Raw genomic sequence first — 862,434 nt, 5'->3', positions numbered from 1 at the left:
TTCCAGACGCCCCTTACGAGCTTTTTCTTCTCTCTCATTAGCTTCTTTCTCTCGTTCAGCAGCTTCTTTCTCTCATTCAGCGGCCTCTTCCTCCAGCTGGGCCAAGGCTTGCTTTTCTTTCATTCGAATTTCTGCCAGTTTTTGCTCATATTCAAACTGCAGGCTGTCCATCAGGGCTTGCAGTTTCATTGCTTTTGCTGATGCTTTATAGACTCATAGACTCATAGGTCAGAAGGGACCAATATGATCATCTAGTCTGACCTCCTGCACAAGGCAGGCCACAGAACCCCACCCATCCAATTTTATAACAACCCCTAACCCAGGACCGAGTTATTGAAATCCTCAAAATTGGTTTGAAGACCTCAAGCTGCAGAGAATCCACCAGCAAGCGACCCGTGCCCCACGCTGCAGGGGAAGGCGAAAAACCTCCAGGGCCCCTGCCAATCCGCCCTAGAGGAAAATTCCTTCCCGACCCCAAATATGGCAATCAGCTAAACCCTGAGCATGTGGACAAGACTCACCAGCCAGCACCCAAGAAGGAATTCTCTGCAGTAACTCAGTTCCCATCCCATCCAACATCTCCCCACAGACCATTGAGCAGACCTATCTGGTGGTAATCCGAGATCAATTGCCCAAATTAACGATCCTATCATAACATCCCCTCCAAATACTTATCAAGCTTTGTCTTAAAGCCAGAAAAGTCTTTTGCCCCTACTACTTCCCTCGGAAGGCTGTTCCAGAACTTCACTCCCCTAATGGTTAGAAACCTTCATCTAATTTCAAGTCTAAACTTCCTAATATCCAATTTATACCCATTCGTCCTCGTGCCTACATTAGTACTAAACTTAAATAATTCCTCTCCCTCCCTAACGTTAACCCCCCTGATATATTTATATAGAGCAAGCATACCCGCAGCCTTCTTTTGGCCAGGCTAAACAAGCCAAGCTCTTTGAGTCTCCTTTCATAAGGCAGTTTTTCCATTCCTTGGATCATCCTTGTAGCCCGTCTCTGAACCTGTTCCAGTTTGAATTCATCCTTCTTGAACATGGGACACCAGAACTGCACACAGTATTCCAGATGGGGTCTCACCAACGCCTTATATAACAGTACTAACACCTCCTTATCCTTGCAGGAAATACCCCGCCTGATGCATCCCAAAGTCGCATTTGCTTTTTTAACAGCCGTATCACATTGGCGACTCATAGTCATCCTGCTATCAACCAGTACCCCAAGGTCCTTCTCCTCCTCCGTCGCTTCCAACTGATGCGCCCCCAACGTATATCCAAAATTCTTATTATTAATTCCTAAGTGCATGACCTTGCACTTTTCACTATTGTATTTCATCCTATTTCTATTACTCCAGTTTACAAGGTGGTTCAGATCTTCCTGAATAGTATCCCTGTCCTTCTCCATGTTAGCAATACCCCCCAGCTTTGTGTCATCCGCAAACTTTATTAGCACATTCCCGCTCTTTGTGCCAAGGTCAGTAATAAAAAGGTTAAATAAGATTGGTCCCAAAACCGATCCTTGAGGGACTCCACTAGTGACCTCCTTCCAGCCTGACAGTTCACCTTTCAATATGACCCGCTGGAGTCTCCCCTTTAACCAGTTCCTTATCCACCTTACAACTTTCATATTCATCCCCATCTTTTCCAATTTAACTAACAGTTCCCCATGTGGAACCGTGTCGAACGCCTTACTGAAATCTAGGTAAATTATATCTACCGCATTTCCTTTATCTAAGTAATCCGTCACCTTCTCAAAGAAGGAGATCAGATTGGTTTGACACGATCTACCTTTAGTAAATCCGTGTTGCAATTCGTCCCAATTACCATTGACCTCTATGTCCTTAACTACTTTCTCCCTTAAAATTTTTTCCAAGACCTTACATACTACAGACGTCAAGCTAACAGGCCTATAATTACCCGGATCACTTTTATTCCCTTTCTTAAAAATAGGAACTACATTAGCAATCCTCCAGTCATACGGCACAACCCCCGAGTTTATTGATTGCTTAAAAATTCTCGCTAACGGGCTCGCAATTTCACGCGCCAGTTCCTTTAATATCCTCGGATGGAGATTGTCCGGGCCCTCCGACTTCGTCCCATTGAGCTGTTCAAGTACGGCCTGTACCTCAGTTGCGGTAATATCCACTTCCATATCCACATTCCCGTTTATCATTCCTCCATCATCGCTAGATTCCTCACTAGTCTTATTAAAAATTGAGGTAAAGTACTTGTTTAGATGTTGGGCCATGCCTAGGTTATCCTTAACCTCCATTCCATCCTCAGTGTATAGCGGCCCCACTTCTTCTTTCTTTGTTTTCTTCTTATTTATGTGGCTGTAGAACCTTTTACTATTGGTTTTGATTCCCTTTGCAAGGTCCATTTCAATGTGGCTTTTAGCCTTCCTCACTTTATCCCTACATGTTCTGACCTCACCAAAGTAGCTTTCCTTACTGATCCTGCCTTTCTTCCACTCCCTGTAAGCTTTCTGCTTTTGTCTAATCCCCTCTCTGAGTTGCTTGCTCATCCAGTTTGGACTACAACTCCTGCCCATGTTTTTTTTCCCCTTTCTTGGGATGCAGGCTTCTGACAGTCTCTGCAGCTGCAACTTAAAGTAATTCCAGGCCTCCTCCGCATTTAAATCCACTAATTCCTCCGTCCAATCCACTTCCCTAACTAATTTCCTTAACTCTTTAAAATTAGCCCTCGAGAAGTCGAAAACTCTAATCCCAGATCTTCATTTGTTTATCCTTCCATCTAGTTTGAACTGAATCAGCTCATGATCACTCGAACCAAGGTTGTCCCCTACCACCATTTCTTCTACGAGGTCCTCACTGCTCACCAACACCAAATCTAAAATGGCATCCCCTCTCGTAGGTACTTCAACTACTTGATGAAGAAATCCATCCGCTATCACATGCAGGAAAATCTGACCCCTATTGTTCTTGCAAGCACTCATCCTCCAGTCTATATCCGGGAAGTTGAAGTCCCCCATAATCACACATTTCCCCTTTGTGTTTACTTCATTAAAGACATTAAAGAGGTCTCTATCCATATCCCAATCAGATCCCGGCTGTCTATAGCACACCCCAAGCACTATCTCAGGGGAAGCTCTAGTTGCTTTTTTACCCAGTGTGATTTTTGCCCAGACAGACTCTGTCTTATCCATTCCATCGCTTCTTATTTCGCTACAGTTAATTTCATCATTGATGTACAAGGCTACTCCACCACCTTTGCCTTTCCTCCTGTCTTTTCTAAACAGCACATAGCCTTCAATACCCGTGCTCCAGTCATGAGTACTATTCCACCAGGTTTCAGTTATCCCTATAATATCCGGTTTCACTTCCTGCACCAGTAACTCCAGTTCCTCCATCTTGTTACCTAGGCTCCTCGCATTAGTGTACAGACCTTTTAATTTTCGGCATTTGGCGTCAGTGACATTCTTTCCCCCGTCGTGCAGAGATCTTCTACCACCAGCATAACCCATTACTCTGGTTTCTACTCCACTATTCCTCCTTGGATCAATTCTTGGGACCGCAAGGGTATCGCCTCTCACTTTGTTTACTTCCCTCTCCAGGTTATATTCCGGCGTGGAGATCTCCTGAACATCTCCCAACCATCTCCCCCAACTTCCTAGTTTAAAGCTCTCTTGATGAGGTCAGCGAGCGTCCATCCTAGAATTCTATTTCCCTCCTTGCTTAGATGAAGTCCATCCTGAGCAAACAGTCGTCTATCCGTAAACGCTTCCCAGTGACCGTACATCCCAAAGCCCTCCTTATAACACCACTCCCTGAGCCATCTGTTGATCGCCATAATCTTGTCACTCCTTCGTCGCCCCGCTCTAGGAACTGGCAGAATCCCACTGAAGATCACCTGAGCCTCGATTTCTTTGAGCGTCTTCCCCAGTCTGGCATAGTCCTCCTTGAAACAGTCCAGCGAGTAACTAGCCGTATCATTCGTTCCCACATGAAGGATAATCAACGGATTCTTTCCCGCTCCCACTAAGATCGTATTCAGCCTCAGGTCCACATCCTGTATCTTAGCCCTGGCAGACAGCACACCCTTCTGTTCTCCCGATCAGGTCTAGTTACAGGCCTGTCTACTCTTCTCAGTAAAGAGTCTCCAATCACGTAGACTTGCCTTTTCCTGGCAACACTGCGATTCTGCGGTCTATCCCCCACAGCAGCTGGCCGCAATTCCTCTCGATTTGTATTCGCCCTTACAATCCTCCTAGGGCTCGTACTTGGTGTCGCCTCCATTGACTCCTCCCCTCCTTCTGCAGGACTAGCTGCTCGCCTCTTCTTCCTCGCCCTTTCTCCTTCAGCAGCCTGCTGTGCTCCATCTTCATTTTCCAACTCAGCAAACCTGTTCCTGAGTTCTATTTCTCCATCGCTGGCCCGTCTTTTCCTCTGCCTGGTTCTCCTAGTCACATGCTTCCACCGTCCACTTTCCTCACCCAGCAGCCCCTCCTCAGAGTCCTTTGGTCCTGCTTCTATCCACTCATCTGAGCTTGTCCCCTGTGCCTCATCATGTCTGTGTTCCATCATCTGCTCAAATCCCCTTCTAAACTCAGCCAGAGTTTCCACTTGCATCTCCAGTCCCCTTAGCTTTTCCTCCAGCAGCTCTATCAGGCGGCACTTCATGCAGATGAAACTCCTTTCAGGTGCCCCCTCTAGGACCATGTACATGCTGCAGCTACCGCATCTTGTCATCCTCAGTGTGCCTGCACCTGCTACCTCCGCCTCCATCGTTCCGTTCCAACTCTGTGGCTCATGGTTACTGATCTTTAACCAACCAAATGCTCAATCCCAAATTTCAAATTTGGATAGCGTGGGGTTCTGACCCAAAGCTTAATTGACCTGGTTCTGTGGATCCTGCCGACTATGCCACTGTGACGATGTGGTTCTGGCGGGACCCAACTGAGAGTGCCAATTCAGGACCAATTGCTCAAACAGGGCAGTTACAGCCCTAGGCTGGGGTTTTTCCACCTCTAAGGCAAACCAAACCAGCCAGACAAAAATGACTTCGGTTTCACCCCACTGGCTAACCACAAGTCACACAAGCAATTTCCTTAGACACTCCAGTTTCCCATTATCACCACCAGTGCCACCCATCCTGGGGATGAATGGTTATGAAAACCAACACCCCAGTAAAAGAAAAAGGTTCTCTCGATCCCAAAGGACCAAGCCCCAGACCCAGGTCAATATACACATCAGATCTTACCCACAAATCACGCTGTTGCCAATCCTTTAGAATCTAAAATCTAAAGGTTTATTCATAAAAGTAAAAAGATAGAGATGAGAGCTAGAATTGTTTAAATGGAATCAATTCCATACAGTAATGGCACAGTTCTTAGTTCAGGCTTGTAGCAGTGATGGAGTAAACTGCAGGTTCAAATCAAGTCTCTGGAACATTCCCAGCTGGGATGGGTCATTCAGTCCTTTGTGCAGAGCTTCTGTTTGTAGCAAAGTCCCTCCAGAGGTAAGAAGCAGGATTGAAGACAAAATGGAGATGAGGCATCAGCCTTATATAGGCACTTCCAGGTGTAAGAACACTTCTTTGTTCTTACTGTGGAAAATTACAGCAAAATGGAGTTTGCAGTTACATGGGCCAGTCCCTGCACACCCTGCTGAGTCACCAGGCGTATCTGCCTCCTCTCAATGGGTCAACTGTGTAGCTGAGGGTCCTTAATGGGCCATCAAGCAGGTTAAGCAGAGCTAACACCAACTTGTCTGGGATCTTTCCCAGTAATACAGCATAAGTTTGAAATATAGACAGTATACAGCCAATACTTATAACTTCAACTACAAAATGATACAGACATACAGACAGCATAATCATAACCAGTAACCCGTAACCTGATCTTAGACACCTTATATGACCCCCTTTACACAAGATCTGGTGCCACTACAGGACCTTGGTTGCAACCCATTTTCTATATGGTCCCAGTTTATATCAATAACATCACAAAGCCCCAGTAATGTGTCTTTCTGTTATGCATTCAGCCAAGTACTGTTTACTTGCCACCTTGAATGATCCTTGTAATTATTGCTATTTGAGTGTTAATTTCAGCCTGAAACTGTGCCAATTGCCACCATATATAAATTTCTGCTACAGCCACTGATGGAGGCACTTCACTAGTTTGTAGGAGCTGGTCCAAAAGGGCACATCTGCAGGATCAAAAGAAACAATACACAGAGTCAGTATTGTGAGTGCACTCACAGTCTTGAATCATAAAAAAGTTACATATCCCTCTTTTTCACTTTACCTTTGGCAAGCATGCAGCACGGCAAAATCTAGGACCTCTATGGTAGCATTCTCAGAAATGCTTCCAGTTCCATGCATAGGGTCAGGTAGGCAGGCAGAGCTTCAGAGTCTCAATACGTGGATGAAATGATGGTGTAGAGAGGAGGGGTTTATTAGGAACTGGGGAAACTTTGGGTATAGGAGGAGCCTATACAAGAAGGATAGGCTTTACCTATACCAAAGTGGATCCAGACTGCTGGCACTTAACATTAAAAAGGTTGCAGAGCAGTTTTTAAACTAAGAGATGGGGGAAAGCCAATTGCTACAGAGGAGGACGTGAATTGGACAGAGACTTCTCTTAAAGGAGAGTCTATTGATAGAGAGTCTCTAGGTTTTACTCAGGAAGAGAGGATGGAAGAGGATGAAGTATGGGCCAAATCAGACAAGAAACATTCACATAAAAAAGAATCTGGTACATCAGAAAAGGGCAGACAAATAAACAGGGACAAGTTTTTAAAGTGTTTGTACACAAATGCTAGAAGTCTAAATAATAAGATGGGTGAACTAGAGTGCCTCATGTGAAAAGAGGATATTGATTATAGTAGGCATCACAGAAACCTGGTGGAGTGGGGACAATCAATGGGACACAATCATTCCAGGGTACAAAATATATTGGAAGGACAGAACAGGTCGTGCAGGGGGAGGAGTGGTACTATATGTGAAAGAAAATGTAGATTCAAATGAAGTAAAAATCTTAAACAAATCCATGTTTCATAGAATCTCTATGGATAGAAATATCATGCTCTAATAAAAATATAACATTAGGTATGTATTATAGACCATGTGACCAGGACAGTGGTAGTGACGATGAAATGCTAAGAGAGATTAGAGAGGCTATCAAAATAAAGAACTCAATAATAGTGGGGGATTTCAATTGTTCCCATATTGACTGGATACATGTCACCTCAGGCCGAAATTCAGAAACAAAATTTCTCAATAATTTAAATGACTGCTTCTTGGAGCAGCTGTTACAGGAACCCACAAGGGGAGAGGCAATTCTCGATTTAGTCCTGAGTGGAGCGCAGGATCTGGTCGAAGAGGTAACTATAACAGGACCACTTGGAAACAGTGACCATAATATAATAACATTTAACAGTCCTGTGGCGGGAAGAACACCTCAACGGCCGAACACTGTGGCATTTAATTTCAGAACTATGAAGAAATAAGGAGGTTAGTTAAACAGAAATTAAAAGGTACAGTGACTAGAGTGAAATCCCTGCAAGCTGCATGGACACTTTTCAAAGACACCATAATAGAGGCTCAACTTAAATGTATACCCCAAATTTAAAAACACAGTAAAAGAACTGAAAAAGCCACTGTGGTTTAACAACCATGTAAAAGATGGAGGGAGAGATAAAAAAAGACATCTTTCCAAAAAAGTGGAAGTCATATCCTAGCGAGGCAAATAGAAAGGAGCATAAACACTGCCAAATTAAGTGTAAAAATGTAATAAGAAAAGCCAAAAAGGAGTTTGAAGAACAGCTAGAGGTAATAACAAAATGTTTTTTAAGTACATCAGAAGCAAGAAGCCTGCTAAACAACCAGTGAGGCCCATGGACGGTCAAGATACAAAAGGAGCACTTAAAGATGATAAAGTCATTGCAGAGAAACTAAATGAATTCTCTGCTTTAGTTTTCACAGCTGAGGATGTTTGGTAGATTCCCAAACCAGAGGTGTCCTTTGTAGGTGACAAATCTGAGGAATTCTCACAGATTGAAGTGTCACTAGAAGAGGTTTTGGAATTAATTGATAAACTTAACATTAACAAGTCGCCGGGACCAGATGGCATTCGCCCAAGAGTTCTGAAAGAACTCAAATGTGAAGTTGCAGGACTATTAACTATGGTTTGTCCTTTAAATCAGCTTCGGTACCCAATGACTGGAAGTTAGCTAATGTAACACAAATATTTTAAAAGGGCACTAGAGGTGATCCCAGCAATTAAGACCGGTACGTCTAATGTCAGTACCGGGCAATTAGTTGAAACAATTGTAAAGAATAAAATTGTCAGACACATAGAAGAACATAAATTGTCGGGCAAAAGTCAACATGGTTTCTGTAAAGGAAAATCATGTCTTACTAATCTATTAGAGTTCTTTGAAGGGGTCAAATAACATGTAGACAAGGGGGATCCAGTGGACATACTGTACTTGGATTTCCAGAAAGCCTTTGACAAGGTCCCTCACCAAAGGCTCTTAGGAAAATTAAGTTGTCATGGGATAAGAGGGAAGATCCTGTCATGGACTGAGAACTGGTTAAAAGACAGGGAACAAAGGGTTGGCATACATGGTAAATTTTCAGAATGGAGAATGGTAAATGTTCAGAATGTTCAAGGGTCAGTCCTCAGACCAATCCTATTCAACTTATTCATAAATGATCTGGAGAAAGAGGTAAACAGTGAGGTGGCAAAGTTTGCAGATGATACTAAACTGCTCAAGATAGTTAAGACCAAAGAAGACTGTGAAGAACTTCAGAAAGATCTCACAAAGCTAAATGATTGGGCAACAAAATGGCAAATAAAATTTAATGTGAATAAATGTAAAGTAAAGTTGGGGAAAAAATAACCCCAACTCTATATACGATATGATGGGGGCTAATTTAGCTACAACTAATCAGGAAAGAGATCTTGGAGTCATCGTGGATAGTTCTCTGAAGATGTCCACGCAGTGTGCAGCAGCAGTCCAAAAAGCAAACAGGATGTTAGGGATCATTCAAAAAGGGATAGAGAATAAGACAGAGAATATCTTATTGCCCTTATATAAATCCATGGTACACCCACATTTTGAATACTGTGTACAGATGTGGTCTCCTAATCTCAAAAAAAAGATATACTGGCATTAGAAAAGGTTCAGAGAAGGTCAACTAAAATGATTAGGGGTTTGGAACGGGTCCTAAATGAGGAGAGGCTAGAACTTTTCAGCTTGGAAAAGAGAAGACTAAGGGGGGATATGAAAGAGGCATATAAAATCATGAGTGGTGTGGAGAAAGTGAAAAAGGAAAAGTAATATACATGTTCCCATAAGAACTAGGGGCCACCAAATGAAATTAATGTGCGGTAGGTTTAAAACAAATAAAAGGAAGTTCTTCACACAGCGCACGGTCAACGTGTGGAACTCCTTGCCTGAGGAGGTTTTGAAAGCTAGAACTATAACAGGGTTTAAAAGAGAACTAGATAAATTAATGTCCATTAATAGCTATTAGCCAGGATGAGTAAGGAATGGTGTCCCTAGCCTCTGTTTGTCAGAGGGGGGAGATGAATAGCAGGAGAGAGATCACTTGATCATAACCTGTTAGGCATTGGTCACTGTCGGTAGACAGGATACTGAGCTGGATGGACCTTTGGTCTGACCCAGTATGGCTTTTCTTATGTTCTTATGTCCTAAACACTGTGAGTTTGGCCCAGAGGGAGAAGATGCAAGATGGGAGAAAGGGTCTGGGTAGTTTAAGAAGGGGATCAGTACATGCGCCTAGGGACACTATTCTGAATACTGGCACTGTTTTCCACAGGCAGGAGTGACTGAAGCTGATAGTTCACTACTAAGGGTAAGTGAGAATGGAAGGGTGCATCTACTGCATGCATGTAGCTTAATACGGGTCCACATGATGCTTGCTTGTGTGTGGCTTTGGTTCCTGCATCAGTAATTGCCAATTGGCGCAGCAAAGTTTCCTACAATGGGGAAAGAAACAAAGCAGCTCTGCCACGGAACCTTCCTCAGAGGATTCCATAGTGTCTTCAAGAAAGTTTCCTAGAGACCTCTGTTGAGGAGTCCCGGGAGATCCTGGTGTCCATTAATAAACTTTTTTGCAGGGCTCCCATCGCACAGAGGAATGAGATGCACAAACAGTACTTAGTGTTGTTAATGTATATCTCTTCTCCCGCATGCCCCATGAAACAAGATAAAGGACACCTCTACCTCATGTAAACCACGTTGTATCAAAGCAAAATGAGTACTTACTGGAGCTCCTCTCTCCTGCTTCAGGCGCCCCAGAGCCAGACTGCTGGGACTGGCTAGACCCTTCCAGAATCAAAAAGAGGTCCCGGTTTGTCATGACCTTGTTGCCTGTCCCACATCCTCCTCCAACTCGACCTCCTTGTTCACCATTTTGTCCTTGGGATTAACTCCACTGGCTGCTGCCTCCAGCCTTCCCCCCTCCCTCAAGCGTCCATGGGGCTCTTGGCAGTGGAGGTAGGGTTGCCATTGAGGATGGCATACACGTCCTTGTAGAAGTGGCATGTTTTCAATGCTACACAAGTGCAACTGTTGGCCTTCCTTGCATTCTGGTACACCTACCTGAGCTCCTTCATCTTAACAGGCTCCGCTGCATGTCGCTTTCACGCTCCTTCTCCTCCATGCCATGAGCAATCTGCTCATAGGTGTCAAAGTTCCTACAACTAGAGCGGAGCTATGACTCAACAGCCTCCTTTCTCAACAGATTCAACAACTCTGGTGTACTCCAGCTGGGTGCACGTTTGCTGCAAAAAGCTGGTATGATCAGCTGGGAAGATGCTCTGTGAACAGTCCATGCAGAGTAAACAGCAAATGGAATTTCAAAAATTGCTGGGGATTTAAAGGTAGAGGGGTGAATGCCTGTGTACCTGGCAGCAGGGCAGCCAAGTTGAAACTGCTGACCAGAGTGGTCAAGATGAGCATTGTAGAACAGCTTCTGGTGGCCACCTAAGGCAATACAAGCAAGCGCAGTGTCTACACTGATACTGTCACTCTAATTTCATCACAAAAAGCTCTATGCTGCTCAACAACATGGTATTATTCTGTAGATGTAGCAGGAGAGTTAAATCGGCAGGAGGCGCACTGCAGTGTGTATACCCCTACTCTTGTCGATGAAACAAGATTTTTGTTGCCGAAAGCGTGTAGTATAGACAAGGTTTTAGAAACATTTGAGAGCGATAACAGATCCGTAAGAGGTCTCTCTTCCTCCCCTGCTTTGAATGATATAGACCACACTCATGTTATTCTGTTAAATTGACAAGTACAAGACATCTACACAACCATAACTTTCCACCAGGAAAGCATCAAATCATTCTTCCAAAGTGCCACAGCCAAGTCATGGGCAGCCAGACCCAGTAGTTAGAGCCAGAGTACACAGTCACAAGACAGAAGTCAAGAATCAGCTGGGTCAGGACACCAGGAGGTCAGAAGCAGAAGACAAATTGGAGATCAGTGTGACGGGCTGGAACACCGAAACCCCCTTGGGGCTGCCAACTGATGTGCCAAAACTGTCTCTGCTCCTGTTTTCCCTGCCAGCTCAGGACTCCAACACCCTGTCTTGCTGAGCCAGACACTCCTGTCTGCTCCAACACAGACCCAGGGTCTGAATTACCTGTCCCAAAACTGCAGGTGTACCTGAAAACAGCTCACAGAAGTGTGCTTGTCTATAACACTCAGATGTCCAACTCCCAATGGGGTCTAAACCCAAATAAATCTGTTTTACCCTGTATAAAGCTTATGCAGGGTAAACGCATAAATTGTTCGACTTCTATAACACTGATAGAGAGATAGGCACAGTTGTTTGCTCCCCCAGGTATTAATACATACTCTGAGTTAATTAATAAGTAAAAAGTGATTTTATTAAATACATAAAGTAGGATTTAAGTGGTTCCAAGCAGTAATAGAACAAAGTAAGTCACCAAGCAAAATAAAATAAAATAAAATGCGCAAATCTATGTCTAATCAAACTAAATACAGATAAGTTCCTCACCAGTTCCAGAATGCTCCCTTTTACAGACTAATTGCCTTTTAGCCTGGGTCCAGCAATCACTCACACCCCTTGTAGTTACTGTCCTTCGTTCCAGTTTCCTTCAAGTATCCTGGGGGTAGAAAGGCTCCTTCTTTAGCCAGCTGAAGACCAAAATAGAGGGGTCTCCCCAGGGTTTAAATAGACTTTCTCTTGTGGCTGGAGACCCCCTTCCCCATTCTTGTGCAAAATCCAGCTCCAAGGTGGAGTTCTGGAGTCACTTGGGCAAGTCACATGTCCATGCAGGACTCAGTCTTTGCAAGCAGAAGCCATTGTCCACGTGGTATCTTGTATGTCTCCAGGAAGACTTCTTATGTGGATTGGAGCATTCAAAGATGCATTGTTCCCCAAGTGCTTCCTCCTCGGGTACTTAACCTTGCGAATTCCTTCCTAAAGAAGCTGACCAAATGCCTCACAAAGCTTACTTAGAAATCAAGCAGGTATACAACCAATATTCTTAACCTCGAGTACAAAATGATCTATGTATACAAATAGGATGAATAGATATAGTAGACCATAACCTTTACAGAGATACGTTACATGGCATAGGCAGCACAAAACAGTTATGTCATATTCCCATAAAGCATTATGGGAGGTACCATCACAATCAGAACCACAAGTCAGGAACCAGAGTCAGTCCAGGATGCCAAGAAATGAAACCAGTGGAGCAAAAGCATGGAGCACAAGGCACATAGCCCACAACTGGATGTAGCCCAGTTATTCAGACAGCCTCCTGTCCCTGCTGGTGACTTAAGTAAGGTTAGCAGGCCTATCAACTACTCTGGGACTCCACCAGTGGCAGTGGTGGAGGACAGCAGGGCAGAGCCTCCAATTAGGGCTGGACTTCCTGGGTTCCAGGTAAGCAAGCATCAGTAGGCAGCCAGATGGAGGGCTGGAGCAAAGCTGTTCCTATAAACCCTGCAGAAACAGGTTCAGGACCTATGGGTCACGACATAAGGCATCGATCTCCTCATTAAATCTTAAAAAACAAAAAAACTCATGTTGATTCTCTTTAGGCATACCAAGTAAAGGCACCAAAAAATCATGGCAGCCCTGGATCTTCTCATTTATCAAATCATCTTATCCACTATGCTGCGTAAGCGATGCCAGTCTCCACCCCCTTTCATTTCCTTCTTTTTCTCTGATCCCTATGGCTTTTTCCATGTTTATGCATGGAATGATTTCTCAATCCCCATTAACAAAGCCCATGTTCTCTCTTTGTTCCAATCCCTTCTAAAAACTTACTTTTTCCATGATGGCCAGGTACCACAGTCATGGGCACTGTATAGGAACCTAGAGTGATCAAATGAGATTTATAATAGTAGTGATAAGAAAATACTTAAACTGACCCCTTCATCTGCCTCTCTCAGCACATCTTGTCTCCTCTGTGCTTGTCTTTGAGACTGTAATCTCCTCCTGTGATGGAGCCAGTACCATCTTTAATTTTGCGTATTGTATAGCCCTGAACACACTGTCATAGTAGTCAACATTCAGATTATTAGAAGGTCACTAAGACAATTCTCAAATGTGGAACATAATCAGAATGACATTGAAATTTGAGTATAATCAGTAATTAGGCTTTTTTTTTTTTTTTTTTGGTATTATGAATGCCTCCGTTTTTGGGTGTCCAGTTTGAGAATCCAGAGACCTGATTTTCAGAGATACTGAATATCCTCCACTCTAGCTGAAATAGCTAACAGAACCAGCCCTTTATGTTTCAGAGTCAGACTACGGTGATGGACACTATAAAAAAAAACACCCTAAGACATATAGATAGCTAAGATGGATATATTTTAAGGCCTGGGTTCTAACTTTATTTGTTTATTCAATGTAGCTCTTTGCAGATATTTGTTTACAAATAATGAAGCAGTCTTTTTGGTATGAAACTCAAGAGTGCTACAAAAGTAGCACTGTAATTCAGACTTGAAATACATAGGCAAACCTGTTTCATTATACTATACATAACACAGTATTATGGTAGGCACTGTCAGTACAATTAGTATTTTGCTTTCATAACTGCTTAAAATAGATCCAAAAAGTTACCTTCTTGACCTAGTTATAAGATATATAATGGCTAAATGTAGTTGAGCTTAAGTAGGCTTCCTTATCAGACATAAGTGAGTGAGATGCATGTATATAAGATAATTAACTTAATTTGTACCTATTGTGTTCAAATTAATCACCCTATTATCTTCATTTAACAATTCTCTATACTCAGTTAAACACAGTCTGAGAAACATATAATAGGATGAGACCCAAAAGTAAGATTTAGGCCTTCAATCTTATCAGTAAATTAAATTAGCTTGACTAAAGAAAACATCTATCAGTACAACAAAGTTCATGAGCAAAAAATGTGAAATTCTTTTTATATTCCAGAGTGTAAATTTGAAAATTAAACGTTGTAAGTGTCTGATTTTCAGAGATGCTGAGCACTTACATCTACTACTGACGTCTGCATTTCTGAAAGTCAAACACTGAATATACAGCCAAGAGCCTTTTTAGTTGGCTTTCAATTCTGATTTATTTATGCCTATTTATTTATCACTCTTATTTATTCGTGCATCTGAAGGACTGTACTAATACTGCTAAGAAAGCAAACTTAAGAACATAAAAGTAAGACTAGCCATACTGGGACTATCTAGCCCAGCATCCTGTCTACTAAAGGTGCTTCAGAGGGAATGAACAGAAAAGGGCAATTATCAAGTGATCCATCCCCCATCATCCACTCCCAGCTTCTGTCAACCAGAGCCTAGGGATACCCAGAGCAGAGTTGTGTCCCTGACTATTTTGGCTAGTAGCCATTGATACATTTATCCTCCATGTACTTATCTAATTATTTTTTAACACAGTTTTAGTTTTGGCCTTCACAATATCCCCTGGCAATGATCTCCATAGGTTGACTGTGCATGGTGTGAAGAAGTACTTTTGTTTGTTTTAAACCTGTTGCCTATTTATTTCATTGAGTGACCCCTAGTTCTTGTGTTATGTGAAGGAGTAAACATTTCTTTATTCATTTTCTCCACACCATTTGTGATTCTACAGACTACTATCATATCCCCCACCCATCCACCAAGTCATCTTGTTTCCAAGCTGAAAAGTCCCAGTCTTTTTAATTCTTCTCATATGGAAGCTGTTCCATATCCTTAATTTTTGTTGCCCTTCTCTGTATCTTTTCTAATATACCTTTTTGAGATGGGGTGACCAAAACTGCATGCAGTATTCAAGGTATGGGCATACTGTGGATTTATAGAGTGGCATTAGGATATTTACTGTCTTATTATCTATATTACTTACAGCACCGTAGTGAAAAGACAGTAATATAGATAAAACTACAATTACACAGGACAGAATATTGTAATAACCTTTAATCACCATTTAAGTCTTACACTTAAGTCACATTCTTATTTTTGCAGGTGAGGAAAAACTAAATAAGGCAACACTCAATAGAACCGTAGGTAAAACAGAGTCTAGAACTAGAGAAGACGATCCTATTGATGATTCTGCTTACTCAGTTAAGGCTTTTGAGTGATTAGGAGGTACTTCCACCTTCCACTAGTTGGATGGTTACAGAGTGGGATAGAGACACTCTCCACAACAAACCCCCTCTCTAGGCAGCAGGTATCCATCCCTTTCTTACCACTTTTAGTAGTATTAACTAAATCTCCAATGAGTTCTGCACCCACATAGCACCCCATGGACTTCAGTGGGGCTCTCTACATGAGCACAGCAGTCTGCATGCACAGAGATCATCTCAGAACCGAGTCATAAGTCTCTCCACACCTTCTCCCCCAGTTTTGAATGGGAGGTTGCAGTGGTGGAGGTTGTCTGCCTAATAGCAGCACCACTTCAATAGGGTTTCTTTTCTCATTGATCTGAGGTTCTGTGCGGTTGAAAGCTGCACCTCTTACCTCCTCAGTAGCCTCTCAGAGCTGCCCCAAAAAAGAGGAGATTTCAGGGAAATTCTGTTCAACATGGAGAAGTTTCCAAGCTTGTCAGTCTTCCTCCCTTAAGGATTTTCACAGAGAGTACAACTCAGTATAAACAGATTTAAAACTTTTAAATAAGATAAGGAAAAGAAAATACAGTACTTTAACCACATTCTGTAATAAATACATTACCAAGATGAAAGCCTCCTCACCTCAGGCAAATTGCCCCTGCACTTTAAAAGCACAACTAAAGCTTAGGTATTATGACCCAACTCTGCATGGAGCCAAATTGTAGTCACCATTAATAACTTTTGAAGTTAGTAGCCACTGCTTAATAAGGGCGGGGAGGGGGGGGGGGATTATGTTTTATCAAGTTGTCTCAGCTGAGTTAGCTTAACTTGACTGAACCTCTCCTCCCCACTGTTCTGAACACCCACCTGGACACAGTTTAACACTTTTCAGATTGTTTGAGCTAGTTTTGTTGTAGACTCAGCTTCTCACATCCCAAGTTACAACATGATCAGCTCCAACAACTTTGAAAGTTTAGAAAATAGTGCGTTGCAGAACAGTACTGCTTCTACTGACAGTCATGCTCACCAACTGCAACTTTTGTGTACATCTAATGAAACAGACCCACAGTCCACATTTAATGAACAGGCTCCCACAGGGATCTGTCTTGGCACCATGTCTTTAATATTTATATCAGCGACATCTCATCAATTAAGTCAATGAAATTTGGATATACAGTTCATCTCACACTTTCCATGCAAGCAAGCACTTTCACCAAAACAGAATGCAACCTCCTAGAAGATTTGAAAAACTGGAGTACTATTGGTTATGTCAACTCCAATCAATCCCTCAAAAAAAAAATAGCTGTCTCCACATTCCACCTGAGCAACCAGCATACCCCAAAGTGTCCGAATAGACCCTTCTGTGACAAACGTAGGTTTGATGATTATTCAGAATATTTCATCATGGTCCTGAGTCACAGCCTCAGACACCACCACCATCTGATGAAAACCACCATCAAGATTAAGGTTACCACAAACTCTCTGGGACAGGATGCTCACCTTGGTCCTCATCTTATCAGGAGCTGAATATTGCATATCAGTATGGGTAGGTAGAGAACATATGAAACTAGTCAACATGCAATTGAACACTGCTATGAGAAATGTCACAGGAGCATTACAGTCAACACTGACAATATGGCTTTCCATCCTCATTCAAATCTTACCACTATCCCTCGGAAGAGAAACAGGATAATACAAGAATATGACTGTTCAATAACTAACCCAGTCATGTATGAAGATCTCCATCCTCCACTGAGATGCTGCCTTAAATCTAGGCACCTCTTCTGGCAAGTGGTCAAAGCTCTTAAAACCTCAGGACTGTCATCAAAACACAAGTAGTGGAGAACAGCAGGGCCAAAAATCAAGAACTGGTCACAGATACTACAGATCAACCACCCAGCTTCACCATGCCATGGAAGATATGGATCACACCAAACTGCATCAGAACTTCACACAGGCATTGCAATTGCCTCCCATACAAATGGAAAATGAAAGACAGCCTAATATGTGAATGAAGAGAAGACATCCAAACCATGAATCTTCAGGGAATTCTCTACAATCCTTGTGCGGAGGGACAGCCTTGATTCATTCCATGTCAACAGAAAGCCACAGAGTGGATGAGAAATTTGGACATTGACTTTTAATGTTGCTTTTCAAGGTGCCATATGAAAGCAGCAGCAGAGCTCAAACTATTTAAAATGTGCTAAACTGTGTCTACACAAGTGATAAGGGTGATTTTAGTTGAGTTAACTCAGCTGAGGTAACTTGATTAAAAACAAATACCTTTATGCCCATTTAGACAGGGTAAATGGGACTTTGCATGGGCAGAGAGGCACATGAATGGATCCAGTTGCAAGATCAGGTCTGAAATGCATAGTTGCTTACACTAACCCAACAGCATTTTAACAGGAGTCACTCTTTCTTTATATGGTACATTATCTTTACTGATCTATTATTATTTGCAAGTTGATACAAAAAATATGGGGATTACTGGTTTTTAGTTTTTTGATTCACTGTGGATGATAAAATGATTGCTCCATCATATCGGACACTTCATCATTTCATTGCGTCTCTGGAGTCCTGGGTCACCAGCAGGACCGGCGCTAGGGGTTTGAGCGCCCTAGGCGCACGGCAATTTCGCCGCCCCGAGCGCTGGTCCCGCGGCTACACTGGAGCTGCTGCAGTGGTGCCTGTGGAGGGTCCGGTGCTCTGTGGCTCCAGTGGAGCTGCCACAGTCGTGCCTGTGGGAGGTCCACTGGAGCCACGTGAGCAGCCGACCATCCGCAGGCACGACTGCAGCAGCTCCACCAGAGCCGCGGAGCACTGGACCCTCTGCAGGCACCACTGCGGCAGCTCCACCGGAGCCGCCTGCAGACCTCTCCACCAAAACAGCGCCCAGCAATTATTCTGGTGCCCTAGGCGATTGCTTAGGCTGCCTAAATGGTAGCGCCGGCCCTGGTCACCAGTCTTTGTCCTGAAACAGTCCTTGTTAGCATGCTGTCCATACCAGGACTCAGGCAAGCACTAGGTATTTTAACTGCTTCAGCTCCAGCATTTGGTAGGTCCCAAGCAGTATTCCACCAGCTTCCTCTCACTGCTGCACTCTTCCCCAGGCTCTTCACATCCTTTCTCTGTGACACATTCCACCCAGCTGCCCTGGAACGTTTCCCTCCTAGCAAGCTATGTTGTTCAAGAAAAGAGCATCAGCAGATTTAACCTTAGCATATTCATCATATTGCCCTCTGCTGACCTATTACTTCTCAGCTGTTTCATCAGTGTCCTTAATTAAAAATGACAAGTATGCTTTAAAGTAGGGGTCGTCAACCTCTGGCACGTGGATCGCCAGGGTAAGCACCCTAGTGGGCTGCGCTAGTTTGTTTATCTTCCGCATCGGCAGGTTTGGCTGACCTCGGCTCCCACTGGCCACAGTTCGCCGTCCCAGGCCAATGGGGGTGACAGGAAGTGCTGTGGGCCCAGGGATGTACTGGCCATGGCTTCCCGCCGCCCCCATTGGCCTGGGACGGCGAACCGCAGCCAGTGGGAGCCACGGTCAGCCGAACCTGCCAACGCAGCAGATAAACAAACTGGCCTGGCCCGCCAGGGTGCTTACCCTAGCAAGCTGCGTGCCAGAGGTTGCCGACCGCTGCTTTAAAGCATTATTCACACAATACATATCTACTGTATATGCTTTCTTTTTAACCAGATTTGTACCTGTGATAGTCTGTACCCCTATATGCATCCTTAGACCATGATAAATTTTGTACAAAGTTTTCCTTGTAAGGTATCATGTGAAATATGATGAACATTATTATTCTGGTAAAATCTGTGTATCAACATTCTATATAAAGTTATAAGATTCTACTGTATAACATTGCTGTGATGTACCAAAGTTAGAAAGCAGACCCAACCCAGTTTTTCAGACACAAAAGACACACTGACACTCTGGCAAGGTATCAGCATAATCACATGGACTATCTTGAACTATCACTTGGTTAAGTGGCCATTCTTTGGAAGGAAGATGGCTGTTTGCAAGAACTTTACATATTGACAATAGAACTGGGGTTTCCCAGGTAAGCAGACTGGCTATCACCTGAATCCCAGCTGGAGATAGTCCCCAAAGAGGGGAGAATGTATAAGTATAGAGAACACACACACACAACACAGTTTACATCTCTCCCCTCATCTCTACTTACAACATCAAAATGTTTGAAAGACAAAGGAAGCATCAATGAACTAAGGCAGGAGGTCCTGGGTGAAGCAGTCCAGTCAGACTGTTATAAACTTTTGCTTGTTAAGTATTAGTTTGCATCTTATTTTTTATTTTCTTTGAAACCAGTTATGACTTTTATGCCTCATTACTTGTAATCACTTAAAATCTATCTTTCTGCAGTTAATAAACTATAGTGATTTTATTGTTTTATCTAAACCAGTGTGTTTAGATGGAAGTGTTTGGGAACCTCAACTTGAGATAACAAGGTTTGTGCATATCATTTTACATTGGTGAAAGGATGGACTTTATATTAGTTTGTAGTGTCCAGTAGAGAGCTGGACAGTACAATATGCATATTTCTGGAGGAAGGTCCGGGACTGGAAAATTGCTGATGTCGCCCTGTATATAATTCATGAGTGCTGGCCAGACATGTAATTCAGCTGGGAGTGATTTAGCATTCTAGAAGCTGTGTGTGAGCAGAAGTGGTTGCTCTTACAGCAAAGCAGTGTAAAAGGCATACCAGATTGTAGAATTGAGGGGAGACAACTGTCTAATAGTCCGGATTATATCCTGGGGAATGTCACAATATCTAATAAATATTTATAAGTGGCTATATTATAAATTCTGCAAACTTAACAAGATGCATAACTGCAGTATCACTGAAAGTATATGGTGTGTGTGTGTGCGTGTGTGTGTGTTTTTTCCATTCTTCTGAGGCAATGTTTTAAACATAAAATTATGCATATTTTTTATTTGTCTTGTTAAACCTTTGGTGCAATTACTCTACCATTAAAAAAAAGATGTAAATATTATAAATCTTGCTGTATGTTTGGGCTATACTAAAATAACTTGCTTGAAACCTGCATCCTGTGTTTGCATAGAGTTTATCTGTCTTCACTATATCTAACATATGGAACCCAGGCATTGTGAACATTTGTATTAAACAGCAAATGACATTACAACATAAACACAGTATTGCCAAAGTTTGCAGATAGCTTAGAAATTTAAAAACATCTTATACTGCACAGAGCTGAAGATAATGAATCTGTGTCATGGTTGCCATTTACACAACAAGGGCAATATCATTATCTACTTCCGAGGGAATTCTGTGCCAAACATTAAAAATTCTGCACACAACATTTTAAAATTCTTCAAATTTTATTTGTCAATAAATAAACGTGGAGGCTCCAGCATGGCAGGGGGGAGCACAGGCCAAAGGCTGCATGGAGGTGGGAGATCACCCTGCAGCTCCCCTCCCCTTCCCTCAGGGCACAGACTCAGCAATGAGGCTGCACCTGACCCTGACACAGCACAAGGGCCAAACCTGACCCAGAAACACTCTGTGGCCCTACCCCTCTGTACCAGGCAGAGTAAGCGAGGGACAGAATCTGGCACACATGCCCAGTCCTGGCACCCAGTCTAGGTGTTAGGCAGGCAAGCTCAGCCCAGCAGATTCCAAGTGTGGACGGGCTTAATGGGGGGGGAGGAGTCTAAGTGTGGGATGAGAGGGTTCTGTGTGGGACAATCTGGGTACAGGCAGATTGGTGGGGGATCTGGGTGCAGGGGGTATCTAGATGCACAGGGGCTCATTGGGGGTCTCCAGGAGCAGGAGAAGGAGAGTCTTCAGGTGCTTGGGGCTCAGTAGGGGGGGCAGGTTCTGGTTGTGGGGAAATGAGGCTCGGCAGGGAATATCTGGGTGTGGGGGGCTCAACGAGAGGAGTGGGAGTCCAGATGCAGCTAGTGCAAGGTGCTCAGTGAGATAGTGCAGGTGCAGGGAGTTGGAGCTCATCATGGTATAATTTTGAGTGTAGGGAACTCAGTGGGGGATTATCTGGATGTAGGGGTGCGGGTCCAGATGTAGGGGAAGGGTTGGCATGGGGGGTGTCTAGGTGCATGGGTTTTGGCAGGGGGTATAGAGGGGCTCTGGATGTAGGGGTGAGGCTCAGTGGGGTGGGAATTCAGGTATGGGGGATCCTCAGTGTGTGTGTGAGGGTGAGGCTCAGTGCATTGGGGTCTCAGAATGAAAGGGGTCCAGATGCACAGGGTTGGGTGGACGGGAGATTAGCTCCTGATACAGAGACCCCTCATCCCATGGCCAAGGAATGATGGGGACCGGAAGTGGGGTGGTGGCACAAAGCTTCCTGAAGCTGGGGAAGGTTTCTGCAGGAGGGTCTAGCCCAGCCTCAGCCACTCCTTGCAGGGGAAGAGGAAGTCCCATCCTCCCGCAGCCCAGCTTGGACTAGTAGATGAGCCTGGCACAGGATAAAAGCCACTGGCCGGGGCATTCCCAGCCCCACCCACTCCTACACATAGTAATTTACCTCTCTTCTGGCTTCTCTGAGGGCCTGAAATGACATGTCCACACTGCTAGGGAGGGATGCATGACTGCTCTTGAGGATTCCATTTGCTTCTCTGTCAGAAGTCATTTTTCTTCTGGGAAATTCAAAAAATCTGCAAGGAACTTGAATTTTGCACATGTGCAGTAACACAGAATTCCCCCAAGAGTAATCCTCATATGTATTAGAACATGGGGGAAAGTGGGAAAGTTACTTAGAATGCTACATAGTTCATTACATAGATTTCATAAGGCACTATCATCTCAGCAAAGAAGAATTAATGGCCAAGCAGGGAAGGTAGGAGTGTGGCCTGCAAGCTATCATAGAATATCATGGCTGGAAGGGACCTCAGGAGGTCATCTAGTCCAACCCTCTACTCAAAGCAGGACCAATTCCCAACTAAATCATCCCAGCCAGAGCTTTGTCAAGCCTGACCTTAAAAACCTCTAAGGAAGGAGATTCCACCACCTCCCTAGGTAACCTATTCCAGTGCTTCACCACCCTCCTAGTGAAAATGTTTTTCCTAATATCCAACCTAAACTTCCTCCACTGCAACTTGAGACCATTACTCCTTGTTCTGTAAGTTGGTATCACTGAGAATAGTCTAGATCCATCCTCTTTGGGACCCCCTTTCAGGTAGTTGAAAGCAGCTATCAAATCCCCCCTCATTCTTCTCTTCTGCAGACTAAACAATCCCAGTTCCCTCATAAGTCATGTGCTCCAGCCCCCTAATCATTTTTGTTGCCCTCTGCTGGACTCTTTCCAATTTTTCCACATCCTTCTTGTAGTGTAGGGCCCAAAACTAGACACAGTACTCCAGATGAGGCCTTGCCAATGTTGAATAGAGGGAAATAATTACGTCCCTCGATCTGCTGGCAATGCCCCTATTTATACAGTCCAAAATGCTGTTAGCCTTCTTGGCAACAAGGGCACAATGTTAACTCATATCCAGCTTCCTTTCGACTGTAACCCCTAGTTCCTTTTCTGCAGAACTGCTGCCTAGCCATTCAGTTCCTAGTCTGTAGCAGTGCATAGGATTCTTCCGTCCTAAGTGCAGGAGTCTGCACTTGTCCTTGTGGAACCTCATCAGATTTCTTTTGGCCCAATCCTCTAATTTTTCTAGGGCCCTCTGTATCCTATCCCTACCCTCCAGCGTATCTACCACTCCTCGCAGTTTAGTGTCAACAGCAAACTTGCTGGGGGTGCAGTCCATGCCATCCTCCAGATCATTAATGAAGACATTTAACAAAACTGACCCCAGGACTGACCCTTGGGGCACTCCGCTTGATACCGGCTGCCAACTAGACATGGAGCCATTGATCACTACCTGTTGAGCTCAATGATCTAGCAAGCTTTCTATCCATCTTATAGTCCATTCATCCAGCACATAGTTCTATGGATCCTATTTATCTATATCTATTTAGCTATATGGATCCTACTTATCTACTGAGAATCCAATCAGAGGATTCTCATTGCACTTGTGCACAATAAAAGCCCTCCTCCCCTGCTGTGCTCTAGACTAACTCTGACCTTACCCTTCTACCCCCTATTTCACCCCTAGCAATGTCTCAGTCATGAACTGTTCTATCATTGGTGACCTGATTATGCTTCACTCCACTCCTTCCCACCAAGGGGAGGATGAAAACTATAACATTGAGAAGTAACAACTTCCAGTGGATTTTCAGGGTGATTATTGGCTTGTTTGCAACAGTTCTATCCCATCTCTGACTGGATACATCCCCTATAATCACAGAGAGCCCCAACTTTACAGTCATTGCAAAAATGGGCTTCAACCATGGGTACATATTATACATAGAGTAACAGGTTGTACAGAATCTTTAGGTGACAGAAATGAGCCCTGCTGGTCATGGTTCCCCCATGTCCCAGTTTCTTTAATAAAAGAAAGGATTGTTTGCCATGAAGGTCAGAAGTTTGAGGAGGGAAAGGTAAGACTATTGCAGCCAAAAAGATAAAAGGCTAAAGAACTTTTAAAGGAAAGTTAAACCTCTTTTGACCCAAGCATTTAGCCAATATTTGGGGTCTTGCAGTTTGGTTCTATTGGGAGGAGAAATCAATGTCTGAGTCAGGTATTTGATGCAATCCTGTTTATTTAAAGAATATACATAAAGTCCTGTTTCTCTGAACACAGTAGAAATCAAACAGGAAGAGATAGTTTCTTTGCTGATGGTTCTAAGCTTCTTTCCAACCGTCCTCTACCAAAAAGCCCTCTCCCCCTCAGGTCATCTTCCATCAGGCTAAATGAGAGACCAATAAAATACTTGTTTGTTTAGTGATAGTTGAAACAATGGGAAGAATTGCCCCAAAATTAGATGGAATGCAAATGTAAGGGGCTGTGATTATATTTCATTGCAGAGAAATGTATGTGTCTTAGTGAGCCAGAAACAGTCAGAAAAGCCAGGAAACAGCAAAAGAATAACTTAAAATAGGACCTGGAAGATATGTCCACACAGTAGTGGGGAGGTGTAATTTCCAGCGCAGGTAAACATGCACACACTAGCTCTGTGCAAACTAGCACCTATAAATAGCAGCGTGACCATGGTGGCACAGGCAGCAGCCCAGGCTAGCTGCCAAAGTATGTACCCAGGGTACTGAAAGGAATTTTAGCTGGGCAGCTAGCTCCAGCCACCTACAGCCATACTACTATTTTTAGGCACTAGCTCAAGCAGAGTTAACACATGCCTGTCTACCATGCTGGAAGTTACACCTCCCAGCTGCTGTGTAGGAATATCCAGAGAGAAAACAGAGCTTTTTCAGCAGGGCTGAATGAAAACGCAGACTTAGAAATTGCAAAGAAGGAAACTGCCTGCTAGTGGTCCCTCTAATTTTTCCCACCCATGTGCAGAATGAATTTTATTATGTGCAGCAGCAATATGGAGGGGATGTGTCACACATCCCCTCCATATTGCTGCACAAAACAAAATTCATGTGGTGAGGGTGGGGCTGAGGGCTTTGGAGTATGGGAGGTGGGGGTGTGGGCTCTGGGGTGGGGCCAGGGATGACGGGTTTGGGATGCAGGCTGCTCTGTGGATAGAGAACTCCCCTCAGCAGCACCTGAGCTGCGAGGGAACGGCGCCTCTCCCCGCCACCGCAGCTCCGGGGCTGGGGCAGCGAGATAAGTCCCTCTCCTGTGGCCGCAGAAGTCTGTGCTGGGGCTGGGTTGGTGTTAAGGGAGGGGCACATCTTCCCTGGCCATGGCAGGTCCATGCTGGGGCCGGTTTGAGGCTGGGGCACCTCTCCCCCCAGCTGCAGCAGGTCCTGGGTGGACTGGCGGGAGGACTCTCTCCCCGCTGCAGCCCTGAGCACCTGTGCGGTGCTTAATAGGCTGCTACATGGCTGCGCGGCTTAGAGGGAAAATAGATGCCTGCTGTTGTTTGATTCCTATGGTGTTCAGGGAAACAGGAATTTGTGTGCATTCATTTTAGATAAACAGGATTACATCAAACATCAATGTCTCACCCTAACGAAAACAAACCAAAAGGCCTCGAACATTTGACTACCCACTCTTGTGCAAAAGGGATGACAACACTAAATCACAACTTTCCATTTATTCTCACCATAGAATTGCAAGAAAAAGGAGTGTAATATTAATATTAGGCACTGCAACAGTGAGCATTGCAATGCCCAAGTCCCTTTGAGGATCCAGGCCTCAAAAGCCAAAGTCCAAGTGACTATTGCTGAGATTTAGACTTTTAAGTCACTTATGCATTTTTGAAAAATTTATCCTACAACTCAAAAACATCTATTGTTAGCAAGCAACTTCCCCCCCTTACCCCAAAGATTTTATGTTTCCCATATTGCAAAGCAATTTTTCTCAAATTCCAAAATTACATAATGCCAAGCAAAGGAAAAACAAATCCAAACTCCTATCAGCTTTCATTGCAAATAAAATTCAGACAGGAAAGATTTCATAAGTCACCTTGAAATCATCCATCAAGAAGGCTAAGTGTAGCACCAACATGAAAGTTCAACTCATTTTAGATTTTACACCAAACTTTTCAAAAATTTTACTGCATATCTAACATGAATATTTTATTGCATAACTTAGAGCTTTGACTATTTAAATCTCTATCTTTCAGTTTCTAAAGGGACTATTTAAAATTAAATGGATCCAAAGAACAAACCACATAAGAATTCCAAAATGCAATTACATGCAGTATTTTAACTTGAAATAAATAAAACTCAGTAAAGTATTAGTTTCTTTCTCATGCTCTATGCTGTAGAAAATTAACTCTTATAATTCTACATTTTTCAACAATAGATGGCACTAAATTCCTATATTCACTACAATTTTAAGTAACAATTATAGTATTTTAACATATACAAAATTAATTATAATTTCCCCAATATATTATGATCAATTTTCCTTTATAGCATTTATATTGATTTTTTCCCTATAGCAAGGAAAACTTTTGAGATAGTATTCCATCATTCCAGAAATATTTTATTATTAACAATCCTTTAACTGAACTAGAAACAATGGACCACAGTCTGCTCTTAATTATACTGGTGTAAATCTGGATTAGCCCCATTGAAGTGTGAGAATGGAATTTAGCCTACTGATTTGATTTCACAGATTGCTTAGAGCAATGGGCTTCATAAGTTCTAATGCCTAAGTTGTGAGAACACAGAAGTATCAGGGCTAATCTCACCTTTCATTTAAAAAATAGCAAACCAGACGATCAGCAACTTTGAGTCTTTTTTCTTTGAACACTGGGGACCAGATTCTTATTTACACTAAGGCCACTTTACAACATTCTGGCATTTATTCCCAATTTCTATAAGGCCTCTTTAACTATCAGAGTGCTATAAAGTGACCTCAGCATAAATGACAAGTAGTCGTTGAGCCTTCCTAAATTTTTATACCAACCTTTTTAGTCATTTCAATTGATGAGATAAGAACTAATTGACAAGCAATTTAACAATACAGCATTGCCTAGTTTGGAGAGGGAATTGATCCAGGGAATAGAAAACTAGTTCAGTAGAGGAAATCAAATTGGCTATTAAGAGTTTGAAGTCCAACATTACACTAAGGCCAGATGGCTTTGTCACACATTTTTTTTTTACAATCGACTAAGTACAAAGGATGAAATTTCACCCCTGTTAGTTAAAATATTTCATAATTACTTGCAGGTGAAAATCAATGTTATTAAGTCATGTCCCTGAGCATACACTGAAAATTTACCACCTTCATGTTTAGTCCCATTCGTTCTATCTTTTGGAGAGGGAAATAGTTAGAATGAAGTATATCTATGTATAGCTAAACCATTTCAATTTCACATCTTGGAGACTTAAATAATAGAGTGATAAGAAGTGCTGCTTATAACAACGTCTTCCATTTGAAGATTATTTCAATTGCAAATTCCCACAGTTAGAAAATTTACTCAAAAATATACTATACGGTAGGTGTGTGTCATAGAGAGGAGTGATACTAGAGGTAAATGAGTGGTTCAGTGGATCAGGGGATCTTCATCTGTAGATGAATGCCCAGGTAAGTAGTGAATTAAAATTTATACCATTTGATGACTATTCATGTGCTTTTACTAAATGAGTTTGACTCACAATTTGTTTTCTCTTGGGCAGCTTTCCACATCACAAAATCACTCACTAACTGGCAGCCTAGCTGGCCATCCAGTCAAGGACTGACTGGGTGTGGCGAATGAAAGACCACTTTAATCTGTACTCCCTTTGCACAGATATAATTGACTATGTACACAGGGTAGAAGACAATGGAGAATCAGGTCCATACAAGTTAATGTCAGGCTGTCTAGCGTGACTCACAACTGTGAGTGCCAACTTCAGGGCAGGATGTTAAGAACCAGGGCATAAACCCCAATATGGATGTGAGATCAAAACATGCAGCATCTTACAAAGATTTCATCCAGTCTAAACACATTTTTATCAATTTAGCATCTATTTAAACAAGGCTAACACACAGGTGAGCCAGATTGCTATTCAACTACGCATTTGTCAGTGTTCAGTGAGACCTAGGGGCCTTGGCATGAGTTGGTACCTGGTCTGTCAGCATCACAGTTAACATAAGCAAAAAAGACTAGAGAAAAAAAATACCACACCAGTTTGAGCTTCCAAGCAGCCCTAGATCCAAGGCATAGAGCCATGAACTTCCTAAAGGCAATCTCTCATCTCTGTCTCCTAAGTGGCCACTTTTATAGCCATTCTCCATAGTACCTGTGTAAGGAAGGGGAAAATGGAGTTCATAGATTCATAGATTCCAATGCTGAAGGGACCACTGTGGTCATCTAGTTGACCCTGTGTATAATACAGGCCACAGAACTTCCCCCAAAATAATTCCTAGAGCATATCTTTTAGAAAAACATCCCATCTTGACCTAAACGTTGCCAGTGATGGAGAATCCACCACAAACACTTGATAAATTATACCAACTGTTAATTACACTCAGTGTAGGTACTTATGGAGTGTAACTAAGTCACCCCTTAATGTTCTCTTTGTTAAGCCTAATAGATTGAGCTCTTTGAGTCTATCATTAGTAAAGACCAGAATTATCAGACAAATAGATAAACAAAATATGCTGAGAAAGAGTCATGCCTCACCAATCTATTAGAATTATTTGATAATGTCAGCCAACAACATATATTGCTAGGAGGGAAACATTCCATGGCAGCTGGGTGGAATGTGTCACAGAGCAAGGATGTGAAGAGCCTGGGGAAGAGTGTGGCAGTGAGATGAAGCTGGTGATCCACTGGATTTTGTATACTTGGACTTTCAGAAAGCCTTTGACAAGGTGCCATACCAAAGGGTCTTAAGCAAACTAAGTAGTTATGGGAGAAGATCCTCAAATGGATCGGTAATTGGTTAAAAGATAGGAAACAAGTGGTAGGAGTAAATGGTCAGTTTTCATGGAGCAGAGAGGTAAATGGGGGGGTGCCTCAGGGTTCTGTACTGGGACCAGTTCTGTTCAATATATTCAAAAAAGGGATAAACAGTAGGTAACAAAATTTGCAGATGATACAAAATTACTCAAGATAGTTAAGTCCAAAGCTGACTGCAAACAGTTACAAAGAGATCTCACAAAATTGGGTGATTGGGAAAGATTAAATTCAATGTTGATAAATGCAAAGTAATGCACACTGGAAAACATAATCCAATTACATACAAAAAGATGGAGTCTAAATTAACTGTTACCACTCAAGAAAGATCTTAGAGTCTGTCATAAACAGATAGTTAAGGTTTAATGTCTCTTTCACCCGTAAAGGGTTAACAAGCTCAGTAAACCTCGCTGACACCTGACCAAAGGACCAATCGGGGGACAAGATACTTTCAAATCTTGGTGGAGGGAAGCCTTTGTTTTGTGCTTTTTGGGTTGTTCCTTGTTCTTTCTTGGGATTAAGAGAAGCCAGACATGCAACCAGATTTCTCCAATCTTACTGAAACAGTTTCTCAGGTTCAAGATAGTAAGTAATAAATAAAAAGCAGATTAAATTTATGTTTGTTTTCTTTATTTGCAAATGTGTATTTTGCTGGAAGGATATTTCACCTCTGTTTGCTGTAACTTATATTTAGGCTGGGAGGGGGAGTCCCTCTGGTCTAGATAAAGCTGAGACCCTGTAAACATTTTCCATCTTGATTTTACAGAGATAATTTTTACTTTTTTTTCTTTCTTTAATTAAAAGCTTTTCTTTTTATGAACCTGATTGATTGTGTCCTTGTTTAAGACCCAAGGGGACTGGGTCTGAACTCACCAGGGACTGGTGGGGGAAAAGGAGAAGGGGGGGAGGTGAATTTCTCTGTTTTAAGATTCAAGGAGTTTGAATCACAATATCTCTCAGGGTAACCCAGGGAGGAGAAAGTCTGGGAGGGGAAAGGTAGGGGAATGGTTTATTTCCCCTTGTTTTAAGACCCAAGGGGTTTGGGTCTTGGTCTCCCCAGGGAAGGTTTTGGGGGGACAAGGAGTGCACCAGACACTGAAATCTCTGGTTGGTGGCAGCACTATCAGATCTAAGCTAGGAATTAAGTTTAGAGAGGTACCTGCAGGTCCCCGCTTTCTGGATGCTAAAGTTCAAAGTGGAAAAGAGACCCTGACAGAGTCATTGTGGGTACTTCTGTGAAAAAAATCTGCTAAATGTGCAGCAGCTGTCAAAATAACTAACAATGTTAGGAACCATTAGAAAGGGATAGTTCATAGAACAGAGAATATCAGAATGCCACTATATAAGTTCATGGTATATCCACTCCTGAAATACTGTGTGCAGTTCCGGTCACTCCATCTCAAAAAATTTATAAAAAATTTATCTGGAAAAGGTACAGAAAAGCCCAACAACAATGATTAGGGCTGTGGAACAGCTTCTATATTAGAAGAGATTAAAAGACTGGGACTGTTCACTGTAGAAAAGAGAGAACTTAGGGGGATCTGATAGTTTATAAAATCATGAATGATGTGGAGAAAGTGAATAAGGAGGTGTTATTTACCCTTTCACATAACACAAATACCAAGGTCACCCACTTAAATTATTAGGCTGCAGGTTTGAAACAAACAAAAGGAAGTACTTCTTCACACAACACACAGTCAGCCTATGGAGCTCGTTGCCAGAAGATGTTGTGAAGGCCAAAACTATAGCTAGATTCAAAAAAATTAGATAAGTTCATGGAGGATAGGTCCATCGATGGCTATTAGCCACGGTAGTCAGGGACACAACCCTGATCTGGCTGTCCCTAAGCCTCTTACTGCGAGAAGCTGGGACTGGACAATAGGGGATGGATCACTTAATAATTACACTGTTTTGTCATTTCTCCTGAAGGATCTGGCATTGGTTACTGCTAAAAGACAGGACACTGAGCTAGATGGATCATTGGTCTGGCCCAGTATGGCCATTTTTATGTTCTTATCACTTTAAGGTATGTTTTCTCATCTTTAATCATTCTCATGGCTCCTCCCTGAACCCTCCCCAATTTACCATCAACATCTTTCTTGAATTGTGAACACCAGAACTAGACACAGTATTCCAGCAACAGGCACACAAATACCAAATAACAGAGGTAAAATAACCTCTTTACTTTTACTTGAAATTTCCGTTTATGCATCCAAGGATCACACTAGCCCTTTTGACCATAGTATCATACTGGGAGCTCATGTTCAGCTAACCATGCCTCATGACCCCCAATTCTTTTTCAGCATCACTGCTTCTCAGGATAGAGTTTTCCCACCACTGCCCCCAAGCATGGCCTACATTCTTTGTTCCTAGATGTATACATTTACATTCACATTTAGCCTTATTAAAATGCATATTGTTGCTTGTGCCCAGCTTCCCAAGTGATCCAGTTGACTCTGAATCAGTGACCCATCCTCTTCATTAGTTACCATTCCTCCAATTTTTATGCCATCTGCAAACTTGATCAGTGATGATTTTACGTTTTCTTCTAGGTCACTGATAAAAATGTTAAATAGTGTAGGGCCAAGAACTGATTCCTGTGGTACCCTGCTAAGAACACACTTATTCAATGATGATTTCCTGATTACAATTACATTAATCTATTTAATCCATCAGTACCATTGTAATTTTATGTTGTTCTAGTTCTTAACCAAAAAGTTATGTGATACCAAGTGAAACACCTTAGAGAAGTCTAAATATATTACAGCATTACTATTACCTTTATCAACCAAATTTGTAATTTCATAAAAAAAAATCAAGTTAGTTTTACAGGATCTATAATTCATAAATCCACATTGATTGGCATTAATTATATTACCCTCCTTTAAGTCTTTATTAATCGAGTCCCGTATCAGTCTCTCCATTATCTTGCCCAGGATCAACGTCAAGTCGACAGACCTATAATTAACCAGGTCAATCCTTTTACCCTTTTTAAATACTGTCACAACATTAGCTTTCTTCCAGTCTTCTGGAACTTTCCTGGTTTTCCAACTCTTATTGAAAATCAACATTAATGATCCAGTGAGCTCCTCAGTTGACTTTTAAAAAACTCTTGGATGCAGGTTATCTGGACCTGCTGATATAAAAATATCTAACTTTTAGCTAATATTCTCCTGAGACCTAGTCAAATAGAAAGAGTATTATCTTACAATATGACTATATAATCTACGTTCTCAAATACAGAACACAAATATTTATTCAAAACTTCTGCCTTTTATGCATTATTATTGCTAATTCTAGCATTTCCACCTGGTAATGGACAAATTCTATCATTAGGATTCTTTTTGTTGCTAATATATTTAAAAACTCCTTTTTTTACTGTGCTTAACTCTGCTGGCCATATATTTCTCCCTTTGCTTCCCTTAACAATTTTCTACAATTCATAGCTTCTGATTTATATTCATTACTATCCAATTCCCTTTCCTCCATTTGTTTTATTTATTTTTATATATATAAACCCCTTCAGTTCCCTGCTAAACCAGGTGTGGGGGAGCAGGAGGGGGTTGTTTGTTTTATGGCCTTCTTCCTTGATTGTGGGTATTTTGGACATCTAGTAAAGTGAAATTTTCTTAAACAGTTCACAATTATCATCCAAATTTTTCTCATTAAATTCTTCCTCCCAGCTGATTTGGATAATAACTGTTTTCAGTTTTGTTCAATTGGCCCTTTTAAAGTGTATATATTACTGGTCTGGATTTTATTGTTTGCACCGTATAAATATGATCAAATCACGCTCACTTGCACCTAAGTTACCATTAATTTTTAGTTGTCATCAGTTCCAGTTTATCTGTCAGGACGAGGTCTAACATAGAGTTCCCCCACCTTGGATTCAACACTTTTTGGAGTTCAGAAATGGTCATTTTAATGTTTAGCAACTACAAGGATGTTTTAGTACTGGCAGCATAAGAACTCTAGCATATGTCAAACTGAAGACCCCCATGAACACGCAGCTTTTTCCCCCTACACATCATAGACAGGTGCATAAAGAGCAGTCATATGGTTCCCTAGAGTGATTTAGTGGTTTGTAACAGACACCAACTAATACCCAATCTTTTGCTTTATCTATTAGGACACTGATCCATAAGCATTCAAGATCATTTTCTTCCAAGTTATTATCAGTGACTCAGAAATAGACAATACCATTTTTGACAGAGTGCCACTTCCCCTCCCCTTTTGCCCACTTGATCCTTCCTAAATATATTATAATGTTTGATGTTAACATTCCAGTCATATGAATCGGTTTCAGTAACACCTACTAGTTCAAATTTATGCTCATAAATAAGCCATTCCAATTCCTCTTATTTGTTACCTAGGTGCCTAGCACTAGTGTATAGGTATTTCAAGAATTTCTTCTCTTCCTGTTCTTCGGTTCCTTGGTTAAGTTTGTTTTCAACATCTTGATTTTTTGCTAAATGAATTATCTTCCATCTTTTTATGCCCTCCTGCCTACTCTAGCCAGCCTGTGTCTGAAAAGACTGGTTCCCCTTCTACTGAGTTGGAGGCCATCCAAATTATATAGCCCTCTCTCCTCATAGAAAGTAGACCAGTGTTCCACAAAATCAAAACCCTGACCACTTACCTAGCCAGCAGTTCACTTCCAGAATCTTTTGCCTTCTGTCTTCCAGCACTAGTGGGACAACAAGAGTCACAGAGATCAACTGGACATTATTCTTCTTTAGCATGCTTCCAAGTTTCCTGAAGTCATCTGTTATCTGCAAGATAATCCCAGACACAGTGTCATTATTGCCAATATGTACCATCATCAATGGATCCCTGACTGTCGAATTCAGAAACCTAACCAATCTTAGTGTGACATCTCATGTCTGGGATACAGGAAGGCCCTTGTTTCCTGAAGATCAGGCAGTACCCCTGCATCTTGATATACAGCCATTGACTCAGGAACAAAGAAACATAAAAGCAGAACTGAGCAGCTCGGAAAAGACCAGAAATAATAAACTTTTAGTCAAAATTGACCAGGACAAACAACTTCATTGACTGATATATATTCTGAATGCTCTATCATGCAAAGAAAAAAATCTATTTTTAAATTTAAGCTTAGACATCTACAAAATTAAATGTATATTCATAAATGAAGTGTTCCATGGCCACAAATGCAGGCAATAAGCAAGGAGGCCTTTCATAAATATCTTTCCCCCCACTCAAAACTAGTCTTTTCCCTGGGTTTCATGGTATATTACAAATATGGACTCTGACCTTGGACTGTTTACCAGCTCTCCACCAGCACAAAGATGTCTAGACTCAGCAGATCTGGCCCCAAGGAATGTCTCCTGTAGAAAGGGATCCTCAGATGGCATACCTGTGTCTGGGGAAAAGAGAACATGGCCGGAGAACCCATGCACTTCAGCATTCCCTAGCCACAACAATGGCCCTTTGGGGCTATTGGCAGCTGGCACAGAACAGCCTGGGCTGATCTAACCCATAATAGGGAACTGGATCAAAGTACAGCAGCTCCATGGCTGAAAGTAAATGACGCCTTTGATTCCACCTCAGCCCCTCTACAACCCCCACTGTGCCAAGTGCTCTTTGGCCACAGCTGAGGATGTGGATCACTGTACATAACGTTTGAGCTTTTAAAACTAAGCTGATTTGAGTTAAAGATACCCAAATAATTTAGATTTTGTCAAACAGGGTTATATTTTCCTCTGTCTCGAAAATGGCCTGATCAATTACCTTCAGATGTGACAAAAACCAAAACCAACAAACCATCGCCAGCATGAAAGCCTGTCTGCCTTCCTGCCAATTTTCAGTCTGAAAGGAGGTTTCTTGCCAGAATTACGGAGGTACTGAAAGTAGCTCTTGTACTTGGACCCAGTTTGCAGCTTTAACTATGAAGGAGCTACTAATGAAGATGCTACTAGCAGCTTCATGAGCTGCAAAATGCATTTTTTTTAAAAAAACCCTATAGTTATGAGGGTGAATATTAGAAAGCAGCTAATACATATATCTGAAAAGAACAGCATGATACAATATCATCAGGTGCCATAGTAGAATACAAGTATGCAAAATATTTCTACTTATAAACATAGTTCCTTTAAACATGAATGCCATCACAATCCAGCAGCACTACCAGGTATATTCCTGCTTCAGCTACTTCTGGAACTCATGGTTCATGTTTTGCCTTCAGAGAGACGGTCTTATGCATAGGGTACCAGATCTAGCCTCAAGACACCTGGGTTCTATCCACTTCCATCTTTGCCACTGACCTGTTGTCTGACCTTAGACATGTCACTGTGCCTCAGTTTCCACCTTTGTAAGGTGATACCCTTCACAATAAACATTCTTATTTGAGCTAATTATTATATCTGTAGAAGAATTAAATTGACAGATAAAAGGTGAATATAGTAACATTATGATGGATGGGGAAATTTTCCCCTAAAAGCTTATATTTTGCCCCATAATTGTTCTCATTTTTAAAAGCATATTAAACAAAATTTAATGATTTGAAAATATTAGTCTGATCACAATATCTTCCGCTCTCTCTCATGCAAAAAGGGCCTGTTATTTCTGTTAATACAATTCAATGGTGCTGTTCTCTAGCTTCCAGCTGAAGACTGTCATAAACCTGCTGCCCAGCAGAGGGACTTAGAGTTGCATTTCAAAGTGTGGCCCAGGCAATAAATACACCATTTCCGACACTTACATACAACTTTAACAGGAGGCTCTTTATGGATAAAGCTATTGATAATTAAGGCAGAATTAACATCCCAGTCTCCCTAACTAGCACAAATACATTGGAATTGCATCTGAATTAACTGTTCTAGAATTCTGTGCTCTTCCCAGATTAAAATCTTACTTGCCATTAGAGCAGAGGCAACACATGGGGGAAGCACCCGTGGGGTCATGTGCTTTCCCAGATTTCTGCCAGGGTTTATATGCCCTGCCCTGAACCCTGCTGCATACCACCAAAACCTTTAAACCTCTTCCCTCCATTATCAACAATTACTTGTCATCTCTGCATCAAAGTCCCTTCATTGATTTGTTTCTCTCCAGGTACAATTATTTGTATCATTTTATCACTGTTCCTTCTGCTAAACAGCAAACAATTTAAGCACTTTCTTTCAGCAAGTTTTCTTCAACAGGTTTTTTTAAATTTAGAGAAAAGTTCAAAAAAACCCCCTCAGATTGAGCGTATATTTTCTGCTATTAGCCATCATGTAGTTACAGTCAGACAACTGTTTGTTTTTAACAGATTTTACCCATGCATCTAAGCTAGGAAGGAGATGGCACATTTTTGTGACACTCAAAACTTTATGCTTTATTTTTAATTCCTTTCTTTAGTTATGATTTTTTGTATGCAATAGTAGCTGACCTTCCCAGAAACTACATATAAAGAATAGCAGCAAAGAGTCCTGTGGCACCTTATAAGCCTGGTCTACACTACGCGTTTATACCAAATTTAGCAGAGTTAAACCAATTTAACCTTGCACCCATCCACACAAAGAAACCCTTTATATCGATTTAAAGGGCTCTTACAACCGATTTCTGTACTCCTCCCAGACAAGGAGAGTAGCATTGAAATCGGTATTGCCATGTCAGATTAGGGTTAGTGTGGCCGCAATTCGACGGTATTGGCCTCCAGTCGGTATCCCACAGTGCACCATTGTGACCGCTCTGGAAAGCCATCTGAACTCGGATGCACTGGCCAGGTAGACAGGAAAAGCGCCATGAACTTTTGAATTTCATTTCCTGTTTGCCCAGCGTGGAGAGCTCATCAGCACAGGTGACCATGCAGAGCTCATCAGCACAGGTAACAGTGTAGTCTCCTGAGAATCGAAAAAGAGCTCCAGCATGGACCGCATGGGAGGTATTGAATCTGATCGCTGTATGGGGAGAGGATTCTGTGCTAACAGAACTCCATTCCAAAAGACGAAATGAAAAAACATTTGAAAAAATTTCCAAGGCCATGATGCAGAGAGGCCACACCAGGGACTCAGTACAGTGCCGTGTGAAAGTTAAGGAGCTCAGGCAAGCCTGCCAGAAAACCAAAGAAGCAAACGGAAGGTCCGGGGCAGGGCCGAAAACATGCCGCTACTACGCTGAGCTGCATGCAGTTCCTTAATGGTTCCTTGCTTAATATGCAAGCTACTGCTAGGAGAGAACAGAAAAAAAATTTCTCTCTGGTTCCTTTTAAAACCAAACCCTCTCTGCTTAAAAGCCCCTAGCAGAGAAAAGAAAAATATATTATTCCTACTGGCTTCTGGATTCTATCTTTCCCACAACGCTGCCACTCATGTCATAACATTTTTTCCCAGATCTGGACCTTAGCGTCCAAAATATGGGTGTTAGCATGAAAACCTCCAAGCTTAGTTACCAGCTTGGACCTGGTAAAGCTGCCACCAACCAGGGATTTATACAGTGCCTAGCTCACTGTGGTCTCCCCAAAACCTTCCCTGGGGGACCCCCAGACTCAGATGCCTTGAGTCTTACAACAAAGGGAAATAACCCCCTCCCCTTGTTTCCTGGTTACTTCCTCCCAGGCTCCCCTCCCTGGACGACCCTAGGAGATTCCCTGCTTCCAGTCCTGGAAACACAAGTACCGAGAGAGCTAATCTCTCTTCCCCCTTACCCAGAGGGTATGCAAAGTCAGGCTTAGTAAATCTAACACAAAGAGATTTTCCCCCTGACTTCTTCCTCCCACCAATTCCCTGGTGAGCTGCAGACTCAATTCCCTGGAGTCCCCACTAAAGAAAAACTCCAACAGGTCTTAAAAAGAAAGCTTTATAAAAAGAAAGAAAAATACATTAAAAATAGTCTCTGTATAAGGTGAAAATATACAGGGTCAATTGCTTAAGAAAAAAAAGTGAATAAACAGCCTTATCCAAAAAGAATACAATTCAAAACACTCCAGCAACTACACACATGTAAATACAAAAAAACAATATAAACCTATTGTCTTACTGTCTTTGTACTTACAACTTGGAAACAGAAGATTAGAAAGCTGGAGATAGAGAAATCACTCTCAGAGCCGAGAGGGCACAGACACAAGACAAAGAACAAAGAACTCACACCCCAAAATTTCCCTCCACCCAGATTTGAAAAAGTCTTGTTTCCTGATTGGTCCTCTGGTCAGGTGTTTCAGGTTACTCCTTTCCAGGTGAAAGAGACATTAACCCTTAGCTATCTGTTTATGACAGGTCCGCCACCAGTACCCTACCCCTGTCTGTGGATTCCGAGGTGGGGGTGGTAATCTCAGCCATGGTTGAGGATTCTGCAGACAGGGACGATGAGGAGGAGGAAGAGGAGGACGAGCTTGCAGAGAGCACGCAGCACTCTGTTCTCCCCAACAGCCAGGAGCTTTTTCTCACCCTGACGGAATTACCCTCCCAGCCCTCCCAAGCCACTATCCCACACAATGAAGCCATGGAAGGGACCTCTGGTGAATGTACCTTTGTAAATATAAAACATGGTTTAAAAGCAAGCATTTTTAAATAATTAATTTGCCCTGAGGACTTGGGATGCATTTGTGGCCAGTACAGTTATTGGAAAAGTCTGTACACATGTCTGGGGATGGAGTGGAAATCCTCCAGGGACATCTCCATGAAGCTCTCCTGGAAGTACTCCAAAAGCCTTTGCAGAAGGTTTTTGGGCAGAGCAGCCTTATTCCGTCCTCCATGGTAGGACACTTGACCACACCATGCATGTAGCAAGTAATCTGGTATCACTGCATGACAAAGCCTAGCTGCGTATGGTCCCGGTGTTTGCTGGCATTCAAGCAACATCCGTTCTTTATCTCGCTGTGTTATCCTCAGGAGAGTGATATTGTTCACAGTAACCTGGTTGAAATACAAAAATTTAATTAAGGGGACAGAGGTGGTTGGGCTGTTTGCCTGTTACTTAAAAGAAATCCTTCCCTGCATTTACCCAAGCAGGGGGAGGAAGGGAGAGGATTGGCGCTGGGCTTTTTCGCGTTTGGCTAGCTGGGATCTTCCCTGCTGCCAGCCACGCGGTGGGGGGGGGAGGGTGGCTAGCAGCGATCTTCCGTAATACCAGCCACGCGGTGGAGGGAGGGGTAAAGTGATCATCCCAGAGAATTGGATGGGGGTGGTTCTGTTGCTGCACGTTAACAGGAAAGAAGCATCACTCAATGGGCTTTGCTTGCTATTTGGGAAAGGAGTGTGCTGGATATATGAAGGCTGCAGAAGCCGAAAGACAATGGCTTACCATGGCCGCATGCAAGCCGAATTCTGATGCCCAGAGCTGCGTCTGTGATCTCTAAAACCAAAGCCACAGGCACTCAATATTAAGATGCAAAATGTCACCTTGTAGTGAGATCACATGTGCTATGTAAGGTGAATAGTGTTGTTCACTGTGAAAGAGTATAACCATTGTTCTGTAAAATGTATCTTTTAAAATACTTCTCTCCCTTTTTTCCTTCCCTCCTGCAGCAGCAAATTTTTCAAGTCTCCCTCCTCCATCCCGAAGGCTATCTCAGATAAGGCAGTGGAAAAAAAAAGACGCGAGACGAAATGTTCTAGGAAATCATGGAAGTGACCTGCAATGAAAGAGCACATCTGAATGAGTGGAAGGACGTGGTATCAAAGTACAGGAAAGATGCCAGTGACCGTGAGGACAGAAGGGATCAATATGAGGATAGGAGGGACGAACATGAGAAGAGGGGAGACGCTCTAGATGAGAGGTGGCGGCAGGAAGATGTGAGGTATCAGGATACAACTCTGGGGTTGCTGCATGACCAAACAGACATGCTCCGGCATCTGGTGGAGCTTCATGAATGGCAGCAGGATCACAGAGTGCCGCTGCAGCCCCTGTATAACCGCCCTCCCCCCTCATGTTCCTTAGCTTCCTCACCCACCAGATGACTAAGAACACGTAGGGGGAGGCTCCATGCACCTGCCCATTCCACCCAGTGGACTGCCCAACCAAAAGACTGTCATTATTTTGAAATTTTGTAGTGGCCTTTTCCTTCCCTCCTATCCTCCTCTCAAACCCCACCTGGGCTACCTTGTCAGTTCTCGCCCTCTTTTTATAATGAATTAATAAAGAATACATGATTTTTAAATAAGAGTGATTTTATTTCCTTAGGAAGCAAGCGTAATCGAAGGGGGAGGGTGGGTGGCCTACAGGGAATGAGTCAATCAAGGACGGGGGTTCATCAAGGAGAAACAAGCACAACAGTCACACCGTACCCTGGTCCATGATGAAACTCGTTTTCAAAGCTTCTCTGATGCACACCGCTTTCTTGTGTGCTCTTCAAATCGCCCTGGTGTCTGGCTGCGCGTAATCAGCGGCCTGGTGATCTGCCTCAGCCTCCCACCCCGCCATAAAGGTCTCCCCCTTACTCTCACAGAGATTGTGGAGCACACAGCAGTCAGCAATAACAATGGGGACACTGGTTTGGCTGAGGTCTGAGCGAGTCAGTAATGTGCGCCAGCGTGCCTTTAAATGGCCAAATGCACATTCTTCCACCATTCTGCACTTGCTCAGCCTGTAGTTGAACAACTCTTGACTACTGTCCAGGCTGCCTGTGTATGGCTTCATGAGCCATGGCATCAAGGAGTAGGCTGGGTCCCCCAGGATAACTACAGGCATTTCAACATCCCCCTCGCCTGGTTTTGCAGGTCCTGGTTCAGCATAGACTGCACGATGATGTGCGAGGTGTTTGCAAAGTCCATGATTGCTGTCTTGAGCTGAGCAGGGTCCATGCTTGCTGTGCTATGGGGTTTGCACAGTTCACCCAGGAAAAAAGGCGCAAAACGGTTGTCTGCTGCTTTCACGGAGGGAGGGGAGAGGCTGTACCCAGAACCACCCGCGACAATGTTTTTTGCCCCATCAGGCACCGGGATCTCAACCCAGAATTCCAAGGGGCAGGAGAGACTGCGGGAACTATGGGATAGCTATGAGATAGCTCCCCACAGTGCAATGCTCCGGAAATCGACACTAGCCTCGGTACATGGACGTACACTGCCGAATTAATGTGCTTAGTGTGGCCGCGTGCACTCGACTTTATACAATCTGTTTTAAAAAACCGGTTTCTGTAAAATCAGTATAATCCTGTAGCACAGACATACCCATAGACTAACAGACATATAGGAGCATGAGCTTTCGTGGTGAATACTTACTTTGTCGGATGCATGTAGTGGAAAATTCCAGAGGCAGGTATAAATATGCTAGCAAGAATCAGGCTAGAAATAATGAGGTTAGTTCAATCAGGGAGGATGAGGCCCTCTTGTAGCAGTTGCAGTGTGAACACCAAGGGAGAGGAAACTGCTTTTGTAGTTGGCTAGCCATTCACAGTCTTTGTTTAATCCTGAGCTGATGGTGTCAAATTTGCAGATGAACTGAAGCTCAGCAGTTTCTCTTTGAAGTCTGGTCCTGAAGTTTTCTTGCTCCAAGATGGCTACCTTTAAATATGCTATTGTGTGTCCAAGGAGACTGAAGTGTTCTCCTACAGGTTTTTGTATATTGCCATTCCTAATATCTGATTTGTGTCCATTAATCCTTTTACGTAGGGACTTAAAAGAATACTACATACTACTTGTAAAGAAACTATTGTCAGACTCATTATTTTAATAATCTGGATACTGAGGGAAAGTAAAAGCAGATATTGTTTCAACTGAGATCGTTGATAATGGACCTGTAGTCTAGAGAAGACAAGAAAAAGGTAACACTCTGATATAGCTAATGCTAAGTAGGTGCACCCCATGAGTAAGTCCACTGGACTGTCCTTGGTTTCAGGACTATAAGGTTTAATAGACAGAGCCAATGAAGATGTCCCTCCTCTCAGGGCTGTAAGGCCTAGTGCTCAGGGTCAGTAGTTTTGCCCTGGCTCTCTGGACTGTAAGGCCTACTGGTTGGAGTCAATAGAGTTGCCTTGGCTCCCAGGGCAGTAAGACCTGGGGGCCAGAATCAATATGGCTGACCCCTTTCTCAGAGCTGAGCAGCCCAGGAGACAGTTGGGGAAGTAGGCCGCCACCTAGGGGTGGGTGACAGCTGGGGCAGGGGGACCCGAGCCCTCTGCTCCAACAGGTCAAGCCCAGGGCCCTAACAGTGGTGGAGTTTTCTGTCACTGAGCCAATGGGGCTCCAACTGAAACACACTGGCTTCCCACAGGACTATAGCTAGTCTTCCCTGGGACACTTCCTACCATGTCTCTCAGTGCCATAGTCAAGGCATTATCAGGATCTCCAAGCTCCTTGGCGGGTGCAGTCCCCAGTAAGTCCAATCCCTCTCAAGCATCTGCAGGAACTGCGCTTCTGTCTGGGCTGCCTCTAGCTTCAGCATTCAAGGATTCCTGCTGCTTCTGAGCTGGAGCCTGAAAAGTGCATCCTCCCTCCTTGGCGGCTGCTCCCTTTTATATTAGTGCTGCACCTGGAGCATACCCAGTAGGAACGTGGGAGTTTGGCCTCCTCAGCCCACAGTGGGGAGTTAACTCTTCCCTGTCCAGTTCAGGGTGACTGCACAATGCCAAAACCCCTTATAGTAATTTAATCTAGCCCACATTTCCCTAGTTTGCTTATGAGAATATCCTATAGTATTATGTCAGAAGGCTTATTAATACTAATATATAACACATCTACTGCTTCCCCCTTATCCAGTAGGCCAGTAATCCTGTCAAAGAAGAAAATTAGGTTGATTTGGCATAATTTGTGTCTGACAAATCCATGCTGACTATTCCTTATTATCCTTGAAGTGCTTACAAACAGATTGTTTAATAATTTTTCCCAGTTTCATTCCAGGTATTGAAGTTAGGCTAATTGATTTGTAATTACTCTTTTTAAAAATGGTACTATTGTTAGGTAATAAAGCCAGTCCTCACTCACCTCTCCAACACCCAAGGTCGTGCGGAGTTGGAATTTGGGCCCACAATTCTGTCAGAGACCAGACACTAATGCGTTGATCAACGGGCTCACACTACCCCAAAAGCTTTAGAATAAGTGTGGCGCCTTTATTAGGGGTGAGCATCAATATTTATACACAGAAGTAAACAAAGTGATTAATAAAAGATAATGGTCATGCATAATCAATCAAGATTTTACAGGAAGAGCAAGTTTAACAAGTAAATGCATAGAGATAAAGGCTAATGGCTACTTGAGGAAGGGGGTGTCATGAGTAGTTTGCAGGTCAGTGCTTTGTTCAAAAAAAGGTTCAGAAAGGATTATGCAGAGACGGCCAGTCTGGGTGTTTTTTGGCTCCAAAGTTCACCAAAAGTTTAGACCCAACATTCCTCCATTTGTAGCTTTGAGATAACTATTAATCAAAAAGCTACAACCTATTTCAAGATCTCAAGGGCCGCTTGGCAATTTCAGCCTGGGCCAATTCGAAGAGAGTAAGGCTTTTAGCTGAAGTGGGAAAAGAATAAACTGACTTACATGAGTTTATGAGGGAGGGGACACACTGAATACAGCAACACAGTATTATAAGGACTACCATGGCCCCAACAACACCCACCAAGAGGTTTTTAACCCACCCAAATCCGGGCAGCCAATTCCATAAGGCTCCCCACCAATCATAAGGTGGCTGGCCAGAGGAGTAGTTTTTAGCCATTTCCCTTAGGTGTTTGGTACGTTGAAAAGTGTCAGAGTAGGTGTCATTTACAAAAACACAGCATTCTTCATTTATGAGGGCGCAAGTTCCTCCCTGGGCTGCTAACATCATATCTAAAGCCATTCTGTTTTGCAAAGCCAACTGGCGCAGCTGGGACATTTCCCCGGCCTGGTTCTCAAATAGGGTTGCAGTTTCATTGGTCAAAGATTCTAATAGTCCCTGTAGACGGATGATAGCACCCTTCAAGCTAGTGTGACCAGCCCACCGCTGCCAGGACAAACCATCACGGAGATTAATATCTCTGTCAGTTTCACGGATGTTACGAACGTGGGGAAAATGAGGGGGAGTGAGGGAGATCCGAGAAGGCGGTGCTAGCCATGCCAAATAACATGACCCTGCCCAATCAGGGGAGAGAAAATAATAAGCCTTGGGCCCGCACACCCAGTATGTTCCATATAATGCGTTTTGGGTATTCCATTTCTCAAAGTAGGAGGTAACCCACCACCCGTTGTACCACTGTTCCCCTGGTAATGCAGAGGGGTCGTTGTGTGAACTGCAGAGGCACAATTGGGTAGTGTTGTCCTCAAAGGGCAGTGTAGTACTGCTTGAGCAGTTGTAGAAGGCAATTGTGTATCCTTTAACAATTAGTTGGACACCTTCGAGATCTGAGCAGGGCTTTTTAAAAACTGACTCTGAAAACCTGCCCCTCCATGAAAAAGTTGAAAAGGTTGGATCGGGGTGAGGGATCCACATATGGGATAAGTGGGATGCGCAAGGCTTGAAGCCAAGATTTTTACTAAAGGCGGTGCCATTAAAATATATGTTGCATTTACTTGTTCCCACAAAAGTTGACCCTTTTTCTTTAACAAAACACAGTGATCCTGTTTGATTGGTTACCCTGAGATATTTGTTAATTGGCACTTCTGTTTTGTCCCATGTAAGATTGGGTTGGACTGGATCTTTTATTCTAGTCGGTGGCATCCAAGTCATATTAGCAGTGGTTAGGGGAATGGGTGTGAAGGGGAGTCCCTGTGCTGCATTTACTGGAAATTGAGTACATACCCAGCAATCACTTCTATTTCCTAAAATACGAGTTTTAACCTCGTGGGAATATTTAATAAAAGCATTATCTTCATAAGCAGAAAATAAACTGAAAAAGCATAAAAAACATACAGTTGTCAGAATAAAGGGTCCTCTCATTTTTTTCGAGTTAATTTAAGTCTAATGTCTGAGAGAGGTAAGCTGGTCCACTGGTCGAAGGCAGTGTCCTCAGTGGTGACAAGAGCTGCTGGTCCGTCACTGTGGTCCACTACGGCTGGCTTGACGTGGGAGTGGTGGATCCAAGATTTGCGTCCTTCCAGGAACACTGCAGTCTGGGTTGTCAAAAGAACCTGGTGGGGTCCAGTAAACCTTGGCTGGAGGGTGTCGTCACGAACGAACTTTTTGGCCCAGACGAAGTCCCCTGGTTGGAACGGGTGGATTTGTTCCTCCAGCGGCACGGTCTGGGAAAACTGCGAGGCTTTCCAAAGGGTACGGAGGCGAGCCTGTAGGGAGAGAAACTGACATGCAGTCATATGATCCCCTCCCAATAGTGAAACATCAGCACGTGGTAGCGCCCCGCCTTTGAAAGGGGGGTGTCCATAGAGCAGTTCAAAGGGGGATAATCCCAATGCGCGGGTTGGGCGAGTACGAAGGTGAAACAGGACCAAGGGAAGTACCTGAGGCCACTTTAATCCTGTTTCCTGACAGTATTTAGCCAATGTAAACTTAAGTTCCCTATTCATACGCTCAACTTTCCCGCTAGACTGGGGGTGGTAGGGTGTATGAAAGGAGTGTGAAATGCCCAGTCCTTGTTCTAAATGGCCAAGGACATGACCAGTAAAGTGAGGTCCGCGATCTGAGTCGAGCACAAGAGGGATGCCAAAACGGGGTACAATATCTCTAAGGAGAATCTTCGCCACTGTGGCAGCAGTACAATTAGCAGTAGGAAAAGCTTCGACCCAGGAAGTCAGAGGGCAAACCAAAACAAGGAGGTGCTTTTTCCCAAAAGCCTTTGGCATATCTACAAAATCAATTTGAAGATGTTGAAATGGAGCAGCAGGCGGAGGTCTTCCACCCTTAATTTTGTTAAGAGGTGGAGCAGGTCCATTACGCTGACATGTGCTGCATGCTTTCACTATTGATAGGCAATAGGGTTGAATGCCTGGAGCATACCAAAAGCGAGCGATAGTGTCCACGAGGGCGTGCGTGCCGTAGTGACCCCCTTTATCATGGTGCCAGCGAACTGCCACAGGGTATGTGGAGCGAGGGAGGCAGGCTCGGCCATCTGGCATAAGCCAGGTCCCTTTGACCAGAGTGGCCCCGAGGCTTTCCCATGATTGTAGTTCAGCAGCGGGTACTGGTACGGGGTGCGGTGGAGTAAAGGAGGAGGTTGCAATAGCCAATGTGGGCATGGCTAAAGGTAAGGTGGCAGCCTTCTTGGCGGAGGCGTCAGCCAGGGCATTCCCACGGGTAACGGGGCTGCTATCTTTAGTATGGGCCCGGCAGTGAACTACAGCCAGGACGGAGGGTTTTTGGAGGGCGTCCAAAAGCTTGTGGATGAGGGGGAGGTGCTGAATGGGTTTACCGGCAGCTGTCTGGAAACCTCGAAACTTCCAGAGGTGGATATGACAATGCACAACTCCAAAAGCATATTTGCTATCAGTAAAAATGGTAACGGTCTTACCAGCGGCCAACTGGCAAGCTCGGGCCAGGGCATAGAGTTCAGCGGCTTGGGCTCCCCAGTTGCCTGGCAGTGAGGCGGCCTCTTGAATGTCCCATTCAGAGGTGACAGCATAACCAGTGAAACGCTTGCCATCAACATAGAAGGAGCTTCCGTCCGAGAAGAGGATGCAATCGGGGTTGTCCAGTGGCACGTCAAACAGGTTGTCTCTTATCTGTAAGATGCTGTAAACTACTTCCACACAGTCGTGCTGGTCCTGGGGGACTGGCAGGTCAGGAAGCAAGGTAGCTGGATTAAGGGGTCCACACCTTTCAAAAATTAGGTTAGTGTCTTCTAAGAGTTCGGCCTCTAGCTGTTGCTGACGATGGGCCGAAAAGACTTGGGTTGTGCCCCTACGCAGAAGGGCTGACAAGGCATGAGAGGTCCAAACCGTGGTAAAATGACCCAGGGTTAGGCTCTTTGCCTTTGTGATCAGCAGGGCAGCTGCTGCCAGAGTCCGGGTGCAGGATGGGGTTCCCTGAGCGACAGGGTCGATTTGCTGAGAGTAAAAAGCAAGCGGGAAATGGTGGGGCCCGCTCAGCTGGGTAAGGACACCACTAGCAATTCCGCCCCTCTCGTGGACAAAAAGGTGAAAGGGTTTGCTGTAATTGGGGGGGCGGAAAGACATGGAGGAGGCCACACTGTCCTTGAGTAACTGAAAGGCTTGAATAGTGTCCGGGGACCACTGCAAAGGGTCAGGAGCAAGGTTAGCAGTGAGTCGGTGGAGCGGTTTGCTTAACTCCCCGCAGGACGGCAACCAGGGGCGACAGAAGCCAATTAATCCTAAGAAACCTCGAAGTTGTTTCTTGGTGTTCGGTAGAGGGCAGTTTTGAATAGTCTTTATGCGGGCTGGGTCCATCTGTCTTCCTTCTGGGGTTAACAGGAAGCCCAGATATCGGACCTTCTGTGAGACCCACTGAATCTTTTTAGGGTCTACCTTGTGGCCTCTGGTGTGTAGGTATAATAAAAGTGCCTTACCATCGATGCGGAGGGCAGCTTCTTCGCGATTACCTAATAGGATGTCATCTACGTATAGGACCAATGTGGATCCCTGCGGACTGGTGAAACCTTCCAAGTCGTGGCGGAGGCACTGGCTGAAAATCGTGGGGCTGTCTCTGTAGCCTTGAGGAAGTCGTTGCCAGACATAACTTTGTCCCTCCCAGGTGAAACCAAAGAGATACTGAGAGTCTGGGTGCACAGGAATGCTGAAAAAAGCTGATTTTAAGTCAATAACAGTGAACCACTCAGCATCCCAGGGGATTTGGCTGATGATAGTAGCTGGGTCAGGAACTACTGCATGAAGAGGGACCACATACTGATTAACAACTCGTAGATCCTGTACAAAGCGCCAACGAACAGGGTCTCCGTCCTTTTTAGGAGGCTTTTTGACAGGCAGTATAGGGGTGTTACAGGGAGTGCGCTGAGGGCGGACTAGCTTTTGCGCAATGAATCCCTCGATAATGGGGCGGATGCCCTCCCGGGCTTCCAGCGACAGGGGGTATTGAGGGACTGACGGGGGGGTTAAGGAAGGCTTTACCTGAATCCTTACGGGCTCTGCCGAAAGGAGCAGGCCAACATCAGTGTCAGAAATTCCCCAGAGGGTTGAAGGCAAGTCAGTGAGGTCAGGGGAGAGAGAGAGAGGTGTTTCCCAATTACCCTGAGTAGGGGCCGAATCTCCTAACACTGTCATCAATAATCCTACCCCTTCAGGAGTGCAGGTTAAAGTAGCCTCAAGCTTACAGAGTAAATCCCGGCCCATCAAAGGGATCGGACAAGCTGGGGAAAAAAGAAAACGGTGAGAAAAACATTTATCAGCATAAATAACATTCAAAGGCAAAGTGAGTCCCAGAGACTGTGGGTTGCCCTCCACCCCAGTCGCAGTTTTAACCTCAGAGGATAGCCAGGGAGAGGGGGCATGATTTAAAAGAGAGAAAGTAGCCCCAGTATCAATGAGGAAAGAGACAGGCAGTCCCTGGACTGAAAGGGTTAAACGAGGCTCTTTGCTGGGAGGGCAGAAAGTGAGAAAGGAGCCGGCTAAAGACATTAAGGAAATAAGACCATCACATTGTTTGCCTTCGCCCCCGGGGTACCGTCATTGAGGAGGCTGAGTTTGCTGCGGCTGCTGCTGTTTCCCGTAGTTGATCCAGGCCTGGGGGATGGGCTGAGCTGGTGGTGCAGGGGTGTATTCCTCACTTGTGTAAGCATCTGCGGATGCAGCCAGACCCTCTGGGCGTCCCCAGGGGCATTCACGTTTAAAGTGACCAGGCTGTCCGCACTGAAAACAATTTCCTGATGGCTGGGGTCACCAGGACCCTCTTCCCCGGGCACCCTGGAATCCCCTGCCACGGCCACGGCCTTTGCCTCGAACACCACCGTGAAAAGCTAAAGCCATCAGCTTATATTCTTCCTTTTTCTCTTTCTTTTTACTACTTTCCCTTTCTTTCTCCCAGGCAAAATCAGCTACTTCCAACACTGAAGTGACTGACTCACCTCCCCAACCAGGGCGAAACTTTAAGAAGTAATCCCTTACAGGGGGCACCGACTGATTCACAAAAAATGAAATAAGAGTAGGGTGGTCTGCTTCTCTCTCAGGATCCATCTGAGTGAACATTCGGGCCCCCTCCAATAGCCTCGACCAGAACTTTCTGGGCGGCTCATCAGATTCCTGCCGAATCTGCATGAACTTAGCCTGATTAGGCGAGCGGCGAGCCATTTCCTTGAGTCTCTCTAACAATCGCTCTCTATCTGTTCGCAGCTGAGTCAGCCTTAGCTGAGTCCAGTTTAGGGGATTCCAGCCAGCGGCCAGATCCCGCCTATCCATCCAAGTAACATTAGCTGCATTGCTATCTCCCCATGTCCTTTCTGCCATCCACAATCTACTACGTTCTTCTCCAGTCAAAACTCTACTTAACAACTGATCCACATCCGTATAAGTAGGATTATAACTTAAAAACAATCTTTCTAGAAGTTCTATGATTTTTCGGGGATTTTCCCCAAAAGACCCTGACAACTGTCCCCACTCTTTCAAATCCCATTCTAGCCATCCTTTATATTCCACAATACTAGCATGTTGCAATCGTCCGTCATTGCCCATATAAGGTTGATCGTGCACCTGTAAAGGCATCTCTATAACCATACTTTTATTATTCGCAAGAGATTTGACGGAGACATCCTCTGGGCTATCCTCAGGGGGGGGGCATGCACCCTGCTGTACCTGCTTGGACCTAAGCCTAGTAACTACTCCTCCCGAGGTTTGCCCCTCCAATTCCTCCTCATCCTTCTGCACAAATTCCAATCTGGGATCCTGCAGATTCCCCTCTGCTACAAGGAGAGAGTTCCCCTGCGGAGGAATAGGGGCAGGTGCAGAGGGGACCAGCTGACGAGTCAAAACACGCCGTGGTCTACACCCTTCATCGAAATAACCTGGAGGGGGTTCACTCTCGGGAGAGTACCTGACTGCCATAATTTTTAAAGATTTCCACACCTCTGCTGCTGTGTCCCAACAAAACCAGTAACATAACTGTCCCGGATGGTCTTTTTCGATCTGGCTCTTTACTCCTCTTAAGGCAGCCTGTTCGAAAGAGCCATACGAAGGCCACCTCATCTCCGAGTCGGCCAATACCGCGGTATACCCAGTCCAATTCCTTACACATAGTGTGTACAACTTCTTCCTAGACATTCCTGTCTGTACTGGGAGTTTCCCTTCGTTCCATAACTTATTTACAATCCCCAACGGACTCTCAAGAGACACGCTAGTCCCTTGACCCATGGTGTCTGACAGGAGCCCTCCAACTGGCGTTTACCCTGCTGTCCAATACACGACCCCTCAATATTGAATTGGCTAGGAGAAATCTCCTGTGGCGCCTTGCCAATTCATATATGAGTGGTCTGACCACTGGACAGAGGTACCGCACCAGAAGAAATCCCGGACGAGCCCCCAAATTGTTAGGTAATAAAGCCAGTCCTCACTCACCTCTCCAACACCCAAGGTCGTGCGGAGTTGGAATTTGGGCCCACAATTCTGTCAGAGACCAGACACTAATGCGTTGATCAACGGGCTCACACTACCCCAAAAGCTTTAGAATAAGTGTGGCGCCTTTATTAGGGGTGAGCATCAATATTTATACACAGAAGTAAACAAAGTGATTAATAAAAGATAATGGTCATGCATAATCAATCAAGATTTTACAGGAAGAGCAAGTTTAACAAGTAAATGCATAGAGATAAAGGCTAATGGCTACTTGAGGAAGGGGGTGTCATGAGTAGTTTGCAGGTCAGTGCTTTGTTCAAAAAAAGGTTCAGAAAGGATTATGCAGAGACGGCCAGTCTGGGTGTTTTTTGGCTCCAAAGTTCACCAAAAGTTTAGACCCAACACTATGTTTGCCCTTCTCCAGTCTTCAGGGACCTCATCAGGCCTCCAGTTCTTGAAGATAATCGGTAATGGTTCTTAAATTACTTCAGCTATGTCCTTAAATACTCTAGGATGAATTTTGTCAGACTCTGACAACTTGAATGTATCTAAATTATCTAATTATTCTTTAACATATTCCTCCACCCTTGTTATTTATATTAATTCTGTTGAGAATTTGGCTACCATTAACCTTTTTAGTGAAGACTGAAGCAAAATGGCAAACATCTCAGACTTTTTAATATCAGTTATTAGCTCTGCTTCCCTTCTATATAGAGGACCTATACTTTCCTCCATCTTTCTCTTGCTCCTAATGTATTTAAAGAACTCCTTCTTGTTGCCTTTTATGTCCCTTGCTAGGTGTAACCTATTTTGCGTCTTAGCCTCTCTGATTTTGTCTCTACATGATTGTGCTTTTCTTTTGTACTCCTCCTTAGCATTTTGTCCATGTTTCTACTTTTTGTAGAATTCCTTTTTTATTTTCAGGTCATTAACCACCTCCTGATGGAGCCATATTGGCCTTCTACTATTCTGACTAGCTTTACTTTACATCGAGATAGCTTGCAGTTGTGTCTTTAATATTGTCTCGTACAGAAACTGCTAGCTCTCCTGCACTCTTATTTCCTTTATAAAATCTTCCCCTGTGACCTCACCTACCAGTTCTTAGAGTTTGTTAAAGTCTGCTATTAAGTCCTTTGTCTTTATTCTACTGCTCTCATTTCTCCTTACAACAACATAATCATTTAATGATCACTTTCACCCTAATCACCTTGCCCCTTCTGATTCCCTACCAACTCCTTCCTGTTGGTCAGAATCAAGTCTAAAATGGCTGTCCTCCTGCAATGGGTATATAAACCTCATGCCGGAGAGCAAGGGATTAAGGGATAGCTCTGGGCCTAGGTTGCTCTGTCCAGTCACATCTGCAAAGCCTGTGCAAACAGGAGGCAGGAAATTAAAAAAGAAAACAGCAGTTCAACAGGGAAGCAGCAGAAGGAAGCAAAGGGCTGCTCTGAGCTCTGAAGGTGCAATACTGCCCAGGAGCTCATTGCCTGGGACCTGGCAAGGTAGGCTCATGCAAACTCACCGAGGAGAGGCAGGTCACTGAGACTGCAGGCCAGAGACTTGGTTAGAGTGAGCGAGTCACTGGGAGGCAAAAATGAGATTGGGGTAGAAGGTTGTCCAGCTTAACACCCCATGAGTGTAGCTGCCCACCATTGGTCCCTGGACTGGAGCCTCGTGGAGAGGGTGGGCTTGGGCTCCTTTACCCACTTGGAGAGGACATTAGCACACCCAGAATCTTCAGTTAAGTGAGAGAACTGCTGGAAAAGACTTTGATTGTTCAAGGACCCAGCCTCAACAAAGTTTCTGTGCTAAAGGGGAGGACTGGAAACTTTTGGGGCAGAGGTGCTGAAGGACTGGACTGTGCTTTCAAAGTTTATGCACCCTGCCAACCACACTCACCAGGGACATTAGGTGATACTGTGGTGACAGTGCACCTTCTACACCCCCTGTTATAACACTATGAATTGTTAGTCAAATATTTCCTAAATAACGTTGGAGAAATTTGTATTATTAGAAGAAAATATAAAGGAATTTTTGCTCTTTGTATGTATCACTGCTGATGCAGCATTTCACAACTTAGCTGAAACAGCTTCAGGGTTGAGTAAATCATGAAACCTGGTTTATGTGTCTTATCTGTAAAAACCTTGGTCTTTGTAAATATCACAGTGAAGCAGAGTGCTTTGAAGGAATTGTTAACTTCAGGTTCCTCCCAGGAAAAGCTAACAAGCAAAAACCCAAGACCACAAAAACAGACCAGTAAGGAGAATAACAACTACTGTAAGGTAAGCATTGGATAGAGCTATTGGGGTGGTCAGCAGAGAATAGATGACAGAAGTAGACAGATAAAATTAAATTTTTAGCAAGATAAGCAAAAATTTTTTGGTTTAGGTTAGTTACTGTGATTTATGCATTAGAAAATGATGTTTAAAATTGTTGATTGGCTCTAGTTTTCAAGATATGTTATTGGGTCAGTATATACGACCCTTGACTTGGGAATGGCGGAGGATAAGTGAGTTATAAAGGGAAGGGATCTCAATTTAAACCAGAAATGACTGAAATACATCTTTGATTGGATCTATGAATAAATCTTTGACTGGGTTTGGACAGTACTTGCTTTTGAGGCAAAACAATGAATGATGCAATCTGAAGCTGGTATTGCATCATACATGATATGAATTGCATCATGTTATTCCTAGAAGTCATGGATGATGCAATCATAATGAAGCTTACATCACTCTGCTAAACAAATTGCCCTATATCAGCTCTAGAAATCATACAGTGTCGTGCTCTTTTATTTGTCAGTGTTTGATTTTGCAAAGGGACACATTTCTGTTTAGCCAAAGTTAGCAGAGATGCCTTGTACTTATGTGAACAGTGCAGATAACTTCTGCGATGTTTGTGGTGAAGTGACTTTTGCATCACAAAAGCGCAGTATAACCACTATGGTTAAGAAAGCCTATCACTTTTCTTTTGGCTGCAAAATTGGAGATCAGGACAAGAGGTGGGCCCCACACATATGCTGCAACACTTGTGCAACAAATCTTCACCAGTGGTTGAACAGGAAAAGGAAATCTATGCCTTTTGCAGTGCCAATGATTTGGAGAGAGCCAACAGATCATACTAGCAATTGTTACTTCTGCATGGTGCCTCCAGTTGGGAAAGGTGTGTCACAGAAGAAAAAGTGGACTGTGCATTATCCAAACATTCCATCAGCTATACGCCCAGTATCCCACAGAGAAGGACTGCCGGTTCCTGATGCACCAGAATCATTCTCACTTGAGTCAGATGAGGAAGAGGAAGAGGAAGAGGATGAAACTTCTGGTCCTGAACCATCAATGTCACAGGACCCACATTTTCTCCCCTCCTCCTCCTCTGAAGCACACCTCATAACACAAGGTGAACTGAATGACCTTGTCAGGGATTTGGAACTACCCAAGAGTAAGGCAGAGCTGTTGGGCTCCAGACTACAGCAGTGGAATCTCCTGGTAGGCTATCAGGGCAAATGGAGCTCATCAATGCTTGCAGACTATTGCTGGACAGTGACAAGAGATGCTCCATTTAATGAATACAAGAGACAAGCCAAGAAGCGCCGAGTAGACACTGAATAGGACTAAACTATGTACAGAATAGTTTTTTGCCTTTTGTTTCATAATCAATTTTATTTATATAACCTTTTTGCTGATTTTTAAAGTGTTACATAAACAGGACAGGTGAAATATTATCATGTAAAGCAACCATAAACACATGAAAAGACCTAGGTTTACAATTTATGATTAAAACTCTACTATCTACACAATATACATAGACATAAAATGTAAAAACTTACATATCTTAGAAACAGTAGCCAATCAGTTGTTTTAATTGTCATATTTGAATTCAGCACATCCAAATACATAATAAATATCACATTTTATCTCTGAAGCAGACGACTTCTCAAAAATAGTAGGCCAACGTTATTTGGCAGATTTGCTCACCTCAGTGATCTTCCCCACAGTCTGGGTCAACTTCTTCTGTGTTTGATCAGGAGTTAGGAGGTTTGGGGGGAACCTGGGCCAGCCCTCTACTCCAGGTTCCAGCCCAGGGCCCTGTGGATTGCCTTGATTGGCTGCAGGTGTTCTAATCAGCCTGTCTGCCTTAACTGGTTCTAGCAGGTTACTGATTACTGTAGTGCAGCCCCTGCTTTGGTCACTCAGGGAAAAGAAAACTACTCACCCAGTGACTAGTATATTTGCCCTCTACCAGACTCCTGTATCCCACTGGCCTGGGTCTGTTACATATCCCTCCCCACTGCTCAACACCAAGGGGTTGGGCAGCTTGGGATGCCAGACAGTGCACACGTGACAACTCATCGGCATTATCGTGACTGTTCCCTGCCCTGTGTTGCACATGGAATGGGAAAGGTTGGAAGGATAAGAACCACCTGGTCACCCTTGTGCTCTTCTCCTTGTTCCGCTGCATCCATTGAAGAGGGGCATGGTCGGTCACGAGGACAAATCTGCACCCGAGCAAGTAGTAGCGCAATGCTTCCATGGCCCATTTTACAGCGAAGCACTCTCTTTCCACCACTGCATATTTTTGTTCCCTCGGAAGGAGTTTCCTACTGAGGTAGAGAATTGGGTGTTCCTCCTCCCCGACCATCTGTGATAGAACGGCGCCCAACCCTACTTCTGATGCATCTGTCTGCAGGATAAATTCCTTGGAGAAATCAGGGGCTATCAGTACGGGGTTACTGCAGAGGGCAGTCCATAGGTCTGTGAGTGCTTCCTCTGCTGCGTCACCAGATCAGGTCCACGGGCTTTCACTAAGTCTGTCAGGGGGCTTGCCCTTGTGGCAAAGTGGGGGATAAATCGTCTGTAATACCCCACTACACCTAGGAACGCCCGGACTTGTTTCTTGCGACATGGTCGGGGCCAATTTTGGATGGCCTCCAACTTGTTCACTTGGGGTTTTACCAGACCTTTTTCCACAATGTAGCCAAGATATTTGGCCTCTGTAAACCCTACAGCGCACTTGGCAGGGTTTGCTGTAAGGCCAGCTCGCCTGAAGGTATCAAGGACTGCTTCCACCTTCTCTAGGTGGGTTTCCCAATCTGGGGTATGAATGACCATATCATCCAAGCAGGCAGCAGCATAACTGTTATGCAGGCGTAATAGCTTATCCATGAGGCGCTGGAAAGTAGCTGGGGCCCCATGTAGTCCAAAAGGGAGGATAGTATATTGAAAAAGACCCCCTCGTGTAGAGAACGCAGTCTTTTCCTTTGTGTCTTCTGCAAGGGAATCTGCCAGTATCCCTTTGTCGAGTCTAGGGTAGTCAAGTACCGGGCATTCCCCAGACGGTCCACTAGCTCATCTATGTGAGGTATGGAGTATGCGTCGAACTGGGATACTTGGTTTAGTCTCCGGAAGTCATTGCAAAACCTTGTGGTGCCATCAAGTTTGGGCACCAGCACAACTGAGCTGGACCACTGACTGTGGGATTCTTCAATGAACCCTAACTCCAGCATTTTTTTTAGTTCTACTTTTATTTCCTCCCTTTGGGTTGCTGGCACCCGATAGGGCCTCATTGTTATTCTGGCCCCAGGGTTCATGACGATGTGGTGATATGTCTCTGACCTGGTTTTGTCAAGAACACATCTTGGTTCTGGAAGGTCATCTCAGACATCTCATTCTTCTGGTCTAGTGTTAAATCGGGACACACTCTCACCTGTTTGGAAGGCTTGTTTTCCTGGGTTAGGTCTTTTTGGACAATTATGCATGCCTCTTGTGCATGCCAGGGTTTCAGAAGGTTGATGTGATAAATCTGTTCTTGTTTTCTGCGTCCTGGCTGCCGCACCTTGTAGGTTACTTCCCCCACGGATTCAGCCACCTCATAGGACCCCTGCCATTGGGCCAGAAGCTTGCTTTCTGCTGTGGGTACCAACACCATCACCCGATCCCCTGGTTGGAACTGTCAGACTTTTGCCTGGCGATTGTAATGGGTTCTCTGGGCCTCCTGTGCCTTTTCCAAATGTTCTCATACAATAGGGGTGACCCGGGCTATCCGGTCTCACATCTGTATTACATGTTCTATTATATTTCTCCCCTCACTGGGTTATCTTCCCATATCTCTTTGACAATATCTAGTATGCCACAAGGATGACGCCCGTATAATAACTCGAATGGGGAAAACCCAGTTGAGGCCTGAGGTACCTCCTGGATAGAGAACATAAGGTGTCCCAATCCTTCCCGTCCTGACTTACCACCTTCCTTATCATAGCCTTGAGGGTTCAGTTAAACCTTTCTACCAACCCATCAGCCTGCAGATGGTAGACTGAAGTTCTCAGGGTATGTATATGGAGCAGCGTCCTTCATTAGCTTTGACATAAATGGGGTTCCTTGGTCTGTTAATATCTCCTTTGGTAGCCCCACTCGGGCAAAGATCCCCACCAGCTCTTTGGCTATCGTTTTAGAGGCTGTGTTCCTCAGCGGGACGGCTTCTGCGTAGCGAGTAGCATAGTCCAAAACAACAAGTATATATTGGTGGCCCCGAGGAGTCTTCTCCAGGGGTCCCACTAGGTCCATGGCTATTCGCTCAAAGGTGACCTCTATGATGGAAGGGTTACTAAAGGTGCCCTCAGGTGGGGACGGGGATTGTGCAGCTGACACTCCGGGCAGGACGCACAGTACCTCCACACTTTTTCATGTACTTCGAGCCAGAAGAACCGTCGTAGGACTCGTGCCTTCTCTACCCCCAATTGCCCCCAAAAAAGATTACTATGAGCAAGACTTAATACAGCATTCTGGTGTTTTTGAGGTACTAGGATCTGCTGTACCTTCTGCCCCTGTATTGGTGCAACTCAGTATAAGAGATTCTTCTTCATTATGAAATAGTGTCCTGGTCCCTGGGTTTTCCCTTCCACGGATACCCCATATATTTCACTCACCTCCTTTCTAATGTTGTCATACCTTGGGTCTTCAGCCTGGTCCAGTCCAAAATTTCCTCTTCCGGGGCTAATCTGCCCAAGATTTAGGGGTCCAATCTCTGTTGCCTCTACTGGGTCAGAAGTGTTAGGGTGGGGGTCAGACTCGAGTGCTTCTCCCTCCTGGGTGGACTCCTTTTCAGCTGTTCGGGTCTACCTACCTACGAGAGCGACCCTCTGGCTTTGGGTCAGTATTCAAGTTCTCAAGGCCTTAGCTGCCCTCCTTTCCCTTTTTCGATTTTCTACTCCAAACCCTGGGAATGGAAAATAAATCTGGGGATATTTCAGAGAAGAGTGGGGGTTGACAGTATACTGTCGATGCCTCACTAACTTCAGAGTTCCCCTCTTTCTCCAATCCTCCTACTGAGAGTAAGTCTCCAAACCCTGGGAAGTCCCTCCCTATGAGCACCGGGTATGGGAGTTTAGGAACCACACCTGCTGCTACCTCAGTAGTGTTCCCCTGAATCTCGATTTTTACTGGGATAGTGGGGTAATAACCAACTGTCCCATGGACGCATGTTATCCCCATATGCTTAGCCCGCAGCAGCTGACTACACTTCATGAGCTTCCCCGAGACAAGCGTGACAGCACTCCACGAATCAACCAGTGCTGTGGTCTCTACCCCATTTAGCTTTACTGGTCTGGTGTACATATGTGGGGTTAGTGAGACCCCCACAAGGTGGATTAGGGAGCATGGGTCTGCCCAGTTCCCCAGGTTACACTGCACAGGCTCCTCAGCATTGGGACACTGTGCAGCGATAGTCCCCACTCCCCACAGGCATAACAGCTGTATGGGGCTGTCATAAACAGATAGTTAAGGGTTAATAGAACAGGAGTATTTCATGTCTCGTTTGACTGTAAAGGGTCAACAAGATCAGTGAGCCTGGCTGTCACCTGACCAAAGGACCAATCAGGGGACAGGATATTTTCAAATCTTAAGGGAGGGAAGTCTTTGTGTGTGCTGTTAGTTTTTGGTTGTTGTTCTCTCTGGGTTCTGAGAGCGACCAGATGTGCAACTAGGTTTCTCTCCAATCTCTCTGATACAGGCTCTTATTGCTCAGAATAGTAAGTACTAGGTAGGTAGGGTGAGTTAGGTTTATGTTTGTTTTCTTTATTTGAAACTGTGTATTTGGCTGGAAAGAGTTCAAATTTGTATTTTGCTGAAAGGATTTTAATTTGTACTTGTATACTTAGGCTGGGAGGTTATTCCCAGTGTCTATAGCTGAAAGACCCTGTAACATATTCCATCTTAAATTTACAAAGATAATTTTTACTATTTTTCCCTCTTTAATTAAAAGCTTTTCTTGTTTAAGAACCTGATTGGTTTTTTTTATTCTGGTGAGATCCCAGGGGACTGGGTCTGGAGCCACCGGGGAATTGGTGGGGAGAAAGGAGGGAAGCGGGAGAGAGAGGTTATTTTGTCTCTGTGTTAGGATTACTTTATCTCTTAGGGAGAGTCTGGAAGGGGGAGAGAGAAGGAGGGAGGAAGGTGGATTTTCCTCTCTGTTTCAAGATTCAAGGATTTTGAATCACAGTGATCTTCCAGGGTAACCCAGGGAGGGGAAGCCTGGGACAGGCAATGGTGAGGGAAAGGGTTTGCTTTCCTTGTGTTAAGATCCAGAGGGACTGGGTCTTGGGGGTCCCTGGACAAGGTGTTGGGGGGACCAGAGTGTACCAGGCACTGGAATTCCTGGTTGGTGGCAGCGCTACAAGTACTAAGCTGGTAATTGAGCTTAGAGGAATTCATGCTGGTACCCCATCTTTTATACTATGACAGGGGCCTTAGGCATTCCCCAGTCTCTTGGTTTGGGCAGTCTAACATCACGATCCTCTTCTCCCTCAGTGCTCTGACTCTTTGTGGCTTCTGGTGGGTCTTCAGCCCTTCTCTTTTTCCACCTGTGATCTCCTGGTTGCCCAGTCACCTGAGCTCTAAGGCTTGATGCTGCTAGTTTATCCCGGGGTACCTCTTCCTTAACTGGTTGGGTCTGCTCCCTCGCTGTCCTTCATCTCTCTACCAGTGCGACAACCTCATCATAGGTGGAGGGTTTGTTCTGGCTTACCCAAGCACGAAGGTCTTGCGGTAGCCCCCTCATATATTGGGCGATGACCAGAACCTCCAGTATCTCTTCCGGACTCCCGGATTCCGTTTGCAACCACTTTTATGCGAGATGGATGAGGTCATACAATTGGGACCATGGGGTTTTGTTTTCCTGGTACCTCCATTCGTGATACCGCTGGGCCCACACTGCAGATGTTACCCCAGATCTGGCCAGGATTTCTGCTTTCAGCTGGGGATAATCTGCTGCAGCCTTTTCAGGCAGATCATAGTAGGCCTTCTGGGCCTCCCCACAGAGGAATGGGGCAAGGATGCCAGACCACTGATCTCGAGGCCAGGCCTCCCGTAGGGCTGTCCTCTCAAAGGCCAGAAGGTATGCCTCTAGATCATCCCCCCGAGTCATTTTCTGCAGCCAATGGCTGGCCCATATAAGCCGCATCCCATCATGGCCGCGGTTCAGCTTTGTAAGAGTCTTTACCTGGTTTACCAGTTCCCGCAACATAGCTCGGTCTTGAGAAGCCTGGTCCATCAGCAGGCAATTAGTCTCTTGTTGCAGCCGCACTGCCTCCTGTTGGGCGGCTGCCTGGACACGGGTAGCCTCCTGCTGGGCTGCCGTAGCTTGTATCAATGCCCGCACTAAGTCATCCATTGTGATGAAAAAAAAAACCCTCTCCTTTTTTCTTTTTTTTTAAATCACCCTCCTTTTTCTGCCGCACTGTGCACATCAAATCCCACTCTTGACATCAGTTGTGACGAAGTTCCTCCTCTACTTTGGTTGATCCTGTGCTTATTTGGCAGATTTGCTCACCTCAGTGATCTTCCCCACAGTCTGGGTCAATTCCTCCTGTGTCTGATCAGGAGTTGGGAGGTTTGGGGGGAACCCAGGCCAGCCCTCTACTCCGGGATCCAGCCCAGGGCCCTGTGGATTGCCTTGATTGGCTGCAGGTGTTCTAATCAGCCAGTGACCAGTATATTTGCCCTCTACCAGACTCTTGTACCCCACTGGCCTGGGTCTGTCACAATTGTTAAATTATTGTATGTTATAGATTAAAGTGGAAGTGTTATTACTGTGTTTTGTTTATCACACCACTTCCTTTACATTATATCTGTAACCCTTACTGTTTATCTCGCCTCTTTCATTGTAACCTTTTATTTCTAAATAAACATTTTTGTTTTTGAAGAATTTACTGTTTGCCGCCTATTCTTGATTGGAGGGCTGTATCCACATCCTTCAAGGGGAAACTTAGCTGGCTTTGGTTAGCAGCTTTTCTCTGGAAAATCCGTAGAACCTTTAATGAGCAAAAGAAAATAGTTTTAAATCTAAAAAGAGAGCAGAATTCAAATCTTCCAGTAACATCAAATCTATAATGGAGAAAAATATGGCCTTCGTCTTGTTCCATTTTGTTTTTGTCCCTTTTTCTTTTGAAAAGACCTTGTAAGATGAGCTATTTGATCTTCATGGACACAATATCACTTATGACACCTTACAAAATACTTTAGGTTTGCTTCTCTACAGAGAAAGAGAATTGCTGTATTATTCCATCACAGATGTGTGTTGTCTAAGGGATGGTCAATGTGCTTATGTTGATTTTTTTTTTTTCATTTGAGCACCCAATGTAAATTCTCTTCAAGCCAAAACAGAAATTTTAAGTAATTTCCTATGGAGAAAAGCATTTTCCATTTTTTTCTTTGTTTTGCTAAGAACAAGAAATTTTTGCAAAATGCTGTACATTTGAACTCAGACTTCAAATGCATCTTAAGAACTCCATTTTTGTGAATCATCAGAGTTAACAAAAAAAGACTACATGATGATATTAAAAGAAGAAGTGTCTGTGGGGGGGCCTTTAGGAAGCAGACATTTCTTTGACATGACAATTTAGGAAAGAGAAACTAGCAGTAATATGAGCAGTTCTTATTTTGTTCTTACATTATTTTACAATAAAACACTGATATACCATCTTAGAGATGGAATTCAGACAGTAATTCCAATGATATTAAAGTATCTAATTTAGAAAAATGAGTCAAGTGATTCCTACCTCTTTAAAATCCATGGAAAAGAAATAGTCTTCAAGTCTGCAAGTAGATAAGGGGTAAGAGGGGAAGTACAATTTATCTCCTCTAAATCTTACAGTCATGAATGTTTATTATGGCATGAAACAGAAAGTGAGAGACACTTATAAATGAGATCCAACAGTCTACCTAGACACATCTTGTTGAAATAATACTGTTCAGATGGAATCTTTAAGACTTAGATTCTGAAAGCATGAACTATTTTAAAATAAATGTAAGTTGATATATTCATTTGTAACAAAATGAATCTGACATACCATGGCCACTGTAATATGTAATTTCACCCTGGGGATTCAGTTTCCAGAGGTAATATAATTTTCTTTAAAACATTCCTGAAAACCACAAAGGGCTAGATTAAATACATATCTTAGCCTTGGAAGGATATTAATTTTGATGTTTACTCTACCACTGAGAAACAATCAGAGAATACTTTAGTTTGTTAACTACAGAAGAAAGAGTTAGTACATAGTTCAAATGCTCATTTAAATTATTATTTCTTCAATGTATAAAGACTGGGATGGGATGGTGGAGGGGAGAGGAAGGAAAATTAGATGATTTCATTTGCTTTATTTAAATCTTTTTTTGTTCTATTCAGGCATATTAAAATATGCTCTAAGAGAAGACTACAACATAATGGAGACACAAAACCAAATTTACTGTGGCATGGTTGGTCTAAAAAAAAATGAGTAGCTTGTGCAGTCTATCCTGAAAGGCTCTGAATTTCGTTGAAAAATTACGATAAGACTATTTAGGATCCAGTAAGATTACAGTACAATTGAATACATATACTCTAGTATGGAATGGTCTTATAAGTGCTGTCACACTATTTCATCCAAGAAAGCCCAATCTTTCTATTGACTTCAGGGCTCGCTAGATGAGTGGGCAAGTCTCTATTTTTGCTTTTTACACCTATTTGATACAAAAAAGCAGCATGCAAGAGTATGTTTCTACCAGCCGAAGTTATACCTCCCTCACATCAGTGGGAAATATATGTATCATTAACCAAGGCATATTGGATTTATTTACAACTTAACAGACATTCACATGGGGCCTGATTCAGTAAAATACTTAAGCATATGCCTAACTTTAAGCACATAAGTAGTCGCGCTGAATTCATTGAGACTATTAACAGAATTCAATTTTAGTGTGTACTGAAGTATTTTGCACCAAAATGCTCAGCAGTTTGCAGGACTGAGCCTGTGCTTGATGAATGGACCTGTAAAGCAGGACACAATTTAGGTCAAAATAACATTCACAGTTAAAAACTTTTGCTTTCAGACAGGTGGGAACTTTGGAGATGCTGGACATTCTTGCAGGAGTTTGAAAGGATCATTATGGCTCAATTTGAGACAGTATGGGAAGCAAAGTGGTAATAGAAATTGGACATAATCCAGAAAGAGAAAATCAAAAAGAATGAGAAGATGCAGTAAAAACTAATAAGAGGAGATTTCAACTCTCCAGACATACAGAAAAAGGGATACAATGAGAGAAATAAATCAAGTAATAGTCTTGTGCTATATCCTCACTATATTAAAAAGGTGACAAAAAAGGTAAAGGCTTGACTTTCAGCAGCACAGCTGTTATGACGAAAAAACAGAGGCTAACTAATGACTGTAATCCAGTTGGATTCATTATTCCAAACTGAAACAAAAAGAGGAAAAAAAATGATTTTGATTTTAGAAGGATGGAGGAAGTGCTAAAAAGAATCCATGGAGTAAGCTAGCAATGGAAGGAGGGAAGGACACGGTGTTCAGAAAGCAATTACTGTATGTCCAAGGGTTATGTGTACCATCTAGCAATAAGTACACTACAAGAAGAAAAAGACCACTGCAGATTAACAAGAAATTGAAAAAGATAAGGATAAGAAATAAGACATTGGAGAGGCACAAAACATAAGGCAGAGGCAGAATGGAAAGTTTACAGATAAATTTAAGACAGCATAAAACAAAGAAGAAAATCTAAAGCAGAGAATTAAATGAAGACTGCACAAGAAATAAACTAGTCTCAGGAAAACATTTCAAGCACATGTAAGAACAGATCTCTGAGGAATGCAGTAAAGTCTCCATGAGAAAACTGGAGCAGTACAGTACTGTAATTCTGTCCATGGCTCTTTCCCCTGGATCTGTTTTATTACCACAAAAGTTTGCAGGTGATACCAAGCTGGGAGGGGTTGCAAGTACTTTGGAGGATAGGATAAAACATCAAAAAGAACTGGACAAACTGGATAAATGGTCTGAAGTAAATAGGATGAAATTCAGTAAAGACAAATGCAAAGCACTCCAGTTAGGAAGGAACAATCAGTTGCACACATACAAAATGGAAAATGACTGCCTAGGAAGGAGTACTGTGGAAAGGGATTGTGGGGTTATAGTGGATCAAAAGTGAAATGTGAGTCAACAGTGTAACACTACTGCAAAAAAAAGCAAACATCATTCTGGGATGTTTTAGCAGGAGTGCTGTAAGCAAGAGAGAAGAAGTAATTCTTTGATTTTACTCCATGCTGGTTAAGCCTCAACTGGAGTATTGTGTCAAGTTCTGGGTGCCACATTTCAGGAAAGATCTGGATAAACTGGAGAAAGTCTAAAGAAAAAGCAACAAAAATGATTAAGGGTCTAGAAAACATGACCTATGAGGGAAGATTGAAAAAAATGGGTTTGTTTACTCTGGAGAAGAAAAGACCAAGTGGGGGATATGATAACAGTTTTCAAGTACACAAAATATTGTTACAAGGAGGAGGGAGGTAAATTATTCTCCTTAACCTCTTAGGATACGCAAGGACAGTTTAGGTTGGACATTAGGAAAAACTTCCTGTCAGGGTAGTTAAACACTGGAATAAATTGCTAAGGGATGTTGTGGAACCTCCATCATTAGAGTTTTAAGAACAGGTTAGACAAACATCTGTCAGGAATGGTCTAGATAATACTTAGCCCTGCCTTCTGTGCAGGGGACTGGACTAGAAGATCTCTCAAGGTTCCTTCCAGTTCTATGATTCAAACCAAAATCAAATTAATTCAAAACACCTGTTCCAGCCACCAAAGGACTTTCCAGTATCAGCAAGCTTGGAGGACAGTTGTGTCCTTCCTTTGAGTCACCTTTTCTGGGGAACTCCTACTTATTCCTTGTCAAGGTTCCTTCCCCACTCTGAACTTTACGGTACAGATGTGGGGGACCTGCATGAAAAACTCTACGCTCAATTATCAGCTTAGATCTGGTCTGGCTGCCACCATTTACAAGCACTCCCTTCCTTGGGTAGCCTTGACATACTTCACCAATTTCCTGATGAACACAGATCCAAACCCCTTGGATCTTAAAACACGGAGAAATTAACCATCACCCTTCCTTTCTCCCACCAACTCCTGGTGGATCCAGATCCAGCCCACTTGGATCTAAAAACAAGGAAAAATCAATCAGGTATTAAGAAAAAGACTTTTAATTACAGAAAAGAAAGGTAAAAGAAAACCCTCTGGGAGAGATTAGCATACCAGCTACTCTCACAGACGACAGATTCAAAACACAGAGGATGTTCCCCTGGGCAAAAATACCCGAATACCCAATTTGATTCTACCTCTAATTGCACAAGATGGGTTACAAAGAAATAAACATAAACCTATTTATTCCTTTCTAAAACTTACTACTCTGATAAGAGGTTGGTTCCTTGATCTTTTTCACTCCAGCTGAAACTGAAAACTAACAAAAGAAAAAACCCTCCTTCCTTTTGAAACATCTTGTTCCCCCATTGGTTCCTCTGGTCAGGTGTCAGCAAGGCTAGGTGAACTTCTTAACCCTTTACAGGTAAAAGAGGCATTAACCCTTAACTATCTGTTTATGACAATCCTCAGGTAGGGACTTCCATCAGAGTTTTCCTTAACCCTCATCTTCTCTAGACTGACCCAGTTCCTTTCTACAGTCTCCAGCAGGCAGTCACATGATGCTTAGGCAGCTGATCCCCTCTGCATGATGGATCCTACCTAAGAACTACAACTCTCAGCAAACTGTGACCTATTGGCTACACCAACAGATACAAGTCAGTGCTCTGTTATAGAGACAAGGACTGAAAAAAACATTTAAACACACCAGGAAAAGTTATAAAGGATACATTTTCAAAAACATGTACATGACTTAGTTGCCAAAATCTTATTTACTTTCAGTAGGACTTTGGTTCCTAAATCATCACATGGGTAACATTTTAGAAAGCATCTAAGATCTAGAAAATTAGAAAGATATCAGGGACCAAATTCTGTAGTGATTTAAAATGTAGGGTAAGTGCATTTTAGGTAGTAAAGTAGCACTTTGGGAGTAAAATAGGTTAACTTGCTACAAGATGAGAGTTTATGTAGATGTGTGTATCCAGTATAATTTATATGTTGGGGAGGTGAAAGGCATTGCAGAGGGAAAGTAAACTCACGGGACAGTATCATTTATACAGACGCTCCCTGGGTTACGCAAACCTGATTTACGCAAATCCACACTTATGGAAAAAGTTCTATAAGCTTTTTAGCTTTTTTTTTTAATATATATAATTGTCGGGTATATGTTCCCAACTTACACAAAATTCGACTTACGCAAGGCATTCCAGAATGGAATGCTTGAGTAAATTGGGGAGCGTCTGTAGTAGGTACGCCTCTTCTTTCACACCATCCTGTTGGCTGCTTTTCCTATTGCAGCTTCCCTACTTCCTATACAGATGGTTCTGCCTCCACATTCATAGGGCTCAGTTCTGATTTTACATAGGTGCAATGCAGGAGTAACTCTGATGGAGTCAGTGGAGTGACACTGGTGCAAAACTAACAACAGTGAGATCAGGACCAGGCGTATTTACCTATAAAGATAAAGCCAACAGGCAGCTCTCTGCAGACCATCAACAAGTGCCTTGAGGACAATTGGTGGTTCCCAAGCCACACTCAGGGAACTTGTGTGCTGGAGAAACCCAGACAATGGGAATGTTCCAGAATATCTAATACAAGGAGAAGGAGAACAAACAGAGGCCACTAAAGGAACAAGTGTACAAAGTACAAAACTATATCAATTCAGAGAAATTAGAATTCAGTTAATAAAAAGCCAAAAACATATTGTTTCTCCATAGTGGGGCAAGAAACCTTCTTCAACTCACCAGACTTAGAGCTTCCCCCTCTGGTGGTGGCAGGTCTGGGGTAAATCAACCCCACTCTGGACAGTGTTTGTCTTCCCCTCTACGTGCTCCTTTGGCCGTATTTTCAGGGTGTGTCTTGGGGTCAGCCTCAGGGGAACAGTCTCACAAACACAAAAAGGGATACCTTTCCCTGGTTGGCCAGCCTATATTCCATCTTGATCCCATGGCCCACCGGGGATATCGGTTGGCGGCCCCTTCACGGAACCATGAGCACAGGTGTGTACCTGGAGCAGTTCACCCCTGTCCCCTATGCCTGTCCCTTTCGCAGCATGAGGGAGACCCAGGCTCATGTTTACCTTGAATGTGCCAGGTTGCAGCCCCTTTTCCGGCTTCTCCTGGATTTCCTATTGCAGTTTTGGCTGCACTTCTCCCCTCACCTTCTTATACGTATACCTTGTCCGTGGCCCCACAAAGTCGCAGGACATCCTCATCAACTTCATCTTAGCGATGGCCAAAGTGGCCATCTACAACACCAGGGAGAGAATGTTGGCTGAGGGGGTTTGTGATGCTGTACCCCATAATGCTTTATGGGAATATGACATAACTGGAATATGTTTTGTGCTGCCTGTGCCATGTAACATATCTTTGTAAAGATTATGGTCTATTATATCTATTCATCCTATTTGTACACATATAGCATTTTGTACTTGAGATTAAGAATATTGGCTGTATACCTGCTTGATTTCTAAGTAAGCTTTGTGAGGCATTTGGTCAGTTTCTTTAGGAAGGAATTCGCAAGGTTAAGTACACAATCAGGAAGCACTTGGGGAATAATGCATTTTGGAATGCTCCAGTCTACATAAGAAGTCTTCCAGGAGACATACAAGATACCATGTGGACAATGGCTTCTGCCTGTAGAGACTGTGAGTCATGCACAGACATGTGACTTGCCCAGGTGACTCCAGAACTCCATCTTGGAGCTGGACTTTACATAGGAGTGAGGAGGGGGTCTCCACCCACAAGAGAAAGTCTGTTTAAACCCCTGGGAGACCCCTCCATTTTGTCTTCAGCTGGCTAAAGAGAAAGCCTCTCCATCCCGAAAGAGACCTGAAAGAAACTGCAGGGAGTGAGTGATTGCTGGACCCGGACTAACAGGAGATTAGTCTGTGAAAGGAAGCATTCTGGAACTGGTGAGGATCTTATCTGTATTCAGTTTGATTAGACATAGATTTGTGCATTTTATTTTATTCTGCTTGATGACTTACTTTGTTCTGTCTGTTACTACTTGGAACCACTTAAATCCTACTTTCTGTATTTAATAAAATCACTTTTACTTATCAATTAACTCAGGGTATGTATTAATACTTGGGGGAGCAAACAACTGTGCGTATCTCTGTATCAGTGTTATAGAGGGCAAACAATTTATGAGTTTACCCTGTATAAACTTTATACAGGGCAAAATGGATTTATTTGGGTTTAGAACCCATTGGGAGTTGGGGATCTGAGTGTTAAAGACAGGAACACTTCTGTTAGCTGCTTTCAGGTAAACCTGCAGCTTTGGGGCAAGTAATTCAGACCCTGGGTCTTTTGGAGCAGATGAGAGTGTCTTGCTCAGCAACACAGGGTGCTAGGGCCCTGAGCTGGCAGGGAAGGCAGGGATAGAAGTAGTCTTGGCACATCAGGAGGCAACTCCCAAGAGGGTTTCTGTGATTCAACCCGTCACAGGGTTCTCTGCGACTCAGGGTTCTCTATTTCCATTCCTCTCTCTGCTCACATATGTGGGCAGAGTTCCTCTGGGCAGCATTTGCTGGCTCCCTTAACATCTTAGAGGAGCACTGGGTGCTGTCTGGGGTTCTCTGCTCAGTGTCCCCTTTGGGTTCCCTAATTTTTGGCCCTTTGACCCTGCATCCATCCTTGTTGTTTTTTCTGTTGCCTCCCCTAATAATTTGGCCCAGTGGATCCTCCCCTTAGGCTGGGGAAGGGTCCTTTTGCCATGGGCTGGCTTGCACTCACCCACCTCCCCAGATCCCAATATGAATACTCACTTGCAGCTGTCCAGCCTGACTTTGTCACAATAGAAATAAAATCACTTATTTAAAATATGCAACATAGAGCAAAGTATTTATCACAAGATGAAGGAAATTCTTCTTCCATATTTGTATAAGGCTCTGCTACAGTTAGGACTATCATATAGAACGTTGTCCTCAAATATTTCTTAATAAAATAGTAGTCAAAACCAAGCTAATAATTGAATAGTCAAACACAACTAACATTCAGTCAATCTGAATTTTAAGTAAGAGTCTTTGTCACAATTCGACACCGAAAGCACAACTATGCCTGGTCTACTAAAGCCAGTAAAATGCTTTGAGTGCACAAAGCACATTCGTGCCAACCTTCTGTTGGGCCATTCTGAGCCATATTATTTTCACTGCAGCAGAGGAAACTAATCTAAATCCACAGTATTATATTTTCCATTAATCCATTCAACCCTTATGCTTCTCCCTAGTGACAGGGCAGACAGGAGAATAGAGCTAAGATGAGGTGCAATTTCCCCTTTGAAATAAAAAATCCACATCACTGATAGGTCATGTGGCTTAACGCGGGGTGGAGGGGAAAGTAGCTGCATTAAACTCCATGTTTCTCCCCTCCTACTCTCAGAACTATATGAAATCTGTAGTAAACCCTACTGCAAGTTAATGCTTAAAGCACCATTAACTGCTCCTGCACATTCTAGTATCTTTCACAACCTCAGAGAGGTCATATAGAGGATTAGCAGCCAATGACTAATAGACAGATGGACTGTGTTAATACATCTGCTGGTGGAAAATTCCTCTGCCCTGCTGCCCAAGGTAAGTAAGTTTGGGGTTCCAAACCTGTGGGATCATTGACCTTCATTTATTGGCCTCATTCCCTGGCTGGTCAATGCTCCCACTAGTCCTGTGGAGAAAAGTGGACTGTATAGAGAATATGTTAGAGCTGCATAGTTTTTCAGTGAATTTGTTTCTTCCTGTGTGCTTTTGTGTAGGAGAGGTGCTTTGAGGACCTAGCAATTTCTTTCATGTCCATCAGAATATTTTCATTCAAGCTCATGCTTTAGAAATTGAAAGACTGTTGCTGCCACATTGCAAAGTGAAACACTGTAGTTCTAATATGCTCTCCAGGGTTACCTTCGAAGCACATGAAATTAAGGTGATAATGTCCACAGTATTTCTTAGAAGATGGATTTTGCCTCAAAGGATCAGGGTTTACATTCTTTTATCACCTGCTTTCAAAATATTAAAGGATGATTTGGACCTTCAGTTTCTGGGAGTGCCAGTGAGCTAGAGTAGTTGGTTCCACTGCTGCCCACAGTCATTTTCTTGGAGCAGATGCCACATATTGTCTCCACAGCAACCTAGTCATACCCCAAAACAACCCTTCACTGTAAAAAACAAAATTAGGTTAGGGAAGTGTCACAGTTTGGTATAAAATGAGAAAAAAAGTTAATATGATTCAGTTAGCTGAAAGCAATCTTACTGCTTAAGCTTAGCCTTTTATGTCACAGGATATATCTCATGCTGCATGTGTGTTTCTTTGTGTAGGACAGATCTATCTAAAGCATACACTGGAGCAAACAAACAAAGTGAACCAATGTAAATGTATATTATATAATATAGACATATGCCTGTTCCCAAGCTGGGCCAGACATTATGGGCTAAGGGCAACCCGTACCAGTCCTGTAACACTCTTGGGCAACAGTGCGTGTGAAGACGTACACTGGCACAACCAAACCAGGATGCTTAGTATGGACATATACTACTAGCCTTGTTTCAGTCCAAATTTCTACAGTACAATTCTCCAATGCAGACACAGACAAGTTCACCAGTATCCTTACAGAGAAATCATGTTTGTCTCCCATAAGTTTATACTCTCTTACCAAAAGAACCTCTACAGTTAAGTGTCAGAGCTTAGAGTAACCCCAAATCTGTGTATTTGTAATGGTTAAGTAAAATCTAATTTATTCATTTGTTTACACATAAAACATCTACACTGCAATGTCACATAACAGGATCATTTGAGTACTACCCTCAAGTTTATTGTTCCTTCTGTTATTGCTGCCATTGCCCCCCCAAAAGCAGTTTAATAGTGTAAATTTAATCTTCTGATCTTACCTAAGCAATATGAAAATAGGAAATAAATTTAATCAAGTTTATCTCTGTCTCTTTGTGAACTCAAGATATAAACCAGCATATCCAGAGTCCTGTAAATATTTTCAGCACAGCATACCAAATCACAGATGTCCCCTAACTTTATTTGCTGCTTTGTTTCAAGTTCTGCAAGTTTCAAATAATGCTCCCAAAACCTTCTCAGAGAAAACTTGTTAGCTTTGCGGTCCAGTCTACTCAGCAAAAAACAAAACAAAACCCATTCCTGGAGCTGGATCCATACAGAGAAACCCCTGCACTTTATAGGAGACACACTGGCTTCGATGAAGCTCCACATGGACCCAGCTGGGACTGGACCTAATGAGCAATTACAAGGTGTCCATTTTATTTAAATGGTACACTTTTCACCTTACTCTCATGTCCTCTTCAAAAGCTCCTGTTTTTTCAATGAAATTCAGTGTATCTTTTGCCACATGACCAAAACTTTCTAATATTAAAAAAAAAAAAAAAGTGTGGGAAGGTGAGTGATTTGATCAAAACATTTTTTAAAAAAACTCTTTGTTAAAAATGTGATTTAAAAAAAACTTTCGCTGAAAGCTTTTTCAGAAGAAATAAATTATACTGGACATATATAAATAAAAAGAAAGAGCAAAGAAGAACATGAACATATATTACTAGTGTAATTCATCAAAAGAGTTGACACTTTAATCTAATCCAGCAAATGAAAACACAGAACTTTATAGAGTTATGGGAAGTAAGCAATTTAAACGTACTAAGGCACAAGGTCATCTAACATGAAACTAGGAAGATGTTCCATTTTATTCACTTTCCCCATTCCTTTAATCCTTCTGAATCTATCAAATACAGATTAATATCAATCTTTCCAACAGGCAGAGGAGATCTTCAGTTTAGATCATTAATAACAGTGGTCCAAATGTTCCATAACAAGTCCATCTTCCCTTTACAACATAAAATGAAAGGGCACTTTATGTGACTAAGCTATCACTGCGGAACAGAGTTTCTCTTTGCATAATAGAATAATATATTTCTTAACTAATTAGTTCATTAATTTAAAATATAAGTCCTGGTAAAACTCACTGAGACAGTTCATCTTGCTTAAAAGAGTGCTGGGCTGGAAAAACCAATTCTCACAGTACATTCAAAACACTTACTCTCAGAATCATTCCCCAAGTATTCAGGGCTAAATGGATGAGGAAGAAGAACACATTCCATTTGCTTTTGAGAGTAAGCCTCCAAGGCCATTTCACAAGCAGAAATCAGGCCATGCAGATGCTGCGGTTAAGTTTATGATTCCAGTTAGGACTGGACCACTTCCAATACTCTGGAAAAATGCACTTCACTGGTCTATATGTAAATGCTTCAATAAAACCACTGAACAGTGATCAAGTTCAGTCTTAATATCACAAATTAAAGATGACATCTGAAACCTCACTATCCAGAAGAATGATCAGAGTTCATGACAAGACAATAATCAGAAGTTTACGTAGTTTATTAGCACCTTGGGAAAAATGTGGTGCAGTATTTATCTCAATGGCATATAAAACAATAAGGGGGAGGGATAGCTCAGTGGCTTGAGCATTGGCCTACTTAAATCCAGAGTTGTGAGTTCAGTCCTTGAGAGGTGCCATTTATGGATCCAGGGCAAAAATCTGCCTGAGGATGGGTCCTGCTTTAAGCAGGGGGTTGGACTAGATAGCCTCCTGAGGTCCCTTCCAGCCCTGATAATCTATGAATATTAAAATACAGCTGAATGGCCTAGTGGCATTATGGTAGTGCTGTGCATAGGTTTGCAATCATCTGGTAATGGCCTGATGAATCTCATGATAGGACTAGTAACCACTAATTTGTACAATATCAATGCAATTTAGGACATTAACTGTGTTAGTAACTCACTATTAACCAATAATATAAACCATATTCCTAATTACTTGGGCACCTTATTGAAAATGTACTCATAATGAGTAGCAGCAATAGCATATTTCTTGCCCAGTGAGTGGTGGGAAGTTCTGGCCAAGTTTATCTTTGTAGGTCTGTCACAGAGACAACAATGACTATCTTGGGGAAAGACACAACCTTCACATGAGGACAGGCTGCTGTAAGTTAGAGCAGCTTGGAGTCCATCATGCAGCTACAAAAACAGAGGGCCAAAGATAGCCACTTTTGCCCCTCTTTTGGCTGCACCTTCAATGTTATACCTTCCGGAGACAAAGCACAGAATTAGAAGTTATTTTTAAAGCCAATCATTAATTTAAAATCAGAATCAAATATACCACATTGTGTTTATATTCTTCAGTCTAAAATTTCAGCTAGTCAGATATCATGTAAATATACATGATATATGAGATGGACGTACTCTGTGTAAGAATAACTTTATATCCTGTTCAGTCTGTTAAAGAAACACAAACAGACAGGTAAATAGTATTTATACTGCTTTGAATTACCAGATCATTGCAAAGCAGCCCAGAACATATTGCTGAATCTGGCTGTTAAGTCTGCAGGGATGGGCAAATCAAATACATTTGCCAAACAGCATGAATGTTCATGCTGTCCACCAAATGAGTATTCTAAGTGATGAGAGACATAAAATGCCTATAATAAAATAAACACAGTTGGGGCAATATTCAATTGGTCTATCTAATCGGCAGTTTTCCATAACGCAGCTGTGCCTACTTAATGGTAACTGGCTGATATGGGAAAGGGGATCATTATATATTACTAATATCATGCTAATGCCAATAAAATGGTAGGTGTTGTCCACAATCCCTGCCCTAAAGAAACAAACTGATGTCTGAAAAACAGGCTATGGGCAAAGGTGAGGAAGAAATACTACTATTTTTGTTTGTTTAAATAAATAAATTAACACAAACTGTCTCTAGCTGCTCCTGTATTAAGCCATGAGTTGTTTGCCAGGTTTCTTTTATGCATCAGGATAGAAATGGGTCTTGAGAAGATATTTGAAGGAGCAGGTAGTATCCTGATGGCCCATTTCAGAGAGGACATTCTATAGACAGGGAACAATACAGGAGTTGCTGTGAAGGCAGTTGCAGGAATAGCAGAAAAATGGGTGTTCAAGGGTGGCATCACTGGAGAGTAGAGAGTGTAGGGTGACATGATAAGAGCAGGTAAATGTAGAGAGAAAGAGTAGTGAAAGTCCTTGAAGGTGAGGGAACAAAGCTTGAATTTGATGCTTCATAAGAGGGGAGCTTGTAGAATGTGTCAAAGGCAGCTCCATACATATCCTTCTCCTGGTCAGTGAGGGGAGGATTGTCATAAACAGATAGCTAAGGGTTAACGTCTCTTTCACCTGGAAAGAAGTAATCTGAACCACCTGACCAGAGGACCAATCAGGAATCAAGACTTTTTCAAATCTGGGTGGAGGGAACTTTGTGTGGGAGTCCTTTGTTCTTGGGTCTTCTGCCTGTATGCTCTCTCGGCTATGAGAAGTGATTTCTGTTTCCTGCTTTCTAATCTTCTGTTTCCAAGTTGTGAGTACAAAAGATCAGATAGTGATTTATATGTTTTTTTGTATTTACATGTCTATAGTTGCTGGAGTGCTTTGAATTGTATTCTTTTGAATAAGGCTGTTTATTCATATTTCTTTAAGCAATTGACCCTGTATGTGTCACCTTAATACAGAGAGACCATTTTTATGTATTTTTCTTTCTTTTTATATAAAGCTTTCTTTTTAAGACCTGTTGGAGTTTTCTTTAGTGGGGAACTCCAGGGAATTGAGTCTGTACTCACCAGGGAATTGGCGGGAGGAAGAAGTCAGGGGGAAATCTGTGTGTGTTAGATTTACTAGCCTGACTTTGCATTCCCTCTGGGTGAGGGGGAAGAGAGATTAGCTCTTGGTAATTTTGTTCTCCAGGACTGGGAACGGGGAGGGTGGAGTCCCTCTGTTTAGATTCACGGAGCTTGCTTCTGTGTCTCTCTCCAGGCACACCTGGAGGGGGGAAGGAAAAAAGTTTATTTCCCTTTGTTGTGCGACTCAAGGGAGTTGGGTTTTGGGGTCCCCAGGGAAGGTTTGGGGGGACCAGAGTGCCCCAAAACACTCTAATTTTTTGGGTGGTGGCAGCTTACCAGGTCCAAGCTGGTACTAAGCTTGGAGGTTTTTCATGCTAAACCCCATATTTTGGACGCTAAGGTCCAAATCTGGGACTAGGTTTATGACAAGGATGAAGAAAAGGAAACACACAAACCTCTCCCTGCATCTTCAGCCACCTTTTTCTCCTGGCCCACATGTGTGGGTAGAAGGAGAAACCCATCCACCAGCTATGTCTGGGCTGTGGGAGGAGAGTCATTCCTTACTCTTGTGTTTCCAAGAGAGGAAGGAGCCAAGGAACACTGCAGCAGTACACCAGAAAAATCTAACACAAAGCTCATATTATTCACAGTTGGATTATATTATCTTTCAACTGGCTAAAATCTTCCCTGACTGAAATTCATACAGAAATACAATATAGAGAATTTTATTGTTGTCACCCAGGTTTGGAAATTGTAGAACCTGACTGCCTATGATACTGAGGATTCCAGCAATGTGTCATATGTGTGATCATTTCTCTCCAGAAATCTATTTGACTTCAATGTGCTATGACAGGGTATCTCACTGGATGTTTTCAACACTTTTTACATAACTGCTGGTGATTCCAAGACTTCATTTAGAGTTCACTATTTTATAGAAGCACAAAGGATTTTAAATTGTCAAATAGGTAGTAGACATCAAATGAAATACCTTAAGACAAATATCTGGGACAGACTTTTCTGACTTGAACGTCTTTCCTCTCAGAACAATTTGTCTCCTCATTCACAGTGTAGGCTTCATCAGCTGTGATGTCTGTTGTCTTTTCTGGACTTACATCAAGCAGCCTCAGCTCATCTATCAGGACATTTTATATTCTTTCGCTTTTAATGTCATATCCAACAGATTCCCTATCACATGTAGTCCACAAGTAGATGCTCTGACAAACATTGGTAACTTTGAATGTTGACAATGTTAAGGCTTTTCATCTGAGGAACCTGACTTAATTAGATGCGGTCAGCTTGCCCCTGAAAGTTTCTTTAGCTCTCTCTCAAATATATGACAAATTTGCTGTTTTTCTTCCAGTTTTCCATTTCCCTTGCTTTGTCAGAGAAAGAGAGAAGCGTGGGAAGAAGAAAAATAACTCAGAACTAGAAGGCTTCAGCTGGAATACTGTCCAGTTTGGGGCATCACACTAAAAAGATGTAAACAAACTGGAAGGAGTCCAGAGCACAGCAACAAAAATAAGAGGTTTAGAAAGCACGACCTATGAAGAAAGGTTGAAAGAATTGGGTATATTTAGTCTATTGAAAAGAGGGCTGAGGGGAGACTTGATAACAGTATTCAAATATATAAATAGTTACTATAAAGAGGGCAATGATCAATTGCTCTCCAAATCCACCAAGGGCAGGAATAAGAAACAAATGACTTAGTAATTGGCTTAGTTTGCAGCAAGGTTCCAGAGCCAGGCTGAAGCCTGAGCCCAAATATCTACATCGCAATTAAAGAGCCCCTTAGCTGAGCTCCACAAGCCCGAGTCAGGTGGCAGGTGCCAGCTGCAGATTTTAATTGCAGTGCAGACATGCTTTAAGAGTACATTTACACTAGAGTTGGAAAGTGTAACTTCCAGTTCAAGGGGACATACTGCTTCTGATTTAGCTAACACACTAAAAATAGAAGTGTAGCCTCAGCACTATTAGGGACTAGCTGCTCCTAATTTGATCCCATCTGAGACAATAGGTATGTACTCAGGGCAGCTAACTCCTCCCACCACTTGAACCACCACAGCTACACTTCTATTTTTAGCATGGGCATGTCTTCTCGAACATGTCTTCTTCATGCTCTACTGTCGATGTACCCTAACTACTGATGTGGCCCCCAACACCATGGTATAGGCATGTCTTCCTGAAGTTTAAAAAAATAGAAATATTATTTTTCTTTCCAAGAAGAAGCTAGTAGAAGTAGCTTAACTAGTTACATTTTGTGCATGTGTGTGTATGTGTGCAAAGGAATACGGAGGAAACATTAAGTCAAAGAGATGAATTTTGTACATATTCTGAACAGGGAATAACTCACTCTTATCTCATCCAAATTTGTGGAGCTTCCAAAAACGATGCTAAACTCGTTTATTTTTTGAAGGGATTTGAGGAAGGGCCAGGTTGTTGGATGCCATTTGTTGCTTGGGGAAGATTGCTGTTTTGCACAGAAGTCTGACAGAAGATGGTTGATACAATGGAGTTTTCTGGGTTTGCTTAATTCTATTTACATTTCTTTTACAAACACCTCCTGCTATGGATAGGTTTCACAACACAAATGTGAACCAGTACCTGTTACTGTGCTGATCTGTGCTATGTTAAGAATGAAGCCTTTATTATTTTTTTTAATTTGTATCCTCAGGGAGGTACCCAGTAGACACAAATATATTTTAACAAAGATCCACATATGGGGCATATCTGTAAGTCAAATGCTCACCATATTTGGTAGTAATGTGGGCTTAAAAACCATGCTCAAGCTAAAGTTGCTGTAGGAGCTTAAGTGGTTAATTTATAGCATTACTACAAAGGACACATTTTACATACTATACCCACTCTTTCAAAGCAGTATCACAAATTCCTAGTGATCCATATATCCAGGTTCTTATATTGGCACCCATTACCACAATATCTGGGCATATGTAACTAGCAAGCCTAAAAGTGGATTATGCTGTCTATGCTGGGCTATACATCACTTGCAACTCAGAGGGAAGTAGTCCTTTTAAGGAAAATATAAAATATTTGACATGGAGACTGACAAAACTTTGACAGGCTTCAGAGTAGCAGCAGTGTTAGTCTGTACCGCAAAAAGAACAGGAATACTTGTGGCACCTTAGAGACTAACAAATTTATTTCAGCATGAGCTTTTGTGAGCTACAGCCCACTTCTTCGGATGCATAGAATGGAACACACAGACAGGAGATATTTATACATACAGAGAACATGAAAAGGTGGAAGTATGCATACCAACAGGAAGAGTCTAATCAATTGAGATGAGCTACCATCAGCAGGAGAAAAAAAATTTTTGAAGTGATAATTAAGGTGACCCATAAAAGGTTGTGAGAAGAACTTATCACAGGGAAATAGATTTGATTAGTGTAATGAAACAACCATTCCCAATCTCTGTTTAGGTCTGAGTTAATTGTATCTAATCTGCATATTAAATTGAGTTCAGCAGTCTCTCTTTGGAGTCTATTTCTGAAGTTTTTTTGTTGCAAAATTGCCACCTTCAGTCTGTCACTGAGTGATTAAAGAGGCTGAAGTGTTCTCCCACTGGTTTTTGAATGTTATGATTCCTGATGTCAGATTTGTGTCCATTTATTCTTTTGCGTAGAGACTGTCTGGTTTGTACAAGGCAGAGGGGCATTGCTAGCACATGATGGCATATATCACATTGGTAGATGTGCAAGTGAACGAGCCTCTGATGGTGTGGCTGATGTGATTAGATCCTATGATGATGTCACTTGAATAGATATGTGGACAGAGCTGGCATCGGGCTTTGTTGCAAGGATAGGTTCCTGGGTTAGTATTTATGTTGTATGGTGTGCGGTTGCTGGTGAGTATTTGCTTCAGGTTGGGAGGCTGTATATAAGCGAGGATTGGCCTGTCTCCCAAGATCTGTGAGAGTGAGGGATCATCTTTAAGGATAGGTTGTAGATCTCTGATGATGCACTGGAGAGGTTTTAGTTGGGGGCTGTAGGTGATGGCTGGTGGCGTTCTGTTATTTTCTGTGTTGGGCCTGTCCTGTAGTAGGTGGCTTCTGGGTACTCTTCTGGCCCTGTCAATCTGTTTTTTCACTTCAGCAGGTGGGTATTGTAGTTTTAAGAATGCTTGATAGAGATCTTGTAGGTGTTTATTTCTGTCTGAGGCATTGAAGCAAATACAGTTGTATCTTAGAGCTTGGCTGTAGACAATGGATGTGTGGTGTGTCCTGGATGGAAGCTGAAGGCATGTAGGTAAGTATAGCGGTCAGTGAGTTTCCGGTATAGGGTGGTGTTTATGTGACCATCACTTATTAGCACAGTAGTGTCTAGGAAATGGACCGCTTGTCTGGATTGGTCTAGGTTGAGGTTGATAGTGGAATGGAAATTGTTAAAATCACGGTGGAATTCCTTGAGGGCTTTTTTCCATGAGTCCAGATGATGAAGATGTCATCAATGTAGCACAAGTAGAGTAGGGGTGTTAGGGAACGAGAGCTAAGGAAGCATTGTTCTAAGTCAGCCATAAAGATGTTGGCATGCTGTGGGGCCATGCACGTACCCATAGCAGTGTGAGGCTTCCAGCTAACTAATAAGGAGAAAAAGCAATTTTAGGATTGTGGTTATAACAGATCTCAACCAGATGTTCACTGACTTTCTCTGCCTTTTAAAAGCAGCAAAGCCTGCCTGGGCGAGACACTTTCAATAGTACTACTGCACCTTTGGGACTCTGGATAAGACTGATACTTGCAAATGTTTATATGTAATTGATTTTTGCTAGAATGATAATTTATTGTTTGTGTTGCTCCTACTTCTGACCTGCAGTTGAGCATTTGGTTCTATTTAATATTACAACTTTCTGCATATACAGGGGCTGCTTGGATGCTAAGGGGAGGGGTATAATACACTCCCAGCCCCAGAGTGGAGATGGATGACAAATTTTCTGTTCTAGAGATATACTAAGCTGGAATTTAGGGGAACCAACATGACTGGAGTCTTTTCTTCTGACACTCTTCTAGGTACAAAGGTTGTGAGGTTTGCACTCACTAGAGGAGCTCAAAGTTCCAAAGAGTATTTTTTAAAAGCCTGAGCGTTGTAAAAAAGTTGGGTTAGTTAAGAACTAGAGTGTGCAATTTGCACAAGGCTCTATGTAGTGGGCCCCCCAAAACTCCACCACCCTAAGTGGAGCAACAGGACAGATCGTACCTTCTAAAACTCAGTCTACCCTGGGGCTGTTTTGATGCACAATCTGCTCCATTTCATAAGGATGGAACAAACTGCCTCCAGTGTGTCAGCTGGGTTCCATGGGCCAGTGTGGAGGTGAGAAAAGTCATGGTTCCACTCTTCCCTTCCCCTTTCTGGGCAATTTGTTCATGAGATGTTAGCACATTTGCTAATACCACGGGTTCCCATGATTTGATGCTTCCTAGGGCAGCAAGAGGTAATTTTTCAGAGATGTAAGTAGACAATACTATCTTTCTAATTTTGCTACTTGTGCTACAGTTCTGCAACCTACTGTGAAAAAAAGAAGAGAAGTAAATTGAACTCCTTTCTAGTCAGGTAAATAATAAGAATACCATCACATTGCATGCCCCATTTTCCTTGAAACCCCACTGTGAGAAAGTACTTTCCCATTGCTTTTAAGCCAAATAAAACTCATGATTTTTACATTACCACTTTTTGAGATTACCAAGAAATCTTCTTGGGGCAGAGCATTTATATTTATATAAATCTCTCATTAACAAAAAAAAGCAGGATCATTACACAACAATTTCTTGGAAATTCTATATTGTAGGAATTTTTAAATGCATGTTAGCTTATCTGAAAGGAATGGAAGGACCACTTTTTTGTCCAAGGTATGTAACAGATTAAAAAATTATTTCTAGTCAAGTGTCTGTATTTAAATATAAGAAAAAGGTTTCCTTCTCTCGGTTTAAAATGTTTGCTAGATATCCCAAATCCTCTTTTAAAACCAGCTATTGTTCAATAGGAGGTAATTTATCCCTTTTGTAAGGTTATGCAAATAGCCTATCCAGAACTGGAACTTTACATGCAGCCTATATCCCCAATGTTTTGTATGAAGTTGTTTCAAAAAGATTCAAATCTTTATAATTACGAAGGGTAAATATATTAATAAGGATAATGGAATACTTTTCTAATCTCCCAGTTATGCAAATCAGTCTTCAATTTTTTGTCATTTACTTTAGAATCAGCAGAACAATGGAGCATTTTTTCCGCAAGAATGAAAATCTCTCATTTTTCTGCTTGACACAGTACAACTGGATATTTCTTTCCACACACAAAACTTTGTTAACAGTTTGAAGACTGTAAACATAGAATCATAAATCGTAGGACTGCAAGAGATCTCAAGAGGTCTAGTCCAGTCCCCTGCACTCATGGCAGGACTAAATATTATTTAGTTAGTTATACATCAGTTAGTTAAACATATATACACATTTGAAACCAGGACATTCATAATGAATATTTCACAAACAGCCATAACACTGACCTCTGACATCTACCCACCATGTTGTTATGATTAACTTGTATGTACATAATTTATTGATGAGTAAGGGGACAGAATTTTGATTCAGATACAAATTCTCAACATTTTACCTGTTTTTTGCTTATCTAAATTCTACCTGCCGAAAGGTGGGGATATCCTAATTCAAATATATTGAACTATGTTATTAATGAACATACTAAAACAAGTTGTATATCTAGATGAGCTAAATTTTTCACCAAGACCTAGTGTATGTATTTTGCTCTTACACAACCAGCACATTATGACAAAACCTCATGGGCACAGTGGGATCTGAACAGCCATATTTACTAATTATGAACAATATACAAGGCCTAACTACATAAATGTACATCTGTAGTGGTAAGGTACTGGTGGTTTCTGAAAACACAGAGAGTGAAGGCCACTACAAGCCTCATAAACTAGTTAAAGGATACTACCCAATTCCTATACATTACTTATCAAAACCAAAATTAAATTACACTCAGTTCCATATATCATATCCAAAATTCAGCTTAACTCTGCCTAACAGACCTGAATTATATACAGATAAACCCATGCACATAAATCAGAGTAACTGACTAATTTGTTATATAGGATTGTAACAGCTGTTCTGGCTCTTTAAAGGTGGCTACAAGGTAATTTTATCCTAGGAACGAGGAATTCTGGGAGGTGTAGTTCCCAAATGCTGAGGCTTATAGGTTGAGTAGTAATACACACTAGGAAAGGGGGTGGCAATATAAAAGGTTCCTTTGATTAACAGCAAAAGCTAGGTAAGAGTCGAGGCTGGCACTGCTTCTTCCTGTTGAGGGAACCTGAAAGAGGCTGGAATAGGGTAGAGGACCCAAGAGCTGTGGACTGAGAGAGAGGAAGAATAGCATCAAAAGGTTCTGAAGGAAAGTTGCTGATAGGCTAACGAGCCAGAATTGGCAAACTCTCAGTTGGACTAACAGCAGAAAGAAAAAGGCCATGCGTAAAGGAGCAGAGAGGGCTGTGGACATGAGCTGAATGTTAGTTCTAAGTTTTGGGGCCCACAGCAATATTTCTGAGAGAGGATGGGAGGAAGCCTGCTATTATTTCCCTGTATGAATGTGTGGGAATATTGCTCAGGCCCTTGATGGAGTGCTGTGGCAGAATGAGGGAAATGCTTCTTGGGCCAATTATTTGCTTTTGACTCTTGTTTACCACACAATGGGTAGTTTTTGTTGTTTTCTCTCTTCTCATTTAGGGAGAGAGTTACATGAAACTATGAAATCAGCAGGAGGAGAAACTGGGGCACTCAATTGGAGAGGTAAAACTGCTGCAAGGATGAAGAGTGAAATCGACTAAATATGAACTAAAACAGGAAATTTTTCTTTAATCATTTTCAGTTACAGTAATCTTAGCTGTTACACTTGTAAGTAAAGTCTCAAATGGTGAACTATGAGGTGGTGTTCCTGTAAGTAACATATTCTGAAAATCTTTCTAAGGCAATTGATATGTATGTACAATTCATTAATTAAGTCTGTCTAGGGAATGTCCTACAATTTTTAGAAAGAAATAAAAAAGTTGGTGCAAATATGTGGAATTTTTAGCTATGTAATGATTCTTTTCTGTGTACCGAATCTTTAATTTTTAGCATTCAGCTGTGGACAGAGCCAGCTGCCATTTTGTGAGGCAAAATTGAAGCAGCATTTTGTTCACTATTAATCCAGGCTGAATAAAGATCAAAACTGTACAGGTAAAGGAATATATGTCCATTAACATTCCCACAAGCTATTCATGTACCTTCACCCTTGAATCTTTGCATCAGAATCACAGTGGATCTCATACCGTATTTCAAGAGCCTATAGACCACTTTCACTCAAAACAAAAGCAGGATTGCACTAACAGTAGTTAAAATTTGTGTGTGTGTGTGTTTCAATACCAAGAAATATTTTGCAAATAATGAACATAATTCTAGGAATCAAGGACAATTATGATTGTAGTTACAATCTACTAATATTTTTTGAATTAACAAACGAGTCTGGTCAGCACAACTCTTTCCAAAGAGACACTCCCAACATACTGAATATAAGTAATCTCCTCGTCCCAAAATTTATATTTCTTTTTCTGGGTACTCAACAAAATAAATCAAACACCATTGTCCTGAGGCAGCACTATATTCTTCTTCTTTCTATGGCTAGTTTCATTAATGATAGCATAATTAGCATTTTACAAATTAAAAAGAGTTTACAGAAACTAGCTAATTATCTCCACAAAATGCTTGAAAGATAGGTATTATGTCTGTGACATTGCCCTCTATATGATTTTATGAAAATATGCTAATGAGTATGAATATAATGTAACTGGAATATGCTTAATGCAAAAGGTCTATTGTAAGTTATCATTACAAAGTTTATAATCTACTGACTGTGGTCATCCTATTTGTATAAATGTATCACTCTTGCATCTGAACTAGAAATATAAAATATAACTCTGAGGGCCTATTGTAATTATGCAAAGTGTGGGCCATTAATGGTGGTTTGGAATCTTGATGGGCTCCCCATTAACGCATGACAATTGACTGTAGATGGCTCTGTTTTACTTGTAAGTCTTCCTGTATATGTGTGTGCTGGCAAGTGGGTAATGAAGTCTTACAGTGACATGTGATCATGTCACCTGAAACTGGAATCCATCTTTAACCTGGTGCTTTTCCACTGAGAAGGAGGGGGTGGGAACCCAGAGAGGGACAAAGGATTCTGCATATGCAAAATATATATAAGTGGGTGGAACAGAACAAAGAGGGTGGTAATCATGAGAAATCCCCTAGCTACCACCTGAGCTGGAACAAGAACTGTATTAGGGGAAAGGATTGTGCACAGACAATGAAGGCATCCAGTCTGTGATAGAAGCTTATAGAAACATCTTTGAGGGTGAGATTTTATCTATATTCAGTTTTCTTACTGTATAGGTTTATACTTGCGGGTTTTATTTTATTTTGCTTGGTAATTCACTTTGTCTGTCTGCTAGTACTTGTATTAAATCCTACTTTCTGTATTTAAAAAAAATCACTTTTTACTTATTAATTAACCCAGAGTATGTATTAATACTCTGGGGGGGGGCAAACAACTGTGCATATCTCTCTATCAGTGTTATAGAGGGCGAACAATGTATGAGTTTACCCTGTATAAGCTTTATACAGGGTAAAATTGATTTATTTGGGGTTTGGACCCCATTGGGAGTTGGGCAACTGAGTGTTAAAGACAGGAACACTTGTTAAGTTGGTTTCAGTTAAGGCTGCAGCTTTGGGGCACATGGTTCAGACCCTGGGTCTATGTTGGAGCAGATTGGCGTGTCTGGCTCAACAAGACAGGGTGCTGGAGTCCCAAGCTGGCCGAGAAGTCAGGGGCAGAAGTAATCTTGGCACATCAGCTGGCAGCCCCAACCCGTCACATTGTCCATTTTACTGGAGGAAAGAAGGTATAAAATTTGCCCAATGACACACAGTAGTCATAGTAGAGCTGGAAATAGAACCCAGAAATGTGATTTTGTGCTCTGTTGTTTCAATGTATATCAAGAGTAACACCACTCATGTCAAAAGTGTCAGGTTACTGGTCTCCTAACCCCCAGTGCTGCATGCTGACTGTGCAGCCTCTTGACAATGTAAGTCCAGCAAAACAGAAGAGAAGCTGTTAATACAGAAACTAACTCAGTTACAAACAGATCTTCCTTCTCTCTTCAAATACTTCTCGCAAAGAGTCATCATATCATCCTCTTTACCTTCTTTTATGAAGAGACCAACCACACATATCTTTGTTGATTGGTTAAAAAGGTCCATCCATTCTAGGCTAACACATCAAGTCAAAACATTTCCTATCTCTCCACCCAGAGAAGGTGGAATGTAAGGAACTCCCACCCCTTTTTCACAAGTCCCACAAGATCCGGCATCTGGAATGGAAATACTATCCTAATCCACAAAGATTTAGGAGCAGCAACTGGCTTTTTAGATCTCTGCATGTGGCCAGAGTTGAACCCTATATCATTCAAAGGGCAAAGGAATTTTATCATAGTGAAGAAAATCTGGCACAAGGCCTGCAGATGGGCTTCTACTGAGTCCTGAGGGACTTGCACACATATTCCTCTCTCTGGTCATTGCAAACAACTGTCAAATCTGTTGTGTTCAGATCTTTCTTTTGATTCATTTCTCCCAAGTAATTCTCGAAATTTAAAATCCCTTCCCCTCCCCCGAAATATCTCATTGATGTTTAACAATTATCATTCTATCATCACTACAGAACTGGTGTAATTATTTTTACTCCACTGTTACATAAACATCAGAGAAAACAATTTAGAGAATGAAGGCTCAACAACAGATGACTGTTCTTATTACCTGTGGAAAGACAAATTCCCACACAATGTAAATACTCTTCATGCTAGCATAGATGTGAGAAACGTCAATTTAAAATTCCAATAGGTATTAACTAAACAATGCAAGTGAGGGAACTGAAATTTACGTGAAACAATTAGAGATACTAAATATTTCTGAAGGAAACTCTTAAAGAAAGTATATTTCATGAGTGAGGTGTTCATGCCTCCCCATTTGATAGTGTTATGAAAAATTAACTTCAATATAATCTTATCTGCACTGTGCATATGTCATTTTTGTTGCAGCAATATAGCTTTTACAATGATCAATCTCCAATTATTAGCCTGAAAAAGTATTTCAATAGACAGAAATACACATGAATGCCTCATTGCTATACAGCCCACATCAGACACTTTCATCATGTTTTTTCGTCTTTCAAAGGAGGAAATTAAGCCTTTGCTTATAAGATTTAGTGGTCCTTGGAAAAACAAAGCCATTAGAATGAGCGGCACGTGATAAGAAAAAGTGTATTCTGAGTGTCTGAGTAGTTAATAAGCTGTTGGACTGTGAGATATTAAAACAATAAATTTAAGATACAAATTCAGGAACAAGAACCTTGCATAGTGTGTAGGCAAGTACTCTAGAGGATGTCATTTATTCCCTTCATCACAATGGGTCTCTGTGTATTATAATTCAAATCAAGATCCATAAAGGAGACAGGGAGAGGACAGTGGGGGAAGGAGGGAACTTTTAGAGGAGAATTGCAAAAGGGAGTTGAAGTGGAGGGGGAGAAAAAAAGTTAAACTAAATCAACCACATGTTAAATTTCACCACGGTAATTTTTCTTGTCTGTCTTCCCCAACTTGGATTTTGTCCTATTTATATTAAGTTATATGGAGTAAGGACTTGTCTTCGTTCTATGTATGAAAGGCATCTAACACTTCTAAATATCTGAATAATAATCAAAACAAAAATGTACAGTAGGGAACAGTCAAAGATTTGCTGCTAAAATATTAACAATGGTATCTCCAGAGTTTTCCATTTTCAATAACTAGTATTTATTTGTATTGTGGTAGCATGTAGGGGCCCCAGTCATGGACTAGTATCCCATTGTGCTAGGAGTTGTACAAAACACAGAACAAAAAAGACTATCTCTGCCCCCAAGAGTTTACACTGTAAGTATAGGTTGCTGCTGCTTCTTCTCTTGTCCTTGTCACAAATTAGATGTTTTCCCAGAACTGTGCAACAACTTAAGTATAGGCTGATAAATAACAGTTGGAGACAGACAGAGGAGGACAAGGAAACAATAGACAGTTTTGGTCAACTTGATAGGCAGCAGTCTCAGAAAATAAACTGCTTAACCACTGTCAATATTTTTGTAGACATCATGGCAAAGGAAAGTTTTAAGGAGAGATATGAAGGAGGACAATGAGGTGACTTTGCGGATGTTTTTTGGCATTCCTGGGATGATGATGTCATTAACAGAAGAGTTCTGTAATGAAACGGAAAGATGTGTTTGAGTTAATGACAGATACATGGGATGGTTTCCTGTTTCCATGGGAGTTCATCAAGGCAGTGGTCTGCCACCATCACTGTGTAGTATCAGCATTGAGTGGTTGAATGAGAAGCTTGATGAGGCAGCTGTCCCTGACACTGAGCTGAACACCATTCTCTGCTGAGATCTTGAATATGTCAATGGCATTGTCATGTTGGCTCATTTTGATGTATCACTGCAAGTAATGGCTGATCTGGTCAGGCAAGAAGTAGCATGCGTTGGTATGGTTATTAATCTGGATAAAACTAATTCCCTGATTCTTACAATTAAGCAATCTCCAGCTCAGTATTAGCATGTCTAGATGGGCCATTGAGCAAATGGCAGCTATCATATATTTAGGAAGCAGCACAGACAGTGCTGGAGGATGCTCGAAAGATGTGGACACTCGTATAACAGCAGCTGCTGCCATGTTTCAGGCCTTTAGCTGCCTCTGTAGGGATGATGTGACATCAAGCTTCCTACAAAGCTGCAGACATATAGAACCATGGACCAACTCTGGTATACAACAGTGAAACATGAGTGCTGCGAATAGTAGCAGATTGACATTTTTTATTCTTGGCTTTGTCAGCAGATCTATGTTAAGTGGCAAAACAAAATCAGAAATGAGGCTATTCATAGCTGAACCCACCAATTGCCTCCATCAGCACTGGTTCAGTTTCTGCTTTCTTGGTACAGACAGGTTGCTAGGCTGTAAGACTAATGACTTACAAAATGATGTGTACTAAGAAATGCTGCTACATGGATGGTGATCTCATACTCATCAACAGTTTCAGTGGCACAATAAGATTGCCAGTGGTTAACCTGACCATATGTCCCAATTTTATAGGGATAGTTCCAATTTTTGGGTCTTTTCCTCATATAGGCTCCTATTACCCCCCACCCTCCATCCTGATTTTTCACATTTGCTGTCTGGTCACCGTACCAGCGATGGACATAAACTAAATATGTAGCCAGACCATCTTAAGGACCTTGCTAGAGACCGATCTGGGTGAAGCTTGATCTGCAAGGAAGATTTACCTCATTTGAATTCTTTATTATGCTGATGATGCTGTTCCCCTCCTCCCAGTCCATCAAGCACAATAATAAGTGGCATCTTGACAAAGGGTAGAAAGTATATTTTATCTCTGTATTTGGCACTGGTCTGACCACTGCTGGAATATGATGCCCAGTTCTGGTATCCACACTTCAAGAAGATTGTTGATAAATTGGAGAGGTCCAGGGAAGAGCCACAAGAATGATTAAAGGAGTAGAAAACATGCTTTATATTGATTGACTCAAGGAACTCAATCACTTTTGCTTAACAAAGAGCAGGTTAAAGGGTGACTTGATTACAAGCTTTAAGTACCCACATAGGGAACAAATATTTAATACTGGACTCTTCAGTCTAGCAGAAAAGAGTATAACACGATCCAATGGCTAGAACATGAAGCTAGACAAATTCAGACTGTAAATAAGGTGTAAACTTTTAACAATGAGGTGAGTAGCCACTGGAACAATTTACCAAGAGTCATGGCAGATTCTCCATCACGGGCAATTTTTAATTCAAGATTAGATGTTTTTTTTTGAAAAGATATGGTCTAGAACAGTGGTTTTCAAACTTTTTTTCTGAGGACCCAGTTGAAGAAAATTGTTGTTTCCTGCAACCCAATGGAGCTGGGAATGAGGGGTCTAGGGTGTGGGAGGGGCTCAGGCCTGGGGCAGAGGGTTGTGGTGTGGGAGTGAGGACTGCAGGGTAGGGCCAGGAATGAGGGGCTCAGGATGTTGGTGGGGGCTCTGAGCTGGGGCAGGGAGGTTGGGGTGCGGGGGGGGCAGGGCTCTGGGATGGGGCAAGGGATGAGGTGTTTGGGGTGCAGGAGGGGCTCTGGGTTTGGGGGGGTTCAGGGCTGAGGCAGGGGGTTGGCGTGCAGGAGGGGGTCAGGGCTCTAGGATGGGGGTTCAGGCTCTGGGGTGGGGGTGGGGATGAGGGGTTTGGGGTGCAGGAAGGAATTCTGGGTTGGGTGGATAGGGCTGTGGGAGGGGATTGGGGCATGGGGTTGGGGCGCAGACTTACCTCCGGTGACTCCTGGTCAGCAGCGCAGCCAGGGTGCAGAGGCAGGCTTCCCGCCTGTTCTGGCACCACGGACTGTGCTGCACCCCAGAAGTGGCCAGCAGCAGGTCTGGCTCCTAGACAGAGGTGCGCAAGCGGCTCCGCGTGGCTCTCACCCCCAGCTCCCATTGGCGGTGTCAGAACAGGTAGGCACTAGCCTGTCTTAGCTGGGCAGCACCGCTGATAAGACTTTGAATGTCCTGGTCAGCAGTGCTGACTGGAGTCACTAGAGTCCCTGGGTGCTGAGCCAGGCGACCCAATGCCTAACATGCCATGACCCAGTCCTGGATCGTGACCCAAACTTTGAAAAACACTGCTCTAGAAATTCTTTTGAGGAAATTAAATGGCCTGTGTTATGCAGGAGGTCGGAGTAGATTGTCACAATTGTCCCTTCTGGCTTTGGAATCTACAACTCTATGAAAATAATCCTTCCACTGACACAATGATATAGAGACTTAAAGAATTGTCATGATTGTATGAGGTTGCTGTGCCTCTAAGGCATGGGACATTCTGCATGGCATAGGTGAAAGGACTTACGAGCTGAAAGTGGCTGCAGCTAGAGTTGGTTGGAAACAAAAGCCAAGAATAAAATGTGGTTGGATGGAACTTGTAAACCGTCTTAGTGTGGTAACTTACTATTTATATTACCATAGCATCTAGAAGCCTAATCGTGGACCAACACCACATTGGGCTAGGTGCTGTACAAACATAGAAGAAAAGACTGTCACTGCCCCCAACGAGTTTATAACCTAAGTGTAAAACAAGAGACAACAAATGGACATGGGGGCAAGGAAACAATGAGACAATATAACTTGATTTATTCTTGATATTTTCTCCTTTGTGCTCCATGAATTAAAGAGGCATGACTGACTTATTTATCTTTTTTTGTCACAACATACCCTTTCAACCACCATGATTCCCCCCTGCCCAGAAGCACATGGAGGTTTCTCAGTGTGACAGCTGTTCTTCACAGCGGCAGTAATGGTGAAGGCAAGTGAGTGGTCTGTGACCTTTGCTAGCAGACGTCGGCTGTGAGGTGATTGGAGACCAGGCCCCTCTGGTGCTGAGTGTGTAATCAGTAATGGTCCTTCTTTAATTTTTAATGGGGCTGGAGGATGTATCAGCTGCAGGAGCAGAATCTTTCCCCTAGCTTATGTTGAGGGAAAACTGGGATTCCTCTGTGTGACTGGGGAGCAGGAGGATAGAGTGGATTCCAATTCAATGTCACAACATCTTCACCACCACCTCTCCTGTTTAGCTTCACAAGCTCCTGGAGCAATCAGCTGGGAGTGGGGGGAAAATTAAGGCCTGCAGGTGCAACCCCTGTGTTTCTGTAGCAGACCCTCCTTGCAGCAGCTTTTATGACACAGTTATGGGTTTACCCGCAGTGCAGCAGCTGGCTTTGTCCAAACCTGAAGAGCAGTCAGATCCTTTTAACAACCAGAACCGGCCATAGAGTTTTTGGGTGGGCTTGCAAAACAGCTTATAGCTCCCAGCATTATCAATTCCTGTTGAACACAATCACACCACTGAGTTTCATAGTATTGCCTTTGAAAAGCACTTCAATTTTCTTCCTGATCTAAAGCAGAGCAACCCACAAATTATCAACAGTTCTTACTCTACCTAATAAATATAGCATCAGTCAGAATTATAGCAGAATTAAAAGATTGACCACTTTGTAAGGGAGAGGGAAGATACAAGCTCTCATCTAGGAAACCTTTTCCTTCATCCTTGATTTTAACAGGATTGCACTGAGTGCAATTAGTACTAAATAAGGCTTATTCTTTATGAACCAATCATTTTTCTATACTTGTCTAAATTTGCATGAGCAACTTAGAACTTGACAACCCAACATTTACAATTGCAAATGAAGGACTAGATTGATAAATCCTTCCACACTCTGCCAACTTTTGCACAAATAAGTTATGGATAGGGCAAAATTCATTCCTCTAGATAAAGTGCACAAAGTGAAATGACAAGATGGGGACCCTGCTCTAGTTCTTCACCAAGACATAAGGACAGAGACATCTCTTTTGTGTTGCAGATGGAAGCCCTACACAATCCTTGAATAGGACAAGCTAATAGGAAGCCAGAGGAGATACTCCTAGACTAGGGATTTCAAAGCTTCAGTGGCCTCCAAATCCTGCATACAAGGTGTTGGAGAAAAACGGCCAGTCTCTCATTGTCACATCAGTACAATAGCTGTGGAGGGAATTCCAAAATGGAGTTTCTTGAATGATTCACATTTATCTCAAGTAGTGCTTAATCATCCCCCTACAAACTCGTTAAATTAGTTTGTATGTGGGGAAACTTAACATTCCTATCTGCATGCACTGTTTGCAGTTTTAACATATGCTTTTGAAATGCGAAGTTTGTGCTCCCAAATTGCTCCAGTCTTTACCAAGCTCCACTTGTAAAGTGAAAAAGTGTGAAGAACTACAGAATCTTCTTTGCAAGAAGAAAAGCAAAACGAAATAAGAAGTAAAAGAAGAAAGAAAGATGTTTCTTTTCAGCTAATGCCAAACATCAATTTAGTTTCTTCTCATTTAAGGACCCACTTTGTATTAATTTTTCTTTTGACATTACAGGAAACAGAACATGCCTCAGGCTGCATCTTTTAAAGCATATTTCAGAAATACTTTGTTTATAATGGTTAGTTGTCACAAGGTCGGTTGGTTCTTGGCTCACATTTTGCAAAGAGAGAAATCTGAACATACATTCTTTTTAAAACCATGATGAGATACTTCACCAAAATTTCATTCACGCTTGCATTTCTGCCTGATGATACAGCATTCCTTCTCTGCATGCATGAGATATGTACATAAGGGCACATTTAAAGGGGCAAAATATCTGTCTGAAATAGAAAGTTGTCCAATAGTTTTAAAATGCAGTATGAAAGTTTATGACTGAAAAATAAATCCATATAATCCCTCTATTTTCCTCACTCCTACACCATAAGATAAACAATAACTAATAGAAGAATTAAGATTAAAAACAGGAATAATTTAACTTGGGGCTGAAGGAGATGATTTATTAGAGCAGGGCACTGGTAGTCATGATGGGTAGGTTCTGGTCCTCACTCTGCCATGTCATCTTGGGCAAATCAGTAAAATTCTGCCCATACTAGAATTCCTATGAATTTGTAACCAGTTAGTGATATTGTTGTGTCCACACATCACATGGCAAAAATGGTTAGTAACCACGTGTAGTCCTGGTTTGGCATAAGTAACTTGCCTCATCTCTTAGTGGGCATAACTGGGAAGGTGAATGGAAGATTAAGTTGTAAGTTAAAATTTGACAAACAGTATGCCGGAGTCAGGATGTCTGTGCTAGCTAAGATAAGCAGCAACACCTTGATGCTAGGGACTATGGAGAAAATTAACCTGGAATGTAAAGATCAGATTCCATGTGAACAGCACATGGACAAAGTATGCTGTGCAGGGATTGGTTCTGGCAAAATAACCAAGCCAGTCCAAAAATGTGTGGTGTAATGTATAGCAAATGCCATGTAATGTGTAAACATACATAAAGAAAGAGGTTGTCTGTATAACTTTGGATGTTTGGTGTGCCATATCAGCACTCCCTATGCTTGAGTCTGATCAACTCAGCATAGCTTTGCTGTATGCCAAATAAAGATATACTGGCATTAGAAAAGGTTCAGAGAAGAGCAACTAAAATGATTAAGAGTTTGGAATGAGTCCCATGAGGACTTTTCAGCTCGGAAAAGAGGAGACAAAGGGGGATATGATAGAAGTATTTAAAATCATGAGTGGTGTGGAGAAAGCGAATAAGGAAAAGTTATTTACTTGTTTCCATAATATAAAAACTAGGGGTCACCAAATGAAATAAATGGTCAGCAGGTTTAAAAAAAAAAGGAAGTTCTTCACACAGTGCACAGTCAACCTGTGGAACTCCTCGCCTGAGAAGGTTGTGAAGGCTAGAACTATAACAGGGTTTAAAAGAGAACTAGGTAAATTCATTACTATTAGCCAGGATGGGTAAGGAATGGTGTTCCTAGCCTCTGTCTGTCAGAGGGTGGAGATGGATGGCAGGAGAGAGATCATTTGATTATTGCCTGTTAGGTTCACTCTCTCTGAGGCACCTGGCATTGGCCACTGTCAGTAGACAGGATGCTGGGCTGGATGGACCTTTGGTATGACCCAGTATGGCCATTCTTATGTTCTTATGAGTATCCATAAATCCTCATACAGTGTTACTGCATACATTTAACAGTAATATTAATCACCAGTGTGCCACAAGCTTTCATAAAAGTGCTTACTCAATACACTTGTATAATATGGTAATATTGTGTATACAATCAGTTGATTCAATTGCTTATTATCATTTGAGGTTCACATACCCTGTCTTTATAGCACAGTAAATCTCTGCAATTTATTCTTTGAAAAGTAAACCCAGATTAAGCTTTTCTTCCCTTCTGGGGTATAGATGCCATGCCGTCTTCCCAAAGTTTATTGACCCTGATTCGAGAGGCAGGCAGGCTCCCTGGGAGCACAGTCTCCACCCCCATGTCACAACTGTTAAATATTCATCTTTCCCCACTTCCTTTCCTGATGGCTTTGTTTACCTTATATGTAAATATCTCTTCACTGTCTCGGCCCAATGACCAGGCTGGTCAGACAAGCAAATAGATGGTCCTTTGTCTAAGGCAGATTGTGCATATGCATTGCTTGCCAAACACATTTTAAAAACATAATTCTAGTGCATATTTATGACCCTTTGTACAGATCCAGTACACACACCACACGGCATGTTACCAGTTTGTACATGATACCTTCAATGACATCTTTTAAATAGAGATTATGATAACTGTGTGTTAGGTTTCGTGAGTATCTAAGGCCTGACAAGAATTACTGACACAGAGTAGTGAACCATTAATGGGCCTTGGTTTCACAGTGTCATTTTTTCCTTGTTACCAATTTTGTATAGGGACTACCAGAGCACACAATAACAGTGTCTACTTACAGTTACTGCAGATTAAAGAACATGCTGCTTTCCTGATTCACAGGTCTGGTGTAAGAATTTAATATATTGTTTGTTACACTAGAAATTTGAATCTAAAAGTAGTAGAAATAATTGCAAACCTTAGTAGCCCATTGTCTTGAACAAGAAAACATATTTGATATTAGTAGGATATGTGCAATATTGTGTACAATTTTTGAAGTAGAAGTTATGAATTTATATGCCACGGCTAAATTTGTTGCAAGTTTTCAATCTGGCAGTACAAAGTGCTAGCTATATATGGACATAATGAAGCCACAAGCAAAATGAAGTACTCATGTAATCATACAAAACTTTGTTTCTGAAAAGTTTTCCACACATTATTCCTAGTAAAAGGAAAATCATCTTCAAATGGCATGAAACATCCTCACAGATAAGTAACTAATACTTTAAAGTACAAATTAATAGTAACATTTGTAAGTTAGTGTTCAGAATATCACACCCATCTTTTCTTTTTTATCAGCACATTCCTGCCCGCTACACTAGCATAGTTCTATTTCACCCTGTCAAGTTCTTCCCTGATCATCTATGATTGTCTGGGCTGGGTTTAATAAAAACATAGTTCCTGCTTCTGTACTGTGGGAGCTTACACAAAGCCACATAATCCTTGAATAATAGACTTTTTTCCAGGGCTACCATGGTGCAGAATATTGACTCTAACAGCTAACTCTTCAGTTTTTGCTTTCTTATCTGACTCTCTTAAGGGGGTAGCTTAATTAGAAGTTTGTTTATATTTAAGTTCCTGCAAGTACAGAAGGCATATAAGGTGACTTACTTCTGAATTGTTTCTGTTCGGTGCAACTTGTTTCAACAAAAAAAAAACCCTAAGAAATTGATCTTTGTAATCATTTAGTGTGATCATTTCTTAAATCTGGTTAATTCAGTATTGAAGCCAGCAGAAATTTCTCCCAGTGCCGTGGTTGTAGATGTGACTCAATAACTTCTTGATGCCCATTAGCAGAGGGCACATGGGGTGCAGAGGATTTTAAAAGGATCCCCTGCATTGAATATATGCATTTTAATTCAATAAAGAGTGGCATGTAAGGTTCCTACTGAGAGCCAACAGCTCACTGATTGCTATAATCATTGCAAAACGTATGCACAGCTAATATTTAAGGACTATGTATCTATACTGAAAATTATGTTCTTAATACAGGTAACATGTCTTGGGGCTTGTCTACATCAGAAAGTTGCAGCGCTGGTGAGGGAGTTACAGCGCTGCAACTTTGAAGGTGTACACATCTGCAGGGCACCACCAGCGCTGCAACTCCCTGTTTGCAGCGCTGGCCGTACTCCCGTTTTGTCTCGGGTGTAGAGGATCCAGCGCTGGTGATCCAGCGCTGGTAATCCAATGTAGACAGTTACCAGCGCTTTTCTTGACCTCCGTGGAAGGAGGAAGCCTCTGGTAATCAAGCTGGTTTCCTTTCCCGGTTTGCTCTCTCGGTCCCGGAGCCAGCCAGCAAACCGCAGGGAAGGAGACCTGCTTGCTCGGGGTTCCGGGACCGAGAGAGCAAACCGGGAACGCCGCGGTTTGCTCTCTCGGTCCCGGAGCCAGCCAGCAAACCGCAGGGAAGGAGACCTGCTTGCTCGGGGTTCCGGGACCGAGAGAGCAAACCGCGGCGAAGCTGGTTTGCTCTCTCGGTCCCGGAGCCAGCCAGCAAACCGCAGGGAAGGAGACCTGCTTGCTCGGGGTTCCGGGACCGAGAGAGCAAACCGGGAAAGGAAACCAGCTTCGCCGCGGTTTGCTCTCTCGGTCCCGGAGCCAGCCAGCAAACCGCAGGGAAGGAGACCTGCTTGCTCGGGGTTCCGGGACCGAGAGAGCAAACCGGGAAAGGAAACCAGCTTCGCCGCGGTTTGCTCTCTCGGTCCCGGAACCCCGAGCAAGCAGGTCTCCTTCCCTGCGGTTTGCTGGCTGGCTCCGGGACCGAGAGAGCAAACCGCGGCGTTCCCGGTTTGCTCTCTCGGTCCCGGAACCCCGAGCAAGCAGGTCTCCTTCCCTGCGGTTTGCTGGCTGGCTCCGGGACCGAGAGAGCAAACCGCGGGGAAGCTGGTTTCCTTTCCCGGTTTGCTCTCTCGTCCCGGAACCCCTCTTGAAGCCGCCCAACAGCGCTGCAGTGTGGCCACATCTAACACCACTTGCAGCGCTGGTTGCTGTAAGTGTGGCCACTCTGCAGCGCTGGCCCTATACAGCTGTACTAATACAGCTGTAACAACCAGCGCTGCAAAATTTTAGATGTAGACATGGCCTTGGACAGGTTTCTTTCAGGAAGGGATAACAGAGGCTTAACTCCCTCTCTGGTCTCCCCACACTTCATTCATATTTGCTTCCTGAGCCAGATGTGGATTCAAAGATTGTGAAATGTACCAGGAAGGAGTATACAGAAAAATACAACCAGCAGGGAGCATCATGTTATGAATAAGGACAATGGATTGTTCAGATATATCTGGAAGTGCAAAGAGACACCCTGCATCTTTCACCACAGAGGCAAACTGACAATATATCCCATGAACAGAGGCTCACAGACAAGCCTGAAAGGACTTTGAGTGAGCATTGGTCTAAAACAGGGGTCGGCAACCTCTGGCACACGGCTCACCAGGGTAAGCACCCTGGCGGGCTTGGCCAGTTTGTTTACCTGCCGCATTGGCAGGTTCAGCAGACCGCAGTTCCCACTGGCTGCGGTTCTCTGTCCCAGGCCAATGGGGGTGGCGGGAAGCCACGGCCAGCACATCCCTCAGCATGCACTGCTTCCTGCAGCCCCCATTGGCCTGGGACGGCAAACCGCGGCCAGTGAGAGCCATAGTCCGCCGAACCTGCCGACACGGCAGATAAACAAACTGGCCTGGCCTGCCAGGGTGCTTAGCCTGGCGAGCCGCGTGCCAGAGGTTGCCCACCCCTGCTCTAAAACATCAAAGTACCTAGCTGATTCTAGAATGTGTGTTATGATTTTATTTTATTGGTAACCATTTGTTTCCAATACCTCTACTTGTCATTACTTTGAACTCTGTATTTCGCTAAATAAACTTTTACTTGTTTTCACTATAAACAAATCTAAGTTCAGTGTATCAAGCAAAGTGATGATCTGAGGTGACACTGGTAAGCTGGGCTGTACTGTTTCTTTGGAAGTAGTGATTCTGTGAATACTGAGAGTGTCCAGTGAAACAGGGGCTGAACATTTCAAGGAGACACTTGGAGAGCTTGGGGGTTGCAGTGTGTCCATCGCTAACCTATAGTGAAAGAGTGGGGCCTGTGTAGGCCTAAAGGGGAGTGCTTGTGTTGTCCAGGGCCAGTGGAGTTGGGGAGTTGACCTACAGCTGGCATAGACAAGCGCCTCCCTGGCACTTCCGCAAAGCATCACGGTGGATCCTCAGTAATTAATAGTTACTCAGTGCAGGCATTCTTGCCCCATTACTGAGCAAAAATGCATGCATGAGACAAGAATTAATAAATAAACCATTTTATGAACTCAACAGTGTCATAAACAGATAGCTAAGGGTTAATGTTCTTTTACCTGTAAAGGGGTAACACCAGTAACCTGAAACACCTGACCAGAGGACCAATCAGGAAACAAGACTTTTTCAAATCTGGGTGGAGGGAAGTTTGTGTGTGAGTTCTTTGTTCTTTGTCTTGTGTCTGACCCTCTCAGCTCTGAGAGTGATCTTTCTGTCTCCTGGCTTTCTAATCTTCTGCTTCTGTAAGTACAAAGATAGGAAGACCATAGGTTTATATTGTTTTCTTTTGTATTTACATGGGTGTAGTTGCTGGAATGTGTTAAATTGTATTCTTTTTGGATAAGGCTGTTTATTCATTTTTTTTCTTTTAAGCAAATGACCCTGTATTGGTCACCTTAATACAGAGAGACCATTTTTATGTCCTTTTCTTTCTTTTTATATAAAGCTTTCTTTTTAAGACCTGTTGGAGTTTTTCTTTAGTGGGGACTCCAGGGAATTGAGTCTGCAGCTCACCAGGGAATTGGTGGGAGGAAGAAGTCAGGGGGAAAATCTCTTTGTGTTAGATTTACTAAGTCTGACTTTGCATACCCTCTGGGTGAGGGGGGAAGAGAGATTAGCTCTCGGTACTTCTGTTTTCCAGGACTGGAAACAGGGAGGGTGGGGTCACTCTGTTTAGATTCACGGAGCTTGCTTCTGTATATTTCTCCAGGAACCGAGGGAGGGAACACCTGGAGAGGAAAGGGAAATGGTTTATTCCCCTTTGTTGTGAGACTCAAGGAATCTGAGTCTAGGGGTCCCCCAGGGAAGGTTTTGGGGAGACCACAGTGAGCTAGGCACTGTAAATCCCTGGCTGGTGGCAGCTTTACCAGGTCCAAGCTGATAACTAAGCTTGGAGGTTTTCATGCTAACACCCATATTTTGGACGCTAAGGTCCAGATCTGGGAAAAATGTTATGACAAACAGAGTAAGAAAAGAGCAAAGCAGAGATGTTAGAAAAGGAAAATTTGCTTGCAGTGGATGAGATGCTACTAAAATATCTAACACATTTTAAATTACTGTTCTGGTTTTGGTTTTGTTTATTTTCTTTGTGATGAACAAAAATACATGAGGCAATTCAGTTCTTCAGATATCTGGATTTCATCAGCTTTGATCTGAAAATTGAGACAAGTGTTTGGACTGCTGTCAGTGATAAGAAATTAAGTGAAGGAGAACACACTTCAACAAGCTATGGATATTCACACTTGGAATGACTAAATATAGCTGCATAATTTTAAAACTGAAATCATTACAAAAGGAACAAAATGTACTTTTACAAGGACTTTATCTGTCATGACCACACGATACTAATGCTACTAATATATGCATGTTTTATAGTCTGTATTTTGATTGTTCCTAGACATTATCTGTGCCAAAGGCCTAATAATTACAAGTACTAAATACCATGCAGTTAAGCAAGGTGGCTTTCATTCTATGAGCCTTCTTACCTTATTTTTAAATAAGGTTCTATATTCTCAACTTAAACTATGCTGCTCCTAGCTTCCTTACTTCTGCTCCTTAGGAAAATTTCATGGGGATGGAGCAAGACTGGAGGATCACTGGGAAAGAAACTGGGTAGATTGTCAGAGTGATGTGGCGAGAGTACAAACTACAGCTATCTGAAGTATCAGGAAATAGGGGAGATCAGAACTGGGGCATGGAAAAAATGTCCTATATTTGTTTTGGCAGAGAGATTAAAATAGGGGGTTGATTTTATTTTTTCTGAACAAATTTGCCATTCCTAATCTCAGCCACTCATATGCCAGTGATATGCAAAAAGGCTGGTGTCAACACTCTAGCACGTCAGTGCATGGTATTTAGATAGGACTCCACCTCACAGACCAAATGTAAATGGGGATTCTGAGCCATATATTAAAATCACTGTTAAAATATTTAAGATCATGCTCAAGAAAGAAGTTCAATTGACAATCATGGGGGATGACATTTATCTGTTTATGCTCTGAGCATTTACAAGCTTCTCCACAGTACTCATCAAATATGCTTCTGTTACAGTAGCGGGAGCATCACTTGGGAATGGAATCCCTCTTGAGTCCCCAGGACAGCCAATGCATTCCTGAACAGAGCCAGCTGAGGACATTTATGCACTCGGGAGATCTTTGTGTGACCTTAGACAACCCATTTAGGCTAGAGTTTCAAAAAGCATCAAATGATTGAGTACCTCTGTTTTGGGGGCCGCAACGTACAATACATTAAAAGGCCTGATTTGCAGAGAGTTAGCATAGAGCCCTTTCTGAAAAATCAGGCCTATTTAAACTGTTTCAAGTGGGGCACCAAGAATTGGAGATACCTAAAATAACTGGTCACTTAACATCTTTGTCTTAATCTCTGTGCCTCACCTCCCCATCTTACAATGGGGATCGCTCTCAGCACCTATGGGTACTCTAAGGGAAAAAAATCATTAATTTTTGAAGGTTCTCAGATAGTATGGTAATAAGCACTATCTGCCCCTTTACACTATGAAAATGAGGCTATTAACATCTTCCTTGCCAACAACCTAACCTTGTCACCTACCACTCTGAGTCCCTATACTAGCTTGCTCTCTTCCATTACACGTGCAAGCTTCTTGTATAATCACAAATAGTTTAGTTAGGGTGACAAGATAGAAATTATGAAAAATCAGGACAAGGGGAGAGGTAATAGGCACCTATGTAAGAAAAAGCCCCAAATATAAGGACTGTCCCTATAAAATCAAGACATCTGATCACCCTAATTGTATTTTACAAGTGCCAGATACAGTCTGGCACAGATTGCTACTGCAGTTTTTTATTCAACACAAATTTGTATTGCTTGAGTACATAGCTACAAAAGCAAAGTACTAAATAAGCAAAGGTAGGTAAGAGGAATTTAATGAGTCTGATTCTTAGTTCTCAGTGCCTTCTCTATTTGAGAATTGTTACATACTGAGCAGGAGTAGCCAAGTGATTAAGAGTAGAAAGCATGTGGGTAGGGCACTGGAATGAGACTGGAGACCTGAGTTCAGTTCCTGGCTCAGAAACAGATTCTTTATGTGACCTTGGATGCATCACTTAATCTACCCTGTGCCTCAGTTCCTGCCTGGAAAATGAGTAGTGTTTTTTTACACTATAAGTGTATTGTGAAGGTAAAGATCCACTAATGATTGTGAGGTACTTAGATACTATGCTAAATAAATAGACCATGACAGGAATCAAAATATTCTTTCAAGAAAAAGAAAGGAGGGGGTGGATTAAAAACCATCTCATTTAATAGGCCTGTGGCAGGGGAGCAAGACAGTTGCCAAGCTGAGCAACACAGCACTTAGCAATGTGTGGCTAAGCAATATTACTGGTTGATATTTAACTTATTTTTTAAGAACGCATTGTACAAAAGACAATAACATAAGCATGGAATGTAATCTGAATAATTATGAAATTATTAACTTGAAAATATACAAAGGTAGCATAAGAATGGCCTGAAACTTGGGTACTTAGTGATCTCTTCATCTCAACAGGTGAAATTATCTATATTGCTCTTTTTGTCCATCCTTAATATTCAACCACCTTTCTCTCAGACTTTTCCATGGCTAGGCAATCTTTCCTCTCAAGCCTTCTGTAGAGGAGTCTCCTTGAAGTTTACACTCAGATAGTGGGAGAACCTGATCCACCCAGTTACTTAGAGTGGGTGTCTTCAGCACAAGCCCTATCTCCTTACAACTTGCAAGAGGCCCTGCCCCTTGCAGGCCTTCATAAATCTCTCTCAATTACTCTGAGATTTTGCTGCACTCTCCATAGGTCTGGGGGGAGAACTCCAACCTGGTCATTCCCTCTGTGACTCCAAGAGTATCCCACTTAGAAAAATCCTACTCCTTCCCCACCAGCTGACTGCAGTTTCCTCCCTACCATACATGATGAACGGGTCCAGATGGGTGAGGCTTGCCCTGCCCCTAGGGCCTTTCTGGCACCTTCCTTGTCAGTGTGAGTGTCTATATACCCTGTCACACCATCAGTAGGATAAATAACTCTTCTGGGTAGACATCCCTATTGGAAATAGTGGTAACTCTAGCTACAGCTGAGAAAATTAAGCAGAATATTAAGCAATTGTCAGAATGATTTGCCTTGTTTGGACAGGGATACGGGGATGTCTAGGTTAGAAGCTTCCCAAAACTCCTTGCTCCAAAAACATGTTGGTATGCTATATGGAATGACTGGTCAGATGGCAGTGACAAGAGGAAGCAGTACTGATTGCCCCCTTCAAGTTTGGCCCTATGGCTCCTACATCATGACGTGGGGGTGGCAGGGCTAAACCTGAGTGGTGCTATGACCCCCATGAACCAGATTGCAATGGCCAGTCACTCAATTTTGACCTCACCACCCGCCCCCTCATCATTAGAGAGTCACAGTGCCAAACCTGAATGGGCAGTGGGGTAGCTGACAGTGTTCTTCCTCGCTGCTACTGTGGGACTGGCTCCTATACCGGGGCTCCCCCCAGCTTCCAGCAGCCCAGGTCCCCTCTGCTCTCCCTGCAAGACTAGCTCAGTGATGACCTTAAGAGCTGCTACAAACATGGAGAGCTGCGGTAAGTCGCTGCACAGAAAAGCCGGCCATGAGAGGGCAGTAGGGAGCCCTAGTATGGGGAAGAGATGCTCATGAGGGGTTTTTGCTTAGGGTCCAGAGATGAGTTAATCCAGCCCTGCCTTCAGGACAATGAATATTGAACCATGTTGGAACAACAGTATGAGCTAGATTCTCAAAGAGCTAGGCTGATTTACACTGCATCAGGCTCTGTATTTCAGTGACAAAACAATTACTGATGCATGTGGGGGAGGACACAGACAAAGCTATACACACTTCACAAATCATACAAGATGTTCATCCCTTGCTTCCTTGTTAGGATTGCATTTGTTCTTCAAATAGGCATCTGCATTAAAACTTCTAATCTATACAGTGCTCAATACCTATCTAATGTAAATATTTCCAATGTATCAGTTGGCTGGCATCGGAGTCTTAAAGGGACACATACAAACTAAACACAGTTGTCCAGGCCTTCTCAGCCACCATATATTATATGAACAATGTACCGGGTGAGTTTAAAATTAACCACTCTTCTTTGTTGTAACTACTTTGCTTTAACTTGTCTTCACTTGCCTCTTTTTACTGCTTTCAGCTAATTTCCCATTGAATACTGATAGCAACCATGTTTAATGAGGAGGAACAGAAGTGGGTTAGTAAAACATATGGGCTAGATTTTTCATAATTAGCTATATACAATTGTGTCTTTCTAATTTATGCACACAAACACTCATAGTGTGGGTAACTGGCAAAGTGCAGTATAAATACCTGATTTCTAAATGCACATTGGGTATTCCGATCCATAAATTAAGTACATTCTATGTACGCTCATACCTGTGCATGCCTAAATTTAAAATTCTGGCCTGAATGTCTATTTAACATGACAAATTACAACAATAAAAGCCAAAAATATTTTACTTGCCTGTCAAAAAAAGTTATTTGTCCCAGGCAATTGGGCAAGCATATTTTTGCAAAGCTGCTTTATATTACCTCTATCTAGATATATGTAATTATGAGAAGTAGTGGCTTCAAAGACTGGTTAACATACTGCAGTACAAAAAATTCTCCTTAGGAAAAAACCCAGACAGCTTGTTTTTAGCCAGAAGGATTTCTAGAAGAGAGTAAACATACATCTATTTTATTTAATTCAGTAATTCTCTGCTACCAGTTGTGATGTGTTCAGGGAGCAAGCTTCTTGTGCAGCCTCCATCATATGAGCAGCTCAGCTTTTCTCAAGTGCATTGACAGTTGGCAGCAATGAAAGTCATCTAACTGTCTGTACCTCATTTAAGGAGAATGACATCCAGGCACAAACATTCACTATTTCTTCAATTTAGGATTAGAACCATATATTTTAATGCAGTACAGGATCCCATTTAAAAAATGTAAATACCGACACCTCCTATTAGTAGTAATAGGTTTTTTAAATTAGCTTTATTCATTAATTGGTTGCTTTAAAAGCAGTTAGTGCTATTCCTCAGGTCAGCACCACGTGGCATGGGTAACTAGAGTAAGTGGAGTAGGTACAGCAGACATTAAATCTAACCCTCAGACCATGATCATAGCACAACCACTATTCTTTAAAACCAACATTACTTGCTGGGAAGGTGTGCTTCTCTAAAACCTTTAACACTTAGTTTTAGTGAAGTTAAAAATAATCAGTTTACACTGTGTGATTTCCAAGCACTAATATCTCAACTTTCCCATCAGTTGGTCTAAATTGTAACATGGTACAGCACAAACCATTTAGTGACACTAATGTCAACAGCTTTTATTAAATATAGAACCAGTAAATGGACTTGAATTTAATCTAGATTTACTGCCCACAATAAGGACTTCAGCCATGCTTGACTGCCTTTCAGCAACCGCATAGTGATGTTTAGAGCAGCATGTCCTTATGAAAGATGAGATAGTCATTTAATTTTTGCAGTTTTGTTAATAAACTGTATTTCATATACAGCACATTTTCTTCTGCAAGTTTGTTGTCTTGAATTTGGCCAGATGAGGCTCCTCTGCTTGCTATCATCCTTTCTCATCGAAGCTTTTTTGTATATTTAAGATATTGTACCAGGGGTAGTGCCAGCCTCTTCCCAGTGCAAGGACTAAAGTGGCCTAGACAGAAAACAGTGTGCTATACATCTTGTGGGCACATACCACCCTTACTTCTGAAGGCAGCACTGCTGCCAGCAGCAGTGCACAACTGAAGAGCTGGGCACCCAGCCAACTGCCACCACTCTCTGGCCACCCAGCTCTAAAGGCCGCGGTATCACCAGCAGCAGTAGAGAAGTAAGGGCGGCAATACCATACCATGCTACCCATACTCCTGTATAATGTTGGGGCTAATAGTGCGAAGGGAGCTGGCGGGGGAGCTAAGAAATTTTGGGGTGGATAAGGCTCCCGCAAGTCCCCCTAGTGCTGTCCCTGTACTGTACTTAAAAAGGGGGGTTATGTCAATTGGAATTAGATTCAACTTCAAACAGAATTTCATAATCTGCAATCACAATAAATTAAGATGGTCATAAAACAGCTGTAAGTAGTCAAGCAACATAACTTGCACCAATCTGGGTGCATATTCAGTAGCTGTGCACAATGAGTAACATTCATGCCTGTGCAAAGGGCCAGCAAAAGCCTATGCACTACATAAATTCTACTTAAGCCATATATCAAGTTACACTGGTGAAAAACTGGGGTGAAATTAGAGTCAGAGTTACTATCTTTAGATATAAGCTAAATGACACCTCCCTCTTGTCTTAATCTTCACATTTTGCAGAAAGAGGGATTGGATTCAGAGGTCCCACTCTGGACTGTCTCTATTTTGGGTCTGATGTTGAACAGAATTCCTTGGAGCTTGTTTCCTTGTCTTTCAAACCCTTCTTTCAGAGCATTTTGCGCAGGAACTGGATTGCAACCCAAATCTGCCCCTTCCCATGAGGTATGATAGCAACCTCTCCCAGTCAATAGAAAACCATATGTTCTATTTCCTGCTTCCATGTACAAGTAAAAGACCCATGCATCCTTGCAAGTCTGTGAGGATTTTTTGTCTCTGAAGTGGTAGAAATAGGCAGTAGATGCATTTTTTCCTATCACTCCCAGAAGACTCTATGAATGTAGCACTTACCTGACAACTCCCACTCCTACATGTCCAGTGTAGGGAAAGAAGATATCTAGCACTCCCTTAAGTGTCTTGGAGGATGGGGCCCTCTCCCTAATGCCATCTAGGGTGATTAAAGTGGGGCAGGCAAGCCTACACAGAAGGGAGTGTGGAGTCAAAGATGTGAAGATTGGTTGGAATGGGTGGAAAGGAGAGTACCAAGACAGCCTGTGGCTTGGGCAGGAAGGAATAACTTGAAGAAAGGAGGCAGGAAAAATGATACTAGGTTTGGATGGGAGGAAGATTTCTGGAAGGGATACAGGTCTATCATACATCCTCAGCTGAAGCTCTGGAAGGGGTGTCTTGACACCAGAGCTCTCCTTAAAAGACTTCACCAATTAGAAAATGTATCTTCTTCAGGTATATGATCTCTTTATTCGTTATCAAGTATTTTCCAGCCTTGAGAGTTACATACCAATCCCTTACAGAAGGCATGTCCTTTAGTTCCTCACTCCACCCCACCCCCACTTCTTAAGATGCTCATACAGTTAATGAGCTTGCAAGAGCATTTGTTATTTTCAGGTTAGTTGCACTAGTGCTATCAGCCATGCTTTGGACCCAGGTATATGGGCTATCAAGATGGCCTTGTCCATCATAATTAATTGACTCAATATACTTCAAGTGACATCATGGAAACGCTTTTCTTGGCATTGGCTTCATCTGTTTGTTTATCTATGGCCAGCCAAATAAAACAGGCACATACTTCTAATGCATGAACAACAAAATCAGCCCACCCGGCTTGCTCATTTTTAAGCCTGCTCATGGCAACTCAAACATTAAAAGGCATGCACTATAAAAACAAAACCCACACATTTTCTTTTTCCCTGCCTAACCTCTTTCCCTTGGTCTAAGAAAAATTAAACTAGTGTAAGCAGAGTCAGGATGAGCTCTACCCTGACATCTGGTGGAAAGAATTTCAGAGAGTGTATTTGCATAGGCACGCCTACAGGATGTAAGCAGAGTCAGGATGAGCTCTACCCTGACATCTGGTGGAAAGAATTTCAGAGAGCGTATTTGCTTAGGCACGCCTACCCCATCCCAGGCTGCCGAGCTGTGGGACTGCTTTGTGACAGAAATGTCTCAACCTCAGTTGGGTGGTACTTGGTAGACAAGGGACATGGGTTCCAAAACCCAGTGAATTGAGAGTGGCTGGGGACAGGTATCTGTGCCTGGTGATGCAGTCTCCTTGTGGAGCCAGAAGCACCAGTTCCACTCTCTCCACTGTGGAATGTCAGAGTTTATTTTTTTTATTCCCTTAAGAATCTAGATACAGGTGACTGAGCTGAACTCACTTTGGGCTAATGGTGCACTAGCACTGGGGCTCCCCTACTAAGAGCTGAGATCACTAAGAGCTGAAATTATTAAAGAGCTGAAATTACTGAGCTGAGAGCACTGAGTACTGTGCTAACTAGTGGGGGAGCCTGAAGCTATACTGCGGAACAGAGCAGCTGGCGGAGTGGAGCAGTTTGTGGGGATGGCTGGAGCGGATCACGGGACAGCTGGTGGAGCGGAGCGACTGGCAGAGCGGAGTAGCTGTGGGACGGGTGGAGCGGCCCACAGAGTGAGCGGAGCCGAGCAGTTTGCAGGGAGAACTGGAGCAGCTCATGGAGCAGAGCAGCTGGTGGAGCGGAGCAGTTTGTGAGGACGGCTGGAGGAGCAGACTGGAGCGGCTGGTAAAGCGGAGCAGTTTGTGGAGAAGGCGGAAGCAGAACCCACGGAGAGGCAGGGCAGTTGGCCCCAGACCACGTAAGGTGCCCCTTTCTACCCAGGCTGGGGGGAGGGACCTCTACAGATAAACTCTCGAACTCTGGAGTGGCATTGACCAGAGACTTTTGGGTTGTTGGACTTTGGGGTGATTGGACTTAAAACCCTAAGGGGAAAAAGGACATTGCCAAACATACTTGGAGGTGGGTTTTTGTTTATGGTTTGTGTTATAACCCTGTTTGTGGTGTTTCTCCAATGGGATGCCGCATTGATTCCTTCCTTTATTAAAAAGATTTTGCTACACTCAGACTCCGTGCTTGCGAGAGGGGAAGTATTGCCTCCTAGAGGCGCCCAGGGGGGTGTGGTATGTGAGTGTCCCAGGTCACTGGGTGGGGGCTCGAGCCGGTTATGCATTGTGTTACTGAAACGGAACCCCTGGATACTGCACCCGGCCCTTGTTGCTGCCAACTCAGAGGGGCAGAAGGGTTACACTAGTATTGGTTTGAAAGAAAAGGAAAAGGAAAACATGAAGATGAAATGCTTACTTGCCCTAAGTCCATGCAGGTCTCAGTCTGACTGTGGAAAAAGTAGGACTCTTCTACTCCTCTACTCACCTTTCCAAAGCTACGACTAGAGATTGGCTGCCCAGCTCTTCTGATTCTGAGATGGGGGGCCTGTCTGGCACTGCCAGGGGCCAGTTTAATCCTCTATCACTGAAAGGAGTTCCAACCCACCCCACACGCAGCACTCTGATCTCAAGACCAAAACAAAGTCAGCATTCTAGAATGTTCCCCCTACTGCCTCCCAGAGACCACTTCCTTCCACTCAGTGATGGCATTCCATATCCTATGGCAATGGTTCTCAAAGCCGGTCTGCCATTTCTTCAGGGAAAGCCCCTGGTGGGCCAGGATGGTTTGTTTACCTGCCGCGTTCACATGTTCGACCAATTGCAGCTCCCACTGGCCTCGGTTTGCCGCTCCAGGCCAATGGGGGCTGCGGGAAGCGGCGGCCAGTATGTTTCTTGGACCGCACCACTTCCCGCAGCCCCCATTGGCCTGGAGAGGCGAACCGCGGCCAGTGGGAGCTGCGATTGGCCAAACCTGCAGATGCAGCAGGTAAACAAACCAGCCCAGTCCACCAGGGGCTTTCCCTGAACAAGCGGCAGACTGGCTTTGAGAACCACTGTCCTACAGGTATATCTTAAGAAGAAAATCCTGGAAAGGAGTAGTGCTAGCCATGGGGTGTTCCCTCAGTAGCCTTAAATAGGCAGTACACTGCAGTAAATATTCTAAATTCAAAATAATTCCAAGGACATTGTGACATTCTGTACCTCAGGGGAACACTCAGCACCCCGATGTTCATCCTTACATGATTGTGTGGTATCCAACGCAAAGTTTGTCATGTTGGATGTCTTCGGAAGGCTCATGATGCACTAGGGTGACCAGATAGTAAGTGTGAATAATCGGGACAGGAGGTGGGGGGTAATAGGTGCCTATATAAGACAAAGCCCTGAATATCAGGACTGTCCCTATAAAATCAGGACATCTGGTCACCCTATGATGCACTGAGCATTGTTGTTTTAGTGACGTTATAGTAATTGTTGTTACAGTAATGTTATAGGTTTTAATTTCATGTTTATATAGTTATGAAGCCGAAAATGTGTCCTCATGGCTTATAAAAGGCCCAGATAAAACTCTCTAAGAGCAAAGGGACAGTTCACACCTCATCAGGACATGTATGGGACAAGCCCAGCCCAGCTTCACAGAAACAAAGGACACTGACCTAGGCAGCAACAAAGCATCTGTTGGACTCTCAAGTAAGTCATCCCCCTTCCTTTGGTCAGTTTGCGATAAGGTAATGCTCACCTGACTCTAAAGGTGGGGCAAAGCCAAGAGGGAAGAAAGAGCATGATAAAAGGGAGAGATGTTTGCCATGCCCTTCTTCTCTCTTCCACCTACATTTACAGCCACCATATCAAGCAACTGAAGCACTGATCAAAGAGAAGAGCCTGGCTGAAGAGCAACCAGCCAGTGTGTTGTGAGAAGCATCTAAGTTCGTAAGGGCACTGAAAGTGTTAAGATTAGCTTAGAATGTTTTGCTTTTATTTCATTTGACCAATCTGACTTGTGCTTTGACTTATCACTTAAAAGCCCCAGTGCTAGTGCATATTGTAGTTAATAAATCTGTTTGTTTATTCTACCGAAGCAGTGTGTTTACTTTGAAGTGTGTCAGAGACTCCCCTTGGAATAACAAGCCTGGTACCAGGGTCAGCCTAGGGCGCCAGGATTCGGGTGGTGACATTTTGTGCGCTCCCCACGGGGCGCACAGGAGCTTCTGGTTCTGCTCCCATAGCACCACCGAAGAAGGACCTTATGCCGATGTGCCACAGAAAACAGCAGCAGGCAACTGAGCAGCTCAATGACTGCCGCTGTCTCCTGAGGCATTTCGGTGGAGGGTCCTTCTTCGGAGGCGCGATGGGAGTGGAGCCAGAAGCTCCTGCGTGTCCGTGGGGAGCACACAAAATGCCGCACCCCGAATTCTGCTAGGGCACCAGAAAGTCTGGCATCGCTCCTGCCTGGTACATATCAATTCCTTTATTAAACTGACAAACTCATATAAGCTTGCAGCATCCAGCGGGCATAACTGGACACTGGAAGTCAGAGGTTCCTAGGGTTGTGTCTGGGACCAGAGATATTGGCTAGTGTCATTCGGTTGCATAATCAAAGGAGCAGCTTATATGCCAGAGGCTGTGCGTGAACAGCCCAGGAGTGGAGGGTCTCATAGCAGAGCAGGGTAAGGCTGGCTCCCAGAGTCAAGGATTGGAGTGACCTAGCAGATCATCGGTCCAGATAACAAGAGGGGGAACATCACAGACATGCCCTTCTAATTTCTCTTTATTAATTCTTCGTAATTTCTATTTTGTAACAGAAACTTGTAAAAATACCACAACAAGTAGAGAGCAGAAAAATCAGCATCTGGTGATCAGAATGGTTTCCAGCAGATCTTGACATCCCCCTTTTTAACAAACTATTTGAATATGAGACTTTTTAATTATATCAATCTGTAACCCTTCTGCCAGGTGGAGTCAGCAGCAACAAGGGCAAAACTGATCACTTTGACAAAGCAGCTCCATGATGCTGCACACCTAGGCAGAGTAGGTATGTTTATTCACACTCAGTCCATTCCTGAAATCTTTTCTCCCAAGTTCATCATTAGATGTCAGGGGAGAGCTCATTCAGACCCTGCTTACAAGTCTCTCCACATTGCTTGCTGATACGGTGTAAAAATGTTAACCATCCTTCCAAACAGGAACAGAGCTATCAGTATAGCTCTTTAAATTAATCACTGGGGTTGCTTGTATACAATAAGAATGGCACTCTTTCACATATATTGTGAGCTTACTGCTGTTGCGGGAACAAGAGAGACACCACAGTCTTCTGAAGGCTGAAAACTACCACTGCACTGTGCAAGTGATTCAGCTAATTTTAATTCTGTACAAGTGGCTTTGTGTACTAGCTATTTTCTGACATTTTTATTTCATGATGGGTTTCTTCCTCTCCCTCTCAGCAGGCAAGGCTAATATCACTAATATAATCCAAAGAAAATTGCTTTTTCTTCTGAAAGCATCTGATTTCAAAGTCACAGTTCAGTTATGAAAGTTGGAGATTTTGTACTCTCTTCCTTACACCATTGATTAACATATTGGGTCAGATTCACCTGACTGTTGGGAACCCAGGCTTCAGGCCTTGATCGTGGACCTGGCCACACTGAGGATGTATATAGTTCCTGTGGAGACCAGCAGTCAGTTATTACCAACCAAAAAGTGGGTAAGGTCAGCCATGATGGCAGTGGGACCAAGGAATCCAGATCTCCCATAACCTGAAGATGAGCTCTGTGAAGCTCAAAAGCTTGTCTCTCTCACTATCAGAAGTTGGTCCAGTAAAATATATTACCTCACTCACCTTGTCTCTCTAGGACAGACACAGCTACAACACAGCATAGAACCTTTAAAATAGATATTAAAAAAGTACCATTTCCCAATTATTTTTCTCCATCTTCACCTTCACCCCCTTCATAGATTCTGGACCTTAGGATCATCTAGTTTGACCTTCTCTACTTCCCAATCCTACTGTAGAACCACAAGCTAATCCTGCGTACAGGATTAAATAGCAGGCATACAGCAGTTAAATAGTAGTTTTGCATTCTTTCCAATCCCAATCTCTGATCCCCTCTTGAGTATTTTTATACTAGGCTTTTGTGAAAGGCCTGTGCATTCCTATGATTGTCATAAATTGGCTATTGTATAAATCAAAGTCAAGAATACAGAGATTTTAAATGTCATTGGTGCAGATGTTTAGTATTATTTTTTCCCTTGAGATGACAAACTGCTACAGTTTAAAACTGAACCAAGATAAAATGCAGTAAATTGCCCATCTACTAGGAGTTTAGAATATTAAAAACTCCTGTAAGTTATCAGCACAAGGAACAATCAAGTTCTTAGCAATCACCCAGACATCTTAGTTCACAGTACACAGAGTACACAAAACTCCAATTAGGATGTTCAGAATAGACCTTATTAGCTTCTCATGAATGCTGATAATGTTATGCAGACACAGGGATGCTTCTGCATTTCATTTGTTATAGTCCAAATATGTAGTTATTGAAACAGGTTTGGTCTGTGCTTCAAAATATTACCAGAAGTCAAGAACGACTGTCATTTGCAAATAAAGTAAAATCAAGTACTTTCCAAACTTTGTTGAACAATGACATTTAGATTACTGTGGCACTTAAAATCACTAACATTTGCAAAGACATGATTCACATAAATGAGAGAGAAGATGTATGAATGTGATTTATATAACCTTCAAGTTTAGAACACACAGCTGTACAATAGCAGAGTTCATCTTTAGAAATACAGGCCAATTTTTCTCTACTTCAATCACAACTAAAGATAATCTGACAAGTATATCCCCACAAGCACTATTGAATAGAAATTACAATAGGCACAAGGATGACAAGTGAAATATGATTGGATTGTATAATACTATGCATTCACTCTTTAAGTCTAAAAATATTAGAATTGTAGCTCAGTTTGTTTGACTAGTCACATATTTATTACATTGTAAATTCAGTGGACATGGGACAAGAGGCCACCTTTATATAGGTAGCTTCCTGTCTTTAGCACTTACCCTATATAATCACATATCAGAATAATTATTCCAGAATAAATTCCAGAATATATTGTCCATATCTGGAGCTATTCTGAAATAGTTCTGTTCTGGTCAATTTTCCCATATAGATGAGGCCAGAGATTCAGAGTGAACGGTCTTGGGAACAAGCAAGGACAATGCGGTTCTTCTGTTTTATGCATCTAACTCACATATGAGACTCTACTTGCTAGTTCTCCCATATCTGACATCTGAACAATTCCATCACAGACTTTGAAAAATAAAAATAACTGTTTAACTTCTAAGTCAGCATGTCTACACTGTTTTGAAATTACAAATTACTTTAAATGTCAACATGTGCAGCAGTCTGCAGCAAAGGGGACTGAAGGAACTAAAAGTCCATACTACTAAAACTTCTGGAAGAAATCCAACCTCACATTTTCAGATTAACAAAATCTAGTATAAAAGATGGTACAGATTGGCTTGAAAGTATTCTGATTCAGAGTTTCATTGTTTGAGGATGACAAGGTAGTTTTCATGTTAATTAATTCAGAGACATTATTAGAAAGATGCATTCAAGCTGGAATAGTGCAGAGAAGGAATACGAGGATGATCAGAGGAATGGTAAACCTGATTTATGAGAAGTGACTCAAAGAGCTTGGCTTGTTTAGTCTAATCAAACGAAGGCTGAGGGGAGATATGATTGCTTCCTATAAATATATCAGATGAATAAATAGCAGGGAGGGAGAGGAGTTATTTAAGTGAAGCACCAATGCTGACACAAGAACAAATGGATATAAACTGGCCATCCTCAAGTTTAGGCTTGAAATTAGATGAAGGTTTCTAACCATCAGAGAAGTGAAGTTCCAGAACAGCCTTCTAAGGGGAGCAGAGGGGGCAAAAAACCTAACTAGCTTCAAGACTGAGCTTGATACATCTATGGAGGTGATAGTATGATGAAACTGCCTACAATGGCACATAGCAGATCTGCAACTGCTAGTAGCAAATATCCCCAATGGCCGGTGATGGGACACTAGATGGGGAGGGCTATGAGTTACTACAAAGAATTCTTTCCTAGGTGTCTGGCTGTTGGGTCTTGCCTTGCCAAAATGCTCTAGGTCCAACTGATCACCATATTTGGGGGTGGGAAATTTTTTTCTCCTGAGTTAGATTGGCGGAGACCCTAGGGTTTTTTTTGCCTTCCTCTGCAGTATGGGGCACTGGTCACTTGCAAGTTTAAACTAGTGTACATGGTGGCTTCTCTGTAACTTGAAAATTTTAAATCATGATTTGAGGACTTCACTAACACCCAGAGGTAATGAGTCTATTACAGAAGTAGGTGGGTGAAGTTTTGTCGCCTGCAATGTGCAGGAGGTCAGACTAGATAATTACAACTCTTATCTTATTCCTGGTTCTGTTGATGTGTCCAGAGGTGTTTGCCCACCACAGAACTTTCCTGGGACTGGATACCTTTGTTCATATCTTATTGACCAAGATAAGAGCAGTGGTTTTAGGTTCTGCAATCTCTTTTGCCTCCTGTACTCCTCTTATACATTGTGCCTTTTCTCCTTGAGGAGATACTAGTGACCATTCCCCATACATAACAGATGGTTTCTTTATAAGAATAAGAAGTATTAAAAGCATAGAGAAAATAAAGACAAGAAGAAACTGTTTGCTTAACATGTCAAGATTTACACTTCAAGTGGGCTAAACTAGGTATGGTTTTCTAAGCTTATGTTACAGAAAAGAAACACTGTGGTTTTGGAACACAATGGCCTCTCCTTCATGACCTGAGCAGCACTGCAACCCCCATGCATGAGATCACAGTGCGGCTCACTCAATTTTGACCCTGCCACCACACTGTTATGGAGGTATGCAGGGTCAAACCTAAGCGGGCAAAAGACTTAGGCCCTGTCTATACACAGTTTTCACACTGATTTTACTACATTGATTTCTAAATATAGATGAATCCATGCAAAAACTGTATGTAGAGAAAGCAGCAATTCTAAAACTCTACTGCATGTGAATATAGGTAACTGGGAGAAAACTGGCTTGGAGAATGAGAGGTGGCTGTCCTAGATGATGAGGTGTGTCAGGACAGGCAAGTGGACCTAGCGTGAAGGGAAGAGGGGGTCTCTGAATACAGAGAAGTGAGGTTCTCTTGGGACAGAACGGGATGGGAATAGATTACTTTCATGTTCAAAAACAGTGTTTTTTTTCTGTAATATAAGCTCAAAAAGCCTTATCTAGTTTAGTTCACTCATAGTGCAAATCTAGGCATGTTAAGCAGTTTCTTCTTGTTTTTACTCCATTTTCTCTGTGCTTTTAATACTTTTTTTAAATAATTTTTGTTCTTATCAATAAATCACCTGTTGTGTGTGGGGAAAGTTCACCAGTATCTCCACAAGAAAAAAAAGCAAACTGCCATGGAAGCACCTTCTGCACCAGAGTTCCCTCCTGGGGGGCCTGCCTGGCCTCCCCTGACTTCCTGAAGCCTGTGTCCTCTCTGCTTTGCCCAAAGGAGTCACTCAATGACAGTCTCAAGGCCTTCTACAAGTATGGGGAGGTGGTGAGTGCCCTCAAGGGGGAGCCAGTTGAGAGCAGGATGCAGGGAGGCCTGTGGGGTGGATGTGAGGGGGTTTTGCCTATGGCCCACTGATATATCTTGGTGGTTGACTCACTTTTGTTTCCTTGCTCTGGGCATGAGTTTTGTTGGAGAAGAAACTTTGGGCTGGAATCTCCAGAGGCACCGTGCATTGTGATATGTGAAAAATCTCTGAGATCATCTGTGGGATTTTGGATGCATGGCTAATATAGTAGGGTAGAGAGAATGGTTTTCAATTTATTATGGAAAATTTGGGGGAAAGGAATTACCTATGCAGGAGGTATGGTCTCGACCTCAACCAAACTAGACTAGACTACTGACATAGAGAAACAACAAAGTGTGTTAAATAGAAGCTGGGAAAAGCTGACAGGCACTGAAGAGCACTCAGGCTTGACAGAATCCTCATCTAGTACTATTCCAATACAATGGTTGCTTGGTAATAAATAAAGGATAGGAAAGGGCAAGTGTACCATATATGCCAAGTGTTACCTTGGAGTTACAGTCATACATGGAGTTACAGTCATACATTTGCCTCTGCTTTCACTTTCTCATCCATGCCAGTTGACCTGTCACTCATCAGCAGGACTACTGGCAGCAAGGAAGTATTACCCCACTTTACTGCTAGAAGCTATTTCTGAGCAGCCAGATAAGGCTTTCTCATACACATCTCCTTCTCACCTTTCCCTGGATTGGCTCACTCCTTCCCACTGTACCTCTCAGTAGAGCACAGTGGGGAGAAACTGTTGTTTCCTGGGCAAAGATGGACAGCATTGCTGCTTCCCAGCTTTGAGAAGTGGTACATTCCACTAGCAGAAATTGGTCATGGTGTGCTCTGGCCAGGGCACTGGGTTATGGGCCGGACCATGTGGCTCAGCCCCGTTCTGGCACTCTGGCTGGGTTGCAGGGTCGGGGGCCACATCACAAGGCTCCCAGAAGCTGGCATGGCCCACTCCGGCTCCTACACACTCCAATGGGAGCTGCAGGGCCAGCGTCTGCAGATGGGGCAGCAAGCAGAACCTCCTGGCCGTGTCTCCACATAGGAGCCGGAAAAGGGACATGCCACGGCTTCCAGGAGCCACTTGAGGTAAGTGCTGCTCGGAGCCTGCACCGCCTGAGCCTCTCCCCACACCCCAAACCCCTGCCCTAGCCCATATCCCACTCCCACTCTCTAAACCCCTCAATCCCAGCCTGAAGCTCCCTATTGCACTCCAAAATTCTAATCCCCAGCCCCACCCCAGAGCCTGCACTCCCTCCCACATCCCAACCCCAATTTTGTGAGCATTCATGGCCATACAATTTCTATTCCCTGATGTAGCCTTGGGCCAAAAAATTTCCCCACCCCTGAACTAGAGACTCATGCTCTAAGCTCCAGAGGTTTCCAGGTTCAATTCAGCCCTCTGACGACTGGGATCTTCTGGTGTTACAGTATGTACCTATTGGGTGTCTGGGAAGTGGGCGGGCGAAGCCCGCCCACTGCTAAAGGATCCTCCCCCAGCCTAAGGGGAGGAACCACAGGGCCACAGAACCCACTGAGTGCGGGGGACAACTAATAAAAGAACAGGGACAGGAGTGAGGTCAAAGGGTCAGAAGGAGGGAACCTAACGGGGACACCGAGCAGAGAACCCCGGACAGCGCCCACTGCTCCTCGAAGGCGTCAAGGGAGCCAGTGGACGCCGCCCAGAGGAACTCCGCCCGGATGCGTGATCGGACCATGGAGCGGAAGCAAGCCCCACAGTCACCGGAGTCTCCGTCGGCCAACCTCCCCTCCCTGGTCGTGTGGATGGCCTTTTTCGCCAGGGCGAGGAGGAGGTTGACCAGGAGGTCCCGGGACTTCGTGGGGCCATGGATAGGGAGTGCATACAAAAGGAGGTGAGGGGAAAAGTGTAACCAAAAACGTAAGAGGATGGCTGTGAGGAGCCGGTGTAGGGGCTGCAACCTGGCACACTCTAAATACACGTGCGCCAGGGTCTCCCTCACGCCGCAGAAGGGGCAGGTGTCCGGGACAGGGGTAAACCGCGCCAAGTACACGCCCGTGCTCACGGCCCCATGGAGGAGCCGCCAACTGATATCCCCAGTGGGCCTTGGGACGGGAGTGTGTGTAGCAGGGTGGTTACCTGCTCCTGCCCATCAGGGCTTAAAGCAGGCCTGGAGAGGGCTGCAGCTCTAAAAGCTGGGCTGATTGGGGAAGCAGCCATAGCTGGGCCACACCCCAATCAGGCCACAGTTGGCCTGTATAAAAAGGCTGTGAGCCAGGAGCCTAAACAGTCTCTCTCTGCCTGTAGAGAGAGATGGGCCTGGCTGCAGGGAGCTAGAGACAGGGTACCTGAGTGGAGCAGGACTGGGGAAAGGCAGAGGAGCTGGGGAACTGCTGCCTGGAAAGCCCCAGGCTACAGCCTACCATTGGGCTAATAGGTACTGAGAGTTGCAGAGGGCAGCCCAGGGGTAGGCAAAGGCAGCAGGCCCAAACCCAACCTTGCCAGTGATGAGTAGGCTGATACTGCAGTCTGCCCCAGGGTGTAGGGACTAGACAATGACTGGCAGTAGCCATAAACTAAGGTGAGGTGGGGATAGTGGATGGGGGTTCCCCTGGGAGAGGGAGACCCTGAGGAAAAGGGGTTACTGCCAGGGGGCAGCACTCCAGCTAAAAGGGGCACTGGGTCCAGGGAGGGACACGAGGGCCAACAGCAAGGGACAAGTGGATCACCTGCCTGCAGAGGGCGCTCTGGGCTGGAAATCGAGCTAATTCCCTGAGTAACCAGCAGAAGGCGCTGCAGGGGTGAGTCCACACTCTTAGACAGTAGCATTTTGCATTCACTTCATACAAGTTTAACATGACTATGCAAAGTGTAAGGCAATAAAGAATTGGGTCCCCTGAGTCCACAATGTTAAAGGGAGCAAAAAAGTAACAAAATCTAATGAAATAGTCATAATGGCAACTTTATCTACATTGATCATATTGATACATAGGGGTACACTTTAGTGAAGTAATTTTCCAAAGCCTTAAATTAGTTTTTCATAGGAGGAAAAGTTACTTTCCACTTTGTCCTTAATAACATATGAGAATTGTTTCAAGGATTAATTATTGTTGACCCACTAAGTAACAGTGTCCATGATAGAATTAAGTTAAATGGAAAAGATCATATAAAAAACTGCAATACCAAACTTTAGAAAAGTGGATTAAAATAAAAATAAAAAAGTTAATCAAAGAGAACTGACAGTCAAATTAGAAAATTAAAATCTTTAGATTCATTTTGGAGCCTTATTCACTTTGTAATAACTGAATGACAGAAGGTAACACATACCTATACTTATTGTTTTGGTTTTAAGAGGTAAGTGTTAAGATTCAAAAGGTTGTTCAAGGTAACCAATATCCTTCAGAAAATGGCAATTCATCCCTAAAGTAGCTAATAGATAGGAGTATAAACTATACCAGGTAAAAATGAAAGACAGAAATTAGGAAGGTTATGGAAATTTGAAGAGCAAAAAACAAATCGCAAGAAATTATTGAATTACACCAGAAGGAAGTAGCTTGTGAAAAAAATCTGTCAGCTCTCAAGGAGCAAAGAAAGGTAATTATTTTACATCAAGCATCCTTACCTTACAGTACATGCCCTGAGAAGTGCTTGCCTCATCCTCCAACAAAGGGATCTGCTTGTGTGAACATTTACCTCTGTGCAGGGCCCGCCTGGCAATTTTCTTCAGGAAATAAGTTAATTTTCTTCTAGCATTTACAATATTTATTACCATGGACAGTTAACATTATAGGGACAGAGTGCATGTGATATCAGTGTTTAAATCCTTTAGGCTCTTTTGAAAATCCCAGCCTAAGTCTAAAAGTATGTAACATATACCTTATTATGGCACATTAGATCCACTTATCAATTTATAATTTACTACACCAGTCAACTTGTTCCAGTGACTTTTAGTGGAATTAGGCCATGGATGAATTTGGGCCATAATTACAGTACAAACCTGAACTTCATATAATAATGTCCTCAACAGCGTCACAAATTATATTTAATATGTCCTCATAAAGGTCTATTTGATTTACAATATAATTTTATTTTTTATCCAGGCAGAGTCTTGGAGAAGGTATATCATTTTTTCACAGCTGCAGTGTTAGTTAATTTAAATTATGTTGATGTTAAATGGTGCAATGATGTTAAATTATGTTAGTTTAAAAAACTCTCTCTATGCTAAGTTATTTCTAAAATTTTAATTGCAAACATTTAATGAAGCCAACTTACCTTCCTATCTGTGTTTTTGTTCATATTCTCAATTTTAGCATGAGGACATAAGTTCTATTTAAAAAGTAGACTAGTGATACTCACTCTTCAGCTTCTTCTGCTACTCATTAATGTAAACGCTAGCTAGAAACGTTAGGGAATAGATCAGGAAAATGGTTATGGAATTAGAACCAAGTACCTACAATATATAAAATTTTGTTTGAGGTGTAAAAATTTGTGGCTGATTGTAGCAGGGTAATCACCCTGCTCCTGCCCTGGTGGGGTTAAAGCAGCCCTGGAGAGGGCTGTGGTAGAGAAATGCTAGGCTGATTGGGGGAAGCAGCCACAGGTGGAGCACACACCCCAATCAAGCCACAGATTGCCCCTATAAGAAGGCCAGGGACTGAAGGACACACATACTATCTCGAGAAAAGGGCTTGGCTGTCTAGGAAGCTGAGGCTGGTACCTAGTGTGGAGCAGTGCTGGGGAAGGGCAGAGGGAGCTGGGGAGTTCCAGCCTAGCAAAGCCTCAGGCTACAGGCTGAGTTAAGGGCCCACAAAAGGGTACTAGGGCTGCAGAGGGGAAGCCCAAGAATAGGCAGAGGCAGCTGGTCCAACCCCTCTTGCCGATGATGAGTAGTTTACAGACTGCCATCTGCCCCAGTGAGCGGGGGCTAAATGGAGACTGGCAGTAGCCAGTGAGGCAAGGTGGGGATAGGTGGCTGAGGGTTCCCCTGGGAGGGGAGACCCAGAGTGAGGGGGTACTACGGTGGGCAGAACCCCTGGGCAAAGGCCACCGGGGTCTGGGAAGGACACAGGGTCAGCGGCAGGCGCGACACCGGCTCGCAGAGGGTGCTCTGGGCTGGAAAGAGCTAATTCCCTGGACAACCAGTAGGAGGTGCCATGCCAGTGAGTCATCACCTCGTCACACTGATATAAACTCCATGATATATGCTATCCACAAGAGCATCTCCTTCACCTTTATATTTTTTTGGGGGGAAAGGCAGTCATACTAGGATACTCTGAATGCAGTTTTCTGAACTTTTTACTTTGTTGGTTTTATTCCATAAAAACCATCATAGAATTAGAGTAAAATATGATAAGTCTTTTAAAAACAATCCTAGTGAGAAACTTATATTGGGACATCTAAATAATTTTTTTTCTGGGTTGTGGGTATTTGCTATGTTACAGCACGAAGCAGTGAAAACTATGAACTTCCACTGCCTTGAGTTTTGCTCCTGTGCAAAATAAGTGCTGAATGGGTGTCCCACACTACCATATTAGATTGGTGGCAACATACATCCATTATGTATAAGTGTAAATGATGACACAAGGTCCAGGACAACCTAGAATCAGGTACAAATCCTCCCAGTTGCTGACTTATGATGAATCTACATATCCTCCTTTGTGGCAAAGATGCAGTAGCTAATCTGATTCTTAGCAGAAACAGTTGTAATAAGCAACAAACCCATAACATTTAGGGTAGGTTTGCTAACTTTCTAATTTCAGAAACTGAACACCCTTACACCACCCTCTGCCCCAAGGCCCCGCCCCTGCCCTGACCCTTCTCCAAGGCCCTACTCCCCACTCACTCCATCCCCCCCTCCCTCCATCGCTTGCTTTCCCGCATGGTTGCTCACTTGGTTGTTTTCAGCAAGTTGGGGCAGGGGGTTGGGGTAGGGGCTCTGGGGTGGGGCCAACGATGAGAGGTTTGGGGTGCAGGAGGGGGTTCCAGGATGGGACTGAAGGGTTCAGAGTGTGGGAGGGGGCTCAGGACTGAGGCAGAGGGTTGAGGTGCAGGCACTGTGAGGGAGTTTGAGTGCGGGAGGAGGTTCAGGGCTGGGGTAGGGGATTGGGGTGTGGAAGGAGGTGCAGGCTCCAGGAGGGATTTTGGGTGCGGGAAGAAGCTCAGGGTTGGGGCGGGGGCTTGGAGCATGGAATAGGGTTTGGGGTATGGATTCCGGACAGTGCTTACCTCAGGTGGCTTCCAGGAAGCAGCCAGCATGTCCCTCTGGCTCCTAGGTGCAGGCACTGCCAGGGGGCTCTGCACGCCGCTCTCGCCCACAGGCACTGCCCATGCCCACAGGTGTCACCCAGTTTCTTGCCAATGGGAGCTGCTCTCAGGGCTGGGGCAGCGCATGGAGTCCCCGTGGCTGCCCCCTGCCAGAGGGACATGCCAGCCATTTCCTGGGAGCTGTGTGGAGCTGGGCACAGAGTCTGCCTGCCCCACTGCACCACCAACCAGACTTTTAATGGCTCGGTCAGAAGTGCTGACTGGAGCCATCAGGGTCCCCTTTCAGTCGGGTGTTCCCGTCGAAAACCGGATACCTGGCAACCGTAATTGAGAGATCACCATTTAACAGAGGCAACTAGACACACAGGAATGAGAAACCAGCAGCAAAGTGTAACAGAAAAACAGGAAGGAAGACTCGGAGGGATGGTTAATCAGCAAGCTCATATTTAGTGGCTACAGTTGGGCCAGCAAGCCTAGATGGGAAATTGCAAGCAGCACACTGGATAGGCAGAGGGGAAAAAATATCTAGTAGTCTGCTCTGTAAAGAGAGAGCATTGCTACATGGCATGAACGCTGAAAACTTCTCTCTGTTCTCTTTCATAAAGCACTGTATTTATAAAATGGTCTATCTGCAATAAAAAACAAACAAGCAAGGTAAACCAATAAGGAAAAAGAAATCTTCTTCAGGATTTACTTCAAATCTAGTCTCAAAATTCCCTTTCTTCAGGATTATGGCAAATAAAAGTCCTAAATTCCTTTCTTACTGTTTAAACAAACAAAAAAAACACTTCTTTTTTAAGGAGAGAAAAAAATAAACTCCAACACTTCATTTCAAAACAATAAACAAAGTCATAGTTGTAGCACACACTCCCTCAGTATAGTTGTTTAGTTTTCTACCAGCCAGTACCTGACTCCTTCTTCCTTTTCTTTCTATGAACTTCAGACTGGTTTCCCGATAGAATATTGGGTTCCACCTGCTTTTAGTTCTTCCCCATTAATCCTTCCCTTCCAGCAGAATTTGAGCCTGCAACAAAGACCAATGCTGTTCAACATAGTCATAAATGATCTGGAAAAAGGGGCAAACCATGAGATGGCAAAGTTTGCAGATGATACAAAATTACTTAAGATAATTAAGTCCAAAGCTGACTGCGAAGACTTACAAGGAGACCTCACAAAACTGGGTGACTGGGCAAGAATATGGCAGACGAAATTTAATGTTGATAAATGCAAAGTAATGCACACTGGAAAACATAATCGCAACCATACATACAAATTATGTGGTCTAAATTAGCTGTTACCACTCAAGAAAGAGATCTTGGAGTCATGGTGGACAGTGTTCTGAAAACATCTACTCAGTGTGCAGTGGCAGTCAAAGAGGCCAACAAAATGTTAGGAATTATTAGGAAAGAGATAGCTAATAGGACAGAATATATCATTATGCCACTATATCAGGGGTTCCCAAACTTGGTTCATGGCCTGTTCAGGGGTAAGCCCCTGGAGGGCTGTGAGATGCTTTGTTTACCTGAGCGTCCACAGGTACGGCCGCTCGCAGCTCCCAGTGGCCATGGTTCGCCATTCCCAGCCAATGGCCAGGCCACCACTTCCCACAGCACCTATTGGCCAGGAACAAGCCACAAACCAAGTTTGGCAACCCTGGCACTACATGAATTCACATATTTGCATACCTGGAATTCTGTGTGCAGTTCTTGTTGTCCCATCTCAAAAAAGATATAATTGGAGAAGGTACAGAGAAAGACAACAAAAATGATTAACAGTATGGACAACTTCCATATGAGGAGAGATTAAAAAGACTAGGACTGTTCAGCTCAGAAAAGAGATGGGATACGATAGAGGTCTATAAAATCATGAATGGTGTGGGGAAAGTGAATAAGGAAGTGTTATTTATGCCTTCACAAAACACAGAAACCAGGGTCACTCAATGAAATTAACAGGCAGCAGGTCTGAAATAAACATAAGGAAGTACTTCTTCACACAACACACACACAGCTTGTGGAACTCATTGATAGGAAATGTTGTAAAGACAAAAAATATAACTGGGTTCAAAAAAGAATTAGATAATTTCACAGAGGATAGGTCCATAAATGGGTACTAGCCTGGATGATCAGGGACCAGGAATTAAACCTCTTTGTTCTGTAGGAAAAAGTATAGTGTATCCTATTCAAACTTAGGGCATTTACTCTTTGAGTATCAAATTAATTTTCTGAAAATGTACAGGTAAATCCATTAACTAATTTGTAAGATAAAATTAACAACTGGGTCCTTGGAAATTTAGTATCTGAGACAGTTCTTCCTTTGTCAACAATGATCTTAACCCCAGAATAATGCACATACTTTAAACTTTCCATGTAGTTAAAATTAATCAAAGTCTTATGGATAGGCTATATTTGAAGAAATTAGGATTTAATTAAGTTGTTAATAATTGTTGTATGTCATTGATATGATTATTTGCTGATCTTAAACACAAAAAAGAAGCTTACAAAAAGTGGAAGACTGGACAAATGACAAAGGAGGAGTATAAAGATATTGCTCAGGCATGCAGGCGTGAAATCAGGAAGGCCAAATCACACATGGAGTTGCAACTAGCAAGAGATGTTAAGAGTAATAAGAAGGGTTTCTTCAGGTATGCTAGCAACAAGAAGAAAGTCAAGGAAAATGTGGGCCCTTTACTGAATGAGGGAGGCAACCCAGTGACAGAGGATATGTGGAAAAAGCTAATGTACTCAATACTTTTTTTGCCTCTATCTTCATGAACAAGGTCAGCTCCCAGACTACTGCACTAGGCAGCACAGCATGGGGAGGAGATGACCAGCCCTCTGTGGAGAAAAAAGTGGTTCAGGACTATTTAGAAAAGCTGGATGAGCACAAGTCCATGGGGCGGGATGCACTGCATCCGAGGGTGCTAAGGAGTTGGCAGATGTGATTGCAGAGCCATTGGCCATTATCTTTGAAAAAATTGGAGAGGTCTCGGATTACTGGAAAAACGCTAATGTAGTGCCATCTTTTAAAAAGGGGAAGAAGGAACTAGTCAGCCTCACCTCAGTCCCTGGAAAAATCATGGAGCAGGTCCTCAAGGAAACAATTCTGAAGCACTCAGAGGAGAGGAAAGTGATCAGGAACAGTCAGCATGGACAAGTCATGCCTGACCAACCTTATTGTCTTCTATGATGAGATAACTAGCTCTTTGGATATGGAGAAAGCCGTGGATGTGATATATCTTGACTTTAGCAAAGTTTTTGATACACAATAGTCTTGCCAGCAAGTTAAAAAAGTATGGATTGGATGAATGGATTATAAAGTGGATAGAAAGCTGGATAGATTGTTGGGTTCAGTGGGTAGTGATCAATGGTTTAATGTCTAGTTGGCAGCTGGTATCAAGCAGCGTGCCCCAAGGATTGGTCCTGGCGCTGGTTGTGTTCAACATCTTCATTAATTATCTGGATGATGGGATAGATTGCCCCCTCAGCAAGTTCGCAGATGACACTAAGCTGGGTGAAGAGGTAGATACACTGGAGGGTAGGGATAGGTTCCAGAGTGACTTAGACAAATTGAAGGATTGGGCCAAAAGAAATCTGGTGAGGTTCAACAAGGACAAGTGCAGAGTCCTGCACTTAGGATGGAAGAATCTCATGCACTGCTACAGGCTGGGGACTGGCCGGCTAAGCAGCAGTTCTGCAGAAAAGGACCCGGGGATTAAAGTGAACAAGAAGCTGGATATGAGTCAGTGGTGTGCCCTTGTTGCCAAGAAGGCTAACGGCATATTAGGCTGCTTTAGTAGGAGCATCGACAGTAGATAGAGGGAAGTGATTATTCCCCTCTATTCGGCACTGGTGAGGCCACATCTGGAGTATTGCGTACAGCTGAAAAACTCTGATTACTTTGAGCAGGGTTCAAAACCAAACAAATGCAAGAAACAACAAGAAAACAGAACTATCAAACTATGTGCATGCCATAAATGAGTAAATGTATAATCATATTATTACTGTTAGTCTTCTCTGTCTCACCCTTTCCCTTTCATATTGTGTGATTCCTTGGCATTATATTATGTATAAAATTAGATGGTTTGGAGGGTAGAGTTAATTTGTTTTTATTTGTTCTATAATCACCTAGCAAACACAGTTTGGGGCACTATAAAATAATAATAATTGATAGCTCTATTAATACCCCCTTGTATTCAGGATTAAAATAATCACCTTTTTTACTTAATGATATTTAACTATATTTTTACAACATGTCCAATCAACTGCTCTCTCTTTATTTGCTTGCTATTGATTCAGTACGGTACTTTGAAATTGTTCTACTGGTACAACTATTGCATTCTACAACTGTGCAATTAAGAAGGTCCCATTTAAACAGCTCTATCATATGCACTACACAGGCAGATTAATTTTCTAATCAAAACATTCTGGAAAATAATTAAGCATGACTTTAAACAGTGTTGTGCTAATTATACTCCCCATGAAGAATTCCAAACAGAATTTAAAGTGCTAGAGAAACCTACCAAAGCAAAAGTGCTTTACTGTACTTTAAGAAAAATCACACATTCATATACTAATTTTGGTTGTAACTCCTGTTCTAAATTAACCTATTCTTCCATAAAACAATATTATGACCCAAATCCTGCAAAAGGCTATGTGTGGTGGAATGTTATAGGTATATACACACAGAATGGGGTTCAATGGGGTTCACAAGGGTGTAGGTGTCTGCCTGCATAGAACAAACTGAGGGATCAAGGCCTGTACTGTTTCCTTGTCATTGTTTTGTATTTAAGCAAGTCAAGTTATTTTAGAAAAGGTGATTGTAATTGTTCTGGGTTTTTAATTTGATTTTATTTTTATTGCATTCAAGACAAACAAAAAAAAAATTACAATGGGTAACCTGGGTATTTTATATCACATAATGGAAGCAAAAGGAGACTTGTTCCTTTTACTTCTGTTATTTGATATAAAATACTCAGGACATAGACACAGATATAGAGTTAATTCCTTCCAACATCTATTACCTAGTATTTATAAACAAGGGAATTCATTTGCCATTGACCTGGTCATTTACTTTGTTAGGTCTTCCTGAAGTTGCTTAGAGTTTCTCCACTTTTGACTAGCATACCAATGTTGTCACCTTACAATTCATCCTATTTTCCATCTAATTTATAAATATTTTAAATAACTGTAATGTTAGAATAAACCTATGTCACCTCACTGTTAGTCTTCTGTCATTATGATAGCTCCATAAACAATGTATGAGGGAGGATAATTGAAAATCACATTGATCATCTAAAATATAGATCTAGATGCTTGTTAAGTATTGAAAGAAAATAGTAACATGCATAGTAATAATGATATGCTTCAGAGTGCTTCTTGCTATTATTTTTAAGAGGAATGTTAAAATCTTGAGTCTAGGGTATAGAATTTGAGGTATATAGTTATTATTATAGAAAGAGGAGCTTATTTGTTTAACCTGTCTCACTGTATGTATGTTTTTTTCTAATCAGTTCTTCCAAAAGAGTAGAGTTTCTCTTTTAGTAACTGAATCTAGAAAATGTCTAAATGATCAGGTAGATTAAATTTAATTATGAGTTATTCAAAGTTCATTAGTATTGTGTCCTGGAATAAGTCTCCAGTGGTCAACAGACCTTTGATGTCCCATCTTTGAAAATTAGCCTCTTCCAGTCCTAGAGTTAATTTTGAACAAAACTGTTTTTTGTGAAATGTTTGAAGGACAATTCCTTAGAAGAGGCTCATTCCCCATTTTCAAGTAAAATCTGGTCACCCTACTCAGAGTATCCAAAGGCTGAATCTGTCTGGCAAGCATTTTCCAAGCCTCTGCAAGCATTTTCTTATCTAGCAAGTTCATATAGCCCGTAATCATGCGTCAAGCGCCTGACTATTTCAGCCAGTATTTTTTTCATTAGGCCTTGCTGTTTGCTAACAGAACAGACCACCAAAGCCAAACTCTTCAATACTATCTGGTCCTATTGGTATCCAAGGGGCTCACTTCTAAAGGACCTCCCCCCAGCCTAAGGGGAGGACCCACAGGTCTGGGACACCAAGTAATTACGGGGGACAACTAATGAAAAAACAGGATTGGAAGTGAGGTCATAGGGCTAAACTAAGGGAACCTGATGGGGACACTGAGCAGAGAATCCCGGACAGCGCCCACTGCTCCTTGAAGTCGTCAAGGGAGCCGGTGGATGCTGCCCAGAGGAACTCTGCCCGGATGCATGAATAGACGGAGGAACGGAAATAGGCCCTACAGTCGCAGGAAATCCCATCGGCCAACCTCCTCTCCCTGGTGTTGTAGATGGCTAGTCTGGACAGGGCTAAGAGGACGTTGATAAGGAGATCCCGCGACTTCGTGGGGCCAAGGATGGGGAGTGTGTAGATAAAAAGGTGAGGGGAAAAGTGCAACCAAAAACGCAATAAGATATTCAAGAGGAGCCGGAACAGGGGCTGCAACCTGGCGCACTCCAAATAAATGTGTGCCAAGGTCTCCTTCTCGCCATAGAAAGGGCAGGTGTTAGGGACAGGAGTGAACCGTGCAATACGATCTGGTCAACTGAGGGAACTGCTCAGACAACTTGCAAGGGCCATTGTAATGATGAATGCAGCTGGAGTGAAATGGGGCTGCTAGTTTTCTCTATACTGGTTCCTATGTTGACAGTGTGTGTGGATGCATATTTAGCTTCACTTCACACACACCTCAGTTCTCGCTCTTTGTCATAACGTCAGTGAGCTGACAGCCCCCCCAGGAATGAAAGCGCCTAGCTCTGGTTTCCCACCCCAAGTTCTGCTGGGTACACCAATCCCTGCTGTGCGTAGCTGGGAAACACTCCTCCCAAAGGAGACTACATTTCCCAGCATGCAATGCCAACTATTCCCCGAGCGGTTGTCGCCGCTTTGCTTTTCGGGATATGTAGTCCGGCTGGGGCTTCCCCTGTGGCTCGAAGAACTCCGCTGGTCCTGTTTCGCCGGGCAAACAGCTGATTGGCAGGGATTGACAGAAGGTCCAACCAATGATAAATCAGACGTGCACGCCCGCGGTTCCTGATTGGCTAGTTCGGGAGCAGAGGGCGGGAGTGCCAGTGGCGGGACTATTCGGACGCGGCAGATTGTCCCGCGGCTGGGAGAGGCGGTTGCGGCAAAGCCGGATTTTCCTTCTCCGCATCCGAGCAACTCGCGTGGCTGCTGGGGCAGAGCGAGCAGCCGGAGGCGGCTGAGATTAGAGGAGCTTCCCGGCTAAATCCCCTGGCGGGCCGAGGCGGCGGCTTTACCCTGAGCCCCCCCGCGCCGCCCAGCTAAGCCGCTCTAATTACAGACACACGCCGGGCACGGCCGAGGCCAACGGCGCCAGCAGGGGAGAGCCCCGGGTCCGCCGGCCTAGGCGAGTCAGTGACCCACCCGCCTGCGACCTGCCCGGGAAAAAGACCGAGGCGGACTCCGCGCCCCTTGCCATGGAGCCGCGGCGGCCGCAGCAGCGCTACAGCGACTCGTCGCCGCCGCCCGTCCGGGGGGCCCGAGAGAACAAGCTGCTTCGCAGGAAGGTGCCCGCCGGGGCGGGGAGTGGGCCCGGCTCGGAGGACGCGGCTGTGGACAGCAGGAAGCCCAAATTTGTAAGTGTGCAGCGGGCAGCAGCGGCTAGTGTAACGGGGCTCCTGCGGCTCCCTAGTCAGTGGGGCAGGAAGCAAATCCCGGCCTTGCTGGGCCAAGTCAGCCCCAGGGCACCTAAGGCTGGCGGTGCTGCCCCTCCCTGGCCCCGGGGGCCCGCCCAGTGGCTGCTTTTCTTCCTGACCCGGCCCAGGAGGAAGGGTGGGCGTCGGAAACGCCAGCAGCTCGAGACAGTTTTAAAATCACTAATATCCGGGCCCTGCCCCTTCTCCTCAGTCTCCTGCCAAATTCGCTTTCCCGGCTTCATGTAGTCCGCTCTCCTCAAGTGCCCTGCGAGGCCTGCAGGGAGGGGGAAGCTGACCGCACAGAGAGGACCTGGAAAGTTGTACTTGTGAGAGGCCGGGCTGGATGAGACTTTGGCCATGTCTACATCAAAAATTTTGCAGCGCTGGTTGTTACAGCTGTATTAGTACAGCTGTATAGGGCCAGCGCTGCAGAGTGGCCACACTTACAGCAACCAGCGCTGCAAGTGGTGTTAGATGTGGCCACACTGCAGCGCTGTTGGGCGGCTTCAAGGGGGGTTCCGGGAACGAGAGAGCAAACCGGGAAAGGAGACCAGCTTCGCCGCGGTTTGCTCTCGCGTTCCCGGAGCCACCCTGCAAACCGCAGGGAAGGAGACCTGCTTGCTCGGGGTTCCGGGAACGAGAGAGCAAACCGCGGCGAAGCTGGTCTCCTTTCCCGGTTTGCTCTCTCGTTCCCCGAACCGCCGAGCAAGCGGTTCTCCTTCCCTGCGGTTTGCAGGGTGGCTCCGGGAACGAGAGAGCAAACCGCGGCAAAGCTGGTCTCCTTTCCCGGTTTGCTCTCTCGTTCCCCGAACCGCCGAGCAAGCGGTTCTCCTTACCTGCTTGCTCGGGGTTCCGGGAAGGAGAGAGCAAACCGGGAAAGGAGATCAGCTTGATTACCAGAGGCTTCCTCCTTCCACGGAGGTCAAGAAAAGCGCTGGTAAGTGTTTACATTGGATTACCCCAGCGCTGGATCCTCTACACCCGAGACAAAACGGGAGTACGGCCAGCGCTGCAAACAGGGAGTTGCAGCGCTGGTGATGCCCTGCAGATGTGTACACCTTCAAAGTTGCAGCGCTGTAACTCCCTCACCAGCGCTGCAACTTTCTGATGTAGACAAGCCCTTTGTCAGCATGCTGAGTGCTCACCTGAGCGAGTGGATGGTCGATGGTGACAGCTCGGGCCTGTCGACGGGGGGAAGAGAGAGAGAACTGGCTCAAAACAGCTATGACTTTACCAGTAGTCCTTTAAATGCATATAGTATGTGTCGAAGGACATTTTGTTTGTTAGGGACCTCTGGGCTCCTGTAAACTGGGTTTGCTGTCACAAACTAAATGCCAGTGCTTCTGATCTACTAACACAGAAGGGTTCGGGAGCTGCTGGCTGTTCATGGAAAATTAAAGAAATCAAAAGTGTTACCTAGAAGGCTGAGTAATGGATAATTTAAGGAGGAGTTCTGATAGAGCACTCTTGATAGCCAGCATTAGATAGTGAAAGCAAGAATCTCTCAGCTGGCTTATGGATGCCTTTTTAAGAACCACAGCATCTACTGTTTCCCAGCTGTTAGGTATGGGCAGGATTTCTCAGAAAGGTATTAAAATTAGGTGTGGTCATCACAGATTTTTTTTTTTTGGGGGGTATTATAATCTGAAGTGTGAATTTAAATCAACATAGTTATAGCAGTATATTTCACACCCCAGACAGTCTTATTTTATTGAGTGTATTTTTTTTTCCTGTTCATATTGTTTGGATAGATGTTTTAGCTAAACTAAATGAAATTAACCAAAGAACTTGAGTAAGCGTGTGCACATGGAGTGTTACATATGTCTAACTAGATTTGTATAACTGCAGAACTTTTCTATGTGGACTATCCAGTAGATTTTGCTGGTGAGGGAGCTTTTCATTTTCTGGCTAGTAGATTTCATCCTGTAGTTCAGTGGTCTCCAACCTTTTTATGTCCAAGATGACTTTTTGAATATAAGGGCAACCCAGGATCTATCCCATCCCTTTCCAAAGGCCCTGTCCCCTACATTCTCCCACCGCCCTCTGACTTGCTCGCCCCCACCCTCACTTTCACCAGGCTGGGGAAATGAGTTGGTGCTCAGGAGGGGATGTGAGTGCTGGGCTGGGGACAAGGGGTTTGCAGTGTGGGAGGGGCTCTGGGTGAGCCTAGGGAAGGGGGTTGGGGTGCAGGAGGGGTGAGGGGTGCAAGCTCTAGGAGGGAGTTTGGGTGCAGGAGGGGGCTCTGGCCTGGGCAGAGTGTTGGGGTACAGGGTGTAGGCTCTGGAAGGGGGGATTGGGGCTTGGGTTTGAGGTGCAGGGGGGGTATGGGATGCTGGCTCCAGAAGGGAGTTCAGGGATGAAGGTTGGGGTGTGGCCTCCCACTGGGTAGTACTTATCTCTGGCATCTGCCGATCTCTGGTGGGCGCAGCAAGGCTAAGGCAGACTCCCTGCCTACTGCGGCCCCACACCATTCCTGGGAGGGGCCAACGTGCCCCTGGCAGGGGCGGGGGGCACATGGCTCCACGCTACCCCTCTCTGCAAGCATGGCTCCTGCAGCTCTCTAGGCCAGTGTGAGAGCAGCACATAGAGGGAGACCCCTGCTCCCACACCCCCGGGGCTGAGTTGGCTGCTCCCGGAGCGGTGTGGGGCCATGTAGGCAGGGAGTCTGCCTTAGGCCATGTCTACATCTAAAATTTTGCAGCGCTGGTTGTTACAGCTGTATTAGTACAGCTGTATAGGGCCAGCGCTGCAGAGTGGCCACACTTACAGCAACCAGCGCTGCAAGTGGTGTTAGATGTGGCCACACTGCAGCGCTGTTGGGCGGCTTCAAGGGGGGTTCGGGGAACGCGAGAGCAAACCGGGAAAGGAGACCAGCTTCGCCGCGGTTTGCTCTCGCGTTCCCCGAACCCCCCTGCAAACCGCAGGGAAGGAGACCTGCTTGTTCGGGGAACGCGAGAGCAAACCGGGAAAGGAGACCAGCTTCGCCGCGGTTTGCTCTCGCGTTCCCCGAACCCCTCTGCAAACCGCAGGGAAGGAGACCTGCTTGCTCGGGGAACGCGAGAGCAAACCGCGGCGAAGCTGGTCTCCTTTCCCGGTTTGCTCTCGCGTTCCCGAACCCCCCTGCAAACCGCAGGGAAGGAGACCTGCTTGCTCGGGGTTCGGGGAACGCGAGAGCAAACCGGGAAAGGAGACCAGCTTCGCCGCGGTTTGCTCTCGCATTCCCCGAACCGCTCTGCAAACCGCAGGGAAGGAGACCTGCTTGCTCGGGGAACGCGAGAGCAAACCGCGGCGAAGCTGGTCTCCTTTCCCGGTTTGCTCTCGCGTTCCCGAACCCCCCTGCAAACCGCAGGGAAGGAGACCTGCTTGCTCGGGGTTCCGGGAACGCGAGAGCAAGCTGGGGAAGGAGACCAGCTTGATTACCAGAGGCTTCCTCCTTCCACGGAGGTCAAGAAAAGCGCTGGTAAGTGTTTACATTGGATTACCAGCGCTGGATCACCAGCGCTGGATCCTCTACACCCGAGACAAAACGGGAGTACGGCCAGCGCTGCAAACAGGGAGTTGCAGCGCTGGTGATGCCCTGCAGATGTGTACACCTTCAAAGTTGCAGCGCTGTAACTCCCTCACCAGCGCTGCAACTTTCTGATGTAGACAAGCCCTTAGCTGCAGCCACACTATACTGCCAGAGATTGCAATTGACTGGGAGACCCTCTAGGATCAACCAGTCGATCACAATTGAGAAGTTGGTGACCACTGCTCTAGTTAGTGAGTATCTTACCAATTTTGTTCCTTATAGTCATTAATGATCTGACTGACTTTACAGTTAGGTCAGGGATAACTTGTACCTGATATTCCTGTACATCTGGTGATTTCTTATACTATCTAAAAATGCCCTGTAAAAAAATTACTTTCACAGGGTGAGTTATTTTGACATGACAAAGTATTTTTTTTCTCATAATCATAGAAGGGAAGGATAATAGACTCTGTCTTGATCAGTATGTTTTTGGACTGGACTTCATATTTTTTGAGACAGCTATTTAATGTTCTTTCTTGAAACCATAGTCTTCACTTCTCAACTTGTATCACGCAGTTTTTAATCTAGTGTACCTAATGGTATAGCACAAACAGTTGTAAAAGAGCACTTTAGGATTTACTCTTTAATAAATTGATTTTTAACTGCTCATCTGATCTTAGTCAGATCTTAGTCACAACTTGCTGCTCACAAATGAAAACTTTGTGAACACATGCTGAGTCATTAACTATGATTTTAAAGAAATGATGAGGGAGTTGCATGATTGAACAGAGAATGGGGCTGTACAATACTGAATACAGTTGATCAGAGCTTTGGATTCTGTCTAGGACTGCAGCAAGAATTCTCGATTTTACTTTATTTGTGCTGCTAGAAATAAAAGTTGCAAATACACCAGATAACTACTGTTGTCTAACAGTTAATGATTCCTAATACAGTACCTGAGGCAGTCCACTATAATGGCACAGATTACTCATTGTAATCCTTCCACACTGATTTGCAGTACATAAGTGCAGTCATCCCATATATGTAAGGCCCTACCAAATTCATGGTCCATTTTGGTCAATTTCACGGTCATACCTTTTAAAAAATTGTAAATTTCATGATTTCAGCTATTTAAATCTGAAATTTCATTGTGTTGTAATTGTAGGGGTCCTGACCCAAAAAGGAGTATTGGGGGGTGGCAAGGTTGTTGTAGGGGCGATTGCGGTACTGCTGACCTTAGTTATGCCCTGCTGCTGGCAGAGGCACTGCCTTTAGAGCTGGGAACCCAGCCAACAGCTGCTGCCCAGCTCTGAAGTCAGTGCAGAAGTGAGGGTGGCAATACTGCGAGCCCCCTAAAATAACCTTGTGGCCCCCTGCAACTCCCTTTTGGCTCGGGACCCCCTATTTGAGAAACGCTAGTCTCCTGTATAGTATAGGGTAAAAGCACACAAAAGACCAGATTTCACATGGGTGGGAATCAGATTTCACGGTCGGTGATGTGTTTTTTCATGGCTGTGAATTTGGTAGTTCTCTACATATATGCTATACCAGTAATAATGCTACTTCTGTGGCTGCCTCTGTTTTCCAGTCCCAGCTCTCAGGCTGCCTGATACTCATCTTTTGCTCTATAACCAGTTCCCAGACTTCTACACCAAGCTTCTGCTCAGCTGCCGCTTCTGGTTCTTTGCCAGGCTGATCCCTTCTGACCTCAGAATGTTACTTCCTTCTCCTGTACTGTCAGGATTATGGAGCAGTTTATTGGGCGGATGGTGAAGTAGGTAACGCAGTGCTTTTTTTAAAAGTATGCCTATACTGTAGCTAGGGCCATGCTTCCCAGCACGGGTAAACAGACTTAAGCTGGTGTGCTGAAAACAGCACTGTGGTTAGAGGTAGCACAAGTGATGGCCTGGGATAGCCACCTGAGTAGGTATCAAGTGGGTCAGGGCAGGTTTTTTAGTCAGGTGGTTAGACTGAGGTGCCACCCAATAGGTACTTTCAGCTACACTGCTATTTCCAGCTGCTAGCATGAGCACAAGTAGCATATGTTTGTCTACACATGCTGGGAAGAATAGTCCCAGCTGAACTGTGGTGTGGAGTGTTTCCTTAGTGGTTATACAGCTTGGAGGTTGGGGAGGGGTGAAAACAAGCCAGCAGGTTCATTACAGCGTAGTTATAATCTGAAAGTGATGCATTATGAAATTTTAATTTTATGTGTAAGTGACTTTCACTTTAAACTTGCTCAGTTTCAGAGTGTGGTAAAATTGTTTATATATAGCCCACGTCCAGACTAACCCACGGCATCGGCGGGTTAAAATCGATTGCTTGGGGATCGATATATCGCGTCTAGTCTGGACGCGATGTATCGATCCCCGAGCGCGCCTACATCGATTCTGGAACTCCATCAACCCGAACGGAGTTCTGGAATCGACACGGAGAGCAGCGGACATCGATGCCGTGCTGTCCAGACAGGTGAGTACCTCGATTTTAGAAATTCGACTTCAGCTACGTTATTCACGTAGCTGAAGTTGCGTATCTAAAATCGATTTTAATACCCTAGTCTGGACGTGGCCATAGGGTACCTGAAAGTCAAGTGTTGGCCAAATTCTTCATGCAGTCATGCAGTTTCTGAAGGCAATATTTGGCTCTGATGCACAAGCAGATTAGAATGCCACTCACTGTCTTAACTGAATTGGCTTCTCAGCAATAAGAGGAACAAATGTTGATTGCTTTTAGTTTTGTCCCTGAAATGAACAGCTATGACCACACCAGGAGGGTCAGGTCTGATGATAGAGCCACTTCTTAGGTGTTTTGATGGGGCATGTGTGTGTGTTTACTTTGTGGAGCATTAAACTAGTAAGAGGGTCAAATATTTAATTTGCAGCAAGAATTGTCAGTCCTTCAAATTGTATAGCATGCTTGTAGCACGATAATGCCCAGAAACTTTGATTTTTATCAAGGCTCTTATGCTGAGTCCTGAACAACTATGATGGAAGATCGTTCTGCCCTAAAAAGTTTATAATCTAAATGACATTTATTAACTAAACTTGGATTTTAAAAGTTGTGATAAATATTTTCATATTTTTTTATGGTTGCTGTTTTATATATCAAATATTTGATTTGCGGACTGTTTTTGTAGTATCTCTTAAATCTAACTAGTGAAAGCTTATGGATCTTGGTGTTTACACAGATTTTTTAGTGCTTACATTAAGTGCAAAATATTCCATATACTTGAATACTAAACTTAAACTGTAACTTATGCCCAGAGGGCAGTAAGAAAAAGAATCATGTAATTAATATGCTTGGATATTGATACTGTGTGCACCTAGTTTGGATTTTGGTTGGAATAGACTTCTTAAATTATTCAGGTTGGAGTTCTGTGTTCCAAAATCTCCTTACTTTAATATTTACCATAGTGCCAAGGAGCCTTAGTTATGAACCAAGGCCCAGTTGCATTAGGTGAGGTACAAACCTAGAACAAAAGGATGGACCCTGTCCCCAAAAGCTTACGAGACAATACACAACAAATAGATACAGACTGGAGTACAAGGAAACAATGAGATAATGTTGGTCAGTATAATAGGCAGTGGTCTCAGTACACCAGCAGCTTAGTGGTTATCAAGTTCTTTTGCAGGTGTAACCTTTCTGCCAGATGGTGTCAGCAGTAACAAGGCCAGGTTCAATATCTAGAGATGCCTTTTAACAACACAAAACAGAACTGGCTCATGCCCCCACCCAGTAATCTGGGAAACCTAAACACCATCCTGGGGCCACTCTAAGAAGCAATACTTCCCTGTTTGCAAGCACTGAGTCTGTGAATAACAAAAGAAAACGTTTCTTAAAAAGGAAAGGAAATGCAGGATTAATTTATGAAAACCCACAACCACAGTTGACAAGCATGTGACCATAAGCAAACACTCATCCCACAGAATGTTGGGCAGCATCCTTTGTTGCAGTTTACCACCTTGCAACTTGAAAGATTTAGGAATGAATGTCCCTTTAACACACCACTCCCTTTAGCCTCCACTGTTGTACCAATTATATTAGACCAGTAAAAACCAGCAGGATCTTATTAAAGGGGACAAGGCAAAGATGCCACATTTATTATAATAACAATTTATGACTAATAACTAATATCTTAATTCTTATACACACACATTATACCTAATACCTATACATACACACACACACACACACACACACACACACACACACACACACACATTATACCTATACACATATACACACACACACATTCACACACACATACCCACATTCATCAGGTGTTCTGCAGCTGCTGCATAGTTACCAGTCCTGAAGATAGCTTAAGTTCATGGCTTGATTTTGCAGCTTGGGTTCATAGCTTGTGGCAACTAACTAGCCAGGAAAGCTGGGCACAAGGCTGAGCTGAATCTCTGTTGGGCAGGCACCGATGTTCTTCCATATTGGCAGCAGTATGTTACCCAGAGTTTCTCATCTCACCCTTCTTTTTTATAGGGTTTTAGTTTGGATTCAAAGTCTATAGGTCTTGCTGTGTCACGCTGCCTCTGGGTTTAGATTGATCACCCATCAATTGCAGGCGTGACTTTCAGCCTTGGACCTGGCTTTGATCTTCCTTCTGTTGTTCAGTTGTCCTTTTTCTTTTTAGGGTGGATGCTTCTTACTTTGTTTAGGGCTGTTGTCTAGGTCTTCAGCCGTTAGTATTTGAATGTTGTCATCAGGACAGGCTGGGGCTGGAGGTTGATTCCATCATTCATACATACCTCATTCACACATCTAAACTAAACTAATAAGATAACAGCAGGGTTTGCAAAAATGAAGGTTGGAGGAAGCTTTTACAAAATGGAGTGAGTGTTTTAAAATGGGGTTTGAATTACAATATGGAACAGAAGTTACAGTATAGGCAAGTGTAGTGAATGGTGAACAGAAGTTACATTAATAAAGTGAACAATTGAAAACAATTTCATTTATCAGTTCTACACCACTGTATCTGATTAACGGTTGTTTTTGGTCAGCAAAGGCTCAGGTCTTGTCTACACTACAGAGTTGTGTTGACAAAAGTTAGGCTGCTTTAATTTAACCATTGTTGCATGTCCACACTATGCTCTTTGTGTCAGCAGAGCACATCCACACTAGTGGCTCTTGCATTGACAGAGAGCAGTGCACTGTGCAACTGGCTGCAGGATGCTTTGGGAAGGATTTGCAGTGCCTCATGGGGCAGATACAGCATCCCATGAAACAGATTTCTCAATCCCATAGTTCCATGGGCATCCTAGTAGATTGCCGGCTGCTTTTCAACTCAAGCATGGAGCGGGGAGAGTATGTGTGTGGTGCGGGAGACACAGAGACTACTGTGTATTGAGGTTTGTGTATATGTAAGAGAAACGGTGTGTGTAGTGGGGGAGAGTGTCGGTATGTTAGGTAATAAAGCAAGTCCTTACTCACCTCTCCAGCACCCGAGTTCGTGCGGGAGGCTATGGGCACACAATTCTGTCAGAGACCAGACACAAATGCGTTGATCAACGGGCTCACACTAACCCAAAAGCTTTAGAATAAGTGTGGCGCCTTTATTAGGGGTGAGCATCAATATTTATACACAGAAGTAAACAAAGTGATTAATAAAAGATAATGGTCATGCATAATCAATCAAGATTTTACAGGAAGAGCAAGTTTAACAAGTAAATGCATAGAGATAAAGGCTAATGGCTACTTGAGGAAGGGGGTGTCATGAGTAGTTTGCAAGTCAGTGCTTTGTTCAAAAAAAAGGTTCAGAAAGGATTATGCAGAGACGGCCAGTCTGGGTGTTTTTTGGCTCCAAAGTTCACCAAAAGTTTAGACCCAACATTCCTCCATTTGTAGCTTTGAGATAACTATTAATCAAAAAGCTACACCCTATTTCAAGATCTCAAGGGCCGCTTGGCAATTTCAGCCTGGGCCAATTCGAAGAGAGTAAGGCTTTTAGCTGAAGTGGGAAAAGAATAAACTGACTTACATGAGTTTATGAGGGAGGGGACACACTATATACAGCAACACAGTATTATAAGGACTACTATGGCCCCAACAACACCCACCAAGAGGTTTTTAACCCACCCAAATCCGGGCAGCCAATTCCATAAGGCTTCCCACCAATTATAAGGTGGCTGGCCAGAGGAGTAGTTTTTAGCCATTTCCCTTAGGTGTTTGGTACGTTGAAAAGTGTCAGAGTAGGTGTCATTTACAAAAACACAGCATTCTTCATTTATGAGGGCGCAAGTTTCTCCCTGGGCTGCTAACATCATATCTAAAGCCATTCTGTTTTGTCCCATGTAAGATTGGGTTGGACTGGATCTTTTATTCTAGTTGGTGGCATCCAAGTTATATTAGCAGTGGTTAGGGGAATGGGTGTGAAGGGGAGTCCCTGTGCTGCATTTACTGGAAATTGAGTACATACCCAGCAATCACTTCTATTTCCTAAAATACGAGTTTTAACCTCGTGGGAATATCTAATAAAAGCATTATCTTCATAAGCAGAAAATAAACTGAAAAAGCATAAAAAACATACAGTTGTCAGAATAAAGGGTCCTCTCATTTTTTCCGAGTTAATTTAAGTCTAATGTCTGAGAGAGGTAAGCTGGTCCACTGGTCGAAGGCAGTGTCCTCAGTGGTGACAAGAGCTGCTGGTCCGTCACTGTGGTCCACTACGGCTGGCTTGACGTGGGAGTGGTGGATCCAAGATTTGCGTCCTTCCAGGAACACTGCAGTCTGGGTTGTCAAAAGAACCTGGTGGGGTCCAGTAAACCTTGGCTGGAGGGTGTCGTCACGAACGAACTTTTTGGCCCAGACGAAGTCCCCTGGTTGGAACGGGTGGATTTGTTCCTCCAGCGGCACGGTCTGGGAAAACTGCGAGGCTTTCCAAAGGGTACGGAGGCGAGCCTGTAGGGAGAGAAACTGACACGCAGTCATATGATCCCCTCCCAATAGTGAAACATCAGCACGTGGTAGCGCCCCGCCTTTGAAAGGGGGGTGTCCATAGAGCAGTTCAAAGGGGGATAATCCCAATGCGCGGGTTGGGCGAGTACGAAGGTGAAACAGGACCAAGGGAAGTACCTGAGGCCACTTTAATCCTGTTTCCTGACAGTATTTAGCCAATGTAAACTTAAGTTCCCTATTCATACGCTCAACTTTCCCGCTAGACTGGGGGTGGTAGGGTGTATGGAAGGAGTGTGAAATGCCCAGTCCTTGTTCTAAACGGCCAAGGACATGACCAGTAAAGTGAGGTCCGCGATCTGAGTCGAGCACAAGAGGGATGCCAAAACGGGGTACAATATCTCTAAGGAGAATCTTCGCCACTGTGGCAGCAGTACAATTAGCAGTAGGAAAAGCTTCGACCCAGGAAGTCAGAGGGCAAACCAAAACAAGGAGGTGCTTTTTCCCAAAAGCCTTTGGCATATCTGCAAAATCAATTTGAAGATGTTGAAATGGAGCAGCAGGCGGAGGTCTTCCACCCTTAATTTTGTTAAGAGGTGGAGCAGGTCCATTACGCTGACATGTGCTGCATGCTTTCACTATTGATAGGCAATAGGGTTGAATGCCTGGAGCATACCAAAAGCGAGCGATAGTGTCCACGAGGGCGTGCGTGCCGTAGTGACCCCCTTTATCATGGTGCCAGCGAACTGCCACGGGGTACGTGGAGCGAGGGAGGCAGGCTCGGCCATCTGGCATAAGCCAGGTCCCTTTGACCAGAGTGGCCCCGAGGCTTTCCCATGATTTTAGTTCAGCAGCGGGTACTGGTACGGGGTGCGGTGGAGTAAAGGAGGAGGTTGCAATAGCCAATGTGGGCATGGCTAAAGGTAAGATGGCAGCCTTCTTGGCGGAGGCGTCAGCCAGGGCATTCCCACGGGTAACGGGGCTGCTATCTTTAGTATGGGCCCGGCAGTGAACTACAGCCAGGACAGAGGGTTTTTGGAGGGCGTCCAAAAGCTTGTGGATGAGGGGGAGGTGCTGAATGGGTTTACCGGCAGCTGTCTGGAAACCTCGAAACTTCCAGAGGTGGATATGACAATGCACAACTCCAAAAGCATATTTGCTATCAGTAAAAATGGTAACGGTCTTACCAGCGGCCAACTGGCAAGCTCGGGCCAGGGCATAGAGTTCAGCGGCTTGGGCTCCCCAGTTGCCTGGCAGTGAGGCGGCCTCTTGAATGTCCCATTCAGAGGTGACAGCATAACCAGTGAAACGCTTGCCATCAACATAGAAGGAGCTTCCGTCCGAGAAGAGGATGCAATCGGGGTTGTCCAGTGGCATGTGAAACAGGTTGTCTCTTATCTGTAAGATGCTGTAAACTACTTCCACACAGTCGTGCTGGTCCTGGGGGACTGGCAGGTCAGGAAGCAAGGTAGCTGGATTAAGGGGTCCACACCTTTCAAAAATTAGGTTAGTGTCTTCTAAGAGTTCGGCCTCTAGCTGTTGCTGACGATGGGCCGAAAAGACTTGGGTTGTGCCCCTACGCAGAAGGGCTGACAAGGCATGAGAGGTCCAAACCGTGGTAAAATGACCCAGGGTTAGGCTCTTTGCCTTTGTGATCAGCAGGGCAGCTGCTGCCAGAGTCTGGGTGCAGGATGGGGTTCCCTGAGCGACAGGGTCGATTTGCTGAGAGTAAAAAGCAAGCGGGAAATGGTGGGGCCCGCTCAGCTGGGTAAGGACACCACTAGCAATTCCGCCCCTCTCGTGGACAAAAAGGTGAAAGGGTTTGCTGTAATTGGGGGGGCGGAGAGACATGGAGGAGGCCACACTGTCCTTGAGTAACTGAAAGGCTTGAATAGTGTCCGGGGACCACTGCAAAGGGTCAGGAGCAAGGTTAGCAGTGAGTCGGTGGAGCGGTTTGCTTAACTCCCCGCAGGACGGCAACCAGGGGCGACAGAAGCCAATTAATCCTAAGAAACCTCGAAGTTGTTTCTTGGGGTTCGGTAGAGGGCAGTTTTGAATAGTCTTTATGCGGGCTGGGTCCATCTGTCTTCCTTCTGGGGTTAACAGGAAGCCCAGATATCGGACCTTCTGTGAGACCCACTGAATCTTTTTAGGGTCTACCTTGTGGCCTCTGGTGTGTAGGTATAATAAAAGTGCCTTACCATCGATGCGGAGGGCAGCTTTTTCGTGATTACCTAATAGGATGTCATCTACGTATAGGACCAATGTGGATCCCTGCGGACTGGTGAAACCTTCCAAGTCGTGGCGGAGGCACTGGCTGAAAATCGTGGGGCTGTCTCTGTAGCCTTGAGGAAGTCGTTGCCAGACATAACTTTGTCCCTCCCAGGTGAAACCAAAGAGATACTGAGAGTCTGGGTGCACAGGAATGCTGAAAAAAGCTGATTTTAAGTCAATAACAGTGAACCACTCAGCATCCCAGGGGATTTGGCTGATGATAGTAGCTGGGTCAGGAACTGCTGCATGAAGAGGGACCACATACTGATTAACAACTCGTAGATCCTGTACAAAGCGCCAACGAACAGGGTCTCCGTCCTTTTTAGGAGGCTTTTTGACAGGCAGTATAGGGGTGTTACAGGGAGTGCGCTGAGGGCGGACTAGCTTTTGTGCAATGAATCCCTCAATAATGGGGCGGATGCCCTCCCGGGCTTCCAGAGACAGGGGGTATTGAGGGACTGACGGGGGGGTTAAGGAAGGCTTTACCTGAATCCTTACGGGCTCTGCCGAAAGGAGCAGGCCAACATCAGTGTCAGAAATTCCCCAGAGGGTTGAAGGCAAGTCAGTGAGGTCAGGGGAGAGAGAGAGAGGTGTTTCCCAATTACCCTGAGTAGGGGCCGAATCTCCTAACACTGTCATCAATAATCCTACCCCTTCAGGAGTGCAGGTTAAAGTAGCCTCAAGCTTACAGAGTAAATCCCGGCCCATCAAAGGGATCGGACAAGCTGGGGAAAAAAGAAAACGGTGAGAAAAACATTTATCAGCATAAATAACATTCAAAGGCAAAGTGAGTCCCAGAGACTGTGGGTTGCCCTCCACCCCAGTCGCAGTTTTAACCTCAGAGGATAGCCAGGGAGAGGGGGCATGATTTAAAAGAGAGAAAGTAGCCCCAGTATCAATGAGGAAAGAGACAGGCAGTCCCTGGACTGAAAGGGTTAAACGAGGCTCTTTGCTGGGAGGGGAGAAAGTGAGAAAGGAGCCGGCTAAAGACATTAAGGAAATAAGACCATCACATTGTTTGCCTTCGCCCCCGGGGTACCGTCATTGAGGAGGCTGAGTTTGCTGCGGCTGCTGCTGTTTCCCGTAGTTGATCCAGGCCTGGGGGATGGGCTGAGCTGGTGGTGCAGGGGTGTATTCCTCACTTGTATAAGCATCTGCGGATGCAACCAGACCCTCTGGGCGTCCCCAGGGGCATTCACGTTTAAAGTGACCAGGCTGTCCGCACTGAAAACAATTTCCTGATGGCTGGGGTCGCCAGGACCCTCTTCCCCGGGCACCCTGGAATCCCCTGCCACGGCCACGGCCTTTGCCTCGAACACCACCGTGAAAAGCTAAAGCCATCAGCTTATATTCTTCCTTTTTCTCTTTCTTTTTACTACTTTCTCTTTCTTTCTCCCAGGCAAAATCAGCTACTTCCAACACTGAAGTGACTGACTCACCTCCCCAACCAGGGCGAAACTTTAAGAAGTAATCCCTTACAGGGGGCACCGACTGATTCATAAAAAATGAAATAAGAGTAGGGTGGTCTGCTTCTCTCTCAGGATCCATCTGAGTGAACATTCGGGCCCCCTCCAATAGCCTCGACCAGAACTTTCTGGGCGGCTCATCAGATTCCTGCCGAATCTGCATGAACTTAGCCTGATTAGGCGAGCCGCGAGCCATTTCCTTGAGTCTCTCTAACAATCGCTCTCGGTCTGTTTGCAGCTGAGTCAGCCTTAGCTGAGTCCAGTCTAGGGGATTCCAGCCAGCGGCCAGATCCCGCCTATCCATCCAAGTAAAATTAGCTGCATTGCTATCTCCCCATGTCCTTTCTGCCATCCACAATCTACTACGTTCTTCTCCGGTCAAAACTCTACTTAACAACTGATCCACATCCGTATAAGTAGGATTATAACTTAAAAACAATCTTTCTAGAAGTTCTATGATCTTTCGGGGATTTTCCCCAAAAGACCCTGACAACTGTCCCCACTCTTTCAAGTCCCATTCTAGCCATCCTTTATATTCCACAATACTAGCATGTTGCAACCGTCCATCATTGCCCATATAAGGTTGATCATGCACCTGTAAAGGCATCTCTCTAACTATACTTTCCTCAGGGGGGGGGCATGCACCCTGCCGTACCTGCTTGGACCTAAGCCTAGTAACTACTCCTCCCGAGGTTTGCCCCTCCAATTCCTCCTCATCCTTCTGCACAAATTCCAATCTGGGATCCTGCAGATTCCCCTCTGCTACAAGGAGAGAGTCCCCCTGCGGAGGAATAGGGGCAGGTGCAGAGGGGACCAGCTGACGAGTCAAAACACGCCGTGGTCTACACCCTTCATCGAAATAACCTGGAGGGGGTTCACTCTCGGGAGAGTACCTGACTGCCATAATTTTTAAAGATTTCCACAGCTCTGCTGCTGTGTCCCAACAAAACCAGTAACATAACTGTCCCGGATGGTCTTTTTCGATCTGGCTCTTTACTCCTCTTAAGGCAGCCTGTTCGAAAGAGCCATACGAAGGCCACCTCATCTCCGAGTCGGCCAATACCGCGGTATACCCAGTCCAATTCCTTACACATAGTGTGTACAACTTCTTCCTAGACATTCCTGTCTGTACTGGGAGTTTCCCTTCGTTTCATAACTTATTTACAATCCCCAACGGACTCTCAAGAGGCACGCTAGTCCCTTGACCCATGGTGTCTGACAGGAGCCCTCCAACTGGCATTTACCCTGCTGTCCAATACACGACCCCTCAATATTGAATTGGCTGGGAGAAATCTCCTGTGGCGCCTTGCCAATTCATATATGAGTGGTCTGACCACTGGACAGAGGTACCGCACCAGAAGGTATCCCGGACGAGCCCCCAAATTGTTAGGTAATAAAGCAAGTCCTTACTCACCTCTCCAGCACCCGAGTTCGTGCGGGAGGCTATGGGCACACAATTCTGTCAGAGACCAGACACAAATGCGTTGATCAACGGGCTCACACTAACCCAAAAGCTTTAGAATAAGTGTGGCGCCTTTATTAGGGGTGAGCATCAATATTTATACACAGAAGTAAACAAAGTGATTAATAAAAGATAATGGTCATGCATAATCAATCAAGATTTTACAGGAAGAGCAAGTTTAACAAGTAAATGCATAGAGATAAAGGCTAATGGCTACTTGAGGAAGGGGGTGTCATGAGTAGTTTGCAGGTCAGTGCTTTGTTCAAAAAAAAGGTTCAGAAAGGATTATGCAGAGACGGCCAGTCTGGGTGTTTTTTGGCTCCAAAGTTCACCAAAAGTTTAGACCCAACAGGTATGCTGTCTCCAAATTCACAGTTCCTATTGCCTGGGGAGGGCAGGATTCTGAGTTAATGAGTTGCTGTTTGCTGCCCCAGCAGGGCGGCATGCTCAACTGTCAGAACTTCCCAGAGCTTTGAAACAGGAAGATGACATGTCTGCATAGCTGTATACAGTGCAACTAAGTTCAAAACAGTGAGCAGAGTGAGCATTGTGGGATACTGGGGAAAGCTAGTTATGATGATATAACAAACGGCAGTGTCTAAACTGATGCTTTCTCACTTGTTCGCAGAAAGCTCTGTGCCACTTGTCAAGGTGATTTTATTTCATCAGCAAAAAAGAAGAATTTTGCCGACTAAGGGTATGGCTACATTTGGAATTTCAAAGCGCTGCCCCGGCAGTGCTGCGGGAGCGCTGCCGCAGCAGTGCTTTGAAGTGTGAGTGTAGTCAGAGCGGCAGCGCTGGTGCTGCCCTGATTACACTGATGCTTTACAGCGCTGTATCTTGCAGCGCTCAGGGGGGTGTTTTTTCACACCCCAGTTGCAGCGCTGTAAAGTGTGAGTGTAGCCAAGGCCTAAAGTAGCATTAGTGGAGGTGTTACACATTACATTTTGTTGGTAAAAGCTGCTTTTGCCAACAAAACTAATGTGTACACAGCCTCAGAGTTGAGAGATACATTCATGTGGATTCACCTCCCAACCTGAAATTGTGTATGTGGGACAATTGTCCCATGTGTCTACTGCTGCCATGGGACTCTACAACGGGCTTATTGCTGATGATGTTCAAACAATTTCTGATTGCTTCTTGCTGACACTGAGGCCTTGCCGACACCTAAGATATAGGCTAGGGGTCAGCAACCTCTAGCATGCAGTTCGCCAGGGTAAGCACCCTGGTGGGCTGGGTCAGTTTGTTTACCTGCCGCATCGGCAGGTTCAGCCGATCGTGGCTACCACTGGCTGCGATCCCCCATCTCAGGCCAATGTGGGTGGTGGGAAGCTGCGGCCAGCACATCCCTCACTGCTTCCCGCTGCCCCCATTGCCTAGGACAGCGAACCGTGGCCACTGGGAGTTGCGATCGGACAAACCTATCGATGTGGCAGGTAAACAAAGTGGCCTGGCCTGCCAGAGTGCTTACCTTGGCGAGCCACCTACCAGAGGTTGCCGACCCCTGGTATAGGCTGATCTGTTGCTCAGGGCTGTGAAAAGTTTTGCGCCCTGAGCACTGTAGCTAGGTGAAGATGTAGTTAGGTGGACAGAAGGATTCTTCTGTTGACCTGGTTGCGTCCTCTTGTTACATTGGATAATGTAAATCGACTGGGGGTGGTGGTGGAGGAAATCCTTCTGTGGATCTAGGAAATGTCTACATTAGAGAGTGATGGTGGCATAGCAGTAGTGCTGTAGCTATGCCACTGTAGTGAAGACATGCCCTGAGTCTTTTCATGTATAGACTTTAACCCTTGAAAGGCAGTATCTGTTTCTAACAGAAGTCAATGGGAACACTTCCACTCACTTCACTGGAAGTTGGATTGATTTCAGAGTGCACTTTTGACCAGTCTTTAGCAATTGTCGGTCTGCAGTGTACCAGTGAAGTTATGTGAATTATGAATAATTTCTTGTTTGCACCAATTTTTTTTGCTGAAAAAAGCAGAATAACACTTAATGTTCAGAATATCTGGAAATTTTATTAAGGAAACCTACAGATGAGAAGAAATGGCCTCTTTGTGTTTTGAGTTTGTATTTCTTCCTGATATAAGTATCTCTAATTATGAAGCAACTGAGTTAGTTTTGGAGTTACTGCAATGTAAAACATTGAATCTAAATTAATCTATTTTATGGGAATGATTACTGAACAGATGTTACCTAGAACACCTTATTGCAGTTGTGTGGAATTCCATAATTCTTCATGTTGTTCTTGTTGGCTTGAATTAAGTCTGGTTTATGGTATTAAATTTTGTCACTGGATTTTAATGTCTTTATACACATTCTTTATAAATTTAATTCAAAATTGCCTTTTTATATCTAATTCAAATGAACACACTTATAAGTTGTGTATTCCTGAATACTGTTACTACATATCAACAGTCACATCAGTGTAACTCAACCTTTAATCACTTCTTCCAAGTAAACACTTAGGATAGGGTGGTGTATGTTTCCATTTCAAAACCCTACATTAACTACATGTTAAGGCTGCAAATTAGAAATCAAAGGTAAAAAATGTTGTCAGACTAACAATCGTGTTTTTAAAGTGCTGTTCGATAAAGTGACTGTAAAAAGTAATACTGTTGCTCATCAGATCTACCTGCTTTATCTGTAGATTCCTCCCCCGCCCCCCCCAAAGGGATCATCTAGTCTGACCCTGTGAATATACTACAGGCTAGAAGACTTCACTGTATTAATTCCTGTTTCAAGTCCTATAGTTGTGCTTGACCTAGATCGTGGCTCGTTCAGGGTAAGCCCCTGGTGGGCTATGAGACCCTTTGTTTACCTGAGTGTCTGCAGGTACAGCTGCTTGCAGCTCCCAGTGGCCGTGGTTTCCTGTTCCCGGCCAATGGGAGCTGCGGGAAGCCAATGGGAGCTTCCCAGTTATGCCATGACAGCTTACTTTGCTTCAGAGCCTTAGGTGAGGGACCTTGTCAGTGGCTTTTTGAAAATCTAAGTACAGTATGTCCACTGGATCCCCCTTGTCCACTTGCTTATTGACCGCTTTAAAGAATTCTTGTAGATTGCTGAGGCGTGATTTCCCTTTACAAAATCATGTTGATTCTTCCGTGTTCATCTATATGTCTGACAATTCTGTTCTTTTCTAGTTTCAACCAGTTTGCTTGGTACTGAAGTCAGGCTTATCAGCCTGTAATTGTCAGGATCCCCTCTGCAGCCTTTGTAAAAAAAAAATTGGTGTCACATTAGCTATCTTCCAGTCATCTGATACAGAAGCTGATTTAAGTGATAGGTTACATACCATAGTTAGTTTTGCAATTTCACATTTGAGCTCCTTCAGGACTGCTGGGTTCATACCATCTGGTCCTGGTGACTTATTACTGTTTAGTTTATCAATTTGTTCCAAAACCTCCCCTAATGACGTCTCAATCTGGGACAGTTTCTCAGATTTGTCACCTAAAAAGAATGGTTTAGGTTTGGGAATCTCCCTCACATCATCAGTCATGAAGATTGATGCAAAGAATTGATTTAGTTTTTTTGCAATGGTTTTATCTTCCTTGAGTGCTCCCTTAGCATCTCGATTGTCCAGTGGCCCCACTGGTTGTTTAGGTTTCCTGCTTCCAATGTACTTACAAAATTTTTTGCTGCTAATTTTTGAGTCTTTAGCTGCCTGTTCTTCAAATTCTTTTTTGGCCTTCCTGATTATAATTTTATATTTCACTTGCCAGAGTTTATGCTCCTTTCTATTTTTCTCTGTAGGAGTTAACTTCCACTTTTTAAAGAATCCCTTTTTGCCTCTAACTGCAAAAAGGCCTCTAACTGCTTTTTATTTTGTTGATTAACCACGGTGGCACTTTTCTGGTTCTCTTACTATGTTTTTTTTATTTGAGGTGTACATTTTAATTCAGTCTCTATTATGGTATCTTTAAAAAGTTCCCATGCAACTTGCAGCAATTTCACTTTTGGCATTGTACCTTTTAATTCCTGTTTAACTAATTTCCTCATTTTTATGTAGTTCTCCTTTCTGAAATTAAATGTTACTGTGATGGGCTGCTTTGCTGTCTCCCCCTCGCCCACCTGGGATGTTAAATTTTACTGTGTTATGGTCACTATTACCAAGCAATTTAGCTGTGTTCTTAGACCAGATCCTGTGCAACACTTAAGACTAAATCAATAAATGCCTCTCTTCTTATGGGTTCTGGGACTAGCTGCTCCAAGAAGCAATCATTTAACGTGTCAAGAAATTTTATCTCTGCATCCTGGGTGCAGGAGGGTTGGGGTGCAGGAGGGGTGCGGCAGGGGGGTTGGGGAGCAGGAGGGGTGTGGCAAGGGGTTTGACTGCAGGATGGATTGGGGGGGCAGGCTCCGTCCCAATGCTCACCGGGGGAACGGCAGGGCAGGGCGGGCTCCCTACTTGCTTGCCCTGCCCTCGTGCTGCTCAAGGAAGTGGACGGAACCTGGCAGAGGAGAGGCGCAGAGGTGTGTGTTGCTGTTGCTTCAGGCACCGCCCCCAGCATCTCCCATTGGCTGGGAACGGGGAACTGTTTTTTGTTCTGTTTTTTAAACTGTTGAGCCTACAGAGTAGTGGTCTTAGGCCTCTCCAGGCTGGGTAAGAGAAGTGTCTGCTAGCTTCCTTAATATCTAGCTTTCTGAAAAGCTAAGTATCTGCCATCTTCACTAAAGTCTACAGTTCTGCTGGTGAACGTTCATGTATTTGTCAAACCCGTCTATTCAAGCTTCTTTTGTCCAATTCCATTAAACATTCCCTAATGGGAAGTTGTTTCTGATGGCCATTATTAAGGTTAAAATTTTGTCACGGATATTTTTAGTAAAAGTTATGGACAGGTCACAGGCAATAAACAAATTCACAGAAGCCTGTGATGTGTCCCTGACTTTTACTAAAAATAACTGTGACAAAATGGGTAGGGAGAAGAGTCCAGCACCCACCGCTGCTGGGACTGTGGGTTCCCCCCTGCTGCCCGTGGTAGCTTGGAGCTGTGGACCCTTGGCTGGGCAACTGCAGGGCTCCCTCGCCAGCTGATAGTTCCAGCCCCTGTGCCCTGGGGCTGAAGAGGAAAATGTCATGGAGGTCTCTGGAAGTCAGATTCCGTGACCTCCATGACAGAATCTTCCTTAGTCATGATATGAGCCTAAATTGTAGAGAGATGGCTACTGGTACTTCCAAACCAATTTAATGATTTATGGCAGAGAATGAAGTAGTTGGATTGTGTGTTTGGCTGCTTTGCAAGAAAGGTGGAACTGTCTGTGGAATAGATCAGAGTCTACAGGGGGAAAAAAATGTGCCTAAGATTAGAGCTGCATGCTGCATTTTGCACAACATTGGTAAGAATAAGGGAAAAAGCTTTAATGATGAGAGGCAGGAAAGTTGGGCAGAAGTGCAGAGACTTGCTCATCAGTTAGCAAGGCTCCAGTAGAAAATGGAAACTGTCAGGGCAGTATTGTCAGGGATGTCTATAGCTCTTACTTCTGAATATCATATTGAAAATGTGCAACATGATATCAGTCTGTTAACCTGTGGAGGGTGGGTGGAATGGATTGTGAGCACTGTAGTGTTTGAGTGGTGGAAGTGGAATATTGGGCAATCCTTATTTTATTTTGTTTACGCATTTTAAATCTATAAATTTTCTGTTAGTAGCTACCGGTGTGGTGCTCTGCTCTTGTTCGATGATAACAGTTGGCTGCATGCGTGTTCCCTCCGTGTGCTGCCCCGGCTCGGCGCAGATAGCTGACGCAGCAAACCCCGAGAAAACCCCCAAAGACCGCAGACTGTAGTAAGGTACTGTTGCAGACACAGCAGTGCCAGAGGCAAGCAACAGCGGTTCGTTGCCCACAGTGCTTAAGCGCCAATAAACACACCAAGGTGGAGAAGCAAACAACCAAATTTATTTGAGCTCAAATAAAGTGCAAGGGAGAAATAACAATCTCAGATCCTGCACACCTAAAACAAGCAGTTTCTTCCTTTTATATCCCAGTTGTTTACTACAAAACTTTCTTGCTGACTAGCTGATTTCTTACTTCCCCCCCTACTTTCCCATCCAGCTGCAGTATCTTTTCTCATTCAATCTTTTGTCTCCCCCTTCCTCCCCCCTCTCCGCTGCTGAGACATGTATACAGTATCTTAAAACGGCCTTGAGCGGGCTTTAGCCTAGCTTCAATGTATTACAGCAGAGAACTGACTGTTACAACCAAAACTAACTGCTAACACTACACTAGGTTACAGAAAGTGTTTAACATGGTGGAACATTGGTTCATTGAGGCCTACAACAGGAGGGCTTCATTGACACTTGTGGTCTATCATCTTTCAGAGTTACCTAGGGTTATGCCTAGTGACACCAACAGTACGAAGGAACCCGAGCCAGGTTTGTTGTCAAACAAAGCACTGTAATAGTTTCCTGTAGACTCTACAGGACATACAATGAATATGTGCCCCCTGGCAATGGACACAGCTCAGTCAGTGGCAGGACTTTCCACTGCCCCCTAGGCTGGCCAAAGATGCACACTCTGGGACCTACTTTTATACAGTTACGGAACAGATTACTCATCCCTCCTAACGTATAGAGGTATATCCTCTTGGCTTATTAGGGTGCTGTCTACCCTTTGATCATGTTATTCCAGACATACAGATCTATCCATCATGCTGTCCTGTCTTTAAGATGCACCTGCCTGTTCCTTGTTATGTCTATGGAGTGTCCTTGTATCAGGCTGTCCAGGTGCCATTTTGGCACAAGTTCCTCTTATTAGCCCTTATGTGTGAATGCACGTGCTTCTAACAATCCTCTTCTCAGCAATTTCTGTGAGTGAGGCCTGCCTCTGGCTCACAGCTGAGCTTTTGCTTTGCAATGCTTGGAAGTACTTTGGTTCAGGCTTCTTCAGGCCTCAGACTAGGCCTCTGACACAAGAGTTGGTTTCAGGGCCTCATCTTACTACATCTGCAAAATGCATTGACTTAAAATGGTTGAAGATGAATTTTTTATTTTTGAAGAATGTAATATAGCAAAGAGAGAACTTTAATTAGAACAATAATGAAATGTTCAAAATGACACAGCGAGGTGGGGATTCAAGTAACAAGCAAGTGTAGGTGCCTTGCCTGTCTCCCTCTGCACCTCAACATTAGAAGACTTCAAAGAGGAAAAGTTCTAAGTTATTAGGGGCATTAGATGGCTCAAAAGAGCTGGGCTCCCAGGTGCAGCTGTTATTACTGCCCTGAGTTTGGGTCTGTGAAGGGAATGAATTCTGGGAACAATGCTGTTGCAGTACAGCAGAGAGTAGTTTCTGGTTTTCCCAGTATACTGTATTATCCAGAGGTTGCAGAACATGGCTGGGTCTTAGTTTACAACCCTGCATTGTCTGTTACCTGAACAGTAGCATGTAATGTAGCAGAGCATTCTGGGTCCATCTTGCTTCCAGGATTTGCCTGTACGTGTCCCTTTCTTTCAGTAGTTTTTATTGCTATGGTAATGTTTGTCCTTGGCCGTTGTGACACTCTTTGGTCGCTTCAACAATCTCCCTGGAGAGCTCTCCTCTCTCCGCCCCCGCCAAGTACAGCCTCCATTTCCCTGCCTGTTTTTATTTTTGTTTGTTTGACTTTGCAGTGAGGTACCTTAACATAACATTCTGAGTTTTCTGTTCTCGCCCTCTGCCCAGCCGTTGATATAGGCCTTGTTCTTGATGATCTGGCCGCTGTGGGTGCCTCGGCTTGGGCATACGAGAAAAACACAAGTAATCATGTTTTGTGTTGCAAAAGAGACTGACATTTTTTTAATATGCATTTCTGATTTCCCCTCCTGAGATTCTTCCCAGTTTTGGGGGAATCTCAGCGATGGTAAGTGGTATGTGCATAAGGAGGCTATATTGGGATTTTTGTCCTGTAGGATACGCTGCTAGGATTTGGCATTGTGCCTTAGAGACTGGGAGAGGTGGGAATTCTGTTTTCAGTTTGGGTTTGCAGATTTGCTAATACTGTGTCAGAGATTAGCACATGAGTAATGCCTTTTAGATTCCCTTTGGGCTGTCCTGACTTGATTACATTACCCTGAGGTGGGTAGAGTTGAAGGGAGAGAATGGTCTTATTCAAAAAGGCAAAGGGCGGATGAGCAAGGTAAGTTGTGAAGTTAGTCACTAAGATGATCCTACCACAGAAGTGGTGCAGCAGTGCCAGGGAATTGCGACTTATACTGGGGAGAATGACCTTGTAGTTAGCTCCCATACTGTCCAGACAAAAATTGAGCAATTTGTCAGTCGTAGCTTAGACTCTGCTTTGTCCCATGGTGAAAGTTTGTAGCAAAATATATATATAATATAGGGTTCTGTAACCATTGTCTGAAGTACATAGCTCCCAGTTGATCTCTATGTAAGCCTAAGAAAAGCCATTAAGAGATTTGCTTTCACTAAGGCAAAGCTCTTTTTCTGTAAGAATGTGTGTTGAAGGGCATTTATTAATAAGCAAGGAGTTATTACCCTTGTAGCCTTACAGGTATACAATGTTAATGTGTACCTCATGTAAAGCAAGAATGCTAACCAAACCTCTTTTCTTGTGACCACGGTGTCAGACTAAATTTTGCATAAATTAATGTTTTCGTTATTGGAATATGCCACCAGAGGGTGGCTGGAGTGCAGGCTGCACCATGCTGCTGGCTGCCATTGTGAGCTGGCAAATGGAGCTTTGGGTGGCGGTGTGTTGGCTAGGCAGGACAGATGTGGGGAAGGAAAAGAAATAGATGGGTGGGCATATGCTGTCTGTGGTATGGACGTGAAAACAGTTAATAGCCAAGGCATTAGGCTGGCTGGGACAGCTGCTACAGACTGCAGAGGCTGGAGACTAAAGCTCATATCTGTCTAAAATGTCTGCAGCCAAGGGGCAACGGGAACACAAGCTAATGTGGTAGTATAGCACAATAATGATGATCAATTGTAAAGAAAAAGACTTTCATGCCAAGGCTCCTTCAAGAGGATCTGCCTCCTTTATCCTAGCCTGGGTGTTTGTCTGGAGATCAGTATGGGTTTCTGCACAGCAGGAATTGGGCTATTCTTATAGAGTAACTCCTCACTTAAAAAGTTGTTGTTTTTGTTACTGATCAGTTAGAGAACATGCTCATTTAAAGTTGCGCAATGCTCCCTTATAATGTCGTTTGGCAGCCACCTGCTTTGTCCACTGCTTGCAGGAAGAGCAGCCCATTGGACCTAGCTGGTGGAGGCTTGGAACCAGCGTGGACCAGCAACACCCTTATCAGCTCCCCGTTCCCCAAGTTCCCTATGCGGCAGCCTCCCAGCAGGCTATCAATTGCGGGCAGTTCGGTTGTCCCTCTCTCCCCCACTGCTATGTGCTGCTCTCTGGAGCTTCCTACTTGCTGTGCAAGGGTGAGGGAGAGAGTGGGGCTAATGTCAGGGTGTCCCCCTGCTCCTGCACCCCGCTTACCCCAGTTCCAAAGACCGGGCGGGGGGGCACATGACAGGGCTGAGGATGGAGGGAGCTTGCTGGCAGGAGCTGCGGCCTCAACTTGCTGATCTATTTAAAAAGGCAGTATACTTAGAGTGGGGTCAGCGTACTTAAAGGGGCAATGCACATCTCTCGCTCTCTCACACGGTGTGCATCTCTGTCTGCCATGCTGTCTCCACTCCCTCCATTCATGCTGCCGTGTAGAGTATGAGGCTACATTAACAACAATGTGTTAACCCTTGGGGGCTCAGCCAATTGCTAATTCATCATTTAGCAATAAGGCATCCCCTGGGAAATATCCCATCCTCTGACTTCATTACCTCATCCAATTTTCACAGTCATCATCTCTGTGTACCAGGATTAAATTGTTTGTTTAAAACTTAAACTTAATACCGGTACACAGCGATGATGCTTGTGAAGCTTGGGGGTGTGTGTGTGTAATATAAAATGTCTCTTGTCTGGTGAAAACTTTTTCCCTGGAACCTAACCCCCCCTCCATTTACGTTAATTCTTATGGGGAAATTCGATTAGCTTAATATCATTTCGCTTAGTCGCATTTTTTAGGAACATAACTACAACATTCAGCGAGGAGTTAATGTACCTGGCCAGTGCCAGGGTCTGGGATCATGACCAGATGCTGCTTTTCCAGGGACAGTTCTTCACTTGCCTCCTTGTGCACATCCTCTGAGTTTTGCTGGTCATTCTTTGGGGGTGAGAATAGAATGGACAAGTGGGATCCACAACCTTCCTGCATTGATTTGTAGTCTAACTGATCAAAATCCTATCCAGTTCCTCAGAAAACGAATAGGTGACATTTCCACTGCTGGACTTCTTCCTGCCATCCCTGGTTTGAGTCTAGCTCCTCCTGAGCTGTTTGCTTGTTATCCTGCATTGTTCAGTGTCCTGGTTGTGGCCCCTCGTGGTCATCTGCTTAGCGATGGCCACAAAAAAAATCTTCTTATAGTTGGTTCTCCCCGGACGATGATGAGACTCAGGCTCTTAGCATGGCCCTAAGCTGTTGCTTGAGTCATGTTGTAAGGCTTTTGGAGTGAGGCGTAGTCTCGACTACAGAGTTAAGTCGACATAAGACAGTTTATGTTGACCTTACACTATGCATCTATATTGGGGTAGCCAAACTTACTGATCCTCCCAGCCTCATATGATGATCAGAAGCTTTAGAGCCAGGCACATCTGCCCATGTTTTTTGCCCTGTGGCAGGGCTTGAGGCTTCAGCCCCAGGGGAGGCGCTTGCTGGTGCTTAGGACTTTAGCAAGAGTGGGGGTGAAATCCCTGGACCTCCTTCGCACTGGGCAGGACCCTAGCCCCATCACCCCACCTGCAGGGCAAAAGCCTTGATCTCTCCCTGCCTGCCCCAGTCTGGTAGATGGAGAGTGAGAGGGCATGGGGGGCCCGATGAGCTTCACTAAAGATTATTAGTGTAATGTAGAAATCATAGTGACACATCTGACATGGAATGGCATGAGAGAGGGAAAATTCTGTCTTATTGTGACTTTTTGTTTAAGACCCTCCATGTCACAGTCTTCACAATGGAGGCTCCCTGTCTCCATAGCAACTGGAGGCAGACCAGATATTTGTTCTGAACCCGGGCTTATAACCACTTTTTAGGGAGAACTTCTCCAGGGCGACAGTATTTTTAGTTTTGAATGCTATTGTTTTGAAGGGTTTTTCTTAATAGGTGGTCATAAGCCCAGGCTCTGAACAAAGACTCTGCTTCTAGTTGCCGTGGAGACGAGGAACACCCACTGTGAAGACTGACTTTGAAGGAGCTGGATAAAAGGTCATAATAAGACAGTTTTCTCTTATTGTACCCAGTTGTCCTCATTTCATCCTCAGGATTTGCTATCACCTCCCTGTAAGTTTATGTAGAGATTTTCATAAATGTTGAGCATTGACCTAACTTTTCTCTCACCGAAGTCCCATGATAGAACTTTTGTTGATTTCAGTGAAGGCAGAGTAAGGACAATGTTGAACACTTAATATTTTTCCTATAAATATTCCTTCTCTTATACCCCTGCATTTAGGTCATTACTTGGTAGATCCCTTGTATATCTGGTGGCAGCTGTATTATGGGGTAGCATTTTATTTTCTTAGCTGATAAATGTTGTCACATCTTGGGAAAACACCAGTACAGGCACCTTCCCAAACTGCCCAGAAGGACAAGAGATCTCAGCAAGTAGAGGTAATATACGGAGCAGCTAACAACTTTCCTTTCAGCTTGAGAATTTCTCAACTATGGTATGCACAGAAGGGTTTAGAATAGGGCTGTCAAATGATTTAAAAAAATCACAATCGTGAGATTAACAAAAGTGACAATTACAGTTTTAATTGCACTTAATAGAATACCAATTTAAATTATAAATGTTTTGGAATGTTCTTCTGCATTTTCAAATATACTGATTTCAGTTATAACACAAAATACAAAGTAAACAGTGCTCACTTTGACGAATATTTTCATTGTAAAAGATAAACAAAATAAATAGTATTTTTCAATTCACCTTAAAGAAGTACTATAGTGCAGTCTTTGTGTAAAACTTGAGAGCCTTCAAGTCAAAGCATGAAGAGGCATCTGAAAGTTTAGCATATCTGGCTCCTAAATACCTTGCAACAGCGGCTGCAAGAATGATTATGACAGTGCCATGCGAATGCCTGTTTTTGCTTTCAGGTGACATTATAAATAAGAGCCTGGCAGCATTATTTCCCATAAATATAAACAAACTTGTTTCTCTTAGTGATTGGCTAGAAAAAAAAGTAGGACTGAGTCGACTTGTATGAGGTGAATTGAAAAATACAATTTCTTCTGTTTATCTTTCTTACAGTGCAAATATTTGTATTTAAATAATACAAGTGAGCATGTGGTGTAATTGAAATCAACATATTTTAAAATGTAGAATAATGGCCAAAAATATTTATAATAGTTTGACAGTGCAATTTTAAGCTGTGAAGAATTGACTTTTTTTAATCTAGTTAGTTTGTTTTGGGTTAATTGCATGCCTTTGCTGCGATTAATTGACAGCCCTAGTTTAGAATCTAAAGACACTCTTGTATTGGTTACCCCCCTGCCTGATTTACTGGGCGGTGTTCTACAGTTCACATATATCACAGATGAACAGGTAAGATTTGAATTGTTTTAGGCAGTACTTGCATGGTATTGCCTTATTTTCTGTTCAGTCAAGTAACAGTCCAGTAACTATACAATTTTGTTAGAGATTGGAAAATGTAAATGGTTGTGTGTCTCAAATGAATTGCTGTCAATTGTAAGTAAGCAGTAGCACCAAGAACCCTCCCACCCCCAAATAAACCCCCCAAATACTCCACAAACCCATAGAAGTAATACTAACTTTCTAAGGCAATTTCTTGTGAGGTACTAATTTCAAATTAGTTTGAAAACTTAAAGCTATTTTAATAATCACATTGAACTGTCACTGTTTTTGTAGTGGTTTTTTTTTAATCCACTTAAAGTAAAACAGCTGTTACAAGTAAGTTAGTGACAATAATTGTTGTTTTTCCCTTAATTTACAGCATTTAAATATCAAGACACTGACAGATGATATGGTAAGACTACTTAACGTTTTGCTTCTGCTGTGCTCGGTGACTAACCCAATATCTTCCACAACTTTAACATTAGCATATCTTCACAGTGTCTCCATTAAAAATAGCTAAAATATACCTGATAAAATCTGGCTCAACTGGAAAAAATGATTTCTCATCTATGATATGTCTAGATCAGGGGTCGGCCACCTTTCAGGAGTGGTATGTTGAGTCTTCATTTATTCACTCAGATTTAAAGTTTCGCATGCCAGCAATACATTTTAACATTTTTAGAATAACTCTTTCTAGAAGTCTGTATTATATAACTAAACTATTGTTGTATGTAAAGTTAAATAAGATTTAAAAATGTTTAAGAAGCTTCATTTAAAATGAAAACGCAGAACCCCCTGCACCAGTGGCCAGGACCCGGGCAGTGTGAGTGCCACTGAAAATCAGCTTGCATGCCTCCTTTGGCACATGTGCCATAGGTTGCCTACCCCTGGTCTAGATGCACCCAGTAAAAATGTCTGCATTGGTCGTTCGTTTTAAATTGCTATACTCTGTACCAATTGCTGCTTCGTCATAGGGCAACTAGTATAACTGTCTGAGGCAAACCACATAATGAATGTAGTAATCGCGTTTAAGGCGTGCAAAAATTGAGTTAACCTGTTAGGGCTGCATGGCTTGCTAAAATAGTGTTTAATACTAGCTTGTAGTTTTTTTTCTAAAACTCACTGTGATGGAGTGCTCCAACAACGGCTGGGGAATAGCTTGCAAGGTTAACACCCATTCCCGCACTTGCATGTCATCCTTCCACCTCTCTATGTAGGTCTGCAGAACCTCTCTCGCTCAGCAACCTGCTGCTGCCTCTCTGACTCTGCCTCCAACCAGGTCACCAAATGATTTCACCAAGGGGTTGGAAAGTCTTTTCCATAGACAGCCTTCCTATTCATTGTCTCATAGTCCCTCAGTGGCTGGCTGGGGAACCCAGGTCTGCCCTCTACTCCAGGTGTCTAGCCAGCAGTCAAGGTCTGTTCCCTTTTAGACCTTAGGGCCTTTCCCTGAGTCCTGTCAGGGGATTACTTAGTCACCTGATACTTCTCACCTATGGCTCGTTGGGTTAATTAGCCCCCTTCTCTGTTTTCATTAACCCTTTCAGGGCAAATGTGTGGTGAAAACCCTTTCTCACCTCATTCATAACAGTATATAATTCATGTTCTGAGACTAGCTTAGCCGTTGTCACTTAAACTTGTTGGTTTGTGTGTCTAAATAGACTTTTAATATCAAATACTTGGTGAAGACTTCTCATAGTTATGAGGTAGCAAGTCTTCTGTCATTCAAGATACTGCATTTCATTCTCAAACGATGAACATCAGCATCATCTCTTCATGGTTAGAACAGTTGTCCTTTTTAAAAAATGAGAACAGTAAGTTTACACATCTTGGATCATGTCTGCACTAGAAAGTGAAATCTATTTTGTGTAAGTTGACATCAAGCCTTCAAATTAAGTCAATCTTGGATATGCATAACACATTTATTGTCTCGGTGAAGTGTGTCCTCACTAGCAGCGCTTGTAACGATGCACAGAGCAGTGCACTGTGCATAGCTGTCCCACAGTTCAACTAGCCTAATGGGATTTTGGGTAGGGTTTGCAGTGCCTCATGGGACCAAAATGTTGTCGTGGGAGGTAATGGGAACATGAATTTGGTCTCCCATGATGCACTTTCCTCCCTCCCTTCCCTGATCTCTGCGGCAAACTAAAGAAGGTTTTTTGCATCCTTTTTTGAAAGCCTGGCTTAGCTGCACATACACCATAGCTTGAGCAACACGGACCCTGCTCAGCTGTGCACTTTTGTTAGCATTACAAACACCTCAGACCTTAACCTGCAGTATTTCTGAAGCTGAGACAGGAGCTGCCATGCGGAACATGGCAATGTGTCACAAGCAGCCTGTCTGCACGCCATAGAGCGAAACAGTTAGCAATTGCTGGTGGCAGTTGCACATCAGGTGAACATGGTTGAGTGCCGTTTCTGATCCAGGGAAACAAGCACTGGCTGACTAGGATCGCATGGTTGTGCAGCTATGAGATGATGAGCAGTGGCTGCGGAACTTTTCATCTGTGGAAGATGCTGTCCAGGAACTTTTTGTGCAGAGCTTTCCCCAGCCCTGAAGTGTACAAGTACTGAAACGAGAGCTGCTTTGACAGTGGAGAAGCGAGTGGAAGCAATGCCAGACTGTGATTCCCCACTGACCAGTAAATCTGGAGTTGGTAAATCCACTGTGGAAGTTGTTGTGGTCCAAGTTTGCAGGGCTATTAATTGACTTCTGCTAAGAAGGGTAGTGATTCTGGGCAATGGGCAGCACACACTAATGATTTTGCTGCGATGGGGTTCCCTAACTGTAGTGGGGTGATAGATGGCGCACACATCCCTATTTTGGCACCAGACCACCTTGCCATAGAGTACATAAGCTGAAAGGGATACTTTTCAATGGTGTCGCAAGGACTGTGGATCACAGGGGGCCTTTCACTGATATCAGTGTCAGATGGTCAGGAAAGATGTGACACGTGTGCATCTTCAGGAACTCAAGTTTGTTCAGAAAGCTGCAAGCAGGAACTTTCTTTTCAGACTCCGAAATAACTATTGACGATGTTGAAATGCCAATTGTGGTCCTGGGAGACCCAGCCTGACCTTTTTTTCCCATGGCTCATGAAGCCAAGCAGTGGCTGATTGGACAGCAGTAAGGAGTAGCTCAACAATAGGAGGAGCAAGTGCAGAATGGTGGTGGAATGTGCCTTTGGATGTTTAAAAGGTTGCTGGTGCTGTTTGCTTAGTAGGTTAGACCTCAGAGAAAGCAGTATTCACATGGTTATTGCTGTCTGCTGTGTGCTGCATAATATCTGTGAAACTAAGGGAGAAAAGTTTTCCATGGGGTGGGGGATTGAGGCCAATTGCTTGGCAGATGATTTTGAGCAGCTAGATACCAGGGTAATAAGAGACCAGCTCTGTGTCTCTGTGAGGCTTTGAAAACCCATTTCAGCAATGAGCCACAGTAATGTGTGAAGCTTATCTGCATTGTTCCTTCCCAAACCAATCTCCCCATTATTTTTTTCCGCTGTAAAATGAACCAACCAACCACGTGTTGAATAAATAAAGAAACATGTTTTTCTTGATCTTTTTTCTTGGCTGCAAGGAGTCTAGCATTGTGTTGCCTTTCTTGAAGCTCAACCAGACACTCCAACATGTCTGATTGGCCCTTCATAATCCACAGCATCTCATTTTGTATGGCACACTCCTGCTCCTGGGATGCATGCCTGCTGTCCATGTTTAGTTTCTTGGGGAGAGAAATTCTCCATGTTCTGAGCTCAGCCTTGGCTGTCCCAGAAGTGTTGATTATCTCGGTGAAAATGTCATCCCAAGTCCTCTTTTTCTGCTTTTTAATCTGGGAAAGCCTTTAATCTGGGAAAGCCAGTGTGGAGGATTAACCAAAGGGCAAGCTTTCAGCTGTAAGGCATACAAAGCACAAGGTAACCAGTGTCAGTGCATATATTGTGTTTGGTGCAAGGCTGATTTAAAAAAACGAAACAAAAAACTCAACCCTTAATATACTTCACTGCAAGCGGCAGTATACTCAGAATCCCTAGTTATTGCAAGAGTTGGTTTGCTGCTCCAGCCATGGTGAGTATGGCTATAAGGCATAGGCAACAGGTCTTGTGCTGCTACTTTTGTAAAACCCTTGTCAGGAGCACAGCTGGGCAGTTGAGCAATAACCCCTTCCCCCTAGCAACATGGACAGTACTTGACGAGAGGCACCAGTGTTAAGCCTCCTCCTTTTTTTAAAATCAAGCGGCCTGGCGGGAGGGTGGGGAGGGGAGAATAGAGACAGGAAACTCTCCCTGCCTTTTCTTAATGGTGCTTGTTGACAGGGACCATGGTGTATTACAACAGCCATGCCAAGTTAGGGAAAGTGTGCTTGTGGGACCCAGATTTCACCAAAGGGGTGGGCGGGGTTGGATTATTTGTTCTGTTTTGTGATTCATGTACTTGCACTGAAAACTTCCCCCATTTCCCTTAGGTGACCCTATGCGATATTGGTCTCCTGAGGATAATGGGGGAGGTAAGGGAGGAGATGCTGCAAGCGTTTGCGTACAGACCTGATCCTTGCACTGCTATGCTGTGTATTGCAATGATGCCAGCAGAGTTAATAATGGAGTGGTGTGGGAAAGTGTCCTATTATTGTGGAAGAAATAAGGCAGCCCTCCCCAGAAATCTTGTGCAGAGGCTTGCAGAGTACCTGTATGAAAGTTTCCTAGCGATCTCAATGGAGGATTCCTATGTCATCCCTATGCACATAAGCAGTCTTTTTGGGGCGCACCTACAGCGTAGGTGGAGCATCCACTGGCAAGCAGATACCCAGTACCCATCATTCTTTTTTCAGATTAAATCTATAATATAATGGAATGTACCCACTACCGTTTGATTGGAAATGTATACTCACCAGAGATGCTTTCCTCAGCATCACCTGGGGCCACCACTTGGTCCTGTGAAGGGATGGGCTCCAGGGTTAAGAACAGGTCTTGGCTATCGGAGAGAATGGATCCACCTCTCTTCTGTCACCATTCTCCTCCTCCTCTTCCTTATCCACAGTGTCCTCTTTGCTGTCTGAGGTGGCTTGGGACTCACTCATGGGAGGTATCCACGCTGTGTTTTGGGGTGGTGAAGTCACTGCCGAGAATTGCATGCAGTTCATTGTAAAAGTGGTACATCTCTGGGGCAGAACCAGAACAATCGTTGGCCTCCCTTGTCTTTTGGTACGCTTGCCAAAGTTTATATTTTCACACGGCACTGCTACCTGTCCCGGGTGTAGCTCCTTTCCCCAGGCCCTGTGCAATCTTTGCATAGATGTCAGCATTTCTTCTGCTGCAGTGCAGCTGTGTCTGCACAAACTCTTCTTCCCACACAGCCATAAGATCTACCATCTCCTGTATACTCCATGCTGAAGTGCATTTGGGCACTGAGTCTCTGTGATCTGTGCTAGTGAGCTTTCCATGCTGATCAAACTGGAAATTAAACTCTAAAAGTTCCTGGGGCTTTACCAGGGGATGGGCTATTTCCTGTGTATGTGGCTGCTGTGCAGTGGAGTTGAAAGCGCTTGTCAGAGTGGTTACAACAGAGCATTGTGGGACACCTCCTGGAGGCCAAGTAATTCAAATTACACAATGCTACATTTACACTATCCCCATGTCGACCCATGGATGTTGAATTAAGCTCTATGCCTTTTGTGGAAGTGGAGTACAGAGTCGACTTTACAGGCAAGAGTTGGTGGAAAGGACCTGGTAGAGTAGATGCATACCTAATTAGGTCGATTTAATGCAACATGTCTGTAGTGTAGGCCAGGTCTTAGTTTCATATAGTTTAAGATATAATACCATTGTCAGCATCATCTTTCGTCATGAAGGACAAGAAGAATTCAAGGCCAGAAGTGAACTGTGTCATCTAGTCTGATCTCCAGAATATCAGAAGCCATTAAATTTAACCTAGATAACTCACTAAACCCAATAACTTTGATTAGACTAAAGCGTTTGTTTCTTTCCTGAGGAGACTAAACTATTGTGTGGCCCAGCAGAGAACATGAGAGATCAAGGTACCATCACAGCTTGAGACCCTGGTAATGGCAGGGAATTAAGTGAGATATGACCTGCTACCTATTAATTTCATTTGGTGACCCCTAGTTCTTGTATTATGGGAATAAGTAAATAACTTTCTCCACATCACTCATGATTTCATATACCTCTATCATATCCCCCCTTAGTCTCCTCTTTTCCAAGCTGAAGAGGCCTAGCCTCTTTAATCTTTCCTCATATGGGACCCTCTCCAAACCTCTAATCATTTTAGTTGCCCTTTTCTGAACCTTTTCTAGTGCTAGAATATCTTTTTTGAGGTGAGACCACCACATCTGTACACAATATTCGAGATGTGGGCGTACCATGGATTTATATAAGGGCAATAATATATTCAGTCTTATTCTCTATCCCCTTTTAAATGATTCCTAACATCCTGTTTGCTTTTTTGACCGCCTCTGCGCACTGGGTGGACATCTTCAGAGAACTATCCACGATGACGCCAAGATCTTTTTCCTGACTCGTTGTAGCTAAATTAGCCCCCATCATATTGTATGTATAGTTAGGGTTATTTTTTCCAATGTGTATTACTTTACATTTATCCACGTTAAATTTCATTTGCCATTTGTTGCCCAATCACTTAGTTTTGCGAGATCTTTTTGAAGTTCTTCACAATCTGCTTTGGTCTTAACTATCTTGAGTAGTTTAGTATCATCTGTGAGCTTTGCCAACTCACTGTTTACCCCTTTCTCCAGATCATTTATGAATAAATTGAATAGAATTGGTCCTAGGACTGACCCTTGGGGAACGCCACTAGTTACCCCTCTCCATTCTGAGAATTTACCATTAATTCCTACCCTTTGTTCCCTGTCTTTTAACCAGTTCTCAATTCATGAAAGGACCTTCCCTTTTATCCCATAACAGCTTAATTTACGTAAGAGCCTTTGGTGAAGGACTTTGTCAAAGGCTTTCTGGAAATCTAAGTGTACTATGTCCACTGGATCCCCCTTGTCCACATGTTTGTTGACCCCTTCAAAGAACTCTAATAGATTAGTAAGACACGATTTCCCTTTGCAGAAACCATTTTGACTATTGCTCAACAGTTTGTTTTTCTATGTGTCTGACAATTTTATTCTTAACTATTGCCCGGTACCGACGTTAGACATACCTGTCTATAATTGCTGGGATCACCTCTAGAGCCCTTTTTAAATATTGGCGTTACATTAGCTAACTTCTAGTCATGGGGTACCGAAGCCGATTTCAAGGACAGATTACAAACCTTAGTTAATAGTTCCGCAACTTCACATTTGAGTTCTTTCAGAACTCTTGGGTGAATGCCATCTGGTCCTGGTGACTTGTTAATGTTGAGTTTATCAATTAATTCCAAAACCTCCTCTAGTGACACTTCAATCTGTGACTGTTCCTCAGATTTATCACCTACAAAAGCTGGCTCATGTTTGGGAATCTCCCGAACATCCTCAGCCGTGAAGACTGAAGCAAAGAATCCATTTAGTTTCTCCGCAATGACTTTATTGTCTTTAAGCGTTCCTTTTGTATCTCGATCATCAAGGGGCCCCAATGGTTGTTTAGCAGGCTTCCTGCTTCTGATGTACTTAAAAAACAGTTTATTACCTTTTGGAGTTTTTGGCTAGCCATTCTTCAAACTCCTCTTTGGCTTTTCTTATTACACTCTTGCACTTAAGCTGGCAGTGTTTGTGCTCCTTTCTATTTGCCTCACTAGGATTTGACTTCCACTTTTTAAAGGAAGTCTTTTTCTCTCTCACTGCTTCATTTACATGGTTGTTAAGCCACGGTGGCTCTTTTTTCAGTTCTTTTACTCTGTTTCTTAATTTGGAGTATACATTGAAGTTGGGCCTCTATTATGGTGTCTTTAAAAAGGGCCCATGCAACTTGCAGGGATTTTACTTTAGTCACTATACCTTTTAACTTTTGTTTAACTAACCCCCTCATTTTTGTATAGTTTCCTCTTTTGCAATTAAATGCCACATTGTTGGGCTGTTCAGGTGTTCTTCCTCCCACAGGGATGTTGAATGCTATTGTATTATGGTCACTATTTCCAAGCAGTCCTGCTATAGTTACCTCTTGGACCAGCTCCTGCACTCCACTCAGGATTAAATCTAGAGTTGCCTCTCCCCTTGTGGGTTCCGTACCAGCTGCTCCATGAAGCAGTCATTTAAAGTATCAAGAAATTTTATCTCTGCATTTTGTCCTGAAGTGAAATGTTCCCAGACAATATGGGGATAATTGAAATCCCCCACTATTATTGGGTTCTTAATTTTGATAGTATCTCTAATTTCTCTTAGCATTTCATCATCACTATTACTGTCATGATCAGGTGGTCGATAATAGATCTCTAATGTTATGTTTTTATTAGAGCATGAAATTTCTATCCATAGCGATTCTATGGAACATGTGGATTCGCTTAAGATTTTTACTTCATTTGAATCTACATTTTCTTTCACATATAGCGCCACTACTCCCCCTGCACGACCTGTTCTGTCCTTCCGATATATTTTGTACCCCGAAATGATTGTGTCCCATTGATTGCTCTTAGTCCACCAGGTTTCTGTGATGCCTATTATGTCAATATCCTCCTTTATCACAAGGCACTCTAGTTCACCCATCTTATTATTTAGACTTCTAGCATTTGTGTACAAGCACTTAAACAGGGACAAGTTTTTAATTTGTCTGCTCTTTTCTGATGTGCCAGATTCTTTGTGACTGTTTATCATCTGATCCGGCCCTTACATTATCCTTTTCCGTCCTTTGTTCCTGACTATAACCTGGAGATTCACTATCATCAGACTCTCCCCTAAGAGAAGTTTGTGTCCGATCCACATGCTCCTCTGCAGCACTTGGCTTTCTCCCATCTCCTAGTTTAAAAACTGCTCTACAACTTTTTTAATGTTTAGTGCAAGCAGTCTGGTTCCACTTTGGTTTAGGCGGAGCCTATCTCTCCTGTATAGGCTCCCCCATCCCAAAAGTTTCCCCAGTTCCTAATGAACGTAAACCCCTCCTCTCTACGCCATCGTCTCATCCACACATTGAGACTCTGAAGCTCTGCCTGCCTACCTGGCCCTGCTCGTGGAACTGGGAGCATTTCTGAGAATGCCACCATAGGGGTCCTGGATTTGTCTCTTCCCTAGCAGCCTAAATTTGGCTTCCAGGACATCTCTCCTACCCTTCCCTATGTCACTAGTAGCTACATGTACCCCGACCACCGGCTCCTCCCCAGCAATACACGTAAGTCTGTCTAGATGCCTTGAGAGATCCGCAACCTTTGCACCAGGCAGGCAAGTCACCATACTGTTCTCCCAGTCATCACAAACCCAGCTATCTATGTTTCTAATGATCAAATCTTGCATTACTAACACCTGCCTTTTCCTAGCAACTGGAGTTCCCTCCCCCGGAGAGGTAACCTCAGTGTGAGAGGCAACCCCAGCATCATCTGGAAGGAGGGTCCCAACTATGGGAAGGTTTCCCTCTGCTCCCATTGACTGCTCTGCTTCCTTGGGCCTTTCTTCCTTCTCAACAGCACAGAGGCTGTCTGAGCAGAGGTGGGACAATTCTACAGTGTCCCGGAAAGCCTCACCAACATACCTCTCTGCCTCTCTTAGCTCCTCCAGTTCCACCACCCTCGCATCCAAAGTCCGTACGTGGTCTCTGAGGGCCAGGAGCTCCTTGCACCGAGTGCACACATACGCCACCCGCCCACAAGGCAGGTAATCATACATGCTACACTCAGTGCAATAAACTAGATAGCCCCCACTCTGCTGCTGGGCTTCTGCCTGCATTGTCGCCTAGTTAATGAAAGGGTGCTTTAAAGAAAGAGGTTTTGGAATATGGTTTGGATTATCGGTTTTAAGGGGACTACAGGGGAATAGGTAGGACTGACAAGGGACCCTCCCATCCCTTCCCATTCCCCTTCCAAACTCCCTTGCAAAACTCCCTGTTAACAGCCCCTAGTCGCTTGTGCACGGCTTTATGAAGCCCTGGCCTGAGTTAATGCACCGCCCACTGATGAAGGCTCAGCCAATTACCAGAGGCTTTGAGCTTTCAAACCTTTCTAAGTCTTAGGAGGAGAACTTCTTTGTTGCTTCATGGTGTCTGATACTGGTCAGTAGCTAGGAGCTGTGGAGGCAATTGATTTTCAAAATCACTAATTTTGCTGCATCCTGAAGTGATACTGTTTCAGCTATATGCTATTCAATAGGGACCTAGAAAATATTTATTCCCTTGCTGTTCTTTCCTCTCTGAGGTCAGTAAAGCTAGGGGTTTCTCCCAAATTCCTTAATCTTCTTGAAGCAAAAATTTAGATCTTAACTTCAATATTTCCATTTAGGAGAAGAGGCTCACATATAAGCTAGTTCATTAAATTCTACACAGAACGGAACCTGAGATAAAAAAGGGAATCTGCTAAATGATTTTTGCTCATTTTGACTGCTGCATTATAGTTCCAAAAGTACCTCTCACTAATTGGCTACAAATGAGTGTCTTGTGTAACTGGCTAAAGCTGCCTTTTTTGGTCCAGATCAGTTAACAGCACTTAACCTTTTCAGTTGGCATAAATATTGCATAAGGAGGTTACTTTCCAGATGCTTTCAATAGGATTAAGTTATCTGGGTCATCCCTTGGAAGACTCTCAGATTCATCCTAACTAAACAAATTTCTTCTCTGTGGAATGAAAAACATCCTTGTGAGGAATTACAGATAAGCTCTCAGAATTTCGCACAATACATTTAACAAGCAGTCTTTCCAGCCAACTTGTCCACCAACTATAACGATGGGGAAATGTTTTTGCAACTTTGCGGAGCAGATGCCAATATAGATATCTGACACAAGATAGTGTAAACTTGCCACGTTAGTGGGGAAGCAAAATACTTTCTATCTCAAATTGCTTCCACTCTAACAAATGTCATATGAAAAGAGTACTCCTACAGAATTTTAAGAGACTTTCTTTTTTTTGTGTGCCAGCAAACTTGTATTTAAAAAAAAAAAAGTTCATAAACTTGGGACTAAAGCTGCTCAGAACATCATTCAGGGATTTTTCTCTGGGTTTTTTTGTGGTCCCTGAAAAGAAAGCAAATGAGGATTGATAGTTCCTTCTATTAATGAGGGAAGCAAGGTTCAGGATGCAAGATATTATATACATTCTGGAAATGGCTGCACTTTACCATATGCTCCAGAGTTGTTGTTTGAGTGCTTGCTCCTGTCGATTCCATTCTAGGTGTGTGCAAGCCTACGTGCACAGTCGTCAAATACTTTTGCCATAGCGGTAGCCGTAGGGTCGGCTGTAATGCCAGCTTGAATGCCACGCTCATGCATTGGTTGGAGTGCCTTGTTTTGCATTGCAAGAGCGTTTTGTCATCTTTGTTGTTAGTTGATAGTTATTGAGTTAGACATTTAAGTTAACTGTTAGAGTAGTAGTTGAGAAGTTAGAGTCCTGGCTGGGACTTTGTCTCGGAGTGGACCCTGCCCCATTCCCCAGGCTTTAAGCAATGTTCATTGTGTAACCAACCAATGCCCATTAGTGACCCCCATGAGAGCTGTTTAGAGTGCTTTCGGGAGTCCCACAGAAAGGATATGTGCAGGATCTGCAAATTGTTTGCCCTCAAACTCAGAAGAAGCGGGATATCTGCTTGAGGGCCCTCCTCAGGGAGACTGCGCTTGGTCCTGCCTCAGAGCCTTCTTGATCAGACTCCATGCCTGGCACCTCAGCACAGGCGTGCAGCGCACTACTGGCACTGGAATCCATCTTTGACCATTCCCACACCTCGGTGCCTAAGAAGCTGTCGAAGTCAATGGGCTCACCAGCACTGCAGAAAAAGGGGGTTTGGGCAAAAGACCTGTCAGACCATGTGCCTGCTCCGGAGCTCCTTGGGGATACTGCTGCGGTTGGAGCCCTAGTCCAGTCAAGGCTCCACCTCTGATTCCTGGGACAAGCAGGACCTGAAGCGGTCCTGGCGGCCAAAGAGCAAATAGGTTGACAGGCACTGCAGACACCAAGCCAGGTGACGGACCTGGCCAAGGCCCCGGCATCTATGGGCAAGCCAGTTATAGGACCCACTCCCTAACGCAGCGGAGCATCATCGGACTGCAGGTGTCCGTTTCCCATCATCATAGCAGACTCAGGCATCTATGGCTCCGCCCTCGTCACCAAAAGGGCAATAGTCTGAGCCTGAAAGGGAGTTCAGCCACTCATCTATAAAACCTGAATCGAGACTGGCAGAGCTCCTGCGACAGCAGTGTGGAGGCATGGGCAATGGTCTGTTCCGTGGCAGTACTTGAACCCGTGGGGTGTAGCTGTGATGCCAATCCTGTACTCCCACTGTTCCTCCAAGGCCACAGTGGACAAGCTGCATTCCCTGGCACAGCTGGCACCCTAGTTGGAGCGTGGTGCCGAATGTGACATGAGAGCAACAGAATAGGCCCTGATGCCCAAGGAACCATCCCTGGACAAGCAAGGTGAAGCGGCCCCTCTCACTGCTGTGCAGTTGTCTTTGGACAAAGCAGTGGTGGGCCCCTCACACACAAGCAGTGCCTCCCCCTGGATGACTTCAAGGAGTACTAGGCCCTGCTCAAAAGGGTGGCTGCCAATCTGAACTTAGAGGTTGAGGAGCTATCAGAGGAGTCCGACCTCTTGAATGTCATATCTTCCTTCACCCCAGCATGGGTCATGTTGCCTGTGCACCCACGGGACCTTAAAATTGCCAAGTCTGTGTGGAAGACCCCCTCTTCCATTCTGCCTACCTCCTAAGAGGTTGGAAGACAAGTACTATATCCCTGCGAAGAGATTTGAGTACCTGGTGCTCACCCTGCAGTGAGATCCCTGGTCATGTTCTTTGTCAATGAAAGGACCAGGTGAGCAGCACATCAAAAAATAGACACTAAGAGGCCAGACTTCATGGCAAGAAAATTTATTCGACAGCCAGCCTGAAATTTCAGGTGTCTAACCATCAGGCTTTGGTAGGCAGGTACAACGTCAACCTGTGGGACACCATCAGCAAGTTCAAGGAGGGCCTCCCACAGGACTGAGCCTAGGAATTTGCTGCCTTGGTGGAAAAGAGCAAAGTGGTAGCAAGAGGTGCCCTCCAGATGGCTTGTGACACTACGAACTCAGTGGGAAGGATAGTCACCTCTGCGGTGTTCATGAGATGTAGCTTCTGGTTACAGTGTTCTGGACTATCCCAAGAGATGCAGACTATTCTTCCATTTGAGTAGGGTTTTTCAAACAGGGGTCACCGCTTGTGTAGGGAAAGCCCCTGGTGGGCCAGGCTGGGCTGGTGTGTTTACCTGTCCCGTCCGCAGGTCCAGCCGATTGCGGCTCCTACTGGCCGTGGATCGCTGCTCCGGGCCAATGGGAGCAGCTGGAAGCGGTGCGGGCGTTACTAAGTGGGCCTTTCACTCAGGGTAGTGTGGCCTAATGGCCAGAGTCAATAGGATGGCCCACCCCTGTGGGATTGTGTGCCCTGTTGGAGGGGTGGGGTGCTACTTGGGTGTGGGAGGTGGCATCCAGGGGAAGGGGACTAGGACCCTCCCTGCTCCTTTGAATCCCAACCCAGGGCCCTGGCGATAGTGGCGGTGCTCACCACCTACTCAGCAGGGATCCTCTTGAAACATGCTGGCAAGTTCCCCCTTTCACTCACTGGAGAAGATTCTAAGTCCCCTGGGGGGCTTCCTCCCTTTTTTTCCTCCGTGAAGCTCCCTGCTTCCCTCCAGTCTCTGGGGTCCTCCAGTGGCCTAGCTCCCGCTGACATGGTCTGTTCCTGGGGCTAGTCTGGCAGTCTGGAGTCCGTCTGGGCCTCTTTGTGCCTTGCTCCTGGGGTCAGGGCCTGCAGCTGTAGTCTGTATCTTCTCTCTTCAGCAGCGTCCCTAGACTAAGCTGGGCAACTTCCTTTTATAGGCTGAGCATGTCCAGCAGAGTCTGAGGGGAGGGGCTTCCTCAGCTTGCAAAGCACAGTTAACCCTTTTGGGGCTGGTGTGGGGTAGATACACCCTGTCTCACACTCTTTCATGAGAGGTTTCCTGGGATGTAGCTGTGACACTACTAGGTCAGGTGGTCATGTCACCTGGTACTAATCATCTTCTTGGACTTCTAGTAATTTTCCACTAAAAGGAGGGGGAAGGTCAAGGCTGGGAAACACAAGATTCTTGCTTTATGTAAATCTTACTTAAGGTTGAGGAGTAAGGCAAACAGGACTCTTCTCCGTTACCTTCCTGCCCAAGAAGAAAGACTGCTGAAAGTACCTGAAGAGACAAAAGAACTGAGCAGTGGGAAAGGCAAGGGCTGAGTCCAGACTGGGACAGAGGAGTCTAATCTGTAAAGAGAAATAACTGGAACTCTAAGATAAAGAAACTCTGCGTTCCACCTAAGTCAACATTTAGAGTGAAAAATTACTTCTTGAAACCAGTCTCTTTAAGATCTTAAGCTTAGTATGCGTGTTTTTATTTTATTTGCTTGGTAATCTTTGTTCTGTTTGCTATCCCTTATAATCACTTAAAATCCACCTTTTTATAGTTAATAAACTTATTTCTTGTTTATAACATAATCCAGATTGTGTAATTAATACTTTGGGCAGGTAGGGGTAAGAAGTTGTGCATATCTTTCTCTGCATTGAGGAAGAGGGTGAATTTTTATGAGCTTGGGCTGTGCAGATCTTTCTATACACTGCCAAACAATATTATCTGGGGTTTATCTCTCCATCGTGGGTGTGCTCGTGAGTGCTGGGTGAATCTACTCACACAGATGTGACTGCAGTCTGTGTCTGCTGAGTGTGGTCTTGCCTGGGTGTGTGCTGGAAAGGGGCTTGAGAGCCTGACACAGCAACCCAGTGCAAGGGAAATCCAGGCTGGCAGGGACGGAGGGCTGAATGGGGCCCCAGCACATCAGATGGGAGGCTCTAACCTGTCACAGACCTGTTTGCGTCCAGGCAGAACAGGAAATGCCATGTTTTCTGCTTGATTCAGGGGATGGACAAAGGCTCCCTGTCAGATGCTTTTCTGCACCTGTTGTTTGCCTTCTTTCCAGTGCAACTGAGTCAGTGTTCTCATGAAAATCAAGCAGGACAGGGCGAAGGTGGTCCTCATAGTGCTGGCTTGACTGCACCAGCACTGGTTCGGCACACTGCTGAACCTCTCGGTAGCTGTTCCATTGCAGCTGCCGCTCAGACTGTCCCCAGACCATGGTAATCTTCTGCATCTGAACCTGGTGGTGCTGCACCTGATTGTGTGGCTACTACATGGTTAAATGCAGAGGAGCAGGAGTGCTCAGCTGCTGTCCAGCAGGTCATGTTGTGCAGCAGAAAGCCCTCTACCAGAGTGACGTACTTGGCCAAATGGTAGCAGTTTGCTTGTTGGACCTCAGATAAGGCTATTCGACCTGAGCGGGCCTTGCTGCAGTTGATCCTGGACTACCTTCTATATCTCAAGCTCCAAGACCTGTCCCTTTCATCTATCAAGATCCACTTGGCTGCTATTTCGGTCTTCTGTCTGCTGCTCAAGGGTAGGTCGGTTTTCTCCCAGAACATGACTGCTAGTCTCCTCAAGGGGCTCGAGCGTGTCTACCCTCATGTCAGGGACCTCATTCCCCCATGGAATCTGGATCTTGTGCTGTCATGGCTTACAGAACCCCCCACTTTGAGCCTCTGGTTTCCCGCTCTTTCCTCCTCCTGTCCTGGAAGGTCATGTTGCTAGTTGCAATAACATCCATCTGTTGGATCTCCTGAGATAAGGGCGCTTACCTCGGTGCCACCCTATCCAGTCTTGTACAAAGATATGGTCCCGTTATGGCTGCACCCGGTTTTCCTGCCCAAGTTGGTCTTGCAGTTTCATATGGGCGAGGACATGTACTTTCCTGTCTTTTTTTGCAAAGTTACATAAGTTGGAGGAGGAGTGTAGATTGCATTCCCTAGATGTCAGGAGAGCGCTAGCTTTTTACATTGTAAGGACCAAGCCATTCTGCAAGTTGACACAATTGTTCATTGTGGTGGCTGACACGATGACAGGTCATCCATTGTTTGCTCAAAGGATTTCTTCTTGGATCACTACCTGCATTCACTGTTGCTACGATCTGGCAAAGATTCCATTTCCGATGATCGTAACTGCCAATTCAATCAGGGTGCAAGCCGCCTCAGAAGCTTTCTTAGCCCAAGTGCCTATCCAGGACATCTGTAGGGCAGCTGCCTCATCGTCCCTCCACATGTTCACATCCCATTATGCACGTACCCAGCAGTTCTGGAACGATGCTGGCTTCGGTTGAGCAGTACTGCAAGCGGCTAGGCTGTGAACTCTGAACCCACCTCTGAGCATACTGCTTGTTAGTCACCTAGAATGGAATTAACATGAGCAAGCATTAGAAGAAAAAACTGTTACCTACGTTTCTGTAACTACTGTTCTTTAAGATGTGTTGCTTATGTCCCTTCTGTTCCCTCCCTCTATTCCTCTGTCGGAGTTGTCTGCAAGAAGGTAATGAGAAGGTGAGGGTCAGCAGTGCCTAATATACCAATGCATAAGCATGGCACTTAAAGGGGCACTACAGCTGACAGTACGGATACTGGTAAGGTGAAAATCTCCAACTGTGCATGGTGGGCACGCACATACCTAGAATGAAATGGACATGAGCAACACATCTCTAAGAACGGTTAAGAAAATATAGGTAACCGCTTTTCTCAAGAATTCCACCTTCAGTTTTCTATCACACCTGATTAGTTGCTGTCAAGTATTCTTGACTGATGATATGGTATGTCATCTCACTAAAGGTTTTTCAAGTTGATGTAACATTGATAAAGAGCACTGCATCTACAGTACTTGGTTTGTGTATTACTAAAATGTAACTGTCCTCTCACCCTTCCAACTGAACTGCATCTGCACCAATAGAGATTAATATTTAAATCTTAAAAAAAATAAAAAAAAAATTTGAAATGGAAAGTATTAAATGAGGCTTTCACTTTAACTTCATCCCTTGTTCTTTCTCTAGCTGCAGAGAGTCTTTAGAAGGAAACCCCTCTATGTTTCTCTGTATCTTAAAGTAGCTATCCTTTTGGACAAGAGAAATTAGTTAAGACTGGGTGGAGCTGTTTGTTTTTCAAGTCCAAATCTGTTTCCTGGAAGACAAAACAAGATTCACCTGCACATCCACCAATGTAATATATGCCATCATATGCCAGCAATGCCCCTCTGCTATGTACGTCGGCCAAACTGGACAGTCTCTACGGAAAAGGATAAATGGACACAAATCAGACATTAGGAATGGCAATATACAAAAACCTGTAGGAGAGCACTTCAACCTCCCTGGCCACACTATAGGAGACCTTAAGGTGGCCATCCTGCAGCAAAAAAACTTTAGGACCAGACTTGAAAGAGAAACTGCTGAGCTTCAGTTCATCTGCAAATTTGACACCATCAGCTCAGGATTGAACAAAGACTGTGAATGGCTTGCCAACTACAGAACCAGTTTCTCCTCTCTTGGTTTTCACACCTCAACTGCTAGAACAGGGCCTCATCCTCCCTGATTGAACTAACTTCATTATCTCTAGCTTGCCTGCATATATATACCTGCCCCTGGAAATTTCCACCACATGCATCTGAGGAAGTGGGTATTCACCCACGAAAGCTCATGCTCCAAAACGTCTGTTAGTCTATAAGGTGCCACAGGATTCTTTGCTGCTAAAACAAGATGAACACCCACAAAAAGGGGAAAAAAGAACCATGAATGTAGAATATGAAGCTTCTGTCTGATGTTGACTCTCACTTGAAACCACGTCGCTGGAGAAACATAGGCACAGCACATGGCAAACTCATAACAGCATCAGGCTGTGCAAGGTGTTAGATTTAGCTGCCTCTTTTTGGTTCACAGAGTTTACAGGAGTGTTGCAAAATATAGTCTTGGCTGACTAAGTTAGATTCTTATTAGACTTTAGGAAAAAGGAGGGGAATAGAAAAAGAGGAAATAAGGTGGGGAAGGAAAAGAACATGCAGGAGAGTGTGAGACAGTGTCATATCCCAGGTGTTGTTTGGGATTTCATCAGAGCTAGTGTAGGTGGTGGTGTCCTCTGGCTCTCTCTTTCTGGTCAGGATGTCTTTCAGGATTAGAATTAAGTGTACCCCTTTCTTTAACGAACATTCCCATTTAAAAACATCAGCGGGAGTATGTTTGTCATAAATCAGGAAGTTGATAGTAAGCTGATCTAGTATACATCTATTGATCTAGGATATATTTAGGGATACAAATCTATACTGAACTCTGTAGTCTTCCCTCCAAGGGGCAACTTGTAGAAGTTAAAAGGCACAATCCAGTGAGGTTATCAGTTCTATGAGAATGAAAGTTCACACCCTGATTTTTTCCCCTCACTGTTATCATAGCGGCCAGAAATTTTATGAAAGTCTCAAAGAAGAGGTTCAAGGTTTTTTCTGATAGCCTTGACCTGGTGGAGGAAACCATGCTTCTCAGATCTGGTCATCTGCCTTTGTTGCAGGAAATACCTCTTTGCCCACAGTGCAATCCTACAAGGAGAAAAGATAAGCTGCAGTGTATTGGAAAGAGGCCAATTTTACAGAAGTCAGATAAATTCATAATTTATTTGCTTCATGGGAAAGATTGACCAGCAGATCATATATGCCAAACCTTGTTCTGTTCAAGTACTGGTATAGAGATAAGACTCAGAGTCAGAACCAAGGATGCTCTGGAGAAAGGCAGGTCGAGAAAGTTTCAACAAAATAAAGAAGTCTCTAATGGAGATGAAAAGAAGGAAAACTATTTAACTCCACTGTTCTGCCAGCAATGATATACAGGGTGGAAAGCTGGTCAATGACGAAAGTGGAGGAAGGAAAATTTGCTATCATGCAGGAAGCAATGGCAAGGTGAATGTGTAAGATATCGCTCCATGATCACATACTGAATGAGGAGATCAGAAGGCATAGAGAGGTGACCGATGTACTGCAGGCGATTTACATCGCAAAGCGGAGATGAGCGGGTTATGTAGTTTGCAAGCAAGACAATAGGTGGACAACTGTATCAGTGACTAGATCCTCAGAGACCACAAGTGACTGCTGGGCAAACAGAAAACGTGTTGGGCCAATCTCATGACAAAATTCTATGACCAGAAATGAAAGAATGCGCTCGCAATAAAACGGAATGGTGTGATGTTGACTTGCATTCATGGCAGGACGGATGGGGACAAGCCGGACAAAAGTTATGTTGTATTACCTCAGTAAGACAAAACTCTCTGCCAGTCCTGTGACACAGGCATTACCAGACAAGATGACATTGCCAGGCAGGTATACTACATCTGTATCTGATTAGTTTCTTGATACTTCATTGAAAAGTATGGGTCGTCATGTGTGGTCTCTGCTTAAGAAAAAACTTAAGACAAAGCTGAAGTTAATGAAACAACTGATCATGACATGAGACAAAAGTCTGGGGCTGTATAATAGAAGGAAAAATAGCACAAAATATTCTCCATTCTGGAGGAGATCTACCAACATCAGTATCATGAAAAGTGGATCCCAGCTATCTGGATTGGACAAGCACTACATGAACTAACTGACTGGTGAGAAAAACCTTATTATACAGGAAGAAAACTTGTTAATAAGTACAGAGTATAAATTGTTACTCTTTTACCTGTGATCTTAGTTTACAAATCCTTAAACTTCTTTTTATTTGAATCTTTAACTCAAGCTTTGTTAAACTTCAGTTCTTCTTATAAATATGTCTAAGTGCCTTGTGCTAAGGAAAGTGTTGAACTGAGGTGTATTGCATCCATGTAGTCTGGATTAGAATACAGTGTGGGTGTCCAGAAGACAAGGGACGGGGCACTCGAGTATAACAAAGTGAGGAGTGTAAATTGCTAGCCTACCCTGGGGAAGAGTGGGGCTTATGACACCCTGAAATGGAGTGCTTGTGTTGACTGTGTCCACCAGGGTAAAACTCTCCCTGACCTACTTACTGCAGGCAAGACTCGCTTATTGTGTAAATCAGTTAATAGTGATTCATCCTGGATATGTCTCAATCATCTATACTGTTGGTATCTTTTGGTGATACATTTAGGGAACAAACTTTCAAAAGAGAATCTTAAAAATTGGTGTCAGATGGCATTCTACCAGAGTTTAAGGCAGCCACCTCCTGCCTTTCTGAGATACATACCTGTAGCTATTTTAGTATCAGAAGGGTAGCCGTGTTAGTCTGGATCTGTAAAAGCAGCAAAGAATCCTGTGGCACCTTATAGACTAACAGACGTTTTGGAGCATGAGCTTTCGTGGGTGAATACCTACTTCCTCAGTAGCTATTTTAGATACTTGTAGAGTTGCTACTTGGAATTTGATAGATATGTTTTTACATTATTATTCTCTTGGCAGCTTCTAAATCTAATGCGCAATTTGGCAGTGGAGTCTTAGTCATTTAGACTTCTGACCCTACTATTGGAGACATAACTTCTTACCTGTTGCCTAAAGTGGGATCCGTGTGCATAAATATTCAAAGAAAAAACGATGATTTAGTATAAAGTAATTGGTTAGAGAGGTTTTGTCCACATGGATCTCTCAGCCTGCCCACCAGACACTAATGTGGTGTTGTCATGGTATAAACCCCCACTCTGAACCTTAGCATCCAAAAGATGGGGTACCAGCATGAATTCCTCTAAGCTCAATTATCAGCTTAGAACCTGTAGCGCTGCCCACCAACCAGGAATTCTAGTGCCTGGTACACTCTGGCCCCCACAAAACCTTGCCCGGGGACCCCCAAGACCCAGACCTTCTGGATCTTAACACAAAGAAAGTAAACCCTTTCCCTTGCCGTTGCCTCTCCCAGGCTTCCCCTCCCTGGGTTACCCTGGAAGATCACTGGGTGATTCAAACTCCTTGAATCACAAACCAGAGAGGACAATTCACCTTCCTCCCTCCTTCTCTTTCCCCCTCCCAGACTCTTCCTGAGAGAAAGTAATCTTGGCACAGAGAGAAATCAGCCTCTCTCACCCTCTTCCCTCCTTTCTCCACCAATTCCCTGGTGAATCCAGACCCAGTCCCCTGGGGTCTCACCAGAATAAAAAAACAATTAGGTTCTTAAACAAGAAAAGCTTTTAATTAAAGAGAGAAAAAGCAGTAAAAATTATCTTTGTAAATTTAAAAAAAATGGAATAGGTACAGGGTCTTTCAGCTATAGACACTGGGAATACCCTCCCAGCCTAAGTACACATTTGAACTTCTTCCAACGAAATACACATTTGCAAAATAAGAAAACAACCATAAGCCTAACTCACTTTATCTACCTAGTACTCACTAGTCTGAACTTATAAGAGCTTGTATGGGAGAGATTGGAGAGAAACCTGGTTGCACGTCTGATCCCTCTGAGCCCCAGAGTGAACAACAACCAAAACTAACAGCACAGCACAAAAACTTCCCTCCCTCAAGATTTGAAAATATCCTGTTCTCTGGTCAGGTGACAGCCAGGCTCACTGTTCTTGTTAACCCTTTCCAGGCAAAAGAGATATGAAGCAGTTTTGTTCTATTAACTCTTACTTATCTATTTATGACAGGTGTCCTTTACCATTGTGAAGCAACTGGGAGGCAATTGCGCCACCGCACACTTTGTCCTCTCCGATGGTTGCTGCTGGCTAAAAATCATCAGGTGCACACACATCTTGTGTGAGATCTGTGTGGACAAAGCTTCTTAAACTACAGTTACGACAAGAAACCATTATTTTTCTGTAGTGCATATATACACATGCAAAGATGAATCACCTGACGACCTTGAGTACTGCGTGTGTTACACATATAGTACTCCAAGTCATCAGGGGATGAATATGTAATTCATGAAGCGGAACTCAATGAAGCTGAAAATTACTTTTTTCCAAAATGAACTACAGTTAAATGGAGCTTTTTAGCTTAGTATAAGTTTGTACTGTCTTTTGGGTTTTTTTGATTGGCAAACTTTTGTATATCATCCTCATGTGTAGTACCTGGTAGAATACATATTTTAAATACTTGCTGTAAAATGTGAAATTCCTAAAGCTGGATTATAATAACTGTTAGTTTGTTGCAACATACTAATAGCTGGGATCATGACAATCGGCAGAGTTGTCTTCATAACTGTGAAAACACAAAACAGCTTCCATTTGTTGTTCTACTTGGTCTTAATAGTGCATCTTAATGACAATACTTTTTTAAGCCACATAGAGGCTAAGAGACATATCACATAATGGTCTGTTTATAATAATAAATATAGAAGTAATTGGCTCTAATATGTATGACTCAAGCCTTCATGTAGGTATACATGGTACAAAATATTTGGACTAAAGGTTTTGATTTAGTAAGGCTTAAGAAAGTTCAGATACTTTTTAAAACAGAGTTCTTGGAGTAACAAAAACTAAGGGAAGGTGCTTAGCTGATTTGAGCTAAGCTAATATTGGTTGCTTACCAAATAATAAAAGTCTGAATTAGGCAGTATTACTTTCAGTTGTTTGTCTTTTTGATCCTCCTTGACTGTGTCCAGTCCTGAAGGCTCAGTCAAACCTATGACTAAGACAAATTTCTGGCTTATGGGATTGTGCCAGCTGATTCTGTACTTGTAGATCATCTCCTCCTTTGTGCTGTCCAATCTGAAGTGTTGGAAATGCCAAGTGGGGGAGGACTACAAAACTAATAAATGTTCTTTGCCGTGCAAAGTTGTGGAGATAGCAGATAAAAAAATAAGGTTAAAGTGAAGTAAACAGTGTGGTAGTGTGGGAAATTGTGGTATTACTTGATAAGGAAGTTATGACATGCTCAGAGCTGAGGGAGGAGGAGAAGAAATAGAAATAAACTCTTGAAACAATTATTAACAATACCAAGCTATTGACTTTATGTTTTAGTGAACGCTATCTTTTATGCAATAAGTACAGAGAAGAAATTTACTAAGTCGCTTTAATAGACAATGGTTGAGTATTTTTAGAATGGCAACATTAATACTGTGAAGTATTCTAACAGGCTTAAATTGTAACTTGTTAAAAAAAATCGTTATTTTAAGTATTAAATAAAAAACGGTAGCATCTTATTAGGAAGAGATCTAGAACACCAAAATCATGCCTGTTAACAATTGTAATTTCCTTCATAAGAAGAAAATAAGTGTCTATTAAAAAAAAACAAACCAAAACCCAGCTTTTTCAATATTTTTGCAATTGTTAGTTTAATATTAACCCTTTTAGTCCTTTTTATTTTTGTATATTAAATTCATTCATATATTAATTGTTCTTCCAAAGTCTTCATGGTATTAGCAAGGGGTATGTTTGAACTCTAAGACCAAAATGTTGGTTTTTCACCTGTGAGTGACCCATATTCAGGAATTTCATGTGACTGAATATTGGGCTTTACTTTATTATGACTGTTCTCAAGTCTATGGGAAAATAGATGTCTAGAGAAGACCCCTTATACAGAAAAAGTATGGTAGAAATAAAACTAGATGATAAGGGATACCTAATATTTATATATGTTTGTTGATAAGAGGTACTTGTTGCAGATGTTTTCTGTAATGGGTAAAATAATCCATTACAGCTGTGCCACTGTAAGGTCACTAATATAGACATGGCCTAAATGTTTGCTTTTTTTCTATCCCCTCACCCCCCAAGTAGACATGTTGATGCACTGACTCACATTTGGTATGCTTTTGGTGTCTCGGCGTGCTTCTGGACAACTGTTACAGGTCTTCGTGCTCATGCACCACAGTTTGAGAGCCCTCTAACTACCTAGAAGGGCTGGGCCTCAAACACATGAGTGTGTGTGGAGCAAACAACTAATTTTTACATAACTTACTTTTTTAAATATACCCCTTTTTCTAGCTACTTTGATTGTGAAGGTAATCTTACAAATGTGAACTAAGTATAACCTAATATAGTGCTATTTTCTTTAGTATACTGAAGACCATTGTAGTGCCTCTACTTTCTCTTCCTGCCTTCCAAAGCAACAACATATAGAAAATTTACAAATTGCCTGGCTAATTGCTTGATCCTATTCAGAGCTCAGAGCAGCTGTGAAACTGCTGAGACCCCTACATATGTTTCATTTGACGGGTGCTTGTTCTGCTATAATGAAGGCATTGGATATTCAGGGGAGGGGGACCTTACAGCAAGACCTACTCCCATGAAGCAACCAGGAGGCTGCTGGAGAAAATAGATAGTAGCAGAAACATCCCCTGTATCTGGCTGGTAAAGGGACAAGTACCTTTTTTTTCTAGCAGCCAGCAGCACCTTAAATTTTAATCTGGCAGCCCCTAACCAGAGGCTGATATAGAGACTTGTTTGAGTACAGGGGCAGTGGCCTGGTAAGAATCTTTACAGTCCCTTTCCCAGTGAGGGGTGGTTGTAGTGATGGGCCTCCATCTAGTGCATTGACTTTGCATGGATACCCCCTCATTTTCTATCAGTTACTAGATAGAAGATTTTAAGCTCAGGCTACTCACTTGGTAAGAGTTAACTTTATATTTTTTACTGGAATATATTGCTGAGGTTTGGTCAAATAATATTTGGGCATACAAGATAGAAGGTCCATGTGCTAAATAAATCTCTGAATTGATGCGCCTTATTCCTTTTGTCTCAGGTAAAAAAAAAAAAAAAAAAGATACCTGTCGATGCAAACTTTAAAGTACACACTGTATTGGAGCAGTTGACTTTTTTTTCTTTCTTTCAGTGTCTAAAGATGAGTAGAATAGGTCTCATCATGAAAACGTTTAAAATCAAATTGTAAAGGCTAGCTGTCGGTCAAACATGTCAGACACTTAACTTTTTTAAAAAGTTATGTGTGAAAACTATTTATTGTGGTTGAATATAATATGAATGACAAACGGTGATATACATTCACTGTTCTTTTGTTTGCAGTTGGATAGATTTGCCAGCATAAGGATTCCAGGCAGTAGAAAAGAAAGACCTCCTTTATTGCAGCTGAAACAATCACATTCCTCTATTGATTGGTCGTCACCTCCTGCAGATGTGGATGAATTCATTCCCAAACCCTTGTCAGAGCGAGAAATCCTAGCACTTTTTGAAAAAATGATGGTAAGAATTCCATATTACTGTTTAATATTAGGTGGTGAATTTTAGATGTCTTTCATTTAGAGAATTACGCCATGACTAAATGTCTGTTCACTTGAAGCTCATTGTCAGTGTATGAATGAAAGTGTCTCTCTTTGTTTTGGTCCCTAATTGAATGAAGAATATGTATCAAGATGTAAAGGCAAACCAGGAATCATCAAGTGGTGGTACTTCTCGTGAGATCTTAGCCCTGTGCTCTTTTTTTACCAGTGACCTGGAAGAAGACACACAATCATAACTTACCAATTGCAGATGAGACAAACAGTAAATAATGAAAACTAGAGTTGGCTTTTATAGTGCAATCTGGATCACTTGTAAACCAGGTACAAGCAAACAGTACCCTCATCTGGCTTTCAGTACTTCTAAATGCATCCTGTCCCAGGATCCTTTGGTGGTAACTGCTGTCTGAGTGATCTAGACAGTAAGGGCCACCAAAATGAACACCACAAGCCGAAAGGGGTAATGATTTGCAGGGGTGGGTAAACTTTTTGGCCCAAGGCCCACATCTGAGTATGGAAATTGTATGGTGGGCCATTAATACTCACGAAATTGGGGGTTGGGATGCGGGAGGGGTTGAGGGCTCCGGCTGGGAGTGTGGGCTCTGGAGTGGGGCTGGGCATGAGTGGTTGAGGTTGCAGGAGTGTGCTCTGGGCTGATACTGAGGGGTTCGGAGGGCAGGAGGGGAATCAGGGCTGAGGCAGGGGATTGGGGCATAAGGGAGGGTCGAGGTATGGGATCCGGGCAGCGCTTACCTCAAGCAGCTCCTGGAAGCAGCTGCATGTCCTCCCTCCGGCTCCTACGCTGAGGCACGGCCATGTGTCTCTGCGCACTGCGCCACCCACAGGCACCGGCCCTGCAGCTCCCGTTGGCCGCAGTTCATGGTCAATGGGAGCTGTGGGGTCGGTGCTTGGGGCAGGGTCAGCGTGCGGAGCCCCCTGGCTGCACCTACGCACAGGGGTTGGAGGGGGACATGCTGCTGCTTGTGGGAACTGCTTGGAGCAGGGCAAGTCCTCAACATTGTTCCCTAGCTGGAGCACAGGAGTGTGGCAATCCCCAGACCCTGCTCCCTGGCGGGAGCTTGAGGGCTGGATTAAAACATCTGAAGGGCCGGATGCGCCTCCCAAGCCGTAGTTTTCCCACCCCTGATTTATTGGGAGGAAAAATGTATTCTTCAGCTAGCTTGGAAATGTTTACTCCTAATAGATAAACATAGTTATTTAAATTGGGATTATATATCAAGTTGTAAAGAAAAGTGTTCTCAGCACGACAGGAAGAAACTGAGGTCCATTTATAACAGAAAGGTCAGTTCATGGCTCATACTACTTTGCAGGTGGTGATAGATGTTTCAGACAGTGCAGAGAGCTCTAGGGTCACAGGTGTTGCCATGTGCAGGGCTTCTAGGTTACAGCCTTCATGGATACTGGAAGAGGTACAGACCACAATTGAGGGCCTCTCATTTGAAGGTTGTGACCTGTTTAATTCCAATACTGATCAAAACCAGCATTCTGTAAGATTTGTGAGCCACTTTTTGATCTGTGGATGCGACATGCCACAGGTACCAAGGAGAAGACAAACCGCACCTCAAACTTTATTCGGACAGATACCCCTTGTTGTTACTACTCTCAGCACAGGCCCTCTGATCCACAAAGAGAAAAGAGGTTCTAGCAAAGGACGCCATAGAATGTCAGTTGGGAGGACCCTATAGATGACTTAATTGTCATGGTGCATGAATAGCTGAACATGAGCTGTGACCACAGGGGCTAGTGTGGTCCTCTAATGTATAAATGGGGGAAGATTGAATGGAAGTAGAAAGGCTATGTTATCCCTATATTTGACTCAGGTGTAACCGCAGCTGGAATACTGTTTACAGTTTTGGTGTCCACAATTAAGGAGCAAAAAGAATGATTAAAGGATTGTAAAACATGCCTTACAGTGATAGATTAAAGGAGTTCAATCTGTTAAATTTTAGAAATGAAAGGTTAGTAAACTTGATTGATCTGAAAGTGGCTTTCTAAAAGTTGGCTGTAGGGTAAATAACGGTTCTCTTGAAATTTGCCTAGCTTTTTGAAAAAAGGAATAAAAGTAAAGTTAAAGCCAATTCTGTTATGTGTAATACTAATGCTCCCTGTCATATGGTGGTGGGGCCTGGGTCTTCACTGCACTGCACAGATTCTTCTGCCACTCGAGCTACAGGATTAACATCAGTTTGTAGTAATAGGATCATAGAAGTGTAGGACTGAAGGGACCTCAATAGGTCATCTAGTCCAGTCCCCTGCACTCAAGTCAGGACTAATTAATAGCTAGACCATTCCTGACAAGTGTTTGTCTAACCTGTTCTTAAAAACCTCCAATGATGGAGATTCTACAACCTTCCTGGGTGATTTGTTCCAGTGCTTAACCACTCTGATAGGAAGTTTTTCCTAATATTCTCAACCTAAATCTCCCCTGCTGGAATATAAACCCATTGCTTTTTGTCCTATCCTCAGAGGTTGAGAACCATTTTTCACCACTCTCATTGTGACACCAGCTTTCAAGTACATAAAATATTATGTGCATCTTAATCTTTCTCTAGCCTAAACAAACTCAGTTTTTTCAATTTCCCTGATAGGTCTTGTTTTCTAGACCTGTTGTCCACATTTTCCCTGAAATGTGGCACCCAGAACTGGACTCCAGCTGAGGTCTTATCAGCATGGAGTAGAGTGGAAGAATTACTACTTGTGTCTGGCTTACAACGTTCCTGCTAATATTGACAAGAATTAAGTTCACTTTTTTGCAACACTGTTCTACTGTTGACTCTTATTTAGCTTGTGATCCACTATAACCCTCTGATCTCTTTCAGCAGTACTCCTTCGTAGGCAGTCATTCCCTGTTTCATACATGTGAAACTGATTGTTCCTTCCTAAGAGGAGTACTTCTGCGTTTATCCTTATTGAATTTCATTCTATTTCTTTCAGACCATTTATCCAGTTTGTCCAGATCATTTTGAATTTTAATCATATCCTTCAAAGCACTTGCAACCCCTTCTACGTTGGTATCGTTGGTAAACTTTATAAATGTACTCTTTATGCCATTATGTAAATCCATTAATGAAGATATTAAACAATACTGGACCCAGGACCAATCCTGGTGGGACTCCACTCAGTATGTCCTTCCAGCTTGATTGTGAACCATTGGAATAGTTTTCCAAGCAAGTATGCACCCGCCTTATAGTAGCTCCATATAGGATCTGTTTCCCTAATTTGTTTGAGAAGGTCACGTGAGACAGTATCAAAAGTCTTACTGAAGTTGAGAGATATCATATCTACCGTGTCCCCCCCATCCGCAATGCCTTTTATCCCATCAAAGAAAGCTATTTGGTTGGTTTGACATGATTGGTTCTTGAAAAATCCGTGATGCTTGTTACTTATTGCCTTATTGTTCTGGGTGTTGGCAAATTGATTGTTTGATTATTTGTTCCATTATCTTTCTGGGTACTGAAGTTAAGATGACTGATCTATAGTTCCCCAGGTTGTCCTTATTGCCTTGTTTATAGATTGGCACTATATTTGCCCTTGTTCATTTTTCGTGAGTTTTCAAAGATAATCATTAATAGCTCAGATATCTCCTCAATCAGCTCCTCTAGTATGCTAGGATGTATTTCATGAGGACCTGGTGACTTTGAAGACATTATAATTGTCTAAAGCAACAAGGAGTCCTGTGGCACCTTCTAGACCAACAAATGTATTGGCGCGTAAGCTTTCGTGGGTGAATACCCGCTTCATCAGACACATGCGTCTGACAAAGTGGTTATTCACCCACGAAAGCTTATGCTCCAATACATTTGTTGGCCTATAACAGGGATCGGCAGGCTCTGGTACGCTGCTCACCAGGGCAAGCACTTGGCGGGCTGGGCCAGTTTGTTTACCTGCTGCATTGTTTACCTCTCTCACTCGCCGCGCTTCGCTATCCCAGGCCAATGGGGGTGGCAGGAAGCTGCGGGCAGTGCATCCCTTACCAGCACCGCTTCCCGCAGCCCCCATTGGCCTGGGATGGCGAACTGATGCGACAGGTAAACAAACTGGCTCGGCCCGCCAGGGTGCTTACCCTGACAAGCCTTGTGCCACAGGTTGCCAACCCCTGGTCTATAAGGTGCCACAGGATTCTTAGTTGTAGACTAACACGGCTACCCCTCTGATAATTGTCTAAGTAATTTTTAACTTGTTAACATATTTTAGTGTCAGATCCTACCTCGTTTTCCCTGGTGGTCACGATGTTAGACATCCAGTTGCTACTAACCCTTTTGGTGAAAACTGAATCAAAAAAGTCATTCAACGCTTTAGTCGTTTCCACATGTTATGTTTTCTTTCCCCCCCTCATTGACTAAGGGGCCTACCCTGTTCTTCGACTTCCTCTTGCTTTTAATATATTTATAAAATGTTTTCTTGTTTGTTACTCTTTGTCTCTAACTAGCTTAGTCTCATTTTGTGTCTTGGCTTGTGATGTGTGTTTATATTCATCCTTTGAAATTTGACCTAGTTTCCACTTTTTGTAGGACTCTTTTTAGTTTCTGATCATTGAAGATCTCTTGGTTAAGCCAGGGCTGTCTCTTGCCATACTTCCAAAGTTTACTACATGTTGGGATAGGGGGCTCTTTTGCCTGTATTAATGTCTCTCTTTGGAAAAACTGCTTACTCTCTTGAGCTGTTTTCCCCCTCAGACTAGATTCCTATGGGATCTTACCTATCAACTGCCCGAGTTTGCTAAAGTCTGCTTTCTTTAAAACACGTCATCTTTATTGTGCTGTTTTTCCTCCTACCGTTCCTTAGAATCATGAACTCGATTATTTCATGATCACTTTCACTCAAGCTGCCATCACTTTCAAATTCTCAATTAGTTCCTCCCTATTTGTCAAAATTAAATCTATAACAGTTTCTCCTCTCGTTACTTTCTCCATCTTCTGAAATAAAAAATTGTCTCCAAAGCATTGGATAATCTGTGCCCTGCTGTATTTTTCCCACAAATATCTAGGTAGTTTGAAGTCACCCATCTCTACTAAGTTGTACGTTTTGGATGATTTTGTTAGGGTGTCTTTTTGAAAAAAGCCTTATCCACCTCCCCCGCCCTGCCTCCCCGCGATTAGGTGGTTTTTAGTAAACCCTTATCATGGCATCACCCTTATTTTTACCCTTTTATCGTTACCCGGAGATTTTCAACAAGTGTCTCCTATTTCCATCTCAACCTCAATCTAAGTGTATACTTCCTGAACAAGGAGTATGCTTCTATACCAATATTACACTCATGTGTTATCCCACCAAGTTTCTGTGGTGCCAACTGTCATTTCTAGTTCTTCTGTTTATTCTCTGTACTTGGTGCATTAGTATACAGGCATCTAACATACTGATTTGATTTCCCCTCTATGTTCTCTCTCTCGCCTTTGCCTTGTTTCTGATATAATTGGCCATGCTCCCCCCAGATTCCAACCTTTCTCCCAGGTCTCCATGTTTTTGACTTATCTGTGGGCTTTTGTTTCCTGCCCTTGTTAAACCTAGTTTAAAGCTCTCTTCACTAGATTAGCTAGTCTGATCCAGAGATACTCTTCTTCCTCGATAGGTGGATCCCATCTCTGCTCAGCAGTCTTTCTTTCCGGAACAGCATTCCATGGTCAAAGAAATAGAAGCCCTGTTAACCAGCCCTTAGAGGATGCATAATACAAGAACAGTAGGCTTTTCCTATGCACGAGTAGCCTCATTTCACGGGTAGCATAGTCAAGGGCAAAAAGTTGTCTGATTCTTTGAAAGACTGCATCACAAAGGGGATGGAATTTGGGATTGCCATATTGGAGAGTTAGGTTCTGCTCTCTGTGTGTAACCTCTCAGTGGGACCCAAGACTTTGTTTATTTGATTAGATTCTGTACCGACTGCAACTTACTTAGCTTAGTTCTCAGGTGTCCTGGCTTTGAGAGTAGATAAGTATCAGGTCAGGATAAGATATCTTGTTTTTTGTCTAAGATCTTTTTGTGGACCAGCTCTATTTGGCATATCAAGATAGTGGCATTTTGAGCATTATAAAAGGATAGAAGAATTCTCCTTTTCTAAGAACAGCTGGATACAGTCTAAAGTATACTCAGAAGACAATTTGGTCAAGGAGATATGGATTGAAAATCAATGCTCTAAAATTGAAGTATATCAATGATAAAAGTAGCAAACAAGCCTTCCAGGTTGTCAAAGATCTGTTGAAGGAAAGATGGACCACAGCTAATGCAATTCAAGACAAAAGGAAACAGCTTTACAGAAGAAAGGGACATCCTCAGTAGGTGGACAAACTACTGCTCTGATCTATACAATCCCCAGACAAAAGGAGATCCTAGTGTCTTAGGCAGCCCAGATTCAACAGAGGAGGATGACTTTCCAATACTGCATGAAGTAGTAGATACAGCTGTGAAATCACTCAAGAATAGAAAAGCTACATCCCAGCTGAACTAATGAAATTTGGAGGAGAAATAGTAATAGATGTACTCAACAAGATCTGGCAGACCGCTGATTGGCCCTCCATGTGGACAAAGTCACTAATCAACACTCTGCGTAAGAAAGGCAACCTTCTATTGTGTCAAAATTACCAGACCATAAGCTTGATCAGCCATCCTAGCAAAGTGATGTTGAAAGTCATATTGAAAGATTGAAGCCACAAGCAGAATATCATAGCTGAAGAACAGGTTGGCTTTCATGATGGAAGAAGTACCACAGAATAGATTTTCAACCTTCATCTTCTATGTGAGAAGTACTTACAACACCAGCAGGACATCTACCACATCTTCGTTGACTTCAAGAAGGCATTTGACAGAGTATGGCATGAAGCTCTCTGAGCTGCCATGAAGAAGTACACTGTTGGTCATAAGCTTATTCTTACCATTAAACAACTGTGTGCCAATGCCAGGAGTTCAGTTCTTGTCAATGGCACAATAGGAGTGTGGTTTTGCACCTCTGTTGGAGTCTGGCAAGGCTGCCTTCTTTTGCCCACACTGTTCAACATCTACTTGGAGTGCATAATGACTGATGCCCTAAAAGATCATGTATGCACAGTCAGCACTGGGTGTGAACAATCTCAAATCTTTGGTTCGCTGATGACATTGATGGCCTGGTAGGCAGCGAAGATGAACTTGCCAAATTTATGAAATGATTGGATGAAAGCTCTGCAAAATATGAAATGGAAATCAGTGCAGAGAAAATCAAGCTGATGACCAACAGAAGCGATAGGATCAGCTCACATATCATTATCAATGGACAAGAGCTGGAGACAGTGAAACAGTTGAAGTATTTGTGGGCAACTATCGCTGATGAAGGATCCAGAGCAGAAATTTGGGCAAGAACTGTGCAACCACCAGCAGCAGTGGCAAAGCTAAAGCCAATTTGGAATAACAAGAACATCTCCCTGGAATCCAAGCTGAAACTGCTGCACACACTGGTTATCTCCATTTTTCTTTTTGTATGCGAGACATGGACCCTTACGGCAGAACTTGAATGGAAAATACAGATAGTAGAGATGAGATGCTTTTGTAAAATCCTGGGCATTTCCTACTTCGACCATGTCACTAATAAAGAATTCCGCAATATCATCACCCAGTGACCTGGGCCATATAAAGCCCTCCTGACGACCGTGAAGAAGTGCAAGCTGAAGTGGTACGGCTGTAAAACATATCATCTGGCCTATCCAAGATCATTCTCCAAGGGACAATATAGGGGAAGAGAAGAAGAGGTAGACAGAAGAAGAGATGGATTGACAACATAAGAATGTTCAGGAATGGACTTCGTGGAGACTTAAGCCCTGACACACAATCATCGGAGTGGAGACAATTGGTTGGTTGCTCATCAATGATGGTGCCCTAATGGCCAATGCGGTTATGGGAGTGGTGGTGGTGGTGGTGGTGGTGGTGAAATTGTCAACATATGTAACATGAAAAGAAAATGATGTTTACCCTCACCTACACCCCCAACAAAAATTTAAAAAACCCAACCCTAGTTTGAATGGTTCCTGGTACCATTTCCTTTAAAGAATATATTATTCTGGAAAGTGTGTTGAATGAGAAGTAACTTTAACTCTATTTGGACGTTATGTTCTGCATGGAAATATGGCTAAATATTTTAAACATCAAGGGTAGGACAAAAATGAGATTACAAATAGATCCTTTGGTGTACTGCTTTTGGGGGTCTCAAAAAAAGACCCCATTCACTGCACTAGATTGTTAGATCCTTAGGGTGTAATATGGTTATGTACATCGCACAATTCACTGAATAAAAAAAAAATGAAAAGCAAATATTTACTTCCTGCCATATCACAAAATAGTAGCTCTCATTGCACCTCTCCTTTCCTAAAAGCCGAGGAGAACAGACTGGTTCGCAGCATGTCTTGAAGGACCAACAGAGATGTGGGTTATTTGATTAGGCTGAGTAAATCTTGAAGTTGGGGCAGTTGTTGAATGACTAGCAGTCACCTTGCCTGAACTGATGAGGATCCATCTCATGAGTTAAATTTGAAAATAGCTGCAGCAGTCCTCAGTAGCCTTGTATGACCCGGTAGTGTCAACATCTAAAAATGTCTCCTTTCACAGTCAGCCTGTAAGGTGTCTGTATAACTTGCTCCCAGCTGAGGACCTGGCCACAGACATACATACATTTGTCAGTTCAAGGCCCGATTATTGTAATTCACTGTATCTGAATCTGAATGTGGAGATGACAAATCACAAGCTCCAGCTGGCAAGAAATGTGGCTGCCTACCTTCTCCATGGTTTAGGCAGCAACGAGCACATCAGGCCAGTGCTCGAGTCCCTTTACTGCAGTGGTTCTCAACCTTCGGCCCGCAGGCTGTGGCTCATGTGACATTCTCAGGTCCATACAGATAGTATTGGATGTGGTCCACAATGGTAAATAGGTTGAACTACTGCTCTACTGTCTCCCTAGTCGGCTTCTGATTCTGGTTTAAGGCTTTTGTCTTAATATCAAAGGGATCAACAGATCGAGCCTCAGTGATGTTAAAGACTAAATTTTGAGGTATGAACTCCTGCAATGCTGCATCCTTCTAGGATAGTGCAGATTCCAGATCCCAGGATTAAGTGTGTGAGAACTGGGAACAAAGAATTGTTGGCTGGGGGGAAATCTGGCTATAGACCAAATTTCCAGATGAGTTTAGGTGAAGCTAGAGCTTTAGAAAATGCTGCAAAACCTTTATGTGGAAGGCACTTAGATACTGCAATATAAAAGGATAAGATAATATGGGACAGAGTGAGGCTGCCTCTAACATAGGCAGGTGCTAAGTCACCTTCATAGACCAAATCAGTAACTTAAAACTATGTGCGGAAACTCACAGGTAGATAGTACAGTTTCCCAGAGCACTATCAAAATGAGCTCATGACAGGAAACTCTGTTTGTAGCAAGTTATGCACCAGCTTCAGTTTTCAAAAGTATTTAAAATGTACCTGGATGCAGTACTGTAATCTCATCTCATGGTCACTGACAGGCATGGATGTTAGTAGCAAGATCTGCATCCTAAAATAAGCTGAAATACTCTTGACAGAGGCAGGTGTGGGAGAAAAAGCTGCTATGTGATCACTGAACTGCACATGATGTTTGCAATTCGGGTGTCTAATTACAGGAATAACAAAAGGCAGTGATGCTTGCTCTACAAAAGATGCAAAGATATTTTTTTTTACATTTTCCAAAACGACTGATATTGCAGTCTTGATTTTTGTTGCATATGATTCCAACTCTGTGGTATTCTTGCAAGAGCCTTACAATTTTGCGTGATTGAGGAGGAGGTAGTATGACTGTGCTGTTTGCATCTATCTGAAATATAGGTCTCCCACCCCAGCACTGGATCCAATGAAATGTCAATTTTGCATGCGATTCCTAGGATGAGATTAAATTGGAACTACTAGACTGCTAGTGCTGCTGCACTGCAAATTCCCTACACGACTAAGGTTATTCTGTATGGTGATGCTGAAATTGCCAAATAGAGTGGGTAAAATCATGACACATTTTCCTTAAATAAAAGAAAACTTTTTTAATTTTAAACTTTTTATATTTTGCTCTCTCCTTTTTTCCCTATTTCGTGGTTTTAAATTGCTTAAGTGGATGTTTTGTATTTGATTCTTCTTCAGTTTTTCTCATTGTTAGTATTCTGTTTTTTATATAGGGTTTTTTCCTTAAGTTTCACATTTAATTGTTCATATATACCTACTCAGCAAAGTGTAGGACCTCATTAAGATCCTTATTGTCAGACACAACTTTTTTTTTCAATTTTTTTCTGTAGGAAGATATGAATTTAAATGAAGACAGAAAAACACCATTGCGAGAAAAGGACTTCAATACCAAAAAAGAAATGGTGATGCAATATATCAGTACTGCTTCGAAGGCTGTAAGTATGTCACTTCTAAAATACACCAAAAATATGCCTATGAAAAGTTTAATGTACTTACTACTTTTACATGTATGTTTGGAGGGAAGATAATGCCTAATTGAGCTATTAATTTTTTGGACTAATATCAATCCTTAAATGCAAATTTCCTAAAGGGTCAGATTTTAATTTTTTTTACATCTTTATGTAACAGTTGAAGTTGTCTGTATATGTTGGGCCGAGTTTATCCTGTAAGGTAAAGGTATAACTGTCAGTTGGGGAAAACAAGTTCCCTTGCAAACATGTGAAGTTTCAGTTGTAGTGTTACTTTGCAGTACTATTTTAAAACAACTTCGTTTTTACTTGTTGGTTCATTCATCCTTTACACTTGACTATAATACTCCGTTCTGTATTGTTTGTTACTTTCAATTTGTGCAGGGTTTAGTAACATCGAAAGTGCATACTGGAACAGGCCAGGGTCCATCTAACTTAGTATTCTATGTCTAATAGCGGTCATATAGACACACAAATGTTGAATTTTTATTTTGAATCCTACTTAGTTCTTGATCTTAGTGATTATTGAGGCCATGAGTTCCACAGACTACCTGTGCATTCTGTGGAAAAAAAAATTCCATGTCACTTTTAAGTATGCCACTCTTCAATTTAATTATATGACCCTTACTATAGAATTGACAAGGTTACTATACATGTCTGATCCACTTTTTCAGTAGTGTTGTTTATTTTGTGTACCTTTATGATGTCACTATTTATTTATCCTTTCGTCAATGTAAATCGATTCTTTTCAGTTTCTCTTCATAGCAGCTATTTTTCATACTCCAGTCATTCTTGTTCCTTTTACTCAGTCTCTCCTCATTATTTCTATTTTTTCCTTTTTGTAACCAGTATTGAACACAGTATTCCAGGTGAGGTTGTATCACTGATTTATCTAAATGACATTTTCAATATTTTTCCACTCCCTTCTTTAAGCATCTTAACACTTAGTTTGCCATTTCACCACCACTGCACTGTGAGCAGAAGTTTTTCATTGAGGTTTAGAGTTTCTCTTCTGAGTTGTTGGAACCAACTGGCACCCTAGTAAGGATTGTGACTACTTGAAACAACGCACACGAGTAGGAATTATTTTACATTTGTCGTTACGGAATTTCATCTACCACAGCCACCCTATTTCACATAGCAAAACCTAACTGATGTTTTAGATGAAACATAAGATTTCAAAGTAAAGTAAATGTTTGAAGATTTTAGAAAAGTCTTTCAACTGAATCCAGTGTGGAACAGTTCTACATTTTGAATTAGTTTTTGTGACACAAGTTGTACTTGTGTTGGAAAATTTTTGGGTACTCTCATTTAGTGACCCAAGAGAGGAATGAAATAGTAATTTTTCTATGAGTGATTGCTCATGTGTATTCCACAGTAGGTGTGCATGCTCACCATGTGCATCAGTGCTGGAAGTTTTTCCCTTAGCAGTACCCGTACGGAGGAAGCACCGCTGTGACCCTGGGAGTGCCACCTCTATATCGCGCTATAAGGGGAGCTGCGTGCTTCCCTCACCCTCAGTTCCTTCTTGCCACTGGTAAAGGTAGTCAGAACTTCATGCTCCAGCTTTGCTGCAGCTTCTCTAGTTAGCCTTCATAGTACAGTTGTTCCAATAGTTTAATAGTTTCTCAAGTTAGTTGATTGGGCTTGGGGCACACCCTGTGCCCCAGGGCTTCAAGTCATGCGACTCCTGTCACAGTTGTATGCCACAAAGTGACCTGCATACTTAATGTCACCGCTGCTTGAGCAAAACTCACGCAAGTGAGCACTGCACGATCTGTAGATCATTCAAGCCGCAGACTAGGGAGAGGGAAATGAAGCTTTTGTGCTCTCCTAATGGAATCAGCGCTGACCCCGGCAGCAGCATGCCGAACAGACTCGACGCCTGGCACTGCCTCTTTGGTGCGGAGCGAAATCCCTTCCACTAGCCAGCACTGCTCCCCCTCAAAGAAACAAGGGAAGACTCAGGGGCGCTGAGAGAAGGAAAGGCGTGAGGCTGGACCTGAGCTGGGCAACCCGCAATCCTCCTGGGGACCCAGGCCTCCGACTCGTATTGAGCGGAGCAGTCTGATCCCATCCACGCATGCCTCCCCTGCGATGAGGATGCCATCAACAGCGGAGGCTGCACAGGACGTGCGTGACATCTTAACCTTCCCGGTACTCAGGGTGCCGCCCGAGACGGGCCCCTGATCTCGAGGGAAGCTGCCACTGGGAACACAGCAGATCTCCCTGATGCGGCACAGTCTCCGCTCTGAGGACTGCTTGCTGCCTCGCTTGATGTGGTCTTCCCAGAGCTTGCGCCAGCCATCTACTCCACTCAGGCTGACAGGCTCGCCGCCTGCATGGAAACCTCTTGGCTCCTCCACACCTCATGACCAGGGACACAGGCACCGGGACAGGCGCTACGGATACTCTTCCTTATGTCACAGCTACTGTAGCCTATTCCGACACCACCAACATTGACGCTCCGACTCAAGTTCCCGTTCTACCAGGCATCGCACACAGGACTCCTCTCACGGGGTGAGTACAGGAGCAGCACCTCGGACAGGTACTGATCCTTGTTGTCGAGGACCCGGTCACGCAGAAGGCACTGCCGTAGGCACTATCGCGCTCACCGCTCCTACAGTACTGTACGATCAATGGTGACCTCAGCATCAGCACCCAGCCGCCCATCTCCACGTCGTGCAGCTCAGCAAGAACAAACTGCGTCGCCCATCCCCCAAGGTGGTCAGAAGCACAGTACACCGTAGCAGGGGCAATGGTGTTAATGGTCACCATGGCCACAGATGCCTGCCCAGGCGAGATCTCATTCAGTGGCCAGAACGTCCCAGGCTCCTTCGGCCTCCCCTCCTCGGCAGAGAGAAAAGTCAGAGTCTCAAGCCGATGGCATCTCACCCGGACTCTGACCTCTGCATCTACCCACCGGTACCCCCTGATGCACTAGGCACCGTGCTGGTCCCCTCATCGGCACTGGAGGAGGCCATAACAGCACCACCGCCCGTCCCACAGGAGGACTTGAAGGCTCACCAGGAGCTCCTTAAGTGGGTGGCGTCCAATCTCCAGCTTCGGGCTGAAGAGATAGAGGAGCCATCTGACTCTTTTAAATCTGCTCTTGTCCTCAGCACCAGGCCGGGTGGCCCTGCCTCTCTTATGGGGGTAGCCAATATCTCAACTACCCTGTGGCAAACCCCAGTTTCCTTGGTCCCCATCTCCAAGAAAGTGGAGAGGAAATACTTCATGTCGGCTAAGGACCACGAGTACCTGTATTCCCATCCGACACCTAACTCCCTGGTGGTGGAATCAGTTAACCACCAGGAATGTCAGGGTCACCCCCACGCCCAAAGACAAGGATGCTGGGAGACTGGATACATTTGGCAGGAAGGTTTATTCCTTGGCAAGTTTCCAGCTCAGGGTGGCCAACCATCAAGCCCTACTGAGCTGGTATGACTTCAACCTACTGGGGTCCCTACCAAAGTTTGAACCTCTCCTCGCGGAGTGGGACAAAAAGGAGTTTAGGGCACTGGTAGGGAAGGAGTGGCAGTGGTTAAAGCAGCCCTCCAGGCAGCGTCGGACATGGCCAGAACCGCAGCCCGCTCCATGGCCTCCGCCATATCCATGCACAGGGCATTGTGGCTTCTCCTGTCTGGACTATCTGCAGGGTCCCAGTCCTTGATGCAGGACCTTCCCTTTGACGTGAAAGCATTGTTTGCAGACCAAACTGATGTCCACGTGCATGGGATGAAAGACTGCCACACCACCCTGCAAACCTTGGGCATGTATGTCCTTCCGGCAAAGGGCAAGCCCAGGCTGCAGGCTTCAGCTCCCTCTGCTAGGAGCAGATATGAGCCCTCGCCCAAGAGACCGAGGAAACAGAGCCATAGGTCCCAACGTCAGTCCCACTTGGGCGCCCCACGGCCAGGCCCCTTGAAGGGCAAAAGGCAGGAAAAGAGGCAATTTTGACTCTTTGCGGGGGCCACCAGGCCTGTTGTCAGGGAAGCCTCCCAATTAGTAAAGATCTTCCGGTACTTGGACGATTGGCTTCTCAAGGGCGGCTCTCGGTCCCAAGTGCAGGCTCAGATGGGACTTCTCCTGTCCATGTGTGCAGATCTCGGCCTAGTAGTGAAGGAGACCAATTCTATGTTAGTTCTGGTTCAGCACATAGAATTCATAGGGGCGCTACTGGACTCATTAGAAGCCACAACCTCTCTTCCCAGAGACAGGTTTGAGACTCTCAAAGGTCTCATTTCCTCAGTCACGGCCTTCCCTGTGACGATGGCAAGGGCGTGCCTTCAGATCCTCAAGCATATGGTGGCATGCATTACTTAGTTCGCCACGCCAGGGTCAGAATGAGGCTCCTCCAGCTCTGGCTGGCTTCCCAGTATTCCCAGGCCTGGGACGTGCTGGACAAGGTTGTCATGATACCGTCCCAGGTAGTTGCTGCCCTTCAGTGGTGGTCCCTCCTGTGCAACATGCTGTAAGAGGTCCCCTCTGAGAAATCTCCCCCTCACTCGAACTGGTATTGGATGCCTCGGACCTGGGCTGGGGGGCCCATATAGGGAACATTCAAAGACAAGGGAAGTGGTCAGCCTCGGAATTATCCCTACACATAAACTCCAGGGCGCTCAGGGCAATACGGTTGGTATGCAAAACTTTCAGCGGACACCTCATGGACAATACCACTGAGATGTATTACATCAACTGACAGGGAGGAACGTGCTCCTCGGCCCTATGCCTGGAAGCCGTGAGCCTGTGGGAGTTCTGTATAGCCCACAATATCTCCCTGCGAGCATTCCACCTACCCAGCATCTGCAGTGTGCGAGCTGATCAGCTCAGCAGGGTTTTTTCTCACCAGTACAAGTGGTCACTCCACTGGGACGTCATCCTACAGCTTCCGGGAGTGTGGTGTTCCCCGGTTCGACCTCTTTGAAACTGACCAGAACTGACGCGGCTCCCAGTTCTACGCCAGGGGAGGGGTGGGAAGGGGGGCGATCTTGGATGCTTTTTTTCTTCAGTGGTTGGGCCAACTTTTCTATGATTTCCCACCTTTCCCCCTAATAGGCAAAGTCCTGCAAAAAGTAAAAGCAGACAGGACCCAGGTTATCCTCATAGCCCTGGATTGGGCCCGACAACACTGGTACGGGACCCTCCTGCAACTCCTAATGGCTCCCCCATGGAGGCTGCCACTTTGCCTGGATCTCCTCTCCCAGGAAGGGGGATGCCTCCTCCACCCAAACCTGGCCGTGCTTCACCTGACAGCGTGGTTGCTCTGTGGTTAGATGAGGAGCACGGGAAGTATTCAGAGAACATCAAAAGAGTTCTGTTGGGAAGTAGAAAGCTGTCCACATGATGGATGTACCTGGCCAAATGGTCCAGGTTCTCCTGGTGGGCGAGGGAGCGGGGAACCTCTCCATCGTCCGCATCGCTCCAACTTATTCTTGATTACCTCCTGTCCTTTAGGGGACCAAGGGCTAGCTCCTGCCTCAGTTAGGGTGCATTTGGCGGCCATATCGGGCCTCCACCCACTGGTACAGGGCCACTCAGTCTTCTCCCACAATGATCTCCCGCTTTCTAAAGGGCCTGGCTTGTTCATTCCTATATGCTAGGCCCCCCATGCCTCAATAGGATCTAAATTTAGTGTTATCTCATCTTACAGGTCCTCCCTTTGAGCCCTTGACCACATGTTCCTAGTCTCACCTGTCATGGAAAGTAGCATTCCTTGTTGCTATCACATCAGCCCAATGTGTCTCAGAGCTTAGGGCCTTGACCTTGGATCCCCTGTATATGGTCTTCCAGAAGGATAAGGTCCAGATTCGCCCACACCCCGCTTTTCTCCCAAAGATGGTCTCCACCTTCCATGTGGGTCAGGACGTTTTCCTACCGGTACTCTGGCCTAAGCCCCATTCCTCCAACAAGGAGCGCTGCCTACACATGCTAGATGTGCGTAGTGTGCTGGCTTTTTACCTGGACCGAACCAGGCCGTTCTGGAAATCCTTGCAGCTGTTTGTTGCGACGGATGAGGGGACAACCAGTTTCCACCCAGTGCCTTTCCTGCTGGATTATCTCATGCATACGCACGTGTTATGACCTGGCAGGGGTTTCCCCTGCCACCCAGAGGTGAAAGTAAGCCAGTACAGCCCGGTATGGAGTACCAGTGTAAAAAAAAAAAAAAAAAAAAAAAAAAAAAAAAAGGTGCAGTAGTGTACCGGCAAAGAAGTGGAGCATTCAGTACTGGCTTACTTTTCACCTCTTTTTTGGCTGCATAACAAAAAGTTCAAACTCAAAGCTAATAAAAGCTTGGAAGGGGAAAACTCACTGTCACATTTGTTTCTCTCCCTCTCCTCCTCCAGCCAGGCTGCCCGATGTGGCTAGGCTCCACGTTCCCCCGACTCCCACCCTCAACAGGGGCTCCCCTCTAGCTTTGTAGCAGGGAGCAGGGGGACTGGCTGAGGGAGAAGCCTCCTCAGGTAGCCTGCTGCCTGTATAAGAACAGTTGAAACTTAGTTGTTCACACTGTGGTCTGAACCATGGGATTCCGGGCTGTTTCTGGCATCCGTGTTTGTTTCACTCACGGTTGTTGGGGATGTGTGTGCCCCCAAAGCTGGAGCAGTTCTTTTCTGCCCCCCTGGATGAGGTTATCTTCAATAATATAATACGCAAAAAATACAGTCAAAATCAGGAAGCATTTCCAAGTTCAAATCTATCCGATTCCCTCCCCAGCAGAGGATCATGGTTGTCATGTCCAAACTGCTTGAAGATCCTCTTTGAACTGTTACTGTTTAAAAAAACAAAACAAAACACATGGAGAACATGGGTGGGAAGATGTGTTCTGTTGATCAGGGTTTATTTTGGGCAAAGCAATTTTGGTAAAACAACTAAAGATTCACAGGGAAAGCAAATAGCCTGATAGGCAAAACCACTAAGGGATTGTAGGGGAAAACTGGATATTCAGGGAAATCATTGTGACCTCCTTTGAAAAAAATAGTAGTTTTCATTCCACCCTCGTGATATATTGAATTAAACTCCTGAAATGTGCTTAGGACATAGGGGCTCAGATCTCTTCTTGTTTTTTGATGTTGGTGTCCTGCAGAATGCTGAGGCTGAAATTGACAAAACTTTCTTTAAGGATCTTGTATATTTCCCCAACAACCCTGGGAAGTTCAGATCACCCAGTGAACAGCTAAATTTAAACTGCTCTTATGCAGGCAGCAGGCTACCTGGGAAGGCTTCTCCCTCAGCCAGTTCCCCTGCTCCAAGCTAGAGGGGAGCCCCTGCTGAGAGCAGGGGTCGAGGGAACTTGGAGCCTAGCTGCATCAGGCAGCCTGGTTGGAGGAGGGAGGAGAAGGAGAAAAATGTGACTGTGAGTTTTCAGTTTTTCAGGCTTATTCTAATAACAAAGATATATTACAGACGGTGGTGGTGGTGGTAGTGGTAGTAATAGTAGCTTTATTTTCTTTATCTAAGTCATGCAATGGGAGGGATCCATGAAGTATGTAGGAGAGGTGGGTTGCTTGTGTTTGGACAATATGGTTAAAAAATGTAACTTCCACCCCAGGCCCCACCCCTTCTGTCTGAGGCCTCGCCCCTTCCGGGGGGCAAGGAGAGAGTGGAACCTGTACTAGTAAGAACTGTATTTTACTTTCACCCCTGCCGCCACCTATCGTTAAGGTGCATCCTACGACAGCTCAGGCCTCGTTGGCCGCCTATATACCTCATGTCCCTATCCAGGACATATGTAGAACTGCCACGTGGTCCTCTATCCACACCATTTCTTCGCATTATGCAATAGTCTCCCAAGCATGGGATGACATCGGGTTTGGTAGGACGGTAATGCATCCTGGAAACCCTTAAACTCCTACCCACCTCCTTCAGATACAGCTTGGAATCACTTGAAGAAAGGACAGTTACTTGTTCCATAACTGACGTTCTTCAATATGTGTTGCTCAGGTGTATTCCACATCCTGCCCTCCTTCCCCTCTGTCAGAGTTGCCTGGCAAACAGGAACCGAGGGTGGGAGGAGTGCGCGGCTCCCCTTATAGCGCGATATAGAGGCGCCACTCCAGGGATCACTGTGGTGCTCCTCCCGTATGGGTACTGCTAAGGAAAAATCTTCTGTCACCAGTGCACATGGCGAGCACACACACCTACTGTGGAATATACATGAGCAGCACATCTCAAAGAATGCGTTACGGAACAGGTAACTGTCCTTTCCTTGATACTGCTCATTACCAGTGAGTCTCAAATGAAGACTCAAAAATAGTTTTGTTCCTAGAGAATACATTTTGTATGATCTAACTTGGTCACTAGTTTAAAGTATTGCAATCTTATTTTGGCATCATGACTCTGAAATGTAGGAATTGCTGCATATGTACCCTGCTGGCCAGTGTGTTACATGTCTTGTCTTGCCCTCTGTGCTCAATTCATAGAAGATGAGTCTGTTAAAGCCTCCAGCTATAAAGCTTAGTTCAAGCTGTAGAGTCATGCATTTAGATTTGGAGGTGCCTACTTCAGTCAATGTTGTGTTAGCCAAGGCGGTGGTCATCACATACAGGTTACAACTACTTCCCTTCTTGATGAATAAATTTAGCACAGAAATCACAAGTAATTTTGGTAACCAAATAAGGAGCCACTCCGTTCTTCTTTGTAATATACAGTGTTAAAGTAGTACCACTTGTATACCTTTTATTGTATGTTACCTGAACAGGTATGGCTTGGGAAATCCTTCAAGGCTCTTTTACTTAAATTCCTATCCCATGCAGTGTCAAATCTTGGTTGCACACCATGGGCATTTGGAACAGTGACTGTCAATGTAATGTTTCCAGAAAGCTCTTCTGTAAATGGATTCCCAACCCTTTTCCTTCTACTATTAGGAGTAATATGGGCTTATATATTGATCCATAGTCTACTGTACCAAATAAGTTTTCTTGGCTTTTATTGTTATGAATACGAACTACATTAACACCTGGGAGCCCAAATCATGGATCATGGTCCCGTTGTTCTAATCACTGTATAAACACATAGCAAAAAGATGGTCCCTGTCTCAAAGGGCCATTAAAATTTGTTTTCATGTAGATTTAATGTGATAGCATGAATAAATATGGCATTATTATGCAAATGTGATGCAAGAACCTCTTAAATGCCATCTGACAAAGGGATGCAGCAAACCATAATGAACTGAGTTCTGGCATTTGCTCCCTTGTGGTGGCTTTGACAGATGAATCACTGTCATGTTGCAAATTATCATAATTACTTTTGTTTTGTTCTGACCACATCAAAATGCCCCCTACAAAATAAACTCACAATGTCTGTGACAGAGATCCCTTTTATGAAGGATTCCATTTTTTAAACAAACATTTCTCATCTGAGACCTGTACCCAACACATGCCGTATAGGATATTTATCCATAAAGAGTAAGATGTAAGAGATTTACAGAGAGCTCCTAATTTGAGATTTATAATCATAGTGAGAAGTTACTCTACATACATCTCACATAACGTTGTAGTTACGGTTCTGAAAAATGCAACTTTAAGTGAAATGATATGTTAAGCGAATCCAATTTCCTCATAAGAATTAATGTAAATGGGGGGGTTAGGTTCCAGGGAAATTTTTTTTCAGCAGACAAAAGACTTTTGTATGGTGAAAATGTGTTGTGTGTGTGTGTGTGTATGTGTGTATATATATCAAATAAATAATACACACAAAAAAATAAATTTTAAACAAACAATTGAATACTGATACACAGCAAAGATGATTGTGGAGCTTGGATGAGGTGGTGAAGTCAGAGGGTGGGATATTTCCCAGGGGATGCCTTGCTGCTAAAGATTAACTAGCAATTGACTGAGCCCTCAAGGGTTAATTCATTGTTAATGTAGCCTCACACTCTACAAGGCAGCACAAATGGAGAGAGGGGAGACAGCATGGCAGACGCACCCTTTGTGAGAGATGTGCATTGCTCCTTTAAGTACACTGACCCCACTCTAAACACACTGCCTTTTAAAGTTAATCAACAAGCTGAGACGGCAGCTGTTACCAGGAAGCTCCCTCCGTCCTGAGCCCTGTCATGTGTCTCCCTGTTCTATGGAAGATGGGGTAAGTGGGGTGCAGGAGCAGAGGGGAGGGGGACACCCTGATATTAGTCCCCCTCTGTCCTCTCCCCCCACAACAAGCAGGAGGCTCTGGGGAGCAGCTCCAAGGCAGAAGGCAGGAGCAGCATATGGCAGGCGGGAGGGTCAGCTGAACTGCTGGCAATTGGTAGCCTGCTGGGTGGCGGCTGCACAGGGAACTTAGTAGGGGAATGGGGAGCTGATAGGGGGGCTGCTGGTCCACCCTGGTTCCAAGCCCCCACCAGCTAGCTGCAATGGGCTACTCTTCCTGCAAGCAGTGGACAAAGCAGGTGGCTGCCAAACTACATTATAAGGGAGCATTTGTACAACTTTAAACTAGCATGTTCCCTGTTGATCAGCAACATAATAAGGAAACATTAACCAGGATGACTTTAAGTTAGGAGTTACTGTATGGGTAATATTTAAGGAGTAATGTATTGATATTGAAAGTGTGTTTTACATACTTGGAATAGAAATTAGTCATCTGGAGATGTCTCGTGATGGTCCATTTGTGCAGGGGCTAGGAGGGTTGTCATCCCATTTGGCCATTGATGAAATGCGCGACTCAATTGTTTAGCTTTGCACAATATTAAGACTTTGGGAAACCATCAGAGGGAACAACAATCAATTTAAACCACTTAAAGGAAGTGTATGCAGCTACTGCCCTGCGTCTATTGTGTTTCCTTCCTCCCCTGCCTCAGTCCATGCTGCCTTGTAGAGCATGAGACTACATTAACAGCAGCATATTAACCTTTAAGGGCTCAGCCAAGTGCTATTTCATCATGTAGCTGCAAGGCATTCCCTGGGAAATATTCCACCCTCTTACTCTGGGACCTCACCCAAGTTTCACAATCATTCATTGCTGAGCACAATACTAAACTGTTGAAAATTGTTTAAAACTTATACTGTACATAATGTCTTTTGTCTGGTGGAAAAAAAATTCCCTGGAACTTAAACTATGCTCTCCCCCCCATTTGCATGAATTCTTATGCTGAAATTAGATTCGCTTAACATTGTTTTGCTTAGTCGCATTTTTCGGGAGCATAACTACAACCTTAAATGAGGAGTTACTGTATGCATAAATGTAAACTCAGGTTTGCATTTTATGATTTTATTGTGTATTGTAACAATTTGTTTCCACCACCCTTATTACTTGAGTCTTTCTTACAACAAAACAAAAGTAAGCTTATTTAAGTGCTCACAAGTGCTATGTGGTTTATAGCAACTGTAATTTAAGGTAAAACTTATAAATAAGTTGTACTGTACCTCTGGGTGCAGATGATCTGGCATTTCGGTGAGTATCCAGTGTCGGGCTGGATATCGCAGGGGACTGGTTCAAACAGTGTTTTAATGATTCAACACCTGTTTTATTCCAGTCACTTTTCTCAGTACCTTAAACTTTTTGAGATGATCTGTAAAGATAATGAACAGACTCATTTTTCATGTATGCTACATTTTGAGTATCTTCACTAAAATTATCTTGGACTTGATTCATTATAATTACCCTCTTTTTTTCTGTTGTACTTTAATGTTCTGATATTAAAAGAGGTAATCAAAAGGTCTGCTGTTTTTCTGCTTAGTGAAACAAATAGCCATAAAATGTCAAGTTTTCACAGCTTGTAAAACATTGTGTAGTTGAATTATGTATTTTTGGTACATTCTGGATATTTTTCTCTCTTCCTTTGTTATGCTGTTAAAACATTCATTTAAATATCATGCTACACTGAACATACCTGGGCTTTGTCTTACTGACAGGTGTTCTTTCTGATTCTTTTGCTTGGTTTATTTGCAGTCATAAATATTTACTGAAAACTCAAACAACGTATGATACAACTTCAAATATTGCCACCTGTTTGTTTTACTCACAGTTTAGGATAATGTTATAGTACACTTGCTAAAATGTTTTTTGTTAAGCATCAGGTATCAAGGTTTTCTCATAAATAGCAATTGTACTGGGTAATCTGTATAAACTAACTGTGTACCAGAAAGAGAATAAGTGTGACTTTCCTCTTGCAGGGAAGCCTCAAGAGCAGCCGACAGATTACAGCACAGGAATTCATCCTGGAACTAAAATCTGGAGCAACAGATGAAAGACTTGTCACTTGCTTAGAATCTCTACGGGTTTCTTTGACCAGTAACCCTGTCAGGTAATTCCTCCATCTGCTAGGGTATATTGCAACGTTTAACAATGTAAAAGTAAAAGTTTTTATAATAAATTCTCTTCTAAATAAAATGAATAGGTGAGTTTTAAGTGTGCATACTTTGATGCTATTTGATTTAATTTATCTCTGTTAATGCCGTTCTGGTTTAAAAGCTGTCTGTGCATTCTTCTTTTCAGGTTCTCTAATTTTTACATAGGCTCTTATTTTCTTCCAGACAAGAAAAGAGTAAGGGACAAAATGTGAAGCAATTTTTATATCCAAAGAATAGTCAATTCTGGCTACATCTGAATGCTACATAAGGATATGTCAATGGTGTTGTAGTTGTGTTGGTTCTAGAACAGGGGTTGGCAACCTCTGGCATGCAGCTTGCCAGGATAAGCACCCTGGCAGGCCGGGCCAGTTTCTTTACCTGCTATGTCTGCAGGTTCGGCTGATTGTGGCTCCCACTGGCTGCGGTTTGCCACTCCAGGCCAATGGGGGCTTCGGGAATTGACATGGGCCGAGGAATATTTTGGCTGCAGCTTCCCAGCAAAACTCGCCCAGGTGTTGTCAATCTCCCCGGCACCGGTCTTTGTCGTGCTGTTGCAGAGATCTCGAGGGTGCACCCCCATGTGGCACTGCTTCCTGTACCCCCAGCACCAGTTGGACCATTTGTGGCACCTGTCTGTGCCCTTGCCCTCCCCCTCCTCCCCCCGGTCTTCGGAGGGTAATGACTTCTTGAGCTCCGAGGCCCAATTCATCCCCTTGCCCAGGCAACGTGATTGGGTTCTAGAGAGTGTGTCCACGGCATTGGTGCTGACCTGGCAGTAGAGCCTGGGGTCAACCCAATTACCTTATTGGAATCCATGAGGCAATCCTGTTAGGCCGGTGCCCCACTCCTGCCAGCCCTCGATGGCTCTTTCAGACAGGCTGAAGGTGGCTCCACGGTACTCATGGCTCCAGACTTGGTTCAGGACTTCCTGGAGGCTGCTGCGGGTGGGGAGCAGCTGGTATCCACTTCAAGGCTGTCCTCCCAGAAGGCTGAGGGGAAACATGATTGCTCTTTATAAATATATCAAAGGGATAAATACCAGGGAGGGAGAGCAATTATTTAAGCTCAGTACCAATATGGACACAAGAACAAATGGATATAAACTGGCCATCAGGAAGTTTAGACTTGAAATTAGACGAAGGTTTCTGACCATCAGAGGAATGAAGTTCTGAAATAGCCTTCTGAGGGGAGCAGTGGAGGGAAAAGATATATTTGGCTTCAAGACTAAGCTTGATAAGTTTATGAAAGGGATGGTGCGATGGGATAGCTTAATTTTTGCAATTAATTGATCTTTGACTATTAGCGGTAAATATACCAAATGGCCTGTAATGGGACACTAGATAGGGTGGGATCTGAGTTACTACAGAGAATTTTTTCCTGGATATCTGGCTGGTAAGTCTTTGCCCACATGCTCAGGGTTTAGCTGATCGCCATATTTGGGGTTGGGAAGGAATTTTCCTCCAAGGCAGATTGGCAGGGGTCCTGGGGGGTTTTCGCCTTCCTCTGCTGCATGGGGCACAGGTCACTTGCTGGAGGATTCTCTGTGCCTTGAAGTCTCTAAACCACAAGTTGAGGAGGTCAAACTATTAGATCATAATGGTCCCTTCTGACCTTAAAGTCCTATGAGTCTAAGGGTATGTCTACACTACGGGATTATTCTGATTTTGCATAAACTGGTTTTGTAAAACTGATTGTATAAAGTCGAGTGCACGCGGCCACACGAAGTGCATTAATTCGCCGGTGTGCGTCCATGTACCGAGGCTAGCGTCGATTTCCAGAGCGTTGCACTGTGGGTAGCTATCCCATAGTTCCTGCAGTCTCCCTCGCCCACTGGAATTCTGAGTTGAGATCCCAATGCAAAAACAGTGTCGCGAGTGATTCTGGGTAAATATCGTCACTCAATCCTTCTTCCATGAAAGCAACAGCAGACAATCATTTCGTGCCCTTTTTCCTTGGATTGCCCTGGCAGATGCTATAGCATGGCAACCATGGAGCCCATTTTTGCTTTTTGTCACTGTCACTGTATGTGTACTGGATGCTTCTGACAGATGCAGTACTGCAGTGCTACGCAGCAGCATTCATTTGCCTTTGCAAGGTAGCAGAGTTGGTTACCATCCCTGTTGCACCGTCTGCCATGCCATTGTAAATTGGCAATGAGATGACGGTTATCAGTCATTGTGTACCGTCTGCTGCTGTCATGGGTGCTCCTGGCTGGCCTCGCTGAGGTCGGCCGGGGGCGCATGGACAAAAATGGGAATGACTCCCCGGGTCATTCCCTTCTTTATATTTTGTCTAAAAATAGTTCTGCCTAGAATATGGGGCAAGTGTACTAGAGAACCAGAGAGCACAGCTGCTCTGTGTCAGAGCCCCAGATATCCCATAGAAATGTTGAGCTTCGTGCCATTCTAGGGGGTGCCCCTGCAACAACCCCATCCGTTGCTTCCCTCCTCCCCCTACCCTCCTGGGCTACCGTTGCAGTGTCCCCCCATTTGTGTGATGAAGTAATAAAGAATTCAGGAATAAGAAACACTGACTTTTTAGTGAGATAAAATGAGGAGGAGGAGGAAGCCTCCAGCTGCTATGATAGTCCAGGCAGGACATTGAAGGGTGGCAGGGGAGAGGAGCCCAGCCTCCCGCTGCTGTGATAGTCCAGGCAGTACAGAGTCTTTTCTTTAGATATGAAGGGGGGGGGTGCTGATGGAGCTCAGCCTCCAGTTGCTATGATGAAGACGGTTACCAGCCGTTCTGTACCATCTGCCGGGAATGACCAGGAGTCATTTCCATTTTTACCCAGGCGCCCCCACCGACCTCACCAAGGCCAGCCAGGAGCACTCACGGGCTGATGACGACGATGGATAACAGTCATCTTGTACCATCTGCCACTGGGAAGGGGATGCTGGTGTTCAGTGCTGCAGCACCCCGTCTGCCAGCAGCATGCAGTAGACATAGGGTGACATTGAAAAAAGATGAGAAACGTTTTTTTTCCCCTTTTCTTTTGGGGCGGAGGGGGAGAGGGTGTAAATGGATGACACACACCCTGAAACACCCAGGAAAATGTTTTTGACCCTTCAGACATTGGGAGCTCAGCCGAGAATGCAAATGCTTTTCAGAGACTGTGGGGACTTTGGGATAGCTGGAGTCTTCAGTACCCCCTTCTTCCCTCCCTCCATGAGCGTCCATTTGATTCTTTGGCTTTCCGTTATGTTTTTCACGCAGCACTGTGCTGTGGCCTCTGTGTATCATAGCCTGGAGATTTTTTCGAATGCTTTGTCATTTCGTCTTCTGTAACGGAGCTCTGATAGAACAGATTTGTCTCCCCGTACAGCGATCAGATCCAGTATCTCCCCTGCAGTCCATGCTGGAGCTCTTTTTGGATTTGGGACTGCATCACCACCCTTGCTGATCAGAGCTCCACGCTAGGCAAACAGGAAATGAAATTCAAAAGTTCGCGGGGTTTTTCCTGTCTACCTGGCCGGTGCATCTGAGTTCAGATCGCTTTCCAGAGCAGTCACAATGGTGCACTGTGGGATACTGCCCAGAGGCCAATACTGTCGATTTACGGCCACACTAACCCTAATCTGACATGGCAATACCGATTTCAGCGCTACTCCTCTCGTTGGGGAGGAGTACAGAAATCTGTTTAAAGAGTCCTTTATATCGATATAAAGGGCCTCGTTGTGTGGATGAGTGCAGGGTTAAATCGGTTTAACGCTGCTAAATTTGGTTTAAATGCTTAGTGTAGACCAGGCCTGAGACACCCCTGGACCTCCCCTGGTCGTCCAATCATCGAGAAGATGTGGTGGTTGGCCTTTCAGAGCTAGCTCACTGGACGATTTCTGCGAGCATCAGGCACTGGCTCGCAGGGTGGCATTGAACTTGGGCCTCAAGGTGGAAGAGATGGAGGAGCAGATGGGCACATTCATATAAGGTGGTCTCCATGTCTGCCCCAGCGTGGGTTGCACTCTTGGTACATAAGGGGGTCCTGACCGTTGCCAAAACTATCTGGCAAACCAAATATTCCATCCCACCCACCTCTAAAAGGGCGGAAAAGAAGTACTTAGTTCCCGTAAAAGGGGTCAAGTACTTGTACTCTCACCCACCACTGGCGTTATTGGTCGTGATGGCAGAAAACAAAAGAGACAAGCTGGGGACCACCAGTTCCACCAATAAGAATAAAGAGATAAAGAGACTAGATTTGTTTAGTCGTAAAATTTATTCCATGGCCAGCCTCGAGTTTCGGGTGGCGAACTACCAGGTCTTCTCTGGCTGCTATAGTTTTAACTTTTGGGGCTCTCTCCTCTAGTTCAAGTACTCCATGTCCTAGGAAGTGGCCCAAGAGTTCACGACCCTGGTGAAAGGGGACCACAGCAGCCTGGTGCTCTCTCCAGATGGTCTGGGATGCAGCTGATTCAGTTGCCTAAGCGATTGTCTCTCGTGGTGGGTATGTGGCAAAGTTCCTGGTTCCAGACCACCAGCCTGTCCCAGGAGATGCAGACCTCTATCGAGGTCCTCCTGTTAGATGGTGTCGGCCTGTTTTCCGACCAAATGGATGTCTCTGTATGGCCTGAAGGATATGAGGGTGACCCTCTGCACCCTGGGGATGCATGCTCCTCAGATGTCCAGGCAGCTGTTCCTAGACAATGGCAGCCTCGACGGGGCCTGTGAAAAAGAAGAGATGCCGCGTTTAAGTGCCACCACCCTTCGTCATCCCAGTCTCCTGGACAGCCTGGCCTAGTGAAACACCAGGGGGGCTAGAAGTGCTCCTTTTGAGGGTGCACTTGGGAGACAACTGCCTGGATCCTTCCAATACTTTCCTCGATTGCCTTTCTCCCCTACTGCTCGGCCTGGTCGCAGGTTATGTTGGATCGTTGGATTGTGGACATAGTGCCTTGGGACTACACCCTGCAATTTTTGGCCACTTCTCCCTCCTGCCCCCCCCACCCGCTTCCCCATCCCTATTCAGGGATCCTTCTCATGAGCAACTCCTCATTCAGGGGGTCAAGAATCTCCTAGGCTTAGGGGCTGTGGAGGAGGTTCCTCGGGATATGCAAGGAAGAGTATTCTTCTACTCCTGCTTCCTAATCCCGAAGTCAGAACAGGGACTCAGATCCATTCTGGATCTGTGAGGCATCAAGAAGTTGCTCATGAAGTCGAAATTGTGAATGGTATTCCTGAGCTCCATCATCCCTTCCCTGGATCTGGTAGACTGGTATGCTGCTCTCCATTTTGAAGGACACTTACTTCCCTGTCTCCATATTCCCAGGACACAGACATGTCCTGTGTTTCCTAGTGGTGGGATGCCATTTCCAGTTTACAGTGCTACCCTTTGGCCTGTCCTCGGCCCCCAGGATGTCCATGAAATGCATGGTGCTGGTGGTGGCTTACCTGAGGCGTGTAGGGGTCAAGATCTTCCCGTATCTCGATGATTGGCTCATCAAGAGCAGTTCGCTGGAGCAGGGCCAGAGGAACTTTGATGTGGTGTGCCCCACTTGCAGCAATTTGCATCTGCTGATTAAATACAGAAAAATCCACATTAACACCTATTTAACATGTAGAGTTCATCAGAGCGGTTCTTGACTCCACGTGGACCAGGGCCTTCCTAATGGAAGCGTGCTTTCAAGCAATGTCAGTCTTGATTGGCCACATAGAATCAACCGCTCACCACGGCCCACATGTGCCTGCATCTTGTGGACCACATAGCCATGCGTACCTACATGGTAAGCCACCCCCGACTTCTTCTGAGGCCCCTGAAGCATGGCTGGCCTCGGCCTACATTCCAAGTATGCACCCCCTGGATCTGAGTGGTCACAAGGTCTCATCTCTGGGCTGGTGGCAGGATCCCAAGCTAGTGCTGCAGGGAGTCCCCTTCGCGACCCCATCGCCCTCGCTTATTACCTTGATCTTGGACATATTGGATCTGGGCTGGAGGGCCCATCTGGGTGAGCATAACATCCAGGGCCGTTGTCTGCAACACAGCTTAGTCCTCCATATCTGTCAGGGAGACCAGGGTGGTTAAACTGGTGTGCCAGGCTTTGTTGCTCCACCTGAAAGGCAAGGTGGTGCAGGTAATGGTGGACAATACTGCTGCAATGTACCAGTGGGAAGGCGTACGTCAGCACTCGGCCTCTGAGACTTTTATGTGTGGCATGCCATTCATTTGGTAGTTTCTCGGCTCTGGGAAGGTGGGCATGTCCTGGAGGGTGCCTCAGTGGAATCTTTTCATCTTGCCGAGAATGGCGGTTCCATCTGGAGGTAGTCAGCCTAGTTTTCTGCGAGTGGGAAACAGTTTGCGTCCAGAAAGAACAGGAAGTGCCATGTATTCTGTTCTCTGCTGGGCATGGACAAGGGCTGCCTGGTTGGAAGCGCTGATGTACGCCTTCCCGTCGGCGCCATTAATTCTCAGAGTCCTGCTCAAGGTGAAGCAAGACAGAGTGACGGTGATCCTCATAGCCCCGGCATGGCCTCAATAGCAGTGGTTCACCATGCTTCTGAGCCTTTCAACAGGCACCCTGTTGCAGTTGCCTCTTTGGCTGGATCTGCTGTCCCAGAAACACAGGAATCTGCTGCGTCTGAACCTGATGGCGCTACACTTGATGGCCTTGTTTCTGAGTGTCTGAGTGGGGAAGAATGGCAGTGTTCTTCCGATGTCCAGCAGGTCCTTCTGGGCAGCAGGAAACCCTCCACCAGGACTACCTATGTGGCTAAGAGGAAGTGGTTCACATAGTGGACCTCAGATCGTCCCATCCGAGTGGAAGAGGCCCCTGCTGCATGATATCCTGGACTGGGTTTGCTGCACCTTAAGCTCCAGAGTCTGTCGCTGTCCCCTGTCAGGGTGCACCTGGTGACCATTTCAGTTTTCTATCCTCCGTTTCACGGCAGGTTGGTGTTCACCCATCCTATGATGGTGCGGTTCCTGAAACCTCTAGAGCGTCTTTACCTGCATGTTCAGGACCTGGTCTCTCCTTTGTACCTGAACTTTGTGCTATCCAGGCTCACGGACCCTCCTTGAGCCCGTGGCTACCTGATCCCTTCTGCTTCTCTTCTGGAAGATCTCCTTTTTGGTTGCTATAACTTCGTTCTGTAGGGTATCTGAGATCAGGGTACTCATGTCAGAGCTGCCTTATACGATCTTCTGTAAGGACAAGGTTGAGCTGTGTCCACACCTGGCTTTTCTCCCCAGTTCCATACTGGTTGGGACACATACCTACCGGTCTTTTGCCCGAAGCTTCGTACTACGTTTAAGGAACACAAGCTGCATACTCTGAACATCCGGCGGGCATTGGCCTTCTACGTAGAGAGGACGAAGCCGTTGCGTAAGTCTACACAATTGTTCGTTGCTGTCATGGCCGTGTTGCCTAGTGTCTACCCAGAGAATCTCATCTTGGATTATAGCCTGCATCCGCTACTGCTATGAGCTGGCAAAGGTGTCCCTGCTAGCGATTGTGATGGCTCACTTGACCAGGGCACAGGCTTCATGGTCAGCCTTTGTCACTCAGGTACTGATCTAGGAAATTTTCCGAGCCGCTCTGACAAAATGGGAATGTTCTTGATGTGTTGTTTAAATACTGAGTGGAGAGTATTGACTTGGGAAGGTTGCCTGGGAGTTTTGCTGGGACTACCTGTATTGGGGAAGGGGGGATACCTGAGCATGTAACATGAGAACCCAGGAGGGGGGTTGGAGGTCAGGTAACACCTCTGCCCGGGAAACTGAACAAAGGACATGAAGACTAGGAGAGGAGCCGGAGGGAGGCTGAGTGAGAGGCTGGAGGTAGTTTCAGTTTGGAGCTCCAGGGAAACGGAGAGGAGCACTCCGGGGCTTGGGCTCCCTGACGGGGCTGTGGCCTCCTTAGGGCCCTAACTAAAGGCAGTCCTATTGTCTGTACTGGCAAGACCTGTTTTGGACTGCGTTCCTGTAAGTCTAAATAAACCTTTGGTTTTATTGGCTGGCTGAGTCTTGTGGTGAATCACAGGAAGCCGGGGGTGCAGGGCCTTGTCTCCCCCACACTTTGTGACAGCCACAACCTGGTAGTCTGTCCACACATTTGCTTTGCAGTATGCACTGACCCAGCAAGTTTGGGCTGATGCTGGTTTCGGCAGGGTAGTACTCCAATCTGCAAGACTGTGAACTCCAAGCCCACTTTCAAGGATTCTGCTTGAAGGACATAAATCCACACCGTGTAGAGGTTAAGCATCGGAGTTTATTGCACACAGCACTGGCGGAATGTCACTTTGCTTATCAGGCTCAGAGACACTGTCAATCAGTTGATTACAACAGAATATATAGATTTTCCATGGGCAGGGAAAGTGACGGGGTAGGCAGTTCCACACCCCGGGATAGGTTTTGCAGCAAGACAAGATAGCACATTAGCCAGTGGTTAAAAGGTTACATAATGTCTCCACCCATGGTCTCAAGTTAGCAAGTTAACATTTAATGAATACTTTGTTAAAATGTTATTAGTATAAAATATATATAAATTTTGATTTGGGGTCCATAGGAATGGAGCAACTCCTTTGCTTATCCAACAGGTACATTCCTAGGGATTAGAGCAAAGAAAAAGGGAAAGTTATATGTCAATAAAGATTGTCCCCTTTATGTCTTAAGGCAGGCAATGGTCCCTGGGAAGACAGGTGGAAGGATGCCATATCTTATACTGACATGTGCCAACTTTTCATAAACTTAAGGTTGGATCTGTTGGAAGAATGTTCTCTACGTAAGAGACTGACACAATAGGAACAGGGATCCTTTGTTCAATTTGCAACTCTGAATAAGACACAGTTGTTTGGTTCTTAGCTCCAACACCTGGCAATTTGCTGTCCAGGCCTATTTTAGCAGAACAAGATTATTTGTTTACCCCAGCTTTCTCTTAACTAATGACTATTTGCTAGGCCTCTGGTTTCTTGACCAAAGTCTAGAGTTTGGGGCTGAGAAAGAGCTGGCACAATCCATATACCAGGTTGTTATATAAAATGCATATGGATTTTAACTCTTCACTGCTTGAGAGTCCTCTGCAATGGAATCAACATGAGCAAGCACTCGAAGAAGAAAAGTTACTTGCCTTGCATAACTATTCTTCGAGATGGATTACTCATGTTGTTCCATTATCCGTACTCTTGCCCTGTCGTCATAGATGTTGGCAAGAAGGAATGGACGTGTGCAACACATTTAGAAGAACAACAGTTACGAAAGGCAAATGAGTTTTTTTTTTCCTCTTTCCACATGGAATGTTTTAGTTTTTGTTCATCTACTGGGAAATGATAATCTTGGAGGCTAAGTTCAGCCTGTCTCCATTGTATAGGGTTGTTCGGTAAGACTTGTAATGCTATTTATGCTCCAGCTGTTTTGAAAGGATAATTGTTCCTAACTGTGTTACCGAGTGTTCCAGTGGATTCTCCATCACTAGCCATTTTTAAATCAAAATTGGCTTTTTCTAAAATGTTCTAGTTCAAATAAAAAGTAATTCAGGGAAATCCCATGGCCTGTGTTTTGCAGGTCAGACTAGGTAATCACAATGGTCCCTTCTGGCCTTATAGTTTATGGAAAAAACAACAAACTACTCCCTCACGCTGCAGAACTTAGATTTTACAGCTCCTACTTCGCCTTCATCGTAGAAGGTATGTACTTAGGGTGCTACTTTGAAATTGGTGCCTGGTGATGTTCCACTATGACTTTATTGGGACATAAGCAGCAGAAATAGGCATCACTTTTCCCTTTTTAAAAGCTAGCTTTGGAAGGATAACCACCATCACAATCCATATACATAAGTGATTGCTTGTTTCAGCATATTATGTAAAATGACAGCATAAGATAGTCATGATACTACTGTTTTTTCTCCTTTAGAAGAATAGTTTTAGGTTATGTGGAGTGATTGGCTCAGTGCTGAGTGGGGCACAGAAGGTATTGTCTATTTGTTACTGGCTCACCTGAGCCAGTGGGCATCTTGCAAAGTCTGTTTGCCATAATATTACAGTAATAAACTGATATTTATCTCAAGATGGTCACCTGGGCTTTTAAGTTCCATAACATAAAACAGTCTTTTGCTGGTTTAGCCAAAAGCAGGGGCTAGTTAAGCCTCTCAGGAAGTTGGGTTTCCTGGTTAAGACAATGAAAAATCTTTCCTCCCTTCTCCTAGCTTCACCCAGAACTGATGTCTGGAGGAAACAGCTAGACATTTTAATCTGGCCTGCTCGGCCCTGATTGGCTTCTTTCTTCCTGCTTCCATCCCTTTGAATGGCCTTTCTAGGAATTTCTTGGTGTTGTAAACGAATTTTTGTCACCTCTAAAACACACCACCCTCAGATGGGATGCGCCAAGTTGGAGGCATCTCCAGAAGGTGGCACCCAACACGTGGTACACCATGTCACACCCTTCTCCAAGGATACGAAGGGAAGCTCTTTGGATATAAACGTTGCTTCACATTTTCTATCTGAAAGGAAAAGAGGAGTTCTTGCATTTATTTTGTCTTTTTTTAACCAAAAATCTTATTTAAAAATGGTAAAAGTGACAGGCACTTGGAACTTGCAGTGTGAACAGGCAAAATAAAAATGCACTATGTTCCTCCACACCCTTCACTTTTTAATATTATGGATGTAGGACCTCAGTTTTATTGGTGGGGGTTAGCATTTGTTGATTTTGTGAAGAAGGAAATTTTGAAGAGGAATTTGAGATGAATGAATACTTGGGTTAGGAATAATATTTTATGTAAGTGGCTCAATATAAAATGACAGGCAAATGAAGGGTAAGGTAAGGGGAGATACAGTGGCAGGGGAAAGGGAGTGGAGGACTAGTTGTGGGAAGTGAGAGAAGATATTAAGCCTATAAAAATGAGGATGTGAAGCTTAAACTAGACAGAGAATGCAAGAGGAATTCGATGAAGGTATTTGAAGGAAATAGTAATGTGAGCTGAGCAACATTTAAAAGTGATACTATTTAGCTTCATTTGACTGGAATATGGTAACTGGAACAGCCTGTAGCCTGATTTGGGGTGTATTAGTAATGTTGATTTAATTTATCAACTTAATTTAATTTTACTTAATTTTAATTACTATTAGTAATAATTATGTATACCAATTAGTATGGGTTTAGTCTTGCCAATTTGATCAGAAGATAAAAGTTCATCTTGAATCAGGCTTCATGGAGTTTATAAAAGGACCTTTGGGGGTATGACAGAAAGCTCAACTGAGACAGGTATAGTCATAAAGACCTTTTATTAAAATCAATGAAATAGTAAGCAATGGTAAAACAGAACAGGGGTTGGCAACCTCTGGCACGCGGCTCGCCAGGGTGAGCACCCTGGCGGGCCAGGCCAGTTTGTTTACCTGCCATGTTGGCAGGTTTGGCCAATTGCGGCTCCCACTGGCCACGGTTCGCTGTCCTAGGCCAATGGGGATGGCGGGAAGTTGCGGCCACCACATCCATTGGCCTGTGGTGCTTTCTGCCGCCCTCATTGGCCTGGGACAGCAAACTGTGGTCAGTGGAAGCCGCAATTGGCCAAACCTGCCAACATGGCATCACTATTGACATCACATAGTTACTCTTGTTTTGCAGTTAACTTTGCATAACAGTCAAGCAGGCTGAAATCAATCTAGTATTGCAATAAGTATACAGTCATATGTTTTCAAGACTTATTACTGTACCTACAGATCAAAGCTATACAGCTTTCAACTTGATGTGAACAGTTCTAAAACTGTAAAATTGGTTTCACTTATCTCTGTGAAATCAAATCTAGTTTACAGTCATTCCCTCTTGTGCTTCATAGGACTGAGGTTGAGTATTTATTAGAAAACTGGGTTGTCAACATGTATGATGAATAATACTTCTAAGTTTTTGTGCTTGTAAACTACGTCCTTTTTTTTGACAAGCTGATGGATAACCTTAATTTCACAAAAAGTAGTGATGGAGAGAAAATTATTAAAAATGTTTAATTCCAGAGAAATTGTGTTATGAATAAAACAAGCACAACACAATAAATTCAAGCTCTTGCCAATCAGTTTTGCATTTTTAGCTGTTTTTATTTGTGGAGGGTCTAAAAATTAGTCTCCAACACTAGCTTTTTTGATAAATAACAAACTAACGTCAATACATTTTTGAGTTCTATGTAAAATCAGTGTTTATGGCTCTAGGAATCTCTACAGGTGTCATAAATTCCTTTTACTGATGCGAAGTATGTACAATATTACTACACTTTTCAACAAGAAAATAAAAGGCTCATGATCTTGTGCTATTGAGTGGTAACAACCAGGCAATCACAAATTGTGATTGTTTAATAAACCAAAGCATATTTAAAATTATAGGTGGAACTGATAGCAATACCTATAGGTAAGGCTCGCTAGTGCTTTCTAATTATTAGACCCTGTTTTTAATTGCTTGCATCTCATCTTGGAAACTTTTAGTTTGAATGGCTGAAGTTTGGCCTGGTGTCTGTCTCAAGCAGTTTTTTTTAATATTTCAGCAGAAACAGTTTAACCATTTCAAAGAATGAGTTTTTAGCAAAATATGTTTTGCTCATTTTTTAAAAAAATCATAATTACTTGAGTACAAGGGGATGGGCAGAGACAAATTATGGGATTTGGAGTTGACAGACAGACAGGGGGGGTCTTTTAGAGGGAGAGGAGGTGAGCTAAAACCACTAGAATATGCTCAGTTCTAGAACTTGGAATGTAACCCAGCATTCCAGAGTCTCAGCATTCCTCTGTTTAGTTAACAGCTGTGAAACCAGCTGGCAAATTCTTATCCCACTTTTTGCTGGTTACAAGAATAACAGCTTTCTTTTGCTATCTATTATTCTATCACTTCAAATGGGAAAGATATATGCCATGGATGTTAAAAAACTGTTGATATATATGAGTATTACTAGGGAGCCACGTCATAAAATGTTTTGGTTTTTTTTTTTTGAAATTTTCTGAAGAAAACTAGGAAATTGCATACAAATACAGATACTAACTTTGTAATCTTAATGTTCTTTTAAACACTTGAAAGTTATTTGAAAGTATTCAGTTGCCTGTGCAATTGTAGTTTGGCCCCCTTGTGTGCATGCATTGATAATTTTCAATTACATGATGACACTTCCCTCTGCACATGACCCTTGCCTCATTCATTGTACAGGATGGATAGTACTCTGGGAATGAATCAACATCATTTTTAACTTACCGATGGAGCCGTCATTCGCGCGCTCTCCAGCAGTCTAGGTGATTACAATCTATATGACAACAGAGTGAATATCCAGACCTACAAATATGATCTGGTCCTGATTGGAGACTCTTGTGGTTGTCTGCAATAAATGGTTGATGTCACCAGCAAGGCTGCGAACTGGATGGGACTCCACTTCAGTGCCAGAAAGTGTGCATCAGTGTTTGAATATTGGCCTGCTAAACCCAGGGTTGTGAGTTCAGTCCTTGAGGGGGCCATTTAGGGATCTGGGACAAAAATTTGTATGGGGATTGGGCCTGCTTTGAGCAGGAAGTTGGACTAGATGACCTCCTGAGGTCCCTTCCAACCATGATATTCTATGATTCTTCCTCAAGGACAGGCAGACATACCAACATGTTGGCATGCTGATGTGTTTCCGTATCCAGCAGACACTAGAGGATGCCATTGGTCCTGCTTTGAGCAGGGGGTTGGACTAGATGACCTCTTGAGATCCCCTCCAACCATGCTATTCTATGCCATCATGGAGATCCTATGAGATGTGGCCTGAGTAGACTCCTCCCTACAGGCACCGTGGCAGAAGATCAATGCCTTAACACTTTCTTGATCCTCTGTATCTCATTTGTCCTGAGGGGATCTGCTGTGGTGAAGGTACCTCTGAATGAGGCAGACAACACCATCTGTCAGCTGGTGAAGAAGTGGATGTTTTTTCCCTAGAGGGCCAGCAATGATGTACATCTCGCACAGACACTGGTGCCAACGTCCCTCGAATGGGTGTTCTGTGCGACGTTGCTGTGATCACTCATGCCTTCTGATGTGTCCAGATGCCATGGTGAGGAACATCGTGGAGAGTACTCTGCAGGCTACTGTCAAGAAGCGAATTGTCAGGACCCCATCCAATCAAGATGTCACCACCTACCTGAGCGGCTCGCAGGAAGGTGAATTTGGAAGAGATGGGGAGACGTTGCTTCACTCTGGACTAGTGCTTGCAATGCTGCGTGACGACTGGAGAAGCATATTGGCTGCCACTGGATGTAGTGCGAGGAATGCCAGGAGCTGGGAGTCCTGGTGCCACAAGTGAAGAATAGAGAGCACACTGTTATCGCTCCAAGAGCCACTTCCTCCCCGGGGGAAACTTCACTCGATTTGCTGTCTGGAGGTTCATCCACTGGGTCCTGGCTCAACTGTGTCCACCACAGGAATCGGGAAAAGTGATGCAGGAAGTGTGGCTATGCCAACGAGACGCTACCCATGTCCTGTGTAGCTGCAAGCCCCATTTGAGAGCTTCGCAGCTCCGACACAACGCCATCCAAGATCACCTGACCAGAGACATCCTGCCACCTGTGGGAAAGGTTGCTGTAAACTCCGCTATCCCCGGAACTGACAGCCAACTGTGATCGGCCATTGTCGTCATCAACAAGGACCAAAGAAGATTATCGTGGTGGACATCACAGTGCTGTCTGAAAACAGGACCCCAGCCTTCCATGATATCCGAGCTCGAAAGGTAGAGAAGTATGCCTCTCTGACCGAAACCTTGAGAGCTAAGAGTTACCGAGTCCAGACACACACACTGATAGTCGGAGCTGTAAGCACATGGGACCCAGTAAGGATCACGTGCTGAGAGAAAGTGGAATCTGTCAATGCTATGCTTGGCTGATGTGACAACTCATGGTGTCATATGTCATCAGGTGGTTGAGGGACATCTACATTGAACACATCACTGGACATTGATAATACTAGGAAGGATGAGCTGGAGTGCCAATGAGAAATGCAGTCAGGAAAGTAACAAATACTTTCCTCATGGATTGTATTTTCTAAATGGACAACCAACCTAATTCTCAATTACTGAGGGACTTTGCTAGTTGTTCACTGAGCATCTTTCATTCCGTGCACTGAAGGCCAGGATCCTGTGTGAAAAATGGTATGTGACTGTTTAGGCAGTATTATGCATATGCACAAAGGGCCAAATGAAAGTTTAATGTGTAACCTAAATTCTGGCATTTCCAAACTTCTGAGCGCTGAAGAAGAAAATAAAAATATTTTGCAAAGGCAAAAATATATTCTGAAGATTGAGTGTGTCTGACAAGCATTATTCTCACTTTGTTTATACATAATGCACTTTAAAGATGATGCACATTGTGGAAGATGAGGTAAATTATAGAAATTTTTCATTTGTTCAGCAGTGGTGTCAGGAAGCAGTGTCAGTCTGGCTTCATTGTAATTTGGATCCAATTTAGGTTATTCTGGAGAGATTTTCAGCATCTTATAGGTAACTTCAGAGCAATAGGTCTGATTTCTATATCTGGCAGTCACTGCTCTGCTCAGAATGAGGCCCATGAACTCCTACTATCTTAGTGAGCCCTTTTTGTAGCTGAACAAGTGGGTACTATGTAGGCTTTCCAGTATTTTACTACTTTATATTGAAGATTGTATGCTTTTGCAGCTTACTTTCAAAAATTGAACCTGTCATTAAAAGAATGAAATTTTTGTCCAGCAGGGATTTTAATCCAATGTGTCCTGATTAAATTCCAGTTTGCATAAATACTTTAAAGCTACCTACAAATATTCTTACTATTTCAATTGGATATGATACTCAGAAATCTTCTAAGATTGTGTCCTGGATTATTATTATTTTTTTATTTTACTTGAGTTAGTTGCATTTCAGAGGTGTGTGCTGTGGCAATGCTTGTATCTACAGTGATCACTCTGGAAATTTTTTATTAATTGTCATAAATCACTCTTCTCTGTAATCTGCAGTATTTTCTAAGTATTGTGTAAATGAAGCATAGGAAATAGCCTCAAATTCTGAGGTACTCATATTGCTCTTTTAATCAAAACTGGCAAGTTTCATTGAGCTATCATTGAATAGTTTGTAAAGACTTGAGGGGCACTTGGGCTAAAATGATTCAGACTAGAGAGCCCAGAGATAACGGCCATGTCTACATCTAAAATTTTGCAGCGCTGGTTGTTACAGCTGTATTAGTACAGCTGTATAGGGCCAGCGCTGCAGAGTGGCCACACTTACAGCAACCAGCGCTGCAAGTGGTGTTAGATGTGGCCACACTGCAGCGCTGTTGGGCGGCTTCAAGGGGGCTTCCGGGAACGCGAGAGCAAACCGGGAAAGGAGACCAGCTTCGCCGCGGTTTGCTCTCGCGTTCCCGGAGCCACCCAGCAAACCGCAGGGAAGGAGACCTGCTTGCTCGGGGTTCCAGGAACGCGAGAGCAAACCGGGAAAGGAGACCAGCTTCGCCGCGGTTTGCTCTCGCGTTCCCGGAGCCACCCAGCAAACCGCAGGGAAGGAGACCTGCTTGCTCGGGGTTCCGGGAACGCGAGAGCAAACCGGGAAAGGAGACCAGCTTGATTACCAGAGGCTTCCTCCTTCCACGGAGGTCAAGAAAAGCGCTGGTAAGTGTCTACATTGGATTACCAGCGCTGGATCACCAGCGCTGGATCCTCTACACCCGAGACAAAACGGGAGTACGGCCAGCGCTGCAAACAGGGAGTTGCAGCGCTGGTGGTGCCCTGCAGATGTGTACACCTTCAAAGCTGCAGCGCTGTAACTCCCTCACCAGCGCTGCAACTTTCTGATGTAGACAAGCCCAACATTAATTTGATAAAAAGGCTACTTTTTAGAGGACATATCTCCAGGGTTCATACTATGTTCTTTCTGTTTTGGGCATGGTTGCCTACAGGGTATGGTTAAAGTGCATACATGACAAAGCTGATGTGGGTGGCACAGTGCCACAATGGTTTTAGTCATTCCTCTCCCACTGGACTCAGAGCATGGCAATTGTCAATTACTCTTCCCCAAGGGCCCTCACTTGCAAATTCCCCCACTGATTCCATCCTGTCCCCCTTTCTGTTCAAGGGATGATGACACAATATGGGCTTCACTGCTATCAGTATGCTGATGACGCTTGCTTGTTTATTCTCTACTTGTTGAACAGTGTCATCCAGAAGGATGTGAAAATTCATTCTGGAAATCAGCATTTATATGAAGATCAGCTGACTCAGGCCAGGCAAGAATGAGTTCATGCTGGTGGAGGGGAAAAATGCTTTGAGGCATTAATTGAGTTGCTGTCCTGTTCAGTTTGCAAGTATCCAAAGTGGAACAAAGCCTGAAGGTCTTGTTTATCTTATTGTTAATCCTAAACCACCAGGCACTGTCCAATGGAAAAACAGCTTTATTGCTAGGAAAATTTCTCCCTTTCCTTCCTCGTGAGGATCTGGTCTCAGTGATCTATGTGGGTCCTCTAGATTGGATTAGTTTAATTCCCTGTGTTTCTGGATGAACACAGAGGAAGTGTAGATGCTTCAGCTTGGCAGAATTTGAGTGCCTACTTTTTCAACAGGATGCATTTCTATAATCATATCACTTGTCCTTTCTTTGCTTCTGTTGGCTTCTTGTCCATGTTCAGTGTCAGTTCAGGATCTTGATCCTGATCTTGTCTAGGCCATAAATGGATTAGGACATAGCTGCATCTGAATCTTTGTCTGTGGCCTGTCAAGGTAGCTATGTTACTCTGGGACAAGATCTTAAAAAAATCTGTACACTGTAGGACAATGGTTCTCAACCTATTTACCATTGTGGGCTGCATATGCAACTCTGTTTTATGTGGGCCACAGTCAAACAATATGTATACTACCTGTATGGCTCTGAGGACATCATATTGACTGAAGATGTGTGCCAATTGGACCAGCATCGAGCCATAAGTTGAGAATCACTTCTGTAGGATCTCTTATATCTGAGAACCTCACAATCTTTAATTTCCCTGTGGGGTAGGGAAATGCTATTATGCCAATTCTACAATAATGTAAGAACTGAGGCACAGAAAGATACCAGTAACTTAGGTTTGAACAGAGGCTGGGAATGGCTCAGTCATTACACTAATTGAATCTATTTCCCAATGTTAAAGTATCCCGACACCTTCGTTCAACTGTCCAAAATCGGCCATCTTGATGATCACTTCAAACGTTTTTCTCCCCTGCTGATAAAAGCTTCTCTTAATTAATTAGCCTCCTACAGTTGGTATGGGTACTTCCACCTTTTCATGTTCTCTGTATGTATAAATATCTTCATCTGAGGCATAGAATGGAACATACAGTAAGAAGTGGGCTGTAGCATATGAAAGCTTATGCTCGAATAAATTTGTTAGTCTCTAAGGTGCCATAAGTACTCTTGTTCTTTTTGCAAAAAGACTAAGTAACTTGTCCAAGGGTACACAGAAGTATTTCGTGAAGCAAAGAATTGAATCCAGATTTCGTGAGTCTTGGGCTAGCATCCTTGCCACTGAATCACCACAACAAAAGACATTAGAGCTCGGAGATGAAGCATATAATAAGCTTCCAGAGATCTTGAACAAACCCAGATCTTAAACATCTTCAGGGATGTTGGGATTCCATCCGAGACCTTTTCGACTTGGTTATACAAAACATCTTGTTCAGTTCCAGGAGAAAACTTTATCCAGTTTTCTGTGATCTAAAAAACCTTCAGTTCGGCTCCTGATTTCATCATTCAGGTCCCTTTATTTAGCATACAAGAAAGCTACTCTTGAGTTGATCAACCTCAAGCGTAGGGAGTGGTTTGGAGTTTACCACATATCCAAAGTTGCACGGAAAACTGCTTCCTTTATATACATTTACGCACTACATTGCGTTTACTATGCATTGTACCACACATTTTTGAGACCTGAAGAAAGAGCTCTGTGTAAGCATGAATGCTTGTCTCTTTCACCAACAGAAGATGGTCCAATAAAAGATATTGCCTCACCCACTATATCTCTCTCACATTTTTTGGAATTGGTTACTTTGCAGGAACCAATTCTTGTGCAGCATGCTGTGTCCGTGCATTGTCTGCATGCAATCTACTTCCTACCTCATTTCTACATTCCTAACTTATCTTGTCCATTGTTATTTTGTTCATAGTACATGCTTTCCTTAGGTGTTGTCCCTCTTACCTTAGCTGGCTCAGATATTCTGTCTTTTTAGCCTACTGATGTATTTACTTAACCTATTTAGCACAAATGTTCTGTTATCAGCCTAACAATTTGTTTACATCTGATTCTGTTTTCTAAGAAATGAGGCCTCCTCTCGAGGTGTTAATTGCTCTTGTCAGGCCAGGCCTCAGCTATAAGGGAGTGCTGCAAAAGCCTCTTTTTGGGGAAAGCTTTCCCACTGTAATTTACTAGATTTAAAAATAGATATCCATATAAGAACAACTTTGTTTTGTCACTCTGAAGTCTGGAATGTCTGAGTATATGTCAAATGATGGAAACAGCTACAGGCATAGTTGAGCATTCTTTCTGTTTAGAATATTGCCATCTTCCATCGTCATGGGGATTCATAATCTGCTACCTTCCAGGTTTTAAGATCTCCGTTATTTTGACTTATACCTGTGCAACAGCATGGGTTTTCATCTATAGTAAAGCATTTATCTATGCTATGCCAAGAGTCCTAGACCATTGTGATAACAGAGGTAACTCAACCAATCACCACCCTCTCTATGCAGCTAAATTGCATGCAACCATTTCATTGGTTGTATGAGGGAGGTGGTATAGTTAGTGGATTACTTGGCCCAAGTGCCACACCTGTGTGGCAGCATTGCCTTTCAACTACTAGTACATAGACATATTACCAACACCCTGCTCCCCCTTGCACTGGTCACAGCTGTTGGTAGATGTCCTAAGATAGCGTGACTGCATCTATCCTCTCTTTGGGCTGGACACAGTTGCCCTTTCATTCTGTAGTTCTGGAAGCCCTTGACACAAAGACCCAATTAGACAGAAGCTATGTGATCATTTATATAAAAGAATACTAGGCAAGGGAATGGGTATAGATTAGCACGCCAAAAGGGGTTGAGGAAATTTAATCTCTTCCCCCACTTCTGGAGGCACCCAAAATCTTTACCCCCACTTTAGGTTTCTAATACCACTGATGGTGCACAGTTAGCTGAGTTGCACTAGCATGGTGAAAGATGCTGTTTTGTGTCTGCTCAGTTAGGATGTATGGTCTCCGAGGGTCCATTGCTACTAGGCTACTCAGTCTTCACCTTCTCTCGGGATGCATGTGTGTCTAAGTCCAAAGCTTACCACTAAGTTTAGCAGTGATCATCATGTCTGTTTCTCCAAATTCTCTCACGTCTGCCCCCAGGGCAACAGAATTCTTTCTTTCTACCAAGGTACCCCTAACCCCAAACTCTTGATATATTGGTAAAACAAATACCCTTTTCCATTTTCTCACACTAGGGAACTGAGCAAAACAGCAGATTCCATAAATCCCACTAAGGAGCCTTACATGTACATTTAATTTATCTGTGCAGTACTTGCATTTGAAGGTGAGGTAAGAGGTGACATCTTTCAGTTATAAGTCTTACTTTTAACACCTGACTTCAAGGCAAGACAAACAGAAAAGTCAAACACTTTCAATCAGTTAAGAAAATTTCCTTTAGGATTCTTTGAAATAATGATGAAAATAGTAACTAATGCTTCAGACAACCTTCTTAGAAATTGAAAATCAAAAATTGAAGTGGGAAGAAGATGCAGAAACCAAAAAGTACTTTCTACCAAAAAGGGTAAAACTGTTCATACTACTAGTACATAATATCTTTAGCTTCTTTGAAAGAACAGGCACTAAATTCTGCTGAGTTAACTGGGTGCAATGCTGATTGACTCAAATAGGAGGTGGCACCTATATAACTAAGCAGAATTTAGCTTTATCACTTTGATCAAACTCCTCAGAAGCATGTTAAATACATGCTCACCAGGAATATAAGAACTTCCTAGATGTACTGCCCAAAATCACCACTATGAAACAAGTTTATTCCTTTGTGAGCACACCAAATGATATTACTAGTTCCAAATGACTCAAGTAATAGTATTCTTAGGGAGGGACCAAGACATCCATATTTACCTATTCCTATGCTATCTATTAATTAGTATAGATGTTCAACCCAAAAACACATGGAGAGGAATGTGCTTCTTTTAGAGCAGTGTATAGTAAAACAGGTCGAAGAACTGGGTGGGATAGCTCACTGGTTTGAGCATTGGCCTGCTAAACCCAGGGTTGTGAGTTCAATCCTTAAGGGGGCCACTTAGGGATCTGGGGCAAAATTAGAACTTGGTCCTGCTATTGAAGACAGGGGGCTGGACTCGATGACCTTTTGGGGTCCCTTCCAGTTCTGTGAGATAGGTATATCTCCATATATTATATTAAATCATCTTCCATTGACTCAAATTGTTAAATCACAGTTTAACAGCAATACAGAAGGAAAACTTTTTGCAGCAAAAATACAATCAGTGTTGTATTTTATTTTCAACACCATGTGGCCTCTGAGTACCAACAGAATGAAGCACATTCAACCACCAGACAAATGGAAACTTTCTGGAGATCGGAACGATTAATGTAATACTGAGATGCACAAGATATTATTGAGTAACATATGACAAATGATAGTCACATTTCACAGTTACACTAATGGAAGCGGGTCAGATAAACCAATCATCATGGTATAAGATCCTTTATAGAATACAGTATTTTGCCAAGGTGACACACAGGCAATGCCTTGCATAAGGAAATGAGATTAAGAGAAATACAAGCTAATAAAGAGCACAAAATAAAATACATTTGCCCAGCTAAATTCTCTGCAGCTAAGTGAGCAGAACTCTGCTGTCTGGTTGAGCTGAGAAAAGATGTATTAGGGAGCAATGCACTCTTTCCAGAAGAAGTCAAAAAGAATCATGAAAACAACAAAAAAAGAATTTTCTATTGCAGTTTTGTAAGAGCGTCTCATGTTTTTTCCCCTTAACTGCAAGGAAGCTTATTTACTTCATGAATTCCTATTTAAATGTTGAACCATAGCTATATGTGAAAAATTAACTGCCATGGACATGACGTGTTAATGTTGTAACATAATTATCTCAACTAATATATGGACAAATTTTCATGGAGGATTCTGTGCATGGGCAATCTGAAATACTAAAGCCATTTCTGAATTAATTTCACAAAAACTGCCCAAACAATTGGCTTAAAAGTTTTTGTAACATTTCACTCCTGAACCAACCAGGGGGCATTCTCCTCTTGATCTGCTCCTTACAAACAGGGAAGAATTGGTAGGGGAAGTAGAATTGGGTGGCAGCCTGGGCAGCAGTGACCATGAGATGGTTGTCTTTAGGATCCTCAAAAAGGAAGAAAGAGTAGCAAAATAGTGACCCTGGACTTCTGAAAAGCAGACTTTTTTTTGACTCCCTTAGGGATCTGATGGGCAGGATCCCCTGGGAGGCTTCTATCAGGAGGAAGAGTCCAGGAAAGCTGGCTTTTTTTAAAAGAAGCCATCCTGATGTGAAGAAAGAACCGCAAATATGGCAGGCGACAAGCTTGGCTTAATGGTGAAATCTTCGGTGAGCTTCAGCTAAAAAAAAAGCTTAGAAGAAGTGCAAACTTGGACAGACGACTAGGGAAGAATATAAAAATATTGTGCGGGCATGCAGTGGTGTAATCAGGAAGGCCAAAACACAACTAGAGTTGCAGATAGCAAGGGATATGAAGGGTAACAAGAACAGTTTCTACAGCTATGTTAGAAGAAGAAAAAGGTCAGGGAAAGTGTGGGTCCCTTAATGAATGGGGGAGGCAACCTAGTGACAGATAATTTGGAAAAGCTGACGTACTCCATGTTTTTTTCCCCTCAGGCCATGGCTACACTGGCACTTTACAGCGCTGCAACTTTCGCGCTCAGTGGTGTGAAAAAACACCCCCCTGAGCGCTGCAAGATGCAGCGCTGTAAAGCCTTAGTGTAATCAGTGCCGCAGTACTGGGAGCGCGGCTCCCAGTGCTGCAAGCTACACCCGTAAGGGATGTGGTTTACGTGCAGCACTGGGAGAGCTGTCTCCCAGCGCTGGCGCTCTAAGCACACTCACACTTCAAAGCGCTGCCGCGGCAGTGCTCCCGCAGCAGTGCTCTGAAATTTCAAGTGTAGCCATACCCTCTGTCTTCACAGACAAAGTCAGCTCTCATACTGCTGTCCTGGGCAACACAATATGGGGAGGAGATGAGCATCCCTCAGTGGTAAAGAACAGGTTAAGGACTATTTAGAAATGCTGGACATGTACAAATCCATGCATCCGGATCTAATACATCTGAGGGTGCTGAGAGAATTGGCTGATGTGATTGCAGAGCCATTGACTATTATCTTTGAAAACTCATGGCGATCGGACGAGTTGGAAAAAGGCAAATATAGTGCCTGCCTTTAAAAAAGGGAAGGAGGAGGACCCAGGGAACTACAGACTGGTCAACCTCACTTCAGTTCCTGGAAAAATCATGGAGTAGGTCCTCAAGGAAACCATTTTGAAGCACTTGAAGGAGAGGAAGGTGATCAGGAACAGTCAACATGAATTCACCAAGGGCAAGTCATGCCTGACCAACCTGATTGCTTTCTATGATGAAATAACTGGCTTTGTGGATATGGGGAAAGCAGTGGACGTGATGTATCTTGACTTTAGTGAAGCTTTTGATATGGTTTTCCACAGAATTCTTGCCAGCAAGTTAAAATATGGATTGGATGAATGGACTATAAGGTGGACAGAAAGCTGGTTAGATTGTCCCATTCAGTGGGTAGTGATCAATGGCTTGATGTCTAGTTGGCAGCCGGTATCACGTGGAGTGTCCCAGGGGTCAGTCCTGGTCCCGGTTTTGTTCATTTTTATTAATGATCTGGATGGTGGCATGGATTGCACCCTCAGCCAATTTGCAGATTATACTAAGATGTGAGGAGAGGTAGATATGCTGGAGGGTAGAGAGAGAATCGAGAGTGATCTAGACAAATTGAAGGATTGGGCCGAAAGAAATCTGATGAGGTTCAAGAAGGACAAGTGCAGAGTCTTTCACTTAGGATGGAAGAATCCGATGCACCAATGCAGGCAGGGGACCGACTGGCTAAGCAGCAGTTCTGTAGAAAAGGACCTGGGGATTACAGTGGATGAGAAGCTGGATATCAGTCAACAGTGTGCCCTTGTTGCCAAGAAGGCTAACAGCATAGTGGGTTGCATTAGCAGGAGCATTGCCAGTAGATTGAGTGAAGTGATTATTCCCCTCTATTTGGCACTGGTGAGGCCAAATCTGGAGTAGTGTTTCCAATTTTGGGTCCCCCACTACAGAAAGGATGTGGACAAATTGGAGAGAGTCCAGTAAAGGGCAATGAAAATAACTAGAGAGCTGAAGCACATGACTTATGAGGAGAGGCTGAGGGAACTGGGCTTCTTTAGTCTGCAGAAGAGAAAAGTGAGGGGCGATTTGATTGCAGCGTTCAACTACCTGAAGAGGGGTTCCAAAGAGGATGGAGCTAGGCAGTTTTTGGTGGTGGCAGATGACAGAAGGAGCAATGGTCTCAAGTTGCTGTGTATGAGGTCTAGGTTGGATATTAAGAAATGTTATTTCACTAGGAGGGTGGTGAAGCACTGGAATTGGTTATCTAGGGAGGTGGTGGAATCTCCATCCTTAGAGTTTTTTAAGGCCTGGCTTGAAAAAGCCCTGGCTGGGATGATTTAGTTGGTGTTGGTCCTGCTTTGAGTAAGGGGGTTGGACTAGATGACCTCCTGAGGTCTTGTCCAGTCCTAACCACCTATGATTTTATGATCTGAGTCTAGGTAGGAGAATTTGTGGGTTCAGATTAAAGGAGTTAAATTATTGAAAGTCGCATGCTATTTGAATCCCTGTGTTAATACTTTTTGTAACAATATAAGGGAAACTTTTAAAATATTTGGAGTATATTGCTTTATCTGTTCCAAATATCGGCCACAGCAGCTAAGTCCCGTGATGATGTATGCAGTTCTACATTGTCCATGTCCATCATTGGTCTTGCTGAGTCACTTGATGCTGAAGTAATGTGCATCAATGTGATGTTCCTAAAGAGCCTTTTGAATTTAAGGTTTTGTTAACTAAAGCAACAGCTCATTATTATATGCTCCACCTGCATTGCCAAATAAAAATATGCAAGTTCTTGCAACATATACTCCTTTCCAGTTTTTGTAGCTTGTTTCTTAGAAGTTACTAGAAGCACTAGCATCAGGAGGTTTTCTAGCACTGCAAAGTGACAGTTGATTTTATTTTTGTATCAGGTTGCTTTCAATGGGAACAAAAGATGTACATTGATTTAGTAAACAATTTTTTTTTAAAACAAATGTTTTAGATTATTAGATACCCAAGTGAATCTTGAGAAAGAGAGGCATTTGAATATTTAAATGTTACACCTTACTTTTTTTAAACTGTTTTTGCAGGTAGCTGACAAAATTGTAATTATTCTGAACTTAAGTTTTATTTTCATGACGACATTGGATTGTTGTTCAGACTTTGTATTGTTCATGTAGTTACTGTAGATATGACACCTTAAATATTCTTCATTGTGAAATGCAAGACACAACAGTGAACACTAGGAGTTAGAACAATGCAGATATTTTCAGAACACTGTAAGAAACTTAATTTTTATTATAAATCAGTTTTTTTTCTGCTCCTTGGAATGTTTTTTTTTTTTTTTTTTTATTACTGGTAATAAAACATATTTTACCTAGGCCAAATCTTTCAGTGGTCTTGTTCTGGTTATGTAGCACAGAGGAATTATTCTCTTGCTAATGCCCCTTAAAATTAATTTTATCACTGTGTATAGTAACATCACTTGTTCACTTAAACATCTGAATTTCTTTGCTAATGAAGCATCTTGAGATATAAAGAGTTTATTAATCCATATAGCAGGGTTTTTCTGGTGTTAATTTGGTGGTTGCAATTGATGGTTTATAAAAAGAGATTAAATTAATTTTAAATAATTAAGATCCTCAGTTGAAAGGCATAATAATAATAATAGAGTGCTTCCCTTTCCTGTGATGTTCGGAGGCATAATAACACTGAGAAATAATATTCCAGACTAAAAGAAAGCCAGAGAATAAAGATGGTTAAATCCAGAGCAGACTGAAATCTTAGAAAGAGATTTCACAAAACTAGGTGACTGGGCAACAAAATGGCAGATGGAATTCAGTGTTAAATGCAAAGTAATACACATTGGAAAATATGATCTCAATTATACATAAAAATTATGGGGACTAAATTAACTGTTACCACTAAAAACTAATAAAAAAAAAATTGGGGGGCCACCGTGGATAGTTCTCTGAAAAAATATGTACAATGTTCAGCAGTAGTCAAAAAAGCTAGCAACATTACCATGATATTGCACTCCATATGTGTTACTGAAATATTCTTATGAGTGTAAATATGATGCAGCTGGAATATGCTTTATGCAAGAGGTCTCTTGTAAGGTATTATAACAAACGTTAAACCTACTGAATATATGCCTCCTATTTGTATGTATGTATCATTCTTGTATCTAAAGCTAGAAATACGAAGTAAACTCTGAAGTCCTATTGTAATTATGCGCAGTGTAGTCCATTAATGGTAACTTAAAATCTTGATGGTTCCTATTGACTAGGACAATTGGTTGTAAATGGTTTATTTACCTGCCAAGCTTTCTCTGTATGGCATGGTCTACACTACGTGTTTATACCGAATTTAGCAGCATTAATCCGGTTTAACACTGCACCCATCCACACAACGAAGCCCTTTATATCGATATAAAGGGCTCTTAAAACCGATTTCTGTACTCCTCCCTGATGAGAGAAGTAGCAGTCTAATCGGTATTGCCATGTCGGATTACGGTTAGTGTGGCTGCAATTCGACGGTATTGGCCTCTGGGAGCTATCTCACAGTGCACCATTGTGACCGCTCTGTACAGCAATCTGGAGCCAGATGCACTGGCCAGGTAGACAGGAACAGCCTCGCGAACATTTAAATTTCATTTCCTGTTTGCCCAGCATGGAGAGCTGATCAGCACAGGTGACCACGCAGAGCTCATCAGCACAGGTAACTATGCAGTCTAAGAATTGAAAAAGAGCTCCAGCATGGACCGCATGGGAGGTACTGGATCTGATGGCTATATGGGGAGAGGATTCTGTGCTAACAGAACTCCATTCCAAAAGACGAAAAGAAAAAACATTTGAGAAAATTTCCAAGGCCATGATGGAGAGGCCACACCAGGGACTCAGTACTGTGTGAAAGTTAAAGAGCTCAGACAAGCCTGCCACAAAACCAAAGAAGCAAACGGAAGGTCCGGGGCAGGGCTGCAAACATACCGCTTCTACACTGTGCTGCATGCAATTCTATGGGGGGTCCGCCACCACTACCACACCCCTGTCCGTGGATTCTGAGGTGTGGGTAATCTTAGCCTTGCCCAAGAATTCTGTGGATGGGGAAGATGAGGAGGATGAGCTTGCAGGGAGCACATAGCACTCAGTTCTCTCCAACAGCCAAGAGCTTTTTCTCAGCCTGACAGAAGTACCCTCCCAGCCCTCCCTAGCCACTATCTCAGACTATGAAGCCATGGAAGGGACCTCTGGTGAGTGTACCTTTTGTAAATATAAAACACGGTTTAAAAGCAAGCGTTTTTTAATGATTGATTTGCCCTGAAGACTTGGGATGCATTCGCGGCCAGTACAGTTATTGGAAAAGTCTGTTAACATATCTGGAGATGGAGCAGAAATCCTCCAGGGACATCTCCATGAAGCTGTCCTGGAGGTACTCCAAAAGCCTTTGGGCAGGGCAGTCTTAGTCCATCCTCCATGGTAGGGCACATGACCATGCCATGCATGTAGCAAGTAATCTGGTATCATTGCATGACAAAGCGTAGCTGTGTGTGGTCCTGGTGTTTGCTGGCATTCAAGCAACATCCGTTCTTTATCTCGCTGTGTTATCATCAGGAGAGTGATATTGTTCATGTTAACCTGGTTGAAATACGGGAATTTAATTAAGGGGACAGAGATGGCCATTCCTACTGGGCTGTTTGTCTGTAACTTAAAAGAAATCCTTTCCTGCATTTAGCCAAGCAGGGGGAGGGATTGGCGCTGGGCTTTTTTGCATTTGGCTAGCTGGGATCTTCCCTGCTACCAGCCACGCGGTGGGGTGGAGGGTGGCTAGCAGCGATCTTCCGTAATAGCAGCCACGCGGTGTGGGGAGTGGTAAAGCGATCATCCCAGAGATTGGTATGGGAGCGGTTCTGGTGCTGCACGTTAACAGGAAAGAAGCAGCACTTAACGGGCTTTGCTTGTTATTTGGGAAAGGAGGGTGCTGGATATATGAAGGCTGCAGTAGCTGAAAGAAAATGGCTTATCATGGCTGCATGCAAGCTGAATTCTGATACCCGGACCTGTGTCTGTCATCTCTAACACCAAAGTCGCAGGCACTCAATATTAAGATGCAAAATGCGACCTTGTAGCGGAATCATATGTGCTATGTAAGGTGAATAGTGTTGTTCACCATGAAAGAGTATAAGCATTGTTCTGTAAAATGTATCTTTTTAAATACTTCTCTCCCTTTTTTCCTTCCCTCCTGCAGCTGCAAATTTTTCAAGTCAGCCTTTGGGATGGAGAAGAGAATCTCAGATAAGGCAGTGGAAAAAAAAGATGTGAGACGAAATGTTCTCGGAAATCATGGAAGTGACCCGCAATGAAAGAGCACATCTGAATGAGTGGAAGGACGTGATATCAAAGTACAGGAAAGATGCCAGTGATCGTGAGGACAGGAGAGACCAATGTGAGGATAGGAGGGACGAACGTGAGGAAAGGAGAGATGCTCGAGATGAGGTGGCGGCAGGAAGATCTGAAGTATCGGGATGCAACTGTGAGGCTGCTGCATGATCAAACGGACATGCTCCAGTGTCTGGTGGAGCTTCATGAACAGCAGCAGGATCACAGAGTGCTGCTGCAGCCCCTGTATAACCGCCCTCACTCCTCACCATGTTCCTTAGCCTGCTCACCCACCGGACAACTAAGAATGTGTGGAGAGAGGCTCCGTGCACCCGCCCCCTGCACCCCAGTGGACAGCCCAACCAAAAGGCTGTCATTATTTTGAAAATTTTTAGTGGCCCTTTCCTTCCCTCCTATCTTTCTCCCAAACCCCACCCGGGCTACCTTGTCAGTTCTCGCCCTCTTTTTGTAATGAATTAATGAAGAATACATGATTTTTAAATGAAAGTGATTTTATTTCCTTAGGAAGCAAGTGGTAATCGAAGTGGGAGGGTGGCTGGCCTACAGCGAATGAATCAAGGGTTGGGGGGTTCATCAAGGAGAAACAAACAAAACAGTCACACTGTGCTGTGGCCTGTAATGATGCGCACCGCTTCTCTGCTTCTCTGATGCGCACCACTTCAAAGCTTCTCTGATGTGCACCGCTTCCTGGTGTGCTCTTCTAATTGCCCTGGTGTCTGGCTGCGCGTCATCAGCGGCCAGGTGATTTGCCTCAGCCTCCCACCCCGCCATGAAGGTTCCCCCTTACTCTCTCAGAGATTGTGGAGCACACAGCAAGCAGCAATAACAAAGGGGACATTGGTTTGGCTGAGGTCTGAGCGAGTCAGTAATGTGTGCGTTTAAATGTCCAAATGCACATTCTACCACCATTCTGCACTTGTTCAGCCTGTAGCTGAACAACTTCTCACTACTGTCCACGCTGCTTGTGTGTGGCTTCATGAGCCATGGCATCAAGGGATAGGCTGGGTCCCCCAGGATAACTACAGGCATTTCAACATCCCCAAGTGTTGTTTTCTGGTCTGGGAAGTAATTCCCTTGCTGCAGCTGTTTAAACAGAGTAGTGTTCCTGAAGACACGAGCGTCACGAACCCTTCCTGGCCATCCCACGTGGATGTTGATGAAACGTCCCTTGTGATCCACCAGTGCTTGCAGCACCATTGAAAAGTACCTCTTGCGGTTTACGTACTGGGTGCCCTGGTGCTCCGGCTCGAAGATAGGGATATGGGTTCCATCTATCGCCCCACCACAGTTAGGGAATCCCATTGCAGCAAAGCCATTCACTATGACCTGCACATTTCCCAGAGTCGCAACCTTTCGTAGCAGCAGCTTAATGATTGCTTTGGCTACTTGCATCACAGCAGCCCCCACAGTAGATCTTCCCACTCCAAATTGATTCCCGACTGACCGGTAACTGTCTGGAGTTGCAAGCTTCCAGAGGGCTATCGCCACTCGCTTGTGAACTGTGAGGGCTGCTCTTGTCTTGGTATTATGGTGTTTCAGGGCAGGGGAAAGCAAGTCACAAAGTTCCATGAAAGTGCCCTTACGCATGCGACAGTTTCGCAGCCACTTGGAATCATCCCACATGTGCAACGCTATGCAGTTCCACCAGTCTGTGCTTGTTTCCAGGGCCCAAAATTGACGTTGCATGGCTAGAACCTTCCCCATTACTAGCATGATCTCCAAAGTGCAGGGGCCCACGGTTTGAGATAATTTTGTGTCCATGTCCTCATCACTCTCGTCGCCGCGCTGCCGTGGCCGCTGCCTCCTCGACTGATTTTGCAGGTCCTGGTTCAGCACTGACTGCATGAGAATGCATGAGGTGTTTACAATGTCCATGATTGCTGTCTTGAGCTGAGCAGGGTCCATGCTTGCCGTGCTTTGGCGTCTGCACAGTTCACCCAATGAAAAAGGGACGAAACGGGTGTATGCTACTTGCACGGAGGGAGGGGTGAGGCAGGGGTGAGGCTGTACCCAGAACCACCCGCGACAATGTTTTTTGCCCCATCAGGCACTGGGATCTCAACCCAGAATTCCAGTGGACAGAGGAGACTGCGGCAACTATGGGATAGTTACCCACAGTGCAATGCTCCGGAAATCTGGTTTTAAAAAAACTATTCCGATTTAACAGAAACAATCTCGCAGTGTAGACATGCCCTATGTGTGGGCCAACCCAGGAAGACTGGAGACTTAGTGACATGTGACCATGTCACATGGTACAGGAATCCATCTTAATCCTTGTACTTTTCCATTGATGAGGAGATGGTGGGAACAAGTACAGATAAAAGATTCCTGCCTTATGCCAGAGCTATAAAAGGGGGTGGCCAGTCATGAGAAAACCACTACTTACCACCTGAGATGTCTGCTGGATCTAGCAAAAACTGTACTGAGGAAAGGATTGGGCCCAGGCTGAGAAGGAGTCTAGTCTGTGAAAACTGTTTATTGGAACATCTCTGAGGATGAGCTATTACCTGTAATCAGTTTCTTAATGTATTAGGCTTAGACTTGTGTGTTTCTGCTTTATTTTGTTGGTGACTTACTTTGTTCTGTCTGTTATTACTAGAAACCACTGAAATACTACTTTTATACCGAATAACATAACTTGTTTATTAATAAACCCAGAGTAAGTGATTAATATCTGGGGGAGCAAACAGCTGGGCATATCCATCAGTGTTATAGAGTGTGGACAATTTATGAATTTACACTGTATAACTGGACGTCTGGGTGCTGGAGATAGGTAACCTGCTGAGCGGTTTTCAGTTAGAACCTGTAGCTTTGGGAGCATGGTCCAGACTGAGTCTATGTCGCAGCCGGCTAGTGTGTTTGGCTAAACAAGACAGGTTTTGGAAGTCCCAAACTGGCAGGAGAAACAGGCTCAGATGTAATTTCAGCACGTCTGGTGACAATCCCAAGGGGATCTCTGTGACGGAACTCGTCAGTTACCAGCCATTAGGAAAGGGATAGTTGTTATAACACAGTAAATATAATGCTGCTATATAAATTCATGGTATTCCCACACTGTGAATAGTGCATGTAATTCTGGTTGCCTTATCTCAAAAAAATTGTATAAGGATACAGAGAAGGGCAACTAATAATTAGGTGTATGTTAACAGCTTCCTTATTGGGGGGAGATTAAAAAGACTGGGACTGTTCAACTTGGAAAAAGGATGAGTAAGGGGGTGTATGATACAGGTCAATCAAATTATGAATGGGGTTAAGAAAATGAATGAGTGTTATTTACCCCTTCACAACAAGAACCAAGTGTCTCTCTGTGAAATTAATAGGCAATAGGTTTATAACTAACATTAGGAAATACTGCTTCACACAATGCCCAGCCCACTTGTGGAACTTATTGCCAGGGGATGCTGTGAAGGCCAAAAGTATAACTGATTAAAAAAAAATTGGTAAGTTTCATAGAGGATAGGTTTATCAATGACTATTTGCCAATATGGCCAGGAATGCAGCCCCACACTCTAGGTGTCCCTAAGGGGAAGATTTGAAATCTTAAATCTACTTCAAGTCTCTCTTTCTTTGCTTCTAGTATAATCTTTCTTAGTACTTACTTGGAATCAGAATATTTTATTAGTATCTATGGAAGTTAAGTTTTGGAATTTCAATTCAAAGATCCATAACTTTGTGGAACAAGAATCTGAACTACATACAAGGGTTTTCAGAATTCTGGAAAGACAATTTGTTTGCACTCCAAGTCTAAACTCTGGCTTCCTTCAAAACACAGAAATTCCCTGTGGAATCTTTGTAGTAAATACGACTTAGACATTTTCCTATGCTTTAGAACAAAATGGGATTATATCACCATTACTTCTGTTGGCTGGGGAGTCCTCTGGTGAGGTGATGGTTTATTCTTAGTGTTTTTTGAGCTTTGGGAAAGCACTTCTTTCCTAAGGTTGCCTATATTTGAAACTTTGAACATCCCAATATTCCAAAACTCAGGTTCTTGTCCATAAAGGACTTTTAGTTAAGAGAAACTTGCTGTTGGGAGAGTAAAGTTACTAAACACTGCTTACATAAACAGGGGTCTCTTCGTGGGTCAGGGTCAGGATGCTTGGGCTTTCAGGACTGCCGATCCTTTAGATTAGGGGTCTCAAACTCCCGGCCTGGGGGCCATCTGTGGCCCGAGAACCTCCCGAATGTGGCCCCCAGGGTGCTGTTGACGACCGGCAATGCAGGGGAGCTGAGTGGCGTCTGCCTACTTGCTCCATGTGGTCTGTCGGCCCCTCCCTGCATTCCCAGGGTGGGGTGGGGCTGTGCCTCTGTGCGCTGACCCTGCCCCAAGCGCCCCTGCGGCCAATAGGAAGCTGCAGGGGCGGTGCCTGGGGGGAACCCCCTGATCCCCTTCCAGACCCTGCACCCCCCAATTCTTCACACTCCCTCACAGAGCCTGCACCCCTCCTTCTCCTAGAACCTGCACCCCACTCCCTCCTCCTGCACCCGTGCCCCAGTCCAGAGCCTGCACCCCAGACCCCTTCCCCCACCCAAAGTCCCTCCCAGAGCCCAACCTCTCACTCTTTCTGCACCCAGAATCTTTCCAAGAGTCTGCACCCCAACTCCCTACCCCAGGCCTCCTCCCCAACCCAAACTCCCTCCTAGAGTCTTAGGCAGATTTTTAGGGGGTGGGTTCTGGGCAGCATGAGTGACCTTATTGGCCCAGTTGGAGGATTTGAGGACTGGCACTGGACTTAAGGTAAATTGAGTCTGAGAGCCCTGCTTTAGATGAAAGCTGGATCTCTCAGTAGAAAGAGAACAATGAACTGGGATTCTGCAAAAGTTTTTGATACAGATTTTTCCATTTAGTTTTTTGAGGGGCTGATCCAGTTCCTAAAAAGCCGTCACGGAAAGTGCTAAAAAATTGGAAGAGGATATGAAGCAGTTTTAAGCCAGCTGCTCAAGTACGTTGATTAGTGAGAAACTTACACTATGTGTGGGTTATTTCTGGGCTTGGCAGAATTTGATCTTTTTGTTCTTATCTGTCAAAATTATCTCTTTATTTTTGAGATTTTATTTTTATTGATTTAGATAGCAATAGTTGTGGGAAATTGTGGCGTGTCAAATAATGGGGAGAGGATCAGACTATTTAATTACAGGGAGATTCAAAAAGTTAAAGCTTTATAACTGTTGAAACACAAATGTAAACATCATATGTCAAAATATACAAAGTAAATAGCCTTAATGAAACTCCAAGTTCTCAAGAAGCATTTTTCATACTTCATCTGTAAAGACTAATTATTATTGATTATCATCATCTTCAGTTTGTCTGTAATAGGGAAATTAATGTTTGATGCTTAAGATAATCTAATTCTTCCATGCATAGTTATTTCATAACAGTATACTGCAGGATTTCATGTATTTTCTTGGACTCATTTGGTGTTGTCTTTTTACACCTGATACTGGACTGTGGATATGCCACTAGTGTGGTCTGGTATGCCAGTTACCAGATTCCTAGTAAGATGAACATGTGATGGCAGGGAAAGAACAAAAGGGCAGAAATCCACTATCACAATGGAAACCCTAGTAAATAAGATATTACTGTTTGTTACAAGTACAATTGTAGAGAGGTTAACCGGGGCTCATCTCTCTCTAGGAACCCCTACTGCATCAGTAAATTCAGGAGGAGGCCTAGCAGGGAATTAGTCCATCCGCATAATTCTTCCTCTGCGGCCTTCGTGAGGGCAGAAATAAACAGTTAGCCCAGGCCCTATGTCAGGGTGGGGCAATGCTGAGTCAGGTGCTCAGGCAGGGGCTGAACAATAACAGTATATACCAGGGATTGACAACCTCTGGCACGTGGCTCACCAGGATAAGCACCCTGGTGGGCTGGGCCAGTTTGTTGACTTGCCGCATTGGCAGGTTCGGTTGACCGCGGCTCCCATTGGCTGTGGTTCACCATCCCAGGCCAATGGGGGCTGTGGGAAGCAGCACAGACCGAGGGATGTGCTGGCTCTGGCTTCCTGACACCCCCATTGGTCTAGAACGGCGAACCACAGCCAGTGGGAGCCGCGATCATCTGAAACTGCAGACGTGGCAGGTCAACAAACTTGCCCAGCCTGCCAGGATGCTTACCTTGGTGAGCCGCGTGCCAGAGGTTGCCGACCCCGGTATATAACAGTGAGCCTAGGCCTGAAAGCCTTGGAGAAGGGGAGACTGCCACCCACGGGTTGGGGGTTGGGGTGACGCAGGCCCTCCCATTCCACTGTGTTCCAGCCTGGGGCCCTAGCAGCAGCAGCAGACCTGCTGCTATGTCAGTGGGGAGCCTGGCCACAACACACTGACATGGGTTCTGGTAGTGTCACAGCAGACTAGGGTCAGCTGCCCCCCAGGCTACTTCTGAACTCCCCCTCTTGAGGTACCTAGGTCAGGGTGGTGTCCTCAGGGGGATCCAGCATCATGGGTTCCTCGAGATAGCTGGCCTGGGCCAGGTTCTGCAACTCCTCTGGGTAGCTGGTCTGGGCCAGGTTCGGCCAGCCCTTGGGTCCGCTGTAGGTCGCTGGTGTTTCCCAACATGAAGGTAGGCTGCAGGCGTCTGGCTTCCCCGGCGGCTGCTCTCGGTGAGCTCTGGGTTTGGGTCTTTATACTTCCTTTGCCAAGCCTGACCCTTTGGGGGGCGGGCTCAGGGCTTCCTGGCTCTTCCCACTCTGTGGTCCAGAGGGGTTCATCTGTCTTTGGGGTGGCAGGGACCCACACAGTGACTTCTGCTTAGCACTTTCAACTAAAGCACTTTTAAGTCATTTTTGGGATCATGTAGCTTAAACAAATTCCGTGGAAGGATTACTGATATTTTGCTGTTTGTTCACATTTGTTCCAATTTATGGTGCATGACTTAAGTGTTTGTAGGTCCCACTAGACTTGTTGTTTTTGAGTACCTAATTACCCTCAGTAAGAGGTTAGGAGTAACTCAAAGTTTTGGTATAGGTTATAATTGCGTTAAACATACCTAATGAATGACTCTGACACATGAGTGGAAATTGGTTTTTCATATTGTATTAAAGCTGACCTTCAAGTTTAAGGTATTAAATTTATTATTTTGTCACCTGCGCCTTTTCTACTTGTCAAAGGTCTTAATATGAGTTTTCTTCAACAAAAGTTAACCAATATTTATCATGGAAACTACATATTTTGAGTAACCAAAATGGTTCTAAATAGACTGTACAACTTTAAAGAAATTTTGTTTTACAAACTTAAGAGTAAAAAAAAAAAACCAAACACACACCAGAATATAGTTGGGTTATATTTCTTCATTTTAAATAACCTGCAATATTAAAATAATTTTCCTTTGTCCTGTTTGATTTACATTCTTTAGCTGTTGTTTTAGTTACTTATTGTGATATATTTGAAAAAGGGTTTTTTAAATATAAGCTGCTATCTTTCAGTTGATCCCAACTTTGGGAGAAAATGTTAGTTCATGAGCATGAAAACTATAGGAATAATTGCTTTAGGAATCAGAATTTAGAATTCTTGACCTTCTTTATAGGTGAAACCATCATAATGTATAATTATGAATTTTGTTTTTAATTCACAAGTATTTCAGAATTTTTCCTCTCTACTCAACGACAAGAAATATTCTCCGCCATTTCTGTTGATTGAAAAAAAGTCAAAATATGACTTCTTAAAGTCACCTATTTTGTAGTCCTATTAGTGACCAAAAAGGAATGGATCAGAAAGCTTTGGAGCAGTTAAACACAGTCTTAAATTTACAAGATGTAGGTTTCTTCAGTAATGACTTTTTCCTCTTTGGATGGTTAGCAGTTATTAAATGAGTATTATCCTGCTTGTAGACATAAATTGCTTACAAAACTAGCTTAAGTATCATTATGATATACACTGCAGATAAAACTGTTAAGAGCTTGGATGAATTGCCACCCTCCACCATGTGAAAAAGCTTGTTACTCAGTATTCACTGTACATTTGGAGAGTGAATTTTCATATGCCTACTTCGCATATGATGAAAATGAAGCCATACTTCTACGTAAAAAGGAGGTGGTTGTTGCTTCTCTTTGTCAGAAGGCCAAGACAGCAGTGGAAATAAATTTGTAAACAGTAGTTTGGGTTCTTACTATCTCCATCAGTTCTACCTCCTTACTCAGTATTGCTGTTCTATCTTCTCATTTTCTCTATTTCTGGAGGGGAAACTCACTTATTTTACTAGGGAATGTTAAATCAAAGTATTCCTTGAATATTTTTCTCTTAAAAGGTTGGACATTGCGCTGACTATCCAGTTTGCTATCAAACTGCTTATTGTTGGACTCTTATCAAGGTTTTATTAAGTATTGATATGAAACTATTTTGTTTTTTTACTTCATTTCACAAGAAGCTTTCCTGGTGAGAATGTTGGAAACTCTGCTGTGAATATTCAACAAGGGTAGAGAAAATATTTGCACTTGTCTAGTCATCTGTGAATGCTGTTGATAAATTATTGAAACCTTGTGGTGAATTTTGCTGACAAGCACAAAACAAATACAGGTTGATATACTTGCCTGAAGAATGATCACTTCTAGATCGGTTGATAATTTTCTTGTTGCAGTTTTCTTTTTTACTGAGGATGAAAAGATAGCACTTTTTGTTGTAAGCTATGGAATTCAATAAACGTCTGTCAGGACAGAGGGCCAACTTGCTCAATATTTCTTGACTTGTAAAATCTTTTCTGAAACGAACTGTTTTTTCCCTTTTTACACTGGAAATATACTTCATAGAAACAAATAATTGAAAAATATTTATGGGCACACAATTTATATTAAAAGGAAACTAAAATGTGTACAATGAGTCATGTTACTTTAAAACATGCAATATCTGGAAAAAATGTGAAAATAAAATTTCAAGTGTATTTTGCTCATTAAATAGCAGGATGGATTGATTCAAATAAAGCAATGTAAATCACCAGTTTTAATCTTGTTTTCCACGTTTAGTTATTTTCCTCAAGAAAAGTTGATTCTCATTGGCTGGGAACCATTAAAACATGTTGATTTGCAGATAAATATAGCCTTTATGCTGATTTAGTACTTTTGTTAACCAGAAGATATACTATGTCTATACATGCTTTCTGAAGCAATTAAATAACTTAACATACATTTATTCAGATTCTTAATTTTTGTCTTACATTAGAAAAATGGTGAATGATTAGTTTCTTCTTTGCTGGATAATTATCTTTTTTCCCTTTTGATGTGCAATAAGTTCTATTTGGATGGAAATTTGAGTTCAATTCAAAATGCACAAAAACAGCATTTTAATTTTTTAAATTAAATAAAGAGCTTTATCAAAATGTTTTGCATTTTAAACTGGTTTATTAACAAAGAAATGTTACCTTTAGTTAGTGAATTAAGTGATTTTTTTTTTTCCTGGTTACTGCATTCCTCAAGATCTCAGTCTCTCAATTGGATTTTATTCATTGATTGGAAGGGGAAAACAGGCAGTGAGTGAACTAAACATTGAACTGAACTACTGGAATAAACTCAAATGAGAGAGCATTCTTTCTGCCTGCTGAAGAGGTTATTGCCGATCAAAAGCTAGCTTAGCACTTCAGCAAGCTCTGCTTTCGGGTGCTTAGCCAGTGACTTCTACATGGTCAGTTGTTTGACTTTCTTTAAAACTTTGGCAGCAAATGTGCTGCTTATAATTTTATTTAATTGAAATTATTTTAATACTATGGTAAATTGCAATCTGAACATAAATTGTCATAATTTCAAATAGGTTTATTTAAAAAACATAAATATGTATTTAGTTTAAATTTTAAAAAGTTTAATTAAAAAAAAACTTTTTTCCCACGATGTTATACAGTAGATTAGTGCAGAAACCTGAGGGTGACTTAGAATTAACTTTAATCTAAACCTTTTACCATGGGATAGCATTTTCATTAAGTCTGCAAGTATTAAAGGTGGACAAAGTTTAGGCTCACAAAACTCTGTATGTGACAGCACTTATTTGTCTTTGTCTGGAATTGCAAGGTGGCTTCTTCAGGCTGGTACAGAGGAAAAATTGACTGAATATGTGCAATAGTTTGGGTATGAATTTCAGTGTTGATGCTGAGAAGCTAATTACCTATGATAAAGTTAAAGATTTCTACTTATATTAAGTGATTCAGTGTAATGACAGTCCACGTTTCACGGTCTTTAAGCTTCATTTTTTCCAGAATTCCTTCAGTTGGCAATGTTGGTTGGAAGGGAGGAGGGGTTTAAGGCTCTGTATTGATTACTCCTTCACTTCCCCATGTAAAAGTAATTATGGCTATATTGTACTGCTTTGTTTGTAAATATTTTCACTTGTGGGCCCTTTTAATTCTAAAATTATAGTAAAAACTTCCAGTTTAGTAAGTTAAAACTAAAAGAGGGAATGTCAGTGGTTTTTAATTATGCAAGAAGAAAACATTGTAATCAAGGGAAGGTTATTAATTGAGGTATCGTGGCTAGCTTTAGGCCTAATAATTCAATGAAATACTCCCAGTATGAGTGTAGTGCCACTTTTTATTTGTTTGAGTTACGTTATTTGTGTTACTGATAATGCTTCTCAAATAATTGAAACTTGTGTTTTTGGAGATGATGAACGAAGTTTGCATATCTAATCCATTAGACAACTGCCACTCTTATTCAGATTGATGGGAATCTGCATGGGGATGATGATACTTAACTACCTTTTCTTAAACAAACAAAACACGTATGAATGCATGTTACCTACTTCAAATAATAGTTCGTATACATAATTTTATTATGAATTAGTTTTTTAATTAATTGTACAATATTTTTCTCAAGAAATAGTTATCAGTGAATGAACATGTTCAATGCTATTTTCCGCTTAACCGTATCTCAAGAGAAAATATTTAAGTAAAAAAAATGCAGATCACCAAAACAATGAATGAAATTACTTAAAACTATGGTTCATCGTAATTTGTTTGTTGTAATATACAGTTCTTTAAATGATTCAGTAGCTACATTGTTACTTTTAAGCACATATTTTTAATTCGGGAATTTTCCATGTTTATTTTTATATCTCCCACTATTTCTTGCCTTTGTATAAGTGAGTCAATACACAAATTATAGTTTTTTGTTGTTTTTATTGCAGTAGCATCACGGTATGCCTACACAGCACATTAGGCCTAGGTGTGTATGACCCAGGTCTGCAGACTGTTTCCAAGCCCACGCTTGAGCATTCACACTGTATTGAAAACTCTAGGCCTCACAACTATGCTGGTGCTGCTGTACTGATTATGCAGACTTGAGTCAGAATTTCAGCCTTTGTGGGCATACGCTATTGTATTTTAGCTTTCCTTGAAAGCTGAAGTGACTTTAGGGGTTGGTTCACAGTGGATTGTGGGAGAACTTGTCTGTCTGTTCTGCAGGAGTTGACCCAGAAGTGTTTTGTGTGGTTTTAGCTTGCCAACTCCTCCACTCCAACCACTTTGTGTCTGCATACCCCCAGCAGCTCAGGCCATCAACATGGAACCCAAACTGATGGAGGAATTTTTGCACCTCAGGCTATCAATCAGTTCTATTTTAAGAATCAGGCAAAGCATATGTTAGATGCAGGTAGTGGTTCTAGTGGCAGTTTGTGAACTGCCAGAGGTACCTCTTGGAAGGGGATATTGACATGCCAGCTGCAACCCAGCTGATGCTGCTCATGCCTGTAACATTAGCTGCACATTGCTCCTATGTAGACCGATGCTTCTGAAGTAGGGCCACATGCACAGACTGATGAGATCATAGTCATGTGGACTTGGGGTGACCGACACTGGGTCCAGAACTCCCGTGTGAAGAAGCAGAGGTTTGTGATTACCTTGCCCCAACCCTTTAGCACCATATGAGAGAGGCTGCTGCTGTTCTAGAAGCAGGTTGCTATAGCGATCTTGAAGCTGGCTACATTAGACTGTTACAGGTCCATGGCCCAACCATTTTGGACTTGGCAAATCACCTGTGGGGTGGTTATGGCAAATGTTTTTGAAGTGATTACTCAAAGGTGCTGGGCATTACAAATTGTTTTTGAGGTAATTACTGGCTTTGAGAGAACGGGCTTTCCAAACTGTGTGGGGGTCATTGCCTGGGCTATATGGTTTTGCCTTCTGCAAGGAGCATAAATGCACAAACTGCAATGGGTACTACGTCATGGTTAGGCAGGCTCTGGTCAGCTATAGGAGCAGATTAATGGACACTAATATGGCATCCACTGGAAGGGTGTTTGATGCCAGGTTGTTCCTCAGTTCAAGACTTTATCTTTGTGGAGAAGCTGGGACATTATTCCCACTGAATGACATCGTAAATGGAGTTACTGTCCCCACTGTTGTTCTAGGGGACTCTACTTGCCCCCTGTTGCCATGGCTCATGAAGCCATATCCTTATTTCAGAGCACCTGGCCAAAGAAGATGGAGTGACACATTCTCTAGGATGGGGGTGGAATGTACATTTGACAGACAGATATCCTGCTATGCATGCCAATATTAAAGCAGTCCACATTATTATAATGTGCTGTGTTCTGCACAATGTCTGCGAGGACAGAGTGGGGAACTTTTTCACCAGGAGTGGACTGAAGACAATGCTGGATTTCTGAGTCAGTACACAGTTAGACAGTGTACCTGTTATGCATGACTGGTGCTGGATTCACACGTGAAACAGAAATCATAGATGCTTTGTGCACGTATAGTGGGTTTATGTGGTCTCATGCATGAGGGGGAATAAATGGTATTTGAAGTTCTGTATATGGGAGTAGGGCAGCTGAGGGATTTTTTGAAAATGTGTTGGTATTATGCATTTTTTTTCCAGTACTGACCAGGTACTGCAACTCAGTTTAGGGATTATTGTGATGACAATTTCTAAGTTTTTTTTATTATGAAAGTTATTGAGTCTGCACATGTGATGACATTCATTACAGTTTGTGCAACTTCTAACATTATGTATAAGAAAACTTGCTATTGTAGCCTTGTGTGCAAATTCAAAATTATTTTACACAGGTATTTACATGCCAATGTAAAAATCAGAAAGGCAGACCATCCACCATCAAAACTTTCAACACAATTTATACTGCCAAAAGAGTGAAAAATGCATGTTCCCAAATGACATATTGAGCTTTTCCTGGATGTCTCTTGTCTCTCTGTTCTCCTGGCCATCTTGATGCACTTTGTCTGGGAAGGCTGTGACTTGACCTGGCAGAGTGCATATGTTTCAGCCCCATTCCGGGGAGTACCAGTTCCACATACAGAGGTCCCTTCCCCAGACCTGTCCAAATTCCCTTCTCTCAGGGTATAGCCACTTCGTGAGTGACTGTTGGGGGGTGACTTCAGGCCCAACCACTATTCCGGACCTCTACCTACGGACCATGTCAGTAGCAGCCACGTGCCACATCCCTTTAACTAACTGTGTTTCCCTGGGCCACCTCCCCGCAGCTCTTATCTTTGTTGAGTCCCAGCAGCCAGCTAGGAACCTTTTTCTGGGGGATTAGTCACTGCTAGAGAGACTCGTTTAAACGGAATGTTTAGACTGCAACCTAATTTCAAAGTAAATGAATCCTAGCAAAGAAGGAGCTGGTGTATTGGACTAGGTTGCTTATTGGAAAGTTTGAGCAGAAATTAGTTCAGGAACACAAGGAAGGGTATCTGGTGAATGGGAAAAGGGTATTGGGTCATTTGAGTGCAGCAGGAAGTTGTGTACTGGAGTTTAAGGTGCTAGTTAATTTCTTTTTTAGTTGGATTGGCAGCTAGGAGGAAGATTGTCATATGTTCTGGGGTCAATTTTTAGATGAACATATTGCATTATTCTAAATTTTAGGAAGAGTAGTAGGGAAATGAAATTTTTCTGTTGGTGCTTTATCTCCAGAATTTTTCAGTGTCACTTTTCTTTTTAAATTAAATGCGTTGTTTCATCTGAAGAGTTTATGTTTAAGTATTTGAATCAATGTTAAAACAGCTAGCCAATAACAGCTGATCTTAAGGTTAGAATTTGAGGTGGTAAGAAAAATCTGCTCATATCTAAGAATCAGCATTAATCTTTTTAATTGAAGCATTCTCTTCAGCCATTGCTTTAATATAAATGAAGTTCACTCTTCAAATAATATATTCAGTGAAATAAAAAAAACCCCAAAAACACAGAGACAAGAAAGGAAAAGGAAAGCATTATCCATCTTTAACAAAAAGTGATAACTCAAAATTAAAGGGGTTCACTCCTATTTGTTTCCACTGGAATGTGGTGGGTGAGTGGATTTCCAAAATCAGTTTGCAAAAATTAGTTTAATAGTTGAATAGAATTCCATTTTTTGAAAGGAAAATCATTTAAATAATTTGTAAAGCAATTACATAAAAACAATACGTGTGCGACCAGAGAATTTAGTGCTGGATTCCTTTGCAAAAGAGTAGCTATGATTTTTCGTGCAAATTATGTATAAACTCTTATTGCACTCTTTTTCCTGCACCTCAGGTTATCCCTTTGTAAAAGCAAGTGCCATGGTTCATTTTAGAATTTTTTTCAGAAAGCATTGCACAGAATTAAACCTTTAGGACTAGCATATTCAAAACTCTAAATTTAAATCTTAATAGTTTCCTACTCGTATTCGAAGAAAATGCTACACAATTGTTTAATATACAGATGCTTACATTTATTACTAATATACAATATAAGCAATAAATTAAATATTCAATTTTTAAAACAAGCTTTGAGGCAGTAAGTCCTTAGGGAGAACACAGTGTTACAGGCTTTCAGAAACTTTTTCTGGTTCTGTTATACATAACCAGGGAAGGGAATTAGGGTTTGTAACAACTGTATCACAGTGTAGGTTTTCAGTATCTTACCCTAGAGTTCTTACGTGGCCCCCATTACCATAGTAGCTGAGTGCCTCAGAATGTTTAACCAATTTATTCTCACAAAACTCCTCTAAGGTAAGGAAGCACTGTTATCTCCTTATTCTACATGGAGAACTGAGACAGAGAGAGACTGAGAGACTTGCCCAAGGTCTAACAGGAATTGTGTGGCAGTGTCTCATGAGTTCCAAAACTAATCACTCTTTAATTTAGATAGCACGAGATATACAGATCTTAACAAAATAATAAAACATCTGTAGGCCATCTGTGCCTCAGCTTTCTCAGCAGTCTTGAGTATTCTCTGGGATTTGGTCAGTCTGTTAGTGTGTCCAGGATCCCCAACCAGCACATGGCTTTTCCTTTGAATCACGGAGTCTGCTCCTTACTGCTTGAGTCAGTTGCCGCCTCCTGCTTCTGATCTTTTCTCCTCACCTATCTCCTTCACGTTTTTCTACCCACTTTCCGACACATAGAGGCATACAGTGATACAAGATTTTAATAAAAATAACCACAATTCATAAACTTATATATAGGTTCCACAACTATCACACTTTACTTAAACCATTTTAATAGTCACACAAACATGTTGTTTCTTCTTGATCTATTTTAGAGATTAATCTATAACGAAACCTGTTAGTCAAAAATTTTACTAACGAGAGTGTTAAAACACATAACAAACTCCTTAATTCACGCCTTGCTTGGACTGAGAAAGAATAAGTGTCTTTTTAGAATCCATTCTCTATACCAAAATATTTATCAGAGCATGATGCCTTTAATTTTTTTCTCTTATGTACCAAATAAAACATTTTCTTTGTTTTAGAAAGTTTCCTAAAAATGATATATTCAGAAATACCCATATGGATTCAGATTTCAGACAGAACTGCAAACTTGATGAAGTGGCAGAAGGAAAGGAATGACTGATGTGCAAAAGAACTGATTGAAATGCAAAGCAATTTGGAGGACAGACTGTCTTCTTGCCCTATTTCCACAGCACCTAGTACAACAGGTTCCTGGTCCATGACAGGGGCTCTAGATGTTGTTATAATACCAATAATAATAATAATTCAGTATCTGAAATACTGAGATATTAATAATGTACTTAACTGATGGTTTTTTATTTTTTTTTCTTTTCTAGTTGGGTTGAAAACTTTGGACATGAAGGACTGGGATTGTTGCTGGATGTTTTAGAAAGACTGGTTGAAACAAAATCGTAAGGACGCTTTATGTAAACCTTGAATTTTGCGTAATATATAATTACATTAATTACAACTTAAATTTTGTATATCAATTCAGTCAGGACAGAGTTCTGAAGAGGAGTCAGCATAAGATCATACAGTGTTTGAAGGCCTTTATGAATAATAAGGTATGTATTTGTTACTCAATAATTCAGTTTATGCTACATTATGATTTAGATACATGGACTACCTTATGAATAGATTACCATGGTTTAACCTGAAGTGACTTTATTTGCTTGGATGGTTTTCAGGTATTATATCTGAAAGAAAACCACTGTTATGTTTCAGCCCCTTAAGCCCAGATCCATTAATGTGCATGGATTGTGTTGTACACTCAAATCAAATATTTCCATCCAAGTGGAAATTTGTGAATCTTGACAACTAAACATAGTCAATAAGTTCAACTCTTTTAATTGCTTTAAATGACAAGTTTAATGTGGAAAATGTTATTTCAATACCCAACTTTGAAATTGTTTCTTCTGTTAGGATGGAAGCAGCCTTTGTAATTGAAAGTGTTTCTTTTAATAGATCCCCTCCGTTCCGTTACATTCCTCAGCATGAAGCTGAGTATCTGTCCAACATGTTTAGCTAATAGTTCAATGAATTGATTTATATACAGATTGTAAAGCTAAAAAATTTCAAGACCTCGTTTAATTTATTGAACAGGGTACATGGTTTCAGAGTTGAAGTACACAGCCTAATCACCTGTAGTAGTTTTAATATAAAATGTAATTTCCACTAAATTTTCTTGAAGAAACAATACAAATTAACCCAAGAGGCTAATATTTAGCTACTGAAATCATAATAGCCTATTAAATGTAGTTATAATTCGAACTCCTAAGAAAATTGGGCTTGTCTTTTTCTGCAATGCTGCATCATCGAGAGATTTTCCTATTTGTTTAGCATAAGTATTCCTTTTGCACAGTGCTAGGAACAGCTCTTCCAATTTGTTTGTCATGATACTTCACGTTGGTACTATTTGTTGTTCATGAGACCTTTTGCATTTCTGTCAAATGTTTGATCCTTGCTACTTTCATACAAATTTATCCACCTCCCATAACACACATCTTTTAGCCATATCAACCCCATGAAGCCCTGGGGTGGTCTCCTCATACTCTCTTCTTTAGCATTTCAGACAGGTTTACAGATACCCTGGGGAAAAAGGTGTTCTCACTGCTGTCATGGTTAAGTCAGCTCCCTTACGGAATATCAAATTATTTTCAACTAAGTGTACAATAATCTTTTTACATAGTTACTTCCTGACTGCCAAAGAGTATAAGAAGAGCACCAGGATGCCCCTTTTATGCCAGCAGTGCAGAATCAATTCACCATTGATGCCCAAATGTGAATGTCTAGGTTGACTGGTTTCCTCCCTGAGGTACCAGTGCTCAATACTTTGCCTACAGATTCAAACAGCAACTCTTATGATCTGTTTGTTTGCTCCAGGAAATTGGATAAACATCAAAAATTTAGTACACTAACACTATTGGTCTTTCAGTCTCAACTGTGGCCACACATATGACCCTGTATACATTCAGATGCCACTGATCAAGCACCTGTGTCCCAGCATCCCAGATGATTCCTGTTGCAATGCAGAAGTTGTTCCCCAGATCCAGAATGAATGGGACCCAAATTCACCAGGAGGGAATCCTGACTGTGTCTTTAAGACTGCCACAAACTGGAATTGGATGAGAGAACTCTTTTTCTGAAGCAATAATGGCCATGACCAGCCAGCCTCAGTTCTATATAAATCCTTAATGCTGCGCCAGGGATAATACATGCTTCCCGACCTTCATGCAATAATATGGACTCACTTTGTCTTTCTTGTTCTGTCTTTGACATTTCAGGATCAAGGTGACCAAACATTTGCGCCACTATAAATTCCTAAACTCTGATGCCTTATTAGAAATATCCTTTATAAACAGTCCAGGCATCAGTTCACTGTTTCTAAATGCTCCAAAAAGTGTCAGTAGGAATGTGACTTTAAAGATGTCTCTTGTCTGTATTGACATACCTTTTGAGGAACTCCCATCAGATCCCAAAATATCTGAATAATGATGGTTCCTTGGGGATGTGACTAGGGCCCCAGGGGAGCCACGCAGAAATTGCTCAGCAAGGGCAAATTGCAAAGAATGGGGCAGATGATCCCCCAAACTGCTGATTATTCTAATGCTTAGATTCACCAAGCCAGTAACAAAACAACTTTCTGGTTACTCAAAAGCCAAAAATACCGTTCCCTTAAAGCAACCCAGCCTTGAGCTCCCACCCAGACAGCCAAGTAACATATGATGAGGATTACTGAAAATATTGTTCATCATATAAAAGTTGTATCAATCCCAAAGGATTGGATACATTACCCCTCAGGTCAATGAATATTTCAGACCTTACCCAAATACATGCTTACAGCCAATTCTTATCAACTAAACTAAGATTTATTTAAAAAGAAGAGAGAGAATTGGTTAAAATATCATTGTACATACAGATATGAATAGAGTTCTTAGGTCAGTTTCATAGTAGAGATGGTGAGCTTTAGAGTTGCAAATAGCCTTTTTAGAATTAGTCCATAGGTTACAGTCCAACGTTTAATATCCGGGTGATCCAAGATGGAACTGGATACCTTCAGTGTTGCAACTCAAACTTCTCCTGATGAAGCTTAAGTACATCTGAGATGAAAGCATCAGGGTCCAAGAGTTTTTACACATCCCTTGTATGCTATTGTCAGCTTCTTGACAGAAGGTGTTCCTTGAGTGAAGAAGAATACTGTCTTTGAAGCATCCTCTTATTTTGTAAGCATCACTGGTAATTAGCTAACATAAGGCAATTGCCTATCTCCCATCATTTACAGGTAGTTTAATGAATGCTTCAAAGAGAAATGAAGATCATGATATCATACATTTACCATTCCGTTAAATGTTAAGATCTCCTTTTGATCTCAGAATTAACAGAGTACAGCAATAGACAGGAACTGTTAGGGGTTGACAATTTAACCAAATAATATATGTAAACACACAAAAAACCACCACCATTATATACTAATATGTCTTTAAAGGTTGAATCTGGGTCAATTAGCCTGAAAGTTGCTTAACCCTTTATTGCCCTGTGTCTCACAGGGTCTTCCCTAGCACTTGTGGATGGAGATAACCCTTTAATAGGTTCCTAACTAGAACACCACCACAAGGGTATAGATAACCTGATGTTTTGCTACAAAATGATAAATTTGTTTCAAAGTATAGTACTTTTCATTTGTTGATATTGAATTTCATCATGTTGATTTCAGTTCTCTAGTTCATCAAGGTAATTTTGAATTCTAATCCTAATTTAATCTAAATCACATTTTCCTAGTTTACTCTAAGACTGTCATGTGTGACTGTGTCAAAAGCCTTACTAAAATTAAAATGCATCAAGTCTACTGCTTCCCCATATCCACTAAACCAGTATTCCTGTAAATGAAGGGAATTAGGTTGGTTTGGCATGATTTTTTTCTTGACAAATCCATGTTGTATACTTTGTCACCCTGTCATTGTCTAGCAGCTTACAAATTGATTGTCTCATAATGTATTCCAGTGTTTTTTAAGGTATCAGAGAGACCAACTGGTCCATAATTCCCTGGGTTGTCTTGGTTCTCCTTATCAAAGAAAAGTACTGTGTGTGCCCTTCTCCAGTCCTCCAGGATGTCATCTACCCTCAGGAGCTCTTAAAGATCATTGTTAATGCTCCCAGGGTTGCTGCTGTTAGTTCCTTAAATACCCTAAAATGAAGTTAGTTGGGCCCTGCCAACTTGAAAATATCTAATTTATCTAACTATTCTTTAACCTGTTCCTTTTCTATTGTGGCTTGTATTCTTTTCCCACTTGTTGTTAATATTAATTGTGTTAAGCATCGGGTCACGATTGACATTGACCTTGATGGTGAAAGGTAGACATAACATCATCTTGGCTTTCTTGGTATTATGCTTGATTAGCTCTCCTTCTCCAATAAGTAGTGGACCTTGGTTTTCTTTTTTTCTTTCTCCTGCTCCTAATGTATTTATAGAACCACCTCTTGTTGTCTATGTCCCTTGCTACATGTAACCCATTTTTTGCCATTGCCTTTCTGATTTTGTCCCTATATGCTTGCTCTATTTTTTTGTTTGTATTCTCCATAGCAATTTGTCCATATTTCCACTTTTTGTAGGATTCATTTTTCATTTTTCAGGTCATTGTAGGGGTTGTGAGCCTTGTGTTGCACAAGTATAGACTATAGCAGCTCTTCAGTTTCTTCACATCTACGTGAGGGCCAACAATCCGACTGTTAAGATGGTTAAAAATAGTCTTTTAGAAAATAAATTTTCTTTTATCTTCAGATGTTGAAAAATAACACTGCTAAGCAAATTTTGCTTTGGGTCTTTTAATGTGTTTCATTAACCTCTTGAATTATTCTTAACAATGAAAAGTCCTGGAAATATCACATTTCCCAATTAAATATCTACTAAACAGTTGGGAAAAATACGCTACTATATTGTAATGATGGTTTATGCTGGTTTGTAAATACCTGAACCATCTGACAAGGACTCAAACTGATATTTCGTGAATTTACTACACACCAAATTATAAAAATAAAATAAAATAAATATATGGAGATATACCTATCTCATAGAACTGGAAGATCATCAAGTCCAGCTCCTTGCCTTCACCAGGAGGACCAAGTACTGATTTTGCCCCAGATCCCCAAGTGGCCCCCTCAAGGATTGAACTCACAACCCTGGGTTTAACATTTACTGGAATATTGTGTGCTGCATTCAGAGCTTTTTAGGGAATAATTAGATTCTTAACATCTCTAGGCAAAGAGAGAAAATTAAATCTTTAATGGGAAATAAAACTTTAAATCCCCAGCAAATTTATGTTGCAACCTTATATGGCTGTTAATATATCACCCTATGGATAAGTGTTTTCTGTGGGAACACCCAGTTTTGGTTTTTTCCAGTGATGTAGTGTAAATTATTCCGCATATCCTTCATATCCTTTCATTACTGAGAGAAGGAAAAGTTTAATTGAAACATAACTTTGAGGACGATTCAGTTAATTCATATTCTGCTACTGCTATTTAGGATTTATTATTTCTTCAAAGTTTTTGATTAAAATTATGTTAATTTTGTTACAATTCATTTTTATCTTTTTTCGCATTTTGCGAACCCACTTGATTGATGACAATCTTGGTGTCTTTTTTATATCATTCAGTATTGATTAACTTGATATCAAAGAGGACTGGAGCAAAAATTTTCATCTATTGGGCATTGATATCCGTGATTCTTGCAGAAGAGAGAAAAATTTCTTCTTCTTTACTCCAGCTTCAGTGTTTGTATTTAAAAATGCAGAATTTGCAGACTGAAATTCCACTTAACAAATTCCATTAGACCAGTATGTCAGTATCGTTTACATTTGCCATTTCTTAAGTTGCAATTTTGCTTGCCAGAGTTTTTAAAACTTAAACCTTCATTATCTGTTATTACTTTAGTATGGGTTGGAAAGAATAATGGGAGAAGAAAGGAGCCTTTTATTGCTGGCCAGAGCAATTGATCCCAGACAAACTAACATGATGACTGATGTTGTTAAACTCTTGTCTGCAATATGCATTGTTGGAGAAGAAAACATGTAAGTATACAATAACTACAATATACCCTTTTAAAACTTCTTATTGTATTTAGATAGTCAGTCATTATCTGTTGAAAAACTTTACTGAACCCTCCATTTTTAGAAAATCTTAATTTCAAATGTATTAATTTTAGAATTGCAAGTAAATATCTTTACTGTTACCACCAGTTTGTCAGATTTAAGTACCTTCTTAAATTTTAACATTTTAATGTGTTTTTATCACTAACAAGTACACCATAATTGGGTTTCCATATGTGGGAAACATGAAGTAACAGCATATTAAAATGGTTGCTCCTGAAAACCTGAATTAGTAATTCCTTGCCTTTTTACCTGTTGGCTATAGGCACATAATTTTAAACAAGTAGGTTCATACACTTTACATTAGAATTCTGTGTTAAAAAGTGGATTAGGATTTATGTTAGCGGGAAACTATTAGTTTAATTTAGTTATTGACACCTAATAAAGAATTTATTAGTAAGAATAAAACTTACCACAATGGGGGAGGGAATTGGGGAAAAATAATTGACGTCTTTCCTCCCTACCCCCTCATTGTGTTAGGTTTTTATTGTTTGCAAATTTCCTATTATGTTTCAATAGCTTAAATAAGTTAAAAGTTTCCTTCTAACAAAAATCCCATTTTAACACAAAATTACAGTTTAAAATGTATAGCTCTGCTTCTCTTTAAGAAATTTGTGCCTATACCCAACAGGTAAAAAAAACAAGGGGTGCATGTGAGGGAGATTATTTATCTGTCCCATAAATGGAACTGTCTTCTAATTTCCTATAGCCTTGAAAAAATTTTGGAAGCTGTAACAACAGCGGCAGAAGAAAGGAACATAGACAGATTTTCCCCCATTGTAGAAGGCCTTCGGGATAACTCGGTTCAGCTGCAAGTAAGTATTCTTTCTTTTATGAAGAGAACTTTTACATCAAAACAAAAGTGAAATATGTATATTTGATGCTGACTTTTTCCTTAGAATGAAATGGAAGCTATCCAGATTAGGTCAAGTTTTGTAATAAAAGCTATGTAATTTAAGGAGTGTAGGTTATTGCTGAAGCAATTTTTAGAGATAAACCATCTTGACACTGCACAACTGTCACCATGCCTCAGAGAGTCACAGCTGAGGATGCCAAATTTAGAACGAATTGCTGAGAAATAGGGCAGTCTCACCCTGGAACTGGTGGTTATTTTACTACCAGATATACCAAGCCAGTAACAAAGGTAATCTTCGATTTCACCACACTGGTTAACAAAAAGTCAAACAAGCAGCCTCCTTAGGCATTACAGCACTTACCTCACCATACATACACTAGACTTTATGATATGTTGTTTAAAACGAATGTAACCGAACAAAGCGTATTTCTATCTCAATAGATCAGCCACAGTATATAACTCAGATCTTGCCCAATAATCACACTGTTGCCAATCCTTTAGTATCCAATATCTTAAGGTTTATAAGAGAAAAGAAAGAGGAGAGAATTAAAATAGTCCAAGAAATCATACACCTACGCTCACTACAAAGTTCTTGGATCAGGTTTGTAGCAGTGAAGGAATAAACTGCTAGCTTGTAAAGTCTCTGGTAACTTCCAAAGGATGGGAAGTTGGTCAGCCCATTGGTCAGAATGCTCCTTTTAGTGTAAGTCCAGAGATCAGGGCAGGAAAGAGGTACAATGAAGATGCTTCCAGGGTTTTTATACCTTTTCCCATGTGGAGGGACTGCTCTCAGTCATAAGGCTGGTCTTCACTATGGGGAGATGGACGCTGCTGCAATTGATGCAGCAGGGATCGATTTTAGTGGGTCTAGTGAAGGCTTGCTAAATTGATGGCAGAGCGCTGTCCGGTCGACCCTGGTACTCCAGCTCTCCCAGATGAGTAAGGGAAGTCGACCAGAGAGCATCTCCTGCCGATGCAGCGCAGTGAAGACACCGGGGTAAGTCGACCTAAGTTGCGTCAACTCCAGCTATGTTATTGATGTAGCCAGGAGTAGCATAACTTAGGTCAACATATCTCTGTAGTGAAGACAAGCCCTTGGTTTGTGCAAAATTAGACACAAAAAGGAGTCGGGTCACATGAGCAAGTTACATGCCCTTGCATGCTTTGATGACTCATTGGAGTTGCCATTACTCATATTCTGGCTAAGTTGTTCACAGGAAGGCTCACTGGGTAGGGACAAGCTGCTTCTGTGGCCCATTGTTTTCCTTAATGGGCCATCAACTTGCATAGTTAAGTCACAATGTGCTGGCTAGACTGGATGTAAACTACTTTGTGGATAAAACAATGAGGAGTTCTTGTGGCACCTTAGAGACTAACAAATGTATTTGGGGATAACAACTTTTCATGGGCTAAAACCCACTTCATTAGATGCCTAGAGTGGAAAATACAGAGGCAGGTGTAAATACACCGCACATGAAAAGATGAGAGTTGCCAAGGGAGGGGTCTGGGCTAATAAGCCAATTCAATTAAGGTGGAAACAAGCTATTTTCAACGGTTGACAAGAAGGGAGGAAAATAGCTTTTGTAGTGCTAATGAGTTCAGTGTAATCAGGTGGCCCATTTCAAACAGTTGACAAGAAAGTGTGAGTATCAGCAGGGGAAATGAGTTTTTGTAGTGACCCATCCACTCCCAGTCTTTATTCAGGCCCAATTTTATGGTGTCTAGTTTGCAAATTAATTCCAGTTCTACAGTTTCTTGTTGGAGTCTGTTTTTGAAGTCTTTCTTTGTTGAAGAATTGCCACTTTTAAGTCTGTTGGTGAGTGCTCAGGGACATTAAAGAATTCTTCTGGTTTTTGAATGTGTTAATTCTTGATGTCAGATTTGTGTCTATTTATTCTTTTGCATAGTGTGTGTCTGGTTTGGTCAATGTACATGGCAGAGGGGTATTGCTGGCCCATGATGACATAATCACACTGGTAGATGTGCAGGTGAATGAGCCCCTGATGGTGTGGCTGATGTGGTTAGGTCCTGACATGGTGTTCCTTGAATAGATACGTGGAAAGAGTTGGCACCGAGATTTGTTTCCTGGATTAGTGTTTTTGTTGTGTGGTGTGTAGTTGCTGGTGAGTATTTGCTTCAGGTTGGGGGGCTCTCTGTAGGTGAGGAATGGCCTGTCTCCCAAGATCTGTGAGAGTTGAGGGATCATCCTTCAGGATATGTTGTAGATCTTTGATAATATAAATCTCTCCAGCACGTTGGTGCTGTAGGTGACGGCTAGCGGCGTTCTGTCCCAGAAGTCACCTACTACAGGACAGGCCCAACAAAGAAGGTAACAGAATGCCACTAGCAGCTGGGTGAGAGGCATCAGTTGACTGGGAACCCCACAGGGCAAGGTTTGGAACTTGTGGGGTCCTGACAATATCATACTTTTTAAATGTCCTTTTTGATTTATGGCCACCCAAACTAGTTACGTTCTAGAAAAGTGATCTCTCTGCTGAATATGGATTTTAAACCACCTCACTGCTCCTACTTTTTTTCCCCCACTGATTTGATACGTCAAGGATCTTGTTACCTTTTTTAACTGCAGTTTATGCAGTTTTATTTTTGTTTGTATATTTAAATGATTAAGACTTAGTTTTCCTCTCAATTGAACAAATATTGTTTCGGAAAAAGACACATCCTAGGGCGAGAAAGGGAGATAGCTGTATATGTCTCAAAGAGAGAAGAAACACAGATTTCCTGCTTCAAGCCCTTAATCCTTTAAATTATCTGAATCTGAGAGTAGCCTGGGATCTAAGAAGGGTTTTTCTCATTCCTGTTCAAGTACTGGATGCTGTTCCACAGATTCTCCTATTTATGTACCCAGAGACATTGCGGCTTTAGGAGGTACAAATGATTGCGAGATTCTCACCTGGTACCTACTCCTCTGGTATCATTGTTCTCAGTTCTGTCTTTGGCAGTGGTTGTGTTACAGACTTTGACATAAGCGATACCATGAGCTTACTTGCCAGCTAAGGACTTCTCTTTATCCTCTGTGCTGGACTCTGCTCTCTTGACAACTTTAAAAGTATCCCCACCAATACTAATATTGGTATGCACCTGATAGATTCTCTTTACCCATGAAATGTCAGTCAGTCGAGGCATAGATTACCCCAGTGGTATATTCTTCATGTAGAGGAGGAGGAGTTCTTTCTTCTCCTGTGGATCTGGGAACATTAAGGAAGCTTCATCAGCAATATCCTTTAGGTCAGGATATGCAGACCCCCTCAGGGATTTTAGGGCTGATTCTAGTTATCAAAGACACTGGAGCCTAGGAAGGGATGAGAGTCCTGGTATCCTTCCTCCTTGGCTGCCAGTCCCCCGTGCTTATCTACACATTTGGTCCTGTTGGGTTCTGTGTGTCATTCCTCATGCTAGAACAACTATGTGAGCATTGCAATTCAAACCCATTTCACCTTCTCTTCAACCTCTTAAGAAGGAAGTACAACATTCTCCAGTTACGCAGCCTGATATTACCAATGCACACTTCGTTGAGGGTCACAAGCAGGAATGCATCCAATTCCTGCTCACAGGTTCTTATCTACAGATGAAGCTGTAATGCCACAATTGTCTACATTGATTCCACATGACTAAAGCATTTCAAGACTTTAAGGAGAGTAACCTTTACCTCGGAGATTCCTGTTGTGGTAGTCCCAAGACAAACCTCACAGATTCCTCAACATTCTCCATACTTCTGTATTGGGTTGTCTACCAAACGCTGCCAAACTACTGTGGATGCTCATTGAGCCAGTGGCACCATGAGAAGTTGACCATCGCGGCAGTGCAACTCCTGGAATTCATAGGAACTGACTCGGATGCTTTACAGGCCAAAGTCTTCCTACCTCAATACAGGTTCCTGTCCATGGTCTCACTCATAGACACAGCTCAATGCAGTCCTCAAGTACCAGCCAGGCTCTGGCTCCACCTGTTGGGGCATATGGTGGGAGGCAAGGCTGTGATACTGCACACCAGATTCCACATGTGATGTTTCCAACTATGATTGAGTTGGTTTACAGATTGAATAGACCAGGGGTCAGCAATCTTTCAGAAGTGGTGTGCCGAGTCTTTCTTTATTCACTCTAATTTAAGGTTTCACGTGCTGGTAATACATTTTAACGTTTTTAGAAGGTCTCTTTCTATAATTTTATAATATATAACTAAACTATTGTTGTATGTAAAGTAAATAGGGTTTTTAAAATATTTAAGAAGCTTCATTTAAATTAAATTAAAATGCAGAGTCCCCAGGACCGGTGGCTAGGACCCAGGTAGTGTGAGTGCCACTGAAAATCAGCTTGAGTGCCGCCTTCGGAGGTCACCATCATCCGTCTTTACCACTGACACATCATTCAAAGGATGGAGCATGCATTTAAACGGCCTCACAATGCATGGCAAATTGTCGCCTGTGGCATATCTCTGCACAACAATCTCCTTGAAATGAGAGCTGTCAGGAATGCTATTTTCTCCTAATAGCAGGATCACATATGAAGATCTTAACAGACAACATAGACTGCATGTATGACATCAGTCACCAGAGAGGGGCCAGGTCATCCTCCGTATGCATAATGAGGTTATGGAACTGGTACATCTCACGTCACTTTTCCCGCCACTTACCTCCCATGAATGCAGAACTCGATAACAGACAAACTCAGTCATAAATTCTCGCACGATCATGAGTGAGAGATCCACCCATCAGTAATCTGATTTATTCACATGATGGGGAAAACCATTCACAGATCTGTTCACCATTTACCAGAAGAAGTGTCCACGTTACTTCTCCAGAGAGGAGATTGGACAACACTTTCTGGGTGATGCTCTTCTTCTTTCCTTCCCGCTTCCTCTACTGCTGAAGGTCCTGCTAAAAATAAAGAACTGGGCTGACATAATCCTGATTGTTCCTACTTGTCAGAGGCAGACCTGTTACCCTTACCTGACACATCTTGTGAAGTTTCCCCTCGAAGTACCTTCCTACCATTTTGCACCTCCTTTTTCAGGATAAAGGGTATCCTACATCCCAACTGGAGGCTTCTCTACATCAAAGCATGAGTCGTGTGTGCTTCCAGAATCTAGAAAATTCATGCTCATGGGAAGTACAGATTGATTCTATTCCACAGTAGAAAGTCTTCCACATAAGGTACTTACCTGCAGAAAATGTTCAAGGTTTCAGGTTTGGTGCGTGTCCCAACAAATCTCTCCAATGTCAGCAACTCTTCCACATATTCTGGAGTATGCTCTGACCCTTAAATCAAGATTATCTAATTTCTCTCAGGTTCCCTCTGGTAGCTATCACATTATTTCGCTCACCCATAGAGGGGTACATGGTACTATCGGACCCAACCACTAAAAGGTTCTTTAAGGGTATAATTAACCTTTCTTTAATCTCCACTTCTTACCCTTTGTGGGATCTAAACTTGCTTCTGAAAGGGCTGACTAGGTCCTCCTTCAAACCCATGACCACCTGTTTGCTAATGTACCTATCAATGAAAACCGACTTCCTGATGGCAATTAGCTTGGCTAGAAGAATAGGGGAGATAGAAGCTTTGATAGTGCACTGGTTCATATGTTCTCAGCAAAATACCCTGTGCAGTACATGAATCCTGCTGCATGAGTTTGTCTTTGGTTTCAATGTGTAGATGCATGGTGAGCTCATTATTGTAGTGTTATCTTGAGGTAACAAAGGCATGGATAACAATGGCAAAGTCTTTATTCAGAATTAAAAAAGTTTTAACCTCCTGGCCAGAAGCAGATAAGGAACTCACGGATTTATTTCTTTAATATGATTATCCAGTAGTTTGGTATCTAGAATCATCTCTAAATTTTGAATCCTGGAATTCTGCTAAGTAATGGTGGATGCACACCTTTAACCAACGACACTATTACCTTTGTGGTTTGCTCCTTGCTTCTCCCTCCTGCATTAATCACCTCAATCTTGTGTGGGTTGAGTCTGAGCTAGCTAACCAATTTCTGCTTGAGTCTCCACCAGTCAGTGTCTAAGGTGCTGATTGATATCAGAATCAGATGAGGTGGATGATATATTGGTTAAAATGGTGGAAACCTTCAGAACTCTTTCCATGCTAGGGTTTACATTAATACAGACTGTCGTGTAGCTGAATGTGTGGGAGCACCAATGAGAAGTTTTTGGTAAAACTCCCTAATACATGTGAAGTAACAGACTTCTTAGCTCATGTTGACTTCCAACATATAACAAACTAATGAGTGCATTCAGTTTCTTACGCTGACATTTAAATTATCAACTTCAGTTTTGACATCAGTGAGATTACCATTACACATGTGTAGAGAACAGATATTAAAATTGAAAATGTTGTTTTGTACATTGAACTGGATGGTGGGGCCTCAGAGTCACTGTGGAACTATGTCAGAAGTTGTGCTTTTTGCAGCTTAGTCTCCATGGGGCTCCTGACCTCTGGCTTCCTGCTTCTCAATGTACAACCCCTGTCTCCTGATGCCTCCATGCTCCCCCTTTTCTCCTTTTAGATATGAAAACTTTCAACAGCAGTAGCTCCAATACATACAGTTGTCAGATGTTGGCTGCATGTGTGTGTTCTTTGAGTGTGCTGTTCCAGTTCTGTGCAGATAGTGGACACAACAGACCTCGATAGAACTGCCCAATAACCACAGACCCTTTACTAGCAAAGGCACTCAGTCAGGTTTGTTTCCGACAAAGCACGGTCCTAGCTGCCCAGATCAATGTCTACAGTTACACTAGCACATGTACACCCATGACAATGGACACACTCAGTCAGTGGTGGGGCATTCCACTGCTGCCCAGGCTGGCCAAAGACTATCCATTTGAGACTCCATTTTATAACTTGTTTGTATTGGCATATGTATTGCCCATTTGACATGGTTAGTTACCATCCTCTGACGGGGTTAGTTAACACCCTCTGCCCTGTACATGTTGCTTCGATCAAAACAATCTCTGTCCATCACACTGTCATCCTGACCTTCTTTAAGAGAGGTCAGTGTGTTCTTGTTATCTTTGGAGTTTGTGTTTGTACCATACTTGGTAGTGGGGTTTTCTGGTACCACCCTTCTGAAATGTGTTTCCATGAGTGTCCCCTGCCTAGTACTTCTTAGGAATGCATGTGTTTTTGTAATGCCAGCCCCATTCTTGCCAGGTTCTGTGAGCTTACAAGTAGGTGTGTTTTATAGCAAGGCCTGCCTTCTGCTCACAGGCTGACATCTGCCAACTTTGCTTTAGATCAGCAAAGCTTGACCACAACTTTTGTTGTGACCTCAGGCATCATATTGGGCCTTGGATACAAGAGATTGTCTCAGGCTCCCTTCATGCTATGTGTAGTAGGTAGCAACTTTGCTGAAAACTTTCTCTCTCTACTTTGTGCCTGGTCCTTATTTAAAGGTGGAAACATGTGGTGTGTAAGTGCAGAGAAGGAGGCTCTCATCTAAAATTTGTTTGTTGGTACGTTAGGCTGGGACTTCAGCTCTACATAGAAAAATGTCTGCAGTTGGTAAATGATTTTTTTATCAAAAATTGCAATGAAAACATTTTTAATTAAAAATTTAGTTTTAAATCACCAATTTGACTAAAATGACAACTGTTTATGTGAAAACTTTTTTTGTTTAAAAAAACCAAAAACCTTCCAGTCAAACAATATTTTACTGGAAAACTTTTGACCAGAGCTATTTCCCCATCTTAAGGAATGTGATGGGGATGAATGGACAATGGAGGCACCTATGATATGTTGAGGGTTACTGAGGACTGCATGAGGGATGGGGGACAGTGTAGGATGGTGAAAGAGACAGGAAGACCGCATTGGAGAAAATTGAAGCAAGTTCTCCAGAACGAACACATTGTTCTGTCAGCTGCTGGAGAAAAATAAGATATAAATCAAATCACATTTTAATTTTCTTTATATACTGCTTCATCCTGGACTTCTCTGTAGTCTGCATCCTTTTGGAAAGTTTCAAGATAGGTTCTTCTGAGATTGTTCTAGGGAACACTCCAAAAAATGAAGTATTGGAGAGAACTTCAAAAAGGACTTAAGTCCCAAATTACTCTAAAGAGTGTCAAGGGGGGGGGGAAATGAATAAAAGAATATAAAAACTGCAACACTCATTAAAACAGTATCTGGCACCCTGCTCCTGAGCTGTGAGTCATTACACAATTTAATGTTTTTTGAAATGGAACACTTTCATATTGCTTAAGCCAGTATGCTATCATAGCTGGAGGATTAGGTTTGCCCACACATCCTGGGCTCTGTCAGAAAAGCATATCCCATATATCGGATTTGTGCTAGTGATTTTTTTTTTTAAATTAGTGTAATTACAGATAGATGCATTCATTGTGCAAAATTCTTCCCTCTAGCTAAAATAATAAAATTTTAATTTTTCCCTTCCATGGTGTTCCTTCTCCTTTTCCCACATGGACATATGGCAGTTTTACAGGACCCCTTCCTTCTTTGAAGGGATGTGGTGTTAAACTTAAACAAAAACTTATTTTCTCAAATAATAATTAGTCTTACCTTTTGTGATACAATTTCACTGGTTTTCAGTTAATATAGATTCTATTAGGCCAGGGATCAGCAACCTTTGGCAGGTTCAGCCAATCACGGTTCCCGCTCCCTGTTCTAGGCTATAATGGACCTGAATTTCTAATATGAAAAAATAAACAGGACCCTGCCTCTCAAACTTTAAAGAAATTTTTTTCTGTACACCTTTATACATGATAAAAAAAAAAAAGGCATAAGTCCTTGGATTTTCCTTTGCAAATCACCTTTGAAGGGTGAAAATGTTTTGGTCTTAATGTACAGTAAATTACAGTTTCTCACCTGTGTTCCTTGTTAATCCCATATAATGTCTAAATACTAAGCTAAGAGCAGGGAGTTTAGTCTAAAACTATGCAATGTACCAAGTAAGGATATGGTCCAAGTCCATCTTTTCCAAGTTGTCGCCATTGTGCTGACTCTCTCATCACTACTATGTTTGACAAGGTAAATAGCTTAATACGGGGTTGGCAACCTCTGGCACGTGGCTTGCCAGGGTAAGCACCTTGGTGGGCCTGGCCAGTTTGTTTACCTGCTGCGTCGGCAGGTTCAGCCGATCATGGCTCCCACTGGCTGCAGTTTGCTGTCCCAGGTCAATGGGGGTGGCGGTAAGCCACAGCCAGCACATCCCTCATCCGCGCTGATTCCTGCAACCCCCATTGGCCTGGGACGGCAAACCACGGCCAGTGGGAGCCGCGATGGGCCGAACCTGATGATGCGGTAGGTAAACAAACTGATCCGGCTCGCCAGGATATTTACCCTGGTGAGCTGTGTGCCAAAGGTTGCCGACCCCTGGCTTAATAGGTGGCAGATTTACTTGCAAAAGACACTCTGTCAGTGGAAAGTATCAGAGGGGTAGCCATGTTAGTCTGGATCTGTAAAAGCAGCAAAGAATCCTGTGGCACCTTATAGACTAACAGACGTTTTGGAGCATGAGCTTTCGTGGGTGAATACCCACTTAGTCAGATGCATGTAGTGGAAATTTCCACTACATGCATCTGACTAAGTGGGTATTCACCCACGAAGTGGGTATTCACCCACGAAAGCTCATGCTCCAAAACGTCTGTTAGTCTAAGTGGGTATTCACCCACAAAAGCTCATGCTCCAAAACATCCGTTAGTCTATAAGGTGCCACAGGATTCTTTGCTGCTTTTGTCAGTGGAAATTAACTCTTCACGCTATAGGGCACTTAAAATTAGAAAATTGTCTTCACGGGAGTGTGCTCTGAGTCTAGACGGCAAAATATTTATTTTAAAATTACTAAGAAACAGCTGCATCTGCATTTAAGTTAAAAAATGTAAGGTTAAAAATGTTATGGCAGTTGTCTCCTTATGTGTTTCAGATAATATTTTGCATGAGGTATATTTTAATGCTAGCTGGCTATGAATTGACGGTGTAAGTTTGTTGTCTATCAGATGAATGGAAATGAAGGGAGGATGTGTATCACTTTGTGGCTAGTGTACAAAATTAGTTTAAATGTGAGGCCATATTTTTATACAAAGCATGTATTCTTTATTAGGTTTGGATAATAAATCTTGGCCCATATAGGCAATCCTCTGCACCTTAACAAGTGGAATAGCTAACATTCGTTATTCAACCTGCAACAAAAATGAGTTGTCTAAAATTGTGATGAAACCAAAATAGGCTGTGTAATAAGATGTGTTGGAGCAAATTTGGCAAGCTGATCTTACTTCACTAAGATTGATTGCTGTCTCCAACTTCAGTGGAAGGTTAGGGAGACTCCTAATTCTATCCCAAGTAGCTTCTTGTATTGGGAAGAGGGACAGAAGTAGTTGAATGTAATGTGATCAATTCTAAACATGTTTTATTTAAAGCAGAATACCAACATGGAGCTTCAGCTGAAAGGCTAATTTGTTCATAATAAGTACCTGAAAGGAGTGGTTGCAACAGACCAAGGATTCAGTGACTATAGGAGCAGAAATTCTCATCATGGGGGCTTTAGTTCAAATGCCAGTGGAATCTGGTTCATGCTGTGAGCAAATCAGAGGAAGCCAAGTTTTCATCCTTCAGAAACTTCCTAGGAAAAGGAATTCTCTCAATTCAGTTTTTAAGCAGAGAAGCCTTTTCTCAGACAATTAAAAGACAATATGTCAAAACGCTCATGCCTCCTTTCCTCTCTTGCGCCTTACATGCTGCTTGTTTACACTCCCCTCCACCTTCCAAAAATCGTGTGTGTGTCAAGTCTGGTACATTCATTATTTGCGCACAGACTGGCTAACCTAGTAAGGAGGGCTTTAAACTAGGTTCGACGGGGACAGGTGAGCAAAGCCCACAGGTAAGTGGGGAACAATACCTGGGAGATGGGTTGGAAACAGGAGGGAGCATGGGCTATAATGGCAGAGAGGAAGAAGGGTCAGGGCGAAGCTGGGAGGCAAGATCAAACCAGTATCTTAGATGCCTTTATACAAATGCAAGAAGTATGGGTAATAAGCAGGAAGAACTGGAAGTGCTAATAAATAAATACAACTATGACATTATTGGCATTACTGAAACTTGGTGGGATAATACACACGACTGGAATGTTGGTGTGGATGGGTATAGTTTGCTCAGGAAGGATAGACAGGGGAAAAAGGGAGGAGGTGTTGCCTTATATATTAAAAATGTACACACTTGGACTGAGGTGGAGATGGACATAGGAGACGGAAGGGTGGAGAGTCTCTGGGTTAGGCTAAAAGGGGTAAAAAACACAGGTGATGTCGTGCTGGGAGTCTACTACAGGCCACCTAATCAGGCGGAAGAGGTGGATGAGGCTTTTTTCAAACAACTAACAAAATCATCCAAAGCCCAAGATTTGGTGGTGATGGGGGACTTCAACTATCCAGATATATGTTGGGAAAACAACACCGCGGGACACAGACTATCCAATAAGTTCCTGGACTGCATTGCAGACAACTTTTTATTTCAGAAAGTTGAAAAAGCTACTAGGGGGGAAGCTGTTCTAGACTTGATTTTAACCAACAGGGAGGAACTTGTTGAGAATTTAAAAGTAGAAGGAAGCTTGGGTGAAAGTGATCATGAAATCATAGAATTTGCAATTCTAAGGAAGGGTAGAAAGGAGTACAGCAGAATAGAGACAATGGATTTCAGGAAGGCGGATTTTGGTAAGCTTAGAGAGCTGATAGGCAAGGTCCCATGGGAATTAAGACTGAGGGGAAAAACAACTGAGGAGAGTTGGCAGTTTTTCAAAGGGACGCTATTAAGGGCCCAGAAGCAAGTTATTCCGATGGTTAGGAAAGATAGAAAATGTGGCAAAAGACCACCTTGGCTTACCCTTGTGATCTTGCGTGACCTACAAAATAAAAAGGCGGCATATAAAAAATGGAAACTAGGTCAGATCACGAAGGATGAATATAGGCAAATAACACAGGAATGCAGAGGCAAGATTAGAAAAGCAAAGGCACAAAATGAACTCAAACTAGCTATGGGAATAAAGGGAAACAAGAAGACTTTTTATCAATACATTAGAAGCAAGAGGAAGACTAAGGACAGGGTAGGCCCACTGCTCAATGAGGAGGGGGTAACAGTAACGGGAGACTTGGAAATGGCAGAGATGCTTAATGACTTCTTTGTTTCGGTCTTCACTTTGAAGTCTGAAGGAATGTCTAGTATAGTGAATGCTTACGGGAAGAGGGTAGGTTTAGAAGAGAAAATAAGGAAAGAGCAAGTAAAAAATCACTTAGAAAAGTTAGATGCCTGCAAGTCACCAGGGCCTGATGAAATGCATCCTAGAATACTCAAGGAGTTAATAGAGGAGGTATCTGAGCCTCTAGCTATTATCTTTGGGAAATCATGGGAGACGGGGGAGATTCCAGAAGACTGGAAGGGGGCAAATATAGTGCCCATCTATAAAAAGGGAAATAAAAACAACCCAGGAAACTACAGACCAGTTAGTTTAACTTCTGTGCCAGGGAAGATAATGGAGCAGGTAATCAAAGAAATCATCTGCAAACACTTGGAAGGTGGTAAGGTGATAGGGAATAGCCAGCATGGATTTGTAAAGAACAAATCGTGTCAAACTAATCTGATAGCGTTCTTTGATAGGATAACGAGCCTTGTGGATAAGGGAGAAGCGGTGGATGTGATATACCTAGACTTTAGTAAGGCATTTGATACAGTTTCGCATGATATTCTTATAGATAAGCTAGGAAAGTACAATTTAGATGGGGCTACTATAAGGTGGGTGCATAACTGGCTGGATAACCGTACTCAGAGAGTAGTTGTTAATGGCTCCCAATCCTGCTGGAAAGGTATAACAAGTGGGGTTCCGCAGGGGTCTGTTTTGGGACCGGTTCTGTTCAATATCTTCATCAACGATTTAGATGTTGGCATAGAAAGTACGCTTATTAAGTTTGCGGATGATACCAAACTGGGAGGGATTGCAACTGCTCTGGAGGACAGGGTCAAAATTCAAAATGATCTGGACAAATTGGAGAAATGGTCTGAGGTAAACAGGATGAAGTTCAATAAAGATAAATGCAAAGTGCTCCACTTAGGAAGGAACAATCAGTTTCACACATACAGAATGGGAAGAGACTGTCTAGGAAGGAGTATGGCAGAAAGAGATCTAGGGGTCATAGTGGACCACAAGCTTAATATGAGTGAACAGTGTGATACTGTTGCAAAAAAAGCAAACATGATTCTGGGATGCATTAACAGGTGTGTTGTAAACAAGACACGAGAAGTCATTCTTCCGCTTTACTCTGCACTGGTTAGGCCTCAACTGGAGTATTGTGTCCAGTTCTGGGCACCGCATTTCAAGAAAGATGTGGAGAAATTGGAGAGGGTCCAGAGAAGAGCAACAAGAATGATTAAAGGTCTTGAGAACATGACCTATGAAGGAAGGCTGAAGGAATTGGGTTTGTTTAGTTTGGAAAAGAGAAGACTGAGAGGGGACCTGATATCAGTTTTCAGGTATCTAAAAGGGTGTCATCAGGAGGAGGGAGAAAACTTGTTCACCTTAGCCTCCAATGATAGAACAAGAAGCAATGGGCTTAAACTGCAGCAAGGGAGATTTAGGTTGGACATTAGGAAAAAGTTCCTAACTGTCAGGGTAGTCAAACACTGGAATAGATTGCCTAGGGAAGTTGTGGAATCTCCATCGCTGGAGATATTTAAGAGTAGGTTAGATAAATGTCTATTAGGGATGGTCTAGACAGTATTTGGTCCTGCCATGAGGGCAGGGGACTGGACTCGATGACCTCTCGAGGTCCCTTCCAGTCCTAGAGTCTATGAGTCTATGAGTCTATTAACACAGATTTCACACAATTACTGTGGTTTTTAAATTAGTTGGTGGATTGTAGGCACCAATCCTCTTGTGGCAATTCCCACTACAAATACTGGCTGCAACTTTAAAAACATCTACCATCAGAGTGCAGAAATGCTTACAGAAGCCTCACGTACAAGGTTTGTGCAGGATGCATTTAACCGTTATACAAGGTTTAAAATAAGTGTCTGAACTGAAACATCAGTAATGGGACATTAAAATGACTTGTTATTAGTTTCAGTACTAACACTGCTGAGAGAAAAAATACTTTAAAGAACTCAATAAGAGCAAAGTTCATCTTCTATGAAATGAGCATAATATATTTTAAGTCAGAAATGTCTAATATAACCTTTCATTAGTAGTTTAAAGATGATGAATAAAAACAAACTGAATTGTTGAAGGTAAAAGCCTCCAGGACAGTTTTGGAGTCAGTAATTACTCTTTTTCAACCATTTGTTTTATTTAGGAGACTGTTTTCCAAAACAAAAAAAGGCAACTTGTTTATCCATACTACTTCTCCTTCTCTGGGACTGTTGGATAGCTTGTGTGTTTCAATGACCCTGAAATCTATGGCAGTGGGAGTTTCAACTCCTGAGAGGGTGACCCAAATCTGAAGGATGAAAGGGTAGGAAGCAGATGAAAAGCAGTCTATTGGTCTTGCAGGTTGGGGACTGAACAATAGGAAAACATACTATCCTTTTGTAAGAGTTAAGTTACAGGTAGCCATTCCAGCAAACAGCATAACTACTATTGATTTGTGGGTTAGGTTACAATTACAGCCTGTGATCCAAAATCTTCCTAGTGACCTTCGTTAGGATCCAGTCAAACACCTAGTGCATACGTTGCACCAACCTACATTGTGGCTGCTACACTGAAATCAGAGACAAAACAGATGAGAGAAATTATGAAAAAATCTAAATGAGAAATTGTTCTGTGAACATGAAACCTACATAATAGTAATAGTAAACAAACAAATGGAGTTTATAATCTGACACAGATATAGTCCCCAAACGATTAGACTAGCCTTTAAACATTCAAGTTAAGGTGGCAAAGTTATGGCTTACTGGTCATCTTTGGTTTAACAGATCTGTATGCAAGCTCTGAATTTCTTATTGCTTGTTTGTAGTACCATGGTGCCTAGAAGTCATTGACCAGGACCCCATTGTGCTTTACAAACACACAAGAAGACACTCCCTGCCTCGCAGAACTTACAAACTATGTAAAAGGCAAGAGACAACGTATAGCTACAGATAGAGAAAGGGTGTATAAGGAAACAATCAAGCAATATTGGTCAACATGATAAACAGTGATCTTAGCACACCTTAGCCTAACTGTTGTTAAGCTTTTTGTAGGCCTCACAGCAAAGGAGAGTTTTGAGGAGGAGTTGGAAGGTGGATAATGAAGTGGCTTTGTACATGAGACTTCTGAGGAGCTCTTCCTAACCATGAAAGGGGCAGCATGGGGGAGAGCGCACAAGTGCTTGTTAAATTTTCAGACAAGCAGATGATGGAGGTTGGCATCCTGGGCTGATTAAAGGCAGAGTTAACTTCTCATAGCAAAAGAGGGATGATCAGTAGAGTGAGATGTGATGCTGTATATAAGAAAGATGACCATTTGTATCATTGTTGCTACCACTGTTGCCAGTTACAACAAATCTGATATAAAATGTCATGTAAGGCGTGACTGGAAAAGTTATGATTTGGTAAGTATGATTATCTTGTTCATATACTCATATCTTTGAATCTGAAATTATGAATATTTGCTATGTACTTGTATCTTAAACCTATTTTTTCTGCATGTGAAATTTAAGTTGCCAGTTTTCATCGAGTCATACATTTTAAATATATATTCACATGTACAGATTTCAGTTATTTACATTAAGTTGTTAAAGCCTTTTTTGCATAAAATCCCTAATGCATTAATTCATCAAACACTTGAAATATTTACTATATTTACTATATATTTAATATTTACTATAAACTCTCTCTTAAGATACTCTGTTACTATGGGTGAAATGATCTAGGTTCTTGTATAAAATTGCACCATTCAGGAGAGAGAAACAGAACTGAAATTAATTATTTTATGGTTACATGACAAATATGTCATCTGACTTTCTTATTTGGCACCTATGGCTTAAGTAGATTTTGGTAAATTCAAGTATCTTTATTAATTTACAGATGACAGATTACATTTAAAACTGTAAAATGTGGAACATAATAAAAAAGTAGGTATTCAGATTTCAGTAATGTCCTTTTAACATTAAAATATATTGAAAACTAAGAAATACTGTAGTCTATTTTTTTTCTTCTGTCACAGGTAGCTTGTATGCAGCTTATCAATGCTCTTGTAACATCTCCTGATGATCTGGACTTCAGGCTCCACATCAGAAATGAATTTATGCGCTCTGGATTGAAGGAGATATTGCCAGTAAGTGGCTTGGTAGTCTCTTTGCATTAATATTTAAATTTGACTACCTGAGTTGGGGAAGTTGTATGAAATTCATTCTTGAATATTGTACTAAGTTTGAGTATTAAAGGGGTTAAATATAAAAAACAGTTTTGAAAGAGAAATGAAAAAACTATACATTATCTAGATGTATTAAGTTAACACTAATTTTATGATTTTAATGATAGAAAATATAGCACAGCATCTTGTGCAGATACATTTTTTTATTGAATATCTAATATGAGTTCCTGTAATGTTAGATATTAAAATAACATAAACGTGGGAAAATTACTTAGACTTGAAGGGCTTATTTACATGTGCGATTTTTAATTTTGTGTACCTTTCTACTACCTTTTCTTTGCAGCAATTGACATGTATAAAGAACGATGCTCTAGATATCCAGCTGAAAGTCTTCAATGAGCACAAGGAAGAAGACATGATTGAGTTCTCCCATCGTTTGGAAGATATTAGATCTGAACTAGAATATCCTTTTGGGAGTATTCAGAAACAATAATGCTTTAGTATCAGAAAATTCAATTCAGTTTTTGTATTAGAAATATAAGATTTTATAACACAGAACTTGACTGAAATGTTTTTCTTAACTAAGTATTTGAACAGTATACTGCATTTTAGTAGTTTGTTTAAAATTAAAAAATATATGTATATCCTAGACTGCAAATAAGAGTTCCTGTTTTCTTCTCCTTAACTTGTTTACTGAAGCAAATGATGTTTATAATATGGTGTGGAACACAGTCAAGGACACTAATGCTGAAGGATATTTTCTTTCTATTCTCCAGCATCTTTTGCTCATACGAAATGATTATTTTATTCGGTAAGTTAAAATTGTGGTAAATATCAGCTCTTTAGCTCATGTTTCATTGTGCCAAACTGAATAATTGGATATGGCTTCAGTAAAATCAGGTGACACATTATTTTGAGTTAGTCTTTCACTTTTGCATTTTGGGTTGCTGTTATAGAAAATTGATATTGCACAAATGGCATTATTACTTCATAATGGCATAAAGAAGGGAATGAATTCTGAATGAGAAGCAACTATTTAAACATGTTTGTTTTTTCTTTTTTATTAGAATGCAGTTGTTCTTTAATCTGAGGCCCTGTCCATATTGGGATGTGAACTGTATTAGCTGCCTGTTTCATCAATAGCACATTCTTAAAACAAAATATAAAAATAGTCGTCTTATTGACCATGGAAATCATGCTAGAATCTTAAAAGAAATATGGCTTAATACTAACGTGAGATGGATTAAAGGTTCAATTTTATATCTACAGATATTGATGTATGTTCTTAAATTAAGACTCTAGAACTGGGAGTGCCAGGTGTGCAATTCAGACATGCACAAACTAAATGGCTCTTAAAAATGTGGCCCTGAATAAAGAAACTATAGGGGAGCTGCTAAATTGCCCTATATTTAGGCTGCCAAATACATCTTTAATTAAAATTCTTCTTTGAGTGCTTGCTCATGTCGATTACATTCAAGATGTGTGCCTGCCCACATGCACAATTATCAGAGATTTTACCTTAGCAATATCTGTGGGTGAAGGACATAAATCCACACTGTGTAGAGGCCAAGCATAGGAGTTTATTACACACACCGCTGGCAGAGTATCACCTGGCTTATTAGGCTCAGAGACACTGTCAATCAATTGATTACAATAGAATATATAGATTTTCCCATGGGCAGGGGCAAGTGACGGGGTAGGCAGTTCCACACCCCAGGATAGGTTTTGCAGCAGGACAAGATAGCACATTAGCCAATGGTTAAAAGGTTACATAATATCTCCACCCATGGTCTCAAGTTAGCAAGTTAACATTTAATTAATACTTTGATAAAATGTTATTAGTATAAAATATATATGTTGAATTCTGATTTGGGATCCATAGGAATGGAGCAACTCCTTTGCTTATCCAACAGGTACATTCCTAGGGGTTAAAGCCAAGAAACAGTGCAAGTATGTGGCAATAAAGATTGTCCCCTTTATGTTTTAAGGCAGGCATTGGTCCCTGGGAAAACAGGTGGAAGGATGCCATATCTTATACTGACATGTGCCAACTTTTCACAAACTCAAGGTTGGATCTGTGAGAAGAACGTTCCCTACAGAAGAGGCTGACACAATAGGAACAGGGATCCTTTGTTCAATTTGCAACTCTGAATAAGAAACAATTATTTAGTTCTTAGCTCCAATACCTGGCAATGTGCTGACCAGGCCTATTTTAGCAAAAACAAGATTATCTCTTTACCCCAGCTTTCTCTTAGCTAATTGCTATTTGCTAGGCCTCTAGTCTTTTGATCAAACTCTGGACTTTGGGTCTGAGAAAGAGCTGGCACAATCCATATACCAGGTTGTTATATAAAATGCACACGGATTTTAACCCATCAGTGGGGTGGGCTGCAGTGCCCTCTGGAGTGCCATGCTCATACATTTGTGTATCAGGCGCCGCTGGGCGCCCTCTCAGTTCCTTCTTACTGCCCGCAGTGGTTGGTCAGAGTGCCTCTCTCCCTTGCCTCATAAGTGGCAAGTGGTTCTTTGCCTTTGAACTTCGTGTTTATAGCTGTAAACAGTTTTAAGCCCTGTGCTGACTGTAATAGGCACGTGACCCACATGGCAGCTGTCCGAAGAGCCTGGGGAAAAAGTATTGCATCTGTAAGAACTTTCATCCCAGGACACAAAAGGAGCGTGACATTCGTCTGAGGGCCCCCCATCATGGATGGCTGCTTTCTGCCCAGTGTCAGAGCTGTCCTGGCTGGATGCAACCCCCAGCATTTCAGGCTTGGTGCATAGCGCATCCACAGCCCTGGGCTCTACCCAGCACTGATTCCCTTCACCGATACCCAACAAGAAGTCTAAAAATCAGGACCCGACACAGCAAAACAGACCAAGGGTCTTTGGGTAAAGGACCCTATTCGGGCCATCTGCCCATGCCAGAGCTGCATGTCCCCGAGGGAACCTTCTACCCCAGTAAGGGAACTGCCACCGACTCTAGGGAGTGGTAGGGGACGGAGATTAATGGCTGAGTCGACGCCTTCCCAGCTCCTAGCGCCCAGAGAGCAAAGGACTCTCCCAGCGCAGCTGGCACTGCATGCGACAATGTACCCGACAAAGGCTTCCTATGGGGGCAAGCCAGCCATGAAAGCCTCCCAGAAGGTGAGTGAATGCCACCAGTCTCCAGAGCCAAGGCAGAGCTCTTTGGCACCATGTCCCTGGTCTCCACATCAGCCTAGGTCACCAGTTCGCAGGCACAGATTGCCAGCACCATGCTCCTGGTCTCCGCTGTCTCGTCAAGACTCTCCCAGAGGGAAATGCTGGTCACCATATTGTTGGCACTGATCATCCTCACGCTGACTATCACTGTCGCCTAGATGCTCCCCAACACGGCACCAGTCTGCCTACTCAAGGCACTGTTCACCCATGGCAAAGGTTAGCCGCTAGACTCAGGTGTTGACGCCTCCACCATGGTCACTGGAGGAGGATTTCTCTGGTAGAAAGAGAGAGTTCAGCTCCTCACCAAGCTATCACCAATGTGATTGGGCTCCTCTCCTAATGCTGTGTCCACCTCAGTGATGCCACTGTGGCTGTAGGACCAGCGGCCAACGCAGTGGCCTTACTGGAATGCGTGGGACATGTCAGTTATTCCGATGCCCCCGTCACACCAATCGTCGGTCGCTGCTTTGGATGAGCATCAAGTGGCACTGATGGCACTGGGCTTGGTGCATGAGGCACAGGCAGAAGCTGAGGTGGAGCTCCAGGTGCCCAGCATGAGAACCCCTTCCCCCATGGGGGATGATGCCCTGGGCTCTCCCCAGGTGGTTCCGTCATCCTCATCCCCTCCAGATGAGGCTGTGGCAGGGTCCTTTCACACTATTCCACCAGACAACTTTATAAAGCACCAAGCCCTGCTCTGAAGGGTGGCCACTAACATAGGCCTACGGGCAGAAGAGATCGCAGAGCAATCAGACTATTGTATTTAATATACTCTCTGTATCCACCCCCGCATATGTCACCCTCGTGGTGCACAAGGAGGTTCTAAAGATTTCCAAAGCCCTCTGGCAAACCCTGTCCTCAATCCTATCCACTTCCAAGAGGACTGAAGTATTTTGTCCCTGCCAAGGGTTTTGAATACTTATATGCTCACCCGTCTCCAGGGTTATTGGTTGTTTCAGTGGCCAACGAGAGAGACAAGCAAGGGCATTCTAGTTCTAGCCCCAAAAATAAGGAGGCCAAGAGACTAGACCTTTTTTGGAAAGAATATTTTATTCAATAGCCAGTCTCCTATTCAGAGTCGTGAACCACCAGGCTCTTTTGGGGGAGATATAACTTTAACCTGTGGGACTCCCTCCATAAGTTTAAGGACTCCGTGCCACAGGAGGTGGCCCAAGAATTCAGGGCCTTTGTTGAGGAGCGTACAGCAGTGGCTGTGTGTTCCCTCCAGATACGACTGGTTTGATGGCCAGGATGGTCGCCTCGGAAGTGGTCATGAGGTGCATTTACTAGCTTCAGACCACAGGCCTGTCCCAGGACATGCAGTCCTTGATACAAGATCTCCTGTTTGATGGAGTGAGACTCTGCGGAGCAAATGGATATGAGGCTGCACAGTCTGAAGGATACTCAGGCCACTCTCTGCTCAGTGGGGTTGCATAAACCTTAATCGGCGAGGAAAAAATTCTGGCCATCTCTGCCGCCAAGGCCTTGGCAGCCTCGGCAGTGGTCTGCAGACAGAAGGAACACTAGTTTTAGTCGCCGGTGTCCTTCCTCTTCCCATTCACCTGCACAACCTGGCCCAGCGAAACACCATGGGGCCCAGAAGTGTGCGTTTTGCGCATACATCCCAGTCAACTCCTTGGATCTGCCCCTTCTTTTCCTCAACAATCTCCATCTGTATCATTCCGCCTGGTCACGGCTTACCTTGAAAGTAGACAACCTCATACAATGGGGGATGGTGGAGGAGGTCCCTCAGAAACTGATGGGGAAAGGTTTCTACTCCCACTATTTCCAGATCCCAAAAGCAAAAGGGGGCCTGAGACCCATTCTGGAATTACGGCAACTCAACAAGTACCTCAAGAAGTTGAAGTTGTGCATGGTTTCACTGTCCTTCATCATTCCCTATCTAGATTCTGGTTTTACTGGACTCAATCATTTTCTCTCTGGATCCAGGAGACTGGTACCCCGCCCTCGACTCGAAAGATGCTTATTTTTGCATCTCAGTCTTCCAACGACACAGATGGTTCCTCTGTTTTATGGTGGGCCAATTCCATTTCCATTTAACAGCACTTCTCTTTAGCCTCTTCTTGTCCCTGTGGGTACTTACAAAATGCATGGTCCTGGTAGCCACTTACCTGATGCATCGGGAGGTCAGGTCTATCTTAATTTCAATGATTGGCTCATTAAAGGCAGGCAGAACAGTCTCGATCTGGTTGCAACGGATGGAACACACCTGGGCCTGTTCATAAATGAAAAGAAATCAAGCCTCATACCAGTGCAAGGAATAGAGTTGATTGGAGTAGTCCCCAACTCCTCACAAGACAGAGCTTTCCTTTGGGAGACCTGTTTCCAAGCCATGTCAGAAGTGATCTCCCATATAAGGGACCACCTGTTCTTCACTGCCTGCACTTGCCTAATGTTGCTAGGTCATGTGGTTGATGTACTTATGTGGTCCATCATGCCTTACTGCACCTTCAGCTGCTACAGGTGTGGTTGATGTCAGTCTACATCCCCAACTGACGCAATCTAGATTGGGTAGTTAGAGTGACAGATCACATTCTGTTGTGTCTGGAGTGGTGGTTGAACTCTAGGCTGGTTTTGCAAGGAGTTGCCTTCATGGCCCTCTCCCCTGTTGCTAACTCTGGTTTCCGATGTCTCAGACCTGGGCTGGGGAGGCCACATGGGTAAGCGCAGTACACAAGGCTGCTGGTTGGGGGTTGATAGCTCCCTTCACATAAATGTCAAACAGCTCAGGGCAGTTTGCTTGGCCTGTCAGTCATTTTGGTTCCACCTACGAGACAAAGTGGTTCAAGTCCTGATGGACAACATTGCCACAATGTTTTATATCAACAAGCAAGGTGGAGCCAGGTCATCATGTCTCTGCCAGGAAGCCCTCTGGCTCTGGGATTTTTGTGTGCAGCATGCCAATGATCTTGTGGCAGTGCATCTTCCCAGAACCAGGCATGTATTAGCAGATTTCCTCAGCAGAGCCTTCTCATCTCGACACAAATATTCACTCCACCCTGAGGTGGTCAGCAGGATTTTCCAAAAGTGGGAATCTCCCCATATGGACAATGTCACCTTTTCTGCTCATTTTGGGGAATTGACAGGGGCTCCTTTTTGGACATCACCTTACTTTTGTGGTTGGAGGCTCTGATATACACTTTTCCACCAGTGCCATTGCTTTAGAGTGCTCATGAAGATCAAGCAGGACAAGGCCAATGAGATTGTGATAGCCCCGGCTTGGCCTTACCAACACTCGTTTGACATGCTGATGGACCTGTTGGTCATGACCTGGATGCACCTGGCCATATTTCTTGTTCCAGAATCATGGCAGGCTCTTTCACCTGTATCTAGCAGTGCCACCCCTAACAGTTTGGTTGCTGCATGGTTAGCTGCTGAAGAGTGGGAGTGCTTGGCCCACATCCAGAAGGTCCTACTGGGTAGTAGAAAGTCCTCTACTAGAACAATCTATTTGGCCAAATGGCAATGATTCATGTGATGGATTTTGGTCTAAGGAATTAGGCCTGAGCAGGCTTCGCTGCAGTCAATCTTGGATTACCATGTGCATCTCAAGCTCCAGGACTTGTCCCTTTTGTCAATTAAGGACCATTTGGCAGCCATATCAGCTTTTCACCCTCTGTTCCAGGGCAGGTTGGTCTTGACTCATAGCATGACAGTCCGATTCTTGAAAGGTCTGGAATGACTCTACCCCCTGGTCTGGGACCCTGTCCCTCCGTGGGACCTGAATCTTGTGCTTGGGTGGCTCATGAGAGCTCACTTCAAGCCCTTGGTATCCTGTTCCCTCCTTCTGCTCTCCTGGAAGGTGTCATTCCTAGTGGCGATAACTTATGCCCGAAGGGTCTCAGAGATTAGGGCACTTAACTGTGAGCTGCCCTATACAGTGTTTGTCAAGGACACAGTCCAACTGCGGCCTCATCCGGTTTTCCTGCCTAAGGTGGTTCCTGGCTTATGTGAAATTGTGAACTTATTTTTGCTAGTCTTCCTCTCAAAGCCTCATAAGTCTGAAGAGGAACATACGTGACATTCCCTGGATGTCAGGAGAGTGCTAGCCTTCAACATGGAGAGGACCAAGCCCTTTTGTAGGTTGACACAGTTGTTCGTTGTGGAGGCGGATAGGATGAAATGTTGTCTTGTGTACACTCAGAGAATTTCCTCTTGGATCACCGCCTGCATCTGATTTTGCTATGATATGGGAAAGGTGCCTCCAATGGTGATTGTAACTGCCCAGTCAACTAGAGCACAAGCTTCGGTAGCGACCTTCCTGGCCCATGTGCTAATTCCAGGTATCTGTAGGGCCGCCACCTGGTCTTCTATTCGCGTCTCGCTATGCTCTTACCCAGCAAGCCCAAGACTACGCTGGTTTTGGTAGAGCAGTATTATAAGCTACACATCTATGAACTCCGAGCCCATCTCCAGGGATACTGCTTGTGAGCCATCTAGAATGGAATTGACATGAGGAAGCACTTGATGAGGAAAAAACGGTTACCCAACATTCATAACTGTTTTTCTTCGAGATGTGTTGCTCATGTCCAATCCATTATCTGCCTTCATGCCCCTGTGGGAGTTGCTTGCAAGAGGTAACTGAGAGGGCATAGGTCTGGCGGTGCCTGATATACTGATGCATGTGTGCGGCTCTCCAGAGGGCACCACAGCCTACCCTATGGATACTGCTAAGGCAAAAGTCTCTGAACTTCTAACTTTGAAACAGGATGTATTTGGGGCAGTTCAAGCGTAACATTTTAGAACACTCTACAAATCATATCGCCATAGTCCGGACTGCAGTGCTGTCTAGACCAGCCGCAAGACATCTTGGAGCATTTGCTCTTCCTGAAAAAAACGGTCTGTCAGTTAGTTCCTGAGAGTTCACTTGTCTGTAGTCTCTGCTTCCTAATGGTTTTGAATCCCATGATTAGGTTTTTGATAGTTATAGATACTCTTCTTACTTGTCATGGATCCTATAGCACTTGGGACATGATTTTTAATTTCATCATCTCTGATAGGTCCACCTTTTGAGGTGCTGACTGCATACACATGTTTACTTCTCTCTGACAGTGTCCTGGTGGCCATCACCTGGTCCAGAAGTGTGTAGTTCACGTGGGGTTGGGGTGGCTCTGTCCTTTATATCCTCAGCTGGAAATACAAGCAGGCTCAGGGTGCATGCACTATCCCTTTGTGTACCACTATAGGAAAAACTTTGGCTTTAGTACACTGGGCACATACATCCCTAACATTGAATGGATATGTGCAGCACATCTCAAAGAATAACTGTTACAGAACAGGTGAGTAACCGTTCTATTGCAGTGTTTCTAGCCTGCACTCACTTTAGAAATACTAGATATGACTAGAGACTATCCCATCCTGATATTTAAGAACAAAACTTTAATTTGATAAGAAACTTTGAAATGTACAACAGCTTTAAATAAGCTGTAGCTGTTTTTTTTCGTTACATGGGATCATCTGCTTAGCCATAGTAAGGTGAAGGTAGAGTATTGAGATCCATGGCATTGCCACAAAGAGAAGGTTTCTGCTAGGCTGCTGGTCAGAGGAAGACTATTTTCTGCACAAGTTCCACTATCTACCAACATTTACATCCCTCAGCTCTGTGATTCATAGTGGGCAAGTAGAGGGCAAGGAGGACCAGGCAGTAGAAGAGCACATGCAGGAGGAAAAAAAAAAAAACTGCGGAGTGCATGTGAAGAAGAGAGGGGCTACTAGACTGGAAAATATATGCAAGGATAGAGGAGGGCTAGCTGATAGAAGAGTTGGGGGAAAGCAGTACAGAACTTATGGGTGGAGGGAGAGAAAATGAAGAGCGAAACAAGGGTGGATGTTTTTAAAGGAAAAAAAATCAGTTGCATTTAAGGTTAAAACTACTTAATTGAAAATATGTGAAGAACATATCCAGTTGCTGCAGGTGTCAGAGAGATGACGTTATTTAAATGGCATCATATTTGTGTTGGATTTGATCTGTGCTGCATTAAAAGGTTTGAGATCCACTGGCTCAGCTGTATTTGTCCTTGAATGGTGAAATACCGTTAATTTGTTGGGATTGAAAACTATATTTCTAAGAAACTAAGTCATTCTAAATGCTTTGGCCACTAATGTATTCATTCTGAAATACCTTTGATATGACACTAATATAAGTATGTACTGACAAGTAAACACATTATAAAATGTCTTCCTTCTGTTTCCTTTCTTAGACCCCAGTATTTCAAATTAATTGAAGAGTGTGTGTCCCAGATAGTATTGCATCGAAGTGGAACAGACCCAGATTTCACCTACCGTAAAAAGTTAGATGTAAATTTCAGTCATTTAATAGGTGAGATCAGTTTTTAGAAATTATTATTTTGTAGAAATGTGTTTGTGTTTTTAAAAAGCAAAGAGTTTAAATGATGTATAAAATTAAGAATCTTATAACTTTGATTTTAGATGTTTGTGTAGATAAAGCAAAAATAGAAGAATTTGAAGAGAGAGCTTCAGAACTTTCCAGGAAAGTAAGTAATTTTGAAGTTTTCTAATCATAAGTATGGTTTACTTGATTACTATATAAATTTGGTTACTGCAAATGTGACAATTGACAAAATATTTTTATCTTTCAGTAACCATGTTTATTAATTAGTGAACAAATGTGTTGTATGTGTGTTACATGCAGTAGAAGGCAGGGATCTAGTGCAAAGTAAGTTACATTCTGACCCTATTTACAAATACTTGGTAGATTTTTATTTTAATTTGTAAACAGCAAACCTTAGCTTTAGATCGTGAGAAATTGAAGTCTTTTATATATGACTAGAGTTGTATGTTAACTTTTTACCCAGTAGAATAAACTGAGAGATTGAGAATAAATATTGACACATTTTATAATGGAAACAGAATACATTGTAGCTCTCAGATTTAAGTCAGACTTCTCCATTTACACCACATTCTTGAATAATGTATCTCCATAAACAACTCTAAGTTTTGGTATGATAGTGTTCACAAACGGATCTTTGAAGACAGTTTTTACCTTGTAGAAAAGTCCTTTTAATCAAATACTGTATAATCTAAGTCAGAGGTTGTCAGCCTTTCAGAAGTGGTGTGCCGAGTCTTCTTTTAGTCACTCTAATTTAAGGTTTTGCGTGCCAGTAATACATTTTAACATTTTTAGAAGGTCTCTTTCTATAAGTCTATAATATATAACTAAACTATTGTTGTAAAGTAAATAAGATTTTTAAAATGTTTAAGATGCTTCATTTAAAATTAAATTAAAATGCAGAGACCCCAGACCAGTGGCCAGGATCCAGGCAGTGTGAGTGCCACTGAAAATCAGCTTGCGTGCTGCAGGTTGCCTACCCCTGATCTAAGTAAAGTATTAGTTTGATGCCTGGACATCAAAACTTTACAGTAATTTGTTGGGTTAATGCATCACATTTCATGCATTAAACCTACATGATACTGTAGTAAACTGATTGATATATTTGGACGAAATTTGCTAAGTGTTCCCTCTCTTCTTGGCACTAGTAATTGCTATGATTTTTCACTTGAGGATTAAAATATTCAAGAGTTAATTGTTAAGAAAGCTATTGATTTTGTGTTGAAAGATTAAGTTAATATTATAATTTTCTGAAGCAACATAGCAGTGTTGATAATATCTGGTATGGTCTCATGTTGTGTTTTTTTTTCCCTTTCAGTTTGAAAAAGAATTTGTAGTCCATCAGGAGACCCAGTCCCTACTGCAGAAAAAAGAAGAAAAAATCAATGCACTAGAAGCAGAATTACAGGCTTTTAAATCCCAGGTAAAGGACAATATTAAATAACATTATTCTATACCATAATGTTGCTAGAAACAAGCATACTTCATTTAATACTTTTTTAGTCCTTAATAGAATGTGTGCAATTTTAGAAAAGAAAAAAAGAATCCATTTTCAGAACATAGTTTACTACCCATTTCTTTTGTTTGTGTGCCACAAATCTTTATTAAAAAGAATTGTAGTATAACATTAATTAGTTGCCTGAACTCCCAGTTGATCCCTGTTTTGTACTTAGGCTTCTGCTAATTAAACTAGTTCCTTATATTTCATTTGGGTTTTATTTTTCTTGTCACATTTCCTGAATAATTGACCACAAAGGATAAGAAATCTTCTACTCGTAGATTTGGCATTTATCACTGATCTTTATCCCACCACAGGAAATTATTCCTCATGCAATTTATTTTGTTGAACGTTCAGCAATGGGTATCCTGCAGTGAAAGAGAACCTCCAGCTGAATGAGAACACTTTTTCTAATTTTTCAGTTTCCAAAAGTAAATAGATTTTAAAAGATGACAAAAAAGAGAGTAAATCCAGATTTTAAAGGAGATAACTTACATACAACTGCTGCATTTTAACATTTAGAGAGTATAACCATATAACCAAAGGATTTCCCAATGTTTTGTAGCCAGGAGTAGAAGAAATAGAATCTCAACATTGACTAGAAGCACAGCTCCTTGGGTAACATGTACATGTAGGAAGACAGTGAAATATATTTCTTTGATTACTTGCTTGTGTACATTCCATGCTAAGTGTGCACGCAGCGTGCACTGTTGCCGGAACGCCCTCTCGAGTCGTCCACATGTTGGCTGGCATAAGGGGTACCACTGAGCCTGCACCTTCTCTGTTCCTTCTTACCTCCTAGGATGGTTCCTGACACGATGCTTCTTGGTGCGGCAGGGCTTCTTTCTTGGTGTTTTGGACTTTCTTCTGTTCATTCTTCATATAGTTATTGTAGTTAGTATATATAGTTCTTAGAGTTAGCATATATAGTAGTGTAAATAGTTGTCCCTGGTGTCTTGGGACTTTTTGCCCCATGGGCTGGGCATGCGCCTGTTCCCAGGCTTCAAGCCATGTGCCACTTGTGACCAGCTGATCCAAGTGAGTGACTTGCACTCTATATGTCTAAAGTGTCTGGGGGAATCTCATGTTAAAGATAAGTGCCAGCTGTGCAGGGACTTCAGGCCATGCACTAGAAGAGACAGACAGTCAGCTGAAGACCAATATCATGGAGGCAGCCCTCAGACCAGTCTTGGAACTGAGCCGTTCTGAATTGGTGCTGAGCACTTCGACACTTGTGTGGAGCACTCCCCCGGCACCAAGCTCTTCCTGTCACTGTTACCTGTTTGTGGCGCTAAGGAAGAAGCATAAGAATCAGAGTGCACTGTGAGAGGGTGCTCTCCGGTGCAGAAATGGGACCAGTGGGGAATGGACAGTTCAGTCAGACCTGTTCTTGGCCACACATTCTCCCGTGAGTCATTGATGGTGCTGCCGATTCTATGTAGAGCTCCGAGTCCAGTTTGGGACCCATTGCTGACTCCCGGAAGCAGCTGTGATGCCAGGCATCAGCCTCCTCCTTCAACACTGGAGGTGTTCCAGCAGCAGAGGACTTGCTGTCTCTTCCAATTCTGCTGACCCCACAAATACCTCCAGCAACCAAGATGGCTGGTGACAGAGGGGAGCAGGAAGTGCTGAGCTCCTTCTTGGTACTGATCACCTCAACACTGTCTAGGGGCAAGCCTTTCATGATCCTAGCACAGCAGTCGCCAACCTGTGCCTGTCCTTGGACCCCCAGCACTGCATAGTGGCAGAAGTGGTTACTGCTCCATCATGGGTGCCAAAGAAGAATCCTCTTCAGAGTCTGAAGGGAAATCTTCACCTCACCAAAACCTACCCCCAAGAGTGCTACCCCCAAGAAAAAAGATGCTAAAAGACTTTTAGACCTTTTCGAAGGTGTGCCGTTGGGCATTATACCAGTCTCAGTTCTGGATCTGGCCCATCTTTTGTCATTGGGCTGTCTGTCACCTTTCATCCCAGTATGGTTATATATAACATTGGACCATTGGGTCCCTTTCGTTTGTATCCACCCCCTTCCTTCCTCTTCAGGGACCTTTCTCACAAACAACTCCTCGCCCAGGAGGTGCAATCCTTCCTACGTGTGGAGGCCGTAGAGGACATTCTCCGAGGCTTGAGGGGGAATGAGTTTTACTCTTGTTATTTCCTAATCCTGGAGGACAAAGGGGGCCTATAGCCTATTTTGGACCCGCATAACCTCAACAGATATATTAAGAAACTGAGGTTCTGCTTGATCTCTCTGGCCTCTATCATTCCCCCTCTGGACCCAGGAGGCAGGATCCTCAGCTTAAAGAATGCCTAGTTTCATATCTCTATCTTCCATGGCCAAAGAAGACTTCTTAGGTTTATTGCGGGTCAATGCCACTATCACCACTCTTCCCTTGGGCCTATTGGCAGCCCCATAGCTCTTCACAAAGTGTATGGTGGTAGTAGCAGCCTTCCTGAGTCGCTGAGGTGTGCAAGCCTACCTTGACAAATGGCTGATCAAAGTTCAGTCACAGGCTCAGGTATGGCATAACATCAGTACAAGTCCAGGCCACCTTCCAAGTGCTGGACCTGCTGATAAATGAGCACAAGTCAAATCTGATCCTTTGATCAGAGAATAGAGTTCCTTGGGGCAGAGCTCAACTCGACCCAAGCCAGAGTCTCCCTGCCAGTGGCCTGATTCCAGATTATGTTGGACCTGATATCCAAGGTTACGGCCCACCCAGTAACAACTGCTTGGGTCTGCCTCAAACTATTGGGACACATAGTGGTGTGAACTTATATGGTACAGTATGCAAGGCTTTGTCTCGAACCCCTCCAGATGTGGCTGGTGTCAGTCTACTCCCCAAGGAAACAGCACTTACACTCAGTAGTCAGTCCCTCTCCTGATCCTTGCTTCCCTGATCTGGTGGAAAGACCCAGGTTCGGTAATGGAAGGAGTACCCTTTACTGCCCCATAACCATTGATAGGCTTGGTCTTGGATGTGTCAGATCTAGTGTAAACAGCTCATCTCAACAATATCAGGACCCAGGGCTTCTGGTCCCATGAAAAACTCTCCCTACATATAAAGCGAAGTGTAGTGCCCAGAACTCCCTGACCAAGTGTTGCTTCCCAGCTCTCAAGCGAAGTGGTCTTGACAGACAACACTGCATCCATGTTTTACGTCAACAAGCAGGGAAGGGCTAGATCTTTGGCTTTGTGCCAGGAGGCCCTGTGGCTGTGGGACTTCTGTGTGAATTACTTCATTCACCTCAAGGCGTTGCATCTCCCAGGAGCCCGAAACATACCAGCGGATCAGCTCAACAGAGCCTTTTCCTCTCTCCATGAGAGGTCCCTTCACCTGGAAGTTATCAATGTCATCTTCCAAAGGTGGGACTTCCCCACATAGACCTGTTTCCCACCAGGCAGAACAGGAAATATCAGTTTTGTTCACGATGTGGGTACTGCATGGACTCCCTTTCTGATGCCTTCCAGCTCTCATGGGCGGACTGTCTACACTCTCTCTGTACCCAGCTGTTTTATAGCATTGATATATATTCTTAATTATTGCTTTTAATTTATTAGCCAGAGTTTGAAAAATGTACCTTAGGCCTACTAGTCAAGGTGAAGAAGTTTCAGAATTGACCATTATTTTTTGGAATTCAAGAAGGACAGCTGAGCTCCCAAAGGACTTGAAGAAGGGCAAACATTTTAAAGGAATAGAGCAGTTTTTGTACAATTTATTGCATTCTGATATTTCATTGTTTCCTTGTTTTAAAAGTATTTCCTATCCTTTGCTTAACCATAAAGTCATAGAAATATTGAGATGGAAGGGACCTTGAGAAATCAAGTTCAGCTGCCTGCAGTGGGGCAGGACTAAGTAAACTTAGACTATCCCTGACCGATGTTTGACCTGCTCTTAAAAACTCCAGTGATGGGAATTGTACAGCCTCCCTTGGAAGCCTATTCCAGTGCTTAACTACCCTTAGATTTAGAAAATGTTTCCTAGTATTTAATCTACATCTCCCTTTTTGCAGATTAGGACCTTTACTTTTTGTCCTACCTTCAGTAGAAATGGAGAACTGACCACAGTTCTCTTTATAATAGCCTTTAACATTTCAGACCATGGTTACCAGGTCTCGGGGCCTCCCTGCCCGACATCTTCTTTTCTCGAGATGAAGCATTTCTTTATTTCCTCTTCTTCACAGATTAGATTTGCTAACTCTTGTATTACTTTTTGTTCTCCTCTGGACTCGCTCCAATTTGTCCACATCTTTCCTAAAGGATTGGACACAATACTCAGGCTGAGGCCTCACCAGTGCCAAGACCACCAGGATAGTTACCTTCCATGTCTTATGACATTCCTGTTAATATTCCCTAGAATTATATTAGCCTTTTTCACAACTGTATCATGTTTGTTGACTCATATTCACTTTTTGATCCACTTTTATCCCTGGTCCTTTTTCAGCAGTACCCAACTAGCCTGTTTTTTTTCCATTTTGCAGTTATACCTTTGATTTTTCCTTCCCAAAAGTATAGTACTTGGCATCAGTTCTCCAATTTGTCAAGTGGGTTTTGAATTCTAATCCTGTCCTTCAAAGTGCTTCCATCCTCTCCTAGCTTGGAGTCCTCTGCATATTTTATAAGTATAAACTCTATTCTATTATCCAAATAAATAATGAAAACATTGAACAGTATTGGCCCGAGGACTGACACCTGTGGGACCCCAGTTTGATAGTGAACCGTTCACAACTACTCTTTGATTGTGGTCTTGTCAAAAGCTTGATTGAATTCAGTATATCTCACATCTACTCCTTCTTTTGAATAGTGTCCCTGTGGGTACTCCACTCTGGGCATGCTGGCATCCCCTGTGCCTTTGATCAGAGAGTTCTCATAGCAATATCCATTGGGCCCACTCATGTCTGTCTTGTGCTGCATGCTTTTAGCTAGCACTGTGCGGGCAAACAGTCTTCAGTTCCTTCTCAACCATGTTGACCTGGAACTGAGCTGTCCTTTTGAAATGTCCTGAACTCTATTCTTCTGTCCTTACTGATAGCTAGTTACAATGTTAAAGCTTCTTTCTTTTCATAAACAAATCTTATTATTTTTTCTATATTGTATTTAGGTAGATATTAGATCAGTAATACTTGGACCTCAGTGCTTCAGCAGCCAAATTAGCAATCAGCATTACTCAAAGGAGCCACAGTAATCTGAATTCATTGTTTCATTTACAATATATATATATATTCTCACAGCAAAATTACTGATCAAATATTATACAATTGGTTAGTAACATAGTAAAAGCATCCTGATTAGTTGTTAATTTAGATGGATTAATAATAAAATCACACAGTGTTTTAATATGTGCTGCAAAGAGCCACAGGAGACGCATTAAAGAGGCACTTGCAGATTCCGATCCTCAGTCTGAGTATCACTGTATTAGATAGTTACTAGTTCTCTTTACTGAGAGGTTATGCCTGGTTCTCCTGCCTTCAAGTGTTGTCTGTCCTGCTGGAAGGTGATCCTGGTCAACAACGGGCACTCCCAGTGTATTTGTTGCCTTGGGGAATCACACATCGCTCAGAAGTACTACTTTTGTCTGGCACTATAATCAAGAGTCAGAAAAAAAGAGAGAGTGCTTCATCTTCTTGTGATGGAGAGCTCTCTACAACCAGCTTCTGACTCAGAATAAAGGTCACCGAGCAGGGTCTACTGCCTCTACAACATCACAGCCTCACACCTCCAGGGCATCTGAGAGGGAGAGATTCCCTTCTCATAGGTTCTTGAAAAAATGTGCCCCTTGCTCACCAGATAGAGAACCTACCTTGAAAAAGCCAAGTTCGTCAGTCTCCTCTGCTATCCCAGTGCCACTGGCTCTTCAGTCAGGTACCGTTGAGGCTTCTGGTTCTTCAGGGACCCAGAGCACAGCTAGGCTGCAAGACCACAGGGTTGGAAAGACCATTAGTGGACCGGTGTGGCAAGACAAACTCTTCCTTGATACCTAAGAAGCCCACTCAGGTTCCATGTGTGCTTTCCTTGGAGTTTGAGACCTTTGGTAGCACCAGTAACTGTACTCCCCTCCGAGCGCCCAAAGCCTGTGGTACCATCAGCATCCTCAGCCACAATTACCTTGGTGCAGACTTCAGTCTTGGTACTGATAACCCTCGCGGTACTGCAGGAGTTGTGATTTTCTTGGAACGTGGATGTATCTGAGAGACTCAACTTGCTGCTCCTTGACTCCGATGTGCTGTCAGTACAGAGAACATCCAGATTGCCTGAACTTTGCCTGGCACTAACTGTTTCACCTCAGATCTCTTCAGGTGCTCCACCATTCCTGAATAAACTTGAAGAAGAGGATTCTGATGAAGACTTTCCTTGGTCTAAAATGTCAGTTCAGGGCTCTCCTCCTCACTGGTACAGAGGCCCCTTTCCAGAAGCCTCTGCTGAAGCTGCAGCTCTGCACAGTCCACATTTACCACCAATGTCTTGCTGTTAGCAACCTTGGGTGCCGCCTCCTATGCCTTATGCACTTCTTCCCTGGCTGTATTGGGACCCCGTGTGGCTTATCACCAACAGTTTTCCAGAGTGTTGAGTATCACTCACCATACAGAAAAGGAACCAGACTCACCTACTCCCTCCACAAGGCCTGATCCTCCAGAGGAATCCCTTGTGGAACACGAAACTAGAGCTAATGAAAGGATATCTTCTAGAACCTATCTCTTTTCTTCATTTCTGGAAGGAGCAGTCATCCCTCCTCCTCCTCTATCTCTGGTGGATGATTTTAAACATAGAATCATAGAATCTTCAGACTGGAAGAGACTTTGAGAGGACATCTAGTCCAGTTTTCTGCAATCATAGCAGAACTAAGTATTATCTAGACCATCCGTGACAGGTGTTTGTCTAATCTGCTCTTAAAAATCTCCACATCCTCCCTAGGCAGTCGATTCCAATGCTTAACTACCCTGATAGTTAGGTCATTTTTTTTCATGTTCAGCCTGAACTGCCCTTTCTGCAATTTAATTTGCTTCTTGTCCTATCCTTAGAACAATTTACCTCCCTCCTCCTTGAACAACTTTTTATGTACTTGAAAACTGTTCTCATGTCCCCTCTCAGTTTTTCCCCCAGAGTAAACAATCATGACCTATGAGGAAAGATGGAAAACGTTGTTTTCTAGACCTTTAATCATTATTGTTGCTCTTCTCTGGACTTGCATCAGTTTGTTCACATTTTTCCTGAAATGTGACACCTAGACCTGGACACAATACTCCAGTTGAGTAGAATGGAAGAATTTCATAGTGTTTTGCTTATAGCACTCATGCTAATACATCCCAGAATGGTGTTAGCTTTTTTTTTCTTTTTGCAATGTTACACTGTTCAGTCATATTTAGCTTCTGATCCATGAGACCCTCCAGATACCTTCCTTCAGTACTCTTCCTAGGCAATCATTTCCCATTTTGTATGTTTGCAAATGATTATTCCTTCCTAAGTGGAGTACTTTGCATCTGTCCTTGTTGAATTTCATCCTGTGTACTTCAGACCATTTATCCAGTTTTTACAGATTCTTTTGAATTTTAAGCCTATCCTTCAAAGCATTTGCAACCCCTTCCAGCTTCATATCATCCGCAAATGTGTAAGTGTACTCTCTCTCTCTGCCATTATTTAAATCATAGAACTGGACCCAGAACTGATCACTGCCAGACCCCACTTGATATGCCATTCCAGTTTGAATGTAACCCACCGATAACTACTCTTTGGGAGCAATTTTCCAACCAGTTATGCATATTTCCAGGACCTGGTCAAGAAAGTGGTATACTTTCTACAGATTCCTCTTGAGTAGTTGACAGAATCTTATCATAAGGTATTCAACCTTTTCCCATCAACTTGCTTGACCTCTTAATAGGGCTCTTCTGGACTGAGCGGAGATCATCTGGCACATGTAGCTTCTATTCTGCCTACATGAAAAAGAAAGGATAAGAAGTATTGTGTCCCAGCAAAGGACTTAGGTTCTAACTCTTCGGTAGTTGACACAATGAATGAATACAATAGGCAGTATCATGTTAAAATCACGCCTCATGACAAAGACCTCAGACATCTGGATCTACTGGGGAAAAAGTCTTATTCCTTGGCCTGCCTACAGTTTATTATTGCCAGTTATCAAGCATTGGTGGCAAAGTGCAACTATGTGAAATACACCAAACTGACCTCTTTCATGGACCATCTACTGACAGAACACATGGAACAGTTCCATGCAATTATTGCAAAGGGCTAGATAATTGCCAGGAGAACCCTACAAGCATTCCTAGAAGCTGCTGATACCATTGCCCATTTGATCGCTTATAGCAGTGATAATGAGAAGAGTCTCCTGGCTCCAACTCTCTGGATTCCCGAAAGAGGTCTAGAGTATAGAAGAAGGCCTTTGTTTTCATGAGTCTAAGTCAGTGGTCCCCAACTTTTTTCATCTGGTGGGAAAGTGGCATCATCCAGAGGCATCACTGCCAAAATGCTGTCAAATTTCGGTGGCATTTCAGCGGATGCTCGACTGCGGGCCAGGACGCGGGCACATTTAGATGCCACCATGGGCCCCGCGTTGGGGACTCCTGGTCTACATTATTTGCAGATATCATGGACGAGTCTCTGAGAACATTAAAGGACTCTAAAATGTACCTACCTTAAATCTAACTGCAATTAATTGACAGCCCTAATTTATACACCCATTTACAAGAGAGAACTCAGCAAGTCTCACTGCCCAGAGATCCTGCTCCATCTAATTCCTTTCTTCCATGAGCTGCTCTGAGCGACACTAAAGGAGGCAGAGATTTCAGAGAAGGAAGTGGTCCTCTTTTCAGCCTCCCGCCTCATAGCCATATAAGTTTTACATCAGTTCCCAAAGTGGAATGAGATTCCCCCTCTCTCTGCACCGAGGCTGTCAAGCTTTGGCAATAGTGCATATACAACCAGATAATCATCACAGCAGCCTATCTCTTAGTTTCTCAGAATGTGACCATATATGCACTCAGCAGATAATTCTTCCAAGATCACAAGTGGGAAATAGACCTCAGAATATTTACATATTCCATCAGTGGACACTCCACAGAGTCAAGCAAGAAATGCACTTACTTCTGCTTGAGCGGCGAATAGAGTCACCAATCCCTAGGGAATGCTTTTTCCTACTCTGTGCATTATTGTCAACTCTCCTAATTAGCCAAAGTTTTATGCCAAAATAAAGGAAGCCAGAGTCATGGTAATAGCTCTGACCTGGCCTACACAAATGTGGTATCCTTACCTGATGCAACTGGCTGTTTGCTGTCCGATTTACTCTTCACTCTGCTTCTCATCTTGTCTCCCAGGAGAGCAGGAATATTCTTCATCCCAGTCCCACAGTACTTCATTTCAAAGCACAGTTTGTCCATGGCTCTGGGGATGAGACACAGCCTGCTCAGAAGATGTAAAAAGGGTATTATTACACAGCAAGAAACAATCTACTCACTATATGTATTCTCGGTTTGTAAGGTGGTATGACCACAGACAGATTCCTCCAGTGACTGGATCACTTCTCAATATATTGAAATACTCCCTAACTCTCAAAACCTCAGGTCTACTGATGAGCTCCATAAAGGTCCAACTGGCAGCCAGCATGGCTTCCACCCACCAACAGAGAGTAATTTTGTCTTTGCTCACCTGACTACAGTGAGATTCCTCAGAGGGCTGGGAAATCTCTATCTGCCAGTCCAATGTCCTGCTCCTATATAGGACCTCAATCTGGTCCTTAAATGTCTCAGAAGACCACCCTTTGAACTTCTGGCTATCTGCTCATTGTTCCATTTGTCACTGAAGACAGCATTCCTGATAGCCATCATGTTGGGGTGATGGGCTGGAGATATAGGGGGCCTGATGCATTCTCCTCTTCAGTCTTCTGTGACCCCACCCCAAATTTTTACCTAAGATTTCTTCATACTTCCATTTTAATCAGCTCATTCATCTGCCTGTTTTTTATCCCAAACTGCATCTAAATCTCCAGGAGGCACTGCTGCACTCCCTGGATGTTAGGAGAGGCCTGGCCTTCTATCTACACTGGACAAAGCCCTTCACAAAGACCCACAAGTTTTGTCTTGTTTGCTGGCCCTTTTGATCTATCTGTCTAACTAGAGGCTTTCCAAGTGGATATCGGCTACATTAACTCCTGTTACCAGTCTTCCAACTTCAACAAATCTTTGAATATACACACTCATTCTACAAGATCCATCACCGCCTTTAAGGCTTTCCTCAAGAATGAGCAGATTATTAAAAACTGTAAAGCTGCTACTTGGACAGCATACATTTATCATACATACATACATTTATCAAATACTGTGCAACTCATGACTCCGACTCTGGTACTGTGTTCGGCTTGGCTGTACTCTCCTCTGTACTGGACTCGACTCCGAAGCCACCCCATCTTAGAGGATACTGTTTCGGTATGAACCCAGAGTGAAGCACCTGTAGTGACGCTACTCAGAAAAGAAATGGTTACTCACTCTGTGATTCTTTGAGATGTGTCTCTCTGTGGGTGCTCCACTATCCACCCTCCTTTCTCTCTGCTTCAGAGTTCAGAGTCATAGAGCTTCACCACAGAGAAGGAACTGAGGGCGTTTTACCTGTGCAGTGTTATATAACAATGGCACAGGGCATGAGACTGACTAACATGCATGTGTTGGCCAAATGGACACTGTTATGAGAGAAATCTGATCAAAAGTGCAGGGGTTGTTAGTGTATTTAAAGTGGAGCACCTATAGGGGGACACACATATTGAAGAAAACACAGTTACTCTACAGGGCGAGTAACCATTTTTTCTTCTCTCTCCTTCCTTGCCCTGCCCCTCCACTAGGTTAGTAACCTTGTCAAAGTAGGAAATTAGTTTGGTTTGGCATGATTTGTTCTTGACAAATCCTTGTTGGCTGTTCCTCATAACTCTATTATCCTGTTGGTGCTTAAAAAATGATTTTTTCTCTCCTCCAATAGCTTTCCAGATGTTAGGCTAGTTGTTCTATAATTCTCTGGTTCTTCTTCGAGTGCTTGTTCCTCATCGATTCCAATTAGTTGTGCGCACCCTGCGTGCATGTTCGTCGGAAGATTTTTACCTTAGCAGCACTTGGTGGCTCGGCTGGGTCGCCCCCTGGAGTGGCGCCGCTATAGCCCCGAATATATACCCCGGCCGACCCAACGGCCCTTAAATTCCTTCTTACAGCCCGTGATGGTCTTGGAACCGTGGAGTGCGGCTTTGCTGATCTCCACATCCCTAGCTTCTCGTAGTTCTTTGCTCTTTACTGTGTTTATAGTTCGAGTTCTTGTAGTTATAGTTAGTGTTAGTACTTATATTCATAGTTACTGTATATAGTTGAAGGGAGGATCAGGGATTAGCCCCTTTCCTCCACCCCGGTGCGGGCACATGCCCAAGGCACCGGGATACAAACTGTGCTAGGCGTGCCAGAAGCCGATGCCAATAGGGGATCCTCACGACTCTTGCCTCAAGGGCCTAGAGGAATCGCACCTTGCTGACAAGTGCTGCATTTGCAAGTCATTTAAACCAAGGATGAAGAAGGAGTGGGACCTTTGATTGAATCAGCTTCTCATGGAGTCGGCACTTAGTCCTGCAACACCGGTACCGAGCACCCAACAGACTGCATCGGTAAGGAGCTCCCCTTTGGCACCAGATCACTCCGGTACCGAGAAGGAGTCCCGGCACCGACCTCTACCGGCACCGACTCCTCGGTGCCACTCCCTTTTCCTAACTGGGAAACGACATAGTGCCTCGACTCTAGCCTCTCAGAAGGAGCGCTTGTCTAAGACGGTTCATCGGGCACCGTCATCTGCTGCGGCACCGTCGATGCCGGCACCGCAGATTACAGCTCCACGTAGCGCGGCACCGTCGATTCCAGTCCCACAAGGGCCATTGAGTCTGGTGCCAGACAGCTTCCTGGCTCCTGCTGCGGTTCAGCTTGCTCTCCCTTCTACGCAGGAGACCTTCTTTATGGCAAGGGAGCTCATTGCTATGACGGAGCCTATACGTCCTCAACCCCCGGCACCGCCGGTGTGGGTTGTTCAATCCATCAGCAAACCGGCCCTGGTAAAGGCCTCCTTCTGTCGGTCCACCAGAGATACATCATTGCAGATCACCGTCTCGCAGACGCTCTCGATTGCGTAGTTCCTGCTCCCGGTGCCACTCGCAGTCCCGGCACCACTTTCCATCACGGTATCGGTCACACTCGCGGCAACGTTCAGCATTTGGTTCACTGGACAGATACTCCTGGTACCGATCCAGCTCTCTGCACCGATCTTGGTACCATGTATCCCGCAGTTGCTCCAGACAAAGGGACTCGATATCCCGGTCGACCTCCTGGCACTGGTACGGTAGAAGGTCCCAGTCTCGCTTGCAGTACCCCCATAGCTCCCAGTACCGCTCTTCGCCCCAGGATCGAGCATCAAGAACAGTGGCACCCTCCCAGGGTCTCTCGGCACCACCGTGGCCTTCGAGACATGCATCGGTATCGTCTCACACTGGTAGTGCATCCTACCATCAGGAGCGTGACTCTGACGTCCCCAGTCAATATCCGGAGAGACACAGCCACGAACAAGAGCCTCATCACTGGTCCTTCTGGACACCATGAGCATACCACCAGGCCCAAGGTGCCCCATCATTGGCTCAATGGTCAGCCCCGACAGAACACTGGGTACCAGAGGCTACAATGAGCCGCCCTCCCCCTGCAGGAACATCCGGTAGAGGTCGGTGCCGGGACTCCTTACCGAGGCAGTCTGTTGGGACCAGGCACGGATGAGGCTCCAATTCCATCTGCAGTCACTGAGGTTTCACCTGATGCAGATGATGCCCCTCAAGTACACGACCCACCTCAGGACTGTTGGTCCCGGGCCTCTCCTCCTCCTCCTCACCTGATGAGGCGGTAGCAGGAACATCCTCCTCAGGCCCTCCACCAATCGATCTCAGGGCCCATCAAGACCTCTTGAGGCGGGTGGCTCAGAATATGAACGTGCAGATGGAGGAGGTCACTGAAATAGAGGATCCAGTCGTGGACATCTTATTGGCTGATGCACCTACTAGAGTGGCTCTCCCGTTCATCTGCACTATACAAGCTAATGCGGACACCATTTGGCAATCCCCAGCTTCAATTCCACCTACAGCTAGGGCAGTAGAGAGGAAATATATGGTCTCCTCAAAGGGGTACGAATATCTCTACACTCACTCACTTCCCTGGTCTCTGATTGTCCAATCAGTGAACGAACGGGAGCATCATGGCCAGCAAGCAACAGCTCCTAAGGCGAAGGAGGCTAGAGGCATGGACTTCCTAGGCCGCAAAATATACTCAGCTGGGGGCCTCCAACTTAGGGTGGCAAACCAACAAGCCCTCTTAGGTCAGTATAACTTGAATACGTGAGTGTCCATGGGGAAGTTTACGCAACTTCTTCCCCAGGAGTCACGTCCACAGTTTACGGCCCTACTTGAAGAGGGTAAAAAGGTAGCAAGAACCTCGCTGCATCCAGAGAGGCCTGGAGGGGACTCGGCTGCCAGAACTCTGGCATCTGGAGTGACGATGAGGCATTTCTCCTGGCTTCAGGCTTCAGGCCTTCCCCCTGAATTGCAGCAGACCATTCAGGATTTACCCTTCGAGGGCCAGGGCCTTTTCTCAGACAAAACTAACCCCAGGTTACAAAGTCTGAAGGGCAGTCGTGTCGTAATGTGCTCTCTGGGTATGCACATGCCAGTGACCCAACGAAGGTCCTTCCAGCCCCAGCCACACTGCCCTTACAACCAGACTCGGCCGCGTCAGGATGCTACCAGAAGGCGTGGCAGAGGGAATCGGCGGAGGCAGTCTGGCCCTCAAGGAACCCGAAGTCAAGTGCCTCCTAAACCACCAATGGGGCCCAAGCAAAACTTTTGATGGGATGCCCGAGGACGGCCCACCAGTTACCCTACCGGATCCTTCTCCCTCTTTTTTCAACTGCCTCTCCCATTTCCTCCCTGCCTGGTCCCAGCTAACCTCAGATCGTTGGGTCCTTTGCACGGTGGAAGCGGGATACCCCCTCCACCACCCTCCCTACCCGTCCCTCCTCAGGGGCCCCTCTCACAAGCAATTCCTCTTACAAGAGATCCAGGTGCTCCTAAAACTGGGAGCCATAGTGGAGGTGCCAAAAGACATGAGGGCAAGGGGTTCTATTCCCACTGCTACTTAATCCCCAAGGCAAAGGGAGGTCTACGACTGATCCTAGACCTGCGAGAACTCAACAAATTCATGATAAAGCTGAAGTTCCGCATGGTATTTCTGGGGACCATCATCCCATCCCTGGATCTGGGAGACTGGTATGCCGCCCTCGATATGAAGGATGTGTATTTCCACATCACCATTTATCCACCACACAGACGGTATCTCCATTTTGTGGTCAACCACCAACACTTTCAGTTCACGGTACTTTCCTTTGGCCTTCCTACAGCTCCAAGGGTCTTCACCAAATGCCTGGCTATAATAGCCCCCTCCCTCCGGTGTCGTCGAGTACACGGCTACCCGTGTCTTCAACGATTTGGCTCATTCGAGGGACTTCCCACTCACAAGTATCGCAGCACCTATGCATCATCAGAGACCTCTTCGGGAGCCTAGGCCTCATGATCAACACAGAAAAGTCTACTCTGACACCCACGCAGAGAATAGACTTCATCGGAGCTGTTCTGTACTCCAATCTGGCCAGAGCCTACCTCCCCTAGTCGCGTTTTCGAACAATGGCTTTAATAATTCGAAGTCTTCAATCCTTTCCGACAACATCGGAGCGCACCTGCATCAGCCTATCAGGTCACATGGCCTCCTGCACCTTCGTGAACAAGGAAGCAAGGCTACGTCTGTCCCTTCCAAACCTGGCTTGCTTCAATATACTGTCCACACAGAGACAGTCTGGATTCGGTGCTCACTATCCCCAGGAAGGTTATCGACTCCCTCATTTGCTGGTTAGACCCCTCTCTGGTCTGTGCAGGGATGCTATTCCACCCACCGCAACTCTCGGTGGCCCTAACCAGAGACGCATCATCTCTGGGTTGGGGTGCCCACCTCGGGAGCCTTCACACTGAAAGCCTTTGGTTGCCCCAAGAGCTGGCCTTGCACATCAGCGTGAGGGAGCTGAGAGCAGTCTGTCTAGCATGCCAGGTGTTTCGGGACCATCTACAAGGCCTTTGTGTGTCAGTGTTCACAGACAACACAACGGCCATGTTTTACATAAACAAGCAGGGCGGGGCATGCTCCTCCTGCTTTTGTCAAGAAGCCACCCGCCTCTGGGACTTTTTCATAGCCCACTCTATCGATTTAGTTGTGTCTTTTCTCCCAGGAGTCCAGAGCACTCTGGCAGATCACCTTAGCAGGTCCTTCCTGTCTCACGAGTGGTCTATTCGTCTGGATGTTATCCATTCTGTTTTCCGGAGGTGGGGCTTTCCCCGCATAGATCTGTTAGCCTCCCGAGAGAACAGGAAATGCCAGGTGTTCTGCTCCTTCCAACGACGCTCTCCGGGCTCCCTTTCAGACGCATTTCTGATCCCATGGAAGATGCACCTACATTATGCCTTCCCACCATTTCCGCTCGTCCATAGAGTCCTACTCAAGCTCCGCAGAGACAGAGCCCACCTGATCCTCATTGCTCCAGCGTGGCCGAGGCAGCATTGGTACACCCTGTCATTTGACCTCTCAGTGGCAGACCCGATCTCCCTGCCAATCTGGCCAGACCTCATAACACAGGACTTCGGCAGGCTTCACCATCCAGGCCTGCAATCCCTTCATCTCAAAGCATGGCTGCTGTGTGGTTGAGCCAGTCTCAGTTGCGCTGCTCTGCCTCGGTACAACAGGTGCTCTTTGGCAGTAGGAAGCCTTCCACTAGGATGACATATCTCGCCAAGTGGAAGCGTTTCTCCTACTAGTGCTCTCATAGTAATTTAGTCCCCAGACAGGTATGTGTCCCTACTGTCCTGGATTACCTATGGTCCCTGAAAGAGCAGGGCTTGGCAGTCTCTTCTATAAAGGTGCATCTGGCAGCTATTTCCGCCTTCCACCTGGGGGAAAGTGGCCGTTCAATCTTTTCTCGCCCCATAGTTTCCAGGTTCTTTAAGGGATTGGAACAGTTGTACCCTCAAGTCAGACGCCCGACCCCTGCCTGGGATCTAAACTTGGTGCTAGCCAAGCTTATGGGTGCCCCTTTTGAGCCTCTGGCCACCTGCTCGCTGCTGTATCTCTCCTGTAAGACAGCCTTCCTCGTTGCTATCACCTTGGCAAGACGACTATTGGAGCTTCATATACGGTATTCCACAAGGACAAGGTACAACTGCGACCGCACCCCTCTTTCTAAGGTGGTGTCTGCTTTTCATGTCAATCAAGACATCTTTCTCCCAGTCTTTTTCCCGAAGCCACACTCATCGCGTCGGGAACAACAACTACATACCTTGGATGTCCGCAGGGCTCTCGCCTTTTATATCGAGAGAACCAAACCCTTCAGAAGTTCGCCTCAGCAATTTGTAGCGGTGGCAGACCAGATGAAAAGGCATGCCGGTCTCTTCCCAACGAATTTCATCTTGGGTGACATCCTGCATCCGAACATGCTATGAATTGACTCACGTTCCGGCTAGCCATCTCACCGCCCATTGTACTTGGGCGCAAGCCTCATCTGCCGCTTTCCTGGCCCATGTCCCCATCCAGGAAACATGTCGCGCTGCTACCTGGTCATCGATTCACACCTTTGCCTCACATTATGCATTGGTTCAACAGTACAGAGCCAATGCAGCCTTTGGCTCAGCAGTTTTGCGTTCTGCAACGTCTCACTCCGACCCCACCGCCTAGGTAAGGCTTGGGAATCACCTAATTGGAATCTATATGAGCAAGCACTCGAAGAAGAAGACAGTTACTCACCTTTGTAACTGTTGTTCTTCGAGATGTGTTGCTCATATCCATTCCAAACCCTCCCTCCTTCCCCGCTGTCGGAGTAGCTGGCAAGAAGGAACTGAAGGGCTGTTGGGTCGGCAGGGGTATATATCCGGCGCTATAGCGGTGCCACTCCAGGGGGTGACCCAGGTGACCCACCGAGTGTTGCTAGGGTAAAAATCTTCCGACAAGCATGCACGCGGCTCGCACACACCTAAGTGGAATGGATATGAGCAACTCATCTCGAAGAACAACAGTTACAACGGTGAGTAACTATCTTTTCCTTTTTGTTCTCCTTTTTAAAGATAGGTGCTATGTTTGTCCTTCAGTCCTTTGGGGCTGCACATATTCTCCGAGTTCCAAAAGATAATTGCTATCAGTTCTGAGATTGCTTCAGCTTGTTCCTTAAGTATCCTAGGACGAATTTCATTAGGGTCTGTTGACTTGTATATGTTTAACTTCTCTAAATATTCTTTAACCTATTATTTCTCTGTTTCTTGCTCTTTGTTGTTAATATTAATTGTGTGAAATGTCTTATCACCGTTTTATAGAAGACTGAAGCAAAATTGACATGAAATACCTCAGCCATCTTGATGATGTTAGTTATTAGTTCCACTTCCATACTAAGTAGTGGATCTACACTTGCTCTATAATTTCATGATCACTTTCACTCATTTCATTTATCAGAGGGTAGCCGTGTTAGTCTGGATCTGTAAAAGCAGCAAAGAATCCTGTGGCACCTTATAGACTAACAGACGTTTTGGAGCATGAGCTTTCGTGGGTGAATACCCACTTCCTCAGATGCATGTAATGGAAATATCCAGGGGCAGGTATATATATGTGTGCTAGCAAGCAAGCTAGAGATAACGAGGTCAATTCAATCAGGGAGGATGAGGCCCTGTTCTAGCAGTTGAGGTGTGAAAACCAAGAGAGGAGAAACTGGTTCTGTAATTGGCAAGCCATTCACAGTCTTTGTTCAATCCTGAAGCTTATTGGAACATCTCTATGGGTGAGATTTTATATGTATTCAGTTTCCTACTGTATTGGGCTTAGACTTGTGTGTTTTGTTTTGTTTTATTTTGCTTGGTAACTTACTTTGTTCTGTCCGTTATTACTCAGAACCGCTTAAATCCTACTTGTTGTTCTTAGGATAGTTACTTTTGCCCGGGTCTGTGTTTGCAGCAGGCTAGTGTCTGGCTCAACAAGGCAGGGTGCTGAAGTCCCAGGCTGGCAGGTAAAATTGGCTCAGAGGTAGTCTCAGCACATCAGGTGACAGTCTGAAGGGGGTCTCTGTGACCCAACCCATCACAATGTGAATGGCTTTTATCTAAGAAAACAGTTCGCCCTCCCCCCAGTTCTTTTGTTCATGTACTTTATAATAATCACTGGACCAAGTTAGTCTCAAGTGGTGCCACTGATTCTGGAGCCTTGATTTTTGGACTAGTTCTTTTTCAGCTGTCATAGCAGCTTGAGGATCTGACCATCTTGATTTTGGTTTGCTCCAAATTCTGGCTGGCTTAGATAAAAAACCATCCAGAGCAAGAAAAATTACTTTTAGAAATATTCTGAAAAAGAGCTCTGTGTAAGCGTAAAAGCTTGCCTCTCACCAACAGAAATTACTTTACCCACCTTGTCTGTCTTAGCAATTCTATCATGTCCAATGAAACAAGATGTTGAATACAGTATCTCTAAGTATGTTTTTGTGTCTGCTTCTGAGTCTAAATTGTATTTGCAAGAGAAAGAACTCTTATTATGAAAGATATGGATGTAAAGAGACCATGTCAGTTTCAATAAAATTCATATTTCATTGTTTTATGGAGGATACTGTCACTGAAAGCATTACTTTTTCATTTATTTTGTAAATATGAACCTTATGACACTCGTTTAAGAAAATGAGTCTGAATAAAATTTTTGTTTTCTCTCAAGTATGGCTCCATACCACATGGATCAGATGTTCATTTTTTATCATCAGTACAAGGAGGAACATCTATTGCTCCATCAGATGCTGCAGCACATGAACAGTTACTACCACCTCCCCCATTGGCACCTTTTAATGGAGCAGCGCCACCTCCGCCGCCACCTCCGCCACCACCTTTTATGAATGGCTCAGGAATGGCTCCATCTTTTGGTGCACCACCACCTCCTCCGCCACCAGGCTTTCTTGGAGTACAGTGGTCTCCGCCTCCACGTACATTGCCCTTTGGATTGAAGCCTAAAAAAGAATTCAAACCTGAGATCACCATGAAAAGGCTCAATTGGTCAAAGGTAAAACTTAAATGTGGAAAAGTTCTAATGCCAAATTTAATGTAGAAATTACAGTAATTTGGCATTGCCAGATGGGTAAGTTGTGTAGAATGAATGTCAGTTGAATGAAAATATAGTATTGTATCAATCTCCTATTATGGATTTACTTCTTCTTTCCTCCCCACTCTTTCCTCCTTCCTCCCTCTAGGGATTTCTGCATCTGTCAGTATTTCCATCTTATTACTTGTCTTTAAAAATTATCCATTAAAAAAAAATCATGTAGTATTCTTTATTTTAATACAAATGTTTGGACCAAAAACCTCAGTGTAAAGAGTTATCCATAGGAAAAATATAGGTAAAAGAATACAGGTATTATACTTGTGTTTGGCTCAGTTGTGTTCAGAGAAGGTCTCCCTTAAAACTGATCATGTTTTACATCTACACTGATGTCAAATTTGCTATATTTCTATGCAGGGCACAGTTATACCCTTAACTAATAAGGTAGTACTGATAAAATATTTTATATTAAAATCTTTTTGTCTATAGACATTTGTCATGAGCGGTTCAACATGAAAGTCAGAATTATAACAATTCTAAACAAAAGTTGTATAAAACTCAGTTTGTTAAAGATCGTGGTGTGTGTATTGACATCTTCTAAACATTAGAATCTAATTTCTTTTAAATAACTATGTTTAGTGCATTAATATAATTTACATATACTGCATTTTCAAAATTAGAAATCTTTGTAGTTGTGAAAACAGTGATTGAAATACTCTATGAACATGCAGCCTTTCAAATGTCCAGTTATTATTTTGTATTAATTCTAGTTGTGGACCAGGACTTATTATGCTAGGCGTTGTACACACATGCAACGCAAAGACAATCCTTGCCTCAAAGAGGTTACAATTTCAGTACAAAACAAGGGACAACAGAAGAACAGATGGATACAAATACATGGGAGTCAGTATTGTTCAGCATGGTAGGCAGTAGTCTCAGCAATCAGCTGCTTCACCATTGTTACGTCTTGTGTAGACCTTACAGCTAAGTAGAATTTTAAGGAGGGTTATGCTACATATTTACAAGGAAGCTTTGATATCTCTTTGATTTGCAGATTAGGCCAAATGAAATGAATGAAAACTGTTTCTGGCTAAAAGCAGATGAGGACAAGTATGAGAGTGCTGATTTGCTTTGCAAACTGGAGCTTACGTTTTGTTGTCAAAAGAAAGGTAAGTAATTCATTGACTTGATTTACTACTTTTAAAGCTGTATTTTCTAATCAAACATGCCATTTGTAGTCCTAGTCTACTAATTTTAAATATTATTATATGTATCAAACACTTTGACTCTCCATAGTTTACATGAGAGCATATAAAAATATGCAGTCTGAAAAATGGTAAATTTTAGAGTCAGACTTTGTTTTTATTAAAGTAATATTGTATTCCATTATTTTGATAGCAGTATGTAATGTGTGAGCTAGAACAAAAATTTCTGTGAAAAACACCAAAATGCTTCCTGGTATTTTCAGACTTTTGTTCAGTCATGTTTAAGAATATCTGTGCATACAACATAAGATGTTTAGCTCTTGACAAACTAGTGAATCTCACTGTAGAGTCCAGAAGTTATGGTATTTGGCTTGCAAATATTCATGGTTTATTGATGCATCAAGGATACAGACAAGACCACATTGAACAAATATTACAGCAATTAAACATATGAGTATAATTGACCCAGGCTTTCTGGGAAACAGTTCTTGGTAATCTTTTTTCATGAGATTCCCTCCTTCCTACACATGAAGTCCTGCTCTTGCTCAGTCTGTCTTTGACCCAGTTTCTTAAGGCCTGTGGAAAGGTCAGCTATCCCACAGATAATCAGAGGGCAGCCCCCTCTCTAAAGTAGTTTCATTGAGCCTGCTCCTGGTTTTCTTCTCTTTCTCTACATTTGCTTTTTGAGTATATTGCAACCAAGGATTTCCCCTTCAGAGCCTGTGGTTGTGTTGCTACTTTCCCGAACAGGAAAATTAATATTCTCATGTCCCCCATGACATGTGAGAGTCTGAACTGTGAGCTATTTCAGTTGTTTCTGAAGTGGGGAGACAGACCAATAGATTTGGTGGCATCTAAAGCATTAGGACTGTCCTTGGTAGAAATTCTCCAAAGTTTTCACTTTCAGTGATAGGGCATACTTCAATATAGCTGTGATAGAAATATGCTTTTAAGGAGATGCCAGAATAGATATGTATATCTTCACTGACATTGACTGTTGAGGAAAACACCATGGCATTCTGTACTGATACAGAAATAATTGCTTCTGTACCTAGTTAACTATGTATGAACCTACTATCAGAATGATTGTGATGATTCTTTTTATTTCTTAGGTGCTAGTGGTATGGTTTCAGACTTTGATGTGGTATTAAGAAAAACAGTATTGTTTAGATTAACAGAATCTGACCCCTTTGTTATGTTACATGGCAAGAATTACCTTTATTTCAGGGTGATTGATAAATTATAATTTATTAGGATTGCATCCAGCAATGCATTTTACAGGTTTTTGCAGAACAGATACCCTGAGAAACTTGCAGTCTAAAATGTAGATATTGATGGTGAAAATGAGAGGAAGAAAAGGATGAGATTGAACATGGCTGTATTAACTTCATGGGGTGACTGATTTTTTTTTATTTGTAAAGAAGTTTTTTGTGCCAGTTCGTTTATTGTAGATTTTATGCCTGAAGTAAGTTTCTACGAGGTATTTGAATGAGGTGAGTCTGGTGACATGCGAATTAGGTATATGGAGGGTATCCCTGATATAGGGAGTAGCATGGGAGTGGCAGATGAAGGTAATGTCATGACTCGTTGCACTGACAAAACTGAGTAAGTGCTGGGGACACCATAGTAAACCAGAGCACTGATTGAGCAACAGTGCCTCTTTATCTCCTTCAGAATATGGACAAAAAGTTTGAATTTATTGTTTAGAGTGATGGGTGCATTAATGGATGCATCCTTGTTGTTTTTTTGTTTGGTAGGGAGGAATTTAAATGAGCCAGTAAGTTCACCGAAAATGTTTAGTAATTTCAGCTGCATGCTTACTAACCAGTGAAAGTTCTGGTAAAAAAAAAAAATGGGTAAAAGGTAATGACAATTTATTTTACTGTAAACTTCTGTTTTTGTTTTTTTCATTTTTCTTAAACTTCACATTTGCCCCATCCCTTCTAGATTTGTTGGTGTTAAAATGATAAGCATGTGGCAAAATGGCCTGAGCCAAAAACCCCCCAAACATGCATTCACGTTTAAATAACACACGCCTCCAGCGCAGCATTTTGAAGTGTCTGTTTCGTATATGATTAGTCACATTATTCTCAAAAGGCATGCAACTGCAACAAACAGAAGAACAATGTATGCAAGGCTGCTTGTCAACAGATCAGAGTTTTAAAAAAAAATCAGATTTGGGAAGAAAAAAAAAAAAAGCCTGTTCTTCTGTATTCCACTGTGGGGTAGGCATGTGCTTTATGCACCTGGAGTAAGAGAATTTTGAAAGACATGTGCATGTGTCCTTGCTTTCCTCATACTTCAGGAGATGAAGGGTGGGGTGGGCTAACAACCTCTCCAGTTCCTTCATACTGTTGTATGGCCTGGGTCAGAACCTCCAGTGTCCAGAGCTCTCCTCCTTCAGTTCCTCATGCTGTACTTTTTAAACACTGTATTAGTGCTTTTTCCATGTAGTTACTCATAGAAGATATAAAAACTATAGAAAAGTTTTAGTAGTTTGATTTCTCATCTCTGGGGCAACCATTCTTTCCCCCTCCAGTACCCTCTTATGGGTATCGGACTATGCCCAGAACTCCGGGCTTCAAAATTGTCTCCTGCCTCCATTCTTTTTGCTCAGCAGTGATTATCTGCACTGCTTCTAAGTGCAATATTTGCTGCTCCTTCTCCGGCTGTATCCATTTGTCATGGGAACTTAGGCTTAGAAAATACCTCAGAAAAGGCCAAGAAGCCTCAGTCGGACCTTGGCCAGGGCACCCTTCATGTACATCAAGCTAAATCGACATGGAATGCATGTCTGCCGTGATGTCCAACTCTGCTACAGGGGAGCCTGTAATCATAGACCTCATCAGGAAGGCAGAAAACAGTCGCACAAATATAAGAGCAGTTCCTCTTAGTTGGTTACGAAATTGACTCACATAACTCCACATAAGTCTAGCAAACCTACTCTGTCAACCTCTTAGGACATACAAAGTCTCAGAGCCAGGACTCTAAAGCCCATAAAGTGAGGCTCTTTCAGTATCAGACGTCGTTTGGGTAACACCTTTTCCATCGGTACCATCAAAGTTGAAATCTCAGGATCAGTCAGTTCTAGTGTGATCGGAGTTGCTGCCAATGATTGTAGAAATATGAAGTTTCTCTCTTCCGACCCCTTTGTGATGAGTGAATTGGACCCCTCGTGCTCCAGGGAGGTTCAGAGACTTGTGTCACATCAGAGGACATTTTTGCTCTTCCCCCATCATTGGGACTTTGCCAAGTAAGGGTCCTCCATTTGAGCCAAGAGCAACTTGCTTGTCTCTCTTCTGCCAGAAGACACCCTTTCTGGTGGCTATAACATGTAACTCACAGGGCTTGTCTACATCAGAAAGTTGCAGCGCTGGTGAGGGAGTTACAGCGCTGCAACTTTGAAGGTGTACACATCTGCAGGGCACCACCAGCGCTGCAACTCCCTGTTTGCAGCGCTGGCCGTACTCCCGTTTTGTCTCGGGTGTAGAGGATCCAGCGCTGGTGATCCAATGTAGACAGTTACCAGCGCTTTTCTTGACCTCCGTGGAAGGAGGAAGCCTCTGGTAATCAAGCTGGTTTCCTTTCCCGGTTTGCTCTCTCGGTCCCGGAGCCACCCAGCAAACCGCAGGGAAGGAGACCTGCTTGCTCGGGGTTCCGGGACCGAGAGAGCAAACCGGGAAAGGAGACCAGCTTCGCCGCGGTTTGCTCTCGCGTTCCCGGAGCCACCCAGCAAACCGCAGGGAAGGAGACCTGCTTGCTCGGGGTTCCGGGACCGAGAGAGCAAACCGGGAAAGGAAACCAGCTTCGCCGCGGTTTGCTCTCTCGGTCCCGGAACCCCGAGCAAGCAGGTCTCCTTCCCTGCGGTTTGCTGGCTGGCTCCGGGACTGAGAGAGCAAACCGCGGCGTTCCCGGTTTGCTCTCTCGGTCCCGGAACCCCGAGCAAGCAGGTCTCCTTCCCTGCGGTTTGCTGGCTGGCTCCGGGACCGAGAGAGCAAACCGCGGCGTTCCCGGTTTGCTCTCTCGGTCCCGGAACCCCGAGCAAGCAGGTCTCCTTCCCTGCGGTTTGCTGGCTGGCTCCGGGACCGAGAGAGCAAACCGCGGCGTTCCCGGTTTGCTCTCTCGGTCCCGGAACCCCGAGCAAGCAGGTCTCCTTCCCTGCGGTTTGCTGGCTGGCTCCGGGACCGAGAGAGCAAACCGCGGGGAAGCTGGTTTCCTTTCCCGGTTTGCTCTCTCGTCCCGGAACCCCCCTTGAAGCCGCCCAACAGCGCTGCAGTGTGGCCACATCTAACACCACTTGCAGCGCTGGTTGCTGTAAGTGTGGCCACTCTGCAGCGCTGGCCCTATACAGCTGTACTAATACAGCTGTAACAACCAGCGCTGCAAAATTTTAGATGTAGACATGGCCACAGTGGTCAGGAACACGTGCTCTCTTCCTTGCGATGTTCAAGAGGTACACACACGAAGGCCATGGTGGACAATATAATGCACATGTATTACATAAACTGTCAAGGAGGCACCAGATCACTCCCTTTTTATGGAAGCACTAAAGCTATGAAACTTGTGCATTTCCCACAATGTTACAAGATCAGCAGCCTACCTGCTCGGAATGTGCAACATGACAATGGGCAGTCTCAGCTGCAAATTCCCATGTGCCACGAATGAGAGAGAGGTTCACTGATGCTCTGTGACATAGTCCGATGATGGGGGACACTGATAATAAATTTGTTCGTTATTTATCAGAACAAGAAATGTCAATGGTAGTGTTCCAGAATAAGCATTGGTCAGCGCTCCCCAGGAGAGAGACTCCTCTCATGGGACAAGCACCACCTTTCCCCCATTCTCTCTATCGCTGAAAGCCCTGAAAAGGGGAGAAAACAACCATCATACTGCTCACACCCATATGGCTCAGACAGATGTGGTACCCTTACCTGTCATAATTGGTGCTGTATCCACCAATGATTCTTCAAATCACTCCTTGCCATCTCTTGAAGAGAGAGAGAGACACTCTCCATTCCAACCTTTTGATACTATAGCTCAAGGTCTGGCTTTTCATGGTTCCAGCACATAGAAACATCATGTTCTGAAGAAATACAAGAAATGTTATTACACAGCAGGCTACAAAAGTGGACTGGATTCTGGATCTGGTGCCAGGTCAAAAGAGTCACCCTGTATTTGGCCACTCTACCTGTAGTCCTAGACTGTTTGCTACATCTGAAGAAATTGTCCCTCTGTTACCTAAAAGTACACTTAGCAGCAATAGTGACTTTCTACCGGCAGGTAGAAGTGTACTCAATTTTTCTCTATCTGACTATGAAGGGGTTTTCAAAGCCATAGCGAACTTCTTCCCCCAACTCAGGCTTCCTACCCCACAATGGGATCTCAATCTATTATTTAAAGGACTGACTAAATCACCCTTTGAATCCGTGGCCATTTGTTCTTTAACTCACCTTTCCATATAGATAGTGCTCCTGATTGCCATTTCTCGGCAAGAAGGATAGGAGAGATAGTGGTGCTTTTTGCCCCCGCCCCCCCTTCACAGTGTTCTTCTCAGACAAGGTCACACTTAGACCACATCCGAAGTTCACCAAAGTGAGTCCTCATTTCATGTGAACCAACTCATTCACATTCCATCCTTTTATCCCAAGCCTCACCAGGATAATAGGGAAGCCATCCTCCATATGCTCAGTGTAAGGAGAGCTTTGGTCTTTTATTTAGACAGGACCAGAATTTTTAGAAAATTTCCGAGACTCTTCTCTCGATTGTGGACAGGTTTAGAGGCACAGTGATTTTAGGTCAAAGACTCTGTAAATGGGTCTCGAATTGTATCAGACTCTGTCATCAGATTGGCAATTTTGCACACCCATCTACAATTTGCACACATTTTCAGAGATCCGTTTCCTTCTCTGTTGCCTTCTCCAAGGGTATTTCTATATCAGAAATCTGCGGAGCAGCTACAAGGGCATCTGCACATACCTTTGCAGAACACTATGCCATCCCGGGAGACTCTGCTGCAGATGCCAGATACAGCACCACACTACTATCATCCATAACAGACTTGACTCCGAAGCCCCAGCCTCCAGTGGAGGATACTGCTTGGGAGTCACCTATAGTGCAGTGCCCATAGGGACACTACTCAAGGAAGAAATTACTCAATTTGTGCAGTAACAATAGTTCTTCAAGATGTGTCCCCCTATGGGGGCTCCATGATCCACCTTTCTTCCCTCTGTTTTGGTGTTCTCATAATAAACTGTGCGGTAGAGAAGGAACTGAGGAGTGTTTGCCCGTTGCAATGTTGGTTAGTCTTGTGGCAGAGCACGAAGCTAAGCGGAAAATTCTCCGATCAGCAGCGCAGGGACACAGACACACGTACAGTGGAGCACCCGTGGGGGACACATCTGAAAGATCCATTGTTACTGCAGAAGAGGAATAACTGCTGCTGCTTCTTAGTAGGTATTTTACTATTATGAACACTGTACAGTATCAGTTGGCAGTACAGTAGAACCTCAGTTACAAACACCAAAGTTATGAACTGCCATTTAGACACTTCATTTGGAACTTGAAGTATGAAATCAGGCAGCAGCAGAGAGAAAACAATAGACAAATACAGCAGAGTGCTATGTTAAACGTTAACCACTTAAAAAAAAAGGGAAGCAGCATTTTTCTTCGGCATAGTAAAGTTTCCAAGCTGTATTAAATCATTGTTCAGTTATAAACTTTTGAAAGAACAGCCATAAAGTTTTTACATTTCAAAGTTAAAAAAAATCCATTCTCCAAGGTGTTCATAGCTCTGAGGTTCTACTGTACTACAAATATTGCAAATCCACTAAAAATATATATATATTATTTTGTAGATTTCTCTTGGGCTTTATTATGTTTACTTCACTTGTTTCTGAAGATGGTGGTGGTATGCCACCTCCACCCACAAAGCAAAGAGTTGGTTTCTGTCAATGGCTCCTTGTTGTGGGTCACTTGGGATGAGACTCTTTACTCTGATTTCAGTACACCTGCTGCAGAAATTGCTACCCTATTAGCATCTGCTCTGTTAGCTCCTTTTATTTAGAAGCCCCCTTACTTCACTAAATTTTAGTCCTTTCTGCTTACCTATGTTAGCTGCTTAGAGAAGGCTTAAGCTGCAGCAGAGCCTCCTGCTGGAACACAGCAAGCTCTGCCTTGCCGTCCTAGATTTTTGAACTAAAGGCGTTAGAAGTTAACCTCTTACACCCCTAAAGAATGTAAAATCAGTAAGTAGAGACAGGCTAGAAAAATAAAACTATGCCAAATTAAGCTATTAATTTAAAACTTTTATTTTAAAAAATGAGAAGGGATGAGGTTTGGATTTGGCTGCTACTTATTGTGGTGACGGGTCCATATATCTGATCACTTCATAATCTTTTTAATGTACTTGCTCTCACAGCACCCCTGTCAACATTCACTTGAGTACTGTTAGACCTCTTTTACAGATGGGGAGCTGAGAGAGAGAGATGAAGTGGTTTGTCCCAAGTCACACAAAACGTCTATGGCAGAGCAAGAATTGAACATGGATTTTTACGGTTCTAGACTAATGCCCTCATGAAAGAATTGTTTGCTATATTTTGGATAGAGATTTGCAAGTATTTCTTGGTGAATTTTTTGTAGCAAGTAGAATGTCATTTTGGTGCTGAGAATATGTAGCAAGATTTAGAGGATGAACACATTTTCTTGTAGTAGGTTTAATTCAGCTGTTTTTGTCCTTAAGAAGCAGAAATCACCTGTGCATCCAACTGGTACAAGATAGCTCAAGGAGCTTCGTTAGCTGCATAGTCAGGCAGATGTCTATTTCAAGCAGTTTTTCCAACTTGGTAATAACTGCATATTACTTTTTCTCCTGTGTCAAAACCTGGTGCTTTGTGATCCATTTCAACTGGGTTATTCCTCTTCATCTTCCAAGGATGGAGGCACTTCTTTTGATTATTTTTTTAAACCTCCCTGTAGCTTCACAATGTACTGTGAGCAAGTGGAGCTGTTCAGAAAATCGATTGCTTCTCTAACATTCCAGTGTCTTGCCTCCACTTGAAGAAGCAAGAAGTTTCTCTAAGAAAGGTTTTGTGTGGTATGTGTTTTGTTTCCATCTCCTTGATGCCTCCTCAGTAAGGAGAAGATTTTTGGCAAGTTTTTCTGGTATTTAATTAGAAAACATGGCAGACTCCTGTTAGAAAAGAGAACAGAAAATTTCTCCCCATACTGGTGCTGTTCAGTCTGCCTGGTCCTATTTGTGTGTTGTGTCCAGATCTTCTTGACAGAGAACGCTCCTCATAATTTTTGGCTTACAAGGAAGCCTTTCTCCATTTGCCAGTTTGCCTTAGCTACAAATAGTACCTGTATTTTGCAACATTGTGGACCCATTTCCAATTCCGATAAATCATCCTTTGATTTATCTTGTGTTCCTTGTTTTCTGACTAGTCCAATGCTATCTCTGAGGGCCAATCTATGACAGGGAGATTGCAGATTTGTGAATAGCCTATCCATATGAGGTAAAATAAGTACATAGTGAAAATATCTTTCAACTGCTTGAGTCCTTTCACTCTATTTTCAGAGAAGATCTTTAATACTCTCTCGGGATCTTGTCCATCTAGGCTTTCTAGATTGTGTCCAGTTGATCCAAGGAAAGATTTCAGAAGTTGTATTTCTTCTAGGAGCTCAAGTATTTGCCCTCCAGGCATTCTGGTTACATTGTGTGACAGTGACCAGATGTTGAAACTGTTCCATGTTAGTGATACACCCCTGTACCCTACAAATTGCCCTGTTTATCAGTGTAATTTCCAGAGTTAGGAACCAAATTATCTTCTTCATCAGTGAGAGAGCTCAGATAGACCCCATTAAATTCAAGAAAAATGATTATCTCAGGAAGGACGTCTAAATAAGTTCCCAGAGTTTTAAGCAGTTAAGAGGTAGTTCTCTCTTGTATTTCCCTCTAAATTGTCTTATAAATATTTGAGACAGGCAGCGATGCCGTCAGTGTGAGTAATGTTGCTGTATAGGGAGGTGACAAGGCTCGTGTTCTGAAGGAGGTTATTAATGTGCGCAGTTTCTTGAGGAAGCTGGTTGTGTCCTTATGGAAGCTGGCTCTTTCTATGATGAATGTTTTGATGATTATTTGAGTCCTGATTTTCCTTCAGTAAGAGTGCGGTGGCCTCCATCCCAACAAAAATAGTCTTTGACTGGCAGCCTAGCTATTGAAAGTGAAGTGTCAGCTGCACTTGGCTTATATTCCAAAATGATCAGGACTCTGCTGTCATCCAGGACAGTTTCCGCACTAAGTAAGTTAAATTCACATTGTGAAGAGTGCAGTGCAGACCCAAGAAATCCTGGGATTCCAACCACACTAAACTTTCTTCAGGAAGGTGCTTATAAAGGCCTTTAGCGCAGCACTGTAGTGTGCCAGACCAGATAAACTTTTGTTGAGCGTACAAGTGATTTTTGTATATACATGTTTAGAAAACGACAAAAATAAAAGGTGAGTGAATAGAGCACATTTGAGGGCAGTATAGGTAATGAGTTATGATATGTATAGCTTGCGTTAAATATTAAGGATATTTTTATCAATTCTTCTAGCTTTGCTCATTTTTCTGCAACTTCAGTTAATTTAATATAGGCAGAAAGATTCCATTTCTCTAATTCTGGGTATCCATATTTCTACAGAGGTTGTTTCTGCAACCATAGTGGTGAAATACGTTTACTGGCTGTTGTCACAAATTCTAAACAAGTGTTTGTTTGATATTATCAAATCAAGACATTTTCCTACCACCTTGAAAATAGTCAAAAATATATTTACTTTTGTTTAAACCAAATCAGTATGCCATGAGGCATTAATATTAAGTTTCTGTTCAGTAATTGTAGGTACTACAACTCAATTTGAATTTTATACAATATCAGTACATCAAATAAGCCAATGCAAGTTATCTTTCAAATGTTTTTTTTAAGAAGATTGAGAAGCTTTGAAGCTGTTTCTGTTGCTATCCATTGTATCAGTTAACATTCATAGGGCCTTTGAGTTAGATTTCTTTTTGATAATTGTTAAGATGTCTTTCCATTAATATTTTTCATATTTTTAAAAATAAAAGTGCTGAAAGAGGCATATTTAGGAGTTGAAAATTTATCAAAACTATCTATTGAAAATTATGGTGCTGCTTCAAATAGTATCCGCAGGTTTGCTCCACTGTAGATGGAGCTTGTGTTCCTTTGCTGCTGATTGGAGAACTTCGGTAGCAGTGTCTCTTAGCCCCGCGTTTGCAGTGTGTCTCCTTGTGCTGTGCATTGAGGCTAGCCATTGTGTGGGCTAACCCTCCTCAGTTCCTTCTCAACTTCCCCTGGCTAGAGATTTAGCTTCTCCCAGTCCGTTGGGATCATTGTTCTTTTCACAGTTAGATAGTTAGCCTCTTAATATAGTGTAGTTGTATTGTCAATTTTTTTTACCATTTTTTTTCTCCTAAAAAAATTTAAAAAATAAAATACAAACCAGAAACCTTTATTTTTCCCTCTTCATCATCTTCGTCGAGGACCCTTTCCTCAATTGGGTATGCTCACTTTGCTGGGCTTCAAGAAGTGCCTCATTTGCGAGGAGGCAATCCCGATAGCAAACAAGCACTCCCAGTGCATTTGCTGCCTCGGGGAAGGCCACATCTGGCAACAGTGCCAGCAACTCCGGCCACGATCTTTTAAGAGGAGAGAGCTCCAACAGATTATCTTAATGCAGGCAGCTCACAGGCCCTTCCAGGACCTATGTCATGAGTCACCTGGCAGATGTGAGTCTTCCCCACCACCCTCTACATGTAAAGGCTGTGGGTTGAAGAAATAAACTGCTGACCCCCTAACAAGAAGAGTGGAAAAGTCCCCATAGAGAGCCCCGAGATGGCCATAAGCGATTTCTATCTCGTTAAGTATCCTCAGCACTGTCGGCCCAGAGAGTATCTCAGTCTGGCACTCGTGGCTCACGGAGACTGACAGCAGCTGGTACTGCTGACATGCCCATGGATATGAGCACTGAGGGACATATCATGCTCCTCCACTTTCCAGTGAGGGTTCAAACAGCGAGCCAGAGAGTTTAAGTCTCAGTACTCCTCTCAGGCCCCGTACAGTGCTCACTACCAATGAAGCCCTAAAATATACCCACAGATGGCCCCACCACTGCCATCCTGGTACAGCTACCCATGGGCACTACCAGCGGGCTACATGCCACTCTTGCCCTAGTTGGGACCCTTGTGTGGCATGCCTCTTGGGTTTTGAGACTTGCCCAGGAATCCTTGAGACACACCCCATTGGCTGAAGCATCTAGAGGCTCCATAAGACATCATAGAGGAACACGAGGGCGGTGCCAAGGAAGAAGTAACACCAAGGACCATACCCTCCTCCTTCTTCGATGAAGCTGTCATGCCTTCCTCACCATCTCTGGCAGACAGCTTTCATCTCTTCTAGGAGATGGCAAAGAGAGTTGCAGACACCCGCCAAATACCATTGGAAAAAGCAAGGACACATACCATCGACACTTTGGCATCCTCCATTTTTCCTCTTAATGATCACCCTACCTATTAACGAAGCCATCTTAGGCTCAGCAGGAACTGTATGGCAAACTCCAGCATCCCAATTCTGGACCTTAGCGTCCAAAATATGGGTATTAGCATGAATTCCCCTAAGCTTAATTACTAGCTTAGATCTGATAGGCTGCCACCAATCAAGACTTAGAGTAGAGCACCTGATCGACTCTAGTCTCCCCCAAAAACCTTCCCTGGGGGTCCCAAGACCCAAATTCCCTGACTCTCACAACAAAGGGGAATAAACCATTTCCTTCCCCCTCCCTCCTTCCTCCCCAGCTCCTTCCCGCCCTGGGAACACTAGGAGATCACCTGATTCAACTCCGTGAATCTAACACAAAGAGGAACTTTACCATTCCCTCCCTTAGGCAATACAGACTCAAGCTTCTTTGAGCCTTAACTAGGAGAAAACACTCAAACAGGTCTTAAAGCAAAGCTTTTAATAAAAAAAGAAAGAAAAAAGTAACAGGTTTATCTCTGCACTTTAGATGGTAAAAAGTTACAGGGTCTTTCAACTTATAAACAATAGAAAGAAACTTTCTCCAGCAGAAACACAATTTAAGCTACTTCCAGCAAGTACACATATGCAAATGAAAAAGAAAACAAATTAAAAGACTATGACTGCCTTTTCTACTTAGAATTCTGAACAGATAAGAGACTGTAGCAGGGAGATTGGCAGAAACCTGGTTACACATCTAGCCCCATCCAGGACTCTGAGAGAACAAAGCCAAAGCCAAACCCAAACCCCACAAACAAAGGCTTCCCTCCCATGAGATTTTAAACTATCTTCTCTCCTGATTGCTCCTCTGGTCAGGTGTTTGGGGTCCCTGTTTGTTAACCCTTTACAGGTAAGCGAGACATTAACCCTTAACTATCTGTTTATGACAGGTAGCACCTACATGCAGAGAATAATACTATGTCCCCTCCAAGGAATCTGAATTCCTCTCTCCTACCCACCACGCAATTCTATCATGGTGGATGCAGTCAAGTCCCATGGCTGGCAACACCAGTCAAGGGTCATTTTGTATGATAGGGATTGGAAGTGCTTGGACTTTTTTGGAAGGAAGGAATACTCCTCTATTACATTTCAATTCCATATCATTAGCTACCCGGCTTTCATGGTGAAATATGATTACATAAACTGTAGGGCTGGCAATTAATTGCAGTTAATGCCTGCGATTAACTGAAAGCAAATTAATGCATTAATTTTTTTTAATGCGTTTATCTTATACCTGTGGGCGGGGTAGGAGGCATCGGTGGTGGCAGGGGGCTCTGTCGCTGGAACCCTGACAGGGCTCTGCTGGCTGCCAGCTCCAGAGTCCCACAGCCTCTGGGGATGAAGCAGAGAAGGTCAGTCTCTGGAAGTCATGGATTCTGTGACTTCCATGGCATCCATGACACAAATGTAGCCTTCAGTATAAGTCACGTAGGCAACTCAGCACTAATTTTGAAAGTGAAAGGCGTTTGTGCGTAGGATTGTTTTGTTCATATAGTTTTCTAAAAAAAATAAGATAAGTTTTTAAGAAAACATAACACAGAGTGTAATAGAAGTTAGAAATGAATAATAAAAATAAAATAAGGGGGTATATAGGAATATGAGAATTATCATACAGGAGCTGACCATTTTCTATCTAGTACAGTATGCTAGTAATTTTACAGAAACTTGCAAGAATTCAAGAGCAGAAGAATTTTATAACTTACCCATGGAGGGAATACTTTCCTGACCTTATGTAGCTGGTCCTTTGGCTTATTCATGAGAGTTTATATCCTTTGTATTTGTATCTTGCCTATTGTAACTGAGGTTTATATATGTTTATATAATCTTTTAATAGGTTTTCTTACTCCTGCTAAATTCTTGAAGTCACTGATAGTTGTCTGTAGTGAGCTGCGCATGTTTTTTTTTAAAAAATATAAATGGTCACCTCCATGCCTCAAATGAAATTATCGTTTGAGGGCTTCTGCCTCTTAGGTGCCAGAGTGGAGGAAGGTAGGTGATGGGGATGGTTTCTTGGGCCTTCCCTGCATTGTAACTGGTTTGATTAAATCTACCGTCTTACAATAATTCCCGTATTGGAATTATTCAATAACGTATTCATTTTGATTCTTTATAATCTCTTGTATAGATTTCATGTCAGTTTTAGGTCCAAAGTTGCAAATGCAATAAAGGTTTCAATGTACAGGTGTCCAGGAAACGGTAACTGTATTAGAACTGTGACAGACCCTTACCAGTGGGATACAGGAGTCTGGTAGAGGGCGAATATACTGGTCACTGGATGACTAGTTTTCTGTTCCGTGAGTGACTAGAGCAGGGACTGCACTAGAGTAATCAGGAACCTGCTAGAACCAATTAAAGCAGACAGGCTGATTAGATCACCTGCAGCCAATCAAGGCAGGCTAATCAGGGCACCTGGGTTTAAAAAGGAGCTCATTCCAGTCAGGCGAGGAGGAGCCAGAGGAGAGGAAGTGCGTGTGAGGAGCTGGAAGCAAGAGGCACAAGGAGCTGAGTGTGAGAGGATGTGCTGTTGGAGGAGTACAAGCGTTATCAGACACCCGGAGGAAGGTTCTGTGGTGAGGATAAAGAAGGTGTTTGGAGAAGGCCATGGGGAAGTAGCCCAGGCAGTTGTAGCTGTCATGCAGCAGTTACAAGAGGCACTATAGACAGCTGCAATCCACAGGGCCCTGGGCTGGAACCCGGAGTAGGGGGCAGGCCTGGGTTCCCTCCAAACCTCCCAACTCCTGATCAGACACAGGAGAAGTTGATCCAGATTGTGGGGGAGATCACTGAGGTGAGCAAATCTGCCAGATAAGCGCAGGACCCACCAAGATAGAGGAGGAACTTTGTCACAAACAGTAATATAATATGCAGAAATTACTGAATGTGTGTAGAGCTCTTCTTTCTGGACAGAGTTTCAAATACATTCACATTAAGAGACTCACTATTTAATAGATAATTTAAAATTGTCTTTTCATTGTCATTCTGATGTGACAATTTCCTCATGTAATATTAGAATGACTGTTACTTCTTAACATAGAAATGTCTCTTTTGGCAACACAAGAGACTTAAGAATTTACAATGATACTATACTGTAGGTGAAAATTTTATTTTTATTGTTTGACAATGAGTCTTAAAAATCTTTTCAACTAGAGAGGGATTTTTTTGGCATTGTCTTTCAGAATGTCCATAGTTAATTCCTATTTCATACGAATATTCAGTATAGTAACTGCGATATGGTATTCAGTTAAGGTAATATTATACAAATTCTTTCCTTATGAGTTTTGAATTTAACATCTTAAATTAGTTATATCTGTGTTTGGAATGGATCCTAACTTGCTTTGAACTCTTATGTGCTGCTGGCCAAACACTTCATTCCTTCATATACCACAAGAGTGTCCCATAGTACAGTAAATAATCTGTTGCTTCATAGCAGTTACTGATTTGATGTAAGATAATAGACAATCTAATAATACAAATTTGGAAGTAAAATCCATAGTATTTTTGTAATATTTCTGAAGTAATATAATGTATTCAGTGAAAGATATAAATACTTGCTTTGAAATGTAAGTTTTTTTTCTTCGTAGATAATTCAGCTCAAACCTTATGCTCATACTTTTAGTAAAATCAACAATTTTTATCCAGTATATGAAAACCTAGTGGTTTTAATAAATCTTTTTTTAAAGATATTTGTTACTCCCTTTTGTCTCTTCGTTTCATATTACAGAAACTCATATTTGTTGTTTAATGTTGTTATTGCTGGGCTCCTGAATTGTGAACTAACAGCAACAAATTATTGTGGTTTAGAAGCATCCTGTAGCTATTGAAGAATCAAAATTTTATAAATTAAGATATTTCACTGTATTTTAAGTGATTTATTGACTATGAAGTGGTGGTTCAACAGTTTGAGCCTTCATCATGGCTGCACAGTTAAGTGTGCTTAGAATTTATGTAATTAGTTCTTGTACTATTTTAAGACCAGTATACTGTTGCTTTCAGGGAAGAGTTGTTACTTATTCCAGCCATCTCCAAAGGGCTACATTTTTGTGTGTCCCCGCTGTGCTTACAGATTATATGAGGCACATGTTATCTTGATGTAATCACCACTGGCCGTGGTTCACCATCCCAGGCCAATGGGGGCGGTGAGAAGCCGTGGCCAGCACATCCCTCACCCACAGCACTTCTTGTTGACTCCATTGACCTGGGATGGCGAATCACGGCTAGTGGGAGCCGTGGTCGGACGAACGTGCCAACGTGGCAGGTAAACAAGCTGGCCTGGCCCGCCAAGGTGCTTGACCGGCCCACCAGGGTGCCAGAGGTTGCCGACCCCTGCCATAGCTGATAGAATGAAAGGGCTTCTGGTCTCGGTGCAACACATTTCATTGTAGATTGTGGACTGCATCTGCATTTGCTACGAGTTCGCCAAGGTTCCAGCCCCGGTGATCACCACTCATTCTACGAGGGCACAGGCCTCCTCAACAGCTTTCCTGGCGCATGTCCTGATCCAGGAAATCTGTACATCAGCCACCTGTTTTTGGTGCACACTTTCACAGCCAACTACACAGTCAATCAGCAAGCCAGAGATGATGCGGTGATTGGCAGGGCTGTTCTTCAATCAATTGCTCCATGACTCCTATCCTTCTCCTATGGTAAGCTTGTGAGTCACCTAATGTGGAATGGACGTGAACAAGCACTCGAAGAAAAAAATGCTTCCTACCTTTCGTAACTGTTGTTCTTCAAGATGTGGTGTTCACGTGCATTACAGTTCCCACCCTCTTTCCCCTCTATTGGAGTCTCCGGAAAAAGAAACTGAAGGGGGTTTGGTTGGCAAGGGTATATGTGAACTAGCGTGGAGGCGCCGCTCTGGCAGGCTCCCCTGCCGACCCGACGGGAGCCCCAAAGGAAAAAGTTTGCCATGTCCGTGCATGTGACGGACACACATATAATGTGGAATGGATGTGAACACAACATCTCAAAGAACAACAATTACGAAAGGTAGGTAACCATTTATTTTTACAATGTTATAATGGTAGAAGTCCTGACCCAAAAAGGAGTTGTGGGGGGTCACAAGGTTATTGTAGGGGGCGTTGCAGTACTGCTACCCTTACTTCTGCACTGCCTTCCAAGCTGGGCAGCTGGAGAGTGGTGGCTTGGTTCCTGACTCTTTGATTGTTAATCTCTTTTTTTTCCTCTTCTCCCATGTCAATTAAGTTTTTGAAAGTTCTGGACTTCTTATATATCCAACTATAGGAACCTATGCCCCTTTGGGTCTTAAGCCTGGTACTGACAAAGCTAATGGATCCTCCCTTGGAACTGTTAACTTCCTGTTTGTTACTCCATTTCTCAACCAAGGTAGCCTTTGTAGCAATCATCTCGGCCAGTGGAGTGGGTTAATTATGTGCTTTAGTATTTGGACCTCTGTATACAGTCTTCTACAAGGACAAAGTATACCTCATCCCAAGTTTCTCATCAAAGTGGTGTCTTCTTTCCATGTTAGTCAGGCAATATATTCACCATTTTCTTCCTTAAGCCTCATGCTGATATAAGGATGTGCAGAGAACTCCACACTTCAGATGTCAGGAGAATGTTAGTGTTTGACTCGGACAGGACTAAACCATTTAGATCCTCCTTGCAGTTGTTTGTGGCAATTGCAGACAGGATGAAGAACTTTCAGGTCTCTTCTCAAATAATCTTGTCGTAGATCTTTCTTGCATGTTTGTGCTGCAACATGGCTAATGATACTGCCACCAAACAGAGTGCTAGTGCATCCAGCCAGATCTCTCTCAGCCTCCATAGCGTTTTAAGCCAAGGTGACTATTCCAGACATGGGTAGAGATGCAACTGGGGTCTTCAGTGCATATCTTAGCCTCCCATTATGCTATCAGGCAATGTTGGATTTGGAAATGTGATTCTTCAGTCAGTATTCAGGTCCCATCTCTAGATCAAATGAGTTGTGAGCCACCTGAAGTGGAATGGACATGTGCAGTCATTTAAGTAAGAAGAAATGTTTAATAACCTCTTACATTAGTTACTATTGCTTGAGATGTGTTGCACATGTCTTTTTCACTTCAGGTGACCCACTCTCCTTCCCCTCTACATTGGAGTCAGTCTTCTAAGAAGGAAATGAAGGGGTTGAGGGCAGTTCTGTCCTTCATAATGATGTGTAGCAGTGCAAGGTAGCAGAAGCTGGAAGTACTGCATTGGTAGAGTTGCCAACTCTCATAGTTTGGCCAGATTCTCCCAGAATCAGGCTTGGTCTCCTGGGGGCTACTGAGAGACTCTGGCGCAGTGGGGCTAAGGCAGATTCCCTAGCTGCCCTGGCTCCATGCTGCTCCTGGAAGCAGCTGGCATGTCCAGAAGTGGCTCCTAGGAGGAGAGGTGGCCAGGGGTTTCTGCGCACTGTCCTCCCTCCCCCATGAGTGCAGACTCCACAGCTCCCATTTGCTGAGAATTGGGGAACAACACAACCAATGGGAGCTGCGGGGGAGGCGCCTGTAGGATGGGGAAGCACGCAGAGCTGCCTGGCTGCCCCTGAAGCTAGGAGCTGCTGCTGGACATGCTACCTCTTCCAGGAGCCATCCAAGGTAAGTGCTGCCCAGCTGAAGCCTGCATCTTGAACCCCCTCCTGCCCCCCTTTCCCAGCCCTGAGCCCCCCTCCCGCACCTAAACTCTCTCCCAGAGCCCACACTCTGGAAGTCTTTCCCATAGTCTGAGCCCCTGGTCCCAACACCCTGCCCAGCATGGTGAAAGTGCGTGAGGGTGGGGGAGAGCGAGCAATGGAGGGAGGGGGGGGCCTCAGAGAAGGAGAGGTGCAAGGGGCAGGGGAAAGGTGTTTGGGTTTGTACGATTAGACAATGGGTATCGCTATGCACTGGGCATGCATACACCTGAATTGAATGGAGATGTGCAACTCATCTTGAAGAACAACAGTTATGAAATAGGTTAGTAACCATTTCTTTCTCTGAATGAATTTTTGGGCACTGTATGCATTTCTTCGTTTATAATTTATAGTACCAGGTAACTGGCATTTTCATATAAATACTGATTAGCAAAATATATAGTATAGGATACTGTAGTACAGATGAACTTTGTGTAGATTGCCATGGACAAAGATTGTCTTCATCATTTTGTGACATAAAAAAATACCATGACTTAGCATCATCAACTTGAGTAATCTATTTTTTTAAAATAAAAAATCCAAATAGTTTATGTTCATGACTGATTTTGGTGGCAGGAGGATTGGGTCTTTAATGGGTTATTGAGTTGAGTTTAATGGAAGCTGGACCAGGTCCCTAGAGTTCAGATGCAAAATGAGTCAATGAACATTAATGTTGTTCTATGTATTGTGCTGCTGTTTTATTAGAAGTGCCAAAATTAAGTGCATGAATTTTTTTCAGAATAGCCTTGAGAATATTAAAGCATATAATCTAAATGAAAGTATGCTTCATTTACCTTGGGTTGCAGTCTGATTATGGTTTGAATGTGCAAGAATTCAGCATATAATATGATGAGCATGGGGATTCATGACAGTATAATTCAGACACTTACACTATATATCCTATAAATAGCATCAACTTTTGTTTAGCACATGTATTGAAACATCTAAAGAACCCACTAAGTATTTCTAGTAAGCTTTTCTAACAGTTAATGGGCTGATCAACCTTTTAAATTTGTTAAATTGGATGTAAACTGTCATGTAATAACTTTTTTTTAACAAGAGTTAATCCAAAAATTGCTTAAGTAAGTTGTTATAGAATGTTTTGCAAATGTTTCCAAGAGAGAAGAATGCCCCACGCTTGGTCTTGCCTTTTGAGATCAGTTATACTTCTTCACTAAGAGTGAGACTCCTGTACTACTGGCATTTTTTTAAAGAAGACAAAATATTTACCTGTAGCTCTTCTTCTCTGAAGATATTCTAATATGTAATACAACTCGCTGTCACATTTCAATATAGAATTTGCAGCAGTATTTTTTAAATGAATTGTGTTCCCCTGTAGTTATTTTTATAGTTTACAAATAAAATTTTGAAAAATGCTTAAGTATCATTTTCAAAAGTGATTTAGGGATTTAGATGCCTAACCCCCATATACTTTTTTAATTTGAAAAGGAAACCTAGGCTTCTGAGTCACATAGATGCTTCTCCACTTTTACCCAATATGCTGTTTTTTGGGAGGGGTAACATGGGGAAGTCAGAGGCAGTTTTTTTCAAGAGAACTCATTTTGTGTCTATCTCTTAATTTAGAAATATATCTAATTGTCTTGTCTTGCTTCTTGCACAATTCTGCTCTGAAGATAGTATTGTAGGTACTAAGGTTGTGGCAGTTTGAGGCATGAGTTGACCAAGGAAGAAGATTCATGTGTTGGCTGCTACTACTGTTGTCTGAGGCTTGGTCTACACTACGCGTTTAAACTGATTTTAGCAGCGTTAAACCGATTTAACGCTGTACCCGTCCACACTACGAGGCCCTTTATATCAATATAAAGGGCTCTTTAAACCGATTTCTGTACTCTTCCCCGACGAGAGGAGTAGCGCTAAAATCGGTATTACCATATCAGATTAGGGTTAGTGTGGCCGCGAATCGACGGTATTGGCCTCCGGGTGGTATCACACAGTGCACCACTGTGACTGCTCTGGACAGCAATCTGAACTCAGATGCAGTGGCCAGGTAAACAGGAAAAGCCCCGCAAAATTTTGATTATTATTTCCTGTTTGCCCAGCGTGGAGCTCTGATCAGCACGGGTGGCGATGCAGTCCCAAATCCAAAAAGAGCTCCAGCATGGACCGTACGGGAGATACTGGATCTGATCGCTGTATGGGGAAACAAATCTGTTCTATCAAAGCTCTGTTACAGAAGATGAAATGCCAAAGCGTTGGAAAAAAAATCTCCAGGCTACACAGTGCTGCGTGACAAGCGTAACGGGAAGCCAGAGACTCAAATGGACACTCATGGAGGGAGGGAGAGGGTACTGAGGACTCCAGCTATCCCACAGTCCCCAGCAGTCTCCGAAAAGTATTTGCATTCTTCGCTGAGCTCCCAATGCCTGTATGTTCAAACACATTGTCCGGCGTGGTTCAGGGAATACATCGTCAATTTACGCCCCCCCCCCCAAGTGAAAGAAAAGGGAAAAAAATCATTTCTTGACTTTTCAGTGTAACCCTATGTGTACTGAATGCTGCTGGTAGATGTGATGCTGCAGCAGTGAAGAGCAGTATCCACTCCTCTGCCCTGCCCAGTGGCAGACGGTGCAGTAGGACTCGTAACCGTCCTTATTATCAACCCATGAGTGCTCCTGGCTGGCTTCAAGTGAGGCTGCCGGGGGGCGCCTGGGTGAAAATAAGAATGATTCTCGGTCATTCCCAGTAGATGGTACAGAACGGCTGGTAACCGTCCTCATCATAGCAACTGGGGGCTGAGCTCCATCAGCGCCCTCCCTTTCCTGTGTAAAGAAAAGATTCTGTCCTGCCTGGACTATCACAGCAGCGGCATGCTGGGCTCCTCTCCCCTGCACTGCTTAATGTCCTGCCTGGATTGTCATAGCACCAAGAGGCTGCCTCCCCCTCATTTTATCTCACTAACAAGTCACTGTTTCTTATTCCTGCATTCTTTATAACTTCATGGCACAAATGGGGGGGACACTGCCACGGTAGCCCAGGAAGGTTGGGGGAGGAGGGAAGCAACGGGTGGGGTTGTTGCAGAGGCATCCCCCGTGAATGGCATGTAGCTCATCATTTCTGCGGAATCTGAGATGGAGCAGCTGTACTCTCTGATACACTGGTTCTCTAGTACGCTTGCCCCATATTCTAGGCAGGACTGACTCTATTTTTAGAAACCATAAAGGAGGGATTGACTCGGGGAGTCATTCCCAGTTTTGCCTTTGCGCCTCTGGCCGATCTCAGCCAGGGGCACCCATGATAGCAGCAGACAGCACAGAAGGACAGATAACCGTCATCTCATTGCCAATTTACACCGGCAGCAGATGGTACAGAATGACTGGTAACCATCTCTGCTATCATGCAAAAGCAAATGAATTCTGCTGTGTAGCGCTGGAGTATCGCCTCTGTCCGTGGCATCCAGTACACATAGTGACTGTAAAAAAAAAAAAAAAAAAAAAAAGAAAGCTGAACGGGCTCCATGGTTGTCGTGCTATGGCGTCTGCCAGGGCAATCCAGGGAAAAAGGGCACGAAATGATTGTCTGCCGTTGCTTTCCCGGAGGAAGGAATGAGTGACGACATTTACCCAGGAACACCTGCGACAATGATTTTTGCCCCATCAGCCACGGGGCTCTCAACCCAGAATTCTAAGGGTGGGGGAGACTGCGGGAACTATGAGATAGCTACGGAATAGCTACCCACAGTGCAACACTCCGGAAATCGACGCTAGCCTCGGACCATGGACGCACACCGCTGAATTAATGTGCTTAGTGTGGCCGCGTACACTTGACTTTATACAATCTGTTTTATAAAACCGGTCTATGTAAAATCGGAATAATCCTGTAGTGTAGACGTACCCTGAGAATAAAAAGTGGTAGCTAGCATAGATTCCATATTGTCTTTTGTATTTGAGAGCAAAAATCCAATGGATTATTCAGTGGGAAAAAATAGATGTATGTTTTTTCTCTTTCTTTGAATTATTGGTAATAATTTCCTTTTCCTCAGTCCTTTTTTGCCTTCCTCTTAGGGATTGCTTCTCAGATTTCTTCATTATAGACAATATTTTTTTCTTTATTTTCTTGCTGTGAGATTTGTCAAATATGGTGGAAATAAACTAGGTGATGTATTTTCACTAGTTTAAAGTGACAGTTCTTTCCTTTTCTGCTTTTCTTGCTTAAGATAAGGACTTTATTGTAGAAAGTGAAAGAGGTAGAGTGACAAACGAAATGATAAGTAATTTCCATTTTTTGTGTAGCCAGGTGTTTTTTGTGAGTGTGTGCATTTATTTTTGCATTGAATATTAGTGTGAAGTGGTCCAGCTGCTTCAGTAATGGAAGATGTCAGTGATGAGCTGTATGCAAGCTCTAGGTCCTGCATTTAAGGTTATTGTGTTGCTAATTGTGACATCTATTTGAAGATGTTGTCTTGAGCAGTTAGATCTTGAGCCCAGAGCACCTGACTCTCTTCCTTAGCGCCCTCGAAAGCTTCATGTTCTTCTGATTCCTGAATGCAGGAAGCCAGGAAAAAAATAGGCATAAGCTCTGCTGAGTTGCCTCTGCTGAATTGGCATAATTTAGAAACTTTTAGAGGGGAAATGTCCAATACTACATGGTGAGGAAAAATAGTGGATTACCTAGGAATCAGTTTTGTAGCCCATATTCCATGCAGTGAAAATATTAACAAAATCTTATTTCTCAATCTTATAAGGAGGTACAGAATTTCAGCCTTCAGTTACATAACTGCCACGATGTAGTTTTGTGGAACATCCCTATTTTGTATTCAGATTGCTTACAGTCCTTCCCCAGATAACCTATTACATGTTCTGGAAATTGTTTCAGTAAAGACTTACCAGTCAGTGGTAAATCTGCTACTAGTCCCATATACACAATATGTGGAAAAAGGAGTGCAACTTCAATTGCTTATGCTGTTAAGGTGAGCTATTACCAGCAGAGGAGAGAGAGAATTTTTTGTAGTGGTAATCAAAATGGTCCATTTGAAGAAGTTGTGAGGAACGGCGTCTGTGGGGGGAATAAACATGGGGAAATAGTAAAACTTCTTGTCAACTGCTGCAAATGGGCCATTTTGATTACCACTACCAAAACAGGAGACCTACATTTCTCCCCCAAGGAGTTCAGTCGCAAATTTAATTAATGCATTATTTTTTTTTAACGAGTATCAGCAGCATGATGGCTGAGGCATAAAGGGGCATATGAATGTTCAGCATATCTGGCATGTAAATACCTTGTGATGCTGGCTACAAAAGCGTCTGTTCTCATTTTCAGGTGACATTGTAAATAAGAAACAGTCAGCAATATTTCCCGTAAATGTAAACAAGTGTTTGTCTTAGCAATTGTAGGACTGAGTGGACTTGTAGGCTCTTAAGTTTTACATTTTTTGTTTTTGAGTGCAATTATGTAAGAAAAAAAATTCTACATTTGTAAGTTACACTTCACGATAAAGAGATTGCTGTACAGTAATTCTATGAGGTGAATTAAAATACTATTTCTTTTGTTTCATTTTTACCATTCAGATATTTGTAATTAAAAAAAAACAAAATAAATGCGCACTGTACACTTTGTATTCTGTGTCGTAATAGAAATCAATATATTGAAAATGTAGAAAAGCATCTGTCATGGTATAAACCCCCTACTCTGAACCTTAGTGTCCAAAAGATGGGGTACCAGCATGAATTCCTCTAAGCTCAATTACCAGCTTAGTACTTGTAGCGCTGCCACCAACCAGGAATTCCAATGCCTGGTACACTCTAGTCCCCCCAAAACCTTGCCCGGGGACCCCCAGGACCCAGACCCTCTGGATCTTAACACAAGGAAAGTAAACCCTTTCCCTCACCGTTGCCTCTCCCAGGCTTCCCTTCCCTGGGTTACCCTGGAAGATCACTGTGATTCAAACTCCTTGAATCTTGAAACAGAGAGGAGAATCCACCTTCCCCCTCCCAGACTCTCCCTGAGAGAGAAAGTAATCTTAACACAGAGAGAAAATAATCTTTCTCTCCCCCTTTGCTCCTTTCTCCCCACCAATTCCCTGGTGAATCCAGACCCAGTCCCCTGGGGTCTCACCAAAATAAAAAAAAAAGTCAGGTTCTTAAACAAGAAAAGCTTTTAATTAAAGAAAAAAAAACAGTAAAAATTATCTTTGTAAATTTAAGATGGAATATGTTACAGGGTCTTTCAGCTATAGACACTGGGAATACCCTCCCAGCCTAAATATACATGTACAAATTAAAATCCTTTCAGCAAAATACACCTTTGAACTCCTCCCAGCCAAATACACATTTGCAAATAAAGAAAACAAACGTAAGCCTAACTCGCGTTATCTACCTAGTACTTACTATTCTGAGCACATAAGAGCCTGTATCAGAGAGATTGGAGAGAAACCTGGTTGCACGTCTGGTCGCTCTCAGAACCCAGAGAGGAGAACAACCAAAAACTAACAGCACACACACAAACTTCCCTCTATCAAGGTTTGAAAGTATCCTGTCTCCTGATTGGTCCTCTGCTCAGTTGACAGCCAGGCTCACTGATCTTGTTAACCCTTTACAGGCAAAAGAGATATGAAGTACTTCTGTTCTATTAACTCTTACTTATCTGTTTATGACAGCATTCAACATATTTAATAAATTTCAATTGCTATTCTATTGTTATAGTTGTGATTGCCATTAATATTTTTAATCACACTTAATTTTTTTTGAGTTATTTGTGTGAGTTAACTGTGATTAATTGACAGCCCTAATATCTACATATGCTGTTGCAGTAGGTTTAGAGAATTTTAAAATGTTTATTTTAAAAAGTTTTTAAATGGTTTTGAGGAATTAGCTGCCAGGCTCTATGGGGACTGCTGGAGAGCTTAGATGCCAGATTTTTGCCCGAAGAAAACTTTTTTGGACTGCTTTAAAGCATACTTTTAAACTAAACTTTTTATAAATATTTTAAAATAAAGTTTATCACTTACTACATCTTTTAATAAACTAACAATTTGTTTTTTATGAGCAAAGCATTTATGAGCTTTATTACTATTTGACATTAAGGTTTCAGGCTTTAATGGGGGAAATGTTTATTTTAGCTTTTGGTAGTAGTAAAACAAATACAGTGATTATTTAAATTTTTTTATAGGTAAAATTAATTTTTTTAGGATTGTAATTATTTTTAGATTGGGTGGAATGTTTTTAAATAATGCTTTTATTTTTGTAATGGGCTGCTTATATTATTTTGAATTATGTTTTTATTATATTAATTTATATTTGCATTTGCATGCATGACAGGGCTAAGGAAAATTACTTTCGAGGGCACCAACAGCTTTGAAGAGGTTGAGATGGGTTGTTTTTTTTTTTTTGTTTTTTTTTTTTTGAGGCAGGGAGGCGAGGAAATTGCTTTAATTTTTTTTAAACTTCTGCCACCCCATTTTATATGAGTTAAACTGATTTAAGGATATTTTTTAGTGTCACAGATAAATTTTTTAGGTGTTGTCCCATTGCATTTCTTTTATTTGCGATTATTTTTATCTGTATTATGAAAGAAAAATTATTTTTGTGCTAAATGCTTTTCATTTGTTTTTTTTAATTTGGTTTTAGTGTGGTTTGGGAACACTGAAAATTAGCTATTTTTTTTAGCCCTTATAGAACGACTGGACAAACTTTTTATAGCAAGGTTTTATTGCTGAGATGTTTGCTAAAGTGAAGTTTACAATAACTTGGTTTAATTAAGTGCTTTTTTATATTGGGTTGACTTATATATGCTTTAATTATAGTTGGTTTTAGAATTAATATTTTTATGTTTATTTTATGGAATTTTTGAAGGATCTATTTTATATTGGTCTGCTTTTTAAAATTTCTGTGAAGATTTGGAGCCTTTAATGTACGGGGCAAAATATTTTTTTCAATGTTACTAAACAAACAAAAAAACCTAAACTTTAAATTGTATTTGGGAATGAAAGGGAGTATTTCAGCCTAAAATGATTTTTTGTGTGTGTGTGTGTGTGTGTGTGTGTGTGTGTGCAGGGGAACGGGACAGTTTGCTTAGGGATGTTAGTCCATAAATTAACACACTTAGGCTTACTAAAATTAAATAGGAGCCTGTCATTTTCATTCAGTGAGAACCATACCCACTTGAGTAGGCTTCGGTTTCTTTTATTAACATTTTCCCCTTGTGTATACATGAGGATGTTGCTGTTGCCACTGAAGTGGTAGACTTTGTAGAGGCTGAGTAGACTATTTGCAATTTAAACCATGATACATTTTTTATTGTATTTTTTTATTTTACACTAATATTTTGTTTATGCCTTTAGTTTTGCTGAAGTAGGAATATATTTGTTTAAGGGGCCTAGAAGAGTGATTTTTTGTTTCTTGTGATGTGGGGATTAGGCATCATGTCGAGAGTATTGCTTGTAATATTTAATTTAATACTTTAAAAATGTTTCAGTGAGTGCAAACCGGAATGTTATTTATATAAGATATTACGTTGGTTTTTTAAGTGTTTTATTTTTACATTGTAAATACACAGGTATGACAAATAGGGGTATTTTCAAGCCCATGAGTAGCCTGGCAATACACAACTGCTTTTCTTAAAAATTAAAAACAAATTTAAAATAGCCGTTGCAATATATAGGATAGGATAGCAAAGAAAGAATTGGACAAATCCAAAGCTGAAAACCACTGGACACCACCTGTCACCGAGGCTATTATCTTATAATTCTTTGCCAGAATGAGGGCTAATAGTGATGTCACACAATTAATGGGGCAAAAACTCAGTGCCAGCCTTTACGTTCTCCCCTTACTTTTAAGGACTGGCCAGAGGGTAGCGCTCTTGGGACTTCATTGTTTGATTAAAACTCCTTGGCTTAAAAGCCCATTCATTATTTTTTTATGCTACCTTTGCCTTTTTTGACTACTTATATTGTTTTTGGGGTGAGGGATCAGGGCCTATAACTGGAATTTTTCCATTAATTTTTTATTATTTTTGGTTTATACTTACTGATGTTTCTCTGCAACTGCTAGAACTTTGGGAACTTAGCAAAGGTAATTAATACTTTTTAATTTTTTTAAACATTAATTTTTAGGGGTTTTAAAATTTAGTAAGCAAAATGGTTGGCTTTTAAAAAATGAGATACAGAATGTTCTTTGTAAAAATGAACAATACTTTGTGCCTTATTAAACTCCTCTAAGATTTTAACTTTAGCCAGAGATTTAAACAAGTTTTTATTTTGGGTATTTATTAATGAATGAGTGGCACCTGTATTTAACATATTTTTTTGTTTGAACACTCCTCCTTTGAACTTTATATAAAGTGTGAACCTTCCCCACCTATCTGTGTTTAAATGTGCCACTATCAAGGGGGGTTAGGGACACCTGGCCTCCCCACAGGGAGGCAATGGGAGGTGCACTCAGGGTTTTTCTTTTGTGCCTTTTTTTTTTTCTTGTAGCTTATACTTTAGGGGCTGTTTTAAAAATTTTTACTCACCAGGGATTAGGAGCTGTGCCCTGACTCCTGTAGGGCCTGGGGTATTTTTGTTTTTTGTTTTTTTTTAAGCGCTCTCCCTCATTTTTTGTGTTTGTGTATTTTATCTGGGAGGGCTATTGCTTTAAATGAGGTTACTTTATGTGGAGCCACAGATTTCCTTATGGCCATGAACATAAATGGCAATATTGTCCCGATTTTTTTTGTCAACTTACTACTTTTAAAAATCTGCTTCCAAGTCGTAATTAGGGTTAGTATCACAGTTAGCCTTTTTTTATTACTTGGCAACCATATTTTCAAGAAGAGTAAAATACTTTCAGCTGTGGCATTAACTCAACTTTAAAAACAAAAACATAGGAAGAAAAAAAAGCTGTGGGGATGGAGAGGAGAGAAGAAGCAGAGGCAGGGGGAAAAGGTGTGTGTGTGAGAGAGAGAGAGAGAGAGAGAGAGGTGATTTAGGAAGAAAGGAAAACCTAAGCCAAGAAAAAATACAGACAGCAGCAACAAATCTAGAAGTGGGGCTCCTTGGCCAAAGCATCTGGGAACCTGTGTTCCTAGTGCCTATCCTGTCTCTGAGACGAGAGGGGGGGTTACTACCACATCTGCTGGAGTGAGACCAGGGGTGCCAGCTATCTTTGCCAGCCATTCCAAGGCTGTGCTCTGGTTTTACGAGTCAACTAATTTTTCTGAGCCTGTAACCTAGTCAGGGGAGAAGAGCCTGGCCTCTACCCATTCTTCCGCTCCTTGGTTATCCTGATGGGGACTAATTTACCTCACTGTGGAGGCTATGCACATGGATGTTTACCACTGTTCCTGCATTTCAGGCACGGTACCATATGGGTACCACCTAGAAGCCCAAAGAAAAGGGAAGCTCATGGGGATCATTCTTCTATTATAGTAAGTAGGATACAAGCTGGGGTCCTTCTTGACTTCTTTCAATGTCACCCTGAGCCCCAGTAACTAAATATATCTGTAAATTGACTGGTGGCCCACGATACAGGGAAATTCCAGGTTGTTACCCTGTCCTTGTACCGATATTCCTCCTCCAGGAGTGGTGGAGAGGCTGTCTTGCCAGATCTGTTACCCAGGTTTTCTTTCACTGAAGGGAAAAAAGCAGTCAAGTTTGTACAGTTTGCTATGGTTTAACCTTAGTTTATGGTTGTGAGACTACTATTCTGTTGTATGTTCACATATCAGTCTTTACATAATTACTTATTTAATTTCATAACTGTAACTTTAACCCAAGTCTTCCTTTGCTAAATTTCAATTTTATTTAAAAATTTTCATACTCTAGTAAAATATGTATACATTTGTAAAAATGCATAAGACCACAATTTGATCAGCTTTACCTAATTGAAGGTCATAAAAACTGAGGCCTAGCATCAGAGTGACTGGTTTATGTCATGTGTAAATAAAAAAAAATTTCTAATCAGCTAGATGTTTAGAACCTCTTGAGTTCCCAAATTTGTCTGCCATAGCCACGCAAGTGTCCATGTTTAATTACGTCCTTAGTTTAATTTAATTAGCTACTTTCACTTAAATATGGATCAGATTTTTTTTCCCTTTGGATGTACTTATGCAGTGTAAATATTGGAAAGCATCTTTTTGTTCTGCACCTAGTCAGGCTAATACTTTTTCACCATTTATGCATGCTATATTGGCTTTGTGCTCCTATCTACTTTCTCCATAGCAATGAGAGGTTAGTGCATTTATTAAATCTTTTTTGTGCCTAATATTTCTTGTAGTAGTTTGTCTTTTTAAATAATTTTTTGTATTGTGTTCTGCGTTAGAGGCTTAAATCTTGTAGTGGTCTGATGAATAAATTAATGTTTTAATAGTTTCTTTGCACGTTTTGCAAGCAGTAGCTTTGTGGTCATGTGTAAATATCAGTTAAGTACTGGGTTGAAATATTGTGGAAACTGACTGAAATATATATATTTTTTCTATGTTAAAGTTGAGAAGCGTCAGTTCAATTGTCTTGCATTAATAAAATCTTCTAGTTTTAGCTGATGTTTAGTGTGTGTCAGAGGTAATGGTACTATATTATATTTTTTAAAAAACTCCTATAATAGTTAAATTTATTTTATTTGTTAAATATTTTAGGTTTATCATTAACATTCCTTTTAAAATAAACCTGTAGAGAGCTACAGAAAAGCACTCTATATTAAATCTTGTTATTAAGCAACATTTTCATAAACCTAAAATACAGCTCTTCTAATAAAGGGTTTTTGTGATGATGGTTATCAAACCAGAATTTTAGAATATAGTATGCTTTTATGGTTAGCTGTATCATTCGATATAAGAGTTTTCCCTAAACCTCTCAGATATAGTTTTAGAACTGATTATTCAGAAATAATTGTGTCCCTTTTATATCTGACGTTAATTTCTTGTTCACAGTTTTATGCACTGATAGTTTTGAATTTCCACTGGCAAAAACATAGGCTTTGTCTTCCAGTAGTTTTCTGTAACTTATGTATGTATGCTAAATCATAACAGATGAAGAAAAGAGTTGGAGTATTTTAAAGGTTGAACAACCTTTGTGTTATTTTGGAAGCTTAAAAATTTGCATCTGCGTTCATAATAAAAATACAGAAAGCAACTGTGTGTGAAGAAACTGTGTCCTATAGTAGTTTTGTTTTAAATAATTTTGAATAAATAGAATTATTGCGTGTGAATTATTGTGTGTCAAAAATTAGACATAACTCTCTCCAACTCACCGAAGTCATTAACACACACGATTCTCCTTTCTCTGTCAAGTGTGGCCCATTAACTTTCTAATCAGTGCATCCTTTCACTGCCCATCTCCAAAAAGCGGATCAAAGCTATAGTTCTTATGGTTACTAGAATCTGCTCATGGACTTCTGCCCAGAATGTCCTACCTCTGCAAGCCCGAAACATGGCAGACAAAGCATTCCTTTCCAAGATTTGCTTTGAGATGGCAGTGAATTCAGTTTATTTTGGCAGACTCTCCAGTGAAAAACATCTTTGTGGGGATAAACTTTTGGAAACCTTTATTCAATGTATCTCTTTCCACTACTGCACTGTGCAAAGTGAACTCCCACTTAAAGTAATATGGGAAAAAGAAGGCTAAAAGATATGCAGGCACTGTCTACCTTCCTATTTGTATAGTGCCTAACAAAGTGAGGGCATGATTTGGGGAGCTATGGCCACTAAATATGAACATTGCATAATAATGAAAAGCTGAGGGCACCAACATAAAGTTTGAAGCTGCTATTACTCCTGAGGGAATTCTGCGCCAAAAAATTAAAAATTATGCGCACGATATTTTAAAATTCTGCCAATTTTGTCAGTAAATAAATGTGGCTTCAGCATGGCAGTGGGGAGCCATAGGCTACTGGCTGCACTGAGGTGAGAAATCGCCCTGAAGCCCCCACTTTCCTCGGTACAGGGACTCGGCAGTGAGGCTGCACCTGACACAGTGCAGGGGCTAGTCCTGCCATAGAAACACCCCAGGGCCCTGCTTCTCTGTGCCAGGCACACCAAGTGTGTGTGTGGTGGGAGGGGGAGAGGCAAGCTCAGCCCATCAGGATTCAAGTGTGGAGGGGCTTAGTTTCGGGGGATCCAGGTGTGGGGTGACAGCTTTCTGTGTGGGGCAATCTGGGTGGGAGATCTGGATGCTCAGGAAGCTTGTTGGGGGATTTTGGGTGCAGGGAGTCTACAGGAGATCCAGATGACGGTGGTTGGGTCTGAGCAGAGGGGTTCTGGGCACAGGAGGCTCAGTGGGGGAGTCCAGGTGCTGTGGAAGTGGGACTTGATGACAAGGGTCCAAGTGCAGCTGGTTGGGGATCAGTGGGGTGGGGGGCTTCAGTGTGGGGGGCTTGTTGGGGAGTACAGGGGTAGGACTTGTTGGGGTTAGTGTTCAATGGACCCGCTTAACAGGGGAGCCCTAGCTGCAGCTGAGGGTATGCCACATGGCAGGCTGCCGATTTCCCCCCCGTGATTCTCCTGTTCCCTTTTTTTCCCTATCCCCTCCCCTCACTCCTTCATTCCCCTCCTCCTGCCCTATTCCACCTCCTTTCCTTCCCCACTGGCTCTTCCCCTCACCCTGTCATTGCCCCAGCCCCAATGTGGGCACTCATTGTTACACAGAAAACAGGAAGGCTTCCTGCACACAGAAGGGGAGTACTACTGGCACTAGGACCAAGGAGGCGGCATTCAGCTGCAGTGACAGTGGAGCTGAAACGCTGCCTCCTTCAGTTGGGCAGCTCTGCACTTGCAGAAATGAGAGGTGGGCCATGTGCCCCCTGATGCCTCATCTCTTTGGGGTGACAATCCCCCCCATCCCTCAAACTGCACTTGTGGTTGTCCTGTGGCCCTGTCACCCTGTGGCCCACTGCTTCCTGCAGCTCCTATTGGCCGGGAATGGTGAACCGCGGCCCCTGAGTCAACGTCAGCAAAATGTCTTGCGGCCCTCAATCAGATTACCCTGATGGGCCACTGGTTGCCCACCACCTTGTTACAGAAATTACTGCTTCAGCAATAATCGGGATCTCTTCTTTTTGCATGTAGTTGGAATTTTCCCTCCTTCCCAAGGGATGTTTATTGCTTTGTGCATCACACAGTTTAGACTGTTTGGACATGAGAAATGAAAATTAGGTCTTGGATAAAAGAGAGAATTTACAGTCATCTTGTCATACAGTCGGTCACACTCAGTAAGAATGTTTTACCTTAGATTTTCAAAACTAAAATATGCAATCTGTATTAAATTGGCTTAACCCCTAAAGCTGATAGAAGTGCTTGAAAATCTGGGAAATTTCCTGAATGCTTAAAGTGTCCTTACCATAATCAGTGTTTCTAAAGTTCATTTGGAAGCATATGTTTCCAACTAGTATAGTTTCATCTTTGGAAGCTATCGATCTGCCTATATGTGCAGGCAGGAAGCAGGCTAGAGAAAACGAGGTTAGTTCAATCAGGGAGGATGAGGCCCTGTTCTGGCAGTTGAGGTGTGAAAACCAAGGGAGGAGAAACTGCTTTTGTAGTTGGCAAGCCATTCACAGTCTTTGTTTAATCCTTTCAAATCTGCTATTATATGTTCAGGGAGATTGAAGTGTTCTCCTACAGGTTTTTGTATATTGCCATTCCTAAAATCTGATTTGTGTCCATTTATCCTTTTCCGTAGGGACTGTTGAGTTTGGCCGATGTACATAAGAGGGGCATTGCTGGCATATGATGGCGTATATTACATTGGTGGACATGCAGGTGAATGAACCGGTGATGGTGTGGCTGATCTGGTTAGGTTCTGTGATGGTGTCGCTGGTGTAGATATGTGGGCAGAGTTGGCATCGAGGTTCGTTGCATGGATTAGTTCCTGAGCTAGAGTTACTATGGTGCGGTGTGCAGTTACTGGTAAGAATATGCTTCAAGTTGGCAAGTTGCCTGTGGACGAGGACTGGCCTGCCACCCAAGACCTGTGAAAGTGTAGGATCATTGTCCAGGATGGGTTGTAGATCCCTGATGATGCATTGGAGGGGTTTTAGCTGGGGACTGTATGTGATGGCCCGTGGAGTCCTGTTGGTTTCTTTCTTGGGTTTGTCTTGCAGTAGGAGGCTTCTGGGTACACGTCTGGCTCTGTTGATCTGTTTCCTTATTTCCTCGTGCGAGTATGCAGTAGTTGGATATACTACAGTGAAACCTCTCTTAAATTAACTCACCAGTGACTGGGAGAGAGCTGGTGCTTGATAAAGATGTAGCAGAATTGTATTCAGCATGTTTGGGAATGCTTTGAAGTTGTGTTAAGTAAGCAGGTTGTCTAAAAATGACAGTGATCTCTTTCACAGGATTCTCTGTATTCATTGTCATTAACGTACACTGTTGTGTAGTGTTGATATGTGCTAATGTGCTGGCTCCACAAATGGCTGAAGTCCACGGGTGGGTGAAATGCTCCCCACATGCCTTTACCTACAGTAGCTGAATAGTGGGATTTTTGGAGTTCAATTAGTTTAAAAAAATCAATAATAGTCTAAAATATAAATTTCCTATAACTGCCCCAAACAAAGCAGTATTTCCTCTTGTAAGATATGATGCTTTGGATCATTACTGTAGAATAGCATGGTAGCTTTTGCTTAAAGAAAAGAAGCTGGGGAAGGACAGAGTATTAATTATTAAGTATTATGAGACATAACTTTTGCAGCCAGAAATTTTGTTCATTCCAAGCCAGTCTCAGTGTTGGGAAAACTACTATGTTCTCTTAGAGACTTTCTTTGGTTACTGAGATTTCCTCCTTTTTCACTAGAGAAAAGCTATAGCAGGGGGTTGGCAACCTCTGGAACGTGGCTTGCCAGGGTAAGCACCCTGGCAGGCTGGGCCAGTTTGTTTACCTGCCGTGTCCGCAGGTTTGGCTGACCGCATCTCCTACTGGCTGCGGTTCACTGTCCCAGGCCAATGGGGTTGGCGGAAAGCGGTGCGAGCAAGGGATGTTTTGGACGCAGCTTTTCGCCACTCCCATTCGCCTGGGACGGTGAACCGTGGCCAGTGGGAGCTGCTATCGACCAAACCTGCCGATACGGCAGGTAAACAAACTGGCCTGGCCCCCTGGCGAGCGGCATGCCAGAGGTTGCGGACCTCTGTCATAACATTTCTTCCCAGATCTGGACCTTAGCGTCCAAAATATGGGTGTTAGCATGCAAACCTCCAAGCTTAGTTACCAGCTTGGACCTGGTAATTGCTGCCACCAGCCAGGAATTATACAGTGCCTAGCTCACTGTGGTCTCCCCAAAACCTTCCCTGGGGGACCCCCAGACTCAGATGCCTTGAGTCTTACGACAAAGGGATATAACCCCCTCCCCTTGTTTCCTTGTTACTTCCTCCCACGCTCCCCTCCCTGGACGACCCTAGGAGATTCCCTGCTTCCAGTCCTGGAAACACAAGTACCGAGAGATCTAATCTCTCTTCCCCCTCACCCAGAGGGTATGCAAAGTCAGGCTTAGTAAATCTAACACAGAGATTTTCCCCCTGACTTCTTCCTCCCACCAATTCCCTGGTGCGCTGCAGACTCAATCTCCTGGAGTCTCCACTAAAGAAAAACTCCAACAGGTCTTAAAAAGAAAGCTTTATATAAAAAGAATGAAAAAGGACATAAAATATAGTTTCTGTATAATGGTGACAATATACAGGGTCAATTGCTTAAGAAAAAAGTGAATAAACAGCCTTATTCCAAAAGAATACAATTTAACACATTCCAGCAACTACACCCATGTAAATACAAAAGAAAACAATATAAACCTATGGTCTTCCTATCCTTGTACTTACAACTCGGAAATAGAAGATTAGAAAGCCAGGAGATAGAAAGATCACTCTCAGAGCCGAGAGGGCACAGACCCAAGACAAAGAACTCTCACCCAAAACTTCCCTCCACCCAGATTTGAAAAAGTCTTGTTTTCTGATTGGTCCTCTGGTCAGGTGTTTGGTTCCCTGTGTTAACCCTTTACAGGTAAAAGAACATTAACCCTTAGCTATCTGTTTATGACAACCTCTAAGCTATATTATAGCATTTCATAACTGTACAACTTGAAAAATTCAATTTTTATGTGAGATGCTGTCCTCCAGCAAATGTGGAGGCCTGAGCTATCAATTTCAGCAGAATTTTAAGCTTTCATAGAAAAACAAAAAACACATTTTTACCCTTTAGAAGGTTCTGAAGGTTACATTACAACTGTGAATGAAATATAAAGTGATTCTGTGTTTTCCTGAAGCTGGAAACAATGCCAGTTCCTCTGCTGCTGCTGCCTCCTAGATTTGCACACCATAGACGGTTAACAAGATTAGACATTTTTAATACTGCCTTTCGTAAGTGTAGGTAGTAGTTAAACTGTTAAACATCATATTTTTTTCCCCAAATTCTAAAAACTATGTGCAGATGCTGTAATTATTCACAGGAGAAGACCAAAAGTTAGGGGAGAGGTAGTGGAGACCCCCTTGTTTCCCTGCCACGTTGCTCCCTTTCATATCCAGGAAACTAGATAATAGGTACAGTTAGTGGAAAAACAACCCATCCATGGCTCTTCCTATCATGTTCCTTTTGAGGAGAGGGTAAAATATCAGAGATTTAGCAGCATTCAGATGATTCCTAGAGGTAGGGAAGGACTGGGGCCGGGGAAGACATCAAGAGGCAAAGCTCCTTGTATCAAGCTTTAGGGGACTGCGGGGCTGATGGATCTTCAGATTTATTAGAACTACTCTAGCCAGATGTGATGGAGTCACCAAAACAGGCTTTATAACATTACCATGGTAAAAATTGCATTGATTTCCCCCACTTCCTGCCATCTGAAGGTTGTGGGGGGAGGAGTCAGGTTGCTTTGCCAGGGCAATGGCTTGGGAGCTCTTGTAGAATTTCCCACTCCTTTGCCTGAATTCCTATCTTTTGTTCCTACTGCTGTCTAGTATATTAAATCTTTTAGCTAGTAGGTATTTAATAAATTATTGAAATCCTATATATCTAAATGTCTCTTTTTGTCAATAGAAGTAGATATCTAACAACATTTTTATAACTTTGTTTTCTATATTACCAAAATTCAGAACTTGAGTACATTGATTGCCTTTATTAGTTTTAGCTTGTTATTACAGTAGCAAGAATCAGGACTGGGACTCCATTATGCTGGTCACTATACAGACAGGGAGGTACTTGCTTAATTTTCCAGTGTCACGTCCTGCCTTTCTCAGACATAGCAATTATATTCTTTGTTTCTGTCATGGAAACTCTGTGTTAAAAGAAAATACCTCCCTGCTTCCTATTGTAGTGTTATTAAAAGCCATGAACATATAGTTGCCATCATTTTGAGAGGTTGTGTGGGATAATATTAACCAGTGCAGTATTTTATTGTCTTGCAGTACATGTCAGTGTGCATACTGATGATCTGAATTCCCATATTGGGTGTCACATTTAAACATGACATTAAATTTCTTTCAGAGGAATCTCAGTAATGATATTATTAGGGAGACCTATAAAGATGAATTGTAACTTGGAAGATGTATAAATTGCTCTTACTCTTTTAGTAGTCTCTAAATTAGATGATCTTGAATGGCAAGGCTGAACTTTGCTTAGTTTATATCACATGACACCACTTTAGAAATATTGCGTCTTGTGCTGAGTTTTGAGATCAAGTCTATGAATGTTTGTCATCAGGTCTGTTCAAAATGGATAAATTGTAATGTGAGAGTATAATGCAATGGGTCATTAAGGCTTAAAATATGATAAGATTGCTTTGGCTGCTAATGAATTTTTTTTCTTCTTTTCAAAGCCGTTGAACACGGGCAGATGACTTTTTAAACTAATTATAATGCGCTGATGCACCCTGTAATCTATGAGAGAGTTCACCTCTGCACTATGCCTGTCCAGCTGTTGTCTTGAACAATTACCAGCAAGTTATTTTTCTGGTATGACCCATGTCATGCTTGAAAGTGAGATAAAAAATAATTAATGAGGGTGCATGAATGTTGGTTGATGAAGGTTAAGTAGATACAGATATGCTCTCTGCATTCTTTGCTATGCATGTTCAGATTGAAGCAGTGTGCTCTAATGAGACCACACAAACAAGTGTTGCTGATTGACAGCTCTTGATTTAGCAATGAAAGATGTTGACAGAAGCTACATTTTGTGTTTTCAGCTAAATAATTAGGTTGTATATGCTAATAAAGAGCTAGTATTGTTGACCTTGGGTGTAACCTAGTGCAATTTTTTTGACTTTTTCTTTAATTCATTTACACTTGTTTTAAATTTTCTCCAGTTTACTGTTTGTGCTAATGTATCATATTTTCTTTTTTATAGTGATGGCGAACAGTGCTATTGTAATTAGGAATAGCTGAAATATCCACTGTGCTCTTGATTTGTTTTTTTTTGACAGAAGAAGAATTAGAATTCTAACATTTTTCTATAAGATCATATTGAACTATGGTTCATAAGCTGTTACACTCATCATTTTTGACAGTAATTGGGTGTAGGGTCATATTCTTATTTAATAGTGTTTTGCTTTAAAGTGTGGCTGGCTGACTGGTGTCACTTACTATGTAAAATAGATCTTGTCAATATAAATTTGATTGGCCTTATATGTAGAAAAGGAAAATTCAATTCTAATTGTATTGTTTTTGTGTCTGTTAACGCTTTCCTTTTTTGCTTCCAGGAAGAATTTACAATATATAAACAGGAGGAGGGCAGGAAGAAACACTGCATGCTATTTCCAATAGTTTCAGTCTAACACCCGCTCAAGTAAAGTGTATGACAGCTGCTTGGGAGATGACAAAGATAACTACAGGCAGAAAGGAGGGGAAGCGTCTTCTGCAGACTTGACTGCCTGTTGGTCTGTGAGAATATAAAAGACTCTGAACTGGATAGGACAGGAAATTCTGCTCCCCTTGATTCTGTGTGTGGGGAATGAAAGGTCACCCCAGTGTGGTGAGGGATCCACACTCTTTAATACTTCTGGGGATGGGGGATGAGGGAGTGATCACATCACACTACCATTGAGGCAAGAGACAAGGGAACACTACACATACCTCCCTGAGAACAATGGGAGGTGGAAATGGGAAGACCAAGTGTCAAATTCACCCAAAGGTTTTGGACCAATCAAGAGTGAGGGTGTCTGAGACACTCATAGGTTCTAAATGGAGAAATGGTACTGGTTGTTTAATGACCATGATTTTTGAAGGATGTGTGTTTAATGACCATGATTTTTGAAGGATGTGTGTTGACTTGCTAGTAGAATATTTAGTATATGCATAGTTGAAATATAAAATTATGAAGGATAACTACTTAAACACCATCTAGGGAATAAATCTGAGCGTTGCCCTTGGATGGCAGTCAAGCATGCTAGTTACATCCCTTTCTTTAGGGGATAGATATGAAAGATATGGCAATTTCCTGCAGATCCTTGCTCGAGCTTACAGAAATAAGTTTAAATATCTTTGGGGTCCATTGTATTACATGCTAAGTTTGTGTTTTTGTGGGTTGGAACTGCCCTGTGGAGGGAGATGTGATGTGTGGCGTAGGAGTTCAAAGGGGTATATTGAAAATGTCAGACAGGAATGGACTTGTGGAACAATGTGTGCAGTGGATTTCCTGGAAAATGCCAAGGGTTAATAGAAATTCCTCACCTCCAGTTATACAAAATCCCAGCCTTTTGAAGCTATGTCCTGAAGAATGTGTCTTCTGCTTATCTATTTTGGGAGATTGAATATCAAAGGTCTTAGCTGAATAACAAAACAGGCTGATATGCCCAGTCTGTGTTCTGGTTCTGCATCTGAGGCAGTTATGAACTTGTAACTATGGGGGAAAACCTAGTTGCGAGTTTTGAGGGACTGACACCTACCAGAGCCAGAGGTTGGTGTTGGTGTTGGCGTCACCTCTAGTAAGTTTTTAGCATGTGTGTAGATTCTTTTATTGTTTTTAATGTTTTGTCTGTAATGCTTTCATCTTAAGAATAAACATGCTTGCTTAGAAAGAACTGTGTGCTAACTTGTAATTGCTGCAAATTTCTCTGTAGAGGAAGCAAAGCAAGAATGCTGGCCAGTTTAGGCAATCTGGCTCCCTGGTAATATCACGTCCTGGGAACTGTGCAGCCTGGAAAAATCTTGGTCAGGGGAGAGAGACAGATGCGGGTCTCCTCCCAAGAAATTTGATGACTGGGAGCCATAAACCTTTAAGTGGTGCTCTTGGTGGATTATGGAGTGGGAACACAGGTTCTGTTGCCCTGACCTGTGACAGGCACGACAAGCAAGGAGGAAAGACTGGAAGATCTAGATGTCTGGGAAAGGAAAAAAATCATCTAATAAAAAGCTATGCCCCTCCGTACTATACCGAAAAACAGAGACAGCCACAAAAGAGAGTAATTCCCATATAAGCAAAAAACAAAAAAAACAAAAACAAACTTTAGAGGCAAGTGCAAAGAGATGATCATCACAGGTAACTTGAAGGACCTATGGTTAGAAATAAAAAAAGATAAATAAGGAGATGAGGCTTACCTTGAAGACACACAAAAAATGAAAATTAGATTAATGAGAATTGTCAGATGTAGAAACAGGATGAAACAAGAAATTGAATAGAATTACCAATCCTGATGAAATAGTCTCAATAATTGGAGGGGCAGGAGGAAAAATAGAATTAAAGGTGGAGAATGTGGAAAATAGAGAACGGAAGGGTAACATTAGGAATAAAGGTATTCCGGAGGAGACTAAAGGGAGAAATCTGTTAAACATATTGAACAATGTTGTCAATGGCATATTAAAACTGGGTAATAAAGATTGCACTCATATTGAGAGATTCCATTTCCCCAGGGCCCCAGCAGGCTCGGCAACCTCTGGCATGCGGCTCACCAATGTAAGCACTTTGGCAGGCAGAGCCAGTTTGTTTACCTGCTATGTCGGCAGGTTCAGCTGATTGCAGCTCCCACTGGCCAATGAGGGCTGCGGGAAGCGGCGAGGGAGGTGTTGCTGACTGTGGCATCCTGCCACCCCTATTGGCCTGGGGCGGTGAACCCCCCACGGCCAGTGTGAGCCGTGATCGGCTAAACCTGCCAACGCAGCAGGTAAACAAACTGGCCTGGCCCGCCAGGGTGCTTACCTTGATGAGCCGCATACCAGAGGTTGCTGACCCCTGCTCTAGACCAAGAGAATTTAAATGTCTATCTATACTATCATCAAAATAAGGATAAAATAATGAGGGCAATGAGGAAGAGAGCTGAACAAATGATGATTCTTTATGCGCCCATATATATTTTCCCAAATGTGGCAACCTTATTTGTTAGAAAATAAAAAGAACTGTACCAGGTGATCACCAATTCTTAGAAAGAACAGGATAATATATAAATGAAGGCTCATATTTAGTCTGTCCTTTGAATGGAAGGACATGTATGTCTATTTCAGGTTCAAAAGAAGGGCAACAGATACTTATGGACAGGAGACTAGGGGAGTCAGCTCACGACTAATCTGAATGGGATCAAAGGCGTTGGTCCTATGGGCCACCAAGAAATCACTGGGAATCAGTGAGATGAAAAAAGACCCAGAACAAGTGTATCAGTAAGACAAGAAGACAGACATGAGAGCAGAGAAACAATCCAGATCCAGAACAACAAGATCAGTCTATGGCCTAAGATACTATAATAAATAGTGGATATTATCTCCATGTAATTATAATGGTAAAGAGATATAGTTAAATTGAGCTAGGCTACAGAGGATGCAGGTTATTTTACACAGTGAATACAATATAGTTAATGGGTATAGCATTATAAATTGCAATATTAAAATTAACTGTATTCTAAACAAAGTTAATAACAAAATAGCAGGAGACCCAGATCTTCTCTGTTGAAGTAAATTTGACTTTAGAGTTTTCACAAACATTGAAAAATGTATATTAATTAGAGAAGGATCATCTGTGGTGGAGAATTGTAAGACTAAGAGAACTTAAACACAGTGTAGTGATCTCATAGATTCTAAGGCCGGAAGGGACTATTGTGATCATGTAGTCTGACCATCTGTATAGCAGAGACCATAGAAATTCCTCAAAATAATTCCTAGGGTGTATCTTTTAGAAAAAAAATCCAATCTTTTGAAAATTGTCTGTGATGGAGAATTCACCTCAACATTTGGTAAATTGATCCAGTGGTTGATTACTCTCACCTTCAAAAAAATGTATGCCTTATTATAATCTCATAATGCCTGATGTTATAAAGATGTTAGACAAGAGTAGATTAGGCTTGGTTCTTCAGAATACTTATTTTAAAAGGGGGGAGGAAGGGAGATAAAGAAGACCCCGCTTCCCAACCCCATCAGGGAACTAATATGCCATGTAAAAAGTAGAGCGCCCAGGTTCCCATAGCTAGAGGGGACCAAGTGACAATAGGAGAGTTCATAGGGAAGGGAGGTACACAGGATAAGAGAACAGAAGCAAATGTCAAATATTTTGTTTTAATAGGAAAGAAGATATTCATAGCAAAATGTTAGGTCTGAATTTTAAAATGTACAGTAAATCAGACCCAGGATCAGGTTACAATGTAGCTTTCTTTAAAAAAGGAAAAACAATGTGTGGGAGTTTTAATATTCATAGTTTGTATATGACAGGAACTTTGATCTAAAATGTCTTATTTATAGAGCCCTGCCTAGATACAAAATTTGTATTTTCAGCTGAACAGCAAACATGGTCTGCAAATAGCTGCATCTGCAGATTTGCAGGGCTCTACTTATTTAAAGAAAAGGCACAAATGTAATGGAGGGCTGGCATTTGGCTGGAGTGAGGGGTCCCACTGCTTCTAACGGAGGGTAATATACTGGGTGAGACAATATATGATACTTAAGGATGAATTTATTAATTTCATGACTGTTAATGTTAACTGGATGAACAATCCAACACAGAGGAGTGGAAAAAGTATTCTACTCCCTTTAAGATTTTCTTAGGATAATTTATTTACAGGAAACACACTTGAAGAAAAAAATACTATATGTCTCTTGAGGATAACCTAATATAAGAGAGGTGGAAATACTTGGCTAAACACTTCATTACTATTGTTTCAGAACAACTCATAGATGCAGAGTGCAGATATATTTCAATTAAGGGCCACTGAGAGGTAGAGTTCTCACATTAGCCAATGTATATGCTCCCAATAAAGAGTAAATTGTTTTTAATCAATTTTTTAAGGGATTTAGCATGTTTTAGGTAAAGTGTATTATTTTAGGGCAGATTTTAACAAGGTGCTTAGTCCCACTCTGGATTGATCAGTTGAACACAGAGGGCATTCGGGAATAGCAAGTGCAAATTTGTGGCATCACTTAGCAGATTATGATCTGGTGGGAGATGAATCTGTATGTCACGGGCTATACATATTGTTCTGCTACTCATAAATCTTATTTCAGGATTGATTTTTGTTTCTGTCAGCTTGGCGAATTCTTCTTTGAGTGGTTTGCATATGTTCATTCCACTTCAGGTGTGTACACGCCCAGTACACCAGAGATGGAGGTTTTTGCATTACCAGCACCCATCAGGGAGGTACATGTGCCCTCCAACACATCATGCAGCTGCAAGATGGTGTAAGGGGCAGAGCTTCCCCAGGCCCTTCTCAGTTCATTTTTATTGCTGTGATTGGTGGTCAGAGCTCATTGACTTGCTATCAGAGTGGATTTAATTTAAATCATTAGTCAGGAAGGCGTGATTTAATCATGGATTTCTACATAAAAATACATTCTTATTGGTTGTTACAGCCTTAATACATATTCTTCACAACTCAGATGTAGGTTTCATTTTTAGAAGGTATACACTATACATTTTTAAAGTGATTTAATTTGAAAACTTTTCAGATTTAGTTTCACTGCTATATCAGAAAATGAATTATTGTTTTGTTATTTCATTTACCAAAAGTACAAAAACAGGTATTTATGAAGTCATTGGGAGGTCAACTATCGCCAATGTAACAGATTAAACATTAATATTTGGAGGATTTTCTTGCTATGCTGTATTAGGAGGAGAACATCACCAGACAGACATTAAAATTGTTTTATTTAACTAAAACAATAACATATATTCTGGGTTTTTTTCTTCAACAGCAAGCATATAATAATTTAACAAAACAAGCATATGATTTTTTGAACTTAAACACTGAAGTTATTTTAAACTCAAGTTTGTTTTTGTTAAAGTTGTTTATAACTAATAGTTATATGAAATATTTAAATACAAAAACCAAAAATTAAATAACTCTGTCAGCTAGGTCGACATGAGAAAGTTAAAATATTGGATTCTGCAGCTAAATCAGTTGTCCTCACCTTCATTTTCCTGTTTGATCATAATCTGGAAAAGAAAAACAAGCTTTCCTGCTTTTTCAGGTCCCAAATGATTTCTCAATTGGGAATGAGTCCAAAGGAAGAAGACTTTCGTTCTACACCGGCAGAAGAGGGTACTGCTGTTAAAAGTGAGATTATCACTTCAACAGTCTCTTAATCCAAATGTTTAAGAGACTTCCACCAGTTCAATGGTGTAGCCTTCTTTAAAAGATCATGAGCAAACTTATATTTCTTCAGTGGTTCACCCTTAGCTCTGAAGTTTGATAGTTGGCATTATGGAGGGATGATTGCTGGATGTCCATGTCATAGCCAACTCCTCTTCTTTAGCAGTTAAGGTTTGATCATGGTACCGAGTATTGAGAATATTTGCAAGAAAATGAGCTGGAGATAGTGCTTGTCCAGTTCACTTTGTTAATGCTTGTAATTTAACTCTGTCATTGCATATTTTCCCTCTCTTCTCACATTTATCTCCCAACTTCTTCTTGTCCGGATCTATTCAGCCCTCAACAATCTTCTGTTCATTGAACTTTTTGAAACTTTGCACTTTTAGAGAGAGGTAGGTGATTCACTCTGTGTACACAAATTTGCAGAGGGACAGTAGGGTTGAGGTAGGTTATTTCTCACCTCTAATATTATTTAAGAACATTCTTCCTGTTAACAATCATGTTACCTCTGGGGAGACACATCCACTGTTTGAGAATTGCAAAACTAAGCATCTCTGATGGTATTTTCTAGACTGAGCACTGAGTCCCATTGGGTAGATAGAAAGATTAACTTAAATAATCTATACAGAAGCCCCTGGAATCCCATAAAATTGGGTCCCTAATCCATGTACTATTGGAAGTCATTTACAAAACTTTTCTTAAACATTACATGAATATATTGTCTCATACTGTAGAATCAGAATTTATAATCCCTATTCCATGGTGAGATATCTTCGATCTATAATGTGTCTTAATTAAAACCTATCTATCTTTAGATACTTTTTTCAGGGAAAAAAACCGTTTTTATTAAAAAATCTGATTTACAGAAAAAAATCACTGATTTTTATCCACCCTGCTTGCTACTGCAAATTTCTTCCTTGACAGGGAAATTATACTCTTTCCATAAATAGTTAAGTTAGTTGTAATGGTTAGCGTTAAATAAAGACCATCTATATTAATCTTTCTTGGAGTGAGAATTCCCTCTTATTCACAGAGAAGTGATGCCCAGTACCAGATTATGCCTTGGTCTCCATGTGTTAGGCCTTGTGCCAGCTATAAGAAATCTATGATTCTTTGACTGGTGCAGACCAGGGGTAAACCCAGCATTCTGTCCCATGTTGGTGCTATCTCTAGAGAGATGCCCTTGGGCCTTGGTACTGCCTGATATTACACCACTGTGGTGAGTGACTCAGAATTCTCTGTAGAGTCCGAGATAGGCTCTTATGCCCTTCACTTCCAGGATAGATGACTGCACTCCTTTTGGTCTTCCTGAAGGAAATTCCATTACTAGTACCCAGCCGATATCCAGATACAGGGATCTTTGGAGGAATGGCGACTGGGGCTGTATGCTGTATCTATGGCCTCCCACCTTCAGGTTCTCTGATTGCTCACCTTTTCAGATATTGTAGCAGATGACAAGCTAGCTCACAAGAGGAGGTCCAGAAGATGATCATCAATACTGAGCAAGACCGTTTAGGCCAGACTCAAGCCTCAGAACCTTGACCTACTGCACTACAGGAGTATCAACCTCACCCTTCTGTGCATTATCACTCCTCGTCACCTCACACTTCAGTAGTTCCCCAGGGTTCCTCACATGTGCAGAATGACTACAGGTTTATCAAGGCCTTTAGAGAGAGAGTAGCTACCTCTCTTGATATTCCTGTTGATTTGGTCTAGGAGAGTTCTCTCAGGCTGCAGGACATTCTGGGCTTGGCTCTGACCATCAACGATGCCATGGAGCCTACAAATCAATATTATAAATACCATTCTCTCTCCTTCTAATAGTTAAGAGAATTGAGAGAAGGTTATGTGTCCTCTATTAAGTCTATGAACATTTTTCTACCTATCGCTCACTGGATTCCTTGTTTTTTTGGCAGTGAATGAAAGAGCATGTAAGGACAAAGGACAAAAATGAAAAGAAATGAAACCTTTATGGTAGGAAAACTTATTTCACATATGGTCTATAATTTTGTATTTCTAACCAACAAGCAATATTAGCCAAGTATGACTTCTCCCTGTAGGACAATCTGTTGAATTTCTCAGACAAGTTGCCAGAGGATGCCAGACAGGAATTCCAGGCCTTGTTAGACAAGGGCAAATTGGTGGCTCAGATCTCTTTACATGCATCCTTAGATGGGGAAGGTACAGCAGCTAGAGCCATGGCATTATAATACCTATGCACAAATCTTCAAGACACTTGAAAATCCTGACTGCATAATATATAATGTTTGTTTAAAAAATGTAGTACTAAAATCTGAAGTGTAATATCAGATGTATATATTTTTTATAGTTAGGTCAGATAATCCCATTGCTTTAAGTTTAACATGGCATACGTTTGTATCAGAAAAAAATCCTTTAGCTTTATACTGTGGGAGTATAAAGGAGGTGAATGTTTATACAGAATGCCACAATTCAGTTGCATGGAATCCAAGTCCAAGTACTACTTCTAAACATGAGTGAATATTGTGATTGAATCGTTATGAATGTTTCTAGTTTTATCCAGCTCTACATTCTTAAAAACTCTGTTACAGCCAGAGCTGTGTCATGTTTCTCTAATTTTGTTTTACTACTGATAATTGCTGGTATTACATTACAACTGAACTAGTGTCCAGTTAGAACTGAATTGGTCATTGACCTATTAGTACGGTGGCGAGCATGTATTCGTTATTGTTTGGAACTTATTTTAAGAATCATGGCTTGAATTATCACTGGTCTATCAGGATGGATAATAAAACATTTTTAATAGCTTTGAGAGCATAGTGTTGGAAAGATTCTTTACAGGTCACATATTAAAATTAGAAAATATAAAGCCTGTTTTCCACAAGGGATGACACTTCGATTTTTGCTTCATGTGTGTTTTTTGTTAGGAGTATAATACATCTTCAGGGTTGCTGTAGAGCCAGACATTGTTTTGATAACTAGTGGATATTTTAGATTTTTTTAGAGTAAAATTAAATTATAATCTATTTAAATGAGATGTGTTTTTAATTAGCTAGGTGGAATTGTTTACTGTAAGTGATATTTCAATTTCTGTACAGTTATTTCTGGGCTAAGATGTATTGCTGTCTGGTCTAGTATGAATTGGTCCAACATAACTGTCAAGTAATTAGGTTTAAAGTGAGATCTGCTAATTAGGTACAAGCATAAGCTTAGATGTGTTGTGGTAGAAAAAGATCTTGCAAGGAGTGTGGGTGGCAGACTGATGGATGATTTAGGGATGGTGTGAAAGTAGGCAAAATGATTGTGGAAGAAGAAACAGATAAATGGAGGAGTTGTATTAATTTATTGTGCAGTTATACTTTGTGTGTATGTGTTATATACATCAAGTAAACAGAAAATGAAACTATTGAAATGTGAACCATGTTTATTTTAAGCTTGATTTAAAACATACAAGGAAAACTCAGTATTTATTTAAAAAATGATTTAACTGGTAGTAATCATTTCATGCTGCCACAATCTATGCACGAATGCTCTCTCAATACTAGTCTACTAAGCCACTAGTTTCTTGGAAGGATGGTCCAGTGGTTAGGACACTAGCCAAGGCCTCGCAAGACCTTACTTTAGTTCCCTGCTCTTTGGCAGGCTTCCTATGTGATACTGGGGAAGTCACGTATCTTCTCTGTGCTTCAGTTCCCCATCTGTAAAAAGGGGATAATAATACTCCCCACCTCACAGGGTGTAATGAAAACCAATAGATTAAAGATGATTGTGAAGTACTTTTAGATCTATGGATGAAAAGTACTATATAAGAGCTTGGTGGTATTGTTGTTTTAAATCTCTTCTTAGGACTGGCTGCTTTACATAGCTCACAACACGTACGTCAATAACAACACTGATAACTTCTGTTAACATACAATCTTTCAATTGAAACATCAAGATTTAGCAAAGCTGTCACTACACAATAATGTTTCTGTAGCTTTTTTCCTTCTCCCTACCATCCTCTCCCCATTATTTATACTTACCCATGTTGTCAGGCCTAAATTTATCACTTCATCCTGCAAATATACACAAGTAACTTCGCACATCAAATTACCGTGATCGCAATCACCACCAGCCCGATGTGGTTTGCCTAAAGATGGGCGTCTGTCTCCATATTACTGACATCGCTTGCTCTCCTACCGGTCGGCTTCTTAGTGACATTCCCCATCACGTTCCACATGGGAACTCTCCCTGTGCACGATCCGGTCTCCCAGGTGCCACTACCATTTGCCCCTGTACCGACACCACTCATCCCACTCCCGTTACCAGTCTCAGACGGCAGCCATTATTAGGCACACCCAGGTATTGACAGCTTCTCTGTGGGCGCCACAGGGAACTCCTCCAGTACGGAGTTCTGGCTTAGCCCCTCACCCAGGTCCCACTGGCGAGATTGGGGCCCCAAGGACATGTCAGCTTTGGTGCAGCAGTGGCATCAAGGCTAGTGGCCTTATTGGGATACATGGGGAATGCTGGTCATGGCAATGCCTCCTTACCAACGCTCGTCAGCTGCCACCTCAGAGCAACAGCAGGCAGCACCAGTGGCACTGGCGGCACTGGGCTCAGTGCGTGCAGATCGCTCGGAGGTCAGGGTTGAGGAAGTGGTCTCTACCCCTAAACCTCCCTTCCCAATGGCGGATGAATAGACTCCGCTATTTGGTATTCTCCAAATAAGCTCCTGGAAAAAAAACGGTTAAAATTGGGAGCAAGTGGCAGTGAAGGGGATTTAGTCACTGACAAGAAAATGTACTATGATATATCCTCCTAAAAGTTGATGCAACTCTCATGACTGGTTCAAGAAGACACAAGCTTTTAAATAAAATAATATAAAAAGTGAAAGCACCTCAACAGCTTTTTATGCATTTGTTGCTTACACGTGTTGTGCTGGAGCCATGCATGCATTGTCAAAGTCCTTATTGCCCACTGTTGTCATTCAAGATCAGAAATCCTCTAGATTGGTAGCCTTCTTTAAATATTTTTTAAAAATCCTTGTAAACAAGTTTTTTTTTTTTTTTTTTTTAAATTAGAGGCCTTGTAGCTTAAAAGAAAAAAGAGATCCTACTCTGGGTCTTGGTACTCTTTTGATCCAGCTAAGAATTACAGGAGACACATCCAACTAGCTGATTGAATACACCAAAAGGCATGAGAAGCAGAGTAGATACTGCAGGAAAACGCTCTGCAGCTTTCAAATATGTGTGACTAAAGGTTTGACACCGTATGCTATGATTCTCCAAATAATGGGGAAAAGACAGGACATTTTGAAGTTTTTGATCAATACTGTATCAGAAGAATTTATTGTAGGCAGAGATATCCAGACCAACTTACAATTAAATGCAACGCCAAAATCAGTTATATTCATCCTTCTCTTTCTACAACTGATTAAATCACCAGAAAATCAAGACTGCAGTATATTATATACTTCAAATTGGTGTAACTGATATCCCAGGGAACAAGGCCAAAGGCTCTACTCCATCTTCTTTCTATTGCCCAAGCATTCAAAAAATGGAAGAAAAAGAAGAGATTCAGTTGGAAGCTGAGATTCCTATGGAAGCCCCAGTTTAGGATAGAGAGACTAAATTCCAATGTAGTAAACATTTCCAAAAGTTTGTTTTTTATCATTAACTGGTCTGAAAAAAACTATTGTATACATTGTAAAAGCAGCAAAGAGTCCTGTGGCACCTCATAAACTAACAGATGTATTGGAGCATGAGATTTCGTGGGTGAATACCCACTTGGTCGGATGCATATGTTATAACTCCATCTCAAGGAGATATCTTAGTTTTACCTGAAACAGAAAACATTACTGATATACAGCTTTACTTTTTGGCCTCCATCTTTAAGGATGTTTTCCGAAGTGTTAATTAAGATGTTTTCCTTGGTCAGAAAAGGTTTCATATATACCCAGGCTAAGATGACCTGATCATAGCACTCTCTTCCTCAAAGAGGCCTGTAAAACCAGTAGTTGCACAGCCCAGATTCTTTCAGGAACAACATGAATTCTTAACAACATCAAGAGCCAAATAAGTCAATATTACTTTTGGGAGTGTCATAGAAATCAACTTCCATGGGAGTTTATTTCTATCAGAGTACAGGATTTAGAATCTGTTGTTAACAAGACAACATAATTTGTCGTCTAGAGCATTTATCAGAGCTCTGATATCTTGGATAAGAATAGCTGTGTTTTGCACCAGCAATGTGGAGAGTGAGATTCCACATGGCTTCTCCAGAAGTTTCATAATTTCTTGAGCTCACAGGACCTATTATCCCTATTCTCCTTTGCCTTGCCTTGTAAGGGATACTCTGAAGGTCACTGTAAGGTAGAGGGTTGTTGGAGAAAATCTATGCTGGTTTCAACAGCAGGGAAGATCAGTTGTGGAAAAGTTTTAGCTAAAGCTAATGGAAGAACAGATTTCCAACACAGTATCAGTTGGTGCTAGTTCAGAGAAACTATATTGACCCTAAGAGCTATAACTCCAGTCTTGATTATCAAAGATGTACTGCCGATGTCTTACAGCACCTTAGCAATGGCTTTTATCATCAAGAGGGAGGTACCAGATCCTCAACCTGTCTATGCATGTCTACTTTTCTCTCTTCCTGGGTGAAGAGGAAGAACAAAATCTGTATTCTGACTCAAAATTTCCTTTCTTCTCCTTACTGCTATGAAAAGTGACATAGAATGTTTAATGCAACAAGTTATTTTACATCTGATGGGAGAGAGGATACCTTTGTCAGGACAATGCTCCATAATATAGTGCTGTGGTAGAGGTGCAATACTGACTAAGAAGGAAGGATGTTTGCCTATTTAATCATTTCCAACACTTTCTGCATGCACTTGTTTTCTATTGACTTGTTTACTAAGCAACTACAGACCAGGTCCAGCCCTGCTTAGCTCATGAGATTTGTTGAAAATTGCAGCACCAAGGGGCTGTTGCTCTTTAACATAGTTGTAAGGTGTTATGTAGTCCAAAAGATGAAGCAAAAATAGTAAAGGAAGAGGGTTCGGTTTTTATTACCAGATATGTGCAGAACACATCAAGGCTCTGGATTTTCTATATAGGTCTGTGCACCCTGTTAGAGTTTTTGTTAGGAACAGTCTTTTATGGCAAGTGTTACAGTCTACATAGCTAATGAAAAAAGAATGGGATAATGTGACACACAGAACTAATATAAAAATGGTGTTCCACAGCAATAGATATTAGGTGGTAATTAAAATTTAGTAACACCAGTGATCTCGTAAAAATTACTGAATGGTGGGATTAAAAAGATGGAGAAAAGCTGCTTTTAAATTAAAATATTAGGAAAACAAGAACTTAAAATAGTGGACATGTGGTAAAACTCAGGGTTGTTTTTCTATTCTTCAGTGAAAGAAACACATCAATATGTTGAACAAAGGCAGGAGATACTACTATTTAGTTATTCTGTATTTTGTGCCCATTGTTTTGATAACTCTGAGAAATTTGAATTGTGAACATTTTCTGCCACTTATCTTCAGTGATGCACTATATACATTTGTGTCTTCCAGTTGATGAGCTTATGCTTTGCGATGTTCTCCAAAAGCATTTAGATAAGCAGCATATTGTGTTATATAATTGTAATGTGTACTGTGTATTTGGAATTCTTTCTTAGAAGCTGTTGTCATCTTTATGCACTTTTATATGCACCCCCAGAAGGTACAGAATGATAAGCTAATGCAGTGTTTTATAGTTAATTGATTTAACTTTCAGTTCATTACTCAGATGTCTTTACCATACAATCCAGGCTATATTACAATCAGGAGAGATTATGCTGTAATTATGCTGAAAGTTTCACAAATAAATAAGCAATTAAATAAAAATAATGGCTGCTTTCTTTATCAAATTAATATTTTGATCAATATGGTAATTGAATTAGAATCTTATAAAAGCATTAGAATTATAACAGTTACTACATAGGACTTGAAATAGTGCTTTTCACTTTAGCCTATGGAAAATGTTAATTTGGGGGGTGAGAGGGAGAGACAATAAGTATATTTTTGTCTAGTATTTCTCCTGTTTTAGGTCCACATAAAACCTTTAATTTCTTGACCAGAGGTGCTCCAAGACATGTTGATGACGGGGCTCTCCCTTTTTTTCTGCTAATAAAGATAGGTGCTTCCATATAAAAGTTGATATTTTGAAATTAATCTTTTGCTTTAAGGAAATTTTTTTTTCTGAAATAGTGTGTCTATGAATTAAATATCATTTAAATAGAATTTGCCAATCTGTTAGCTTCCCCCCTCATCTATTCCATGAAGTTACGGGGCCCTTTAAATCCCCACCTGAGCCTGGCTGCCGGAGCTCCGGCAGTACTTAATGGGCCCGGGGATCCCCGCAGGGGGCGGAGTACTGGGCCCTTTAAATCACTGCCGCGGAAGCCGGTCCAGTTTGGCATGGCTACCGGCTCTTGCCGGTACGCTGTACTGGACCGGACTGGCTTACTTTAACCTCTGGATATATTTCCTGCTTACATCTTCCTGTTGAGTTATTTTTTTAGTGTCGGCATCAACATTCCTTTAGCTGATTCTTCATAGCACTGGCAATTTGTTCCTCATCCGTATACAGGAATAGTTTAAAACTGTCTCTCGAACCTGCCGGAGAGGTGGGGAATATTACTTTAACTTATCCAGGGATGGGCCCTTTAGACTAATGTCTCTCAACCTTTCAGACTACTTTACTCCTTTCAGGAGTCTGAATTTTCTTGCATGCACCCAAGCTTCACCTTTACTAAAAACTACTTGCTTACAAAATCAGGCATACAAATATAAAGGTGTCACAGTACACTATTACCGAAAAATTGCTTATTCTCACTTTTACCGTATAATTAAAAAAAAATAGAATATAAATATACTCACATTTCAAGTATATAGAGCAATATAAACAAGTCGTATGAAATTTTAGTTTGTCCTGACTTGGCTAGTACTTTTTGTGTAGCCTATTGTAAAAGCAGGATAATATCAGAGTTGATGTAGCCCCTGAAAGACCTCTGCATACCACCAGTTGGGAATCACTGCTTTAGACAGTTGATTTATATTGTTTGGAGCCCACCATTGTGCACTTGCCAAAGGTCCTTTCCCCTCTTAATTAGCAGTGTCTGTTACTAAGGAGTTCCCTTACACATCGAGAGATCCTTGCTAGTATTAATGGATGGGGACACTGTGACTTTACACTTACAATATCAATTAGACTTTGTTCTGTTGCTTTCTCCTGACTCTCAAAAGTGTAGATTATCTACATGTATTCCACTCCTAGTGCACATGTGCACCGTGCAGTGGAGATCAGAATTTTTTTGTGTGGTCAGTAATGTCCATTGGCCATGCTTGCACCTTTCGTACCCTTGCACTATACCCCAGTCCCCTCCCCTAATGGCATAAAAGGGTGGAGCAGGGCCAGCTGCCTCTCAGTTCCTTCCTTACCTATTGTGGCTGAGGTGGAATCCCTGAGGTGTCCTTACTCTAGTGCTCTAATCTAGCTCGCTAAAATTCTGGACATGGTTTACTAAACGATAGTTTTGTGATACCATTTTTTGATAAACCCAATGCCAGGTTTTCAATCTTCATGTGGAACAAAAATCTCCCAGTTTTAAGTATAGTCATTTATAAAAGATAGCTTTACCCTTTAATGACGGCTACTCAAAATAATTTTGTTTAGGTGAGGGAACCCTGTTTTTTGTTTATTTTCAAAGCTGACTCAGAAAGGAAGAGAATCTCTTAAAATATTCCTTGTGGATAATTGTATGAGATCTGCTTCTGACCTGGCTAAACAAATACCTGCATGGATCAGAGCAGACCTCTTCCAAGAGTGCCCCCAGTTGCTGCCTGCTCCCAGACTCCTGCTTCTTCATTATACTTCATGGCAGTTCTTGCTCTCTAGTCCTCATCTGGCAGGAGTTAGGACTCAAATACTCCTCCCAAGAAAGCATAAAATTAGGCCGCAATTGAAGGATTTTCTAAGAAAAAGGGGAAGAATTCTTCTCACATAGGCTAATCTACAGGTGGCACAAAAATGTGATAACTGCTCCTCTATACTGACTAAGAACAGATCCTCATGACAGCTTACATCAATGCACAATACTGCCTTTTGGGCTTTCAGTGCATATAAAGGTTGTTTTGTGAATCAGTGCCAGCTTCTTCAGGACTGATGTGGGCACCATCTATTGTGACACTGAAGCTTTCTAAATTAACATTATCAGTATGCAGTTAGAATTCTTGTGATGGTACTGAGCTCTGCCCGACGGCAGGCACTGAGTATCTACTGCAAGAATAAGGGAGGTCAATAAAGAAATCTCAAGGACTCCAGCTCATCTGCCCACACCTCTACGGGATGAGTATTTGTTCTCATCAGCCTCAGACTAAGTATGGAGGTTCTTCCTTTGAGTGATTGCTCATATCCATTCCAGGTAGGTGTGCGCGCTGCACGTGCACGTTTGCCGGAAACTTTTTTACCCTAGCAACTCCAGTGGGCCGGCAGGTCGCCCTCTAGAGTGGCTCCACTATGGCACTTGATATATACCCCTGCCGGCCCGCCCGCTCGCTCCTCAGTCCTTCTTAACCGCCGGTCGGTTGCTGGAACTGTGGAGTGCGGCTTGCTGTCCTCCATGTACCTAGCTCTCTTGTACACTGTTCGTAGTTTGTAGTGTAAATAGTTTTATAGACAGTTTAAAGTAGTATATTAGTTAGTTGTTTATTGTATATAGTTGTATAACTTGTTCACGGGTGGGCTGTTGCCCTTCCCGGCGCCTGGCACTGGGCTCATGCCTGGTTCGCCGAGCTTCAAGCAGTGCTTGGCATGCAAGAAGCCGATGCCGACTAGCGATCCCCACGACGCGTGCCTCAAGTGCCTGGGGAATCGCACATCATTGAGAAGTGTCGTATATGCAAGACCTTTAAGGCCTCGCACAAAGAAGGAGAGGGATCAAAGACTCCGCGCTTTCCTAATGGAAGCGGCACTGACTCCGGTACCGGTGGCGCAACCGGCCACTTCTACTCCAGCACCGGACTGCGCCCGGCACCGGCAAGACTCCCCGGCAACCGTCCATCCCAGCACCGGGAATCAGATCCAAGATCCTCAACGTCTGCAACACCATCTAGGCAGGCTCGAGTGGAACGTCCGGCACCTACCTGGCTGCGGCACCGCCTGCAGGGCTGCTGTCGACTCCGGGTCCGGAAGGTCCGTCGAGTCCGGCCCCTCCTAGCTCCCCCTTGAGATCAGGGGTCGAGCGGTTAGTCCCCATCTACGCCGGAGACCTTTGCTTCGGCACGAGACTTGATAGCACTCACGGAGCCATCACAACCTCAAACCACGGCACCCCCGGGACGGGTAACCTCCAGAGGCAAAACCGATGCTGAGAGCGCTGTCTCCGGAGTCCAGGCAGCGATCGTCCGGAGACGTGACGCTCGTGCTCTGGGCGCCGCTCGCAGTCCCGGCACCGTTCTCCTCGGCGGTACCGGTCGCACTCGCGGCGCCGATCAGCATCTGCACGGTCCTGGTCTGGCTCCTCTTACCACCGGCACCGAGACTCTAGGAGCCGTTCACCCTCGGCGTTCAGCTCCTCGGTCGACCTTCCGGCACCGAGCCGGTGGTAGGTCCCCGATCCCGGTCGTCCTCCCCCGGCACCGTGCGGTGGCAGGGTCCCGGTCCCCACTGCCATCCCGGCACCGCGCTGAACGAAGATCGCGGTCCCGCTCTCGGCACCGACCCTCGAGGCAGATCCCAATCCCGGATCCCAGCACCGACTACCACGCCCGTTCCCGGTCCCGATCCTGGCACCGGTACGACTCATGGTACCGATCCTCGGCACCGAGGAGATCGTCGGCGTCAGCATATAGAAAGGTCTATCAAACTGGCTCGGCGCCGTCTGTGGGCCTTCAAGGTGAACCATCTGTGTCCTCTCACGCAGAGAGCTCCTATACGCTGGGCCAGGACAGACACTCGGCCCTGTTTCAGGACCCTCCACCTCAGGAACGAGGGCCTCAACAGTGGGGATTTTGGACCCCATGAGCATACCCCCAAGCCCAGGGTCACCAACATATCACTCCCTGCCCTGCGGCGGAACGCAGGCCACCAGAGGCAACGATTGTCTAGAACCCCTCCCTCCCTGAAGCAGAAGACAGGTCCAGCCACCAGGACCCAGAGTTCCCTCCAGTGACGGAGGTGCAGCCCCAGACCGAAACCCCCCATGGACGCTCTGTTGCCAGGGGTTTTCCCGTCGTCTTCCCCTGATGAGGCAGTGCGGGTACCTCGTTCTCCAGCCCTCCCCCTCTGGACTTAGGGCACACCAGGACATCCTCTGACGCATGGCACAGAACCTGGACATTCAAGCAGAGGATGGTCTCTGAAAATCGAGGACACTGTGGTGAGCATCCTCTCCGCCGATGCACCCATCAGAGTGGCCCTGCCTTTCCATCAAGACTATTCAGGCCAACACCGCTACTATTGGCAGTCACCGGCCTCCATCCCTACCAGCGCTCGAGGAGTGGAAAGGAAGTACATGGCCCCCTCGAGGGCTCATGAATACTTGCATGTTCACCCGACATCCTGCTCCTTGTGGTCTAGTCGGTTGAACGACAGGGAGCGCCATGGTCAAGAGGCCCCGGCGCCCAAGTCTAAGGAGGCAAGGCGGATGGACCTTCTGGGCTGCAAGGTCTATTCAGCGGGGGCGCTACAGCTCAGGGTCTCGAACCAGCAGGCCCTCCTTAGCCGCTACTCCTTAACTCTGGGTGGTGGCGGGAAAATTTGCAGAGCTGTTACCGCAGGACGCCCGTCAGGAAATTTACCACCATTCTGGATGAGGGCAAAAAGGGTAGCGAGGACCTCGCTACAAGCCTCCTTAGATGCTGTGGACTCGGCCGCTCGGACCCTTGCCTCGGGGCTTACGATGCGCCGCATTTCCTGGCTTCAGGTCTCTGGCCTTCCGCCCAGAGGTCCAGCATACTATCCAGGACCTCCCCTTCGAAGGCCAGGGCCTGTTTTCTGCTAAGACAGACCCCAGACTAAAGGACCTTAAAGACAATAGGGTCATAATATGGTCTTTGGGGATGCATACGCCTGCGACACAGTGCAGGCCATTCCAGCAGCAGAACCAACAGCAGCAGCGTCGGCCGTATCCTCAGTTCCGTCCGCGGCAGGACCTCAATAGGCGCCGCGGCAGGAACAACCGACGCAGACAGTTGGGTGACCAAACGGGGCAAAACCAAGGCTCCGCCAAGGCCCCTCCCGGACCCAAAGCCTTCATTTTGAAGGTGTGCCCGAGGGCGCAGTACCAGTTTCCCCTCCCAGATCCTTCCCCGCAGTTTCCAACCGTCCTTCCATTTTTCCTCCGACGTGGACCCAAATAAACATCGGACCATTGGGTCTTGCGCACTGTGCAGGCTGGTTATCGCCTGCAGTTTTCATCGCCCCCACCCACCACCCTTGTCCCTCTTCAGGGACCCCTCTCACGAGCAATTCCTCCGTCAGGAGGTGCAGACGCTCCTCCTCAAGGGAGCCATAGAGGAGGTTCCAGAGAGCGAGAAGGGCAAGGGGTTTTATTTCTGCTACTTCCTAATCCCCAGTCCAAGGGGGGCCTCAGGCCTATCCTCGACCTGCGGGAACTCAACAAATATATGATTAAGTTGAAGTTCCGTATGGTATCCCTTGGAACCATCATACCATCCCTGGATCCCGGAAACTGTACGCCGCCCTCGACGTGCAGGACGCTTACTTCCATATCGCCATATCCCCCCCGCACAGGCGTTTCCTCCGCTTTGTGGTCGACCGCCAACATTATCAATTTGCGGTTCTCCCGTTTGGCCTCTCTACAGCCCCGAGGGTGTTCACGAAATGCATGGCAGTCGTCGTCGCATACCTTCGGCGCGGCCGCATTCACTGTGTTCCCCTACCTCGACAACTGGCTGATCCGGGCACATCGGAGCTGCAGGTCAAGACCACGTCCACAGGATCAGCAGCCTCTTTGCTGCCCTAGGCCTCATGATCAACGTGGACAAGTCTACTCTGCTCCCCATGCAGAGGAAAAGTTCATCGGGGCCGTTCTGGACTCTACCCTGGCCAGGGCCTTACTACCCTTGCCCAGGTTCCAGTCGCTGTCGGCCATCATTCTGCGCTTGCAGGCGCCCCATTGACCTCTCTAAGACATGTCCTGGCCTCCTGGGACATATGGCGGCCTGTACGTTCGTGACAGCGTATGCCTGACTCCGCATGAGGCCTCTTCAATCTTGGCTCATCGCGCGTATCGGCCGGCCAAACATTCGTTGGACACAGTTGTCACCGTTCCCCAAAGGGTACTGGACTCCCTTTGGTGGTGGCTGGACCAGTCCATAGTCTGTGCGGGCTCCCGTTCCATCCGCCCCAGCCCTCGGCATCCCTGACGACGGACGCCTCAGATCTGGGCTGGGGGCGCACTGCGGCGCCCGAAGAACTCAGGGCCTGTGGACCCCTCAGGAGCTGGACCTCCACATCAACATATGGGAGTTGAGAGCAGTCCGTCTTGCTTGTCAAGTGTTTGTCCATCGCCTTCAAGTCGTTGTGTCGCGGTGTTCACCGACAACATGCGACCATGTTCTCTCAACAAGCAGGGCGGCACCAGTCCTCTCCCCCTATGTCTCGAGGCGATGCGTCTCTGGGAGTTTTGTATAGCCCATGCCGTTCACCTTTCTGCCTCCTATCTCCTGGAGTACGAAACACTCTAGCGGATCGCTGAGCAGGTCCTTCCGCTCGCACGAGTGGTCCCTCCCCCAGACGTCACCCTCTCACTCTTCCAGAGGTGGGGTCGTCCCCGGATGGACCTCTTCGCGTCCAGGGAGAACAGGAAATGTCGAACATTCTGCTCCTTTCAGGGCCGGAGCCCGGGTCTATAGCGATGCCTTCCTGATCCCATGGGAGCCCACCTGTTTTCCGTGTTCCCTCCCTTTCCGCTGATACACAGGTCCTCCTCAAGGTGCGCAGAGACAGAGCTCGTGTGATTCTGAGAGCTCCAGCGTGGGCCAGACAACATTGGTACCCCATGTTGCTGGACCTCTCAGTAGCCAACCCAGTTCCCCTGCCCCTTCATCCGACCTGATCACCCAGGACCACGGCAGGCTCTGTCACCCGGACCTTCCGTCTCTGCACCTTACAGCATGCTCCTGCGTGGTTGACCGGCTCCGAGTTACGCTGCTCTACCCTGGTTCGGGAGATTCTCCTGGGCATAAAAGCCTTCCACCAGGGCTACTTACTCGGCTAAGTGGAAGCGTTTTCTCCTGTTGGTGTTCGGAGAAAGGTCTCTCCCTATGGAGATTCCCATCACCACTATTGTGGACTACATCTGGTCCCTCAAGGCCCAGCTCTGGCGTTATCGTCCCTTCGGGTTCACCTAGCGCTATCTCCACATTTCATCCTGGAGGGGACGGACGTTCCGTCTTCTCCCACCCTATGGTGGCGAGATTCCTGAAGGGACTGGAATGTCTCTATTCACAGATCCGCCCTCCTGCCCCTTCTGGGATCTCAACCTGGTCCTAACTAGGCTCATGGGTCCTCCATTTGAGCCGTTAGCTACTTGCTCCCTGCTCTATCTCTCATGGAAGACCGCCTTCCTAGTGGCCATCACCTCAGCTAGACGGGTATCGGAAGTAAGGGCCCTCACAGTAGATCCCCATATACGGTCTTCCATAAGACAAGGTGCAGCTGAGACCACACCTCGCCTTTCTTCCCAAGGTGGTCTCAGCTTTCCCACATTAACCAGGATCTTCCTCCCCGTCTTTTTCCCAAGCCCCATTCGTCCCGCAGGGAGCAACAGCTCCACTCTCTAGATTGTCCATCACGCGCTAGCGTTTTATGTGGACAGGACCAAACCATTTCGCAAGTCCCCCCAGTTATTCGTGGCGGTAGCGGATCGGGTCAAGGGACTACCGATTTCCTCGCAGAGGATATCTTCCTAGGTTACCTCCTGTATCAGGACCTGTTATGACCTGGCCCACGTTCCGGCAGGCCGTGTGACTGCTCACTCCACCAGAGCGCAGGCGTCATGCTAGCTTTCCTTGCCCGCATGCCGATCCAAGACATTTGTAGGGCGGCGACCTGGTCATCGGTCCACACATTCACTTCCCATTACGCCCTGGTTCAGCAGTCCGGAGATGATGCGGCCTTTGGCTCTGCAGTGCTCCAGGCCGCGACTTCTCACTCTGACCCCACCGCCTAGGTAAGGCTTGGGATTCACCTACCTGGAATGGATATGAGCAATCACTTGAAGAAGAAAAGACGGTTACTCACCTTGTAACTGGTGTTCTTCGAGATGTTGCTCATATCCATTCCACACCCGCCCTCCTTCCCCACTGTCGGAGTAGCCGGCAAGAAGGAACTGAGGAGGGGGGGCCGGCAGGGGGTATATATCAAGTGTCATAGTGGCACCACTCTAGGGGGCGACCTGCCGGCCCACTGGAGTTGCTAGGGTAAAAAGTTTCCGGCAAACGTGCACGCGCGGCGTGCACTCCTACCTGGAATGGATATGAGCAACACATCTCGAAGAACACCAGTTACAAGTGAGTAACGTCTTTTTCTTCTAGTTAATTTTCAGTCAACAATATTTCTGACAGAGACAAGGTGGATGAGATAATATCTTTTATTGGACCACTTTATATGGTGGAAAAAAACAAGCTTTTGAGCTACATAGAGCTCTTCTTCAGGTCTGAGGAAAAAAGTCAAGTGTCTGAACTGAATAAAAGTTGGCACAGAGTGTTAAGCAGAAGGCGTAATGCATGTTGGATGTGGTCACTTGAAATAAAGTGAGCAGCTGGAGGTTAGGTTGTTATGCAAAAGAAGTTGAAGTGGCCAGTTGAGAGTAGCAGGCAGTGTGTTGTGTTACAGATTATTGTAATGAGCCATAAAACCAGTGTCCCTATTAAGTCGGTTCTCAATATCTACCAGAGTTATGAATTTAAGTTCCAAGGTTCGCTTTTTGAAGGCGGTGTTCAGGTTTCCTTTGACAAGATTTTTTATTGAAAAACCCAATAGAGTGATTGCTTTGTGAAAAGTGTTTGCCTATGGGTGTTACGGTGTTTCTGTCTTTCATCATTTTTCTATGAGAATTCATTTGAGTGTGTAGTGATTGTCTGATTTCATCCAAATGGTGGTGGTTAGGGTATTTGATTCATTGGATGAGTACACAACATGTTGTGATAAGACCCATGAATCTTGAAAGGTATGTTGAGGGGAAGTATTGATCATGTAGCAGGTCTGCAGATTTTACATCTCTTTTGGCAGGGCCTGGTGCTGTTTTGAGTTGGTGGGTCCTGGTCTGTGGGGGGGCTTGATTTAATGATGAGGTTGGCGGTTTGTTTGAAGGTCAGAAGAGGGAGTTTAGGAAAGATCTCTTTCAAGATGGGGTCCCCATAGAGTATGGGTTGTACTTGTTTGATACTCAGTATGGATTCCAGTGTGGGAGGATGGTTAGTGGGTCCCCCTCCTTGTTGAAGCAGATTTTCCCAGGGTATTTGGGAGGCCCTTTCCATGATGTAATCTACTCCTCGGGTGCAGTGTCATTGTTTAATGAAGGTGATTTTAAGTGTGTTTAGGTATGTATCATGGACTTTCTCTTCTGAGCAAATTCTGTCATCGAGTGCCTAGCTGTAGATAGATGTCACCCACCACCCTACATTGGAACCTCATTTGGAGTGCTACTGGGCTCCTTGGGGCCCTCATCACATTAGAAGACCATCCTTCTGCACATCTCATTAGGAGAGACTGGCTGTGCCAGTTGTTGAATGTCTTTAAAATTACCATAGCTATTGTGCCACTCAAAAGTGTATGTATGGAGTGTATGGAACAACAGAGTTCTCCAAAAAGAAAAGGCGCATGAGTGACTAAACATATTAGGGAGGAAGAGCTACTCCTTTGCCAGTCTTCAGCCAAGGATTGCCAACTATCAGGCACACCTCTCCAAATATTATGATTTCAGTTTTCTTGTTGTTTCTGACTTTGTGAACAAGTTACTCTGGTAATTTAGGGAGGAGTTAAGTGATTGTTGAAGTCTAGTGAGTGTTACTAGTCTTATTGCAGGCATCATGGCTGGAATCCTTAGGAATTCCCGACGAGGTTCAGAACACAGTTGAGGTTCTTCCTTTTTAGGGTTGAGACTTTTTTAACTATAAAATGGGATGACACTTTTTACTCATGGAAAGATTCTCAGACCACATTTAAGAACAGTATACCCTCCACATAAAAAAGGAAACTCTTGATGCCTCAGACCTTTGCTAACAAGCTCAGTCATCTTCATTTTACTAGACATACTGAAGACTAGCAGACCCAAAAAAAAAAAAAATTTCCATAAAGGAAGACCCTCAGCCCTGTCAAGTACTGCATCAAATATTCCTATTGCCTTCCTCTTTTATCTCTCTCAGAGCCATAGAAGGAATTCCTCTGCAATACAGGAATGGAGTGGTATTTTATTTCTAAAATTTTCATGGGTAACCTTAATGCTGGTGTTTCCCCAGTTCACAACCTTAACCTTCTAACATAATGAGGTTTTGGTTATATTCTTTTCTATTTAAAAACAAAGAAACCTGAAAGATCAAGAACTTTACCATGTGAAATCAATTTGATTACACAATCACAATAAAAAATAATTATGAATAGCAATTTTGAATGACAACAAATAATTGTTGATTGGGCCAGAGAAAGAAAGTGAGAATGGTACTATAGCCTGATTGTTCAAAAACTCACCTAGGATATAGGAGACGTAATTATTTATAAAAAGTGGAAGAGCTTCACTAGGAGATATTGAGAGAGCGAGAGAACTCAGAGGTCCTGCAATATGGGAGATCCAAGTTCAATTTCCTTCTCCACGTCAGGCAGAGGGAGAATTGAATCTGGGTCTCCAACAACCTTGGTAAGTGCTGCAGCATCATGGCAACTAAGTCCAAAGCGCTTGCCCCTGCCCAGAATTAAGTGCATTAAGAAATTCATGAATAATTTTGGATCAGACAAAACTGCATTTTTTGGCAAATAAACTATTTGTCTGAAAAATGTCTCCCTGCTCCAGACATAATGCAGCTTTTGATGTTGGTTTACATGCTATTTGCTGAACATGAGAGGAATGTTGGTAATCTTGGTGTTTATTCTTGATTGTGCAGGAGAGTTACACAATTTGAAACATTTATTCTGATAGGGGGTGTGGCAAAGCCAATTTTTTCATTTAGCAACTTAATCTTCCTTTGATCTCATTCAGCACCGCTCTGAATCCTCTCACCCTCCCCGGCAAGAAGGGAATGAGGGTATCCATGTTTTAAGTCTATGAAGACTTAAGATGTACCCTTCATCCTTCAGGCTGATAAGGTGCACTAGATATCTCTTGGTATTTGTTTTTTTTTGCTGATGTTGATCTCCAGGAGCTGGTCCCTTTTGAGTCTCTAATGTTACTTGACACAGAACATAAATTACAATGAAATCACAATTTCCTCTCTAATACACTTACTTAGATTTTTTAATTGTTTACACTTACAACTTTTAAACTGCCGTACTTACTCCTTATGAACGTAGAACCAGGCATCCAGTATACTACAAGGAAGGTAATAAAATTCTACAAATCTTGCCCCAAGGGAAAATCTCATTTCAAAAACAGGCATTCTGATAAGATCCGCAGGAGGTTCTAACTGTACCTCCATTATGGAGCAAGGTAGTAGCAATGATTAGGACAGCAAAGGGAGGAGGGGGAGCATGAGGGAGACAATCAGTTCTCTCTTGCCCTGCCCCTACCCTCAAGAGCCTGGCTTCCCTTTTCTCCATCTCCACCTATCTGTCTTGTCCCCTTCCCATGTCTCAATGTGTGCTCTTGGGGGGAAAGGCAGGCTCCAGAACAGCAGAGCAGAGCCTGATGCTCCTTCCCCAGTCCCCCTCCTTGGCAAGGACCACATTTTGTTTTCCTGTCCCCTGCCATGCCTGACTGAACATTCCCTGCTGGGGAGGGAAGAATCACTTGTTCCTATTTTAGTTAATTTGTGCCTAACACAAATTTGGAGTAAATGTCACTCTCATTTAAAAATATTTAGGTTATGGTTAGCTGTACATTTTATCCAATAAAATCTATCTATTTATTGTTCTGGAGCTCTATTATGTGATATTTAAGGTGAGAGGTGAGTTATTGGTACTATGCTAACTTTAAATGTAAGACAACTATTTCCTGTGCTTGGATCACAGGGAAGTGATTAGTCGCTTTCCACAGTGTTGAAATGGTTACCAGATTTCTCCCATATTTTGGTGCAAGAATGAAAAAAAAAAAAGTGGGCTGCTGTTTATTACTTTTTTCATACCTAAAATATGTTTAAAATAATAAAAACCGTATGTTTTTATAATGAATTTATTTTGCATTTAGTGTAATATGATTTTTCCCATCCTTGTAATTGAGACAGGGTATTATGGAAAGAAACTACAATCCTATCGTGTCTCTGTAACTAAGTACACATCACCTTACACAGTTGCTTTGATCTCTTGATCTCAGGATTTAATTATCAGAACAGAAGCATCTCTGTTTCTGTATCTACTGCTTTATTTTACTGTATTGTTTATAGCTTGTTTGAAAATAAATTTAAAAATAAAGAATACAATAAAATATAATTAAACCCTTGCTTTATTTTTAGTCGTCATAAATCCAGTAAAAATCGCAAACATTTGGGTTATTAATCTTTAACCTAGAGCTCCATATGAAGAGAAGCCACATTTTAAGTATACTACATCTTCAAGAATTCTTGACTAATTTTTAATGGCTTCACTTTAGGAGAAGTGAAGAGTAGGATACATGTGCAATATATTTTTTTAAACAAGCAAATTTATTATTGTCTTAGCTCTCACTCCATTCCCTTATCCTACAACATCACTTTGCATATCATCAGCAAGTCAAAAGTCTTCTGCAGTGGCACCTGGCACAACAAGGTCTGATTGAAGGCAACTACTACTTCTTGAAAAAGCAATACTTGAAATGAATGAACATTAGTCTCTCTGCTAATTAGTCTAGCTTATAGTGGGATTAGAAACACCAAAATATCCCTGTAGTGGAGTTCCCACTCACCTCTAGTGTGCCTCGTGCAGCTGGGAAAGTAGTTGTCATAGCATGAGGTGCACTTTTCTGGTCCCTACTCTTTCTGTGATAGTCTCTCTTCAGGTAACTCGGCTGGCCAGGTCTCCATTTAGTACACTCTTCTGGGGTTATGAAGTCAAACAGGACCACTGTCCAAGTGTCTTTTCCAAACAGTGTTCAACCTCAGCTTTTTACTCTGTGCTATTATACTGGGGCTGGCAGGATAACTGAAGACTTCCCACTACACCGGGTTCCAGCCTAGGGACCCTTTAACTAGCCATCCAGATCTGCTTTGTCCCCTTCCTTTTGCTGTTTCCTTGGGCTCTTTCCTACCCAGTCTCTCTTACTTCCCTTCTCTGTATTGGGTTTACTATGGGAGCCTACTCTACTTCTATTAGTACTCCACCCCGTCCTAGCCTCTTTCTATACTCCTTACTCCTTGCTCGGGGCTTATTTTTCCCAGGACCTTCCTCCCTGTTCTTGATGACTTCCTTCACTGCAGGGCATGACTGCAGCATCCATCTGGTTTCAGTCTCCTGGCTTAATAGTGCTGTGCCAGCCCTTCTCCAGCTGAGCTTCACTCTTAATTAACCTTGGCTCTCCCTCTTGCAGGTAATGACAGATAACCTAATTGGCCTCTCAAGTCCTTGTTAACCCTATCAGGGTTGGTGTGGGATGCATCACCCTCCCCGAAGAAAGAGGCAGTTTTGATAGTGGAGAGTGGAATGGAGCTTTAGAGAGGATTTAAAAATGGTGGGTCTGTTACAGATTGCCTAGGAAAGAAGGGAAGCTGTATCATACTCTCTCTGGACCCTGGCGATGGCCCTGGACCTTCAGGACACATACTTTCATATCCAAATATTCAAGAGACACAGATACTTCCTCTGCTTCCTAGTAGGACAGGACCACTACCAATTTACAGTTCTCCCCTTTGGCCTGTCCACCGTGCCCAGGGTGTTCACAAAGCATATGGCAGTGATGGTGGCCTACTTCAGATGCCGAGGGGTACAGATATTTCCCCTACCTAGATGACTGGCTGCTCAAGGGCAGTTCGCAGTCTCAGGTACTCAACCACGTGGACCTGCTCTTGGCCACGTGTGCCAAACTAGACCTCCTAGTAAATGAGGCCAAGTTGATACTGATCCCGGTGCAGCACATAGAATTCATAGGCGCTCTCCTGAATCCCTCCAAGGCCACAGTCTCCCTTCCCATGGAAAGGTTCTGGACCCTGAAGGGGCTTATAGCCTCAGTCACAGAGTTCCCCGTTACCACGGCCAGGGCATGTCTACAGCTCCTGGGCCAAGTACGTGGTCTGCCAGCCAGGCTTCGTATGAGGTCCCTCCGGCTCTGGTTGGCCTCAGAGTTTTCCTAGGCCAGGGACAAACTGGACAAAGGCCTCTCGGTACCGGCATGGTTGATTGCCATGCTACAATGGTGGTCATGCCTGCCAATATGCTCCAGGGAATTCCCTTCCGGGACCCGACCCTGTCACTGGACCTAATGTCCGACGTGTCAGACTTGGGGTGGGGGGCACACATAGGGATCTCATGGACACAAAGTTTGTGGTCCACCGAAGAGCTATCCCTTCACATAAATGTCAGGGAACTCGGGGCGATACGTTTAGCCTGCTTGATGTTCAGCTCGCAGCTATATGGCAAGGTGGTCAGAGTACTCACAGACAACACTGCTGCGATGTTTTACATCAACAGGCAAGGCAGGGCGAGGTCCTCGGCCCTCTGCCAGGAAGCCCCCAGCCTCTGGGAGTTCTGTATAACCCACATCATTTCCCTGAAGGTTTTCCACCTGCCTAGTGCCAACAACATGCATGCCGATCACTTGAGCAGGGTTTTCTCCTCCCAAGATGAGTGGTCGTTTCATCCAGAGGTCACTCATCAGCTCTTCTGAGAGTGGGGCACTCCCCAAGTAGCCCTGTTTACGACCCGACAGAACCGCCCTTGCCACGGGTTCTGCTCTGGAGGTGGGTGAGGAGGAACGCGATCTCGGACGCCTTCCTCCTGTCATGTCATGCTTTTCCCTCATTTCCTCTCATTGCCAAGGTCCTGGAGAAGGTAAAAACGGACAAGGCACGCATCCTTTTGATCGCCCCAGCTTGGTCCCGAGAGCATTGGTACAGGACCCTCTTAGGGTTACTCATGGCCCCTCTCGGGCCATTGCCGCTCTGCCTGGATCTACTCTCCCAGGACCAAGGTCACCTACCTCCTCCACCCCAATCTGGCCAGCCTCCATCTGACAGCGTGGCTGATCAGTGGCTAGATGCGGAGGAGAGAACATGTTCGAGGGGTTCAGGCATGTCCTCCTCGACAGTAGGAGGCCATCCACGTGCTAAGCCTACCTGGCAAAGTAGTCCCGATTCTCCAGGTAGGCGAGCGAGCGGGGTGTTTCCTTACTCCAACTTATCCTTGAGTACCTGCTTCACCTTAGAACTTAAGGCCTGGCCCCTTCCTCTGTCAGGGTGCACCTGGCAGCTATTTTAGCGTTTCATCTGCCGGTCCAGGGCTGCTTGGTTTTCTCCCATGCCATGACCGGACGTTTCCTCAAGGGGCTAGATTGGTCCTTCCCTTATGTTAGAATACCTATCCTTGAGCGCGATCTATATTTTGTACTTTCCTGCCTTATGGGCCCCCATTCAAATCCCTGGCCACATGCTCGTGCTCTCACCTTTCCTCGAAGGTAGCCTTCCTTGTGGCCATCATGTCACCCCAGTGGGTCTCGGAGCTCAGGGCCCTGACCTGCAACCCTCCCCCCCGTACACTCTCTTTCACAAAGAAGAGGTTCAGCTCTGCCCATACCCTGCATTCCTCCCCAAGGTTGTCTCGGTCTTGCACATGAGACAGGACATGTTCCTACCTGTCCTCTGCCCTAAGCCACATACCTCTAACGTGGAGCACCACCTCCATAAGCTTGGCATGCGCAGGGCTCTAGCCTTTTATCTGGATCAGACTAAGCCATCCCACAGGTCTTTGCAACTCTTTGTTGATTCGGCCAAGAGCATGAGGGGCCAACCAGTCTCCACCCAGAGGCTTTGCCGGTGGATTACATTATGCATTCACACATGCTACAACCTAGCAGGGGTTCCCGCACCACCTATTGTAAGGGCTTGCTTGATGAGGGCTCAGGCCTCGTCAGCTGCCTTTGTAGCCCACGTCCCTATCCAGGACATCTGTAGGGCCACTACTTGGTCCTCAGTCACGTGTTCATGTCGCACTATGCAATCATCTCCCACACCATGGTTGATGCTGGTTTCGGTAGTGCTGTGCTGCAGCCAGAGAATCTGTGAACTCCTACCCACCTCCATCAGACACAGCTTGTAATCACCTACTGTGGAATACACATGAGCAAGCGCTCGAAGAAGAAAGGACAGTTACCTGTTCTGTAAGTGTCATTCTTCGAGATGTGTTGCTCAGGTCTGTTCCACATCCCGCCATCCTTCCCCACTGTCAGAGTTGGTCTGGCAAGAAGGACTGAGAGTAGGGGGAGCACGTGCTATAGTGGCGTCTCTCCAGGGGTCGCAGCAGCGCTCTCCCTACGGGTACTGCTGAGGGAAAAACTTCTGGCATCAGTACACGTGGCCAGCACGTACACCTACTGTGGAATAGACATGAGCAACACATCTTGAAGAATGCCAGTTACGGAACAGGTAACTGTCCTTTCAGTTTTGAAGCAGCCACAATCTGTTGTCTTCATCTGATTTTAGTTTCTCTTTGTTCCTTTTAAAGGCCCTTTGTGGTGCCCTGAAAAGAACATATATAACACATGCTCATGTATTTTAGAAAGAGAGCTAGTGTGAAAAATACTATTACTTACTCTAATCCCCCATTTAAAAAAAACTCCAAAGTGTAGTAACCTCAATGTACTTAGATTGTAAACTCTTTAAGGAGGGGACTGTTTTTGTTGTTGTTGTGTTTGTTCAGCACCTTGCACAGTGGAGTCCTGGTCCGTGACTGCGGCTCCTAGATGATACAGTAATATGAATAATTGATAATGATATGTTGTCTAGGTCTGTCTATTGTGAATTTGAGTTTAGAATTTGATTAATAGTTATAGCTAGAAAGAAGCCCATAGAAATACAAATATATTTCAGGAAGAAGTATTCACAATAATGTGTCATAATCATGATCCAATACTCATTTGAATGGTTTGTAGGTCAGTCATCTAGTTCTGTGAGCAGCCATTTCCTATTACTTAGTTTAACATGGAATTCCGTAGGAATTTGTGTCCCCTGTGATATGAAGATATCAGAAGAAATTGATCAGTTTCTAAAGGATTTTAATAAAAAATTCAGAAGCCTATGATATGCTGAAATAATGGGCTGCTTCCTTTCACAGATTAAAACCTTTGTAAATAATATAGTAATTTAAAAAAGTAAAATTTTTCTGCATATAAATTCTAATGTATTAACTTTAAAATATCAAGCAAATTCAGGTATAAAAGATTTTAAGAATTTTTATTTAAATTGTAGTATTTAACATAGATGTTTGGTAAGAGGCTATTTCCCAACTACTGTATTTAGAATAGTGATGATCTTTAATTATTAAGTGAAAAATCTGGGCTAAAATGTTGAAAAATGATAGCCTGAGATTAAGTTATTAAATTCAAATGTACGGAGGTAAATAAATGGCTTGGTTTTCAATACTAAATAGTTCTAAAAGAAATTGTGTGTCTTGGAAAAGACTGTGGCAAAAGGCTTTTCTTTCTTTGGAAGTCAGTGTCAACTGCTGTATGCCTATAATTTTAGAAATACAAGCCACTTACTTAGGTTTCTAAATCCGCATTAAGATAGCTAACTGTAGGCAGCCATTTTTAAATTCTTGGGCATATGACATACTGGCTTTAGAAACGTGCAACATCAAGTGTGTGTACTTCTTTAATGTCTGAAATATGTAAGAATGTCCTGTTGAAAACCAAAAAGACATTGTTCATAAAATAATTCCAATTATTTTTTGTCTGAGAATGAACTAGTTTTGTGCAAATAGTGAAAGAAAGTAAGGTGAAAATTAGGTAACATGTCCTTTTTGAAGATAGTGTACTGTGTATTAGAAAATATAATCTCAGCACTCTTTTTTCCTGATGAAATAAAATTATACTAAAAGCACAGGGGAGAGGTACCGCCGGCTGTTGATCTGATTACTCTCAAGCTTTACAGAAGATCTGAAAGTAAAGTGGCTGTAAATTAAATGAACAAAAAAGTTGAACATCACTCACTACTGTATGTGGAAAACACCAATATATATTATTAGCATGCAGTTTGAACAATATGAATAAAAATTAGAGGTGATTTCATTTTAAAATAGTTTATCCAAAAAAATAGAATTGTTACTTCTGTATAAGCTTATGAAAGACTTATGAGAGATTTGTGAAAGTTACTGTGAGAAATGGGGTTTGGATATTTTAAATTTCTTCTACTGCATCTGTCCTTGTAGAAGGTATGATATATATGCAGTAACATACAACTTAATCTGTTGAACAGCAAGTTCACTGGAGCTGAAGTCATCACTTTGATGGCAGATCTAACTAAAGTAGATTTGTACTAAGTGAACCACACTTGAAAATAAGGCTCTGTATCAGTTACAATAGTTATAGAACTCTCATGGCAGTTCTATAAAAACACACTGAGAAAAAAAACATTTTTAATTAACTGAATAGCCTGTTATAGTCCATGTTTTAAAAAAAATTTAAACAACCTCCCTCCCCAACACTTCTATAATGTAGTATCTAATAAAAAGTTTTATTTTGTTTTGAGTTTTTGCTTATTTTCAGTTCCTTTGTGGCTTCCTTTGTGAAAGGCTCTATATGCACTAACCCATCTGAATTTGCACAAGAGTAATTACTGGTCGTTATGATGCACTGCTTGTTTGGGAGACAATGCGATAGCCATTTAAAACAGTTACTATATAGTTTGTTTGCTGGTGTGGATTAGTTTGAGATAAGAATTTTTTTCTCTTTTAAAAAGTGAGATCGGAGCCAGAATGTAAAGTACGTGAAACTAGTTGATCAAAACCTTTTTGGAGAACTGCTGTTTAGTACAATTATTCCATTTGGTGGTGATTTAGAGATTATAAAATATTTCTGAGAAATAGGTTAAATGGAAGTTCCATTGAGGTGATTTCTTCAGTGAACTCCTGACTTGAGAAGTGATAAATCCATTAAAAGTCAAGTTTTTATAGCTTGTATACTAGTAAATAGAAATTAAGTTTAAAATAATTTAAACTTAAATGTTTTTTCTGTCATGATTTCATTTTCTTAAGGAAACTTTTACCTGTACACTGTATGGTTGCTTGAATGCCTTCAAGCAGTACTTCACAAACTGATTCATGGACCAGTGGTTGTCTGCTGAACACTGCCTAGTGTCTGTGAGAGCTTGCAGCCACCTGGTGCTGACTGCTCTTGTTTCCAACTGCCTAAATTACCACAAAGGACCTCTCCAAAAATTAGATGATCACCGAGAACTCCATAAACTTGTGTGGATCCTCTTTGATTTCCAAGGGGTTTGTACGGAGTTGACCTCAGTGCATCTTTACAAGATCAGAACCAAAGGCGATTTAAATCTACCAAATAATTTCTTAATACTTCTTCAGTATCATTATGATAGCTGTCACAGAGATGTAATGTAACCACAAATGCAAGGAAGTCACTGCATGATTCCCGGATTGGAGGAAATGTGGTCAATGAGAGTTAGTCTCTTAAGTAAGATGTAGTATCAAGTAAGATATAGTCAAAGTTCTCCTATTTGATGTTATGGTGAAGTCCTAAGAGTGAATTTGATTTTATCTTTTTCTGCAGCAGCAGATTTTGCGTTGTAAATACAGGATTGTGACATATTTAAAAGATCAAAACAGAAGTAGTAATGTTATGGGAGGAAATAACTGCTCTTTATATACAAATATTTGCAATAAATCAAAAATAGGCATAATAAGACTGGGTAAAGACTGTAACTTGAGTTAGTATTTTATTTTTTTTAAATGAATCTGTTTACGGTCTGAATAGATGTATTTCAATACATGTTCCCACGACTTTCTCATTTAATATTGATTATAAACCTTTGCATAACTGAGATTTCTGTGAGGCCATACACAAGTTATATGACAAAGCAAAGCATTATGCTGTTAGGATATGTATACATTATAGACAGCCCAGTGCCAGAGCATGGTAACCCACCAGGTGCAAATCCTGATACGGCTTTGGTGCACATGGTACTGATGGCTTTTGGCACCTGCAACCCTGCTGCCAATGACCTCAGCACAGCTGTTCCCAGTGCCACCCTTCTCGACCCTAAAACAGTTCTTTGAACCAAGCGAACTGTCTGTGACTGTTTTGCCAGAATCATCACCTCTGTCTATAGCAGTGGGAGGCCATCTATACTAATATTGTTAGGGGATGGAAAGACTCCATACAGGCTGCATTCTAGATGCTCCTGTGTCCCGGGCGGAGGCATCTTTGCCCTTTTGCTTTAATATTCATCTCATCCCATGAAGCATGTGGTTTTTGTTTAATATTGTAATAAATGTTTGGGTTCCATTTTTCACCAGTAGAAGGAGCTGTAGTGGGCCTGTCTGGGCAGGCTGTGTATTACAAGGTACATGTGTAACCTTGAGAGACATAGCGGGTGAGGTTAAAAGTTTCTCTGTGTGGGGAAGTGACAGACTCTGAACAGGAAGAAGCATCTGTCAGCAACGGTACGCCTCACCTTCTCCCCAGCAGAAAGTGAGTATGTTGACTACTTGCTATCCTGTAGCCTAGGATCACATATTGGATTATATGTAGTTTTCAATAAATGATTAAATCCACTTGGTCTCTCAAACTAACTGAATTGCTCTAGGGGGAAGGGTATTCATAACAGCATGCACTAGTATCATTACAGTACTAAGCACTTCATCAGTGCCTCAGAGGGGATAGAGAAGAGACTCTTAAGACAGCCCTTTCCAAGACAAGAAATATTCTTTCTCTTTTCAGCCTCTAGGCACAGTAGGTACCTCGTTCACTCCACCTCTCCTCCCCCCTCCCCACCGTCCTCACCAACAGCTCTTCTTAGAACATAAGAGCGACCATACTGGGTCAGACCAAAGGTCCATCTAGCCTGTGGCTTCTCTTCCAACAGTTGCCAATGCCAGGTGCCCCAGAGAGTCTGAACAGAACAGGTAATCATCAAATGATCCATCCCCTGTCACCCGTTGTCAGCTTCTGGAAAACGGGGGCTAGGGTCACCATCCTTTCCCATCCTGGCTAATAGCCATTGATGGACCTATCCTTTATAGACTCATAGACTCTAGGACTGGAAGGGACCTCGAGAGGTCATCGAGTCCAGTCCCCTGCCCTCATGGCAGGACAAATACTGTCTAGACCATCCCTGATAGACATTTATCTAACCTACTCTTAAATATCTCCAGCGATGGAGATTCCACAACTTCCCTAGGCAATCTATTCCAGTGTTTAACTACCCTGACAGTTAGGAACTTTTTCCTAATGTCCAACCTAAATCTCCCTTGCTGCAGTTTAAGCCCATTGCTTCTTGTTCTACATTGGAGGCAAGGTGAACAAGTTTTCTCCCTCCTCCTGATGACACCCTTTTAGATACCTGAAACTGCTATCAGGTCCCCTCTCAGTCTTCTCTTTTCCAAACTAACAAACCCAATTCCTTCAGCCTTCCTTCATAGGTCATGTTCTCAAGACCTTTAATCATTCTTGTTGCTCTTCTCTGGACCCTCTCCAATTTCTCCACATCTTTCTTGAAATGCGGTGCCCAGAACTGGACACAATACTCCAGTTGAGGCCTAACCAGCGCAGAGTAAAGCGGAAGAATGACTTCTCGTGTCTTGTTTACAACACACCTGTTAATGCATCCCAGAATCATGTTTGCTTTTTTTGCAACAGTATCACACTGTTGACTCATATTAAGCTTGTGGTCCACTATGACCCTAGATCTTCTTTCTGCCATACTCCTTCCTAGACAGTCTCTTCCCATTCTGTATGTGTGAAACTGATTGTTCCTTCCTAAGTGGAGCACTTTGCATTTGTCTTTATTGAACTTCATCCGGTTCACCTCAGGCCATTTCTCCAATTTGTCCAGATCATTTTGAATTTTGACCCTGCCCTCCAAAGCAGTTGCAATCCCTCCTAGTTTGGTATCGTCCGCAGACTTAATAAGCATACTTTCTATGCCAATATCTAAGTCGTTGATGAAGATATTGAACAGAGCTGGTCGCAAAACAGACCCCTGCGGAACCCCACTTGTTATACCTTTCCAGCAGGACTGGGAGCCATTAATAACTACTCTCTGAGTACAGTTATCCAGCCAGTTATGCACCCACCTTATAGTAGCCCATCTAAATTGTATTTGCCTAGTTTATTGATAAGGATATCATGTGAGACCAGTATCAAATGCCTTACTAAGTCTAGGTATACCACATCCACCGCTCCTCCCTTAGCCACAAGACTCGTTATCCTATCAAAGAAAGCGGTCAGATTGGTTTGACACGATTTGTTCTTTACAAATCCATGCTGGCTATTCGCTATCACCTTACCACCTTCCAAGCGTTTGCAGATGATTTCTTTAATTACTTGCTCCATTATCTTCTCTGGCATAGAAGTTAAACTAACTGGTCTGTAGTTTCCTGGGTTGTTTTTATTTCCCTTTTTATAGATGGGCAATATATTTGCCCTTTTCCAGTCTTCTGGAATCTCTCCCGTCTCCCATGATTTCCCAAAGATAATAGCTAGAGGCTCAGATACCTCCTCTATTAACTCCTTGAGTATTCTAGGATGCATTTCATCAGGCCCTGGTGACTTGCAGGCATCTAACTTTTCTAAGTGATTTTTAACTTGCTCTTTTTTTATTTTATCTTCTAAAATTACCCCCTTCCCATAAGCATTCACTTTGTTAGACATTTGTTCAGACTTCTCAGTGAAGACCAAAACAAAGAAGTCATTAAGCATCTCTGCCATTTCCAAGTCTCCCGTTACTGTCTCTCCCTCCTCACTGAGCAGTGGGCCTACCCTGTCCTTGGTCTTCCTCTTGCTTCTAATGTATTGATAAAAAGCCTTCTTGTTTCCCTTTATTCCGATAGCTAGTTTCAGCTCATTTTGTGCCTTTGCCTTTCTAATCTTGCCCCTGCATTCCTGTGTTATTTGCCTATATTCATCCTTTGTAATCTGACCTAGATTCCATTTTTTATATGACTCCTTTTTATTTTGTAGGTCATGCAAGATCTCGTGGTTAAGCCAAGGTGCTCTTTTGACACATTTTCTATCTTTCTTACCCATAGGAATAGCTTGCTTTTGGGCCCTTAATAGCGTCCCTTTGAAAACTGCCAACTCTTCCTCAGTTGTTTTTCCCCTCAGTCTTGATTCCCATGGGACCTTACCTATCAGCTCTCTGAGCTTACCAAAATCCGCCTTCCTGAAATCCATTGTCTCTATTTTGCTGTACTCCCTTTCTACCCTTCCTTAGAATTGCAAATCTATGATTTCATGATCACTTTCACCCAAGCTTCCTTTCTACTTTCAAATTCTCAACTGAAGTTCCTCCCTATTTGTTAAAATCAAGTCTAGAACAGCTTCACCCCTAGTAGCTTTTTCAACTTTCTGAAATAAAAAGTTGTCTGCAATGCAGTCCAGGAACTTATTGGATAGTCTGTGCCCCGCGGTGTTATTTTCCCAACATATATCTGGATAGTTGAAGTCCCCCATCACCACCAATCTTGGGCTTTGGATGATTTTGTTAGTTGTTTGAAAAAAGCCTCATCCACCTCTTCCGCCTGATTAGGTGGCCTGTAGTAGACTCCCAGCACGAACATCACCTGTGTTTTTTACCCCTTTTTAGCCTAACCCAGAGACTCTCCACCCTTCCGTCTCCTATGTCCATCTCCACCTCAGTCAAGTGTGTACATTTTTAATATATAAGGCAACACCTCCTCCCTTTTTCCCCTGTCTATCCTTCCTGAGCAAACTATACCCATCCACACCAACATTCCAGTCGTGTGTTTTATCCCACCAAGTTTCAGTAATGCCAACAATGTCACAGTGTATTTATTATTAGCACTTCCAGTTCTTTCTGCTTATTACCCATACTTCTTGCATTTTGAAATTCTCTCTAGTTCTTTTTGAACCCTCTTATAGTCTTGGTCTTCACAACATCCTCTGGCAAAGAGTTTTACAGACTGACTGTACATTGTGTGTGGGGGGAAATTCCTTTTGTTTGTTTTAAACGTACTGCCTATTAATTTCATCTGGTGACGTCCAAGTTTTGTGTTATGAAAAGAAGTAAATAATACTTCCTTATTTACTTTCTCCACACCAGTCATGATTTTGTAGACTTCAATCATATCCCTTCTTAGTTGTCTCTTTTCCAAGTTGAAAAGTTCCAGTCTTATTAACCCCTCCTCATATGGAAGCCATTCCATACGCCTAATAATTTTTGTTGCCCTTTTCTGAACCTTTTCCAATCCCATTATATCTTTTTTTGAGATGGGGCAACCACATCTGCACGCAGTATTCAAGATGTGGGCATACCATAGATTTATGTAGTGGGAATATGATATTTTTGTCTTATTATCTATCCCTTTCATAATAATTCCCAAGGTTCTGTTCACTTTTTTGACTACCACTGCACATTGAGTGGATGTTTTCAGAGAACTATCCACACTGACTCCAAGATCAGCTAATTTAGACGCCATCATTTTATATGTATAGTTGGGATTATGTTTTTCAGTATGCAGTACTTGCATTTATCAGGTGCATTCTTATGACACTTGTTGGTCAGATAGGGAGTCTAGGACCTTTTGTCATTCCTATAGAATTTTCTCCTTGGTACTCACTCCTGTGGCCGCTGACACTTACCTTTATCTGGCTCAACCAAGGCCCTGTTGAACCCTCTGAAATCAGCAGTAAGCAAGAAAGTTAGCTTCCACTGCCCTTTCTAAGGTGATGTCTTTCTCCCTAATGAGATCTCATGAGTGGTACAAGAGACACAGGGTGTTCCTGTGCAGCAGCAGAAGCATGAGAATGAAGATTATCATCACATGCAGTTTGAGAAGTAGCTTATACCAGCAGCTATTTCCTCATCCTCGCCACATGAGGCATTAGTACCTGCTGCTTCTGCACATCTTGATGACTACAGAAAATTCTAGGAAATTTTGTGGTGGATGGCTGATAGACTTAAGATACCTGTAGTAGTAGTCCCGGGGGGAAAAAAAAATCACACAAACGTTCTTCCTATATTGATGCCAGGTGATTGACTCTGCTGATTGATGAGATACTGTTGGCGCTAGCAAAATATCTATGGCAGATACCGGCCTCCGTGGCGCCTATATCCAAGAAAGCAGATAGGTGGTGTTACTCAAACCATAACTGGCTTAGGATTTTTTATATGCATTCCATCCGAGAGTTCTTAGATTGAGAGAACCAGACAGCAAAGTCAAAATGAACATGTTGAGACTTGGACCCCAAAAAGTCTCAGTTCATTTGAAAACTTATTTTATGTATGTTTAGATAGGGTATGATGTGGAGCCGTTTAAGTAAGCTGTAGGTGAGGTGAAACTGGTAATCAAAATGAGAAACTGTCATTTATGGCACAGACCCAAAGCATTGCAACATTTCTTATTACAAATTTTACCATTTAAGTTAATTTCAAACCTTAATGTGATGTTTATTGGTCAAAGCTACGAGATGTCAATATACTGAAATATTTTTATTAGTTTTGCATGGACAAGTATTTATTTCAGAAAAGACTAAGCTGCTTAGCATGTGGTTAAAATGGCAAATACCAACATTTTTGCACTATACTAACATGAAATGTTTTCACATCACATAGTCTTAATTGTCAAAAATCACACAGTTGATTATAATAGTTTTCTATATTTTCTCTTGAAATTTGTTGATGAGATCAGTTTCTCACTGAAGGTTATGCACCAGTAGCAGTAGATTGTGTGCCCGCTGTTTGTACTGCATAATGGATCGATATAAATATATATGAATTTCTAATGTAATGCTTCTCCATTTGTAAGCTTTTGTGCATACAATACAGTATCTAGTATGCGTGATAGAAGGTTTTAATTTGTAATTGTCCATGCATGCAATATTAGCCTTTGACATATTCAAGAGACTAGCTTTTTAAATTGTCATCTTTGAGTTAAACCGCTTAGGGCATGGCAGGTCAAACATCTAATAGCTATTGTTTTAGATTGCAGACTGTAAAAGATTATACTATGTGGGTTTATACTTAATCTAAATTTTTATGCTCTGAAGCATGAGTAGAAGAAACATACTTTATAAAAAAGTATAACTTAGATCCTGCTGCATCCATCCAATGATAGTTTATTTGGTAAAGGCGATGTTGATGAAAATATATGCCTTCGTTGCTCACTAAGTAGATAGAAATGGTTATGAATAATAGCAATAAATGAAAAAAAATTACCACACTGAGAAACTTTAAAAGTAACCTTTACCTTCGATTTTGTTATAGTCTAGAATGAGTCATTATCCAAATCTGAAGAGTCAGAATTTACTGAGGGAGTAAGTTTTACACCAGAAATGTCATAAATAGCCCATTTTAAAATTATTGTAATTCATATACTAATACCTTAACTTGACAATTAAGAAATAGAAACTGTACCCAAAGTGCTGTTACTTGTATTTCATATAAATTAAAGAATAATCTGTCTTTTGAATATGAATCATAGCTAAAACCTAAATAAGGAGACTCTACGTAGTACATATTAAATACTATGAAGGTGACCTAGCATCTCATACATCAAAAGCCTTCTTAAATGTCCTCATTTAGAACAGCAGGTAAGCATGTGCTCAATTCTAAGCATATACTGAAGCTCTGTTGATCTAAAAGAGCTTTACTGCTATCCTAAATTCAGTTGCTCTCCTAATCAGCATCAAAGACTAATAATTTTTGAGTTAATTTGAAGATTTTATTTGTGTGGAGATATGCTCACATAATTATTTTATAAATATTTTGTCAGGGCATAGGCCTTTAATTAATAATAATAGTGATCAGTCTAACTGGTTTTATGTTGGGGCCAATCAACTTCTGATAATCTGAAATGTTTAACATTTATCCATAAAAATGTAGTAGTAATAATTTTATTAATTTTAAGTTATGAATAATAATTTGTTCAAGTAGTGACCACCTCTCATTGCCTTTCAGAATTTGAAAATCACAGCCTAAATGTTTAAAAAGTGTATCTACAGTGTTTGCTTGATTGTTAGTATATTCCATCTATGTGTGAGGAAGCTTGGAATACAATATAGTTTGAAAAAGGGTCTGTCCAGCCAGGAGCTGCTCTGTTTTTTGCCGCCCCTAGCACGGCAGGCAGGTGGCTTTTGGCGGCGTGCCTGCGGGCGATCTGCTGGTCATGCAAATTTGGTGGCATGCCTGGGGGCGGTCTGCTGGTAACGTGGATTCGGCGGCATGCCTGTGGGAGGTCCGCCAGTGCCACGGATTTGGCGGCGTGCCTGGGTGGGGGCGGTCTGCTAGTCATGCAGATTCGGCAGCATGCCTGTGAGAGGTCCGCCAGTGCCACGGATTCGGCGTCCCCGCTACTGAATTGCTGGCGAAGCCGCGGGACCGGTGGACCTCACACAGGCGCGCCGCCGAAAGCCGCCTGCCTGCCCTTACAGGGACCAGCAGGCTGCCACCCCACGGCTTCCTGCTCCAGGCACGCGTTTGCTGTGCTGGTGCCTGGAGCCGCCCTTGTATCTAGCACTCTGTATTATTATTCAGTTATATTTATATAACACCTGTGCTAGACACTTTTGATACAAAAGTTCCCAACTCCAAAGTGTTTATAATTTAGAGAGAGAGAGAGAATCATGTCAGGAATGGTGGTTGGGGAGGAGGAAAATAATATAACAAAGTAATTGGTTGCTCTTTGGCATGTGTCTTGAAAATTCCATCACTTTTGTACTTTGTATTTATATCTATATGTTCATTTTCTCCTTCTCTGTCTTCACAGTAGTCAAGGTATCTTAATTCATGTGTTCAACCTTTGCTACCCAGTGTTTAAAAAAAAAATCTTTTTTTTTCTCTGTCTTCTTTCTACTTTGCTTTCTACTCACTCAGAATAGACAGGACTTCAGGGAGGCAGACAATGCAATAATCCCCCCCCCCCACACACACACACACTCACACACCCACCTACACACCCACCCAGGCTTAAGTATCTGGAGGCAGATGAAGGATTTTCATTGAAAAATGCAAAGTGTGACCGGACACCAGGGATGGCCATACTGAGAGTGCCACACTCGGCAAGAAAAGAGGCAGACAATCCCCAAAGCTCCTGGCATACTCTATAATTAGATTAACCAAACCAGTTACAAAAGAGCTTTGGCAGTACAACCAGAAGTCAAAGACAGACCCCTGTAGGCATTCCAGTCCTTGGTTCCCATCCAGGCAACACAATTTAATATAGTGAGAAATTATTGAAATCCCATTTCACCATATGTGAGGTCCTTTCTAATCCCAAAGAATCAGACATATGTCCTCAGATCAATATTAATCTCAGATTTTTACCCCAAAATCACATTGTCAGGCAATCCTTAGTAAACTAACTAAAGATTTAATAATATAAGAAAAGAAGAAAGTTACAAATATTTAGTAGATTATATATATACAAATGATTGCAAAGTCCTTATATCAGGTTTGTATTATTGTTGGAATAGACTGCTGTCTTGTAAAGTCTGGTAACTTTCAAACGATTGGAAGTTCCTCAGTCTGTAATTCAAGATGCTCCTTTTTGTTGTAAATACACAGTCCAGAGAATTATAGCAGATATTAGACAACATGGAGAGGTTTCAGGTGTCCTTTTATGTCCTCTGCCAGGTGCATGAAAAATTACTTGCCCAAGATGGAATCCAGGGTCACATGAGCATATCAATGACCTTACATATTTTGTCGAATCACAGAGGAGGGTGGCCATTGGCCTCTTACTGTCTGAGGCCTGTTCTACACTACGTGTTTAAACCAATTTTAGCAGCATTAAACCGATTTAATGCTGCACCCGTTGACACTACGAGGCCCTTTATATTGATATGAAGGGTTCTTTAAATTGATTTCTGTAGCGCTAAAATCGGTATTACCATATCGGATTAGGGTTAGTGTGGCCGCAAGTCGACGGTATTGGCCTCCGGGCGGTATCCCACAGTGCACCACTGTGACCACTCTGGACAGCAATCCAAACTCGGATGCAGTGGCCAGGTAAACAGGAAAAGCCCCACGAACTGTTGAATTGCATTTCCTGTTTGCCCAGCGTGGAGCTCTGATCAGCACAGGTGGCGATGCAGTCCCAAATCCAAAAAGAGCTCCAGCATAGACCGTACGGAAGATACTGGATCTGATCACTGTATGGGGAGACGAATGTGTTCTATCAGAGCTCCGTTACAGAAGACCAAATGCCAAAGTGTTTGAAAAAAATCTCCAGGCTACACAGTGCTGCGTGACAAGCATAACGGAAAGCCAAAGAATGAAATGGACGCTCATGGAGGGAGGGAGGGGGTACTGAGGACTCCCGCTATCCCACAGTCCCCAGCAGTCTCCGAAAAGTATTTGTATTCTTCGCTGAGCTCCCAATGCCTGTAGGTTCAAACACATTGTCCGGCGTGGTTCAGGGTATAGCTCATCAATTTACTCCCTCCCCCCGCTCACGTGAAAGAAAAGGGAAAAAAATCATTTCTTGACTTTTTTTTTTAATGTCACCCTATGTCTACTGAATGCTGCTGGTAGACGCGATGCTGCAGCAGTAAAGAGCAGTATCTCCTCCTTTTCCCTCCCTGGTGGTAGACGGTACAATATGCTTGATTTCTGCAGTACTATCATCTGCCTGTGAGTGCTCCTGGCTGGCCTCAGGTGAGGCCGGCCGGTGGGGGAGTACCTGGGTAAAAATAGGAATGACTCCCGGTCATTCCCAGTAGATGGCAAAGAACGGCTGGTAACAGTCCTCATCATAGCAACCGGGGGCTGAGCTTCATCAGCCCCCTCCCTTTCATGTGTAAAGAAAAGATTCTGTACTGCCTGGACTATCATAGCAGCAGGAGGCTGGGGTCCTCTCCCCTGCCACGGTTTAATGTCCTGCCTGGACTATCATAGCAACTGGAGGCTGCCTCCCCGTCATTTTATCTCACTAACAAGTCACTGTTTCTTATTCCTGCATTCTTTATAACTTCATGACACAAATTGGGGGGACACTACCACAGTAGCCCAGGAAGGTTGGGGAGGAGGGAAGCAATGAGTGGGGTTGTTGCAGGGGCACCCCCCGTGAATGGCATGCAGCTCGTCATTTCTGCAGGATCTGACACGTAGCGGCTGTCCTCTTTGGTTCTTTGGTACACTGGTTCTCTAGTATACTTGCCCCATATTCTAGGCAGGACTGACTCTATTTTTAGATACCATAAAGGAGGGATTGACTTGGGCAGTCATTCTCATTTTTGCCTTTGCGCCCGCAGCCGACCTCAGCCAGGGGCACCCATGATAGCAGCAGACGGTACAGAACAACAGATAACTGTCATCTCATTGCCAATTTACAATGGCAGCAGATGGTACAGAATGACTGATAACTGTCTCTGCTATCATGCAAAAGCAAACGAATGCTGCTGTGTAGCGCTGCAGTATCGCCTCTGTCAGCGGCATGCAGTACACATACGGTGACAGGGAAAAAAAAAAAAAAGCTGAACGGGCTCCATGGTTGCCGTGCTATGACGTCTGCCAGACCAATCCAGGGAAAAAGGGTGCGAAATGATTGTCTGCCGTTGCTTTCCTGGAGGAAGGAATGAGTGACGACACCTACCCAGAACCACCCGCGACAATGATTTTTCCCCCATCAGGCACTAAGATCTCAACCCAGAATTTCAAGGGGCAGGAGAGACTGCGGGAACTATGGGATAGCTACGGAATAGCTACCCCCAGTGCAACGCTCCAGAAATCGACACTAGCCTCGGACTGTGGATGCACACCACCAAATTAATGTGCTTAATGTGGCTACGTGCACTCGTCTTTATACAATCTGTTTTACAAAACCGGTTTATGTAAAATTGGAATAATCCTGTAGTGTAGACGTACCCTTAGTCATCTTCAGTAAGAACTATCAGGGTGGGATGAGTTTCTTCAATGACCCATTTTGAAATCTGTGTGTCCTTGATGGGCCATCAATATATGGCTGTCTAGCCCTGATGTAAATTCTGTCTGGTGGGTGTTACCCAAGAATACAATGCAGGTTTAAGGTACAGTACATAGCTAATATTCATAACTTCAGATACAAAGATGATATGCATATAAACAGGATAATCATATTTATCAAATCATAATTTTTCCACGGACACCTTACATGATATACTTTGCATAAGATTTATGGAAATTGTGTAACAGTGGTAACAACAATGATATAAATGATCACCATTCATATACACAGCATCATACAAAGTTTTTCATTGTGAAATAAAAGTAATACGTATCCTTTGCTTCCTTCTGCTGGCATTAAAAAAGGATGGGAGCGGAATTCCCATGAAGAGTTATCATGTAAGTTCACAGTAGTTTCTATATAGAGAGAGTATGAATACATAGTTCCAAGTTCTTTTTTGGCATTTTTGCTTTTAGACTATTTGTTTTAACTCTGTATTAAAGTAAATATTTCCTCCCAAGGATATGTTATATTGTATATTGCTATAAATTCATGCATGTAAGGTTTTTTTGTATGAAATTCCATAGGGAATTGGCTAGATGATTTCCAGTCTGTAGCTTTGATGTACAGACTTCTTATTTAAAAAAATATGTTTTTTGACTGCCGACTTTCTGCTGGTTCTTGTTGGGTCATTCTACACCTGTGGTAAATGTAGTTTCTTACCAGCAGATGGAGGCAGGAAACACAAACACATTTGTTGTTCCTCTATTAGAGCTGTTTACCCAAGCAATCCAATTCAAGAGACTGACTATGTAATAAAGACTGCACAAAATAAAGCGATTGAACTAAAAAAAATGTGAAAATAAAGGCGGCTGCACATAGACTGACAAGCCAGTGTCATATTGGCTGATTTTTCTAAATTAGTTATGTACCATTGTGCTATTTTCTTTCCAGTGTTATGTCTGTAATGCAAGACGGTTCAGAAGTGTGCCTACTCAATCATAAATGCTACCTGAAATTTGGCATTCTCATTTGTTCTATTAATTGTTTAATGCACGTGACAATGTACACGTTGTGTCTAAGGCCTGGTCTACACTGGGGGGTGAGGGGGAGAGGAGCAAGCTAAGTTACGCAACTTCAACTACATAAATAATGTAGCTGAAGTCAATGTACTTAGACTTACTCACTGTTGTGAGTCGACTGTTGCCGCTCCCCTGTCGATTCTGCCTGTGTCTCTTGTGGCGGTGGAGTACAGGAGTCAATGGGAGAGCACTTGGGGTCGATTTTATGTAGACTAGACATGATAAATTGACCCCTGCTGGATTGATCGCTGCCCGCTGGTCCGGCGGGTAGTGTGGACATACCCTAAGGTAATAGACTGATTAAAATCAGGCCAAAGAACTGGGATCTGTGTAGTGGCTTATTTGGTTGCAAAATATAATACCTTTATTGCAGTAGTGGAAAGAGATAAATCCTGATGAAACAGTAGTGATGGTTGTTTTTACATCTTTTCCTGATCAGGAAAGATGTATGAAGTGCTATTGCATTAATAATAAATCATGATTTTTTTCAGAAGAAATAATTTGTTGGTTAGGGCTGAATTTATTTGTTTAGGGTTTCCTTCTACTGGGTAAAATTTTCAAAAGTGCCTAAATGAGTTAGGAGTCTAAGTCAATCTGGAAGTTATTTTTATTTGTGAAAAGAAGGTTTTGTGAAAAAAGCAAAACCAATATGTATTTTATTGTTATAATGATGGAAAAGGTTTTCTACCTTCTGAGGATTTAAAAAAAAAGAACTAGGAAGTTCTTCCCGGTGGTAAGGAAACTGAATCTGATAAGGCTGTCTGATTCTTTTTTACCAAATTTTTGGAGAGAAATGCCCACAATTATTAGTGTGACTTTTTATGCCCCTGCCATTAAACAGTGTTTTAAAATTATTTATTACTTCTATTATGGCAGCGCACAGAATCTCCACCTAGGATTGTGGACCCATTTTGCTAGGTGACGTATAAATACACAAATAAAGAGCTTACAGTCTAGACAGAAAAAAATGGGAACGGGGGCAAGGAGAGAATGGAACTCACCGATTGATAGATTTTGAGGCCAGAAGGGAAATCGTATAATCTGACTTCTTGCTTGTATATTACAGGCCATTACATTTCAACCATTTACTCCTGTATTGAGCCCAATAGCTTGTTTTGCTAAATCAAACCATCTAGAAAGGCATCCAGTCTTGTTTTGAAAGACTTCTAGGGATGGAGAATTCATCACTCCCATCGTAGTTTGTTCTTCTGACAGATCACTGACTTTGCTAAAAATGTGCACCTTATTTTTAACTTGAATTTGTATTTTTTCTGTTTCTAGCCACAGGGTCTTGCATCTGTCTGCATTAAAATACATTGTTTAAATGGGCCCAACTCACCAAATGATTCAGATTGACATGTATTGTTGCCCTGTCATTTATTTTTGTCTTCTAAAAAATGTATTAACCATTATTTGTACTGATTGATAAAACATTGAATAGTGTTGTGCTTAGAACCAATCTCTGTGGAACCTCATTAAAGCCCATCCCCATTTGATAATGTGTCCACTGACGACTACTTTTTGAGATGTCATCCTAACTTGCAACTTTGGTGCAAGTGACAAATGGCAAACATCGTGTTTACATTTTAATTATTTGTGGTGTTAATGTTATTGTCAGGAAAGACCTGTTTGTGGATCCGTGGTTAAGGCTGAGTTGAGTTTCCTCCTTAAAGCAGAGATTCAATTACTTCATTGTCTATGAAGAATACAACATATCCCCTTCAAAGTACAGCACGTTTTCTTTTTTGTGTATGAAGTAATTTTCTAAGAATTAACAATAAAACTGGTTTATTAATTTGAAATAGAATTAAAATGTGAGTTCAAGAAACTTAGTACCCAGCGTCAGACATGGTTTTTTTGTTTCAAATTATTTTTAATACAATAATACAAATACTTCAAGCTTCCAGTATAGTTAAACTCTCAGAAATATTTCAGATGGGATACAGTTGGAAACTCATTTTTGAAGGATTAATGTCAATTTTTAATTCACTTTTAACTGTTAGTTTTGAAAATACATAGTGTGAAAAAGAGGAGTTATCAATGATTCACTTTCAAACTGGGAGGTCTCTCCTGTGTCTGATTCTATTAAACATTTTCAATAATATTTTGAATAAGAGTGATGATTGTGCTTATAAAAATTCTGAATGACACCAAGGTAGGTGGGGTTGCAAGGACATTGGAGGATGGGATTAGAATTCTAAAAGGACCTTGATAAATTTAAGAATTGGTTTGAAATCAACATTATGAAATTCAGTGAAAATATGTGAAGTATTTTACTCAAGACTCGAAGGCTAAATCTGCAAAAACAAAATGGAGACTAACTGACTAGGCAACAATGTGATGCTGTTTAAAAAAAAAAGGGTAATATCATTCTGGGGTTTATTAGCAGGAGTGTTGTATATGAGGTGGTATTGTCCCCCTTTTTGCAGCACTGGTGAGGCCTCAGTATGAGTGTCATGTTCGGTTTTGGGCATGACACTTTAAGAAAGATGTGGACAAACTGGAGAGAATCTAGAGGAGAGGAACAAAAATAATGATAGCTTTAGAAAACCTATTATGTGAACAAAGATTAAAACACTGGGCATGTTTAGTCTTGAGAAAAGACTAGGTGGAGTGGAATCTAATAAGTCTTTCAATATGTTAAGGGCTGTCATAAAGCGGACTAAGATCCATAGGTGCTGACACTGGGCTGGAGCACTGTCATGGGGTGGGACTCACCCCTGTGGCGCCTCCTGCTGGTCATCTAGGAGATTAGCGTTTCTAGCCTCTGGAGCGCCCTCTGCAGGCCAGTGTCCTGCTTGCTGCTGGGTCGGAGTCCCTCTTGATCCTGATGCCTCTTTCAGGCCAGGGTGCTGCCCCTTGGCAGTATCCCCACAGATCTGGGTCTCCCTTCCCCAGGGAACCCCCATCCTTTATCCCCACCTTGCCTCAGACTATGGCTACTGCCAGTCTTGATCTAGCCCTTGTTCACTGGGGCAGACTGCAGTGTAAATGTCACTCATCACCAGCAAGGCGGGTTTGGACCTGCTGTCTCTTCCAATCCTTGGGCTGCTCTTCTGCACCCCCAGTACCCTTTCCGGCCTTTAACAAGGCCTGCAGCCTGGGGAATTTCCAGGCTGGAGCTCCCCCAGCCTTGCTCCACTTTAGGTACTCTTTCTCAGCTCCACAGCAGCCCTTCTCCCTCAGCAAGCTAAAGAGAGACTCTCTGAGCTCTTGGCCCACTGCCCTCTTATAAGGCCCAGTTGTGCCCTGATTGGGGCTATTTCCCCAACAGCAGCCCTCCTGCAACCTCAGCCCTCTCCCAGGGCTGATGTCAAGTCCTTCAGGGCAGGAGCAGGTGACCCCCCTGCTACAAGCATCCACAGGAAAAAAAAATAGTGGGTGGTTAGCACCCATCTCCCTCCCTTTCTCTCAATGCTTCCTGTCCACCATTGCCTCCCCCGATCAACTGTTCCTCCATCTCCATAGCACCTCTCGCCCACCACGAACAGCTGTTCCAGGGCATGCAGGAGGCGCTGGAAGGAGTGGGGGAGGAGCGGGGATGGGGTGCTCTTGCAGAAGGGGCGGGAAGAGGTAGGACGGGAGAGAAGTGGGCGCAGGAAGAGGCAGGGGCTTGAGGGAAGGGGTCGGGTGGGACCTGGGGTGGAGCACGGGGTTGATCATCCTGGGGCTCAGAGGAAACTGGCGCCTGTGCTGTGATCAATTGTTCTTCATGTCCACTCAAGGTAGGACAAGAAGTGATCGACTTAATCTGAGATGTCTGATTTTGAAGGAGGAAAGGGAAATAATTAAAACATATCAACCTGATTTTTAAATATTTTTTTCATAAAATCAGTTGATACTTATTAATAATTTTACTTTGACTAAACACATACTCTGTTCACAGTAGCACTTACATTTTGTTCCCCATTGATGTATTTGTATAATTTGGAAAAATGTCTTATGTCCTTAATTTTGAATTGCAATTTTTAACATTTTGTATGTTCAGTATGTTTAGAATTGTTAAAACCTTTGCTTGAAAATTGACTTTCAAGTTCATTCTTTTCCAGTGCACCATATGACCAAGCTGACCACAATCATATTCATGTTGCATGTTCTGAAATCCTGGGGTCAACTAACGCTTGACATTGTTTTATAAAATTCTAGGTTCTGTATTTTCAAAAAAAAAAAACCTTTTTGTAAAAAAAGCTAATATATTGAAAAGGCTGCTGTCTTCCTTTTTCATACTGAAGAAAACACAAGAGTAATAATTACAAAACAAACTATAATTGTTAGTTCATTCCCCAGTTGCAACTTCTTTTTCATAGTGATTTGTCTTCAGTCTGACTTGGAGAGCTTTTTCCACTAAGGAATTTTGTTCCCTACATTTGATACTGTGAATAAATGTTTGTTTTCTTTACTTTGACAGTAAAAAAGGAAGAGGATGATTTTGAAGAGAAGAAATCTATTAAGAAACGAATCAAAGAACTAAAAGTCTTAGACCCGAAGATTGCACAGAATCTCTGTAAGCAGATGCTAGTTTGATGACAACCAAAGCAATTGCCATAGTTAATTTTTGTGAAACTGTCTTTTGCTTTTAAAATTATTTGTGTACAACTACTCTGAGGGTCTTGTTTTGATATTTTATTCAAGTGATGATTTTTTTAATAATTAGTCTAAAATTCAAGCTAATTTCAGTTAATACATTTTAAATGTGTGTTCATTTAGAATAATAAAAATCATCCATGCTCAAGCTTTGGGCACCATCAGTTATTTAAAATTGGAAAACCAAAAAGGTATTTCGGTTAGCTCTCCCTGCAGTCTGTCTCAATAGTCAACAAATTCAGACTACTCCAGGTAAGGGATGGGAGAGTAATCCAAAATGCAGGCCCCCTGATGAAGTATGTCCTGCCAGTTTCCTTCTTTTGGTTATATCAAGGGAGGGGGATCTAACATTAATACAGTTATTGCAGCTGTCACAACGCAGTGTGAGGTGGAAGAGTGTGTGTGTGTGTGGTATGTCTGTATCTTCATGTTATATTTGTGTAAAGCTTATAATTAGGACTAATGGGACTACATTTTTAGAAAAGCAGCCTAGGCTGAATACCAAGGAAACAGTCTCAGGAGATGGCTCAGGAGTAGCTTTGTAAAGTGGAAGACATGTCACTTAAAATATCTAAGCTGCACTAGATAAAATATTAGAAAATAAATGGTAAAGAACAAATTGTCAGTGGGAAGAAACCAAGTTTAATTTTCTAATTTACTTGGCTCTGTGGTGCGAATAAACGATATAGGGCCCATCTTTTTGCTCAGACATTCCCTTAACAAAGAGAGCCTTTGAATGGCTGGTAATATTTTCTTCATAATCCTTATCCAGCAATCAGCTTTTACAAACTTGATATGTTTGACAGAATGTTGTCCTAATATGAACTCAATAAAATTAATTATAGTCAGTGTTATGAGGCTGACCTAGTATAAGAACCTGTTTTTAATGTGTTTCCCTTTTCAAAACTTGAGGAGTTGGGATGAATTTTCCATGTTGAGTGTCTGCCTCAGGCAAAATTTTGGAAAGCTTCAGCCCAAATTTTCTGTGGTCTACCAGCTTTGAATCATAGGTATGTATACTAGGGCTATCAAACAATTAGAAAAAAAAGTGATTAATCAGTTTTAATTGCAGTTAAACAATAATAGAATACCAATTCAAATTTATTAAATATTTTTGGATGTTCTACATTTTGTAATATATTGATTTCAGTTATAACACAGAATACAAAGTGTGCAGTGCTCAATTTATATTATTTTTTATTACAAATATTTGCACTGTAAAAGAGAGAGTATTTTTCAGTTCATTTCATACAAAGTACTATAATGCAATCTCTTTATTGTGAAAGTGCCACTTACAAATTTATAATTATTATTTTTACACAACTGCATTCAAAAATTAAACAAGGTAAAAGTTTAGAATCTACAAATTGAAGCATGAAGGGGCATATGACTATTTAGCATATTTGGCACCTTGCAACACTGGCTACAACAGTGCCACGTGAATGCCTGTTTTCACTTTCAAGTGACATTGTAAATAAAAAGCGATCAACATTCTCCTGTAAATTCAAACAAACTTGTTTGTCTCAGCGATTGGCTGAGCAAGAAGTAAGATTGAGTAGACTTTTATGAGGTGAATTGAAAAATATAATTTTCTGTTTCTTTTTTACAGTGCAAATATTTGTAATAATATAGCTAGTACTGCATACTTTGTATTCTGAGTTGTAATCAAAATCAATATATTTGAAAATATAGAAAAACATTCAAAATATAATAAATTTAAATTAGTATTCTATTAGTGTTTAACAGTGCTATTAAAAGTGCAATTAATCATGACTATTTTTAACATAATTAATTTGTTGTTAATCATGTTAATTAACTGTGATTAATTGACAGCTCTAATTTATAGCAGTGAAAGTATTCTGCCCCAAATTACTTGGTTTAATAACAAATTGGAGCTAGAATTTCTGATGGCTGTGACATGCAAGAGGGAGACATGGGCACGGAATCATAGAAATGTAGAGCTGTAAGGGATCTCTAGAGGTCATTTACTCTACCTCTCTGTGCTGAGGCGGTACCAAATGCACCTAAACTACCCCTGAGAGAGTTAGTCCGGTAGTTACATGTCCTTATAGTTAAGTGGTTATTTTTTTATATTTTTTTTAATATTTAACCCTTACTGCATATTAAGCCACTTACTACTCGTCCTACCTCTAGTGGACATGAACAATTAATCACGGTCCTCTTTTTAAACATATTTGAAGACTGTTATCAGGTCCCCTACAGTCATCTTTTTCTCAAGATTAATCATGCTCTTTTTTTTTTTAACCTTGCCTCACAGGTCAGGTTTCCTAAATCTTTTACCATTTTTTATTGCTGTCCTGTGAACTCTCTTGAGTTTGTTCAAATCTTTCCTGTTTGGCACGCACAGTTGGACACAGGAGTCTAGCTGAGACCTCACTAGTGCCAAGAAGAGTGCAGCAGTTATCTCCTATGTCTTGTGTACAACACTCCTGTTAATACACTGTAGAATATTAGCCTTTTCCACAACTGTGTCACATGATTCACTTATATTCAATTTGTGATTCACTGTAACTCCGAGATCCTTTTCAGTCGTAGTGTCTCCCAGCCAGTTATACCTACTTCACATTTGTCCATTCGATTTTTCTTTCCTAAGTGTAGTGCTTGCACATGTCTTTACTGAATTTTGGCTCATGGATTTCAGAGCAGTTCTCTAACTGTCACGGTTGTTTTAAATTCCAATCCTGTCCTCCAAAGTGCTTGCAACCTTTTTCAGCTTTGTGTCATCTGCCAATTTGATAAGTATACTCTTCATCATCCAAATCTTTAATGAGAATACTGAATAGTACCAGAAACAGGATAGAAACAGAAAACCATTGATAGCTACTCTTTGAGTATGGTTTTTCGACCAATTGTGCACCCTCCTTATAGTAATTTCATTTAGACAACATTTCTTTTGTTTGCTTATGGGAATGATTTTTGTAGGAGTGTGTCAAAAGCCTTACTGAAATGAAGATATATCCTGTCAAGTATTTCCCTCCCACCCATCCACTGGTGAGTAACCCTGTCAAATAAGGAAATTAGACTGTCTTGAGATTATTTGTTCTTGACAAATATTGGCTGCTATTTATCACTCTATTTTCTTCTAGGTGCTTACAAACTGATTTGTTAAATCATTTTTACTAGTGTTTTTCTTGGTATCAAAGTGAGGTTGACTGGTTTATAATTCTCTGAATTCTCTTTGTTTCCTTTTTTAAAGATAGGTACCATATTTACTCTTCTCTGGTCCTCTGGGACCTGATCTCTATCCTCCATGATCTTTCTTAGATAGTTGCTAACACTTCCAAGACTAGTTCAACTAGTTTATTAAGTATGCTCAGGTGGATTTCATCAGGCCTGCCTACTGAATACATCTAATTTATCTGAATATTCTTTGTTGCTATTCCCTTTTCGGACTTGTGTTCCTTCCTCCACGTTTTTAATATTAGTTGTGTTAAGCATACCCAGAAAGATGATGTTAGCAATTGTATGGGGCAAAGTGGACTTGGATAAGGCTGGAAAAAGACTAATTTTCTCCTCCCCTTGTACCCTCTCACTGGGTGATGTCTTCCACTTACATGATTTCAACTACTATCTCTATGGTGACAACTCCTAAATCTTCTCCACTAGGTGTCTTCCTTCATCCAAACCTGCATTTCAGTCTGCCTTTTTTATATCTCCTGTGTGCTCCATCAAGAGTTTAAATTTAATATGGCCAAAACATGAGCACCTATTCTTTTAATCTCTGCAGCCTTTTATATGTCCCCATTTTCTGTTAATTTTCTCAGTGTCACCATCCTTCCCATTACTCAGGCCGTAACTTGAGGGCCAACCTTTATTCCTCCTCTTCCTCCTCCTTACATCCATTTTGTATCAAAATATTACCTCTTCCTTCTGCACAGTATTTTTAAAATGCAACCTTTTTTCTGACCAGATAGCAAAACTCTCATCTGAGCTGTCAGTTTCCAAAACTCATTTCCCCAACCAGCCCACAGAAAACAGTTGCAAAGGTGTAATTTCTGGCCACCTCAACTACCTCTTAGAGTAACATCACTGTCTCCCAACAACAAGCTTAAACTGTGTTCTTGCCTTTAAGATGCACCCACCTCTCTCCTTATCTGAGTAATAGCATAATCTTACCATTTGTGGTCTATTACCTCTTACCCTTTCTCCTGTTTTGATAGCCTTTTCTTGCATAATATCTCCGACTACATTGTAAGATATTCAGGTATCAGAGGGGTAGCCGTGTTAGTCTGGATCTGTAAAAGCAGCAAGGAGTCCCGTGGCACCTTATAGACTAACAGATGTTTTGGAGCATGAGCTTTCGTGGGTGAATACCCACTTCGTCAGATTTGCAAACGGATGGACATCATACCAAATGGACTAAAAGTAAAAAATCCATGGCATCTGACGAAGTGGGTATTCACCCACGAAAACTCATGCTCCAAAACGTCTGTTAGTCTATAAGGTGCCACAGGACTCCTTGCTGCTTTTTAAGATATTCAGGGCACAGATCTATTGTCTTATTTTAATGGTGAGGCCTAGTATTCCATCTGGTGCTGTAAAATAATGATGATAATCACTAGAATAGATGAGGAAGGTTGAAGAGAAGATGTGGAATTAGGAGGGGTCCATGAGAAATTGCTTATTAAATACTTTGTATCAAGAAAATGTTGGACAGTTGTTATAGTACAGCAAACAAAAGCCTTATTAAAAGATTGTGATTGTTTTGCAATTTGCAGTGGTCTAAAGATAGTGCGTGTTTACTTGCGCACTCAAAAAAAAAAAAATGGGGGAGAGGCGGGAGAGAGAGAGAGCTGAGATTCCTGTACAGTAAAGGAGAATCGTAAAAATGGTCACCCAAGTACAAATAATATTGTAAATGATGAGTGACTCTCCTAGAGCAAGGACTCTTTTTGTCTCACTTGCTATGTTACTGCGGCATCTGTTGATATAGTAATTCATCTGCCAGAGGACTGGAAGAGCCAGACTAAAAATTATGAAAGCTGCAAAATCTGCATAAAAAGTTTTATCTCTTATCCATATTATCATATGCTATGTTTGGGTGGCCTGTAGAATTCTACAATCTATTTAGTGTTTATTTTGTAAGTAGAGTGAAAGATCAGATTCTTACTCCATCTCCATTCATTATGTATTATGTTTTCATTCTAGCAATTTTCCTTGGTTCTTTCCGAGTGCCTTATGAGGAAATCAAAATGATGATATTGGAAGTAGATGAAACACAGCTGGCAGAGACCATGATTCAGGTATGTAAATTGACAGGCTGTTTAAATACCAATATTTCAGTGTAAGCGTCTCATTAAACAGAAACCTGTTACTGACAAAAACTCTTAACACAAATTATTCAGCTGGAAAATCATTGCTGCATAATTAGTCTCTTAGCATTTCTAGTAAGCAAACAAAACTCAATCTTTTTTTTACGTTTGCAGAATAGATAAATCTTATCTAAACACTTGAATTTATATTCTGCTTTAGTATTTGTTTCCTTATTACCAGCATCCGGAATGCAATTCTACTTTATGTATGACTTCAGACAGATAAACCAGTATTTAATAACTGTTTGTTTCTACCATACCTGCAAAATGTTTTTTTGCGGAACACTCTGTATTACCTTCACCTGTATGGCACAAAGCTGTCACATTGTTCCTGTTCATGAACTAGGCAGAAAAAGATTTTTCTTTTCAATTAGCGCTGACATGATCTGGGATCCTTCCTTGAGAAATTCCAGAAGCCGCCTATCTGTGAATACTTCCCTGGAGTGTAATTGTACAGCACTTCACATTCCACAGCATTTTATTCAAAGCAGAAAATCAATACAGTTGTATTTGGGTACAAAAGAATCTGATTCTTAATATTACTTCTATTCAAAATATTATTTAAAGAGTGATAAGTTAAAGAATCTTAACTACACTCAGTGGAACATAATCAACTGATTATGCTACAAATACTCTATAGTTCTGCATGACCTAGGTTGAAAAAATATCATAATTGCATGTTACAGACAGTGTTTTGGGATGTACTATATAATACATAAGTATACAACACTGAATGCTGTAATTTTGCATACCATGTATTGTTCCTTGAATTATTGTATCAAAACCCTTATTCAAGGAATAGTATTCAGTTGAACAAGAAGAGTTCCTTGTTCATTCATATTGTAAAGTTTCAAAAAAGTGTTCAAAAACCATGTGATTAAAGAAAAATGTTTGGAGTTTTCTTGAACCACATGGATCCAAAACAATTAAAGTAGTTGTATGTGTTTCCTTGGGCACTTGTTTTATTGCTAGTTATTGATGTGTGTTTGGTAATGTGACTGCCTTCCTTGGTTTCTGTTTTTTTCTTTTAAAGTTTGCTGTGTGGTAAGTCAGAATATCTCAGGATCTAGAAGTTTTTATAATAAGCTGTCAAACGTCTAAAATATTAACATATTTAAAGTGTGTTAGAATTTATTTGAAAATTTAAAATATTGATAGATTCACAAATGTGGTCTTCTAGTCTGACCCCCTGTGTAACGTTGGCCATAGGACTTCCCTGTATTAATTCCTGCTTTAAGTCCAGTAGTTGTGCTTGAACTAGAGTACATGTTTTAGGGGAGGAAAAAAATCCCATCTTGATTTAAAGGTTTACTATGGTGGAGAATCCAGCACAACCCTTTACAAGTTGTTGCAGTGATTAATTATCCTTACTGTTAAAAATGCGTGCCTTATTTAGGGTCTGAATTTGTCTAGCTTCAACTTCCACCCTTTGGTTCTTGTCATATCTTTATTTGCTAGAGTGAAGAGCCCTCTATTATCAAATTTATGTTCACCATGTAGGTACTTACTACTTACCATGTAGGTACCCACTGCCTCCTCCATGCCAGAGTCCCTCACTGTGGAGAGGAAAGTCTCCAGCAGCAGGGAGGCATCAGGCAGTGGGACACTACATTGTTTAAAAGCAGTGTAGATGGCGAGGCATTCCATGGCGAATAGATACATACCTAGGTATATGCTCACAAGGTTCAGGAATGTCTTTATTCATCTAAGCAGTGCTTCACCATCTACGCTATTTATACCTGTGCTAGACGGAGGAGGGGCTAACCATGTATGTGCTGTACCCCAAAAGGACTGCACAGTGTAGACATACTGATATATTGTGAATAAGTATTTCATCATCATATAATAGGACTATATCATCTGGTTTTTCTTCCAAACACAGAACAGAAATACTTATTTAAACATGTCTGACTTCTCTGTGTCATGAATAACAATTCTGCTATTGAAAAATCTCCATGTTGTTGTCCTTAACATTCCTGGCCAGAGATTTCTTCTTAGGTCCTTTTGCTTCCTTTAACAATTTTCTATACTTAGCTTCTGATTTATATTGATTGTTATCAGGTTTCACTTTTTTCCATTTGGTGTGTGAGTGTGCATGGCTGTGTCGATCTCTGTCGATCTCTCTCTCTCTTTCTCTCTCTCTTATTTTAAATATAACAAATATACCAAAATACCTGATTAATCATAATACACAAAGTAATTACAGGATTAGAATAAAGGGAGGGGAAGTGACATACTTATCTTCAGGATCTTCATTTATCATAGACCTTTAAAATGTCAGCCTAAATTGCTTTGATTTTTTTTTTTCAGGCATTCCCCTTCTGCTGAATGCTAGTTATTTGTTAGCTGTGAGGTCAGCCATATGACTGAGCCAGGAATCAATGTTTGGTGGGGATCAACTTTTCCATTTTTGCAGGTTTAACTTTTTGGCAAGGAAAGCTAGATATTTAAACCACGCCACCTTGTTACCAGCTAAACTCCAGGTATCAGGAGTATATCCAAAAATGAAACTTGAGGAGGGCTCCGACATATCAGATATCAAATTGGTCTTTTGACTCACTTCATACCAGAAATTCTTGATTCAGGGCACTCTCCAAACTAATGTAGCACCAAGTAAGTAACATTTCCAACAGCAGTCAGCATTTATGAAGCCCATTGCTATTAGTTTATATAGTGACCAGTATGTTGGGGGGGGGGGGAAGTCTTTTGTTGAATAAGTCAGAGTCTCAGATCTTATAGATGCTTTAAAGAAAAAAATAAAAGATTGTTTTTATAGCTGCTTTTACATCCAGTGTAAATGAGGCTGATTTTAAAATCCGTATAGTCTTCTTTCTTGACTATGTAATTTTCGCTTTTTGGGGAAACTAGTATAATGTTCTTAAACAGTTCCCAATTATCATTCTCATTATTCTATTTAAATTCTTTCTCCCAGCTGATTTGGCTCAATTGTTTTCAGCTTTATCCTTCAGTAAAAATGTAGTATCTAAAATGTATACCATATACCAGCATTTATTGTAACTACTATGGTTGGGGGTCTGCCGTTTCTCCTGAGGATGGGAGTGAGTCTGATAACTAAGTAAGGATTGAGAGACCTATCTTACAGTTATTCTCTTCAGAAGTGGTGTGGGTTTTTTTTTTTTTAAGGATGTCATTTCCTTGTCATTGTGTGTTCCTTCTCCTGTCCTAAGACACTGAATTAACAGACAACACTATGATACCTCATACTGGCAGCAAGAGGGCAGAGTTGTAAACATAAATCTCACCTTCACAGGTTGGTGAATCTGGCACTGGCAGTCTTTCCTCTTGGCTTCTCTTCACTGGAAGAAACCTTATTATTCCTGTGTTAATTCGGACCTCTAAAGTTGTTGTTGTTCTCCTTCCACCCTTTTTCCTGCCTGTTCCTCAGCTCTATGTGGTTACCAATATGAATCTCTTGGGTTGGGGCTGTGCATCCAGGTAATTTGTCAACCCAGGTCTTGACCCATGGAAGAATGAGTGTGGAATGTCGGGCTCCATCTCACTCTTCTAATTTGGGAGCCTCAGGTCCTGAACATCCTTCTCTTTGTCTGCAGTGACAATCAAACAGTGGTGGCTTCTGACATCTGTAAGGAGGTACTGGCACTGCTCCCCTCCTTTCAGGGGTATGCTTTTAGGCATTTGGCTAGAACTTGCCTTCTAGCAATAGTGTTGGAGTGCTGTGAAAACATGCTTTTAGACTGGCTCAGTCAGAAACTGTTAAGGGAGAATACAGCCCCAGTTCTTTCATTTTTGAGGCCATTGCCAGAGTGTCAGGCATGTTATTTTCTTAATGATATCCACCAAGTGTCCTTATTTTATTTTCAGACCCCCTACCCCCTCCAAGCCCTCACATTCCTTTGCAGTGCTTTTTATGGAGTTGAAATGGGAAAGTGAGATGTTTCTTCCACTGCTACTGACAGTGGTGAAAAGGTCAGACAGGATAAAACTGTTTTTCCTAGCTCTATAGTAACTCCACTGCTGCTGATTTTGAGATCTGACAGGCGTAGAAGTGAACTCTCCTGCGAACGCTTCCCAAGATGCTAGACCTGCTCTCTGAAAGCCATGTGCTTTGCCATCAGCTCATCTCAGGGTAGCTGCATGACCTTCGAAGGAAGTCTTTCTTAAAGGGAGGTTTCTTGGCTGAGGTGACAGAACAGCAACAGAAAGCTTGTTGTTGCCTCTCTCATTTATTCTGATCTGGAGGATCTCTATGGCCTGATGTGACATCAGACCATTATTGCTGTCCTGTTTACTTCTGGGTGTCTTAGATTTTCTTCCGTTAGTATTCAAAAAGGGACTCAGACTAGTGATTCATCAAGAGATTCCTCAGTGGGACTTGATCTACATCCTGCAGGTTCTAATGCAAGGCCCAGTTGAGCCCCTCATGCAGATTTCTTTTCTTTAGGACAGCCATTAGTGTTCCAGCGATTTCAGACAGAAGAGTAAGTTGAACTTCTTTACGTAGTCTCTCTGACTTTTTGTCAGTTGTTTCCAGAAAAAGTGTGTGTGTGTGGGGGGGGGTTTCAGCTTTCCTTGGAATTTGTTCCCAAGGAGAGTATCTAGTTCCACCTGAACAAACCTACATCTCTTCCTCTCTTAGTCCTGGCATCTCTCTCCCCACCATCCTGAGGTCCAGAGATAGCATTTATTGAATGTTGTGTGTTCTCCGCTACCTTTTTTCTTGTTCCTTCTTGACTTTAGAAAGTCAAAGCAACTGTTTGTCTATTTTGAGGGTTGAAAGAGGGGCAAGACTGCAGATAAAATCACTATAATGGAACCTCAAAGGTATGAAAACCAGACTTATGGACTGACCAGTCAGTTGGACACCACATGAAACTGGAAATAAGCAATCAGGCAGTAGCAGGGATTTAAAAAAAAAAAAAAAAGCTAATACGGTACTGTGCTTGTATTGCATCTTAAAGGTGGCCACATCTGGGCTGCCTGTCCCTACTCCCACCCATGAGGCAGCCACTTACTGATAGGCGGTGAAGACACTGTTCAGAGTTACTAACAACCTCCATTCCTGAGGTGTCTGTAAGGCTGAGGTTCTCCTGTATTGCTGGATGCTGGTGTGAGGTTGTGCTCTCACAATGTGTAATGAGGCTATGGCCTTGTTCCCAACTTGCAAGATGCCATGTAATGGAAGAGTTTTCTGCTTCATGGGCAGTGAATGCTGAGCCTTCATTTCCAAGGTGTGTAAGGTGGCAACGTGGCTGTCTCTTCAATATATGTATGTCTTTATCTCTGCTTCCCAGGATGCCTTCTTTGGCTGCAGGTTTCTGCTATTGACACAGTAAGGTAGCTCTGCTTCCTAGGTTTACTGCTTGATACATGCACTGTGTCTCTCTTAATACCCTGTTAGAGGATAGGAGAAGATAGACATACAAAAAGGGAAAATTACTTAGCTGTTTGTCATAGTCTCCTCTTTTTCTTATCCTATCTTCCACTCTCCTTCCCAGCGGGTGATGTGCTCTGCCTGTTTATTATTACCATTGTGTTTCTTGTTTTTCTCTGCTGTCTGCCATTTATCCATTGTCACAGGAGGGGAGAAGAGGAGGCTATGAGAAATAGAGCTACAGTAAATAATTTCTGTTTTAAAATCTGTCTCAAAAAACAGTAATGTGCTCCTACTCAAATAACCCAGTCTTGCACATAACTGACTCCTGCCAATAAATAACAGAAACAAAGCTGTCCCCGCTGACTCCCCCTCAACCATCCATCATAATGAGATATAAACTCTGAAAGCATATTTTGAACTATTTAAAAATTAACATTGTTTTTCCTGTGTTCCCCCTCTCCCTCTGAAAAGGGGAGGGAGAATAAAGAGAAGAAATATAATTTAACCTTTAAAATGAAACTAAGTCATCCCTCGAGTGTTAAGGTTCTTAGACTTGTGTTGTCTTGCAAAGTTGGTTACATTTAACTGCTGAACTAGTAAATGAAAATACTTTTCATGGACAGTGTAGGCAAATTAGAGATCCTTAACATTTGCATTTGTCTTTCCTGTTGTGACAGGATATCCAGGTCTAGGATCTCAGAGAGCGAGCGAGCTTTATTTATTTATTAACTTATCTGGCAGCTAGGCCAGGTGAGTCTCATTAGTGAAGGCTTCAAAGGATAAAAGGTGGTGTCTAAGGTAATGTAGGTGGCATAGGATTAGACAGGGGAGAGTTTTATTATTTTCTTTTATTTGTAGGCTCTTCTATAGTGATGATCATAGTAATTTTTGAGAACCTCACAAACATCTGTTGGGGAAAATCTCCAGAAACAGCTGGCTCAGGAGGAAGTTGAGGCTAAGATTTGTTTATTTTTTTCTTAAGAATAAAGAAGTACGGTCCATGTAAGGTGTGAGTTTTGGATGCTAAACTTGTCTGTCTGTATTAGACTATATTGAGAGATGATGGGGACTCACTTCATTCACATCTGATACTAACAGTGGAATTTCTGGTCATACCGCAAAAAGGAGAAAAATAGAGGAAGTTCTGAAATGGTTGGCTGTTCAGCAGCAGCAGCAGCTAAACCAGGATGCACCACAACAGGAAGAAACTCAACAAGCATAGATTGAATTTTTGAAGATGAACCAGACTGTCATCCTGTCCAAGAGAGGCAAGAGCTTCAGTAGGAGCTGATTCGGGGGTCACTAGCCCAAGTTGTGCTGACCAGCTGCTAGTAAGCCCAACGCTTTTCTTGCCCAGCCTGACTAGAAGATGCCCAAAGGTGTTTGTACAGTCACTTTCAAGCAGATCAGCACATTATCTCAGTGTAGGATGAATCCAGTGCCACATATTTGACCCATTTTCTGATGGGAGAGGTACAGACTTTGTACTGGATATATACTCTGGTGCAGAGTACTATACTGTGGAGGCTAATTTATTGAATTGATTGGTGTTTCCATGGGTTTCCAAATGGGCTGTATTCCATGGGAATGTGGCCAGGTGCCTTCCCTGGTGCGTAAGAGGCCAGCAATTAATTTTCTCAAGCCCAAGAACTGTGTGTTAAGGAAAATAACAGTTGTATTTATATTGGAGCGGTGCTTGGTTATTTTGCAAACTTGGATGTGCTTACAATAGCTGTCAGAGTCTGTGAAACCATGTGTTCTTGTTCGAGTAGTGTCCCTACAGGTGCACCACTGTAGGTGCATTTGCGTCCCTTCGCTACTGATGAGAGAACTTCGGTAGTGATGTCCGTTCAGACCACACGTGTGGTGTCCCCTCCTCTTGATCTGCTACGAAGCTAACCAGTGCTACATGGGTGAACCCCACTCAGTTCCTTCTCAAGTGCCCCTGGCTAGAAACAGAGCTAATAGCAGTTCGTTCATCAGATTGTTATTTCTCTTTGAGAACTTCAATTGTTAGTTAATCTCTTTCTTATTGGTAGAAGTTTCTTTATTTTCTCTTTCTTTTAAATCAAACAAACAAACAAAAAAAACCCCACAACCCTAAACCATTCCCCCTCCCTGTTTTCATCCCCTCCTCCCCCGGGTCTGTCTGCCACAGCACAGGGTCTTCCTGATTCACCAGGCTTTAAGAAGTGCCTCTCATTTAAGGAGGCCATCCCTGTAGTGGATAAATATTAACACTGCATCTGTTTCATCAGGGAAAGCCACATTTCCTAAAAGTGTGGTCTCTGCCAACAACTCAAGTCCAGATGTTGGAAGGACTGAGAACTGGAAATAAAACTCCTCCTTATGGAAGTAGCTCTTCAGCTGTCCCTGGACCTGAGCCAGGAGTCACCCAAATGGCACGAGTCTTCCCCACATCCTTTGCGATCTAAGGAGTATGGGTCAAAGAAAACAGCCATGGAACCCTCATGTGAGGCTTCAAAATAGAGAGCCGTGAGTCCCCGGAGTGATCCTTGAACTAGCTGAAAAAGATCACCAGCACATTTTGTATCATCAATACGATAACAGTCTAAACTTGATATCTATAGCTCACGAGGGTATGAAGTGGCAGGTACCACTGATGCACCCAAGGATCTGATGGGCATAGGCACTGAAGCAATGGTACCGACAGATAAGGCAAGGAAAAAGACCGAATCACCCCCAAGAAGAGGCTGCCATACCAGCACTACCATTGGCACCATCCACAGCAAGCCATCCTGCCTCGGAGTGCTTGGTTTGGCCCAGATCACCAATCCATTCAGTGCTGTTGATCCACCAACAACCACCGTCTGCCCTGAGTATGTCAGTACCACAAGGCATTCTAAAGATCTCATGGTTTCTGACATACTCAAGTCTCCCTTGCTCACTACCAGGGCTTCAGTACCAAGTTTACTTCAGATGCAGGAATCTCTGCCGCTACTATGTCATGCACCTCCATTCTCCAGTGGTGAATCAGATAACCAAGAGGAGGAGATCTACCATCACTCCTCCCATGTTCCTTATAGTGCCCCAACCAACCTGGGCCCTCTCAGTCATATCCTCCATCTGCTCCTCAACGACTCTACTAGTATGGTCAGCTGTGGGCACCACCAATAGGACCCTTTCCACTATCCCAGCGGCTCTACTGGGATGCCTGGGCAGTGTATAGACTCTGTGTCTCCTGAGCATCTGGTGTGGCCTACCATGAGCCTTTGAGGTCCTCTTTCTCAACCATGATGTCCAGAGCCTGTGAATCTGCCCAGGACATCATGTAGGAAAAGGAGGGTGGATTTGAGAAGGAAGTCACACCATAGCTCAACTACTCTTCCTCCTCTCCAGACAAGCCAATGATACCCCCTCCACCATCCCTACCCGACCACTTCAGGCTATTTCAAGATCTGGCAAAAAGGGTGGCAGACACATTGCAGATGTCTCTTAAGGAGGTAAGACACCCAACATAAATTCCTGGACAACTGGCACTCCTCTTCTTTCCGCATCAATGAGGCCCTTCTGGACCCAGCCAAGCTTATATGGCAAACCTCAGCATCCATCATGCCTACCTGCAAGTGGGCTGATGAGAAACATTATAAAGATAGAGAATTTCTTTTTTCCATTTTCTCCCCCTTCCCCCCCCCCCCGCCCAATAATTCCATTGTTGTGGATGTGGTCAACTCTCGAGGTCACCAACACCATGTGAAGTCCATCCCCTGTGATAGGGACTGAAAGCACCTCGACCTATTTGCGAGAAAGGCCTTTTCATCCACCACACTGCAAATCAGAATTGCAAGCTATCACATTTTGACCGCAAAATATGACTACATCAGTTACGCCAAGCTTAACATATTTACTGATCAGCTACCAGAGCCACAATGTTTCATGCCATTGTTAGTGAAGGATGACTGGTGTCCAGGACAGCACTCCGATCAGTGCTTGATGCATCCCACACAGCAGCCCAGTCCATCTCTACAGGTGGGGCTATCCAGCTGATTGCAGCTATCTGTCTTCTATAAGAAAGTACAGATAACAGTAGAGGAGGACCTTCCCTTCGAAGGCACCAAATTGTTTGCCAAGGAGACTGATGTGTCCCTCCATATGCTCAAAGATTCCAGGATCACTCTCCAGTCATTAGGGATTTATACACTTGGACAAAAAAGAAAATTTAGTCCTCAACCTCAGCATAAAATCATGCACAACACATTTTCCAACTGAACTCTGTTATGAGCCTCAAAGGGGGAAATCCAGATTTTGCAAACCCTCAAACCATCAGACCTCCAGTTTTCCTCTTCACAACAATCCAGTTTATAACATCAATTTTGACATCTTGGTTGGGGTGCTGACAGACCACTCTCCTGAACACCAACCCATTGTATCCTTTTGGGTACTGCCTTGCTTTATTATACATCAACTGGGAACAAATAACATTTGAGAGAGAGCTTCTGGAAATCATCCACATAGAGTACTCCATCCTCTTCACCTCCCTTCTCACTTTTCCCTATCCCTCTCCAGGGACTCTTCTCATGAGAATTTATTACAACAAGACATGGATAATCTCGTCCGTCTAGGAGCCACAGAGTCTGAACCTTAGCACCTATGAGACAAAGGTTTTTACTCCTGGTTATTTCCTCATAACCAAAAAGAGAGGAGGTTGGAGATCATACTAGACCTCAGAGCACTGAACAAATTTGTCAAAGATCAAAAATTCAGGATGGTCAAACTAGCAGCAATGATTGTCTTTGGAACAGGGAGATTGGTTCTTGGCCTTCGACATATAGGATGCCTATTTCTATATATTGATCCTACCTCCCCCCAGATAATTGCTCAGTTTTACCCTGGACCAGGACCATTATCAATACAGAGTACTCCCCTTTGGCCTCTCATTGGCTCAGAGAGTATTCCCCAAGGGCCTCTGCATAGTGATAGCTCATGTACGTTCCCAGGGGATTATGATCTACTACTGCCTGGGTGATTGTCTCCTCAGAGCCTGCTCCTTCAACGAGGCCTTCCAGGTCACCCAAACTGCTGTAGACTTCTTCACAGAGCTGGGCCTACAAATCAACGTCCAAAATTCAATGTTCAGCCCCTGTACATCACCTAGAGTTCATAGGAGACAATCTTGACTCATTACAGGCAAGGGCACTTTAGCCACAGCATGGGTTCCACATCTTGGCCATGCTCATAGAGGCAGTAAAAAAGCAGCCATCAAATATTAGCCATACACATCCTCCAACTTCTCGGACATATGACACATCTGGGATATCTCACATCAGACTTCATATGAGGTGGCTCCAGCTGTGGTTTACCTTGGTCTACAGGCTGAACAGAGACAGACTAGACAAACCTCTATCACTGCCCACCTAAGTCAAACACTGCCTGGAGGTAGAAAGACCCAACTGACTGCACATGGATATCCGTCTTGCAAACTTCCTCATTGTTACTTCACATCAGCAATACATCCCTAATAGGTTGGAGTGCACATCTCTACAGGCTTGTGACACAGGCCAAGTGATCATCTGTGGAGATCTCTCTTCATATCTACTTTCTTGAACTCAGAACAGTTAGGAATACCTGCAACAACTTCCTTCTGGTAATCAGAGGAACACACACAAGAGTCTTGGCAGACAATATAGCATGCATGTACTATATAAATCGCCAGCGAGGCACCAGATTTTGGTCTCCTTGTGAAGAAGCACTCTAGTTATAGAACTAGTGCATTTCTCACAACGTCACAATATCGGCGGCCTATCTTCCAAGAGTACAAAACATGATAGCGGACAGTCTCAGCTGCAAGTTCCCACACAGCCATGAATGGAAGATGAACTCACCAGTACCACGTGACATATTCAGACGGTGGGAGACACCAACTATAGACCTGTTCATCACTTATCTGAACAAGAAATGTCCATGCTACTCCTCCAGGACAGGACTAGAACAACACTTTTTAGGGGATTCTCTCCTTCTTTGAGACAAGGACCTTCTATATGTTTTTGCCCCATTCCCTCTACTAGTGGAAGTCCTGTTAAAATTAGAGAGAGAGGAAATGTCGTACTGATTGCTCTCTCCTGGCCGAGACAAACGTGTTACCCTTACTTGGCACAATTGGCATTGTGCCCACTGATATCTGCAACCCACTTCACACCTCTTCTCACAGAACAAAGAACATGTTCTTCTTCCCAACCTGTGGATAGTCCCACTCAAGGCCTGGCTCCTTCACGGTTCCAGCACATAGAAAGATCCTACTCTGAGGACATACAGAAGGTGGTTACTACACAGTAGGAAATTGGATACTCATTGTACTTACCTGCAAAAGTATACTAGGTTTCAGGTTTGGTGTAATTCCAAACAAATTTCCCTGACATCTACTACTCTTCTAATGGTTCTCGGTGATATACTGGCTCTCAAGAAATTAGGGCTATCTCTTGGTTCGCTCAAAGTTTACCTAGTGGCTATAGCAGCCTTCCATCAATAAATAGAGGAATACTCAGTGCTCTCATACTCAACAATAGTATGATTCCTCGAGGGTAAAGTTAAGCTTTTCCCCCTGCTCAGACATCCTACCCCAATATGGGACCTAAACTTAGTAATAAAGAGCCTGCCTAGGCTGCCCTTTGAACCCATGGCTATTTGTTTGCTCACATACCTGTCTGTGAAGGCAGCCTTCTTAGTCTAGCCCCCTGTTCTGAGACAGGACGAAGTAAACATAGGTCAACTCTGACAGGTACTTGTCTAAACGGTTAAATAATTCCCGTGATGTGGATTCCCCAGCCTATACCAATCCTTAACTATCATTATAGTTAGACAGTAGGTTTTTTTCCCCCTAATTCTTCCTTGCTGCAGATTAAGCTGATTACTTTTGTCCTGGAGAACAACTGACCTTTACCCTTTTTTTATAACAGCCCCTACCATATTTGAAGACTTATCAGGTTCATCTTTTCTCAAGAGTAAGCATGCCTTGTTTAACTATGCCTTGTAAGTCAGGTTTTCTAAAGCTTTTATCAAAATGCTCTCCTCTGGACTCTTAAATTTATCCACTACTTTGCTAAATTGTGCTGTCCAGAACTGGACACAGTATTCTAGCTGAGGCCTCACAAGTGCCGAGTAGAATGGGCATCATATTGTGGGGTCCGATTCAATTTGCAATACACTGTAACCACCAGATACTTTTCAGTAGTTCTGCTGCCTAGTTGATTCTTCTTCATTTTGTATTTGTGCCTGTGATTTTTTCCACCTTCTGAAGTGTAGAGATTTTCATGTCTTTATTGAATGTCATACACCTAAGAGGCCACATGGATGACCGCAGGAAAAAATATCCCACTTATGGCCTTATTTTCTTAGGGAGAAAGTGTCATGTTCTTTCCTGCTCTTTTGGACTGCTGGAGGTCTAGGGTATCATCGAACTCATTGTTGGACAATGAAATCAAAATGCAGCAGGCAGCAGGGAAACCAGTTCTTCTGGCGATACTGTCAGGAGTTAGCATGCAAAAAGCACAGGGGAAAAAACAAGGACAGCGCATTCCTGTAGTGCTCTCCTAAAGCAGCCCAGAACTGTCAGCCACTGTGTTACCATTCTTCCTCAGCAAGAGTGAGCTTTGCTGGAGATTAGACTATGTGCCTGCTCTCTGCCATGCCAGCCTGTCTGTTTCAGCAGCAAACTCCTGAAGAGGCTGCCAGTCTTTAACATTGCCTTGCAGGTAATAATCAGTGAACACCAGTTGCTGAGTTTTCTAGAGACACATCTCTGTGCATGTTCCAGTCTGTCTCACTGAGCACTCACGGAAGTTGTTTTCTGCCTCCAAAGAGACAGTACACACCAGCCAACCAGCTTAGCCGAGGTCCCACACTTTATTTTAATATACAGCAGAGAGAAGGCTTTGAAATAAAACAAGAATAAATTTATTAATAAAGAACACAGATTTAAGAGATACACTTTCTAGTGCCTAAAACTTAGTTCAGGCCATCTATATCTTTGCCTAAAACAGTTTCTTACTTATAGGAAGCTATCAGTAGCTCTTGACCTTGAAGCCAAGAGGATCCACTGTTCACAGGCTCAAAAGGTACTGTTCCCTTTGTCCCCAAAAGGGGAATTCTGTGCCAAAAAAATAAAAAATTCTGCACGCAATATTTTAAAATTCTGCAAATGTATTTGTCAAAATAACCCTACATATTCATGCCTATTTCATTTTTTTGATTATTTATTGCAAAATACCCATCAGCAAATATGTCTGTAACAATACAGACACACACAAATTTTCCCCCAGGAGTAGAGAGTTAAAGAAACCCCTATGACAGCTCAGTTCCTGTTTCTCGCCCACCTGCTTACCTCAGAGCCCAGCTGGGGGGCCAGACATCCACAACCCGTCACCCCAAGTCCAGCTCTGTAGCCCCCACAGCCAATACACCTGAATCCCCTCCTCTCCAATCCAGTTGTGGGGGGCCCCCAGCCCAGACACTGTTCTCCCTCCACCCCAGAGCCCAGCTGCAGTCCCCCAAGCCCAGACGGCAGCCCCCTCCCTCCCAAAGCCCAGCCATGGCCTCCTGCAGCCCAGACAACATCCCCACTACTAACCAGAAGAAGAAACGGGGTCCCAGCCAGGCTTGTGTGGAATTTCCTGTGTGCTGCCATCTCCTTCCATCAGGGTGTGCAGGAAACTGCAGCTATTGGGACCTCTCTACTTTCTTCCCACCCCTGCAGTGTATTCTGTGTGAGAGCTGGGCTCTGCCAGGTCCAGCGGCACCTAGTGGCGACCAGCAGCACTGCAGGCCATTTCTGTGGGGGAAAGAAAATTATGTGCAAAAATAATTAATTTCAGCCAACTTCTGCATTGTGCAGTGGCACAGAATTCCTCCAGGAGTAAGAGATGGAAAATGAGGGAGTTTTCTCCCCTTCTTTTTGTAGTCTTGTAAACCTTTAAGACGTATTCCTTTGTGTATCCCTATATCAAGTTTTTCTTCTCTTTTGCTTGTGCAGTTGCCATGCTGTCTTCCTCCTCTTCTGGTTAATATGCGTCTCTGGTTGGTTTAATCACTTTGTTTACCTTAAATACAAAAATGTACTTCCACTGTCTTTGGCCTTACCTTGCTTAATTTGAATTGGAGACACAGGCAAATAGGCAAAACAACATTCCTGTGTCTAGGGCATACTTCTGTGTCCCTTGCCTTCCAAAACACATCTGAAGAACATATTTCCAGCACATGTACATAACTCTTTTTCCACAACCTGTATACGCACCACAGAATTATATTCATGACCAGCATGTTGCCAGTTCACAGGAAACCTTATGGGACGTATTTTGGATACATATCGCAACTGTGTGAGTGTAGTGAGTGTGTCAGGCCTGATATAAATCACAGTACCATGGATCCTCTGCCAGTCACTTTGAAAGGCTCTTACGGTTATAGCTGAGACCTGGCCTGACATGCAGGGAGGACTTGTTCTTTGGAAGATAAGATTAGGGAGGTAAATCCAATCATCTGTTTGAAACAGGATGCTTAATAAGATAAGTAAATACAGTAATTCCTCACTTAGTTGTCCTGGTTAATGTTGTTTCGTTGTTACGTTGCTGATCAATTAGGGAACATGCTTATTTAAAGTTGTGCAAAGCTCCACTATTACATCTGGCTGCCTGCTGTCTCCACAGCTGGGAGCCTCCCTAGGCCGCCCTTCCCCACAGCGCCTCTCTCCTGCTGGCAGACCCCACAGATCAGTGCCTTCCCCCTCCTCCCCTCGCCTCTTCCCCGCAGCAATCAGATGGCTTGCGGAGTTTAGGAGGCAGGAAGGAGTGGGGAGGAGCAAGGACTTAGCGTGCGAAGTAAAGGGGAAGGAGGTGTGGGAAGGAGAAGAGGCAGGTCAAGGGTGGGAGCTTGGGGGAAGGGGTGGAGTGGATGGGCTTGGGGATGAGCCTCCTGCCCCTAGCAAAGTCAGTGCCTGTGCTTGCAAGAACAGCAAGAGGAGCAGCCAGACAATCCATCCTCTTCCACTCTGACTCTACCACCTCAACCAAGCTTCATACGCAACTATGATGATTGTAGTATTAAATTGTTTCTTTAAAATTGTTTAAAGCTTATACCTGTATTAAATTGTTTAGAATTGTTTAAAATATATATATAATGCCTTTTATCTGGGAAAAAAATAAATTCCCTGAAACCCTAACACCCCCCCCCCCCATTTACATTAATTCTTATGAGGAAATTGGATTCGCTTAACATCATTTCACTTAAAGTTGCATTTTTCAGGAACATAACTACAACATTAAGTGTGGAGTTACTGTAGGTTAATAGGCTAAAAACTGAGGTCAGAGGGAGAACACCCAGGAAACCATTTACTATGAACTAGATAATAAGGGATAAAATAAGTTAAGAATGTCTAGATGAGGTAAAGAAGAAGCCAAACATGGACAACATGTGGAAAGAACATGTGATACAGGGACTGGTTCCTATTAAGTAACCAAATCAATCCTAAAATGTTTGATGCCATGTACAGTAAGTGCAATGAGATGTGTACATGTATATAAAAATGAGAGTTTCTGCATGACGTTGGAACTATGATGTACCCTACATCCACCCGACTGTGTTTGTGTTATTAGCTCAGTGTACCATTGTTGTGTGCTAAATACAAATATGTGAGTAGTGAAGTCTGGAGTTGAACTGAGTTCTTGGGAATCTGAGTGGAAAAAAGTCTTGGAAGGAATCCCAAGAAGGGTCCACAGCCAGTATTCCCTCTATTTTTTTACATCCATGCACATCATGAATTTTATGTGCACCGATATGGAGGTGATGTGCGACAAATGACCTTCATATTGGTGCAAATAACAAAATTCATGTGGTAGGGTGGGGTCGAAGGGTTTGTGGTGCGAGAGGGGGCTCAGGGCTGGGGCAGAGGGTTGGGGGTAGGGAGTGAGAGCTCCAGCTAGGGGTGAAGACTCTGAGGTGGGGCTGGGATGAGGGGTTCAGGGTGTGAGAGGGGGCTCAGGGCTGGGGCAGAGAGTTGGGGTGCGGGCTCTGTGGTGGGGCCAGGGGTGAAGGGTTTGGGCTGCAGGTTGCCCTGGGGCTGTGGTGGGAGAGAGAACTCCCCCACCAGCTCTGTCTTGCTGCAGCAGTTTGAGGCTGGGAGAGAGGCGCCTGTTCTCGGCTGCGGCAGCTTGGGCTGGGCTGAGGGAGGAGCTCCTCTCCCCCAGCCACAGCAAGTCTGTTTTAGGTTGGGTAGGAGTGCGGCTATAGTGCGATGTGCTCCAACTATTCTGGTTAGCAGTGCAGTCCTTCAGGAGCTGTTATCCATTGGCACAAATTGAAGTAGCCTTGGGGTGGTTCTAGCTTTCACCAGAAACTGACTTAGCTCCTTGCAGCCTCCATTATTCGGGGTTGTGGGAAATGAGTAGCAAGGTGATAGAAAACCCCCTGCTCCCAGTCCTGCCAACTGTTTTTCCCAAAGACTACAGGTTTTCAGACATTTCAAGGGTCTGAGGGAAAATAATCGGGGCTTCTAAGGAGAAATCCCCTCTGATTGGCTTTCTTTTCTTATTTGCTGTCTGAATGAGAAGAAAACTGTTTTCTTGAACATGTGTAATAGGCATTGCTTCAGTCCCCTGTTTTCCACCTGTCTTAAGGGTTCAGCCCATTGAACTCTGCTGGTTGCGCTCCCTGCATCTTTCTGGCTCTTTCAGATTCCCCATTTTGTGTGTGTGAGAAAGAAAAGGATATTAATGTTGCAATAGCTCACTAGGATAGTGCTGCACCTGAATGTATGCAAATCATGAAAATTTGTTTAAATACATGCAGATCTTCGTTGCTCTGGTGTATCTGAGCATGTGGCTCTGTATCTGATTTTTATCTTCTGCAGTTAGTCACAAACTTATCCATGTGCATTTTTTTTTCTTTTAAATTTTAAGAGGCGTTTCTCTCGTGGATCTGCCTTGCCAGTAATGGATGTTCACCTGCAGTGTATTTGCTGTCTGGGAGAGGGTCACATCCCACAAAAGCGTTCCCACTGCCACAGCCTGACAGCTAGAGCCACAAAAGACCTGGACATTTGGCTAAAACTCCTTATGGAGAAATCACTGTGATCTTCATCAGGCACAGGCCTGGACATCGCTCCAGTGAGGCTATCACTCTAAGCCATTTAGTCAGTTAATCCTCATTTCCTGGATCCTTTTAAGAGAAAGTTGTCTTCTTGCTCAGATGAAAAGAAACTGGCTCCCTCTTCACACTGAGGCACATCCCGCCAGAACAGCGTCCCCTGCAAGGTCAGTTTCTTCAGTGTCATCTGATAGGACATAGCTCCAGGGCCTGTCCATGTACCTCTGGTACCAGCACAAAGCAATGGTATCAAGTCCTAACTGGGCAGACCTGCTTGCTCAGCTCCATCTCTTAACTCTGGAGACCAAGACAGGCTGACTTCAGGAGTTATGGCACTGACAAAACTGCTGGCACTGGTGTCTTTTTCAGCACTGATGAAGCCACTGGCACCGAGCAAGTTGTTGGTGCTGGCAAAGTGATTGATGCCGTCAAAGTCTCTTGTTCCATGTACTGACTCTTCAGGGCAACACATCCCACTTTCAGCACTGAGTCATATGCTAGCACTGCTGATGCTTTTTCCTCTTCCACAAGACTTGAGATATACTAAAGATGTGCTGGTATCTGGCACTCGTGAGTTGCCTCTGCCCTACTTCCACTGTCCTCTCCAGACTCTCAACACACCTCCCTTCCTCCCTTCCCCAGCAATGAGGAGGAGAGGGCTCCATTACACCCTTGTCTATCAGACAAATTCCACCTACTCACCCTTAATATGCACAATCTACATCTGGTTCACAATCTTAGCACAGACCACTGTGGATGCAACCACATTTTCTAGTCCTTCTATACTGGCCATATTGGGACCCTTGGGCCATGTTCAGGGCATAATTTGGGAAACCCCCAGTGGAGCAAAGCTGGAGACCTACACCTCTCCCTTCTCTATCAGTTTCTTGCCTTCCAGAGATGGAACCTCCACTGGTACCAAATGAGGAGGAAGAAGAGGAGGAGAAACAGGAGGAGGACGCTCCTCCAACTACATTCCTCTACCTCTTCCCCTGATGAGGGTATCATGCCTCCACCACATATAACTGCTGATGAATTCAGATATTTTTCAAGAGTTATTCTTCAGGATTGCAGACTCCCTGCAGATTACTTTGGAGGAAATTAAGGGCCAGCAGCATAAACTGCTTGATATCCTGCACATATCCTCTTCTTTAAAGATCGCACTAGAAATCAATGAGTCTCTTCTTGGTCCCGCAAAGTTGCTCTGGCAGACCCTGGCATCCATCCCTCAGACTTGCAAATTTGCTGACAAAAAATGCTGTGTTCTGGCGAAAGATGCAGAATTTCTGTTCTTGCACCCCACCACAAATTCTGTGGTGGTCAATGTGGTTCAAGAGGGAGGTCATCCATACCATTCCTGTTCCAGCCATCCAGACAGAGGCTGGAAACACTTAGACTTATTTGGGCACAAGGCATATTTATCAGCTACGCTCTAATTTTGATTTTCGAACTATGAAGCTCTGACGGCTAAATGCAACTACTTATACTACGGCGAGTTGGAGGAACTCTGCCATGACCTTCCCAAGGCCAAGAGTGAGCAATTTCAGACCCTGATATTGGAGGGATACCTCATAGCCCCATCAGCCCTACAAGTCTCGCTAGACTCCGCAGATATCACCACATACTCCATCACAGCTGCTGTGGTCATGAGGCGTGCATCATAGGTCCACCTCTCTGGTTTTCCTAAGGAGGTACAAACCTCTATAGAAGACTTGCCTGGTGAGGGCTAAAAGCTATTCTTGCAGCACATGAACAATTCTCTTCACTCTATTAAAGACTCACTCTACTCTCCCAGATCTTGTCATCTACATGCCAGTGCCGAAGAGACACCCGGAGAAGTATCACCTCCTCCCGCAATACTCAATGACAATATGCCATCCAGTGCCTAAAACAAAGACGTCCTTCAAAACATAGACTGTCCACTCTTCATGAGGATATCTCTTATGCACCCCTCCACCAAAACAATAATTTTGAAGGTGTGGTTGAGGCCTAGAGAAGCCTCCCACTCTTCCAGTCATTGCAACCATTTTTAACATCCCCACCAGCTTGGTGACCAGCTGGCTCAGTTATTCCAATCATGGAGATAAATCGCCTTGGATGAGTGAGTTCTAGAGATATTCAAGGAAGAGTACTCCATCTCCTTACTATCTATCCTGCCCTGCCACACTCCACCCTGCCCTGTACCCCTTCAGGAATTCCTCTAACAAACTCATTCTATGGTGAGAAATAAATCATCTTCTGCAACTGAGAGCCATAGAACCAGTCCCTTTCAAACACAGGGGACAAGGTTTCTGCTCCCATTATCTTCTGATCTAGAAGAAATCCAGAGGCTGGTGACCAATCCTGGACCTTCACAATTTAAACAAATGAATCAAACTGCAACTCTTTGAGATGGTTACTCTTTCCACTATTATCCAAGCACTTGAACAGGGGGATTGGTTCTTGGCCCTTGACTGCCAATACTTATACTTTCATATTACAGTACACCCTGCCCACAGGCGATTTCTCTGATTCGTTGTAGGCGACAACTACTACCAGTACAAGGTGTATTGCCTTTCGTACTGTCAGAGGCCTCTTGGGTGTTCTCCAAGGTCATTACAGTAATCACTGCCTACCTAAGAAAACAAAGTGTCATCTTTACATATTTGGATGACTGTCTCCTCAAAGCCCAGTCCGAGACCAACGTTCTTTGAGCTGTTTGTATAACAAAGGACCTTTTTACAAAACTAGTCCTCCTCATAAACCTAGAAAAGTCCACTTTAATGCCAGTACAACACCTGGAATTCATCGATATGTAATTGGATACCATGTAAGCCAGAGCCTTCCTACCACCTCACAGATTCTCAGTTATAGTGGATCTTGTATTCACCATATTGGTTTGCCTCCATATCTCTGCTAGAATGTGCCTCCAACTTTTAGGCCACATGGCACCAGCCACTTTTATGGTGAGACATGGAAGAGTACACATGTGATGTCTTCAGGCATGGTTTCATACAGTATATCTTCCCCATAAACACAGCCTCCAGAAATTGTTATCCATGCCGATGAGATTCAAGCACTCAGTACTTCGGTGGGCAAAGCCCAAGAATGTCTGTGTCAGAGTTCCTTTCTTCCAACCACCAACAATCATGATCATAACAACCTATGCCTCAGCTGGGGAGCACATCTTCACAATCACACAGTGCAGGGCAGATGGTTGTTACTCAAATCCACCCTGCATATCAACTTTCTAGAACTACGAGTGGTCTGCAATGCCTACCAACATTTTCTCCCTCTACTCAAACATCGTACAATCAGAGTCATGACCCACAATATCGCCTGCATGTTTTACTTTAACAGGCAAGGCAGAAGGAGATCCCACTCATTATGCTAGGACGAACTGAATTTATGGAACTGGTAAATCCAGCACAACAATACCATTCAAACTGCATACCTTTCTGGACACCAGAACACCACTAAGTGGACATGCTGAGGAGGAGATTCTTCCACGATCATGAGTGGGAACTAGATATGAGACTCCTTCAGTTCATCTTCAACTGCTCGGCCTGCCCCACCATAGATCTTTTTGTCACATTACAAAACTCCCTCTGTCCTCAATTCTGTTCCAGAGCAGGACTGGGATGTGGATCACTGAGATATGCGTTCCTCATCACATGGGATGCGCCAGTCCTCTATGCCCTTCCTCTTTTCCCCTCCTATTCCGAGGACTTCGCAAGATACAGGAGAACTGAGCTCTTGTCATCCTTAAAGCTCCAACATGGCCACGATAGGTCTGGTGTACTTACTCCTTCACATGATGGTATGCTGCCCAATCTCTCTCCATGCAATGCTGTGGCTCCTTTCACAAGATGCAGTCTCCACCAGTCATGATCCTGACAACTGATGTCTCCCTAATCCCAATCCACAGATGCTCCTCCTCAAAGCCTGGCTCCTTTGTTGTTCTGGGATTCTGAAATAACCTATTAGGATGCTGTCAAACATACTTTTAAATAGTAGGCGCAACACGACTAGGTGCATGGACTAGATTTCCATGCTGGTGGGCCTCCCATCAGGTCAATGCAGTATGCGCTCTGCTACCACTTATCCATGACTACATGATATACCTTAAACAATCATGATTATCAGCTCCATTCAGATACATTTAGTGGCAATCGCTACTTTTCACTCTCACATAGATGGCCATTTCATATTCACCCACTCACTCACGAAATGTTTTCTGAAGGGTATCCAGAATCTTTATCCCCACATACAAGACCTAACCCTGGCCTGGCATCTTGGCTGCATTCTCTTACTAGACCCCCATTTGAAACAATGGCACCCTGCTTTATGTGCTGTGACAGACCCAGACCAGTGGGGTACAGGAGTCTGGTAGAGGGCAAATATACTGGTCACTGGATGAGTAGTTTTCTGTTCCCTGAGTGACCAGAGCAGGGGCTGCACTAGAGTAATCAGGAACCTGCTAGAACCAATTAAGGCAGACAGACTGATTAGATCACCTGAAACCAATCAAGGCAGGCTAAGCAGGGCACCTGGGTTTAAAAAGGAGCTCACTCCAGTGAGGAGGAGCCAGAGGAGAGGAAGTGCGTGTGAGGAGCTGGGAGCAAGAGGCACAAGGAGCTGAGAATGAGTGTGTGTGCTGCTGGAGGACTAAGGAGTACAAGCGTTATCAGACACCAGGAGGAAGGTCCTGTGGTGAGGATAAAGAAGGTATTTGGAGGAGGCCATGGGGAAGTAGCCCAGGGAGTTGTAGCTGTCATGCAGCTATTACAGGAGGAATTATAGACCGCTGCAATCCACAGGGCCCTGGGCTGGAACCCGGAGTAGAGGGCGGGCCCGGGTTCCCCCCAAACCTCCCAACTCCTGATCAGACACAGGAGGAGTTGATCCAGACTGTGGGGAAGATCACTGAGGTGAGCAAATCTGCCAATAAGTGCAGGACCCACCAAGGTAGAGGAGGAACTTTGTCACAGTGCATTTACCAATTAAAATGGCATTTCTTGTCACCATCACTTCTGCCCGATGAATCAGTGAGATTGCAGCCTTTATAGTTTATCTACCATATGCAGTTGTATAAAGACAAAGTTATATTACGTCCACATCCAAGATTTTTACCCTAAGGGCTGGTCCACACTACGGGGGGGGGGGGGAATCGATCTTAGATACGCAACTTCAGCTACGTGAATAACGTAGCTGAAGTCAAATATCTAAGATCGGATTACTCACCCGTCCACACCGCGCGGGATCGATGTTCGCGGCTCTCCCTGTCAATTCCGGAACTCCGTTGGGGTTGATGGAGTTCCAGAATCGATATAAGCGCGCTCGGGGATCGATATATCACGTCTAGATGAGACGCAATATATCGATCCCCGAGCAATCGATTTTAACCCGCCGATACGGCAGGTAGTCTGGACGTAGCCTAAGTTCCATCATCGTTCTATTTCAATCAATTAATACACCTTCGTTACCTCTTCTCAAAGCCTCAGAGTAACCAACAAGAGGCAGCTCTACACACCCTAGACAGGAAACAAGCATTAGTGTTCTACTTGGACAGGACAAAACCTTTCAGAAAATCTGCACGGTTATTCCTCTCAGCCGCTGAAAAATCCCTAGGCACAACCATCTCTAAACAATACCTTTCCAAGTGGATCTCTCAGTGTCAGCATTTGTCTTATGAACTGCACAACAAACAACCTCCTGCTAATATGAGAGCACATTCCACACGCTCCTTAGCCACCTCAGTAGCTTTTCTTAATAACGTCCCCAATGCTGACATTTGCTAAGCGGCCACATGGGCATCAAGAGACTCTTTTGGCTGTCACTACGCTATTATGTATGACACCACAGCGGACACACTCCTAGGACATGCTGTCCTATCAGCAGCAGCATGTGCGCTTCGAAGCCCCAGTCTTCCAATTAGAGGCATGCTTTCTAGTCACCTACAAGTAGAGCACTGATAGGGACATCACTCGAAGAAGAGAAGGTTACTCACCCTGTGCAGTAAACTGAGGTTCTTCGAGATGAGCCCCCATGGTTTCTCCACTACCGGCCCTTCTCCCCACTGCTTTAGAGCCAGATATATACACTCTGCAGCAGAGAAGTAACTAGGGGTGATCGGACCGCACAGCGCTATATGTAATATGTATATCCCAAGCAGGAAGCGGGAGATGCGCATGTGTGGTCTGACAGGCACTGCTGATCCCAGGTGCAAGGGGGCCGGTGCATCCGTAAGGACACTCATCTCAAAGAACCTCAGTTACTGCACAAAATAGCCATCAAATCATAATTATTGTCGGTCACTACTGACCTGAAACATAAGTTAGCTGGTATTTGGAACATTTGCATTCAAAAGCATTGGTCTTTTGGGATGGTCTTTGGTTAGTGGGTCAGAGATCTTGGGTTCAAATATTCAGTGAGCCATCCAGAAAAGAAAGATTTAGCACCTGCGTGCCTGGGCCATTTATAAAATATCTATATAGAACATTAAACAGGTTAATCTTTTAAATGACAGTGTTAATTTGCAGAAATAGACTGGGTGCCAATATGAATGGTAAAAATATTTAAAAGATTCAGGAGAAAAGACTAAGTATTAATTACAGTTCTGTTCTATTTAAAGACAGTTTTGTAATTTTTAAACTTGAATTAACTTTGTGTTCACTGAAGTGTAAGATTATGAGTCATACATAATATTGGCAGGGTGATGAGTTAACTTCCCACACATATCAGTGCCCTGACGTATAAATCACTGCAGTTCCTGTTCAGGTGTCATAAAGGGAGGAAGAAAAAAGGAGGATTACTATTGCAAGCTGTGTCCACAAAATAAACTTGAAATGGCAAAATGAGATATCACTCAGTAGACTGTTGAGAGGTTCAAACAATTTATGCTCCCTTGGCTTCACTTAGCAATTTGGGACTTACTTTTCCCCTCACTGGAGTTTGAATAAATCCATGGGCTCTGCTGAGTTCTTTGGACTTTGCTTCCCCTCAGTGGGACTTAGATGTCATGCTCTGCACCTTGATCTTGGCTACTTCTTGATGTGTTGTAGGAGGTATTCTCTCAAGCCTGTTATGTTATCAAAATGACTAACACTTACAGAAGACTGTATATTGTCCTTATATGATACTTTTCCTTCCATGCAGTGAACCACTTAATAGTATTGACATGTAAACTTTTTGGTTATATGAGGGCTGGTCTACACTACCACTATAAGTCAATCTAAGTTATGCTACTTCAGTTAGATAAATAATAAACTGAAGTTGATGTAGCTAGATAAACTTACCGTAATGTTTACTCTGTGCTGGGTCAATGGGAGATGCTCTCCTGCTGCCTTCCTTTACTCTTTTCGGGGAGGTGGAGTACACAAATTGATGGGAGAGTTCTCATCGATTTAGCATGTCTTCACCAGACCCACTAAATCAACACCATCTGCATCAATTGCAGCAGTGCCAATCTACTTGTAAAGTGTGGACATGGCCTGAGTTACTGAGATGAATACAGTTCATACCTCTTACAGCTATTGTTTTACCTGCTCTGCAAAGATAGGAAGACATCACTGCATTCATTTGCACTTGGTTCATGCTTTCAAGAATGTTTTCACAATCTTTATCTATTAAGACTTATTCTTTTCTTTAATAAAAAATAGCAGCTGTACTTCTGTAGAACAATGAGAGAGGTGCTGATATGCTGTCCTACTGTATAACAGTCCAGTTTGAGCCCTGTTTCTGTCTCAGGTCATTGCTGATCTGCAACTCGTAGTCATGCCAAATTTTGCATCATTCTGTGGTGGTTTTGAATTACAAAAATAGGGGCAAGGATAAGGAAGTGCAGCTCACTTTCGTTTATGACCACAACACCATTAGCACTCTCTTTTCCAGAAGTGAATAATCAGTGTATTAACTCACTGGATACCCTACATCTGAAATTCCTATCCTTCCTCATCCAGCATGCATTCTACCTAGGCATGCACAGGAAGTGTATTTTATCAACTGTGTTTGTTCCTTCAAAGTGTTGTTCAAAAAAGAATAAAATATATATATATACAAGAGGTGTGCTAACCATCACCAGGTAATCACTTTTTCTGTGCATTCTTAATCACATTCCTCAATGTACTCTGAATATACATTGTAAGGACTTGGGACAGGGACCTTGTCTTCACATTTGATTTTACAGTTTGCCACTATATCAGTAGTAATCCTGCATGAAAATCTGTGGTTGGATATACAGGCAATGCAAGATTTGAGATTGCTAATGTTCATAATTCGATCTTTTTTTGTTAGAATTTAATAAAACATCTTCCTGAACAAGAGCAGCTGAATACACTGTCCAAATTCAAGAGTGAATATAATAATTTGTCTGAACCAGAGCAGTTTGGAATTGTGGTGAGTACCAGCCCATTGCTGCTATTTTTCGCTTGTCTTACATTAGTAACCAGTGTTGAAGTGTTGTCACGTTATTATTCTTCCTAATTATAACCAGAGGCTGAAGCTGAGGGAGAAAAGTGATGGTACTTTCTAGATAAATATCAACTGACATATCTGTAGTTCCATAACTATTTGTTTTATTGTTCTTTATGTCCTCGTTGAAATAAAGGAATTATTAATCATATAACTTTTCTACAGCAAAATCATTTACAATGGCCATTTCTGTGGTGGAATTTTCACAGATGTCTAAAATATGTCAACTCTATAGCTATTTTGGAATTTTCATGGCAAAAGTCATTCTGTAATGTGACAAAATGTGTTTTTTGTTTTTTAAAACTTAAGATTTCCACACAACTTTCTGTTGTCAATCCACCATGTATGGGCAAAAAACCCTTTTGCATCACCACACTAACCTAACTGGTTTTGGGCATATGTTTTACAGCATATTTTCTCATAGTACAACTTTTGCTCACCTTTGCAAATCCAGGGGGGATGGGTGAGTCACATCATTTTTCAGACACACAGTAGAAGGTATATGGAAGGGTAAAGGGTGCTCATCTGTGTCATGATGGAAAAAAGGTGGGCAAAGTAGAGACCCGTATTTGGAGATCATTGATCTTAATTCTCAAGGCCTTTTATGTAGTACTAGTTTTAAAATTAATTTTGATTTGTGACTTTTTGCAAGTCACCTTAGTTATATGATTAGGTGCAAAACAAGTGGCCTCTGAAGCATTCCAGTCAGCTGGAACACTTTTGTTTCCTACTAAATGCCAGAGTTTGAGCATATACCAGGATATGAAGTGTTGACTTTGTGAAAAGGACTAGTGGAGAATAAAAGTTTTGGTGAGGAGGGCATCACTGGTATTTAGCAATAGATAATATATGGAGATATACCTATCTCGTAAAACCGGAAGGGACCCTGAAAGGTCATTGAGACCAGCCCCCTGCCTTCAGTAGCAGGACCAAGTACTGATTTTTTGCCCCAGATCCCTAAGTGGCACCTCAAGGATTGAACTCGGAACCCTTGGTTTAGCAGGCCAATACTCAAACCACTGAGCTATCCTCCCCGTCCCCCCAAATGGATGGCTGGAATATGGTGAGTAACCTTTGTAAGAATAGGAACAGTGCTACTAGGGAGGAAGGCAGGCAAGCAGAAAGGGAGATTGGACCTGGAGACAGTGCTGGGTTCTCTACTCTTCCTTCCTTCCTTCCCAGTTCAGTGCATAGATCCATTCTTTCATTTCTTTTATGGAGTCTGCTATTGAACAGACCCTGAGATTCTTCCTCCTTTCCAGAGCAGACAAGGGAAGAATGATATCAGGAGAACAGAGAAGGTATTCCATGGGCTCAGGGCTTCTGCCTGCAGGGAGCACTGGGGCTTTCTGAAGCATCTGATCCTAGCCACTTTTGGAAGACCAGATGCTGGGCTAGATGGACCATTGGTCTTACCCAGCTGGGCTGTTCTTAATAATTTGTACTCTCTTTGGGTATCAAAAGTAGGATAGTTAATTGATTATTCTCCAGAATCTCCTTTTTTGACTTGTTAAAGATAGGTACTATGTATGCTCTTCTATAGTCCTATGAGACTTCACTCATCCTCCATGAGTTATCAAAGGTAATTGCTAATGGTTCAAAGTTTGCTTTGGCTAGTTCCTTAAATACTGAAGGGTGACTTTCATCATGTCCTGCCAGCTTAAAAACATCTAATTTATCTAAATATTCTGTAACCAGTTATTTCATTATTTTGATCTGAGATCCTTCTCCCTTGTTGCTAATATTAATTGTGTTAAAGTATCTGATTACAATTAACCTTTTTAGTAAAGACTTAAGTAAAAAGGTATTATGCTCTTCAGCCTTCCTTTGTCATCCATTATTTGCTCTCCTTCCCTATTAAGTAATGGACCTATACTTTCCTTTGTCTTTTTCTTATGTCTTACTTTCTCCTCTTATTGCCTTTTATGTTCCTTGTTATTTGTAATTCATTTTGTACCTTTGACTTTCAGATTTTGTCCCTAGATGCTTATGTTATTCTTTTGTACTCATGCTGAGCAAATTATCCTTGTTTCCACTGTTTGTATTTTCAGCTCAGGTTTTGAGGGTTTTTTGGTTTGTTTTTTCTTGTTTTTCTTTTTAACTCATTGTGGCTGACTGATTCTGCAACAAAGTATTCTACATAAACGAAAAGAAGGTTTCAGATTGTTCATCTGCAATGTTCAAACAAACACAAAATCTGCTTATCTAATATATCAATATTTTCACTTAAAGTTTAGATTGTCCATCATTTAATACTGTATGTATACCTCTGGTCGTGTCTTAGTCTAGTTATGAGGGATCTGAACTAACAGTATAATTACTTCTCTTTTATAAACATGCAGAGAATCTAATGGGCAACAACTACAAGCACATTTATGCTCTTATGTAATCAGACCATGAAAGGAGCTAACTTGCTAAAGATCTCTTTCAGTTGAAAGAGAAAGTTTATATAAAGTGAGGCAGATGTATTTAGAAAAAGGAATTTAAACCACAAATAAGTTGATCTCATCAACCTTTAATATGGTCAGTGTCCAGATCACGTAGGTAGTATAAGTTTCTTTTTTTTTTTATTTTTTTCTTGATATCAGAATTCAATTTCTGTTACAAATCTGACACTTTTGAAACTGCCGGGTTATGATGATTGATTTCTTGGGATCTGAAATGTATGCTCAACTCTAGTTGAGCTTTATATCTATGTAATTTTAGAAATAACTTTGGATCCATTTATCCAAAATAGCAATACCACTGTCTTCCTTCTGAAGTAAGGCAGCTTAAAAGTCTATTATTATGGTGCTCAAATCTAGTTTTCTGATATTCCAGTTATGAGAATAGTGCTCTATTTGATTTCATCTATGTACTATGATAATTCCAGTTGCTTCTCTTTCATACCCAACTGTGGAGTTTTCCCCTGATCTGAAGACTTGGGGGCAGTATGAGACTTTTAAATGAGTGGGATAGGTCTTGGCTATGTCTATTTTGGAATACAGCCCATTTTGTTCTGCTATCAAGTGAACTTGCACAAAGTCCTTGGACTTCCTGATTTTTCAAATAAACCGTTCAAGGTTTTTCAGGTGTTTTCGGTAGGTCACCCAAGTCTCACAACCATAGAAGAGAGTTAGGGTTATTGCCGTTTTATAAACTAAAAGTCTAGTGTGTATTCTGATGCAATTGTTGAACACCTGACAATACAGTCTGTCAAAGGCAAGGCTGGCTCAGTGGGTTCTGTGTTGAATCTCAGTATCTATGGCTGCCAAGATAGGCCAAGTATTATACATTTTTCACTTCTTTGTCAATATAGATCTTCCCTGCTGGGTCTGATGATTGACTGGGAGTTGGTTGGTGAAGAACTTTTGCTTTGCTGGTGTTCAGAGTTAGCTTTTTTTGTTTTTGTTTTTTTTAAGGAAAAGAAGCTCAGTGTTCACCTCTTCCATATACGATTACTGCCCCTTCTGATCTTTACTTTGCTGAGGCATTTTCAAGGCCAAGGATAGCCTTTTCTGCTTCATAGACTTTTCCTCACACTGTGGCCTTATGAAAGCAGAGAGGTGTTTTGCTATAAGAACTGTAAGAGCAAAAATGCCTGGCCAACTCAGTCCAGTTTCAGCCCTGTGTGTAGGCATTGAATGGCTGCCTTTGCCAGAAAGGAGGAGTTCTCCCTCTCAACTACAGCACTCCATACCTCCCCCGTATGCTGCTACTAGTGCAGAACATCTGCCTCTGATAAGGACACCTTTTACTGCCCATAGATCAGGGAGATTAAGTAAACAATTATTACTCTTCAAAAGAAACTATATGGTTGCTTTTTTTCAGAGCTCTGTGACAGGCAAACCTCAGTTAACATCCTGGAATAAGGTACCTTTTTATTTTTTATGATTCAGCAAAATTGTGTTCTATATTTTATGTTCCTACGAAAGCACTCCTGGGGTTGTTTTTGTCTGAGCATGCTGGAAGGCTGTTCTTATTGCCATTTATTCTCCTCACTTCATGTTTGAGAAAAGGCAACAGTGAATTTACCTGGGATCCTTCTAACTGGACATTAAGGAGTTCCACTTCTCAACCTCTACCTGTCTGTGTCTAAGAATCCAGATAAGGCTCCCTTGATTCAAGCCAAGCTATTTTCTGGGATTCTCTCCTAGAACTTTTCTGCTTGGCTTATCCAGAATATCTTGTCCTATTTTGGGAGAACACTTCTTCCAGTTCTCAGGGATCCAAAAAACCTCAGTTAAATGCCAGATTTAATCACTCAGGTTCCTTCATTTGACCTATAGCAAAGCTAAACTGAGTTGATCATAGTATAGGGGGCTGGGTATATAGTGTTAAACAGAAAACCTCTTTCTTTATGTACATTTACATAGTACATTGAATTTACTGTAACTTGCATCACACGTTTTGGGAATGGCTTATTTATTTTGTAGGAACCAATCCCTGCATAGCATTCTCTGTCCATGCATTGGCCACTCTTGACCTATTCTTTATCTCATCTTTATAGTCCTAACTTACTTTGTCCATTGCCCCTAGCACCACAGTGTTCCTGTTTATTTTAGCTAGCACAGACACCCTGACTCCAATATACTGCTTGTTAAGGCCCTGTTTACAACTTAATCTTCCATTCACCTTCCCAATCATGTCTGCTAAGAAACGAAGCAAGTTTACTCCTGGGGGAATTCTGCACCATTGTGAAAGTGCAGAATTAATGTCCCCCACAGATTTTACTCTTTCCCCCTGGATAAATAGATTGACACGTTCCCTCTGGGCAGTGTGAGGGGATGGGTCACTGTATGGAGAGCTGGCCTCCATCTATCTACCCCCTTGAATCTGTAGCCAGACCACCCCCAGCTGAGCCTCGCCCCCGAACAACTGCTTTGCTGAGCCCCAGTGCCCTGCACTTGGACCCTGACCCCGCTTAGCCCCAACCAGTTGCACCTGGACCCCCACCCCAGGAAGCTGAGTTAATGTCAGAATTGTTTGGATGTTAAATTATATTGCTGCACAGATTGACACAAATAATAGCATGGCATTGGTTTTAGTTTTCTTTGAATAAAATTCATGCTTTTTTTTTTAAAAGGATAAAATCAATGTAGAAAAATGTTTAATTCTTTTTGGAGTGTATTACAAAAAAATATGGAAAAAGAAACTATAACATATAAAAGTACTACATATCTATTGGGTGAACTTGCTCTATTGCTTTATCTGTCAGTCATTGGCAGACTTGTCTGTGTGCCTCCAGAGATACTGAACTCTCTACAGTGGTTGGGAAGAATAAGAACAATGTGTGCCAGCATGTTATCTTTGCCCATTCTCTGCCAACCAGAACAGTAGTCACCAATGCCTGTCTCCACAATAGGTTGTGGAGTGCATCTAGCAACGTTAAATGTTCAGGGTTTGTTGTCACAGACGGAAGTGTAGTGCCATAGCAGAGTACCGGAGCTTCAAACCATTTACAATGCATGTTGTGCCTTTTAAGATCAGTTCAGGGGAGTAGCAGTCCACATACTCACCAACAATAGTATTGAAATGTATTATGTGAACAAGCAGGGAGGAGCCCACCCCAACTAGCTTTGTCAGCTATTGCAACAAAGGACAAGAAGTGCCATCAGTTTTGTTCCTGAGTGAGACTCGGCTCAGGTTCTTTAACTGATGCCTTTCATTTGAACTAGGGAATGGACCTAATGTTTGCCTTTCCCCCTATTCTGTTCATTTCACAGGCTACCCTCAAACTGAAGTGGGACCATGCCAATCTAATACTGCTTTTGCCAGCTTGGCCAAGATAATGTTGGTTCTTTGACCTTCTCAGTTTGTCAGTTTCATGTCCCAAATTTCTTCCTCTCTTTCTTGGCCTGCTGACTTAGCATTTTGGCCAGAGCGTTCCTTGGTGTTGAGGCATCTACACCTCATTGCCTGGATGATACATGGCTGGATGAGGAGGAAGGGCAGTTCAGAGGAACCTGCTTAATTGTAGAAAAACATCTATTTGCTCTGTTTATTGGCTAAGTGTGTTTTTTAGTTTGGTCAATATCTCGGGGAATGCAACACATTTTGGCTCGTGTTTAGGACATTTTGGACTGCTTGTTGCATTTGAAATCCTTGGGTCTGGCTCTTTCAGCTCATTGAGGGTTTGCTTGACAGTAGTCCTGGTGTTTGATGATGTGATCCAAAGAGAGTTGATTTTCTCCAGTTCCATGAAAGTGAGATTTCTGAAAGGTCTTGTCTGACTATTTCTACTTGTGAATGAAACTGTCTGATTGTAGGATAATAATACTGTACTGCCGCCCTCATGTGTCTTCCATTTGAGCCGATAGCTACCTGTTCATTATCTTTCCTCTCCCAAAAGACAACCTTCGTGTAGCTGTAACATCCGCAAGAAGTCAGTAAATTAGCCTTGATAGAATCTTCATATACTCAGTTCTTCAAAGAAAAAGTATCATTAAGACCACATCTACAGATTTTGTCCAAAGTTGTTTCACCTTAAGCAGGTTATTTAATTGCCTGTATTCTTTCCTAAGCTGCACTCATATGCGGACAATCAGCATCTCTGTATGTTAGATGTGAGGTAGTGCTTGGTGGTTCTATCTGGAAAGGTCTAAACCATTTTGTTCATTACCTTGACTACTATGCCAATCAGATAAAAGGTCAGCCAGTCTCCTCACAGATCATTTCCAGATGGATATCTCCTGTATGGAGTAGCTCAGACTATGACCCCATAGATATTATGGGCTCATTCAATGAGAGCACATGTGACATCTGTCACATTTTTTCACTGATGTTTCATATTGGATATTTGCAGGGCTGTTACATGGTTTTCCATGCATATTTTTACCCAACAAAATGTTATTACCACAAGTAATGCAAACTTTTGGAAGGCAGTTCTGGAAGTCATAGTTTAAGTAGACTCCAAGCTCAACCACCTACCTGAACTGTATGAGAGTCACCTTAGTGGAATACATGCCTGCAACCGCTTGAAGGAGAAAAGATGGTTCCTCACCTGTTCTGTAATGGTTGTTCTGCGAGATGTGGGTACAGGCATGTATTCCGTGGCCAGCCTCCAGCCCTCTGCATCAGAGTCTCTAGCCTTGAATTACAGTGTGAATGAACAGATAGGAGTTGAGGGGTGGGTTACTAGGGCCAGAGGGCATGAGCACTACCACAGTGAGTGCTGCTAAGCCAGATTCTCTGGTTTCAGTGTGCAGGATGTGTGCATGCTTGAGTGGACTATACATCCACACACACATCTCAAAGAACAGCAGTTACAACACAGATAAGGAATGGTCTTTAGCTTGTCTCAATTTTCCAATATACTCTTCTGAGAAACCCTTTGCTGGGAGTGATTCAGTGCTTTCTATATCTGCTGTTTTGTCCGTCAGCTGGTTAATAGATCTATTTTAAAACAATAAGTGTTCTCAGGGAAGCGTACCCTATCTTTCACATCATCAATTTCTTATTCATTTTTTTTGAAAACTAAGTTTTTTTTTACAGTTTCAGATTAGTCACTTATTTGTCTTTGAGTGTAAAATGTCCATTGAACTTCTGATTCCCTTCATATAAACCCTTGAATTTCCATTAAACTAATCTGCTTCCACTGCTTTGATTTATTCTTCCTGGGCAGTAAGCTCAGATTTTCCAGCTCATTTCTGTAGGAACTTTTGTTCAGCCAAATATGCATCATCATATTTGCCACTTTTTCCCTGAAGAAAAAGGCATCAAGCGTCTTGAAATGAATGAGAGAAGAGCTCAATAAAACATGAATATAGTACTTAACTCTTGAGTTCATCTTTTAGCCTGCTGCCCTCTTCAGGCACATTATTTTGAGTATTTAGTGGGTTAAACCCTTAGAATTTCTGTATTAATTTGTTTTGATCTTGTACTTGAAAGCAAAAGACCAAGAAAATGTTACATGTCTTCTAAGTAGTGGCTAAACAGATAATTACTGCTTTTGTGGTTCATAAAACTTGTATAGTTTTTTACATTTTTTCCTGGACTTACTTTCACAATTAAAGATCTGTTACCCTAAAAGAAACAGCTAGAGAAGACACTTACTAAGATAACTTATGATATGACAGCTACAATATTATATGTCTAGCTTCAGCTTGTGTTAATCAACTTCTGTGCGTAGCTTTATAGACATAGAGGGTACAGCAGTAAACATTTCAGGTTCCATTTCAGGTTGTTTGTTATTGTTTGGGATTGTTTTTGAGACTGTTAAAATTGCTTTTGTGCAATTATTTCTGCAATTATCCTCTTAACTCATTTTATCCTTTTATGTTAGCTATTTTTATTGCAGTCAGTACTGTGTTAATCTTGTATTACTCTTATCTTCCATTGCAGACTTTTGGCTTTTATGGAGATAAAATACTTTGTTTTCTTGTATTTTTTTCCCCTTCACTTGCTCCATCCTGCTGTCTTGCAACTTAGATATTATCAGACACTACTGTTTTCTTTTTTTTTCCTGCATACATCCTTGAAGTGCTCTATACATGCTGTTAAATCTATTCTATTGTATATTCTAGTTTAGCTCCATGATGTTGCTCTTGAGCTGAAGTTATGTTGAATGCTATATTCTGTTACTCAAATATTTGGCAAAGTGTTTTCATGCTTCCTAAAATCTAGATCAGTTGAATCTTTGATTACTATATTTAGTACTTTCCATTTCATTGACTTACTGAGATTTATTTTTCCTAAGTTAAGATATTAACTTTTTTCTTTTATATTGAATTAGTTATGACCAGTCTTTGGGTCATGTATGCTGTAAAACGTATTACTAGCCACCAAAAGGACTGCTTATTATACTGCTTTTTAAATCTGGTAGCCACATAACATCACACAATTCTGATGTGGTACAGCTCTAGAAAGGACTAAGGTTTTACTGACCGTCAGGGCAGATGATCTTAATTAGCATGAAATTATTAGCAGAGGTTTTAATGTTAAATCTATCTCCAGATTACACTGTAGGTATTTGTTTTGCTATATTAGCATTTTAAACATTTAGTAAGATGTTCCAATTATCCTATTAGACTTATGTCATAGGTTCCACCCCCACTTTGAACTTTAGGGTACAGATGTGGGGACCTGCATGAGAAACTCTAAACTTAATTACCAGCTTAGATCAGTATGCTGCCACCATTCAAATATTTGAGTCATTTGGAAAACTCTGTCTCCCCACCCCACCCCCACCCCAAAAAAACCCAACCTTTCCCTCCCTGGGTAGCCTTGAGAGACTCCTCCACCAATTCCCTGGTAAACACTGATCCAAACCTCTTGGATCTTAAAACAAGGAAGAATTACTCATTTCCCCCCTCCCTTTTCCCCCCACCAATCCCTAGTGAGTCCAGATCCAATCCCCTTGGATCTAAAAAGAAGGAGAAATTAATCAGGTTCTTAAAAAGAAGGTTTTTAATTAAAGAAAAGAGATAGCATACAAGCTGATCTAACAGACAACAGATTAAAAACACAGGACGTTCCCCTGGGCAAAAACCTTAGTACACACAAGAATACCCAATTTGATTATCCTCCTAATGCCAAGACAAATTACAAAAAGAAAATAAACATAAACCTATTTATTTCCTTCCTTAATACTCACTACTCTGATAAGAGGGTGATTCCTTGATCTTTTCCACTCAGGCTGAAACTGACTCTAAACAAAGGAAACTTCCCTCCTTCCTTTTTGAAACCTCTTGTTCCCCCATTGGTTCCTCTGGTCAGGTGTCAGCTAGGCTAGGTGCACTTCTTAACGCTTTACAGGTAAAAGAGGCATTAACCCTTAACTATCTGTTTATGACAACTTGAAACCAGTTTTGCTGAAGAACTTGAAGAAAAGGTTTTATGTGCACGAGATCCCATTATTAGTTCCCCATATTGTGTATCAATAGTACTGTAAAATTTATCAGTAATTTGCACATATTTTCTTCTTCTTTGTATTTAAAACCAAATAATCTTGCTTAAATAGATAATGCTTAAAAACAGCTGATGATTTAGTTCAGTAATATAAATCTCATTTGTTTTCAAATATCTAATATGATTGGATTTGTTGAGCAGTATTCACATTTTATAGCACAGCCTACTTAATTGGTTTCATTGAAAAGGAAAGCACAAATCATTTGCTATTGGCCCGGGGTTCTCAAACATCATTGCACTGCAACCCTCTTTTGACAACAAAAATTACTACGTGACCTCAGGAGGGGGGACCAAAGCCTGAGCCCACCTGAAACCCACTACCCGGAGAAGGAGGGGGGGCAAAACACAAGCTTCCCTCATGCGGGGAAGGGGTCAAAGCTGAAATCCAAAGACTTGAGCCCAGCCAGGGGGCCTGTAACCTGAGCCCCACCACCCAAAAGAGCTGAATCCCTTCAGCTTGGGCTTTGGCTCCAAGCCCCTGCAGGTCTAAACCAGCCCTGGCAACCCCATTAAAATGGGGTCAAGACCCACAGTTTGAGAACCACTGCTATAGGCAATTTTGGACTTGTCATATCTCAGATAGCCTTCTTTCAAGGTTTATGTTTTAGTGTTTCAACTAGTCTTTATAGATATGTTTAGAAGTTTTTATAGATATGTTCTGCTTTCTGGATAACAGTCATGTTTTTCTAAAGGTCTTTTAAATAAGTGATTGAAAATGAATTTCTTTGCTGGTGACACCTAGAAGGTGAGGCACGTTTAGTTATTACAATACACAGATTCTGTCTTTGCCCTGGACTCCAGAGGAAGAAAGACAAAACACTAGGAATGATGTTTAACTAAGCTACAGCTTTATTAAATAGCGCATCTGGGGACTATCAATAAATCATCCAGAGCGGATCATCCTTCCTATTGTAATCCATTCTACCTGATGGGGGCTGCCATCTCCTCCTCACCCCATAAACCTGATTCCAGCACTGTTGCTGAGACCCCACTGTTCTCTCTTGTCTGAAAGTTAAGGAGTGGGGAAGAGGTGGTTGTCTCCATGCTGTACCAATCATTAGGAGCACCAAACCCATTCCCCTATTTTTGAGGAGTTGCCTTCTCCTAATCCATTTCTACTGTATCAAGGAGTCATATTCACTATTGAATGACTGTGTCCACTGAGAGGTGCCAACAATTTTTATTCCTGCTGAAAGACTCTTCTTTTAGTCCTGACACTTCTTCAAGGTATTGTGGGCAGGCTGATTTAAGTCCCTAAGTCAAGGGCGGACCACTGGACCCTTTCATAGTGGTTGCTTTTCATGTGTATTGAAAAGCAACTGGACTATATACTACTACTATTACTACTACTACTGAAATGTACTATATTAAGTTGAGGGAAAGTGTCAGAAACCAGAGATCCATGATAGGCTTAGCTATGTATAATGGTATGATTAATAGCTTGAAACTAAATAGCTAGTTCATCTGTAATAAACTGAGTGGTATTTGAAACACTAATGAGACCAGAGAAACAACACAAGAGTCTTAAACAAGTGAGTATTATTGGCAGAATTGTGTATTCAACCTGGAAATATACAAGCTAATAAATCAAACAAAAAAGAACCGAAAACACAGATGTTTAACAGGGAAGACAAACCTGGAAAAAGGTAATGTGGAAAAGAAAGTAGTGCTAGTAGAGGACAGCAAATTAGGTGTGATATTACATTTCAATATGGTTGCAAAAGAGAAATTTTGATTGGCATACTGAAATGTGCTGCTTCACAAATAAGCATAGTCCTTTGCACAGTACTGAAGATATTGTACCTCAGACTTGAACCTAGAAAGGAAACGGAAATGAGAGCTTTAATTCAAATGATCTGTCAGGTACTTGCTGTATTACTGTTAAAACATAGATGACAGATGACCTGAAAGAAAAGATAAAGATTAAGGAGAATATTAATGTACTGAAACGTCTGACATAAATACAAGAAATTTAGATTCTGAGGAAGAAATAACTGAAGTGTTCACTAAATGATAGTGATTAACACCACTTTGTGACAAAGTGTTAAATAACTTTATAGATAACTCAAAGATAGGCATAGTACAAACCCCTTACATAGAAATGTTCTAAGTGTTAAGCACATGGTTAGAGATAAAAACGATAAATGTCTACATTAAATGAGAGCTGCTTGAAAGCAAAAATGTGTCAACTTGAATATCTGACCAGACAAGAGTATCTTGATGTTACAGATATCGCTGAAACATGATCGAATGACAGATATCAATGGGATATGCTTAGTATGTCATTTCTTCAGCCAGGTGTTAGTCAGAAATAGGGGAGTAGCATTATAGCCTAAAGATTCTATGAAATCTATTAGATAAAAATTCTACATAGTGAGGTCCACACAGCTGAATTGATATGGATTGCAAACTATATGAATGCATTGTCCAGCTATACTGAAGGACAGGGGATATTTGATATGGTTTTAATCAGGCTGCAACTTTATTATTAGATGTCTGGGATTACCCGGCAGATTAGGACCATACCATTTTACAACCCCCTTGTAGGAGGGTTAAGGTGAGCTCTAAGAAAGGGGAGTTAGCTCCCTGCTGTACTAGTCATATGATCCCAGAAATCCACCCTCACCCTGTTCCGCTCCTATCACCAACACCTCCTTTTAAAGTCCTTTACCAAGCCATTTAGCTGGTCATTTGTATACCTTTGATATGGAGTATCTGCACTGGACATCCACCTCACATTTAGATAAGAAATTTTGACATCGTAGTTTAACTCCCTTCCCTACTCACCATAACAAAGCCCTCCTTGAACCCGCTTTGGAGCAGATGAAACACTCACCCACCCAGCCCCACACACACACTCCACCTAGGCCAGTGAGGAGGTGAGGGAAAAATTATTTCCCAGTCCCCTAGATAGGATTGTCTGGCATGATGTCCACAGCATGTCCTGCCCAAACCTCTTCCCCCCACTTCCTGCAGCAAGCTGGACAACCTCCTCCCTCCCCACCACACACACACGATTAAAGGTGTGGTGTCGTCAAACATACTAGAACACTTATGCTGTTGTACTGAAGGTCATTAAAAAAATAGAGTGCACAATGTTGAGAGAAATCATAGAGGCAACGAAGTGTCATAAAACAGAAATAACTGGGGACTTGACCTCCCCATAGATGATTTGAAATTTGTCTTACTGTGATATGGTTTAAAGAAGCAATTTCTTGACACTTTCATTACTTCGTGGGACTGCTTATTCTAAATCATACAAGAGGAGAAGTTGTTCTCATCTTACTCCTAAATAACATTCAAAATTTAGTCCAAGAAGTATCTCTAGTTGGGCCACAAAGTAATAGTCACCGCAATATATAATTAACTTCAACATTCTTAAGAGATGAAAGGTACCAAAACCTAGCATGGTAACAGAAAACTCAGAAAACTGGCCTTAAAAAGAACCCCTCAAAACAAAAAGAGGAAGCTAGTCAAAAGCAAAGAAATTAAAAATTTAAGATAAGACATAGTTGATACTTTTAAAGAAAAAATGGCCTTAAAGTAAAACTAAACTGCACATTTATTTCAGCTATGTATAGTGTACATGTACACGTAGTCATTCTAGCACATGTGTAAATACTAGGGCTGTTGATTAATCACCGTTAACTCCTGTGATTAATTAAAAAAATAAATTGTGATTAAAAATATTTATTGCTATTAATCACAGTTTTAATCCCACTGTTAAACAATAGACTACCAAATGAAATTTATTAAATATTTTGGATGTTCTTCTACATTTTCATATATATTGTATTCTGTTTTGTAATTGAAATCAGTGTATATTTTTATTACAAATATTTGCACTGTAAAAGTGATAAAGGAAATATTTTTCAATTAACCTCATACAAATGCTATAGTGCAACCTTTTCATCGTGAAAGTGCAACTTACAATTTTAGATTTTTTTTATTGTTTATTACATAACTGCACTCAAAAACAAGACAATGTAAAACTTCAGAGCTTACAGGTCCACTCAGTCCTACTTCTTGTTCAGCCAGTCGCTAAGACAAACAAGTTTGTTTACACTTACCTGAGATAATGCTGCATTCTTTTGTAACTGGCATTGGAAGGTATTTACATGCCAGATATGCTAAACATTCATATGCCCCTTCATGCTTCAGCAACCATTCTAGAGTACATGCTCCCATGCTGATGACACTTTCTGTTTATAAAAAAAAAAAAAAAGTGTTAGTTAAATTTGTGGCTGAACTCCTTGGGGGAGAATTATTTTTCCCCTTCTCTGTTTTACCCACATTCTGCCATATATTTTATGTTATAGCAATCTTGGATGATGACCCATCGCATGTTGTTCATGTTAAGAACACTTTCACTGCAGTTTTAACAAAACACAAAGAAGGTACCAATGTGTGATTTCTAAAGATAGCTACAGCACTTAACCCAAGCTTTAAGAATCTGAAGTACCTTCCAAAATCGAAGAAGGATGAGGTGTGGAGCATGCTTTCAGAAGTCTAAAAAGAGCAACACCCCGGTGTGGAAACTACAGGACCCAAACCACCAAAAAAGAAAATAAACCTTCTGTTGGTGGCATCTGACTCAGATAATTACAATGAACATGTTATGACAGATTTAAGTTATTAATTTGTCTGAGGCATTAGGTGATTAGGCTGAGGCCACAGGATTCTTAGGAGAGGAGATGAAAGAGCACACCAAGTGACTAAATTTTAAAGCTTTATTGATAAAATTACAGTGGTGAGTGTGGGGTGCTTTCAACATTATTTAAAGGAAGGAAGAAAACATTAGTGCTCTGAGCCCTAACCCACTTTCATACTCGCACACACACACAACCCAAGGCTGACCAAGCCTTGGCGTAATGTAAGAAGAAGAATTGGAAGGGTAGATGAGAGTTCTGTCCTGTTCACAGGCCGTCTAGGGTTTTCTGTTGATTTTGAACTTGTTTTAGCTTTTAGGAGGGTTTTTAAGCCCTGGGTTCCTCCGGGGGTGCTTTTGTTTAGGGACCTTTGTTTTTTATACTTTTGTACCTGTCTGAACCGGCCTTCTGCAGTTTTTTAAAAGTTTTTAAAACACACTGGCTTTAGGGTTTGCGAGGCTGTTGTTGCTTAACTTGCTGGCCTTTGATTTTTGTTTGTTCGTTTGTTTTGCACTCGCCCCTCCTCCGGTCTGTTTGATTTGTTTTTCTTTTTTATAGGCTTTTGGCTGTTTGGCAGCAAGGAGCTTGTTTGTGTGTGCATTGGCCTTGAGTGATAGTTTTGCTTCTTATTTTTGAGCCTAGCTGAATTGTTGAGTTAGCCTGTTTCTTCTTTTTTTTTTTTCCTTCCCCTCCCACCTTTGGCCTTTTGCAACCTGCAAAGGAATTTTTTTCTTTAACCCTTTCAAAAAATGTTTCGTGTATTTACAAGCATTAGCAATATACAATGCTGGTGCCTACCCGGAGAGGGCAATTTTACTGTGACTGTGATATTTCCCCCCCTTAACCCTAAATCAGCATTAGGTTTCCACCAGCCCTCTGACATTGTGGCTAGTGTTAGCGTTGGCCTCCTACACAAACAGCTACATAGCAAGAATAAACATTAGGGCAGAAACCAGTGCATATACAAGCCAGTTGTGGCTTTTGGCTTTATTAGTAACATAGCATAACGCATTTTTTTGTTGACAAAAATGCCCCATCCAGTTAGCTGTGGCAAAGGCAGGTTTTTTTTAATTGAATCTGTGCTGAACACTGTAAAGGAGGAGGCATCTGTTTGAAATATGTCGAGTTGCTTTTGGACGTGCGTTAATGGGAGAAACACATTGGGCGTAATTTATGCAAAATTACACATAATATAGTTAAGAATATTAATTATACTTTGCATAACCATGGGCTAATGCACCAAAAAATTTAGTGATTGAGAGAGTAACAGCAAATTCAGGGGCTGCACTGCTCTGGACTGCTATCGAGCTGAGCCTGTCATCAGCATGGATGCATGTCCCCTGGAATGTTGGTTGAAGCATGAAGGAACATATGAATCTTTAGTGCATCTTGCACATAAATATCTTGAGACATCGACCACAATGGTGCCATGCGAACAGCAGTTCTCACTTTCAGGTGACATTGTAAACAAGAGCTGGGCAGTAACATCTCCTGCAAATGTAAACAAACTTGTTTGTCTAAGTGAGTGGATTAACAAGAAGTAAGACTGAGTGAACGTAAGGCTCTAAATTTTACATTGTTTTATTTTTGAATGCAGTTTTTTTGTACATAATTCTACATTTGTAAGTTAAACTTTCATGATAAAGAGATTGCATTACAGTTCTTGAATTAGATAAATTGAAATTACTATTTCTCTTGTTTTTTCATCGCTTGACAGCCCTGGTAAATAGCAATGTATCCAGTGTGGCATGGTTAGATGAGTAAAGACAATGCCAGAAAGATATGGGCATGTATGCAGTTATGTACCCTACATAGCTCTTGACTCAGCCAAGTTGTGTCTCCGTCTCTACACTGCTATTTTTAGCAGTGTAGTATTCCACTGTCTCCCCCTGCTGGAGCCTTTCTGTGCTGCAGGAAAAGTCGAGATTTTTTGCTAACGAGGAAGATGCACTTTATCTGTACACATTTATTCAAGCAATTATATCTTTTGACATGTATCAGATTCTTATTTTTTATGCTTTTTATTGTATTAGAAAATGGTGAATGACACATTTCCTATTTATTAGATGGGTAAGATTTTATTGGGAATTGTATGAAGCTGCATTTGGATGGAAACTGGAATTCAGTTAAAATGCACCAAGACAGTATTTAAACATTGTATTTATAAGTTAAACACCTTAAATTTTTAGGATAAAAAAGTTTATAAAACATGCTTTGCCTTTGAAGCTAACTGATTTATCTAACACAGGAAGTATTAATTATAGTTAGTTAACTGAACTGATTGGTTTCTGGTCATTGAGTCTTTTAAGATTTAGGAATTGGTAGATTTCATCCTCTCTCAGCCCATTTTTCTTACTTTAACAACTCCCAATTGGTTTCTAAATTTGGAATGAACTACTTGAATAAACTGAAATGAAAATATTTGAAGAGTCATAGATTGCAAAGCCAGAAGGGATCATTCCAACATCCTGTATAATAGAGGCCACAGAACTTCCCCAAAATAATTTCTAGAGGATGGATCTTAAAAAAACACCCGACCTTGATTAAAAATTGCCAGTGATGGAGAATCCACCATAACACCTGGTAAATAGTTCCAATGGTTAATTACCCTCCCTGTTCAAAATGTACACCTTATTTCCAGTCTGACTTTTTCTAGCTTCAACTTCCAGCCACAGGCTCATGTTATACCTCTGTCTGCCAAATTGAAGAACCCGTTTTCAAATATTTGTCCCCATGTTTAACCTTCTCTTTCTTAAACTAAATAGATTGAGTTCCTTGAGTGTATTACTATAAGATGTATTATAATCCTGTAATCATTTTTGTGGCTCTTCTCTGAACACTCTCCAATTTATGAACATCCTTCTTGAATTGTGAGCACAAGAACTGAACACCATATTCCAGTAGCTGTCATACCAGTGTCAAATACAGAGGTAAAATAAACTTGGGTAAGCTGTATGTCATGGGTCAGCAACCTCTGGCACGCGGCTCGCTAGGGTAAGCACCCTAGCAGGCCGAGCCAGTTTGTTTTTCTGCCGCTGTCCCAGGCCAATGCGGGAGGTGGGAGGCCCCAGCCAGCACATCCCTAGGCTCGTGCCGCTTCCCACAGCCTCCATTGGCCTGGGACAGCGAACTGCGGCCAGTGGGAGCCGCGATCGGCCGAACCTGCTGATGTGACAGGAAAACAAACTGGCCCCTTGGTGATCTGCCCACCGGAGGTTGCCAGCCCCTGCTGTATGTCATAATTTGGGAAGTCTATGCTATTGTTTTGCTATCAGAAAGAGTAGTAAAACAGGGATTATCAATCTCAGTGCCAACCATTATATTTAGGCTTCAGCCAAATAGCTGATTCAGGATGGGTCAAATCATTCCCAAATTGAGACAATAGCTCTGCTGCCAGATTAAGTTAGCTTGCTCAAATTATTGGGGGCTAGGTAATAGCCCATCTCTTCCCACCTAATAGTATTACAATGAAATATTCCAATACAATTCAGGATGACACAGCTTGTTACATTTACTATTCCAATAACAAATTGAGGTAAAAATAACATGTTTTATCAGGATTAAACATACTATTCCTAACCCATGAAATATATGAATGTGTGATCTTTTAGACAGCAAAGTGATTTATTTTAGGGCTGTTTTAGGTATTTATGAAATAAATCTGTAGCATCATTCTCAAATTCTGTGGTTCTCTTTATACATACTCCTCCATATGCATTCACTCACTCACTACCAATCATCTACTGGAGGTAAAAACAAGCACAAGACTGCTGAGGTAGGGGCATCCTTCCAGTAATAAAGACTTGGAAACGAAGCAAACCCCAGAAGTTTGTTTCTTATGTAGATTAGTTGTTGCAACTTTTGGGGTTTAATTCAGCTTCAGGAAGCTGGTTTGTGGTTGAAAAGATTAGCAAGCACTCTTATTGGCTCCAGTGTTTAACTTTCAAACTGGCTAGAGGTTACTTGTTGGCAGATGTTGACTCTTAAATGTTGCAAGTTGCTGGATTCCTACCTCTTAGTGGCTAGAGAGGAGGTGGAGGAAGCACAGCCCTATTGGTCAGGAATGGTAACATTGTACAAACAGAGGCCAGCAAGCCATTATACACAAGCAAGCCATTGTTTGAAGCCAGCAGTAAGGCGTCTTTCTTTTTTTTTCAGTTTTTGAAGATGGTAGCCTGGCTGGTTTTCCCCCCTTTGGAACTCCTCTTAATAGCTTCTTGACAGATTAGAATAGGAAATACCGCCATCACAAAATGGAGTATGATGAGGTCACCTTTATGCATACTTCCTCATTCCAGAGACTTCAGGCTTGGAAAATCCAGAGATTTAAAAAATATACCCAACTAGTCAGTTCCCTAAGTACTTTGAGACATTTGGAGTGATGGGTTAATCCACAGGCATTATCTCAACCATCCTTCAATTTAAAAATTAATCATCAAAATGTTGTAACTGAAATAATTCAGCACAAATCATACATTCATTCATACATGGATATAGGGCAATAGTTTCTGTTTTACAAACAGGTGATTATAACTTCCCTAAATATTTTACTACTCAGCAGATCAACTTTGAACAGCATTTGTTAATACATAAAATGTAAGTTGAAAGGTTAGACATTAACTTAGAATAAATGACTTCTGAAACCATAATTTTTGTGTTCAGTTTTTATATGCTGGTCTAGCTGCCTTGCATGCAATATGAGATGATAGTACTAGCCCTACCTCATATTGGTCTTGTGAGGGGAAAAATACATTGAGGATTGTGAGGCATTCAGCTACCGTGGTAATGGTAGTCATATAAATACATAATAGATAGGAACTGTTTTTTTCAGAGCACGTTTTTATAGCAATATATAAAATACTTATAGTACATTTTATATATTACATAAAACATATGAAATAGAATTTAAATTTGTAACATGTTTCAAGCACCTGTTTATTTCAACTGTAGTTGTCACTGCTCAGTCCTTCTGCAGATCAATTTCATAGTCTCAAACTGGGCACCCAGAAAATGAGGAGCATGCATTAATGGCCATCTCTGGGGAAAGAAGGGGAGCGGGAGAAAAAAGTGTCACAAGCTCAACGTTATAAAGGAATTCTGTGGCAGAGAGAGAGACACATACAATCCAGTTCACCAGGTTGCCAATTCAGCTGCTTAAACCATGAGACCAAATTATTTTTTCTTGTAGATCCCTGGACTGATTCACTACATATTTTCCAACTTCTGCAACAAAGGAGGCAAATGGTTGAGCAGTCCATTGCAGATTCATGCTATTATTCAGCATGCACTTTCAGGATTGTTAAGGAAACTTTAAGTGGTCAGTAAAGAAGAGGTTGCAGCTCCTTTAACAAATGTGATGTTTGTATACTGGAGAGATGTCCATAAAGGAGACCTAATTAGACCATGCTCCTCAAAATCCTCAAACAAATAAAAAACAGTTCTTGGTAGGTGGATTTTTTTTTAAAAAGCATGTTTGCTTGAAATCTGATTTTTATTTAAATTAAATACAGGTTTATTTTTAAAAAATCTATTTAAAATGGAAATTGACAACCTATATTAAGGACTAAATTTATTGCAATCTATTAAAATAATTTAAATTAAACAGAGTAATATTTAGTACATTTCACTGCCAAATTTTAAAGAGAGACCACTGAACTGGTGGAAATCAGTGGGCTAAGCACCTGAAATCAGTCTTTTGAAACGCTATTTTCTTGATTTCAGTTTTCATCTGGTTCAGTTCAATGACAAGGTCATTCAAAGTTAAGAAACCAATTGGGAGTTGCAAAGAAGAAAAGCTTGTTTTTCTTCCAACTTATGAATGAAAAACCGGTGTGAGAGGATGAGATCTGCTAGTTCTAAGATCTTTAAGAAGTTGGAGACCAGAAACAGTTCAGTTGACTAAATTACAGATACTTCTCTTGTTTACTAAAAAATTGGTTAGTTTTCAATATTCTTAAATTTTTGAAGAATGTTTTTTGGGTATCCAACACATTTAAGGTAGTTTTGTTTAATAAAAAATGCTGTTTTTTTCCATTTTAATTTATTAGAATTTCCTGCAAAATAGACCGTGACACAAATCACAAATTAATAATAATCTAATAAATAACAAATGCATCAGTCACCATCTTCTAACTAGTTGTAAAAAATAATTATCAGAATTAAGTTAAGCTATATAATGCATGAATTTTAATGGGTACCAACCAGTGAGAATCAACCTTTCTTTAGGAAATTAACAAATGGAAACCACAATTAAAATTCATGATTTAAAGCAGGGTTTCTTGCTGATTTGAATAAATCCTCCCTGCTTCTGGGCAGAGACTCTTTACCTACTTTCAGCCTGGAAGGAATTTTGTGATTAAATTCTAAGCTGCTGTGGCAAATTGCCGGTACTGTTATGCTGGGTCTCGCAGTCTCTCTTCTTTGGGGAAGGTTCAGGGCGCCATTACTTGCCTCTAAATCGGTATTTTAATTAGCCCACTAGTGTCCTTGAGGAGGGGAGTGGAGAGGGAGGGACCTGGGCCCACCCTCTTCTCCAGGTCCCAACCCAGGGGCCCTGAGGTTTGTGGTGAACCACTTGAACTAGCGGTTCCTTCCCCTGGGCTACTTCCCTCTCCTGCCCTTCAGCTTGTGAAGGGGCTTCTAGCCCTCCTTCTACATAAGCCAGTTGCCCCTTACCTAGGGTTTTTTTTTTGATTTCTCAGCTCTCCGCAGCACTCCTCCAAACTTTCCTTTTGGTCTCTCTTCAGAATTGTTCTTTGTTCCAACTCCTTCAAAATGCTCTCTGCTCCAACCAAACCTTCCTGCTCCAACTCCCACACTGTCTGACTGAAGCAGGGGTTTTTATCACATGACTGACTGCTGGTGCTCCAATTGGCTTCAGGTGCTCTAATTGGCTTCAGGTGTTCTAGTTAATCTATAGCAAACCTTCCTCCCCTTGCAGGGAATAAGGCTCCCTGCTAACACTCTCCTGCTGCCCTCTGGCCATGCTGTATCACATATCTCCCCGCTCCCCCCCCCCCGCTCAACACCAAGGGGTTGGGCTACTTGGGATGAGAGGCAGTGCCATCGCGATAGGCCATCAGCGTTGCCATGTTAGCTTCCAGCTCTATGCTGGACCCGAAAATGGAAAGGCTGCAGAGAGAGGAACCAACTTGTAACTCTGGCATTCCTCTCCTTGTTCCTGTGCATCCACTGGAGCGGGGCGTGGTCTGTCACGAGGGTAAATCGCCACCCCAGGAGATAGTAGCAGAGAGTCTCCATAGCCCATTTTATCACCAGACATTCCTTTTCGACAACTGCGTACTTTTGTTCCCTGGGTAGGAGCTTCTGGCTGAGGTACAAGATGGGGTGCTCCTCCTCCCCTACCATCTGGGAAAGGACGACACCGAGCCCCACCTCCGAGGCATCCATTTGTAGGATGAATTCCTTCTCGAAGTCTGGGGCTATGAGTACTGGATGGCAGCAGAGGACCGTCCGTAAATCTGCAAATGCCTCTTCTGTCACATCAGTCCACTTTACTATCTTGAGACCCCGAGCTTTTATCAGATTCGTCAATGGCCCTGCTCTTGTGGCGAAATGAGGGATGAATCTCCGATAGTATCCTACTGTCCCTAAAAATGCTCTGACCTGCTTTTTGCGGATTGGTCGAGGCCAACCTTGTATCGCCTCCACTTTGTTCCATTGGGGTTTTACCAAACCTCTCCCTACTACGTGCCAGAGGTATCTGGCCTCATCTAGTCCTATCACGCACTTGAGAGGGTTAGCAGTGAGACCGGCCTTTCGCAGGGCGTCCAGCTCTGCTGCTACTTTTTCTAGGCGTGTTTCCCAGTTAGGGCTATGTGTGACTATGTCATTTAGATAGGTGGCATCATACTTGGCATGGGGTTGTAGTAACCTATCCATAAGTCTTTGGAATGTTGCAGGGAGTCCAAAAGGGAGGACAGTGTATTGAAACAGGCCATTGGGTGTAGAGAAGGCAGTCTTTTCCTTGGCCAGGGGAATTTGCCAGTATCCTTTGGTCAGATCCAGAGTGGTTAGGTATCGGGCCTTGCCTAACTGATCAACCAGCTCGTCAATCCGTGGTATCAGGTAGGCATCGAAGTGGGATACTTCATTCAGTTTCTGGAAGTCGTTACAAAACCTCAGGGTGCCATCAGGCTTGGGGACTAGTACGATCGGACTAGACCACTGGCTGTGGGATTCTTCAATGACCCCGAGTTCCAGCATCATCTTCACTTCCATCCTAATTTCTTCCCTTTTAGCTTCCGGTATTCGGTATGGTCTTATCATCACCCTTACTCTAGGGCTGGTGACAATATGATGTTGGACTAGTGTCGTTCGGCCCGGTTGTGTACAGAATACGTCTTGGTTCTGGTGGATCATTTCAATGATGTCTGTTCGTTGTTCTGGGGTTAATTCAGGAGATATCTTTACCTGTCCCTGTGGGTCATCTGTCTGAGGTAGAGCTTCTCGAATGACCAGACACATCTCTCGGTCATGCCAGGGCTTCAGTAAGTTGACGTGGTAGATATGCTCTGGCTTTCGGCAGTCTGGTTCTCTAACCTTATAGTTCACTTCCCCAATGGCTTCCACTATCTCATATGGTCCATGCCAGCTGGCTAGAAGTTTGCTTTCTGCTGTCGGTACCAACACCATCACCCGTTCCCCCGGCTGAAATCTCTACTTTTTACCCGACAGTTGTAATATGTCCGCTGGGCCTCTTGTGCTTTTTCCAAATGTTCCCGTACTATTGGGGTTACTCGAGTTATTTGCTCTCTCATCTGTGTCACATGCTCAATGACATTCTTTCCTGGGTTGGGTTGTTCCTCCGAATCTTCCTTGGCGATATCTAATATCCCACGTGGGTGGCATCCATATAATAGTTCAAAGGGAGAAAAACCCGTAGACGCCTGGGGAACTTCTCGTATAGCGAACATTAGATACAGTAGAAGGATATCCTAGTCTTTTCCATCCCATGCTACCACCTTCCGGATCATACTTTTAAGGGTACAATTAAATCACTCAACCAGTCCATCTGTTTGTGGATGGTAGACTGAGGTGCATGTGGCCTGGATGCGGAGCAGGGCACATAAGTCTTTCATTAGTTTTGACATGAACGAGGTTCCTTGGTCTGTCAGGATCTCCTTAGGGATGCCCACTCTGGCAAAAACCTGTAGTAGTTCTTTTGCTATTGCCTTGGATGTGGGGTTTCTTAAAGGAATGGCCTCTGGATACCGCGTGGCATAGTCAAGGATGACTAGTATGTTTCGGTGGCCCTGTGCTGATTTTTCTAATGGGCCCAATATGTCCATGGCTATTCTCTCGAAAGGGACGTCGATAATAGGCGAAGGTACTAATAGGGCCCGCAAGTGAGGTCAGGGGCTATGCAACTGGCATTCAGGGCAGGATTCTATCCAGTGTCTTGTCTACCCCTAGATGTCCCCCAAATAGATGACTGTGAGCTAACTCTAGTACTGCCCTTATGTGTTTCCGTGGGACTAAGAGTTGCTCTACTTCTTCCCCTCGTATTTGCTCTATCCTGTACAAAAGATCGCGTTTGAGCACATAATATGGCCTTGGGCCTTTGATCTTTCCTTCCACAGGCACACCATTTACTTCCACTACCTCCTCCCTCATGTTTGCATATTATGGATCTTCGGCCTGGTCCTGCCCAAAAGTCTCTTGTGCAGTACTGAACTGACCTAATTCTAGGGGGCCTATTTCTACTCTTCCCCTTGGGGTGCTCCCACCTGGGCGAGGAACCGCCTCAGAGTCTTCCTGGGCCTGATTTATCTCCTGGTCTCCTGAGTGGGTTCGCCTACCCACAAGGGAAGTTTTTTGATTCTCTGCTAGAATCCTGGTCCCTAATCTTTTATCTGCCCTTTGTTCTCGCCTACACTTTTGGGGTTTTCCAGGGGATGAGAATAACTCTGTAGCAAATTCAGCAAACATTGGGGTGAGGCTATCTGTAATTACCTCCGTCTCAGCCTAGGGGTTCCTACCCTCCCCCGACTCTATTGAGGTAAGTAAGCTGTCAAACCTGGGGAAGTCTCTACCAATTAAAACAGGATAGGGGAGCTTGGGGACAACCCCTGTAGAAACCCTGGTAGTATTCCCCTGGATCTCAATCCGTACCAGAATTGTAGAGTAAAAATTCACGGTGCCATGTACGCACGTTATCCCTGTGTGTTTGGCCCAGGTTAGTTGGTCTGTTCCCACCAACTTTCCCGAGACCAGAGTGACAGCACTCCCGGAATCTATTAATCCTATGGTTTTTATACCATTCATTTTTCTGGTCTGGTATATCCATGTGAGGTCATTGTGACCCCCTGCCAGGCCGATTAGGCCACATTGCTCCCCGAAATCCCCCAGATTACACTGCATAGGTTCTTCCTTGTTGGGGCATTGGACTGCTATATGCCTCAATTCCCCACACTCATGACACCACCCCCTTATTCCGGTTGTCACCCTCTGCCTGGGGCTATTTGGCCGGCCCCCCACCTCTCTTCCCAAACCCCCAGGCCCCTTCCTGGCCTCGAGCTATTCCTTGGTGTCTTTCCTCCCGGTTACAGTTCCCCTATAGTTCTCGACAGCCTGGGGCCTTGGGTTTGGGGTTGGCTTCCTGGATTGCCATGTCTCCCCGCCTGGGGTCTGGAACAGTTTGCAGGCTGCTGCTGTCTTTCCACAAGGGAGACCAACTCATCATAGGTAGAAGGATCATTCTGGCCAACCTGAGACCTGGTGGTAGCCCCCTCATATACTAGTCCAATAGCAGTACCTCCATCATCTTCTCAGAGCTAAGCGCTTCAGGGCGCAGCTATTTCTGGGTCAGGTGGATCAGGTCAAACAATTGTGATCGGGGTGTCTTGTTCTCTGTATACCGCCACTCATGGAACCTCTGGGCTCACAATGCTGTCGTTACTCCGAACCTGGCAAGGATCTCTGCCTTCAGCTGGGAATAATCTGCTGCAGCCTCTGCAGCCATATCGTAGTAGACCACCTGGGCTTCCCCACACAGGAATGGGGCAAGGATACCAGACCATTGATCTTGGGGGGCAGGGCTGCTCTTTCAAAAGCTAGGAGGTATGCCTCCACATCATCTTCTCATGTCATTTTCTGTAGGCAATGGCTAGCCCGTACAGTCCGGGTCCCTTCACAGTTGCGATTCAGCTCCATGAGGGCCTTCATCTGGTTCACCAGGTCTTTCAGCAGGGCTCGGTCCTGAGCAGCCTGACTCATCAACAGATGATTGGTCTCCTGCTGCATTTTAGTCGCCTCCTGTTGGGCGATTGCTTGGACCCGGGTAGCCTCCTGCTGGGCCACAGTGGCTTGTATAAGTGCCTTGACCACGTCGTCCATCTTAAGGATGGGAGGGTTTTGCCTAACCCTGGTCTACGTCCCCAGCGTGCAGATCCCACTCCTGACATCACGTGTGGCAAATTGCCGGTACTGTTATGCTGGGTCTCGCACTTTCTCTTCTTTCGGGAAGGTTCAGGGCGCCATTGCTTGCCTCTGAATCAGTATTTTAATTAGCCCACTAGTGTCCTTGAGGAAGGGAGTGGAGAGGGAGGGACCTGGGCCCGCCCTCTTCTCCAGGTCCCAACCCAGGGGCCCTGAGGTTTGTGGTGAAGCACTTGAACTAGCGATTCCTTCCCCTGGGCTACTTCCCTCTCCTGCCCTTCAGACTGTGAAGGGGCTTCTAGCGCTCCTTCTACATACGCCAGTTGCCCCTTACCTAGGTTTTTTTTTGAATTTCTCAGCTCTCCGCAGCACTCCTCCAAACTTTCCTTTTGGTCTCTCTTCAAAACTGTTCTTTGTTCCAACTCCTTCAAAACACGCTCTGCTCCAACTCCCACACTGTCTGACTGAAGCAGGGGTTTTTATCACATGACTAACTGCTGGTGCCCCAATTGGCTTCAGGTGCCCTAATTGGCTTCAGGTGCTCTAGTTAATCTATAGCAAACCTTCCTCCCCTTGCAGAGAATTAGGCTCCCTGCTAACACTCTCCTGCTGCCCTCTGGCCATGCTGTATCACACTACTCAAAAACAACAAATGGTAGGCTAATACAATTTCAATGGGATTTTATTTCTTAATATAAACATTATTATATGAAAGATAATTTGTGCCTTTAAGGCATAGCCCACATTAAGTATAGTGGGGATTTGCACTACCCGTCCTCCTCCTGACTATACTTGGTATGTCTCATATGCCAGGGATCATAAAGAGGGATCTTGCAAACCAACTAGATAAAGTCTGGCTATGGGATAATGTATAGGCACACAGATACCGTAATGAATACACAGCTATGTATTACAAAGCTGCCTTTTAAAAAAAAGAAAGAAAATAAATATGTTGCACCTGTGTAATCATATCACTTAATCTAGCCACTCGGTGATAGTGTAAACTATAACATTGCAATCTGTTCTTCTGTCTGTGCCCTCACCAAATAAACCATACGAAAACTGTACAAACTGATGAATATTTTGGAGGCTGGGTGTTGATGGGGAGATGATGAAAAAGAATAGTATGACGTTCTCTGTTAACTGCTGAGGAAACTTGTAACTTGCCTATCTATCAAGTCACTATTTCAACAGGAGAAAGAGATTATGGCGTGAAACTGCGGATTTATTCATTTTAACTACATACCTACTTTTGCAGGAAATATCCAAAGTAAATGTGGGGTGTGGTTTGCTTAATGCTCAATAAATTTTTAAATATGAGATTAAGTACTCCATGGTTCCTAAAACAGTTTGTTCTCTCTGTTTATTACTTTTGTTTGTTAGGAGATAGAATGGAGAGAAGCATGGAGCTTGTTCTCAGAACTAATCAGTGAATAGACCTTGTAGCGAAGATGAAATGCATTGCAGAGCTAGCACAATTGGAGGTTACCTAGAAATCTTCTTACCCCTTCACAGCTTGTTCAGTTGAGGATGTTGCTTCTGAGGAGCAGAATTAAGGAGTTCAGGACAAATGAGAGGATTTGACTGGAGTGATTGTAAGATTGGGGTTAGGCATGGGGAAGACTAGCTTGTCCTGAAAAATTCATTTTAATGTCTGGGAAACAGACTTAAAATGATAGTTTTTATAATAATTAGTAGATAAGCATACAAAATCAGTGTACAGTGTCCAAAACATGCTTGTACTATGAAAAATTCATTTGAACAATGTATTACAATGTAGCCTAACAGCATAAGTGGCTGCATTTCTGATGGGTTGATTTTGCCCCTGACATTAGGAATTCTATTGTAGAACTGTTTAATCTGTTGTGAGTCTGCTAGTTTTTAATGCAGATTTAAGGAACTGCATTGTATTGCATCAGCCTTAATTCTGCTGTATGTAAATACTCATGAATGTATGCACAATTCTTCTTTTCAACGTCTTTTCAATGATGCTTAAATCATACGCACTTTAAGAGATGCGGCCTTTAGCATAAACATAGGTATTATATAGGAGGAATGTCTACTGAATAATTTTTCCAGATCTGCCTCTGTGGCAAGTATGTTTCCTATTGGTATTTGGTTACTACACAGATAGACACCATAGAATAAATTAGGCGTAATAAAACTACTAGAGAAAAAAGACTTTGAAATTAAGTGGGTCATTTTTTTTATTTACAGAAGTAATGGGGGAATGAGTCACCTATTATATATAAACACACATAATCCAATCTTTCAGACATTGAAGCCAGTGGAGATTTTGTTTGTACAACTGTTCCAGAATTGAGCCTTTAAATTGGTAGCTTTATCAGACACACTGATTATTTTTTGCCATTTTTGATGGATTTTTAACAGAGCTATGTAGATTTTAGTAGCAGTTAAAATGTTAATAAAACTTATCATTTCAGATTTAAGACCACGTCTTAACCAGATATTATTCAATCCATAAAACAAATACATATTTTGTGACATATTTTGTCATATGCATTGCTATATTTAGGAAAATTTATAGTATTTTTTAAAATCAATTTTATTTACTAAATAAGCCAGAAATTGTCCCCCACAAACAGTCAAGTTATTTAAAAATAAAGAAGAAAAGTCAAAATTACTTAAAGCTGATTTTTTTTTTAAATTAGGGACCGGGATAGTGATGTCTTAGGAAGAGAGTATTGGGGATAATGGTTGAAATTCTTTTATACTGTCCTAAAGGGAGATTAACCAAGATGTGATGCTTATAATGGTTTTTAAAAGTAATTTGAGGAGACCTTGTGCAAGTTCCTCTGTTTGGAGAGAAGGGGAACCCTGACAGGTTCCTTGAATTTCAGTTGCTGTTAAATATCCTTGCTTCTGGTAACTTGCTTTATTAGAAGTAGTCAGAATAACTTTGTAGTGGGAAGAGATATAAAGCTACAAATATAACATGTAAGAAATGTTAAATCACTTTTATTTTTCTCATAAATGAATGAAGTTAAAATTCCCTTTTTGAGAAAAGAAAAAAAAATCAAGTTTGAATGGGAGGTTCTGATGGCATTCGTGGCAGTGGTGAGGTATATGTGCAATTGCAGTAGTTTTATCAGAGTTTTATTTTGCCTGGGGCCATACAAACACAATTGAATTAAAACTATGATACTTAAAACTTAATATCCTTGTTAAAATGCCATAACATGGAACAATTGATATGAATGAAAGTACAGAACAATAAATACCAAATAAAACAAAAAATGCACACAGTGTCTAACACATATCTTAATTGAAACTTCTTCCAAGCATACAAATAGAAATAACTCTATCTACACAATATATTTATTAAACTATTGAGTATGAAATAGTAGTTGGCACCACATGCTATTTATGCTGGAAACAACGAGTCATGGTAGTATCTTAACACAATTACCTCAGCAGACATTTCCTAGAATCTTTAGTTTTTCATGCATGTAATGTGTGGCATTCCTTTACTATTGTAAGAGAAAAACCTGATTTAGGGGCATGAGCAGAGTACTGTAAAACAATGGCGTTGTAATCCTGGTTTGTCCACTGCCACTTGCAGAAAGGGAGTATATCACAGGAGTGTTTAAAATGCAAGAAATTTGAGTCACTAAAAATGGAGAAAAGGCAGAAGTGTTCACCAAATATTTCTGTGCTGTATTTGGGGAAAAACAGATGATATAGTCTCATCATATGATTATGATAACTCTTTCCAATCCATTGGTATCTCTAGAGGATGTTAGAAGCCACCAATGTTAGATATTTTTAAATCAGCATGTCCAAATAACTAGTATTCAGGAGTTTTAAAAGAGCTGTCTGAGGAGCTTGCTGGGCTGCTGATGTTGATTTTCAGTAAGTTTTGGCACACTGGGAAAGTTCCAGAAGACGGGAAGAAAGCTTATGTTGTGTCAATTTTTTAAAATGGTAAATAAGATGACCCAGGAAATGATAGGCCTGTCAGCCTGACGTCCCAGGCAAGATAATGGAGTGACTGATATGGGATTAGATTAATAAAGAATTAGAGGAGGATAACATAATTAATGCAAATCAATATGTATTTATGGAAATAGATCCCATCTAACTAACTTGGTATCTTTTTTGATGAGATTAAAGGTTTGATTGATAAAAGTAATAGTGTTAATATAATATAGTTAGACTTCTGTTTGACCTGGTACTGCATTTTGATTTAAAAACTAGACCTATATAAAATTAACATAGCACACATTAAATTGATTAAAAAATGGCTAACTGATAGTTCTCAAAATGTAATTGTAAATGAGGAATAGTCAGCAACTTGCCATATAATGATAGACGCAAGGAGCCGAATCTGTTTTCAGTGAGGTCCCTCAGATATCAGTTCTTGGCCCTTTACTATTTAACATCTTTATTGATAACCTGGAAGATAATACAAAATCATCACTGATAAAGTTTGCAGATGATACAAAAATTGGGAGAGTGGTAAATAACAAAGAGGACAGGTCACTGATTCACAGCGATTTAGATTGCTTTGTAAAGAGGTTGCAGATAATAAATATGCATTTTAATATGGCTAAATGCAAATGTGTACAGCTTGGAACAAAGTAGAATGTGGGCCAGACTTACAGGAGTGCGGGGAATCTGTTCTAGGAAGGAGTGATGCTGAAAAAGATTTGGTGGTTGTGGTGAATAATCACTTGAACATGAGTGCCTTGTGTGATGTTGTGGCCAAAAGAGCTAATGCAATGCTGGGATATGTAAACAAGGTAATCTTGAGTAGAAGTAGAGAGATTAGTTTACCTTTTTCTCTGGCACTGCTGCTAGAATACTGTGTCCAGTTCTGGTGTCCACAATTCAAGAAGGATGTTGTCAAACTGAAGAGGGACAAGGTGGGTGAAATCTTTTATGGCCCAACTTTTGTTAGTGAGAGAGAGAGAAGCTTTTGAGCTACACAGAGCTCTTATATTCTGGGACCGACGCTGCCACAACACTGCCTACAAATTAGAGACAGTTTAGAGAAGAGCAACGGGAACTATTAGAACATTAAAAAAACTTGCCATATAATGATAGACTCAAGGAGCTGAATCTGTTAAACTTAACAAAGATTAAAGGGTGATTTGATTACATTCTGTAAGTGTCTACATAGGGAACAAATAGTTAAAAATGGGTTAGTCAATCTAGCAGAGAGAGGTGTAACATATTTTAATGACTGGAAACTGAAACTAGATAAATTCAGACTGGAAATGAGGCACAAATTTTTGACAGTGTGAGTAGTTAACCATTGGAACAATTTCCAAGTCTCAGGGTGGATTATTCATCACTGACAATTTGTAAATCAAGATTCAATGCTGTTTCTCTAAAAGATATGCTGTTGAAATTATTTTGAGGGCCGTTCTGTTGGCCTGTGCTGTACAGGATGTCAGACTAGTTGATCACAACTGGCTTTTTTGGTCTTGGAATTAAATAAACCTGTGACAAAATATTTTTTTTAAAGTACTTTGAAGATGAAAAGTTTTGTTTGTATGTTTAGTAGTATTTATATACAATAGTGACTAGGTAAGATTCTGCAAAAGCAGCGAAGAATCCTGTGGCACCTTATAGACTAACAGACGTTTCAGAGCATGAACTTTCGTGGGTGAATACCCACTTCGTCGGATGCATGTAGTGGAAATTTCCAGGGGCAGGTATATATATGCAAGTAAGCTAGAGATAATGAGGTTAGTTCAATCAGGGAGGATGAGGCCCTGTTCTAGCAGTTGAGGTGTGAAAACCAAGGGAGGAGAAACTGGTTTTGTAGTTGGTGAGCCATTCACAGTCATTGTTTAATCCTGAGTTGATGATGTCAAATTTGCAGATGAACTGAAGCTCAGCACTTTCTCTTTGAAGTCTAGTCCTGAAGTTTTTTTGCTGCAGGATGGTCACCTTAAGATCTGCTATAGTGTGGCCAGGGAGGCTGAAGTGTTCTACAGGTTTTTGTATATTGCCATTCCTAATACCTGATTTGTGTCCATTTATCTTTTTCCGTAGAGACTGTCCAGTTTGGCCGATGTACATAGCAGAGGGGCATTGCTGGTATATGATGGCGTATATTACATTAGTGGATGTGCAGGTGAATGAACCGGTGATGGTGTGGCTGATCTGGTTAGGTCCTGTGATGGTGTCGCTGGTGTAGATATGTGGGCAGAGTTGGCATCGAGGTTTGTTGCATGGATTGGTTCCTGAGCTAGAGTTACTATGGTGCGGTGTGCAGTTACTGGTGAGAATATGCTTCAGGTTGGCAGGTTGTCTGTGGGCGAGGACTGGCCTGCGACCCAAGGCCTGTGAAAGTGTGGGATCATTGTCCAGGATGGATTGTAGATCCCTGATGATGCGTTGGAGGGGTTTTAGCTGGGGACTGTATGTGATGGCCAGTGGAGTCCTGTTGGTTTCTTTCTTGGGTTTGTCTTGCAATAGGAGGCTTCTGGGTACACATCTGGCTCTGTTGATCTGTTTCCTTATTTCCTCGTGCGGGTATTATAGTTTTGAGAATGCTTGGTGGAGATTTTGTAGGTGTTGGTCTCTGTCTGAGATTCTATTTGTTCTTATCAAATAAAGGAACTATTTTAAAGGGATTTGTTACTTCTGTTTCTTCTGATGATTGTTAATTATGAAAAACAAACAAAAAAACCTTTCATGCCTGGATGAATTTTTTCTGTGCGCAGATGATTTTGTAAAGTGAAAAAATCTACTGAGGAATTTTTCAAAAGGAAAGAGAAATAGATCTGTGGTTCCAGAGCATTTTGAACAAATGGATTTTGAACAAATATTTTTGAACAAATGGATTTTGCCAATGTTTAGTATATACATGAGATTCTCAAACTATGGGGCATGCCTCCATTGGGAGACTAGGGAATGTGTCGAGGGACTCACGAGCTGTGTGCTTTCTTTTTTTTTAAGAGCTCTAGCTGTCCACCCCGGTGGCTGGGGCTCGTGCAGAAGGGCCGGGTACATCCAGGAGGCAAGGAAAAATGAGTGCTAAGTCTGCTGTGAAAAGTGTTATTGACAAATATCACTTTTCACATTGCCACCTTTATTTCTATGCTGCTGCAGTGCAGCACTGCCTTCAGAGCTTGGTGGTGGTATATGTAGTTGTGTGTGGGAAGGGGGGGTGTAACAGACCCAAAGAAGGGAGATCTGATCAAATAAATTTGAGAAGCACTGGTCTAGACAGTTGCCTTTAGATATTTTCATAAAGGAATTTGTTATTTGAGAATCTGAGGTTCATTAAGTAATTTTGCATGTGTGGCTTCTACTGCATCTGGAATTATAACATCATTTAAAATGAATGGATCTGACATATTGGTTTGTTAGTTCTGGTGATTTTATAGTACTCCATTCTATTGCTTTCTGAGTCAAGATGAATAATATGAAAATATGGGGCTAATTTAAATGGATTTTTTGTATTAAATCTTTGAGCTAAAAGAAAGACAGTTTATTTTGAAATCACTTGAAAATTTCTGATTTATCTAGGCTTACTCTAGGTTTGATAGAAAAGCTCCATTTAAACTTGCATTGTACTTCTAATACATCTGATTTGAATCACAATTCACTTGAAAAGTTGAATTGAAATGAACAGAAATTTTGTATCCTGTTCAGATTGTCAACAGAAGAATAATTTATTCAAAATCTAAACAAATACTAAAATAACCATTTATTAGAGCTCAAACCAGTAAGAAATATGGGGATTCCTATTTAAAGATCAGAATCTTATCAGTGGAGCATCTCTCCTAACCCTTTTTTTTTTTTAGTAATACTGTGACTGGATATTAAGCCAATGTTCAACTGAGAATTTCAGTAATTGTGTTTGAAACAAAATCTTAAAATTATTTTGTGCAGTTGTTAGTGTTAGTTTAAAGCATCTTGTACTCTAGGCCAGCATGGATAATGACTTCAGCTACCAGCAACAGGAGCAGTAAAATTTGGAGAGTGGAAGGTGAATATAGAGAACCTAATCATTGTCATGAACATGAGCTGAAGGAGGTTGTTTCAGACATAGGAGTTGGTGTGGAAGAAAGTGTGAAAATTGTATTGGGAGGAGCAAACCAGTGGGGCAGTTAGTTACTGTAAGTGGAGTGGAGAGGAGTTTGCGGGAACATCATAAGTAGGGAGGGGGCAGAGTTAGGCAGAAGCATGGACAGAAAGCTTTTACTTGATGCAGTTGAGGAGAGGAAGGCAGGGTTTATGTTGTCAGATCAGGTAAAGTGGATATCTTAGGGCATGGCTACACTTGCAGATGTAGAACCAGCCTTTGTAGAGCACATTAGGGAAAGCATTGCAGTCTGTCCACGCTGACAGCTTCAAGTGCACTGACGTGGCCACGTTTGCGGCACTTGCAGTGGCATTGGGAGCGGTGCATTATGGGCAGCTATTCCAGGTTCTTTTCAAGTGGGGTGGTGGAGGGGTAGAGTGTGAGAAGGTGTGTGTTGTGTGTATGTAGGGGGAGAGAGAGTGGGTTTTTGGGGGGCTAAGAGCATGTCAGCATGCTGTCTTGTAAGTTCAGACAGCAGCAGACCTCTCCCTACCACAATCTCTGTCTCTCTCTCTGACACACATAGCATTCCACTCTAATTGTTGCTTTGTCTTGGAGCAGATAAGCAGCCCGCTGTCAGAAACAGAGCTTTCAAAGGGCATAGCCGCATTCCTACGGTGATTCAAAACCATGACGAGAGTGGCCACTTGACTTAAGGGGATTATGGGACGTTTCTGGAGGCTGATCAGAGCTCAATAATGCAACATCTCGTCCACGCTGATGCCCGGGTGTTGTAGCCAAGGTGCAGCAAACGTTATTCCTCTCACCGAGGTGGAGTACCACGATCGCTCTAGCTGTGGAGTCAGAGCGCTGTATGTGCCTTGCCAGTGTGGACGAGGAGTGAGCTAAGGCGCCCGGGGCTGCTTTAATGTGCACTAACTCGCAAGTGTAGCCAAGCCCTTAGTGGCTAGGTTTTGTCTGGCTAGAAGGGGGGCAGTGTAGATGTCAGGGAGCCCTTACTGGGTGAGGTTACAACTAATCAAATTTGAGATATTGAGAGGCTTGACTAGAATTTTATCTTGAATATCAGAGAGGAAATATTGGACTCCAGAAATATTAAACAGAAAGAAACAACAGAATTTGGGTATGACCCAGATGTCTGGGTTCAGAGAAAAGAAGGGTTTAAAGATGATCCCCTATAAGGTGGAGAGTGGCCCATGGGGCTATCATAAACAGATAGCTAAGGGTTAATGTTCTTTTACCTGTAAAGGGTTAACACAGGGAACCAAACACCTGACCAGAGGACCAATCAGGAAACAAGACTTTTTCAAATCTGGGTGGAGTGAAGTTTTGGGTGTGAGTTCTTTGTTCTTTGTCTTGGGTCTGACCCTCTCGGCTCTGAGAGTGATTTTTCTATCTCCTGGCTTTCTAATCTTCTGTTTCCAAGTTGTAAGTACAAGGATAGTAAGACAATAGGTTTATATTGTTTTCTTTTGTATTAAATGTGTGTAGTTGCTGGAATGTGTTAAATTGTATTCTTTTGGAATAAGGCTGTTTATTCACTTTTTTTTCTTAAGCAATTGACCCTGTATATTGTCACCTTATTACAGAGATCCTTTTATGTCCTTTTTTCATTCTTTTTATATAAAGCTTTCTTTTTAAGACCTGTTGGAGTTTTTCTTTAGTGGGGACTCCAGGGAATTGAGTCTGCAGCTCACCAGGGAATTGGTGGGAGGAAGAATCTCTTTGTGTTAGATTTACTAAGCCTGACTTTGCATACCCTCTGGGTAAGGGGGAAGAGAGATTAGCTCTCTCAGTACTTGTGTTTCCAGGACTTGAAACAGGGAGGGTAGAATCCCTTTGTTTAGATTCACGGAGCTTGCTTCTGTATGTCTCTCCAGGAACCCAGGGAGGGAACACCTGGAGAGGAGGAGGGGGAAGGGAACTGGTTTATTCCCCTTTGTTGTGAGATTCAAGGAATCTGAGTCTTGGGATCCCCCAGGGAAGGTTTTGGGGAGAGTACAGTGAGCTAGGCACTGTATAATTCCTGGCTGGTGGCAGCAAATACCAGGTCCAAGCTGGTAACTAAGCTTGGAGGTTTTCATGCTAACACCCATATTTTGGACGCTAAGGTCCAGATCTGGGAGGAAATGTTATGACAGGGGCTGCTTCCATCTTGAGACCTAAACACAACTTACGTTGGAGGATGAGCCGCTTCCTGGGAGCCATAACTATTCTACCAAAGGTTGCTGGAGGGTGACGCACCTAGCCCAGAGCCTTCATAGTCCCTCCTGAAATATTTCTGGAACTTGACATTTCGGTGATTTATTCCTGGACATCTGCAATGACCAGGCAAATAGACCTTCAGGCACTATGTGAGTCAGGAATTGTTCTCCATTGGACTTGCTTTGCCTAAGAGACTTTGCCAGCTAACTGTCTGTAAGGCAGCTTTGTTGGGTGCTGGTGGTTGTGAATAGCAGGGCCAGGAAATTGGAGCAGATAGGAAGGGAGAATAGATTAATCAGGATATGAGACGTAATGGAAATACTTCCTTGGAGATCTCACTGACCTCAATGGGTTTTGACCTAGCTGGAAAATTGCAACATAACTTTAAAATCCCTCAACCTGTACAACATGAAGAAAGCAAAGTGTTGTGTATACTATACAGCTGTTAGTGTTTTCTAAGGAGAATATTTGTCTAATTATATTGCACCTGTCACTGTGGTGTTTGTACATATACTGAGTTTTATGTATGCCAATTCTATATTTGTGTTCCATGTTTAAGATATTTTACAAATTACTTGGGTTTTTTACAAGTTACATTAAGCATTGACAGAAACAAACATTTAAATATTTGTCCTGAAAAAGAATGTTGCTTTTTTAATGTGTCTTGAGCTATACAAATATATGTGAGCTGCTTTTTATGTCTTTGCAACTACTGTGTGCGTCCATCAGATCAAATCAATTGGCTACGCCCAATATTTTGTTGTCATGGTATTTATCCAAAAGAGATTCTGGGAGGTATCATGTTAAAACTAAAGACACACTGGTTGTAAATATCATTATAAAATGCATGTGTTAATGTTATATGTGAAGTTATCAGTTCCTCCTTTTACTACAACATGTTTAAAACCAATCAGCCTAGCCTAGGTAAACAGGTCTGTCTTGGTCAGTGGAATGTGGGTTCCCCCCCAGTTTACAGATTAGCAGTAAATGAAGCCTCCAAGCTAAGCCAGCTAGGAGTTATCCTGAAACTGAGACACAGAAAATTATCATGACTCCTGCACCCTGGAGACACCCAGGAGACTGAATCCTCAGGAGGCCTTCCTGACTTGTAAGACCAGAACAAATCCTCTGGGGATATAAGGAACAGAGACACTCCATTTTTACCTTTCACCTTAGGAGACAAAAGAACTAAACAATTTGGTTGTTGTGATGGATCCTGGCCAGTGAAAGTTGAAAAGGAGACCTTGAATGAGAGAACAAAGTCTGCATCTTGGTAGATTAAGTTTTAGTCTTTTAGATGCATATTTTGTTGTTGTTGTTGTAACCATTCCTATATCCCTTTTACTTGGTATCACTTCATCCATGTTCTTTTGTTAATAAACTTGATTTACTTTCTTTATAAATCATCACTGTAAAGCATCAATATAAGTTCAGTAAAGTGCGTGTGTGTGTCTAGAAAGCTAACAGGTTGGAGTGTTGACTGTCTTTTAGAGGCAGCAAACTTACACTTTCCTTATAAGGGTCCAGTGAGAGGTACTGGTCTATGAAAGCCATTTGTCTTGTTTTATATTGGACAGTCCTTTTTGGGTTTTGATTTGTCCTCCATCTGGTACTGGGACATAGTTTTGTCCAGTATCAGACAGCAGATGCCATTTTGAACGGTCTGCTGCTCCGTTCCCACTGGCATGATCTGCGTGCATGGTCATGCCAGTGGAGTGGGGGGCAGAGTTCTCTTCAAAATGGTGTCCCCTTTGCGGAGTGACCCCTCACTCACAGCATGTACGAGGTCATGCAGGTGGGGGCATGTCCATTCCATTCCCAGAATTGCAAGAATGTCTGATATTCTGGGAACTTGAGTGGCCACCATAGACTAGTCCCTGCAATAGGACAAGTTTGAGGCTGGAATGGTTATAAGGTTAGACTGGAAGGAGTAACCAGCTTGGGTAAAGCTGGATGAGGCTTGAGGGCTTGCTGACAGGATATTGGGGTCAGAGCTCTGGACCCAGCGGGACAGTCACAAGGCTCCCAGGGAAACCCAAGCTAGTTGGTGACCAAACCCCTTACTGGTCTGAATAAACCCCCAAACTTCCCACTTGGTCATAAACTTGGATTAGTTTTACAGGATTTAATGTACAAATTGACAAATTTGATATAGGACAAAAGTATCTTTTATTGCTTATACATACTAGTTGTTATGATGGGGAAAAACAGGTTTTATTCTCAACCACAAGCCGGGATTTCAATTGCAGTCTCTCTTTCATTCATCCGTTTTCCTATTAGTTATAGGAGATACATTGCTTTTCAAGCCTGTCACAGCAATAAATCATCCCAGATTATATGCATTTGTTCAGTATGAAAGTATAGCATGAATTTTGAAGGAAATCTTCTATTTTCTTTTCAATCAGATGAGCAATGTGAAGAGACTACAGACACGGCTCAGTGCTATTCTGTTTAAGCTTCAGTTTGAGGAACAGGTGAACAACATCAAACCTGACATCATGGCTGTCAGTGCTGCCTGTGAAGAGATAAAGAAGAGCAAAAGCTTTAGCAAGTTGCTGGAACTAGTGTTGCTAATAGGAAACTACATGAATGCGGGTTCTCGGAATGCACAGACCTTTGGATTTAACCTCAGCTCTCTATGTAAAGTGAGTTTAAAATATTATACATGCTGAGTTCTTAAAATGCATTCACTTTTTCTTGTCATTATGACACTACTTAAATCCCTTGTTTGAATCCTCCCTTCCCAATAATTACATTTTTTAAAATGTTTGTTCTTTTATACCTTTCAGTTCATATAGTCCATTTCTAGGAGTACTTGGTAGTCTGAGTTAAACATAACTAATCTATTTTACATCAGATATAAGATAGATTTACGTCTGTTGAGATTGATTTGCACTTTAAGAAGTTTAAGTTTCTATTTTTGTCACAGAGTAAAACAGACTGCATAAAATTACATATTGTATGGGCTATATTACTGTCATTATATTAACATTATAATCTTGTCTAAAGTGTGAATATTTTTGAAGTTTACTGTATTCTGAGGTACATTTATTTTTGCATATGTTTTCAATATGAAACTTCTCCTTTATGGAAGTTGTTCTTTGGTTATTTAGCCAGTATTTCATCACTTGTCCATTATTTATTTATACAATTTCCCCCACTCCTTCCTACCCTCCCATTCCCCCCAAAAACAACAACCCTGCAAGGTAGTTTAAAGGACAAATATGTGCCCTACCCTCAAAGCATTTATAGTGTAGATTAGTTTCTATCACAATTACTTACTTTCTAAACCTGATTACTCCCAGGGCAATTCATTCTGTTCATAATCCCTGTGTGATGTCACTGCAAAGTCTAAGAAAGAGGCTGCAAAACACTTTATACCCTTCATGGAGGAAAAAAACTATTTTTATGATCAAAAAATGGTTTGTTATCTTCCTTACCTTTCTAAGCTTCAGTCTGGTATTTAACATGATGCATCTCAAAAATATGGTGTTTTCTTCCCATAGGTGAGATAACTTGGCTTTTCAGTATTACTCCTGCTGCTTGTGATGCTGAATCAGCCCTCTTAAAGGCACTCCTCCTTTGATAGTAGGCTCTGTTACTAGGAGGATACATTTGGGCCTTTGTCTCTCCCTCTCTCTCTTGCTCTGCTTCCAGTGTTTCTTCCATTTTTTCTTTCATCTCTGTTCTCTTCTCTTGCATGCTTTTTAAATCACCCATTGTTAATCTCTCTTAAGGCCTTGTCTACATTGGAATATTATTGTTTGTTGCTTAAAATACATACTAATGGACAAGTTGTTAAATGTGGAGTGTAGATAAGCATGTTAGCATAGTGTCATCTAGTTATAGTTAATCCCAGTGTGTCAGCAATGTTAAACATAGTACCTCTACACTAAGACTTTAAATCATGTTTAACATTGTGTTGGTTAGCACAGTGTAATTTTCCATTGTATACAAGGCCTAAGGCAGTGGCTCTCTCAAACTTTTTTACTGGTGACCCCTTTCACATAGCAAACCTCTGAGTGTGGACCCCCCTCTTTAAAAACTATATATTTAACACCATTATAAATGCTGGAGGCAAAATCAGGGTTTGAGGTGGAGGTTGACAGCTCGTGAACCCCATGTAATAAGCTCGCGACCCCCTGAGAGGGCCCAGCCCCCAGTTTGAGAACCCCTGGCCTCAGGCATTAGTGTCTATTTCATTGAATTACTCTTCCTCCTCCGATTCTTTGTTCTTTTTTGCATTACTGATGTTTAATAGTTCCTAACATCTCTTTGTGTCTAATCCTGGCAGTGTTGTTCACATTTTATGTGAATATAACTTAGTATTGATCTCCAAAGTTCACCATCTGTTGTGGGGTGAATTAGTTGATGCTTGAGTGCTGATTTCCCAGAAATTATTCTGCAGCCTGAAATGAATCCTCGTTTAAACTATCCCAAAATTACAGTGCAACTCCATCCACATTATAGCTTAATTACCAATTTCCCTGTAGCTTAGTTTGTGTAAAGACTTTCATTATAACCCACGAGTCTCACGTGAACTCTTTCATCTACCTGTGTATTTTACTGAAGAGGAAACTGCTCAGATGATTCTAGAGCCCAGAAGAAGGTAGAAGATCTTGAGACTGATGGAGCTTTGCTGAAGAGAATCTACACTTTATGAATGAGATCTCCAGAGGCCTATCTGTCCAGACAAGCAGGAGACTCGGTAGTAGAGAAAAAGTTAGGAGAATGTTCTATCCAGGAAATGAGATACAAGTGCTTTCCCATGGATCCTAATATATTATAAACAACATTAAAAAGCTTATAGTTGATGGGAAGCTCCTTATTCCTGAGATATTATATATCCTAAATACAGAATCCCTAAGGATTATTTGGAATATTGTGGTACAGTGCGCAGGACAGAACCTGCAGTCACCCTAGAGTTTGAAAAGAACTCTGCTTCTTAGTAGTATTTAAGGAAGCCAATGAGAGAAACCTGGAGTCGCCTGTCAAAAATAGCCATGCACTCCTCCTTGCCAACTACATCATAGTCAGGTCTGCCTTTTCTGATTATTCCAAGATCTTAAGGATTTGAGTGTTAAACACAATAGAGAATCCACATGATGACAGGTATTTTTTTGTAAAATGCAGTCTGAGACTACCTTTTTCTGTCATCCTCGCTGGTGACCAACACTAAAGGCAGAAAGGCAGTATGGTTTAGGTGTGCTTAGGAATATGATGTGTCAGCCAAGCAGGAACTAACTGCCATATCCTTCAAAAGCCAGAATTTTTCTGGGGGCCTTTGGATGAAGTATTCTATACATCAGAATCCCATAAATTTTAATGACTTTAAACTTTTCCTCCTAGTTGTGACAGTTTAATTGCTAACATGCACAGACAGTTTTTATTTTTCTTTAATCTGAAATAAAAAACCCAAACTGGAGAAGAAAAATAAAACAAAAAAAACTTTGTATAGTCCTTAAAACATTATATTGGTTTTATATAAAGTTTTCTAAACCAGGCATGTCTCAAGTTTTTTTTAATATTAAATCATGTGAGGCATTCATCTATAATAAGTAAAATAAACTTCCCATATGAAAAATTTAGTCTGATACTCAGTTTTGGAAAACCTTTCATATATCTGTACTGAGTTTGGTAAATTGTTTAAAACATAAGTTGCTGCTGCTGCTATCTTAAACCGTCATGTTTCCACAATCATAGCTCTATCCAGCTGTTGTAATTCTACTATATAGGGAGAGTATATATGATATAGAAAAGCTTCAGTTCTAGAATGATTTTAGCAACCAAAATCTTACGAATTGCTGGAGTATGAAATTAATGCTTTATTACATTTTGAAAACTGAGACTGCAAAAGGTTTTAGAGCTTATTTACCCTTTCACATAACACAAGAACCATGAGTTACCCAATGAAATTAATAGACAGGAAGTTTAAAACAAAAGAATGTACTTGTTATTCTCCAAACTCCAGTGCCTGCCAGAGTTGCTCTGCGTATTAATGAAGCATTGTTAGAAACAGCCAAGGTATTTTGGCAGACCAAGCCTCCTGACACCAGCTGCTAAAACAACTGAGCAATATTACCAAGTTCCCTCCCATGGATACATACAATTCTTGTCCCACCCGACATCTGGCTCTCTGATCATTACTGCACTAATTAAGAATGACGGCAGGGTTGCTTCAAGGCTTCACCAAAGGAAAAGGTGCCCAACAAGTTGGATTTGTATGATAGGAAAATGTATTCACAGTATGAATACATCATTTGGGATTCCATATCTAAATTTTCTGATAAGCTCCTTGATGATACTCAAGAGCAATTCGAAGCCTTGGTTCTCAGGAAGTCATCTTGTAGTGAGGATGTCCCTCCAAGCTGCTTTGATTTCATGGACTCAGAGATGGTAGCAACAGACACTTATGGAGGCCATTGTGGCCCTTGTCTTCTGGAATTCCTGCAGAAGTGCATCAAATCAAGGATTTGCCAGTTGAGGGATCTAATCTCTTTCCAGATAAAAATGATGAGATCTTGCGTTCCCTTAAAGACTTTCAGGTTACACTTTACTCGCTCATGTTTTATATGCTGAACCAAGGAGGAAATGTAGCAAGCTGTAACAGCAGCAGAGACAGTTGTACTATTCACTAAGGCAGCCTCATGCCTCTAAGAGACAGCACAAGCCTCCTGCTGCTGCTTCTGCTTTATACCTCACATGTCAGCAACACCCGCCTCAGGCTAAGCATCCTATATGTCTGCTTCCCCAAGAGTGGCAGACCAGTTGTGCTCAATCTTCCTTGCCTCTCTCTCTTTCTCTCTCTCTCTCTCTCTCTCTGACCTACCCCAACTTTAGGGGACAGATTGTCCCCTTTCTTCAGTTCTAGAAGACCTTAAACAGACCAGTGAGTCCCAAGCACTGTGGGACTATGTTTTAAGATACAGTTCCAATCTATGCACTAGCCTCATGCACCTTTCCCCTGTCCCTTTTCAGGGACCCATCTCACAAAGTATGCATGCATGCAAGAGGTGCAAACTCTTCTGTGTCTGAGTTATAGAGGATGTTCTCAAAACTGGGGAGGACATTTTTATTCCCAATACTTGCTCCATATCCAAGAGAAAAGGGGGTCTGAAGCTAATTCTAGACCTGTGGAAACTAAAAACCTTCATCAAGATAATTTTTTGCAGTGTTTCTGTGGCTTCTAGTCCTCCCTTAGATCCCAATGACTGGTATGCTGTTCTCGATTTACAGGATGCCTACCTTCATGTAGTGATCCATCCCACTCACAGAATATTTCAGTTTCACGTAGTAGACCTCTGCTACCAATATACTTTTCCCTCCTATGGTCAGTCATCCGTCTGAAGAGTATTTACAAAGTACATGACAGAAGTGGTGGCTCACCTCAGAAGAATCAGCAAGCAGGTATTCCCCTGTTTACATGACTAGTTGATCCTCAGCTACTCCAGTCAGCAAGTAGAACATAGCATCCAGCACCTCTCCACTTACTGTTTGCTCAACAAGACCTGATAATAAACAAGACAAACTGATTCTATCCCCTGTTCAAAGAATCAAGTTCACTGGGGTGATGCTCAGGTTCACTGGGGGATCCTCTTTTTCCTATGCAAAATAGTCTGCAATCTCACTCAAAGGCAACATGAGATCTTGTGTGGTTGGGACACATGGCATTCTACATGTATGTGACTTCGCATGCTGGACTTCACCAGAGATATATGGTTGAAGTATGTGTATCATCCAATCAAAACCCCTCTGAACTTGCTGATTCACATACTTTCCAAGGGTCTGTCCTCATTAGGGAGAATTATTCTTTCATCCTCTCCTTTGAAAAACTTCCACTATGGATGTATCTGCCTCAGGATGTGATTTGTTTATATAGCAGTTTTGCGGATTCAAGCATTATGAGCTGAACAGAAATCATCTCTGAAGATAAACATTCTAGAGCAGGGGTCGGCAACCTTTCAGAAGTGGTGTGCCGAGTCTTCATCTATTCATTCTAATTTAAGGTTTCTCGTACCAGTAATACATGTTAACATTCGTAGAAGGTCTCTTTCTATAAGTCTATAATATATAACTAAGCTATTGTTGTATGTAAAGTAAATAAGGTTTTTAAAATGTTTAAGAAGCTTCATTTAAAATTAAATTAAAATGCAGAGTCCTCCGGACCAGTGGCCAGGACCAGTAGCCAGCGTGAGTGCCACTGAAAATCAGCTCATGTGCCGCCTTTGGCATCCGTGCCATAGGTTGCCTACCCCTGTTCTAGAGCTTCAAGCCATATACTGGGCATATCAAGGCTTCATAACTCACATCAGGAGTCAGATGATCTAAATCCTGCTGGGCAACCCTGAATAAGCAAGATCCAACCTAAAGTATCAGGAAGCAATCAAGTTTTGGAATTTTTGCATCAAAAATGGAATCCTGCTTATGGCCTCTCATCTCACAAGGTTGCAGAAATTCTCTCAAACCATCTTAGCAGAAGGTTCCTGGAAGATCACAAATGGTGGTTGAACAAAAACATTGTTAGGTTTATATTCCAGTCATGAAGGGATGCCAGTGTAACCCTTTTTGCCAGAAGGCAGAACAGAACAAAGTGCCATCAGTTTTGTTCCAGAGCAAGTCACAGTCCTGGTTTCCCTCACAGACGCATCCCTGTTACCCTGTGGGTCAAATCTGATATATGCATTTCCACTCATTCCAAAAGTGATTGTGATGTGAAACAAGACTATGGTTTTAGTAAAGGGAAATCATGTCTCACCAATCTACTAGAATTCTTTGAGGGGGTCAACAAGCATGTGGACCAAGGGGATCCAGTGGATATAGTGTACTTAGATTTTCAGAAAGCTTTCGACAAGGTCCCTCACCAAAGGCTCTTACACAAAGTAAGCTGCCACGGGATAAGAGGGAAGGCTCTCTCATGGATTCGTAACTGGTTAAAATATAGAAAACAAAGGGTAGGTATAAATGGTCAGTTTTCAGAATGGAGAGAGGTAAATAGTGGTGTCCCTCAGGGGTCTGTTCTGGGACCAGTCCTATTCAACATATTAATAAATGATCTGGGAAAAGAGGTAAACAGTGAGGTGGCAAAATTTGCAGATACAAAATTACTAAAGAGAGTGAAGACCCCGGCAGACTGTGAAGAGCTACAAAAGGATCTCTCAAAACTGGGTGACTGGGCAACAAAATGGCAGATGAAATTTAATGTTGATAAATGCAAAGTAATGCACATTGGAAAACATAATTCCAACTATAAATATAAAATAACGGGGTCTAAATTAGCTGTTGTCACTCAAGAAAGAGACATTCGAGTCATTGTGGATCATTCTGTGAAAACATCCAGTCAATATGCAGTGGCAGTCAAAAAAATTGAACAGAATACTGGGAATCATTAAGAAAGGGGTAGAAAATAAGACAGAAAATATATTGTCTCTGTATAAATCCATGATACGCCCACATCTTGAATACTGTGTACAGATGTGGTCTCCCCATATCAAAAAAGATGTATTGGAATTGGAAAAGTTTCAGAAAAGGACAGCAAAAATTATTAGGGTTGTGGAATGGCTTTCATATGAGGAGAGATTAATAAGACTGGGACTTTTCAGCTTGGGAAAGAGACGGCTAAGGGGAGATATGATTGAGGTCTATATAATCATGACTAGTTTAGAGAAAGTATATAAGGATGTGTTGTTTACTACTTCTCATAACACAAGAAGTAGGGGTCACTAAATGAAATTAGTGGGCAGCAGGTTAAAACAAATATAAGGAAGTATTTCTTCACACAATGCACAGTCAACCTCTGGAACTCCTTGCCAGAGCATGTTTTGAAGGCCAAGACCATAACAGAGTTCAAAAAAGAACTAGATAAATTAATGGAGGATAGATCCATCAATGGCTATTAGCCAGCATGGGCAGGAATGGTGTCCCTAACCTCTGTTTGCCAAAATCTGGGAATGAGCAACGAGATGGATCACTTGATTACTTGTTCTGTTCAGTCCCTCTGGGGCACCTGGCAGTGGCCACTGTTGGGAGACAGGATACTTGGCTTAGATGGACCTTTGGTCTGACCCAGTAGGGCCATTCTTATGTTCTTATGTAAATAGCCAATGTGGAATAGTATTTTTATATATAATTGTTCAAGACTGGAAATAAGTTTGTTATTGGAATCTTGTTCTTTTCATTTAAAAAAGAGCACAGACATCTTCGTAACTGCATACCATTCTTGTGCTTTAATATATTGCATCCCTTGCATTTCTGGAGTCATGTAAATGCAGCTTAATTTTTTTGAGCTTCATGTTTCAAAATTTAGCATACTCCTTTACTTTTCATTGGAAAAAGACCAAATATTTAGTAGATAAGTGTGAAACTGGTCAGTATTTAGAATCTACTTTAAATTTTAACCAACCAAAATAAATCAACAAAAACAGCGAGACAATCATGTTACGTTTTGCTTACATAAGCTGCATTGGTTTAACAGCTTGGCTCTTATCTTCATAACATTCACAGTTGTTAGTGTATGTTGAATGTAAGAATAATTCGAAGCTTTCTCGTTTCCAATATATATATATTTTATATTTCTGTGTGTGTGTGTGTGTGTGTGTGTGTGTGTATATATATATATATATATATATATATATATATTTTTACTTCTCTAGTTAAAGGACACAAAGTCAGCAGATCAGAAAACAACTTTGCTCCATTTTCTGGTTGAAGTATGTGAAGAGAAGTATCCTGATGTCCTGAATTTTACTGAAGATTTGCAGCATTTAGACAAAGCTAGTAAAGGTTTGTACTATTAAATGAAAATTTTAATTTTGATGGCACTTTAATGTCTGTAACTAACAAGTTATGTTTATTTTAATTTAAAGCTAACATGAAATGGCACACTTAATAATCTGATGTATATACTATGTAGGTCAATCAGTTGAACTTTCAGATATAAGCCTGCTACCTCTAATAATAAAATAGAGCTCTAAAATAGTCCCCAAAACGGTTTCCAGATTATACTCTCTAGATTTTTATTTTGTATGAACAGACCTCAAAGTACTTTAATCTTCTGATCTTTTTATCATAAGAATCAACTGCAATTAAGCAGTATTTCTCCAAAATTAACACAGTAGTTCTGAAAAGTTTATCGTGTAATCATTTGAATAAAAGCAAAAAACATTAATCATAGAAATTTCCTCTTTTTTCTTTCCTTTCTATAAATTCTTCATGCAATAGAAGTACTGGAAGCCAGGGAAGATAAATTCCACTTTACTGCCTCATCGTGTAGCATAACATCTTGTACATTTCAATCTAAGCAGCAGAAGACTTTTACATCTACTATCTCAGTTAAGAGTTCCTTCTATATATGAAGACATAGCATGACTAATTTAAACTTACTGGGCATAGAGTTAGAAATTGAGAGGCTTCTCAGCCTTGTCATACTCCTGTAGGAAGCACTCTGAGTAAAATAGTGATTGGCTACGCAAACTGTCACAGTTAATAATTTTTCTAGCTTACATAAATTTGGTGGGAACTCTATTGCCTTGCACAGTGACACCTCTCATGGCTCATGTAGCCTTTCCTGCCACAATCCCTAGATTTACCCCCCCTTTTTTTTTCCTATTGGTGACATAGTGGTCACTGACATCCAAAGTACATTCATACATGTATTTGTGTATATGTATATGTATATATGTGGAGCATCATTAATAAATATATAAAGCATTTGTAAGATAAAGCACATACAGTTACATCCGCATTCATAAGTAGTGGTCGGTCAGTCTGTCTGTCTATCTCTGTTCTCATTCATTTTTAATTTTCACTTTCAGTTGGCATACATTACTACTACTTATGAATATGGATGTATTTATATATGTTTTGTTTTACAAATGATTTATACATTTATTAATGATGCTACTTTTAGTGTTGAGTCCCTAATAGCTGGAGGAATTATTAATTTATCCATGCTTTACTGTTGTGTATAAATAGTTATGTTGCATGTTCTTAGGGAAGCATCCATGCTTTCATCATAGGAAAACTGGAATATACTGTGGTGATATTTGTGGTACATTGTGCAACTACCTGGAATAGTTATTTTTATTATATTTCATCAGACTTTATTATTGCCACCTAAATAATTAATCTTGTATGACAAAGACCATATTCGTCAAGCTTATAGACTGCATTTGCCTCTGTCTTTGAGAAGTTTAAATAGCCACAGCCACACTATTGTATTACAGTATTACTGAAAGAAAAGAGCAGAAGGAGCAGACTGAGTGTAATGGATTACTCTGTGCCTGTACATATCCATATCAATCTGCAAACTCCATTCTGTTTTGTGAATACCATTTTGATTGCAGCCTGAGCAGCACTCTTCACTTTTGCAGCATAATCTCCGTCCTGGGCTGGGACAAGAAATGCTTACACCTACCAGAAGGGATAACAATGGGAAAGCCATCAAGAGTCCTCAGCCTGGATTGTCTGCCATTTCACTCTAGAACAATAGGCTGGCTGCAGTCCAGAGGAACTAGTTTTCCCAGTTTGGAATCCAGGATGGATTGGATGGTGTTCATACAGTCATTCTGGGGAACTAATGGGTTGTTCTGAGTAATTAATAATTTTAAAAAATAAGTAATTTTTATCTCCATATGATCTCTCATGTTAAATTCCAGTAGCGCTATTCTGCTATCTCTTAGTGTTCAGAGTACATGTACAGTTTCTGCGAGAGAAAGTATCCAAAGTTTTCAAATGTGAGTGACTATAATTAAGGTTCTAAAATTGTATTTGGGCCCCCAAATATAAATTACATGATTTTTCAAAAGTGCTAAGCACCTGCACATCTTAATGAAGTCAGTGGGGACTGCAACTGTTTAGCACCTTAGAAAATTGGGCCACTTTTATTTAAGTGCCTAAATTTGGTTTTAGGAGCCTAAATAGTAAATACTAGGTTGGAAAGCTTTCACAAGTGAGTTTGAACTACATTGTTATCAATATGCTACGCAATTCTATAATTTTTAAAATCAAATCCAGATGTTGGATTCTGCTTATTCTTTCCAGTGCTGGTGGGCATAGAGATGGATGAGGACTGACCCTAGCTAAAATTAATCCACAAAAGAAGGAAGTGATGGTTGTGCCATATACAATGGGTGCTTGCCAAACTTTTGTCAGTTAAGTCAACAACATGGGAGTCCTCCTTAATTCATCACTGTGTGACTCACCTCTTCAGTGTAGCATATCTCTATTAGGCTATTTTGCTAATGCTCCATACTTTGTGATGGGTAGCTGTTTGTTTCTGGGTGTAATTCAACTTGTTGATTATGATTTTTAGTGTTTATGGCCTCTCAGGCTGGTTAAAACCTTCTGTTTTTTTAATTATTTCACATCTTTTTTGTATTGTGTTGCAAAGGCTGATGATTTGTGTTTTTTTTAAAAATAACCTCTGAATGGTGTAGGAGTGTTGATTTACAATTAATTTGACTGGCAAAGTCATCTGATGATGGTGTTGAGATGTACTTAGTTACATGGTGACAGATTGAGTTTTGTGTGTCAGGAATACAAATTATAAGAATGAGATTATACTATATATGCTGGTTTCCCAGATTTTCAGTCTGAATCTGTATCTCAGCAGCCAGTTGATTTTTCTTCCTCCAGTTGCACCCAGGTACTACCTAGTAATTTTACATGGTTGGTGACTATTTCTCCCAGCCAATCAAATTCCTTTGCTAGTTGCTTTGCCCGCTGCATCAGTGTTGTGCTTTCATTCCCCCCTACTCAGTTTTATTCCATTGCCATCTCTTAAAGCAGCAGTTCTCAAATGTCATGGCACCACAACCCCTTTCTGACAAGAAGAATTACTTCATGACCCCAGGAGGAAGAGACTGAAGCCTGAGCCTTGCCACCCCAGGTGGGGATGGGAAGATATTCAAAGACCAAGCTCCACCACTCCTGGCAGGAGGGCCAAAGCCTAGGGGCTTCATCTCCAGGCACGGGGCCTGTAACCTGAGCCCCGCCACACGGGGCTGGAGCCCTCGGGCTTCAGCCCCAGACCCCAAAAAGTCTAAGCTAACCCTGACAACCTCATTAAAACAAGGTCGTAACCACCCTTGAGGTCGATCCACAGTTTGAGAAACACTGTCTTAAAAGAACAATTGTAGGTTTGTTCATTCTCTCTCTCTCTCTCTCTTCTCCGCCCCCCAAGGTAATATCAGTTTTTAGTTTAAGTACATTCTAAATCACTGTGGAGTTTATATGTATCATTCATCAAGCTATTAACCTGGGGCACGTGACTTACGAGGAGAGGCTGAGGGAACTGTGCTTGTTTTGATTGCAGAAGAGAAGAGTGAGGAGGGATTTGATAGCAGCCTTCAACTATCTGAGGGGGGGGTTCCAAATAGGATGGAGCTAGGATGTTCTCAGTGGTGGCAGATGATGGAACAAGGAGTAACTGTCTCAAGTTGCAGTGGGGGTGGTTTAAGTTGGATATTCGGAGAAACTTTTTCACTAGGAGGATGGTCAAGCACTGGAATGGGTTACCTAGGAAGGTGGTGGAATCTTCATCCTTAGAGGTTTTTAAGTCTTGGCGTGACCAAGTCCTGTCTGGGATGATTTAGTTGATGATGATCCTGCTTTGAGCAGGGAGTTGGACTAGATGACCTCCTAAGGTCTCTTCCAACCCTGATCTTCTATGAGTCTATGATTGCTCCTTGTCAAGAAGATCTCATTCACCTGGTACAGAATTTGCAAGAACCTCTAAACTCTCTTGACCACACACTCTTGAAGAGAGAAGGAGAAAGGAGGAAAGGTCCATGATAGAGAAATAAGACTAAACCCCACTGTCCTAGAACTCCAGAGGTACTTTTTTCCACTGCTCCAAGATGTATAATTGGTGTTATCTCGGCCAGTGATCTGCTAGGTCACTCCAATCCTCGACTCTGGGACCAGCCTTACCCTGCTCTGCTGTGAGAATCCTCACTCCCCGGGTTGTTCCCGTGCAGCTTCTAGCATCTAAACTGCTCTCAGCGATGTGAGTGAGCACTTTTGGCCTTGTCAGCTCAGCCCCCAATCATGTGTCCAGCTCAGACTGATGTGCTCATGCATACCAAAGCTCAGATTCTACCCCACACCCTCCCAGGGACACAGCATTGCAGCACCTCACAGACTAGATGCTGATGGGGGTGATGGCTACAGACAGAACCTGCTCCACAAAAGTTTAAAACATTCTGATTTGTAGTAGAAAGTACTCCACTGGACTGACTTACGCAGCAAAATAGAAGAGACTGTCTGGGGTATGCAGAAGCACCTGTTACCATTAGGGACCCCAGTAACCATTATATTAGGTTACTTGCTGCCCTGATGCATTTGGGACTTTCCCTTCACTTCATGAGAGTCTGCTTGGCAGCTGTTTTGGCTCGTCATCGTTTCACAGAGGATCTCACAGTCTCACACCTCGCATTTAAGCCTCTTCACCAGAGCACAAATGGCTTCCATAGCTTCCCTAAGAGGTGTTCCAATCTCAGAGATTTGTGGAGCAGTTCACATATGTACCCTGCACAATTTGTTGATCGAGGGTTCCAGGTCTGACACCTACTTTGGCAGAGATGTCCTACAATCATTGTTTCATTATTCTGAACACGCACCTTGTGGACATGAGCTCACTGCTTGTGGATTACCAGAAGTAGAATGCATATGGACAGTCACTTTCCCTACAGTAACTTGGATCCACAATATAAAAATCTGAACAGAATAGAAGGATTAGGCACTCCTGAGGATAGATTTCCTGAAACATAGGCCCTTCATAGGCGTGGAGGTCTAGGACCTATGAGGAATTAGAAAACTTCTAGGTGGTTCCAAAACTTTGGAACTCCTAATAGGTAAGATTGCTGATCAAGATTTAATGGAAGATCTGTGGTTAAAACCTCTGCACTTCTTTTTGAAAATCTGAATAAGTGTACTTTGTGTAAATACAACTGGAGACACTCTGATGTTGGGTAAAGCATTCCCTTTCCTGGTTAGTACTATCCAAGAGATTTTGAGAAGTGGAAAGGCAATCTTTTGGATGATTCAGGATTTTGGATCTCTAATCTGAGGGACAATAACCTCTGGAGTTGCCAAAGTGCAAGAAATAAGTGATGCAGAGCAGAAGACAAAATTTTCATTCTGGTCATATTCCAAGCGCTCTCAACCCCACAGTCTAGGATTTGGCGATACCAGTTTCCAGGCAATAAAATCATGATTCTCAGTAACAATCTCAAGAGTATGGAGGAAAGGGGGAGAGGAGGCCTTTTCAAGGGCTTGAAGAGTCTGCCTGTGGATGACTCCCACAAAAATTCAGTTGGGGAAGCAGAAGAGATCCCTGAGTAGTGACTAGGAACAAGGTAGTTCTGTTCCAAATGCCCTCCTGCAGCTGATAGTAATAATCTTGCATTTGGTAGGTTACAGAGGGCATGGGAACACCCTTTGCTGGGATACTGCAGAGAGAAGAGCAGTTTACTTTAATAATGTGCCACCCAAAGTATCATTGAGAGGACAGAATTTGAAGGGTCCATCCCCCAGCCACCTGAGAGGTCTGAACAGGGGTAGAAATGAGAGTGCTGAATTCCTATGCCCTAGGTCTTTTTATCTGGTATGAATGAGGTCTACCTTATTCTGAAAGTACCAATGTATATTCAGGAGCTGACACTTGACAGTCATACAGACACATCATGCATAGAAGATGGAAAAATCAATGTGTTATTAAAGAAGGTTATTAATTATTTTCATTACAGTTCCAGTTTATCTGTGAAGTCATTAAACTAACTCCCATTTTGATTTCTTTTCTTTGTCAATATTAAAATTAAACAATACCTTAGAGCACAGAATCCAAGTGTGACAAAGCAGCTCTGGAAATCAAAAAGGTTTTGTTTGTTTTTTAATGGTCAGTCTGTAAACTCTCTTCTGTATTGTGCACATTGTCTAAGTGAAAGCTAATTTGCATCAGAGAGGCCTGTTAAGCTTGAAAAAAAATGAATGTGCGTTCCCTATAAGAACAACATGAAGGAACGTGCCAGTGGCAGACGTTTCTCAGATAGCCTGTTTGGGTATCCTGCAAAAAATGATCTGAGAGTAGTGATCAGAATACTTCTTTTGCTTTGTGTAACAATAATCAGTCTATTGGCCATTGCTGTTATGTAGATCATTATGTAAAACTTGGACAATGCAGGAAGGAGTTAAGGATTGGGTGGGAGGGGAGGAGAAAAAAAGCCCTATGGTAGCAGTCTGCTATTCCTTCTTCCAAAAAATTCTCACTCTTCGTATGCAGTGTTGCTTGCCTGATTAGAAAGCCTGTAAAGAACATGGAGTCCTTGAGAAAAAAATAATTAGAAGTACTTGAGGCTGCTATGTATGTTACTATTCAGCTTTGCGTTTACTTGCTTAACTATGTCTTACGTAATATACAGTTGAAAGAACCTCCCCATTGTGTAAATGTCAATACACTTAATGGGCCCAGAGAGTCAAAGATGTTAACATTACCCTGCCACTGTGCAACACTAAATAGTTAAACAAGGTTTCTTGGGAGTTTTTAGTACAGAGACCTCAACCTGGTTAGTTCTATGGCAACAAGCACCATTCAACATCTTTTTAATTTTTATTAAAGAACAAATAGTTAAAGCATTTGAAATGTGAAGTACAAAGTAAGGATTTCATTTTATCAGTGTCACTGTGGGAAGAGAAAATGTTAGTTGAGATGGACTGGGGCAGTTTAAGTCCCATCCTATTTCCTAGAAGACAAAACAAGATAGAAACACAGAAAACAGAAGGGCAAATGATAAGATACATACCGCATTCCTTCTATCCACCAAAGTAGTTATCTTGTCAAAGAAGGAAATCAAGCTGGTTTGGCATGATACGTTTATAGTAAATTCATGCTTGCTGCTAGTGAGTACTCCTCCTTCCTCTAGATATTTGCAAATTGAATGTTTTATACCAGGGGTTGGCAACCTTTCAGAAATGGTGTGCCGAGTCTTCATTTATTCACTCTGATTTAAGGTTTTCCATGCCAGTAATACATTTGAATGTTTTTAGAAGGTTTCTTTCTATAAGTCTATAATATATAACTAAACTATTGTTGTATGTAAAGTAAATACGGTTTTTAAAATGTTTTAGAAGCTTCATTTAAAATTAAATTAAAATGCAGAGCCCCCGGCCAGGTGGCCAGGACCTGGGGAATGTGAGCGCCACTGAAAATCAGCTTGCGTGCCGCCTTCGGCACGTTTGCCATAGGTTGCCTACCCCTGTTTTATACATTTCTCTAGTAGCTTTCCAAGTATTGAAGTCAGACTGACTGGTCTGTAGTTCCCTGGCTTCTCTTTTTAAAGATGGCCACTATGTTAGCCCTTTTCCAGTCTCCTGGGACCTCTCCTGTCATCCATGAGTTTGCAAATATTATTGCCAGTGGCTCTGAGATTTCTTCAGCTAACTCCTTCAGTACCCTCAAGTGAATAGCATCAGGACCTGCTGATTTGAATTCATTCAAACCGGTCGGGAAGATTTCTTACATGTTCTTTACTTATCCCAATCTGCATCCCTTCCCCTTTATTGTCTATTGTAACTTCACTAGTTGTACGATCACATTTTTTTGTGAGAAGACTGAAGCAAAGTAGACATAGATCAGCGCTACCTTCCTGTCATCTTCCATTAGCAGCTCACCACTTCCATTGAGCGGCACACCCACACTGTCCTTGATCTTTTTTTCCTTTCTTTTTTTTTCATCTGACATATTTGAAGAACCCCTTCTTGTTGTCTTTAACATTCCTTTGCCAGTATAGTAAAGGTAGATTGGCCATTGAAAATGGTGAGAGAGAACTTTTAGAACGTTAATCAATTTTCAGGTGAATAACATGAGGAAAGTGGATGTAACTGAATTTTGAATGATGTTTAGTAGCTCTGGGCATTGTAGGGATTTGGAAAGGCTATTGCCATATGAGAGGTAAATGCAGATGCAGTTTCTATATATGAAATGAGGTGCAGGAAACTGGCAGGGGAAGAAGTGTAGGACTGAGTCACTTCTTGGGGAAAATTTGCAGAAGGCCAGTCAAAGTTTTACTGCTTTTGTAGGGAAACTTGTGAAGCTTATGTCATCTATTGTCACCAATGCGGCTTGCTGTGTATATATATTTAAACTACATATCATGGATACAAACATAAGAAGAGCTATACTGAGCCAGACAAAGGTCCATCTAGCCCAGTATCCTGTCTTCCAACAGTGGTCAATGGCAAGTGACCCAGAGGGAATGAACAGAACAGGTAATCATCAAGTGATCCATTGCCTGTCACCCATTCCCAGCTGCAGGCAGATAGAGACCCATCCTAGTTAATATCCAGTGATAGACCTGTCCTCCATGAACTTACCTAGTTCTTTTTTGAAGCCTGTTATAGTCTTGTCCTTCCCAACATACTCTGGCTAGGACTTGCACAGGTTCTGCGCTATGTGAAAACAACACTTCCTTTTGCTTCCCTTTGTTTGTTTTAACCATGCTGCCTATTAATTTAATTTGGTGACCCCCAAATTATGTCTTCATGTGTTAGGAGGAGGAAATAACACTTCCTTATTTATTATTCTCCACACCAGTCATGATTGTATAGACTTCTATCATATCCCCACCTTAATTGTCTTTTTTCCAAGCTGAAAAGTCCCGATGTTATTAATTTCTCTTCACACGGAAGCTGTTCCATACCCCTAATAATTTTTGTTGCCCGTTTCTGAGTCTTTTCCAATTTCAATACATATTTTTTGAGGTAGATGCAGTATTCAAGATCTGGGCATACTATGGATTTATATAGAAGCAATATGATATTTTCTGTCTTTTTATCTATCCCTTTCTTAATGATTCGCAACATTCTGTTCACTTTTTTGACTGCCGTTGCACATTGAGGAAATGTTTTCAGAGAACTATCCACAATGACTTGTTGTTTTTTTTTGAGTGGTAATAGCTAATTTAGACCCCACCATATTATATATATAGTTGGGATTATGTTTTCCAATGTGCATTACTTTGCATTTATCAACTTGAATTTCATGTGCCATTGTCTTGCCCAGTCACCCAGTTTTGTAAGATTCTTTTGTAGCTCTTCACAGTCTGCTTTGTACTTAACTATCTTGAGGAGTTTTGTATTATGCGCAAATTTTGCCACCTCACTGTTACCCCTTTTCCCAGATCATTTATGAATATGTTTAATAGGACTGGTCCCAGTACAGACCCCTGGGAGACATCACTATTTACTTCTCTCCCTTCTGAAAACTGACCATATTTGCCTACCCTTCATTTCCTATCTTTTATCCAGTTACCAATTCATGAGAGGACCTTCCCTCTTATCCCCTGATGGTTTACTTTGCTTAAGAGCTTTTGGTGAGAGAACTTGTCAAAGACTTTCTGAAAATCTAAGTATACTATATCCACTGGATCCTCCTTGTCCACATGCTTGTTGACCCTCCCCTCTCAAAGAATTCTAGTAGATTGGTGAGATATGATTTCAGTTTACAAAATCCATGTTGACTTTTCTGCAACAAATTTTGTTCAGCTATATGTCTGACAATTTTGTTCTTTACTATAGTTTCAACCAGCTTACCTGGTCCTGAAGGCAGGCTTACCAACCTGTAATTGCCAAGATCACCTCTGGAGTCCTTTTTAAAAATTGATGTCACATTAGCTATCCTCCAGTCATTTGGTACAGAAGTTGATTTAAATGGTAGGTTACAAAGTAGTTAGTAGATCTGCAATTTCACATTTGACTTCCTTCCGAACTCTTGGGTCTCTGTGGATCACAAATGATATCTGTTGATCACAGAGAATAAAGAAGAGTATCTTAATGTATGATTCTGAAAATTCAATCTAGAGTTTGTGAATGTAATTTTGCACTTGATTGTATATTGTTAAATATTAAACCTGATTCCAGATGGTTTAAAGGGTATTGTACAAAACTTTGTTGGCTTATATAATCAGTTCCTGCCTTGTAGACTTCAGCCACATCACTCTCGTGCTCTTATTTCCCCACTCCAGTTGGTCCAAAATGGTGCTGCCATTTTTATTTCTCACCCAGTGATCTGATCCTGATGCCTCTTTTCTTTTTAACCCCTCCACAGACTCCCCTTGTTTATCATGCAAAGATCAAATGTCTTTTCCTTACCCATAGGCATGACAACTCCATTCCAGCCTATATCTTGGAATGTATTATATTCACCAAACCCCTCAGTTATACCCATTTATGGAGCATTGATGCCTCACTAATTTTTCTTTCTCTCTCTTCTCCATACTTATTTCCATGCACTTTGTTTGCTAAGCCTCCACCCCTTTTCCTTGGTCATGTATCTCCTTTGTGAGTCATCTTTTCCAAAATTCACATAAGAAATGAGCCTGTACTTCTACAAAATACAAATAATAAAAAGAAAAAAAAACACAAAAAACCCTGCTATCTAGCTCCCTCCTCCAGTGCGCCCTTCCTTCTTGAACTATTGGAATGTGCTTCTGTAAACACACACATGAATAACTTTATTCACCAGGTACTTCTATTTAACTGAATGTTAATACCTGCTTGAGTAAAATTACTAATATTTGTAAGTGTTCACAGAATCTGTACCACTAAAGTGTAAATTATTGGAGTAGGGACTATTTGTGTTATAGTACAGTGCCAAGAACAGTGTGTTTGACTATATTAATAATTTAAAAAATCTCCTTACCTTAAAATCTGGCTTAGTATATAAAAATGTTCAGGCTTGGATGTTATAAATAAGTTCTTCTTTCCATGTGTCTGTATGCATAATTGCCATTGACACTAGGCATTATTATGTAGAGGAAAACAAACCCCAGAGTGTATGTATCTGTCATGTAACGTTAGGTTTTTCAAAAGCTTCTAATAAAAAAAAAAAAAAAGCTTTGTTTCAATCTCTTGAATAAATCTGCATTTCATTAAGATTGCAAAATTATTTCTCCCCTTCATCGTTTTAAAAAAGAAACACATAAATGTGACAGATACATACAAAAGTAGAAAATGAAAATTTAAAGCTGGCAGTTTTCTTTTCTTTTCTTGATTAAAAAAAACAACATAAGAACATAGTTCAACATTTTAAAGCTGAGGTGCTTAAAGTAATGCACCTAAATGCATATTTAAACACCCAAATAAGTGGCCTGATTTTCAAGATTCTGAACATTCAGACCTTCATTGAGTGGGGACACTATTAAAGTTTTGAAATAGGCAGCATGCAGCTAAACTGTTTTACAAATTATACTACAGTGAAGAATGCTATCATGTATTAGATTGCTCACATGTATATTTTTTTCAAGTGTTTCCTGGCTTAGGGCATGATGAACTGGGTTTCAGAGTTAGGTATAACTCAAAATGAACTTTTTCTGCAACGTTTAACCACTTTTTTATTGTGTACTTTTTGACCTTTTTCCTTTAAAGATACAAAGATAGTGTTTACTTTCCACCTTTACTAAAGGAAGTCCTTCATGTACTCTTATCAAAGCTTCTTATATATCTAGTGGTCTTAGCCAAGCTTAGCACATGAAACAGTTCACTAAACCTAGGTGATTCCTATAGGTTAGGCAAATTTGCTTCTACTAATTAAGGAGATTCTACTGATCTCTTGACATTCCTAGTTTTGCCAACCCAGACAATTTAGAAGTTGTACAGCTCACTAAGTCTCTCTCTCTCTCTCTCTCTCTCAGGTACAGATCAAATGGCTCTTTTTTTAAGAGAAGTCTCAAGTTTTCCTTCTTTTCATAAGTAAGGTATCACTAGGAGTCATATTATAATGACAGATTTGCTGTGTGGTAGTGATCAAGGAAGATGGCATCCACCAGGAAAAAACATGTCTATGCATCTGGGTTCACTGAAGGTTCAGTGTCTGTGGTCAAAGCAGGAAACTTCACTGCATGTCAATGCGCTGGAACTTTGGGCAATCTACAATACCTGTCACACTTTCCTAGACTGCATCAAGGGTTCAGTCGTTCACATATTTACCAACCAGAGTGCCACAATGTATTATGTGAGAAGGCAAGGAGGAGCATATACCAGGATGCACTGCCAGCAGGCAATCAGACTGTGGCAGTTCTGCAATAGAATGACTATCACTCTCATGGCCAACCATTTGCCTGGGGTCCAGAATCATCTCGCAGACCATCTCAGCAGGATTTTTCGTGAGTGCTCACTGAAGTCCAGCATTCTTTGAGTCATCTTTTCAATGGCATCCCAGTGATCACGCTGTTCACTGCAAGGGACAGCAGAAAGTGTTATCTGTACTGCTTCTGAGGGGGCCTCAGTCCAGGCTCCCTGACTGGTACCTTCCACCTCAGCTAGTAACCAGCTCTTCTGTTTGCTTTTCCTCTGATCCTGATCATTTCATAGGTTATCCTCAAGCTGAAAGCTGGTTAAGCCAAGCTCATGCTCATTGCCACAGCATGGCTGAGGCAGTGTTGGTTTTCCCACACCTTCTCACATTATCAATTCAGCTTCCCATACCCCTTCCTCTCCATCCTGACCTGCTCGTGCAGAATCATGGTCACACTTCGCACCCCGTGGTCAGGTCCCTGTATTTCACTGCATAGCTGTTTTGTGGTGAATAAAAAGGAAGAACGATGGTCAGTGGCCATTTGACAGGTCCTACTCAATAGTAGAACACGCTTTACCATGATGGACTCATTAGCAAAATGGAAGCAGTTTTCAGTGTGATCATTGGCCCATAGAGTTCAGCCAACACTTCTTATATCCAGGACATCTTGGAGTATTTTCTACATCTTTAGTATTGGGCCTTACAGTTAGCTTGATGAGGGTGCGTCTAACAGCAATCTCAGCCTTTCATCCACCCATTCATGTAAGATCAGTGTTTTCCAATGCCATGGTAGCAAGATCCTTAAAAGGAATTCTTCATCTCCATCTGCCAGTGCAGAAATCAGCTCCCCTGGAGGACCTTAAATCGGCCTTGATGGCTCTAATGGGACCTCCATTTGAGCCTCTGGCATCCTGTTCCGTTCCTCTCTTGTGTCAAAAACCTGCCTGCCTCATGGCACTGACCTCTTCAAGGAGAGTGTGGAAGTCACAGCTTTGATGGCAGAGCCTCCTTATACACAGCAACAAAGAGTCCTGTGGCACCTTATAGACTAACAGACTAACAGACGTATTAGAGCATAAGCTTTCGTGGGTGAATACCCACTTCATCAGTATGTGACATGCATCTGACGACATAAGTATTCACCCACGAAAGCTTATGCTCCAATACTTCTGTTAGTCTATAAGGTGCCATGGGACTCTTTGTCGCTTTTTACAGATCCAGACTAACATGGCTACCCCTCTGATCCTTATACACAGTTTTTCAAAGACAGTGATATTGTGGCATCACCTAACTTTCTTCATTTGAATCTGGCAGTGTATTTGCCTGTTTTTTTTCCTAAAGCTGTGTTCATACTCAGCGAAGCAGTATCTTCATGCATTGAACTTCACATGATGTCTCACCTTTTTATCTGAACAGGACTAAACCCTGTCAGGCTTTGTCTTGTCTATTTGTGTCATATGCAGACTGTATGAAGGGGCAGTCAGTCCCCTCACAGATAATCTTTAAGGGAATAAATTCCTACATCAACACTGCATACGAAACAGCTTCGGCTACACCCCCTGAACAGGTATACGGCCGTTCTAGGGGAGAACAAGCTACATCAATGCATTTTGAAGCGATGTCTCAATATTGGACATTTGCTGGGCTGCCAGCCATTTGTCGATACATATGTTTGCGAACAATCTGGCCATTATTATGGCATCCAGAGTAGATGCAAACAGGGAAGGTATTCCTGCAGTCCTTGTTTAAATAGACTCTGAGCCCCACCTCCTCTGGATATTGCATGTGAGTCACCGAAGTGAAATACATGGCTGCTAGGTTGACCATACTTCCCTAAATTGAAAACCCGATGCATGGGACTGGCCCGAGCCACCTGGCACCGCTGCTCAGCCACCCACCCCAGAATGTTCCTCTGTGCCCCCAATTGAGAAAAGTAGCAACGAGGTGAAGAGGAATGGGTATGGGCTGATATCTGGGCAGTAAAGCAGGACTATGAACAAAGAGAGAGGGATAGTATGAAATTGTAGAAAAAATTAGACTATGGTTCTTATCCAACTCCTATTACAGTCAATGGGAAATCTTGCAATGATTTCAGTGGGCATTTGATCAGGCCATATAATAGCTGGGAAAATGCAATAAAATTGCTTCAGGGTCCCAAGAAGCACTTCAGACACTACAGAACTGTATTTGTGCAATTCACCAAATAGTGGCAAAAGTTTCTATATGCCTCCAAGGCAATAATAAAAGAGTAGAAGATAAATTATTTATAGTGGTCAAAAGGAGACATGGGTTGAGAATCAGATATCCAGAAATACAAAAGATAATTTTAAATGTAATAGAAACTAATTGCTGAGAGACCAATCAGGCAATGGGATAATCTGCCATAAGGAAATCTGCAATGTGCTGTTATAAAATGTATGCAAGGAAAAAATGGATTTTGCAGGTTAGATGTTCTTCTACATATGCAGCAGTTGTACAAGGAGGTAACTTCCGCTGTAAAGCATACAAAACATATTCTTACTGAAGGATTAAAAACAAAACAAAACTGTTACTTATTTTGAAAGTAATAAACAGCTGAAAATCATTCCTTGGACCTAGGAGGCTATTTTGAAAATCATTTGGTGGCAAAAAAAAGTTCTCCCCCTCCCCCCTGCCCCAGCGAGTTGTCATTTATGCCCTGTGTAACCACACTTTCAGATCTTAACAGACCAAGCAAAGAAGCTTTTTGAAAATTTTAGTATTTGAGACAAGAAGCTCTCTGCCAAAGTTTGAGAACAGATTGAAATATTTGTATTTCACAATTTATATGATTTAATATTTTTGCAGTTAACATATACATCATTGAACAATCAATGATATGTTGGGAAATATATAGCAGTATAGAGTGTACATATATATACGCAGAAATATAAATACACCGTTCAATGCTGAACCTAAACTCCAAACAGGAAAAGTGTACTTTTTGTGCAAGTTAGCTAAGTCCCCATTTTCACGTATTTCACTATGTGCGGTAATTTGATATTGAAATACATGCATGGAGATTGATTTTGAAACTTTTTGAACTCAAATCTTTGTATGTACACTTGTCCATCTGCTTCTAAATAGTCTTCTGACATTGAGAGTTAATTTAGAAAAGTCTGCAAAAGTTAATCTTACAGGGAGTTTTAGAATGAACGTTAAATTGGAAAGTTTATCTAGTTAAATTCTGTATAAAAATGTTTAGTGGCTAAACCACAGTACTGAGAACCAAAAACTTCTTGATTACTTAATGTCAATTTGTACTCACCCTGGCAAGTTATTTTCACTGCTCTGTTTCTACAGCTGTAAAATGGTGGGGATAACGCTACTTATTCCTGACACACAGGGGTATGGTGATGAATTAATTAAGTTAATGTTTGTACAGTGTTTTCAATGTATAATAGACTGTGTCAGAGCAGAGTATTATTACTCTTTTCAGATAAGAAAGCTAACTTAAATACTTGTATTGTGGATATACAATAAAGAAATGTAGAGTAAACATAAAAGGTATCTTAGTGCTAATAACAGAAATCATTACATTTTGTTTATGAAACTAAAGGTTCTGTTTCACTTTTAAACACTCAACGAACAAATAATGATGCTTTGCCATTTCAGGGTATAAGACAAAGAGCCTTTTATTATATCTAATCCTGGAGGTTACCATTTACAGCACCGTTTTGTAACTAATAATTTTAAAATATGATAGTGTAAGGAATCACTCTATTTGTAACTGAAAAATCCACTTCACAGAATTTTTTTTCCATCTTCTTATAGAATCAGACCTTTAATATTGAGAAAATGGCGGGTAAGTTAAAAAGTGAACACATTAAATGGCAGTTAAAATGTTAAGACTGTGCTTTATTACAGCAGTCCTGAACTTCTCCAGAATAGCAGAGAAATGTTTCAAATACACTGTGGAAATAACGTTCTCATTTCCCCTTGCCCTGTCCAAATAATTTAGGTGTACATGCTCATCACTTACTGAGAACCAACCATGTGCTAGGTGCTCAACAAATGAAGTGGAAGCCACAGAGCTTTTCTCAAGAGATATATAGTATAAATTAGATAGTACTGTTCAAATATAGAATGTATAAGTTGAAGGATCAAGTGGTGAGTTTGATTTTTTTAAAAGTTGGTGTATACATTCTATAAGTGGTTGGTTATTGTTGAAAGGTACTGAACCGTAAGCAGTGACTTGAGTGAGGAGAGAATTATGACATAATTTGGTGGACAAAAGAGGGAGAGGAGGGAGTTCTACAAGTAGGGAGGAGGAAAGACTCAAATGGGCTATTCACAATGGAATCTTAAGAGGAGCTTTAGGTGACAGAAAGGGAATGGGAGTAAATGACACAGGGAAAGTTGGTTGTGAAGATTTAAAATTCCTTGAAGTTGAAAAAGCATAAACTGAATGTGGAAGGTAAGGGCAAACCACCGCAGGGTTCACAGGAGTGACATTGTAAGAGCTTTGGGAGATTAAGATTTTAGAAACAACATTTGGTATAAGTCAGGGTAGGCAACCTATGGCATGCGTGCCGAAGGCAGCACGTGAGCTGATTTTCACTGGCACTTATACTGCCCGGGCCCTGGCCACCAGTCCGGGCGGGGCTCTGCATTTTAATTTAATTTTAAATGAAGCTGCTTAAACATTTTAAAAACCTTCTTTACTTTACATACAACAATAGTTTAGTTATATATTATAGACTTATGGAAAGACACCTTCTGAAAATATTAAAATGTATTACTGGCACCTGAAACCTTAAATTAGAGTGAATAAATGAAGACTCAGCACACCACTTCTGAAAGGTTGCCGACCCCTGGTTTAGGTAGTGGTAGACTGAGATAAAGAGCAAGAAAGCCAGAAAAGAACACAGTCCCCTTCTTGTCCCTGAGGAAAAAGATTATCCTAGCAGGAAGTGAAAGTGAATTCTGTTTTGGCAGGCTCTTCCCTCTAATGTGTTCAGTGAGTCACTTTTATCCAACCAGCTCTTATCATGTTGCTGCTAATGGACATCTCAGTCCATGTGGGGTGTTTTTTCATATCTTTTTGGGTTCTTTGTCCCCGTCATTGTCTTGGAGCTCTAGACTATCTGTCAGGCAATAGCTGTTTTTTTTTTAATTATTAGTATTAATTCCTTTGTCATTCTAAGATAAGTCTTCTCAATAGTTTTGCAGCTATATTTTACTTCAAATACCTAGTGTGCTCTGTTTTCCTGTACTATGTCAATAATATATTTTGGCATTCTCTGAATTATTCTGTGTGCTATTTTATTTATTTCCAGTATTCATGAGCTAGAAGAGGTGACTGCAGTACCAGGTTGGCAGAATTAATTTCACGTGTCATCAGTGGTCTCTCTTACACTACATGTTGGATTCCATTTTTCTAAAATGTGGTTGTCTAAAAAGAAGCTTGGTTTCTAGGGATCAGTCCAAATATCTTGTTTTGTTTCGGAGAAGGAAGTGATCATATGAGGGAGATTTTCACTCTTTCTTCAGCCCCTTTATGGCACATAAGAGTCATAATGGTGTAACAGGTCCTGAAAACCCATGTAACCCTCTGGGGTACAATTTCCCCTGGCAAAGGAATTGTGGTAGACAAAACATATGACTGCCTCCAGAGGTCACATTTGCAAGCTGCAGCATGAGATGTGTGCCAGAGGCAGGTGGGAAGGGCATGCCCATAGTGCTGCAGAGATTGCAAGCAGTCCTCTACTTAATAGGGAACCCCTGGAAGGACACCCCCTGCTTACCCTCCAGTCTGTATTGTCAGTGGGCTGTCCAGACCCTGGAACAGTCCGGGATTCAAAGGGAGCAAAGGTGGCTTTAGTTCTGGGCTGCATATTCTTTGGTCTTGGATACATAGCACAGAATCTGACCCTATATTTTCACTCCATATAATCCTTTTGTAGGAGAGATGTTTCCATTCACACCTTTCCTCCCTTTCTATTTCCCATCCCCTCACTAAATTCAACAAAGTCCTGAGAAAGATAAGTCATGATATATCAGAATAATTCAAGTTAGCTCCTGCTTGGATTTGTTCGTGGTTTGGGAGGGTCACCTAAATCTGGCCAGAGGAATTTCTCTGCATCATATCAAATATTGCTTTCCTAGGAGATGATTACTTGGATTGGTCTGTTTCACTATGTGTCTATCCCTGAAGGCCTGCATTCTTCTGCTATACATAACTATAACATGGCATTTAACTATGGACTTATTATATTCCTGCTTCTAAAATTTGTGAAGAGACAGAGCTTAATTCATGTGCATGTCAGCATTATTACTGAGGCCTGGTCTGCACTAGGAAATTAGATTGGTATAACTACATTACTCAGGGGTGTGAAAAATCCATACTCCTCTGCAACATGTTTAAACCCTTATGGAAATAGCCCTAGGTTGATGGGAGAGTTCTCCTGTCAACCTAGCTACTGGATCCCAGGGAGGCGGAGTACCTGTGATGACTGGAGAAGCCCTCCCATTGGCATAGGTACTGTCTTCACTGAAGCGCTTTGTGTAGCAGCAGTTTGTGTGTAGATATACACTTAGCAGAGCTGTAGTCTCTCTAACTACCCATATTAATCAGCTTATCTACTGGTGATCATTACTTAGTAGTCACTAAGATGAAGATGTGTGGTGATAATTCATGAGTAAGACTGTGCCACTTTTTATGAAAGCATATGCAACCAGTGAATGTGTCACACATTCTGAACACTTCTGGGTGTTATGAACCGTTCTCAGTCCATTCATCTCTGCTTTCAACTCCATTGTTGAAATGCTGACCTCACTGAGATCAATGGCAAAATTAACATTGACTTCTGTAGGCTCAAAATTTCACCCCAAAAACGGCATAGGTAAAATGTATGTGAAATTCTAAAAAGTATAGTAAGTAATTTTAGGTTTTGTAATTAATATAACAAGCTGATAATGAAAAACTCTACAATGTCAATATTTCCAGACTAATATTAAAGTATATTATTTATAATTATTTTATTATTTTTATGAAGAACATTTTAATGTTGACAGAAGTTTACTTACCTCTTGTGTGTGATGTGATAACCATATCCTTGATTGCACAAATTCATATGAGCCCAGGATATGGTTTACCAAGCTGTCAGGAACTATCCTCATTTCTGTACTGACATTTTTAATTAAATATTCCAAATGTAAACTAGAGTGCCAGACAATTGAAAGGTAATTCACATTTTGTTCCTGATAAAGTAAAACTTACGCATGTTTTCTCTCTCTCTCTCCTCGTTTCATCCCTCTGAACGTTCTCCCAAACACCCTGTTATTCTCTTCTGATTGGCAGGGTACTTTCCCTCAGAATAACAAATGTGTGTTAGTTTACATCATGCTTCAGAACTGAACTGAGAGGGAAACAATGGGTCAGAAATTTGGGTTGTTATTTAAAGGAAATTCTCTTCCAGCTCTTTAATAGCCCTATTTTCTCTATATTTGGGGATTTGAATTCTCTCCTCTCTCCTTGTTTCATATAAATATTAGTAGGGTTTTTTTTCTTCAGAATTGTGAAGCTGAGGCAAGCAACTTTATTGCAGGGAAATGTCTTGAACTTTCTTACTATAATCATTAATCAGAGATTGCTATTTTCACAGTACAGGTAACTGAAAAATAAACTTTTGTTTTTAATGCAAAACCCTGCTTTTGGATTGGCTGACACCCATTAAGAACCAATCAGAAGATACAGCTTTGCATACTGCATGGTTGAGGAAAAAATGCAGTGATTATTTAAAATGGATACAACCAATCACAGTGAGGAAATTGTGTAATTAAGAAAAAAATAAATAGTATACAATGAACTAGTATCCCTGCCCTGTGATTATCTGATACAATTCCATTTCATAATTAGATGTGTGGTATTGGTATAACAAAAATCTTTTACAAATAGGCATTTCTTACTAGTTTTCCTTTTATGAGCTGTTGAGAGAATGAATATATTATATTTTAGTCTCAGCAGAAAACCTGGAGAAGAACCTGAAACAGATGGAAAGGCAGCTTCAACAGCTTGAGAAGGATTTGAAGATCTTTCCCCCTCCTGATGATATCCATGACAAGTTTGTGACAAAGATGTCTATATCCTTTTGACAGCTAAATATCTTAGGAGGGCTTGCCTAATGTTTACTTAACACTTCAAATTTATTTGCATAACCTTTGTCTAGTTTGCAGCATTCACATTTGACTCTCAAAGACTAAGTATACAGAAAAATAAAAAAATTGACCAGTAATGCATACTATGAAAATATTGCCTAATGGCAATGATTCTGAATTTTGTACATGAAAACATGGAAACTTTTTTTTTTACTGAGTGAAAAGGTGAATGTATTACAATAAGAGTATCAAAAATTACTTTTATAAAGAGAGTTCTAAGCCATGTATCATTTCACCTTGAATATAGAACACAGAAATAGGAGAGGGTTGTATATTCCCATTGGGATTCTGTCCACTTTTGAATAGGTGGCCTGCAAAGTTTTTCAAGTTCATTGATAGTCTCAGCTTATGAAACTCATCATCCATGAAGACAGCTTCTGCCTCTTTTTTTTTTTTGACAAAACTCCGTGTTTTCATGTTTTTTATATAAAAGTAATGGCTCTGATTTTTCCTCCTCCCCTTAGGCGAAAGCTTGGCTCTGTTAGTGGATCCATTTCTTCCTACCTGCTGGTGTCCAGGTTCTATTACATATATCTTATCTCTATGGCTACTCTCTTTGCCTCCTTTCCAAGTGCTTTCTTTGCCATAAGGGAGACAGCTGGCAAGAAAGCAGGAGGAGTAAGGAAGAGAAAGAGGAGACTACTTTCAATCACAACAGCAACCCCTTGCAGCCAAAGTACAAAAATTCAGGAGAAGCACCTTTTGCACTCCTAATTTCCTCTTCTGAGTTAGGGGTAAATAATCCTAGTGAAACCTTATGTCTTCCGATCCTCTCCCCCACACTAAGTAGTAGCAAGGAAACAGAACAGAATGTCATTTTTCTTCTTCGAGTGTTTGCTTATGTCGATCCCTTCTAGGTATGTGCGTGCCCACATGCAGTCAGTGGAGATTTTTGCCTTAGCAGTATATATAGGGTCAGCTGTAGTGCCCTCTTGAGTGCCATGCTCATGCATTGATATATTAGGTGCTGCTGACCATATACCCTCTCACTTCCTTCTTACCACCCGTGATCGTTGATCAGAGCATCTTGTCTTGCATCACAAAAGCGTTAGTGATTCTTAGTCAGTTGTTCTGTCTCCTTTGTTGTAAGTTGATAGATTCTTAGTTTGATCTTTAAGTTAAGTGTTAGAGTAGTTGTTTAGGAGTTAGAGTCCTGGCTAGGACTTCGCCTCAGAGAAAGGCATGCCCTGTTCCCCAGGCTTTAAGCCATGTTTATTGTGCAGGCAGCACTGAAGAAAAAGGGGACTTCAGGCAAAAGACCTGTGTTGGGCCACGTGCCCACCCCAGATCTGCTCAGGTGTACCACTGCAGTTGGACCATCTAGTCCAGCCAGGAACGTGCCTCCAACTCCTGGGAGCGGCAGAGGGTCCTAGCCCTTAGTAGGGTCATCTGTGTCTGAAGCGGACCTGGCGGCCAAAGAGCAAGTAGGCTGACCAGCACCGCAGATGCCAAGCCAGGTGATGGACCCAGCCAAGACCCCGGCATCTATGGGCAAGCCACTTATGGGACCGCCCCCTAAAGCGGCAGAACGTTCCTTATCCCCGGACAGCAGGTGCCGGTCCCCATCACCATGGCCTCAAACCCTGGCACCATGACCTCAGTCCCTGATTAGAAGACCCAGGTCCCTGACCCCCGTGTCTCTACTTGCAAAGCATGGGATACCTGAGTTGTGACGTCAATCCTCGTACCCATGGCACCGTCGGGCCTCCCGTCAGAGTTCGCTATGACACAGATCACCATTGCCAAGGCAGTCCCCCACTCCACTCCCAGTGCAGGATTGTTCCTGGTTGTGGCACCGATTGCCGAGGGTCAGTTGACAGACTGAGGCATCTGTGGCGCTGCCCTTGTCACCAGAAGGGCAGTGATTAGAGCCTGAAGTGGAGTTCAGCCCCTCGCCTATAGAAGTTGAATCACCACCAGCCTGCAAGACCAGTGTGACTCCTGCGGCAGCAGTGTGGAGGCAGGGGCAATGGCCCACTCAGTACTGGAACCCATGGGATGTACGTGTTATGCTGGTCCCATACTCGTACCATTCCTCCCAGGCTGCATTGGACAAGTTGCAGACAGCACCTAAGTTGGAGCACAGTGCTGAATCCAATGTAGGGGCAACACAGTGGACCCCGACATCCAAGAATCCGTCCCCAAATGAGCAAGGGGAAGCCGCCCCTTCCCTCTGCTGTGCAGCCATCTTTGTTGTCGCTGGACAAAGTGGTAGCAGGCCCCACCCCTCACCCCCCGACGAATTCAAGGAGCATCAGGCCCTGCTCAGAAGAATGGCTACCAGCCTGAACTTGGAGGTCAAGAAGCTAGCGGAGGAGTCCAACAACCTCTTTAATGTTATATCCTCCTATACCCACAGCTGACCCTATGGACACCGCTAAGGCAAAAATCTCTGCTGACTCTGCATGTTGGCATATCTTGAAGAACAACAGTTATGAAAAGGTAGGTAACCGTTTTTTTGTCACACCATTATGTATAAGTTCATTCAGAGGCTCAAGGGCAAAACAGAAAGCATTGCTAGGCTCCTCTGTTCAGCCATTCACTTTAAACTGATAGTGGATGGGAAGTATTTGTTTCCATCTGAAAAACTCTCATTAGTTGGAAGTTTCTGTTAAAGTGATAAACACTGAAATAGTTAACTGTGTTGACAGTTCTAACATCGTGTTTATGCTTTGGAGTTAACCATGGAGATAAGTGGTGTAGTTTGCACCTTCAAAGAGCTACTATTTCAGTATCTGAAGACTCAAGGGATAACACTGCTTTCATTCCCATTCAGAAGAGTGTCCCTCACAGCGACAAGAGCAAGAATAATTTTAAGTTAGAAGTTAATGTACTGAAATGTTTTGTTAGAGGTGCTGGCTTTATGTAACAAATGGGTTTGGTGTTAGATACTTGTAGTGGATAGGGAATATGTGAAATATACAATGTGGCAAGAGGAAAACAAGCAATCAGAATGTGAGAATTATTGAGGAAACAATTAGGGAAACGGGGGAGGTTTTATATTTGTAAAACCTTTTCCTAGCAAATTTTAGATGGCATAGAATACAAAATAGGATTTTATATGGCTCCCATTATTGTGGTGGCTGAGCTCCTGAGAATAGACAAGCATGTGATGAAGTAGAATCATGCTACTTTTCTTTGGGTGGATTAGTATTGATTATTCTTATCAAGGATTTATTTTAATGTATTTTGATACATTTTTGTTGCATTATGAATATTTGATGTCAGTATATTCAAAAGCATTATCCTAGAGACCACTAATAATTTAGACACCAATGCGATTTTTGCTACTCGGAAAACAATTAAAATACTATATTTTAATAGGAGTGGCATATTCTTTGATTCCCTTAAGTCAGGGGTTGGCAACCTCTGGCATGCAGCTTGCCAGGGTAAGCACTGTGGCTGACCAGGCCAGTTTGTTTACCTGCCATGTCTGCAGGTTCAGCCGATCGTGGATCCCACTTGCCGTGATTCGCTGTTCCAGGCCAATGGAGGCTGCAGGAAGTGGTGCAGGCGAGGGATGTGCTGACTGCGGCTTCCTGCCGCCCCCATTGGCCTGGGACGGCAAACTGCAGCCAATGGGAGCTGCGATCAGCCGAACCTGCCGACGCAGTAGGTAAACAAACTGGCCCGACCCGCCTGAGCCGCAAATCAGAGGTTGCTGATCCCTGCCTTAAGTCATATATATTGTGGGCTGTTTTAATCTTGTTTGACATTAGAATAAGGTTGTTGGTACAGAACATGTCATGATCTTTTTTTCCAATTATTTTCCCATATTAGAATATCCAAATGTGACATTTTAACTGTTGTTTTGATCGTTAAACACTATTAACTGAATTAGTTAGCCTCACCTATTAACTCTCCCTGTAGACAGGCAGTAATTTAGGAACAGTAGACTTGCATATGGTTTCTGGTAATGCCTGTGAGCACACTAATTAAAGAAGCTCACTTTCAGGAAAACAGGAGCCACAATAAATTACTAAAGCAAAGGATACTTGATGTAAAGGTTAGATAATCCTACGCAGCATGATGAAGTTTGGACCTATCTTTACTTTTATTTCTATGGCAGAGGAAGTTGAATGATGCTGATGTCCTGAAAGGTATGCTGCTCATAAAAAGCAGCCAGCAGGTAATCTGAAACAGGAAGGATGGTGCTTTGTTGGAAACAGTTTTTCATCCTGAGTACAATTATGCTCCATGAACAATTCAGCTATTACATCCTGTCGCTAAATATCAAAACCTAGAAGCCTCTAATGAACTGATTAGCATTCTTGTTTCTCTTGCAAGTCGGATATGTGCACAGTTGGTGCACTTTATTATTGACAAAGTCTATAATTATAAATATTCCACTTATATATTGGATTGTGCTAGTTTGCTGCTCATTTTACGTATATTAGTTTAAAAGCAATTACAATAATTTATTAAAATGGTTTGTTTGTTTAATTAGGAATGTCAAAGAAGTCAGACTTAGAATATTAAATCCATTCATGCATATGCTAGGAAAAAGGAAGACTGAGCAAACTATTTTTATATTCAAAATAGAGATTATATGGATTTGTAAAGAAGATTTTAAATAAATACTTGGTTTATTTAATTATTTTAACTAGTTTAAATAATTAAATCCTTCTAATTTTGTATTTGTGGAAGGTTATTAGATTAAGGCTTTGTATTATGAATATATATTTCAGATATTTAATTCATTAACAATAACCTTTAAAATATTAAATTATTGTGTTTGAACTTTTTAATCAATACTATCTCCTAGGTTAGTTTTATAAAAATGCACAATTAGCTATTTAAATGAGCAAATATTTTTAGATCACAGCTTAGTGAACAGCAAGTTGTGGTTTTAAATGGGTATTTATGGGTAAATTTGTGGGTAAGTAGGCAGGTAAATATGCAAGTTAGAACACAGGTATATTATTTCTTGATATGGGACTGTTACATGGTTTGGTATTCGGACGTATAAAATTTTTGTTGCATACTTTAGGAAAGAATGCATATGTGAGGCAGTAAAGTTATGTTGCTTGCTTTGCATGTTTATGCATTTGTCGTGGCATTATCATACATGGATAGATACTAGAGCTGGATGAGTAATGGAAAAAAGCTTGAAAATATTGCTGAATTCATCAGATAAATTCTTTGACAAATTAATTGATAAATCCTGGTAGGTACACCTTTAGAAAGCATAGAGTTTGTATTCATTTTGTGCAACATTATGTAACAAATATGAAAGATTCTATGTCGTGCAATACTGGGAGTTGCAACTGCGTATCCCATAGCTTCCTATGTTTGTTTGGCCTGGTCCACACTACACTGTTAAACCGATTTTAGCAGCGTTAAATCGATTTAACGCTGCACCCGTCCACACTACACTGCTCTTTATATCGATTTAAAGGGCTCTTTAAATCGATTTCTGTATTCCTACAAAACGAGAGGAGTAACACTAAAATCAATATTACTATATCGATTTAGGGTTAGTGTGGATGCAAATCGACGTTATTGGCCTCATTCTTTTACAGTAGCTACCCACAGTGCACCGCTCCAGAAATCGACGCTAGCCTCGGACCACGGACGCACACCACCGAATTAATGTGCCTAGTGTGGACGCGCACAATCGACTTTATAATATCTGTTTTATAAAATCGGTTTAAGCTAATTCGAATTTATCCTGTAGTATAGACGTACCCTTTATCACCTGAACCATGAATGGTTTCATTGGCTTAAGCAGAAAAACCTCGTTACTTAAACTCTCAATTTTAGTATAGGGACAATCTCTCAAACCTGTAGAATTTTGCAAACTGGAATTGTGTGCCCATACTATCCTGTCATTTAATTTACCATGGTTGCACACAAACCAGATATGTAAGTAGATTGTGTACCATTAGTATATACAGGTATGGTTATGATTGACTGGAATAAAATCAGTTTACCCAGAAACTTATGAAGATGTATTCACTATAGTATAGATTTGGATCTTTTTTCACTTTGTGCATGGTAACAGCTCTGGACCATTGGTGTGTGTGTGTGTGAGAGAGAGAGAGAGATGTCGGTATAAACTGATACAGTCTATATAGTGGATAAAAAATGAAGAGGGTTGAGGGAAGGCATTAGATATCAAAAGTGTTGACAGTGCCGGTGAACTGTCAGACAGCGAGAAATACAGTTAGGACACAAATAGACATCTGGATACAAATAGAAATGACAGGATTAAGAGGAAACTAATCTGAAAAAATTCTGGGCTAACACTGAGTGTAGAAATCTACAAGATATGATACTATAAGAAAGATAGGGTATAAAACAAACTTTAATTGCTTACTGATTACCAGTACCATGTTTTGTAGATTTCTTTTAATTTTGATTGCTTAACTAATGAAAAGGACTTGAATGTTAAATTTAGTTTAATAGAATTTTATTAAATACCCTTAACAATCACACCTAATAGTTTAGGATATAAGAAGACACAAATAATATTTGACTATGGTTTGGTCAACATAAACTAGAAAACCGACCAACTCTGGGCAACTAAGGCAACGGGGTGATACCGGAACAGGAAGAATCCAAAGCTAAAGCACAAGACAATTTAGTTAGTTACTTATATGCCAACACACCAAAGTCTCTCTCCCAATAGATCTATAGGCATTAACACTTTTAACCTACTTCCCCACAAATTATATTAGCCCCAGGATCTGACTCACATTCCTAACTATCTAACATAAACTCCTACATTTATGATAGCTGTTGAGACCAAGTGCAATTTCAAGTTTTTTGTACACTTCTGTTTTATGTTTGTATGCACCTAGAGCTTAACAGGCAATATGAAACTCTTAACTACGGTAGGGCTTGTCTATACTACCTGCCGGATCAGTGGACAGAGATCGATCCAGCAGGGGTCTATTATAGATGCAATATATCGACTGCTGAGCACCCTCCCGTTGACTCCAGTACTCCACCAGAACGAAGAATGCAAGCTAAATCCAGTGGCTACAAACTTGGGTGGGAGCTGTTGAAAAAGGCTTGCTTGTTTACTCTGAGAATTCTGCCCTTTCCTAATGACAGGGCACATAGTCCCCCCTATTACTCCCAGCATATATTTGGGGCATCCGTTTCAGAGACTACATGGCAAACTTATGTAATACTCTTTTCTGAGCACATTTGTGTATGGTCAGTAGAAAGGGGGTATGAGCCATGCCTATTTTGTGACCACAAAACACCATGAACCAAATCCACATAACCTCCTCATACTCCTATGTGCACAGTCTGTTCCTGATCTTTCACTACCTGTTTATAATCATAGAACCAGTCAACAAGTCTAGCCCCCCTGTGCCGAGGCAGGATTAAGTAAATCCAGACTATTCTGGACAGGTTTGTTCGACCACTTATTAAAAATCTCCAATGATGGGGATTCAACAACCTCCCATAGTTGCCTATTCCAGTGCTTCGCTACCTTTATAATTAGAAAGGTTTTCCTAATATCTAACCTAAATAACGTTTGAAGACTGTTATAAGCCCACCCCTCCTCAGTCTGCTTTTCTCAAGACTAATCATGCACAGTTTTTTTAACCTTTCCTCATAGATCAGGTTGTCTAAACCTTTTATCATTTTTGTTGCTTTCCTGTGAACTCTCTCCAGTTTATCCATGTCTTTCCTAAAGTATGATGCCCAGAATTGGGCACAGTATTCCCACTGAGGTCTTGCCAGTGCCAAGAAGAGCAGGACAATTATCTCCTGTATCTTACATACAACACTACTGTTAATACACTCCAGAATGATACTCACGTTTTCACAGCTGCATCACATTGTTGACTCATATTCAGTGTGTGAGCCTCTGTTACCCTAGATCCTTTCCAGCAGTACTACCACCTATCCTGTTGATCCGCATTTTGTAATGGTGCATTTGATTTTTTTCCCTGCATTAGTGTAGTACTTTGCACTTGTCTTTATTGAATTTCATCTTATTGAACTCAAATCCATTCTCCAATTTGTCCAGATCATTTTGAATCTAATCTTGTCCTCCAAAGTGCTCGCAAGGTCTCCCAGCTTGGTGTCATATGCAAATTTTATAAGCATAGTCTCCACTCCATTGGCCAAATCATTAATGAATAGTATTTGACCCTAGACTGCTGCCTGTTGGACTCCATTAGATCATTCTAGTTTGACAATGAACCATTAACTATTCTTTGAGTACAGTCTTTCAATCAGTTGTGAACCCACCTTATAGTAATTTCATCTAGACCACATTTTCCTAGTTTGCTTATGAGAATATCATGTGGGACTGAGTCAAAAGCCTTACTGAAATCAAGATATGTCACTTCTACTGGTTCCCTCTATATACTAGGGCAGTAACCCTGTATAAAAAGGAAATCAGGTTTCTCATGATTTGTTCTTGACAAGTCCTTGTTGGCTATTCCTTATAATCTAATGTACCTTATAATGCAATAACTTCCCATTGCCAACCTGAATATTTAATGCATATATACCCTGATTCCTCAGAGGCCCTTTCATTATTGCACTGTGCAGAATACTTTTTTTCTTGATGACTATCACTGTTTGTTTATGAGCCTCGACTAACCTCCTAAACAAATCCATCCTAACGAGTTTTCTCAAAGGTCAAATTAATAAATGCTTCTTCCACCCATAAGCCTTCCAGCACAGTATTCAGAAAAATCTTGCCTTTTCCTTTTAGAAAGATATCACATACATAAACCCCACTACATTTAATATCATAGTTGAGTTTTACAAATGACAGAAGACTGTTGTGAAGATTCAAAGCCTGCCTGTTTAAAAAACAAAAAAACAACTTCCTCTTTCTGTATCCACAGGTTGTGGCATTTCTGCAGACTCATATTTTCACTCCTTGTTCCCTTTACTGTTGCTTTCTGAGCTTTGGCTACCTACTAAATTATGCTTCCAATTTCTACACCTCCCTGACTTAACCAGGACTAGCATATTAGCCTCTTTTGGGGGCTTCTGTCATAAACAGATAGCTAAGGGTTAATGTTCTTTTACCTGTAAAGGGTTAACACAGGGAACCAAACACCTGACCAGAGGACCAATCAGGAAACAAACTTTTTCAAATCTGGGTGGAGGGAAGTTTTGGGTGTGAGTCCTTGTTCTTGATCTGTTCTTTTTTCTCGGCTCTGAGAGTGACCACAGGAATCTCCAGGCTTTCTAATCTTCTGTTTCCAAGTTGTAAGTACAAGGATAGTAAGACAATAGGTTTATATTGGGTTTTTTTGTATTTACATGTGTGTAGTTGCTGGAATGTGTTAAATTGTATTCTTTTTGGATAAGGCTATTTATTCATTTTTTTTCCTTTAAGCAATTGACCCTGTATATTGTCACCTTAATACAGAGACCATTTTATGTCCTTTTTCATTCTTTTTATATAAAGCTTTCTTTTTAAGACCTGTTGGAGTTTTTCTTTAGTGGGGACTCCAGGGAATTGAGTCTGCAGCTCACCAGGGGATTGGTGGGAGGAAGAAGTCAAGGGGAAAAATTTCTGTGTGTTAGATTTACTAAGCCTGACTTTGCATACCCTCTGGGTGAGGGGGGAGAGAGGTTAGATCTCTCGGTGCTTGTGTTTCAAGGACTTGAAGCAGGGAGGGTGGAATCCCTTTGTTTAGATTCACGGAGCTTGCTTCTGTATATCTCTCCAGGAACCCAGGGAGGGAACACCTGGAGGGGAGGAGGGGGAAGGGAACTGGTTTATTCCCCTTTGTTGTGAGACTCAAGGAATCTGAGTCTTGGGGTCCCCCAGGGAAGGTTTTGGGAAGACCACAGTGAGCTAGGCACTGTATAATTCCTGGTTGGTGGCAGCAATTACCAGGTCCAAGCTGGTAACTAAGTTTGGAGGTTTTCATGCTAACACCCATATTTTGGACGGTAAGGTCCAGATCTGGGAAGAAATGTTATGACAGCCTCACAGTCACCTTCAGCACTAATTGGGATGTTAGGTGCAAGTCTACAGTTGCATTGCCCTTTTCTCATTAGTTAACTTGTAAAGATTAGGGTTAGAAACCTGTGCCCACAATGTATAACCATGGCAATTAGAGGACTGAAGTTCATTAATAAATTATTCCTAATTAACAAGCTTTCAACCTCACATGAGGTCAAATACACAGGAAGGCCACACTATGTCCCTTAAGTTAGATTCATCCACAGATATCCACAGTACTCAGCCTGTCTTGGGTATAATTGGTGAACTTGGCTGTACTGTATTGTGGGGGAAGCATTCTCCCTGCTGACTCTAGTGCTGACTGGTTAATCTGGCCAAACTCTTTCTATCATTAGTTAATTCTGCCCTTAGCTAGAAGAGCTAGACACATCACAGTGCCTTGTATCTTAACTTTAAAATACAGCCTCTGCATAGATTCTTGAGGGAGATCTTCCCCTACGAAAACAAACCCTGTATTTAGTACTAGTTGATCCACCTAAACAAAACAAAATTCTGCCTGCTATGCGATTGGTCATTTTGAATGGCTGTGGATTCCAACCCCTTTCCAAGAGAATCTTCTTCACCATGGCTGACAGTCAAGCTCCGTCCCGGTGTGGGACTGGATCCCATCATTAATCAGCTATTTTGGAGACAGATTCCAATGCACGAAGAATTGTCCTGAGGACATCATGTTCTAGTGGCATCATCCTAACTGGTCTGTGTACAAATAAATCAAAATATAAACATAAATTGCTTAGCGCAGCCCTTGGGTACAGGTTAAAAGTTCCTGAACCATAAATATAGAGTTAAAGCAATACTAAGCAGCTGTGTTCTGCATGCAGTGATCAGTCTCCTGCAGTCACTGGCAGCAATCTCAAACTTTATACATATAGAACAGAATTCATAACAAAAAACACACATCTTTATAACCCAAATGTACAGAGACACATTCATTAATACTATTTCTATCTATATTTTACATTGTAGCGGTCATGCTTACTCTCCATATTCTTCTGTCTCTCTGCTTTCTAAGTCTCCTTCTTTTCTGTAAGTGGTACTGCTGTGGCTACTGCTTCTCCTTTGAGGTCTTCTTATTGGCTATTCTTCACTGTTTTACGGTTCTTTCTTCTGATAGCTCCCTATCTTGACCCACTTTTGCCTGCTGACTGAATGATAGGTATTCACTCACAAAAGCTTATGCTCCAATACATCTGTTAGTCTTAAAGGTGCCACAGGACTCTCTGTTGCTGTTGCTTTTTACAGATCCAGACTAACACGGCTACCTTGAAACCACAGTTAGTAGTCCTGCAATTTCACATTTGAGTTTCTTCAGAATTCTTGGGGGAATACCATCTGATCCTGGTGGGTTATTACTGTTTAGTTTACGATTTGTTCCAAAAGCTCCTCTAACGACACCTCGGTCTGGGACTGTTCCTCAGATTTGTCACCTAAGAAAAATGGCTCAGGTTTGGGAATCTCCCTCACATCCTCAGCTGTGCAAACCGATGCAAAGAATTCATTTAGTTTCTCCACAATGGCCATATTGTCCTTGAGTGCTCCTTTGGAATTTTGATTGTCCAGTGGCCCCACTGTTTTTTGTAGCAGTCTTCCTGCTTCTGATGTACTTAAAAAAAAAAAAAAAAAAAAAAAGCTATTACTTTTTTAATCTTTGGCTAGCTGTTCTTCAAATTCTTGTTTGGGTTCCTAATTATATTTGTACACTTCACTTGACAGTTTGTGCTCTATTTTCCTCACTAGGATTTAACTTCCACGTTTTAAAGGATGCCTTTTTGCCTCTCTCTGCTTCTTTTACTTTGTTATTTAGCCACAGTGGCACTTTTTTGATTGTATTATGTTTTTTAATTTGGGATGTGCAGTTAAGTTGAGCTTTTATAATGGTGTCTTTTAAAAAAGTGTCCATGCAGCTTGCAGGGATTTCACTTTTGGCATTGTACCTTTTAATTTCTGTTTAACTCATTTCCTCATTTTTTGTTTAGTCTACTTTTCTGAAATTAAATGCTGCTGTATTGGGCTGCAGTGCTATTTTCCCCACCACAGGAATGTTAAGTTTAATTATATTGTGGTCACTATTACCAAGTGGTCCAGCTATATTCACCTGTTGGACCAGATCCTGCACTCCACTTAGGACTAAATCAAGAATTGACTCTCTTCTTGTTGCATCCGAAGAAGTGAGCTGTAGCTCACGAAAGCTCATGCTGAAATAAATTTGTTAGTCTCTAAGGGTGCCACAAGTACTCCTGTTCTCTCCTCTTGTGTGTTCGAGGACTAGCTGCTCCAAGACAGTCATTTAAGGAGTTAAGAAACTTTACCTCTGCATCCCATCCTGAGGTGATAAAATGTATGGGAACACTAAGTATTTCAAGTCAATTCTTTGGATCTATGTATAAATTCCATTTTTATATTATTAATTTTAATATCAAAAAACATTTTTTCCACTGCTAGTTAGTGCTTTAAATCCAATTAAATGATTTAAATATCTTGTAGCATGAGCGGGTTAAAGACATTTATTGATAATTTATTTCACTGTTTGTAATATTTTTTTGTCAGTGATAAAGAAACAATATCAATTAGTAAACCTAGCACTCCACATATTTTCCCCAGAACTTTTTGTTTTTAAATGAGATGCAAAATAAACTGGTTACTGATGTACTACAGAGACTGTTTTTTCAGTTTCTCCCATGAGACTTTCCATATCAAAATGCATAGCAATATACCACTTCTCAGAGGAAGCTCTGTGCTTGTTCCAGAATGGTTCCTAGTTACTATCACATTCACATTAAATTTAACTAATTCTGTTGTGGAGCACAGTTTGTCAGAAACTCACAACAGAAATTTTTCAGCTATAAAATGTGTTAATAAATAGGCACTTGGAGGCAAAATTCATTAAACTGATGGAAGGAATTTCATGTTAGCCTTCCAGAAGAGAAGTCCATGAATCTTGACTGAAAGCTCACTGACGTTAGCTTTTAGACATATAAGTGCTGTGTTTTCTTTTCACAATAAGCATAGTGAAAAGTTCCTTCTACATGTATTCATGTTCTTCGCTGTTGGATTTATTGAACTTGATTATTCTACTGCTCAGCATGTCTCACTGTTAAGAACACTTGGGCAGCTCTCCTCTCTTTGTGGCTTCATGGAGGTGGATCAGCCTTTTCACACCACATGCTCCCTCCACAACCTCTCTGCTTCCACTTGTTGCCAGGTTCTCTGCCTAGATGCTTACCTTTTCAATTTGAGCTGTTTCTCCCCAGTTTTTGAATAGTGGGGAGCACTATTCTCCCTCTCTTCTGGCTTCCTTCTCCTCCTTGGGTCAATTAACTCCTCAAGGGTTAATCCTCTCTGAGCCTCAACTGCAGCATCTCCTCGCCTTCTTCTCTGTCCCTTGCAGGCATGGCAGAGCATCCAGGAAAGCACAGAGTTAAATTCAAATCACGCTTTGGCTGCTTTCTTAATCTTGGTAGATGGTGAGTTTTGCCCAGCCTGTGTCTAGGAACCACTAGGTTCCAGGGCTGCGGACAAGCAGGTAGGAACTCCTGCCCCACAAGGCAGCCGCAACTCTAATGGGGGAAAGGTGAACCAGGACACCCCCATGAAGAGCAGCGAGAAGTGAAGAGGAACTTGACCACTCAAGTCAGGGTAAGTCCAAGGGGAACACTTGCAAGACACATTGGGGAGGTTTGCAAGGCCACAAATCCTCTTCCTCCCACTGCCACAAAATGGGTCATGAGCACTGTAGGGAAAGAAGCAGGACTTCTAATCATTCCACCTCCTTCCCAAGGTGACCAGGAGGACTTGGACGAGTTTCCCTTTCCCAGAGGGCAAATGGAACCCAGAGGGAGATGATTCTGAGTCAGACCTCTCAATAAAGCTCCAGGCCCTAAGAAAAGGAAGCTGCTAAAGGCCTCGCCAAAGCAGAAGAAGTCTACACACTCAAAGCACACAAAAAAGGTTAAAAAATCAAAAAAGAGAAAAACGCAAAAAATCCGGGAGACATGAGTCCTCTGATTTCTCTGTCTCCCACTCCTCCACTGGGGAAAGTGAACTATCTGATCCTGAATCTGAACAGGATGAGGGGTCAAAATACAGCAATGGTGTGTTTTAGTGGTTGTTTTCAAGGTACATGCAACAAGGTTTATTCCACATTTCAAATCCAACCTGGACAAGTTCCTGAGAGTAAACCCCAGAATACATTTCTTCCCTCAAAATCCTCCCCTGAAACTGCAATACCTCTTCACTGCTCTTTTGAGGAAGTGATTAGGGATGAATGGAACAAGCCTGATAAGGGCAACACACTGAGAAGAGTGAATTCAGATAACATTCAAGAACCAAAGGGCTCTGTTACTGAGATTCTGAAGGTGGATGCCGCTGTAACGTCATTGTCCGGGATATGGTTATATCCTCAGAGTGGGAGTTCTACCTGAAGAAACGCACTGATAGAAAGATGGAGGCCATTCTCAAAAAGAACATTGAAGCCTCCTCTGCCATCCTCCAAGCATCTCTGGCAGGTATCTGCCTTGCAATAGCATCTCTGTCCTGACTGGAATATGTCAAAACTTTTAAATACAGAGATGACCCTGAATTTGGTTTCATTTTAAAGAAACTAACTGTATCATCAGCAGTTGTAGCTGAGTTGGGCTCAATAAGGTTATCACCCTGATCCATGGTTTCCTGCTCAGGAGCCAAGTGCCACCTCTGGCTACGTTCCTGGAAGACAGGTGAACAATGTAAGTGGGTCCTATGTTCAGCCACGTTTGCAGGCTCCCCCCTTTTTGGAGAAAAGCTTGAAAAGACAGTGGCTGATAGTGCAGCAAAATCCAAACAGACTCTCCCTGATCCACTAAATGCCCACAGAAAAGAGTACAGACCAGCATTCAGATGGAGGCACTTTTCATCATCATGGAGATGTCAGCAAAAGGACAACAGATTCTTCAAGGAAAACAATGGACTTGAGATCTGGGGGGATATCTAGTGGGACCTCCCCTCCACACCAAAAATCTACTTTATGACAAAGATTGCATAGGCCCACAACTGAAGCTAATGGGTAGTTTTCCCCCATCTCCTAAAGGAATGGTTTTCATCAGCCACAAAAAAGTCAGAGATAGCAAGCCGGGGATACTCCCTCAAGCTGAGGACTCCACCCCATCCATTCTTCATCCAATCACCCAGTTCCAGTGACACCATATAACACAATCTGGTCCAGAATAAAATATTTCATCTTCTAGATGTCAGCGTAATGGAGAGTGTTCACTCAGAAGAAAGATTTTTCAGCTTCTAGTCCATCTGTTTCACTATGCAACAACATTTCTGATCTCGGAAGGCTCAACATGTGGATGAAGAAAATAAAGTTTTGAATGCAGACCCTGGCTTCTGTGGTATCATCCTTGTTATGAGCGGACTTCTTCAATAGATCTAGCCAATGCATATTGCCATATCCCCATCAGACTATGCCACTGCAGACATCTGAAGTTAGTTTAGGACAGGAAACATTAACAGTACCAAATGCTTCAGTTCGGTTTGCGCTTAGCCCCCAGGGTTTTACAAAGATGTTGGTAATGATAATAGACTCAGGTTGCAGGGAACCCACTCATCCTTTCCTGGATGACATTCCTGGGGCTGGTAGTTGGCTGAATATTGTGATTTTTGGTGTAAGGGACCATCTGTCGCAAAGGCAAGCTTACCACCCAAGCAATGGCAGCCTTTAATAACTGATTTACCTCAATCTACCATAACGTTATTACAAAGAAGGGTCAGAGGAGGGGCTATAACAAAAGCAGATTGGGTTCTGATAAGCTCCAGTTGTGCTCTTTGGGGTTTGTAATGTTTAAGTGCTGAAGTTTGTTTTCAAAGATAATTGTTTCTTACTTTCCTTAGAAAGAGTTACACAAAAATAAAAAACAAAATTACAGCTTTTTTTATGTATATTATTTATATGCTGCATTATGTCTTTCTGAATATCTAACTTTTTTTAAAAGGGTGGGAAATTATAACTATGAATCCTTTCTTGTTTTTTTCTTTTTTTTTTTTATATTGTCATTTAGAAGTTGCAGTAAAACTGAAGGAAGTTGCATTAAAAACATGTTTTGCTTGAATACACTTTGATTACTTTTAGTTTATTTGTCAACATGGCCATAAGTGTTTGAAATATAAAGGTTAACGTATACATTGAAGTCACCAAATGTTCAAATGCTTTATTATTTAAATAGCACATATATAAAAATTATATTAAATAAATTCACAAACTTTGTTTAATGTTAGTTAAGGTTGCTTTCATCAGTAAAATAAAAAAGGTAGAACGGGGTAGGCAACCTTTCAGAAGTGATGTTTTGAGTCTTCATTTATTCACTCTAATTTAAGGTTTTGCATGCCAGTAATTAATTAACGTTTTTAGAAGGTCTCTTTCTATAAGTCTATAATATATAACTAAACAATTGTTGCATATAAAGTAAATAAGGTTTTTAAAATGTTTAAGAAGCTTCATTTAAAACCAGAGCCCAAAAGTTGACACCCCTTAGCCCTAGCCAGCTGTTATCTATTTGCAGTGTAGAATGTTAATCCTCAGTCTTCTATTTCCTTATTTTTATGGCTTTGAGTACTGATGAGAGCAACCTTAATTAATGTTAAATGACGTGGGGTTTTTTGTTTTTGTTTGTTTTTTTTTGGGGGGGGGGGGTTAATATCTCTCAAAGAATAACTCCTGTGAGTTATTAGACATGTTCCCTTTCACATACCTGAATTACGTGGAATGTGGTGTTATAGCCCTTTTGGTCCCAGGATATTAGAAACAAGCCGGTGGAGGTGTTAACAGGCCACTTCATCTTGAATGGTCACTTAGAATATGCTTTAACTACTTATGTTAAACATTTTGTTCCATCTTATATTTGGCTGACGTGAAGAAGAGTTCTGTGTAGCTTGAAAACTTCTCTCTTCCACGAACAGAAGTTGATCCAATAAAATATATTACCTCATCTACTTTCTCTCTCAGAACATTTTATGCAGTTCTTGAGTATCGATTATGGGAAAACTCCAGGTAATACAGTTTTGGTTATTTTATGGAACTCCTCAAAAGTGTATGCAAATTATAACTCTCTGCAGGGGGAGCTAGAGAGCAGCATAAGCAAATTTGTCTTGCAGCAGATAAGAACTCAACCTTAATTCTCCCATTTTACCTAAAGAGAAAATCAAAGAGCTTCTGTTTCCACAAACCTGTTAGCCTTAGGACTTTATGTATAGCTTCTCACACACACACACGATCACTCACTCACTCTCTCAAGCCTGCTATTCTTGCAAAACAGTTTCCATCATAAATAGGGATTATGACCAAAATTTGAACTCTGGATGCCTAAATCCATACTAAAGTACCCAAATAGATGTGACCTGTTTTCAACGGATCCAAGGAGCTCCTACTTTGTATTGAAGTCTTTGAGGTATGTTGTTTTATGTAACACAATATATGGCAAACAGATTACGTACTGCCTATTATCAATTCCCATTATATATAGAATTAATGTAAAGAATGTTTCAATGAATTATCAAAGTAAAAAACGATCAAGAAAATTTGAGGATCATTCTTATATTTTTTCATTATTATCAAAGTATTCATTAAACACTATTAGGTATGTAGTTTGTGTTGTACTTGAAGTAAATGAATAATTTATTGTAAGATAATTAAGAGGTTTCTTTGAATGTTAAAATTGTCTACAGAGAAACAGGTAGATAAATCATGATAATTTGCTCTAACTAGCTTCACTGAGTGCTCTTTTAGCCTTAACAGTAATATACAGCTTTGCAGTTTATGCAAGAGAACATTACCAAATACTTACCACGATGCATGAGAACATGGAGAAGCTCTATCAAAATGTGATGGGATACTATGCCATTGATTTGAAAAAAGTTTCGGTGGAAGAATTTTTAACCGACTTGAATAACTTCAGGACAATGTTCTTGGTACAGTATGTCTATTGATGTTAAAATTGTTTTCCAGGAATGATTTGTTTAATTGTTCAAATATTGATGGGCTATTCAATAATTTTTTTTGTCGTCTTGAATGATGACTACATTCATATCCGAAACCTTACTTTCTACATCCCAGATTCTACAATGTAAAGAAAAGGGAAATATTCATTCATTATTTTAAAATTCTCCATACCTTCAGAAGGAAAAAACCTGAACTATAATAAATTAAAACTGGGTCCTTGATTTAATATATAACATGCAGGAGGTTGTTTTTTTTTTTGGAGGGGTGGGGGGCACAGAAGTCAGAGTAGAGTTAAGTTTGAAATTCTTTACTTCTGTTCAGATAAAACTTCTCTCTGTCTCACTATAGAATACTTACATGACCCAAGAACTTCTTAATGTGAGCTGGGAATGGGTTACAGAAATCACATGGATCTAAGGTGTATATTAGAGTTCACCAAAGACTATTACGTGAGGTCTCAAATGAAAGTTGTCACTTTGGTCCTTAACGTTGTGAAATACATGTAGAGATCATATGCATATATACTGAAAATATGTTTAAAAGTCATACCAATATAATAGTCACCAGCAAAGGTGAAAAATAGGTTTTCTTTCTGTATCCTCAGGAATCTTTGTCAATAGGTAAATTTAAACATTGTAAGGTCATGCAATAGATGCCTATTTACAGAAAAAATCAACAGGAAAGAAGCACACAAATAAATGAGCTTCAGAGTTTATCCTGTCTGTGTGCAAACGCAATGAACATAGTGGGTACTGTGCTGGCTGCTTCCCAAGGAAACCCCAATCCTGGCCTTTGCATAAAATGAGCATAATGTTATCAGATTATAGACACTTCCTGAGGAAACTTTTTTTTTTTATTTTTTTTCATGGTTTACTTGATTTTTAATATATTCTAAATGTCTAGTCTTTTGTTTTTGTTTTACCTGCTCTTTGATAGCCACTATTTTATTTTTTTAATTTAAGGATGAAAATGATTTTTTAGAAACACTTTTAGCTGCCTAGATTTAAAAAATACATTAAGTGAGCCACTAAAATGTTCAATAAGAACTTTATCTTTTAATTTTATGATCTTTTCTCTTTCAATGTAAATCAGGGGTCGGCAACCTCTGGCACGTGGCTCGCCAGGGTAAGCACCCTGGTGGGACAGGCCAGTTTGTTTACCTGCTGCATCAGCAGGTTCGGCCAATCACAGTTCTCACTGGCCGTGGTCCGCCGTCCCAGGCCAATGGGGGCAGCGGGAAGCCGCGGCCAGCACATCCCTCACCCGCGCCACTTCCTGCCACCCAATTGGCCTGGGATGGTGAACAGCGGCTACTGGGGGCTGCGATCGGCCGAGCCTGGCAACGTGGCAGATAAACAAACTGATACGACCCACCAGGGTGTTTACCCTGGCTTCCGCATGCCAGAGGTTGCCGACCCCTGATGTAAATAATATTGTTGACGCAGAAATTCAAAAAATATGATGAAGGAGATACAGGAAGGAAGAACATGATATTTTAACTCTTAGGGCATGATCACTAATTTTATCAGTAACCTTGCAAGCTGAAAAATTCTCCAGCAAAAGGAAAGACAATACCAAATTTGCAACTGACCAATCTCTGGAGGGAGCGTTTGTAGAAAACTCATGAAAATAAGATGACTGTCTTCTCTTTTTCCTAGACCCTCACTTTTGAGCACATGGCAGTCCTTTCTCAGTTAACTGGATTCTCTTAATCCAGGTACCATGGTGATGGATGCTTCAAAGCATCTGAAAAAAGATGCAGCACCTATCACTGTGTAACATGGGTGGCAGCTGATCCACCATTGTACATTTGTCTGTGAAGAAGGAAATATGGTCAAGAAATTTTAGTTGGCTAAGTTGTAAGATCTGATGAATGGAGTTGTTAAAGGTCACTTGCTGTTTCATTAACTGTAGGGGACACTCTAATGTTGTTTAAATGTAGTGTTAATAAGGGGAAACTAATTATGAAGATGTTATTGGATAATTATACAGTAACATATTTTAATATAGTAGTTGTTAAATCAGCATACAGTTTGAGCTCAGATTTCTTGGTTTCTTTGCTTCTAATTGTTAGTGCGTAGTGTGTGGTAAAATGTTATAGATTTGTGTAATTGAGAGGCATTAGATATGCTTACAATTAAAATCAATATCTGTGTATAATTAAATTTTACAAATGAAGAAAAGATAGGTTGTGAAAATTAGATTATTTTGAAGGCTTAAAAACATCTGTTTGGATTACTGAAATACCACTGCTACCCTTTAAACAGATCTATGTGTGGTAGACAAATCCAGAGAGTTTAGAATATTCTCACTTGCTTTTACTTTAGCATGTTGATGTACTTGTTGTATTCAACAAATTTAAAGTGAGCCAGTGTCAATGACTAAAAAGAAAACCTCACACTCTACATAATGAGTACTTTGTTATAATTTTCCACTGCACAATTGAAGAGAGAGAGAGATGCAACATCTATCTGTATACAGAACAATTATAAAAATAATCCTTACAAAGTATTATGTTGTAACTCCCCCACATAACTTAATCACTAATTTATGTAGAATTCATTATAATTATATTAAAATGGCTTCTTAATTGCCATTGTTTTCATACCTATTTTACATTGTGCAAAGGAGGCTATCCTCTGGCCAGAAAGGGGTGAACATACATTTCTTAGTAACAGGGAAGTGGCAGTTCTTCCTGGCAACTAAGGAAGGGACTTCAGATGTCAAAGTTAGTCCTTATGAATAGGCAAGCAAGTAGTATTGGATGTCTAGCCTACAAATAGTCACTGTCCATATTTGATTGGTTGCTTTTTTCATCTGCAAATTTAGCAGAAATTAAATGAGTTAATATTTCAAGTTCTGCAAGTCATATTTCTTAATCCTTATATTTTTATATGTATACACTTGATCATCATTTATTATATCATTTTATGTAAATTGTCCTGCTTTTGGAAATTCCAGTCATCATAATATATATTTTTGAAAGTATTGTCCCTGAAATAATTTCTTGTATAGAATGATGAAGGGAATATTGTCTAGTGGTTGGAGCATGTGAATAGGAATCAGATGTTTTCAGCTGTATTTGTAGTTCTGCCACTAAATCTCTCCGTGGCCTTGGACAGTTTAGTTAACCTTATTGTGTTTTAGTTTTCAGCTATAGAATGCTTCACTAGTTAACAGGAATATTACAAATTTTGTTTTAAAAGTGCTTTGAGATCTTTCAGAGAGAGGATCTTCTAGCAATGCAAAGTACTGTTTGACTAAATAGAATCAACAATCAGGGAAGAAAGCTTATGAGAGATAATGGTAGATTTGCTTTGAGCTGAACTCTACCATGATGAAAGTAATGTTTTCTTCTCTGCAATAACAGCTGTGAAATATAGACCAGCAACAACTTTGTACATTGTAGACATTCTTATTAATCTGAACTTGTTTGGTTTAGTAATAGTTCTTGTGAGAAATCGTTTGCTTATTTCACAGGCAAGAGCAATCCGATCATAACTTTTCTATTTCCATGAGAACAGTGTCAAAGTGGAAGTTTTTGTCAATTGATTTGCTCATGGTTTTTTCCTAACATTTTGGGTATGTTTAGCTAATTGCCATTGATAGGATCGTAGGACTGGAAGGGACCTTGAAAGGTCATCTAGTCCAGTCTCATACACTCATGGCAGGACTAAGTATTATCTAGACCAGAGGTTCTCAAGTTGTGGTCGGCAAGCTCCATTAAAATGGTCTACGGATAGTGCCCTCTAAGGTGCGCACCTGGGCAGTCGCACATAAAAAATGAAGGGCCACTCACTTAATTAGTGGAGCCACGCAGGCATGGCTCCACTAATTAGGTCCCTGGTCCCTGGAGAAGATGTACATGTAAGGTGAGGTGGTGGCTTTGTGGGGAATAAGGAGTTGTGTGGGAGGGGGCACTGGAGTGAGAAGTGGGGGTGAGGGGCATTTGGGATGCGCAGGGCTGTGGTGGCCAGAGAGAGAAGGTCCTCCTTCCCAGCCTCAGCTTTGTGGTTGCTGTGGCAGGGCAGAGACACCCCCTCCTTCCCAGCCCCAGTTCAGGGGCTGCTGCGTTGGGGGAGAGAGAGAGACCCCCATCCTTCCTGGCCCCAGCTTGGGGGCTGCTGTGGTGGGGGAGAGAGGGCACTTCCATTGCAGTAGAAAGATAAGACTGCTGATATTAAAATATGAGTTGTGTACTTTTATTTGTAGAACAACCAAGTTAATTATTATAAAGTTTTTTTTATACAATGCTTTTATCCAAAGCGCTTTACAATAGTTAGCTAACAGTACAAACATCATTTGGAAAGATCATTAAGTGGTCTGCCGAGACCCTTAGCAATTTTCAAGTGGTCCGCAGGGAAAAAGAGTTTGAGAACCACTGATCTAGACCATCCCTGACAGGTGTTTGTCTAGCCTGCTCTTAAAATCTCCAATGATGGAGATTACACAACCTCCCTAGACAATTTATTCCAGTGCTTAACCACCCTGTCAGTTAGGAAGTTTTTCTTAATGTCCAACCTAAACTTCTCTTGCTGCAATTTAAGCACATTGCTTCTTGTCCTATTCTCAGAGGTTAAGTTTATGTACCGGAAAACTGTTGTCATGTCCACTCAGTCTTCTCTTTTCCAGACTAAACAAACCCATTTTTTTTCAGTCTTCCCTCATAGTGTTATGCTTATAAGCAGCACATGGAATCTTTTTCAAGGGGATAAGGCAATACACCGTGTTTATTGAGAGTACAATTTAAGCATAAAAATCAACATATGCTTCCATTCTCTCTCTCACACGCACACATGCATGCACGCATACACACACACACACCAAAAGGTTCTGCAGCTGGATCTTATAGTTATCAGTCCTTAGTGTTGCTCGGTCAGTTCCAGTGGCCAGCTGAAACTGCACACGAGGGAGTGGGATGAAGCTGGGTCTCTGTCAGGCAAAGCTCTGTTGTTGATGGCAGAACAAACCCAAAGTCTCATGGCAATACACCCTTCTTTTATAGTAATAAGTTCCCATACAAGTCTATGGACCTTGCTGTGTCTCACTGGAGCTGTTAATCACAAGGTATTCAAGGTTGCTCCTTATCAGCATTATTTTGGGTTGTTATCAGGAATATCTGCAGATGTTTCTTATCTCGTCCCTCTGGCTCCACTCTTTATCTTGTCCTTGGGACATATGTCTTTTCTTTAAGGTTTTCAGTCTGCCATCTGGGTGATTCTGATAATAAGGTTGGTGCCTCTCAATTCCTCCATTCCCCTCTCAACCATCCGGCCCATCAGTACTGGCGCCTCCTGTCTCTTCTCTGTTCATCAGCATGCCATGCATTCTTCACTCACACACAAAACGGTAATAAATTTCAAAGACAAGAATTACAGCCATAACACTTCTATCCTTCTTAGAACAATCATTAACACAGTCAGCAAAGAATAAACCCAGAACAATTTCTTCTTACTAATTCAAAGCTAGCAAAATGGAGTACAAAGCAAAATAAGCATAATGGGGTACAATTTATTCAAGACAATTTCTCCTCATTAGGCTTTTGGCATATAATAGGTCCTGTTTTATAGACCTTAGTCATTTTTATTACTCTTCTCTGGACTTTCTCCTATTTGTCCACATCCTTCCTGAAATGTGGCACCCAGAATTGGACACAGTACTCACCAACTGAATTTGCTAAAGACTGCCTTCTTGAAATCCATTGTCTTTATTTTGCCTATTTTAACTCTACCATTTCATGATCACTTTTACCTAAGCTGCCTTCCACTTTCACATTCTCAACCAGTTCCTCCCTATTTGACAAAATCAAATATTTGACAATCCCCTCCCTTCTGAATTAAAAAAATTGTCTCCAATACATTCCAATAATTTGGTGGATAATCTGTACCCTGCTGTGTTATTTTCCCAACAGACATCTTAGTAATTGAAGTCTCCCATCACCACCAAGTCCTGTGCTTTGGATGATTTTGTTAGTTGTTTAAAAAAAGCCTCATCTACCTCTTCTTCCTGGTTAGGTGGTCTATAGTGGACCCTTACCATGACATCACCCTTGTTTTTTACCCCTTTTATCCTCTACCCAGAGACTTTCAACAAGTCTACTATTTCCATCTCAACCGTAGTCCAACTGGATACATTTTTAATGTATACTGCAATATCTCCTCCCTCTTTTCCCTGCCTGTGCTTCCTGAGCAACCTGTACCCTTCTATACCAATATTCCAGTCATGGGTATTATCCTACCAAGTCTCTATGATGCCAACTATGTCATAGTTATGTTTATTTACTAGCATTTTGAGTTCTTCCTGCTTATTCTCCATACTTTTCTCATTAGTATACATCAGTGTTTTTTGAAGTTTGGGTTGTGAACCAAATCGGCAAGGAGGTGAATCTTTAGTAGATATTATGTAATGGGCAGTGTTTTTAAAAAAACCATTAGGATGAATGGTAGCTTTTTTCTGTTGTTCTTCATGCATGAAGGTTTGCGTTTCAGCAGTGACTGAACAGTGTTCTTCAGAGTGCCAGAGAGCGCAGGCTGTCCTCAGCAAAAATAACCATAACCTAATTCATCTGCAGCTCACAATGACTTCTGACAGCAATGTCTTCTATCTTCCATGAGTGTGGTTTGATTTCAGTCCTGTTGGGAACAATGAAAGGTATTGGGCAGTCTGTGGCCTCACCAATTAAGAACGAAAATTGTAGCTATTTTGAAAAAGAGAAGTTCTTCATGAGTTCTTCTGAAAGTAGTCTGGGACCATAAGCACTCATGCATTAATTTTAGGGGTTTGCTGCTGGGAAGAGCTAAGGCTATTTAGGTGTCTTAACTCTTTCTGTATACTAGGGATTGGCAATCTTTGGCACGCGACTCTCCAGGTTAAGCACTCTGGGCTGGGCTAGTTTGTTTACCTGCAGCGTCCATGGGTTTGGCCAATCGCGGCTCCCACTGGCCACAGTTTGCCATCCCAGGCCAATGGGCGCTGCAGGAAGTGGTGCTTTCTGAGGGATGTGCTGGCCGCCACTTCCCAGCAAACCGCAGCCAGTGGGAGCTGTAATCGTCGAACCTTAGGACACGGTAGGTAAACAAACCAGCCCGGCCTGCCAGGGTGCTCACCCTGGCAAGCCACATGCCAAAGATTGCTGATCCCTGCTCTATACTTTAACTTATTTGGATTTCTTTTCAGTGTTAACTGAATGCTGAACTTTTATAATGCTTGTTTTGGAGATAATTATAACGTTCCTATAATGTGGTTCGCCCTAAGTGACTGATATATTAGAGAGTAAAATATACTATCTGGAAAGTACAATATCTTCAGATTGCATATTGTTTAATCTGTAACAGACTTCATAGAAGATGCAAGTGACTTTGCAGTTGTCATAACATTTCTTCCCAGATCTGGACCTTAGCGTCCAAAATATGGGTGTTAGCATGAAAACCTCCAAGCTTAGTTACCAGCTTGGACCTGGTAATTGCTGCCACCAGCCAGGAATTACACAGTGCCTAGCTCACTGTGGTCTCCCCAAAACCTTCCCAGGGGAACCCGAGACCTAGATTCCTTGAGTCTCACCACAAAGGGAAATAACCCACTTCCCTTCTCCCTCTTCCCCTCCAGGTGTTCCCTCCCTGGGTTCCTGGAGAGATATACAGATTCAAGCTCTGTGAATCTAAACAAAGGGATTCCACCCTCCCTGCTTCAAGTCCTTGAAACACAAGTACCGAGAGATCTAACCTCTCTCCTTCCTCACCCAGAGGATATGCAAAGTCAGGCTTAGTAAATCTAACACAAAGAGACTTTCCCCTTCCCTTCGTTTCTTAGCCTTAACCAGTGAAAAACACTCAAACAGGTCTTAAAAAGAAAGCTTTATATAAAAAGAAAGAAAAAGGACATAAAATGGTCTCTGTATTAAGGTGACAATATACAGGGTCAATTGCTTAAAGGAAAAAAAATGAATAAACAGCCTTATCCAAAAAGAATACAATTTAACACATTCCAGCAACTACACACATGTAAATACAAAAAAAAAAAAACAATATAAACCTATTGTCTTACTATCCTTGTACTTACAACTTGGAAACAGAAGATTAGAAAGCCTGGAGATAGAAAAATCACTCTCAGAGCCGAGAGGGCACAGACCCAAGACAAAGAACAACGAACCCACACCCAAAACTTCCCTCCACCCAGATTTGAAAAAGTGTTGTTTCCTGATTGGTCCTCTGGTCAGGTGTTTCAGGTTACTGTTTGTTAACCCTTTTATGGGTGAAAGAGACATTAACCCTTAGCTATCTGTTTATGACAGTAGTGAGAGCTATTTGACTGCTATTGTAACTTAGAAAAAGCTGCAAAGAGTCCTGTGGCACCTTATAGACTAACAGATGTATTGGAGCATGAGCTTTTGTGGGTAAATACCCACTTCGTCGGATGCAAGTGGGTATTCACCCACGAAAGCTTGTGCTCCAATATGTCTGTTACTCTATAAGGTGCCACAGGACTCTTAGCTGCTTTTACAGATCCAGACTAACACGGCTACCCCTCTGATATTATAACTTAAGTATTTTTTCATTTTTATAGTTTACAGGTTTGTTCTGTCTGAAACTTTACTTAGATTGTTTCATTACCAATATCTCTCTCTCTTGTTTTTAATAGCAAGCAGCCAAGGAGAATATAAGAAGAAAAGAAGCAGAGGAAAAACAGAGACGTGCTAGAATAGCTAAGGAGAAAGCAGAAAAAGAAAAATTAGAGAGGCAACAAAAGAAAAAGCGCTTGTTAGAAATGAAAACAGGTGAGTAATATGGAAAACAACCTTTTCTATCTAGTGTTATGTATGAAATGAAACTACAGCCTCTATTTTATTATCATCTTGATGTGTTCTTGAGGAGAGGCAGAATAAATGATTTCACCAATTAAATAGTACAGCAAAGCTGTTCTTAAATTTAATTTTTATTAACAAGCTGTTCTTGCTTATCTGCTTTTCTCAAGCTATGTTAGACCTTGAAATGGTGCTCATTTCTTTCCCATTCATGATCTATTGAACATTTTGTACTCAAGTATTAATGATTTATCTCAATTAAAGCTAAGCTGAAAAAGAAGCTATTATGTTACATGTGAACAAAGTCACTTTCCAAATCACAGAGCCAATTTATTTATATTTTAGCTATGGGAAACTGTGATTTTCTAATTGTTCCTTTTATGACAATAGGCTTCTTTTATGTAGCTAAGATTCTTCTCTGAGTATGTGTCAGTGTGGATCCCACTGTGAGTGTACATGTACCACATGCACATGAGAATGGAGTTTTTCTGAATCATAGTGTCTCCGTCAGGGCCAAGGGTTTGTCTTTTCCCTCCTTTTGATGAAGCATGAGGGTGTAAAGAGTGGAACAACTGCAACCCTGGCGCAGTTCCCTCTTACTACCCATAGCAGTGGGACAGAACCTGGTGAGTGTCCAACTTACTAGTTCTTTGCTCAGGCTAAATTTCTACATATCTTCATGAAAATCTCAGAGCTGTTTCTGATCTTCAATATTGATCATCATGAAATGTCTCCATCCCTCTAAACTGATCTTTAATGATCAGACTCCACTCACTGTACAGGGTCTCCTTAGCATGATCAACTCAAAACCTGTGGGCTTATAGCCCTGTCCCTCCTGGGATGGATTAATTGCCCCTCAAGGTGGACACAGCATGTATGTTTTCTGTATGTCAGAATCTCGAATAGCTAGCGGATGATCAGTCTGCATGTCACTCTCCGCAAGAACACAGAAGTCATGACATGTGAGGCTAAAGCCCCATCTCCTGGAATGGTCCACGAAGGCTTCATCAGACCCTGAGGAGAAGAGCTCCCAAAGTTATGCTGGCAGACAAGCCAGCTTCATCTACCACCTCAGCCAGCAGACTGAAAACACCAAAAACCAGTCCAGAGAAGAAAAGTCCAGCTGAGAAAATACCTTGCACTGAAGCCGTGCTCACCTCATTTGCACCAAAGCTGCCACTCAAAAGGGCCACTCTGAACACAGGAGACAGAGTCATTGTAAGGCACTCAGTGTTCCCCCGTAAGTATAGACACCAAAATGCTTTCATATATAAATCCACCAGTTCCTGTGGAGAGTCAAAGTGTGGGGAAAAAAATAGCCTTAGATACAGGAGACTTCTATGGCACCAACCCTAGATCTAATGCTGCACCCATCAGCATTGATGCTCACAAAGGATGAGCCCAGAGGAAACTCAAGGCCATCAATGCTGCAGAAACACCAGCACTGGCACAGATTCAGATATTGAGAGTGCTATATACTTTGGTGCCACCTCTGGTGGAGGTTTACTCTGCACCATCACCAGGCATACATTCTTCCTATCTTCTAGTAGAAAGCCCTCTCCTCTGCGTACAGTGATTTGACACCACAGAGACACCTACCAACTTCCCCTAAAGATTAAACTGTCAATAGCCCAGCAGGAATGGTACTAGACTGGCCAATACCCAATGAGCCAGCTATATTCCTACAGCTTTCCACGGTGGCCCTATAGGCAGTACTGGGACCTATCTTCTCAAGCTTCAAGATGAAGGTCTCGCTGCACTTGAGTAAGAGGAAAAGGTCACTCAACATCCCTGGCTAGACCACCTTTGCCACAATACCAGGAAGGAGCAGATCTAGAGACAGAGCAGCACCAACACTCTATATCATCACCAATGGATTTTTGGTAATGATTCTTTGTCATCTGATGAAGGGGTTTCCTCAGTACTACCACAGGATGACTTAAAGCATTCCAGAATCATTTTATGAATATTGCCGAGACTCTCCCTTTGCCCCACCTAACCTTGTCTGCTTTTGAGGAAGGGAGGATAGGATTCTGTCATCCCTGACAAGTCCTTCCACTGTGCCAGATAGGAAGAAATAGTGATTTGTTCTTTGTGATAAAGTTCTTGTGTGTCCTATATGGACCTTCAAAAAACTTGGCAGCTATGCTTTGAAGAACCCCAGTGAGATGAATGTTGCTAACCTTGTGGAGCTGCAGGATCTGGAGGCTCTGGTAGAGGAAGAAGCCACAAATCTCAGCAATCTTCCTAGGCAGATTTGTGCAGTTCAGGAAGTTTTATATATATGGTTTATATAGAGAGAGAGCGAGTGTCTGTCCTTTTTGGAGGACACCTATTTATATCCATAGGTGAGTTCACATTGTTGATTAAAAACTAGATAATTTTCTTTCCTTGTAATAGTAGCACAGCTATAAACTCTTGAGCTGTAGTAAAAAGAAAAAGTATAGTATATCATTGGGAATATATAGTCAGTCTTTATCAATTTCAAATTGCATGGGGATAGTTTAACTTGCATAGTGATATTGCACTACTACTAAAACAGTGGAGGGGACAAGAGGAAATCTCCTTTTTAACCTTTCTGAGTTGCAGTGGTAGAATATGTAAGGAGCGGATGAGTACTTTCTTACTGATATGGTTCCCTTGCCAGTACCCCTCTCTCTCTTTCCAATCTTTATCCATTCTAATAAAATGTTTGGTACTGTATCTTTAATACCATTGCCTTATAAAATGAAAATGTGGGCACTGATAATTTATTACTCTGACTCATTATTTATACACATGTATTTTCTGTTACTTAAGGGGGCAGGCAAGGGATGAGACACCAGCTGCAGAGGCCATCAACTGAAATAAAACTCCAGTAATTATTTTGTGTAGGTACATATGAATGTGCAATCATTTGTATCTAGATAGATGGAAATAATGATTGCAGACAACTTACATCCACTCTGATGGGCCAAATGCCAACTTTGTCCCTTGGTTAAAAAAAAAAATCTAATATTTGAAAATAAAATCTGGGTTTATGTATTGGTATCCACAATGCATGTAATTTGATTCATTTAATTTATATGTTGCAAACTAGAATTGCATCAAATTGTGTTTGACAATCAAATGTGGCTGACATCTCATATTTATGATTTGGGGGAGAAAATATGAAGTGTACTTAATTATAAATTAATATTCCTCTTAAGATGACACCTAGAAGCTCCAAATTAGGAGTGTGTCCCATCATGCTAGACACTGCACAAACACACATGGAGATGTAGTGCTCACCATAAACACCTTGCAATCTAATATCTATTTTTCTTTAATCTCTAAGACAGTCTTCCTCTACCAAAATTTAATATATTGCTCCTTTAAATGTGTTCCAGGCTGAGATATGCAGCTAGAAAGAATTTTAAAATTTATTTATCTGCATATCTGGTACAGTACATTTATTGCTGTTCCATTCTTTTGGGAAACTAAGGAATTATAGTTGCTTTTTAATAATAATACGTATATGATGTAAGGGAGCCTGGACTTGGCTTATTGAAGCCACTATGGTGTCACTTAACTCACAGTATTTGTTTTATTCAATAAATTTTCTAGACACTCTAGTTTACCATGTACAGTATGTAGGTTTTCTGTCTTGTAGTTTTTCATTGTTCTGGCTTACGCATACACTTCTGTTTTCTACAACTCTTTAGAGTGAAACTATTATTTTTATTCTTTGTACTCTCTAAAGGCTACATTTGTTGTAGTATAATTGAGAATTCCATCATTGTTGCATCTTCTTTGTGCATCACTTTGAATACTACTTAGGTAACAAGCCACTTTAATCAGTAGTTATTTACATAGTCTGCATTTTCTTATTCAAAAGCAGTGAAGTGATGCCACAATGATCTCTTACACATCAAGCCTGCAATCCACAATATAATTTTTGTAAAAGTTACTCAGGAGTTGAAATAATCAGCAGCAGCATGTTTCAATTGATCTAATAAATCATGACCTCAATTGTTGCCCTTTTCTGTCCTGTTCTTTGGGAATAATCAATTCTAATTTTGCAAACTCTGGAGTACTTAGTATATTATTTTGTAATAAACTAGCTTTAGTTTCTAATTTCTGACCTTTAGTTGTGAAATGTGGATATTGTCAATAATTCAAGTATCAGAGGGTAGCCGTGTTAGTCTGGATCTGTAAAAGCAGCAAAGAATCCTGTGGCACCTTATAGACTAAAAGACGTTTTGGAGTATGAGCTTTCGTGGGTGAATACCCACTTCCTCAGATGCATGTAATGGAAATATCCAGGGGCAGGTATATATATGTGTGCTAGCAAGCAAGCTAGAGATAACGAGGTCAGTTCAGTCAGGGAGGATGAGGTCCTGTTCTAGCAGTTGAGGTGTGAAAACCAAGAGAGGAGAAACTGGTTCTGTAATTGGCAAGCCATTCACAGTCTTTGTTCAATCCTGAGCTGATGGTGTCAAATTTGCAGATGAACTGAAGCTCAGCAGTTTCTCTTTGAAGTCTGGTCCTGAAGTTTTTTTGCTGCAGGATGGCCACCTTAAGGTCTGCTATAGTGTGGCCAGGGAGGTTGAAGTGCTCTCCTACAGGTTTTTGTATATTGCCATTCCTAATGTCTGATTTGTGTCTATTTATCCTTTTCTGTAGAGACTGTCCAGTTTGGCCGATGTACATAGCAGAGGGGCATTGCTGGCATATGATGGCGTATATTACATTGGTGGATGTGCAAGTGAATGAACCAGTGATGGTGTGGCTGATCTGGTTAGCCTTGTCTGCTTTTGAGGAAGGGAGGATAGGATTCCTGTGATGGTGTCGCTGGTGTAGATATGTGGGCAGAGTTGGCATCGAGGTTTGTTGCATGGATTGGTTCCTGAGCAAGAGTTATTATGGTGTGGTGTGCAGTTACTGGTGAGAATATGTTTCAGGTTGGCAGGTTGTCTGTGGGCAAGGATTGGCCTGCCACCCAAGGCCTGTGAAAGTGTGGGATCATTGTCCAGGATGGGTTGTAGATCCTTGATGATGCGTTGGAGGGGTTTTAGCTGGGGGCTGTATGTGATGGCCAGTGGAGTCCTGTTGGTTTCTCTCTTGGGTTTGTCTTGCAGTAGGAGGCTTCTGGGTACACGTCTGGCTCTGTTGATCTGTTTCCTTATTTCCTCGTGCGGGTATTGTAGTTTTGAGAATGCTTGGTGGAGATTTTGTAGGTGTTGGTCTCTGTCTGAGGGGTTAGAGCAGATGCGGTTGTACCTCAGTGCTTGGCTGTAGACAATGGATCGTGTGATGTGCCCGGGATGGAAGCTGGAGGCATGAAGGTAGGCATAGCGGTCGGTGGGTTTTCGATATAGGGTGATGTTAATGTGACCATCACTTATTTGCACCGCGGTGTCAAGAAAGTGGACCTCCCGTGTAGATTGGTCCAGGCTGAGGTTGATGGTGGGGTGGAAGCTGTTGAAATCATGGTGGAATTTTTCCAGAGTCTCCTTCCCATGGGTCCAGATGATGATGTCATCAATGTAGCGTAGATAGAGAAGGGGTATGAGTGGACGAGAGCTGAGGAAGCGTTGTTCCAGGTCAGCCATGAAGATATTGGCATATTGTGGGGCCATGCGGGTGCCCATAGCAGTGCTACTGATCTGGAGATATATATTGTCATCAAATTTGAAATAGTTGTGTGTAAGTATAAAGGCACAGAGCTCAGCAGCCAGTTGTGCTGTGGTATCATCAGGGATAGTGTTCCTAACAGCTTGTATTCCATCTGTGTGTGGGATGTTTGTGTAGAGAGCCTCTACATCCATGGTGGCTAGGATGGTGTTTTCTGGGAGGTCACCAATGCATTGTAGTTTCCTCAGGAAATCAGTGGTGTCACGGAGATAGCTGGGAGTGCTGGTGGCGTAGGGTCTGAGTAGAGAGTCCATATATCCAGATAGTCCTTCAGTGAGAGTGCCAATGCCCAAGATGATGGGGCGTCCAGGATTTCCGGGTTTGTGGATCTTGGGTAGTAGATAGAATAACCCTGGTCGGGGCTCTAGGGGTATGTTGATTTCTTCTGGTGTTAGTGTAAGGAGTGTCCTGAGTAGATGCTGTAGTTTCTTAGTGTATTCCTCAGTGGGATCTGAGGGAAGTGGCCTGTAGACTTTGGTATTGGAGAGTTGTCTGGCTGCCTCCTTTTGATAGTCAGACCTGTTCATGATGACAACAGCACCTCCTTTATCAGCCTCTTTGATGATAATGACAGGGTGGTTTCTGAGGCTGTGGATGGCATTGCGTTCTGCACGACTTAGGTTGTGAGGCAAGCGATGTTGTTGTTCCACGATTTCTGCCTGTGCACGCCGGCGGAAGCATTCAATGTATAGGTCCAGGCTGTCATTTCGACCCTCAGGAGGAGTCCATGTGGAGTTCTTTTTCTTGTGCTGTTGGTGGGAGGGCACCCGTGTATCAGTGCACTGTTCAGTGTTGTCCTGGAAGTATTCTTTGAGTCGGAGACGGCGAAAGTAGGCTTCCAGATCGCCACAGAACTGTATCATGTTGGTGGGGGTGGCAGGGCAGAAAGAGAGTCCCCGAGATAGGACAGACTTTTCTTCTGGGCTGAGTGTGTAGTTGGATAGATTGACGATATTGCTGGGTGGGTTAGGGGTACCACTGTTGTGGCCCCATGTGGCAGGTAGGAGTTTAGACAGCTTACAGTCCTTTTTCCTTTGAAGAGCGGTGAAGTGAGTAATGTAGATCTCCTGTCTTATTCTAGTGAAGTCCGTTTGTATAGAAGTTTGGTTATTAATGAGAGTCTCCAGGTTGGAGAGCTCTTTTTTGATGTTTTCCTGTTTGCTGTATAGGATGCTGATCAGGTGGTTCCTCAGTTTTTTTGATAGAGTATGACATAATCTCTCACTGTGGTCTGTGTAGTATGTAGATAGCAGCGGATTTTTTACCTTTAGTCCATTTGGTATGATGTCCATCCGTTTGCATTTGGAAAGGAAGATGATATCTGTCTGTATTTGTGCAAGTTGTCAATAATTGTGTACTAGACTTCAAAATAAAAAGTCATATTCCACCTGACAGCAGAATGTTTAATTTTTACACTAGTTTAGACTATTAAGTTTCAGCTGTGTATATATGCAAAGAATTACAATTCCAGTGGCATTGGATAAAACACTTGACATTGTCTGGAGTAGAAATTTCCTGTATTTTTTACTCTCCCTATTCCCAACACCAACGCATGAGACTTCCATTGGAATAATAGTTCTGGCTGTGAGGGAGAATCAGTACGTTAATAAAACTACTTCAAACTTGCCCCAATGAGTCACACAAGTAATCTTCTTTTTAAGAGTAACAGTTTTGATAGTTTCACTCATTTCCAACACAGATTTTTCAGGTGACTTCCACTGAAAATCACAGGCCCCAGGACAATAGTAGGATCCTGATTTACATTTACATCCTGATCCATATATTTAGCCATACAAGTTCACTCAGTTCAAATATATATGAAGCAGCCAAACTAACTGGTAATACGCATCTATATTATTGAATCTTCAGCACAGAATGTTAAGTTCAAACACCTGAACAATTGAGTATTATAATTAGGATTATAATTATATTTATTTGTACACCTGTATATTAGGTTAAACACTGTGTGAAATATGAAAAACAAAAGTGGATTTTGCAGAAAATGCAGTAGTGAAGACTAGCACATATCTTTCAATAATACAAAATAAAGCTTAGATGCAAAGTACAGGTAGAGAAGTAAAAGTTAACCTTTCTATTCAACACTTCTGGAATCTGTAGGAAGAGGGAAAATAAGCTGTCTTTTCTTACGAGGGAGCAAGTTCTCTAGGAGACCACCCTCTTGTATGTCATGCTAGAATCCAAAGCAATTCCTTCATCTCACTTTCCCTTCCCCTTCTCTGCTGCACTAATGATACTAACTTTAGTAACACATGTATCTGCTTCTGTCATAGTATCTTTCCCCAATCTGAACCTTAGGGTCCAAAAGTTGGGTACCAGCATGAATTCCTCTAAGCTTAATTACCTGCTTAGATCTGATAAGCTGCCACCAATCAGGAATTCCTGTGCCTGATACACCCTGGTCCCCCCCAAACCTTCCCTGGGGACCCCAAACCCAAATTCTTTGAGTCTCACAGCAAAGAGGAATAAACCATTTCCCTTCCCCCTCCTTCCTTCCTCCCAGCTCTTTCCCGCCCTGGGTACACTAGGAGATCACCGTGATTCAAACTCCTTGAATCACCACACAGAGAGGAATGTTATCTTCCCCCCCTCCTCTTTTCCCTTCACCCAGAGGCAATACAGATTCAAACTCTGTGAATCTAAAACAAAGAGGAAATTCACCTTTCCCTTCTCCCACTGCGCTCTCTCCCTTCTCCCCACCAATTCCCTGGTGAGTACAGACTCAGTTCCTTTGAGCCTTAACTAGGAGAAAAAAATCAAACAGGTCTTAAAAAGCAAAACTTTTAATAAAAAGAAAGCAAAAAAGTAAAAGTTGTCTCTGTACTTTAGATGGTAAAAGTTACAGGGTCTGTCAGCTTATAGACACTAGAAAGAAGCCTCCCCCCAGCAAAATACAATTTAAAATACTTCCAGCAAAGTACACATTTGCAGATACAGAAACAATCAAAAAACTATAACCACCTTTCTTACTAAAATACTCACTATAAGAGACTGTAGCAGGGAGATTGGCAAGAAAACTGGTTGCCTGTCTAGTCCCTTCCAGGACCCAGAGAAAACAAAGCAAAACCCAAAAAACACAAACAAAGGCTTCCCTCCACTGAGATTTGAAAGTATCTTGTTTTCTGATTGGTCCTCTGGTCAGGTGTCCAGTTCACTGTTTGTTAACCCTTTACAGGTAAAAGAGACATTAACCCTTAACTATCTGTTTATGACAGCTTCTCCCACAACTGCCTCCAAGCTGCCTCCTGTTCATGGACTGTCCCCTGTGAACTTGGTCTGCAGGCCACTTCCTTCTCCTCATTCAAATTCCTCTTTAAAAAATACTTGTGCCGTGAGGCTTGCAGCTACTCAATCACCTGCCTCCCCTTCTCAGTCTACATACACTCCCACTCTGTCTTTCTGGGTACATCCAGACTACCTGCCAGATCGGCGGGTAACGATCGATTTATCGGGGATCAGTATATCATGTCTCATCTAGACGCGATATATCGATCCCCGAACGCGCCTCTATCGACTCCGGAACTCCATCAGGGCAAGTGGTGGTAGCGGAGTCGATGGGAGGAGCCGCAGCCGTCGGTCCCGTGCCGTGAGAACGGGAGGTAAGTCGAAATAAGATACCTCGAGTTCAGCTATGCTATTCCCATAGCTGAAGCTGCGTATCTTACATTGTCTCTCTCTCTCTCACCCACACACACCTACACACCAGTAGACCAGGCCTCTTTGAACCATCTCTGGTCTTTTCTCTCCAGTGGCTGGGCATCTCCGTGTTCAAAATGTTTGGAGGAAGCTAATGGATGTCCTTTCTTTCTCCCTTAGTCAAGGCTTACAAAGGAACTGGCACTTCCTCCTCCTTTGTAGGAGAGAGTAGAAGAGAGGTTCTGCTTCAATTGTGGGTCCCTATGTGTATTACACTGTGGGTACGTATTCAGTCCCTTAGCTTGAGACCTGTGCCCCTGCTCTCCTCATGCACCGTACCGAAGGTATAAGGGGCAGGTTGGACCAACTGCCTCTCCAGTTACTTCTTACTGCAATGGCCTGAGTCAGGACCTCCAGTATCTGGAGGGTCTGGGGTTTTTTCAGCCTTGTCTTCAACCTATAAATATTTCAAAGTTTTCTCTTTAGTATAGGTAGTGTAAATAGTCTTTAACAGCATGGTTAGTGTTTAGTTAGTTTCCTCACCCCAGGAACCCCTACCACCACCACTCTGGCTCCCGATACCAGAATTAGAGTATGTCCAGAACATCAGGCTTTAAAAGCTGTCTTCTGTCCCCATTTCTTTTTAGTTAGCAACGATCACCTTCACTGTTTTTACTGCCTTGGGGAAACAAATATCTCCATCAGCTGCAATATTTGTCACTCCTTCCCTAGGCATACCTAACAGATTCAGGAATTCCAGCTTAAAAAACACCTAGTGGAAAAGGCTATGAATGCCTAGTCTTGACCCCCTCTGTACATTGGCCAGAGTGAGCAAGGAGCGCACCTCCTGTCATGTGGCCTGACTTAGGAGTGAGGGAGAGCACACCTGTGGACTGTCCATCGGGGTCTCATCAGGAGAGCAGGGAATGTTCTCATAAACACAAGAGCAGATTCCCCCTTTAAGTCCATTCCTCTTAAAGCTGAACAAGCCTTTGCACCCAGCCCCTAAAGACTTAGAACTTCCTAAGCCCCAGGGCCATGATAAAAAGGGTCATAAGAGCGGGGCTTCATTGGTACCAGACTCCTCACCAGCAGTAACGATGCCACCAATACTACCTAAGTCAAAAGACACAGAACTGCCAATATGGGTAAAGAGTACCCATCAGGAACCTCAGTCACTGATGATACCATCACAACCCAATACTCAGTCTTTCTACCTCAGCTTTATCAGAATGGGCAGAGCTTGGGACACTAATAGATGAATAACCATACACAGTGTTCCATAAACACAAAATCTCACTATGACTACATCCAAAATTCACTTGGATATTTTCAGAATTTCAACTAAATCAGTCAATTCACTTCCCTGTATACTTTTTCCCAAAGCCCCATGACTCTGATGAGGAAAGGAGACTTCATTCTCTCAACATAAGATGAGCATTGGCATTATATCTGCAGAAAACATATCTGATCAGAATATCATCTGGAATGTGAGTTACCATAGCAGAATGAGTCCAAGGTCAAGCTATACGCTCTCAGAGGCTCTCTGGCTGTATCTGACTCTCTCGGTGTCATAGTATAATCCCCCACTCTGAACCTTAGCATCAAAAGATGGGATACCAGCATGAATTCCTCTAAGCTCAATTACCAGCTTAGTACTTGTAACGCTGCCACCAACCAGGAATTCCAGTGCCTGGCACACTCTGGTCCCCCCAAAACCTTGTCCAGGGACCTCCAAGGCCCAGTCCCTCTGGATCTTAACAAAAGGAAAGTAAACCCTTTCCCTCAAAGTTGCCTCTCCCAGGCTTCCCCTCCCTGGGTTACCCTGGAAGATTACTGTGATTCAAACTCCTTGAATCTTAAAACAGAGAGGAAAATTCACCTTCTCCCTCCCCCTCCCAGATCTCCCTGAGAGAGAAAGTAATCCTAACACAGAGAGAAATTTAACCTTTCTCTCCCCCTTCCCTCCTTTCTCCCCACCAATTCCCTGGTGGATCCAGACCCAGTCCCCCGGCGTCTCACCAGAATAAAAAAACAATCAGGTTCTTAAACAGGAAAAGCTTTTAATTAAAGAAAGAAAAAACAGTAAAAAAATTATCTTTGTAAATTTAAGATGGAATATGTTACAGGGTCTTTCAGCTATAGACACTGGGAATACCCTCCCAGCCTAAATATACAAGTACAAATTAACATCCTTTCAGCAAAATACAAATTTGAACTCCTTCCAGCCAAATACACGTTTGCAAATAAAGAAAACAAAAATAAGCCTAACTCACCTTATCTACCTAGTACTCACTATTCTGGACATATAAGAGACTGTATCAAAGAGATTGGAGAGAAACCTGGTTGCACGTCTGGTCACTCTCAGAACCCAGAGAAAACAACCACCAAAATCTAACAGCACACACAAAAACTTCCCTCCCTCAAGATTTGAAAATATCCTGTCTCCTGATTGGTCCTCTGGTCAGGTGACAGCCAGGCTCACTGATCTTGTTAACCCTTTACAGGCAAAAGAGACATGAAGTACTTCTGTTCTATTAACTCTTACTTATCTGTTTGACAGTTGGCACAGCTCCTTCTCCTACAGAGCGCCAGGGCTCACTCTGCAAGGACCTAAGTCTCAGTGGCATCACTTGAAGATGTACCCCTGCTTGACATTTGCCTGCCGGGGCAGCTATATGTAGTTGCATCCACACATTCAAAACACATGATGCCTTGATCCAAGACTTCTCTGCTGATACATCCTTTGGGGGGAAAACAGTTCTACAAGCAGCTTTGCCACCTGCATTCTCGCACCCATCTCCTCTTTCAGGACTGCTTGTCAGTCGCCCACAGTGGAATACATATAGGGACTAGCACTCAAAGAAGAAAGGGAAGTTACTTATCTTGTTGCAACTGGAGTTCTTCAAGATGTGTGGTCTCTATCTGTATTCCCCAACCCTCCGTTCTTCCCCTCTACTTCAGAGGACATTGCTTGCAAGAAACCTCTGGTCTCAGGTACAGGGAGTGCATGCATACCTACAGTGGAATACATCTTGAAGAACTCCAGTTACAAAATGGAAAGTAATAACTTTCCAGTCTTCCCTCTGGCTTTCCTTCTGGTTGATTCTGGTGTTGCATCTGTCTCTCTGCTGCTGATCATTACAGTTATCTCCACTCAGCAGTAGGTCAGCAGCCTCACGGAGTTCTGAGGAAAGAGTAAAAAGTGCTGCTACTGCTTACTCCATACAAGGGGCTGGTGCACTCATTACCCCACTGAGGCTTTCCTGTGACCACTGTAACCCAAATCTAATCAGACCTGTAGCTCAATCGTGAGCTTGAAGAAGCCACCTCTAAGAATGATTGAGTACCTCAATTTTTTTGTTCCACCAGTCTCTCTCTCTCTCTCTACTATGGCTGCCAGCATGGGTACTCATAGTGCCTATGTAGAAACTTTCTGATTTGATTAGTGAGTATTTATTTTTAAATTTAAATACAGTTTAATTTTTTTAAATATGATTTTTTTCTCTGTGGTCTACTACCTGCAAATGCATATAGTACCTAAAGAGAGAAACAACTTTATGATAGTGATATATTGCATTATATTACAAATAACAAGTCTTATGAGATGCTGATTTCATTTTAAAATAAAAATGTTCTAATAAAGTTTGAGTTCCTTGCTGCTCACAAGTGATTTGTATAGGAAATCTTTTCCTGAAAAATGACATTAGTGGAAATATTAGTTTTCAAGTAACTTAAAATAAAGATTGCTTCCATTCTTGCCAGCTTTATTTGAATTGGAGCTGTGACATACACAAAGAACATGAAAAGAATTATTCATAAATAGTAGACTTTATTAACCTCTTTATATATAGATGACTTTGCACTTTCAGTGGCAATTGTTCAATCAGCATCCCAATCTATTATGAATAGAGCTCATTAATATGCATAAGCTTGGTCTATTGTGATTATATTGCATATTTAATGTCACATACTTTTCTTATAGTAACTGCTTAGTTTTACTCTAAAAAATAAATAGCCCCAGGTGAACAAGAGGGGTCCTAAAATCAGTAAATCCACAAAATTAGTTTTTTAAAAACATTATCCTTATTAATAACTTATATTACTCTAATTAACCCAGTATTTAAAATCCGTAGGTAAATGAGGTTACACCGAGGTGTAACTTGCAGGACAGAAGATGAAAGTGAATGAGGAAAAATTATTTAGAAGTAGTTGCCTTAACTTTTCATTTATAACCTTTTTTAACGTTTAGGCTTTTGCAGAAGTGGATATAGTGCAGATGTAAAACTTTTTTGGTGTGTTAGCAGTAGTCAGTGACAGCAAGGTTTCAATCGTAACTATCTTTTATAAAGTTTTTTGTATCTGAGCATTTCCTAAATTATTGAATTTATAGCATTTTATTGTATGTTGTTTATTTATAGACTGGTGTCAGATTGTGGATGGGAGGGAGTGGTAGATGTGATACACCTGGACTTTAGTGAGGCTTTTGCCACTGTCTTGCATGACTTCTCTTTAACAAACTAGGAAAAGATAGGCTATATAGAGCTGCTATAAGATGGGCGCAAAACTGGTTGGAAAACTGTTCCCATAGAGTGAGTATCAGAGGTTCAAAGTCAAGCTGTAAGGGCATATCATATGGGGTCTTCCAGGGAACTGTCTGAGTCAGTTCTGTTCAATATCTTCATAAATGATTTTAATAATGACATAGAGAGTACACTTGTAAAGTTTGCGGACAGAACCAAGCTGGGAGAGGTTATAGATTGGGAAAAAAAATAGCTTGTTTAGTCTGGAGAAAAGAAGACAGAACAAGGGTACATTATAACAGTTTTCCAGTACATAAAAGGTTGTTACAAGGAGGAGGATGAAATGTTCTTGTTAACCTTAGAGGATAGGATAAGAAGCAGTGGGCTTACATTACAGCAAGGAAGGTTTAGGTTGGACAAAAAGAAAAGCTTCCTAACTGTAAGAGTAGTTAAGTACTGGAACAAATTGCCTAAGGAGGTTGTCATTGGAGGTTTTTAAGAACAGGTTAGACAAACACCTGTAAGGAATGGTCTAGTTATTACTGAGTCCTGCTGTGAGTGCAGGGGACTAGGCAACATGACTTATTGAGGTTGCTTGCAGTTCTACACTTCTAAGAGTCTGAGATTTTTTGCCCTTGTGATGCGCTGTGCAAAGAGATCTTCTGTGTGTCAATTTCCCCTTCTCACAGAGCTACTCCAAGTTATCATGTGTCCCCACCACTAGAACACATTCTGTGCAGTGTCTCCCCCCTGCCACTCTTTAAATTCCTGGTACAGCAAAGATTGAGCAAGCGAGTAGTCATGTCATAGTTTCATCATCTTGTGGCTATTGTTCCTAGGTAACGTGCTTTTCAGGGTGGATTTGATTTAAGTCACTAGTAAGGAAGACTCAATTTAATCATGGATTTCTACATAAAAGTGCGGTCTTGTTGGTTGTTATAACCTTAATACATAGTCTTCACAACTCAGAGAGAGATGTAGGTTTCATTTTTAGAAGGTACACACTATACATTTTTTAAGTTTTATTTTATTTTGAAAGCTTTTCAGATTAGTTTTACAGCTATATCAGAAAATGAATGATTGGTTATTTCATTTAGCAAAGGTAATGGAAGCCAATATTTATGAAATAACTGAGAGATGAACTATCTCCAGTTCAACTGATTAATCATTAATATTTGGAGGATTTTCTTGCCATACTTTATTAGGAGGAGAACATTACCAGACAGACATTTAAAGTGTTTTATTTAACTAAAACATTTTTTTAAAATCATTTATTTTTATCCACCCTTGTGCTCTTTGTGCTGGCCAGTGCTGTCATGGCATTCTGGATCAAGTGGGGCTGACAGTTGAGTGGTTATTCAATGTATTGTGTGCTGGTGCCATGCATCTGCCTTATTTCCTCAAGAACATGTTAATAGTTAGCTGAATTGTGTTCCACTCTTTCACTTGCATACCAATAAAGTACTCTAAAACCCACTTCAAGGTGTCTGGAAGTGGTACGGAGTCTCTTCTGCCCTTGTAGCTTCAGTACCATTTGTACTAAGGAAATACATCTCTACCCCAATATAACGCGGTCATGGGGAGCCAAAAATCCCTACCGTGTTATAAGTGAAACACCGTTATATCGGGATAGTGGTGTCAGGGCTGCAGCAGCGATTTAAAGAGCCTGGGGCTCCAGGCCCTTTAAATCGCTGGCAGAGCCCCGCTGCCACAGGCCTGGGATAATGGCGTCAGGGCTCCAGCGGTGATTTAAAGGGCCCGGGACTCCCCACAGCAGCCGGAGCCCCGGGCCCTTTAAATCACTGGCGAGCCCCACTGCCACAGCCCCGGGGTAGCAGCGGCAGGGCTCCGGCAGTGATTTAAAGGGCCTGGGTCTCCCCACAGCAGCCCTGGGCCCTTTAAATCGCTAGTGAGTCCCGCAGCTGCAGCACCAGGATCGCAATGGCAGGGCTCCCGCGGTGATTTAAGGGGTCCGGGCTTCCTTTCAGCAGCCGGAGCCCCAGGCCCTTTAAATCTCTGGTTGTGCCCCACTGTCCCAGCCCCGGGGTAGCGGTGACAGGGCTCCAGCGGTCACTTAAAGGGCTGCCGGAACCCCGCTGCTACCGCACTATATGCAATCCCGTTTTATATCAGGTCATGTTATAGCAGGGTAGAGGTGTATAGGCTTTGGCACAGCTCTTGCCATCAGTGGGACAGCAAATTTGACTGTGAAATGGTCACAGGTACCTTCTGACTTTTTTTTGGTTAGATTTAGGAATGTATCTTTGGGAATTTTAGGCTGCCTAACTGGGTTTCCCCTGATAGTTGTCAATAAAGCACCAGGATGATTCCTTTGTACTGCTTACTGTACATTCCCTACCATCCTTTCCTTAATTCTTGCTTTTCCACATATGATATTGAAATACCACAGCCCTTACTATGGTCACAAGACAGTTCCAGATGTGAGAGCCCTTGACTTTTCTGCTTATAAGAAGCCTTGGAAAAGGAGAGGGGAATATATTAATGCATTTTTGTTATCATTTCTGTGGAACCATGTCAGCTTGGAATGCCTTTCTGAGTCTTTATTATGTGTTGGTACTGTGCAAGAGAACCAGAATTATTTTCCTATACATAGTCACCACTCCATCAGACCTTCCTCATATCAGAATTTCTGTTTACTGTGTAATCCAATGCATTGTAAACAAAGCTCATTCTTACTGTCTATGTACAATCAAGGATACATAATATGTGACACGGTAATGGGATAGGCACTCATAGTTCACAGGATACAGACAGCATCGCCATAGGCACAAACAGTGCATGCTTTAAGAAAGGTGAGACTTTCACCTTCTCTTCCCTTACTTGGCAATCCCTGTTCTGGGAAACAGTTTGGGCAGTAACCATGTCAACACAGGAGCATGCTCAGAGTCCCTGCAAGATGAGCAGTCAGATCAGCCCTCGCTATGCATGGATATTGCACAGATAATAGACACTATTGTTCATGTGCCTGTGTGCTTCCCTCCTCCCCTCTGTAATCACAGCCATGTGCCTGTAATATGCAGAGAGTTGCCCAAATCTCAGTTCTTTTCATGATTACAGCAGGAGCTGAATCAGTCACATCAGATACCTCGGGTTGCTCCTAATAGATTAGGACTTAGAGCTGTACTCCTCACAGCCCCTAAACTACCAGCTTCCCTGCATGCCCCCCTGGATTGTTGATGAGAGTTATGGACAGAAGTATTGGTTAGCTGAGACACTCCTGCAGGCACGCGAGCCACACTGATACTTTAGAAACATGCAAATAAAGTATGAGGTGTGATCACTGTGGAAATAATTTTTGCATAAGAGTATAAAGATAGTATTGGAATACTTAACTAATACAGAATGTGAACAGACTACAAAACAGTGGTCTGTAATTTCTCATCATTACCATTCCTTTCTCAGTTACTAGAAGTTTTTTCTACTACTTTCATCGTGAGAAATGGAGCACAATTTTAGCAACGTCTGCTGCAGCCTGGATAATACTTAATATAGTAACTCCTCATTTAACGTTGTAGTTATGTTCCTGAAAAATGCGAATTTAAGTGAAACAATGTTAAGCAAATCCCATTTCCCCATAAAAATTAATGTAAATGTGGGGAATAGGTGGGATATTTCCCAGGGAATGCCTTACTGGTAAATGATGAGCTAGTACTCGGCTGAGCCCTGAAGGGTTAACACACTGTTGTTAATGTAGCCTCACACTCTACAAGGCAGCACAAAGGGAGGGAGGGGAGACAGCATGGCAAACAGAGACACACATTCTGTGTCGGAGAGATGCGTAGAGATGCGCGTTGCCCCTTTAAGTACGGTGACCCTACCCTAAGTATATTGCATTTTTAAGTAGACCAGCAAGTTGAGACAGCACCTGCCGTCAGCAAGCTCCCTCTGTCCTCAGCCCTGTCGTGTCCCTTCATGGCTCTGTGGAGATCTGGTAAGCAGAGGGCAAGGGCAGGAGCAGAGGGGAAGGGAACACCCTGACATTAGGCCCCCTCTCCCTTCAGCTCCGATCCAGCAAGCAGGAGGCTCCTGGGAGCAGCTCCAAGACAGAAGGCTGTAGCAGCACATGGCAGTGAGAGGGGGAGGGACAGCTGAACTGCCAGAAATTGATAGCCTGCTGGGCAGCTGCTGCACAGGGAACTTAAGGGAGCAGGAAGCTGCCAGTCCACCCTGGGTCCAAGCCCGCACAAGCTAGCTCCAATGCACTGCTCATTCTGCAAGCAGTGAACAAAGCAGGCAGCTGCCAAACAATGTTATAAGAAAGCATTGCACATCTTTAAATGTGTTCTCTAATTGATTAGCAAAGTAACAACGAAACGACATTAACCGGGATGACTTTAAGTGAGGAGTTACTGTACTATATCTTGTCCTTTCTTAGCCGCTCCTTTGTAGTTTTGATTTCTTCTTGGAGTTGATTTGAACCTTGTGTTGCCACAGTAATTTAAGTCTGAAGGGAACTATTTCTGTAAACATTTGACTTAGCTTAAAATTAAAAGCTCAGGAATTCTTGTATGAACAATTTTGCTGAAGGCCAGGGAAATTCAGACTTTATATTAATATAGGTGTAGATAAATACTCAGAAGTGCTATATATGAATCCTAAAACCTCATCCAAATGTGAGAACTAAATGAATAAGATTATAAATGTTAAATAAGTTAAAATGTTAACTTTGTAATTTTTGTTACAGAGATGCATGAGCAGTAAAGTAAGCTTCAGGGTTGTAAAAAACTCCAGTGTGCAAGCACGTATGTGTGTGTTCGAATATGTATGTAAAAAGTAGGGCTGTTGATTACTTGCAGTTCATTCACGCGATTAACTCAAAAAAAGTAATCACGATTTAAAAAATTAATTGCACTGTTAAACAATAGAATACCAATTTAAATTTATTAAATATTTTTTGATGTTTTCTACATTTAGAAATATATCCATTTCAATTAAAACACAGCATACAACATGTACAGTGTTCACTTTATATTATTTGTTCTTACAAATATTTGCACTGTAAAAATGATAAAAAAAATTTGTAGTATTTTTTAGTTCACTTCATACAAGTACTGTCATGCAATCTTTTTATCATGAAAGTGCAACTTACAAATGTAAATATTTTTTGTACATAACTGCACTCAAAAACAAAACAATGTACAACTTTAGCGCCTACAAGTCCACTCAGTCCTACTTCTTGTTCAGCCAGTCACTAAGATAAACAATGGGCAATAGTGCTGCCTGCTTCTTATTTACAGTGTCACCAGAAAGTGAGAACAGACATTTGCCTGGCACTTTTGTAGCCGGCTTTGCAAAGTATTTGCAAGGTGTCAGATATGCTAAACATTTGTATGCCCCTTTATTCTTCGGCCGTCATGCCAGAGGACATGCTTCCATGCTGATGATGCTCATTAAAAAAATTAATGCGTTAATTAAATTTGTGACTGAACTCCTTAGAGAGAATTGTATGTCTCCTCTTCTGTTTTACTCGCATTCTGCTATATATTTCATGTCTCAGATGACTCCTCATCACATGTTCGTTTTAAGAACACTTTCACAGCAGATTTGACAAAACACAGAGAAGATACCCATGTGAGATTTCTAAAAATAGCTACAGCAATCGACTCAAGACTTAAGAATCTGAAGTGCTGTCCAAAATCTGAGACGGACAAGGTGTGGAGTATGCTTTCAGAAGTCTTAAAAGAGCAACACTCAGATGCGGAAACTACACAACCCAACCCCCCAGAAAAGAATATTAACCTTCTGCTGGTGGCAGATGATGAAAATGAACATGCATTGATTTGCTCTGCTTCTGGTTTGTTATTGAGCAGAACCCATCATCAGCGTGGAAGGATGTCTTCTGGAATGGTGGTTGAAGCATGGAAGGGGTAAATGGATCTTTAGCGCATCTGGCATGTAAATATCTTGCGACACCGGCTACAACAGTGCCATGAAAATGCCTGTTCTCACTTTCAGGTGACATTGTAAACAAGAAGTGGGCAGCTTTATCTCCTGCAAATTGTAACCAAACTTGTTTGTCTGAGCGATTGGCTGAAGTAGGACTGAGTAGACTTGTAGGCTCTAAAGTTTTACATTGTTTTATTTTTGAATGCAGGTTTTTTTGTACATAATTCTACATTTGTAAGTTAAACTTTCATGATAAAGAGATTGCACCACAGTACTTGTAGTAGGGGAATTGGAAAATACTATTTTGTTTTTTATAGTGCAAATATTTGTGATCAAATCTAAATATCAAGTGTAGACTTTATATTCTGTGTTGTAATTGATATCAGTATATTTGAAAATGTAGTTGGGAAGCCAAATAATGCTTGCTTGCTTAATTTTAAGAAAGCATGCTAATTTTCAGCAGCAAATTACTGTCTTCTGACATTATATTATCTTTTTTAGAATAAAGTCAGATATCCTTTTTGTTTGTTTTGTTGCTTACTTACTAATAAATAGACCCATGTTATTTAATTCTTCTTTTAATGGAAGTAAACAGAGGTGATGTTTCTTCTGTTTTTCATTTACTGTGGTAAGGTGTTTTCCTTTTGTAATTGTTTAACTCTAGTCTTAGTTTTATATTGTGTGCATACAATACCCATTCATCTGGACCAAAAGGATTTCTTGGTCACCATTCAGCTTTTCTCTAGAACAAAAGGGTGCTCTCATGATTGGAGTATAAAGGTTCAAATACTTATCAGTTTTCTATATTACCTTAAACAAAACTCTTTCTCCATCATGACTTGAACAGTTAAAAAAAAAATGGAAAAAACCCTAAGCATCGTTTGAGACTGGCTAGCCGTACACTTTTTCTACCTCTAGTTTCTTTGCAATATTAATAGGTTTGTAAAAGTATTACTGTTTCCCCTTTTTATTTCTTTTCTATGTTTTCTGATTTCCACAAATGGCTGTCAGTTTCTTAATTCTTTACAGTTTTCATTCAGATTTTCCCTCTAGTCAATTAGCTACCCTTAGCTAATTTTTATACACTTAATTTCTAACTATTCTTTTTGCTCTGTTTTATAATACATGTTGTTTTCTCGTGTCTTTCTGAAGCATATACTTGTAAGTATGATTTCCCATGAAAGAAAGGGAAGAAACAGGAAATCTGTTTTTTTAAGCTGAGTTTGCCTTCTGAGTCTGAGTATAAATGTGTTTCTTCTATCATTTAAAGACATTTAGTGGAGGAAGCAATTAACAGTTCCTTTATTATTTTTTTAACAGTTGTGTGAGACGAATATAATGCAATTACTGTATATCTAGTAAATTTTTTTTTTTTTACCATAGTTGTTTCTTGCAAAACCCTTGACACAAGATGAAAGCGCCAACTATTCTGGGCAAATGTTACCTTTGACAGATAGCCACGGGGTTTGTCTCTTTTTGACATATTAGAAACATGCCGAGACCATGATGTCTTTTTTTAAAAAGGAGATACAAGACTAAGGCCATGTCTACGCTACCACTTATGTTGGCAAAACTTATGTTGCTCAGAGGTGTGAAAAAACACCACCCTGAGCAACATAAGTTTTACTAGCTTGTGTGTACACACTATGTCAGCTGGACAGCTTCTACCACCAACGGAGCTACCTCTGCAGTCATAGGAGAAAGTGAGGAGGTTAGTGGGTTACAGATTATTGCAATAAACCATAAATCCAGCATGTCTGTTCAGTGCATGATTTTTAGTGTCTAGCTGAGTAATCAAATTTAAGTTCCCAAGCTTATCTTTTGAAAGTGTTGTGCAGATTTCCTTTGTGAATGAGGACTGATAGGTCAGACATAGAGTGTGAAAAGTGTTGCGCCACAGATAAGATGTCTTTTATCATTTTCCTATGTGAGTTCCTTAGAGAGCATAGTATGATTGTATGGTTTCACCCTCAGAGTTTTATTGAGGCATTTAGTGCACTGGATGAGGTATACCACGTTTTGATATCATGTGTAGGACCAACGAATTTTGAAAGGTGTGTTGTGGGAGGGTGTTGATCATTGTAGCAGTGGCAATAAGTCTGCAGGTTTAGCATCTCTTCTGGCAGGGTCTGGTGTTGCTCTGAGTTGGTGTGTCTTGGTTTGTGGGGAGCTTGCTTCTGATGATGAGCTTGGAGAGGTTGGCGTGTTGTGAAGGCCAGAAGTGGGGGTTCAGGAAAGATTTCTTTTGGAATGGGGGTCCCCATCGAGTGTGGGTTGTAGTTGTTTGGTGATACCCAGTATAAGTTCCAGTGTGGAGTGGTAAGTGATAACTAGGGGTATGCAATCTATTTCTCTGGTGGGGTGTCTTTGTTTGGAAAAGGTGGCTTTAAATGTGTTATATCGCAGACTTTTATCTCTTAGCACTTTCTGTGACTGTAAATAAGATTCCTTGGAGTGTTTGAGGTGGTTACTGGATCTGGGAAGGTAGGGTGGTGATGCATGGATTTCTTGTATGAGGTTCTCTGTGGGGTTCCATTGTTGAAGCTGAAGGTGGTGTCCAGGAAGTTGATGCTAGTGTGAGAATGTTCCAGAGAGTTTGATGGTGGTGGTGGTGGTAGTTGAAGTTGTGAAGGAAATCTGAGGGAGTTTAAGCTCTCTATCCAGAGAATAAAAATATCATTAATGTATCTCAGGTACATCATTAGTTTTGTAGTGCATTTGTCCAGAAATTCTTCTTCAAGATGGCCAATGAAGAGGTGGTCATATTGGGCATCCATCCTAGTACCCATGACTGTTCCCATGGTTTGGGCAAAGTGTTTGTTGTTGAATGTAAAGTTGAGCATGAAATGGAGTTTGGCAATGTGTTTGGGATGGATATCTGAGAGTCGTCCATTGTCTTGTAAATATTTGAGGTAGGCAACTACGTTGTCATTGAGAGGGATGTTGGTGTATAGAGAAGTGACATCCATGGAGGCAAGGATTGTGGTCTGAGGGAGGTTGTTAATATTGTGGAGTTTGTGGAGGAAGTCAGTTGTGTCCTGGAGGAAACGGGCCTTTTGTTTGGTAATTGGTTTGAGGATGGTTTCTGTGAATCGTGGTATTTCTTCAGCAAGAGTGTTGTGGCCAGATATAGTGGATCTACCTCGGTTCCCTTGTTTGTGTATCTTGGGAAACATGTAGAAGGTGGGTGGGTTTGTTGGGGATGTATGTAGAGTTTCTCTTGGAGTTGTATGGGAAAGGATTTGATGATATCCTTAAATTCCTGGGTAATTTGTGATGTGGGAGGTTTTTGAGTTCTTTAAAGTAGGTGGTGTTGGAGAGTTCTCAGTTGGCCTCATTAACATAATCATCTGGGTTGAGGTTTAATCCTGTCAGTTAATTACAGTATAACAAAGAGCTTTATCTAATTGCCATGTCATCAGTTAGATCCCAATGGAAACTGACAGTCTAACTCCCTGGTCTCAGATAAAGTTCTTAACTGCACAGCTGGATTAGGCAATGCTGACAGCATGTGTTAAATTATTCCTGAATTGCTGCTCTGAAGTTTGACTAGCATTCCTTGGAAAAGATTTGCAGGATTTTGAAGATAGTCGGATATAGACGCAACACCTTAAATGAGGAAAAATATTTCTATGTAGGGCCACACTATTAGATACTATTCGTCTGATAAAGTGAACTTCTATCATCTTAATGTGACTCAACGTTGTTTTTACTGTTTCTTTGTGGGAAGGTGAGAGAGCATTTTTTAAATTGAAAAGTCATATTTCTGTCCACAAGTAATCTTATAATAACATAGTACTTTCATGTTCAAACACATATTCAAAATTATATATGTGATAACAGTATGCCGGTGCATTGAGACTGTTTAGCTGAATTATTTTATATCTTGTATCACTGATATTTGAGTAGTCATTGGTTAATCCAAAATCTGCTAATTTCAGGCCAGCAGTTTACATACAGGATCTGTAGTTATGAGTTTCGGAAGCATCATGTTGTAATACAGGGTTTATAACAATCATATTCTTCTATTCCTGCTGATGGAAAACTAATATTCCTGGTATATTTCTGTTTAACTTTTTTAATGTCCTTATTTTACACATATTTACTTTGTATCTCTCCTGCCAAATTTGGTTGCATAAGTGTAGGTCCTTAAATCTGTATTTAGGCACCTACATATTAATTTACTTGCCTACATTCATGTGTAGTCATTTAAATCGGCACTTACAATAGCTGCCAAAATATAAATTTGGTTCCTAATTATAGACACAGAAATTTGAAAATTTAGCTCTTACTCTGTGTTTTGGATGGAGAAAATTGACTGTTTGTAATTTATATGTAATGATTGTTAACCTAGTTTTGTGAATATATTCATACGAAAGGAAAAATTACTAGAAAAGTTGCATTTTAAAAACGGACACAAGAGGTTTACTTTTCTAATAAATTGAAGCCTTAATCTGTAGCCTAATTTGTCAATACAATATATTACATGCAAGTGTGAAAATGGATAGTATCCTCAAATGGCATTAATAATTACACTTCAAAAGGTTGTTTTTCCTGTTAATTACGTTATTCCTGTTCACTTATTTAAAGTCTCTATTCTGTATTTGTATTTGTATAGTGTAGTAGATTATGCTGCAGTTCATCTTTTTGAAAACTGCTCTTTAATACTTTCTGAAGTAACTATCAAGTCTGTAGAGATTTTGAAAAGATAAATGGGCGAGGGGGTCAGAGAGAGATCATAAAAGACAAGGACGGAAGCTACATTGATATAAGCTTGAAAGCAACAGTCCCAGTCTCCGCCAGGCCCTTGATCAAGATGGACAGGCTGAATGGGTTTTTCTCTGTCTGTGCATGACATTAGAAAAGGGTGAGGGCTTCATTGGACTATGCAAAATTCTGAGATGAATAATGCACAGTTCAGTTTTTTGGTTGCATAAACTTTTTTCTTTTTTTCCCCTCCCTCAAAACTGAGTCCACAACTATTCCTCAGTAACTAGTGACAGTACAAATTTCAAGGTATGCTTTTTTATTCAGCCCCTTTTGAATTACTAGCATGCACAATATTTACAAATTTTGCTAATGACAAAGAATTTTTATGTCCTCTTCTTTGTAACTCAAATAACTGAAAGGTTGTGCCTCAGATTTTCCAAGAGCTTCACCTTTGTGTTGATATCAAGATGTGTTTCAGTCACAAAAGTGAATATCTAAGAAAATCACATGAAATCAGGTGGAGTCTAAATATATGAAAAGGCAAAGGCTTGAATATATTGTGGCAAGATGGTTTTATTTGTCATGAATTTGGGATTGCCATGTTAATTATAATGGGCCTAACCACTAGTGGGTTATGCAAGTCATCCTAACTGCATGTCAAGAAAACCTGTATACCATTCCTCACCATCTTTTGTGTATGCCACATACAGGAATACTATTTTTAAATGTTTTAGCTGGTCTTATAAATAGTTGTTACTTCTCTCTTCATATTCCTCTGCTTGTAAAGGTAGGATCCCTTGTTACATGTTAGCCTTGAAGATGAAGAAGAAAATTATAACTAATAAAGCTATAGAAATAACTAAATAACTTCCCTACAAATAATAATTCTGTAATTTTAAGGACTAGTATCTTAGGTCCGTAGCAAGTGTTATACTGTAAGGAAGAGATGGAAATCTTTGTTTTTAGCCCTAAACAGACATGTAGTACTGGATATTAAACCTGCTGCAGCTGAATAGTGCCTGTCCTGTCCTTCAGACCAGTGTGACTTTGGTGGGAATGTTCACATTCGGGGGGAGAGGGAAACTAATCTTGCACACCTATTTGAAGTTATAAGTAGTCTTACAGGAGATCGCTTAATGCACAAAATGCAGGTGAAAGGCCCAGTAGTGAAAAATAAGTGAAATTCATTATGTAGCCGCAGAAATTGTTATTAATATGATTGATCTTTGGCTCCCATATTAATATTACGTGTATTGTTGGTACCACAGAGAATTTTTAAGTGACAAGAATATTTGTGAAAGAATTTATTTAAATTTGAAATGGCTGTGCTTGAAGCAATGCTTGTTTTACTTAGCTGTGATTCTAGAAAGCTAACATTTTATATCTCCTATTTTTATTTTTAAATGTGTGATTTTTTTTTTAAATTAGTGAAGTAATGATTGTCTTTCTGTATCAGGAGAGGTTATATTTAGGAGGGATATTTTTGTTTGTTTTTGAGGATTTTTTGTGGGGTAGAGATGATATTAAAGTTTGGGGTAGGTTAGAATCTAGGAACCCAGACATCATGATGATGATGATGATACCTAGCTTTTAGATAGCATTTTTCATATGTAAATCTCGGCCCACCAACTTATGTTTCCTCCTTAGTTCTTAGGCGTCTCTCTTCTGTTTGCTGGAATGCAGCCCCAAACAACTTATCTCTTGGAACCAGACATTTTTGTTCATGCCCCTCAAACTGAGTGGAGATAACATGATTCAGTGGCTAGACATTGGAGCTAGCCATATTCATACTAGAAGTCAGACACATATTTTTGCTAGTTGGGTTAATTATCCTTTGGAACAGTTTAGCAAAGATTGTGGGGGATTCTCTATCACTGACCATTTTTAAATCGAGTAGATTTTTTTTTTCTAAAATATATGCTATAGGAATTATTTTGGGGACGTTCTATGGCCTGTTTGTACAGAAGATCAGATTAGATGGTGGTCTCTTCTGGCCCTGGAGCATATGAATATAAGAATAAAATATTTGGCCCATTTTTTAGTTTGAGCAATGGTGCTGTTAATTATAGCTTCCATCTTAGATGGCTTGAGTGAAATTCCTATTTCCAACCTAGTGTCTCAAGTAAGATACCTCTGCCATTTCTCTACTTTATGCTTCTCCATTTTCACTGCTAATCCAGGCTTCTGGATTTGGTGAAATACTGCCTTCTCATGGGCAAGATGTGCCTCTCATATTAGAATGTCTATGGCAGTGTCGTCTAGCTATTCCAGGGCAAACTCACTCATTCCTAGAGGTTTCCAACTAAAGTTGAAGTTAGTGCAGATGGCTTTGTCATTAACTTGACAGCTCTATAGACCAGTTAGTTTGCTCTGATGTTGTAAACCTGACACTAAAGGTCAAAATTGATCTACTCATGAATTTATTTGATAATAGAAGCAACTGTATTCATGGTACTGTTGGTATAAATGCATGTACACAAATAATGAGTAACCTCATTTACGGTAACATTTATACTTGTCTCATGGGACATTGTTTTTGTGTCTAATATGGTAAGTAGAAAAACTCTAAATTGGTAAATTATAGAATATGGACACAGTTTATTAAATGAGAGAGCAAAGCTGGTTTCTGTACGTTAGCTATGAACATGTTCATTGTAGTCCACGTTCACTCTAGTCCAGTATTACTCTATTGGCTTTATACAGAGAAATGATTTGTGCTTGATTTTATAGAACAGGGACTCAAATTATCTTTTTTTGTCTAATGTGATTAATCTTTTTGGGGGAAGGGCTCTCAAAAGTATACAGGGAAATACAATTTTTTGCTATCAGCCCAGACAACAGAATTTCAGTAACAAATGTGTTCTAAACAACTTGTTGATTTTATGCTAGGAGCTGATTCCCTGAAACGAACCACTTTCAGCAAGTGAAATGTCTGATTCACAATGGGTTGTGGTTTCCTATGGGGTTCAGACACACATACATAAATAGAATCGTATTCCATTTGAAGGTAGTATTGAATCTCACTAAAGAAAGCAGTGGTGTGAAGTGAATCAAATGAAGTTTGGTCCACTTTACTGAACAGCAGTACAAACACTAATGACACTGATTTCATTATGAGAGATCTGATTTATGAGCAAGGTAAAGGCTTGTCTAAGTCTGAAATTGCTAATTTTAGTAATGGCACAAGGCTTTTTTTTTCACTCTCATGTATGCTTTGACATTGCTGTGGTGACCCTGAGGGTCTGATGGAATTCCCACCATCTCTTTTCACAGAGGGTGATGAGACAGGAGTGATGGATAGCCTGCTGGAGGCTTTGCAGTCAGGTGCTGCTTTCCGAGACCGGAGAAAACGGACACCAAGGCCTAAAGGTGAATATTATACCTGTTCATGTTACTTTTTAAGGAATTATAACATAGAAAGACATTTTTGCTTAAAAAATGTATCATAAGTGCAGTGTGCTGCAGGCTAGAACTCCTTAGAGTCCCAGCAGCATGTGTAATCCTCTCCTTGCAATGACAAATTTCACAGAGATGCTCATTCCAGTTGACTGATGTCAGTACCACTTTGCAAATCAATGTACTGAACTTAACATAGCCTGATTGTTATGACAATACTCTTGTATAGAAACATATGCACTTTATCTCTTTTGGGTTTATAGTAGCATAATTAAATGGGAAGAAAGTCATAATGTTCTCCATTGAGTCAGATACTTTACCGATTTGCTCCCAGAAATATTTAACCTGAAGGGAAAAAAATCTACCTGGCAATATGGTTACACCTCTGAAAGTTAATGGATGATTGTATTATGTTTCTTTTCTTCACTTGCTTTTACAGATATACTGCAAAATCTCAGCCCAACCAATCAGAGACCAGTTCTGAAACCTTGTAACCATGGTAATAAGCCATATTCATAAATTGCATGTTCTTGTCTCAGTTTATCCTGTTGATCTGTGTTTTCTGAAGACTGCTGTGATAGTCCTGGTTTTCTATCTAATTTGAATAGTGAAATAAAGTATTGGGACCTAGTTGTTAAAGGATTACCTATCTCTTGTATGTTGCATCCCTAAACTATCTTTTCAGGGTTCTTTGCTGAGCTAGTCTAGCCTTTGCTGGGTTTTTTTAATTTTAATTTTATTTTTGTTTCCAGATGCAGCATTTAAATAACCCTAGAAATTGTTAGATTCTGCCCCATGCAGATTATGAGCTGTGTTAGTAGAAGTGAACTATAGAGGCACATATTTTAACCACTGCAAAATATTTATAATGTTGAATTAGAGATTCATTGGTATTTACTCCATTTCTTTTCATTTGTCATTTTTCTTGATAAGTAGAACTGTAGCTGGAGTTGCAAAGTGTCAGCAGGGAGTATCATACAGTACTGAGTATTAATATGGTAACACAGGTGGTGTTATATTAGCATGATGAGAGCAAATTAACAAACCATTTCACAGAAGACATTGTGATCAAGTACTGTTCCTAATTTTGGCCCTGATCCTGTCATCACTTAAATTCCATACATGAGTAGTCTCATTGAACTTAGTGGGACTACTCTTATGCATAAAGTTAAGATCAGGATCAAGGCCTTTGTTTCTAATGTGTGTGTGACTTGTATATTGGATAACCTACAAAATAATGTTATGTTGGCTGTGTTGTTAAGGACGAGAAGGCCAGAGTTTCCTGTATTCGGTTACCGAAAACTAGTCCTCTCAAAATGAAGTTTGCATACTTTGTATCCATCTAGAGGCAAATTTTTCAACAAAATTTGTCAAAATTTGCCTTGACCACTTTTGAGTTGGTAAAATGTTTGTCACTTTTTGGTGAACAAATAGTTTAAAAAATAATTGCTAATGGAGAGGTCATTAGTGTTCATGAGGAACCAATTATTCTGCTTGATTTGTTAGTTAAATGTTTTTGGGTTTCTTAAATAGTTATTACAAAAAAGGATATAGTTAACATGCAAAATGTAGATATTGTTTATAGCATTGTTGAAGTAATATGTTGAGAATCAGTTACAAAATTGCTACCGTTCACATACTTTTATTTGAAGTTTAATATGTATATACCTGTGTCCAATAATGGATATGTTCAGTATTGCTATTTTTTTCAGCCAGTGATGAAGACTCTGTCAAAGAGCATAGTATCATTTCCCAGTCAGGAAGTTTTTTGCAAACATGAGAGTTGGGTTTTGTTTTGTTTTTTAAACATGAAAGCTTTAAATTCTGCAGAATTTTAGTCTGACATAGGAGTCTGATAAGTATATTAAGCAGGTAAGATGTAGCCCAGGGGTCGGCAACCTCTGGCATGCTGCTTGCCAGGGTAAGCACCCTGGCAGGCCAGGCCAATTTGTTTACCTGTTGCGTCGGTAGGTTTAGCCAATAGCGGCTCCCACTGGCCATGGTTTGCCTGTGCTGCTTCCCGCAGCCCCCATTGGTCTGAGACAGCGAACCGGAGCCAGTGGAAGCTGCGATCGGCCAAACCTGCCAACGCGGCAGGTAAACAGTCTGGCCTACCCACCAGGGTGCTTACCCTGGCAAGCCACATGCCAGAGGTTGCCGACCCGTGATGTAGCCCATGACTGAGTTTGACACTAGGATTTAATATTTTGGCAGGAGAGAACACTTGATACTCAGTCTTTAATCTTCAGTTTTATGTTTCTCCTGTAGTCACTTTCACACTTGAGATCTTGAAAAAAAATTTGATTTTAAAATGTTGTTTTTAAAATCAAGTCATCTTTCTTTTTCTGTTATCAGATTAGGAGCAGGAAAACAAAAATATGAACCCACTTCGAAGGATTGCCTATTGCGTTAGCAAGCAACACGTTTCAGGCTTGTTGACTTTTCTCACACTGTGCATTCAGTAGTTCTGTATCTGAGCTGAACATCGCCACCAAGTGTACTGCACATTCTGCCGAATCCACTCATTTCAATCCTGTTTGGCTTTTGGGCAGCCAAACCAGGATTTGGTTATTGTAACTTTTTTTCTTTTAACCACTAAGTGTTACCAAAAGAATGTATCAGAATTTCCAGGCAGATGGGTTCCTGATGTCATGCTAAAATCAGAGCTCATTTCTGTAACTAAAGCTGTTGAAGCAGTTATTCTGACCAAATATTTTAATAAAAATATAAAGGTTCACTGTTTTCCCCCATGCAGAAGCTCAAATTGGACATCAGAGCTTTTTTTTTTTTTTTTTTCCTGTTTTAGATATTCTTTTGGAAGTTGAAGGGCTATAGGCCTTTCGGTACCATCTTGCCTTTTTTATAGTCTAGAACCTATACCTGTGGAAGAAGCATCATATGCCAGTAATTCTAAACTGAAAGCAAATATATCAGCAGCTTCTTGATCTTGCATTAATTTAGCAATGTGCCCTTGATACAGCCTGGAAATTTGAATAGATGCCAAGGATTATATCACTGTCCTGTAAAAGTCAGTGGTTTATTTTGAGTTTAAAACAAGGGGGAACCTATTAAGTGCTAGTGCTGGAGTATAGCACTTCACTTGTTTGTCCCTGCAAATGAGGATTAACAGTGAATGTGCTGTGTTTAATATGCATTTCAGAGGCATACCTAGAATGAACTCCCTTTAAACACAGTGCAGTCCAAAACAATTATGAATATAGCTTTGGAAATTCACCCGCCCATTCATTCATCCAGAGCAAGTAGAAATATTTATTGGCTAAGTCTCATCAACTTTGGTATAATCTGAGTTATTTATATATATTCTTTTTGCATTTGTGATTGCTCATTTGGACAGTTATTTTACCAGAGTATAAAACCTCAGGGAGGCCTTCCTAAATCTGCAGGCAGCTTTAGTGTCAATATTAACTCAGCCAAAGACAGCATCCACTGCCAAGGTATACAGTTCCCCAGAGGAGTGGGGGCGAAGGAGGCGAGTGGTCCTGGTCTTCCACTTCTGAAACAGGGGTCACTGGCAATGAGTGGATCCCAACCACTCCAGCAGTAGGACTCTGGAGTGGCAGCGCTCTCTCTTTTCAAGCCCTTTATCTGATGAGTTGGGTTTATTCAGATCCCCTACATAATAATTCTCGGCTGGAATGATAGGCAGGTGCCTGCCATAGTTGCTTGGGCTGCCTCCCTGCTCTTCATACCACTGCCTCCTTTTTTGGGGTGCCCTAGACGTGAACTGGGAGGGTTCCCTTCTGCAGTTGCAGGAGAGAACTCTGTGAGACTAGAATAAATTGATTCACTGGAGGACAGTGAAGGGGCGACCAACCATTGTTGGATTGACTTTGGTACATGGCAGAATGAGGGTCATCATTAAATAAAGCCTAGAGTTCAACCACTCGTTGACCAAACTTCAGCCGCAGTGGCTGGAGGAGTAACCGTGTTGTGGCTTGGGGCACCTGTGTATTTTGGCCTGGTGAGTCAGTTTAGTGCTTGAGCTAGTACGTGCAGATAATAAATAGATGGCATTTGCTTTATGCTATTTATACAGGCCAAATCACCATCTAAAAATAAAACATACTATACTGAAGTTGCATTGCCACAAAAAAGTATATTAACTCTCACAGAAATAATGTATCTCAACGATTTAAAAAAAAAAAAAGGTTAGCGAAACATACTAACATCTATTTTGAGAGCTTCTTTCTTTTGATGCTGTGGACCTGCCGTTACTTCCTTCTCAGTCTGTTTTACTTCTTTAACCCTGCTCCCTCTCTTGGTGGAAAGGAACTAGTGTTCCAAAACAGTTTTCCTTAGTTCATTGGAGCAAAATCCTCAGATGTCAGATTTTCCTATGTAGTTTAAAATTGATTCCAGGCCAATGGGAGCTGCAGGGCAAGGGCTCGGGGTGGGCTGGGGGCAGTGTGCAGAGGACAGGTTGCCACTTGTGGGGATCTGCCCAGATCTGGCACCCCACACCCACTCCTGTACCCCAACCCCCTGCCCTCTCCAGTACTCAAACTCCCTCAGGGCCCATAGCCCCTCCCATGCCCCAACCCTGCACTCTCCTCCCGCTTCCCACACTATGAACACCTCATGGCTGTCCCTCTGCCTAGGAGCAGCAGGGACATGTCACTGCTTCCAGGGAGCCATGTGGAGCCAGGTAGGGAGCCTGCCAGCCCCGTACCAACCAGACTATAAACTGGAGTTTCATTGAAGATCAGAATTGCCGGTTTATAGAGCTTTCCAGTTGGTAAAGTGCCAGATAACACAGCTTTTACTGTACTACCCTTTTTCTTTTTAGCAACTATCAGTGGGTTTATTACTGTAGATAGCTAGCTAGTAACTATCCAGAATAATTAAACAGAAATTCTTAGGTGCAATAAGTTTGGACACAACTTCATTTTTTTTAGAAGAGTTTGTAAGCCTTCTGGGTCAATCATATGACTCTAAATAATAAAACTAATTTGGAAAAAGACATATTTTTCTCTCTTTCATATGTAATTGAAACCTATCATTTATTGTTTCAGCACGAGTGTCTAGTTCCACAAATAAACTTCCCCCTTTACCTCTGTAACAAGGATCTGTCATCTAGATAGCATAAAACTCCATAATATTTGTACTATATTAGGTTTCAATACAGCCTGAGTACTAAATACTCTCTAGTGAAGCCTCATACCCTGAGAGGGGTATTTTGAGATTTTTCATTTTGTCTGAGACCAATACTGCTTTGAGTAAGTTTTTGATCGAGTGAGGAAAATCAACACTTGACAGATTGAAAGTTCAAAACCAAGTGGCCGTTTATTGATGGGATAAATTACAACTTGGGCTGAGGAGGAGCACTTTTACTAACTAACAATGCTATTAGGATGAGAATATTTACACAACTTGAAACAATCTATTTACATCCAACAACAAGAAATCAAACAATCTATAATTAACTGCTTATTAAAACCCAGAACAGATATACAAAAACTAAATAAACTGTGCGCACATTAATCAAATATTGTAAAGTACAACAATTAACCACAATAGCAATGAATACAACAATTTAACTTTCGTATACTATTACATAACCTTACACCAAATAACAATATATACAGTTCTGTACCAAATAAGGGAGGGAAAAAGAGAAGAGGCTAAGCAAACAGAATACTCACAGAAGAGAAGAGGCTAAGCAAACAGAATACTCAATGAAATTAGAATACAAATACCACACTCCAGGCGCAGCTGACCAGCAGTACAGGCACCAAGGGCATGACGAATTGGCGGGAAAGGTCACGATACGAGCCGGCAAGATACGCAGGAGACCCTTCTGGCTGAAAGGGTGATCAGGCCTTCCCGCTAACATATGGATACTCCTCCAGATCTTGGCGCAAGATGGTTTTATTTGAAAGCTGTCTTACTCATGTCAGCATCTGATTGGTCCCTAGCTCCTTCGCCTTCCAGGTTCTGAGCTGGAGCCCTCCACATAAACAGGATCTGCACACGGCACACTACTCTTATGCACACGGCACGTTGGTATTCTTGCACAAGGCACTAGCCTGACCCCTAGATGACCAGGCAGAAAGAGCGGGAAAATGCACACGGCACTATAATGTTGCACGCCGCACTACGGTGTTGCACACGGTACCAATGTGACCTTTTGACCGACAATTGGCCATACAGACGCCATGTTTGAGCATAGGGCGACACATTTGGGCACTACCTGCAGTTAAACTCATCACATAACCATAAATGAGGTGGGTAAACCAAGGCATTTGTCTTCATGTTATGGATCTGTACCACTATAACTGAAGAAAAAGATTCAGGGGGAGGTGGGACTGGATATCGATCCATATCTAACTAAAGCCAATGGCTATGTCATAATCTTCACAAATACAGGTAATGTCATCTTGTTTCAGGCTGCAAATTCCAAAACTTCCATAGGAAACAAGACTTTACCTAAACAACTTATTACTCAACAACTTGTTTTACAGCATATTGCAATGGTCTTGTCTTTCAAAACTTTGACTTGGCATGTGCAACTTGTTCTTAAGACTGCACAATAATAAGCATCTGAACATATCTTACACAGACACTTTCAAAAATATCAAATACTTTATTTACCAGGAAAAGTGAATATGTACATGCTGTCACTGGTTACTCTAGTAATTGCAGTTCTGAGTCCGTTCACTACGATGATACCGAAGTTGTGCTCTTGCCATGAATGCCCTTTTATACTTTAAATTCCTCCAAATGTCCAGTATCAGCTCAGTGTTGTTTCTAAGGTCACCTGACTAAATATTTTACAATATAACTGAAAGATACCATCTCCATTAGAGTTTTCCATTTTAACTGTTCTTTTTATGTACTGTAATTATTAATTAAATGTTTTCTCAGTCCGAACAGATAGTTCTTCCAGCTGAGGAGCTGTCCTTTAAAGGTTCTTGGGTTCTGCAGCAAGATACTTTGCTCTTCCTGTCTGCTTCCTCTGCAGTCCCTATGGTACTGTTCACTGGAAAGGCTGGGCTTCCCAAAAATCTCTCATAAGGTGTCATTGATTATTTTAGTTCCAGAAACCTAATCTTATAAAGGAAGCACTGTAGTGCATAGTGCCCGAAGGCTGACATCTCAGATACATTTTTGTTTCTCCAATCTATTCTGTTCTTTCACTGAGTGGATTGTCTTTTACCAAAGTGGCATACGCTTGTTTTCACTTCAGAATCTGGCCCGTTTTTATGGTCAAAATTAGTAATTATTTTTTGTATTTGCTGCTTGAGGCGTTTTCTCTCAATTTAGACTTTTTCCTGTTATTGCAATAGTCTGAAACATTATGTTCCTATGAAAAGAAGCTTATTCTGGGAGTGTCATAGCACCTTAAGCCTCTAAAACCTTTTCACTAGATTTTTATAATGACATTGTCCTGAAGTCATGGGGGGGGGGTGTTCTATCCACTACAGTTCAATACTGCTTTTTTATTTACTTTTTATTCATTAGCAACTACATTAGTTACAAGTTCACATCAATCAATGTAAATATTAAAACACTCTAATTAACATAAATCATTAGCTACAGCAAATATAACAAGCTATAGATACCTCTCCCATGATTTACTTTGAGGACTTTATGCAACAGATGTCATTGTGCATCCAGAAGTGTGTAAAGTTTCAGTTCAGTAACCACTAGCATCCAGGGGAGAAGCTGCCAGAGTAGCTGAGTCCTGAAACAACATCTTCAAGGAACGTTTGTGGAGCAGGCCGGAAAAGCCTATTGGAAGTTTAGAAATATGATAAATAATAGATATTATTCTTCTAATTCCCTGAAGTATGCTAAGCACTTCACAGTGCAAATAAAATGGCACAGTCAGGAGGCCCATCATTGGTCTTAGAGGTGGAGTAAATAGTTGATGAGGATTTTAGCACATCAGTTTCCAACCTTATCAATAGTTTTGAGATCAATTTGAGGAATGGTCAGAGATCTGTATCAATTCCCTTTCTATCTGAGCCTTTGCTAATCTTTAATATCTAATCAAGCAGGGGGAGGAACAGGTTCACTACTGCCAGGACACCCCTTCTGCATTCAGTAAGGCATTTCTTTTTCTAATTTACATCCATGACAGAAAAAAAAAATTGGCACTCGCTAGACTCTCTTCAGTGATTAAGTTTGTGCAGGTTAGCACCATGTAAAGTAGCCTAAGGCTGATCTGAATAGAAGTCACCAGTCTAAAATGTAAGGAAAAGTAGATTTCCTTAAGTAAATGGAAATTAATTTATGATATGCTTAAGTTTCAGACTACTGTAAATGGGAAAAGTAATACTAAAATGTAAGGGAAACTGCAGATTGGCTGATTTTAATGATTGTAGTGCCTGAAATAAATCTGTCTCTCTCTCTCTCTCTCTCTCTCTCATGATAACTAATCTGAATAGATACCAGCATAGGTTACACCTCTCATGCGTAAAAATAGGTACCATACTCATTTCTGTATTGAAATGACTCTTTCTTTGCATGAAAGATTTACTTAACTATTATTACTGCTTTCCAGTGAATCAGTAAAAATTAAACTCATGTATGCATCATATTTAGTCCAAAGTATTTTAAACCCCAGTAATTAAATAAAATCCTTGTCCAGGGATGTAATTCTCATTCTAATTAAATAAATGAAAACCTTTTTTAAAGTCGTTTGATTTTTGTGAGTTCTTATTATCTGTAGTAGAACTGTCACTTGAGGGTCAGGCCATGTCTACATCTAAAATTTTGCAGCGCTGGTTGTTACAGCTGTATTAGTACAGCTGTATAGGGCCAGCGCTGCAGAGTGGCCACACTTACAGCAACCAGCGCTGCAAGTGGTGTTAGATGTGGCCACACTGCAGCGCTGTTGGGCGGCTTCAAGGGGGGTTCCGGGACCAGAGAGCAAACCGGGAAAGGAAACCAGCTTCCCCGCGGTTTGCTCTCTCGGTCCCGGAGCCAGCCAGCAAACCGCAGGGAAGGAGACCTGCTTGCTCGGGGTTCCGGGACCTAGAGAGCAAACCGGGAATGCCGCGGTTTGCTCTCTCGGTCCCGGAGCCAGCCAGCAAACCGCAGGGAAGGAGACCTGCTTGCTCGGGGTTCCGGGACCGAGAGAGCAAACCGGGAACGCCGCGGTTTGCTCTCTCGGTCCCGGAGCCAGCCAGCAAACCGCAGGGAAGGAGACCTGCTTGCTCGGGGTTCCGGGACCGAGAGAGCAAACCGGGAACGCCGCGGTTTGCTCTCTCGGTCCCGGAGCCAGCCAGCAAACCGCAGGGAAGGAGACCTGCTTGCTCGGGGTTCCGGGACCGAGAGAGCAAACCGGGAACGCCGCGGTTTGCTCTCTCGGTCCCGGAGCCACCCAGCAAACCGCAGGGAAGGAGACCTGCTTGCTCGGGGTTCCGGGACCGAGAGAGCAAACCGCGGCGAAGCTGGTTTCCTTTCCCGGTTTGCTTTCTCGGTCCCGGAACCCCGAGCAAGCAGGTCTCCTTCCCTGCGGTTTGCTGGGTGGCTCCGGGACCGAGAGAGCAAACCGCGGCGAAGCTGGTCTCCTTTCCCGGTTTGCTCTCTCGGTCCCGGAACCCCGAGCAAGCAGGTCTCCTTCCCTGCGGTTTGCTGGGTGGCTCCGGGACCGAGAGAGCAAACCGGGAAAGGAAACCAGCTTGATTACCAGAGGCTTCCTCCTTCCACGGAGGTCAAGAAAAGCGCTGGTAACTGTCTACATTGGATTACCAGCGCTGGATCACCAGCGCTGGATCCTCTACACCCGAGACAAAACGGGAGTACGGCCAGCACTGCAAACAGGGAGTTGCAGCGCTGGTGGTGCCCTGCAGATGTGTACACCTTCAAAGTTGCAGCGCTGTAACTCCCTCACCAGCGCTGCAACTTTCTGATGTAGACAAGCCCTCAGATTAATGCTTTTACTACCAGATCTGTAACAGCAATGATAGGCTCAGGTCAAGCTTGTTTCTTGAGACCTCCAGTGCAGATACTGAGAACATATTATTTAATTTCAACATTGTTTCTCTGTTTTTGTAATATATAAGAGGCTCCATCCTGTAGCATTGTCATTTAACTGAAAGACCAGTTTTACTTTTGCTTCATTTTATCTTGATCTTCAGTGTATGTCCTTTATTTTAATATCTTTCATATAATTGTATGTGGTGACAATATACATTCAGGCAGTAGCTATTCACACACAAGAATGGCTAGACTGGTCAGACCAAATGTTCATCTAGCTCAGTAACTTGTCTTCTGACAGTGACCAATGCCAAGTGCTTCCGAGGGAATGAACAGAACAGGTAATCCTCAAGTGATCCATCCCCTGTCACCCATTCCCAGTTTCTGGCTACAGAGGCTATAGACCCCTGAAACCTGTGAAGGCAGCTGCCAGAACTGGTGATCTCCCCTTCCTTTTTTGAGCTAATTAATCCAGTGCAGAAGATGCAATCTGCACTTAGACCTGACAGGAGTGCTCTAACAACTCCTCTGTTTGAACCCATGAAGAAGAAAAGCCAGTGAGGATCCTATTTTTTAAGATCTTATTCTAGAGGCTCTTTGTGCGGCCAAAAGAATTGAGGAAGTGCAGGCTCTGATTTGTAGGAGGAAATTTTATAAGATTTCTGCAAGATAGGTCGTTCTCAGTTGTGCCACTTTTGAGATCAAATGGCACAAATTCCATTTATTTGAGCTAAGCAGTAGTTATGCTCAACCTGTGCACTAACCAAAAGAACCCCAGCAATCCAGACTACACTGATTAGATGTCAAAAGTTCTTTGTCTCTGCCTGGAAAGGACAGCAGAGTTCAGAGATGTTCTTTGTTCCATAGGGAACTCAGCAATAATCCTGCAATTCAACTTTGAATGAGTGGCAAAAAGATCAACCCAAGGATACCCTTTTTATTAATGATGTTGTTTTGTTTAGAACTGACACCGCTGTTGGAACTGTACAAGATACAAATAATCCCAGCCCTGAGAATTTATAGTCTAAAATAGTTGCAAAAAAGATGACATAGTTAGATAGTCAGAGGAGGGTAGTGAACCTTCTAGGAGAATTTTGAATGAGGAGTTAGGAAGAAGGGTCAGATACCTTTCAGCCCTTTCAACCAGGGCAATAACTTAAACCTTGATAATGAATGCAAAGGCATTCTTTCTTAGAAATCTGTAAAGCTATCACATGAGCTTTAGTGAACATTTCTGCCAAATACTGCAGAATGGATGTGCAGGCTTCAGCTGAGACAGAAGGATACTTTAGTTGGCTGTAAAATGCTATCAGCACCCATAGTCCCCAAATAGTATTGATGTATGTTATAGACAAATGGAGGAACAATAAGTCTTGTTGACTTCTCTGTGTTTTGTGTTTCCAGAACCTTTCCAATCAAGCTTAAGACAGGCTATTTTTTTTTAAGAGCAAGATATAGCTCTAACTTTACAAAAGATTGCTGGATCATTCCAGGTTGTCTAGGTAACTTTACTGTTTGAGTTTGACTGTTTGACTGTTCCTGTTGTATGTTCATTGCTGTTGAAGTGTCATCTGAAGATTCTGAGATGGCAAACCCCTTAGATACTTAAGGATGTTCAGGTGTAAGCTCTTCCTCTCTGCACCAACAGAGAAGAAATGTACTTACATATCTAGTTTGAGATAGAAGATCTAGAAGAAAGAGAAGCAAATATTTCTAAGAGTAACTAGTGATTTTGGGTGGCCAACTGGAGACATCCTTATATGGGCCTGAACTTTTCATAAACAGCTGAGCTCTTATCCTTTGAAAATTAGGCCTTTTTAAGATCTGTAAGCTGAAAACCCCAAATCACTAGTCATTTCTGAAAAATCTTGCCAATATGAATAGGTACTTTGTTCATGTGAGCTCCTTTTTCAAGGGGAGCAAGGACATTGTCTGCTTTGTAAAAACAAATGTGACGAGGTGACATTTGGTAGCAGTGATCCAGTATACTCCATAATTACAGCAAATGTCATTTTATGTACCATGGTAATCTAGGTAACTAGACTTCCAAACCCTACTGTATAAAGTTATATATTCAAAGACATTGCTCTCAATATGCATCAGTGGACAATCTTAAATCAGCTGAGGAAGTTTTAAATTACTTACAGTTTATCCTTATTCATCTTTTCATTGTTTAGCCATGCAGAACTTTTCATTCTAAGAAAATTATGGCGTTGATCTCGTACAGCAGAGAGGTGCTGTCACTTGTAAGGGTGCCTATTAAGTATTTGCCATGCTTGTTAAACAAAGTTGTTGGATTTTGACAAAAATGTACGAGACATTTTTCAGCTGTTGCTCATTGACAGCTAAGTTAAAGTTATCTAAATCAGAGACGTCTTTTAAATATCTAAACACAATGAGACAAATGGAACTGAACAGGTCAAAATATTATTTTTCCATTTTTTAAATTTGTGTAGATTTTGTAAAGTGCTGTAGTGTTCACTTTTTTTAAAAGGTAGTTTAACGTGTATGAGATACTTCAATAGCTAAGGTAATAGCTCCATCAATTGACACACATGGGAAATGGTTCTTGTTTAGTTAAAGATGGGTCTAGGCCAAAACTGCAAATCAAACCATCTTCAAATGTTGAAAAAAGTTTAGATCCCTATGCAGACTCTGTGACTCAGACCCTTCTCTGTATTTAGTACAATACCGTATAGGTGGTGTCCTGGAGGATATAAAACCAGCAAAGGAAAAGACAAATTAATCATGGATGAGTCTGAGTGTTCTTTTCTTCTTCTCTCTTCACCATATTAGTGAACTCAGTCCCTTAATAATTTACTTTCTTTTCTTCATTATTTGTTTGAGAATTTCCAAATACAATCCTAATATAATTTCACTTTTAGCCATAGTAGCTGTTGCAATTTTGGAGTGAAGCTTGGAAAAGTCTCTGGAATTATACTGCACCCTGATTCTTTTCATTATCATGAACCCATCCAGACACACTGAGACCAAGATAAATGACACATTAAGTATAATTAGAAAAATATACATCATAGCTCTATAAAAGATATAGCCCCACTGCATCTAACTGCTTTCTCCCTGTCCTACGGGAGCTCTCCAATTCAAAGTCAGAGGCACTCTAGAGACTAGCCCAAACTGTTTCTTTCCCTTCTTGTGTAGGAGCACCTGGAAGCATTTTCCCCAGCTCCTAGGAGCACCCAAGTGAATATCATAAACATTCAATTTGTGTAATCCAACCACTGATTCAAATGAAGATCAAGTCTTTCTCTGCATCTTGGACTAGATGACTTCCTGCGGTCTTTTCCAACCCTAATCTTCTATGATTCTATGATCTTATTAAACAAACTACCAAACCTGATTCACACTTGAAGACCTTAAATCCTTTAATTTCCAGCAAATACCCCAAAAGAGAGAGCATCCAAGTACAAGACCACCTTGGCCAACATTTTTTTTTTCCCCCAAATGCCCAGGGACACACACTTTCAGATTTTCTATAAAAGCTTTCAGGGCTAAGTAGATTAAATAGCCAGAACAATTATGAAATAACTTTCATTTTACCTTCTTTTTAAAACTGAGCTTTATTTAAAAGATCAGGAAGAGTTTGAGCTGCACTGAATTAGGAGAGGGGATTAATCATCATTGTGATCACCATCATTAAGGCAAATCTCAGAGGGAAAATAGCCTGCTTACAGACTAAGCGCCAGCTAGATCGATCTCTCAGTAGGGTCTTAACACTGTCTGTCTGGATGTTCAGTCTGTGTCCATCACTGGTGATTTTACTGTGCCACTGAAGATTTTGGTGACCATTTGATTTGTCATCCAGGTACTGTCATTCCTTGGTAAATCCCTTGTGAATGGCATACCAGATTCATGTGCTTTAAAAGAGTCACATCACCCCTCTCCTCCAAGACAACAGCAACTGCCTCTGCAGGAGTATGCAAAGATGAAAGATGATGAGCCAGATCCAGTGGTACTAATAGACATATCATTTTCCTCACCCAATGAGATAATTGCCCCATCTTCACCGTTCCAACTTGACAACCATAGCTGACATCAAGAAATATTGCAGAGGGGAGTGGCAGAAATTCAAATTTCATTAGAAGAAGTTCAAGTCAGGCAATACAAGCTCTTGGATATCCTGCAGCCCATTAGACCCAATTGGGTTGTTCTCCTGATGAATGAAGCCATTATGGAGCCAGCTAGAGTGTTCTGGCATACACCAGTAACCTGTACCTCTATTCTATAAGAACGAGCAAATGTTATTTGTGCTTGTAAAGGGAGCAAAATTATTTTTCACCTACTCTGCCCCCAACTCCACAGCTGTACAAACAGCCATGGAAAGATCGAGGCAGCAACATCATAAAAATAACCTTGTAGACAAGGGAGCTAAACGCCTGGACCTTCTGGGGAGGAAGGTATTTACATCCACCAGCCTTCAGTTCAAAATCTCTAACTCTGTTAGCAAAATATGAACTACTTGAAGTTCTTGGACTTAGATAAAATCCTCATGGAGAACAGAGCCCAACTGCAAGCCCTTGCTGAGGAAGCTAGACGCGTGGCTAAAGCCTCACTGCACGCTGTAGTGGATGCAGCCAATACTGCAACAAAATCTGAGTGACCACAAAATAATGCAGCAAGAGTCATGACTTCACTTTTCAGAGATCCCCAGGGAGGTTCAGAACTCCACTAAGGATTTGCCTTTTTATGAAACTAACCTTTATAATGAGAAACCAGAGAAATCTTTGCAATCGTTAAAAGATTCCAAGATAACCCTCTGATGCCTGGTCATTTATATCTTGTCCCTGAAGAGGAAGCAAGATAAACAGGCATATAAGCTGAGATCTCTTCCACAGCCTTTCTACCACCAAAAACCATACTAACTGCCACACAAGTGTCAAAAGGTGCAGAGGTCAACATATGAATCCCCATCTACCTGTTTAACAGCCTCCCAACCTCATCCACTGATTAAAGTTTACTTTTGATGGGATGCTCAAGAGTTGCTACCTAACTATGGGGACATACCCACCTGTTTCCAAAGTCCGCTTCCATGGCAATCTAGCATACTTTGCTTATAACTGAAGGGCTGTAGCATCAGACAAGTGTGTACTAGATATCATCCACTTTGGAAACACCCTCAAGTTGCTTTCTCCACTTCCTCCAAAAACCCCTTCCCGGCCCCTTTTCAAGGACCACTCTCACAAGAAGATCCTCCAATAATATTGGACTTATTCCTCAAACAACACCTCAGCGTCAAGGGAAAGTGTTCATTTCCAGCTATTTTATAGTTCCCAAGAAAAAGGGATGATGGAAGTCCATTCTTGACCTACGTTGACTAAATATTTGTATTCAACAATTAAAATTCTGCATGATGACAATGGCATACCTCTTGGAAAAAGACACATGGTTTGCAGCAATCTACGTGAAAGATGTTTACTTTCATATGGACATTCAGTCATCCCACAGAAAGTTCCTGATATTTCTGAGAACAACAATACCAGATCAGAATTCTCCCATTTGTTCTGGCAACGGCACCCAGGGTCTTCACAGAGGTCTTCTCAATGATGGCAGCACAGATCAGATGAAACAGCTACACCATCTTCCCGTGCAAAATATAGTAGACGAAGTGGTGTTAAATATGAATATCTCTGAGGTAATTAGACTTTCTAGGCACCCTCACCAAGTTTTAACAAGCCTCCTGTCTCTATTTACAAGAACGCAAAAAGTAGTAATAATGGCTGATGCATACTATACATTACAAATTATAGTCAGTCTGCACAGATTCTTTGTAACCATTTCAGACCTGTAATAGATAACATGACAAGTTTTTGCTAAGAAGAGAGAGAGGATAAATAGCTGACTGTGTTAATGATTTAGGAAATGGTTTACAATCTATTTCCTTATTGATGGTTACATCTTTGGGGAAAGGAGTGTTTGTTATATGTGTATGGTGTCTAGAAAAATGATGCCCCAGACCCTAACTGAGACCTCTCAGTAGTACCTCAATACTTGTAATTAACAGCAATAATAAAAATGACTGTGTATGGATGCAACAAGACAGCATGGAGGTACATAGTGACAATTATTTTCATCACTGTAGTTAATTTTATTTAAAAACAAAACAAAGTTTTGACTGTGGGCAGTACAAAAAAATATGTAGAAAAATGCTCCATCTAACAGAATACAAAAATTTTCAAGAGCCTCTCCTAATATAAATACAATCAATCACTTCGATGAAAACGTTTAGTAGGTTAACTTTTACCTAATTTTATGGCTTATTGTTAAGCCTCTTGGTCAGGGATGGCCAATCTCAGACTGAGAAGGAGCCAGAATTTACCAATGTGCATTGCCAAAGAGCCATAGTAATACGTCAGCAGCCCCCACATCAGCTCCCCACTCCCAGTGCCTCCCATCCACTGGCAGCCCTGCCAATTAGTGCTTCCCCCTCCCTCCCCGCACTGCCCGATCAGCTGTTTTGTGGCATGCAGGGGGCTCGGGGCAGGGGGAGGGGAGGAGTGAGGGCACAGCAGGCTCAGGGGAGGGGATGGGAAGGAGTGGAGTCAGGCAGGGCCTGTGGCAGAGACAAGGGTTGAGCAGTGAGCACCCCTCAGCACATTGGAAAGTTTGCACCTGTAGCTCCATCCCCAGAGTCGGTGCCTATACAAGGAGTAGCATATTAACGTCTGAAGAGCTGCATGTGGTTCCGGAGCCAGAGGTTGGCCACCCTGCTCTTGGTTTTTAGTTTAAACCAATTTGTACCGAACAAATCCTGGGTTTTACAAAAAGTAGTATTTGTTTCCGATTTTCACCCTACTTTTGTATCATTCAAATATATATATGAAAAAACTTGTTTTTATTAGGAAAATTCAATACATTTCATGAGATATATGTACTACAATATTACGTTAGTCTGTGTGTATATGCAAAACTATCTGTTAAAGTAAGGCTATGTAGTAGTCTAGAAGATACACACAATAAACAAACAGGCATGCACACAAGTTCTGAAGTACGGGCACATTTGAACATACTGATGAATCTCATGCCTACCATGTACACATTTCAAGCCGTTAGCAGATAACAGTTGAAAGATTTGACACACTAAAATGGGAAGAAAACCAAAGTCTGTATCAGAATACGTTTCAGAATACAAGGAAGTATTCAAAAGTTTAAAAAAGAAACAGGAGAAAAGAATTAAATTGAGTGTATATGCTGCAAATTGTGCAGCATCAGAGTTGACACATGAGCCTACTGGATTAAAGAATATTTGGAGACCAAACCACACACAAAAATAAAGACAAGCAATTATTTGGAATCAGCATTTGTCCAGGCATGACAGAAAGAGTGAGATCAATACATTGTAGTAAGTAAATTTGTACATGCCTTCTGTTTTTCAGGGCAGCTGTTAGGCCTTGCTGATGGTCCTTGGGGGAGGACTTTGTACAAAATTTTTGTTCAGCTGCAAAATGTTTGCCAAATCCAATCAATCTGACCAAGAAATATCTGGAGGAGAATAAAGTTGCTCTGACCAATAAAATTAAAGAGAGATTGGCTGAGAATATAATTAGTTATTTGATTTTTGACGAATCACCAGATGTTCTTCTTCGAGTGATTGTTCATGTCCATTCCAACCAGGTGTGTGCATGCAATGTGCACACCAGCCGGAAGAGTTTTCTCTTAGCAGTGTCCGTAGAGTTGGCCTGGGTGCCCCTTGGAGTAGTGCCTTCATGGCACCCAATATAGGGTCCTGCCAACCCTCCACCCGCTCAGTTCCTTCTTACTGCTGGTGACGGCCATCTGGAACATCGCTCGCTCCTGTAGCAAGCACTTTAGCAGTGTTTTATAGCATATTGTGTAAATATTTGTTTTTGTTAGTTAATAGTTCTTCAATAGTAGTAGTAGTAGTTTATTTGGGGGGTTACACCCCCCCAACAATATTTTGCTTTCTGGGGTATGCCCACGTCTCCAGGGTTTAAGCTCTGTGAGGATTGCAGCAATTTATGTCTAAGAATCAGCCTCACTCTTCCTATCTGCAATGCCTCGGAGAGAGTTACCAGAAAGAAAGGTGCCTTATCTGTAAGGGTGTCTGTCCCAGAACCCTCAAAGATCAGGAACAGAGACTTAAACTTCTGTTAATGGAGGAAGTGCTACGGCCACACTCTGACCCAGGATCCACCGAACCGGCACATAGTACATCTTCATCGGTGCGCAGTGCTCCAGGGCCGATGGTGCACGAACAGGCACCAGCCAAGGACTCTAAGGCCCCATGGCTCCGCCATAGCTCGGGCCATAAGACACCAGCCTTGGTGTGGCACTGCTCTCAATCCCCAGTGCCAGTAAAGGAGGAGGCCGGAGAGGGGTCGGTCCCCCCAGCTGAAGCCCAAGGGGTCAGCAGGGTCCATGAGTGCCTCAGGACAGACCGCCTCTTCCCTTCAGCCTTCCTGGGTATCGTTGACTCCTGCCCCGGCTGGGGTCCAGTTGAGTCCAAACCCTCCTCCGTCCCCAGATCACCAAGGCGACCACCTCCAGCTACCGTCGACGCCGGAGGGACCTGATGCGCCTCCCACTGCTGTCCTCCCCTCAAAGGAGGGACAAGTCGCCAGTGACCACATGCCCCCTCTTTCACTCTAGGGGCAAACTGGCAATGATAGCTCGCCATTCTCCATCCCCAGCGTGGCCCGCGCAGATGGAGGAGCCACACCGATCCACAGCCACTCGGCACTGCTTACTGGTCACCCAGCGTACTGCTCCTCCATGGTTGTCCTACTCTGAGACCTCGGAGGCAGAGGCAGATTCTTATTGCTCCAGCAGATCGAGGAGCAGGAGGTCTAGGTCATGCCGGAGCTACCAACCCTACCTGGCACCATGGCCACAGCAGTGGTAGCCATCCTCCCAGTGGCCCTTTTGGACACCCTGGGCATACCACCAGAGCCAGGGTCAGGCCCACAGTCCAAGATTCCAGTCGGCCTCGGTGTCTTTGGTATACTTTATCCCACAAGCAACGCTGGGACCGTCGACCAAAGTGACAACCCCACTGTTACAACAAACTCCAGCACCGACCCTCCAGTCAACGGTACCAATGAGAGCTCCAGCTCTGATCCTGCCCACATGGACGAGCTCAGCATCACAGGACCTAGCGACCCTGGCACCAGCTGTGGTTCCAAGTCTTCCAGCACTGGCACCGCAGCCTCCCGAATACTGTGTGCCGAGGGACCAAAAGAGTGCTGAGGGTAGTGAGCAAGGTCCACTGCCAGTCTTCTCCTCATCCTCACCAGATGAAGCAGTCATAGGGACATTGACGGCCCCAGTTCTAGAGGACAATCGAGTTCTCCAGCAGCTTCTGCAATGGGCTGCCCAAAGCCTGAGAATACAGGCAGAGGAGGTGGCTGAGGAGTCAGATCCTGTTGAGGACATCCTTGCTCCCTCAGGTCCATCGAGGGTTGCCCTGTCACTAATAAAAACAGTAGTGGACACAACGAAATCTCTGTGGCAAACCCTCTCTTCTCTAGCCCCTATGGCCAAGAGAACCGAACCATGCTATTTCATACCATTTACCACTCTCTCCCAGACTCTTTGGTAGTCAGTGCGGCCAATCAGAGGGAGCGCCAAAAAATAGGGAGGCGAAAAGACTGGACCTGTTAAGCAGGAAAGTCTATTCGACAGGGAGCCTGCAACTCCACATAGCTAACCAGCAGACCATCGTAACCAGTTACAAGCACAATACAGGCAATGGCCAAGTTTGCAGAGCTCCTGCCAGAATACTCCCATGTGGAGTTCTCCGCACTGGTGGAAGAAGGGAAGCTGGTTTCCTGGGCCTCCCTGCAAGCAACTTTAGACATGGTGGGCGCAGCCTCACGCACTCTGGCCCTGGGGCTGGTGATGAGGCAGGGTTCCTGGCTGCAAGTCTCTGGGCTGCCACACAAAGTCCAACAGACTATACAGGACCTCCCCTTTGAGGTCTCATCCCTCTTTGAAAAAACTGGTAAGAGACTTCACAGTTTGAAGGATTCTATGGCCACTCTTTGCTCTCTGGTGCTTCATATGCCTGCTACCCAGCACAGGCATTTTAGACCTCAGCCTGCTCCGTGAGCCTACCAGCTGCAGAACCTTGTAGACGAAGCAGGAGTGTAGGGGAGGAGGCAGCATCCCTCTTCCGCGCAGAACTCTGGTCAACTCAAGCCTCCGCCTGGGCCCAGATCCCCCTTTTGAAGGTGTGGTCGAGGACAGTTCACTAGTTCGGACTCTGGATCCATCCCCTGTTAGCTTCTCATCCAGTTTATCCCCTTTCTACCATGCCTGGTCCCGTATCACCTCGGACCGTTGGCTGCTCCGCACAGTAGAGAGGGGATATTCCAACCAATTCTGTGCCTTACCGCTCCTCCACCCTCCTTCCCTGTCCATTTTCAGGGACCCCTCTCACGAGCATCTTTTAATTGAAGAAGTGCAGTCCCTCCTCTTGGTGGGGGCAGTGGAGGAGGTTCCTCAGGAGCTAAGAGGCAAGGGCTTCTACTCCCGTTATTTCCTAATACCAAAAGCCAAGAGGAGCCTCAGACTCATCCTGGACCTGCGGCACCTCAACAAGTTTGTAAAAACTCTCAAGTTCCACATGGTTTCACTGACCTCCATTATCTCCTCATTCAATCCAGGAGACTGGTATGTCGCCCTCAACTTCAAGGATGCATATTTCCACATAGCAATAGTTCCACAATACAGACATTACCTCAGATTTGTGGTGAGCAACTGTCATTATCAGTTTGGCATCCTCCCTTTCGGCCTGTCAGCAGCCCCTCGAGTTTTCACCAAATGCATGGCTGTCGTTGTGGTATTCCTGCGCATGTGCTGGATACAGGTTTTCCCATACCTCAATGACTGGCTGATCAAAGGCCACTCCAGAACCCAAGTGGAGGATCAGGTCGTCTTCATTAGAAGGACCTTCCTTGAACTAGGTCTTCTCAATGAGGCCAAATCCACCCTGTCCCTGATGCAAAGGATAGAATTCGTAGGTGCAGTACTGGATTCAACCCAAGCCAGGGCATACCTTCCAGAGCCAGGTTCCAGTTGCTAGGGGATATTACACGGGGCCTCAGGCAGTTCCCCATGACCAAGGCAAGGAACCGACTGAAACTACTGGGACACATGGCCGCGTGCATGTACGTAGTGCAGTATGCCAGACTTGGACTTCACCCACTCCAGTCATGGCTGGTGTCGGTTTATCAACCAGCCTGGGACTCTCTGGACAGCATCGTAACCCTGCCCTATGTGGTGCTGGACTCCCTCCTGTGCTCGAACCACAGGTGGTTTGTGCGGGAGTGCCCTTCACCAGCCCTCAGCCATCTTTCATTAGTGACAGATGCCTCAGACCTGGGCTGGAGAGCTCATATGGGAGACCTCAGGACTTTGGTCTCAGACAGACCTCGCTCAACATATCAATGTCAGAGAGCTGAGAGCGGTGCACCTGGTGTGCCAGGTTTTCAGAGCCCACATAGTTGGCAGGTGTATTTCAGTCCTCACGGACAACACCATGGTGATGTTTTATATCAACAAACGGGGGTGCTCGCTTCTCTCCCCTGTGCTGAGAAGCCTCATGCTGTGGGACTTCTGCGTAGAGCACTTGATACACCTGCAGGCTTCATATCTCCCCATAGTACAGAACGAGCTGGCAGACAGTCTGAGCCAAACTTTTCATGGCCACGAGTGCTCCCTCCAGCCAGACGTAGCAAGCTCACTTTTCCATCTCTGAGGTTCTCACTAGGTAGACCTGTTCACCACATATAGCAACAGGAAGTGTCAGTTATTCTGCTTCTTCATGAATCACAGCCTGGAGTCCATCACGAATGCCTTCCTTCTCCCGTGGGGAGACAGTCTGCTTTACGCATTCCTACCAATACCTTTGGTCCACAAGGTGCTCCTCAAGATCCACAGGGACAGGGTTATACTGATAGCTCTGGCATGGCACTGGTTTACATTGCTCCTGGAAATGTCTGTGGCTCCTCTGCTCACCTTGCCATTGGTCCTGGACCTGATCACACAGGACCAGAGCATCTCCGGCACCCAAACCTAGAGTTGCTCCACCTCATGGCCTAGATGCTCCATGGCTAAATACTGCAGAACTGATCTCCTCAGATCAAGTCAGGCAAGTTCTCCTTAGCAGTAGAAAGCCCTCTACAAGGGCAGTGTACCTTGCCAAGTGGAAGAGGTTCTCTCTCTGGTGGGAGCAACACAGTCAGTCACCAACGCTCGCCTTGATACCGTTCATACTGGACTACCTCCTTCACCTTAAGCAACAGGACCTGTCCTTGTTGTCAGTAAGGGTCCACCTGGCTGCCATTTCTGCTTTCCATCTGGGTGCAGACAGTTTCTCGGTCTTCGCAAACCCTATGGTCAGACGTTTCCTCAAAGGTCTCGACAGACTCTTCTCACAAACACGTCAGCCTGTCCTGGCTTGGGACCTTAATCTGGTCCTTGCCAGGCTTATGGGGCCTCCATTTGAGCCGCTGGCAATGTGGTCCCTGCTCACTCTCTCCTACAAGGTGGTGTTCCTCATGTCGATAACCTCAGCTAGAAGAGTGTCGGTGCTCAGGGCCCTTACATCTGAGCCCTCTTACACAATTTTTCATAAGGATAAGGTCCAGCTCAGGCCTCATCTAGCCTTTCTCCCTAAAGTTGTCTCCCAGTTCCACATGATCCAAGACATCTTCCTCCCAATGTTTTACCCCAAGCCACACTCCTGCGATAGGGAGCATTGGCTTCTCTCATTGGATGTACACAGGATGCTGGCCTTCTACATAGAGAGGACTAAGCCATTCCGGAAGTCCGTACAACTTTTCATAGCAGTGGCGAACAGAATGAAGAGCCTCCCTGTCTCATCCCAACACATCTCGTCGTGGATCACATCCTGAATTCGAGAGTGTTACGACCTAGCAAAGGTGACTGCCCTGCTGATCACAGCTTACTCCACCAAGGCTGAGGTCTCCTCAGCTTCATTCCTGTTGCAGGTCCCCACCCAGGAAATCTGAAGAGCAGCAACGTGGTCCGCGGTCACACAATAGAGACAATGTCGCCTTTGGACGAGCTTTGCTCCAATCAGTAATTGACTCCGACCCCACCTCCTGAACTTTGATTGTGAGTCATCTGGTTGGAATGGACATGAACAGTCACTCGAAGAAGAAAAGATGGTTACTTGCCTTCTCGTAACTGTTCTTCTAGATGTGGTGTTAATGTCCATTCCAATACCCATCCTCCTACCCCTCTGTCGGAGTAGCTGGCAAGAAGGAACTGAGGGGGTGTAGGGTCGACAGGGCCCTATATTGGGTGCCATGAAGGTGTGACTCCAAGGGGCACCCACGCCAACCCTGCGGATGCTGCTAAGGGAAAAATTTTCCGGCTGGTGTGCACGTGGTATGCACACAGCTGGTTGGAATGGACATGAACAACACATCTTGAAGAACAACAGTTACGAGAAGATGAGTAACTGTTTTTTCTCAACCGCCCTATCTGGGTGATTTTGTTTTCATTTTTTATTTTTTGTTGTGGAGAAGCCTGCACTCATTTTAGCAATTTTGGAGTTTGTAAGTCTGCAAACAGTCAAACGGTTTCGGTTTGTGTCAGCAAAACTTTAAATGAATATGCACCTACCTGGAAGGATGTGGCAACAGTGAATTCAGACTCAGCTTCTTACTGTGCAAAGTTCACACAAGATGTGAAGCTGAATGAAAAACCTGAATTGCTTCATTTGTTTTGCCAATATCACCTGCTGCACATTGCTTTCTCTCATGCAACAGGTGTTCTGAAATGGCTAATTTTAAAAAGTTGGTATTAGATGCTGGTGCCATTTTCAAGCATTTCAGTAAAATAAAAAACCTCTTCTATGATGTTTGTGAAGAGATCGCATTTGAATGCAGCATTCTTGTTCCATTTGTACTGAAAAGATGCTTTAGTCTGTATTTGGCTCCACAAAGTGTTCAGAAGGTATGAAGCATCTTACTGTGACTTTGAGATCACAAAGAGTTTAACAGTGAAAAAGCTTAAATCTCAAGCAGCTACGCAAGAAATTAGGCAAAGCCTTCGTACAAAATTCAAGCTCCTGATTGAAACACTTCAGCCACTACATGAAGTACCGAAGAAATTGGAATCCAATTCTTTAACAGACAGCACTTTTTCTAGTACAGAGGTGTATGGCATTCCGTTTAACAATATCACTGCAGAACTTCTTGCAAAAGCACATTTGTTTTTTTCTGGTATCTCTCCAGATCTTTTCATGTCTATGTTGCCAGTCACTGAGCAGGACAACCTCATAAAAGCTTTCCAAGTTTTTACGAAGAGCTGTCAAAGAAGTGGGAAGCTGTCACTCACAATATATCCCCTGAAGCTTTTCACAGCAAATCACCATTCTGAAAAGTCATTGTGCTATTTGACCCTCATCATAAAAGTGTGGCCTCAGCTGATAAATTTAAAAAGCATGCTAGTATACTTTCCCCCTTTGTAGCTTTGAATGAAGAAAATGCAAGACTAAAAAGTGAATTCTGTGCCTACATGGCAATGTCTTCCCTGGACAGCCACTCCATCAGTCCACTTGAATTCTGGAAAATCCACCACATCGACTTTCCAACGTTGAGCCATGCTGCCTCTCACATCCTCAGTGTCCCAACTGGATCAGCTGATATGGCGAGAGTATTTTCAAAATTTGGCTACATCCAAAACTGTAGGAGAACAGGTCTTGGAAAAGACTCCTTAAAAAGATCGTTGCAAGCCTACGCTACGCAGGACTTTTGGAAATGACACTTCACATAAAACAGTGAGTGTTTATAAATATTTTAAAATATTGGGCCCAATTATTCAATGTAAATATGTATAGGCTAATAGTTCTAAATCTACAACAGTAAACTGTTTATTCAAATGAAAAGTTTTATTTGGGGATTAGAGAGATATTGTTTCCTTAAACTCAGAGGTGACGTGTTTTGAGTTCTGTTTCAGTTCTGCAGAAAATCACATTGAATACTGTTCATCAGAGCATTAATCTAGTGAATTAGACCGCAGGGGTCTGTTTTGGGACCGGTTCTGTTCAATATCTTCATCAACGATTTAGATGTTGGCATAGAAAGTACGCTTATTAAGTTTGCGGACGATACCAAACTGGGAGGGATTGCAACTGCTTTGGAGGACAGGGTCAAAATTCAAAATGATCTGGACAAATTGGAGAAATGGTCTGAGGTAAACAGGATGAAGTTCAATAAAGATAAATGCAAAGTGCTCCACCTAGGAAGGAACAATCAGTTTCACACATACAGAATGGGAAGAGACTGTCTAGGAAGGAGTATGGCAGAAAGAGATCTAGGGGTCATAGTGGACCACAAGCTTAATATGAGTGAACAGTGTGATACTGTTGCAAAAAAAGCAAACATGATTCTGGGATGCATTAACAGGTGTGTTGTAAACAAGACACGAGAAGTCATTCTTCCGCTTTACTCTGCGCTGGTTAGGCCTCAACTGGAGTATTGTGTCCAGTTCTGGGCACCGCATTTCAAGAAAGATGTGGAGAAATTGGAGAGGGTCCAGAGAAGAGCAACAAGAATGATTAAAGGTCTTGAGAACATGACCTATGAAGGAAGGCTGAAGGAATTGGGTTTGTTTAGTTTGGAAAAGAGAAGACTGAGAGGGGACCTGATAGCAGTTTTCAGGTATCTAAAAGGGTGTCATCAGGAGGAGGGAGAAAACTTGTTCACCTTGGCCTCCAATGGTAGAACAAGAAGCAATGGACTTAAACTGCAGCAAGGGAGATTTAGGTTGGACATTAGGAAAAAGTTCCTAACTGTCAGGGTAGTTAAACACTGGAATAGGTTGCCTAGGGAAGTTGTGGAATCTCCATCGCTGGAGATATTTAAGAGTAGGTTAGATAAATGTCGATCAGGGATGGTCTAGACAGTATTTGGTCCTGCCATGATGGCAGGGGACTGGACTCGATGACCTCTCGAGGTCCCTTCCAGTCCTAGAGTCTATGAGTCTATGAGTCTATGAATACTTTTTTCCCCATCCTTTTGTCCACCAAAATAAACACTGATATTTTCCCATAAAAATTAAAGGTTTTTTGCACTGGTTTTCAGCTGTTCTTGTTGTTGTAGTAATAAACACCGATAAATTCCCAGGAAAAATTTAATAAAATAAAAACCGAAAACAAAAGGCCATGTATATACTGTTGTGGTGTTATGGCATTGTCCATTGTGCTAACTATAACCATCATCTCCCTTTGAAACCCAAAATCATCTTGTTTGTTTGTCTGCAGGGCTGTCTTTCTACCATGACATCTATTGAAGTGAAAGTAAAACCTAAAGTAAAAAAATAAATGTAAGAACTATATTTTAACTATTTGAGTCTTGATGAATATGCCTGATGCATGGGTCAGAATTCACATCCTGTGCCCAACCCATGTAGCAGGTATATCACTTTCAAGTGTTGCCATGTTATGCTACAGCAGTCAAAGTGTCTAAAGATGTTGAGAAAAAGTCTTGAAAAATCTCATACACCTGGTAGGCAGAGGAAAAAACCTACAAGCTACAGGCTGATCTCTCATTTGTCTATAGCCACCAAAGGAGGGACCAGAATATCCGCTCCAGTTATATGCTCAGTGTTTCAGCAGTTAGAAAGTGGCTTGGAACTTCTCACCAAAGCAGTCTCCCAGGACCTTCCTGGTGGAGACACTTTCATGGCAGCCTTTATCTGTATTGTAGGTGTCAGCTGTTTTTGGAGATCACTTCTTTTCTTTCTCTCTCTCTCTCTCTCTCTTCTCCCTCTCACCCCCCAAACCCCCTGGCCATTTTCTCAGCAGTTTGTGGGAAGGAGGAGCTCATTATCTTTGAAGCAAAGACCATGACTTTCTCTCTTTGTTTTAGCAGCAAAGAATCCTGTGGCACCTTATAGACTAACAGACGTTTTGGAGCATGAGCTTTCGTGGGTGAATACCCACTTCCTCAGATGCATGTAATGGAAATATCCAGGGGCAGGTATATATATGTGTGCTAGCAAGCAAGCTAGAGATAACGAGGTCAGTTCAATCAGGGAGGATGAGGCCCTGTTCTAGCAGTTGAGGTGTGAAAACCAAGAGAGGAGAAACTGGTTCTGTAATTGGCAAGCCATTCACAGTCTTTGTTCAATCCTGAGCTGATGGTGTCAAATTTGCAGATGAACTGAAGCTCAGCAGTTTCTCTTTGAAGTCTGGTCCTGAAGTTTTTTTGCTGCAGGATGGCCACCTTAAGGTCTGCTATAGTGTGGCCAGGGAGGTTGAAGTGCTCTCCTCAACCTCCCTGGCCACACTATAGCAGACCTTAAGGTGGCCATCCTGCAGCAAAAAAACTTCAGGACCAGACTTCAAAGAGAAACTGCTGAGCTTCAGTTCATCTGCAAATTTGACACCATCAGCTCAGGATTGAACAAAGACTGTGAATGGCTTGCCAATTACAGAACCAGTTTCTCCTCTCTTGGTTTTCACACCTCAACTGCTAGAACAGGGCCTCATCCTCCCTGATTGAACTGACCTCGTTATCTCTAGCTTGCTTGCTAGCACACATATATATACCTGCCCCTGGATATTTCCATTACATGCATCTGAGGAAGTGGGTATTCACCCACGAAAGCTCATGCTCCAAAACGTCTGTTAGTCTATAAGGTGCCACAGGATTCTTTGCTGCTTTTACAGATCCAGACTAACACGGCTACCCTCTGATACTCTTTGTTTTCTCATTTTTAAGGGGGAAGAAACTCCCATACACACACCCCACCCAACTCCCTGCTACCCTTTGCCACCTTCTATCTCCTATCTCCTTTTCCTAGCTGTTATATGTGGGCGGAAACCTTTCTCATTTCTCCCTCTGCACAAGCAGTAATTCTGATAGTTCCTAATTTCTGAGTGCTTGACTTTGCAACCTTAATAATGTTCTTTTAATATGATGTTGTGTGTGTTATATAGCTAGGGTAATGATATTTTGTCACTTACTGTCCTAGTGTTTTCCTTATGATATCTAACAATGCACAGCTATCTTAATTTACAGTATTAAAATTTGATGTTAGCTGCTGAGCAGTATACTTTATATTTTATTTAACGTATTCCTAGTGTCATGCTAACATACTTCAAAACAGTATAGAACATCAGTGTTTACTTGTACAAGTTTTAGCAGAGCCAGTTTTGTCATAAGTCTTTTAATAGTCACATTAAGTTCTTTAGATTTAGCCTGAAAAGTACTTTAAAGAGATGTATGAGCAGTCACAAATAGTATTTTGGCTATTCAACAGAGAATAGAAAATGCTTTACTATCAGGTAAAAGACCTAGTTTCCCAATTGTACTGTAGATGGTAGTCTTCCCCTGTCCCTAAGAAAAAATTGTAAAAGTCCTTTTAATTCAATGTGATCCATCACTGGGCAACTACTCAAAAAAGTTGCATTCTTAAATGCTCTCAAATGTCCACTAGCAACAATAAATGAAGGGCATAAATGGAAATCCCTTAATACACTGAGTCTCACAGGGCAGAGAAAACTGCTGTGAGAGAGCTCTTGGGATGGCTGCTGCTCTTGCTGCCTTTAGCAATAGGTTCCTGACTAATCAGTCTCCAAGCTTACACCACTGCTTTAAGTCTTCTCTTTCACTGTTTGCAAGTCACTGACTGAAAACAGGACACAGCCAATTACTCTCCATTGAGTTAACCCAGTTTCTGTTTATCCACCTAACAGCAGTTGCCAGGAGATCACTGTATTGAAAACTTATGTGGTGAGATCTCTGATCATAAACTGTTGCTGCAGCTTTGCCAAAAAGTAAAGAAACCTACAATCCAAGAGCGAATTTTACATCACTCGAGGCTGGTCTACGCTATGGGGGAAAATCTATCTCAGATATGCAACTTCAGCTACGTGAATAACGTAGCTGAAGTCGAAGTATCTAAGATCGAATTAGTCACCATCCTCACGGCGTGGGATCAATGTCCGTGGCTCCCCATGTCGACTCCACAACTCCGTTCGGGTTGGTGGAGTTCCAGAATCGATACAAGCGCGTTCGGGGATCGATATATCGCGTCTAGATGAGACGCGATATATCGATCCCCGAGCAATCGATTGCAACCCGCCGATACGGCGGGTAGTGAAGACGTAGCCTCAGAAAGTGGTGTGGTGATATCACCACCTATTTCCCTTCTCTGTTATAGTGAGAGCCGGTTAATATACAACCTATAGTTCATTTTTTTTCAAGAAAGGTAAACTCTCCAGTAATGATAAAATATTATTTTTAGTGTTTAGCTCTTGTGTTTTTCGTTGAGGCTCCTTTTTAGATTTGGCTTGTTCCCTGTGGTTTGGGGTTAGTCTCCCTCTCATTTTTCATCCTTCCTGTTGTCTCTGAACTCTTATTCTATCCTTCTGGTCACTCTTCTCATCCCCCTCTCGCCAACCCCCTCAGTCTTGTCACACTCTGTTCTCCTGTAACTACCACCAGTATTTTGGCAGTACAAGCCACTTTAGTATTAGATACTAGCACTGACGGTAGACTCTAATGCAATTTATAGTTGTTGTAATCCATGATGGGAGACCTATCATGTCAAAATAGAAATTTGTTGGACAATGGCTTAATGTTGATAAACTGTAAAATACACTGTCATATTGCAAAAAAGGTGATATTTTACAAAAGGTGATTATAAAAATATATCTTCTACAGTTACATTAGTTGTAAAGCATTACTCGTGCATTTTGGAGAAACTGACACTATACTGCAAATAACTCAGACTGGAATTTATTCGTAAAGTTAGGAACTACACAAAACATCATGTCCATTTGGGTAGTTAATGCCATGACATTCGTAAAAATTCACAGCACATACGGGCACACGAGGAATTATATAATTTAATTCAGAGTTGGTCTCAGTAATATATCTTAATAAAAACAATAGACAACTGCGTACACAGTAAGAAGTAATTAATAATTTAAAATATTGTTTCATACACAATTAGTAAAATTATTCCTAAGTTAAAAGACTTTTGCCAAAATCCCCTCATTTTAGAGCCAGGATGTTCTTGGAGGGGAACCCTCACCTCTAGACTGGTTCCCATCAGAAATATATGCCAGTCAAAGCCTGGCTTTGGAGTGCACTTTTCTCCAGGTTTTTCACTGCCACTGGTACCCCAACATTCACCCTAATGGGTAAAGTTTTCCTCATCTCTGCCCTTTAACATTGCAGTGCTGCCGTCGATTGTAGAGTATTTTCTCTTTCTATATAAAATGGTTCTGCTTTTAATCTAAGCCATTAGTTTTAAAAATAAGAATTAGTTCACTTTTTTTAAAATAGTTTCCAAACATTTAGTATTTTTACCTCTATGTAGATAAATTATAAATGCTTGCAATAAATAACATTTCTTTATATAGTACTATGAAGGTTCAGTTAGTCAAGAGCACACTTTATCAGGTATAACTAAACTACATTTTATTTGTAAGTAAGCTTTAATTAAGACCAGTCTTTGAGTCTGCTTTTGGGAAAGCTAACTTGCATCATTTGTGGGAAACAGCATGACAACGGGAGATGACAATCATATCAAAGGCTGGAAGTATTGTCTGTCCTGCAAAAATACCAATTATTATGCAGAAGAATGACTTAATTGTGTAAACATTAAGGGCAGAATTCAGCCCTCTGATATGCATGGCTATGATAAGTTGAGTCTTCAGATCTAAATGTATTTGTTTAAATAATAGTATGAAGTTTTCTTTAAATCAACTTATTGATTTGATAGGAGCCAAAAGAGTGACAGCTGCAGTAGAGTTTTTTGATGATCAGATCTTCCCAGCATGAGATGACTAGCTAATGCTGTATCAGTCAACTTATAAAGCATGAGTATGTTATTTGTATTAGGAGAGGACTGCACAATTCTTATCCTAACAATAACCTTATATTTAGGAGACACCTGTGTATTTGGACAAGGTAAACCACTTACATGTGTAATTTTCTATCTAAAACGAAGAATCAAGAGAATTCTTGCATTCAAGTACAGTACGCAATTGAAGTTCACCCCTGTAACTATTGTTTGTATTCCAGAAGCTCCCATAATTTGCTAGGCACTTTCCACACATTCAGAAAGACAGTCCCTTTCCTGAAGAGTTTGCGATATAGAAAGATTTCAGAGTAGCAGCCATGTTAGTCTGTATCCACAAAAAGAACAGGAGTACTTGTGGCACCTTAGAGACTAACAAATTTATTTGAGCATAAGCTTTCGTGGGCTACAGCCCACTTCTTCGGACGCATCCGAGCTTATGCTCAAATAAATTTGTTAGTCTCTAAAATGCCACAAGTACTCCTGTTCTTTTTAATATAGAAAGAGAGGCTTCATATTAAATGTAGGGGTGCAAGGTAAACATAATCAACAATATATATTCCCTCTAAAATATATATAAATTTTAGCCATCTGTACAGGCCCATTAAGCCAGACAATGTTTGACTAATATTGCGTTACTCAACGATAGTATTTCTGTCTCAAATTAATTTAGGTAAGAGTTTTATTGTGGCTAAGCCAAAACTATGTTATGGTCAAATATATATAGCCAACAAATGTGTAGATGTAAATAAGCCCTAGACCCTGTGGGATGTTATAAGAATGTGGAATTTGCTTTACGTTTACTGTCATACACCAGTCAGTAATTTTTGTTAACAGCTAGGGATTTTACAGCAACCTCTAAACCATCACCATATCATAAATGGTTAATTCCACTCCATGATCACCTCTAGCTGTGCTTTAGACCTTTTGAAATCAGAGATACAATTGTATTTCCAAGTTTATACTTTAGTCACTCAGGCTACTGGAATACCATTTTGTTGCAAAAGTAGCAGAGAGTCCTGTGGCTCCTTATAGACTAACAGACGTTTTGGAGCATGAGCTTTCGTGGGTGAATGCCCACCTCATCGGATGCATGCATCTGACGAAGTGGGTATTCACCTACGAAAGCTCATGCTCCAATATTTCTGTTAGTCTATAAGGTGCCACAGGACTCTTTGCTGCTTTTACAGATCCAGACTAACATGGCTACTCCTTTCCTAGCTGAACCTTTTAATTTTTTTTCTTGTTTAACCTCTTCCCACTCCCTGCTCCAAAGAGAGAGAGAGAGAGAGAAGAAAATACCGAAAGGAAACCGTGTCCCCAGTTTAATTTACAGTACCTATACAACTTGCAAGTTAAAATGCTAGATATAGATGACACATTAGCAAACATATACCAGCTCTGTATATTTCTCCCGTTTAAGCAAATGACTCTTTCTTTTCACATGAATATGTTGCAGGTTCCAAACTCCTGGTGTCTTTTCTTCTTAAAATCTGTGTAAATCTGTTTATGGAAATGGAGCTACAGCAATTTATCCTAGCTGAGTATCTGGCCCCATGTTTCCAAACACCAGTCACTCTTTAAATTAAGAGAAAAACAGATCTCACTTGGCTCACTGCAACAAATTCTTGTATTTACCAGTCTGTTGCAGTCAACCTGGAGTCTCAAGTGTTTTATGGCTTCAATAATAGTAGCTCCCTGAAAGTTCAGGATAACTCTCTTAATGGTTAAACCATTTAACTCTGTTGCCTAACAAAATTAGTTAGAATCTTCCTGAAAAGTTAGACATACTTTGGGCCAAAAAATCAGTGATGCTAACTAACTCAATTTACATCACCTGATCCATTAGCCCTTCTGATCCAGAGAGTCAGTGACACTCTGTAGCCTTTAGCTTCTGTTCCATGGTGGATGCCCATTCCAAGTGTGTCCCTAAATTGCTCGTAATCAATACTCATTAGTCTTGAAAAAGTTTAAATTCGACTCACCAAGTATTTAACCAGGATTAAATAAAGATTAAATTTTCAGCCTTTCTGTACACTGGGCTCACATAGACAATGACAAATTCATGCCACTTTTCAGCAAAAGTGGGGGGAAATAATTTTTTTTTAAATAGATTTCTTAGTGTTTAGTGCTTTTTACTTTTATGAGCTTTGAGGCAGCTGGGCAGAGCGAAATGATGTAGAGTTTAATTTTAACTCTTATAAAAACATAGGAATGGCCACAGTGGGTTAGAACAAAGTTCCATCTAGTCTAGTATCCTGTCTTCCAACATTGGCCAATGTCAAATGCTTCAGAGGGAATGAACAGAACCTTTATCAGGTGATCCATACTGTCGTCCAGTCCTAGCTGGAAGCAGAGCTAAATTTCCACACAGAAAGCTGAAGTAGCTTTCAATCAACAAAAGCCAGTAAAATCAAACTGAGAATAAAACTCTGTTCTTTGAGATATCCTTTGGGTTTGTTAGTGGAATATATATAATGCCTTATTTCCTAGCAATGTACAATGGATGGTCTATTGTAACTTTTGTTAGTATTTATATTATCTGTGTGTCTCCCCTCTACATCAAAGGTAAACAGACCACATGGATATAAATCTTTTTGATAATTGTGTGAGCCCTGATATACACATAGTGATTACACTGGAATATGAACCATAACTCATGATTTCCTGGGATTTTTTAAAATGTAAAGTAATGTTTAAAGTTAATATTACTTAATTATCTTTGGTTTTGATGCAATATATTTTCAAGGATTAAGAAAACATGAAATAAGGCAGCACAATCAATAGTATTAATTTAACATAATTAAACATAACTCAAAAATAAGCTAAGAAAAGGCTTACAAATCAGCAATGAAATTGTTATGTACCCAACCAGTTGAATTAGTTGGATATTAATTGGATCACTGCTCAAAAAGTTGAATTTCTATATTTGTTTTTCAAAAATCAGAATTGACCTTTTAATAGGGAAGAAGTGATGATCTTAAAAGGGAGAAACAATAAGGGGTCAGTATTTTTATTATTTTTAAGAAAACTTGTGTAAAGATTTTTCCCCCCTATCAAAAGGACATAATTATTTTAGTGTGTCCATTCCCTTGCCCCTTTTTGGGTATAAACCAAGGACTGGAGATCAAATTTACTGTACAGAAATGGTTTCAGAAGTTATGCAGGCTGAAGTAAAGTTAATTGGGGTTTTCCTTCCATCATTTTATTTTATCTTTCTCCCTGTAACTTAGTCATCCTCCTATATATGCCCCTGGGGAATTCATATCCCTCTGTAGAGTTTTTGCTTCCCCGCAGAAAATTGTGGGGAAGCAAAGGGAAGCCAGGCAGCGATGAAGGTCGGGGCAGGGCTCCATTTTTACGAGCACAGAGCTGCCTGGCTGAAGCCAGGTGCTGTTCCATATCGCTGACTCTTCAGCTGGATGCTGTCTCCGGCGGTTCTAATGCTGGTCCTGATCTCCTTCTATGTGCTGCAAGCCATCCTGTTTTCTGTACAACAGTGAGTGCCTGCGTTGGGATGGGGTAAGGGTAAGGCAATAGGGGAAGGAGGGGTGAGCAATTGAAAAGAGGCCGTGAGGAAGGAAGGAGTGTGATAGGGCAGGGTGAAGGGGATGTGGAAAGGAGGGGTGGGATAGGGGACAGTAGGAAAAGAAGGAGAAGGAGAAGAGAAGTGAGATGGGGAATTGCGGGAGGAAGCAGGAGCTTGGCATGCAGTGTACCCTCAGCAGCAGCTGGAGCTCCCCCATTAAGCAGGTGTATCAAACTCCCACTTTTCTGCACCTGAACCTGAACCATCTTGACAAGCCCACCAGAACCTCTACCCCACTAAGCCCCAATCAGTTGCAACCATACCGTCACTCCACCAAGTCCCACTCCCCCAGCAACCCCCCCCCCAGATAAGTCCCTCCATACCCAGACCCCTCCCCGCTGATCCTGCTGGGCCGTGCCTGCCTGCCTGCCCATACCTGGTAGGCTTAGCGCAGAGTGGCACGGCCCTGGGATGTTTCTAGGGCAGGCCTGGCCCTTGTGCTGTGTCAAGTCAGGTGCAGCTTCACTGCTGAGTCCCTGTCCCAGGAGAATGGGGGCTGCAGGGTGATCTCCCATCTCCATGCAGCCAGTGGCCTGTGTTCCCCACTGCCATGCTGGAGCCTCCACATTTATTTATTGACCAATACAATTTGCAGAATTTTAAATTATTGCGTACAGAATTTTTAATTTTTCGGTGCAGAATTCCCTCAGGAGTATAAGACCTGCACACACTTTACAGCAGGGAGGACAAGGCAATTTCTTTTACACTATGTTCCAGCCACTAGGAGGAGGTTGAGAGAATTATGGCAGCTGCAACCTTACCCAAACCCACCCCTTGCGACTGCAAGTGTGCTAGTTTCCTGCCTGGAGTGTTTCACTACCAGTCAATTCATTGGCCCAGCTGCAGATTATTGTAATAGGACTCTGTTAAAGGAGCACTTATATATGTATTATTCAGATTGAACGCTGCATTTGATAAACTCATTAGCATTATCAAAAAACTAATTTCAAGATGCTTTCAAAGGTTTAGAAATTCACAGCAGCTTCCTGAGTTAAATGTATGTCCCAACAGCAAAAAGCAGCATGAAATTCTCTGGTTTATTTGGTTTAACAGAGTTTTGAAGAGCTGAAGAGATCTCATCTCATGGAACATTTTATTCACACATTTCAGTTTCTGCTGAAGTATTTTCAGCTAATTTAAGTTTTAGTCCAAATTAATAAAACTCTGTTCTTAGTTATAATTAAATTTGTCACCTCTTATCTTGGCTTACCATGCAGACTATTGCCCACCCATGTTACAGCCTTTACTTCATTGCTAGAACAGCTCTGTTATTTAGGAATAAATCTTTTTTTTCTCTCCATCAGTTGCTATGAAATAAATGTATACCACCTGTGAAAAAATTAGCATATTTGGAAGGACTTCTTGCATTTGGCTGTCTGGCTGTATTCCAGATATTTTATGGCTATATAAAAGGAAAGAGTAATACAGATATTTCAAATGTTTCTGGTTACTAAAGTAATTATAGACATACTGCAAGTTAGAAAAAAATTAAGAAACCAGCTCTTATTAATTAAACTGGGAAATAAAGGCAAAGATCTAAAATGCCAGTGAGATAGGGTATTAGCTTGAACTCTGGCTATTATATTTGGTAGTGCTTGTTATGTCGTATCCTAGCCTCAGCCAAAGCCCTATGTTGTCTGGGCAACTCCAGTTGCCATAGCAATGAAATTCTGTTGCAGGAGTAGGGCGAATGCTAATTGTAGCCATTTGTTGTTCCTTCTGTCATTCCCTTAACTAGCACAGTTGTAGAGCAGCCAGAGTCTCTGGGCAAACAGCACAGAGTGCCCCCAAAAGCATTGCTGCTGAAGGCAACCGGCTGCTCTGTTTAAAAAATCATTGGAGCAGTTGACAGTGCCACTATGTGGGCAGAAGCACCGCTTGACTCTCACGCTCTCATATGTTGATCAGAGACTTAAGAGTTGTGGGGAAAAGATGACTTTAAAACTGTTGAGAAATATCAACAACTTGGAGATTAATTTGACACCAACCCTTCAGAGATAGGTCTTGGGCAAATCTCAGCAACAATTTATATAGGCCTAAGCATAGCAATGAGATGCTCAAAAGCCTAAGAATAAGCAGCAAGAGTATTGCTTTTATTTTTATTTTGAAACTGTTAGTATGGCCTTAGGCAAAAGGATTCATTAGGTCAGTACCACAGCTTATTCTGTTATCAACTAGGGCCGCCGGGGGGTGCGGGGGGCTGGCAAGTGGGGCAATTTTCCCCAGGCCCCACAGGGGCCCCCGTGAGAGTTTTTTAGGACCCCTGGAGCAGGGTCCTTCACTCACTCCAATGGCCCTGGAAAACTCTCGTAGGGCCTAGGCCCCCGGAGCATCTTCCGCAGCAATTCGGCAGCGGGGGGTCCTTCTGCTCGGGGACCCGTTGCCAAAGTGCCCTGAAGACCCGCAGTGGCGGGTCCCGCGGTGGAAGGACCCCTCCACCGCAGTGCCAGGTCTTCAGCACCAATTCGGTGGCAGGAAGACTCCAGGCCCCCTGAATCCTCTGGGCGGCCCTGTTATCAACTCTTATTTTAGCGGGTTTATAAATTGACTGTCAAAATATGCTTCAGATTGAAATTTATTTCAACGAAAGGCTGCATGTTATTGATTTTGAAAAATATTGTAAATAAGAGTTAGCTATTTTAGAATATCTGTTTGCAGGAGGGATAGCTCCGTGGTTTGAGCATGAGCCTGCTAAACCGAGGGTTGTGAGTTCAGTCCTTGAGGGGGGCACTTAGGGATCTGGGGGAAAAATCAGTACTTGGTCGTGCTAGTGAAGGCAGGGGGCTGGACTCAATGACCTTTCAGGGTCCCTTCCAGTTCTATGAGATAGGTATATCTCCATAGCTAAAGAAACAGTAGTCATGATTTAAAAATCGAAATAAGGTGTACATAGCAAAGCCTAATTAATTTCAATATTTTGGATAAAATAAAAAGATGGTTGAAAAAATTAGACTTGAAATTTAGCTAGTATGTAAGTAAAAAAAGGGGGTTTAGTGTGTGAATGTGAAGTATGTGTAACCAGACTAACATGATAATATGTAATTGCTGAGATGGACAAATTATCCTGTTTTGAAGAATAGTTAATATGGAATTGTGTGATTCTGAGTCTCTAATATCTAGCAGATAAATAATGCATACCAAAATATGTTTAATACCAGTAGAAAAATCTATAATTACCTGCAAAAAAACTATAATCATTTGGGTGAATACACATTTTTAAAATGGTCTTAAATATGTATTATATTTACTGTAGTTTAAATAAGTGTTTACTAGAAAAATTGTACATTTTAATATACTCTTTGACCTTGCATAAAAGAATAGGCTTATTTAGCAAAGGAAAATACATACATAAAATATATTTTAAAGCTCTGTGTCTGGCATAAACCATATAGAACCAAAACATTCACGTTTCATGCAGCATTGAACAATTTAATCAAGAAACGACATTTTTCCAGGAAAGTAGGAGTATGTGAAATAGGATTCCCCATAGAGAACTGTGTCTGTAGATTCTTATGTTTGTAATGTGCATGACCTTAGGGTGGAAGTTTGGAACCATCTAAAAGTAAGCGCTTATTAGGGCTGTGTGCACACTTTTTTTATAACTCTAAATGTCCAGACCAAGAGTGTTGTGACAAAGTTCCTCCTCTACCTTGGTTGGTCCTGCACTTATTTGGCAGATTTGCTCACCTCAGTGATCTTCCCCACAGTCTGGGTCAGCTTCTCCTGTGTCTGATCAGAAGTTGGGAGGTTTTAGAGGGAACCTGGGCCTGCCCTCTACTCCAGGTTCCAGCCCAGGGCCCTGTGGATTGCAGCTGTCTATAGTGCCTCCTGTAACAGCTGCATGACAGCTACAACTCCCTGGGCTACTTCCCCATGGCCTCCTCGAAACGCCTTCTTTATCCTCACCACAGAACCTTCCTCCTGGTATCTAATAACACTTGTACTCCTTAGTCCTCCAGCAGCACACCCTCTCAGTCTCAGCTCCTTGCGCCTCTTGCTCTCAACTCCTCACACACACTTCCTCTCCTCTGGCTCCCCACTCCCTGACTGGAGTGAGCTCCTTTTTAAACCCAGGTGCCCTGATTAGCCTGCCTTGATGGGCTGCAGGTGTTCTAATCAGCCTGTCTGCCTTAATTGGTTCTAGCAGGTTCCTGATTACTCTAGTGCAGCCCCTGCTCTGGTCACTCAGGGAACAAAAAACTACTCATCCAGTGACCAGTATATTTGTCCTCTACCAGACTCCTGTACCCCACTGGCCTGGGTCTGTCACAATGTATAGATATATAAAAACACACAGACATCAGCACCAACTGCCCTAATTTAGTTTCCTATAGCCATAAAAAGTAAAAGTTAAAAGTTACACTAACTGAGGCTCTTTGATTATATACCAGGGTCAGCACCCTCTGGCACACGGCTCGCCAGGGTAAGCACCCTGGCGGGCTAGGCCAGTTGGTTTACCTGCCGTGTCGGCAGGTTCGGCCGATCACGGCTCCCGCTGGCTGTGGTTCGCCGTCCCAGGCCAATGGGGACTGCAGGAAGCGGCACGGGTGAGGGATGTGCTGAACATCAGTAGCAGTGTCTGTTAAGCCCACACATGCGCGCTCTCTCCTCTTGCCCCACCATGAGGCTAGTCACCATCCATGGGATAACCGCCCTCAGTTCCTTCTCAACTGCCCTTGGCTACAGACAGAGCTATTTGCAGTCATTAGGATCATTATTTTCTATTTGCATTTCTATAGTTAGTTAATCTTTTAGTGAGTGTAGTTGTAGTTTTTCTTTACTCTTTTTTTTCTCTTAAAAAAAAAACTTTGCTTTTGTTTTCCTGCCTCTTTTTTTCCTCATTGGTGACCTTTTCTCCCCAGGTTATGGCCGGTTCACTGGGCTTCAAGAAGTGTCTTAGGGTACATCTACACTACGGGATTATTCCGATTTTACATAAACCGGTTTTATAAAACAGATTGTATGAAGTCGAGTGCACGCGGCCACACTAAACACATTAATTCGGCGGTGTGTGTCCATGGTCTGAGGCTAGCGTCGATTTCCGGAGCGTTGCACTGTGGGTAGCTATTCCATAGCTATCCCATAGTTCCCGCAGTCACCCCCGTCCCTTAGAATTCTGGGTTGAGAGCCCCATGGCTGATGGGGCAAAAATCATTGTCGCAGGTAGTTCTGGGTAAATGTGGTCAGTCATTCCTTTCTCCAGGAAAGCAACGGCAGACAATCATTTCGCACCCTTTTCCCCTGGATTGCCCTGGCAGACGCCATAGTACGGCAACCATGGAGCCCGTTCAGCTTTTTTTTTTTACAGTCACTGTATGTGTACTGGATTCTGCGGACAGAGGCGATACTCCAGCACTACACAGCAGCATTCATTTGCTTTTGCATGATAGCAGAGATGGTTACCAGTCGTTCTGTACCGTCTGCTGCCAGTGTAATTTGACAATGAGATGACGGTTATCTGTCCTTCTGTGCTGTCTGCTGCTATCATGGGTACCCCTGGCTGAGATCAGCCGGGGACGCAAAAGCAAAACTGAGAATGACTCTCCAAGTCAATCCCTCCTTTATGGTTTCTAAAAAAAGTCAGTCCTGCCTAGAATATGGGGCAAATGTACTAGAGAAGCAGTGTATCAGAGAGCACAGCTGCTCTGTGTCAGATCCCGCAGAAATGATGAGCTACATGCCATTCACAGGGGGTGCCCCTGCAACAACCCCACCCATTGCTTCCCTCCTCCCCCAACCTTCCTGGGCTACCGTGGCAGTGCCCCCCCCCCATTTGTGTCATGAAGTAATAAAGAATGCAGGAATAAGAAACAGTGACTTGTTAGTGAGATAAAATGAGGGGGAGGCAGCCTCCTGGTGCTATGATAGTCCAGGCAGGACATTAAGCAGTGTGGGGGAGAGGAGCCCAGCATCCCACTGCTGTGATAGTCCAGGCACTACAGAATCTTTTCTTTTCACATGAAAGGGTGGGGGCTGATTGAAGCTCAGCCCCCAGTTGCTATGATGAAGACGATTACCAGCCGTTCTGTACCATCTACTGGGAATGACTGGGAGTCATTCCTATTTTCACCCAGGCACCCCCGGCCAGCCTCACCTGAAGCCAGCCAGGAGCACTCACGGGTTCATAAGAAGGACAGTTACCAGTCCTACTGCACCGTCTGCCACCACGGAGGGGAGAGGAGTGGATACTGCTCTTCACTGCTGCAGCACCGCGTCTATCAGCAGCATTCAGTAGACATAGGGTGACATTGAAAGAAGTCAAGAAACGATTTCTTTCTCTTTTCTTTCATGTGGGGGGAGGAGGGAGTAAATTGACTAGCTATTCCCTGAACCACGCCGGACAATGTGTTTGAACATACAGGCATTGGGAGCTCAGCCAAGCATGCATATACTTTTCGGAGACTGCTGTGGACTGTGGGATAGCTGGAGTCCTCAGGACCCCCTCCCTCCCTCCATGAGCGTCCATTTGAGTCTCTGGCTTCCCGTTACGCTTGTCACGCAGCACTGTGTAGCCTGTAGATTTTTTTTTCAAACGCTTTGACATTTCGTCTTCTGTAACGGAGCTCTGATAGAATAGATTGGTCTCCCCATACAGCGGTCAGATCCAGTATCTCCCGTACGGTCCATGCTGGAGCTCTTTTTGGATTTGGGACTGCATTGCCACCCATGCTGATCAGAGCTCCAGGCTGGGCAAACAGGAAATGAAAATCAAAAGTTTGCGGGGCTTTTCCTGTTTACCTGGCCACTGCACCCGAGCTGAGATTGCTGTCCAGAGTGGTCACAGTGGTGCACTGTGGGATACCGCCCGGAGGCCAATACCGTCTATTTGCGGCCACACTAACCCTAATCCGATATGGTAATACCGATTTTAGCGCTACTCCTCTCGTTGAGCAGTACAGAAACGGATTTAAAGAGCCCTGTATATCGATATAAAGGGCCTCGTAGTGTGGACGGGTACAGCGTTAAATCGGTTTAACGCTGCTAAAATCAGTTTAAATGCGTAGTGTAAACCTGGCCTTACTTGCCAGGAGGCAATCCTGATTGCAAACAAGCACTCCCAGTGCATTCACTGTCTTGGGGAAGGCCACATCTAGCAGAAGTGTGGTCTCTGCCAGCAATTCAGGCCACGATCACGTAAGAACAGAGAGCTCCGACAGATTATCTTTATGGAGGCAACTCAGACCTCCTCAGAGCCCATGGCACAAGTCACCTGGCAGATGTGAGTCTTCCCCACAACTCTCTACATCTGAAGGCTGTAAGTCGAAGGAGCAAGCTGCTGACCATTCTCACAAGTCATTGAAGAAGGGAGAAGGAAGCCCCTATAGTGAGCACCAAGATAGCTGTAAGCAATCTCCATCATGCTTGGTATCTTCAGTACTGTCAGTACTAAGACCATCCCAGTCCGGTGCTCATGGAAACCAACAGCAGCAGTTACCGTTGACATGCCCATGGACCCGATGGGCACAGACACTGAGTCATCACACCAAGGGACAGGAACGAGCACTCCACTAAAAAGGTGCTCTGCAAGTCTGCATTAGTATCATCATCAATGCCTCATCCGGCATCAGAGCGACTAATATGGGCAAAATCCCTGTCCTTCCCCCAGCACCACCATTGGCTGTGAACCAGTCAGAACTGGAAGAATTCCACCAACCCAGGGACCTGGGCATATCGAACATACCAGAGTCCCCACTTCTCAGTACTGGGGCCTCCGCACCAAGCCTCTGCCTACCACAGAAATCATCCCTGCTCTAGTGAGAGTTTAGACAGTAAACCAGAGGTGGCAGCATCACATTACTCCTCCCAGGCTCTGTATGATGCCCAATATCAACAGAGCCCTAGAGTATATCCTCAGATGGCCACACTTGAGCACCACTGCAGGGCTAAGCCACCACTACCCAGAGGCCATATTGGGACCCTTGGGCGTATATCGCCAGCATGCCTCTTGAGCTTTGAACCTCATCCAAGAACCCTCGAGGCACAGCCCCTCGGCTGCCGCATCCAGAGCTTTGGAGCCTCCAGAAAACATTATGGAGGAACATGAGGGTGGTGCTGTGGAAGAAGTGATCCCTAAGATCATCTCCTCCTGCTCCCCAGACGAAGTCGTCATGCCTTCCCCACAATCTCTGGCTGACAACTTTAGTATCTTACAGGATTTGGCAAAGAGAGTTGCAGACACTCTCCAAATACCATTGGAAGCCCGGCGTTGGTAGTGCTTACCTTTAAATGGGCGGACCAAAAAAAATATTATGTCCTCGCCAAGGCCTTTTCGTGCACCTGCCACCCAACTCCATTGTGATGGATGCCATCAACTCCCATGGCTGTCAACAAGAGATGAGGTCCACTCCCTATGATAAAGACTGAAAGCACCCGGACCTTTTTGGAAGAAAGGCGTACTCCTTGGCCTTGCTTCTATTCCATATCGCCAACTACCAAGCTCCCATGGCAAAATACAATTATATAAATTATTCAAAACTGAATGATTTTATTGAACAACTACCAGAATCACATTGTGACCAATTTAAGACACAGACATCACTGCAATCTGCCCTCAGTGCAGCCAAGATAGTGGCTAGGTCCATCTCCATGGTGGTGATGGTACAATGAGCATCATGGCTCCATCTGTCAGGCTTCCCAAGGGAGGTACAGTCAACTGTTGAAGACCTTCCTTTTGAGGGCATAAAGCTCTTTGAGAAAATTCTGATGCCTCCCTTTACACCCTGAAGGACTTTAGAGTCACTCTTCATTCGCTGGGCATCTGCACACCAGGACAAAAAAGGAGGTACAGTCCCCAATCCCTGCATAGGCCATGCACATCCCAATATCCGGCTCAACCCCACTATGAGCAACAGAGAAAGAAAAGTAAATTTTCTAGGCATAAACCGTCTGGCCCAGAATCTTCCTCATCCCAGTCACCTACATCCAAATAGCAATTTTGACAGGTCGGTGGAGGTGTTGATAGTCCTCTTCCTCTAACTGTTGCAGCCGACCAGTGCTATACATCCATTTTCCCACCAGTCAGCAGTGGTTCATCTCAATTTACAGACCAAACGGGGACAGGTTAGAGACACCCATCACTACCCTCCAGTATCAAAAACTCTTTAGAGTGCTGGAAAGACTCAGCCACCGTTTGCAGAGGGATCCCCTTCTCGTAAGCTCACTCCTCATTGCTTCTCACCACAGATGCACTGTTCATTGAATGAGGTGCACATCTAAACAACCTCACCACACAAGGCAAGTGGTCACCCATAGAGATATCTCTTCATATCAGTCTCAGGAATACCTGTGCCCACTTCCTGCCACTGATCAAAGGATCACACACAACAGTCTTTATGTACAATGTTCTCTGCATGTTCTATATAATTCGACAAGGGAAAGCTCAGTCACCCTTCCTCTGTGTGGAAGCAATGAGACTATGGAACTGGTGTATTTCGCTCAACATCACACTGTCAGCAGCCTACAACCCAGGCACACAGAATGCAGTAGTGGACAGTCTATCCCAAATGCCACACAACCTTGAGTGGGAACTAGCCCCAGTAGTACTTCACAATCTAGTCAGGTGGTGGTGGACACCAACCACAGACTTATTTGCCTCTTACCTGAACAAGAAATGTCAAGGCTGCTGTTCCAGTAGGTGATGCTCTCCTCCTCCCCTGAGACAGAGACCTTCCTTATGCTGTTTCTCCTTTTCCCTACTCTTGAAGGTCCTGCTGAAAATAAAAAGAGATGGAGCACACATCATTCTGATCACTCCTATTTGGCCGGAACAGACCTGGTACCTTTACCTGTCACAGCTCGTGATGAGCCAGCCGATCTCTCTTCCAGACACTTCATACCTCTTCTCACAGAATAGAGGATGTACCCTGCATCCCAACCTGGTGAGTCTCTGCCTCAAGGCATGGCTCCTTCCTGGTTCACACACCTTGAAAGTTCCTGTTCAACGGAGTTGCCAGAGGTGGTATTACACCGTGGAAGTCCTCAATATGACGTACTTATCTGCAAAATGGTCCAAGTTTCAGATTTGATGTATTCCCCAACAAAACTCCCTGACATCCGCGACTCTTCCACACATCTTAGACTATGCACTGGCTTTAAAAAGTTCGGGGCTATCTTTAAGTTCTTCCAGAGTCCACTTATTGGGTATAACAACCTTCCACCATCCTAGAGGGGTATTTAGTGCTGTCGCACCCAACCACCAAAAGATTCCTCTTCCCACAACCTCAGTTTGCTATGCCCAGATGGGACTTAAACCTGGTACTGAAAGGACTGACTAGGACTCCCTTCAAACCCTTTGGTCACCTGTTTGTTTGTGTACCTCTCAATGAAAACTGCCTTCCTGATAGCGATTATTTCTACCAGGAGAATAGGTGAAATAGCAGCACCGATGGCACATGCCTGCTACACAGTATTCTTTCAGGACAAGGTTACGCTCAGACCACATCCAAACTTTATTGCTAAAGTAACCTCCCTGTTTCACATGAACTAATTAATTCATCTTCCAATCTTCTATCCCAAGTCCCACCAAGACAGCAGTGAGGCTATATTACACAATCTAGATGTCAGGAGAGCCCTAGCCTCCTACCTGGACAAAACGAAGGCCTTCGTGAAGGTCCCCAGGCTTTTCCTCTCCGTTGTGGAAAGATACAAGAGCTCAGCAATATCAGCCCAAAGATTTTCCAAGTAGGTCTCAAACTGTATCACAGTGTTACCAAGTTCTCAATATGAGCCTTTCAGATACTATTCATACACACTCCACAAGGTTGATCTCCTCCTCATCTATCACCTTCTTCGAGAATGTCCCTATCTCAGAGCTCTGTGGAGCAGCAACATAGGTGTCAGTCCCCAGTTTTGCAAAGCATTATGTGTTCACTGCGGACTCTGCTGATGATGCCATCTTAGGCTCCACAGTGCTGTCATCAGTAACTGACCTGACTCTGAAGTCCCAACCCTCCAGAAGGGATACATCTTGAGAGTCACCTACAGTGGAGCACCCAAAGGAACACTACTCAAAGAAGAAGTTGTCTTGTGCAGTAACAATGGTTCTTGAGATGTGTCCCCCTATGGGTGCTCCACAACCCATCCTCCTCCTCCTCTCTACTTCGGAGTTCTTGTCAATGACTCTGTGGTAGAGAAGGAGCTGAGGGGGGTTAGCCCAGGCATGCTGACTGGCCTCATGGCACAGCATGAGGAGGGACAGCACGTGTGTGTCTAACAGATACTGCTACTGAAGTTCTCCAATCAGCAGTGCAGCGACGCTAACACACCTACAGTGGAACACCCATAGGGACACATATTTTAAAGAACCATGTTACTCCACAAGGTGAGTAACTTCTTCCTTATCCACTGTGCCTGCTGTAGGTATGCATTTTGATTGCCAATATGCTTGCAACAGCATCAGTTCAAATATTTCTTTCAACATCCCATGCCTGGGCTTGTGAATTGTATTGACTGTCTCTGAGAGAAAGAAGTCATATATGATCTTTGAGTCAACTTGTAATGATAAGGAGTTGAAGAAATTGGATGTATTGAGTGGGGAGTCTTGTTCATTGTCTGTTTAGGCTATGAGAATCCTCAACTATGACACTGTCATGGCTTGTTGTTATAACTTCTGTCTCTTGGATACGCTTCTTTTTCTCGAGCATGTCCAAAACTATTTCTTGCCTCGATCCCATGGTGCCGGGAATTCTACAGAGAAATAGGTACAAGATCTATTCTCAAGGCAGGGAAAACTGCATTTAATCACTCCATTAATGCTCCATATTACTCTTTAGATATAACTATAGTGTTCTGTGTCCTCAGTCATTACCATTCAAAATCCTTCTTGGCTCAGAATTTTAGTCTCTGTCAAGAGGTTAAGATTAAAGTGGTGGACCTGCCTTTTGAGCGGCAGGATTTAGTGTCTAGATGAAACACTAGCAACATTGAAAGAGAACAAGTCTGCATCTGTTCTTGGTTTGACTCCACTTTCATGTAATCAGAAATCCACTTTGATTCTATGGCCACTTCTCAACTGTAGTAAACTTCAGCCTCAGCAACAGAGCCATTTCAGAGACAGCACCATTTCAGCAAGTCTCAGAGGGGATGTCAGCATAGACAAAAAGCTTCAGCTGGAGCATCCGGACTAGGTTCCTTGAGGACAAGATATCAAATTTGACAAGCCACTGAAGATGACAAGACTAGTGTTGCCTCCAGATCTTTACCCTTTTTCTTACACCTTTGGGAATTATCTATTTCCTTGCAATGGACAGGACAGTATAGTGATCTTTCAGAAAGGTTAGTTATCCAATTCCACTTCCTATTGTCCCCTTCCCAATTCTTCCCACTGCCCTTTACAGTGATCCTTCTCATGAGAAAATATTGGAAGATGATGCTGACTTAATGAAGATTGGAGCAAGAGAAGTTCCTAGGCAGTTTCAGTGAAATGTGTTCTATACATAAAAAAAAAAAAACAACAAAAAACAACCTACCAGTGTAGTGTTAAAACTATTATCAGGAGGTGGCCGGTTACCACCTGGCTTCCTTACTTGTTTGTGATTCTTTTACCTCCTACCCTTCATCTGTCTGTCTTTTTAATGTTTTCTTAGAATATAAGCATTTCAGAGCATGGTCTTTGTTTATAAAGTTCCTAGCATGTCGTAGGCACTGCCAGAAACACACACATTATATGCAAGATAGTTTTTCATCACAAAGAAAAAAGGCCTTTGTAAAAAAAATTGTAAGATTGTAAAATTCAATTTTCACATTGCAAAATTAGTATCCAGCATCCCTTCACTCATTTCTTGAGACAGATTTTAAGCTTTTTATATAGCTCCATCCCAGTAGCGTGGAGGAAGAATCTTCCTTTAGGACAAGTAACAGCCCCATGACTTTAGTAAAAGTTTGGCAGTGGTGACAATACTTCTCAGACATATGGATATCCATACATACCCTTAGTTGGGATAACGGGCTTATTAGAACCAAATTGCTACAAGAGGTTAACATCCTTTGCAAGCCATCTGCTCCCCGTTCAGCTCACTGAGGTTAAGGAGTCAATCAAATAAACTCAGCTTGACTAGAACATGAAGGCTTACTTCCATAGGAGCAACTCTGGATGCATCAGTAGTATTGTCTGCCTTCCTTCCTGAGAAGAAGTTTTGAATACCTCCAGAAAACCATGTGTGACAAATGTGTGGGAGCTCTTTAATAATTAGGAGGTGTCTGGATCTGTCACTAGTCTAGTGTTTCTGTACCATACATAAGAATGGATGTTTCACCCTAGGTGGTTAGTTTGGTAGCAGAACCTACCCACCTAGAGAAAAAGGGAGAAGGCCCTTTCTAAGAATTGCCTAACTGATTCCACTGAATTGTTATTAAAAGACTGCCAGCATGAATAACCTTAAGGCCCTGGCCCCCTCTCCTTGGGAGAGCATCAAAACTGATTTGAATAGGTGTGAGTTGAAGGAAGAGCCAGACCAAGAAACCAACAGAGACACACGGGATCTGGGCTTGCTAGGGGAATGTAAGTTTGGTTCTCTTTTTGTTCTTCTTTCACAGTTTCTAGCTTAACTGCACCTCTGACCCCTGTATGGTCTACCCAAAGGATGCTCCCATAGATCTCAGCCTTCTAGCTATTACCTCTCTGTTGGAAGAGTACCATGATGCTATTCCTCCAGACTGGAGATTTAGGCTGCAATTCATACTGCCCTTCACTGTGTTTATCCCAGTATGTGTGACCTTAGTCCAAACCCTACGGTGTCTCTCTTAATCCCCTCTCTCAAAGACTATGAATACCAGTGACCATCCAGCCTTTGCAGAGCAAGGCATATTTAAGTTTAGGACAAAAGAATTACAGAGAAAACATCATATTAAAAAGGTCTGAATGCATGGTAAGATCAGCAGAAGTCACATATCTTCCACCTAGGGAATCTGGTAGGTTTCAAAAGTCCTTTAGACCTTTCCAGTAGGGGTTTACAATCTCATATCAGTTTTTGGATCAAAGTGAGGCTTCCCTGAGTCAGTTCCTGTCAAGGTTCCTTCCCCACTCTGAACTTTAGGGTACAGATGTAGGGACCTGCATGGACACTTCTAAGCTTAATTACTAGCTTAGATCTGGTATCACTGCCACCATCCAGAATTTTCAGTGTCTGGATCACTCCCTTTTCCTGCAAAACCTTCACCTCCCTGGGTAGCTTTGAGAGACTCCTTCACCAATTCCCTGGTGAGTCCAGATCCAATCCCTTGGATCTTAAAACAAGGAGAAATTAACCATCCCCCCTCCTTTCTCCCACCAATCCCTGGGGAGTCCAGATCCAATCCCCTTGGATCTAAAAACAAGGAAAAATCAATCAGGTATTAAGAAAAAGGCTTTTAATTAAAGAAAAGAAAGGTAAAAGAAAACCCTCTGGGAGAGATTAGCATACCAGCTACTCTCACAGACAACAGATTCAAAACACAGAGGATGTTCCCCTGGGCACAAATTTAGTTACACAAAAAAAAAAATACCCAATTTGATTCTACCTCTAATTGCATAAGACAGGTTACAAAGAAATAAACGTAAACCTATTTATTCCTTTCTGAAACTTACTACTCTGATAAGAGGCTGGTTCCTTGATCTTTTTCACTCTGGCTGAAACTGCAACTCTAAACAAAATAAAAACTTCCCTCCTTCCTTTTGAAACATCTTGTTCCCCCATTGGTTCCTCTGGTCAGGTGTTAGCTAGGCTAGGTGAACTTTTGAACCCTTTACAGGTAAAAGAGGCATTAACCCTTAACCATCTGTTTATGACAGTTCCAGCTGAGGCTTTATATAGTTTTGGGGCATTTGTTTTCCCCAGTTTCCTGAAAAAGGTAAAACGAATCAATGTCCTTCCACCCCAGGGGGCAAAGCTTCAAATTATGGGTTCTGCATAATCGGCTTTTTGAACTTGATATAAATCACTGCCCAGTGAATCTAGATTCCACAGCATACCAACCCAGCAAGCCAGAAACACAAAAATACATATAACGTTTGTTGCTACCAAAGGCCATGAATATTTGAGGTGCCTTAGGTGTCTGGTGTATCTCAAGTTAATAGTGTTTTTAAATTTCCATGCTTCCAAAGTCTGGCATCTGTCACACCTGTAACTTAAGAACAAAGCCTATGTAACTTGTCTTGTAGTGCTCTAAATATCTGTGAAGGCTGTGTTGTTTTAAAATCCCCTCCCCTTCCCACGTGCACACATTTTTTAATACTTTGTTCCAAGTGCTAATCAAAATAGTTTGTTTCAAGAAAGCTGTTGTTCAGTACGCCTAGTCACAGGTTTCTTAAGGGAGGAAAGGCAGGTGCCTAAAATGCAATCAAACCTACAAAGTGATAAGTAATTGTTATACATGTGGTAGTGTATATGGTATGTGATCTGAGTGGAAGAATCTTGAGATTCCACCCTGAGATAGGTCATGGCGAGAGGCCTAACCTCTGAAATGTGGCGGGCTCAGAGACATCAGAAAGGAAATTGAGGCGCAACTAGCCATGCATCTGTGACACTATTTATTACTCTTATAAAGTCATATGCTAAATCAGTCAGGAACTTGTGGCTATTCAGGGTCATTGTGCTGTGCTCTTATGCTTAGTCTAAGGGAATATTGTCAATGTTCACATTGATTACTTGTTATGGGATAGGACTGCTCCTTTAAGAACGAAGAGGCCTATGCACCTGTGACTGGTCAACTGATCCCCAACTGTGCTATACGAGAAGGCAGCTGGGCCCTAGAAGGTGGGGGCCTGGGTGAGTCAGGCCTGAGAGTCGTCAGGCAAGGGACACAGTGAGTGAGTGTGGGCATGGGGTTCTCTCTGCCTGATCCTGGAGACAAGAGATGAAAAGCTGTGGTAACCTACCAGAGAGAAAGGGTCTTCAGGGAATGAGCCCTCAGAGCCAGTGCTTAGTAAACAGATCATGGGACAATCCTATAATAGGCCCTGAAGTCAGTGCAAGGAAAGTAGAATTCTTCTCCTAATGTGTGTCACTGTGTGTCCCACTGTAGATGCACATTAGCCTCAGGCACATGAGCTTGGTATCTTTTGAATAGCAGTGTCCAGCGGGTCTGTGCATGCACTTTTTACCTCCTTGTGCTCTCATGCAAGGACATAAAGGGTGGAGCAGCCAAACCTCTCCCTCCCTTATACCCTTCCCTTACACCATCCATGTTAGTGAAACAGAACCTGGACACTGTCCTAGTCTCTACTGTTTCTTGAGCTTCAATCTCAACCCTCTTTGTGAAGAAACTCCTCTTTACTCTTTTATTATTATTTTCATTTTTTTGATGGACATTCAAAAAATATTTTCACAGGGCCCACTCACCGCAGGTTGCGCCTCCTCCTGCTCACTCTGGGGATTGGCTCTGGCCAGGCATTGCGTTCTCAACTGGCAGTGTCTCTCTCATTGTCCTCTCACCCTGTGGACCCCTCTTAGTGACTTGGTCCTTCGGCCAGATCATCACCTCTGTGTTCTCCTTCCGGGAGTGGTAACAAATATTTCCCGATTGTCCCAGGCAGTTTACTGTCCTTTGCCTGGTCTATGCCACGTTGTCAGTGGCTGGGGAATCTGGGCCTGCCCTCTACTCTGGGTTCCAGCTCTGGGGCCCTCTAATCAGCAGCCAAAGTCGGTGCTGCTGTTCTTCTGAGCCTTCTCCTACCTTCCTGGCTTTCCTACTTCTGGGTTTGTCAGCCTCCCAACTACCTCCTCTCAGGCCTGGTCTGCACTGGGAGGGATGATGGGGGGATCAATCTAAGTTACACAACTTCAGCTAAATGAATAACGTAGCTGAAGTCAACATACTTAGATCGACTTACCGTGGTGTCTTCACTACGGTGAGTTGACTGCTGCCGCTCCCCCGTCGACTCTGCTTGTGCCTCTCACCGAGCTAGACAGAGTACAGGAGTTGATGGGAGAGAGCTCAAGGATCGAGTTATGGTGTCCAGAGTAGATGCTATAAATCAATCCCCGCTGAATTGATCGCTGCCCACCAATCCAGCCGGTAGTAAAGACATACCCTCAGAGAGTAACTGTGGACTACCCTCTATAGTCCTACCACACCTCCTTTCTCCCAGAGAGTGACTGAAGCCTACTTCACTATAGCCCTCCCAGCTGCTGCTAGCTCCTGGACTTTATACAGACCCCTCCTGTTCCTGTCCAGCTGAGCCTGCTTCCAAATAGTTGCCCCTTCACAGCCTAAATCTCTCCCCAGCTCTCTGTTTAATTGGTTGATTGGGCCTGCCTGGCCCAATTCAACCCTCTCAGGGCCAGTGTGGCAATACACCCCATCACAATAGTTAATAAATTAAAATTTACAAAGCAGGACAAAAAAGCCCTGTAAAGTGGAGTGAGATGCTTCATCACCAGCATGGAAGACTCTAAACCCACCGGTATGGGGCCAGGGCAGGCATGCAGGGAGCCTTCTCTGGCACTAGTGCATGCCACTACCACCCTGGAGCTACTTTAGGTAAGCAGCGCCGGGCCGAAGCCTGAACCGCTCCTGCACCCCAACTCCCTGCTCTAAGCTCCCTGCCTGCACCTTGCACCTCTCCTGCACCCCAATTCCCTGCCCTGAGCCCCCTTGTATACCCCACACCCTTCCTACACACCAACCCCCTGCCCTGAGCCCCCTGCAGCACTCCTGTGCACGCCAACCCCCTTCCCTGAGACCCTTCATACACCTTGCACCCCTCCTCTGCCCCAATTCCTTGCCCTGAGCACCTTCCTGCACACCACACCCCCTCCTGCACCCCAAGCTTCTGCCCCAGCCCTGCATACAATTTCCCCATCCAGATGTGGCCCGGGGCCCAAAAAGATTGCCGACCCTGATCTAGGCATATTTACCTGGCCAAATGCCTGGTCTCAACAAACATATATTTCCAGGCTTCTGTTAAGCATGTTTCGGCTGATCTGTTGCACCTAAAACATCAGGGTCTGGCAGTTAGTTATTTCTCTTACATTACTTTTAGCAGCTATTTCACCTTTCCACCCTGCAGTGGGTGACAGATTTCCTTTTTCCAACCCCATAACTATCAAATTTCTAAAAGGTTAGACAGGTTATACTCATAGTGCAAAATCCTGTTATACCTATCTCATAGAACTGGAAGGGACCCTGAAGGGTCATTGAGTCCAGCCCCCTGCCTTCACTAGCAGAACCAAGTACTGATTTTGCCCCAGAGCTGTAAGTGGCCCCCTCAAGGATTGAACTCACAACTCTGGGTTTAGCAGGCCAATGCTCAAATCACTGAGCTATCCCTACCCCTCATTCCCTCATGAGATCTCAACATAGTGCTAACAAAATTAATGGGATCAGCCATTGAACCTCTCGCAACTTGGCCCCTAGTCTACCTGTCTATGAAAGCAGTGTTTCTGATAAACTCAGCAAAGAGTGGGGATGAATCAACACCCTTGTTTTCAGAGCCTCCTTCTATAGTTTTCCATAAGGATAAAGTTTACCCTACCCTCACCTAAAATCCCTAACAAAAGTGGATTCCAATTTCCATATTAACAAGACAATTTGCCAACTTTTTTCCCAAAGTCTCACATCCATACAAATTAACAGAACTTCATTCATTTGCTATGAGGAGGTCATTAGTCTTCTACTTGGACCACACCAGGTCCTTTAGATCAGTGATTCTCAACCTTTTTTGGACAAGGGCCCATTTGTAAATATTGATGGCCAGTCACAACCTAGTAAATAGATTAAGTAGAAAACACGCAAGTATTTTGCCCCCAAAATACTTATTACCTATTACATGTAATAATAATAACAACAACAACCTTAAAGCAGGTCAACAGTCAGAAAGCTAAAGGCAGAAATCAACATTAACAGGAACACATTAATAACAGTATAATAAATCTTAATGAGAAACCTGAGCTTGTATATCTTTGACAAATATATCAAAGTTTGGTGTAATTGTAGTCAGTGCAATCTGAAGGTCATTTTCAACATCCAGTCTGTTCTGGCTTTTATTCTTCTGTTGAGTCAAGGCAGCGAATCCAATTTTGCACAAGTATGTTATATTGCAAGGCAAAGTGACTCTAATAGCATGGCAAGCAAGAGCAGAATATTCTCCACCAGCAGCACCGTACCAAAACTGGGGAAGGCTCATTTCAGTATATTTTCTCAGTAGATTGTGATCATAAGATAACTTGACCAGCTGAGACTTTTCCTCCATCGATAGACTCCCATTTTCCAACACATTTCCAAATGGATCCCATATCCATTTTTCACCCTTGAGTTGCTCATCTGGAAAGTAATCACAGAATCATATGTGCAATTTAGTTAAATAATTAGGGATTGTTTTTTTCAGTGCTTCCTGGTTAGCGGAATCTTTCCAATTTTTGTTTCTAGACTCACATTATGAAACATGTCCATCCTATCATTTGAAACATGTTTGTTCCACAGAGAGGATTGTTTTTTATTAATGCAGCAAAGTGATTGTGCCCTCTGCCCTGGAAAGACAGATTCAGATGATCGAATCTATCTACCAGATATGCAACACAAGCAAGCCAGGTGTCATTACTGAAGTGTTCTGCCAGGTGAGACTTTTTTCTTCAAGAAAAGCTGCCATCTCACTTATAAGTTCATGTATATGAGACAACAAATTGTCATGGGACAGCCAGCGAAGCTCAGCATGATAACGCAGATTTACATGCGCATATCCCATTTCCTGAAAGAAAACTTGAAAGCATCTTGAATTCTTAGCATTTTGTTTGATATAATTCACATTTTTGACAGCATCTTTAAGAGTTTCATGAAGCTCAGGTACCATGTCTTCAGCTGTTAGTGCCTCCCTCTGCAGTAAACAGTGGTTCCACATTGCATTGAGTGCTTTTGAAAGGATTCTCTGAACATCTCCTGAATGTTTCACTGTCATTGAAGTAACTCCATCAGTTGTAACACCAGTGCATTCAATCAGCTCAATCCCACCAACTCCAAGTAATTATCCAATGCAACAAATATATCAGTAGCAATAGTAAAAATAGGCAAATCTACAGTAAACAAGTACTATTATTGAAAATTATTTTCCAATACATGCCTGGCATAAACCAACACAGTAGAACGGTTTGATACATCTATAGATTCATCTAATTGTAAAGCAAAACAGTGGCTTACTGAAAGACTATCAATTTTCAGTTTTTCGTCTTCTGAGATATCGCAGATTCATCTCCATATTGTATTGTTGGGGAGAGAGATTGTTTTTAATTTATTTGCAGTTGACTTGTCCAACTATTCATTGCACATACACCGCTACCCTGATATAACACGACCTGATATAACACGAATTCAGATATAACGTAAAGCAGTGCTCCGGGGGGCCGGGGCTGCGCATGCCGGTGGATCAAACCAAGTTCGATATAACGCGGTTTCACCTATAACACAGTAAGATTTTTTTGGCTCCCAAGAACAGCGTTATATCGAGGTAGAGGTGTATTATTAATAGCAGAAGCTAAAATTAATTTCTCATCAGTAGTGTGAGCTTTTTTACATTTCACAATACAGTATGAAACAAAGTAGGAGACACGCAATGCCTGCTCTTGGACAGTAGATAAATGTTAGTGTTTTTTGTGACATTTCCAAACCTCTGCTTTTTCATTAAAAAAAATCAAGACATTTGTCTTTATTGCTAGAGTGCTTTGTCTCCAAATGCCTATGTAATTTTGATGGTTTTAGGCTTTCATTTGCTAATAGTTCACTGCAGATGGCACACTGTGGCCTGTGTTCACCATCTTGGTCCTCAATAAATGAAAACCCATACTTTAAGTAAGCGGGGTCATACCTATGATTACTTCTCTTTTCAGGTTGTGATGAATTCCTACTGTTACTGGTACTTGCAGTTGCAACAGGACAGTTTAAAAATTTATCCATTTCACCAACTAAAGACTCACTTAATGATTAATTTGCATGCTCTTCATTGTAAGTTCTACACAGAACACTTCTTTTCCTATAAGTCTTCCCGCATTGAATTCAATGGTTGTTGGGGTGCAGGCGGCCCCGGAGCTGCAATGGAAAGAGAGGACTCCCCCTGGCTCTCTGTTGCCACGGCAGCCCAGAGCCAGGGAGGGAAGTGCCTCTCTCCCTCTGCAGTGCAGCAGCCCCAGGGATGGGCGCCTCTCCCCAAACACTGCGCAGCCCTTGATAGCCTGCTGCGCAGCCATGCAGCTTAGAGGGAACTTCGCTCCAAGCCCATGTTCACATTAATCTGCATGTGAGTCACCTGCAGTGGAATGAACATGTGCAGTCACTCAAAGAAGAAAAAACGGTTACCTACCTTTCTGTAACTGCTGTTCTTTGAGGTATATTGCACATGTCCATTCCATGACACACCCTCATTCCCATCGCTATCTCAGTCTATCTTTGGGGTCGGCAACCTCTGGCACACGGCTTGCCAGGGTAAGCACCCTGGCAGGCCAGGCCAGTTTGTTTACTTACCACATTGGCAGGTTTGGCGGGCTGAGGTTCGCCATCCCAGGCCAATGAAGCCGGCAGGAAATGACGCGGGCTAGGGATGTGCTGACTGCGGCTTCCTGCCACCCCCATTGGCCTGGGATAGTGAACCGTGGCCAGTGGGAGCCGCGGTCCACCAAACCTGCCGACGCGGCAGGTAAGCAAACTGGTCCGGCCCGCCAGGGTGCTTACCCTGGCAAGCCGCGTGCCAGAGGTTGCCAACCCTTGGTCTATCCAATAAGAAGGAACTGAGGGAGGTAGAGGGCTGCTGCTCCATCCTCTTATACCTGCACGCAGTGGCGCACAGCAGCAGAAGGCACTGGAGTCACACCGACAGTTAACCCTAAGGGAAAAAGTTCTCCAACAGCTGTGCGCAAGGCGTGGAATGGACATGTGCAACACATCTCGAAGAACAACAGTTACTGAAAGATACGAGGCTCTGTCCCTGAGACAGGAAGATTAATGGGATGTCAAGAGCCATGTAAAAACCATCCTGAAGCGTACCTTCAGAAATTGCTTCAGCTCCTTCCACTGGTTGTGGTCAAAGATTACAATAACAAATGGCTGCTGGACATAGTTGCCCACAAATACCTCATCCATTTTCATTCTTTGCCCCCCTACTCCAGGTCATTAGTCACAGATGCATCAAGAAAGAGCTGGGGACTAGGGCTCTTAACAGCTTAAAATTTAATTGTGATTAATTGCCTGATTAAAAAAATTAATCGTGCTGTTAAACAATAATAGAATATCATTTATTTAAATATTTTGGATGTTTTCTACATTTTCAAATATATTAATTTCACTTACAAAGTGTACAGTGCTCACTTTGAAAATATTTGTGATAAAAATAAATGTAATGTAAAAAACAAAAGAAATAGTATTTTTCAATTCACCTGATACAAGTACTGTAGTGCAATCTCTTTATCATGAAAGTTAAACTTACAAATGTAGAATTATAAACAAAAAAAACCTGCATTCAAAAATAAAACAATATAAAACTTTAGAGCCTACAAGTCCACTCAGTTCAGTTTCTTGTTCAGTCAATCACTCAGAGAAATACGTTTGTTTACATTTGCAGAAGATAACGCTGCCCACGTCTTGTTCAAAATGTCACCTGAAAGTGAGAGCAGGTGTTCTCATGGCACTGTTGTAGCTGGCATCACAAGATGTTTACATGCCAGATGTGCTAAAGATTCATATGTCCCTTCATGCTTCAACCACCATTCCAGAGGACATACGTCCATGCTGATGATGGGTTCTGCTTGATAACAATCCAAAGCAGTGCAGACCAAGCCATTTTCATTTTCATCATCTGAATCAGATGCCACCAGCAGAATGTTGATTTTCTTTTTTGGTGGTTTGGGGTCTATAGTTTCCACATCGGAGTGTTGCTCTTTTAAGACTTCTGAAAGCATGCTCCACACTTCATCCCTCTTAGATTTTGGAAGGCACTTCAGATTCTTAAACCTTGGGTTGAGTGCTGTAGCTATCTTTAGAAATCTCACATTGGTACCTTCTTTGCATTTTATCAAATCTGCTGTGAAAGTGTTCTTGAACATGTGCTGAGTCATCATCTGAGACTACTGTAATATGAAATATATGGCATAATGCAGGTGAAATAGAGCCGGAGACATACAATTCTCCTTCGAAGTGTTGAGTCACACATTTAATTAATGCATTTTTTTTAACTAACTTCATCAGCATGGAAGCATGTCCTCTGGAATGGTGGATGAAGCAGTATGGGGCATACGAATGTGTAGCATATCTGGCACGTAAATACTTTGCAATGCCAGCTACAAAAGTGCTATGCAAATGCCTGTTCTCACTTCCAGGTGACATTGTAAATAAGAAGTGGGCCGCATTATCATCCATAAATGTAAACAAACTTGTTTGTCTTAGCGATTGGCAGAATGAGAAGTAGGACTGAGTGGACTTGTAGGCTTTAAAGTTTTGCACTGTTTTGTTTTTGAGTGAAGTTATTTAACAAAAAAAATCTACTTTTGTAAATTGCACTTTCATGATAAAGAGATTTCACTACAGTACTTGTATGAGATGAATTGAAAAATACCATTTCTTATGTTTTTATCATTTTTACAGTGCAAATAATTGTAATAAAAAATAATATAATAAAGATAGCACTATACACTTTGTATTCTGTGTTGTATTTGAAATCAATATATTTGAAAACATAGAAAAACATCCAAAAATATTTAATAAATTTCAATTGGTATTCTATCATTTAACAATGTGATTAAAACTGCAATTAATTGTGATTAATTTTGAGTTAATCACATGAGTTAACTGGAATTAATCGACAGCCCTACTGGGAATCCTATCTGAACTATCTACAGATACAAGGGGCATGGTCCCCAGTGGACATGGAACTGCATATACATGTCTTAGAACTCAGATTCTTCAGACTGGTGTGTGGTGTTCCTTCATGCCCTATAACACTTGGTAATGCCGATATTGACAGTGATCCTGAGTGTTAATGGAATCGATGGGTAGAAGTCTGTGTCTTCCTTCTGCAGTGGGATCAGGGCCTCCTATATACCTTCTCACTGATTCCATTCATTCCATGTTGCTTGCCAAAGCCAGACAAGACCTGGTCATGTTTATTCTAATAACTCACTAGTGGCTGAGGCAGTTCTGGCTGACAGACCTGTTACAGATGTCCACACACCCATTTGTCAGGCTTCCATACTGACCAGACCTATTGTCACAAGATCAGGATCTATATTCTATTCAGCCCCAAAATCACTGCAACTGACAGCATGTATGTTGGCCAGTTGAGCACCATGGAATGGCATTTTTCCTCACATTTTCAGGAAATCCTGGCACAAAGCAAGTCTCTATCCATGAGAGAGACTTACTGCTCCAAATGGAAAAGATTCTCAGTATGGACAGCCCAATGCTAGTGCAGGCCCCAAACAAAAGATTCTTCACTGTTTGCTGAAGTTAAAACAATCTGGGCTTTCATTTAGTTCAATCAAGATTCATTGCAGCACTATTAATGTGACATCCACCAATACAGTCACTCATCCAACAACATACAAGTACCTTAAGGACATAATGCATGCTTATCCACCGGTTAGAGAACCTACCCCAACATGGGATCTTAACATTGTTCTTCTAAAGATTATATAGAGTCCTTCTTTGAGCCTCTCTTGCGGTGCTCCATTCACTCTCTTACTCTCAAAACTGTCTTTTTGGTAGTCGTGACCTCGATCTGAAAAGTGAGTGAGCCTCAGGCATTCCTGGCGGCACCTCATAAAGACAAGGTGGTACTGAGACCTCATGCAAAATTCATTCCAAAGGTGGTTTCTGAGTTCCACTTAAATAAATCAATGAACTTATATATATTCTTTCCCAAAGCACCTCCCACACAAGGAGAGAAGAATCTACACATTGTAGAGGTATCCAGAGCTCTGTGATGTTACATGGACAGAAACAAATCTTTTAGACTGCACCACATCTACTTGTGACCGTAACTGGCCACTCCAAGGCCTATGCTATTTCATGGCAAGGACTGTCAAAATTGGTTACTCATATCTCACTGTGTTACCACCTGGCTAGTATTCCTCTCCCACTGACCTATTAAGACTCCCTCCACCTCTTTAATCTTTCCTCATATGGGACCCTCTCCAAACCCCTAATCATTTTAGTTGCCCTTTTCTGAACCTCTTCTAGTGCTAGAATATCTTTTTTGAGGTGAGGAGACCACATCTGTACACAGTATTGGAGATGTGGGCGTACCATGGATTTATATCAGGGCAATAATATATTCTCAGTCTTATTCTCTATCCCTTTTTTAATGATTCCTAACATCCTATTTGCTTTTTTCACCACCTCTGCACACTGCGGGGACATCTTCGGAGAACTATCCACGATGACACCAAGATCTTTTTCCTGACTTGTGGTAGCTAAATTAGCCCCCATTATATTGTATGTATAGTTAGTTATTTTTTCCAATGTGCATTACTTTACATTTATCCACATTAAATTTCATTTGTCATTTTGTTGCCCAATCTCTTAGTTTTGTGAGATCTTTTTGAAGTTCTTCACAATCTGCTTTGGTCTTAACTATCTTGAGTAGTTTAGTATCATCTTCAAATTTTGCCACCTCACTGTTTACCCCTTTCTCCAGATCATTTATGAATACCTTGAATAGGATTGGTCCTAGGACTGACCCTTGGGGAACACCATTAGTTACCCCTCTCCATTCTGAGAATTTACCATTCATTCCTACCCTTTGTTCCCTGTCTTTTAACCAGTTCTCAATCCATGAAAGACCTTCCCTTGTTTCCCATGACAGCTTAATTTGGCCTGATTCTGAAATCTGTGGGTACATGAAATCTGCAAGGCAGCTATGAGGAGCAAACCCTCTCATATTTGTCAGTCCTTATGCACTGGACATAACTGCTAGATCAGATGCCAAGTTTGGGAGAGCAGTACACCGATCTTTATTCAGCTGATGCTCCTCATTTCTATCATCCTGAGAGGGTACTTCTTCCCAGTCCCCTGTAGTGGGATCCACACTGCAAAGACGAGAACTATTGCTTACCTTCCAGTAACTGTGGTTCTTTGAGATGTTTTAGTTGGTGTGGATCCCACAGCCTGCCCTCCAATTCTGCTTTCTGAGTCCTCGGCTACACAGACCTTGAATTGCAAGAGAACTGAGGGAGGTCTCAACCTTTATGCCTTTGCACAAGGAGACACTAGACACATGCATAGCCTGGGCCAACAGTGCTATTCAAAGGATTCCAAGCTAACATGTCTGAGGTGCATGCAGACCTACAGTGGAATCCACACTGACTACAGCATCTTGAAGAACCATAGTTTCTCTAGGTTAATAACCATTCTTTCTGAATAAGAACATCTTTATAAAATGCAAAGTCAGAACATCAAAACAGTGGACCCCATTGACAACAGTTGTTAATTTTTATACTTGCAGCCTGAACAATTGTATGGTGCAGAACTGAGCATCAAAGAACCACAGATTAGACATTCATGGTATAGCCTGTGAAATACCACAGATCACAGCTCTGTAACAAGAACAGCAATTTCTTCTATATCACATGCTTTGAAAAAAGTGGAATATTTACCATTAGATTCTAATTTATTTTGTGATGCTGTTGTTTTCATACCAACACTTCACAGGCTCTCTGACAATATTACCCGTATCCAAATGTTGGTATATTTAACTGCTTAATTGCTCAAACTAAAAGTTATTCAAGCCCATTGGTAATTCAATGAATTTTATTATTTAGTATTAACTTGCACATTTAAATATTTTTCACAATTACTATTTTAAAATATTGAAATTACATCACTGACTTTTTATGAGGAATATTGAATTAAACATTCTTCTTGTAGTCCTGATAGCCAAACTGAGTGATATTATGAAGAATGCAGTCTCTTATCTATATTTCACCTTACACTTGAAGATGAAGAGTCACATTTATACACTTCCCTGTTCTGAGTCTCACATACAGTTACTAATGTCAGATCAGAAGAAGTAATTTCAGCTTGGATAAGATGACATTGTTACCTACTAAAGAGCAAATCATCGGCAAAGATGGGTTGTAGATATAGCTCTAAATTCTATGGTACGAGTACACTGGGGTTATTTTCCTAATCTCAAAATGATTGGTGCCATATGTTTTGAAATTGTTGCAATGTTGTTAATGTACAAGAAAGCTCAAAAAGAAACCAACTTTATGCATTAACCTTGCTGAATAGTTATATTTTAAAATTATGCAAGTAAAGTGAAACCAGATGGACGGAGCAGAGTTGACAGCATCTTTCTGAGTGATGAAATTGCTATTGATTTATGACAAATGCCAGTAAAAGCAGGCAGGGACTGTTTCGTTGCTGTCAGACAAGAACTGAAAGTAGGCAGGTTTTGTTATCAATCATTTGTTGTCAGTGTAAGACAGTGTCAGGCTGTTATAATTGATTTGATGGCTCCGTCTCACTTTAGCTCTAGTGGCCACCATAGATTGTGGCAATGCAGTGGTGCAGAGAATTGACATGAAAAGGAAGTGACATGACTTCTCAGAGGTAGTTATATGATTTAAAGGTATGTTTATCAAAACATTTCATAAACCAAAATTTTGAGATGCAATTGTTGATAGAATACAACATTTTGAGTTCAATCTGGCAGTGTAGTTTTTATACATTGTCATTCAGTGAATAGATATTTTATGACCTTAAAGGATTTGCATGAATAAACACTTAATTCCCCCTCATCGTCTCCCCTCCCCCTTCTTTGCCCGGGATAACAACTGACATGGAATTGTTCTGATGGAAAGGGCTGCATTGTTTATTAACATACAGATTTGACGTGCTGGGAATCTTTATGTTCTGATACAACATCTGTCCCATTTCTGTCTGCAGTGAACATATGACATGAGTACCCATTCTGGTCTTCTCTCATAAGCTGTCTTTCTTTCAGTAAAACAGAAAACAAAAGTGAAGCTATGGCTGTTTGTACAATATTATTGGAGATACCATAATTCTGGTGTGACAGCAAATATTATCTATATACCAGTAACAAAAAGATTGTAGTATCTATTTACTCTTTGGTCTTCTTTTTATGGGTAGTTTTTATTTTTGAAGTTCCTGCTCTATTATTTTACAAATCAGATGATATTCAGATTCTTGAAATATTCAAACCTCTTTTCAGGCCCAAAAGGCATCTAATACTTAGGCCCTATAAGCAAATTGAGATTATGGAGCTACATTACTTCTCCCTTCTGCCCAGATGTGCAATATGCCGCATGCCAGTTGGCTGCTGCCTTTCTACCCCATACTTGGCCGCATTTCAGTGATGATGTACATACTGTATATTTTTGTGAAGCCCTTTTGAATATTGGGAATGAAAAAACATTATATACATGTAAAATATTTCATAATTTTGGCTTCTTCCCATTTATTGAAATCTAGGCAATACTCTCCTGGAATAACTATTATTAACAGAACTTCCTTTTAATTTTAATGGCTATTAGCCAGGATGGGCAGGGATAGTGTCCCTTACCTCTGTTTGCCAGAAGCTGGGCATGGGCCACAGGGGGATGGATCACTTGATGATTACCTGTTCTGTCCATTCCCTCTGGGGCACCTGGCGTTGGCCACTATCTGATAGTAGGCTAGGTGGACCATTGGTCTGATCCAGTATGGCCATGTTTGTTATGTTAATTTGATTAAAACTTTTTTTTTTTTTTTACTGGGGGCGGGAGGAGGGCTACATGGTGTAATGACTTCTTAGATGGTAACCATCAAGCTTATCTAGTGGGAAAAAGATATTTTTTATTTATTTTCATACTATTCAAATTAGTCAGAAATCAGCAGTGCTCTAGACATACTGGGTTCAAATAATCTAAGTGGTAAACTCTAATGACTTGAGTGCATTTACACCAGGGAAAAAGTTAGTCCACTATTTACTTTGCATAGCAATTGCTTTTTGATTATATCTATCATTCTATCCCAAACTATCAGATTAGAAACAATAGAGGGGGCCTTATTTAGACTTTCCTAAGAAGGAAAATGGAACTTTTCCATGGAAGTAGCTGTCTAGTTTTATTTTAGATGTGTTCCTGGAAAGCAGAAAGAGACTGACTCTCGTGGTGTGAGACGATGTTATAGGCAGGTGAAGAGTTGTGATTTACTACTAACCAGCTAAGAATTGTGAACTTCCTATATATTTTTTTGTAACCCCATCCCCTACACAATCTCCCACCTCAGAATGCTCGTTTATTTCATCCACCTTATTACATACTGTCTTTTAGATCGTAAGCTATTTGGTGGAGGGACTGTCATTTATTGCATGTTTTTATGGCACCAAGCTCACTAGGCCAATCTGATTGTGGCCTTTAGGTGATACTCCAATATAAATGTTTAAACAATAATAATTATTTTCAAATTTATACAACTTCCCACATCCTCTTTGTGACATTTTGAACTTAGTGTCTCACCAGAGAATCACCTGGCTGCCAGTCAGCAACTAAAATTGTTTAAACTGCGCTGTTTTCTACTGAGCTTAGACTCAAGATGAGTGCTGCCATCCCATAATTTTATGTGAGACAGTTAAAACTGATTACTCTGATATACAGAGCCACACAGATTGTTGAGACAATGGTTCTCCTCTAAGTCTGTATCTAACTGTCTGGTACATTGACTGAGCATTTGAGGCAATGAAACTTAAGGTACATCTACAGTACGAAATTAATTTGAAATTATTCTATTCAAATTTTCGGAAGCAATTTTATACATTCGGAGTTGTGTGTCCCCACTAAAGCACGTGAATTCGGTGGAGTGCATCCACAGTACTGAGGCTAGCATCGAATGTCAGAGCAGTGCATTGTGGATAGCCATCCCACAGTTCCTGCAGTCTCCACCGCCCATTGGAATTCTGGGTTCAGCTCACAGTGCATGATGGGACAAAAACATTCTCGCGAGTGTTTCTGTGTGTGTGTCATCACTTGTTTGTCCCTCCGTGAAAGCTACAGCAAACACCATACTGCCGGCAGATGGTGCAGCATGATGCACCGCCTGTCTCCTAGTATTATGAATCCACCTCACATGTCTTCTCATCTTTCTATCTACTCTTTTATCTAACCATTTCCCACTGTTTTTCGGCCACCGTGAACCAAGCCACACAGCTTCCACCGCAAACTTTGCTCTCCCACTCTTGCAGCACTAGCAAATTTCTCCATGTTGTCAGTCCTGGGATCCCACAGAAGCTTCAGAAGACAAACATTCCCGCCTTTTATCGACCATCTTGAACCAAGCATCTCTCCTACGTTTTGCGCCCTTTCTCCAGGATTACCCATGCAGGCGCCATAGCATGGCAAACATGGAGCCCACTCAAATCTCCGCTGCAGTTTTGATCATTGTAAATACCTAACATAACATAAGAACGGCCGTACCGGGTCAGACCAAAGGTTCATCTAGCCCAGTATCTGTCTACCGACAGTAGCTAATGCCAGGTGCCCCAGAGGGAGTGAAGCTAACGGGCAATGATCAAGTGATCTCTCTCCTGCCATCCATCTCCATCCTCTGATGAACAGAGGCTAGGGACACCATTTTTACCCTTCCTGGCTAATAGCCATTTATGGACTTAGCCACCATGAATTTATCCAGTTCCCTTTTAAACATTGTTATAGTCTCAGCCTTCACAACCTCCTCAGGTAAGGAGTTCCACAAGTTGACTGTGCGTTGTATGAAAAAGAACTTTTTTTTATTTGTTTTAAAACTGCTACCTATTAATTTCATTTGGTGACCACTAGTTCTTGTATTATGGGAATAAGTAAATAACTTTTCCTTATCCACTTTCTCCATATCACTCATGATTTTATATACCTCTATCATATCCCCCCTTAATCTCCTCTTTTCCAAGCTGAAGAGGCCTAGCCTCTTTAATCTTTCCTCATATGGGACCCTCTCCAAACCCCTAATCATTTTAGTTGCCCTTCTCTGAACCTTTTCTAGTGCTAGAATATCTTTTTTGAGATGAGGAGACCACATCTGTACGCAGTATTCGAGATGTGGGCGTACCATGGATTTATATAAGGGCAATAATATATTCTCAGTCTTATTCTCTATCCCCTTTTTAATGATTCCTAACATCCTATTTGCTTTTTCACCACCTCTGCACACTGTGTGGACATCTTCAGAGAACTATCCACGATGACACCAAGATCTTTTTCCTGACTTGTAGCTAAATTAGCCCCCATCATATTGTATGTATAGTTAGGGTTATTTTTTCCAGTGTGCATTACTTTACATTTATCCACATTAAATTTCATTTTCCATTTTGTTGCCCAGTCTCTTAGTTTTGTGAGATCTTTTTGAAGTTCTTCACAATCTGCTTTGGTCTTAACTATCTTGAGTAGTTTAGTATCATCTGCAAATTTTGCCACCTCACTGTTTACTCCTTTCTCCAGATCATTTATGAATACATTGAATAGGATTGGTCCTAGGACTGACCCTTGGGGAACACCACTAGTTACCCCTCTCCATTCTGAGAATTTACCATTAATTCATACCCTTTGTTCCCAGTCTTTTAGCCAGTTCTCAGTCCATGAAAGGACCTTCCCTTTTATCCCATGACAGCTTAATTTACGTAAGAGCCTTTGGTGAGGGACCTTGTCAAAGGTTTTCTGGAAATCTAAGTACACTATGTCCACTGGATCCCTCTTGTCCACATGTTTGTTGACCCCTTCAAAGAACTCTGATAGATTAGTGAGACACAATTTCCCTTTACAGAAACCATGTTGACTATTGCACAACTGTTTGTTTTTCTGTGTGTCTTACAATTTTATTCTTAACTATTGTTTCAACTAATTTGCCCGGTACTAACGTTAGACTTACCGGTCTGTAATTGCCAGGATCACCTCTAGAGCCCTTTTTAAATATTGGCGTTACATTAGCTAACTTCCAGTCATTAGGTACCGAAGCTGATTTAAAGGACAGGTTACAAACCTTTGTTAATAGTTCCACAACTTCATATTTGAGTTCTTTCAGAACTCTTGGGTGAATGCCATCTGGTCCCGGTGACTTGCTAATGTTGAGTTTATCAATTAATTCCAAAACCACCTCTAGTGACACTTCAGTCTGTGACCGTTCCTCAAATTTGTCACCTACAAAAGCCAGCTCAGGTTTGGGAATCTCCCTAACATCCTCAGCTGTGAAGACTGGAGCAAAGAATCCATTTAGTTTCTCCGCAATAACTTTATCGCCTTTAAGCGCTCCTTTTGTATTTCGATGATCCAGGGGCCACACCGGGTGTTTAGCAGGCTTCCTGCTTCTGATGTACTTAAAAAACATTTTGTTACTACCTTTGGAGTTTTTGGCTAGCTGTTCTTCAGATTCCTCTTTGGCTTTTCTTATTACACTCTTGCACTTAAGCTGGCAGTGTTTGTGCTCCTTTCTATTTGCCTCACTAGGATTTGACTTCCACTTTTTAAAGGAAGTCTTTTTCTCTCTCACTGCTTCTTTTACATGGTGGTTAAGCCACGGTGGCTCTTTTTTAGTTCTTTTACTGTGTTTCTTAATTTGGGATATACATTGAAGTTGGGCCTCTATTATGGTGTCTTTAAAAAGGGCCCATGCAACTTGCAGGGATTTCACTTTAGTCACTGTACCTTTTAACTTTTGTTTAACTAACCCCCTCATTTTTGTATAGTTCCCCCTTTTGAAATTAAATGCCACAGTGTTGGGCTGTTCAGGTGTTCTTCCCACCACAGGGATGTTGAATGTTATTGTATTATGGTCACTATTTCCAAGCGGTCCTGCTATAGTTACCTCTTGGACCAGCTCCTGCATTCCACTCAGGATTAAATCTAGAGTTGCCTCTCCCATTGTGGGTTCCGTACCAGCTGCTCCATGAAGCAGTCATTTAAAATATCGAGAAATTTCATCTCTGCATTTCGTCCTGAAGTGAAATGTTCCCAGTCAATATGGGGATAATTGAAATCCCCCACTATTATTGGGTTCTTAATTTTGATAGTATCTCTAATTTCTCTTAGCATTTCATCATCACTATTACTGTCCTGGTCAGGTGGTCGATAATAGATCCCTAATGTTATGTTTTTATTAGAGCATGAAATTTCTATCCATAGCGATTCTATGGAACATGTGGATTCGCTTAAGATTTTTACTTCATTTGAATCTACATTTTCTTTCACATATAGCGCCACTCCTCCCCCTGCATGACCTGTTCTGTCCTTCCGATATATTTTGTACCCCGGAATGATTGTGTCCCATTGATTGCTCTCAGTCCACCAGGTTTCTGTGATGCCTATTATATCAATATCCTCCTTTATCACAAGGCACTCTAGTTCACCCATCTTATTATTTAGACTTCTAGCATTTATGTACAAGCACTTTAAAAACTTGTCCTTGTTTATTTGTCTGCCCTTTTCTGATGTGCCAGATTCTTTTTTTATGTGACTGTTTATCATCTGATCCGGCCCTTACATTATCCTTTTCCGTCCTTTGTTCCTCACTACAACCTGGAGATTCTCTGTCATCAGATTCTCCCCTAAGAGAAGTCTGTGTCCGATCCACATGCTCCTCTGCAGCAGTCGGCTTTCCCCCATCTCCTAGTTTAAAAACTGCTCTACAATCTTTTTAATGTTTAGTGTCAGCAGTCTGGTTCCACTTTGGTTTAAGTGGAGCCCATCTCTCCTGTACAGGCTCCTCCCGTCCCAAAAGTTTCCCCAGTTCCTAATGAACGTAAACCCCTCCTCTCTACACCATCGTCTCATCCACGCATTGAGACTCTGAAGCTCTGCCTGCCTACCTGGCCCTGCTCATGGAACTGGGAGCATTTCTGAGAATGCCACCATAGAGGTCCTGGATTTCAGTCTCTTCCCTCGCAGCCTAAATTTGGCTTCCAGGACATCTCTCCTACCCTTCTCTATGTCATTGGTACCTACATGTACCACGACCACCGGCTCCTCCCCAGCACTACACATAAGTCTGTCTAGATGCCTCGAGAGATCCGCAACCTTCGCACCAGGCAGGCAAGTCACCATACGATTCTTCCGGTCCTCACAAACCCAGCTATCTACGTTTCAATGATCAAATCTCCCATTACTAAAACCTGCCGTTTCCTGGCAACTGGAGTTCCCTCCCCCAGAGAGGTAACCTCAGTGCGAGAGGCAACCCCAGCATCATCTGGAAGGAGGGTCCCAACTATGGGAAGGTTTCCCTCTGTCCCCATTGACTGCTCTGCTTCCCTGGGCCTTTCTTCCTCCTCAGCGGCACAGAGGCTGTCTGAGCAAAGGTGGGACAATTCTACAGTGTCCCAGAAAGCCTCCTCAACATACCTCTCTGCCTCTCTTAGCTCCTCCAGTTCCACCACCCTGACATCCAACGTCCGTACGTGGTCTCTGAGGGCCAGGAGCTCCTTGCACCGAGTGCACACATACACCACCTGCCCACAAGGCAGGTAATCATACATGCTACACTCAGTGCAATAAACTGGATAGCCCCCACCTTGCGCATTATCCAGCAGTATGTGCAGTACCTGCAAAACCAGGCGAGGAACAACGCATTTACTATTCTGATGAGGATATTGACGCAGAAGTTCCTAGAAACATGGCATGTGGTGACTGGGAGATCATGGTGGCGTTGGGCCAGGTTCATGCCATGGAACGCTGATTCTGGGCCCTGGAAACAAGCACAGACTGGTGAGACTGCATAGTGTTGCAAGATTGGGATGATTCCCAGTGGCTGCGGAACTTTCGTATGCGTAGGGCCGCTTTCATGGAACTTTGTGGCTTGCTTTCCCCTGCCCCAAAGTGCAAAGACACCAAAATGAGAGCAGCCCTCACAGCTGAGAAGCGAGTGGCCATAGCACTGTGGAAGCTTGCAACACCCGACAGCTACCAGTCAGTTGGGAATCAGTTTGGAGTGGACAAATCTACTTTGGGGGCTGGTGTGCTGCAAGTAACCAACACAATCATTGACCAGCTGCTATCAAGGGTAGTGACTTTGGAAAATGTGTAGACCATTGTGGATGGCTTTAATGCTCTGGGGTTCCCTAACTGCGGCAGGGCGATAGACGGAACGCATATCCCTATCTTGGGCCCCAACACCAGGGCATCCAGTACATGAACTGGAAGGGGTACTTTTCCATGGTGCTGCAAGCACTGATGGATCACAAAGGACATTTCACCGACATCAACCTAGGATGGCTGGGAAAGGTATATGACGCTTGCATCTTCAGGAACTCTGGTCTGTTTGAACAGCTGCAGGAAGGGACTTACTTCCCAGACCAGAAAATTACTGTTCAGGATGTTGAAATGCCTATAGTTATCCTCAGGAACCCAGCATACCCCTTAATGCCATGGCTCATGAAGTTGTACAAAGGCACCCTGGACAAGTAGTAAGGGGGGTGGGATAGCTCAGTGGTTTGAGCATTTCCCTGCTAAACCCAGGATTGTGAGTTCCTTGAGGAAGCCATTTAGGGATCCAGGGCAAAAATCTCTCTGGAGATTGGTCCTCCTTTGAGCAGGGGGTTGCTCTTCGTTCCTTCCAACCCTGATATTCTATGATAGTTGAACTTCTCTCCTGTGATCCACCAGTGCTTGTTCTTCTAATCACCCTGTTGTCTGGCTGTGCGAAATTGGCTGCCAGGCAAGTTGCCTCAACTTCCCACCCCACCATAAACATCTCCCCCTTACTCTGACAGATATTGTGGAGCACACAACAAGCAGCAATTACAATTGGAATATTGGTTGTACTGAGATCTAACCCAGTCAGTAAACTGCACCAACATGCTTTCAAACATCCAAAAGCACATTCTACCACCATTCTGCACTTGCTCAGCCTATAGCTTTTTTTTAATCAACTCAGCTAATTCGAAAATAACTGACTAGTGTAGACCAGGCCTTAGGTTTCCAAGAGCCTTACGGTATGTCTGCACTGCCTCTGGGAGTCTTAGGCTCATAAGTTACTTATGCCTTGCAAACCAGAACAGAGTAACACTCAGAGGTGTGCTAACTCATTGGGGGCCCTAAGCAGAAATACTTCCCCACCACCACCACAATCAACTCATAATAAAAAGTGAATAGGGGACTCCCTTGAGCTGCTCAGGGCCCTAAGCAATTGGTTAGTCTGCTTATGCCTAGCGCCAGCACTGGCAACACCTGAATACCTTTAAAAATCTGGGCCTTAAAGCTTGGACATTCCAAAACTTGCAGTCACAAGACAATCCAGACAAAGAAACGGTTGTGTGTGGCTAGACCTAGCTCTGATGTATTTCAAACGGGAGCAGGTTCTGGAGGGTCATCGGTTATAATAGTTTATCTGGTGCGGTATGCTTACATTGTGCTTTACAAATATAAAGTGAAACACATTCTCTACAATATAAGACAAGGTAAGGAGGAAGAGAGAAGAGGTTATTGGTGGGGGAAAAAGGATTCCTTAAAAAAATTGGATTTTTAAAAGATGGTGGAGCTTGGTAGACAGGAAGTGTAACTCTATTTCAGTCATGGATTTGCATTATCGATCACCTAAAGCCAAGAATGCAAAATGGCACGAAAGGAGCAGTAAATTAAGAGAACTGAGAGAAATCTTGGAAGTCAGTGAGGAAATGGTAAGAACTGAGATCAGAGATGTAAGAGGCAAGATTATGTAGGGCTTTGAAGATGAAGACAATGAACTTCAATTTCTAGAGTTGAGGACCCCTACTAAGGACAATGCCCAGCTTCCACAAACTCATGGGACAGGTAGCTGAAACCTGTCTGCTAAAAGGACAGAGTTTCTGAGAGAATTGGGATCTAAAACATGTAAGACTTTATAGATACTGATCAGCACCTCAGATTTTACCCAGAAGTGAGTTGGCAGCTAATGTAAATGCAAGAACACATGTCTGCAAATGATTGAGTGAATCTCTCCCAATGCATCTATAAAGTCTGAGGACCTGAATAAAGCTCCGAGAGAGGAATGATGCATTTGTTTTCTCTGGCTTTGACATGGCTCTTATCTAATGAGAGTTACCACCCAAAATCTAATCAATCTTACCTGTGAAAAATAAGAAGCAGGTAGCTCTAAGACCTGCCAAAGACAATCGGGGTTAATCATTTGAAGATGCAGTAGTGCAGTAAAGGAGCTTGTGATCTCCACCACACATGAGGCATAGGAATATCAGAACTGCTTGTGTCAGAGATGATTTATTTGATGTATTTAAACCAGTTGTTCTCTAGCCTGCTCTCCATTTATTTAGTCTGTTATATTTCACCATTAAACCATGGTGAACTCCACGCTTGTTTTCATAAGCAGGGCAAGTTTATTCCCCAGTGAATTTTGTAGTACCCTGAGATCCATCAGTCTTCTAGGGTGCACAATCAGTATATGATCAGTATAGACATGGCACTGTACTAACTGATCTAACTGTGACTTAAATGTCTAAGCCGTCTGCTTTATACTGACTGTACATTTATTATACTACTGATTTCTAACTCTATTAGAAACCCCTTAAGAAATACCTTGTGTATGAAAGCTGCTTATGAGCAACAACCCCTGCCAATTCCCATTTCCTGCTTGGTTTTTCATCTCTTCCCTTTGTGTTTGCCCTCCACATCTTACTGGCAACACAACACTGGAATGGCACAAAATTTCAGAAACCTTTTACCCTTCAGCACTACCCTGGGTTCTCTTCTTTACAGGAACATCTGTGTAAAATTACCCATACAACTGTAATCTTAAACAAAACTAGGTTTGTTTATTAATAACCGAGAGAAAATGGAATTAAAAGATATGTCTAGATTTATACGTGCCATAAACTAAACTGGATAAAGCACTTTCAGCTTCCAGAGGGAAAAAAAAATGAATAACTTACATCTCAAAAAAAAAAAATCTCGTTTCTCTAAACACCCTTTGGTCAGTCTATCTTGCTACCTAGGTACCAGCTTTTCAGAGTGTCCCAAGCTCACTCTCATTAAATCTTTTCAGCTGAGTCACCTTATCTGTTCTAACAGCGCTATGTTAAAACGCAGTAGGAAACTTTTAATGCTCACCAGCAGGATATACATGGACCAACTAACACACAACATGTTAGTGCACTTTCAAAATCACACACACGCCCCAATGCGCATTACCCCATAGTGCAGACAAGCCCTTGGAGTGACAGGTTGTTTCTTGAACAGCAGTCTTATACTTAGGAGCTGCTCTTTCTAGCTAGACCCATTAAGAGTCATCACAGGAGCAGGAAGGGAAGCTTGGGGGCTTTCAAGGACCAGCAGCCACTTTACCTGCCGCAACAGAAATGTATTTGCATCGGAGGGAAAAGCAGTGCAAAGCTGGAGTCATTTAGCTTTTCCCATCCCTGTTGTTCCACTCCTCTGTACCCCACTTTACATTAGTGTGCTGCCCTCTTCACCTTGCTGATTGAACCCATTCTCTAGTCAGGAAGCCTTGCTTTAGATGCTTGGAGAAATTAATCTATAGTTGAAGTCTCTAAAATTGCTGTAGCTAAAGAAATGACAATACTGTTTATACATGAGTTCATTAAAACTTTCAAAGAAATCTTAACACAGATGGAAAATTTCCTTAGCCAGTATCTCGCCTTCTCATACAAATCTGGCAAGATTGCTTTCTGGTTTGTTCAGTAAATCACCATGTTAGGCCTACTGTATTTTCCATGAATGACACTTATTTGCATCCCATAGAGTGGTTCTTCTCAATTAATAGAGTCCAACTTCTCCTACTCTAGACCACTGGTCATATTTTGTTCAAAATATTCCATCTTTCATATACTCTTCATCTACCTGACTAGGAGGAAGACATTTGAGAGCCTTTAATTTGTATTTCTATATAATTGTCCATCCATTCACAGATTTAATTTTAGTGCTTTCTTATAGATAATTTTCTTTCTTGTTTCTTTTATCTCTAATTTAAACCCTCTTTGCACCCTCCTCCCCTTTAAATGTAATTGAGGGAGCTATAGTACTGCAATACCAAGACTTGTACTTTATAGTTTGCCTCAGGAGTGTTTAAAGGAACAACTTTAACTTGAAATCTAGTTTTAGGTTCTACACCTGCCCAAGTGTGCACTATTGCCAGTTTTTGTGGTTTAATAATCACATTTTCTTATGTTCAAAAAGGATTTTCCTCTTCCCTACTGCTTTATCAAAGATCAATAGAAAAGATAAAACTGGCAAACTTCTTAAGTAAAGAAAACTTATACACCAAATGCTTTCAAGTTCATGAAGTAAACAAACTTTCAGTTACACTAATCTAAGGTGTTACTGGTAACAATAGTAGTTATATTTGCAGGGATTAATGTGATTTTTAAGTTGACTATGGCCCTCTAAACTACTTATTTCTCACTACATGTGCTTGAAAAACAAATCCATAGAGTGGCATAAATAAACAGTAAAGAAGGGAGCTGAAAGCAACTAATCCTTGTTAAGAGCTTTGGAGTTTGTAGCGATCGCTTGTGAAGACCCTTAGTTTCATCTCTCATTCATTTTAATGACCTCTCATTATTTTTTAGTATCCTACAAGGAACTGAACATGAAATATGACTTCACATTTTAGATGCTGCATAATGTAAGAAACTTGAATGGACAGCAGGTTTCTATGCCATTATAAAGTTCTATACCCGATAGCTTTGTAAATTTCATGTTCTCAATGAATTAAATTATATTTATCTCTCTTCTTAAAGGTGCCAATTGTGATTATGTATGACTCCAAACAGAGCTATACCAAACATATTGGATGAAAAATTAGTGATATTAGCAAATCATTCAAAACATTATATAGAATACCACATGATGTGTTATTTTTAACGTTTTCAAATAATATGGATTAAATCTCTCTCTGTTGGCTAGAGTAGTATAATTTTAGGCATGGATTTTCAAGGAGTCTAAGGGAGCCAGTAACCCAACTCCCATAAAAGACACAGGGAGCTGGAAACCTTGCAACCTTAGATTGCTTTGAAAACCCAAGGCTTAGTAGCCAGTATGTTGGTATCTTTAGAGTAAACAGCTGGCAGAAATCTGTATTCTCACTTATTGATCCATCAGCCCTCCAGAGAGAGCTCCCAATCACAACACATCATTTGTGTTGTTCTAGCCAGTCCTTCAGCCACCCACTGGCCAGGCTGTCAGAGGCATCAAAAAACCAATTGGCATAGTGCACCACAGCCCAGAACCACTGAGCAATCCGCCAGCCTCAGCCTCTCAAGTAGCTGGGATTATAGGCATATTCCACGGCACCCGACCACTTTCATATTAATTCTATAAAAATAAAATGTGATGTATATATTTCCTATGCTCATTTTACATGTGCATATAATGTGTACATGGAATCCCCAAATAAAATAAAAACAAATTTTATTTAAAAGACCTCATAGTTTCCTATTGTAGAAAATCTCATCTCTAATCTTTTGGGGTTATGGTTTTCTTCATAACTATAAAGGGAGAATATAGAGTCAGGTTTTTAGAGAGAGGTTAATTCTTTTTTGTCTTTTTTTTAAACTTTATTTCCTCTAGTCTTAAAACACTCAAACTGCACATAGGTTTTTCCACAAGATGGAACTGCAGTTTTACTACTGTGTGCATTTCCTGTAAATGCTGGAAAAAATCACATTCAACTCTAACTAGCAGAAAACCAAAACCATATGTTGTGCTGTAGCTGCACAAGTTTGCACACAACATTTAAGAAAAAGGTGGAAAAGAGAACATCCTTGCCTGGTGGCTCCCACTTGAAATGTAGAGAAAATATTTTCATTCTTCAGCACTGATGCCAAAGAACCCTTATATAACATCTTGATGCAGTATATAGGGGGAGAGGCAGGTCCAGTAGAGTACTAGTCTGAAACTCGAGACACTCAAGTTCAATTCCCTGTGACCTTGGGCAAGTCATTTTGTGTCTCTGTGTCATACTTCCTCCTTTGTACAGCTGACGATAAATGTTATTGCTTTACTTCACAGGGGATAAACTAATTAAAGATTATTAGGCACTTAGATATTACCAGGGCCGTCCTTAGGATTTATGGGGCCCTACGCAGTATTATTAAACTGGTGACCCTATGCCGGATGGCAGCCCAAGCTCACAGCCTGGTGGGGGAGGGGGAGGAGGGACTTGCCACAAAGGATAATGAGATGCCCGGCCTGCCTCATGGTGGCGGAGAGTCACAGTTCCCCGCGGAGACTTCCATGCCCTCTCCCTCATGCAGAATGGACATGAAGAAAGTACCTAATTAAAAGCACTAAAATTTGGGAATAAAAAATGCCAATCACAGGTTTTTTGATATGCCCTGAAGTTTGTCAGAGATTTATTTGCAAAAACTTCATAGTAAGGGTGAGTCAGCTGTCCTGCTGAATACAACATTACATGTAATGGAATACATGATGCAGCTCTTCTCTGTTTTACATTTTCTTATTCAGTATTTCTAAGTTGAATTTATATTTTAAATGTACTCAAATCTTAAACCAGCATTCCAGATTATTACATATTTAACTCACTGAAACAAAGACATTCTTTTAAATTAATCAGAGAGGTTTAGTGTGTTCATAACAATGTTCATTGCTTTTAGAAAAAGGGAACAGTAATTTACTTTGTGTGATCTCCATAACAAGAGACATGGTTATGAAATTTCACCAACTTTAAAAAAATGTTTCCAAATATTTTAGGTATAACAAGGGTTTTGTCTTACTAAGGTACTGATTTTGCTGGAGGGTTCTTTTAAAACTAGTTTGTCGGATAGTCAGAAGTAAAGAAAGGGAACTCTTTGTCCAGCTATCTGGAAGGGAAGGACTGTTGTCCTTTAAGGGGTTTTTTCAGTGGGGAGTGGGGGGAGAGGTGGTGAAGGAATGGACAGAAAGGACAGGAAGACTTGGAAGCACTTTTTTTTTTAATTATAGTAATTAAAATGTGTATTTTAGATAAGGGAGGTCTTTTGAAGGATTTATTTAAAAAACTGTATGTCTGAAGATCCACGCATTTAAGGCTAAAGATGATTGTGCATCTAAAACTCTATGCAAGCATTTTTTAGAAATGTGATTTTATAATCTTCACCAGCTCACTAATGAAATATTTTTAAAGCAAATTTTAAACTAAGGTCCTGTAGACTGACATGTTCTGTGTAAATATTACATTAATGCACAACTGTTTTTGTCAGTAAAGTCAGAAACTGACAGTATAAAAATTTATTTGGGCATAAGCTTTCATGGATATCTGATGAAATGGGTTCCAGTCCACAAAAGCTTATGCCCAAATAATTTGTTAGTCTTTGAGGTGACACAAGGACTCATCCTTGTTTTTGCTGATACAGACTAACAGGACTATCACTCTGAAACCTGTCAGTATATACCTTGGGGTTGGCAAATGCCTGTTAAATGGCTTTATTACCCCTTGAATGTCTCTTTAACAGTTTCAATGTTGTGCTAATAGGTCTGGCAGGCTGGAGGTTTTTTCACTTTTAACTACTAGATTCCCTCCCAAGGAAGACTCACCAGGCTAGAGCAGCCATCTGTGGGAGCCTGCAGGAAGGGTCAGAACAGGGATAGGAAAACAAGAGGGTGGACACTAAGACCCAGTGGTGCCCCAAATTTTCAGGTGCCCTACGCAGCTGCCTATGTTGCCTATGCCTAAGGACGGCCCTGGATATTACAATAGTGGGAGTCATATAAGTAACTGTGATAGACAGATGCCTATTCAAAGCCAAATTTATTTAGTACCACCAATAGATAAAGATTATCTAAGCCTAATGGAAGCTTTTTCTAAAGCATAAATCAATATTCTCATTGAGGGGATGGTGCCTGATGAATGTGATGTATGATTTTGTGCATGTTATTAACTACCTCCTTCTCTTCATAACTAAAATTATAGCAGTTATAATCCATTCTCCTTCATATTTAGCAAGGAAGCATGGGGAGCTCATGATTTTTCTGCTCTTTTTTCTAAGGCACTTCATTGTTTGGGTCAGAATTTCAAAAGTGCATGGTACCCAGCAACTCACGTTGCTCTTATATGATCCTCCGGGTGAATAGTTTTGAAAATCTGGTCATTTCAATTAGGTCTCTGTGTGTGGACTGAGCTTTTTTGAAAATCTGAGCCCAATTTGGTGCAGCTGTGAACAGCAGGTTGTGTTCAAAATGACCCAGAAATATGCAGTACAGGTTACAGGGAAACTACAGGAACTTCTGAGCACTATACACGATTGTTTGTTTGTTTACCTTAATAAAAGCTCTTCCTAGTTTTCACCATATGCATTTCTTGGCTCTTTTTTGGCCCAGCATGTAGATGGTATCAGCAATGCATAAGTACTCATAGGATCAGACTGCTAAATGTAGCATATTCTGAAACTATACAAACAAAACAATTACAATATACAGTATAAAATACTACAGAGTATAAGACAATGCATTTTATTGTGAAGAAGGCATATAATCGTTCAAGCACAAGTCATTGTAGTCATACAGTAATTTCATTATTTCTGAGTCTACACAAATTATGCTAACTTGTGCATTCTGAAGTGTATTTTAGTAGTGAGTATAGGTGTGAACTGTAAAATTCACAAGACATTAGCACCATTGCAGTCAGTATGATAACATAATATGCAACATAACTGTGTTATGATTCATAGATTGCAAGGCCAGAGGGGACCATTCTGATTTTGTAGTCTTATCTCCTATATAACATAGATCATAGAACTTTTCCCAAAATGATTCTAGGGCATATCTTTTAGAAAAAACATCCAGTCTTCATTTAAAAATGGTCAGTGATGGAAAATCCAACATGGCCCTTGTTAAGTTGTTCTAGTTAATTACTCTCACTGTTAAAAATATATGGCTTGCTTGAATTTGTCTAGTTTCAACTTCCAAACAGGTTTCTCTGCTAGACTGAAGAGCCCATTATTAAATATTCGTTCACCACGTAGGTAGATTGTAATCAAGTCACTCCTTAACCTTCTCTCTGTTAAGCTAAATATTCAGTTAAATATTCCTTGTATCTATCGCTATAAGGCATGTTTTCTAATTCTTTAATCATTCTCATGACTCTTCTCTGAATCCTCTTCAATTTATCAACATCTTTCTTGAAGTATGAACACCAGAACTAGACACAGTATTCCAGCAATGGTCGGACAAGCGAAATACAGGGGTAAAATTTACTTTTCTATTACTACTCGAGACTCCCCTATTTATACATCTAAGAATTACATTAGCCCTTTTTGCTACAATGTTGCACTAGAAGCTCATGTTCAGCTGATTATCCACCATGACCCCCAAATCATTTTCAGAGTCACTGCTTCCCAGGATAGAGTCCCCCATCTTCTAAGTATGACATTCTTTGTTCCTAGATGTATACATTTACATTTAGCTGTATTAAAATGCATTTTTTTTGCCTGAGCCTATTTTACCAAGCAATCCAGATTGCTCTGTATCAATGACCTCTCCTCTTCATTATATATCCCTCCCCACCACCCAATATTTGTGTATCCATAAACTTTAGCAGTGATGATTTTATGTTTTCTTCCAGATAATTAATACAAATGTTAAATAATGTAATGCTAAGAACATATCTCTGTGGGATCCTACTAGAAACACACCTTTCAATAATATTTCCCTGTTTACAATTACATTTTGAGACCTATCAGTTAGCCATTTTTAATGCATTTAATGTGTGCCATGTCCTTTCATGCAATGCACAATAATACTGTGGAACAATTTGCGAGAGGATGTTGTGAAGGCCAAGACTATAACAGGGTTCAAAAAAGTACTAGATAAGTTCATCGAAGATAGGTCAATAGATGGCTATTAGCCAGAATGGGCAGGGGTGGTGTCCCTAGCCTCTGTTTGCCAGAAGCTGGGAATGGGCAACTGGGGATGGATCACTTGACGATTACCTGTTCTGTTCATTCCCTTTGAGGCACCTGGCATTGACTACTGTCAGAAGACAGGATATTGGGCTAGACGGACCTTTGGTCTGACCCAGGGTGGCCGTTCTTAAGTTTATTTTATGTTTTCCTAGTTTTTTAATCCAAGTATCATATGATCCCAAGTCAAACACTTTATCAACCAAACGTGTACTCATCAAAAATAGATATCAAGTTAGTTTGACCGGATTTATTTTCCATAAACCCATCTTGATTGGCATTAATTATTTTACTCTCCTTTAATTCTTATTAATCAAGTCCCATGTTAGTCGCTCTATTAAGTTTCCTGAGATCAGTAGCAGACTGACGGATCTATAATAACCGGGCTCATCTTATTTTGCCTTTTTCAACATTGCCACATCACTAGCTTTCTTATAGTCTTCCCAGAACTTCCCTAGTGTTCCAGTTTTTATTGGAAATCAATATTAGTGGTTCAGTGAGCTACTCAGCTGGTTCTTTTAAAACTTTTGGATGCAAGTTATCTGGACCTGCTGATTTAAAAATGTCTAACTTCAGTAACTTCTGTTTAATTTCTTCCTAAAATGATAATTACTCCTGGGGGAATTCTGTGCCACTGTGCATGTGCAGAATTCATGTCCCCCACAGATTTATTTGCTTCCACACAACAAAATGACTTCCTGACAGGGAAGCAAGGGGAAGCTGCAAGAGCAGTCATGCACCACTCCCTAACAGCACAGATATATTGTTTCAAGCACTCAGAGCAATTGGCAGAGAAGTAAACCATTGCGGGGCTGGGGACACTCCAGCTAGTGGCCCATACCCTGAGTTGGGATCAGCTGCCAGTCCCAGCTGGGCTAGAGGTAGAAGAAGACAGGACTTCCTCTTTCCCCGCAAGGAGTGGCTGGGGCAGTGTCTGACCCACCACCAGAAACCTCTCCCAGCTGCAGGAAGCTCAGCACTCTCCCTTCTGCCATCACTCCTCAGCTGTGGGCGGAGGGGTCATTATATGTGGAGCTGCTCCCCCATCCACCCAACCCCTGTGCATCCTCACCTCCCAGACACCCTGCCAAGCCTACACTTTTCCTAATTACATTTATGGTGGTATGTAATAGGGGTCCACTCCACTCTGCTCTTCTTCATTTCTAGTTCCTTCCTCCAGTATCACCACAGTCCCTGTGCAACAGTCTATTTACAATGTTAACTGAGTTTTTGGCCCTCTCACCCAGGATCTGAGGGAAACAGAGGTCTCCCTACTTTGAGCCCTCTATGTGACATGGGGCAGTTAGCCCTATCCGTCCCCCCACTCCTCCCGGACTTCCTTCCTGTGCCTCTTTCAGTGCTAGGCTGATGGGGCCAATAAAATGTTTACCCCATGCAGCCCACTAGCCTGATTAGATCATTATCGCAATCAGCTTCTCCTGGGCACTAATTAGCCTCCAAGTGATCAGAGTGCAGGCTCACCAACTCACTCCCTGCACTCTTTTTCCTTTTCTTACTGTGGATGGCAGAGCTTGGGCCCTTCAGAGTATTTTCCTTATAGTGACGCTAGTAAAACTTGTATTGCTTTGTGTTCTGTTTAAACATTTTAAAGCTATTGTTTTCCATGTTTACCTAATTAGAATAATTTTCCAAGTATTTAAAACCTTGTAGAGCTGTTCAGTAATTAAATGCCAGAGTTCTAATCTGGCCAATTTCACTCTCAAAAGATACAAAGCAATACATGATCATTTTTTCCTTATGAGTAAAGATCCTTATTCCTTACATGAAATGGTTCTTTTGTCCAAGTCAGTGGAAGAGGACCTTCCATTCTCCTGTGAAAACCAATGCACCTTATTCTTTAACTTTATCTAAGGAAGAAGAACATATAGTATGTCTGAAAATCTTGACATCCACTCCCTAGATTCTGGAGTGGCTTTGGACTCCTACTCCAATTTAGACCAAATCTGCACAAGCACATTCAAGAAAGTAAAGGTGAATAAACTAAATGATTGAAGATAAAGCTTCCCACCTTGACTTCCCACCTCAAGTTGATTCGCTTTAATTTTCCTCCTTGAGACAAGCCCATAGTTCATGTGCGATTAAGCTTCCAGTCTTTGGCTTTAAATGGGCACTACATGACAGTGTACCACTCGGAAACAGCCCCGCTCCCTACCATCCAGCTCACTGTCTCAGCCAGAAATTGAAGTGATTCATTCAGGGTCCTAAATAGAGCCAGGGTATATTGTTTATCGAGATTTCAAATTGTAATCACTCTATAAACTGGTTGTAAAACAGTGACCAAAAATAATTAATGAAAATAATTTGCAAACATTTTTATTGAATTTTTTTTTAAAAATTGACCAGCTCAAGTCCTAAACTGCATTACATTTAATGACCAGTAAATACACAGCAAGACCATATTACAGGGCAATCTTCAACAATTTCTACACACTATTAACTGTAAGATATTTATTGTCAGTCTTGGCAAAATAATACCTCTCCCCATCTAAGTTTAGTATCTTCCACTTTCATTGTAAATTAGCCCTCACAGCTCTCAGCGCCCCTCCTCCTCCCCACATGGCCCCAGCTCTCCCCGTGGCCAAGGTGGGAGTTGCAGAGGGCAGGATGACTGAGAGTCCTCCATGCCCTGGCTAGAGTTGAGCGCTTAGCCTTGACCAGGACCATGGTGGAGGTCTCGGCCCTGGCTAGAGCTCTGAGCCCAGAGCCCCTCCTCTGTTCCACCCATGGCCACACCCCATCATGCCCCTTCACCCACAGCCCCACCTCTTTTTACCCCAACTTCGCCTTTCTCCCTGAGGCCCTGCCCCCCACTTGCTCCTTCCTGCACTCCCTCATTGTGGCCCCGAGAATGACAAAACTCTGTCCCCACGCTGCAGCCCCAGGATTGTGGTATGGAGCAAGTGCTCCTCCAGCCCTGTGGCCGTGACAAGGAGATTTTTTCAGACGCCCCAAATCTCCCCCCCGTCCTTGCCGACAGCATGAGGTTTGAGGAGACTTAGTCTCCCCCAGCAGGGCCGGCTCCAGGCACCAGCATTCCAAGCTGGTGTTTGGGGCGGCAATGTGCAAGGGGCGGCACGTCCCTGTTGTTTTGCCCCCAAGCAGCTCGCTGAATTGCCGATGGCGGGGGCAGTCCGTGCACCTTTAGGGTGGCAGATGCATTTCCGCGGTAGCGGCAATTCGGCGGCAGCTTCTATGTTTAGCTGTCCACGAAGGCTGCAGCTAAACATAGAAGCTGCCGCTGAAGAAACGCGCCTGCCGCCCTAAGGGCACATGGACTGCCCTCGCCGCCCGTGGCGGCAATTCGTCACGCTGCTTGGGGCGGCGAAAACTGTAGAGTTGGCCCTGTCCCCCAGCCTCCATTACGTACTGCCCCTACGCGCACACAATAAAGGAATCTTTCTATATGCGCACACACTCTCACTATTAACTCACCACTCTGGGCTGCTGTGTGTGTGTGTGTGTGTGTGTGTGTGTGTGTGTGTGTGTGTGTGTGTGTGTGTGTGTGTGTGTAATAAAGATTCCTCTGTTGTTTTGAGCTACATTTAATCCTCCCATGCCATAGAACAAGTGTAGTGTGCAAGTTGATTTCATTCTTATTGCTAAGTATTTCAGCCTGTTATGCAGTAACAACATGGTAATTTCATTAAAGATAATTACACAGTATTTTGCATTAATGCTACCTCATTACAGCCTGAAAAATGTGGAGTTAACTAGATTCATAATTGTAGCAGCTGACCATCATCAGTATTGTCTTTTCAAGCTTCTTTTTTTTTTTTTAATAGACAAAGATATTTTTAATCTTGGAGTGAAAAGAAAGAATGGGTCCTGAGTTTGAGAGTAGAGGACCAAACATTAGAGCAATATCATAAATATTAAAATTAATATAAGGCCAACCAGCATAGAACCTGTTCTTCTACCATAAAACTAACCAACTAAGGTGTTTGATAACGTTAAAAGTTTCTGTTTTATTTCAGATGTCCTAATCTGGTACATTATCAGTTAAGAGCATAAGGAAATCCTATCTATAGGGAACATCAATAGTTTTCTTTTCAAACTGTAATTAGCATGAAAAATAGCAAGATGATCAACCAAATGTGAAAAACATCCCTCAAATCTATTCTTAAAATCAAATTAATTCATTTTTCACTTGCTACGGGAAGTGAGGGGGGGGCATCATAGAGGTAATAGCCTACAAAATTGAGTGTATGCTCTTCAGCAACTTAGCTCAGGAGAGATGCTTAATATTACAGAGGTGAATCTGGGCTAGATAGACCTGGAGAAACACACAAAATATGACAGACACTTATTTTGACTGTTCACTGAGAGTGTTTTAATATTTGAATAGAATATTTGGAGGCGTTTTAGCTGGGGGCTGTATGTGATGGCCAGTGGAGTCCTGTTGGTTTCTTTCTTGGGTTTGTCTTGCAGTAGGAGGCTTCTGGGTACATGTCTGGCTCTGTTGATCTGTTTCCTTATTTCCTCATGCGGGTATTGTAGTTTTGAGAATGCTTGGTGGAGATTTTGTAGGTGTTGGTCTCTCTCTGAGGGGTTAGAGCAGATGCAGATCAGCCACACCATCACTGGTTCATTCACCTGCACATCCACCAATGTAATATACGCCATCATATGCCAGCATTGCCTCTCTGCTATGTACATTGGCCAAACTGGACAGTCTCTACGGAAAAGGATAAATGGACACAAATCAGACATTAGGAATGGCAATATACAAAAACCTGTAGGAGAGCACTTCAACCTCCCTGGCCACACTATAGCAGACCTTAAGGTGGCCATCCTGCAGCAAAAAAACTTCAGGACCAGACTTCAAAGAGAAACTGCTGAGCTTCAGTTCATCTGCAAATTTGACATCATCAGATCAGGATTGAACAAAGACTGTGAATGGCTTGCCAACTACAGAACCAGTTTCTCCTCTCTTGGTTTTCACACCTCAACTGCTAGAACAGGGTCTCATCCTCCCTGATTGAACTGGCCTCGTTATCTCTAGCTTGCTTGCTAGCATGTATATACTTGCCCCTGGATATTTCCGCTACATGCATCTGAGGAAGTGGGTATTCACCTACGAAAGCTCATTTTCCAAAACGTCTGTTAGTCTATAAGGTGCCACAGGATTCTTTGCTGCTTTTACAGATCCAGACTAACACGGCTACCCCTCTGATACTAAAGTAATGATGGAATCTATGAGGGTGTAACCAGTAATATTAGTTGTAGTCTATTTATGCAATATAGGTATTTATAAGTTGTGTGTATAAGTGTAGAAGCGGTATCTAAGTCATTGATGTGAAACATACATACCAGTTACAAATATTTTCCCCAGTGCTTTACATTAACAGTAGAAGTTAATGTTAAAAAGAAAAGCTGTAGGACTGAAAGAATTGGGAAATTGATAATAGGTGATAGAGCCTTTTACTGCGAGGTCACTGCTTTGAATTCAGACCAGGTCAGCAGTGATTGAAAGTTTTTACCATCTGATTGCCATTTAGAGGCCTGTGTAAAATCATTTTGATGGTCTCACTCCAATTTACAGGTGTCCACATCACAAACAAGCATGATAATTGATAACTCTTAGCTGCTTTGTTTGCACTCTGAGCAAATTGCAAGGAGTGACCTCTGACCCCTGAAGATTGTCTTCCCAGGCCAAAGTTGCAGCAAAGCAGGGATGCCTGTTCTGTTGCTGTCTGGGTTTGTGTTTGTTCTGTACATAAATAAATAAGTCTTGAATCCCCAGAGATTTTATAAGGGCTACAAGTCATCCAGATGTGTAACAAATAAGGTGTTTCTCTAAATATATTGCATTTACTTAATATGGTTTTGTTTTGATACTTAAAATCTAGAAACCTCATGTACATGTATATTCTTTTATGTTCTCTTGCTGGACTGGAAGAGAATAATTTACAAACTTGTGTTTCAGCATAACTTGATGTTATTAAAATTTAGCTATTTTTATACAGGATTCAGATGTCAGTTGCCAGGATAAAAGGAAGATCTAGAGATTTATTTAGGCCAAATTCATGGGAACTGTATCTGCTTATACCAGGATATAATTTGGTATGCTATCACCTACTTAGAATTTTGGCAAAAAGAAAATCCTTAAAGGCAGGAGCTTTCGAATTACTTTAAACATCTAGGGAATAACAGTATATGTAATCAAAACAAATTTGTTACTAATTTTTATTGCATTTCTTTTCTAGAGTTTTGTAATACAGATTCTTCTAAAAATACATTTATATGTTTATCTGCAAAGATAGAGTTCATTTTCAAGCAATAATTATAGAGGTTTGAGCTATTATAAGAGCTGAATATCAATGCTCCCCCTCTGTGACAGTTCTACCACTAGAGAAGCCCAGCTTGCAAGGTCTAATTACAGTAGAATTTTGATTCCCTCAGCTAAGTTGTTGGCAGGAATTCGAGGCATGGTAGAATTATATTGGTGACACAGTTGTAACAAAAAAAATACAGAATCTGTTTTCAAGCTTGCTCAGGTTGAAATCAAGTGTTGGATGATGTCAAATGGTCTTACAAAAAGTTCAGAAGTGCCCTGAATGATTATAATGTTCTAATTCTAATTATTTGCAATAAGAATGTAAATAAGGTGGGAACAAGCCTTATTTGCAGTGACTAATGAAAGCTGTTGTACTGTAATCAGAGTGATGCAGAGCAACAGGGCAATTCATTAGGAAAAATATGGTTGACAAACAGCTAATAGATGCCAGTTTGGACCTTTCCTTTTTTGATTTCAAAATATATACTCCTTTTTGTTAATGATGGTAAATAAGTCACATTATGAAGAAAAGTAGCGAATGATAGGATATTTTTACCTGCTGAATCCTGCCAAACTGTACAAAATACCTATAGGGTATTTTCGCTCTGGTTGGCTAAATATGCTTGCAATGTATGCTGATTAAATATATTGTCATTGTGAATTGTGTCTATGAAACCTCAGTTCAGCACAGAACATAAGTACATGCTCAAGTCCCACTGACTTCAACCAAATGTTTAAGTGCAATGCTTAACTGGGCTGGACTTAAAGCATATGTTTAACTTTAAGCACGTGCTTAAGTGCTGTGCTGAATCAGAGTCTAAATGAATAAACTAATGCACTCTCTCAGAACTTAAATTATATGCATCTAAACTGCCATTTGCATTATATCACCAATTTGTGTTAAAAATCAGTGCTGAATGATAAATGTTTTCATATTTTCACTTTTTGCATCTTTCAAATACTACTTAAAAAAATAATTGTGAAAGCTAAATTTAATTCCGCTGTTTCCCTCATGTAGCAACAGAATTTGTGAAAAGGCAACATTTGTCACTGTAGTTAGAGCGTAAATTTCCTGCTTCTGGGGAAAGACTTACTGGACATTTTATTTCATCAGTTTTCAGAAGCAGTGAAACAAACTTAAAGACAATACTTTTGGGTTGAATGGTACAAAATGCACTTTTATTAGAAGTCTAGACACTAAAATTACATCTTTCTGCCTTTCAAAGAATGCTTATATTGAGCAGTATCGGTAGTAACAAAAACAATCCAATAATGAATGTTATTTATCAAAATAACCTTTTTACAAACACTTAATAAATGAAGGTAACAAAATACATTGTCAATTGTCATCAGTTTTGAAAGTTAAGAAAGAATTGTTTAGTGAAAAGGACTTATCCATTCATTGGGGTGTAATTACTGCTTCTTATAAATATTTGTTTCCTTTGGGTTTCCACATTATAGTTAGCAGCTCTGCAAATTTAATTTAACACTAAAGTCAAACAAATAGATGTAACTATTCAAGATAAACTATAGTACTCAGATTTTAAAGAAACCAGTTATGTAGTTAGCAATTCCTGGTTTTTAGTATAAAGGATGTGACATTTGGTTCATTTGAAACTGAATGGAATACAGTGTTTTTAACAAGTAAGGATAAAGAACAAGTGGTACTTGTAGAACTTTCCATTCAGGGTGGATGCAGCAAGATTTAGATTAGATTTCAGTCTGATTGTATGAGATATAATCAGTTTGCTAGCATGTGAGTAGAATAAGAATGCAAGAAATATGCAACATAATTATGCAGTGAAAGAAGGGAGAGCTAAACTAAAATTGTGAATGGCAGGGGGCCAGTAAAGATGGAGACAAGTAGCAGAAGTTTGGCCAGGTGGTTGCAACTTTTCATAACCATTGAAAGTCAAACAAGATAACACCTAAGGGCAACTTATCCTAACAGCAGCAAAAGGAAGCAACAGCTGTCTTGAGCTGCACTTCCCTCTTTTGCCTCTTCTCTTCCCTCCCCCAACCCCATTTGATTCTCAAATATTAAGCAGACTAATAAACCTAAATATTCAAACCAAAAGCCCTAATGGGCCTACATCATTCTAAGGCCTGCAGACCCACCTGCATGAGCAAACCACCTAGTCTTACCATGAAAGCTCCAGCCTCTTGGTGAATCCAACCCCTTTTGCCCACACTAGATGTAATCAGGCCCTAGACAGAATAATCCTTCTATAATATTTTTATAGAACTACAGTTTGTGCATAGATCAAGTCTGGTCTCTGAGTCCTGTAAAAAGTCTTTTAAAGGCTCTCCTCAGAGGGATTTAGGCAAAACCTTCTAATTTTAATTGGAGTGCTTGTCTCTGTGTTCCACATCTGGTGTGGACGCATTCTGTTCAACAGAAATCAGAATGCTTTAGCCAGCAGTGTCTACTGGTCGAACCTGCTTCATGCCTAGCCTCATGCCCCTTCTCCCTGGAGGGTATAAAAGGGGGCAGAGCAAAGAACTAACCCTCAGTTCCTTTCACCGCTCTTTGACTGTGAGACAGAGACAGCTAGCAGTGTCCCATCCTAGACACTCACACACTAGTTCATCTGTAAATAGGTTAGTTAGCGGTGGTTTAGTTTATTCGGTAGTTTAGTTTAGTTTAATAGTGGTTTTGTTTTAGATTAATCATTTTTTTGTTTTTCCATCAAAGGAAAATTTTCTCGTGTCTGCTTAAAACTCCCTCGGTTTTAAATTTTGTTTGTCATGTGGAACTGCTGTCCCCCGTAATGACACTCACTCTAGCTGTCTTTACTGCCTGTGTGAGGGACCTTCCTAAGGTGCTGTCTGATTTTCATTTAAATCCATCTATGCATTTCATCAGTGTTCTTTCTGAAATCACACTCAACCAAGGGTGAGGCTGTACTGCATTCATTATGTGATCAATGGATCTTGTCCTTTTATTTGAATAAGACAAAGCCATTTAGATCCTCCTCTAGGCTATTTGTTTCTATTGTTGAAAGATGGAAGGGTCAATCAATATCAACCCAGAGAATTTCTAGATGGCTTTCAGGTTGTATGAAGTTATGTTATGAGACAGTCAATTTACAGCTCCCCCTCTAGGAACATTAGGATACATTCAATCAGGGTGCAGGCAGCATCCATAGCGTCATTTACAGATGTTGCTGTAATTGATATTTGTAGGACTGCTACTGGAGTAATGTACATACCTTCATGAAACATTAGTTTGTTGTGGAAGCATCTTATGCAGATACTCAATTTGGCGGGGCTGTATTGAAATCCCTAGTTCATTAGTCTCACAGTAACCTCTGCCGCTATGATGTACTGCTTTGGAGTCACCAGACATGGAATACACATAGAAGAAGAAAGGGAAATTGCTTAACTATAGTTACTTACCTATTTAATAGCTGGTGTTCTTCACAATATGTTGTCTATGTCTACATCCTACCATCCTTTCCCCCACTACTGCCAAGTCTCATACTTTGGACTGGGTACTGGTGAAGGAACTGAGGATTATTTGGTGACGTTGACCCTTTTATATCTTCAAGGGTGAAAGGGCTTGAGCCTATGCAGGTAATGGTTTTAACCAACTGACACTGCTGGCTAAAAGCATTCCAATCTCCAGTTCATGGAGCACACGTGCACCAGGCATAGAACATGGCTAGACAACACAGAACTTCAGTTACTGAAAAGGTAAGTAACTTCCCTATTTCTTATCTACTACATGGGATTTCTGCTGAGGAAATTTCAATGCAGCTACTCTTTCCTTTAACCTAGCAATATGATATAAACACACCTTCTGCTGGTACTTCCACGAGTGCAGGAACCTGCAGGTTACCTCCTTGGTTTAGATTGTTTTCAAAAACACTTGAAAAAGATGTACAGTTTTAGAATTGTTGTAGATCACAGTGATCACAATTATTCTTCACCACTTCCTGGCACACTTCTTACTCATTTATTAACAATATTTTCCATTCACCAGAACTTCCACAAGGAATGAACCTGCCTAGATTCTTGATTTCTTGTTTTGGGGTGATTCGTGCATCCATTTCCAGTTTGACGTTCTACAACTGATTCTTTTCTGAAGTAGATCCAAGGATTAGGAGAGACTAAGGCCATGTCTACACTACACAGTTTTGTCGGCAAAAGGCAGCAAAGTTAAAACTACAACACGTCAGTGCCATTCGTCATGTCAACATAACTGGCCTCCTCCAGTATCCCACAATGCCTGCCGTAACTGATCTGCTCATTGTTTTGCACTCCACTGCCTCACATTCCAGTTACGCAGGCATGTGCCCCTCCCCTTTCAAAGCTCTGGGAAGCTTTGACGTTTCTCAGCCTGGAGAACTCTGAGCTGCTGCCCAGCTGAGTATGCCACTCCCAGCAACAAAACAGCAAATTCGCTCCTTTCTGTTCTATAGGGGAGAGATGGATCATTGGTCTGTGGGCTAAGGAGGATGTGAAAGAACTCAAGGGAATCAAAGAATCATTAACATGGAATCCTGCTCTCCCTGGTGCTAGGAACACAGCGGCGGGCAAGCAGGCAAACAGAGCGGGCTGCAGTGGGAGTGGGCGGGCTGGCGAGACTGCTGTGCTGAGCCAGAGAGGAAGGCGGGAGCTGATATGGATGGGGGATGTCTCCCTCTGCCTTCCTGAGGATTGGCTGCTTCCAGCTGCTGTCTGAACTAAAAGAGAGAGCATGCCGACACACTCTGTCTCTCCCGACACACACACATTCTCTCTCTCAGATATACACTCCTTCTCACACACTTCCCCAATACACACACTGTTTCTCCCCCACCCACCCACTCCTTATCACACTCTGTCCTTCCCTCACCGCTCCCCCTCCCCGCATTTCAATGGAAAAGCGACTGGCAATCTAGTAGGAAGCCCATGGAATGATGGGATTGAGAAACCTGCATCCTGAGGCATTGCAAACCCTTCCCAAAGCACCCTGCGGCCAGTTCCACAGTGAGATAGCTACCCACAGTGCACTGCTCTGTGTCAGTACAAGAGCTGCTACCGTGCATGCACTCTGCCAACACATAGTGTGGACATGCAACAGCAGTTTAAATAAAGCGGTGGCTGTATGTCAGCATACATTTTTTTCAACAAAACTATAGTGTAAACAAGGCCTAAGTGTTCATTTGTATGGAAGTGTATCTCTCATTAGGGGTCTAAATATCCTGCCTCTTAAACAAAACTTTGAGGTCTCATCTGTAGTGGAAGGTTATGGAAACAAAAATGGGGCTTCTCTGTTGAAGAGCAAATTACATATACATTTTTTAGATCTAAGAAATGAAATAAAGACCTTGTTAACATTTCAGAATGGATAGACGAGTTCTAGTATGAGTGGGCAACAAAGCTGTAGTTAACCTGTGTGCAAAAGGAGGGAGAGGGTTATTACATGGCATAAATGCTTTGGAGTCCAGCCTAGTGTGGGAGTCCAGCCTGCTGTTCTGTTTGGCAAGAAGAACTCTAAGAAACTACTACTGTAAGAACTTTCCATCTCACAGGAAAGACATTTTTCTTGTAGACTGATTAAGTGAAAACTCAGTAATTCCTGGCGAAAATAGTCTGCTTGCGGTATTATGTCCATCTCTGATATCCAGGTGGGGATTTCTAATTATGGAACTCTGTCTCCCTAGCAGACATCCAGCTTTGCCCAATCAAAGGCATCTATTGCTGTTGTATTTAAGCAGAATTCGGCAAATTTTGCTCAAGCTACTTGAGTTGTGTTACTGACATAGTTTAGAATATGTATTTTAGTTAATTATTTGCATTACTGGAGTACTTAGGAGCCTTAGTCATGGACCAAGACTGCACTGCGCTAAGTGCTGTACAAGCACAGAACAAAACACAACAGATGGAGAGAGATCGAATGATGGGGGAGTACAAGAAAGCAGAGACAATATTGATTGGTTTGATAAGCCATGGTATTTCTATTACCTGAAAAGCTCTGTAAGCATTAGGGCTCAGTGCGCTAAAAGCAATTCTACCTCTAGGACTCTAAGGTAAAGCTTCTCTAGTCCAGTATTTCAGAGCTCCAGTTTGATCTTTCACACATATTTCAACACACTATAGAGAAGATGCTTATACTTCCACAGACATAGCCTTTCTAAGCCATTCTGGCTTCTGTGTTTGAATAAGGATTCCATCCTACTCCTATTGTCTTGCTATCTGTGTCTCATTAAATTAGCAACTGACCTTGTCCACTCAGGTTATAGACAATTTTTTTTAACCAGTAAAGACCGTAACCTTTAGTTGTCGTCCCTTAAAAATGTCTGCACATAGTTTATTTTTGTGGCTGTCTTCCTTCCAAAATGTATGCCTCGCTTAGGTTTTATCATTTCTCTGGAAAAAGTTTTTTTTTCATTTTTAAACATTTAGTAAGATGTGGGGACTTGGGATCACAATTTGCTTACACATTAAAGGAATTCTGATTTTTTCTAATTGCACCATATTTAGTACCGTATGGCAATACTTTTAGTAAATTATAAGAGATTAAAAAATACACTTCTCTTTTGTTTAAAAGGTTCTGAATTAAACATGAATTATATTGTATATGAATATGTAATAACTTACTGCTTATTTGGATCTTAAGCGTTTTTTAAAAACAAATGTAGATCATTCAGTGTAAATACAATATACTGTACTTCCAGACATTAAGTAGCAGGATGAAGTCTGCATTTAAGTTTCCCAGTTGACAGTTTCCCACAGCAATGCTACAATATATGGAAATCTCTGAGAAATTGTATTACACTATCTTTCTCTCTCTAATCCTTTAGGTCTGTCTTTCATGAAAGAGTTTGTAGGTATAGATACTGCATATGTATGCATTCATTTATTAAAAGTATTTTTACAAGATATCCCAATTAAGCTTGACAGCTTGTTTTCAATGATCTCTGCCCAATGGGATTTTACAGACACATTACATTAAACTAGCTTGTCTGCTACAGAAGAAAACAATATTAGGTATCTATTTTCTGATTAGCAATTTGTTATTTTGACATATAATAGTCCTATCTTGTATTTACACAAATAATGTTTGGCCCTGCACTAGTATAATAGGATGTCTCCTAAGGGATGAAAAAGCGTGTTCTGGAAAATAAGTCAAAAAGGAAATTGCTCTTTTCTCCCAAGAGACTTACCATATGGACACCCACTCTGGGGAGAACTGCACCTCCAGCTTGCAAATCTACAGATTTCTACCAGTAGATTTCTACCTACAGATTTCTACCAGTATCTGTTTGGGCCTAGTTTGCACTCACCACATGTTGGGATCAGTGGATATAAGGGAGGTGTAGCCCCAAATTCTCATCAGTTACTTATGACTGTCAAAGGTGCATCACTCACACACTAGAACAGTGTGTCGCCAGTGCTTCCTTTGTCATTGTTGTCCCTTTTCTTGCCCATCCATTCTTATTTGTAAATAGTGGTTAATAGTTTAATTAGGTTAGGAGAAAAGAACGACTAATCTTCTCTAAATTAATCTGAGGCCTGTTCCCTGGCTGCTTTCCTGTTCAAAGAGAGAAAGTTGTTGATCTATCAGTTGATCTGTGTTCATTCAGGTGTCCACAATTCAAGAAGGATGTTCATAAATTGCAGAGGAGTTGGAGAAGAGCCACAAGAATTAAAGCCTTATACTGACAAACTCAAGGAGCTGAATCTATTTAGCTTAATAAAGAGAAGGTTAAGAGGTGACTTGGTTATAGTCTATAAGTACCAACATGGTGAACAATATTTAATAATGGACTCTTCAGTCTAGAAGAGAAAGATATAATATGATCCAATGGCTGGAAGTTGATGCTAGACAAATTCAGATGGGAAGTAGTGTAAATTTTTTATGGTACAAGTAATTAACTAGGGGAACAATTTATGTTCTGAGGTCTAAGAACATAAGAACGGCCATACTGGATCAGACCAAAGGTCCATCTAGCCCAGCATCCTGTCTTCCATCAGTGGCCAATGCCAGGTGCCCCAGAGGGAATGAACAGAACAAGTAATCCTCAAGTGATCCATCCCCTGTCACCCATTTGCAGCTTCTGGCAAACAGAGGCTAGGGACACCATCCCTGCCCATCTTGGCTAATAGCCATTGATGGACTTATCCTCCATGAATGTATCTAGTTCTTTTTTGAACCCTGTTATAGTCTTGGCCTTCACACAGTCTCTTCCAACCCTAATCTTCTATGACTTGGTGGCCCTGCAGTAAGTGCAGATAAGTGTCCATTTTTACTCCCTCAATTTAAGTTGCACTTGCCACATTTAAACATTCAGATTTTACTCCTTATATTTAAACTACTAATTGGGAATGCACAAATCAGAAGTTGCATAGTGCTAAATACAGAGGTAATATGGCCTCCATACTCCTATTCAATATTCCCTTCTTTATACATTCAAAGATCACATTAACCTTTTTGGTCTTTCTGCACTGGAAGCTCATGTTCAGTTGATTATCCACTATGGCCCCCCAAATCTTTTTCAGAGTAACTGTTAACCTGGACAGAATACCGCACCCTGTAAGAATGGCCTAGATGTACACATTTACATTTAGTCATGCTAAAATGCATGTTTTTTTCTTGCTCCCATTTTACGAAGCAATCCAGATTGTATCAGTGACCCGTCCTCCTCATTATTTACCATTCCCCCAATCTTTGTATCATCTGCAGACCTTGTCGGTGACGATTTTATGTTTTCTTCCAGGTCACTGATAAAAAAATATTAAATACCATAGGACCAAAAGCTTTAATTTTTATTAAATTAATCTTTAATGTTCTCTGCTTTCATGGCTGAATAAGATTATTATGATTTCTGCCTCAGCTTGGTCTGAGAGTTACTTTTTAAGGATAAAATCTCTGTACAACACCAGTTCTTTAACTCAAACCAACAAAAACCAACCTGATTTAAACCTAATGAATAACTACAGCTAATTGTATAGCTTTAGCCTGCATGCTCCTCTAGCAGAAAGGGCATTTTATTTGGAGTGGAAACTCCATAAAGCATAATATGAGTAAGAGGCTCAAGTAATTTGATGTGCTTTAAACTGTAAGCTAAAGTCATACTTCTCAAAGGGATTGTTTTGTATTCCTTCACTGGTATAGCTTGAACTCCTGTTGACAGCCCAAAGTGAATTTGCAACATTTTTCTTATATGTAGCTTTGCCATATGTCATTTACTCCCCAAATAAACTGTAGTTTTAAAAATCAGGTAGGAAGAACGTAGGGCTCAATCTTAAATTTTCTTTGTTTTGTTTGTTTTCTTGTTCATCACCTACTGAGGATAGAGTGAAGATTTTACTAAATGAAAGGGAAAATATATTACAACTCAGGCCCAATGTTCTGTTTAGTTCACTCAGTTCAGCGACCCCCTAACAATTGATACAGCTCTAGCCATGTCTTTTTTTAGGTTTCCGTCTTTCAAATGGTTTGCTTTACAATTTTTGTTTTAAGCATTTTCCTGCACCCCATACCGTAGTCACTTAGTTTTAGAGCTACACATTATTGCTATCTTACTCAAATTGTATTTGTTAGTACCATCTAGAACTAACAAAATTAGTTGTATCCAAAGCCAGTATGTTTAAATATGCAAAACGTAGCAATTCCAAGTTATGATTCCTACAGCAACTGTAATTTGTACCTTTAAACATTCAAATAAATTATAGAGAGCCTGAGCCACTAAGCTTGGGGAAGTTTCATAATCTAATATGGATTGAATTATAATCAGCTAACCCTCCTCCAAGACCAAAATCATATTTTCACTGGATTGTTTATTCCGCTACGCTGACTGGATCAGCTGTGGTGGAGACATAGAGCCAAGTTCCATCATTGGCATAAGCTGTGCCCAAAAATGAATCAGAAGTGAGTGCAAACTGAAAAGTAGAGTTGTTATATGAATTTGACATGAAACATTGACATTAGACACTGTTAAGTAAATAGACAGCTATGTATAAGTTTCCAAGTTACATAGCCCCTTATAAAGCACATTGCAATAAACCATGGGTCGGCAACCTCTGGCACGTGGCTCACCAGGGTGCTTACCCTGGCTGGCCATGCCAGTTTGTTTACCTGCTGCATCGGCAGGTTCGGCCGCTCGCGGCTCCCACTGGCCGTGGTTTGCCATCTCAGGCCAATAGGGGTGGCAGAAAGCCGCAGCCAGCACATCTGTCAGCCTGCACCACTTCTCGCAGCCCCCATTGGCCTGAGACAGCGACCCGCGACCAGTGGGAGCCATGATTGGCCAAACCTGTCGACCCGGCAGGTAAACAAACTGGCCCAGCCCGCCAGGGTGCTTACCCTGGCAAGCTGCGTGCCTGAGGTTGCCAACCCCTGACCTAGAGCAAAGAAATGTAGTTCACTAAAACTGTCTGATTTTGTAGGTACACGGTAATATGAGGTTCCCAAATACAAGGCAGTAAATGCAGCATACTACCTAAGAAATGTTTTTAATTTGACAAAAAAAGAGTACAAGTAATAAACATTTTTAGATATAGTATGCAGAAACTGATATACTGTATACATGCAAAAACATTACAAATAGCATGAATCATCTTATGCAACATAATTATTATTACACAACACAGAACCAAGGCTTCATTCTTTACATTCACAATAATTCCCTTTGTATGAACATTTGCAAAATTCATCCCTTATTTTGTCTAGCCATAAACTGTGCCCCACATTTTACATAATTAAATAATTCCAGACAGTAGTCAAGACAAAATGTTTTTTATACCTAATCTCTTATTTTTACCTGGTTTTAGGCTCCCAGCTGTCCCCTTCATTCTTAGATTCTTGGGCTAAGTTATGAGCCTTTGAAAGATCACAGTTCTCACTTGCTCAGTAGATGCCTTAAACTTTAGCTTTAAATTTAAATTTGCTTTTAGATTTAAAATCTCTGAAGATTCCATCTGCACTGAGCATAGAATCATAGAATATCAGGGTTGGAGGGACCTCAGGAGGTCATCTAGTCCAACCCCCTGCTCAAAGCAGGACCAGTCCCCAACTAAAACATCCAATGACCTTAACAACCTCTAAGGAAGGAGATTCCATGATCTCCTTAGGTAACCCATTCTGGTGCTTCACCACCCTCCTAGTGAAAAAGTTTTTCCTAATATCCAACCTAAATCTCTCCCACTGCAACTTGAAACCATTACTCCTTGTACTGTCATGCTGCAGCCTGGGACTAAACAGGACTTTCCTTGTAACTGCAGCTTTGTACTGCAGGAGGCCATGCAGGGTCCACGTCCAGGTGCCTAAACTGAGACCAAGAGACTGACCGTCTTGTGCTCTCAATTTCTTGCTACACTCAGGCTGTGTGGAGAAGGGAGCTGCCTGATTTGAGGGGAGGGGTCAAAAAGTGAGGGTAGGGTGGGGTGAGGAAGTACTGGGACAAGGGGGCTGGAGTGGAGGTGGTGGAAACTGGGACTCTGGAGGCTGGTGGGGGAGGAGGGAAACTGGGCCTGGGAGTTTGTGAGGAAATATTGGGACTGGCTGGATAAGGAAGGTCAGACTGGAAGCCTGGGGAGGACCCTGGGGTCCAGGGAAACAGTGATTGGGGAATAGTAGTCTATAGTTGGTGGGGAGGGGGGCAAGGAGAATGGGACTGAGAACCAATGAGGAAACAGGCTGGGAGCAGGTGAGGGAAATGAAGATGCTGGGAGCTAGTTAAGTAGCAAGGGATGGGGGAACACTGAGATCAGATGAGCTGAGTAGGGGATAATTGGGACTGGCTGGACAAGGAGACCGAGTCTCAGAACCAGTAGGGCAGGAACAGGGACTAGAGTAGAGCTGATCATGATATTTTCAGCAAAAAAGTCAGTTCTTGGAAACCTCTTGCCAGAGCATATAGTTTCAGTGAAAGTTTCAGTCCAGGATGGAATTTCTGCTGTGTAGGAGAGAAAGGGAGAGCCCCACCTAAGAACAACCAGATATTTAGGACTCACCTGAGATGAGAGAGATCTGGGTTTAAGTCCCTGATTTAAATCAGATAGAACAGGGGCTTGGACCTAGGTCTCCCACATCTCAGCAGTCAATGCCTTAACCACCATGCTAATGGCAGTTCTGGGGAAAAGGATTTCTGTTTTTTCTATTTTTTTTTTAAACAAAAAACAAAGTCCCACCCTCATGCAGAACAGGGAATTTTTGAAATCTCAGATTTTTCACAAATAACCATTTTCCACCTAAATCTGTGTGGGAGGGAAGACATAGGAGCAGGAGTGGGGGGGAGGGAAGACTAGGACAAGGAGCTGGGGGAGGGAATCAGGGGAGAGACTGAAATTGGATGAGGAACCTGGAAAGGGAGACTAGGACTGGAAGCTAGTGGGGAGATAGAGGGTAAGACAGGATGGATGAGGAGATGAGAACAAGGGGGAACTGGGATTGGCTGGACAAAGAGACTGAGAACAAGGTGTTGAGGGGGAACTAGGACTGATTGGCAAGTAAATTGGGACTGGGTGTGGGCACAGGGAAGAGTAGGACTTGGTCAGCAAGACCAGAGGGGAGACTAGGATTAGCTAGGTAAAGAGACTAGGACTCACCAGGCATGAGAGTGCTTCAGAGCGGAGACAGGCTCTTAGGACAAGGTGCCAGGGATTGGTAGGAAAAGGGACAACTGTAATGAGACAGGGTTATGTAATGAAGGAGGCTGCTGACCGTAGGACCCCTGCTTCATTTGTTTCACAAGTTGGAAGGTGTGTGGTGAATCCTGCAAGAGACTGCAAGAATAGAAAGAAAGGTCTTGTGGTTAATGCAGTTGAGTGCTGTCCTGAAGAACTGGATTCTATCTCTGCCTCTGTCACCGAATTCAGATGTGATTCTGAGCAAGTCACTTAAACCAAACTTTCCACTTGTGATCACTAATTATGTTTTTCTCATTTTCTGCATGCCCAGCTTGATACCCTGAGGTCTGATTCACATTACTGCTGAACACTTAAAACTGCAACTGAAGTCACTAAAACTGTGCTTTGAACATATAAAGTGCTATGTAATGCCAAGCACTCTGAAAATTCAGGTCGTAGGTGCCTCAAATTGGGCCCCAAATATTACTGGAAACTTTTAATCTTCACCCCTATGTCTCAGTTATTCATCTGTAAAACAGAGATAATACCATCCCATCACTTCACTGGGGTGTTGTGAAGATAACTTAATTACTGTTTGTGAAGTACTCATACTAGTGGTGAGTGCCACTGAAAAGCCCCAGGAGGAAATAATTCCGAATTCAGAGCAGGGTTTGAATAGTGAACAGTAAAAAAGGCATGGGAGCCACATACTGAACAATGAGGCTCAAACAAAATATTGAGTAATTGCTTTTCAAGTGAATGAGGTAGGAGTTTGGAAAAATAGTATATGATCATGTAATTGAAGATGGTATCATAATGCATTTGCACAAAGGGCCTGATTAAGGTTACATAGGCAATCTTAATTCTGACATTTCCTAAATGCTGAGTGCTTGATTTGGTAACCATAAAAATGTTATTTTAACACAGAGTTTATTTTGTTTGTAACATAGTAAAAAGAACAGAAAACTGTAGCATAAAGCCATTGTACAGTAATTAAATTAGAGCACTTAGTAATAAGGCCAATAATAGAGGGCGAGACTCTAAAGCACATCCAGTGACAAAAACCTATTTTAAGATGTCTTTTGGATAGATGGGGGGAATATTTTAATATCAATATTTTTAATATTCAAATATACATGAAAACAATTAGGAAACACATTGTCTAAAGATGAAAGGTAGAGAATCTTATCTATTTTTAATCAGAAAAACATACCAGCATAACTTGATTGTCATTAAATATTTAAAATTACTTCATAGACTAAATTTCATTTTTATTTAACACATTTTATATATTTATAACTCACAGTTTGTGCAGGAAGCTCCCAATCTCTTCTAACATTCTAAGGTATTAACCTTAATCAGCCATCTTGTTTATTAATAAGAGGCAAGCTACACTATTATACCTTATACTATCTAACAATAGCAATAAAGAACTAGTACTACTAAACATTGTCATGTATGTATTAGCAAAGCGGTTTATATTTAATAAGTTCACTCATAGGTTTGGGGTTTTTTGCAAGAAAATGTAGTGCTTATTTAACACTTCTGGTCCTAAGAAATTACATTTCTTCAGTATCACATAAGATATGTATCTTCTCCAAATCAGCTTGGTTCAGATATAGTAATAGTACAGGATGTCAGATTGCCAAGTGCTATGTGATAGCGTAATGAGACCCTCTGTCATAACACACACAAGGGGACAGATCACATGGCAACCTCAACACTGAAAATTCTTGCTTTTGTGGGCATAGAATCTCAACCTATGTTTAGAGCTGGTTGGGAATTATGTGACACAACATTTTTGTCAGAAAATGCGTATTCATCAAAAGCCATAAGAATCAGTTTCCACAAAACTTTTTGTCAGAAAAGTTCCTTCAGACCAGGATGATACAAGAAACAGCAAAATAGGGAGTTGAACCTGGGTCTCCGACATCAAAGATGAGTGCCCTAAACACTGGGCTATAAAGTAAGCGTCTTCAAAGGACTCTTGTTGGAGCCATTCCACTTTGCATAAATAATTTAATATTCATTGGGCCAGAGAGCAAGCAATAGAAACTGACTCTAAAGCCTGGTACTTAGGACACTCATGGGGGATGTGGGAACCCCAGTTCAAGTCCCTGCATCTCCCACATCTCAGGTGAGTACCCGAAACACTGGTTGGGGCTCTTGTTTTTCACAAAAAGGAGGTCTCTTTTATCCTGATTATTTTTTAAATCTTGAAACTTTCCACAGGATGGGGAAATCATTTCCAGCTCAGCTCTACCTATGCAGTATTAACATAGTTTTCTGAGGGATCCTAAGTGAGAGGATATGGAGCCTTACATCTCCAGGTGACCTGTTAGAAATTAGAAACCAGCCTAGTTCAGTGGCAACAGAAAGTCATTGCCATCTGAAGACTATTCAGTGGTCTGGAATAAATATGTGCTCCCAGTCCAGTTCCAAAAGGACAGAAGTTTAATTCACAAGAGCAATAACCTTGAATATTGGTGCTAATTTACATCATCAGTGGCAGTCTCAGTAGAAGACAAATTCTGATTGTAGTTACCACATAGCTATAAATCTGTAGTATTTCCAAAGTTCTACAAGAGTAACCCTGTTCACTGTAGGGCCCCAAAGATTGAATGGACATGGAAAATAAACTATTTGCTGCAAGGATCAAATCCTGGTCCTATTAAATTAAATACCAAAACTCCAATTAATTTGGAAAGGACCCAATCTTGGGCCTAACTGATATCTCCAGGTCAGAGTTGAGGTATATTGGGAAGGCTACATCTTACTATAATACCTGTTCTCTGTGTATTATTCCAAGTAGTATAGTTTCCAAATCTTGTCAAGAGCCTTCCCTGAGTAATAAAACTACCATAAAAAAATCTACTTGCTTAATTCAGCATATCAGACTGTTCATATGTTAGTTTCCAATCTAAATAATGTGAAAGAACTAAATTTATTCTATATTCACATAAATAATCTGAAATTAGGTGTTTTCCATCTTCTACCCTTCCTTCTAAGGACATAATGAGGGACCAGGCTTCTTAGAGATAAGGTTCTTTTTTTTCTCCTTTTTACTTAGTGGAAAGGGATTTCTGTAGCTATCTTACAGAAACTTTGTGCACTTTTACATAGTATTGCCTTACCTCTTCACGAGGAGGAAGTCTATAGCTCAGCAGACTGCATCCTTTCTTCTTCACTCTGCTGCTTTTCAGAGCAGTCTGCTGAAGCATACACTCTTCGAACATGTAGGCTGATTACTGTGAACTCCCTGATTTTTAGTCTTCTGGAGAAGAACCCTCTCCCCTCTGCTAGGAAGCACTGCACAAGCATGTCATCTCACCACCATCAATTCCATTACACAACATTTAGTCTGGACAATGTCTAGCTCTACTCTAGTGAAAAGCTGAGCATCTGTGCAAACTATACCTTGCCATGTCTTCTGCTCTCAGGATTCAGTTATGCTTACACAGTGGGTTGGGCCCAGGTAATTTTTCCTTAAAAAACAAACAAACACAAAACCCCGTGATATTAATAAAAATGGAAAATGCTTTCAATTGATGGAATTAAATTTACCGTAAATTCAGTAGCCTACCTTGTCACATTCAAATCGTGAAAACAAAAAACACTGTCGAAAATTCAATTTAGCATTACAGAGGTTATTGCAGCACAACAGCCCTTCGTCTGTAGTAGTGTATAAAAAAGCACTTCTAACAGTGCATCAATTTTCACAGCCATTTAGTAGATTAGAAAGCAATTGTAAACATAGTAAAACCCACATTAACTCCTGTCAACAGCCTGCCTTTTTCTCAGTTATGGATTTGTTTGAAACAACAGTGAAGGCTAAAGTGATTGCATCAACATCACAGGTTGTATTATAAATATGAATGAACCCATTGTAATGGAATGCATAGTAATATATGGCAGGCATTTGTCCTCCCTATCACTGTATCAGCTTCTGTAAAGGAAGAATAACTAACAGAAGGGAACATGTCACCCTCTATGAGAAATAATTCCTCATGTTGTGAAACAGTAATTGTATCAAGAGACAGTTTTTAAACTGTCCTTAGTTTTATATTCTAATAGTGTACCGTTAATACCTGTCTGGTATTTCTTTTAGCTGAAAGCAACCAAAAGTTACATAATGACAATCAAATTTTTTTTTAATGAACTCGTTTAAATAAAATATCCTTCTACTTTTTAAAAAAATGTTGGCAGGTTATTTTTCTGATCTCTGCTTAAAAGCATTAGATCAGTAAGAGTAAAAGGGATACTTTATCAGAATAGAAAGCAGTCAATTAGCCTGGAAGCAATTAAAATGGAATTGATTTTTAATCATAGATGGAAATTCATCTTTACAGAGTTGAAGGTCCTCCATGTAAAATGTAGTTTAGAGTAACGTTTGTTTTATTCCAAAAGAAAAAATGTTTTTGATTTCTTTTACTACACTATGGCAGAGTTTGGAGCACTAGACATTTTCCAATACATATTAGATTACTAAACAGGGTAGTAGTGCATATCTTTTTAATTGCTTGGCTCTGTTAGAGTATTCATTTTTTCTGAGATAAGGGCATTTTCTATTCTGCTGCTTAATTTCTCTTTTGTTAGAAAAGCATGAAACTTCAATAAAGTTTTTACATAGCAAGCATTGTCTTACTTGCAACAGTGTGTAAGGGCTTGTCTACATCACAAAGTTGCAGCGCTGGTGAGGGGGTTACAGCGCTGCAACTTAGGAGGTGTACACATCTGCAGGGCATCACCAGCGCTGCAACTCCCTGTTTGCAGCGCTGGCCGTACTCCCGTTTTGTCTCGGGTGTAGAGGATCCAGCGCTGGTGATCCAGCGCTGGTAATCAAGTGTAGACACTTATCAGCGCTTTTCTTGACCTCCGTGGAATAAGCAGGTATCCCAGCATACCTGAGGAAGCCTCTGGTAATCAAGCTGGTCTCCTTCCCCGGTTTGCTCTCGCGTTCCCCGAACCCCCGTGCAAGCAGGTCTCCTTCCCTGCGGTTTGCAGGGGGGTTCGGGGAACGCGAGAGCAAATCGCGGCGAAGCTGGTCTCCTTCCTCGGTTTGCTCTCGCGTTCCCCGAACCCCCCTTGAAGCTGCCCAACAGCGCTGCAGTGTGGCCACATCTAACACCACTTGCAGCGCTGGTTGCTGTAAGTGTGGCCACTCTGCAGTGCTGGCCCTATACAGCTGTACTAATACAGCTGTAACAACCAGCGCTGCAAAATTGTAGATGTAGACATACCCATAAATATAGACTGGTGTTTCTCATTAGAGAAGAGTAGAGTACTTTAGATTTCAGTATTGAGCTACTATAGTTAAATAGCAGTGCTGTTTGTACTTGATTGTACCTTGTCTCTGTTCTTAGAACATAGTTTTGAGATGTTCCATAAAACTTAATTTTCATATAAGGCAAAAGTTAATATTTCATGTTTGTGATGATAAACTCTCCTAATGTAATAATTTTAATCATTAGAAAGCTATGGCTGTGATTTGCTGGAGATTGAGAGGATTATTTGAATATTCATCTTTTATCAGCTATTGAATTTTATGATCCCTATGGAAATGCACTGAGTAAATTATTCACATTGAATAAATTTTGCATGAAGGTTTTACTAACACAGCTAAAAAATTGCTTCTAAATTCACTCAGACAGATGGATTTTGTTCTCCAGGTATTTGTATATTTTTGGTTTGATAGCCAATTTGGAATCATACTTCCTAACCTGCAAATATTTACATTTCATATTTGCAGGTTCAGAAGTATAAATTCAAGTTCCAATAACAGACATTTCAAATTAGTGAACATCTTTGTTTTATCCTGCAGCAGTAACCTTTTTCATTTTGTTTTCCCATATATAGTGTAACTGCTATACTAGGAAGAAAAATAATTTATTAGATCAATGCATTTTTTATAATTAGAGAAAATATTCTAGTAATTCTGCATCTAGGTTTAAACTACTTTAAACCAATAAAAGTATAAAGCATATCACAAACCACTGGCTCTATATAAATAATAATAAAGGACATTTATAAGCTCAAATGTCACACCAGCAATATTTGTTGATGTAATTCTGTTGCTATGTCACCTGATCAAGAGAGATTGTATGGAATATCAAGCCCAAACTGTTTCTTCAGGAATTGGGGTATATCTGAAGAAATTTTACATAAAAAGTGCCCTGCATTTGCACTACATTTCTTAATTTTTATCATGTTTTTAAAACTATATATCTATTTTTTTTAAATGTACAAATTACAGGTGATCGGTCAAATGCTGTTACAACCTGACCTAGGATCCACTGTGCTGTCACCAGTCTGTTGTGAGTGAACCCAGTCACTGTGTTTCATTGTTTCTAAGTCAACTGGGTCTAGACAGAGCTAGACACTGTTTCTAGCTTTGGAACTTTAGGGCTTACTCCCAGGCTCAAACCTCTTATACAACATCTTTCTTTGAGATGTGGGATGCCATCCTCAACCCCAGAATCAGTCTCTGAGACCTCCCCAAGGCCGTGAGCACTCTACACTGGGCTTCTAGTTTAACCTCTGCAGGGGGAATGGGGACATTGCAGGTAAGCAAGGAATACAGGTATAGCAAAGGCATTTCTTAGCCACGGTGATATTATTCTTAAAACACTCTAGAGTTACAAATATTTGAAAACAACAAAAGTCATGAGGCACAGCCTCACCATGTCTGATCTCATCCTTTCTTTCTTTGAGTCCAAGTTTGTCAGCATTTTGGACTGGGCGGAGTCCCTCATGTCCTCTGTCTCATGCACATCATTCTCTGCACACCGAATCCTGCTCTTAAATAGGCCTTTGTGTCTCTGCCCTGTTGTGCTCCACTGGGAAGCTCCAGCTCTCTCTACCAGTCATGATGGCCCCACCTGTGTAGAAAAAAACATAGTTTCATGGGGGTGGGCCATCAGTTGAAGGCTTTCAATGATTAGTACTTCAGTGAAGTGTGAAGCACCTCTCCAGGCTAGGGTAGCTGTCTGGAATGCCCTCAGGAAAGTTTACACATGTTCAACACATAATACAAATTCATAATCTAATGCAGGCATATCTCACTGTGTCTCACACCATTCCGGGTGAATATCCTTATTCTCTTAACAAACACGGTATGTGTTTCAGCAGCCAAAAGCTTCCTACATAATTTCTCAAGCTGCATTCATGCTGAAGGGGATGGAATGCCCTCAGGCAAGTTTACACATGTTCAACACATAATACAAATTCATAATCTAATGCAGGCATATCTCACTGTGTCTCACACCATTCTGGGTCAATATCCTGATTCTCTTAGCAAATACGGTATGTGTTTCAGCAACCAAAAGGTTCCTACATAATTTCTCAAGCTGCATTCATGCTGAAGGGGAAACGATAACCATAAGCAACCATGCCATCTTGCCTGAAGAAGTCCATAGCAGAAGAATAAGGCATTTCCCTCTGAACTGTAATTTGGGAGCAGATTCCTGTATAAAAATGAAGATTGTGGGGAATGATCCTACTCTGTTAATGGGGATGGAGTAGATGACCTAATCATTTCAATTGAGTTATAACATTTATGATTCTATGAAGGTATCAAATTCTCCTGTTACTGCTGACAATTTTATCAGTTATAGAAAGAGAACATCATATCTTTGTTAGATTAGTTAAAAAAAATGAGTTATCTGTAGCCAAAAGACACACATCCTTCTCTGTAACAACCCACTGGAAACAATGTGATACCAACTTATAAGAACATTAAGGGTTAGATCTAACTCTAATTAAAGTCAGTAAAAGGCTCCCATTGATTTCAGAGGGAGTTACAACAGGCCCTACCTAGCCATGTTTCAACGTTATATACTGTAGTATATTTAGCATACATCATGTTATGCAAGATTTAATTTATTTATTTCATAATACCAAACATAATGCAAATAGGAGTTTAAACAAATTTTAAATTTTTAAAATTAAAGAAGGAATTCCTGTATTCTTATTCCAAATAAAGGTTAGAACCCAAGAGGCAAAAAATATCAAGAATAAAAGCTGGTGTTGAAAGAAATATGGTTTATCAGTTATACATATATCAGCATGCTGAAAAGCCAAACTTGCTATTAAAAACAACTTAAAATATTTTTTAAATGCAGAGGGCATAACGTGACATCTAATACAAAGTAAAAACAAGCAAATTATATATTTAACCACTCTTTAATAGTTCATAAACAATTGTTTTGTCAGAATTTTTAAAATATATAGATGTACAGTGCCATAAGAAGCACCTCTAAAATTCTATACAATTGAATGAATATGCTATAAGAATCACATCTATTTCGAATTGTGTATCTTTCAACTTTATGCCTGTGGATTGAGCATTCAGTAATTGTTTAGCATACATTTTTTTAAACTAAAAATTGTCTCTGTGGTTAGTTGTTATTTTATTACATACTGTATCTCCAATCAGAATCCAGTCCGTTTTCCCAAACATTATGGCGTGCCAGCCAACTATTACAGGCCATCAGCCCTTGGTTCCTCTGAAATATGCTTCCTCTTGATCTAGTTCATGGGACTGTGAAATGCGGTCACTATATTTTAAGGGGCTTACATGTTTCTAAACGATGCTTTAAGTATGAATGAGAGACTTTTCATAAGAGAGTCAGCTCTGCACATTTTCCACGACACATTTTCCAGAGTAGTTTGCTTTGCACCACACTGCCGTGGAAATCTGACTCTATAGTGACATTAACATGTTCTTGGAGAATCATCCTAGTGATCCTCTGATGGCTTTTAGCTGATATGGAGACTTTTATGCCACTCCCATCCTGTGTAGCCAGTGTAGCAGAGAAAATCGGCATGGCAAGAGAAAGAAGTAGGTTCCCTTGCATGACATTAGTCCTCCATTGTTTTCTACTCCTGATTGGCCATTGCAGCGTAGCATTGGTTTAGAGTAACACTCTGGCTGTGCTGGCCTGTGGTGTGTTGAGCCATATGTATGTGAGATTGAGAAACAGAATCCTGAGCCCCAACCTGCAGTACCTGGTATGCACCTGCTGAATGACCACTAAAGTAGGATGTGAATAAGAGTTGCAGCCACAAATAGCTACTACCTAGATACAGATTGTAGGGCAGTGAGTCTGAACAGTAAGTGGACTAACTGGTCACTCCTCCATCTCAACCCCCCTAATTCCCACAGAATAGACTATAGTAGAGCTGAGTTTTTCCTGTGTAACTTCTGTGCATCAGCACCACCAACCAGCACAAGTGGTTCCTCTTCATTGGGGACCTTCCATGGCTCCCAGGATTTTTTACCTTAATGGAGTGTTCAGCTCCACCTCTTTGTTCTTCTCCATGCTGTAAGTAGCTACTGCAGGAGAGAAACAGAACTCTGTTGGTCTCCCCGTTCAAAAGCCTTTCATCTTTAACTTTGTTATTGTAGTGTTTGTCAAGGTTAGGATTACTGTTTTCCAATGTTTGCATCGGATCAGTAGGCTACATCCGGCAGTTTGTGTTACACATGAAAGTAATAGTTTACATAGAACTAAATATCCTCAGTCAAGCATCTGCGAATGGATTATGTACTTGCATATAAAAAAGTGCCTCATAAATTTAAAATACATTTCGGTAGGATCTTTTTCATGTAGTACAGTATCATTCCTGCATGCCTGGAAGAAGATGGAGCTATATGTAATTTGATATGGCAAGTGAAATTTATTTCTTGTTTAGATTCTGAGAGGGATGTACAGCTCAGATTTACTTTTGAATGAAAGATGGAATGTTGCATAGGGCTTTTTTAAATGCACAAGTTTTGTGATAAGTTTATTTAGAAGTAAGCAAAAGTTCCTCTCTAGAGATCAACAAAAAAAGTCTCCCGTTGTTTATGAATCTAGAATACTACTACTCAAAAATAACATTCATTCATGATTTCTGTTTTTCCCATAATGGTATTCTGGGTTCTTTTAGCATTTTTTCCCCTGATTAATATGCTTCCTTAAACTCTTTGTTTGATGGAATATTTTAATTTAACATCATGTTTAGCATGTTTACCAACATTTTTTTTTTTTTTTAACTCTTGCAAATTTAACTTCTGGAGTTAAGTGGAGTGTGAAATGTCCCCTCTCATGTACTGAGATTCATTCCTACATGACACGGACAAATGGAGAAATGAATATATATAAAATGTGATGGTGTGGTATGATACAAGGTAGAAAGGTTTTATCATGAGTTTCACTTGGATGCATTGCTTACAACCACCATAGCCACTTGTGAGATAGAGGTTACCTCAAACTGGTGGTGATAACATCTTTATGCCATTCCACACTATTGTTTATTTTTTTTTTATTTTACACATATCTTACTGAAACACTATTTTAGCAATGTTTTAGAAAGTTTGCAGAATTTTAATTGAGACTTTTAAAAAAAAAATCCTTTGATGTGGAAGGAAAGATGCCCTTTTTACTATTAATTCAACCACACAGGGCTTAGAAGACATTTCTAAAAAAATTTTAAAGTAGCTTTTCTATACACACAGTCACATTTTTAAGAATGCATAGCTAGAGGAAAAAGTGGGACATTTAAATGAGATTTAGGCACATCATTTATTTAAAAGTCTTAAAACTGTAATTTGAAATATAATGCAGGCCTCAAAAATGCAGATATCTGACACTTGAATAAGTACAGAATTATTAGTGATACCAGTAATTCCTTCTAACATATTCTGTTACATCCTTAAATGTATTTTGAAAGAATTAACCAAAGAAAAGGGAAACAATCATGTAAACTAAAAGTAGAAAAACTGTAAATATTTTTTTCTGAGTGTGTCAGGATAGAAAAATTAATGTGTTCTGTTATAAATAATATTTAGTTAAATTCTCAAAGTAATTGAAGAGCGAGAAATTTTGATAAAGTATGAAATGATTACTTTAGTGATTGGTAAATCTCGGTGGGCGTTGGTGTAATATTTTGTTCTCTGAGCTCTTGGGCTGTTCAAAGATTTAAATACAGAACCAAAATGCCTTTGACCACTCAGACCCCTGGGAAATACCTTAAATTTGTATGTTTCTCTGTGACACTGATTGCACTTGTGTATTATTCTCCTAATTACCCCACAAGTAATTTTCTAATGTGTGATAATGTGCAGGTCAGTGCTCTACAAGTCCTTCAACACGACCTTTCATTGAATAATTGTCTTATCATCACCTTGATTCATGGTTGTATATTTCCTTGATTTTTTTTTCTTTTACTCAAGTTAGCTTAGCAACCAGCTCACACATCTTTTATACTTATTATTCAAGTAATCACCCTCTGCAACACACAGAAGCATCAATTAAAGCATTACAATGAAGTATTGTGTTTTGTTCAGAATTCTATGATATCAGGAGTTAAATTCCATTTAGTATGATTCAGGCCTTCTTCAAGAGGCTAACCTGTATTTAAAAAAAAAAAATCTTCTAAACAAAAAAGTGCCATATCACACTACATGAAATGGATCATAAAATTACATTCTGCTCTTTTAAAAAGACGCTTAAGCTTCTTTGAAAGATATGTCGATTTAAATGTAACACTAAAATGTCTGATGGCTGATGGCTTTTAGATTAAAAGTTTTGTCAGATGTAAATCCCTTTTATAACTGCTTTATTGACTCTTACGTGTTTTCTTCATAAACATTTTCTGACTAATTTTCAAATTTGAGTGAATTTCACAGCAAATTATTATTAAAATGGGACTTGAGTATCCACAAGCTGTCAAGATGGTTCAGTGATTTAATGTCAGTGTCCTGCAGCTTTGACTGTAATCAGCAGATGCTCTGGTATTACCATAAATGTTTTCCTAACCACCTCTGTCAAAAAAGGGAAAATATTTCCTGCTTGGAATCTACTGCTTCTGATTAAAGTCATTTCGGCTTCTTTTGCATATTAATGTCCCATGATGATCTCTAACCTTTTGTTTTTAATATCGTTTCTTTGCCTAGACACACACACACTCTTTGCAGGGCTGCTCAGTTAAGTCAAAGCAGACAAAGGGAAGCTGAATGAGTTTGTACATGAGCCTTTATTTCATGGGCTCGAAAGTTCTATACTTTGTTCTACCCTGAGTTGTCAAAGAACATGAAAGGTTCTGGTTCTTTCAGTCTTTTTGATTGTTGTGTTGCCTCTCTCTTCTACTTCTGAAGGCTGTTTCTGTAAATGCTCCTGTTTACATGGTTTAGACGTGCTGTGCCACTTACGAGTTCCAATTTAGAATTCACTTAGCCCTCACTCTTTAAATTATGTTAAACATCCATTGTAATACAATCAAGTAAAATGTATCTAGGGTAAGTCTACACTGCAAAAAAAAACAACAAAACCCTGCAGCAACCAATCTCAGAGCCCAGGTCAACGAACTTGGGCTCATGGGGCTCGCACTGTGGAGCTAAAAATATCAGTGTAGATGTTTAGACTGAAAGTGGAGCCCCAACTCCAAAACCCTCCCCACTCTCTTGGTTTCAGAGCCTGGGCTCCAGCCAGAACCCAAATGTCTACATTGCTATTTTTAGCCCCATAGCATGAGCCCACATCAATTGACCCAGGCTCTGAGACTTGCTGCTGTAGGTCTTTTTTTTTTTTTTTTTTTTTTTTTTTTTTTTTTTTTTTAGTGTAGACATACCCTTAGTTATCTGACATATTGTGCATACCTGTTATGAGTTATAGCTAAAGTGCAGTTGTATAACTGATGAGGAAGGTAGGCAACTGTAAATGCCACAAATCAATTTCTGATATTAAGCCGAAGTCTTTGTAGTAAAATAGATGCTAGGACTCTAAACCTTAGACTGTAAAGTAATAAATGTATTTATCACTGCAAAGATGGTGGTAGTATGCCATTAATGTTCCTAAATACAGCCTTCAGGGGGCTGGTACAACAGCTGAATAATTCACTGTCACCTATGGCAATGTGTCTAGAATCTTTCTCAGATCATAAGTGAATGGAATTTGGAACTCTTAAGACCAGCCTCCATAGTAAATCAAATCTCAAAAATAAAATCCACATTTAAATACAGAGGAAAGCCTGACTCCATACAAAAGTAATTTCTCTCATTTGTGGAATACAGTATTCTAGGAAATTTATAACATTACTTTCATGTGTGGTATATTAATGTCTAACACACACACCCGGAGAGCTCCCTCTGACTTATCATTCACCAGGCTGTTGTGTTCATGGGCCATATCACTGGAGGCTTTAAGCTTCCTAAGTCTGAACAGTCAGGGATGATCCCCAGCTTGGGTTTGCTAAGCACACTCTTGAGGTGCAAATCCTCTGTCTAGCTCCCATCTCTGAGAGCTGAGACTCTGTGGTCCAACTGCATAGCCCCTAGGACCAGTACTGACATCTCAAGCATGCTCACAGTTTAAGCACATCATATCTCATAACTGCAGCCATGTAGGTATTCTGGATTTACAGTTTGACTGTTCCAGGGCAGGTGATAGTGAAAACAGACACAAAGAGAGACATTGCAGAGGGTTCTAAACATGATTACTCTTTATTTAGCAAGACAGAGACACAGCTCTAGACAAAATAATAAAGACCTCCGCATGCATTTCCCTGCCTCAGTTTCCATCACTTTGGAGAGTTCTTTGAGCTTGAACAGAGTCTTCTGTGGTGCCCAAGATCATCCTTCGGTAGTTCATGACTTCTCTTCAGAATCACTGAGTCAGTCTCTCCCACTAGATCAGTTAGCTTCCTCCTTCCTCAGATGATCCTGCAGTTAAACAGGATAACCCCAGTACAAAAGCATGCCCCTCTCTCCTGCTCAAGCTTCCTGTCTTGCTCTTTCAGTCCCATAAATGTATATGTTCCACCATTAACACGTCTATCCTTTGTTCAGCTGCTGGGGATTTTCCACTCTCCATTTCCCTCTCACTGCAGAGAAACTTGGTCAAGCTGGTTTCCCAGCTCAGGCAACCTCGCATGAGCGTAGCCATTTTTTGGTCAGAGCACAGTTGTAGAGGTTATCAACTGACGATCTGGTGGTCCTTTCTGGCCTTATCATTGTCCTTGGCCTAGTAGTGATGTGGCACAGTCCTTGTTGGCAAATGATGGATTCCACATACACTGGTGCCTTCTATGATCCAACAATTTCATAACAGCCAGAATCCATAAGTCACATAAAGACAGGTTCCCCAAATTGTTACAATTGGCAGTATAAAATGACAAATTAAATGCTAACAAACCAAATAATTTGGAGAATGTTTTACAAATGAGTTTGAGGTTGCAGTGTGAAATGTAAGATGCCAGTTAAGAGCAGCCAAAATTTACACAAATTAACAGAACAAGGTCTTATTAATGAACCTTACAGAAAAGGCACTTTCCATGAGCATTTTCCATTGGAGAGATTGCTACATGCTGATTTGGATTGCTTTCCACTAGGGATAACTCAGAATGATTGTGTACAGTTGCAAGTATAAGTGACATGGAGATGAGACACCAAAAGGAGTGAGCCACTTTGAGGCTGAAATGCAGGAGACGTACAGGTTATCCAGTGGAACCATTGTGCTTCACGTGGAGCACAGGGAAGTAGGAAAAGATTCACTGTGAACCATCCCTATTGTAAAAGCAGCAAAGAATCCTGTGGCACCTTATAGACTAACAGACGTTTTGGAGCATGAGCTTTCGTGGGTGAATACCCACTTTGTCAGATGCATGTAGTGGAAATTTCTAGGGGCAGGTATATACATGCAGGCAAGCTAGAGATAATGAGGTAGTTCAGTCAGGGAGGATGAGGCCCTGTTCTAGCAGTTGAGGTGTGAAAACCAAGGGAGGAGAAACTGGTTTTGTAATTGGCAAGCCATTCACAGTCTTTGTTTAATCCTGAGCTGATGGTGTTAAATTTGCAGATGAACTGAAGCTCAGCAGTTTCTCTTTGAAGTCTAGTCCTGAAGTTTTTTTGCTGCAGGATGGCCACCTTAAGGTCTGCTATAGTGTGGCCAGGGAGGTTGAAGTGTTCTCCTACAGGTTTTTGTATATTGCCATTCCTAATATCTGATTTGTGTCCATTTATCCTTTTCCGTAGCGACTGTCCAGTTTGTGGAACATCCCTATTGTGGAACCAGCTCTGCTGGCCTGAGTGGAAGGTGGAATGCCCTGGCTCTGCCTCCTCCCCAACCACTTTGTTAGTATTATATTTTACTAGAGATCCAAGTTGAAATCAGGTTCCTATTGTAGTATGACTGTAAAAAAATGAAAAAATGCCCTGCCCTGAGGAGTTTACAGTCTAAGCAGACACACTAGATAAAGAGTGGAAGAAAGTATTATTCCCATTTTACAGAAAGGAGAACTGAGACGTAGAGAAATTAAATGATATACAAAGTTAAACAGGGAAGCTGTGGCAGAGCCAGCAATTGAACTCAGACTTCCAGTCGAGTACCTTAACCTTCTTATATGTAAAGGTTTCTACTGCCAGTGCTAAAGTGTTGTAGTCTTTGTTCTAAGATATTTTAAATTTCCCTATCACTTTGATATGTAACTGCTGCCTAAGATGCACAAAGGTGTGACCAGCTGTTGTGCAGGGAAAAGCTCCTTGTATCCTTCCCCACCACTAACTCTTTGCATATCTGAACAAGGCCAAGTACACTGTGGCCCAACTATAGGTAGTCAGATAGTACAAATATATAGTACTAATATAGTGCTTCATATTAGGTATTCTGAAAACACTTTATAAATATTGAAGATATTTGCAGTATGTTTTGTGCACAAGCAGAGGAAAGAGCTACTTCTCCTGTGTGTGCTTTATTGCTTCCTAATTTTTTAGCTTTGGGCAAGGGTCGCTTATCTAGTGGTTTACAGTATCTCCTGTTACACACTTTCAGACAACATGCTGGCTTGTTTTTGACCTATATCAAGTTATCTGCATCATATCAGATGCCTAGAGTGGGTTGTAAGAACAAGAAGCCTATTTGATTACCAAAGTTTTAATGGTCAAAGTTGCATGTACTAAGCTGATTCCGCTTTTTCCCCATGCCCAATTTATTCACAAAGGCAATCCTGGTTACCAGTTCATCCCAGATAAACTTCACAAATAAGTCTCTTTTCTGATACAGAAAACTAGGAGTTTGAAGCAAGAAAGAAAGGAATGTACAGAGGCTCCAACTTTAGGGAAGTACAAAGCATTTTTTAAGACATCATAAAAGAAGTTTGTTTTTTTTAAAGCTAATATGTTGATCTCCTTAAGACTTAAGGCTCTACTAGCACAAATACAATCCAAGATTATTTAATCACCTCACCTGCACCTGTTGCAACAGCAGCAGCAACATGAACCTCTCTGTTGTTTTCCTCTTTTTCCCATGAAACGTGTTTTGGAAGAGGAGCCGATGAGCGGTATGCTGCTACTGCCACCTTTGGGATAAGAGCAGATGACAGCCTGCTGCAGCCACCACCTGTTAGGGCAAGAGCTGCCTCAGAGCAGTGGTCTTGGAATAGCTCAGAGAAGCTGTGCCCCTACTCAACTCTTCAGAATTTAGTGGCCACCTAATCTACCAGTAGCTCTGCTCACCTTTTTCTTTCAGTCATAGCCCTCTACCGTGCCCCCAGAATGTTTGCAAGCCAGCTGTAAGACCCTTTAGGTCAACTCCTCCCCACAACACCATCTCCTTGGGAGGAACAGAGGTGGAATTTTAAAGCATCTTTGCTGAGTTGCCTTCTGCTTTAGACAACACCCTAACAGTGACCCAATTTCTGGCTTCAGCCAGGAAGTGGAGGCAAGGAATAGGAAACAGACAATCCTAACAAATTATACAGTATCTAAGAATTTCTTCAGAGTAGTTTGGGTTTTAGTATACAAAATGTAAATTATAATCATTAAAAATAATTGAGAGTTAAAACTCTTGGTTATTAACCATTAGTAAAAAAGTGTCCTAAATAAATAGTTATGGTAAGTTAGTCAGTGGAAACTATAGCAGAAAGGAAGGTTAAGTTCCACAAAACTCATTTTGCTAAACATGTCACGTGGATATACAACAAGTAGGTCAAAGGTTTGGAGTTTGTTTTTGTTTCTTTATTTGCTCATAGTCATTACAGCATGGGCTTCTTTACTGTGTCCTTTTCAGAGTAATTAATGTGAGAGAGACACAGATTTTGTGTCTCTTTTTAGATTGGTCATCTTCATCAGCACTTCCCAAACAGTATTCATCCAGCTATCCTCTGCACATGCCTGTGGATTTCCCCTTGTCACAGAAATTTAATTGTGCTGCTAATAGGTTATCTGTTTTGCTTAAATTCTTTGTCAAAATGTTTCTTGAAGTCAGTATTCATTGATATATAATAGATAGCCCAGGAAACTGAAGTCCTTTGTTTATCTACCGCATAAGTACACCATAAGCAGGAGTAACCTTGTAGGCTGCAGGGTATAATTAAGTGCTTATGATCTGTCATTCTTTCCCTATCATTGAAACTGCCAAAAATATTTTCAATTACTGCCAGTCGCAATGGTGGTGGCTTTGTAATACAACCATCTCTCTACTAGTAACATGTTTGAGGGCACCAAATCATATAGTTGTCTTGTGGTAACTTCTTTCAACCTCTTTTGAACTGGACTGGATTTGAAATGGCAACCTACAACTGAATGATTCTCTATCACGTTACCAATCCTCTGAACCTATAGATATTGCTTATGCACAAGAAAAAAGCCAATTAAGAAACTGTTCTAACAATTTAGAATGATCTTAAGGCATGTTGCCTCCTTTGGAGTCCACTGTAACTCCAAAAATATTTTTTTTCTCAGATGACTGTTGTTTATCACGTCTGAGAGAAGTGTGAAAGCTTAATGCACTCAATATCAATCCTCTTCCTGTGTACTTTGGGGTAAAACCATAATTCATCCACCTCAAGTAGCATTGCTGGGTGCAACCCTTCGGGGTAAATGGAGGAGGAATGACAGTAAAATCCTGCCCCTCTCTCACCTAGCTGAACCACACTGTTTCCTGTGTCTCTGGGCTCTTCACATCCACTGAGATAGGGTCAAGATTGGTTTGTGCAGGTTTTTTTTTTCACTTTGAAATGTATTTAACCTAAAATTGTGCCCAATTTCTTGGTTAATTTTAAAATTAATTAATAAGCTTTGAAGCCATCCCTAGATGCACCCAGATTTTAGTTAAATCTTAGCATCCTAAAGTTATTATAGTAGCTGCTGTCATTGCTATGGGATGGGGGAAAGAAAATAGATTAGTATGATGGACTGAGAAATTGGTTCCAACTCTACCTGTATGCATGGTATGGTTAGAGAAGAAATTGGGAGAAAGATTGAATGGATTAGTCAGGGGCAGCTATTTTGAAGATGATTTTTGAGGAGGTAGCAGCAGTAGTCAAGTAAGTGAGAAGAAATTTTATATATTATCTAACCTGAACTGTGAAACCTTTGATTTAGACTCTGTTAAATGGGAAAGTCAAATTACAGTCCAGTGTGATTCATTTTTCCATAAATTAGTTTATTCAGTGCTCGTAATCAAACACATTGTTCTTTGAAAGCAGGGGAAGTTCACACTAAATAAGTCAGTCCCCTTTCATGCCATCATTTAGTACTGGCATCCCTCTCTTTTTCCCTCTGAAACAAAGAAAAATATTTTGTATCTCCTGCTTCTGAACACTTAGTAAAATTCAGCTACCTGAATTTATTTATTTGAATGTTTTATTCCTTTAATTCCACACTCTTTCATACCAGGAAGAGCAGCAACTTCTAAATGAATTAAATGCATATAAAAGGTTGGGTTTAAAAAAAAAATCCACTATTCAGTAATGCAATTGTGTGCCTCATTAATTCTGTGTGGTGTCATCTGTTTTTGATTAGTAAAGTTGTTGAGCATCCATTGTAAAGCCTTAAGGTGCAAGAAATTACATTTCAAACGTATGGTGGCGTCATCTAAGTGCAGTTGACAGTTCATCAGGTGTTTTGGCCATGGCTACAGGGTATAAATGAAATAAGTTGATAGCAGCCTACAGTACTTCTTTTGCAATTCAGGAACATTTTCTAATGCTGCCTTTGTCAATCATAGAAATTGTTGGAAAAACTATTAAACTAATAAAAAATGACAAAGTATATTAAGTATTTTCTGCTGTGCTGTAGAGGTAGGAGATATATCTTGTATTTTATGAGAGCTATGATGCAATACACAAGGTCGCTGGCTATTGCAATTTTTCTGTTTACTTCTAAAGACTGCTTCTGGATATTAAGAGAGCAATGCAAAGAGCGATAAACAAGACCTCCTCCATAATGAATAATCCTGATTCTACAAACAGCATATTTTTGCTGTTTACTATCACTCCACTATATTCAGGATAGGAAAGCTGTACTTGAATGATTTCAGTTAGTAATGTCAGAGTACTGGACCTTCTCCATAGAAAGCACATCTCTCTTTTCTACCATCAGTAGTTAGGTACAGACTCTCAGGGTATGTCTTCACTACCCGCCGTATCGGCGGGTAGCAATCGATTGCTCGGGGATCGATATATCGCGTCTCATCTAGACGTGATATATCGATTCCGTAACTCCACCAACCCGAACGGAGTTGCGGAATCGACAGGGGGAGCCGTGGATATCGATCCCACACCGTGAGGATGGTGAGTAATTCGATCTTAGATACTTCGACTTCAGCTACGTTATTCACGTAGCTGAAGTTGCGTATCTAAGATCGATTTTCCCCCGTAGTGTAGACCAACCCTCAGTAACATGGTGCAATATGTAGAGCTGCAAGACAATAATTTAGGAAATATTCCCTTAGGCCATTGTAGTATTTTCTCTGCGTAAATCAGAGATTCAATTAGGGAAATCTAATGAGATTACAGTGCATTTCTTTTCTTTCAGTTATAATTTTATCATGTCCTACATTTAAAACGATGATCATGTAAGCATACAGTGCTGTTGTATTAGTCTCTCTCACATATTTGCTGTTTTATTTGTTTAACCAAAAGTGATTCGTGTACTAACAGTGTAAAAATACTTAAATAAAAAATCAAGTGTCTTGAGTATCAAGAAAGTGGGCATTCTGTTGCAATATAATACTATTTAAAATATAGGGTTTTTTTATTTTAGGTATTTGTTAGTGGTTAAAAAAAATCATACCTTTACCTCAGTAAATCTTGAAGTCATTTGTATTCAGTATTAATTGTCTTATATTCTAGGACTAGGAGGGGGTTAAAAATCTCCCAAGGATCAAGCATACATTTGCTTCCCGAAGTTCATAGCAAATTCCCAGTATTAGTGTTTTTTCTCATTCACGCACTTTATACTTTTTCTCATTCAGAGAAAATAAGTATCCCTTAATAGCCTATGTGTATATCACTGTGTGCTGTTCCATGCTAGATCACCATTTAAACAGTGGAAAGATATTAAGCACAATTTTCCATTAACTGAATTTCCTGAGCTCTGCTGTTCATCAAAATAATTTAGAAAGACTTGGGTCTGGATGATACTAGCTGAATGGCCTTAGGTGATCTGAAGATAATTTTGAATTTGTTTTTTGCACCAGAGATTTGTTTGTTTGAAAGACTATAAATTAATTCTAAAGTGTTCACATTCTATGTTTATAAAACAAAGAAATTATCCCAAAGTCCTTACTCAGACAAAGCTCTCTGGAAGTCAATTCACTAACATGTATTTCAGTAGCAAAAATATAAGAATCTCTAGACAAATCAGATGATCTTGTAACAATTATTTAATAACTTATTTTGATGAACAGCAGTGCTTAGGAAATTCAGATGTGGGAAAACTAAACAATAATCGATTGAATTTTGAAGACAATGAGAGTTTTACCTAATTAAGAACTACAGGATTGAGTCTCCGTTTTGTTGGTCTTTCCATTGTGCTAAGAGTTTCATATCATAAACCCTGTCAGTTAAACAAATGTGTGAAAACAACTGAAGCAAAATTAGTTAGGGATTGTTTTTTCTTATTTGTCTTTAAAAGAGAACAACATCTGTCAGGTTGCTTTTTCTTGGTTTATCCTGCTGATCAACTCCCTCCCTTCTAGTAGCTATGGTGAGTCAGTCGTGCAGTGGGTTTCTTCTGGCTTTGATTTTAATTACAAAATAACTTTCAGTGTATTTTACAACTCTAGCCATCCTGTTACTAAACAATCTGTGTTTGGGGGGTTTGCATGAACGAAGAAAAGGAGAGTTTGGCTCTATACACTGTCCATGTCAAGGGAAGTAGAGTATGGGAGACTGATCTGGGCAAGTTCTTGGCAGAATAATAATAATTGGAGGCTTAGCCACATCTATTTAGTCTTGGGTGTTTTCACTTGAACTTTTTCAGATGCAGATGAAATAGGGTTTGTCACAGTGTCACTGCTTGTCCTGTCAGAAGGCATAGTTAAAGAGAAGTCTTGCATATACTCTGAAGGAAGGAAGTCCTGAGTGCATTGTAAACTCCTGTAGGATCTAATATTCAGTGGAGATTCAATGTAGAATGCAAAGCACTGTTCTGAGATGCTTTTGCTTGCCTGTTCCACTTAGGCTGTTTTATTATAGACCACTTTCCTTTTGACATCCACTGTTAGCCACAAGTACAGAGCAATGCAACGTCCAGCCTTGAAGTGAGAGACAATACATCACTTTGACCATCTCTTTGTCAAAAAGGAGCTGGTAGATTTTTCCTATACTCAAGAAGGTGGAAAAAGGTATTTTTTGCCTCTCCTCTGACACTGGGCATCCAAATAGGGAGCCAAGTCTTACATGGCTGCCACATTGCACACTATCTTGATGATCAATGGGCATATGCCTGTCACTGAAGGAGTAGGCATGTGTTCTACTAGAACCTCTAAATGCCTCCCCTCATCTCTCCCTCCATCTACTAACCAATATCACTTCAATTATGCTTGTGTTGTTCATCCGAGTGCTTAGTTCCTCAGGATACTGGGGGAGCTGGGTGATATGTGCTTTAAAAGATTTTGTGTCTATGAAGCCTTTGGGATATGTCCAAGAGCAATGTGTGGAACCATACAAGAGTAGTAAAGTCAAAATCATTAGGATTAACAGTGTATCACTCATGGGTTTTGGTAGCTTTAGCTATAAATTCATAATGTTTGCCTTATTTCCTATAACCAGACTGATTAAGGAAAACATTTTATCACTATTCTCTTTATAACTACTTTTTACAGACTTGAAAACTGTTATCAAATCCCCCTTCTTCTCTTCTCCAAACTAAACAAACCCAAATTTTTATATATTTTCTCATAGGTTATGTTTTGTAGACCTTCAGTCATTTTTGTTGCTCTCCTCTGGTCTTTCTCCAGTTTGTCCACATCATTCCTAAAGTGCCCAGAACTGGACACAGTACTCCATTTGAGGTCTTATCAGTGCTGTGTAGAGTGGAAGTATAACTTTTTGTGTCTTGCTTACAACACTCTGCTAATACATTCCAGAATGATGTTCACTTTTTTAGCAACAGTGTTACACTGTTGACTCACATTTAGTTTGTTATCCGCTATAACCCCAAGATCCTTTTCTGAAGTACTCCTTCTTAGGCAGTCGTTCCCCGTTTTGTATTTGTGCAGCTGATTATTCCTTCCTAAGTGAGCTACTTTGCATTTGTCCTTCTTGAACTTCATTCTGTTTATTTCAGACCATTTCTCCAGTTTGTCAAGATCATTTTGAATGTACTAAGGCCATGTCTACACTTACAGGCTTACAGCGACACAGCTATACTGATACAACTGTGCTACTGTGAGAGCGCTCGTGTAGCCATGCTATGTCAATGGGAGACGCTCTCCCGCCAATATACCTACCATCGCTCATTGGGCTGGTTTTATTATACGATGGGAGAGCTCTCTCCCATCGGCATAATGCGGCTACATGAGCGCTCTCACAGCTGTGCCACTGTAAGCTTGTAAGTGTAGACATGGCCTTAGTACAAGTAAGAGAAAGAATCGATCCAGTATTGTGGGGAGAGGACAAGTTTTCCATAGCCTCAGTCTAGGATGCCATTTCTAAAAGGATTGCAATCATTTTGCCAGTGGACTAAAGGCCTTCTTGTCCTGAAGCCCAGCATAATAGTAAGTAGCACAGAAGAGTTCAAACTTATGGTCAGATGTTTGATGCCCAACAGTACTAGCCAACTAGCAATTACAAGTAGCTAAATAGATTTATATGATCTGGTCTCAACATTCCTTTTTTAAGGTGATAAATTACACTCCTTTCTCACCTGTAAGTTGCAGTAGGGCCCTAATTCTTTGCTGAAACACAGCAGATGGCAATTTATGAGTTTTTAATCCATTCCCAGGAACCTCTTTTCCAGTTGCAGTGGTATTACAAATCAGACACTAGCCATGCCAGTGCCTCTAGGATGAGGGTATATTTTCTGGCTATAACCAGTACATTTGATGATTCGGGGAGCTGCTATAGCAGCTGGCAGAGATCATCTTGGGGTGAATGAGCCCTATAGGCAACAGCGCATGTGGCACCTTTGAAGCATTGTGTGCAGCAGTAAAGAGGATCCTGAGGGTGTCGTCTTAGCAGAATAAAATTCCCATTTTAATTTTAAAATGAAAAGATTTGGTAAGGTAACAAATGAGTCTTTTGAATTTTTAATTAAAAAGGGACAAGAGTTTCCCTTCCCTCATCTTAATACCTGCAAAATGACTTTTAAACTTTGACTTGAAATAGAATGAGGCACCAGTGTGACTCCTGTGATGCAAAGAATTCCACCATAACAGAGCAACAGGAGCAAACATCTGATATTTATACTTGGTGGCTGGTAGAAATACCACAGCCAAACAAAGCGAACAGTGATTCTGTGAGAAGCTGTGGGATTGTGTAAGTGTCATAGTTCAAGCTGAGTCTAGATATCCACTGCACATTCTCTGTTTATTCCCTTTCTAACTGTTCATTAGTATGGCCAATTTATTTACAGCTTGGCATGCTTAAAAATAGGAGTAGAATTTTTCTGGAGATTTGTTTGAAATTTTATGAATCAAAGATTTAAAATAGGAGGACATCAAAAATTACTCTATTTTAAAATTATTCCGCCTCCCTTGGTTTATCACCCTACAAGTCTCAACACAGCAAGTATTCCACACCCTCAAGTTCACAGACAGACATTTTCCATGCTCAAGCTTAGGGAACTTTGGCAGATGTCAGACCTCCTAACAGTCCAAGAGAGCAGGGCTCTTCAGTTGCAGATGTTAGCAGAGGGCGAAGCTGGCTCTGGGCATCAGCAAACTAAGCAATTGCGTAGGGCCCCAAGCAGCTCGGGGGCAGGGGGAGAATTTGCTTTTTATTATAAGAACTTGGCTGTTTTAGTAGTGGAGGGGAATATTCTTGCTTATGGCCACAGTGGGCTAGCACTGGCACTGACCGAGGGATGAGATTGGGTAGACTCAGGGCATGGAAGAGGACAGAGCTGGAATTGAGCCTGTGAGTGGGGCTGGTTCGCAAATAATCGGGTTTGGAGGAAGCAGGAGAAACAGGTAAAAAGGAGCTTACAATAGAAAGCTTAGGACTGGAGCCAGGCACTGAACTGCTATTGGGAAATAAGGACCAGCTGGAGCTTGACAACAGGGAAAGGCTGAGGGGCTTAGCAAAACAAAAATTTCTGCTCTGGGAAAATCTTTGCATACACAGCAAAAAGAGTTTTAAACTGTCTCTCATGCTTTCACTAGACTGTGCAGAGCTTTTTCCACATGAAGCAGCCTGGCAGTGTATTAAATCAGAATTTTACAGAAAACAAAGGAAAGCCCAAAAGAAAAACAAATCTGTTAAGTTTACCAAGTGGAAATCAGTAGAGGATGTGCTATTAATATGGATATGTAAAAAAAACTCACTAAAACATATAATTAGGTTATGATTTCTACAGTTTAAAGTACACTTGAGATGAACCTTAACACCCTATTTACACACACAGACCTTCACGTTGAAACAGTCCAATGCCTAAATAATTTAGTGAAACACAAACACTCACACTAGTTAAAAAGTGTAACTGATTATTATCCATTCATCACACAATGTTCCACAAAAGTCCAGATTCCTAGTTGTGACTAACCATTAAACCTTGGGCACAGCTGAAAGGCACAATTTAAGTGTCTGTGCATACAGACAGCCTGGTCTCAGGTGTGGTATACAGCAGCAGCCATTCTGTCAGCTGGGGTTTAACAGGGTGCAGAGAGGGCCTACTCACACTCTCTAAGGCTACAGCTACACTCAGAGCTGAGGGGCGTGATTTCCAGCTTGCACAGAGATACCCGAGCTAGCTCTGCTTGAGCTAACACACTAAAAATAGCCATGTAGCCGGGGTAACGTAGGCAGTGGTGAGTGGTGGCAGCGTGAGTTAGCCCTCCCCAGTATATAGCCATGGGGTCCAGACTGGTTTGTGCTGGGAGAGACTAGCCCATGCCGCCACTTGTGCTGCCCATGCTATGCAACTACACTACTATTTTTTAGCACAATAGCTCAAGCAGAACTAACATGGGTATCTCTGTGTGCATTGGGAATCATACCCCAGCTCCAAGTGTAAACTTACTCTAAAGCAGCAACCAAAGTTAGAGGTGTCAGTATAGACTCTAGCTTCTGGAGGATTCCTCTGTTCTAGGGGAACCACCTAGTTTAAGTCTTCTTTGCTCCTGGGAAAATGCACACAGTAGACTTAACAGATCTGAGAATTAGCCCCTGATACATTAATACCCTGCTCTTATTCATACCAATGTTGTAAAAAGCATACACAATCCACAAAAATCAGACACTTTAGCATTTCAGTACTACCTAAATGAATCTCTCTCAGTTTTCTCTTAAGGATCCATCACTGATGTATATGAGCATCTCCCAAGAGCACTCTTTTCCTGCTGAGAGAAATAATTCTATGTATACTTAATTAGACAAAACATTAGAGACAAAGTATAAACATAACTTACACCCATCATTAAAATAGGGCCGTTACATTAAACAGGAACTACTTGTGCAATAATCATCAAATTTGACGCAGCTGAGCAAATAAAACACATATACACTCTATTATCCAAACTTTATTTAAAAGGCCTGGACAACACGCATTAAAATAAAAAAAAAGGAGGGGGGGAATGCTATTATTTTCTGTGGGAGTTTGGAGTGGGCCCTTAAAAAGTAACACAATTCTAGGAGCAGAGTTAAGTTTGTTTGGGAGTTGGCTATTGAAAATGTCTCTGTTTGAATTAGGTGATAAGGGTGTTATCAGAATTTCTTAAACAGATGTGTATGCCTTCTCTTTGAAGCTGCTTAGCAACCTTAACTGAAATTTAACAAAATTGTTTGCTTTATGATCCTCAATGGCTGCCTCTTGGTTTCTAGATACAATTGAAGGCATTGTTTCTTCTTCGAGTGATTGCTCATATCCATTCCAGGTAGGTGTATGCGCTGCGCGTGCACGTCTGCCAGAAACTTTTTACCCTAGCAACTCCAGTGGGCCGGCAGGTCGCCCCCTAGAGTGGCGCCACTATGGCACTAGATATATACCCCTGCCGGCCCGCCCACTCCTCAGTTCCTTCTTACCACCGTGTCGGTTGCTGGAACTGTGGAGTGCGGCTTGCTGACCTCCACGTCCCTAGCTCTCCTGTTCGTCTTCGTTGTTTGATTGTAGATAGTTCTTAGTTGAGTTGTAGATAGTCCTTTAGTCTAGTAGTTAGTTAGAATCTTGTAAATAGTTATCGAACGTTGCCTGCGGGTGGGCCGTTGCCCTCCCCAGCACCCGGCACCGGGCCCATGCCTGGCTCGCCGGGTTTCAAGCAGTGCTCGGCGTGCAAGAAGCCTATGCCTACGAGCGATCCCCACGACGTGTGCCTTAAGTGCCTTGGGGAATCGCACATTAGCGACAAGTGCCGCATTTGCAAGGCCTTTAAGCCTCGCACTAAAAAGGAGAGAGACCAAAGACTTCGCGCTCTCCTCATGGAAGCGGCCCTGTCTCCGGCACCGGCGGCGCAGTCAGCCAGTTCTACTACGGCACCGGACCGCGCCGGCACCGGCAAGAGTCCCTGGCACCGACCATCTCCGGCACCGGGAACAGATCTACGTCCCTCGGCGTCTGCGACACCATCAAGGCAGGCCGGAGCGGACCGCCCGGCACCTACCTTATCCGCGGCACCGCCTGCAGGACTGCTGTCAACTCCGAGCCCAGAAGGTCCGTCGAGTCCAGCTCCACCTAACTCCCCTGTAAGATCAGGGGTCGAGCTAAGGGTCCCATCGACGCCGGAGGCCTTAGTCTCGGCCTGGGACTTAATTGCACTTACGGAGCCATCTCAGCCTCAGCCGGCACCCCCGGGACGCATAACTTCCAGGGGTAAGCTGATGCTTCGAGCGCTGTCTCCCGAGTCCCGGCACCGATCACCCCGGAGGCGCGAACGCTCACGCTCAGGGCGCCGCTTGGAGTCCCGGCACCAGTCGCCCAGATGGTACCGGTCGTACTCGCGGCACCGATCACCATCCACACGGTCCCTGTCGGGCTCATCTCACTACCGGCACCGAGACTCCAGGAGCCGTTCGCCTTGGCGTTCGGCCCCGTGGTCGACCTCCCGGCACCGAACCGGTGGCAGGTCCCGAACCCGGTCGACCTCCCGGCACCGCGCTGGTGGTAGGTCCCGGTCTCCGCTGCCGGCCCAGCACCGCGTTCACAGAAGGTCGCGGTCCCACTCCCAGCATCGACATCGCTCCCGCTCCCGGTCGGGATCTCGGCACAGATCATCACGCCGTTCCCGGTCCCGATCCCGGTACTGATGTGGGTCGTGGCACCGAGGGGAGCGTCAGTCACGGCGCATAGAGCTGCATATCATCCAAGCTCGGCGCTTCCCTGGCCTTCTAGGGAGCCGTCGGTTTCCTCCCACACTGGCAGTGACTATGCCATGGCACAGGACAGGCACGCGGGCCTGTTCCAAGACCCTCCGCCACAAGAACGAGGGCCTCCACAGTGGGGGTTTTGGACCCCATGGGCATACTCTCAGGCCCAGGTCCCGCAACACATTACCCCCCACCCTGTGGCGGAGCGCAGACCACCGGAGGTGACGGCGTCTAGACCCCCTCACTCCCCGGAAACAGACGATACTCACCGGGACCCAGAGCTCCCTCTGGAAACGGAGGTGCAGCCCCTCACGGAACCCCCCGTGGACACCTTGTTGCCGGGGGTCTCTTCGTCCTCATCTCTGGATGAGGCTGTGGCGCACACCTCGTCCTCCAGCCCTCCCCCACTGGATTTGAGGGCACACCAGGACCTCCTCCGCCGGGTGACACAGAACCTGAACTTGCAGGCGGAGGAGGTGTCGGAAATTGAGGACCCGGTGGTGAGCATCCTTTCATCCGATGCGCCCACCAGAGTGGCACTGCCCTTCATAAAAACGATCCAGACTAATGCCACTAACATCTGGCAGTCACCGGCCTCCATCCCTCCGACGGCTCGAGGGGTGGAGCGAAAGTACATGGCCCCCTCAAAGGGCTATGAATACTTATATGTTCACCCGACCCCCTGCTCGTTGGTGGTCCAGTCAGTGAACGATAGGGAGCGCCACGGGCAAGAGGCCCCAGCGCCCAAGTCGAAGGAGGCGAGGCGGATGGACCTCCTGGGCCGCAAGGTCTATTCGGCGGGGGCGCTGCAGCTCTGGGTCTCAAACCAACAGGCCCTCCTCAGCCGCTACTCTTTCAATTCCTGGGTAGCGGTGGGGAAGTTTGTGGAGGTCTTGCCCCAGGATGCACGCCAGGAATTTTCCACCATCCTGGACGAGGGCAAGAAAGTAGCAAGAACATCGCTACAGGCCTCCCTTGATGCTGCCGACTCGGCCGCTCGGACCCTAGCTTCGGGGCTTACGATGCGCCGGATTTCTTGGCTGCAGGTCTCTGGCCTTCCACCGGAGCTCCAGCACACAATCCAGGACCTCCCCTTCGAAGGCCAAGGCCTGTTTTTGGATAAAACAGACCCTAGATTGAAGGATCTAAAAGATAACAGGGTCATCATAAGGTCGCTGGGCATGCATACGCCGGCGACACAACGTAGGCCGTTCAGGCAGCAAAACCAGCAGCAGCAGCGGCGGCCATACTCTCAATTCCGCCCACGGCAGGACCTTTCGAGGCGCCGAGGCAGGAACAACCGCCGCAGGCAGTCTGGTGGGCAAACAGGGCAGAACCAAGGCTCCACCAAGGCCCCTCCAGGATCTAAGCCTTCGTTTTGAAGGTGCGCCCGGGGGCACAGTACCAATTTCCCCTTCGGATCCTTCCCTGCAGTTTTCCAACTGCCTTTCCTTTTTCCTCCCGGCGTGGACCCAAATAACATCGGACCGTTGGGTCTTGCATACGGTGCAGGCCGGCTATCGCCTGCAGTTTTCTTCGCCCCCACCCTCCCACCCACCTTCTCCATCCCTCTTCAGGGACCCCTCTCACGAGCAATTCCTCCGTCAGGAGGTGCACGCGCTCCTGCCAAGGGAGCCATAGAGGCGGTTCCGGACAACGAGAAGGGCAAGGGGTTTTATTCCTGTTACTTTCTAATCCCCAAATCCAAGGGCGGCCTCAGGCCCATTCTCGACCTGCGGGAACTCAACAAGTATATCGTGAAGTTGAAGTTCCGCATGGTATCCCTTGGAACCATCATCCCTTCCCTGGATCCCGGAGACTGGTACGCCGCCCTCGATATGCAGGACGCCTACTTTCATATCTCGATTGCCTCCCAACACAGGCGTTTCCTCCGCTTCGTGGCCGACCGCCAACATTACCAATTTGCGGTCCTTCCGTTTGGCCTCTCTACGGCCCCGAGAGACTTTACAAAATGCATGACAGTCGTCGTTACACATCTTCGACGTTGCCGCATCCACGTCTTCGCCTACTTGGACGACTGGCTGATCCGAGGCACGTCGGAGCGACAGGTCCGCGACCATGTCGACAGGATCAGCACCCTCTTTGCGACCTTGGGCCTCGTAATCAATGTGGACAAGTCTACTGTATTTCCCACGCAGCGGATAGAGTTTATCGGGGCCGTTCTAGATTCTACCCTGGCCAGGGCCTTGTTACCCTTGCCCAGGTTCTAGTCCTTGTCGGACATCATTCTACGTTTGCGAGCGGCCCCGATGACCTCTCTCTGCAAACGTGCCTGGCCCTCCTAAGCCACATGGCAGCCTGCACGTTTGTAACAGCATATGCTCGACTCCGCATGAGACCTCTTCAATCATGGCTCATTGCGCAGTATCGGCCGGCCAGACAGTCGTTGGACACGGTCGTCACCGTCCCTCAGAAGGTGCTGGACTCTCTTCGATGGTGGCTAGACCAATCAGTAGTCTGTGCGGGGCTCCCGTTTCATCCGCCCCAACCTTCGGCATCCCTGACCACGGACGCCTCCGATCTGGGATCGGGGGCTCACTGCGGCACCCAGAGAACCCAGGGCTTGTGGACACCACAAGAGATCAACCTCCATATCAACGTACGGGAGTTGAGGGCGGTCCGCCTTGCTTGTCAAGCGTTTGTCCATCTCCTTCAAGGTCGTTGTGTCGCGGTCTTCACCGACAACACAACGACCATGTTTTACATCAACAAGCAGGGTGGCACCAGGTCCTCTCCACTCTGTCTCGAGGCAATACGTCTCTGGGAGTTTTGCATAGCCCATTCGATTCACCTTTCAGCCTCCTATCTCCAGGGAGTGCGGAACACCCTAGCGGATCGGCTGAGCAGATCCTTCCGTTCGCACGAGTGGTCCCTCCGTCCGGACGTCGCCCTCTCACTCTTCCAGAGGTGGGGTCGTCTCCGGATGGACCTCTTCGCGTCCAGGGTGAACAGGAAGTGTCGAACATTCTGCTCCTTCCAGGGTCGGGAGCCAGGGTCTCTAGCGGATGCATTCCTGATCCCATGGACAGCCCGCCTGTGTTATGCTTTCCCGCCCATCCTGCTGATTCACAGAGTTCTCATCAAGGTGCGCAGAGACAGAGCCCGGGTGATTCTCATAGCTCCAGCATGGGCCAGACAGCACTGGTATCCCATGTTGCTGGACCTCTCAGTAGCCAACCCAGTTACCCTGCCCCTTCATCGGGACCTGATCACTCAGGACCACGGCAGGCTCTGTCACCCGGACCTTCCATCTCTTCACCTGACAGCATGGCTCCTGCGTGGTTGACAGACTCTGAGTTGCGATGTTCCACCCCGGTTCGCGAGGTTCTCATGGGCAGCAGGAAGCCTTCCACCAGAGCGACTTACACAGCTAAGTGGAAGCGTTTCTCCTGCTGGTGTTCAGAGAAAGCTCTTCGTCCTACGGAGACTCCCGTCACCACTCTGTTAGACTATATCTGGTCCCTTAAGACCCAGGGTCTGGCACTGTCGTCTCTCCGAGTTTACCTAGCCGCCATCTCTGCGTTTCATCCTGGAGTGGACGGCTATTCGGTCTTCTCTCACCCTATGGTGGCGAGATTCCTGAAGGAGCTGGAGCGGCTCTATCCACAAATTCGCCCTCCAGCCCCTTCATGGGACCTCAACCTGGTCCTGACTCAGCTCATGGCCCCTCCATTCGAGCCATTAGCTACTTGCTCCCTGCTCTACCTCTCGTGGAAGACCATCTTCCTTGTGGCCATTACCTCAGCTAGACGAGTGTCAGAGCTGAGGGCCCTCACGGTGGACCCACCGTATACCATCTTCCCTAAAGACAAGGTACAGCTGAGACCTCACCCTGCCTTTCTTCCCAAGGTGGTCTCAGCTTTCCATGTGAACCAAGAGATTTTCCTCCCAGTCTTCTTTCCCAAGCCCCATTCGTCCCGGAGGTAGCAGCAGCTCCACTCGCTAGATGTCCGTCGAGCACTAGCATTTTATGTGGACAGGACCAAACCCTTCCGCAAGTCCCCCCAGTTACTTGTGGCAGTAGCGGACCGGGTCAAGAGGCTACCGATTTCCTCCCAAAGGTTATCTTCATGGGTTACCTCCTGCATCAGGACCTGCTACGACCTGGCCCAGGTTCCGACGGGCCGTGTGACTGCTCACTCCACCAGAGCACAGGCGTCATTGCTGGCTTTCCTCGCCCGCGTCCCGATCCAAGAGATCTGTAGGGCGGCAACCTGGTCATCAGTCCATACATTCGCTTCCCATTACGCCCTGGTCCAGCAGTCCAGAGATGGTGCGGCCTTTGGTTCTGCAGTGCTCCAGGCCGCGACTTCTCACTCCGACCCCACCGCCTAGGTAAGGCTTGGGAATCACCTACCTGGAATGGATATGAGCAATCACTCGAAGAAGAAAAGACGGTTACTCACCTTTGTAACTGTTGTTCTTCGAGATGTGTTGCTCATATCCATTCCACACCCGCCCTCCTTCCCCACTGTCGGAGTAGCCGGCAAGAAGGAACTGAGGAGCAGGCGGGCCGGCAGGGGTATATATCTAGTGCCATAGTGGCGCCACTCTAGGGGGCGACCTGCCGGCCCACTGGAGTTGCTAGAGTAAAAAGTTTCCGGCAGACGTGCACGCGTGGCGCGTACACCTACCTGGAATGGATATGAGCAACACATCTCGAAGAACAACAGTTACAAAGGTGAGTAACTGTCTTTTTTGACTTATTATAAAAGCTGTAAATGGCCTGGAACATACCTACCTGAGAGCACCTCTTTCCTCATGCCATAGATGATATGAGGGCTGGGCCCCCTTACTATAAAATAAGGACTACTGGTGGGATGATCTCTATGGGTCTCTCTGATTCTGGAACTCAGTCCAACCACTTCATCTAACATAGACAGAATCTGCTGAACTTTAAGGCATTGTGCAAACCCTAATTATTGGCATTGGAGGAACAGACAATATTTTTCAATGTCCTTTTTTCTGTCTCGCTGGGAGGAGCGTGATTAAACTGAGGAAGTTGTGCACTGTAACTGCTGAATATTGACAAAAGAGGCTAGAGCTGTGACTAGATTATCTAAGAAATATCCATATAAAATAGTTGAAGAATATTGTAGTGTGATGCAGAGGTGGAAAACTATAAACTCAGGACCTAGCTAAACTGAGATTCAAAGAGGAGTAGGAGATATGACCACACAAATCAGATTAACTTCAATTTTCAAATGATAAAAGACAATTAGTAGATTTAGCCACACATTTCATTAAATTAATGTAATTCGTGCAGTTAAAACCCATAGTTGACTTTCAACATTTCAAACCTAATGTCCAAAAAAAATCTAGATTAGGCCCAGGTCCATAGAGGGACTTCAGGGATCTGACATTCAGTGTTGCAACACCTAACTTTTAGGCACCTTGCCATCCAATGTAATCCACAAACCCTTGATTAGGTATCTAAGCTCCCTTTACAATGCACAGAGAGAGAGAGAGACAACTGAGAATGGGATCCACAAAAGCCAGCATACTAGGGAGGGAGTCAACTAACCTGGCCAATAGCAGATTCCGACAAGACAGGTCTGTCCTTAAACCCTGTTCCTCCTAGGGAGTTAGGCAACTAAGTCCAAGCAAGAGGGAGGTGCCTATCCCTGCTTGAGATCCACAGACATCTGAAGTCAGGCATCAAAGCCATTTCTGGCAAGAACAGCAGTGGTGCACACCCACTTGATGCAAAATGGCAAGGTAGGAGTGGGAGAGGAGGATGCAATGCACATGAAGCAGCAATATGCATGCCAGAGGCAGAAACATAGGCCCCTAGGGGGCTTTTACAGCAAAAATTAGAGAGTTTAGTCATCTGTGGTTAGGTGGCAGCTTAGTGGTGGTTTTGTGAACCACGGTGGCACCTGAATCTGAGTTTTAGATACCTAAGTTCCTTTGTGGATCTGGACCATTGTATTAAAGGGTGACAGATATAGGTCTTTCAAATATACCATTCTCCAGCTTTGGAAAGTTCAGCTTATCTTCCACTTAGCTCCCTAGCCCAGGACATACCTTCTCAAGCCATCTTTGGATTTCCTAGAGTTGGTTCACTCTCCTATTGAAGAGTATCTGTGAGACGTATCAGAAGCCTTTAAATCTGGGAGAGACAGGCATTTTCAGCTCTATCATTGTTGTTTGGAACTGATCATTACAGACAGCTCATTCTCCAGTGAAGTCAATGGGACATAAATTTATGCTTAAATATTTCACTGAAACAGGGCCTCATTGTTTTAAAAGCTTCTTTGTTTGCAGCATTGTAAGAGATCAAGGTCAGAGTTCACATGTTTACTAAGCTTATTTGTATGTAGTAGGTGGCCCCTCCAGGTCAGCTTGAAGCACAAATCAAGATTTATATCAGAACAGTTCTTTCAATACCTTTACTTAAGGCCTGGTCTACACTACACGTTTAAACCGGATTTAGCAGTGTTAAGCCGATTTAACCCTGCACCCGTCCACACGACGAGTCCCTTTATATTGATATAAAGGGCTCTTTAAACCAGCTTCTGTAGTCCTCCCTGCCGAGAGGAGTAGCGCTGAAATCGGTATTGCCATGTCGGATTAGGGTTAGTGTGGCCACAAATCAACGGTATTGGCCTCCAGGCATTATCCCACAGTGCACCATTGTGACCGCTCTGGAAAGCAATCTGAACTCGGATGCACTGCCCAGGTAGACAGGAAAAGCCCCACGAACTTTTGAATTTCATTTCCTGTTTGCCCATCATGGAGCTCTGATCAGCACGGGTGGCGATGCAGTCCCAAATCCAAAAAGAGCTCCAGCATGGACCGTACGGGACATACAGGAGCTGATCGCTGTTTGGGGAGACAAATCTGTTCTATCAGAGCTCCAGTACAGAAGACGAAATGCCAAAGCATTTGAAAAAATCTCCAGGCTATGATACAGAGTCCACAGCACGGTGCTGTGTGACAAGTGTAATGGAAAGCCAAAGAATGAAATGGACGCTCATGGAGGGAGGGAGGGGGTACTGAGGACTCCAGCTATCCCACAGTCCCTACAGTCTCCGAAAAGTATTTGCATTCTTGGCTGAGCTCCCAATGCTTGAAGGGTCAAAAACATTTTCCCAGGTGTTTCCGGGTATATATCGTCAATTTACACCCTTCCCCCCCCCCCGAAAGAAAAGGGGAAAAAAATGTTTCTCACCTTTTTTCAATGTCACCCTATGTCTACTGCATGCTGCTGGTAGACGGGGTGCTGCAGCGCTGAACACCAGCATCCCCTTCCTGATGGCAGATAATACAATATGACTGATATCCGTCTTCATCATCAGCCTGTGAGTGCTCCTAGCTGGCCTCGGTGAGGTCGGCCGGGGGCGCCTGGGTGAAAATGGGAATGACTCCCGGTCATCCCCAGCAGATGGTACAGAATGGCTGGTAACCGTCTTCATCATGGAGGCTGAGCGCTATCATCTCCCCCTTTTCATGTCTAAAGAAAAGATTCTGTACTGCCTGGACTATCATAGCAGCGGGGGGCTGGGCTCCTCTCCCTTGCCACCCTTTTAATGTCCTGCCTGGACTATCATAGCAGCTGGAGGCTTCCTCCCCCTCATTTTATCTCACTAAAAAGTTAATGTTTCTTATTCCTGCATTCTTTATTACTTCATCACACAAATGGGGGGACACTGCCATGGTAGCCCAGGAGGGTTGGGGGAGGAGGGAAGCAACAAGTGGGTTTCTTGCAGGGGCATCCCCTAGAATGGCATGCAGCTCATCATTTCTGGGGAAATCTGGGGCTCTGACACGGAGCAGCTGTGCTCTCTGGTTCTCTAGTACACCTGCCCCATATTCTAGGCAGGACTGACTCTATTTTTAGACAAAACACAAAGAAGGGAATGACCGGGGAGTCATTCCCATTTTTGTCCATATGCCCCCAGCCAACCTCAGCGAGGCTAGCCAGGAGCACCCATGACAGCAGCAGACGGTACAGAACAACTGATAACCACCATCTCATTGCCAATTTACAATGGCATGGCAGATGGTGCAAGCAATAGGGATGGCAACCGTCTCTGCTACATTGCAAAGGCAAATGAATGCTGCTGTGTAGCACTGCAGTACCGCCTCTGTCAGCAGCATCCAGTACACAAAGGGTGACAGTGACAAAAGGCAAAACAGGCTCCATGGTTGCCATGTTATGGCATCTGCCAGGGCAATCCAGGGGAAAAAGGGCGCAAAATGATTGTCTGCCATTGCTTTCACGGAGAAATGATTGAGTGACGACATTTACCCAGAATCACCCACGACACTGTTTTTGCACCATCATGCATTGGGATCTCAACCCAGAATTTCAGTGGGCGGGGGAGACTGCGGGAACTATGGGATAGCTGCGAGATAGCTACTCACAGTGCAACGCTCCAGAAATCGACGCTAGCCTCAGTACATGGACGCACACCACTGAATTAATGTGCTTAGTGTGGCCGCGTGCACTCGACTTTATACAATCTGTTTTACAAAGCCGGTTTATGTAAAATCGGAATAATCCCGTAGTGTAGGCATACCCTGAGAAAACTGGACCTCAGGCTGCAGTTTTCAAAGGAGTGCCTAATACATGTAGGCTCTTCTGAAAATCCCAACTTCATTCTTTAGTGTTTGCAGGCCAGCATATATCAAGCCCTAACGTCTCTTAAGAAAAAGAAAGAAAGAAAGAAAGAAAGAAAGAAAGTTTCAGAAAATTACAGGTTCCTTCTCTTCCCCCTTTCCCCCCCACCCCCCTCATCATCTTTTTGACCAACAGAATATGAACAGCAGCAAAGGTTAGGGGCACTCTGTATATCGATATAGACAATATAGTCCTACAGGATCTTAAAGCCCCCAGAGATGTGTGCAGATTCATTATAATACAATTATTAAATGGAGAAATATATATAAACATGTAAATACTACAATTATTTTAAATTGTATATAATGTGTGTATATGCGTGGTCTCACTTGCCGAAAGCTCTTTTCCTTTGGCCTTATGTGTTACAGGGAGACTCAATGTGTGCAACTATAGTCATGTGGATTATTGTGTTATTTCCAACATACTATATATATATAAAAAAAATAGAGCTTAACTGTTCAGCTAAGTGAAAACTACAGCTCTATTAGATTTTAAGTAACAATTGTCCATCTGATATCGAAGGAGAAAGGAGGGTATTTATTTTCTTCCAACAGCCAAAAGGTGATGATACTAATAAAATTCGTTGAGATTGTCCAAGATAGTGTGTAAAATACTCATCCATCACTGTGAGCCCCTGGTCAGGGAATGACAGTTCAGTAAATATCTTCAGCAGCTGCCTTGGAATGTACAAGCTGTTTTCGGTAGGAATTTTCAGCACTCACATAAAACACACTGTCATGAGTGACTGCCTGTGCTCCAAAGTCATTACTATTGGGATGATGGAACATCTTTCAGTGAATAACCAAAAAACTTTAAATGTCATGTCAAGTTTCTTGAAGCCATTTTCAAGCCTCATTCAAGGTTACATGAATATTGAGTATGCCTGTTTTTAAAAAGTATAAGATCTATGAGAGAGATCACTCAAAAGGCTGCTAGATGGAAGAGTCACTTGATTTAGGGGAAAAAAAAGTAAATTTGTCTAGTCCTCTTTGGGAAAGTCAATCAGGCAGAGCCATTTATTCATCAGCCAGTGCAACTCAATCTTACAGTTGGTGAGATTAGTCAAACTCGCTGTCACTTAGTTGTACATAGCCACAAAGAGACCAGAAAGGAAAGAAAGTAGATTATCTTCGATGATTAAATTACAATACAATTTTGATTTATTTAACATTTTAAAAATCTGTCTGACAAATTCTAAATTATATATATATTAAAAAAGACACAAGGTGGGTGATGTAATATCTTTTATTGGACCAACTTCGGCTGGTAAAAAAGGCAAGCTTTTGAGTTCCACTGATCTCTTCTTCAGGTCTCGGAAAGGTAATCAGAGTGCCACAGATTACAAGGACAAGGTGGAACAGATTGTTAAACATAAAGAGATAAATTGCAGGAAACCATTCAAAATGAAGTGGGCAATTAACATTTCAGCAGTCATAGGTCAAAGGAGAGTTAGTGGGTTACAGATTGTTGTAATGAGACATAAACCTAGTCTCGCTACTGAGTCAATGATTTCTAATGTCTAGAAGAGGTATGAATTTAAGCTCTGAGGCTCACCTTTTGAAGGTATTTTGTAGGTTTCCTTTGAGGACGAGGACTGAGAGATCAGATGTGGAATGATCATTTTGTGAAGCACGTCCCCCCACAAGTGATAGGGTGTTTTTGTCTTTCATAATTTTTATCTGAGTTCATTGGAGAGCATAGCGATAGTCTTAATTCCCCTACACACTTGTTGGGGTATTTGATGCACTGGATGAGGTACACCACATGTGACAGGCATCAGTAGGACCCATCCATCTGGAAAAGGTGCTATGGAGGTTATTGATCATTGTGGCAGTGGATGTTTAGCTGCAGGTTTTGCATCTTATGTTTATGGCAGGGTCTGGTGCTGCTTTCAGTTGATGGATCCTGGTCTGTGAGGAGATAGCCAAACTCATAATCAGAAGCTATGTTGGGAGGGTTGTTTGAATGCCAGAAGAGGGGGTTCAAGAACGATTTCTTTCAGGATGTGGTCCCCATCAAGTATGGGTTGTAATTGTATGATGATACCCTATATGGATTCCATGTGGTGTGCTAGATGATAACAAGGTGTAGGGGGGGGTTCTGCATCAAAGCCGGTTCTGCTGGTGAATCTGCTTCGCTGATGGAGTGTCCTTGTTTAGTGAACGCAGTTTTCGGTATGTTAAGGCATGTATCCTGGACTTTTTCCTCAGAGCATTTTCTATAGTAACTGAGTGCATCACTGTAGATAAGATTTCTTGGTGTATCTGGGGTATTTGCTCTATCTGCGGATATAAGAGTGGTGATCCATGGGTTTCCTGTATATAGTTGTCTGTAGGGTTCTGTTGGTCAATAAGATGAAACTTTTATTTTCTTCTCTTCTACAGAGAACCAGAAAGCACACCTAGAAAAGTCGCATTCAAACCACAGTATCAATTTCAACTTCACAAGGACTCCAATCACCAAGGAGTTTAATTATGACATGGAAGCTAATTCCTCTATAGCAAGGAGCAAGGCTGTTGGAAGAAAGGAGGCCTACAATGGAGAAAGCAACAGAGAAAAGGAAATGGAGCTCGTTGGCTCTGCTTCCAAAGGAGAAGTTGTTCCTGAAGTAGAGGCTTTGCTGGCAAGATTGCGCGCATTGTAAATTAATCCTATAAAACTGATTAAGCAATCACTAAAGACAAGCTATAATAAGCTGCTACATTTTTAAAATACGCATTTATTTTTCATGACTGACATTTACACACTTCTGTATTCCAAACTTCACATATTTTATATCTAAAATACAAATGTGTAATGCTTTGCCTATGAATTTGAGCCCATGGTTTATGCATAACTATAAGAAGGCTTGTACGTGTTTCTACCTACCGACAATCTGTTCTAATGTATCTGGAGCAACAGATGCTGAATTACCCCAAGAAACAATTATTTTAGTATCCAGACTTCTGAACACAATGTTATGAGAACTTTTCTCCACAACACACAATACATTTTTAAATAGTTTTAAACCATTATGTTTGGTCATTATCTAGGACTAATAAAAAGCTGCAGAACCAACCTGTATATTTTTCTATTTTATTTCTATGTATCACCTGCAGTGTAATTTTTAGCACCTAAGGAAGTTCATTATTGCATCATATTAAATGCTTATAGAGGAAAATGTATACTATGTAAATTTCTCATAGCCATGTTTTAATTCACTTTAATCTAAATAAGAACACCAAAGAAATGTTGAATCGTTTATGCATTAACTAAATGGTAACATGAAAAGAAACTTACATCTATGCAAGAAATGTATTTTATGTATGACTGATATTTCATTGCTGTTAAACTTTTTTGGATGATTGTATAAAACCAATGTACAAAAGTTTTATGAATACAGTGTTGCAATTGTGTATATAGGATAGAAGCTTCTTATTTTATAAGTAGCTACCAAAATAATTGTTCACTATTTTTGCTTGAGTAAACATAATATTGCAATAATAGTATAAAGAACACCTAATGGCAGAGACTTCTACAATTGGTTTTCAACAAACTCATTTAGCAATAGCATGTACAATCTCATTTGCTGGCACAGGAGGAGTCTCACAGACAATTGCATCTCCATTTTGACACAAGTCATTGTACACTGTTACATGTACACTAACATTTATTAATTGCACATCACCATGAAAAAATCTTGCTACCTATACTATCAACTTGGAAGCTACTATTAGGACATTTGATCCTTTTTTTCAAGTTCCTACTAATCAGAATGTATTCAGTGACTAATCTCTCGCTTCCAAATACTCTTTTTTTCTTTATAAATGAGTCAGTTAAATGAAGCCAGTGTTTCAAAGCTCTGGTGCTTTTTATTTCCTTGTTTAAGTTGCCTTCTTATTTCCTGCAAAAAATAAAGTTAATTAATTAGAACTCTGAAACTGGCCTATTTTGGGGCATGGAATGTTTTTTATTCATCACAGGAATTAGTCTTATGGTTGGGGCTGCTGAAACTATCATTATACCCTCTAGTTATGCTCTATGCTCTAGTTATGCTCTATGCTCTATGCTCTAGCTATGTACTAGAATGTACATTCTAGTAAAAATGAATGTAAAGCGTAAGAAGAGATCAGATACAGGCAAATCCTACTAGACTTAGGATTTCAGTTTGCCAGAGCTTCAGCGCCACTTAAGAACCATGGAAGGAGTAATCACATTGAGGAAGCACTTTTTGCTGGCTCCAGTTAGTTTGGAAGAGCCACAGGATCAGTGTTTATACATAGTGGATGGACAGCAGCTACTAGTCCCAAGAATGGACTAGAAAACCAAATTCATGTTGAGATGAATTTCATATCCACCCACACCTGATTATTAGGGTTGCAAAGTCCCATGCTCCTCGCAAGTTATCAGGATTTGATACCCATCACCTCCACTTATCCTAAGACTGGATCGTTACGGGTAACGGATGAATTTAAGACTCATTGGGACAGACATTCATGTATGATATTGACTATATAAGAATTAAAAAAAAATTCTACTTTTGACAGACTTAAGTAGACAGGTCACCAAGACACTTTCACCAATATAAACAAAACTTGTGATGGGGGGGGGGGAAGTCTCACTAATCTTTAGATGGCTTATGCTGCTGAAAATAGGACCAAAAAAGCCCCCAAAACTAACCATAATAATAAAGGTTGGGTGTAGAGAATAGTAGTACTGGAGAACTGCCGCTGAAATATTACAGCAATGACCTTTTGCATGGAGAGTCAAATATAAATTCATGTGCCGGAGCAAAATCAGTTTCTTCATTTGAATTAGTCGGTAATAGCCCAGATCAGAAAACTGACACAATTCAGTACATGTTCCAGATGGACGTAACACTCATCTAGGATGGAGACCAAATTATTCCTTTTAGCTCTTTTCAGCCTTTATTTTATGTAAAGTTTAAAATTTTGGCAAGATAATATGACTTAGTAAACCATAGCTGAATTTTTAATGATCAGAGAACTGGTCGCTGTACAGTAGCCTCCAACTTTCAAACAAACGTAAAAACGTTTTTGTTCTTCACCTTTATGGCTAGCAACTTTTCAGCTTTGAGTAAATAGTTCGTATTTATTTTCTCAATGGCTCTTTGTTTCGTACCATCATAAGTCAGTTAAATTAGAATTGTTCAGTTAAACCAGATGACCCAAATAATTCTAGATGGCAGTACATTTTGTTCTGTGTTTCATCCCTCTACTTAAACAAATACCTATTTACTTTATAGTTAAGCAAATGTTTAGGCTCTAGAGTGTCTGTTTATAACTTTTGCTATGGTAACATTTAGTTTGGCATACAATGTGATTTTTTCAGAATGACACGTTTTACTCAGATAAAATGTAAATATGACTGAAAAACAGAAACTGCCATTGACTTTCTGTGGCTTCATATTATGCATTAGAAATATTAGGCCTCAACAAGCAATAGTACAGCAGCAATGAGTTAGTTTCTTTCTGTCTTTTTGGGGGGGGGGGCTGGAGGGTGTATTTTTAAAAAATCATGGCACGACTGGTTGTATTATAGTAGTGATCTTAGATTCACTGTCAATAATAGTTTTTGATGCACAGTCTGTTGCTCAAACCAACAGATTATAACATACCCATGGGGTTTGGTGAAACTGAAGTTTACCAAATACAAAAAACATGGTGTTTTTTACAGGTCACTTCTTGCAAACCAAGCCCATATAGAGGAAGCTCTTGGAGCTGTAAATTATTTGCATCTACATGACTCCAAAAAAAGCAGGAAAATTGAAAGATTGATGATTGTTAGAGAGCCATTCAACAGATCTCTACTTTGGTACAGTTTGTGTGCTATTGATTAGCATGAATTAAGGACCCTGTTTTGCAATAAAATTTTAAGTGGGGCTTCTACCACCTCCACCTATCCAGTCCCTCACATTTTTCTATTATGCCTTTTCATCGGACTCAGGAGAGCAAACATGGTTACTACATTGTCTGAATGTATACCATACAGTGTTAGAAGTGGTTCATTTCCACTTGTAGTGTTGTGTCAGAGGGCTAACTTCATCACTGTTGTAATCCCACTTGAGAACAGGGAAAGGCATGAAGGGATTAACTGTTCATATCAGCCATCCCAGGATACCTTTAGTGGCATATTCACTGTGGATTAGTTCCATGAAGAGGACTTAAACCTTGTCTACACTACACAGTTTCCTCAACAAAACTTAGGTTTCATCGACAAGAGTGGCTATGTACACACTGCAGTCCTCCTCCCGTCAATTTAACGCTCCTGCTACACTGACATGATAAAACCACCTCGCTAAGTGGCACACAGCTTTTTGCGATGAAGTTAGAACAACGCAGTGTCAGTAGACACTGTGTTTGCTTATGTCACACTAAGTGGCCTCCAGGAAGTGTCCCACAATGCCCATCATGACCGCTCTGGTCAGCAGTTTCAACTCCACTGCCCTGCAGCTAGGTACACAGGCAGTGTACTCTCCCTTTAAAGCCCTGGGAATTTTTGAAATTCCACTTCCTGCGTGCTTGGCATGGAAAGTTCACATAGCATCTTCCCAGCTGACCATGCTGGCTTTCTGCAGCAAACATGCCCAACTAGTGTACCCTGAAGAGTTGGGTCTGTGAGGCGAGGAGGCTGTACAGCTCTGTTGTAGCTCTGAGCCAGCCCTAGGAACTTTGACACCTATGAGCAGATTGCTCATGGCATGGAGGAGAAGGGGCATGAAAGGGACATGCAGCAGTGCCTGCTAAGATCAAGGAGCTGAGGCAGGCATACCAGAAGGCAAGGGAGGCCAACCGTCGCTCTGGTGTGATGCCAAAAACATTCCACTTTTACAAGCTGCTGTATGCCATCCTCATTGGCAACCCCATGTTCATCACCAAAAGTCCCATGAATATATCAGGAGGACTGGATGCAGCATAGTCAACCCCGAGGACAAAGTGGTGGACAAGGAGGTCTTAGGACAGGCAACAGGGTCATCCGGTGGTACACCAGGACCACTTTTGGACTTCAGAGTGGTCTAGCCAGTCCCAACTCTGTTGTGCCTGAAGCAGGAAAGGGAAGCTCCAGAAAGTACTCATTTTGCTTTGATATTGCATAGTTATATGACAGGGGTAGGCAACCTATGGCACACGTGCCAAAAGCGGCACACACGCTGATTTTCAGTGGCACTCACACTGCCCGGGTCCTGGCCACCAGTCCGGTGTGCTCTGCATTTTAATTTAATTTTAAATGAAGCTTCTTAAACATTTTAAAAACCTTATTTACTTTCCATACAACAATAGTTTAGTTCTATATTATAGACTTATAGAAAGAGACCTTCTAAAAACATTAAAATATATTACTGGAACGCGAAACCTTAAATTAGAGTGAATAAATGAAGACTCTGCACACCACTTCTGAAAGGTTGCCAGCCCCTGTTATATGAGGTAGAGGTATCCTTTATTTTATTACATGGTGCACATGGGAGAGAAATTAACAGCACTAGGTACTGTTTGCATCTGTGTCTTATTCTCCTGTGCAGCTATGCAGTGGAGACCCTGCAGAAAAGTTTGTTAATGCACATTGGGATTTCCCAGGAATCCTCCATAAAGGAAACTCCTGAAGACACTCTACAATCCTCTGCTGAAGGGTCCGTGCTTTGTTTCTTCCCCTGTTGTAAAAAACTTTGCCAGGCCAATCAGCAGTTAGAGTGTCTGCAGGAACCAAAACAGCACACAGGCTAAGCAGCATACAGATCCAGTCTGAAACCACATGGACACAGGAGATGCACCTTTGCATTCTCAGTTACCCTCAGTAGTGAGATATTGGCTTCAATCATCCCCACCTGTGCAAAACAGTGCCAGCATTCAAAATATGTCCCTAGGCACTTGTACTGATCTTTTTCTGGAACCACTCAGACCCTTTCTCCCATCTTACACCTTCCTCCCGTGAGCTGAACTCACCATGTTTAGTGGTCTCACAATGCTGCATGCTTACCAAGGGTAATGTGAGAAAGAGGGATATGTAACTTTTATAGACTCATAGACTCATAGACTTTAGGGTCAGAAGGGACCAATATGATCATCTAGTCTGACCTCCTGCACAAGCAGACCACAGAATCTACCCATCCACTTCTATAATAAACCCCTAACCTACGTCTGAGTTATTGAAGTCTTCAAATTGTGGTTTGAAGACCTCAAGCTGCAGAGAATCCACCAGCAAGTGACCCATGCCCCACGCTGCAGAGGAAGGCGAAAAAACCTCCAGGGCCTCTGCCAATCTGCCCCAGAGGAAAATTCCTTCCCGACCCCAAATATGGCGATCAGCTAAACCCTGAGCATGTGGGCAAGACTCACCAGCCAGCACTCAGGAAAGAATTCTCTGCAGTAACTCAGATCCCATCCCATCTAACATCCCATCACAGACCACTGGGCATACTTACCTGCTGATAATCAAAGATCAATTGCCAAAATTAAGCTATCCCATCATACCATCCCTTCCATAAACTTATCAAGCTTAGTCTTAAAGCCAGATATGTCTTTTGCCCCCACTACTCCCCTTGGAAGGCTGTTCCAGAACTTCACTCCTCTAATGGTTAGAAACCTTCGTCTAATTTCAAGTCTAAACTTCCTAGTGTCCAGTTTATACCCATTTGTTCTTGTGTCTACATTGGTACTAAGCTTAAATAATTCCTCTCCCTCCCTAATATTAATCCCTCTGATATATTTATAAAGAGCAAGCATATCCCCCCCCTCAACCTTCTTTTGGTTAGGCTAAACAAGCCAAGCTCTTTGAGTCTCCTTTCATAAGACAGGTTTTCCATTCCTCGGATCATCCTAGTAGCCCGTCTTTGAACCTGTTCCAGTTTGAATTCATCCTTCTTAAACATGGGAGACCAGAACTGCACACAGTATTCCAGATGAGGTCTCACCAGTGCCTTATATAACGGTACTAACACCTCCTTATCTTTGCTGGAAATACCTCGCCTGATGCGTCCTAAAACTGCATTAGCTTTTTTAACGGCAGTATCACATTGGCGGCTCATAGTCATCCTGTGATCAACCAATACTCCAAGGTCCTTCTCCTCCTCTGTTGCTTCCAACTGATGTGTCCCCAATTTATAACAAATTTTTATTATTAATCCCTAAATGCATGACCTTGCACTTTTCACTATTAAATTTCATCCTATTACTATTACTCCAGTTTACAAGGTCATCTAGATCTTCCTGTATGATATCCCGGTCCTTCTCTGTGTTAGCAATACCTTCCAGCTTTGTGTCATCCGCAAACGTTATTAGTACATTCCCGCTTTTTGTGCCAAGGTCAGTAATAAAAAAGTTAAATAAGGTTGGTCCCAAAACTGATCCTTGAGGAACTCCACTAGTAACCTCCTTCCAGCCTGACAGTTCACCCTTCAGTACGACCCGTTGGAGTCTCCCCTTTAACCAGTTCCTTACCCACCTTTCAATTTTCATATTGATCCCCATCTTTTCCAATTTAACTAATAATTCCCCATGTGGAACCGTGTCAAATGCCTTACTGAAATCGAGGTAAATTAGATCTACTGCATTTCCTTTGTCTAAATAATCTGTCACCTTCTCAAAGAAGGAGATCAGGTTGGTGTGGCACAATCTACCTTTTGTAAAACCATGTTGTAATTTGTCCCAATTACCATTGACATCAATGTCCTTAACTACTTTCTCCTTCAAAAATTTTTCCAAGACCTTACATACTACAGATGTCAAACTAACAGGCCTATAGTTACTCGGATCACTTTTTTTCCCTTTCTTAAAGATAGGAACTATGTTAGCAATTCTCCAGTCGTACGGTACAACCCTTGAGTTTACCGATTCATTAAAAATTCTTGCTAATGGGCTTGCAATTTCATGTGCCAGTTCTTTTAATATTCTTGGATGAAGATTATCTGGGCCCTCCGATTTTGTCCCATTAAGCTGTTCAAGTTTGGCTTCTACCTCAGATGTGGTAATATCTACCTCCATATCCTCATTCCCATTTGTCATCCTTCCATTATCCCTAAGCTCCTTATTAGCCTTATTAAAGACTGAGGCAAAGTATTTATTTAGATATTGGGCCATACCTAGGTTATCCTTATCCTCCATTCCATCCTCAGTGTTTAGCAGTCCCACTTCTTCTTTCTTTGTTTTCTTCTTATTTATATGGCTATAAAAGACTGTGAGTGCATTCACATTACTGACTCTGTGTATTGTTTCTTTTGCTCCTGCAGATGTGCCCTTGAGGGCCAGCTCGTAGACACTGGTGAAGTGCCTCCGTCAGATAAAGAGGCAAACGAGGAAGAGTAAGGAGGACATGTGTTGAGAAGTGCTGCAATCGTCTGATTGTGCAGCTAGTGAGCACAGTGCATGGAGACCACAAACTAAAAATGGATAGCCAAGAGAGGAGACAGGGGCAGGAGGGATAATAAAGCTCAGGTCCCTCATTGTGCTGCAGCTAGAACATATCCATGAACAACAACTCCTCCTGCAGCCCATACAGAACTGCGTTCCATGCCGTCCCCAAGCTCCCCACATACTTTATTTGCATATTCCCGGCCCATCACAGTACACCCTGACGAACATGCCCCATAATGACAGCTGGGCTTAGACACAACTGTGAGAGCCTCGTTGGAGAGAGTGCTGCTCAGTGTCATGTCCCTTGTAAGAAATGCAAATCTATGTATTGCTGTTAAATAAAATGTTATTGTTAGAAATACAATGATTCTTTTTATGTATTCTACATACAGTGGTTGCCGCAGAAATTCATACACAGTGCCAATCGGCACATTTGCGGACTATAATTAACACTCAGGCAGCAATCATTACACGGGTCATTCAAGGCAGCAGTGCATTACAGAAAGACACATTACTGGAGCTCATTGTCAAAATGCTGCTTCAAAGCCCCCCTGATTCTAATAGCTCCCCACTGAACCCCTCTAATAGCCCTGGTGGCTGGCTGCTCAAAATCAGCCACCAGGCAATTCACCTCACCTCACCCCTGTTCCAAGGGAAACTGTCCCCCTTGGCAGGCTGCTATGACCATGGGAGTATTTTCCCCACTGAGGTTTAACTTATCAAAAAGGAAGTGCCAGCAACCCTTTAATCTGCCAAACGCACATTCAATGGTCATTCTGCACCTGCTGAACCTGTTGTTGAAGCACTCCTTGCTGCTGTTAAGATTTCTGGCATAAGGCTTCATGAGCCACTTGAGTAAGCGGCAAGCTGGGTCTCCCAGGATCACTATGGGTATTTCCACATCTCCTGTTGTAATCTTCTGGTCTCCAAAGAAAGTCCCTGCATGCAGCTTTCTATATAGGCTGGTGTTCCTGAAGATGCATGCGTCATGCACCTTCCATGACCACTCCACATTGACATCGGTGAAATGACTATGGTGCTCCACCAATGGCTGCAATACCATACAGAAGTAGCCCTTTCTGTTGATATACTCCATTGCAAGATGGTCTGGGGCCAAAATTGCGATATGTGTGCCATCTAATGCCTTGCCACAGTTAAGAAATCCCATTATCACAAAGCCATCCTCTATTTCCTGCACACTGCCTAGAGTCACAGGCCTTCATAGCAGGAGGTGATGAATGGCCCTGCACACTTACATCACCACAATCCCCACAGTGGATGTCCCAATTCCAAACTGATTTGTGACTGACTGGTAGTAGTCTGGAGTTGCCAGCTTCCAGACAGTGATTGCCACATGCTTTTCCATCAAGAAGGCATCTCTCATTTTGGTGTCTTTGCACCGCAGAGGAGGGGGCGAGCTTCGCCCAGAGTTCCAGGAAGGTGGTTTTGCACATCCAAAAGTACTGCACCACCGCTCATCATCCCATACCTGCATCACAATCTGATCCCACCCACTCAGTGCTTGTTTCCCAAGACCAGTAGTGACGGTCCACCATGTGCAGCTGCTTTGTAAATGCCAAAATCAGTCTTGAATTGTTTCTTTCCTTGGCACACAGCAAACAGGCAGCACAGATTCCTGTTTAGATTTGCAGCTCATTAGATACTGCAGGTTCAGCCACGTTATATTATAACACTCATCACAAGACTGGTGAGCAGTGCAGGAGCCATGCTTTCAGGCAGAGATGGTGTGTGCAAAGTTTACAGGAGCAGTTGAAAAATGGTGTGAAATATAGTCAGAAGCCCATGGAATGATGGCATGGAGAACCATGGGGCAGTGAGCCTGCCCTCATGCTGCATTCCGATCCATTCTCAGAACGCCTAGTGACAGAAGGCAGCAATTTGACAGTGTGATACCTACCACAGTGCACTGCTCTCCCTGTTGGTGCTAGAGCATCAACTGTGGACACACTCTGCCAACACAAGGAGTTTTGTGTGAACATGCACAAGCGATGTAATTATAGTGGTTTATGATCGTCTCCCTAACTTAACTCTGTAGTGTAGAGATGGCTTTAGCCTCAGCTGTGCAACACCTAACATTTTGGTGTCCTTTTGCCTAGTGGATGCCACAGCCCCAAATTAGGCTCCATTCACAAAAAACAGCACCCTGATCAGAGCACCACCTAACCTAGTCAGTCAAAAATGCCAGACAAGGTGGGCGTAGCAGAAGTCTAAAGTGGCAGTTAGATGTCTAAAGCCCAATTAGAGCTATTTTAACAACCCACTCACAATTGTCATCATTTTACCCATAAAAAGTCTTACTTAATATGGTTTTGAAGGAGAATGCGCATGTCACTCTGATCCCAGTCAATACCACGCCTTTCTCAGCTGAAGGAATCAATATTGACTGATCTGAGGCATTCCCATTCTCTCCTCTTTCAAATTTCACTGCTAAAGCTACTTCCTGGTCCACTTCTAATACATAGGCCCCAGTTTTAATTCTGTCAACCTCCATTTTTTATGCTGCAAAATGACTGTTGACTATAAACTAAAAGGCCACAAGCAAGAGTCAAACATTGAACTAAGGCAACTAAAAAATTATAAGCAGCCAGGGCGACCAGAAATTGTTCAGTTATGCACCTACACTTCTTTCTCTAGAAGAAAAAAACACTTGTATTAATCCACTTTTTTTTTTAATATGGTGCATGTGAATTTTATAGAACCTAGCTATAGAAAAAATACAGCAGAAAAATAACTGATGATTCAAGGTCTTATAAATTGTTTCAAGTTTATGAAAGAAAAAAAATTAATTAGACTTTCAATTTTTTATCAGTTCTAAGTAATTACTTATGCTAAGACCCCTATGTTTAAGAAATTCTGTGGTGAACATCTGTTATTAAATTAATTAGTCAATCTGCATTAAATTATATTGGCATATGCAAAGCAAGTGCATCTCCCCACTACTCAAAACACTTTCTACATTATACTTTCCAGTGTTTATTTTAGACTAATCACAGTATTCAAGATTAAGACCGTCTCTATATTTTATTTTTAAATAATACCAGGACAGAATTCCAGTACAATACAACACCAGTTGCAATTGCACAGTCTCAAGAGCTGTTTGGCATGGAATATTTTCCCCTTCAATCATAGAGATAGATGTTATGTTCTTTTAGTACATTTTATTCCTCTTTGTATACATATTTATTTTGGTAATGCAGCTTCTGATTTTTTTTTGATCCATGTAGCCTATTTTTTGTACACCAAAGAGTTACTAAGGGACAATCAATTTTCTGATAATAGCACACAATACATTGATTGGGTTATTATATGCTATATCAGTTCTATGTACCACAGAAGTATAAAACCTGAATTCAGTCCTCTTAAAGGTAGATAAACTATTTAGCTTCAGCAAAACAGAAATGGGCCTTTTCATCTAAACAAACTTATTCCATTATTGTTATCACAGCAGAATGTATTCTGAAAGAGTAACAGGCCCCTGTTTTTAAATCTGCATTATATTAGACAGCCAACAGCTACAAGAAGACATAGAAGTGAGGAGGCTGGGAAGCGAGTTGATTAATGTGCAAGTTGATTTCACTTCTGGGACTTGAAATTGCATCTAGAGCAGAATGAAGCAACTGGGGGGAAAAATAGTCTCATCTCACATCTTTAAAGGTCATAAAGGAAATGATAGGTGATCCAGGCTTAGTATGGCCACAAGTGTCTTATGTATTGAAAGATATACATCAGAATATCCTTATACTGGCAATCCTGTTGAAAAGGGTGGGGGGAGGACAAAAGAAATAAATATAAGGCACCATAAAAACTAAGAACGCTTTGTCTTAAAGGTTCAGATCCACTCAGACCACAGTTCCTTTGATTCAAAAATGTCTTGCTCCCACTAAATAAAGTTCTTTGATGGGTACAGGATCAGAAACAAGGAGTCTGAGGTGCACCAACACAGTGCTTATATTTCTATAGTGCCAGACTAGAGAACCCTACATTCTAGGATCTTGGTACCAAAAGTGACTGAGACAGGGAATGTTGTGTGGGCAGTACTCAGAACCAGCAATGTTCTTCATCATTTCCCACTCACTCACGAGTGACTTAGGAGTGTAATTTCAGATTCTGGAGGAAGCTGAATCTAGTCCACACTTCCCAAAAAGATAATGGTCCTGTCATGGGGTCTCAATAACACCTATTCTTCAGGGCTGTATTAACTATACAAAAGGACACTATTGTCTCCCGGGTGTATTTTTATTTTCCAATATGCTATAGAGGTCAAGATGGCAGCAAATGACTTCATCTTTGTGGTACTCTATGGTACCAAGATAAAACCACTTATAACACACTCTCTCTCAAATTATGCTGAGTCAGTGTGATATACAAATGCAAAAGAAGCCTTCATCCTTCATTTAAGCTAGGATTCATTATGCTTTGTTCAACTTTGAATTGAAATGTCTAGACTACGCTGCATAAGCCTCACATTCTAACTGTAAATATAAAAATGATCTCAGTAAAAACTTTGCTTAATTTGTTGCATTTCAATTTGAAGACTTGTATACAGTGGAATGACATACCTTCCATTAAGTAATATACAAATGGCAATTATACAATGTATAAATCAGATTTTTCTATTGAACTGTACTTTCTATTAAGGGATGGAAATGCAAGTTGGACCTTCACCTTCAGAGTACAATGAAAGACCCATCAATTTCACACAGGTCTTCTCCCAGTAATCAACCTAGAACGGGGGTCAGCAACCTCTGGCACGCAGCTCACCAGGGTAAGCACCCTGGTGGGCAGGGCCAGTTTGTTACCTGCCGCGTCCGCAGGTTTGGCCAATTGCGGCTCCCACTGGATGCGGTTTGCCATTCCAGGCCAATGGGGGGCCGCAGGAAGTGACATGGCCCAAGGGATGTGCTTGCCACAGCTTCCCGCCGCCTCCGTTGGCCTGGAGCGGCAAACCACAGCCAGTGGGAGCCGCAATAGGCTGAACCTGCGGGTGCAGCAGGTAAACAACCTGGTCCAGCCCACCAGGGTGCTTACCCTGGTGAGCCGCGTGCCAGAGGTTGCCGACCCCTGACCTAGAACTTGACCCACCAACATTCCTCCTGGAACTGCCATTGAGGTTGAGGCATCTTGAAAAGTGGCTTGAAATGAAAAATGGGGAAGAGTTTGTCTCCTTTTACTCCAGAATTGATAAACTAAATGTATTTCCAAGTGGCCTGAATACTATATTAGAAATGCTTAGGCAAATACAAATGTGATGTTCCTACTGTGTAGTTTGTCACATTTAGCCATTCTGTCCTGAACCACCATTGTCAATAAGATATGAATAATATCTTGATTATCTTTGAATCCATTGACATTATGGAAAATGAGATGCAATATTATCTATAGTAGTGACAGATGTTTTTTCTTGAGGTGTAACAGGTTCCCGTCTGGAAATCCACATGGAATTACACCATTGAAACTTCCGGATGACACAGAAGAACAGCAGGCAGACTGCAGATTTTCTCTGTCCCTTACTGAAGTGAATAGAGTGTTTTACTCGATATATAACAGGATGATCTCTCATTAACTTCAGCTTTGAAAGACAATTTTCTACTCCTTGACTACCAAACTCCCTGAAGAAGGCTCAGAAGTTGTTATTTTTCTCAGAAGACCTGTGGTACAGTAAATCTTTCCACAAAGACAAACTGCAGAAACTAATAAACTGTTTGAATTCAATAGCACCAGGATCCTAATATCAAATTCAGCAGTCAAGAACAAAATTAAACCCTTATTAGGAAAGGTTGTGCAGGATCACTGCCCACTGTTCTCTTACTGATATCTTTACTAGTAAATCTACTATGTTCAAATAAAGTTGAATCTAGCTTAAAAGGATAAAACAAAGAAATTCAGTGTTGACGCTTCAACTCAGTCCTTAATTTACTATATAGTAGGCAGGTCTGGAGCTCCTGGGTTAGCACAATCCCAACACATTGTCTCAAAGAATTGACCTGCCCCATTTCTAAACTTGGAATACAAATATATTATGTGAACACAAATGGCCAGACTAAAGGCCCACCTTAAATTGCTGAACACCTCCTAAAAATACTTGGCACTTTCCTCTTCTACAGAACTTAGTGAGAGCTGAAAGTGAGTGGAACCTTGCAGGATCAGGCCCTAATGCATAAAATAAACAAAGGTGACTTGAGTGAAACCATTCCCTAGTGTGCTGACAATGTAAAATAAAATATTTCTCTTAGGACATTTTCCTGGCAAGACAACCTGACCTCTGACTGGTCTTGACAAGACAAAGTATAGTGCTCTTTCTAACTAACCAAGGCATCCACCTACTTTGACTTTTCAATGCTACCTAATAGGTCATGATTTAAAAATGAACATTTCCTACAGACGCATTGTTTCATTCTCTTTACAGTAAGATCTAACTGCAGTAATTCAGATACCATTGTATAGTAACTGTTGGTAGGTGTGACTTTTTAATAGCAACCACTTTAATGCAAATTACATTCTGAGGAGGTTTAGTTGAGACTTTCCCTGTAAGTGATTGTCTGTTCTAAACACCCATTTTTATTTATAAATATCATTGAGGACTTAAGGTGGTTGAAAAAGTTTACACTTATCATTGCTCAATGATGAAATTTCATAAGTTTGTAATATAATGGCAATACACAGACGTTTTGTTCAAATACAATTATAATGCTACTCCAGTGAGCAATGACCCATCTCAGAATTCTCTTATTTTATCTGTAACACCTAGCCCTCTAAGTCTGGCCTTTATGACTTGATTATTGGACCCTTACAGCACATTATATAGTTTGATCCAAGGCCCATTGACTTCAATGGCATTGGCTATGGCCCCTAAATGGAGTAACTGGTTCTACTCGGAAAGCAACAGTACAAATGGAATCATAGGGCTTCTGTTTGTTGTTTCATTGATTCCAATTCCAGTCAGCTCAGTCTGTAAGTACAATGATTATTTTCTAGTTGCCAGCTCTACAAACATAACCCCATATCTGAGTCAAACTGGATTCTTTCTGCTTGTTGTTTAACCAGTAATAAATATTCTGAAATCAGACCTTGGATAGCGTTCAAGTGCTACTGTAACAGAAGTCATCCCTCCAGACATAGGGAGCCTGCCAGATTCCTCACTGACGCTACGCTTTCACACAACAGCATCTAAGCAATGCTTTATCTCATCTCCAGTTGGCTAGGAGACTCCATCCTATCCCAATGGATGATGACCTGGCCTTAATTATTAATGCCTTCATCATTTCTTGGCTAGATTACAGCAACGCTATATACCTGGACATAAATTCTTCAGCACTTAGGAAATTCCAAGTAGCACAGAATGCTGCAGCATGTCTCCTCAGCAAAATAAGTTACCATGAGCACATCAAACCTGTCCTCCACTCTTTACAGTGGTTTCTGATAGAATTTCTAATCAAGTTCAAAGTCTCAGGCCTTATCTTCAAAGTGCTCTGTAGCCTGGAGCCAGGGTATCCAAAAGATCACCTAAAGCTCTGGGATGAAGACTATGGTCAACAACTTTGCTTCACTGGCACAGCGGAACTCTCTACAATAAGGGTAAAGCTCATCTGTGTGGAAGATACAACTTTCTCAGAGGCCAGTCCAAGACTGTGGAATGAACTTCCATATGAAATAAGGACCACCACAGTACTCACCACACCAAGTGCAAAGTGCATTTCCTTGACCTTGCCTTATATAACATAAATACATAACAGGTATATTAAAAACAAATAAACAACCCTTCCCCACCCCCATCCCCCACCTCCCAAAAAATCCCTACCACAACAAAGCATTCCACTGCACACACTTCTCCCTTTAAGGAGAGGATGAGAGAGACCAAACAATATGTGACAGATGTTTATCACATTGCTTAATGCACTACTGGAAGGTGCTCAGATACAACAGTGATGAGTACAATATGCATAAAATAGAATAGAAGATAGCAGTACCATGTGCTGGGTTAACTGTCATAGGGTTAACTACAACCAGCTGACACAATGTTAAACTCTATTTGTCTCCACTGTCTGCAAAATCATCAAGTTTATGTTGGTGGGCACAACTCCTCAAGGATGTGTTCTGACACAACCTAGTTATCTAATGAAGACAAACCCTTGAGCATGCTTCTTTTGACACTTCAACAGAGCCACTCAGGATGGAAATGTCAAAGGCAAATCCCAGCCCATATCCTGAGATGAGACCAGGATATCACATGCAGAGACTTGTGATAGCAGCAACTATAGATTTTAGCCTTTAAAAGAGGGGCACATTGCTCTCTTGACCTCAGGTTTTTCTGTAGCTTTCATCTAAGCACTGATACTAGACCTGGGAACGCATATGGGATAAAACTAGTAATAATGGTGAGCTTGATGCTCAAAATAAGTTACGTGTGTTTAGATTCCTAAAAAATCATTGAGATTTACAAAGCATGAGTTAGGCCTTCAGGTTCCCTACAAAATGAATGAGAAGCCTTGGGCACCTCAGAATGGGATTCACAAAAAACAGCGTATTAGGCAGGGAGAAGCCTAAGCTAGCAATGGGAGATGTTGACAAGAGGGCTGTGTGCTAAGACCCACCCCTCTCACAGAGATAGGCATGCCCCTGCAGCCTGGACTTGATGCCTATCTCTATTTGCAACATTCAACTGTGAATGTTCTCCTGGTATTAGATCCCTAGAGTGTTTTAGCAAGAAGCCAAGAAGCAAGAAGTGGTACTGCCACCATCCACCTTATAATTTTAGCCCAGTGATTAGAGCAGGGATTGTCAATCTTTCAGAAGTGCTGTGCCGAGTCTTCATTAATTCACTCTAATTTAAGGTTTCATGTGCCAGTCATACATTTTAACATTTTTAGGTCTCTTTCTATGAATCTATAATATATAACTAAACTATATAACATGCATCTGACGAAGTGGGTATTCACTCTCAAAAGCTCTTGCTCCAATACGTTTGTTAGTCTATAAGGTGCTACAGAACTCTTTGCTGCTTTTACAGATCCAAACTAACATGGCTACCCCTCTGATATTTAAACTATTGTATGTAAAGTAAATAAGGTTTTTAAAATGCTTAAGAAGCTTCATTTACAATTAAATTAAAATGCAGAAACCATGGACCGGTGGCCAGGACCTGGGCAGCGTGAGTGCCACTGAAAATCAGCTTGCGTGCTGCCTTCGGCACACGTGCCATAGGTTGCCTACCCCTGGATTAGAGCATTCACCTGGAATGTGGGAGATCCAATTCCTCCATGCCAGAAGGGATTTGAAGTGGGGCTTCCATATCTCCAGAGAGTGCATGAATCACCCAGCTATGGGATATTCTGATGTAGGTTTCCCTCAATCACTCCTGTTCCACGCTGGATATGTAATGGAGTAATTGGAGGGAGTTTGGAACTGGACCAAAATGTTTCTTCACCACAAGACTGCAGAGTCATCCTCTATGGCTCCAGTCCAATGACTAAGTATTTATCCACAGTGGAACAGTCACTGTGACAGAGAGGGAGAGAGAGAGCAAGAATCCCATCCCAGGTGAGTGCTCTAGCCACTGAGCTAATAGTTATAAGCTGGACACTGGCTCTCCACCCAACTCCACCAGATTTTGAATGGGATCTGATCCAACAGGCAGCCTCTGAGCACACCCACTGGATCAGGCTCTGCACACAAGTTAGACAACTGAACACCTATCTTCCCCTGGTTTGTAAATTTTCTAAGGCTTAGGTGGGAGTCAGGCAGCCAGATGCCTGGAGTGAGGCAGCAGTGAGCATGTTCCGAGGCAGAAACATAGGCACCGAGGGGAAGCTTATCTTGAAAACAGATGCGCTGAGTGAGTTTAGGCACCAACAGACAAAGAAAATATTTTTGGAGAGAAACCTTGAGCTTAATCCAACTCAGAGTCTTCTTCTGAATCCAGCAAACAGACAAGACCACTGGTCCACAGAGGGCCCCAATCTGTAGGGGAGGATTGGAAGGGCTTGGCCTATTGAAACCTCATAGAGTACTCGGTGAGTGTTGCAAACTGAAGATCTGATGACTTTATAAACAGAAGGAAGCCCCTAGGGTGGGGTGTGGAAAGACTGTTCTTGCCAGAGCCCATGAGAGAGTTGGGATGAACTCTGGTAAGCTTATTACTAAGCATGAAGTTTCCTTTGTTGTTTTTAATATGTTTTCTCTGTAATGCTTTTTACCTTAAGAATCAAGTAGACTTGCTTAGAAAGAACTGTGTGGTAATTCATATCCATAGCAATCACTCTGTTGTCAGCCTCTGAAGCAAAAGCAAACAGGTCCGTTTAGCAAACAGACTGTTTTTGCTGGGAAAAACAAAATGAAAGCAGGGACCGTACAGCCTGGAAATACCCCAGTCAGAAGAGAGTGAGACATGAGTCTCCAGTCCACCCAAGAGAAGCAAGCGCTGCAGAGCAGGAAGCCTGAGCCCTCGTCCAGACTAACCCGCGGCATCGGCGGGTTAAATCGATTGCTCGGGGATCGATATATCGCGTCTAGTCTGGACGCGGTGTATCGATCCCCGAGCGCGCTTACATCGATTCCGGAACTCCATCAATCCGAACGGAGTTCCGGAATCGACACGGAGAGCCGCGGACATCGATGCGGCGCCGTCCAGACTGGTGAGTACCTCAATTTTAGAAATTCGACTTCAGCTACGTTATTCTCGTAGCTGAATCCACAAAAGCAAGAAAATACAAGAATGCTTAATCTGCTAGTTTGTTTTTAATTCAACTCCTCATATCTTCATACCTAACAGGAAAGTTCCATGTCATTGTATTCCAGAAGGCTTGGCAGCTTATAGACACAACATGGTGAAGTATGTGTTGTGTGGAAACCTCGACACTTCTAGTTCCCTGGTTTTATGGAAAAGTCTGATCTTTAACATTGTCACAGAGTTTTGAGTATTTAATTTCCTGTAGGCTAAGAAGAGTCTGTCTCATGGAAGTTCTGAAGGGCATGTCACTATCATTTATCTGTAAAAGCAGCAAAGAATCCTGTGGCACCTTATAGACTAACAGACGTTTTGGAGCATGAGCTTTCGTGGGTGAATATCCACTTCCTCAGATGCATGTCATTTATCATTTATCTGTACATTTAAATTACATGTGTAATTTAAAAATAATAATTTGTAGCAACAAATGTACACAGACCTGCTGGCAAACTACATATATGTGCCATCAGGTCAAGAAGCAAAAAAATTCTATTCCAGAGAAACAGGCCTCTGTCCTTAAACTGAAGAAGACTCCGTTGTCTATCAGCAGAACTAGAATTACAACTCTCATTGCACATGATTCACTAAGGAGAGAAACACTTGGGAGCAGTGTTTCTATAAGTAGAGGCAGCAAAGAATCCTGTGGCACCATATAGACTAACAGACGTTTTGGAGCATGAGCTTTCGTGGGTGAATACCCACTTCGTCAGATGCATGTAGTGGAAATTTCCAGGGGCAGGTATATATATATATATATATATATATATATATATATATATGCAGGCAAGCTAGAGATAATGAGGTAGTTCAATCAGGGAGGATGAGGCCCTGTTCTAGCAGTTGAGGTACATAGCAGAGGGGCATTGCTGGCATATGATAATGTAATATATGCTATCATATGCCAGCAATGCCCCTCTGCTATGTACATAGGCCAAACTGGACAGTCGCTACGGAAAAGGATAAATGGACACAAATCAGATATTAGGAATGGCAATATACAAAAACCTGTAGGAGAACACTTCAACCTTCCTGGCCACACTATAGTAGACCTTAAGGTGGCCATCCTGCAGCAAAAAAACTTCAGGACTAGACTTCAAAGAGAAACTGCTGAGCTTCAGTTCATCTGCAAATTTGACACTATCAGCTCAGGATTAAACAAAGACTGTGAATGGCTTGCCAATTACAAAACCAGTTTCTCCTCCCTTGGTTTTCACACCTCAACTGCTAGAACAGGGCCTCATCCTCCCTGATTGAACTACCTCTAGCTTGCCTGCATATATATATATATATATATATATATATATATATATATATATATATATATATATATATATATATATATATATATATATATATATATATACACACACACACCTGCTCCTGGAAATTTCCACTACATGCATCTGAGGAAGTGGGTATTCACCCACGAAAGCTCATGCTCCAAAAGGTCTGTTAGTCTATAAGGTGCCACAGGATTCTTTGCTGCTTTTACAGATCCAGACTAACACGGCTACCCCTCTGATACTATAAATAGAGGACACACACACTCGTCCTCTCCTGCCCAAGTTAATGCAGAGCTCCTTAATGAGTTCAGTACAAGCACCTGATTGCTAGGAGCAGGGCTGAAGATGACTTACAATTTGAACTCCTTTCCCTACAAAACCCTTCTCCTGTGGACTTCCCCCCTTGGTCTGTCTAAACCTGAATCTGGGGCAGGTGTTTTAGACATTAGATCAGTGTATTCCCTTTCCCACAGGTCTGGGAAGAGGAGGAAAGATTTTGCAACCACATCCTTCTTCTTGATTGGACCTAGCTGTTAAGAGTTACACAGATGAGACTTTCCTCCCCACAGTATAAGTCAGGGTTAATGGGTTAGTGGATTTCTAATGCAGTTGGGGGCAGGCAGGTTGCTGGCCAATTTGCCATTTTGCTTTGTGGTGCTTTCTGTTCCACCTTGGCCCTGCAATTGTAGCAGATGCTCTCTCAGAGGGCGGGATCAGCTGACATGGGAATTAGCAGCTCAGATCCAAAAGAGGAGACAGAGAGTAGCCTTGGAGAAGTTCTTCATCAGGATGCTGGGATAGGAGCAGTTCTAGGCCTTTTGTCAGCCTGGGCAGAAAATGGTTTTGGTGCTTCCACCCTCAGACTGGCCACCTTAAAAAAAATGAGCTGCCCCTCAGCTGGGAGAATGGGTGCTGTGGTGGGGCCAGCGGTGTATTATTGCCTAGGCAGACAAGGCCTAGGCCTAGGGTGGCAAATTTGAGCACCCACGGAGAAGCTTCCCTGCTCCAACTTGCCTCCTCTGCCAGCGTGCTCCCACGTCCTGTTTCTCTCCCCTCCCTCCCAGTGCTTGCACCACAAAACAGCTGTTTTGTGGGGAAGGGAGGGAGGGGGAAGAGGGGGAATGCGGTGCGTTGGGGGAAGAGGTGGGGCCGGGGCGGGGATTTGGGGAAGGGATCCAATAGGGGCAGGAAGGGAGTGGAGTTGAGGTGGGACTTTGGGGAAGGGGTTGGAATGGGGGCGGGGAAAGGGTGGAGTCGGGGCGGGCGGGGCGACAATTATTTCAGGGCCTGGGGTAGCAAAATCATTAGTCTGCCACTGGGTTGGGCACTACCCCATCCCCTGAGAATAAGGCTGGAACTGGCCTTTGAGGCTGTTCAGGCTGACAGCCAATCAACAGAGGCCTGTCAGGAGCCAGTCAGGGCAGGACAGAGGCAGCCAATCAGGGCTGGGTTAGGCCCTATATAAAGGTTGCTTAGCAGGAGGAAAGGCAGTCTCTCCCTGGCTGCCAAGGGAGGAGGACTGGCCCCTGGGCTGAAAGGTGGTACCTTGCACAGAGCAGTGCTGGGGAAGGGCAGAAGGAGCTCCAGCCAAGGAAAATCCTAGGCTGCAGGCCTTGCGACAAAGGGCCGAGCCTTGTACTACACCTGGCTGAGGAGGAACGTGGCCTGACACAGGCTGTGGCTGGCCCCTGTGACAAAGGAGCTAGATTTTGAAGCTGCATCCGGCCACTAGAATAGGTGCAGATGGAGGACTGCTGATAACACCAGACCTTGGAAGGAGGTGAGACCAGAGCACTGGGCACTGCCGGTGGGCAATGTCCTAAAGAGGATGCTGCTGAGCAGGGAGCAACACGGGTCTGGACACCAACAAGAGAGCAGATGACGGACAGGACACCATTTGCAGAGGGTGCCCTGAAGAGGACAGAGTTAATTCCCAGACATGCCAGCAGGAGGCGCTGCGGTGGTGAGTCCCAACCCCATCACAGGTGCCTAGGGGATTATGGGAAGTGAAAGAGACAAATGTCAGTACTGCAGTCAGCTCTTTCAGAAACATTTAGGGGAGTCCAAGGTACCCTGAGCGCCTTATCAGTGACATCTGTATTCAGGAGTTACCATAAAAATATATATTTAGCCTGTTATTAAAATGCCCGTCTACCTGAAAATCCAGAATGGCTCCAAAAGGAGCCTTACACCCTATCACATCAGGTCATCCCAAAAAGAGCCTGCACACACAGCCGATGAATCTGTTACATTTACAGTCTTTTCATTTCCCAGATCAAAGTAGTGCAGGCCAGGGCAAAATGAACAATGACAAAAAATGTGCAGGTTTTACTCAGTGGGATTGTAAAGAATCATATGGAGATAGAGAATGAACTTGATCGAATTGCAATGAAAGATTAATTGTGTGACGTTTGGGTAATTGGTTAATGGGACTGGGCCAGCGCCTGATGTCTGATGGTTTGAAAAGAGGATGAGACTGCAGTTTCAGCTATTTGAAAAAGGCTTTACAGGCCAAACTGTGCTCAGGTCTGTAACTTCCACTGCCTGAGAAATGAAATGAAATCTAAATGTAAATAACAGACTTGCCTGATATGTAGAGGTATATTTTTTGCTTTGACACTAACATTCATAGTATCAGTGCTTGAAGTACAGAGACTGACAGAGGCCCGAACAGGCACCCAGTGTAAAAAAACATGATCTAAACAAATAATTTTGGATTAACATTGGTGCATTAACCTACAAGTAATTAAAAAGAAAAGGCAGTGGGCAGCCTTGTTAGCCACTGCTCAGGGTATAATGGGAAGCCATTATAGTATGAGATTGTAAAAATGAGGCCTTGTCTGTTCTGCAAGGACACAAAAGAGCAAGTGGTACTTCTCCCAAAAGTAGATTGTCCTTAGCCAATATTTCCTCACCCTCTTTTCCCCTCTTTACTGTAAACTGTCTGCCCTCCACTGCAAAACTGGTTGCATTTCAGCAGTGCTATATGCATGTACGTTGGGATTGAAGATGCTCCATAAATGTAAGATATTATTAAGACAACGTTAAACAGGAAGTTACGTTGAATGTACACTGGCCCACTTTCAAAGATTACTCATTCATCTGACTTATTGAAATTAAAAAACACTAAGATCATTGACATATCTGTAAGACTTCCCCCAGATTCTAGATGAACCATTTCAAATTTATTTAGCAACTGGGGCTGAATCCTACAAGTTGTTCAGTGCCTTCTGAGAGGGCAATGTGGGGTGAGGGCACTGCATCTCTCAGCAGACATACAACACCTTGCAAGATTGGACTTTTAAGGATAAATTCTGCTCTGGTGCCCACCAGTGCATCACCACTACAAATGCCTTCACACACACACACACACACACACACACTACAAATTTGTACTGTAAGCAAACAGAAGTAAACAATTAAAATATACTTGGTTCAGTCCATTCACACAAGATGCATTGAATGAGTTTGAAAGCAGTGTTGTTGCCAACTTTGAACAAGCATTGGATGTTTAAAACTTCAGTTCCTGGAGTCATGTAAACAAATGTGAATCTTTGCTGCCATTTAAAAAAAAAATTATAAACCTTTCAGTTGAGAAGAAGCTTAAAGATGTGACCTACGTTTCTCTCTTCTCCCCCTCCCCAGGCTTAAACACCAGAGGGGAAATTTAAAAAGGACCCAACATGATTTTGTTTTGTTTTAATCTCATAATTTTGTGGGACTGACCCATGATTCTTGAGCATTGGAGGTTGGCAGTACTGCTAGCTACAGTACCACTTCTACACAAGTGCTTATATAAGCAAGTCCAGTTACAATACACTCTGGATACTATCCAACATTCATAGATTCCAAGGCCAGAAGGCACCGTTGTGATTATCTAATTTCACTTTCTTCCTATAGCACAGACCACTGAATTCCCCCAGAATAGCCGAGCACATCTTTTAGTAAAACATTCCATCTTGATTTAAAAATTGACAGTGATGGAAAATCCACCAGGACCCTCAGTAAATTGTTCCAAAAGTTAATTAGTCTCATTATTAAAAAATTGACGCCTTATTTCCAGATGGAACTTGCCTGGCTTCAGTTTCCAGCTATTGGATCATATTATGCCTTCTTCTGTTAGATTGAAGAGCTCATTATGAAATATTTGTTCTCTATGTAGATACTTATACACTATAATCAAGTTGCCCCTTAGCCTTCTCTTTGTTAAGCTAATTAGTGATTGGGCTCCTGGAGCCCAATCTATATGGCATGTTTTCTAATTCTTTAATCATTCTCGTGGCTCCTCTCTGAACCCTCTCCAGTTTATCAACATCCTTCTTGAATTGTGGACACCAGAACTAGATGCAGCAACCACTTCTGGAATAGTGTAACATCATTGCAGTGGTTGCACTGAAGTGGCTTGTTTGGGAACTGAAATGGCAGTATTGGGAGGCTGTCAAGAGCACAACTGCCTCATCTGGCAAACCTCGTACAGTTCACTGGCTGAGGCCCTGCCTCCCTCCCTGAACCATACTTCCCTCATCATTCTTCCTTCTGAAAACATCCTCCTCACCAGACTCACTAATGCCCTGACTTTGAACATCCTCAGCCAGTGAACTACAGACGTTTTTCTGGCTTCAAGTGCTGCTCTCACAAGCCACCTGTATTTAGTCAGGCTGTTGACCAACAAACTGTCTCCAGAGAGACCCAACTTCATTCCTGCCATCTCCATGCTCCAGTAGCCTGCTGTTAGTTATACTTTGCATAGTCTCCTGAAGTCCAAAACTTCACCTTCCAAAATGGATAGCTGTTGGCCTCTGCAGCCACATCTTTACATAAAAAGAACTGTTCAGAACATGCATTTGGGCTAGCTCTTGGAAGACTTTGTGTCCACACTGCCACCAGGTTTTTAAAAGTGAACCAATTAACCAACTGATCTTGAATCAGTCCTTAAACCTGCTGAGAGAGATCTATTCTTGTTGATTCCAGGCCTACTTGGAGACATTGGAAGCAGGGGTGTCACGTATAGGTGCAAGGCATTTTACAAATGGGCCAAAATCTTAACTGGTTCAGTGAATGTTAACTTAATCTAGTGTAGACCACACCTCATGTCAAGACTTTAAACTCTTAAATCTTAATTTAGACTTGAAAATAAGTGACCTGATATTCCAAAGTGCTGAGCACCCAGAAGCTCTCAGTGACTTCTAATGTTGTACTCCTAATTTTAAAAACCTTAGCCTGATTCTTTAATTCCTCATTTCCTAAGCTTAAAGAGACAACTAGATATGAACTGGAGAGCCCATGTTTCATTTTTCAAACCAGTCAGTTGTTACAAAACCAAAATCAGGGGTTGTTCCAAAGCCAGGTTTTATTTTGTCCGTGCCACCACAATTTGGGAAGTTCAAAAACAAAACAAAAAATTCTGGGTTTTAGAGAACAAATGGGACTAAATGCAATATCCCAGAGCAGAGGTCAGCAACCTCTGGCACGCGGCTCACCAGGGTGAGCAACCTGGCGGGCCAGTCCAGTTTGTTTACCTGCGTTGGCAGGTTCAGCCGATCATGGCTCCCACTGGCCATGTTTTGCCGCTCCAGGCCAAAGGGGCTGCAGGAAACGATGCGGGCTGAGGGCCAGTGGGAGCTGAGATCAGCCGAACCTGCCAACATGGTGCTTACCCTGGTGAGCCATGTGCCACAGGTTGCCAACCTGTTCTAGAACCTCAGTTCTGCCTCTGATTTTAGGGGTGCCACTCTCAGTGTGCGCAGGAGGCAGAATTCAGGTCCAGGGGTTCAATACACACTTTTCTGAGAGAAGATGTAAATTAAGTCAGAGACTGAGGCCCAGATACTGCAACTGTGTACTTACATAGAGGTCACTTATGATTACATGGTCATCTCTCTGCCCTGGTGAAGTCAGTTGGAGCCACAGAAGTTCAAAGATCCCCCACATGAATCTAATTGGAGGATCAGAACCTAAATTATCACATTGCATGTAAAATTTCAAGTTAATGTTCCAGTGAAATCTTTGGGAATATTGTCATTAAAGGGGAATTAATCCCCCACTTTCCCTGAAAAGGACAAATTTGGGACAAGCAAATCAGATTATTCACCTTTACTGAAGAGGAAACATCAGCCAGCGGCAACTGCAAGAATATTCTGGAATAAAACTTTATATATATTAAAAAAAACAAAACAGGTCACTGCAGTCAAACCTGCTGGAATTTTCCTAAACACCAGAAGAGTTTGAAGGGCCTGGTTTAGTAGCAATGAGTGGCCACTGAGAGTTGTGCAAGGAGGATGAGACTACTGTAGGGAAACAAAGTAACCATTAGGATTGAGCAAGTCTGTGATTTCATCCTCCAAAAGAACACAGCAAACAAAAACAAGCACTGTACACTGTTCAGTAAAGCACATTGCCTGCCGATTTGAATTTGGCAGGAAAGTCGGGCTGCAAATGACCTAATTTATCTCAATTCGTATCAGATTAGCAAATTTGGAAGATGTTATGTGAAAATAGGTAACCAGGGAGTCACAAAGAGAAGGATTTTAAAGTCTTTAAGCAATAATGACTTTTTATATGACCAATTTCTGATTGATGTCCCTCTAATAACTGCAGGGAGACCACAAGGGGCAGGGTGGAATTTTTTTTTTTTTAAGAAAAGCTTTTCCAGTGAAAGGCTTGGTTTGAAAAGAAAACTAGAAAATACAAATATGTATAAGTGTTTCTAAATCAAAATCACACACAAAAGGAAAATCATACCCAAAATGCTCAGGAGCAATGAAAACACAATGAGAACTAACTGTGCATATGTTTATAGCAGTCAATCAATTAGACCTAGATAAAATATATGAAATAATAGGCTATTTTTGTGAAGTATAAGATTATAATGACATGAATGGACTCTGCTGACATCATTGGCAAGAGCAAACGTCTCATGACAACAAGAATGATGAAGTGCATGGAAATAATCCCATAAGAAAAGAATGAAAAAACCAGGCTTGTTTATGTAAGAGGATATAAATAAGAGGGGAGATGATAAACAATGAATGGTCTAAAGAAGGTCAATAAGTAACTTTTTTCTTCTTGTCTGAATACAAGACCGAGATGATATGCAAAGTAACCAAAAGGCTGCAGTTTTAAATATATTAAAAATATATATATTTTTTCACTCAGTGCACAATCAGTGTGTGGAACTCATTGCTATTGTGGAGACCAAGAAATCAGTACAATTATAAGAGAATAGGACATTTATATGGATAACAAGAATACCCAGCATTATAATGTCAAGTACTTAAAGAGCCTCAGTGATTAAGTCAACCTCTAACTACTGAGTGTTAAGAGGAAAGCCCTTTTGGGGTAGAGTATCCCACATCTACTATTGCAAGATTTCTTGCACTTCTGTCTGAAGCAGCTGGCCACTGTCTAAGATAGAATATTGGAATAGGTGGACCATGAGCCTGATACAATGTGGCAATTCCTATGTGCCTATATAGCTGAAGGAGACTTTATCACTGAAAGATCTATGTAATATATTTAAATAACAGTGAACAAAAACCTTTCAATAGAAGCGATTTGCTTTTTAAAAAAAATAATAAACCAAGATTGCAAACTTCAAATTTAAAGACTTGGCTGTTAGGGGAGATGATGGTATGCAAAGTTTTTATAGTTTGACCTCTTATAAAGTCAGCCTAATTGAAAACCCAAAGCCAAGCCTAATAATTTTTCAATCTCCTACAATTTGAGGGTGTTCAGATTTGGAATTTTCATTTAGCTACATCTTTTCTTTTCTTTTTTTTTTCCCCCTTTCCTGCTTCCTCCTCCTTTGTCCTCCTCTCTCATGGTGCTGTCCTCCTACCCCGTTGCATCATGCCTGTCTCTCAGGGGAGAAAGACAAGTCAGTCTATTTTATTTTTAAAATTTAACAAAGAAGAATTTTAAGTATTTGGTTTAAGAAAAAAATTGAAGTTACTTTTGAATATAATAATTTCACTGCACTCCTACAATGCTTACCCTATTATCTCATTTCTGTAGTCTTTCAGTCTGTTTCTGTCACACAGTCACATTGAGTAATCTATATTCACAAGGAGTCCCTTTGTCTTGAGTGGGATTTACACAAGTATTCCCATTGAACACGACTAAAAGTGGCAGAACAGAGTCTGACAGTGACACAAATCCTGCACACCAGTCCATTAAAGTATAAATATGGCTGATAGAAAGCAATGAGTTATTGTATATGGTGGTTTCCACAATAAAAGTTTACTTGTACCAGATTCTTATCCAGATATTTTCCTGTTATTGCTGTCCTCTTGTATGCTAATTTTTAATGGCAACCACTTCACTTCAATGCTACTAACAGAGTAAAAAAAATAATTGAAACTTTTTATCTTATTATTGAAATGGAGATTTATAAAATATGGCCCATACCTTCCTTTGTAGCATATGAGAGTGGAAAAAAATGAATGTAGTTGGATGTGTATTTCATAATTAATAAGATTTCATTTTAGGGTAATAGGATATATCAAAAGGATTTTTCAGTCAGAAATGACAGTCCTTTTAAGGCAGAGGGTTAAACCAATTTTGCAGTAGTTTTTTATTTTGCACCTACTGGAACACTGCAAGTGGCTTTGGACTGTCAGTCATTGATTATCTTTGGATTTACTGCCTGTTTTGCACTTGGGCACGTCTCTCATTTTTCTATCTGAGCTTGTTTGTAACACAGCTCAAGTTGAACCTTGTCCTTTTCTGAACAGTCAATCTCTAAATAGTAACCTACTCTCTTGTTTTTACCATTCATTGCCATTTGATAATAGTTAGGTAGCCTATGTGAACTGAGTTACCAATTTTGGTCCAATTCCTAGCACAGTGCAAAAAAAAAGCCATCACAACTGGCACCAATTGCTGCCCTTATTTATAGGCTCAGCAGCATACTAAGCCATATCTATATCCATCTTGGACTTTTATGTGGCACCTGCCCCACAAAAATCACTTTACAAAGCACATCTGCTTTTCTCAGTAGTGTGGTGACACTGCATAATACAGTAGAAGTCCAATTTTAAAACACTGATCTTAGACTAACCCATTATATGAACCATTTTTTCTGCTGCCGAACGCGGCCTCAATTCCTCAGCCAATATTCAAGCAGATGTAGAGGTCTGAAAGGACACAGAGCTCTGGCACCTAAACAAAGATAAATCAGGCACTCATTTGTTACCATTCATTAGGTACATTATCGCTGAATGATTAATACATTAATTTATGAACTGTTCCTTCTGTAAATTGTGAGATGTTTTATTTTACAAACTCCTCAATCCCCAGTTAGTTCATAACATAGAGATTCTATTGTATGTACTCAAAGGGCCATCCAGGTACTTCTTCAGATGTTGTATGATGTACTTCGTGTAACATAAAAAAGGCATAACCCAGGTCGTCTTTCTATTCAAGGATAGAAATGAGATTAATTCAGTTCTAATTTAATCACCCCTGTTATCCAAGCTCATTGAGTCCTGCTGTGCACAAAACCCCTTTGTGGTGTAGAGGTGAAAATCAATGGCTTCAGAGCCTTTCAGAAACAAAGATGTTCTTGGCTTTTTTTCTGAGAAATTTAAGGTGTGTCCCATAGTGTGTGTCCCATAGTGTATCTCAAAGGTAATTATGCAGCCATATCATCCTGAGTCAAATTGAGATTATCAAGTAGATTGAGCAATTTGTGGCCAGCCACTAGATAAGACTTCTAGCAATATGGGAATCTGGGCAACACAAACATTTACCGCCCACCTCCCCCTTCCATCTCTAAAATCTAGATGGTATTATGAAATGTTGCAAAGACCAATTTATGAAGTATTTCAACTGAATCCTAATTTAGTAATCCTATGGCTTGGTCTGATAGTATGTTGTATTAGAAATACTGAATTCTATTATCAGAGGGGTAGCTGTGTTAGTCTGGATCTGTAAAAGCAGCAAAGAACCCTCTGGCACCTTATAGACTAACAGACGTTTTGGAGCATGAGCTTTCGTGGGTGAATACCCACTTCCTCAGATGCACGTGCATCTGACGAAGTGGGTATTCACCCACGAAAGCTCATGCTCCAAAACGTCTGTTAGTCTATAAGGTGCCAGAGGGTTCTTTGCTGCTGAATTCTATTAAATATCTATGTCCTAGTGCAAAAGATCAGAGTATTAGTATTCATACTAATTGCACTGATGAAAAATGCAAAAATAAAAGAAGGGTCTAGAAGAATGGAGACATGCTATCGTTTTCCTATGTTGTCATATTGGGGTCATCCTGGGCAAATATTGAGGTCTTTACTTCAGGGTTGATTCTGCCACCCTTACACTGAATAGGGTACTTCTTAAGATGAATAAAGTGGCAGAATTGAGTGCTTTGTTTTTACTCAGTAACAATAGGCATTTTCCCCAAAAGGACTGTGGGATGTAGGTCAATATGCTATAAGGCAGGCGTTCTCAACCTTTTTCTTTCCGAGGCCTCCCTCAACATTCAGTAAACTGTGCCACAACTATTTTTTCTGCATATAAAAGCCAGAGCTGGCATTAAGGGGTAGCAAATAGGGCAATTGTCTGGAGCCGCATGCCACGGACTCGTGCGAAGCTAGGTTTGGCTTCGCACGAGCGTAGCAGGGCTTAGGGCCCTGGACATCAGCCCCATGTGGTGGGGCTTTGGATTTCTGCCGTGGTCTCCAGCAAATCTAACAGTGGCCCTGCTTGGCGCCCCCCTGAAGCCTGCCTGCAGACCCCCAGGGCAGGGCTGGCTCCAGAGTTTTTGCCGCCGAGTGGCGGGGCGGAAAGCCGTGATTGGCGGCACCTTCAACGTGCCGCTTTCTTCTTTGGTGGCAGGTTGTTCCCTCCGAGAGGGACCGAGGACCTATTGCTGAATTGCCGCTGAAGAGCCCGACGTGCAGCCCCTTCCCCTTGGCCACCCCAAGCACCTGCTTGCTGAGCTGGTGCCTGGAGCCAGCCCTGCCCCGGGGGGCCCCGGGCCCCTGGTTGAGAACCACTGCTGTAAGTCATGGCAATCTATGTAAATATTAATTTGTCATGTGACATGGCACCTGTAAATCTGATACTTATGGCAATTTACAGATTGTATATGAATCTGTATTTTTCAAGTTTTTTGCTGATCTAAAACTAAGTGAGAATATTTCATTCAGGATCCTCACGTGAGTCACACTATATAGACAGTGGCCTATTACAGATAATACACTGATATATGGGAATTGCGTTTTAGAACTCGGGTATCTTTTAAAACTATCACCTAAATATTAATGAAAACCCGATTGTATGACTTTTTGCAGTTGCATAGTGCACTTCATTGATAACAGACATGCTACTGCACACAAGGGATTATGCAGGACAAAAAGAATTTCCCATTGCAAGTCTAAATATTTTAAATCTGTTACTATGAATAGAGGTTTGGTTTTTTTAATGCTGTTTGCTCAGAGAAAAGAAGGAGAGGAGAAGAAAACTGACAGAGATGGTTGATACACATAAAGATGAGATGGAGACATTTCCTCTTCCAAATAATTACCCCCAGTCACAAATTTAGCCCTTAAATTAAAGAAATACACCTAAAAGAACAGTCCTCAGTTTCTCCTCACTATAATGGATGGCTCGGTTGTTAATTCCCTAGCCCCTGAATGGGCAACTAACTGACTAATAGTTTTGTTAAGCAGGGAATTAATCCTTTTCTTCCTATAGTGTGAAATTCCACTATGCAGAGGATCAGCACAAGGCGTAGAGACCACTGGCATCCTCTACGGAGGTGAATTTCACCGACATCAGATTCTTCTGATCTTTGAAATACCAGTCCCACAGTATACTTGGGCATGGGAGGCAAGTTTGTAGAAAGCTTGGTGGTGCCCAGAACCCCCCCCCCCAACTCTGCCCCTCAAACTCCGCCTCCACCTGCCTAAGGCTCTGGGCAGGGTTTCAGGGGGGAGGTCTGGGGTGCAGGTCCTGGGCTGGGGATTGGGGTGCAGGCTTTGGGAAGGAGTTTGAGTGCTGGGAGCAGATTCCGGGCTGGGGCATGGGGTGGGTGTGCAGGAGGGGGTGAGGGCTGCAGGCTTTGGGATGGAGTTTGGGTGCAGGCTCTGGGCTGGTGGTGAGGGTGTAGGAAGGGGTGAGGGGTGCAGGCTCTGGGAGGGAGTTTGGGTGCTGGGTGCAGGCTCTGGGCTAGGGCAGAGGGTAAGTGTGCAGGAGGGGGTGAGGGGTGCAGGCTTTGGGAGGGGGTGAGGGGTGCAGGCTCAGCTGGGGGTGGGGGTGTAGGAAGGGGAAGTGGTGCACGCTGGGGCAGAGGATCAGGCTGCAGGGGAATGAGGGTTGGGGCTGAGGATGAGGGGTTCATGATGCGGGGGAGCTCAGGGCTGGGGCAGAGGCTCAGGGTGTGGGGGGATGAGGGCTCTGGCTGGGGCTGAAGATCAGGGTGCGGGGGGATGAGGGCTCTGGCTGGGGATGAGGATTAGGGTGCAGAGGGATGAGGGCTCTGGCTGGGGATGACGATTAGGGTGCGGGGGAATGAGGGCTCTGGCTGGGGCAGAGGATTAGGGTGCGGGGGGATGAGGGTTGGGGCGGAGGATGAGGGTTTGGGGTGTTGAAGAGGCTCAGGGCTAGGGCAGAAGAGCAGGGTAAGGGCAGCCATTAGTGGATGGCAGGCGCTAGGACCCTGGGGCAGCAGACAGCAGTTCTGCCGGGAGCTGATCTGCGAGCAGGCAAGGACACGGCAGAGGGGGGACACAGGGGGAGGGGTGGAAGGCAGAGGCTGGGACCCGTTCCAGGCAAGGACGTGGCAGGGCATGGGGTGGGGGGAGACCCGCGGGGGCCGGGGCCTGATCCACGCAGGGCCAGGGGAGAGACCCAGCTCCAAATATTGCTGGAGCAGGGCACCCGGCCCTGAATATTCCTGGATCCTAGGCACCTCGAGCCCATACAACCCGCCGCCTATGCACTTGGGGGTGGGGGGAAGGGGGCATGGATCAACATTCATGTCCACTCCCCGTCGATATCCAGCCCAAGCCAGGGAAGCTAATGAGCCAACCAGCAGTACAAATTCGGTGATGAATCCTGGTCACATGCTGCCTGATGCATTGTGCATATGCTACGCCACCGTTTATTTCAGCTGGATGTGCCACCTTTTGTAGGTGTGTTCAGGGGAGGATATTGGAAGTAGATGTGCAAAAGACAGCACAACCCTCCTACTGACACTAGATAAAATCAGGAATAAGGCCACTGAAGTAAGTGGAATTATACTAGTGTAAAACTGAGAGGAGAATTGGGCCCTTTTATTCTACTTGTAGCACCATTATGTTAGTTCTTATCAGTATGTCTTGCTTTTTTACTGGTATGTTAAATATAATGGGCTGAAGGGAAGCAGCTGGCGCCTTTCTTCACCGGAAACCCAAGCTCAATGGGTTTGGGAGACTGACCCCTTGCCTCTTCCTTGGATATGTGGGGGCAAACCACATACCTCTGATGGGTACATTCAAAGGGAAATGTGCAAGTTACATCTTGGCAAGCTTCAATTTCATCAGAGTTATTGCTGTACAGGAGCAAATGGGTCCATAGGTTGATTACCATATATTTTTCTTGAGTCTGTGCCATATGGGAGCATAGGCGTCAACTCCGTGGGTGCTCTGGGGCTGGAGCACCCACTGGGAAAAATTAGTGAGTGCTCTGCACCCACCAGCAGGCAAGCTCCCTGCCCTGACCCCCGCCTCATCTCCTCTTCCCCCTCCTCCTCTGAGTGCCCCACATCTCTGCTCCTCCTTTCCTCCCAGTGTTTGCTGCTGTCAAACAGCTGTAGCAAGCTTCAGGAGGGAGCGGGGAGGAGCAAGAATGTGGCATGCTCAGGGTAGGAGGCGGGCCAAGGATCTGGGGCAGAGAGGAGGCGGGGACTTTGGGGAAGGGGTTGGAATGGGGGCAGGACAGGGGATGGGGGCAGAGGGTGGTCAAGCACCCACCGGCACCAGAAGAAGTTGGCACCTATATATGGGAGGTTTGGAGAAGTGGTATGTGTCTACATGTAACCATGTATATTCTCTTTTGCAATCTCCTCTTTTCCCATTCTATTTCTGATTGAGATAGAATTTGGATCCATATTAGTGGCCCACAGCTCTGAGCCTGTGAGATCAAACTTTAGTAAGAAAAGAAATATAACCATAGAACTGCAAAAGCCAGGCTGTGCTGGCAGCCTGTGATGTTGTAATTAAATCCTATTTGTCCCAAACGTTTATATAATACAGGTTGTTGAGGAGAGACCAAGACTTTATTAGCTTGCCAACACTGAAAACACATCCACTGCAGGATACATGAATCCAGCTTCCAAAACAACACTTATTCAGAAAACAACAGAGCTATATTTATGATCTTCATGTCAAAGATCCGTGACTTTGCTCCCAGTGCATCTTGTGATATACTTAAATACAATCTGTGCATGGTGAGCCCAAACAAGAGACAGGAGAAGTGATCCCAAAGCAACACTTGAGTCTCTGCTCCTGTTTACAATAGAAAAGGACCTTTCTCTGAGGACAGGTGTCAGCAATGACTGTAGCTGATCCACTGATGACCATGGGTTAACTGCACGCATAAAAAAAGGATAAACGCCGTTCAGCAGCATGTCAGTAATTGTAGTTTGTCCTTGTCTACATGTTCATCAAAACCATTCCAGCTGCAACCACTTCAGGTACCCATTGTCAGTAGTATGCATATTTTTCTCCTGTAGCCAGCAAGTGATGCTCGCCTGTCCCTAGGCCATTTTAATATATTAATAGCTATTTGACATTTTTTTTTTCAAAACTGAAAACATACATTTGCCCCCTCCAACCCAAGACAGCTGTTAAAAAAAAATCACCTGGATATTTACACACATTCATACCATAACATCAGTATTTATAATCCTGGTCTCTTCCAAAGAAGTTCGACATTCAATTTTAGACTAGGGGTAAATTTTTCAAAAACTCCTAACTCAATTAGAAATCCAAGTCCCATATTCAAAAGTGATTTGGGCACTTAGGTGTAGAAGTCTCAGAGAAAGTCAATGGGAATTAGGCTCCTAAATTACTTTTGAAAATGGGACTTAGAAGTCCAAGTTGGATGCTTTTAAAAATTTAAGCTATAGTCTGTGGGAGCTCACAGAAAAGCTTGGAGAGAAGAGGAAATACCAACTCAATAATAAACTCAGGAGAATTCTGCATGCTTGCCAAAATCTGTTACAAGCTGATGTAACCAGATAGGTGACACAAATTTGGACAGTAAGAGTAAAGTAGTAGCCAAGGAGTTTACGACTGTGGTTATGTTACTTGATGGTCTAAGGCAGGGATTGGCAACCTTCAGCACACGGCCCATCAGGGAAATCTGCTGGCGGGCTGGGATGGTTTGTTTACCTGCAGCATCAGCAGGTTTGGCTGATCGCAGCTCCCACTGGCCACGGTTCGCCATCCCAGAGCAATGGGGGTGGCGGGAAGCCACGGCCAGCACATCCCTCAGTCCACGCTGCTTCCCGCAGCCCCCATTGGCCTGGAATGGTGAACCGTGGCCAGTGGGAGCTGCGATTGGCCAAACCTGTGGACGCGGCAGGTAAACGAACAGTCCCAGCCCACCAGTGGATTTCCCTGATGGGCTGTGTGCCAAAGCTTGCTGATCCCTGGTCTAAGGGTATGAATAGCAGGTTGAAAAGTGAATCTTTGTGCTCAACAGGCAAATGTATTTGTGCTCATCTGAAAATTTACTTCAAGTAATAAAGTCCACAAATCCATTCCAATTGGTATTTCAGCCTGCTTGCAATTTGAGGGCAGAACCAGACCTTCCAGTCACTGGCAGCAGGGGAGTACCTACCACCTCCTGAAGTTGCCTCTAGCTGAGAACTTCCACAGCCAGGATAATTCAAATCTACCTTCCTATATCACAGAATGTGGATATTTTTAGGAAAGGAAAAACTATTTCTCCTACGGCACAGCATGGTTGGGGGGCTATGGGTATGCATACCTAGAGGAATCCACAAGTCTGTGACCTGACCTTTTCGCATAGAAGTGCCCTGCACTTTAGGGCAGGTGAGAAGGGGAACCAAACCCTGAAGATTATCTAGTTTGCTGCACTCCATGAAGGTGGGAGGAGAAACAATTGCTGAGGATTATCCGCCTTCCTACACTCTGTGAAGCTGAGCAAGGGAAGAGAAAGCTGATTTTATTTTTCCCTTTGGGGAGTTTGTTCCCATGGTCCTGCTTCAGAGGAAGAAGCAAAACTGGGCTCAGAACGTGCTCTGAAAATATTTAAATTGGCTCATGATCTCCCTGTCCTCAAAGAGGCACACACTCCTGATGCTTACAAACTGCTGTAATCCACTACATTTCTTGCATCTTTTCCCATATATCTGTTGATTACTGATTACTCTCGCCCCTTGCTCCACCGATATGGCCACCAGGTGCCCGTTATCTACCGGGTAATGAGCGTTGGGGTAGGGCGGAGGTTCGATCACTGGATGCCTGGGGGGGGGGGTGTTAAGTGCCCAAGGGCAGTGACGGAGAGCACGCAAGCAATCACTCTTAGTGTTTAAGAGAATAAGGGTTTATTAAATGAATCACAGATAATGATAAGGGAAAACACGATCAGTTACATCTGGGGCTTACAACACACTACCAAAGCAAATAATACAAATACTGCAATTACAAATAAAAGCTGGCCCTGGTATTTTTCTAAATCCCAATAGTTATCTAAATCATTCCAGGGGTTAGTAGGAGTAATATTGGTGCTATTAGTAATCATAAGTGCAGCAACTAATTTCCCTAAACAAATTGTGAGGCTCAACTGATCCCCCTTGCTTTTGAGATTTCCTGGTCAACGGGTTTCCCCTAGCAGGAGTCTCAGGGCGGCTAGAATCAGTCTTTGCCTCTTATCTATCAGTACAGAATACTTAACAGCTAATTATACTTACACATACAAACCACGAAAGTTTCATTACGGCCGGCAACCGGTTAGGCTTCAGGAAACGCGTGAGCCGAGAGAGCGTCCAAGGTGATCAGGCCTGGATACGGTTTCGACAGGAATTCGGGGGCTCTCTGCCCGTCCCCGGGAGGGGACCGGCAATATATAGTAAATTTGTCGTCATAGTTTGTGATAAGCCAATTGAGGGGTTGCGAGTGACATATGCCCATACAAGGGAGGTAGACGGGCTTTAACATCTTTACTCAGGAAGCAACCGTCGCGAGGGGAACTGTGTCTCTTCAGGCTGGCTAACCACAAGGCTGCTTTTCCTGTTGCAAGTTCTGCTTTCAGAGCAGCTGTATGACAGTTCTGAGGGCTGGGGGAAAAATCCGTTGGGGGGTGGAGGCCGGAGCACCCGTAGTCTGGCCCTGGGGCCCCACTTGGGGGTCTAACAATATCTAGCACTGTCCTGGTATGTGCTGGCTTCCACAGTGTGTGCAGCTTTAGGAGCTGGTCTTGTTTGACTCTGACTTTGAGCTCTGTGTACCTTTCTGTCTCAGGTCTCTTTTCTGGTGGTATTTCGGATTCTCAATCATATTTAAAGTGTTGAAGTGTCCACCCTCCGTAAGTTTTATTCTGCCCTGGGTGGTGGGTATCATAGTTTGGGGGAGGCACAGCCTCTCACAGCCAGCCTGGCATGGTCGCACCCATGCTCTGCCCCCAGGTCCCCTCCTGCAGTACCTGGTGCTCTGAGTCTGCGCTGGCTGGGGCTGGGGCTGGCCAGCCTGCTGCAGGGACTTGGGGCAGCTGGCGCCGTGGCTGCGCTGCCTGCCTAGTACTCTGGGGTTGGGGGTGCCACCACCAGGTGCACCAGTGCTGGGGGCAGGGGCCATGGTGGGGGTGCTCTGGATTCCTGTGGGAAAGGGGAGGAGCCTCAGGCACAAGGGGAAGTGCCGGGGGCTAGCCTCCCCCAATGGCGGGGTTACTGGCCACTCGTGCATTCTGGACAAGTTGACTCCCGCTAGTGAACAAATTCTAATTGCCTTGTCAAAGATTATTTCTGGGTCTGCAGGTGTGTGTGTGTGTGTGTGTGTTTCCTTTCAGATTCCAATCACAGTTTGGTCTCTTAACAAGGACTTAACACCCAAAACTGCAAGATTGTTTCTTCAGCCTTAGATCAGGTTCAGTTTCTTTTTGTGCCTGTATGTTCAAAACATCACTCATATTTCAGTTTTACAAATTTTTGTAGTACAGTTTCATAGTTTGCCTCTGCCTGAATTATCTGAAAACTGTTAAATATCCCAAGTGTATCAGAACCTGCTAGTGTTAGAAATAAGACTACCTCTGATTTTCTTCCTTTTCACTGTCGCTCATTGATTGCAGACACAGAGGAAGCACTGTTTAAATCTATTCCAGTTGCTTCTCATATTTCCAGAGTTTTATCTCTACTGGAGCTTTTACCTGCTCCATTCTTCCACTCAGGTAATTTTCCTCCATTTCTATTTACACCTGGTACCATGTGGTGTTCAGTAATCGCTTTGGGCCTAAGGTACTTGAAAGAGATCTGTTTACCCAGTGATGCAGTTCTAACTATCTCTGCATCCAGAACATGGGGTTCTTCAGCACCTGTCCTCCAACTTCCAGTCTGGGAAGCTAACTCATTTAAAGGTACAGTTTCCAATACCACATGCATTACTGGCCTCTTTGGATTTATACTGCTGTAAGTAAGAGCAGAATCAAGCTGTATATGTGCAGAGCCAAATTATCCTCTCAGTGTAGCAGTGTAACCCAATTGCTTTCCCTGGGGTTGCACTGCCATAGTAAAGAAGAATTTTGTCTACAATGCATTTAAAAATCTGCTAAAAATTGCTCTCTTCCCCAACACACTTAAGTGCTGTTAGGGAAACACAGAAGGACTTTGTTTACTGCCTGACAATGGAACTCCTCAAGGAAAGCCCTTCAGTGGAGCAAATGATTACAGAACTGCTAGGCTTTTATGTTTAAAGATTTCAGAATATGCTTCTGAAATAAATGTCAATAAAAAAAGGCACAGATCTACTAGAATTATAAAAGTAGGGGGGAGGATTTCAGACCTGGAAGATAAAAACCAAGTAACTTATGTGAAAACAAAGGATAACACTTTAAAATAAATATGTGAAAATTAACTCCACTGCCTTGGAAAGAAGAAAGATATTTTAATTATCCAGAGGCAACTAAAGAATGTTTAAGAAAGACCAACGATCACACTTGCTAGAAGAATTTGTTTTTGTTTTTTAATTCTTTCCAATGTGGTAACTTCCCTTTTTTAAAACTGGCTTAGTATTGTTTGTTTACTACTGTAGGGGTGCTGGGTATTACATAGACAAATGCAAGATGACAAGATCCCTGCCCCAAAGAGCTTTCAGCTCTTTAGTTGCAGTGTATTTATGTATTGTTAAAAACTAAGCAACCCCAGGAGACTATGTAATAATTTAATGTATGTAATTCGTGGGTGAGAGAAGTAATATGTTTCTTCTGTTAAACCCAAAAGAGCTGTTTTAGGATCCTGAGACACGTACTTGCTTTGATGGTGCTACAAATAAAGAAATGAAAACAAGGGACAAAATCTAGAAGAAAGGGACACAATAACTAGAAGAAGTGCAACAACTAAAATAAACACTGCCTTCAGGCCTCAACACTTTCCACGGTTACTCCAGATATGTTGATGCTTATAATTAAACTTAACTCTATATGGGCTTAGACGTCTTCTTGCAGATTTTGCAGGAGATACATCTAAGTGAATTTACATTTGGGGACTGTAGTATTTTCACCTGAGCTAAGGCTGAAACCAGCCCCACATTTGCATCTGTGGGTGGCTTGCAGAGGCTCTGTCAGATGTCAATAGTCTCAGAAATGGGACATTGTATACACAAATAGTTGAGCAAGGCATCCCCTCTATTTCTGTACCTGGAAAGGACAGAAAAGCTGTGGATCCTGGGGGGGCTAGCAGGTGTAGAAGATGGAAGTGCTTCTCCCTTTCCCCCCAGACTTTGTAGTAACTCTTCCAGGAGGCTGAGGAGCTGATTGAAGGAAGGGTGTAAAGCAGACACCCAACCCTAAAAGGAATGCATAGGACAGTTATTGCCAAAAGTGTTTGGTTGTAATTTTTGTTAGCACAGAGCTCCTCCAGTGTCCTAGAACTGCAACAACTCTTGCAAGAGTTCTGGAGCCAGCCCGAGTCAGACTAGAAAGGAGCACAGTGTGACAGGGTCTGGTGGATCCCTGAGAGTAGCAGGTTTTGAAGGAAAAATGCAATTTTCACATGAGATTAATTACAAAGGGATAAATGAGTTCCTTTGGAATCCTGTGCAAATTGCAAGGGGTGCTTGCATTTCTCAGTATCCAGCCCCAAAAGCAGTAAAAACAGTCAGTCTATATCCTTGCTCATCAGAGGGACTGTAAACTGTTAGCAAAAAATGTTTAGTAAGGAGACTAGAGAGATTTTTTCTTGAAACAAAACATGTGACTCGAGCCATACATCAAAAATAGACATCCCATAGTAATAACAATGCAAGATTAATAAGCCTCAAAACTTGCCAAAAAGGGATTCAATAAATGGCCATCACACTAGAGGAAGGGGAAGAAAGCATTTGACATAATAGGCCAGGATTGCAGTGTGTACACTGCACTGATTTGGACATTACTTTTAAAAAGACACTGTGGGCTTTATTCACCCCACAGCCATAGTATGTGCAAGCTGCATCCCCCTGCAATTAAGCGAAACTGCTTCCTCAGGGAGGGTTGTTGGAAGTATCTCCATCTCTTTCTTTCCTGTGCATGAAACTGGGTGGAACAACTTCAATTTATTTCTGGGGACCTTCAGAAGCACCCAGTCAATAGAAGCTGTCACAGGGGAAGTGGATGAGGCAAATTAGCATATTACTGGGGTGTCTTGGCCCTGCTTTCTCTTCAGCCAGACCTTCCCAATTTCTGGATGGATTTTCTGCTACCAGTGGCCTGTAGGCTGGCTTCCACTGATGGGTGGGGGGAGAGGGGAAGGGGGAAACAAGTCTATTGTATTCAAATATAGGAGACTGTGACATCATGAACAGCATCATCTTACGATCTTTTTCCGTATTTTATTGTATAGATACAAATAAATGTAAGCAGAATAGGCTTTTGCCCATTCTCTCAGAGAGATGTTAAGCTAAAGGCTTTAGCCATAGCTATCAGAGAAAAATAAAGCTAGGCAGTGTATGAAAGAAACAACAAACCATCAGTCACCTGTTTCAGAATGACAGAACCCGTTTAATAATATTATCTTTACCCCAAAGTATGCTAAAGGCATTATCCTCCTCATTCTACACTTAGGTGATTAGAATGAGCACAAGCCTCTTCAGTAACTTGGTGCTAACAGCCCCCCAACACATGACTCACTCTTCAATCTAATCTAGTTCACTCTAGCCTTTCTAAGATGACATTTTGCTCACTTCCCTAGCCTTCTCCTAACCAATCCCAACATCATCTGAAGTGATTTATGCACACGCTTGTGAAGGCAGAAAGCTTCATGTTCCTTGCTGTCTATGCTAGCTGGCCCTCTGCATAAAGCTGCTCTGGGCTTTGTGGAAGATTCTTGCCCCCAGTCATACCTGCGGAAGTGAGCTGCCTAGTTTTCTAGCTGATTGAGAAGTGGTTGTTCCTAGCAAGTCAGGGCTGGTTCAGACTTGCTGTATGCAAGAGCCCCATCTCATCCAGCTCTGCCTTCCAGTGTCGACAGACACTTTCTTCCTTGGCACAGCGTCTCCTTGTGGTTTAGGATAATGCCAGAAATTAGATTGTCCCTAGGTGACATTCATCTGGGAAATTGCCAGATATTTTCCTAATATAGGAACCAACATTTTCACATCTGGGTTCCCACAGTCAACTATTTAGGTTCCTAAATGAAAGTGGCCTGATTTTCAAAGGGACCAAGCACGTCTAGCCCCTTTGGCTTTAGTAAGATTCATGAGTGCTCAGCCACTCTAAAATTCAGGCTACTTTTATTTAAGTACCTAAATATGGATTTGGAAACCTAACTGTAGACACTAAATATGAAAATTATTGCTAGATTTTCAAATATAAAAGCCTAAAGTTAAAATTATAGATAGGCACCTAGCAGACTTAGTAGTGTGATTTTCAAAAGTGCTGAGTAATGGGAGGTTGCATGTTCTGAACATTTGAAAATCAGGCCACTTAGGCTCCTAAGTCAGCTTTCATTAGGCTTCTATTTTTTAAAAAAACTTGGCTTTATAACCTCTAATTATAAAATCATTTGGGACATCAGAAACATTGTCAATATTAAACAGACATTACAGAGCCTATTTTTCAAACTGGAACTTTAGATGGGTCACAGAATGCATAAAATATCTAGACACAGCAGGAACTAAAAACTTAAAGACCTAGTATCATTAAACTTTTATCCTCTATCAAATTCCAATTAGTTAGATATAATCAACTAAAACTTAGCTTGTGGGGCAGTCAGCTCAGTAAAAATGAATATCATCCCTGGTCTATTAATATACAGTACATATGGGCGATCTCCTTAAACACTTTACAAAATTAAATGTTTCCTATCAAAACACAATTCTCCTAATTAATGAAATGAAACCTCTGAAGCTGAATACAGCATGTTCCAGGCAGGCATTCCTAGAAGCCAGTTAAACTGCCCTCCTGCAGCTGACAACACTGAAACTGGACTCAGGCACTTCCACCTCGCAGATGTTTACTTCCATATTTAATACTTTGCACTTCAGTAGAACCTTTCATCTAAGAACCTCAAAGCACTTTACAAACATTAACTGTATTAAACTTCACAAACCTCTGAAGTATTATGGTCTTTCTAACTACAGGAAAATTGAGGCACAGTAAGGTTATTTGACTTGCCCACAGCTCACATCAGAGGTGCTGGAACTAGGAATTCTGGGGGTGCGGCCGATCCCCCTGGCTTGAAGTGGTTTACATCATATAGAGAGTTTATAGTTTGGTTCAGTAGCTCTCAGCACCCCCACTGTACAAATTATTCCAGCACCACTGGCTCATATAGCAAAAGCATAGCAGAATTGCAAGTAGGACCCAGGCCTTCTGATTCCCAATCCTATACTTTAACCAGTAGACAATGCTTCCTCTGTACCTCTTTATGATGAGGTCTATTCACCTTTCTTATTGAGCTGACGAAGTACAGCAATTCTGATTATCATAATAATTCTGAGTTATAGAGGTATGTCTGCCTAGCTGCTAAGGGTAAAATTCTATGGCCTGTGTATGCAGGCATTAGACTACCACTACAGAAATCTCTCTCTTATCTATGCCACTTTTACTCACACATTAAGGAGACTAGGCAGATTGGTGGGCGGATGGGAAATTAGCAAACACTTCTCTCACTGCTGCCTCTGTTCTGAACTCTGACTCCAAGACTCCAGGAGTGAGAAGTGCCAGAGTGGGAGAGGCAGCCAGAGGTCTCTCCCAATCCCTCTCCACAGAGGCCCTAACTAGCAAGAAGCAAAGGCTTTGGGCATAACTGCAAAATTCCAGGCGGTGCTAGTCAAAATGGGAATGCTGACAAGTGTGAACATCTGCAATTCACTTGTGTGTGAGTGCTAGCTTACTGTAGGTGTAACTGCTTCTTACATTAACATGCTGCCCATGTGTAACAAGAGCTACCTTGCCTGTGTGTGCGCTGAGCATTTGTATGTTGTTGAGGAAGGCAAGTTTGGCTGTCAGGCTCCCACAAAAGTGGAATCCACTGCTACAGTATCTACTCAGAAACAGTGAAAGATTGAAATCATTCTGGCTCAATGATTCTTCAAAAAACAATCATTTTATCACTTTTACAATCATCTTATCAATGTGTACAGTATTGCCAACCCCAAAGATTCAAAAATCATAACTCAGACACCCCTTCCTCCAAAATCATGAGGAATGTTTTTTTTTAATTTACTTTGTTTTTTTAAAAAGAATTACTTTGTGGTTTTAGTGTCTTTTGATTTTTGAACCTCTCACCCATCCATCCCCAGTATGTATGTGACAACTGTTGCCAATGCTCACAAATTTATTAAAGATGACTTTGGATCCTGCTGCAGAAGCTCTCACCCCGACATCTGTCTGTCTTCCTGCCTAGTAATTCTGTATCGCATCTCCTCAGCAATTCTGCCCCCCCCAGTTACTCATTAATTCTACCCATCAGTTCTCCTACCATGTTAAATCTGCCCTCCCAATCAATTTGATCAGCCATGAGTTCTGCTCTTCCAACTTTCATCAATTCTACCTCCCAGCCCCAAACAATTATGCCCCACATCAGTTCTGCTCCTCAACTCCCCATCAATTCTGCCCTACATCAGTTCTCCCCTACATCAGTTCTCTCCCCACCCCCACCCCCAGCCTCACCTCTGCTCCTCCTGCAGTTACTAGAGTTATTCACCCTGTCATAAACAGATAAGTAAGAGTTAATGGAACAGAAGTACTTCATCTCTCTTTTGCCTGTAAAGGGTTAACAAGATCAGTAAGCCAGGCTGTCACCTGACCAGAGGACCAATCAGGGGACAGGATACTTTCAAATCTTGAGGGAGGGAAGTCTTTGTGTGTGCTGTTAGTGTTTGGTTGTTGTTCACTCTGGGAGCTCAGAGGGACCAGATGTGCAACCAGGTTTCTCTCCAATCTCTCTGATACAGTCTCTTCTATGTCCAGAATAGTGAGTACTAGGTAGATAAGGCGAGTTAGGCTTATGTTTGTTTTCTTTATTTGCAAATATGTATTTGGCTGGAAGGAGTTCAAATTTGTACTTCGCTGAAAGGATTTTAATTTGTACTTGTATACTTAGGCTGGGAGGGTATTCCCAGTGTCTATAGCTGAAAGACCCTGTACCATATTCTATCTTAAATTTACAAAGATAATTTTTACTGTTTTTTTCTTTCTTTAATTAAAAGCTTTTCTTGATTAAGAACCTGATTGTTTTTTTTATTCTGGTGAGACCCCAGGGGACTGGATCTGGATCCACCAGGGAATTGGTGGGGAGAAAGGAGGGAATGGGGAGAGAAAGGTAAATTTTCTCTCTGTGTTAGGATTACTTTCTCTCTCAGGGAGAGTCTGGGAGGGGGAGAGAGAAGGAGGGGGGGAAGGTGAATTTTCCTCTCTGTTTTAAGATTCAAGGAGTTTGAATCACAGTGATCTTCCAGGGTAACCCAGGGAGGGGAAGCCTGGGAGAGGCAACGGTGAGGGAAAGGGTTTGCTTTCCTTGTGTTAAGATCCAAAGGGACTGGGTCTTGGGGGTCCCCAGGCAAGGTCTTGGGGGGCCAAAGTGTACCAGGCACTGGAATTCTTGGTTGGTGGCAGCGCTACAAGTACTAAGCTGGTAATTGAGCTTAGAGGAATTCATGCTGGTACTCCATCTTTTGGACGCTAAGGTTCAGAGTGGGGAATTATACCATGACATACCCTCTCCCCAAAGCCTGGGGTGGTGGGGGGGGGAGAGGGGGGAAGGCAATAGCAAGGTCCTTTTTGTGATGGTTCTTGGGGTACCCAGGACTATGAGTCACATTGTTATCCTCCTGCCTCCAGTATGAGCTTGTGCTTAACTGGGTGTCAGCTCCCTGACACCACTGGCCAGTTAGCCACCCAAAGAATCTTCTCTGGGCTATCTCAGCCCTTAACTTTCCCTTGCAGGTTAACAATCTCAGTCTCAGAACCCCTTTGAAAAATTCTTCTTCTCCATTGTACACTCACAGAAATATCAGGTCTGCAGTGCCCAAGGCAACAGTGTACACACCAGCTTGTATGATTTAACTTAGGATCAGTTACTTGCTTAAAACCAGAGGATTGAGATATATTTATAGTAAAAACAACAATATCAAATATTCAAGAGAAAGAAAGAAAGAAAAGATAATGAAAGCAAACGGTCACTTATAAAACAAAATCATAGCATGCTTTCTAGAGATTAAACTTAATAGGCTAACTTCCTGTCTGAAGAAGTTTATCTCACTCCAAACTTCTTCTGCAGTGTTTCAACCAAAGCTGGTTGTGATCCTATTTTCACGAATATAAACACACTGCCCATATACTTCCTAGGTGCAAAGCGACAGGGGGTCTTTCTGTTCCCCAAATATACTTCAAGGGTTTGATGGACTATATCTCAAGATAAGATTCTCTTCCTCTGCTGTGTGGTCTTCCCTGTTGACTTCATATCTTTCTGTTGAGTTGATATGTAAATATGCTTTCATTGTGTTAGCTTACAATGCTTCATTTACACGTCAACAGAGAGACAGGCAAATAAACACCTTTTGTCTGACAGAAACCCTGTTTCTCCATTACTGTGATAGAGAATCTAAGAACATAGCATATGTACATTCTTCCTTACATTGTATCTATACATACATTGCACAACAATAACAATGACCCGGCTTTCATATAAAATGTCACATGATATTCTTTGGTGCACCAGACTCAAGATATTCTTGTAACCCTCCTGCCAGCTGGTCAGAGGTTACACTCCCCCTTCCCAGGCCCAGCGTTGCAGGGATGGAGAGGGAAGAGGGAGCTGAGGAGTCACCCCCATTGTTCATAAGAGAAGAAGTAGCAAGGCTGCTCGGCTCTTTTGTTACCTCTTTTCCACTCCTCTCCTGAGAGAATGGGGTCGGTTTCTGAAGTGGGGGGACAGCTGCCTCTCTCCTGCAGAGCTCTGATTGGCTGCTCTTCCCCGGGGGTCGGGGACAATGGGGAAAAACAGCCAATCAGAGGGGGCTTCCCCAGGCAGGGATGAAATTTGTGAGAGACCTGGAGCTTCCTGCATCATCACGAGACAGGCTCCATCCTCAGACAAACTCACTTGACTCTTGAAGAAATTGCAAAATATCATAATAAAGTCTCAAATTAAATGTATATCCCAAATTAAAAAACATAGTAAGAGGACCAAAAAAGTGCCTCCATGGCTAAACAACAAAATAAAAGAAGTGGTTAGAGGCAAAAAGGCATCCTTTAAAAATTAGAAGTTAAATTCTCCTGAGGAAAATAGAAGGAAACATAAACCCTAGCAAGTCAAGTGTACAAGTATAATTAGGTAGGCCAAGAACCAATCTGAAGAGCAATTAGCAAAAAACTCACTGCAGAGGATGTGAGGCAGGTTCCCGCACCTGAGCCATTCTTTTTAGGTGACAAATCTGAGGAGCTGGCCAGATTGAGATGTCAGTAGAGGAGGTTTTGGAACAAAGTGATAAATTAAACAGTAATAAGTCACCAGGACTAGATGGTATTTACCCAAGAGTTCTGAAGGAACTCAGATATAAAACTGCAAAACTAGTCACTCTGGTATATAACCTAGTGTTTAAATCAATCTCTGTACCAGATGACTGATGGACAGCTAATGAAATGCTGATTTTTAAAAAAGGCTCCAGAGGCAATCCTGGCAATGACAGGCATGGTAAACCTAATTTCAGCACAAGGCAAACTGGGCAGAATTATCACATACATAGATGAACATGATTTGTTGGGGAAGAGACAACATGGCTTTTGTAAAGGGAAATCATGCCTCACCAGTCTACTAGAATTCTTTGAGGAGGTCAACAAACATGTGGACTGTGGTGATCTGGTGTATATATTGTACATGGACTTTCAGAAAGATTTTGACAAGGTCCCTTACTAAAGGCTTTTAAACAAAGTAAGGAGTCATGATATAAGAGGGAAGGTGCTCTCATGGATTGGTAACTGATTAAAAGATAGGAAATGAAGGGTAGGAATAAATGGTCAGTTTTCAGAATGGAGAGAAGTAAATAGTGGTTTCCCACAGGGATCTGTATGGGGACAAGGGCTATTCAATATATTCATAAATGATCTGAGGAAAGGAGTAAACAGTGAGATGGCAAAGTTTGCAGAGGACACAAAATTACTCAAGACTGTGAAGAGTTACAAAGGGATCTCACAAAACTAGGTGACTGGGCAACTTCATCTCATTCAATGGAGTCATGCCTGCTTATGCCAGTGATTATCTGATCACAGACAGAGGGGGCCACTGGAGGTGTAATTGTATCCAAACAAATTATTTTTTAATTTAATTGTACCAGAATGCATTAACAGAGATGCCAAAACACAGCTTCACTAACCTTCCCTTTTTTCATCTCCAAATGTAATGATAACATCTCTCTGCAAAGGAGGCAGAGCCTGCCCCAAGATGAAGGACGGGGCCCCCGCCCCTCCTCTTCCACTCAAGGCTCTGCCCCCAGCCAATCTGGAAGCTGGAGCAGGCTGGGAGCTGCAGACTCTTCACCTTCCCAGGGTGGGGGGCCTGAGAGCAGCCCTGGTCTTTTGTCCCCGCTCCATCTGACACACCCTTCCCCCGTGCCCAGGGCAGGAGGGTCCTTGCCTTCCCATAGCTGTTCACAGCCTGGCCATGGTAAGAGCCACATAGGCAGCTGTGGGGAGCCACGCTGTGGATCCACCACCTGCCCTGGGTGGGAGGGGGCCATGGGGCAAGGAGACGGGCCAGGGGCTGTTCTCGACCCCTCTATGGGCTGCTCTCAACGATGCAAGTGGAGGGTCCTTGGCACTCCACAGCTGCCCAGGCTCCAACTGCCGGCCTGGCCCAGGGCGGGTGAGGCCTTCAGGGGAAGAGGAGGGTTGGGCTCCTGCTGAAAAGTGGATGGGCTCTGCCACCCCGCCCATTTCAGCACCCCTGCTGCCACTATGGATTCTGTATACATCTGCCACTCTCAGCAGAAACAACTGCAATGTCTACTAATCAAATTAGTCATGTTATCTCTTTGGCTGTCTCTGTCCTCATTAGACAAATGAGATGATTTAAGAGCATGTATTTCTGTGTCAGAGAGCTTTCCTAGGTTACATGCAGGATCTGTACTGCTACAAGTAACTGTGAATAAGTGTAACCGTGACCCTCTCATGAGTTGTTTATCAAACAGCTTATTTTCTATTCTCTGTCCAGGAAAGGCAGTTGAAGGAGAAGCAATAGTATCTAATTTTTTCACTGCTGGATAGATGTAAGCATATGTGTAACTTCATTTCCTTACCAATGAGAAAGAACAGGAAAGGCGAGGTTACTGCATAACTATTTGTCAAAAAAACATATAGTTATAAGAGCTGTGGAAATGTTAAATGGGGGAAAAGGTGTCTGATTATGTGTGTGTGTAAACTAATTTAGTTGATTTAATGAACCAAAAGATTATAGTAATGTAAATCCAGCCTAACTCCAATGGGTTTATTCTGAATTTACACAGGTATAACTGATATCGGAAACCTATGTGTGTATGCATATGTTGTGGGAGGATGGCAGTACTAATGCATCATGAACAAAATGACGCTTTAATATTTTCAGGCTGTTGAGTATATTTTGTTTTCATTAGCAGGGTTGTCATATGCAAGGTCTGCCTTTCATATAGGCCTCTGATTTAAGTCTCGTGTTATTATCAGAGAACAGCCTAAAAAAACACAACGCAGCATTAGAGAAATCTGAAGAACAGAAATGTGCAAACTTACTATATATTCAAAAACAAAACCTGGCACTTCACAATAATAGTTAGAATTTGTATGGTGGTAGCACCCAAAGGCCCCAGTCAGACTCAAGATCCTGTTGTGCTAGGCACTGTACAGAATCATAAGTGAGTCCCTACCTCGAAGAGCTTATGGTATAAGTGAAACCAGAGCCAGCTGTAGGTTTTTTGCTGCACCAAGCAAAAAAATTTTTGGCTGCTCCCCATCCCCCCCGCACTTTTTAGGGGCTTTTACATATGTTTGCACTTTTTTGGGCTTTTACACGTTTGCACTTTGCAGTTTTGTTTTGACTGTTTAAAATTTTAAAAAATGAAAACAGAGAATTTGTAGTTAGTGAAATAAAACAATTTCCTACTAGTGTAATTTTAACATTTAATTTTAACAAAAACGCAAATACAAACAATGACTTCAATGAAAAACGTTAGTGTCGTCCAGTTTCTTATAAATTAAAAGAATGTACATGAACTGAATTTTTCTGGTTTTTACACTTGCATAGTAAGTGAAATCTAATTTTTTTGCAATAGTACTTTCAGTTGAAATTAATGCGAGTCCTGACAAACGATTTTGAGACATGGTGAGACAATTTTTTAGTAATTTCAGTTCTGAGAAACTGTGCTCACCAGAAGCACTGATACTGGTAATGTTAAAAGAATGTGTAATGCTATAGTAGTGTCTGGAGTGAAAAAATCATTTCTTGCTATAAATTCTAATACTTTTAGAGGAGAAGTTTTAGGACTTATTAGCTCAGATAAAGCTATTAATTCATCATACAATTCTACTGCATCAATGTCAGCAGTTCTTCATTTCTGGACTCTTCAGCTGAAGTAGTAAATCTTTGGATGGATTGTGATTGTTCATCTTTATCAGTTAGCGAAGATAATCTTTGGTCAGATTGTTGTTCATCTTTATCAGTTAGCGAAGATAATCTTTGGTTCGACTGGTCTTCATCAGTTGATGAATAATCACCTTCAATGCATTGCTTAGAGCTTTCTCCTGATTGTTGACTTTTTAAAAATACTTTTTTGAAGTACGAGATAGTTTTTCTAATTTTTTTGCTGTTTCTCTCTTTGTTGCTGGTAGGCAGCGCCAGAAAGTCATTTTTGTTTTTGTCCCGGCATTTTAGCCCTATAACCACTGGCACCGATGCAAAACGGAAATTAGTGCGAATGGCACCGATAGAGCAGCACAGTACACACATGTAATCGTGATTTGAGTGACCGTGTCACAACATGACATATCTTTCATGTCACGCTCCTATTGCACTACTGTACTTGCCATAGGTAAGGAGCTAGTCATTGGTGCGAGAGAGCTCCCCACGAGCTCAGATACACACTGGACCCAGCCCTGCTGGCGTTTTCCCAGCGCTGAGGCTGCCCAGCTAGGAGCCCAAGGGAAGAGCTCTGGGGCTGGAGGAGCCAAGGAAGAGGTGCTGGGCTTGCTGGACAGATGCTGCCCCTCTCTGCCAGGTCGCTCTCCCCCTGCAGTAGGGGAGGCAGAAGGAGACTCCAGGCACTGGCACGCTGTGCGGGAGTGGGGAGGGAGGCGGCAGCCTCTGGGGCTCCAGCAGGCAGAAGCTCCCCAGGGGTCCCAAGGGTCCTGTCTGGCCCGACTCTTACCTTACTGCGGATCTGACTCAAGGTGGATTCATCTCCCATCTCAGCCACGGGAGTGGTGGCGTGTTGGGGCTGCTGCTGGATCCCAGTCCAGCTCATCCTTGGTCTTCGCCTTGGCCCCCGCACAAGTTCAGCTCAGCCCGCGCTGTCGCTCCTCTCCCCTCTCCCCTCCCCTGGCAGGAGGCGGCACAGAGAGGAGGAGGAGGAGGAAGCAGAGGCGAGGACAAGCCGAGGAGGAGCGGCCCACCCGGGCGTCATGTTCCGCCCGGGTCTTTGCAGCCGGGGCAGGGCTGCGCTACTGGCTCCCACCTGGGGGGTGGCTGACCGCGGGAGAGTGCCGGGGACAAACCGAGGAGGAGTGACCCATCCTCTGCAGCTGGGGCAGGGCTACACTACCGGCTCCAACTGCTTTCCCACGGTCAGTGCCCCCGCCCCCTCGAGTGGAAGCCAGTAGCACGGTCCTGCCCTGGTTGCAGAGGACGAGCCATTCCTCCTTGGCTTGTCCCCGCCACTCTCCTGCAGGCAGCGGCCAGCCCAGACCCCCCTAAACCCCCCAGTAGCGCAGCCCTGCCCCAGCTGAAGAGGACAGGCCGCTCCTCCTTGGCTTGCAGCGGTGGGAACAAGCCGAGGAGGAGCGGCCCTTCCTCTGCAGCTGGGGCAGGGCTGCGCTGCTGGCTCCCACCTGGAGGGTGGCCACTGCCCACTGCCCGCGGAAGAGCATCAGGGACACGCTCCCCACATAGCCGGCTCCCTGCCCCGCCACACCCCATCAACAAAACAACAATCTGGGGCGGTCAGGTTCCAGCCCAGGACGCTGCCTCTGGTTTGAGCTGGGGCCTCAGCATTATGCCGCCCCATGTATTTTACTGCCCCAAGCACCTGCTTGTTTAGCTGGTGCCTAGAGCCGCCCCTGAGTGAAACAGTGTACTATAAATATAAATCAAGGCAAACGATTATGTAAGTAGAGTCAAGAATAAAAAAATCATACTATTTTTAATAAATATAGAAGGCCTAATTCACACACCAATGTAAATCATGAATTCCTTTATTGAAGTCGATGGAGTTATGCTAGTGTAAAAATAGTGTAAATGGAAGGAGAATTGGGCTTTAGAGACCTTTTGGCCTGGCTTTGGCACCTCTTGACCATAACTACATTTATACGCTGAGTCAAAATACCTAACTCACTACCATTAGGAAAAAATGTTCTGGAAATTTCTGCCATCCTCTCCCAACAAGAATACAGAATCTTGTTTTAAAGTACTTGAGACCGACTAATATTTAAATGATGCCAATTTCCCATTAGCAGGAACCAAATGCAATAAGCACTACATTTTCAGAATTACTTTATGGAAAATGATATAAATCAGAAATTAACTTTAAGATAAAGCACTGTTTTGACAAAAGTACATTACAATTAGCATTAACTGTATTGATTGGCCTATAACACTGCAACATTTACCAATACAATCTAAAAACATCTGCTCTTCTGTAAGTGCTTATTTAGGTGGAAGTTTATGAGTTCTCTGTGCTAAATATCTTCTTTTAAATCGCTTTTTCTTTCAAGTTACTGAATGGAAGTGAGAACACATCTTTCTAATAAATAGCCTCAGTAGCAGAAAGGGATCAATAGGATGCCAGTAATAAGGTTTTAAAGGAAAATATGTGGCAATAAAAGGAGAAGAAAGGTGCTATTAAAATTGTTAATTGCAACCAAACAATAAAACTGTTATAAAGAGTTCCAAAAAGTATTTCAGAGGAGAAAGTATAGTAATATTTATCAACTGCCCTGGTGTGGCTTATGTCACTTGCCAGATATTGGGGAGATTCACCACCAAATAATTCTGCTGTATACTGTATGGGGTGAAGGCCCGTGTTCCTGAGTACATTTTTGTATATTTGATGCACTCTGCTTCAAAAATTCAGGGATCAAAAATGTCCTTATTTGAATAGAAGTTAACCCTCTCTCACCTCCATGCAGCCAGTGACCTGTGCTCCGAACTGCCATACTGGAGCCTCCACATTTATTTATTGACAAAATATGCAGAATTTTTAAATATTGTGCACAGAATTTTTATTTTTTTGGTGCAGAATTCCCTCGGGAGTAATATTTATAGACTGTTATCAAATCACCTCCTCTTTGTTAAATTAAATAGATTCACTTCCTTGAGTCTATCACTATAAGAAATGTTTTCTAATCCTTTAATTATTCTTGTGACTCTTCTCTGAACCCTCTCCAATTTATCAACATCCTTTTTGAATTGTGTGTACCAGAACTGGACACTTGTATTTCAGCAGCGGTTGCACCAGTTTCAAATATAGAGGTAAAAAAACCTCTCTATTCCTATTTGAGTTTCTTCATGCATCCCAGATTTCATTAGCTCTTTTCACCACAACATTACACTGGGAGCTTATGTTCAGCTGAATATTCACTACTACCCCCAAATCTTTTTCAGATTCCATGGCAGAAGTCAGTTTAGCTGATTTCAGTTGGTACTCTTACAGCAGGGGTACCAATCTGCCAATCCATCAGAAGGTAGAGCTGCAACAAAAACTAAACTAAACTAAAATAAAAAGATTAGGATCACAGTGCTAACATCTCATTTTTCATTAGTCCAAGTTCAAAATTCACTTAACTGGAAGTGATTTTGATTCTCTCATTCTTAGTCCCTGGGGCCAGATCTTGAACTCAGTACTCAAGGTTTACTTAGTCTTTATTCAGGCTAAACTCCCAAAGCCTTCAGAGAGAGGTTTGTCTTAGTAAAAACTAGCAAATGATTAGTGGCTTCTGTTTAGGGCAGGGGTCGGCAACCTCTGGCATGTGGCTCACCAGGGTAAGCACTCTGGCGGGCCGGGCCAGTTTGTTTACCTGCTGCATCTGCAGGTTTGGCTGATCATGGCTTCCACTGGCCACGGTTCACCGTCCCAGGCCAATGGGGGCTGCGGGAAGCGGCGCAGGTGAGGGATGTGCTGGCCGTGGCTTCCTGCCACCCCCATTGGCCTGGAGTGGTGAACTTATAGATTCATCCGCTGTGTGGAGGCTCTTTTTGGGATGTCCTGATATGATAGGGTGTAATGGCTCTTTTTGGAGCCATTCTGGATTTTCAGGTAGACAAGCACTTTAAAAACTGGCTAAATATATATTTTTATGGTAAGCCCTGAATACAGGTGTCACTGATAAGGCGCTCAGGGTACCTAGGATTCTCCTAAATGTTTCTGAGAGAGCTGACTGCAGTACTGACCTTTGTCTCCTTCACTTCCCATAATCCCCTAGGCACCTATTCTCCCAGCTGAGGGATAGCTCATTTTTTTTAGTCAGCCAGTGTGGGGGTGGAGGCACCAAAATCATTTTCTGCCCAGGCTGACAAAAGGCCTGGAGCTGCTCCTATCCCAGCACCTTGCTGAAGAATTTGTGCGAGGCTACTTGCTGCCGCCCCTTTTGGATCTGAGCTGCTAATTCCCATGTCAACTGATCCCACCCTCTGAGAGAGCATCTGCTACAATTGCAGGGCCAGGGTGGAACAAAAAGCACCACAAAGCAAAATGGCAAATTGGCCAGCAACCTGCCTGCCCCCAACTGCATTAGAAACCCACCTACCCATTAATCCTGACTTACGCTGTGGGAGAGGGAAATCTCATCTGTGTAACTCTTAACAGCTGGATTCAGTTAGGTAGAAGGATCTGGTTGCAAAATCTTCCCTCCTCTCCCCAGGCCTGTGGGAAAGGGGATACACTGATCTAATGTCTAGAACAGTGTTTCTTAAAGCTGGTCCACCGCTTGTTCAGGGTAAGCACGCTGGCAGGCTGAGCCAGTTTGTTTACCTGCCGCGTTCACAGGTTCGGCTGATCGTGGCTCCCACTGGCCGCGGTTTGCAGCTGCAGGCCAATGGGGCTGTGGGAAGCGGCGTGGGCTGAGGGATGTGCTGGCCACAGCTTCCTGCCACCCCCATTGACCTGGGATGGTGAACTGCGGCCAGTGGGAGCCGTGATAGGCCAAACCGGCTGACATGTCAGGCAAACAAACTGGCCTGGCCCGCCAGGGTGCTTACCCTGGTGAGCCATGTACCAGAAGTTGCTGACCCCTTCTGTTTGGCTGAAGATGAACAAGGAGACGGGCAGGCCATAAGACAGGATTGAGATGTATTAGCAGAGATGTGTGGGGAAGTTTTTGTGATGCCTGTTTGCTCTGTATCTGACTCAAGTGAGTGCTATTAGTTTTGTACATTCATGAGCACTGAATTAATCCAAAAGTTGGTGGCAGGGAAAGAAAAAGAACAATAGGTGAGAGGTTTTAGGATAATTAGGCAATAGAAAGTCTAATACAATGCAAGGATTGTTTCACTGAGTCATTCAGTCACAGAGCTGACTAGTGGTGACAGATCAGGGCACCATTTGATATTTCGGATCAAGCAGAATCAGGATCAGAATGTTTTCTTCCCATTTGAATGCTGAGCTTGCTGAGACCACAATTTATAATTATTTCACTAAGCCGAGGTTGAATTCTACAAAGGATTCTCTTTTATCCTGACAAAATAAATGGACGATATGGCCAGCACACACAAAGTTGGCAGAATTAATTGGCATGCCCGCCCATCTCTGTTCCAGCTGAAAGAGCCTTCAGTATTACAGGTGTTATTTGTTCCTCCACATAGGTGTGTGCACACACACACAGGTCGTGTTTGAGGGTCCAATCCTGCTGACAGCTGATTTTATTAAACTGAATTTGCATGGTAACAAATGTTTAAATACTCATAGTTTTACTATCACTTGACTTTACAGAAACTAAGCCAATAAATACCAGTAGCAAATGAGCACAAAGACTGAAATTAGAAACACAAATAATATTCCCCACCCCCAAACTTGGAGATAGTTTTCATTCCTCCCATCCTGCCTTACAGTCACACATTTCACAAACTGTTTCTAGTAACAATATTAATTAACTATATGTTGTTTTGTGCTGAATTTTTTACTGTCTCCTTATCTTTTGGGCTCTCTCATAACAACCATTCTCGCTGATGTAGAGTTCTTAGCTACACTGAGATTTGTTACAGTTCTTGCAACAACTAGAGATATTACTGGTTTTCTCCATGAGAATTTAAGGACCTCCAGCCATGGTAGTTTCCCACTTGAGGGTCAGATTTTCAGCAGAACCTAACTGACAGGCATACAAGTCCCACTGACTTGAAATTGCAAACTTTGATGGAAGAGTACAGACAGGTAGATGCACTGCTGCTTCTTGATTTGTAGAAGTTCAATATATTGGACGATGGTGCTGGCTAAAAATATAGCTCAAGCTATTTGCTTATCAGTTGCGTGTTTGAGTTTGGTTTGTTCTTACAGTAAGAACGTGAACGAGGCCCTGGGCTTGACCTTTTCAGCAAAGATGTGCATTTTAAGTATGAAACTTCTTAGTGGGAGAAAAATGCTATGTTAAAGTCTGAAATTCTACTAACAAATTAGATAGCTAAAGAAAGAAGTATATGACATCCACATTACCAATTTAAGCCTATACAATAGGAAAAGTAAGCAAATAACACACAGGTAAAAAATCTGATTTAGTTTTTTTATAAATTATTTTTAAAAAATCAGGGTTTAAATAAAAGCATTTTAAATACCCCCACCACCTAAAAAAAGCACTCTGACATCTTCGGCTTGCAGTACATTGTGACATGATATATCAGCAAAATGAGCCAGAAGCTACAGCACTAAAAAGGCAATCGAGTATAGATGGAGGTTTTTCTGAACCTCAACATCTTTAGTTAGGACAAAACAGCTTATTCCAGTGGATGGGTTACAAAAAGGGTATTAAATAAGGGTGAAATGATCTGACCACCTGTGTTGGATGCCCATGTAAACCAGGCATTTTTGATGCTCCTGGGTAAAAAGGCAGCAGACAGCTGCTGAAGTTGTTATTTATACTGAACTTTTATTTTTTGAAGTACAAAAGCCCAGTCCTAGCATTTAAAATTAAGTTGAATGACTTTGTGTTCAGCTACGTTCATGCTAGCTAGGAGTTTCATGACTCTTTATTGAGACTTGATTAAGATTATGCTTAGTACTGAATTGGTATGCAGAGTACCTGTAAAATCTTATTTTCATTTTGGTGCAATCATTGTCAAAGTATTTTGATTCCTTACTTTGCTGACCAGGATGGAAAGCACAGCAGATAGTGTAAAGGACATCCCTTTAAGACAATTTTTATGTCCTGGGGCCATATCCTGGTATGAATGGACATAGCTCGATTTGAATTTGCTGGAGCTCTGTCCATTTACAACAGTGGAAGATATGATTCCTGTGATTTAGGAATTCCTAGCAGGGCACAGGATTGGTTCAGGAGGGCCTGGAGCAATGTGAGAGAGAAAGACTGTAAAATCCTGGATCTTCTCGTACCCCACATCGCATATGTGTGCCTATGAGTAAAGTGGTGGTGCCTGCCTTTCCTCCATGCAGATAGACCCAACAGCAGCTCAAATGGACAGGACTACAAGCTCAAGTATCAGCCTGCTGGACTTCTATAGAGTGACATGTTGGGGAGTAGGAGTCACAAGGAAGGACGGGAGAGATGGAGAGGGAAAGGAACAAACGGAAAATAAAGAAATAATAATAGCAGTAGTAATAAAATAAACTAATAATAATTAATAGGGAGGTAGCGGTGACCCTTTATGCACAGAAAAAAAGAAAACACAGCATTAAAATAAAAAGGGTAAGAGAAAGAATGGACAAAAAAGAACAGATGGAAGTGTGTGTGGTGGGTCAGGTATGGACCTGCCAATTTATCACTACAAAGCAGAGCTCAAATAAAGGGTTGATTAAATTCACTTTAATGGTCATGAAAGAGTTAAATAGTTTTTGCAACATAAGTGTAGCCATGAGGGTTTCATAAGAAAATAGGGTTAACCAGCTGGTTGTTTCAAATGCGATTTAAGGATGAATTAAACATGATGAGCTACAGGGCTAATAAAGTTGAAGCCAAGTTATGGAAATCCATTAACAGTTCACTTTTAACATATGTCACATGCCCCATATACTTCAAGCATGCCACAAATGATACAGGGCAACCACCGTATGCCTGGCACTTTTCAGTCAGAGGTACTGAGTGAAGCAGCAAGGACATGTCTGTCAAGAATCAGCATGTCTGTCAAGAATCCTCCATTTTCCTGGGGGCTGAGGGAGAGACATTTTACTGTTGCCACAGGCAATACCAGCGTTAGATTGAGGCCCAGAAGTAGGCAGGATGTATACTTTCAACTACAGAGGGAACTGAAACAGCATAATATATGCAAAGATACATATCTAGGAAATTATTTTAACCATTAAGAAAATACTTAACTCTATCTATAACTTCTACACATTTTCTTTTCCCCTTAATTAAAATATTTCCCAATTAAGCCAGGCTTGAAAAGTAATGCGAGCACTTCTAACGCAGTTTCCTCACTTGTGGCTGGGAATCTGGTAGCAGTGACACTGAGCTGTGCCTCGGATTTTCCTTTTTTGGCTGAGGTGGTCACTACACCAATAATCAGATCTACCTTGGTTTATCCAATTTTGAGTGGGGGTATGAGGGGATCTTAGCTTCAGGAATACTCTGCTGTGCCTCTGCTTCCACACTTTTGGCTGGGGTCATAGCCACAGCAATATTAAGCTGTGCCTCAGTTTCCCCAGTAAAGAATGGCAGTTGACTCACCTCCATGGGGATTTACATAGGTTTCCTCCCACCTGCCCCCACATAGTCATCTGCATGAAGAATGAAGCATGAATTTCTGCTGATATGAATATATCTAACTAAATGGTCTTTAGCCTGTTTTTGTCCTATTCTGACTTACATTCTTTCCCCTTTATTGTTAATATTAATTCTGTTAAGCGTTTGATCACAATTAATCTTTTTAGTTAGCACTGAAGCAAAAGAGCCATTAGGCACCTCAGACTGACCCCCAGTGTAGACAGCAGTAAGTAGATGGGAGAATTCTCCCATTGACCCAGGGCTGGTGGAAGCACGAGGCAAGTTAGGCAGCCGCCTAGGGCGCGGAAACCTGGGGGGGCGCTAGAAAGCCGGTGCCTAAAAATAGACGCAGGCTGAGACTGCAGATCGCAGACTGTAGGGAGGACGTAGATAAGAACTACGCTCCCAATGAATTGCTCCCCTGCCATTTACAAAGCCAGCGATTAGCAAAGTCCTTTGATTAGATCGCAGACTATAGGGAGGTGATAAGAATCAGGCTCCCAATGAATTGCTCTCCGACTACTGCCATTTAGGAAGCCAGTGAAGTCCTTTGGTTAGATCGCAGACTATAGGGAGGAGGAGGTGATAAGAATCACGCCCCCAGTGAGTTGCTCTCTGACTCCTGTCATTTAGAAAGCCTGGGAAGTCCCAATTGCTCTCTGACTCCTGCCATATGAAGTCCTTTGACTGTGAATCAATAATTGTACAGATTGCTGTGTTGGTAGGTACATTATTACAGTACTAGCTCCTCTGTCTTGTAGTAGATTGCACAGCAACAGCCAGAAGGAGAGTGGAGCAGCTTGGGGGGAGGAGGGGGTGTAAGATCCCCTGCTGGGGCTAGGGTGACCAGATGTCCCGATTTTATAGGGACAGTCTCGATTTTTGGGTCTTTTTCTTATCTAGGTTCCTATTACCGCCAACTCCCATCCCAATTTTTCACATTTGCTCTCTGATCACCCTAGCTGAGGCTGAGCTGTGCTGTCAGTGCAGTGCAGCTGGGGCCGGCTTGCATGGCATGCTCCCTGGAGAGCAAGCTGCAGGTTTTCCAGGGCAGAGGCTCTGCTCCCTGGGGAGAGAAGGGAGGGAGGCTATGGCTGGCAGCTCTGTGGGTTCTCTTGCATGGAGGGATGGCTAAGCCGCTTTAACCCACCTCCCTGTGCCCCAGCTTTCTACCCTCCCAACCCTGCTTTGGTGTGAGGGCCGCGCACTCTCTGCCTCACAGTCCTGTCTGCCCCATGCCCCTCTGCCAAAGCAAGAGCCCAGCATTCAACTCCCCAGCCCGGGCACAGGACAGACTGGCGACACACTCCTATTGCCCTGTTGCAATTGCACTGTGACTTGGCCCACTGCTGCACGCCAGGGACTGGAGAGGAGAGCGCCCATTTCACCTTGCGGCTTTTTGAATCCTTCCCCATCCACCACCCCCCTCCACACCTAAACCCAGTCTGCTCCCCTGGCACTCCCCAGCCAAACCCGAACCCCCACTGACCAAACCCAGTCTGCTTCCCTTCCCCACCTAATCCAATACCCCAGTATGACGGAGTATCTGCCATTCTAATTTTATAAATTTTATTAATAACAATAATTCAATATTATAAAGGTAGAATAAAAAGTAGTAGATTTTGATATGAAAGAATGAAGGAAGGAAGCATAGGTAACCAAAAAGAGTGTATTTCTGATTACAATCAACATTGCTTAATTTTCAGGAAAAGTCATCCTGATCTCTTAATCAATGTTTACGTCACCTAGGGAAAGACATACAGAATGAGCTTATTCAGCTTCTATCCAATGCCGTGAAACAAAAAATCCTAGCATCTGCTTGTGCTGCAAAATACTTTTTGTTCATTCTAGATTGTACACCAGATGCAGGCCACACTGAACAAATGACCATAATCATTTGGTTTGTGGATAGGCCTACTTCAGAGAAAGAGAATGAGACTGAATCAGTATTCATAAAGGAACACTTCTTGGGATTTGTGTTGTTTATGGAGACAATTGGAGCTGGTATGACAGAAACTATTCTTCACCAGTTAGAAGAGATGTCACTGCCTATAGAAAACTTGTGTGGTCAAGGGTACGATAATGGGAGCAATATGAAAGGGAAAGAAAATGGTGTCCAGCGAAGAATATTGGATATTAATCCACGAGCCTTTTTCATTCCTTGCTGTGCACATTCATTGAATGTGGTTGTTAATGATGTTGTAAAGTGTTGCTTGGAGGCAACTGCCTTCTTTGATTTAGTTCAACATGTGTATGTGTATTTCTCAGCTTCTACACATCGCTGGAAAGTTCTAAAACACCACGTATCTAATCTCACAGTTAAACCATTGAGTGAACAAGATGGGAAAGTCGAATTGATGCCTTGAAACCTCCTCGCTATCAGCTTGGTGACATCTATAATGCTCTGATAGACATCTATGAAGACACTATTCTAACAGGATCATCTGACAATAGTCATGAGTTGATGCAAAGGATCTTGCAAAAGCTATTTCTAGTTTCAAGTTTCTTGTTTCTCTTGTTGTGTGTTATGACATATTGTTTGAGATCAACATGACTAGCAAACAACTTTAGGCAAAATAATTCGACATAAGAGAAGCCATTAATCAACTTGGAGAAACAAAGAAGTTTCTTGTAGGCCACAGAAGTGATGCAGACTTTGAGAAAACATTGATAGATGCAGGTGAACTTACGGAGGAGTTGGATGTACCAGCACTTTTTGAACCAGATCCAATCCGTATTAGAAAAAAGAGGAAGCAGTTCACATATGAAGCAGATGACAAACCTATTTATAATCTGAAAGAAAAATTCAAAGTGAACTTTTACTTTGCAGTCATCACCACAGCAATACATTCAGTTGAAGAAAGATTCACACTGATGCAGCAAATTAGTTCAGTATTTGGCTTCCTAGCTGATGTTTACAGTTTGCAAAATACAACACCAAAGCAAATTATGGAACATTGCTTGAATTTGGAGCAAGCTTTGCAACATGGTGACTCCAAAGATATTGATGCCTTTGACTTGTGCAAGGAATTTCAAGCTATTGCACAACGAGTCCAAACCAGTGCATCACCGCAAGATGTATTGAACTTCATATGCACCTATACACTGACAGATAGTATCCCCAACACAGTTATTGCTCTTGGCATCCTCTTGACTCTCCCAGTTTCTGTGGCCAGTGGTGAGCAAAGCTTCTCGAAGCTCAAGTTGATAAAAATATACGTGCGAACATCAAGACTTGTTGGGCTATCTACTTTGTCAATAGAACATGACACTGCTTGCAGCATTGACTTGGAAGAACTTGTTTCTAAATTTTATAAACTGAAAGTGCGGAAAAATAAATTATAACGTGTTACTTTGTGACAGTGTATGTGATTTATTTTAAGATCCATGCTATGTTGTGCACAGTGAAAACGATAATGTCAAAACTGTCAGGTTATTCATTTATTTTCATTAAATATGTAGACTAAATAATTAAATTAATATATTTTCAAGCCAAACGTGTATTAATTCTTATGAACAATGCCACATTATGCAGCATTTTTGAAAGTTTTTAATAAGTGATGCTTGGCAGGGGGGAGTCGCGCAAGGTGGAAGTTTTGCTTAGGGCGCAAAATATCCTTGCACCAGCCCTGCATTGACCTAGCTATTGCTTCTTGTGGAGGTAGAGTACTTATGGTGACTGGAGAACCCCTCCCACTGGCGTAGGTAGTGTATTCACTGTGCCGCATAAGTAGTGTATTCACTGTGCTGCTGTAGCAGTTTATGAGTAGACATACTGTGACACTATGCCACATAGACTTGATAGACATATTGTTATGATATGAATATGGCATATCTAAGATGTATTTTATGTAAGATGAGTCTTATAACCTTATCATTGGAAAGGTTATGATTTACTGAATATGTATGCATGTATCATTTTTGTATCAGAAGTTAGGAATATGGACTATGTATCAATTACAAAAGTATTTGCACCCAGGGAACACCCACCAGCCAAAATGCAATCAGTCTGGCTGGTTAGTCAATGGGCCATTAGGGAGAACAACAGGACTTTGAAGATGCTAATCTCCCACCTTCCTGAGAAGCTTCCTGGGATCATATCACCTGGTGCTGGATTCCATCTTGGACTACTAGTATTTTTCCCTTAATAGGGGATGAGGATCAAACTGGGAAACAAAGGATTCCTGCCATATGTAAATCCTATTTAAGACTGGGAAGGGAGTTAATCAGAGTTGGCTTTTCACTGAATCCCTGCCCAGGATGACTCCTGAAAACACCTAAGACTGATCTGGGGAAGAAAGGACTGGGCCCAGGCTAGAAGGTGTCTGGCCTGTGAAAAGAATATGTTGAGTTCTAAGCCACAAGTGAGAGCAGTTTGTCTTCAAGAAACTCTGCAACCTGCATAAAACAACATGTAGGGTGAGAAATTACTACTTGGAGACATCTTTTTTAGTGTATTAAGTTTAGTTTGCATGTTTGCTTTATTTGCTTAGTAATCTGCTTTGATCTGTTTGCTCTCCCGTATAGTCAGTTAAAATCTATCGTTTGTAATTAATAAACTTATGTTTGTTTTCTCTAGACCAGTCTGTGCAATTCATAACTGGAGGGGGGGCAAAAAGCTGTGTATATCCTCTGCCATACTGAGAGAGGGAGGAAATTTCATGAGCTTACACAGTACAGTCTTCTGTGCTGCACAAGATAATTCAATTTTGGATTTGCACCCCAGAGTGGCTATGCACTTGAGTGCTGGGCAATCCCTGAGCTGATTCTTCCTATGCAGAGCTGATTTCAGTATCTGTGTCTTTCTGCAGCTGGGCATGTCTGTACCTGTGTGTGTGGTAGAGGAGGCTTGAAGGACTGGCACAGCAGGACAGGGTGAGGGAGCCCAGGCTGGTAGAACGGGCAGGCTCAGTGGGACTCCAATACATCAGGTGGCACCCCAGAGTGAGGGGTAACTCATCACACATACCGTTTGTCCTATTTTGTACTTGTCCTGAGCAATATCTACATGTTTTCATCTTTTATAGGATTCCTTTTTGACTTTTCAGGTCATTAAAGAGCTCCCAATAAAGCCATATTAGCCTCTCACTGTCCTTCTTATATTTCCTGTGCATCACAGGGTCATTTGATCATGCACATTAAATACTGTCTCTCAGAGAAACGTCCAGTTCTCCTAAATTTCTTTTTCCTTTAGAAAAATAGAACCCCACCTATCAGTTCTTTGAGTTTGTTAAAGTCTGCTTTTTTGAAATCCACTGTCCTTATTATGCTGCTCTCAATCCTTCCTTTCCTTAGAATCATGAAGCCCATAATTTCCTGATCATTTTCACCCTACAATGCCTTCCATCTCCAGATTCACAATCAATTTCTTGTCTGTTAGTCAGAATGAAGTCTAAAATGGCTGTCCCTCTTGTTACTTCCTTCACCTTCTGAAACAAGAAGCTGTTCTCAATGCACTCCAAGAACTTTTTAGGGATTTTGTGTTTGCTGTATTATTTTTCCAACAGATGTCTGGGTAGTTACAGTTACCCTTTTACTGCCGGGTCTTGTGCTTTGGATATTTCTGTTATTTGTTTGAGAAATGCCTTGTCCACCTCCTCCTTATGATTAGGTGGTCTGCAGTAGACTCCTACCATGATATCACCTCTGTTTTATTCCCCTTTTATCTTCAACCAGAGACTTTAAACTGATCTGCCTCTCAACTCCTTCAGGACCTGTGAACAAGTGTACACATGCTCGATATACAATGCAACACATACTCCATTTTTTCTCTTCCTGTCCCTCTTGAACAAGCTATACTCCTCTACACCAATATTCCAGTTCTGAGATTTATCCCAACAAGTCACTGTGATGGCATTTAGGTGTGCACTTTGCTAGTATACTAAGATTTCCAGTTCTTCCTGTTTATTCCCCAGCTCTCTCGCTGACATAGTGCTGTCCATACTAGCGTTTAGGTCAGTGTAAGTTATGTCATTCAGGAGGGTGGCTTATTCAGACCCTGAGTGACATAAATTATATCAAAGTAAGTGGTAGTGTAGACTGGCCTTAGTGAAAGAGGCCATGATGTGAGGGAAACTGGACCAGACGGGTTACAAAGAAATTAAGGGAGAGAAAGGACTTGGGGGGGTGGGGAGAGAAGAAGTGGCTGGCTCATTAAGCAAAGGCCGCCAGGACATTTGTATAACGTTATATTTTTATCAATCCTAAAACACATTTTGAATAATCAATTGGTATTAATTTCAAATACAACACATGCTTTAATAAGGCTAACTTATGTATGTGGCAAAATTTATTTAGAAGACTTCATCTGGAGTGATAGTCTTTATTCTCTCTGTGTACAGTATCTGTCTCATGTTATTCCATGGTATTTTTACTTGTTTTTATCTTGCAATCTGAGTACTTTGTCACATACAGATTAATCCATCTTGTTTTTGCCTTCCGGTAATAGCTCTCTTATTCTCATCTTGTAGGAGAAATATACATTTAAATGTAAGAAAGATAAGACCAAAGACAACACCTATAAGGCCATTGCAGGGCTAAAACAAAGGCCTTGGCTACACTGGCACTTTACAGCGCTGCAACTTTCACGCTCAGGGGTGTGAAAAAACACCCCCCTGAGCGCTGCAAGATACAGTGCTGTAAAGCCTCAGTGTAATCAGTGCCGCAGCTCTGGGAGCGTGTCTCCCAGCGCTGCAAGCTACACCCGTAGAGGATGTGGTTTACGTGCAGCGCTGGGAGAGCTCTCTCTCAGCGCTGGCGCTCCAACCACACTCTCACTTCAAAGCGCTGCCGCGGCAGCGCTTTGAAATTTCAAGTGTAGCCATACCCAAAGACAGGCAGTCAGATAAGAGGAGCTCTCTTCCCACCCTTCCTAGCACATTGAAATGAAACATAGTTTCACTACTGCATAGGATTATCCACATATGAAGTTGTTCCTGATTAACTCCATATGTGTGGACATTCTGATTTCAGAATAAGTGTGTCTGATATGGAATTAATCAGAAACAGTTAAACACCTATAACTTCACATATAGAGAAGCCCTGCCTACAGCACGGTGGCATTATTTATCAATCAGTCTAACCACAACTGCAAATCTGATGAAATCAGAGAACTCCAGTAATTCATTTGTTAACTTCCTGGGCAGCAGGGAGAAGTCTCAGGAAGGTCTTGAGCTGTCAACTGAAGTAAAGAGAGTGTTTAAACAAATGATAATTTAAATCACAAGAGAGATAAGGAAAAATACATTGCTTGACTGAGAAGTTATTGGTCATTTTGAAATAGGAAACAGATAGCAAAAGTCATCCCTTATAAACAAACACCCTTCTCAATAGTTAGATAGATAAAGTACTAGAGGAGACCCATTTCCACAGCGGTTATAATAAGATGTTGTAGTCCAGGAGTCAGCAACCTTTCAGAAGCGGTGTGCCGAGTCTTCATTTATTCGCTCTAATTTAAGGTTTCTCGTGCCAGTAATACATTTTAACATTTTTAGAAGGTCTCTTTCTATAACTCTTTCTATGATATATAACTAAACTATTGTTGTATGTAAAGTAAATAAGGTTTTAAAAACATTTAAGAAGCTTCATTTAAAATTAAATTAAAATGCAGAGCCCCCCGGACAGGTGGCCAGTACCTGAGCAGTATGAGTGCCACTGAAAATCAGCTCGTGTGCCGCCTTTGGCACACGTGCCATAGGTTGCTTACCCCTGTTGTAGTCTGTGATGTTGGTAGAAACCTTGATTGAAACATTGTTTTTATACACAGCCTTGGCTACCCACCCATTTGTTGCCACATATTTCTTGGTCCTGTAAAGTAGTATCTGGAGATATTTTTGTCTGTTACAGCTGTCCCCTTGCTACATTCCTTTTTCCCCTCTCCTTTCTCTTTGTCCTGTGTGGCCTCCCCTCCCAGCCATTGTGCTAACTAAAGTCACAGCCCTATTCATAGGAATGGCTTGAACAGACTAACTGGAGCCATTGCTCTGCCTAGGGAGGGGGCTTCTTGCTTCTTTGTTTGGCTCCTTTGTTCAGACCCGGGCTCGGTGTGGGGGGCGCTGCCCAGAAATGCAAGACCTGAAGTGGCCAACTAATTAAGCATATGAGTCATACCTGTGGCTCAGAACATGTCCAGGCATGCCTATGCTTACCTGCAGCCTTTCCCTGCCTTCTCTCCTCCCCTGTATCAAGAGGAGCCAATCAAAAGTACTGGTGGGAAACTGCCTGAGTTTGCCTTTAAAGCCGGACATTTTCTGATCAGACCTCAAAGGTTCCTTGCTTTGCCACCTGGTCTGATCAGCTAGGGGTATTTGGGGGGGCCCTCTCCCCGCTCTAGTTTGTTTTTGAGCGTACCCCCGTTTTTAAACTTCCCTCCCACAAACAAAGAATTTGTGCCTGGAGATCTCCTGATTATTGTAAGCGAATCGAGTCCTCTCTCCCTCCTCCGATGCTACTGCTGTTCCTGCCTCTGTGCTTGCTGCTGTCCTGGGATTGGTAAGAATTCTCTCTTGCAGACTCCCTCTGTCCTAGTTGCTGGCCTTGTATCCCCAGCAGACAGACCCAAGCTAACTCCTTGGTCTGTATCTGTAATCTGTTTCTTGCTCCGCAGCGCCTTTGCTGCTAAAAATAAGCCTGCACCGCTGCTAAGCTGTGCTTTCCTGGACTGTATCCTGGGCCGCCAGCTTGCAGCCGCCCCACTGCTGCAGCCCCCCCACTCCCCCCCGGGGGCTGTACCCTGGGCACACACCACTCTCCCCTCTGGAACTGCTCCCCTTCCCGATCAAAGAATCCGCATAGTGTAAGGTGCACCTATTAGAATCAGGTTCTTAGTCTAGATAAGTTGTAATTTCATTTTGTGTAGCTGTGGTTAAGTTAGGTTTAAAGAATTGTTTGTATTGTGCTCTGTAAGTTAGGTTTAAAAAAGAATTGTTGCATTGTGTTCTGTTACTTGCTAATTTGTGTAGTCTTGGTTAAGTTAGATCATAAATAACCACAATTATACAGAACACAGCAAAATCTTAAGTCTGTCTTCCCGCTGCCCTAACTCCTCCCCCCCAAGCTTGCCCGTATCTCCCCCCGAGCTCCCCAGTCACTCGTTGCAGTCTCTCTGCTGTTTAAAATTGCAGCCTGTCTGCTCTCTGTGTCTCCCTGAGTTTAAATTTCCCTCCGCAACGCCTCCGCCTTTGGTCTCTGCTCCACCACGTGCTCCTCTTCCCCCATCCCCCAACCTCATTCCTCTACCACTGCCTTTCTCTCTCTCTCTCTCTCTCTCTCTTTTAATCCCTTCCCCCACATGTTCACCCCGCTCCTACTGCTGCCAAACCTCAATTGTATTACTGAAGTCTAGCATAAAACCCCATTGGTTACCTTTTTTCTCTCTGACACACCTCATATTTTACATTTACACCACTGTGACACATTTTTACCTAGAGTTGTTGGTTATTTAACACATTTTACCCATAACTGTTAGTTGGTTATATGCTGCTGTGACACACCCTTTACATAGAAATTGTTAGCTACCTGTTACATTTATACTTCAGTGTTAATTGTTTACCAACTGTATTGTAACCCACTGTATTGTACCCCACTATTGAAACCCCCTATACTATTTACTAAAAGAAACCCCTCCCCAATTGTCTACCTTAACAAACCTCATACCCCTCACTATTGAATTTTCCCTGGTTTTTTGCATTTTCTTAATAAAGTTTATTTTGAGCCCCACTAGTGCAGTAGTTGTCCCCCAAGATCCCCCACCTGCTGGCAGGGTCAATTTTAATATTTATAAAACAAACAAGAAATCTTTCCTTTGTCAGGAATTCATCTTTCATAATATTTCTTGCAAATCCCATTCACACCAATACAAAAGCAGTGCTGCTTTAAAACCACTTCACATTTAAACCAATCTTGTTAAGCATGACTTCATCTATCAGTTATAGTTATTTTTTGAGGTTTCTGAGACTCATAGATTTGAAACATCCCATTCATTTGTTCAATGGGCTTCTGAAAACTGTCCCTAACCATTTAGCAGGGAGTCAGCACAGATTATGCAGCCGACTGCCTAAAATGTGGGCTATTTTAGAATTTAGTGTAACAAGTTGTAGTTACAATTGTTCTTGCCATCCAGTGGAACATAGCGATTGCTAATCCAGGAAAGTCTTATCTCAATGAACTGCTGTGTTTCTGTCATTGTTGCAAAGAGATAGTGCAAGGAGAATTTTGGATAGGATTACACTTGATAGCAAGACCTGTGCTGTTCTCTGTACAAATGTGCCTCATATCATAAAAACCAAGAGGAGCAAGCTTTTCAAATGCACATTATGTAAACCTTATTATCAATTGAACAGGTTACTTTAGATGGAAGATACAGGCTGATCTGCAACTCATGATACAGTTCAACAGGAACCAGATATCCATTGATATGCACATTCAGTGTATTGGAAAAATCTTATCTCCCTCCAACGTACTGTGGGATGTTGTTTATGTAGACTCAGGAATCAGCTTTTTATAAGCACCTGTAGGTACAATATAAGCAGCTGCAATGGACTTCAAGCCATGAAAGGCACTGTGGAGATCTCTTCCGGAGTGCATTGTTTCCCTGCCCTGCAGTGTTGGATAATAAAAAATTGATCTGAAAATCAGCACAGGCAACAGTGTTTGTATGAAAAGGGGGAGGGGGAAGAGGAAACAATATTTCACTGATCCCTGTGCTTTCTATTATTTACCTTTGACCTCCCACAAGAGACCTCTGTTGGTTAATAACAGTACTCTCTTTGTGGAGAAACAGTGATGAAACAATTCCTTTCCCTTCTCTATTGCCCCCTACTGACATACCAGGATTCACATCCTTAGTGTATGTTAAAACTTGCAGCAGTATACTTTTCACCAGCTCCTGTCAATCTCTGCTTTTGATTGTACAGCAGCCAGATAAAATCAACTGCCTTTCATGTCTGTGAAAAGTTAAGACATAAGTTGTTTTAAAAGATGAAATTGGAACAATTGGATTAAAAGGTAAAACTGCACACATCTCAATAGATTTGAGATTTTGTCATTCTTTGGGAGGCCTGTGCAGTCAAGTAGGTAATCCATGTTAGCATCTCATCTTCAGGACATTGACCCTGGGTTTATTCAAACATTCTAAAAAAGGGATTAATTCCTTCTTAGTTTCAAAGCAGTTTATCTCTCATAGAAAATAACTGCTTTAAGCAGAAGACTTTATACTTGTCTGGGTAAGTTCTGTTCCAATTTTTATTTTGGCCACAAGTCAAAGATAACAGCGGTACACTTGTGGGTTCACTGAAGTTTACATGTTTGTTGTCCGCATCACTGACTACAGGGAATAACCAATAATTAGAACATTTCAGGTCATCTTGAGAAAAACAGTTTTCTCATGTTTGAAAAAGTTGTGTGACCCCTCTTTCTGATTTTCCCAAATGTGGATCTGTCAACCAAGGAGCATGGAGCTGCATAAACAAATCACACAGCCATTATTGTTGTAGACTCAAGGAAAAATATACCATCACCCAGAACTCATGAAGGGTATTGCACAAAGGGTTTCCACTATATTTAGCTTATTTAATTATTAACTCTGTGTGTAGCCCCATAATAATAATGCTAACAAGCAATGCATTCATGTATTCTTTGCACATTGGCATCTCTCTTCATAATGGTGTGTGACTCAGACCTTGAAAGCTATAGGTTTTTTTCTTAGTTGAATCAATACAAGTTTACATAAATATCTGTTTCTGTTTTCCTATTGTTCCTTCAACAGCATTTATATCTATTCCCTGACAACAACAACAACAAAATGTAGCAGGATGGAAGAAAAAAAAAAGAGACAGAAAATAGAGATGATTCAGATGAAAAGACTTTAGGTTTACTTAAAATTTTCTTTCTTCTGAAAGGAAAAAATCTACAACAGCTCAGAATTTTTATTAGAAAAAATAAAAATGATACAGTCTTTGGAAATTTTAACTGTTCAAGGTATGTTTTCCTTGCTAGCAGTGTCGAGCTTCTCTAACATGGAATAGAATTAAAATTAGTTTTATGTAGCACCTTTCAACGCCAAGGTAGCCAAAGCATTTTGTGAAAGTTATACACTAGTGGTACCATGACATGTGCTGTAGGCAGACAGTGCATCCACTGTTTAATCAACAATAGCACGCAGCCTATCGCTATTGGACAGAGTATGTTAGTAGGAATGAGAGAGTGTTAGAATATGAATGTTGGTAAAGATGCTGAGGTTATTTGATCTTCTCATCTTTATAAAACATGCCTCAGGAGCTTTAACTTCTACCTGGTGCACCATCAGGTCATGTCTACACTTATTGGTAGATCGGCACTGCAGTGATCGATACAGTGGGTGTCAATTCAGCGGGTCTGATGAAGACTTGCCAAGTCACGGTTTCTCAAACAGAGGTCGCTGCTTGTGTAGGGAAAGCCCCTGGCGGGCCAGGCCAGTTTGTTTACCTGCCCTGTCCACAGGTCCAGCCGATTGCGGCTCCCAGTGGCCACGGATTGCTGCTCTGAGCCAATGGGAGCTGTTGGAAGCGGCACGGGCCAAGGGACTTACTGGTCGCTGCTTCCAGCAGCTCCCATTGGCAGCACACACACTGCTTCCAGCAGCTCCCATTGGCCCGGAGCAGTGATCCGCGGCCAGCGGGAGCCATGATCGGCCGGACCTGCAGACAGGGCAGGTAAACACACTGGCCTGGCCTGCCAGGGGCTTTCCCTACACAAGTGGCAACCCCTGTTTGAGAAACCCTGACCTAAGCTATGTTGACTTCAGTTATATTATTCATGTAACTGGAGTAGTGTAACTTAGGTTGACTTACTGCAGTAGTATAGACAAGGCCTCATAGAGAAGTAGTTGCTTTAATATCACTTGATATTACCAAATTATGGTACATCAGGGGGTATGTCTACATTACAATATAAGCCCAGGATTCAAACACAGGTTCAAGCCTACTCATCCCCTTCCATCTACTCACAAATCATGCTAACCCAGGGTTTGGACCCAGATTCCCAGGACCCCACGGAGGTGGAAGGTCTGAGTCTGAGTCAAGGAGGGATCCATAGTTTAAGCCTTATTGCTTTGCAGTGTAGACACAGCCCCACTGGACTTGTCTGCCAAAAGTATCTCACAATCCTACTGACCCAACTTCCTTTGTCCTCTGGACAGTCAAGTTTGGTGGATATTCAAGTTTTTCCACACAGGACCAAGAACAAAGGGTTAGAGTAGCCACATTTTGGGAGGGCGCTAGAAAGTCTGGGATATGGGTAGTTGGACTTTGGCCAACATAATGCAATGTAGATGCTGATGCCTCAGAGTTTAATAATTCCTGACCTGGGGCTACAAATGAGTGTAGATGCTCAAGCCCTAGTTTAGCAAATGCAACATCTGCTAACTCAAGTTCTACTAACCCAAGAGGACAGCACCCCTCCACTGCTGTTGGGAATAGGCAAGGGCTCAAGTTCTGGTGTAGAATTTACAAAACACAGACAAAACACAGTAGTAGTGGTACAAAAGATCCCTAACATGTGCATTCTATGGTATGACCTCTTTGTGACCCTATAGTTTTAATACTATCTTTTTGAAGGGAGCAGACTATTGCTGTGTTGACAGATAGCAAATATACTGCATATAAGTGTGCAGTCAGTCCACAGTTTACAAGATGTCATTAAGATGAATTGTTCAGGCTGCTGGGACTATGCATTCTGTCGTCATATCATTTCACAAATGTTATCTGTGTTACCTTATGTTCATACAGATTATCCTGAAAACTGTGGTGAAGAGAGTACACTTCTGGAATAATTGTTCCCAAAAGATAGCGGCTTCAGAGTGCTAGGTATTACTTAAGAGGAGATCCCATTCCCAGTCTATCAAGCATTTCTGCAGTTGGGATGGCTGACTTGCAGATCAGCAGTGGCATGCATTTTCAGAACCCTCTTCATCTTCTGATGTACTTTGCAGAGATAAGTCTCCAACAGAGTAAATAAATAGCCTGATAATGTACTAGGAAGGTGGGTAATGCAATTGTAATCCATATGCACGAATCACAACGTTTAATGGAATAAGAAAGGTAAGAAACAGTGGGAAGAACACATCATTTCTTGTTTTTGTTTTGGAGCCTCTGTGCCTACAGACTTACCATAGCCTCACAGTGATACTGATGGAGGAGCCAGAACATCCAGAATCTGCGATTTGATGGTTTCTAAAGACATTCAGTAGCTTTTTTAAAGCTATATAGGAAGCTTTCATTGTGGGCAAACTGCTCGGTGGGACATAGCCTTCAGATAATGACCATGGGTAAGTCAACTGGAGCTTTTCAGAAGGAGGCTATAGAATAGAGCAGGCGCCGGCAACCTCTGACACGTGGCTCATCAGGGTAAGCACCCTGGAGGGCCGGGCTAGTTTGTTTACCTGCCGCGTTGGCTGATTCGGCCGATTGCGGTTCCCATTGGTCGCGGTTCACCATCCCAGGCCAATGGGGGCTGTGGGAAGTGGCACAGGTGAGGGATGTGCCGGCCCCTGCTTCCCAAAACCCCCATTGGCCTGGGACAGCGAACAGTGGCCAATGGGAGCCACAGTTGGCCGAACCAGCCAATGCGGCAGGTAAACAAACTGGCCTCGCCCACCAGGGTGCTTACCCTGGTGAGCTGCGTGCCAGAGGTTGCTGACCCCTGGAATAGAGGAAATAGGAAATAGCGAATTCAGCAGCTGAACCATGCAGGGAGAAGAGCTATCCACTGTAAGGTCTTTTCTCATAGACTGTGCCAATCCATTTGGATCCAGATGGGGAACTATCTATCCTACTGCGAGCCAGAGAAGGACTCTGGAAGTTAGTGGGGAAGTTTAAGACTCTTGCTGAAGAAAGACAAAGGAGTTTGGAGGTGTCTGTAGAACTGCCACCTGGCTGTAGGAAATCGAGGGATGTATATATTTTGAATTGTGCATATGGCAAGGAGACTTAACCCACGAGAAAGTTGGAGGGAGGGGGTTTGTGTGTGTGTGTAAGGTACACATTTCCTCACCATTTTGTAACAGCAAGAAGTGTGCAAGTTTGGGTGAGAAACACCAAAGGGCTAGCACATAATAGTCGTTTATGAGAAATATTCACAACCAATTCACATATTGCTTATAGATTATTTAAATTTATCAAATGTTATTTTTAACTACTTTGTTTGTTACTCTCTCTCTCTCTCTCTCAATAGTAACTTTGTACAATGTTAAATCTTTGTCCCGAAAGGACCGAGTTCTGGCCTATGCTTCAGCAGAAGATTAGATTGAAATAACCACATAGCATTATTTTAGCCCTGTTACCCATTACACAATTCCTCCTAATGTCTGATTCTCTCTGGTAGAAACTTTCCTCTGCTCCCTTGGCTTCTTTTCCAAACAATTGAAAGCTACTAATAATTCACTTAAAGGGGTGAGGGTGGAGGGAGTGAATTTGGATAGGAATGGGCAGAAAAACCATTAAATATACGTAAGGCAGCTAATTCCATTTAGTAGCATTTCCTCAGTCCAGCTTATAAATAGTAGTTTCCATAGCTTGCTTGTCTACAGACCTCTGATAAGAGGATGGGAAATTAGCTTTGTGGAAGTCTGTCAGTCTTACAATAATATTTATGACTAAATCTGACTTTTTTGAAAGCCCACTTGAATGGCAAAGAAGGAGGATGATTGTTTGCTAACCTTTGCACATAGCAGAATGAGAAAAGCATAAGAGTTATGGAAATTAATTTTATATCCTGAGACATGACTAAAAAGCTGAATCTATGTAATTAAATTTGATATTGAGGTTACAGGAGAAGAGACATTACAGGATGTCATCAGCATATAATGCTAATTTGTTATCAGATCCTGGAGTCTCTACTTCCTGAATATCAAGGCTATTCCTTGTTACTCAGCTAGCAGCCCTATTGGTAAAACAAATAAGAGAGAGGGCATTGCTATACTGGAGATTCTGTCAAACCATTATTTATTGGTACTGTAGACAGAGACTGACAATAAAGAGCCTTAAAATACCAATGTGGAGGCAAGAATGAAATTGTACTTTCCAAAGCAGCAAATGAGAACTCACCCTTGATTCAAATTGGTCTCAGTGCCCTAAGCTAGTAATACTTCATCCGTGGCTCAAGCTACATGCAGATTTTCATGGTCCTACATACATCTCTTGTGGAATCAATGCACTTGACTGGAGTACCACTACCTCCAGCAGAATGTAGAAAGTCCACGCCTAGCATACTCAGAAAGCACTTGATCACAATGATCACTTGATCATTGCCTGTTAGGTCCACTCCCTCTGGGGCACCTGGCATTGGCCACTGTCGGTAGACAGGATAGTGGACCTTTGGTCTGACCCGATATGGCCGTTCTTATGTTCACTGATCTAACAGAACTATGGTGTGGGAACCAGAGAGCTCCCCTAGCTGCTGGAAGTGGAAAAATAATGAATAAATGAGATTCTACTCTCTGAGTGTAACCCTACCCTCATTTATAAAAAGAGCAACATTCTTCCTCGGTGCACCTTCTCTTTCATGTAAATGGTGGCTTTCACTCAGAGATGTCTTTTTTCTTTTTTATGCATCAGTTATATTATATGGAGAAAGTTTGTGGATTAATTTCATTTATGAACATTTATGGTAGTCATATAACCTTAATGTCTCTGACATCAATGGTAAAATCCCAACCCCATTGAAGTTAATGGCAATTTTGGCATTGATTTCAGTGGGGCTAGGATTTCACCCAATGAGAATTCAGACCTTTCAGTAATTTACAGAAGGTTCTCAGCACTTCACAGAACAGGGTCCCATATTGCTTGAACAAAATACACTTCATCAAAATAAAAAATGAAATAAATGAGCTTTCGGTCTGTAACCAAGGCTAAGTCTACACTGCAATCAGAGGTGGGCCTGCAGCACATGGAGACATACCCGAGCTAGTTTCGGTCTAGCTAGCTCCCATGACAGGAGCACTGAAGCCATGGTAGCACAGACTATATACCTAGTACAGCCCATGCTGCAGCCTATGCTGCCTTGGCTTCACTGCTATTGTTATTCGAGCTAGCTAGATTGAATCTAGCTCGGCTATGTCTACATGTATAGTAAGGACACCTCTGATTGCAGTGTCGACATATCAGGAGTATGGTACTGGCTTCAGAGCAACAATGACACACACAAAATGGTCACAGTGCACAGATGTAAAAATATGTCTAAACCAGGGATCAGCAACCTTTGGCACATGGCTCATCAGGGAAATCCGCTGACAGGCCGGGACGGTTTGTTTACCTGTAGGGTCCTCAGGTTCGGCCGATCGCAGCTCCCACTGGCTGCAGTTCGTTGTTCCAGGCCAATGGGGGCTGCAGGAAGTGGCCACCAGCACATCCCTCAGCCCGCGCTGCTTCTTGCAGCCCCCATTGTCCTGGAATGGCGAACCATGGCCAGTGGGAGCTGTGATCAGCCGACATTGCAGGTAAACAAATCACCCCGGCCTGCCATTGGATTTCCCTGATGGGCCATGTGCCAAAGGTTGCTGATCCCTGATCTAAACCTTTCTCCTCAGTTCTTGTTTTCATAATTCCTGAATGTATGCAGAAACACAGAGCGTAAGTGCCAGAAAGCTATCACCATCCTGAAAGTAGGTTTTTAAAAGATAAGATAGTATAAACTAGATTCACTGTTCAATAAACAATAGTGTAACACTTCATACGTTAATCATCAGGCAAACATTATGTGTAATCAAAGGCACTGTTCTAGTTCAAATACAATGTCTGTTCCCCAATAAATTAATTGTGGGTCTCTGTAGTTAGAATTTTAAAAGATATTTTCTGTTTTTCCCTAATGATGGGCTAACATATGTTTTGTAATTCAAATAGAAAAATGTTGTAGTCAATGAGCTTCCTCTCTTGTGATCCTAATAGTGAGGTCTCATTAGATTTCAGAATAGTTTCCCAAGGGAAGTGGTAGAAGCTTATGCTGAGTTACTTAATACTTGAGACTAATCTGCTAATAGTAAAATCAAGACTACGACTCCCTAAGTTCTCCTCATGGCATTTCTGCATCTCCTTATGTAGCGGTAATTCAAATTACTCCATCTGCCAACAAAAACATAAATGGACTCTGAATTTAAAAATCATACTTGTCTGAATTGTTTCCTGTTATTGTGAGTTACAGATGACAATATAACTGAAACATAAGAGGGGAAATGTCTGTTTTTTTCCCTTTTCTTTTATTTATACGGCAACACTTTTGGAGGACAGTCAGGCTCAATGTTTCTGCTATACAGTCAGTTTCTGCTTTTATCTCTGTAGGTCTCTCTTATAGCAACAAGAGAGAGGACCTTTCCTCACCAGCCCCAGGTAGCAGTGGTAAAGACTGCCAGAGCACTTAACATGGACCCTTCTAGTTAGGTTTATATTCTGAGGAGTATGGAAGATTAGCAGACTACACAGTTTGAACCAAAAATATTTTTCCAACTTCTGGCTTCCAGCACAAAACAGAATCTTCCCCTTACCTCCACTCCAGTCCTCCTCAACAATCCCCTCTCCTTTTTTCATGATTTTTAGGAGAGGGCCTTGGGCCCCTCTCTGCCCTCTAACTGCAAGTCTTGACTTGAGATGGGATGCTGGGTTACCTTCCATAATAACAATCTCCTTCCATAAGAGGTCCAGTATTATGTTTTTAATGTTTTTTCTCTTGCCATGATGCTTTTCTGAGTCACTATTGGATCCCCTATCCCTTCTTTACAACTAGGCCATTGAGGAACAGATTGTTTTTAATGGATTTTAACAGGAATGGATAGCTAGTACCAGTTATAGTGACAACTCCAGAGACAAACATGAGGCAACTACAAGATTTAACACCTCTGTATTTAATCACTTGCTTTCACGTAATTCCTCTGCCTACTGGATTTGAAACAATTAATTTGCATGGTAAGTGGCATGCTTAGGTGAAGGTAAAAATTAAAAAGAAAATATAAATTGCATGCTTCTTCTGTGAGAGTTTTGGATGCAGATTTATTAACATACTAAACAATGGAGATAAATTTTACTCTGAACAGTGACTAATGGTTCATCAGATTAGAATATCTTTGTCTTAACCTTGGTTGAACTTGGCATTGCAGAACATTTGAATTAAAGAAGCTTGCCACAGATTTTGTATCTCTCCAGCAGAGCTCCACCACGTCTCCCCTTATGTTAGCACTCCAGGGCAGTTTAACAGGGTAAAAATAAACTCTTCTGAGACTCTTTATTTAGAATTCTTTGAAACCCAGCTGTACAAGTAACACTTCAAAATCGCTTCTTCCCCCTTTCAGAGGGCCTCCTTGGGGCTATTTGGAAAACATTGGGTTTGTATGCCACAGTCAAGAGTACCAGTCAGGAATCAGAACACGACTGCAGCTAGCACAGCAGGAGCACATTGTACCATTCCCAAAAGACTGGGGAAAATGCTTCATGACACACTGCAGCTGATGGAATGCCAGTGAATAAAAATGATTACAGGCAGTTGATTAAAAAAAAAAAGTCTCCTATTGATTCAGTGTGTAAAATCCAAACATGACATTTGCAGATGACACTGCTACATTTCTCTTTTTGCCAGCACTGAGTATCTCCCCACTCTCATCTTTTGGTTCTGGGTATGGTCATCAGTGAAAGATTTGTCTTACTAAGGAAGAGACAAGAATTATGCTATTAGAGCTTATGGCCTCTACTTGTTTAAAATGCATTATTTAACCCTAAAACTCTAGTGCAGTACTATATTAAAAAATATTGTAGTTGGAGCGAAAAAAATCTATGTTTGGCATTTTCGTGGAGCAATAGGTACAAATACCTGTACAGGATATGAAAGGAGATGCACTTCTTACTAGATAAGGGAGAACAGAATTAAATCCTTCTGAACAGGGTATTACACAGCAAAACGAACCAGTATAGCACTGGGATGTGATAACATGATTCTTCATAGAGTTTATTAAGAAAGCTGCCATTAACGTAACACCTTTTCTACTGCTCAGGTGAAAATTACATTTGCTAATGAGTTTTGACAGTCTTTAATAAGATACATGGATAGGGTCAAGGTTTTTGGAGTGAAATCCCACCATCAGTATGATAGTTGTAAATACAAGCCTTTCGCAGCTCATTAGCAAAACTAATGCTTGTTAATATACAATAGGATCATTGAATTATTGACATTCCAATGAATTGTTTCAGCACCTTTCACATTGTATTACCGAAATCTGTATAATTTGAGCGAATTTTCATTTGAAGTTGTTTACTGTGACCTTCTTAGGCAAGTCCCTATTTTTCATAGGCTGCATAAAGGATACTTCCACTCACCTCAGTTCAGCTATGTATTTTGCAGCATCTTCTGAGAAATATGTATGTTCAAAGTTTCTGCACTTGCATTACCCAGTGGCCATTCAACAAGTATAGCTTTTTTATACGTATTAAGTATTTGCTGGTTAGAAGAAAACATGTGACTCTATATGTCAGAACTATGATATCATTAAAGGTCTGTATTTCACAATTATGCCTTTTTTGTTGTTGTGCTGGCCAGTGTTCCCTTCAGTTATGTTTCTAATATAGTTGATAAATAAGAAGCAATGAGAAGTGCTTTATGTGAACAACAAAGTATACAATGCGAGCGTGGAGAATACAGCCCTGAAAAAGTGCAGTGGTTGATTGAAGGAAGTGAAAGAAAATGAGATAGCAAAGGAAAGTTGATTATAGTTTATCTGCCTTCCACTTCCTCCCCAGTGTATATATATTTATCTAATATAAACAAAGGTGCATTTGGCATAGTCTTCAATAGGCTTCTGTACTTACTGGCTTAATATGGGTGTATTTGAACTTATTTCAAATGCCTGGAAACTTAATTTAAGAGAAAAGGATACTTGCATATGGTAGCCAAAGCAAAACAAACAAAAATACATCTTTGTAGCTGAAAGGGGATTATTTATTGCTAAATCTATAGGATCTTTAAACAAATTGTTCCAAATTATGGGAATTCTACGTTGGGTTTACCTTTTGTCTTATAGTTTTCCGCTTCCTCTGATTTAACAAATCTTCCTCTATGACTTGAATAGTTTGATTAAATAAATCACCAAGCATTCCTGTGTCATCTCCAAGGAGCCACAGGAATGAATGGTAATATCCCCAAATGGCTCAGGTTTTTCCCCATTGATCCAACCCAATGAGATATTATGGGTACTTGTTCCTCCCCCAGAGCTTCCAGCTATAGGGTTCCACAAAGCTCAGTGCATTCACCCATACTATTCAATATCTGAATTACACATAAAAAGTATGTGAAAATAATGTTTTCACGGTGTTAGTTAATGAGCAGCTATTAAATATTGTGTTTTATCCCCATTGTTCACTGTGTGGCCAGAAGCCTTATTTACTGCACACTATTCCAACCCTGCACTGAAGACTAAATTATGAATTTCCTCATGGGCTTTTCCATGGCATTAATCACAATGGTACATGAGTGCTTCACAAACAAACAAACAAACATTCTCCCACCTAACTAGTCCCAAGCTCTACTGCATAGGCATTTCAACATAGTCCTAGTGTCTAGGTCAGGGATCAGCAACCTCTGGCACGCGGCTCACCAGGGTAAGCACCCTGGAAGGCCAGGCCAGTTTGTTTACCTGCTGTGTCCGCAGGTTCAGCCCATCGTGGCTCCCACTGGCCGTGGTTTGCCGCTCCAGGCCAATGGGAGTGGCAGGAAGCTGCGGCCAGCACATCCCTTGGCCTGCGCCGCTTCCTGCAGCTCCCATTGGCCTGGAGTGGAGAACTGCAGCCAGTGGAAGCCACAATCAGCTGAACCTGCAGACGCGGCAGGTAAACAAATTGGCCCGGCCTGCCAGGGTGCTTATCCTGGCAAGCCACGTGCCAAAGGTTGCTGATCCCTGGTCTAGGTTAAAAAGATGTTTATTATAGGCAGTTGTCTTTAATTTGGAGAAGACCTGCTATCTCTGCTAAGAAAACTCATTATAAGTTAATGCTACAATAGTACCTCACTTCCTCTTGGCTTTATTTTTGAGATAATTCCTCAGTAGTTGAATTTTTGTTCTTCTTGTCAGTCTCTGAATACTTTTGTGTGTAGAGGTACCCGAGTTCTTACAAAGTTTACTAAGGAAGGAATAGCAAGATTTATGTTACATACCTCTAAGACTATAGTATTTGGAGGGAAACCAGTACAAAAGTTCAACGCATCAGAAATTATTTTTGAAGGTGAGAGGGAGTGAGATACCTTTGGGATAAATGATATAGTCAATCTTTGCCAATTTCTAAGGTATTTTAAGTCACTAAAGAAAAGGAGGATAAAATTAGCATGTCAGATCCTTTATTATTTTTTAGGTTGTGAGAGAAGCACTACACACAATTATAAAGAACCCCACTGGTTCATTACTGGGTATCTTCCCTCTGTTCCAGCTGAGCTGGAGGGAAGGAATCTAACCAGTAGAGAGAACTCTATTATCAAATTCAACAGCCATCTAATCGAGGGTTCCATAATCCCCAGATTACAGGAAAAGTAAGTAATAACCTACAGTCAGAGAGGATCATGCAGAGGAGTGGACTAGAGGCTGTCGGTGAAACAGGAGCAGCCAGCCGGTAGCCTGGGAGCTGACTGCAGGTTTGGCTGACTGCGGCTTCCACTGGCCATGGTTCGCCATCCTAGGCCAATGGGGGCTGCAGGAAGCAGCGCGGGCTGAGGGATGTGCTGGCCACGGCTTCCCATCACCCCCATTGGGCTGCAGCGGCGAACCTGCCGACGCGACAGGTAAACAAACTGGCCCGGTCTGCCAAGGTGATTACCCAGGCAAGCCGCATGCCAGAGGTTGCCGACCCCTGCTGTAGAGAGTGCTGCTTGGAACAGCTACAGCACTTCTTCCAAGCCTGTGGTGAGCAAATCACGCTACACCAGATTAAGAGGGAGTTGCATACCATGATGCTCAAAAGCAATATCGTAGACCTGCCAATTTGAATTTATTATAATCAAAACCCAGATTCATTGCCTAAGACGTAGAACACTTTACTTTAAACCACAAAACTTTCCCAAATTCTCTAGTTGCTTGATAACATGAAGCATAGAGACTGCAGGCTCAGTCACCATTCACATGTAATTCTAGTTTCTGATTAAAATTCACTGCTGATATTCTAGACAGGGGGCGGCAACCACTGGCATGCGGCTCGCCAGGGTAAGCAGTTTGTTTACCTTCTGCATCAGTAGGTTCAGCTGATTGCAGCTCCCACTGGCTGTGTTTTGCCATCCTAGGCCAATGGGGGCTGCAGGAAGCAGCACGGGCGAGGAGATGTGCTGGCCGCAGCTTCCTGCCTCCCCCATTGGCCTGGAGTGGCGAACTGCGGCCAGCTAAACAAACTGGCCCAGCCCACCTGGGTGCTTACTCTGGCGAGCTGCATGCCAGAGGTTGCTGACACCTGTTCTAGGAACTGCTGCTTATACATGATCTTCTGCACTGATGGCTCCACAAATAGAACAAAGTCAAGAGTTGAGAACTGAGATACTCTTCAAATTAATCCCAGTTAAAGACCTTTCCATTATCCAAAGATACCAAGCAGAATAGCAGGATCAAAATCAACCAGTCCAAATGTTCAACCAACCCAGTGGATCACATCCAAAACTCTTTTACTATCTGTTAACTGTCATCTGTGAACAAACCTAGTTTCTATGCCCTAGTGGCTTGTACTTTGGAAAATACCTTAGTGGGCAAATAGAACGGTGAAATGGGTCTAGAACAGGCACAGTCTACATTGCATTTATTAAGTTTAGAAGAAATAAAATTTACTTCCTTCACAATAGAAAGGTGAGAGCTCTTTTTAGTATTCTAAAAGCTACTTAGACTAGCCAGTATTTTTGGAAGCACCAAGAAATCTTAGAAAGAAAAAAATCACAAAAGCAGTTGGGCCCTGAGTCTTTTCCTGCTAGCATGTTTTTAAATCTCCTCTGAATTGCCTCAGGCTCAAAAGGACAATCTAACCTGGCCTTTTAGTTCTGCTGAGTAACCAGACATATTAGCCTTCACAATATGACCTTTTATCTCCAGAGACCTGATTCTTGTTCGGATAAAGGTGCTAATAGACATCTTGAAAGACTTCACAAATTTCTTTTGTTTTATATTTCATAGCTCCAATACAGTCCCTAATTACTAAAATAGATCTTCTTTTTTTCTTCTCTTGTCTGATCATATAAGCCAGCAGTGTGTGAGCTTTATTGTCCCTCTTTCAGGGAAATATTGGCAGTGGAAGGCTGACTGGTTCTGCTTGCCTCTTCCTCTTCCCCTGGAGATTAGTATTTAACTGACCTCAAAAGGCTGGTATATTTAAGATTTTTTTTAGAGCCTCTTTTTAAGTAGGATTTTTTTAACTTTAAACTTTTGTGTGAAGACTATTCCTTTCAGCCTCTCTCTTCCTCCCTCCACCTCCATAACTCCACCCCAAAGCTCTATTAATAAGTGTATCCCTTATTGCAGTTTTATAAACTTTCCAGGCAACATTATTAGAAGTTTCACAATTTTCATTGTTTTCCAACTTTTTGTTTTATTTCTTAAAGATAGGTGGTCAATAATGATGAGGAAAGGTTACTGATACAGAATGATCTGGATTGACTGATAAGCTTGGGTGCAAGCAAACGCTATGGCCTGGATACACAAAGAGACCTAGACATTACAACAATGAACATGAAAGAAGAGAGATTGAGGGAAACCCTCATCAAAATTTCCTATAATCCAGTGATTATAGCACTCTCCTCAGAGTTGGAAGACCCCTGTTCAAATTCTTTCTCCCCCTCATGTCAAAGAGAGAATTGAGCCTGTGACTTCCACATTCCAGGTGAGCACACTAATCACTAAGCTAAAAGTTATGCGGGCAACCCTCCACCTAGATTTTGAATGGGACCCTATCTAGTAGGCACACTCAGGTCAGGCCATGCAGGTAAGATAGGCTGGTGAATATCTCTCTTTCTTTGCTTTAATAAGGAAGAAGCTTATCAATATATCATTGGGGTGAAGTTGGGAAGGGAAAGAGAAAGAAGCTAACAGGAATAGATTTTTCCAGTTTACACCAGGATCACAAGTATCTCTCTCTCTGGCATAATTTATACAACCAATATTAATACTAGAAAACAAGCATTTTAATCTTACAAAGATATCTACAGATTACTGGCCCTTGACTGGCGGCCTTTTGTTACTAAGCTGTTGTCTAATCAGACTCTCTGTATTAGGAAAGCTGCAAATTTAAAGACATAGAATATAATTAGAAAGGTAAAGAATATTTAATAAATGTCTTCAACACTATCTAGATTTACCCTGAGTTACCTTGTACAGCCCAAGAATGAATATAGTAACAGTAAATGATCACAATGCACTTTCTTAAGACTTGATCTAAAACTATTACCAAGCTTCAATGTTAAACAAAATGCAGCTCTTCACATTGTTTTAGTGTTTGCTTCATAAAATTACTGCTTTTCAGGGTATTAAACTTAACCAGAATGTTTCCCTCTTTGAAATCATATGTTTCAAGACTAGCAATCAGTTTTACTAAGTCATAGCTTGCGATTATTACTTCTGCAATTGATATTTATGTTTTAATTATGCTTTCCTCTACAAATCATCACAACAATGTAATTTTAACTATGGTACCTGTAAATTCAGACAGCACACAGCTCACAATATTTGGAAATGTTTGAATGCTCAAACCCCTGCAGCAATGCACTTCCTGCAGCTGACCTGGGTGCACAGTAGGAGGTTTAAAGGGACGGGTTGAAATGTAGAGTCTTAATGTTTTACTTCTTAGTGGCTTTGTATGGCCAAAAAACCCACCAGTTTGGAAGATCCAACAATTTCCAGTGAAAGTCTCCCTTTTAAAGATGGGGCATATTTCTGGACCTGGTAGAAATGCTCCCCACCCACATCAAGGGGTGGGGGGAAATTGATGGGGCCAGCAGTGAAAGGGGGGATGTCCCTGTAGCAAGGGAGTGAGGCACTTGCCAAACGGCAATAGGTAGCTGCTCCCACGGAAGTCTCTAGCACCCAGTGGCCAGCTGGGGGAGATGGGTGCTGATTGGCCAGTGTTGGGCCAGGGTTTAGCCCAGCATAGGGGCCATGGATAGCCTTTCTTTGGCTTAGTTCCAGCAGAGAAGGGATTACTCACTAGCTTCCAGCAGCAGTCCTCAAAATTCAGGGGAATTCTGGAAAGGCTTGTAGGACCCCTTTCCCAGGGGCAGATGGTCTGCCCGGAGGAGGGGCATCTCTGTTCCACTATGGGGGTTGTACCTTTGCCCCTGCCATGGGGGCTCTGCCTGCTATTGGAACAGGAGCCCTCTTAGGGAGGGATTCCATGCTGACTCCCCAGCCCCACTCAAGTGAGGGAGGCAGGAGCCATACGGCGAAACTGTTGGGGCCACTAGGACCTGAAGTTGTGTAGCTCTGGTCAGGCCTGCAACTATGCCCCCTATCCCTGCTCACATGAGGCCATATGGTGCTGCTACATTGGCTGGGAGGGACCCTGCTGGAACTGGATCTGTTGCTTTGGCCACACCCCTCCCCCCTGCACAGAAGAAGGAGCTTTGGGAGTGCATTGGTCTGTGTGTTCACCTACATTTCCCCCATGTCCAACTTCTGGCGGGGAAAGGGGAGGGGCTCGTGGGGCACTGGCCCAGGATATGACCAGCAGCCTGCAGGTGCCTGCTCCAAGAGCTCTTCTGAGGGAGACAGGCATTCCCCCCACTGGGGTTCTGAATCCCCATACAAGAGGTCCATGGGGTTGATTCAGGGTCTGAGCTGGAAGATAGTGAGGGTCTGAGCCTCACTGAGGTGGATGAAGATGAGGAGGAGTGGGTGAGTGGCCCTGGGGTGGCAGGTCCAGCAATCATCCTCAGCATGCAGTGGCAAATTCTGCAGCAGCTTGCAGATACTGATGGAAGGGATTGCAGTTTTTCTTTGGCTTCTCTTGCTGGCTTCCTGGCTCTCCTTGTATGCCTCTCTGCTTCTCAGATGCAGTCTCTGGATTCCAAAAGTACTGCTGGCCTTTTATGTTGCATTGCAGCTCTTTCTTTATATGGCTTCCAGTTAGCCCAGTTACCTCACTTGCACATGTTCAGTCTTGACCATGGTCTCAGAATTCTAATTGATAGCTCTGACCTTTAAAACAAATTGTGACCAGTATGAGTGGGTTCTGACCAGTTAGAACAGGGATTGGTAACCTTTGGCACATGGCCCGCCAGGGTAAGTACCCTAGTGGGCCAGGCTGGTTTGTTTACCTGCCGCGTCTGCAGGTTCGGCCGATCGTGGCTCCCATTGGCCATGGTTTGCCATCCCAGGCCAATGGGGACGGCTGGAAGCAGCGCAGGCCAAGGGATGTGCTGGCCGCTGCTTCCTACTGCCCCCATTGGACTGGGGTGGTGAACCGTGGCACCCTGGTGGATGAGCACCCTGGTGGATGATCACCTGGCGGGCCACATGCCAAAGGTTGCCGATCCCTGAGATAGAGGCGTAACTGCCTGACCTCTCTGTCACCTTGCTACACGTGCTCAATAGTTACCAATTTTGCACATGTTCACTTTTTTCCTTTGCCTCAGAACTGTGATTCTGTTGAGTCACATCCACTTTACTCTTTGCCAGGATCCTTTTTTTAAAAAAAGAAACCCTAAGAGCTTACTGAGCATGCTCATGATTTGCAGTGTCTATTTTAGAGTGGAATGATGTTTGCTTGTTCAGAATGGAGATTAAAAATACAAAGTAGACACTTTAGAATTTTCTCTAGTTATGTGAGAGATGTATTTCCTTCTTCACATGTAAGAAATGTGATACAGGAGGGCCAGGGAGAGTGTTAGAGGGGAAATATATAAGTCTTAGGCTAGTTAAGGTGTGGTTCCCTGTAGACTAGGGAGGGTTGCTATAGGTTAATTGAAGCACCTGTAGTCAATTAAGGCCCTCTCAGGAACCCAATAAAACCTCCTACTTCAGGCAGTCAGTGGAAGTAGAGGAAGGAGAGCATGAGCATTGAAGGGACCCCATCCAAGGGGGAAGAGTGGGACTGGGGCTCAAATTGAGGAGGAAACCCAGACCCCCTCCCTATCTTCCCTTCTCTGCCACCTTCCTGGGCCACTAGTGGAGACCTCAGCACCCCAAGAGCAGGGGCAAGGGGGTAGCATCTTAGCCCCCCTGCCAAGAAAAGTGCAGGACCCACCCATACTAACATTGGCCATCTTGCCACAGGACTTAATAGTGAGGGATCATGCTTCATATGGGGGGTAGCATGGTTAAGATGTGATAGAGAATTTAGAGAGAGGGTGGTCAGCTAATAGGCCTGTCCTATTGGAGTAAGTTAGATCTGGGAAACCCGCCATGTGAGTATTTCATAGTGCAGAAACTCTTAAAAGGTGGGTGCTGAAGGAATGGCAGGTTACCCATAACACTGGAAATCCTCTGCTGTGGGTGGCATTTCATTTAAGATGACATTTGTTGTTGCCCTCTTTGGCACTTTTAGAGTGAGTAAACTGGTGCCTATGGCAGCTGTGGCCAAGTTCCAGCATACCTTAAATATAACAGATGTATAACTATCTGCAGGAACAGTCTCCCTGCATTTAAGGGACAAAGCACAGAGGGAAGAGGTGGCTTATGTGATGTTGAAGGAATGTGCAGATGGGTGCTTGTGCCTATAGGTGTAGTTTGACTGCTATATTTAGGGGCGCAAAGCGCATGCGTGTGCATACAAGGACACAATGAAACCAATTCCCTTGGCTCGCTGGCTCTCTCCCCCTCCCTGGAGTGATACCTGGGCTGCTGGTGCTGGGGGAGGATGGGTTGACTTAACAGGGGAGCCCCAGTTGCCACTCTGGCACCAGCTGCTACAGTGACAGCTGTAGGCTGTTTCTGCGGTCCAAAGTCTAAATCAAAATACCTATGAAGTTCAGATCGAGATCTGATATTTGCAGCACAGACTCACCTCTAGAATTAACTAGTGTGTTTGCTTCTCAAGACTCCCTCTCTGCATATAGCATTTTAGCAAAAAAAAGAAGTAGCTCTGATCTATTGTTTCATTTATCAGAGGGCTATGTTCTCCAAATTTTGGACCAATAAAATAGTCATCTATACATTTTTGTTTTATCCTCAATATGTTATAGTTTCAGTGTAACACAAAGCAATTCAATTGAAAATGTTTTGTGTTTTACTGCATAGGTTCATTTGTTTCTTTTAGTTTTTTTAAATAAGAACATTTTATTTTTTTTGGAAGACTTCAGATTTTTTTGTAATATTCTTCCACTGTTACCAAAGCCATATATGATCTTCTCTCCTCTTCTGTCACTCTCTTTGACAGTTTCTTTAGGTCACACACAGACAATTCCAGCTGAGATTGGTATCCAAATCTAATTCACATCATTCTCTATAGCTCAACTGTAACACGTACTAAAAAGATGCCCTTGAAGCCTGTTGACCTACAAAACAGTATTCAGTAAAACTGTCCCAGAACTTTTCCTTTAGTTTTTACTGTCTGACTCTTTGGTACAGATAATTACACAAAGTATGGGTAAATGAGGGGTTTTCATTAGCATACAGCAGTCTATGTAAATTATACATGGACGTTTACCATCTTTGATGGCCAGATCCTCACTCTTGGGTAATTTAAATTCTTTCCTATAGCAATAATTTTGATTTTATGCAGAATGTGTAAATCTAAAATAACCCTTTCCCTCTCAAACATTTACTGCATACAAGCTATTGAATATCCTGCACTTTCATGAATTTCTTTAACAGAAGAATTTGAAAACAAAACTAGAGCAATTAAATCAAATTAGTTTTAACTTCTGTATTAAAAATCAGAAATGTCCAGAGGCATGGTTCTCACTGTATCTTGCAGACATACAAATCAGGGGCACTGTAAAAAACCAACATCAGAACAGTGAGTTACAAAAAATCAAATCCATCCAGTGATATTTTTACATAAAATAACTGAAGGATTCAGAAGTCTGTAAATTTATTATTTTAAATTAAGGAAGTAGTTTACAACAGAGGTTCTCAACCTTATTCTATCTGAGTCCCTTCCCCCCCCCAACATGCTCTAAAAACCCCATAGCTCAGCTAGTGGACTCCTGAAACGTGCTTAGGGCCCCACAGGGGGCCCCAGACCCCTGGTTGAAAACCACTGGTTTATAAGATAGTTTATGAATATATTAAAAGCCTTTTCATTGAAAATACATGGGGTAGTTAGAAGATATGGAAGGTGTTATTGACCCATTCAGCAATACTATTGTGGTCAGTTCCATGTAAGTTGTACTTGTTTCTCAGCCTTCAATTAGTATACTAACAGTCAGACTATCACCCTGCTTCTGCAATGTGATTTGCTAGCTTGGCATCCTGCCCCTTTGCAGATTCAATGAGGCTCTACCTGGACATAGAAGGAGGATCTTACTGTGGGATGGTGTAATATAAAGAACGTGCTAAGTCTTGGAGTACAATATTAGTATAACCAAGTGGGACATATCCTTTTCTGAGGATGGAATCTTGTGTCAAATCTGGAGTGAATTATTTGGAGGTGGGTTCCAGCTGAATCATTTGAAAGCTATGATAAGGATTATGGAAAGGATTAATACAGCAGTGGAAATGTTCTATACTGAAGTAAGGAGATATCTTCATGAAATGTTCATTCTGATATTTTGCCATACCACTGGGAGTTCTATGGATAGATGGATGTAGGGTAGGATATCAAGTTCTTGGATCCAGTGTTCAGAGCACAGGAGAAAATTGTGTCCTTTTAAAAATGCTGGCACCAATTTATCTTTTAAGGCTCTTCATAAAATAATTTCTCATATTTGCTAGAAGAGGGAATGTGAACTATTTTGAGAACATGGTAAGCATCACTTCCCCAGTATGTGAACACAAAGGGCCAAATTCAGCCTTTGGTGTAGCCAATGACTTCACTGGAGTTGTACCCAAATTACATCTAAGTGAATGTACTTGAAAAATGAGTTTAAGGTTAGGAGCTATATTATGAATAAGCACTGACATCATTTTCCTCAATTCGCCTCCTTTTCCAGTTGCACCAAGCTCATATCAATACTCTGCATTGCACCAAAATTAGCTCAAGTGGCAATGACTTCCTTGGCTAACATTGTTTCAATAGCTTTATTGTTTAAGAGAAAAGACACACATAAACATGTTACACAGTAATTATACATAGTATTTCCTAACGACCAATTTTTCTGGGAATATTTTCAGGCCCTGAACTACAAAACATGGAAGTCCAGATGAGTTTGCTGTTTTTTCTTCTCTTATTTGTTTAATTTGTGCTGACAATATCAGATTTTCCATCACCAATGTCAAAGTCCATACTTAACTCAGCAGAGGAGCTGAACTTTTCCAGTGTTGTTTTGTTACAGATATTAGAACATTACATCAGTCTTTTCACTTTTGTCTTCAGTAAGTAGCTTATGCAGTTCTAAAGACATTTATACTAATAGTTCAAATTTTAGGATTTATTGCTACTAGTAGACTTAGCTGGTCACTGAAGACTTATCTGTGAATTTTCATTCCCCTAACAAATCAACCTTATTCAACCACTATTTCTGTGGTGTTTGTGGTGTAGGGCAATAGTCCATTTTGCTCAATAATGATGTTTTCTTACAGTATGTGAACTTTAAAGAGTGTCCTGGGGTTCTGTAAAGCTCCCATGTTTTTTACCATTATTTTTTGTTTTTAGTGAAACTCCTTGTCCAAAAATCTGAAAGATGTTTTTTGAAACAATATATTTTAACAACTACAAATTTTTTCAACCCAAAGTACTTTGGACAATTAAAATGTGCTAAGACTTAAAACTTCCAGTAGTTTATAAAAATACGGAAGACAGAACAGATCTGAAGATGGCAAAAGTTCCATTGAAAGGAGAATCCTGATGCAACTTTAGTTTACAATCTTAACACTATTTAAGCTAAGTTTTTGTTGTTGTTGTTGTTTAAGAATATTTTATACAATTCCTTTCCCGGGAATTTGTATGCAAACTTCAGTTTCAATGTCAAAGAACCCTTTGGTACCTAACATGATTATGCTAATAGAAAGATACATATTTCACCAATGCATAAGAAAGCTAGATGAATCTATTTATGAATAAATTTAATATTTTACAGGTACCACTTTTCATGTGCCAGTATGGGGTGTGTCTGATGAGATGATTTGAGATCAGCTTGTGGAGAAACGAGCCATCTCGTGCAGAGGTGAGTGGTTATTATTAGAATCAGAGCTAACTTTACAGAAAGCTGTACTTATTGCTAGCCAAATTGAGACTGCTATGGCAGAAACTGAATTAATTGCTCAGAAAACTGCATAACATGTTAATTCATTGACATTATAGGAGTGGCAGCAAAATGGTAGTAAACAGGATACAGTTCAGCATACAATATACAGAGACTTTTCAGCAGCCTCCATTATACTAAACTAAGTAATTCTATGCTGTATAGAATGAGGTATCTTGGATTCCTTGCAAAAGATTCCCAGTGACACTAACATGGAAAGAGATGATATTTTGCTAATAGATATTGCCATGTTCAGAATCAAGCACATAGAGATCTGTTACTATGTTTAGATAATTGCAGTTCACTAGATTCTGTTCATAAATGGCTTTATTTGCCAAACTGCTGTGTTGACATTTGCACCCCTACAGTCTGTTGAACTGGTGCTACATACTCATAGACTCATAGACTCTAGGACTGGAAGGGACCTCGAGAGGTCATCGAGTCCAGTCCCCTGCCCTCATGGCAGGACCAAATACTGTCTAGACCATCCCTGATAGACATTTATCTAACCTACTCTTAAATATCTCCAGCGATGGAGATTCCACAACTTCCCTAGGCAATCTATTCCAGTGTTTAACTACCCTGACAGTTAGGAACTTTTTCCTAATGTCCAACCTAAATCTCCCTTGCTGCAGTTTAAGCCCATTGCTTCTTGTTCTGTCATTGGAGGCTAAGGTGAACAAGTTTTCTCCCTCCTCCTGATGACACCCTTTTAGATACCTGAAAACTGCTATCAGGTCCCCTCTCAGTCTTCTCTTTTCCAAACTAAACAAACCCAATTCCTTCAGCCTTCCTTCATAGGTCATGTTCTCAAGACCTTTAATCATTCTTGTTGCTCTTCTCTGGACCCTCTCCAATTTCTCCACATCTTTCTTGAAATGCGGTGCCCAGAACTGGACACAATACTCCAGTTGAGGCCTAACTAGCGCAGAGTAAAGCGGAAGAATGACTTCTCGTGTCTTTTTTACAACACACCTGTTAATGCATCCCAGAATCACGTTTGCTTTTTTTGCAACAGTATCACACTGTTCACTCATATTAAGCTTGTGGTCCACTATGACCCCTAGATCTCTTTCTGCCATACTCCTTCCTAGACAGTCTCTTCCCATTCTGTATGTGTGAAACTGATTGTTCCTTCCTAAGTGGAGCACTTTGCATTTATGAAGGAACAATCAGTACTAAGTCAGCTGTGTCAGTTCTTCTCCAGCCTACTTACTTGCAATGTTTTCTTAGTATCCAGGGTACAGAACATATCAGACCTTTGGTGAATGCGTGGTGATAACGCAAGTCACTATTGATGTACAGATATCATTTTGTTGTGAACACTGCCACCTCTGTGCTTGGCATGAACTGGAAGCTTACTGGTTTAAAACTGCAGGTTATTAATTGCTACATTCTGTCACACCTGCTTAGATGTAAACTGTTTCATTTTTTCCCACTCTGCTGGACTCCACTGAGTCTGACACATTGGGCTTTTCAACTTCATTTGTGAAGAAAGCAAAACTCGGAAGGAAGTGTTATTTATTATTTATGTAGCACCCTATGTGTTCATGGCATTTTGCAGAGAAATAAGAAGCCAGGTTTCTGCCCTGATGACCTTACAATCTAAATAAACTCACAAATTAAATAACAAGGCCTGTACATCCAATACAAAAGAAACTGAAATTGTGTCCCACGTGCTCCAAAAGACTATGCACGTAGCATAAAGAAATGTATAATGCTTAGTTTGATTAAAGCAAAATCAGTAGGATAGAGATAATGTTATATGAAATATCTTTTAAATATAACTGTTTTTTAAAAAAGAATAAAAAAGGCAATTTAAGTTTAATGATCCTCGTAAGACTATGGAAGAAAAGATCCTACCACTCATAAATGATCAGGTGGGAAATTATGGAATGCTATGCTTGTACTCCTACATTAGGAACACAAGTTTTGTGCTTCTGATTCTCTTGATGGATTTTTGCTTACTAAATACAGCATTCCCTGAGCAAAATGAAGCCGGGAGGAATGTCCATTGTGGTAGAACAAGAATAGCACTTGAATGAACCTGAGATTACCTTTATGGAAAAATCCTTTGGAATTAAATAGAAAATAATTGCCTTTCTGTAGAAACGGTAAGCCATGTTTCAGCAGGCATAAAATTCACTATTAAATTCTATAGAATGGCTCAAAACTTGTATAGAAAGGATCTAGTTCCCCATTAAATTCTATAAATGTGTAGAGTAATTTCTGTATAACTGAATTTAATTGCATCCCCTATAGGAATGAATTTTCCAGTCTGCAAAGGCCACTGTGCACTTCATTAGTATAACAGGGATAGGCATGTTAGTCTGTATCCACAAAAACTTGCATCTGAAGTTTTTTTACCCACAAAAGCTTATGCCCAAATAAATCTGTTAGTCTTTAAGGTGCCACTGGACTCCTTGTTGTTTTCATAAGTATAAACAGCACAAAGTGGCTTTAAAACTTATAGTGACTGCCATTAGAGCACACTGCTTGCATAAAGGGACTCTGTGCCACCTCCTATACTAGCCACCCTCTACTGCTTTAGTAAAGGATGGCGGGGATATGTCAGGAGTGCTCTGGGGTGTGAGCTTGAGTGGGAGGGAGTGTGCTGGAGCCAAAGTCCACTGGCATAGAGTCTGCTGTAGTAGAGTAAGGCCCCGCCTGTTCTAATACTGACAGGGGCCAAGTGGCCACGGAGTCACAATATGATCCCTGTGGCCGCCATTCTCCTGTATATCTGAGATATGGTCGGCTACAGTGAAGAATCAATGGTTCCCCAGGCTCAAAATCAATATGAGATCTTTCCTGAAGAACACTGGAGTGCCCTTTCCCATACTCATCTGCTACCCTCTCAATATATCTGTTGCATTCCACAGTACTCTTTCCTTAACCCCTACCTCTCATTCCTCCCTGATGGTTCTGCTCCTGTTCTCTGCCTCAAATCAGCTCCTCTCCTCTGCACCAAGTAGGTTCTTGACACCATCTGCAACTACTACCCACTTCTGCTGCTCTCATAACCAGCTGCTGCTGCTCCAGAGAACATTATGGGTTCTGTGTAGGATGTTACTGGAGACTATAAGAAAGAGATAGTTGTACATATGTGAGCATAGGTACATAGTTAATGAGTGACAACTACTGGAACACAATAATATGTAATATTATTCATAAGTAGCACCAGCAAAGTTGTTGTTGTTGTTGTACAAATGGCTTCTGGATCATACAGCTGCCAGAGGGTGACAGAAAAAAAGTACAGATGTGTGGGTGACTAATCCTGTGCCCTGGGTGTTCCTTGCTAACCCATGCTGCATTTCCATCATCCCCTACCCCCTTCCTAAGCAGGCCGATCTGAGTGAATGGGATGGGGCATCTTTTGTATGCTGCCTCCATCCTCCGCTTCTGCAGGATTCTCTGGATACTTAGACTTAGCCACCAAGAACTGCTGAGGCTACAGGGGCAGGGTTTATACTCATGTTTGAGACCTGTAATCAATTTAACAGTTCTTATAGAATACTGTTGTTTCTACTGGGTGATGTAAACATATGGTGATATGTGTTACTCTGGTGTTCACCATGTTATGCTAAAGCACTTTTATGTGTTGTCTAAGATGACTGTTTTGAATCATGTCTATGCTATTGGTTAGAGTTTCCTAGAATAAACTAAATCCTTTAACTGCTTTTGGTCTATTCTAAATACAGACTGTGGTTAGATAGTGCCCTTCTGTGGAAATGAGGTCGTCTTAGGGTTGATGTCACGTGAAATTCATTGGTAAGTATGTTTGTGTTATCCTCTGTGGACTGGGCACAGAGCATATGAGTCTGGTATTGCTCTAGTTAAAGAGCTTTGACTCAAGGTGTTGTAACTCATGCTTTTGGATCTGGAAGTCCCTGGTTAATACCCAGCATGGTGGCCAGGCTGGTGCCTTTCCCACATGCAGATGTTTCTTTTTCATCATTCTGATAGTTTTAAACTGACCGTTAGATCATTTCTGTGTCTGTTCAAAACCTGCTTAGGGTCAGAGGTGTCTTCTATCTTTCTTCATCCAAAAAAACCCAAACTAAAACAAAACCTTCTTGAAAACTTACTTCCACAAGTCCTCAAAAGTCCTGATGTACGCTGGCTTTGTGTGTTATTATATCTCTCTCTAGTGGTTGGTTTAAGACTAAGTAGCCTTCCGTTATCTTACAGCTAAAGGAGTTGTTCATTGCTCAAGTGCAGAGGGCTTGTGCTTTTGGGTTGAAGATCTGAAGTTAATCCCCACTATTAACTATGGGGTCTGTATGTGAATGTGACTAAGGAATATTACATTAACCTTATTATACCACCCAAAACAGCAGTGCTTAATTTGTAACGAAAGAGGTCCCAGGGCTCAAGCAATTTTACTTTAATAACTGACATGGCAAGTCCACAGGTGCTGCAGCTATGAACTGCTTAGTCTAGAGGTGCAGGCCTTGGCACAAATTAAGCATTGCAAAATAGCCCTGTTTAGCTGTTTGTTTGTTTTTTTCCAAAAGGTTTTTGTCTATCTGAGCACGGTCAGTGTCTTTTAGACTTTTAGCTCTTCATGGTAAAGTTGTGGGCCAGATCCTTGTCAAAGGTGTGTGTGTAAATGCTGTCAAGCTTTGGGCCAGTCCTGAGTTTCAATTTACTAGAACAGCTTCAGAAATATTTTCAGTTTTATGTGTGGCCACTGTTGGAAGACAGGATACTGGGCTAGATGGACCTTTGGTCTGACCTGGCATGGCCGTTCTAGGAAAATCTTCTTTGTCTTAAGAACTGGGTATTGTTGTAATGTGGACATGTTCTGATCAATCCTTCTGTTCCAAACCAAGCTCCCTACTCTAGGGAAAAATGATGCAAAAACAATGCATCCAGGAGTCTCTCCAAATAACTGACTAACCTAATTTTAAGCCTGATTTATGCAATCAGAACAAGACTTGGCCCATGTTATTTTATACAGCAAATAGCACTCCATTGACATTAATTAAATCCAAGCAATAAATCATCAGTATAGTTATACTTTTTATTTCAATACCAAACAATCACTATATATCCTTAAAATGAATAAGGACAACAAGTACATTCTATGGAATTATATTTAAGACTTTTGTGAATTTTTTCTTGTTCTTTGTATATATTGCAATAAAATAATATAACTTAGCAATTGTGCAGTCTTCTTAAGAAGAAAGATGCTATATAAGTATTAATTAGTGAGTCCTCACAATGCTCCTGTGAGATTGGTCACCATTATTCTCATTTTGCAGAGGAGGAAATTGAGACACAGACATGAGTCCAAATATTCTGGACATTGTATATAAAATATGCATATATAATTTAACAGTGCTCTTCTAAAATATTCTCTTGTGATATATTTTTTTCAGGAATATAAGCAAATTGTTCTGCTGTAAAATATACAGATGTTATATTTAGTGTTAATCTCATGAACAGCTTGAGTTGCAGCAAGTACACTAACCCTAAAATGTTTGCAGGGTGAATGACCTTCATGAACCAAATGTTTTTAATGGCTATGCAGAAGACATGCCACTAACAAGAGGATATTGCAGAAGGGCAGCAGATAATTCCCTCCCATCCCTATATATCCCATGAGTGGTCTGTTCCTTTCCTTCTATTGCTGCTCACCTGAGTGCCTTTCAATATATTCCTTAGATAAACTGATCTCCTACTGACTTCACTGAGAGTTTGGCCTGGGTGAGGAATGAGGCTTGGGTGGGCTTAGATGGCTCTCTGCTCAGCTTGCTGGCTTCTGGGGATCAATTTCTGACTTGCTCCATATGATGCATGGGAACCTGGACACCTAACTCGGGATGGTGACTTTCACTGGACAGCAGGACACCTACAGGTCAACCTTTGCAACATCCAAGTATACTGTGTGAATCTAGCCCCCTGTACCTTAGTGCCCTTGCTATACAATGGTGATGATAACACTAATTTACCCCAGGCTGTGTTGCGACATATTTCTTCATGTTTGTGGCAAGCCCATGAAGAAAGTAATGATGGTGTGTAGTAAATAAGGACTGGATCCACACATTCTATGATTAGGGTACAAAGAAATGTTCAATAGCTACCCATATGGGGCCTGATCTAGTGTCCACAAAGTCAATGGGAATTGTTCTATTGCCTCCAAACCTAGTGAGCGCTCTTTGTTACCTGAGCCAGTGCACAGGCCAGTCCCCCTGTGGGGGGGTGGGGGATGGGATCCTGTAATTAGACGAGTAACACATACACACAAGGGGGATGAATTAATATTCCACAGACATCCTTACTTCTGTCATATGCTAACTTCTGGATAATTTGACTTTGCAAACTGAATGTTTTTTAAACAGTTTTTAAATGTAATTTATACAGATCAAATCAGATCCTCCATTGATATGAGTTGTTGTAGCTCCATTGACTTCAGTGGAACGACACCATTTTTTATCACCTGAGGATCTGCCCAGACATTTATTGCATGATCATATAGTTTCAAGCTTTTATTGGCATGAATTTGGGTTTCTGCAAAATTTATGAGTGCAAACATGTTATGCATGTCATGCCATATCATTACCACTAAATCCTTTATGCCACTCTAATATATTTTGTTCATGTCATGTATTTGACAGAAAAATTTTTAGAAATATGGTAGAGCATTTTTTATTCTTACTATTTTCACATCTCTCAACACTTAAGGCAAGGTTGTCTTTGTTATTATGAGTCCAGCAATACAGGATTCAGAGGGAGAGAAATGATAGCTAATAAATATTAGAAACCTCTAAAAATTACCTTCTGTACAATAGCTTTTTCATACATAATGTCATGTCTCCTGATCTTCCATAATTAGAAGCTGAGACCTTTCCCAATGGTATACAGCTCCCATTTGCAGCCTGGATTGGGAGCAAGATATTGGATCTTAAAACTGTGACTGGTGCAGGACTGAAAATTGTCTGTCCTGGGCCTTGTGCTCATGTTGTTTTGTGGTAGAGGAAAGCCAAGGAAGCATAATTTCTATATTCTGTATCTGAAAAACATACATTAGGAAGCTACTTAAAAATTGTTGAACACTGAGCATTAGAATTGCACTACAAAAGTGCAGGCATATACTCGAATTCTGTTCCCACCGTGTTGATTCTTAACTTTGTCTCTGAGGGGGAAATAGAAAGAAGTAGTGGTATTAGAAGTAATTTTGTGAGACAGTACTAGAGGGTCTTATCCAACACGCATTGAAGCCAATGAAAGTTTTCATTGATTCCAATAGGAGTTGGAATGTATCTTAAGTTCCCAGTGCTGTGAATGGTTATGCATAGTCACACGTGTGAATGTTTGAAAGACTGGTGCTTAGATGACTATCTGCTGCTTTAAAATCTCTTTCTATTTATAGATCTAAATTTCTAAAAATCTACAAAGTAGTTACACCACCATTTACAAGAAAACTATTAAGGGGTTTCCCTAGGCGTATGTCAGAGGCAGAATTATTAAATGTCAGACTTCTGAAGGATGCATTTCTGCATAATCTTTCAGTGTTTGAAAATATTGTAAAACAAGCAGAAATGTTCAGTTTTCTGTCACTGCTTGTTTGTTGCTTTTGTAAGTATTTACCACCTGTACTTATTAACCTTCAACATGGGGAACTTAGGATCTCAAACATCTGCTGCTAGCTTAGTCTCTTGCCAGATTTAAACTTTATGTTGTTGGAAAGAGAATTTCATTTTGCACTGAAGAAATTATGCACGTATTTTATCTGGTCAAAAATATGGGGATCCCATATCATTATTGGAATTCTGATTGCAGTTTGACAATCTAGAGTAGAAGATGAATAACTACAAAATTGGGTGGGATGAGGAACACAGTCAAAGAGAAGTGGCTTTAGTAATTTCTTTTATTGGGTACCTTATTTGCAGCCATAATATTTGTACTGTAGCCTTAAGATGCAGAAAGTTCAAACTTACAATTTCTGTGTCAGGAAGAGCTGATATTATATTTAAATACTGTGCGCATGCTAAATTTTTTAAAACGCGGGTCCTCAAACTCCGTGACATTAGATTGAATCTTTTCATATGGTGACTTTAGCTTGAAAATCTTTGTGCTACTTAGCAAAATCCTGCGTATTAAAGAGCTACTGGAGCTGCACATCAGTTTTATCTATAGTAAATCGTCACGAAAGATCACAATATTGGCTCTCAGAGGCTTTCAATATATTAACATTCTAGTAAGATGCTGAAGATCTTTTTTACCAGAAAGACCTTGATGTAACTTGATCTTACAATATGAAAATAGGATTTTTCTATTCAGCATTTCAAAATGCAGTATAAAGGAGGAGGGAAGGGAGGAGGGTAGGAAGTATAATACAATAAATGGTTTTTAATGCAAATATATTTGCACAGGTGCTAAAGAGTACATATTTCGTTCTTTTATTTTAGTAAAACAAAATTAAATGTTTCCATAGTTTCTTTGCTGTTTCCTACATGCTTATCTTTTGTAGTCTGTTTTCTAAAAAATATGATATTAGAAGTTCCATATTTGTGCAATTCTACAACTCACCACAGAAAACCAGAAGTCTCAGTTCACTTAATTTAGGGAAAAGGATTAATGGTAATTCCAGCTGCACACAATATTAGTCCAGAAAATGGTGAAATATCTTCTATACAGTAACCCTTCTTGGGTTTGCTGTAGTTTGAATTGACTTTTTGGTTGCATAAGGTGGAGTTTGTTCGTCTGGCATAAAATATTCAGATCTACATCTTGATATATGTAGAAAAAGGGAACTTAATAAATACATAAGAACAGGATGGGGAGGATGCAAACACAGGAGTAGGGAAACAGCTAACTGCATTGCTGCCTATCTGAAGTGCAATCATTGTGTGATAGGGGAAAAAGACAGAGCAGGAAAGAACTGGCAGATATACCATAAGGCTAAAGGCAGGCACGCGCGCGCACACACACACACCACAAAAGTTGGTAGATGATATTGATAATTCAAAAGCTTGCTTTAAATGCTCTCCTTGCTCAAAAGCATTCTAAAGACTTTTGGAAAGCAAAAAAGAGTTTTATGTACTACTTTAATTTGTTTCTCTCCCTTTTTTTCTTTTGCTATCACAGGGGCGAGAATGGCTGACTCTCAGGGTCATTTCAAATTGATTTTTGTGTTGTACACTTAAAAGAACTAAGGGAGATTTTCAGAGTTTTGCTTCAGTATTACTTGCTCTTAAAGATTTCCATTTTTATTATTGATTTTAATGTTTTTTTCCTTTGCTATGAGAGACTTGAAGAACAAATGTCATTTCTGTGGGGGCAAAATATAATCTTGTATGTAATTCCCTAGTGCCATTTTGGGATTGCACATCTAAGTAAGAGAACCACCATAAGCTGCCCTGAGAGACAACAGACAAGGGATGTTTTTGTTAATTTTAATGGCTCTGTTTTAAAGACATAACACCTAGGATAGGACGAGGGGGCTGGAGGGTGGGGAGCAAATGATGTGATTGATGTAGATTTCATTTATAATCCTTCCTGTGTTTAAACTCTTAACATTTATTTTTTTGGAAACAGGGCAAATCCTTTTTTAGAGTCTGTCAATGGAATTTTTGCCTGGAGCTTTATTGAATCTTTAGATGTAGCCCTGCACTGCGGAGACAGCATAGCTGCACCATTCCAATGGAGGGATTTAAAAGACATTGTTCCTCAAGGACATGCAGGTCCATTGGAGTTCCAAGGTGTGCAGGGAGCACACACATAGCTATACCCTTTTACAGGGTGCAGTGTCTATTCCCTTTTGACTGACAGCTGTGCTAGCCATTGAAGGGGACAGCACCCTATCTTTCTTGTTCCTTTCTTTTTCCCCGCTTTGGGTTGCTAGAAATGTCAATCCCTGAATTTAGGGACTGCAATTCTAAATGGCCCCACCTCTAACTAGTTATGTGGGAGAGGAGGGTACCATGCACTATAATCTGGCCAAAGTTAAGGAGTGCAGTTTTGGGGACCTTAATTGGTTACGCAGAGACTGACTACAGAATTGTTTCTTTGAAATTCTTATCTCCTTTTGATGAACTCCCACCCGTGCTTCCAGAAGGATAACACTTTTTAAAAGCAACTTTTTATTATCTTTGTTTCTTATGCTGTTCTATCGGATAATATTCAGTTGGGAGCTTGTGTCTGACCGACATGCAACACCATAAGAAATAGACTATCTGCCCCTGGCTCTGGTCTGAGTCAGTACTGAGGAGCACATGGGTTAAGCTACAACAGAGAGGCAGAGGAAAAATAAACAAAATATTCACAAGATTATAAAGAGTGACTTGAATTACGAGGGAGAGAAATTTATAAAGGTTTTGTTGATTAAATGACTTCTCACTGCATGAAAATTAAAGAATCCCTGGACCCAAACCCCTTTTAATACCCCAAACAAGGCTTCTTTACTGCTGCAGGAAGTCAATTATCTCCATGGCAACCAAAACAAATACTGAATACCGCCTTCGCAGCCAAAGGATAAAAAGTGCATCTAAAATTAATTTATGTCTCCAGATCAGACACTTGAGATGAGACAACTGGTCCATAAAGTACCCATAAGGAGCTAGTAAAAGGGAAATAAAATAAGTCCCTGGTTGAGCACTTGAGGGACCTGTGCTTGGAGCATGTAATTTTGTTGTGCTTCTGTCTTTAAGGGAAAAGTTGTCAATATGTCCCCATTTTCATGCTTACTTTCATAATGTTCCGCCATATAACTGAGGCTTGCCAAAGAATGTTTAAGAGATCGCTCTTCTTTATCCTTTTTACTAATCTGCCCCATTGTACGAAAGGGACCATTCTTTATTGTGTAAATTAACTTAGCTGGGAGAATCTCTCCTTTTCACCCTTCGCCTCCCCCCAAAAAGGTTACTGTTCTGTGAACATCCCGGCAGATTTAGAATATAAAAACCAAAGCCTTAGGATGCAGAAGTGGAGATGTGTATTTTTCATTAAATTAGAAAAAAAAAACATACTGATTAAAATGTTACTCATAAAATAAATAATAGGAGAAAATGTCCCTCAAAAATGGTTATGTGGCCTCCTTGCATAACAATACAACTCACCCCTGGTTTTGTAGGTTGGCAGTCAATAGCAATACCATATTCCTCTTCAGAAGTTTTTTTGCTTGACAGCTCCCTACTGATGCTGATTTTTGTGTTGCACACTAAAAGAACTAATGGAGATTTTCAGAGTTTTGCTTCAGTATTATTGCTCTTAAAGCCTTCCATTTTTATTATTGATTTTACTGTTTTTTCCATTGCTGAGAGAGCCTTGAAGAACAGATGACATCATTTCTATAGGGCAAAATATAATCTTGCATGCAACTCTCCAGCACCATTTTGGGATTGTACATCTAGGTAAAACACCAGAATCCACCTTTAGAGACAGCATACAATGGATATCATGATGTTTCTGTTAATTATAATGGGTCTACTTTAAAGAGCATGACACTCAGGTAAAGAATGGGGGTTGGAGAGCTAATTATGGGATTAATGTAGCTATATTGTAGCTGCTGCAGCTACAAGCCTTTGACCATTTAACTGACCCTTAGTTAACAGAATCATAGAAATGTAGGGCTGTAAGGGACCTCAAGACATCATCTAGTCTAGGGGTTGGCAACCTCTGGGGCACGGCTCACTATGGTAAGCACCCTGGCAGGCTGCGCCAGTTTGTTTACCTGCCGTGTTGGCAGGTTTGGCCGACTGTGGCTCCCACTGGCCACAGTTCACCGTCCCAGGCCAATGGGGGTGGCGAGAAGTGGTGCGGATCGAGGGATATGCTTGCCATGGCTTCCCGCCACTCCCATTGGCCTGAGATGGCAAACAGTGGGCAGTGGGAGTCGTGATTGGCCGAACCTGCCTACACGGTAGGTAAACAAATTGGCCCGGCCTGCCAGGGTGCTTACCCTGGTGAGCCGCGTGCCAGAGGTTGCCAATGCCTGATCTAGTCCATTTCTCCCATGCTGAGGCAGGGTTAAGTATATCTAGACAAGCGTTTGTCTAACCTGTTCTTAAAAACTAGGTGACAGGATTCCACAACCTCCCTAGGTAACCTGTGTAGAGTTGGCTTAGCTGACATGAGCAGACCAAAATTAAGACAAGACATGCCTGAACAAGTAACTGCTGATCAAGCCTGACCAAATAATTGCTGAAACAACTAACTTTTATGGATATGTTTATAGTAAATAAGGGGGGCAGAACTAACTCTTGTGGGTATGGTTACAGTAAACAAAGTAGGCAGAAACACCCTGAACCGATACGCTTGCCTGACACAATCTGCAAAGCAATTGGTTTGTATGCAGTCTGCAAAGTGATTGCTCTTTATATGCCAGAAGTATAGATGTTAGTAGCTAGGAATGATGTGTGGTGTGTGACATGAATTGGAACTGTGGTATCATACTGTAACTAAACCTATGCCTCTGGGCCTTGCATGGGCAAAAAGCTGTTACATGCCTAATAAAGTAACCTGACTGACCAGCTGGCGTCAAACTGAGGGGTTTTGGGGTTTTTTTATTTGGTTTTTTTTTCCATCCCAGAGAACTGGATGAAATGTTCCCTTGGAACTGGAAAAAGTATTCTGGATATGCAGAGTAGAAAAGGTCTAGGAATCTCAGCAATCTGTTCCAGGGCTTAACTGTCCTTTTATAGTTAGAATTTTTTTTCCTAATATCCAACCTAAATATCCCTTCCTGCAAAGTAAGTTGATTACTTCTTGCCATACCTTCTGTGGACAATTAATCTATCTTCTTTATAACAATGTTTGCATATTTGAAGATTATTTTGTCCATGCTCGGCGTTCATTTCTCAAGACCAAACATGACTACATCATTCAACCTTTTCTCAGAGATCATGTTTTCTGAACCTCTTTTTAAATTTTTGTTGCTCTCCTCTGAACTTTCCGCAATTTGTTCACATCTTTCTTAGACTGTGGTACCCAAAACTGGAGACAATACTCCTAGCTGAGGCCTCATCATGCCAAGTAGAGTGAACAATTACCTTCGATGTCTTCCATATGACACTTCTGTTGTCATTCTAGGATGTTTCATTTGCTTTTTTTCACAATAGCACCACTGTTGGCTCATGTTCATTTTATGATCTATTATAGCCCCCAGATCCTTTTCTGCAGTACTGCTGCCTAGCCAATTATTCCCATTTTGTGCTTGTACATGTGGCTTTCTTGTATTTATTGAATTTCACATAGCTGATTTCAGACCAATTTTTCAATTTATCAAGATCATTCTGAATTCTAATCTCGCCCTCCAAAGTGCTCGCAATCCTGTACAGTTTGGTGTCTGCACATTTGATAAGAATACTCTCTGCCTTGTCATCCAAGTCATTAGTTGAAACTCTGAATAGTACTGGACCCAGAATGGACCCCTGTGGGACAGCACTTGATGCATCCTCTTAGTTTGAGTGTGAGCCATTAATAACCACTCTGAGAATGGTCATTCAAATGGATGTGCACTCATTTTATAGTAATTTCATCTAAACCATATTTCCCTACTTTGTTTACGAGAATGTCAGATTAGATTGTGTCAAAAGCCTTACTAACCCTAACCCCCCAGTCCACTAGGCTGGTCACCTTGTCAAAAATGGGAAATTAGATTGGTTTGGCATGCTTTGCTTTGTTCTTGACAAATCTTAGTTGGCTAGTCCTTAACTCTATTTATCCTTAGGTGCTTACAAACTGATTGAATAATTTGTTCTGGTACTTCTCTGGATATTGAAGTTAGGCTGATAGGTCTATTATTCCCTTGTTCCTCCTTTTCTCCTATTTGAAGACAGGTTCTATGTTTGCTTTCACTAGTTAGTTAAATACCCTACGGTGAAGTTCATCAGGTCCTGCCAGTTTGAGCACATTTAAGTTATCTAAATATTCTTTTACCTGTTGTTTCCTTTTTCTGACTTGTGTTCTTTCCCCTTTGTTGTTAATATTAATTTGTTTTAAGCACATAGACACAATTTCTGAGTGAAGATTGAAGCAATGGCAGGGAGGGATAGCTCAGTGGTTTGCACATTGGCCTCCTAAACCAAAGTTTGTGACTTCAGTCCTTGAAGGGGGCCACTCAGGGATCTGTGATAAAATGAATACTTGGTCCTGCTAGTAAAGGCAGGTGCAGCACCCATAATGACAGTTACAAACTTTGGGCCAACTTTTCAAAGAGCCAAGTGTCCCAGGCCTTCCATTGAGAGACTTAAATAAGTGGGTAAATTTTCAAAATAGCATTGTTCTCAATCAGACCTGCTGGCTATTAAGTACTTTGAAAATCTAGCCCATTGTCTTTGTTTTTATTTTGTGTGTGGATTGTGAAATGTAATACTTTAATTTTAGCTTTTTTCTAGAAGAGTAGCTAAAGCTATAGGGTAGGGAAACACAACTTTCATGCATTTAGTGAGATTCAGCACAAACCACTTAAAAAAATATACAGGGTAGAGTGTATATTGTTGAGATGATGTAAATAAAAGTAACTCTTCCTATGTGTTTCAGCTCTTGCTCTGCTCCCTCTCTGGGTTTAGCCACAAAGACTCCTTGCTGTTTTTGCTGATACAGACTAACATGGCTATCCCCCTGAAACCTGTCACCAATAAACACATTTTCCAGAGTTGTCAGCCTTTTTCTGAATTATACCAATAACATTTTAGGGCATGTCTTTAGTGTGATCATATGCATATTTGTTTTGTATTTGTAGTGTTTATATGCAACTGTTAAAATAGAAGTTACTTATTTTTATTTTTTTTGCCTTGCTATGCTCTACAACTTACATTTTCAGTCTTGGCTGTGTGTCCCTGGATTTGGTTTACAAAATATGGTCACCTTATTGCCCTTTAATTTATACATATTGATTTCACACCTTCATATTAACATTCCTGAGAGTCCCTATGTGGGAAAGTCTTAAGCAAAAGAGAGGGAGAAAAAACATAATAGTCATTATAATGGCACATTGGATTCCCTTAAGGCTCAGATATGCCAGCTAGGTACAAGCACAGGTGTAGCAGGACAGTATACCCACTTTTTCACCCCTTCAGGGCTTGAACATATTAAGCCCTTGCAGGCTTGGCAAACTGTGCTGTCTAGTGCTTGGGCCATGAAATCACGATGTTGCCCCCTTCATTCCTGTTTCGGGTATCTTGCATCTTTCCCCATTCTTATGTACCTGCAAAGCAACAGGAAAAAAATCTGACTCTTGGTGGGTAAGGACAGGGTGGGGCCTGACTCTCACTCATTAACAAGTAACAACAAACCATTCATGATGTGATTAGTACATAAAGGAACAAAGAGAGTAGCTATCAGCTAAAAGAGGTCCCTTCCATTTTCAATTTTAGATTAGAATAATTAGCTGCTGCTGGTATTTCTAAATCCAATCCAGAGTGCAGGGATCAGTTTGTTTTTAATCCTGTGTGAGAAGCAGCTAGGAAGCATTTTAGAGCTGCCACAGCTCTAGTGCTAGCATACAAAATTTGCATTATTTTAATGCTCATCTTTCGAGCTAGAGCTTGTCCCTGACCCTGAGTATTCACAGAAAAGGCTGAACAGAAGTGCCTTGCTGAGTGCAAGAGAAACCATATTTGTACACAAATGTATGTGCTTGTTGAAGGTTGTAGATCTCTAACATAAACAAATAATGAAATATTATGGCAGGGGAAAACTCATTGATGGAAATAAAGCCAAATCTTTTGCTTTCTAGGTTAATGCTATGTCTTGGGGCTGTAAGATGAGATCTACTATCTAAGCCCAGCAGAGAATCTATCAGAAACAATCAGCTCCTCTTAGCACAGACAGAACCTTAGCAATAATATCTATAGATATTTATTCTGTCTAAAATGGGTTATTCAGATTTTATCTTGTACATCCTTAAGCCAGGAAGTTCGACAAGTGAAAAGAAAAGGAAACCAGATTCTCAGATCAACTGATGGGAAAGCTTTTTTCCCCATGCATTCTATCTTTGATCAGCTGCAGAACTAAAAAGGGGTCAAAAAGAATAACTAATAAGATGGAGCAAATTAAGTTAAAACCCTACATGACTTTGTTTTTTCATTTTATAAGGAAGGTATCAGCACCACCTCAAATGTGATGTTCACTGTTAGCTACTGTACCAGAGGCAGGATTTTATTCCCTTGAAAAGGATGCATTGTTGAGCAACCAGATCTGAAGAATGTTTCTTTTGGACCAGAGGCAATACCCCCAGAAGTCAATAGTAAGAAACCCATTGACTTCAATGGGCTTTGAATCAGGACCTATGAGATTAAGGGAACTAATTTTTTTCACAGTGGGAAAGGAGAGACTTTGATGTGCTCTAATAGCATGTGTTTTTTTTTTAATTATGAGAGGGAAATGCAAAGTTGAGTGAGAGATTCACAGTACAGAGACACATTTTTATTCTAATAAGTGGTTAAAAACTAACAGCCCTCACACCACCAACCACAAACATGGAGTAAATGGGAAACTGAGATAGAATTACTTCTACTTCATAGAATGTACTTTCACAGATATGGAAATACTTCTTATCTATAGAATAAATTATCAGGAAAGACAATTGAAACAAAGATTATACATTAAATAGGAAATATAGGGTATAAATGAGTTATAATTATTTCTTGAGAAAGAGGGAAGTGAGGGAGTATAGTGAAAAAGTGGGAAGGTGCGACAATAGTACATTAAAAAGAGAATGTTATAACTATACAGTAAATTATTTTTCATACCACAATAAAATAATTAAATATAATTTACAATATATCATTAAATAATAGTAAAAGTAAAATACTTTTAATTGTGGGAGGAGACAGCACCACAAAAAAGGTGGGAAAACTGGCAAAGAAAGCCACCTGCACAAATAATATACCTGGTGCTCTACCCATCGAAGTCACAGTGTAAATATTTAAAACAAAACAGATGAATGTGGAGACTTTCTCAACGCAAAATAAAATAGGAATAAGAAATACTGTGCAAGTCTGAAAGGTCAGAGTATCTCAGATACTGATTAAATTTTCATCGTGTTTTCTCTAGTAATGTGACTATGTCCCCTTAATAGAAACATGTTCTCAATTAACTTATGTCCACAATGTAGGTAAAGCAATACAGAAGAGGTTTTTAATTGTTTTTAAATAAAAAAAGTATTTTGCTAACAATTCAACTAGTGTAGATCAATAAATAATAGTTTTTTCCTCCATCCCACTTACCAATTTGATGATGCCATCTTAAAAGGTCAAAAGACTCTGATCAAACATACAAATGTTTCCCATTAGAAAACAAGGGTTAGTTGATTTTTGTTTTATTTTTGCATCTTAAATTTATATATATAATATATGTACACTTGTATCATTTAAGAAATAAACACTTGATCCTGAAAAAACTTGATCTCAGAAGAACTATTCGTGCATAAAGTTACACAGTGCTAAGTCCTTATATCATTGGATAATATATTAGAGAGAGCAAGGTGTTACATAGTTGCAGGCAGTGCCATAATGCTAAGATCTCAAGAGCAGTCAAGGCAAAAAGGAATAAATTTATAGGAAGAAGACACTGAACTCACCTAGACTTCTGTAAGGCATCACCATCACTCATCATCATGCTTGGCAAGACTGGACATCTATGACGCAGGAAAAACAAAACAAAACTCTTTTTAAAATAAAAGGCTTGGTTATCTGGTTTAGATTTCATTTACTCTATTTACAAAGTTGAATTTTCTAGTGCACGAAAGTGCTCCTCATTCCACTGAGGGTCTTGAGATAATTTCCAAATTTAAACACTTCAAATACCTGATGTAAAGTGTTTTCAGGCCAGATGTTTCATAAGTTACAAATAAAATAAACAGAATATATTTGCATGAGTAAGGAATTGTGGAATGAACAGTACAAGAAAGAAGTACATAAAAGAATGTACAAGTATTACATTGGGTATTGTAGTGGACATAGTAGGCATATTTTAGTAGAATATCACATTAGTAAATTGCCATAGAGTAAAGGGACATAGTTAAAGTACCTAATAACTAAATCAGTTAAAAAAGGAAAACACAGTACAGAATCAAATAGAGATTACGAGACATAAATTCTAAAATTGGAGACTCATGGAAAAATATTATATTTATAACACCGTAGTTTGCATTTATAGAATTAGAAATGTTAAGGCTCAAAGGCATCTTTACTATCGTCAAGTCTGAGATCCAGCCATGGATTTCACCCAGAGATTCTTGCAAATAGCCCAACAGCTGCTTGTAGAACTAAACAATTCTATAGAAATATAGTTGGTGCCTTTCATCGGCCACGTCCAGACTAGATATTAAAATCGATTTTAGATACGCAACTTCAGCTACGGGAATAACGTAGCTGAAGTCGAATTTCTAAAATCGAGGTACTCACCCGTCTGGACGGCGCTGCATTGATGTCCCCGGGTCTCCGTGTCGATTCCGGAACTCCGTTCGGGTTGATGGAGTTCCGGAATCGATGTAAGCGCGCTCGGGGATCGATACATCGCGTCCAGACTAGACGCGATATATCGATCCCCGAGCAATCGATTTTAACCCGCCGATGCCGCGGGTTAGTCTGGACGAGGGCATCTAAAGACTTCAGTGCCCTTTACAAATATTAATGAAACCTAACTACACCCTGGTGAAGTAAGTCAATATTATTATGTTCATTTTTCATATGGAACAAAGAGGTTAAATGACTTTTCTGGTGTCATCACACAGTGAGTGATAGAGTTGGGGTTAGAACCTGACTTAATTCCTCTAACTCCTAAATCTAAATAATGTCCACTTGCCCACCCATTGTTTACCCCCTTAGAGAGTCATACTGTCCTCTGGTTCTTTCTGTGCTGTCCCTTGTGAGGCTGGGAAACCCATCAAGACGCATGTATTCATGACTGAGGAATATATTTAAACTGTTTGAAAGGATGGGCTACAGAAGACTCTGCATTCTCTATGCTAATAGCACTCTTGTCATGCTCACTAGTCCTTTGTTTCAGTGCCCTAGTAGTATTTCCTATGCAAATTAATCCACAGGGGCACTTTAACATGTAAATCACATAATCAGCCTCACATGTGATGAATTGATGGATTTTAAATTCCTTGTCTGTTGGGAGGTAATGAATAGTACTTATTTAACATATATGATTGCACTGGGCACATCTCCTGTGCTTAAAGTTACCCAGTGGTGGTGCGGTGCCAAGTCTAAGAAAGCATTCGTCTAGCTGTGGTACAATACCAAAAGTCTCTTATTTTGTTTGCCTCTTTTGTGTATAAAAAGTAGACAGTTAGGTGAAATATTCGGTGGCCTAGGATCTCTGGTGAGGATATGCCATTGTTCTTTTATTGCTGACTGAATACTATCTCCTATGGGAAAAGGTTACTGAATACAGTATTTTCAAATGGATCCAAATCATTTCACAATTTAAAAAAAAAAAAAAAAAGCAAAAGCCAAGTCAGAAAAGAACTATTTAGCCAAGAGCAAAAGTGATATCTGCTCAAAGAGCCATATAAGCAGAATTGGACAAGTTAAACAAAAGAAAATTAGGCAAGGGAATATTTATGAAATTTGATCATAAAATATTATCAATTCCAAATAACACAGCTCTGAGAATATTTAATGAGTCAGCTAATGCAAATGACTGGTAATAACTTTTGAAAATTCAAGGAGATCTGGGGAGATACAAAAGGTCTGGAACAGAGCAAATGTTATACTGATTTTCAAAAAATAATAAAGTCCCAGAGGTCATTATTGGCAGAGAAATGCCCCAGATGCCTAATCAAGTGTATGGTCCTATATAGATTCATTCTGTACTCAGAGAAAGTGCTGTGAGTTTGGGGAGGATATGCTGAACTCTTTATACAGAAAAGAGGTTCAATGCTTGCTTTAAATGGAAAACTTAACTTACCTTAACTATGGAGCTGCAGTCTGGAACCAAAATTTGTCCTTCCATGATAAGAAGGATAGAATTCTTCTAACTTGGCTCTAATCATACTTATGTCCTTTCACGTATTGGTTATTGGCTCACCTGTGGACCCTTATTTATATCAGAGGTCACTTGCTCGTACTAGTAGTCTGGTTTGTTACTCACATAAAAATGGCCACTGTTGTGATTAAGGTTTGCACACATAGTTCTTTTAGTAGTAAGGCTTGCATGTTCATTTCCCCTCTGCTTTACAATATTAATTGAACCTATGTACACAATCTGTTTATGGTATAGAAAAAGTAGATTTTTTAATATGTGAAAATGTACTAGATAGATTTAAAACCCTTAAAAAAGGCCACTTTTTGTCAGCTTTAAGGAATATGGTATGTAAGCATATCATAACAATTGTAACAATTATAGTGCAATATAGGTGTTTAGGTGTGTATTGCAGAATAAGGTCAAAGGATAACTGCCTCCGGCACTCAGACAAGTTTGGAGATTTCCCATTAAAAATGTGCCTGTCAAGGCCTATCAGATGCCCTTTCTAAAGTCTCCCTTTTCCTCAGACAAAATGCGATGCAATGCTATTATACAAGATCAGAAAACAATTTTGGAGCTAAAAAGAATCTGACCTGACATGTTTGGCAGGCCTGAAAAATATATACCAATTTCTGACAATCTCAGTGTCCTGTCTAGTGCATTAAGCTTAGAAGGAGAGCAAGCACAGTTAAAACCAAGTCCAAAGCAGCCTTAGTAAGAGATATTAAAAAGTAGGAAATTCCTCTTATGTGCTGAAAAATATCATGAAAAACTCATATGGAAGCTGAATTAAAATTCAGGTCTCTTCTAATTCTCTGGTGGAAGAAAACAGGGTCTGGGAGATTTTGCAGAAAAGTCACAAAGTGACTCACAGTGAAATTCTTTACTTGAGCAGTAATTTTACAAAGCTACAATTAAAATAGTCATATCACATTCTTCACTCACCCTAATGGTCTTTCATTAAACATGAAAACCAAACAAAACTAAAACATATTTTAAAACAGCTATAAAATAGTACAACTTTGCATGTGCCTAGCATCTTTCATCCAAGAATCTCAATGCACTTTACAAAACTGGGAAAAGTATTATTACTACCATTTTACAGATGGTTAGCCTAGGGTGGTTATGTGAATAGCCACATAAGGTGCTGGAGTAGGGTGTAGAATGAAGTACTCCTTATTTCCATTAATTTCAAGGCTAAAGGCCAAATGCTGCCCTTGGACATGTATACGTAGCTCCTCTTGAAGTCAATTGGAGCTGCATGGAGACTTGAAAGGGGGCCTTAAATCTGTTCAAACTGAGAAGAAACATTTATTTTGAAGTTGCATTTCACAATACCCTTATTTCTTGGATGATGATTGACGAGATATGGATCACTCAATAAATTGCCCAGTTCTGTTAATTCCGTCTGAAGCATCTGGCACTGGCCACTTGAAAGACAAGATACTGGTCTGAATGGACCATTGTTCTGAGTCAGTATGGCCATTCTTATGTTCTAATTCAGGGGTCGGCAACCTCTGGCACGCGGCTCTCCATGGTCAGCACCCTGGTGGGCCGGGCCAGTTTGTTTACCTGCCGCATACACAGGTTAGGCCGATCACGGCTCCCACTGGCCATGGTTCACCTCTGCAGGCCAATGGAGTCTGCGGGAAGTAGCGTGGGCTGGGGGATGTGCTGGCCTCAGCTTTCTGAAGCTGGCCTGGCCCGCTATGGTGCTTACCCTGGCGAGCCACATGCCAGAGGTTGCCGACCCCTGTTCTAACTGGTAGTGTTATGCATTAAAATGTAATTAATGTTTACAATTTCTATTGTGGCACCTAGGGGTGCAAATTAGGTATTTGTGTCCCGTTGTACTAGGCATTGTATAAACTAATAACATAAAGATGGTCCCTGCTCCAAAGAACTTACCATCTAAGTAGTAATTCAAAGTTTAATAACCATACGTTTTTCTTCAGTTGCTTAAGGATTCAATTTTTCACTCATTAATAATGATATTTTAGCTTTTCTTTAAATGCTTAGTGACATAACTTTAGACTGCTTTAGACTGCTCCTGCTTTAGACTGGATACAAACTCCTATTTTATATAAAGCCATCTTACATATCTTTAAACTGGTCTGCAAAAGTGTCCAGGTACAAGTTCTTTCTGCTTGCAGATGTGCCAGTGCACCTAGGTCTCAAAAAGAAGAGTGGGAGATAGAAGAGCAAGTGGCAAGTTATCATTCCATCAATTTATAGGGCAAACACTAAGAGTCTGGAGTGAAAACAGAAAAAAATGTTATGGCTTTTAAAGCTGTTTAAAGGATCTTTTGTAGGTCAATTGTGGTGTATGAAAGGGGTGGTTGCAGTACAAAGGAGAGACCTTTATTCAAGATCTTTAAATGTGCTTGATATATTTTAAAATAAATCCCGTGCTATGATCTGAGTCTGGTGGGATTTTTTTCTTTTTCTTTTCTTTTTCGTATTTGAAGCCTTAAACAATATAAGGTCAGTCAATCTAAGGGGCTCTCTCTTGCCCTTTGCCCCTTCATTTCAGCTGAAACTGACTGGGTTGGATCTGCTGCCCTTTCCATAACATATGGCCAGATTTTCAAAGGACAATATTACATTCACCCAATGGGTACATTCATCTCTTAGTTTTATACCTTTAAAAATATCTGACTCATAATCTCCAAAAGATGGGGGACAGGGCAAGGACTTAAGAACTGTGCAATGTTCTTCCTTTGACTATATGCCAAATAATATCTGCAGCATCTTTCCACTTAAGTTATTTTTATTTCCTCCTTATTTTCATGCTGGTTGCTTTTATTTATGATTGGAGGTGGGATGTGGGTGAGCTGGTGTGTGAGGAGGGGAAGTTTGTAGCTTCTGTCACAGCTTTGGTGCTTATTTATTTTCCACCCATATTGCATTGTCTGCCTTCATTTGTATTTAGTTAGATACTAAGAAACCTTTGCACACTGGGCACTATAGAGATAAGAATATATTTTGGTAAGCAGTTTATTTTCTTCAGGCAGGCCGGAGGATACTGGTTTGTTGACATGAAAATGGCTTTGTACATCTTCAGCTGTCAGCAGGGGTAAATGTGCATGTCTGTGGACTCCTTAGAATTTATATTTGCCAGCACTTAAATGATTGATTAATACTACCAGCTTATATAGCCTGGCACAACTAAAACTTCATGTGTGAACAAAAAGTGCCTAGTGCATCAATACCTACAGCAAAATGCTATTTATTACACTTTAAAAAATGAAGAATTTAAATTAATCAGATCATTGTGTTTGAGAGTGTGTGATTTACATATTAAAATACCCCGTGGGTGTATTAACATAGAAAAGACCATTCTAGAAGAGTTGAGGTTTTTTTTCTTCATCAAAATCTTTTTCATGTCTCTTAGAGAAACAAAGAAGGTGAAAACTTTCTTGATTATGTATTTCATTTCCTATTCAGCATTTCTCAAGTCTCCAAAAATCAGAAAAGGTTTGAAAAACTCAGTAATAGAGAGAGAGAGCTCCTTGACAAATTGAGAGACACATTGTTAGGGAGCAAGAGAGAGAGAGGAGAAAGGTAGGGCAAGGAGAAAGAGAGAGATTCTGAATTTTGCAACATCTTAGGTAACACATCAAAAACAGAATAAGCCTTGAGAGATTTACTTCAGAAACAGGAACTGGGAAACTGTAAATATGTTCTGAGATGAGCCATTATGACACACACAGCAAACAAGAACCAGTCTGATGTCAGTTCATTTTATAAAGATATTTTTCATTTTAGAGATTATTTAACAACACAACAATGCCTTGGTTACATGGTTAAATAAAAGAAGAATTCAGTAGTTACATGTTAAAGCCATAGTTTAGAGCAGGGTCTTGGCCCAGTATGCACTTGTGTGTGCACAACTTTGCACCCTCAAATTTTCCCAACACTAATGTTTGTATATGCACTTTATAAATTCCAACAGTAGTAGTTATAGAACTAGCACATGCAAAACCTGCTTAGACATACAATTTCAGTCAATTGCCCACAGAAGAGTTGGGGTTGAAAAAATGCACAAGCAGGTGTTCATGCGTGCAAAGTTGCATACACACAAGTGGAGACCAGGGTCTGAAAATCAAGTCCTAGAGATCTAAATGTACTCCATGCTCATTTACTAGTTTAGGATAAAAATTTGTTCTCTCTGAACTGAACTAGAGATTTCTTATTTGCAGCCTGGATCACAATTACATATTCTTTACAAAACACAGAATATACAATATATTGCTTGGTGGACGTTTTTTCTCACTATTTGGGTTGCTTCTTGGGAGGGACCATGTAGTAGGGCTGTGTGTGCTGAATCATAAAATCATAGAAATGTAGGCCTGGAAGGGATCTCAATAGGTCATCTAGTCCAGTCCCTGCACCTAAGGCAGCACTAACAAATAACTAAGACCATTCCTGATAGGTGTTTGTCCAATCCAGGGGTTGGCAACCTCTGGCACACGGCTCACCAAGGTAAGCATCCTGGCAGGCCAGGCCAGTTTTTTTACCTCCCGTGTTGGCAGGTTTGGCTGATCGCGGCTCCCTCTGGCTGCGGTTCACCTTCCCAGGCCAATGGGGGCTGTGGGAAGCTGCGCGGGCCAAGGGATGTGCTGGATTGCTTTGATTTTCTTCTTGCCAATCTGTGGTAGGCGAAGCTGTCATTGCAGCTCAAACTGCTCAGTATTGCTTTCCACTTGCCAAAGTGGTCACAGGAAAGTACTGCAAGGTGAAATCTCTCCTGCCTGGCTAAGCTGAAGTCTTATTATTAGAAGGCAAAAAGATAGGAAAGAGGTACAGAAATAAGTTGACTGATGAAACTGGCACACAAGGGAGGAGGTTATAGCAGGAAGATTAGGCTCACTTCACAGCTCAGAGCACAGACTGAGAGACAGTGATGTAATCTCTTTGTCTGATCTATTGAGAACATCTTCCAGGGTCAGGAGAAAGAGAGCCCAGAGGTCTGATGGTAAATTCCTTGGTCCCAGCATATGGTGGTGTTGGTGATATTAATGTTCGTTAACACACTCCACCATGTGTAAGAAAACTGCCAAGTGCTTCTCAGAATAGCAGGATCCAAAAAGGGCAATGACTTTATCCCACCAGAACTAACCAATCAAATCAAGGATCTGATAGCGTGTACATGCACGCTTTCATCTTAACAGCATTTTGGTCTGTTGCTAGGACAATCCTGTGACCTCACCAGGAACCATGACTACCTAAATCAACAGTTCACTTAGTTCTGTTCATATAATCCTTTTGCCTCTATTCTGTGCTTTCTTTCAACAGCAATTTTACATACTAGGACAGTGTGATGCACTGTACTTCAAAGTAGCACCCTGTAACCCCCATATTCATCATTTGTGTATGGTAGTGATGCTTCATAAAAAGCATGCCATGTAAGATACCATATAAAAGGTCATGATCTGCTGAAATTCATTGTTCTGTCAAAATATGTATATTGTTAATGTGCATGAAGTTATGAGATTTTGCTATGTGGGTGTTATTGAAATATGTGGTGAATTTGGGAGATGCCCACTGCTAGCTCTCCAGTGACAACAAAGTTGGTGACCCACACTCAGACAGGCAGCAACCATCACATCATGGGGATTGCTCAACTCAGTGACTCGGAAAGGCCCACCAGGACATGCCTGGGCCAGTATCTTTCCTGGGACATGAATTGAGAGTATAAAATGAGGAACAGTGCCACCAGGAGACCATCTTTCTTCTCTCCCCCACTACTCTGAAGGCAAAAAGAATGCTGAGAAGACAAAGATTTTGAACTGAGGAGATTGGTCCCAGGCTGAGAAGGAAATTCAGCCTGTGTATTAGGAATTGTAACCTGCCACCAATGTCCAGTGGGGTGAGAGAAGCTGTTTGATTCAAATCTTGCTTAGTCTTAAAAGTTAGGATTAGAATGTATGTTTACTTTTTATTTTCTTTGGTAACTCTCTTTAACCTTTATGTCTGCCACTTATAATCACTTAAAATCTATCTTTCTGTAATTAATAAACATATTTTAGTGTTTTATCTTAACCAGTGAGTTTGTCTAAAGAGCTTGGGGAATCTATTCAGATTACAAACACTTGTGCATGTCCATTATCCTTTGATGAAGCAGTGAACTAATTAATGAGCTTGCATTGTTCACGAGAAGGTTTTGCGCAGTGTAAAACAGGGGGTGCAAGATTTGGGGCTGGAGAGATTTGCCAATATCTTCCTCTGTATGATTCATGAGCGGTTTGGAGTGCATTCATGCAATTTAGCTGGGTGTGTCCCTGCATTATTGTTGTCTGAGTGATCACAGCACCCGGAGAGGTTTGCTGCTTGTCACTAGCAAAGCATGGTGAGACACAGCCCAGGCTGGAGAGTTAAGGGGCCACAGCAGTCCCATAGTTCCAGGTTGTACTCCAGGGATCCGAGAACTCTGCATTGGCTTCATTCTGCTCCCATTGAAATCAATGGCAGTTCCATCTACTTTAATGGAAGAAGAGTTAGGACAATGCTAAGTGCTTTTGAAAAATCCTATCCACCATATTTTCAGAGTTAGCTGAATTGTCTACCAACTTTGGACTTCAAATCTTATGTTGTACAGACAGATCCCCAGATTTTCATAGCCCATTGAGTTGGATGGGTATAACGGAGGGCACAGTTGGATGCGTTGTGATTACTGGTAATCTTCTGTTTGTTTGCCATTATATTTTGGCATACTGAAATTATGCTTCCACCAACGGCTCAATTTCTCACTCTTTCAGTGAGAGTTTTGTCTGAGGGAGGACAGTGAAGGATCAGGGTCTTGGTACATATTATAGTATTTTTATCTGTCTGTCACCAGCAGAATAAAATTAAAATAATACAGATAACACTCAAATATGCTAAAGCTTTAAAATGTAAGTCAAGCTATTTTTTTTACAATTGTAGTAAATTAGATCTAATTATCATACAATGCCAAAGGCATTGCACTTCAGACACAAGATAAAAAATTATTTGCTTGTTTTATAGTATCAAGAATTAGATTTATATTCTTCCCACTCTTCCCATTAGTTTACTCTGATTTCTCTGCAGTTTCTGCTGATTTCAGTGTGGTGCTCGCCTAATTCACTCTGAGCTAGACTTCGCCATTTTGTCTCAGTCTAGTAAGGGACGGTGGAGAGCCACACTACCCCAGGCTGAACCCTAGGAGGTATTCAGCAAAATGCCTCCTTGAACTGTCTGAACATGTGCATGGTGTATGCATACAGGGGAGCCACATCTTACGTGGGGTTAGGTTCTGAAATCAGCGCATAAGGCAAAAATCGTGTATAGTCAAATGCTCATTGAGTGGAATGGTGGGCAGAATCGCCTGCACTACAGGTACAATATTTAAATTGTTGTTTTTCTTTATTTGTTGTTGTTTTTGTTTTGCCGAGCACATATAGTTAAAATCGTATAAGTTAAATGCACCTATGATGTGACTCCACTGTATTTTCCCCTCCTGCATATCTGGCTAGGTCTGACAGCCAATGCAAAAGGGTTCAGAGCCATGACCCCACCTTTTTCTCCCTTGGGGATCCTTGTGTTCCCAGAGAAGGAGGAAGGGAGTAGTCCATGCAATCCTTAGAGCACAGGGACTACCATTCTGCGTGGCCTTCATCCAGATGGTGCTATTTATATCCTTCCCCTATTTATGCACCCTCACGTAAGGGCCACACAGAATCTGACTCCGTGTAAGCAATTATCATGTGCAGAAAAGATGCTGCTGTCAGTTTTCATTCTCAAAAGCCAGAAAAGTAAGAAAAATGCTGAAAACATATTTACCTGAAAACTCCTCCACTGAGTTCATATATATTTTTAAACATCATAGTAATAAAACAAGGATTTTCATTTCACTTATCTCCTGGTCAGCATAAGAAGCAACTTCCAGAAGTCTGTGTGTTGACATTCAAAGGCTTTTTAGGCTTCTAGTGCTCCTAGTTCTTTGAAGGAAAGCAGGAAATATGCACTAAAAGTCAAGGTTTTGCTGGAGCTGACTGGAGCTGGCTGTAGAATAGCTGTGTGATACCTTTAGAAATATCATACTCAGTTAAAGGGACAGTTGAACCATCTTTCCACTATTCCCATTGCCCTGGGCATTTTTCTCTGTTGCAGCATTTTTCTGTTGGAATGAAGGGTGCTTGCCAAAGAAAGTAGTATCTTTAATATTTTAGAGCAGGGGTCGGCAACCTCTGGCACGCGGCTCACCAGGATAAGCATCCTGGCGGGTTGGGCCTGTTTGTTTAGTGTTGGCAAGTTTGGCCGATCGCGGCTTCCACTGGCCGCAGTTCGCCGTTCCAGATCGATGGGGGTGGTGGGTAGCCGCGGTCAGCACATCCCTCGCCTGTGCTGCTTCCCGACGCCCCCATTGGCCTGGGACCGCAAACTGTGGCCAGTGGGAGCCGCGGTCAGCTGAACCTGCCGATGTAGCAGGTAAACAAACTGGCCTGGCCAGCCAGGGTGCTTACCCTGGCGAGCCACGTGCCAGAGGTTGCCAACCCCTGTTTTAGAGCAAGGCAATATCAGATTCCTTCCTGCCTTTAAAGTGAATTTTAATTTGGGGAGCAGCTGCCTACTGAAATAAAATTGCCCTAGCACCAATGAAAAACCTTACAAAAAATTGGGGGTAGGAAAGAGATGGGCCAGAAGCTGATCTTACATGGTTACTGCACTGTAAATCTGGAGTAACTCTACCAAAGCTAATAGAATTAGTAGAGATCAGGATCTAGTAGAGAATTAGAGATCACAATCTTGCCCGAGTTTGACAGATTGTATCATTTTACTTTACACCAGTGGAAACCAATTGCAACTTATCAAAATGGCTGAGGTGCTGAGGACAGTGGTGGGATGAAATGTAGGATTCAGAGTCTCACTGTGAGCGATAAGTATTGAATATTTCCCAGTATACTCAACTTAAAAAAAAAATTCTTTAGCAAAAACATATTGCAAACACATTGTTATTTTCACGCATCCTAAACACAGACTGAATGATAATGACTTACAATGATAATGACTCGACATCCGGAAAGATCCAAAGCACTAAACAATATGTGCATATACAATAACTTCACTGAAATTAATCACACCTGTTTGACAATTAGTGCGACACCATGCATTATTTTTGGGGTCATTGCATTACATTTATTAATGATTTATGTATGATTGTGTTCTACTCCAGGGGGGACAGTTACCTCAGCTCCTTCAGGAACAAAAACAGTAGGGGGCAATTCCCCGAGAATTGTAAATAATTCCAGAGAAGTTCCACCCGTTGGGGTTGTTCGCATGTACTGGTTCAATCTGGGTTTTCCAAAGACTAGGAGACAAAGAAAGGGCTTTTGGTATAAAAGGGTAAGTTTGAACTGACACAGGGCTTCTTTCTGATCCAGCAAATGGACAGGACGTTATGTCCAAGGGAGTGGGAGGGCAACCCTGGCAAAAAGGTTGGAAAGTCTTTGGCCTGCCCAGGTCCCGTAAGTCTAGGAGTGATTCCTGGCATGTTTAGTGTGTGTTTAAATATATTCATTGTTTATATTATGTTTTCTTGGTAAATGTGCTTAGAAAGAGTTCTGTGGTAACTTGTAACTACTGGCAGTACACTGTTCGTTGTCCTCGGAGAGACAAAGCAATGCACAGGCACTGGCTGTTAGGCTAACTGGTTTACTAGGGATATTGCACTGTGAGGCAGGGAACTGAACAGCCTTGTGGGACAAGGCTTCCTACCCACAGAGACTTGACTGGATACTCCTGGAGTGGACACAGAAGGGGTTGTGCAGTTATCCTGAAAGAATTATGATCTATCCTAAATACTGTCATTGCTTAACAACTCCACTACCACAATTATCTGATGGGAAGTGGAGAAGAATATCATAATTAACTGAAACACTGTGACAGGGAATTTGGGTAGAATGTAATTATCCACATTGGAATTTTTTATTTTCTTCTTTTCAGGTTCCTAAGCTGTCCTCATCGGACAGTGGTATCAGAGTGCATCCCAGAAGCACATTTAATGATGTGACTACTGTTTATCACATTATTCTTCCTCCCCTTTTTTCCTCCAAGGGGAAAATTATGTGAAGATTTTGGATTTTAAAAATTAATTAATTTTATTTATTTATTATTGAAGGCAAGGTCAGAGAAATGCATTTTGCACTTAAAATGGTAGCTGGTGAGGTTTGTTAGACCCGGAGGGAGTTTGTTGCACAGCCTTGGACTAGCCACCCAAAAAGCTCTGTCTCCTGAACAGATGCTTTACCTCCTGTAAAAATTAGCTTCTTTGGCCGGTAAACCATGTTTAAGATCCCTTCTTTTGCCTACAATGCCATTGTATGTTTATTGTACACAAATGGTGAACATCTTTATTTTGTGTCTAATCAATGGTTGTTCACTTATTCAGCTACATTAATTTGGGATGCTGTCAGTACAGCAATATCAATCACTCCTAAAAACATTACTTTTTAAAAAATATGAAAATATTACAGAGTGGGCATTTTCATGTGCAATCTACAACTGAGGAATACGTGAACTAAATGGACATGTCAAGATCCCAAAATAAGAGGAATTCCAAGATTTTTTTTCTGAAAGAACTAGCAATTATATAGATAACAGTTGCTTGGGAAGTGTTTTTGTTTTCTTGTATTGTAGCGCATGCACATGTCAACCTTTTCCTACCTGCACACACCATACATCTCCTCAATGTGGAGATGAATTGCAAATACAGTGCCATTTACTGCCCTAATTTTCATGAGTAACTAACAGGCTGAGTTTGTGGTAAGAAGTAGTCAATTGTAAGGTTTCCGTTTGTGAAAATGAGTGGCAAATATTTTTCTCTTTTTTCATCTTGAATGCACAGTTAGATAGGTAACTGGAATGTGGTAATTTTGAGAAGCTCCTGAGAGAGCATTGAAAAAGAAAATGCGAAATTGGAGAGGCAGGGCCAGCCCACAACATTTTGGCACCTGAGGTGGGGAGCTCAAGTGACGCCCCCATTCCCCCTCGCTTGGGCCAAAACTTTAAAAAGTCTCAATTCTGCTGTCTTCCTGTTCTACTCCTCTCATGGTACTGCTCTGCTACCTACCCCAATAAAGGAGAACTAACAACTTAAAATGCCTTGTTCAAAAATTTTAAGTAACACTTAACTTCCAAATGCCTGAGCAGCAAATGTAACTTTTCTTGTCTGCATAGTAAACACTGGCATTTTTGTCTGTTTGAATAATCAAAGTGGTGCTTTCCATGCCTTCTTGGTTGCAAAGATTTGAACTGCTTCTTGCTGAAGGTTCACAGTCTGGGCCAGCTCATGCCTTATTGAGAGGATTGCAAGGCCAACCAGACTCGCCTGTGTCATTATGGAACATAGATGTGTTTTTATTAACTTCAGCTTGGAGAAACTGCATTCTCCACTGGCAACTATTACAGGAAGTGTTAGAAGTATGCACAGAGCAACAAAAGCATTTGGAAAGAGGGTGGTCATCTTTTTTGTACACATATATTCCAGAACAGCCTTTGGAGTTGATCCTGCTGAAATGTATCTTGAAAGGGCTTTCAGCTAATCACCTAAATCACTCACATCCAGTATTGTGCATGTCATCATGTGCAACACTGTCTCTAGTGCCCTGCATTGCTGGTGTAGGTCTTCTTCAGGTATAGTGAGGAGTTTTGTAATATCATACAAGATCCCAAATATACTTCTGTGTTCCTTGAGCTGCATGAAACGTTCTTCTATTGACTGTATTGCACAATCTAACACCTGGTTAAAGAATTCAACTTTGAATTGTTGTTTGGGGTCTCTTATGGGATTATCCCATGCCTCATAATCAAAATGTCGTCTTTGGTGACTTGTATTTTTGAATGGGTGAGAAAATAGCTTCAGTGTGAAGTTCCTCTGCCAACTGCTGTGCACTCTTCAGAACATTTTGAAATCCCTCATCTGACCGATAAGACTGTAGGTATGACTTTGCTTTGTCCAGTTGTTCCATTGCTCCAGATATACCAAGGTCAACATCTTGTCTCTTGCTTACAACATTTATTTCAAATAGTATGTCATGCCACAACACTAAGCCACACAGAAATTTGAAGTTATGTATGTTTCTGGTGATTCCATTTCCCTCTGCCACTGTTCTCCCACTGTCATAGCATTATCCTCCATAATGGCAACTATAGCATAATCTATCTTCCCAGTTTGGTGTTTGATAGGCTTTATCGCCTCCACTCAACTTTCCCATTGTGTGGCACTCAGTGGTTTCAGTGTCAGAGAGGATGTTCCCAGATGTTGCATCAAAATTTGCCATCAATGAGATGATGCAGAGAAAAATACATAGATGCTTTGAATTACATTAAAAAATTCAGCACCTCACTAGAAGCTGATGCTGCATCACTAACCATCAAGTTCAATGAAGGAGAACTGCATGGGACAAAAAAGGCTGAAGGGTTTAACTCTCAGATCTGTGTCTGCACTCCTCTCCTGTTGGCACCATTATCGTAGCCCTGACCTCTCATGTCAGCTATCGCAATTCCCATAGCTTCCAGCTTTTAAAGAAGCACATTTGTCATACCAGCTCCTGTAGTATCATCGTCAATAAATTCTAGAAAATGCTCTCTGACAGTTACCATTGCAGGGACATTTTCACTAGGTTCTATTGTTACAAAATGCACCATTAAAGTAATTTGTTCTGTATGGCTGATGTCAGGTGTGCAGTTCAGAATAACAGAGTAATATCTTGCTGACTTCAGATCTGCCACAATCTTCTGTTTGACTTTTGTCAACTTTTAAATTGTTTTTCCAAGGTAGTGGTGTGTGTACATTTCTTGGGGGATGACTCTTCTTAGATGCTTCTGGAGTACAGCATCAAACTCAGCCATCAGCTCCACAGTTTTAAGGAAGTTTCCATTGTTTGACACATACAGCTGATCCGAAGTGCCACGCAGTGCTAGGTTTTGGCTAGCAAGCATTCTCACAATGGGAATGAGCCTTTTCAGAACATTTTGCCAGTAAAGAGACTCTGATGCAATCTTCTCTTGATGCTGATCATCTGTGGTGGCCTTTAACCTTAGTCTCATCTCAAGCTCTTTCCACCTACGGAATGCTCTCTGGTGATTTGCTGCCTTTTCATGGCATGCCAGATTTCTAGTCAGATTTTTCCAGTTCTTTGTTCCTGTAGACCTGATGTGGCTGGAACATTAGCCTGGAAGAGTTTGCAACAAAAACAGTATGCAGCATTCTGGGTTTTTGAGTACATAAGCCATGACCTCTCCACTTTGTCATCATTGGGGATTTCACACCAGTAATGTGTTGGATGGAATCTTCTATTTTCATTGTCTTTGGGGATCATGAAGTTTTTCAATTGCTGTGGCCCATGCAGTACAAGGAAGTCCCTCGGGCTACTGCACAAGTGGGTCCACAGTCCTGGATCATCTAGACTTAAGGAACTAAACTCAGCAGTAGCTGTTTCCTGTGCCTCCACCACACTCTTTTCTGATCTACACTTCAGGAATGTGCATGGTTACATCCATTTGAGATGGAGATATGGATGCTGCAGTAGCTGCTAGGTCACCTGCACTCTGACTAACTGGAAAATCAGGCATCTCCTCTCCACTCACATCCTCACTGGGGCCGGAAGGCTCACTGTGAACATTTGTGTCTCTTATCAGAGGGGTAGCCGTGTTAGTCTGGATCTGTAAAAGCGGCAAAGAGTTCTATGGCACCTTATAGACTAACAAATGTAGGGGAGCATGAGCTTTCGTGGGTGAATACCCACTTCGTCAGATGCATGTAGTGGAAATTTCCAGAGGCAGGTATAAATATGCAGGGAATAATCAGTCTAGAGATAATGAGGTTAGTTCAATCAGGGAGGATGAGGCTCTCTTCTAGCAGTTGAGGTGTGAACCAAGGAAGGAGAAACTGTTTTTGTAGTTAGCTAGCCTTTCACAGTCTTTGTTTAACCCTGAGCTGATGGTGTCAAATTTGCAGATGAACTGAAGCTCAGCAGTTTCTCTTTGAAGTCTGGTCCTGAAGTTTTTTTGCTGCAGGATGGCTACCTTTAAATCTGCTATTGTGTGTCCAGGGAAAGTGAAGTGTTTTCCTACAGGTTTTTGTATATTGCCATTCCTAATATTGGATTTGTGTCCATTTATCCTTTATGTAGGGATAAAGCAGGCTGCTAGCAGGGATTGAGTGAGGGACGATATCAGTGTTTTAAGAACCTAACTGACTGCTACTACTTCAGTTGACTGTCTGTTCTCCTCAAGTGGATTCAGGGAAGCAGCAGGAAATTGGAAGCTCCCTGAGAAGCTGGTGTTAATCAGTCCAGGCTCCTGGGGGTGCTAGAGAGGTACATAAGAGGCTCCTCTTCCTCTCTCTCCCTGCAGCTCCTGCTGCTTTCTGTTATTCCCTCTCACCTTTTCTCCTGCCTGCCTGTTATGTCTCTTGGCCCTTCTTCCTCCAGCACAGCACTCCACCATCTCTGTGCATCTAGATCAGAGAGCATACATATGCACCAGCAGCAGACACAATTTTCTATATTCTGGGTCCTAGTGGCTCTGCTCCCTCCCCCCCCCCCCCCACAATCTGGTACCTGAGGCAGCCACCTCCATTTGCCTCATGGTAAGGCCAGCTCTGTGGAGAGGTGTGATGGAGAAAACAAAGAGATATAAGGCACATCTAGAAATAAAAGCACATGAAATAGTTCTTATAAGATAAATTGAGCAACATAAAAGAAGAGATCTCATTAATCTCTTACATATTTCTTTGGTGATTGAGCACTAAAACAGAAATAACACAGCTGGTTTAAGATCAGCACATTTGTTATGAATAGAACACTGAGACAACAGATCAGTGAACACCAGAGTGTTATAGGATAAAGGATGTGGATTCTCCCTTAGCTCAGCCTTTCCAACAATTTCAGCCTCATGTGATTGTTCTTGTAGGGAAGAGAGAGACAGGATTCCCATAACCATAAATCATTTAGGAAAGCCACCTGTATTCAATTTAAGGAGAACAAAAAAACTCAACCTTACTCCCTTTTGGTAATTCCGGTCCATCGTTGATTTATTTTGCTTTGACAGCTTTGACTATCTTGGATCTGACCATTTGATTGAAGATACTGTAGTCAGGGAACTACCTTTTTTTTCATAAAATGAATGGAAAAATCCAAATCCGTTCTTGGATAGAAAACTGAATATTTATATGCAAAAACCAATAATTTCTATAAGTGTTACACTTTAAAAATATATGACATACTAATTTAAAGTGAGTTAATATGAATTAATTTAAAGGTGTGTGGCTCTGATTTTAGTGGATTAATCACACAGAGTTTAAGCACGGGTGTGAATATTCTGGTAACATTGGACCAGATGTGAGAATCCCATATCACGGTCTAAAGTCTCCATGAGAAACCAGACTCCCCTCATGGAGTTTCCTTTAGGGTAGGCATTGTCCTATTCCCCTGAGAAATACTTTGGCCTCCTGAATGCCCACAGATAACTCAAGAGCCACACAAACTGTAGGGTACTTTTGGGGGCCAGAGCCATCCACACAGATGTCCTGTGTCTCTTCTTTGCTTGGCTGCTGCCTCTGTCTTGGCTTCATGGCAGCAGAACATCAGTGCAGCAGGACTTCCCACTCACTGCTACACCTTTCATCTACATATCTGCAACCAAGGCTCAGGTATTATGATTATGCTGAACTTACCAAAGCTATCCACTTGGAAAAGGGCTGGTACAGTTTATTTCCTTCCTGGAGCATGAGGGAAACAGGGACTGAATTATGACTGAGATATTGTCTGGTTTCTGTTTAGCCCCTTACTTAGTGCTGATTGCAAGGTGCAATTCCAGCCTCAAGAATGGAGGAAAGAGTGATTACACAAGATGTAGAACAATATTTTTTAGCCCATAAAAATGTAAGCAAATCAAACAACTTTTCTGTGAGCAAACAAACCACTATATGTAAGGAAAGGGAAGAGAGTGAAGGCATGTAAAGAAATGTGAGCAAAACAAGCAATTTCTGAGCAAAGTAAAGATCTTCAGAACTGCAGCAGGATCTGTAAGGTTTCTTCACTAATCAATATATGTTGTTTTTATAACTTTGAAATTAATTAGAGCACTAAAAAAAGGCCTCAGTTCAGTACTTCTTGAAGAAGGAAATCCCCCCAATGAAGGCTTGATTCAGTGTCCACTGAAATCAATTGAAATGAATCAAACCCTGAAATTGGTAATTCAGCCCTATGGATTTAGCTCAAAGCATATAACATGTTTTCTTTCTTGGCTGAGAGTTCATGTTTCTTCTCTTTAGACGTTTGGAAGTATATTAAAAATGTCATTCATTTGGTTTTGACAGACCTGTCAGAGCTTCACCTCAGCAGTGTTCTGTTTTTTTGTCAGAAGAACAACTATTTGGCCCAGGGTCTCACCTGCCATGTATAATACCATTCTTAACTGGAGATGTTATTTCCCCCTTGGTATTGATCTTTACAGTAGACCTAAAGTCTTAACCCTTGGATTTATAACTGCTTTCCTTGTCTTATCAATTCAAATAAGTTGAGCTCACCTTATTTGCATTTAGATCTTTCCTATTTTCTGGTTTCTTTCACATTCAAGCAATCTGTCTAGTTGCAAAACTCATGTTAGAAGAGTGTAGTGAGGCAGAATGGCCTCCCTCAGAGCCTGACAAGGGGGGACCACCAGGGCCGTCCTTAGGGTTTATGGTGCCCTAGGCGGGATTATTAAATTGGTGCCCCTGGGCCTGTCTTGCTCTTAGCAATACGAACATAAGCTTACAGTATTGGAAAACTTGCCATACGCATGTTACTAAAACCAGTTTAACTTAATTAAGCACACTGTAATGCTGATGAACTAGCACTAAAAGAAAAAAATCTGATTTGACAGAATGATGCAAATAATATAATTTTTTAAATTTTTCAACATTTTATTGGAAATTTATATGAAGAGGTATTGAAACAAAGGATTAGTTTTTAATTAAAAGCAATCTTTCTGGCTTTTTTGGCTGCAAAATCAGTAATAATGTCATCGTATGACAAAGACAAAGTGATGTCTTGTTTGACTGCAAGAATAGCAAGACCAGTCAAATGTTCCTGACTCATTGTAGAGTGGAGATAGTTTTCAATGAGCTTTAGTTTTGAGAAACTCCGTTCTCCTGATGTTACTGTTACAGGAATTGTTAGTAGAATACGAGTGGCAAATTTGCTGGTATGAATAATCTGTACAATGTCCATAATCAATTTTGCATGTGGCAACAACTCAATTCTTTGTACAGTTCAAGTCCATTTAAATCAAAATGATCACCATGCTTCAGGAGACTCTCTAGGTCAGGGGTCCCCAACGTGGTGCCCACGGGCACCATGGAGTCCACAGGGGCCTCTCAGTGCACCCGCATACTGGCTGGAGGACGAGCATCTGCCAAAATGGTCGCTGAAATTAGGCGGCATTTTGGCGCCGGCACCTCTGGATGACACTGCTTGCTACCAAATTTCGGCAGCATTTCGGCGGATGCTCGTCCACCACCATGGTCCTTCGTCTGGTGCCTGCCAGACAAAAAAGGCTGGGGACCACTGCTCTAGGTTCTTGCACTTTGTCATTAGTTGCTCTTGTTTTCCTATTTCGTTGAATTTAGTCCCGCTCAGCCTGTTGCCAGCTGAGTGAATGGAACCCCAGGCCGACAGCGGGTTGAGTGGCTTAGCCAAGGTCTCAGCCGCCGGCCTGCTCAGCCCGCTGCCAGCCTGGGGTTCCTTGGGGGTCCCCAGGCCAGCAGCGGGTGCTGAGTGGGGCTGGAAGCCGGGACCCCGAGTAGCAATGGTGTAGCAGCCGGAACTCCAGGGCAGTGGTGGGCTGAGCCTCTCAGCCCGCCGCTGCGTGTCATCAAAAATTAGCTTGTGTGCCACCTTTGGCACATGTGCCGTAGGTTGCCGACCTCTGCTCTATATACTAGTAAGGAAATGAGCATATTACTGTTGTTGGAGGGCTCTATTTAGCAGTAACAGGGCTATAGGAAAGTCAGTCAACATTTTTTGTTTCTCTGATGAAAACTGGCCCACTCCCTTCCTTCCCCATACCAAACTTGTCACAAATAATTGTCAACAACTTAATTTTCTGTTTTTGGCTAAGATATTGATTTAAAATATATATATATATAGAGAGAGAGAAATTGAATTCAAGATTGTTAGCAAGCATTTTTGGCAAACAAATTTGCTCAATGACAATCAAAATGGCAACACAGTACTGCTTTCATGCTTGGCTCACCCCCCCAGCCTGCTGGTTCAAGAGCTGCAGTAGAAGAAGAGAGAGGTGGAAAACTGCAGGACCTCAAAATCCACCTCTTGGGGTGCAGAGTGGCAACAGCAGCAGCAAACCCTCAGGTCCGATCACACACCAATGGGCACCACAGCCAGCCCAACGGACCATGGTGAAGTTAGCACAGCATCTGGGATGGGGCACCCATGGAGCCACAGCAGCTCATCCTGCCCTGTGCAGCTCCCCCCGGATGAGATGGATCACTGCCAGTCCAGGGGAGAGATGCGCTCCCCAGCTAAGGTGACCAGATCCAGATGTCCTGATTTTATAGGGCCAGTCCCGATATTTGGGACTTTGTCTTATATAGGCACCAATTACCCCCACCCAGGGTGACCAGACAGCAAGTATGAAAGATCAGGATGGGAGTTGGGAGGCAATAGGAGCCTATATAAGAAAAAGACCTCAAAATTGGGACTGTCTCTATAAAAGTGGGACATCTGCTCACCCTACTACAACCCCCTGTCCTGATTTTTCGCACATGCTATCTGGCTATCCCCAGCCCAGCCGTGTGTGACCATTCCAATCCTGGCTGCCTGCGAGGAAGTGAGTTACTTTCACTGTCATTCCTCAGCAGGTTGGCAGCCAGCCTCACCTCCCTCCCAGCACCTCACCCAACACAGCCCTGACAGCCCTCAAACCGGGGGAAAGAGTCACACTTACAGGTGAGTTCCTTCCCCCACCTCTTCCCAGAGACTTCCCAGCAGCCAATCCCCTCTCTAAGACTGTGCTGCATTCAGCTCTCTCTAGGACCCAGCAGCCCTGCTCTTACATTCTCAACTGCTTCCCATCTGCCCGGGCTCCTGGCAGAGTGGTGCCCCCAGACCTGGTGGTACCCTAGTTGGCTGCCTGTTCTGCCTATGGCTAAGGATGGCCCTGGGGACCACCACATTCTTGCTGGTGGGTGGCACCAAGCTGACCTTGCACCAGAAGCAGATGGGAGGGACAGGAAGCATAAGAGGCGGGCTTGTCAGCTCAGTTGCATCAGAGCCAGCGAAGGAGGCAGACATCACTAGCTTGCTGCAGGATTCTGGACCAGACCCCAAGCTATGTGGTGCCCTGCCCCGGAGGAGATCAAGAGTGGGGAAGAGTTGCTGGGACCGCCATCTGCCACTTACCCTGAGGAGACTGAGGACTCACAGATTACAGCCACACCAATGGACTGTAGTAGGAAGTACCTTGTGGAGCAGGCATTAGTGAGGTTTTGTGCTGTTACAGTACGAGTCAGCATGTTTTAGGAGGATCCCTGCTGACTAGGGTTCCTATTGGGAACCAGGAAGTGGACTGCTAAAGGACCCCCCGCCTCAGCCTATGGGGAGGATCCACTGGGCCTGGAAACCAAATAATTCCAGGGGACAACTAATGAGATAACAGGGACAGGAGTGAGGTCAAAGGGTCAAACAGAGGGAACCTGACGGGGACACCGAGCAGAGAACCCAGGACAGCGCCCACTGCTTCTCGAAGGCATCAAGGGAACCAGCGGACACCGCCCAGAGGAACTCTGCCTGGATGCGTGAGCAGATGGAGGATCAGAAATAGGTCCCACAGTCACAGGAGACCCCATTGGCCAATCTCCTCTCCCTGGTTTTATAGGTGGCCGTTTTAGCCAGGGCCAGAAAGAGGCTGACCAGGAGGTCCCATGGCTTCGTGGAGATACAGATGGGGAGTGCATAGATAAGGAGGTGAGGGGAAAAGTGCAGCCAGAAGCATAACAAAATATTTGTGAGGCGCCGAAATAGGGGCTGCAACCTGGCGCACTCCAAGTTAACATGCGCCAGGATCTCCCTCATGCCACAGAAGGGGCAGGTGTACGGGATGGGGGTAAACTGCGCCAAGTACACGCCTGTGCTCACAGCCCCATGAAGGAGCTGATAACTGATATCCCTGGCAGGCCTCGGGACCAGGGCAGAGTATAGGCTGGCCCACCAAGGCTCCTCATCCTCTATAGGTGGCAGAAGGTCCTGCCACTTTGTGTCGGGGTGGGACGCAAGGGTGAGGAAGTGAAGGGTGTGGAGCATGAGCATGTATAGATGTTTCCTTGGCATGTTCTGGAAACGAACTGGTTGCAAGTCATACAGCCAGTTCATGGTGAAGGGGCAGGGAGGCCAGTTGGGTCCATGGGGCAGGGGCCCACTGAAAAGGTCTGGAGGGCCTGGGGTGGAGGGTGGGCGGGGTGTGCCCTCTCTCAGGACCTGGTCGAAGTAGGCCCGAGCAGCGGGTGGCAAAGTGGCAGTCACCTCCTGAAGTACGTGCTGGGAACTACAAGGCCTGGAGAGCCCCATGCTCTGAGCAAGCGTCAGGGGATCAACAATGGTTTATCAGCCATCAAAATCTAATTGAAATGGCAATGCAGCATACAGTCATCCAATAATTATAAAATAAACAGACTGAAAATTCAGATGCATTTGAACAAAAGCCATTAAAGTAACATAAATAGAAAAATAATCAGATCTTTTTCTTTCTTTCTTTCTTAATTCATATTTATATTAAAGGCTGCACTAGTAAAAGACCAGAGATTGCTTTCAATATTCTTATATTATAGAACAGGGATTGGCAACCTTTGGCATACAGCCTGCCAGGGTAAGCCCCCTGGTGGGCCGGGCCGGTTTCTTTACTGGCCGCATCTGCAGGTTTGGCTGATTGCAGCTCCGACTGGCCGCGGTTGGCCACTCCAGGCTAATGGGGGCTGTGGGAAGCAGTGTGGGCTGAGGGATGTGCTGGCTGCCGCTTCCCACCGCCTCCATTGGCCTAGAGTGGAGGATTGCAGCAAGTGGGAGCTGTGATCGGCTGAACCTGCAGACACGGTTGGTAAACAAACCGGCCCGGCCTGCCAGGAGGCTTACCCTGGTGGGCCGCATGACAAAGATTGCCAATCCCTGTTATAGAAAGAAGGCTGGCTGGCTGTAGTTAGTAACAAAATTTGTTTTGTAAACACTAAGTTAAAAAAAAAAAAAGCACTTCATCATTGCATCTCCAAAACATACTGCACTTTCTCTTCAGAGAACTCCTGCAGTAGTACACACGCATAAGTTAATAATAGATTATAAAAAGTAGGGCCCTGTATCATCTAAATAACAAATCTTTAGAGGCTTGCAAATAGAACAGTCTGTTCAGTGATTGTAGAAATGTGACGGTCAAAAGGCTGGTCTGCTTCTTGTTTGAAATCTCATAATGTGTTATTTCATATGCATCTCCCCCAATCCCCAAAAGAAATAAATAAGTAGAACTGCAAAACTCTCCACAGGCTATATGGTTTTGCATTAATGCAAGTGGTATTGCAATAAGATATTTAAACTTTTGAAAGAAAGGTAACAAAGCCCTGAAAAGAAGCCTGTATATATAGTCCTGTGGCAGGTTGCATAGCACCTGTTTCTTAGAACTCTGTTGCTGCTTAAGTAAACAGCCAAAGCACAGAGCATGTCTCATATGAGTCCATCTGGAGAACGTGTGTATATAAGAACTGGAATCTTCAGCGGATGAAGATATTTTAATGGTTCTGACTAACACTGCTATTGTTGTCATTGTTTTAATGATAAAACTTATTTCCCCTCTGCTTTGATGATGTAATTAACTGAAGATTCTAATTTAAAGTTATTTTCAGTCGGGAATGAAGCTTGGCATAAATAGTCTCATCCTAGACACTTTTTTCCATTGATTTATATAATATTTTAATGGAATATTTTCCACAAATCTAACAAAAGCTAAACATGAACACAAATTAGCCAAAGCAATCACTTAAATGAGCTCTGCGACATACCAAACTATATGTAACATAAAAGACTACGAAAAATTCAGTCTCAGTGGATGGGAGTATTTCTGACTATTTTTGTTTGAGGGAAAGGGACGCCATTACAAATATATCATCCTAATGTCATGGTTGTAGTTTAAAATGGCTAATGTCATCTTTCTGTAATGCAAAAATATATTGAAGTATGTACCCCCTGACACTTCAAAAATCTGTCACCCTTTATATTAAGGGTTCATTTATAAATAGTTTATAAAGCGTTAATAAATGATTAACAGATGCTTTAAAATGGTTAATCATTTACTATGGAATCTATCAGGTCAGTAGTTTGATTATAATATATAACACCTTCTACTGACATGCTTATAACTTTCTATAACAAATACTACTTATGTCTTAAAAGGGTTAATAAATATTTAATATATGGTTATAACTTATAAGCATATAAGTAGAAGACATTGCAGATGGTTATAAGCAACTTATTCACCAGTTAGCCGTGTGGTTCTCAAACTAGGGCTGCTGCTTGTTCAGGGAAAGCCCCTGGTGGGCTGGGCCAGTTTGTTTACCTACTGTGTCCCAGGTTCAGCTGATCGTGGGTCCTACTGGCCATGGTTTGCCTCTCCAGGCCAATGGGGGCTGCAGGAAGGGCAGCCAGTATGTCCCCCGGCCTGTGCCGCTTCCTGCAGTCCCCATTGCTCTGGAGCGGCAAACCGCGGCCAGCAGAAGCTGCGATTGGCCGAACCTGCAGACACGGCAGGTAAACAAACCAGCCGGGCCTGCCAGGGGCTTTTCTCAAACAAGCGGCGGCCCTAGTTTGAGAACCACTGAGTTAGACTCTAACAAATAGTTGACCATTTTATAGAATCTATTAATCATTTATTAGCCTTTTCTTATTTAATAAATGAAACCTTAATATTAAGAGTAACCCACTAAAACCGACCCCTCCCCCATCGTCCACGCAAACATGCTGCCTTTTCTCTTTGTGGGTATGGTACTCACTACATTTAACCCTCCATGGTATTCAGATAACACTGCAAAGATAGCAGTATAGGAAAGTAATTAGAATAGAATATGTGTGCATGTGCAGTGGTTCTCAACCTTTCCTGTTTCATGACTCTGTGTTAAAATAGTGTGGGTGACGTTATTCTGGATAGACCTTATGGATAAACTGTACTGAATTAAGTTAAACTTTACTGAATTAGAGTTAAAACCTTTGGAGGCCCGGCAATTGTGTATGTGTTGTGATGTTGTATGTACCTTCTCTAGAGGGGGATGCTAACAATCTTCCTCTGTTATCAGCCCTTTGAAGCCACCCCTCTGTATTATGACACTGGCAGACCAGGTGCCAGACCTCACCAAGGCTTTAGGCTTTAGCTGAGCAGTAACAAATTCTGTTTCACCTGTATGTTAGTATGGTTAAGATGGGTATTGAACTTATATGTTTATTGTTTAGATTTTATTAAATGCTTGTAAATTGCTGCATGTATTAATCTCACTTATAATATCTTTATCACATGTTATAAGGTAATATTTAAGTTTTGGTTTTATGACTGTAAAAAAAAAATGCTTGCTCTGAAACTGTGAACACAGTCAGGAGAGGTCAGCCCTTAACCATCTAGAAGGCTGTCAAAACTAAATGGGCCATTATGGGACATCACAATACAAAGACTTTGTTGGCAAAAGGGTTTATTCCATCAGCTTGAATTCTAGAAGGCAATGATAAAAATAGTTGACAAGAAATTTTTTCATCTCTTTTTTGCTGTTCGGACTCTCACAGGGCTGGAGCTACGAAACAGAAGCAGACATCCCTAGAGTTAACCTGCGTTAGCCCTAAAAGATATTCAGAGAGTTGACAGATTACTACAACTCTCATCTTTTAAAACCAAAGATTGTAACTCATTTGTGTATATATGTTTTCCTACTTTCATTTTGTAATAACGCTCTCATTTCTGTTTTCCTAGTTAATAAATCTTTAGTTAATTTATTACAGATTGGCTATGAGCATTGTCTTTGGTGGGAGATCTAAGGTACAAATTGACCTGCAATATGTGACTGGTCTCTAGGGATTGTGAGCAACCTTAATATTTTCTGATCTTTGGTGTACATCAACCAACTATCACTAAGTCCAGTTTGACTGGATGGCAAGATAGACTTGAATGACGGGATTGTCTGTGACTCCACAGTAAGACTATCAGAGTTCGTCAGCAGTTCATATTTGTAACTGGGTTGGTGAAAGTTATCCGGTTTTAGTAAGGGAGGGTAGGTTGCAACCCTTGACCTCACCCCTAGAGTCTTTTGGTGACACTTTCCCCATGGCTCCCTGCCTTGCTCTAATGGTTTAGCACAGTGTTCATCATTCAGTCAGGAAAAGATGAGAGCTAAAACAGAGCAATAATCCAGCTTTATTCCTTCATCCACATGTTGTATTCTCTTTCACTGAGCATTGCCTGAAAGAAGAGTTATCTGAATTCCTATAAAAACAACAAGGAGTCCGGTGGCAACTTCAAGACTAAGGGTATGTCTACATCTACAATTTTGCAGCGCTGGTTGTTACAGCTGTATTAGTACAGCTGTATAGGGCCAGCGCTGCAGAGTGGCCACACTTACAGCAACCAGCGCTGCAAGTGGTGTTAGATGTGGCCACACTGCAGCGCTGTTGGGCGGCTTCAAGGGGGGTTCGGGGAACGCGAGAGCAAACAGCAGGGAAGGAGACCTGCTTGCACGGGGGTTCGGGGAACGCGAGAGCAAACCGGGGAAGGAGACCTGCTTCCCCGCGGTTTGCTCTCGCGTTCCCCGAACCCCCCTGCAAACCGCAGGGAAGGAGACCTGCTTGCACGGGGGTTCGGGGAACGCGAGAGCAAACCGCAGGGAAGGAGACCTGCTTGCACGGGGGTTCGGGGAACGTGAGAGCAAACCGGGGAAGGAGACCTGCTTGATTACCAGAGAGGCTTCCTCAGGTATGCTGCGATACCTGCTTATTCCACGGAGGTCAAGAAAAGCGCTGGTAAGTGTCTACACTTGATTACCAGCGCTGGATCACCAGCGCTGGATCCTCTACACCCGAGACAAAACGGGAGTGCGGCCAGCGCTGCAAACAGGGAGTTGCAGCGCTGGTGATGCCCTGCAGATGTGTACACCTCCTAAGTTGCAGCGCTGTAACCCCCTCACCAGCGCTGCAACTTTGTGATGTAGACAAGCCCTAACAGGTTTATTTGGGCATAAGCTTTCATGGGTAAAAAACCTCACTTCTTCAGATGCATGGAGTGAAAATTACAGATACAGGCATTATATAATGACACATGAAGAGAAAGGAGTTACCTCATAAGTGGAGAACCAGTGTTGACAGGGCAAATTTGATCAGGGTGGATGTAGTCCACTTCCAATAATAGATGAGGAGGTGTCAGTTCCAGGAGCGGCAAAGCTGCTTTTGTAATGAGCCAGCCACTCCCAGTCCCTATTCAAGCCCAAATTAATGGTGTTAAATTTGCAAATGAATTTTTGTTCTGCTGTTTCTCTTTGAAATCTGTTTCTGAAGTTTTTTTGTTCAAGCATAGCTACTTTTAAATCTGTTATAGAACGTCCAGGGAGATTGAAGTGTTCTTCTAATGGCTTTTGTATATTACCATTCCTGATGTTCGATTTGTGTCCATTTATTCTTTTACATAGGGACTGTCTGGTTTGGCCAATGTACATGGCAGAAGGGCATTGCTGGCACATAATGGCATATATAACATTAGTAGTTGTTCAGGTGAATGAGCCCTTGAGGGTGTGGCTGATGTGGTTGTGTCTTCTGATGGTGTCGCTAGAGTAGGTATGAGGTTTGCTATAGGGGTTGGTTCCTGTGTTAGTGTTTCTGTGGTGTGTAGTTGCTGGAGAGTATTTGCTTTAGGTTGAGGGGGCTGTCCATAAGCGAGGGCTGGCCTGCCTCCCAAGGTCTGTGAGAGTGAGGGATCGTTTTCCAAGATAGGTTGTAGATTGTTGATAATGTGCTGGAGAGATTTTAGCTGGCGGCTGTACATGATGACCAGTGGTGTTCTGTTATTTTCCTTGTTGGGCCTGTCCTGTAGTAGGTGATTTCTAGGTACCCGTCTCGATCTGTCAATCTGTTTCCTCACTTCCCCAGGTGGGTATTGTAGTTTTAAGAATGCTTGATAAAGATCTTGTAGGTGTTTCTCTCTGTCTGAGGGATTGGAGCAAATTTGGTTGTATCTTAGGGCTTGGCTGTAGACAATGGATTGTGTGATGTGGCCTGGATGGAAGCTGGAGGCATGTAGGTAAGTATAGCGGTCAGTAGCTTTCCAGTATAGGGTGGTGTTTATGTGATTATCACTTATTTGCACTGTAATGTCCAGGAAGTGGATCTCTTGTGTGGACTGTCCAGGCTGAGCATGAGGTGAGGTAGAAATTTTTGAAATCCAGGTGGAATTCTTCAAGGGCCTCCTTTCTGTGGGTCCATATGATGATGTCATCAATGTAGCGCAAGTAGAGGAGGAGCACTAGGAGACGAGAGCTGAGGAAGCATTCTTCTAAATCAGCCATAAAAATGTTGGCATACTGTGGGGCCATGCGGGTCCCCATAGCAGTGCCACCTACTTGACGGTATAAGTTGTCCCCAAATCAGAAATGGTTGTGGGTGAGGAAAAAGTTACAAAGCTCAGCCACCAGGTGTGCTGTGGGATACTGTTCTTGACAGCTTGAAGTCCATCCTCGTGTGGAATATTGGTGTAAAGAGCTTCTACATCCATAGTGGCCAGGATGGTGTTTTCAGGAAGATCGCCAATGCATTGTAGTTTCCTCAAGAAGTCGGTGGTGTCTTGAAGATAGCTAGGAGTGCTGGTAGCGTAGGGTCTGAGAAGAGAGTCCAAATAGCCAGATAATCCTGCTATAAGAGTTCCAATGCCTGAGATGATGGGGCGTCCAGGGATTTCAGGTTTATGGACCTTGGGTAGCAGATAGAATACCCCTGGCGGGGCTCTGGAGATGTGTCCGTGTAGATTTGTTCCCATGCTGTAGCAGGGAGTTTCTCGAGCAGACGATGTAGTTTCTTTTGGTACTCCTCAGTGGGATCAGGGGATAGTGGCCTATAGAATGTGGTGTTGGAGAGTTCCTATACATCGTCATGCTATAGTTTCCCTCACCATTGAGGACCTCTTTATCATAACATCACTTTGGTGAGATTTATTTGAGAGAGAAAAATTAAAAGTGAATACCATGACAAGTTTAACACCTAACATTCTAGTATATCCCCATAACGTATATATAATCATATAGATATAGAACAGGGGTCGGCAACCTCTGGCACATGGCTCGCCAGGTAAGAACCCTGGGGGTGGGCCAGTTTGTTTATCTGCTGCATTGGCAGGTTTGGCCGATCGCAGCTCCCACTGACTGCGGTTCGCCGTCCCAGGCCAATGGGGGTGGCGGGAAGCCGCAGCCAGCACATCCCTCGCCCGCGCCACTTCCTGCTGCCTCCATTGGCTTGGGACAGCGAACTGCAGCCAGTGGGAGCCGCGGTCGGCCGAACCTGCTGACGCAGCATGTAAACAAACTGGCCCGGCCCGCCAGTGTGCTTACCCTGGCAAGCCGTGTGCCAGAGATTGCCGACCCCTGATATAGAACATGACACCAACTTTTTTTTTTTTAGTTAACTTTTAACGTGCTTGCCGAATAAGGTATTTTTTTTGTGTTTGGGATGGTTGTTCTTTCTTTCATGCCTTAGTATGGTACAAAATCTTGTATATATACCTTGCAGGCAGTTTGATGTCAGAATGAGTGAGAGTCTTTCTTGTAACAACAGGAGTCTGCCTTGCACTTGGTTCTTCTAGGGGTGTATTGTTTTGAGAGTCTGTTCTGATATCAATCAGTAGCTTGTCAGACTAAGTGCCTTCCATGTCCTACTGATCAAATCTCAGTGGAATGTGTATTTCTCTCTCCACCTCATCTGAGTTTTTGTCTTATGTTTGTAGTGGGCATATGTATTTGTGCCCATCCATCCTATGTTATCTGAACAAGGATTTATCTGTTCAGCGCATGCAGCTTGCTTCCAACTCCATGGTTTCTCTTGAGGAAATAGCTTATGCTGACAGCATCATCCAGTTGTAGTTCTGGGAGATCTTTAGCTATGTATCATAGCAGGCTTTAGCCTTTGCATGTCTCTCTTTCTTTTTGTTTGTTACTCCTTCCACTACAGCTAGTTGGAGTAATGCTGAGGCCATAGGCACAATAGTACATGTGTGTCACAGTTTCAGGGTAACTACACCTATATTTCCCCTCTGTGGTCCATTGATGGCTCCCACTTAAAGGTTTTCAGCTCAAATTCTTTCTTGGCAGGTCAGAGTATAACATTATATTTAACCTGCCAGAGTGTGTGTACCTTCCTATTATCCTCACTAGGCCTTGGGGTCTACCTTTAGTCTGAACTTCTATTATGGTGTTTTTAAATAATCCCCAAGCTGCTTGCAAGCATTGAACCTTTGTTACAGCTCCTTTTAATTACTGTCTAAAAAGTGTCCTAATTTTTGTGGAGTTCCCCCCTTTAATGTTAAATGTTACTGTGGTGATATTTTGAAATTATCCCCCCTCCTCCCACACCAGGATGTTAAATTTAATTACATGATGGTCACTTCTACTCAGAGGTTCAGCTATAGTTACTTTTTGGACCTGATCCTTTGCTCCACTTTGGACTAAATTAAGAATTGTTCTCTCCTTGTGGATTCCAGGACTACCTGCACTGAGAGGCAGTTGTTTATGATGTCTATAAATGTTATCTCTGTCTCATGCCCTGAGATGACATTTACCCTGACAATAGAAGGATAGGTGAAATCATCCATTGGTAAAAGCTACCAGCTGTCCCTCTTGAAGGAATGATCCCCAAGCCCTGTCCCACTGGTATCACATTGTATGATTGTCTCTTCAATCATACTGTAATATGTTAGGTGTGGGTACTTGCTTTTACCTTTTCAGGGTCAAGTTGTAGTCGTTGGGAGGTCAGCAAGGGTCCCGTGTATTCTACCACAGTCAAACATAGTTTCATCTTATTTTATTTAATTTTATATTTCCTTCCCTGGTTCTTTTTAGGGCAGTGGTTCTCAAATTAGGGCTGCCACTTGTTCAGGGAAAGCCCCTGGCAGGCTGGGCCAGTTTGTTTACCTGCTGCGTTGGCAGGTTCGGCCGATCGCGGCTCCCACTGGCCGCGGTTTGCTGCTCCAGGCCAACGGGGGCTGCAGGAAGGGTGGCCAGCATGTCACACGGCCCACACTGCTTCCTGCAGCCCCTATTGGCCTGGAGTGGTGAACCATGGACAGTGGGAGCTGCAATTGGCTGAACATGCGGATGCGGCAGGTAAACAAACCAGCCCGACCCACCAGGGTCTTTCTCTGAACAAGGGGCTGCCCTAGTTTGAGAACCACTGTTCTAGGGGACAAATGAGATTGTGGTAGTGATCTCCTACAGCTTCCATCATGCTATCTCTGCATTCAGACACCAGAATGTCATCGGTGATGGTGCTGATCCTTGGAATTCCTGTTAGTGCAGTTTGTTGGCAGCATTGATATTCTTCTGCTGCAGGTTTGATTCCAAACAGCATTTCCAACCATCTGTATCTACCTGCTGGCGTCCAATATGTGGTGAGGTAACTGATTTCATTATCCAGTAGCCTTTGCCAATATCTGTCTTTGATATCAAGTAGTTATTACTTTACTTTAGTACCTAAGAGCTCTAGTCATGGACCAGGACACCATTGTGTTCTGTGCTGTACAAACATAGAAGAAAAAGACAGTCCTGCCCAAAGAGCTTGCTATCTAAGTATTTAGCATACTTTTGCTTTTGCCAAATCAAATAATATTTTTTCAATTGCAGGCAGTTGTCAGGAAGTTCTTTCTAATGCTTTGTTTATGTTGATTGGATCTAGGCAAATGCAGTTTGCCTGGGTTCTCAATGGTCACCATGCTGCCTATCCAACTTGTAAGCTCTTTTTACTTTAGAGCTAGTGCAATTTTCCCTATTTGTGTTATTGCGCCCATTATTTTTTAAATCTTAATGCAATGGGCACTCTACAAGGCAGGTGCCATCTTGGCTGAATCGTTTTATCTGTTTCCAGGTTGTAACATACCTGGAAAACCTCCCTGTCCTTCATAAACATCATGGTAATCTTTTAGCAGCTTTGCTGTGGGGGTGGCATAGTATATTGTCTGCTCTCGATATGTTTTTTTCTTGTTTCGTTCATATGTCTATCATTTGTCCCAGTGTCACTTGGTCTATGCCAGGGATTGGCAACCTTTGGCACGCGATCTGTCAGGGAAATCCGCTGGTGGGTCGAAATGGTTTGTTTACCTGCAGCAGCCACAGGTTCGGCCGATCGCAGCTCCCACTGGCTGCGGTTCATCATTCCAGGCCAATTGGGGCTGCGGGAAGCAGTGCGGGCCAAGGGATGTGCTGCCCGCTGCTTCCTGCATCCCCCATTGGCGAACCACAGCCAGTGGGAGCTGCGATCGGCCAAACCTGCGGATGCTGCTGGTAAACGAACTGTCCCAGCCCGCCGGCAGATTTCCTTGACGGACCGCGTGCCAAAGGTTGCCGATCCCTGGTCTATGCATTCACTTGTTTTTACTCAAAGCAGTGGAATCTGTTTTTTTTCTGTGCTGCCTGAAATTTCAGCCTGTTTACTTTTTCTTGGTATTCTGCTTGTAACTTACATTGTCCTAGTGGTGTGATGGTCATGCCATCATATAATTTTTATTTGGCTTAGCTTGACTGCAATTTTACTTTCTTCTCCTGCATAATACTGAGGAAATCTTTGTAATTTTGCACATTCACTGATGCCTCACTATTTATATTTGGCATTCATTTTGTTTATCTGCTGCTGGCTTGGCTTTGCATCTGGTGCTAATACAAGCCATTTATTTTTGCAGTGCTGTGCTGCATTAATGTCATATATGTGTAAAATCTTATCCTTTAAATCACTGGTTGCCTCTTCAATATGGTGCATGTTTTCTCTTTGCTTTCCTTGTCTGCAAGCTTTGGCATAATGATTCCTCCTGACACAATTACTGCATATTACCCCATATGCCAGGCATTTTCCCTTAACATGTTTTTCTCTACAGTAGCCACAGGTCTTTCTTTGCACCTTGTTTATCTATTCTGCTTTGAATTTGTGAATTTGCCTTTGCAGAAATGTTGGTGTATTTTTTGTGTGTGTTTTCTAACATTTCCTGTGCTACTTGGTGAATATCTCTGTGTCTGCTCCACTTCCGCTTGTATTTGCATATGAACTTGTTCACTAGCTTTGTTCATGTCTATAGCTATTGGCACAGTTAGTGTGGGCTCTCTGAGCATTCTGATTAAAGCTCCTGAATCTTTTGTCCCTATTATGAATTTATCATGAATTAGTTAATCTTTTGAGATTTGAAAATCAAGTGAGTCGGCCATTTTTCACAGTTTGGCAATATAGTGATCTATTGGTTCTCCAGATTCATTCTTGATTACATTTGTTGAAAAGATACCTTTCATATCTGACATTTTTTGTGAGTTGAAAATGGTGTTAGCATTTTAAATATATCTTCCCGCACTGCAACTGACATATCACGATGCTGTTGCAGCATGTGGCAGCCTTTGCCCATTTCCATTAATAGTGTGACTGCTCTTCTTTTGTTTTCCTTTTTATCCAGTGCCACTGCAATTTTCTAGTTTTCCCATTGTGATCTAAAGATTGTCCAGTTGCTAAACACATCTGTGTCAGAATCTGGTAAGCTGCCATGAATATTCTTTTCTTTTTGGTTTTTTTTGTTTTGTTTTTAGTTTTTGCAACGTTCTTAGTCCTTGACTTTACATATTTGCTGGAGCCAACTCGCTGCTGACACCATGTTCAGTATTCAAGAATGAAGAGAGAGAAAGACAGTGCAGCATTCAGGCTTTATTACTTCCTGCACATATACTATTCTGTCTTGTCAAAATAACTTCCTGAAAGTAGAGTTCTCATACTTCTTATACCTAATCATAGTATAACATCCCCAATTTATCACAGCACACAGGAATAGGAATCCAGAGATCTGGATTCTATATCCAGCTCTGCTACTGACTTGATGATCTTAAGCAAGCCACTTTTAACCTCTCTATAACTCAGCATCCCCATCTATAAATTAGGAGTAATAATTCCCTGTCTTGCTGAGGAGTTTTGAGACTTCATTAAAGTTTGTAAATAGCTTGAGATTCTGAGATGGAAGATGCTATAGAATTTGCATTTAATTATGTATTTTTATGACTAAAATGTTTTGTTTTTTAATTTGAAATATTCCATCTGGTAGACAATATGATGGAAATCTGACTATTTTTATTTAATAGAGTAAATAGGCTGGATACTGAGACCTATAAAATAACTACTCTGAATACACAGTGAATGCTTAAAATAAGGTTTTTAGTATGCAGGCGTCATGTCTGTGCATGATGTAGGATACTGATTGTAGATTACTTTGAGATGACAGACTGTAACTGCTCTGAAGGAGCTGGCTTGATATAGAGTATTGATACACTGCAGATCACATTTCCCCTAGTTTTCTTTTTAATAATACTATACAAGAATTATTATCAGGTGCTGTTATCAATAATCTGAGGATTCTGTTTTTTTAAATGATTCAGGTAGAAACTACACACACAAATAAAATTAGGATCCTGGGAAAAATGGCGAGCTAAGATAGAGGTCGGTAACAGGCAGGCTTAGTGGTACCCAGTAAATCAGGGGACACCCCAGTGTGGGGGGTATCCCATCACAGTGTCCTCCATGCAGTCTGACCTTGCATGCACCACATATGTGAGATCATCCTGTGGGGAGCGAAATGGTGTCCTCCTCAGATTAGGAATCACGGCAACCCACCTCTCATTGATCATGTCAAAACTCACAGTTTGGGAACCACTGATCTAGATAATATTTAGTTCTGACTTGAGGCAGGGGACTGGACTAGATGACATATTGAGATCCCTTCTGTGATCAGATGTTTGGCTGCATCTGCGTGTTCTTTCTGTCCAGATAGTTCGTACAGCAGGTTCCATCAAATTGCCCAATAAATCCACAGACTCACTTCGTAGCAAAGGCACTTGGTTAGATTTATTGTCAACAAAGCATGGTCCTACTATCCTGGCTCAAGGGTTACAGGTACACTAACACATGTATGCCTGTTGCATTGGACTAGCTCAGTTAATGGCAGGGACTTTCCATTATCCCCTAAGCCAGCCAAAGACACTCCCTTTGAGATACATCTTTATACACTGATACAAATAAGTTTTATATATTGCCCCTCTGAAGTATTTGGGTGCCACCCTCTGACATATTTGGGTGCCACCCATTAGCTCGTATATGTTGGTTTGATCAAAATATCTCTATCCATCATGCTGTCATTCTGACCTTAGGATGGGTCAGTGTGTTCCTGTTATCTTTCGGGAATGTGTTTTGGGATTGAGGTGTTCTGGTACCACCTTTCTGGAATGTGTTTGCTTATATATCCTTATGCCTAGCACTACTTAGGAATGTGTGTTTCTGCAATATCAGCCCTGTTCTTGCCAGATACTGTGAGCAGGATCTGCCTCTTGCTCACAATTTAACTTTGCTTTATATTAGCAAGTTTTGACCATTACATTAGCCCAGGCTTCTTATACAAGAGCTTATGTTTCAGGCCCTCTTCCAACTACACCAGGGGTCGACAACCTCTGGCACGCAGCTCGCCAGGGTAAGCACCCTGGCAGGCCGGGCCAGTTTGTTTACTTGCCGCATCGGCAAGTTCAGCTGATTGCAGCTCCCACTGGCCGCAGTTCTCCATCTCAGGCCAATGGGGGCGGCAGAAAGCGCCGTGGGCCAAGGGACGTTCTGGCCGTGGCTTCCCGCCGCCCCCATTGGCCTGGGATGGTGAATCGAAGCCAGTAGGAGCCACGATCGGCCGAACCTGCCAATGCAGCAGGTAAACAAACTGGCCCGGCCCACCAGGGTGCTTACCTTAGCGAGCTGCATGCTGACCCCGAACTACACCTTCCAGTCCTAAATTCTATGATTCTAAATAAGAATTTTTGAGTCTAATTTTTGGCTTCCATTTTTATTATCTTGGACATAGAGATATGTGGAGAATCTCACTGTCTCTCTCACATACGTAATATACACCGACGTGTGCCTCTATTATAAATACATACCTATATACCTATATGTACATTTCCAATCATAAAACTATACAAAGAGGCTTGTACATTACAGTTAAGTAATATATCTGTTAAATACATAGTTTTCTTCTTGACAGCTTACAAACTGAAGTTCATTACATAAATGAAAGAAGGCATTCATTAAGGCTTTGGTTGTATGCAATGACTGCTGATAAACTAAATTAACCATTTAGAATCCATCACCAAAGTGTACACCGGGTATTCTGAAACAATCTGCCAAAGTTCCCATAATAATGAATATTTTTGTCAGGAACTTTGGAAGCTGCTGATTTTGATGTTATTGACCTGCCTAGCTTTTTGTTCAGAATCTGATGGAGCCTTGGGGAAAGGTGTCTGTAGCACTGATGGAGAACTGGTAAATAGAGCTTCTGTGCACTGAGACCCCTGGATTTCTGATATTTTTGAAAGATAGGCTCTTGATGAGAGTAGTAGGAGTCTAGTGATTTATACCTTTATGCCGAGCTCCAGATAAAGTCAGGTTGCATTCTATCAGCTGTATTGAAAAAAGCTATTACTTTCCCATTTGGTGATAAATTCTAGGAAGAGGGATACATTTTATTAAAGGACCTATATATGATATCGCTTCTGAAATTTAACACCTAAGAATAAATATTAGGACAGGAACATTTATTGAATGCAAATGGCCCAGCCACTGTTCCCATTGTCACCACTCACTCATTCATTTAATTGTATAATAAGCATTGCTGTTCACACATATAAACTATATTGAGTTAATACAAAGGTTCTGGCCTAAACTGCCATAAACCAGAAAATTCTGACATTCTGTAAAAAATATGGCCTGTAGGTCTAAATGCTTAGTAAGGGGGATTCAGAGCCTTTTACATGTAGCTTACTCAATCAAAGCCAACTCAAGCTGATAAATATCAAAGGTCATTACTGGAGCTGAGTGAACTATTTGTTGTGAATTCTCAGTGAATTTCTCCTTTTTCTATTTACTAATGGTTTATGTGAAAATTTCCTGCAATATCTTTGGGAGATCTTACTGTATTAACTTTATGTATCATTATGGGCCAGGGATTGTATGTGATTCCACAGCTTTCCAGGAACTAAGAACAGTGGCAAATTGAGTAGGTTGTAACCCCTCCAGAGAGGTTCCACTTGGAGGCTCACATACACTGGTTCAGACTGGTTTCTCCAGAGACCAATAAAGAAAGAACTTTTGTATATGAGTTTAAACTGACCCAGGGACTTCTTTCTGGTCCAGCAATCTTCTGTCCAAGGGCGGGGGGCCTCCAATCTTTCCAGGGAAGGGATAGAAGAATGATTTTGTCCTATGGAAGCCCCATAAGACTGAGGGGTGACCTTTGCTGAGCTGTTAGCATGTATACATGCATCTGAGGAAGTGGGTATTCACCCACGAAAGCTCATGCTCCAGAACGTCTGTTAGTCTATAAGGTGCCACAGGATTCTTTGCTGCTTTTACAGATCCAGACTAACACGGCTACCCCTCTGATACTTGACAGCATGTATACAGTAACTTCTATTATTTTTTATGTTTTTTTTTTCCTGTGGTGCTTTCATCTTAAGAGGAGAAAGCAAAGTGCAGATGCTGACCTGTTGAGGCAGTCTGTCTGTCTGGGAATAATGCACTGTAGCCAGGGAACTGTGTGTAGCCTGGTAAAATCCCAGTCAGGAAGGAGAGAGACGTAGGTTTTCACCCAAGAGAGGTGACAGCTGAGGAGCGGTGAGCATGAAGTGGGTGTTGTTGCTCAAACATGGAGAAGGAATACAGGTTCAGTTGCCCTGAACTGTGACAGTTTGCAGGACACATTTTCATCTTTTAACAAATTAGTTTGTTTCAGGCAGATTCCATTCAATCCTACAATACCTGACTGACCTCTCCTTATTCCTGAGGAAACTGGGTAAAGTTATCTAGATTGAGGAAAATAGGGACAACTCTGAAGTGAAGTATTGCCTCATACTCACATCATTGTCCAATACTGTCTAACCCCTCCTTCAGGATGTAGTTTAGTGTTCTAATATGGCTTTTGGTCAGCATCCTCTTCTGGGGCAATATGTTGTACTGCACCACCTGGTATGCCCGCAGATATTTTGACTTGAGTACAAGTACTGCTGTACTCTAGTGCCACAAGTGTTGCTAGCTGCCTGAATGGAGAAGAAACAAGACCTCATGTTAGCCCAAGCAGTTAGCTAATATTCGGTATCTTACCAGGTTGTTTCCATCATGGGCAGCAGGTAGCATAGGCAGGGGAAGGCTGTGCCTCCCCAAACAGCTCTGTGTGGCCCCACCCATGCTCTGCTCTGAGGTCCCTCCTGCTTGCTGCTAGGTGGCCCCAACCCAGGCATGCTGCTCCTCTTGTGGGCAGGCTGCTGGGGCTGGGGTAGGGTGGCTGAGACTTGGGGTGGCTGAGGCCCCTGGCACTGGGCCATGCTGGCCAGTGCTCCATGGCTCGCAGGGGAGAGGGAAGGCAATTGCCACCTGCCCACCAGATGCTCCGGGGCTGGAGGTGCTCAAGACCCTGGGGCTGGGGTGGGGTTGGTGGCCACAGGGGGACTCTGGGCTTCCGTGGGGGTTGGATGGGCAGAGCCTCAGGCGGAAGGAGTAGTATGGGCTAGGGGCAAGCCTCCCCTAGCCTGTGATTCACCCACCACCTATGGTTTCCATTATGAGGAGAAACAGATGATATGAGTCAGGTATTACTTTGGTGAAATCTTAGGTTTCTTTACAAAGAATGTACACAGTAGGACGTAACAATAGCAGGCAGTTTCCTTGCTCACAATTTCCAAGTCTGCTTTTCCAGCCACTCCTATGCCCCACAGAGCTCTGTCTCTGTTCTCTGTCATGGCCATGCTCATGACTGATTTTCTATTGTCTGGTGGTTTTACTTTGCTTTCTGGTTCCTTTTTTCCTTTGACACCTACACAGACTCACATAGCTGCAACCCATCAATGCCTCATCCCCTGCATTTGCAATCAGTGCCCAGGGAAACTTCTCTTATTCTCCCTGAGTTCGTTTTTGCTCAGGCCTTTCTGTGTGGCCCAGTGTGGCGGCTTCTGTTTCAGCTGTCTTACTCCATAGAAGAGCTTAATTGTTTCTACCATTTAGCCAGAATGAAGGGTAGCTAGTATGCCATTAGAGTTAATGGGGTCTGCAATTACCTGTGGATCAAAGACATGCTTGCTGGCAGCCATTATCACCTACCAGCATAACATCCCACCTCCTCTTCCACAAAGGTCAACAGAAATGTCTTTGGTACCACTGTTCTCTGGCTCTCTGCAGCAAATTCACCTGAGCCAGACTTCTGTGGAAGGTTTGTAATGTAACCCTTAAGGGCACAATGCTCTCAGTAAGTATTTATAGAGAGACAGGCATTCTTTTCAGAAACAAGAGAACTCTTTTTTAGTCACTCAGCACACACAAACTGAAAGTCCTTAGGTTAGCATAGAGAAGTGACAAGTATCAGAGGGTAGCCGTGTTAGTCTGGATCTGTAAAAGCAGCAAAGAATCCTGTGGCACCTTATAGACTAACAGACGTTTTAGAGCATGAGCTTTCGTGGGTGAATACCCACTTCCTCAGATGCAGATAGAGAAGTGAAAGTTACAGCATAGACCATTCTGGTTATCCCAGGGCCTCAGCCAAGCTGTAGTGAACCCCCATGATCAGGCATGCTCTCTCTGACCTCCTTAGTCAGTCTCCAGGTGAGAAAGCTGAGATTCCTTTCAGAAGCCAACCCTTTATGCTCACACCTTCCAGCCCTTTTTTCCTGAGCTGAGGTCTTCACTCAGCTTTCCTGGTGAGATGTGAAGAAATGCATCTTCCTCTGGGCTGTTGGTTGCTAGGTGTCAATGTCCTGGTGATTGGGTTTTCCATTAGCCTCTCATCTTTTCCACTTATATTGGGTCAGGTTGAGCCAATCTTTTTTAATGACCTATTCAGGCTGAGACAGTGGGGTGACAAACACACCTTTGTCTCTTAACCTGCCCTGAGGGCAAACTTAAGCTATGTCTACACAGGCAACTGAACAACAAAACTTTTGTCTTTCAGAGGTGTTAACCCTCTACCCCCGAAAGACAAAGGTTTTGCTGGTGTGAACAGAGCTTTATAAGCAGGAGCATTCTACTGACGACAACACTAATGCTGCTTGTTGGGGGTGGACGTTTTTTGTTGGCAGGAGAGTCAACAAACAGCGGCTACACTGCGCACCTGTAGCAAGCTGTGTAGTGTAGACATAGCCTTAGTCCTTTTTCCCCTTCTGGGTTGCCATGCAAAATATAGCAGAAACTGAGGCACATAGAGGATTAATAAAAATATTACAAAAATTCCCATTTTGCCACAGTACATTTGTTCTTTGTTTTTTAAAATCTAAAATAAAAGTAATGGATTCATAGATTTACAAGGCTAGAAGGGACAAAGGTGATCATCTAGGCCAGGGGACGGCAACCTCTGGTACACGGCTCACCAGTTTACCTGCTGCGTCAGCAGGTTCGGCAGATCGCGGCTCCCAGTGGCCGCAGTTTGCTCTCCCAGGACAATGGGAGTGGCAGGAAGCCACGGCCAGCACATCCCTCACCCGCCCCCATTGGCCTGGGATGGCAAACCGCGTCCAGTGGGAGCCGTTGTCTGCCAAACCTGTCGACGTGGCAGGTAAACAAACTGGCCCAGCCTGCCAGGGTGCTTACCCTGGTGAGCCACATGCCAGAGGTTGCCGACCCCTGATCTAGGCTGATTTCCTCCTTTACACAGCCACAGAACTTCCCTGAGTTATTTCTGTTTGAACTAGAGCATATCTTTTAGAAATACATCCAATCTTGTTTTAAAAATGGCCAATGATGGAGAATTGACCACAGCCCATGGTAATTTATTCCAGTGGTTAATAAGCCTTAGTGTTTTTTTAAGAATTGCCCCCTATTTCCAGTCTGAATGAGACTAGCATCAACTTTCAGCCTTTCAGTCTTGTTATACTTTTGTCTGCTCAATTGAAGAGCCCTTTATTATCAAATTTGTGTTCTTCATATAGGTACTAATAACCGTCTCTTTGTTGAGCTAAACACACTTAGCTCTTGGAGTCTTTCCCTGTAAGGCATGTTTTCCAATCTTTTAATCATTCTCGTGTATCTTCTCTGAACCCTCTCCAATTTTTCAACATTCTTCTTGATTTATGGACACCAGAACTGGACATGGCAGTTACATGCAGAAGTGAAATAACCCTTGCTACTTGAGTCCTCTCTTTATACATCCATACAGATAGAGCCAGAGTTTCAGATGTTGTAAACTAAGTTCCCTCTAAGCTGCATGGCTGGGCAGCCTCCCAGCAGGCATTCAAGTGCCATGCACTTCAGATGTCTCTCCACCCACTGCCATGCTGCTCCTGCCCTCTGCCTTGGAGCTGCTCCAGGGAGCCTCCTGCTTGCTGTGCCCCCTCCCCCTGCCCACAGAGATGGGACATGACAGGGTTCAGGATGGAGGGAGCTTGTTGGCAGCTGCTGCTGCGTCTGAACGTGCTGATATACTTAAAAGGGCAGCATATTTAAAGTTGGGGCAGCGTACTTAAAGGGGCAACGTGTGTGTGTGTGTCTCTCTCTCTCTCTCTCTCACACACACACACGGTGTGTTTCTGTCTCTGTCTCACACACACACTGTGTGTGTTTCTGTCTCACACACTTTCACACTCACCTCCTAACACATACTTGAGTTGTTGTTGTTACTTCTTGGTACTTCTTTCAAAGTGTTATTTTAGTTTTTTAACTTGCTTACATTTCATAATTTTTGTGTCTGTCTTACACTTAAATTTAATTCTCTGAGTAGTAAGTTCTAATGTCTAACCTGTCCTGGCTGGAGTACTTATCCCTATGGTAACTTTTTAAAAATATATATTTTCGTTTTTGGTTTCTCCTGGTGGTACATATCCACACATTACCTTGATATGGTGCTGTAGCGGAGTGGAGCCGGGGCTCAACCCTCCTTGAAGGCAGGGGGGAGCCGCACTGGCTTACCGCACTCCGTTGGCCCAGGGCCCACCCCTTGCTTTGGGGCTGGGCTGCCGCCCGCTGTCACTTAGGGCTCAGATGCTCTGCTGCAAGGCTGAGCAAACAGACACAGTTAGCAGGTGGTTCAGGCCCTTTGTTGCAGGGTTGAGCAGACAAGCAAACAGTCAACAGGTGGCTGAGGCCCTCTGCTGCAGGGCTGAGCAAACAGGCACAGTTAATAGGGGGCTCAGGCCCTCTGTTGCAAAGCTGAGCAAACAAGCAAACAGTTAACAGGGGGCTCGGGCCCTTGGTTGCAGGGCTGAGCAAACAGGCACCAGGAATGGCATCCTCAGGCCAGGGAGGAGAAGGAGTCTGCCACCCTTGAAGGGGTGGCAGGGGGAACGCAGGCCCTCCCACTCCACTGTGTTCCAGCCCGGGGCCTTAGTAGCAGTCAACACTGCTGATGGTCAGTGGGGGATCCTGACCGAAACACACTGACATCGGCTCAGGTGAGTCTGCAGCCTGACTGGAGTCGACTGCCCCAGGCCACTTCCAACTTCCCCCTCGCTGGGTACCTGCCATCCACTGGCGTTGTCCGGTGGGTCCCAGACCATGGGTTCCTCAGGATACTGAGCGTCGGGAGGTCCAGTCCACTCCTCTGGGGATTGGGCGTCGGGAGGTCCGGTCCACTCCTCTGGGTACGGGGCGTTGGGAGGTTCCGACAGCTAGTCCGAAGGCCGGTCATCGGGAAGCTCAGGCAGCTCCTCTGGGTACGGGGTAGGTCCGGCCAGTACTCCTCCGGGTATCGAGCACGGGGGAGGTCAGGCCAACACTTCTCTGGGTACCGAGCACAGGGTAGGCTGGGCCCAGCAGGAGCTCGGGCCCCAGCGTCTGCCTTCTCCGGCAGCCTTCTCTCAACTGAGCGCTGGGGCCGGGCTTTTATACTTCCTGTCCTGCCCCTTGACTTCCGGGGGGCGGGGACAGGCGGCGGTGGCCTTGGACTTCCTGTCCCGCCCCTTGACTTCCAGGGCGTGGGGACAGGCAGTGGTGGCTCCACCCGTTGCCACACCTCTTCTGGCCTATTCCTCTCATGTGCGGCGGGGAGTGAGGCCCACTCGCTACAGGTGCACACAACAAAATTCATTCCGCACATAAATGGAAAAAATTACAGAGAACACTGATGAAGTTGAAACTATACCAGTTTATATCATCTGAGGATCTGGCCTTATGACAGTATGTGTTTTGTTGGTTGTGTCTGTGAAAACAGAACAATTTACTTTTGAGATGACACTTTTTATACCCACTTTTAGCCCAGAGATTGTGTGTATTCATGAGGTATTGCATAAACTGCTAAAAAAAATCAAGGTCTGGATTGTGTCTTTAAGGCACAGACTGGTGCATGGGGAAGGAGCACACAGAAGTGGGAACTTCAGGTGAATTCTGGCCACAACAGGAGCTCTGCCAATCTCTGACTGGGCTCCCCTTGCCCCTCATGGCTTACTGCTAAAAAGTTCCCCTGTTCACTTGGAGAGGCAGGTGCTATCAGCCACATTAATCTTGCACAGTTCCTGCATGTTGTGTGTATGAAAGCTTCTCATTCCCAATTCCTGTCCACCTGAGTTTTCCTGCAGGTAGGGTTGCCAACCCTCCATGATTGTCCTGGAGTCTCCAGGAATGAAGGATTAGTCTTTAATTAAAGATTATGTCATATATGAAATCTCCAGGAATTCATCTAACCAGAGTTGGCAGCCCTACCTGCAGGGCCAACTGTAATATGGACCTGTGTTTATAATAGGAACACCACATTGATGGAAAGCTGTAGCAGTCTTTCAGTACTATGCAGTATTTGCAATGAAGAATGGGTGCATTAACTATATTAAGTACATTTGCAGTAGAGAGATAGTAATAGATGGTGATATATTGTTACTGGTTTACTAAGATGTGGTGTTTGGCTGAAATATGAAAGAAGATAATGTTTCTCATAGCATTAGGATTTTTTTTTCCAGAAAGATCTCTCAAAAGACTATTATTTTTATATCAAGAGCAGGATGCAGAATTGTACTCTTGATGGCCTTTTGTGTTTTAGCATTAAAATGACTTAAGTTGGCATGAAACACCAAATAGCACTGGTCATGGTTGGAATAACACTGTCTCTGATGATAGTGCCTGATATATGGATGCATTAGAATTGATTAGCAGTAGCACTGATGACATTAATAAGAGAACTTTCTTTTTCCTTCCAAAATTCGTGATGAATTTCCTGCTTGTTAAAATGAAGGACTATTAATAAAACTGGCTTAGTGTCAGGATGGAGTAGGCAGTTGCTATGTAGACTCTCCCACCTGTCTGCACCAGGGCACCCCAGTCCTGATTAGCAACATTCCCTGATATTCCACTCCTAGATCTCTCTTGAGCACAGGTTTCAAGCTGTGCAGAACTGTGCCATATTTGGTGGTTTAGTGAAGTGTGACAAACAATTAATTTGAGATTTAAACCAATATTTGAATTCAGGTCTCCAGAGGTAAAAGGCTAGCTCACTCACAGTCTGTGCTATCTAGCTCACCCAAGACAAAAAATTTCCGCGCCAGAAATACCTTGACAGGTGTTGCACAAGACCCCATAGTTACAATTAACATAGGGGCTTCTTTAGAATTGACATTGACACATGTACTAATAATTCTTGGACTGGTCTAAGAAAGTCATTCAGCTATACTTTAAAGGTTTAATTACATATATGCATATTTGTGTGGCGTCTCTCACACAGTCAATTTTCCTTGCCTTCTGTCACATTTGCTATTACAATTTATTAAAAGCATCTGCTTTATATCTCTTTAAGTAAAGATACAAAGTGAATTTATGATTTTTTAGAGATTGCACCAAACAAATTAAACTACACACTAATATCAGTCCTATAGGTTCTGTTTACAAATAAGATCATCTGGGGTGCAGTATTTTATGGCTGAGACAGAGAAAGAATCTAGAAATAGTTGAAGTATTGAAATGTATCAAGTCTAAAACAAACAAAAACTCTAAAAAGTCCTGTCACATTCATTGTCTCCCTCAATTAACAGTCTTACTGTGAAGCTTTTCTTTTGTTACAAAGCTTCTTAAAAAATCAAAACAGCATTCAAAAGCCTTAGACTTTTGAATCCCGTACAAAACACTCTGGACTTTTGTTTTCATTTGTAAAACAATAAGAAAGTGCCACACAAATTGTCCTAAGAAAGACTGTTTTTTAGTTGTTTTTCTCTCTATATACAAAGATATGGTCTCCTACAGAGTCAGTGTAGTTTTTCTGTTTCACTCTCTTTCTCATCTCTCTCTCTCTCTCCCCTTCTCCCAGTGCATAGCATTGTCTTAATGTCACCTCACTTGGAAAAAAGGAAAGGTTCCATATTGTTGAAATTCTATGATACAGTAATTTAAATTTTTTAAAATCCCTTGCAGTGACTGTAATTTGATGTCATGAGATAGTTTTAACTATTAACTACATTTTGACCCCTAAGAGGAGTTGACAGTTTTGATTTCAACTAAAACTCTACTATAATAAAGGAGTTTAACCCTCACTTTCTTCTGCATGTGACTGCCTATAAATAGCTTAGATGTGTAACAAGGAAGATTATCTAGTGCGTAGAAGAGAAAATGGGAATAAAAAAAGAAAAATAAATTGTATACTAGGGCTGTCAAGCAATTAAAATATTAATCACAATTAATCATGTGATTTAAAAAATTAATCACGATTAATCACACTGTTAAACAATAATACTTAAATAAATGGTATTCTATTTTTGGATGTTTTCTACATTTTCAAATACATTGATTTCAGTTACAACACAGAATAAAAAGTATACAGTGCTCACTTTATATTTATTTTTGATTAAAAATATTTGCACTGTAAAAAACAAAAGAAATAGTATTTTTCAATTCACTTAATAGAAGTACTGTAGTGCAATCTTTTTTATCACGAAAGCTGAACTTACAAATGTACAATTATGTACAAAAAAACTGCATTGAAAAATAAAACAATAAAACTTTCGATCCTACAAGACTACTCAGTCCTACTTCAGCCAATCACTCAGACAAACAAGTTTGGTTACAATTTGCAGAAGATAATGCTGCCCGCTTCTTGTTTACAATAGCACCTGAAAGTGAGAACAGGCGTTCACATGGCACTGTTGTAGCCGGTGTCGCAAGATATCTATGTGCCAGATGTGCTAAAGATTCATATGTCCCTTCATGCTTCAACCACCATTCCAGAGGACATGCGTCCATGCCAGTGACAGGTTCTGCTCGATAACAGTCCAAAGCAGAGTAGACAACGCATGCTTATTTTCATCATCTGAGTCAGCTGCCACCAGCAGAAGGTTAATGTTTTCTTTTGGTGGTTTGGGTTCTGTAGTTTCCGTATCTGAGTGTTGCTCTTTTAAGACTTCTGAAAGCATGCTCCACACCTCATCCCTCTCGGATTTTGGACAGCACTTCAGATTCTTAAACCTTGGGTAGAATGCTGTAGCTATTTTTACAAATCTCACATTGACACCTTCTTTGAATTTTGTCAAAACTGCTGTGAAAATGTTCTTAAAATAAATGTGCTGGGTCATCATCTGAGACTGCTATAATATGAAATATATGTCTGAATGTGGGTAAAACAGAACAGGGGACATACAATTTATAAGGTGGGGATGACGGTTGATCTCCTGAGGGCAGGACAGTAGAGTTCCAACTGATGACCAGAGATGTGAGAACAGGCACTGTGAGACACCTCCTAGAGACCAATTGCAGCACTGTAATTGCCATGGCGCTTTACTACATAGAAACTTGCTGGTGTAAACAGGACCTTAGATGATGCTGCAACTGGTGTTGGTGATTCAGAAGAGAGCATTCTTGCCTCTGAGTCATAAGGGAGCCAATGCCCTAGTACAGAAGAACTATGTTTCTTGAGATGGCTACTTTTAGATTGGTCTGAGATGTAATATCAAGGTCCTGTCCACCTATGTTCATTAAAAATCTTATGGCACTTTTATGAGTTAAGATGTTACTTATTTCCAGTGTCTTGGCTAAACAGACTTGTTCAATGACATACAGGAAGTCAAAACATTTTGGAAAGTACTTTACAAAACAAGGTGCTATCTAGAGGTAAGAAATTATTTTTTTCCCTAGAAACCAAGAATTGAAAGGCCTAATGCTTAGAGAAATCTTCAAAAATATCTTCAACTTTAATGTCAGCCCTAATTTTAGCCATTAAAGAGTGCCTTTCATCAGAGAATGTCAAACTGCTTTATAAAACATAAATTGATCATCAGACTATGCCACTGTCGTACTCAAGAAATGTATAATTGTTCCATTTTACAGGTGGGAAAACGTAGGCTCAGAAGGATTACATAACTTTCCCAAAGTCATTCAGCAGGTCAGGGTCAGAAACAGGGACAAGGTCTCTAGACTTCCACTCTTGTATTCTAACCACAAAACCACACTGCTTTTTACTCACACGTTATACAGTTGCACAAGCTAGGAATAGAAAACTCAAGAGTGAACCAAGAGTCTCACTAAAATAATAATTTTCTATATTAGTGTTTTGCAAGAGATGGGCTACTGGCTTTTTTTTTAACTTGTTGAGATTTGCTTTTATCAATACTTTCCCATCTCAGATTTCTTTCACAATTCAAGCGCTAAATGTCTACTTGGAATATTCCTTAAGATTTTTTTTTTTAAACATGCCTGTCTCTTATTCTTGATCTGGTGTCTGACTCTGTTTTTTTCATATTATTAAACATCAATGATTCATAACACACAGGAATTATTAAAATGCTATAAAATGATGATGTACTTCTGAATATACATTACCTTATAGTACCTGGGTGATTAAGTTTGTTCACATTTTATGTCTAGTTGTTGTTCTCTTTACCAGAAAATGTGTATTTTTTTTTTATTGGTATAAAATTTTGTACGTCCTTCTGTTTAGAAAACCTGCTGAGGGCAATAGATACCAACATTTTGAATGTCACATTCTTTTAGTTACTAAAAGCCTCATTACCAAGAAACAAAACAGGAACACCCACATCCATTTTGCTTATCTATGTCATCAGTGACAGTTAGGAAAGACAAACATGCTTTCCCTCCATTATTGGCATCATTCAAGCAGTAAAGCTCAAAGGAAAGAAAATGCAAATAAATACATGAACTTATTGAAATTTTAACTATGCTTCTGGACTAACGTGCATGGTACAATGAGTCAGTCCTAAATAATGCCAGGAAATATTTTGCATCTTATTTTTCCATTCAGTGACTCTTGAAGACTAAAATAGCCTATCCATGTTATTTCCATAGGAACTGGGGTAATATCCTTCTTAGCAATTTCAAGGAGAAAAAGGAGGGAATCTCAGAGGCGGCTCTAGGCCCCAGCACGCCAAGCACGTGCTTGGGGTGGCAAGCCATGGGGGGGCGCTCTGCTGGCGCCGCGGAAGCGGCAGGCAAAGTGCCTTCGGTGGCTTGCCTGTGGGAGGTCCGCTGGTCCCACGGCTTCGGTGGACCTCCCGCAAGCATGCCTGCGGAGGGTCTGCTGGTCCTTCGGCTTCTGGACCAGCTGCCAAACGGAGCCTGACTGCTGTGCTTGGGGCTGCGAAATGCCTAGAGCTGCCCCTGGGGAATCTATATTTTCTTTTTGAACTGAAGCCTAAAAATAATTGGGCTAAAACTGTCTTCATTGATGAGTATATGTGTGAGAACCTCACAGGTCATTCCTATGCAAAACATGTACAAGTCCCACCTTGTTATATTGTCTTCCTTTAACTCTTATTTATTAATGGTGCACTTTTTACAGACAGGCAGATATTCACCTGCAACATGAAAAAATACTACTTGTAAATTCATCAGATGTACTAGGGCACTATAAGATGAAAGTACTATGAGTGGAGAATTGTTGTCAAACCGCTCACTGTCTCATTTTCACTTGCTTTTCTGGTACACAATTACAGTTTGCTAGTAAGTCAGTTTATTGCAAAGTGGGAAGTGTCTAGGTTCAAAGCTAGACTCGCATCTTTGTTTCCACCTTACCAATCTTTGCATGGTTTCTGTAACAGCCATACTAACTCTCCTGATTTGAGCTGTGTGAGAGCTGTCCTAAACTGGTTCACTCAATATAGTATAAGCAGCAAAGAGTCCTGTGGCACCTTATAGACTAACAGACGTTTTGGAGCATGAGCTTTCGTGGGTGAATACCCACTTCCTCAGATGCATGTAGTGGAAATTTCCAGGGGCAGGTATATATATGCTAGCAAGCAAGCTAGAGATAACGAGGTCAGTTCAATCAGGGAGGATGAGGCCCTGTTCTAGCAGTTGAGGTGTGAAAACCAAGAGAGGAGAAACTGGTTCTGTAGTTGGCAAGCCATTCACAGTCTTTGTTCAATCCTGAGCTGATGGTGTCAAATTTGCAGATGAACTGAAGCTCAGCAGTTTCTCTTTGAAGTCTGGTCCTGAAGTTTTTTTACTGCAGGATGGCCACCTTAAGGTCTGCTATAGTGTGGCCAGGGAGGTTGAAGTGCTCTCCTACACGTTTTTGTATATTGCCATTTCTAATGTCTGATTTGTGTCCATTTATCCTTTTCCGTAGAGACTGTCCAGTTTGCCCGATGTACATAGCAGAGGGGCATTGCTGGCATATGATGGCATTTATTACATTGGTAGATGTGCAGGTGAATGAACCAGTGATGGTGTGGCTGATCTGGTTAGGTCCTGTGATGGTGTCGCTGGTGTAAATATGTGGGCAGAGTTGGCATCGAGGTTTGTTGCATGGATTGGTTCCTGAGCTAGAGTTATTATGTTGCGGTGTGCAGTTACTGGTGAGAATATGTTTCAGGTTGGCAGGTTGTCTGTGGGCGAGGACTGGCCTGCCACCCAAGGCCTGTGAAAGTGTGGGATCATTGTCCAGGATGGGTTGTAGATCCTTGATGATGCGTTGGAGGGGTTTTAGCTGGGAGCTGTATGTGATGGCCAGTGGAGTCCTGTTGGTTTCTTTCTTGGGTTTGTCTTGCAGTAGGAGACTTCTGGGTACACGTCTGGCTCTGTTGATCTGTTTCCTTATTTCCTCGTGCGGGTATTGTAGTTTTGAGAATGCTTGGTGGAGATTTTGTAGGTGTTGGTCTCTGTCTGAGGGGTTAGAGCAGATGCGGTTGTACCTCAGTGCTTGGCTGTAGACAATGGATCATGTGATGTGTCCGGGATGGAAGCTGGAGGCATGAAGGTAGGCATAGCGGTCAGTAGGTTTTCGATATAGGGTGGTGTTAATGTGACCATCACTTATTTGCACCGTGGTGTCAAGAAAGTGGACCTCCCGTGTAGATTGGTCCAGGCTGAGGTTGATGGTGGGGTGGAAGCTGTTAAAATCGTGGTGGAATTTTTCCAGAGTCTCCTTCCCATGGGTCCAGATGATGAAGATGTCATCAATGTAGCGTAGGGGCGTGAGTGGACGAGAGCTGAGGAAGTGTTGTTCCAGGTCGGCCATAAAGATATTGGCATATTGTGGGGCCATGCGGGTGCCCATAGCAGTGCCACTGATCTGGAGATATATATTGTCATCAAATTTGAAATAGTTGTGTGTAAGTATAAAGGCACAGAGCTCAGCAGCTAGTTGTGCTGTGGCATCATCAGGGATAGTGTTCCTGACAGCTTGTATTCCATCTGTGTGTGGGATGTTTGTGTAGAGAGCCTCTACATCCATGGTGGCTAGGATAGTGTTTTCTGGGAGGTGACCAATGCATTGTAGTTTCCTCAGGAAATCAGTGGTTTCACTGAGATAGCTGGGAGTGCTGGTGGCATAGGGTCTGAGTAGAGAGTCCATATATCCAGACAGTCCTTCAGTGAGAGTGCCAATGCCCGAGATGATGGGGCGTCCAGGATTTCCGGGTTTGTGGATCTTGGGTAGTAGATTGAATAACCCTGGTCGGGGCTCTAGGGGTATGTTGATTTCTTCTGGTGTTAGTGTAGGGAGTGTCCTGAGTAGATGCTGTAGTTTCTTAGTGTATTCCTCCGTGGGATCTGAGGGAAGTGGCCTGTAGAATTTGGTATTGGAGAGTTGTCTGGCGGCCTCCTTTTGGTAGTCAGACCTGTTCATGATGACAACAGCACCTCCTTTATCAGCCTCTTTGATGATAATGTCAGGGTGGTTTCTGAGGCTGTGGATGGCATTGTGTTCTGCACGACTTAGGTTGTGAGGCAAGAAATGTTGTTGTTCCACGATTTCTGCCTGTGCACACCGGCGGAAGCATTCAATGTATAGGTCCAGACTGTCATTTCGACCCTCAGGAGAAGTCCATGTGGAGTTCTTCTTCTTGCGCTGTTGGTGGGAGGGCACCTGTGTATCAGTGCACTGTTCAGTGTTGTCCTGGAAGTATTCTTTGAGTCGGAGACGGCGAAAGTAGGCTTCCAGATCGCCACAGAACTGTATCATGTTGGTGGGGGTGGCAGGGTAGAAAGAGAGTCCCCGAGATAGGACAGACTTTTCTTCTGGGCTGAGTGTGTAGTTGGATAGCTTGACGATATTGCTGGGTGGGTCAGGGGTACCACGGTTGTGGCCCCATGTGGCAGGTAGGAGTTTAGACAGCTTACAGTCCTTTTTCCTTTGTAGAGAGGTGAAGTGAGTAATGTAGATCTCCTGTCTTATTCTAGTGAAGTCTGTTTGTATAGAAGTTTGGTTATTAATGAGAGTCTCTAGGTTGGAGAGCTCTTTTTTAATGTTTTCCTGTTTGCTGTATAGGATGCTGATCAGGTGGTTCCTCAGTTTTTTTGATAGAGTATGGCATAATCTCTCACTGTGTAGTATGTAGATAGCAGTGGATTTTTTACCTTTAGTCCATTTGGTATGATGTCCATCTGTTTGCATTTGGAAAGGAAGATGATATAGTATAGTATAAATTCTCTTGTTGATCTGTTTCACATGTGAATGGCAAACATTTAAATGAATATCTGTCTTACATTTGTGCAAAACCAAATGTTAAGGCATATGTTTCATGTGAGTATGTACACCTGGGTTTGTGGTTTATTGCCTGTGAATTCCCATAAGTTAACAAGTTCCCATTTTTCTTAATGTGTGTCCAGCTTATCACTGAATCTGAGTAGTACATTCCACAAGACTGAAGATAGCAAATCAAAATTTTATAAAATGGTAACACTGGGCAACTGTAGCAGCTCCAAGTAATTTGGCCTTCTGCACAACTGGGTTTCACAGAGAATAAGAGAAGTTTCAGTGGAAGACACAGAGTATATGTAAAACGGGGCCACTTGAATTCAAATGTTGCTCATCTGTATAAAAACTGAAAGCAGTGTGTGTACGTGTGTGTACATGTGGGTGAAAGAGAGAGCAGCTTTGTTGTTATTGTAGCTACTAAAACGTGCCCATCACTGAATTCCTCCTCCTTGCCCTGCCTTTTCTCTCTTGCCATTGCTGCTTCCCAGGAATAATAACTCAGAGGTTCTGCACTCACCTTTGCACTCTGTCCAAGGCAGTGAAAAATGGAAGTTGTACCATTTTTTCCGCCAGAAGAGAGTAAGGTAGACAAAAAGGGCTGACCCCTTTGCCCTCTCAATGTGTACTCTCAGAGGCAGGTGTTGCTGCATTGCTCCAAGGTGGCATGAAGGTTGAAAGGCTTGTGTGCTGTAATGTCAGTACACCGAAGAAAAGATCTGTGTACCACGTTCCCTTTCTCCCCTCCATCTATCAAAAGTATGTGCTGACCAGGCTTCGAAAGCAGGCATAGGCAGCTCTAACTCATGCTCAGTTTACAATGGGCCTATTATACAGATATGACAAACGCAAAAGAAATATGCACACCAGCCTTATGCACATCAGCATATTCTATATGTCTCAGATATGCTATTTTTTTTTAAGGTGATATATGCTCCTCTCTGGTCATATTGTTTTTCTTTATATAACTTTGCTGACATATGATCCTGCAGGGCACTGTGTTTTTACCCCATATGCTCATTAGCTACTGTGAGCCCTTGTGTAAATACACATAGGTAATTCTGTACTGTAAATATTTATTTGACTTTCAATATGAAATTTGTACAGTATTCGGGTTTATTGAAGTTAGCTGTACGTGTCTTGTGAGTTGCCATGACTTCTGAGATGCTATGTGATGCTTCCCATGTAAGCCACCTGTGTTCATGAATTTCATTCCAATTACGCTTTCTTCTATGCCCCATCACTTTTCTCTGCATAACTGATAGTGAGTGAAACCATTTGTGCACATCCCTTTTATGGAGTGTGCTTCAGAAACTTGAAATCTCACATTTCTTTAGTTTATTCTTTACTTAAACTTTTTAAGTCCTAGTGATTTGTTATCCATTTTGTTCCTTCCTATGTTTAGGAAATTGATAGCAAATTAATTCCTTCTGTTAACTTCCTTCCTTTTACCTTTAATGTTCCTTCAGTGTCTCCTATCCTAGTTAAAAGGGTTTGAAAAATCATAATGCAAATAGAAATGTTTTCATGATTTTTTTTTCAGAGGACTATATATATATATATATATTCAATTTAACTATTCCACTGAAGTATTATGAGTCCAACAGTACCAGAGGCTGGGATAGGTGTATTTCATCTGTATGGCGAAGTAACTAACTAGATAAAATTAAAATGTATGAGAACTAAGAAGGAAAATTAAAAAAAATGAAAACTGTCAATCTATTTTCAAAGTAGAAGCTGAGTGAAATACGTAGATATATAGTATAAATTGTTTAGTTTTAACAAATATTTTCATTTTCACATTCTAAGATAGCACAATTTTAGTATTACAAATAACCGCTTTTTAAAAAAAAGCATGTAGCTGGTGCCCCTTTAATTTGAAGCCTTTAATACTCTAAACCAGGTGTCTGCAACCTCTGGCACGCGGCTTGCCAGGGTAAGCACCCTTGTGGGCCGGGCCAGTTTGTTTACCTGTCATGTTGGCAGGTTTGGCCAATCACAGCTCCCATTGGCCGTGGTTCACCGAGCCAGGCTAATGGGGGAAGCCACGGCCAGCACATCCCTCTGCCTGGGCCACTTCTCACTGCCCCCATTGGCCTGGGACGGTGAACTGCGGCCAGTGGGACCCATGATCAGCCGAACCTGCTGATGCAGCAGGTAAACAAACTGGCCCGGCCTGCCAGGGTACTTAACCTGGCAAGCCATGTGCTAGAGGTTGCCGACCCCTGCTCTAAACATTAAAATAGCTTTTAGAAAAGTACAGCCACCTCCCCTTGTAAGAATGCAGTCAAACCTAACCACATCAAATGAAGCATGTAATTACATTTAAAAAATAAGAAAGAAACATAAAGAATATACTTTTCTGTAGACATATCTTGCCAGTTACTTGTAATATTTTCTGACTTTGCCACTAGATTTTAATCTCCTTTCCAGGGTTCATCTCAGCAATTTCAGTAGTTGATCATTTTTACACAACTAGTCCTCTAGATTCTGAACAACCCCTTTTCATATTTGATAACTAGTATCTAGGACCTGATCAGACTCCTTGGAGCCAATGGACTCTTTCCATTGACTTCAGTGGGTGATTGAGTTAGGCCCCTGGGGAGCTGTTGTATTATGGCAGAGCTACTGAATTATTGTTACTTTTTACTCTCCATTCTTGGATGTAGTGGCTCCAGACTGGATGTGTTATCTAAAGCACATTTCAACAGTCATAGAAATCATTCAGATTGGAATGGACCTCTGGCAAGTCAGGTGGTCAGTGCCGTTACACTGTGGCAAGATTGAATGTATTATCATAAACCATCTTCAGCTATTCAGATTAGATATTTGTATGGCGTTCATTACTGCAGTGTCTGAGTGCCTTGCAATTCTGAAAGTATTTATTCTAACAATACCCTGGTGAGCAAGAAAGTTGCTCTTATCCCTATTTTACAGTTGAGGAACAGAGACACAGAAAGACTAACTGACTTGCCTAGAGTCCCAACTCAGCACCCTCAGCACTGGGCCATACTTCCACTAACTGTCCTCCTAAAAGTCCAACCTAGCCTTAAATATCTCTGATCATAGTGTTTCTGTGTCTGCCTTTGACAGCAGGTTCTACTGCCTAACAGTTTTATATAGTTAGTTTTTCTTTGTATTTAACCTAGATCTTCTCTGCCTTAGTCTAAGACCATTAGTTCTTGTTCTGTCCTTATTGACTCATGGGTATAATGTCTCCCTGTTGTGACCTTAAGAGCCAGTTTAAGCCAGCTGGCACACAGTTCTCATGATATTTCTCCAAAAAGTGGCATGTGAGATATCAGTGGAAAACTAATAACTTACTGATCATTCATGTTCTTGTGTGACATATGTATGGTTAACTCACAAAGAACTTTACAGAGGTGCTGGAAATATGTGACTAAAATATCTTTAAACAAGTCATTTCAGGGGAAGTTGATAAACAGGTTTTCTCCAGACAAAGGAAAACAGGCCAACACTTCAAACCAGGTGTGACCAAATTCAATAGGCTAATTTGTATTGGAGGTTGAAGGAAGAAATCACTTGCATTGTAAAAATCACCAATGGAGGAGGAACCAATATGGAATATACGCCAGGCAGCCTGGCATGTACACCAACAGGGGAAAGGAACTTTATTTGGGGATGCATTTAAGAAGAATACATTTCAGAAGTTTACTGAACTATAAAAAGAGGGGGAGTGAACCCCTATTTATCCTTCACATAAGGAGTCAAAGAAACCAAGTGCTTTGCGGTCTATGTGTTGATTCTGGCTAAAAGTTTAGCTGGTCATGCTGGAAGAAAGATTATGGTGAGAAAAACTGCTTTGGACAAAAGATTCTGGTTTGTTGAGTTTAGGCTTAGAAGAGTATTTTTACTTTTGTTTGTTTATAACCTATCCTAATCCCTTGGTATTACTAAATCAAGGTCCTTTTGTTAATAAACTTGTTTTATTTTTATTATAAACCAACTCAGTGCTATAACGGAAGTAGAGGTTTTTCAACTCCAGTCAAGTTAATAAGCTTTTTTCCTTCGAAAGGAGAAGCAAACTTGACACAATTTGGTGGCTACTACAGTAAGAGTGGCTGAGCACTGCAGAGAAAGGTGTCTCTGAGGAATTTGGGAATTGGGGTTCACTGATTTTGATCTCCTGGACAAGGTTTGAACTGGCAGAATCCTGAAGAGTTTGCTGGAAAGGCAAACAGGCTTTTGTCTCAGAATCCTAGCACAGAGCTTAACTGCAGCAAAGTTCTCACTTGCCGAGGCTGAGAGGCATAACACAGTAGCTTCCAGTTTTGGAATCCACAGGAGATTGTGATATCTGTCCTTTTTATAGCAACCCTTTATATATTTCAGGACAGCTCATGTTTCCCTTTAGTCGTCTTTTCTCTGGAATGACCATGTCCAGTTCATTTAACCTTTCCTAATATTTTCCAAACCTTTTATCCTCTTTGTGGCTGACCTCTAAACTTTCTCCAATTTGTTGTCCTTTTAAATATGTCATGCCCAAAACCAAATGCAGTAATGCAGCTGAGGCCTAATCAGTGTTGGGAAGAGCAAAATAATTGCCTTGCTTGTTTTACATGGGATACGCCTGTTAATACCATTTAATATAATATTTGTCTTTTTTTGTGAGAGTGTAGAATTTTTATTCACTACTACCCCACATCTTCTTCTGTTATTAGTCTATTTATTATGCTGCCATTTTCTGGACTCTCTACAGCTCATTGCCTGCTGTGTCCCCCTGACTCTGAGTATGAAGAAGTCCTTCCTTGGCATCTATACTGTCAGGGCCTTTTGGGATTTTGAGGGTCTGTCAGGGTGGACAGAGAAGAGCGGAAGGAGGCCACTGTATATGGCAGGGTCAGGTGGGTGGACTTCCCTCACTACTTAAGTTGCTCAATGTATCATACAATTGTGATCTGTGATTTTAGCCCCCTGTCGTACTTTTTGCTCAAATCCCTCTCTCCATTAGAAACTATGATTTCTCCGATTTCCCTGTGATTCTGAATAGCTTTGAGAGGCGTATCCCTGGCCCGATTTGCATGGCCCAGTATCGTTCCCTATCAAAAGAACAATGAAACTGCTGTTATTATGAGCTGAACCATAGATATTTTAACTTAGTTTTCCCATCTGATGGATTTTTTTGTGGGAGGGTAGCGTGGGGCCCTACATTTGACAAATTTTTTTTGATTTCATCACGATTATGTTGCATTTTAATCTTAGCCTCCAAAATCCACATAATACTCAAAAGACACTTTGTTTTTAATTTTTGTTGTCTTTAATCAAGTTGTGTAGTGTTTCGCAGTGTTTTATGTCTTTAGGTGTCTAGGTTGACTGTTGCAGTGATGCAAGCTTGTGAACATATATGTGCTAGTATGATGCCAGTTTCCTACATCATTTCAGCCTAGAAAGTTTTATATGAATTAATAGTTCCCCCTGCTGACAGTTGGTATAGAAAAATTTTTGAGACAGATATTCAGTATTTAGGTTTGCTATCTCCTTACACAATATAATTTAGCATACTGATTTGATTATTAGTCTGAGTACCAAAGGGCTGGTTGCCTACTGAAAATGAAAAGTACTTGACTCCTGTTTAAAAAAACTGTATTAGTTTATATAAAAGTAGGCACTAGAATGATTGTTGAGCAGATGCAAACTAAGCTTTCTTAACTGACGCTTCCATTTGCTTCCATTGTTCATGAAAGGACACAGTAGTGGGCAGTTTCTAATCACACTGTACTTCAGCATAATGCACCATAAGTCACTGTGAATCGGAAGAATACAAAGCGATAAGTTAAGTATTGTAAAACAAAACAACCCCTCTCACACATAATTCAGATATGATTCTTTTGCCCCAGCTTCCTCCCTGTTTTATGTCTAGTCAGATGTTTATTACAGGAGGGTATATTACTTTGTTAACATATTTGAGAGTAATTGACTGCTTGCATGCAGTATCTGAAAAGGAAAAAAAATAATGTAGAACGAACATAATTCTTTTCTCCTACGTTCCAGTTTTGATGGTCATCATCTTACTCTGTCTTCAGCAGTTACTGCCAGAAAACCAGAGTGTGACTCCAGTAGGTTTTTATGCAATCTCAGTTTGCATAAACTCTGCAGACTCATTGGTTTAGTGGTGAAGAATTACACTCCATTTTGTTCATTTATTCTCACCACTGAGCTCCAGAGGTAATTCTGGCAGTTACAGGCCAGGAAGCCTAACTTCAGTACCAGACAAATTAGTTGAAAATGTAGTAAAGAACAGAATTATCAAACACATAGATCAGGGGTCGGCAACCTCTGGCACACGGCTCACCACGGTAAGCACCCTGGCGGGCTGGGCCAGTTTGTTTATCTGCTGTGTCGGCAGGTTCAGCTGACCGCGGCTCCCACCGGCCGTGATTTGCTGTCCGAGGCCAATGGGGCAGCGGGAAGCTGTGGTCAGTACATCCCTCGGCCCGTGGCACTTCTCGCTGCCTCCATTGGCCTGGGATGGCGAATCGTGGCCAGTGGGAGCCACGGTCCACTGAATCTGCTGACACGGCAGGTAAACAAACTGGCCCGGCCTGCCAGGATGCTTACCCTGGCGAGTTGCATGCCAGAGGTTGCTGACCCCTGACATAGATGAACACGATTTGTTGGGGAAGAGTCAACATGGCATTTACAAAGGGAAATCATGCCTCGCTGATCTAGTAGAATTCCTTGAGGGGGTCAACAAACGTGTACAAGGGTTATCCAGTGGATATAGTGTACTTGGACTTTCTGAAAGCCTTTGACAAAGTCCCTCACCAAAGGCTCTTAGCAAAATAAACAGTCTTGTGATAAGAAGTAAGGTCCTTTCATGGATCAGTAGCTGGTTAAGAGATAGGAAAGAAAGGGTAAAATAAATGGTCCGTTTTCAGAATAGAGAGAGGTAAATAGCAGTGTCCCCCAGGGATCTGTACTGGGACCAGTGTTGTTTGACATATTCATAAATGGTCTGGGAAAAGGGGTAAACAGTGAGGTGGCAAAGTTTGCAGACGATACAAAAAGAATAGGAGTACTTGTGGCATCTTAGAGACTAACAAATGTATTTTAGCATAAGCTTTCGTGGGCTACAGCTCACTTCATCAGATGCATGTAGTGGAAAATACAGAAGGAAGATGTATATGTATGTATGTATATATAAATATAAACAGGGAACATGAAACAATGGGTGTTACCATACACATTATAAGGAGAGTGATCAGTTAAGGTGAGCTGTTGTCAGCAGGAGAGAAAAAGAACTGTTTGTAGTGGTAATAAAAATGGCCCATTTCCAGCACTTGACAAGGAGATATAATGAACTGGGGAGCCAGGGGAGGGGGGGAGAGATAAGCATGGGGAAATAATCTTACTTTGTGTAATGGCCCATCCACTCCCAGTCTTTATTCAAACCTAATTTAATGGTGTCCAATTACACAAAGTAAAACTATTTCCTCATGCTTATCTTTCCCTCACCTACAGTTCCTTATAATGTGTATGGTAACACCCATTGTCTCATGTTCCCTGTATATATATATCTCTTCCTTCTGTATTTTCCATTACATGTATCCGGTGAAGTGAGCTGTAGCTCATGAAAGCTTATGCTATAATAAATTTGTTAGTCTCTAAGGTGCCACAAGCACTCCTGTTCTTTTTGTGAATACAGACTAACATGGCTACTACTTTGAAACTAGATGATACAAAATTATTCAAGATAGTTAAGTCCAAAACAGACTGCAAAGAGTTACAATGGGATCTCACATTACTAGGTGACTGGGCAACAAAATGGCAGATGAAATTCAATGTTGATAAATGCAAAGTAATGCACATTGGAAAATATAATCCCAACTCTAAATACAAAATTATGGGATCTAAGTGATCTGTTACCAGTTAAGAAAAAGATCTTGAGGTTGTTGGTGTCATCAGGTATAACCCTAGGTAACTCGGGAGGGTGGTAGACCACAAGTGTCAATGAAGCCCTCCTGTTGTAGGCCTCTGTCATAACCTTAGTCCCAGATTTGGACCTTAGCGTCCAAAATATGGGGGTTAGCATGAAAACCTCCAAGCTTAGTTACCAGCTTGGACCTGGTACTTGCTGCCACCACCCAAAAAATTAGATTGTTTTGGGGCACTCTGGTCCCCCTGAAAACCCTTCCCTGGGGACCCCAAGACCCAAATCCCTTGAGTCTCACAACAAAGGGAAATAATCCTTTTTCCCTTCCCCCCTCCAGGTGCTCCTGGAGAGATACACAGACACAAGCTCTGTGAATCCAAACAGAGTGACTCCCCCTCTCCGTTCCCAGTCCTGGAAACAAAAAGGACTTTCCTATTCCCCCAGAGGGAATGCAAAATCAGGCTAGCAAATCCAACGCACACAGATTTCCCCTGATTTCTTCCTCCCACCAATTCCCTGGTGAGTACAGACTCAATTTCCCTGAAGTAAAGAAAAACTCCAACAGGTCTTAAAAGAAAGCTTTATATAAAAAGAAAGAAGAAATACATACAAATGGTCTCTCTGTATTAAGGTGACACAACACAGGGTCGATTGCTTAAAAGAATATTGAATAAACAGCCTTCTTCAAAAAGAATACAAATCAAAGCACTCCAGCACTTATATTCATGCAAATACCAAAGAAAAGAAACCATATAACTTACTATCTGATCTCTTTGTCCTTACTTTAGAAACAGAAGACTAGAAAGTCGAAACTACTTCTCCAAAGCTCAGAGAAAGCAGGCAGCCAGAAAACAAAGACCTCGGACACAAAATTCCCTCCACCCAAAGTTGAAAAAATCCGGTTTTCTGATTGGTCCTCTGGTCAGGTGCTTCAGGTGAAAGAGACATTAACCCTTAGCTATCTGTTTATGACATGCCCCCCAAATTGCAGACAGTGGGGAAGCTCACTGGCGGCAATTTCCTTCTAGAACTTGAAAATAAACAGGTTAATACAACACATGCACCTTTACATATACTACTAAGTATATAACTAACAGACTTTTACAGTTTAAGAACACTTTTTAACTACTGGATTCTGGGAAACTCTCACGGGAGAGTGCATCAGCAACTTTGTTAGAAGCTCCTGTGATGTGTTGAATTTCAAAATCAAAATCTTGGAGAGCTAAACTCCAACGAAGAAGTTTCTTGTTGTTCCCCTTGGCAGTATGAAGCCACTTTAGTGCAGCATGGTCAGTTTGTAGTTTGAACCGCCGTCCCCAAACATATGGGCGTAGCTTTTCCAGGGCGTACACAATGGCATAGCATTCCTTTTCACTGACTGACCAGTGACTTTCCCTCTCAGACAGTTTCTTGCTGAGAAACATGACAGGATGGAAGTTGTGATCTGTTGCTTCCTGCATGAGCACTGCTCCTATACCACGCTCAGATGCATCCGTGGTTACTAGGAATGGTTTGTCAAAATCCGGGGCCCTGAGTACAGGGTCAGACATGAGCGTTGCCTTAAGCTGGGTAAAGGCTTTTTGACACTCATCAGTCCACTTAACGGCATTTGGCTGGGTCTTTTTGGTTAGGTCGGTCAATGGGGCAGCGATTTGGCTGTAGTGTGGTACAAATCGCCTATAGTATCCGGCCAAGCCTAAGAAGGATTGGACCTGCTTCTTGGACCGTGGGACAGGCCACTTTTGGATAGCATCCACCTTGGCCTGTAGGGGGTTTATGGTTCCTCGACCCACCTGGTGCCCCAGGTAAGTCACTCTGTTTTGGCCTATTTGACATTTTTTGGCCTTAACAGTTAGTCCGGCCTGCCTGATGCGCTCAAAGACCTTTTCCAGGTGTAGTAGGTGTTCGGGCCAGGAGTCTGAAAAAATGGCCACATCATCGAGGTAGGCAACTGCAAATTCTCCCAGTCCAGCTAGTAGACCATCTACCAGCCTCTGGAAGGTGGCGGGTGCATTTCGAAGGCCGAAAGGAAGGACATTGAATTCATACACCCCCGCATGGGTGACGAATGCTGACCTCTCCTTGGCAGGTTCATCTAGCGGTACTTGCCAGTACCCCTTGGTTAAGTCTATTGTAGAGATGAACTGGGCACGTCCCAATTTCTCCAATAGCTCATCGGTGCGTGGCATTGGATAGTTGTCCGGACGAGTTACCGCATTTAGCTTACGGTAGTCCACGCAAAAGCGTATTTCCCCATCTGGTTTGGGTACCAGAACCACTGGAGATGCCCATGCACTGGTAGATGAGCGGATTATACCCATCTGTAGCATGTTCTGGATCTCCCGTTCTATAGCAGCTTGGGCATGAGGAGACACCCGGTAGGGTGGGGTTCTGATTGGGTGAGCATTACCTGTATCAATGGAGTGGTATGCCCGTTCAGTCCGTCCTGGGGTGGCTGAGAACAATGGGGCGAAGCTAGTGCACAGCTCCTTAATTTGTTGCCGCTGCAGACGTTCCAGGGTGGTTGAGAGGTTCACCTCTTCCACGCCACCGTCTTTTTTCCCGTCGTAGTAGACACCGTCAGGCCACTCAGCATCATCTCCCTGGACTGTAAACTGACAAACCTGTAAATCTCTGGAATAGAAAGGCTTGAGAGAATTAACATGGTACACTTTAGGCTTTAGTGAGGAATTGGGAAATGCTATGAGGTAGTTTACAGTTCCCAGGCGCTCTTGGACCGTGAATGGCCCTTCCCATGATGCTTCCATCTTATGGGCCTGTTGCGCCTTCAAGACCATAACCTGGTCTCCTACCCTGAAAGAACGTTCTCTGGCATTTCTGTCAAACCAGGCCTTTTGCTCTTTCTGAGCATCCTTTAGGTTCTATCTAGCAAGGGCTAAAGAGTGTCGGAGGGTGCTTTGTAGGTTGCTTACAAAGTCCAGAATGTTAGTTCCTGGAGAAGGCGTAAACCCCTCCCATTGCTGCTTCACCAACTGTAATGGCCCCTTAACCTCGTGACCATACACAAGTTCAAATGGTGAAAACCCTAAACTGGGATGTGGTACAGCCCTGTAGGCAAACAGCAACTGCTGCAACACTAGGTCCCAATTATTGGAGAATTCGTTGATGAATTTTCGTATCGTGGCCCCCAAAGTTCCATTGAACCTTTCCACCAGGCCATTGGTTTGATGGTGGTACGGGGTGGCAACCAAGTGATTCACCCCATGAGTTTCTCACAGTTTTTCCATGGTCCCTGCCAGGAAATTAGACCCTGAATCTGTAAGGATGTCGGAGGGCCAACCTACCCTGGCAAAGATGTCTGTTAGGGCCAGGCACACAGTGTTAGCCCTGGTGTTGCCTAGAGCTACTGCTTCTGGCCATCGGGTAGCAAAGTCCACTAAAGTCAGTACGTACTGCTTTCCTCTGGGCGTCTTTTTTGGGAAAGGGCCCAGAATATCCACAGCTACTCGCTGAAATGGGACCTCAATTATGGGGAGTGGCTGGAGAGGGGCCTTGACCTGGTCTTGAGGCTTACCCACTCTTTGGCATACCTCACAAGACCGGACATACATGGCAACATCCTTGCCCATCCCCTCCCAGTGGAAGGACTTCCCCAACCGGTCCTTGGTTCTGTTCACCCCAGCATGGCCACTGGGATGATCATGGGCTAAGCTTAAGAGCTTCCCCCGGTACTTAGTTGGAACCACCAACTGTTTTTGCAGCTGCCATTCTTCCCGGTGTCCACCAGAAAGAATTTCCTTGTATAAAAGTCCTTGGTCTATAACAAACCGGGATCGATTAGAAGAGCTGAGAGGCGGTGGGGTGCTCCGTGCCGCCGCCCAAGCTTTCTGAAGGCTGTCATCCGCTTCCTGCTCAGCCTGGAACTGTTCCCTTGAGGCTGGGGTCACCAGTTCTTCCTCAGACTGTGGACTTGGGCTTGGTCCCTCTGGAAGCGATGTAGGTGATGGGGTTGTTTCCGTTGCTGGTGAACCGCTCTCCGCTGGTGCACCTGAGGGTATTTCAGGCTCTGGCTGAGCCTTTTGGGTATGGCTGTCTTGTGCTTCTGCCAGTTCTGGCTTGCTGGCGCCCTCTGGCGTTGAGTTTGAAGATGTGGTTGCACTTGCTGGTGCTGGTTGCTGTTCCAGTTCCGGGCCTGGGACTGGAGATGCTGTGGCTGTTTCAGTGGTAGGCATGGAATCCGGGTCCACTACCTCTGTCTGGGTCTCTGGTAACACAGACGGGGCCTCTGTGGATGGCTCAGGAACAGGAATGGGTCTGGAAGCTTGCCTGGTTTGGCTACGTGTAACCATTCCCACTCTCTTGGCCCGCCTCACCTGGTTGGCCAAGTCTTCCCCCAGTAGCATGGGGATAGGATAATTGTCATAGACTGCAAAAGTCCACATTCCTGACCAGCCTTTGTACTGGACAGGCAGTTGAGCTGTAGGCAAGTCTACAGCTTGTGACATGAAGGGGTAAATTGTCACTTTGGCCTTTGGGTTGATGAATTTGGGGTCAACGAAGGATTGGTGGATAGCTGACACTTGTGCCCCCGTGTCTCTTCATGCAGTAACCTTCTTTCCGCCCACTCTCAAATTTTCCCTTCGCTCCAAGGGTATTTGAGAGGCATCCGGGCCTGGGGATCTTTGGGGTGATGGTGGTGTAATGAATTGCACTCGCATGGTGTTCTTGGGACAGTTGGCCTTGATATGTCCCAGTTCATTACACTTAAAGCATCTTCCATCTGATGGGTCACTGGGCCAAGGTGCGTTACTGGAGACTGGTGAGGTGGAAGAGTAGGGCGTCTGTGGCTTTACTTGGGTTGTATGTGGGGTCTTTGGCTGTCCTCGGTTGTAGGGTTTATGGTCTGTGTGCCCCCTGGGGTAATCGTTCCCCTTGACAGTAGCTTTCTTGCTTTCTGCCAGTTCCATCCATTTGGCTCCAATCTCCCCCGCCTCAGCGAGATCTTTGGGTTTTCCATCTTGTATGTACCGTGTGATGTCTTCAGGAACACCATCCAAGAACTGCTCCATTTGTATGAGGAGGTTCAGTTCTTCCAAGGTTTGAATGTTGTTTCCTGTTATCCAGGCCTCATAGTTTTTTGCAATGTAGTAGGCGTGTTTGGGAAATGACACCTCTGGTTTCCACTTTTGGGTTCTGAAGCGCCGATGGGCATGATCTGGGGTTATCCCCATCCTGTATCTGGCCTTGGTTTGAAAAAGTTTATAGTCATTCATTTGCTGCTTAGGCATTTCAGCTGCCACCTCTGCTAAAGGTTCACTGAGTTGTGGCCTTAATTCTACCATGTACTGGTCTTCGGGGATGCTGTACCCAAGACAGGCTCTTTCAAAATTTTCCAAGAAGGCCTCGGTGTCATCACCTGCCTTGTAGGTGGGAAATTTCCTGTGCTGTGGAGCAATAATTGGCGCCGGGTTGTTAGGGTTGGCTGGCACATGCAGCCCAGCTTTTGCCAACTCCAGTTCATGTTTTCTCTGTTTTTCCTTCTCTTCATCTTCTTTTTGTTGTTTTTCCATTTCTCGGCGGTGGGCCAGCTCTTCTTCTGCTTGTTTCCTTCGGTAGGCTACCTCTTCTTCTTCTAGTTTTCTTTTGTGTGCTGCCTCTTTGGCTTGTTCTTCTCTTTCTTTCATCTCCATTTGTCGCCTGTGTTCAGCTTCTTTGAATTGCTCTTCGGCCTTAATTTTTGCCTTAGAAGTCATGATTCCTGTTTTCTTGTGTTGGGGTGCCCTCCGGTGTTTATCCTCTGAACTGCAGGTTCTCTGTTGCCTCCTGAAGTCTGCCTAGCAACAGTGCCTTTAGCTAATCTTCAATGTTAAGTAAACCTGAAAAACCACTTTATTTGCATTTATATAGTGCTGGTAATGACTCTCAATGGGAGTGCTATTGTGTGACAAAAGACTCGTGATAGCACCTTAACGACTTCTTGCTTAACATGCAAGCCACAAACTGCCAGAGAGAGCAGAAAAAAAAAATCTCTCTGGTTCCCTTTTAAAACCAAACTGTTTCTCTGTGCTAAAAAGCCCTTAGCAGAGAAAAGAAAAATATAATATTCCTACTGGCTTCTGGATTCTGTCTATATCCCACCACTGCTACACCATGTCATAACCTTAGTCCCAGATTTGGACCTTAGCGTCCAAAATATGGGGGTTAGCATGAAAACCTCCAAGCTTAGTTACCAGCTTGGACCTGGTACCTGCTGCCACCACCCAAAAAATTAGAGTGTTTTGGGGCACTCTGGTCCCCCTGAAAACCCTTCCCTGGGGACCCCAAGACCCAAATCCCTTGAGTCTCACAACAAAGGGAAATAATCCTTTTTCCCTTCCCCCCTCCAGGTGCTCCTGGAGAGATACACAGACACAAGCTCTGTGAATCCAAACAGAGTGACTCCCCCTCTCCGTTCCCAGTCCTGGAAACAAAAAGGACTTTCCTATTCCCCCAGAGGGAATGCAAAATCAGGCTAGCAAATCCAACGCACACAGATTTCCCCTGATTTCTTCCTCCCACCAATTCCCTGGTGAGTACAGACTCAATTTCCCTGAAGTAAAGAAAAACTCCAACAGGTCTTAAAAGAAAGCTTTATATAAAAAGAAAGAAGAAATACATACAAATGGTCTCTCTGTATTAAGGTGACACAACACAGGGTCGATTGCTTAAAAGAATATTGAATAAACAGCCTTCTTCAAAAAGAATACAAATCAAAGCACTCCAGCACTTATATTCATGCAAATACCAAAGAAAAGAAACCATATAACTTACTATCTGATCTCTTTGTCCTTACTTTAGAAACAGAAGACTAGAAAGTCGAAACTACTTCTCCAAAGCTCAGAGAAAGCAGGCAGCCAGAAAACAAAGACCTCGGACACAAAATTCCCTCCACCCAAAGTTGAAAAAATCCGGTTTTCTGATTGGTCCTCTGGTCAGGTGCTTCAGGTGAAAGAGACATTAACCCTTAGCTATCTGTTTATGACAGCCTCAGTGAACCATCGTTCCTCCATGTTCAACACTTTATATAACCTAGTGTAACCTAATATGTTAAGAGCTGTAAAATGTACTGTCAGCAGTTAGTTTTCTGATTGTTACAGCCAGTTCCCTGCTGTAACACACTGGAGCTAAACTGAAGCAAGTTTCAAGGCTGCTTTTAGATACAGCATACATGTCTCTGCAGCAGAAAGGAGGAGAGGGAGGGAGAAGACAAAGAAGTGTGTGAGAAGAAAATGCTGCAGCCGGACAGAAGAGGGAGGGGAAATGGGGGATTGATAGTCAGCAAGAAAAGTTCTCATGGGATATAAAGGAACAGACTGCTTGTTTTAGGTGTGCTTGATTTGAGGTGTCAGTCTCCCTGCACCGTTTTGAGATCTCAAATAAACCTGGCCTGCTTCTCCACCCTGGTGTGTTTATTGGCGCGGCACATCGGGCGATGGACCCCCCCATTGTTACTTGGCCTCAGGCACTTTGTGCCAGCAACAGGGTCATCATGGAATATTCTCTGAAAACATCTGCTCAATGTGCAACAGCAATCAAAAAAGCCAACAGAATGTTAGGAACCATTAGGAAAGGGATAGATAAACACAAAATATTATAGTGCCACTATATATAGCCATGATATCACCATACCTTCAATACTGTTGCAGCTCTGGTCACCCCATCTCAAAAAAGATATATTAGAAATGGAAAAGGTACAGAGAACAGGAAGCTGCTAACAGGGAGTTTTGCAAGGGAGTTCTCCAGGTGAAGGAGGAGCACATACAGCATCTGTGGGGTAAGTGACTGTCTGCAGTGTTTGTGTTTGTGTTTGGGGGTTGCTTGCTGTGTGCTGAGCTTGTGTTTGTCAGTCTGTTTGGTTTGTTTGTTTGAAGGACCGTGTGCTGTAGCTGGCAGTTGGAGGTGGAGCTACTAGGAAGGTTTGAAAGCTAGAAGCCTCTGGTAATTGGCTGAGCCTTAACCAGTGGGTGGGGCATTCACTCAGGCCAGGGCTTTATAAAGCTGCGCACAAGCAACCAGAGAGCTTAGCGACCAGGAGCTGCTAACAGGGAGTTTTGCAAGGGAGTTTTGGAAGGGGAGTAGGAAGGGGGGGGTCCGTTGTCGTTCTCATCTGTGACCCATTGCTCCCCTGAACCTATAAACCGAGCCACATCCAAAACCTTTCAGTTTACAGCAGAGCAGAGCGCACAGGGAGCTGTAGACGGGAATTTGAGAGAGTTGACAGAAGGAGGCTTACAATGGTGAGGAGGACCCGCAACACCTGTACCAGCACTGCTTCTGTCTTCTCCACCTGCACCTGTAGCCAGACAGATCACCAAAGCATGGATGCTTTTACCCAGGTTCTGGTGTGGGCTTGCAAAGACTGTAATTTGCAATTTCCACTTACTGATATCCAGGCTGGGGGAGACATCCAATGTGAAAGGTGCCTACTGGTGGAATCTCTCAGGCAGCAGGTGGGAGAGCTACAGGAGGAGGTGGCTAGGCTGAAGAACATCCATATCCATGAGCAATTCCTGGACAGTATCCATGTGGAGACAGCTGACGGTGCTGTCCCAGTTGACAGGACTACTGACACACCAGTGGAGGAGGCGGCTCAGGGTGGACACAGCCAGCTGGTTACTTCTAGCAGCAGGCAGTGCTCCACCGCTGCTGTGAACCCTCCTGCTGTGGTAAAGGATAATGGTTATGCTCTTCTTGATACAGGAGAGAAGGAATCACCCCCAACAGTTAAGGAGGTGAAGCCTAGTACCCCTAAGGCTGGGAGGTCTGCTGCCACCACTGATAAGAAACGTAGAGTAGTGGTGGTTGGAGACTCTCTGCTGAGGGGGATGGAGACACCCATCTGTCACCCTGACCGTTCATCCCGGGAGGTATGCTGCCTGCCAGGGGCCCGTATCCGAGATGTTACAGAGGGATTGTCGAGGATTATCCGGCCTTCTGACTACTACCCCATGCTACTCATCCATGTGGGCACAAATGATACTGCGAGGTGTGACACTGAGCAGATCAAGAGTGACTACAGGGCTCTGGGAGTACGGGCTAAGGAGTTTGGAGCGCAGATGGTATTCTCTTCGATTCTTCCTGTTGAAGGTAGGGGTCTGGGCAGAGACAGATGCATCGTGGAGGTGAATGCCTGGCTGCGAAGATGGTGTCGCCAGGAGGGCTTTGGCTTCCTCGACCATGGGATGCTATTCGAGGAAGGACTGCTAGGAACAGATGGCGTTCATCTTTTGAAGAGGGGAAAGGCCTTATTTGCGCACAGACTGGCTAACCTAGTAAGGAGGGCTTTAAACTAGGTTCGACGGGGACAGGTGAGCAAAGCCCACAGGTAAGTGGGGAACAAGACCTGGGAGATGGGTTGGAAACAGGAGGGAGCACGGGCTATAATGGCAGAGAGGAAGGAGGGTCAGGGCAAAGCTGGGAGGCAAGATCAAACCAGTATCTTAGATGCCTATATACAAATGCAAGAAGTATGGGTAATAAGCAGGAAGAACTGGAAGTGCTAATAAATAAATACAACTATGACATTGTTGGCATTACTGAAACTTGGTGGGATAATACACACGACTGGAATGTTGGTGTGGATGGGTATAGTTTGCTCAGGAAGGATAGACAGGGGAAAAAGGGAGGAGGTGTTGCCTTATATATTAAAAATGTACACACTTGGACTGAGGTGGAGATGGACATAGGAGACGGAAGTGTGGAGAGTCTCTGGGTTAGGCTAAAAGGGGTAAAAAACACAGGTGATGTCGTGCTGGGAGTCTACTACAGGCCACCTAATCAGGTGGAAGAGGTGGATGAGGCTTTTTTCAAACAACTAACAAAATCATCCAAAGCCCAAGATTTGGTGGTGATGGGGGACTTCAGCTATCCAGATATATGTTGGGAAAATAACACCGCGGGGCACAGACTATCCAATAAGTTCCTGGACTGCATTGCAGACAACTTTTTATTTCAGAAAGTTGAAAAAGCTACTAGGGGGGAAGCTGTTCTAGACTTGATTTTAACAAATAGGGACGAACTTGTTGAGAATTTGAAAGCAGAAGGAAGCTTGGGTGAAAGCGATCATGAAATCATAGAATTTGCAATTCTAAGGAAGGGTAGAAGGGAGTACAGCAGAATAGAGACAGTGGATTTCAGGAAGGCGGATTTTGGTAAGCTCAGAGAGCTGATAGGTAAGGTCCCATGGGAATTAAGACTGAGGGGAAAAACAACTGAGGAAAGTTGGCAGTTTTTCAAAGGGACGCTATTAAGGGCCCAAAAGCAAGTTATTTCGATGGTTAGGAAAGCTAGAAAATGTGGCAAAAGACCACCTTGGCTTACCCTTGAGATCTTGCATGACCTACAAAATAAAAAGGCGTCATATAAAAAATGGAAACTAGGTCAGATCACGAAGGATGAATATAGGCAAATAACACAGGAATGCAGAGGCAAGATTAGAAAAGCAAAGGCACAAAATGAACTCAAACTAGCTATGGGAATAAAGGGAAACAAGAAGACTTTTTATCAATACATTAGAAGCAAGAGGAAGACTGAGGACAGGGTAGGCCCACTGCTCGATGAGGAGGGGGAAACAGTAACGGGAGACTTGGAAATGGCAGAGATGCTTAATGACTTCTTTGTTTCGGTCTTCACTGAGAAGTCTGAAGGAATGTCTAGTATAGTGAATGCTTACGGGAAGAGGGTAGGTTTAGAAGAGAAAATAAGAAAGAGCAAGTAAAAAATCACTTAGAAAAGTTAGATGCCTGCAAGTCACCAGGGCCTGATGAAATGCATCCTAGAATACTCAAGGAGTTAATAGAAGAGGTATCTGAGCCTCTAGCTATTATCTTTGGGAAATCATGGGAGACGGGGGAGATTCCAGAAGACTGGAAGGGGGCAAATATAGTGCCCATCTATAAAAAGGGAAATAAAAACAACCCAGGAAACTACAGACCAGTTAGTTTAACTTCTGTGCCAGGGAAGATAATGGAGCAGGTAATCAAAGAAATCATCTGCAAACACTTGGAAGGTGGTAAGGAATAGCCAGCATGGATTTGTAAAGAACAAATCATGTCAAACTAATCTGATAACGTTCTTTGATAGGATAACGAGCCTTGTGGATAAGGGAGAAGCGGTGGATGTGATATACCTAGACTTTAGTAAGGCATTTGATTCGGTCTCGCATGATATTCTTATAGATAAACTAGGAAAGTACAATTTAGATGGGGCTACTATAAGTTGGGTGCATAACTGGCTGGATAACCGTACTCAGAGAGTAGTTGTTAATGGCTCCCAATCCTGCTGGAAAGGTATAACAAGTGGGGTT

The 862,434-nt window shown here is 42.3% G+C and overlaps 1 protein-coding gene and 2 long non-coding RNA genes across 5 annotated transcripts; 1 reads left to right on the top strand and 2 right to left on the bottom strand.

Annotated features, from left to right (window-relative positions):
• The first annotated feature begins 129,668 nt into the window (after window positions 1-129,668).
• Window positions 129,669-683,599, top strand: DIAPH3 (diaphanous related formin 3). Its single transcript, XM_030566194.1, has 28 exons — window positions 129,669-129,723; window positions 157,074-157,106; window positions 181,563-181,739; window positions 192,058-192,162; window positions 204,312-204,442; window positions 249,161-249,235; window positions 249,319-249,388; window positions 254,754-254,890; window positions 255,678-255,783; window positions 271,986-272,096; window positions 272,479-272,597; window positions 272,830-272,946; window positions 281,558-281,676; window positions 281,787-281,851; window positions 283,025-283,129; window positions 302,045-302,383; window positions 303,474-303,588; window positions 391,947-392,042; window positions 397,292-397,386; window positions 423,176-423,277; window positions 461,926-462,165; window positions 470,170-470,299; window positions 490,567-490,691; window positions 508,504-508,668; window positions 517,337-517,472; window positions 545,222-545,317; window positions 545,784-545,843; window positions 682,103-683,599. Exons 1-28 carry the CDS (start codon window positions 129,715-129,717, stop codon window positions 682,360-682,362), a joined length of 3,438 nt encoding a protein of 1,145 aa, XP_030422054.1. The 5' UTR covers window positions 129,669-129,714; the 3' UTR covers window positions 682,363-683,599.
• Window positions 589,342-790,737, bottom strand: LOC115653251. 3 transcript variants are annotated; one of them, XR_004000890.1, is made up of 7 exons: window positions 790,677-790,726; window positions 711,150-711,250; window positions 650,029-650,226; window positions 646,766-646,833; window positions 622,850-622,972; window positions 589,496-589,706; window positions 589,342-589,417 (listed from the first exon to the last, which is right to left on the bottom strand). It is a non-coding gene; the product is annotated as an uncharacterized LOC115653251 (long non-coding RNA). The 3 variants fall into 3 exon arrangements; XR_004000893.1 differs by lacking the exon at window positions 711,150-711,250 and having other exon boundaries at window positions 790,677-790,737; XR_004000892.1 differs by lacking the exons at window positions 589,342-589,417; window positions 589,496-589,706; window positions 622,850-622,972 and adding an exon at window positions 629,149-629,185.
• LOC115653246 lies at window positions 742,445-758,014 on the bottom strand. The gene is made up of 4 exons (XR_004000888.1): window positions 758,004-758,014; window positions 747,925-747,934; window positions 743,966-743,975; window positions 742,445-742,584 (listed from the first exon to the last, which is right to left on the bottom strand). It is a non-coding gene; the product is annotated as an uncharacterized LOC115653246 (long non-coding RNA).
• Window positions 790,738-862,434: the final 71,697 nt, after the last annotated feature.

This window comes from Gopherus evgoodei, chromosome 1 (genome assembly GCF_007399415.2).
Source record: "Gopherus evgoodei ecotype Sinaloan lineage chromosome 1, rGopEvg1_v1.p, whole genome shotgun sequence".
Taxonomy (NCBI): Eukaryota; Metazoa; Chordata; order Testudines; family Testudinidae; genus Gopherus; species Gopherus evgoodei.
The sequence above is the reverse complement of the archived record's forward strand: the minus strand, read 5'-3'. Positions and strand labels throughout refer to the sequence as shown.

Bases quoted from the DNA above. Each gene is read 5' to 3' on its own strand.
- DIAPH3 (XM_030566194.1), top strand. The intron at 281,677-281,786 runs GTGAGATCAGTT...CTTTGATTTTAG, and splicing joins AAATTTCAGTCATTTAATAG to ATGTTTGTGTAGATAAAGCA. The intron at 423,278-461,925 runs GTGAGTACCAGC...CTTTTCAATCAG, and splicing joins CAGAGCAGTTTGGAATTGTG to ATGAGCAATGTGAAGAGACT.